Below are 1153433 nucleotides of genomic sequence, written 5' to 3' on the forward strand. Positions count from 1 at the left end.
ACGGATGACTTCACCTTGCTAACGTGCGTTAACAGGGGTCAGATATTGTCTCATCATCACATTTGGATATGATTCGAAGCGCCATTGAGGAAACCCGTTATTTCACAGACTGACAGAACTTAAAGCAGAAGAAACGGGCGTACAACATTGTGAATGTGTGCTCGACCGAGAGCGTTTGCAAACGCGGCGGGTCATTTACCTCCATCAATGCTGGGACTCGAGGCACAACACCATAACAAAATGCGCTCGCCAAGCACACTACGAGCATAGTTTGCGCGCCCATGCCAAATACCAGTCCCAACCCAACAGTCGAGTGTGAACACATGCTGCAGGCGCTTTCAGTTCAACAACATGCCAGAGGGCGGATTAATCTACCTTTTGCGGATCTAAAGCAGATGTTCGGCGGAAAGTTTCTTATGCTCCTGATAACATAAGGGTCCCCGATTTCCTTTCACCCGAAGTACAATCGAACTAGGCGTCACAACGCGCGGGCCCGAGTGGCCTCGTGAGCGCACAGGCCGAGAGCCCGCGCACGTGGAGGGTACCGTCGACGAGTCTGGCCCTGGCCGGGACCAGCCTCGTCGCGGCGGAGAAAAGGCTGACCTGGGGGCACGGGTTTATTGCGACTGTACAAGGTGGGACGGGGCGGCGCTACGACGGGAAGAAAGGCGGCTGCGGGAAGACGGAGTAGGGCGCCAGGTAGGGCCCGTACAGGGATCCCGCCGAGAAGGGCGACGGCGGCGATGCCGGCAGCGCGGGGCTGTTGGCGTCCAGGCCCGGGTTCTGCTTCTTCCACTTGGTGCGTCGATTCTGGAACCAGATCTTGACCTGCGTCTCGGTGAGCCGCAGCGACAGCGCCAGGTTGAGCCGCTCGCAGACGCTCAGGTAGCGGGTCGTCTTGAACTTGTTCTCGAGAGCCACGAGCTGTTCGTACGTGAAGGCGGTGCGCGCACGCCGCGGCTTGCCCGCCTTGGGCTCGGGCTTCTTCTTGGAGCACGACGAGGACGAGGACGACGACGAGGACTTGCCACCCTTGGCCGGCGACGCGCCGCGCTCGTCGGGTGGCCACTCGGTGGAGGAATCGAGCAGCGGCCGCCACCGGAACCGCGTGCCGGTGAACTTGGCTGGGTCCAGGATGTCGTCGACCGAGAAGGCGGTCGGCTGCTTGGGCGACGAGCCAGGCTCGGCCGGCGACGCCTGCGGCTGCTGCATGGGCTCGCGTTGCTCTGGACGCCCCGCGGCATCGGACGACGCCGCACGTGACGCCGCCCCTCCGCCAGGGACCGCCTCGCTGGGGGAGGTGGGGGGCGCGCGGGGAGCGAGCGCAGCGCCGCCGCCACCGCGCGCGGGCCTCCCGCGAGGAGAAGCCAATTTTCCGCTCCTTTCACCCGGGCAGAAAATTAAGGCCGGGGCGCTGCGCTCGCTCGCGTCGCTCTCGCATTCTCATGCAAATGGCAGTCGCTCAATGGGGCGCTGTCAGTGGCGGCGGCGGGGAGGGGGTGAGGTCTTGTTTGCGCGGGGCTGCTTCAATTTGTTCGGTCAACAGTGTTCTCATCGAGATTGGCCCCCGGCCGCCGCCGGTAATTGCGCCCATTAGAGCGGCCGCGGCCAGGGCACGGGCCGCGACAGCGCGCTGCGGCCGCCGGCCAGGCTGAAGGCGCCGACCCGCACGAAGCCCGCGCCCCGGCACGCGGCCGCCGCCGGAGTCAGCTCGCAGTCGACCAGCTGCAAAGGAAGGAGCGGCCGCCGCTCGGTCAGGGGCACGTACGGACCCGCGGTCTGGGCCGAGAAGAGCAGCCGGTAGCCGCTCGTGCATCCGTCCCGCGGCTGGCGCCAGTACAGCAGCGTCCGGTTGCGCGACACACGGTGCACACGCACGTTCCGCGGTGTCGCCGGCCGCGGTCCGTGCGCGCTGCACGCCAGCACCAGGGCCGCGGAGGGCAGCGGCAGCGAGAGCTCCACCGAGAGCTCAGCGCCGGCGCCGCTGGTGCCGAACGCCACGAGCCGGGGCTCCTAAGGCGAAGGAGGGCGACAGAGCAACATTGCATCGCGCAGACGTATTGCTGCGCTGGCTGAATGTTTAAAAGCGAGCTGGACGGCACTAAGAAAAATATAAAGTACCCAGGCGCTGGCAACAGGCCGTTGGCTTTGCGCATTACGGCACGATCGTACAGTGAACCTACTACACTCGAAATTAAACCAAAGGCAAACAAATTAATGTAAACAATTGCGTTAAAATGCGTTGAAGCGTTTTCTGAGGTCAAGATCAACCCCATTTGAATGCGTAGCATCAGGAATTCATCAGTGTTTCGGGCATCGTTTCATAGAAGTGTAAAACATATTTCTTCAGGGGGGGGGGGGGGGGACCTTTCGTGCCTGTGGTCCACGGAGTGAATTAGCATAAGGCGTCTCTTTTTGAAGTTTTCCTGTGCTACGAAACAATTAGTGCTGGTGCTGTTTTACTTTCATATTATCGCTCCACAAGATGTTTTATCGAGCACTGTGTCTCCAGAGAAAAAAAAATCACGCAGAAACTTCACTGAACTTGTCAAAGTATGCGTAAGCACTGTTCCACTCGTTCATCTCCACGCAGCCCGGAGTCAATATCAAATTTATCAATCTTTATTCGACCAGTGTAAACACTTATCAACCCTTACCGGTCGTTATCAGACTTAATGGACTACATCCGACCCTTAGCAACCCTTATCGGTTGTTATAAACCTTAACGAAATTGATCCGATATTGATCAAGTCTGATTCGTCCCTATCAACCTTATCGGACATGATCGCCTCTTATCAACCCTTATCACTCCTTATCAATCTTATCGGACTTTACCCGACCCTTATCGGTTCTTATCAACCTTATCAGAATTGCTCCGACCATTATAAGCCCTTATCGCTCTTTCGCGCCTTATCAATCCGCGTCGAACCATTATCAACCGTGATCATACCCATATAATACCTCATCATTCCTTATCATCCTTATCAACTCATTGACTGCTTATCTGTCTGCGAAGCGCATGAGCCCTAAGAGAACGGTTGCATTTCGGTCGGGGAAGGAACACCCCAACGTAAGACGCGTCACGCGACTACCGAAACGCATCGAGGATGTGGCTTGTATGGCATTAAATTTCCGCAAAATTTGAATTTTCCTAATGTCTACAATGCTCCAAGTCAGGTGTACATGTGGTCCTAGAGGTGGCTTTTATTCCACCATCACCAAATCTTTCAAAAAAAGCCTTCATGGAAACTATTCTCCTTTGACGTTTGTTTTGTACCGCCGGTACAACACATTCATATGGTTCAGATATTAACCTTCTGCAAACAAGGGTGTTTAGTCCAGTGCAAGCTTCCAATAAAGGCATTCTTCTTTGTGTGTTTTCAGTCACCTTAATTTTCTGTAGCGCTTTGTTTTACTTGTCTTGCTGAAAATTCTGCTCCCATGTAATAAAGAAAAAAAAAGTAGGTGTTTAGTCTAATGGGTAAGACCTGTTCTCGCAGACTGGGGTCGTAGGGTATAAACTCACCACCAGCAACGTCTTTCCTTTCAAATTTATTCTCTTACTTTTTTATACATTAGTTTTTTATTAAATGTATTTAAGGAGAGGTTGGTGCCTATGGGTGGCGCCGGCTAATTCTCTTCTCTTACGTGATAGTTACCGTCGAAAAGTTGTCAACAATCACAAAACTGGACAAATAAACACATGAACAAACATTTACGAGCCAAGTCTCAGTACTGCAACATAAATAAATGTTCGTGCAACAGAAGAGTTCACATCGCATAAATACTAATAAATACCCAAGTGTTCACACGCAACACATGAGTTCACTCAGCATAAATGTTCACAAAACCAAGCTGTTCACACAGAAGATGTTGGGCGTTTGAATGCCGCACTCTAAATGCAACAAATACAAATGCTACATGAACACGATGACACAATGAACATGTAATCAAGGGTGCCTGTTAATAATAACAATGCTAGCAATAACTATTGCTTGACTTAGTATCTTTGTGATATTTTTTATTCCTCCAAAAATTGTACTAAGGAGAGCGCAGTGACGATTTGAAGTTTTTCTGTTGACCACGGACCTAAAATTTTTCCTAAGGATAGCGCCCGTCGATACGAGCCATGTAGTTTTTTCGAGAGCTTTTTGCGGGCAGCATCATGCTTTTTACACTGTAGAAGAAGGGCTTGCATGTCTTCTTCAGCCTCTTCGCATGAGCATGTAGCACTGCTAATTTTCTTATCCTATACAGGAAGTTTTTAGTACAGGCAGTGCCTAGCCCAAGCCTATGAAGTGTTGTTTCAATAGATCGACTAATTTTAAACGGAATATTGAATTCCATTGTCAACACTATCACCGCACGCACAGTAAAAATAAATCATCCATAGCAGTGCCATCGTTGGGTTTACTAGCACGTGCTCTTTAACCACGGATGCATTAGGAGTACAAATGAGGAAAGAGTCAAATGAATTCTCGCCAGAGTAATTCGTAAGAGTGAAGGTGTACATTCAACTCGCGTCGTTCGAACTTCTCCAGTAACCCCAGATTTCTGTTTGTAATGAATTATCCAATGGCGAGAAATTATGCATATCCCGCGCACATGTTGGAATCCAACTGAAATGAAGTTTTCGCTTAATGAAATGCTATAAATTTGCCCATTTGGCTCCTGCCTCTTCGGCGCAAAGAAAACTCTCGCACTAATCATGCACTCGCGCACCCGTGCTACGCAGTGAGACATATTTTATATTGACTTGTATTTCTTAATTTCTTCTGATTAATTTTTAATGTACCGGAAGAATTTTGGGCCGATCGCCCGTTGTGAGTAGGTGCCGTAGTATGGAAATTATTATCATCATCAACACGCAGCGATCATCTCAGAGAGAGAGAGAGAGAGAGAGAGAGAGAGAGAGAAACGTTTATTGATGCAGGGGTCGGAGCCGCTTTAATCCAAGGCCCCGCTGGCCTCGGCCGCCCGCTTGACCTGTCGTATGCAGGACTGTTGTCCCGCCAGGTCTGAGCTGGTTAGCTGTGCCTCCCATTGCTCAATTGTGTGGTGTGTTTTATCAAACGGGTGTGTTTCTTAATTTCTTCTGATTTATTTTTAATGTACCGGAAGGCTTTTGGGTCGATCGGCCGTTGTGGGTAGTGTGCCATAGCGTGGGCATCATAAGCATCAACACGCGGCGACCATCGCAATGAGCCAGTTGGTGTTGGCACGAGAGAAGTGTGCGTGCGGTGGTGGCCTATAGTATGTTTTCCATACGACTGCATAGTCTATGGAAAACTTGTGGGCAAGACGGGAATGCCGAAATAATGTCCTCAAAAGTACATTTATCTCAGATGATTCGGCACTTAAAGGACATTTACGATCAAAATGAATGTCATCAGGTTTGATTAGCTGTACGACTTCGCCTTTCTATAGTTTTTATTGCGGTGAAAGGTGTTGCTTTGTATGATGTTTTTTTGTATGTACTGCTCGTTGATCTGTCATTAGTTATGATCATCTGTTGCCCATAACACTGTAAATAGTTCCTGTATATACATCATTCATTGTAATAAACACCGTGTAAAAATGTGGCTTTGTCCTAATGGTTAGAGCGTCGCGTTGCCGCGGGGGGGGGGGGGGGGACTCAGGCTCGGATCCCGCCACCGGACGCACTAATTTCTTTTTTAAGTGAATACGAATCTACTCGGTGATAACTCGACCACAGACAGACAGACAGACGGACGGATGGATGGACGGACGGACGGACGGACGGACGGACAGACAGACAGACAGACAGACAGACAGACAGACAGACAGACAGACAGACAGACAGACAGACGGACGGACGAACGGACTGACTGACTGACTGACTGACTGACTGACTGACTGACTGACTGACTGACTGACTGACTGACGGACGGACGGACGGATAGGCGGACGGACAGACGGACGGACCCTGACGAAACCATGGGATGGTATACGCAAAGAAAGCTTCGCTTTAAAAAGTATCCGACGGTAGATGGCGCTCTCTTTCTAAGATTGCGGTGCCCTCGCCAAAACGCTCGCGCTTACATGCTGCAGAAATGCTGCTCTTAAACGCGGTGCGAACACTTTAATTATACCAACGTGGAGGGCGTTTTCCATCATAAACATGAAGTGTTGCCTTTCTTCGAGGTTGGCTACTGCAATCATGCTAATGTTTGAGTTGGCCTCGCGCGGCAAATCGACCGCGTGCGCTACTGTTAATGTGCATGGCATTCCTCGCATTGCCAGACCAGTTTTTTTCCCCGGCTATCTAGCAGTCTAGTTATCCCACCAAAAATGTTGGCCGATCCCGAAGTTTTTGCAGTTTCAAAGTTTGGGCCGTTCGCGTTGGTATGTGCCACTGGGTATGTGCTGCTATTTAATGGCCCTCTTTGACGTCAACTTGGGTCACTGTGTATGTGCCAGTGGGTACGCGCGGACTTTCCGGCGGCGCCGAGAGGAGGCGTAGCTTGTGGAGGGACAAGCTCTAGAGAGCAGCCTGGCTGCAGTACACACCTCACATTACGCGTTTTGCCTAATCGCATTAGCTAGTCATCGTAGATTAGTTCTGGTCGATGTCTTTTGTGTAGAACTTATTTTTGGAACCTTTCTTACCGTGGCTGCTAACTGTCGTGTGCTGGACGAGTATCTCGCCGCTCGCATGAATTTCGCTGTGATACATGAACGCCCTGTCAAAGCTATGCAACCGCCAGGCTAGGTATGGAACATGTTTAGTTCCTTTACTACGTGTTTCAGAGCACCATTGATGCCGCGCGCAAGCGGGAAGCCAGGTCTGCTTTTAAATATAAGCTCTTCTAGCGGAGTTCACACGGGTTGCAGTGTCTGGAATCTCGGTATCTTGTAACAACTGCTAGAAAAAATAAACGGCTCTTCCAGGAAAAAAAGAACGGACCTCCTAAGCGTCGTAGCGAGTCGAAAGAGGTATCACTATGTAGGCCTCAATAATTCAAGAAGCGAGAATTAGTCGCAGAGTAGGTAAAATTAACGGTCGGGTTGTAATTAGCGTCAGTATACTTGGAAATCAAACACGGTGCAGTATACCCCTGTAAAGGGTGCACCGTTGTAGAGGAAGGCATGTTGGGGCAAAGCCGCCTGACGGCATCCTTTTGGGCAATGGAGCGAGTTCGCTCGCACCAAGCATGGCTTACGCGAGACGATGGTGTCTGGAAGACGGCTTCCGTGGTGCACACAAGAAGCGAAAATTAGTCGCAGAGTATGTGAAATGAACGGTACGAGCGTCATTAGCGTCAATAAAGAAAGGGTCAACCAAGTGTGGACACTAAAGAAGACAAGGTCGATGTAATCGCGCGTGAAATACGGTGCGAATAAGATACGAAATGAGTGAATAATAAAGACGAGAGTCGGCTAACTATGCGCGAGAGTCACCTGAGCAAGCAGAAAGTCACGGTGGGTAGCAGTACTACCAGCTTTACAATGGCGGGCAAGAATCCCGACCAACTTTAGCCTAACGATTGCACGCCTGGCATCACAAAATTGTATATAAAGAGGCGGATATCCCTAGTGATTGAAACGTTGATACGCTGTTGTTTTTCCCTTCAGAATGTGGCATACAGTCGAGAGCAAAAGGTTACGAACGACGCGAGCCTGCACCAAAGCCCATGGACCTGATAAAAGTATATATATCTATAGCGACAACTGTAGGCAGCTCGTGGTTTGTACCATGGCCAACAGACTTAAATTGCATGTGCCTAATGCGTCGAGTTACATTAAGCAGCCATGTGACATTAGGTGGAAAATCCGCTGGTTCGGTGTCTCTTACAAAGCCGTTCGCTAATAGTTTTCCCTTTCTCTTCGCATGAACTAGCAGAGGCGGGTCACCACCTGCTGATGTGTGTGTCTTTACGATTGTGGAAGCTATGTATGGATGTTTACTGATTGGTTGCGAACAGAGAACAATTATTGTTTGGGCGGAGTGCGTGACCTGCTCACGAGCCATATCAGGGGGCGCGCTGAGGTCATCGTCCAATAGCGTAACTCGGCGGCCATATCAAACCTTGTCGCTGCTTGTCGAAGATCCACCGGTTTTAGTGCTGAACTGCATCTCAGCGCCACCAATCGGTGCGACGCCTGTCATCGAGAGCGGCGCTAACGTATCTCTTCTTTTCGCCAGCGTGTCAATTTTCACGTACCATGCGAGACTCTTCTACTTCCTTGTTCTCCTCCAAAGCGCCTCGCCCAGTGGCATGCACTCATAGCCCAACGGCACGCGTCTGATATGAGTTAGCTTACATTATGAAGTTTTACGCGCCAAAACCACGAAATGACTATGAAGCACGCCGTAGTGAGGGACTTCGGAATAATTTTGACCACCTGGAGTTCTTAAACGTGCACCCGATGCACGAAACACTGGCGTAATTACATTTCGCCCCCGTCGGAATGCGGCCGCCGCGGCCGGGATCTGATCCCGTGAACTTGTGAATAGCAACGCAGCGCTATAGCCGCTATAAGCTGAGGGCGCTTTAAAATTGTTGAGGATCCCGTCAGCGAAAAACTTTTATAGGGCCCACGGGAAGTACGGGGTCCGGACCTCCAGCCCCCTTCGCCTATAATTTAATCTGGCCCTCGTGACGCAATATGTGGGACCAGACTAGTTGGTAATCCATTATAAGAACAGCGCAACAGCGGACGAAGGACGGAAAGAACAAATGACCGAACACAAGCGTCGCTGGCGCACCGGAACTGTCGCGGAGAGGCCTTGTGGCCCGCGATAACGTGGTTCGTAAATTTTTTGCTCTGGACTGTACACCGAACATTGCGCCGCACAGGCAACCACCCTTTGCACGGAGCGCGCAGCGTCGACTACCCTCGTGCGAGAACGCCGTGCGCCATACGGACGAGAGTTGACAGCGCCATATCCGTTCGCTGAGCGGAGGCACCGGCATCCATGGCATAGCTGTTATCCTGAGGTCTGGCGCTGTCGATGTAGATGGCTTTGTTAGTGTGTAGCCGTTCGCAGTACGTACCTCGTTAGCCCTGATGTGGTCCAACTGGAGCGCGCTGGGGAACGGCGGGCAGCCCTGGCGCACCCAGGATGCGTACGGATTGGTCAGCTGGTTGTCTACCTGGTACACAGCCCACGATGAACCTGCGCACAAGAGCCGCTGTCTCGTTGCGGAGTGGGTCTTTGCGAGTGTGACTACATGAGAATATGCGGCAAAGCCTAAGCGAAAACAGAAATTTGAGCTATTTTCAGGCCTTTTCTGCAATGTCTCTATTGGATTTCTCTAATGTCCGTATCGTCTCCCTTCGGGTGTTGTGATGAGAGCTTCTTTGAAGGTAGCAGTTACGTAAGGGCTGATTTGGTGCGAATAAAAGACAAAGCCACTTCCAGACAGAGGTGATCGCTTTACACGCAATAATTTAAGAAAAAAGATGCAGATCCAACGTACAGTTTGAAATCTATGTGACACGAAGCTTTATCGAAGCTGTTAAATACATGCTTTACAACTAACGGCGAGTTCTATGTAATTATTTAATGGAATTAAGAAGCTAATAATAAATAAAATAAAACAGTCAATTAATAAATAGAACAGAAAGAAAAGGCTATGATATTGTCGTTTCCCTACCGACGCGCATGGTCTACAGGTACACAGTCCAGAAATCTCTAGTGCTTGCTGCCAGCTTCGACCGGTTGACCATATGCTAATATGGTTGCTAATCCAGCAGTCTGGTTGACCATACGACTGATTTTTGTACTTTGCCATTACAGATGTCTTAAAAGTTATGTGTGTTATTACCAGAAAAGAAAATGGTGGTGTTATCGGCATGTGCGAGTATATAAAGTTTTCATTGCAATTCATAGGTATACGACATCATCATTATATAAAATAAACAATAAATGAGCCAATATACTCTCGTGCAACTACCTTCATAACTTGTGACCTTTAATTATTTATTTCGACGATTTCTTGCCATACACATGGGCAAGATTTTATTAGCTCCAGTGTGCAAACCCTTATCCCATAATAGCTTATTTATTAGAAGTTTGTGCTTAACTAAATCAAGTACCTTTGTATAATCAACATACAGTCCAACCGTTATAGATTTCAAACTATGTAATAGTGTACTCTTCTTGCTGATGTAATGCCATTTCAGAGCATTTATTTTTGTAAAAACACCACCACCAACAACAACAACAACAAGTAGCTGCTCCAAGAGTCAAGGCGACTCCCAAACTCTGCCTATAGTATTATGCCTGGGGCTGTTGGAATCGCACCGCTGGCACGAGTTGTTGGGAACTCGGCGCTGACGCCCGTTGTTGCACCTGGGTCGCAAGCCCCAAGGGTAGCGTTGGCCTGGCGGCCTGGGGCACAACTGGAAGCATCCGAAGGTCCCGGCAAAGCATGAGTCGACTGGTAACAACAAAACAACTTGTTTATTCTAACATCGCAAAGAGTTGGCGGTCAGGTCGACCGAAGTAGAGAGACGGGAGTGCACGTTACCCAACAGGAGAAATCGGAGCCTCCCTTGGCGTCCGGGGGCAGCTGCTTTTATACTCTCGCAGTTGAGGGCAAGAAGGAACCCCTCTATAGACGAGCACGTGACTGTGCCGCTCGGGCACAATGGGATGAGAAGGTGGCGCAGCCGTCATGCCGGCGCCGTTCGGGCACAATGGGAAGAGAAGGTGGCGCATACGTCGTGTCGGCGCCGGTCAGACCCCCTGGCTTCACAGTTGGGGGAGCTCCTCTCCCCGGCTGCCGCGCTTCGACAAGCGTGGGCACCAACATGCACATACACACACACACATGAAGACACGTGGCATTGGAACATGCCTGGACGCGCTTGGCGGGGAGGCGTAGCGGCGGCGCCGAACGGGCCAAAATGTCTGCCGCTTTGAACGAAGCCCCAGCGTCCGTTGCATCCGCGCCGGCTATACCGCGCGTCGTAGGCGAAACGTAACAGACCGCCCCGCCGGGGGAAGGAGATCCCGATGGTCAGGGGACTGCATCCGCTGTCCGGAGGGATGTCGCTCGATGATGCTCATAACCGAAGTCGGGCGTCCCTCGACGTTTCTTGAGCGCAGCGCACAGAGAAGGCCTCGTTCCCTCGTTCAGGTTCGCACAGGACACTGCAAAGTGACTTCGGGAGAGTTCACATTTTTGTTCTCGTTCCCGGCAAGCGTTAGAACTACGCTGAAACTCAACCGCTCAGTCAGCAAGCACGGCACAACCCTCACTAAGCCCTGCCAGGCTCTTTCCCCTTCTATACCACTGCCTAGTTCCTTACAGTAGTCTAGCAGCACTCAGAACGCGTCCACAAATTGGAAAATTGCACTAGAAAGCATGTCATCACTTTGAAACACTAAACAAAAGCAATATGTTAAAAATCCTGCCTCAGGAAGAAAAACATCAGTAACAAACAATTTTGAGGCTGATTCCTACGTTAGGGGCTTCGACTTAAGCCATCGGCGTTACCGTTGAGACTCCCCTTTTTGTAACGCACCTCAAAGGAATATTGTTGCAAAGCGAGGCTCCAGCGCAGGAGGCGGCCATTTTTGGGAGAGATGGTCTGCAGCCATTGGAGAGGGCAGTGATCCGTCTCAATGATAAACCTCGAGCCGGCTAGATAGCATGACAATTTCTGAACGGCCCACACGAGACACGCACACTCTTTCTCGGTGGCGCTGTACGCCTGCTCACGACTGGTCAGCTTACGACTAGCATACAGGACGGGGTGTTCTACTTCTCCATTTTCCCGTTGGCACAGTACAACGCCCATGCCTCGCTCACTAGCATCGCACTGAACTACGAACCCTTTTGTGTAGTCTGGCGATCGTAGCACAGGCTGGCTTGTTAGGGCGCTCTTTAGGGCGCTAAAAGCTCTTTCCTTTGTCTCGTCCCATACGACTGTTTGGGGCTCTGTTTTTCTAAGAGCATCCGTCAGGGGAGCCGCGATATCAGAGTACCTGGGGATGTACCTCTGATAGTAGCCGGCGACACCTAAGAACGACCGAATATCGGTCTTCGTGCGCGGTTGCGGGAAGTCTCGCACAACGGCCACCTTTATTTCAGAGGGGCGGCGACGACCCTGACCAATCACGTGACCGAGGTAGACAACCTCGGCCTGTGCTAACCGGCACTTGGGAGCCTTGACTGTCAAGCCCGCTTCGCGCAGGCGGGTTAATACTGCCCGCAAGTGTGCCATATGCTCAGACCAGGATGCGGAGAATATCGCTACGTCGTCTAAATACGGTAAAGCGAATTCTTGCTGTCCCCGCAACACTTTATCCATGAGACTTGAAAAACAGTATGGCGCGTTCTTCAAACCAAAACTCAACACTTTAGGACGGAATGTTCCCATTGGTGAAATGAACGCCGCATACCTACTAGCCTCTTCTGTAAGTGGAACCTGCCAATAACCCCTGACAAGATCTAGGGTGGAAATAAACTGAGCGCTACTAACTTTCTCAAGGCGCTCCTCGATGTTAGGGATCGGATAAATTTGATCCTTAGTGATGGAATTAAGCCTGCGGTAGTCGACGCAAGGACGAGGTTCCTTGCCCGGTACCTCAACTAAAATCAAAGGGGAGGTATAATCACTCTCACCTGCCTCAATAACACCGAGCTGTAGCATTTTCTTTAACTCAGCCTCCATAATATCGCTCTGGCGGGGTGACACCCTGTACGCCTCGGATCGTACTGGCTCTGGGGAGGTAAGTTCTATATCATGAGTAAGTACAGAAGTCCTACCAGGCCTCTCAGAGAACAGACCTTGAAACTCTTGTAAGAGCTGGTGTAGTTCGGTTTTCTGCTCAGGCGACAGCGGTGCTTTACTGATTAAGTCACTAATGACTTGACCGGTGTCTTCCCTGTTCGTCACTGAGCCTAGTCCCGGAAGCTCGACCGGAAGCTCTTCAGGAACGTTTACCATCATGCACACTACTGCTTCCCTTTGTCTATAAGGTTTGAGCAGATTACAGTGGTAAACTTGCTGAGCTTTCCGCTTTCCTGGCAGACTCACCACGTAGTTAACGTCCGACAGTTTCTGAACAATTCGTGCTGGGCCCTCCCACTGCACGTCTAGTTTGTTGTTTAGCGATGTGCGCAATATCATGACCTCATAGCCCACCTCAAAACGACGGGCCCTGGCTCTCCGATCATAATAAACCTTGGCCCTCTGCTGGGCCTTTGCCATTGCTTCACCTGACAACTCCTGTGCCCTTCTTAAGCGTTCGAGGAGCTTAAGCACGTACTCCACCACGACTGGGTCGTCGCCCCTGCCTTCCCACGATTCTCGAAGCATGCGAAGCGGAGATCGCAGCGAGCGACCGTACACCAGCTCAGCTGGCGAAAACCCCGTAGCCGCATGCGGCGCGGTCCTTAATGCAAACATCACCCCAGGCAGACACAGCTCCCAGTCAGTTTGATGTTCAAAACATAATGCTCTCAACACGCGCTTCATGACGGAGTGGAGCTTCTCAACGGAATTCGACTGTGGGTGGTACCCTGAGCTGTGTAACAGCTTTACCCCACACCTTTCGAGAAAAGTTGTCGTCAAAGCGCTAGTAAACACTGTGCCCTGATCTGATTGGATTTCCGCAGGAAAACCAACTCGCGCAAATATGGACAGTAGTGCATTGACTATCTCAACTGAGCTGAGTTCTTTAAGCGGCACTGCTTCAGGGAACTTTGTCGCTGGGCAGATCACAGTCAAAATGTGTCTGTACCCCGTGGCTGTTACCGGCAGAGGTCCCACTGTATCAATAACGAGCCGTCTAAAAGGCTCCGTAATGATAGGTACGAATCTCAACGGCGCCCTCGATTTGTCCCCTGGTTTGCCCACCCGCTGACAGGTGTCACATGTCCTCTCGAAATGGTCTGCGTCCCGAAAACACCCTGGCCAATAGTACTCTTGCAATAGACGATCCTTAGTTTTCTTAACTCCTAGGTGTCCGGACCACGAACCCCCGTGCGACAAGCGCAACAGATCCTGACGATAGCATTGAGGCACGATCAGCTGATCGAACTCCACTCCTCTGCGATCTAGATACTTCCGGTACAGGGCTCCACCTCTTTCCACAAAACGCGCATTTTTCTTGGCGATACCTTCCTTGACAATGCAGCGTATGTTTTCTAGGCTGCCATCCTTCTTTTGCTCGGCTATCAAAGCCGACCGGCTGACTTTTAGCAACCTATCAAGTCCGTCTGACGTAGGCGCGATGAGCAAATCTGCAGATAGCTCTTCTAACTTTCCCTTATCGGGCATTTCCTAGTATCTGGCGCCTTCAACGCTACAGGCTCAATTTTACTCAGTTCGGGCGTGCTCTGAATATCGGCTTGCTGCGCCTCTGACCCTTTTTCATTGTTTGATAACGTCGGCCCCGCAACTACCGCCTTTGCAGCGAGCTCCCGAACCTTCGATCTGGTTAAGGCCTGAACGCTAGCCTCACCAAACAAAAGCCCCTTCTCGCGCAGGAGGTGATCGGACCTGTTCGAAAATAGGTACGGGTACTGGGGGGGCAGCATAGATGACACTGCGGCCTCCGTCTCAAGCGCTCCGAATGGTCCTTCAATAAGCACTTTTGCTACGGGCAGACACACGCTATGAGCTTCCACGGCTTGCTTGATCCATGCGCACTCGCCTGTGAACATATCGGGTTCTACGTAGGAGGGGTGAACTACATCCATCGTAGCTGCGGAATCGCGAAGCACTCGGCACTCTTTCCCGTTCACGAGGAGGTCTCGCATGTAAGGCTCGAGAAGCTTCATGTTCTCGTCAGTGCTGCATATTGACAAAAACACAACTTTTGGTTTTGTTTCCGGACACTGCGCCGAAAAGTGACCCGGCTTCTGGCACGTATAACAAACGCGCGCTTGCCTCGTCTCGAACCGCTTTCTGCGTTCGGCTTCGGCTGCCGCCGTCTCCTTAGGTTCGGTCGCACTGCTTTCACTCGCATCCGCACTACGTGTGTTCCCCTTCGCTCTCATGGGTGTGAACTTTGGCCTCTCAAACTTGGAGCCAAATTCACCCTTTTGACCGTCCTTAGCTCCGCGAGCCCGACGCGTCACAAACTCCTCGGCTAGCTCGGCGGCTTTAGCCACTGTACTAACGTCTGGCCTATCCAAGACCCAGTACCGCACGTTCTCCGGTAACCGACTATAAAACTGTTCTAGCCCGAAACACTGCAGAACTTTCTCGTGGTCACCAAACGCTTTCTTTTCTTTGAGCCACTCCTGCATGTTTGACATAAGCCTGTACGCAAACTCTGTATATAACTCACTTTTGCCTTTCTCATTTTCCCGAAACTTCCGACGGAACGCCTCCGCTGACAGCCTGTACTTCTTTAGCAGACTCGATTTCACTTTGTCGAAATCCTCTGCCTCCTCTCTATTCAAGCGAGCGACTACGTCGGCCGCCTCGCCGGGTAACAAAGTGAGCAAGCGCTGTGGCCACGTTTCCCGAGAGAACCCCTGCTTCTCGCACGTTCGCTCAAAGTTAACCAGGAACAAACCAATGTCCTCTCCAAGCTTAAACGGCCGCATCAGGTCAGTCATTTTGAGCAATACTCGTTCTCCTGCACCGTGTGCCTGACTTCCATTACGAGCGCGTTCCATCTCTATCTCGAGACGCTTCATTTCCAAAGCGTGTTGACGCTCTTCTTTTTCTTTCTCTTCTTTACGTTCACGCTCTTCTTTCTCTTTCTGTTCTTTAAGTTCGCGCTACTGTCTTTTTGCAGTCTCCCTCTCCTCAATGGTCTCAAGGCATTCCGACAGCTCGTCATCCTCAGCTTCTAAGTCAAGAATAGCCCTTAGCAGTTCTGTTTTTCTGAGTTTGTCCGAGACATCCAGACCCAACTTTCTTGCAAGCTCCAACAATTTCGGTTTGCGCAACGACTTCAAATCCATGGCTGCTCGGAATGCTGCTTTCTCTACTGCCTATTATTGTCTTGCCGCAAACTAACCCGGCAGCAACGACAACCACAATTACCAGCTCTGTTTCTGACACTAACAAAAGCCTGGCAAAGCTCAGAAGAAGAAAGTCCCGCACTCACCAAACCTCGCAGCCAAGAATTCAGCGCAGTCGTTCCGCTGCAGGCAACCAGTCATCACACAGGGCTCGTTGCACTGCTCCCGGATCGTTGTTGAACTGCTCAGCATACAGTCAACTGCATATCTTCGCTGCTGGCCTCCGTTGTCGCGATCTCACCGCTGGCAGACAGTTGTTGGAATCGCACCGCTGGCACGAGTTGTTGGGAACTCGGCTTGACGCCCGTTGTTGCACCTGGGTCGCAAGCCCCAAGGGTAGCGTTGGCCTGGCGGCCTGGGGCACAACTGGAAGCATCCGAAGGTCCCGGCAAAGCATGAGTCGACTGGTAACAACAAAACAACTTGTTTATTCTAACATCGCAAAGAGTTGGCGGTCAGGTCGACCGAAGTAGAGAGACGGGAGTGCACGTTACTCAACAGGAGAAATCGGAGCCTCCCTTGGCGTCCGGGGGCAGCTGCTTTTATACTCTCGCAGTTGAGGGCAAGAAGGAACCCCTCTATAGACGAGCACGTGACTGTGCCGCTCCGGCACAATGGGATGAGAAGGTGGCGCAGCCGTCGTGCCGGCGCCGTTCGGGCACAATGGGAAGAGAAGGTGGCGCATACGTCGTGTCGGCGCCGGTCAGACCCCCTTGCTTCACAGTTGGGGGAGCTCCTCTCCCCGGCTGCCGCGCTTCGACAAGCGTGGGCACCAACATGCACATACACACACACACACACATGAAGACACGTGGCATTGGAACATGCCTGGACGCGCTTGGCGGGGAGGCGTAGCGGCGGCGCCGAACGGGCCAAAATGTCTGCCGCTTTGAACGAAGCCCCAGCGTCCGTTGCATCCGCGCCGGCTATACCGCGCGTCGTAGGCGAAACGTAAGAGGGCACACTGCCTACTTCTGGGTTAGTTCGGCGTCATATATTAACACCGAGTGATTTGTTTCTTGTTCCGTGCCTACATTTTGAAACCTGAAGAGATGACCAAATAAAATTAAGTTTTGGAGGAATGTTCGTATCTACGATACTGGGTATGCGTTGACCCACAATGGTAACAAATGTTGTCGTTCCCTCAAACTCCGGACAGCGTGGTCCAACGCATGACGCACGTAGTTTTCAAAACTCGCGCATTTAGCAGCGTCCGTGGACGGGGAAATGCGTACTTTTAGTGACCATGGGTACGCATTGCTTGCCATTGCCATTTTATGCACTGCGGTCACATGAAGCTGTGTGTGAAAACTGTGGTGGGAGCATTCAGCTGTTAGAAAACACTACAATGCACTCAGGTGTCGCCTGCACTTGAAACATTGAAAACAGCTTTGATGGTTGTCGCTCTCACATTTTATGATGACAGCATTGTCGGATGCAATGATGAATCATGAAAATAAAAATAAAAATGTACTGGAGTCATTCAGAAGTTCGCCACAACGGTAGTCAGAGCAGGAGTTGCATAGAGTTAACGAGCATTGACTTTACCCCGTTGGTAGGGCTACACAGCAGGACGAAAAATAGGCCTCGAAGGCAAGGCACCAAACCAAAAAAAAAGTGATTGTGCTGACGACTACTCAGCTGGTGCTTCTTGAATAAGCTCATAAATTCGTATTTCTTGCATTTTACTTGTGTAATGAAGCTGTTCATCCGCTTTAAACTCAATTGTCTTCGAACATCAATTCTTTCAACGTTTGTCCTATCATCTAAGCAACCGAAAATGCAAAGAATTTTTGTTTCAGTATTGAGTGCACAAACTAGAGTATCTACTGTGGTATAATTGTTGTGGTTGAGTGAAGTGTTATTTTTCCACAAATCATTTCTTTCCTAATAACCTTAATAGAGAGAGTGTAAGAGTGGGGTTGAAGATTAATATGCAGAAGACAAAGATAATGATCAATGGCCGGGCAAGGGAACAAGAGTTCAGAATCGCCTGTCAGCCTCTAGAGTCTGTGAAGGAGTACGTTCACCTAGGTCAATTACTCATAGGGGATCCTGATCATGGGAATGAAACTTACAGAAGAATAAAAATGGGTTGGAATGCGTATGGAAGACATTGACAGCTCCTGACTGAAAGCTTACCATTATGATTGAAAAGAAAAGTGTACAATTAGTGCATTTCACTGGTGCTAACATATGGGGCAGAAACTTGGAGACTGACAAAGAAACTTGAGAACGAGTTAAGGACCATGCAACGAGCGATGGAACGAATAATGTTAGGCGTAATGTTTGGAGACAGGAAGAGAACTGTGTGGATCAGAGAGCAAACCGGGATAGCCGATATTCTAATTGACATTAATAGGAAAAAATGGAGCTAGGCAGGTCATGTAATGCGTACGTTAGATAACCGGTGGACCATTAGGGTTACAGAATGGGTGCTAAAAGAGGCGAAGCGCAGTCGAGGACGGCAAAAGATTAGGTGGGGCGATGAAAGTAGGAACTTCGCCGGCGCTAGTTGGAATCGGTTGGCGCAGGACAGGGGTAATTGAAGGCCTTCGTACTGAAGTGGACATGAAATAGGATGATGATGATTATGATCATGATGATGATGATGATATCATCTACATCTACTGAGCGATATCTCTGCCTTTCAGCAACTAAATTTATTTCTTTCTGTCTACATCTATTGAGAAAAATGGTCAACGATGGGGTTAAAATACATGCTAGGTGTAGTGCCTAACCTCTAAAGTTATATTATATAGCATTCTTCTAACCGCTTCAAGAATACTTCGCCTTGCTAAAATTCCAATTTATGCGTCGGAACACGCATTTCGAATGGGGCGAAATACAAGAACGCCCGCGCACTTAAATGTAGGTGCACGTTAAAGATACCCAGGTGGTCAAAATGAATCCGGAGTCCCCCACTATGGCGTGCCTCATGATCAGATCCTGGTTTTGGTACGCGAAACCTCATAATTTGTTTTTTTACATCCGTTGGAACTGCATAATAATTTAGTTCTAGTTGGTATGAAAATATTGTTAAACGGGATGAAAACAGGTTCCTCAGTGCGCGCAAATGATATACAGAGCAGTTGTGGATCCTATGCCGGACGACGATGATAGAGAGTTTTAGTTTAAGGAAAGCAAGGCGTTGGGGCCTTTAGCTTTTAGGTGCGTTTGCGTTTGTGTACGCAAGCAGAAAAACGTTATATGTTAGCGGCCCCAAACGGAAGCCGCAGTGAGGTCGCATGCGCTCGCAGCGCCATCGACGTCTGATCGTTGCTGCTTTATCATTTTCTAAAATAAGAAATCAAGCATATGAACTAAAGCACATTAAACTATTTTTATTAGAAGTGGTTAATATATATAAAAACGATGTCCTGTCGACACTAGGCTAAATATTTATAACATCATCTACGCGCCTACGTCACGACTGAGGCCGAGCCGAATCAATCCAAACATACGTTTGGTAAACTGTAGTTAGGCGTCTCGTGCAGCATAATCCGTTGTGGTCTGTGTTTTTTTTTATTTAGAGCCTCCCGCAAATTTTTACTTGCCATCGCTCCGGCGACAGCGTGCCGGTGTGCTCTGCGACCACGTCTTTACCACGTCGGCCGTGAAATGCACACGTGCACACGTCCTCGGCGACGCAGCCGTGTTCTCCGTCTGTGTGGCGGGATGTGCGGCTTGTCTCGGCTGGTCTCGCTTCTCGTAAGTTCTCGAACACCGCGAGGGTCACGTGGGTAACGTGAACGCTCAGGGAAAGCGATGTGTTCGGCCGCCCCAACAACCCAAGGACGCAAGTAGACGTAGCGGTCTGCGCATGCGCAGTACCGTCGCCCCTAGTTCTTGCGTATGCAAGCCGCTTGCGTCCCCTAAACTACAACTGTCTGATATCAACAAGAGGTTAACGCGTCGGGCTTTCTGCGAGTTGCGCATCAGCTTGAAAATGTATCCCCGAGACTTGCGCGTCGAATCAAATTTGTTTTATTCCGTCGAATAAGGGCAATAAAAAAAACAAAAGCGATTATTGAATGCAGCGAGTTCACAAATGTTTCAATAGTCCCTGTGTGTAATACTTTTAAATCGATAAAATGTTTACGATCAATCCGACTGCTCCCACATCTCACGGCGTCATCAAGGCAGGCGCATTGTTCCAAGCTCATTTTGCCTCGTGTCGTCCATCAATTGGCCGTCTCGGTAGCCCCATGATCCAGCGCAGCAGTAATTAATGTGCCATATAAAAATTCAGTGGCTGCCCGTTGCACTTCCAACCCCGCCGGCTTGAGAAGCAGGGTCCACACGTCGCTGTTGGATGGAGAATATCCAGTTCCTGTTAGTATGCCTAGTGCGCAAATCACGATGGCAGGACCGACTATGATGTCAACGAAGTACGGAATATAAACGTGCAGAGCGCGTGCAAAGATCATCAGCCACGTTTGTCCCTACTACATTCGGCAACACGATAGGATGCCTGCCGGCCCGCATTTTTCAAGAGTGTCTTCGTCGCGGCTGCAAGCTTGCTTACAAGCTATTCCAGAGCCACAGGACATACCACTGTCTGCCGGCATTTCATTGCTTTTGCAGGCTTCAGAAGCCTCTTTTCCCTCTTTGACAGCAGAATGTTGAGCTGTGCTATCTTCCTTGTCAGTGGCAGTTGTGTCAAGGTCTGCCATATCGCTTGTATGAAGTAGGCGCCCGTCACGGTCTTCAGCAGTCACTCCTGTTTTATTAATATTCATGCTTCCTTGCGACTCCACAGGTACTTTTGGTGGGCTGCAAGTGGTTACGATGCTTGAGTGCTGGTTGGCTTGTTTAGCCTCACTCACCATGGGCTGAACTAGAGCAGTATCGGGAGAACTAGAGCCCAAACCTTTGTCATCGTCGGCTTTCTCGATATAAGTTAGTTTTTTGGATGCCTTTGACTGCGAGCAGGCTTCCAGCTGCTGCCGCTGCGTCCATTCTGCTCCTACAGCGCTCTCCTGACTGGGAAGCTCTGGGACCATGTAGTAAGAGGGTTTCTTGATACTCCGCCTCCTCCTCAGTGACTGGCTCGACGTATTTACGACGCTTCCAATTACGAGCGAGCCAATGGAACCGTTAGGTTTCATACAGTCTTCGTACACAGTCGCATCGGTCATACCGAGAAGGGATGGCGAGGGCTGGGCTATGACCACATTCGCGTCGCTGTCATCGTCATCAGGATCGCTCTCCGGAACAAAGCCGGGTGAAGGTGGTAGAGTCTCGTCTATTGTAGTTTTTGATGACTCTGGCGGTGTCTTGTGGTTGTTGTTCTCTTCCACCAACGATCCCCGCTCTGTCCTATACTTTAGCAAGGCATGAACTTCCTGGGGTAAGAAATCCCTCTTGGTCGGCGCGCAGAAGTCGTCGTCATCATCGTGGCCACTATCGTTGTCGTAACACGGCTGGGATGCTTCCCATAAGATGAAGCTGAGCTCTGACACACGCGACAGGAGGCACCGGTGTCTTTGCTCCGATCGCGTGCGAGCATATACGCAGTTTTCTTCTGCGTATTCCTCCGCTTCGTCGTTGAATGGCTCTGTGACTGCATTGAGGCTGTCGTGTTCATCCTGGTTGACGCCAGCTGCATATAGCTGTATTAATGCATTCAAGCTTTCATCCTGCTCTCTGCATCCTGCCATTCTGCCAAGAAAAAGCTCGAGGCTTTGCAGAATGAGCTTTGGCGCAACTTCGAGTGAGGCCAGTGCCTTCTTGCACAAGCCTCTGCAGCTGGTTGCTTGGAGGTGGTGATGGCAGAGGTGGCTGAGTTGGAGCCGCTGTTTGAGGAGTCTGAGATCAAGGCCAAGCAGCAGATGTTCGACCAGCTTGCGATTCTCCTGGGCCAGAAGTGCAACCATTCGGAGGGCCGCAACAGCACCGCCATTGCTCACTTGTCCAGCCTCCAAGGCACGAATCCTGTGGCGTTCGCGGCCAGCAAAAGGCGACTGTGTGTTAAGGGAAGGGAATGACAACCAGTGATGTCCTTTCCGTATGCGGGCGCAGAGAAGCTCATCACAAGCTGCTGGCTGGTGGACGCCCCTGTGTGCTAAGCCTCGCACATAGCCCGTTGTAAGGGCCGCAGCGGTAGGGCCCTGGGCTCGATGGCTCGATCGTCGTGCTTGTTGCTGAGAGAGTTGCCGCTCAGCCGACTTAAGACGCAGGGTCGACAGCTGTAGCTGTTGGTCACCGTCACTGGTAATGGCGGCGACCAACGCGGCGAATTGGATTACTGTAGCTAGTTGCACTTTCTCAGCTCGTTGGGGATGCGCTGACGGGGAGCGCCGTCGCTGCCAGCAACACCGAGGTCTTCCGCGGTCCCTCTGCAAAGGTAGTCGTGCAGTAGAACCTTGCACAGACGAACCAGCTTCTCCGGGATTGTCTCGAAGACGCGTCAAATGTTCTCGTTCCTCGTGCATCTGTGCAGTGGCTTCACCAACAGCCATCTTGCCAGTCATCGATGTTCAGATTCTGTGCATCATGTGGCCGTTGCGATGTTGGTTTCTACTTGTATTGACCACGAGCGATCCAAGTCAGTCAGAACGACTTTCTTGTCGGACTGGAATGGTTGCTGCTGCTTGAAAATGGCGATTCAATGAACGTGCATCACCTGCACGAGGACACGCAGGAGCACTTCTTTGTTATCGTGGAACACGGCGTGATTAGTTCTGAACAAGTAAAGACAATGATTAATTTTCGTAAAATGCTTTGTCTGTTCTTTGTATGGCGCGCATCTAGCGCGCACTACGTGACTTTGTGTATGTATATAACCTCGTCAGTGTAATAAAACATTCAGTGGTGAGTCAGCGCTTGAGTTGAGTGAATTATTTCCGTCGTCCGTTTCGCGCTGTTCGTTTACGAAGTTTTATGACGTACTGTATAACTATGGGAATTTCACAACGGTGCACCTGTTGCTTCTTGACTAAAAGAATGTCTTTTGATCTCGGCACGATAAAATATTTTGGCAGAACCCAACTCACGGTGGCGGTGGATGTTAATGCGATTTGTTTTAGAAAAAGAAAAGGATAAAAATAGGCATAGAGTTGTCCGTGTCTATGTTTACTCCATGTCTTATTTTGCCCCTAAAGCTACTTCTGGTCATGTACCAACTAACCCGACAGCAGACGTCACTAAGCTTTGGAGCAATGTAGGTACACACGGTACTGCTGAAGACATCTTCATTAATGAGATTAGGATTCTTTGCCGACTTTAGGCACTTTGAGCCTATCTATCTTGCTATATAGCCTTTTTACGCTGACCGAATAGCCCAAGTTGTCTACTAGTTTGGACAACTAGACCTGTGCTCGTGGTCGTGATGCCATTGGGATCGTTGCATCGCTGTCATTGCAGCATTGTCATGCGATTGGGATTATGCCGTTGTCCTCACACCATCACCATGACAAAGCTGTCATGCCTTCATTGTCATACCATAGTTGGGATGCTGTAGTGTTCATTCCATCTCGTCCTCTTTACTGCTTCGTCATCCAGTTGTCATCATGCCGTCGTCGTCACTGCGCCGTCGTCAAACAGTCATCGTCATGCCATCTACTCATGGCCGGCATTGAGAAGCCAGTGTCATAGCAAATTGGCCGATACCGGCGAGAGTATCGCCGGTATCGGCTAATGGAAGTCTCAGAATGACCAAACAGTACAGATTATAAGTAAATTTGTTTTCAGCAATACGGTGGTTAGCTACATTGTCTGAATGTTCATCGAATTAACGTCGACAGGCACCGTGAGATGGGGTCGGCCGGAATCTTCTTAGAATCTGCAGTGGTTGGTCATTCTGGCATTTCCATTCCTTCCGCTGTATGCAACAATTGCTCAAAGTCGGCCATGACAAAGGGTCGGTCAGGACAATGACGACATTATGAGCACTTTATGACGACTAATGCGTGACGACGATGGAATGACGAAGAAGGACTGGCGTCGATGGCATGACGAAGACAGTACGACAACGACGGGATGACGATTATGAAATTAATACGATTGTATCATGCCGGCAGGGTGACGACCACGACGAGGGGCCAATAGTATCACGACGATGGCGTGAGGACTATGATATGAAGAGAACAGGACGGCGAAGCTCCAATTAAAAATTAAATTATGGGGCTTTTACGTGCCGAAACCATTTTCTGATTACGAGGCACGCCGTAGGGGGGGGGGGTGGTGGTGGTGACAACTTTATTAACAATCCGGCAAATTCGTGGCCTGGGCCTAGGCCGCCCCCGAGGAGGTCCGGAGATCCTGTCTCCTCGCCGCCTCACGGGCTTGCTGGATGGCCCATAGTTGATTTTCGAGGTTTGAGCTGCGCAACGCGGCCGTCCATCACGCCGCAGCTTCATCTAGGGAAACTGCATTTTCTTCGCATATAACGTCACATTCCCAGAGAATGTGTTTAAGAGTTGCGTGAGCCCTGCTGCATAGCTTGCAGTTATCATCTGAGTAGATGTCCGGATATATCCTCCTGAGATGGACGGGGTTGGGGAAGGTCTTTGTTTGTAGCTGCCGCCAGTCTACCGCTTGGGCCCTGTCGAGTTTGGGGTTAGGGGGCGGATAAACCCGCCTTGAGTTTTGATAAAATTTTGTAACATCACAGTATCTGGTCATTCTGTCCCTCTATGTCCATGCCTCCGATGGATTTCCAACCCCAAGAGAGGATCCTTCTTCGCGGGCGCGGAACGTGAGGCCTCGCGCTACGCGGTGGACCTCTTCGTTGAGGTTGAGGACTCCGCAAATTTGGACCACCTGGGGTTCCTTAACGTGCACCTAAATCTCAGTACCACGGGTGCTTGCGCATTTCTCCCCCATCGAAATGCGGCCGCCGCGGCCGGGATTCAATCCCGCGACCTCGTGCTTAGCAGCCCAACACCATAACCACTGAGCAGCCACGGCGGGTGAAGCTCTAATTAAGACGATGTAACGACCACCACAGAATCACGGCGACAGTATGACAACGAATGTATGATGACGATGCACTAATGATGATGACATGACAAAGGTGGCATAATGGCGACTGAATACGGCAACATCACACAGATGTAATCACGAAAAAGGAAACACGTCGAAGGGATGACGAAGGCGGTATGACGCCCACGGCACGACGAAAATTGGAGGAGGTTTCTGAAATTATGACGATGGCAAGACTACAGCTTGATGACGACGGTATGACGACAATGGGATGACGTCAATTGTAAGTAACCAACGCTAGTAGACAACTTGGGTCACTGGGTGGGAAAACGGTTAGATACATCTGCGGACGTAGATAGATAGATAGATAGATAGATAGATAGATAGATAGATAGATAGATAGATAGATAGATAGATAGATAGATAGATAGATAGATAGATAGATAGATAGATAGATAGATAGATAGATAGATGTCTCGACGTGAATAAGGGTACTGGCGAGTCGCTGTGCTCATGCGAGGGACTTTGTACACATTAGTGGTTGAGGAACCAAGATGTTGCGGTGTGCGTTGTGCGCGAGATAGTCACGAACAAGCGCGGTATTAGAACAGGCTAATTGCGGCCTATACGGCACAAGAACAGTATGAAAAAAAAAGCCGCAAGGAAAAGCGGCGGCTTTCTTTTTATAAAATTCAGTTTGCGGGTCACGGAAAAGGCCCCCAGGAACACATGTTGCGTTGTTCGTGAATAAATTGCGCGTAATAAAGCACGCAATATTCAGATATTAGTCGCTGTTACTGCCTCGCCCTTCCCCTGATTCTCCATTATATCATGATCGTTTGAGCCGTTAACTGCAGTAGGGATATATCGTACACATCACGTAGATTGAACTCTTGTTCTATGGCGAAAGCAATGATTCGGACATTTCAGCCGAATTTTCACCATCGCCGTGAAAGCAATGTTCCGTATAAAGTCCACGTGCGATAAGATCCTATATCGTGCGCCACACGCACCATATGCTGTGGGTGCGAGAGAAAGCATTCGAGGATCTGCTGTGGTTGCTTAGTGGCTATGGTGTTGGGCTGCTAAGCACGAGGTCGCGGACTCGAATACCGTTCACGGCGGCCACATTTCGATGGGGGCGAAAACACCCGTGTACTTGGATTTAAGTGCATGTTAAAGAACCCCAGGTGGTCCAAATTTCCGGAGTCCCCCACTACGGCGTGCCTCAAGATCAGATCCTAGTTTTGGCACATAAAGCCCCATATATGTACATATATATTTAATGTAAGTATGGGCGCTATAACGTAAAACTATTCCAAACTTTTCTATTCCAATTCTGCTATCAGCCCTCCGCGATTGGTCAAAAACTTTTTTCGACCACCCCCCACTTCACCTGTCTGTCACGCGACGTCGCGAAAACCGCAGTGCCTCCCCATCTGATATGATGTGTACACACTGATTATGCATGATTTGACAGAAAAAATAAGAACAGTTATTTCTGATTCGACCCCTTTTCGCCATTAGCCCTCGGCTATTGGTAAAAAGTTTTCGGGTTGCACCCACTTCACCTGCCTGTCACACGACGTCACAAAACCACACAAACTCACCGCGTCAAAGTTACGTGTACGCGATAAAGATGCATTAATATGCCGAAGAAAACTAGCCGCAGGCTGCCCCGTTCCAAAAGGAATAAAAGATGGCTGCCGCCGATCGCTGAGACGCTGGCTACTCGCACCTGCCGGAGAGCATGGGTGTATTTGCGTATGATAAAACATCTTGCTTGACCGTGTAACGTTTTCAAGCACTTTCGGCACGTTTACTACCTCATTCTGCCAACTCTTCTTTGCTGAGGGTCAGTTTTAGCGTCATTCTTAAGCTTCCGTTGCATGCCACCGCGATTTTCGACCAGCCACCACAAGCTAAGTAAGGGAAAGCCGACCAATCGCAGACGTCGGCACCACCCTCTTCAAGACGTTCCCGGACACTCGAAGCGAGCGGTCGCATCGCCCCTCGCTCCGAAGACTACGGCTCGCCCGCCACTACTCGCGCGCGCACGTCTCCGCCTTCGACCGCGCTCATGAGCGCAGCCCTTTTCAGAGCTCGCACGGCAGCTGGCACGACCTACTGAGCCACGCTTCCGCACGGAGGCCCCATCTCTTATGGGTGACCCTCCGAAGAAGCAGCAGAGGAAGAGGCCGAAGAAGCCATCTCCTGGCTTCGACGACTCGGAGTCCCGACGAGCCCTGCAGCACCACCCGCGTGGCAGCCGCGCACCGGCAGATCGCCTCCTGCCTTGCGATGGAAGCGCGGGCTGAACGCACGTACGCTGCGTGCACTGTCGGCCGACTCGGCGAGCTCCACGCTGTCATGTCCACCTACGCAGGGGAGTGCGACGCCATCCGCGCGCGTTCCAACACCCCTGGATACTTCCTTCCGCGCGTTTCCTTTTGATGCGCCGAAGACTGCTCCCAGCGGCCACCACGCCGCACAGTCCGCCTCAACGGACACCACCTCAGAGACCCCCACTTCGGCTGCCTCCACCGACGACGATGCCAGCTGCCCGTCGACCGGCGACACCGACGAGAGTGCCGGCACCTTCTTCTTGCCAACCGCAAGCATGTTTGGTGCCGACACTACGTCCTCCCGCACGGGTGCGAACACCTCGCCCGAGGCAAGGCCTGTCCGGCCGGATTTTCCATCACTGTCGTCGCCGACGGCCGGCTCGTCGCCCCCGCTCACCAACACCGAGCCCACCGCACCTGCGGCGGACGAGGGATCGCTCCCGGCGGCGGTGGCCGCTCCCGTCGATGACGACCCAGCTGACGGCCCCTCGTCCAACAAGAGCCGGCCGAGAGCGCCTACCCCTGCCCCAGTACCTGAGGGAACAGGGGAGCTCAACCCGCGGAACTCCCCGCAGCTGCTCGAGGCAGCCAAAAACGCCCAACCCTGCCAGCCCGCAGCGTTACAGCCGGAGAAGCCCGCAAGAAGGAGACGCCGTTTTCGACGGTTCGTCGACTTCGAGCCGCATTCCCCACCCGCTAGACGGCGGTGTCGCTCACGATACCTAAGTCACGGTTCTATACCGTCCCACCGGGAGCAAAGCAACCTTCCTGACACTCTCGCGGGATAGTATCGCGGCCCAACTCTCCTGTGTTCCAGGTGTGAGATGCGTTCGCGTGAACTTTCGTCGCAATGTGGTGGCTGCGGATGTGACGCGCGGTGCCGACTTGGCGCCCCTCCTCGCAGTGTGCGACATCAGTGACGTGGCGGTGCGCTCGAAGGCACTGCACAGCAACTCCTGTGTGGGTGTCATTTATGGGGTCGACCCATCCTTCGACGGCCGCACTGTGAAAGAAAACATCGAAGCCCCCGTCGCGGTGCTGTCATGTTCCCGAAGTGGCGCTAGCGTCACTGTTACCTTCGCCGGGAGCGTCGTACCCACAAACGTGCGACTCTTCAAGCAGCTCCGCGCCGTTCGTGCCCGTCTGCCTCGACCACTACAATGTGACCGCTGCGGCGTTTTCGGCCACGCCGGCGCCACCTGCTTCCGCGACTTCCGCTGCCTTCGCTGCGGTGAGTCGCACGCCACAGGAGGCTGCCCCGCCGAAAAGCCGCGCTGCGTAAATTGCGGTGGCCGTCACCCCTCAACCGAACCGAGCTGTCCTGAGTGGCAGCGCGAGAGAAGGGCGGCCGTGTTGCTGTCTTCGTCTCAGTGGCCCTTATCGCGCAAAAAAGCGCTTGAACTAGCCGGCGCCGCACCGACCGAGCCGCGTACGGCCGCTCCGTCTACGTCTGCTAGCTCCACGCAGGGCCGATCGTACAGTGACGCCCTGCGCGGCCGCAACAACCAGACAGCCGCAGCTGAGCCGTCATGCGGCCCTCCAACCGCTGCGAACAGCGACCCCAGAGACGCGCTAATAGCCGCTCTCGCTGCTGCACTCCGGGCCCTGCTCGTCCAGTGCCCAGCCATCGACGGCAACGTTCGTCAAATGTGTGACGCGGCTCTCGCCGCGCAGGAAGCACTGCTCCGTCACGACTAGGCGCGTCACCGCGCCTCATAGGCGAAGGCTACCGACTTGCCCGCGCACGGCGTTCTAGCCGCCGCCGCCGCCCCTCTTTCACCCCTCTATCTATTCCCCTTCCCCCTGTGCAGCGCGGTTAAGGTGCCCTCAACAGAGAGGCAGTTACTGCGCTGCACTTTACCCCAATTTTCTCCTTCCATAAACAAGAATCTCTATCTCTCTCTCTTCATCCGGTTATCGATTTTCAGTGCACTGGCTCTGCCCCAGTGAATCCGTCTCCACTTGAGCGTTCTCCTCGCCTCTTGTCAGCCAACTAGATACGACAAGCCGCTCAGTGTAGGCAATGTTATTCGTTTTTCAAGCAAACAAAAGTGACCTCCTATGAACGAGGAGAGCGTTTGATTGGTCTGTTCAGACAACCCTGCGGGTGACCGCCCGCTGCTTGCGTTGGTGGTTACGCAAATTTGACGTCAGGAAATTGGAATAGAAACATATTGGAATAGTTTTACGTTATAGGGCCCCATTCGAGGATTCGCCGATAAGGATCGTGGCTTCATATACTCAGTCTTTGCGCGCGCCCAATGTTGGAGGTGAAGTGCTCAAGCGCGCGCTAGGCAAGGAGCACAAGTGTTCTTCTCTAGTCGGCCCATTGCTGCCATATCTTGGAGGTAATCTGGGGCTGGTGCAAAGAAAAAAGGCGAGTCTAGATGGTTCGTGGATTCGTGCTTGGTTGGAGTTCGTGTAGTGCCAATTTTTCTAGACGCGGTAAAGTGGGAGGACGCACGACGTATTAGCTTCCTGCGGCCGACGCTCCTCATAACCCCTGCGTTGTGACAGCGAGAGTTCATCTCATTCTCATTGAGTGGGACCTTTACATGGTTACCTGTGCGCGCGTGACGTCATGCTTTTTGATTAAATTAATATCTAATATTTACTGCAATATCTACGACCGATAAAACTATGAGCTTTATTTCGTGTAGTTGTCGAATACTTTCTTATTACCATCAATGCATCGCTCTCAGGCAAAACTGCGAATTCTGGAAGCATCCTGATCACGAGTCACTTATTGTCGCGCGTCCTTGCTCTTTTCTCTATGCTTTCTTTTTCACTGACTGTTTTGTTATTGTAAAAATGAAAGTCATATTTTCAAGTTCAGGTCACAAGGCGAGCGCGCCGCGCAGGCTTTTGTGTTAAAATAAGAAAAAAAAAGAAAAAAAAAAGAAAGAAGGGATGACGAGGAAAACTTCAACGACGAATATCGTCGGCGACGATGAAGGGACGTCACCCACCGCGGTGGCTTAGTGGCTCTGATCTTGCCCTAGTAAGCATAAAGTCGCGGGAGAAAATCCCGGACGGGGCAGCCGCATTGCGATGGGGGCCAAATGAAATAACACCCGTCTCTTACGCATTGGCGGTACGTTAAAGGTCCCCTGGTCTTTCAAATGCACGCGGAGTCGCTTATCACCGTGTGCTTCATAATAAAATCGTGGCTTTGGCACGTAAAACCCCAGAAATCAATTCAATTCATGAAATGATGCCAATGACTCCAGTACAACGGCGACGCCATCACAGTGACATAGCCACGTCATCAACAAGGACGACGATGAAGGCGCGACAATGATAACACCGACAACAGCTTGACTTATTACACGTCACCGAAACGAGATCCGATCCACGCTGGGGACAAGTACAGAGTTTTGTGAATAATTATAACTTTTTTTAGAAGGATTCATTATGGTTTAGAAAAAATGGTGACTCCAGCAACAAATGACGCAAACATTGCATAATAGCAGTCGCTTAGAGAAAGCTGCAGGTATACTTTTGACGGCAGCCACTGCACAATAGGAAGTGAAATTAGCGCCCAAGTCATTGATGCCCATGCTCTAATGACGTTTCTTCGTACTGTGCAAAGTTCCGGACGTTTTCTTTACGTCAAAGTAGAATGCACTTAGGCCCCAACATGCATGTCCTTTGCTGCTTTCGGTTACAATACGCAATTTATTTCCGTCTTTACTTGCACGGGGTATACGACTTACTGCGTCATCTAAAAAAATGTGGAACAGCTAAATAGCGCATATGATCATATCCAATGAAGGTCACATCACTTTTCTTCAGGTGTATACGTATACTTCGTAAAAGTATTGCTTCATCTCAAGAAAAAAAAAGAAAGAAAAAGCTGCAGCACGATTGTGTGAGTTTAACGAAGCACAGCCCAAATGCCAGTGAAGCTGTTTTTTTCGAGCGGTTGCATTACGTATGCGTGTAGCTCGTAATTAAACCACACACTTTAAAACGTTGCTTACACCTGGTTCACCTGTACGAAACGTTTCCCGCTTACAATGCATTTGAAGACTTAATCAACAATTTTTTATGAATGGCCCTAGATCACCAACATCCTTAACTTCTCACAAACATGAGCCGTACTGTTCCCCCCTTCTTTACACAAGACCTTATCTGGGTAGTTGTCCTATTTCTTCCAATAGAGTATAAACAAATTATACGCCGTCCTTTAAACACCCTTACAAAGTCCAGGAACGCTTCATAAGTAATTTACTGAAAATTCCGTAATTAACCCACACACATTGAACCATATTTATTCATCACCCATCAAACCTGGTCTCTATTTCTACGAAATCTAAACAAGGTGACTAGTCCGACAAAGGGAAACTTACTACGAACCTCTTATAATCCGTGAAAATAGGGAGATAAGAAAGGTTCAGTTATTACTTGCAAAACTCATAACAAAACGGGTAAGCTTTCACCCAGCATTAAATTTAAAATGCAACTATTATCACCAAATGTTAACCTAATGGACGTAGGGTTCTTTACGGACGCTGTGAAGCATAGCCGATAACGACCGTAAGACGCTTTCAATTAGTTCGCGAAGGAATATTGTTAACAAAGGCTGCATTTTTACACAGAAAACTGAAAACACACGCACTTTAGTCATGGCGTTCTCTCAATTTCTTTCTTGTTAAATTTCGTGTTGGTGGCAGCTATATACGGTTCTTCTAGGAAACTGGGGGAAATTCTGCGCCACTAATAACACACTGATAACGCTCCGGAGCGTTTCATTACATAAATTTCATTACAAAGACCGTATTTATTCCACAGATTTCATCTTCGCCTACACATCGCCCACTGCCTGCCTGCCTCGTATCTCTAGAAAATATATACCACGTGCCTTGTTAGTTCACCGAACACTCCGTGTAAAAATGCAGTAAACCTCCTACAATGCATGAAATTTAGCAGAAAACGGTATTCTGTCAATATTTGCTACAATCTTGTGATACCGATAACGTTCAAGTTTAATCCACAAAAAGCACTGGCGTCACCCCCGTTTCCAAAGAATATGAACACGGTGTCACGTACAGTCCCCCTAGCACTAAAACCTACTGCACATAACGGCCGTAAAACAGTTCCGAACACTTGATTTGAGAATTTTTGGAATAAACCATATTTAACGTATTTTCCTCAGATTTCGCCCACACATCCTTCATAAGAGTTCCTCCTTACCTTAAAATGCAACTTTGAAGCGCGTTATGTTCTTCCACGAGGTTAGGCAAAGCTATAAGGAATTTCACATAATAAGCCTGCAGAGCTTTGCAAAGCTCGAGTAAGTAATTTATCGCAAAGGCTGTTTATAGACTACGCAGTTAAAGTTTTCCCTCCAGCTTACGCATAGCATGGCGTCGGTTTTCTCGAAGCATAACCCTACATCCGTCTTAGTTTCGTGCAGGGCACTCGGAAAAATTTGTGAGCATATCTTATAACGCCTCTCAACATGTGGAAAACGAGGGCTTAGCAATTTTCACTTTGCATTTAACTAATCAACACACCTGAAAATGCGACTGCAGGGCACCCCTAATATGTGCCCGTTTCCCTTACATATAAACTGGCTGAATGATCTATATATTTTTTTTCATGACAAGGTGAGAACACCCATACAGTGCTTTCGAGCTCTTTGAGTCCCACTAACAGCGTTATAGGCGAATTTTTTCTTAGTGTCGCCGATAATCATTGTCCGCATATTTATATAAACATACAACAATTTTAGATATATTGTTATTATGGCGATTTGCTATTGCTACCGTACACGTTATGAAGGCGTGTTCGTGAAACATCCACCTATTCATCGCGTTTATGATAATGCTGATTATATTGTGAGGATGACGAGCCTTCAAAATATGGCACATACCCACTTATGAGGGATGCGCCAGGAATGGGGTGATTGTACGCACATATAATTGCAGGAAAGAACGAATGAGTGGTGAAGGTAAAATTTGAAGCAATCGAGTTTTTTATTTAATATTTGTACGGAAATTTTGCTCTACGGCTTGAAATCGTGCCCTTCAGTGCGCGCCAGTGACCGAGCGGCCGTGGTGCTCTTGGCAGACAAAGACGATGGTTTCATCCATAGGTTAGCGTGTCCAGCTTACTGCGAACTACGCTTGAAGCAGAGACAGACATGACCGAGACCGGCGCGTCAGATTCAATTGTTATTTTATTGCGTCGAATAGGTCCAGTTAAGCATTTTATGGAAGATTCTACGGGGCGAGTACGCTAATATACCAATGGACCTCGTGAGCTCTTCCTGATAAACAAAGCCTTTACGACGAAGGCTACTTCACACGTTCGAACGTCGTCAATTTAAGTGGAACTTACGGTCGCCTCGTCCAACCACAGCTTGTGGTAGCCGTACCAGCCTCCACAGAAGGAAAACCAACCGTCGTTGCTACCACGCAATCAAAGACGGTACGACGAAGTCCTTGACGTAATTCAGGCCAGGCAAGAGGCTGGTATATTATTATTAAGTTACTGTTATTTAATTACAAAGTAAAGGCTGCAAATAACATACGCATTCTTATGTCCTCAGTTCCAGGATCATAACGGCAGTTGCAAACTTTCAAGATCGAGAACAGTGTTGTACTGAGAATCTGAAGTATCGTCTTGACATACGTCTTGTACTGCTTTTAAGAATTCCAGTGCCTTGCAGGTCTCTGTGGTCTCCTTCTTCAATGATGAAATCCTGGACAGCTCCTGTTCACCGACCCTTTAGCAAATTTCATGCGTGCCTCTGACGCATAAGCAAGAGCCAGGCGCTTTAACACTCCACCCTTCGCAGCCATCGCCGACAGACCCAGGTTCTCTCTGTTGGTAGGCTTGGCTTCTCTGATGAACACGACACCAGAATCCAGGTGCTGCTTGCTCTGTTCATCCCTCAGATCGCCAATGTCACCGTGTGTATTCAGTGTCACCAGGTTGTCTTTGTTTGTCGCAACTGCCTTGGAGTAGGCGATTTGAGCTTTCAGGCGCGTCGCCTCCCTCGAAGCCTCGGCTATTTCGCAGATGTACTTGCGCCTAAGAGCCCGTTGGCGTAATTCATTTTCCAAGGCAGCAGGGCCCTCGACTGTAGCACGGCCGCACGGGAGAACGTGAACCACGGCGGCACCTCGATTTTCATATGCCCTCATCGTGACAGAGAAAACACGTGACAGAGAAACACGAGAACAACATGCCTGTCTTAAGGGTGGCGGCAAATCTTCGGCCGGCTCGGCGCGTTCGAAAAGCTGCATTGTGTCCTGGATGCTGTTCGGTGCTTCAGTGCTTTGGTGATAAAGAGAGCGCTTTGGCTGTCGAGGAAGCCGCCGCTCATTCGGCTTCAGAAGCAGAATCCACAGCTGCAGTAGCTGGTCGCCCTCACGTGCAGAGGCCTCGATGAAGGCGGTGAACTGGATTCCCGTTGCTAGTTGGTCTGCGTCACGCCGTTGTTTCTGCGCCAACGGGGATGTCTTCCGTTGTCCGGATCGCCGAGGCAGCCTTCGGTGGTTCTGCACAGGTAGCGGCGGGATAGGACCCAGCGTAGGAGCTCCAGGTTCTCCCGGCTTGACACGAATGCGCGTTGGACGTTTTCGTTGCTCGTGCATCTGGTCGGCGGCTTCGGCAACGCCGGTGCGTCTTGCCATTCGGCGGTGTTCCGGCGTTGAGGATCCTCTGGCCATGGCCATGTTGGTTTCCGTCGGTAGTGTTGCCGTGCGACACCAGACAAACAGGGAGAACTTCTTGTCCGTCTCGAACGATTGCCGCCGCTGGAAAAGGGCGTTCGATGAACGAGCATCAGCTGCACGAGGACACGCGGAAGCGCTTCTTTCTCATCGTGTGACGCCGCGTGTTCGGCTGTGAAGAAGTAAGGAAAAAGAAGAGGCTTCGCAAACTGCTGATTCGGTGTTTTGTATGATGTCCTTGTAGAATTTGTCATTTGTGTGCTTGTTGCTTGAAGACTAATAATATTTTTGCATTAGCGCATGATAAAAAAAACGGAAAGAAACACACACGTAAAGAATTAAGCTAACGAGCAAGAAATGACCGCGTTCAACGTCTGACGAGATCTTGGGCGCACGCGCAGCGTCGCAATCGACTGTGCTGGTCAGATGCCGTGTTGTCAGACGTTTTGTTTGCGTGAAAGAGACATAAGCCTTAAGCCAAGACAGACATCAGAAACATTAAAGAAAGAAAGCGCACTGTTGTGGGTTTTTTACCAGATTGGCGCCTTACTTCGAATGCTTTTAGCAATTCCTAGCGTGCGACCAAATTGCGCGTAATAAAGCGCGTGGTGATAATCTAGCTGTCGCTGTTACTGCTGCGCTCTTCGCGAGAATGTGCAAGTTTTTTACTGTCGCGTGAACAGTTTAGTTTGGTAACAATGTATGGGTTATGCGCTGCGTAGATTGAATTTTTGTTTTAGTGTGGTCTCTTCACTTGTCACTTAGGTTACGAATGAGATCCACATCGCTAAATGATGGTTTAAAAGAGATAATCTGGGACTATATTGGTAGTTTCATCGTACCTCTTAATTTATGTATATCTCCCCTTTCGTGAATTTTCCGCAGTGGTGTGGAATGGCGCAAGAAATTCGAATAGCCTTTTAATGTAGCGCGTTCGGGAATAGCTCCTGAGTTCATATAGAAACATCGTTTCTTGACTTCATGCACTTACAACTTTTCAAGTACGAGTAATCATCGTATTCACCTGCGTCACTTTGCGGCAGACGTAATCGAACGGACGTCCTATTTTTGTGCAAAATCATTCATGGAATTATTTTATGTTCGGTTCTACTAGCTTCTGTTTCATTGTGGCTTTTGCAGATGAGTATATCAGGTTCAGTATCAGCTTCCGCATTGCCGTCTATTTCAGCAGACACCCAGCTCTCCACGGAATGCACTGTCACTTGCTCCATCCTTATATCTTTCAAAATGTGTTATCTTCCCTCTGTTTAGAGCTTCCCACTTTTTCTGCAGTCGTCTTTCCATAGCTGCATTCCTCTCCTGTCTTCTCATAATTTGGTCCTGCTTCCGTATATGTGCTCTGTCTGTCATTGTCGTGCTATTGCAGTACCTTTGCTAAATATGTGCCTGCCTATTCGGCGTTTTATTTGTTTCTCCTTATGTTTTTCCGCACCCCGTAACTTTCAATTGCAGTTGTGGTGCGGTGCTTTTTGAACGCATCTGACGTTTAGTGAAGTTTCCCCTGTTCATATATGCACATCATCGTACAGCCACTTGACGGGTCCTATCGTAATGACGAGTTAAGAAATTTATTTTTCATACAACATATTTATTGCAATCTATTTAATTTCATAATTACTAAAGATTAATTTTTTTATTTGAGCAATTTATAAAGAGAAGCACATCGAGTGTCGAACTACCATTTATTGAAGATCTATCTGTAAATACAAAAATAGAGGCCTCTTTTAAGTTGCTCATACGCTGAAGATTACTCGACCAAGCAACTTGCTCATAGTAACCGCCCCTTCTGCTAATCAACATAAAAGGCACACTTGCGCTACATGCTACCTGCGATTTGCAATACGTCTGTTTGAATTGAAGAAAAGAAAATATACATAGCATACCAACGTCTCAGATTACTGTTACGGCTATTTTTGCTAGAAGAGAGTTAAAACTGAGAGCTTCATTTCGCTCTGCGGTGTACTGCATATCGGCGTGGAGGACGAGAGACGGACTCTTGCAGCAGACGAAGAAGAGACGAAAAGCTTTATAGAATATGTACAGATATAGCAGAAAATAGCATAGAGTTTGCATTTCTGGAGAGCGCCCCAGACCGACGGGGTGGCTGGTGGCGACTCTCTCTTCTAACAATGGGCTCTTTTTGCCTTAAATCACTTGTGCAAGCCATCGTCGGCAGGAAGGAGGCAGGCGGATGCTGATGCCTTCCTCTTCCGTCGCGGGGGAAGTCCAAGCTGCATACCACCAAGGCTGTCAGTAGAGTCGTTGTGGTGCTCTGTGCCCCCGGACTTCGCAGTTCGACCCACGTAAAGGGATTGGCATTTTCGTGGAATTTTTCAGGTTGTCACAAGGGCAGCACGTCAGAAGAACGCGGGGAGAGGGGGGAGCGCGACTTGCCTCGATGATAGGCACGCAATGTGTCACAACATGTGGCAATTAGTTCAAAGGACCATATCAAACGATGTATACAGAATCATTTGCATGCAATGTCTGGTTTCCATCATGGTTGGTAGCGTACTAGATGCGACAAATGAGCAAGGCTAATGGTTCGTAACCTCTGACAGTCGTTCACTCTGAATAGGCGCCATGGGACACGACAAAGCTGCGTGCGCAATACTACTTTACATCAGCATCACTGGTAAACCATGGCCATTCCCTAATGACATGGCCACAGCGCCTAACTTTCTTTTCGCAGTTCGTTGCAAACTGCAGAAAAACGATGGGCTGTTTCACAGATGTTGCGTGAAGCCGGTGTGATACAGCCTTTGCGAATGATAAGATGAAATCGATAGACAAGAGTGGAGCAATGCAAGTAAAGTTTATGAAAAGGCAGATACCTCGACACAAGATTGCTAACCTTGTTCTCTCTGCTGGGGAAGGATAAAAAGTGGACAAAAGAGCTATGTAGACGATAAGAATATTGCTTTGATGATGCTGGTCGTCAAAACAGCAGCGGAATATATTTAGTCCAAAGTTTGGTTCCGTTTTTGCATCAGACAATGAAGATTACGAAAAAGAAGAGAAAGCAAAAAGAAAACGTAGAAGAAAATTATTTTTCATGAATTCAAACGTAAAGCTATAAATTAGCCTTAATTCATCTATAAGCTTCATGCTATCAGTAAAAACACGGGGAAGGCGGGAGGTCGAAATTCAGGGCGATGAGCAAAAGGAGAACAAGGTGAAAGCAGGAGCCGACGTTTCGATAAGAGGAAACGTTAGCTTGTCGAAACTTGTCGAAACGTTGGCTCCGGCTTTCACCTTGTTCTCGTTTTGCTCATCTTCATGCTATCAGGAAAGGCTATGAAAAATGAAAGTGGCAGAAAAGCCAGCCTACTGCCAATATTAGCCAAACCGACACCCTGTTGTTTGTCTTCTTTTGTTTTTATTGAAATAAATGTAATATAAGAACACTTAGTAACCATGAATGGGAGACAGCTAAAGCTTCTTAAGAAAATAATTATGAAACAGAACAAGAAACCTCTTTACGTTCTCAAAATATACACCGCAGTTACCCAAACAGAAAAAAATGAATGTAGAGCTAAGGCGAGCACAAGTTGCCCACCGCTCAATTTACAGAGTACAGAAATGTACGCCTACTACCTCAGTTCCGAATAGGCGTACAGGAAACTGAGATGCAGTCGGGAGATTGGCAGGCGCGTACAGATGAAGAATGTACAAAGATGAAACAATACACGCATAGGCACACAACAGTCAAATTCCGGCTTCGTGACATAAGACCCAATGAGATGAGTAAGAAACACACATTAGCCAAATGCGCCTAAATGGTGGAAGGAACTTGCACTGATATAACTCTATCAAGCGGTGCCCATAAGACATGCCCATTATGCCTGCGTCTTCAAAAAAGCTTTCAGGTGATGCGTGATATGTTCTAGCAACAGAGGCATACAGCAGCGGCTATAGCCAATTTGCTGTTTGCGTCAACATTGCTATAAGCTATTTGTGGACATGTACCAAAGGAAGCCATCAAAGTGTTAGCCGGAGCAATTGATGAGCCTGGCAGCTAATATGGGAGATAATAGAAAACGCAAGCGTCATTTCACGTAATGTCGGTCCAGCGTTCCCATTGGAGTGGTTGAGTTTTTGGAAGTGCTTCTCATCTTGTGAGCGACGCACTAGATAGGCCGAGGCGTAGACGCTCACGCGAAGACCTAAGCCTCAACACTTGCGCCTTTGTTCTGATGCAGCTTTCTCATCAATTATGAAATAAAGTCCAGTCGCTTTCAAAGCCAATGGCTCGCTAAGTCATGTATTTTCATAGAAAGAGGTGTAAATTTGCATATGCATCTTTGAGTAGTTTCTCCAGCTAGGTGTAGTGCGGCGTGAACGACGCACAGCAGAGGGCAGCGGATTCCTGGACTCAGGGCAGCCCACAATTGGGATAGAGGGCGGACGAAGCAGCGGGTGAAGACCTCCGGGGAAGACACAAGGAGGAAGACTCCCCTGAAGAATCCGCCCCAGCCGCAGAAAAACTCAATTACTGGAACTCACTCACTCACTCACTCACTCACTCACTCACTCACTCACTCACTCACTCACTCACTCACTCACTCACTCACTCACTCACTCACTCACTCACTCACTCACTCACTCACTCACTCACTCACTCACTCACTCACTCACTCACTCACTCACTCACTCACTCAGCGAATTTAATGTAGGGGAACTCACATAGTAATCTGAATGTGTGCACGTCGAATATATTGTCGTGTTGTAGCGATGCCAGAACTAAACACTGCTAGATTAGCGAGCTCGCAGATTTAGGCTTACTTCAGCTTTTCCAAATCAGTTAGGCTACAGGAGTCTTAAAAACTATACACAGTGTCCTCGAATGTTCCTCGCTATTTTGAGCAAGAAACTATAGCACAAGGTGCGCATTTGTTCTGCGTTTTCTAAAAATAAATTGCGGGAGAACTCATTTCACGACAACTGTCCGCAGTGACGATGTAATGATGAAGAAGCAGTGTATTAGATGGAGCGACAATGGAGTGTAACAACGAGAGGATGACGACGATAAGATGTCAACTCTTAAAATTTGACGATTACATAACGACGACAACGCGACAACGAGATCAGGACCATGAGATTACGAGGACTGTATGACGACGATGGCGTGGCGACGATGGTAAGACGATTACCGGATGAAGAAGCGAGAATGACTACGATGCCACGACCAAGATGGCGTGATGACAATGACATTACGAGAGACAGATGACGAATCTGCCATTGTACTAACAAGACACCATCACTACGGCAGTGTGAGATCGAAGGCATGGCGACTGTATTGCGACGATGGCGGGACGACGACGGCATGACGAGTGGGGATCACAAAGCTGGAATGATGACTACGACTGAATCACGACTACAAACCCATACCTAGTGGCCCAAGCTACTGGAAAAGTTGGGTCACTGGGTCCGGGTAGGTGGCGTGACGACCGCGGCATGATGAGAGTAAAACGATGAAGCTGCAATGGCGAAGGTCTAAAGAAAATGACGGCGTCACAGTCAAGAGGTCATACCGAGTGGCCCAAGCAGGTAGACAACTTGGGCATCCGGGTTGGCATATTTTAACCATAACTATCAAACATTACGGAGTGAATACATCAGCCGTACAATTACACAACTACAAGAACTATGACTGATTACAAGTGATTAATTACATATCCTTCGTCAGCTTTTAACTTAAGGAAGCTGTGATGTCCATATATAGAATCACTTCTTGAAACTACACGTTGCACTGAATTAACATAAATACAATTATAGTCGTAAAATTAAGCAGTAAGCCATTCATTAAACCCCGTCAAGGATGCTTCACTTGACCGAGATTCCAACCCTACGAGGAAGTCACCCCATCTCATTAGAAATAAATGTTTTCTCTCTCTCACCCCCCTCTCTCTCCAGCATATGCGCTGATTATCCACATTTTTGTTTTATAGCACTTGGTATGGAAATATTGCTGAATGACATAAGAACGTGTTCTTCAGTTTGCGCAAGTCATTTAGCGGGAGTGCATTGTACGGCGTACAACGATTATGCCAACGATACGCTAAAGTGTCGTGCTTTCGGCGGCTTACGCCTAGGTCCAAAAAATCTCCGAAACCTGCGCGCCAAATGAAGTCGCTTTCTTGAATTGAACCCGGCGAGTTCACTAATGTATTACAGGTCCTTGTGAACTTATTTGAATGGACAAACTGTTTGCGATCGAAACAACTGCGCCCACAGCTCACGGTGTCATCAAGGCTTCCTCAACGTTCCAGGTCCATTTTCTGTCGCCTCATCCAACAGTCGATGTATCATGGAAAATATACAGTAGTTCTACGAAGTTCATGATGCCGTTGAGACAGAACCAGATGGTCGCGTCCGCACCACCTGCGACAATTACGCCTGTCGCGTTAGGCGTTATCTCCGGCTGTATTACCGCCACGCTAATAATATGCTTTTGCCGAATGGGATGCCACGTTTGCTTGTCCGTGTTTTTCAAGACGGTTCCCCTCACGGCTGCAACCTTGTTCAAAGGGTGTCCCAGCGTAAGACGACTTGCCTGCGTCTGGCGGCATTTCGCTGCTTGTGCAGGATTCAGCAGCCTCTTTTCCTTATTTGACAGTAGAATTTTCAGCAGTACTATCTTCGTTCTCAGTAGCAGTTGTGTTAACGTCCGTAACCTCGCTCACTTGCATTAGGGGAGCCTCGCCGTCTTTAGCAGTCACGCTTCTTTCATTTGCGCTAGTGCTTTCTGGTGGCTCCACAGGTACATTTGGTTGGCCGCAGTGGTTACGATGAATGCGTGGTCGTTGGTCGTTTCAGCGTCCCTCACCACGTCCTCAGCAAGAAAAGGTTCCGAAGAACTTGAGCCCACATATTTGTCGTCGTCGGTTTGTTAGATGTAAGTCAGTTTCTTGGATACCTTTGGCTGCGAGGAGGTTTCCCAGTGTAGCTGCTGCATCCATTCGGGCTCAGCACCCCTCTCCTCACTGCGAAGTTCTAGGAACGTGTCGCAAGTGGGTTCCTTGAGGCTCATTTTCCACCTCTGTTCGACATTTTTCTGCCGGTTTTGACGACTGGCGAGCCGATCAAGCTGGCCCTATCGAGAAGGGACGGGGAGTGTTGGGCTGGGAACATGCTCGCGTCGTCATTGTCTTCCGGATCGCTCTCTGTAACAATGCCAGCTGACAGTCTGACGTAGTCTCGTTGGTTATAGCTTTAGGCGATAGCAGCGGTGTCTTGTCAATTTTGCTGTCTTCCGCCATTTTCTTATTGTTCGTCTCTTTCCTGTAATTCAGCAAGGCATGCACTTTCAGGGGAGGAGAATCATCCTTCTGGGTCGGCGCGCAGTACTCCTCGTCGTAGTCGTCGCCACCATCGTTGCCGCTGCACGGCTTGGACGCTCTCCATAGGAGGAATTTGACCTCGGACGGACCCCACAGGAATGACAGGTCTCTTTCCTGCGATCGCTGGGGAGCACACAAGCTCTTTCTCTTGGCGTCTTCATCCGCTTCATCGGTGAATGGCTGCGTGACTGGATTCAGCCTGTCGTGTTTATCCTGGTTGACGTCTGCTGCATACGGCTGTGCAACTGCATTCAAATTTTTATCGCCCACCCGCTCCGTGTGCTCAGACATTTTGCCAGTGAAAAGCTCTAGGATCTGCATAATGAGCGGTGGCGCAGGTTCGACTGCGGCCACGACATTATTGCAGAGGCCTAGGTAGCTGGTTACTGGGAGGTGGGGGATGTGGAGTGAGTTCCGTTGAAGGCGCTGATTGAGCAGGTATAGATCCAGGCTCAGCAGCAGATGTTTGCCCAGCTAGCATATCTCCTGAGCCATAAAAGCAATCACTGGGAGGGTGTCAAAAGTGTCGCCATTCTGCACTTTTGCAGCCCCTGCGTGATCCTCGAGGCGCGCAACTGCTGCAGCACGGTCCTGCGCGATGCCCAACCAGATGTTGTGGAAAAGGCTAGAAGACCTGATGTCAGCAGCAGGAAAGACAGGGGATTCAGGTGCGCAACAGGAAGCCAGCGGTGCTGGAAGCTTGAGGTGCCGTGACCGTCAGGCTGGTCTCGCCTTGTGCGCATGTGAGCTGCTCAGCAGCGCCACAAGTCCATGCGCATTCGCTTTGCGTGAAAAGCGAACATGCATATGGGCCAGCCTGAGGCAACCGGTTAGGTTATTTCAGCATCTGGGCGCGGTCAAGCTCACAACCGACTGAGGCTCCAAGGAAATCGGCGCGGACAAGGGCGTGCACACGACTCGCAGTTTCCGTAGCGCTTCGCCCGATGGCTCGGTGCATTCCAAAAGCTGCAGTGTGTCCACCACGCTGTTCGCTCCTGCAGTACAATGGTGATGCGATGTGCGTTCTCGCTCTCGAGGAAGTCGCCGTTAATTCTGCTTGGGAAGCAGGATCCGCAGCTGCAGCACTTGGTCGCCCCCACATACAGCTGCCTCGACGAACGCGGCCAGCTGGATTCCTGTAGTTAGTTGCGCTGCCCCGGCTCGTTGGCGATGAGCTGGCGGGGAGTGTCTTCGCGGCCAAGAACGCCGATGTAGCTCTCGGCGACTCCGCAAGGGTAGTTGCATAATAGGAGCCAGCCTACAAGCTGCAGGTTCTCTTCGCTCGTCTCGAAGGTGCGTCAGACGTTCTCGTTTCTCGTGCTTCTGTGCAGTGGCTTCGTCAACGCCAAGGTCTTCATAGTTTCTGCCAGGAACGTTTCCGCATCAGAACGAGACGTAATTGGTCTGATCTACACGCTGACCATCACAAGACCTGATGACATCTCAACCAAGGTCGATCCCAATAGGTCGCGAAGCTTCGGGCGAAAAGCGCGTCAGAACAAATTGTCCCTGACATCAGCAAGGATGGTTATGGGAGCAGCGATAGAAGCGCGACTATGTTTGGAGGGAACAAACATCGGGACAGAAAAGAGCGTTTTCTTTCATTGAAACGAGACACAGTTAGATTCACTCAACGAAAATAAGATTCCTTATCAATTTTATATATGCGTGACGAGTAAAGAAAAGACAAATCTATTTTATTTTGTCATTATCTATAAATACCAGTTTTTCAGCGTCCATTGTAAGAGTTGACGCAGCTATCGTTTGCAAAGCAATGTAGCTCTTGAAGTGTTCAGAAAGGCGCTCTCGCAAAGTTCACCTGTTACAATACGCGCCTCTAACAAGTTCTGCTCTTTTCCTTTGGACGTTTGTCTGAATTTGGTGACACGGATAGCTTCATGCTGCCTCAACCTGTTCAGTCAAAAATAGTGAGTGACGACCGCCAGATAATTGCTTACTTCAGTTTCTTTCGTGCGACTGCTCAGGCCAACGGGCTTGGCGTCCGACGATAGAACCAGCACTTTGCACCTAAAGTTTTCGTCGACCTCCAAAGAAAGTATGTTGTGTTCAGGTGTGCGATTTCGACACCCACACGGCTGAGCTTTTCGTGCATCGCTTTCCCCGCCGAAAGCTCGAAACGCCCATCAAGTCGAATGGCGGTGCCTTCGATTTATACAGCTCTAATGGCAGACCACGAAAACAAATTTTGTGCCTTTGAGAACCAAATGACGTCACTTCTGTTTTTACCGGATATGGCGTCACATTGTTTTTTTTTTCTTCCACCGGAAGTGTTTCCTTCTCCTAAAGATGGCGCTAAGCCCCATGAACCGCTGATGAACCGCCATGTTTTGAACGTATGCGTTTCTATGGAAGCTTCGCTACCAGGTATATTTGCCTTGTCTCGACTGCAGAAGCGTCTCCCACATGCCTTCTGCATGCAGTTGCCGATACACGGGATCGGCCTTACGGGTACGATCGCGTTCGCGCTTACGTTCGCGTCCGGCAGCCTCTTCTTTTGCCGTGGCTGCACCCATGGCCTACCCATGGTTACGGCCGGGAATGCATTGCGTGACGCGCGTAATGCAATGCAGATGTACACAGTTTGTCTGCACGGCGGCCATATAGCGATGGGGGCGAAATGCGAAAACACCCGTGTATTTATATTTAGGTGCACGTTAAAGAACACCAGATGGTCGAAATTTCCGGAGTGCTCCTCTACGGCGTGCCTCATATTCAGAATGCGGTTTTGGCACCTAAAACCCATATAAAGAAAAACAGTTTGTCTGAGTAGTGCGATGTTCAACCATGTTTCTTTAAGGAAGCGGCTTTGATTTTTTTTCCAGATCATAAGACCAGCCCGTGTTCCTGCGCACTTGCTGTCTCCGACAAGGAGGGCAGCTCAGGTAATCGCGACAGAGGTGGTGTCATGCCTAGCAGACGTAGCTTGCGGTTCCAGTGAACTTTGTGCGCATGCGCTACTCGTGCTCAGCTCGTCGTTTCGGGCCGTTATCAGGCACTGACCGGCCTGCGAGTGGACGCTGGTGCGGTACTGCAAATGTAAACTGTGGTGTTCCACACAGGTGTGTAAAGGCACGTTTATAGACCGACGTTATCAGCGCGCGGGCGAGCGTCGTTCGCGGTCAGTCACGCTGCGCCAGCCGAGATGCCATTGCTTACAACGCGCGCGCCGTCGGCTGCTATCTTCGGAGCATGCGCAGAACGTTCGCCAAGTCGCGCGACGTCCGCAAAAGCCGTCTGCGGAGTTGTGTTGGCGCTTTTTTCTTCGCGCGCAATGCACTGTGGTGCGAGAGTTCCGCCGACTCCGACGAGCGAATGGCTCAGGAGCCATATCGGCGCCGGGCCCGTCGGGTTGCGTCGGAAGCCGCCGGTTACGTTGGCTGCGCCGGTGCGCCCGACTATAGAGGGGTCGTTTCCGGCGACGTGACGTAGCGTGCGCGCGCTGGGCGTTACGTCGGACAATAAACGGCCCTTAATTTGGCTTTCCTGCAGCTGGTTTTCGGCGCTCACGGACGAATCAGTGAGACATAGAAAGCTTCGCCTTAAAAATGCAGTGCCTGCCCTTTTCTCTCCAAATTCGCCAAGTTGAGAAGCAGGATCCACACGTCACTGTTGGAGGGAGGGTATTCAGTTCCATTTCATTCGCCTAGTGCGCAGATCAGCGTAAACAGCGACGATGGCAGGATCGACGACGACGTCGAAGCAGCACTGGATATATATCAGTGAACCAATAACAACATGGACAGAATATCAGCACCTCAAATTTCCGTGGAAAATCCAGTGGTGTCCATCAAGAAAATCAGAAGTAGCAATCACGAGATTACGCTGCCGTGTCCCTCCATTAAACCTATATTTACACAGGACTGGTCTGACGCTGTCACCTCCGTGTCCATACTGCCAAGAAACAGAATCACTAGATCATTATTTTTTGGTATGTCGGACGATACAAATTGTTAAGAAAAAGACCTCTAGAACTTCCGTTCGCAAAATTAGGGTTAATGTTATTACCAGACATTATACTATCTTTCGGTGCGTCAGTTATAGGGGGCAGCCACAGGGACGTTTTTGATGCCGTTTGCAGTTACATCCAGTCAACAAAACGAATAACTTTTTAACTTTCTCTTGCATTTTGTTTGTTTTTGTATGTTTTCTTATCTCTCTTTCGTTAAATTTTTTTTTCTCATCGAATAAGTGGCACTTCAAAAGAATAGGTGAACGTTTCAGCACCCAATTCTTGGCCAATCCCCCAGTGTGGGTATGAGCCATAACATGAGGCCATCATCATCATCATCATCATTATATGCGTGCAGAGTGCGCGCAAAAAATCATCAAACATATTTGGCACTACTGCATTTGGCCACGACGATGGGATGCTGGCCGGTCCGTATTTTCCAAGAGTGTCTTCCTCTCAGCAGCAAGCTTGTTTACAAGCTATTCCAGCGCCAGATGAGATGCAAGCGTCTGCCAACATTTCGCTGCTTCGGCAGGTTTCAGCGGCCTCATTTCCATCTTTCACAGCAGAATCTTGAGAAGCACTATCTTCGTTATCAGTAGCAGTTGTGTCAAGGTCTGCAATATCGCCCATATGAAGTAAGTGCCTCTCGCCGTCTTCAGCAGTCACGCCTTTTTCATTAGCATTCATGCTTTCTTTCTGCTCCACAGGTACGATGCATGAATGCTGGCTGGCTTGTTTAGCCTGACTCACAAAGGGCTCAACTAGAGAACTATCCGGAGGAACTGGAACCCATATCTTTCTAGTCGTCGGCTTTTTGATCTAAAATAGCGTTTTTGTTGCGTGTGCCTGCGAGGAGGCTTCCAGCTGCCGCCGCTGCATCCATTCTGCCCCTGCAGCACTCTCCTGACCGGGAAGTTGTGGGACAGTTTTGGAAGTGGGTTTCTTGAGTCTCCTCCTCCTACTGAGTGGCTTGCTCGACAACATGTTTGCCTGTGCATGCGTGACTTCATGCTTGGTTATCTAATCTTAAAAAATCCAACATTTAATGAAAGATGTACGGCCTATAAAACTACGAACCTTATTTTGTGTAAATGTCTAATATTTTTTATTGCTACAGTGCTCGGCCTTTCGCGCGATGCTAGGAATTTTGGTAGCAACCTAATCACGCGTCGCTTCTAGCGACGTGTCCTTTCTCGTTTTTGTAATTTTTGTTTATGTCTTCGTTTGCTTTTTAGTTTTTGCAAAAAGAGGAACGTCATCTATCCCTTTTGACTCGCGGTGCTACCAATCTGGGCTGTACCTCTCCCCCGAGAGATCACCAGGCGTGCGTGCAGTGCGGGTCTACCAGTGTCATAAAGTGCGGTGTTGTTCACATACGCAAAAACAAAAGGAAACGAAGAAAGAATGAAAGAAAGAAAGTATGACAAGGGAAGCTGCAACTACGAATATCGACGGCGACGATGAAGAGTCGTCAGCTGCCGCTGTGGCTTAGCAGCTGGGGTGTTGTGCTGCTAAGCAGGAGCTACCGTGCTGAAATCCCGTCAGTGGTGGCCGCATTGCGATAGGGGCGAAAGGCAAAAACGCCCGCGGGCCCGTGCATTGCGGGCACCTTAAAGATCCCCTGGTGGTCAAAATCAACGCGGAGTCGTCCATTACCGCGTGCGCCGTAATCGTGGTTTTGGCGGGAAAAACCCCAGAATTCAATTCAGTTCATGAAGGGACGGCAACTACACCAGTGCAACGGCGACGGCACCACAGCGCCACAGCCACTTCATCAACAAGGCCGACGATGAAGGCACGACAGTGACAACAACGGCAGCTTGACGGATTACACGTCACCGACACGAGAGCCGATCCACGCTGGGGACAAGTACAGCTTTCTGGATAATTCTTACTTTTTTAGAAATATTAATGATGGTTATAGACAATATGGTGACGCCTGCAACAGATGACGCAAGCATCGCATCAGGTATTGGTAGAAGCAGTCACTTGGAGAAAGCTCCAGGTGTTCTTGCGACGCCAACCATTACACAATGTAGAGTACAGTTAGGACTTAAAACATTGACACCGTTGTTCTGATGATGTTTATTCCTACTTTGCAAATATCCGGACGTCTTCTTTACGTGCCAGTGGAATGGACTTCGTCCCCAACATGCATGTCCTTTGCTGCTTTCTGCTAAAATACACGATTTATTTACGGCTTTACTCACACTAATACTACTTAGTGTGTCATGTAAAAAAAGAAAGAAAAGTGTTCAAGAAGAGCTCATTAAGGTATTGGGAAGCTCGTTGGGAAGGGCGAATGACGCCACGGGGCAGCATGTCGTCGACCTGCTCGTTAATGAACTGTCGCTCGGCTGCCGACACGCGGTATGGTCGCTGGCGTAAAGGAGGATGGGAACTAGTGTGTACGCTGTGAGTGACGGTTGCCGTACGCCCCAGAGATAGTTGGTCACAGTCAAACGACGAGCGAAAATTCTGAAGAAGCGCGAGGACTTGCTGGCGTTATGGAGGCGGCAGATCGGCGTCTAGACAGATTCGAGAACGTCTGACGACGACGACGACGACAATGATGATGATGGTGTGCACGGCACGGGAGAAGTGAGGGCGTCGAGTTCATAACAGGCCGTGTCGTCGGAAACATCGAGAATGTGAAGAAGGTCAAGGGGCTGAACACGACCGAGTGACTCGCCGCGCAGTAAGGTCACATGGTAGTGAGACGGGTTACACACGAGCAGTGAGGATAATCCAGACACAGTGGTGAGGACGGCAAATGGGAGAGGGAGGGCCTGGCCACGTAGAAAAATCGGCGACGGTGTAAAAAGTACTGTAGCGTCTGGCGCGGTAGAGTAAGAGACGGGCACAAGCACACACATGTCGGGTGGTATGTCCGTATCGGACACAATAGTGAGCTTGGAGGCTGTCATGTCATGTGGCTTGACAGAGTGGTTCACCGCTCTGTCAAGCCACGGCCACACAAGCTACCACTGGCTTTTCGCCCTTTTTTCTGCTTTATGGACGAGAGCTCTCGTGTCCTATGGACACAATGCTCCCATACCGACCCGACGCTTCCGAATGCACGCCTGTGTCTGAAGCCGCCAAATCCGCCGAGGACTGTAGGCAGCTCGCGCGAACCCTTACGACCGCTGCTCAAGGTCGTCAAAAGCTGCGGCGTGACAGTGGCGCGCTTGCACCAGTTTTCCCGACTGGTTCCCTTGTTTTGTTGTGGGTGCCGCCTCACAGCCCTGGCCTTTCGACCAAACTCCTTGCACGCTATGATGGCCCCTACCGCGTCATAGGCCGTATTTCCACTGTCACCTATGTTGTAGAACCCGTGACACCTTCACCCGACCATAGGCATCGCGGGCGTGACACGGTTCATGTCAGCCGACTTAAGCCGTACTATGACCCCCTCATCCTCCCTACGCCGTAAGTCGCCAGGATGGCTCCTCTTCTCTCCCGGGGGCCATTGTGGTGAAGAGTAAGACGAAGAAGGCGCTCTTGTGTCGGCTGTGCGCGCGATCAGCGTTCGCCTACTGCCAGTGCGACTAGACTGTGCCTAGTGCCTTATAATAAATAATCTTATTACACTTGCAAAGTTCATATTTAAACGATAAACGTTTCGCCCAGCATTAAATTTAACATGCAACCATTATCATCAAATATAAACTTTATGTGACGTAGTGTTCTTTAGGGACGCTGTGAAGCAGAGCGGATAACGGCCGTATAACGCTTTCAAACAGTTCGCGAAGGAAAATTGTGGCAACAGGCTGTATTTTATACGCAGAAAACTAAAAGCACATGCACTCTACTGGTGGCGTTCTCTCATTTTTTTTATTATTATTATCGCCTTGGTAGCAGATATATAGGGTTCTTCTACAGGAAAGTCGGCCAAATTCTGCGCCATTGATAACACACTGTTAATGTTAGGGAGCAATTGAGTGCATAAGTTTACTACGAAGACCTCATTTATTCCACAGATCTTATCCTCTCCTACACATCAGCCATTGCCTGCCTCTTATCTCCGGAAAACTTATATAACTTGCCTCGGTACTTCACCGAACACTCCGGGTAAACATGCAGTAGACCTCCTAACACGCATGAAATTTGGTAGAAAACGCGTATTCCGTAAATATTTGCTACAATATTGTGATACCGATAACGTTCAAATTTATCCACACATCACCACCAGCATCACCCGCAATTCTATCGAATATGAACGCAGTGTCAGGTACAGTTCCCCTACGACTAAAACTTATTGCGGATAACGGCCGTAAAAGAGTTCCGAAGATATGATTTGAGAACTTTTGGCAAAACCCATCTTTAACGTATTTTCTTCATATTTCGCCCACACATCCTTCATAAGAATTCCTCCTTACCTTAAAATGCAACTTGGAGGTGCGTTACGTTCTTCCAGGAGATTAGGTAAAGCTATAAGGAATTTCGTATAATAGGCTTGTAGAGCTTTGCAAATCTCGAGTAAGTAAATTGTCGCAAAGGCTGTTTATAGACTACGCAGTTGAAATTTTCCCTCCAGATTACGCATTGCAAGACGTCGGTTTTGTGGAAGTATAACCCTAGAAGCGTCTTAGGTTCGTGCAGGCCACTCGGCAAAATTTCTGAGCATTTTCTTATAACGCCTCTCAACATGTGGAAAACGAGGGCTTAGCAAGTTTCACTTCGCATTTAACTAATCAACACACCTGAAAATGCGACTGCAATGCACCTGCAATATTTGCCTGTTTCCCTTACATATAAGCTGGCTGAATGATCTATATTTTTTTTCATGACAAGGTGAGAACACCCATATAGTGTTTCAGAGCTCTTTGAGTCCCATTAACAGCGTTGCTGCGATATTGGCGAATTTGTTCTTAGTGTCGCCGATAATCATTGACCGCATATTTATATAAACATACAACAATATTAGATATATTGTTATTATGGCGGTTTGCTATTGGTACCGTACCCGTTATTAAAGCCTGTTCGTGAAACATCCATCTATTCATCATGTGGATGATAATGCTGATTATATTATGAGGATGACGAGCCTTCAAAATATGGCACATACCCACTTATAAGGGATGCGCCAGGAATTTCGTGATTGCACGCTGAGATAATTGCAGGAAAGAACGAATAAGTGGTGAAGGTAAAATTTGGAGCAATCGAGCTTTTTATTTAATATTTGTACGGATATTTTGCTCTACGGCTTGAAATTGTGCTTTTCAGTGCGCGCCACTGAATGAGCGGCCCTGGTGCTGGTTGCTATGGATGAAACGATGGTTTCATCCATAGCTTAGTGTGTCAAACTTACTGCGAACTACGCTTTAAGCAGAAAAAGACATGAGCGAGACCGGCGAGTCACATTCTATTGTTATTTTATTGCATCGTATAGGTTCAGTTAAGTATTCTATGGAAGATTCTACGGGCGAGTACGCTAATATACCAATGGACCGTCGTGAGCTCTTCCTGATAAACAAAGCCTCTACGACGAAGGCTACTTCCCACGTTCGAACGGCCCAGCTTCTCTCTATTGGCAGGCTTGGCTTCTCTGATGACCACGACACCAGTATCCGGGTGCTGCTTGCTGTGTTCATCCCTCAGATCGCCAATGTCACCGTGTGTATTCAGTGTCACCAGGTTGTCTTTGTTTGTCGCAACTGCCTTGGAGTAGGCGATGTGAGCTTTCAGGCGCGTCTCCTCCCTCGAAGCCTCGGCTATTTCGCAGATGTACTTGCGCCTAAGAGCCCGTTGGCGTAACTCATTTTCCAAGGCAGCAGGGCGCTCGACTGTAGCACGGCCGCCCGGGAGAACGTGAACCACGGCGGCACCTCGATTTTCATATGCCCTCATCGTGACAGAGAAAGCACGTGACTGAGAAACACGAAAACAACATGCCTGTCTTAAGGGTGGCGGTAAATCTTCGGCCGGCTCGGCGCGTTCGAAAAGCTGCATTGTGTCCAGGATGCTGTTCGGTGCTTCAGTGCTTTGGTGATAAAGAGAGCGCTTTCGCTGTCGAGGAAGCTGCCGCTCATTCGGCTTCAGAAGCAGAATCCACAGCTGCAGTAGCTGGTCGTCCTCACGTGCAGAGGCCTCGATGAAGGCGGTGAACTGGATTCCCGTTGCTAGTTGGTCTGCGCCACGTCGATGTTTCTGCGCCAACGGGGATGTCTTCCGTTGTCTGGAGTTCCGAGGCAGCCTTCGGTGGTTCTGCACAGGTAGCGGCGGGACAGGACCCAGCGTAGGAGCTCCAGGTTCTCCCGGCTTGACACGAATGCGCGTTGGACGTTTCCGTTGCTCGTGCATCTGGTCGGCGGCTTCGGCAACGCCGGTGCGTCTTGCCATTCGGCGGTGTTCCGGCGTTGAGGATCCTCTGGCCATGGCCATGTTGGTTTCCGTCGGTAGTGTTGCCGTGCGACACCAGACAAATAGGGAGAACTTCTTGTCCGTCTCGAACGATTTCTGCCGCTGGAAAATGGCGATTCGATGAACGAGCATCAGCTGCACGAGGACACGCGGAAGCGCTTCTTTCTCATCGTGTAACGCCGCGTGTTTGGCTGTGAAGAAGTAAGGAAAAAGAAGATGCTTCGCAAACTGCTGATTCGGTATTTTGTGTGATGTCGTTGTAGAATTTGTCATTTGTGTGCTTGTTGCTTGAGGACTAATAATATTTTTGCATTAGCGCATGATAAAAAAACAGAAAGAAACATACACGCAAAGAATTAAGCTAACGAGCAAGAAAGACCGCGTTGAATGTCTGACGAGATCTTGGGCGCACGTGCAGCGTCACAATCGACTGTGCTGGTCAGATGCCGTGTTGTCAGACGTTTTGTTTGCGTGAAAGAGGCATAAGCCTTAAGGCAAGACAGACATAGGAACATTAAAGAAAGAAAGCGCACTGTCATGGGTTTTTTACCAGATTGGCGCCTTACTTGGAATACTTTTAGCAATTACTAGCGTGCGACCAAATCGCGCGTAATAAAGCGCGTAGTAAAGACCTACCTGTCGCTGTTACTGCTGCGCTCTTCGCGAGAATGTGCAAGTTTTGTTACTGTCGCGTGAGCAGTTTAGTTGGGTAGCAATGTATGGGTTATGCGCTGCGTAGATTGAATTTTTGTTTTAGTGTGGTCTCTTCACTTGTCACTTACGTTACCAATGAGATCCACATCGCTAAATGATGGTTTAAAACAGATAATCTGGGACTATTTTGGTAGTTTCATCGTACCTCTTAATATATATATCCCCTTTCTTGAATTTTTCGCAGTGGTGTGGAATGGCGCAAGAAATTCGAATAGCCTTTTAATGTAGCGTGTTCGGGAAAAGTTCCTGAGTTCATATATAAACATCGTTTCTTGACTTCATGCACTTACAACTTTTCATGTATGAGTAATCATCGTATACACCTGCGTCACTTTGCGGCAGAAGTAATCGAACGGACGTCCTATGTTTGTGCAAAATCATTCATGGAATTATTTTATGTTCGGTTCTACTAGCTTCTGTCTCATTGTGGCTTTTGCAGATGAGTATATCAGGTTCAGTATCAGCTTCCGCCTTGCCGCCTATTTCAGCAGACACCCACCTCTCCACGGAATGCACTGTCACTTGCTCCATCCTTATATCTTTCAAAATGTGTTATCTTCCTTCTGTTCAGAGCTTCCCACTTTTTTCTCAGTAGTCTTTCCATAGCTGCACTCCTCTCCTGTCTTCTCATAATTTGTTCCTGCTTCCGTATATGTGCTTTGCCTCTCATTGTTGTGCTATTGCAGTACCTTTGCTAAATATGTGCCTGCCTATTCGGCGTTTTATTTGTTTCTCCTTATGTTTTTCCGCACCCCGTAACTTTCAATTGCAGTTGTGGTGCGGTGATTTTTGAACCCAAGGACAATCTAAGGCACCCAAAGAAACATGCAGGAGTGCTCTAGGATCTGACGTTTAGTGAAGCTTCCCCTGTTCATATATGCACATCATCGTACAGCCACTTGACGGGTCCTATCGTACTGACGAGTTAAGAAAGAAATTTATTTTTCATGCAACATAATTGATTAAAATCTATTTAATTTCATAATTACTAAAGATTGATTTTTTATTGGAGCAATTTATAAAGAGAAGCACATCGAGTGTCGAACTACCATTTATTGAAGATCTATCTGTAAGTACAAAAATAGAGGCCCCTTTTAGGTTGCTCATACGCTGAAGATTACTCGACCAAGCAACTTGCTCATAATAACCGCCCCTTCTGCTAATCAACATAAAAGGCACACTGGCGCTACATGCTACCTGCGATTTGCAAAACGTCTGTTCGAATTGAAGAAAAGAAAATATACATAGCATACCAACGTCTCAGATTAGTGTTACGGCTATTTTTGCTAGAAGAGAGTTAAAACTGAGAGCTTCATTTCGCTCTGCGGTGTACTGCATATCGGCGTGGAGGACGAGAGACGGACTCTTGCAGCAGACGAAGAAGAGACGAAAAGCTTCATAGATTATGTACAGATATAGCAGAAAATAGCATAGAGTTTGCATTTCTGGAGAGCACCCCAGACCGACGGGGTGGCCGGTGGCGACTCTCTCTTCTAACAATGGGCTCGTTTTGTCTTAAATCACTTGTGCAAGCCATCGTCGGCAGGAACGAGACAGGCGGATGCTGATGCCTTCCTCTTCCGTCGGGGGGGAAGTCCAAGCTGCATACCACCCAGGCTGTCAGTAGAGTCGTCGTGGTGCTCTGTGCCCCCGGACTTCGCAGTTCGACCCACGTAAAGGGATTGGCATTTTCGTGGAATTTTTCAGGTTGTCACAAGGGCAAACACGTCAGAAGAACGAGGGGAGAGGGGGGAGCACGACTTGCCTCGATGATAGGCACGCAGTGTGTCACAATAGGTGGCAATTACTTCAAAGGACCATATCAGACGATGTATACAGAATCATTTGCATGCAATGTCTGGTTTCCATCGTCGTTGGTAGCGTACTAGATGTGACAAATGAGGAAGGCTAATGGTTCGTAACCTCTGACAGTCGTTCACTCTGAATAGGCGCCATGGGACACGACAAACCTGCGTGCGCAATACTACTTTACATCAGCATCACTTGTAATCCATGGCCATTCCCTGATGACATGGCCACAGCGCCTAACTTTCTTTTCGCAGTTCGTTGCAAACTGCAGAAAAACGATGGGCGGTTTCACAGATGTTGCGTGAAGCCGGTGTGATACAGCCTTTACGAATGATAAGTTGAAATCGATAGACAAGAGTGGAGCAATGCAAGTAAAGTTTATGAAAAGGCAGATACCTCGACACAAGATTCCTAACCTTGTTCTCTCTGCTGGGGAAAGATAAAAAGTGGACATAAGAGCTATGTAGACGATAAGAATATTGCTTTGCTGATGCTGGTCGTCAAAACAGCAGCGGAATATATTTAGTCCAAAGTTTAGTTCCCTTTTTGCATCAGACAATGAAGATCACGAAAAAGAAGAGAAAGCAAAAAGAAAACGTAGAAGAAAATTATTTTTCATGAATTCAAACGCAAAGCTATAAATGAGCCTTAATTTACCTATAAGCTTCATGCTATCTGCAAAAACACGGGGAAGGCGGGAGGTCGAAATTCAGGACGATGAGCAAAAGGAGAACAAGGTGAAAGCAGGAGCCGACGTTTCGACAAGAGGAAACGTTGGCTCCGGCTTTCACCTTGTTCTCGTTTTGCTCATCTTCATGCTATCAGGAAAGGCTATGAAAAATACACGCATACGCGTACACGAAACTGAGATGCAGTCGGAGATAGGCAGGCGCGTACAGATGAAGAATGTACAAATATGAAATAATACACGCATAGGCACACAACAGTCAAATTCCGGCTTCGTCACATAAGACCCAATGAGATGAGTAAGAAACACACATGAGCCAAATGCGCCTAAATGGTGGAAGGGACTTGCATTGATATAACTATATCAAGCGGTGCCCATAAGACATGCCCATTATGCCTGCGTCTTCAAAAAAGCTTTCAGGTGATGCGTGATATGTTCTAGCAAAAGAGGCATACAGCAGCGGTTATAGCCAATTTGCTGTTTGCGTCAATTGCTATAAGCTATTTGTGGACATGTACCAAACGTAGCCATCAAAGTGTTAGCCAGAGCAATTGATGAGCCTGGCAGCTAATATGGGAGATAATAGAAAACGCAAGCGTCATTTCACGTAATGTCGGTCCAGCGTTCCCATTAGAGTGGATGAGTTTTTGGAAGTGCTTCTCATCCTGTGAGCGACGCCCTAGATAGGCGGAGTCGTAGACGCTGACGCGTGTACCTAAGCCTGAACACTTGTGCTTTTGTTCTGGCGCAGCATTTTTCATCTAGTGTGAAATAAAGTCCAACCGCTTCCAAGAACGATAGCTTGCAAAGTAGTGTATTCTGTTAGTAAAAGGTGTAAATTTCCACATTGCATCTTTGAGTAGTTGCTCCAGCTAGGTCTAATGCGGCTTGAACGACGGACAGCAGAGGGCAGCGGATTCCTGGACTGTGGGCAGCCGACAATTGTCATAGAGGACGGACGAAGCAGTGGGTGAAGACCTCCGGGGAAGACACACAGTGGAAGACTCCCCTGAAGAATCCGCCCCAGCCGAAGAAAAACACAATTACTAGAACTCAGTGAAGTTCTCACTCACTCACTCACTCACTCACTCACTCACTCACTCACTCACTCACTCACTCACTCACTCACTCACTCACTCACTCACTCACTCACTCACTCACTCACTCACTCACTCACTCACTCACTCACTCACTCACTCACTCACTCACTCACTCACTCACTCACTCACTCTTCCACGTCAGCCAATCTAATGTAGGGGAACTGGCGTAGTAATCTGAATGTGTGCACGTCGAATATATTCGTGTTGTAGCGATGCCAGAACTAAACACTGCCACATTCGCGAGTTCGCAGATTTAGGCTTATTTCAGCTTTTCCAAATCATTTAGGCTACAGGAGTCTTAAAAACTATACACAGTGTTCTCGAATGTTGACGCTATTTTGAGCAAGAAAGTATAGCACAGGGTGCGCATTTGTTCTGCGTTTTCTAAAAATAAATTGCGGGAGAAGTCATTTCGCCACGACTGTGCGCAGTGAGGACGTAATGATGAAGAAGGAGTGAATTAAATGGAGCGACAATGGAGTGTAACAACGACAGCATGACGACAATAAGATGTCGACTCTTAAAATTTGGCGATTACATAACTAGGACAACGCGACAACGACAAAATCAGGACCATGAGATTACGTGGTCTGTATGGCGACGATGGCTTGGCGACGATGGTATGACGATTACCGGATGAAGAAGCGAGAATTACGACGATGCCACGACCAAGATGGCGTGATGAAAATGGCGTTACGAGAGACAGATGACGAAACTGGCATTGTACTAACAAGACACCATCACTACGGCAGTGTGAGATCGAAGGCATGGTGACTGGATTGCGACGATGGCGGGACGACGACGGCATGACGAGTGGGGATCACAAAGCTGGCATGACGGCCACGACGGCATCATGACTACAAGCCCATACCTAGTGGCCCAAGCTACTGGACAAGTTGGGTCACTGGGTCGGGGTAGATGGCGTGACGACCGCGGCATGATGAGAGTAAAACGATGAAGCTGCAATGGCGAAGGTCTAAAGAAAATGACGGCGTCACAGCCAAGAGGTCATACCGAGTGGCCCAAGCAGGTAAACAACTTGGGCATCTGGGTCGGCATATTTCAACCATAACTATTAAACATTACGGAGTAAGAACATCAGCCGTACAATTACACAACTACAAGAACTATGACTGATTACAAGTGATTAATTACATATCCTTCGTCAGCTTTTAACTTAAGGAAGCTGTGATGTTCATATATAGAATCACTTCTTGAAACTACACGTTGCACTGGATTAACATAAATACATTTATAGTCGTAAAATTAAGCAGTAAGGCATTCATTAAACCCTTTCAAGAATGCTTCACTTGACCGAGATTCCAACCCTACGAGGAAGTCACCCCATCTCATTAGAAATAAATGTTTTTTTCTCTCTCACCCCTCTCTCTCTTCAGCATATGCGCTGAATATCCACATTTTTGCTTTATGGCACTTGGTGCGGAAATATTGCTGAACGACATAAGAACATGTTCTTCAGTGATTTAGCGGGAGTGCCTTGTACGGCGTACAACGATGATGCCAACGATACGCTAACGTGTCGTGCTTTCGGCGGGCTACGCGTAGGGCAAAAAAGAAATCTCCGATACCTGCGCGCCAAATGTAGTCGCTTTACTGAATTGAACCCGGTGAGTTCACTAACGTATTACAGGTTCTTGTGAACTTATTATCATCATCATCATCATCATCATCATCATCAGACTGGTTACGCCCACTGCAGGGCAAAGGCCTCTCCCATACTTCTCCAACAACCCCGGTGGTGTACAAATTGTGGCCATGCCGTGCCTGCAAACTTCTTAATCTCATCCGCCCACCTAAGTTTCTGCCGCCCCCTGCTACGCTTCCCTTCCCTTAGGATCCAGTCCGTAACCCTTAGTGACCATCGGTTATCTTCCCTGCTCATTACATGTCCTGTGCATGCCCATTTCTTTTTCTTGATTTCAACTAAGATGTCATTAACTCGCGTTTGTTCCCTCACTCAATCTGCTGTTTTCTTATCCATTAACGTTACACCTATCATTCTTCTTTCCGTAGCTCGTTGCGTTGTAGAACCCTTTTCGTAAACCTCCAGGTTTCTGCCCCGTAGGTGAGTACTGGTAAGACACAGCTGTTATATACTTTTCTCTTCAGGGATAATGGCAACCTGCTGTTCATGATCTGAGAATGCCTGCCAAACGCACCCCAGCCCATTCTTATTCTTCTGATTATTTCCGTCTCATGATCCGGATCCGCCGTCACTACCTGCCCTATGTAGATGTATTCCCTTACGACTTACAGTGCCTCGCTTCCTATTGTGAATTGCTGTTCTCTTCCGAGACTGTTAAGCATTACTTTAGTTTTCTGCTGATTAATTTTTAGACCCACTCTTCTGCTTTGCCTCTCCAGGTCAGTGAGCATGCATTGCAATTGGTCCCCTGAGTTACTAAGCAAGGCAATATCATCAGCGAATCGCAAGTTACTAACGTATTCTCCATTAACTTTTATCCCCAAGTCTTCCCAATCCAGGTCTCTGAATACCTCCTGTAAACACGCTGTGAATAGCATCGGAGATATTGTATCTCCCTGCCTGACGGCTTTCTTTATTGGGATTTTCTTGCTTGCTTTATGGAGGACTACGGTGGCTGTGGAGCCGCTATAGATATCTTTCATGTGCGTTAGTTCTGCACATATTTCACTAAACTATTGTGGGCAAATAGATCGCCTGTACGTGGCAAGTGGCTTTGCCTTTTATTCGTAGATGAGGACTAAATGCGAAGACACCCGTGTACTTAGAGTTAGATGCATATAAAGGTTTTATGGAGGACTACGGTGGCTGTGGAGCCGTTATATATATCTTTCATGAATGGACAAACTGTTTGCGATCGAAACGATTGCGCCCACAGCCCACGGTGTCATCAAGGCTTCCTCAACGTTCCACGTCCATTTTCTGTCACCTCATCCAACACTCCATGTATCAGGGAAAATATACAGTATTTCTACGAAGTTCATGATGCAGAAGAGACAGAACCAGATGGTCGCATCCGCACCACCTGCGATAGTTGCGCCTGTCGCGTTAGGCGTTATCTCCGGCCATATTACCGCCACGCTACTAATATGCATTTGCCGAATGGGATGCGATGTTTGCTTGTCCGTCTTTTTCAAGGCGGTTCCCCTCATGGCTGCAACCTTGTTCAAAGGGTGTCCGAGCGCGAGACGACTTGCCTGCGTCTGCCGGCGTTTCGCTGCTTGTACAGGCTTCAGCAGCCTCTTTTCCTTCTTTGAAAGTAGAACTTTCAGCAGTACTATCTTCGTTCCCAGTAGCAGTTGTGTCAACGTCCGTAACCTCGCTCACATGCATTAGAGGAGCGTCGCCGTCTTTAGCAGTCACGCTTCTTTCACTTGCGCCAGTGCTTTCTTGTGGCTCCAGAGGTACCTTTGGTTGGCCGTAAATGGTGACCATGAATGTGTGGTCGTTGGTCGTTTCAGCGTCCCTCACCTCGGCCTCAGCAAGAAAGGATTCCGAAGAACTTGAGCCCATATGTTTGTCGTCGTCGGTTTGTTAGATGTAAGTTAGTTCCTTGGATACCATTGGCTACAGGCCGGTTTCCCGGTGCAGCTGCTGCATCCATTCAGCCTCAGCACCCCTCTCCTCACTGGGAAATTCTAGGAACGTCTCGCATGTGGGTTCCTTGAGGCTCATTCTCCTCCTCTGTGGCTTGTTCGACATTTTTCTGCCGCTTTTGACGACTGGCGAGCCGATCAATCTGGCCATATCGAGAAGGGACGGCAAGTGTTGGGCTGGGAACATGCTCGCGTCGTCACTGTCTTCCGGATTGCTCTGTGTAACAATGCCAGCTGACAGTCTGACGTAGTCTCGTTGGTTATAGCTTTAGGCGATAGCGGCGGTGTCTTGTCAATTTTGCTCTCTTTCGCCATTTTCTGATTGTTCGACTCTTTCCTGTAATTCAACAAGGCCTGCACTTTCAGAGGAGGAGAATCATCCTTCTGGGTCGGCGCGCAGTACTCCTCGTCGTACTCGTCGCCACCATCGTTGTCGCTGCACGGCTTGGACGCTCTCCATAGGACGAATTTGACCTCGGACGGACCCCACAGGAATGACAGGTGTCTTTCCTGCGATCGCGGGGGAGCACACACGCTCTTTCTCTTGGCGTCTTCATCCACTTCGTCGGAGAATGGCTGCGTGACTGGATTCAGCCTGTCGTGTTCATACTGGTTCACGTCTGCTGCATACAGCTGTGCAACTGCATTCAAATTTTTATCGCCCACCTGCTCCGCGTGCTCACACATTTTGCCAGTGAAAAGCTCTAGGATCTGCATAATGAGCGGTGGCGCAGGTTCGACTGCGGCCACGACATTGTTGCAGAGGCCTCGGTAGCTGGCTGCTGGGAGGCGGGGGATGTGGAGAGAGTTCCGTTGAAGGCGCTGATTGAGCAGGTATAGATTCAGGGTCAGCAGCAGATGTTTGCCCAGCTCGCATATCTCCTGAGCCATAAAAGCATTCACTGGGAGGGTGTCAAAAGTGTCGGCACTCTGCACTTTTGCAGCCCCTGCGTGATCCTCGAGGCGCGCAACTGCTGCAGCACGGTCCTGCGCGACGCCCAACCAGATGTTGTGGAAAAGGCTAGAAGACCTCGTGTCAGCTGCAGGAAAGACAGGGGATTCAGGTGCGCAACAGGAAGCCAGTGGTGCTGGCAGCTTGAGGTGCAGTGACCGTCAGGCTGGTCTCGCTTTGTGCGTATGTGAGCTGCTCAGCAGCGCCACGAGTCCATGCGCATTCGCTTTGCGTGAAAAGCGAACTTGCATATGGGCCAGCCTGCGCCAACCGGTTAGGTTATTTCGCCATCTGGGCGCGGACAAGCTCACAACCGACTGAGGCTCCAAGGAAATCGGCGCGGACAAGGGCGTGCACACGACCCGCAGTTTCCGTAGCGCTTCGCCCGAAGGCTCGGTGCATTCCAAAAGCTGCAGTGTGTCCACCACGCTGTTCGCTGCTGCAGTACATTGGTGATGCGGTGAGCGTTCTCTCTCTTGAGGAAGTCGGCGCTAGTTCTGCTTGGGAAGCAGGATCCGCAGCTGCAGCACTTGGTCGCCCCCACATGCAGCTGCCTCGACGAACGCGGCGAGCTGGATTCCTGTATTTAGTTCGCTGCCCCGGCTCGTTGGCGATGAGCTTGTGGGGACTGTCTTCGCGGCCAAGAACGCCGATGTATCTCTCGGCGACTCCGCAAGGGTAATTGCATAATAGGGGCCAGACTAGAAGCTGCAGCTTCTCTTCGCTCGTCTCGAAGGGGCGTCAGACGTTCTCGTTTCTCGTGCTTCTGTGCAGTGGCTTCGTCAACGCCAAGGTCTTCATGGTTTCTGCCTGGAACGTTTCCGCATCAGAACGAGATGTAATCGGTCTGATCTACACGCTGACAATCACAAGACCTGAAGACATCTCCACCAAGGTCGATCACAATAGGTCGCGAAGCTTCGGGCGAAACGCGCGTCAGAACAAATTGTCCCTGACATCAGCAAGGGTGGTTATGGGAGCAGCGATAGAAGTGCGACTATTTTTAGAGGGAACAAACATCGGGACAGAAAAGAGCGTTTTCTTTCACTGAAGCGAGACACAGTTATATTCACTCAACGAATATAAAATTCCTTATCAATTTTCTATATGCGTGACGAGTAAAGAAAAGACAAATCTATTTTATTTTATCATTATCAATAAATACCATTTTTTTCAGCGCCCATTGTAAGAGCGTCGTTGATGCAGCTATCGTTTGCAAAGCAATGTAGCTCTTGAAGTGTTCAGAAAGGCGCTCTCGCAAAGTTCACCCCTTACAATACGCCCCTCTGGCAAGTGGTGCTCTTTTCCTTGTCGACGTTTGTCTGAATTTGGTGACACGGATAGCTTCATGCTTTCTCAACCTGTTCAGTCAAAAGTAGTGAGTGACGACCGCCAGATAATTGCTTACTTCAGTTTCTTTCGTGCGACTGCTCTGGCCAACGGGCTTGGCGTCCGACGATAGAACCAGCACTTTCCACCTAAAGTTTTTGTCGGCCTCCAAAGAAAGTATGTTCTGTTCAGGTGTGCCATTTCGACACCCGCGCGGCTGAGCTTTTCGTGCATTGCTTTCCCCGCTGAAAGCCGGAAACGCCCATCAAGTCGAATGGCGGTGCCTTCGATTTATACAGCTTTAATGGCAGACCACCAAAACAAATTTAGTGCCTTTGAGAACGAAATGACGTCACTTCTGTTTTTAACGGATATGGCGTCACATTGTTTTTTTTTTCTTCAACCGGAAGTGTTCCCTCCTCGTAAAGATCGCGGTAAGCCATATGAACCGCTGATGAACCGCCATGTTTTGAACGTATGGGTTTCTATGGAAGCTTCGCTACGAGGTATCTTTGCCTTGTCTCGACTGCACAAGCGTCTCCCACATGGCTTCTGCATGCAGTTGCCGATACACGGGATCGGCCTTACGGGTACGATCGCGTTCGCGCTTACGTTCGCGTGCGGCAGCCTCTTCTTTTGCCGTGGCTGCACCCGCGGCCTACCCATGGTGACGGCCGTGAATGCATTGCGTGACGCACGTAATGCGATGCAGATATATACAGTTTGTCGAGGTAGTGAGACGTTAAACCGTCCTTCTTTAAGAAAGCGGCTTTGATTTTTTTTTCCAGATCATAAGACCAGCCCGCGTTCATGCGCACTTGCTGTCTCCAACAAGGAGGGAAGCTCAGGTAATCGCGACAGAGGTGTTGTCATGCGCTCACGGACGAATGAGTGAGAAAGCTTCGCCTTAAAAATGCAATGCCTGCCCTTTGCATTCCAAACTCATCGACTTGAGAAGCAGGATCCACAGGTCACTGTTGGATGGAGAGTATTCAGTTCCATTTCATTCGCCGAGTGCGCATATCAGCGGAAAAAGCCACGATGGCTGGACCGCCGACGACGTCAAAGCAGCACGGGATATATAGGTGCAGAGTGCGCGCAAAGGATCATCAAACAAATTTGGCACAACTGCATTTGGCCGCGATGATGGGATGCTTGCGGGTCCGTATTTTGCAAGACTGTCTTCCTCGCGGCTGCAAGCTTCTTTACAAGCTGTTCCAGCGCGATATGAGATGCAAGCGTCTGCCAAGATTTCGCTGCTTCGGCAGGTTTCAGCGGCCTCATTTCTATCTTTCACAGCAGAATCTTGAGCAGCACTATCTTCCTCATCAGCAGCAGTTGTGTCAAGGTCTCCAATATCGCCCATATGAAGTAAGTGCCTCTCGCCGTCTTCAGCATTCACGCCTCTTTCATTAGCATTCATGCTTGCTTTCTGCTCCACAGGTACGATGCATGAATGCTGGCTGGCTTGTTCAGCCGCACTCACAATGGGATCAACTAGAGAATTATCCGGAGGAACTGGAACCCATATCTTTCTAGTCGTCGGCTTTTTGATCTAAATTAGCGTCTTTGTTGCCTGTGTCTGCGAGGAGGCTTCCAGCCGCCGCCGCTCCATCCATTCTGCCCCTGCAGCACTCTCCTGACCGTGAAGTTCTGGGACAGTTTTGGAAGTGGGTTGCCTTAGACTCCTACTGAGTGGCTTGCTCGACAACATGTTTGCCTGTGCGTGCGTGACTCCATGCTTGGTTATTTAATCTTAAAAAATCCTATATGTAATGAAATATCTACGGCCTAAACACTACGCACGTTATTTTGTGTAATTGTCTAATATTTTTTATTGCTATAGTGCTCCGCCTTTCGCACGATGCTAGGAACTTTGGTAGCAACCTGATCACGCGTCACTTATTGCGAAGAGTCGTTGCTCGTTTTTGTATTTTTTGTTTGTGTCTTCGTTTGCTTTTTGTTTTTGCAAAAAGAGGAACGTCATCTTTCCCATTTGACTTGCGGTGCCACCAATCTGGGCTGTACCTCTCCCCCGAGAAATCGCCAGGCGTGAGTGCAGTGCGGGTCGATCAGTGTCACAAAGTGCGGTGTTTTTCACATACACACAAAAAAAAAACGAAGAAAGAAAGAAAAGAAGGCAGAAAGAAAGAAAGAAGGAAAGAATGAAAGAAAGAAAGAAAGAAAGAAAGAAAGAAAGAAAGAAAGAAAGAAAGAAAGAAAGAAAGAAAGAAAGAAAGAAAGAAAGTACAACAAGAAAAACTGCAACGACGAATATCGACGGCGACGATGAAGGGTCGTCAACTACCGCTGTGGCTTAGCGGCTGGGGTATTGTGCTGCTAAGCAGGAGCTACCGTGCTGAAATCCCGTCAGCGGTGGCCGCATTGCGATAGGGGCGAAAAGCAAAAACGCCCGCGGTCCCGTGCATTGCAGGACCTTAAAGATCCCCTGGTGGTCAAAATCAACGCGGAGTCGCCCATTACCGCGTGCCTCGTAATCGTGGTTTTGGCGGGAAAAACCCCAGAATTCAATTCAGTTCATGAAGGGACGGCAACTACACCAGTGCAACGGCGACGGCACCACAGCGACACAGCCACTTCATCAACAAGGCCGACGATGAAGGCACGACAGTGATAACAACAACGGCAGCTTGACGGATTACACGTCACCGACACGAGATCCGATCCACGCTGGGGACAAGTACAAAGCTTTCTGGATGATTCTTACTTTTTAGAAAGATTCATGATGGTTGTAGACAAGATGGTGACGCCTCCAACAGATGATGCAAACATCGCATGAGGTATTGGTAGAAGCAGTCACTTGGAGAAAGCTCCAGGTATTCTTGCGACGCCAACCACTACACAATGTAGAGTACAGGTAGGACTTAAAACATTGACGCAGTTGTTCTGATGATGTTTATTCCTACTTTGCAAATATCCGGACGTCTTCCTTACGTGCCAGTAGAATGGACTTAGTCCCCAACATGCATGTGCTTTGCTGCTTTCTGCTAAAATACACGATTTATTTACGGCTTTACTCACACTAATACGACTTAGTGTGTCATGTAAAAAAAGAAAGAAAAGTGTGCATGAACAGCTCATTAAGGTATGTCAGCATATCCGCAGAAGGTCACATCAGCTTTCTTCAGGTGTTTACGTATACCTCGTAAAATTATCACTCTGTTTCTAGAACAATAGGCAAGAGGAAGAAACGGCAGCAGAGTTGCCAGCGAAGCTGTTTCTGTCGAGCGGTTGCATTACGAATGCCAGTAGCCTGTAATTTAAGCACAGGCTTTAAAACGCTACTCACATCTGAAACACGCGCGTAGAAACGCTACCCGAGTACAACGAATTCTAAAACTTAGTTATCGTATAACTTCTCATAAACATGAGCCGAAACCTTCTTTACACGAAACCTTATCTCGGCGACTGTCGCATATTTCTTCCAATACTGTATAAGCAAATTAGGCGCCCTTCTTTAAAAACCCTTGAAAAGTGCAGGAACGCTGCATAAGTAATTTCCTTAAATGGCCTCATTACCCACGCACCATGAACAGTGTTTACCTATGGTCCTTTAAACCTGATCCGTATTTCCACGAAATCTAAACAAGCTGACTTGTCCGACAAAGGGAAACCTACTATGAACCTCTTCTAATGCGTGAAAATAAGCAGATCAGCAGAGTTCCTTTATTACTTGCAAAGTTCATATTTAAACGATAAACGTTTCGCCCAGCATTAAATTTAACATGCAAACATTATCATCAAATATATACTTTATGTGACCTAGTGTTCTCTAGGGACGCTGTGAAGCAGAGCGGATAACGGCCGTACAACGCTTTCAAACAGTTCGCGAAGCAATATTGTGGCAACAGGCTGTATTTTATACGCAGAAAACTAAAAGCACATGCACTCTAGTGATGGCGTTCTCTCATTTTTTTTATTATAGTTATCGCCTTGGTGGCAGATATATAGGGCTCTTCTACAGGAAAGTCGGGCAAATTCTGCGCCATTGATAACACACTGATAATGATCCGGAACAATTGAGTGCATAAATTTACTACGAAGACCTCATTTATTCCACAGATCTTACCCTCTCCTACACATCAGCCATTGCCTGCCTCTTATCTCCGGAAAACTTATATAACTTGCCTCGGTACTTCCCCGAACACTCCGGGTAAACATGCAGTGGACCTCCTAAAACGCATTAAATTTGGCAGAAAACGCGTATTCCGTAAATATTTGCTACAATATTGTGATACCGATAACGTTCAAATTTATCCACACATCACCACCAGCATCACCTGCCATTCTATCGAATATGAACGCAGTGTCAGGTACAGTTCCCCTACGACTAAAACTTATTGCGGATAACGGCCGTAAAAGAGTTCCGAAGATATGATTTGAGAACTTTTGGCAAAACCCATCTTTAACGCATGTTCTTCATATTTCGCCCACACATCCTTCATAAGAATTCCTGCTTACCTTAAAATGCAACTTGGAGGTGCGTTACGTTCTTCCAGGAGATTAGGTAAAGCTATAAGGAATTTCGTATAATAGGCTTGTAGAGCTTTGCAAATCTCGAGTAAGTAATTTGTCGCAAAGGCTGTTTATAGACTACGCAGTTGAAATTTTCTCTCCAGATTACGCATTGCATGGCGTCGGTTTTGTCGAAGTATAACACTAGATCCGACTTAGGTTCATGCAGGGCACTCGGAAAAATTTGTGAGCATTTCTTATAACGCCTCTCAACTTGTGGAAAACGAGGGCTTAGCAAGTTTCACTTTGCATTTAACTAATCAACACACCTGAAAATGCGACTGCAATGCACCTATAATATGTGCCTGTTTCCCTTACATATAAGCTGGCTGAATGATCTATATTTTTTTTCATGACAAGGTGAGAACACCCATATAGTGTTTCAGAGCTCTTTGAGTCCCATTAACAGCGTTGCTGCGATATAGGCGAAATTTTTCGTAGTGTCGTCGATAATCATTGACCGCATATTTATATAAACATACAACAATATTAGATATATCTTTATTATGGCGGTTTGCTATTGGTACCGTACACGTTATTAAGGCGTGTTCGTGAAAAATCCACCTTCGCGTTTATGATAATCCTGATTATATTATGAGGATGACGAGCCTTCAAAATATGGCACATACCCACTTATGAGGGATGCGCCAGGAATGGGGTGATTATACGCACATATAATTGCAGGAAAGAACGAATGAGCGGTGAAGGTAAAATTTGGAGCAATCGAGCTTTTTATTTAATATTTGTACGGATATTTTGCTCTGCGGCTTGAAATTGTGCCCTTCAGTGCGCGCCAGTGACCGAGCGGCCGTGGTGCTCTTGGCAGACAAAGACGACGGTTTCATCCATAGGTTAGCGTGTCCAGCTTACTGCGAACTACGCTTTATGCAGAAAAAGACATGAGCGAGACCGGCGCGTCACATTCTATTGTTATTTTATTGCGTCGAATAGGTCCTGTTAAGTATTCTATGGAAGATTTTACGGGGCAAGTACGCTAATATACCAATGGACCTCGTGAGCTCTTCCTGATAAACAAAGCCTTTACGACGAAGGCTACTTCACACGTTCGAACGTCGTCAATTTAAGTGGAATTTAATGTCCCCTCGTCCAACCACATCGTGTGGTAGCCGTACCAGCCTCCACAGAAGGAAACCCAACCGTCGTGGGTACCACGCAATGAAATACAGTACGACGAAGTCCTTGACGTACTTCAGACCAGGCAGGAGGCTGTTATATTATTATTAATTTACTGTTATTTAATTACAAAGTAAACGCTGCAAATAACATACGCATTCTTATGTCCTCAGTTGCAGGATCATGAGGCTGGCTCAAACTTTCAAGATCCAGAACAGTGTTGTACTGAGAATCTAAAGTCTCCTCTTGACATACGTCTTGTACTGCTTTTAAGAATTCCAGTGCCTTGCAGGCCTCTGTGATCTCCTTCTTCAATGATGAAATCCTGGACAGCTCCTGTTCACCGACCCTTTAGCGAATTTCATGCGTGCCTCTGACGCATCAGCAAGAACCAGACGCTTGAACGCTCCACCCTTCGCAGCCATCGCCGACAGACCCAGCTTCTCTCTATATGTAGGCTTCGCTTCTCTGATGACCACGACACCAGAATCGAGGTGCTGCTTGCTCTGCTCATCCCTCAGATCGCCTATGTCACCGTGTGTATTCAGTGTCACCAGGTTGTCTTTGTTTGTCGTAACTACCTTGGAGTAGGCGATTTGAGCTTTCAGGCGCGTCTCCTCCTTCGAAGCCTCGGCTATTTCGCAGATGTACTTGCGTCTAAGAGCCCGTTGGCGTAACTCATTTTCCAAGGCAGCAGGGCGCTCGACTGTAGCACGGCCGCCCGGGAGAACGTGAACCACGGCGGCACCTCGATTTTCATATGCCCTCATCGTGACAGAGAAAGCACGTGACTGAGAAACACGAAAACAACATGCCTGTCTTAAGGGTGGCGGTAAATCTTCGGCCGGCTCGGCGCGTTCGAAAAGCTGCATTGTGTCCAGGATGCTGTTCGGTGCTTCAGTGCTTTGGTGATAAAGAGAGCGCTTTGGCTGTCGAGGAAGCCGCCGCTGATTCGGCTTCAGAAGCAGAATCCACAGCTGCAGTGGCTGGTCGCCCTCACGTGCAGAGGCCTCGATGAAGGCGGTGAACTGGATTCCCGTTGCTAGTTGGTCTGCGTCACGTCGTTTTTTCGGCGCCAGCGGGGATGTCTTCCGTTGTCCGGAGCGCCGAGGCAGCCTTCGGTGGTTCTGCACAGGTAGCTGCGGGATTGGACCCAGCGTAGGAGCTCCAGGTTCTCCCGGCTTGACACGAATGCGCGTTGGACGTTTCCGTTGCTCGTGCTTCTGGTCGGCGGCTTCGGCAACGCCGGTACGTCTTGGCATTCGGCGGTGTTCCGGCATTGAGGATCCTCTGGCCATGGCCGTGTTGGTTTCCGTCGGTAGTGCGGCCGTGCGACGCCAGACAAACAGGGAGAACTTCTTGTCCGTCTCGAACGATATCTGCCGCTGGAAAATGGCGATTCGATGAACGAGCATCAGCTGCACGAGGACACGCGGAAGCGCTTCTTTCTCATCGTGTAACACCGCGTGTTCGGTTGTGAAGAAGCAAAGAAAAAGAAGAGGCTTCGCAAACTGCTGATTCGGTGTTTCGTATGATGTCCTTGTAGAATTTGTCATTTGTATGCTTGTTTCTTGAAGACTAATAATATATTTGCTTTAGCGCATGATAAATAATCAGAAAGAAACATACACGCAAACAATTAAGCTAAGGAACAAAAAAGACCATGTTGCATGTCTGGCGAGACCTTGGGCGCACGTGCAGCGTCACAATCGACTGTGCTGGTCAGATGCCGTCCTGTCAGACGTTTTGTTTGCGTGAAAGAGACATAAGCTTTAAGCCAAGACAGACATAACAAGCATTAAAGAAAGAAAGCGCACTGTCGAAGGTTTTTTGCCAGATTGGCGCCTTACTTCGAATGGTTTTAGCAATTCCAAGTGTGCGAACAAATTACGCGTAATAAAGCGCGTAGTAAGAATCTAGCTGTCGCTGTTACTGCTGCGCTCTTCGCGAGAATCTGCAAGTTTTGTTAGTGTCCCGTGAGCAGTTTAGTTTGGTAGCAACGTATTGGTTATGCACTGCTTAGATTGAATTTTTGTTTTAATGCGGTCTCTTCACTTGTCACTTACGTTAGGAATGAGATCCACATCGCTAAAGGATGGTTTAAAACAGATAATCTTGGACAATTTTTTGGTAGTTTCGTCGTACCTCTTAGCATATATCTCCGCTTTCTTGAATATTCCGCAGTGCTGTGGAATGGCGCAAGGAATTCGAATAGCCTTTTAATGCAGCGTGTTCGGAAAAAGTATAAACATCGTTTCCCAACTTCATGCACCTACAACTTTTCAAGTCTGAGTAATCATCGTGTACACTTGGGTCACTTTGCGGCAGACGTAATGAAACGGACGTCCTCTTTTTATGCAAAAACATTCATGGAATTATTTTATGTTCAGTTCTACTAGCTTCTGTTTCACTGTGGGTTTTGCGGAAGAGTATAACAGGTACTAGCCTTGCTGCCTATTTCAGCAGACACCCACCTCTCCACGGAATGCACTATCACTTGCTCCATCTTTATATCTTTCAAAACCTGTTATCTTCCTTCTCTTCAGAGCTTCCCACTTTTGCTTCAGTCGTCTTTCTATAGCTGCACTCCTCTCCTGTCTTCTCATAATTCGGTCCTGCTTCCGTATATGTGCTCTACCTCTCATTGTTGTACTATTGCAGTATCTTTGCTAAATATGTGCCTGCTTATTCGGCGTTTTATTTGTCTCTCATTATGTTTATCTGCATCCCGTAACTTTGGATTGCAGTTATGATGCAGTGCTTTATGAAGACAAGGACAATGTAAGGCACTTAAATAAACGCAGGAGTGCTCTAGCATCTGACGTTTAGTGAAGCTTCCCCTGATCATATGTGCACATCGTCGTGCAGCCACTTGACGGGTGCTACCGTACTGACGAGTTAAGAAAGAAATTCCTTTTTTCATACAACAAAATTGATTGCAATCTATTTAATTTCATAATTACTAAATATTCTTTATTTATGGCGCAAAATATAAAGGCAAGTACATCGAATGTCGAACTACTATTTATTGAAGATCTATCTGTAAATACAAAAGTAGAGGCCTCTTGTAAGTTGCTCATATGCTGAAAATTACTGCACCAAGCAACTTACTCATATTAACCTCCCCTTCTGCTAATCAGCATAAGAGGCACACTTGCGTTACACGCTTCCTGCGATTTCAAAAACGTCTGCTCGAATTAAAGTAAAGAAAATATACATAGAATACCGACGTCTCAGATATTTTTGCTAGAAGAGAGTCAAACCTGAGAGCTTAATTTTGTCTTGCGGTTTACTGCATATCGGAGTGTAGGACGAGAGACGGGCTCTTGCAGCAGACGAAGAAGAGACGAAAAGCTTTGTAGATTATGTACAGATATAGCAGAAATCAGCATGCAGTTTCCGGTGCCGGAGAGCGCACCAGACCGACGGGGTGGCTGGTGGCGACTCTCTCTTCTAACAATGGGCTCGTTTTGCCTTAAGTCACTTGGGCAAGCCATCGTCGGTAGGAACGAGGCAGGCGGATGCTGATGCCGTCCTCTTCCGTCGCGGCAGAAGTCCAAGCTGCATACCACCAAGGCTGTCAGTAGAGTCGTCGTGGTGCTCTGTGCCCCCTGACTTCGCTGTTCGACCCACGTAAAGGGATTGGCATTTTCGTGGAATTTTTCAGGTTGTCACAAGGGCAAACACGTCAGAAGAACGAGGGGAGAGGGGGGAGCACGACTTGCCTCGATGATAGGCACGCAGTGTGTCACAACAGGTGGCAATTATTTCAAAGGACCATATCAGACGATGTATACAGAATAATTTGCATGCAATGTCTGGTTTCCATCGTGGTTGGTAGCGTGCTAGATGCGACAAATGAGCAAGCCAAATGGTGCGTAAGCTCAGACAGTCGTTCACTCTGAATAGGCGCCATGGGACACGAAACAGCTGCGCGTGCAATACTACTTTACATCAGCTCTCTGGTATACCATGGCCATTTCATGCTGACATGGCCACAGCGTCTAACTTACTTTGCGCAGTTCGATGAAAACTCCAGAACACGATGAGTGGTTTCATAGATGTTGCGTGAAGCCGCTGTGATACATAAATTGCGAATGATAATATGAAACCGATTGAAAAGAGTGGAGCAATGAAAGTAAAATTTATGAAAAGGCAGAGACCTCGACACAAGATTCCTAACCTTGTTCGCTCGGATGGAGAAGGTCAATAAGTGGGCAAAAGAGCTATGTAGACGCTAAGAATACTGCTATGATGATGCTGGTCATCAATACAGCCGCGGAATATATTTTGTCCAAAGTTTAGTGCCGTTTTTGTATCAGACAATGAAGATTACAAAAAAGAAGAGAAACCAAAAAGAAAACGTAGAAGAAAATTATTTTTCAAGAATTCAAACGTAAACTTATAAATGAGCATTAAATTACCTGTAAGCTTCATGCTATCGGCAAAAACACGGAGACTGTGGGAGATGGAAATTCGGGACGATGAGCAAAACGAGAACTAGGTGAAAGCAGGAGCCAACGTTTCGACAAGAGGACACGTTAGCTTGTCGAAACTTGTCGAAAAGTTGGCTCCTGATTTCACCTTGTTCCCGTTTTGCTCATCGTCATGCTATCAGCAAAGGCTATGAAAAATGAAATTGGCAGAAAAGCCAGCTTACTGCGGGTATTAGCCGAACCGACAACCTGTTGTTTGTCTTCTTTTGTTTTTATTGAAATAAATGTGAAATACAAACACTTAGTCGCCATGATTGGGAGACAGCTAATGCTTCTCAAGGAAATATTTATGAAATAGAAGAACAAACCTCCTACGTTCTGAAAATATACACCGCAGTTACCTAAATTTACACTCACATTACAGAGTACACTAATGTACGCCTACTCGCTCAGTTCCTAAGAAGCTTGCACGAAACCAAGATGCAGTCGGAGATTGGCAGGCGCGTACAGATGAAGAATGTACAAAGATGAAATAATACACGCATAGGAACACAACAGTCAAATTCCGGCTTCGTCACATAAGACCCAATGAGATGAGTAAGAAACAGATATTCGCCAAATGCGCCTAAATGGTCGAAGGGGGTTGCATTGATATAACTCTATCAAGCGGTGCCCATAAGACATGTCCAGTATGTCTGCGTCTTCTAAAAAAGTTGTATTCAGATGATGCGTGATATGTTCTAGCAACAGAGGCATACAGCAGCGGCTATAGCCAATTTGCTGTTTGCATCAACATTGCTATAAGCTATTTGTGGACATGTACCAAAGGTAGCCATCAAAGTGTTAGCCAGAGCAGTTGATGAGCCTGGCAGCTAATATGGAAGATGATTGAAAACGCAAGCGTCTTTTCACGTAATGTCGGTCAAGCGTTCCCATGGCAGTGGTTGAGCTTTTGGAAGTGCTTCTCATCCTGTGAGCGACGCACTAGATAGGCGGAGTCGTAGACGCTGACGGGTGGACCTAAGCCTGAACACTTGTGCTTTTGTTCTGGCGCAGCATTTTTCATCATGTATCAAATAAAGTCCAGTCGCTTCCAAAGACGATAGCTTGCAAAGTCGTGTATTCTGTTAGTAAAAGGTGTAAATTTCCATATGCATCTTTGAGTAGTTTCTCCAGCTAGGTCTAATGCGGCTTGAACGACGGACAGCAGAGGGCAACGGATTCCTGGACTGTGGGCAGCCGACAATTGGGATAGAGGACGGACGAAGCAGTGGGTGAAGACCTCCGGGGAAGACACAAGGAGGAAGACTCCCCTGAAGAATGCGTCCCAGCCGCAGAAAAACACAATTACTAGAGCTCAGTAAAGTTCTCACTCACTCACTCACTCACTCACTCACTCACTCACTCACTCACTCACTCACTCACTCACTCACTCACTCACTCACTCACTCACTCACTCACTCACTCACTCACTCACTCACTCACTCACTCACTCACTCACTCACTCACTCACTCACTCACTCACTCACTCACTCACTCACTCACTCACTCTTAAACGTCAGCGAATCTAATGTAGGGGAACTGGCATAGTAATCTGAATGTGTGCACGTCGAATATATTGTCGTGTTGTAGCGATGCCAGAACTAAACACTGCCAGATTCGCGAGTTCACAGATGAAAGCTTATTTCAGCTTTTCCAAACCAGTTAGGATACACAAGTCTTAAAAACTATACACAGTGTCTTCGAGTGTTCCTCGCTATTTTGTGCAAGAAAATATAGCCCAAGGTGCACATTTGTTCTGCGTTTTTTCTAAACATAAATGGCGGCTGAACTCATTTCGCGACGACTCGCCGCAGTGAGGACGTAATGATGAAGAAGGAGTGACTTCGATGGAGCGACAATGGCGTGTAACAACGAGAGCATGATGAGAATAAGACGTCGACTCTTAAAATTTGACGATTACAGAACGATCGAAACGTGACAACGGCGACATCAGGACCATGATATTAAGAAGACTGTATGACGACGATGGCGTGACGACAACGGTATGGCAACTACCCGATGAAGACGCGAGAATGACGAAGATGGTACGACCAAAAGGGCGTGATGACAATGGCGTTACTAGAGGCAGATGACGAAACTGGCATTGTCCTAACAAGACACCATCACTACGACGGTTTGAGATCGAAGGCATGGAGACTGTATAGCTACGATGGCGGGACGACGACTGCATGACGAGTGTCGGATGACAAAGCTGGCATGACCGCCACAACAGCATCATGACTGCAAGCCCATACCTAGTGGCCCAAGCTACTGGACAAGTTTGGTCACTGGGTCCGGGTAGCTGGCGTGATGACCGCGGCATGACGACAGTAAAACGATGAAGCTGGATTGACGAAGGCGTAATGAAAATGACGGCGTCACAGCCAAGAGGGCATACCGAGTGGCCCAAGCAGGTAGACAGCTTGGGCATCTGGGTCGGTCGGCATATTTTAACCGTAACTATTCAACATTGCGGAGTGAGAGCAGCAGCCGTACAATTTCACAACTACGAAAAATCCAAATTGTTACAAGTAATCAAGTACATGTGATTCGTCTGCATTTAAAGGGAAGCTGAAAGCTTTTCCAGAAGAAATGAGTGAAGAGCAGTACGTCGTGGTTTTCAACTCTATTAATTCGAGTATCGCATCGAAATTTAGCGAAAGAAAGCGCAAACATATTCTATTTCGACGAAAAGTGCAGCAGCAGACACGCCCAGCTCGCGCGCTTCGTTTTCGCCTGTGATTGGTCGGGCGCCTCGTGACGTCAACAATGGTGTTCGTCCGGACCGACTGCTGCCGCTACACACGAAGCACGGTTCAAGGTAGTTTGGTGGTGTTTTGCTGAGACGGTCATGGAAAATTTCGAGAGCTTGCGTTTCTCTGAGGAGTTCGGCGTTAAGTCCAAACTCCACGAGAGCGATTTTGCGCGCGACGGTGATGGGCGACGGCTTCGAGCGACAAGACGGGCCATCGCTTGAACAAATCGCTCGGTGTTGTCACTCGATCGCTCGTTTCTATAAATCTAGAACTCGTCGCTCGTCACCCGGAAATGCTATGAGCGACTAGCCAATAGTGCGAAGCCGAAACTGGATGTACATAACTCAGATACTACTGTTTGTCGCACGGAACGACAAACTATTGAATTTTACACGTGCAAGAATAAGAACCTAGTGCAAGACCTTCAGAAATATTTTATGCTCCTTCTTCAGTAAAACACATCAACTTAAATTGATAAAGCATGCGTCACGCTAGTTTCGGCGCGTATATTGCTGCCCTCATACCGGGAAGTCGTCGCTCAAAGCCGTTGCTCGCTTGGAGTTCGGCTTGCCGGCGACGAGTGAACGCGACAGACATCGCTTCGCTTGTCGCGCTGTCGCTGTCGCGTGCAAGATCACTTGTAAGGGGTTTATACTTTACTCCCTACATGTAAGAGCCGACTGCGAAGAGCCGGCCTCTCCAAGAAGCAAAAAATGCTGGTGCAAGCACTGCTTTCCACGCGGACGAAGGCGAAGTGTTAGCGTCTCCTTGTGTTGGAAATGTTCTTTGGCGAGTATGTTTTTCGCTAAGCTGCATTCAGCGTTCCAGTGACTACGTTTCCGGGCAAACAACTGTAGTGTTATGTTCCTGCATGCCTCCTCGTAGAACGTAAGCGGTGATGCGATCTTCGACATTTGTGCGCTGCCCCAAAGCTGTCGGCAATCTACACAGACGGTTTAAACGCGGGAAAAGTTTACCGGCTGTTGTAGCACGTGTAGTATATAGAACCTTCATCAGCGCGCCATGCGCACGCTACTCGTAACCGGCGAATTCCGTCGGCTACGTGAGATGGTCGGTTTCTTATGTGTGCGATAGAAGGGGGGGCGCAGCGTCCTGGCGTGAGCAGGCTTTCCAACACATGCAAACTTTACGCTTGCACTGCGTTGTGGTAACTGCATGCAGGCTGTTTCACAACACACGTGCGAATAGAAAATTCGCGGCCGATGAAACCTACGTCAAGAGTGGGAGATAAACATGCACCTTCCGTTCAGCGTGCTATATATTTCTTTAGGAGAACCCAAAGCACACATTATTGATAAACTCCGGTAGTAATCGTCACGGAAATGGTTAGAGCACACCCCTGTTGTTCTTGAGCGCTTGAAGTTGTTTCGCTTCACAGCAGCCTCCAACTTAGCTGAAAGCTTCTTGTCTTGCAGGAATTAATGGAACATCGAAACATCGTCGCGGCCGCTGGTGTTCGTGCAAGCGTAGGCTCCACAGAACGCCGGCATGATCGGCCTACAAGTTGAATTGATGCTGCGCACGTCAACTACCACTCCTACATACACACAAACAAAGGAATGTAGGGTCGAGCGAAGCAGATTAGGACGGCACACACGCAGAAATAAGCCCGGTCAGGCACGGTCGCGGACACTGCGAAGGAGCGGAACACCAGTGTTGACGTCACTACGCCGCGGTTTCCGGTCTCCGCTCGCATCGTCAGCGTCAGCAGCAGCACGCGGCGCTCGACGGGGGGCGAAGCTACAGCGCAATTTTAACCGACGATTGCAAAGTGAAAATCCCTAAGTGAAAAATCTCCCCCCACCCCAAAATTTTACCTTCATGGTTTATAAGGTTCCCGCATCCGTATATGAGCGTCTTATTCAATTAGACAGACTCTTCAGCTTCCCTTTAAGGTAACAAACCTGCGCGGCACATATATAAAACGTTGCATGAAGCTACACGTTGCCCTGGATTAAGATATGGACAACTGTAGGTATAAAATTAGGCAATGATGCATTCATTAAACCACTTCATGAATGCCTCGCTTGACCAAGCTCCTAACATATACGCTGGATATTTACATTTTTGTTTTATAGCAGTTGGTATGGAAATATTGCTGAACGAGATAGAAGCGGTGCTCTTCAGTGCGCGCAAGTGATATTGCGAGAGTGCCTCGTACGGCGTACAACGATGATGCCAACGATACGCTAAGGTATCGTGCTTTCGGCGGGTTACGCGTAGGGCCAAAAAGAAATGTCCGATACCTGCGCGTCAAGTCTCTTTATTGTGTCAAATAAGCTCAATAAAATAATATAGTGAAAATTGAACCCGGCTAGTTCACTAACGTATTACAGGTTCTTGTGAACTTATTATATGAATAGACAAACTGTTTGCAATCGAAACGACGCCGCCCACAGCTCACGGTGTCATCAAGGCTTCCTCAACTTTCCAGGTCTATTTTCTATCCCCTCATCCAACAGACGATGTATCATGGAAAATATGCAGTATTTCTACGAAGTTCATGAGGCAGATGAGGCACAACCAGACGGTCGCGTCCGCACCACCTGCGACACTTGCGCCTGTCGCGTTAGGTGTTATCTCCGGCCGTATTACCGCCACACTACTAATAAACATTTGCCGAATAGGATGCGATGTTTGCTTGTCCGTCTTTTTCAAGACGGTCCCCCTCACAGCTGCAACCTTGTTTAAAGGGTGTCCCAGCGTGAGACGACTTGCCTGCGTCTGCCGGTATTTCGCTGCTTGTGCAGGCCAGCCTCTTTTCCTTCTTTGACAGTAGAATTTTCAACATTACTATTTTCGTTCCCAGTAGCAGTTGTGTCAACGTCCGTAACCTCGCTCACATGCATTAGGGAAGCGTCGCCATCTTTAGCAGTCACGCTTCTTTCATTTGCGCTAGTGCTTTCTTGTGGCTCCACAGGTACCTTTGGTCGGACGCGAGTGGTTACGATGAATGAGTGGTCGTTGGTCGTTTCAACCTCCCTCACCATGAGCTCAGCAAGGAAGGATTCCGGAGAACTTGAGCCCATATATTTCTCGTCGTCGGTTTGTTAGATGTAAGTTAGTCTCTTTGATACCTTTGGGTGCGAGCAGGTTTCCCGGTGCAGCTGTTGCGTCCATTCAGCCTCAGCGCCCCTCTCCTCACTGGGAATTCCCAGGAAAGTGTGGCATGTGGGTTTCTTGAGATTCATTACTGTTTCTCGGTGGCTTGTTCGACATCTTTCTCCAGCTTTTGACGACTGGCGAGCCGATCAATCTGGCCATATCGAGAAGGGACGGCGAGTGTTGGGCTGGCAACATGCTCGCGTCGTCATTGTCTTCCGGATCGCTCTCTGTAACAATGCCAGTTGACAGTCTGACGTAGTCTCGTTGTTTATAGGTTTTGGCGATAGCGGCGGTGTCAAGGGGAAACCTACTATGAACCTCTTCTAATGCGTGAAAATAAGGAGCTAAGCAGAGTTCCTTTATTACTTGCAAAGTGCATATTGAAAAGATTAACGGTTCGCCCAGCATTAAATTTAACATGCAAGCATTAGCGCCAAATATAAACTTAATGTGACGTAGTGTTCTTTAGGGACGCTTTGAAGCAGAGCGGATAACGGCCGTATAACGCTTTCAAACCGTTCGCGAAGGAATACTGTGGCCACAGGCTGTATAATATAAGCAGAAAACTAAAAGCACATGCACTTTAGTCAGGGGGTTCTCTGATTTTTTTTTTATTATTATCGCCTTGGTGGCAGATATATAAGGTAATTCTATACGAAAGTTGGGAAAATTCTGTGCCATTGATAACACACTGATAATGATCCGGAGCGATTGAGTGCATAAATTTACTGCGAAGACCTCATTTATTCCACAGATCTTATCCTCTCCTACACATCAGTCATTGCCTGCCTCTTACCTACAGAAAACTTATATAACTTGCCTCGACACTTCACCGAACACTCCAGGTAAACATGTAGTAGACCTCCTACACGCATCAAATTTGGCAGGAAACGGGAATTCTGTAATTATTTGCTACAATATTGTGATACCGATAACGTTCAAATTTATCCACATATCACCACCAGCATCACCCGCAATTCCAACGAATATGAACGCAGTGTCACGTACAGTTCACCTAAGACTAAAACTTATTGCGGATAACGGCCGTAAAAGAGTTCCGAAGACTTGATTTGAGAACTTTTGACAAAAGCCATCTTTAACGTATTTTCTTCATATTTCGCCCACACATACTTCATAAGAGTTCCTCCTTACCTTAAGATGCAACATTGAGGCGCATTAAGTTCTTCCAGGAAATTAGGTAAAGCTATAAGGAATTTCGTATAATAGGCTTGTAGAGCTTTGCAAATCTCGAGTAAGTAATTTGTCGCAAAGGCTGTTTATAGACTACGCAGTTCAAATTTTCCCTCCAGATTACGCATTGCATGGCGTCGGTTTTCTCCAAGCATAACCCTACATCCGCCTTAGGTTCGTCCAGGGCAATAGAAAAAACAATGTAAGCATTTCATATAACGCCTCTCAACATGTGGAAAACGAGGGCTTAGCAATTTTCACTTTGCATTTAACTACTCAACACATTTGAATATGTGACTGCAATGCGCCCATAATATGTTCCTGTTTCCCTTACATATAAGTTGGCTGAATGATCTAGATTTTTTTTCATGACAAGGTGAGAACACCCATATAGTGCTTCAGAGCTCTTTGAGTGCCATGAACAGCGCTGCTGCGATATTGGCGAATTTTTTTTTAGTGTCGCCTTTAATCCATTGTCCGCATCTATATATATATATATATATATATATATATATATAAACATACAACAATTTTAGATATATTGTTATTATGGTGGTTTGCTATTGGTAGCGTACACATTATTAAGGCGTGTTCGTGAAACATCCGCCTATTCATCGTGTGGATGATAATGCTGATTATATTATGAGGATGACCAGCCTTCAAAGTATGGCACATACCCACTTGGGGGGGGGGAGGTGAGGGATGCGCCAGGAATGGGGTGATTGTACGCTGAGATAATTGCAGGAAAGAACGAATAAGTGGTGAAGGTAAAATTTGCAGGAATCGAGTTTTTTATTTAATATTTGTACTGAGATTTTGCTCAACGGCTTGAAATTGTGCTCTTCAGTGCGCGCAAGTGATCGAGCGGCCGTGGTGCTCTTGGCAGAAAAAGACGATGGTTTCATCCATAGGTTAGCGTGTCCAGCTTACGGCGGACTACGCTTTAGTCAGAAAGAGACATGACCGAGACCGGCGCGTCGCATTCTATTGTTATTTTATTGCGTCGAATAGGCCCAGTTAGGCATTTTATGGAAGATTCTACGGGGCGAGTACACTAATATACCAATGGACCTCGTGGGCTCTTCCTAATAAAGAAAGCCTTTACGACGAAGACTACTTCAAACGTTCGAACGTCGTCAATTTAAGTGGAATTTAAAGTCGCCTCGTCCAACCACAGCGTGTGGTAGCCGTACCAGCCTCCACAGAAGGAAACCCAACCGTTGTGGGTACAACGCAAAGAAACACGGTATGACGAAGTCCTAGACATAATTCAGATCAGACAGAAGGCTGGTATATTATTATTATTTACTGTTATTTAATTACAAAGTAAAGGCTGCAAATAACATACGCATTCTTATTTCCTCAGTTGCAGGATCATGACGGCCGGCTCAAACTTTCAAGATCCAGAACAGTGTTGTACTGAGAATCTGAAGTCTCGTCTTGAAATACGTCTTGTACTGCTTTTAAGAATTCCAGTGCCTTGCAAGCCTCTGTGATCTCCTTCTTCAATGATGAAATCCTGGACAGGTCCTGTTCACCGAGCCTTTAGCAAATTTCCTGCTTGCCTCTGACGCATCAGCAAGAGCCAGGCGCTTTAGCGCTCCACCCTTCGCAGCCATCGCCGACAGAATCAGCTTCTCTCTATTGGTAGGCTTGGCTTCTCTGATGACCACGACACCAGAATCCTGGTGCTGTTTGCTGTGTTCTTCAAAATCATCCCTCAGATCGCCAATGTCACCGTGTGTATTCAGTGTCACCAGGTTGTCTTTGTTTGTCGTAACTACCTTAGAGTAGGCGATTTGAGCTTTCAGGCGCGTCTCCTCCTTCGAAGCCTCGGCTATTTCGCAGATGTTCTTGCGCCTAAGAGCCCGTTGGCGTAATTCATTTTCCAAGGCAGCAGGGCCCTCGCCTGTAGCACGGCCGCCCGGGACAACATGAACCACGGCTGCACCTCGACTTTCATATGCCCTCATTGTGACAGAGAAAGCACGTGACAGAGAAACACGAAAACAACATGCCTGTTGTATGGGTGGCGGTAAATCTCCGGCCGGCTCGGCGCGTTCGAAAAGCTGCATTGTGTCCTGGATGCTGTTCGGTGCTTCAGTGCTTTGGTGATAAAGAGAGCGCTTTGGCTGTCGAGGAAGCCGCCGCTCATTCTGCTTCAGAAGCAGAATCCACAGCTGCGGTAGCTGGTCGCCCTGACGTGCAGAGGCGTCGATGAAGGCGGTGAACTGGATTCCCGTTGCTAGTTGGTCTGCTCCACGTCGTTGTTTCTGCGCCAACGGGGATGTCTTCCGTTGTCCGGAGCGCCGAGGCAGCCTTCGGTGGTTCTGCACAGGTAGCGGCGGGACAGGACCCAGCGTAGGAGCTCCAGGTTCTCCCGGCTTGACATGAATGCGCGTTGGACGTTTCCGTTGCTCGTGCATCTGGTCGGCGGCTTCGGCAACGCCGGTACGTCTTGCCATTCGGCGGTGTTGCGGCGTTGAGGATCCTCTGGCCATGGCCGTGTTGGTTTCCGTCGGTAGTGCGGCCGTGCGACGCCAGACAAACAGGGAGAACTTCTTGTCCGTCTCGAACGATATCTGCCGCTGGAAAATGGCGATTCGATGAACGAGCATCAGCTGCACGAGGACACGCGGAAGCGCTTCTTTCTCATCGTGTAACACCGCGTGTTCGGTTGTGAAGAAGCAAAGAAAAAGAAGAGGCTTCGCAAACTGCTGATTCGGTGTTTCGTATGATGTCCTTGTAGAATTTGTCATTTGTATGCTTGTTTCTTGAAGACTAATAATATATTTGCATTAGCGCATGATAAATAATCAGAAAGAAACATACACGCAAACAATTAAGCTAAGGAACAAAAAAGACCATGTTGCATGTCTGGCGAGACCTTGGGCGCACGTGCAGCGTCACAATCGACTGTGCTGGTCAGATGCCGTCCTGTCAGACGTTTTGTTTGCGTGAAAGAGACATAAGCTTTAAGCCAAGACAGACATAAGAAGCATTAAAGAAAGAAAGCGCACTGTCGAAGGTTTTTTGCCAAATTGGCGCCTTACTTCGAATGGTTTTAGCAATTCCAAGTGTGCGACCAAATTACGCGTAATAAAGCGCGTAGTAAGAATCTAGCTGTCGCTGTTACTGCTGCGCTCTTCGCGAGAATCTGCAAGTTTTGTTAGTGTCCCGTGAGCAGTTTAGTTTGGTAGCAACGTATGGGTTATGCACTGCTTAGGTTGAATTTTTGTTTTAATGCGGTCTCTTCACTTGTCACTTACGTTAGGAATGAGATCCACATCGCTAAAGGATGGTTTAAAACAGATAATCTTGGACAATTTTTTGGTAGTTTCGTTGCACCTCTTAGCATATATCTCCGCTTTCTTGAATATTCCGCAGTGCTGTGGAATGGCGCAAGGAATTCGAATAGCCTTTTAATGCAGCGTGTTCGGAAAAAGTATAACCATCGTTTCCCAACTTCATGCACCTACAACTTTTCAAGCCTGAGTAATCATCCTGTACACTTGGGTCACTTTGCGGCAGAGGTAATGAAACGGACGTCCTCTTTTTATGCAAAATCATTCATGGAATTATTTTATGTTCAGTTCTACTAGCTTCTGTTTCACTGTGGGTTTTGCAGAAGAGTATAACAGGTACTAGCCTTGCTGCCTATTTCAGCAGACACCCACCTCTCCACGGAATGCACTGTCACTTGCTCCATCTTTATATCTTTCAAAACCTGGTTTCTTCCTTCTCTTCAGAGCTTCCCACTTTTGCTTCAGTCGTCTTTCTGTAGCTGCACTCCTCTCCTGTATTCTCATAATTCGGTCCTGCTTCCGTATATGTGCTCTATCTCTCATTGCTGTACTATTGCAGTATCTTTGCTAAATATGTGCCTGCTTATTCGGCGTTTTATTTGTCTCTCATTATGTTTATCTGCATCCCGTAACTTTGGATTGCAGTTATGATTCAGTGCTTTATGAAGACAAGGACGATGTAAGGCACTTAAATAAACGCAGGAGTGCTCTAGCATCTGACATTTAGTGAAGCTTCCCCTGTTCATATATGCACATCATCGTACAGCCACTTGACGGGTCCTATCGTACTGACGACTTAAGAAAGAAATTCCTTTTTTCATACAACAAAATTGATTGCAATCTATTTAATTTCATAATTACTAAATATTCTTTATTTATGGCGCAAAATATAAAGGCAAGTACATCGAGTGTCGAACTACTACTTATTGAAGATCTATCTGTAAATACAAAAGTAGAGGCCTCTTGTAAGTTGCTCATATGCTGAAAATTACTGCACCAAGCAACTTACTCATAGTAACCGCCCCTTCTGCTAATCAACATAAGAGGCACACTTGCCTTACACGCTTCCTGCGATTTCAAAAACGTTTGCTCGAATTAAAGTAAAGAAAATATACATAGAATACCCACGTCTCAGATATTTTTGCTAGAAGAGAGTCAAACCTGAGAGCTTAATTTTGTCTTGCGGTTTACTGCATATCGGAGTGGAGGACGAGAGACGGGCTCTTGCAGCAGACGAAGAAGAGACGAAAAGCTTTATAGATTATGTACAGATATAGCAGAAATCAGCATGCAGTTTCCGGTGCCGGAGAGCGCACCAGACCGACGGGGTGGCTGGTGGCGACTCTCTCTTCTAACAATGGGCTCGTTTTGCCTTAAATCACTTGGGCAAGCCATCGTCGGCAGGAACGAGGCAGGCGGATGCTGATGCCTTCCTCTTCCGTCGCGACAGGAGTCCAAGCTGCATACCACCAAGGCTGTCAGTAGAGTCGTCGTGGTGCTCTGTGCCCCCGGACTTCGCAGTTCGACCCACGGAAAGGGATTGGCATTTTCGTGGAATTTTGCAGGTTGTCCCAAGGGCAACCACGTCAGAAGAACGAGGGCAGAGAGGAGAGCACCACTTGCCTCGATGATAGGCGCGCAGTGTGTCACAACAGGTGGCAATTAGTTCAAAGGGCCATATCAGACTATGTATACAGAAACTTTTGCATGCAATGTCTGGTTTCCATCGTGGTTGGTAGCGTGCTAGATGCGACAAATGAGCAAGCCAAATGGTGCGTAACTTCTGACAGTCGTTCACTCTGAATAGGCGCCGTGGGACACGACACAGCTTCGCGCGCAATACTACTTTACATCAGCTCTCTGGTATACCATGGCCATTTCATGCTGACATGGCAACAGCGTCTAACTTACTTTGCGCAGTTCGATGAAAACTCCAGAACACGATGAGTGGTTTCATAGATGTTGCGTGAAGCCGGTGTGATACAGAAATTGCGAATGATAATATGAAACCGATTGACAAGAGTGGAGCAATGCAAGTAAAATTTATGAAAAGGCAGAGACCTCGACACAAGATTCCTAACCTTGTTCGCTCGGATGGAGAAGGTCAATAAGTGGGCAAAAGAGCTATGTAGACGCTAAGAATACTGCTATGATGATGCTGGTCATCAATACAGCCGCGGAATATATTTTGTCCAAAGTTTAGTGCCGTTTTTGTATCAGACAATGAAGATTACAAAAAAGAAGAGAAACCAAAAAGGAAACGTAGAAGAAAATTATTTTTCAAGAATTCAAACGTAAACTTATAAATGAGCATTAAATTACCTGTAAGCTTCATGCTATCGGCAAAAACACGGAGAGTGTGGGAGATGGAAATTCGGGACGATGAGCAAAACGAGAACTAGGTGAAAGCCGGAGCCAACGTTTCGACAAGAGGACACGTTAGCTTGTCGAAACTTGTCGAAAAGTTGGCTCCTGATTGCACCTTGTTCCCGTTTTGCTCATCGTCATGCTATCAGCAAAGGCTATGAAAAATGAAATTGGCAGAAAAGCCAGCTTACTGCGGGTATTAGCCGAACCGACAACCTGTTGTTTGTCTTCTTTTGTTTTTATTGAAACAAATGTGAAATACAAACACTTAGTAGCCATGAATGGGAGACAGCTAATGCTTCTCAAGGAAATATTTATGAAATAATAGAACAAGCCTCCTACGTTCTGAAAATATAAACCGCAGTTACCTAAATTTACACTCACTTTACAGAGTACACAAATGTACGCCTACTCGCTCAGTTCCTAAGAAGCTTGCACGAAACCGAGATGCAGTCGGAGATTTGCGGGCGCGTACAGATGAAGAATGTACAAATATGAAATAATACACGTATAGGCACACAACAGTCAAATGCCGGGTTCGCCACATAAGACCCAATAAGATGAGTAAGAAACACATGTTAGCCAAATGCGCCTAAATGGTGGATGGGGGTTTCACTTCTATAACTCTATCAAGCGGTGCCCATAAGACATGTCCAGTATGTCTGCGTCTTCTAAAAAAGTTGTATTCAGATGATGCGTGATATGTTCTAGCAACAGAGGCATACAGCAGCGGCTATAGCCAATTTGCTGTTTGCGTCAACATTGCTATAAGCTATTTGTGGACATGTACCAAAGGTAGCCATCAAAGTGTTAGCCAGAGCAATTGATGAGCCTGGCAGCTAATATGGAAGATTATTGAAAACGCAAGCGTCATTTCACGTAATGTCGGTCAAGCGTTCCCATGGCAGTGGTTGAGCTTTTGGAAGTGCTTCTCATCCTGTGAGCGACGCACTAGATAGGCGGAGTCGTAGACGCTGACGGGTGGACCTAAGCCTGAACACTTGTGCTTTTGTTCTGGCGCAGCATTTTTCATCATGTATGAAATAAAGTCCAGTCGCTTCCAAAGACGATAGCTTGCAAAGTCGTGTATTCTGTTAGTAAAAGGTGTAAATTTCCATATGCATCTTTGAGTAGTTTCTCCAGCTAGGTCTAATGCGGCAGCCGACAATTGTCATAGAGGACGGACGAAGCAGTCGGTGAAGACCTCCGGGGAAGACACAAGGAGAAAGACTCCCCTGAAGAATGCGTCCCAGCCGCAGAAAAACACAATTACCAGAGCTCAGTAAAGTTCTCACTCACTCACTCACTCACTCACTCACTCACTCACTCACTCACTCACTCACTCACTCACTCACTCACTCACTCACTCACTCACTCACTCACTCACTCACTCACTCACTCACTCACTCACTCACTCACTCACTCACTCACTCACTCACTCACTCACTCACTCACTCACTCACTCACTCACTCACTCACTCACTCACTCACTCTTAAACGTCAGCGAATCTAATGTAGGGGAACTGGCATAGTAATCTGAATGTGTGCACGTCGAATATATTGTCGTGTTGTAGCGATGCCAGAACTAAACACTGCCAGATTCGCGAGTTCACAGATGAAAGCTTATTTCAGCTTTTCCAAATCAGTTAGGATACACAAGTCTTAAAAACTATACACAGTGTCTTCGAATGTTCCTCGCTATTTTGTGCAAGAAAATATAGCCCAAGGTGCACATTTGTTCTGCGTTTTTTCTAAAAATAAATGGCGGCTGAACTCATTTCGCGACGACTCGCCGCAGTGAGGACGTAATGATGAAGAAGGAGTGACTTCGATGGAGCGACAATGGCGTGTAACAACGAGAGCATGATGAGAATAAGACGTCGACTCTTAAAATTTGACGATTACAGAACGATCGAAACGTGACAACGGCGACATCAGGACCATGATATTAAGAAGACTGTATGAAGACGATGGCGTGACGACAACGGTATGGCAACTACCCCATGAAGACGCGAGAATGACGAAGATGGTACGACCAAAAGGGCGTGATGACAATGGCGTTACTAGAGGCAGATGACGAAACTGGCATTGTCCTAACAAGACACCATCACTACGACGGTTTGAGATCGAAGGCATGGAGACTGTATAGCTACGATGGCGGGACGACGACTGCATGACGAGTGTCGGATGACAAAGCTGGCATGACCGCCACAACAGCATCATGACTACAAGCCCATACCTAGTGGCCCAAGCTACTGGACAAGTTGGGTCACTGGGTCCGGGTAGCTGGCGTGATGACCGCGGCATGACGAGAGTAAAACGATGAAGCTGGATTGACGAAGGCGTAATGAAAATGACGGCGTCACAGCCAAGAGGGCATACCGAGTGGCCCAAGCAGGTAGACAGCTTGGGCATCTGGGTCGGTCGGCATATTTTAACCGTAACTATTCAACATTGCGGAGTGAGAGCAGCAGCCGTACAATTTCACAACTACGAAAAATCCAAATTGTTACAAGTAATCAAGTACATGTGATTCGTCTGCATTTAAAGGGAAGCTGAAAGCTTTTCCAGAAGAAATGAGTGAAGAGCAGTACGTCGTGGTTTTCAACTCTATTAATTCGAGTATCGCATCGAAATTTAGCGAAAGAAAGCGCAAACATATTCTATTTCGACGAAAAGTGCAGCAGCAGACACGCCCAGCTCGCGCGCTTCGTTTTCGCCTGTGATTGGTCGGGCGCCTCGTGACGTCAACAATGGTGTTCGTCCGGACCGACTGCTGCCGCTACACACGAAGCACGGTTCAAGGTAGTTTGGTGGTGTTTTGCTGAGACGGTCATGGAAAATTTCGAGAGCTTGCGTTTCTCTGAGGAGTTCGGCGTTAAGTCCAAACTCCACGAGAGCGATTTTGCGCGCGACGGTGATGGGCGACGGCTTCGAGCGACAAGACGGGCCATCGCTTGAACAAATCGCTCGGTGTTGTCACTCGATCGCTCGTTTCTAGAAATCTAGAACTCGTCGCTCGTCGCCCGGAAATGCTATGAGCGACTAGCCAATAGTGCGAAGCCGAAACTGGATGTACATAACTCAGATACTACTGTTTGTCGCACGGAACGACAAACTATTGAATTTTACACGTGCAAGAATAAGAACCTAGTGCAAGACCTTCAGAAATATTTTATGCTCCTTCTTCAGTAAAATACATCAACTTAAATTGATAAAGCATGCGTCACGCTAGTTTCGGCGCGTATATTGCTGCCCTCATACCGGGAAGTCGTCGCTCAAAGCCGTTGCGCGCGTGGAGTTCGGCTTGCCGGCGACGAGTGAACGCGACAGACATCGCTTCACTTGTCGCGCTGTCGCTGTCGCGTGCAAGATCACTTGTAAGGGGTTTATACTTTACTCCCTACATGTAAGAGCCGACTGCGAAGAGCCGGCCTCTCCAAGAAGCAAAAAATGCTGGTGCAAGCACTGCTTTCCACGCGGACGAAGGCGAAGTGTTAGCGTCTCCTTGTGTTGGAAATGTTCTTTGGCGAGTATGTTTTTCGCTAAGCTGCATTCAGCGTTCCAGTGACTACGTTTCCGGGCAAACAACTGTAGTGTTATGTTCCTGCATGCCTCCTCGTAGAACGTAAGCGGTGATGCGATCTTCGACATTTGTGCGCTGCCCCAAAGCTGTCGGCAATCTACACAGACGGTTTAAACGCGGGAAAAGTTTACCGGCTGTTGTAGCACGTGTAGTATATAGAACCTTCATCAGCGCGCCATGCGCACGCTACTCGTAACCGGCGAATTCCGTCGGCTACGTGAGATGGTCGGTTTCTTATGTGTGCGATAGAAGGGGGGGGGGGGCGCAGCGTCCTGGCGTGAGCAGGCTTTCCAACACATGCAAACTTTACGCTTGCACTGCGTTGTGGTAACTGCATGCAGGCTGTTTCACCACACACGTGCGAATAGAAAATTCGCGGCCGATGAAACCTACGTCAAGAGTGGGAGATAAACATGCACCTTCCGTTCAGCGTGCTATATATTTCTTTAGGAGAACCCAAAGCACGCATTATTGATAAACTCCGGTAGTAATCGTCACGGAAATGGTTAGAGCACACCCCTGTTGTTCTTGAGCGCTTGAAGTTGTTTCGCTTCACAGCAGCCTCCAACTTAGCTGAAAGCTTCTTGTCTTGCAGGAATTAATGGAACATCGAAACATCGTCGCGGCCGCTGGTGTTCGTGCAAGCGTAGGCTGCACAGAACGCCGGCATGATCGGCCTACAAGTTGAATTGATGCTGCGCACGTCAACTACCACTCCTAGATACACACAAACAAAGGAATTTAGGGTCGAGCGAAGTAGATTAGGACGGCACACACGCAGAAATAAGCCCGGTCAGGCACGGTCGCGGACACTGCGAAGGAGCGGAACACCAGTGTTGACGTCACTACGCCGCGGTTTCCGGTCTCCGCTCGCATCGTCAGCGTCAGCAGCAGCACGCGGCGCTCGACGGGGGGCGAAGCTACAGCGCAATTTTAACCGACGATTGCAAAGTGAAAATCCCTAAGTGAAAAATCCGCCCCCCCCCAAAAAATTTTACCTTCATGGTTTATAAGGTTCCCGCATCCGTATATGAGCGTCTTATTCAATTCGACAGACTCTTCAGCTTCCCTTTAAGGTAACAAACCTGCGCGGCACATATATAAAACGTTGCATGAAGCTACACGTTGCCCTGGATTAAGATATGGACAACTGTAGGTATAAAATTAGGCAATGATGCATTCATTAAACCACTTCATGAATGCCTCGCTTGACCAAGCTCCTAACATATACGCTGGATATTTACATTTTTGTTTTATAGCTGTTGGTATGGAAATATTGCTGAACGAGATAGAAGCGGTGCTCTTCAGTGCGCGCAAGTGATATTGCGAGAGTGCCTCGTACGGCGTACAACGATGATGCCAACGATACGCTAAGGTATCGTGCTTTCGGCGGGTTACGCGTAGGGCCAAAAAGAAATGTCCGATACCTGCGCGTCAAGTCTCTTTATTGTGTCAAATAAGCGCAATAAAATAATATAGTGAAAATTGAACCCGGCTAGTTCATTAACGTATTACAGGTTCTTGTGAACTTATTATATGAATAGACAAACTGTTTGCAATCGAAACGACGCCGCCCACAGCTCACGGTGTCATCAAGGCTTCCTCAACTTTCCAGGTCTATTTTCTATCCCCTCATCCAACAGACGATGTATCATGGAAAATATGCAGTATTTCTACGAAGTTCATGAGGCAGATGAGGCACAACCAGACGGTCGCGTCCGCACCACCTGCGACACTTGCGCCTATCGCGTTAGGTGTTATCTCCAGCCGTATTACCGCCACACTACTAATAAACATTTGCCGATTAGGATGCGATGTTTGCTTGTCCGTCTTTTTCAAGACGGTCCCCCTCACAGCTGCAACCTTGTTTAAAGGGTGTCCCAGCGTGAGACGACTTGCCTGCGTCTGCCGGCATTTCGCTGCTTGTGCAGGCCAGCCTCTTTTCCTTCTTTGACAGTAGAATTTTCAACAGTACTATTTTCGTTCCCAGTAGCAGTTGTGTCAACGTCCGTAACCTCGCTCACATGCATTAGGGGAGCGTCGCCATCTTTAGCAGTCACGCTTCTTTCATTTGCGCTAGTGCTTTCTTGTGGCTCCACAGGTACCTTTGGTCGGACGCGAGTGGTTACGATGAATGAGTGGTCGTTGGTCGTTTCAGCCTCCCTCACCATGAGCTCAGCAAGGAAGGATTCCGGAGAACTTGAGCCCATATATTTGTCGTCGTCGGTTTGTTAGATGTAAGTTAGTCTCTTTGATACCTTTGGGTGAGAGCAGGTTTCCCGGTGCAGCTGTTGCGTCCATTCAGCCTCAGCACCCCTCTCCTCACTGGGAATTCCCAGGAAAGTGTGGCATGTGAGTTTCTTGAGATTCATTACTGTTTCTCGGTGGCTTGTTCGACATCTTTCTCCAGCTTTTGACGACTGGCGAGCCGATCAATCTGGCCATATCGAGAAGGGACGGCGAGTGTTGGGCTGGCAACATGCTCGCGTCGTCATTGTCTTCCGGATCGCTCTCTGTAACAATGCCAGTTGACAGTCTGACGTAGTCTCGTTGTTTATAGGTTTTGGCGATAGCGGCGGTGTCAAGGGGAAACCTACTATGAACCTCTTCTAATGCGTGAAAATAAGGAGCTAAGCAGAGTTCCTTTATTACTTGCAAAGTGCATATTGAAAAGATTAACGGTTCGCCCAGCATTAAATTTAACATGCAAGCATTAGCGCCAAATATAAACTTAATGTGACGTAGTGTTCTTTAGGGACGCTTTGAAGCAGAGCGGATAACGGCCGTATAACGCTTTCAAACCGTTCGCGAAGGAATACTGTGGCCACAGGCTGTATAATATACGCAGAAAACTAAAAGCACATGCACTTTAGTCAGGGGGTTCTCTGATTTTTTTTATTATTATCGCCTTGGTGGCAGATATATAGAGTAATTCTATACGAAAGTTGGGAAAATTCTGTGCCATTGATAACACACTGATAATGATCCGGAGCGATTGAGTGCATAAATTTACTGCGATGACTTCATTTATTCCACAGATCTTATCCTCTCCTACACATCAGTCATTGCCTGCCTCTTACCTACAGAAAACTTATATAACTTGCCTCGACACTTCACCGAACACTCCAGGTAAACATGTAGTAGACCTCTGTTGCGTTTCGCCTGCGACACGTGGTTTTGCCGGCGCGACGGCGGCGGGGCGGCGGACATTTTGGCCCGATCGTCGTCACCGCAACACTCATCGCCAGGTGTTTCCAGGCGCGTCTGCGGCGATGCGACCGCCTAGGGATTTCGTTCCAGTCATTGTGCCCGAAACAGGCGAGGCCAAAGCAGGGATCTCCTTCCAGTTATTGGGCCCGAAACAGGCGATGCCAAAGCAGGGATCTCGTTCCAGTCATTGTGCCCGAAACAGGCGATGCCAAAGCAGGGACCATCTTCTCGTTACAGTCATTGTGTCCGACCGGCAGCGCCACGACAGTGTGCTGCGCAGCGCCACGACAGTATGCTGCGCAGCGCCACGACAGTGTGCTGCGCAGCGCCACGACCAGGTGCTACGAGATCGTGCGCAGCGCCACGACATGGTGCTACGGCATCGCTACGACAGTGTGCGTCACCATTAGCCCATTGTACATTCACGTGCTCGTCTTTTGAGGGGTTCCTTCTTGCCCTCAACTGCGAGAGTATAAAAACAGCTGCCCCCGGACGCCAGAGGAGGGCTCCGATTTCTTCTGCTGAGTGAAGTGCTCTCCCGTCTCTCTACTTCGGTCAAACCTGACCGCCAACTCTTTGCGATGTTAAAATAAACAAGTTGTTTCGTTGTTACCAGTCGACTCATGCTTTGCCGGGACCTTCGGATGCTTCGAGTTGTACCCCAGGCCGCCAGGCCAACGCTACCCTTGGGGCTTGCGACCCAGGTACAACCACGGGCGTCAGCGCCGAGTTCCCAACAGATCGTACCAGCAGTCGGATCCAAATATCTGGTTGCCAGCGGTGAGATCGCCTACGACTTCAAACAACTGTCTGCCAGCGGCGAGATCACGACAACGGAGGCCAGCAGCAAAAAGATGCAGTTGACAGTATGCTGAGCAGCTCAACGACGATCCGGGAGCAGTGCAACGAGCCCTGTGTGACGACTGGTTGCCTGCAGCGGAACGACTGCGCGGAATTCCTGCCTGCGAGGTTTGGTGAGTGCGGGACTTTCTTCTTCTGAGCTTTGCCAGGCTTTTTGTTAGTGTCAGAAACAGAGCTGGTAATTGTGGTTGTCGTTGCTGCCGGGTTAGTTTGCGGCAAGACAATAGTAAGCAGTAGAGAAAGCAGCATTCAGAGCAGCCATGGATTTGAAGTCGTTGCGCAAACCGAAATTGTTGGAGCTTGCAAGAGAGTTGGGTCTGGATGTCTCAGACAAACTAAGAAAACCGGAACTGATAACGGCTATTCTTGAGTTAGAGGCTGAGGATGACGAGCTGTCGGAATGCCTTGAGACTATTGAGGAGAGGTCAAAAAGACAGGAGCGCGAACTTAAAGAGCAGAAAGAAAAAGAAGAGCGCGAACACGCTTTGGAAATGAAGCGTCTCGAGGTAGAGATGGAACGCGCTCGTAATGGAAGTCAGGCACACGGTGCAGGAGAACGCGTATTGTTCAAAATGACTGACCTGATGCGGCCGTTTAAGCTTGGAGAGGACATTGGTTTGTTCCTGGTTAACTTTGAGCGAACGTGCGAGAAGCAGGGGTTCTCTCGGGAAACGTGGCCACAGCGCTTGCTCACTTTGTTACCCGGCGAGGCGGCCGACGTAGTCGCTCGCTTGGATAGAGAGGAAGCAGAGGATTTCGACAAAGTAAAATCGAGTCTGCTAAAAAAGTACCGGCTGTCTGCGGAAGCGTTCCGTCGGAAGTTTCGGGAAAATGAGAAAGGCAAAAGTGAGTCATATACAGAGTTTGCGTATAGGCTTATGTCGAACATGCAGGAGTGGCTCAAAGAAGAGAAAGCGTTTGGTGACCACGATAAAGTTCTGCAGTGTTTCGGGCTAGAACAGTTTTATAGTCGGTTACCGGAGAACGTGCGATACTGGGTCTTGGATAGGCCAGACGTGAGTACGGTGGCTAGAGCCGCTGAGCTAGCCGAGGAGTTTGTGACGCGTCGAGCTCGCGGAGCTAAGGACGGTCAAAAGGGTGAATTTGGCTCCAAGTCTGAGAGGCCAAGGTTCACGCCCATGAGATTTAAGGGGGACACGCGTAGTGAGGATGCGAGTGAAAGCAATCCGACCAAACGTAAAGAGACGGCAGCCGAAGCCGAACGCAGAAAGCGGTTCGAGATGAGGCGAGCGGGCGTTTGTTATACGTGCCAGAAGCCGGGTCACTTTTCGGCGCAGTGTCCGGAAACAACACCAAAAGTTGTGTTTTTTTCATTAGGCAGCACTGACGAGAACATGAAGCTTCTCGAGCCTTACATGCGAGACCTCCTCGTGAACGGGAAAGAGTGCCGAGTGCTTCGCGATTCCGCAGCTACGATGGATGTAGTTCACCCGTCTTACGTAGAACCCCATATGTTCACGGGCGAGTGCGCATGGATCAAGCAAGCCGTGGAAGCTCATAGCGTGTGTCTGCCGGTAGCAAAAGTGCTTATTGAAGGACCTTTCGGAGCGCTTGAGACGGAGGCGGCAGTGTCATCTATGCTGCCACCCCAGTACCCGTACCTATTTTCAAACAGGTCCGATCACCTCCTGCGCGAGAAGGGGCTTTTGTTTGGTGAAGCTAGTGTTCAGGCCTTAACCAGATCGAAGGTTCGGGAGCTCGCTGCAAAGGCGGTAGTTGCGGGGCCGACGTTATCAAACAACGAAAAAGGGTCAGAGGCGCAGCAAGCTGATATTCAGAGCACGCCCGAACAGAATAGAATTGAGTCTGTAGCGTTGAAGGCGCCAGATACTGGGGAGGAAAATCCCGACGCGGGAAAGTTAGAAGAGCTATCTACTGATTTGCTCATCGCGCCTACGTCAGACGGACTTGATAGGTTGCTAAAAGTCAGCCGGACGGCTTTGATAGCCGAGCAAAAAAAGGATGGCAGCCTGGAAAACGTGCGCTGCAATGTCAAAGAAGGTATCGCCAGGAAAACTGCGCGTTTTGTGGAAAGAGGTGGAGTCCTGTACCGGAAGTATCTAGACCGCCGAGGAGTGGAGTTCGATCAGCTGGTCGTGCCTCAATGCTATCGTCAGGATCTGTTGCGCTTGTCACATGGGGGTTCGTGGTCCGGACACCTAGGAGTTAAGAAAACTAAGGACCGTCTCTTGCAAGAGTACTATTGGCCAGGGTGTTTTCGGGACGCAGACCATTTCGTGAGGACATGTGACACTTGTCAGCGGGTGGGCAAACCAGGGGACAAATCGAGGGCGCCGTTGAAATTGGTACCTATCATTACGGAGCCTTTTAGACGGCTCGTTATTGCTACAGTGGGACCTCTGCCGGTAACAGCCACGGGGTACAGACACATTTTGACTGTGATCTGCCCAGCGACAAAGTTCCCTGAAGCAGTGCCGCTTAAAGAACTCAGCTCAGTTGAGATAGTTAATGCACTACTGTCCATATTTGCGCGAGTTGGTTTTCCTGCAGAAATTCAATCAGATCAGGGCACAGTGTTTACTAGCGCTTTGACGACAACTTTTCTCGAAAGGTGTGGGGTAAAGCTGCTACACAGCTCAGTGTACCACCCACAGTCGAATTCCGTTGAGAAGCTCCACTCCGTCATGAAGCGCGTGTTGAGAGCCTTGTGTTTTGAACATCAAACTGACTGGGAGCTGTGTCTGCCTGGGGTGATGTTTGCTTTAAGGACCGCGCCGCATGCGGCTACAGGGTTTTCGCCAGCTGAACTGGTGTACGGTCGCTCGCTTCGATCTCCGCTTCGCATGCTTCGAGAATCATGGGAAGGTAGGGGCGACGACCCAGTCGTGGTGGAGTACGTGCTTAAGCTCCTCGAACGCTTAAGAAGGGCACAGGAGTTGTCAGGTGAAGCAATGACAAAGGCCCAGCAGAGGGCCAAGGTTTATTATGATCGGACAGCCAGGGCCCGTCGTTTTGAGGTTGGCGATGAGGTCATGATATTGCGCACATCGCTAAACAACAAACTAGACGTGCAGTGGGAGGGCCCAGCGCGAATTGTTCAGAAACTGTCGGACGTTAACTACGTGGTAAGTCTGCCAGGAAAGCGGAAAGCACAGCAAGTTTACCACTGTAATCTGCTCAAACCTTATAGACAAAGGGAAGCAGTGGTGTGCATGATGGTAAACGTTCCTGAAGAGCTTCCGGTCGAGCTTCCGGGACTAGGCTCAGTGACGAACAGGGAAGACACCGGTCAAGTCATTAGTGACCTTATCAGTAAAGCACCGCTGTCGCCTGAGCAGAAAACCGAACTACACCAGCTATTACAAGAGTTTCAAGGTCTGTTCTCTGAGAGGCCTGGTAGGACTTCTGTACTTACTCATGATATAGAACTTACCTCCACAGAGCCAGTACGATCCAAGGCGTATCGGGTGTCACCCCGCCAGAGCGATATTATGGAGGCTGAGGTAAAGAAAATGCTACAGCTCGGTGTTATTGAGGCAGGTGAGAGTGATTATACCTCCCCTTTGATTTTAGTTGAGGTACCGGGCAAGGAACCTCGTCCTTGCGTCGACTACCGCAGGCTTAATTCCATCACTAAGGATCAAATTTATCCGATCCCTAACATCGAGGAGCGCCTTGAGAAAGTTAGTAGCGCTCAGTTTATTTCCACCCTAGATCTTGTCAGGGGTTATTGGCAGGTTCCACTTACAGAAGAGGCTAGTAGGTATGCGGCGTTCATTTCACCAATGGGAACATTCCGTCCTAAAGTGTTGAGTTTTGGTTTGAAGAACGCGCCATACTGTTTTTCAAGTCTCATGGATAAAGTGTTGCGGGGACAGCAAGAATTCGCTTTACCGTATCTAGACGACGTAGCGATATTCTCCGCATCCTGGTCTGAGCATATGACACACTTGCGGGCAGTGCTAACCCGCCTGCGCGAAGCAGGCTTGACAGTAAAGGCTCCTAAGTGCCAGTTAGCACAGGCCGAGGTTGTCTACCTCGGTCACGTGATTGGTCAGGGTCGTCGCCGCCCCTCTGAAATAAAAGTGGCCGCTGTGCGAGACTTTCCGCAACCGCGCACAAAGACCGATATTCGGTCGTTCTTAGGTGTCGCCGGCTACTATCAGAGGTACATCCCTAGGTACTCTGATATCGCGGCTCCCCTGACGGATGCTCTAAGAAAGACAGAGCCTCAAACAGTCGTCTGGGACGAGACAAAGGAAAGAGCTTTTAGCGCCCTAAAGAGTGCCCTAACAAGCCAGCCTGTGCTACGATCGCCAGACTATACAAAAGGGTTCATTGTTCAGTGCGATGCTAGTGAGCGAGGCATGGGCGTTGTACTGTGCCAACGGGAAAATGGAGAAGTAGAACACCCCGTCCTGTATGCTAGTCGTAAGCTGACCAGTCGTGAGCAGGCGTATAGCGCCACCGAGAAAGAGTGTGCATGTCTCGTGTGGGCCGTTCAGAAATTGTCATGCTATCTAGCCGGCTCGAGGTTTATCATTGAGACAGATCACTGCCCTCTCCAATGGCTGCAGACCATCTCTCCCAAAAATGGCCGCCTCCTGCGCTGGAGCCTCGCTTTACAACAATATTCCTTTGAGGTGCGTTACAAAAAGGGGAGTCTCAACGGTAACGCCGATGGCTTAAGTCGAAGCCCCTAACGTAGGAATCAGCCTCAAAATTGTTTGTTACTGATGTTTTTCTTCCTGAGGCAGGATTTTTTTTAACATATTGCTTTTGTTTAGTGTTTCAAAGTGATGATATGCTTTCTAGTGCAATTTTTCAATTTGTGGACGCGTTCTGAGTGATGCTAGACTACTGTAAGGAACTAGGCAGTGGTATAAAAAGGGGAAAGAGCCTGGCAGGGCTTAGTGAGGGTTGTGCCGTGCTTGCTGACTGAGCGGTTGAGTTTTCAGCGTAGTTCTAACGCTTGCCGGGAACGAGAACAAAAATGTGAACTCTCCCGAAGTCACTTTGCAGTGTCCCGTGCGAACCTGAACGAGAGAACGAGGCCTTCTCTGTGCGCTGCGCTCAAGAAACGTCAAGGGACGCCCGACTTCGGTTATGAGCATCATCGAGCGACATCCCTCCGGACAGCGGATGCAGTCCCCTGTCCATCGGGATCTCCTTTCCCCGGCGGGGCGGTCTGTTGCGTTTCGCCTGCGACACGTGGTTTTGCCGGCGCGACGGCGGCGGGGCGGCGGACATTTTGGCCCGATCGTCGTCACCGCAACACTCATCGCCAGGTGTTTCCAGGCGCGTCTGCGGCGATGCGACCGCCTAGGGATTTCGTTCCAGTCATTGTGCCCGAAACAGGCGAGGCCAAAGCAGGGATCTCCTTCCAGTTATTGGGCCCGAAACAGGCGATGCCAAAGCAGGGATCTCGTTCCAGTCATTGTGCCCGAAACAGGCGATGCCAAAGCAGGGACCATCTTCTCGTTACAGTCATTGTGTCCGACCGGCAGCGCCACGACAGTGTGCTGCGCAGCGCCACGACCAGGTGCTACGAGATCGTGCGCAGCGCCACGACATGGTGCTACGGCATCGCTACGACAGTGTGCGTCACCATTAGCCCATTGTACATTCACGTGCTCGTCTTTTGAGGGGTTCCTTCTTGCCCTCAACTGCGAGAGTATAAAAACAGCTGCCCCCGGACGCCAGAGGAGGGCTCCGATTTCTTCTGCTGAGTGAAGTGCTCTCCCGTCTCTCTACTTCGGTCAAACCTGACCGCCAACTCTTTGCGATGTTAAAATAAACAAGTTGTTTCGTTGTTACCAGTCGACTCATGCTTTGCCGGGACCTTCGGATGCTTCGAGTTGTACCCCAGGCCGCCAGGCCAACGCTACCCTTGGGGCTTGCGACCCAGGTACAACCACGGGCGTCAGCGCCGAGTTCCCAACAGATCGTACCAGCGGTCAGATCCAAACACCTCCTACACGCATCAAATTTGGCAGGAAACGGGTATTCTGTAATTATTTGCTACAATATTGTGATACCGATAACGTTCAAATTTATCCACACATCACCACCAGCATCACCCGCAATTCCAACGAATATGAACGCAGTGTCACGTACAGTTCACCTAAGACTAAAACTTATTGCGGATAACGGCCGTAAAAGAGTTCCGAAGACTTGATTTGAGAACTTTTGACAAAAGCCATCTTTAACGTATTTTCTTCATATTTCGCCCACACATACTTCATAAGAGTTCCTCCTTACCTTAAAATGCAACATTGAGGCGCATTAAGTTCTTCCAGGAAATTAGGTAAAGCTATAAGGAATTTCGTATAATAGGCTTGTAGAGCTTTGCAAATCTCGAGTAAGTAATTTGTCGCAAAGGCTGTTTATAGACTACGCAGTTCAAGTTTTCCCTCCAGATTACGCATTGCATGGCGTCGGTTTTCTCCAAGCATAACCCTACATCCGCCTTAGGTTATAGAAAAACAATGTAAGCATTTCATATAACGCCTCTCAACATGTGGAAAACGAGGGCTTAGCAATTTTCACTTTACATTTAACTACTCAACACATTTGAAAATGTGACTGCAATGCGCCCATAATATGTTCCTGTTTCCCTTACATATAAATTGGCTGAATGATCTAGATTTTTTTTCATGACAAGGTGAGAACACCCATATAGTGCTTCAGAGCTCTTTGAGTGCCATGAACAGCGCTGCTGCGATATTGGCGAATTTTTTCTTAGTGTCGCCTTTAATCCATTGTCCGCATATAGATATATATATATATATATATATATATATATATATATATATATATATATATATATATATATATATAAACATACAACAATTTTAGATATATTGTTATTACGGTGGTTTGCTATTGGTAGCGTACACGTTATTAAGGCGTGTTCGTGAAACATCCGCCTATTCATCATGTGGATGATAATGCTGATTATATTATGAGGATGACGAGCCTTCAAAGTATGGCACATACCCACTTGGGGGGGGGGAGGTGAGGGATGCGCCAGGAATGGGGTGATTGTACGCTGAGATAATTGCAGGAAAGAACGAATAAGTGGTGAAGGTAAAATTTGCAGGAATCGAGTTTTTTATTTAATATTTGTACTGAGATTTTCCTCAACGGCTTGAAATTGTGCTCTTCAGTGCGCGCAAGTGATCGAGCGGCCGTGGTGCTCTTGGCAGAAAAAGACGATGGTTTCATCCATAGGTTAGCGTGTCCAGCTTACGGCGGACTACGCTTTAGTCAGAAAGAGACATGACCGAGACCGGCGCGTCGCATTCTATTGTTATTTTATTGCGTCGAATAGGCCCAGTTAGGCATTTTATGGAAGATTCTACGGGGCGAGTACACTAATATACCAATGGACCTCGTGGGCTCTTCCTAATAAAGAAAGACTTTACGACGAAAACTACTTCAAACGTTCGAACGTCGTCAATTTAAGTGGAATTTAAAGTCGCCTCGTCCAACCACAGCGTGTGGTAGCCGTACCAGCCTCCACAGAAGGAAACCCAACCGTTGTGGGTACAACGCAATGAAAGACGGTATGACGAAGTCCTAGACATAATTCAGATCAGACAGAAGGCTGGTATATTATTATTAATTTACTGTTATTTAATTACAAAGTAAAGGCTGCAAATAACATACGCATTCTTATTTCCTCAGTTGCAGGATCATGACGGCCGGCTCAAACTTTCAAGATCCAGAACAGTGTTGTACTGAGAATGTAAAGTCTCGTCTTGAAATACGTCTTGTACTGCTTTTAAGAATTCCAGTGCCTTGCAAGCCTCTGTGATCTCCTTCTTCAATGATGAAATCCTGGACAGGTCCTGTTCACCGAGCCTTTAGCAAATTTCCTGCTTGCCTCTGACGCATCAGCAAGAGCCAGGCGCTTTAGCGCTCCACCCTTCGCAGCCATCGCCGACAGAATCAGCTTCTCTCTATTGGTAGGCTTGGCTTCTCTGATGACCACGACACCAGAATCCTGGTGCTGTTTGCTGTGTTCTTCAAAATCATCCCTCAGATCGCCAATGTCACCGTGTGTATTCAGTGTCACCAGGTTGTCTTTGTTTGTTGTAACTACCTTAGAGTAGGCGATTTGAGCTTTCAGGCGCGTCTCCTCCTTCGAAGCCTCGGCTATTTCGCAGATGTTCTTGCGCCTAAGAGCCCGTTGGCGTAATTCATTTTCCAAGGCAGCAGGGCCCTCGCCTGTAGCACGGCCGCCCGGGACAACATGAACCACGGCTGCACCTCGATTTTCATATGCCCTCATTGTGACAGAGAAAACACGTGACAGAGAAACACGAAAACTATATGCCTGTTGTAAGGGTGGCGGTAAATCTCCGGCCGGCTCGGCGCGTTCGAAAAGCTGCATTGTGTCCAAGATGCTGTTCGGTGCTTCAGTGCTTTGGTGATAAACTGAGCGTTTCGGATGTCGAGGAAGCCGCCGCTGATTCGGCTTCAGAAGCAGAATCCACAGCTGCAGTAGCTGGTCGCCGTCTCGTGTAGAGGCCTCGATGAAGGCGGTGAAATGGATTCCCGTTGCTAGTTGGTCTGCGTCGCGTCGTTGTTTCTGCGCCAACGGGGATGTCTTCCGTTGTCTGGAGTTCCGAGGCAGCCTTCGGTGGTTCTGCACAGGTAGCTGCGGGATAGGACCCAGCGTAGGAGCTCCAGGTTCTCCCGGCTTGACACGAATGCGCGTTGGACGTTTTCGTTGCTCCTGCATCTGGTCGGCGGCTTCGGCAACGCCGGTACGTCTTGCCATTCGACGGTGTTCCGGCGTTGAGGATCCTCTGGCCATGGCCATGTTGCTTTCCGTCGGTAGTGTTGCCGTTCGACACCAGACAAACAGGGAGAACTTCTTGTCCGTCTCGAACGATTGCTGCCGCTGGAAAATGGCGGTTCGATGAACGACCATGAGCTGCACGAGGACACGCGGAAGCGCTTCTTTCTCATCGTGTGATACCGCGTGTTCGGTTGTGATGAAGTAAAGAAAAAGAAGAGGCTTCGCAAACTGCTGATTCGGTATTTCGTATGATGTCCTTGTAGAATTTGTCATTTGTATGCTTGTTTCTTGAAGACTAATAATATTTTTGTATTACCGCATGATAAAAAAACAGAAAGAAATATACACGCAAACAATTAAGCTAAGGAACAAAAAAGACCATTTTGCATGTTTGGCGAGACCTTGGGCGCACGCGCAGCGTCACAATCGACTGTGCTGGTCAGATGCCGTCCTGTCAGACGTTTTGTTTGCGTGAAAGAGACATAAGCCTCAAGCAAAGACAGACATAAGAAACATTAAAGAAAGAAAGCGCACTGTCGAGGGTTTTTTACCAGATTGGCGCCTTACTTCGAATGCGTTTAGCAATTCCTAGTGTGCGACCAAATTACGCTTAATAAAGCGCGCAGTAAGGATCTAGCTGTCGCTGTTACTGCTGCACTCTTCGCGAGAATCTGCAAGTTTTGTTATTGTCGAGTGAGCAGTTTAGTTTGCTAGCAACGTATGGGTTATGCGCTGTGTAGATTGAATTTATTTTTAGTGTGGTCTCTTCACTTGTCACTTACGTTACGAATGAGATCCACATCGCTAAATGATGGTTTAAAACAGATAATCTTGGACAATTGTGGTAGTTTCGGCGTACCTCTTAGCATATATCTGCGCTTTCTTGAATATTCCGCAGTGCTGTGGAATGGCGCAAGGAATTCGAATAGCCTTTTAATGCAGCGTGTTCGGAAAAAGTATAAACATCGTTTCCCAACTTCATGCACCTACAACTTTTCAAGTCTGAGTAATCATCGTGTACACTTGGGTCACTTTGCGGCAGACGTAATGAAACGGACGTCCTCTTTTTATGCAAAATCATTCATGGAATTATTTTATGTTCAGTCCTACTAGCTTCTGTTTCACTGTGGGTTTTGCAGAAGAGTATAACAGGTACTAGCCTTGCTGCCTATTTCAGCAGACACCCACCTCTCCACGGAATGCACTGACACTTGCTCCATCTTTATATCTTTCAAAACATGTTATCTTTCTTCTGTTCAGAGCTACCCACTTTTCCTTCAGTCGTCTTTCTATAGCTACACTCCTCTCCTGTCCTGTCATAATTCGGTCCTGCTTCCGTATATGTGCTCTATCTCTCATTGTTGTGCTATTGCAGTATCTTTGCTAAATATGTGCCTGCTTATTCGGCGTTTTATTTGTCTCTCATTATGTTTATCTGCATCCCGTAACTTTGAATTGCAGTTATGATGCAGGGCTTTATGAAGACAAGGACAATGTAAGGCACTTAAATAAACGCAGGAGTGCTCTAGCATCTGACGTTTAGTGAAGCTTCCCCTGATCATATGTGCACATCGTCGTGCAGCCACTTGACGGGTGCTACCGTACTGACGAGTTAAGAAAGAAATTTGTTTTTTCATACAACATAATTGATTGCAATCTATTGAATTTCATAATTACTAAATATGCTTTATTTATGGCGGAAAATATAAAGGCAAGTACATCGAGTGTCGAACTACTATTTATTTAGGATCTATCTGCAAATACAAAAGTAGAGGCCTCTTGTAAGTCGCTCATATGCTGAAGATTACTCCACCAAGCAACTTACTCATAGTAACCGCCCCTTCTGCTTATCAACATAAGAGGCACACTTGCGTTGCACGCTTCCTGCAATTTCAAAAACTTCTGCTCGAATTAAAGAAAAGAAAATATGCATTGCATACCCACGTCTCAGATTAGTGTTACGGCTATTTTTGCTAGAAGAGGGCTAAAACTGAGAGCTTCATTTCGCTCTGCGGTGTACTGCATATCGGCGTGGAGGACGAGAGACGGGCTCTTGCAGCAGACGAAGAAGAGACGAAAAGCTTTATAGATTATGTACAGATATAGCAGAAATCAGCATACAGTTTCAGGTGCCGGAGAGCGCACCAGACCGACGGCGTGGCTGGTGGCGACTCTCTCTTCTAACAATGGGCTTTGTTCTGCCTTAAATCACTTCGGCAAGCCATCGTCGGCAGGAACGAGGCAGGCGGATGCTGATGCCTTCCTCTTCCGTCGCGGCAGAAGTCCAAGCTGCATACCACCAAGGCTGTCAGTAGTGTCGTCGTGGTGCTTTGTGCCCCCGGACTTCGCAGTTCGACTCACGTAAAGGGATTGGCATTTTCGTGGAATTTTTCAGGTTGTCACAAGGGCAAACACGGCAGAAGAACGAGGGGAGAGGGGGGAGCACGACTTGCCTCGATGATAGGCACGCAGTGTGTCACAACAGGTGGCAATTAGTTCAAAGGGCCATATCAGACGATGTATACAGAATAATTTGCATGCAATGTCTGGTTTCCATCGTGGTTGGTAGCGTGCTAGATGCGATAAATGAGCAAGGCTAACGGTGCGTAACTTCTGACAGTCGTTCACTCTGAATAGGCGCCGTGGGACACGACACAGCTTCGCGCGCAATACTACTTTACATCAGCTCTCTGGTATACAGCGGCCATTTTCTGTTGACATGGCCACAGAGCCTAACTTTCTTTCCTCAGTTCGATGCAAACTGCAGAAAACGATGGGCGCTTCCATAGATGTTTCGCGAAGCCGGTGTGATACAGCCTTTGTGATTTATAATATGAAATCGATAGACAAAAGTGGAGCAATGCAAGTAAAATTTATGAAAAGGCAGAGACCTCGACACAACATTCCTAACCTTGTTCTCTCTGCTGGGGAAGGTCCAAAAGTGGACAAAAGAGCTATGTAGACGATAAGAATATTGCTTTGATGATGCTGGTCGTCAAAACAGCAGCGGAATATATTTAGTCCAAAGTTTACTTCCGTTTTTGCATGAGACAATGAAGATCACATAAAATAAGAGAAACCAAAAGGAAACGTAGAAAAGAACTATTTTCCAATAATTCAAACGTAACGTTATAATTGAGCATTAAATTAGCTATAAGCTTCATGCTATGCGCATGAAGCTTATAGCTAATTTAGATCAACAGCGGTGGCGTAGAGGTAGAGCATCCGCCTCGCGTGCAAGAGGACTGTGGTTCGAATTGCGGTGCCACGGAATTTCCACCGGATTAAAAAAAAATCCGCGTGTTGATAAAATTGCGCAAACAGGCCTGGAGTGTGGCCTGATCCCGTTGACCAGAACCGGTAACGCACTCCCTCACCAGAGCAGGATTGGCCACCCTGGTGCAGTACTTGGCCACAACCTCCTATATGAACACAACAATCAAACCCCGGCCCCTCAGTACCCAGCCGCTGCGAAGCAACTGACCACGGCGGCGGTCAGATCTGTGACGCAGCAGAGGGTGCTAAGAATCCCTGGATCAGGACAGGCCGCTATTGGAATCTGAACCGGGGAACGTCTAACCTTAGAACATTATCTAGCGAGGCGAGTCTAGCAGTCAGCGGAGGAATTAGAGGGCAGTAAATGGGATATAATAGGGCTCACTGAAGTTAGGAGGACAAATGAAGCATATGCAGTGCTAAAAAAAAAGCGGGCACGTCCAGTGCTACCGGGGCTTAGCGGAAAGGCGAGAACTAGGAGTCGGATTCCTGATTAATAAGGATATAGCTGGTAACATACAGGAATTGTATAGCATTAACGAGAGGGTGGCAGGTCTTGTTGTGAACCTTAATAACAAGTACAAATTGAAGGTTGTACAGGTGTACGCTCCTACATCCAGTCATGACGACGAGGAAGTCGAAAGCTTCTATGAAGATGTGGAATCGGCGATGGGTAAGGTCAAAACAAAATACACTGTACTTATGGGCGACTTCAATGCCAAGGTAGGCAAGAAGCAGGCTGGAGACAAGGCAGTGGGGGAATATGGCATAGGCACTAGGAATAGCAGGGGAGAGTTATTAGTAGACTTTGCAGAACAGAATAACATGCGGATAATGAATACCTTATTCCGCAAGCGGCATAGCCGAAAGTGGACGTGGAGGAGCCCGAATGACGAGACTAGAAATGAATTAGACCTTATACTCTGCGCTAACCCTGGCATCATGCAAGATGTGGACGTGCTTGGCAAGGTGCGTTGCAGTGACCATAGGATGGTAAGAACTAGAATTAGCCTAGACTTGAGGAGGGAGCGAAAGAAACTGGTAGATAAGGAGCCGATCAATGAGTTAGCGGTAAGAGGGAAAATAGACGAATTCCGGATCAAGCTAGATAACAGATATTCGGCTTTAACACCGGAAGAAAACCTTAGTGTTGAAGCAATGAACGACAATTTTATGGGCATCATTAAGGAGTCTGCAATACAAGTCGGTGGCAACTCCGTTAGACAGGATATCAGTAAGCTATCGCAGGAGACGAAAGATTTGATCAAGAAACGCCAATGTATGAAAGCCTCTAACCCTACAGCTAGAATAGAACTGGCAGAACTTTCCAAGTTAATAAACAAGCGTAAGACAGCTGACAAAAGGAAGTACAACATCGATAGAATTGAACATGCTCTCAGGAACGGAGGAAGCCTAAAAGCCGTGAAGAAGAAACTAGGAATAGGCAAGAATCAGATGTATGCGTTAAGAGACAAAGCCGCTAATGTCATTACTAATATGGATGACGTCGTTCAAGTGGCTGAGGAGTTCTATAGAGATTTATACAGTACCAGTGGCACCCACGATGATAATGGAAGAGAGAACAGTCTAGAGGAATTTGACATCCCACAATTAACGCTGGCAGAAGTAAAGAAAGCCTTGGGAGCTATGCAAAGGGGGGAAGGCAGCTGGGGAGGATCAGGTCACAGCAGATTTGTTGAAGGATGGTGGGCAGATTGTCCTAGAAAAACTGCCCACCCTATATACGCAATGCCTCATGCCTTCGAGCGTACCGGAATTTTGGAAAAACGCTAACATAATCCTAATCCATAAGAAAGGGGACGCCAAAGACTTGAAAAATTATAGACCGATCAGCTTACTGTCCATTGCCTACAATGTAGTTACTAAGGTAATTGCAGATAGAATCAGGAGCACCTTAGACTTCCGTCAACCAAAGGACCATGGCAGGATTCCGTAAAGGCTACTTAACAATAGACCATATTCACACTATCAATCAGGTGATAGAGAAATGTGCGGAATATAAACAACCCTTATATATAGCTTTCATTTATTACGAGAAAGCGTTTGATTGAGTCGAAACCTCAGCAGTCATGGAGGCATTGCGGAATCAGGGTGTAGACGAGCCGTATGTAAAAATACTGAGATAGCTATAGCGGCTCCACAGCCACCATAGTCCTCCATAAAAAAGCAACAAAATCCCAATAAAGAACGGCGTCAGACAGGGAGATACGATCTCTCCAATGCTATTCACAGCGTGTTTACAGGAGGTATTCAGAGGCCTGGATTGGGGAGAATTGGGGATAAGAGGTAATGGGGAATACCTTAGTAACTTGGGATTCGCTGAGGATATTGCCCTGCTTAGTAACTCAGGAGACCAACTGCAATGCATACTCACTGACCGGGACAGGCAAAGCTGAAGGGTGGGTCTAAAAATCAATCTGCAGAAAACTAAAGTAATGTTTAACAGTCTTGGAAGAGAACAGCAGTATACGATAGGCAGCGAGCCACTGGAAGTGGTAAGGGAATACATCTACTTAGGACAGGTAAGGACTGCGGATCCAGATCATGAGACGGAAATAATCAGAAGAATAAGAATGGGCTGGGGTGCATTTCGCAGGCATTCTCAGATCATGAACAGCAGGTTCCCATTATCCCTCGAGAGGAAAGTATATAACAGCTGTGTCTTACTAGTACTCACGTACGGGGCAGAAACCTGGAGGCTTACGAAAAGGGTTCTACTTAAATTGAGGACGACGCAACGAGCTATGGAAAGAAGAATGATAGGTGTAACGTTAAGGGATAATAAAAGAGCAGATTGGGTGAGGGAACAAACGCGAGTTAATGATATCTTAGTTTAAATCAAGAAAACGAAATGGGCATGGGCAGGACATGTAATAAGGAGGGAAGATAACCGACGGTCATTAAGTGTTACGGAGTGGATCCCAAGGGAAGGGAAGCGTAGCAGGGGGCGGCAGAAAGTTAGGTGGGCGGATGAGATTAAGAAGTTTACAGGGACAACATGGCCACAATTATTACATGACCGGGGTAGTTGGAGAAGTATGGGAGAGGCCTTTGCCCTGCAGTGGGCGTAACTAGGATGATGATGATGATTCATGCTATCAGCAAAAACACGGGGAAGACGGGAGGTCGAAATTCAGGACGATGAGCAATACGAGAACAAGGTGAAAGCAGGAGCCAACGTTTCGAGAAGAGGAAACGTTAGCTTGTCGAAACTTGTTGAAACGTTGGCTCCGGCTTTCACCCTGTTCTCCTTTTGCTCATCGTCATGCTATCAGCAAAGGCTATGAAAAATGAAAGTGGCAGAAAAGCCAGATTACTGCCAATATTAGCCAAACCGACACCCTGTTGTTTGTCTTCTTTTGTTTTTATTGAAATAAATGTAAAATAAGAACACTTAGTAGCCACGAATGGGAGACAGCTAATGCTTCTCAAGAAAATAATTATGTAAGAGAAGAAGAAACGTGCTACGTTCTCAAAATATACACCGCAGTTACCTAAATTGAAAAAAAAATGAATATAGAGCTAAGGCGAGCACAACTTGCCCACCGCTCAATTTACAGAGTACAGAAATGTACGCCTACTACCTCAGTTCCGAATAGGCGTACACGAAACCGAGATGCAGTCGGAGATTGACAGGCGCGTACAGATGAAGAATGTACAAATATGAAATAATACACGCATAGGCACACAACAGTCAAATTCCGGCTTCGTCACATAAGACCCAATGAGATGAGTAAGAAACACACATGAGCCAAATGCGCCTAAATGTTGGAAGGGACTTGCACTGATATAAGTCTATCAAGCGGTGCCCATAAGACATGCCCATTATGCCTGCGTCTTCGAAAAAGTTGAATTCAGATGATGCGTGATATGTTCTAGCAACAGAGGCTTACAGCAGCGGCTATAGCCAATTTGCTATTTGCGTCAACATTGCTATAAGCTATTTGTGGACATGTACCAAAGGTAGCCATCAAAGTGTTAGCCGGAGCAATTGATGAGCCTGGCAGCTAATATGGAAGATAATTGAAAACGCAAGCGTCATTTCACGTAATGTTGGTCAAGCGTTCCCATGGCAGTGGTCGAGTTTTTGTAAGTGCTTCTCATCCTGTGAGCGACGCACTAGATAGGCGGAGTCGTAGACGCTGACGCGTGTACCTAAGCCTCAACACTTGTGCTTTTGTACTGGCGCAGCATTTTTCATCAAGTGTGAAATAAAGTCTAGTCGCTTCCAAAGACGATGGCTTGCGAAGTCGTGTATTCTGATAGTAAGAGGTGCAAATTTCCATATGCATCTTTGAGTAGTTGCTCCAGCTAGGTCTAATGCGGCTTGAACGACGGACAGCAGAGGGCAGCGGATTCCTGGACTGTGGGCAGCCGACAATTGTCATAGAGGACGGACGAAGCAGTCGGTGAAGACCTCCGGGGAAGACACACGGAGGAAGACTCCCCTGAAGAATCCGTCCCAGCCGCAGAAAAACACAATTCCTAGAACTCACTCACTCACTCACTCACTCACTCACTCACTCACTCACTCACTCACTCACTCACTCACTCACTCACTCACTCACTCACTCACTCACTCACTCACTCACTCACTCACTCACTCACTCACTCACTCACTCACTCACTCACTCACTCACTCTTCCATGTCAGCGAATCTAATGTAGGGGAACTGGCATAGTAATCTGAATGTGTGCACGTCGAATATATTGTCCTGTTGTAGCGATGCCAGAACTAAACACTGCTAGATTCGCGAGTTCACAGTTGAAAGCTTATTTCAGCTTTTCCAAATCAGTTAGGCTACAGGAGTCTCAAATTAAAACTATACACAGTGTCCTCGAATGTTCCTCGCTATATTGAGCAAGAAAGTATAGCACAAGGTGCACATTTGTTCGGCATTTCTAAAAATAAAATGCGGCAGAACTCATTTCGCGACGACTGCCCGCAGTGATGATGTAATGATGAAGAAGGAGTGATTTAGATGGAGCGACAATGGAGCGTCGCAACGAGAGCATGACGACGTTCAGATGTCGACTCTTAAAATTTCACGATTACATAACGACGGAAACGTGACAACGGGGGCGACATCAGGACCATGAGATTACGAGAACTGTATGGCGACGATGGCGTGGCGACGATGGTATGAAGATTACCGGATGAAGAGGCGAGTATGACGACGATGCCACGACCAAGATGGCGTGATGACGGTAGCATTCCGATAGACAGATGAAGAAGCTGGCGCTACGACGATTGGACTAAACAGACTAATATATATATATATATATATATATATATATATATATATATATATATATATATATATATATATATATATATATATATATATATATATATATATATATATATATATATATATATATATATATATACATACGGCGGAAGGACGATGGCATGACTAGTGTGGGTTGACAAAGCTGGTATGATGACTACGACTGAATCACGACTACAAACCCATACCTAGTGGCCCAAGCTACTGGACAAGTTGGGTCACTAGGTCCGGGTAGATGGCAGGACGACCGCGGCATGACGTGAGCAAAACGATGAAGCTGGAAGGAATCGCGAAGGTGTAAAGAAAATGACGGCGTCACAGCCAAGAGGTCATACCGAGTGGCCCAAGCAGGTAGACAACTTGGGCATCTGGGTCGGCATATTTTAACCATAACTATTAAACATTACGGAGTAAAAACAGCAGTCGTACAATTGCACAACTACAAGAACTATGAATGAATACAAGCGATCAATTACATATCCTTCGTCGGCTTTTAACTTAAGGAAGCTGTGATGTTGATATATATAACCATCACTTCTGGTAACTACACATTGCACTGGGTTAACATAAAGACAATTATTGTCCTAAAATTAAGCAGTAAGCCATTCATTAAACACCTTAAAGAATGCTTCACTTGACCGAGATTCTAACCCTCCGAGGGAGTCACCCCATCTCATTAGAAATAAATGTTCTTTTTCTCCTAACTTCTCTCTCTCGCTCCAGCATATGCGCTGGATATCCACATTTTTGTTTTATTGCACTAGGTATGGAAATATTGCTGAACGATATAAAAACATGCTCTTGAGTTTGCGCAAGTGAGTTAGGGGGAGTTTCTCGTATGGCGTACAAGGATGATGCCAAGAATACGCTAAGATGTCGTGCTTTCTGCGAGTTACGCGTAGGGCCAAAAAGAAATCTCCGAAATCTGTGCGTCAAATGAAGTCGATTTTGTGTCAAATCAGCGCAATAGAACAATATAGTGAAAATTTAACCTGGCGAGTTCACTAACGTGATAAAGTATCTTGTGAAGTAATTATATGAGTAGAGAAACTGTTTACGATCGAAACGACAACGCGCACAACACACGGTGTCGTCAAGGCTTCGTCAACGTTCAAGATCCATTTTCCGTCACCTCAACCAACAGTCGACGTATCACGAAAAATAGGTAGTATTTCCCCGAAGTTTATGAGGCAGATGGTGTCACAACCAGGCGGTTGCGTCCGCACCACCTGCGACAGTTGTGCCTGTCAGGCTAGGCGTTATCTCTGGCCGTGTTAGCGCGACTCTACTATTTGCCAAATGGGATGCGATGTTTGCTTGCCCGTCTTTTTCAAGAGCGTCCCCCTCGCGGCTGCAACCTTCTTCGAAGGGTGTCCCAGCGCCAGTTGACTTGCCTGTGTCTTCCGGCATTCCACTCCTTTTCCAGGCTTCAGCAGCCTCTTTTCCTTCTTGCACATTAACATTTTGAGTAATACTATCTGCGTTTTCAGTACCGGTTGGGTCAAGGTCCGTAACCTCGCTCATATGCATTAGGGGAGCATCGCCGTCTTTAGCAGTCACGCTTCTTTCATTTGCGGCAGTGTTTTCTCGTGGCTCCACAGGTGCATTTTGTTGGCCGCAGTGGTTACGACGAATGAGTGGTCCTTGGTCGTTTCAGCCTCCCTCACCATGGGCTCAGCAAGAGGAGATTCTGCAGAACTTGAGCCCGTATATTTGACGTCGTCGGTTAGTTACATGTATGTTAGTTTCTTGGATGCTTTTGACTGCGAACAGGTTTCCCAGTGCTGCTGCTGCATTCATTCTGCCTCTGCATCCCTCTCCTCACTGGGAAGTTCTAGGAAAGTGTGGCATGTGATTTTTTTGAGATTCATTACTGTTCTCGGTGGCTTGCTCGACGTCCTTCCGCCAGTTCCGGTGACTGGTGAGCCGACGAATCCAGCCATATCGAGAAGGGACGGCGAGTGTTGGGCTGGGAACATGCTCGCGTCGTCATTGTCTTCCGGATCGCTCTCCGTAACAAAAGCACGGAAAGTTTGCGGAGTCTCGCCGGTTGTAGTTTGTGGAGTCTTGTCGATTTTGCCTTCTTCCGCCATTTTGCGCTTGTCCGACTCTCCCGTGTAATCCTACAAGGTATGCACTTTCAGGGGCGGAGAATCATCCTTCTGGGTCGGCGTGCAGTACTCTGCATCGTACTGGTTGCCACCGTCGTTGTTGCGGCAAGGCGTGGGGCCTTCGATGGGAAGAAGCCGTTATCGGACGGACCGGACAGTATATACTAGTATCTTTCATCAGGTCGCGTGGGAGCACACAAGCACATTTTTCCCGCATCTTCCTCAATTTCATCGTTGAATGACTGCGTGACTGTATTCGGCCTGTCGTGTTCTTCCTGGTTGACGTCTGCTGCATACGGCTTCGTTACCGCTTTCAACCTTTTATCGTCATCCTGCTCCGTGTATTCTGAAATTTCGCCAAGGAAAAGCTCGAGGCTCTGCATAATCAGCGGTGGCGCAAGTTCAAGTGCGGCCACAACGTTCTTGCAGACTCCTCGGTGGCTGGCTCCTTGGACGCGGTGGATGCGGATATAATTCCGTTGAAGCCGCTGGTTCAACAGGTTGAGATCCAGGGTCAGCAGCAGATGTTTGCCCAGCTCACCTATCTCCTGCTCCATACGAGCAACCACTGGGAGAGTGTCAGCAGTGTCGCCGTTCTGCACTTTCGCAGCCCCGGCGTGATCGTTGAGGCGCGCAACTGCTGCAGCACGGCAAGGTTTATAGACGCCAGGAAGGTAGGTGTGTTACTAAGCGGCTGCAAGAACATAACACATCCTTAAGCGCGGACCAGGAAAGCAATTTCTATGTTCATTGCCGCGGCTGCAAGAAGTGCAGAAAAAGCATGGTACTGTTTGGTCGCGTGACCATTTAAGGTAGGGGTAAGACGATACGAGCGGGAAATCTTAGAAGCCTTTCACATTGGAAATGAGAAAGAAAATTCTGTCAGTTGTACGTCTTTGTGTTTAACCTACAAGGAACGGGCTTACCTATCGGGTAGGTAAAAGGTGATTCAAAACTGACATTGACGCAAGAGTCTTGGGAGGAGCAGAAGTTGCGGATGCGTCGGCTGTTTAAGCGCGGCAATGTACTTTTCGAGGTGTTATCAATGCACATGTCTTGGGATGAGTTGAAGATGTGGATGCGTCGGAGGTTATATACGGCAATGTGAATTGCAATAATGTACAGTTGAAAGTCCAGCGTCCGTCCGTGTCTAACGCCTTTTCTTTGTGTGCGCATCCTTTGTGTTTCTCCGGTACCCCCCTTTTCAAGAGGAAAGGCAGTGCCGAGAAGCCCAGTTAGTGCAAAAGAAAGCGAGTAAAGAAAGCCTGAAGGTAGCTTCGGGGCTGCCTTACGGTGAGGGAGCACCGAGGAAGCCTCTACAAAGGAGGCATCAAAAAGAAAGCTGCAAGAATTCGCGTAAGGCGGCCTAACCGTAATGAACGTTTCCTTACTAAGGAAAGGAGGGTTTCAGAATTTGTGCCGTATGTAAGCGCAACCCATTTTCACCATTTAGGTGCACTTGTTTAATATGTGTTTTTTACTCACATTAGTGCGGCTTATGTGACGAGGCCGGCATTTTTCTGTTGTGTGCCTATGCCTGTGTTATTTCATATGTGTATATTCTTCATCTGTGCGCGCATGACCATCTTGGACTGCATCTTGGGGCGCTATAACGTAAAACTGTTGATAACTTTTCTATTCCAATTCTGCAATCAGCCCTCCGCGATTGATCACAAACTTTTTCGGACCACCAACACTTCACCTGTCTGTCACGTGACGTCACGAAAACCGCAATAGGGGAATCTGATATGACGTCTACACACTGATTATGCATGATTTGGCGGAGCAAAAGAAAAATAGTTATTTCTGATTCGACGCCCTTTCGCCACTAGTCCACGGCTATTGGTCCAAAGTTTTCGGGCTGCAGCTACTTCACCTGCCTGTCACGCGACGGCACAAAACCAGGAAAACTCACCACGTCAAAGTGACGTGTACGCGTTAAAGATGCATTAATATGCCGAACAAAACTGAATTTTTCTCTGAATAGTTGCAGGCTGCCCTGTTCCGAAAGGAATAAAACATGGCTGCCGCCGATGGCTCAGGCACTGGCTACTCGCACCTGCCGGAGAGCATGAGTTTATTTACGCATAATAAAACTTTTTGCGTGGCCGTGTAACGTTTTTGAGAACTTTGTTTACAACCTCGTTCTGCCAACTCTTCTTTGCTGAGAATCCGTTTTAGCGTCATTCTTAAGCTTCCGTTGAATGCAGCCGTGATTTTCGACCAGCCACCGCAAGCTAAGTAAAGGAAAGTGGACCAATCGCAGACACCGGCACCACCCTCTTCATACGGTCATCGATTTTCAGTGCAGTTGCTCAGTCCCAGCGAATCCCTCTCCACTTGAGCGTGCTCCTGGCTTTTTGTCAGCCAATTAGATAAGACAATGCGCTCAGCGTAGGCAATGTTATTCGTTTTTCAAGCAAACAAAAGTGACCTCCTATGAACGAGGAGAGCGTTTGGTCTCTTCAGACAGCCCTACGGGTGACCGCCCGACGCTTGCGTCGGCGGTTACGCGAATTTGACGCCAGGAGATTGGAATAAAAACTTAATGGAATACCTTTACTTTATAGGGTCCTTGGTCTCATGTACACGTGTTCGAAACTGCGCGAATAGGCGCAGGCTTCGGGACTCATTAAATTGCGCGATGGGCAACTTCACGCCTTAGCTCTATCTCCATTTTCTCTATTTAGCTAACTCCGCCCTGTATTTTCCCAACCTGGCAGGTTCTCTTCTAATGTTGCCTTAATTTTGTCTTGAAAAGCAGTAACCATCACATTTACAGTGTTAGTAAGTATTGTTCATTTACTTTCATTTCAATAATAATAAAGAAAAACATGGGTTGTCAGTTCGGTTGAAACAGGTAGTAAGCTGGCACTTCTGCCAATCTCACTTTTCTTATTCTTTGTCAAGAACATAAAGCTTATCATGAATTTATTCCTCATTGATAACGTTAAATTTGAATGTAAAAGAAATCATATATTTCTAAGTTTTCATGTCGTCGTTTGTGATCTTCGTCATCTGCTATTAGACAGGGCCAAATTCGTGACTGAATATATTACGCTGCTCTTCTCGCGACCAGCATCACAATATCGATAGTTTTATCAACTTGCATACCGCTTTCATTCACCTTCCGGCCTTCAGTACGACACAGCAACAGGTTAGTAAGCTTGTGTCGAGCCCTTTGCCTTTCTAAAAATTGTACTAATACCACTCCGTTCTTGCCTAATGGCTTCATATTATCCTTCGTACAAGCTGTAACATACCGGCTTCATGTAGCACCTGTGGAACCGCCCAAGGTCTTCAGTAGTCTGCATCAAACTGCGGTAAAAAGAAGCTAGGCATTATGGAAATCTGAACAGGGAATGGCATACCAGAGATGATTACGCAAAACAGTGTTGCGCGCGCAGCTGTCTCGTGTCACACGGCGCCCATTCCGAGTGCACAACTGTCAGAAGCGACGCATCAACAGTCGTACTCATTTGTCGCATCTGGCGCACCACCAAACGCGATGGAAACTCACAGACTGCATGCAAATGATTCCGACACATCGTCCGATATGCTAGGTGCCACCGCAGAAAAATGTGACCGTAACGCTAATGTGAAACGCGCATATACCGTATGTATTCACTTCTTTAGTTCTAAGAGGTTTATTAGAAGTTCCAGGGACAGTGCAGCTCTACTGAGCTTCTTGAAGTAGATTAGCAGAAGGGGTGGATACTATAAGCAAGTTACTTGCTGAAGTCATTTTGAGCCTATGAGCAACATACAGCAGGGCTCCACTTTTTTTTTTTTTTACATATGGATGTTCCATAAATTTTAGTTCGACATTCAATCTGCTTGCCTCTAAATTTAGCTCTATTAAATAAACAAACTTTAGTAATCTTGCATTAAATATTTGGCACCAGTATTGCAACACGAATGATAAATTTGCTTCTTGACTCGTAAGTGAGATGATAGAACGCCTCAAGGGGCTGTACGATTATCGGTATATATGAACACGGGAAGCTTTAGTAAACGTCAAATCCTAGAGCGCTCCCGCATGTTTATCTGTGGGCCTTCCATTGTTGTTCACCCTAAAGGGCACCGTAGCACAACTATATTCCAAAAGTTTTGCGATAAGAAAATTTAATAAAAAAGCGAAAAAAACCCAAAAAAGCAGACACAAACTTTGCAACAATCCAGGAATAAAACAATATTGAGAGACAGAGCACATATGCGTAAGAAAAAAACAAACTATGAGAAGACATTAGATGAGTGCGGTTAGAAATAACATTGAAGAAAGAGTGGGTCACTCGGAACAGAAGGAGGATAACACGTTTTGAAAGATATCAAGATGGAGGAAGTGACGGCGCATTGCGGGGAGAGGTGAGTGTCTGCTGAAATAGGCAAGAACGCGGAAGGTAATCCTTGGTGCTCTCCTGCTGAACTCTAAGTGAAACAGAATCTAGTAGAACCGAACACGTAATAATCCCATAAATGATTTTGCATAAAAGGATGACGTTGGTACGACTACGTCGGTAGCAAGGTGATGCAAATGTATACGATGATTACTCAGACTACAAAAGTTGTAGATGCATAAGCTGAGGAAACGATGTTTATATATAGAGTCATTAACTTTATCCGAACACGCTCAATTATTATGCTATTTGAATTACTTGTACCATTCCACACCGCTGAGGCATATTCAAGATAGTGGAAACACAACTATATCAACAATAGGCGCAAAACAATTTGTGTGCGGGAACACTTGCAAGTCTGCAAACAGAACCGAGCGGGCTTAGACCTCGCGATTCTACGAGCTTAACTTGGAGTGGGTGGAGAAGCTTAACGTGCTGTAAGAGAGCACACCCAGGTCACTTCTTGGAACAATCCTGCTCAACACCGCATGATCAACAGAATACAGGAAGACGATACTAAGGGTTTTACGCCAACATGATAAAATTATCGCTTGCGTATAATTAAGAGTGCGCCAATTTAATAATCCCCTTACAGTGACGTAAAGGTCTGACAGCTGACCGCTGCGGTTCTGAATACTGTGTATCTCCTTAAATAGTTTGAAAAAGAAATGAAGACTTCTGGATTGCTGAGGAAACGGCGTTGACGAAAAGTAAGAGTATATGTGAGCTCACACGGAAGCTAGGGGCACACCATTAAAGACTGCACAGTCAAAAAGAAATAGTTCAGATTCGCTCACGAACCAGGACCTATCGAGGAAACAGCAGCGTAGTAGTGCTACAAGAGCAGCCAATAATAATAATAATAATAATAATAATAATAATAATAATAATAATAATAATAATAATAATAATAATAATAATAATAATAATAATAATAATAATAATAATAATAATAATAATAATAATAATAATAATAATAATAATACGTCATTTGAAAAGACGGCATCACCTTCAATTCGCCTGCCTTATCAGCACACCATATTCCCGCGAAGAGCGCAGCAGTAACTAGCTAGCTCATTACCACGTGTTTTAATACCCGCAATTTGGTCGCACAATATGAATTTCCAAAAGCATTCGAAGTGACGCCCCAATGTAACAAAAGAAGCCACAATTTAGTCCTTTTTTTACTGTTTCTTGTGTCCCTCCTGGCTCATGGTTATGTCAAACGAACCTCTGATTGCCGACCGTCTAACCAGCACCGTCGATGTTCACGCTTCACACGTGCATGGCGCCCCGTCGAAGATGGCGCATGGACTTTTTGTTCGTTGGCTTGTGTGCGTATTTGTTTGTTTCTTTCTATTTTCTTTATCATGTGGTAAAACAAAAATTTCATTATTCATCAAGAAACAAGTACGCACTTAAAAAATTTTTGAAGGAAATAATACAAAATACGGAGTGGGCAGTTTGCGAAGCCTCTTCTTTTTCTTTACTTCTTGACAGCAGAAGACGCGGCATTGCACGATGAGAAAGAAGCGCTCTCGCGTGTCCTCGTGCAGCTGATGCGCGTTCATCGAATCGCCATTTTCCAGTGGCAGCATTCGTTCGAGACGACAAGAGGCTCTCCCTGCTTGTCTGCGGTCGCACGCCAACGCATCGACGGAAACCGAGATTGCCATGGCCACAGGATCCCCAACGCCTGAACATCGCCGAATGGCAAGACGTGCTGGCTTTGCCGAAGCCGCTGCGGTGATGCACGAGGAACAAGGACGTCCGACGCGCCTTCGTGTCAAGCTGGGGGAACCTGGAGCTTTTACGTTGGACCCTATCCGGCAATTACGGCTGCAGAAGCACCGAAAGCTACCTCGGCATTCACTTCAACGAAACATGTCCCCGTTAGCGCATAAACTTCGAGATGACGCTGAGCAAATAGATGCAGGAATCCAGTTCACCACCTTCATCGAGGCCGCTGCACGTGAGGGCGACCAGCTACTGCAGCTGTGGATGCCGCTTCTCAAGCCGAATGTGCGGCGGCTTCCTCAACGGCCAGAGCACTCACCGCATCACCAAAGAACTGACACGCACAGCAACATCCTGGACACACTGCAGCTTTTGGAACGCGCTGAGCGGTCGGGCGAAATACAGCGGCCCTTACAAGAGGCTGTGTGCTCGGCTTGGTTCGCAGCGACTTGCATCCACCCGCAGCTTGTTGTAAGCTTCTCCGCTCCCGGATGCCACAATCACGTGACTGGTTGCCGGTCGCTGTCCCCGATGCACGGTCGCCTTTCATGCAACCCGAAAGCGCATGGATTCGTGACGCTGCTGAGCTGTTCCCCTCCGTTTAAGCCAAGACCACCTGGGAGGTCAATGCCCACCAAGCCACCAGCGCGACTGCTTTCCTGCCGCACACCTGCACCTCCTGCCTTTCCTGCTGCCGACACCAGGTCCTGTACCCATTCCGACAACATCTGCGTGGGCGTCGCGCTGGTCCGTGCTGCAGCAGTTGCGCGCCTCCAGGATGACGTAGAGGCTGCGCAGGCGAGGATCGGCGACGCTGTTGAGGCTCTCCCAGTGATTGCACCTCTGGCCCAGGAGATCGGCGAGCGTTGTGAACATCTGCTGCTGGCCCTGGGTCTAGATTTGCTCGACCATTGCTTTCAGCTGGGATATCTTTCCGTCTACCGCCTCGGGGCAACCAACTAGCCATAGAGGCCTCCGCAAGAACGTCCTCGCCGCACGCGAACTTGCGCCGCCGCTCATTATGCACAGCTTCGAGCTTTTATATGGCAAGATCGCAAAATGCAGGGAGCAGGATGACGGCAGGAAGTCGAATGCAGTAACGCAGCCGTATGCAGCAGACGTCAACCGGCATGAACAAGACAGCCTGAATGTAGTCGCGCAGTCGTTCAACGGAGAAGTGCAGGAAACGGCGCGGGGGGAGACTCCGTGTGAGCTTCCACGCAACCAGAGGAGAGACACCGGCGCTCTCTGCGGGGTCCGAACTAGTTGCCGCGCGGTTCACTCGATGGCTCCGTCGTGTCTTTCGTTGCGTGGACGCCAGGACGCTTGTGTTCCTTTCTGTGAAGGCGGGTGGTACGGCTGCCACTGCCTATGATAGGACGAGGCGACATTAACAGGACCTGAAGAGTTCGCAAGAACTGACTATGTCCGAAGGTGTGGAATAGCCTTCTTGATAAACATTTTGTCTGATTATTAGAAAGAGCCCAGGAGGCCCACGGGCGTTAGTGTTCTGGCCCCAGATAACTTATAGTTATTTATTAGACCTATTCGACGCAATAAAGAACAAGAGAATTTGAAGCGCTGGTCTCTGCGATGTCTTTTTATGCTGAACGCATGACTTCCAGTAACCATGACAGTCTAACCCGCTGCGGTGGCTTATATGTGGTGTTGCGCTGCTAAGCAAGTGGTCGCGAGATCAAATTCCGACCGCGGCGGCCGCATGTCGATGGAAGCAAAATGCAAAAACGTCCCATGCCTTAGCGCTACGCTATAGATGCCCTGGTGGTCAAAATTATTCCGGAGTCCCCCCATTACGGCGTGCTTCATAATCAAATCGTCGTTTTTCGCTCGTACAACCCCCAGAAATCAATCCAGTACCCTAACTCATAGATGAAACCATCATAGTTGTCAGCCATGAGCACCACCTCTACTCGATCACTTGAAGCCGTTGATTAATATTTCAAAACAAACAATCAATGATAAACTCGATTGCTCCAAGTTTTACTTTCACCACTTCTTCATTCTTTCCTGCAGTTATCTGTGCGTACAATCAACCGATTTTTGGCGCATCATTCATAGTGGGTATGTGCCATATTTTGAAGGCTCATCGTCATCATAACATAATCACCATCATAATGAACGGGATGAATACGTGTATGTTTAACGAACACGCTTTAATAATGTGTATGGTACCAATAGCAAACCTCCATAATAACTATATATCTAAAATTGTCTGTCAATATAATGATGCGCACAATGCTTATCGGCGACACTAAGAAGAAATGCGCCAATTTCGCAGCAAACCTCTTAGTGGTACTAAATGCGCTCGAAAGCATTATATGGGTATTTTCACCTTGTAATAAAAAACTCTAGATCATTGAGCCAGTTTATATGTAAGGGAAACGGGGACATATTAGGTGTGCATTGCAGTCACATATTGAAGTGCGTTGGTTAGTTAATGGCAAAGTGAAAATTGCTAAGCCCTCGTTTTCCACATGCTGAGAGGCATTATATGAAACGCTTACAGAGAGAGAGAGAGAGAGAGAGAGAGAGAGAGAGAGCTTTTATTCTCAAGGTTGATAAAGATTTTTCTTTCCCAACGGTGTGGGCTAGCGTGGCGTCGTCTTCGCCGCGAGGCTATCAGCCCATTCCGCCAACCGTATCTGGTCTTGCGGGTTGGAAGTTTTCGTCTTCGTCTCCCACTCTTCGTGTGAAGGAGCGCGCCTAAAGAGTTGTCTCGGGGGAGGGTTCTTTTGGCATACCCACAAGATGTGATCTTGGTCCGCCAGGGGGCAGTTACAATGTTTGCAGTTTGGTGGATATTCACCACCGGTCATTGCAGCTAGCCTTTTTGGACTAAGTACAGATCTAGTCTGTACTCTCCTGAGGTTAGTGGCCTGTATTATTGTCAGTGTCTCGCGCTGGGATGGATATATTCCCCTGGATTCGTGGTAATAAACGGTCATTTCGTTAAAGGCGTGCATACCTTCATGTCGGTCAACCCCGTCGGGCAAGCCCACCTCCCGGTTACTAGCTGCTCGGGCGGCTAGGTGGGCGGCGTCGTTGCCAGGGTTGCCCACATGAGCAGGTACCCATACCAACTTCAATTGATTGATGTTTTTGTTGATGATTCTGAATGCTCGAGGGGTAATGACACCTGAGGTGTAGTTACGAATTGCTGTTTTCGAGTCGGATATGATAATCTTGGTGCCCATGGCGATGGTGGCCTCATTGTGGAGGCGGAAATCCTTACAAATTTTTCCCAGTGCCCTGCACGAGCCAAAGGGGGATGTAGTGTTATACCTGGACAAAATCGACGCCATGCTGTGGGTAATACGGAGGGAAAGCTTGAACTGCGTAGCTTACAAACAGCCTTTGCGACAAATTACTTGCTAGAGCTTTGCAAAGCTGTACAAGCTTATTATACGAAATTCCTTATAGGTTTCCCTAGTCTCTTGAAATAACTTAAGGTGCCTCAAAGTTGACATCTTAAGGTAAGGGGGAATTCTTATGAAGCATGAGTGGGCGGAATTGCAAGGAAATCAGTTAAAGGTGGATTTTGCGAAGATCTCCTAAATCTAGACGCTGGAAGGGATTTACGGCCGTTATACGTAATATGTTTGAGTCCTAGGCGAACAGTATGTGACACTGTGTTTGTATGTCTTGCAAATGAGGGTGATGTTGGTGGTGATGAATGGATAAAGTTGAACGTTTTGGTATCACTAGAGTGTTGCAAATATTTACAGAATACTCAGTTTCTCCCCATTTTCATGCGTTATACAACGTTCACAGCAGGTTTCCCCAGAGTCTTCGGTGAACCAAGAAGGCACGTTGTATATGTTTTCTAAAGATAGGGAGGAGGTAATGCACGTTGTGTAGGCGCAGATCAACTCTGTGGAATAAATGCGGTCTGTGAAGTAAATTTATCTAATCAAATGCTCCGGAGCGTTGTCAGTGTGTTATCATTGTCGTGAAACAGGTAGGAAGGGGCAAGGTAGCCTTGGTATACTCTGCTACAGAACCGGAAGTGAAAGAGAGGCAAGTAGAACCGAACACGTAATAATTCTAGGGAACTTTTGCATGGAGATCGGACACCGGTTCAAGGACGTCTGCAGCTAAGTGGCAGAAGTGTATACGATGGTTACAGAGACTTGAAAAGTTGTTGGTGCATGAGGTCAGGAAACGATGCTTCTACGCACACTCATGAATTCCTTCCGATCACGCTAAATAAACATACTATTCAATCCCATGTGTCATTCTACACTATTGAGGCATACTAATGTAAATGATAAATTCATGTAATTGACAACGTATCCCTTTACAATTCCAATAACACCAGGTTTGCTTTGAACTACAACTATTTGCTACCAAAAGTGTGCAGTCACTACGTATATACACACAGCCCAATTTGCAATTGTAGCATTTTGGAATAACCTGCTTAACAACGTGCATCCTTTTTTACATAAAAGAAAGAAACTAACCCCGTTTGTAATAGAACGTTGAGTAGATGGTCCTTAAACTACCATCTTATTTTTCTTTGAATAATGTTTAATAGTTGTAATTATGTGTCGTTGCTAATGTATTATCACTGTTGCTTACTCACTTCTCTTCATGCATATCAAAACAGGAGTTTCTTTGCGGCCTTATGGGACCGCTTTGTGTATATTCTGCCCAATATGTACTACCTCTGTAAACAATAAACGTTATTCGATTGACTGATTAAAATACCGCCCGGTCAACAAAATAAAGGTAGACGATTTTATAGGTTTTACGCGATCGAATAACCAAATTCTCGTTTCAGATGAATATAGAGTTTAATATAGAGATGAATATAGTCCGTTTAACTGACACACTTAGAGAAAGATAGGTCGGACTGCAGAGTGCGGCAGTTCTCAGTAGTATGAATGTCCTTAACTAGTTTGATGTCGCCACCGCTAAGAAGAAATAAAGGATTGCTGGATTGCTCAGGAAACGTCATTGATGAAAAATAACAAGAGAAGTGGACCTGACGCGGAACCTTGGGGCACACCAGTGGATACTCTACAGATAAAGGCAGATAGTTCATTGACCATCACGCACAGCTGCGCAGTCGAGTTAAAATAGCAGATAATAATAATAATAATAATAATAATAATAATAATAATAATAATAATAATAATAATAATAATAATAATAATAATAATAATAATAATAATAATTTCTCAAAAATGCATTAGCTTCACTTCCCCTGCCATATCAGCGCGCCATATAAGATTTGTTCCTTCAGAGAAAAACACTAAAGCGGAACGGGCCCGAAAGAACTATGGAAATTCCCTAAACTTGTCTACTTCAAACCATCGTTTACTCATGGAAATCTCATTGACAAAGTAAGTGATAAATGAAGAGAGATTAATAAAACAAACATTCAATCGACGCCGCGCATATACCATAGATTCTTACCACACTAAACTGCAGACGCGACAATAAAAGAACTTGCCGACTCTTAAGAAGAGCGCAGCAGTAGCAGTGCCAGCTACCTCATTACTGCGCGCTTTATTACACCCCAATTAGTCGCACACTACGAGTTGCTAAAGGCGATCCAAGTGACGCGCCAATATAATAAAAGAAGCCACAATTTTGCGTGCTTTTTCTGTGTTTCTGATGTCAGCCTTGGCTTATGGCTTACGCCTGTCTCACGCAAAGGTCTGACTGCACGGCGTCTAACCAGCGCCGTCGATGTTGATGCTGCACGTACGCATAGGGTCACGTCAGAGATTGCATACGCTCTTTTTTGTTCGTTAGGTTGTATGCGTTCTTGTTCCCTGCTTTTTCTTTATCACGTGGTACTCTTCAAGAAACAAGTGCACACTTAACAAATTTTGCAATGAAATAATGCAAAATACACAGTAAGGCGTTTGCGACGCCTCTTCTTTTTCTTTATTCTTCACAACCGAACACGCGGATTCGCAAAGTGAGAATGAAGCCCTTGCGCGTGTCCTCGTGCAGCTCATGCTCGATCATCGAATCGCCATTTTCCAGCGACAGCAATCGTTCCAGACGGACAAGAAGTGTTCCCTGTTTGTTCGTGGTCGCACGCCAGCACGTCGACGGAAACCGAGATTACCATCGCCATAGGATCCCCAACGCCTGAACATCGCCGAATGGCAAGACACGCCGACATTGGCGGAGCCTCTGCACAGATGCACCAGGAACGAGAACGCCAGACGCGCCTTCATGTGAAGGTGGGAGAACCTGGAGCTTCCACCATTGGTCCTATCCCGCATTTACCTGCGCAGAGCCACCGAACGCCACCTCGAAATTCACGCCAACGAAAAACGTCCTCGTTAGCGCATCATCATCGCGCTGACGCAGTGCAGTTAGCTACGGGAATCCAGTTCACCGCCTTCATCGAGGCCGCTGCAAGTGAGGGCGAACAGCTACTGCAGCTGCGGATCCCGCTTCTCAAGCCGAATGAGCGGCGGCTTCCTCGACGGCCAGAACGCTCACCGCATCACCAAAGCACTGAAGCACCGAATATGATCCTGGACACGCTGCAGCTTTTGGAACGTGCCGAGCCATCCAGCGAATTACCGCCCCACTTACAACAGGCTGTGTGCTCGGCTTGGTTCAAGACGACTTGCATCAACCCGCCGCTTGTTGTAAGCTTCCCTTCGCCCAGACGCCGAAATCTCGTGACTAGTTGCTGTTCGCTGTCCCCGATGCACGGTCGCATTTCAAGCAGCGTGAACGCACATGGGTTCGTGGCGCTGCTGAGCTGCTCACCTCCGTTTAAGCCAAGCCCGCCTGGGAGGTCAATGCCCACCAAGCCGCCAGCGCGACTGCTTTCCTGCCGCACACCTGCACCTGCTGCCTTTCCTGCTGCCGACACCAGGTCCTCTGTCCATTCCTACAACATCTGCGTGGGCGTCGCGCTGGTCCGTGCTGCAGCAGTTGCGCGCCTCCAGGATGACGTAGAGGCTGCGCAGGCGAGGAATGGCGACGCTGTTGAGGTTCTCCCAGTGATTGCACTTGTGGCCCAGGAGATCGGCGAGCGTTGCGAACATCTGCTGCTGGCCCTGGGTCTAGATTTGCTCGACCATTGCTTTCAACTGGGACATCTTTCCGTCTACCGCCTCGTGGCAACCAACTAGCCATAGAGGCCTCCGCAAGAGCGTCCTGGCCGCCCACGAACCTGCGCCGCCGCTCATTATGCTCAGCCTCGAGCTTTTCTTTACAGTATCGCACAATACAGGGAGCAGCATGAAGGTAAAAGGCTGAATGCATTAACCCAGCCGTACGGCGCAGACCTCAAGCAGGAGAAATAGGACAGCCTGAATGTAGTCACGCAGTCATTCAACGGCTAAGTTGAGGAAGATTGCATGGCGGTGTGGGCTCCCACGCAACCGGAAGAGAGACACCGTCGCCCTCTGCGTGGTCCGAAGTTGTTGCCTCGCTGGTCACTTGAGGACTCATGACAGTGCACAGTGCGGAAAGTGCGTGGACTCCACGACAGTTGTATTTTTCTCCGGAGGCTGGTGCAGCTGCTGACATCGCCTGTGATTAGACGAGCTGACGCTAAGGGGACCTGAACATTCCCCATGAATAGACGATGTCCGAACGCGTAACATAGTCTTCGTGATAAAAATTTCGTCTGATTATGAGCAAGAGCGCGTGAGGGCCACTGGTGTATTAGTGTACCGACCCCATATAATATACAGTATATTATTGGACCTGTTCGACGCAATAAAAAACTATTGAATTGGGCGCGCCGGTCTCTGGGATGTCTCTTTATGCCGAACGCGTAACTCCCTGTAACCATGACGCGCTAACCCGATGCGGTGGTTTGCATATGGTGTTGCGCTGCTAAGCAAGAGTTAGCGAGATCAAATTCCGACAGCGGCGGCCGCATTACGATGGGGGCAGAATGCAAAAACGCCGGTGTCCCGTGCATGGGGGGCATGTGATATATCCCTTTGTGATCAAAATAATATGGAATACCCCACTACCGCGTGCCTCATAATCAGATCGTCGTTTTCGTACGTTGAGCCCCAGAATTCAATTCAACACCCCAACGTATGGCTGAAACCACCATCGTTGTCAGCCATGAGCACCACCACCTCTCGATTACTCGTGCGCACTGAAGAGCACATTTTCAAGCCATTGAGCAATATCTGAAAACAAATAATAAATGAAAAACTCGATTGCACTAAGTTTTACTTTCACCATTTCATTCTTTCCTGCAATTATCTGCGCGTACTATACCCCGATTCTTGGCACATCCCTCATATAGTGCGTACCTGCCATATTTTGAAGGTTCACCTTTATGATAATATAATCACCGTCATCATCAACAGGATGAATAGATGTACGTTTAATGAACACGCCTTAGTTGTGCACGATACCAATAGCAAACCGCCATAATAACATTATATCTAAGATTGTTGTCTGCTCATATAGTTATGCGGTCAATGATTATCGGTGACACTAAGAAGAAATGCGCCAATTTCACAGCAAAGCTCTTGCTGGGACTAAAAGTGCTCGAAAGCATTCTATGGGTGTTCTCACCTTGTCATGAAAAAGAAAAACTAGATCAGTCAGGCAGTCTATATTTAATGACAACGGAGACATATTAGGGGTACATTGCAGTCACATTTTGAATTGTGTTGGTTCATCATCATCAGCCTAGTTACGCCCACTGCAGGGCAAAGGCCTCTCCCATACTTCTCCAACTACACCGGTCACGTACTAATTGTGGCCATGTTGTCCCTGCAAACTTCTTAATCTCATCCGCCCACCTAACTTTCTGCCGCCCCCTGCTACGCTTCCCTTCCCTTGGAATCCAGTCCGAACCCCTTAATGACCATCGGTTATCTTCCCTCCTCATTACATGTCCGGCCCATGCCCATTTCTTTTTCTTGATTTCAACTAAGATATCATTTACCCGCGTTTGTTGCCTCACCCAAGCTGCTCTTTTCTTATCCCTTAACGTTACACCCATCATTCTTCTTTCCATAACTTTGTGCGTCGTCCTCAATTTCAGCAGAACCCTTTTCGTAAGCCTCCAGGTTTCTGCCCCATATGTGAGTACTGGTAACACACAGCTGTTACACTTTCCTTTTGAGGGATAAGGGCAACCTGCTGTTCATGATTTGAGAATGCCTGCCAAACGCACCCCAGCCCATTCTTATTCTTTTGGTTATTTCAGTCTCATGATCCGGATCCGTGGTGACTACCTGCCCTAAGTAGATGTATTCCCTTACCACTTCCAGTGCCTCGCTACCTATCGTAAACTGCGGTTCTCTTCCGAGACTGTTAAACATTACTTTAGTTTCCTGCAGATTAATTTTCAGACCCACCCTTCTGCTTTGCCTCTCCAGGTCAGTGAGCATGCATTGCAATTGGTCCCCTGAGTTACTAAGCAAGGCAATATCATCAGCGAATCGCAAGTTGCTAAGGTATTCTCCATCAACTTTTATCCCCAATTCTTCCAATTCCAGGTCTCTGAACACCTCCTGTAAACATGCTGTGAATAGCATTGGAGAGATCGGATCTCCCTGTCCGACACCTTTCTTTATTGGGATTTTGTTGCTTTCTTTGTGGAGGACTACGGTGGCTGTGGAGCCCCTATATATATCTTCCAGTATTTTTACATATGGCTCATCTACACCCTGATTCCGTAATGCCTCCATGACTGCTGAGGTTTCGACTAAATCAAACGCTTTCTCGTAATCAATGAAAGCTATATACAAGGGTTGGTTATATTCTGCACATTTCTCTATCACTTGATTGATAGTGTGAATATGGTCTATTGTTGAGTAGCCTTTACAGAATCCTGCCTGGTCCTTTGGTTGACAGAAGTCTAAGGTGTTCCAGATTGTATTTGCGATTGCCTTAGTAAATACTTTGTAGGCAACGGAGAGTAAGCTGATCGGTCTATAATTTTTCAAGTCTTTGGCGTCCCCTTTCTTATGGATTAGGATTATGTTAGCGTTCTTCCAAGATTCCCGTACGCTCGAGGTTATGAGGCATTACACAGGGTGGCCAGTTTCTCTAGAACAATCTGACCACCATCCTTCAACAAATCTGCTGTTACCTCATCCTCCCCAGCTGCCTTCCCCCTTTGCATAGCTCATAAGGCTTTCTTTACTTCTTCTGGCGTTACCTGTGGGATTTCGAATTCCTCTAGGCTATTCTCTCTTCCACTATCGTCGTGGGGGCCACTGGTACTGTATAAATCTCTATAGAACTCCTCAGCCACTTGAACTATCTCATCCATATTAGTAACGATATTGCCGGCTTTGTCTCTTAACGCGCACATCTGGTTCTTGCCTATTCTTAGTTTCTTCTTCACTGTTTTTAGGCTTCCTCCGTTCCTGAGAGCCTGTTCAATTCTTTCCATATTATAGTTCCTGATGTCCGCTGTCTTACGCTTGTTGATTAACTTAGAAAGTTCTGCCAGTTCTATTCTAGCTGTAGGGTTAGAGGCTTTCATACATTGACGTTTCTTGATCAGATCTTTCGTCTCCTGCGATTGCTTACTGGTTTCCTGTCTAACGGCGTTACCACCGACTTCTATTGCGCACTCCTTAATGATGCCCATGAGATTGTCGTTCATTGCCTCAACACTAAGGTCCTCTTCCTGAGTTACAGCCGAATACCTGTTCTGCAGCTTGATCCGGAATTCCTCTAGTTTCCCTCTTACCGCTAACTCATTGATTGGCTTCTTGTGTACCAGTTTCTTCCGCTCCCTCCTCAAGTCTAGGCTAATTCGAGTTCTTACCATCCTATGGTGACTGCAGCGTACCTTGCCGAGCACGTCTACATCTTGTATGATGCCAGGGTTCGCGTAGAGTATGAAGTCGATTTCATTTCTAGTCTCACCATTCGGGCTCCTCCACGTCCACTTTCGGCTAACCCGCTTGCGGAAAAAGGTATTCATTATCCGCATATTATTCTGTTCTGCAAACTCTACTAATAACTCTCCTCATCTATTCCTAGAGCCTATGCCATATTCCCCCACTGACTTGTCTCCAGCCTGCTTCTTGCCTGCCCTGGCATTGAAGTCGCCCATCAGTATAGTGTATTTTGTTTTGACTTTATCCATCGCCGATTCCACGTCTTCATAAAAGCTTTCGACTTCCTGGTCATCATGACTGCATGTAGGGGCATAGACTTGTACCACCTTCAATTTGTACCTCTTATTAAGTTTCACAAGAAGACCTGCCACCCTCTCGTTAATGCTATAGAATTCCTGTATGTTACCAACTATTTCCTTATTAATCAGGAATCCGACTCCTATTTCTCGTCTCTCCGCTAAGCCCCGGTAACACAGTACGTGCCCGCTTTTTAGCATTGTATATGCTTCTTTTGCCCTCCTAACCTCACTGAGCCCTATTATATGCCATTTACTACCCTCTAATTCCTCCAATAACACTGCCAGACTCGCCTCACTAGATAACATTCTAACGTTAAACGTTGCCAGGTTCAGATTCCAATGGTGGCCTGTCCGGAGCCAGGTATTCTTAGAACCCTCTGCTGCGTCACAGATCTGACCGCCGCCGTGGTCAGTTGCTTCGCAGCTACAGGGACTGAGGGCCGGGGTTTGATTGTTGTATTCATATAGGAGGTTGTGGCCAAGTACTGCACCAGGGTGGCCAATCCTGCTTTGGTGAGAGAGTGCGTTACCGGTTCTGGTCACCGGGATCTGGCCGCACCCCAGGCCTGTTTGTGCAATTTTCTCGACACACGGTTTTTTTTTGTATTTTCCAGTGGATAATTGCGCGGCACCGGGATTTGAACCACGGTCCTCTTGCACGGGAGGCGGATACTCTACCGTCCCCGCAGGAGTTAAATTAAAAAATTAAATTCTGGGGTTTTACGTGACAAAACCACTTTCTGATTATGAGGCACGCCGTAGTGGAGGACTCCGGAAATTTCGACCACCTGGGGTTCTTTAACGTCCACCTAATTCTAAGTACACGGGTGTTTTCGCATTTCGCCCCCATCGAAATGCGGGCGCCGTGGCCGGGATGCGATCCCGCGACGTCGTGCTCAGCAGTCTCAACACCATAGCCACTGAGCAACCGCGGCGGGTCCCGCAGGTTAGTTAAAGGCAAAGTGAAAATTGCTAAGCCCTCGTTTTCCGCATACTGAGAGGTGTTACATGAAATGCTTACAAATTGCTGCCCTCATACCGGGAAGTCGTCGCTCAAAGCCGTCGCCCGCGCGGAGATCGGCATGCAAGCGACGAGTGAACGCGACAGCCATCGCCTCGCTTGTCGAGCTGTCGCTGTCGCGTGCAAGATCACTTGTAAGGGGTTTATACTTTACTCCCTATATGTACGCGCCGATTCCGAAGAGCCGGCCTCTCCAAGAAGCAAAAAATGCTGGTGCAAGCACTGCTTTCCACGCGAACGAAGGCGAAGTGTTAGCATCTCCTTGTGTTGGAAAGGTTCTTTGGCGAGTATGTTTTTTGCTAAGCTGCATTCAGCGTTCCAGTGACTACGTTTCCGGGCAAACAACTGTAGTGCTATGTTCCTGCATGCCTCCTCGTAGAACGTAAGCGGTGATGCGATCTTCGACATGTGTGCGCTGCCCCAAAGCTGTCGGCAATCTACACAGACGGTTTAAACGCGGGAAATGTTTACCGGCTGTTGTAGCACGTGTAGTATATAGAACCTTCATCAGCGCGCCATCCGCACGCTACTCGTAACCGGCGAATTCCGTCGGCTACGTGAGATGGTCGGTTTCTTATGTGTGCGATAGAAGGGGGAGCGCAGCGTCCTGGCGTGAGCAGGCTTTCCAACACATGCAAACTTTACGCTTGCACTGCGTTATAGTAACTGCATGCAGGCTGTTTCACAACACACGCGCGAATAGAAAATTCGCGGCGCTTGGCGATGAAACCTCCGTCAAGGGTGGGAGATAAATATGCACCTTCCGTTCAGCGTGCTAACACGAAGGAGAACCCCAAAGCACGCATTATTGATAAACTCCGGTAGTAATCGTCACGGAAGTGGTTAGAGCACAACACTGTTGTTCTTGAGCGCTTGAAGTTGCTTCGCTTCACAGCAGCCTCCCACTTAGCTGAAAGCTTCTTGTCTTGCAAGAACTAATGGAACATCGTCGCGGCCGCTGGTGTTCGTGGAAACGTAGGCTGCACAGAACGCCGGCATTATCGGCCTACAAGTTCTATTGATGCTACGAACATCAACTGCCACTCTATATACACACAAACAAAGAAATGTAGGGTCCAGCGAAGCAGATTAGGACGGCACGCACGCAGAAATAAGCCCAGTCAGGCACGGTCGCGGAAACTGCGAAGGAACGGAACACCAGTGCTGACGTCACTACGCCGCGGTTTCCGGTCTGCGCTGGCATCGTCAGCGTCAGCAGCAGCGCGCGGCGCTCGACGGGGGGCGGAGCTACAGCGCAATTTTAACCGATGATTGCGTCGCTCGTAAGAGAAAACTCCCCCCCCCCCCCAAATTTTACCTGCATGGTTTATCAGGTTCCCGCATCCGTATATGAGCGTCTTATTGAATTCTACAGACTTCACCTTCCCTTTAATGGGTGATTAGTGAACACTGTTCATGGTGTGCGGGTTAACTATGGTGTTTTCATTAAATTACTTATGTACCAGCCCTGGTAGTTAAAGGTGCGTTTAATGAGCACCGAATAGTTTGCCTTAAGTGTACTGAAAGAACAAGGACAGCCACCGATATAGGGTTTGGTTCAAAGGTGGGTAGGGGGCAATACGGCTCATTTTTATGAGAAGTTCGAGATGTGTTGGCGATGGAGGGCCGTTGCTAATTATTTCTTTATTAAGTGTTCAAATGCGTTGTGATCGATAAACGTTTCATACGGGGGAATCAGATGCGAGGAACGTGTGAAAGTGTGTGATTTAATTCCAGGCAACTGATATTCGTAATCCAACCGCTGAAGGGAAACAGCTTCGCTGAAAATATCGCTGTGCTTCTACAAACTCACAGAAGTGTGCTGTGTTTTTTTTTCTTTTTTTCTAGAGAAAGGGCGATAATTCTACGAAGTGTCCATATACGTCCAAAAAAAGCTGACGTGACCGTCAGCTGTTATGCTCATGTATACATCATTTAACTTTTTCTTGCGCAGTTTTTTTTCTTCAGATGACACAACAAGTGGTATACATGCGAGTAAACCCATAAATAAATCATGTCCTCTAACCGAAAGCGAGTAAAAGACATACATGTGAGGGACTAACTAATTACATTCTACTGTGACGTAAAGAATTCCGGAAGTTGGCACAGTACGAAGAAACATCATTAGAACATGTACATCAAAGAATTAGGTGCTAATTTCACTTAACATTGTTCCCTAAGCGTTCCCCAAGCTACTGCTGCTAAAATGCTTAATGCAAGCTTTGTATCGTCTGTTGCAGGCGTCATCATCTTGCCTATAACCATCACGAATACTTGTAAAATAGTAAGAAGTAGCCAGAAAACTCGGCACAGGACCCCAGCGTGGATCCCATCTCAGGTCGGTTAAGTGTAATCCCTGAAGCTGCCGTCGGTGTTATCATTGCCGTGTCTTCATCGTGCCTTGGTTTTGACGTCATGCTTATCGTTGTAGAAGTGGCTGTGTCGTTGCGATGCCGCCACTGTCGTACTGACGTCATTGGCCTCCCTTCATAAAATGAATTCTGTTTCAGGGGCCAAATCCAGAACTTCACTGTAAGGCACGCCTTAGTGTGCGATTCCCATTTGATTTTGACCACCAAGCGAATCTTTAACGTGCCCCAATGCACAGCACGCGGGCGTTTTTGCATTTCGCCTCCACAGAAATGCGGCCGCGGCGGCAGGTATACGATCCTGCGACCTCGTGCTTCGTAGTTCAACACCATAGCCGCTTAGCCACGGCGGCGACTGGCCTCCCTCCATCGTCGCCGTCGGTATTCGCAGTTGCAGTTTTCCTTGTCCTCTCTTTTCTTCCTTCTTTTTCTTTCCGTTTTTTAACACCATAACTAATTTTTTAACACCATAAGCCACCAATCTGGGCTGTACGTCTCCCCCGAGAGATCACCAGGCGTGCGTGCAATGCGGGTCGATCAGTGTCACAAAGTGCGGTGTTGTTCACATACACAAAAACAAAAACAAACGAAGAAAGAAAGAAAAAAGAAAGAAAGAAAGAAAGAAAGAAAGGAAAAAGAAACGAAGAAAGAAAGAACATCAAGGAAAACTGCAACGACGAATATCGACGGCGACGGTGAAGGGTCGTCAACTACCGCTGTGGCTTAGCGGCTGGGGTATTGTGCCGCTAAGCAGGAGCTACCGTGCTGAAATCCCGTCAGCGGTGGCCGCATTGCGATAGGGGCGAAACGCAAAAACGCCCACGGTCCCGTGCATTGCAGGCACCTTAAAGATTCCCTGGTGGTCAAAATCAACGCGGAGTCGCTCATTACCGCGTGCCTCGTAATCGTGGTTTTGGCGGGAAAAACCCCAGAATTCAATTCAGTTCATGAAGTGACGGCAATGACACCAGTGCAACGGCGACGGCACCACAGCGACACAGCCAGTGACAACACCAACGGCAGCTTGACGGATTACACGTCACCGACACGAGATCCGATCCACGCTGGGGACAAGTACAGAGTTTTCTTGATAATTCTTACTTTTTTAGAAAGATTCATGATGGTATAGACAAGATGGTGACCCCTGCAACAGATGACGCAAACATCGCGTGAGGTATTGGTAGAAGCAGTCACTTGGAGAAAGCTCCAGGTATTCTTGCGACGCCAACCACTTCACAATGTAGAGTACAGTTAGGACTTAAAACATTGACGCAGTTGTTTATTCCTACTTTGCAAATATCCGGACGTCTTCTTTACGTGCCAGTAGAATGGACTTAGTCCCCAACATGCATGTCCTTTGCTGCTTTCTGCTGAAATACACGATTTATTTACGACTTTACTCACACTAATACGACTTAGTGTGTCATGTAAAAAAAGAAAGAAAAATGTGCAAGAACAGCTCATTAAGGTATGTCAGCATATCCGCAGAAGGTCACATCAGCTTTCTTCAGGTGTTTACGTCAAGAGGAGGAAACGGCAGCAGAGTTGCCAGCGAAGCTGTTTCTTTCGAGCGGTTGCATTACGAATGCCAGTAGCCTGTAATTAAAGCACGTGCTTTAAAACGCTACTCACATCTGAAACACGCGCGTAGAAACGCTACCCGCGTACAACGAATTCTCAAACTTAGTTATCGTATAACTTCTCATAAACATGAGCCGTACTGTTCACTCCTTCTTTACACGAAACCTTATCTCGGCGACTGTCACATATTTCTTCCAATACAGTATAAGCAAATTAGGCGCCCTTCTTTAAAAACCCTTGAAAAGTGCAGGAACGCTGCATAAGTAATTTCCTTAAATGGCCTCAATACCCACGCACCATGAACAGTGTTTACCCATGGTCCTTTAAACCTGATCCGTATTTCCACGAAATCTAAACAAGCTGGCTTGTCCGACAAGGGGAAACCTACTATGAACCTCTTCTAATGCGTGAAAATAAGCAGATCAGCAGAGTTCCTTTATTACTTGCAAAGTTCATATTTAAACGATGAACGTTTCGCCCAACATTAAATTTAACATGAAAATTATCACCAAATATAAACTTTAAAAATTAAATTACAGGGTTTTACGTGCCAAAACCACTTTCTCATTATGAGGCACGCCGTAGTGGAGGACTCCGGAAATTTCGACCACCAGGGGTTCTTTAACGTGCACCTATATCTAAGTACACGAGTGTTTTCGCATTGCTCCCCCATCGAAATGCGGCCGCCGTGGCCGGGATTCGATCCCGCGACCTTAAATATAAACTTTATGTGACGTAGTGTTCTTTAGGGACACTGTGAAGCAGGGCGGATAACGGCCGTATAACGCTTTCAAACAGTTCGCGAAGGAATATAGTGGCAACAGGCTGTATTTTATACGCAGAAAACTAGAAGCACATGCACTCTAGTGATGGCGTTCTCTCATTGTTTTTATTATTATTATCGCCTTGGTGCCAGATATATAGGCTTCTTCTACACGAAAGTCGGGCAAATTCTGCGCCATTGATAACACACTGATAATGATCCGGAGCAATTGAGTGCATAAGTTTACTACGAAGACCTCATTTATTCCACAGATCTTATCCTCTCCTACACATCAGCCATTGCCTGCCTCTTATCTCCGGAAAACTTATATAACTTGCCTCGGTACTTCACCGAACACTCCGGGTAAACATGCAGTAGACCTCCTAACACGCATGAAATTTGGCAGAAAACGGGTATTCTGTAAATATTTGCTACAATATTGTGACACCGGTAACGTTCAAATTTATCCACACATCACCACCAGCATCACCCGCAATTCTATCGAATGTGAACGCAGTGTCAGGTACAGTTCGCCTGCGACTAAAACTTATTGCGGATAACGGCCGTAAAAGAGTTCCGAAGATATGATTTGAGAACTTTTGGCAAAACCCATCTTTAACGTATTTTCTTCATATTTCGCCCACACATCCTTCATAAGAATTCCTCTTTACCTTAAAATGCAACTTGGAAGCGCGTTACGTTCTTCCAGGAGATTAATAAAGCTATAAGGAATTTCGTATAATAGGCTTGTAGCGCTTTGCAAATCTCGAGTAACTAATTTGTCGCAAAGGCTGTTTATAGACTACGCAGTTGAAATTTTCCCTCCAGATTACGCATTGCATGGCGTCGGTTTTGTCGAAGTATAACCCCAGAAGCGTCTATGTTCGTGCAGGGCACTCGGAAAAATTTGTGAGCATTTCTTATAACGCCTCTCCTTATGTGGAAAACGAGGGCTTAGCAATTTTCACTTTGCATTTAAGTAATGAACACACCTGAAAATACGACTGCAATGCAGCTCTAATATGTAATATGTAATATGTAATAAACTGGCTTAATGATCTATATTTTTTTCATGACAAGGGGAGAACACCCATATAGTGTTTCAGAGCTCTTTGAGTCCCATTAACAGCGTCGCTGCGATATTGGCGAATTTTTTTTAGTGTCGCCGATAATCATTGACCGCATATTTATATAAATATACAACAATATTAGATATATGGTTATTATGGTGGTTTGCTATTGGTACCGTACACATTATTAAGGCCTGTTCGTGAAACATCCACCTATTCATCGCGTTTATGATAATGCTGATTATATTATGAGGATGACGAGCCTTCAATATATGGCACATACCCACTTATGAGGGATGCGCCAGGAATGGGGTGATTGTACGCACATATAATTGCAGGAAAGAACGAATGAGTGGTGAAGATAAAAATTTGGAGCAATCGAGTTTTTTATTTAATATTTGTATGGAAATTTTGCTCTACGGCTTGAAATTGTGCTCTTCAGTGAGCGCCAGTGACCGAGCGGCCGTGGTGCTCTTTGCAGACTAAGACGACAGTTTCATCCATAGGTTAGCGTGTCCAGCTTACTGCGAACTACGCTTTATGCAGAAAAAGACATGAGCGAGACCGGCGCGTCACATTCTATTGTTATTTTATTGCGTCGAATAGGTTCAGTTAAGTATTCTATGGAAGATTGTACGGGCGAGTACGCTAATATACCGATGGACCGTCTTGAGCTCTTCCTGATAAACAAAGCCTCTACGACGAAGGCTACTTCACACGTTCGAACGGCCCAGCTTCTCTCTATTGGCAGGCTTGGCTTCTCTGATGACCACGACACCAGAATCCAGGTGCTGCTTGCTGTGTTCATCCCTCAGATCGCCAATGTCACCGTGTGTATTCAGTGTCACCAGGTTGTCTTTGTTTGTCGCAACTGCCTTGGAGTAGGCGATTTGAGCTTTCAGGCACGTCTCCTCCTTCGAAGCCTCGGCTATTTCGCAATGTACTTGCGCCTAAGAGCCCGTTGGCGTAATTCATTTTCCAAGGCAGCAGGGCCCTCGACTGTAGCACGGCCGCCCGGGACAACATGAACCACGGCGGCACCTCGACTTTCATACACCCTCATCGTGACAGAGAAAGCACGTGACAGAGAAACACGGAAACAACATGCCTGTTGTAAGGGTGGCGGTAAATCTCCGGCCGGCTCGGCGCGTTCGAAAAGCTGCATTGTGTCCAGGATGCTGTTCGGTGCTTCAGTGCTTTGGTGATAAAGAGAGCGCTTTGGCTGTCGAGGAAGCCGCCGCTCATTCGGCTTCAGAAGCAGAATCCACAGCTGCGGTAGCTGGTCGTCCTCACGTGCAGAGGCCTCGATGAAGGCGGTGAACTGGATTCCCGTTGCTAGTTGGTCTGCGCCACGCCGTTGTTTCGGCGCCAACGGGGATGTCTTCCGTTGTCCGGAGCGCCGAGGCAGCCTTCGGTGGTTCTCCACAGGTAGCGGCGGGACAGGACCCAGCGTAGGAGCTCCAGGTTCTCCCGGCTTGACACGAATGCGCGTTGGACGTTTCCGTTGCTCGTGCTTCTGGTCGGCGGCTTCGGCAACGCCGGTACGTCTTGCCATTCGGCGGTGTTCCGGCGTTGAGGATCCTCTGGCCATGGCCATGTTGGTTTCCGTCGGTAGTGTTGCCGTGCGACACCAGACAAATAGGGAGAACTTCTTGTCCGTCTCGAACGATTGCTGCCGCTGGAAAATGGCGGTTCGATGAACGAGCATCAGCTGCACGAGGACACGCGGAAGCGCTTCTTTCTCATCGTGTGACGCCGCGTGTTCGGCAGTGAAGAAGTAAAGAAAAAGAAGAGGCTTCGCAAACTGCTGATTCGGTGTTTTGTATGATGTCCTTGTAGAATTTGTCATTTGTGTGCTTGTTGCTTGAAGACTAATAATATTTTTGCATTAGCGCATGATAAAAAAAACGGAAAGAAACATACACGCAAAGAATTAAGCTAACGAGCAAAAAAGACCGCGTTCAATGTCTGGCGAGATCTTGGGCGCTCGCGCAGCGTCGCAATCGACTGTGCTGGTCAGATGCCGTGTTGTCAGACGTTTTGTTTGCGTGAAAGACACATAAGCCTTAAGCCAAGACAGACATAAGAAACATTAAAGAAAGAAAGCGCACTGTTGCGGGTTTTTTACCAGATTGCTGCCTTACTTCGAATGCTTTTAGCAATTCCTAGCGTGCGACCAAATCGCGCGTAATAAAGCGCGTAGTAATGATCTAGCTGTCGCTGTTACTGCTGCGCTCTTCGCGAGAATGTGCAAGTTTTTTACTGTCGCGTGAACAGTTTAGTTTGGTGGCAATGTATGGGTTATGCGCTGCGTAGATTGAATTTTTGTTTTAGTGTGGTCTCTTCACTTGTCACTTAGGTTACGAATGAGATCCACATCGCTAAATGATGGTTTAAAAGAGATAATCTGGGACTATTTTGGTAGTTTCATCGTACCTCTCAATATATATATCCCCTTTCGTGAATTTTCCGCAGTGCTGTGGAATGGCTTAAGGAATTCGAATAGCCTTTTAATGTAGCGCGATCGGGAATAGCTCCTGAGTTCATATAGAAACATCGTATCTTGACTTCGTGCACTTACAACTTTTCAAGTATGAGTAATCATCGTATACACCTGCGTCACTTTGCGGCAGACGAAAACGAACGGACGTCCTATTTTTGTGCAAAATCATCATGGAATTATTTTATGTTCGGTTCTACTAGCTTCTGTCTCATTGTGGCTTTTGCAGAAGAGTATATCAGGTTCAGTATCAGCTTCCGCCTTGCCGCCTATTTCAGCGGACACCCAGCTCTCCACGGAATGCACTGTCACTTGCTCCTTCCTTATATCTTTCAAAATGTGTTATCTTCCCTCTGTTTAGAGCTTCCCACTTTTTCTGCAGTCGTCTTTCCATAGGTGCACTCCTCTCCTGTCTTCTTATAATTTGGTCGTGCTTCCGTATATGTGCTCTGTCTGTCATTGTTGTGCTATTGCAGTACCTTTGCTAAATATGTGCCTGCCTATTCGGCGTTTTATTTGTTTCTCCTTATGTTTTTCCGCACCCCGTAACTTTCAATTGCAGTTGTAGTGCGGTGCTTTTTGAACGCATCTGACGTTTAGTGAAGTTTCCCCTGTTCATATATGCACATCATCGTACAGCCACTTGACGGGTCCTATCGTACTGACGAGTTAAGAAATTTATTTTTCATACAACATAATTGATTGCAATCTATTTAATTTCATAATTACTAAAGATTGATTTTTTTATTGGAGCAATTTATAAAGAGAAGCACATCGAGTGTCGAACTACCATTTATTGAAGATCTATCTGTAAATACAAAAATAGAGGCCTCTTTTAAGTTGCTCATACGCTGAAGATTACTCGACCAAGCAACTTGCTCATAGTAACCGCCCCTTCTGCTAATCAACATAAAAGGCAGACTTGCGCTACATGCTACCTGCGATTTGCAATACGTCTGTTTGAATTGGAGAAAAGAAAATATACATAGCATACCAACGTCTCAGATTACTGTTACGGCTATTTTTGCTAGAAGAGAGTTAAAACTGAGAGCTTCATTTCGCTCTGCGGTGTACTTCATATCGGCGTGCAGGACGAGAGACGGACTCTTGCAGCAGACGAAGAAGAGACGAAAAGCTTTATAGATTATGTACAGATATAGCAGAAAATAGCATAGAGTTTTCATTTCTGGAGAGCGCCCCAGACCGACGGGGTGGCTGGTGGCGACTCTCTCTTCTAACAATGGGCTCGTTTTGCCTTAAATCACTCGTGCAAGCCATCGTCGGCAGGAACGAGGCAGGCGGATGCTGATGCCTTCCTCTTCCGTCGGGAGGAAGTCCAAGCTGCATACCACCCAGGCTGTCAGTAGAGTCGTCGTGGTGCTCTGTGCCCCCGGACTTCGCAGTTCGACCCACGTAAAGGGATTGGCATTTTCGTGGAATTTTTCAGGTTGTCACAAGGGCAAACACGTCAGAAGAACGAGGGGAGAGGGGGAGCACGACTTGCCTCGGTGATAGGCACGCAATGGGTCACAATAGGTGGCAATTAGTTCAAAGGACCATATCAGACGATGTATACAGAATCATTTGCATGCAATGTCTGGTTTCCATCATGGTTGGTAGCGTACTAGATGCGACAAATGAGCAAGGCTAATGGTTCGTAACCTCGGACAGTCGTTCCCTTTGAATAGGCGCCATGGGACACGACAAAGCTGCGTGCGCAATACTACTTTACATCAGCATCACTGGTAAACCATGGCCATTCCCTGATGACATGGCCACAGCGCCTAACTTTCTTTTCGCAGTTCGTTGCAAACTGCAGAAAAACGATGGGCGGTTTCACAGATGTTGCGTGAAGCCGGTGTGATACAGCCTTTGCGAATGATAAGATGAAATCGATAGACAAGAGTGGAGCAATGCAAGTAAAGTTTATGAAAAGGCAGACACCTCGACACAAGATTGCTAACCTTGTTCTCTCTGCTGGGGAAGGATAAAAAGTGGACAAAAGAGCTATGTAGACGATAAGAATATTGCTTTGATAATGCTGGTCGTCAAAACAGCAGCGGAATATATTTAGTCCAAAGTTTGGTTCCGTTTTCGCATCAGACAATGAAGATTACGAAAAAGAAGAGAAAGCAAAAAGAAAACGTAGAAGAAAATTATTTTTCATGAATTCAAACGTAAAGCTATAAATGAGCCTTAATTTATCTATAAGCTTCATGCTATCAGCAAAAACACGGGGAAGGCGGGAGGTCGAAATTCAGGACGATGAGCAAAAGGAGAACAAGGTGAAAGCAGGAGCCGACGTTTCGACAAGAGGAAACGTCACCTTGTCGAAACGTGTCGAAACGTTGGCTCCGGCTTTCACCTTGTTCTCGTTTTGCTCATCTTCATGCTATCAGGAAAGGCTATGAAAAATGAAAGTGGCAGAAAAGCCAGCTTACTGCCAATATTAGCCAAACCGACACACTGTTGTTTGTCTTCTTTTGTTTTTACTGAAATAAATGTAAAATATGAACACTTAGTAACCACGAATGGGAGACAGCTAATGCTTCCCATAAAAATAATTATGAAACAGAATAAGAAACCTCTTTACGTTCTCAAAATATCCACCGCAGTTACCCAAACAGAAAAAAAATGAATGTAGAGGTAAGGCGAGCACAAGTTGCCCACCGCTCAATTTACAGAGTACAGAAATGTACGCCTACTACCTCAGTTCCGAATAGGCGTACACGAAACTGAGATGCAGTCGGAGATTGACAGGCGCGTACAGATGAAGAATGTGCAAATTTGAAATAATACACGCATAGGCACACAACAGTCAAATTCCGGCTTCGTCACATAAGACCCAATGAGATGAGTAAGAAACACACATGAGCCAAATGCGCCTAAATGTTGGAAGGGACTTGCACTGATGTAATTCTATCAAGCGGTGCCCATAAGACGTGCCCATTATGCCTGCGTCTTCAAAAAAGCTGTCAGGTGATGCGTGATATGTTCTAGCAACAGAGGTATACAGCAGCGGCTATAGCCGATTTGCTGTTTGCGTCAACATTGCTATAAGCTATTTCTGAACGTGTACCAAATGTAGTCATCCAAGTTTTAGCCGGAGCAATTGATGAGCCTGGCAGCTAATATGGGAGATAATAGAAAACGCAAGCGTCATTTCACGTAATGTCGGTCCAGCGTTCCCATTGGAATGGTTGAGTGTTTGGAAGTGGTTCTCATCTTGTGAGCGATGCACTAGATAGGCCGAGTCGTAGACGCTGACGCGTGGAGCTAAGCCTCAACACTTGCGCCTTTGTTCTGACGCAGCTTTCCCATCAATTATGAAATAAAGTCCAGTCGCTTCCAAAGCCAATGGCTCGCTAAGTCATGTATTTTGATAGTAAGAGGTGTGAATTTGCATATGCATCTTTGAGTAGTTTCTCCAGCTAGGTCTAGTGCGGCGTGAACGACGCACAGCAGAGGCCAGCGGAGCCCTGGACTCAGGGCAGCCCACAATTGGGATAGAGGACGGACGAAGCAGCGGGTGAAGACCTCCGGGGAAGACACAAGGAGGAAGACTCCCCTGAAGAATCCGCCCCAGCCGCAGAAAAACACAATTACTAGAACTCAGTAAAGTTCTCACTCACTCACTCACTCACTCACTCACTCACTCACTCACTCACTCACTCACTCACTCACTCACTCACTCACTCACTCACTCACTCACTCACTCACTCACTCACTCACTCACTCACTCACTCACTCACTCACTCACTCACTCACTCACTCACTCACTCACTCACTCACTCACTCACTCTTCCATGTCAGCGAATCTATTGTAGGGGAACTGGCATAGTAATCTGAATGTGTGCACGTCGAATATATTTTCGTGTTGTAGCGATGCCAGAACTAAACACTGCTAGATTCGCGAGTTCGCAGATTTAGGCTTACTTCAGCTTTTCCAAATCAGTTAGGCTACAGGAGTCTTAAAAACGATACACAGTGTCCTCGAATGTTCCTCGCTATTTTGAGCAAGAAAGTATAGCACAAGGTGCGCATTTGTTCTGCGTTTTCCAAGAATAAATTGCTGGAGAACTCATTTCACGACAACTGTCCGCAGTGACGATGTAATGATGAAGGAGCAGTGAATTAGATGGAGCGACAATGGAGTGTAACAAGGAGAGCATGACGACGATAAGATGTCAACTGTTAAAATTTGACGATTACGTAACGACGAAAAGCGACAACGAGATCAGGACCATGAGATTACGAGGACTGTATGACTACGATGGCGTGGCGACGATGGTAAGACGATTACCGGATGAAGAAGCGAGAATGACGACGATGCCACGACCAAGATGGCGTGATGACAATGGCGTTACGAGAGACAGATGACGAAGCTGCCATTGTACTAAGAAGACACCATCACTACGGCAGTGTGAGATCGAAGGCATGGTGACTGTATTGCGACGATGGCGGGACGACGACGGCATGACGAGTGGGGATCACAAAGCTGGCATGACGGCCACGACAGCATCATGACTACAAGCCCATACCTAGTGGCCCAAGCTACTGGACAAGTTGGGTCACTGGGTCCGGGTAGGTGGCGTGACGACCGCGGCACGACGAGAGTAAAACGATGAAGCTGGAATGGCGAAGGTCTAAAGAAAATGACGGCGTCACAGCCAAGAGGTCATACCGAGTGGCCCAAGCAGGGAGAAAACTTGGGCACCTGGGTCGGCATATTTTAACCATAACTATTAAACATTACGGAGTAAGAACAGCAACCGTACAATTACACAACTAGAACTATGAATGATTATGAGTGATCAATTACATATCCTTCGTCATCTTTTAACTTAAGGAAGCTGTGATGTTCATATATAGAACCACTTCTTGAAACTACACGTTGCACTGAATTAACATCAATACAATTATAGTCGTAAAATTAAGCAGTAAGCCATTCAATAAACTCCTTCAAGGATGCTTCACTTGACCGAGATTCCAACCCTACGAGGAAGTCATCCCCTTTCTCATTAGAAATAAATGTTTTCTCTCTCTCACCCCCCTCTCTCTCCAGCATATGCGCTGAATATCCACATTTTTGTTTTATAGCACTTGGTACGGAAATATTCCTGAATGACATAAGAACATGTTCTTCAGTGATATAGCGAGAGTGCCTTGTACGGCGTACAACGATGATACCAACGATACGCTAACGTGTCGTGCTTTCGGCGGGTTACGCGTAGGGCCAAAAAGAAATCTCCGATACCTGCGCGCCAAATGAAGTCGCTTTACTGAATTGAACCCGGCGAGTTCCCTAACGTATTACAGGTTCTTGTGAACTTATATGAATGGACAAACTGTTTGCGATCGAAACGACTGCGCCCACAGCTCACGGTGTCATCAAGGCTTCCTCAACGTTCCAGGTCCATTTTCTGTCGCCTCATCCAACAGTCGATGTATCATGGAAAATATACAGTATTTCTACGAAGTTCATGATGCAGATGAGACAGAACCAGATGGTCGCGTCCGCACCACCTGCGACAGTTGCGCCTGTCGCGTTAGGTGTTATCTCCGGCTGTATTACCGCCACGCTAATAATATGCCTTTGCCGAATGGGATGCGATGTTTGCTTGTCCGTCTTTTTCAAGACGGTTCCCCTCACGGCTGCAACCTTGTTCAAAGGGTGTCCCAGCGTAAGACAACTTGCCTGCGTCTGCCGGCATTTCGCTGCTTGTGCAGGCTTCAGCAGCGTCTTTTTCTTATTTAACAGTAGAATTTTCAGCAGTACTATCTTCGTTCCCAGTAGCAGTTGTGTCAACGTCCGTAACCTCGCTCACATGCATTAGGGGAGCGTCGCCGTCTTTAGCAGTGACGCTTCTTTCATTTGCGCTAGTGCTTCCTTGTGGCTCCACAGGTACCTTTGGTCGGACGCAAGTGGTTAGATGAATGTGTGGTCGTTGGTCGTTTCAGCCTCCCTCACCACGGGCTCAGCAAGAAAGGATTCCGGATAACTTGAGCCCATATATTTGTCGTCGTCGGTTTGTTAGATGTAAATTAGTTTCTTGGATACCTTTGGCTGCGAGGAGGTTTCCCAGTGTAGCTGCTGCATCCATTCAGCCTCAGCACCCCTCTCCTCACTGGGAAGTTCTAGGAACGTGTCGCAGTGGGTTCCTTGAGGCTCATTCTCCTCCTCTGTGGCTTGTTCGACATTTTTCTGCTGCTTTTGTCGACTGGCGAGCCGATCAACCTGGCCCTATCGAGAAGGGACGGCGAGTGTTGGGCTGGGAACATGCTCGCGTCGTCATTGTCTTCCGGATCGCTCTCTGCAACAATGCCAGCTGACAGTCTGACGTAGTCTCTTTGATATAGCTTTAGGCGATAGCAGCGGTGTCTTGTCAATTTTGCTGTCTTCCGCCATTTTCTGATTGTTCGACTCTTTCCTGTAATTCAGCAAGGCATGCACTTTCAGGGGAGGAGAATCATCCTTCTGGGTCGGCGCGCAGTACTCCTCGTCGTACTCGTCGCCACCATCGTTGCCGCTGCACGGCTTGGACGCTCTCCATAGGACGAATTTGACCTCGGACGGACCCCACAGGAATGACAGCTGTCTTTCCTGCGATCGCGGGGGAGCACACACGCTCTTTCTCTTGGCGTCTTCATCCGCTTCGTCGGAGAATGGCTCGTGACTGGATTCAGCCTGTCGTGTTTATCCTGGTTGACGTCTGCTGCATACGGCTGTGCAAATGTATTCAAATTTTTAGCGCCCACCTGCTCCATGTGCTCAGACATTTTACCAGTGAAAAGGTCTAGGATCTGCATAATGAGCGGTGGCGCAGGTTCGACGGCGGCCACGACATTGTTGCAGAGGCCTAGGTAGCTGGCTGCTGGGAGGTGGGGGATGTGAAGAGAGGTCCGTTGAAGCCGCTGATTGAGCAGGTATAGATTCAGGGTCAGCAGCAGATGTTTGCCCAGCTCGCATATCTCCTGAGCCATAAAAGCAATCACTGGGACGGTGTCAATAGTGTCGCCATTCTGCACTTTTGCAGCCCCTGCGTGATACTCGAGGCGCGCAACAGCTGCAGCACGGTCCTGTGCGATGCCCAACCAGATGTTGCGGAAAAGGCTAGAAGACCTGGTGTCAGCAGCAGGAAAGACAGGGGATTCAGGTGCGCAACAGGAAGCCAGTGGTGCTGGCCGCTTCAGGTGCAGTGACCGTCAGGCTGGTCTCGCCTTGTGCGCATGTGAGCTGCTCACCAGCGCCACGAGTCCATGCGCATTCGCTTTGCGTGAAAAGCGAACATGCATATGGGCCAGCCAGAGTCAACCGGTTAGGTTATTTCGGCATCTGGGCGCGGACAAGCTCACAACCGACTGAGTCTCCAAGGAAATCGGCGCGGGTAAGGGTGTGCACACGACCCGCAGTTTCCGTAGCGCTTCGCCCGATGGCTCGGTGCATTCCAAAAGCTGCAGTGTGTCCACCACGCTGTTCGCTGCTGCAGTACATTGGTGATGCGATGAGCGTTCTCGCTCTCGAGGAAGTCGCCGTTAATTCTGCTTGGGAAGTAGGATCCGCAGCTGCAGCACTTGGTCGCCCCGACATGCACCTGCCTCGACGAACGCGACGAGCTGGATTCCTGTAGTTTGTTGCGCTGCCCCGGCTCGTTGGCGATGAGCTGGCGGGGAGTGTCTTCGCGGCCAAGAACGCCGATGTATCTCTCGGTGACTCCGCAAGGGTAATTGCATAATAGGGGCCAGCCTACGAGCTGCAGGTTCTCTTTGCTCGTCTCGAAGGTGCGTCAGACGTTCTCGTTTCTCGTGCTTCTGTGCAGTGGCTTCGTCAACGCCAAGGTCTTCATAGTTTCTGCCAGGAACGTTTCCGCATCAGAACGAGACGTAATCGGTCTGAGCTACACGCTGACCATCACGAGACCTGAAGACATCTCCTCCAAGGTCGATCCCAATAGGTCGCGAAGCTTCGGGCGAAAAGCACTTCAGAACAAATTGTCCCTGACATCAGCAAGGCTGGTTATGGGAGCAGCGATAGAAGCGCGATTATGTTTACAGGGAACAAACATTGGGAAAGAAAAAAGCGCTTTCTTTAATTGAAGCGAGACACACTTAGATTCACTCAACGAAAATAAAATTCCTTATCAATTTTATATATGCGTGGCGAGTAAAGAAAAGGCAAATCTATTTTATTTTATCAGTACCAATAAATGCAATTTTTTCAGCGCCCATTGTAACAGCGTCGTTGACGCCGCTATCGTTTGCAAAGCAATGTAGCTCTTGAAGTGTTCAGAAAGGCACTCTCGCAAAGTTCACCTGTTACAATACGCCCCTCTGACAAGTTGTGCTCTTTTCCTTGTCGACGCTTGTCTGAATTTGGTGACACGGATAGCTTCATCCTTTCTCAACCTGTTCAGTCAAAAGTAGTGAGTGACGACAGCCAGAAAATTGCTTACTTCAGTTTCTTTCGTGCGACTGCTCGGGCCAACGGGCTTGGCGTCCGACGATAGAACCAGCACTTTGCACCTAAAGTTTTCGTCGGCCTCCAAAGAAAGTATGTTCTGTTCAGGTGTGCGATTTCGACAAACACGGCTGAGCTTTTCGTGCATTGCTTTCCCCGCTGAAAGCTCAAAACGCCCATCAAGTCGAATGGCGGTGCCTCCGATTTATACAGCTCTAATGGCAGACCACCAAAACAAATTTTGTGCTTTGAGAACCAAATTACGTCACTTCTGTTTGTAACGGATATGGCGTCACATTGTTTTTTTTTTCTTCCACCGGAAGTGTTCCCTCCTCGTAAAGATCGCGGTAAGCCACATGAACCGCTGATGAACCGCCATGTTTTGAACGTATGCGTTTCTATGGAAGCTTCGCTACCAGGTATATTTGCCTTGCCTCGACTGCACAAGCGTCTCCCACATGGCTTCTGCATGCAGTTGCCGCTACACGGGATCGGCCTTACGGGTACGATCGCGTTCGCGCTTACGTTCGCGTGCGGCAGCCTCTTCTTTTGCCGTGGCTGCACCCATGGCCTACCCATGGTGACGGCCGGGAATGCATTGCGTGACGCACGTAATGCGATGCAGATATATACAGTTTGTCGAGGTAGTGAGACTTTAAACCGTCCTTCTTTAAGAAAGCGGCTTTGATTTTTTTTTCCAGATTATTAGACCAGCCCGTGTTCATGCGCACTTGCTGTCTCCAACAAGCAGGGAAGCTCAGGTAATCGCGACAGAGGTGTTGTCATGCGCTCACGGACGAATGAGTGAGAAAGCTTCGCCTCAAAAATGCAATGCCAGCCCTTTGCATTCCAAACTCATCGACTTGAGAAGCAGGATCCACACGTCACTGTTGGATGGAGAGTATTCAGTTCCATTTCATTCGCCGAGTGCGCATATCAGCGGAAAAAGCCACGATGGCTGGACCGCCGACGACGTCAAAGCAGCACGGGATATATAGGTGCAGAGTGCGCGCAAAAGATCATCAAACAGATTTGGCACTACTGCATTTGGCCGCGACGATGGGATGCTTGCGGGTCCGTATTTTGCAAGGCTGTCTTCCTCGCGGCTGCAAGCTTGTTTACAAGCTATTCCAGCGCGAGATGAGATGCAAGCGTCTGCCAACATTTCGCTGCTTCGGCAGGTTTCAGCGGCCTCATTTCTATTTTTGAAAGCAGAATCTTGAGAAGCACTATCTTCCTTATCAGTAGCAGTTGTGTCAAGGTCTGCAATATCGCTCATATGAAGTAAGTGCCTCTCGCCGTCTTCAGCAGTCACGCCTCTTTCATTAGCATTCATGCTTTCTTTCTGCTCCACAGGTACGATGCATGAATGCTGGCTGGCTTGTTTAGCCTGACTCACAATGGGCTCAACTAGATAACTATCCGGAGGAACTGGAACCCATATCTTTCTAGTCGTCGGCTTTTTGATCTAAAATAGCGTTTTTGTTGCGTGTGCCTGCCAGGAGGCTTCCAGCTGCCGCCGCTGCATCCATTCTGCCCCTGCAGCACTCTCCTGACCGGGAAGTTCTGGGACAGTTTTGGAAGTGGGTTTCTTGAGTCTCCTCCTCCCACTGAGTGGCTTGCTCGACAACATGTTTGCCTGTGCATGCGTGACTCCATGCTTGGTTATTTAATCTTTAAAAATTCAACATTTAATGAAAGATGTACGGCCTATAAAACTACGAACCTTATTTTGTGTAAATGTCTAATATTTATTATTGCTATAGTGATCCGCCTTTCGGGCGATGCTAGGAATTTTGGTAGCAACCTGATCACGCGTCGCTTCTCGCTTCTTCAGTGCGGGTCTGTCTACCAGTGTCATACAGTGCGGTGTTGTTCACATACGCAAAAACAAAAGGAAACGAAGAAAGAAAGAAAGAAAGAAAGAAAGAAAGAAAGAAAGAAAGAAAGAAAGAAAGAAAGAAAGAAAGAAGGTACGACAAGGGAAACTGCAACGACGAATATCGACGGCGACGATGAAGGTTTGTCAGCTGCCGCTGTGGCTTAGCAGCTGGGGTGTTGTGCTGCTGAGCAGGAGCTACCGTGCTGAAATCCCGTCACCGGTGGCCGCATTGCGATAGGGGCGAAAGGCAAAAACGCCCGCGGTCCCGTGCATTGCGGGCACCTTAAAGATCCCATGGTGGTCAAAATCAACGCGGAGTCGTCCATTACCGTGTGCCTCGTTGTCGTGGTTTTGGCGGGAAGAACCCCAGAATTCAATTCAGTTCATGAAGGGACGGCAACTACACCAGTGCAACGGCGACGGCACCACAGCGCCACAGCCACTTCATCAACAAGGCCGACGATGAAGGCACGACAGTGACAACAACGGCAGCTTTACGGATTACACGTCACCGACACGAGATCCAATCCACGCTGATGTCAAGTACAGCTTTCTTGATAATTCTTACTTTTTTAGAAAGATTCATGATGGTTATAGACAAGATGGTGACGCCTGCAACAGATGTCGCAAACATCGCATGAGGTATTGGTAGAAGCAGTCACTTGGAGAAAGCTCCAGGTATTCTTGCGACGCCAACCACTTCACAATGTAGAGTACAGTTAGGACTTAAAACATTGACGCAGTTGTTCTGATGATGTTTATTCCTACTTTGCAAATATCCGGACGTCTTCTTTACGTGCCAGTAGAATGGACTTAGTCCCTAACATGCATGTCCTTTGCTGCTTTCTGCTAAAATACACGATTTATTTACGGCTTTACTCACACTAATACGACCTAGTGTGTCATGTAAAAAAAGAAAGAAAAGTGTGCAAGAGCAGCTCATTAAGGTATGTCAGCATATCCGCAGAAGGTCACATCAGCTTTCTTCAGGTGTTTACGTATAACTCGTAAAATTATCACTCTGTTTCTAGAAAAATAGGCAAGAGGAAGAAACGGCAGCAAAGTTGCCAGCGAAGCTGTTTCTGTCGAGCGGTTGCATTACGAATGCCAGTAGCCTGTAATTAAAGCACAGGCTTTAAAACGCTACTCACATCTGAAACACGCGCGTAGAAAGGCTACCCGCGTACAACGAAATATAAAACTTGGTTATCGTATAACTTCTCATAAACATGAGCCGTACTGTTCACTCCTTCTTTACACGAAACCTTATCTCGGCGACTGTCGCATATTTCTTCCAATACAGTATAAGCAAATTAGGCACCCTTCTTTAAAACCCTTGAAAAGTGCAGGAACGCTGCATAAGTAATTTCCTTAAATGGCCTCATTACCCACGCACCATGAACAGTGTTTAACCATGGTCCTTTAAACTTGATCCGTATTTCCACGAAATCTAAACAAGCTGACTTGTCCGACAAGGGGAAACCTACTATGAACCTCTTCTAATGCGTGAAAATAAGCTGATCAGCAGAGTTCCTTTATTACTTGCAAAGTTCATATTTAAACCATAAACGTTTCGCCCAGCATTAAATTTAACATGGAACCATTATCACCAAATATATACTTTATGTGACGTAGTGTCCTTTAGGGACGCTGTGAAGAAGAGCGGATAACGGCCGTATAACGCTTTCAAACAGTTCGCGAAGGAATATTGTGGCAACAGGCTGTATTTTATACGCAGAAAACTAAAAGCACATGCACTCTAGTGATGGCGTTCTCTCATTTTTTTTTATTATTATTATCGCCTTGGTGGCAGATATATAGGGTTTTTCTACAGGAAAGTCGGGCAAATTCTGCGCCATTGATAACACACTGATAATGATCCGGAGCAATTGAGTGCATAAATTTACTACGAAGATATCATTAATTCCACAGATCTTATCCTCTCCTACACATCAGCCATTGCCTGCCTCTTATCTCCGGAAAACTCATATAACTTGCCTCGGTACTTCACCGAGCACTCCGGGTAAACATGCAGTAGACCTCCTAACACGCATGAAAGTTGGCAGAAACGGGTATTCTGTAAACATTTGCTACGATATTGTGATACCGATAACGTTCAAATTTATGCACACATCGCCACCAGCATCACCCGCAATTCTATCGAATATGAACGCAGTGTCAGGTACAGTTCCCCTACGACTAAAGCTTATTGCGGATAACGGCCGTAAAAGTGTTCCGAAGATATGATTTGAGAACTTTTGGCAAAACCCATCTTTAATGTATTCTTTTTTCATATTTCGCCCACACATCCTTTATAAGAATTCCTCCTTACCTTAAAATGCAACTTGGAGGTGCGTTGCGTTCTTCCAGGAGATTAGGTAAAGCTATAAGGAATTTCGTATAATAGGCTTGTAGAGCTTTGCAAATCTCGAGTAAGTAATTTGTCGCAAAGGCTGTTTATAGACTACGCAGTTGAAATTTTCCCTCCAGATTACGCATTGCATGGCGTCGGTTTTGTCGAAGTATAACACTAGATCCGTCTTAGGTTCGTGCAGGGCACTCGGAAAAATTTCTGAGCATTTTCTTATAACGCCTCTCAACATGTGGAAAACGAGGGCTTAGCAAGTTTCACTTTGCATTTAACTAATCAACACACCTGAAAATGCGACTGCAATGCACCTCTAATATGTGCCAGTTACCCTTACATAGAAAGTGGCTGAATGATCTATATATTTTTTTTCATGACAAGGTGAGAACACCCATATAGTGCTTCGGAGCTCTTTGAGTCCCATTAACAGCGTTGCTGCGAAAGAGGCGAATTTTTAACGCGATAGCGTTAAGGAGCTCGTGTGGCAGAAAAGCCGGTGTCGTCGGCGTCGCTGTCGGCGTCGGCGTCCGCGGCGTTGGCCGTGAGCGATAAATCACGGCAGGCACTTCATAAATAGAAAGCAACTTCCAAGATGGGCTGGGTGGGAATCGAACCAAGGTCTCCGGAGTGTGAGACGGAGACGTTACCACTGAGCCACGAGTTCGATGCTTCAAAGCAGTACAAAAGCGCCTCTAGTGAACGCGGTGTTGCCTTAGAAACGAGCTGTTTCTAAGACTCAGGCGTGCGTCGCTTGCTCAGGCGCACATTTCGTTGTCGCGCCGAACGCTGCGTTGCTCGACGCTCACCGCGTCCGACGCGGGGCGCGTAGTCGCTGCGCCGTAGCCCATTGTCTTACACCCCTTGGCGGGTCGACGGGAACGCTGTCGCGTTCCACTCTTGAAGGCGAAGCTTAAGCGTCCTCCAATTTTTTTCTTAGTGTCGTCGATAATCATTGACCGCATATTTATATAAGCATACAACAATATTAGATATATTGTTATTATGGCGGTTTCCTATTGGTACCGTACACGTTATTAAGGCGTGTTCGTGAAAATTCCACCTATTCATCGCGTTTATGATAATGCTGATTATATTATGAGGATGACGAGCCTTCGAAATATGGCACATACCCACTTATGAGGGATGAGCCAGGAATGGGGTGATTGTACGCACATATAATTGCAGGAAAGAACGAATGAGCGGTGAAGGTAAAATTTGGAGCAATCGAGCTTTTTATTTAATATTTGTATGGATATTTTGCTCTACGGCTTGAAATTGTGCTCATCAGTGCGCCCCAGTGATCGAGCGGCCGTGGTGCTCTTAGCAGACAAAGACGGTGGTTTCATCCATAGGTTAGCCTGTCCAGCTTACTGCGAACTACGCTTGAAGCAGAGAGACACATGACCGAGACCGGCGCGTCACGTTCCATTGTTATTTTATTGCGTCGAATAGGTCCAGTTAAGTATTCTATGGAAAATTCTACGGGGCGAGTACGCTTATATACCAATGGACCTTGTGAGCTCTTCCTAATAAACAAAGCCTTTACGACGAAGGCTACTTCACACGTTCGAACTTCATCAATTTAAGTGGAATTTAATGTCGCCTCGTCCAACCACAGCGTGTGGTAGCCGTACCAGCCTCCACAGAAGGAAACCCAACCGTCGTGGGTACCACGCAATGAAAGACAGTACGACGAAGTTATTGACGTACTTCAGACCAGGCAGGAGGCTGTTATATTATTATGAAGTTACTGTTATTTATTTACAAAGTAAACGCTGCAAATAACATACGCATTCTTATGTCCTCAGTTCCAGGATCATGACGGCAGTTTCAAACTTTCAAGATCCAGAACAGTGTTGTACTTAGAATCTGAAGTGTCGTCTTGAAATAAAGAAGTCGTCTTGAAGTGTCGTCTTGTACTGCTTTTCGAAGAATTCCAGTGCCTTGCAGGCCTCTGTGGTCTCCTTCTTCACTGATGAAATCCTAGACAGCTCCTGTTCACCGACCCTTTAGCAAATTTCATGCGTGCCTCTGACGCATCAGCAAGAGCCAGGCGCTTTAACGCTCCACCCTTCGCAGCCATCGCCGACAGACCCAGCTTCTCTCTATTGGTAGGCTTGGCTTCTCTGATGACCACGACACCAGAATCCAGGTGCTGCTTGCTGTGTTCATCCCTCAGATCGCCAATGTCACCGTGTGTATTCAGTGTCACCAGGTTGTCTTTGTTTGTCGTAACTACCTTAGAGTAGGCGACTTGAGCTTTCAGGCGCGTCTCCTCCTTCGAAGCATCGGCTATTTCGCAGATGTACTTGCGCCTAAGAGCCCGTTGGCGTAACTCATTTTCCAAGGCAGCAGGGCCCTCGACTGTAGCACGGCCGCCCGGGAGAGCGTGAACCACGGCGGCACCTCGATTTTCATATGCCCTCATCGTGACAGAGAAAGCACGTGACAGAGAAACACGGAAACAACATGCCTGTCTTAAGGGTGGCGGTAAATCTCCGGCCGGCTCGGCGCGTTCGAAAAGCTGCATTGTGTCCAGGATGCTGTTCGGTGCTTCAGTGCTTTGGTGATAAAGAGAGCGCTTTCGCTGTCGAGGAAGCCGCCGCTCATTCGGCTTCAGAAGCAGAATCCACAGCTGCAGTAGCTGGTCGCCCGCACGTGCAGAGGCCTCGATGAAGGCGGTGAAATGGATTCCCGTTGCTAGTTTGTCTGCGCCACGTCGTTGTTTCTGCGCCAACGGGGATGTCTTCCGTTGTCCGGAGCGCCGAGGCAGCCTTCGGTGGTTCTGCACAGGTAGCGGCGGGACAGGACCCAGCGTAGGAGCTCCAGGTTCTCCCGGCTTGACACGAATGCGCGTTGGACGTTTCCGTTGCTCGTGCATCCGGTCGGCGGCTTCGGCAACGCCGGTACGTCTTGCCATTCGGCGGTGTTCCGGCGTTGAGGATCCTCTGGCCACGGCCATGTTGGTTTCCGTCAGTAGTGTTGCCGTGCGACACCAGACAAACAGGGAGAACTTCTTGTCCGTCTCGAACGATTGCTGCCGCTGGAAAATGGCGGTTCGATGAACGACCATGAGCTGCACGAGGACACGCGGAAGCGCTTCTTTCTCATCGTGTGATGCCGCGTGTTCGGTTGTGATGAAGTAAAGAAAAAGAAGAGGCTTCGCAAACTGCTGATTCGGTATTTCGTATGATGTCCTTGTAGAATTTGTCATTTGTATGCTTGTTTCTTGAAGACTAATAATATTTTTGTATTACCGCATGATAAAAAAACAGAAAGAAATATACACGCAAACAATTAAGCTAAGGAACAAAAAAGACCATGTTGCATGTTTGGCGAGACCTCGGGCGCACGCGCAGCGTCACAATCGACTGTGCTGGTCAGATGCCGTCCTGTCAGACGTTTTGTTTGCGTGAAAGAGACATAAGCCTCAAGCAAAGACAGACATAAGAAACATTAAAGAAAGAAAGCGCACTGTCGAGGGTTTTTTACCAGATTGGCGCCTTACTTCGAATGCGTTTAGCAATTCCTAGTTTTCGACCAAATTACGCTTAATAAAGCGCGTAGTAAGGATCTAGCTGTCGCTGTTACTGCTGCACTCTTCGCGAGAATCTGCAAGTTTTGTTATTGTCGAGTGAGCAGTTTAGTTTGCTAGCAACGTATGGGTTATGCGCTGCGTAGATTGAATTTATTTTTAGTGTGGTCTCTTCACTTGTCACTTACGTTACGAATGAGATCCACATCGCTAAATGATGGTTTAAAACAGATAATCTTGGACAATTGTGGTAGTTTCGGCGTACCTCTTAGCATATATCTGCGCTTTCTTGAATATTCCGCAGTGCTGTGGAATGGCGCAAGGAATTCGAATAGCCTTTTAAGGCAGCGTGTTCGGAAAAAGTATAAACATCGTTTCCCAACTTCATGCACCTACAACTTTTCAAGTCTGAGTAATCATCGTGTACACTTGGGTCACTTTGCGGCAGACGTAATGAAACGGACGTCCTCTTTTTATGCAAAATCATTCATGGAATTATTTTATGTTCAGTCCTACTAGCTTCTGTTTCACTGTGGGTTTTGCAGAAGAGTATAACAGGTACTAGCCTTGCTGCCTATTTCAGCAGACACCCACCTCTCCACGGAATGCACTGACACTTGCTCCATCTTTATATCTTTCAAAACATGTTATCTTTCTTCTTTTCAGAGCTACCCACTTTTTCTTCAGTCGTCTTTCTATAGCTACACTCCTCTCCTGTCTTCTCATAATTCGGTCCTGCTTCCGTATATGTGCTCTATCTCTCATTGTTGTGCTATTGCAGTATCTTTGCTAAATATGTGCCTGCTTATTCGGCGTTTTATTTGTCTCTCATTATGTTTATCTGCATCCCGTAACTTTGAATTAACAGTTATCTGCATCCCGTAACAGTTATGATGCAGTGCTTTATGAAGACAAGGACAATGTAAGGCACTTAAATAAACGCAGGAGTGCTCTAGCATCTGAAGTTTAGTGAAGCTTCCCCTGGTCATATGTGCACATCGTCGTGCAGCCACTTGACGGGTGCTACCGTACCGACGAGTTAAGAAAGAAATTTGTTTTTTCATACAACATAATTGATTGCAATCTATTTAATTTCATAATTACTAAATATGCTTTATTTATGGCGGAAAATATAAAGGCAAGTACATCGAGTGTCGAACTACTATTTATTTAGGATCTATCTGTAAATACAAAAGTAGAGGCCTGTTGTAAGTCGCTCATATGCTGACGATTACTCCACCAAGCAACTTACTCATAGTAACCGCCCCTTCTGCTTATCAACATAAGAGGCACACTTGCGTTGCACGCTTCCTGCGATATCAAAAACGTCTGTTCGAATTGAAGAAAAGAAAATATGCATTGCATACCCACGTCTCAGATTAGTGTTACGGCTATTTTTGCTAGAAGAGAGCTAAAACTGAGATCTTTATTTCGCTCTGCGGTGTACTGCATATCGGCGTGGAGGACGAGAGACGGGCTCTTGCAGCAGACGAAGAAGAGACGAAAAGCTTTATAGATGATGTACAGATATAGCAGAAATCAGCATACAGTTTCAGGTTCCGGAGAGCGCACCAGACCGACGGCGTGGCTGGTGGCGACTCTCTCTTCTAACAATGGGCTTTGTTCTGCCTTAAATCACTTGGACAAGCCATCGTCGGCAGGAACGAGACAGGCGGATGCTGATGCCTTCCTCTTCCGTCGGGGGGGAAGTCCAAGCTGCATACCACCAAGGCTGTCAGTAGAATCGTCGTGGTGCTCTGTGCTTCCGGACTTCGCAGTTCGACTCACGTAAAGGGATTGGCATTTTCGTGGAATTTTTCAGGTTTTCACAAGGGCAAACACGTCAGAAGAACGAGGGGAGAGGGGGGAGCACGACTTGCCTCGATGATAGGCACGCAGTGTGTCACAACAGGTGGCAATTAGTTCAAAGGACCATATCAGACGATGTATACAGAATAATTTGCATGCAATGTCTGGTTTCCATCGTGGTTGGTAGCGTGCTAGATGCGATAAATGAGCAAGGCTAACGGTGCGTAACTTCTGACAGTCGTTCACTCTGAATAGGCGCCGTGGGACACGACACAGCTTCGCGCGCAATACTACTTTACATCAGCTCTCTGGTATACCGCGGCCATTTCCTGTTGACATGGCCACAGAGCCTAACTTTCTTTCCTCAGTTCGATGCAAACTGCAGAAAACGATGGGCGCTTCCATAGATGTTTCGCGAAGCCGGTGTGATACAGCCTTTGTGATTGATAATATGAAATCGATAGACAAAAGTGGAGCAATGCAAGTAAAATTTATGAAAAGGCAGAGACCTCGACACAACATTTCTAACCTTGTTCTCTCTGCTGGGGAAGGTCCAAAAGTGGACAAAAGAGCTATGTAGACGATAAGAATATTGCTTTGATGATGCTGGTCGTCAAAACAGCAGCGGAATATATTTAGTCCAAAGTTTACTTCCGTTTTTGCATGAGACAATGAAGATTACATAAAATAAGAGAAACCAAAAGGAAACGTAGAAAAGAACTATTTTCCAATAATTCAAACGTAACGTTATAATTGAGCATTAAATTAGCTATAAGCTTCATGCTATGCGCATGAAGCTTATAGCTAATTTAGATCTAAAGCGGTGGCGTAGAGGTAGAGCATCCGCCTCGCGTGCAAGAGGACTGTGGTTCGAATTGCGGTGCCACGGAATTTCCACCGGATTAAAAAAAAATCCGCGTGTTGATAAAATTGCACAAACAGGCCTGGAGTGTGGCCTGATCCCGTTGACCAGAACCGGTAACGCACTCCCTCACCAGAGCAGGATTGGCCACCCTGGTGCAGTACTTGGCCACAACCTCCTATATGAACACAACAATCAAACCCCGGCCCCTCAGTACCCAGCCGCTGCGAAGCAACTGACCACGGCGGCGGTCAGACCTGCAACGCAGCAGAGGGTGCTAAGAATCCCTGGATCCGGACAGGCCGCTATTGGAATCTGAACCTGGGAACGTCTAACCTTAGAACATTATCTAGCGAGGCGAGTCTAGCAGTCAGCGGAGGAATTAGAGGGCAGTAAATGGGATATAATAGGGCTCAGTGAGGTTTGGAGAACAAAAGAAGCATATGCAGTGCTAAAAAAAAAAGCGGGCACGTCCTGTGCTACCGGGGCTTAGCGGAAAGGTGAGAACTAGGAGTCGGATTCCTGATTACTAAGGATATAGCTGGTAACATACAGGAATTGTATAGCATTAACGAGAGGGTGGCAGGTCTTGTTGTGAACCTTAATAAGAGGTACAAATTGAAGGTTGTACAGGTGTACGCTCCTACATCCAGTCATGACGACGAGGAAGTCGAAAGCTTCTATGAAGATGTGGAATCGGCGATGGGTAAGGTCAAAACAAAATACACTGTACTTATGGGCGACTTCAATGCCAAGGTAGGCAAGAAGCAGGCTGGAGACAAGGCAGTGGGGGAATATGGCATAGGCACAAGGAATAGCAGGGGAGAGTTATTAGTAGACTTTGCAGAACAGAATAACATGCGGATAATGAATACCTTATTCCGCAAGCGGCATAGCCGAAAGTGGACGTAGAGGAGCCCGAATGACGAGACTAGAAATGAATTAGACCTTATACTCTGCGCTAACCCTGGCATCATGCAAGATGTGGACGTGCTTGGCAAGGTGCGTTGCAGTGACCATAGGATGGTAAGAACTAGAATTAGCCTAGACTTGAGGAAGGAGCGAAAGAAACTGGTAGATAAGGAGCCGATCAATGAGTTAGCGGTAAGAGGGAAAATAGACGAATTCCGGACCAAGCTAGATAACAGATATTCGGCTTTAACACCGGAAGAAAACCTTAGTGTTGAAGCAATGAACGACAATTTTATGGGCATCATTAAGGAGTCTGCAATACAAGTCGGTGGCAACTCCGTTAGACAGGATATCAGTAAGCTATCGCAGGAGACGAAAGATTTGATCAAGAAACGCCAATGTATGAAAGCCTCTAACCCTACAGCTAGAATAGAACTGGCAGAACTTTCCAAGTTAATAAACAAGCGTAAGACAGCTGACAAAAGGAAGTACAACATCGATAGAATTGAACATGCTCTCAGGAAAGGACGAAGCCTAAAAGCCGTGAAGAAGAAACTAGGAATAGGCAAGAATCAGATGTATGCGTTAAGAGACAAAGCCGCTAATGTCATTACTAATATGGATGACGTCGTTCAAGTGGCTGAGGAGTTCTATAGAGGTTTATACAGTACCAGTGGCACCCACGATGATAATGGAAGAGAGAACAGTCTAGAGGGATTTGACATCCCACAATTAACGCTGGCAGAAGTAAAGAAAGCCTTCGGAGCTATGCAAAGGGGGGAAGGCAGCTGGGGAGGATCAGGTCACAGCAGATTTGTTGAAGGATGGTGGGCAGATTGTCCTAGAAAAACTGCCCACCCTATATACGCAATGCCTCATGCCTTCGAGCGTACCGGAATCTTGGAAAAACGCTAACATAATCCTAATCCATAAGAAAGGGGACGCCAAAGACTTGAAAAATTATAGACCGATCAGCTTACTGTCCATTGCCTACAATGTAGTTACTAAGGTAATTGCAGATAGAATCAGGATCGAGCACCTTAGACTTCCGTCAACCAAAGGACCATGGCAGGATTCCGTAAAGGCTACTTAACAATAGACCATATTCACACTATCAATCAGGTGATAGAGAAATGTGCGGAATATAAACAACCCTTATATATAGCTTTCATTTATTACGAGAAAGCGTTTGATTGAGTCGAAACCTCAGCAGTCATGGAGGCATTGCGGAATCAGGGTGTAGACGAGCCGTATGTAAAAATACTGAGATAGCTATAGCGGCTCCACAGCCACCATAGTCCTCCATAAAAAAGCAACAAAATCCCAATAAAGAACGGCGTCAGACAGGGAGATACGATCTCTCCAATGCTATTCACAGCGTGTTTACAGGAGGTATTCAGAGGCCTGGATTGGGGAGAATTGGGGATAAGAGGTAATGGGGAATACCTTAGTAACTTGGGATTCGCTGAGGATTTTGCCCTGCTTAGTAACTCAGGAGACCAACTGCAATGCATACTCGCTGACCGGGACAGGCAAAGCTGAAGGGTGGGTCTAAAAATCAATCTGCAGAAAACTAAAGTAATGTTTAACAGTCTTGGAAGAGAACAGCAGTATACGATAGGCAGCGAGGCACTGGAAGTGGTAAGGGAATACATCTACTTAGGACAGGTAAGGACTGCGGATCCAGATCATGAGACGGAAATAATCAGAAGAATAAGAATGGGCTGGGGTGCATTTGGCAGGCATTCTCAGATCATGAACAGCAGGTTCCCATTATCCCTCGAGAGGAAAGTATATAACAGCTGTGTCTTACTAGTACTCACGTACGGGGCAGAAACCTGGAGGCTTACGAAAAGGGTTCTACTTAAATTGAGGACGACGCAACGAGCTATGGAAAGAAGAATGATAGGTGTAACGTTAAGGGATAAGAAAAGAGCAGATTGGGTGAGGGAACAAACGCGAGTTAATGATATCTTAGTTTAAATCAAGAAAACGAAATGGGCATGGGCAGGACATGTAATAAGGAGGGAAGATAACCGACGGTCATTAAGTGTTACGGAGTGGATCCCAAGGGAAGGGAAGCGTAGCAGGGGGCGGCAGAAAGTGAGGTGGGCGGATGAGATTAAGAAGTTTACAGGGACAACATGGCCACAATTAGTACATGACCGGGGTAGTTGGAGAAGTATGGGAGAGGCCTTTGCCCTGCAGTGGGCGTAACTAGGATGATGATGATGATTCATGCTTTCAGCAAAAACACGGGGAAGACGGGAGGTCGAAATTCAGGACGATGAGCAATACGAGAACAAGGTGAAAGCAGGAGCCAACGTTTCGACAAGAGGAAACGTTAGCTTGTCGAAACTTGTTGAAACGTTGGCTCCGGCTTTCACCCTGTTCTCCTTTTGCTCATCGTCATGCTATCAGCAAAGGCTATGAAAAATGAAAGTGGCAGAAAAGCCAGATTACTGCCAATATTAGCCAAACCGACACCCTGTTGTTTGTCTTCTTTTGTTTTTATTGAAATAAATGTAAAATAAGAACACTTAGTAGCCACGAATGGGAGACAGCTAATGCTTCTCAAGAAAATAATTATGAAACAGAAGAAGAAACCTGCTACGTTCTCAAAATATACGCCGCAGTTACCTAAATTGAAAAAAAGGAATATATAGCTAAGGCGAGCACAAGTTGCCCACCGATCGCTTTACAGAGTACAGAAATGTACGCCTACTCCCTCCGTTCCGAACAGGCGTACACGAAACCAAGATGGAGTCGGAGATTGGCAGGCGCGTACAGATGAAGAATGTGCAAATATGAAATAATACACGCATAGGCACACAACAGTGAAATTCCGGCTTCGTCACATAAGACCCAATGAGATGAGTAAGAAACACACATTAGCCAAATGCGCCTAAATGGTGGAAAGGACTTGCACTGATATAACTCTATCAAGCGGTGCCCATAAGACATGCCCATTATGCCTGCGTCTTCAAAAAAGCTTTCAGGTGATGCGTGATATGTTCTAGCAACAGAGGCATACAGCAGCGGCTATAGCCAATTTGCTGTTTGCTTCAACATTGCTATAAGCTGTTTGTGGGCATGTACCAAAGGTAGCCATCAAAGCGTTAGCCGGAGCAATTGATGAGCCTGGCAGCTAATATGGAAGATAATTGAAAACGCAAGCGTCATTTCACGTAATGTTGGTCAAGCGTTCCCATGGCAGTGGTCGAGTTTTTGTAAGTGCTTCTCATCCTGTGAGCGACGCACTAGATAGGCGGAGTCGTAGACGCTGACGCGTGTACCTAAGCCTCAACACTTGTGCTTTTGTACTGGCGCAGCATTTTTCATCAAGTGTGAAATAAAGTCCAGTCGCTTCCAAAGACGATGGCTTGCGAAGTCGTGTATTCTGTTAGTAAAAGGTGTAAATTTCCATATGCATCTTTGAGTAGTTTCTCCAGCTAGGTCTAATGCGGCTTGAACGACGGACAGCAGAGGGCAGCGGATTGCTGGACTGTGGGCAGCCGACAATTGTCATAGAGGACGGACGAAGCAGTGGGTGAAGACCTCCGGGGAAGACACAAGGAGGAAGACTCCCCTGAAGAATGCGTCCCAGCCGCAGAAAAACACAATTACTAGAACTCACTCACTCACTCACTCACTCACTCACTCACTCACTCACTCACTCACTCACTCACTCACTCACTCACTCACTCACTCACTCACTCACTCACTCACTCACTCACTCACTCACTCACTCACTCACTCACTCACTCACTCACTGACTCACTCACTCACTCACTCTTCCACTTCAGCGAATCTAATGTAGGGGAACTGGCATAGTACTCTGCATATGTGCACATCGAATATATTGTCGTGTTGTAGCGATGCCACAACTAAACACTGCCAGATTCGCGAGTTCACAGTTGAAAGCTTATTTCAGCTTTTCCAAATCAGTTAGGCTACAGGAGTCTCAAATTAAAACTATACACAGTGTCCTCGAATGTTCCTCGCTATATTGAGCAAGAAAGTATAGCACAAGGTGCACATTTGTTCGGCATTTCTAAAAATAAAATGCGGCAGAACTCATTTCGCCACGACTGCCCGCAGTGATGATGTAATGATGAAGAAGGAGTGATTTAGATGGAGCGACAATGGAGCGTAGCAACGAGAGCATGACGACGTTCAGATGTCGACTCTTAAAATTTCACGATTACATAACGACGGAAACGTGACAACGGGGGCGACATCATGACCATGAGTTTACGAGGACTGTATGGCGACGATGGCGTGGCGACGATGGTATGACGATTACCGGATGAAGAAGCGAGAATGACGACGATGCCACGACCAAGATGGCGTGATGACGATAGCATTCCGATAGACAGATGAAGAAGCTGGCGTTACGACGATTGGACTAAACAGACTAATAAATATATATATACATATATTTATAAATATATATATATATATATATATATATATATATATATATATATATATATACGGCGGAAGGACGATGGCATGACTAGTGTGGGTTGACAAAGCTGGAATGATGACTACGACTGAATCACGACTACAAACCCACACGTAGTGGCCCAAGCTACTGGACAAGTTCGGTCACTGGGTCCGGGTAGATTTCAGGACGACCGCGGCATGACGTGAGCAAAACGATGAAGCTGCAAAGGCGAAGGTCTAAAGAAAATGACAGCGTCACAGCCTAGAGGTCATACCGAGCGGCCCAAGCAGGTAGACAACTTGGGCATCTGGGTCGGCATATTTTAACCAGAACTATTAAACATTACGGAGTAAAAACAGCAGCCGTACAATTGCACAACTACAAGAACTATGAATGATTACAAGTGATCAATTACATATCCTTCGTCGGCTTTTAAATTAAGGAAGCTGTGATGTTGATATACAGAATCACTTCTGGTAACTACACATTGCACTGGGTTAACATAAAGGCAAATATAGTCCTAAAATTAAGCAGTAAGCCATTCATTAAACCCCTTCAAGAATGCTTCACTTGACCGAGATTCCAACCCTCCGAGGGAGTCACCCCATCTCATTAGAAATAAATGTTCTTTCTATCCTACCCTCTCTCTCTCGCTCCAGCATATGCGCTGGATATCCACATTTTTGTTTTATTGCACTAGGTATGGAAATATTGCTGAACGATATAAAACATGCTCTTGAGTTTGCGCAAGTGATTTAGGGGGAGTTCCTCGTATGGCGTACAAGGATGATGCCAAGAATACGCTAAGATGTCGTGCTTTCTGCGAGTTACGCGTAGGGCCAAAAAGAAATCTTCGAAATCTGTGCGTCAGATGAAGTCGATTTTGTGTCAAATCAGCGCAATAGAACAATATAGTGAAAATTTAACCTGGCGAGTTCACTAACGTGATAAAGTATCTTGTGAAGTAATTATATGAGTAGACAAACTGTTTACGATCGAAACGACAACGCGCACAACACACGGTGTCGTCAAGGCTTCGTCAACGTTCAAGATCCATTTTCCGTCACCTCAACCAACAGTCGACGTATCACGAAAAATAGGTAGTGTTTCCACGAAGTTTATGAGGCAGATGGTGTCACAACCAGGCGGTTGCGTCCGCACCACCTGCGACAGTTGCGCCTGTCAGGCTAGGCGTTATCTCTGGCCGTGTTAGCGCGACTCTACTATTTGCCGAATGGGATGCGATGTTTGCTTGCCCGTCTTTTTCAAGAGCGTCCCCCTCGCGGCTGCAACCTTCTTCGAAGGGTGTCCCAGCGCCAGTTGACTTGCCTGTGTCTTCCGGCATTCCGCTCGTTGTGCAGGCTTCAGCAGCCTCTTTTCCTTCTTGCACAGTAAAATTTTGAGTAATACTATCTGCGTTTTCAGTACCGGTTGGGTCAAGGTCCGTAACCTCGCTCATATGCATTAGGGGCGCATCGCCGTCTTTAGCAGTCACGCTTCTTTCATTTGCGGCAGTATTTTCTCGTGGCTCCACAGGTACATTTTGTTGGCCGCTAGTGGTTACGACGAATGAGTGGTCCTTGGTCGTTTCAGCCTGCCTCACCATGGGCTCAGCAAGAGGAGATTCTGCAGAACTTGAGCCCGTATATTTGTCGTCGTCGGTTAGTTACATGTATGTTAGTTTCTTGGATGCCTTTGACAGCGAACAGGTTTCCCAATGCTGCTGCTGCATCCATTCTGCTTCTGCATCCATCTCCACACTGGGAAGTTCTAGGAAAGTGTGGCATGTGAGTTTCTTGAGATTCATTACTGTTCTCGGTGGCTTGCTCGACGTCCTTCCGCCGGTTCCGGTGACTGGTGAGCCGACGAATCCAGCCATATCGAGAAGGGACGGCGAGTGTTGGGCTGGGAACATGCTCGCGTCGTCATTGTCTTCCGGATCGCTCTCCGTAACAAAAGCACGGAAAGATTGCGGAGTCTCGCCGGTTGTAGTTTGTGGAGTCTTGTCGATTTTGCCTTCTTCCGCCATTTTGCACTTGTCCGACTCTCCCGTGTAATCCTACGAGGTATGCACTTTCAGGGAAGGAGAATCATCCTTCTGGGTCGGCGTGCAGTACTCTGCATCGTACTCGTTGCCACCGTCGTTGTTGCGGCAAGGCGTGGGGCCTTCGATGGGAAGAAGCCGTTATCGGACGGACCGAACAGTATATATTAGTATCTTTCATCAGGTCGCGTGGGAGCACACAAGCAATTTTTCCCGCATCTTCCTCAATTTCATCGTTGAATGACTGCGTGACTGTATTCGGCCTGTCGTGTTCTTCCTGGTTGACGTCTGCTGCATACGGCTTCGTTACCGCTTTCAACCTTTTATCGTCATCCTGCTCCGTGTATTCTGAAATTTCGCCAAGGAAAAGCTCGAGGCTCTGCATAATCAGCGGTGGCGCAAGTTCAAGTGCGGCCACAACGTTCTTGCAGACTCCTCGGTGGCTGGCTCCTTGGACGCAGTGGATGCGGATATAATTCCGTTGAAGCCGCTGGTTCAACAGGTTGAGATCCAGGGTCAGCAGCAGATGTTTGCCCAGCTCACCTATCTCCTGCTCCATACGAGCAACCACTGGGAGAGTGTCAGCAGTGTCGCCGTTCTGCACTTTCGCAGCCCCGGCGTGATCGTTGAGGCGCGCAACTGCTGCAGCACGGCAAGGTTTAAAGACGCCAGGAAGGTAGGTGTGTTAATAAGCGGCTGCAAGAACATAACACATCCTTAAGCGCGGACCAGGAAAGCAATTTCTATGTTCATTGCCGCGGCTGCAAGAAGTGCAGAAAAAGCATGGTACTGTTTGGTCGCGTGACCATTTAAGGTAGGGGTAAGACGATACGAGCGGGAAATTTTAGAAGCCTTTCACATTGGAAATGAGAAAGAAAATTGTGTCAGTTGTACGTCTTTGTGTTTAACCAACAAGGAACGGGCTTACCTATCGGGTAGGTAAAAGGTTATTCAAAATTGACATTGACGCAAGAGTCTTGGGAGGAGCAGAAGTTGCGGATGCGTCGGCTGTTTGAGCGCGGCAATGTACTTTTCGAGGTGTTATCAATGCACATGTCTTGGGATGAGTTGAAGATGTGGATCCTTTGTGGATCCTTTGTGTTGAAGATGTGGATCCTTTGTGTTTCGCCGGTACCCCCCTTTTCAAGAGGAAAGGCAGTGCCGAGAAGCCCAGTTAGTGCAAAAGAAAGCGAGTAAAGAAAGCCTGAAGGTAGCTTCGGGGCTGCCTTACGGTGAGGGAGCAACGAGGAAGCCTCTACAAAGGAGGCATCAAAAAGAAAGCTGCAAGAATTCGCGTAAGGCGGCCTAACCGTAATGAACGTTTCCTTACTAAGGAAAGGAGGGTTTCAGAATTTGTGCCGTATGTAAGCGCAACCCATTTTCACCATTTAGGTGCACTTGTTTAATATGTGTTTTTTACTCACATTAGTGCGGCTTATGTGACGAGGCCGGCATTTTTCTGTTGTGTGCCTATGCCTGTGTTATTTCATATGTGTATATTCTTCATCTGTGCGCGCATGACCATCTTGGACTGCATCTTGGGGCGCTATAACGTAAAACTGTTGATAACTTTTCTATTCCAATTCTGCAATCAGCCCTCCGCGATTGATCATAAACTTTTTTGGACCACCAACACTTCACCTGTCTGTCACGTGACGTCACGAAAACCGCAATAGGGGAATCTGATATGACGTCTACACACTGATTATGCATGATTTGGCGGAGCAAAAGAAAAATAGTTATTTCTGATTCGACGCCTTTTCGCCACTAGTCCACGGCTATTGGTCCAAAGTTTTCGGGCTGCAGCTACTTCACCTGCCTGTCACGCGACGGCACAAAACCAGGAAAACTCACCACGTCAAAGTGACGTGTACGCGTTAAAGATGCATTAATATGCCGAACAAAACTGAATTTTTCTCTGAATAGTTGCAGGCTGCCCTGTTCCGAAAGGAATAAAACATGGCTGCCGCCGATGGCTCAGGCACTGGCTACTCGCACCTGCCGGAAAGCATGAGTTTATTTACGCATAATAAAACTTTTTGCGTGGCCGTGTAACGTTTTTGAGCACTTTCGGCACGTTTACAACCTCGTTCTGCCAACTCTTCTTTGCTGAGGATCCGTTTTAGCGTCATTCTTAAGCTTCCGTTGAATGCCGCCGTGATTTTCGACCAGCCACCGCAAGCTAAGTAAAGGAAAGTGGACCAATCGCAGACACCGGCACCACCCTCTTCATACGGTCATCGATTTTCAGTGCAGTTGCTCAGTCCCAACGAATCCCTCTCCACTTGAGCGTGCTCCTGGCTTTTTGTCAGCCAATTAGATAAGACAATGCGCTCAGCGTAGGCAATGTTATTCGTTTTTCAAGCAAACAAAAGTGACCTCCTATGAACGAGGAGAGCGTTTGGTCTCTTCAGACAGCCCTGCGGGTGACCGCCCGACGCTTGCGTCGGCGGTTACGCGAATTTGACGCCAGGAGATTGGAATAAAAACTTAATGGAATACTTTTACTTTATAGGGCCCTTCGTCTCATGTACACGTGTTCGAAACTGCGTGAATAGGCGCAGGCTTCGGGACTCATTAAATTGCGCGATGGGCAACTTCACGCCTTAGCTCTATCTCCATTTTCTCTATTTAGCTAACTCCGCCCTGTATTTTCCCAACCTGGCAGGTTCTCTTCTAATGTTGCCTTAATTTTTTCTTGAAAAGCAGTAACCATCACATTCACAGTGTTAGTAAGTATTGTTCATTTACTTTCATTTCAATAATAATAAAGAAAAACATGGGTTGTCAGTTCGGTTGAAACAGGTAGTAAGCTGGCACTTCTGCCAATCTCACTTTTCTTTTCTTTGTCAAGAACATAAAGCTTATCATGAATTTATTCCTCATTGATAACGTTAAATTTGAATGTAAAAGAAATCATATATTTCTAAGTTTTCATGTCGTCGTTTGTGATCTTCGTCATCTGCTATTAGACAGGGCCAAATTCGTGACTGAATATATTACGCTGCTCTTCTCGCGACCAGCATCACAATATCGATAGTTTTATCAACTTGCATACCGCTTTCATTCACCTTCCGGCCTTCAGTACGACACAGCAACAGGTTAGTAAGCTTGTGTCGAGCCCTTTGCCTTTCTAAAAATTGTACTAATACCACTCCGTTCTTGCCTAATGGCTTCATATTATCCTTCGTACAAGCTGTAACATACCGGCTTCATGTAGCACCTGTGGAACCGCCCCTAGTCTTCAGTAGTCTGCATCAAACTGCGGTAAAAAGAAGCTAGGCATTATGGAAATCTGAACAGGGAATGGCATACCAGAGATGATTACGCAAAACAGTGTTGCGCGCGCAGCTGTCTCGTGTCACACGGCGCCCATTCCGAGTGCACAACTGTCAGAAGCGACGCATCAACAGTCGTACTCATTTGTCGCATCTGGCGCACCACCAAACGCGATAGAAACTCACAGACTGCATGCAAATGATTCCGACACATCGTCCGATATGCTAGGTGCCGCCGCAGAAAAATATGACCGTAACGCTAATGTGAAACGCGCATATACCGTATGTATTCACTTCTTTAGTTCTAAGAGGTTTATTAGAAGTTGCAGGGACAGTGCAGCTCTACTGAGCTTCTTCAAGTAGATTAGCAGAAGGGGTGGATACTATAAGCAAGTTACTTGCTGAAGTCATTTTGAGCCTATGAGCAACATACAGAAGGACTCCACTTTTTTTTTTTTTACATATGGATGTTCCATAAATTTTAGTTCGACATTCAATCTGCTTGCCTCTAAATTTAGCTCTATTAGTAATCGTGCATTAAATATTTGGCACCAGTATTGCAACACGAATGATAAATTTGCTTCTTGACTCGTAAGTGAGATGATAGAACGCCTCAAGGGGCAGTACGATTATCGGTATATATGAACACGGGAAGCTTTAGTAAACGTCAAATGCTAGAGCGCTCCCGCATGTTTATCTGTGGGCCTTGCATTGTTGTTCACCCTAAAGGGCACCGTAGCACAACTATATTCCAAAAGTTTTGCGATAAGAAAATTTAATAAAAAAGCGAAAAAAACCCAGAAAAGCAGACACAAACTTTGCAACAATCCAGGAATAAAACAATATTGAGAGACAGAGCACATATGCGTAAGAAAAAACAAACTATGAGAAGACATTATATGAGTGCGGTTAGAAATAACATTGAAGAAAGAGTGGGTCACTCGGAACAGAAGGAGGATAACACGTTTTGAAAGATATCAAGATGGAGGAAGTGACGGCGCATTGCGGGGAGAGGTGAGTGTCTGCTGAAATAGGCAAGAACGCGGAAGGTAATCCTTGGTGCTCTCCTGCTGAACTCTAAGTGAAACAGAATCTAGTAGAACCGAACACGTCATAATCCCATAAATGATTTTGCATAGAAAGAGGACGTTGGTACGACTACGTCGGTAGCAAGGTGACGGAAATGGATACAATGATTACTCAGACTTCAAAAGTTGTAGGTGCATAAGCTGAGGAAACGATGTTTATATATAGAGTCATTAACTTTATCCGAACACGCTCAATTATTATGCTATTTGAATTACTTGTACCATTCCACACCGCTGAGGCATATTCAAAATAGCGGAAACACAACTATATCAACAATAGGCGCAAAACAATTTGTGTGCGGGAACACTTGCAAGTCTGCAAACAGAACCGAGCGCGCTTAGACCTCGCGATTCTACGAGCTTAACTTGGAGTGGGTGGAGAAGCTTAACGTGCTGTAAGAGAGCACACCCAGGTCACTTCTTGGAACAATCCTGCTCAACACCGCGTGATCAACAGATACAGGAAGACGATACTAAGGGTTTTACGCCAATATGATAAAATTATCGCTTGCGTATAATTAAGAGTGCGCCAATTTAATAATCCCCTTGCAGTGACGGAAAGGTCTGACAGCTGACCGCGGCGGTTCTGAATACTGTGTATCTCCTTAAATAGTTTGAAAAAGAAATGAAGACTTCTGGATTGCTGAGGAAACGGCATTGATGAAAAGTAAGAAGAGTATGTGAGCTCACACGGAAGCTAGGGGCACACCATTAAAGACTGCATAGTCAAAAAGAAATAGTTCAGATTCGCGCACGAACCAGGGCCTATCGAGGAGACAGCAGCGTAGTAGTGCTACAATAGCAGCCAATAATAATAATAATAATATTAATAATAATAATAATAATAATAATAATAATAATAATAATAATAATAATAATAATAATAATAATAATAATAATAATACGTCATTTTAAAAGACGGATAATGCGGATAATGAATACCTTCTTACGCAAGCGGGATAGCCGAAAGTGGACGTGGAGGAGCCCGAACGGCGAGACTAGAAATGAAATAGACTTCATACTCTGCGCTAACCCTGGCATCATACAAGATGTGGACGTGCTCGGCAAGGTGCGCTGCAGTGACCACAGGATGGTAAGAACTCGAATTAGCCTAGACCTGAGGAGGGAACGAAAGAAACTGGTACATAAGAAGCCGATCAATGAGTTAGCGGTAAGAGGGAAAATAGAGGAATTCCAGATCAAGCTACAGAACAGGTATTCAGCTTTAACTCAGGAAGAGGACCTTAGTGTTGAAGCAATGAACGACAATCTTGTGGGCATCATTAAGGAGTGTGCAATGGAAGTCGGTGGTAACTGCGTTAGACAGGATACCAGCAAACTATCGCAGGAGACGAAAGATCTGATCAAGAAACGCCAATGTATGAAAGCATCTAACCCTACAGCTAGAATAGAACTGGCAGAACTTTCGAAGTTAATCAACAAGCGTAAGACAGCTGACATAAGGAAGTATAATATGGATAGAATTGAACATGCTCTCAGGAGCGGAGGAAGCCTAAAAACAGTGAAGAAGAAACTAGGAATTGGCAAGAATCAGATGTATGCGTTAAGAGACAAAGCCGGCAATATCATTACTAATATGGATGAGATAGTTCAAGTGGCTGAGGAGTTCTATAGAGATTTATACAGTACCAGTGGCACCCACGACGATAATGGAAGAGAAAATAGTCTAGAGGATCTCGAAATCCCGAAGGTGACGCCGGAAGAAGTAAAGAAAGCCTTAGGAGATATGCAAAGGGGGAAGGCAGCTGGGGAGGATCAGGTAACAGCAGATTTGTTGAAGGATGGTGGACAGATTGTTCTAGAGAAACTGGCCACCCTGTATACGCAATGCCTCATGACCTCGAGCGTACCGGAATCTTGGAAGAACGCTAACATAATCCTAATCCATAAGAAAGGGGACGCCAAAGACTTAAAAAATTATAGACCAATCAGCTTACTGTCCGTTGCCTACAAAGTATTTACTAAGGTAATTGCAAATAGAATCAGGAACACCTTAGACTTCTGTCAACCAAAGGACCAGGCAGGATTCCGTAAAGGCTACTCAACAATAGACCATATTCACACTATCAATCAAGTGATAGAGAAATGTGCAGAATATAACCAACCCTTATATATAGCTTTCATTGATTACGAGAAAGCGTTTGATTCAGTCGAAACCTCAGCAGTCATGGAGGCATTACGGAATCAGGGTGTAGATGAGCCATATGTAAAAATACTGGAAGATATCTATAGCGGCTCCACAGCCACCGTAGTCCTCCATAAAGCAAGCAACAAAATCCCAATAAAGAAAGGCGTCAGGCAGGGAGATACTATATCTCCAATGCTATTCACAGCGTGTTTACAGGAGGTATTCAGAGACCTGGATTGGGAAGAATTGGGGATAAAAGTTAATGGAGAATACCTTAGTAACTTGCGATTCGCTGATGATATTGCCTTGCTTAGTAACTCAGGGGACCAATTGCAATGCATGCTCACTGACCTGGAGAGGCAAAGCAGAAGAGTGGGTCTAAAAATTAATATGCAGAAAACTAAAGTAATGCTTAACAGTCTCGGGAGAGAAGAGCAATTTACAATAGGCAGCGAGGCACTGGAAGTCGTAAGGGAATACATCTACTTAGGGCAGGTAGTGACGGCGGATCCGGATCATGAGACGGAAATAATCAGAAGAATACGAATGGGCTGGAGTGCGTTTGGCAGGCATTCCCAAATCATGAACAGCAGGTTGCCGTTATCCCTCAAGAGAAAAGTATATAATAGCTGTGTCTTACCAGTACTCACCTACGGGGCAGAAACTTGGAGGCTTACGAAAAGGGTTCTACTCAAATTGAGGACGACACAACGAGCTATGGAAAGAAGAATGATAGGTGTAACGTTAAGGGATAAGAAAAGAGCAGAATGGGTGAGGGAACAAACGCGAGTTAATGACATCTTAGTTGAAATCAAGAAAAAGAAATGGCCATGGGCAGGACATGTAATGAGGAGGGAAGATAACCGATGGTCATTAAGGGTTACGGACTGGATCCCAAGGGAAGGGAAGCGTAGCAGGGGGCGGCAGAAAGTTAGGTGGGCGGATGAGATTAAGAAGTTTGCAGGGACGGCATGGCCACAATTAGTACATGACCGGGGTTGTTGGAGAAGTATGGGAGAGGCCTTTGCCCTGCAGTGGGCGTAACCAGGCTGATGATGATGATGATGATGATGATGATTTTAAAAGACGGCATCGACTTCAATTCGCCTGCCTTATCAGCACACCATATTCCCGCGAAGAGCGCAGCAGTAACAGTGACAGCTAGCTCATTACTACGTGTTTTAATACGCGCAATTTGGTCGCACAATATGAATTTCCAAAAGCATCCGAAGTGACGCGCAAATGTAACAAAAGAAGCCACAATTTAGTGCTTTTTCTACTGTTTCTTTTGTCCCTCCTGGCTCATGGGTCAGCACCGTCGATGTTCACGCTTCACACGTGCATGGCGCCCCGTCAAAGATGGCGCATGGACTTTTTGTTCGTTCGCGTGTTTGCGTATTTGTTTGTTTCTTTCTACTTTCTTTATCATGTGGTAAAACAAAAATTTCATTATTCATCAAGAAACAAGTACGTACTTAAAAAATTTTAAAAGTAAATAATACAAAATACGGAGTGAGCAGTTTGCGAAGCCTCTTCTTTTTCTTTACTTCTTGACAGACGAACACGCGGCATTGCACGATGAGAAAGAAGCGCTCTCGCGTGTCCTCGTGCAGCTGATGCGCGTTCATCGAATCGCCATTTTCCAGTGGCAGCATTCGTTCGAGACGACAAGAAGTTCTCCCTGCTTGTCTGCGGTCGCACGCCAACGCATCGACGGAAACCGAGGTTGCCATGGCCACAGGATCCCCAACGCCTGAACATCGCCGAATGGCAAGACGTGCTGGCTTTGCCGAAGCCGTTGCGGAGATGCACGAGGAACAAGGACGTCCGACGCGCCTTCGTGTCAAGCTGGGGGAACCTGGAGCTTTTACGTTGGACCCTATCCGGCAATTACGGCTGCAGAAGCACCGAAAGCTACCTCTGCATTCACTTCAACGAAAAATGTCCCCGTTAGCGCATAAACTTCGAGATGACGCCGAGCAAATAGATGCAGGAATCCAGTTCACCACCTTCACCGAAGCCGCTGCACGTGAGGGCGACCAGCTACTGCAGCTGTGGATGCCGCTTCTCAAGCCGAATGTGCGGCGGCTTCCTCGACGGCCAGAGCACTCACCGCATCACGAAAGAACTGACACGCAGAGCAACATCCTGGACACACTGCAGCTTTTGGAACGCGCTGAGCTGTCGGGCGAAATACAGCGGCCCTTACAAGAGGCTGTGTGCTCGGCTTGGTTCGCAGCGACTTGCATCCACCCGCAGCTTGTTGTAAGCTTCTCCGCTCCCGGATGCCAAAATCACGTGACTGGTTGCCGGTCGCTGTCCCCGATGCACGGTCGCCTTTCATGCAACCAGAAGGCGCATGGATTCGTGACGCTGCTGAGCTGTTCCCCTCCGTTTAGGCCAAGCCCGCCTGGGAGGTCAATGTCCACCAAGCCACCAGCGCGACTGCTTTCCTGCCGCACACCTGCACCTCCTGCCTTTCCTGCTGCCGACACCAGGTCCTCTACCCATTCCGACAACATCTGCGTGGGCGTCGCGCTGGTCCGTGCTGCAGCAGTTGCGCGCCTCCAGGATGACGTAGAGGCTGCGCAGGCGAGGACTGGCGACGCTGTTGAGGCTCTCCCAGTGATTGCACTTGTGGCCCAGAAGATCGGCGAGTGTGGTGAACATCTGCTGCTGCCTCTGGGTCTGGACTTGCTCGACCATTGCCTTCGACAGGACTACCGTTGCAGCTACCTCCTCGGCACAACCAACTAGCCATATAGGCCTCCGCAAGAGCTTCCTGGCCACAATCGATCTTGCGCCGCCGCTCACTATGCACATCCTCGAGATTTTATATGGCAAGGTCGCAAAATACAAGGAGCAGGATGAAGCCTAAAGGTTGAGTGCAGTGACGCAGCCGTATGCAGCAGACGTCAAACGGCATGAACAAGACAGCCTGAATGTAGTCACGCACTCGTTCAACGGAGAAGTGCAGGAAGCGGCGCTGGGGGAGACTCCGTGTGAGCTTCCACGCAACCAGAGGAGAGACACCGGCGCTCTCTGCGGGGTCCGAACTAGTTGCCGCGCGGTTCACTCGATGGCTCCGTCGTGTCTTTCATTGCGTGGACGCCAGGACGCTTGTGTTCCTTTCTGTGAAGGCGGGTGGTACGGCTGCCACTGCCTATGATTGGACGAGGCGACATTAACAGGACCTGAAGAGTTCGCAAGAATTGACTATGTCCGAAGGTGTGGAATAGTCTTCGTGATAAACATTTTGTCTGATTATTAGAAAGAGCCCAGGAGGCCCACGGGCGTTAGTGTTCTGGCCCCAGATAATTTATAGTTATTTATTAGACCTATTCGACGCAATAAAAAACAAGAGAATTTGAAGCGCTGGTCTCTGGGATGTCTTTTTATGCTGAACGCATGACTTCCAGTAACCATGACAGTCTAACCCGCTGCGGTGGCTTATATGTGGTGTTGCGCTGCTAAGCAAGTGGTCGCGAGATCAAATTCCGACCGCGGCGGCCGCATGTCGATGGAAGCAAAATGCAAAAACGTCCCATGCCTTAGCGCTACGCTATAGATGCCTTGGTGGTCAAAATTATTCCGGAGTCCCCCCATTACGGCGTGCTTTATAATCAAATCGTCGTTTTTCGCTCGTACAACCCCCAGAAATCAATCCAGTACCCTAACTCATGGATGAAACCATCATAGTTGTCAGCCATGAGCACCACCTCTACTCGATCACTTGAAGCCGTTGATGAATATTTCAAAACAAACAATCAATGATAAACTCGATTGCTCCAAGTTTTACTTTCACCACTTCTTCATTCTTTCCTGCAGTTATCTGTGCGTACAATCAACCGATTTTTGGCGCATCATTCATAGTGGGTATGTGCCATATTTTGAAGGCTCATCGTCATCATAACATAATCACCATCATAATGAACGGGATGAATACGTGTATGTTTAACGAACACGCTTTAATAATGTGTAGGGTACCAATAGCAAACCTCCATAATAACAATATATCTAAAATTGTCTGTCAATATAATGATGCGCACAATGCTTATCGGCGACACTAAGAAGAAATGCGCCAATTTCGCAGCAAACCTCTTAGTGGTACTAAATGCGCTCGAAAGCATTATATGGGTATTTTCACCTTGTAATAAAAAACTCTAGATCATTGAGCCAGTTTATATGTAAGGGAAACGGGGACATATTAGGTGTGCATTGCAGTCACATATTGAAGTGCGTTGGTTAGTTAATGGCAAAGTGAAAATTGCTAAGCCCTCGTTTTCCACATGCTGAGAGGCTTTATATGAAACGCTTACAGAGAGAGAGAGAGAGAGAGAGAGAGAGCTTTTATTGTCAAGGTTGATAAAGACGATGGGGGCGAAATGCGAAAACACCCGTGTGCTTAGATTTAGGTGCACGTTAAAGAACCCCAGGTGGTCAAAATTTCCGGAGTCCTCCACTACGGCGTGCCTCATAATCAGAAAGTGGTTTTGGCACGTAAAACCCCAAATATTATTATTAAGGTTGATAAAGATTTTTCTTTCCCAACGGTGTGGGCTAGCGTGGCGTCTGCTTCGCCGCGAGGCTATCAGCCCATTCCGCCAACCGTATCTGGTCTTGCGGGTAGGAAGTTTTCGTCTTCGTCTCCCACTCTTCGTGTGAAGGAGCGCGCCTAAAGAGTTCTCTCGGGGGAGGGTTGTTTTGGCATACCCACAAGATGTGATCTTGGTCCGCCAGGGGGCAGTTACAATGTTTGCAGTTTGGTGGATATTCACCACCGGTCATTGCAGCTAGCCTTTTTGGACTAAGTACAGATCTAGTCTGTACTCTCCTGAGGTTAGTGGCCTGTATTCTTGTCAGTGTCTCGTGCTGGGATGGATATATTCCCCTGGATTCGTGGTAATAAACGGTCATTTCGTTAAAGGCGTGCATACCTTCATGTCGGTCAACCCCGTCGGGCAAGCCCACCTCCCGGTTACTAGCTGCTCGGGCGGCTAGGTGGGCGGCGTCGTTGCCAGTGTTGCCCACATGAGCAGGTACCCATACCAACTTCAATTGATTGATGTTTTTGTTGATGATTCTGAATGCTCGAGGGGTAATGACACCTGAGGTGTAGTTACGAATTGCTGTTTACGAGTCGGATATGATAATCTTGGTGCCCATGGCGATGGCGGCCTCATTGTGGAGGCGGAAATGCTTACAAATTTTTCCCAGTGCCCTGCACGAGCCAAAGGGGGATGTAGTGTTATACCTGGACAAAATCGACGCCATGCTGTGGGTAATACGGAGGGAAAGCTTGAACTGCGTAGCTTACAAAGAGCCTTTGCGACAAATTACTTACTAGAGCTTTGCAAAGCTGTACAAGCTTATTATACGAAATTCCTTATAGGTTTCCCTAGTCTCTTCAAATAACTTAAGGTGCCTCAAAGTTGACATCTTAAGGTAAGGGGGAATTCTTATGAAGGATGAGTGGGCGGAATTGCAAGGAAATCAGTTAAAGGTGGATTTTGCGAAGATCTCCTAAATCTAGACGCTGGAAGGGATTTACGGCCGTTATACGTAATATGTTTGAGTCCTAGGGGAACTGTATGTGACACTGTGTTTGTATGTCTTGCAAATGAGGGTGATGTTGGTGGTGATGAATGGATAAAGTTGAACGTTTTGGTATCACTAGAGTGTTGCAAATATTTACAGAATACTCAGTTTCTCCCCATTTTCATGCGTTATACAACGTTCACAGCAGGTTTCCCCAGAGTCTTCGGTGAAACAAGAAGGCACGTTGTATATGTTTTCTAAATATAGGGAGGAGGTAATGCACGTTGTGTAGGCGCAGATCAACTCTGTGGAATAAATGCGGTCTGTGAAGTAAATTTATCTAATCAAATGCTCCGAAGCGTTGTCAGTGTGTTATCATTGTCGTGAAACAGGTAGGAAGGGGCAAGGTAGCCCTGGTATACTCTGCTACAGAACCGGAAGTGAAAGAGAGGCAAGTAGAACCGAACACGTAATAATTCTAGGGAACTTTTGCATGGAGATCGGACACCGGTTCAAGTACGTCTGCAGCTAAGTGGCAGAAGTGTATACGATGGTTACAGAGACTTGAAAAGTTGTTGGTGCATGAGGTCAGGAAACGATGCTTCTACGCACACTCATGAATTCCTTCCGATCACGCTAAATAAACATACTATTCAATCCCATGTGTCATTCTACACTATTGAGGCATACTAATGTAAATGATGAATTAATGTAATTGACAACGTATCCCTTTACAATTCCAATAACACCAGGTTTGCTTTGAACTACAACTATTTGCTACCAAAAGTGTGCAGTCACTACGTATATACACACAGCCCAATTTGCAATTGTAGCCTTTTGGAATAACCTGCTTAACAACGTGCATCCTTTTCTACATAAAAGAAAGAAACTAACCCCGTTTCTAATAGAACGTTGAGTAGATGGTCCTTAAACTACCATCTTATTTTTCTTTGAATAATGTTTAATAGTTGTAATTATGTGTCGTTGCTAATGTATTATCACTGTTGCTTACTCACTTCTCTTCATGCATATCAAAACAGGAGTTTCGTTGCGGCCTTATGGGACCGCTTTGTGTATATTCTGCCCAATATGTACTACCTCTGTAAACAATAAACGTTATTCGATTGACTGATTAAAATACCGCCCGGTCAACAAAATAAAGGTAGACGATTTTATAGGTTTTACGCGATCGAATAACCAAATTCTCGTTTCAGATGAATATAGAGTTTAATATAGAGATGAATATAGTCCGTTTAACTGACACACTTAGAGAAAGATAGGTCGGACTGCAGAGTGCGGCAGTTCTCAGTAGTATGAATGTCCTTAACTAGTTTGATGTCGCCACCGCTAAGAAGAAATAAAGGATTGCTGGATTGCTCAGGAAACGTCATTGATGAAAAATAACAAGAGAAGTGGACCTGACGCGGAACCTTGGGGCACACCAGTGGATACTCTACAGATAAAGGCAGATAGTTCATTGACCATCACGCACAGCTGCACAGTCGAGCTAAAATAGCAGATAATAATAATAATAATAATAATAATAATAATAATAATAATAATAATAATAATAATAATAATAATAATATTAATAATAATAATAATTTCTCAAAAATGCATTAGCTTCACTTCCCCTGCCATATCAGCGCGCCATATAAGATTTGTTCCTTCAGAGAAAAACACTAAAGCGGAACGGGCACGAAAGAACTATGGAAATTCCCTAAACTTGTCTACTTCAAACCATCGTTTACTCATGGAAATCTCATTGACAAAGTAAGTGATAAATGAAGAGAGATTAATAAAACAAACATTCAATCGACGCCGCGCATATACCATAGATTCTTACCACACTAAACTGCAGACGCGACAATAAAAGAACTTGCCGACTCTTAAGAAGAGCGCAGCAGTAACAGTGCCAGCTACCTCATTACTGCGCGCTTTATTACACCCCAATTAGTCGCACACTACGAGTTGCTAAAGGCGATCCAAGTGACGCGCCAATATAATAAAAGAAGCCACAATTTTGCGTGCTTTTTCTGTGTTTCTGATGTCAGCCTTGGCTTATGGCTTACGCCTGTCTCACGCAAAGGTCTGACTGCACGGCGTCTCACCAGCGCCGTCGATGTTGATGCTGCACGTACGCATAGGGTCACGTCAGAGATTGCATACGCTCTTTTTTGTTCGTTAGGTTGTATGCGTGCTTGTTCCCTGCTTTTTCTTTATCAAGTGGTACTCTTCAAGAAACAAGTGCACACTTAACAAATTTTGCAATGAAATAATGCAAAATACACAGTAAGGCGTTTGCGACGCCTCTTCTTTTTCTTTATTCTTCACAACCGAACACGCGGATTCGCAAAGTGAGAATGAAGCCCTTGCGCGTGTCCTCGTGCAGCTCATGCTCGTTCATCGAATCGCCATTTTCCAGCGACAGCAATCGTTCCAGACGGACAAGAAGTGTTCCCTGTTTGTTCGTGGTCGCACGCCAGCACGTCGACGGAAACCGAGATTACCATCGCCATAGGATCCCCAACGCCTGAACATCGCCGAATGGCAAAACGCGCCGACATTGGCGGAGCCTCTGCACAGATGCACCAGGAACGAGAACGCCAGACGCGCCTTCATGTGAAGGTGGGAGAAGCTGGAGCTTCCACTATTGGTCCTATCCCGCATTTACCTGTGCAGAGCCACCGAACGCCACCTCGAAATTCACGCCAACGAAAAACGTCCTCGTTAGCGCATCATCATCGCGCTGACGCAGTGCAGTTAGCTACGGGAATCCAGTTCACCGCCTTCATCGAGGCCGCTGCAAGTGAGGGCGAACAGCTACTGCAGCTGCGGATCCCGCTTCTCAAGCCGAATGAGCGGCGGCTTCCTCGACGGCCAGAACGCTCACCGCATCACCAAAGCACTGAAGCACCGAATATCATCCTGGACACGCTGCAGCTTTTGGAACGTGCCGAGCCATCCAGCGAATTACCGCCCCACTTACAACAGGCTGTGTGCTCGGCTTGGTTCAAGACGACTTGCATCAACCCGCCGCTTGTTGTAAGCTTCCCTTCGCCCAGACGCCGAAATCTCGTGACTAGTTGCTGTTCGCTGTCCCCGATGCACGGTCGCATTTCAAGCAGCGTGAACGCACATGGGTTCGTGGCGCTGCTGAGCTGCTCACCTCCGTTTAAGCCAAGCCCGCCTGGGAGGTCAATGCCCACCAAGCCGCCAGCGCGACTGCTTTCCTGCCGCAAACCTGCACCTGCTGCCTTTCCTGCTGCCGACACCAGGTCCTCTGTCCATTCCTACAACATCTGCGTGGGCGTCGCGCTGGTCCGTGCTGCAGCAGTTGCGCGCCTCCAGGATGACGTAGAGGCTGCGCAGGCGAGGAATCGCGACGCTGTTGAGGCTCTCCCAGTGATTGCACTTGTGGCCCAGGAGATCGGCGAGCGTTGTGAACATCCGCTGCTGGCCCTGGGTCTAGATTTGCTCGACCATTGCTTTCAACTGGGACATCTTTCCGTCTACCGCCTCGTGGCAACCAACTAGCCATAGAGGCCTCCGCAAGAGCGTCCTGGCCGCCCACGAACCTGCGCCGCCGCTCATTATGCTCAGCCTCGAGCTTTTATTTACAGTATCGCACAATACAGGGAGCAGCATGAAGGCAAAAGGCTGAATGCAATAACGCAGACGTACGGCGCAGACCTCAACCAGCAGAAATAGGACAGCCTGAATGTAGTCCCGCAGTCATTCAACGGCAAAGTTGAGGAAGATGACATGGCGGTGTGGGCTCCCACGCAACCGGAAGAGGGACACCGTCGCCCTCTGCGTGGTCCGAAGTTGTTGCCTCGCTGTTCACTTGAGGACTCATGACAGTGCACAGTGCGGACAGTGCGTGGACTCCACGACAGTTGTATTTTTCTCCGGAGGCTGGTGCAGCTGTTGACAGCGCCTGTGATTAGACGAGCTGACGCTAAGGGCACCTGAACATTCCCCATGAATAGACGATGTCCGAACGCGTAACATAGTCTTCGTGATAAAAATTTCGTCTGATTATGAGCAAGAGCGCGCGAGGGCCACTGGTGTATTAGTGTACCGACCCCATATAATATACAGTATATTATTGGACCTGTTCGACGCAATAAAAAACTATTGAATTGGGCGCGCCGGTCTCTGGGATGTCTCTTTATGCCGAACGCGTAACTCCCTGTAACCATGACGCGCTAACCCGATGCTGTGGCTTGCATATGGTGTTGCGCTGCTAAGCAAGAGTTAGCGAGATCAAATTCCGACAGCGGCGGCCGCATTACGATGGGGGCAGAATGCAAAAACGCCGGTGTCCCGTGCATGGGGGGCATGTGATATATCCCTTTGTGATCAAAATAATATGGAATACCCCACTACCGCGTGCCTCATAATCAGATCGTCGTTTTCGTACGTTGAGCCCCAGAATTCAATTCAACACCCAAACGTATGGCTGAAACCACCATCGTTGTCAGCCATGAGCACCACCACCTCTCGATTACTCGTGCGCACTGAAGAGCACATTTTCAAGCCATTGAGCAATATCTGAAAACAAATAATAAATGAAAAACTCGATTGCACTAAGTTTTACTTTCACCATTTCATTCTTTCCTGCAATTATCTGCGCGTACTATACCCCGATTCTTGGCACATCCCTCATATAGTGCGTACCTGCCATATTTTGAAGGTTCACCTTTATGATAATATAATCACCGTCATCATCAACAGGATGAATAGATGTACGTTTAATGAACACGCCTTAGTTGTGCACGATACCAATAGCAAACCGCCATAATAACATTATATCTAAGATTGTTGTCTGCTCATATAGTTATGCGGTCAATGATTATCGGTGACACTAAGAAGAAATGCGCCAATTTCACAGCAAAGCTCTTGCTGGGACTAAAAGCGCTCGAAAGCATTCTATGGGTGTTCTCACCTTGTCATGAAAAAGAAAAACTAGATCAGTCAGGCAGTCTATATTTAATGACAACGGAGACATATTAGGGGTACATTGCAGTCACATTTTGAATTGTGTTGGTTCATCATCATCAGCCTAGTTACGCCCACTGCAGGGCAAAGGCCTCTCCCATACTTCTCCAACTACCCCGATCACGTACTAATTGTGGCCATGTTGTCCCTGCAAACTTCTTAATCTCATCCGCCCACCTAACTTTCTGCCGCCCCCTGCTTCGCTTCCCTTCGTCCGTACCCCTTAATGACCATCGGTTATCTTCTCTCCTCATTACATGTCCGGCCCATGCCCATTTCTTTTTCTTGATTTCAACTAAGATGTCATTTACCCGCGTTTGTTGCCTCACCCAATCTGCTCTTTTCTTATCCCTTAACGTTACACCCATCATTCTTCTTTCCATAGCTCGTTGCGTCGTCCTCAATTTCAGCAGAACCCTTTTCGTAAGCCTCCAGGTTTCTGCCCCATATGTGAGTACTGGTAACACACAGCTGTTATACACTTTCCTTTTGAGGGATAAGGGCAAGCTGCTGTTCATGATTTGAGAATGCCTGCCAAACGCACCCCAGCCCATTCTTATTCTTTTGGTTATTTCAGTCTCATGATCTGGATCCGTGGTGACTACCTGCCCTAAGTAGATGTATTCCCTTACCACTTCCAGTGCCTCGCTACCTATCGTAAACTGCGGTTCTCTTCCGAGACTGTTAAACATTACTTTAGTTTTCTGCAGATTAATTTTCAGACCCACCCTTCTGCTTTGCCTCTCCAGGTCAGTGAGCATGCATTGCAATTGGTCCCCTGAGTTACTAAGCAAGGCAATATCATCAGCGAATCGCAAGTTGCTAAGGTATTCTCCATCAACTTTTATCCCCAATTCTTCCAATTCCAGGTCTCTGAACACCTCCTGTAAACATGCTGTGAATAGCATTGGAGAGATCGTATCTCCCTGCCTGACGCCTTTCTTTATTGAGATTTTGTTGCTTTCTTTGTGGAGGACTACGGTGGCTGTGGAGCCCCTATATATATCTTCCAGTATTTTTACATATGGCTCATCTACACCCTGATTCCGTAATGCCTCCATGACTGCTGAGGTTTCGACTAAATCAAACGCTTTCTCGTAATCAATGAAAGCTATATACAAGGGTTGGTTATATTCTGCACATTTCTCTATCACTTGATTGATAGTGTGAATATGGTGTATTGTTGAGTAGCCTTTACGGAATCCTGCCTGGTCCTTTGGTTGACAGAAGTCTAAGGTGTTCCAGATTCTATTTGCGATTACCTAAGTAAATACTTTGTAGGCAACGGACAGTAAGCTGATCGGTCTATAATTTTTCAAGTCTTTGGCGTCCCCTTTCTTATGGATGAGGATTATGTTAGCGTTCTTCCAAGATTCCGGTACGCTCGAGGTTATGAGGCGTTGCGTATACAGGGTGGCCAGTTTCTCTAGAACAATCTGACCACCATCCTTCAACAAATCTGCTGTTACCTGATCCTCCCCAGCTGCCTTCCCCCTTTGCATAGCTCATAAGGCTTTCTTTACTTCTTCTGGCGTTACCTGTGGGATTTCGAATTCCTCTAGGCTATTCTCTCTTCCACTATCGTCGTGGGGGCCACTGGTACTGTATAAATCTCTATAGAACTCCTCAGCCACTTGAACTATCTCATCCATATTAGTAACGATATTGCCGGCTTTGTCTCTTAACGCGCACATCTGATTCTTGCCTATTCTTAGTTTCTTCTTCACTGTTTTTAGGCTTCCTCCATTCCTGAGAGCCTGTTCAATTCTTTCCATATTATAGTTCCTGATGTCCGCTGTCTTACGCTTGTTGATTAACTTAGAAAGTTCTGCCAGTTCTATTCTAGCTGTAGGGTTAGAGGCTTTCATACATTGGCGTTTCTTGATCAGATCTTTCATCTCCTGCGATTGCTTACTGGTCTCCTGTCTAACGGCGTTACCACCGACTTCTATTGCGCACTCCTTAATGATGCCCATGAGATTGTCGTTCATTGCCTCAACACTAAGGTCCTCTTCCCGAGTTACAGCCGAATACCTGTTCTGCAGCTTGATCCGGAATTCCTCTAGTTTCCCTCTTACCGCTAACTCATTGATTGGCTTCTTGTGTACCAGTTTCTTCCGCTCCCTCCTCAAGTCTAGGCTAATTCGAGTTCTTACCATCCTATGGTGACTGCAGCGTACCTTGCCGAGCACGTCTACATCTTGTATGATGCCAGGGTTTGCGTAGAGTATGAAGTCGATTTCATTTCTAGTCTCACCATTCGGGCTCCTCCACGTCCACTTTCGGCTAACCCGCTTGCGGAAAAAGGTATTCATTATCCGCATATTATTCTGTTCTGCAAACTCTACTAATAACTCTCCTCATCTATTCCTAGAGCCTATGCCATATTCCCCCACTGACTTGTCTCCAGCCTGCTTCTTGCCTACCCTGGCATTGAAGTCGCCCATCAGTACAGTGTATTTTGTTTTGACTTTATCCATCGCCGATTCCACGTCTTCATAAAAGCTTTCGACTTCCTGGTCATCATGACTGCATGTAGGGGCATAGACTTGTACCACCTTCAATTTGTACCTCTTATTAAGTTTCACAAGAAGACCTGCCACCCTCTCGTTAATGCTATAGAATTCCTGTATGTTACCAACTATTTCCTTATTAATCAGGAATCCGACTCCTATTTCTCGTCTCTCCGCTAAGCCCCGGTAACACAGTACGTGCCCGCTTTTTAGCATTGTATATGCTTCTTTTGCCCTCCTAACCTCACTGAGCCCTATTATATGCCATTTACTACCCTCTAATTCCTCCAATAACACTGCCAGACTCGCCTCACTAGATAACGTTCTAACGTTAAACGTTGCCAGGTTCAGATTCCAATGGTGGCCTGTCCGGAGCCAGGTATTCTTAGAACCCTCTGCTGCGTCACAGATCTGACCGCCGCCGTGGTCAGTTGCTTCGCAGCTACAGGGACTGAGGGCCGGGGTTTGATTGTTGTATTCATATAGGAGGCTGTGGCCAAGTACTGCACCAGGGTGGCCAATCCTGCTTTGGTGAGAGAGTGCGTTACCGGTTCTGGTCACCGGGATCTGGCCGCACCCCAGGCCTGTTTGTGCAATTTTCTCAACACACGGTTTTCTTTTTTGTATTTTCCAGTGGATAATTGCGCGGCACCGGGATTTGAACCACGGTCCTCTTGCACGGGAGGCGGATACTCTACCGTCCCCGCAGGAGTTAAATTAAAAAATTAAATTCTGGGGTTTTACGTGACAAAACCACTTTCTGATTATGAGGCACGCCGTAGTGGAGGACTCCGGAAATTTCGACCACCTGGGGTTCTTTAACGTCCACCTAATTCTAAGTACACGGGTGTTTTCGCATTTCGCCCCCATCGAAATGCGGGCGCCGTGGCCGGGATGCGATCCCGCGACGTCGTGCTCATCAGTCTAACACCATAGCCACTGAGCAACCGCGGCGGGTCCCGCAGGTTAGTTAAAGGCAAAGTGAAAATTGCTAAGCCCTCGTTTTCCGCATACTGAGAGGTGTTGCATGAAATGCTTACAAATTGCTGCCCTCATACCGGGAAGTCGTCGCTCAAAGCCGTCGCTCGCGCGGAGATCGGCATGCAAGCGACGAGTGAACGCGACAGCTATCGCCTCGCTTGTCGAGCTGTCGCTGTCGCGTGCAAGATCACTTGTAAGGGGTTTATACTTTACTCCCTATATGTACGAGCCGATTGCGAAGAGCCGGCCTCTCCAAGAAGCAAAAAATGCTGGTGCAAGCACTGCTTTCCACGCGAACGAAGCAGAAGTGTTAGCATCTCCTTGTGTTGGAAAGGTTCTTTGGCGAGTATGTTTTTTGCTAAGCTGCATTCAGCGTTCCAGTGTCTACGTTTCCGGGCAAACAACTGTAGTGCTATGTTCCTGCATGCCTCCTTGTAGAACGTAAGCGGTGATGCGATCTTCGACATTTGTGCGCTGCCCCAAAGCTGTCGGCAATCTACACAGACGGTTTAAACGCGGGAAATGTTTACCGGCTGTTGTAGCACGTGTAGTATATAGAACCTTCATCAGCGCGCCATCCGCACGCTACTCGTAACCGGCGAATTCCGTCGGCTACGTGAGATGGTCGGTTTGTTATGTGTGCGTTAGAAGGGGGAGCGCAGCGTCCTTGCGTGAGCAGGCTTTCCAACACATGCAAGCTTTACGCTTGCACTGCGTTATGGTAACTGCATGCAGGCTGTTTCACAACACACGCGCGAATAGAAAATTCGCGGCGCTTGGAACCTGCATCAAGGGTGGGAGATAAATATGCACCTTCCGTTCAGCGTGCTAACACGAAGGAGAACCCCAAAGCACGCATTATTGATAAACTCCGGTAGTAATCGTCACGGAAGTGGTTAGAGCACAACACTGTTGTTCTTGAGCGCTTGAAGTTGCTTCGCTTCACAGCAGCCTCCCACTTAGCTGAAAGCTTCTTGTCTTGCAAGAACTAATGGAACATCGTCGCGGCCGCTGGTGTTTGTGGAAACGTAGGCTGCACAGAACGCCGGCATTATCGGCCTACAAGTTCAATTGATGCTACGAACATCAACTGCCACTCTATATACACACAAACAAAGAAATGTAGGGTCCAGCGAAGCAGATTAGGACGGCACGCACGCAGAAATAAGCCCGGTCAGGCACGGTCGCGGAAACTGCGAAGGAACGGAACACCAGTGCTGACGTCACTACGCCGCGGTTTCCGGTCTGCGCTGGCATCGTCAGCGTCAGCAGCAGCGCGCGGCGCTCGACGGGGGGCGGAGCTACAGCGCAATTTTAACCGATGATTGCGTCGCTCCTAAGAGAAAACTCCCCCCCCCCCAAAGTTTACTGGCATGGTTTATCAGGTTCCCGCATCCGCATATGAGCGTCTTATTGAATTCTACAGACTTCACCTTCCCTTTAATGGGTGATTAGTGAACACTGTTCATGGTGTGCGGGTTAACTATGGTGTTTTCATTAAATTACTTATGTACCAGCCCTGGTAGTTAAAGGTGCGTTTAATGAGCACCGAATAGTTTGCCTTAAGTATACTGAAAGAGCAAGGACAGCCACCGATATAGGGTTTGGTTCAAAGGTGGGTAGGGGGCAATACGGCTCATTTTTATGAGAAGTTCGAGATGTGTTGGCGATGGAGGGCTGTTGCTAATTATTTCTTTATTAAGTGTTCAAATGCGTTGTGATCGATAAACGTTTCATACGGGGGAATCAGATGCGAGGAACGTGTGAAAGTGTGTGATTTAATTCCAGGCAACTGCTATTCGTAATCCAACCGCTGAAGGGAAACAGCTTCACTGAAAATATCGCTGTGCTTCTACAAACTCACAGAAGTGTGCTGTGTTTTTTTTCTTTTTTTCTAGAGAAAGGGCGATAATTCTACGAAGTGTCCATATACGTCCAAAAAAAGCTGACGTGACCGTCAGCTGTTATGCTCATGTATACATCATTTAACTTTTTCTTGCGCAGTTTTTTTTTCTTCAGATGACACAACAAGTGGTATACATGCGAGTAAACCCATAAATAAATCATGTCCTCTAACCGAAAGCGAGTAAAAGACATACATGTGAGGGACTAACTAAGTACATTCTACTGTGACGTAAAGAATTCCGGAAGTTGGCACAGTACGAAGAAACATCATTAGAACATGTACATCAAAGAATTAGGTGCTAATTTCACTTAACATTGTTCCCTAAGCGTTCCCCAAGCTACTGCTGCTAAAATGCTTAATGCAAGCTTTGTATCGTCTGTTGCAGGCGTCATCATCTTGCCTATAACCATCACGAATACTTGTAAAATAGTAAGAAGTAGCCAGAAAACTCGGCACAGGACCCCAGCGTGGATCGCATCTCAGGTCGGTTAAGTGTAATCCCTGAAGCTGCCGTCGGTGTTATCATTGTCGTGTCTTCATCGTGCCTTGGTTTTGACGTCATGCTTATCGTTGTAAAAGTGGCTATGTCGTTGCGATGCCGCCACTGTCGTACTGACGTCATTGGCCTCCCTTCATAAAATGAATTCTGTTTCAGGTGCCAAATCCAGAACTTCACAGTAAGGTACGCCTTAGTGTGCGATTCCCCATTGATTTTGACCACCAAGCGAATCTTTAACGTGCCCCAATGCGCAGCACGCGGGCGTTTTTGCATTTCGCCTCCACAGAAATGCGGCCGCGGCGGCAGGTATACGATCCTGCGACCTCGTGCTTCGTAGTTCAACACCATAGCCGCTTAGTCACGGCGGCGACTGGCCTCCCTCCATCGTCGCCGTCGGTATTCGCAGTTGCAGTTTTCCTTGTCCTCTCTTTTCTTCCTTCTTTTTCTTTCCGTTTTTTAACACCCTAACTAATTTGTTAACACCATAAGCCACCAATCTGGGCTGTACGTCTCCCCCGAGAGATCACCAGGCGTGCGTGCAATGCGGGTCGATCAGTGTCACAAAGTGCGGTGTTGTTCACATACACAAAAACAAATACAAACGAAGAAAGAAAGAAAAAAGAAAGAAAGAAAGAAAGAACATCAAGGAAAACTGCAACGACGAATATCGACGGCGACGATGAAGGGTCGTCAGCTGCCGCTGTGGCTTAGCGGCTGGGGTATTGTGCTGTTAAGCAGGAGCTACCGTGCTGAAATCCCGTCAGCGGTGGCCGCATTGCGATAGGGGCGAAAAGCAAAAACGGCCGCGGTCCCGTGCATTGCAGGCACCTTAAAGATCCCCTGGTGGTCAAAATCAACGCGGAGTCGCTCATTACCGCGTGCCTCGTAATCGTGGTTTTGGAGGGAAAAACCCCAGAATTCAATTCAGTTCATGAAGGGACGGCAATGACACCAGTGCAACGGCGACGGCACCACAGCGACACAGCCAGTGACAACACCAACGGCAGCTTGACGGATAACACGTCACCGACACGAGATCCGATCCACGCTGGGGACAAGTACAGAGTTTTCTTGATAATTCTTACTTTTTTAGAAAGATTCATGATGGTATAGACAAGATGGTGACCCCTGCAACAGATGACGCAAACATCGCGTGAGGTATTGGTAGAAGCAGTCACTTGGAGAAAGCTCCAGGTATTCTTGCGACGCCAACCACTTCACAATGTAGAGTACAGTTAGGACTTAAAACATCGACGCAGTTGTTTATTCCTACTTTGCAAATATCCGGACGTCTTCTTTACATGCCAGTAGAATGGACTTAGTCCCCAACATGCATGTCCTTTGCTGCTTTCTGCTAAAATACGCGATTTATTTACGACTTTACTCACACTAATACGACTTAGTGTGTCATGTAAAAAAAGAAAGAAAAATGTGCAAGAACAGCTCATTAAGGTATGTCAGCATATCCGCAGAAGGTCACATCAGCTTTGTTCAGGTGTTTACGTATACCTCGTAAAATTGTCACTCTGTTTCTAGAAAAATACGCAAGAGGAAGAAACGGCAGCAGAGTTGCCAGCGAAGCTGTTTCTTTCGAGCGGTTGCATTACGAATGCCAGTAGCCTGTAATTAAAGCACGGGCTTTAAAACGCTACTCACATCTGAAACACGCGCGCAGAAACGCTACCCGCGTACAACGAATTCTCAAACTTAGTTATCGTATAACTTCTCATAAACATGAGCCGTACTGTTCACTCCTTCTTTACACGAAACCTTATCTCGGCGACTGTCGCATATTTCTTCCAATACAGTATAAGCAAATTAGGCGCCCTTCTTTAAAAACCCTTGAAAAGTGCAGGAACGCTGCATAAGTAATTTCCTGAAATGGCCTCAATACCCACGCACCATGAACAGTGTTTACCCATGGTCCTTTAAGCCTGATCCGTATTTCCACGAAATCTAAACAAGCTGACTTGTCCGACAAGGGGAAACCTACTATGAACCTCTTCTAATGCGTGAAAATAAGCAGATCAGCAGAGTTCCTTTATTACTTCCAAAATTCATATTTAAACGATAAACGTTTCGCCCAGCATTAAATTTAACATGCAAATTATCACCAAATATAAACTTTAAAAATTAAATTACAGGGTTTTACGTGCCAAAACCACTATCTGATTATGAGGCACGCCGTAGTGGAGGACTCCGGAAGTTTCGACCACCTGGGGTTCTTTAACGTGCACCTATATCTAAGTACACGAGTGTTTTCGCATTGCTCCCCCATCGAAATGCGGCCGCCGTGGCCGGGATTCGATCCCGCGACCTTAAATATAAACTTTATGTGACCTAGTGTTCTTTAGGGACACTGTGAAGAAGAGCGGATAACGGCCGTATAACGCTTTCAAACAGATCGCGAAGAAATATTGTGGCCACAGGCTGTATTTTATACGCAGAAAACTAGAAGCACATGCACTCTAGTGATGGCGTTCTCTCATTGTTTTTATTATTATTATCGCCTTGGTGCCAGATATATAGGCTTCTTCTACACGAAAGTCGGGCAAATTCTGCGCCATTGATAACACACTGATAATGATCCGGAGCAATTGAATGCATAAATTTACTACGAAGACCTCATTTATTCCACAGATCTTATCCTCTCCTACACATCAGCCATTGCCTGCCTCTTATCTCCGGAAAACTTATATAACTTGCCTCGGTACTTCACCGAACACTCCGGGTAAACATGCAGTAGACCTCCTAACACGCATGAAATTTGGCAGAAAACGGGTATTCTGTAAATATTTGCTACAATATTGTGACACCGATAACGTTCAAATTTATCCACACATCACCACCAGCATCACCCGCAATTCTATCGAATGTGAACGCAGTGTCAGGTATAGTTCGCCTACGACTAAAACTTATTGCGGATAACAGCCGTAAAAGAGTTCCGAAGATATGATTTGAGAACTTTTGGCAAAACCCATCTTTAACGTATTTTCTTCATATTTCGCCCACACATCCTTCATAAGAATTCCTCTTTACCTTAAAATGCAACTTGGAAGCGCGTTACGTTCTTCCAGGAGATTAATAAAGCTATAAGGAATTTCGTATAATAGGCTTGTAGCGCTTTGAAAATCTCGAGTAACTAATTTGTCGCAAAGGCTGTTTATAGACTACGCAGTTGAAATTTTCCCTCCAGATTACGCATTGCATGGCGTCGGTTTTCTCGAAGTATAACACTAGATCCGTCTTAGGTTCGTGCAGGGCACTCGGAAAAATATCTGAGCATTTCTTATAACGCCTCTCAACATGTGGAAAATGAGGGCTTAGCAATTTTCACTTTGCATTTAACTAATCAACACACCTGAAAATGCGACTGCAATGCACCTCTAATATGTGCCCGTTTCCCTTACATATAAACTGGCTGAATGATCTATATTTTTTTCATGACAAGGGGAGAACATCCATATAGTGTTTCAGAGCTCTTTGAGTCCCATTAACAGCGTTGCTGCGATATTGGCGAATTTTTTCTTAGTGTCGCCGATAATCATTGACCGCATATTTATATAAATATACAACAATATTAGATATATTGTTATTATGGCGGTTTGCTATTGGTACCGTACACATTATTAAGGCCTGTTCGTGAAACATCCACTTATTCATCGTGTGGATGATAATGCTGATTATATTATGAGGATGACGAGCGTTCAAAATATGGCACATACCCACTTATAAGGGATGCGCCAGCAATGGGGTGATTGTACGCTGAGATAATTGCAGGAAAGAACGAATGAGTGGAGAAGGTAAAATTTGGAGCAATCGAGCTTTTTATTTAATATTTGTACGGATATTTTGCTCTACGGCTTGAAATTGTGCTCTTCAGTGCGCGCCAGTGACCGAGCGGCCGTGGTGCTCTTGGCAGACGCAGACGATGGTTTCATCCATAGCTTAGTGTGTCAAACTTACTGCGAACTACGCTTTATGCAGAAAAAGACATGAGCGAGACCGGCGCGTCACATTCTATTGTTATTTTATTGCGTCGAATAGGTTCAGTTAAGTATTCTATGGAAGATTGTACGGGCGAGTACGCTAATATACCAACGGACCGTCGTGAGCGCTTCCTGATAAACAAAGCCTCTACGACGAAGGCTACTTCACACGTTCGAACGACCCAGCTTCTCTCTATTGGTAGGCTTGGCTTCTCTGATGACCACGACACCAGAATCCAGGTGCTGCTTGCTGTGTTCATCCCTCAGATCGCCAATGTCACCGTGTGTATTCAGTGTCACCAGGTTGTCTTTGTTTGTCGCAACTGCCTTGGAGTAGGCGATTTGAGCTTTCAGGCGCGTCTCCTCCCTCGAAGCCTCGGCTATTTCGCAGATGTACTTGCGCCTAAGAGCCCGTTGGCGTAATTCATTTTCCAAGGCTGCAGGGCCCTCGACTGTAGCACGGCCGCCCGGGAGAGCGTGAACCACGGCGGCACCTCGATTTTCATATGCCCTCATTGTGACAGAGAAAACACATGACAGAGAAACACGAAAACAACATGCCTGTCTTAAGGGTGGCGGTAAATCTTCGGCCGGCTCGGCGCGTTCGAAAAGCTGCATTGTGTCCAGGATGCTGTTCGGTGCTTCAGTGCTTTGGTGATAAAGAGAGCGCTTTGGCTGTCGAGGAAGCCGCCGCTCATTCGGCTTCAGAAGCAGAATCCACAGCTGCAGTAGCTGGTCGCCCTCACGTGCAGAGGCCTCGATGAAGGCGGTGAAATGGATTCCCGTTGCTAGTTGGTCTGCGTCGCGTCGTTGTTTCTGCGCCAACGGGGATGTCTTCCGTTGTCTGGAGCGCCGAGGCAGCCTTCGGTGGTTCTGCACAGGTAGCGGCGGGACAGGACCCAGCGTAGGAGCTCCAGGTTCTCCCGGCTTGACACGAATGCGCGTTGGACGTCTTCGTTGCTCGTGCATCCGGTCGGCGGCTTCGGCAACGCCGGTACGTCTTGCCATTCGGCGGTGTTCCGGCGTTGAGGATCCTCTGGCCGTGGCCATGTTGGTTTCCGTCGGTAGTGTTGCCGTGCGACACCAGACAAACAGGGAGAACTTCTTGTCCGTCTCGAACGATTGCCGCCGCTGGAAAAGGGCGTTCGATGAACGAGCATCAGCTGCACGAGGACACGCGGAAGCGCTTCTTTCTCATCGTGTGACGCCGCGTGTTCGGTTGTGAAGAAGTAAAGAAAAAGAAGAGGCTTCGCAAACTGCTGATTCGGTGTTTCGTATGATGTCCTTGTTGAATTTGTCATTTGTATGCTTGTTTCTTGAAGACTAATAATATTTTTGCATTAGCGCATGATAAAAAATCAGAAAGAAACATACACGCAAACAATTAAGCTAAGGAACAAAAAAGACCATGTTGCATGTTTGGCGAGACCTTAGGCGCACGCGCAGCGTCACAATCGACTGTGCTGGTCAGATGCCGTCCTGTCAGACGTTTTGTTTGCGTGAGAGAGACATAAGCCTTAAGCCAAGACAGACATAAGAAACATTAAAGAAAGAAAGCGCACTGTCGTGGGTTTTTTTACCATATTGGCGCCTTACTTCGAATGCGTTTAGCAATTCCTAGCGTGCGACCAAATCGCGCGTAATAAAGCGCGTAGTAAGAATCTAGCTGTCGCTGTTACTGCTGCGCTCTTCGCGAGAATCTGCAAGTTTTGTTAGTGCCCCGTGAGCAGTTTAGTTTGGTAGCAACGTATGGGTTATGCACTGCTTAGATTGAATTTTTGTTTTAATGCGGTCTCTTCACTTGTCACTTACGTTAGGAATGAGATCCACATCGCTAAAGGATGGTTTAAAACAGATAATCTTGGACAATTTTTTGGTAGTTTCGTCGTACCTCTTAGCATATATCTCCGCTTTCTTGAATATTCCGTAGTGCTGTGGAATGGCGCAAGGAATTCGAATAGCCTTTTAATGCAGCGTGTTCGGAAAAAGTATAAACATCGTTTCCCAACTTCATGCACCTACAACTTTACAAGTCTGAGTAATCATCGTGTACACTTGGGTCACTTTGCTGCAGACGTAATGAAACGGACGTCCTCTTTTTATGCAAAATCATTCATGGAATTATTTTATGTTCAGTCCTACTAGCTTCTGTTTCACTGTGGGTTTTGCAGAAGAGTATAACAGGTACTAGCCTTGCTGCCCATTTCAGCAGACACCCACCTCTCCACGGAATGCACTGTCACTTGCTCCATCTTTATATCTTTCAAAACCTGTTATCTTCCTTCTCTTCAGAGCTTCCCGCTTTTTCTTCAGTCGTCTTTCTATAGCTGCACTCCTCGGCTGTCTTCTCATAATTCGGTCCTGCTTCCGTATATGTGCTCTATCTCTCATTGTTGTACTATTGCAGTATCTTTGCTAAATATGTGCCTGCTTATTCGGCGTTTTATTTGTCTCTCATTATGTTTATCTGCATCCCGTAACTTTGGATTGCAGTTATGATGCAGTGCTTTATGAAGACAAGGACAATGTAAGGCACTTAAATAAACGCAGGAGTGCTCTAGCATCTGACGTTTAGTGAAGCTTCCCCTGATCATATGTGCACATCGTCGTGCAGCCACTTGACGGGTGCTACCGTACTGACGAGTTAAGAAAAAAATTCCTTTTTTCATACAACAAAATTGATTGCAATCTATTTAATTTCATAATTACTTAATATTCTTTATTTATGGCGCAAAATATAAAGGCAAGTACATCGAGTGTCGAACTACTATTTATTGAAGATCTATCTGTAAATACAAAAGTAGAGGCCTCTTGTAAGTTGCTCATATGCTGAAAATTACTGCACCAAGCAACTTACTCATAGTAACCGCCCCTTCTGCTAATCAACATAAGAGGCACACTTGCGTTACACGCTTCCTGCGATTTCAAAAACGTCTGCTCGAATTAAAGTAAAGAAAATATACATAGAAAACCCACGTCTCAGATATTTTTGCTAGAAGAGAGTCAAACCTGAGAGCTTAATTTTGTCTTGCGGTTTACTGCATATCGGAGTGGAGGACGAGAGACGGGCTCTTGCGGCAGACGAAGAAGAGACGAAAAGCTTTATAGATTATGTACAGATATAGCAGAAATCAGCATACAGTTTCCGGTGCCGGAGAGCGCACCAGACCGACGGGGTGGCTGGTGGCGACTCTCTCTTCTAACAATGGGCTCGTTTTGCCTTAAATCACTTGTGCAAGCCATCGTCGGTAGGAACGAGGCAGGCGGATGCTGATGCCGTCCTCTTCCGTCGCGGCAGAAGTCCAAGCTGCATACCACCAAGGTTATCAGTAGAGTCGTCGTGGTGCTCTGTGCCCCCGGACTTCGCAGTTCGACCCACGGAAAGGGATTGGCATTTTCGTGGAATTTTGCAGGTTGTCACAAGGGCAAGCACGTCAGAAGAACGAGGGCAGAGTGGAGAGCACCACTTGCCTCGATGATAGGCGCGCAGTGTGTCACAACAGGTGGCAATTAGTTCAAAGGGCCATATCAGACTATGTATACAGAAACATTTGCATGCAATGTCTGGTTTCCATCGTGGTTGGTAGCGTGCTAGATGCGACAAATGAGCAAGCCAAATGGTGCGTAAGCTCAGACAGTCGTTCACTCTGAATAGGCGCCATGGGACACGAAACAGCTGCGCGCGCAATACTACTTTACATCAGCTCTCTGGTATACCATGGCCATTTCATGCTGACATGGCCACAGCGTCTAACTTACTTTGCGCAGTTCGATGAAAACTGCAGAACACGATGAGCGGTTTCATAGATGTTGCGTGAAGTCGGTGTGATACAGAAATTCCGAATGATAATATGAAACCGATTGACAAGAGTGGAGCAATGCAAGTAGAATTTATGAAAAGGCAGAGACCTCGACACAAGATTGCTAACCTTGTTCGCTCGGATGGAGAAGGTCAATAAGTGGGCAAAAGAGCTATGTAGACGCTAAGAATACTGCTATGATGATGCTGGTCATCAATACAGCCGCGGAATATATTTTGTCCAAAGTTTAGTGCCGTTTTTGTATCAGACAATGAAGATTACAAAAAAGAAGAGAAACCAAAAAGAAAACGTAGAAGAAAATTATTTTTCAAGAATTCAAACGTAAACTTATATATGAGCATTAAATTACCTGTAAGCTTCATGCTATCGGCAAAAACACGGGGAGTGTGGGAGATGGAAATTCGGGACGATGAGCAAAACGAGAACTAGGTGAAAGCAGGAGCCAACGTTTCGACAAGAGGACACGTTAGCTTGTCGAAACTTGTCGAAAAGTTGGCTCCTGATTTCACCTTGTTCCCGTTTTGCTCATCGTCATGCTATCAGCAAAGGCTATGGAAAATGAAAGTGGCAGAAAAGCCAGCTTACTGCGGGTATTAGCCGAACCGACAACCTGTTGTTTGTCTTCTTTTGTTTTTATTGAAATAAATGTGAAATACAAACACTTAGTAGCCATGAATGGGAGACAGCTAATGCTTCTCAAGGAAATATTTATGAAATAGAAGAACAAACCTCCTACGTTCTGAAAATATACACCGCAGTTACCTAAATTTACACTCAATTTACAGAGTACAGAAATGTACGCCTACTACCTCAGTTCCGAATAGGCGTACACGAAACTGAGATGCAGTCGGAGATTGACAGGCGCGTACAGATGAAGAATGTACAAAGATGAAATAATACACGCATAGGCACACAACAGTCAAATGCCGGGTTCGCCACATAAGACCCAATAAGATGAGTAAGAAACACATATTCGCCAAATGCGCCTAAATGGTCGAAGGGTGTTGCATTGATATAACTCTATCAAGCGGTGCCCATAAGACATGTCCAGTATGCCTGCGTCTTCAAAAAAGTTTTCAGGTGATGCGTGATATGTTCTAGCAACAGAGGCATACAGCAGCGGCTATAGCCAATTTGCTGTTTGCGTCCACAATTGCTATGAGCTATTTGTGGACATGTACCAAAGGTAGCCATCAAAGTGTTAGCCAGAGCAATTGATGAGCCTGGCAGCTAATATGGAAGATAATTGAAAACGCAAGCGTCATTTCACGTAATGTCGGTCCAGCGTTCCCATGGCAGTGGTTGAGCTTTTAGAAGTGCTTCTCATCCTGTGAGCGACGCACTAGATAGGCGGAGTCGTAGACGCTGACGGGTGGACCTAAGCCTGAACACTTGTGCTTTTGTTCTGGCGCAGCATTTTTCATCATGTATGAAATAAAGTCCAGTCGCTTCCAAAGACGATAGCTTGCAAAGTCGTGTATTCTGTTAGTAAAAGGTGTAAATTTCCATATGCATCTTTGAGTAGTTGCTCCAGCTAGGTCTAATGCGGCTTGAACGACGGACAGCAGAGGGCAGCGGATTGCTGGACTGTGGGCAGCCGACAATTGTCATAGAGGACGGACGAAGCACTGGGTGAAGACCTCCCGGGAAGACACAAGGAGGAAGACTCCCCTGAAGAATGCGTCCCAGCCGCAGAAAAACACAATTACTAGAGCTCAGTAAAGTTCTCACTCACTCACTCACTCACTCACTCACTCACTCACTCACTCACTCACTCACTCACTCACTCACTCACTCACTCACTCACTCTTAAACGTCAGCAAATCTAATGTAGGGGAACTGGCATAGTAATCTGAATGTGTGCACGTCGAATATATTGTCGTGTTGTAGCGATGCCAGAACTAAACACTGCCAGATTCGCGAGTTCACAGATGAAAGCTTATTTCAGCTTTGCCAAATCTGTTAGGAAACACAAGTCTTAAAAACTATACACAGTGTCTTCGAATGTTCCTCGCTATTTTGTGCAAGAAAATATAGCCCAAGGTGCACATTTGTTCTGCGTTTTTTCTAAAAATAAATGGCGGCTGAACTCATTTCGCGACGACTCGCCGCAGTGAGGACGTAATGATGAAGAAGGAGTGACTTCGATGGAGCGACAATGGCGTGTAACAACGAGAGCATGATGAGAATAAGACGTCGACTCTTAAAATTTGACGATTACAGAACGATCGAAACGTGACAACGGCGACATCAGGACCATGATATTAAGAAGACTGTATGAAGACGATGGCGTGACGACAACGGTATGGCAACTACCCCATGAAGACGCGAGAATGACGAAGATGGTACGACCAAAAGGGCGTGATGACAATGGCGTTACTAGAGGCAGATGACGAAACTGGCATTGTCCTAACAAGACACCATCACTACGACGGTTTGAGATCGAAGGCATGGAGACTGTATAGCTACGATGGCGGGACGACGACTGCATGACGAGTGTCGGATGACAAAGCTGGCATGACCGCCACAACAGCATCATGTCTACCAGCCCATACATAGTGGCCCAAGCTACTGGACAAGTTGGGTCACTGGGTCCGGGTAGCCGGCGTGATGACCGCGGCATGACGCGAGTAAAACGATGAAGCTGGATTGACGAAGGCGTAATGAAAATGACGGCGTCACAGCCAAGAGGGCATACCGAGTGGCCCAAGCAGGTAGACAGCTTGGGCATCTGGGTCGGTCGGCATATTTTAACCGTAACTATTCAACATTGCGGAGTGAGAGCAGCAGCCGTACAATTTCACAACTACGAAAAATCCAAATTGTTACAAGTAATCAAGTACATGTGATTCGTCTGCATTTAAAGGGAAGCTGAAAGCTTTTCCAGAAGAAATGAGTGAAGAGCAGTACGTCGTGGTTTTCAACTCTATTAATTCGAGTATCGCATCGAAATTTAGCGAAAGAAAGCGCAAACATATTCTATTTCGACGAAAAGTGCAGCAGCAGACACGCCCAGCTCGCGCGCTTCGTTTTCGCCTGTGATTGGTCGGGCGCCTCGTGACGTCAACAATGGTGTTCGTCCGGACCGACTGCTGCCGCTACACACGAAGCACGGTTCAAGGTAGTTTGGTGGTGTTTTGCTGAGACGGTCATGGAAAATTTCGAGAGCTTGCGTTTCTCTGAGGAGTTCGGCGTTAAGTCCAAACTCCACGAGAGCGATTTTGCGCGCGACGGTGATGGGCGACGGCTTCGAGCGACAAGACGGGCCATCGCTTGAACAAATCGCTCGGTGTTGTCACTCGATCGCTCGTTTCTAGAAATCTAGAACTCGTCGCTCGTCGCCCGGAAATGCTATGAGCGACTAGCCAATAGTGCGAAGCCGAAACTGGATGTACATAACTCAGATACTACTGTTTGTCGCACGGAACGACAAACTATTGAATTTTACACGTGCAAGAATAAGAACCTAGTGCAAGACCTTCAGAAATATTTTATGCTCCTTCTTCAGTAAAATACATCAACTTAAATTGATAAAGCATGCGTCACGCTAGTTTCGGCGCGTATATTGCTGCCCTCATACCGGGAAGTCGTCGCTCAAAGCCGTTGCTCGCGTGGAGTTCGGCTTGCCGGCGACGAGTGAACGCGACAGACATCGCTTCGCTTGTCGCGCTGTCGCTGTCGCGTGCAAGATCACTTGTAAGGGGTTTATACTTTACTCCCTACATGTAAGAGCCGACTGCGAAGAGCCGGCCTCTCCAAGAAGCAAAAAATGCTGGTGCAAGCACTGCTTTCCACGCGGACGAAGGCGAAGTGTTAGCGTCTCCTTGTGTTGGAAATGTTCTTTGGCGAGTATGTTTTTCGCTAAGCTGCATTCAGCGTTCCAGTGACTACGTTTCCGGGCAAACAACTGTAGTGTTATGTTCCTGCATGCCTCCTCGTAGAACGTAAGCGGTGATGCGATCTTCGACATTTGTGCGCTGCCCCAAAGCTGTCGGCAATCTACACAGACGATTTAAACGCGGGAAAAGTTTACCGGCTGTTGTAGCACGTGTAGTATATAGAACCTTCATCAGCGCGCCATGCGCACGCTACTCGTAACCGGCGAATTCCGTCGGCTACGTGAGATGGTCGGTTTCTTATGTGTGCGATAGAAGGGGGGGCGCAGCGTCCTGGCGTGAGCAGGCTTTCCAACACATGCAAACTTTACGCTTGCACTGCGTTATGGTAACTGCATGCAGGCTGTTTCACAACACACGTGCGAATAGAAAATTCGCGGCGCTTGGCGATGAAACCTACGTCAAGAGTGGGAGATAAACATGCACCTTCCGTTCAGCGTGCAATATATTTCTTTAGGAGAACCCAAAGCACGCATTATTGATAAACTCCGGTAGTAATCGTCACGGAAATGGTTAGAGCACACCACTGTTGTTCTTGAGCGCTTGAAGTTGTTTCACTTCAGAGCAGCCTCCAACTTAGCTGAAAGCTTCTTGTCTTGCAGGAATTAATGGAACATCGGAACATCGTCGCGGCCGCTGGTGTTCGTGCAAGCGTAGGCTGCACAGAACGCCGGCATGATCGGCCTACAAGTTGAATTGATGCTGCGCACGTCAACTACCACTCCTACATACACACAAACAAAGGAATGTAGGGTCGAGCGAAGCAGATTAGGACGGCACACACGCAGAAATAAGCCCGGTCAGGCACGGTCGCGGACACTGCGAAGGAGCGGAACACCAGTGTTGACGTCACTACGCCGCGGTTTCCGGTCTCCGCTCGCATCGTCAGCGTCAGCAGCAGCACGCGGCGCTCGACGGGGGGCGAAGCTACAGCGCAATTTTAACCGACGATTGCAAAGTGAAAATCCCTAAGTGAAACATCCCCCCCCCCCCAAAATTTTACCTTCATGGTTTATAAGGTTCCCGCATCCGTATATGAGCGTCTTATTCAATTCGACAGACTCTTCAGCTTCCCTTTAAGGTAACAAACCTGCGCGGCACATATATAAAACGTTGCATGAAGCTACACGTTGCCCTGGATTAAGATATGGACAACTGTAGGTATAAAATTAGGCAATGATGCATTCATTAAACCACTTCATGAATGCGTCGCTTGACCAAGCTCCTAACATATACACTGGATATTTACATTTTTGTTTTATAGCAGTTGGTATGGAAATATTGCTGAACGAGATAGAAGCGGTGCTCTTCAGTGCGCGCAAGTGATATTGCGAGAGTGCCTCGTACGGCGTACAACGATGATGCCAACGATACGCTAAGGTATCGTGCTTTCGGCGGGTTACGCGTAGGGCCAAAAAGAAATGTCCGATACCTGCGCGTCAAGTCTCTTTATTGTGTCAAATAAGCGCAATAAAATAATATAGTGAAAATTGAACCCGGCGAGTTCACTAACGTATTACAGGTTCTTGTGAACTTATTATATGAATAGACAAACTGTTTGCGATCGAAACGACGCCGCCCACAGCTCACGGTGTCATCAAGGCTTCCTCAACTTTCCAGGTCCATTTTCTATCCCCTCATCCAACAGACGATGTATCATGGAAAATATGCAGTATTTCTACGAAGTTCATGAGGCAGATCACGCACAACCAGACGGTCGCGTCCGCACCACCTGCGACACTTGCGCCTGTCGCGTTAGGTGTTATCTCCGGCCGTATTACCGCCACACTACTAATAAACATTTGCCGAATAGGATGCGATGTTTGCTTGTCCGTCTTTTTCAAGACGGTCCCCCTCACAGCTGCAACCTTGTTTAAAGGGTGTCCCAGCGTGAGACGACTTGCCTGCGTCTGCCGGCATTTCGCTGCTTGTGCAGGCTTCAGCAGCCTCTTTTCCTTCTTTGACAGTAGAATTTTCAACAGTACTATTTTCGTTCCCAGTAGCAGTTGTGTCAACGTCCGTAACCTCGCTCACATGCATTAGGGGAGCGTCGCCATCTTTAGCAGTCACGCTTCTTTCATTTGCGCTAGTGCTTTCTTGTGGCTCCACAGGTACCTTTGGTCGGACGCGAGTGGTTACGATGAATGAGTGGTCGTTGGTCGTTTCAGCCTCCCTCACCATGAGCTCAGCAAGGAAGGATTCCGGAGAACTTGAGCCCATATATTTGTCGTCGTCGGTTTGTTAGATGTAAGTTAGTCTCTTTGATACCTTTGGGTGCGAGCAGGTTTCCCGGTGCAGCTGTTGCGTCCATTCAGCCTCAGCACCCCTCTCCTCACTGGGAATTCCCAGGAAAGTGTGGCATGTGGGTTTCTTGAGATTCATTACTGTTTCTCGGTGGCTTGTTCGACATCTTTCTCCAGCTTTTGACGACTGGCGAGCCGATCAATCTGGCCATATCGAGAAGGGACGGCGAGTGTTGGGCTGGCAACATGCTCGCGTCGTCATTGTCTTCCGGATCGCTCTCTGTAACAATGCCAGTTGACAGTCTGACGTAGTCTCGTTGTTTATAGGTTTTGGCGATAGCGGCGGTGTCAAGGGGAAACCTACTATGAACCTCTTCTAATGCGTGAAAATAAGGAGATAAGCAGAGTTCCTTTATTACTTGCAAAGTGCATATTGAAACGATTAACGGTTCGCCCAGCATTAAATTTAACATGCAAGCATTAGCGCCAAATATAAACTTAATGTGACGTAGTGTTCTTTAGGGACGCTTTGAAGCAGAGCGGATAACGGCCGTATAACGCTTTCAAACCGTTCGCGAAGGAATACTGTGGCCACAGGCTGTATAATATACGCAGAAAACTAAAAGCACATGCACTTTAGTCAGGGGGTTCTCTGATTTTTTTTTTATTATTATCGCCTTGGTGGCAGATATATAGGGTAATTCTATACGAAAGTTGGGAAAATTCTGTGCCATTGATAACACACTGATAATGATCCGGAGCGATTGAGTGCATAAATTTACTGCGAAGACCTCATTTATTCCACAGATCTTATCCTCTCCTACACATCAGTCATTGCCTGCCTCTTACCTACAGAAAACTTATATAACTTGCCTCGACACTTCACCGAACACTCCGGGTAAACATGTAGTAGACCTCCTACACGCATCAAATTTGGCAGGAAACGGGTATTCCGTAATTATTTGCTACAATATTGTGATACCGATAACGTTCAAATTTATCCACACATCACCACCAGCATCACCCGCAATTCCAACGAATATGAACGCAGTGTCACGTACAGTTCACCTAAGACTAAAACTTATTGCGGATAACGGCCGTAAAAGAGTTCCGAAGACTTGATTTGAGAACTTTTGACAAAAGCCATCTTTAACGTATTTTCTTCATATTTCGCCCACACATACTTCATAAGAGTTCCTCCTTACCTTAAAATGCAACATTGAGGCGCATTAAGTTCTTCCAGGAAATTAGGTAAAGCTATAAGGAATTTCGTATAATAGGCTTGTAGAGCTTTGCAAATCTCGAGGAAGTAATTTGTCGCAAAGGCTGTTTATAGACTACGCAGTTCAAGTTTTCCCTCCAGATTACGCATTGCATGGCGTCGGTTTTCTCCAAGCATAACCCTACATCCGCCTTAGGTTCGTCCAGGGCAATAGAAAAAACAATGTAAGCATTTCATATAACGCCTCTCAACATGTGGAAAACGAGGGCTTAGCAATTTTCACTTTGCATTTAACTACTCAACACATTTGAAAATGTGACTGCAATGCGCCCATAATATGTTCCTGTTTCCCTTACATATAAATTGGCTGAATGATCTAGATTTTTTTTCATGACAAGGTGAGAACACCCATATAGTGCTTCAGAGCTCTTTGAGTGCCATGAACAGCGCTGCTGCGATATTGGCGAATTTTTTCTTAGTGTCGCCTTTAATCCATTGTCCGCATATATATATATATATATATATATATATATATATATATATATATATATATATATATATATATATATATATATATATAAGCATACAACAATTTTAGATATATTGTTATTATGGTGGTTTGCTATTGGTAGCGTACACATTATTAAGGCGTGTTCGTGAAACATCCGCCTATTCATCGTGTGGATGATAATGCTGATTATATTATGAGGATGACGAGCCTTCAAAGTATGGCACATACCCACTTGGGGGGGGGGGAGGTGAGGGATGCGCCAGGAATGGGGTGATTGTACGCTGAGATAATTGCAGGAAAGAACGAATAAGTGGTGAAGGTAAAATTTGAAGGAATCGAGTTTTTTATTTAATATTTGTACTGAGATTTTGCTCAACGGCTTGAAATTGTGCTCTTCAGTGCGCGCAAGTGATCGAGCGGCCGTGGTGCTCTTGGCAGAAAAAGACGATGGTTTCATCCATAGGTTAGCGTGTCCAGCTTACGGCGGACTACGCTTTAGGCAGAAAGAGACATGACCGAGACCGGCGCGTCGCATTCTATTGTTATTTTATTGCGTCGAATAGGCCCAGTTAGGCATTTTATGGAAGATTCTACGGGGCGAGTACACTAATATACCAATGGACCTCGTGGGCTCTTCCTAATAAAAAAAGCCTTTACGACGAAGACTACTTCAAACGTTCGAACGTCGTCAATTTAAGTGGAACTTAAGGTCGCCTCGTCCAACCACAGCTTGTGGTAGCCGTACCAGCCTCCATAGAAGGAAACCCAACCGTTGTGGGTACAACGCAATGAAAGACGGTATGACGAAGTCCTAGACATAATTCAGATCAGACAGAAGGCTGGCATATTATTATTAATTTACTGTTATTTAATTACAAAGTAAAGGCTGCAAATAACATACGCATTCTTATTTCCTCAGTTGCAGGATCATGACGGCCGGCTCAAACTTTCAAGATCCAGAACAGTGTTGTACTGAGAATCAAAAGTCTCGTCTTGAAATAACGAAGTCGTCTTGACGTGTCGTCTTGTACTGCTTTTCGAAGAATTCCAGTGCCTTGCAAGCCTCTGTGATCTCCTTCTTCAATGATGAAATCCTGGACAGGTCCTGTTCACAGAGCCTTTAGCAAATTTTCTGCTTGCCTCTGACGCATCAGCAAGAGCCAGGCGCTTTAGCGCTCCACCCTTCGCAGCCATCGCCGACAGAATAAGCTTCTCTCTATTGGTAGGCTTGGCTTCTCTGATGACCACGACACCAGAATCCTGGTGCTGTTTGCTGTGTTCATCAAAATCATCCCTCAGATCGCCAATGTCACCGTGTGTATTCAGTGTCACCAGGTTGTCTTTGTTTGTCGCAACTACCTTAGAGTAGGCGACTTGAGCTTTCAGGCGCGTCTCCTCCCTCGAAGCCTCGGCTATTTCGCAGATGTACTTGCGCCTAAGAGCCCGTTGGCGTAATTCATTTTCCAAGGCAGCAGGGCCCTCGCCTGTAGCACGGCCGCCCGGGACAACATGAACCACGGCTGCACCTCGATTTTCATATGCCCTCATTGTGACAGAGAAAACACGTGACAGAGAAACACGAAAACAATATGCCTGTTGTAAGGGTGGCGGTAAATCTCCGGCCGGCTCGGCGCGTTCGAAAAGCTGCATTGTGTCCAAGATGCTGTTCGGTGCTTCAGTGCTTTGGTGATAAACTGAGCGTTTCGGATGTCGAGGAAGCCGCCGCTGATTCGGCTTCAGAAGCAGAATCCACAGCTGCAGTAGCTGGTCGCCGTCACGTGCAGAGGCCTCGATGAAGGCGGTGAAATGGATTCCCGTTGCTAGTTGGTCTGCGTCGCGTCGTTGTTTCTGCGCCAACGGGGATGTCTTCCGTTGTCTGGAGTTCCGAGGCAGCCTTCGGTGGTTCTGCACAGGTAGCGGCGGGACAGGACCCAGCGTAGGAGCTCCAGGTTCTCCCGGCTTGACACGAATGCGCGTTGGACGTTTTCGTTGCTCCTGCATCTGGTCGGCGGCTTCGGCAACGCCGGTACGTCTTGCCATTCGGCGGTGTTCCGGCGTTGAGGATCCTCTGGCCATGGCCATGTTGGTTTCCGTCGGTAGTGTTGCCGTGCGACACCAGACAAACAGGGAGAACTTGTTGTCAGTCTCGAACGATTGCCGCCGCTGGAAAATGGCGGTTCGATGAACGAGCATCAGCTGCACGAGGACACGCGGAAGCGCTTCTTTCTCATCGTGTGACGCCGCGTGTTCGGTTGTGAAGAAGTAAAGAAAAAGAAGAGGCTTCGCAAACTGCTGATTCGGTATTTCGTATGATGTCCTTGTAGAATTTGTCATTTGTGTGCTTGTTTCTTGAAGACTAATAATATTTTTGTATTACCGCATGATAAAAAAACAGAAAGAAATATACACGCAAACAATTAAGCTAAGGAACAAAAAAGACCATGTTGCATGTTTGGCGAGACCTTAGGCGCACGCGCAGCGTCACAATCGACTGTGCTGGTCAGATGCCGTCCTGTCAGACGTTTTGTTTGCGTGAAAGAGACATAAGCCTTAAGCAAAGACAGACATAAGAAACATTAAAGAAAGAAAGCGCACTGTCGAGGGTTTTTTACCAGATTGGCGCCTTACTTCGAATGCGTTTAGCAATTCCTAGTGTGCGACCAAATTACGCGTAATAAAGCGCGTAGTAAGGATCTAGCTGTCGCTGTTACTGCTGCACTCTTCGCGAGAATCTGCAAGTTTTGTTATTGTCGAGTGAGCAGTTTAGTTTGGTAGCAACGTATGGGTTATGCGCTGCGTAGATTGAATTTATTTTTAGTGTGGTCTCTTCACTTGTCACTTACGTTACGAATGAGATCCACATCGCTAAATGATGGTTTAAAACAGATAATCTTGGACAATTGTGGTAGTTTCGTCGTACCTCTTAGCATATATCTGCGCTTTCTTGAATATTCCGCAGTGCTGTGGAATGGCGCAAGGAATTCGAATAGCCTTTTAATGCAGCGTGTTCGGAAAAAGTATAAACATCATTTCCCAACTTCATGCACCTACAACTTTTCAAGTCTGAGTAATCATCGTGTACACTTGGGTCACTTTGCGGCAGACGTAATGAAACGGACGTCCTCTTTTTATGCAAAATCATTCATGGAATTATTTTATGTTCAGTCCTACTAGCTTCTGTTTCACTGTGGGTTTTGCAGAAGAGTATAACAGGTACTAGCCTTGCTGCCGGTTTCAGCAGACACCCACCTCTCCACGGAATGCACTGACACTTGCTCCATCTTTATATCTTTCAAAACATGTTATCTTTCTTCTGTTCAGAGCTACCCACTTTTTCTTCAGTCGTCTTTCTATAGCTACACTCCTCTCCTGTCTTCTCATAATTCGGTCCTGCTTCCGTATATGTGCTCTATCTCTCATTGTTGTGCTATTGCAGTATCTTTGCTAAATATGTGCCTGCTTATTCGGCGTTTTATTTGTCTCTCATTATGTTTATCTGCATCCCGTAACTTTGAATTGCAGTTATGATGCAGTGCTTTATGAAGACAAGGACAATGTAAGGCACTTAAATAAACGCAGGAGTGCTCTAGCATCTGACGTTTAGTGAAGCTTCCCCTGATCATATGTGCACATCGTCGTGCAGCCACTTGACGGGTGCAACCGTACTGACGAGTTAAGAAAGAAATTTGTTTTTTCATACAACATAATTGATTGCAATCTATTGAATTTCATAATTACTAAATATGCTTTATTTATGGCGGAAAATATAAAGGCAAGTACATCGAGTGTCGAACTACTATTTATTTAGGATCTATCTGTAAATACAAAAGTAGAGGCCTCTTGTAAGTCGCTCATATGCTGAAGATTACTCCACCAAGCAACTTACTCATAGTAACCGCCCCTTCTGCTTATCAACATAAGAGGCACACTTGCGTTGCACGCTTCCTGCGATTTCAAAAACGTCTGCTCGAATTAAAGAAAAGAAAATATGCATTGCATACCCACGTCTCAGATTAGTGTTACGGCTATTTTTGCTACAAGAGAGCTAAACCTGAGAGCTTCATTTCGCTCTGCGGTGTACTGCATATCGGCGTGGAGGACGAGAGACGGGCTCTTGCAGCAGACGAAGAAAAGACGAAAAGCTTTATAGATTATGTACAGATATAGCAGAAATCAGCATACAGTTTCAGGTGCCGGAGAGCGCACCAGACCGACGGCGTGGCTGGTGGCGACTCTCTCTTCTAACAATGGGCTTTGTTCTGCCTTAAATCACTTGGGCAAGCCATCGTCGGCAGGAACGTGGCAGGCGGATGCTGATGCCTTCCTCTTCCGTCGCGGCAGAAGTCCAAGCTGCATACCACCAAGGCTGTCAGTAGAGTCGTCGTGGTGCTCTGTGCCCCCGGAATTCGCAGTTCGACCCACGTAAAGGGATTGGCATTTTCGTGGAATTTTTCAGGTTGTCACAAGGGCAAACACGTCAGAAGAACGAGGGGAGAGGGGGGAGCACGACTTGCCTCGATGATAGGCACCCATTGTGTCACAACAGGTGGCAATTAGTTCAAAGGACCTTATCAGACGATGTATACAGAATAATTTGCATGCAATGTCTGGTTTCCATCGTGGTTGGTAGCGTGCTAGATGCGATAAATGAGCAAGGCTAACGGTGCGTAACTTCTGACAGTCGTTCACTCTGAATAGGCGCCGTGGGACACGACACAGCTTCGCGCGCAATACTACTTTACATCAGCTCTCTGGTATACCGCGGCCATTTCCTGTTGACATGGCCACAGAGCCTAACTTTCTTTCCTCAGTTCGATGCAAACTGCAGAAAACGATGGGCGCTTCCATAGATGTTTCGCGAAGCCGGTGTGATACAGCCTTTGTGATTGATAATATGAAATCGATAGACAAAAGTGGAGCACTGCAAGTAAAATTTATGAAAAGGCAGAGACCTCGACACAACATTCCTAACCTTGTTCTCTCTGCTGGGGAAGGTCCAAAAGTGGACAAAAGAGCTATGTAGACGATAAGAATATTGCTTTGATGATGCTGGTCGTCAAAACAGCAGCGGAATATATTTAGTCCAAAGTTTACTTCCGTTTTTGCATGAGACAATGAAGATTACATAAAATAAGAGAAACCAAAAGGAAACGTAGAAAAGAACTATTTTCCAATAATTCAAACGTAACGTTATAATTGAGCATTAAATTAGCTATAAGCTTCATGCTATGCGCATGAAGCTTATAGCTAATTTAGATCTACAGCGGTGGCGTAGAGGTAGAGCATCCGCCTCGCGTGCAAGAGGACTGCGGTTCGAATTGCGGTGCCACGCAATTTCCACCGGATTAAAAAAAAAAATCCGCGTGTGGATAAAATTGCACAAACAGGCCTGGAGTGTGGCCTGATCCCGTTGACCAGAACCGGTAACGCACTCCCTCACCAGAGCAGGATTGGCCACCCTGGTGCAGTACTTGGCCACAACCTCCTATATGAACACAACAATCAAACCCCGGCCCTCAGTCCCCAGCAGCTGCGAAGCAACTGACCACGGCGGCGGTCAGACCTGCAACGCAGCAGAGGGTGCTAAGAATCCCTGGATCCGGACAGGCCGCTATTGGAATCTGAACCTGGGAACGTCTAACCTTAGAACATTATCCAGCGAGGCGAGTCTAGCAGTCAGCGGAGGAATTAGAGGGCAGTAAATGGGATATAATAGGGCTCACTGAAGTTAGGAGGACAAATGAAGCATATGCAGTGCTAAAAAAAAAAAGCGGGCACGTCCTGTGCTACCGGGGCTTAGCGGAAAGGCGAGAACTAGGAGTCGGATTCCTGATTAATAAGGATATAGCTGGTAACATACAGGAATTGTATAGCATTAACGAGAGGGTGGCAGGTCTTGTTGTGAACCTTAATAAGAGGTACAAATTGAAGGTTGTACAGGTGTACGCTCCTACATCCAGTCATGACGACGAGGAAGTCGAAAGCTTCTATGAAGATGTGGAATCGGCGATGGGTAAGGTCAAAACAAAATACACTGTACTTATGGGCGACTTCAATGCCAAGGTAGGCAAGAAGCAGGCTGGAGACAAGGCAGTGGGGGAATATGGCATAGGCACTAGGAATAGCAGGGGAGAGTTAATAGTAGACTTTGCAGAACAGAATAACATGCGGATAATGAATACCTTATTCCGCAAGCGGCATACCCGAAAGTGGACGAGGAGGAGCCCGAATGACGAGACTAGAAATGAATTAGACCTTATACTCTGCGCTAACCCTGGCATCATGCAAGATGTGGACGTGCTTGGCAAGGTGCGTTGCAGTGACCATAGGATGGTAAGAACTAGAATTAGCCTAGACTTGAGGAGGGAGCGAAAGAAACTGGTAGATAAGGAGCCGATCAATGAGTTAGCGGTAAGAGGGAAAATAGACGAATTCCGGATCAAGCTAGATAACAGATATTCGGCTTTAACACCGGAAGAAAACCTTAGTGTTGAAGCAATGAACGACAATTTTATGGGCATCATTAAGGAGTCTGCAATAGAAGTCGGTGGCAACTCCGTTAGACAGGATATCAGTAAGCTATCGCAGGAGACGAAAGATTTGATCAAGAAACGCCAATGTATGAAAGCCTCTAACCCTACAGCTAGAATAGAACTGGCAGAACTTTCCAAGTTAATAAACAAGCGTAAGACAGCTGACAAAAGGAAGTACAACATCGATAGAATTGAACATGCTCTCAGGAACGGAGGAAGCCTAAAAGCCGTGAAGAAGAAACTGGGAATAGGCAAGAATCAGATGTATGCGTTAAGAGACAAAGCCGCTAATGTCATTACTAATATGGATGACGTCGTTCAAGTGGCTGAGGAGTTCTATAGAGATTTATACAGTACCAGTGGCACCCACGATGATAATGGAAGAGAGAACAGTCTAGAGGAATTTGACATCCCACAATTAACGCTGGCAGAAGTAAAGAAAGCCTTGGGAGCTATGCAAAGGGGGAAGGCAGCTGGGAAGGATCAGGTCACAGCAGATTTGTTGAAGGATGGTGGGCAGATTGTCCTAGAAAAACTGCCCACCCTATATACGCAATGCCTCATGCCTTCGAGCGTACCGGAATCTTGGAAAAACGCTAACATAATCCTAATCCATAAGAAAGGGGACGCCAAAGACTTGAAAAATTATAGACCGATGAGCTTACTGTCCATTGCCTACAATGTAGTTACTAAGGTAATTGCAGATAGAATCAGGAGCACCTTAGACTTCCGTCAACCAAAGGACCATGGCAGGATTCCGTAAAGGCTACTTAACAATAGACCATATTCACACTATCAATCAGGTGATAGAGAAATGTGCGGAATATAACCAACCCTTATATATAGCTTTCATTTATTACGAGAAAGCGTTTGATTGAGTCGAAACCTCAGCAGTCATGGAGGCATTGCGGAATCAGGATGTAGACGAGCCGTATGTAAAAATACTGAGATAGCTATAGCGGCTCCACAGCCACCATAGTCCTCCATAAAAAAGCAACAAAATCCCAATAAAGAACGGCGTCGGACAGGGAGATACGATCTCTCCAATGCTATTCACAGCGCGTTTACAGGAGGTATTCAGAGGCCTGGATTGGGGAGAATTGGGGATAAGAGGTAATGGGGAATACCTTAGTAACTTGGGATTCGCTGAGGATATTGCCCTGCTTAGTAACTCAGGAGACCAACTGCAATGCATACTCGCTGACCGGGACAGGCAAAGCTGAAGGGTGGGTCTAAAAATCAATCTGCAGAAAACTAAAGTAATGTTTAACAGTCTTGGAAGAGAACTGCAGTATACGATAGGCAGCGAGGCACTGGAAGTGGTAAGGTAATACATCTACTTAGGACAGGTAAGGACTGCGGATCCAGATCATGAGACGGAAATAATCAGAAGAATAAGAATGGGCTGGGGTGCATTTGGCAGGCATTCTCAGATCATGAACAGCAGGTTCCCATTATCCCTCGAGAGGAAAGTATATAACAGCTGTGTCTTACTAGTACTCACGTACGGGGCAGAAACCTGGAGGCTTACGAAAAGGGTCCTCCTTAAATTGAGGACGACGCAACGAGCTATGGAAAGAAGAATGATAGGTGTAACGTTAAGGGATAAGAAAAGAGCAGATTGGGTGAGGGAACAAACGCGAGTTAATGATATCTTAGTTTAAATCAAGAAAACGAAATGGGCATGGGCAGGACATGTAATAAGGAGGGAAGATAACCGATGGTCATTAAGTGTTACGGAGTGGATCCCAAGGGAAGGGAAGCGTAGCAGGGGGCGGCAGAAAGTTAGGTGGGCGGATGAGATTAAGAAGTTTACAGGGACAACATGGCCACAATTAGTACATGACCGGGGTAGTTGGAGAAGTATGGGAGAGGCCTTTGCCCTGCAGTGGGCGTAACTAGGATGATGATAATGATTCATGCTATCACCAAAAACACGTGGAAGACGGGAGGTCGAAATTCAGGACGATGAGCAATACGAGAACAAGGTGAAAGCAGGAGCCAACGTTTCGACAAGAGGAAACGTTAGCTTGTCGAAACTTGTTGAAACGTTGGCTCCGGCTTTCACCCTGTTCTCCTTTTGCTCATCGTCATGCTATCAGCAAAGGCTATGAAAAATGAAAGTGGCAGAAATGCCAGATTACTGCCAATATTAGCCAAACCGACACCCTGTTGTTTGTCTTCTTTTGTTTTTATTGAAATAAATGTAAAATATGAACACTTAGTAACCACGAATGGGAGACAGCTAATGCTTCCCATAAAAATAATTATGAAACAGAATAAGAAACCTCTTTACGTTCTCAAAATATACACCGCAGTTACCTAAATTGAAAAAAAAATGAATATAGAGCTAAGGCGAGCACAAGTTGCCCACCGATCGCTTTACAGAGTACAGAAATGTACGCCTACTACCTCAGTTCCGAATAGGCGTACACGAAACCGAGATGCAGTCGGAGATTTGCAGGCGCGTACAGATGAAGAATGTACAAAGATGAAATAATACACGCATAGGCACACAACAGTGAAATTCCGGCTTCGTCACATAAGACCCAATGAGATGAGTAAGAAACACACATGAGCCAAATGCGCCTAAATGGTGGAAGGGACATGCACTGATATAACTCTATCAAGCGGTGCCCATAAGACATGCCCATTATGCCTGCGTCTTCAAAAAAGGTTTCAGGTGATGCGTGATATGTTCTAGCAACAGAGGCATACAGCAGCGGCTATAGCCAATTTGCTATTTGCGTCAACATTGCTATAAGCTATTTGTGGACATGTACCAAAGGTAGCCATCAAAGTGTTAGCCGGAGCAATTGATGAGCCTGGCAGCTAATATGGAAGATAATTGAAAACGCAAGCGTCATTTCACGTAATGTTGGTCAAGCGTTCCCATGGCAGTGGTCGAGTTTTTGTAAGTGCTTCTCATCCTGTGAGCGACGCACTAGATAGGCGGAGTCGTAGACGCTGACGCGTGTACCTAAGCCTCAACACTTGTGCTTTTGTACTGGCGCAGCATTTTTCATCAAGTGTGAAATAAAGTCCAGTCGCTTCCAAAGACGATGGCTTGCAAAGTCATGTATTCTGTTAGTAAAAGGTGTAAATTTCTATATGCATCTTTGAGTAGTTGCTCCAGCTAGGTCTAATGCGGCTTGAACGACGGACAGCAGAGGGCAGCGGATTGCTGGACTGTGGGCAGCCGACAATTGTCATAGAGGACGGACGAAGCAGCGGGTGAAGACCTCCGGGGAAGACACAAGGAGGAAGACTCCCCTGAAGAATCCGTCCCAGCCGCAGAAAAACACAATTACTAGAACTCACTCACTCACTCACTCACTCACTCACTCACTCACTCACTCACTCACTCACTCACTCACTCACTCACTCACTCACTCCCTCACTCACTCACTCACTCACTCACTCACTCACTCACTCACTCACTCACTCACTCACTCACTCACTCACTCACTCACTCACTCACTCACTCACTCACTCACTCTTCCATGTCAGCGAATCTAATGTAGGGGAACTGGCATAGTAATCTGAATGTGTGCACGTCGAATATATTGTCCTGTTGTAGCGATGCCAGAACTAAACACTGCTAGATTCGCGAGTTCACAGTTGAAAGCTTATTTCAGCTTTTCCAAATCAGTTAGGCTACAGGAGTCTCAAATTAAAACTATACACAGTGTCCTCGAATGTTCCTCGCTATATTGAGCAAGAAAGTATAGCACAAGGTGCACATTTGTTCGGCATTTCTAAAAATAAAATGCGGCAGAACTCATTTCGCGACGACTGCCCGCAGTGATGATGTAATGATGAAGAAGGAGTGATTTAGATGGAGCGACAATGGAGCGTCGCAACGAGAGCATGACGACGTTCAGATGTCGACTCTTAAAATTTCACGATTACATAACGACGGAAACGTGACAACGGGGGCGACATCAGGACCATGAGATTACGAGAACTGTATGGCGACGATGGCGTGGCGACGATGGTATGACGATTACCGGATGAAGAAGCGAGTATGACGACGATGCCACGACCAAGATGGCGTGATGACGGTAGCATTCCGATAGACAGATGAAGAAGCTGGCGCTACGACGATTGGACTAAACAGACTAATATATATATATATATATATATATATATATATATATATATATATATATATATACATACGGCGGAAGGACGATGGCATGACTAGTGTGGGTTGACAAAGCTGGTATGATGACTACGACTGAATCACGACTACAAACCCATACCTAGTGGCCCAAGCTACTGGACAAGTTGGGTCACTGGGTCCGGGTAGATGGCAGGACGACCGCGGCATGACGTGAGCAAAACGATGAAGCTGGAAGGAATCGCGAAGGTGTAAAGAAAATGACGGCGTCACAGCCAAGAGGTCATACCGAGTGGCCCAAGCAGGTAGACAACTTGGGCATCTGGGTCGGCATATTTCAACCATAACTATTAAACATTACGGAGTAAAAACAGCAGCCGTACAATTGCACAACTACAAGAACTATGAATGAATACAAGCGATCAATTACATATCCTTCGTCGGCTTTTAACTTAAGGAAGCTGTGATGTTGATATATAGAATCACTTCTGGTAACTACACATTGCAGTGGGTTAACATAAAGACAATTATAGTCCTAAAATTAAGCAGTAAGCCATTCATTAAACCCCTTAAAGAATGCTTCACTTGACCGAGATTCTAACCCTCCGAGGGAGTCACCCCATCTCATTAGAAATAAATGTTCTTTTTCTCCTACCTTCTCTCTCTCGCTCCAGCATATGCGCTGGATATCCACATCTTTGTTTTATTGCACTAGGTATGGAAATATTGCTGAACGATATAAAAACACGCTCTTGAGTTTGCGCAAGTGATTTAGGGGGAGTTCCTCGTATGGCGTACAAGGATGATGCCAAAAATACGTTAAGATGTCGTGCTTTCTGCGAGTTACGCGTAGGGCCAAAAAGAAATCTCCGAAATCTGTGCGTCAAATGAAGTCGATTTTGTGTCAAATCAGCGCAATAGAACAATATAGTGAAAATTTAACCTGGCGAGTTCACTAACGTGATAAAGTATCTTGTGAAGTAATTATATGAGTAGACAAACTGTTTACGATCGAAACGACAACGCGCACAACACACGGTGTCGTCAAGGCTTCGTCAACGTTCAAGATCCATTTTCCGTCACCTCAACCAAAATTCGACGTATCACGAAAAATAGGTAGTGTTTCCACGAAGTTTATGAGGCAGATGGTGTCACAACCAGGCGGTTGCGTCCGCACCACCTGCGACAGTTGCGCCTGTCAGGCTAGGCGTTATCTCTGGCCGTGTTAGCGCGACTCTACTATTTGCCCAATGGGATGCGATGTTTGCTTGCCCGTCTTTTTCAAGAGCGTCCCCCTCGCGGCTGCAACCTTCTTCGAAGGGTGTCCCAGCGCCAGTTGACTTGCCTGTGTCTTCCGGCATTCCGCTCCTTGTGCAGGCTTCAGCAGCCTTTTTTCCTTCTTGCACAGTAAAATTTTGAGTAATACTATCTGCGTTTTCAGTACCGGTTGGGTCAAGGTCCGTAACCTCGCTCATATGCATTAGGGGAGCATCGCCGTCTTTAGCAGTCACGCTTATTTCATTTGCAGCAGTGTTTTCTCGTGGCTCCACAGGTACATTTTGTTGGCCGCAAGTGGTTACGACGAATGAGTGGTCCTTGATCGTTTCAGCCTCCCTCACCATGGGCTCAGCAAGAGGAGATTCTGCAGAACTTCAGCCCGTATGTTTGTCGTCGTCGGTTAGTTACATGTATGTTAGTTTCTTGGATGCCTTTGACTGCGAACAGGTTTCCCAGTGCTGCTGCTGCATTCATTCTGCCTCTGCATCCCTCTCCTCACTGGGAAGTTCTAGGAAAGTGTGGCATGTGAGTTTCTTGAGATTCATTACTGTTCTCGGTGGCTTGCTCGACGTCCTTCCGCCGGCTCCGGTGACTGGTGAGCCGACGAATCCAGCCATATCGAGAAGGGACGGCGAGTGTTGGGCTGGGAACATGCTCGCGTCGTCATTGTCTTCCGGATCGCTCTCCGTAACAAAAGCACGGAAAGATTGCGGAGTCTCGCCGGTTGTAGTTTGTGGAGACTTGTCGATTTTGCCTTCTTCCGCCATTTTGCGCTTGTCCGACTCTCCCGTGTAATCCTACAAGGTATGAACTTTCAGGGGCGGAGAATCATCCTTCTGGGTCGGCGTGCAGTACTCTGCATCGTAATCGTTGCCACCGTCATTGTTGCGGCAAGGCGTGGGGCCTTCGATGGGAAGAAGCCGTTATCGGACGTACCGGACAGTATATACTAGTATCTTTCATCAGGTCGCGTGGGAGCACACAAGCACATTTTTCCCGCATCTTCCTCAATTTCATCGTTGAATGACTGCGTGACTGTATTCGGCCTGTCGTGTTCTTCCGGGTTGACGTCTGCTGCATACGGCTTCGTTACCGCTTTCAACCTTTTATCGTCATCCTGCTCCGTGTATTCTGAAATTTCGCCAAGGAAGAGCTCGAGGCTCTGCATAATCAGCGGTGGCGCAAATTCAAATGCGGCCACAACGTTCTTGCAGACTCCTCGGTGGCTGGCTCCTTGGACGCGGTGGATGCGGATATAATTCCGTTGAAGCCGCTGGTTGAACAGGTTGAGATCCAGGGTCAGCAGCAGATGTTTGCCCCGCTCACCTATCTCCTGCTCCATACGAGCAACCACTGGGAGAGTGTCAGCAGTGTCGCCGTTCTGCACTTTCGCAGCCCCGGCGTGATCGTTGAGGCGCGCAACTGCTGCAGCACGGCAAAGTTTATAGACGCCAGGAAGGTAGGTGTGTTAATAAGCGGCTGCAAGAACATAACACATCCTTAAGCGCGGACCAGGAAAGCAATTTGTATGTTCATTGCCGCGGCTGCAAGAAGTGCAGAAAAAGCATGGTACTGTTTGGTCGCGTGACCATTTAAGGTAGGGGTAAGACGATACGAGCGGGAAATCTTAGAAGCCTTTCACATTGGAAATGAGAAAGAAAATTGTGTCAGTTGTACGTCTTTGTGTTTAACCAACAAGGAACGGGCTTACCTATCGGGTAGGTAAAAGGTGATTCAAAACTGACATTGACGCAAGAGTCTTGGGAGGAGCAGAAGTTGCGGATGCGTCGGCTGTTTAAGCGCGGCAATGTACTTTTCGAGGTGTTATCAATGCACATGTCTTGGGATGAGTTGAAGATGTGGATGCGTCGGAGGTTATATACGGCAATGTGAATTGCAATAATGTACAGTTGAAAGTCCAGCGTCCGTCCGTGTGTAACGCCTTTTCTTTGTGTGCGCATCCTTTGTGTTTCGCCGGTACCCCCCTTTTCAAGAGGAAAGGCAGGGCCGAGAAGCCCAGTTAGTGCAAAAGAAAGCGAGTAAAGAAAGCCTGAAGGTAGCTTCGGGGCTGCCTTACGGTGAGGGAGCACCGAGGAAGCCTCTACAAAGGAGGCATCAAAAAGAAAGCTGCAAGAATTCGCGTAAGGCGGCCTAACCGTAATGAACGTTTCCTTACTAAGGAAAGGAGGGTTTCAGAATTTGTGCCGTATGTAAGCGCAACCCATTTTCACCAGTTAGGTGCACTTGTTTAATATGTGCTTTTTACTCACATTAGTGCGGCTTATGTGACGAAGCCGGCATATTTCTGTTGTGTGCCTATGCCTGTGTTATTTCATATGTGTATATTCTTCATCTGTGCGCGCTTGACCATCTTGGACTGACTCGTGGGGCGCAATAACGTGAAACTATTGATAACTTTTCTATTCCAATTCTGCAATCAGCCCTCCGCGATTGATCACAAACTTTTTTGGACCAGCACCACTTCACCTGTCTGTCACGTGACGTCACGAAAACCGCAATAGGGGAATCTGATATGACGTCAACACACTGATTATGCATGATTTGGCGGAGCAAAAGAAAAATAGTTATTTCTGATTCGACGCCTTTTCGCCACTAGTCCACGGCTATTGGTCCAAAGTTTTCGGGCTGCAGCCACTTCACCTGCCTGTCACGCGACGTCACAAAACCAGGAAAACTCACCACGTCAAAGTGACGTGTACGCGTTAAAGATGCATTAGTATGCCGAACAAAACTGAATTTTTCTCTGAATAGCTACAGGCTGCCCTGTTCCGAAATGAATAAAACATGGCTGCCGCCGATGGCTCAGGCACTGGCTACTCGAACCTGCCGGAGAGCATGAGTTTATTTGCGCATAATAAAACTTTTTGCGTGGCCCTGTAACGTTTTTAGCACTTTCGGCACGTTTACAACCTCGTTCTGCCAACTCTTCTTTGCTGAGGATCCGTTTTAGCGTCATTCTTAAGCTTCCGTTGAATGCCGCCGTGATTTTCGACCAGCCACCGCAAGCTAAGTAATGGAAAGTGGACCAATCGCAGACACCGGCACCACCCTCTTCATACGGTCATCGATTTTCAGTGCAGTTGCTCAGTCCCAACGAATCCCTCTCCACTTGAGCGTGCTCCTGGCTTTTTGTCAGCCAATTAGATAAGACAATGCGCTCAGCGTAGGCAATGTTATTCGTTTTTCAAGCAAACAAAAGTGACCTCCTATGAACGAGGAGAGCGTTTGGTCTCTTCAGACAGCCCTGCGGGTGACCGCCCGACGCTTGCGTCGGTGGTTACGCGAATTTGACGTCAGGAGATTGGAATAAAAACTTATTGGAATACTTTTACTTTATAGGGCCCTTGGTCTCATGTACACGTGTTCGAAACTGCGCGAATAGGCGCAGGCTTCGGGACTCATTAAATTGCGCGATGGGCAACTTCACGCCTTAGCTCTATCTCCATTTTCTCTATTTAGCTAACTCCGCCCTGTATTTTCCCAACCTGGCAGGTTCTCTTCTAATGTTTCCTTAATTTTTTCTTGAAAAGCAGTAACCATCCCATTTACAGTGTTAGTAAGTATTGTGCATTTACTTTCATTTCAATAATAATAAAGAAAAAACATGCGTTGTCGGTTCGGTTGAAACAGGTAGTAAGCTGGCATTTCTGCCACTCTCACTTTTCTTATTCTTTGTCAAGAACATAAAGCTTATCGTGAATTTATTCTTCATTGATAACATCAAATTTGAATGTAAAAAAAATCATATATATCTAAGTTCTCATGTCGTTGTTTGTGATCTTCGTCATCTGCTATTAGGCAGGACCAAATTCGTGACTTAATATATTACGCTGCTCTTCTGGCGACCAGCATCACAGTATCGATAGTCTTATCAACTTTCATACCGCTTTCATTCACCTTCCGGCCTTCAGTACGACACAGCAACAGGTTAGTAAGCTTGTGTCGAGCCCTTTGTCTTTCCAAAAATTGTACTAATACCACTCCGTTCTTGCCTAATGGCTTCAGATTATCCTTCGTACAAGCTGTAACATACCGGCTTCATGTAGCATCTATGGAATCGCCCATAGTCTTCAGTAGTCTGCATCAAACTGCGGTAAAAAGAAGCTAGGAATTATGTAAATCTGAACAGGGAATGGCATACCGGAGATGATGACGCAAAACAGTGTTGCGCGCGCAGCTGTCTCGTGTCACACGGCGCCCATTCCGAGTGGACAACTGTCAGAAGCGACGCATCAACAGTCATGCTCATTTGCCGCATCTGGCACGCCACCAACCGCGATCGAAAAATCACAGATTGCATGCAAATGATTCCGACACATCGTCCGATATGCTAGTTGCCACCGCAGAAAAATATGACCATAACGCTAATGTGAAACGCGCATATACCGTATGTATTCATTTCTTTAGTTCTAAGAGGTTGATTAGAAGTTGCAGGGACAGTGCAGCTCTACTGAGCTTCTTCAAGTAGTTTAGCAGAAGGGGTGGATACCATAAGCAAGTTACTTGCTGAAGTCATTTTGAGCCTATGAGCAACATACAGAAGGACTCCACTTTCTTTTTTACAGATGAATGTTCCATAAATTTTAGTTCGACATTCAATCTGCTTGCCTCTAAATTTAGCTCTATTAAATAAACAAACTTTAGTAATCTTACATTAAATATTTGGCACCAGTATTGCAACACGAATGATAAATTTGCTTCTTGACTCGTAAGTGAGATGATAGAACGCCTCAAGGGGCTGTACGATTATCGGTATATATGAACACGGGAAGTTTTAGTAAACGTCAAATGCTAGAGCGCTCCCACATGTTTATCGGTGGGCCTCGCATTGTTGTTCACTCTAAAGGGCACCGTAGCACAACTATATTCCAAAAGTTTTGCGATAAGAAAATTTAATAAAAAAGCAAAACAAAACCAAAAAAGCAGGCACAAACTTTGCAACAATCCAGCAATAAAACAATATTGAGAGACAGAGCACATATGCGTAAGAAGAAACAAACTATGAGAAGACATTAGATGAGTGCGGTTAGAAATAACATTGAAGAAAGAGTGGGTCACTCGGAACAGAAGGAAGATAACACGTTTTGAAAGATATCAAGAAGGAGGAAGTGACAGCGCATTGCGGGGAGAGGTGAGTGTCTGCTGAAATAGGCAAGAACGCGGAAGGTAATCCTTGGTGCTCTCCTGCTGAACTCTAAGTGAAACAGAATCTAGTAGAACCGAACACGTAATAATCCCATAAATGATTTTGCATAAAAAGAGGACGTTGGTACGACTACGTCGGTAGCAAGGTGACGGAAATGGATACAATGATTACTCAGACTCCAAAATTTGTGGGTGCATAAGCTGAGGAAACGATGTTTATATATAGAGTCATTAACTTTATCCGAACACGCTCAATTAATATGCTATTTGAATTGCTTGTACCATTCCACACCGCTGAGGCATATTCAAGATAGTGGAAACACATATATATGAACAATAGGCGCAAAACAATTTGTGTGCGGGAACACTTGCAAGTCTGCAAACAGAACCAAGCGCGCTTAGACCTCGTGATTCTACGAGCTTAACTTGGAGTGGGTGGAGAAGCTTAACGTGCTGTAAGAGAGCACACCCAGGTCACTTCTTGGAACAATCCTGCTCAACACCGCATGATCAACAGAATACAGGAAGACGATACTAAGGGTTTTACGCCAATATGATAAAATTATCGCTTGCGTATAATTAAGAGTGCGCCAATTTAATAATCCCCTTGCAGTGAGAAAGGTCTGACAGCTGACCGCGGCGGTTCTGAATACTGTGTATCTCCTTAAATAGTTTGAAAAAGAAATGAAGACTTCTGGATTGCTGAGGAAACGGTGTTGATGAAAAGTAAGAAGAGTATGTGAGCTCACACGGAAGCTAGGGGCACACCATTAAAGGCTGCACACTCAAAAAGAAATAGTTCAGATTCGCTCACGAACCAGGACCTATCGAAGAGACAGCAGCGTAGTAGTGCTACAAGAGCAGCCAATAATAATAATAATAATAATAATAATAATAATAATAATAATAATAATAATAATAATAATAATAATAATAATAATAATAATAGTAATAATAATAATAATAATAATAATAATAATAATAATACGTCATTTTAAAAGACGGCATCACCTTCAATTCGCCTGCCTTATCAGCACACCATATTCCCGCGAAGAGCGCAGCAGTAACTAGCGAGCTCATTACTACGTGTTTTAATACCCGCAATTTGGTCGCACAATATGAATTTCCAAAAGCATCCGAAGTGACGCGCAAATGTAACAAAGAAGCCACAATTTAGCGCTTTTTCTACTGTTTCTTTTGTCCCTCCTGGCTCATGGTTATGTCAAACGAACCTCTGACTGCCGACCGTCTAACCAGCACCATCGATGTTCAAGCTGTACATGTGCATGGGGTCGCGTCGAAGATGGCGCATGGACTTTTTGTTCGTTCGCTTGTTTGCGTATTTGTTTGTTTCTTTCTATTTTCTTTATCATGTGGTAAAACAAAAATTTCGTTATTCATCAAGAAACAAGTACGCACTTAAAAAATTTTTGAAGGAAATAATACAAAATACGGAGTGGGCAGTTTGCGAAGCCTCTTCTTTTTCTTTACTTCTTGACAGACGAACACGCGGCATTGCACGATGAGAAAGAAGCGCTCTCGCGTGTCCTCGTGCAGCTGATGCGCGTTCATCGAATCGCCATTTTCCAGTGGCAGCATTCGTTCGAGACGACAAGAAGTTCTCCCTGCTTGTCTGCGGTCGCACGCCAACGCATCGACGGAAACCGAGATTGCCATGGCCACAGGATCCCCAACGCCTGAACATCGCCGAATGGCAAGACGTGCTGGCTTTGCCGAAGCCGTTGCGGAGAAGCACGAGGAACAAGGACGTCCGACGCGCCTTCGTGTCAAGCTGGGGGAACCTGGAGCTTTTACGTTGGACCCAATCCGGCAATTACGGCTGCAGAAGAACCGAAAGCTACCTCGGCATTCACTTCAACGAAAAATGTCCCCGTTAGCGCATAAACTTCGAGATGACGCCGAGCAAATAGATGCAGGAATCCAGTTGACCACCTTCACCGAAGCCGCTGCACGTGAGGGCGACCAGCTACTGCAGCTGTGGATGCCGCTTCTCAAGCAGAATGTGCGGCGGCTTCCTCAACGGCCAGAGCACTCACCGCATCACCAAAGAACTGACACGCAGAGCAACATCCAGGACACACTGCAGCTTTTGGAACGCGCTGAGCCGTCGGGCGAAATACAGCGGCCCTTACAACAGGCTATGTGCTCGGCTTGGTTCGCAGCGACTTGCATCCACCCGCAGCTTGTTGTAAGCTTCTCCGCTCCCGGATGCCAAAATCACGTGACTGGTTGCCGGTCGCTGTCCCCGATGCACGGTCGCCTTTCATGCAACCCGAAAGCGCATGGATTCGTGGCGCTGCTGAGCTGTTCCCCTCCGTTTAGGCCAAGCCCGCCTGGGAGGTCAATGCCCACCAAGCCGCCAGCGCGACTGCTTTCCTGCCGCACACCTGCACCTCCTGCCTTTCCTGCTGCCGACACCAGGTCCTCTACCCATTCCGACAACATCTGCGTGGGCGTCGCGCTGGTCCGTGCTGCAGCAGTTGCGCGCCTCCAGGATGACGTAGAGGCTGCGCAGGCGAGGATTGGCGACGCTGTTGAGGCTCTTCCAGTGATTGCACCTCTGGCCCAGGAGATCGGCGAGCGTTGTGAACATCTGCTGCTGGCCCTGGGTCTAGATTTGCTCGACCATTGCTTTCCACTGGGATATCTTTCCGTCTACCGCCTCGGGGCAACCAACTAGCCATAGAGGCCTCTGTTAGAACGTCCTCGCCGCACGCGAACTTGCGCCGCCGCTCATTATGCACAGCTTCGAGCTTTTATATGGCAAGATCGCAAAATGCAGGGAGCAGGATGACGGCAGGAAGTCGAATGCAGTAACGCAGCCGTATGCAGCAGACGTCAACCGGCATGAACAAGACAGCCTGAATGTAGTCGCGGAGTCGTTCAACGGAGAAGTGCAGGAAACGGCGCGGGGGGAGACTCCGTGTGAGCTTCCACGCAACCAGAGGAGAGACACCGGCGCTCTCTGCGGGGTCCGAACTAGTTGCCGCGCGGTTCACTCGATGGCTCCGTCGTGTCTTTCGTTGCGTGAACGCCAGGACGCTTGTGTTCCTTTCTGTGAAGGCGGGTGGTATGGCTGCCACTGCCTATGATTGGACGAGGCGACATTAAGAGGACCTGAAGAGTTCGCAAGAATTGTCTATGTCCGAAGGTGTGGAATAGTCTTCGTGATAAACATTTTGTCTGATTATTAGAAAGAGCCCAGGAGGCCCACGGGCGTTAGTGTTCTGGCCCCAGATAATTTATAGTTATTTATTAGACCTATTCGACGCAATAAAAAACAAGAGAATTTGAAGCGCCGGTCTCTGGGATGTCTTTTTATGCTGAACGCATGACTTCCAGTAACCATGACAGTCTAACCCGCTGCGGTGGCTTATATGTGGTGTTGCGCTGCTAAGCAAGTGGTCGCGAGATCAAATTCCGACCGCGGCGGCCGCATGTCGATGGAAGCAAAATGCAAAAACGTCCCATGCCTTAGCGCTACGCTATAGATGCCCTGGTGGTCAAAATTATTCCGGAGTCCCCCCATTACGGCGTGCTTCATAATCAAATCGTCGTTTCTCGCTCGTACAACCCCCAGAAATCAATCCAGTACCCAACTCATGGATGAAACCATCATAGTTGTCAGCCATGAGCAGCACCTCTACTCGATCACTTGAAGCCGTTGATGAATATTTCAAAACAAACAATCAATGATAAACTCGATCGCTCCAAGTTTCACTTTCACCACTTCTTCATTCTTTCCTGCAGTTATCTGTGCGTACAATCAACCGATTTTTGGCACATCATTCATAGTGGGTATGTGCCATATTTTGAAGGCTCATCGTCATCATAACCTAATCACCATCATAATGAACGGGATGAATGCGTGTATGTTTAACGAACACGCTTTAATAATGTGTAGGGTACCAATAGCAAACCTCCATAATAACAATATATCTAAAATTGTCTGTCAATATAATTATGCGCACAATGCTTATCGGCGACACTAAGAAGAAATGCGCCAATTTCGCAGCAAACCTCTTAGTGGTACTAAATGCGCTCGAAAGCATTATATGGGTATTTTCACCTTGTAATAAAAAACTCTAGATCTTTGAGCCAGTTTATATGTAAGGGAAACGGGGACATATTAGGTGTGCGTTGCAGTCACATATTGAAGTGCGTTGGTTAGTTAATGGCAAAGTGAAAATTGCTAAGCCCTCGTTTTCCACATGCTGAGAGGCTTACAGAGAGAGAGAGCTTTTGTTGTCAAGGTTGATAAAGAGTTTTCTTTCCCAACGGTGTGGGCTAGCGTGGCGGCTGCTTCGCCGCGAGGCTATCAGCCCATTCCGCCAACCGTATCTGGTCTTGCGGGTTGAACGTTTTCGTCTTCGTCTCCCACTCTTCGTGTGAAGGAGCTCGCCTAAAGAGTTCTCTCGGGGGAGGGTTCTTTTGGCATCCCCACAAGATGTGATCTTGGTCCGGCAGGGGGCAGTTACAATGTTTGCAGTTTGGTGGATATTCACCACCGGTCATTGCAGCTAGCCTTTTCGGACTAAGTACAGATCTAGTCTGTACTCTCCTGAGGTTAGTGGCCTGTATTCTTGTCAGTGTCTCGTGCTGGGATGGATATATTCGCCTGGATTCGCGGTAATAAACGGTCATTTCGTTAAAGGCGTGCATACCTTCATGTCGGTCAACCCCGTCGGGCAAGCCCACCTCCCGGTTACTAGCTGCTCGGGCGGCTAGGTGGGCGGCCTCGTTTCCAGGGTTGCCCACATGAGCAGGTACCCACACCAACTTCAATTGATTGAGGTTTTTGTTGATGATTCTGAATGCTCGAGGGGAAATGAAACCTGAGGTGTAGTTACGAACTGCTGTTTTCGAGTCGGATATGATAATCTTGGTGCCGGGGATGGAGGTGCCCATGGCGATGGCGGCCTCATTGTGGAGGCGGAAATGCTTACAAATTTTTCCCAGTTTTCTGCACGAGCGAAAGGGGGATGTAGTGTTATACCTGGACAAAATCGACGCCATGCTGTGGGTAATACGGAGGGAAAGCTTGAACTGCGTAGCTTACAAACAGCCTTTGCGACAAATTACTTACGAGAGCTTTGCAAAGCTGTACAAGCTTATTATACGAAATTCCTTATAGGTTTCCCTAGTCTCTTCAAATAACGTAAGGTGCCTCAAAGTTGACATCTTAAGGTAAGGGGGAATTCTTATGAAGGAGGTGTGGGCGGAATTGCAAGGAAATCAGCTAAAGATGGATTTTGCGAAGATCTCCTAAATCTAGACTCTGGAAGGGATTTACGGCCGTTATACGTAATATGTTTGAGTCCTAGGCGAACTGTATGTGACACTCTGTTTGTATGTCTTGCAAATGAGGGTGATGTTGGTGGTGATGAATGGATAAAGTTGAACGTTTTTGGTATCACCAGAGTGTTGCAAATATTTACAGAATACTCAGTTTCTGCCCATTTTCATGCGTTATACAACGTTCACAGCAGGTTTCCCCAGAGTCTTCGGTGAACCAAGAAGGCATGTTCTATATGTTTTCTAAAGATAGGAAGGAGGTAATGCACGTTGTGTAGGCGCAGATCAACTCTGTGGAATAAATGCGGTCTGTGAAGTAAATTTATCTAATCAAATGCTCCCGAGCGTTGTCAGTGTGTTATCATTGTCGTGAAACAGGTAGGAAGGGGCAAGGTAGCCCTGGTATACTCTGCTACAGAACCGGAAGTGAAAGAGAGGCAAGTAGAACCGAACACGTAATAATTCTAGGGAACTTTTGCATGGAGATCGGACACCGGTTCAAGTACGTCTGCAGCTAAGTGGCAGAAGTGTATACGATGGTTACAGAGACTTGAAAAGTTGTTGGTGCATGAGGTCAGGAAACGATGCTTCTACGCACACTCATGAACTCCTTCCGAACACGCTAAAGAAACATACTATTCAATCCCATGTGTCATTCTACACTATTGAGGCATACTAATGCAAATGATAAATTAATGTCATTGACAACGTATCCCTTTACAATTCCAATAACACCAGGTTTGCTTTGAACTACAACTATTTGCTACCAAAAGTGTGCAGTCACTACGTATATACACACAGCCCAATTTGCAATTGTAGCATTTTGGAATAACCTGCTTAACAACGTGCATCCTTTTTTACATAAAAGAAAGAAACTAACCCCGTTTCTAATAGAACGTTGAGTAGATGGTCCTTAAACTACCATCTTATTTTTCTTTGAATAATGTTTAATAGTTGTAATTATGTGTCGTTGCTAATGTATTATCACTGTTGCTTACTCACTTCTCTTCATGCATATCAAAACAGGAGTTTCTTTGCGGCCTTATGGGACCGCTTTGTGTATATTCTGCCCAATATGTACTACCTCTGTAAACAATAAACGTTATTCGATTGACTGATTAAAATACCGCCCGGTCAACAAAATAAAGGTAGACGATTTTATAGGTTTTACGCGATCGAATAACCAAATTCTCGTTTCAGATGAATATAGAGTTTAATATAGCGATGAATATAGTCCGTTTAACTGACACACTTAAAGAAAGATAGGTCGGACTGCAGAGTGCGGCAGTTCTCAGTAGTATGAATGTCCTTAACTAGTTTGATGTCGTCACCGCTATGAAGAAATAAAGGATTGCTGGATTGCTCAGGAAACGTCATTGATGAAAAATAACAAGACAAGTGGACCTGACGCGGAACCTTGGGGCACACCAGTGGATACTCTACAGATAAAGGCAGATGAGATAGTTCATTGACCATCACGCACAGTTGCGCAGTCGAGCTAAAATAGCAGATAATAATAATAATAATAATAATAATAATAATAATAATAATAATAATAATAATAATAATAATAATAATAATAATAATAATAATAATAATAATAATAATAATAATAATAATAATGATAATAATAATAATAATAATAATAATAATAATGATTTCTCAAAAATGCATTAGCTTCACTTCCCCTGCCATATCAGCGCACCATATAAGATTTGTTCCTTCAGAGAAAAACACTAAAGCGGAACGGGCACGAAAGAACTATGGAAATTCCCTAAACTTGTCTACTTCAAACCATCGTTTACTCATGGAAATCTCATTGACAAAGTAAGTGATAAATGAAGAGAGATTAATAAAACAAACATTCAATCGACGGCGCGCATATACCATAGATTCTTACCACACTAAACTGCAGACGCGACAATAAAAGAACTTGCCGACTCTTAAGAAGAGCGCAGCAGTAACAGTGCCAGCTACCTCATTACTGCGCGCTTTATTACACCTCAATTAGTCGCACACTACGAGTTGCTAAAGGCATTCCAAGTGACGCGCCAATATAATAAAAGAAGCCACAATTTTGCGTGCTTTTTCTCTGTTTCTGATGTCAGTCTTGGCTTATGGCTTACGCCTGTCTCACGCAAAGGTCTGACAGCACGGCGTCTCACCAGCGCCGTCGGTGTTGATGCTGGACGTACGCATAGGGTCACGTCAGAGATTGCATACGCTCTTTTTTGTTCGTTAGGTTGTATGCGTGCTTGTTCCCTGCTTTTTCTTTATCACGTGGTACTCTTCAAGAAACAAGTGCACACTTAACAAATTTTGCAATGAAATAATGCAAAATACACAGTAAGGCGTTTGCGACGCCTCTTCTTTTTCTTTATTCTTCACAACCGAACACGCGGATTCGCAAAGTGAGAATGAAGCCCTTGCGCGTGTCCTCGTGCAGCTCATGCTCGTTCATCGAATCGCCATTTTCCAGCGACAGCAATCGTTCCAGACGGACAAGAAGTGTTCCCTCTTTGTTCGTGGTCGCACGCCAGCACGTCGACAGAAACCGAGATTACCATCGCCATAGGATCCCCAACGCCTGAACATCGCCGAATGGCAAGACGCGCCGACATTGGCGGAGCCTCTGCACAGATGCACCAGGAACGAGAACGCCAGACGCGCCTTCATGTGAAGGTGGGAGAACCTGGAGCTTCCACCATTGGTCCTATCCCGCATTTACCTGCGCAGAGCCACCGAACGCCACCTCGAAATTCACGCCAACGAAAAACGTCCTCGTTAGCGCATCATCATCGCGCTGACGCAGTGCAGTTAGCTACGGGAATCCAGTTCACCGCCTTTATCGAGGCCGCTGCTAGTGAGGGCGAACAGCTACTGCAGCTGCGGATCCCGCTTCTCAAGCCGAATGAGCGACGGCTTCCTCGACAGTCAGAACGCTCACCGCATCACCAAAGCACTGAAGCACCCAAGATCATCCTGGACAGACTGCAGCTTTGGGAACGTGCCGAGCGATCCGGCGACTTACCACCGCCCTTCGAGCAGGCTGTGTGCTCGCCTTGGTTCAATACGACTTGCATCAACCCGCCGCTTGTTGGAAGCTTCTCCACTCCCGGATGCCGAAATGACGTCACTAGTTGCCATTCGCTGTCCCCGATGCACGGTTGCCTTTCATGCGACCCGAAAGCGCATGGATTCGTTGCGCTGCTGAGCTGTTCCCCTCCGTTTAAACCAAGCCGGCCTGGGAGGTCAATGCCCACCAAGCCGCCAGCGCGACTGCTTTCCTGCCGCACACCTGCACCTGCTGCATTTCCTGCTGCTAACACCAGATCCTCTGTCCATTCCGACAACATCTGCGTGGGCGTCGCGCTGGTCCGTGCTGCAGCAGTTGCGCGCCTCCAGGATGACGTAGAGGCTGCGCAGGCGAGGATTGGCGACGCTGTTGAGGCTCTCCCAGTGATTGCACTTCTGGCCCAGGATATCGGCGAGCATTGTGAACATCTGCTGCTGGCCCTGGGTCTAGATTTTCTCCACCATTGCTTTCAACTGGGATATCTTTCCGTCTACCGCCTCGGGGCAACCAACTAGCTATAGAGGCTTCCGCAAGAGCGTCCTGGCCGCCCACGAACCTGCGCCGCCGCTCATTATGCTCAGCCTCGAGCTTTTCATTACAGTATCGCACAATACAGGGAGCAGCATGAAGGTAAAAGGCTCAATGCATTAACCCAGCCGTACGGCGCAGTCCTCAAGCAGGAGAAATAGGACAGCCTGAATGTAGTCACGCTGTCATTCAACGGCTAAGTTGAGGAAGATGACATGGCGGTGTGGGCTCCCACGCAACCGGAAGAGAGACACCGGCGCCCTCTGCGTGGTCCGAAGTTGTTGCCTCGCTGTTCACTTGAGGACTCATGACAGTGGACAGTGCGGACAGTGCGTGGGCCCCACGACTGTTGTATTTTTCTCCGGAGGCTGGTGCAGCTGTTGACATCGCCTGTGATTAGACGAGCTGACGCTAAGGGGACCTGAACATCTCCCATGAATAGACGATGTCCGAACGCGTAACATAGTCTTCGTGATAAAAATTTCTTCTGATTATGAGCAAGAGCGCGCGAGGGCCACTGGTGTATTAGTGTACTGACCCCATATAATATATAGCATATTATTGGACCTGTTCGACGCAATAAAAAACTATTGAATTGGACGCGCCGGTCTCTGGGGTGTCTCTTTATGCCGAACGCCTAACTCCCAGTAACCATGACGCGCTAACCCGATGCGGTGGCTTGCATATGGTGTTGCGCTGCTAAGCAAGAGTTAGCGAGATCAAATTCCGACCGCGGCGGCCGCGTTTCGATGGGGGCGAAATGCAAAAACGCCCCTGTCCCGTGCATTGGGGGCAAGTGATATATCCCCTTGTGATCAAAATTAATATGGAATACCCCACTACCGCGTGCCTCATCATCAAATCGTTGTTTTCGTACGTTGAACCCCAGAATTCAATTCAACACCCAAACGTATGGCTGAAAGCATCATCGTTGTCAGCCATGAGCACCACCACCGCTCGATCACTCGTGCGCACTGAATAGCACATTTTCAAGCCATTGAGCAATATCTGAAAACAAATAATAAATGAAAAACTCGATTGCTCTAAGTTTTACTTTCACCACTTCATTCTTTCCTACAATTATGTGCGTACTATACCCCGATTCTTGGCACATCCCTCATATAGTGCGTACCTGCCATATTTTGAAGGTTCACCTTTATGATAATATAATCACCGTCATCATCAACAGGATGAATAGATGTACGCTTAATGAAAGCGCCTTAATTGTGCACGGTACCAATAGCAAACCGCCATAATAACATTAAGATTGTTGTCTGCTCATATAGTTATGCGGTCAATGATTATCGGTGACACTAAGAAGAAATGCGCCAATTTCACAGCAAAGCTCTTGCTGGGACTAAAAGCGCTCGAAAGCATTCTATGGGTGTTCTCACCTTGTCATGAAAAAGAAAAACTAGATCAGTCAGGCAGTCTATATTTAATGACAACGGAGACATATTAGGGGTACATTGCAGTCAAATATTGAATTGTGTTGGTTAGTTACAGGCAAAGTGAAAATTGCTAAGCCCTCGTTTTCCGCATATTGTGAAGTGTTATATGAAATGCTTACAAAATTTTCCCAGTGCCCTGCGCGAAACAAAGGCGGATGTATGTTATACTTGGACAAAATCGGCGCCATGCTATGAGTAATCTTGAGGGAAAACTTTAAGTGCGTTGTTTATAATCACCATTGCGACAAATTACTCCCTCGAGCTTGGCAAAGCTCTACGAGCTTATTATACGAAATTCCTTATGTGTTTTCCTAATCTCCTTAAAAACTTAAGGTGCCCCAAAATTGACATCTTAATGTCAGGGGGAATTCTTATGTAGGATGTGTAGGCTGAATTGCAAGAAAAACAGCTAAAGAAGGGTTTGGCAAAAAGTTCCTAAATCAAGTCCTCGGAAGTGCCTTGCAGCTGATACCTGCAATATTTTTTTTAGTCCTGGGAGACTGCTACGTGAAACTGTGCTTATATTTGTTGGAATTGGAGGTGATGCTGGTGCCTGTGTATGGATAAAGTTTAACGTTTTCGGCATCACAAAATTGCAGCAAATATTTGCAGAATACCCGTTTCCTGCCGAATTTCATCCGTTGTACAAGGTTAACAGTAGGTTTACCTGGAGTCTTCGGTGAACTAACAAAGCACGTGGTATATATATTTTCTGCAGATATGAGGCAGGCGTTCGGTGACTTGTAGGCGAAGACAAAATCTGTGGAATAAATGCGCTCTTCGCAGTATATGTATGTAATTAATCGTTCCGGGTTGTTATCAGTGTATTATCAATGGCGCTGAATTTCCCCCCGCTTTCCTAGAAGAACCGTATAGTGCTGCCACCAACACGAAATTAAAAAAAAAGCAAATTTGAGAGAACGCAATGACGGAAATGCATGTGCAGTTAGTTTTCTGTGTATAAAACAGAACCGTTGTCCACAATATTCCTTCGCGAACTGTTTGAGAGAGTCATACGGCCGTGATACGCTATGCTTGACAGCATCACTAAAGAACACTACGTCACATTAAATTTACATTTGGGGAAAATGTGTTCCATGTAAAGTTTAATGCTGGGCAAAACATTTCTCGTTTGATGGTGAGCTTTGCAAGTAATGAAGAAACTCTTATCTCCCTTGTTTAACGCATTATAAGAGGTTCGTAGTAGGTTTCCCCTTGTCAAACAAGTCACCTTGTTTACATTGCTTGGAAATATGGAGCCGGTTTAAAGGGAAGCTGAAAGCTTTTCCAGAAAAAAATGACTGAAGAGCAGTACCTCGTGGTTTTCAACCCTCTGAATTCGAATATCGCATCGAAATTGAGCGAAAGAAAGCGCAAACATATTTTATTTCGACGAAAAGTGCAGCAGCAGACACGCCCAGCCCGCGCGCCTCGTTTCCGCCTGTGATTAGTCGGGGGCTTCGTGACGTCAACAATGGTGTTCGTCCGGACCGACTGCTGCCGCTACACACGAAGCATGGTGCAAGGTTGTTTGGTGCTGTTTTGCTGAGACGGTCATGGAAAATTTCGACAGCTTGCGTTTCTCTGAGGAGATCCGCGTTAAGTCCAAACTCCACGAGAGCGATTTTGCGCGCGACGGCTTCGAGCGACAAAACGGGCCGTCGCTTGAACAGATCGCTCGGTGTTGTCGCTCGATCGCTCGTTTCTAGAAATCTAGAACTCGTCGCCCGGAAGTGCTATGAGCGACTAGCCAATATTGCGAAGCCGGAACTGGATGTACATAACTCAAATACTACTGTTTGTCACACGGAACGAGCAAACTACTGAATTTTAGACGTGCAAGAATAAGAACCTAGTGCAAGACCTTCAGAAATATTTTATGCTCCTTTTTCAGTAAAATACATCAACTTAAATTTATAAAGCATGCGTCACGCTAGTTCTGGCGTGTATATTGCTGCCCTCATACCGGGAAATCGTCGCTCAAAGCCGTCGCTCGCGTAGAGTTCGGCTTCCAAGCGACGAGTGAACGCGACAGCCATCGCCTCGCTTGTCGCGCTGTCGCTGTCGCGTGCAAGATCACTTGTAAGGGGTTTATACTTTACTCCCGATATGTACGAGCCGATTGCGAAGAGCCGGCCTCTCCAAGAAGCAAAAAATGCTGGTGCAAGCACTGCTTTCCACACGAAGGAAGGCGAAGTGTTAGCATCTCCTTGTGTTAGAAATGTTCTTTGGCGAGTATGTTTTTTGCTAAGCTGCATTCAGCGTTCCAGTGAGTACGTTTCCGAGCAAACAACTGTAGTGTTATGTTCCTGCGTGCCTCCTCGCAAAACGTAAGCGGTGATGCGCGATCTTTGACATTTGTGCGCTGCCCCAAAGCTGTCGGCAATCTACACAGACGGTTTAAACGCGGGAAAAGTTCACCGACTGTTGTAGCACGTGTAGTTTAGAACCTTCATCAGCGCGCCATCCACACGCTACTCGTAACCGGCGAATTCCGTCGGCTACGTGAGATGGTCGGTTTCTCTATGTGTGCGAGAGAAGGGGAAGCGCAGCGTCCTGGCGTGAGCAGGCTTTCCAACACATGCAAACTTTACGCTTGCACTGCGTTATGGTAGCTGCATGCAGGCTGTTTCACAACACACGTGCGAATAGAAAATTTGCGGTGCTTAGCGATGAAACCTGCGTCAAGGGTGGGAGATAAACATGCGCCTTCCGTTCAGCGTGCTAACACGAAGGAGAACCCAAAGCACGTATTATTGATAAACTCTGGTAGTAATCGTCACGGATGTGGTTAGAGCGCAACACTGTTGTTCTTGAGCGCTTGAAGTTGTTTCGCTTCTCAGCAGCCTCCCACTTAGCTGAAAGCTTCTTGTCTTGCAGGAACTAATGGAACATCGTCGCGGCCGCTGGTGTTCGTGGGAACGTAGGCTGCACAGAACGCCGTATCGGCCTACAAGTTCAATTGATGCTACGCACGTCAACTGCCGCTCTATATACACACAAATGAAGGAATGTAGGGTCGAGCGAAGCAGATTAGGACGGAACGCACGCAGAAATAAGACCGGTCAGGCACGGTCGCGGAGACTGCGAAGGAACGGAACACCAGTGCTGACGTCACTACGCCGCGGTTTCCGGTCTCCGCTCGCATCGTCAGCGTCAGCAGCAGCGCGCGGCGCTCGACTGGGGGCGGAGCTACAGCGCAATTTTAACCGATGATTGCGTCGCTCCTAAGTGAAAACTCTCCCCTCAAATTTTACCTGCATGGTTTATAAGCTTCCCGCATCCGTATATGAGCGTCTTATTGAATTCGTCAGAATCTTCAGCTTCCCTGTAATGGGTGATTAGTGAACACTGTTCATGGTGTACGGGTTAACTATGGTGTTTTCAGTAAACTACTTATGTACCGGCCCTGGTCGTTAGAGGTGAGTTTAATGACCACCGAATAATTTGCCTTAATTATACTGGAAGAACAAGGACAGCCACCGATATAAGGTTTGGTTCAAAGGTGGGCAGGGGGCAATACGGCTCATTTTGATGAGAAGTTCGAGATGTATTGGCGATGGAGGGCTGTTGCTAATTATTTCTTCATTAAGTGTTCAAATGCGTTGTGATTGAGAAACGTTACATATGGGGTAATCAGATGCGAGGAACGTTTGAAATTGCGTGATTTAATTCCAGGCAACTGATATTCGTAATCCAACCGCTGAAGGGAAACAGCTTCGCCGAAAATATCGCTGTGCTTCTACAAACTCACAGAAGCGTGCTGTGTTTTTTTTTTCTTTTTTTCTAGAGAAAGGGCGATAATTCTACGAAGTATCCATATACGTCCGAAAAAAGCTGACGTGACCGTCAGCTGATATGCTCATGTACACATCATTTAGCTTTTTCTTGCGCAGTTTTTTTTTCTTCAGATGACACAATAAGTGGTATGCATGCGAGTAAACCCATAAATAAATCATGTCCTCTAACCGAAAGCGAGTAAAAGACATACATGTTAGGGACTAAGTACATTCTACTGTGACGTAAAGAAGAAGTCCGGAGGTTGGCACAGTACGAAGAAACATCATTAGAACATGTACATCAAAGAATTAGGTCCTAATTTCACTTAACAATGTTCCCTAAGCGTTCCCTAAGCTACTGCTGCTAGAATACTTCATGCAAGCTTTGTGTCGTCTGTTGCAGGTGTCATCGTCTTGCCTATAACCATCACGAACACTTGTAAAATAGTAAGAAGTAGCCAGAAAACTCGGTACTGGACCCCAGCGTGGATCGTATCTCAGGTCGGTTAAGTGTAATCCCTGAAGCTGCTGTCGGTGTTATCATTGTTGTGCCTTCATCGACTTCCTTGGTTTTGACGTCATGCTTATCGTTGTAGAAGTGGCTATGTCGTTGCGATGCCGCCACTGTCGTACTGACGTCATTGGCCTCCCTTCATAAAATGAATTCTGTTTCAGGTTCAAAATGCAGAACTTCACTGTAAGGCACGCCTTAGCGTGCGATTCCGCATTGATTTTGACCACCAAGCGAATCTTTAACGTGCCACAATGCACAGGACACGGGCGCTTTTGCATTTCGCCTCCACAGAAATGCGGCCGCGGCGGTAGGTATTCGATCCTGCGACCTCGTGCTTAGTAGTTCAACACCATAGCCGCTTAGCCACGGCGGCGACTGGCCTCCCTCCATCGTCGCCGTCGGTATTCGCAGTTGCAGTTTTCCTTGTCCTCTCTTTTCTTTCTTCTTTTTCGTTCTGTTTTTTAACACCATAACTAAATTTTTTTTAGTTTTGTAATTGTTCGATCATTTCTTTTTTTTAACTCGGCACCGCTCGCTGTAGACATCACACTTACATATTTTCGATAGTAACTTGTCGTTCGAAAACGCAGAACGTAATTGCGCCACCGGCTCCACATTCTTGCTCAATGTTACGTGTTGTATAAGCCGGAGCATTCGATGGCATATGTTTTTAAGAATGGTACGTGTAGCCAAACTAATCTAGGGTAGCTGACATTAACCCATATCCGATAACTCACGTATTTGGCAGTGTTTGACTCTGCATCATCGCTACGAAGTGACAATACCTTCGACGCGAAACAGAAGTCATGGTTATTTATATAGTACTATTTCAGATGGCTAAATTCGCACTTTCTACTATCAGACTACCTGGATTTACACAACAATGTCTTTTAAAAGCGACATAACTTTGCCTTCTAAAAGAGCTACTGGGCAAGTTGACTTCAATGTTGAGGCTTGGTTTGGTTTCTTCAAATGTGGGCCCGACCTTCTGCGGCCTTCAACACAATATATCCTACTACTCTTAAAAGAAAAAGTGCGAACGGACATCTCAAAGGGAAGAGTTGATCATGGCCGTTGACATAAAAGGAGCCTTAGATAACAGCAATCAGAAAGGAATACTTGAAGGGCTGGAGGAAACAAACTCTGGACAGAGAATATTTAAATACGTCCAGAGTTTCCCTAGTAAGAGAATTGCAGTAATGAACGAGGGGGATTGCGAATCAGACACCATTCGACCACCAAAGAAAGGAAAACCACAAGGGGCGGTAATTTCACCTGCTGCACCTTTCAACGTTGCCATGATAGGCCTTGAAAGATCGAAACGCCAAGAAATCGCCGGTCTACAGCGTACAGTATATGCAGATGATATAAACGTATGGACAACTACAGGTAGCCTAGCAGAGAAAGAAGATGGACAAGCAGCTAGTGCCATAGAAGAGTACACGAGACTACGGGGACTCTAATGCTAAGCAGAAAAGTCGGAACTTATCCGCTTTACAAAGAGAAAAGCGCAAAGGACGGACCCAAGTCTAAAGCTGGAAGTCAAGCTAGACGGAAAAATCATTCCAGAGAAAGATACCATAAGAATACTGGGTATGTGGCTGCAAGCTATTCAGAGATGCCTACACGCTCTAAATACATTCAAAACAGCGGTATAACGGAATTCACGCATGATCATCCGTATAACAAACAACCGTATACGGGGATACCCTCCTACAGGTAAAAAGCCTCGTCATGAGTCGCATCACATACTCGCTTCCCTATCATATTATGAACAAGGACTCCAACAGGCAGAGAAGTCTTAAGAAAAATAAGGCGGGACGCACTAATGCAAAAACATCAAGAAACTATAAAGAAGTACCCAATGCACTTAGAGAAAGGTACACAGTGTTGCGGCTGCCGCCAATTGTTACGAGCTGGTACCTCTAGTTGTTACGACGACGGAGTTTCGGGACGTTCAACAGCGTCTGTTTGGAGCTCGAACCAGCCTGACTATCGGAGGGGGTTCGGCAGGGAAGACGAGGTGATGTAAAAAAAAAATAACAGAAGTTTAATACATTTTCACGGGTGAGCGGTGCTCTCAAGGAAAAAAATACAGAAACCTTCGGCGTGCGTGCTCCTGGACGCAAGGGCAGGGATCTGTGCGCGGTGTTTCACTGGCCTTCTTATGCCCCACACCATCCAGGAACCCGCATTCGTTCTTGCTTCCTGGTGGAGGGCTTTGCCAGCACACTGGTCAACCCACACAAAGGTATTCCGAGAGAAACCGCTCCGTGGCGCAGAGGGGGTGTACGTAGGACAAACGAAAGTAGGATCTGCACTGGTGCATAACCCCGTCGCAGACACCCGACAGACAAGTCTTTTCATGTTGATGGGCGGGATGATCAGGCACGCTGAGTCTCAGGCGCTTGCAATTCGTTTCCTTTATCGCCGCACACAGTGAACCCTAACAAGGGTATCTCCAATGCCAAAGAATATGGACAAAAAGACAAAATATATGAATACGGCGAGATCCACTGACGCTGTGCCTTATAAGACAGGTGCAAGGAGTGAGGTGGCAGTGGTCACGGACCATGGAGTGAAAATTGCAGCCTGCGCTTCAATGCATCGCGCCTATATAACAGGAGCGGAAGACGTTGCAATTTCCCTCGCAATAAAAGAGGGCTGGACGCGAAAAGCTCCATTAACAATAATCACAGACTAACAGAAAGCTAGCACAAACTACCAAAGGGGCAAAATTAGAACATAGGCGCTCTGAATACTTGTCGGGATTGGATGGAACCTCCCGGTTGGATACATTCAAACTGTGACCTGGGCACCGAGTCACGAGGGCGTCACCGGGAACCTGCATGCGGACGAGGAGGCTCGAGGCTGTACGTATCACCGAGCCACTCCGAACTCTGCCATAGAGGACCCTACACATCTAGACCCTTCCTACACGCAACAATGCTAAAATACTATATATGTATATAAATATATATATATAAATATATATATATATATATATATATATATATATATATATATATATATATATATATATATATATATATACTTACAGTTAGACTGGAATAGAAGGAAGGCAGGTTCCTTAACCAGTCAAGAGTCTCGTTGTCTACCCTACGCTGTGGTAAGGAAGAAGAGGAAAAGAGGGACAGAGCGCGTATAGAGTCGTTCGCGGACAGCACTAGAGTCAAAGCCGCTCGTACAAACCAGACGTTCTCAGAAAGCACAAAAGTGCGTTCACTCTGCCTTCTGAGCCGATGATCGTTGGGGACGGGGTTCTAGTAATGTCTGTTCACTCGGAAAACTATCATCTGATTTCCTGAATGCGATGGACGCAGACTGTATTTGTGCTTCAAATTAAAGACAGTGGCACAATAAGTGGTCTACTTGCATCCACAAACATCACATGCAGAACTGTTAGCCACTCAAATTATTGCTCAATACGCTTCATAACTCCCAGCCACAACCAACACAGAAGAGGCGCTTCGCGTCAGTGCAGTCCGGCCGGAGTTCTGAGTTACAGCGAAGGGTTTATTCTGTGCAGTCTGGTGGGCCTAGTATGTGCAGTAAACCACTATGATAAGGAGAGCGTGCTGGAAAAAAATACTATAGAGAAAATAGAAGACTCTATATCCACCTCCGCGCGGCAAACTCAACCCAGCGCAGGCAACTGTGTCGCGAACATTACAGACGAAAACCTGCGTAAATTTGCGCACTCTCCGCCTGATCTAGCGCACAGCATATAGTGTTGCGTTTCGCCTGCGACACGTGGTTTTGCCGGCGCGACTGCGGCGGGGCGGCAGACATTTTGGCCCGATCGTCGTCGCCGCAACGCTCATCGGCAGGTGTTTCCAGGCGCGACTGCGGCGATGCGACCGCAAAGGATCACCCTCGCATTCCAGTCATTGTGCCAGAACCAGGCGCTGCGAAAGCAGGGATCATCCTCTCATTACAGTCATTGTGCCTGACCGGCAGCGCTACAACAGGGTGCTACGAGATCGTGCTCGACATGGTGCTACGGCATCGCTACAACAGGGTGCTACGAGATCGTGCTCGACATGGTGCTACGGCATCGCTACAACAGGGTGCTACGAGATCGTGCTCGACATGGTGCTACGGCAGCGCTACGACAGTGTGCGTCACCATTAGCCCATTGTACATTCACGTGCTCGTCTTTTGAGGGGTTCCTTCTTGCCCTCAACTGCGAGAGTATAAAAACAGCTGCCCCGGACGCCAAAAGGAGGGCTCCGATTTCTTCTGTTGAGTGAAGTGCTCTCCCGTCTCTCTACTTCGGTCAAACCTGACCGCCAACTCTTTGCGATGTTAAAATAAACAAGTTGTTTCGTTGTTACCAGTCGACTCATGCTTTGCCGGGACCTTCGGATGCTTCCAGTTGTACCCCAGGCCGCCAGGCCAACGCTACCCTTGGGGCTTGCGACCCAGGTACAACCACGGGCGTCAGCGCCGAGTTCCCAACAGATCGTACCAGCGGTGAGATCCAAACATCTGGTTGGCAGCGGTGAGATCGCCTCCGACTTCAAACATCTGTCTGCCAGCGGTGAGATCGCGACAACGGAGGCCAGCAGCGAAGAGATGCAGTTGACTGTATGCTGAGCAGCTCATCGACGATCCGGGAGCAGTGCAACGAGCCCTGTGTGATGACTGGTTGCCTGCAGCGGAACGACTGCGCTGGACTCTTGGCTGCGAGGTTTGGTGAGTGCGGGACTTTCTTCTTCTGAGCGTTGCCAGGCTTTTGTTAGTGTCAGAAACAGAGCTGGTAATTGTGGTTGTCGTTGCTGCCGGGTTAGTTTGCGGCAAGACAATAGTAAGCAGTAGAGAAAGCAGCATTCAGAGCAGCCATGGATTTGAAGTCGTTGCGCAAACCGAAATTGTTGGAGCTTGCAAGAGAGTTGGGTCTGGATGTCTCAGACAAACTAAGAAAACCTGAACTGCTAAAGGCTATTCTTGAGTTAGAGGCTGAGGATGACGAGCTGTCGGAATGCCTTGAGACCATTGAAGAGAGGGAGACTGCAAAAAGACAGGAGCGCGAATTTAAAGAGCAAAAAGAAAAAGAAGAGCGCGAACTTAAAGAACAAAAAGAAAAACAAGAGCGTGACCGTCAACACGCTTTGGAAATGAAGCGTCTTGAGGTAGAGATGGAACGCGCTCGTAATGGAAGTCAGGCACACGGTGCAGGAGAACGCGTATTGTTCAAAATGACTGACCTGATGCGGCCGTTTAAGCTTGGAGAGGACATTGGTTTGTTCCTGGTTAACTTTGAGCGAACGTGCGAGAAGCAGGGGTTCTCTCGGGAAACGTGGCCACAGCGCTTGCTCACTTTGTTACCCGGCGAGGCGGCCGACGTAGTCGCTCGCTTGGATAGAGAGGAGGCAGAGGATTTCGACAAAGTAAAATCGAGTCTGCTAAAAAAGTACCGGCTGTCTGCGGAGGCGTTCCGTCGGAAGTTTCGGGAAAATGAGAAAGGCAGAAGTGAGTCATATACAGAGTTTGCGTATAGGCTTATGTCGAACATGCAGGAGTGGCTCAAAGAAGAGAAAGCGTTTGGTGACCACGATAAAGTTCTGCAGTGTTTCGGGCTAGAACAGTTTTATAGTCGGTTACCGGAGAACGTGCGATACTGGGTCTTGGATAGGCCAGACGTTTGTACGGTGGCTAAAGCCGCTGAGCTAGCCGAGGAGTTTGTGACGCGTCGAGCTCGCGGAGCTAAGGACGGTCAAAAGGGTGAATTTGGCTCGAAGTTTGAGAGGCCGAAGTTCACACCCATGAGAGCAAAGGGGAACACGCGTAGTGCGGATGCGAGTGGAAGCAGTGCGACCGAACCTAAGGAGACGGCGGCAGCCGAAGCCGAACGCAGAAAGCGGTTCGAGATGAGGCAAGCGCGCGTTTGTTATACGTGCCAGAAGCCGGGTCACTTTTCGGCGCAGTGTCCGGAAACAACACCAAAAGTTGTGTTTTTTTCAATAGGCAGCACTGACGAGAACATGAAGCTTCTCGAGCCTTACATGCGAGACCTCCTCGTGAACGGGAAAGAGTGCCGAGTGCTTCGCGATTCCGCAGCTACGATGGATGTAGTTCACCCGTCTTACGTAGAACCCCATATGTTCACGGGCGAGTGCGCATGGATCAAGCAAGCCGTGGAAGCTCATAGCGTGTGTCTGCCGGTAGCAAAAGTGCTTATTGAAGGACCTTTCGGAGCGCTTGAGACGGAGGCGGCAGTGTCATCTATGCTGCCCCCCCAGTACCCGTACCTATTTTCAAACAGGTCCGATCACCTCCTACGCGAGAAGGGGCTTTTGTTTGGTGAAGCTAGTGTTCTGGCCTTAACCAGATCGAAGGTTCGGGAGCTCGCTGCAAAGGCGGTAGTTGCGGGGCCGACGTTATCGAACAATGAAAAAGGGTCAGAGGTGCAGCAAGCTGACGAACTGAATAAACTTGAGTCTGTAACGTTAAAGGCGCCAGATACTGGAGAGGAAAATCCCGATTCGGGAAAGTTAGAAGAGCTATCTACTGATTTGCTCATCGCGCCTACGTCAGACGGACTTGATAGGTTGCTAAAAGTCAGCCGGTCGGCTTTGATAGCCGAGCAAAAAAAGGATGGCAGCCTGGAAAACGTGCGCTGCAATGTCAAAGAAGGTATCGCCAGGAAAACTGCGCGTTTTGTGGAAAGAGGTGGAGTCCTGTACCGGAAGTATCTAGACCGCAGAGGAGTGGAGTTCGATCAGCTGATCGTTCCTCAATGCTATCGTCAGGATCTGTTGCGCTTGTCGCATGGGGGTTCGTGGTCCGGACACCTAGGAGTTAAGAAAACTAAGGACCGTCTCTTGCAAGAGTACTATTGGCCAGGGTGTTTTCGGGACGCAGACCATTTCGTGAGGACATGTGACACTTGTCAGCGGGTGGGCAAACCAGGGGACAAATCGAGGGCGCCGTTGAAATTGGTACCTATCATTACGGAGCCTTTTAGACGGCTCGTTATTGATACTGTGGGACCTCTGCCGGTAACAGCCACGGGGTACAGACACATTTTGACTGTGATCTGCCCAGCGACAAAGTTCCCTGAAGCAGTGCCGCTTAAAGAACTCAGCTCAGTTGAGATAGTTAATGCACTACTGTCCATATTTGCGCGAGTTGGTTTTCCTGCAGAAATTCAATCAGATCAGGGCACAGTGTTTACTAGCGCTTTGACGACAACTTTTCTCGAAAGGTGTGGGGTAAAGCTGCTACACAGCTCAGTGTACCACCCACAGTCGAATTCCGTTGAGAAGCTCCACTCCGTCATGAAGCGCGTGTTGAGAGCGTTGTGTTTTGAACATCGAACTGACTGGGAGCTGTGTCTGCCTGGGGTGATGTTTGCTTTAAGGACCGCGCCGCATGCGGCTACGGGGTTTTCGCCAGCTGAACTGGTGTACGGTCGCTCGCTTCGATCTCCGCTTCGCATGCTTCGAGAATCATGGGAAGATAGGGGCGACGACCCAGTCGTGGTGGAGTACGTGCTTAAGCTCCTCGAACGCTTAAGAAGGGCACAGGAGTTGTCAGGTGAAGCAATGACAAAGGCCCAGCAGAGGGCCAAGGTTTATTATGATCGGACAGCCAGGGCCCGTCGTTTTGAGGTTGGCGATGAGGTCATGATATTGCGCACATCGCTAAACAACAAACTAGACGTGCAGTGGGAGGGCCCAGCACGAATTGTTCAGAAACTGTCGGACGTTAACTACGTGGTAAGTCTGCCAGGAAAGCGGAAAGCACAGCAAGTTTACCACTGTAATCTGCTCAAACCTTATAGACAAAGGGAAGCAGTGGTGTGCATGATGGTAAACGTTCCTGAAGAGCTTCCGGTCGAGCTTCCGGGACTAGGCTCAGTGACGAACAGGGATGACACCGGTCAAGTCATTAGTGACCTTATCAGTAAAGCACCGCTGTCGCCTGAGCAGAAAACCGAACTACACCAGCTATTACAAGAGTTTCAAGGTCTGTTCTCTGAGAGGCCTGGTAGGACTTCGGTACTTACTCATGATATAGAACTTACCTCCCCAGAGCCAGTACGATCCAAGGCGTATCGGGTGTCACCCCGCCAGAGCGATATTATGGAGGCTGAGGTAAAGAAAATGCTACAGCTCGGTGTTATTGAGGCAGGTGAGAGTGATTATACCTCCCCTTTGATTTTAGTTGAGGTACCGGGCAAGGAACCTCGTCCTTGCGTCGACTACCGCAGGCTTAATTCCATCACTAAGGATCAAATTTATCCGATCCCTAACATCGAGGAGCGCCTTGAGAAAGTTAGTAGCGCTCAGTTTATTTCCACCCTAGATCTTGTCAGGGGTTATTGGCAGGTTCCACTTACAGAAGAGGCTAGTAGGTATGCGGCGTTCATTTCACCAATGGGAACATTCCGTCCTAAAGTGTTGAGTTTTGGTTTGAAGAACGCGCCATACTGTTTTTCAAGTCTCATGGATAAAGTGTTGCGGGGACAGCAAGAATTCGCTTTACCGTATCTAGACGACGTAGCGATATTCTCCGCATCCTGGTCTGAGCATATGGCACACTTGCGGGCAGTGCTAACCCGCCTGCGCGAAGCAGGCTTGACAGTAAAGGCTCCTAAGTGCCAGTTAGCACAGGCCGAGGTTGTCTACCTCGGTCACGTGATTGGTCAGGGTCATCGCCGCCCCTCTGAAATAAAAGTGGCCGCTGTGCGAGACTTTCCGCAACCGCGCACCAAGACCGATATTCGGTCGTTCTTGGGTGTCGCCGGCTACTATCAGAGGTACATCCCTAGGTACTCTGATATCGCGGCTCCCCTGACGGATGCTCTAAGAAAGACAGAGCCTCAAACAGTCGTCTGGGACGAGACAAAGGAAAGAGCTTTTAGCGCCCTAAAGAGTGCCCTAACAAGCCAGCCTGTGCTACGATCGCCAGACTATACAAAAGGGTTCATTGTTCAGTGCGATGCTAGTGAGCGAGGCATGGGCGTTGTACTGTGCCAACGGGAAAATGGAGAAGTAGAACACCCCGTCCTGTATGCTAGTCGTAAGCTGACCAGTCGTGAGCAGGCGTATAGCGCCACCGAGAAAGAGTGTGCGTGTCTCGTGTGGGCCGTTCAGAAATTGTCATGCTATCTAGCCGGCTCGAGGTTTATCATTGAGACGGATCACTGCCCTCTCCAATGGCTGCAGACCATCTCTCCCAAAAATGGCCGCCTCCTGCGCTGGAGCCTCGCTTTACAACAATATTCCTTTGAGGTGCGTTACAAAAAGGGGAGTCTCAACGGTAACGCAGATGGCTTAAGTCGAAGCCCCTAACGTAGGAATCAGCCTCAAAATTGTTTGTTACTGATGTTTTTCTTCCTGAGGCAGGATTTTTTTTAACATATTGCTTTTGTTTAGTGTTTCAAAGTGATGATATGCTTTCTAGTGCAATTTTCCAATTTGTGGACGCGTTCTGAGTGATGCTAGACTACTGTAAGGAACTAGGCAGTGGTATAAAAAGGGGAAAGAGCCTGGCAGGGCTTAGTGAGGGTTGTGCCGTGCTTGCTGACTGAGCGGTTGAGTTTCAGCGTAGTTCTAACGCTTGCCGGGAACGAGAACAAAAATGTGAACTCTCCCAAAGTCACTTTGCAGTGTCCCGTGCGAACCTGAACGAGAGAACGAGGCCTTCTCTGTGCGCTGCGCTCAAGAAACGTCGAGGGACGCCCGACTTCGGTTATGAGCATCATCGAGCGACATCCCTCCGGACAGCGGATGCAGTCCCCTGTCCATCGGGATCTCCTTCCCCCGGCGGGGCGGTCTGTTGCGTTTCGCCTGCGACACGTGGTTTTGCCGGCGCGACTGCGGCGGGGCGGCAGACATTTTGGCCCGATCGTCGTCGCCGCAACGCTCATCGGCAGGTGTTTCCAGGCGCGACTGCGGCGATGCGACCGCAAAGGATCACCCTCGCATTCCAGTCATTGTGCCAGAACCAGGCGCTGCGAAAGCAGGGATCATCCTCTCATTACAGTCATTGTGCCTGACCGGCAGCGCTACAACAGGGTGCTACGAGATCGTGCTCGACATGGTGCTACGGCATCGCTACAACAGGGTGCTACGAGATCGTGCTCGACATGGTGCTACGGCATCGCTACAACAGGGTGCTACGAGATCGTGCTCGACATGGTGCTACGGCAGCGCTACGACAGTGTGCGTCACCATTAGCCCATTGTACATTCACGTGCTCGTCTTTTGAGGGGTTCCTTCTTGCCCTCAACTGCGAGAGTATAAAAACAGCTGCCCCGGACGCCAAAAGGAGGGCTCCGATTTCTTCTGTTGAGTGAAGTGCTCTCCCGTCTCTCTACTTCGGTCAAACCTGACCGCCAACTCTTTGCGATGTTAAAATAAACAAGTTGTTTCGTTGTTACCAGTCGACTCATGCTTTGCCGGGACCTTCGGATGCTTCCAGTTGTACCCCAGGCCGCCAGGCCAACGCTACCCTTGGGGCTTGCGACCCAGGTACAACCACGGGCGTCAGCGCCGAGTTCCCAACAGATCGTACCAGCGGTGCGATCCAAACAATAGAGACATTTGCTCATGGTGTGGAGCAGCAACAACACCCTTTCGCATCACATGGGTCTGCACAGAACACGGAGAAGAACACGAAACAATCGGCACATAGGACGCATGGAAGGCGCTGCTGTCTAACCCGGCACTGGAAGATTAGCTACGGCTGATCCAACGAGCTGAGCGGATTTCCCGTGCCAGTGGGGCCTTGGAATAGGGGCATCGCCCTGTCGGACAAACTCCGTTTTTCACCCCCCTTCCTCTTCTGGGTGACTGGGGCAGGGACCCTTCCGGTTTCTGTCTATAATAGAGTTTTTGTACTACTACTACTACTACTACTACTACTACTACTACTACTACTACTACTACTACTACTTCTTAAAGTTGAAAATTGAACGAAGTAGCCAAGCTACACGTATTAATCAGTTCTGTTTATTCTGTAGCGGGCCCTTTCGTATTCAGTGCCCAGAGACTAGCACCTGTCATATGGTTCACCCCCCCCCCCCCCTCGCCCCGCCGTCCATGTCTTACTTCCACTATTTTTGAAGCCAGAATCATCTACAAACGATCCCAGCAGCAAAAACAGTGTATTGCTAGTAAAGGCACAAAGATAATCGGGTATTTTAATACAAATTGAGCAAAAGCCGCACTTATCCGATACAATGTGCAGTCAACTGTTCAGTAAACAAGCACTGCAATGGTTCTCGAATTACGAATTGACGTCATTAGAAAATCGACATCAAAGTTTTAGGTACTAGAACGGGCAGGTTTCTTTATTGCATAAAAAATGTAAGTACCATAAAACTCTCTACTTGTCCACAGCGTGGATCCGTTCTCTGGTCGGTGACGTGTAGTAGATCAAGTTGCCTTCGCTGTTATCGCTGTCGTGCCATCATGGTCGTCCGTGTCGTTGATGACGTGGTGTTGTAGTGGCGTTGCCGCCGTCGGTGTGCTGGCGTCATTGGCGTCCCTTCGTTGTTGCAGTGTTGTTCATCCTTCTTTTTTTCTTTTTTTTATGAAAAACGCCTACAACTTTCATTTCATTGGCCCTACAAAATTACTTTGTGACACTGGTCGACCGCCACTGCGCGCATGCCTGGAGGCCTCGAAGAGGAGGGGAGGGACCAAGTTGGCGGCACAGAGAGACAAAGCGTAACAGTGACTTTGCTTTTACAAGATTGCCTGATACCCAAACTCAAGAAGTGTAAAAAAATATAACAAGAGCGCGACGATTAAGTGACAGGTCAACAGTACACTATAAAACGAGAGTTTATCGTGCGCAGTGCCATAAGAAATGTCCCTACCGCACTAAACTGTTCGGTTATCAGACCTCTGTTAAGCCAACACATCAGATCTCACAGTTGTGTCCTGGACCATGCTACCACAGCGAAGCTGTATATATATGGCAAGCCTATTCGTCCGCCCGTACGTCTGTCGGTCGCCTGTACGCCGAAAATTCCTCTGGCATAACTCTACGCGCATGCGCGAAAGAAAGAAGAAAGTGAGGCGCGCGATTAGCCAGCACCACAGATAGCACAATGCCTGTTTACTGCGATCCATGACGTCACGCTACTTTGCCCGAAATTTCCATTGACAGGGCTGGCGTGATCAAAGCGGTGAAGTTAGAATCACTGCTGCCTCCTCGGGAGTATCCCCTTTAGAATCTATGGAAGTCGGGCCAGGTAACATGACATCATGAATCGGAGTAAAATGGCCTTTTGCTCTCTAGGTGGTGTGGCATTAGCTGTGCCAGTAGTGACGTCATTGCTCTCCGTCGCATGAGAGCGCGCGCAGCAGTTTCTCTCCGGCTCCTAAATGGCTAGGCCACGCGGCATACGTACTCCTTAGGAGAGGGTATACCTTTCCATTAGCGACGCCGAGAGCAGAACCGGGAACACGCTCGCACTCTACGTCGTGCGGATGCTGACGCCCGGGCAGTAGAACAGACTCGTGAAGCCGAGCACAAGCAGCAACTGCGTACCGAGGATCCAGCAACTTATCAAGCAGTCGTTTAATGAACCGTCAGGATTAGCCCAGTGATAGACAGCACGGCCGCACATTTTAGCTTCGCTCGTTAACCTTTGTGGGGTCTTAGATCTCACAGGAGTACCGACCACCGCGGGTTCGAGCTTAGCGAGCCACAGGGCCGCCGCAGCCATCAGCGCCGCTGCACGCGAGCTCAGGCCACAAGGGGCTACCGAGCGATGCACGCAAGAACACAGTATTGGCCTAAGTTAACTGATACCCTTCATTGTATCCGGTGGCACCCGACACTGCACAAACGCCCGGTCCCGGGGGGGGGGGGGGAAACAAAGGTGTACCGCACCAAGGGCGGAAAATACAGTCAGGAGCGCCTGTAGCACGTCGCTGCGAGAGCACAGGCTCAATCTGGGACACGCCGCTAGGAAAAGTCCCGGCGGCTATGCTATTTGCTCTCGCAATAATCAATGGGCCAACTCGCGAGAGCTCAGGCAATCTCCTTCGGCTTGGACCTCCGACGAGCGCGGCTCGGCGTGGTAAGATCTCGCGTGAGCATTCGGCACCCGTTCTTCGGCTTAGCGTGGGGACAGGATCAACACGAGGTACGCGCTCTCCGCACGGGCAAAGGCACCGTTCGGGAGCCTAGTCCTAGTCACAAAGGTGTCGGCGGACGAGAGGAAGCATGTACGTACCCGGCGCAGTCCCAAGGAGAACCAGACACGCTACCGTCACGACAGTAGCCACCAGGGGCCGCTTCGTGACGTCATAGCTCCACCCTCACAGCGAAACATCGCGAGTGGAACGCCACCGCTGACAACTGGTTCGGAGCGAGGAGGCAGTGTGGCTTAAGGATTGCAGAAACAGGTCAAATGCACCCGCGCAATTGCGTGTCGAATTTCCCAAATCCCCACACATTCTGTACGGAGGGCTTGGGAGGTGATTTTTCAAATATTTTTTCCCGTTGCACAGCTCGGCTGACGTTACTTGGCACGCACAGTTTACACGTAGGAGCTTAAAGAATATTTTACAGTATCTGTTGTGTACTTGGCAATCATAGCTAGACTGCACCAAAGGACAGCTTGCAGAAGGACACGCGAGCGCTCCCGTTGTTAGGCCGGACAAATCCATATTAAATTGTGGGCGCTACTTCCGTCACTGGTGAGGACATGTTGAACTCGATACTCTGTGATACTGTGCAGAGTGAATCCGACGTGCTAACCACTAAGCTACAATACATCATTCCCGATTGGTAATTTGTATTATTTGTAATCTAACTTGGGGCAGCATGCGTCCCTGCCCAAGTCCATGGATATGGTGATAACTGACGCGTACTGGAAGGCCTAAGAGAAAACAGAAATTTGAGGCATCTTCAGGCCTTTGTTCTAATGTCTCAATTGCCCTTTGGATTTTTTGGTGACAGGTTCTTTGAAGATAGCAGGTACGCGAGACCGATTCGGTACGAATAAAAAATTATGGGGTTTTACTTGCCAAAACCGCGATTTGATTAGGACGCACGACGTTGTGCGAAACTCCGGGAATTTGGACCACCTGGGGAGCCTTTATGTGCATCTAACTCTAATTACGCGAGTGTTTTCGCATTTAGCCCCCATCTACGAATAAAAGGCAAAGCCACTTGCCACGTAGAGGCGATCTATTTACACACAATAGTTTAGCGAAATATGTGCAGAACCAACGCACATGTTCCAATCTATGTTAAATGAGGCTTTAGTGAAGCGGTTAAATACATGCTTGACAACTAACTGCGAATTATTCAATTAATTTTTTAATTTATCGGTGTCACGAAATTCATAATTAATCAATAAAAATAAAAGAAGAAATAAATAACACACAAGAAAGCAGGTTAGGATCTTGTCTACATAATCCGGAAAACCCCTTGCGCTTGCTGCCAGTTGGAACCGGTTGACTATTGTCCTCTGATCCTCCGCGCTACCGCCAGTGACCAGCTCCTCCAGCTTTGCAGCTAGGTCGTCTCCGGTTCTTGTTCCTGGTCCTCTTGGTTCTTCGCTTGCTTGGGCCCTGTCCAGTTCTTGAGCTTCCGGCCAGGGATATTCTGCTGAGCCTCTTCCTTTGTCTCGTTTGAATCGTGCTGCCAGTCTTGCACACACATTCGATAATGAGGTGCGTGAGAGTGTCGGGCATGTTGAAGTGAGGGCAGAGGCAGTCAAATCGCGTCGGTTAGATGCGATGCATGAGGATTTCATGTGCATAGGTGTTGCTTTGTAGTCGGCGAAGCATGACGCTTTCTTCTTTGCAGAACTGTGGGGGTGGTGGGGCATAGAATCGGTCGCTTCTGCTTGCAGTGCAGAAATATGGTCGCGTAGTTGCTAGGTATATGTTCTGTACTCAGTTGCGCGTCCGGTATGTTGGGAGGCACGAAGACGCAGCTGGTATACGTTCGCAGGTCGCTGTGATATGTACAATTTTGTTTACTTTAAATGTGTACAACGTGTAATCTTATGAAAATTTTATGCTTTTCCACCACGAAGGTAAAAAAAATTATTGTCAATAATTTTTTTATATTTATGCATTACCTGGCTCAGAAGCTAAGCCGCAATCTAACCACGAAATCGGGCGGATGTAAAGTTTGAAATGCATAGGCAGCAATGTCACAAGGACGAAGGCGATAAAGCAAATAGGCGTGCGTACAAGTGAATGCTTTTTTTTTACGCTTCGAAGGACGCTAACTCTGATGATTTACCAACTAGCCCAAGTTCTTCTAGCGAACAAACACCACACCAGACAAAAACATATCGCTCAGGACGAGGTGGCATTCATTCCTTTGGTCCCCCGTGGCCAGCATTGACGGCGTACTTGGGCTGTTCGTTTGTGTACTCGATGAAAGCGCTGTTCCGTCATGCTTGGCAAGATAGGGAGCGCTGCGATCATGGTGCGCAAACGCGTAGTCAAGAGGTGTTTTTTTTTTCGTTCTGTGCAGGCTTCATTATATCTTGTTTCTCACGGCAAAAAACTGTTTGATCATTAGATAGGATGGTAAATACTATCTAGTCGGGCGTCTCCTTGAACGTTGATACACCTAATTGGATGAATCTGGCTTTAAACTTTGCGATATCGATTAAAACATTTTGAGTAAATATGCGACCAGCTGCTGCAGCTGTGGATCCTGCTTCTCAATAAAAATGAGAGGCGGCTTCTTCGGCTTCCCGAACGCTCACCGCAACCCCAAATGACTGACGCACCGAACAATATTCTGGACACAGGCACTGCAGCTTTAGGAACGCACCGAGCGATCGGGCGAAGCGCTGCGGAAACTGCGGGTCGTGTGCACGGCTGTGTCCGCGCCCATTTACATCGACCCGCAGCTAGCATTCAGCTTGTCGGCGCCCAGATGCCAAAATGACGTGACTGGTTGCCGTTCGCGGTCCCCAATGCGCGGTCGCCTTTTACGCAACGCGAATGCGCATGGACTCGAGCCGCTGCGGAGCAGCTCACATCCGCGCAAGCCGAGTCAACCACGAAGGTCGCTGCCCCTCAAGCCGCCAGCAGGACTGGTTTTCTGCTACGCACCTCAACTCACTGTCTTTTCTGCTGCTGACACCATCTCACGTAGTCTTTTCCACAATATCTGCGTGGGCGTCGCGCTGGTCCGTGCTGCAGTAGTTGCGCGCCTCCAAGATGACGAAGCAGGGGAGGAATGGCGACGCTGTTGAGGCTCTCCCAGTGATTGCGATTGTGGCCCAGGAGATCGGCGAACCGGGCGAACAACTGCTGCTGACCCAGGGTCTCGACCTACTTAACCATTGGTTTCCACTACGCTATCTATGCATCCACCAAATCCAATCAAATAGCCACAGAGGCCTCCTCAAATTTGTCCTGGCCGCACTCGAACATTCTCCGCCGCTAATTACGCACAGCGTCGAGCTTTATTATGGTAGGATCGCAGAATACACGGAACAGGATGACGGTAAAAGGTTGAATGCAGTAACACAGCCCTATACAGAAGACGTCAACCAGGATGAACACGACAGGCTGAATCCAGTCACGCAGCCATTCAACGACGAAGCGGAGGAAGAGGGGGGAAAAATTGCGTATGTGCTGCCACGTGTACTGACGGGTCCATCGGGTCTTTTCGACGGACCCGTGAATCTCCTGTCTGCTTCAGCTTCGTCCTATCGAAAGCCTCCGCGCCATGCCGCCCCAACGATGGTGGTGACGAGTACGAGGAAGAGCACTGCTCGCAGACCCAGAAGGACCGTTCTCCACCCCTGAAAGTGCATGCCTTGCTCAATTACAGGAGAAAGTCGGACAAGAGCAAAATGGCGGAAGAAGGCAAAATCGACGACAAGACACCGCCGCTGTCGCCAAAAACTGAAACCGACAAGCCTCCGCCATCATCCCACGGCTTTGTTCCGAAGAGCGACGGGAAGACATTGACGACGACGCGAGCATGGTCACAACCACACACTCGCCGTCTCTTCTCGATATGGCTGGTATGATCGGCTCATCCGTCATCGCAAACGTCGGAATGACGTCGAACAAGCTACCGAGAAGAGTAATGAGTCTCAAGAAACCCACTTGCGAAGTATCTGGCTCAAGTTCTCTAGATACTTTGCTTGCAGAGCCCGTGGTGAGTGAGGCTCAACAGACCAACGCCCACTCAAACATCGTAAGCACTTGCGGCCCACCAAAGGTACCTGTGGAGCCACAAGAAAGCATTCGCGCAAATAAAAGAAGCGTGACTGCTCGAGACGGCAACGCCCCCTACTTGACCTTGACATAACTGCTACATAACATCCCTACGGACCTTGACATAACTGCTACAGATATGGAAAATAGTACTGCTCATAATTCTACTGGCAAAAAAAAGTAAAAGAGGCTAGTGAAGCTTGCACAAACAGCAAAATGCTAACAGACACTGGCAAGTCATCTGATGCCGAGACATCCATCTAATAAGCTCACAGCCGTTCATTACAGCTTACAGATGAACCACCCAGTCCCATTGAACACACTGCTAGCCGTGAGGAGGAGACTCTAGAAAAAGGCGGACTCACAAATATTCTATCCACTTCTACAAATGCGTATTAGTAGTGTCGAGGTGACACGTAACTCCCGTAGGCTGGTGCGGGCGAGACCCTCTAGTTGTGCATCTATCTGCCTCATGAGCTTCGCGGAAATTATGCACACAATCATGCACGTAGTAGCGACCACGAGCTGTAAAAATGGATCCTGCTTCTCAACACAACGGTGTTAGTGCGCAACAGACACTAGCAATATTATGTGTCGCGTGGATTCTCGATGAGAATGGTCGTGGGGCGACCCAAATGACCAACTGTGAGATGACGTGACGGTAAATGGACCTGGAACGTTGACCATGCCTTGATGGCGCTGTGAGATGTGCGCGCTATCGTTTCGATCGTAAACATTTTGCTTATTTATTATAATTAGTTCACACGAACTATTAATACGTTAGTGAAGTCGCCGCATTCAGTTCTCGCGATGTATGTATGTATGTATGTATGTATGTATGTATGTATGTATGTATGTATATATATATATATATATATATATATATATATATATATATATATATATATATATATATATATATATATATATATATATATATATATATATATATATATATATATAATTTCTTGCGCATATTTGACACAGTAAAACAGCTTCATTTCACGAACCGTTTTAGGGAATATCTATTTAGGCCTATACACGTAACTCGCATAAAGCACGACACTGCCACTCGATTGCTTGCGCACTCTGAAGATCATGTTTTTTATGTCTTTGAGCAATATTTCCATCCGAACTGCCGCAAAACAAATATCTGCAGATACGGCGCACAGGTTGGAATCGTTGTCAAGCGAAGAATTCTTCAAGTGGTTAAATGACTGCTTCATTACCTGATTTTATCCCTACAATTGTCTTTAGGTTAATCGCGTGCAACGTGCAGTTTCATGCAATGTTTGTATATGTGACCGCACATGTTTCGTAACTTGAATGCAGACAAATTATATCTAATTGATTCCTCGTGATCACTACCATTTTTTGTGGTTGTGTAATTAATCGATTGCCTTTTTACTCCGTAACGTTTAATGCGGACATTACACTTTCACATTTTAATAGTAATTGTTTGTTCGAAAATACTGAACATAAATGCTCCGGCAGCTGTGGTTTCTCAATCTTCCGGGCTATATAAGGCGGAGCATTCGGTCGCACATGCGATATTATTATAATCAATGCGATATTAGTATATTTACCCTACTTCCGCAACACTGTATCCATCCATCCATCCATCCATCCATCCATCCATCCATCCATCCATCCATCCATACCATCCTCTTACGCCGACCAAGAGGCCAAAGTTGTCTACGTGCTCGTGCCACTAGGTATGCGCTCTTGGTTGTGACACCGTCGTGTTCATTCCATTGTCGTCATACCAGATTAATAACCTTACTCCCGTCATGCCGTGGTCGGTGCAATGCCTTCTACCTCGACCGAGTGTGCCGAGTTGTCCAACAGCTTGGGCCACTACGTGTGTGCTCGTACTTGTGGTGCCGTCGGGGGCGTTGCGTTGCCGTCATTCCGGCTTTGTCTTCCGACACTCGTTATGCCGTCGTCGTCATATAGTCGTCATGCATTCGTTGTCACGCCGCCGCAGTGATGCTGTCTTGTTAGTCCAGTCGTCGTCATGCCAGCTTCGTCATATCGTCATGCTGTCGTCATCACGCCACCCTAGTCGTGCCATCATCGTCATTAACGCTTCTTCATCCGGTAGTCGTCGTACCACCGTCGCTACATCATCGTGGTCACACAGTCGTCGTCACCTCATTCTCCCGTTGACGTCGTCGTCACGTTGTCCTCGTTAAATCGTAATCAAATTTTAAGAAGCCATATCTCATTGTCGTCACGCTGTTCTCGTTATACGACATTGCCGCTCCATCGATATCATTCCTTCTCCATCATTCCATCGTCAATGCGGCGGGTTTGCTGATGCCATTCGCATTAACGTCGAGAGTCATCGTGAAATGAGTTCCGCCGCAAGTTACTGTTGGAAAACAAACAACCTAAGTACGCCTCGGGCTCTACTCTCTTGCTCAAAACAGGCAGGCTCATCCGATTAGTCCACGTATAGTTTTTATTACTTGGCTAGGCTAACTGATTGGGAAAGCTAAAATTAGCTTAAATTGGGTATTTCGTGAATGTGCCACAGTTTGGTTCTATCATCGCTGCAACACGACAATATCTTCGACGCGCAACCGAGGCCATGGCTTCCCTCGAAGTACTGTGCCAATTTCCCTATATTAGACTCGCTCACGTGCAAGAAAAACTACTCGAAGATGCACAAGGAAATGTATACCTCTTACTATCAGAATGCACAGATTTGCGCACCATCGTTTCTGATAGGGACCAAACTTTATTTCACACTTGGTCAAAAAGCTGCCATGACAAAAGCACAAGAATTCAGGCTTAAGTCCACGTGTCAGCGTCTGCAACTTATCTAGTGCGTCGCTCAGAGGTTGAAATGCACTTCCAAAAACTCAACCACTCCCATGTAAAGGCTCGGTCAATATTACGTGACATGAAGCCTGTGTTTTCAATACTCTTCCATATAAGCCGCCATGTTAGCCAGTTGCGCTGGCTAATACTTTGATGGCTACATTTGGTGCATGTCCACAAACACTCTATAGCAATGTTGACGTAGGTACAGCTGCTGTCATATACTTCCCTTTCTAGAACATACAACTTTCCTTGAGGATGCAGGTGTACTTAACATGTCGTGTGGGTCGCGCTTTGTAGCGATGTAAGCCATTTAAGTGCACTTGGCTAATATGTGTCTTTTACTCGTCTTAGTGCGCCTTCTGTGACGAAACCGGCATTTGACTGTTGTGTGCCTATGCGTGTGTTATTTCACGGGTGTACGTTCTTCATCTGTGCGCGATTGCTTATCGCGGACTGCATCTCGGTCTCGTGTACGCCTGTTCAGAACTCCGCGTCCACGTCTGCACTCAGTAAAGTGCGCAGTGGGCAACTCGTGCTCCCCTTAGCTCTGTCTTCATTTTCTCTATTTAGGTAGCTACGCTGTGTATTTCCAGAAGCAAGGAGGTTTCTTATTATGTTTCATAATTATTTTCTTGAAAAGCAGTAGCCGTCGCCCATACAGGGTTACGAAGTATCTTTACTTTATAGTTATTTAAATAAAAACAAAAGAAAACAAAGAGCAGGTTTTCGGTTTGGTTAACACCGACATCAACCTGGATTTGCTGTCACTTTCATTTTTCTTAGTATTTGCTGAGAGCATGAAGCTTATCGCTAATTTCATCTTCAATAATAAGATTACATATTATTTTTAAAATGATATCCTACCATGTTTCCTTTTTTTTCGTTATTTTATTATATTCATTGTCTGTTGAGAAAACAGGAACAATCATTGCAATAAAACATTACGCGGCTGTTATGACGAGCAGCCACGTCATATCAATAATCTCAACGCCTGCATAGCCCTTTCTTTTCTCTTTTGACCTTCCCCAACACAGAGCAGCAGGTTAGGAAGTTTGTGTCGAGCTCTCTGCCTTTATATAAATTTTACATACATTGCTCCGATGTTGTCTATTGGCTTTATGTTATCCTTCCCACAGGCTGTATCATACCGGCTTTACGCAGCATCTATGAAACCACCCATCGTCTTCAGTAGTCTGCATCTAGCTGCGAAAAAAAAAGAAGTTACACATTGTGGCCATCTGAAGAGAGCATGGTATACAAGAGACCATGATGTAGAAAAGTGTTGCGCGCGAACCTGTATCCTGTCACATGGCGCCCATTCCGAGTGAACGACTGTCAGAAGCGACGCATTAACAGTCGTGCTCATTCACCACATCTAACACGCGGCCAAGTACGATCGAAATTATGCATTGCATGCACATGATTCGAAATGCATCGTCTTATATGGCCCTTTGATATAAGTGCTACCGCAGAAAAAAAATTAAGCTCTCTGGTTTATCTCTCTGCCAGCGGAAATTGCTGTAACACCTACATGAAACGCGGATAGGCCATGTGAATTTTTTTTGTTTAGTTCGAAGAGAGGTATTGGAAATCGTGGGGAGCATGTAGAGCAACTGGGCTTGTTCGAGTGTATTAGCAGAGGGGGCGGATACTACGAGCACGTTGCTTGGTGGGCCACGGTGCCTGGCTAGTCCGTTTAGATTCACGACAGACGCGGAGCAGCGCAAATGGGACCAAGAATAAGAAAGACACGTACACAGCCCGAACACATACACCCACTTGCAAGTTAGCGCTGTGTGTGGGTCTTTCTTATTCTTGGTCGTATTGTCGTATTGCGCTGCTCCGGGTCTGTCATGCTTCGTGGAGTTATTTTGACCACCTGAGCGACTTGCAGAAGGGCTCCACTTTTTTATTTACAGCTTGACCTTCCATAAAAATAGTTCGATGTTCCATGTGCTTTTCTTTAAATCTGCGCTATGAAATAAACAATTTTAGTACTAAAGGTATCAAATAGATTGCTATCAGTATTGTCGTCAGAAAGAGATATTTGCTTCTTGACTCGTAAGTAATATAGATAGGACGCACCAAGTGGCTGTGCAGTGATGTGTATATATGAACACGGGGAGTTTCCGTAAACGTCAGTTGCTAGAGCGCTCCCGCATATTTATCACTGTGCCATGCTGTGTTGTTCTGTTCACAGCGCACCCCAGCACAACTAAAATCATAAAGTTATAAGATAAAAAGGAAAATGAGAAACCAGGAATAGCCGGATAAAGGGCCACATAATTAGCAACAATCCTGTAATACCACATTACCAGACTCGTCCTTATCAAAATATAATCACCATCATCATCAACGGGATGAACAGGTGAGCGCTAAACGAACACACCTGAAGATTGTCTACGGTACCGATAGAAAACCGCCGTAATAACAATATATCTAGAATAGTTGTCTGCTTCTATAATTAGGTAAAGCATTATTAGTGGTGACACTACGAAGAAATGCGACGGAAGTGTTCATATAATTTCTATAACAATAAAATGAATTCTTTTAGGTCTCGCTTGTAAAAAGATTTTTCTTGTTGGTTTGTCGCTTTCAAGCCTCTTCTATCTTCACGCCTACGGCGTCCAGAGCGCGCAACCCAACGCTGTTCTTGTCCCAATTCTAAAACTTTGTTTCTCCTCCGAAGCCAAGAGCAACCGACGCCACGCGGCTTAGGGTCCTGAAATTTTAAAATCTCTAGTAAAATTGCGTAAAATAAATCGAACAATTCGTAAGCCATGGCCAAAACCTGAGCTAAGCAACGGCAATAAAAGAAAATACCAGTTACATCGAAGTTTTATCGCTTCTTGTATTCCCGGAGACCTGTCTTCAAACACAACAGAAAATAATGAACTAAAAAGTTCAGGTTAGCAAGGAAAGAATACCATTAATTTCTGTTGGAAAGAATACTACAGATTGAATACTTTATTGAATCCCGATCACGCAAAGAGTGACATTTTAAGTCCGAATGATGATGGTAAGCAGATTTCTGATGCTGAGTTTGCCGACGCTTTCAACAATCTTCACACAAATCTGGGTATTGACTGTATCCGTTGACTGAGGACAAAAAAATGAGAAGCCCCTGTTCTTTCGCCCTGTGGCCGTAACTGAGATTTTGACGATAATTAGGAGTTTGAGTAACTTCAGTAGTACCGAGATTGATTGTATCCCGACACGGCCGGTGAAATTTGTTGCCGATATTTGAGAACCAATTATTGTGCACATATACAATATTCCTGTTTAGCTACGTCTCTATAACCGTTCATGTCCTACTCTTACTATTTTTAACCTTGAATCATCAACAAAATAGCCCCGCAACGTGTATTTCAACCGAAATCCAGTAAAATACGTACTCATCGGAGACAAAGTGTATTTATTCCATGTGAGGTGAAGAAGACATCCGACAGTCTCCACAGTACGAAGCCTTCATCATTAGAACATGGGCATCAAAGTTATAAGGGCTAATTTCACTTCACATAGCGTAGGGCTTGGCATCATAACTATACCTGCAGCTTTTTCTAAGCGACTGCTGCCAAGAACACTTCATGCAATCTTTTGCGTCGTCTGTTCCAGCCGTCATCATCTCGTCTATAAGCATCATGAATCCTTGCAAAAAAAGTAAGAAGTAGCCAGAAAACACTGTATTTGTCGCCAGCGTCAATCGGATCTCAGGACGGTGACTTGTAATCCGTCAAGCTCCCGTCGGTGTTAGCACTGTCGTGCCGTCATTGTCGTCCGTGTCGTTGTTGACGTGACGTTGCGGTGGTGCTGCTGCCATCGTTGTACTGGCGTCAGTGGCGTCCCTTCGTCGCTGCAGTGCTGCTCGTGTTTATTTTTTTCGTTTTATGAGCCGCACCTGCGACTTTCGTAGGTGCGGCTACTTTTGTGACCCTGGTCGACCCACACTACGTGCAAGCCTGGGGGCCTCAAGGAGGAGAGGTGGGGACAAAGTTACGGGCCCACAGAGACAATGCGTAACAATGACTTGGACTTTATTTCCACGCGGAAACTCGCTGTCAAAACGATGCAGGGAGGAAACGCGGCAGCAACAGGGAGCGAATTGACCTTCGTGCAGCCGCTCCCATCAGCGCAAACTGCGCCTTCAAAACACAGCCCAGCGCGGAATCTCCACCAGTCCCAGATGGCTTTCAATATAACAGCAGCCCGGCCGGGCGCACGCGGCCGCCCGGGCCGTCCGGACTAGAGCCCACCCCGCTTCCCTCCCCTCCCCCCGAAGCCTTGTGCGTGACGGAACTCGGCGCGCTTCTTCCCCGCTTTCCGCCGTTGTGTGCGCGACATTGAACCACGATCGCCCCACTCACCCTCGCAGGCTTTCACTCGCACATACAGCATCGGCGCGCGGCGACGATTTTATCGCGCGTGGAATTTATACGCAACCTCACGGCGACGGCAAAAATGAGCCTGGAGTGTACTAATTATTGATATTGGAATAAAAAGTGACACGTGAACAAGACCACACAAAACAAGAGTTCAACCTATGCTGTGCCATAAGAAATATCCATCATCATCATCATCAGCCTGGTTACGCCCACTGCAGGGCAAAGGCCTCTCCCATGCTTCTCCAACAACCCCGGTCATGTACTAATTGTGGCCATGCCATGCCTGCAAACTTCTTAATCTCATCCGCCCACCTAACTTTCTGCCGCCCCCCTGCTACGCTTCCCTTCCCTTGGGATCCACTCCGTAACCCTTAATGACCGTCGGTTATCGTCCCTCCTCATTACATGTCCTGCCCATGCCCATTTCTTTTTCTTGATTTCAACTATGATGTCATTAACTCGCGTTTGTTCCCTCAGCCAATCTGCTCTTTTCTTATCCCTTAACGTTACACCTATCATTCTTCTTTCCATAGCTCGTTGCGCCGTCCTCAATTTGAGTAGAACCCTTTTCGTAAGCCTCCAGGTTTCTGCCCCGTAGGTGAGTACTGGTAAGACACAGCTATTATATACTTTTCTCTTGAGGAATAATGGCAACCTGCTGTTCATGATCTGAGAATGCCTGCGAAACGCACCCCAGCCCATTCTTATTCTTCTGATTATTTCCGTCTCATGATCCGGATCCGCCGTCACTACCTGCCCTAAGTAGATGTATTCCCTTACGACTTCCAGTGCCTCGCTGCCTATTGTAAATTGCTGTTCTCTTCCGAGACTGTTAATCATTACTTTAGTTTTCTGCAGATTAATTTTTAGACCCACTCTTCTGCTTTGCCTCTCCAGGTCAGTGAGCATGCATTGCAATTGGTCCGCTGAGTTACTAAGCAAGGCAATATCATCAGCGAATCGCAAGTTACTAAGGTATTCTCCATTAACTTTTATCCCCAATTCTTCCCAATCCAGGTCTCTGAATACCTCCTGTAAACACGCTGTGAATAGCATTGGATATATCGTATCTCCCTGCCTGACGCCTTTCTTTATTGGGATTTTGTTGCTTGCTTTATGGAGGACTGCGGTGGGTGTGGAGCCGCTATAGATATCTTTCAGTATTTTTACATACGGCTCGTCTACACCCTGATTCCGTAATGCCTCTATGACTGCTCAGGTTTCGACAGAATCAAACGCTTTCTCGTAATCAATGAAAGCTATATATAAGGGTTGGTTATATTTCTCTATCACCTGATTGATAGTGTGAATATGGTCTATTGTTGAGTAGCCTTTACGGAATCCTGCCTGGTCCTTTGGTTGACAGAAGTGTAAGGTGTTCCTGATTCTATTTGCGGTTACCTTAGTAAATAGTATGTAGGCAACTGACTGTAAGCTGATCGGTCTATAATTTTTCAAGTCTTTGGCGTCCCCTTTCTAATGGATTACGATTATGTTAGCGTTCTTCCAAGATACCCGTACGCTCGAGGTCATGAGGCATTGCGTATACAGGGTAGCCAGTTTCTCTAGAACAATCTATCTACCATCCTTCAACAAATCTGTTGTTACCTGATCCTCCCCAGCTGCCTTCCCCCTTTGCATATCTCCCAAGGCTTTCTTTACTTCTTCCGGCGTTACCTTTGGGATTTCGAATTCCGTTTTCAAATTTTTTTCGAATTCCTCCAAGCTGCACTAAATTATTCACGCAACAATGAGAGCAGTTACACATTCGCGAAAAGGACAGCGCCGATAACAACCAATTTTATCCGAATATTAAACGTTTATACCCGCAATTGGTTCACGCATTATGAGTTGCTCAAACCAATCGCCACAGTCGGGAATCTCGTGAAAAAAGCCGCGGCTTGACCTTGCAACTTTTACCTCTACTTCTGTGGTAGACTGGGGAAACAGACTATGCCATAGGCTTTAATTAACTTGTTTTCGCTACTTTATGACTATATCGCGCACACTAACACAAACCACAACATCGAGGTTCAACAACGATTCATGTGTAGAGCGTTTCACCAATACCTGTTGGTATTAGCACAAGTGCGGATAAGTTCACATGTGAGATGCCATATAATCCTTTTGTTTATTATATTGTTTGCGTGTTTAGTCATTCATTTCTTTGTAATGAAATAAAGGAACAATAAACTTTGCTAGTGTTAAAACAAACTAACACCACCAAGAAATTCAAAATCTTCCGCAGGGCAGCATACTTTGGAAGCCTGTTCTTGTTTCCTTCTTGACAGCCAAGTACGAGAAGTTGCACGATGAGAAAGAAGTGTTCCTGTGTGTTCTCGTGTAGTTGATGCTTGTTCATTGCATCGCCATTTTCCAACAGCAGCAACAGTTCTATTCGGAGAAGAAGGTCACCCTGATTCATTAGGATCGAACGCAATCAAGAACGACAGAAGTGAACATCGCGATGGCCAGAGGATCCTCACCGCCTAATCATCGCCGAATGGCAAGATGTGTCGGCCTGTACAAAGCCACGACAACAGCCGAACGAGAACGTTCAACGTCTCTTCGTGACAAGCCAGGAGAACCTGGAGCGCAGGTTCTTGCAAGGCATTCGCCCGTCCTGAGCCACCGAGGAATATTGCAGGGATCTCGGCAGCGAAGACAATCTCCGTCAGCGCATCACCACCGTGTTGACGCAGTGCAACTAGCTACGGGAAAATGTGTACAGGGCTTGATCTGCAGCGACTTCCAGCAATCCGCAACTCGCTGTGAGCTTCTCTGCGCCCGTATGGTAATAGAAGGTCACTGGTTGCCGTTCGCTGCCGCAGAAGCTCGGTCCCCCTTCGATGGGCGTGAACGTACCAGGATTCGTGGCGTAGATGCTCGGCAGGTGTGCAAAGGCATCGCTGTTGAGGCTCTCCCAGTGGTTTCACTTGTGACCCAGAAGCCTGGCCAGCTAGGCAAACATCTGCTGCTGGCCCTGGGTGTCGGCCTGAATGGAACTGTCTCTGCAGCCACTGCCTCCAAGGCGCCTGGATGCTTGTAACGGTCCAGTTGCTCGGTCTCCTTTGAGGTGTCCTCGCTGCAGCCCTGCAGCACCTCTAAAGTGTTGGCAACTTGCTGCCTTGAGTTCTTGTTGACCAGGTTGGAGCGGACGACGGTCTCCCTTTCCCAAATCTGGCTGATGGTCTTCGCGTGCATTGTGTATTTCTTCTGCGCTGCTTCGACGTAGTGCTCCCCACTGCCGTCGTTCTTGGGTGCGCCCATCTCTGCACAAGGCGACAGACCGGGAGCTGAATACGCTGCATCCAACAGCGACCAGCATCTTGGAAGTGTGGATTCTGCTTCTCAAGACAACAGTGTTGGAGGGCAACGCGTAGCCACGCTATTTTTTGTGTGCCGCATGATGTTCTGCTGCGAAGGCTCGTGGAGCGCGCTCGACAGCCGGCGGTTAGACCAGTTGAAGCAGTAGTGGCCTGAGACGTTGCGTGTTCGTTTATGACGCTGTGCTATGGGCAAGTAGTCATGTTGATTTTTTAATAGGACTGGCCCACACCTTCCATTTTTACGCAAGCGCAGTTGTCTTATAGGATATTTAAAAAATTCTTCGCAGCGCTTATTTGACAAAATTAAAAAAATCGGATTGGACGCGCAAGTGTCGGAGATATCTTTTTTCGCGGACCGCGTAACACTCAGTAACCACGACACCTTATGGTCGACGTCATCATTTAGGTCCGCCATGAGAGCCACCACCACTCGATTACTTGCCCACGATAATGTATAGGAATTAAGAAAATCATTATAGAAGAAAGTGACGTACACGGAGAGGTTGTGCGGTAAAACACGCGAGGAGCATTCTATGGTACGAAGAAAAAATCCCGTATAGTAGCAAAGTATCTAGAAGAGTCGTTTGATTAGGCGACGAGAAAAAATTTTTGAGGTAACTTCTGTGGTCTTATGCGCCAAAACTACAGTCTGTTTATAAGGCACGCCGTAGTTGGAGATTCCGGATTAATTTAGCCAGCTGTGGTTCCTCACCGCGCACCTAAATCTAAGCAAACCAGCGTTTTTGTACTTCCCCGCTACCGAACTATGACTGCCGTGGCCGGGAACGAACCCACGACCTAGAGTTTACCAGCGCAGTGCCATTAAGCTAACGTGACGGTGGCGAAACAAAACAGAAATGCGCAATTATCTCTTTTCTAATCACAAACCATGGATATGATAAGAATTCTAAAGCGCCCTAACGAGGCTGATGTTATCTTGTGCGGATGTTCTCGTGCACCGAGTGGACATTAGAATGGGCTCGAAGCGGAAGAATCAATGTATAGCCATTTTTACTGACCCTACAAACAGTAGCGATGTGCCGGTGACCGGCTTTGTTCTTTACGGAATTAGGCAGAGAAATGAATATCAGTATTCCAACAGATATCCCTCTTCACGAGTACAATGATTTTAAATCGAAGCTTTATTTTTTTTACCTCCTCGCGATTAGGCGTGTCGACGTCGTCTGTCTCTCCGAGTAGAAGCTGCTCGTTTGCAACCAGTTCCCCCAGCGCTGCAGCCCGAGTGGCATCGAACGCTTGCCTGTGATTGCCTAACAGCACTTTTACCCGCTTCCCTCGAGCAAGCAAGGGCTTCGAGGCGCTTGGCGCGTGAATCGTTTCCTGCAGCAACAATTTACGCCTGAAATTAATTGTGTGGTTTAACGTCCCAAAATTCCACAGTGATTTATACAGGAACCCGCAGTGGAGAGAGGTGCACTCTTTTACAGCGTAAGATGTTGTCGGCTCTATCCAGTAGCTGTTCGAACCACAGGACGAAATGGCAAAGACATGGGTGGATTGTCTTGAGCAAGAAAAAGAATATTAAGGAGGTCTATCGAAAAATTTGAGTAGGCAAAGCATATGTAGGATACTTGAATAGGTAAAGCAGGTTGGGCGACTGTTTGTGACCGTCCCACTTCAAAGCGTATGCAACTACATCATCATCATCATCATCATCATCAACAACAACAACAACAACAACAACAACAACAGCAGCAACAGCAGCAGCATCGTATCGTGCCACGGGCCGAGGGATGCGACATGTGTGGATGTGACTCGTGAAAACGACGCAAGAGACTTCGCCGCGGAGACCCTCCAGTGCCTGATGCCAAAAATGGAGTTCCTACGGAGCCGCTCCTCCAGCTTACGTGTGACTGTGCTGGGTGTGTCACGCACAAATGTGACTTTTTTTTCATCTATGTTCGGAATTCCATTAATAGGCGTACATGTGTGCACTCATTAAAGTGCGAGGTGGGCAACTTGTACTCGCGTTACCTCTACCTTCATTTTCTCTATTATTTCCTAACCTATAAGGTTTCTTTCTTATGTTTCATAATTATTTTATTGAATATGAGTAGCCGTGACCAATGCAGGGTGATGGTATTTTCCTTTTCCTTTCATTGAAATAAAAGCCAAAGAAAACAAACACATGTCGCTTCGGCTAATACCAGCAGCAAGCTCGCTTTGATGCCACTTTCATATTTCTTAGCATTTGGAGAGAACGTGAAGCTTATCGCTCATTCAATCATCTTCCATAACTTTATATTTGAATAAAAAGCCATTTCCTCCTTTGTTTTCCTTCTCTTTTATTTAATTTCCGTATTTTATAATCATTGTCTGCTGTACGAAACGTGAATAAATTCGAGCGTAAATGTATTCCGCTGCAGTTTTGACGACCAACATCCTCACATGAATGTTCTCATCACCTGCGTGCCTCTTTCATTGGCCTTTTGACCTATCCCAGCACAGAGCACCAGGTTAGGGAGTTTTCATCGAGCTCTAGTCCATTGGCTTCATATCATCCCACCTATATGCAATATCAAGCTCGCTTCCCCAACACAGAGCAGCAGGTTCGGAAGTTTGTGTCGAGCTGTCTGACTTTCTATATATTTTACATACATTGTTCCGCTGTTGTCTATTGGCTTCGTGTTATCCCTACCGCGGGCTGTACAATACCAGCTTCACGCAGTATCTATAAAACCGCCCATCGTCTTCAGTAGTCTGCATCTAACTGAGAAAAAAAAGAAGCTAGCCATTGTGGCCATCTGAACAGCGAATGGCATACCAGAGACGATGATGCAAAACAGTGTTGCGCGCGCAGCTGTCTCGTGTCACACGGCGCCAATTCCGAGTGGACAACTGTCAGAAGCGACGCATCAACAGTCGTGCTCATTTGTCGCATCTGGCACGCCACCAACCGCGATCGAAATCACACATATTGCATGCCCATATTTCCGAATACATCGTTTGATACGGCCCTTTGAACTAAGTGCCACCGATGAATAAAGTGCCCGTAACAACGTGAAATGCGCATATACCGTGAGTATTTATTTCTTTGGTTCTGACAGATAATTTAGAAATTGCAGGGAGCGTGTAGCTCAACTGAGCTTGTTAGAATAGCATAACCAAAGCAGCAGAAGGGGTGGGCACTACGAGCAAGTTACTTGGTCAAGTCATTTTGAGCCTATGAGCTACTTACAGAAGGGCTCCACTTTTTTTTTACACATGGATGTTCTATAAATTTAAGTTCGACATTCAATCTGTTTGCCTCTAAACTTAGCTCTATAACATAAACAAACTTTAGTAATTTTACATTAAATATTTGGCATCGGTATTGCAACACGAATGATAAATTTGCTTCTTGACTCGTAAGTGAGATGATAGAACGCCTCAAGGGGCTGTACGATTATTGGTATATATGAGCACGGGAAGTTTTAGTAAACGTCAAATGCTATAGCGCTCCAGCATGTTTATCTGTGTGCCTTACTTTGTTGTTGACTTCAAAGGGCACCGTCGCACAACTATAATCCAAAAATTTTGCGATAAGAAAATTTAATAAGAAAGCAAAAAAAAACCCGTAAAAGCAGACACAAAATTTACAACAATCCAGCAATAAAAATATTGAGAGACAGAACACATATGCGGAAGAAGGAACAAACTATGTGAAGACTTTAGATGAGTGCGGTTAGGAATAACATTGAAGAAAGAGTGGGTAACTCGGAACAGAAGGAAGATAACACGTTTTGAAAGATATCAAGATGGAGGAAGTGACAGCGCATTGCGTGGTGAGGTGAGTGTCTGCTGAAATAGGCAAGAACGCGGAAGGTAATCCTTGGTGCTCTCATGCTGAACTCTAAGTGAAACAGAATCTAGTAGAACCGAACACGTCATAATTGCGTAAATGATTTTGCATAAAAAGAGGACGTTGGTACAACTACGTCGGTAGCAAGGTGATGGAAATGTCTACGATGATTACTCAGACTTCAAAAGTTGTAGGTGCGTAAGCTGAGGAAACGATGTTTATACATTGACTCATTAACTTTTTCCGAACACGCTCAATTAATATGCTATTCCAATTGCATTTACCATTCCACACCGCTGAGGCATATTCAAGATAGTGGAAACACATATATGCGAACAATATGCGCAAAACAATTTGTGTGCGGGAACACTTGCAAGTCTGCAAACAGAACCAAGCGCGCTTAGACCTCGCGATTGTACGAGCTTAACTTGGAGTGGGTGGAGAAGCTTAACGTCTTGTGAGAGAGCACACCCAGGTCACATCTTGAAATAATCCTGCTCAACACCGCACGATCAACAGAATACGGGAAGACGACATTAAAGGTTTTACGCGAATATGACAAAATTCTAGCTTGCGATTAATTAAGAGTGCGCCCTTTTAATAATCACCTTGCAGTGCAGGATAGGTCTGACAGCTGACCGCGGCGGTTCTGAATACTGTGCATTTGTTTAAATAGTTTGAAAAAGAAACGAAGACTTCTGGGTTGCTGAGGAAACGGTATTGATGAAAACTAAGAGTATGTGAGCTCACACGGAAGCTAGGGGCACACCATTAAAAACTGCATAGTCAAAAAGAAATAGTTCAGATTCGCGCACGAACCAGGACCTATCGAGGAGACAGCAGCGTAGTAGTGCTACAATAGCAGCCAATAATAATAATAATAATAATAATAATAATAATAATAATAATAATAATAATAATAATAATAATAATAATAATAATAATAATAATAATAATAATAATAATAGGTCCTCTTAATAGACGGTACCACCTTCATTTCGCCTGCCTTATCAGCACACCATATTCCCGCGAAGAGCGCACCAGTAACAGTGACAGCTAGCTCATTACCACGCGTTTTAATACCTGCAATTTGGTCGCACAATATCAATTGCCAAAAGCATTCGAAGTGACGCCCCAATGTAACAAAAGAAGCCACAATTTAGTCCATTTTTTACTGTTTCTTATGTCCCTCCTGGCTCATGGTTATGTCAAACGAACCTCTGACTGCCGACCGTCTAACCAGCACCATCGATGTTCAAGCTGTACATGTGCATGGGGTCCCGTCAAGGAAGGCACACGGACTTTTTTGTTCGTTAGCGTGTTTGCTTATTTGTTTGTTTCTTTCTATTTTCTTTATCATGTGGTAAAACAAAAATATTATTAGTCGTCAAGAAACAAGTACGCACTTAAAAAATTTTAAAAGGAAATAATACAAAATACGGAGTGGGCAGTTTGCGAAGCCTCTTCTTTTTCTTTACTTCTTGACAGCAGAACACGCGGCATTGCACGATGAGAAAGAAGCGCTCTCGCGTGTCCTCGTGCAGCTGATGCACGTTCATCGAATCGCCATTTTCCAGTGGCAGCATTCGTTCGAGACGACAAGAAGTTCTCCCTGCTTGTCTGCGGTCGCACGCCAACGCATCGACGGAAACCGAGATTGCCATGGCCACAGGATCCCCAACGCCTGAACATCGCCGAATGGCAACACGTGCCGGCTTTGCCGAAGCCGCTGCGGAGATGCACGAGGAACAAGGACGTCCGACGCGCCTTCGTGTCAAGCTGGGGGAACCTGGAGCTTTTACGTTGGACCCTATCCGGCAATTACGGCTGCAGAAGCACCGAAAGCTACCTCGGCATTCACTTCAACGAAAACTGTACCCGTTAGCGCATCATCACGCTCAGGCAGCGCATTTAGCTACGGGAATGCAGTTCACTGCCTTCATCGATGCCGCTGCACGTGAGGGCGACCAACTACTGCAGCTGTGGAACCCGCTTCTCAAGCCGAATGTGCGGCGGCTTCCTCGACGGCCACAGCACTCACCGCATCTCCAAAGCACTGACGCACAGAGACACATCCTGGACACACCGCAGCTTTGGGAACACGCCGAGCCGTCCGGAGAATGGCTGCGGCCCTTGCAACAGGCTGTGTGCTCGGCTTGGTTCGCAGCGACTTGCATCCACCCGCAGCTTGTTGTAAGCTTCTCCGCTCCCGGATGCCAAAATCACGTGACTAGTTGCCGTTCGCTGTCCCCGATGCACGGTCGCCTTTCATGCAACCCGAAAGCGCATGGATTCGTGGCGCTGCTGAGCTGTTCCCCTCCGTTTAAGCCAAGACCACCTGGGAGGTCAATGCCCACCAAGCCTCCAGCGCGACTGCTTTCCTGCCGCACACCTGCACCTCCTGCCTTTCCTGCTCCTGACACCAGGTCCTCTGTCCACTGCGACAACATCTGCGTGGGCGTCCCGCTGGTCCGTGCTGCAGCAGTTGCGCGCCTCCAGGATGACGTAGAGGCTGCGCAGGCGAGGACTGGCGACGCTGTTGAGGCTCTCCCAGTGATTGCACATGTGGCCCAGGAGATCGGCGAGTGTGGTGAACATCTGCTGCTGCCTCTGGGTCTGGACTTGCTCGACCATTGCCTTCGACAGGACTACTGTTGCAGCTACCTCCTCGGCACAACCAACTAGCCATATAGGCCTCCGCAAGAGCTTCCTGGCCGCAATCGATCTTGCGCCGCCGCTCACTATGCACATCCTCGAGATTTTATATGGCAAGGTCGCAAAATACAAGGAGCAGGATGAAGCCTAAAGGTTGAGTGCAGTGACGCAGCCGTATGCAGCAGACGTCAAACGGCATGAACAAGACAGCCTGAATGTAGTCACGCAGTCGTTCAACGACGAAGTGCAGGAAGGCGACACGAGGGGCACTTCGTGTGAGCTTCCACGCAACCAGAGGAGAGACACCGGCGCCCTCTGCGGGGTCCGAACTACATGCCGCGCTGTTCACTCGAGGGCTCCATCATGTCTTTCGTTGTGGGGACTCCAGGACGCTTGCGTTTCTTTCTGTAACGGCTGCCACCGCCTGCGATTGGACGATGCGACTTTAAGAGGACCTGAAGATTTCGCATCAATTGACGATGTTCGAACGTGTGGAATATTCTTCGTGATAAACATTTCGTCTGATTATTAGAAAGAGCCCAGAAGGGCCACTGGTGTTAGTGTACTGGCCCCATATAATTTATTGTATTTTTGAACCTATTCGATGCAATAAAAAACAAGAGAATTTGAAGCGCCGGTCTCTGGGATGTCTTTTTATGCGGAACGCATGTCTTCCAGTAACCATGACACCCTAGCCCGTGGCGGTAGCTTATATATGGTGTTGCGCTACTAAGCAACTTGTCGCGAGATCAAATTCCGAACGCAGCGGCCGCATGTCGATGGAAGCAAAATGCAAAAACGTCCCATGCGTTAGGGGCAGGTTATAGATGCATTGGTGGTCAAAATTAACCCGGAGGGTCTACTACGGCGTGCTTCATAATCAAATCGTGGTTTTCGCACAACCCCAGAAATCAATCCTGTACCCTAACTCATGGATGAAACCATCATCGTTGTCAGCCCTGAGCACCACCACCGCTCTATCATTTGCGCGCACTGAAGAGCACATTTTTAAACCCCTGAGCAATACTCAAAACAAATAATAAATGAAAAACTCGATTGCTCCAAGTTTTACTTTCACCACTTCTTCATTCTTTCCTGCAGTTATCTGTGCGTACAATCACCCGATTTTTGGCACATCATTCATAGTGGGTATGCGCTATATTTTGAAGGCTCATCGTTCTCGTAACATAATCAGCATTATCATCAACGCGATGAATAAGTGGATGTTTATCGAACACGCCCTAATAATGTGCACGGTACCAATAACAAACCACCATAATAACAATATATCTAAACTTGTCTGCTTATATAATTATGCGTGCAATAAATATCGGTCACACTAAGAAGAAATGCGCCAATTTCGCAGCAGACCTCTTAGTGGTACTGCAAGCGCTCGAATGCATGGGTATTCTCACCTTGTCATAAAAAAAAAAAATCTAGATCATTCAGCCAGTTTATATATCAGTGAAACGGGGACATATTAGCGGAACATTGCAGTCACATGTTGAAGTGTGTTGGTTAGTTAAGTGCAAAGTGAAAATTGCTAAGCCCTTGTTTTCCACATGCTGAGAGGCGTTATATGAAATGCTTACAAACTTGTCCCAGTGCCCTGCATGAGCCAAAGGGGGATGTAGTGTTATACCTGGACAAAATTGACGCCGTGTGGAGGGAAAACTTGAACTGCGTTGTTTACAAACAGAATTTGCGACAAATTACTTACTCGAGCTTTGCAAAGCTGTACAAGCTTAGTATACAAAATTCCTTATAGGTTTCCCTAGTCTATTGAAATAAATAACTTAAGGTGCCTCAAAGTTGACATATTGAGGTAAGTGGGAATTCTTATGAACGATCTGTGGGCGGAATTGCAAGAAAATCAATTAAAGATGGATTTTGCAAAGAACTCCCAAGTCTAGACTTCGGAACAGTTTTACGAGTGTTATCCGCAATATATTTTAGTCCTAGTGGAACTGTATGTGAAACTGTTTGTATGTCTTGCAAATGAGGGTTGGTGGTGATGAATGGATAAAGTTGCACGTTTTTGATGTCACTATAGTGTTGCAAATATTTACAGAATGCTCAGTTTCTGCCCATTTTCATGCGTTATGCAACGTTCACAGCAGGCTTAAACGCATTCTTCGGTGAACTAACAAGGCACGTTGTATATGTTGTCGAAAGATAGGAGGGAAGTAATGCATGCTGTGTAGGCGCAGGTGAACACTGGAATAAATGCGGTCTTTCAAGTAAATTTATCTAATCAAGCGTTCCGGAGCGTTGTCAATGTGTTATCAATGTCGCAGAATTTGGCCCCGCTTTCTTTGAGGAACCGTGTATAGCTGCCACCAACACGAAGTAAAAAAAAAAAGAAAAATCGGGAGAGCGCAATAGCTAAATTGCACGTGCAGTTAGCTTTCTCTGCATAAAATACAGCCTTGGTCAATTACCTTCGCCAACTGTTTTAAAGGGTTATACGGTCGTTATCCGCTATACTTCACAGCGTCCCTAAAGAACTCTACATCACATTAAGTTTAGATTTGGTCAAAAATAAGTTGCATGTTAAGTGTAATGCTGGGCGAAAGGTTTCCCGTTTAGTTATGAGTTTTCCAAGTATTAACGGAAGAATCTTACCTCCCTATTTTAACGCATGAAAAGAGGTCCGTGGCAGGTTTCCGCTTTGCAATATTGAAACTTTGCATGAAAGGCGACCGTGCATGAAAGGTTGTAGCAGCATAAGCCTCCTCGCAGTCAAAGCCATCCATGAAACTAACTAACATCAAACAAATCCGAAGACGACAAATACTTGGGCTCAAGTTCTCTAGATACTTCGCTTGATGAGTCTATGGTGAGTGAGGCTCAACAGACCAACGCCAACTCAAGCACCGTAAGCACTTGCGGCCCACCAAAGGCACCTGTGGAGCCGCAAGAAGCATTCGCGCAAATAAGAGAAAGCGTGACTGCTGGAGACAGCAACGCCCCCCTACTTCATATCAGCGATGTTACGGATCTTGACACAACTGATACAGATATGGAAGATAGCACTGCTCATAATTCTACTGGCAAAGAAAGGGAAAGAGGCTGCTGAAGACTGCACAAACAGAAAAATGCTGACAGACAGTAGCAGGACATCTGATGCCGAGACACCGATCGAATAAGCTCACAGCCGTTCATTACAGCTTACAGATGAACCACCCAGCCCCATTGGACACACTGCTAGCCGTGAGGAGGAGACTCTAGAAAAAGGCGGGCCGCAAATATTCTATCCACTTCCACAAATGTGTATTAGCAGCGTCGCGGTGACACGTAACTCCCGTGGGCTGGGGCAGACGAGACAGTCTAGTTGTGCCTAATCTGCCTTGTGAGCTACGCGGAAATTATGCATATTCTCAATGATGTATCTACGTAGGATCAACCATGAGCTATAAGCGTGGATCTTGCTTCTCAAGACGGCGGTGTTGGTGCGCAACAGAAAATAGTAATATTATGTGTCGCGATGATGCTCGCTGAGAATGGACCTGGAACGTTGATTCTCCATGATGTCCATCTCGGACTGTATCTCTATCTCGTGTACGCCTGTTTGGAACTCCGCGACTAGGCGTACCTGTCTGCCCTCAGTAAAGTGTTCGGTGGACAACTCGTGCTCACCTTAGCGCTATCTTCATTTTCCCTGTTTAGATAACTGCGCTGCATATCTTCAGAACCTAGGAGGTTTCTTATTATGTTTCATAATTATTTTCTAGAAAAGCAGTAGCCGTCACCCATACAGGGTTACAAAGTATCTTTATTTTATATTTATTTCGATGAAGAGAAAAGAAAACAAAGAACACGTTGTTGGTCGGGTCAATACAGGCAGCACGCTGGATTTGCTGCCACTTTCATTTTTCTTAGTATTTGCTGAGAGCATGAAGCTTATCGCTAATTTAATCTTCAATAATAAGATTACATTTGATTTTTTAAAATGATATCCTTCCACGTTTCCTTTTTTTCGTTCTTTTATTATATTCATTGCCTGTTGACAAAACAGGAACAATCATGGCAATAAATACATTACGCGGCTGTTATGACGAGCAGCCACATCATATAAATAATTTCATCGCCTGCATAGCCCTTTCGTTTGCCTTTTGACCTTCCCCAACACCCAGCAGAAGGTTAAGAAGTTTGTGTCGAGCTCTCTGCCTTTATATAAATTTTACATACATTGCTCCGATGTTGTCTATTGGCTTCATATTCATCTAACACGAACAAGGAGCAAATCGTGGAATAACAACAACAACAATAATAATAATAATAATAATAATAATAAAAAATTTTCAAAATTAGCATTAGCTTCACTTCCCCTACCATATCAGCGCACCATATAAGATTTGCTCCTTCAGAGAAAAACGCTAAAGCGTAAGAGGCACGAAATCACTGTAAAATTGTCCAAAATTGTCTACTTCAAACAATCGTTTATTCATCTGAATCTCATTGACCAAGTCAGTGACAAGTGAAGAAAGAATAATAAAATAAACATTCAATCTACGCTGTGCATATACCATAGATTCCTAACACATTAAACTGCTGACGCGACAATAAAAGAACTTGCAGACCCACAAGAAGAGCGCAGCAGTAAGAGTGGCATCTATCTCATAACTACGCGCTTTATTACCCCCAAATTGGTCGCACACTAAGAGTTGCTAAAGGCATTAAGTGACGCGCCAATCTAATAAAAGAAGCCGATATTTTGTGTATGTCATTTTTTTTCTGTTTCTGATTTCTGTCTTGGCTTATGGCTTACGTCTGTCTCACGCAACAGTCTGAGCGCACGGCGTCTCATCAGCACCGTCGATGTTGACGCTGAACGGACGCATAGGGTCACGTCAGAGATTGCATATGCTCTTTTTTGTTCGTTAGCTTGTGCGCGTGTTTATTTTCTTTCTTCTATCACGCGGTAAAACAAAAATTTTATTACTCTTCAATAAACAAGTACGCACTTAACAAATTTTACACGAGAACCATGCAAAATACACAGTAAGTAGTTTGCGACGCCTCTTCTTCTTCTTTACTTCTTCACTGCCGAACACGCGGCGTTGCGCGATGAGAAAGAAGTGCGTCCGCGTGTCGTCGTGACGCTCGTGCTCGTTCATCGAATCGCCATTTTCGAGCGGCAGCAATCGTCCGGGACGGACAAGAAGTGCTCCCTGTCTGTCTGCGCTCGCACAGCAACCCATCGATGGAAACCAAGATTGCCGTGCCCAGAGGATCGCCAACGCATGAACATCGTGGAATGGCAAGCCGCGCCCACGTTGCCGGAACCTCTGCACAGATGCACCAGGAACGAGGACGTCCGACGTGCCTTCATGTCAAGCTGGGACAACCCGGAGCTTCTACGCTGGGTCCTATCCCGCAACTACCTGCGCACAACCACCGAACGCGACCTAGGCGTTCACGGCAACGAATAACCTCCGCGTTAGCGCATCAACATTGCACTGACGAAGCACAGTTAGCTACTGGAATCCAGTTCACCGCCTTCATCGAGGCCGCTGCACGTGAGGGTGACCGGCTGCTTCAGCTGCGGATCCCGCTTCTCAAGATGACGGAGCGGCGGCTTCCTCGACAGCCAGAACGCTCACCGCATCACCAAAGCACTGAAGCACCGAACATCATCCTGGACACGCTGCAGCTTTTGGAACGTGCCGAGCCATCCGGCGAATTACCGCCGCCCTTGCAACAGGCTGTGTGCTCGGCTTGGTTCAACACGACTTGCATCAGCGCGCCGCTTGTCTTAAGCTTTTCCGCTCCCGGATGCCGAAATCACGTGACTAGTTGCCGTTCGCTGTCCCCGATGCACGGTCGCATTTCAAGCAGCGCGAACGCTCATGGGTTCGTGGCGCTGCTGAGCTGCTCACCTCCGTTTAAGACAAGACCGCCTGGGAGGTCAATGCCCACCAAGCCGCCAACGCGACTGCTTTCCTGCCGCACACCTGCACCTCCTGCCTTTCGTGCTGCTAACACCAGGTCCTCTGTCCATTCCGACAACATCTGCGTGGGCGTCGCGCTGGTCCGTGCTGCAGCAGTTGCGCGCCTCCAGGATGACATAGAGGCTGCGCAGGCGAGGATTGGCGACGCTGTTGAGGCTCTCCCAGTGGTTGCACTTTTGGTCCAGGAGATCAGCGAGCTGGGAAAACATCTGCTGCTGGCCCTTGGTCTGGACTTGCTCGACCATCGCCTTCGACTGGACTATCTTTGCAGCTACCACGTCGGCACAACCAACTAACCATGGAGGCCTCCGCAAGAGCGTCCTGGCCGCGTATGAACCTGCGCCGCCGCTAATTATGCACAGCCCCCAGCTTTTCCTCTACAGGATAGCACAACACAGGGAGCAGCATGAAGGCAAAAGGCTGAATGCAATAACGCAGCCGTACGGCTCAGACCTCAACCAGCAGAAATAGGACAGCCTGAATGTAGTCCCGCAGTCATTCAACGGCAAAGTTGAGGAAGATGACACGGCGGTGTGGGCTCCCACGCTACCGGAAGAGAGACACCGGCGCCCTCTGCGGGGTCCGAAGTAGTCGCCCCGCTGTTCACTCGAGGACTCATGACAGTGGACAGTGCGGACAGTGCGTGGACCCCACGACTGTTGTGTTTTTCTCCGGAGGCTGGTGCAGCTCCTGACATCGCCTGTTATTAGACGAGCTGACGCTAAGGCGACCTGAACATTTCCCATGAATAGACAATGTCCGAACGTGTAACAGTCTTCGTGATAATAATTTCGTCTAATTATAAGCAAGAGCGCGCGAGGGCCACTGCTGTATTACTGCACTGGCCTTATATAATATATACTATACTATTGGACCTATTCCACGCAATAAAAAAACTATTCAGTTGGACGCGCCGGTCTCTGGGATGTCTCTTTATGCCGAACGCCTAACTCCCAGTAACCATGACGCGCTAACCCGATGCGGTGGCTTGCATATGGTGTTGCGCTGCTAAGCAAGAGTTAGCGAGATCAAATTCCGACCGCGGCGGCCGTATTGCACATAGCAGATAGCATAACTGCACATAGCAGCCATCAACACAAAAGTTAAGAAAAAGAAAAAAAAATTGAGAGAAGGCAATGATTGAAGTGCATGTGCAGTTAGTTTTCTGTGTATAAAACACAGCCTTTGTCCAGAATATTCCTCCGCGAACTTTTCGAAAGCGTTATACAACCGTTATCAGCTATGCTTCACAGCATCGCTAAAGAACACTACGTCACATTAAAGTTATATTAGGGAAAAAGTGTTCTATGTTAGGTTTAATGCTGGGCGAGGCGTTTCTCGTCTAATTGTGAGCTTTGCAAGTAATAAAGTAACTCAGCTTATCTACCTATTTTCGCGCATCATATGAGGTTCGTAGCAGGTTTCCGCTTTTCGGACGAGGCACCTTGTTTAGATATTGTGGAAATATGGAAGAGGTTCAATGGGTGATTAGTGAACACTGTTCATGGTGTGTGGGTTAATTATGGCGTTTTAAGTAAATTACGTATGCACTGTTCTTGGTCGTTAAAGTGTGTTTAATGAACAGCATATAATTTACCTTAAGTCTACTATAAATACAAAGACAGCCATCGATATAAGGCTTGGTTTAAAGGAAGGTAGGAGGGCAATACGGGCTCATATTTTATGAGAAGTTAAAGGTGTGTTGGTGAGGTAGGGCCGTTGCTAAACATTTCTTTATTAAGTATTCAAATGCCTTGTAAGCGAGAAACGTTTCATATTGGGGAGTCAGATGCGAGGAACGTTCGAAAGTTCGCGATTTATTTGCAGGCTACTGATATTAGAGATGCAACCACTCGAGACAAACAACTTCGCTGGAAAATTGGGTTGTGCTTCTACAAACTCACACAAGTGTGATGTGACCCGCCGTGCTTGCTCAGTGGCTATGGTGTTGAGCTGCTGAGCACGAGGTCTCGGGATCGAATCCCGGCTGCGATGGCCGCATTTCGATGGAGGCGAAATGCGAAAACACCCGTGTACTTAGATTTAGATGCGCGTTAAAGAACCCCAGGTGGTCAAAATTTCCGCAGTCCTCCACTACGGCGTGCCTCATAATCAGAAATTGGTTTTGGCACGTCATTTCGGTGAAGTCTAAACCGTGAAGCTGCCGTCGGTGTTATCATTGTTGTGCCTTCATCGACTTCCTTGGTTTTGACGTCGTGCTTATCGTTGTAGAAGTGGCTATGTCGTTGCGATTCCGCCGCTGTTGTACTGACGTCATTGGCCTCCCTTCATAAAACGAATTCTGTTTCAGGTGCCAAATCCACAATTTTACTATAAGCCACGCCCTAGTGTCGGATTCCGCATTGATTTTGACCACCACGGGAATCTTTAACGTGCCCCAATGCACAGAACACCGGCCTTTTTGCATTTCGCCTCCATCGAAATGCGGCCGCGGCGGCGGGTATTTGATCCCGCGGCCTCGTGCTTAGTAGCTCAACACCGTAGCCGCTTAGCCACATGTGGCGGGTGGCCTCCCTCCATCATCGCCGTCGGAATTCGTCGTTGTAGCTTTTCTTGTCCTCTCCTTCATTTTTCTCTTTTGCTTTCATTTTTTGAAAACTATGACAATTTCTTTTTAAATTCTGTAATTGTTCGATCAGTTTTTTTTATTTTTTACTCGGCAACGCTCGCTGTAGTCATCACAGTTACGTATTTTCGGTAGTACGTTACCGTTCGAAAACGCACAGCATAGCTGCGCCACCTTTCTTGCTCAAGATTACGTGTTGTATAAGCCGGAGCATTCGATGGCATGTGTTTTTAAGAATGGTACGAGTAGCCAAGCTAATCCACGGTAGCTGAAATTAACCCAAGCCCGATAACACGCGTGTTTGGGAGTGTTTGGTTCTGCATAATCGCCACGAAGTGACAATATCTTCGACGCGTAACAGAAGTCGTGGTTATTTACATAGTGCTATTGCAGAGTGCTAAATTTACACTTTTTACTATCGGAGTACCTGGATTTACACAACATTGTATTTTGCAAGCGGCCTAACTTTGCCTCATAAAAGAGCTTCTGGGCAAGTTGGCTTCGATGTTGAGGCTTGGTTCGGTTTCTTCAAATGTAAGCACGACCTTCTGTTGTCTTGAACGCAAGATATCCTACTACTCTTAAAGGAAGAAGTACTAACGGACATCTCAAATGTAGGGGAAGATTTCATCATGGCCGTTGAGTTGACATAAATGGAGCCTTAGATACCAAGAGTCAGAAAGGAATACTTGAAGGGCTGGAGGAAACAAACTGTGGACAGAAAATATTTCAATACGTCCAGAGTTTCCCTAATCTGAGAACTGCAATAATTAAGGAGGGGGATTACGAATCCGAGACCGTTCGAGCACCAAAGAAAGGAAAACCACAAGGGGCGGTAATTTCACCTGCACCTTTCAACGTTGCCATGATAGGCCTTGAAAGATCCAAACGCAAAGAAATCGGCGGTCTACAATATATGATATATGCAGACGAAATAACCGTATGGACAACTAAAGGCAGCCTAGCGGAGAAAGAAGATAGGATGCAACAGGCAGCTAGTACCATAGAAGAATACACGAGACTACGGGGACTCTAATGCTCAGCAGAAAAGACGGAACTTATCCGCTTTACAAAGAGAAAAGAACAAAGGATGGACCCAAGTCTAAAGCTGGAAGTCAAGCTAGACGCAAAAATCATTCCAGAGAAAGATACCATAAGAATATTGGGTATGTGGCTGCAAGCTAATCAGAGGTGCCTACGTACTAAATGCACTCAATTGACGCATGATCGTCCGTATAACAAACAACCGCATACGGGACTGGGAGAAAAAAATACCCTCCTACAGGTGAAAAATCTCGTCACCAGTAGCATCACATACTCACTCCCCTATCATACTGTGAACAAGGAAGAGAAAGAAAAAGCAAACCAAATAAGAAGAACGACCTCTCAAACGACCATAAGATTACCTCGGAATACTTCAAACAACAAGCTATTGGCGCTTGGTTTGCACAATAGGATTGAAGAAGTAACCGAAGCACAGCTGCGTACACAAAAAAATCGCTTGCTCCAGACTCCAACAGGCAAAGAAGTCTTAAGCAAGTTAGGGCGCGATGCACTAATACAAAAACATCAAGAAACGATAAAGAGGTGCCCAAGGCACTTAGAGAATGGTACACAGTGTGACGGCTGCCGCCAACTGTTACGAGCTGATACCTCTTGTTTTTACGGGGACGGAGTTTCGGTCACTTCCAAAAGCGTCTGTTTGGAGCTTGAATCAGACTGACCATTCGAGAGGATTTGGCAGGGAAGACGACGTGATGTAAAAACAATAACAGAAGTTTAATACATCGTTACGGGTGAGCGGTGCGCTCCAGGAGAAAAAGTACAGAAACGTTCGGCGTGCGTACTCCTAGACGCAAGGGCAGAGATCTGTGCGCGGAGTCTCGCTGGCCCTCTTATGCCCTACGCCATCCAGGCAACCGCATTCTCTCTTGCTTCCTGGTGGAGGGCGTTGCCAGCACACTGGTCAAAACACACGCAGGAATTCCGAGATAAACCACTCCCTGGCGTAGAAGGGATGAACATAGGACAAACGAGAGTAGGATTTGCGCTGGTGCATGCTCCCGTCGCATACACCCGAAGGACAAGTCTTTTCATGTTGATGGGCATGACGATTAGGCACGTCGAGTCTCAGGCGCTTGGCCTTCGATTCCTTTACCGCCGCACACATTGAACCGTAACAACGGTATCTCCAATACCAAAGAACGTGGATCCTACCCTGAATGCTGGGAGAAGAAAAGCTACAACATAATACACGCACAAAAAGACAAAATATATGAATGCTGCGAGATTCACTGGCTCTGTGCCTTATAAGACTGGTGCAAGGAGTGCGGTGGCAGTGGTCACGGAGTGTGGAGTGAAAATTACAGCCTGCGCTTCAATAGATTGCGCCTGTATAACAAGCGGAAGAGGTTGCAATTCCCCTCGCAATAAAAGAGGGCTAGACGCGGAAAGCTCCACTAACAATAATCACACACTCACAGAAAGCTTGCACAAACTACCTAAGGGACAAAATTAGAGCATAAGTGCTCTGAATACTTGTCAGTACTGGAGGGAACGCCCGGATGAACGTAGCCAAACTGTGACCTGGGCACCGAGTCACGAGGGCGTCACCTGCATGCGGACAAGGCGGCTCGAGGCTTTACATATCGCCGAACCACCCCAAACTCTGTAATAGAGGACCCTACACCTCTAGACCCTTCCTACACGCAACAACAACAACAATCCTATAATACTGTGTATATATATATATATATATATATATATATATATATATATATATATATATATATATATATATATATATATATATATATATATATATATATATATATATATATATATATATATATATATACAGAGAGAGAGAGAGAGAGAGAGGGATTTAAGGAAGGCAGGGATCTTAACCATTCAAAAGTCCGGTTGCCTACCCCACACTGGGGTAAGGGAGAAGAGGAATAGGGAGAAAGAGGGCGTATAGAGTTGTTCGCGGACTGTACTAGAGTCAAAGCCGCTCGTACAAACCAGACGTTCTCAGAAAGCACAAAAATACGCTCACTGCCTTCTGAGCCGGTGATCGGTGGGGACGGGGTTCTAGTAGTGTCTGTTCACTCGGAGAACGATCATCTAATTTCCTCAATCTGTTGGACACAGATTATCTTTGTGCGTCAAATTGAGGACAGTAGCATAATAAGTGCTCAATGTTCTACTCACATCCGCAAACATCGCATGCAGGACTGTCAGCTATTCCAATTATTGCTGAATGCAACTCCCAGCAGCAACCAACACAGAAGAGACGCTTTGCGTCGGTGCGGTCCAGCCGAAGGTCTGAGTTACAGCGAAGGGTTTAGTCTGTGTGGTCTGGTGCGCCTTGCATGTGCGGTATTCCACTGTGATAAGGGAAGCGTCCGTGATGGAAAAATACTATAGAGAAAATAGAAAAATCTATTCACCCCCGCACGCCATACTCAACACGGCGCAGGCAACGGTGTTGCGAAGAGAACAGATGAAAACCTGCATAAATCCGCGCACTCTCCGCCTGATCTAGCCCACGGCATATAGAGACATGTTCCCGTGGTGTGGAGCAACACTAACACCCTTTCACATCACGTGGAACTGCGCAGAACACTGAGAAGAACGTGAAACAAACGGCACATAGGGCGAATGGGAGGCGCTGCTGTCTAACCCGGCACTGGAACATCAGCTACGACTGATCCAACGAGCTGAGCAGATTGCCCGTGCCAGTGGGGCCTTGGAATGGGGGCATCGCCCTGCCGGACAAACTCCGTTTTTCACCCCCCCTACCGCCCCTACCCTCCCTACCCCCTCTTGGGACTGGGGTATGGGCCCTTCTGGTTTCTGTCTATAATAATGCTAATGTACTACAACTACTACTACTACTACTACTACTACTACTACTACTACTACTACTACTACTAGTAGTAGTATAGTACTAGTACTACTACTACGTAAACTTGAATATTGAACCAAATAGCCAAGCTACACGTACTAATGAGTCCTATTTATTCAGTAGTAAGCCCTTTTATGTGTTCAGTGTCAAGATACTAGAGCCTGTCATGTAATTCACCCCCCCCCCCTTCGTCCATGCTTTACATCCCCTATTTTTTAAGCTAAAGTCATCTACAAGCTATCCCAGCAGCGAAAATAGTATTGTCACTAAAGGTACAAAAAATCGGATATTCTAATAAAGATTCGGTAAAAGCCGCATTTATCGGATACAAGGTGCATTCCGCTGTGAGATAAACAAGACGTCCGAAGGTTTCCGCAGTACGAAGCGACATCAATAGAACATCGAGATCAAAGTTTCAGGTACTAATTTCACTTCACGTTGTATAGGGGGACTCGTAACAAGTATATGGGCAGCTTTCTTTATTGTAAAAAAAAAAGTAAGTAGGCATCCGCACACGCCGAGCCCACCCGGAAGGTCGCTGCACCTGAAACCGCCAGCACGACTGGTTTCCTGCTGCGCACCTGAACTTTCCTGTTGCTGACACCAGGTTCTCTATCCATTCCGACGACATTTGCGTAGGCGTCGCGCTGGTCCGTGCTGCAGCAGTTGCGCGCCTCCAGGATGACGTAGCAGGTGAGGAGTGGCGACGCTGTTGAGGCTCTCCCAGTGATTGCGCTTCTGGCCCAGGAGATGCGGCGTGTATTCTCGCTGAGGATGATCGTGGGGCGACCCAGATGGCCAACTGTGAGATGACGGGACGGAAAATGGACCTGGAACGTTGACCATGCCTTGATGACGGCGTGTCATGTGCGCGCTATCGTTTCGATCGTAAACAGGTTTATTTAATATTAGTTCACACTAACCTATAACACGCCAGTGCACTAGCGGCACTCAGTTTTCGCTACACACACACACACACACACATATATATATATATATATATATATATATATATATATATATATATATATATATATATATATATATATATATATATATATATATATAGTTGTGGCTGATATATAGTCGTGATATATATAGTTGTGATTGATATTGACACGTGTACTTCTTTATCTTTATCCGGAGACCACTTCTCACCGCCTAACAAATGTTATCGCAAAGCGCAGCACGCGCCTGCATGTAAAAGAATTAAGTTTCTGGAATGTTATCGATGGTTCCGTTCACTGTCTTTCACCGCAACTTGTGTAATCTGATTACATGTACGCGCGACGCGAATAGTGTAGAACTTTGTGGAAGACACGCGGGTCCCAGCGGTTACTCTGGGACATTCGACGACTGATCAATAAAAGCCGACGCGCTTGACCCGCTGATCATAATTTCGACGATCGCCGACTGTGTTCGCCGCTATCGTTGTGCTACAAGTGTAGCCTCTTTTTGTGGGCACAGGTTCACCCAATAAAAGTTAGTTTTGTCTTTCACAGTATTGCTACTGTGTTCTTTAACGTCACTACCACGTGACAATATATAGATGTGACCGCACAAGTTTCATAACTTAAATGCAGACGAATTGTATCTAATTGATTCCTCGTGATCACTACCATTTTTTGTTGTTGTGTAATTATTCGATTGCCTTTTCACACCGTAACCTTTAATGCAGACATTACACTTTCACGTTTTAATAGTAAGTGTTTCTTCGAAAATCGTGAACATAAATGCTCCGCCGGCTGTGGTTTTTCAAACTTCCGGGCAATATAATCCGGAGCATTCCGTCGCACATAAACTTTCCCCCTCCCTCATAGAGCACCCCTTTTCTGCCGCAAGGCTTCGCCTATTGAATGCAGAAACAAAGACGTTTAAGAAAACTTTAAATGCGATATTAGTATATTTAGCCAACTTCCGCAACACTATCCATCCATCCATTCATCCTCTTACGCAGACCAAGAGGCCTAAGTTGTCTGCGTGCTCGTGCCACTAGGTATGCGCTCTTGGTTGTGACACCGTCGTGTACACTCCATTGTCGTCGTACCAGATTCATAACCTTACTTTCGTCATGCTGTGGTCGGCGCAAAGCCTTCTAACCCGGCCGAGTATCCCGAGTTGTCCGATAGCTCGGGCCGCTACGTGTGGGCTCGTACTTGTGGTGCCGTCGGGGTCGTTGCACTGCCGTCGTTCCGGCTTTGTCATCCGACGCTCATTATGCCATCGTCGTCACGCCGTCGTCGTCATATAGTCGTCATGCATTCGTTGTCACGCCGCCGAAGTGATGCTGTCTTGTTAGTCCAGTCGTCGTCATGCCAGCTTCGTCATCTCGTCATGCTGTCATGATCACGCCATCTTGGTAATGCCATGATCGTCATTAATGCTTCTTCATCCGGTAATCGTCGTGCCATCGTCGCCACATCATCATGGTCACACAGTCGTCCTCACCTCATTCTCCCGATGACGTCGTCGTCACTTTGGCGTCGATATATCGTAATCAAATTTTAAGAAGCCGTATCTCACTGCAGTCATGCTGTTCTCGTTATACGACATTGCCGCTTCATCGATATCATTCCTTCTGCATCATTGCATCGTCACTGCGGCGGGTTTGCTGATGCCATTCGCATTACCGTCGAGAGTCATCGTGAAACGAGTTCCGCCGCCAATTGCTGTTTAACAATGCAGAACATGAGTACGCCTCGGGCCCTATCTCTTGCTCAAAATTGGCAGGTGCATTCGATAACACCATGTATAGATTTTAAGACTTGGGTAGGCCAACTGACTTGAGAGAGCTGAAAGTAGCTTAAATCAGTCATTTCGCGAATTTGACACTGTTTTAACATCGCTACAACACGACAATATTTTCGAGGCGCAACCGAGGCCACGGCTTCCCTCGGAGTATATATATGTACTCACATGGACATAGTACTTTATACTATGTCGATTCCCCTATATTAGAGTCGCTCTTCTGCAAGAAAAACTACTCGAAGATGCACAGGGAAGTTTATACCTCTTACCAGCAGCATGCACAGCTTTGCACACAATCTCTTCTGATAGTGACCAGATTTTATTTCACACTTGATCGAAAAGCTCCCACGACAAAAGCACAAGAATTCAGGCTTTGGTCCACGCGTGAGCGTCTACGACTCCGTCTCTCTAGTGCGTCGCTCAGAGGTTGAAATCCACTTCCAAAACTCAACCACTCCAATGTAAAGGCTCGGTCAATATTACGTGACATGACGCCTGCGTTTTCAATTATCTTCCATATAAGCCGCCATGTTAGTCAGTTGCGATGGCTAACACTTTGATGGCTACATTTAGTGCATCTCCACAAACAGCCTGTGGCAATGTTGACGTAGGTACAGCTGCTGTCATATACCTATATTGCTAGAACATACAACTTTCTTTGAAGACGCAGGCCTACTGAACATGTCTTGTGGGTTACGTTTGGTAACGATGCAAGCACACCCCGTTACCATCATCTCAGTGCACTTGGTTAATATGTGTCTTTTACTCGTCTTAGTGCGCCTTCTGTGACGAAACCAGCGTTTGACTGTTGTGTGCCTATGCGTGTGTTATTTCACGTGTGTGCGTTCTTCATCTGTGCGCGATTGCTCATCTCGGACTGCATGTCCATCTCGTGTACGCCTGTTGCGAACTCGGCGAGTAGGCGTCCACGTCTGCACTCAGTAAAGTGCGCAGTGGGCAACTCGTGCTCGCCTTAGCTCTATCTTCATTTCCCCTATTTAGGTGACTGCGCTGTATACTTTCACAAGCTAGGAGGTTTCTTATTATGTTTCATAATTATTCTCTTGAAAAGCAGTAGTAGTCGCCCATACAGGGCTACGAAGTATCTTTACTTTATATTTATTTCCATAAAAACAAAAGAAAACAAAGAACACGTTGTTGGTTGGGTCAATACCGGCAGCAAGCTGGCTTTTCTGCCACGTTCATTTTTCTTAGTATTCGTTCAGAGCATGAAGCTTATCGCTAATTTAATCCTCATTGATAAGTTTACATTTGATTTCTTTTTTAAATAATATCCTTCCATGTTTCTGTTTTCTTGCTTATTTTATTATATTCATTGTCTGCTGACGAAACAGGAACAAACATGGCATTTAATACATTACGCGGCTGTTCGGAAAGGCAGCCACATCATATCAATAATCTCATCGCCTGCATAGCCCTTTCGTTTGCCTTTTGACCTTCCCCAACACAGAGCAGCAGGTTAGGAAGTTTGTGTCGAGCTGTCTGACTTTCTATATATTTTACATACATTGTTCCGCTGTTGTCTATTGGCTTCGTGTTATCCCTACCGCAGGCTGTACAATACCAGCTTCACGCAGTATCTATAAAACCACCCATCGTCTTCAGTAGTCTGCATCTAACTGCGAAAAAAAGAAGTTAGACATTGTGGCCATCCGAACAGGGCATGGTATACCAGAGACCATGATGTAGAAAAGTGTTGCACGCGCAGCTGTATCCTGTCACACGGCGCCCATTCCGAGTGAACGACTGTCAGAAGCGACGCATTAACAGTCGTGCTCATTCACCACATCTAACACGCGGCCAACTACGATCCAAATTATACATTGCATGCACATGATTCGAAATACACCGTCTTATATGGCCCTTTGATATAAGTGATACCGCAGAAAAAAAATTAAGCTCTCAGGTTTATCTCTCTGCCAGCGGAAATTGCTGTAACACCTATATGAAAAGCGGATATGCCGTGTGCATTTTTTTCTTTAGTTCGAAGAGACGTATTGGAAATGGTGGGGAGCATGTAGAGCAACTGGGCTTGTTCGAGTGTATTAGCAGAGGGGGCGGATACTACGAGCACGTTGCTTGGTGGGGCACGGTGCCTGGCTAGACCGTTTAGATTCACGAGAGACGCGGAGCAGCGCAATGCGACAGGGACCAAGAATAAGAAAGACACGTACACAGCCCGCACACATATACCCACTTGCAAGTTAGCACTGTGTGTGGGTCTTTCTTATTCTTGGTCGTATTGTCGTATTGCGCTGCTCCGGGTCTGTCATGCTTTGTGGAGCTATTTTGACCACCTGAACGACTCACAGAAGGGTAGAACGACAGAAAGCTGAGCTAGTTGGCAAGCTCAGTTCCTCAGCACCGCGTAATTCAGTTTCTAGACAATTTCTTGTTCTTCGAACAAAATCACGTTTGTTGGCAGTACTCCCCAAGATCTTCGAAGCCGTTGTTATATTTTCAATCCAAGCATTCCAAAGTAGTAAAAAACGGAATTGCCATGTCGTGCCTTAAGTCTTCTTTCACCAGATTCCGCGTGCACAAAATGAGCGCCACTTTTAATGCACAGGTCCGGCGCCTATTAGAAGCAAGTTATCTTAGCATAGCAGTGGCCACTGTGAATGAACGCCTAAAGAAGTCGGTTTCGAGGGGGATGGAGGTGACTACAGAAAGCAGTAATAGAAAAAAAGATTAGTGGCTATTCCGTACATTCATTCAGTATTGCACAGGCTTAAAACAGTTGCAAGTAGATATAATGTTAATGTTGCTTTCACTGCTCCCAATAAGCTAGGTAAGATATGCGCTGCCATGCAGAGGAAAAAGGAGCGGGTAAAAGGCAAAGAAAGAGCAGATATTTGTCCTGTGAAGCACAATAAGAACAATAGTTTTACTGTCTGTCGTATGGGTGTGGTTTATAAAATTCCCTTTAGCTGTGGCCAGTTCTACGTAGGGCAAACGGGGCGGTGTATCAATCAGAGGCTAATGGAACATAAAAGGTCATTAACCGGTGGATCGCCCTCTAATCTTTCCCTGCATTGCCAAGATTGTAACTGCACGCCAGAGTTAGATGAATGCGCGATATTGTACAGGCACAAGAATGAAGATACGCGTCTTATGGTAGAGGCATGGCATATCTATAATGGTGTAGGTGCGTGCGTGAGTCAGACTTCGATTACTTTACATGAGGAAGAGATTAAGTGCCTTAACAGCTATCTCTCACGTACACCGGCACATGTACCCTACTGGCACGTGGTCATACCATTCCAGAGCTTGCGCAGATGAGTTTTGTGTCATCTTTCTTCTTTTCGCCTCAGTGCTCCCTTCAGTTGATTATCGGCGTTCGTGTTGTACACTTCTCTTCTCTTGTGTCCTGTCTGCACGCCTCACCTTTTTGCATAATCACAGAAGGGCTCCACTTTTGTACATACAGGTGTATCTTCCATAAATTATAGTTCAACGTTCCATGTGCTTTTCTTTCAATTTGCAGTATTAAATGAAAATTTTTTTGTACTTATGCGATTGCACAGATGGCTATCAGTATTGTCGTCAGAAAGAAATTTGCTTCTTGACTCGTAAGTAATAAATGTACGACGCGTCACGAGGCTGTATGGTGATGTTTATATATGAACACTCGAAGTATATCCTTAAATGTCAGTTGCTTGAGTGCTCCCGTATGTTTATTTCTGTGCCATACTGTGTTGTTCTGTTCATAGCGCGCCCCAGCACAACTAAAATGGTAATGTTATAAGATAAAAAGAAAAATGAAAAACCAGAAAATAGCCGGATAAAGGGCTGCATATTTAGCAACAATCCTGTAATACCACATTACTGAGAGACAGAGCGCATCTGCGGACGAAGGCAGAAACTATGAGAAGACAGGAGAGGAGTGCAGCTAGAAAGAAGACTGAAGAAAAAGTGGGAAGCTCGGAAATAAAGGAAGACAACACGTTTTGAGGAATATGAAGATGGAGAAAAATGACAGTGCGTTCTGTGGAGAAGTGAGTGCCTGCTGAAAATAGGCAGGAATGCGGAAGGTAGTCGCTGCTATACTCCAAATTAGTCGCACACTATGAATTGCTAAAGGCATCCGAAGTGACGCGCCAATCTAATAAAAGAAGCCAATATTTTCTGTATGTGTCTTTTTTTCCTGTTTCTGATGTCCGTCTTGGCTTATGGCCTACGTCGATCTCACCAGCACCGTCGATGTTGACGTTGCACGGACGCATTGGGTCACATCAGAGATTGCATATGCTCGTCTTTGTTCGTTAGTTTGTATGCGTGTTTGTTTTCTTCTTTTTTATCACGTGGTAATACAAACCATATTTTACTCTTCAATAAACAAGTACACACTTAGCAAATTTTACAAAGAAACAATGCAAAATACACAGTAGGCAGTTTGCGACGCCTCTTCTTTTTCCTTACTTCTTCAGAACCGAACACGCGGCGTTCCACGATGAGAAAGAAGCGCTTGCTCGTGTCGAATGCTGATGCTCGTTCATCGAATCGCCATTTTCCAGCGGCAGCAATCATTCGAGACGGACAAGAAGTGCTCCCTGTCTGTCTGGTTTCGCACGCCAACACTACTGACTGAAGCCAAGATTGCCATCGCCAGAGGATCCCCAACGCCTGAGCATCGCCGAATGGCAAGACGTGCCGACATTGACGGAGCCTCTGCACAGATGCACCAGCATCAAGAACGCCAGACACGCCTTCATGTGAAGGTGGAAGAACCTGGAGCTTCTACGATTGGTCCTATCCCGCATTTACCTGTGCAGAGCCACCGAAGGCCTCCTCGTCGTTCACTTCAACGAAAAACGTCCCCGTTAGCGCATCATTATCGCGCTGACGCAGCGCAAATAGCTACGGGAATCCAGTTCACCGCCTTCATCGAGGCCGCTGCACGTGAGGGCGAACAGCTACTGCAGCTGCGGATCCCGCTTCTCAAGCTGAAGGAGCGGCGGCTTCCTCGACGGCCAGAACGCTCACCGCATCACCAAAGCACTGAAGCACCGAACATCATCCTAGACACGCTGACGCTTTGGGAACGTGCTGAGCCATCCGGTGAATTACCGCGGCCCTTGCAAATGGCTGTGTGCTCGCCTTGGTTCAATACGACTTGCATCAACCCGCCGCTTGTTGTAAGCTTCCCTTCGCCCAGACGCCGAAATCACGTGACTAGTTGCTGTTCGCTGTCCCCGATGCACGGTCGCATTTCAAGCAGCGTGAACGCACATGGGTTCGTGGCACTGCTGAGCTGCTCACCTCCGTTTAAGCCAAGACCACCTGGGAGGTCAATGCCCACCAAGCCGCCAGCGCGACTGCTTTCCTGCCGCACACCTGCACCTCCTGCCTTTCCTGCTGCTAACACCACGTCCTCTGTCCATTCCGACAACATCTGCGTGGGCGTCGCGCTGGTCCTTGCTGCAGCAGTTGCGCGCCTCCAGGATGACGTAGAGGCTGCGCAGGCGAGGATTGGGGACGCTGTTGAGGCTTACCCAGTGGTTGCACTTCTGGCCCAGGATATCGGCGAGCCGGGCGAGCACCTGCAGCTGGCCTTGGCTCTGGATTTGCTCAACCATTGCCTTGAACTGGACTACCTTTGCAACTACCGCCTCGGGACAACCAGCTAGCCGTAGAGGCCTCCGCAAGAGCTTCCTGGCAGCACACGAACTTGCGCCGCCGAGCATTATACACAGCCTCGAGCTTTTCCTTTTCAGGATCGCACAACACATGGAGCAGCATGAAAGTAAAAGGCAGAATGCAGTAACCCAGCCGTACGCCGCAGACCTCAACCAGGATAAATAGGACAGCCTGAATGTAGTCACGCAGTCATTCAACGGCAAAGCTGAGGAAGATGACACGGCGGAACACTCCATGTGGGCTCCCATGCAACCAGAGGAAAGACACCGGCGTCCCGTGCCGGATCCGAAGTAGTCGCCCCGCCACTCAACGTGCAGTGCCTCAAGACTCCGTGGTGCCATCTTTCGTTTTGTGGGCACTACGTCGGTTGGGTTTCCTTCTGTGTAGGCTGGTGCAGTGGCTGCCACTCCATGTGGATGGACGAGGCGACTTTTAAAGGACCTAAAGATTACGCTTAAATTCACGACGTCGGAAAGTGTGAAGTAGTCTTCACAGTTAACATTTCGACTGTTTGTTAGCAAGAGCCCGCTAAAATCATTGGTGTATCAGTGTACTGACGGCGTATATTATTCCATAACGTACTTTACTGGATCTTTTCGACGGAATAAAAAAAAACAATAAAACTTGAACCGCCGATCTCGGGGATGTCGTTCTCTGCTTAAAGGGCAGTTCAGCGAAACCAGGACAGCCTAACGATGAAACCACCATCGTTGTCAGCCATGAGCATCTCTGCCGCTCGATCACCTACGCGTACTGAAGAGCACATATTCAAGCCGTTGTGCAATATCGCCGAACAAATGAATCGATTGTTCCAAATTTTTATTTCCTGCAATTATGTGTGCGTACAATCACCGGATTTTGGGCACGTCCCTCATAGTGGGTACATGCCATATTTCGAAGGCTCGTGCTTATCAAAATATAATCACCATCATCATCAACAGGATGAATAGGTGCGCGCTTAACTAACACACCTGAAGTTTGTCTACGGTACCGATCGAAAAGCGCCGTAAGAACAATATTTATAAAATAGTTGTCTGCTTCTATAAATATGCAAAGCATGATTAGTGGTGAGACTACGAAGAAACGCAGGATTTTCCCTGAACGCTCTTAATGTGACTAGAAGCGCTCGAATAAGTTATATGCGTGTTCTCAAACGGGGAGATATTGGGCGTGCATTGCAGTCACACATTGAAATGTGTTGGTTAGATAAGGGCTAAGCTAAAATTCCTTAACCCTCGTTTTCCCCATGTTGAGAGGCGTTATATGAAATGATTACAAATTTTCCACTGCCCTGACAGAACCAAGAGCGGAGGTTGTGCTATATTTGGAGAACATCGACGCCATGTTATGGGCGATGTGTGAGGAAAATATGAACTGCGTTGTTTATAAACAGCCTTTGCGGCGAATTACTTGCTCGAGCTTTGCAAAAGTCCACAAGCTTATTTTCCGAAATTCCTTCTAGGCTTCCCTAATCTCCTGAAAGAACTTAACACGCCTTAAAGTTGACATTTTAAAGTAAGGAGGAATTGTTATGAAGAATGCCTGGGTGGAATTGCAAAAAAAAATCAGTGAAAGATGTGTTTTCCCAAAAGTTCTTAAATAATGTTTCCGAAAGTGTTTCTGGACCGTTATCCACAATATTTTTTAGTCCTAAGAGAACTGTACGTGACAGTGTGTTCATCTTTGTTGGAAATAGGGGCGATCCTGGTTCTCATGTGTGGATAAAGCTCGATCTTTTGTCATGACAAAATTGCTGGAAATATTTACATAATACCCGTTTTCTGCCAACTTTCATGCGTTTCATGCGCAGCAGGTTTCCGCGCTGTCCTTCAGTGAACTAACAAGACACGTTATATATGTTTTCTGGAGATAAGAGGCGGCTTTGGGTGATGTGTAGGCGATCGAAGATCAAATGTGCAGCATAAATGCGGTCTTTGCATTAAACTTATGTAATCAAGCGCTCCCGAGCTTTATCAGTGTGTTATCAATAGCGCAGGATTTCCCCTACTTTCCTAGAAGAATTGCATATAGCAGCCGCCAACAGGAAATTAAAGAAAAGAAAAAATGGGGAGAACGCAATAGCTAAATTCCATGTGCTTTTAGTTATATCCCTGCCCAAAACACAGACTTTGTCCACAATATTCCTTCGCGAACTGTTTGAAAGCGTTACACCGCCCTTTTCCGTTGTGCCTCACAGCATCCCTAAAGAACACTAAGTCACATTAAATTTACATTTGGTGAATTTGAGTTTCATGTTAAGTTTAATGCTGGGCGAAATGTTCCTCGTTTAATTCTGAATTTTGCAAGTAATAACGGAACAATTTCATTTCCCTATTTTAACGCTTCATAAGAGGTTCGCAGCAGATTGCCGCTTGTTGGACGCGTCACCTTGTTTAAATTTCGTGGCAATAGGGAGCAGGTTTAATGGTTGATGAGTAAACACTGTTCATGGTGGGTGGGTTAATTTAGTTACGGCGTTTTCGGTAAATTGCATATGCAGCGTTCCTGGGCGTTGCAAGAGTGTTTAAAGAACGTCGTATATTTACACCAAACGGAGATAAGGTTTGATGTAAAAGGGTGGAGGGGGGGGGGGGGGCAGTACGACTCACTTTTTTTGAGATGTTAAAGGCGTGTTGGTGATGTAAGGCCGTTGATATTCAATTGTTAATTCAGTGTTCGAATGCGTTGTTAGCCCGAAACGTTTCATACGGCTGAACCAGGTGTGAGTAACGTTTCAAAATGTGTTCTTTAATTACATGCTGCTAGCATTCGTAATGTAAACGCTAGAAAGAAACAGCTTCGCTGGTAGTTGGTCTGCGCTTCTACAAAGTCATACAAGTGTGCTGTCGATTTGCTTTTTTTCTAGAGACACAGTGATTTTTTTTTACCAAGTATCCATATAAGCCTGAACAAAGCTGATGTGACCTTCGGTGGACAGGCTCATGTACCTCATTCAGCTTTTCTAGCGCACTCTTTTTTTTCAGATGAGACATTAAATCGTACAACTGTGAGTAAAGCCGTAAATAAATCGTGTATCGTCACGGAAATCGAGTAAGAGACATACATATTGGGGACTAAGTACAATCTACTGGTACGTAAAGGAGACATCCGGAGGTGTGCACAGTACGAAGCAACATCATGGTAACATTGGCATCAAAGTTTTAAGTGCCTATTTGACGTCAGATTGTATAAGTGTATGCATCACAAGGATACCTACAGCTTTCTCCAAACGACATCTGTTAAGAACACTTCATGCAAAATTTGCGTCGTCTGTTGCTGGCGTCATCATCTTGTCTACAAACATCACCAATTTTTGTAAAAAGTAAGAAGTAGTCAGAAACCTCTGTACTTGTCGTCAGCGTGGATCGGATCTCAGTCGGTGACGTATAATCCGTCAAGCTGCCGTCGTGTTATCCTTGTCGTGCCTTAGAATACTTTATTCGCTTCCTATATCTATCTATCTATCTATCTATCTATCTATCTATCTATCTATCTATCTATCTATCTATCTATCTATCTATCTATCTATCTATCTATCTATCTATCTATCTACGTCCGTGCTTGTATCTAACCGTTTTTCGTCTTCTCGATGTCGTAACATCGTCATCAGGTCAGAAACGTCATCCCATTTTCGTGGAGCCGTGGCCAAGATACCGCCTTCGTCGTTCCCTCGACGTCTTTCCTGCTTCGTCATTACGTCTTCTTCATATTTTGCTATTCAAACGTGATTATGCGCCTTTGTCATGTCATCGTCGTGATTGCATCGTCATCTACAATCGTCATCACGCATTCGTTGTCACACTGCCGCCGTGATACCATCGTAATTTGAGCTTAGCCATCCGATTCTCTTCATATCATCGTCGTGACGTCTTCGTCGTCATGCATTGGTCATACAGTCGTCGACATGCCATTGTCCCCATGCCATGCTCGTCCCGCTGTCGTCATTATAACCATAGTCATAATTTCAGAATCGTCATCCCATTGTCTTCATACCGTCATCGTCTACTGTCTTCGTATCCATACACGTCATTGCATCATCGTCATGGCGTCGTCGTCATACAGTCGTGGTAATGTCGTCGTGGTCATGGCTGACCCTTTGTCATGGCCAACTTTGAGCGAGTGTTATTGCAAGGTGGGCCGACAGCTGATATAGTGTATGTCCCATACAGCGGAAAGAATGCTACCGTCAGAATGACAAACCACTACAGATTCTGACAAGATTCCAGCAGATCCCATCTCTCGGTGCCTGTCGACGATTCTTTTTATTAACTTTCAAGCAATGTAGCTAACCACCGCATTGCTGAAGACACCTTTACTTATGATCTGTACTCGTTGCTCATTCAGAGACTTCCGTTCGTTAGGCTATATGCAGCATACACCCTCCACAGTATCGGCCAATTTGCTATGACGCTTCTCAACGTCTAGCATTGACATGATGCCATGACGATGACTGTATGGCGACGACGCAATGATGACGATTGACTACCGACGATGCTATGAAGATAACCGGACGACGAAGCTGTAATGGGGACGATATGAACTGAATGAACTGAACATACGAGCTGAAAGAGGAAGATGTGGAACGACAACGGCGGCATCCAGACCATGGTATAACAATGAATGCATGAGGACAGTGTGACGTTGACGGCGTAAGGTCTGCGACACGATCAGAGTCGGATGGCGAATCTAAAATGACGGCCATGCAACGATCACGATGGCATCACGACCACGAGGCAATACCAAGTTGTCTAAGCTAGCAGACAACTTGGGTCACGGGGTCGGCATAAAAGGCTAGGCAGCTAGATAGATAAGCTGAACGTGCCTAAAGTAGGCGTCTGTAGCTACATAGCTACAAAGCTTAGTAATATCTGTTGTCCTTTTGGTTTGTACATGACCAGAAGCAGTTTAAGGCGCAAAATAGCAATTACAAAGAAAGTAGCTATGGATATGTCTGTGTTAATCCTTATCCGTTTCTAGATCAAAATCCAATGGCTTTGACACCCACAGCCATCGTGAGTTGGATTCTACCAAAATATTTTATCGTGCGGAGAACAAAAGAAATACTTTATTAGTCATGAAGAAACAGGTGCACCCTTGTGAAATTCCCATAGTTATCAGTACACTATACAACTTCGTAAACGAACAGCACGAAACGGACGACGGAAAGACAATTTACTCAACTCAACCGCTGAGTCACCACTGAATCTCTTATTGCACTGACCAGGTTATATACATATGCAAAGTCACGTAGTATGTGCTAGATGCACCGCATACAAGCAACAGACAAAGCATTTTACGAAAATTTGTCGTTGTCTTTAATTCTTTAGAGCTGATCACGCTGTGTTCCTGGATGAGAAAGAAGTGCTCCTGCGTGTCCTCGTGCAGGTGATGCACGTTCATTGAATCGCCATTTTCAAACAGCAGCAACCATTCCAGTCCGACATGAAAGTCTTTCTGATTGCCTTGAATCGCACGGTCAAGTAGAAACCAACACCGCGACGGTCAGAGGATCCACAACGCCTGAACATCGACTACGGGAAAGACGGATGGGTGTGGGTGAAACAATTGCACAGATGCACGAGGAACGAGAACATTCGACGCGTCTTCGAGACAATCCCAAAGAAGCTGGAACTTCTGCGCAAGGATCTACAGTGCAACTACCTTTGCAGAGCGACTGTGGTCGACCTCGGCGTTGTTGGCAGCGTAGGCACTCCCCGCCAGCGTATCGCCGACGAGCCGAGCCAGTGCAACAAGCTACACTAATACAATTGGTCGCATTCGTAAATTCCATTGCCAGTGACGGCGAGCAGCAGCTCCAGCTGTGGACGCTTCTTCTCAAGTCGGCTCAGCGGCACCTCCCGCAGCAACAAGCACGGCAATCTGCGTCAGCGTATAGCCCGCGTACTCAAGCACGCACTATCATGCTTCAGACTACGGAGTTTTCGACCCATCGAGTCCAGGGCCCAAGCGCTGGGGCGCTTACAAAACACTGTCTGCAAGGCTTCGCCCGCAGTGACTTCCACCAACCAGCAGCTTGTGGTGAGCTCCACTGCGCCCGCATGCGGAAAAGGCATCACTTGTTGTCGTTCGCTTCCCTTCACGCACGGTCGCATTTCGATGGGCGCGAACTCCACAGGATCCGTGGCTTAGAGGCTGGACAAGTGAGCAATGGCGGCGTTGTTGCAGCCCTTTCAACGGTTGCAGTTCTGGATCAGGAGATTCGCGATCTGGGTGCACATATGCTGCAGAGTCTAGACCTCATGCTCCTTTACCAGCGGCTCCAACGAAGTTACCTTTGCCTTCACAGCTTTCACTCAACCAGCCACGGAAGCTCGTGCAATTTCCTGGCCGCACTCGTAGTTGTGCTGCCGCCCATTCTACAAAGCATCGAACTTTTTCTTGGCAGGATGGCAGGATACGCGGTGCAGGATGAAAGCTCGAATGTAGTAACACATCCGTATGCAGCAGACGTCAATCTGGATCAAAAAGAAATATTTAACGCAGCAATACAGCCATATGAAGCAGACGTCAGCCAGGATGAACACGACAGGTTCAATGCAGTGACGCAACCCTTCAACGACGAAGCGGTGGAGTACGCGGAAGAAAACTGCGTGTATGCTCCCACGCGACCGCAGCAAAAACAGCGGTACCTCCTGTCGGGTGCGTCCGAGCTCAGCTTCGTCCTATGGGAGGAGTCCCAGCAGTGTTACGACAACGATAGCGGCGACGGTGACGACGGCGACTTCTGCGTGCTGACAAAGAGGAATTTCCCTCCCAAGAAAGTTCACGCCTTGCTGAAGTACTGGAGAGAGAAGCGATCAGTGGCGGAAGAGAACAACAAAAGCCACAAGACACCGGCACTATCGCCAAAAAATTCTATAGACGAGACTCCACCACCACCTTCACCAGGCTTTGTTCCGGAAACCGACGCTGAAGACTATGCTTGCAACGCGAACACTGTCACAGCCCGGCACTCACCATCCTTTTTCGATATGACCTTTGCGAATGTCGACGAAGACTGCATGAAACATGGCGGTGGCATTGGCACTCCCGTCGTCAGAAATGTCGGAAATACGTCCAGCAAGCTGCTTAGGAGGAGGATGAGACTCAAGAAGCCAACTTGCGACAGGGGCCCGGAACTGAGTGCTCCAGGGGCAGAATGGATGCAGCGGCAGCAGCTGGAGGCCTCCTCGCAGTCGAAGGCATCCAAGAAACTAACTTACATAGAAAAAGCCGACGACGTCACAGCTTCGAGCTCGAGTTCTACAGATACCTCCCTCATTGAGCGCATGGTGAGTGAGGCTAAACAAGCCAAACAGCACTCAAGCATCGTAACAATTTGCAGCCCTCCAAAAGTACCTGCGGAGCAGCAAGAAAGTGTGGATGGTAATAAAAGAAGAGTGACTGCTGAAGACCGTGATGGACGCCTAATTCAAGCAAGCGATATTGCAGACCTTGATACAACTGCTACTGATAAGGAAGATAATAGTGTTCAAGATTGAAAGGAGGCCACTGAATCGTGCACAACCAGAGCAGTAAAATGCCGTCAGACACTGGCATGTCATCGGGCGCGAGAAAATCTTGGAAACAAGTTTGGAGCCGCAAGGAAGACAATCGAAAAACACGGGCCTCAGGCATCCTATCGTCGTCTCCAAATGTAGTAGGGCCAAATCTGGCTGATGATCTTTGCACGCACTCTGCACGTATATATTCCGTGCTTCGTTGACATCATAGTCGGTCCTGCCATCGTGATCTGCAAACTAGGCATACGAACAGGAACTGAATACTCTCCACCCAACAGCAGCGTGTGGATCCTGCTTCTCAAGCCGGCGGTGTTGGAGCACAACTGGCAGCCACTGAATTTTTGCATGGCACATGGATTACTGCTGCGGAGGATTGTGGGGCTACCACGACGACCAGCTGATGGACCAGACGACGCAAAATGAGCTTGGAACGCTGCGCGTGCCTTGATGACACCGTGAGATGTGCTAGCGGTCGGATAGATCCTAAACACTTTATCGATTTAATAGTATTAGCCCACAGGGACTATTGATACGTTTGTGAACTCGCCGCATTCAATAATCGCTCTTGTTTTGTATTGCCCTTATTCGATGCTATAAAACAACTTTGAATTGACGCGCAGGTCTCGGGGATATCTTTTTACGCTGCCTGCGCAAATCGCAGAAAGCATGACACGGTAACCTGTCGTAGATATTATCGTCGTCCGCCATACAATCCACTGCAGCTATATCACTGCCGCGCACTGAGTAACATGTTTTCATCCCGTCTAAGAACATCTTCATGCCAACTATACTACCAACTATTATGCAGTGCAGACCGATTTTTAAAAATATGTCGTGGGGTTTTACTTTTCAAAACTGCGATCTCATTATAAGGCACGCCGTAGCGGGGAACTCCGGATTAATTTTGCCCTCCTGGCAATCTTTAATGTGCGACTAAATCTAAGTACACGGGCGTTTTTGCATATCTCCCCCATAGAAACGCGTGTTCTCAGCGATAAGTGGAATTTTAGCTAGGCGAAGGGTTCTTGTAGCGGTTAGATGAATGCTGTATATTATTATTTTAGAGAAGAGGTTAGGCCCTATACGGTACCATGTACTTTAAGTCACATTGCTGACCCTTTTTCTCAATAGATGTGGACAGAAAAATTAGAAAGAAATTTAATTACAGAAAGGCAGAGAGGTCGCTCAGTAGACGCAGCTATTAAAATCAATATTTTCAGCATTTGTTCTTCTTTTTGTTGAAGTATATAGCTAACCTTATATCAATATGCTCTCTTTTTTCAATTTTTTACTGTTTCTTTGCTAAGTTTTATGCATTGTTAAATAGTAAATGTTTTTGAAAGAATAATGCTTCAATAAACTACAATAATTATACTGCAGTAGATTTCCCAGTTTGCGCACTAAATACTGAAAAAATATTGTTTGCATTTTCGCTTGCTTAGATGATGGGAAAATGTTGCACAAATTTTATGTTCCGAGACAATTGTTTTTTTTTAAATTAAAAACATTTCTGTTGCACCACTAATATGCAAGAAATACAAATTTATGGACTAAATAATCATCAGGAGGGCACTCGTCGAGATAAACACTTTTTCTTTTTCTTGTTTGTTTCCTTGCCTTTGGGGCCTCCTTTGTGTACTGCTGTGTAGCCATTTCGATGGGATCAAGTCAATGCTGGTCAATGCTATGTAACCCATCCACTGACTAGCGTCCTGGTGCAATTCCGAACGACTTCAGGACATTGCATCGGACAATGCTGTCATTATTAAATGTTACAGCGACAACCAGTGCAGCTGCATTCAATATCTCAAGTGCAGGCGACACCTGAGCGCATTCTGATGTTTTCTAACAGCTGAACGTTCCCACCGCAGATTTCGCACATAGTGAATAAAAGTTCGATGTCAAGCAATGCGTACCCATGGTCACTAATAGTCAGCTTTCTCTCCTCCATTCACGCTGCTAAATGCGCGAGTTTTGAAAACGACGTGCGCCTCGCGTCGGGCCCCGCTGCCCGGCGTTTTGAGGCAAGAACAACATTTCTTACCATGACGGGCCAACGCATACCGATTTCCGTAGAGGTGGATGCTCCTACAAAACTCGCTTTTGTTTGGTCATCTCTTCAGGTTTCAAAATGTAGGTGCCGAAGAAGAAACAAATCACTGTGTGCAAAGACATGCCGCCGAACTAACCCACAAGTAAGCAATGTGCTCCAGACATAATATTATAGCCAAAGTTTGGGACTCGACTTGGCTCTTGGAAAAGCTACTTGTTGCTGTTGTTGTTGTTGTAGATTTTGCAAAACTGAATCAACAAAAACAGCATTATTTCAGTAAAAAGAATACATTATAACACAGTTTGAAAAGAAACCTATAACGGTTCGAGTGTTTGTTGTTTATACAAATGTATCTGTCTTAGTTAACCAAAAGCTTCGAACAAAAAAGCTTAATTATTATGGCACAAGGGGTCTCAAACAGGAAATAACAAAATCTTGCCTATGCCATCGGCCTATGCCACGGGAGTATATTAGGTCATGCATTGTTCGTTTTACATATATATCATTTGGTATACATAATAATTGCAGTGCAAGCCTTATTATACATGCCCATAACACCAGCATTTTTATTACTGGTAATAACCTACATAACTTTTAATACACATATAATGGCAATTGTAAAGTACAAAAATTAGGAGTACGATCGTTACTTAATGTCATAAAAGTTAATTACACCAAAACAAATGCAATTATTTTGAGACCAAAGAACAAAGAAATCCTTTCACATGTAGATATTGTTTTAAACGGTCGTAGCATTTAAGCTGTTTATCATTTTAAGTACCTAGGAGCGGCCTTTTCTGCAAATGTGTCCTAGGATAGTGATATAAATCTGATCCAAAACATTGTTCGCAAAACATGAATAGTTGGTCGCATCAAATACCTTCCCTCGGCGCCGGTGAAACTACTTATTCACAATTCCTTATGTTAGTCTCACTTGCTATGTACTGACCTGGAGTATCACGACGTTTTCTAAGCTGAAAAAAATACGTGCAATGTCAGAACAGTTCATTCTGTATGCTTATAATACCCCTTTTAGCACACCAATTCCTGATCTATTTATCAGTGCTTCGTGTCATTAGGATTCACCAGTGATAGCATTATATGCTAAGTATGCGACGGTCCAGTTTCACGGTGTTCCTTGCGGTGTCCTCGCTGCAACCCTGCAGCACCTTAGTAGTGTTGGCAACCTGCTGCCTTGAGTTCTTCTTGACCAGGTTTGAGCGGACGACGGTCTCTCCGTCCCAAATCTGGTTGTATTTGGTTGTATTTTGTTGTAAACTCTGTATCTCTTCTGTGCTCCTTCGACGTAATGCTCCCTCCTACCGTCGTCGTTGGGTGTGACCATCTCTGCACAAGGCGCCAGACCGGAAGCTGAATACTCTACATCCAACAGCGACCAGCAGCTAGGAAGTGTGTATCCTGCTTCTCAAGACAGCGGGGTCGGAGTGCAAGGCGTAGTCACGGTATTTTTTTGTCTGTCGCGTGATGTTCTGCTGCGAAGACTCGTGGAGCGTCCGAGACAGCCTGCGGTTAGACCAGTCGACGCCAGTGGTGACCTCACACGTTGCGCATTCCTTCATCGCGCCGTCTTATGCGCAAGGAGTCATGTTGATCGTAAAGTTTTTGTCTGTTTAATAGAACTGGCCCACACCTTACATTCATATCTAAGTGCAGTCGTCGCATAGTATCTTCACAATAGTCATTCATAGCGCTTATTTGACGCACTAAAAGAAACCGGATTGGACGCGCGAATCTCCGAGATGACTTTTTAGGCTTTCCGCGTAACTCTCAGAAACCACGATGACATTAGCTTATCGCTGACGTCATCATTGTTGTCAGCTATGATAGCCACCGCCACTCGATCACTTGCGTGCCATAATGTATAGATAATAACAAAATCTCAATAAAAAAAGTGACGCACGTGGAATAGGTGTACGGTTAGGAAACATTGGAGGAGCGCCTATAGTAGCAATAGAAAATCGCCGTCGTTAATAATAATGTGTATTGGCCATCATACATGTTAGATGGGAGGGCGGAAAGAAGAAAGCTATTCAAAGGCAGCTTGACGAGCCCACAACTCCTGGTCTGTTTATTTTGGCAAGCACACCAACACATCAAAAGTACGCAAACGAAACAAAGCAGCAGCCACTGCTGCTGCTGCTACTGAGTTGAATATAAATAAAGGGTAATGATAGAACAGAAAAAGATTCTAATGACAATACAAACAACGAAATAACATGAATTCACTGCGAAAGGAAGTATCCAGAATCAAGCATTACACGTAAGGTGAAGATTCTGGTAAGAACAAGAAATTAATCAAAACCATCTAATTTGTAGGCTTTCAAAAGAAAGGGTAACGTGTAGGATAAGCGCTGTTGTCCGGTAGTAATACGAGGAGTATTTACTAACCAACTTTCTGCCTATCTAGTTGTGCAGCATGGTAATTTGTTTTGCAAGTTTGCAAGAAGTTGTAAACTATTGAGGTTAGGTCTTATTTCTGCTTTGAACTTTACGCTTAGTCGTATATAAGTTGTGTATACTAATTCTTCTGGAATTGTGAGAAAGTTGAGCTGTAGGGGATGGGTACGCGGCATTATAAACATGACGAATGTATTTCTTCTGCAAAAGATGAATGCGTTGCAGGCTAGAGGGCGCTGAGGTTCCGCATACGAGTTGACAGTAGTTGAGGTGAGAAAGTGGCACTTTATCTGGAAAAGTCGTCTGATTAAGTGACGAGAAAAAAATTCAGTTAAATTCTGTGGTCTTATGCGCCAAAACTAAGATATGTTTATGAGACAAGCCGTAGTTGGAGGTTCCGGATTCATTTGACCAGCTGGGCTTTTTCACCGTACGCCTGAATCTAAGTACACGAGTGTCTTCTTTTCTTTTGTTTTTTTCTTGCACTTCGCCCCCTCAGATCGAACTACGGCCGCCGCGGCCGGGAACGAACCCACGGCCTAAAGCTTACCTGTGCAACACCATTAAACTAACGCAGTGGGTGGCAAAACAAAACAGAAATACGGCAATTGTTACAGCGAAGCGCTACATGGCTAGGTTCAGGAAAAATTGAGTGCGTCTATCGAGCCGTGCAGATCGAGAATTTCTCTCCCTACGTCGACCGATCGCGAAGATAGTGTATAACCGGGCCGACCCTCGGCGGAGGTGAATCGGGCTTTAAGCACTCCGTCAACTTGCAAACATAACTATGATATCTTACGTCCCAATACAACCTGTATCAGATATTAAGCTGATAGGAACAGATACTACACTTTGACGCCCGTCGGCCATGTCTACGTTGCCTTTCGAGTGACCTCACAACCGCTACTTGCCTGCGGGACGTCGACCAACGCATGATCGCCTGGACTACGGATGAGAAGTGTGTGCCCTCGGCGAGCGGTGAGGTGCGTGTGTGTCCTATAGGTTAGCGAAAGTCGTCGTGCCGCGTTTTGCAAGAATACATGGGTATGTATACCACCCGGTGCACCATCGTCTTCCGAGGCTCAACACCATGGAGGAGCGACTAGCCGCACCTCGCCTTCCATTTGTGTGCATACCGTGTTTGAAGCCCGGCAGTGGACAGTTCGCCATTAAAGAGCCCACATACACAGCTTCGCTGGTCATCAACCTTCACACAGCAGAATGTTCAGCGGTGTATTATCAGTGTATTATACACAGTATAATACCTCAAAGGCTGAGGTATTTCCGGCTGATGTTCTCACGCACCGTCTAAACAATAGAATGGCCGCGAAGCGGAAGAATCACTGTAGAGCCATTTTCACTGATCCAACAAACACTACAAGTGTGCCGGTGACCGGCTTTGTTCTATGCGAAATTGCGCAGAGAAATATATATCCATATTCCAACAAATATCCCTCTTCAAGAGAATAATGATTTCGAATTGACGCTTTCTTTTTCTACCTCCTCGCGATTAGGCGTGTCGACACCGTCTGCCTTCCCGAGTAAGCGCTGCTCGTTTCGAACCAGTTCCCCCCCCCCCATATGCAGCTCAATTGGCATCGAATTCTTGCCTCTAATTGCATAATATCACTTATTTCCGCTTCCCTCGAGCAATGAAGAGCTTACAGACGCTTGACGTGTGACTAGTTTCCTACAGCAGCAAAGGTACCGGCTTGGACTGCGGTATTGAACTCTATCTCAAACCTGTGTTATCATGTTCGCTATGGAAAATGATAAGCAAACGATCGATGAGGGTTGATAAGGGGTTATACTGGTCGGATCAAGTTCTATAACATGGCTAATGCACCGGGCTCTGCGGAAATGCACAAGTGGTACAACGTTTACGTATACTTAGACCCCAACAAAAGAAAACTTAAATTATGACTAAATTTCAGTTTCACGTGCCAAAACCACGATATGATTATGAGCCACGTCGTAGTGGGGGACTTCGGAATTTTCCACCACCTGGGTTTCTTTAACGCGCACCTAAATCTAAGTACACGGGTGCTCTCGTATTTAGCCCCCTCGAAATATGGCCGCCGTGGCCTGGATTCCATCCCGCGACCACGTGCTTAGCAGCACGATATCATAGCCACTAACCAACCACGGCGGGTCTAACACAGAAATTCCTGCGTGAATTTTCGTTTACATCTTCACAGCCGAGCACGAGACGTGGAACGATGAGAAAGAAGTGGACCCGCGCGTCCGCGTGTAGTTGATGCTCGTTTATCGAATCGCCGTTTTGAAGCAGTAGCTTAAGCTCCTTTCCAACAAGAAGGTCATCCTGATTCACTGGAGTCGCACGCGATCAATAGCGACAGAAGCCAGCATCGCGACGAACAGAGGATCTGCAGCGCCTGAACATCGCCGAATGTCAAGACGCATCTGCGTTGCCGGAGCCGCTGCGCAAATACAGGAGAAACGGAACGTTCAACGCCTCTTCGTGACAAGCCGCGAGACACCGGAGCTTTGGCGCTTGGTCCTGCTATGCATCTACCGATCCCGAGCCACCGAGCCCTACTTCGGCGTTCTCGGAAGCGAAAACGATCTCCGTCAGCGCATTGTTATCGTGCTTGCGCAGCGCAACTTCCAAATAGAATGCTGTTTACTCCTTTCATCGAAGTCGTTGCCATTGACGCCGACGAGCAGCTGCATCGATCAATTCTGTTCCCGAAGACGCCTGAGTTGCACATTCCTCGGCAACAAAAGCAACGTCCGTCAGCGCATCACCTACGCTCTGACACAGGTCATCTAGCTACAGGAATGCCGTACGCTGCTATCTTCGCGGCCGCTTCTAGTGACGGCAACCACCAGCAGCAGCGGTGGATTCTGCTTCTCACGACGTCTCAGCGGCACCTTCCTTGGCAGCAACGATCTGCGTCTGCGCATCACCAACTTGCTGCCATACGGACAAGCATGCTTGACACTCCGAAGCTATTGAAACGCACCAAGCCATGGGGCCAAGCGCTGCTGCGGCCCATACAACGGGCCGTGTGCACGGCGTGGGCCGCAGCTAGTTACATCCACCCGCAGCTTGTTGTGAGCTTCTCGGCGCCCAGATGCCAAAATGACGTGACTGGTTGCCGTTGGCCACCCCCGACGCACGTTCGCCTCTCTTGGAGCACGAATACTCCAGCATTCACAGAACTGCTTGATAGCTCACCTTCGCCTACGTCAAGACCACCTGTAAGCTCATTCCACAGCAAGCCGCCGGACTGGTATCTATCCTGCGGCGCGCCTCAACATTTTGCCTTTCCTGCTGCTGCCACCGACGCCTCTCGCCTTTTTGACAACACTTGCGTGGATGTCACGCAAGTCCACGCCGCTGCACTTGCGCGTCTCCAGGATGACGTCGTAGAGACTGCGAAAATGCAGAATGGCGACACTGCTCCGGCCCTCGCAGCGGTTGCACTTCTGTCTCACGAGAAAGGCGAGTTGAACGAACATCTGCTGATGGCCCTGGGTCTCGACCTGCTACACCATCGGCGTCGTCGGAACTATCTCTGCATTCCTCGCCTCCACAAAGCCAGCCACAGAAGCCTCTGCAAGAACTTCCTGGCCGCAATCAAGCTTTCGCCGCAGCTCATTAGGCAGAGCCTCGAGCTTTTCCTTGGCAAAATGCCAGAATACACGGAGCAAGAATACAATGAGAGGTTGAATGCAGCAACACAGCTGTATTCAGCAGACGTCATCCAGGATGAGCACGACAGGCTGAACGCCGTCACGCAGTCATTCAACGAAGAAGCTGACGAAGACAACGTGGCGGAAGACTTCGTGTGTGCTCCCACGCAACCAGAGGAAAGACACAGGCACCTTACGTCGGGTCCGTCAGAGCTCAGCTTCGTCCTCTGTAAAGCGTTCCAGCCGTGTTACAACAATGATGCCGGTGAGCGGTACAGCGAGGAGTTGTGCGCGCCGACCCAGATGGACAATTCTCCACCCCCGACAGCGCAATACTTGCTGAAGTACAGTGGACAGAGAGGGTTTCAATGGCGGAATAGGGCAAGATCGACGAGGAGACACCGCCACTATCGCCAAAAACTACAACCGAGGAGACTCCGCCACGTTCCCCTGGCTTTGTTTCAGAGAGCGATCCTGAAGATGGATGATGGCGACACAATCACAGTCACAGCCCGGCACTACCTTCACGTCTCGGTACGACCGGTGTGAGAGTCTACGAAGACGGTATAACACCTGGCGAGGCTATTCGTTCGCTCACCTTCGGAAGTGTCGGAAAGAGGTCGGAACCCAAATGAAATAGATAAGCTAACACACTGCTATATAACATGTGCTCACGCAGCGCAACTAGTTATGGAATCCCTGTTCGCGGTGTTCGTCGAGGCCCCTGCCAGTAGCGCCAATCAGCAGGGGAGATGTGGATTCTGCTTCTCAAGACGACAGGCTTGGACTGGGACGTGCACCTATTGGATTCTTGTGCGCGACACGGGTTCCTGCTGCGGAGGCAAGTGGAGCGATCTCGACAACTGTGGTTGGATGAGTCGACGCAATGTGCGCTAGGACGTTGCACATGCCTCCATGGCGGTGTGAAGTGTGCGAGCAGTCTGGTTGATGATAACGATTTTGTCTCTTTAAAAGCATTATTGCATACGCACCATTATAACTATTAATGTACAATTGGCACGCAGCATCATTTATATAATCTTCATATGCTCTAACAGGCACAATAAAAGAAATTGAATTCGAAGTGAAGCCTTCCGAGACATTTATTTTCTTAGCTGTAGCCGTAAGTCGCAGTAAACACTACATACTAGCTTATCGTGGATAGGATTGCTGCTGTCCGTCATGCACACCATCGCAGATCCATCACTTGCGTGCACAGAAGAGTATATTTTCGAGCCATTTATCAATATGTCTATACCAATTTAAATCAACAAATGTTCAGAAGAAAGTGAAGCACAGGAAGAACAGTCGTGCAGTTAGGAAACCCGCGTGAGCAGCGTCCACGGCTGCAAAAGAGAAGCGCCGTAATGGCAAAGTATCTAAAAGGCGCTCCTTTATAGCCGCAGTCTATCTTTAATGGCAGAGACATAATTTTGTAAAGTATGCGAAAACGTCTGATCGAGACAGGGTTAATCTGTTTCGGATGTGCTCTTGTAGGGCATGGTATATCAGAGACGATGGTGTCAAATAGCGTTGCGCCCGCAGCTTTATCATGCCACACGGAGCCCATTCGGAGTGAATGACTGTCAGAAGCGACGCACCGACAGTCCTGCTCATTTATCGCATCTGGCACGCCACCAACTACGATAGGAATTATACATTGCATGCACATGATTCGAAATACAGTGTCTTACATGGCCCTTTCAACCAAGTGCCACCGCTATAAAAAAGTAAGCTCTGAGGTTTATCTCTCTGCCAGCGGAAATGGCCGTACCACCAATATGAAACGCGGATATGGCGTGTGTATTTTTCTTTCTTTTAGTTCGAACAGACGTTTCGGAAATCGCGGGTAGCGTGTAGAGCAACTGAGCTTGTTCAAGTCTATTAGCAGATGGGGCGGATGCTATGAGCACGTTGCTTTGTGGGGCACGTTGCCTGGATAGTTGGTTTAGATTCACGACAGACACGGAGCAGCGCAATACGACAGGGACCTTGAATAAGACACGAACACAGCGCGTACACATACACCGAATTACAAGTTAACGCTGTGTGTCGGTCTCTTATTCTTGGTCGTATTGTCGTATTGCGCTGCTCCGCGTCTATCAGGCTTCGTGGAGTTATTTTGAGCACCTGAAGAACTCAGAGAAGCGCTGCACTTTTGTATTTACAGATCGATCTTCCGTAAAATATCGTGGGATGTTCCTTGTGCATTTCTTTAAATTGGCGCTATTAACTAAATATATTATGGTACTAGTACAATTACACAGATTGCTATCAGTATTGTCGTCAGAAATAGAAATTTGCTTCTTGACTCGTAAGTAATATGGACAGGACGCGTCAAGTTGCTGTGCAGTGATGTGTATATATGAACACGGGGAGTTTCCGTAAACGTCAGTGGCTAGAGCGCTCCCGCATATTTATAACTGTGCCATGCTGTGTTGTTCTGTTCACAGCGCACCCCGGCACAACTAAAATCATAAAGTTATAAGATAAAAAGAAAAATTAAAAACCAGGAATAGCCGGATAAAGGGCCACATAATTAGCAACAATCATGTAATAACACATTACTGAGAGACAGAGCGCATCTACGGACGAAGACAGAAACTAGGAGAAGGCAGGACAGGAACACAGCTAGAAAGAACACTGAAGAAAAAGTAGGAAGCTCGGAAGTAAAGGAATACAACACGTTTTGAAAGATATCAATATGAAGAAAACGACAGTGCATTCTGTGGAGAGGTGAGTGCCTGCTGAAATAGGCAGGAACGCGGATGGTAGTCCCTGGTGTCCTGTTTTTGCAATACCCGCAGAGAAACAGAGGCTAGCAGAACAGAACACGTAATAATTGTAGGAATTATTTCGCATGGAGATCGCACGTCGGTTCGACTACGTCTGCAGCTTAGTGGCGGAAGTGTATACGATGTTTACTAAGACTTGAAAAGTTGTTGGTGCATGAGGTCAGGAAACGATCTGTATACATAGATGCATTAACTTTTTCCTAACACGCCCAAATAAAATGCTATTCGAATTCCTTGCGCCATACCACACTATTCAGGCATAATAATGTAAATGACAAATAAATGTAACTGACAACGCATCCCATTACAATTCCAATAACACCAGGTTTGCTTTGAATAACAACAGTATGCTGCCATAAGTGTGCAGTAGCTATCAATGACACAAAGCCTAATTTGCAACTGTAACATTGTAGAATAACATGCTTAACGATATAAAATAAAGTGTATCTTCTGTTACATTAAAGAAAAAAAACTAATCCCGTTTCTAATAGATGGTCCTTACACTACCGTTTTCTGTTTCTTTGAATTATATTTGATAGTTGTTATAAAGTATAACCACTGTTGGTTACTCACTGCTCTTCATGCATCTCAAAACAGGAGGTTCCCTTGCAGGCTTGCGCTATCGGATCACCTTCTATATATTCTGTCCAATACGTACCACCTTTGTAAGCAATAGATGTTCCTTGATTAACTGATTAAAACACCACTCGGTCGACAGAATAAAGGTAGACGATTTTATAGGTTTCACGCGATCGAATACGAGTAAATTGTGGTTTCAGATCAATTTAGAGTCAGTCCGTTTAACTGGCACCATTCAGAGAAGGATAGGTAGGACTGCAGAGCGAGGCAGCCCTCAGTAGTGCGAATGTCTTTAACTAGCTTGATGTCGTCAGCGTAAAAAAGAAATAAAGGCTGCTCTGTTGTAGCGAAAACACCATTGATGATGTTCTTTACACCATCAATGGTGTAAACCATTAAACCGAGAACCCATTGCACCATTAAACAAGAGAAGTGGACCTAACGCGGAACCTTGGGACAAACCAGTGGATACTGTACAGACAAAGGCAGGTAGTTCATTGACCATCACGCACAGCTGGGTAGTAGAGCTACAATAGCAGCTTCTAATAATAATAATAATAAAATTAATAATAATAATAATAATAATAATAATAATAATAATAATTGACACACATCTAAAAGGAAAACAAAGAATCGGGCCTGTCTAAGTCCACGAGGACTTGTGCGACTAGGCTCGGCAGAATCGGTACAACGATGTGGCTACATATTTACATAAAATGTGAAAAGGTAGACGTTTACATAATAACACGTTTTTTTGTAGACTTTCAGAAGAATGGTTGGTAGTATTACCCTTTAACAGACAATGACATAGTAAATCAAGAGAAACAGGTAAACAACTTAAGTAAAGATCAGGACTAAATTACAACATTTCATCATTAATTTCTTCAACTGTTTTTTCGAAGTTGCCAAAAAGAATTCATCGGCCAACTCGTTAAATATTTTTGGGATGTATACACCTCTTCTCGCTTCACCATACTTTGTAGTGGAATAGGGCACCTTAAAACGTTTTTTATTTCTTAACAATCGAGGTGCATCGTATGCCTTTTTGAATTCATCGCTCCAATTATGCCGCATATTAACAGTTCTGGTAAGTGAATCCTCCAATGTGCAAAATCCTAATTCCTGAAAAATATCATTGTCGTTCAGTGTGGTACCATAAGCCACATTTTCGAATATATTTTTAGTAGTTTATCGATCCGATTTTTCCAGCGCTCTGTACAAAAGGCGAAGATCGTTATACCATACCTCAGCACACTGTAGGGTAGCGCATGCACTATCATTTTCTTGACTGGTAGAGGCACCAAACCCTTTATGTTGAAAAGTAAATATGCAACACTGCGTAGTTTGCCACATAAAAACGCCATGTGATGCTGCCAAGACATGCCGCTGTCGAATGTTATACCCAGGTATTTGAATGTCTCCACATATTCTATAGCAGTACATTTACATAAAATACAATGTTCATTATGTAGAAATATTGGCAAGTGTATTTTTTGAGTTTTTAATGAACCACGAAAGCACATGATTTTGCTTTTCTTCGCATTGATATATGCCCAGTTTTCTTCAAAGCATTGCATAGCCTTATGAACTGCATTTTGTAGGACGCTAATAGCTTCCTCATAATGCATACGACGAGTGAGTAGAACTGTATCATCTGCATATACACAGTGGCTTTTGTAATTATCATGGGAAAGTCGTTCATAAATAAATTGAATAAGAGAGGGGACAACACGAATCCCTGTGGAACCCCAGCTGTAATATATTTTCTAGCGCTAACAATTTCTTTACTGCCCATGACCACCTGTGGTCTATCATGTAAATAATTGCAAATAAGAACAAAAAAGGATCCCCTGAAACCCAAAGGAAACAACTTTTCCAATAAAATATTGTAATTTACAGTTTCGAAAGTTCTTGCTAAATTCAAAAACAAAGCGCAACTATACAGGTTCTTATCTAGAGCAGAATATAATTCATCGGTGAAATCTTCTAACAGTGTAATAGTACCTCGCTCAGGAACAAATCCAAATTGTGTTGGTGTTAGGATTAAAAATTTCTTTAAGAAGGAAGTCATGCAATCAAATAGAAACATTTCGAGTATTTGAGAAAGTATAGGCAAAACAGAGATAGGTCGGCATCTGTTTTTCCTGCTTTATACAGTGGCTTAACAATCGCCGTTTTTAATGTATCCGGAATTGATGCGGTGCTTATAAAACCATAAATCATAAAAAGCAGTATGTCTGCTAATGTATCAAAATTTCTTCTTACTGTGGCCACAGTCAACCCATCTATACGAGGTTGTTCTGATCTGCTGCTTTCCGGCCTTCTAAAATTTATTCAAGTTCACGCAAGAACCGTGTGGCACTGTTATTAGGCGGACGATAAATACTTATCAACAATAATTCTGGGTTAGTAAGCGTAATTTTTACTGCCAAACTTTCGGCGTGGTTTAAAGAAAGGTCCGTAACTACAGTGTCATATCTTATCTTAACAAACAACGCTAAACCCCCTCCTCATCGTTCTGTCGTGACATAAAATGGGCTTTGTAACCCTTTAATTTGTAAAAGTTGGTGCAGTGCTCTGGTACATTTGTTTCCACTATTATAAATGCATCGACTACATCTACGACTGAATCCGCTACCTCTCTAAATTCCTCCCAACATTTTCGTAGACTTCTGATATTAATAATAATTACTGTGAAACCGTGTTCACGGCTGGTAGAAAATATATCTTTGAACTCATTGAAATTTGGACAGAGGAAAAATTCGTTGCCATGTTGCTTATGAAATTTTAAGAATATCGGCTAGATTCATAATTCGGATCAGGGGTGCGTCTTCATTCTTCTTCATGAAAATATTTCCGTCCTTGACCCATGCAAATTTGTAGTTCTTTTCTTTTGCTTTAATTCTAGCTCGCGAGAACAGATTTCGGTTCATTCTTGTCAGATTATCATTGATGAAAAGCCTCGGCAGCTGTCCAATTTGATGCAAGCGCCTTAGCTTCCCCCGCGCATCAAACCACACATCCCTTGCGGTCACGGAAGAAAAACGTACAAGTACTATTCGGTTTGTCTTATGTTTGTTTGGTAAGTTTGATAAATGCAATAATAATAATAATAATAATAATAATAATAATAATAATAATAATAATAATAATAATAATAATAATAATAATTGCACAAAGGAACACGAAGTACAATAAACGGGCCTGTCAAAGCCACCAGTGGCTTGACGGGCTTGGCCTGGTAAAATCACCGATTCAGCGTTCAGTTTTTACCTTAGCATCGACATATAACAAGATAATGCAGGAGGACTAACACTTAGGAAGCTTAAAACGAACAAGGAGCAAATCGCGAAATAATAATAATAATAATAATAATAATAGCATGAGCTTCACTTCCCCTACCATATCAGCGCACCATATAAGATTTGCTCCGTCCGAGAAAAACGCTAAAGCGGAAGAGTTACGAAAGCACTATAAAATTGTCCAAAATTGTATAATTGTATACTTCAAACCATCGTTTACTCATCTGAATCTCATTGACAAAGTCAGTGACAAGTCAAGGGAGAATAATCAAATAAACATTCAACTCTACGCTGCGCATATACCTTACTGCACTAAACTGCTGACGCGACAATAAAAGAACTTGCAGATTCCTGCCAAGAGCGCCGCAGTAAAATCGACAGCGATCTCATTACTACGCGCTTTATTACCCCCAAACAGGTCGCACACTATGAGTTGCTAAATGCATCCGAAGTGACGCGCCAATCTATAAAAGAACCCAATATTTTGTGTGTGTGTCTTTTTCTTTTCAGTTTCTGATGTCCGTCTTGGTCTGACCGCACCGCGTCTTACCAGCACCGTCGATGTTGACGTTGCACGAACGCATATAGGGTCACGTCAGAGATTGCATATGCTCTTTTTTGTTCGTTATTTTGTGTGCGTGTTCATTTTCTTTTTTTATCACTTGGTAAACAAAAATTGTATTACTCTTCAACAAACAAGCACACACTTAACAAATTTTACACGGAAACCATGCACAACACACAGTAAGCAGTTTGCGAAGCCACTTCTTTTTCTTTATTTCACAGCCGAACACGCGCCATTCCACGATGAGAAAGAAGCGCTCTCGGGTGTCCTCGTGAATCTGATGCTCGTTCGTCGAATCGCCATTTTCCAGCGTCAGCAATCGTTCGAGACGGACAAGAAGTGCTTCCTGTTCCTCTGTGCTCACACACCAACACATCGAGGGAAACCAAGATTGCCATGGCCAGAGGATCGCCAGCGCCTGAACATCACCGAATGGCAAGACGTTCCGACGTTGCCGGATCTTCTGCACAGATGCACCAGGAACGAGAACATCAGACGCGCCTTCATGAGAAGCTGGGAGAACCTGGAGCTTCTACTATTGGCCCTATCCCGCATTTACCTGTGCAGAGCCACCGAAGGCTACCTAGGCGTTCACGGCTGCCAATAACATCCGCGTTAGCGCACCAACATCGCGCTGACGCAGACCAACTAGCAACCGGAATCCAGTTCGCCACCTTCATCGAGGCCACTGCACGGGAGGGCGACCAGCTGCTTCAGCCGCGGATCCCGCTTCTCAAACCGAAGGAGCGGCGGCTTCCTCGACGGCCAAAACGCTCACCGCATCACCACAGCACTGAAGCACCGAACAGCATCCTGGACACGCGGCAGCTTTGGGAACGTGCCGGGCCATCCGGTGAATTACCGCGGCCCTTGCAAATGGCTGTGTGCTCGGCTTGGTTCAACACGACTTGCACCGACCAGCCGCTTGTTGTAAGCTTCTCCGCTCCCGCATTCCGAAATCACGTGACTAGTTGCTGTTCGCTGTCCCCGATGCACGGTCGCCTTTCAAGCAGCGTGAATGCACATGGGTTCGTGGCGCTGCTGAGCTGCTCACCTCCGTTTAAGCCAAGCCCGCCTGGGAGGTCAATGCCCATCAAGCCGCCAGCGCGACTGCTTTCCTGCCGCACACCTGCACCTCCTGCCTTTCCTGCTGCTAACACCAGGTCCTCTGTCCACTGCGGCAACATCTGCGTGGGCGTCGCGGTGGTCCGTGCTGCAGCAGTTGCGTGCCTCCAGGATGACGTAGAGGCTGCGCAGGCGAGGAATGGCGACGCTGTTGAGGCTTCACCAGTGATTGCACTTCTGGCCCAGGAGATCGGCGACCGTCGTGAACATCTGCTGCTGCCTCTGGGTCTGGACTTGCTCGACCATTCCTTTCAAATGAACTATCTGTGCATCTACCACCTCGGGAGAACCAACTAGCCCTCGAGGCATCCGCAAGAACGTCTTGGCCGCACACGAACTTGCGGCGCCGTTCACTATGGACAGCCTCGAGCTTGTCCATTGCAGGATCGCACAACATAAAGAGCACGACGAAGGCAAAAGGCTGAATGGAGTGACGCAGCTGTACGCCTCAGACCTGCATCAGGATAAATAGGACAGCCTGAATGTAGTCCCGCAGTCATTCAACGGCGAAGTCGTGGAAGATGACACGGCGGTGTGGGCTCCCACGCAACCAGAGGAGAGACACCGGCGCGCTCTGCGGGGTCCGAAGTAGCTGCCCCGCTGTTCACTCGATGACTAACGACAGTGGACAGCGTGGATAGTGCGTGGACGCCACGGCAGTTGTGTTTTTCTCCGGAGGCTAGTGCCGCTGCTGGCATCGCCTGTGATTGGATGAGGCGAGGTTAAGAGGACCTGAACATTTCCAATTAGCTGACGATGTCCGAACGTGTAGCATAGTCTTCGTGATAAGCAGTTCGTCTGATTATAAGGAAGAGCGCGCGAAGGCCACTGGTGTATTAGTGTACTGGCCCCATATAATATATAGCATATTATTGGACCTATTCGACGCAATAAAAAAACTATTGAATTGGACGCACCGGTCTCTGGGATGTCTCTTTATGCCGAACGCTTTACTCCCAGTAGCCCCGACGCACTGACCCGATGATGCGGTGATGCTAGCATATGATGTTCAGCTGCTAAGCAAGAGGTTGCGAGATCAAATTTCGACCGCGGCAGCCGCATTTTGATGGTGGCAAAATGCAAAAACGCCGGTGTCCCGTGCATGGGGGGCACGTTATAGATTACCTGGTGATCAAAATACGAAATCGCCCACTACCGCGCGCCTCATAACGAAATCGTGTTTTTCGTATGTACAACCGCAGAATTCAATTCAACACGCAAACGTATAAATCAAACCATCATCGTTGTCAGCCTTCAGCACCACCCCCGCTCGATCACTTGCGCGCATTGGAGAGCACATTTTCAAGCCATTGAGCAATATGTCAAAACACATAATAAATAAGAAACTGCATGCGATGTTTCCATCCGCAAACATCGCATGCAGGACTGTCAGCTATTCCATTTACTGCTGAATAAGCTTTCGTGAATGCAATTCCCAGCAGCAACCATCACAAAAGAGACGCTTCGCGTCGGTGCGGTCCAGCCGAAAGTCTGAGTTACAGCGAAGGGTTTAGTTTGTGCGGTCTGGTGCGCCTTGTATGTGCGGTATTCCACTCTGATAAGGAGAGCGTCCGTACGGGAAAAAAATACTGTAGAGAAAATAGAAAAATCTATCCACCCCCGCACGCCAAACTCAACGCGGTGCTGGCAACCGTGTTGCGAAGATTACAGACGAAAACCTGCAGAAATCCGCGCTCTCTACGCCTGATCTAGCCAACGGCTAGATCCGGTAGTGTTCCCGTAGTCTGAAACAACACTAACGCCCTTGCACATCACGTGGAACTGCGCAGAACACGGAGAAGAACGTGAAACAAACGGCACATAGGGCGAATGGGAGGCTCTGCTGTCTAACCCGGCACTGGAACATCAGCTACTGCTGATCCAACGAGCTGCGCGGATTTCCCGTGCCATTGCGGCCTTGGAATCGCCCTGCCGGACAAACTACGTTTTTTCACCCATCCCCCTACCCCTTCTGGGGGACTGGGGCAGGGGCCCTTCCGGTTTCTGTCTATAATAATGTTTTTGTACTACTACTACTGCTACTACTACTACTACTACGACTACTACTACTATTACTACTACTATTACTAGTGCGTAAACTTGAATATTCAACCAAGTAGCCAAGCTCCGCGTACTAATGAGTTCTATTTATTCAGTAGTAGGCCCTTTTATGTGTTCATTGTCCCGAGACTAGTGCCTGTCGTGTCGTTGACCTCCCCCCCCCCCTTCATGCGTGTTTTACTTGCACTATTTTTTAAGCCAGAATCATATACAAACTATCACAGCAGCAAAAACAGTATATTGCCAGTAAATGTACAAAGAAAATCGGGTACTCTAATAAAGATTCAGTAAAAGACGCACTTATCGGATACAAAATGCATTCCACTGTGAGGTAAACAAGACGTACGAGTTTCCGCAGTACGAAGCGACATCAATAGAACATCGACATCAAGGTTTCAGGTACAAATTTCATTTCACATTGTATAGTGGTTGGCGTAACAAGTATACGGACAGTCTTCTTTACTGTAAAAAAAAAGTAAGTATAAGCCATAAAACACTGTATTTTTCCGCAGCGTGGATCGGATCTTGGGACGGTGACGTGTAGTCAGTCAAGCTGCCTTCGCTGTTATCGCTGTTGTGCCGTCGTGGTCGTCCGTGTCGCTGTTGACGTGGCATTGAAGTGGTGCTGCCGCCGTCGTTGTGCTGGCGTCATTGGCGTCCCTTCACCGTTGCAGTTTTGTTCGTCCTTATTTCTCTTTTCTTTTTTTTATGAGGAGCACCTAGGACTTTCGTTTGATTGGCCCTACAAATTTACTTTGTGACACGGGTCGACCCACATTGCGTGCACGCCTGGAGGCCTCGAGGAGGAGGGGAAGGAACCAAGTTGGAGACAGAGAGAGGCAAGGCGTAACAATGACTTTGCGTTTACAAGATTGCCTCAAACCCAAACTCAGGAACTGTAAAAAAACTATAACAAGAGCGTGAACAATAGGGACAATAATAAATGTCCCTACTACACTAAACTGTTCAGTCGTCAGACCCCTGATGACCGAACACATCAGGTTTTACGATTGTGTCTCAGCGAAGCTGTATACGGTAAGCTAATTCGTCCGCCCGTCCGTCTATTCGTCTGTCGGTCACCTGTACACCGAAAACTGCTCTGGTATAACTTCATGCGCATGCACAAAAAAAGAGAGAAAGAGAGGCGTATGATTACCAACACCTCCTGGATAGCACAAAGCCTTTTACTGCGATCCATGACGTCACGCTACCTGGCCCGAAATGTCCATTGACAAGACTGGCATGATGAAAGCGGTGACGTCAGAATCATTGTTGCCTCCTCGGGAGCATCCCCATTAGAATCTATGAAAGTCGGGCCAGGTAACATGACCTCATGAATCGGAGTAAAATGGGCTTTTGCTCTCTAGGTGGTGTGGCATTAGCTGCGGCAGTAGTTACGTCATTGCTCTCCGTCGCAGGCGAGCGCGTGCAGCAGTTTCTCTCCGGCTCTGAAATGGGCAGGCCACCTGCCATACGTACTCCTTCGGAGAAGGCAGCTTTCGATTAGCAACGCCGAGAGCAGAACCGGCAACGAGCTTGTCTACGCCGTGTCGATCCTGCAGCCCAGGCAGAACGGTTTCGTGAAGCCCAGCACAAGCAGCAAGTGCGTACTGAGGATCCGGCAACCTACCGAATCCTCGTTCAATGAACCGTCTGGATAACCCAATGATAAACACCGGGGTCGCACGTTTCAGCTTCGCTGGTTAACCTTCAGTACGTTGTGCTTGGGCGGTTATTTTTCAAATATTTTTCCCCATTGAACAGCTTCGCTACCGTTACCTGGCACGGACGGTTTAAACATAGGAGCTTAAAGAATATTTTGCGGTATCTGTTGTGTACTTGGTGATCATAGCTAAACTGCACCGAAGGACGGCTTCCAGAAGGAGACGGGAGCGCTCCCGTTGTAAGGCTGGACAAATCCATATTAAATGGTGGGTGCCTGCTTCCGTCACTGGAGAGGACATGTTGAACTTATTACTCTGCGGTAATGTGCAGGATGAATTGGACGTGCTAACCAATAAGCTACCATAAATCACTCCCGATTGGTAATTTGTATCATTTGTAACCCAACTTAGAGCAGCATGCGTCCCTGCCAAAGTCCATGGACATGGTGATAACTGACGTGTACTGGAACCCTAAGCATAAGAGCAAACAGAAATTTGAGGCATCTTCAGGCCTTTGTTCTAATGTCTCCATTGCCCTTTGGATTTTGTCGTGACAGGTTCTTTGAAGATAGCAGGTACGCAAGACTTATCGGTACGACTAAAAAAAATTATGGGGTGTTACTTGCCGAAACCGCGATCTGTACCTGAAGCAGGACGTTGTGCGAGACTGGAAATTTGGACCACCTGGGTGATTTTACGTGCATCTAAATCTAAGTCAACAGATGTTTTCGCATTTAGCCCCCATCTACGAATAAAAGGCAAAACAACTTGCACGCAGAGGCTATCTATTTACACACAATAATTTAGTAAAATATATGCAGGACCCGCGCACATATTCAAATCTATGTGAAACGAGGCTTTAGTGAAGCGGCTAAATAGATTCTTTACAACCAACAGCGAATAATTCAATTAATTATTAATTTCTTAATGTCAAGAAATTCATAAATAAACAATAAAAATAAAAGATTCAATGAATAAATAAATAAAACACAAGAAAGCAGGTTATGATCTTGACTTTTCGCTCCCGATGTGGTTGGTCTACTCATTCCAGAAGACTTCTCGATTAAATAGCTGATTAAGTAGGATTAGTAAGCTGATAGTTTCCACCGTTTGACCATTGTCCTCTGATCGCCCGGGATCCCATCAGTGATCAGCTCCTCCCGCTTCTCAGCGAGATCGTCTTCGGTTCTTGTTGCTGGTCCTCCTGGTTCTTCGCTTGCTTGGGTCCCGTCTAATTCTTGATCATCAGGCGAGGGCTCTTCTTCTGAGTCTCCTCCTTTGTCCCGTTTGACTCGTTGTGCGAGTCTTGCACGTACATTCGATGATGAGGTGCGTGAGAGTGTCGGGCATGTTGCAGTAAGAGCAGAGGCAGTCAAATGGCGTCGGTTAGATGCGATGCATGAGGATTAGATGCGCATAGGTGTTGCTTTGTAGTCGGCGGAGCATGGCGTTGTCTTCATTGCAGAACTGTGGGTGTGGTGGGGGATAGAATCGTCGCTTCTGCGTGCAGTGCTGAAATATGGTCGAGTAGGTGGTAGGTATATGTTCTGTACTTGTCGCGGCCCGTATGTTGGGACGCATGCAGGCGAGCAGGTATACTTTCGCAGGTCGCGGCAATGTGTACAATTTTATTTGCTATAAGGTTATGCAACGTGTAATCTCGTGAAATTTTTATGATATTCCTCCACCAAGGTGGAAACATTGTTGTGATTTATGTTTTTATGTTTATACGCTACATCACTCAGAAGCTAAGCCGAAATGCAGGCACGAAATCGGGTAGATGTAAAGTGTGAAATGCATAGGCAGTGATGTCACAAGGACGAAGAGGATAAAGTAAATAGTGCGTGCGTACAAGTGAATGTGTTGTTTTTACGCTTGGAAGGAACTTACTTTGATGACTTACCTACCAGCACAAGTCAACTTCTTCTAGCGAAGGAACACCACACCAGACAAAAATATATCGCTCAGGACGAGGTGGCATTAATTCCACTGGTCCCCCGGGGCGAGCATTGGGTGCTGTTGCGTTTCGCCTGCGACACGCGGTTTTGCCGGCGCGACTGCGGCGGGGCGGCAGACATTTTGGCCCGTTCGGCGTCGCCGCAACGCTCCCCGCCAGGCGTTTCCAGGCGTTTCCAGGCATGTTCCGATGCCACGTGTCTTCATGTGCGTGTGTGAGTGTATGTGCCATTGCGCCCGAACCAGGCGATGCGACAGCAGGGGTCACCCTCTCCTTCCAGTCATTGTGCCCGAACCAGGCGGTGCGACAGCAGGGGTCAACCTCTCCTTCCAGTCATTGTGCCCGAACCAGGCGATGCGACAGCAGGGGTCACCCTCTCCTCCCAGTCTTTGTGCCCGACCGGCGGCGCTACGACAGTGTGCGTCACCATTAGCCCATTGTACAATCACGTGCTCGTCTATTGAGGGGTTCCTTCTTGCCCTCAACTGCGAGAGTATAAAAACAGCTGCCCCCGGACGCCAAAAGGAGGGCTCCGATTTCTTCTGTTGAGTAAAGTGCTCTCCCGTCTCTCTTCTTCGGTCAACCCGACCGCCAACTCTTTGCGATGTTAAAGTAAACAAGTTGTTTTCTTGTTACCAGTCGACTCATGCTTTGCCGGGACCTTCGGATGCTTCCAGTTGTACCCCAGGCCGCCAGGCCAACGCTACCCTTGGGGCTTGCGACCCAGGTAAAACCACGGGCGTCAGCGCCGAGTTCCCAACCAATCGCACCAGCGGTGCGATCCAAACATCTGGTTGGCAGCGGTGAGATCGCCTCCGACTTCAAACAACTGTCTGCCAGCGGTGAGATCGCGACAACGGAGGCCAGCAGCAAAGAGATGCAGTTGACGGTATGCTGAGCAGCTCAACAACGATCCGGGAGCAGTGCAACGAGCCCTGTGTGATGACTGGTTGCCTGCAGCGGAACGACTGCGCTGGACTCTTGGCTGCGAGGTTTGGTGAGTGCGGGACTTTCTTCTTCTGAGCTTTGCCAGGCTTTGTTAGTGTCAGAAACAGAGCTGGTAATTGTGGTTGTCGTTGCTGCCGGGTTAGTTTGCGGCAAGACAATAGTAAGCAGTAGAGAAAGCAGCATTCAGAGCAGCCATGGATTTGAAGTCGTTGCGCAAACCGAAATTGTTGGAGCTTGCAAGAGAGTTGGGTCTGGATGTCTCGGACAAACTCAGAAAACCAGAACTGCTAAAGGCTATTCTTGAGTTGGAGGCCGAGGATGACGAGCTGTCGGAATGCCTTGAGACTATTGAGGAGAGGTCAAAAAGACAGGAGCGCGAACTTAAAGAGTAAAAAGAGAAACAGGAGCGCGAACTTAAAGAGCAGAAAGAAAAAGAAGAGCGCGAACACGCTTTGGAAATGAAGCGTCTCGAGATAGAGATGGAACGCACTCGTAATGGAAGTCAGGCACACGGTGCAGGAGAACGCGTATTGTTCAAAATGACTGACCTGATGCGGCCGTTTAAGCTTGGAGAGGACATTGGTTTGTTTCTGGTTAACTTTGAGCGAACGTGCGAGAAGCAGGGGTTCTCTCGGGAAACGTGGCCACAGCGCTTGCTCACTTTGTTACCCGGCGAGGCGGCCGACGTAGTCGCTCGCTTGGATAGAGAGGAGGCAGAGGATTTCGACAAAGTGAAATCGAGTCTGCTAAAAAAGTACAGGCTGACAGCGGAGGCTTTCCGTCGGAAGTTTCGGGAAAATGAGAAAGGCAAAAGTGAGTCATATACAGAGTTTGCGTACAGGCTTATGTCAAACATGCAGGAGTGGCTCAAAGAAGAGAAAGCGTTCGGTGACCACGATAAAGTTCTGCAGTGTTTCGGGCTAGAACAGTTTTATAGTCGGTTACCTGAGAACGTGAGGTACTGGGTCTTGGATAGGCCAGACGTTTGTACGGTGGCTAAAGCCGCTGAGCTAGCCGAGGAGTTTGTGACGCGTCGGGCTCGCGGAGCTAAGGACGGTCAAAAGGGTGAATTTGGCTCGAAGTTTGAGAGGCCGAAGTTCACACCCATGAGAGCAAAGGGGAACACGCGTAGTGCGGATGCGAGTGGAAGCAGTGCGACCGAACCTAAGGAGACGGCGGCAGCCGAAGCCGAACGCAGAAAGCGGTTCGAGATGAGGCAAGCGCGCGTTTGTTATACGTGCCAGAAGCCGGGTCACTTTTCGGCGCAGTGTCCGGAAACAACACCAAAAGTTGTGTTTTTTTCAATAGGCAGCACTGACGACAACATGAAGCTTCTCGAGCCTTACATGCGAGACCTCCTCGTGAACGGGAAAGAGTGCCGAGTGCTTCGCGATTCCGCAGCTACGATGGATGTAGTTCACCCGTCTTACGTAGAACCCCATATGTTCACGGGCGAGTGCGCGTGGATCAAGTAAGCCGTGGAAGCTCATAGCGTGTGTCTGCCGGTAGCAAAAGGGCTTATTGAAGGACCTTTCGGAGCGCTTGAGACGGAGGCGGCAGTGTCATCTATGCTGCCCCCCCAGTACCCGTACCTATTTTCAAACAGGTCCGATCACCTCCTGCGCGAGAAGGGGCTTTTGTTTGGTGAAGCTAGTGTTCAGGCCTTAACCAGATCGAAGGTTCGGGAGCTCGCTGCAAAGGCGGTAGTTGCGGGGCCGACGTTATCAAACAACGAAAAAGGGTCAGAGGCGCAGCAAACTGATATTCAGAGCACGCCCGAACTGAATAAAATTGAGTCTGTAGCGTTGAAGGCGCCAGATACTGGAGAGGAAATGCCCGATAAGGGAAAGTTAGAAGAGCTATCTACAGATTTGCTCATCGCGCCTACGTCAGACGGACTTGATAGGTTGCTAAAAGTCAGCCGGTCGGCTTTGATAGCCGAGCAAAAGAAGGATGGCAGCCTAGAAAACATTCGCTGCAATGTCAAGGAAGGTATCGCCAGGAAAAATGCGCGTTTTGTGGAAAGAGGTGGAGTCCTGTACCGGAAGTATCTAGACCGCAGAGGAGTGGAGTTCGATCAGCTGATCGTGCCTCAATGCTATCGTCAGGATCTGTTGCGCTTGTCACACGGGGGTTCGTGATCCGGACACCTAGGAGTTAAGAAAACTAAGGACCGTCTCTTGCAAGAGTACTATTGGCCAGGGTGTTTTCGGGACGCAGACCATTTCGTGAGGACATGTGACACTTGTCAGCGGGTGGGCAAACCAGGGGACAAATCAAGGGCGCCGTTGAAATTGGTACCTATCATAACGGAGCCTTTTAGACGGCTCGTTATTGATACAGTGGGACCTCTGCCGGTAACAGCCACGGGGTACAGACACATTTTGACTGTGATCTGCCCAGCGACAAAGTTCCCTGAAGCAGTGCCGCTTAAAGAACTCAGCTCAGTTGAGATAGTTAATGCACTACTGTCCATATTTGCGCGAGTTGGTTTCCCTGCGGAAATCCAATCAGATCAGGGCACAGTGTTTACTAGCGCTTTGACGACAACTTTTCTCGAAAGGTGTGGGGTAAAGCTGTTACACAGCTCAGTGTACCACCCACAGTCGAATTCCGTTGAGAAGCTCCACTCCGTCATGAAGCGCGTGTTGAGAGCGTTGTGTTTTGAACATCGAACTGACTGGGAGCTGTGTCTGCCTGGGGTGATGTTTGCTTTAAGGACCGCGCCGCATGCGGCTACGGGGTTTTCGCCAGCTGAACTGGTGTACGGTCGCTCGCTACGATCTCCGCTTCGCATGCTTCGAGAATCGTGGGAAGGCAGGGGCGACGACCCAGTCGTGGTGGAGTACGTGCTTAAGCTCCTCGAACGCTTAAGAAGGGCACAGGAGTTGTCAGGTGAAGCAATGACAAAGGCCCAGCAGAGGGCCAAGGTTTATTATGATCGGACAGCCAGGGCCCGTCGTTTTGAGGTGGGCGATGAGGTCATGATATTGCGCACATCGCTAAACAACAAACTAGACGTGCAGTGGGAGGGCCCAGCACAAATTGTTCAGAAACTGTCGGACGTTAACTACGTGGTAAGTCTGCCAGGAAAGCGGAAAGCACAGCAAGTTTACCACTGTAATCTGCTCAAACCTTATAGACAAAGGGAAGCAGTGGTGTGCATGATGGTAAACGTTCCTGAAGAGCTTCCGGTCGAGCTTCCGGGACTAGGCTCAGTGACGAACAGGGAAGACACCGGTCAAGTCATTAGTGACCTTATCAGTAAAGCACCGCTGTCGCCCGAGCAGAAAACCGAACTACACCAGCTATTACAGGAGTTTCAAGGTCTGTTCTCTGAGAGGCCTGGTAGGACTTCTGTACTTACTCATGATATAGAACTTACCTCCCCAGAGCCAGTACGATCCAAGGCGTATCGGGTGTCACCCCGCCAGAGCGATATTATGGAGGCTGAGGTAAAGAAAATGCTACAGCTCGGTGTTATTGAGGCAGGTGAGAGTGATTATACCTCCCCTTTGATTTTAGTTGAGGTACCGGGCAAGGAACCTCGTCCTTGCGTCGACTACCGCAGGCTTAATTCCATCACTAAGGATCAAATTTATCCGATCCCTAACATCGAGGAGCGCCTTGAGAAAGTTAGTAGCGCTCAGTTTATTTCCACCCTAGATCTTGTCAGGGGTTATTGGCAGGTTCCACTTACAGAAGAGGCTAGTAGGTATGCGGCGTTCATTTCACCAATGGGAACATTCCGTCCTAAAGTGTTGAGTTTTGGTTTGAAGAACGCGCCATACTGTTTTTCAAGCCTCATGGATAAAGTGTTGCGGGGACAGAAAGAATTCGCTTTACCGTATCTAGACGACGTAGCGATATTCTCCGCATCCTGGTCTGAGCATATGGCACACTTGCGGGCAGTGCTAACCCGCCTGCGCGAAGCGGGCTTGACAGTAAAGGCTCCTAAGTGCCAGTTAGCACAGGCCGAGGTTGTCTACCTCGGTCACGTGATTGGTCAGGGTCGTCGCCGCCCCTCTGAAATAAAAGTGGCCGCTGTGCGAGACTTCCCGCAACCGCGCACAAAGACCGATATTCGGTCGTTCTTAGGTGTCGCCGGCTACTATCAGAGGTACATCCCTAGGTACTCTGATATCGCGGCTCCCCTGACGGATGCTCTAAGAAAGACAGAGCCTCAAACAGTCGTCTGGGACGAGACAAAGGAAAGAGCTTTTAGCGCCCTAAAGAGTGCCCTAACAAACCAGCCTGTGCTACGATCGCCAGACTATACAAAAGGGTTCATTGTTCAGTGCGATGCTAGTGAGCGAGGCATGGGCGTTGTACTGTGCCAACGGGAAAAGGGAGAAGTAGAACACCCCGTCCTGTATGCTAGTCGTAAGCTGACCAGTCGTGAGCAGGCGTATAGCGCCACCGAGAAAGAGTGTGCATGTCTCGTGTGGGCCGTTCAGAAATTGTCATGCTATCTAGCCGGCTCGAGGTTTATCATTGAGACGGATCACTGCCCTCTCCAATGGCTGCAGACCATCTCTCCCAAAAATGGCCGCCTCCTGCGCTGGAGCCTCGCTTTACAACAATATTCCTTTGAGGTGCGTTACAAAAAGGGGAGTCTCAACGGTAACGCCGATGGCTTAAGTCGAAGCCCCTAACGTAGGAATCAGCCTCAAAATTGTTGGTTACTGATGTTTTTCTTCCTGAGGCAGGATTTTTTTTTACATATTGCTTTTGTTTAGTGTTTCAAAGTGATGATATGCTTTCTAGTGCAATTTTCCAATTTGTGGACGCGTTCTGAGTGATGCTAGACTACTGTAAGGAACTAGGCAGTGGTATAAAAAGGGGAAAGAGCCTGGCAGGGCTTAGTGAGGGTTGTGCCGTGCTTGCTGACTGAGCGGTTGAGTTTCAGCGTAGTTCTAACGCTTACCGGGAACGAGAACAAAAATGTGAACTCTCCCGAAGTCACTTTGCAGTGTCCCGTGCGAACCTGAACAAGAGAACGAGGCCTTCTCTGTGCGCTGCGCTCAAGAAACGTCGAGGGACGCCCGACTTCGGTTATGAGCATCATCGAGCGACATCCCTCCGGACAGCGGATGCAGTCCCCTGTCCATCGGGATCTCCTTCCCCCGGCGGGGCGGTCTGTTGCGTTTCGCCTGCGACACGTGGTTTTGCCGGCGCGACTGCGGCGGGGCGGCAGACATTTTGGCCCGATCGTCGTCGCCGCAACACTCATCGGCAGGTGTTTCCAGGCGCGACTGCGGCGATGCGACCGCAAAAGATCACCCTCTCATTCCAGTCATTGTGCCCGAAACAGGCGATGCCAAAGCAGGGACCATCCTCTCATTCCAGTCATTGTGCCCGAAACAGGCGATGCCAAAGCAGGGACCATCCTCTCATTCCAGTCATTGTGCCCGAAACAGGCGATGCCAAAGCAGGGACCATCCTCTCATTACAGTCATTGTGCCCGACCGGCAGCGCTACAACAGGGTGCTACGAGATCGTGCTCGACAGGGTGCTACGAGATCGTGCTCGTCATGGTGCTACGGCATCGCTACGACAGTGTGCGTCACCATTAGCCCATTGTACATTCACGTGCTCGTCTTTTGAGGGGTTCCTTCTTGCCCTCAACTGCGAGAGTATAAAAACAGCTGCCCCCGGACGCAAAAAAAAAAAGGAGGGCTCCGATTTCTTCTGTTGAGTGAAGTGCTCTCCCGTCTCTCTACTTCGGTCAAACCTGACCGCCAACTCTTTGCGATGTTAAAATAAACAAGTTGTTTCATTGTTACCAGTCGACTCATGCTTTGCCGGGACCTTCGGATGCTTCCAGTTGTACCCCAGGCCGCCAGGCCAACGCTACCCTTGGGGCTTGCGACCCAGGTACAACCACGGGCGTCAGCGCCGAGTTCCCAACAGATCGTACCAGCAGTCCGATCCAAACAACGGTTAGAAAACATTGGAGGAGCGCCTATGGTAGCAATAAAAAATCGCCGTCGTTAATAATAATGTGTATTGGCCATCATACATGTTAGATGGGAGGGTGGAAAGATGAAAGCTATTCACAGGCAGCTTGACGAGCCCACAACTCCTGGTCTGTTTATTTTGGCAAGCACACCAACACATCAAAAGTACGCAAACGAAACAAAGCAGCAGCCACTGCTGCTGCTGCTACTGAGTTGAATAAAAATACAGGGTAATGATAGAACAGAAAAAGATTCTAATGACAATACAAACAACGGAATAACATGAATTCGCTGCGAAAGGAAGTATCCAGAATCAAGCATTATACGTAAGGTGAAGATTCTGGTAAGAACAAGAAATTAATCAAAGCCATCTAATTTGTAGGTGTTCAAAAGACAGGGTAACGTGTACGATAAACGCTGTTGTCCGGTAGTAAGACGAGGAGTATTTACTAACCAACGTTCTTCCTATCTAGTTGTGCACCATGGTAATTTGTTTTTCAAGTTTGCAAGAAGTTGTAAACTATTGAGGTTAGGTCTTATTTCTGTTTTGAACTTTACGCTTAGTCGTATATAAGTTGTGTATACTAATTCTTCTGGAATTGTGAGAAAGTTGAGCTGTAGGGAATGGGTACGCTGCATTATAAACATGACGAATGTATTCCTTCTGCAAAAGATGAATGCGTTGCAGGCTAGAGGGCGCTGAGGTTCCGCATACGAGTTGACAGTAGTTGAGGTGAGAAAGTGGCACTTTATCTGGAAAAGTCGTCTGATTAAGTGACGAGAAAAAAATTCAGTTAAATTCTGTGGTCTTATGCGCCAAAACTAAGATCTGTTTATGAGACAGGCCGTAGTTGGAGGTTCCGGATTCATTTGACCAGCTGGGCTTTTTCACCGCACGCCTGAATATAAGTACACGGGTGTCTTCTTTTCTTTTCTTTTTTTCTTGCACTTCGCCCCCTCAGATGGAACTACGGCCGCCGCGGCCGGGAACGAACCCACGGCCTAAAGCTTACCTGTGCAACACCATTAAACTAACGCAGTGGGTGGCAAAACAAAACAGAAATAGGGCAATTGTTACAGCGAAGCGCTACATGGCTAGGTTCAGGAAAAATTGAGTGCGCCTATCGAGCCGTGCAGATCGAGAATTTCTCTCCATACGTCGACCGATCGCGAAGATCGTGCAATACCGGGCCGACCCTCGGCGGAGGTGAAGAAGCAGGCTTTAAGCACTCCGTCAACTTGCAAACATAAGTATAATATCTTAGGTCCCAATGCAACCTGTATCAGATATTAAGCTGATAGGAACAGATACTACACTTTGACGCGCGTCGGCCATGTCTACGTTGCCTTTCGAGTGAGCTCACAACCACTACTGCACTGCGGGATGTCGACCAACGCACGATCGCCTTGGCTACGGATGAGAAGTGTGTGCCCTCGGCGAGGGCGAGCGGTGAGGTGCGTGTGTGTCCTATAGGTGCCGGGATTCGTTAGCGAAAGTCGTCGTGCCGCGTTTTGCAAGAATACATGAGTATGTATACCCCCCGGTGCCTCATCGTCTTCCGAGGCTCAACACCGTGGAGGAGCGACTAGCCGCACCTCGCCTTCCATTTGTGTGCATACCGCGTTTGAAGCCCGGCAGTGGACAGTTCGCCATTAAAGAGCCCACATACGCAGCTTCGCTGGTCATACACCATCACACAGCAGAATGTTCAGCGGTGTATAATACCTCAGTATAATACCTCAAAGGCTGAGGTATTTCCGGCTGATGTTCTCACGCACCGTCTAAACAATAGAATGGCCGCGAAGCGGAAGAATCACTGTAGAGCCATTTTCACTGATCCAACAAACACTACAAGTGTGCCGGTGACCGGCTTTGTTCTATGCGAAATTGCGCAGAGAAATACATATCCATATTCCAACAAATATCCCTCTTCAAGAGAATAATGATTTCGAAATGACGCTTTCTTTTTCTACCTCCTCGCGATTAGGCGTGTCGACGCCGTCTGCTTTCCCGAGTATAGGGCTGCTCGTTTCGAACCATTCCCCCCCCCCACCCCAGCTGCAGCCAGATTGTCATCAAATTCTTGCCTCTAATTGCCTAATATCACTTATTTCCGCTTCCCTCGAGCAATGAAGAGCTTACAGACGCTTGACGTGTGACTAGTTTCCTACAGCACCAAAGATACCGGCTTCGACTGCGGTATTGAACTCTATCTTAAACCTGTGTTATCATGTTCGCTATGGAAAATGATAAGCAAACGATCCATGAGGGTTGATAAGGGGTTATACTGGTCGGATCAAGTTCTATAACATAGCTAATGCACCGGGCTCTGCGGAAATGCACAAGTGGTACAACGTTTACGTATACTTAGACCCCAACAAAAGAAAACTTAAATTATGACTAAATTTCAGTTTCACGTGCCAAAACCACGATATGATTATGAGGCACGTCGTAGTGGCGGACTTCGGAATTTTCCACCACCTGGGTTTCTTTAACGTGCACCTAAATCTAAGTACACGGGTGCTCTCGTATTTAGCCCCCTCGAAATATGGCCGCCGTGGCCTGGATTCCATCCCGCGACCACGTGCTTAGCAGCACGATATCATAGCCACTAACCAACCACGGCGGGTTTAACACAGAAATTCCTGCGTGAATTTTCGTTTACTTCTTCACAGCCGAGCACGAGACGTGGAACGATGAGAAAGAAGTGGACCCGCGCGTCCGCGTGTAGTTGATGCTCGTTCATCGAATCGCCGTTTTGAAGCAGTAGCTTAAGCTCCTTTCCAACAAGAAGGTCATCCTGATTCACTGGAGTCGCACGCGATCAATAGCGACAGAAGCCAGCATCGCGACGAACAGAGGATCCGCAGCGCCTGAACATCGCCGAATGTCAAGACGCATCTGCGTTGCCGCAGCCGCTGCACAAATACAGGAGAAACGGAACGTTCAACGCCTCTTCGTGACAAGCCGCGAGACACCGGAGCTTTGGCGCTTGGTCCTGCTATGCATCTACCGATCCCGAGCCACCGAGCACTACTTCGGCGTTCTCGGAAGCGAAAACGATCTCCGTCAGCGCATTGTTATCGTGCTTGCGCAGCGCAACTTCCGAATAGAAAGCTGTTTACTCCTTTCATCGAAGTCGTTGCCATTGACGCCGACGAGCAGCTGCATCGATCAATTCTGTTCGCAAAGACGCCTGAGTTGCACATTCCTCGCGAACAAAAGCAACGTCCGTCAGCGCATCACCAACGCTCTGACACAGGTCATCTAGCTACAGGAATCCTGTACGCTTCTATCTTCGAGGCCGCTTCTAGTGACGGCAACCACCAGCAGCAGCGGTGGATTCTGCTTCTCACGACGTCTCAGCGGCACCTTCCTTGGCAGCAACGATCTGCGTCTGCGCATCACCAACTTGCTGCCATACGGACAAGCATGCTTGACACTCCGAAGCTATTGAAACGCACCAAGCCATGGGGCCAAGCGCTGCTGCGGCCCATACAACGGGCCGTGTGCACGGCGTGGGCCGCAGCTAGTTACATCCACCCGCAGCTTGTGAGCTTCTCGGCGCCCAGATGCCAAAATGAGGTGGCTGGTTGCCGTTGGCCACCCCCGACGCACGGTCGCCTCTCGCTGAGCGCGAAGACTCCAGCATTCACAGAACTGCTTGATAGCTCACCTTCGCCTACGTCAAGACCACCTGTAAGCTCATTCCACAGCAAGCCGCCGGACTGGTATCTATCCTGCGGCGCGCCTCAACATTTTGCCTTTCCTGCTGCTGCCACCGACGCCTCTCGCCTTTTTGACAACACTTGCGTGGATGTCACGCAAGTCCACGCCGCTGCACTTGCGCGTCTCCAGGATGACGTCGTAGAGACTGCGAAAATGCAGAATGGCGACACTGCTCCGGCCCTCGCAGCGGTTGCACTTCTGGCGCTCGAGACAGGCGAGCTGAGCGAACATCTGCTGCTGTCACTGGGTCTCGACCTGTCCCACCATCGGTTTCAACGGAACTATCTCTGTATCCCCCGCCTACACGAAGCCAGCCACAGATGCCTCTGCAAGAACGTCATGTCCGCAATGGAGCTTTCGCCGCCGCTCATTAGGCGGAGCCTCGAGCTTTTCCTTCGCAAAATGGCAGAATACACGGAGCAAGAATGCGATCAGAGGTTGAATGCAGTAACACATCCGTATGTAGCAGAGGTCAACCAGGAGGAGCACGACAGGCTGAACGGCGTCACACAGTCATTCAAGGACGAAGCTGGCGAAGACAACGTGGCGGAAGACTTAGTGTGCGCTCCCACGCAACCAGAGGAAAGACACCGGCACCTCACGTCGGGTCCGTCAGAGGTGAGCTTCGTCCTGTGTAAAGCGTTCCAGCGGTGTTTCAACAACGATGCCTGTGACGGGTACAGCCAGGAGTTGTGCACGCCGACCAAGATGGACGATTCTCCAGCCTCGAAAGCGCGACACTTGCTGAAGTACAGTGGACAGAGAGGGGTTCTATGGCGGAAGAGGGCAAGATCGACAAGGAGACACCGCCGCTATCGCCAAAAATTACAACCGAGGAGACTCCGCCGCCTTCCGCTGGCTTTGTTTCAGTGAGCGATCCCGAAGACGATGACGGCGACACGATCACGGCCATCGCCCGGCACTCGCCATCAGGTCTCGGTATGACAGGTGTGAATGTCTACGAAGACTGTGTGACACCTGGAGGGGCTATTCGCTCGCTCATCTTCAGAAGTGTCGCGAAGAGGTCGGAACACTACAGGAACAGACCAGCTAACACGCTGTTATATACCATGTGCTGACGCAGAGCAAATAGTTATGGAAACCCTTTCCGCGGTGGTCGTCGAGGCTACTGCGATTAGCGGCAACCAGCAGATGGAGGCGTGGATTCTGCTTCTCAAGACGGCAGGCTTGGAGTGGGACGTGCACCGATTGGATTCTTGTGCGCGACACGGGTTCCTGCTGCGGAGGCAAGTGGAGCGATCTCGACAACTGTGGTTGGATGAGTCGACGCAATGTGCGCTAGGACGTTGCACATGCCTCCATGGCGGTGTGAAGTGTGCGAGCAGTCTGGTTGATGATAACGATTTTGTCTCTTTAAAAGCATTATTGCACACGCACCATTATAACTATTAATGTACAATTGGCACGTAGCATCTTTTATATAATCTTCATATGCTCTAACAGGCACAATAAAAGAAATTGAATTCGAAGTGAAGCCTTCCGAGACATTTATTTTCTTAGCTGTAGCCGTAAGTCGCAGTAAACACTACATACTAGCTTATCGTGGATAGGATTACTGCTGTCCGTCATGCGCACCATCACAGACCCATAGCTTGCTTGCACTAAAGAGCATATTTTCGAGCCATTTATCAATATGTCTATACCAATTTAAATAAACAAATGTTCAGAAGAAAGTGAAGCACAGGAAGAACAGTCGTGCAGTTAGGAAACAAGCGTGAGCAGCGTCCACGGCTTCAAAAGAGAAGCGCCGTAATGGCAAAGTATCTAAAAGGCGTTCCTTTATAGCCGCAGTCTATCTTTAATGGCAGAGACATAATTTTGTAAACTATGCGAAAACGTCTGATCGAGACAGGGTTAATCTGTTTCGGATGTGCTCTTGTAGGGCATGGTATATCAGAGACGATGGTGTCAAATAGCGTTGCGACCGCAGCTTTATCGTGCCACACGGAGTCCATTCGGAGTGAATGACTGTCAGAAGCGACGCACCGACAGTCCTGCTCATTTATCGCATCTGGCACGCCACCAACTACGATAGGAATTATACATTGCATGCACATGATTCGAAATACAGTGTCTTACATGGCCCATACAACCAAGTGCCACCGCTATAAAAAAGTAAGCTCTGAGGTTTATCTCTCTGCCAGCGGAAATGGCCGTACCACCAATATGAAACGCGGAAATGCCATGTGTATCTTTTTTTTTCTTTAGTTCGAACAGACGTTTTAGAAATCGCGAGGAACGTGTAGAGCAACTGGGCTCGTTCGAGTCTATTAGCAGATGGGGCGGATGCTATGAGCACGTTGCTTTGTGGGGCACGTTGCCTGGATAGTTGGTTTAGATTCACGACAGACGCGGAGCAGCGCAATGCGACAGGGACCATGAATAAGACACGAACATAGCGCGTACGCATACACCGAATTACAAGTTAACGCTGTGTGTCGGTCTCTTATTCTTGGTCGTATTGTCGTATTGCGCTGCTCCGCGTCTATCAGGCTTCGTGGAGTTATTTTGAGCACCTGAACAACTCAGAGAAGCGCTGCACTTTTGTATTTACAGATCGATCTTCCGTAAAATATCGTGCGATGTTCCATGTGCATTTCTTTAAATTGGCGCTATTAAATAAATATTTTATAGTACTAGTACAATTACACAGATTGCTATCAGTATTGTCGTCAGAAAGAGAAATTTGCTTCTTGACTCGTAAGTAATATAGACAGGACGCGTCAAGTGGCTGTGCAGTGATGTGTATATATGAACACGGGGAGTTTCCGTAAACGTCAGTTGCTAGAGCGCTCCCGCATATTTATCACTGTGCCATGCTGTGTTGTTCTGTTCACAGCGCACCCCGGCACAGCTAAAATCATAAAGTTATAAGATAAAAAGGAAAATGAAAAACCAGGAATAGCCGGATAAAGGGCCACATAATTAGCAACAATACTGTAATAACACATTACTGAGAGACAGGGCGCATCTACGGACGAAGACAGAAACTAGGAGAAGGCTGGACAGGAACACAGCTAGAAAGAACACTGAAGAAAAAGTAGGAAGCTCGGAAGTAAAGGAAGACAACGCGTTTTGAAAGATATCAATATGAAGAAAACGATAGTGCATTCTGTGGAGAGGTGAGTGCCTGCTGAAATAGGCAGCAACGCGGATGGTAGTCCCTGGTGTCCTGTTTTTGCAAAACCCGCAGAGAAACAGAGGCTAGCAGAACAGAACACGTAATAATTGTAGGAATTATTTCGCATGGAGATCGCACGTCGGTTCGACTACGTCTGCAGCTTAGTGGCGGAAGTGTATACGATGTTTACTAAGACTTGAAAAGATGTTGGTGCATGAGGTCAGGAAACGATCTGTATACATAGACGCATTAACTTTTTCCTAACACGCCCAAATAAAATGCTATTCGAATTCCTTGCGCCATACCACACTATTCAGGCATAATAATGTAAATGACAAATAAATGTAACTGACAACGCATCCCATTACAATTCCAATAACACCAGGTTTGCTTTGAATAACAACAGTATGCTGCCATAAGTGTGCAGTAGCTATCAATGACACAAAGCCTAATTTGCAACTGTAACATTGTAGAATAACATGCTTAACGATATAAAATAAAGTGTATCTTCTGTTACATTAAAGAAAAAAAACTAATCCCGTTTCTAATAGATGGTCCTTACACTACCGTTTTCTGTTTCTTTGAATTATATTTAATAGTTGTTATAAAGTATAACCACTGCTGGTTACTCACTTCTCTTCATGCGTCTCAAAACAGGAGGTTCCCTTGCAGGCTTGCGCTATCGGACCACCTTCTATATATTCTGTCCAATACGTACCACCTTTGTAAGCAATAAATGTTCCTTGATTCACTGATTAAAACACCGCTCGGTCGACAGAATAAAGGTAGACGATTTTATAGGTTTCACGCGATCGAATACGAGTAAATTCTGGTTTCAGATCAATTTAGAGTCAGTCCGTTTAACTGGCACCATTCAGAGAAGGATAGGTAGGACTGCAGAGCGAGGCAGCCCTCAGTAGTGTGAATGTCCTTAACTAGCTTGATGTCGTCAGCGTAAAAAAGAAATAAAGGCTGCTGTGTTGTAGCAAAAACACCATTGATGATGTTCTTTACACCATCAATGGTGTAAACCATTAAACCGAGAACTCATTGCACCATTAAACAAGAGAAGTGGACCTAACGCGGAACCTTGGGGCAAACCAGTGGATACTGTACAGACAAAGGCATGTAGTTCGTTGACCATCACGCACAGCTGGGTAGTAGAGCTACAATAGCAGCTTCTAATAATAATAATAATAATAATAATAATAATAATAATAATAATAATAATAATAATAATAATAATAATAATAATAATAATAATAATAATTGACACACATCTAAAAGGAAAACAAAGAATCGGGCCTGTCTAATTCCACGAGGACTCGTGCGACTAGGCTCGGCAGAATCGGTACAGCGATGTGGCTACATATTAACATAAAAGGTGAAAATGTAGACGTTTACATAGTAACACGTTTTTTTTTTTTGTCAACTTTCAGAAGAATGGTTGGTCGTCTTACCCTTTAACAGACAATGACATAGTAAATAAAGAGAAACAGGTAAACAACTTAAGTAAAAATCAGGACTAAATTTCAACATTTCATCAATAATTTCTTCAACTGTTTCTTCGAAGTTGCCAAAAAAAATTCATCGGCCAAATCGTTAAATATTTTTGGGATGTATATACTTCTTCTCCCTTAACCATACTTAGTAGTGGAATAGGGTACCTTAAAACGTTTCTTTTTCTTTATTAACAATCGAGATGCATCGTATGCCTCTTTGAATTCATCGCTCCAATTATGCCGCATATTAACAGTTCTGGTAAATAAATCCTCCAATGTGCAAAATCCTAATTCCTGAAAAATATTATTGTCGTTCAGTGTAGTACCATAAGCCACATTTTAAATATATTTTTAGTAGTTTATCAATCCGATTTTTCCAGCGCTCGGTACAAAAGGCGAAGATCGTTATACCATACCTCAGCACACTGTACGCTAGTGCATGCACTATCATTTTCTTGACTAGTAGAGGTACTAAACCCTTTATGTTGAAAAGTAAATATGCAACACTGCGTAGTTTGCCACATAAAAACGCCATGTGATGCTGCCAAGACATGCCGCTGTTGAATGTTATACCCAGGTATTTGAATGTCTCCACATATTCTATAGCAGTACATTTACATAAAATACAATGTTCATTACGTAGAAATATTGGAAAGTGTATTTTTTGAGTTTTTAATTGACCACGAAAGCACATGATTTTGCTTTTCTTCGCATTGATATATGCACAGTTTTCTTCAAAGCATTGCATAGCCTTATGAACTGCATTTTTGTGGGACGCCTATAGCTTCCTCATAATGCATACGACGAGTGAGTAGAACTGTATCATCTGCATATACACAGTGGCTTTTGTAATTATCATGGGAAAGTCGTTCATAAGTAAATTGAATAAGAGAGGGGACAACACGAATCCCTGTGGAACCCCAGCTGTAATATATTTTCTAGCGCTAACAATTTCTTTACTGCCCATGACCACCTGTGGTCTATCATGTAAATAATTGCAGATAAGAACAAAAAATGGTCCCCTGAAACCCAAACGAAACAACTTTTCCAATAAAATATCGTAATTTACAGTTTCGAATGCTTTTGCTAAATCCAATAACAAAGCGCAACTATACAGGTTCTTATCTAGAGCAGAATATAATTCATCGGTGAACTCTTCTAACAGTGTAATAGTACCTCGCTCAACAACAAATCCAAACTGTCTTGGTGTTAGGATTAAAATTTTCTTTAAGAAGGAAGTCATACAATCAAATAGAGACTTTTCGAGTATTTGAAAGAGTATAGGCAAAACAGAGATAGGTCTGCATCTTTTTTTCCTGCTTTATACAGTGGCTTAACAATCGCCTTTTTTAATGTATCCGGAATTGAGGCGGTGCTTATAAAACCATACATCATAAAAAGCAGTATGTCTGCTAATGTATCAGAATTTCTTCTTAGTGTGGCCACAGCCAACCCATCTATACCAGGTTGTTTATTAGGTCGGAAACTGAAAATTATTCTCCTCAGATCTTCCCTCGACAACGTGGGCAAAAAAGCAGATGCTTGAACCGTTTGTTTGAGTGAGCAAGTGTGTCTCTGCGACTGCGCACTGGTAAAAAAACGCGTGAAAAAATTATTGAAATTATCTACCACTATATCTGGCTTCTATGAAAAAGATTCTAAGAAATTCGCAGCTGCCGCAGTACTGCCTCGGAGCGTATGTATTGAAGCCCAAGTTTTTGTAGAATTTTTCTGTGCTTGATTAAATCTGTCTAAGAAATACCGCCGTTTTGTTCATCTCAAGAGGGCAACGACCCTATTCCTCGCAATCTTATATTCCGTTTTCAAGTCTTGATTTTTCGGCGCACGCCTGCTCCTTTTCCACAACCAGTCTCTGCAGGAAATAGCTCTCATTATGTCGGCTGTGAACCAGAGATAACTTTTCCTTTGTTTTTTAATTATTGTGTGCATACTAGAAAGCTCAAACTTTTTCAGCTGCTCACAAAGTTTTTCATAAACATTACAATAATTAGAATCCTTAATCATTTACGCCCATTCAAACTGTGCAATCAAATGATCAAATGTTTTCCTATTGAAAATCTGCACTTCTAATTGATTATTATCATGTTTTTTCTTCTTATTTGTCCTTTTCGGGCAGGGGTAAAAGTGCCTTAAGGCGACATGCGACAAAATAGTGATCCGCTATCTTTTGCCTTATGATACATGCCATTAAGGAATAATTCGGCGCTCTTATTGCTATGTGGTCTAGACAGGAGGATACTAGTCTATTTTGTAAGAGTTCTTCTCTTGTAGGTTGAGTTATAGTCACTTGTGAGCCATAGGTTGATAAGATGGAGAGGTAATCCGACACAGTAGTCAAACTGATGTTCAATATAATAATGTTTAGGTCACCCGCCAAACAAATCTCATCTGCTGCTTTGTGGCCTTCTAAAATTTATTCAAGTTCACGCAAGAACCGTGTGACAGTGTCATTAGGCGGACGATAATTAGTTATCAACAATAATTCTGGGTTAGTAAGTGTAATTTTTACTGTCAAACTTTCGGCGTGGTTTAGAGAAATGCCCGTAACTACAGTGTCATATCTTATCTTAACAAACAACGCTAAACCCCCTCCTCGTCGTTCTGTCATGACATAAAATGGGCTTTGTAACCCTTTAATTTGTAAAAGTTGGTCCAGTCCTCTGGTACATTTGTTTCCACTATTATAAATGCATCTACTACATCTGCGACTGAATCCGCTACCTCTCTAAATTCCTCCCAACATTTTCGTAGACTTCTGATATTAATAATAATTACTGTGAAACCGTGTTCACGGCTGGTAGAAAATATATCTTTGAACTCATTGAAATTTGGACAGAGGAATAATTCGTTGCCATGTTGCTTACGAAATTTTAAGAATATCGGCTAGATTCATAATTCGGATCAGGGGTGCGTCTTCATTCTTCTTCACGAAAATATTTCCGTCCTTGACCCATGCAAATTTGTAGTTCTTTTCTTTTGCTGTAGTTCCAGCTCGGGAGAACAGATTTCGGTTCATTCTTGTCAGATTATCGTTGATGAAAAGCCTCGGCAGCGGTCCAATTTGATGCAAGCGTCTTAGCTTCCCCCGCGCATCAAACCACACATCCATTGCGGTCACGGAAGAAAAACGTACAAGTACTATTCGGTTTGTCTTATGTTTGTTTGGTAAGTTTGATAAATGCAATAATAATAATAATAATAATAATAATAATAATAATAATAATAATAATAATAATAATAATAATAATAATAATTGCACAAAGGAACACGGAGTACAATAAACGGGCCTGTCAAAGCCACCAGTGGCTTGACGGGCTTGACCCGGTAAAAACACCGATTCAGCGTTCAGTATTTACCTTAGCATCGACATATAACAAGATAATGCAGGAGGACTAACACTTAGTAAGCTTAAAACGAACAAGGAGCAAATCGCGAAATAATAATAATAATAATAATAATAATAATAATAATAATAATAATAATAATAATAATAATAGCATGAGCTTCACTTCCCCTACCATATCAGCGCACCATATAAGATTTGGTCCTTCCGAGAAAAACGCTAAAGCGGAAGAGGTACGAAAGCACTATAATATTGTCCAAAATTGTATACTTCAAACCATCGTTTATTCATCTGAATATCATTGACAAAGTCAGTGACAAGTCAAGGGAGAATAATCAAATAAACATTCAATTCTACGCTGCGCATATACCTTACTGCACTAAACTGCTGACGCGACAATAAAAGAACTTGCAGATTCCTGCCAAGAGCGCCGCAGTAACATCGACCGCGATCTCATTACTACGCGCTTTATTACCCCCAAATAGGTCGCACACTATGAGTTGCTAAATGCATCTGAAGTGACGCGTCAATCTAATAAAAGAACCCAATATTTTGTGTGTGTGTCTCTTTCTTTTCAGTTTCTGGTGTCCGTCTTGGTCTGACCGCACCGCGTCTTAGCAGCACCGTCGATGTTGACGTTGCACGGACGCATATAGGGTCACGTCAGAGATTGTATATGCTCTTTTTTGTTCGTTATTTTGTGTGCGTGTTCATTTTCTTTTTTTATCACTTGGTAAACAAAAATTGTATTACTCTTCAATAAACAAGTACACACTTAACAATGAATGAATAGAATTTATTGATAGGAAAGACAGAGAGGTCGACCACACTTAACAAATTTTACACGGAAACCATGCACAACACACAGTAAGCAGTTTGCGAAGCCACTTCTTTTTCTTTATTTCACAGCCGAACACGCGCCATTCCACGATGAGAAAGAAGCGCTCTCGCGCGTCCTCGTGAATCTGATGCTCGTTCGTCGAATCGCCATTTTCCAGCGTCAGCAATCGTTCGAGACGGACAAGAAGTGCTTCCTGTTCCTCTGTGCTCACACACCAACACATCGAGGGAAACCAAGATTGCCATGGCCAGAGGATCGCCAACGCCTGAACATCACCGAAAGGCAAGACGTGCCGACGCTGCCGGATCTTCTGCACAGATGCACCAGGAACGACAACATCAGACGCGCCTTCATGTGAAGCTGGGAGAACCTGGAGCTTCTACTATTGGTCCTATCCCGCATTTACCTGTGCAGAGCCACCGAAGGCTACCTAGGCGTTCACGGCTGCCAATAACATCCGCGTTAGCGCACCAACATCGCGCTGATGCAGACCAACTAGCAACCGGAATCCAGTTCACCGCCGTCATCGAGGCCACTGCACGTGAGGGCGACCAGCTCCTTCAGCCGCGGATCCCGCTTCTCAAACCGAAGGAGCGGCGGCTTCCTCGGCGGCCAAAACGCTCACCGCATCACCAAAGCACTGAAGCACCGAACAGCATCCTGGACACGCGGCAGCGTTGGGAACGTGCCGGGCCATCCGGTGAATTACCGCGGCCCTTGCAAATTGCTGTGCGCTCGGCTTGGTTCAACACGACTTGCACCGACCAGCCGCTTGTTGTAAGCTTCTCCGCTCCCGCATTCCGAAATCACGTGACTAGTTGCTGTTCGCTGTCCCCGATGCACGGTCGCCTTTCAAGCAGCGTGAACGCACGTGGGTTCGTGGCGCTGCTGAGCTGCTCACCTCCGTTTAAGCCAAGTCCGCCTGGGAGGTCAATGCCCACCAAGCCGCCAGCGCGACTGCTTTCCTGCCGCACACCTGCACCTCCTGCCTTTCCTGCTGCTAACACCAGGTCCTCTGTCCACTGCGACAACATCTGCGTGGTCGTCGCGGTGGTCCGTGCTGCAGCAGTTGCGCGCCTCCAGGATGACGTAGAGGCTGCGCAGGCGAGGAATGGCGACGCTGTTGAGGCTTTCCCAGTGATTGCACTTCTGGCCCAGGAGATCGGCGAGCGTCGTGAACATCTGCTGCTGCCTCTAGGTCTGGACTTGCTCGACTATTCCTTTCAAATGAACTATCTGTGCATCTACCACCTCGGGAGAACCAACTAGCCCTCGAGGCATCCGCAAGAACGTCTTGGCCGCACACGAACTTGCGGCGCCGTTCACTATGGACAGCCTCGAGCTTGTCCTTTACAGGATCGCACAACATAAAGAGCACGATGAAGGTAAAAGGCTGAATGGAGTAACGCAGCTGTACGCCTCAGACCTCCACCAGGATAAATAGGACAGCCTGAATGTAGTCCCGCAGTCATTCAACGGCAAAGTTGTGGAAGATGACACGGAGGTGTGGGCTCCCACGCAACCAGAGGAGAGACACCGGTGCCCTCTGCGGGGTCCGAAGTAGTTACCCCGCTATTCACTCGATGACTCACGACAGTGGACAGCGTGGATAGTGCGTGGACCCTACGACAGTTGTGTTTTTCTCCGGAGGCTAGTGCAGCTGCTGGCATCGCCTGTGATTTGATGAGGCGAGGTTAAGAGGACCTGAACATTTCCCATTAGCTGACGATGTCCGAACGTGTAGAATAGTCTTCGTGATAAGCAGTTCGTCTGATTATAGGGAAGAGCGCGCGAGGGCCACTGGTGTATTAGTGTACTGGCCCCATATAATATATAGCATATTATTGGACCTATTCGACGCAATAAATAAACTATTGAATTGGACGCACCGGTCTCTAAGATGTCTCTTTATGACGAACGCTTTACTCCCAGTAACCATGACGCGCTAACCCAATGATGCGGTGATGCTTGCATATGATGTTCAGCTGCTAAGCAAGAGGTCCCGAGATCAAATTCCGACCGCGGCGGCCGCATTTTGATGGTGGCAAAATGCAAAAACGCCGGTGTCCCGTGCATGGGGGGCACGTTATAGATCACCTGGTGATGAAAATTAATACGAAATCGCCCACTACCGCGCGCCTCATAACGAAATCGTGCTTTTCGTATGCACAACCGCAGAATTCAATTCAACACGCAAACGTATAAATCAAACCATCATCGTTGTCAGCCTTCAGCACCACCCCCGCTCGATCACTTGCGCGCATTGGAGAGCACATTTTCAAGCCATTGGGCAATATGTCAAAACACATAATAAATAAAAAACTCCATGCGATGTTTCCATCCGCAAACATCGCATGTAGGACTGTAAGCTATTCCATTTACTGCTGAATAAGCTTTCGTGAATGCAATTCCCAGCAGCAACCAACAGAGAAGAGACGTGGAAGGCGTGGATCGGATCTTGGGACGGTGACGTGTAGTCAGTCAAGCTGCCTTCGCTGTTATCGCTGTTGTGCCGTCGTGGTCGTCCGTGTCGTTTTTGACGTGGCATTGTAGTGGTGCTGCCGCCGTCGTTGTGCTGCCGTCATTGGCGTCCCTTCACCGTTGCAGTTTTGTTCGTCCTTATTTCTCTTTCCTTTTTTTTATGAGGAGCACCTAGGACTTTCGTTTGATTGGCCCTACAAATTTACTTTGTGACACGGGTCGACCCACATTGTGTGCACGCCTGGAGGCCTCGAGGAGGAGGGGAAGGAACCAAGTTGGAGACAGAGAGAGGCAAAGCGTAACAATGACTTTGCGTTTACAAGATTGCCTCAAACCCAAACTCAGGAACTGTAAGAAAACTATAACAAGAGCGTGAACAATAGGGACAATAATAAATGTCCCTACTACACTAAACTGTTCAGTCGTCAGACCCCTGATGACCGAACAAATCAGGTCTTACAATTGTGTCTCAGCGAAGCTGTATACGGTAAGCTAATTCGTCCGCCCGTCCGTCTATTCGTCTGTCGGTCACCTGTACACCGAAAACTGCTCTGGTATAACTCCATGCGCATGCACAAAAAAAGAGAGAAAGAGAGGCGTACGATTACCAACAGCACCTGGATAGCACAAAGTCTTTTAGTGCGATCCATGACGTCACGCTACCTGGCCCGAAATTTCCATTGACAAGACTGACATGATGAATGCGGTGACGTCAGAATCATTGTTGCCTCCTCGGGAGCATCTCCATTAGAATCTATGGAAGTCGGGCCAGGTAACATGACGTCATGAATCGGAGTAAAATGGCCTTTTGCTCTCTAGCTGGTGTGGCATTAGCTGCGGCAGTAGTGACGTCATTGCTCTCCGTCGCAGGCGAGCGCAATCAGCAGTTTCTCTCCGGCTCTGAAATGGGCAGACCACCCGCCATACGTACTCCTTAGGAGAAGGCAGCTTTCGATTAGCAACGCCCAGAGCAGAACCGGGAACGAGCTCGTCTACGCCATGCGGATGCTGCAGCCCAGGCAGAACGGTTTCGTGAAGCCGAGCACAAGCAGCAACTGCGTACTGAGGATCCGGCTACCTACCAAGCCGTCGTTTAATGAACCGTCTGGATAACCCAATGATAAACACCGGGGTCGCACGTTTCAGCTTCGCTGGTTAACCTTATGTACAGGCGCCCAAATCTTTAACTGGTGTGCGCGAGCGGCGACTTTTCCTTGCGTCAGCGCCGTATGACGGGGCGCGGCAGGAAAGAGTCTGAGGCTAAGCGCATGCGGACAAAGCGCGCTCAGCTGGGCCCATCGTCTGTTAAGCTGTTTCCAGCCTCGCCCCGTCATACGGCGCCGACGCACGGAAAAGTCGCCGCTCGCGCACACCAGTTAAAGATTTGGGCGCCTGTACGTTGTGCTTGGGCTGTTATTTTTCAAATATTTTTCCCCATTGAACAGCTTCGCTACCGTTACCTGGCATGCACGGTTTAAACATAGGAGCTTAAAGAATATTTTGCGGTATCTGTTGTGTACTTGGTGATCATAGCTAGACTGCACCGAAGGACGGCTTTCAGTAGGAGACGGGAGCGCTCCCGTTGTAAGGCTGGACAAACGCATATTAAATGGTGGGTGCCTGCTTCCGTCACTGAAGAGGACATGTTGAACTTATTACTCTGCGGTACTGTGCAGGATTAATTGGACGTGCTAACCAATAAGCTACCATAAATCATTCCCGATTGGTAATTTGTATCATTTGTAACCCAACTTGGAGCAGCATGCGTCCCTGTCAAAGTCCATGGATATGGTGATAACTGACGTGTACTGGAACCCTAAGCCTAAGAGCAAACAGAAATTTGTGGCATCTTCAGACCTTTGTTCTAATGTCTCCATTGCCCTTTGGATTTTGTCGTGACAGGTTCTTTGAAGATAGCAGGTACGCAAGACTTATCGGTACGACTAAAAAAAAATTATGGGGTGTTACTTGCCGAAACCGCGATCTGTACATGAAGCAGGACGTTGTGCGAGACTGGAAATTTGGACCACCTGGGTGATTTTACGTGCATCTAAATCTAAGTCCACAGATGTTTTCGCATTTAGCCCCCATCTACGAATAAAAGGCAAAACAACTTGCACGCATAGGCTATCTATTTACACACAATAATTTAGTAAAATATATGCAGGACCCGCGAACCTATTCAAATCTATGTGAAACGAGGCTTTAGTGAAGCGGATAAATAGATGCTTTACAACCAACAGGGAATAATTCAATTAATTATTAATTTCTCAATGTCAAGAAATTCATAAATAATCAATAAAAATAAAAGATTAAATGAATAAATAAATAAAACACAAGAAAACAGGTTATGATCTTGACTTTTCGCTCCCGATGTGGTTGGTCTACTCATTCCAGAAGGCTTCTGGATTAAGTAGCTGATTAAGTAGGATTAGTAAGCTGATAGTTTCCACCGTTTGACCATTGTCCTCTGATCGCCCGGGATCCCATCAGTGAACAGCTCCTCCCGCTTCTCAGCGAGATCGTCTCCGGTTCTTGTTGCTGGTCCTCCTGGTTCTTCGCTTGCTTGTGTCCCGTCTAATTCTTGATTTTCTGGCGAGGGCTCTTCTTCTGAGTCTCCTCCTTTATCCCGTTTGACTCGTTGTGCGAGTCTTGCACGTACATTCGATGATGAGGTGCGTGAGATTGTCGGCCATGTTGCAGTAAGAGCAGAGGCAGTCAAATGGCGGGAGTTAGATGCGATGCATGAGGATTAGATGTGCATAGGTGTTGCTTTGTAGTCGGCGGAGCATGGCGTTGTCTTCATTGCAGAACTGTGGGTGTGGTGGGGGATAGAATCGTCGCTTCTGCGTGCAGTGCTGAAATATGGTCGAGTAGGTGGTAGGTATATGTTCTGTACTTGTCGCGGCCCGTATGTTGGGACGCATGCAGGCGAGCAGGTATACTTTCGCAGGTCGCGGCAATGTGTACAATTTTATTTGCTATAAAGTTATGCAACGTGTAATCTGGTGAAATTTTATGATATTCCTCCACCAAGGTGGAAACATTGTTGTGACTTATTTTTTTTATGTTTATACGCTACATCACTCAGAAGCTAAGCCGAAATGCAGGCACAAAATCGGGTGGATGTAAAGTGTGAAATGCATAGGCAGTGATGTCACAAGGACGAAGAGGATAAAGTAAATAGTGCGTGCGTACAAGTGAATGTGTTGTTTTTACGCTTGGAAGGAACTTACTTTGATGACTTAGCTACCAGCACAAGTCAAGTTCTTCTAGCGAAGGAACACCACACCAGACAAAAACATATCGCTCAGGACGAGGTGGCATTAATTCCACTGGTCCCCCGGGGCGAGCATTGGGTGCGTGCTTGGGGTGTTCATTTGTGTGCCCGATGAAAGCGCTGTTCCGTCATGCTTGGCAAGATAGGGAGCGCTGCGATCATGGTGCGCAAACGCGTAGTGATTTTATATCGCGTAGGCATTTTTATACCATCTTTCTCGCAAAAAAAAAAAACTGTTTGGTAGTTAGATAGGATGGTAAATGCCACCTAGTCGGACGTCTCCTTGAACGTTCATCCTCCTCATTGGACAAACCTGGCTGTAAACTTTGTAAACATTAATTAAACCATGTTGGGAGTAAATATGCGACTAAAGAGAATGCGAAAATTCCCATGATTAGGGCCATTTATATCTCAAACGACAAGCTTTTATGCAGGTCTTTCTATAGCATAACCGAAGATATGATATAACGCTGTACTGTGGCCGAAAAAGGAAACGAGGCTTTTGCTATTTGCCTGTTTTTTTTTCAATACTGTTTCTATACCGTCGGCTTCAATTACCTTGATAAGTAGGCGCTCGCTTAGGTTTGCCTGGCGCTAAATAACCCACACAGCAATAACCCACACAGCAATATCACAAGAAGTTGACAGTCACTTTAGCTTAATCCACGCAGGGTGAAGGTAAAACTTGCGCTTTCAAGAGATGTTCATTAAATTACTTGACCTTCCCTTTCGAATGGGTTCTTACTTCTTCTACTTGCGTTCTCCCGCCAAAGAATGTACGCTCGAGTGCCTCAATTGACGCTGCATTAGTTAACTGTGCCTTAATTAACTTCGCCTTCTCACCAAAGGTCGTGGGTTCGAGTGCCTGAATTAACTCTACGTTAATTAACATTGCCTTTTTTTGGCATGATGAGCGGCATCGAAGCCAGCGGTGGAAGAAGACGACGACGAACGCGCGAGCTGTGGCCCGAGCGCATGTCTGCGCGAGGCGAGCTCACAAGACTTTCGGCACTAAACGCCGCGTTTTCAACACCATCGGGCGTATGAACCACGTAAGGCTTTTAGAGCTAATGACACAACGATTTCCGTTTACAAAGTACCTCGAATCGGCACAGCGCCAGACAAGCACATATTGACGCTCCACTATAGGCACTATTGGGTGACGCCAGGGATGGCACGTGGTCTTTTTCTTTGAAAGCTTGTTTGCACGTTGATTTGCTCGTTTGTTTCTTTTCTTATCACGTGGTCGCATAAAAACATGATATGTCTTCAAGAAACTAGTACAACATTAACAAATTCCAATAGTTATGCAGGACTTCATACAAATAACAAACTAACCAATTTGCGAAGCCCTTTCGTTGTCATTACATCCACCTCCGAATACCCTTTAGAAATCAGCAGATCGCCAGTGAACGGGTCGAATGTCTCTCGAAGAAGTGAGTGAGTGAGTGAGTGAGTGAGTGAGTGAGTGAGTGAGTGAGTGAGTGAGTGAGTGAGTGAGTGAGTTGAGTGAGTGAGTGAGTGAGTGAGTGAGTGAGTGAGTGAGTGAGTGAGTGAGTGACGAGTGAGTGAGTGAGTGAGTGAGTGAGTGAGTGAGTGAGTGAGTGAGTGAGTGAGTGAGTGAGTGAGTGAGTGAGTGAGTGAGTGAGTGAGTGAGTGAGTAAACTTTTATTGGGTCCAGCGAAACGCGATAAAACGCGCACCAGGCTAATCCCACGATGGGGCTGCCAGGTCTAGCCTGCCGGACCTATCGCCGGCGCGTTGGTGTTCAAAGACGGGACTTCGCCGCAGCGCGTCCCACTCTTCCTTGATGAACTTGATGAACCAAAAGTGCGAAAGAAAATACTTGTAGACTAGTTCGCCAATCAACAAAATACCAATCCGCAACCTGTACTCCCCATCATTCCCAGGATGGTTGAACGATCGCAGCGCCAGAGTTTCCTCTAGTTACAATAATATGAAACTCTATGGATGGTACCATTTGGGCACTGTCGACTGACCGCGGTCTACGGCTCCGACGAGGCGATAAATTCAACGCGCGCGTGGGTACTACGAAGGTGGCTGTGCCACCACTGCTCCTTCGAGTGGAGCATAAGCTAGTAGAACCGAGCACATAATAATTCCAGGAATTATTCTCCATGGAAATCGGACGAACGGTTCGACTACGTCTGCAGCCAAGTCGGGAAAGTGTATACGATGATCAATCAGACTTTAAAAGTTGGTGCAGGAGGTCAGGAAGCGATGTCTATATGTACAATCATGAACTGCTTCCGGGCAGGCTAAATAAAAATGCTATTCGAATTTCTTGTGCCATTCCACACTATTGAGGCATACTAATGTATATGACAAATAAATGTAACTCACAACGTATCCCTTTACAATTCCAATAACACCAGGTTTGCCTTCAATAACAACTGTTTGCTCCAAAAGTATGCAGTAACTATGAACACACAGCCCACTTTGCAACTGTAGCATTTTGGAATAACCTGCTTAACGATAATAATAAACGTGTATCCTTTGTTACATTAAAGAAAAATATACTAATCCCGTTTCTAATAGAGGGTTTAGTAGATGGTCCTTACACTACCATTTTCGTTTTTTAAAAATTATGTTGAATAATTGTGCTCATTAGTCGTTGATGATGTATAATCACTGTTGGTTACTCACTTCTCTTCATGCACCTCAAAACAAGAGGTTCCCTTGCAGCCTTGAGCTATGGGACCTCTTTCTGTATATTCTCCTCAATATGTACCACCTTTGTAATTAATAAACGTTCTTTAGTTGACTGATTGAAACACCACCCGGTGTACAGAATAAAGGGAGACGATTTTATAGGTTTCACGTGATCGAATACATGTGAGAAATTCTCGTTCTAGATGAACTTAAAGTCAATCCGTTTAATTGGCAACTTTCAGAGAAAAATAGGTCGGACTGCAGAGCGAGGCAGCCCTCAGTAGTGTGAATGTCCTTAATTAGTTTGATGTCGATAGCGTAAAGAAGAAATAAAGGCTGCTGGGTTGCTAAGGAAACGTCATTGATGAAAAATAACAAGAGAAATGCATCTAACGCGGAACCTTGGGGCACACCAGTGGATACTGTGTAGAGAAAGGCAGGTAGTTCACTGATCATCACGCACAGCTGGGTTGTAGAGCTACAATAGCAGGTTCTAATAATAATAATAATAATAATAATAATAATAATAATAATAATAATAATAATAATAATAATAATAATAATAATAATAATAATTCGAGAACAGCATCAGCTTCACTTCTTATGCCATATCAGCGCACCATACAAGATTTGCTCCTTCAAAGAAAAACGCTAAAGCGGAAGAGGTACGAAACCACTATAAAATTGTCCAGAATTGTCTACTTCAAACCATCGTTTATTCATCTGAATCTCATTGAGCAAGTCAGTGACAAGTGAAGAGAGAATAACAAAATAAACATTAAATCTACGCTGCGCATGTACTACAGATTCCTACCACACTAAACTGCTCACCCGACAATAACAGAACATGCAAATTCCTGCGAACAGCGCCGCAGTAACAACGCAGCTACTTCGTTACTATGCGCTTTATTGCCCCCAAATTGGTCGCACACTATGAGTTGCTAAAGGAATTCCAAGTGACGCGGCAATCTAATAAAGGAAACCGATATTTTGTGTATGTGTCTTTTTTTTTCTGTTTCTGGTGTCTGTCTTGGCTAATGGCTAACGTCTGTCTCACGCAAAGGTCTGACCGCACGGCGTCACACCAGCACCGTCGATGTTGACGCTACACGGATGCACAGGGTCACGTAAGAGATTGCATAGGCTCTTTTTTGTTCGCTAGTTTGTATGCGCGTTTCTTTTCTTCTTTTTTATCACGTGGTAATACAAACCTTATTTTACTCATCAATAAACAAGTACACACTTAACAAATTTTACCAGGAAACCATGCAAAATACACAGTAGGCAGTGTACGACGTCTCTTCTTTTTCTTTCCTTCTTCAGAACCGGACACGAGGCGTTCCACGCTGAGAAAGAAGCGCTCTCGCGTGTCCTCGTGAAGCCGATGCTCGTTCATCGAATCGCCATTTTCCAGCGGCAGCAATCGTTCGAGACGGACAAGAAGTTATCCCTGTTTCTCTGTGGTCGCACGCCAACGCATCGACGGAAACCAAGATTGCCATCGCCAGAGGATTCCCAACGCCTGAGCATCGCCGACTGGCAAGACTCGCCGACGTTGGCGGAGCCTCTGCACAGATGCACCAGGAACGAGAACGCCAGACGCGCCTTCATGTGAAGGTGGGAGAACCTGGAGCTTCTACGATTGGTCCTATCCCGCATTTAGCTGTGCAGAGCCACCGAAGGCCTCCTCGTCGTTCACGTCAACGAAAAACGTCCCCGTTAGCGCATCATTATCGCGCTGACGCAGCGCAATTAGCTACGGGAATACAGTCCACCGCGTTCATCGAGGCCGCTGCACGTGAGGGCGAACAGCTACTGCAGCTGCGGATCCCGCTTCTCAAGCTGAAGGAGCAGCGGCTTCCTCGACAGCCAGAACGCTCACCGCATCACCAAAGCACTGAAGCACCGAACATCATCCTGGACACGCTGCAGCTTTGGGAACGTGCCGAGCCATCCAGCGAATTACAGCCGCCCTTGCAACAGGCTGTGTGCTCGGCTTGGTTCACTACGACTTGCATCAACCCGCCGCTTGTTGTAAGCTTCCCTTCGCCCAGTCGCCGAAATCTCGTGACTAGTTGCTGTTCGCCGTCCCCGATGCACGGTCGCATTTCAAGCAGCGTGAACGCACATGGGTTCGTGGCACTGCTGAGCTGCTCATCTCCGTTTAAGCCAAGACCGCCTGGGAGGTCAATGCCCACCAAGCCGTCAGCGCGACTTGTTTCCTGCCGGACACCTCCACCTCCTGCCTTTCGTGCTGCTAACACCAGGTCCTCTGTCCATTCCGACAACATTTGCATGGGCGTCGCGCTGGTCCGTGCTGCAGCAGCTGCGCGCCTCCAGGATGACGTAGAGGCTGCGCAGGCGAGGATTGGCGACGCTCTTAAGGCTTCCCCAGTGGTTGCACTTCTGGCCCAGAATATAGGCGAGCCTGGCAAACATCTGCTGCTGGCCCTGGGTCTGGATTTGTGCGACCATTGCCTTCGACAGGACTATCCTTGCAGCTACCTCCTCCGCGCAACCAACTAGTCGTATAGGCCTCCGCAAGAGCGTCCTGGCCGCACACGAACTTGCGCCACCGCTCATTATGCACAGCCTCGAGCTTTTGCTTTACGGGATCGCACAATATACAGGGAGCAGGAAGAAGGTAAAAGGCTGAATGCAGTAACACAGCCGTACGCCGCAGACCTCAACCGTGATAAATAGGACAGCCTGAATGTAGTCACGCCGTCATTCAACGGCAAAGTTGACGAAGATGACGCGGCGGACCCCTCCGTGTGTCCTCCCTCGCAACCGCAGGAAAGACACCGGCGTCCCGTGCCGGGTCCGAAGCAGCTGCCCCGCCACTCAATGTGGAGGACCTCAGGACTCTGTGCTGCCATCTGTCGTCTTGTGGGCACTACGACGCTTGGGTTTCCTTCTCTGCAGGCTGGTGCAGTGGCGGCCACACAATATTTATGGACGGGGCGACATTAAAGGACCTGGACATTACGCTTAAATTGACCACGTCGGAAAGTGTGAAGTAGTCTTCACAGTTAACATTTCGACTGTTTGTTAGCAGGAGCCCACTAAGATCATTTGTGTATCAGTGTATATGACCGCGTATATCTTCATATCGTACTTTACTGGACCTATTCGACGGAATAAAAAAATAATAAAACTTGACGCGCCGGTTTCGGGAATGTCATTTTCTGCCTAAAGGGCAGCTCGCCGTAACCAGGACTCCCTAACTTCTGGATGAGACCATCGTCGTTGTCAGCCATGAGTAACACCGCCGCTCGATCACTTACGCGTACTGAAGAGCACATATTCAACCGGTTGTGTAATATCGCCGAACAAATAATACCTCGATTGTTCGAAATTTTAGCTTTACCACGTCTTCATTATTTCCTGCAATTATCTGTGAGTACATTCACCGGGTTTCTTGCACGTCTCTTATAGTGGGTGCATGCCATATTTCGAAGGATCATCCTTATCATAATATAATCACCATCATCGTCAACGGAGTGAATAGGTGTGTGCTTAACGAACACGCCTGAAGACTGTCTACGCTACCGATAGAAAATCGCCGTGATAACAATATCTCTAAAATAGTTTTCTGCTTATATAATTATGCAATCCATACTTAGTGGTGACACTACGAAGAAACGCGCCAGTTTCCCTGAAAGCTCCTATTGGGACCAGGAGAGCTCGAGTACGTTATCTGCGTGCTCTCACGTCGTCATGAAGAAATCTAGATCGTTCAGCTAGATCTTAGGGAAACAGGGACATATTAGGCGTGCATTGCAGTCACATATCGAAACGTGTTGGTGAGTTAAGGGCTAAGTGAAAATTACTTAACGCTCGTTTTCCCCATGTTGTGAGGCGTTATATGAAATGCTTGCAAATTTTCCACTCACCTGACATAACCAAGAGCGGAAGCTGTGTTATATTTGGAGAACATCGACGCCATGTTATGGGTGATGTGTACGAAAAATTTTAACTGCGTAGTTTATAAACAGCCTTTGCGGTAAATTACTTGCTCGAGCTTTGCAAAGTTTAACAAGCTTACTTTACGAAATTCCTTCTAGGTTTCCCTAATCTCCTGAACGAACTTATCATACCTTAAAGTTGACATTTTAAAGTAAGGAGGAATTCTTATGAAGGATGCGTGGGCGGAATTGCAAAAACAAAATGAGTCAAAGATGGGTTTTGCAAAAAGTTCTTAAATAATGTTTCTCAATGTGTTTTTTTTACGACCATTAGCCTCAATATTATTTAGTCCTAGGAGAACTGTACGTGACAGTGTGTTCATGTTCGTTGCAAATAGGGGTGACGCTGGTACTGATATGAGGATAAAGTTCGATGTTTTGTCAAAATTGTTGGAAATATTTACATAATACCCGTTTTCTGCCAACTTTCATGCGTTTCTTGCTCAGCAGGTTTCCGCGTTGTCATCACTGAAGTAACAAGACACGCTATACACGTTTTCTGCAGATAAGAGGCCGGCTTTGAATTGACGGGCAGGTCTCGGGGATATCTTTTTACGCTGCCTACGTAAATCGCAGAAAGCATGACACGGTTACCTGCCGTTGATATCATCGTCGTCCGCCATACAATCCACTGCAGCTATATCACTTCCGCGCACTGAGGAACATGTTTTCATCCCGTCTAAGAACATCTCCATGCCAACAACTAGCAAACTATTGTGCAGTGCAGACCGATTTTTAAAAAATATATCGTGGTGTTTTACTTTTCAAAACCGCGATCTCATAATGAGGCACGCCGTAGCGTGGAACTCCGGATTAATTTTGCCCTCCTGGCAATCCTTAATGTCCGCCTAAATCCAAGTACACGGGTGTTTTTGCATTTCGTCCCTATCGAAATACGTATTCCGACGGATAAGTTGAAATTTTAGCGAGGCGAATTGTTCTTACAGCGGTTAGCTGAATGCTATATAATATTATTTTAGAGAAGAGGTAAGGCCCTATACGTACCATGTACTTTAGGTCACATTGCAGACCCTTTTTGTCTATAGATGTAGACAGAAAAATGAGAAAGGAATTTAGTTACAGAAAGGCAGAGAGGTCGCTCAGCATATGTATATATTCTATCATTGTTTTCAGCATTTCTTCTTCTTTTTGTTGAAGTATACTGCTCGCCCAGTATCATTATGCTCGCTTTTTTCAAATTTTTACTGTTTCTTTGCTCAGTTTTAGGCATCGTTAGATAGTAAATGTTTTGTGGAACAATAATGCTTCAATCAACCGCAATAATTGTACTGCAGTAGATTTCCTGGTTTGCGCACTAAATACTGAAAAAAAATTCTTAGCATTTGCGCTTGCTTAGATGATGAGAAAAATGTTGAAAAAATTGAAGTTCCGAGACAATTGTTTTTCAAGTTAAAAAGACGTCTATTACACAACTAATGTGGATGAAATATGAATTTATGGACTCATTCAATAATCACCAGCAGGGCACTCGTCAAGATAAACACTTTTCTTTCTTTTTCTGGTTTGTTTCCTTGCCTTTGGGGATTCTTTTGTGTGCTGCTGTGTAGCCATTTCGATGGGATCAAGTCAATGCTGGCCAATGCTATGTCACCAATCCACTGACTAGCGTCCTGGTGCAATTCTGAACGACTTCAGGACATTGCATCGGACGATGCTGTCACCACTAAATGTTACGGCGACAACCAGTGTAGCTGCATCCAATATCTCAAGTGCAGGCGACACCTGAGCGCATTCTGATGTTTTCTAACAGCTGAACGTTCCCACCGCAGATTTCGGACATAGTGCATAAAAGTTCGATGTCAAGCAGTGCGTAGCCATGGTCACTAATAGTCAGCATTCTCCCCTCCATTCACGCTGCTGAATGCGCGAGTTTTGAAAACGACTTGCGCCTTGCGTTGTGTCCCGCTGCCCGGCATTTTGAGGCAAGAACAACATTTCTTACCATGACGGGCCAACGTAAACCGATTTCCGTAGAGGTGGATGCTCCTACAAAACTCGCTTTTGTTTGGTCCTCTCTTCTGGATTCAAAATGTAGGCGCCGAAGAAGAAACAAATCACTGTGTGCAAAGATATGACACCGAACTAACCCCCAAGTAAACAATGTGCTCCAGACATAATACTATAGCCAAAGTTTGGGACTCGACTTGGCTCTTGGAAAAGCTACTTGTTGTTGTTGTTGTAGATTTTGCAAAACTGAATCTACAAATACAACATTATTTCAGTCAAAAGAATACATTATAACACAGGTTGAAAAGAAACCTATAACGGTTCGACTGTTTGTTGTTTGTACAAATGTATCTGTTTTAGTTAAACAAAAGCTTCGAACAAAAAAGCTTAATTATTATGGCACACGGGATCTCAAACAGGAGCTAACAAAATCTTGCCTATGCCATCGGCAACAAATCGTCGAAATAAATAAACCAAGGTGTCAAGTTATGAAGGCAGTTTCCGGAGTTCGGCACGGGACTATATTAGGTCATGTATTGTTTATTTTACATATATATGATTTGGTACACATAATAATTGCAGTGCAAGCCTTATTATACATGCCCATAACAGCAGCATCTTTATTACTGGTAATAACCTGCATAACTTTTAATACATATATAATGGCAATTGTAAAGTACAAAAACTAGGAGTACGATCGTTACTTAATGTCATAAAAATTAATTAAATCAAAACAAATGCAATTATTTTGAGACCAAAGAACAAAGAAATCCTTTCACATGTAGATATTGCTTTAACGGTCGTAGCATTTAACTTGTTTATCATTTTAAGCACCTACGAGCGGCCTTTTCTGCAAATATGTCCTAGCATAGTCATATAAGTCTTATCCAAAAGATTGTTCGGAAAACAGGAATAGTTGGTCGCATCAAATACCTTCTCTCGGCGCCGGTGAAACTACTTATTCACAATTCCTTTTGTTAGTCTCGCTTGCTATGTACAGACCTGGAGTATCACGACGTTTTCTAAGCTGAAAAAAATACGTGCAATGTCAGAACAGTTCATTCTGTATGCTTATAATACCCCTTTTAGCACACCAACTGCTGATCTATTTATCAGTGCTTCGTGTCATTAGGATTCACCAGTGATAGCATTATATGCTAAGTATGCGACGGTCCAGTTTCTCGGTGTTCCTTGGGGTGTCCTCGCTGCAACCCTGCAGCACCTTAGTAGTGTTGGCAACCTGCTGCCTTGAGTTCTTCTTGACCAGGTTTCAGCGGACGACGGTCTCTCCGTACCAAATCTGGTTGTATTTGGTTGTATTTGGTTGTAAACTCTGTATCTCTTCAGTGCTGCTTCGACGTAGTGCTCCCTCCTACCGTCGTTGTTGGGTGTGACCATCTCTGCACAAGGCGCAAGACCGGGAGCTGAGTACTCTGCAGCCAACAGCGACCAGCAGCTAGGAAGTGTGGATCCTGCTTCTCAAGAGAGCGGGGTCGGAGTGCAAGGCGTAGTCACGGTATTTTTTTTGTCTTTCGCGCGATGTTCTGCTGCGAAGACTCGTGGAGCGTCCGAGACAGCCGGCGGTTAGAGCAGTCGACGCCAGTGGTGGCCTCACGCGTTGCTCATTCCTTCATCGCGCCGTCTAATGCGCAAGGAGTCATGTTGATCTTAAAGTTTTTGTCTGTTTAATAGAACTGGCCCACACCTTACATTCATATGTAAGTTCAGTCGTCGCATAGTATCTTCTCAATAGTCATTCATAGCGCTTAATTGACGCACTAAAAGAAACCAGATTGGACGCGTGAATCTCCGAGATGCCTTTTTAGGCTTTCCGCGTAACTCTCAGAAACCACGATAACATTAGCTTATCGCTGTCGTCATCATTGTTGTCAGCTATGATAGCCACCGCCACTCGATCACTTGCGTGCCATAATGCATAGAGAATATTAAAATTTCAATAAAAAGTGACGCACGTGGAATAGATGTACGGTTAGAAAACATTGGAGGAGCGCCTATGGTAGCAATAGAAAATCGCCGTCGTTAATAATAATGTGTATTAGCCATCAGACATGTTAGATGGGATGGTGGAAAGTTGAAAGCTATTCACAAGCTGCTTGACGAGCCCACAACTCCTGGTCTGTTTATTTTGGGAAGCACACCAACACATCAAAAGTACGCAAACGAAACAAAGCAGCAGCCACTGCTGCTGCTGCTACTGAGTTGAATATATATACAGGGTAATGATCGAACAGAAAAAGATTCTAATGACAATACAAACAATGGAATAACATGAATTCACTGCGAAAGGAAGTATCCAGAATCAAGCATTATACGTAAGGTGAAGATTCTGGTAAGAACAAGAAATTAATCAAAGCCATCTAATTTGTAGGCGTTCAAAAGACAGGGTAACGTGTAGGATAAACGCTGTTGTCCGGTAGTAAGACGAGGAGTATTTACTAACCAACTTTCTGGATATCTACTTGTGTAGCATGGTAATTTGCTTTGCAAGTTTGCAAGAAGTTGTAAACTATTGAGGTTATGTCTTATTTCTGTTTTGAACTTCACGCTCAGTCGGTACTTATATAAGTTGTGTATAGTAATTCTTCTGGAATTGTGAGAAAGTTGAGCTGTGGGGTATGGGTACGGTGCATTATAAACATGACGAATGTATTTCTTCTGCAAAAGATGAATGCGTTGCAAGCTAGAGGGCGCTGAGGTTCCCCATACGAGTTGACAGTAGTTGAGGTGAGAAAGTGGCACTTTATCTGGAAAAGTCATCTGATTAAGTGACGAGAAAAAAAATTCAGTTAAATTCTGTGGTCTCATGCGCCAAATCTAAGATATGTTTATGAGACACGCCGTAGTTGGAGGTTCCGGATTCATTTAGCCAGCAGGGTTTTTTCACCGCACGCCTGAATCTAAGTACACGAGTGTCTTCTTTTTTTCTTTTTTTCTTTTGTTCTTGCGCTTCGCCCCCTCAGATTGAACTACGGCGGCCGCGGCCGGGAACGAACCCACGACCTAGAGCTTACCGGTGCAACACCATTAAACTAAAGCGGCGGGCGGCGAAACAAAGCAGAAATACGGCAATTGTTACAGCGAAGCGCTACATGGCTAGGTTCAAGAAAAATTGAGTGCGTCTATCGAGCCGTGCAGATCGAGAATTTCTGTCCATACGTCGACCGATCGCGAAGATAGTGCAAACCCATCTAGTGCAAAGTGGGCTTTAAGCACTCCGCCATCTTGCAAACATAAGTACGATATGTTATGTCCGAATACAACCTGTATCAGATTTTAAGCTGATAGGAGCAGATGCTACACTTTGACGCCCGTCGGCCATGTCTACGTTGGTTTTCGAGTGACCTCACAACCACTACTGCACTGCGGGATGTCGACCAACGCATGACCGCCTTGGCTACGGATGAGAAGTGTGTGCGCTCGGAGAGCGGTGAGGTGCGTGTCTGTCCTAGGTGCCGGGATTGGTTAGCGAAAATCGTCGTGCCGCGTTTTTTCCAAGAATACATGGGTGTGTATACCCCCCGGTGCCTCATCGTCTTCCGAGGCTCAACATCGTGGAGGAGCGACTAGTCACACCTCGCCTTCCATTTGTGTGCATACCGCGTTTGAAGGCCGGCAATGGACAGTTCGCCATTAAAGAGCCCACATACACAGCTTCGCTGGTCATCCACCATCACACAGCAGAATGGCACTGAATTGTTTTTTTTTTCTAATTACAAACCATACGGTAAGTATTCTAAAGCATTCCAACCAGGCTGGGGTATTTTCTGCTGATGTTCTCATGCACCGTGTGGACAACAGAATGGCCGCGAAGCAGAAGAATCAAGGTATAGAGCCATTTTCACTGATCCTACAAACACTACAATTGTGCGGGTGAGCGGCTTTGTTCTATGCGAAATTGCTCAGGGAAATAAATATTCATATTCCAACAAATATCCCTCTTCAAGAGAATAATGATTTGAGATCGACGCTTTATTTTTCTACCTCCTCGAGATTAGGCGTGCCGACGCCGTCTGCCTTCCCGAGTATAGGGCTGCTCGTTTCGAACCAGTTCCATCCGCGCTGCAGCCCGATTGGCATCGAACTCTTGCCTCTCCTTGCCTAATATCATATATTTCCGCTTCCCTCGAGCAATGAAGAGCTTACAGACGCTTGGCGCGTGAATAGTTTCCTACAGCAGCAACGGGGTCTAACGCCCCAAAACTCCACAATGAGTTACGAGGGAAACCGTAGTGGTGAGGGCCGTAGGCTTTTAAATGCGTAAGCATTTCTATACATACCCAGCGAGAAATTTGTCCGTCACGTAAGAAAATGAAAGGCTCATACCCCCGTAATAAAGCAAAATATACAGTCGCTCTACCCCCTTAAGGCAGTGGCTACAAGTGCTCAGCAAACTGAAGCGAACCGTCCATACATTCACTGATATCCCGCATAAAACACACAGAACACCGTACGTTTCAACAAAGAACAAGTTTAAAGCAAGCATCCGAACCATCTATAAATTATTACATACCTCCCTCAGAAAATGTACTGCTGGTTTCGCAATAGCTTCGATAAATTAGCCCTAGTTCACCTTCATTAACACCAAAGGTCATGGCTTAGACTCCCACCAAAGGTACCGGCTTGCACTGCGGTATTGAACTCTATCTTAAACCTGTGTTTTCATGTTCGCTATGAAAAATGGTATGCGAACGATCGATGAGGGTTGATAAGGGGTTATACTGGTCGGATCAAGTTCTATAACATGGCTAATGCACCGGGCTCTGCGGAAATGCACAAGTGGTACAACGTTTACGTATACTTAGACCCCAACAAAGGAAACTTAAATTATGACTAAATTTCAGTTTCACGTGCCAAAACCACGATCTGATTATGACGCACGTCGTAGTGGGGGACTTCGGAACTTTCCATCATCTGGGTTTCTTTAACGCGCACCTAAATCTAAGTACACGGGTACTTTCGTATTTAGCCCCTCGAAATGTGGCCGCCGTGGCCTGTATTCCATACCGCGACCTCGTGCTTAGCAGCACAACATCATAGCCAGTAACCAACCACGGCGGGTTTAACACAGAAATTCCTATGTGAATGTTCGTTTACTTCTTCACAGCCGAGCACGATATGTGGCACCATGACAAAGAAGTGTACCCGCGCGTTCTCGTGCAGTTGATGCTTTGGCCAATCCCCCATCGTGGGTAGGAGCCACACGTGCCACAGGCTACAACAACAGCAACAACAACAGTTGATGCTCGATCATCGAATCGCCGTTTTCCAGAAGGAACTTAAGCTCTTGTCCAACAAGAAGGTCATCCTGATTCACTGGAGTCGCACTCGATCAATAGCGACAGAAGGCAGCATCGCGACGAACAGAGGATCCACAGTGCCTGAACATCGCCGACTGTCAAGACGTATCTGCGTTGCCGGAGCCGCTGAAAAGTACAGGAGAAACGGAACGTTCAACGCCTCTTCGTGACAAGTAGCGAGACACCGGAGCTTTGGCGCTTGGTCCTGCTATGCATCTACCGATCCCGAGCCACCGAGCACTACTTCGGCGTTCTCAGAAGCGAAAACGATCTCCGTCAGCGCATTGTTATCGTGCTTGTGCAGCGCAACTTCCAATGGGAATCCTGTTTACGACTTTCGTCGAAGTCATTGCCATTGACGGCGACGAGCAGCTGCATCGGCCAATTCTGCTCCCGAAGTCGCCTGGGTTGCACATTCCTCGGCAACAAAAGCAACGTCCGTCAGCGCATCACCAACGCTCTGACACAGGTCATCTAGCTACAGGAATCCTGAACGCTTCTATCTTCGAGGCCGCTTCTAGTGACGGCAACCACCAGGAGCATCGGTGGATTCTGCTTCTCGCGACGTCTCAGTGGCACCTTCCTTGGCAGCAAGGATCTGCGTCTGCGCATCACCAACGTGCTGCCATACGGACAAGCATGCTTGACACACCGACGCTGTCGGAACGCTCCAAGCCATGGGGCAAAGCGCTGCTGGGGCCCATACAACGGGCCGTGTGCACGGCGTGGGCCGCAGCTAGTTACATCCAGCCGCAGCTTGTTGTGAGCTTCTCGGCGCCCAAATGCCAAAATGAGGTGACTGGTTGCCGTTGGCCACCCCCGACACATGGTCGCCTCTCGCTGAGCGCGAAGACTCCAGGATTCGCAGAACTGCTGTACAGCTCACTTCTGCCTACGTCAAGACCACCTGTAAGCTCATTCCACAGCAAGCCGCCCGACCAGAATCTATCCCGCGGCGCGCCTCAACATTTTGCCTTTCCTGCTGGTGCCACCGGCGCCTCTCGCCTTTTTGACAACTGTTGCTGCGTGGGTGTCGCGCAAGTCCATGCCGCAGCAGTTGCACACCTCCAGGATGACGTCGTAGAGGCTGCGAAAATGCAGAATGGCGACACTTCTCAGGCCCTCGCAGCGGTTGCACTTCTGTCTCACGAGAAAGGCGAGTTGAACGAACATCTGCTGCTGGCCCTGGGTCTCGACCTGCTACACCATCGGCGACATCGGAACTATCTCTGCATTCCTCGCCTCCACAAAGCCAGCCACAGAAGCCTCTGCAAGAACTTCCTGGCCGCAATCAAGATTTCGCTGCAGCTGATTAGGCAGAGCCTCGAGCTTTTCCTTAGCAAAATGGCAGAATACACGGAGCAAGAATACAATGAGAGGTTGAATGCAGCAACACAGCTGTATTCAGCAGACGTCATCCAGGATGAGCACGACAGGCTGAACGCCGTCACGCAGTCATTCAACGACGAAGCTGACGAAGACAACGTGGTGGAAGACTTCGTGTGTGCTCCCACGCAACCACAGGAAAGACACAGGCACCTTACGTCGGGTCCGTCAGAGCTCAGCTTCGTCCTGTGTAAAGCGTTCCAGCCGTGTTACAACAATGATGCCGGTGAGGGGTACAGCGAGGAGTTGTGCGCGCCGACCCAGATGGACAATTCTCCACCCCCGAAAGCGCAATACTTGCTGAAGTACAGTGGACAGAGAGGGGTTCTATGGCGGAATAGGGCAAGATCGACGAGGAGACACCGCCACTATCGCCAAAAACTACAACCGAGGAGACTCCGCCACGTTCCCCTGGCTCTGTTTCAGAGAGCGATCCTGAAGACGGATGATGGCGACACAGTCACAGTCACAGCCCGGCACTAGCTTCACGTCTCGGTACGACCGGTGTGAGAGTCTACGAAGACGGTATAACACCTGGCGAGGCTATTCGTTCGCTCACCTTCGGAAGTGTCGGAAAGAGGTCGGAACCCAAATGAAATAGATTAGCTAACACACTGCTATATAACATGTGCTCACGCAGCGCAACTAGTTATGGAATCCCTGTTCGCGGTGTTCGTCGAGGCCCCTGCCAGTAGCGCCAATCAGCAGGGGAGATGTGGATTCTGCTTCTCAAGACGGCAGGCTTGGAGTGGGACGTGCACGTATCGGATTCTTGTGCGCGACGCGGGTTCCAGGTGCGGAGGAAAGTGGAGCGATCTGGACAACTGTGGTTGGATGAGTCGACGCAATGTGCGCTAGGACGTTGCACATGCCTTCATGGCGGTGTGAAGTGTGCGAACAGTCTGGTTGATCATAACGATTTTGTCTCTTTAAAAGCATTATTGCACACGAACCATTGTAACTATTAATGTACAATTGGCACGTAGCATCTTTTATATAATCTTCATATGCTCTAACAGGCACAATAAAAGAAATTGAATTCGAAGTGAAGCCTTCCGAGACATTTATTTTCTTAGCTGTAGCCGTAAGTCGCAGTAAACACTACATACTAGCTTATCGTGGATAGGATTGCTGCTGTCCGTCATGCACACCATCGCAGATCCATCACTTGCGTGCACTAAAGAGCATATTTTCGAGCCATTTATCAATATGTCTATACCAATTTAAATCAACAAATGTTCAGAAGAAAGTGAAGCACAGGAAGAACAGTCGTGCAGTTAGGAAACACGCGTGAGCAGCGTCCACGGCTGCAAAAGAGAAGCGCCGTAATGGCAAAGTATCTAAAAGGCGTTCCTTTATAGCCGCAGTCTATCTTTAATGGCAGAGACATAATTTTGTAAAGTATGCGAAAACGTCTGATCGAGACAGGGTTAATCTGTTTTGGATGTGCTCTTGTAGGGCATGGTATATCAGAGACGATGGTGTCAAATAGCGTTGCGCCCGCAGCTTTATCGTGCCACACGGAGCCCATTCGGAGTGAATCACTGTCAAAAGCGACGCACCCACAGTCCTGCTCATTTATCGCATCTGGCACGCCACCAACTACGATAAGAATTATACATTGCATGCACATGATTCGAAATACAGTGTCTTACATGGCCCTTTCAACCAAGTGCCACAGCTATAAAAAAGTAAGCTCTGAGGTTTATCTCTCTGCCAGCGGAAATAGTCGTACCACCAATATGAAACGCGGAAATTCCATGTGTATCTTTTTTTTTCTTTAGTTCGAACAGACGTTTTAGAAATCGCGAGGAGCGTGTAGAGCAACTGGGCTCGTTCAAGTCTATTAGCAGAAGGGGCGGATGCTATGAGCACGTTGCTTTGTGGGGCACGTTGCCTGGATAGTTTGGTTTAGATTCACGACAGACACGGAGCAGCGCAATGCGACAGGGACCATGAATAAGACACAAACACAGCGCGTACACATACACCGAATTACAAGTTAACGCTGTGTGTCGGTCTCTTATTCTTGGTCGTATTGTCGTATTGCGCTGCTCCGCGTCTATCAGGCTTCGTGGAGTTATTTCGAGCACCTGAACAACTCAGAGAAGCGCTGCACTTTTCTATTTACAGATCGATCTTCCGTAGAATATCGTGCGATGTTCCATGTGCATTTCTTTAAGTTGGCGCTATTAAATAAATATATTATAGTACTAGTACAATTACACAGATTGCTATCAGTATTGTCGTCAGAAAGAGAAATTTGCTTCTTGACTCGTAAGTAATATAGACAGGACGCGTCAAGTGGCTGTGCAGTGATGTGTATATATGAACACGGGGAGTTTCCGTAAACGTCAGTTGCTAGAGCGCTCCCGCATATTTCTCACTGTGCCACGCTGTGTTGTTCTGTTCACAGCGCACCCCGGCACAACTAAAATCATAAAGTTATAAAATAAAAAGGAAAATGAAAAACCAGGAATAGCCGGATAAAGGGCCACATAATTAGCAACAATGCCGTAATAACACATTACTGAGAGCCCAAGCGCATCTACGGACGAAGACAGAAACTAGGAGAAGGCAGGGCAGGAACACAGCTAGAAAGAACACTGAAGAAAAAGTAGGAAGCTCGGAAGTAAAGGAAGACAACACGTTTTGAAAGATATCAATATGAAGAAAACGACAGTGCATTCTGTGGAGAGGTGAGTGCCTGCTGAAATAGGCAGGAACGCGGATGGTAGTCCCTGGTGTCCTGTTTTTGCAAAACCCGCAGAGAAACAGAGGCTAGCAGAACAGAACACGTAATAATTGTAGGAATCATTTCGCATGGAGATCGCACGTCGGTTCGACTACGTCTGCAGCTTAGTGGCGGAAGTGTATACGATGATTACTAAGACTTGAAAAGTTGTTGGTGCATGAGGTCAGGAAACGATCTGTATACATAGACGCATTAACTTTTTCCTAGCACGCCCAAATAAAATGCTATTCGAATTCCTTGCGCCATACCACACTATTCAGGCATAATAATGTAAATGACAAATAAATGTAACTGACAACGCATCCCTTTACAATTCTAATAACACCAGGTTTGCTATGAATAACAACAGTATGCTGCCATAAGTGTGCAGTAACTATCAATGACACAAAGCCTAATTTGCAACTGTAACATTGTAGAATAACATGCTTAACGATATAAAATAAAGTGTATCCTCTGTTACATTAAAGAAAAAAAACTAATCCCGTTTCTAATAGATGGTCCTTACACTACCGTTTTCTGTTTCTTTGAATTATATTTAATAGCTGTTATAAAGTATAACCACTGTTGGTTACTCACTTCTCTTCATGCATCTCAAAGCAGGAGATTCCCTTGCAGGCTTGCGCTATCGGACCACCTTCTATATATTCTGTCCAATACGTACCACCTTTGTAAGCAATAGATGTTCCTTGATTCACTGATTAAAACACCGCTCGGTCGACAGAATAAAGGTAGACGATTTTATAGGTTTCACGCGATCGAATACGAGTAAATTCTGGTTTCAGATCAATTTAGAGTCAGTCCGTTTAACTGGCACCATTCAGAGAAGGATAGGTAGGACTGCAGAGCGAGGCAGCCCTCAGTAGCGTGAATGTCCTTAACTAGCTTGATGTCGTCAGCGTAAAAAAGAAATAAAGGCTGCTGTGTTGTAGCGAAAACACCATTGATGATGTTCTTTAAACCATCAATGGTGTAAACCATTAAACCGAGAACTCATTGCACCATTAAACAAGAGAAGTGGACCTAACGCGGAACCTTGGGGCGAACCAGTGGATACTGTACAGGCAAAGGCAGGTAGTTCATTGACCATCACGCACAGCTGGGTAGTAGAGCTACAATAGCAGCTTCTAATAATAATAATAATAATAATAATAATAATAATAATAATAATAATAATAATAATAATAATAATAATAATAATAATAATAATAATAATAATAATAATAATAATAATAATAATAATAATAATAATAATTGACACACATCTGAAAGGAAAACAAAGAATCGGGCCTGTCTAAGTCCACGAGCACTTGTGCGACTAGGCTCGGCAGAATCGGTACAGCGATGTGGCTACATATTTACATAAAAGGTGAAAAGGTAGACGTTTACATAATAACACGTTTTTTTTTGTCAACTTTCAGAAGAATGGTTGGTAGTATTACCCTTTAACAGACAATGACATAGTAAATCAAAAGAAACAGGTAAACAACGTAAGTAAAGATCAGGACTAAATTTCAACATTTCATCAATAATTTCTTCAACTGTTTTTTTCGAAGTTACCAAAAAGAATTCATCGGCCAAATCGTCAAATATTTTTGGGATGTATACACTTCTTCTCGCTTCACCATACTTAGTAGTGGAATAGGGTACCTTAAAACGTTTTTTTTTTTATTTCTTAACAATCGAGGCGCATCGTATGCCTCTTTGAATTCATCGCTCCAATTATGCCGCATATTAACAGTTCTGGTAAGTGAATCCTCCAATGTGCAAAATCCTAATTCCTGAAAAATATTATTGTCGTTCAGTTTGGTACCATAAGCCACATTTTTAAATATATTTTTAGTAGTTTATCGATCCGATTTTTCCAGCGCTCTGTACAAAAGGCGAAGATCGTTATACCATACCTCAGCACACTGTACGCTAGCGCATGTACTATCATTTTCTTGACCGGTAGAGGCACTAAACCCTCTATGTTGAAAAGTAAATATGCAACACTGCGTAGTTTGAGACATAAAAACGCCATGTGATGCTGCCAAGACATGCCGCTGTCGAATGTTATACCCAGGTATTTGAATGTCTCCACATATTCTATAGCAGTACATTTACATAAAATACAATGTTCATTATGTAGAAATATTGGCAAGTGTATTTTTTGAGTTTTTAATGGACCACGAAAGCACATGATTTTGCTTTTCTTCGCATTGATATATGCCCAGTTTTCTTCAAAACATTGCATAACCATATGAACTGCATTTTGTAGGACGCTTATAGCTTCCTCGTAATGCATACGACGAGTGACTAGAACTGTATCATCTGCATATACACCGTGGCTTTTGTAATTATCGTGGGAAAGTCATTCATAAATAAATTGAATAAGAGAGGGGACAACACGAATCCCTGTGGAACCCCAGCTGTAATATATTTTCTAGCGCTAACAATTTCTTTACTGCCCATGACCACCTGTGATCTCTCATCTACATAATTGCAAACAAGAACAAAAAAGGGTCCCCTGAAACCCAAACGAAACAACTTTTCCAATAAAATATTGTAATTTACAGTTTCGAATACTTTTGCTAAATTCAAAAACAAAGCGCAACTATACAGTTTCTTATCTAGAGCAGAATATAATTCATCGGTGAAATCTTCTAACAGTGTAATAGTACCTCGCTCAGCAACAAATCTAAACTGTCTTGGTGTTAGCATTAAAAATTTCTTTAAGAAGGAAGTCATGCAATCAAATAGAAACTTTTCGAGTATTTGAGAGAGTATAGGCAAAACAGAGACAGGTCTGCATCTTTTTTTCCTGCTTTATACAGTGGCTTAACAATCACCGTTTTTAATGTATCCGGAATTGATGCGGTGCTTATAAAACCATAAATCATAAAAAGCAGTATGTCTGCTAATGTATCAAAATTTCTTCTTACTGTGGCCACAGCCAACCCATCTATACCAGGTTGTTCATTAGGTCGGAGACAAACTGAAAATTATTCTCTCAGATCTTCCTTCGACAATGTGGGCAAAAAAGCAGATGCTTGAACTGTTTGTTTGAGTGAGCAAGTGTGTCTCCGCGACTGCGCAGTGGTAAAAAAACGCGTGAAAAAATTATTGATATTATCTACCACTATATCTGGCTTCTCTGAAAAAGATTCTAAGAAATTCGCAGGTGCCGCAGTACTGCCTCGGAGCGTATGTATTAAAGCCCAAGTTTTTGTAGAATTTCTCTGTGCTTGATTAAATCTGTCTAAGAAATACCGCCGTTTTGTTGATCTCAAGAGGGCAACGACCCTATTCCTCGCAATCTCATATTCCGTTTTCAAGTCTTGATTTTTCGGCGCACGCCTGCTCCTTTTCCACAACCAGTCTCTGTAGGAAATTGCTCTCATTATGACGGCTGTGAACCAGGGGTAACTTTTCCATTGTTTTTTAGTTATTGTATGCATACTAGAAAGCTCAAACTTTTTCAGCTGCTCACAAAATTTTTCACAAACTTTAGCATAATTAGAATCCTTAATCATTTACGCCCATTCAAACTGTGCAATCAAATGATCAAATGTTTTCCTATTGAAAATCTGCCCTTCTAGTTGATTACTATCATGTTTTTCTTCTGATTTGCCCTTTTCGGGCAGGGGCAAAAGTGCCTTAAGGCGACATGCGACAAAATAGTGATCCGCATTCTTTTGCCTTATGATACATGCCACTAAAGAATAATTCGATGCTCTTATTGCTATGTGGTCTAGACAGTAGGATAGTAGTCTATTTTGTAAGAGTTCTTCTCTTGTAGGTTGAGTTATAGTCACTTGTAAGCCATAGGTTGATAAGATGGAGAGGTAATCCGACACAGTAGTCAAACTGATGTTCAATATATTAATGTTTAGGTCACCCGCCAAACAAATATGATCTGCTGCTTTGCGGCCTTCTAAAATTTATTCAAGTTCACGCAAGAACCGTGTGGCACTGTTATTAGGCGGACGATAAATACTTATCAACAATAATTCTGGGTTAGTAAGCGTAATTTTTACTGCCAAACTTTCGGCGTGGTTTAAAGAAAGGTCCGTAACTACAGTGTCATATCTTATCTTAACAAACAACGCTAAACCCCCTCCTCATCGTTCTGTCGTGACATAAAATGGGCTTTGTAACCCTTTAATTTGTAAAAGTTGGTGCAGTGCTCTGGTACATTTGTTTCCACTATTATAAATGCATCGACTACATCTACGACTGAATCCGCTACCTCTCTAAATTACTCCCAACATTTTCGTAGACTTCTCATATTAATAATAATTACTGTGAAACCGTGTTCACGGCTGGTAGAAAATATATCTTTGAACTCATTGAAATTTGGACAAAGGAAAAATTCGTTGCCATGTTGCTTATGAAATTTTAAGAATATCGGCTAGATTCATAATTCGGATCAGGGGTGCGTCTTCATTCTTCTTCATGAAAATATTTCCGTCCTTGACCCATGCAAATTTGTAGTTCTTTTCTTTTGCTTTAGTTCTAGCTCGCGAGAACAGATTTCGGTTCATTCTTGTCAGATTATCATTGATGAAAAGCCTCGGCAGCTGTCCAATTTGATGCAAGCGTCTTAGCTTCCCCCGCGCATCAAACCACACATCCCTTGCGGTCACGGAAGAAAAACATACAAGTACTATTCGGTTTGTCTTATGTTTGTTTGGTAAGTTTGATAAATGCAATAATAATAATAATAATAATAATAATAATAATAATAATAATAATAATAATAATAATAATAATAATAATAATTGTACAAAGGAACACGAAGTACAATAAACGGCCCTGTCAAAGCCACCAGTGGCTTGACGGGCTTGGCCTGGTAAAATCACCGATTCAGCGTTCAGTTTTTACCTTAGCATCGACACATAACAAGATAATGCAGGAGGACTAACACTTAGGAAGCTTAAAACGAACAAGGAGCAAATCGCGAAATAATAATAATAATAATAATAATAATAGCATGAGCTTCACTTCCCCTACCATATCAGCGCACCATATAAGATTTGCTCCTTCCGAGAAAAACGCTAAAGCGGAAGAGATAGGAAAGCACTATAAAATTGTCCAAAATTGTATAATTGTATACTTCAAACCATCGTTTATTCATCTGAATCTCATTGACAAAGTCAGTGACAAGTCAAGGGAGAATAATCAAATAAACATTCAATTCTACGCTGCGCATATACCTTACTGCACTAAACTGCTGACGCGCCAATAAAAGAACTTGCAGATTCCTGCCAAGAGCGCCGCAGTAACATCGACAGCGATCTCATTACTACGCGCTTTATTACTCCCAAATAAGTCGCACACTATGAGTTGCTAAATGCATCCGAAGTGACGCGCCAATCTAATAAAAGAACCCAATATTTTGTCTGTGTGTCTTTTTCTTTTCAGTTTCTGATGTCCGTCTTGGTCTGACCGCACCGCGTCTCAGCAGCACCGTCGATGTTGACGTTGCACGGACGCATATAGGGTCACGTCAGAGACTGCATATGCTCTTTTTTGTTCGTTATTTTGTGTGCGTGTTCATTTTCTTTTTTTTTTATCCCTTGGTAAACAAAAATTGTATTACTCTTCAATAAACAAGTACACACTTAAAAATTTTACACGGAAACCATGCACAACACACAGTAAGCAGTTTGCGAAGCCACTTCTTTTTCTTTATTTCACAGCCGAACACGCGCCATTCCACGATGAGAAAGAAGCGCTCTCGCGCGTCCTCGTGAATCTGATGCTCGTTCGTCGAATCGCCATTTTCCAGCGTCAGCAATCGTTCGAGACGGACAAGAAGTGCTTCCTGTTCCTCTGTGCTCACACACCAACACATCGAGGGAAACCAAGATTGCCATGGCCAGAGGATCGCCAACGCCTGAACATCACCGAAAGGCAAGACGTGCCAACGTTGCCGGATCTTCTGCACAGATGCACCAGGAACGAGAACATCAGACGCGCCTTCATGTGAAGCTGGGAGAAGCTGGCGCTTCTACTATTGGTCCTTTCTCGCATTTACCTGTGCAGAGCCACCGAAGGCTACCTAGGCGTTCACGGCTGCGAATAACATCCGCGTTAGCGCACCAACATCGCGCTGATGCAGAGCAACTAGCAACCGGAATCCAGTTCACCGTCTTCATCGAGGCCACTGCACGTGAGGGCGACCAGCTGCTTAAGCCGCGGATCCCGCTTCTCAAACCGAAGGAGCGGCGGCTTCCTCGACGGCCAAAACGCTCACCGCATCACCACAGCACTGAAGCATCGAACAGCATCCTGGACACGCGGCAGCTTTGGGAACGTGCCGGGCCATCCGGTGAATTACCGCGGCCCTTGCAAATGGCTGTGTGCTCGGCTTGGTTCAACACGACTTGCACCGACCAGCCGCTTGTTGTAAGCTTCTCCGCTCCCGCATTCCGAAATCACGTGACTAGTTGCTGTTCGCTGTCCCCGATGCACGGTCGCCTTTCAAGCAGCGTGAATGCACATGGGTTCGTGGCGCTGCTGAGCTGCTCACCTCCGTTTAAGCCAAGCCCGCCTGGGAGGTCAATGCCCATCAAGCCGCCAGCGCGACTGCTTTCCTGCCGCACACCTGCACCTCCTGCCTTTCCTGCTGCTAACACCAGGTCCTCTGTCCACTGCGACAACATCTGCGTGGGCGTCGCGGTGGTCCGTGCTGCAGCAGTTGCCTGCCTCCAGGATGACGTAGAGGCTGCGCAGGCGAGGAATGGCGACGCTGTTGAGGCTTCACCAGTGATTGCACTTCTGGCCCAGGAGATCGGCGACCGTCGTGAACATCTGCTGCTGCCTCTGGGTCTGGACTTGCTCGACCATTCCTTTCAAATGAACTATCTATGCATCTACCACCTCGGGTGAACCAACTAGCACTCGAGGCATCCGCAAGAACGTCTTGGCCGCACACGAACTTGCGGCGCCGTTCACTATGGACAGCCTCGAGCTTGTCCATTGCAGGATCGCACAACATAAAGAGCACGACGAAGGCAAAAGGCTGAATGGAGTGACGCAGCTGTACGCCTCAGACCTGCATCAGGATAAATAGGACAGCCTGAATGTAGTCCCGCAGTCATTCAACGGCGAAGTCGTGGAAGATGACACGGCGGTGTGGGCTCCCACGCAACCAGAGGAGAGACACCGGTGCGCTCTGCGGGGTCCGAAGAAGTTGCCCCGCTGTTCACTCGATGACTCACGACAGTGGACAGCGTGGATAGTGCGTGGACCCCACGACAGTTGTGTTTTTCTCCGGAGGCTAGTGCAGCTGCTGGCATCGCCTGTGATTGGATTAGGCGAGGTTAAGAGGACCTGAACATTTCCAATTAGCTGACGATGTCCGAACGTGTAGCATAGTCTTCGTGATAAGCAGTTCGTCTGATTATAAGGAAGAGCGCGCGAAGGCCACTGGTGTATTAGTGTACTGGCCCCATTTAATATATAGCATATTATTGGACCTATTCGACGCAATAAAAAAACTATTGAATTGGACGCACCTGTCTCTGGGATGTCTCTTTATGCCGAACGCTTTACTCCAAGTAGCCCCGACGCACTGACCCGATGATGCGGTGATGCTAGCATATGATGTTCAGCTGCTAAGCAAGAGGTGGCGAGATCAAATTTCGACCGCGGAGGCTGCATTTTGATGGTGGCAAAATGCAAAAACGACGGTGTCCCGTGCATGGGGGGCACGTTATAGATTACCTGGTGATCAAAATTAATACGAAATCGCCCACTACCGCGCGCCTCATAACGAAATCGTGTTTTTCGTTATGAATTCAATTCAACACGCAAACGTATAAATCAAACCATCATCGTTGTCAGCCTTCAGCACCACCCCCGCTCGATCACTTGCGCGCATTGGAGAGCACATTTTCAAGCCATTGAGCAATATGTCAAAACACATAATAAATAAGAAACTGCATGCGATGTTTCCATCCGCAAACATCGCATGCAGGACTGTCAGCTATTCCATTTACTGCTGAATAAGCTTTCGTGAATGCAATTCCCAGCAGCAACCATCACAAAAGAGACGCTTCGCGTCGGTGCGGTCCAGCCGAAAGTCTGAGTTACAGCGAAGGGTTTAGTTTGTGCGGTCTGGTGCGCCTTGTATGTGCGGTATTCCACTCTGATAAGGAGAGCGTCCGTACGGGAAAAAAATACTGTAGAGAAAATAGAAAAATCTATCCACCCCCGCACGCCAAACTCAACGCGGTGCTGGCAACCGTGTTGCGAAGATTACAGACGAAAACCTGCATAAATCCGCGCTCTCTACGCCTGATCTAGCCAACGGCTAGATCCCGTAGTGTTCCCGTAGTCTGAAGCAACACTAACGCCCTTGCACATCACGTGGAACTGCGCAGAACACGGAGAAGAACGTGAAACAAACGGCACATAGGGCGAATGGGAGGCTCTGCTGTCTAACCCGGCACTGTAACATCAGCTACTGCTGATCCAACGAGCTGCGCGGATTGCCCGTGCCATTGCGGCCTTGGAATCGCCCTGCCGGACAAACTACGTTTTTTCACCCATTACCCTACCCCTTCTGGGGGACTGGGTCAGGGGCCCTTCCTGTTTCTGTCTATAATAATGTTTTTGTACTACTACTACTACTGCTACTACTACTACTACTACGACTACTACTACTATTACTACTACTATTACTAGTGCGTAAACTTGAATATTCAACCAAGTAGCCAAGCTCCGCGTACTAATGAGTTCTATTTATTCAGTAGTAGGCCCTTTTATGTGTTCATTGTCCCGAGACTAGTGCCTGTCGTGTCGTTGACCTCCCCCCCCCCCTTCATGCGTGTTTTACTTGCACTATTTTTTAAGCCAGAATCATATACAAACTATCCCAGCAGCATAAACAGTATATTGCCAGTAAATGTACAAAGAAAATCGGGTACTCTAATAAAGATTCTGTAAAAGACGCACTTATCGGATAGAAAGTGCATTCCACTGTGAGGTAAACAAGACGTACGAGTTTCCGCAGTACGAAGCGACATCAATAGAACATCGACATCAAGGTTTCAGGTACAAATTTCACTTCACATTGTATAGTGGTTGGCGTAACAAGTATACGGGCAGTCTTCTTTACTGTAAAAAAAAAGTAAGTATAAGCCATAAAACGCCATAAGCCATAAAACACTGTATTTGTCCGCAGCGTGGATCGGATCTTGGGACGGTGACGTGTAGTCAGTCAAGCTGCCTTCGCTGTTATCGCTGTTGTGCCGTCGTGGTCGTCCGTGTCGCTGTTGACGTGGCATTGTAGTGGTGCTGCCGCCGTCGTTGTGCTGGCGTCATTGGCGTCCCTTCACCGTTGCAGTTTTGTTCGTCCTTATTTCTCTTTTCTTTTTTTTTTACGAGGAGCACGTAGGACTTTCGTTTGATTGGCCCTACAAATTTACTTTGCGACACGGGTCGACCCACATTGCGTGCACGCCTGGAGGCCTCGAGGAGGAGCGGAAGGAACCAAGTTAGAGACAGAGAGAGGCAAGGCGTAACAATGACTTTGCGTTTACAAGATTGCCTCAAACCCAAACTCAGGAACTGTAAAAAAACTATAACAAGAGCGTGAACAATAGGGACAATAATAAATGTCCCTACTACACTAAACTGTTCAGTCGTCAGACCCCTGATGACCGAACACATCAGGTATTACGATTGTGTCTCAGCGAAGCTGTATACGGTAAGCTAATTCGTCCGCCCGTCCGTCTATTCGTCTGTCGGTCACCTGTACACCGAAAACTGCTCTGGTATAACTCCATGCGCATGCACAAAAAAAGAGAGAAAGAGAGGCGTACGATTACCAACACCACCTGGATAGCACAAAGCCTTTTACTGCGATCCATGACGTCACGCTACCTGGCCCGAAATTTCCATTGACAAGACTGGCATGATGAAAGCGGTCACGTCGGAATCATTGTTGCCTCCTCGGGAGCATCCCCATTAGAATCTGTGGAAGTCGGGCCAGGTAACATGACGTCATGAATCGGAGTAAGATGGCCTTTTGCTCTCTAGGTGGTGTGGCATTTGCTGCGGCAGTAGTGACGTCATTGTTCTATGTCGCAGGCGAGCGCGCGCAGCAGTTTCTCTCCGGCTCTAAAATGGGCAGGCCACCCGCCATACGTACTCCTTAGGAGAAGGCAGCTTTCGATTAGCAACGCCGAGAGCAGAACCGGCAACGAGCTCGTCTACGCCGTGCGGATGCTGCTTGTCTACGCCGTCCGGTTTCGTGAAGCCGAGCACACGCAGCAACTGCGTACTGAGGATCCGGCAACCTACCAAGCCGTCGTTTAATGAACCGTCTGGATAACCCAATGATAAACACCGGGGTCGCACGTTTCAGCTTCGCTGGTTAACCTTCTGTACGTTGTGCTTGGGCGGTTATTTTTCAAATATTTTTCCCCATTGAACAGCTTCGCTACCGTTACCTGGCACGCACGGTTTAAACATAGGAGCTGAAAGAATATTTTGCGGTATCTGTTGTGTACTTGGTGATCATAGCTAGACTGCACCGAAGGACCGCTTCCAGAAGGAGACGGGAGCGCTCCCGTTGTAAGGCAGGACAAATCCATATTAAATGGTGGGTGCCTGCTTCCGTCACTGGAGAGGACATGTTGAACTTATTACTCTGCGGTAATGTGCAGGATGAATTGGACGTGCTAACCAATAAGCTACCATACATCATTCCCGATTGGTAATTTGTATCATTTGGAACCCAACTTAGAGCAACATGCGTCCCTGTCAAAGTCCATGGACATGGTGATAACTGACGTGTACTGGAACCCTAAGCCTAAGAGCAAACAGAAATTTGAGGCATCTTCAGGCCTTTGTTCTAATGTCTCCATTGCCCTTTGGATTTTGTCGGGACAGGTTCTTTGAAGATAGCAGGTACGCAAGACTTATCGGTACGACTAAAAAAAATTATGGGGTGTTACTTGCCGAAACCGCAATCTGTACATGAAGCAGGACGTTGTCCGAGACTGGAAATTTGGACCACCTGGGTGATTTTACGTGCTTCTAAATCTAAGTCCACAGATGTTCTCGTATTTATCCCCCATCTACGAATAAAAGGCAAAGCAACTTGCACGCAGAGGCTATCTATTTACACACAATTATTTAGTAAAATATATGCAGGACCCGCGCACATATTCAAATCTATGTGAAACGAGGCTTTAGTGAAGCGGATAAATAGATGCTTTACAACCAACAGCGAATAATTCAATTATTTATTAATTTCTTAATGTCAACAAATGCACAAATAATCAATAAAAATATAAGATTAAATGAATAAATAAATAAAACACAAGAAAGCAGGTTATGATCTTGACTTCTCCCTCCCGATGTGGTTGGTCTACTCACTCCAGAAGACTTCTGGATTAAGTCGCTGATTAAGTAGGATTAGTAAGCTGATAGTTTCCAAAGTTTGACCATTGTCCTCTGATCCCCCGGGATCCCATCAGCGAACAGCTCCTCCCGCTTCTCAGCGAGATCGTCTTCGGTTCTTGTTGCTGGTCCTCCTGGTTCTTCGCTTGCTTGGGTCCCGTCTAGTTCTTGAGCTTCCGACAAGGGCTCTTCTTCTGAGTCTCCTCCTTTATCCAGTTTGACTCGTTGTGCTAGTCTTGCACGTACATTCGATGATGAGGTGCGTGAGAGTGTCGGGCATGTTGCAGTAAGAGCAGAGGCAGTCAAATGGCGGTGGTTAGGTGCGATGCATGAGGATTAGATGCGCTTAGGTGTTGCTTTGTACTCGGCGGAGCATGGCGTTGTCTTCATTGCAGAACTGTGGGTGTGGTGGGGGATAGAATCGTCGCTTCTGCGTGCAGTGCTGAAATATGGTCGAGTAGGTGGTAGGTATATGTTGTGTACTTGTCGCGGCCCGTATGTTGGCACGCACGCAGGCCCAGCAGGTATATTTTCGCAGGTAGCGGCAATGTGTGCAATTTTATTTGCTATAAACTTATGCAAAGTGTAATCTTGTGAAATTTTTATGATATTCCTCCACCAAGGTGGAAACATTGTTGTGATTTATTTTTTTTTATGTTTATACGCTACTAAGCCGAAATGCAGGCACGAAATCGGGTGGATGTAAAGTGTGAAATGCATAGGCAGTGATGTCACAGGGACGAAGAGGATAAAGTAAATAGTGCGTGCGTACAAGTGAATGTGTTGTTTTTACGCTTGGAAGGAACTTACTTTGATGACTTACCTACCAGCACAAGTCAAGTTCTTCTAGCGAAGAAACACCACACCAGACAAAAACATATCGCTCAGGACGAGGTGGCACTAATTCCACTGGTCCCCCGGGGCGAGCATTGGGTGCGTGCTTGGGGTGTTCATTTGTGTGCCCGATGAAAGCGCTGTTCCGTCATGCTTGGCAAGATAGGGAGCGCTGCGATCATGGTGCCCAAACGCGTAGTGATTTTATATCGCGTAGGCATTTTTATACCTTCTTTCTCGCGAAAAAAAAAACTGTTTGCTCGTTAGATAGGATGGTAAATGCCACCTAGTCGGACGTCTCCTTGAACGTTCGTCCTCCTCATTGGACAAACCTGGCTGTAAACTTTGTAAATATTAATTAAACCATGTTGGGAGTAAGTATGCGACTAAACAGAATGCCAAAATTCCCATGATTGGGGCCATTTAATATCTCAAATGAGAAGCTTTTATGCAGGTCTTTCTATAGCATAACCGAAGATATGATGTAACGCTGTACTATGGCCGAAAAAGGAAACGAGGCTTTTGCTATTTGCCTGTTTTTTTTTTTCAATACTGTTTCTATACCGTCGGCTTCAATTACCTTGATAAGTAGGCGCTCGCTTAGGTTTGTCTGGCGCTAAATAACGCACACAGCAATATCACAAGAAGTTGACAGTCACTTTAGCTCAATCCACGCAGGGTGAAGGTCAAACTTGCGCTTTCAAGAGATGTTCATTAAATTACTTGACATTCCGTTTCGAATGGGTTCTTACTTCTTTTACTTGCGTTCTTCCACCAAAGAACGTACGCTCGATTGCCTCAATTGACGCTGCATAAATTGACTGTGCCTTAATTAACTTCGCCTTCTCACCAAAGGTCGTGGGTTCGAGTGCCTGAATTAACTCTACATTAATTAACATTGCCTTTTTTTTTTGGCATGATGGGCGGCATCGAAGCCAGCGGTGGAAGAAGACGACGACGAACGCGCGAGCTGTGGCATGAGCGCATGTCTGCGCGAGGCGAGCTCACAAGACTTTCGGTACTAAACGCCGCGTTTTCAACACCATCGGGCGTATGAACCACGTAAGGCTTTTAGAGGTAATGACACAACGATTTCCGTTTACAAAGTACCTCGCATCGGCACAGCGCCAGACAAGCACATAGTTGACGCTCCACTATAGGCACTATTGGGTGACGTCAGGGATGGCACGTGGCCTTTTTCTTTGAAAGCTCGTTTGCACGTTGATTTGCTCGTTTGTTTCTTTTCTAATCACGTCGTCGCATAAAAACATGATATGTCTTCAAGAGACTAGTACAACATTAACAAATTCCAATAGTTATGCAGGACTTCACACAAATAACAAACTAACCAATTTGCGAAGCCCTTTCGTTGTCATTACATCCACCTCCGAATACCCTTTAGAAATCAGCAGATCGCCAGTCAACGTGTCGAATGTCTCTCGAAGAAGTGAGTGAGTGAGTGAGTGAGTGAGTGAGTGAGTGAGTGAGTGAGTGAGTGAGTGAGTGAGTGAGTGAGTGAGTGAGTGAGTGAGTGAGTGAGTGAGTGAGTGAGTGAGTGAGTGAGTGAGTGAGTGAGTGAGTGAGTGAGTGAGTGAGTGAGTGAGTGAGTGAGTGAGTGAGTGAGTGAGTGAGTGAGTGAGTGAGTAAACTTTTATTCGGTCCAGCGAAACGCGATAAAACGCGCACCAGGCTAATCCCACGATGGGGCTGCCAGGTCTAGCCTGCCGGACCTATCACCGGCGCGTTGGTGTTCAAAGACGGGACTTCGCCGCAGCGCGTCCCACTCTTCCTTGGTGAACTTGATGAACCAAAAGTGCGAAAGAAAATACTTGTAGACTAGTTCGCCAATCAACAAAATACCAATCCGCAACCTGTACTCCCCATCATTCCCAGCATGGTTGAACGATCGCAGCGCCAGAGTTTCCTCTAGTTACAATAATATGAAACTCTATGGAGGGTACCATTTGTGCACTGTCGACTGACCGCGGTCTACGGCTCCGATGAGGCGATAAATTCAACGCGCGCGTGGGTACTACGAAGGTGGCTGTGCGACCACTGCTCCTTCGAGTGGAGCATAAGCTAGTACAACCGAGCACATAATAATTCCAGGAATTATTCTCCATGGAAATCGGACGAACGGTTCGACTACGTCTGCAGCCAAGTCGGGAAAGTGTATACGATGATCAATCAGACTTTAAAAGTTGGTGCAGGAGGTCAGGAAGCGATGTCTATATGTACAATCAAGAACTACTTCCGGACAGGCTAAATAAAAATGCTATTCGAATTTCTTGTGCCATTCCACACTATTGAGGCATACTAATGTATATGACAAATAAATGTAACTCACAACGTATCCCTTTACAATTCCAATAACACCAGGTTTGCCTTCAATAACAACTGTTTGCTCCAAAAGTATGCAGTAACTGTGAACACACCGCCCACTTTGCAACTGTAGCATTTTGGAATAACCTGCTTAACGATAATAATAAACGTGTATCCTTTGTTACATTAAAGAAAAAGATACTAATCCCGTTTCTAATGGAGGGTTTAGTAGATGGTCCTTACACTACCATTTTCTTTTTTTTTAATTATGTTGAATAATTGTGCTCATTAGTCGTTGATGATGTATAATCCCTGTTGGTTACTCACTTCTCTTCATGCACCTCAAAACAAGAGGTTCCCTTGCAGCCTTGAGCTATGGGACCTCTTTCTGTACATTCTCCTCAATATGTACCACCTTTGTAAGTAATAAACGTTCTTAGGTTGACTGATTGAAACACCACCCGGTGAACAGAATAAAGGCAGACGATTTTATAGGTTTCACGTGATCAAATACGTGTGAGAAATTCTCGTTCCAGATGAACTTAAAGTCAATCCGTTTAATTGGCACCTTTCAGAGAAAAATAGGTCGGACTGCAGAGCGAGGCAGCCTTCAGTAGTGTGAATATCCTGAATTAGTTTGATGTCGATAGCGTAAAGAAGAAATAAAGGCTGCTGGGTTGCTAAGGAAACGTCATTGATGAAAAATAACAAGAGAAATGCATCTAACGCGGAACCTTGGGGCACACCAGTGGATACTCTGTAGAGAAAGGCAGGTAGTTCACTGATCATCACGCACAGCTGGGTTGTAGAGCTACAATAGCAGGTTCTAATAATAATAATAATAATAATAATAATAATAATAATAATAATAATAATAATAATAATAATAATAATAATAATAATTCGAGAACAGCATCAGCTTCACTTCTTATGCCATGTCAGCGCACCATACAAGATTTGCTCCTTCAAAGAAAAACGCTAAAGCGGAAGAGGTACGAAACCACTATAAAATTGTCCGTAATTGTCGACTTCAAACCATCGTTTATTCATCTGAATCTCATTGAGCAAGTCAGTGACAAGTGAAGAGAGAATAACAAAATAAACATTAAATCTACGCTGCGCATGTGCTACAGATTCCTACCACACTAAATTGCTCACCCGACAATAACAGAGCATACAAATTCCTGCGAACAGCGCCGCAGTAACAACGCAGCTACTTCGTTACTATGCGCTTTATTGCCCCCAAATTGCTCGCACACTATGAGTTGCTAAAGGAATTCCAAGTGACGCGCCAATCTAATAAAAGAAGCCGATATTTTGTGTATGTGTCTTTTTTTTCTGTTTCTGGTGTCTGTCTTGGCTTATGGCTAACGTCTGTCTAATCAAAGGTCTGACCGCACGGCGTCTCACCAGCACCGTCGATGTTGACGCTACACGGACGCACAGGGTCACGTAAGAGATTACATAGGCTCTTTTTTGTTCGCTAGTTTGTATGCGCGTTTCTTTTCTTCTTTTTTATCACGTGGTAATACAAACCTTATTTTACTCATCAATAAACAAGTACACACTTAACAAATTTTACCAGGAAACCATGCAAAATACACAGTAGGCAGTGTACGACGTCTCTTCTTTTTCTTTCCTTCTGCAGAACCGGACACGAGGCGTTCCACGCTGAGAAAGAAGCGCTCTCGCGTTTCCTCGTGAAGCCGATGCTCGTTCATCGAATCGCCATTTTCCAGCGGCAGCAATCGTTCGAGACGGACAAGAAGTTATCCCTGTTTCTCTGTGGTCGCACGCCAACGCATCGACGGAAACCAAGATTGCCATCGCCAGAGGATTCCCAACGCCTGAGCATCGCCGACTGGCAAGACTCGCCGACGTTGGCGGAGCCTCTGCACAGATGCACCAGGAACGAGAACGCCAGACGCGACTTCATATGAAGGTGGGAGAACCTGGAGCTTCTACTATTGGTCCTATCCCACATTTACCCTTGCAGAGCCACCGAACGCCACCTCGCAGTTCACGTCAACGAAAAACGTCCTCGTTAGCGCATCATCGTCGCGCTGACGCAGCGCAGTTAGCTACGGGAATCCAGTTCACCGCGTTCATCGAGGCCGCTGCACGTGAGGGCGAACAGCTACTGCAGCTGCGGATCCCGCTTCTCAAGCTGAAGGAGCGGCGGCTTCCTCGACGGCCAGAACGCTCACCGCATCACCAAAGCACTGAAGCACCGAACACCATCTTGGACACGCTGCAGCTTTGGGAACGTGACGAGCCATCCGGCGAATTTCCGCCGCCCTTCCAACAGGCTGTGTGCTCGGCTTGGTTCGAAGCGACTTGCATCGATCGGCAGCTTGTTGTAACCTTCCCTTCGCCCAGACGCTGAAATCTCGTGACTAGTTGCTGTTCGCCGTCCCCGATGCACGGTCGCATTTCAAGCAGCGTGAATGCACATGGGTTCGTGGCACTGCTGAGCTGCTCATCTCCGTTTAAGCCAAGACCGCCTGGGAGGTCAATGCCCACGAAGTCGCCAGCGCGGCTGCTTTCCTGCCGGACACCTCCACCTCCTGCCTTTCGTGCTGCTAACACCAGGTCCTCTGTCCATTCCGACAACATCTGCATGGGCGTCGCGCTGGTCCGTGCTGCAGCAGCTGCGCGCCTCCAGGATGACGTAGAGGCTGCGCAGGCGAGGATTGGCGACGCTCTTAAGGCTTCCCCAGTGGTTGCACTTCTGGCCCAGGATATAGGCGAGCCTGGCAAACATCTGCTGCTGGCCCTGGGTCTGGGTTTCTGCGACCATTGCCTTCGACAGGACTATCCTTGCAGCTACCTCCTCGGCGCAACCAACTAGTCGTATAGGCCTCCGCAAGAGCGTCCTGGCCACACACGAACTTGCGCCACCGCTCATTATGCACAGCCTCGAGCTTTTGTTTTACGGGATCGCACAATATACAGGGAGCAGGAAGAAGGTAAAATGCTGAATGCAGTAACACAGCCGTACGCCGCAGACCTCAACCGTGATAAATAGGACAGCCTGAATGTAGTCACGCCGTCATTCAACGGCAAAGTTGACGAAGATGACGCGGCGGACCCCTCCGTGTGTCCTCCCTCGCAACCGCAGGAAAGACACCGGCGTCCCGTGCCGGGTCCGAAGTACACTGTAAGCAAAAATTAGCCGAGATGGGAGTTTTATCGGCTTATCAGCCCCAATACCTCCCATGCCCCAAGCATTTACTCCGTCATAGCGGAGTGAAGATGGCACATGTCTTCATTATACTCCGATAGGTTAGGAACGGAGTATAAAAACGACATGACACGATTATACTCCGCACGGAGTTTCAGGTCACGTGGTTGGAAACTCCCCACGGAGTTAATAGCGACGTGCGTGCGTGTGTCAGCGCGCGTCCGTGTGAACCTTGTGAAGCTCCAGTGCCTTCGTTGGTTATTTCATGTGATCATTTGCCGAGAGAACGTATCATCAGTGCACCGACTAGCTGCAACGACCGTTTAGTGTTTTGTGTGAACGTGTCAAGGTTATTTGCACTCGCTGCTCAAACGCGCTGGTCGTCTTCCCTGGGTTGTACGCTTGAAAATCCGCGATAATATTTTCGGTGTCCGAGAAAACGCCAATGCGACAAGATGTCGTACGCCTGTGCAAGGCATGTTTAGGCTGTGTACAGCCGCTCAGTCTACGAGATCGCGCTGTTTGTACATTGAACGCAAAACAAGTCGTGGTATACAACTGTCGGTAGCAGTTCACAAACTTGAGCAAATTGCAGCAGAAAGTGCGACTTCTTCGTCACAGCGACGTTTACTAATCGAAACAGACGACGAAATGTATCACGCTGCCTCCTCGTTGCGTCGTCTGCAGCTGTCGCTGCCGCTTCCCTGGCAATCCTATTGCAAAACCCAGTACCCAGTGTCCAATACAACGCCGGATTATGGGCCCGTGTCGCGCGGTGCATGCTGGGGCGCTAGTCAGGCACGGCGTACTGCTGGTGCGAAAAAGAGCTCTAGCGCGTTAAATACGCGGTGCCCGGAAACGTATATATATTTTTATATTATAGAAAGCAATAAAGAACGCACTAGTGAAAAAAAAAAAAAAAGAGATCGGATTAGGAATCGATCGATCGACCTTCAGATCTGAAGCGCGGTGCTTTACCACTAAGCCATGACAGCAGGTGTTACTTGATGGATAATTTACAATATTTTAATTTGGCAGAGAAAGGTCTCGTACAGATAGTAAATGTGTTTTTGCCCAGCAACTAAAACTCACGCCTGTACCAGAGAACTAAAGTTGCTGTTCTTATTGAGTAGTATGCTTGCAAGTGTCACGACATCGATTTGCACTTGCGATAGGTACTTTAACTACGAAAAAAGTCCTAAATTAACCGCCGACCCGTGAAGCTGTATGGGCTGTTACTACTGATTTCGATAGCCGTTTCTTGTTCTTCAGGCATGGGATATGCAACGTTTTCTAAGTTCAGTGATGCGATTCAATTGACACGTCCGTTTAGTCATATATCTTCGTCAGAGAAGCGCAGGCTAGTGCTGGCAGCCTTCGGCGACAGCACGTATACTTAATTGTGTTTATGACGCGTCACATCGGCGCGCATCGCTTCTTGTACTGGCACCGTAGACACGAAAGAAGAAAAAAACAGTTTATTTAAGAACATCAATGCGAAAGTTGAAATATGGAGTGATTTATCTTTGTTTAGACTTGTTGATTCCTGAGCCCAGACGCGCCGATAGCGTGCAGACGGACTCGGCGGATACGCCTGAGCTTCCGTGGGGACCACTCCGTGGTGGGGAGCAATCTCGGCGCGGGTAGCTGGCGAAAGCTAAAATGTGTGTATTTGAGCCCCAGAACCTTCTTTTAGTACGATAGGGAAAGTGGAAGCGCGCGAATCGCCTCAACTTCGTTGTCGGTGCGATAATATCAATCAGCGGTAGGCTTCGAACTCGGGGTCCGTTCGAGTGCGTCTGAACAACTGGATTTCATGTCCACTCCACAACACTGCTACAAATCCCAGTCATATGTTACGCGCAAACTACTAAAAAACGCGGCGTCCTCTGCGTCTGCGTGATTTCGTTCAAGAATTTAGCTATCCGCCCAGTCAAAAGGGAAAATGCAAGAAAAACGAGTGATCTTCAGTGTCAAATGTGCATGTATAAACAGGGCAACTTACGAACCTTTGCACCAAGCTGCGACACGAAATAGAGTGTTATGACCCCAAGATATAACGTTATTTAGGACAAGAGACTAGTATCAAGCGATGAAATTGTATAAAGCATTTAATATTCAGCAGCAATCGTCCTCGCGCACTGGAACCAGCGCGGCACAAACACACCCAGCGCAGTTTCCAGTGCGAACCAGCGAACTGCAGCGAGAACCAGCGCCTGTACAGCACAAACCAGTGCGCCCGAGAGTCATGGCAGTGAAACCAGCGTCTCGTCCAGTGGGACCCAGCGTTCTCACGCGTCCCAGTCAGTCCCAGCGAGCGCCAGCGTTCCCATGTGCGATCCAGTGTCAAAAAACGTGCTGGTTTCACACTGGAAGGCACTGGAAGCAACAGACTTGAGCGGCGGCGCTCTCCGTCGCGTTCGGGAAACACCTGCTTTGCGCGCGATCCACCGTGCAACGCGTCGGAGTGGTTTCCGCGGCGATTCGTGTGGTATACGAACAAGCTCCTGCAAACACGACCAGAATACTTCGCAGCCAAGAAGCTGCAAACAAACGTCTATGCTCAGCACTCCTTCGTTTTACACAAAACGATCTTACTAAACGCGAGTGTCGATGTTATGTCGACGCGATGTTATCAACGCGAGTGTCGCCGCAGCGGAGTGCCGTCTATTTAGGCTCCCCTTGCAGCCGCTGATATCGCTGGGAGCCACTAGGCTTAGAACCTATATTCGTCAGGACAATAAACGTCTCTACAATTTTGTCGTGTCTGATGAAAATGCCGCTGGCTGTCCTGACATGGTTGGCAGCGATGAGCAAACACATGCGCAAGCCACGCAAACCACCGCGACTCACGATCGCTGTGCTGCCCGCCTATATACGAGTCAACTTGTATCGCGGATCTCGAGTTGTGACTAAATTAACGTCGTGCCTCAGGGACGGGAGGGCCACATTTAAAACGCCAGGCCCTTTGGAGCTGGCTACTTATATAGGTCGAGGTGGTCTTCAAGCACAGTTGCCGAACCAAAGAACCAAGAAAAATTGCCGTCAGCAGACATTGTCTGGCCATGACATAAATAAACTGCCAACATATTTAAGCAGAACACGCATAATCACGTAACTGTAACCAGAGATGAGGAATAGTGTAACCTAGTGTCTCATGTTACCAAAGTTATATGTGCTATGCTGAATGAAATCTCTATAAGCTTATGCCAAGACAAACTGCCCCAATCTAACTAAACATAGAAAATTAAGGCTAAGCTTTAATAACATCAGCTTTACACGTGTGACAGGTGGGCCAGTACGTATTGATTCACCCTAGCTTATGGAACATGCTAACCTACCGAAACTCCTTCAAAGTGTAAGCTGCTATACCATATCTAATACCTGTCACACTGGACATTTTAATGTCATTAGATGCAAATTACATTCAGTGCAATAAATGCCATTCGACCTGTGGTGGTGGTACACAACAAAAATTGATGTCATTCGGTCATGATATCAATGGCAATCATTGCAAAAAAAATTGGTGAGAGAACAAGAGCAAGGTATATGTAGAATGTCTATGTAGAAAGTCAACTTATTTTAACATAAATATGGCGTGTCACTTCACCAGAATAACACGCATATAAAACTTCCAATTCCAGAATTTCTAGCCACTACAAGCAAAAACAAGGCTTGACCAGCTTAGTAGCCATAGCCAATAAATTGAAGATAAACAATACGGCTGACATGGCAGTGCTGGACGACGCTCGGTTGCAGTAGCCGAAGCAGTTAGTTGTTGTGTGCTTTGCATTGTGAACAAAGCAATCGGAGGAAGAGGCGAGACTGTCAAATAGATGCATACAGGCGCTCAACTGCTTGCAGTATGACTGACCAGTAAAAGGACTGCCGCCAGACGCCACTGAGGTGGAGAGTAAAATACATTTTGTGAAAGCCTGCCGTACAGCTTTCCTCTAGTCAAAATAGCAGATGCCTTAAATAACACAAAATTAATTACCTCTTTACATCACTGCTTCTGAAATTATAAATGCTCAATGTCATTTTAGTCATTCGCCACGAGTGCAAAGCCGACTGATTTTTTTCAGATTCATTTGATTGCAGAAGTAATTCGATTCTAATGGCATTAAATATTGCTGCGTAACAACCGAATAATTTCATTCAATGCTAATGCCATTCGATTCGAATGACATTAAAATGTCCAGTGTGACAGGAGTATAACACAACCACTTGTGAGCCACTGGCGATGTTACCACTATCCATTCATCTTTAGAATGCTGATTAATTATGTTTCAGAATGATTGCATTAAATATGCTAGTGCTATTCCCAAGCCTGTGTGAATCAGTCACTTGTGAAGAAACTTTCCATTTTTCTGTGAAGTATGGGTTAGGTTGCTGCATCAGCTCAGATAGGGTACCAGAAATTGTTTCTACCCGTCAAATGACGAAACACAAGTCTACAGTTACCTTCATTGCCTTTACATTGCACTTATTGCGCAAAGTATAAACGGTATTGCAGCTTTCGAAAAACTGATTCAAAATCAGCTATTTATTTTGCATCCGTATTTTGCTCATGGTGCACATCTTTCTACAGAAATTGCTATATCAATGTCAGCAGTAGAAGCAAAACTAAGGTAGATCATTCTTGTCGCAGATTTTTAGAAAACATTTGAATGTGAAGTGTATTGCAAGCAATCAGTGCAGGCTGAAATTATTTATTTGCTTCATGACTTACAAACAACAGCCGATGGAGGAATCAGATTTTGTGTATTCATATAAATACTTTGTACGTACAAAGTAACTATGCACGGCACAACATATAATACTCCTGAATTCATGTCGAAAGATTGTAACGCATACTGTTGAGTAATATCTCGTGTGTCTTTTTAACTCTAGAAGTCAACAATGCACCTATGAATTTTTTGTAGTTGGAACAAATGATATGAAGAAATCATATATACTAATTCAGATGAGTAGACAATTACATTTGCCTTTAACATAGTGCACAGCCCTCAGCACTGAGAACATGCTAGAGATATTGACACATCATAGCAAGATTCACATACTGTAACAAGTTTAGATATTTTGCTTTACAGCTCGATGTCCAGAGCTGGATTGCTATCATCTTGTAAAATTACCACTCACGCCAATTTTCAAGGAATAAAAAGCCGGGTTATTTCAGCCCCATTACAGATATTTATTTTTTTTTGTTATCAAGCAAGAACGTCTATAAAAGGCCACTCATTTAAGAAGGCAAACAAAACACAAAATTCCACAATCACAATGCAAGGTCATGCAAACGCCTCGTGGGTTCTATCGCAGATGCAGGTAAATCACAAAGATAACCAGGAAACACTACGTAATCGCGTTTATTCGCTGGAACGCACTGCAGCCACTTGGCTGCAAAAACATCGTACACCACCGCACATTTCTAGTACACACCACGTAGGACACATGTACGCTGCAGAGATATGTGTTTTTTTCTGAGGAATGTTCGTGAGTCGCAGGATAAACACAGAAGGCACGAGCGACAAGCGCGCAACCCGCGCACATTGAACACACCGGCACGAAAGCAAATGCGGACGACACCGGTGTAACCTGCGCTACACGAGTGATGAACCCTGGTAGATTTGATGCTTTCCGACTGAAACAGCTACAACACGCACGGAAACATCGCACGCTGCACAAGCGTACACCTGATACCGTGTCAACAATTCCTGAGGCTACAGTTGATGTTGACGACAGCAGAAAGTTATTTAAAACGAAGTGACAACGCACGTAGCACGGGCAGGAGCTCATAACGTCATGAAAAAACTTCAATACAGCCGACTTGAAGTGCTGATCTCGGAGGCCATACTTTTGCTGGCTGCATACGGCAGATGTTGTTCAAAATCGAAAATACGCCCTAAAATTTTTTTCTACAGTAAAGTATAGCGTGCAATATAGACGCTTCAATGTTCGTTTTTTTGTCTCGCAACTATACGTAGTTGGGCGCAATACGGCACAAAATGAGTGGGTACTGGTTAATATTAAGGCATCACGGGGGCCACACAACCGCAAAGGTCTACAGATGACGCTCGCCCCATGCGATCGGTTGGTGGCGCAGCCCACCACCCTGTTTCAAAGAAGACGCTCATAGCATTCATTCGTCTAGTCTGCTCTCTATTTTGCAACTGCCGGTCGCCGGGCGGTTGCGCGAGCTGTTGTGGCGTGTTTGTCTAATCGTGTGGTTTTGTGTTTGGTGTAACGAAATGTGACTTAGTTCGCGAACACAGAAGTGCCAGAAGATAGCTTGTGTCTCTCTGAAACTCACTATATGCGTGGCGTGCCAGGCAAATGGGGACCAACGATTTTCATGCCCTGGAGTGCGTTCTCTTTTGTGTCTGGTTGTGGGAAGTTCGCTGGACGTCGCAAAGAAATAATGTGTATTATTAGCGTGCCTCAGCTCGTCCACTACGTAACGGCGTGTAGGCTGGGAGTCGACGCAGCATCAGCAACTTGGAGAGCGCTTTTCGACCGCGTCGTACCATTCAAAAGGTAAGTAATCGTGCTTGCTAACTACACGTGTATTGTGCGTGCTTCTCGTGTGTGCACAGAGTGCACGAGCGTAGAATAGAACCAGTAGAACTGCCACGGCAACAGTGGAACCTGTGCTGATGCTTGCTGAGCGCTGGTTGTCAGAATTTAGCTAGGCAAGTTTATTGTCTTAATGCGAAATTGAAAATCATTATAAGCGTTTTCTTCCGTTGAGAAATATTACGTTCGGAAATAATCGTGTTCATCATGTGCGCCTGTGCGTGAGCTCCCGCTTTTCTGCTTAAGTTGCATAACAACGCTCATCTGCATTTTAACAGATTCTTACTGCAATGACGTTTCCTCGCGTATAAATGCTTCTACGTTGTAAATAATCTGTGCTTACGCGGTTCTGAATTTACGAGCAGTTTTAGAAAAAAAAAACGTAAGCAGTCAAAGCTTGCAACAGGTACAGATTACTAAATTTTTAAGACAAGATGTGTTGACATAACTTATGCATAACTAAACATGACACGAGACAGTTGCTTAAACTAAGTCATGAAAAAATTGAATTGGTATGTAAACAAATATTTTTTGTAATGTGTTGCTGCTGTGTGTGTGTTAAAAATTTTACGGTGATGAAGGGGTCCCTCTGTGGCCACCCTTCATTAATGCAAACATTATTTTCGTGACTATTTTTAAATGCTCCTTGCATGTGTTCACACTGTGACACCGTTAATGTGCCACTGCTATAAATTAACTGCGAACTTTCGGAACTTATTTTGCAGTGGCGAGGCCGTAACCCACACCAGTGTCCACATAATGGAGGAGCCAGCAGAAATGCAGGGAAACCTTGAATGACTGCCATAGCGCAGTGTGTAATCTGATTGCTTGGTTCAGGTATGTATGATGTGTACGTGTTCCAAAGAGTAGGACCTCAGTATCATTCGTGAATAAGTTTTTTAACATATTACTCAACACAGCTTACTAAGTAGGCTAAGTATTTTTGCAACTTGCTGCTTATTTGTGTTCATAGCTGTTATTGTTTTCTATATAAAACTAGATCTAACATGTCCTGATGTTAAGTCTTTTTTCTTGCATCAATTGCTTGGCTGCAATTTAAATTTCATTTTTGTTTGACAGAATAGTTCTTGCGGAAACCCGCAAGGTGGAGAGAAGTAATTAATAAAGGGAAAATCAGACATCCACCCATTCATTGCAATTGCTACAAAAGAAACCCGTACAGGTTCCTCGCAAGAAAAGCCTCGAAGTTCAAGAAAAATTCGTCATGGTCCGGGACTCGAACCCGGGACCACTGCCTTTCCAGGGCAGCCACTCTACCATCTGAGCTAACCAGGCGGCTAGCAAATGGTAGGGTGAAGTCAAATTTGTCAACAGCTGACAAATTCTGTAAGATTTTCCCTTTATTATTTTTGAAAGAGCGTAGGTTTGGGCATGTTCGCATTCCATAACTTTTAGGTTTTTGGCGCACAGAAAGGGGTGAGAGACAAAGGTACAATGCGGACACAGCGCTAACTTCCAGCAATTGTTTTATGCTACGAAGCGGTACACATATATATAGGTAACAGACAACAGCGTACGCATGCGCATATGTACTGGTTTCTAATCAAATGAGACAGCAACGAGACATGTGTAATGGAAAGTTAAGATATCGAAGATGAAAAAGCGACCATGCATAGCCAAAAAATTTTGTGTAATTACAAGATTAAAATGCCATCTCCGTCAAGCCACCCTCTGTGAAGTTTAAAAAATCGAATTCTTTTTTTGAAAGATTGATTGAAGGCATGCTAACACAGATTATTGAAGCGGCGAAGATCGCTAGTTTGGGGAACGCTCGTGTTAGCGCACCTTCAATCGATCTTTCAAAAAAATAATTTGATTTTTTGAACGTGTCACAGAGGGTGGCTTGATGGAGATGGCATTTTAATCTTGCAATTACAAAAATTTTTTGGCTATGCATGGTCGCTTTTTCATCTTCGATATCATCTTAACTTTCCATTACACGTCTCGTTGCTGTCTCATTTGATTAGAAACCAGTGCATATGTGCATGCTTATGCTGTTGTCTGTTACCCATAAATATGTGTACCGCTTTGTAGAATAAAACAATTGCTGGAAGTTAGCGCTGTGTCCGTGTCGTACCTCTGTCTCTCGTCCCTTTTTGTGCGCTAAAAGCGTAAAGGTTATTATTTTTGCTTAGTACACGGTGTATTTCTCACTTTTTTATTTTGGCTTTATTGTTTTGAAACTGTTTCCTATGCTGCAGCTTTTATTTCTATCTTCTTTTCTGTTTATTCTACACGCTTGTGCAGTTTCCGTGCACATAAGAATTCAAAGTGTAGTGGGACAACTGTGTTGCATGTCTAAGCACATGGTGTGCTTACCATTGTTTAACATTCATATTTGCAATTATTTATCTCTTGTTCCCAGAATAACTGCCACTGGCAAATACACATTTGATGAGCCTGAACTTTCTGAAATGATACATGAAGGTCATTATTCACTGTGCTGCAGTTACTGCTGTAACATATGGGTAACAGCACAAACATGATCAGAAGAAGAGGGACACATACACACAGTGCTGGCTAACAACTGGTTTTATTGACAAGGATAGCACACCTTATATATGCCAGTGAAGCAAAGGAAATGAAGGGGAAAACACGTCAAGGGTGATAGCGTGCTAACCACGCAAGCACAATACAGCCAACCAAGCGCAACAATATGCAAACAATTATTTTTCTTTGCCGTCTGAAGCCCCGGTAGCCACATGCAGAAGATCAAATTCAGCATCACAGAGAGCAAGGGAAGGGGTGCTAAAGCACCTGCTACCAAATTTTCTAATGTAGTAGGCTTCTAAACTGATGCGTGCGGTCGTGTCACTGCCCTTCCCTAGAATCGTCTCTTTCAACCAGGCCACCCAATCAGTATACTTGCTAACGTGCGCAACTAAATGTGCATATTTCTCATCTAGTTTCTTTTTTTTTTTCACTTTTTGAGCGTGTTCCCCTAAACGGTCATTGACACAGCGACCAGTTTCGCCGACGTAAACCATCCCACATGACATGGGGATGCAATACACCACTCCAGTGGAACATTTTACTAACAGCGGTTGGTGGTCCTTCTGGCATCCACGTTTTCTGGCGTTAAAGATATGTGGACACAACTTTCCCAGCTTAATTGGGGCAGAGCAACAAATTGACACGCCGTGCCTACTTGCCACCTTCTTAAGATTGTGGGAAAATTTATGGATGTAAGGGACCACCTCTGTCTTACGTGCCTTCCATTGATCCTCAGCCATTGTACTTCCTGATCCTCACTTGAATTTTGGAAGTAGGATTTCAGAAACGGCAGTCAAGAGCAAGATGGGGAACCTGCAGCCAAAGGCGGCTTGCCTGATTATTAAACGTGGGCTTAATTAGATGTGGGCACGATTTTTGGAGAGCTGATGCCATACACAACACCGCTATACCTCTCTTAATTGTCTTGGAGTGTGCCGAGTCAAAGGGCAGCAACTTCTTAGCTCGTCGGTAGTAGCCCCAGCAAACATGTCCATCACAGAACATGATTTCTAGGTCTAAAAACTGTAAACTTGAAAGGTCCGGGAGTTCATGGGTGAAACGCAACCCATGTATATGTTTGCTAAAAATGGAAAATATTTTGCCTAATGTAGAGGGGTAGGGGAAGGTAGCCTGCTTTTTTAAAAGCACTAAAACATTCTCAACATACCTCAAAAATTTTAAAACCGGGATCCATTAAACATCTGTTCCAGTGCATTTTCCACCTTGGCCAGAAAAATGTCAGAAAGAATAGGGGCTACGCAAGAGCCTATGCAGATGCCATCGCGCTACAGAAATGACTACTCGTCAAATACAATAAATGTAATTTATTTAGGGAAAATGAGGTATCCACCAAATCATAGCAATTGCTACAAAGGAAATCCATGCGGGTTCCTTAAAGTAAAGCCTCGCAGTTGAAGAAAAATTCGTCCTAGTCCGGGACTAGAACCCAGGACCACTGCCTTTCCAGGGCAGCCACTCTACCAGCTGAGCTAACCCGGTGGCTAGCAGGTAGTAGGGTAGCAGATGTCAATCGTAGCAATTAATTGCTACGATTGAGTGGATGTCTCATTTTCCCATAATTAATTACTTATCTCCACCTTGCGGGTTTCCGCAGAACTATTACCACAATAGAAGTAGAGTTCAAATGAAACTGCAATAATGATAGAAAGTTATGAACGGACAAACCGACAGTGTTCTGGAAGGATACGTCGCCATTATTTTCAACGCAGTCTTTGATACACGCTAGCAGTTGATTCTGCGGAACAGAATGAAACAAGTCCTGCACATCTGCTGAAAAACCGAAACCAACATGATCATTTCCCTCTAAAATCTACTACTGCGACTGATTGCTTTAGAAGAAATGGGTCGTTCAAAGCTAGCGTCTTCAGCTTCTTAGCAAAAACTGGCTAACACACTTCTGCCACGATCCCTCTTCACTAACAATAGTGCTAAACGGAACTTCGGGCTTATGTGTCTTGGCTGTGAAAAACCCCCTCAAACTGTTCCCTCTGCTGTTAGATATGTCCCTGGCAAACTTTTCGAGGTCTAATTGCTTGCAAAACTCAACGAACTTGGTTTTTACTTGCACTTCACTTTTCTCTCCAGGGTCAAAGTTCTTATTAGCCGCTACCAAACCTTTTTCATTGTAAGTTCCCTTGGGTAAAATAATGAACCCACCCTGTTTGTCAGCTTGCATAAGCATCAGGTTGTTACTCTTAAAGAAAGAGATGTCATTCAACAATCTAGTACAGTACCAGTCCGGGGTTTTCGGAGCAAACTTTCGCAGCCAGTCAATACCTTCAAGAAGGCAGCTGTCCCGATTATCATCTTTTCCTGAGTGGCCACTTTTCAATTCATTGCAGTGATATCATGCACAGGAACATCAGCTTGGACCCCAAATTTGGATCCTTTCTGCAGATGTTGCATAATCTTCTCTGGTATATGGATGTCCCCCATGACGCTGACATTGCTTCCATCTTGCATCATTTTCTTGTCTCCTGTACAACAGAGCAACATATTCAAGATGCACCTCCACCTGCACTCCATGAGCTGTGCCACTAGGCGCTTCAAAGATGCGAGCTTCTTAATCACAAGCCGGTCAGGATGGTCCTTAAATCACAGAAGGTGCAACCTGTCCTGAGCGACTTATTCTGCTAAGTCTTTTCACGTGCCCCCACGCTGGTTTCACAGGGCCGAAGAGGGCACTTACTTCGTTATGGACGAGTCATTTCCGGATAGAAAAGGTGAACTGTCTTGACTAGCATGTTGCATGGGCGATGTGACTGAGTAGAAGGTTGATGGTGGAAAAGGAAGGTGCCTTACTACCTTACAAGAGGAAGGAAAGACACTTCACCTTTTGCATCCGGAAAGGACTAGTCCCTAATGAAGTAAGTACCCTCTTCAGCCTTGTGAAACCAGTGTGGGAGCATGTGAAAAGATTTTGCAGAATAAGTCACTCAGAACTGTGACAACAAGTCCAACTTTTACAGGACTGGTTCCATCTTCTGTGTTTTAAGGACCATCCTGATTGGCTTGCGATTAAGATGCTTGCATCTTGAATGAGTTGCTCCGGTGTTCAGGAGGAAAATGACGCAAGATGGAAGCAATGTCGTCATGGGGGACGTCCACATACCAGGGAAGATTATGCATCATCTGCACAAAGGATCCAAATTTGGGGTCCAAGCTGATGTTCCTGCACATGATCTCACTGCATTAAATTGGAAAGTGGCCACTCAGGAAAAGATGATAATCGGGACCACCGCCTTCTCAAAGGTGTTGACTGCCTGCTAAAGCTTGCTCCAAAAACCCCGGACTCGCTCCATAGGAGATTGTTGAATGACATATCTTTTTTTAAGAGCAACAACCTGATGCTTACGCAAGCTGACAAAGAGAGTGGGCTCGTCGTATTACCCAAGTTAGAGAGAGAAATTTATTTACAGAAAGGCAGAGAGGTCGGCCTGAGCTATAACTTGCTCTGGCCTGCTACTCTACACTGGGGAAGAGGGACGGGGAGGGAAAGGGCCGATGAATGATGATGGTATATGGAAGAGATGCGTATATACAAATTCAGAGTTGTGGCCTCTCTAAAGCCGTGCGTCCAGCCCAGTGGCTTGGAGAAAAGCTACAGCGGCTCTTGTTACCAGGGCTGCGCTGTTTGCATTAGGCCAAGGACCTAAAAGAAACTCGTCCGATAGCGGTCTCTCATGGATCTTTGCAATGGAAGAGGCAAGTTGCTGTCGTTCTTGCGCGTAGGTGGGACACACAAAATATATGTTCAAGCGTTTCTGGCACCTCACAGCATTCACAGTTTGGGCTAGTATCACTGGCACCTATCATATGTCTATAACGGTTGGTGAATGCGACACCAAGGCGAATCCGGTGCACCGTGCTCGTGTGGCTTCTTTTGAGCTTGTGAGGCATACGAAATTTCATTTCTTGGTCTCATTTGTGTAACCGCTTGTGTCGCCGATCTGGTTAGGTCCAGTGTTCTAACGTAGAGTTGCGGTTTACGCGACGAAGTAGGACGTTTGTGTCTGTACGTGAGAACGGAATGCGTACTTCACAAGCATTATCTAAAGCAGTTTTCGCTTCAGCTTCTGCCTGTTCGTTCCTGATCAGGCCACAGTGTGTGGGTATCCAGTGAAAGGTGACATTGTGGCCATATCTAGTTGCGTGGTCGAGCCGTTCTGTAATTTCTATAGCCATGGAATAATACGGGCCCCGTCTGAGGACACAGTCAATCGTTTGAAGAGCTGGCTTGCAATCGCAGAATATTGTCCATGCGTGAGGAGGCTCCTCAGAGAGAAATCTAAGTGCCTCCCGGATAGAAACAAGTTCTGCGGCAGTTGATGTTGAGCTATGGCCTAGTTTAAACCGCCGAGCAATGATCATATGTGGAATGACGAAGGCTGCAGTGGAGGCATATGGTGTGACAGAGTCATCGGTATACACGTGTGCAGTATCTCCGTACTTTCTAGAAATGTGCCACAGGGTGAGTTGCCTGAGGCCAATAGATGCAACGGATATGACTTTTTAGTAATTCCCGGTATCTGCACTGTAACGACAGGTTTAGGCAGAACCCACGGGGGTATTCTTGGAATACAGGCGGGAGAAAATCTCGATTGCAAAACTCGTTGATGGCACGATATAGTCCTTGAAAAGCTGGAACCTGGGTGGGTGGCTGGGAGCGATGACAGAGGATGGTGCCTGTGTCGGGTCAACACGCGAAGGTACATTCGAAGAGGCTCGCAGAGCAAGTATACCCCAATATGACAACTAAGAGCTTCCACCATTGTTCCATTGGTTGACGTGCATCGTGGGAGGCCTAAACATGTGTGCAATGCTTGAGCTTGAATGCTCTCCAGCGCATGCACACAGCTAAGTCTCATGCCTGAGAGCGCCGGAATGCTGTACCGTATATACCCTACGAATAGTGCTTGGTACAATTGGAGTAATGACGACTCCGAGGGGCCCCATCTTGTTCCTGCAATGATGCGAAGGACGTGAACAAAACTCTTCAGCTTTGACTTCAGTGCGGCGACGTGTCTTGACCAAGATAATCCCCGGTCTATGACTACACCAAGGAATCTGTGGTGTGTAAACGTAGGTATCGCTATTCCGTTAATGATTATCGGATACCTGTTCATTTGTTTTCGCGTGAATGTAATCACGGAACATTTTTCTGTTGAAAGTTGGAGGCCTTGACGCCGCAGATACTTAGCTGTGATTGTCACTGCACGTTGAAGCCTAGCATGCATTTGGGGACAGGTGGCTCCAGATGTCCATGTGCATATGTCGTCCGCATATGCGCTAATCTTCACCGTGCTAGGAAGTTCGGATGCAAGGCCAATCAATGCAACATTGAAAAGAGTTGGACTGAGAACTCCTCCTTGTGGAACACCTCTATGTATATGGTACTGTCCGGTGTCGCCATCACTTGTCGACATATACACCGTGCGGCCACTGAGGTAGCTAACAATCCATGCATATAGCCGGCCACCGACGTCTAAATCTTCCAGTGCATCAAGGATTGCATAATGGTGTACATTGTCGTATGCACCCTTAATATCCAGAAAAACAGCTCCAACTAACCGATGGCGACTTCTTTCTTGTTCAACAGTGGATACCAAGTCAATAACACCGTCAATGGAAGAACGGCCTCTTCTAAATCCATGCATAAAATCAGGAAAGCAATTATTTTTCTCTAGAAACCATTCCAGCCTTGACAAGACCATTCTTTCCATTACTTTGTCGACGCAACTGGCTAAGGTGATCGGTCTGCAGGAGGAGAGCTCGTTAGGGTATTTCCCCGGCTTAAGCAGGCCTACAACGCAACTGCATTTCCAAGAATCTGGAACATTTCCTGTCTCCCACGTCATATTATAATAAGATAGAAGAAGACGTCATGATTCGATGCCAAGATGGGTCACATCGGCACCAGGACCAGACGGAATCGCATACGTTACCCAAGGGAATTTACAATTAAAAATGTTTGGTAGCGGCTAATAAGAACTGTGTCCCTGGAGAGAAAAGTGAAGTGCGAGGAAAAATTAAGTTCGTTGAGTTTTGTAAGCAATTATACCTTGGAAAGTTTGCCAGGGACATATCTAACAGCAGAGGGAACAGTTTGAGGGGGGTTTTCACAGCCAAGACACATAAGCCCAAAGTTCCGTTAAGCACTATTGTTAGTGAACAGGGATTGTGGCAGAAGTGTTAGCCAGTTTTTGCTAAAGAAGCTCAAGGCGCTAGCTTTAAACGACCCATTACTTTTAAAGAAATCAGTCGCAGTAGTACAGCTTTTAGAGCGAAATGATCATGTTGGTTTCGGTTTTTCGGAAGACGTGCAGGAGTTGTTTAATTCTGTTCCACAGAATCAACTGCTAGCATGTGTCAAAGAGTGCATAGAAGATAACGGCGATGTATCCTTCCAGAACACTGTTGGTTTGGCCGTTCATAATTTTCTATCTTTATTGCAGTTTTATTTGAACTCGACTTTTATTGTATTTGACAAGCAGCTGTTTTTGCAGTGCGATGGCATCTGCATAGGGTCTTGCGTAGCCCCTAATCTTTGTGACATTTTTCAGGTAAAGGTGGACAACACACTGGAACAAGTGTTTAATGGGGGGCCAGTTTTAAAAATTTTTGGGCATGTTGACACTTATTTGGTGCTTTTATAAAAAGCAGCCCACCTTCACCTACCCTCTACAGTAGGCAAAGTTTTATCTATATTTAGCAAACATAGACGTGAGTTGCCTTTCACCCTTGAACTTCCGAACCTTTCAATTTTAGTTTTTATACGTAAAGATTACGTTCAGTGATGGACATGTTGGCTGGGCCTCCAACCCACGGGCTAAGGAATTGCTGCCCTTTCACTCGGCACACTCCAAGACAATTAAGAGAAGTATACAGGTGTTGCGTGTGGAATAGGCTCTCCAAAAATCGTGCCCACATCAGATTAAGCTCAGTTTTCCTAATCAGGTAAGCCGTCTTTTAGCTGCAGGGTTCCCCATCTCGGTCTTGACTGCCATTTCAGAAGTCCTCCTTGAAAAGTTCAAGTGTGGATGTGGAAGTGCAATGGTTGAGGATCAACTGAAGGCACCTAAGACAGAGGTGGTCCCTTACATCCACAAACTTTCCCACAATCTTAAGGTGGCAAGTAGGCACGGTGTGCCAATTTGTTTCTATGCCCGAAAGGAGCTGGGAAAGTTGTGTCAACGTATATGTAATGCCAGAAAACGTGGATGCCAGAAGAAGCACCAACCGCCGTTAGTAAAATGTTCCACTGGAGTGGTGTATTGCATCCCCATGTCATGTGGGATGTTTTCTGTCCGTGAAATTGCTCGCTGTATCAATGACCGTTCAGGGGAACACCCTCAAAAACTGAAAAAAAAAACACTAGATGAGAAATATGCACATTTAGTTGCGCACGTTAGCAAGTATACGGATCGTGGGGCCCAGATGAAAGTCACGACGATTCTAGGAAAGAGCAGTGACAAGACTGCGCACATCAGTTTAAAAACCTTCCACATTAGAAAATTCGGTAGCCACTGTTTTAGCACCCCTCACTTTGCTCTCTTTGATGCTGAATCTGATCTTCTGGGTGCGGCTATCGGGGCTTCAGATTGCAAAGGAAAAGAAAAATAATTGTTTGCGCTTTGTTGTGTTTGGTTGGCTTCATTGCGCTTGTGAACTTGGCACGCTGTCACCCTTGACATGATTTTCCCTTTCATTTCCCTTGCTTCACTCTGGCATATACAGGGTGTCCCACATAACGTGAGCCAAGAATTTAAATATGAAAGGCACATGTGAAGGGAATTGAACGAAACCCATACTATTCGCAATAGCCTATAGTAACTCAGACAATTTTTTGTTTTCCCCATAACTTACAAATTAAATAAGTTTAATTACAGAACTTTTAGTTATTGGCTGAGGACCCCAAGTGTGATACGCAGATTTGTAGAGCAACTTCAGAAACCACCGATCGAGTTCTTTCCTTTACTAAATGTCTCATGTAGTCCTTTTTTCCTGGTTGCAAAGAAAGCCCATGAAATATGAAGAAGGCCACGTGATGGAGCATAGTGGTATTGTGCTGCTCTGAAGCGTGCGTTTGGTGAACAAGGTTGGCTGCATCGTGACTGGTGACGAGAAAGTGGCAGGGCATTCTTTATCTCATTAGCACCGCATCCGCCTGCAGCATGCATTTTCGCCATCATCCGACGGGAGCAGACCTTGTTCACCGAAGGCACGCTTGAGAGGAGCACAATACCACTGCGCAAGCACTCTGTCACGTGCCTTGTTTCATATTTCGCGGACTTTCTTTGCAACTCAGAAGAAATGACTATGTGAGACGTATCGTAAAGCAAACAACTCGATCGGTGGTTTCTGAACGGGCTCTACAAATCTGTGTGCCATACTTGGGGTCCTCAGCCGATAATTAGAGTTGGGTAATTAAATTTAATTAATTGGCGAGTTATGGGGAAAACAAAGGATTGTAGGAGTTACTATAGGCTATTGCGAATAGTATGCATTCAGTTCAGTTCGCTTCCAACGTGCCTTTCATTTTTTAAAAAAATTCTTGGCTCAAGTTATGTGAGACACCCTACAAGGTGTGCTATCCTTGCCAATAAAATCAGTTGTTAGTCAGCACTGTGTGTACGCGTCTGCCTTCTTGTGGTCTGTTTGTGCTGTTACCCATATGTTTCGAGATGAACCAACTCTCCCAAAAGGAAGTATCGATGACGTTACTGCTGTACTGAGGTGTTTTCTAGTAAGCTTGATTTTTTTCTCTCCCATAAAAAAAAATTTTGGCAAGCTATGCCCATTCATGCAAATAGGCATTGTAGCAGCTAAGAGTCTATGTCCAGTTACATTATTTTTCACTTTAAGTAAACACAGTATAGATCACATAGTTAGCTGATAGATCCGTGTATTGATGCTCAATCATTAAAGAACACTATTTCATACATAGTGCTAAATTGTCTGGTTGCTTTTGCTGTAGCATTTGCTCGTTGTTGCTCATCAAATGAATTTAATTTCAACTGCACCACATAGAACATTCCGATTGGAACTTCTGTAATTTTAATAGTGATAATCAACCAACAAGCCCTAATTCAACAGCTGTCATGAATAATTTCTAATACTTTGGGTCCCTTTTCGTGTTGTTCTGTTTCACACTATGTATTTGGTCAGCGCAGTGGGCATTCTTATATTCAATCTGCTTGGTGCTGTTAAGGTCAGAATATCTTCAACCAGCAAGTCTAAATTATAATGCTATCAATAAAACTTCGATTACTGGGCAGATGAAAGCATTTTATCTCATTCTAAAAGTATCTTTGTTGTAACCACCAGTGTCTAGAGCAAGCATCATATGCACAGCAACTCATAATAAGTTTTTAAGTTGGATGGGCGAGTATCTATAGCTAAGTATACCTGTGCATATACTTTCTACATATTAGCTAGTGTTTTAGCCACACGAAACAGCCTGTGTTTGCTGAAGTCAAATTTATGGTTGATGCACCTGCTTTTTTTGTTGTGCACTTACACTTCTGTGGTCTCTTAAGCACTGTAGTCGTGTGACAGCTGAAGTATTGCAGTAGTGTCGAAGTTAGCGTGCTACACTATGCCGACACATACCTATCACCATATTCGTGCATTTTCCGAGAACCAGCTGTGTTCACTAGGTGAAATTTGTAGTGTCCTTATGAGTTTGCCATTCAGTTCATGTAACTTTTCAGGACAGAATTTGCACAGGGAGGGAAGGGAGACCATACAACATGACTGCTGCTAACAACTGTCTCTCTGTTTCATGGAAGGATTAAAAATAACAATGTCACTGGATATTTGCTTATATTGTGCACAAGTTCTTTCAGAGGGAAGATGTAAGTTGTGATATAAAGGCATTAAACCACGATAAACAGTATTTGCATAAAAAGAAAAGTAAATATGTGCAGAATAATTTCTATCCCTTGTCATCTCGAAAGGACGCTTTTCTTGCATAGACAATGAGGGCTGGCTAACACGTCTCATTTATGTGGTACGCCTCACTGATTTCTCTCGTCAATTCTTCACCGTGGGTGAGAACAGATGAACGATCTTAATTTAGCCTGAGGCCCTATCGCAGCAATGCACGGTCAAGTTGGACGAGCATACTAGTGATTTCTTTGGCACACATTTGGCGCATTTAGCTATGGCCAGTCTGCCCTGTGTACATTTGACCACATGTGAAAGGAATACAGTACACTGCCTCTCACACACACTAGACAAACTTGCTTTAACCAAGCAAACCTTGTTTGCCTGCTCGCCTTTCTCAATTCACTTCGTGACTGTTGTGCATGTGTATACATATGTATGTGTGTACAAATGTGTATCCCTAGCAAGCAGTCTACAAGCGAATTGAGAAAGGCACCCAGGCTAGGGAGGCTTGCTTAGTTAAAGATACCACCAAATTTGTCTTGTGTACGTTAGCAGTAGTGTAGTCTATTCCTTTGATCATCTGTATATTTGGTCAAATGTACATTGGGCAGACTGGCTGGTGCCTCACATGCACCCAGGAGAGCACCATATGTGCCACATGACAATGCATTGACATGACTGGTGCTATGCATCAGATTTAGATTGTTCATCTGTTTTTTTCACCTCTGGTAACTGAATGGCCAACAATAATAGTAAGGAATATCAATTAAATACTGGGACGTGTCAGTCCGCTCTCATTATGATTGTGTGAAAAAGAGGAACACTCTCTAAATGACACAGAATAGCAATCACTCTGTGCTTTCTCATTCTATTTGTTATGCAACATTTGCCCTCATTCTAAAAGAACGTTTGTGCAGTACAAGTGCACATGCAGTGTAAATATTTTCTGTATTCCTTCCCATAAAATAAACATTTAAACATTGAATTGGTAGCTTTTGTGCGCTGTGGTCTCTCTTCTGTCCCTTATGTTGTACGCAAAAGTTAACCATGAACATGCACCAACTTTCTCAGTTACTCGTCAGTCAGTGTTGATAAACTCACAATGTTTCCAGCCAGAACATTCTTACCATTTATGTCACATCCAGTCAGTATAGTACTACTCTGGCTTTTCATAAAGCATGCTAATATGTACTTCTGCATTTATAGTTTATGTAATGATAGCCTAACAGCGCAAGCCAAAAGTTGTAGAGATACAAGCCGTCTAATTGCTCAGAGGGTGATCAGAGGCGGATACTAAGAGAGCTCTTCTGATTGGCTGGTACAACCTGTACCACACAGTAACTTTCTCTTGAGCGATTTGGTCTTTGCTAAATGCCGTGCTGTTGTAGTGCAACAAACTGCAAAAAGAAAGATACAAATGGACAGAAAGAAGGGAAAGAAAGATGGCACTACACTCACAACTGTTTATTAGGCACAAAACTTGCTACATATATATTGCGCACACTCTTGACATCAGGGGCAGCAAAAAGAGCAAGTGACAGGTCATGTTGTTTGTGTGATACCCAACAATTTCATTTCCACATCATATAAAAAACATGTTTGACTAACACATGCTTGACCACTGATCTGAATGTAATATGCCTCTAGTAGTTCCCGCGCGGTTTTATCTCTACTCTTACCTGGGATTCTCACCTCAGAAAAACGTGGCTTACAGGAGCACGATTTGCAATGTGCAGAGAGATGGGTGTTCATATCCTTTTTTAAATTCTTTTTGTTCCCTCATTCGGTCATTCACACAATGGCCAATCTGCCCGACATAGGTTTTCCCATAACTTAACGGTGTCTGGTAAACCACGTGGACCGCTTTTCCACATAGCTTTTCTGTCTAGTTTCAAGCATCATGTCCAGCAGCTTTTAAATGCCAGATTTCCTCATTCGGTCATCACCTAGTGGCAGAAACCTCGCTGCAGCAACTCAAATGTAAAATAATCCGAAGGGGAGTGAGGGAAGTAAGCACGATTCCCAAAGAAAGGCTCAAGTGGCACCTTATTACCACAGGGTGAGCCACAGCCTCAAGGCGGCAAACAGGTATGAGGTACCTGTTGTTTTCTTCCTCGAACACGCTGTCTTGCCTATGTCCCCGAATCATAGAATGTGCAGTGCAAATGTACAAAGTCAAACATGCAAAGTGCTACGTGGAAAAGTGTTCCACTGCTGTGGTTTACCAGATACATGTACCGCTAAGTTACAGGAAAACCTACATCGGGCAGACTGGCCGTTGTGTGAAAGACTGAATGAGGGAACATGCAAACAATTTAAAAGCGCATATGAATGCCCATTTTTCTGCGTATTGTATACCGTGCTGCTGTACTGTAAGCCAAGTTTTTCTGTGGTGAGAATCCTAGGTAAGAGTAGCGATAAAACTGCGCAGGAACTGCTAGAGGCATGTCACATTCGTATAACTGGTCAAGCGTGTGTTAGTCAAACATCTGTTTTGTTATATGATGCAAAAAGAAATTGTTCGGTTTGACGCAAACAAGATGACCTGACACTTGCTCTTTTTTTCCCCTGATGTCGAGAGTGTGCGCGGTATATATGTAGCAAGTTTTGTGTCTAATAAACAGTTGAGTGTGGCGCCGTCTTTCCCTTTTTTCTGTCCTTTAGAACCTTTCTTTTTCCAGTTTTTCGTGCTACACCATGCCGTACAACCTGTACCACTTTCTACGCTTCACAAAGCTGAAAGTCAACTTGGGCTCACTGAAAGTGGTTGTGTATTGCTTGTGTAGTCTCTTTAAAGATTACTTTCAAACAGAGGTAAGCCATATAATTTTGTGTGGAGCCCCTACACTAATGCCACTGGACATACTTCTTTTTGCTGCCAGCAGTTAGTGACATAAAACCAATGGCTGATTGCACAAACCATAAAGATGCATAAAAAAGGCTTGATGTCAGATTTCTCAGGTTCCTGTAAACAAAGCAAATTAGCTGCTTTAATGAGAAAGTTTGGCAGACTGGGTGGGAATAGAACCTGGGGTGTGAAACAAGGACACTTCTGTGATGCCACAATATCCATGTGCTTTTGGAAGTAACCGTTGCAGATGTAAACGCTACTGAGGGTGAGCTTTGTGTTGTGCCAAGAACTAGGTCCTTAAAAATCTGTTGTCAGTCCCTTTAAGGTGTGCCTACTGTGTGTGTCATATTGTGTGTGTCATATTGTGCACGTCACATTGCAGCCATCTGGTTCACTAAAGATGCTTTCACGTTCCCACACCTAGCAGTCTTAACGTGTCTCTGCCCTTTTATTGCAGGTACACCTAGCAAATGTATACATTGACGAGGAGTGGCACCTGCTCTAGTGCCATGGCTAGGACTCCCTGTTCTGCAAAGAACTGGTGAAACTGGTGTGGGGAGTTCTGGCACTCAGGATAGGAGCATCACAGGGGCTCTTTGGTGGTGCTTCCTGAACGACCGCAATTTCATTGAGAAGCCGGCATTGAGCCTCCATAAATTGGAAGCTGTGGACAGTATCATCGACATTGTTTCAAATTTGTTTGTGTAATGTTTGTAACAGTCATGTATTACAGTGAAATGATTAATTTTCCAGAGGCACTTGATGCATATCTTTCGAGATGTGGTGCCCCTGAGGAGGAGAAATCGCGGTGCTCAAAATGAACCGTAGCCTAGCAGACATGCTGAGAGAAATTAAGTAAGCGTGTAATTGCAAACATGTGTACATGCAGTAAACCTCATTAATTTGAAGTCGTGGGGGCCATGCGAAATGTCAGGACTAAGCAAACGCAACCAAAATGGTTTAAAATATATTTGTTTCGGCTTCCCACGGGAGCCTTGTTCACAATGAAACCAGCAGCAGAGTAGGTAGCGTTCTTATCTGCAGCTCAAAACATGATTAAGGTACTTGGCATACATGGACATGGATGATTAGAGATTCAAGATAAAGACACGTAAAATGATTTCATTCCTTAACAATCAAGCGATATTTTTCCTAGCTAATTGTGACGTAGTTGCGCAGTGCTCGGCCAGGGCATTCGATGCAAAGTATCGTTTCTGGACATCATTCCTGTGCTGTTTTAAGTCTTTTTTTAGAGTTGCCGGTTTCTCCGATGTAGTCATACCGACAGTTCGCACACCGAAGGACCTACACTACGCCTGGGAACTTGCCCTTTTTCGAACGGTCTTTCACATGCATGAGCTCGTGTTTACGTTTTGGAACGTGCACAGCCTGCACATCATATGACCACAACGCATGCAAGGGTCTCGCTTATGCAGGGGACATATGGTATTAAAGCCCATTTTTCGGGGGGTCCAGGGTGGGTGGGTACTGCGCAAGCCAGCTGGCACCCTACTGTGTCAATGGAGTACTCAGGGTATCCACAAGCCATCAATTCCCACTGCACAAGTGAATTGTCTGCCATGTGGTCTTCTACTGTTGTGCACACATTTTTCACCCAACGAAGGAGAGAGCAGACAACAGACCTCTTTTGCGAAGCAGGGTGCACCAATGTGTAGTTGAGGTAGCGCCCCGTGTGAGTTAGCTTCCTAAACACCTCGAATAACAGGTTTGGCCCTTTATGTTGCACGAGGCTGTCCAAGAATGACAGTTGGCCTTCAGATTCCACTTCTATGGTGAACTTAATTGCTGCTTGCATTACTGTTTAGGTGAGCCGTGAAGAGGTGAATATTCTGTTGTTGCAAAACTCTGAAACAGTCGACATATCTGAAGAAGACCTTAGGTGTCGATGTAAACGAGCTAACCTTGACTTAAACCTCGACCTCTTCACGGCTCACTTAAACAATTGCAAGCAAAATTAGGTTCACCATAGAAGTGGAATGTGAAGGTCAACTGCCATTCTTGGACACCCTTGTGCCAACGCAAAGGGCTAAACCTGTTATTCGAGGTGCTTAGGAAGCTAACTCACACGGGGCGCTACCTCAACTACACATTGGTGCACCCTGCTTCGCAGAAGAGGTCTGTTGTCTGCTCTCTCCTTCGTTGGGTGAAAAATGTGTGCACAACAGCAGAAGACCACATGGCAGACAATTCACTTGTGCGGTGGGAATTGATGGCTTGGGGATACCCTGAGTACTTCATTCACTCAGTAGGGTGCCAGCTGGCTCACGCAGTACCCACCCACCCTGGACCCCCCAAAAAATGGGCTTCAATACCTTACATCCGTGGCATAAGCGAGACCCTTGCTCATGTGGCAGAGCACAACAGGAAGAACAAATCCTGACAGGCTTGCCAACTGTCACGAATTTCACCGCTCCAGGAATGGACAGATGCAATGCAAATATCTTAAATATTTTTCTCAAGACACAATATAACCCAAAACAAATGACCAGCAAAGTAAGTGCGCACAAAATATACCCTGTACACAAAAGAGATTAACAAAACTAGGTATATACATAATCAAAACAAATGAGAAATTAGCTGTATAATGTTTATAGTCTGACTGGCCAAGTGACAGTCCCCAAGAATTGAATGTTCTGACTGTCAGAGTAGCAGTGAACGTCGGCAAGGTGTGGTGCAAGATGTCAGCCTGCGTAGTTGCAACACGACGTAGACATAGACCTTCGTTGTGAGTGACGAGGTTGTAGCCCCCTTATGAGACTTGCATTACACAGGACGCAGTCTGGACTAGTCGGGCATTGTGTGGCCGACGTGGTCAGGTGATTGTGGCACTGGACAAGGCCGGTTATGGCAGTGTGGCGTTGGGTTGGGGTTGCAGAGCATAGTCATGCCGATGTAGTCAGGTCTTGGAAGCTGTTGTTGGCCAACTCTTGGATGTCCTCTCGTCTGTCCGTGGTCCCAAGCTACTAGTTCCCATCTCCAAAGCACAGCTAGAGATGTGACTGCCTTGCTTCTCATCCATGTCAGCAATGCGCGCTCCTTGTTTTTCCTCCCCTTTTCCTTCAATTTTTCTCTGACACTTCACATGCTTCCTCACCTCATGTATCCATTCTCCATTTCACTGACCAATGTCGTCTGCTCCACATTATCGCACATGCTTTGCCGGTGACTCGTGACAGTGTGAAAAGGGAAAGCATGGCAGCAAACGTATCCACTTGTCAGTCAGCACTGTGTTTGTCTTTTGTTTTATCTCATCTGTTGGTACTGTTCCTTGCCAAGGTGGCCAAGGTTTGTATTCAACATATGAAAAGAGTGCAGTGCAAACCGGAAAAGAGATGGTACCCTGGCTTGAATGGAAGCATACTTCGTTGACTTCAGTTGCACAAATGGCCAGGAGTGTACACCTTGAGACACTAGTTTATGGCATTGTAGGTCTTGAAGGCCGTGGAATTGGCTAACATGGCTAACACTTTTCTGCATGCTTCACTTGATGATTATCGTAAACCACAAGTGTTCTCAGCATTATGTTCAAATGCCTTATGCCATTTTAATGTGATGTTTAACATGCCTCCCTTGTCTGCTACTAGTGCACTTTCTATTTCGTTGCTTATATGTACCTTTTATTTACTTATTAGTTATGTGTAATATCTGCAGTGTCATTGTCTTACAGCGACACTGTTACGAGATGTTTCACAATGGTTACAGTCTATATTCTTTTTTTAATTATGTGCAATATATGCAGTGTATTGAGGCTTCCAACATCTTAAGCGATGCTGTTAAGAAAAGTTACAATGTGGATGCAGCTACATTAAATGTAAATGCAATGCTGGTTCGGAGCCTTGAACTTGTTTTGAGACATAATTATCAACAATTATGAAATAAAAGTTACCTGCATATACCTTGTTTGAATACATAGCTTATTTGCACGGTTTCTGAAAAAGTAATTCATAATTTTTGTTTCTCGCATTTTATTATACTGGCTTTGTGTTAAAAGTCAGCAAGGTCCTTGTATGGCTGCTGCCGTAAAAGCAGATGCCAAGCTGCTGCTAGCCTGCATGCAGGCTATCACTAATACAACCAGCCTTGACCATGCTCGAGCGCAGCAGCACTTGCTGTGTGCAAGCAAGGCTGTGAGCCAGCAATCAGATTTCTTATTCCTCTGAAGGGTGTGAGAAATCTCTTATAACAGTGTTGTCAGATTGGCACAGTAAAACTTCATTTGGGCCTAGTTGGTACATAATTCTGAACTTAACATTACAGCGCAAACACCTGAGACGAACCACAAAAAGCGCCAGTGTGTGTTGTGTCTTTTTGTGGTTCGTCTTAGGTGTTTGTGCTGTAATGTTAAGTTCAGATTGGCACACTTCACTGAAAGATTTTTTTTTACTTTTTATCCTTCCCAACATGTTACGGAATGAAGCTTCCAAAAGTTGTCATCTCAACTAGGCCACATGTTCTTTTATGATGCGGTCTTCAGCACTGCCTGTTTTTTTGCCTTTAATCGTCAGAAGTGAGCCCACGGTGGTTCTAACGCTCTGTAAGCCTTCTTGCACCAGCAGCATTGTCCAGGTGGAATATCAGTAAGGAAGTTTGGATGATGGCCATCAGAAGCCCACTTGTCATTATTCTGCCACTTTTGTTGCTTTTCTTGAGACTGCTTTTTCTTTTAATGTTATTGTGTTAAGAAATTTAAGCATGACGTATGTTCGGAGCTAAGGGCATGATCCACCGGCTTCAAAGTTCCTAGAGTCTGTCTGTGCAAGGAATTGTGAGGCGGTGCTGCTATTAAGGGCATGCACTTTCACCCGCTCTTAAAATCGGGGTACAATACAATGAACATTTTACCATCCCTTACGACTCTCTCTTAGCCACTATGTTTGCCTTTCGGTAATATGGGGGAAAAAAGCAAAGCTGAACTCTGCTTTATTTAGTCCACACGGCCAGCTTGTCAGTAAAAATGGCTCAGTTAGTGCCTACCAGAACTTTCATTTTCCTAATCATTTAATTTTGAAGTGCAATAAGTGTTTTGGCGTCTTCTCAACTTTTTGCTGCTTTAACTCTTGCACATGTCAATATTACCACAGTACCAAGTACCACAGTCTAGATTTGTCAGAGAATGCACTGTTATAGCTATGTTATTTCTACAATAACTGTATTGCACCTTGTTTAGGCACTTGTGGCTGATTTCCATGTATTTTTTATGTACTTCATAAGGTCTTGGCTTAAACCTGCAGCTGGATGAGTTGCTTTCTATTCTTACTGTTTGGTTTGGGCAGATAACACATGGGCAAGAAAGAATCAAAAACCAGTTGAGAGATTGTGCTTGCGTCGTCCATTTCTTCCTTGCCTCTGCTTATGCAATAAATTTATTTTCTACAAAGCACTACTTTGCTTACTTTTGTTTGCATCTTCTAGCTTGCAAACCAATATATTGTGTATTTCTCAGTGTGGAAAATCAATATTGAAAATTCTTAAATTGGCATACTAGCCGAGTCATGTGAACAGATACTCCCATATGTTCCTGTAAAACCTCCATGATCATTGTAAAGAAATACTATGGTACTTTGAAAAGCCTCCCTCGAATGTAAAAAAGTATTCCCATAGCTTCCTGCAAAAGCTCCGTGATGGATGTAAACACATGCTCCCATAATTCCCTGCATAAGCTCCTTGATGGAGGTAAACATATACTCCCATAGTTCCCTACAAAAGCTCCGCGATGGAGGTAAACACGTGCTCCCATAGTTCCCTGCGAAAGCTCTTTGATGGAGGTAAACATATACTCCCATAGTTCCCTGCAAAAGCGCTTTGATGGAGGTAAACATATACTCCCATAGTTGCCCGCAGAAGCTCCGCGATGGAAGTAAACATATACTCCCATAAGTACCTCCACAACCTCCGCGATGGAGGTAAACATATACTCCCATAGTTGCCCGCAGAAGCTCCGCGATGGAAGTAAACATATACTCCCATAAGTACCTCCACAACCTCCGCGATGGAAGTAAACATATACTCCCATAAGTACCTCCACAACCTCCGCGATGGAGGTAAACATATACTCCCATAAGTGCCTCCACAACCTCCGTTCAGCAGCGGAGTAAATCTTTTACTCCGCCTACCCGGAGTATATTTACCTCCCATCAGGGAATGCGCTAGAGGACAAGCCATTTACTCCCATCTCGGATCATTTTTGCTAACAGTGTAGCTGCGCCGCCACTCAATGTGGAGTACCTCAGGACTCTGTGCTGCCATCTGTCCTCTTGTGCGCACTACGATGGTTGCGTTTCCTTCTGTGTAGGCTGGCGCATTGGCTGGCACACCATATGGGTGCACGAGTCAACTTTTAAAGGACACAAAGATTACGCTTAAATTGACGACGTCGGAAAGTGTGAAGTAGTCTTCACAGTTAACATTTCGACTGTTTGTTAGCAGGAGCCCACTAAGATCATTTGTGTATCAGTGTATATGACCGCGTATATCTTCATATCGTACTTTACTGGACCTATTCGACGGAATAAAAAAATAATAAAACTTGACGCGCCGGTTTCGGGGATGTCATTTTCTGCCTAAAGGGCAGCTCGGCGTAACCAGGACTCCCTAACTTCTGGATGAGACCAACGTCGTCGTCAGCCATGAGCGCCACCGCCGCTCGATGACTTTCGCGTACTCAAGAGCACATATTGAACCGGTTGTGTAATATCGCCGAAAAAATAACACTTCGATTGTTCGAAATTTTAGCTTTACCACGTCTTCATTATTTCCTGCAATTATCTGTAAGAACATTCACCGGGTTTCTTGCACGTCTCTTATAGTGGGTGCATGCCATATTTCTAAGGATCATCCTTATCATAATATAATCACCATCATCGTCAACGGAATGAATAGGTGTGTGCTTAACGAACACGCCTGAAGATTGTCTACGCTACCGATAGAAAGTCGTCGTGATAACAATATCTCTAAAATAGTTGTCTGCTTATATAATTATGCAATCCTTACTTAGTGGTGACTCTACGAAGAAACGCGCCAGTTTCCCTGAAAGCTGGTATTGGGACCAGGAGCGCTCGAATACGTTATCTGCGTGCTCTCACGTTGTCATGAAGAAATCTAGATCGTTCAGCCAGCATATATCTTAGGGAAACGGGGACATATTAGGCGTGCATTGCAGTCACATATCGAAACGTGTTGGTGAGTTGGGGGCTAAGTGAAAATTACTTAACGCTCGTTTTCCCCATGTTGTGAGGCGTTATATGAAATCTTTGCAAATTTTCCACTCACCTGACATAACCAAGAGCGGAAGCTGTGTTATATTTGGAGAACATCGACGCCATGTTATGGGTGATGTGTACGAAACATTTTAACTGCGAAGTTTATAAACAGCCTTTGCGGTAAATTACTTGCTCGAGCTTTGCAAAGTTTAACAAGTTTATTTTACAAAATTCCTTCTAGGTTTCCCTAATCTCCTGAAAGAACTTATCATACCTTAAAGTTGACATGTTAAAGTAAGGAGGAATTCTTATGAAGGATGCATGGGCGGAATTGCGAAAAAAATGAGTCAAAGATGGGTTTTGCACAAAGTTCTTAAATAAAGTTTCTCAATGTGTTTTACGACCATTAGCCTCAATATTTTTAGTCCTAGGAGAACTGTACGTGACAGTGTGTTCATGTTTGTTGGAAATAGGGGTGATGCTGGTACTGATGTGTGGATAAAGTTCGATGTTTTGTCAAAATTGCTGGAAATATTTACATAATACCCGTTTTCTGCCAACTTTCCTGCGTTTCTTGCGCAGCAGGTTTCCGCGCTGTCCTTCAGTGAACTAACAAGACACGTTAATCATGTTTTCTGGAGATAAGAGGCCGGCTTTGAATTGACGGGCAGGTCTGGGGGATATCTTCTTACGCTGCCTGCGTAAATCGCAGAAAGCATGACACGGTTACCTGTCGTTGATATCATCATCGTCCGCCATTGGATCCACTGGCACTCAATCACTTCCGCGCACTGAGGAACATGTTTTCATCCCGTCTAAGAACATCTTCATGCCAACTACTACCAAACTATTGTGCAGTGCAGACCGATTGTTAAAAAATATATCGTGGGGTTTTACTTTTCAAAACCGCGATCTCATTATGAGGCACGCCGAAGCGGGGAACTCCGGATTAATTTTGCCCTGCTGGCAATCCTTAATGTCCGCCTAAATCTAAGTACACGGGTGTTTTTGCATTTCGTCCCAATCGAAATACGTATTCCGACGGATAAGTTGAAATTTTAGCGAGGCGAATTGTTCTTACAGCGGTTAGCTGAATGCTATATAATATTACTTTAGAGAAGAGGTAAGGGCCTATACGTACCATGTACTTTATGTCACATTGCAGAGCCTTTTCGTCTGTAGATGTAGACAGAAAAATGAGAAAGGAATTTAATTACAGAAAGGCAGAGAGGTCGCTCAGCATATCTAGGTATTAGAAAAAATATATTCCATCGTTGTTTTTAGCATTTCTTCTTCTTTTTGTTGAAGTATACTGCTCGCCCAATATCATAATGCTCGCTTTTTTTTATTTTTACTGTTTCTTTGCTCAGTTTTAGGCATTGTTAGATAGTAAATGTTTTGTGGAAGAATAATACTTCAATCAACCACAATAATTGTACTGCAGTAGATTTCCTAGTTTGCGCACTAAATACTGAAAAAGAATTCTTAGCATTTGCGCTTGCTTAGATGGCGAGAAAAATGTTGAAAAAATTGAAGTTCCGAGACAATTGTTTTTAAAGTGAAAAAGACGTCTATTACACAACTAAAATGGATGAAATATGAATTTATGGACTCATTCAGTATTCATCAGCCGGATACTCGTCGCGATAAACACTTTTTCTTTCTTTTTCTGGTTTGTTTCAATGCCTTTGGGGCCTCTTTTGTGTACTGCTGTGTAGCCCTTTCGATGGGATAAAGTCAATGCTGGTCAATGCTATGTCACCAATCCACTGACTAGCGTCCTGATGCAATTCTCAACGACTTCAGGACATTGCATCGGACAATGCTGTCACCATTAAATGTGACAGCGAGAACCTGATGATATGACGCCGAATAACCCACAAGTAAACAATGTGCTCCAGACATAATACTATAGGCACAGTTTGGGACTCGACTTGGCTCTTGGAAAAGCTGCTTGTTGTTGTTGTTGATTTTGCAACAATAAGTCAACAGAAACGGCATTACTTCAGCAAAAGCATACATTATAACACAGTTTAAAAAGAAATCTATAAAAGTTCGAACGGTTGTTGATAATACAAATGTATGGGATTTAGTTAACCACCAAATTTCGAATATTAAGGCTAATTATTATGGGAAACGTGGTCGCACACAGGAACTAACAAAATCTTGCCTATGTCATCGGCAACAAATCGTCGAAGTAAATAAACCAACGTGACAAGATATGAAGGCAGTTTGCGAAGTGCCGCACACGAGTATATTAGTTCATGTATTGTTTACTTTATATGTTGATGATGTGGTATACGTAATAATTGCAGTGCAAAATTTATTATACACGCCGATAACAGCAGCATTTTCTTTCAGGTAATAACCTACATGATTTTTAATACATTTATAATGGCAATTGTAAAGCACAAAAATTAGCAGTATGGTCGTTACCGAATGGCATAAAAACTAATTACACTAAAATAAAGACAATAATTTTGTGACCAATTATCAAAGAAATTCTTTCACATGTAGATATTGTTTTAAATGGTCGTAGCATTTAACTTGTTTATCATTTTAAGCACCTACGAGCGGCCTTTTCTGCACATATGTACTATGATAGTCATATAAATGTGATCCAAAACATTGTTCGCAAAACAGGAATAGTTGGCGCATCAAATACCTTCTCTCGGGGCAGGTGAAATTACTTAATTACAATTCCTTATGTTACTCTCACTTGCTGTGTACTAGCCTGGGGCATCAGGACGTTTTCTAAGCTACAAAAAATAAGTGCAGTGTAAGAACAGTTCATTCTGTATACGCTTATAATACCTCTTTTAATTAGCACACCAACTGCTGATCTATTTATCAGTGCTTCCTGTCATTAGAATTCACCAGTGATAGCATTATATGCTAAGTATGCGACGGCCCAATTTCTCGGTATTCTTTGCGGTCTTCTTCGCATCTTAGCCCTGCAGCACCTCAGCAGTGTTGACAACCTGCTCCCTTGAGTTGTTCTTGACCAGGTTGGAGCGGACGACGGTCTCTCCGTCACAAATCTGGTTGTATTTGGTTGTATTTGGTTGCAAACTCTGTATCTCTTCTGTGCTGCTTCGGACGTAGTGGTCCCACAAACCGTCGTCGTTGGGTGTGACCACCTCTGCACAAGGCGCCAGACCGGGAGCTGAGTACTCTGCAGCCAACAGCGGCCAGCAGCTAGGAAGTGTGTATCCTGATTCTCAAGACAGCGGGGTCGGATTGCAAGGCGTAGTCACGGTATTTTTTTGTCTGTCGCGTGATGTTCTGCTGCGAGGACTCGTGCAGCGTCCGAGACAGCCGGCGGTTAGACCAGTCGACGCCAGTGGTGGCCTCACACGTTGCGCATTCCTTCATCGCGCCGTCTTATGCGCAAGGAGTGATGTTGATCGTAAAGTTTTTGTCTGTTTAATAGAACTGGCCCACACCTTCTATTCATACGCAAGCGCAGTCGTCGCATAGTTACTTCAGAATAGTCATTCATTGCGCTTATTTGAGACAATAAAAGTAACGGGATTGGACGCGCGAATCTCGGAGATACCTTTCTTAGGCTTTCTGCGTAAGTCTCGGTAACCGCGATGACATGAACTTATCTCTGACGTCATCACTGTTGTCAGCCATGATAGCCACCGCCACTTGATCCCTTGCGTGCCGTAATGTATAAATAATAAAAAAATCTCAAAACAAAGTGACACACAGGGAGCACGTGTACGATTAGAAAACATGCGAGGAGCGCCTATAGTAGCAATAGAAAATCGCCGTAGTGGCAAAGTATCTAGAAAAGTCGTCTGATTGAGTGACGAGAACAAAATTTTCAGTTAACGTCTGTGGTCTTACGCGCCAAAACTAAGATCTGTTTATGAGACACCCCATAGTTGGAGGTTCAGGATTAATTTGGCCAGCTGGGCTTCCTAATTCACAGCCCACTTTAATCTAAGTATACGAGCGTCTTCTTTTTGTTTTGTTTTTCGCGCTTCGCCCTTTTCTAACTACGGCCGCCGCGGCCGGTAACGAACCCACGACCTAGAGCTTACCGGCGCAACACCATTAAACTAGCGCGGCTGGCGGCGAAACAAAACAGAAATACGGCAATTATTACAGCGAAGGTCTACATGGCTAGGTTCTGGAAAAAATTGAGTTCGTCTATCGAGCCGTACAGCTTGAGAATTTCTCCCCACGCGTTGACCGATCGCGAAGATAGTGCAATTAGCGGCGAGAATTTGGAGTGGCGCCCTCTCGCGAGTGACGTCACGGCCAGGACGCCGCTCGCTCCGGCTCCAGTAAACCTTTTGCTTGGGCTAGTTGGCTCATGCTTGAAGTGGTAAAGGCAAGGCGCAGAAGACCAGCACTCAGGAAGAAGAACACAAACGACAGGACCGGCGCCGCGCGCACTCGTTGCCTTCCTGTATGCTTGGGGTGTGGGTGGCTCGAGCCATAGTTATTGAAGGGTGTGTGGGCTTCCCTCTGCTGCCATGCCTGAACGACTGTTCCTTCTTCAAAAGCGTGTGAGTCGAGAAAGTTTGCGGCTTGGATATCGCAAGCTATGTAGCGTCGAATGGCTCTACTAGTTTTGCAATGCACATATGCGCCGTGTCTGTCCTAAATACGTAACATTCCCTTAGTACTTAGCTATGAGAGACATTCTACATGGAAGAAAAATCTTGGTATTTGGTGTCAACGTGTTGTGCGTGTTAGACACTGCCCTGCGAAGCTCTCATCGTGATTCTTATTACTCTGGTGAGTTGTTCTACTCAAATACGGGCACTTTATTAATGCGCAAAAGAAAGAGTTAGGCGCGCATTTCGTATGAAAAAGTATGCTACTACTTTCAGCGCTCCCTGAAACAAGCCCCCATGAAACGAATTGCTCATGGCTGCTAACCCGACGGCGTGTTATGTAGATTATTTAAATAGTTAATTCAAAAATACCATAGTAGCAATCACCTGAAAGACAAGTTTCGTGGTGAAGGTCGAGAGCCAAAAAATAGCAAGCGATGAAATGTTTCATGGTGGCCCTCAGTAGCCTTTATCGACAATATGGCGCAGACTTCGAACAACGTTAGCAACCGACTGTACTTATGGCAAGGCACGCATTGTTCGCGAAACCCATCAGTGCCGTACAAGCTCGAATTGAAAACATAAAGCAGTTTTTTACAGCGCCAGTTGCAATGCCTAAACTATAGTCTAGTACTGCCGCACAGCTGAGGCTGCCTAGAAAAGGAAAATTCAAGCACCTTCTGCTTCACCATGTCTCGATCCAGCGTTGTTTAACTCTACAACCGGAACACTATTCGCTTCGTCAGTACATAAAAGAGAACCTCGCAAACCTTCGTAAGGAAGGCACAACAAGCCTTACGTATTTCACATTATTTTTGACCCTCCACCGGGGAATTATATCTTCCCCCCTCCCCGATGTGTCCCATACTAATAATAAATGGCGGTTCGGCTTCTTTTTGGCTACAGCCATGCAGTCCAAAATTAATATCTCACTAAAAAATGTGGGCCGAGTGGCCTGTGTGAGATCGCCGAGCAGATTCATCATGTATATTCCTCAAGCAACAAACACCAGTAAATTGCTCAAATAAGTTGAACGTGTAGCACAGTAAAAGGAGTATATATTGGTACATTCCTTTTCGTATTCTGCAAACAACTGTAAGCCTCAACTAGCTTTACTTCAAATTACCGCCATTAGACACATGAAGAACTGCCTAATTTTGAGAAATAGTTGCACAAGGCAAGTGGGTCTGGTATAATGTAAACTGCAGTGTTAGTTAAGTCCCAGTGTTACTGCCGAGCGTTTCTGTGAAGAAATGCAAATATTCGATATTATACCATGAACTACTCGTCTTGAGCAAACCTGTTGTAGCAGGTTAAAATCAAGGTAAACGTTCTAGAAGTCAAATATAGCCAGCGTTTGTGATATATTTGTTGCACCGCTGCTGGTATGGTATCATAAATGCATTCTTATATGCTATGTTTTTGCGGTTGTCAATCTGCGCCTGAAAAAGCCGCACTGGGCTGGTCCGCGCTCCTTCGGCTGGCACTGTAGCGTTGCCTTTGAGAACTCAATTGTCGTCTAAGAAATAAGCTCTTGAATAAATTTTCCCGTACGAAGACGTCGTAAAGATATATTTGAGACGACCGCCATTAGTATACAAGCAGAGGCAACGAGAGCGAACAAACGAAAATACTGCAGAAGGCGCCCGGACAATACCCGAACTGCAGCAGACGACAAGCGTGAGTACTTGCCCTGACGTCACACGAGCGGCGCTCGCAGCGACCCTGTAGTTCGTACTCGGGGCTAATACCGGGCCGACCCGCGGCGTAGGTGAAGGAGGCGTTAAGCACTCCGCCAACTTTCAAACATAAGTATACTATCTTAGGTCCCAATACAACCTGTATCAGATATTAAGCTGATAGGAACAGACACTACACTTTGACGCGCGTCGGCCATGTCTACGTTGCTTTTCGAGTGAGCTCACATCCACTACTGCACTGCGGGACGTCGACCAACGCATGATCGCCTGGACAACGGATGAGAAGTCTGTGCCCTCGGAGAGCGGTGAGGTGCGCGTCTGTCCTAGGTGCCGGGATTCGTTAGCGAAAGACGTCGTGCCGCGTTTTGCAAGAATACATGGGTGTGTTTACCCCCCGGTGCCTCATCGTCTTCAGAGGCTCAACATCGTGGAGGAGCTACTAGTCGCACCTCGCCTTCCATTTGTGTGCATACCGCGTTTGAAGCCCGGCAGTGGAGAGTTCGCCATTAAAGAGCCCACATACACAGCTTCGCTGGTCATCGACCTTCACACAGCAGAAGGGCACTGAACTGTTTTTATTTTTTTCTAATTACAAGCCATACAGTAAGTATTCTAAAGCGTCCCAACGAGGCTGAGGTATTTTCTGCTGATGTTCTCATGCACCGTGTGGACAACAGAATAGCCGCGAAGCGGAAGAATCAAGGTAGAGCCATTTTCGCTGATCCTACAAGCACTACAATTGTGCGGGTGACCGGCTTTGTTCTCTGCGAAATTACGCAGAGAGATAAATATCCATAGTCCATCAAATATTCCTCGTCATGAGAGTAATGATTTGAAATCGACGCTTTATTTTTCTACCTCCTCGAGTTTAGGCGTGTCGACGTCGTCTGCTTTACCGAGTAGGGGCTGCCCGTTTGCAACCAGTTCCCCCCGCACTGCAGCCCGATTGGCATCGAACACTTGGCTGTAATTGCCTAAGAGCACTTTTTCCCGCTTCCCTTGAGCAATGAAGAGCTTCGAGATGCTTGGCGCATGAATATTTTCCTACAGCAGCAACTGGGTCTAACGTCACAAAACTCCACAATGAGTTGCGAGGGAAACGGTAGTCGTGAGAGCCGTAGCCTTATAAATGAGTAAGTATTTCTATACCTACCCAACGAGAAATTGGTCCGTCACATAAGACAATGAATGGATCATACCCCCGGAAGCAAGCAAAAAATGAAATGGCTCATACCACCTTAAGGCAGAGGCTACAAGTGCTTAGCAAAGTGAAACGAACAGTGCATACATTCAGTGCAGTCGCGCATAAAACACACAGAATACCGTACGTTTCAACAAAGAACGAGCTCAAAGCAAGCATCTGAACCATCAATAAATCATTACATACCTCCCTCAGAAAATGTACTGGTGGTTTCGCAATAGCTTCGATAAATTAACGTTAGTTCACCTTAATTAACAACAAAGGTCATGGCTTCGACTCCCACCAAAGGTACAGGCTTGGATTGCGGCATGGAACTCTATCTTAATCCTGCCTTATCATGTTCGCTATGGAAAATGGTATGCGAACGATCGATGACGGTTGATAAGGGGTTATACTGATCGGATCAAGTTTCATAACATGGCTAGTGCACCGCGCTCTGTGGAAATGCACAAGTGGCACAACGCATATGTATAATTACACAACAAAACAAAATTTAAATTATGACTAAATTTTAGTCTCACGTGCCAAAACCAGCATCTGATTATGAGGCACGTCGTAGTGGGGCACTACGGCTATTTGGACCATCTGGGGTTCTTTAACGTGCACCTAAATCTAAGTACACGGGTGTTTTCGTATTTAACCCCCTCGATATGCAGCCGCCGTGGCCTGGATTCCATCTCGCGACCTCGTGCTTAGCAGCACAACATCATAGCCACTAACCAACCACGACAGGTCTAACACAGAAATTTCTGCGTGAATGTTTGTTTACTTATTCACAGCCGAGCAAGAGACGTGGAACGATGAGAAAGAAGTGGACCCGCGCGTCCTCGTGCAGTTGACGCTCGTTCATCGAATCGCCGTTTTCAAGCAGTAGCTTAAGCTCGAGTCCAACCAGAAGGTCATCCTGATTCACTGGGGTCGCGCGCGATCAATAGCGACATAAGCCAGCATCGCCACGGCCAGAGGATCCACAACGCCTGAACGTCACCCAATGTCAGGACGTGTCTGCGTTGCCGGAGCCGCTGCTCAATACAGGAGAAACGACAACGTTTGACGCCTCTTCGTGGCCAGCCGGGAGACGCCAGAGCTTTGCCGCTTGGTCCTACTAGGCATCTACCCATTCCGAGCCACTGAGCACTACTTTGGCGTTCTCGGCAGCGAAAACGAATCGTGCTTGCTCAGCGCCACTTCCAATGGGAATCCTGTTTGCGACGTTCGTCGAAGTCATTGCCATTGACGGCGATGAGCAGCTGCATCCGTCGATTCTGCTCCCGAAGACGTCTGAGTTGCACGTTCCTCGGCAACAAAAGCAACATCCGTCAACGCAATACCAATGCTCTGATGTAGGCCATCTAGCTACAGGAATCCTGTTCGCTTCGTTCTCCGAGGCCGCCTCTAGCGACGGCAACCACCGCCAGCAGCTGTGGAATCTGCTTCTCACGACGCATGAGCTTCGGCTTCCTCGGCAGCAACAACGATCTGCGTCTGCGCATCACCAACGTACTACCACACATACAAGCATGCTTGACACTCCGACGCTATCGGAACGCACCAAGCCATGGGACCAAGCGCTGCTGCGGCCCATACAACGGGCCGTGTACACGGCGTGGGCCGCAGCTAGTTACATCCACCCGCAGCTTGTTGTGAGCTTCTCGGCGCCCAGATGCCAAAATGACGTGACTGGTTGCCGTTGGCCGCCCCCGACGCACGTTCGCCTCTCGTTGAGCACGAATACTCCAGCATTCACAGAACTGCTTTATAGCTCACCTCCGCCTACGTCAAGACCACCTGTAAGCTCATTCCACAGCAAGCCGCCGGACAGGAAACTATCCTGCGGCGCGCCTCAACATTTTGCCTTTCCTGCTGCTGCCACCGACGCCTCTCGCCTTCTTGAGAACTGTTGCTGCGTGGGTGTCGCGCAAGTACATGCCGCAGCAGTTGCTCGCCTCCAGGATGACGTCGTAGAGTCTGCGAAAATGCAGAATGGCGACACTGCTCCGGCCCTCGCAGCGGTTGCACTTCTGGCGCTCGAGACAGGCGAGCTGAGCGAACATCTGCTGCTGTCACTGGGTCTCGACCTGTCCCACCATCGGTTTCAACGGAACTATCTCTGCATCCCCCGCCTACACGAAGCCAGCCAGAAATGCCTCTGCAAGAATGCCGTGGCCGCAATGGAGCTTTCGCCGCCGCTCATTAGGCGGATCCTCGAGCTTTTCCTTCGCAAAATGGCAGAATACACGGAGCAAGAATGCGATCAGAGGTTGAATGCAGTAACACAGCCGTATGCAGCAGACGTCGACCAGGATGAGCACGACAGGCTGAAGGGCGTCACACAGTCATTCGATGACGAAGCTGGCGAAGACAACGTGGTGGAAGACATAGCGTGCGCTCCCACGAAGCCAGACGTAAGACACCGGCACCTCGCGTCGGGTCCATCAGAGCTCAACTTCCACCTGTGTAAAGGGTTCCAGCCGTGTTACGACCACGATGCCGGCGACGGGTACAGCGAGGAGTTGAGCACGCCGACCCAGATGGACGATTCTCCACCCTCGAAAGCGCGACACTTGCTGAAGTACAATAGACAGAGAGGGGTTCTATGGCGGAAGAGGGCAAGATCGACGAGGAGACACCGCCACTATCGCCAAAACCTACAACCGAGGAGACTCCGCCACCTTCCCCTGGCTTTGTTTCAGTGAGCGATCCTGAAGACGATGATGGCGACACGATCACGGCCATCGCGCGGCATTCGCGATCAGGTCCCGGTGTGCTATTCGCTCGCTCATCATCGGAAGTGTCGGAAAGAGGTCGGAACCCAACAGGAACAGATGAGCTAACACACTGCTTTATGCATGTGCTGACGCAGCGCAACTAGTTATGGAAACCCTTTTCGCGGTCGTCGTCGAGGCTACTGCCATTAGCGGCAACCAGCAGATGGAGGCGTGGATTCTGCTTCTCAAGACGGCAGGCTTGGAGTGGGACGAGCACCTATTGGATTCTTGTGTGCGACGTGGGTTCCTGCTGCGGAGGCTCGTGGAGCGATCTCGTCTACTGTGGTTGGATGAGTCGACGCAATGCGCGCCTCGCACTTTGCGCATGCCTTCATGGCGATGTGAAGTGTGCGAGCAGTCTGGTTGATCAGAACGATTTTGTCTCTTTAAAAGCATTATTGCACACGAACCATTGTAATTATTATTGTACAACTGTCACGTAGCATCTTTTATATGATATTCATATGTTCTATCAGGCACAATAAAGGAAATTGAATTCGACGTGAAGCCTTCCGAGACATGTTTTTTAGCTGTAGCCGTAAGTCGCAGTAAGCACTTATCATTAGCTTATCGTAGATAGGATCACTGCTATCCGTCATGCGCACCGTCGCAGGTCCATCACTTCCCTTGTGTGCACTAAAGAGCATATTTTCGAGCCATTTAGCAATATCTCTATATCAATTTGAATCAATGAATGTTCAGAAGAAAGTGACGCACAGGAACAATAGTTGTACAGTTAGGAAACGCGTGAGCAGTGTCCACGGCTGCAACGGAGAAGCGCCGTAATGGCAAAGTATCTGAAAGGCAAGAATAACGTACAGCGCGAAGGACAAGGACAGCGATAGACGACATACCTGTGTAAAACCTGTGTGTGTGTCCTGTGTAAAACGCGGATATGCCGTGTGTATTTTTTTTTTAGTTCGAACAGATGTTTTGGAAATCGCGGGTAGCGTGTAGAGCAACTGGGCTTGTTCAAGTCTATTAGCAGAAGGGGCGGATGCTATGAGCACGTTGCTTTGTGGGGCACGTTGCCTGGCTAGTTGATTTAGATTCACGATAGACGCGGAGCAGCGCAATGCGACAGGGACCATGAATAAGACACGAACACAGCGCGTACGCATATACCGAGATACAAGTTAGCGCTGTGTGTCGGTCTCTTATTCTTGGTCGTATTGTCGTATTGCGCTGCTCCGCGTCTATCAGGCTTCGTGGAGTTATTTTGAGCAGCTGAAAAACTCAGAGAACGCTGCACTTTTGTATTTACAGATCGATCTTCCATAAATTATCGTGCGATGTTCTATGTGCTTTTCTTTAAACTGGCGCAATTAAATAAACATTTTTAGTACTAGTACAATTACGCAGATGGCTATCAGTATTGCTTGCTTCTTGACTCGAAAGTAATATAGATAGGACGCGTCAAGTGGCTGTGCAGTGATGTGTATATATGAATACGGGGAGTTCCCGTAAACGTCAGTTGCTAGAGCGCTCCCACATTTTTATCTCTGTGCCATACTGTGTTCTTTTGTTCATAGCGCACTCCAGAACAACTAATATCATAAAGTTATAAGATAAAAAGGAAAATGAAAAACCAGGAATAGCCGGATAAATGGCATCATATTTAGTTACAATCCTGTAATACCACATTACTGAGAGAGGCAGCGCATCTACGGACGAAGGCAGAAAGTATGAGAAGACAGGAGAGGAGTGCAGCTAGAAAGATGACTGAAGAAAAAGTAGGAAGCTCGGAAATAAAGGAAGACAACACGTTTTGAAAGATATCAATATGGAGAAAGTGACAGTGCATTCCTCTGAGAGGTGAGTGTGCCGAAATTTGCAGGAATGCGGAAGGTAGTCCCAAGTATACTCATCCGCAGAACCCTCAGTGAAAGAGGAGCTATAGTAAAACGGAACACGTAATAATTCTAGAAATTATTTTGCATAACAAGAGGGCGTCGGTCCACTACGTCTGCAGCTAAGTGGCGGAAGTGTATACGATGATTACTCAGACTTGAAAAGTTGGTACATGAGGTCAGGAAACGATGTTTAAACATGGACTCATTACCTTTTTCTGAACACGCTGAATAAAAATGCTATTCGAATTCGTTGTGCCATTCCACACTATTGAGTTGTATTAATGTATATGACAAATAAATGTAACGGACAACGTATCCCTTTACAATTCCAATGACACCAGGTTTGCTTTGAATAACAACAGTATGCTACCAAAAGTATACAGTAACTATGAATAACACAAAGCCCAAGTTGCAACAGTAGCATTATTGAATAACGGGCTAAACGATATAAAATAACGTGCATACTTTGATACAATAAAAAAAGAAAACTAACCCCGTTTCTAATAGATGGTCCTTACACTACCGTTTTCTGTTTCTTTGAATTATGTTTAATAGTTGTGCTTATTAGTCGTTGATAAGGTATAATCATTGTTGGTAACTCACTTCTCTTCATGCATCTCAAAACAGGAGGTTCCCTTGCAGGCTTGAGCTATCGGACCTCCTTTTGCATATTCTGCCCAATATGTACTACCTTTGTAAGCAATAGACTTTCTTTGACTGACTGATTAAAACACCGCCCGGTCAACAGAATAAAAGTAGACTGTTTGACAGGTTTCACGCGATCGAATACGACGAAATTCTCGTTTCAGATGAATTTAAGTTTAGTCCGTTTAACTGGCACCTTTCAGAGAAAAATAGGTCGGACTACAGCGCGGGGCAGCCCTCAGTAGTGTGAATCTCCTTTAAAAGTGTGATGTCGTGAGCGTAAAGAAGAAATAAAGCTACTGGATTGCTGAGGAAACGTCATTGATGAAAAATCACTAGCGAAGTGGACTTCACGCGGAACCTTGGGGCACACCAGTGGATACTCTATAGACAAAGGCAGATAGTTCATTGACAATCACGCACAGCTGCGCACTGGAGCTACAATAGCAGCTAATAATAATAATAATAATAATAATAATAATAATAATAATAATAATAATAATAATAATAATAATAATAATAATAATAATAATAATAATAATAATTCAAGAACAGCACTAGCTTCACTTCTTGTGCCATGTCAGCGCACCATACAAGATTTGCTCCTTCAAAGAAAAACGCTAAATCGGAAGAGGTACGAAACCACTATAAAATTGTCCAAAATTGTCTACTTCAAACCATCGTTTATTCATCTGAATCTCAGTGAGCAAGTCAGTGACAAGTGAAGAGAGAATAACAAAATATACATTAAATCTACGCTGCGCATGTACCATAGATTCCTACCACACTAAACTGCTGACGCGACCATAAAAAAACTTGGATTCCTGCGAAGAGCGCAGCAGTAACAACGTCAGCTGTCTCATTACTACGCGCTTTATTGCCCCCAAATTGGTTGCACACTATGAGTTGCTAAAGGCATTCCAAGTGACGCGCCAATCTAATAAAAGAAGCCAATATTTTGTGTCTGTGTCTTTTTTTCTGTTTCTGGTGTCTGTCTTGGCTTATGGCTAACATCTGTCTCACGCAAAGGTCTGACCACACGGCGTCTCACCAGCACCGTCGATGTTGACGCAGCACGGACACATAGGGTAACGTAAGAGATTGCATAGGCTCTTTTTTGCTCGTTAGTTTGTATGCGCGTTTGCTTTCTTCTTTTTTATCACGTGGTAATACAAATCTTATTTTACTCTTCAATAAACAAGTACACACTTAACAAATTTTACCAGGAAACCATGCAAAATACACAGTAGGCAGTGTACGACGTCTCTTCTTCTTCTTTCCTTCCTCAGAACCGGACACGAGGCGTACCACGCTGAGAAAGAAGCGCTCTCGCGCCTCATGAAGCCGATGCTCGTTCATCGAATCCCCATTTTCCAGCGGCAGCAATCGTTCGAGACGGAAAAGAAGTTCTCCCTGTTTGTCTGGTGTCGCACGCCAACACTACTGACTGAAACCAAGATTGCCATCGCCAGAGGATTCGCAACGCCTGAGCATCGCCGACTGGCAAGACGCGCCCACGTTGACGGAGCCTCTGCACAGATGCACCAGGAACGAGAACGCCAGACGCGCCTTCATGTGAAGGTGGGAGAACCTGGAGCTTCCACGATTGGTCCTATCCCGTATTTAGCTGTGCAGAGCCACCGAAGGCCTCCTCGTCGTTCACGTCAACGAAAAACGTCCCCGTTAGCGCATCATTATCGCGCTGACGCAGCGCAATTAGCTACGGGAATCCAGTTCACCGCCTTCATCGAAGCCGCTGCATATGACGGCGAACAGCTACTGCAGCTGTGGATCCCGCTTCTCAAGCTGAAGGAGCGGCGGCTTCCTCGACGGCCAGAACGCTCGCCGCATCACCAAAGCACTGAAGCACCGAACATCATCCTGGACACGCTGCAGCTTTGGGAACGTGCCGAGCCATCCAGCGAATTACAGCCGCCCTTGCAACAGGCTGTGTGCTCGGCTTGGTTCGAAGCGACTTGCATCGATCGGCAGCTTGTTGTAAGCTTCTCCACTCCCGGATGCCGAAATGACGTGACTAGTTGCCATTCGCTGTCCCCGAGGCACGGTCGCATTTCAAGCAGCGTGAACGCACATGGGTTCGTGGCACTGCTGAGCTGCTCATCTCCGTTTAAGCCAAGACCGCCGGGGAGGTCAATGCCCACCAAACCGCCAGCGCGACTGCTTTCCTGCCGCACACCTCCACCTCCTGCCTTTCGTGCTGCTAACACCAGGTCCTCTGTCCACTGCGACAACATCTGCATGGGCGTCGCGCTGGTCCGTCCTGCAGCAGTTGCGCGCCTCCAGCATGACGTAGAGGCTGCCCAGGCGAGGATTGGCGACGCTCTTGAGGCTTACCCAGTGGTTGCAATTCTGGCCCAGGATATCGGCGAGCCTGGCAAACATCTGCTGCTGGCCCTGGGTCTGGATTTGCGCGACCATTGCCTTCGACAGGACTATCCTTGCAGCTACCTCCTCGGCGCAACCAACTAGTCGTATAGGCCTCCACAAGAGCGTCCTGGCCACACACGAACTTGCGCCACCGCTCATTATGCACAGCCTCGAGCTTTTGCATTTCGGGATCGCACAATATACAGGGAGCAGGAAGAAGGTAAAATGCTGAATGCAGTAACACAGCCGTACGCCGCAGACCTCAACCGTGATAAATAGGACAGCCTGAATGTAGTCACGCCGTCATTCAACGGCAAAGTTGACGAAGATGACGCGGCGGAACACTCCGAGTGCCCTCACCTACAACCAGAGCAAAGACACCGGCGTCCCGTGCCCGATCCGACGTATAGTTCCCCGCCACTCAATCTGCCGGACCTCAACACTCCGTGGTGCCATTTTTCGTTTTGCGGGCAATACGACGGTTGGGTTTCCTTCTCTGCAGGCTGGTGCAGTGGCGGCCACACAATATTTATGGACGGGGCGACATTAAAGGACCTGGACATTACGCTTAAATTGACGACGTCGGAAAGTGTGAAGTAGTCTTCACAGTTAACATTTCGACTGTTTGTTAGCAGGAGCCCACTAAGATCATTTGTGTATCAGTGTATATGACCGCGTATATCTTCATATCGTACTTTACTGGACCTATTCGACGGAATAAAAAAATAATAAAACTTGACGCGCCGGTTTCGGGGATGTCATTTTCTGCCTAAAGGGCAGCTCGGCGTAACCAGGACTCCCTAACTTCTGGATGAGACCAACGTCGTCGTCAGCCATGAGCGCCACCGCCGCTCGATGACTTTCGCGTACTCAAGAGCACATATTGAACCGGTTGTGTAATATCGCCGAACAAATAACACTTCGATTGTTCGAAATTTTAGCTTTACCACGTCTTCATTATTTCCTGCAATTATCTGTAAGAACATTCACCGGGTTTCTTGCACGTCTCTTATAGTGGGTGCATGCCATATTTCTAAGGATCATCCTTATCATAATATAATCACCATCATCGTCAACGGAATGAATAGGTGTGTGCTTAACGAACACGCCTGAAGATTGTCTACGCTACCGATAGAAAATCGTCGTGATAACAATATCTCTAAAATAGTTGTCTGCTTATATAATTATGCAATCCTTACTTAGTGGTGACTCTACGAAGAAACGCGCCAGTTTCTCTGAAAGCTGGTATTGGGACCAGGAGCGCTCGAATACGTTATCTGCGTGCTCTCACGTTGTCATGAAGAAATCTAGATCGTTCAGCCAGTATATATCTTAGGGAAACGGGGACATATTTGGCGTGCATTGCAGTCACATATCGAAACCTGTTGGTGAGTTGGGGGCTAAGTGAAAATTACTTAACGCTCGTTTTCCCCATGTTGTGAGGCGTTATATGAAATGCTTGCAAATTTTCCACTCACCTGACATAACCAAGAGCGGAAGCTGTGTTATATTTGGAGAACATCGACGCCATGTTATGGGTGATGTGTACGAAAAATTTTAACTGCGTAGTTTATAAACAGCCTTTGCGGTAAATTACTTGCTCGAGCTTTGCAAAGTTTAACAAGCTTATTTTACGAAATTCCTTCTAGGTTTCCCTAATCTCCTGAAAGAACTTATCATACCTTAAAGTTGACATGTTAAAGCAAGGAGGAATTCTTATGAAGGATGCATGGGCGGAATTGCAAAAAAAATGAGTCAAAGATGGGTTTTGCACAAAGATCTTAAATAAAGTTTCTCAATGTGTTTTACGACCATTAGCCTCAATATTTTTAGTCCTAGGAAAACTGTACGTGACAGTGTGTTCATGTTTGTTGGAAATAGGGGTGATGCTGGTACTGATGTGTGGATAAAGTTCGATGTTTTGTCAAAATTGCTGGAAATATTTACATAATACCCGTTTTCTGCCAACTTTCATGCGTTTCTTGCGCAGCAGGTTTCCGCGCTGTCCTTCAGTGAACTAACAAGACACGTTAATCATGTTTTCTGGAGATAAGAGGCCGGCTTTGAATTGACGGGCAGGTCTGGGGGATATCTTTTTACGCTGCCTGCGTAAATCGCAGAAAGCATGACACGGTTACCTGTCGTTGATATCATCATCGTCCGCCATTGGATCCACTGGCACTCAATCACTTCCGCGCACTGAGGAACATGTTTTCATCCCGTCTAAGAACATCTTCATGCCAACTACTACCAAACTATTGTGCAGTGCAGACCGATTTTTAAAAAATATATCGTGGGGTTTTACTTTTCAAAACCGCGATCTCATTATGAGGCACGCCGTAGCGGGGAACTCCGGATTAATTTTGCCCTCCTGGCAATCCTTAATGTCCGCCTAAATCTAAGTACACGGGTGTTCTTGCATTTCGTCCCAATCGAAATACGTATTCCCACGGATAAGTTGAAATTTTAGCGAGGCGAATTGTTCTTACAGCGGTTAGCTGAATGCTATATAATATTACTTTAGAGAAGAGGTAAGGCCCTATACGTACCATGTACTTTATGTCACATTGCAGAGCCTTTTCGTGTGTAGATGTAGACAGAAAAATGAGAAAGGAATTTAATTACAGAAAGGCAGAGAGGTCGCTCAGCATATCTAGGTATTAGAAAAAATATATTCGATCGTTGTTTTTAGCATTTCTTCTTCTTTTTGTTGAAGTATACTGCTCGCCCAATATCATAATGCTCGCTTTCTTTTATTTTTACTGTTTCTTTGCTCAGTTTTAGGCATTGTTAGATAGTAAATGTTTTGTGGAAGAATAATACTTCAATCAACCACAATAATTGTACTGCAGTAGATTTCCTAGTTTGCGCACTAAATACTGAAAAAATATTCTTAGCATTTGCGCTTCCTTAGATGACGAGACAAATGTTGAAAAAATTAAAGTTCCGAGACAATTGTTTTTAAAGTGAAAAAGACGTCTATTACACAACTAAAATGGATGAAATATGAATTTATGGACTCATTCAGTAATCATCAGCCGGATACTCGTCGCGATAAACACTTTTTCTTTCTTTTTCTGGTTTGTTTCCTTGCCTTTGGGGCCTCTTTTGTGTGCTGCTGTGTAGCCATTTCGATGGGATCAAGTCAATGCTGGTCAATGCTATGTCACCAATCCACTGACTAGCATCCTGATGCAATTCTCAACGACTTCAGGACATTGCATCGGACAATGCTGTCACCATTAAATATGACAGCGAGAACCTGATGATATGACGCCGAATAACCCACAAGTAAACAATGTGCTCCAGACATAATACTATAGGCACAGTTTGGGACTCGACTTGGCTCTTGGAAAAGCTGCTTGTTGTTGTTGTTGATTTTTCAACAATAAGTCTACAGAAACAGCATTACTTCAACAAAAGCATACATTATAACACAGTTTAAAAAGAAATCTATAACAGTTTGAACGGTTGTTGATAATACAAATGTATGGGATTGAGTTAACCACCAAATTTCGAATAATAAAGCCTAATTATTATGGGAAACGTGGTCGCACACAGGAACTAACAAAATCTTGCCTATGTCATCGGCAACAAATCGTCGAAGTAAATAAGCCAACGTGACAAGATATGAAGGCAGTTTGCGAAGTGCCGCACAGGAGTATATTAGTTCATGTATTGTTTACTTTATATGTTGATGATGTGGTATACGTAATAATTGCAGTGCAAAATTTATTATACACGCCGATAAGAGCAGCATTTTCTTTTCAGGTAATAACCTACATGATTTTTAATACATTTACAATGGCAATTGTAAAGCACAAAAATTAGCAGTATGGTCGTTACCGAATGGCATAAAAACTAATTACACTAAAATAAAGACAATTATTTTGTGACCAATTAACAAAGAAATTCTTTCACATGTAGATATTGTTTTAAATGGTCGTAGCATTTAACTTGTTTATCATTTTAAGCACCTACGAGCGGCCTTTTCTGCACATATGTACTATGATAGTCATATAAATGTGATCCAAAACATTGTTCGCAAAACAGGAATAGTTGGCGCATCAAATTCCTTCTCTCGGGGCAGGTGAAATTACTTAATTACAATTCCTTATGTTACTCTCACTTGCTGTGTACTGGCCTGGGGCATCAGGACGTTTTCTAAGCTACAAAAAATAAGTGCAGTGTCAGAACAGTTCATTCTGTATACGCTTATAATACCTCTTTTAATTAGCACACCAACTGCTGATCCATTTATCAGTGCTTCCTGTCATTAGAATTCACCAGTGATAGCATTAGATGCTAAGTATGCGACGGTCCAATTTCTCGGTATTCTTTGCGGTGTTCTTCGCATCTTAGCCCTGCAGCACCTCAGCAGTGTTGACAACCTGCTCCCTTGAGTTGTTCTTGACCAGGTTGGAGCGGACGGCGGTCTCGACGGTTGATGGTATGTGCACGCCCTCTGTATCTCTTCTGTGCTGCTTCGACGTAGTGCTCCCTCCTACCGTCGTTGTTGGGTGTGACCATCTCTGCACAAGGTGCCAGACCGGGAGCTGAATACTCTACATCCAACAGCGACCAGCAGCTAGGAAGTGTGGATTCTGCTCCTCAAGACAGCGGGGTCGGATTGAAAGGCGTAGTCACGGTATTTTTTTGTCTGTCGCGTGATGTTCTGCTGCGAAGACTCGTGCAGCGTCCGAGACAGCCGGCGGTTAGACCAGTCGACGCCAGTGGTGGCCTCACACGTTGCGCATTCCTTCATCGCGCCGTCTTATGCGCAAGGAGTCATGTTGATCGTAAAGTTTTTGTCTGTTTAATAGAACTGGCCCACACCTTCTATTCATACGTAAGCGCAGTCGTCGCATAGTTTCTTCACAATAGTCATTCATTGCGCTTATTTGAGACAATAAAAGTAACGGGATTGGACGCGCGAATCTCGGAGATACCTTTCTTAGGCTTTCTGCGTAAGTCTCGGTAACCGCGATGACATGAACTTATCTCTGACGTCATCACTGTTGTCAGCTATGATAGCCACCGCCACTTGATCCCTTGCGTGCCGTAATGTATAAATAATAACAAAATCTCAAAACAAAGTGACACACAGGCAGCACGTGTACGATTAGAAAACATGCGAAGAGCGCCTATAGTAGCAATAGAAAATCGCCGTAGTGGCAAAGTATCTAGAAAAGTCGTCTGATTGAGTGACGAGAACAAAATTTTCAGTTAACGTCTGTGGTCTTACGCGCCAAAACTAAGATCTGTTTATGAGACACCCCATAGTTGGAGGTTCAGGATTAATTTGGCCAGCTGGGCTTCCTAATTCACAGCCCGCTTTAATCTAAGTATACGAGCGTCTTCTTTTTGTTTTGTTTTTCGCGCTTCGCCCTTTTCTACCTACGGCCGCCGCGGCCGGTAACGAACCCACGACCTAGAGCTTACCGGCGTAACATCAATAAACTAACGCGGCTGGCGGCGAAACAAAACAGAAATACGGCAATTATTACAGCGAAGGTCTACATGGCTAGGTTCTGGAAAAAATTGAGTTCGTCTATCGAGCCGTACAGCTTGAGAATTTCCCCCCACGCGTTGACCGATCACGAAGATAGTGCAATTAGCGGCGAGAATTTGGAGTGGCGCCCTCTCGCGAGTGACGTCACCGCCAGGACACCGCTCGCTCCGGCTCAAGTAAAACTTTTGCTTGGGATAGTTGGCTCATGCTTGAAGTGGTAAAGGCAAGGCGCAGAAGACCAGCACTCAGGAAGAAGAACACAAACGACCGGACCGGCGCCGCGCGCGGTCGTTGCCTCCCTGTATGCTTGGGGTATGGGTGGCTCGAGCCATAGTTATTGAAGGGTGTGTGGGCTTCTTTCTGCTGCCATGCCTGAACCACTGTTCCTTCTTCAAAAGCGCGTGAGTCGAGAAAGTGTGCGGCTTGGATATCGCAAGCCATGTAGCGTCGAATGGCTCTACTAGTTTTGCAATGCATATATGCGCCGTGTCTGTCCTGAATACGTAACATTCCCTGAGTACTTAGCTATGAGAGACGTTCTACGTGGAAGAAAAATCTTGCTATTTGGTGTCAACGTGTTGTGCGTGTTAGACACTGCCCTGCGAAGCTCTCATCATCATTCTTATTACTCTGGTGAGTTGTTCTAGTCAAATACGGGCACTTTATTAATGCGCAAAAGAAAGAGTTAGGCGCGCATTTCGTATGAAAAAGTTTGCTACTACTTTCAGCGCTCCCTGAAACAAGCCCCCATGAAACGAATTGCTCATGGCTGCTAACCCGACGGCGTGTTATGTAGATTATTTACATAGTTAATTCAAAAATACCATAGTAGCAATCACCTGAAAGACAAGTTTCGTGGTGAAGGTCGAGAGCCAAAAAATAGCAAGCGATGAAATGTTTCCTGGTGGCCCTCAGTAGCCTTTATCGACAATATGGCGCAGACTTCGAACAACGTTAGCAACCGACTGTACTTATGGCAAGGCACGCATTGTTCGCGAAACCCATCAGTGCCGTACAAGCTCGAATTGAAAACATAAAGCAGTTTTTTACAGCGCCAGTTGCAATGCCTAAACTATAGTCTAGTACTGCCGCACAGCTGAGGCTGCCTAGAAAAGGAAAATTCAAGCACCTTCTGCTTCACCATGTCTCGATCCAGTGTTGTTTAACTCTACAACCGGAACACTATTCGCTTCGTCAGTACATAAAAGAGAACCTCGCAAACCTTCGTAAGGAAGGCACAACAAGCCTTACGTATTGCACTTTATTTTTGACCCTTCACCGGGCAATTATATCTTCCCCCAATGTGTCCCATACTAATAATAAATGGCGGTTCGGCTTCTTTTTGGCTGCAGCCATGCAGTCCAAAATTCATATCTCACTAAAAAATGTGGGCCGAGTGGCCTGTGTGAGATCGCCAAGCCGATTCATCATGTATATTCCTCAAGCAACAAACACCAGTAAATTGCTCAAATAAGTTGAACGTGTAGCACAGTAAAAGGAGTATAAATTGGTACATTCCTTTTCGTATTCTGCAAACAACTGTAAGCCTCAACTAGCTTTACTTCAAATTACTGCCATTAAACACATGAAGAACTGCCTAATTTTGAGAAGTAGTTGCACAAGGCAAGTGGGGCTGGTATAATGTAAACTGCAGTGTTAGTTAAGTCCCAGTGTTACTGCCGAGCGTTTCTGTGAAGAAATGCAAAAATTCGATATTATACCATGAACTACTCGTCTTGAGCAAACCTGTTGTAGCAGGTTAAAATCAAGGTAAACGTTCTAGAAGTCAAATATAGCCAGCGTTTGTGATATATTTGTTGCACCGCTGCTGGTATGGTATCATAACTGGATTCTTATATGCTATGTTTTTGCGGTTCTCAATCTGCGCCTGAAAAAGCCGCACTGGGCTGGTCCGCGCTCCTTCGGCTGGCACTGTAGCGTTGCCTTTGAGAACTCAATTGTCGTCTAAGAAATAAGCTCTTGAATCAATTTTCCCGAACGAAGACGTCGTAAAGATATATTTGAGACGACCGCCATAAGTATACAAGCAGAGGCAACGAGAGCGAACAAACGAAAATACTGCAGAAGGCGCCCGGACAACCCCCGAACTGCAGCAGACGTCAAGCGCGAGTACTTGCCCTGACGTCACACGAGCGGCGTTCGCAGCGCCCCTGTAGTTCGTACTCGGGGCTAATACCGGGCCGACCCGCGGCGGAGGTGAAGGAGGCGTTAAGCACTCTGCCAACTTTCAAACATAAGTATACTATCTTAGGTCCCAATACAACCTGTATCAGATATTAAGCTGATAGGAACAGATACTACACTTTGACGCGCGTCGGCCATGTCTACGTTGCTTTTCGAGTGAGCTCACAACCACTACTGCACTGCGGGACGTCGACCAACGCATGATCGCCTTGGCTACGGATGAGAAGTCTGTGCCCTCGGAGAGCGGTGAGGTGCGCGTCTGTCCTAGGTGCCGGGATTCGTTAGCGAAAGGCGTCGTGCCGCGTTTTCCAAGAATACATGGGTGTGTATACCCCCCGATGCCTCATCGTCTTCCGAGGCTCAACATCGTAGAGGAGCGACTAGTCGCACCTCGCCTTCCATTTGTGTGCATACCGCGTTTGAAGCCCGGCAGTGGACAGTTCGCCATTAAAGAGCCCACATACACAGCTTCGCTGGTCATCGACCTTCACAGAGCAGAAGGGCACTGAACTGTTTTTTTTTTTTTCCGCGAAGCGGAAGAATCAAGGTAGAGCCATTTTCACTGATCCTACAAGCACTACAATTGTGCGGGTGACCGGCTTTGTTCTCTGCGAAATTACGCAGAGAGAGAAATATCCATATTTCATCAAATATTCCTCGTCGTGAGAATAATGATTTGAAATCGGCGCTTTATTTTTCTACCTCCTCGAGTTTAGGCGTGTCGACGTCGTCTGCTTTCCCGAGAAGGAGCTGCCCGTTTGCAACCAGTTCACCCGCGCTGCAGCCCGATTGACATCGAACGCTTGGCTGTAATTGCCTAAGAGCACTTTTTCCCGCTTCCCTCGAGCAATGAAGAGCTTCGAGACGCTTGGCGCGTGAATATTTTCCTACAGCAGCAACTGGGTCTAACATCACAAAACTCCACAATGAGTTACGAGGGAAACCGTAGTCGTGAGAGCCGTAGCCTTTTAAATGAGTAAGTATTTCTATACCTACCTAACGAGAAATTGGTCCGTCACGTAAAGCAATGAATGGATCATACCCCCGGAAGCAAGCAAAAAATGAAATGGCTCATACCCCCTTAAGGCAGAGGCTACAAGTGCTTAGCAAAGTGAAACGAACAGTGCAGACATTCAGTGCAGTCGCGCATAAAACACACAGAACACCGTACGTTTCAACAAAGAACGAGCTCAAAACAAGCATCCGAACCATCAATAAATCATTACATACCTCCCTCAGAAAATGCACCGGTGGTTTCGCAATAGCTTCGATAAATTAACCTTAGTTCACCTTAATTAACAACAAAGGTCATGGCTTCGACTCCCACCAAAGGTACAGGCTTGGATTGCGGCATGGAGATCTATCTTAATCCTCCCTTATCATGTTCGCTATGAAAAATGCTATGCGAACGATCGATGAGGGTTGATAAGGGGTTATACTGATCGGATCAAGTTTCATAACATGGCTAATGCACCGGGCTCTGTGGAAATGCACAAATCGCACAACGCTTACGTATACTTAGGCAACAAAAGAAAATTTAAATAATGACTAAATTTTAGTTTCACGTGCCAAAACCACGATCTGATTGATTATGAGGCACGTCGTAGTGGGACACTACGGAAATTTGGACCACCTGCGGTTCTTTAACGTGCACCTAAATCTAAGTACACTGGTGTTTTCGTATTTAGCCCCCTCGAAATGCAGCCGCCGTGGCCTGGATTCCATCTCGCGACCTCGTGCTTAGCAGCACAACATCATAGCCAATAACCAACCACGACAGGTCTAACACAGAAATTTCTGCGTGAATGTTTGTTTACTTATTCACAGCCGAGCACGAGACGTGGAACGATGAGAAAGAAGTGGACCCGCGCGTCCTCGTGCAGTTGACGCTCGTTCATCGAATCGCCGTTTTCAAGCAGTAGCTTAAGCTCGAGTCCAACCAGAAGGTCATCCTGATTCACTGGGGTCGCGCGCGATCAATAGCGACAGAAGGCAGCATCGCCACGGCCAGAGGATCCACAACGCCTGAACGTCACCGAATGTCAGGACGTGTCTGCGTTGCCGGAGCCGCTGCTCAATACAGGAGAAACGACAACGTTCGACGCCTCTTCGTGGCCAGCCGGGAGACGCCGGAGCTTTGCCGCTTGGTCCTACTAGGCATCTACCCATTCCGAGCCACTGAGCACTACTTTGGCGTTCTCGGCACCGAAAACGAATCGTGCTTGCTCAGCGCCACTTCCAATGGGAATCCTGTTTGCGACGTTCGTCGAAGTCATTGCCATTGACGGCGATGAGCAGCTGCATCCGTCGATTCTGCTCCCGAAGACGTCTGAGTTGCACGTTCCTCGGCAACAAAAGCAACATCCGTCAACGCATTACCAATGCTCTGATGTAGGCCATCTAGCTACAGGAATCCTGATCGCTTCGTTCTCCGAGGCCGCCTCTAGCGACGGCAACCACCGCCAGCAGCTGTGGATTCTGCTTCTCACGACGCATGAGCTTCGGCTTCCTCGGCAGCAACAACGATCTGCGTCTGAGCATCACCAACGTTCTGCCATACGGACAAGCATGCTGGACACTATGAAGCTATCGGAACGCACCAAGCCATGGGGCCAAGCGCTGCTGCGACCCATACAACGGGCCGTGTACACGGCGTGGGCCGCAGCTAGTTACATCCACCCGCAGCTTGTTGTGAGCTTCTCGGCTCCCAGATGCCAAAATGACGTGACTCGTTGCCGTTGGCCACCCCCAACGAACGTTCGCCTCTCGTTGAGCACGAATACGCCAGTGTTCACAGAACTGCTTGATAGCTCACCTCCGCCTACGTCAAGACCACCTGTAAGCTCATTCCACAGCAAGCCGCCGGACCGGAATCTATGCTGCGGCGCGCCTAAACATTTTGCCTTTCCTGCTGCTGCCACCGACGCCTCTCGCCTTTTTAACAACAGTTGCGTGGATGTCGCGCAAGTCCACGCCGCTGCACTTGCGCGTCTCCAGGATGACGTCGTAGAGACTACGAAAATGCAGAATGGCGACACTGCTCAGGCCCTCGCAGCGGTTGCACTTCTGGCGCTCGTGACAGGCGAGCTGAGCGAACATCTGCTGCAGTCACTGGGTCTCTACCTGTCCCACCATCGGCTTCAACGGAACTATCTCTGCATCCCCCGCCTCCACGAAGCCAGCCACAAATGCCTCTGCAAGAATGTCGTGGCCGCAATGGAGCTTTCGCCGCTCATTAGGCGGATCCTCGAGCTTTTCCTTCGCAAAATGGCAGAATACACGCAGCAAGAATGCGATCAGAGGTTGAATGCAGTAACACAGCCGTATGCAGCAGACGTCGACCAGGATGAGCACGACAGGCTGAAGGGCGTCACACAGTCATTCGATGACAAAGCTGGCGAAGACAACGTGGTGGAAGACTCAGTGTGCGCTCCCACGAAGCCAGACGAAAGACACCGGCACCTCGCGTCGGGTCCGTCAGAGCTCAACTTCCTCCTCTATAAAGGCTTCCAGCCGTGTTACGACCACGATGCCGGCGACGGGTACAGCGAGGAGTTGTGCACGCCGACCCAGATGGACGATTCTCCACCCTCGAACGCGCGACACTTGCTGAAGTACAGTAGACAGAGAAGGGTTCTATGGCGGAAGAGGGCAACATCGACGAAGAGACACCGCCACTGTCGCCAAAAACTACAACCGAGGAGACTCCGCCACCTTCCCCTGGCTTTGTTTCAGTGAGCGATCCTGAAGACGATGATGGCGACACGATCACGGCCATCGCGCGGCATTCGCGATCAGGTCCCGGTGTGCTATTCGCTCTCTCATCATCGGAAGTGTAAGAAAGAGGTCGGAACCCAACAGGAACAGAAGAGCTAACACACTGCTTTATTCATGTGCTGACGCAGCGCAACTAGTTATGGAAACCCTTTTCGCGGTCGTCGTCGAGGCTACTGCCATTAGCGGCAACCAGCAGATGGAGGCGTGGATTCTGCTTCTCAAGACGGCAGGCTTGGAGTGGAACGTACATCTATTGCATTCTGGTGCGTGACGTGGGTTCCTGCAGCGAAGGCTCGTGGAGCGATCTCGACTACTGTGGTTGGATGAGCCGACGCAATGCGCGCCTCGGACTTTGCACATGCCTTCATGGCGGTGTGAAGTGTGCGAGCAGTCTGGTTGATCATAACAATTTTGTCTCTTTAAAAGCATTATTGCACACGAACCATTGTAACTATTAGTGTACAACTGTCACGTAGCATCTTTTATATGATCTTCATATGTCCTATCAGGCACAATAAAGGAAATTGAATTCGACGTGATGCCTTCCGAGACATGTTCTTTAGCTGTAGCCGTAAGTCGCAGTAAACACTACATACTAGCGTTTCGTAGATAGGATCACTGCTATCCGTCATGCGCACCGTCGCAGGTCCATCACTTCACTTGTGTGCACTAAAGAGCATATTTTCGAGCCATTTAGCAATATCTCTATATCAATTTAAATCAATGAATGTTCAGAAGAAAGTGACGCACAGGAACAATAGTTGTACAGTTAGGAAACGCGTGAGCAGTGTCCACGGCTGCAACGGAGAAGCGTCGTAATGGCAAAGTATCTGAAAGGCGTTCCTAATTACGCTAACAAACTTTATAGCCGCAGCAAAAAGGACACGCACCGATCTTTAATGGCAGAGACATATTTTGTGAAGTATGCGGAAAGCTCTTAACGAGACTGGGGTAATCTTTGGATGTGCTAGTGTAAGTTATTGCTCCGTTGTTGTCTGTAGGTTTCATGTTATCCTTCCCACAGGCTGTATCATACTGGCTTCGCGCAGCATCTATGAAACCACCCATCGTCTTCAGCAGTCTGCATCTAACTGAGAAAGAAGTTACACATTGTGGCCATCTGAACAGGGCATGGTATACCAGAGACGATGATGTAAAAAAGTGTTGCGCGCGCAGCTGTATCGTGGCACACGGCGCCCATTCCAAGTGAATCACTGTCATAAGCGACGCATCAACAGTCGCGCTGATTTATCGCATGTAACATGCCACCAACTGTGATCAAAATTATAAATTGCATGCACATGATTCGAAATACAGTGTCTTACATGACCCTTTGAACTAAGTGCCACCGCAGAGAAAAATTGAGCTCTCAGGTTTATCTCTCTGCCAGCGGAAATGGCCGTACCACCAATATGAAACGCGGAAATGCCATGTGTATTTTTTTTTCTTTAGTTCGAACAAACGTTTTGGAAATCGCGGGTAGCGTGTAGAGCAACTGGGCTTGTTCGAGTCTATTAGCAGAAGGGGCGGATGCTATGAGCACGTTGCTTTGTGGGGCACCTTGCCTGGCTAGTTGATTTAGATTCAGGACAGACGCGGAACAGCGCAATGCGACAGGGACCATGAATAAGACACGCACACAGCGCGCACGCATACACCGAGATACAAGTTAGCGCTGTGTGTGGGTCTTTCTTATTCTTGGTCGTATTCTCGTATTGCGCTGCTCCGCGTCTATCAGGCTTCGTGGAGTTATTTTGAGCACCTGAACAACTCACAGAAACGCTGCACTTCTGTATTTACAGATCGATCTTCCATAAATTATAGTGCGATGTTCCTTGTGCTTTTCTTTAAATTGGCCCAATTAAATAATCATTTTTAGTACTAGTACAACTACGCAGATGGCTATCAGTATTGTTTGCTTCTTGAATCGAAAGTAATATAGATAGGACGCGTCAAGTGGCTGTGCAGTGATGTGTATATATGAACACGGGGAGTTGCCGTAAACGTCAGTTTCTAGAGCGCTCCCGCATCTTTATCACTGTGCCATATTGTGTTGTTCTGTTCATAGCGCACCCCAGCACAACTAAAATCACAAAGTGTTAAGATAAAAAGAAAAATGAAAAAAAAAACAGAAATAGCGGGATAAATGGCATCATATTTAGTAACAATCCTCTAATACCACATTACTGAGAGAAACAGCGCATCTACGGACGAAGGCAGAAACTATGAGAAGACAGGAGAGGAGTGCAGCAAGAAAGATGACTGAAGAAAAAGTAGGAAGCTCGGAAATAAAGGAAGACAACACGTTTTGAAAGATATCAATATGGAGAAAGTGACAGCGCATTCCTCTGAGAGGTGAGTGTGCCGAAATTTGCAGGAACGCGGAAGGTAGTCCCAAGTATACTCATCCGCAGAACCCTCAGTGAAAGAGAAGCTATTGTAGAACGGAACACGTAATAATTCTGGAAATTATTTTGCATAAGAAGAGGACGTCGGTCCACTACGTCTACAGCTAAGTGGCGGAAGTGTATATATATATACGATGATTACTGAGACTTGAGAAGTTGTTGGTGCATGAGGTCGGGAAACGATGTTTAAACATAGACTCATTACCTTTTTCCGAACACGCTGAATAAAAATGCTATTCGAATTCCTTGTGCGATTCCACACTATTGAGTTGTATTAATGTATATGACAAATAAATGTAACGGACAACGTATCCCTTTACAATTCCAATAACACCAGGTTTGCTTTGAATAACAACAGTATGCTACCAAAAGTATACAGTATAACTATGAATGACACAAAGCCCAAGTTGCAACAGTAGCATTATTGAATAACGGGCTAAACGATATAAAATAACGTGCATCCTTTGATGCAATAAAAAAAGAAAGCTAACCCCGTTTCTAATAGATGGTCCTTACACTACCGTTTTCTGTTTCTTTGAATTATGTTTAATAGTTGTTATAAAGTATAATCACTGTTGGTTACTCACTTCTCTTCATGCATCTCAAAACAGGAGGTTCCCTTGCAGGCTTGAGCTATCGGACCTCCTTTCGCATATTCCGCCCAATATGTACTACCTTTGTAAGTAATAGACGTTCTTTGATTGACTGGTTAAAACACCGCCCGGTCAACAGAATAAAAGTAGACTGTTTTACAGGTTTCACGCGATCGAATACGACAAAATTCTCGTTTCAGATGAATTTAAAGTCAGTCCGTTTAACTGGCACCTTTCAGAGAAAAATAGGTCGGACTGCAGAGAACGGCAGCCCTCAGTAGTGTGAATCTCCTTAAAAAGTGTGATGTCGTGAGCGTAAAGAAGAAATAAAGGCTACTGGATTGCTGAGGAAACGCCATTGATGAAAAAAAGCTAGCGAAGTGGACTTAACGCGGAACCTTGGGGCACACCAGCGGATACTCTATAGACAAAGGCAGATAGTTCATTGACAATCACGCACAGCTGCGCACTAGAGCTACAATAGCAGCTTCTAATAATAATAATAATAATAATAATAATAATAATAATAATAATAATAATAATAATAATAATAATAATAATAATAATAATCTTTATTACAAATAATCAAATTGTACATATAATTTTGCTCGGTCTGCCGAAGCCTTCTGTGGGCTTGTATGGCAGAAACCTGGCAATCAGGGAAATGCACTATGTACCTTATTACAGACAAACTAAATGTCAAGCTAAAAAACATAAGAAAGAACGTATCACAGGTTTTTCAGGTAAACATGCCCAGTAAACAACACTTAATGTTCAAATGAAAACACGTAGCGCTCAATAACCATTAAAATTGAGTAAACAAGGCACAATATGTAAACAAAGTTACAACCTATCGAGAACGAAGAAAGAAAAAAAAATCGTGAAAACAGCGGAAACAGTCTGACATTCATTTTGGTAAAGATCACACTACAACAAAAGAGACCTTATACATGTGAAAACTATTCTATCATTGCCTTGAGGGCCTTTTTTAATCCCGACAAAGTTGTCTGATCCAGTACAGCACTGGGAAGGTTATTAAACAGGTGGGGGATGTAGTACCTTCTTTGTCCTTTTCCATAACGAGTTCATGTCAGAGGAACTACATATCTGGCATGACTACGCAAAGCAACACTTTTATGGACAGGTTCTCGGAAAGCATTGCTCCAGAAATAACGCATCACAATTGTTGAACGAAACAGAGACTCGAAATCGCGCATTTCTAAATCTCGAAATAAGTTATCTGTGGTTTGGTTGTACGCAACACTTTTTAGTATGCTTTTTAATGGGTTATCAATTTTATGTTTCCAAAATCCGCTGTAATTAAAAAAAACAGGGAATGCCGTACCTCATATGTGAGTAGCCTAAAGCATGCACTATCACCTTTTTAATCTTGGTAGGTGCATAACTCCTTATACGGTAAAGGACACATGCAACATTACATAATCGCGCACAAATTCGAGCCATTTGAATATTCCATGATAGGTCAGTCTATTATTATTATTATTATTATTATTATTATTATTATTATTATTATTATTATTATTATTATTATTATTATTATTATTATTATTATTATTATTATTATTGCACAAAGGAACACGAAGTACAATAAACGGGCCTGTCAAAGCCACCAGTCGCTTGAGGGACTTGGCCCGGAAAAATCACCGATTCAGCATTCAGTATTCACCTTAGCAACGACATATAACAAGATAATGCAGGAGGACTAACAGCTAGGAAGCTTAACACGAACAAGGGGCAAATCGAGGAATAATAATAATAATAAGAAGAAGAAGAAGAAGAAGAAGCAGAAGAAGAAGAAGAAGAAGAAGAAGAAGAGGAAGAAGAAGAGGAGGAAGAAATTTTCAAATACAGCATTAGCTTCACTTCCCCTACCATATCAGGGCACCATATAAGATTTGCTCCTTCAGAGAAAAACGCTAAAGCGGAAGAGGTACGAAAGCGCTATAAAATTGTCCAAAATTGTCTACTTCAAACTATCGTTTATTCATCTGAATCTCAGTGAGCAGGTCAATGACAAGTGAAGAGAGAATAACAAAATAAACATTAAATCTACGCTGCACATGTGCCATAGATTCCCACCACACTGCTGACGCGACCATAAAAGACCTTAGATTCCTGCGAAGAGCGCCGGAGTGACAGCAACAGCTACCTCATTACTACGCGCTCTATTGCCCCCAAATTGGTCGCACACTATGAGTTGCTAAAGGCATTCCAAGAGACGCGCCAATCTAATAAAAGAAGCCAATATTTAGTGTGTGGGTGTCTTTTTTTCTGTTTCTGGTGTCCGTCTTGGCTTATGGCTTACGTCGATCTCACCAGCACCGTCGATGTTGACGTTGTACGGACGCATAGGGTCACGTCAGAGATTGCAGAGGCTCTTTCTTGTTCGTTAGTTTGTATGCGCGTTTGTTTTCTTCTTTTTTATCACGTGGTGATACAAATCTTATTTTACTGTTCAATAAACAAGTACACACTTAATAAATTTTACCAGGAAACCATGCAAAATACACAGTAGGCAGTGTACGACGTCTCTTCTTCTTCTTTCCTTCTTCAGAACCGGACACGAGGCGCTGCACGCTGAGAAAGAAGCGCTCTCGCGTGTCCTCGTGAAGCCGATGCTCGTTCATCGAATCGCCATTTTCCAGCGGCATCAATCGTTCGAGACGGACAAGAAGTTCTCCCTGTTTGTCTGGTGTCGCACGCCACCACTACTGACTGAAGCCAAGATTGCCGTCGCCAGAGGATTCCCAACGCCTGAGCATCGCCGAATGGCAAGACGCGCCGAAGTTGGTGGAGCCTCTGCACAGACGTACCAGGAACGAGGATGCACGACGCACCTTCGTTTCAAGCTGGGACAACACGGAGCTTCTACGCTGGGTCCTATCCCGCAACTACCTGTGCAGAAACACCAAAGGCTACCTCGGCGTTCACAGCTAGGAATAACGTCCGCGTTAGCGCATCAACATCGCGCTGACGCCCGGCAATTAGCTACCGGAATCCAGTTCACTGCCTTCATCGAGGCCGCTGCACATGAGGGTGACCGGGTACTGCAGCTGCGAACCCCGCTTCTCAAGCCGAAGGAGCGGCGGCTTCCTCGGCAGCCAGAACGCTCACCGCATCACCAAAGCACTGAAGCACCGAACACCATCCTGGACACGCTGCAGCTTTGGGAACGTGCCGAGCCATCCGGCGAATTACCGCCGCCCTTGCAACAGGCTGTGTGCTCGGCTTGGTTCGAAGCGACTTGCATCGATCGGCAGCTTGTTGTAAGCTTCTCCACTCCCGGATGCCGAAATGACGTCACTAGTTGCCATTCGCTGTCCCCGAGGCACGGTCGCTTTTCATGCAGCCCGAACGCACATGGATTCGTGGCGATGCTGAGCTGCTCACCTCCGTTTAAGCCAAGACCGCCTGGGAGGTCAATGCCCACCAAGCCACCAGCGCGAATGCTTTCCTGCCGCACGCCTGCACCTCCTGCCTTCCCTGCTGCTGACACCAGGTCCCCTGTCCACTGCGACAACATCTGCGTGGGCGGCGTGCTGGTCCGTTCTGCAGCAGTTGCGAGCCTCCAGGATGACGTAGAGGCTGCGCAGGCGAGGAATGGCGACGCTGTTGGGGCTTTCCCAGTGGTTGCACTTGTGGCCCAGGAGATCGGCGAGCGTGCTGAACATCTGCTGCTGGCCCTGGGTCTGGATTTGCTCGAGCATTGCCTTCGGCTGGACTATCTTTGCAGCTACCGCCTCGTGAAAACAAACTAGCCATAGAGCCCTCTGCAAGAGCGTCCTGGCCGCACACGAACTTGCGCCGCCGCTCATTAGACACAGCCTCGAGCTTTTCCTTTACAGGATCTCACAACACAGGGAGCAGAATGAAGGTAAAAGGCTGAATACAGTAACGCAGCCGTACGCCGTAGACCTCAACCAGGACAAATAGGACAGCCTGAATGTAGTCACGCCGTAATTCAATGGCTAAGCTGAGCAAGATAACACGGCGGAACACTCCGAGTGCCCTCCCATACAGCCAGAGCAAAGACACCGGCGTCCCGTGCCCGATCCGACGTATAGTTCCCCGCCACTCAATCTGCCGGACCTCAGGACCCCGTGGTGCCATCTTTCGTTTTGTGGGCACTACGACGGTTGGGTTTCCTTCTCTGCAGGCTGGTGTAGTGGCGGCCACAGCATCTCTATGGACGGGGCGACTTTAAAGGACCTGGAGATTACGCTTAAATTGATGACGTCGAAACGTGTGAGGTATTCTTCGTAGTAAGCATTTCGACTGTTTGTTAGCAGGAGCCCACTAAGGTCATTTGTGTATCAGTGTACTGACAGCGTATATTCTTCCATATCGTACTTTACTGGACCTATTCGACGGAATAAAAGAAATAAAAATTGACGCGCCGGTCTCGGGAATGTCGTTCGCTGCTTAAAGGGCAGCTCGCCGTAACCAGGACACCCTAACTTATGGATGAGACCATCGTCGTTGTCAGCCATGAGCACCACCGCCGCTCGATCACTTACGCGTACTGAAGAGCACATATTCAACCGGTTGTGTAATATAGCCGAACAAATATTACCTCGATTGTTCCGAATTTTAGCTTTGCCACGTCTTCATTATTTCCTGCAATTATCTGCAAGTACATTCACCGGGTTTCTTGCACGTCTCTCATAGTGGGTACGTGCCATATTTCGAAGGATTATCCTTATCATAATATAATCACCATCATCATCAACGGAATGAATAGGTGTGTGCTTAACGAACACGCCTGAAGATTGTCTACGCTACCGATAGAAAATCGCCGTGATAACAATATATCTTAAATAGTTACCTGCTTATATAATTATGCAATCCATGATTAGTGGTGACACTCCGAAGAAACGCGCCAGTTTCTCTGAAAGCTCGTATTGTGACCAGAATCGCTCGAATACGTTATATGCGTGTTCTCACGTTGTCATGAAAAAATCAAGATCATTCAGCCATACTGTAAACTAATTTGCATCCTTAAAAGTGAAAAATGGTGTAAACGTGTCTATAACTCACACGCTTAGGGTGTCGCCTATATAAATCACACCCGAAGGGTGTGAGTTATATACAATTTACACCATTTTCTCCCCCGCCGTGGTTGCTCAATGGCTATGGTGTTAGGCGGCTGAGCACGAGGTCCTGGGATCGAATCCTGGCCACGGCGGCCGCATTACGATGGGGGCGAAATGCGAAAACACCCGTGTACTTAGATTTAGGTGCACGTTAAAGAACCCCAGGGGGTCAAAATTTCCGGAGTCCTCCACTACGGCGTGCCTCGTAATCAAAAAGTGGTTTTGGCACGGAAAACCCCATAATTTAATTTTAACACCTTTTTTTCACTTTTAATGGTCTAAATTATTTTACAGTGCAGCTTATATCTTAGAGAAACGGGACATATTAGGCGTGCATTGCAGTCACATATTGAAATGTGTTGGTTAGTTAAGGGCGAAGTGAAAATGGCTTAACGCTCGTTCTCCCCATGTTGAGAGGCGTTATATGAAATGCTTGCCAATTTTCCACTCACCTGACAGAACCAAGAGCGGAAGCTGTCTTATATTTGGAGAAGATCGGCGCCATGTTATGGTTGATGTGTACGGAAAATTTGAACTGCAGAGTTCATCAACAGCCTTTGTGGCAAAATACTTGCTCGAGCTTTGCAAAGTTCCACAAGCTTATTTTAAGAAATTCCTCCTAGGTTTCCCTAATCTCCTGAAAGAACTCAACACGCCTTAAAGTTTACATTTTAAAGTAAGGAGGAATTCTTATGAAGGGGATGCGTGAGCATAATTGCAAGAAAAATGAGTCAAAGACGGGTTTTGCAAAAAGTAAATAAAGTTTCCGAAAGTGTTTCTCGACCATTAGCCACAATATTTTTTAGTCACCACACATTAGCCCACACACCACACACAGGGGCGATCCTGGTGCTCATGTGTGGATCAAGCTGGAGGTTTTTGGCATGACAAAATTGTTGTAAATATTTACATAATACCCGTTTTCTGCTAACTTTCATGCGTTTCATGCGGAGCAGGTTTCCGCGCTGTCCTTCAGTGAACTAAAAAGACACGTTATACATGTTTTCTGGAGATAAGAGGCCGGCTTTTGATGATGTGTTAGCGAAGATCAAATCTGTTGCATAAATGTGGTCTTTGCATTAAACTTATGTAATCAAGCGCTCCGGAGCTTTATCAGTGTGTTATCAATAGCACAGGATTTCCCCTACTTTCCTAGAAGAATTGCATATAGCAGCCGCCAACAGGAAATTAAAGAAAAGCAAAAATGGGGAGAACGCGATAGCTAAATTCCATGTGCTTTTAGTTATCTCTGCACAAAACACAGACTTTGTCCACAATATTCCTTCGCGAACTGTCTGAAAGCGTTACACCGCCCTTTTCCGTTGTGCCTCACAGCATCCCTAAAGAACACTAAGTCACATTAAATTTACATTTGGTGAATTTGAGTTTCATGTTAACTTTAATGCTGGGCGAAACGTTTCTCGTTTAATTCTGAATTTTGCAAGTAATAACTGAACAATTTCATTTCCCTATTTTAACGCATCATAAGAGGTTCGCAGCAGATTTCCGCTTGTCGGACGCGTCACCTTGTTTAAATTTCATGGCAATAGGGAGCAGGTTTAATGGTTGATGAGTAAACACTGTTCATGGTGGGTGGGTTGATAATTATGGCGTTTTCGGTAAATTTCATATACAGCGTTCCTGGGCGTTGCAAGGGTGTTTAAAGAATGTCGTATATTTACACCAAACGGAGATAAGGTTTGATGTAAAAGGGTGGAGGCGGGGGTGGGGGGGGGGGGACAGTGCGGCCCACTTTTTTGCGATATTTAAGGTGTGTTGGGGATGTAGGGCCGTTGATCATCATTTGTTATTTCAGTGCTAGAATGTGTTGTTAGCGCGAAACGTTTCATTCGGGTGAACCAGATGTGAGTAACGTTTCAAAATGTGTTGTTTAATTACATGCCGATAGCGTTCGTAATGTAAACGCTCGAAAGAAACAGCTTCGCTGGTAGTTGGTCTATGCTTCTACAAGGGCAAGTGTGCTGTCGATTTTCTTTTTTCTAGAGACACAGCGATTTTTTATGAAGTATCCGTATAAGCCTGAACAAATTTGTTGTGACCTTCTCTGGATAGGCTGATGTACCTAGTTCAGCTTTTCTAGCGCACTATTTTTTTCAGATGAGACATTAAGTCGCACACCTGTGAGTAAAGCCGTAAATAAATCCTCTGTTGTGACGGAAACCGAGTAAAAGAGATACATATTGGAGACTAAGTACATACTACAGTTACGTAAACGAGACGTCCGGAGGTTTTCACAGTACGAAGCAACATCATTATATCATGGGCGTCAAAGTTATAAGTGTCTATTTCACGTCTAATTGTATAAGTGTATGCGTCACAAGAATACCTGCAGCGGCAGCTCCATGCGGTATCTGCTAAGAACACTTCTTGCAACCTTTGCGTCGTCTGTTGCTAGCGTCATCATCTTGTCCACAAACATCACGATCTTTTGTAAAAAAAAAAAGTAAGAAGTAGCCAGAAAACTCTATACATGTCCCCAGCGTGGATAGGATCTCGGTCGGTGACCCGGAATCCATAAAGCTGCCGTCCGTGCTATGATTGTCGTGCCTTAGAATACCTTATTCAATTCTATCTATCTATCTATCTATCTATCTATCTATCTATCTATCTATCTATCTATCTATCTATCTATCTATCTATCTATCTATCTATCTATCTATCTATCTATCTATCTATCTATGTCCGTGCCTGTATCTAACCTTTGCCCGCCGAGTGACCCAAGTTGACTATTTGTGTGGACCACATACAATTGTCGTCATGCCGTCGTCTTCACGCTGTCCTCGTAACATCGTCATCAGTTCAGAAACGTCATCTCATTTTCGTGGAGCCATGGTCAAGACACCGCCTTCATCGTTCCTTCGACGTTTTCCCTACTTCGTCACTACGTCTTCATCATATTCTCGCTATTCAAACGTGATTATGCGCCTTTGTCATGTCATCGTCGTCATTTCATCGTCATCTACAGTCGTCATCACGCATTCGTTGTCATACTGTCGCCGTCATACCGTAGTATTTAGAGCTTAGCCATCCAATTTTCTGCATATCATCGTCGTCACGCCATCGTCGTCATGCAGTCGTCATACAGTCGTCGACATGCAATTGTCCCCATGCCATGCTCGCCCCGCTGTCGTCATTAGACCGTAGTCATCATTTCAAAATCGTCATCCCATTGTCTTCGTACCGCTGTCGTCATACTGCCTTCGTAATTCCATCGAGTTCATTCCATCATCGTCATGGGGCCGTCATCATAGAGTCGTCGTAATGCCGTCGTGGTCATGGCCGACCCTTTGGCATGGCGAACTTTCAGCGAGTGTTATTGCAAAGTGGGCCGACAGCTGACACAGTGTATGTCCCATACAGCGGAAAGAATGGAAATGAGACTATGACCAACCACTTCAGATTCTAGCAAGATTTCACCATTTCACGTTGGCTGTCGACGTTTTTTCTTTTATAACATTCAGGCAATGTAGCTATTCACCGTAATGCTAAAGACACCTTTATTCAGAATCTGTACTGGTTGGTCATTCTGAGACTTCCATTGCTTCGGCTATATGCGACATACACTATCGCCAGTATCGGCCATTTTGCTATGACAGTCGCTTCTCAAAGTCGGTCATGAGCACGATGCCATCACGATGACTGTATGACGACGAAGCAGTGACGGCGATGGCGTACCGACGATGCTATGAAGATAACCGAATGACGAAGCTGTAATGATGACCATATGAACTTAATCACCTGGCGATATCAGCTGATAGAGGACGATGTGAAACGACTGCTTCGGCACGCAGACGAGGGTATGACAATGAATGCATGAGGACAGTGTGACGTTGACGGCGTGAGGACTACGGCACGATCACACGGCCATGCAATACAATGCATATACAATGACGGCCATGCAACGATTACGGTGGCATCACGACCACGAGGCAATACCAAGTTGTCCAAGATAGCAGACAACCTGGGTCATGGGGTCGGCATAAAAGGCTAGGTAGCCAGATAGATACGCTGAAATTGCCTAACGCAGGCGTGTGTAGCTACATTGCTACAAAGCCTAGTAATATCTGTTGTCGTGTTAGCTGATACATGGCAAGGAACAGTTTAAGGCGAAAAATAGGAATTACAAAAAAGTACACATGGCTCTTGGAAAAGCTGCTTGTTGTTGTTGTTGATTTCGCAACAATAAGTCTACAGAAACAGCATTACTTCAGCAAAAGAATGCATTATAACACAGTTTAAAAAGAAATCTATAACAGTTCGAACGTTTGTTGATAATACAAATGTATGTGATTTAGTTAACCACAAATTTCGAATAATAAAGCCTAATTATTATGGGAAACGTGGTCGCACACAGGAACTAGCAAAATCTTGCCTATGTCATCGGCAACAAATCGTCGAAGTCAATAAACCAACTTGACGAGATATGAAGGCAGTTTGCGAAGTGCCGCACAGGAGTATATTAGTTCATGTATTGTTTACTTTATATATTGATGATGTGGTATACGTAATAATTGCAGTGCAAAACTTATTATAAATGCCGATAAAAGCAGCATTTTCTTTTCAGGTAATAACCTACATGATTTTTAATACATTTATAATCTCAATTGTAAAGCACAAAAATTAGCAGTATGGTCGTTACCGAAAGGCATAAAAATTAATTACACTAAAATAAAGGCAATTATTTTGTGACCAATTAATAAAGAAATCCTTTCACATGTAGATATTGTTTTAAACGGTCGTAGCATTTAACTTGTTTATCATTTTAAGCACCTACGAGCGACCTTTTCTGCAAATATGTACTATGATAGTCATATAAATCTGATCCAAAACATTGTCCGCAAAACAGGAATAGTTTGTCGCATCAAATACCGTCTCTCGGGGCAGGTGAAATTACTTAATTACAATTCCTTATGTTACTCTCACTTGCTGTGTACCGGTCTGGGCCATCAGGACGTCTTCTAAGCTAAAGAAATAAGTGCAGTGTAAGAACAGTTCATTCTGTATGCTTATAATACCTCTTTTAGCACACCAACTGTTTATCTGTTTATCAGTGCTTCCTGTCATTAGAATTAACCAGTGATAGCATTATATGCTAAGTATGCGACGGTCCAATTTCTCGGTATTCTTTGCGGTGTTCTTTGCATCTTAGCCCTGCAGCACCTCAGCAGTGCTAGCACCTTCCATTCATACGTAAGTGTAGTCGTCGCATAGTATCTTCACAATAGTCATTCATAGCGCTTATCTGAGACAATAAAAGAAACTGATTGGACGCACGAGTCTCGAAGATACTTTTTCAGGCTTTCCGCGTAACTCTCAGAAACCACGATGATATCAACTTATCGCAGACGTCATCGTTGTTGTCAGCTATGATAGCCACCACCATCCGATCACTTGCGTACCATAATGTATAAGGCTTAACAAAATCTCAATAAAAGAAAGTGACGCACGTGGAATAGGTGTATGGTAAGAAAACATTGGAGGAGCGCCTATGGTAGCAGTAGAAAATCGCCGTAGTGGCAAAGTATCCAGAAGAGTCGTCTGATTGAGTGACGAGGACAAAATTTTCAGTTAACTTCTGTGGTCTCACGCGCTGTTTATAAGACACCCCATATCCGTTAAGGTCTGCTTATAAGACGCCCCATAGTTGGAGGTTCCGGATTAATTCCTGAATTTAAGTACACGAGCATCTTCTTTCTTCTTTTTTTTTTCTTTTTGCGCTTCCCCCATTTCGAAATACGGCCGCCGCGGCCGGGAACGAACCCCCGACCTAGAGCTTACCGGTGCAACACCATTAAACTAAAGCGGCGGGCGGCGAAACAAAACAGAAATACGGCAATTAACACAGCGAAGCTCTACATGGCTAGCTTCTGGAAAAACGGAGTTCGTCTATCGAGCCGTGCAGATCGAGAATTTCCCCCCATACGTCGACCGATCGCGAAGATCGTGAAATACCGGGCCGACCCGCGGCGTAGGTGAAGGAGGCGTTAAGCACTCCGCCAACTTGCAAACATAAGTACAATATCTTAGGTCCCAATACAACCTGTATCAGATATTAAGCTGATAGGAACAGACACTGCACTTTGACGCCCGTCGGCCATGTCTACGTTGGTTTTCGAGTGACCTCACAACCACTACTGCACTGCGGGACGTCGACCAACGCATGATCGCCTTGGCTACGGATGAGAAGTCTGTGCCCTCGGACAGCGGTGAGGTGCGTGTGTGTCCTAGGTGCCGGGATTCGTTAGGGAAAGACGTCGTGCCGCGTTTTGCAAGAATACATGGGTATGTATACCCCAGGTGCCTGATCGTCTTCCGAGGCTCAACATCGTGGAGGAGCGACTAGTCGCACCTCGCCTTCCATTTGCGTGCGTACCGTGTTTGAAGCCCGGCAGTGGACAGTTCACATACACAGCTTCGCTGGTCATCGACCTTCACAGAGCAGAAGGGCACTGAACTGTTTTTATTTTTTTCTAATTACAAACCATACGGTAAGTATCCTAAAGCGTCCCAACGAAGCTGAGGTATTTTCTGCTGATGTTCTCATTCACCGTGTGGACAACAGAATGGCCGCGAAGCAGAAGAATCAAGTTATAGAGCCATTTTCACTGATCCTACAAGCACTACAATTGTGCGGGTGACCGACTTTGTTCTCTGCGAAATTACGGAGAGAGATAAATATCCATAGTCCATCAAATATTCCTCGTCATGAGAATAATGATTTTAAATCGACGCTTTATTTTTCTACCTCCTCGAGTTTAGGCGTGTGGACGTCGTCTGCTTTCCCGAGTAGGAGCTGCTCGTTTGGAACCAGTTCCCCCCGCGCTGCAGCCCGATTGGCATCGAACTCTTGCCTGTAATTGCCTAACAGCACTTTTTCCCGCTTCCTTCGAGCTATGCAGAGCGTTGAGACGCTTGGCGTATGAATGGTTTCCTACAGCAGCTACGGGGTCTAATGTCCCAAAACTCCACAATGAGTTACAAGGGAAACCGTAGTCGTGAGAGCCGTAGCCTTTTAAATGAGTAAGCATTTCTGTACCTACCCAACGAGAAATTGGTCCGTCACGTAAGACAATGAATGGCTGATACCCCCGTAAGCAAGCAAAAAATGAAATGGCTCATACCCCCTTAAGGCAGAGGCTACAAGTGCTTAGCAAAGTGAAACGAACAGTGCATACATTAATTGAAATCGCGCATAAAACACACAGAACACCGTTCGTTTCAACAAAGAACGAGCTCAAAACAAGCATCCGAACCATCAATAAATCATTACATACCTCCCTCAGAAAATGTACTGGTGGTTTTGCAATAGCTTCGATAAATTAACCTTAGTTCACCTTAATTAACAACAAAGGTCATGGCTTCGACTCCCACCAAAGGTACAGGCTTGGATTGCGGCATGTAACTCTATCTTAAACCTACCTTATCATGTTCGCTATGAAAAATGGTATGCGAACGATCGATGAGGGTTGATAAGGGGTTATACTGATCGGATCAAGTTCCATAACAAGGGTAATGCACCGGGCTCTGTGGAAATGCACAAATCGCACAACGCTTACGTATACTTAGACAACAAAAGAAAATTTAAATTATGACTAAATTTTAGTGTCACGTGCCAAAACCACGATCTGATTATGAGGCACGTGGTAGTGGGGCACTACGGATATTTGGACCACCTGGGGTTCTTTAACGTGCACCTAAATCTAAGTACACTGGTGTTTTCGTATTTAGCCCCCTCGAAATGCGGCCGCCGTGGCCTGGATTCCATCCCGCGACCTCGTGCTTAGCAGCACAACATCATAGCCACTAACCAACTGCGACGGGTCTAACACAGAAATTTTTGCGTGAATTTTTGTTTACTTCTTCACAGCCGAGCAGGAGACGTGGAACGATGAGAAAGAAGTGAACCCGCGCGTCCTCGTGCAGTTGACGCTCGTTCATCGAATCGCCGTTTTCAAGCAGTAGCTTAAGCTCTTGTCCAACAAGAAGGTCATCCTGATTCACTGAGGTCGCGCGCGATCAATAGCGACAAAAGGCAGCATCGCCACGGCCAGAGGATCCACAACGCCTGAACATCGCCGAATGTCAGGACGTGTCTGCGTTGCCGGAGCCGCTGCTCAATACAGGAGAAACGACAACGTTCGACGCCTCTTCGTGGCAAGCCGCGAGACGCCGAAGCTTTGCCGCTTGGTCCTACTAGGCATCTACTCTCCTCGAGCCACTGAGCACTACTTTGGCGTTCTCGGCAGCGAAAACGATCTCCGTCAGCGCATTGTCATCGTGCTTGCGCAGCGCAACTTCCAATGGGAGTCCTGTTTGCGACGTTCGCCGAAGTCATTGCCATTGACGGCGACGAGCAGCTGCATCCGCCGATGCTGCTGCCGAAGGCGTCTGAGTTACACTTTCCTCGGCAACAAAAGCAACGTCCATCAGCGCATCACCAACGCTCTGACGCAGCTCATCTAGCTACAGGAATCCTGTTCGCTTCGTTCTCCGAGGCCGCCTCTAGCGACGGCAACCACCGCGAGCAGCTGTGGATTCTGCTTCTCACGACGCATGAGCTTCGCCTTCCTCGGCAGCAACAACGATCTGCGTCTGCGCATCACCAACGTACTACCACACATACAAGCATGCTTGACACTCCGACGCTATCGGAACGCACCAAGCCATGGGACCAAGCGCTGCTGCGGCCCATACAACGGGCCGTGTACACGGCGTGGGCCGCAGCTAGTTACATCCACCCGCAGCTTGTTGTGAGCTTCTCGGCTCCCAGATGCCAAAATGACGTGACTGGTTGCCCTTGGCCACCCCCGACGCACGTTCGCCTCTCGTTGAGCACAAATACTCCAGCATTCACAGAACTGCTTTATAGCTCACCTCCGCCTACGTCAAGACCACCTGTAAGCTCATTCCACGGCAAGCCGCCAGACCGAAATCTATCCTGCGGCGCGCCTCAACATTTTGCCTTTCCTGCTGCTGCCACCGACGCCTCTCGCCTTCTTGAGAACTGTTGCTGCGTGGGTGTCGCGCAAGTACATGCCGCAGCAGTTGCTCGCCTCCAGGATGACGTCGTAGAGGCTGCGAAAATGCAGAATGGCGACACTGCTCCGGCCCTCGCAGCGTTTGCACTTCTGGCGCTCGAGACAGGTGAGCTGAGCGAACATCTGATGCTGTCACTGGGTCTTGACCGTTCCCACCATCGGTTTCAACGGAACTATCTCTGCATCCCCCGCCTCCACGAAGCCAGCCACAGATGCCTCTGCAAGAACGTCGTAGCCGCAATGGAGATTTCGCCGCCGCTCATTAGGCAGAGCCTCGAGCTTTTCCTTGGTAAAATGGTAGAATACACGGAGCGAGAATACAATGAGAGGTTGAATGCAGTAACACAGCCGTATGCAGCAGAGGTCAACCAGGATGAGCACGACAGACTGAACGGCGTCACACAGTCATTCAAGGACGAAGCTGACGAAGACGACGTGGTGGAAGACTTAGTGTGCGCTCCCACGCAACCAGAGGAAAGACACCGGCACCTCACGTCGGGTCCGTCAGAGCTCAGCTTCGTCCTGTGTAAAGCGTTCCAGCCGTGTTTCAACAACGATGCCTGTGACGGGTACAGCGAGGAGTTGTGCACGCCGACCAAGATGCACGATTCTCCACCCTCGAAAGCGCGACACTTGCTGAAGTACAGTGGACAGAGAAGGGTTCTATGGCGGAAGAGGGCAAGATCGACGAGGAGACACCGCCGCTATCGCCAAAAACTACAACCGAGGAGACTCCGCCGCCTTCCCCTGGCTTTGTTTCAGTGAGCGATCCTGTAGACGATGATGGCGACACGATCACGGCCATCGCCTGGCACTCGCCATCAGGTCTCGGTATGACAGGTGTGAATGTCTACGAAGACTGTGTGACACCTGGAGGGGCTATTCGCTCGCTCATCTTCAGAAGTGTCGGAAAGAGGTCGGAACCCTACAGGAACCGACCAGCTAACACGCTGTTATATACCATGTGCTGACGCAGCGCAAATAGTCATGGAAACCCTTTCCGCGGTGGTCGTCGAGGCTACTGCCATTAGCGGCACCCAGCAGATGGAGGCGTGGATTCTGCTTCTCAAGACGGCAGGCTTGGAGTGGAACGTACATCTATTGCATTCTTGTGCGTGACGTGGGTTCCTGCTGCGGAGGCTCGTGGAGTGATCTCGACTACTGTGGTTGGATGAGTCAACGCAATGTGCGCCTCGGACTTTGCACATGCCTTCATGGCGGTGTGAAGTGTGCGAGCAGTCTGGTTCATCGTAACGACTTTGTCTCTTTAAAAGCATTATTCCACACGAACCATTGTAATTATTAGTGTACAATTGCCACATAGCATCTTTCACATAATCTTCCTATGTCCTATCAGGCACAATAAAAGAAATTGAATTCGACGTGAAGGCGTCCGAGACGTTTTCTTTTTATTTTTATTTTTTAATAGTAGGCGTAAGTAGCAGTAAGCACTACACATTATCTTATCGTGGACAGGATCACTGCTGTCCGTCCGCAATGCGCACTATCTATATGGCAATATCTCTATATCAATTTAAATCTATAAATGTTTGGAAGAAAGCGACGCACTGGAAGAATATTTGTATAGTTAGAAAACGCGGGTGAAGAGCGTCCACGGCTGCAACAGAGAACCACCGTAATGGCAAAGTATCTAAAAGGCGTTCCTAATTACGCGAACGACCTTCATCGCCGAAGCAAAAATGAAACGAAGCGATCTTTAATGGCAGAGACAATTTTGTGAAGTATCTGAAAACGTCTGAACAAGACTGGGGTAATCTTCTTCGGATGTGCTAATGTAGCTCATTGAGCTTTTTTGCATTGTTTTGCAGGAAATGACACAATAAATAATGAAAAGGAAAACGTCATAAGGAAAACTCGGGTATTGCAATCGAAAGTGTGTAAGGTACGCTCACGTACATTGCAAAGCAGTCTCAATTGTGTCGTAGCAGACGTCAAAAGCACAATCAATAAAATGTCGCCATAATTTTTAAATGCTAATTTCACTTAATGTTGTACTGAGACTGACGTCACAGGGATATCTGCAGCTTTTTGTTGGCGACAGCTGCTCAGGGTATATTACGCAAACTTCGTAGTGTCTATTGCAGGCTTTACGATCCCGTCGATGATCATCAGTAGTTCTCGGCAAAATTAGTCAGAAAACTCCAATTTTCTGCAATGAAGATCTGATGCCGGATTTAGGAATATGTGAATATGAACTATTAGCCCTGTGAAGGTGGTTAAGCTAAGGTGAGGAAGTGGCCTGACAACAACTTGATAACGTACGCCGTCGAAGTAAAGGAAAAGATGGACACGGCAAAACCAATTCCAAGCATTTAACTGCTGTCGCAATAAAAACGAACTTCTAGCGGCTCTTAGGAGCACGTGTCTACGTGATAGCATTTAACGTACGGGTCAAAACTAGGATAGGATAGGAATAAACTTTATTTGTCCAACGGTTATTGATGGTGCCCGGGTCTAGGCTGCCAGGGGTCCATCGCCCGAGGAAAATCTTTCGAGATCCTCGACAACGGCCCTGGCCCGCTGGACGGCCCACTCCTGGAAAAAACAACTGCGAAGGTTGTGGGTTCGGTTCCCACCTGCGGCTAGTTGTTTTTTTATCCACTTTAATTTCCATTAATTTATCGTTTCTTTGTTTCACTTATTAAGCACAATTTCCCCTATGTTGTCCTTGGTGTCAGTGTTTGTTGGCTTCTTATGATATAACTATATATATATATATATATATATATATATATATATATGCCATTAGTTCCAACGCCCTCGGTAATGAAAAGGGTTCTCGTACTTGCCGCCCAGATGTCTGCATTGCCAGGACCGCTACAGGAACCGCACCACAAAACTGTAAACTGAACAACATACTATATGGTGACGACGCGAAGTGGGTCATATTACTATAGCTGGCATCTGGAACACCAGCGGCGGCGGGATGGAGGGATCGCAGATAAATGCCAACGCTGCCCCAACACTCACCGGTGCTCCAGTCCAGCTCTGCGCGCACAGACACCTTGGCTTCGACACCTGGCTCCCACGTGGACTCGTTGCTGTAGTACAGCAGCGCTGACAGCGAGTAAGACCTGCACGAGTCGCAGGGGTCGCATTAGGCGGGAATCGCTACAGTGGGACTGGGTTGGTAACCAGTACTGGGTGTTTTTGAGCGAATGCTTTAATTATTCCTTAAGCACAGCGTATATGGTAGGGAAGACAGTTATACTATACAGCTGCTGGAGAATGGGGGGGGGAGGAGGAAACTCGTCTTCGTTCTCCGGATTGATATCGAGCAAGTGCGGTCCTTTAACAAACAGCAGCATTCTGCCCTCATCGCAATACCACCGCCGTGGCCGGGGGTCGTACCGGCGACCTCGTGCTTAGCAGCAGAGTGTCATAGCCACTAAGCCACCACGCTGGGTATACGAAGCGCGTAGTCACTAGATATTAGAGAGCTTTAGTTTAGGGGACGCAAGCGGCTTGCGCACGCAAGAACTAGGGGCGACGGTACTGCGCATGCGCAGACCCTGACGTAGAAGTCTGCGCATGCGCAGTACCGTGGCCCCTGGTTCTTGCGTACGCAAGCCGCTTGCGTCCCCTAACCTAAGAGTCTCTATTGTGTTTACGGGTTGTGCGTTACGCATTCACCAGCGTGGTATTCTGAATATTTTTCAGGCGCAAAATGAAACCAATTTAAAGGGAAAATTAGCAATGGCGGCGCTCAGGAGTTTCGGATGCTATCGTTGTCGCGGCTTAGCTATCGAACGAAACCGCAAATTTCTTTCACGCGAATTCATTCTCGCCGATGACCATAAAGATTGCGCGACACTCACTTGGTTCTCTTTAATTGACCTGCATTCCCTAAGCTTAATTATTCTTGATAAAGCACGTTGCCATTGTGGAACTGAATCGAGACTGTTTCCTAGAGCTGCGTTCATCAAGATACCGCATTTATGTTTAAGAGGCGGCTTAGGATACCCACTCAACTACCGTCACTGATTTTACGGTCCTCGTCACCGATCCCCGATGAAGTGCGTTGACCAATACCAGCTCCAACTGGCCTCAAAAGTTTCCTGCTAGTAACAGCGCAAAATGTAGACAAGAGACGAGACAAGTCTTCTTGTCTCGTCTCTTGTCTACATTTTGCGCTGTTACGAGCAGGATGGAAAACCAACAAGCCCAAGCTGCTATTCTACTTCAAAAGTTTGCCGTGCAGGGGTTCCATAAATGTTATGAGCATGCCGGTTCCAATTGAATCAAACATGATGTGCATCACACAAGCTGTTGAATACTTCAACATTTAATTCGATGCTATGTCCCTCGGTTTTCGGGGACTTCAGTTTTTTTCGCAAGTGCTGTGTCCCGCAACCTCTAACGCCGAATGTATATAAATATATATATATATATATATATATATATATATATATATATATATATATATATATATATATATATATTGTGTGTGTGTGTGTGTGTGTGTGTGTGTGTGTGTGTGTGTGTGTGTGTGTGTGTGTGTGTGTGTGTGTGTGTGTGTGTGTGTGTGTGTGTGTGTGTGTGTGTGTGTGTGTGTGTGTGTGTGTGTGTGTGTGTGTGTGTGTGTGTGTGTGTGTGTGTGTGTGTGTGTGTGTGTGTGTGCGGATTGCAATACCCAGTTTATTGTGTGGGGGAAAATTATCGAAGCAAAGTAAAATAACACTAACTTTCTATTTCTCTCTATCTCTCTTGAGGTCCCATAAACTTTCCTTTTATTTCACTTCTGCTCTTCAAAACTGTCATTACATGACGTGCATATGTGTGTTTGGTGAGACGCACAGTGCGCTTACTTAAACTTGTTGGGATTACTTGCTATGCTGTGTGTTTGTTCCGACATACAATGGCGTACAATGCGCCACCTTGAACTTTCTCTGAATAGTGTGACAACGCGATCCGACTTTTATATACATTTTCTCTTATAATTTTTGTTTGTTTGTTTGTTTGTTTGTTTGTTTGGTTGTTTGTTCGTTTGTTTGTTTGAGCCAGTTTCGGTTTGATATATACCGTCCGATCAAGCAAGATGGTGTAACCATCATAACACATAATGCCGCACTCTCCTACACAGACATACTTTTAAAAAAAAACGAAATCAAAGAGTGCTCAAAATATACTGCGTAACCCTAACTAATGCGCACCAGCTTTTGTCTTTTTTTTCAAAGCGATGACTCATATATAGGAATGAAGGTAACTGTGTGTTGTTAGCATTCATTCGGAAATGTCGATAGCATTTTATTTTGTATGGCCTAATTGGATGGCTTGTAATCATTAGTAGCTTATTTTAGTTGTAATTGCGCTACTCGTTTGCGGATACAAAACCTTCGGAGCATCATTGTAAATGAGAAGATCGAGTTGTTTGCAACACGCTACCTTCTGCGTCGTTCCTGTTTCCCGCGCTTTGAAAAGAGCCGACGGAACAAGCAATAAACAAGAAATGACCTCGTAGCGACGCGCCTCAGCAAGCGGGCCGAAAAGCATTATACAAAAATACAGCGTGCGACAGACAATTGGATCTTAGGTTTCCAATGGTGCTCTAAAGCTTCCGCCTGACAAGTAAGCCATAATGTCGGTAATGAAATTAATGACGGGATCTAACGTCCCAAGGCGGCACGGGGGAAAGGAGTTAACATTTGATTTTAACTACTTGCGTGTACGCGCCGTTCCGCGGTTACCATAAATTGGGGGTCCTGCGTTTTTGCTGGCGAGCTGCTTCGGCGGCACAGATGTGCAAGTCGGCGCTGGCGCGGTGTAGCGCGACGCCGTACGGCAACCGTACACCGCCGAAACAGCAAGGCGCGCGCCTTGGCGGTGCAGCGGTAGCGGTGCTAGAAGCGCGAGCGTGCTGCGCCTTGAGCGGCCGTCACGCTTCTGCTGGCGACGCGTGCAAGCACCGTCGCCTGCCGGAGACACGCGACTCCTTTGGCGCCCCCCGCTTTGCCGCGTGATCGATCCGCGCCTGCACGGGCTTCCGCGGGCAACGCTCGTTGCTGCATGGCCGCACCGCGCGTTGCGCGAGACCCTTTCTCCCTAAAAAAAAAGGCGGGAGCCTTGGCACCCGTTCGCGTGGGGAAGAAAGGGCGCCTAGGGAGAAGCGCTGCCTGGATGCGTGAGAGCACGGGGGTCTGGTGAGGTAAAGGACCACGGGTTGCCCGCCTCTTTCTCCTCGGTTGGGAGTGCGCGGGGAGTCGGGAAGCGGGCATGCATACCAAATTTAAGCGTACCAGAATATAAACATCCGCAAGCGAGTCGGTGCCCCCCCCCCTCCACCTCCACTTCTCTGTGAAATATGAAGAAAATAATTGACGAGAACGGGGGGTTGACCCCGCGGAAATCGGCACCGCTTGTGGATCACTACCGTCCCGGCCCGCGGCCGGCGTTCATCTATCGCTCCCCCTCACCGCTTCACATCCCCTTCGCTCCTCTAACCAATCTGCCTCTTCTCGTAAACACAAGAAGGAAAAAAAAATAACAAGTAAGAAAGAAAAAGCAAGTCAGGTAAACACTGAGTAAAAAGCGTGGGCAAAGCGCTTGTCGACTGACGAGAATAAAAGGGAGCTGCTAAGAGCAGACCTGTCTACCACCAAATGAATTCGCCATCAATTACACGCTTCGCACGCACCGGCGGTATCCCGGGAGGAGAGAACGTTTAGGTAGTTCCGTCTCCGGTTTGTTATCCTTCACCAGAACAAAAGAATCATAAGAAGAGGAGAAAAAAACAGCTTCTCGGGCCAGTAATGGACCATGCAATACCACGGAAAACAAAAATAGATCCAAACATAACATCTGCGGAAATTTGCATGCTGTGAGTCATTTCATTCACGGGAAATAAGTAATCGCGCGACTTGAGTGCAGGTTCGTTCCTTACTTGGGATTTCAATGCTGTCAGCCATGCACACCGACGCCAAAGGCATTTAGCTCTGACGCCCGGCGAGGGTTTGAATGCGCAGCATAAGATGTCCGCTTCCGAGTGTTCCGACCTCCGTAAAATCATATATGACCACTGTACGGTTCCCGCACATTAGTCAAATCATTCATGTAACTCGTTAGCGCAATTTGCGTTTCTAGAAGGGGAAGTAAACATTAATTTTTTTTTACTTTGCTTTTGTTCACATCGCCGAATTTTTAGGATCAAGTGACATTCAATCGTGCTGTATTTGTTAAATGCTCCGGAGCCACTGCGCACGCGATTCGGAAAGAGAAGGGCGGGGCATTGGTCCGGCAGTGTATTGGGGCACATTTAAATGTTTCGTTTCTCCAAAGCCCGAGAGGTTAGGGGTGACTATGCCCCTCGTTCTCCCGAGCTTCGCAAACGCCCGGCGTGCTACAGGATTCGTGCTGGAAGCGTGCGAGAACGCATCTCGTGGGGTGGCTTCGCAACTTTTGACAAGGACCGCGCATGGCACTAGAAACCGTGCTCAGTGAACGCAGTGTGCAAAGCAATTTAAAAAAAAAAGATAAATTCTAGGGTTTTCCGTGCCAAAACCACGATTTGCACGGGGTATACTGGGGGTTCTTAAACGTGCGCCCAATGCACGGCTCAAGAGCGGTTTTTTTCTTTTTTTTTCTTTTTTTGCACTCCGGCCACATCGGGACGCGGCCGCCGCGACCTCGATCGAACCCGCGACATCATGATCAGCAGCGCAACGACATAGCCACGGTGCTGCCGCGGCGAGTCGTGCAAAGCCACTGTAACACGAAAACAAGCGTCATTTCATACCCGAATTGCCGGTGGCGCGCGCGGTCCCTTGTGCAAACCACCAGTACGCTAGCGAGACGGACAGAGTGAAATGACAACTTAGCGCCGCATTTGAAAGGGCACAGAGCGGAAACTGACATCACGATCGTCGTTGTAATCTTAAATTTTGCTTTTTTAATAGAATATTGGCGCCTACATATGCAAGTGGGTGCATCGTTATTCGAGGTGTTTCACAAATTGAGCGGCAACTTCTGAAGGCTCAAATAGCAGCGCACCGGCCTTTCTCTCTCCTCCGACTACTTCCGACCAATGCTCAAGCCCCTTGGTCTAAACAGTTAGGATGCCGACAGCAGTCTTCCCTCCTTTCATCCGACCGTATCCTGATATCTATTATCTTGATACGCAAGCAGTCGTTATGATTAGTGGAATGTCGATACAGGTAAACAGAGAGTTTTAGAATAGGGGCCCCAATAGTTTGGGGCCTCAAAGAGCTTTGCGGGTGTTAGCGTTGGGGCACGCAGGAGGGAAGAGCTTTAGTTTGCGGATAGCGTCTTGCGCTGACAGCGCCACTACGGCGTCAAAGAAAAGCTATTAGGAATAGTTAAATAAAATATACCATTTTATGATAGGAATAGTAATTTTGACTTGCGTGCATTCGCGTTTAATTACAACTTAGAGGTTATTCTGTAAGCAGCAAACAATTAGTTGCGCTTAGTTTTGAGCAAACCAACTTTACGTACCTTCACCAGCCAAGCTTAGCCGTGTTAAGCCTACGAGTCATAAAATCCACAATCTAATTCGGAAGCAGCGGCGTATAATAAATCAATCTTCATAACACACGCTAGTTGAGATAAAGCGATAACCGCAGTCACTTCTCCTAGCTTGCGAACTTCACGCGTTACCACGAATCGAACGCAGTTTGGTGCTAGGTTAGAGCCGTCGCTTCGATGGGTGCCGCCATATTTGCTGACGCAAAGCTTTTGTGGCCGCTATTTGGGCTCCCGCTAAATCGGTGAAATAGCGTTCCCAACGCAAAACCCAAACACAGTTTGCGTCTCGCGCATGCGCAGTGGCTTCGACGCTATTTCTTTGGGGCCTCAAAACGTTTGGGGCCCCTATCCTAAAGCTCTCTAATGTCACTGGGGACGCTGCCATGCTGGCCCACGCAGCTTCCGTTGGGAGATTTATGATGAACTTCATCTACGACCCAGACGATCCAGGACAGCAGGCCAGGAAAGCCGCCGTGAATACTGTAAACATTCCCGATGTTTACCCTGCTCGTCGGATACTGACCCAGGCTGAAAGTTTTCCTTCCTTCTATGTTTTCTAATCCACCGAGTGAATAGCATTAGGCAAAAACCAAAGAAGCAAAAATAAAGCTTAAGAGGCACTCCACGCTGAGAGGCGGCAAGGCAGTCGCCGCAGGAGCTGTTCAGCATGCGCAGAGATAGCAACGAATGAATATTTAAGCTTGACTTGGTGACGGAAGGACCACCTAAACCAAGCGCCGTGCATTGAACTTGTGGAATGGAGGCTAGCAACCTCTTATTCTGTTCAAGGACTGTGCTATTATTTGTCTTTTTCTTCTTTTTTTAAGTGAGACGTCTTCAAAACCGGTGAGGTGATCGCTCGCTAAAACCGCATGTAACGAAAACATGTGACGTCAGGGCCATGGAACTCATGCATTTGTCGTCTGCTAAAGACCGGGCGGCGTACGCGTGCGTCTCATAGTGTTTCAGTTTCTTCGCTCGAGTTTTGTATGCTAGTACACTTCTGACGATACTTTCAAATAAGTTTTTTGCTTGTTTCCGTACATGAAATTTATAAAAAGCGGCTAAACAATCTATTACTTTAAGGCAGCGTTTAGATTGCCGACTGACGGAGCTCGTCTAGCGGGTTGCAACTTTTCATGCACGCTTTTAAAACCTGAAGTCACAGTTCAGGTGGACAGCCAAAGCATAAACGTGAATAGGGTGGAATATCTGACTAAGAAACCAGAACAATATTTGCTGCGGTGCAAGAACCACTTAAGAAATGCTTCCTACATATAAATTCTACGACATTTACTTTGATTTTAACCCATTTTAACTTGCTTCGTCACGAAAAATGTACATCCATGGAAACGTCCGGCAGTAGGATGAGGACTGAACTATACCACTGATATCGAGGTTAGACCGGTGTTATTTGCGCTGCGAACTGCATACCAAAAGTAAGTTGTTTGACGCCGGCTCTTAGAAGCAGTAAGTAAGCGAAACGAGTTGAGACTGTCAGCTGCTGTCAGTATACGGAAAGGCAGTGTCCAGAACGTAATCCATTTTAATGCCTCACGTTCAACTCTGCTCAGTGATATACAGATTTTTTATTATTCAGAAACGGTTACGACAGGTTCCTTTTGCAAATCTGACATTGCCCAAACCCAAACCCAAACCCAAACTTTTAGGCTAAACATCGCGCCACCGCGCAACAAGAAATTGAAGCCTATACTTCTGCGGGACGCACTGAAATTATAGCAATTCACTGAGCTGTTCAAAATCAAGCACGTTCATAGGAGGCTTGTGGTGTCTTCTTTACGCACAGGTGTTTTCGTGGATTGACAGAGGGGAGAGTTTTGATTGCACTTAAAGAAGGTGGTTCGAAGCATCGCACCGCACAATGTACTTTGATTTTCCTCTTTAAGGCAGCACAAGCTCGGCTCTACTCCCAAGAGTATAAGCTAGCCACTCCAACTGGGGCTGTAAAAACTGCTTCGTCATTTTAATACGAAGTTGTGATGAACGGATGGGCTTCCCGAGAAGCACGCACCTCGACAGTAAGGCCGATCGGTACCGTTGCGAAAGGGGTGAGCCGTACCGTCGATTGAATGCTGCTGCATTACATGGACCATCCCCACCTTAAATGGAAAATTTAGCTCCGGAGCTCCTATTTATATGTATGGGAACGAAGAAATTGCATTTTTCGTCAACCCACGATGTCGATAAGGTTCGTTGCCTTTGCAGGAAAACGTTAAAAGTCCATAAATAGGGAGTGAATTTCCAATTGATTTATGCCGCCAATCTTTCTTATCAAGATACCCTAAAAGTGCAAAATTACAAGAAAATTAAGTACCCAGTTTACAGCACTCTAACTCGGCAATAAGAAAACGATATCAGAATTCTGTAAACTGCACTTAATAATAGATCTATAATATACAAAGGTAGCGTACGTATTACACGCCGCTCTGTAACATGCCGTTAATTTGTGGACTTTTGCTACACCCTCGGAAACAGTGTAAAAATTCCCCGTAAGCTGTAAACTCACCTATAAATCTTGTCCACTTTTGTTTCTTTCACATATGCGGTTTACAAAACCGCAATATATATATATATATATGTATGTATGTGTGTGTGTGTGTGTGTGTGTGTGTGTGTGTGTGTGTGTGTGTGTGTGTACGGCAAGTTGTTTAGTCATCCACTTTCAATTCCCATTAATGTATACTTTCTTTATTTCAATTAGTAAGTACAAGTGGTACTCTCTGTGTCGTAATACCCCCGCTCCGTAAGAATCCATCGGAGTGAAATGAAAGACACAAAACTGCATAGAAACCTCAAGTTATCGAACCATGGTATTTCAGCTCAAGTTTAACCGTGCGCAACTTCTGCGCTTTGTCATAGCACTTAGAGCTGACGCACGCCTCGTTTTTTGAAACGATAATAATAATAATAATAATAATAATAATAATAATAATAATAATAATAATAATAATAATAGCACGACAGATGGCTACAAATTATACATGCAGCTCTCGTATACAGTCTCTGGACGCAGGCGTCTTGCGAACAGAGGCGCGGTACGCAGCACAGCCGGCCGGAGAAATACTTTTGCGCGTTACCACAGTGGCGCCATCCTTGGGAAGCCAGCGGTATCACCAATTGACTGAACTTCGGACGGCGAGGATTCAAACCCGATAGCGGGTAATCCACCATAGTCCGCTGTTACTTCGTCTTACTGGAATGATTTTACAAATTCCTCAACGCGTGATTATCTTTTCGGTATTTCGTCGAGAAGGTGCGACTGCTGCGGTATTCATGAAAGCTTGTTTTTGATCTATTTACTATGTAAGCCTGCTAGCGCAAGCGAAACGCATCTCTGGCGTGTAGCACAGAACTGCGGCACTAAGGCCCCCCGTGGTACACATGGTGGGCAATGGTCACTGCACCCACCCCTCTTTTTAGTTATTTTTTCTTCTTTTTTCAACTTACTAAATCACAGGGCTTCTTGAATTTATCGCTGACTACGAGCGTCAATATTCGGAATCTTTGCTGCTAGGCTCCCTACTAGCAATGAACAGCGAAGCTGTGTCGGCCGCGCACGCGTTTTCACAAGAATTCGGCCGACGCAGCCTGACGGCGAAAGTTCGCTCCCGAGTGTCCACCTCACCCCGACGCCGTTGCGATGACGTCCAGCTGGGGCCCCGGTTCGCCCTGGTCGTCCTGGCGTTCAGCCCTGGCGGACGCGTAGACAGCGCGGCTGGCCAGTTTTCCCAGCAGCGCCTGCACGGCGTGCACGGGCTTGCGCACGAACAGCACGTGCGGCTCGGTCAGGTTCATGCGGAAGCGTGCCAGCTGCGTGCGCTGGCTGAAGGGCTGCGGCGGGTAGCTGAGGAAGCCGTTGTCGCTGCTCAGCGACTCGCACGAGCCAGTCTCTGCCAGGTGGGATTTCACCAGCTTCACCACCCCAGAAAGAAAAGGGGCGAGCAGGTTTTCATTCATTCATTCATTCATTCGTTCATTTTGAGTGAGTGAGTGAGTGAGTAAGTGAGTGAGTGAGTGAGTGAGTGAGTGAGTGAGTGAGTGAGTGAGTGAGTGAGTGAGTGAGTGAGTGAGTGAGTGAGTGAGTGAGTGAGTGAGTGAGTGAGTGAGTGAGTGAGTGAGTGAGTGAGTGAGTGAGTTGTCAGTGAAAATACAGTTGGATTTAGAAGAGGAGTGTATGGTTTGCTACCTAGCACTGGCTAAAGGCTGGCCTAGCACTGGCTAAAGGGTAAGGGCTAAAGACAGGGTGAAAGAGCAGCGGATAAAGAAAGCAAATGCGCGAGAGAAAAGAAAAGGAGGTAGTGGAGTAACTATCCACAGGCTCCTTCCGTCCGTACCTGCTCACTCCAGCTGGCGGAAATTCGTCGCCGCCAAAGACCACGAGAAATTTCTTGGTTTAACAATGCATTTACAGGAATATCTACAACCAGCCAGACATGACGGATGCACTCAATAGGAAGCGGTTACGCAGAGGCCAGCTTGCTTCCGGGTCACAACACCTACTGCGACCCGTCCTGCACTGCTCTTAGCTAAACACTATTCGCGCGACATCAGTTGCTCCGCGTCCCCTCTCTCCCTCGATCAAAACTCGACAAACAAGTTTGGCGGCGGCTCCCATTTTCACCCATCCGCCAACCGCTCGAGCCGGGCACCTGGCTTACAGGTGGGGAAACCTTACAGTTGGCCAGAGCCCGGGAGTATTAAAGTCTCCCTAATAAGCCGCTCGAACTTCGAAAGTTTAGAAACGCCTTGACCGACTTCTGGCGTGACCGGCCGTACAGGCCCGCACCCCAAGATTGTCTGCTCCGAAAGCGGCCGCCCATCGAGACGGGCCAACGCGATCGCGAGTGACCGCCTGTGTGCGTTGTAGCGCGGACAGTGGCAAAGAACCTATTCGATTGTTTTCTCGCTCCCACACTCGTCACAAGCGGCACTGTCGTCTCTTCCGATGCGGGAAGTGGATTGAGCTTTGTGCGATGTGCGATTGTCCTGCCTTGGCAACCGAATGGGGCTTGGATATCTTGGTGGGCGAACAAAGCAGCGGTGATTCTGGACGGAGCTTTCTCTTTCCTCGCCCTGTGGCGAGGGCGTATAGCTGATGGTGAGAAGGTGGCCTCATGACGACAACTGCGGCCGCCGTCGTCGTCGGAGTAACGGAAAGGACGGACGGTGGGACGTAGCTAAGCTACTTTCGAGCTTTTAACTGCTCTTGCATTAAAATTCAAGTCTTACTGATCTTCGATATTGTGCGCACGAATATAGCACCTTCTTGAAGGGGAAAGGAACGTGGTGTTTAACCGCGCAAAGCCCAACGTTATCCTTTTTTGCAACGCCAAGTTTGATACCTCAAGATTGTGATTTAGGGGCGGGAAACTTAAGTGCGTTTTCGATCCACTGGAGCGAGTTTTCAATTGTCGGTAGTTGAGCAAACCAATAGTAAATAAATAACTGCTATAATTATTTTTGCTTAAAAACACTTTTTTTTGTGCGTGTGCGAATGCGCAGTCGCCGTCTTTGGGAAAGAGAACGCACGAGCTCGTGGCAGGCAGCCTCGTGGGCCACACGTTGAGCGGCGCCCCGCCGAGATGCGAAAACAAAAGGAGAGCATCAGGACACCATTTCGTATTGCGCATGCACCCTCGTGCCAAACGCTTATTTTATCTTAATCCTCATTGTGGCACGCCCACGAACAAGAACTATTGCGTGCGAATTCGATGTGGACGCACTCCATTTGTCGCAGCTTCGGAAACCGTGAGCATGACAGCTAACATGATCGCCCTATCAGATTCTTTCCTTCTTCTCCACTCGCGTGCATTACCAACAGAGAAAGAAGAAAAAAAACACACACACGCAATAAGGAGTGCAGGCAGCAAAAAGCGCGGTAACGCTCTCTCCTTATTTCTTTTCATATTTCGCCGTTACGCCGAACTACATGTTTGCCACGCGCTCGCCTGTTCCCCTTTCATAAAGATGACGATTGCACTCTCCATGGCCAGAAATAAAGGTGAACGAGTTGTTCGAATTTTTCTCGACGTGGAATGGTGTTTGCGCTTTGTAGGATTAAATGCCGGGACGCTTAGACTTAGTCCGATAGGCTTACGTTTTATGGTTCTGAAATACCAGTGCTAATGTTTCGATCATCGTTTTCCTTTTAACGTGTACGCCGGAGAGAGAGAGAGTCGGTGCCTGTAAGCGAACGTCCGGGCTTGCGTGCAACTAAAAACGACTTACAAGACGAATGACTTGTTCGGAAGGCAGTCAAGCGTTTTTACGACGCTATCTAGATTTCGTTCTACTCGCGCTGCGCTAGTTTTCGGGTGTCTTATACAAAACCCAATATTAACCGCGTCGACTGAACGCTTGCGTGGAACCGCTAGCTTACTGTATTACACCTCCCTCCACTTTTCCGTCCACTTCTCTGCCTTGTTGATATGGGCTTCGATAACAACGAGTCTCAGTTTACAATTGGTAATAACTACCATCCACTTTCCCGTCAAAGAAAGAAAGAAAGAAAGAAAGAAAGAAAGAAAGAAAGAAAGAAAGAAAGAAAGAAAGAAAGAAAGACTGCAAGGCTTCTTTTCTGTAAGGTGTCAGTGTACTGCAAAAAAGCTGCTTGTACGAAAATGCAAAGTTTCGTGCTTTCATATTCCAGTACCAAGGAGTAAATGACAAAGGTTCGAAAAGTAAAGATACAAGCGAAAAAGACAACGTAGTGATGGAAGGAGATGTAAAAAATTGCACGGGCCAAGCCCTACGCATCTCTTACGGCCTCCATTGTAAATGTGTTACATACAAGGAGCGCACAACTCACGTGATCTAAGAACTAGCACTTCCAAAATTGAAACGTGTGTTCACGGTACCATTAGGTATCTGCTTCAGGCGATGGCGCTAATTATGGCCCGAACCGTGCTAATAATAACGGTCGATAGCACTCACTCGAGCCAGCATTGCCGCATATGTGGCGTCGGCGCGCCACGGGTAAGACTCGGCCCAATTCTTGATGGGATCCGCTTCGCTGGAAATAGAGAAGCGGTGGAAATCAGAAATCGGTGGAGTGCGTTTAAAAGGCAGCTTTGTCTGTTCCCATATATTCCTGTTTTTGTTGCTCTTTAGTAAGAGCAGAATGTGGTAGTATGAAGATTTTTTTTATGTGTGTGTGGCGAGTTTCCTCCTCATTCGACACAGTAACAGCGATAACTAGCGTACCTCTCAAGTTTCTTAGTTGGTTTTAAGCGAAATGGCGCGGCCCACTACGGCCGGCAGGCCGTAAATTGTGCTACCTTTATAGGCCATAGCATAGTACAGCAAGCGCTTGTGTCTTGATAGACTGTACCCACAAAAAAAAGAAAAAAAATCGTTTAATTAAGAGAGTTCTAGTTTCTTTGGTCAATTATTTCACGTCATATACATTTTAACCTTGAAGCACGTAATCACATGTAAAACGTTATAGGAAATCTTCCATGGCGTGTAGAGGACATTTTTTTCGTGGATTCTCAAAGCAATAACAACTTAGCTACTGCGTGATTAGCATAAAAACGGCTCGACGGTCCCTGTGGCCGAGTATTCATTTTCGATGCACAACCGGTGGCTTTGGCAGCAATCCAAATTTATGCATTTGCATTGCCTTGCACTCTCGCGTACCACGTTCCGTCGGCAGCCATTTTGCCCAAAGTTCAAACTATCGTGGCTTCATATGGCCCTCTAAAACTGCAAGACATACTCAACGCTGCGACCCTCACTTGTTGATGCAGGGTCTCGTGCTCAGGCTGGGGCAGCGCTCACGGATCCTGGACAGGGCTTCCATCTCCGCTTCCACGATGTCCCCCGTGGAGGCATTGCCCTGGAACAGTTATCGCTCAGTTCCTTCATCATTTGCGCAACTTCGTAATTGTTATCCCGATATTTTCTCTCTCTCTCTATCTCTATCTCTCTCTCTTCTTCTTTTTCTGCGACAATCCTGTGTTTTTTGGTTTTGTCAATGCAATAATCTTTACTCTGGCTCAAGCCATGCTTCATGTTCAAATGTTTGGGACGAATTGGCTAAGGAAGTGTCACAATCAAAGCACTTCACTGCAGAAGCTTGATGTGGGCGAGTTGGTTTAACATACATGAAGAAAAGATAGCGCTACAAGGACATACATGTTCTCCTTCTTTTTGTCCGCATCTCTATAGGGCTGTTTTTTCTTCACTTCACTGTGTTTTTTACGGTTAGTCACACTTAGTAGATAAATAATTCAGTGCTAAAATCACACCGGGGATGTTTACAGATTTAGACGAAGATAACAAAGATTAGTTGCGATATTTAAATATGGCGTGCACTTAGAAAGGCAGTAACGAAGCTTAATGTTAAGCAGAACCTCCTCTCTGTGTTCCGCGCGTTTGCAATCATGAAAACGAAATTAGTTGCGCGGAAGCCTGCGAGTTGCAGGATGTTTCACGAAAATTAACCATGCCATTCACTTGAAGACGGCGTTAGGCTGCTACGGAAACTCGTTCCTCGAAAAGAAAGAAGGTTTTTCGCAAAGCAAGGAATCATAGTTCAACATTATTTTTCAAGGTGATCCTGCAAGCTTCTAGAAAATGCCCCTGAACATAAATATATATTTTTTTAGCCAGAAAAAGAAACTTCGTTCCTGCCAGAGAACCAAGCGCGGGACAGTTGCCGTAATTATGATCCTGGATTCGACTGCCGGAGCGCGAAGAATTGCAGCTTTCAGAAAGGTGGGAAATTTTGGAATACCTCTTTCACTCCTACAGCGTGTGGATGTGCGCACGACACACTTCACTAAATGTTGTTCCAGTTTGATCCTGTGTTTCGAGTTGACAGTTGATTTGCCTTCGCACTGCCCTCTGTTAGTTTCTCATTAAACTCAGTGAGCTGAATTACTTCCTCGGGCAGGCAATTCGAGGTTCGGGGCTCGAATCCCATAGACGAGAATGACTTTAACTACAAGTCTCGCTTTGTGAGAAATATGATTTTAGCATATATATATATATATATATATATATATATATATATATATATATATATATATATATATTGTTTATCATGTGTACTCGAGCACACTGTAGAAAGTGTCGAGGTTTTCATGTGGTGCCGGCCGTTGCTTGTCCCACATGACTAGTTTAACACGTGCGTACACGCAGAGTAAAGTAGTACGTTATTACTATACACTTAAACGATGGTCCGCGTAATAAGGCAGTACGCATAATCCCAGTAACACACTTCTTCACTTGCTTCACTTTTTTCTCAGTGGCTGCAGACGCCTAACGCGTTCGTGAAACCCGAAAGGCATTTCAGGCGCGTGCCTCCCTGCAAATGGTGCTCCGTCGCACCTTCTGATGGATGGAGATGAAGTCCAGCCGGGCGCCCCTCTCGCAGTGGTCGAGCAACGCCCAGGCCAGCGGCGAGCGGTGACGGGGCGCCAGGTTCTCGGCGGGACCGCCCAGCCTCAGTAGCGGACTGGCTTCGTTCAGCCCTTCTGAGCAGGCGTCGTAGTAGTTGCGCAGTCCTGAAAGGCGTGCACGAGCGCAGTCACTTGCGTAAACAAAACACTCCGCGTCGTATTCTATGCAAGACCGCCGCCAACACGACCATATTTAAAGGGACGCTAAAGAGAGAACGAAAAAACCGTGTCGAGCTGTATTTTCTTTTTATTCCTAAATCCTAGCCGTAGCCCTTTTTTCGGCCATGTAAGCCACAGGGCACAGTTTGTTCCTTGCACGTGCGGTGTTGTTTATGAATTGCCTTTCTCATGCGGCTGTGTTTATGTCGGTCAGACCAGACGCTGTATTAATATTCGTCTGAAATACCATTTTAAGAATAAGTCATCTGCGCGAGCATTCCCACGTAATAAAACATTGCAGGGATGGTAAAAAACAGACAAAGAAGGCGCGCCTTCCGCTTCTAGAAAAAACAAAAATTTTATTGCGTCATAGAGATCGTCGTACACGGGAGCTGTTCGAGGCATATGTTACAAAGAAGAAAGCTTGTGTACGCGTTAGCGACCCCTCCATTGTGCTTGCTGATTGTGAAGTGCAATTTCTGGACGCAAGATTGTGACGGCAGCAATTTTGGATGGCCTATCAGCATGACGACGTCATTTTGATCATTGTAGGTATATGTCATCTTCCACCTAATAAAATTCAGTTGTGAGTCCGCGCGCGTACTGTCCTTTTTCGTCTTCTGTTCTCCGTGTGTCTTAGCGCAGTAACCCCAGTATTACAAGATGAACTTCCACCAACTAGCCACACTTGCCGCTCTACAGCTATCATTAACTCGACTTACGCGCATCTTCAAGCGCTAAGATATTCATCGTTTATTGTTTGTTATTGGGCCGGTCAATTTCAAAGAAATCGATGCTCAGGCTTACGCGCGACAACTGAGAAGAACCATCGCGTGACACCGTTTGTCATGCGGACACTTTCGAGCATGCTTGAGTCAACGCAGGTCAAACTCGGGGTAGACCGAATACTACTACATTTAATTTCCGAGAACGCTGGGTTTTAATTCAGCTATACTCACTAACGTTCGTTCCTTGATCGCGCTCGCAATGTTCAGTGCAAGCTGGCTCTGACTCTAACGAAAATAGTGCACGTGTGATTGTAGCATTATTGAGGATATTTCCTTCTACCTAGGGCAGACGCCCTGTACACGGGCATCTGTGTTTGTTCAATTTACGCATTATGGAATGCCGCGCTCTCCGAGCTTTTAGGACATCCAACATGACCTCCAGCGGCTGTCACAAATTTACCTTGTTCCGTGAAGTTGCTTCCGTAGCCCTTGTGATCCGGCTCGTTCCAAGACTCGAAATTCCACTGCGTCACGTAATCCTCGTCGTACCTATCTACAGTCGTCAATATAATGAAGAAAAGGAAATACAGGGCAGTGACCTTTTGATGGCGTTCTGGCAATTCTGCTCAGTCACCACACAAACTAGCTCGGAGAAGCGTCTGGTGGAAAGCGCCGTCCAAGCGCAAACAACGGCATAAGAAACATCTTTACTCCCAAGGTAAACCCACCTTTCCCCGCAGGTGTAATCAGTGGTGGTTATTTTGTGCTAACAGAGTGTTTTAGACGTTGCGAACTCAAGCAGATACATAAGGAATCGACGTTGGGCTACATAGTGTTGCATTTGAACGGGGAAACATCGCCTAAGACGAGCAAAATGAAAGATCAACCACACATGCGCTGATTATTATCGTCAGTGCATGTGCTGCTGATCTTTCATTGTTCTCGTCTTCGGCGCTGTTTACCCGTTCAAGCAGGTAAGCGAATTCGAAAATAAACAGCGGCAAGGTGCAGATGTGAGCTAGTTAGTTATTTGTGACGGCGAAGAAACGGCGCGAGATCGGGTCGCAGTTTAAGGACACAGGACACATTTGTGATCTGTGCCCTTAAACGCCGTTCCCTGCGAGGTTAAGCTGTGTCCGGACTCCACTGTTTCTTCGCCATGGTACTCAAACATGGCTTTGGTGTAACAGCACATGCACATACGCTTGGGCTCTCTTGCACGCAGGGTCCATATCATCTGCTATCTATGGGTTCACTGAAATTCCAGAATGTTTGCCATAATGTGCCTACTACGGTAGTTCGCGTGCTTCTCTTATTACAGTCGATGGAGATTTAAGTCCTGTAACTGGCAGCAAGCAATAAAGGACACGGGAGTGGAGGATTGGGCTTGTTGGTTGCGCATCAAACACGTAACTAAAGCGTACGCACACAACAATAGAACGCTGTTCCGTTCTGTCACCTTGTCATTGTGCGTTTTCGCTTGAGTTATAATCACGAAGGACGTCGTAATGGAGGACTTCGGATTAATTTTAACCAGCTGGTTTTCTTTAGGGCCCGCCTAAATATAAGTACACGACTGGGTTGAACACTCCGTCGCCATTGCAATGCGGCCGCCGCCACAGGTGACCAAATTCTCGACCTCTGTTCTGCTCTGTTATACAGAGAATGCTGTGGAGAGATCGAGGTAAAGAGTATCTCGGGCTACCCCATTTATTTATTTTTACGTTGCGAAGAAAGTAAAGGAATAAATGGCAATTCTAAAGAACAAACGAATGAACAAATGAAATGACACTAATAAAGATAACAACATCACAGCAGAGAGTTCACTGACGTCTGTCCGTGCCGCTACCCGAATAATAAACACACTTTGCAGTCCTTATACATTGGTGTAAGAGTCCTCCAGGTACACTAATTGGATGATAGGTCCAAACACACGACTCCTTTACAGTTTCTTGACTTCTATACACCATAGTTTTTTTTTTTTTGTCTCTTCGAGATCCAACTGTACCAGCCTAATTGGAGCTTAAACCTACACTTTAGTAAGAACAAACAGAGCGCCTTCTTACCTATCCGTCAGCGCTACGTCGGCCCAGTATTTTCCGAGCTTCTTTAACCTTTCCTGCTGTGGTGCCCACCGATTCGCCGAAAGCGGTCGACGCAGCCAGTTGGCGAGAATGATGTTGCCATATAGGTCTCCTCTTTCAGTTCAGGAAGGGTAATACACCTAGCTAGGCCTTTCATAGTCTTTTTTTTTTTCCTCGACTGGGCGCTACGAGTGTGTACGCACCGAGGTAGTGGCGAGCCATCGCAGCCACGAGCTCCTTCCATAGGTCGAGGTCAGCGCGCTCCTCGAAGTCCAGCGGCCGCGGGAAGGGGTTTCCCATGAGCTCCAGGCCAGGTTTGAGGCCCAGCGCTCGCAGCCGGTCGAGCAGCGTGTCCAGCAAACTGAAGTCGAACGTTGTACTGCCGCCAGTCTCCGACGAGGTGCTGTCAGCGAGAGAGATCTGGTTCATCCATTGTATAGACTCGGCCACACCTCCGTAGTGTCACGTTGTAGCGACGGCGAAGAGGCAGGACAGTAGGGAAAAGTGTGAGCAACGAAGACTAACGTTTTATTGGGCGAATCTGCGCCCAGAAAAACAAGTGATCGACACTCAATGTGCAACGATAGCGGCGAACACAGTCAGCGATCGTCGGAAACTGATCTGCTGGTCAAGCGTGTCGGCTATTTATACATGACTCTTAGAATATTCTAGTGTACTCGCTGGCGCTCCTGTGCCCTGTAGAAAGTACACCACTATTCGAGTCGCGCATACAATCTGATTATACAAGGTTTGCTGACAGCACAGGCAACGCATAGAATCAACGATAACATTCGAGGGAGTTCCGATGCATGTAGGCGCGCCTTGCGTTGTGCAATATCTTTGAGTTGTCAGCGCGTGAAATGCGGTCCGCCGAAAAAGTAGTAACAAATAATAAGCAATGTATGCGTGTCGAGAACACGTACCATAGCGAACCGGAGGTGAGGGCATAAGCGTCTTAACGCCACTTCGAATTCACCCTGCACCAGTGGATAGGAAAAGGTGATTACTGAGCACTATCAGCGGCCGTATTCTCGGTCTCCCCCGATCACCTTTCTAATTACTCACGTTGTGGCGCATGTTGAAACAGCGACATAGAAGTCGAGCAGTCGTGAAGTTGTATCTACGTTGCAGAAATCCTTAGATAAGTTTCCGCATATGCGCCTACAAAACGTGACCTCGTTTTACCAGCAAAATGCTTATTCTCGTGCAGGTTCGGAAGATATTAACTGCAGCGCCAATGCACTTTTTTTAGCAAATTCTGGGGAAGGACTGTTTGAAACTGGCGTTGAGAGAATTGCGGCTCAATTGGTATGACTTCAATATTCAATATGTTTCTCCACTTGCAGCGCCCTAGCGCAAATAATGAGAAGTTATTTAATGGAGCGCTTTAAATACTTGCCTGGGCATTCTGACTTATCAGTTAGATAATAAATACAAGGTATAAGACTTTCGTTTTCGTGCACCAACTCCCTTAGTTTATCCTTTCTGTATGTGGCCATGATGTAATGGAACGACTTGCCTAAACACTTTGATGAAACAACTTGCCACAATGCACTTCACAGCATAGTTGTCTTAATTCCTGCTGCACTTCCAAATCTTCTTTATCGTTTTTTTTTTACTTATTGCGGTGATCACATACATTCGTGATCTGTATTACTGTCATTTATTTGTTTTAAGCAGGCATTATCCTGTGCGCAGTGCATATTTCTGCTGGAATTGTGTGTGATAATTTTACCCGCCATGCTTGCTTAGTGGCTATGGTGTGGGCTGCTAAGCACGAGGTCGTGGGATCAATTCCAGGCCACGGCGGCTGCATTTCGATGTGGGCGAAAACACCCATGTACTTAGATTTAGGTACACGTTAAATAACCCCAGGTGGTCAAAATTATTCTGGATTCTCTCACTACGGCGTGCCTCATAATTAGAAAATGGTTTTGGCACGTAAAACCCCATAATTTTTTTGTGTGATAATTTTCTTTCTCTATCTTCTCATCCGTGCCTTGATTTTGTTCCTGCTTACAAAATTATCTTTTTTCCCATTTGTTCTACCCCCCTTACCGTAATGTGCTAACAGGCCGGTAATTAAAAATTTTAAAAAGTACTGCAGATCCAACGCCCTTGTTGGAATCAAAGTTAATTGAAGCTGTCTTGAAACATTCTTAATTAAAATGTATGCGAAGAGAGACAAACGCATGTAAATTATGCAAATCTAACGTACATTTTGCAATCCATATGTGAAGCGGTTAATTAAATGCTTTATAGCTTAATTAAGGTGTACAATTGTCTCTATATTATTCTGGCGCACAGTGTAACCTCATGCAATATTTATATTGTTTTTATGTTTGTTGAAATTTCATAAAAATTAAATATGATCACCCTTTATATACAAGGGGACCGTTTCAAAGTTTTATGGAAATTTAAATATAGGCTGCTGCGGATAACGTAATTCTAGTCCTTGAGGTGCATTATTCTGAGAGGCAGACATTACTTACACAAAAATCGAAACACATATTCAAATAATTAACAAAAATCCACTAAGTTTTGTTTGAATTAATTACATATTTAAATGTACGAATTATAGCCGGTGAGTTTGCAAGGCCTATCCACTTGAAATTAATTGCCAGAATGACACCAGTTTTCAGATATGCGCCATCAAACTTGCGCTAAATATACATTATTGTTCCACTTGCTTTTTTTAACAAAGTGCTCTTTTATGCATTGAAGCACGAAAGTAACTGGAACGGCCATGTATTTCATTCCACCACTTTTGGAAATAACATCTAGAAACTGGTGTTATCCTGGAAATTAATTTCAAGTGAATACGTAATTCGTAAATACGTGAATTCGTAAATTGCAATATGTGCCGTAAGGTAATTAATCGAGAGGTTAATTATTTTAATATGTGTTTCGATTTCTCGTACTTGTAACGTCCGCTTCTTCGAATAATCAAGCTCAAGGTCAAGAATTATACTATCTGCCATAGGCGATTTTTAAGTATTCCGTAAAACTTAAATATGATCACCCTGTATAGTTAGTTCTAGTAGATAGACATAAATACCCAAGAAAGGTTATGGGAAAACGGCGCCGCGGTAGCACAATTGGTAAGAGCATCGCATGCGTAATGCGAAGACGTGAGTTCATATCCCACTTTTCATTTCCATTTATTTTATCAGTTCTCCATTTCATTTAAGAACTACAAATAATTTCCCCTATCCTTTGTGTCCTTGTTTGTTGCCTTCTTATGATTTGACACACGAAAATTTCCTGCGAGATACGGACCGATGGACACGAAGCCGTAGTGGAATAGACTAAGAAAGTTCGCTTTAAAAAAGTTATTGCAACATGCTACTATTGTTAAAAATCTATTCGATGAGAAAAGTCGATAAAAATAAATGGTATACTCTGGCCACAAGCTTCCGAGTCGAACAGGGATGCATTTCATGACGACCATATCAAGTTCAACTATTTAAGGTTGCACAGCTGTCACTAACGCCTCAGCCAAGAAGCGCGGAAAACCGCATGATCGGCCCAATTCAACGTGCCTCCTGTAATACATGGTCAGTTGCCTGGGCAGCCCAGTTCTGAAGTCGCGTCAGAGACAGAGGGACAAAAAATGAGAGAGATTTCCAGATGGACGTCTGGTTTGCTACCCTGCACTGAGAAAAGGGAACGTAACGACTAAAAGAAAGAAAGAGCACCATATGGCACACACGCAAAGATACGCAGTAAACCTGTAAACAATCGCACAGACCTGGCGACTCTTTACTTTCTGCGCCCGCGACGCGAACGGCCGTGATCCAAGAATCTTCGTCTACATAAACGGTCTTCGATTCCAGCCGGTTTAATGCTGTGGACAGGTTCACGTTCGACGTCGTATTGGGGACAAATATACAAAAAGTATTCATTGGTTTTCTTGCTTCCACAAGAGTCGCACATAAGGGTGCCACACATTCGCACGCGGAAAGAGTAAGCCTTTGTAAGTGCCACCCCGAGCCAGAAGCAACTGAAAAACGTCGCATCAGAGCGGGAAACTTCCGGTGTCACTTGCAGCTTGGAGGTTAGGAGAACACCAATAAGTGTGTGCAATAGTTCTAGCCAGGAAAGAAATTTTTCTTGTAGCGTCGGTTCCGGAAATGCGCTTCGGAAATATTCGGGCTTTTTCACGTGCGGACCGGCCAGCCTCGTCAGAATGCCTTGTCGCGTCAGAGGATACGCAACAGCAATTACTGCACGGAAACATAGGGCTATTCAATAAAGTTAAAACGAAAAGAGAACGCAGCCCAAGTTGCCATCGATCTGTTATCATGACGTGTCCGAGTCACGTGCAAGACACGAAACGCTTCGAAACGGCCGTTTCGATTATTGCGTAATTCGCGAAGATTGCTGTGTTTTCAAGTTTCAAAAGCGCGTTTAAGGTTTTCCCTAAAAAAAAAATCCGCCTCTTCTCCCGCTGATTTATTACCCTCTGCCCTGTTCTCAAAAGTCCCGACGACGCACTCTAGCTGCGCGGCGGCAAAACGATCCGCTAATTCTGGAAACTGCGGCGCTTCACGCCATTATCCTTTTAGCGTGCGAGGTTCGAGAACCTGTCATTTGCAACGCGACGGTAGGATATCTCCCGGAAGCCCGAGGAAGAGAACGTCAATTACGGGCGTGGGGATTAGTAAACCGGGCCGTATAATCTTTCACTCAAAGGACGGATTAAAAACGGAGAACTGGGCGTTCGCGCTACGACAGCCGAGGTGGTTCGAGCGCGCGGTATCCCTCAGCCCGGCTCGCGGGGATAAACTCGCGCGCAAGGCTATCGAGGAGAACGGGCGCCCACCATGTAAATTACCGGTTTCGGGGCGTTCATTCTTCTCGCGATTCCGTGCATGCTCCCGCGCGGGGCCCTCCGCTATCGCCTCCGTCGACGCGCCCGAAGGAAAGGGCTGGGCATATGGCGTCCCCTCTCTGCCCTGCGCGACGTTTCGGCGAGGCGTTCGCTCTCCGCGCCCGCCGGGCGTCTGCGGCGAATCGCAAGCGAAAGCCTGCAAGCGCCCAAACGACGATGCCGCCGCGCCAGCGGCCGGGATGCGGGCGGCTAGGGAAGAGCGCCGCCGCCAGTGACGGTTGCGCGACCGGCCATTACCGATATTGTTTATTCCGCCAGAGCGCGTTCCAAACAAATAACGAAATTAAACGTCAATATTATTTCTTTGAAACTAGGGAGAGCATATTACGCTGTTTACACAGTCGAGGCGAGCGACACGGGATCTTCCTCCCCTCCGCGCCGCAGTGCTGCCGGCGCGGATCGATGAAGAGACTCCCGACCCCAGTGTGGCTGCCCCCCGACGCACACCGCCGCGGTGCAGCCTGTCGCTCGTGAAATTGAAACGTCATCTGCTGATTCAGAGCAGCCGCGGGGACGCGCTATCGAGAATTGGGGAGTCGCTTAGTTTGCCGAGCGAAAGCGCGTCGCGAGAGACGAACGCAGTGGCGGCCGTCTTCGCGGGGGCCAGGCCAATTAGGGCAGGACGGCGTGCCGCTCTTCGACGGCGTCCGAGGGCCGCCTGAAAGCGAAAAAGGAGACGCGCAACGGGCGCTTGACGGCTGCGACACTGGATGCGTGCTCCCGCGTGTGTGTGCGCTGCAGCGCACGCCCCGACATAAAGGGGGCCGCTTTCTCTCTCGCTCTCTTTCTCGGGACCTGATGGGCGACAGCCACTTGTGCCTGGAATAGCCCCGTTCTTGTTCTGTTTTTTCCTTTTTCAACGTTGCGCCAAATGCGGGTGTCAAGAGCGCGGTTCTCTCTCTCCTCGGTGAGCACGATCGTATACATCGCGCTGCTGCTTCCGGTTCTCGGGAGCCCTGTGCCCCCCCCCTCCCCCCTCCCACCCAGGCCTTGTGCAAGGCGGGAACCCCGATTTTCAGCGCGATTTCTCGTCACTCTAGAGTGGCCAAAAGCGCACCATCGCTGGCTGGAAATGAAAAAGAAGAAAATACAAGAACACGATCGGCCTTTGATCCTCCCACCCAACCCCGAACATTTTGACCCTTAAAGCTATACACTACACCAAATTGCCCTTTCAACAGTAATGATAGAGCACATCCGTGTCAAATGTGCGCTTATTCCTGGCTGCAGCTTCGCTTTGCGCATGTCTGTATCGGTTATTAGCAAAGACAAGCTGACTCCTTAGAGAAGCGTTAAGGTGGCTCTGAAGATGATCAAGTGGCATCGAAGGCAGTGCTTCAAAGAATTGTTCCAGTCGCACTGAAATGACTGACATCTGGAATCAACGGTCAAGCAGCTTCAGCGTCTATCACATGAGCTAAGCTGATCACGTTCAAGTAAAAAATTTGCTGGCCGTCACAGTCGCTGTGTTACAGAGCTATAAGACCAGTGCTACTGGGCAATCGAAGCAGTTGTATTTTGATATTCCAGCGCTAATGCTTGAAAAGCTTGCGATGTAGGTCATTCTTAATATTCTCTTTTCGAACTGCAAAGCTTTTGGTTTGCGTGAGCTTTGCCTATAGCATCTCGTAAGCTTTCACTATATTGAACAGTGCCTGTTGTTACAAGGTAGTCTGACGTACGAGCGTATTAAATTGTTAAATCATGACGTATTGTCCTGCCTATGTTTTTTTTTTTTTTTTTTTTTTGCCTAGCGACATCGGCTAGGAGTAGGTTAGCTAACTTAAGGCAGGTCAGCGCTAAGGAAGAGCACCCAGAAGAGACACATGTAAACACGCCGCGTCTCGTCTTTTCTGCTTGCCATTTCTACGTGAGCTTCCTTAACTCTGTGCCGATATATTTGTTGTTCGTTTTTGTCGAAATGTCGCAGCCCCAGCAGTTTAAATTTTTTAACTCTCAGAATAAGTGGGTGGGTTATTTTTACGTACAAAGTTTATACATCTTACCAAATTCCCGATACATGCGTTGCCGTGTGTCGGTTATTTTTCCAGCGACACAAATTACGCCATGCGTGCAATGTTTTACTTTTTGCATGTGACCGCTTTGACGGAATTGTTACTGTCATCGTGTTATCGCTTGCGCGCCAGACGCGCTTGCTGCATCGGAAATTTCCCGGGCGTTGTCGTCAATTCGACAGCGAGACAGCCGTGTCTAACCCGACTGCACGGAATACCTGAATAGTATTGTGCGATGCAGAATATACGCTGGCACCATCCACTGCTACATTGTATGAGTACACGATGACGCATGTATACATAGCAGGCGGACTTGAGCAGTGAGATTCGATTCGATCACTTCCGACCGTGCTCACCGCAATCGTTGTCACTGAATGGTTACTTTGCTTTATCGACACAAGTTCATCCCCAATAAACATTTCGATTCTCTCTTCATTTGTTTCTGCCTCTTAACCGTCACTATAACGTGACCATTTACGCACATTACGAAAAATTGACTTTTTCCTCTACTTATGAAGCCTTGAAGCCAAGGGCGTTCTTCAACAGACCACTTTTTTTTTTCTAACCGTCGGCGTCGCCGCCGCTGGGGGGCGGCTCTCAAAAGTTCAGAGCTGGCAGACCAGCACTGGGCCATCCGGCAAGCCGAAGATGCCGCCCGAGTCCAAGGACTTCGAGCCGCCACCTGAGGCCACCAGAACAAAAAACTGCCGGACCATTCATTAATAAAGTTTCTTCTTGTTCTACTTCTTCTAACGCGAAGCATATTTTCCTCTGACCATGCGCTTGGTAGGTAAGTAAGCACCTGTCTCGCCTCGTTTGGGGCCTCTTCAATAAATAAAAAAAAATGCATTTCCCATTGTGGGATTCCAAGGACACCCAGCGCAGCGGCCCGATGCGCGATACCCATTTGTCCACAGATGCATGCGTGACATGGGAGAACAATAACTTGACAGCTACTCCATCCCACGTGCTGTCCTGCTCTAGATCTGCCCTCGTCCGGAACCCACCGCTATGACGCCAGAGCCACACCAGTGGAAACTTCTCGCACGGCGCGGCGCCGGCAGCAAAGCGCACGTTGCAGACTGCCTCGCGGCAGCTCTTTCGTGCCGCGGAAGGGATCTCATCCTGGAGCGATTTCTCGCGCCTCGCCGCGGCGGCAAGTGAGCCGCGATCGGAGGAAACCAGTGAAAGCGGCGCCTTCAGTGAGGTGCGCGCGAGAAACTGGTGTCATGCGGACCCGCCCGACCGCTGTATGAGCTCGTTTTGCTCTATCGTCTGCTCGCGTCAACTCTCGCTCGCGCTTGTTTTGGTTGGCTCGAGTTTGTTCTCGTTCGCACTTGTTGTGATTGTCATGGTTTGAGATTTTTCCTTTTGTTTGCGATGATGAATCTAAACCGAGACGTCCCGATAGAAAGGTTTTTTTGGAGACAGTGCGCCATATCCGATCCTGCACGAAAAGACGGATCCTGAATACAAGGGCGCGGAGGCGACACCTCAGTAGCTCATTCTCCTTTTCTTTTGAACGCGGCGCCGCCGCAATAGTAGGGAGCACACCCATATGATTATGGTCAATGGCAACGACGTCGTGATTTTCAGGAGACATGACTCGCGTTAAGAATGAAGGACGAAGAACGTAAGCGCAGCGCCAATCTGTCAGCAGACGAAGGAAAAAGCAAGCGATAGCTCACACCTAAGCGGAGATTAAAAAAGAGGAGGCGAGATTTTCATGCTGTCACACGACTGCCGTAGCGGCTCGCCGCCAGTTGGTGTGGCCGCACTGCCGGAGCTGCGTGTTAACGCCGCGCCCGTTTTTCCGCTAGTGCGTATAGGGCTTAAGGTGTCACGTGTAGCCGTGGGACGCTAGACCTCATCGCTAAACCATACAGTCCATCTAATTTCGCGCGTTCTGCCACATTGTCAGCTTGAAATCCAATGATGTTTTGAAGACAACAAAAACGAAGGTAAAGCGGTATAAGACTACCTGTTTATGCCTCTTGCTTGCCTCCAAGTGCATTGGCGGTAACTTCGTATTGCTATACATTGATCGTAAGCTGAGAATGTGGCATATTTCGTGTGATACAGGAGGTATTTCAGGGCCAATATTCCGCCCACAAAGTTATAGAATATTTTGTAAACCGAACGTGGCACCCCTAATCAGGGGAGGTATAATCCAAACGATTGTTTACGCTCGAATTTCACGCAAAAATACTCTAGGAATTATAGTTTCGTGCAACCTTCAGATTGATGACCGTGTTTGTTCTGGCCGAAGTAAAGCCGAAAACGCCGCTGTCTGCGGGTCGGTATAGAACTATACTAGTATAGCAACCAGCGGCGATGGCGGGGCTATACTAAAGAAAGCCCTGATAGAAATGGGCAAGGCAGCATGCCTATCTTCCATACTAGCAAACGATAACTAACCACTCAGCGTGCAAAGGCATCTTTGGTTAGGAATTATCGCGCGTGACTACGTATTTCAGTTGGTTCTGGACGGAGCAGAAGGCCACGATACTTGGCGCTTTACAAATTCCAGTAAAAAATCATCTCATAGTAACTTTAAAGCGAACGAGCGAATGGTTAACGCAGGATGACTACTATACGTACTACCTTTCCTCGTTAGTGATAAGACCACCGCACGACATACTCGCGCTATAAATTTCATACATCATCAGACGACATGCATACGCCGTTCCACACGTTTCAGATTCCTCTGAAACATTATCGATCTCGCAAGAATAAGGGGAACGGTGGGGTTCAACATTTTAGTAAGAACCACATGAAGGCAAGGTACAATGCGTATAAGGAAAGCATATGAGCTAATAGCTGTCTTATAGTTAAATATGTAATAGCCTATATATGAGGGCTAAATTTGTGATAAACTTCATACTCTGTATAATTATTATTATTATTTGTTTTGAAAACATATATACGCTTGACAGGAAAGGGAAAGCGAGGAGCGGGCTGGCAACTGCCACCGGAAAGGGTACAACGCCTGCCTACTTTTGAGAAAGGAGGCGACAGAAACCTAGAAATGGAAACAAGGAAGTCAGCGAGGGAAGAGGAAAGAAAGAGCAAGGTGACAAATCTCAAAAAATAAAGTAAAACACACAGTACAGGTCGCACACAGTAGGGCAGGTCACTGGAGGTCACGCTACTAAAGAATGTTAAATAGAATAAATAGTGAGTGTCTGAGTTACAAACGTGAATCTAAAATAGTTAATTCTAGAAAAGTAAGGAGAGCGCGATGAGCTTGATCGCGTCGAGACGCACAACCACTAGGGTACAAACAATCTTCGAGTGTCGCACTCTGAATAAATTAAAGCAGAAATAACCTCCGCGCGCGTCATGCACAGGTTGTAGGTTCGGCTCCCAAAGGCGGCAAAGTTGTCTGTTCCTCCACTTTCATTTTCCTTTTCAATTATTAACAACATTAAATTTATCGCAAATTTATCCGTCCTCTATAATCAATTATACATTTCAATTTAAAAAAAAACTGGTAATTTCCTTAGCCTCCTTAGCTTGGTTTCATATTGTCGATCTTGGTGGTACGTAATGGTCAGCCAAAAGCTCAGTAGCTTTTTCACTTGATAAACCTACATTCTTTTTGACATATTGCATGCTCGTTGTTCCTTGTTCCTCCGCCGCCGCCCTCTTTTCCAACCTAGTATTGTATTTTGATATTTCAGCTCTAATGCTTGTAAAGCTTGCGATGTAGGTCATTCTTAATATTGTCTTTTCGAACTACAAAGCTTTTGCTTTGCATGAGCTATTTTTCGTTCAGGTCAGGACGTCGCGCCGCATCCGACAGCATTGTCACTCCGTCCCGCACAGCCACGGCTTGAATTCATGACGTCAACACGCCTAACTAAATATCGAAACAGTTATATTAAAGCTTCATTACTCTTTGTAGAGTGCCCAGTATTCCGATATTACGCATCTTAGAGGATGGCTGAGATATTCTTCAGCTGAATAGAGCAGTTGAGACGGTAGCGTCATTTTCTGACGATCTAAATAAATGGGGCACAGGTTTATCGCTGTCGAATACTCGTATGAGTCCATAGACAATTCTACGCCTTCATAGAACGTCCACTGCCAATGTGCTCAACAATACTTTTGTTCCAATGCCAACGCTGAGACTGACCAAACCTTCTATTCTATTTCTTCTTCAAGGTTGCCATTCTATTCTTGTTAAACGACACCAATGTTCACACTATATTATACGACGCGGTAAAAGTAAAGGTTTCGACTACAAACTTGCCTATAATATTTCTATTGAAACGTTACAATGATTAAAGGGCAGTGTCGTCCCTTAACAAAGATTAGTTTTATTAAAGTCAGGCAAATGTGGGTGACTATAATATCCACGCATGCAGTTGCCTCGCAGAACTAATTTTTTTTCAGGCCGCATTATTAATGGAGGAGGGCTCCCACGTGCCAGCACTCACTCGTACTTGACCACGTCCGTTCGAAACTTTCGTGATGTCGTCACAGATAAGCGGATTAGGCAAGAAGGCAGATCTTCAATGTTCTGTCACTGCTCCAACCATCGGAGTCTCGATTACGTAAGGCTATTGTGTTGCGCTGCTAAGCACGATGTCACGGCATCAAATACTGACCGCGACGGCCGCATTCCGATGGGTGCGAAATGCGAAAACACCCATGTGCTTAGATGTAGGTGCACGTTAAAGAACCCCAGGTGGTCAAAATTAAACCGGAGTCCCCCACTACGGCTTGCCTTATAATCAACTCGTGGTTTCGGCAAGCAAAACCCCAGAATTCAATTCGATTCGATTCGATTACGTAAGCGCAAACCAACAACGTGGGAATCACTGCCACGTGAAGCGTTTTGCACCTAGCTCAGCTATATTCAGCATTGTTTAGGTTTCTGCAAAGCGTTACCCGGTGGACCAACTTGTTTGTCTATAAGGCGAGCAATCACGTGTGTGACGACAGCTGCAAGACGATGACGACGGTGAAGACGATGGCACGGCGATTGATTCCTCGTGCGGCGAGAATGAGACGTTACAACCTCTTTCGTTGTGACCAGGGCCGATACTGAAGTGGATACAATGACACACAGCGCCTGCTTAGCGTTAGCTGCGACAAGAAAAGGGCTGGGAAATGTGAGCCGATCCAGCAGGCGGTGCAGTATGACACAGCGTTTCAAAGCGCTAGCTTTCACAAGGGAATGATGATAGAAACTGGAACGATCTCATTTTTAATAAGCAGCTTGTTGTTTTGCGACGTGAAGCACGCGAAAGGCAGTGATAACTCTGTTCTCTGCTGGAGACTGGCATTCGCGTACGTTCTCTAGCTCGTGCTATGCGACTTGACGCGCGCGCCAGTCGTCTCAGGGAGTCGCCGTTGGCACCAGAGAAGTGCGAGTGCCGCTTGACTGGGTCACTATCCTTGGTGTGCTGAAAGAACTGAACGATTTGTAAACGTGTTTGCGCCAGAGTGCGACGGGAGCCGCATGCCTATATATTGTGAAATTTTCGTGCAACGGTAAATAAGGTAACACAGAACAAAAACGCGATCGTTTCCTAATGGTTATAGCATTTACCTATTGTGCCAGGGGGCCGAGGTTCAATCCCGCCAACGGACTTTCTTTGTTGTTGTTGTTGTTGTTGTTGTTGTTGTTGTTGTTGTTGTTGTTGTTGTTGTTGTTGTTGTTGTTGTTGTTGTTGTTGTTGTTGTTGTTGTTGTTGTTGTTGTTGTTGTTGTTGTTGTTGTTGTTTAAGAGGCCCGGAACGATGCGACACGAGAACCTACCGCAATGTGTCTGAAGTGAGCTAAGTGGCATCTCTGGTGGTCATTTTGGAATGATCCAGAGACAGTCATTTTTCCGGTAGTCTTTTTAAAAAAGAAGGGGGGGGTTGCAACTGCATTCGCTTTGTTCTTTAAGATTACTGGAATTTGACTGGGAGTGCCTCAAAATGCTTCCACCGACGACATGGGAGTAAATGCAGTATGCGGCCGGTTTCTGTTCGTGTGAGCGCTATGCAGCTTCCGACAGCGCGCTTTTCATGGTGCGAGCTGCGAAGGCTCGGTCGTCTACGCGGTTTCGTGACTTTGCTTCAACTTCGTCTTGTCGTACTTTGTGCGCCTCACGTCGATAATGGCGAAGTAGCGATGTTTGCATTTGTTAGAGGCACCTTAAGCTCTTCTTTTGAGCCAAAAGATAAGCAATGACAGGAGCAACATCATAGTGCTAGCAACTTGCTGTGCTGGCATAGGACTGTCCTGAAAGCAGCGGCATTTAGTCGGGTATCACAAGAAGTTCCGCGCTGCCTTCACTTAATCCTTCCCTCTCACCTCTCCGGAAAGTGACCCGGCGTTTGGGTTGCCCATGCTTTCTGTGGCTTGGATCTGCAGCGTCTGGTAGTCCGACTCGGAGGACCAGATCGATCACCTGAATGGAATCTTTTTTTAATTATTCGCAATACAATGCGAAGCCACGAAAACCTTAATTCACAACTGCCCGGAAGCGTGCTTCACCTAACTTTTGCGCGCATGTGGTGAAGATTAACTCCCAACCGTGGTGGCCACTTTTGTCTTGACACGTATAGGTCAGGCCAGGCCTCCTGGGTGTCGTAATTTGACGATATATTTTCGCCTGCACACACTAATCACCCCTAGTGCCACGTAGCTCGCAAACGCCACGCAAGTGATTTCGAGCGGTGCCTGAATACGAAGGTACCCTAAGCAAAATTATATATAGTGATTCTAAGCAGAAGTACAGTTTACTGCATAAGCTCCCTTTACATTGTAACTCAAAGTAGAAGCGTCGATAATCGCCCCCTCGCGGCCGCGGGTCCCTGCGCTCATGCTTTTGAGTGATCTCAGCCAGTAATCGCGAGCGATCACTTTTGTGACTCGAGCGATTCCATGGGACTCGGCACGGACGTGCCGGCGTATATGGCCCACAGCGTTCCCGGCACTGTGCCAAGCTCACTATCTACTCGCAGTGTCAGGAACGCTATCGGATATATACTTCAATTCACCCAGTGCCCATTCACGCAAAATCTCGGCAAAATGATTGTATCCCCGAATGCGATCGTTTTCCTAGCAGTGGCACACGGACTGGTGTGTTGTTTCACGGTAATGTGGGACTGGAGTGAAGGCTACGTGACTTGTGTGAGGAAATCAGGACCATGTGCACGCGAAAGCGCACTTTCAAGCGCCTCGTTAATCGTCCAAGTCAGACCAGAGCGTCATCTGCAGTCTGGAGCGCAATCTCAAGCGCCAGAACGCGGGTTGTTGCTTATGCTCCAGTGTATCAGTTTACTGTGAAATAGAGTGTTCGTTTCAAGGCAGGGCAGGTGGACTGCAACGCATCGCATGCTCGTTAATCGAGCACCAGCTTTCGCTGCTCCAAATTTTTGCTGCAAGCAGGGACAGCGCTCCTCCTTCATGATGAGCTTGCCTTCTATGGTACTGGACACTGCTTGTCTTGTCAGATATCGTACTGATTCGAAGGGTATGTGCCAAAAACATACGATGAAAATTGCTCTCGCTTGATCACTTATGCCAGTCGCGACCAAATCAGTGTCGCCATCACCGCACCTCAAATAGGCTAGGTATTTTAAAGCGAAACAACAAAAGACCCGGAGCCAAATTCCTCACAAGACGTTTCGCACGGAAGTGCTCCTTACCCTATTTACTGGCTACCTTTGCTAGTAATACCTCCAGAACCAAGGTTGGCTTTAATATTCTCTTACGAACAATTCTATCGTAAGAAGTTTTTGTGAATATGAGCCCCGGGCTGTAGTGTGATTATCTTAATAGAATTTACATTCTTTCCATCTGCCTACCGCAACCTCTGGCCTAGGCGCTGTTTCGTAACACTTCCATTCATTCATTCATTCATTCATTCATTCATTCATTCATGCATGCATGCATGCATTTACTTATTTATACTGCAATTCCCTCTTGGGAATTTTAGCAGGGTGGGAAATACATACGTAGGTTACGATAGGTTACGTATAGCACATTACAAGGCAAGTACAGATTACAGCAAGTTAAAAAAAAGTAAATAGCACAAACAAAACATACTCAGTGTCACGTGCAAAAATAAAAAGAGCCTTAATTCATTTCGGCGAATGCGACAAAAATAATGTTATTGCAGGTTGTAGGACTTGAATGTTTGTTAAACCATTACAATCATTGACAGTTCGCGGGAAGAAATATTTGAAACAGTTGCTTTTGGTTTGAAAAGGGGTTATGGTCAGCTCGTGTATTTTTCTTGTGGCGTATCCGTAAGAAAGGGAGATCATTTCTGTGACGTCAGTTTTACGATGTCTTTTAATTATTTATAGAGAAATTTTAGTCAGGGCTTGAGATTTCCCTTCACTGAGAGTTGAAGTTTAGATCTTTCTAATACGTGTATTATTGAGGTACGTCCGAAATTCTGATAAATAAAGCGAACAGCCTACTTTTGCACACGTTCAGGTTTATCTGTGGTGGTTTCAGAGTGCGGGTCCCGGATCACACAGGCGTAGTCTAACGTAGGAAGAATTACAGATTTACAGGCAAGAAGTCTAGCCGGATTTCGTGCCTGGAATGCTACACGACCAGCAAACTGGCAGCCTTTAATCGCTCGCCCACCGCATACATCCTGCTTGGTTCGGTCAAGGCATATCATGACCGCCTCCGTGAACGAAAGAAAGCACCGCCCGGTGATTGCGCAAGCGACGAGGAACTTTCGTCGCTCGCCCGACCGCATGCAGCAATCACTCAGTCTCGCGGGAGGGGGGGGGGGCGAATAGGGGGCGGAGGTGCGGGGGAAGCCCAATGTTTTCGTAGTAGACTGCGCCTGCAGGCAGTGGTTTTAGAATTTAGACGATCACTGCGGCGCTCGTCGCGAAGGCTGTACGGCAGTTCCCATTTGACGCGCCGTGCCCCCAAGCGAAACACGAAGCGCCCCCCTCTGCTCGTCGCCCCGCTCCTCATCCCCCGGTTACGGGGCTCCTTTGAACTTTGCCCAGGCGCTTGTCTCACTGTTTGGCCAAGGGCTTAAGCGGCGCTCAAAGCGTTTCCGTTGGGGATGCGACTGTGCGCTAGCTTGGCTATAAGGGGAATCGTGGGCGGGGAACGCGAGATTAAATGTGCAGGCAGCCATGTGGGTCCGTTTCACCGATCGCCGATTTGAACATTTACATACATACCTAATGTAGCGTTAAGCTCAAGGTTGGTTCCCAGAACAATCAGATGTCTGCGGTGGGGCAGAGAGCCCGTCGCGTTTGTCGGGAACACCGTGTGTACCTGGAACACTTTAGGAAGTGCGGTTCTCGGCGCGCGCGTGCGTGCGTGCGTGCGTGCGTGCGTGGCTGAGCACGCGCGTTCACGTTTTTTGAGCAGATGGGATCGTTTCAGTAGGCTTGTCCCTGAGCAGACGATAGCAATCGATATAGATGGTTTCCACAGAAATAAATTACGACAGACGGTAACTACAAACAATTGTACGAAGGTATTGCGGCACAAAGCCAAGGTGGCATTGCGTTCAGGGCACTGTAAGCCAGTTGTCAGGCCTCAAATTTGTCAACTACTGGGGCACCGGTTGAGAATGAACTTGATTGTCGTCGATATATCTGCTAATTGCAACAACGCCTTTTTTCCTTACCATACTTCCCGCACTTTACGGGGGCTGGCTGTCTGTCTGTATTTCTACCTATCTGCCTATCTGCGTCTCTAGCCGTTTTCCCGCCAACTTGGTCTCTGAGTAGTCCATGGCCGAATGCGTTGCGCATCGGGCTGCTGTGCTGAGGGTACGGGGTTCGAAACCAACCGTCGGGCACACTCTAAGCCACCGAGTATGCGCCGCTCTTCAACGAACCTCTCTGACACAGGCGTGAACCGCTGGTTAAGCGCCACTGGGCACGTGGTGCTGGGTATGCACCGCTCTTCGATGAACCTGTTTGACTCCGACATCGAACACTCAGTATGTGCCGCTATGTATGTGCTGCTGTTAATTGAGCCTCTTTGATACCAACTTGGGTCACTGGGTTTGTCCCCAGTAGGTGTGCGGCGCTCTTCAATTAACCTCTTCGAGTTGAACTGCGGTAGCTATAGGTACGTGCCGCTGTCCTTGTGCCGCTCTACAATGACAAAAAAAATCATCCTGTAAATTTTACCGATGCTCAGCGGAATCGACGCCGCGACACGCGCGTACTTTCTGGCGGTGACGCCAGATGCCGCAGCGCGTGCAGTAAGAAGCGCGAGAGTAAATCCCGGCTGCATGCATGTCTCGGCGGTGGCAGTACGGTGTGTCGCCGCATTGCTTCAATGTTGATCGCATTAACGTCGACATTCGTCGCGAGATGGGTTCTACCGGATTTTTTTTTGTTTTATTAGTTAGCCAAGCTCATGTACAGCCCACACATCCGCGTGTAAAGCAGTCTCCGTTTCAATAAAACCACACGGCTTTCCACAATGTCGAAAACGCCCCAGAAAGTTTTGATTATCTCGTTGCATATGGGGTGATTCCGAAGAGTCAATAAACACGGAGCTGATGATCTGTGCAGAATGCTACAAAAGGCAATGAAAAAGGAATAAGAAGTTTTCTATGGTGAAGGTGTGTAGTGCTCGTTGCGCATGCGATCTACGTCCCCGTGAGCAATCGCCGTTTAAACAAAATACTCACTCGTCCCATTGTGGGCAAGTTCTGATGAAATCCAATAGTTTCAATTTATTTATTTCCAGAATTACAAGTGTTCTGGTGGATACCAAAGGCTAAAAGCTGTTGGAAACACCGCTTGACTACAGCTTGAATAAACGCCTTTATACTACTACTCGTTCGGGCGAGCGGGGAACTTTACATCGAGAATCAGGCCCCCATGTTGTTGTTGTTCGTTATTATTATTATTATTATTATTATTATTATTATTATTATTATTATTATTATTATTATTATTATTATTATTATTATTATTATTATTATTATTATTATTATTATTATTATTATTATTATTATAAGAGTTTTGTGTTCGTACGACACTACCGGTCGGACGCGATGATTGTGGCACTGGGCCCTACAAATGAAAGCGAATCTTGATCATGATACCCTCGGATGCAGGAACGTGGCATTTGATATGATTTCTTCAATGGCAGTTCACGCCGTGCTGCCGTGCAACTTACTTGGCATTCACAATGTCAAGGAGCCAGTGCATCCTAACCTGGGTTGTCCCGTACCCAGGAACGGAAGCGATGTATATCAAGTTCTGTTGCATGTCGTCTCCCAAGAAGAATTCCGGGTCATTGTGCGGCTCAGGCGGGCTGCAATAAGCGCAGAGTGAGAAGAGCTTGCGTCACTTTTATTGCGCTTCTGAAGGACAATTTGAACAGCGGTAACGTTTCGTCGTTCGGTCACACGTCAGTCAGAAAGAAGAAAAGTCCACGAAGTCTACGAACACTACAGAGCTAATTATTTCGGTAAAGTAGGAATCTCCTTAAGGGAACACAACTAAATTCACTGAACATCTCCATAACGCTCGCATCAGGGCTGCCGCGACGCGATCTACTTGTTGATGTGCGGGCAAAAGCGCACAGAAAGCTCGCGGAGAAGTGCGCGGGCGTTCTGCTTTTCATTCACCCATGAAGGCATATTTCAGTAATGCGGCACAAAACTATGTGACAGTTTGTCGCTGACTTTAAGGACGAATGATCTTGAAACTGATGATGTTGCCAGGATTTTCTTACGAAGTGGAAGGGCCTTGAGTACTGACGAGTTATGTGATTACGCAAAATGAATATGAGCGTTTGTTTTACAAATAAGTGTTAATTTGTGAAATTTTGTTCATTAAGAAACGTATCAGCGATTATACCGCACAAGTCCTTGCGTACGCCGCGAGCTCTGAATTCAAACCACAAAAATAACTTTTTTTTTCTCAAATCCCCCGTTTTAAATAATCGAACATAGCCGTCGCCAAAACACCCAGTACATTTAAATTTAAAGGGACACTATAAAATACGAATAAAATCAAATTAGACTGATGAAGTATTCTCCAAACACTATAATCTCGTTTATTTCGTTGACGAACTGGTTCCGAAAGAACGGTCGGAAGTTTCTTTTCTCAAGTTTCACTCCAAAACCACGGCGCTGGTACGTCACTATCACTTGACGGATCTCCATGCGTTTCCAGGTGTTGGGGCCAGTTTTGCGCTGACAGCACTCTCAAAATTTACTAGGTCGAGTCCTCTGCTCCTTTAGTAATGCAATGTATATAATCCCTACCTAACTATAACACTCAATAAACTAGTTCGTAGCAGATGACATTAGAATCCATGATGTCATGGCGACCCCGTGTGGAAGCTTCCCAAGTCGTCACTTGTCTTTCATTCTTGTGCCTTTCCTGGATTAGCAAACCAAAGCTACCGGCAGGTAGACGTACTGGATTCATGTGCGAGCGTGCCAGTCTCGCATACATTACTACGCCGTCAAAGTGAGACGTGACAGCGCGTGAACATGGCGTTTGCTGGCACTTCGTTGCTGGCTGCGACGGGCCGACCCGGCAACACCCACTTTTCCTGCACTCTACCAAGCGGGTCGGTCTTGGTCAGCCCACCCGTGTGCAGGCAGGTTGACCGCAGCCCGACCCAGTTTACAAGACCCAGTAAGCTTATGCATTTACGCGTCGCAAAGCAGTAATCACGACAAACACTCTACTGGATTCTTATCGGACTTCCTTATAGCGAGACTTAAGACAGCCGCAATAGCCACTGAACAGGAAGGCCAAGTTATGTAGGCAAATCAGACTTCTGGAATAGCATAATGGTCATTCTTACTGTGAGAGGAGGATCGGCAAGTCAGGAAAGACGCCAAAACGAAAAACAGGTGAACCCACACATCAACTTGCTGTGACGTCAGTTATTCTGACATCGTCCACACGGGTGTAGTATTTAATAGATTGATCGGCAAAGAAGGACAACCTTGTATCTTGGATGAACGAAAGAGTTCATCTTCAATGTTTCGACAATTTTTGCCGCGCCAAAAAAACATGTATTCCACACACGGGAAAATACGTTGAAAACCCTGACGTCATACTGACATATACTGGGGCTGGGGTTTAAGCGCGAAATTCAAAATTGAGAAGCTTGGGCTCCATTTTCTCCTGTAATGTAATCGAACTTTTTCTAGCGAAATGAATGAAATTGGGTTTTGAAGGGATACTTTATCAGTCTAAATTGATCTATTCTTGCTCTTTAGTGTAGTTCATAACGCAAACAGTTACTGAGCCCAATATACCGCAAAAGAGTATTAACTTTGGCTGGTTGGTACATATTGTAGCTAAATAGAGCAGCGCATGAGACAAATGGAAAGAAAAGGAAGAGGCGCTGAATTCAGAGCTTCATCTGTTTCCTTTTGTTTGCCCTGTCCCATGCGATGTTACTCCATTTAAATACAACCCAGTAAATTGTTGTAACATATTACTACGCGCGTGTTTTATTTTTTGTTGTTATCTCTAGTGAGCAAGACGCGCTTCTTCTATCGGAAACTTCGTAAACGTAGTCGCGAATTCAGTATCGAGACGAAGTCTACCGTATCGGATTGTAGGCACTGGACGAACGTTGTAGAGCATTTTCGAATCTATATGCCCGAGCACCACTGATTGATTTGGGATTGTACGATCGAACGATCTTGAGCAGTGTGGTTCGGTTCGACGACCACCGACCGTCTCCGCGCTACATACAATGGTCACTTAAGTGTTGCTTTCTTTTTTGGGGGCACAAGTTCCCCCATAAAGATTTTGGTTATTTCATTCATTTTTTTTTGTGAAGCCCGTTTAACTAACCTCAAAGGCACATTTATACCATACTTGTTCAAAACTGAATTCAGATTATGTGCTCACAATGTCCCACAACAACAAATATGGGTTTTGAGGGATGCCGTATGTGGGGGGCTCGCGATTAATTCCGATACCTGCATGAGCTCCTTTAACCTCCACAAAAAATCTCAGTATAGAAGTGTTTTGGCAATCTGCACCCATCGGAATGCGGCGCCGCGGTAAAGTGCTTGTTCGAAGCGCTTCCAACTCATGCCATGTGAACATGCACAGCCCGTATCAAAATTTTGGTGCTTTTTCTCACTTACATTTCCTCTCTCTCAGAGCCTGGATGATATCTCACGTTGCGCTTATCGAAAGAAATAGGCGCCGCCTCAGACAGCTCGAGCCCATTCGCCTAGAACAGAGCATCGTAGATTGCACTGCATGCTGTTTGTTATCACCAAATTAACAGAGAAGCTTCGAGGGTCGCTGCTCGCGGCGCACGGAATTAAAATTATGGGACTTTACATGCCAAAACCACGATCTCATTGTGAGTCACGCCGTAGTGGAAGACTCCGGATTAATTTGGACCACCTGGGGTTCTTTAACGTGCACCTAAATCTAAGTACACGGGTGTTTTCGCATTTCGCCCCCATCGAAATGTGGCCACCGGGGCCACGATTCGATCCCGCGACCTCGTCCTTAGCAGCCCAATACCATAGCCACTAAGCAACCACGACGCGTGGCGCACGAAAGGTCAGTGAATCTGCATCGCTGTTCAACTCAGATGCGAACAAGTCGCGCAAATGCATACATACCAGAAGCCGGTGCTTTTCCAAAAGGGCTTCACTATACCAACAACATCAGAAGCGTTAATGAAAACTTCGAAGTTCTTTGAAGTTGTCTGTTTCAGGCCGTCTAGCCTTCTCACGTACAGTATGTCGGAGTCCAGGCAGGTCGACTCGGTTACGATCGCTTTGCAAAGGAGCAACACAAACACCGCGAGCATCTCGACACCCTCTCTGCACATGACTGCGCGGACACTGGGCCGGAAACGCCAGACCCACAACACACGCGGGCGGTTATCAGCGCCGATAAACTGGTCCAGTGCACGCTATCTCAGTCGACAGCAAAAGTGGCAACACTCCCATTATATTGTGTGCTGCTCTATCTAGGAGTGAATACGGAGCCGTCAATATCTGGAGCAGCTCTTGTTGCTCAAGTGCCTGAGCATTTCCACAAGTGATATCACGAAACCCGCTTTTTTTTTTTTTTTTTGTAAATGTGCGAGTTTTTCGAAGCGAGCGCTCTTCGGTTGTAAACAGTGCGGTTTGTCTGAACGCGATGCACCACCCACGTCACATAATTTGATTCTGCTCGCTACCGATCCCAACAAAGTACACGTTACGCGCGTTCTCCACCCCACAACGCCATAGAAAGGCCAGCACGCCAGTAGTGTCATCTTATGAGAGCTGAATTGGTGCTACAATAGCCGCTGTGCAACCCCCTCCCCCCCCCCTACTCACGCACGCACGCCAGAAATGAGCGCTTAAATGTTCCTACGGGCCGTTGTTGCATTTTACAGCGAAATGTCTCATTGCTACGGTCTTCCATGTGCCCTTTCGACGCCATGTGACAACTAAACGATTGACGTTTGGCTGCTACATGTCAATTCACGCTTGAAGCCTAGACTCGGAAGAATCTCTACCTTGAGGCATCAGGCCCACTCTGGTGTGCTCAGCTTGTGGTCGCTATCACAAGTGGAACAAGAGTCGGGCCAGGATAGAAGGACAAGCGCTCTGGGCACCCGCTGGAAGGTGCCCCGTTATACTACTATACTCTAAGCTCGATACGCGCGGATGAGGACCAAAAGAAAACACGCAATAAGTTACGTACGATAAGGGCACCCGCAACAATTGAAGGAAATGCGTTGCTCGACGCCATCGAGCCTCTATACTATCAGCCATATCTTGGCTTCTCGATCCGTCGGACGTAAACGTCGTTCAGGCGCACTCCTGCTTCTGCCGTATTCTGCCACAACAGACTTTTGAAGAAATATAGGATCAGGGCTCGGATAACCTTGCCCATTTTGCACGCCTTAAGCATATCATTTTATCAAGCATATCAAAGCTTAAATACGCTACAAAACTGTGATTACATACCGGGTGTTTAAGCGAACACTTACAACTTTTTTTAAAAACTTCCCTGTAGTAGATAGCACAAGACTAGTCCGTGAGCTGGCCTACTCGATCACTTGCGCAAAAGACAGAAATGCATAATCAACTAATCAACAAAGTTTCACTAATTCTAGCTGCAACCTGCCTGTTCTTGTGCAAGTACAAAGCGCTTCAGTGAAAGAGAAATGGTTTCGCGCTCGGAAAGGTGTCCCGGATCTTGCTCAGCCTGAGACTCGTCTGTTAATCTGGCCACGTATGGGGTGTCCATAACACCTGCTTCACCTGCCTGCTTCACCTCCGCCGCGGGTCGGGCCGGTATCGCACAACTTCAGGATCGACCCACGATGGGGAGTGCTTAACGCCTGCTTCACCTCCACCGCGGGTGGAGCCGGTATTGCACCATCTTCGGGATCGGCCCACGTATGGGGAGTGCTTAACGCGTGCTTCACCTCCCCCGCGGGTCGGCTGTTATCGCACTATCTTCGGGATCGGCCCACGTATGGGGAGTGCTTAACGCCTGCTTCACCTCCCCCGCGGGTCGGCCGTTATCGCACTATCTTCGGGATCGGCCCACGTATGGGGAGTGCTTAACGCCTGCTTCACCTCCCCCGCGGGTTAGCCCAGAATTGCACTATCTTCGGGATTGGCCCACGTATGGGGAGTGCATAACACCTGCTTCACCTCCGCCTCTGGTCGGGCCGGTATAGCACTATCTTCGAGATCGGCCCACGTATGGGGAGTGCATAACACCTGCTTCACCTCCGCCTCGGGTCAGGCCGCTATTGCACTATCTTCGGGATCGGCCCACGTATGGGGAGTGCTTAACGCCTGCTTCACCTCCCCCGCGGGTTAGCCCAGAATTACACTATCTTCGGGATTGGCCCACGTATGGGGAGTGCATAACACCTGCTTCACCTCCGCCTCTGGTCGGGCCGGTATAGCACTATCTTCGAGATCGGCCCACGTATGGGGAGTGCATAACACCTGCTTCACCTCCGCCTCGGGTCAGGCCGGTATTGCACTAGCTTCGGGATCGGCCCACGTATGGGGAGTGCTTAACGCCTGCTTCACCTCCCCCGCGGGTCAGCCCAGAATTGCACTATCTTCGGAATTGGCCCACGTATGGGGAGTGCATAACACCTGCTTCACCTCCGCCTCTGGTCGGGCCGGTATAGCACTATCTTCGAGATCGGCCCACGTATGGGGAGTGCATAACACCTGCTTCACCTCCGCCTCGGGTCGGGCCGGTATCGCACAACTTCGGGATCGGCCCACATATGGGGAGTGCTTAACGCCTGCTTCACCTCCGCCGCGGGACGGCCCGGCATTGCACTATGTTCGGAATCGGCCCACGTATGTGGTGTTTTTTGCTTACGACACGAAAATTTCCTTGGACGGTAAAAGTATACACCTTCGCTGTAAAAAAATACTCGAGGATTCGAACTTCTGACTACGGCAACCGAGCATCCAAGCTAGCTCAGTCAGATAATACTGCAGGATGTAAAGCCAGCTTATGGCGGAGAATTTCAGCCCAGAGGAAATAACGTGCACGATGCGCTCGCTTCGATTACGAAAGGAATCTAAGCAAGCACGTTACGACATCGCTCTTCAGAAGCTGCTGCAGCCCCTTTCGTAAATCTTACGTACATAAAAACTCCATTTATCCACGATAGACGGGTTTTGCTGATCGTTATATGTAGCACGATTTAGAATTATTTCTAAATGCCCCGCAGGGGCGTCTGCGTCAGTAGGCGTTCGATGTGTTGCGACACCACGTACCCGAGCACACAAGGGTTGAACCCTCCCGCGCGTAGCTGCGCGCGGCTTAGCCGTGTCTGGGGAAAGGGGGATCCTGGGGGTTGAGACGATGCCGGGTGTTGGGACTTTTAAGGCCCCCCCGGCGGAGGCAACGCACCTCTTTGGCCACTGTTTCACATAGGAGGCACCTCCAGACTGATCCACCTGGAGGAAATCGGCAGTCGCCCTGTCCTGACCCCAACCCCTGTCTTAGTCTTTTTCTCCTGCTTTCGATTTTTACTTTCCTCTTCTCTTCTTTTTCCCACTTTCTTGGTGGCAAGGGTTAACCCTGTGGGAATGACCTCTCTTGGTCAGGACTATTAGGTTATACCGGTCATCTATGGCTAACCTCTGTAATACGTTCCCTTGTTGGGCTCCGAGGTGGGTGGCCAGCATAGCTGCCGAATATACCTTTGCTTTCATGGACTCAAAATCCCCCCTCACAGAAACGATCGACCCTGAAAAAGGGTCCGCACCGATGCAAGGAAAGAGCTTCCTACCAAACAGAATGACTTCACAAAGTTTTTTGTCGTGACATCCATGACACCTACGAAGATCCAAGACTTCTCCCCTTTCCCAATAGGCAGAGCAATCCAAAACTGCATTGGAAGCAACTACAAAGCAAAAAAGATGAATTCAGAATAACTATTAATTGAAGTAGAGAACAAAGAACAAAGCAACAAAATCAGAAAACTAGAAATGATCACAGAACGCCAAGTTACAGTAACTACACATCGTTCACTGAGTAACTCAAGAGGAGTCATATGGTATTCGGAACTGATAAAGAGCACCGACGCTGAGATAGAGGAGGCGTCAGCTGATAAAGGGGCGCTGGGTGCACGCACAATAATTATCCGAAGAGACAACAAGGCAGTCGGTACAAAGAATGTGGTGCTGACTTTTGCGAGCACAGCACTTCCAACGGCAGTCCAAGCTGCTTACCTATACCTTCGTGTCAGGCCCTGCATACCCAATCCTCGCAGGAGCTTCCGGTGCCAAGGGTACGGATACGGGTCTCAGTCATGCCGTGGGAAACCGACTTGCGTAAAGTGCGGCCCCAGTATATCACGGTGTTGAAGAATGCACGAATCACTTGCAATGTGTCAACTGCAAAGGCACCCACGCAGCGTACTCCAGAACTTTTCCTGAGTGGAAGAAGGAGAAAGACATCATTGCATTGAAAACAGAAGAAAACATTTCCTATCATGAAGCAAGAAAACGCATGGACTTTGCCCAGAATAGCGCTTGCGTTCAAGCGGTGAAGAGGGGGCAGGCACTGCCAATGGTCTCTATGGGCACACAGGTCCTGCTCCAGGACCTAGTAGTCGGAGCCCGCCCTCCAAAGGTAAGCACAGGAGAGCCACAGAGTGCATCTTCGCAGGTAGGCTCGCAAGCCTCGACCAGCTCTGGTAGCAGCCAGCGCGTTACAGAGGCAAAGCAGGTCTCAATATTGACGGTGCCGAGGAGCCAGCCTCTGTCTAAGAGGCCAGCAGCCTCATGGAGCATCGACGGCAAACAGCACCCTGCTGGTGCTGAATGTATGGAAGTCTGTCCATTGGACACTGAAGCCGTGGGAGAGCCTGCTACAGTGAGCAGGCCACACAGACCAGTTGCTCATCCATGTAGAGGAGGAAAAGAGGGTCAAAATCCTGTTTTGGCCCCAAGAAGGATACCTGAAACACACAGCAGTCGTAGCCTTTCAGCCAATGAACTAGTCATTTAAAGATATCGTTTACTTTTTCTACATATTGACATCATGGTGTATATCATGCACTGGAACTTCAGAGGCATGATACGCAACCTAGGCGACATGAAGTATCTCTTAACTACCTTTACCCATGTGGCTCGGTGCCTGCAGGAGACTAATCTAGGTCCGTAAAACATAAGATTCCTAAAAGGCTATACATTTATACGTCGCGACCGTGTCCAGGCTACCGGCTATCGGGCGGTGTTGCCATCGTAGTTCAAAGCAGCATCGCCGCCAGAGAAGTCCCCGTAAATATCTTTTTTTTTTTAGAAGTCGCTGCTGTCACTATTTTACCATACAAAACTATTACCATCTACTCGATCTACATCCCTCCATACACACAGTTCACAATAAAAGATCTGTAACTAATTGTAGAACAGCTATCTGAACCCTTTTTAATAGCTGGTGATTTTAACGACCACAACACACTGTGGGAGAGTAAGAAAACATACCGCAGAGGACGAGTACTAGAAGGCTTGATTTTAAGGAACGACATATGTCTTTTAAATACCGCGACTCCCACATATTACTTTCCAGGTACAGGAACTATGAGCTGTCTAGATCTGTCACTGTGTTCCAGCTGTTTGTTTATAGATATGAAATGGGAAGTGATAGACAACCCCTATGGTCGTGACCATCTGCCTGCTGTTGTGAAACTCACATCCCCACTTCCAATAATATCCTCTAGGCCTGCGCGGTGGAAACTGCACCTGGCAAACTGGTCTCTATTCACAGAACAAGCTGACGAGCTAAGCAATGACGAGATGGATGACAGGTTTGCTTCTTGCATTCTTGCAGCGGCAGAACCGGCCATTCCCCAGTCTACGGGACTGGGGAATGGCCGGTAGCATTTTACCTGCCAGTCTACGGGACTGGTAGGTAAAATACTAAAACCCTGGTGAAGCAGTGAGTGCACAGCAGCTAAGAGACAGCAAAACATAGCGTGGTGTATCTTCCGAAGATACGCGACACAGGACAAACTTCTCCACTTCAAACAAGCGAAAGCCAAGGCAAGCTACGTTCGCAGAGAAGCAAAAAGATTATCATGGCGCAAATATATATCGTCTATCAATAGTTTAACCACATCGAAGAAAATGTGGGATAAGGTCAGAAAGTTCAGTGGTGATTATTCCCCTCACACAATTCCCGTACTCTCAAGTCCAGGGACCCAAAACACCCTGCAAGAACAAGCTGACATATTGGTATAGCCTTCTTACACCGTATCCTGCTCAGCCAATTATACAAAATCCATCTTAAAACACAAATAACAGAAAAACAGAAACTACCGATAACGGGAAGTACAGATAAACCATACAATGCACTGTTAACACATCACGAAATAAACAGTGTGCTCTCTGCGGGGAAAGAAAACCACAGTTAGACCTGACCGAATTCACTACGCAATGCTCGCCCACCTGTCTCAGACTGCTGTGCAGGCTCTGCAGCACTTCTTTAACATGATTTGTGAAACATGAAGAATGCCTGCCGAGTGGAAAAAGATCTATCATAGTTCCTTTCCTGAAAATGAGGCAATCACCAACCTCCCCAAGTAGCTACATGGCTATAGCGCTCACAAGTTGCCTGGCAAAATCATACGCCAGCGTAATACACATTGGACTAACATATGTGACCGAAACAGATAACTTACTAGATTTCCATCCGTGTGGTTACAAGAAAGGCTACTCAACAACCTCTCATCTTGTCCGTCAAGGACAAACCGTATGCGAGGCATTTTTATACAGGCAACATTGTCTAGTAGTCTTCTTTGACCTAGAGAAGGCATACGATACCACATGGAGATATCGTGTCTTGCGAGACCTAGCAAATCTAGGGATCCGCGGCAGGATGCTGAACTGCTTTTCCGACTTTCTGTCTAATCGACCATTCCAGGTACGCTTAGGCTCAACGCTTACACGGATTTTGTTCAAGAAAATGGCGTCCCACAGGGTTGCGTGTTGAGTACTACTCTGTTCGCTGTGAAGGTGAACTCTATAAACGCAGTAATACCGTCTTGCATCATGTATTCATTATATGTCGACGACCTTCAGATTTCATACCATGCCTCTAGCCTGTCTACATGCAAAAGGTTTCCTCTTTCCAACCCAACACTTTTTTTTGCCATGTCTGCCTTATCTCCTGCTGCAGAATGTCTACCAGTTCTTTATATTCCCACGCTGCCGCACGAAACGCCTCCATTTCCATCTCTGCTGTTTCATTTCATTCATTTTTATACATTCTGATGCTGCTCATGTTTTGCGTTGGTATCTCTCCCAGATTTGAAGGTTAGGCGTTTATGATCACTAGTCAGGCTATTTTTTTCGATGTTCGTCTATCACCCTTTGGTCTAGTCGCTCGTAGACTGTATCTGAGACTAAGGCGTAGTCGATACACGGCTGCTTGTTTTCGCATTGCAACGTTACCTGTCCATGACACTTATTCTCCCTGTTAACATATATACTCGTGCAAGGGCCGCACCTTTTTCTAGAATCATGGCTGGGTGCGGCCCTTACACAAATCAGGCCGATGACGGCCCGCTAAAGGTTCGTGCTGTTTCCGCAACTGTAGCCGAGGGCAAGAGACGCGCAAATGACATAACGCTGCAGTAAACGACCTCAGATGCCGGCCCATCGTCACTGACCAGCGCTGACCCAAACAGCCCTCTGTAGAGGCGAAATGCCACCGATATTACTGGAAACAGCGATAATAGCCGCCGCGCCACAAAAATAAACAAATGGCCAAATAAATAAGGGCGCAGCGGCGCCGGCCTGAGCGACGCCGGCGGAAAAGCAGCTAGCGTCATCTAGTGGCAACGAAACTAACTTCGCTTTCCGGCGAGATGCTTTGTTTTTTTTTTTTTTCCAAAATTTTGTTTTTGAATGTAGGGGTGCGGCCGTTCACGAATATATACAGGGTGTCCCAACTAATTTGGACCAAGATTTTAAAGATACCCAAGAGCTCTAGAGAAATCGTATCGACTGCATAGTAGCCGTAGTCATATGTACTTACGGCCAGTATTTTTTTCATCACGAAGTATTACTTGATTAATTACTTTTAATTATTGAACTTCTTAATTATTGCTTGAATCGAAAACATATCAATTACAAAGTTGTAGGGCACCTCAAATAACCTTCGAATCAAGCATTTGTTTAGCTCTCAGCTTTGTCTCGTTGGCTTTTTCCAAGAAAAAACAAAAGCGCGCGAAACATCCGAAATACGAAATAGATACGCGCTCGCGCGCCGCTACTCAAGCGCTCCCAAGCGAATAGCCCTAAATACACAGCTTTACTAGCGGCGGCAGCTCGATATAGGGCTTCACGCTATGTGATGGCCGCGGCATCAAGAGAAAACGCCGCTGACGCATTGATTGATAAGCGTACCGGAGCCTTGTACGATGCGGCGATAAGAGAATGCAGCCGTATGTCTTTCAATGGTTGCTTGTAGGCGCTTGAGTAGTGGCGTGCGAGTGCGCATCTATTTCGTATATCGCGGGCTTTTCTTTCTTCTTGGAAAAAAACAACCAGGACCACTTCAGCACGAAATAATTAAATGCTTGATTCGGAGGTTACTTAAGGTGCCCTACAACATTGTAATTAATATGTTTGCAATTCAAGCAATAATTATAAAGTTCACTAATTAAAATGAATTAAGTAGTACTTTGTGATGAAAGAAATACTGGCCGTAAGTACATACGACTACGGCTACTATGCAATCGGTACTATTTCTCTAGAGCTCTTGGGTATTTTTAATATCTTGGTCCATGTTAGCTGGGACACCCTGCATATGGTAACTACTATAATTAAGGTTCTGTTCACCGCACAGATCCCACTACAGAACCGTTATAGTCAGTATATTTGTCTAAATCCTCCATGTACGCATTCATATCTCTTACTAATACCACCAGACCCGATTTCTCTTATTTATATAGCTTCTAATGCAATCAATCAATTATTTATTTTCATCTCTGTTATCACTACCTGTCGACAGGCAAGCTACTCTAAGCCACGTCCTTTTTGCCTTCCCATATGCCGCTAATTTATAAGTACTCCTTACATGGCTCTTTTACCGTTGGCCACTTCATAGCTCGTCTAATTAGCATGGTACGCCTCCGCAACAGACTCATTACATACCACGACACCTGCCAACACTACAAGTCATCACGACGCACTCTACCCTCTCTCACACGTCCCCACTCAAGGGAAATGGAAATCCTATGGAGACAACTGCAGACACACGCAGTCACTACTCCGTTACTTATGAATAAGCCATACCCCGATCAATTTCTAGATCCCAAGTGTTATCGTTGCGCAGCCCCTCATGGTAACTATAACCACATATTTTTAGGATGCCACGACCCCTCCGCCCCACCCCCCCCCCCCCTCTGCGCCTTAGGAATGTGGAGCTGTCGGGGGCAGAGCTCCGAACCTAGTCTGCAGGGCGACATAGTGCGCTGGGCCGTGGAAGTGATGGAGCTCTACCTCGAGTAGACGTCTCTGTCGCCTCCCAGCCCCGTATGTCCTGCAGGGTTTTAATACTGACAAATAAAGTTGTTCGTTCATTCATTTGAGGGAAATTACTTGGCAATGCGACAGAACGTACGTGAGAAAATAACGCTGCGGTATCACTACAGCGATATGTGTGTGTGTGTGTGTGTGTGTGTGTGTGTGTGTGTGTGTGTGTGTGTGTGTGTGTGTGTGTGTGTGTGTGTGTGTGTGTGTGTGTGTGTGTGTGTGTGTGTGTGTGTGTGTGTGCGTGTGCGTGTGCGTGTGCGAGTGCGAGTGTGTGTGTGTGTGTGTGTGTGCGTGTGCGAGTGTGTGTGTGTGTGTGTGTGTGTGTGTGTGTGTGTGTGTGTGTGTGTGTGTGTGTGTGTGTGTGTGTGTGTGTGTGTGTGTGTGTGTGTGTGTGTGTGTGTGTGTGTGTGTGTGTGTGTGCCGTAGAACCGTGCGGAAGCGTTATCTATTAAATCTTGAAGAATGCACAACCTGTAACGCTTATGTAAGGAATACATGTGGGCCACGGCAGGTCCGTTGTGGAGCCAGATCTACTACGGAGGTTGGTGCATTGTGCCGCCCCACCGTGGCTACTGACGCTCAGGTGATCGCCTGATCTCGCAAGACGTTCAGACAAAGCAAGCGCCAGCCAAGTTCGTGTGATCCCGCTCGTGTGACACGTTCGTTCGTCGCCAGGATGCTCTGCGCCAGGTGTGAACAAATAAGGTCCCTTGATTATACTAAAAATTGTTTTATCTAGGGACCTTTACGAGGGGAAACCACGCAGCGCCTCTTATCGTTTCGCGCTCTCTCTTCTTGTCCGCTCAGGACGTGCGCGTTCTTTTTACAGACGCTTCAACAAAACATGTGTGGGAAAACGTTCAGTAGAATGCACCCACAGACTCGTTTTCACGCGAGAGAGATGTAATGCGATAGCATTTATGGGGGTACTATCCCATCAAGTGATGACCAGTCGGTGACCAGACATTCGCATTAAATGAACTTGAAATTTTCCAAAAGCACAGCGTGAGACATCTTATGCGAGAACTCCACGAAGATTTCACTCAGATTGTTTTCTTGCAAGTTATAGTACTGCGTTATAATATGGAAAACTTTTGCGGGCACCAACCTAGCTTTTCCGATGTATCCGCGCCTCGTTAATATGGACACTCGCTGACCGGGCAATGGACGGGGAGGAAAGGCACAAAGCCTGTGCAAGCCCATGTATTTTGTCTCACTGATACGAACAGCGACGGTATTGTTGCGTTTCGCCTGCGACACGTGGTTTTGCCGGCGCGACTGCGGCAGGGCGGCAGACATTTTGGCCCGATCGTCGTCGCCGCAACACTCATCGCCAGGTGTTTCCAGGCGCGACTGCGGCGATGCGACCGCAAAGGATCACCCTCGCATTCCAGTCATTGTGCCCGAAACAGGCGATGCCAAAGCAGGGATCGTCCCCTCATTACAGCCATTGTGCCCGAAACAGGCGATGCCAAAGCAGGGACCATCCTCTCATTACAGTCATTGTGCCCGACCGGCAGCGCTACAACAGGGTGCTACGAGATCGTGCTCGACAGGGTGCTACGAGATCGTGCTCGACATGGTGCTACGGCATCGCTACGACAGTGTGCGTCACCATTAGCCCATTGTACATTCACGTGCTCGTCTTTTGAGGGGTTCCTTCTTGCCCTCAACTGCGAGAGTATAAAAACAGCTGCCCCCGGACGCCAAAAGGAGGGCTCCGATTTCTTCTGTTGAGTGAAGTGCTCTCCCGTCTCTCTACTTCGGTCAAACCTGACCGCCAACTCTTTGCGATGTTAAAATAAACAAGTTGTTTCGTTGTTACCAGTCGACTCATGCTTTGCCGGGACCTTCGGATGCTTCCAGTTGTACCCCAGGCCGCCAGGCCAACGCTACCCTTGGGGCTTGCGACCCAGGTACAACCACGGGCGTCAGCGCCGAGTTCCCAACAGATCGTACCAGCAGTACGATCCCAAACATCTGGTTGCCAGCGGTGAGATCGCCTCCGACTTCAAACAACTGTCTGCCAGCGGTGAGATCGCGACAACGGAGGCCAGCAGCGAAGAGATGCAGTTGACTGTATGCTGAGCAGCTCAACGACGATCCGGGAGCAGTGCAACGAGCCCTGTGTGATGACTGGTTGCCTGCAGCGGAACGACTGCGCTGGACTCTTGGCTGCGAGGTTTGGTGAGTGCGGGACTTTCTTCTTCTGAGCTTTGCCAGGCTTTTGTTAGTGTCAGAAACAGAGCTGGTAATTGTGGTTGTCGTTGCTGCCGGGTTAGTTGCGGCAAGACAATAGTAAGCAATAGAGAAAGCAGCATTCAGAGCAGCCATGGATTTGAAGTCGTTGCGCAAACCGAAATTGTTGGAGCTTGCAAGAGAGTTGGGTCTGGATGTCTCAGACAAACTCAGAAAACCAGAACTGCTAAAGGCTATTCTTGAGTTAGAGGCTGAGGATGACGAGCTGTCGGAATGCCTTGAGACTATTGAGGAGAGGTCAAAAAGACAGGAGCGCGAACTTAAAGAGCAAAAAGAGAAACAGGAGCGCGAACTTAAAGAACAGAAAGAGCGAGAGCAACAAGAGCGTGACCGTCAACACGCTTTGGAAATGAAGCGTCTTGAGGTAGAGATGGAACGCGCTCGTAATGGAAGTCAGGCACACGGTGCAGGAGAACGCGTATTGTTCAAAATGACTGACCTGATGCGGCCGTTTAAGCTTGGAGAGGACATTGGTTTGTTCCTGGTTAACTTTGAGCGAACGTGCGAGAAGCAGGGGTTCTCTCGGGAAACGTGGCCACAGCGCTTGCTCACTTTGTTACCCGGCGAGGCGGCCGACGTAGTCGCTCGCTTGGATAGAGAGGAGGCAGAGGATTTCGACACAGTGAAATCGAGTCTTCTAAAAAAGTACCGGCTGTCTGCGGAGGCGTTCCGTCGGAAGTTTCGGGAAAATGAGAAAGGCAAAAGTGAGTCTTATACAGAGTTTGCGTATAGGCTTATGTCGAACATGCAGGAGTGGCTCAAAGAAGAGAAAGCGTTTGGTGACCACGATAAAGTTATGCAGTGTTTCGGGCTAGAACAGTTTTATAGTCGGTTACCGGAGAACGTGCGATACTGGGTCTTGGATAGGCCAGACGTTTGTACGGTGGCTAAAGCCGCTGAGCTAGCCGAGGAGTTTGTGACGCGTCGGGCTCGCGGAGCTAAGGACGGTCAAAAGGGTGAATTTGGCTCGAAGTTTGAGAGGCCGAAGTTCACACCCATGAGAGCAAAGGGGAACACGCGTAGTGAGGATGCAAGTGAAAGCAGTCCGACCAAACGTAAAGAGACGGCGGCAGCCGAAGCCGAACGCAGAAAGCGGTTCGAGATGAGGCGAGCGGGCGTTTGTTATACGTGCCAGAAGCCGGGTCACTTTTCGGCGCAGTGTCCGGAAACAACACCAAAAGTTGTGTTTTTTTCATTAGGCAGCACTGACGAGAACATGAAGCTTCTCGAGCCTTACATGCGAGACCTCCTCGTGAACGGGAAAGAGTGCCGAGTGCTTCGCGATTCCGCAGCTACGATGGATGTAGTTCACCCATCTTACGTAGAACCCCATATGTTCACGGGCGAGTGCGCGTGGATCAAGCAAGCCGTGGAAGCTCATAGCGTGTGTCTGCCAGTAGCAAAGGTGCTTATTGAAGGACCTTTCGGAGCGCTTGAGACAGAGGCGGCAGTGTCATCTATGCTGCCACCCCAGTACCCGTACCTATTTTCAAACAGGTCCGATCACCTCCTGCGCGAGAAGGGGCTTTTGTTTGGTGAAGCTAGTGTTCAGGCCTTAACCAGATCGAAGGTTCGGGAGCTCGCTGCAAAGGCGGTAGTTGCGGGGCCGACGTTATCAAACAACGAAAAAGGGTCAGAGGCGCAGCAAGCTGATATGCCGAGCACGCCCGAACTGAATAAACTAGAGTCTGTAACGTTAAAGGCGCCAGATACTGGAGAGGAAACGCCCGACGCGGGAAAGTTAGAAGAGCTATCTACTGATTTGCTCATCGCGCCTACGTCAGACGGACTTGATAGGTTGCTAAAAGTCAGCCGGACGGCTTTGATAGCCGAGCAAAAAAAGGATGGCAGCCTGGAAAACGTGCGCTGCAATGTCAAAGAAGGTATCGCCAGGAAAACTGCGCGTTTTGTGGAAAGGGGTGGAGTCCTGTACCGGAAGTATCTAGACCGCCGAGGAGTGGAGTTCGATCAGCTGGTCGTGCCTCAATGCTATCGTCAGGATCTGTTGCGCTTGTCACACGGGGGTTCGTGGTCCGGACACCTAGGAGTTAAGAAAACTAAGGACCGTCTCTTGCAAGAGTACTATTGGCCAGGGTGTTTTCGGGACGCAGACCATTTCGTGAGGACATGTGACACTTGTCAGCGGGTGGGCAAGCCAGGGGACAAATCGAGGGTGCCGTTGAAATTGGTACCTATCATTACGGAGCCTTTTAGACGGCTCGTTATTGATACTGTGGGACCTCTGCCGGTAACAGCCACGGGGTGCAGACACATTTTGACTGTGATCTGCCCAGCGACAAAGTTCCCTGAAGCAGTGCCGCTTAAAGAACTCAGCTCAGTTGAGATAGTTAATGCACTACTGTCCATATTTGCATGAGTTGGTTTTCCTGCAGAAATTCAATCAGATCAGGGCACAGTGTTTACTAGCGCTTTGACGACAACTTTTCTCGAAAGGTGTGGGGTAAAGCTGCTACACAGCTCAGTGTACCACCCACAGTCGAATTCCGTTGAGAAGCTCCACTCCGTCATGAAGCGCGTGTTGAGAGCGTTGTGTTTTGAACATCGAACTGACTGGGAGCTGTGTTTGCCTGGGGTGATGTTTGCGTTAAGAACCGCGCCGCATGCGGCTACGGGGTTTTCGCCAGCTGAACTGGTGTACGGTCGCTCGCTTCGATCTCCGCTTCGCATGCTTCGAGAATCGTGGGAAGGTAGGGGCGACGACCCAGTCGTGGTGGAGTACGTGCTTAAGCTCCTCGAACGCTTAAGAAGGGCACAGGAGTTGTCAGGTGAAGCAATGACAAAGGCCCAGCAGAGGGCCAAGGTTTATTATGATCGGACAGCCAGGGCCCGTCGTTTTGAGGTGGGCGATGAGGTCATGATATTGCGCACATCGCTAAACAACAAACTATAGACGTGCAGTGGGAGGGCCCAGCACGAATTGTTCAGAAACTGTCGGACGTTAACTACGTGGTAAGTCTGCCAGGAAAGCGGAAAGCACAGCAAGTTTACCACTGTAATCTGCTCAAACCTTATAGACAAAGGGAAGCAGTGGTGTGCATGATGATAAACGTTCCTGAAGAGCTTCCGGTCGAGCTTCCAGGACTAGGCTCAGTGACGAACAGGGAAGACACCGGTCAAGTCATTAGTGACCTTATCAGTAAAGCACCGCTGTCGCCTGAGCAGAAAACCGAACTACACCAGCTATTACAAGAGTTTCAAGGTCTGTTCTCTGAGAGGCCTGGTAGGACTTCTGTACTTACTCATGATATAGAACTTACCTCCCCAGAGCCAGTACGATCCAAGGCGTATCGGGTGTCACCCCGCCAGAGCGATATTATGGAGGCGGAGGTAAAGAAAATGCTACGGCTCGGTGTTATTGAGGCAGGTGAGAGTGATTATACCTCCCCTTTGATTTTAGTTGAGGTACCGGGCAAGGAACCTCGTCCTTGCGTCGACTACCGCAGGCTTAATTCCATCACTAAGGATCAAATTTATCCGATCCCTAACATCGAGGAGCGCCTTGAGAAAGTTAGTAGCGCTCAGTTTATTTCCACCCTAGATCTTGTCAGGGGTTATTGGCAGGTTCCACTTACAGAAGAGGCTAGTAGGTATGCGGCGTTCATTTCACCAATGGGAACATTCCGTCCTAAAGTGTTGAGTTTTGGTTTGAAGAACGCGCCATACTGTTTTTCAAGTCTCATGGATAAAGTGTTGCGGGGACAGCAAGAATTCGCTTTACCGTATCTAGACGACGTAGCGATATTCTCCGCATCCTGGTCTGAGCATATGACACACTTGCGGGCAGTGCTAACCCGCCTGCGCGAAGCAGGCTTGACAGTAAAGGCTCCTAAGTGCCAGTTAGCACAGGCCGAGGTTGTCTACCTCGGTCACGTGATTGGTCAGGGTCGTCGCCGCCCCTCTGAAATAAAAGTGGCCGCTGTGCGAGACTTTCCGCAACCGCGCACAAAGACCGATATTCGGTCGTTCTTAGGTGTCGCCGGCTACTATCAGAGGTACATCCCTAGGTACTCTGATATCGCGGCTCCCCTGACGGATGCTCTAAGAAAGACAGAGCCTCAAACAGTCGTCTGGGACGAGACAAAGGAAAGAGCTTTTAGCGCCCTAAAGAGTGCCCTAACAAGCCAGCCTGTGCTACGATCGCCAGACTATACAAAAGGGTTCATTGTTCAGTGCGATGCTAGTGAGCGAGGCATGGGCGTTGTACTGTGCCAACAGGAAAATGGAGAAGTAGAACACCCCGTCCTGTATGCTAGTCGTAAGCTGTCCAGTCGTGAGCAGGCGTATAGCGTCACCGAGAAAGAGTGTGCGTGTCTCGTGTGGGCCGTTCAGAAATTGTCATGCTATCTAGCCGGCTCGAGGTTTATCATTGAGACGGATCACTGCCCTCTCCAATGGCTGCAGACCATCTCTCCCAAAAATGGCCGCCTCCTGCGCTGGAGCCTCGCTTTACAACAATATTCCTTTGAGGTGCGTTACAAAAAGGGGAGTCTCAACGGTAACGCCGATGGCTTAAGTCGAAGCCCCTAACGTAGGAATCAGCCTCAAAATTGTTGGTTACTGATGTTTTTCTTCCTGAGGCAGGATTTTTTTTTAACATATTGCTTTTGTTTAGTGTTTCAAAGTGATGATATGCTTTCTAGTGCAATTTTTCAATTTGTGGACGCGTTCTGAGTGATGCTAGACTACTGTAAGGAACTAGGCAGTGGTATAAAAAGGGGAAAGAGCCTGGCAGGGCTTAGTGAGGGTTGTGCCGTGCTTGCGGACTGAGCGGTTGAGTTTCAGCGTAGTTCTAACGCTTGCCGGGAACGAGAACAAAAATGTGAACTCTCCCGAAGTCACTTTGCAGTGTCCCGTGCGAACCTGAACGAGAGAACGAGGCCTTCTCTGTGCGCTGCGCTCAAGAAACGTCGAGGGACGCCCGACTTCGGTTATGAGCATCATCGAGCGACATCCCTCCGGCCAGCGGATGCAGTCCCCTGTCCATCGGGATCTCCTTCCCCCGGCGGGGCGGTCTGTTGCGTTTCGCCTGCGACACGTGGTTTTGCCGGCGCGACTGCGGCAGGGCGGCAGACATTTTGGCCCGATCGTCGTCGCCGCAACACTCATCGCCAGGTGTTTCCAGGCGCGACTGCGGCGATGCGACCGCAAAGGATCACCCTCGCATTCCAGTCATTGTGCCCGAAACAGGCGATGCCAAAGCAGGGATCGTCCCCTCATTACAGCCATTGTGCCCGAAACAGGCGATGCCAAAGCAGGGACCATCCTCTCATTACAGTCATTGTGCCCGACCGGCAGCGCTACAACAGGGTGCTACGAGATCGTGCTCGACAGGGTGCTACGAGATCGTGCTCGACATGGTGCTACGGCATCGCTACGACAGTGTGCGTCACCATTAGCCCATTGTACATTCACGTGCTCGTCTTTTGAGGGGTTCCTTCTTGCCCTCAACTGCGAGAGTATAAAAACAGCTGCCCCCGGACGCCAAAAGGAGGGCTCCGATTTCTTCTGTTGAGTGAAGTGCTCTCCCGTCTCTCTACTTCGGTCAAACCTGACCGCCAACTCTTTGCGATGTTAAAATAAACAAGTTGTTTCGTTGTTACCAGTCGACTCATGCTTTGCCGGGACCTTCGGATGCTTCCAGTTGTACCCCAGGCCGCCAGGCCAACGCTACCCTTGGGGCTTGCGACCCAGGTACAACCACGGGCGTCAGCGCCGAGTTCCCAACAGATCGTACCAGCAGTACGATCCCAAACAGTATGGACCTCCTCGAATTAAATGCGATCTGACGATGGCGGCTAAACGCTCGCACCGTGCCTGCGGCGCTTGAGCGCGTGTGCGTATTTGAAGGCTTCCTAGCCCGGGTACGGCGGCAAGACGCACCGCTGTCGGCACAACCGCACTGGCCTGCGTCCCTTCCGCCGCAGCATTCACGTGACAGCTTCAGTACTCACGTGCTTTTTTTTTTTTTTTTTTTGAGCGCACGCGCTTTCTGGGCCAAAGACTGGGACTTCTACGACTTCCAGTTGTTCTACTGGCACCCTGCACACACAAGTCCGTGCAGACAGACCGTGCTGTCGAGCCCTCGCGACGCATTGGGTGATTCAAGCTGCACATCCATTAATTTGCACACAGCGGCGACCAGAATAATGCACTTCCACAAGTCAGATGTTTTTCAAATTTCAATTTCGATTTCCATCAAGGTTCGCTAATGTGGACGACCTACGGTCGCGAGCAGAAAACACAATATATGACCTACGGTCAATGGTCAGGAGACAAAGTGTCCATATTAACTAGGCACGGCTGTAGTTTCGAGTAAATATGTACTGTCAAATTTTGTTAATTCGATCTTGACGAGACAGGCGAACTTGGTCGAATTATCCGGTAGGTGGAATTAAACAAGACAGAAAAAAAAAAAACACGCCGAAACACGCTGTTGAGTCAATTGGCAATATTTGCCTTTAAAGTTAGCTTCGCCACGATACATCGTCATGCGGTGAAACGTACCAAGCGGGAAAATGTGTCACTGTTACGGGTCAAAGCACGTGTTCCTTAATTACACACCCACATGTGCCCTCTCCGACTACAGTGCGAGCACCGAGACGCCTAATAAGTTCACTGGTAGGCCTTCAGTTTTAGAGATACTCCAGTTTTTTTTTTTTTGGCTTTAAACGTTCCCTGGACTTTTGGCGCGCGTATAACCCCTGGCGAGCGTATAATTAAGAACGGTCTCGAATACGAGACATGCATGGTAGGCGAAACGAGAGCTCAAATCGTCAAAGCAACGTCAGAAACACCTTTGAATAGATGCGAGTATGCTCATTAGGCGTCTATGTGCCCGTACTGTGACCGAAGACGGCGCATGCAAGGTCCGCGCATGCGCGCCTTTATAGTTAAGAAGCGCGTACCATGTTCCGTGACTGTGGCACCTTCTCATTCCTGGTATGCTTCACTGCAATAAATTTCCTATGCTTCACCGCATAACATTACTGCATTACCAGTAAAGTTTGATTTATTCGGCGAAGGCCAATTTTGAGATCGAAATTAAGGCAGATTTGGGCCCATCAAAATGCATGGACGCCGGCCACTAATTTCAGCCTGGTTCGAATTAACCAAAAGATCGAATTAATCGGAGTCTAATTAAAACTATACTGTACTGTACTAAACTATACTGTATATGAATATGTAGACTGTCACACATGGGAGGCGACCTTCTCAGCATGTACCACATGGGCCTGCTCTGCGCATGCTCCGTGCAGCCATGAACATGAACTTCAGTATAACGTCCAAAGGGATATTATACAATACAACAAGCAGTAACAACGTGTCATTATTCATCGGTCTGCTGCCACTAAAGCAGCATCTAGCATCCTTGAGTGATACACATTATGCTATCACATTAAAAATGTCTCAGCACTCGTAAATATCCAATCTAAGCCACCCCTGTGCAAGAAATGTGCAACAGCCTTCAACATCCAGCAAGCACATCATACAGGGTGTTTCAATTGAGCCAAACTTTGAAAACCAAGGTAATGTTGTTTGCCATCACTTGGAGATACTCAGATTATTTTTGTGTTCCACCTAACTATATAATTACTATTAATTAATTAATCAACCCTTAAATTCAATTATTATATTTAAAGTACCAATGAGAAAATTGTAGAGCAACATGAGATACTCCCGATAAGTTTTCTATTGGTCAATACGTGCTACATAAAAGCGATTTTCCGAGCATGAAAGAAGCCTGCGAATACACGTAAAGTGCCTCGAGTAGCCTTTTTGAAGCAGCAACCCAAGGAATTTTATGAGACGGGAATCACGCGACTTGTTAGTCAGAGCGACAAATGTCTAAATGCTCATGGAGACTACTTTTAAATAAAGTACCTCGTTTGTCATATATTCGCATTAGCTCACTTTCATTTGACTCGCCCTTGTATATATTGCAGAACTCTTGTTTTTTATATGTGCTCTCTGTTGCAACTATAATTTCAGTGCAATTACAATACACGACCACTGGCAGCTGATCCTGTGCAATGCATCAGAACAAAGGACAGCATCATTGAGATTTTTCCCTGGCCATTGCATATGTACAAAAATTTAAACAAGGTTCTTGAATGACAAAGTTTCATTTAAATATTCGTCCTCAACTTGTTAATTTCATGGCCTTTACATTTTTCATATCAGCGGCATGCATTGCTTTGCTGCTTTCGAACTGATATAGTTCTAAAGTTCATGTGATATTTTCTTTACTTACCAAAGACAAAAACATGGAAGCATTGATATCAGTTATTTCGGGCACAATTTTTGGGACATATAAGTACATTCTTTCATGAAAAAATACATTTTACTTGTCTTGACAGTGTGCAGCGTTCAAGAATTCATTTGCAGCATCTTTGGCAATGATAATGCAGTCATTATTCATTTCATGTATTTGATACCCCAACAAATTCTATAAGGAGGAGGCCAAGCTGCAACGCAAGCACCCCTCGGACGAAATTCCTGGCTATGCCACTGAGACAGAGTGATATGATGTATTGCAAAACAAACTTCAAACTTCAATGGGAATTCTAAAGCGAGGTTTTCTTTGAAGCATCCAAAAGATTTAGGTGCTATGGTCGGTAGTGATGGCAGTTGGAGTGTGAAGAGGAGAGTGCAGGTGATAAGGAGCGGTGGCACTGAAAGGAGGAAGAGGAGAATACAGGTAGTAATGCGCACCGAGTGGTAGGCAAAAGTGATGAGTCACCAGGCCATCATGGCAGAATGGAAACAGCATGTGTACACTTACACTAATTCCCACAGCATGTGGGACCAGCATGTCTTCTCTTTCTTCTTTTTTTTTTTCAGGAGCTCAAAATACAAGTTTGCTATTTCAAAAACTAAATCTGAACCAGAAAAAGTCAAGCATCGTCATGTGCTCTGACTAAAATAGTTCATAGTCAATGACCCTCCTAATGAACTAATTTGTTGCATATGATATAACCTTGCCAAGAAAAGTTATATGGCAACATCCATCAATGATAAAAGGGTACCAGGTTGTTGCTTCACACGTAGTTTCACTGTACTTAAAAGTCTCCACTTGCACATCATTGAAGTGAAAATACTTCAGTATGCGCAAAGCAGCACATTACAGTCTCACATTAAATTGCGATGGCTATTATGTCCCTCTGGGAGCCCAATGCAGAAGTCAGAGGCATGCAGGCTAGTCATCTAGTCCTCACAATACCTAGCAGTTCATCAAGAACTCTGGTTATGATGACAGTGACGAACATAGGGCTGCAAGCACAATTCCAGGAGGAACATTATAGTCAACCTAGTGTTGAGTTGTTCCATCATCCATCATTCTCATACAAATAGCATGGCCAGTGAGGTAGCTCGCAAGTCATTGTTGGAACCACCTACTAAAGCTCTACTCCTCCGGGCCCATTGAGGACATTGTGCATAAAGTTGTAAATGTCCGTAATGTCAGAGATTGCCCAGGCAAGACACGCCTCATCTCTTTATCTTGAATGATGGAAGTCAATCACGTCAAGGATACTTTATTTAAACCACACTAGGATTTTGGGAAAGGCTACGGTTCTTCAAAATCCATCGAAGACTTGTCAGCACCGTTTGTTTCACAGCCTTAGCGGCACGGCCGGCCTTAGCATCCAGCTGCCAAAAGGAAAACTCTAATTTTGCGTGGTTTTTAGTGAGAGCCATGATGCAGCTGCACCTCCAAGTACCAAGCAGAGTGCCAGCTTTCAACACAGTGCCACACACAGGAAAAATACAACTTTGCACACTACTTAAAGCTACAATGTTGCAAAGTATGGAACGCTGTCTGCATGTAATGGTCATGAGTGCATGGAGGCTTAAATTGTAGCTAAAGTTATTTCAAGGCACAGATATACTCCGGCGTAACACGCGGCACAGTTATGCTACACCAGCGCAAAGTGGACGCTCTAGAGTCTAACATCACCATTCAGCTGCCTGGCAGTGTTCAGCGTGCTTTGACGTGACCAGTGCGGAAATAGAACAGAACACTGGACACACTAGACCAGACCAGAGTGCATTGCGCGCTATCTTGGCTGGCCGGCAGCATGCTGGCCTATAGCTCAGGTGCAATGAAGATATTGTGTTGAATCTGTGCCTCCGCCCAATGCAAAAGCGCTTGCTCACCGTGCACTTCTGCGCATATGCTGCGGCAGCAGCTGATTGCCGTGCTGTTGCGGGCCACGTTTAACATGCCAAACTATACAAGGTTCAAATTTTTGGCAATGCTCGCAATGCCAGTGTAATGTAGCTGCCTTCGCCAGCCACTGCCTGGCACGCTGGAAACTCCGGACTATATCCAAGCCTTTAATGTGAATGGAGCATTAGCAAACACTGAAAATTGCATATAGCCAGCAGGGAAGGCTTCACTGGAAAATACGGTGTCTGAGATTCTTTTAAATAAAACTTTATTGTTTTTCATAGCAAGACGACACTTTTTCTCTGAAAAGTACACTCACCGTCTTTACACGCGTTTGCCACATGGACATCAGTCCCAAGAGTAATGGTAGCAAAGTTGCAATTACCTTTATTAAATTACCTATTTATTGAAACATTAAACCATACATTGAACAGCAGAAGGCAATCCATGACTGGCCCATTAATTTAATTAAAGTTGCCGAACGTGAGCATTTGTTTAAAATATACAGAGCAGATGCTGGCATCAAAGTGGCTTAACTTGAGAATTTCAATGAACAAATGTCAGCTGAGCTCAACAAAAAGTAAGTGAATTTCACACAGCTCAGTAGCTATATAACTAGGAGTATAAAGGTGGATAGCCAACCCAGTTGGTATTATTGCATAATGTAAACTGTGTTAAACCCTTAAACAGACAGAGATTGCACAAGCCATGTTGTGTTTGTCTCTTTTGTGCTCAACTTCTGTCCTTTGACTAGAAGGTCACACTAATGACTTATTTTAAATGTAACCCACTATTGGAAAATGACTGTGTTTACCTTTTCAGTATTAACATGTCTGAAAAAGACTAACAAAAGATTTGCCTAATGGTTAGTTAGTATGTAAATGACAACTACTGTGCTCTCTTGCTTCGAAGACCAAGTAGCCTATCTTAAAACAAACTTTTTTCAATGCCATAACTTCCCCTATTTTATAAAAGAATGCCCTGCTTTCTCATGCAAAGTTTTTCTGTGCAAGTCCTTTGCACAATTTTTTTTTCCACTACACAAGAATGCATGTGTTCTTGAACTGAGGCTTCATCAAAGTGTAGCTGCAACACTGTGTGTAGTTTAGGTCTTCCCATGTAAGTGCACTCTCCTGCATCTTAAAATGCTAATTTTTAAAGTGTATTATTTTGATAACCTGCAGACAGTATTATATGGCCAGACATTGGTGCCTGTGTATTTCTACTGATAATGACAAGAGACATCACAGACATGAAAGCCCACATGTGAGAAAAATATACAAACTTGACTGCTCTATTCTCCGGTTGTAACATGCAAATTGGACCAGGTGTGTTTGAAAGCACACCAAGTTGAGACGTGACAGCACTTTCTTAAAACCCAAACACAGACAATGACAGATAAATGATAGATCAACAAGCCTCAGAGCAATAAGAAAAACCTCCAACACTGAAAGAGAGACGGTAGACACTGGTGTCACAGATACACCTGAAAGGAGTTACCTAAAATAAACACCTCAGCTGACTTAGAGCCACACTATGGACATAGGTAGACATTATCACAGTCAAAGTTGCCACCACAATCTCACGGCCAAGAGGACAGGTCACAATTCATCTTTCTGCTTCCGCTGTAAGGTGTCCAGGAGTTGTCTCACAGAATGAAGCAGTCCCTCATAGTAGTCAGCTGCGTGATCTGCATCTTCTGACAAGTGCTCATGATGTGCTTGCCTCTGGTAGTTATTGAGTAGAGTTCGCAGTTCTGTCACATGCCTCTGGAACTCTTCTAGGCACATATCGGCAAGGGCAGTCATGGCTTGCACCACCTTCTCCTGAACATCTACGTCTGAGCTGTGCAGAAGCCGTGGCACCAAGCTACAGAATCCATGCAGCTGGATGCTCTGTATCAGCCTGCAAGTAAATATAGACAGGCTCAGCAGAAAAACACCACTGCTGCAGGTTCCTCATAGCCTGCACAAACAAACTTGATGCAGTCTTTCACAAGGTGTCGTTACAATTATTCACAGCTATAAGAAAGGCTGTTTAACTATGGAATTACCTTTCCAAACATTTACCAACTCTAACAAAGTATGGTGAAATATCCCTTATTATTAGTCAATAAAGCTGAAGGAAGGAAATTCTATGTCACAGATATGCTCAAAAATGAACCTCTTGATTCTGGGATGCTCTAACAAATAAGGTGCAAGCTAGAAAGTGCAAACATACACTCGAAGAGTGGTTGTTGTTTACAAAGCATACGGTAAGTGTTAGAAGACAAATAAGTGTCCTGACAATAAAGAGAAGGTTAGTGAAAGCGGAGCAGACAATCAATTTCTAACTCTATAGTCATTAGTGGTGACAGAGACAATGAAAGTGATCAGCAGAGTGGAAATACATCGATCTCAGATAGCCGTGATCAATATTTTTCGAAGCATGGTTCTGAGCATAATGCGATGCGCTGTATGGTAATTCTGGAAAAAAGAAAGACCTGCTTTACACTCGTGCAAATATAGCAAGTAGTGCATTTTACTGTAACGTTGACACCAGATATCTTAGAACTGGTGTTAGCCTCAGGATTCATACTAAATGAACATGCCTCAAGCATTAACTAGTTCCCATTCTGTATTTGCAACTAGTGCCACAAAGTAATTAACTTGGAAGTCATAAGCACAAAGTTATTAATTAGCTAACCGCACATTATTTGCCCTGCAACCAATGCCAAAAGAAACTGTATGGGTTTCCCAGCAAGAACGTTGAAGAAAAATTCATCTTGCAATTGCAACTTGTGTAGATTTCTACAAAATTGATTTGCTTATTTAGTGTTCCTGCACTTTGAATTGTCAGTTAATTTAGCCTTACCCTGCCACCTGCCAGCCTTCTGATTAGCTCAGATTCACCATGAAAGAAGGTAAGAAAACTTACTCTGTGTCAGTTGGCTGGCCAGATTCATGCCTTAAGCGCTGCAAAACATCAAAAGAACAGTAAAAAAGCATGTCAACTAAAATCGATACAGCCACTCGGCCTTTATTTTGTCTGCTAGTAACAAACTTTTTTCTGCCAAATAAACAAAACCAGTCATAAAGGATATTTCACTCACCTGAAGTGATCTCGCATTGCTCTTTAAAAGAGGCATCTGCGAGTCAAGGATCAGCCTTGTGCTGTTTATAACAGCAGCTCTGTACATTACAAGCATGAAAGGTATGCACTGCATCTCAAAAGCTTAACAGTCCACGTGCATATGCTTTCTCCATGGAGCTATTTTATGAATCCTGGGACTGATGAGCAAACAATGCATCATCACCATGTCATTAATATTATGGGGAAGTTCATGAGGCATGGAATATTGTGCCAATCACCTGTACTCCTCCTAACTCCTTACACCAACAGAGCAGTGACCTTTGTAAAACCTGTTTCACTCTCCACCAGGCCTCCATATACACTCCAAGAGTGTGCACAATACATGCCTAAAACCTGGCATTTGCAGTTTGTGGCATGATGCAAACAATGGCAAACTAAACATATACAGCAGGTACTGCATGTTACATACAGTGGTAACTTCATCATGGTGAAGTTGTGGGAACCGGGAAAAATCTTCACTAGTATATCAGTATCTTCACTATAGCCGTAGTTCATGATTCTGCCTTCCCCCCCAATCCCCTCCTGTTACAATAAAAAACTTTCAATAACAGAAGGTTGATTCTCGTTCAATAGAGTTCAAATGTTATCTTTATTGAAATGCAGATTCACAGGCTGCTATCATTACGCGTATGGATGCTGCCACCGTTACTCTTATAGAAAAGCATAATGACCAGCCTGATCAGAATTCAAGGCAACCAGTGCTCATTTAAATCATCATAGTTGCTAAAACCATGGTAAGTGAGATTGATGTTTACTCTGTCATCGTTAGGGTAATAAATTTACGTGCCTTTTAATTTTTTTTATTATTTTCGATGGTAAAACTATACACGTTCCAGATATAGTAAAGAAAAGTATTTTTTTGTTTTATATATTGTTCCCCCCCCCCCCCCCTCAATAGCCATCTTCACCATATCAGGGAAAAATTGCACGGATGCCTATAAGAGCGTAACGGGGACTGGCGGTTCTGTTCACTAGAACAATGTTTTGCTATATTTAATTTTTTGTGCAGATATTGCCCACCACAGGCACAAATGTTACTGGCATTGTACGGAACTAAGCTGCATCACAAACTGCCAGTGCTACTGATGTAGTGCCACCATCGCTGACCATGAGGTGCATTCTGTGCTGTTGTAAATGCGGTTCCAGATAACCATGATATCTTTGTTCGCACATACGAAGACATGGTTGTCCACGAGGAAAGGACTAACGAGGCCACCACGAGCAACATGTGTGAAACAAATGACACTGAGGACCAAGGGGCAGGAAATGAGAAGACAATGCCGCTGGATGTGCTAGACACCTTTTACGCAATTTCTCATTCTTAGGCACACATGATGACGATGCTGCAATAGACTACTTGCTGTGTTTTGAGGGTAAAACCACAGAGTTAGTGCACAGCAAGGCTCACCAAAGTTGGGTAATGGAATTTTGGCAGTACGGTTTTGTTTTGCAGCCCACTCCCTGTTTGTGCTGTCTCATTTAGTAACAAAATTCTTGAGAAAGCCCCATCGATTTCGTTGTTACGGTGTTCAACTATACCCTCATCAGAACAAAAGCATTCAATGTAGTGTAACCAGCAAATAGACATGGAAGACCAAGACTGTTCCTCTCAGTTCCAAATGCTAGTTGCACTACACTAAATGCTTTTGTGACCACATACCAACAAGCTTAGTATATCACAACCTCACTTACTGATTAGAAGCTCAGGTATTCAGATGTTAACACATGCTAAGAGTCCCCCCAGCCACTCACTCATATGGACTGGCATGCAATGGGTGCTTCATCTGAGTGCATGTAATGTGATGGCGGGAAGAAAAAGGTTATGCCAACGTTCCCACCTGCTCGATGACCAGGTCATGCAAGAGTGTAACTGCCTTCAGCTGTAACTTGGGTGAACTGTCCGGTGCAGTGAAGAGACCTGCAAGCACGGTCAGCCCACCATGGTGGAGCAGGGATTCTTGAGCCTCTGGGAGTTGGCGCACCAGGCATGACAGTGCAAAAAGGCAGCGCAGTCGTACTCGTACTGATGAATCCAGCACAATGAGGCGCAGTAGCTGTGGCAAAAGCCCTTGGCCCAGCACAGACCTTTGCACGTTTGGGTTCCTGCATGACAATAAACGATGTGAACACAATTTAGGAAAATACACGGCAGCTAATTTTCTATATTCAACAGCAAGGTATATTCAGATAAGGACAGGCAGATGGGGGTCCTGACAATTTCGTTGTTTCAACAAAATTTCTGTATGACAACGAAATTCCTCCACACATCGAAACCAAGCTTATTTATTCAGTACACACCTTTGTATCAGCACAAAAAAAAAAAATCTTATCTGAGGCAAGACAGAAAATGCAGCCTATGCAGTTGCACAATGTTCTAACTTTGAGAAGGTCTAAAAAAATTATTGTAATTATATATTCATTTCATATGTTTTATACCTACTTTGCAGAATTTCCTTAATGAAAATAAAATGCACTCAACTGTCTGCACAAGCCTACAATACAAACAAGAAAATTACATGCTTGGCTTTTTTTTTTAGTAAGAAGCAGAAAATTGGGTCCTTATTTGTAAGTTTCTTTCAGTTTTCCTACCATGGAGTTCCTTTCAAGATGTTTTCAAAAATGCATACTTTGTTACATGTTAAACCCACAGCAAAGTGTTATTTAGTATCTCTTATCGGCATTTTTAATTTTGGCACCAAATTTTGTAAAATTGCAAAGCGTACAAACATTTACAGTTTTCACACACAAATTAAAGAAGACCATCATCTCCAATTCCGACCAAACTTTCCCAGGATTATCTACTGTCATCGGTTATTTGCTATATGTAAAAAAATTTTCATCATTTTGTTAGTACAAAAGAAAGCAATGATTAGTGATGTATAGGCTGCGACGTTCGGCACCCCATGGCCTGTTTTTTATGATGTTGCACTGTGCAAACATCAAGTTTAATTATGGCTCCCGTTTATACAACAAATTAATAAGCAACCCAAAGTGCTAAAGAGTGAAAACACATGCTTTTTATAAGATATACAAAGGCCATCACTAGCTCTAATTGAAGTAGCTCTTGGATATGCTGTTCTCCTGCTAAACATGATGCCACAGGTTCCACTCCCTGACCCAGTGGTATTATTCAAATGAAAAGCAGACACCCCAGTACTTATATTTGGGTAAACGTAAGGACAGGTGATACGATGTAATCCATAAGCATTCCACTGCAGCATTGAGTTCCCCAGGAGAACACCATGTCCAATGAGTCATCGACTGTAATTAGAGCTAGTCACATCTTTCTATTTCTTATAGAAAGCACCTGTGTTCACTCTGTAGCACTTGAGGTTGCTTATTAATTTGCAGCACAAACACAAGCTATAATTTAAATTTGACACATCTCTGGTGCAACATTATAAAACAAAAAAGGCTGTGGTGCGCCGAACACTGCAGCCTATACATCACTATTTATTGCTTTCTTTTGTACTCGGGACAAAATGATGCAACTTAAAAACAAAATGATGCAATTTAAAAAGTGCAGCGTATCTAATGTGCTTGACGGTACCGAAGATAGTGCACTGTTTGAAGGTGACAGCGACAAGGAACACAGCAACGAGTCTAGCAGCGACGACGACGTTGAATGAGCTCTGCACGTTCAGATTCAATAAATGCTGTTTGCATTTTGTGAACGCTGTCCTCGTTTTTTTTCTTCGGCCTACATTCGAGGTAATAGATTTTTTTTTTTTTTTTGGCTTTGGACTTTAGGGGGTCGGCTTAGAATCGGGGTCGGCCTAGATTCGAGTAAATACGGTACATAGTTTGTAGTTGCGTTACAGCTACGCGCTGCTCCAGCATTACTTTTCTGTTGCGGCAAAAAAACAAGAACATGCAGTGCATCTAATATGACACACACTGATGATGAGAGAGACAACCTGGTGCTCTAAGACACTGTAAAAGGGAACCAAGAGAGTCAGAGGGGCTGATTGGTTATGTGCCATTGTAAAGGAGGACAGAAAAGCTAAGAAACTACAAGGTCAAGTGCCACCTTCATTATTTCTTAGCTTGTCCTGTGTCCTCTGTTTGCATAGTTATGTACTCCAGTACAACGGACAAGAAAGACTAAGGAATATACCGTATTTACTCGCATAATGATCATACTTTTTTGTCAAAAACATTGACGCAAATTCAGGGGTGCGATCATTATGCGGGTTAAATTTTCCGCGAAAAGAAGCATTTTCTTTTTTCATCCCGCGTTTGCTGCGGGATGACAACGGATCAACAAGCAGGTGGCTGCCGCTGTCAGTGCCTGACACCAAAACAAAAATGGCGGCCAGCGGAGCAAGCGGAACGCGATTATTTTTCTTCTCGCGAGTACATTACGCGCATTGAAACAGTTTCTTCCATATCAGTAATGAACAATATCGTTAATATCGGCAAGTTTGCGACAATAATGTAGCCATGTCCACTTTGACGGGACAGAAACGGAGATGAACACGCTTAACTGCCAGTGACAGAAACACATGGCGGGCATGCTGCTGAAACTGCGAAATTTGTCTTCACTGCTATCCTAATACGGCTCGTTTCCACTAAGGGTGGGCAAATATCTTCGCTGCATTACATGCGTCGGCGTATGAATAGGGTACACTTCTAACGTATCAGTGTAAACGTGGCCACTATCGTTGCCGCTCGCGATCCTAATGCTGGACATATCATTAGTGAAGGCGGCTGGCCAATGACAAAGAGCACTTACGAAAAAAAAAAAAAGCTTTGAATTCAACTCCTTGTCTTTTTATTGTTGTGCATAGCATTTGTTCCATCCTTTTCAACTGCAGGTGAAGCATTGTATGTGATGCCGTCAGATGACTCCCGAGGCTAGATCTGTTACACATGCACAAATAACCAAGAAAGCAGGCAGAAAGATGGCTGCTGCAATAGCTCAATGGTACAACTCTGCAGGTGCACTAAGTTCCCACCTGTGGCAAATTGTGTTATCATGCACTTCCATTTCTCTCTTCTTAATTATTTCTACATCAAAAAAACTTAATTTCTGCTATGCTTTCTTTAGCTTCATTCACTGTCTGCTGCCTTCATGTGGTTGTAACTAATACATATTGACCACTCGATTGTTCTTATTCTTCTTGCTTATTAGTGGTACCATCGGACTGGTTCCTACCATGCTCCAACTCGGTTTGCAGCGATATGGAGCCCTCTCGAGACTGGAGCCAGAGAAAGCCTGCCCCAGCCAAACGTGCTAGGTGCTTGCAATTGGAGTAGCCACGTGATAGAATTACTGTTGTATCTCGCTTGCGCTCCCAGTTTGTAGGTGGGAGCACCTCCGAGTGCACCTCCGAGCACTCGGAGCTGAAGCGCCAGCACTCTCAATGAACCAGGCGAATGTGTTCTTTGCGCTCGATTTCAAGCCGAATTTAAGCTGCAGCACGAGAGCACTCGAAATTTAAGTCGAATGAACCATAAAACTGCAATGCATGAGCATACACAAGCAGTAAATATACCAGAATACACCAGAATACACCCGAGTCTCAAAACTTAGAAGTATTTGTGAATGAATCATACCAGTGACAGACACGATGGCTGAATGTGGAATGGGAACATACCTTCCAGTTTGTTTATCGTGTTTTATCATTTTATCAGTTTAATTGTGGTGTGATGGTACACGAGGTTACCAAGAAGAAAACTTACCCCTGCAATGCCGAGCCAAGGGTGTACGCCACCAGTTCACGGACAGTGTCAGATGTGGAGTTTAGATCAGGTACAATGGCAAGAAGGCCACCCATCCTCACAAAGTCCACAGCTCTGTCATACTAAATACAGGAAACAAAAGTCCCACATGTCATATATATTAGAAGTACACATTCCTGATTTTGTAGCGAAAGAGAAGAAAGGGAGTTTACCGAAGGGCCCGATTTTTAATCATGTCATGAGAAGCCAAAAACAAAGACGCCAAGGACAACATAGGGGAAAATTACTTCCTACTAACTGAATTAAAGAAATGATAAATTAATGGAAATGAAAGTGCATGAAAAAATAACTTGCCGCAGGTGGGGAACGATCCCATGTCTTCGCATATGCGTGCGATGCTCTAACCAATTGAGCTAGCGCAGCACCGTTTCCCCATCCACTTGGGTATTTATGTTTTAATACTACAACTAACCTTGGGAGTGTTAGCCAGCACCACCACTCATAAACCTTGGCAGCTGATGTGGAACATCCTTTCTGCAGCAGGTGTCACGAGTACGTCATCTTTTTGGGTGAAGGAAACTGGTCAATAAACCCACACATTGCTACCTGAGGCATCAATGTTGCCGGATTTGAGACCCTCATTATGTAATGAGCGAGGAGAAAGGGGGTTAACTGAGGAGCCCGATTTTTATTAATCATATCATGAGAAGCCAACAAACAAAGACATCAAGGACAACATAGGGGAAATTACTTGTAATTACTAATTGAATTAAAGAAATAGTAAATTAATGGAAATTAAAGTGGATGAAAAAACAACTTGCCGCAGGTGAGAAACGATCCCACGTCTTCGCATTACGCATGCGATGCTCTAACCAAATGCGATGCTTGAACCACTTCTTTAGTTCAATTAGTACAAGTAATTTCCCCTATGTTGTCCTTGATGTCTTTGTTTGTTGGCTTCTCATGATATGATTAATAAAAATCTGGCCCCTCAGTTAACCCCCTTTCTCCTCGCTCATTACATAACGAGGGTCTCAAATCTGGCAACATTGATGCCTCAGGTAGCATGTGTAGGTTTATTGACCCGTTGCCTTCACCCAAAAAGATCACGTACTCGTGACACCTGCTGCAGAAAGGATGTTCCACATCTGCCACCAAGGTTTGTGAGTGGTGGCGCTGGCTAACACTGCCAAGATTAGCCATGATTTTGTTTGATATGATATGATATGATTTTGTAGTGTCTATTTTAATCTTTTCAGGCAGTATATACACAATTGTGTACGGCAAGATAATGCACCAACAGCGAGAGCATTGATGAAAGTAATTATATTTAAAATGTGCCGCATACAGGGTTTGTCCATAAGGTAATGAGACTGGGTCTGGTAAAAATAATTTAACGATCCAATCAGTACATATTAAAATACTTCGAAATAGTCTCCTTGGGCATCGATACACTTGCTGCAAATGTGATTTTCATGCTGCAAAGGATGTCAGCTGCCATAACCTCTTTCAGAGACTCAGTGACAGGCCACTAGATGGTGGGAACATCGTCAAAACGGTGACCTCTCAGGCTTCTCTTGAGCTTTGGGAACAGGAAGAAGTCTGCTGGGCTCACATTGGGGCTGTACTGTGGCTGCGGCAAGGTTGCAACCCCTATCCAGACCAGGTAGGCGATCACAACGAAGGCGGTGTGGGCTGGAGAATTGTTGTGGTGGAGCTTCCAGCAATCGGCAATCCCTGGTCATTTCTGTTTGACGGCTCTGTGAAGGCACTCGAAGACTTCTTTGTAGAACAGCATTGACGGTTCATCCTGGAGGTACAAATTCTTTATGGACCACCCCACGCTTGTCAAAAAAGATAACGAAGATTGTCTTTATCTTGGACTTCAACATTTTTGCTTTCTTGTGGTGCGGAGAGATCGCGGTATGCCACTCCCAACTTTGGCGCTTGGTTTCGGGGTCGTACTGGAACATCCATGATTCGTCTAGTGTCATTACACTATATAGAGTCCTGTTCACTTTGTACCTGCACCAACGTCTCATGGGAAACATTAACTCGTCACTGTATTTGTTCATCACTCAACACTTTTTGCGCCAATTTCAAACAAACCTTCCGCATGTTAAAATTTTTAGAAATAATCCTGTCAACCTTTGTTTTGCACATCTTGAGGTCTTCGGCGATTACTCTGATACTCAAACGGCGGTCGGAGTCCAGGAGATTTTTTATTATCAATGTTATTTGCGCACCACTTGGAATGAGAACTGGGGGATGACAGACACAAGCGCAGTCCTCGTTATAAGTGGTGTACAAATAACATTGATCGTGAATTGTAACCAACTAACCCAAAACCAGTACCCTTCTGAGATTTTTTACATTGGGCACATTTTCGATCAAATCCCTCGTTGAAGGGCGTCCAGATCGCTCTATGTCTTCAACCGTTTTCCGTCCATTCTTGAACTCAATGACCCAACAGAAAATTCTAGACCCTTGACGGGGTGTCGTTTTTGCAAGCCTCATTAACCAAGGCAAGCATCCCAGAAGCGGTTTTTCCTAGGTGAAAGCAAAATTTAATCGTTTACTGCTGCTCCAGCAAACGCTCTATTTTTGACATTTTCTACTGTGACAAAAACTTGAAAGCAGCTTTTGCACCACTTTAGATCCTCACTGCATCAGAGCTCGGATGCCACTAACACCTGGTGCATTACTTAGCTTAGAACCCCCACCACAAATCCCGCCTTTGGGAAGCGCACTACTGGTGACTGCAGCGCCGCATGGCAGGCAGTCTCATTACTTTACGGACAAACCCTGTATGTCTTGGCACACTTCTAATTGGAATTGTGCTGCAAGTTAGAATGACCTGTGCAAGATGTTTAAGTACAAGTGGGAAGGTAGACTGTTGTTTTTTTGCTCGCTGTGAGTATGTCATATATAGCGGGTTCCCTTCTTTCATTGTTTTTCATAATGTGTTGCAACAGTCATAATTTTCAAGTGGCTGGATAGGTGCTTTATACACCTGCTAGACATGAAATAGTTGATGTTCTCATATCTGATGATCCTGTAGTGAGTTTTTGCATGGATTCCACATTCTGTAAACATGACAAAACTCACTAAGGAATTGAAAATGCTTAAGCTATTCTGCAGCTGTACACTTTTTATGGTTCTGAAGATGTAAGAAATGCAATGGAAGTAAGTTTTCAATCCACAGAAATAATTGGCACCTGAAAGAGTTAATAAACATTCCACAGATGGTTCTTTTAAGCCGATACATTTTGCCGTATTGGCTTCACTTTAAAAGAGATCCTGAAACACTTTTTAAATATTGTAAGAAAACATTGCTGATCAGTAAACAAGGCTCCAGTGAACATGTAAGCCAAATATTACTCCACTGCATATATCAGAGAATTCACAATCTCGTGTCAAAAGCAGTTAAACATTGCTTGCTCTTTCCTTCGCAATGTTGTCAGCAGCTATGTTGCAAGCAGCCAACCAACTGGTATTGGTGGATTTCGTGATTGCGAGAGCATTCTCTATTGCTAATTTTGAGTTAAATAAATGAAAAATATATATCTGCGATCTCAAAAAGACCAAGAATGTATTTCATCTTTCCGCCTCGAACCACAACAACTTAAAGGGTCCCTGGAACGGCTCGGACAAATATTGTAGATGCGTAGGGTACAGCTAAAGTTAATCATTCGCACCACAATTTGTGTAAAGCATCTCATATTAAGAGAGCTACAGACAATTAAGAGTTACCCTCCTCCATAGTCATGCATTTCCTCCTCAACTCGTTCATCGAGTGAACGGGGCTAAGCTCCGCCTTCACTGGCTCTGCGTCACGATGGCATGTCATGTCGTCGGCTTCCGGTTCTCTAGGAGCGAGCGGGCGAAGCCTCTCCAAACTCTCCACCAGCTGCTAGGCAGTCGACCCCAAGCAAGAACTATCGAAGCAGCGCGAGTTGCAAGCATTCAGTCGCAGCGCCGAACGTGTCTGGTATTCCGGTAAGCACAGGCGAGCTGGGCATTTCGATTGATGGCTGGAGGTATAAACTCAAGCTGATGAAGGAACTTTAGCGTAGACGTATGTGAGCGGCCTGATCGGTCTGCATGGTCCAGCCACCTGTTGGCGCAGTACTTAACCAGCCAAACTAAGTGATAATATTGCTATAACCAAGTGTAAAACACTTTATACCTTTACAAAAATAACATGTTGATGAATACACACCTGCGAAAAATTTACACCAGTAGCAAAGAAGAATACTTTTCGTTACTGCTACTGTGTGTGGTTGAGCTCTGTGCCACCAGGTGACTGCACCGTGCAGACCATTCATATTTGCGCTTCTGCGCATCCCGTGAAATGGCACGGTCAAATGGCCAGGCCCTGTCCCTTTGCGCGTGAGTTTACTCGAATACCGGACACTCGAAATGCTATTGTGTTAGTAATCTTCCGGTGTAAAGTGAAGGCCGCAAACGTGCAAATCCTGGCGCCGATCGGATAGCGGCAGTCCGATGCCCTGCAGCCAGTCCGCTCATCTGCTGCCTTGCAGAGGGACACGATGTCGCAGCTTGACATATTGCCAGTCACTACCGTTTGCAGCCCACAATGCAACGAAGTCGAATCATGGTGCTCGCAAAATGACTGAGAACGACTCTGACTGTGGAGCTCTCATCAAAATGGAGCACGTTGTAACACAAGCAGACGTTTCCTGTGTGCCGGAAGTGCTTAAGTTTGGCAAGAAATTGTTGGTGTGCATTCTCTTTCTGTTACTTTCTTTTTATAGAAGCAAATTAACTAACATTGCAACTATTACGAACATTTGTTCACCATAAAGTTGGAAAAATTATTGACACACCCTGGGCAGCCAATAGGATAGCTCGGCCTACTAACGTCATTGGGGTAAATGACGTCAAATGGATAGGGGCGGCTTAAAATTCAGCCGAGCTATGTGCTGCGATCGGCAGTGATGTACATTTTTAGAACCTTATAATAAATTACACGCTTTACGCGGAGCACTTAGATGCGTCAATTAATGATCAGAAGGACCTGCTCTAACAACTCGGTACGTTTGAACAAAATCATCAAAATCGTGTCAGGGTCCCTTTAAGGGCAGACCACATGCATGCATGCCAATGCCTGCTCACTCCCGGCTGCTCCCGGTTAGACGTCCTGGAAGACTTATTGATAGCACTTCAAAATGCACAAGTTGGATGTGGCTACTATCCATCGGTCAAGCTGGTGAGGGACAAAGTTGGTCCACACCACGTAGCATAGCCAGACAGGAGCATACAAGAGTGAGCATGCATTGAAGCGCTGTTGTGCACAAAGCAAACGCTGGGCATACGCACTACAGTTGCATGTAGCTACAGTTTGCTACGTAGTATAAATACAGCCGCCTCCGCAGGGTGCCGCAACAAGTCCGCAGGCTGAGCGCACTGCAGCTCCCTGAGGATAACCACGTTTGGCTACGTTTGGCGCGTCATAGGCACCAAAATCAGAAATAGTGGCGTCTGCGCGAACATCCAAAATCAAATTTGATTTGACTGTGCGCCACAGTGAAATTCAGTAGGCAGAGCACAGTGGGCACACCCCGCCTTAGGCTTTGCAGTGCAGTCATTGATGAAGGACTGGAAGCACCGCACAGGGGACATTAGATTGCCATTAGCTCTACTTCTGCTGAACTACTTTTTGCGGCAAAGTATTTCTGAAATAGTCTATTTTAACTTCAAATGCATTTCTCGACTTGTGTGTTTCCTCAAGAACACCACTCATTTTCCCAGAAACCACTGGCATGCATGTTTTCTTTTTCTTCTGCAAACTCATCTAAACCCGGATGAACAAGTTCAGAAAGTTCCAAACCATTATAATTTTTAACCATTATAATTTTAACCATTATAATTTTATAACCCTTATAATTTTTATTCTAGAGCTGAACTTGAGCCCCCAAAAATAATGGAATGGTGCCATGCACAAGATCTCCACCTAAGCTGTCTTTACTTTTTTTCTTATTTGCACCCACCCTGCCTCCGCTGCAATGGTAACAAGAAGTGGAGAGGGGGGAGCCCTGTTAGTTTCCATGCTGCAGCCACCGTGGCAGATGAAACGGGAGAGTTCACTGATTCTAACATGGAAAAGTATGAGCCTTGTCATTTATTTTTCTGTGTTATTCATCAGAGCTATGCAGCTGCATAACATTAAGAATAAACTCTCAATCTATTCCGGTTAAAATATCAAATGCACTCATGGTTAATTTCTCCACGGTAATATTGCCATATGGTGGTGAGCCCTTGCTAGATTGCGTCTCTAGAATTTTGTTATTCTGTGCACTGAATGCAACAATAGTGCAGGGAGAACAGGATCTAGTTATAAAGTATCAACAAAACTAGTAAACAAGATGGTCACTGCAATAAAAAAAAAAACAGAGAAAGAAAGGGCTAAGCTTGACACAAAAAATTTCGCGACAAAAATATCAGGGGTAATAAAAAATGAAAAAAGAATGTCAAATTTTGGAAAAATAAAAATTGTAAGTGCTGAACTGTAATCACTTTAACATAACTGTGCACAATGTTCAAGCCTGGAAGGTGCATGCTGTCTAAATCAGAGGCTATATTGTCAATCGATCACCTCGGGTATACGATTACTTTGGCGAAATTTTTCATAACTCAGCAGCTGACGCTTCCGAATCTGTGGGTGACAAATGATCCTCACACAATGTCAGGAACACTGTTGCTCGTAAACACCAACGCATCATGTGCAGAGTCATGCACAAACTCACTAAATTGACCATATCCCCAAATGTAATCGATGAAGAATACCACTCCAGATGTCTCAAACACATGCATGTAAAGCCCTTGAGTGTGACCCACGTCTCTTTAAGGTTTCACCTCATCACCTTTTATAGCTTGTGTAGACAATGCTTTATACTCCCTCTTCTTTGTGACATACCAGTGTGGCCTGCAGGAAGGTATATGCCAGGCACTGTAAACAACTTAACTTTCATGAAGATGTAACTTTCACGAGTGGCTTAATATTCACAAGAAAGCTTATCCTGCGAACAATGACTGTTGTCACATGCATGCATATTCACTGAGAACAGACGATGGGTATTAAAGTGTGTACTTAGTCATACTGTAAGACATATAATGCCATTCTTGTAGGCCATCACACACACAAGCCCTGTTTGGAATACAAAGAACTCTACCCACCTGGTGTACAAGGAACTCCATATCTCTCAACAGAGCTTCCTTCCCTGCTTCAGTGGCGTTGTGGTAGTTCTCAAGCAGGTTATAAAGAATTTCTGACTCAGACTTAGCCTCCAGCTTTAAGCTTGACATCTTCTTCTTCAGGTCATCCATGTTCCATGGTAGGTCCTTCTTTTCCTTCAAAAAGATAACATGTTAAGTTACCTTGTGTATGTTATGCCCACTTTCTTCCGTAAAAGGGTGACATAAGACCAGCAGCTTTCTGATTTGTGAGTAATTTCCTTTTTCAGAAAGAAACATTGCAAAGAATAACAAGCTTTTCCTCAAGGAACTAGTCAAACAGATCACACTATTGACGAAATACTGTATATACTTGTACAAGGGCTTTGTTTTTCCATGATTTTGGCATGATGCGGCCCCCATACACAAGTAGGCCATTTGCAATTCAATTTCCAGTCCGCATATGGAAAAATAAAACACTTTATTTCTGCAATTATAAGTGCATGCTATCTGGCGTCTGTCCATGGAGCAGTCAAGTTACAGCAATTCGAAGCTTGAATGCAGCATTTTGTGTGGTTATGCATTTTCTGTCTATCGTAGGCAGTTGCGCTATTTCACAGATAAGGCACAACACTATGTCGCATGCTAAAAACTGCAGGGCAGCTATCATCATCTGGTAGCTGTGCTGAACGCAAATATCACAGCACCATACATGAAACACAACTGCTTTTCTGCCACTTTTTTTAGAGCAAAGCTTCCTTTGCCTCTTCCTTCGACTTTCCCACTGCTGCTGCTGCTGCTGCTGTATGGCACACCATGTCGGGCTATGGTTCAGAGCGTGTGTATACATGACAGGAATGTCGCAGAGGAAAGGCAATGCGAGAAATATATTTGGACCGTTGCGTGTGCACAATGCCCTCAGGGGCTCCCTGGGCAACACCACAATATCCTCTTGATGGCTGTAATTATCTGTGACACCCACAAATGCATTGCAAAAACTGCAGCCCTTACCTTTCCACAACATGCAACCCCCCAGTGGGGAAGTGAATAGAATAAGAGAGAGGAGGTAAGGGAGAGCATGCAGAGAATGGGTAGAACTGACAGAGCCACGAAACGAGTCAATAACAGCCTTGGCTCGCAACTCGCATTCATGGGAGGAGGGCAGGAGAGGGAAAAGGTGGCGTGCGAAGGCGAGGAAACGCTACTATACTAAACATGAAAGCGGTTGCAGACAAACTGGATAAATTTAAGCTCAAGGTACGGTACGGTACGTTTCTGCTATTTCTGAAAAATAAACACCATGAAAATTTGTCAGGCGGACAATTGACGCGCGACGTCCAGACTCAAAGCCACATAAATGCACCATAGTATCTAGGCGTCGCACTTCAATTCAACACTTCTGTGCCCACCGTAGTAGCTTTGCAGTTATGGCATTGCTTGAGGTAGCAGGTTCGATCCCAACCACAGCAGCCACATTTCGACGGGGGCGAAATACAAAAATGCTCGTGTACTTAAATTTAGGTGCACGCTAAAGAACCCCAGGGGGCAAAAATTAATCTGTAGTCTGCCACTGTGGCATGCGTTTTAATCCGATTGTGGTTTTGGCCTGTACAGTCCCATAATTCAATTAAAGCTTAACACTTCTACCATGATGCAATGTGCCATGAGGGAATGACAATACTAAGCTTCTTAGAGGTTATGAATAATGGTGCATAACAACGCCTCAGGCAAACACGTCTCACTGTGTGTTCTGTATACTACACAGACAAACAGCAGTGGTGCACGTAAGGCAACATTTACCATCAACCCACCTCTCTCGTATTGCACTAGATGCTGAAGAAATTAAACATTCGCTGCCACCATCACTGCTAATTATTGTCAATCAAAGCAAACAGCACAGAAAGCTTCGCTTATGTCGATTCCCACAGTACGTGGGATCCACTTTTTTTTTTTTTTTGTCAAGTTTTCAGTTGCCAAATTAGGGCGTGCGGCATTATTCTGGTATATACGGTAACCGGGAAAACTGGAGTGTCTCAAAGAGACTGGCAGGTTAACTTTTTTGTTACGACAGGAAAATAATCATTTTTCAGAGGTTTAAAAAAATATTTTTTGGCGCCATAAAACAAATTGCACAAAACTAATTGGTGTTTCCAGATACAGTCAAACTCTTTTACAATTAAGTTCTTGGGGCCTCCGAAATCATTTGTTATACAAGTCACATCCTTGTAAAGGCCGCGCACCGCACAGCTCACCTGGACAGACTTTCGTTATACACCACATTTTGTTGTAGAGGCACTCGACTGTACATAAGTTGCAAGAAGGCATTCTTTAAAGTTTGTAAAGTCAACATTTTCGTGGCCTGCTTGAGAACTCTATAATCTACAAAAACAAATTTCATAAGAAATTCAGAATGTATGTTTGATAATTCAATTTTCTAAAAACATGTAACTAAAAATATGCTTGGCCATAGATGTTCTTTAGGTATGAAAAACAAAAAGGTTAGTTTTTCCAGTGCCTGTGCTATACAGTGAAGCAGTCCCTTGACATTGTGAGGCAAAGGTAGACTGTGTATTTCCAACTGCAAATGTTCGCTTTCAGTTCAACTTTGCGTTCCAGATAGTACAGGTTCCGATTTTGACTCATCTGCATCTCCCTGATTTGGAGCTAAAGTTCTGGTGCTGGTTCTTGAGTAGGAAGGTCATTGTTATGTTCACTGTCAAGTCCCAGCAGCTGCTGGACAAGCTTAAATATAATCAACTGGGTGAAGTTGGCTTGTCTCTGAAATTGCAACTGTTCTAAGCATGGTGAAAATGCACAGTTCTGAGTTTTTAACATATAACAGACCTTTTGAAGTGTGCTTAACAGGAACACAGCCACTCAATAAAAACCTACACTGAATGTGGACAGCTGCCAGTTTTTTTGTTCAATTATCACCCTTCAAATGTGACGATGTAATGTTCTCTAAATTACTGCTGGTATCAAAAAAAGCCATTGTTTGTGCACCATAATCACAAGTTACAAACTTTTTTTTGGAAATGGTGAAGGGCAAGGGCCACAAAAATTTTCTCCACAATGTGCCTCTGTTTGTCAAAAGTTGCATCAAAAATCAGTTTTGCCACGAAACAATGTCAAAAGATTCTGAAGGCCCTTGTCCTGGACTACCTACTGGATAGTGTTGTGTATTCGAAAAATGTTTTCAATGTGCTAAAATTGGCTATCAAAATTGGCAATCACTAGTGATCGTTTTTTAAGGCGTAAAAATAAAGCATTAAAGCAGAGGCCCAGCCTACACAAACAGATAGTGCGGCTTAGCCAGAAGTGACCATAAATGTTATCAAAAACATGCCTTCCTCTCTCGCTTTCTCATGCAGCTTGATGATGGTAGCGATGATGTAGCTTGTTAATAAGCCTGACAAAGCAAGACTAGAATCTACTACAGGGGCTCTGCAACATCCCTTAAGGAAGCTGTGGAATATTTCTGGTAATAAAGGGCACTTTGAATAAACACCTTGCATGAGCAGAGTTATTGGCGATCGGCTGTTTTTCCTGCCATGACTTTACGGCCTTGCCCTCCCTTTAGTCATCATTCTTACTGCACTGGAAGTAAGAGGCAGCACAGAGCAATGCTAGCAATATGCCACCCGAATATGTCATCATGTCTAGCTTTGGTACTGGCTCAGTTGCAATTCCTCATCAACAGATGGAACCACCACCATTACATGAGACATTTCTCCTTTGTGTTTTCGTTGCCTTGCTACAGCTCTCAGTTCACTTTGAATAAAGCACATGATTACTGTGGCTAAATTTGATAGTCAGAACCACATTCTGAACTGTTCCCTGCGTTGTACTTCAAGAATAAAAACACAGCAAATAAGTACACTTTACAAGTAAAGAGTTGCATCACCTCAGCCCATCCATGGTGCTTTCGCAGAGTTCAAGGCACAAAGGATATGAAAGAATGCAAACACACACAATATACAGAAAGTAAAACTATAGTAATGACAGCCTGCTATGGATACAGTTGCCACCTTTTCCTGTAAGAAAAACTAGCAGCAAGAAAAGGTGCTGGTGGAGGTTTTCTTTTCCTTTTTTCTTACATATATATATTTTTTTCAGAGCGCACTATGTGTACAACAATACAAAATGAAAACACATTAAAGTGGCAATATGCCAAGTGAGAACTTTGCATGACTTGAAATATACTTCTAGGCTTCATTTAAACTTTGGTACACATTTAAAGTAAAATAAAAAAAAATAGTGGGCAAAGGCAACCACCAGATGAGGATTGTTTCCATAGCCCAGGGTAATGCAAGCACAGGACAACAAACAATGTGTGTTAATTTCACTCATATGGTCCAAATTGGTCGTGCCATCTGGTGCGATAAGCTCGAACGGTGGGTAGCCCCTGATAAAATGTATCATAGAGAAGCACACGTGTTTCTTGGACTCAAGGGAGAAACCTTCAGAAGAAATAATAAAAGTAAAAGTATGGGCCACTGTGTTTGCAAAATATAGATAACATGCACTCACTTCCGAGAGTTCAGTTGTTTGCAATGTATGAATGCCCTGTATGAGTGCTATGTATGAATTTTTTCAATGCACAGCCAGTTTATGAAGAACTAGAAAACCGGCAAACGGTGTGCCGGTGTGGGTGTCAAACCAGCAGCCTGCACCATAACGAAAAAACTGGCTGTGCTGGTGAAAAACCAGCCAAGTGGCAAATCTAGCTATGGACAAATATTAATACTAGTACAATACTAGAACATTAAATTATAATAGCACCAAGGAGCACATTTTTGATAGTGTCACGGGCATTGAATATTAGTAACGTCTAAAGATATCTGGCCACCGCTCAGAGAAATTTATTGGGCCGTTATAAAACACAGAAGATGGCAAAGGTTACAGAAATGTTGGAGGGAAGGACAAGCTGTATTTTAAGGCTGATAACAATATTTATCTCAGGAGCTGATGACAGCACTGTCTAAAGACTAGGCAGGTTTTAGTACCATTTTTCACATTCAAAATGCTTTGCAATGCCCCCTTGAAAAGCAGCACAGTTAGAGATTTAGTCCTCCATTTCTGTTTCTAAATTTTCTCCCGGCTACTGAATGACCTGCCAAAGTTGAGTTCAGTAAAGGTTCACCAATGTGATAAGACTTCTCCGGTACTTGAGACTGCTCCCCCTTGAGGCCCTACATACACACAACAGCTGACCCACAGAGAGGACAGGTTGCCTTTGTGATCACAACAGATCTTAAAATTAAAGTCACAGGCAGTCACATGCTAGAATCACTTGACGTTTTACTTGTGAAATAGGGATAATGTCCCTTGAACTCTAGTGACAGTCAGAAGACATGACGCCCGTCAACCTTCATTACAGCACAAAGGGGAGCACAGCCATTTTTGTTGACTGACAAACATGGCACAGAGATCAGATAAGACTCTGGAGTAAGAGGTCAGCCGGGCTAATTCACGTTCACCCGCACACACACAAATGCCCCCCATGCACATACCCACAAAGAAAACCACCACAGCACACAAGTCATGACAGTTCATGAACCGACGGTGTTACAAAGTTTTCATAAACAGTACACAACCTTTGAGAGGGGCTTGCTGAGAGCACTTGCATGAGCACAAATAGCTGTGGGAGCAAAGTTAAGCAAATAAATTCCATGGATTTCCTTTACAGCTTCACACCACAGTCTGGTGGATGACAACTGTTACTGATGCGGAATCTCCTTTACCTCATGGGTTTTCACAATATTTATTCTGACGGGGCATTTTGAAGACAGTATCCATTGTTGCAATATGGTAGTGTACAGATGATAATAATACTTACAGAAAGCATTATGGAAGGCCCATCTTTAGCTTGCTCCAGGAGTAAACGGTTATCCTGGCTGCCAGAGCTGTGGGATTGTTGTGCATCCTTCGATTCATCTCCATCCATTAATTTTGCTTCAGCATGGCCTGTTGCTAAATTCATTCGTACATGCAGACCAGCCGGTACGGCCTCGCCTGAAGAGCCAGACAGACGGCTGTTCACTCAGGGGGAACAAGATGGTTGTAAACAATTGCATGTCTTGCCACTTTTGTCTATTGTGCACTACAGACAAACAAACAAACAGTTAGGACAGTGGTACACTTGTCTTTTTTGCATTTTTTGAAACAAACCTATGTATGGCTAGGGCTCCACACGTCTTATTTTTCCATGACTCACAAGCAGGAGGTGTTGCCATATATGCAAAGGACAAAATGTATATGCAAGCATACACCCCTGACTCACAAAGGTCAATGCCACCGACTGTGGGGATGTCCGTACTGCCGTACAAATGAAAGACGGAATTGTGGTATCCACTGTGTATACATCTTCAGGCACACCCAAGTGCGATATCGAGAAATTCATGACTACGAACTTTGCATGGGTTAGCCATGATGACATTGCCCCTGTGATCATCGTTGGAGACTTCAATGTGGCCATTTAAAAACCAGACAAGAAATGGTTCACTCAGTTTACACCAGGAGAGTTTGCTTCGAAGTGCCACACCAATCGAAGTCACTCAACTACTCAACAATGGTCGTGTATAGATTTTTAACTTTGGCCAAGAATCTGTCTTAAGGTTGTAACCGAACCAATCAGTGTATATGACAGTAATCACAACACTATCATCACTACCATGACCAAATGATGAAAATTACTAATGTACCCTTGTCTAACCATATCATGAGAAGCCAACAAACAGAGGTCAAGGACAACATAGGGGAACTTGTACTAATTGAATTAAATTAATGGCAATGAGAATGGATTAAAAAACAACTTTGCCGCAGGTGAGGAACGACCCCACGTCTTCGCATGCACAATGCGAAGATGTGGGATCATTCCTCACCTGCGGCAAAGTTTTTTCATCCACTTTCATTGCCATTATTTTTCATTTAATTCAATTAGTAAGTACAAGTAATTTCCCCTATATTGACCTTGGTGTCTTTGTTTGTTGGCTTCTCACGATATGATTAATAAAGATTGGGCCCCTCGGTTAACCGCCTTTCTTCTTGTTCTTGTCTAACCATGTGTGATATGCTACAGCTTTGCTGGTCATCCACCATCATAGAGTGGAATGGCTCCTCAACTTTTTCGTTATTAGAAACTTCAAAGCACGAGATGGTGTCAGCAGATAATAGCGGCCAAGGCCCATGATGTCTGACATTCTATTTCTGTAATCAAGCAAGACACTTTGATGGGAACAGCTATTGTATAGTCGATTGATGGTGCTCAACATAGCAAAGCAATACGAAGGCTGTGAAAGATTCCATAATGACGGGCTACATATTAGTTCTGACAACTTTGGGTTTTTTAATGAACACTTAAGTGTTTGGCATTTTGTCCCCATGAGGATGTGGCCATAATGGCCAGGAATCAAACCCATGACCTTGTGCTCAGCAGTGAAACACCACAGCCACTGAGCAACACTACGGCAGGTAACTGCTGTATTGTCACAACTCGAGTTTGAGATCCCTGTTCTAGAAGGATAGAGGCAAAAAAACAAGAAACAGAGTAATGCAACATTACAAGCCCAATTTACATGGAAAAAGCCGTCTCAGCTGCTGCATATATTCACCTGGCTTAACTTCTTTCCATTCATTTGTGGCTTGAAATTGTTTTGTTGGGTTCTCTTCAGGTTTGCTGCTTTCTTTTTCATTCTTATTTTGAGATACTTCCTCGTCAGCAACTACAATGACAGCCTGTTGCTGGCAATGTGCACTCACTGCAAAAACAACTAGAGCTGCAGCAATACACAGTGGTCCTCCTTTGAGCATAGTGGTTCTCTGTTGGTGCCCCCTTTGTAGTAATGCTGTCCCTGAGGAAAAATTCATATGAGAGGCAGTGAGCACAACGTTCCTTTTAGACCGCATATTTTAAGGCTAAGAGTTGGTCACATATAATGGTTTGTCACATAAAACAGTAGAGAGTACCAAGATTATGTGCTAGCAGTAGCATTCAGGTTCAAGGAACTCTAACAACATTGTATCTGAATTAGATTATTGTTATGCAGAAACATGCAATAAAAAATCCTACATACCGAAAATAATTTGAAATTAAACATCAACATAAGGTGTAGAGTAGATTATTATGTGACATCATGAGATGTCTATTATGTCATTTCATCAGCAGTGAAACAGTATTCATACACTCCGGAGGACAATAAAATGGAATGCCTGACAATGTAAAACATACTAAATATACTATTACATTCATTTAACACAGAATTCGGGCTCGAAGTTTAATAGGACTCAAAGTTGCCATGTTCTACTCCACACTTGTTAATTTTTGCGGGAGATCTCCACTCTCCTTAAGTGCTGACAACAAATGCACAAATCATAAACAGGAAAGCGCCGAGAGCTACAGATGCGCGCAACCAAGGAGCTGAAGACGTGTGTGGATAGTGTTACACTTGCAGTTTTCGGGCATTATGTGGCTAAGTACGAAACATCCCCCAACCCTGCCTTTTCATTTTGGAGAACTTGCATTGCATGAAGCTCTGCATAAAGTAAGCTGCTACAGCACTGAAACATACCCTGCTCAGCCTATTTCTTCGCTTCTTTGTTCACGTGTACGCTATAGAGAGCGTTTATGATCACTGATCAAGCTGGTTCTATGCAACTTCGCCTTGAATAGCGAGTGTCATCACCACATAAATGTAGCCGGTATAGAACCCACTACCTCGTGCTCAGCAGCACGATGCCACTGCCATTCAGCCACCACGGCAGTTTAAGATCAAAATTAGAAGCAGCACAATCCTGTCAGCACATTAGTTTGTTTAAACTGTAACAGCCTAAACACTTTTTTTTAAACATTATAATGTCAAGACAGCTTGAGGTGGAGCAAGTAGCGAGTTCTCCACATAACTTTGTACTTCCAGTTTCTGAAACGTTTCTTTAACACCTGCTGCAGTGCTTGTTAAAGAGTTGCACAAAACGGACGATGTACAACCGCTACTTTACGCGCAGACGCGAAGCCGGTGAAACTCGGTTACTACACGTGCACGCCATGTGATGTCAAGACGGTTCAACGCGTTCAGCTTCTTTCTACTACTGGCTTTAGCAGTCCCAATGGGTCCCAATGGTGTGAGGACTTTAGTGCAAAACTCACACGGCAGGCAAGGCACAGCCATATCAAACTGACCTTCTTGAATTAACGAGAAACCATCACAACACAGCACCGAAGCTATGACTGACGCGTCGCACAACAATAGACACACGCACTTTAGAACATACACGACAGCAGCGCTCCCAAGAGAACATGTGGGTAATGTGGCCTAGGCGGATGTGGCGAAGCAGAGGGAAAACGCGCAAACGCAAACCCTACGGCGAAGAGGGCAAGGGCGGTGAGTGAGCTGAGTGAGTGCAAAATACCAGAAAAAACGCGGGCGCGTGACGCGTGCGGGAGACACGGTGGCGAGAGCGGGCTGGCCGCGTTGGCTATCGTTGGACCGGTCGACGCACTGCGCCGCCACCTCTTGGAGTGCGTCAGAAGCGCAGTGCACGGCTAGCACTGGGCGTCGAGTTCTGTCTTCCCGTCAAAGGCGAAAGCACGTGCTTCTACATCCCCAAATTTCCTAATGCCAAAATCGCTTAGCTGACACCGACTTTGCCGAATTGTGAGTACCACACTTCCACATGCTTTTACTACTGGCGGATTTGATTTCTGTGAACTACTTCGCAGTGTAGTGGCCCATTCCGTTTTACTACTGCCGGAACACGTGTAATGCTTTAGGCTTATTCGGCGCTTTCCAACTCTTGAAATACGAGTCAATCGTTAATCTTTACTCCGTTGTCGAACGCAGTAACGATACTTAAATCCAGTGCCAAAGCTAGATATGTGTATCCCTTAAAGGCGCGTGCGAAACGCGACGTGTTCACACGTGGAGCCGGTCCGCCTGATGCCATATTGTTGACTCCGAAGGACAAGTTTAACAGCCCCAAAAGCTGTATAATTGATAGGCATCTCAGTGTTACGCTGCCTGATGATTCAGGGCGAATAATTTGATTGTTTTAAGGTAGCTGATGATGCTGTTAACACCATATTTACTTGTGTCATCGCAGCGCGCGGAGTGCGCTACCTGCGCATGGCGTTCTCGGAAATGCCGCGTGCGCAGCAGTCATGCCGGCATACTGGTATACACGTGGATGCCCTCAATTACAGGAATCGCTCTCCTCTGTCAGTGGTTGTCTCCCACGCATGCCGACTGTTCGCGAACGCAGTGACGAATGTCTTTTAAAATGATTCGCCTGATCTCTTGTCCGATCTACGCTTGCGCTCGGTATCGCCTCCCCCCTTGTTTGGCGTCGTCGCAATATCAGGCTGTGGTGCTGACAACGGCTTGTGAAGTCGGCATATTCGTTATCACAACCGGGGAAAGTCAGTTCGCGTGTTAATCTTTGAATGATTTGCTTTATTTTTGTGCTGTTCAGTACTTAGCGCCTCGCTGATATAGCTGACCGTGCGCGATTTTTTTTCTTTTCAGAAGCCGGCCACAAATGTATTCAATGGAGATGAACAACTTGATCAACTGTAGGAATATGGAGCAAGTATATTTTGACCTCCTCTCCGGACCCCTTCTAGAAGATGATGATAAGGATTTGCTTGACCCGGACTTGCCATTTGAACTCCCCGACCCATCTGTTGTTTTCGAATCAGAAGTGGCGTGCTGGGTGCAGCAGAGTCCCATTTGGGGCAAAAATGTCCCTGATATAAAAAATTCAGTAGAAGAGGAGGTTGAAGGGGACATAAACTGGGTGAGTGAAATACCTGGCTGGATCAAAGAGGTGCCAAAGATAGAGTCTTCAGAGGAAGATGAGGTGGATGTTGTTTCTGTTGACGACGACACGAAGTCTTTTCAAAGCACAGAGCCTAGCACACCTACCAAGACAGACACTCAGCCTCTGCCAGACAAGAGCCCAAAGAATGCAGCTGAAGGAGCACCTGTTGGTATGTGTATTACAATCCATCTCATGTTAGAGAATTTTTAATGCCAGAAAGGTGGGGAGGTTGGCCTGAGTGAAGTGTCTCTAGCCTGCTACTCCATGCTGGGGAACAGGTTCAGGGGAACGACAGGGATAGAAGGCGAAGAGTAAGGAGTGTGGGGATGTGGTGAATATGATGATGATGAGGGCTCCACAGCATACTCTTTCTGTGAAATGCGTACATGTACCCTTCACAGCAGTCATCTTTGAGTCTCATGTTAGTGTCATGTTACTATCATATACTGTGTACCATATGCAGTCAACAAGTTTGAGCTGCTTTACATTACCTGCACAGAAAACACTTGATTGAACATGACGAACTGACAGTAATTTAAGTACTGATACAGTGTTATGTACCAACTGTGTGTGCGGGGTTCATTCAGGTAAAATTTTCTTAGTTGCATCTATGTTGCAATGTTTTTCGGCAGCCGTTATGCTTTCTTTGGCCCAGCTGTTTTGGCAAGTCATTCGGGATTTCGGAATACCCTGCTATCATTTTGGCAAGGATGTTGACCATACTTCATACATTGAATTAGTAATTTTAAGGTAATAATTCTGTGGAAGCCTGCAAGGTGGAGGGCAATAATTAATAAACGGGAATGGAAAATAAATGGAAACCTGGGATCACCACCTTTCCAGGGCAGCTGCTCTACCATCTGGGCTAACCATGTGGCTAGCAGATGCCAGGGCGAAGTTGAATTTGTCACCAACTCGAAGCAAAGGCAAGAGTTTGACGTAATAATTCTGCAGAAACCCGCAAGGTGGAGGGAAGCAATTAATAAGCGGAAAATGAGACATCCACCCGATCGTAGCAGTTGTCACAAAGGAAACCCATACGAGTTCCTCGAAAGAAAAGCCTCGCAATTGAAGAAAAATTCATTCTGGTGCCAGAAGGCGTTAGTCCTGCGTTCGAGTCCTGGACCAGGAAGAATTTTTCTTCAACTGCGAGGCTTTTCTTTCGAGGAAACCGTATGGGTTTCCTTTGTAGTAACTGCTACGATTGGGTGGATGTCTTATTTTCCATTTATTAAGTAATTTTAAGGGGTTATCATTGTCTTTATGCGTTTTACAATGTTGCTTTAAGATAGCTCTGCAGTTGTTTACTCTGTGTGTAGGCTTCATTAAGCAAGATTGGGATCTCTTGGCTCTTGAAACCAACTTGTCATCAACAATGCTAAACGTCACTGTGTCATAGCATACCTGACCCCTCCCACCCCACATTCTTTTTTTTACCTTTACTGCTAAGGTATTGAAAGGTGAAATGAAATCGTGATCTGAAATAGTAATCGTACATTTCTCTTTCTCTCCTCAGTTTCCAGTTCTCTGCTAGACCGTATGAAAGCAGCCTCTGCAAAAAAGCGCAGTCCAATCTTGATTCAGCCTCCTGAACGAAGTCGTCCATCAAAGAATGACGCAGCTACCAACACAGCTCCATGTCCTGCTGCCACCCCTGACCATGACTACTGCACAGCAGCCAAGGGTGGTTCCAGGGCTGAAAACCACTCAGGGAAACGTGATCATGCTGTGGTGAGACCTGTGTCCAGATCGCCATCTGTAACCAGGAGCTACCGCCCACAAAAGCGCAGCGTGGCAAGACGGCCTTCACGATCACCTAGGCGGCGGCGGCGGTCTCGCTCCAGCTCTCCGTCTTCTGGAAGTTCTTCATATGGATCCTCTGATGACTCAGTGCGACGGCGGTCTAGGTCATCTCGGCGTTCTCGTGACTGCCATAGTTCATGGCGGCCACAGCACTGCCAAAAGGAGCCACGAAGGTTTATGCCTTCCCCACCACGTCGACGAATTCCAGATCAGAAGGTGCAGTTTTATTTACAAAGCATATCACCTCTACAAAGTAGAATAAGTTTCTTCAGCAAATACATCGCTTCTGGCACTCTTGAATTGTACTATAGCAACATAATACATTTGAACTACTATGTAGTTAACATGGATATAACAAATTGCCAGATATAACAAATCAGGTCTAAAATGTTTATTGCTGATATCGGCATGCAATGACTAAATGCTTATAACGAATATCACCAGTGAAGAAGGTATTTTCATGTTAGATGAGACTTCATTGCAACCAGATTCGACTGTACTGCAAATGTGATGTTCAATTTCTTAGCATGTACCCCCCCCCCCCCCTTCCCCAGTTATCCTGAAGTGGAACAAATGCTCTTCAGCAATGTGAGGCCGCACAGCAGCAGCAGCACTGAGCCATTCTGACCTATCACAGAGGGCTAATGTTAAATTTGGGAAAAAAAAAAACTGCAATAGCTCTCCGTTATCCTGGCCCAGCTCCACCTAAGCAATTTTCTGGTTTTCTCAAATTGGTGCATGCCAAAGGACAACCATGTAGCAGATCGAGTAAACATGCAGAAGATGCACACAGAGATTAAGTAGAAGCTATAATGACAACTTCTGAGAGGGAATATTGGAAGTGCCAAACATTTTTTGTTGCTTAAAGGGGCTCTGAACCGCTGAAGTGGAGAAAGGCATTTGAACTGAAAATAGGTCATTTCAGAAATACTTCGCCGTGAAAAGTATTTCAGTGCGTTCAGCAGAAGCGGAGTTATTGGCAATCAAACACAGCCTCCGCTGTGCTCCCATTCCTTTTCAGTGCCTTGCACTATGATGGCTACGGCGCAGTGGAGCATGTCCACAACGCTTTGACTTCTAAATGTCACCATGGTGCACAGTTCAAATTTCACTTTGGATGTTAAAGTAGACACCACAATGCCAATGCCTTTGGTGCCTACGTCACGCTACACATAAGCCGAACACAGTTGTCCTGAGCAAGCTGCAGTGCGCTTAATCAGTGGACTCGTGGCGGCACGCTGCGGCGGCTGCGGTATCTACACTGTGTAGCCGACCACAGCTTGATGTCGGCTATCAACCAATAGTAGCCGTCTAAGAGAATGACGAAATAAATCTTCCAGACGTGAGTGAGGACAGGGCCTTCTGTTGCAAACAGACCGCGGTCACCTTTCTCTCAAATGCTCTTTTCAAGCTCCACACACCGCGTACGACAGCAAAACTTGGCCGAGATGTTCACAGCAGCATATGCTACCCGCGGACTGTGTTATTTCACCAAGCCCAAGGGGTGGTTCAGGGCCCCTTTAAAGGAGCTCTGCAGCATTGTTTAGACCATAGATTCTTTTCTTTGAAAGGACTGTTGTAAAGCCAGACTTCATGCAAAAGTAATTGTGAAATTTGTCACCTGTGACTGAAAACTCAACTTAAAGTATGGAATAGAATGAAGCAGAAAGAAAGGTGTCCTCTCTTTCATTACGCTTGCCCAGCAACTCCACAAGCTGCTACTAATGAAAGCAGCACTTCTGTGAACGTGGGTTGGAAGCTTACATTTCAAGGTGGCCCTGTTGATGCGGCAGGTTAGGTTAGAGCTGAACTGGACTTCGTGGTCTCTACTTACTACTTTGCGAGGAAAAAAGGTGAGCAGCAGAAGTAGCAAGAAAAAAAGAACATGTATACTTGCTTCCTAGAGGGAGAAAAAAGCTAAAACTTGATACATTGCTTCCATCTCCTTTCCACCCATCTCTCTTTTCTCTTCTTTAGTGCGAACAAGATTTGCTCAAACTGCTCGCAACCAAGCACAGTAAGAAGCATATTGCTTCCGTGAGCTGGTGCTGTTGAGGAATATGCATTCCTAAATCAGGTTAAAAATATCAAATACATAGATATAACTGTTGTGGAAATAGAGGCATCACCATAGCCCAAACCAGGTTAGCAAAGAGAAAGAAAATTGCACACTTGCTCTGCATTATGGTATTTCTTTAATACATGTGCTGAAATATTGTTTGTACCATTTTTGTTGTGAGGTGAGCTTACTGATTGCACTCGATTTTGTAGTGTCAGTGCACTTATTTGCTCATTTGTCTGTACTTCATGGCAGTGACATTGTAATGTGACTGAGGTTTCAAAATACCGTACGAAGTCGACAGGCTTGTGCAATATTTTGCAGTGCTTGAAAGTCAGCAGCCCCTTTTTGCCATTTCTTCCATCCTTGGTGCTCCTTTTATCCTGTGGAGAGTGCCAAGTAGTGCTGAGCTAGGCAAACAAGGAACAAAAATTCAGAGGTACCAAAGGTAGTTTGGACCATATAGGCTTGAGTAGTGCAATGTGGTATGACACTGCACCCATTTGTTTATGGGGGGACTAGTTCAACTCTTACAGTATTGTGGTTTGTGAGCAGCATGACCACTTCAGTGTTTTGGTGCTTCTGAGAGTTCCAAGCTGGAACTATTCACAATAAACAAGAAAAACTACTAATTGCACACTAGTTGAGGTCTTTTTTAACGACTATGTCCTCATACAAATAAGAATATATGGATGAAATTTTGTCAGTACACCCTTCGTGCAATTTACAGGTGTGAATATGACCTCCATATGGTAGTTCTGAGCAGGCGCTTCAAATTGTGAAAATACTCCGTCTTTATTCCTGTTTGGTTGCTGTAAATTGCCATTACTGTAAAACCTAGTTCGTTTGGATTTCACGGGACCGAAAAAAACGTCGGAGTTAACCGAATGTTGAATTATCGAGGGCATCAATAAAACAATAAACAAATGCTTACTACATGACCAATTTTTATTTACTGAATGAATGAGCCAATCCTGTTTCTATTTTGCACAAAAGCAGTGCGGAAGCTGCAGTTATCGTCGTCTCGTGGCTGATTAGCACTCACAGCGGCGAAGCCCTGGCAATAAACAAATGCTTACTACATGACCAATTTTTATTTACTGAATGAATGAGCTAATCCTGTTTCTATTTTGCACAAAAGCAGTGCAGAAGCTGCAGTTATCGTCGTCTCGTGGCTGATTAGCGCTCACAGCGGCGAAGCCCTGGCAACTTCCTTCACAGTGAGGCCGCAGCCCGTGTCTCCATCTGAGACATGCTTTTCACTACCGTGCACACATCCCAATGATTTTTTCGCCAGCGAGCTGGTTGCCGTCCATCGCGATGTAGCCAGTGCTCTTCATCCTTGAAGGCTTGTCAAAACGAAAGTACTGTTTGCAACAATCGCTGCGGACGAAACCACAGCCACTGTCAATGCGATCATGGATGGCAACCTTGCTGTTCTGAAGGCGCTGACGCATGCAGCGAGTCAAAACGAAACTACTGTTTGCCACAATCACCGCGGACAAAACTGCAGCCGCTATCAACGTAACCATGTATGGCAACTATGCAGTCATGGAGGCACGTAGTGAATGCGACCTTCGAGAGATGTCCGAATTAACTGATATGCAGCCAAATACATCCGAATTTCCCGTGTAATGGTCACACCCCGAACTTGCCGCAGCAATATGTCGTGTGCCAAGTCTAGCTAATAATGATCGCGCTTACCATCTGTCGAATGCTATGCGAACAACTCTTCAAGACAAACCAAGCAGTCTGCACGCACCAAACATTCTTAAGCAGATGCCCCATTTCATTCCTTTCATCACTTTTCCGCACTTCATTGACAAAAAAAAAAAAAGCTACAACCAAACTTGCGTTTATTATGCATAGGCTTTATAATGGTTGTGGTCAACAACAACAAAGGCGCCTTTCGATTCTTCTCGTCTGCACTCGTGGGCACGCAACAAATCGCTACCAGCAACGATAGTGGCCACGTTTACACTGATATGTTAGAAGTGTACCCTATTCATACACAGACGCTTGTAACACAGCTAAGATGTTCGCCCACCCTTAGCGGAAACGTGCCGTATTAGGATAGTAGTGAAGACAAATGCCGCAGTTTCCGCAGCTAAGCGCGCCCATCTGTTTCTGTCCCCTCAAAGTGGACATGGCTAGTTATTGCCGCAAAGTTGCGGATATGAACGATATTATTCATTACTGATACGGAAGAGACTGTTTCAATGCACGTAATGTGCTCACGAGAAGAAGAAAAAATCATGTTCAGCTTGTTCCGCCTGCCGCCATTTTTGTTTTGGTGTCCCGCACTACATACAGCGGCAGCCGGCTATTTGTTGACCTGTTGTCATCCCGCAGCAAACACGGAATGGAAAAAAAAATTGTTTTCTTTTCGTGGAAAATTTAACCCGCGTTATGATCGCACCCCTGAATTTGCATCAACTTTTTTTTACGAAAAGGTGCGATCGTTATGCGAGTAAATACGGTAAGAAGTTTCATTGCATTAAATAATGCATACGTCTGCCGGGACCGAAGTACGAGTCCGAATTAATTAGGTTTTACTGTAGTAACTTCCTCCACATTGCATTCCAAGTTCTGCCCATGCAGCTACAAAGAGGTTTGGATGTGCAGCATGGCTCAGCACATGTAAACAGCACATACCTTTGCTAGGACAGGCTGAGCTCGTAAGGGCGCCGAGTTACTACAGTGTTTTGCAACTTGCAACTGCATATGGGCACATTGAACCAGGAGACTGCAACAGCCGTTAGCGTGGACATATTCAAATTGTGACAGTATTGTAGAGGCAGGTGGTGAGCTTTACTTGTAGCAGTCAGATGCACCAGTCATGGTGATAACCCTCACCACCTAATCCAAGCACTACTGCCCAGTGTATTGTAGGGAACTTGCAAAAAAATCCCACATTTGTTTCACTGCCAATGACATCATGCTACAGTGCCTCAACATTGGCTGGGGAGATGGTTCATCATTGCTGCAAGGAACTTTGTGGAACCTGGCAAATATGCAGCAGACCCCATTAGCTAAGGCAGATTTTTTTTTTTTCCATAGCATAGGCCATGGTGGAAGGACACATTTCATTTAGCTGAGACTTGTTGAGAGCCTGCAGAGTGGGACAAGAGTAAAAATTTCGTAATATTTCGTTAACTTGTTGCAGTTTGTTACAGTGCTGCTAGAGTTGCTGTATGTATTCCTATAACGGGAGCAGGTTTGCATGGAGGTGTACGATCTTGTGTGCTAAATGAACTATGGTTGTGAGGGAAAGGCATACCGAGTGCTTGTAGAAGCCGTGCTGAACACAACGCAAGTGATAAGTGTGCATTCGAATGGCTTTGTCTTGAATTCTCAAGCACACTTGGTTGCAAATCAACCCTTTAAAGGTGTCCTGATCCACCCCTCAGGCTTGGTGAAAAAACAGTCCGCGGATAGAATACTCTGCTGTGAACAGCCAAGTTTTGCAGTCGTGTGGGGCACATGGCGCTTGCAGGCGCAGCATGAAGTTGCCTTTCTCTAAAACTCTTTCTTTTCGACAAAAGCATGCCCCTCACTCTTTTCTGGACACTTATTTTGTAATATAGCAGATTCCCATATGCAGCTACTATTGGATAATAGCTGACATCATTCAAGAATGGTGTTTGGATCAGTGTGCTTCTTCCTACTGTTACTGTGTATATTTATTGAGGCAGATTATTAAACAGGCTGAAGTAAGGGAAAATCTGCTTTACTATTTTTATAATAATTGCGTAGTTCCGGAAGGAGCTGAGTATCGTCTGCTCATGCGCAACCATCCATGTAGGAACTAAACTTTGGCCACCCTGCTTATCGGTGTCGTAGCTGTCTGTCTAATTTGAACTAGTTTTGAACACCCAACTAGCCTCATACCACGTGAAACTTAAGGTCAGACCGCACACATTCCTGGCCGCTGCTGGTTAGACACCTTGGTAGACTTCGCTTCATATTGTACTATTGATAGTGCTTCAGAATGCGCAAGTTGGATGTGGCTACTATCTGTCACTCAAGCTGGTGCAGGACAAAGCCAGTCTGCACCATTTAGCATGGCCAGACTGGAGCATATGAGTGCGAGTGGGCACTCGAGCTCTGTCATGCACAGAGCAAATGCTCTGCATACAAGTTGCAATTGCATGTAGCTGCAGTCTGCTACGTAGTGTAGATACCGCGGCTGCCACGGGGTGCCGCCACGAGTCCGCTGGCTTAGTGCACTGAGGCCCGCTGAGGACAACCGTGTTTGGCACGTCGTCGGCACCAAAATCAGAAATAGTGACATCTAGGTGAACATCCAAAATAAAATTTGAACTGCATGCCACAGTTACGTTCAGTAAGTGGAGCATTGTGGGCACACCCTGCAAGTGCAAGTCATTCAAGAAGGAGTGAAAGCACCGTGAATGAGCTGTTTGATATCCAGTAACTTCTGCTTAATGCATTGAAATACGGCGTAAAGTATTTATGAAATAGTCTACTTTAACTTCAAATGCATTTCTCAGCTTCAATAAAAACTCATTCAGGGCCCCTTTAAGGACAAGACGTAGAAATATAAAAAATTCCCATCAAAATAAGGGGGAAAAAAACAGAATCAATAAAAAGAAAGATGTTCGGGGAAATTTTGGCGCTATAGGATGGAAGTGCCAGACATAAAACTGGAAGTGTGCTTCACCCCAAGGCACCCATTGCTTCATTTGAAATCTGTACAGACAGCCCTCATCATAAGCAAACCATGGGGCAGTGTACATTTCATTTGCTTTGCATCCCGTGTGTGATACCACTGCAGCCAAAGATCTTGTATCAGTTTGTCTCCTCTGACCATTGTTGGGACTCAGGGTAGCGTATCTCACCGTGGTCAACCAGTCGTTGCGACTTGATGTCCGAGTGGCTATTACAGTTCCGTGACTGATGATGTGCAAGGTGCCGAGCGATCGAGGTCCGTGGCGACCTGTGACTAGAGGTCCGTGACGTTAATGTTGTTCGCAAAGTAGTGACCAACATGTTGCCACCACAGAGATGTCATGCATGAGGTGTGTACGCAGTTGGGCTCCTATCTCATGCTTCCCTCTGGAGCGGCAGAGCCACAAAGTCCACGCATGGCGCTTTTGTGAGTTTCCATTCAGAAAAGTTCGCCTGAATATATGTATCTGGCGTGGGTACGATCGCACCCAAGTGCCGGATAAATCTTGATCGTTTTACAGCAAAAGCTGTACATGACTAACCTTCCATACTTTTTTCGGTGTCCAGCAACAGAAACGGACTAAGCGATTTCTAACCCGTACAGGTGCAGTGTGGTGGCACAGATGTCAAAATGCGGAACCGATTGGAACGCCCACCGTGAACAATAGCATGAAGTAAAGGTTATCGCAGTATATAAGCAGTAGAAGTATCGGCGCATTATTGATGGGGCAGACACGTATAGTTCGTACACCCGAAGAACATGTGTACGAGAAGTGCTGGAGGGAACATAGAATGTAAACAGCGGCGGCATGAAAAGACCACCGACAAAGAACGTTCCCGCAATGCTGAATGAGCAATGACACCAGACTCGCAACGCAAAAAATGACAACCATTCCACTCTGTGAAGATGGAATGGCAGTTAAAATACTTCGCTTTTCGTTTGAGAGCTTTGACTGTCGTCAGCTTTCTGTGCCATTCCATCTTCACAGAGTGGAATAGTTGTCATTTTCCATTGATGAGCGGCACATGCCCAGTGACCCAGGATGTTCTGGTGATTGATTTTGAACCCAGTTCCCGCAGCACAGCAGCCTGATGCTATAACCATTCGAACATGGATAGCATATTGACCCAGGTTGGCAGGAAACTGGTTAGAGACATCTGCAGGTAGCTAGGTAGGTAGCCCCCAGAAAGTCCATGAAGTGCCATAAGGGTGCTAATTGCATTAAAACATAAGAGGGGAAAGTGATGTGCACAAGATTGGGACAGGGTTACCTGTACATAAAACAGGTATTGTGGTACCCTTGACAGCTTTAGTATGGGACAACCCGTCTAAATATCTCATGTTGGCTGCCATCTGTTCTTTTGCAGGAAGAAAGACGTGTGATTTATGTTGGAAACATCCCCGAAGGGACAACTCGACTTGCTCTGCGTGAAAGATTTGCTCGTTTTGGTCACATAGAGGAAGTCAGCGTGCACTTCCGGGATCACGGGTTGGTTTCAGCTGCTTGATTGCTTGCTATCTGGTGCCTTCTTTTGTGTCGGGCAGCTTCCAAGTACAAGTTTTCTCTTTTTAATGCAGGGATAACTACGGGTTTGTAACATTTCTGCGGGGCTCTGATGCGTATGAGGCTGTCGAACGTAAGTCTTTTGAGTGGGCCTTCTGTGTCTGTACAGTTAACTGAGTGCCCATGTCATCATTCCAGATGGCAACGATGATCCCAAGCTTCCGCGCTTCGACCTTTGCTTTGGTGGACGCCGACAGTTCTGTCGAACCAACTGGGCTGATCTAGGTCAGTAATGAGCATTCTTTATGTGTGCACGTATGTGTAGCAGGATGTCCTTGCTCAGACTTTGTTCAGCCTTTGGCAGTTGTGTTTTATTGAGACAGTCTGCAGATTCAAATAGAAAATGCTGGCTGGGAAAGATTGGTGGTCAGGTGAGACAGTAGCTATGTGCCTCATCTATAGTAACACATCAAGAGCTTTCTCTACTTCTGTTCCACACATGGATACATTGCCAAAACTAAAGTTCTGCAAGCGTACGGGCACTGTGTCAGCCTCTTCATATGACAATGTTATGGTGCTGCAAGTTGCCAAGAATTACTGAGCAAATGAAAAAGTTGAGACAGTTATACAATATCAACACCTTGCTGTGATCTATGTATAGATGTAGGATGGATCCTTCTGTGCAGTTTTTCTTTCATTATGCTATTTTTTGTATATTCTAATGTGTACCTGACAACTTTAATGAATTTGTCGTAAATTGCCCAATTTCTAGTGCTTGTTTACAATTGTTGTATTGACGCCAATAATTTTACGACTTTTCATTTGAGGTTGAGCTTGTGGTTTTTCATCTGTGGGAATAGGTGGTAGTCTGAGGGAGCCAAATCGGGAATAGAGCGTGTGTTGAAGCAGTTGCAAACGACAGGAGTGAATTGCAGCCATCACAACAGCTGATGTGTGAACTGATGCATTGTCCTGTTGAAAGAGCACCCCTTTCCGGAGCATCCCTCGCTGTTTTTCCTTAATTGCCAACCTCGGGCATCTGAGCTGCATAGTATTTCCCATTGATAGTTTGACCTTTCTGGAGGAATTCCAGGAGAATGATGCCCTTGCACACCCAGAACACCGATGCCATTAACTTGCCAGCAGATAGAACCACCTTTGCCTTTTTGGGGCGCAGAGAGGTGGGATGTTTCCACTGTTTCAAGGCTTCTTTTGACTCAGCACGAAAGTGATGCACTCAAGTTTCATCCATTGTAACAAATCTCTGCATAAAAAATTAATATCAGCTTCAAACAGTTGTAGATTTTCTGCAGAGTGATGTTCTCTCAGACGTTTGCTTTCTAATGTCAAAAGTCTGGGCACCTATCAGACCGAAACATTATGCATGTTCAGGAGTAATGTTGGGATATGGCCAACCTCTCCACTGATATGCCCACACATTCTGCAATGTGCCGCTGTGTGACACGGCGCTCAGCCACGACAATGTCTTGCTCTTTTTGGACATTTCCATCTGTGCATAGTGTTGAGTGTTATGATCGACCTCTCGAGTATGGGAAAGATCCAAGCAGACATTCCCACGTAGAGATGATTTGCCTTGTCCCAGCGACTTGTAGAAATCATTATTTGAGGAAAAATGAAAGATTATACAGTAAAAGCTTGTTAATTCGAACCGCAAGGGGAAGCCGCTTCAGTTCAAATTAACGAAAGTGAAGGAGAAGAACAGTACACTGCGATCTGGAAGCAGTAGGGCATGTCAGAAATTTAATGCTTTAAAAAGTCCGTGATCGTAGCCTGCCTTTTTTCCTTGAAGGCGATAGCTAGCACTTTTTGCTCTAACGAGCGAATGTGACGGAAGGCCTCCTCTTCGCATTCTTCAAAACTGAAGAAGAGACGGACAGCATTCAATCCAGCCATGACCTCCGCAGTGGAGGGCTTCACTGGCGCGTCTTCTCCCTCTGCCTCCTCCTCGTCACTGGCAGCGACAGGTTCAGCACTTCTGACCTGAGAAATTATATCCTCATCTGTCAGCGCACCACACACCACTGCACTCTCGTCCAAAACGGCCGCCATGGGAGCGGTGACGCCATCTTCGGGCGCAAGTGGCTGGTTTCCTCCTTGTAGAGTTTGCGCACCGAAGCCGCAGTAGCGATAGCAATTTGCTATCGTAACTGCGGTTACTTGCTCCCGAGCACGTACAAGCATGTGTAGTGTACTTAGGAGCGTCACCTGATAATTGTTACACAAAATAATTTGCTCCAACAGATGGCGCCGGTAAAATGATTAAAAATTTTTAATGGTCCCTTGGTCTATGTGCTGCAGCGCCGCTATAGTGTTAGGTGGAAGGAAGGCTAGCTCAATGGCCTTCGTCTCAACATCGACCTTATGAGCCCAATAGTTGTCAATGGGCCGGAGGACTTTCCGTCCACACCGCTCAAACTTTTTGTCCATCTTCGCTAGCCACTGTCCGAACAGTTCCCCCGTTATCCATGCCTTTCTGTTGGCCGCGTAGTCCACTGGGAGGGACCGGATTTGGGAGGTCAACATAGAATGGAGAGGAGGCAGCCGCTGCTGCCTTCTGGCCGACCCCGCGCTGGTTAGATTTTTCCTGATTTTGCTTTCTCTCGCCGTTCTTTCCGTTCCGGAGGCGTCACAGACTTGTGTGTAGGCAGTAGGTGCGCTTCTGTGGCCGTGTGCCAGGCGCCAAGCGGCCGGCGCGGTGGCGCGTAGTTCGAATTATCCGTGGCGGAACCTTCTTGCGTTCGAAATAACTGGCTTTTTTACACACAGACTTCTGTGGAGCTTAGCCGGACCAAATCGTAGTTTGAATTAACGAGCTTTCACTGTAGTGCAAAAATATTCATTTCACACTACAAGATCATATCACCTTCTTCCAAAGCAGCATTGAAGGCTTTATTTTATTTATTTATTTATTTATTATTTTTTTGCAGGAAAGCGAGCCATAATTTTACTTCTTCAAATGAGGCCAAAATTAACTGGCTGTCTGATAAGCAGCTTTAGAATGGCGAATGGCACAAAATGGGTCATTTTCAGCACTGTTTTGGAAGAAACTGACCATTTCTTAAGCTTCTTTTTTTATTCCTCTCGATGCAGTCGTTCTGAGCTAGTTTCTTGCCAGCAGGTCCACCATAATGTGTAGATTAGAAATATAACAAATGAAAAATATATATTTTTATGTGTGTGTGTGTGTGTGTGTGTGTGTGTGTGTGTGTGATGATATTGAGATTTTTTATCTCCCAAGATCTTCAACATTATGTAAGCGAGTAGAAAAAAAAAACTACCTATTGCAAACAAGACATAATGGCCTGAACTGTGCTTTTTTGTTCTGCAGACTCTCAGTACGAGAGGTATTACTACATCCAGCGAGACCCACATGTTAACAACCTTGACTTCGACAGCCTGCTGAAAGCAGCGAAGTCGAAAATCCAAGGCTCCCAACAATACTGACATCTGTGGACCTTATGGTGTTTTCCTTTTAATGGCGCCACACCCGTAGAGGGTTGGCTTGTGCCTGGACTGCTATTAACTTATTCTTCTGATGATGTGAGGTGCTATATAGGAATCATATTTAATGTGTACAGAATCCTAAGTGGGCTAGGAGAGTGTAAATACATGCGGGGTACCTTTTTAATCATTTATGACCTTAATGGATTGAATCGTCCTGAAGACGAGCGTCAGGCGTGGAAGTGTTTTTATGGCTTGGCAACTTGTTACCATTACTCTTTGTTATTTCATGCAGCACATTTTTTTTTTGCTGAGTGTTGCAGTACTTTTGTGGCCATCGTTAAAGAGATTGGAGCATTATATTTTATCATGTGTGCCAAGCGCAATATTGTTGCTTACTCTTGTTTTATTGTTTTGCCATGCAAACATGGAACATTTTGCCTTTACAACGTGGGGCAGGGATCAGGGAGCAGTTTTTCTTGTAAATATCCATGTATTATAGTGCAAATGGCTGATTTATGTTCAAATGTCTTAGTGCAGCATGTCATTGTAATTTACCTAGTAACTAATAGTTTTTATTGAACATTTGTGTAGTCCACCGCATGTTCCTTCATGTTCAACATGAGCTGTTTTGATGGGACTTAGTAACCAACCATTCAGCATGTGCTGTTAAGGGGAAGCTCTGGTAATTTTTTTCGGTATACACATCGCATCACAAAAGTATTTATTGTATGCAGTGCACAAACAATTTATTCATTGTGGTTGAACCTGTCTCAAGATGTCGTTGCTACCCCTCTTATTCCATCGACTACCTGTTCTAGCATCAGCACTGATGATGCATGCGGCAGTTCTCTGGGCTGCCCAGTCTGGTTTTCGTTTTGTTTTCTGCTTATTTAAAATTATTTCTGCATTCTTATATAAATTGAGCTGTCTCACATGTGAAACATAACCAACCTGGGAACCCGTTGGTCTCAGATTTGATACCCTGGACAAGGACAAACTTCAACTGTGAAGCATCATGAGAAATATGAGTTTCCTTTGTAGCTTCGTGCTACTGTCGGGTTGAAGACAATTTTGTCTTCATAAAGAGCCCCTCACTGGCCATGCAGCAAATTTTGGTTATACGCTGGAAGTTGTTACATGCCTTCTAGAGTGTGCTTCATCACGAGAATTTTAAATGCATATGCATTTCTATGCCTACAAAACGAGGAAACTCGTCCGCCACGTAAGGTGACCGCTTTTTTGCCCACAGCAGCAAGCGAATTTACCTTCGCGCTGCCTCTCACTTCAACACAAACTAAGCGGCAAGAACACCGTGCACATGAAGCTATCGGCGCACTGTGTCCCCATCGGAGATCACCTTCAACATGAGACCTACACATCTCTCTTCAACGCGAGCTAAGCGGTGAAAACACAGCACACATGAAGCTATCAGCACTCGGCGCACTCTGTCCCCATTGCCGATCGCTTTCAAGGTAAAACCGTGCCATGCCATATACAACCGCTGCCGGAATATGGTTCATCACGGTTTATAGTAATTCGACACAGGTGGTGCTAAAGAGCAATAATGGCTTGTAACGATCAGAACTTCATCAGCGCACCTGGTGCTGCCACCTGTGGTTTCTTTCTTTTTTTTTTTTTCTGTATCATCAATTCACCTTGCACTACCATCTGCAGCAGTTCGTGTTGACGCAGCACTGTCATTTATACTGGTCGGATCAAGTTTCATAACATTAATAATGACACTTGGCTGCATGGAGATCGGCAAGTGGCAAATTCTTACACACACTTAGACAACTCCCAGAGGAGTTTCTGCGTAAAACTGTTATCAAGTTGGTTCATTAATAGCCAAGATGAAAATATTTCAGTGCCGCAAACGCACAGTTTCAAGAGGAGAGTGTCACTGTCAAAAAAAAAAAATAATCTATGGGGTTGGGCTGCTGAGCACGAGGTCGCGGGATCGAATCCCGGCCACGGCGGCCGCATTTCGATGGGGGCGAAATGCGAAAACACCCGTGTGCTTAGATTTAGGTGCACGTTAAAGAACCCCAGGTGGTCAAAATTTCCGGAGTCCTCCACTACGGCGTGCCTCATAATCAGAAAGTGGTTTTGGCACGTAAAACCCCAAGTATTATTATTGTTATTATCACTGTCAAAATACTGTGTCCATTTGCCCCCGTCTAGTCTCTGCAAGCGAAATTCCTTCCCTGCATTCTCCCATACCATAGCTGGAGGATCACACAAAGCATATGGCACGGGCCCCACCTCTCTTTCTTTTTTTTCTCTCTTTTTTTAATGTGAAAGCATTATGTGGCTTGTGAGGCAGAAAATCGAACGTAGTTGCAGGCGTTTGCATCACCAAAGTCATCGTACCCTCAACTTTTGGTGGGAGTCGAACCCACAACCTTGCGTGGTGCCTTGTGATGACCAACATTGCTCACATGACATCACGGCACTTAAGCTGACGTGGTCGCTGTAGTCGCATGGTTGCAATGATTGCTTTCACATTCATCCATGTAGGGAGTGCTAAATGTCCCTTGATTTTTTTTTTTTTTGGCGGGCTCCCACACTAGCTGTTGCATTTGTCGCGTTTCACGCTATGCACGAGAACATCCGACTAGCGATATAAGACAGTGCTACAAGAACACTAAGACAGACACAAGCAGATCGCAGCATGATTGCGCACTAGAACACGGTAGGAAATTAGTTTCACTCTCTGTGGAAAGAGAGAGTTTCACTCTCTCGAAACGGAAGTACATCGCTCTTGTAAGAAGTAAAACAAAGACATGCAGACACTCACTTTGTAAGTTTTATTATTTATCTAAACTTTAATTGGTCTATTAAAGCAACAGATTAAAAAAAATGCTGGCTCTCCTTTAAGAGCAAATGTAAGCATGAAAGAGCTACCAGCAAAGCGGATTAGTTGGAGTAATTACGGTTACAACCATCTGTGGCACACCAAACACTGCCGGCCTGATCACACAGCATGGAACTCGTGTGCAACTCTCATTGAAAGGAGCACAGGCAACCCTGTCTCAGCACCAAAAGACAATCAAGCATATGGTGCACTGTATCTGCCTTTTGAATGTCGCTATTGGAAATTACAAAACTTCAGCGTACTAGAAGTTACGGCTTGAGTGATATTGTGAAGAAACATTAGGAAGAACTTGGAAGCATTATTTTTTGTAACTTCTTTGGGCAGTAACTAGCATATGGAATGCGGTCCTGTACAAAGGGTTGGGAAATAAAGACAACGCATAGTGGTGTAATACATTGCAGGCTTGATCATTCGCACATTGTTTGCACAGCGCTTGTCAATTTGAAATGGCCAGATCAGGTGAGGGGCCCTTTAACTCTCGCGTGTGACAAAAGGTCTTTCCTTGCACAGTTAAAAAGAATAACCAGAGTTGCCCTTTAATACTTGCAAGTTTCACTTTAGCGTTAGCTTCAACCAATGTGTTGGAGATATGAAAGGTACACCTGGCTGTATTTGCTATGAAACACCTTGCTAGTTGGGCTGCTGTGTGTGCTGTTAGCACTTTGTGCCATTCTTGTCTGGTTTGCTTTGGCGACTGCTTATGCTGTCTAGGTTTGTTAAAGTTGATTTGCAACATGTTATAGTCAGTGTTTAAGCAATAAAATACTTTATATACCTCACTACCTTGTGCTTATGCATGTGATATAATGCAAAGTGTGGTATTTGCGATGCTAATTGCAACATATTCATGCTGAATAAGTCTTTGCCAGCCAAATTTGTTTGGTACAGTATAGTGAGCAGATACTGAGGAAGTGTTTAGCATTTCAGAGATGCAGAGTGCCGTATCCTTGTCGTGAATTCTCTGCTTGTCTTCGTCCCCTTTGTGCATTAGTCACTGCGAATTCATTATGACGTGTCCAACTTGCAGTAATTTCAGTGGTGGTTTTGTCAGGGGATTTGAAATTTTGAAACCTTTGCCTGATCAACCTTGTTCTGTTAAGGCTACTGTTGCCAAAGATGAGCACTTTGTTCCTCAGGCTAAACCTGATTCTTGGGACCATCTATTTCATATGTACAGTACTATAGTTCACTGTTTAGGAACACCTTCTTTATATTCTGCTGTCAATTTTTGCTGAGAAATTGCATGATGTGTGCACTTTCGACCACTTTTTCCCCCACGAAGTTGAATTGTTCCATTATGTTAACTTTATTGCTGGCTAGGTGTTTCTTTTAAGAATGCACTATAATCTGCAAAATGAAAGGAGTTTACTATTACTACTCCTGGCAACGTACACTAAGCACTTTCGTCTGAAAGGTGAAGCATTGATTGCAATAGCAACGTACGAGACAACTACATGAAGTAAGGTTAGTAGTTTCATTGGCCGTATAAATTGCAGTTCGCATTAGCTAATTTCACGTCCGTGCAGGCAAACATGACCAGATCTCACTCGAACACGCTGTCACAACGCTGACGTGATGAACTCGCCTTCAGGAGTGATCGCTTGACTCCCTTCAGTGGAGGGGGGGGGCGGATGGGGGGAGTTCATAGGGTGGCGACCAGTGTAGTGCTCGCATGTCCACACGCTCGTATATATGAGGACATTACAGAAGACAATGACGCTCGCTGATGTTGCATAGATTGGCCTCCATCTTGTATGCCTGCAGACATGTTCTAAGTACGCTGTAAGTATATTTTAAACCTCTCTTCCCATAACATTTTCGTGGAGGTTGCAGGCTCTCCCAGACGCTAGACAGATTTACGTAGTGGGAACTCCTTGGCTGCATCAACAATGCCAGCTCAAGGCGAGAAGTCTTTGGGCCCACAGTCATCCTGGCACAACTGCGCGACCCTGGAGCCTTTTCCTGAATGGATAACACTGATGTTGAAGAGTGGCTTCAACTTTATGAACGGGTCAGTGTGAGCAATCGCTGGAACCAGACCGTCATATTCGATAGCCTTATCTTTTACCTCGCGGGAACAGCACGCATCTGATTTGAGACCCATGAAGAGGAACTCACCAGGTGGGACTTGTGCAAACAAAAGCTCACTGATTTGTTTGGCAAGCCTCTTGGCCATCGGCGTGCCGTGCAGAAAGATCTTGCGTGCAGAGTTCACACTTACACCGAGTCCTATGTGACATCTATTCAGGACATGCTTGCACTTTGTCGGAAGATTGATGGGAAGATGCTGGAAGTGGAAAGGGTCGTAAATACCCTCTGGAATCGTGGACGATGCCTTGACACTCCTAGTCTTCAAAAACTCTGACAGTGCAAGACATCACTGCTGAATGCTGCCGCTTCAAAGAAGCCAAAAGCTGTCGCCTTGCCCATCGCTTTTCTTGCCTTCCTAACATGACTGCCTCATCTACTGCGAGGACCTCCGTCTCCTACCTGTGCTGGCTCCATCCAACAGCATTGTACACATCGTCCGCCGGGAAATTAAAGCTCCCTCTCCAGTTTCTCCCCAGGTTCACGCCTCTGATGATTCCCAAACAATATCCTTATCCAGACCATTGTACGGCAAGAATTGGCCAACATCAGACTCCAGTCGCTTTGCCCAGTCAAGAGACCAGACTACCGCTCACTTGGCGTACTTGATCCTACCACGAAGTTCGCACGCTCATTATCTAAACCCGGAGGAATAGCGCACTTCTGATGAAAGGCTTATCTGCTTCTGCTGTGGAAGTGTTCAGCTATCGAAATACCCGGCGCCCGCCTGGTACTCCTGGCCCGCCGACACATATAGAAGAAGACGCTGCTTGAACATCTCTGCCCGCACGACCAAACCGTTACCCTTCTCCACGCCCACGTCATTCCCGCTCGCCTCTCGCTTTCAATTTTCTTACTCCTGCCACTCCTCTGGAAACTAACGGGCGCAGCTCCGAGAGGTGAGCCTGCCCGACCCGAAATTCCTCTGCTTACACTGCCAGGCCATCACAACCTCGTCAGTGTAGACGGTATACCTGTAACTGCACTGATAGACACAGGAGCACACATATTGGTTATGAACTTGAACCTCCGTAAGCGCCTAAAGAAAGTCTTCACTACTGCCCCACTCGCTGTCATTCGAGTTGCCAGCGGTGGAACTCCAGCTGTCACTGAGATGTGTGCCGCCCATGTCACTGTAGCCGAACATCATACTTCTGTTTTGTTTTATGCGTTGGAGCCGTGCCCACACAAAATGATCTTAGGCCTTGCTTTTCTGTCGGCGCATTCGGCCGTTATTGACTGGTCTGCGGGTGTTGTCCAACTCACCCTGCCGTATGCCGTTGACCCTCCTGCTCCTACCGCCTAGTAGGCTATGTTCCACCGATTTCATTTGCCTCTCTCACCGAGCCGTGACCTATATTGTCGTTTCACCTGTCGCCGACGGCGATTATGTCGTGTCACCCAAAGCCACCGTCCTGTCGCAGAACATCGAATTTCCTGACCTGATCGTCCGCGTGAAAGACAATGCCACCTGCCTTTCTGTGGTGAATTTCGGCCTCTGCCTTCAAGTGTTGCCTCAGGGCATATCTCCTGCAGCCATGGCCGTGGCTTTCCACTACCATATTTCTACCTTAACTGGTGATGCTGCATCGCCCACCTCTTCTGGTTCGGGCCCTACAACCCGAATATTGCAACTTTGCGGACGCACTTCATTGCCTTCTCTTCTCGTACTGGGACATTTTCGATCTCTATGACCAGCCCTACGGCGTCTCCCCTACTGAGCGCAGTCACAGAAGGAAGTCAAGATGCCCGAGATGTCATTGAGACTTCTTGTAGCCCTTGGGCTTCTCCAGTCGTGCCCGTGAGAAAGAAGGATGACAGCTGGCACTTCTTTGTGGACTATCGCTTCTCATCAAAGTAACAAAAAAAGACTTATCAGTCACCGCTGGCTGGTAGATGATGCCCTCAATTGTTTACATGGTGCAAAATGTTTCTTCGATAGACCTTTGCTCCGGGTACTGGCAGGTTGCAGTTGACATGGACCATAAGGAGAATGCCTTTATTACAGCTGATAGCCTCTATCAGTTTAAAGTGATGCCGTTCGGGTTATGTAATGCCCCGGGCACGTTTGAACATGTGATAGACGCTCTCCTTCAAGACTTTGAGTAGTTAGTCTGCCTGGGCTTATCTCGATGTTATTTTCACCTTTTGCCACGCACCTCGAGCGTCTTTCAACAAGTTGTTGTTTTCCGCAAGGCTGGGCTTCAGCTCAATTCGCCAAAATGTCACTTCGGCCGCCGGCAACTTACTGTGCTCGGACACTTCGATTCTTGCGGCGTCCGCCCCGATTCCGAGAAAGCTCGCGCCATCAAGAATTTTCCCATGTCGATTTGTACCAACGATGTTGGAAGCTTTGTGGGCCTCTGCTCATACTTCTGCCAGTTCGTACGCAATTTCGCCAACATTGCATGGCCTCTCACAGAACTTCTCAAAAAGGGCACGGTTTTTGTCTGGGGTTCAGAACAAGCTACTACATTCGCTGAGCTTACCTCGCAGCTTACTTTGCCACCAGTTCTCGCCCTTTTTGACGTGACTGCCCCAGGGAAATTTCCAATAGATGACAGCGGTCTTCCATGGAATCAGCACTGTTTTGGCTTGGCACCAGCAAGGTTGTGACCGTGTTATTGAGTACACTAGCAGTCTTACGTCCCAATCGGAGCGCAATTACCCCATTACTGAACGCAAGTGCCTTGCCTTCGTTTGGGCAGTGTGTAAATTTCGGCCTACTTGTACGGCCAGCATTCCAGTTAACACCGACCTTTCATCCCTAAAGGATCCTACTGCACGTCTCGGTCAGTGGGCTTTACCGACTCCAAGGGTATTCATACACAGTTGTGCATGAGAGCGGCCGATTGCTTGAAAATGCTGATTGCTGTCGCTCACTGCGTTTGAGAACATTGGAGATGAGCAACGCCATGACCCCTACTTGCGAGGCCCCATTCTCCGGCTCGCTTCTGAGACGCCCTCCCCTTCCCTGCATGTTCATGCTGCAGGATCGCGTCTTGTACCGCTACAATGTGTACCCTGACGGTCCTGAACTGCCCTTGGTTATTCCCACACATATGCGTCAAACTGTTCTCGCACAACTACACAATGTTCCTACCGCAGGTCACCTCGGAGTCTAGGACATATGACCGTGTTCAGTATTGCTTCTTTTGGCCCCATATTTACCGTTCCGTCTGCCGTTACGTCACTTCCTGTGAGCAATGCCAGCACCACAAGAAAGCTTTAGTACTCCCAGCTGGCCGGCTTCAACCCCTCGACGTACCATCGGAGCCATTCTCTAGGGTTGGTCGTCTTGACCTTCTTGGCCCTTCCCCGCTATCTGCCTACGGAAATAAGTGGATAGGAGTCTCTGCCGACTACACGACCCGGCACGCGATCACTTGCGCTCTTCCAACCAGCTACGCCTGTTCCTGTATCAAGGGGGAGTGAAGTGTCCAATGGCAATACAGGGTCACAACTGAAGAGTAAGTAAAAGGGGGAATACCCAGCAGTATCGTGGTGTGATGAATTATTGGCGAACGTGACATAAGGGAAAGCCACATCTCCGTCCTTGTGGTCGGGTGAAACGTATTTCGATAGCATGTCAGTAATGGTCTGATTAAGTCTCAGTAAGGCCGTTGGTCTGGGGATGATAGGAGGTAGCCAGTTTGCTTGGTAGAACATGAGCGTAGGATATCGGCCATGACCTGGGAGACGAAAGTGCTGACACGGTCAGTAAGGAGCTGTCGTGGGGCGCCATGTACTAAAATGATATCCCAGAGTAGGAAATCTGTGACGTCGGTTGCGCAGCTCGTGGGAAGTGCCCGAGTGATAGCAGAGCGCGTCACATAATCAGTAGTGACAGCAATCCCGCTGTTGCCGGAGCTTGACTCAAGGAAAGGGCCAAGGAGATCCAAACCCACGCGAAAGAATGGTTCAGGTGGAATGTCGGATTGGCTGTAAGTACCCGGCAGGAAGCGTTGCTGACTTTTTGCGATGTTGACAGGGCTTGCAAGCAGCTACATAGCGCCGTACGAAGCGTGCGAGGCCGGGCCAGTAGAAGCGGCGACGCACGCGGTCGTAAGTGCGAGCAAACCCAAGGTGTCCGGCAGTTGGGGCGTAGTGAAGCTCCTGAAGCAGAGTTGAGCGGAGGTGTTGAATGACAAGGAGACGGGGAGGACCGTCGGGATGAAAACTGCATCGGTACAATATCCTGTCGTTGAGGACGAACTACTGTAACGGGGGAGCAGATTCCATTTGGTCGATGAGGGTCCTCAAAGTAGCGTCATGGTGTTGCTCGTTGGCCATGTCCAAAAGCTTAGAAACGGAAAAAACACTTGCAGAAGCATCCATGTTGGCGTTGGTGGGCTTGTGCACAGGGTAACGGGACAAGCAGTCGGCATCCTTGTGTAGGCGACTAGACCTATACACCACCGAATAGGAATACTCTTGCAGTCGGAAAGCCCATCGTCCAAGGCTCTCTCTGGGATCCTTTAAGGACGAAAGCCAACAGAGGGCGTGGTGGTTCGTTACAATAGAAAAGGGCCTACCGTATAAATAGAGGTGGAATTTCGCCACTGCCCACACAACGGCCAAACGTTCACGCTCGGTAGTAGAGTTGTTCCGCTTCGCAGGTGACAAAAGACTGCTAGCATATATGATAACACGTTCATGGCCGTGTTGAACTTGTGCCAGGACGGCACAAATTCTGTGGCCACTGGCATAGGTGCGCACCTCTGTAGGGGCTGAAGCAGCGAAGTGTCCTAAAATTGGAGTGGTGAGAATGGTGGTAAGGTGAGAAAAGGCGGTGGCCTGAGAGGATCCCCATGAAAATGGCACACTTTTCTTCAGGAGATCTGTGAGAGGTTGTGCTATGGTGGCAAGATCTTTAGCAGAGCAGCGGAAGTAAGAGAAAAGGCCCACGAAACTTGGGACATCTTTTGTAGACCGTGGAACAGGGCCATTTCGTTCGTCTACGTTTGCACTTATTCGCTCTTGCGTATTTCCGTTTGTGTTCCCGTGAATAGCGAGCGCGGCAGAAACAGGATCATCAATTGTTTCCACGCGCGAAGTGTACAAACCATGTCTGAGTGATCGCAGACGACATTTCTTAAATGAGGCGTAGCATTACTGACTTCCTAGCATATGGGTTTGAAGTGCTCCCGGTAAGCTAAGGGGCCCGTTCCCCTATTCCTTCTCATTAGCTCTGGTATAAGCGCTGTCCAAACATGTTGAAAGATTGAAGACACCTAGGCGCTGTCAAGGTCGTCTGCTTTACGCGCGGCTCAGAACCATATTGTTCTGGCGGCCCGTCTAGCTTGGCACTCTTAGCATTTACTCGGGAGGGAAAGTTTTGGTATATATGCAAACGACGGCCAGCGGCAGGCAGATACGACAGTGGACGGGTGCATCTCCGCGCGGCTCGAGGCTTCTCGGTGAGCATTGAAATCGTTCTCCTTTTTCTTACTTTTTTTTCACACACGTTTTAAGTGCTATTCAAGTTCGCTGCAAATATATTGTGTACCTTGGCGCGTTCATGACCGCATACGTGCGTGAGATTCCGGAACCACAATGTTAGGACCACTGAGAATTGACCCTATATTGTCCAACCTATGGCGATCAGCAAAACCCACCGATGGCGGATAAACCAAGGCATGCATCTCGTAGGCATGTAGGGCCTTCTGGTCTGGACTTCTCTGCGATAAGGTAGCCTCGCCGCCTACAGGATTATCAGACTGAGCTATGTCGGATGCTCATTTGCCATAGTCGGAAGTTCGAATCCTCACTTTTTTTTTTTTCCTGGATGGTGAGCTCGACTTTCATTTCCTCCAGTGCACTACATCTCCAGGCTTGGAGTGGCACCTGACACCGGCAAAAGATGTCGAGAGCGAGTGGGGCTATACTAATCCAGGTACAACCAAATTAGGAAGGCCCACTAAGCTTCAACCTCACCAGAACGGGAATTGGCCTCCGTGGGGCAGTATTCGGCCACTACCTCCCTCATGATTCCTACAGTTAACCCATGTCCCTCAGTCCCCAGCAGCTGCAGAGCACCTACCAAGGCGGCGGTCAGACCTGTAACACAGCAGAGGGTGCTAAGAATCTCTGGGTCCGAACAAGCCGCCAAACTAACCCTGCCAACCTTTAACCCCCGAACTCTGTCGAGTGAGGCTAGCTTCTTGTAGTTGAGCCTTCGTTATGCAGGTGGAAATTAGATACACGCTTTCTTCTGCCTGTTCCTGAGGCCCTATAACGTAAAAATATTCCAATCTGTTCTTATCCTAATCTCCTGACGTCAAATTTACGTAACCACCGACGCAAGCATTGGGCGCACTCCGTGATCGGGCGGTAACCCGCAGTGTTGTTTGAAAAGCCCAATGAAACGCGCTCCTCATTTCTGGGCGGTCGCCTTTTCTTTTTTTTTTTTTTTTTTTTTGTCAAAGCGAATAGCATTGCCTACATGGAGCAGAATTCCTTATCGAATTGGCTGGCAAGAGGCGAGGAGGACGCTGAAGTGGAGAGGGGTTTGATGAGGCCGATCCATAACAGTGAAAGTAGATAACCGGCTGAAGAGGGTGGTGCCGGCGTCTGATTGATCCGGTTCCCCAGGTGTTCTGTGGTTCCCCTTAGATTGCGGGGGATGGTCGAAAATCGCAGCGGCATGCAACGGAACGTTAAAAATGCCGCAAATAGCGGATTCTTAGCAAAGAATAGTAGGCATAGCGATGTGGAATACGTGCCGAAATGGCTCGATAACATTATAGTGACGCGGAAAAATTAAAATCTATGCTCCGCGGCCGCTCCCAGTATATATATATATATATATATATATATATATATATATATATTGCCAGAGCAATGAGTAATGCAGGCGTCGGCGATTGGTCCGCTTTCCCTTTTCTTAATTATTAGCTTGTGGTAGCTGGTCGAAAATTTCGGCGGCGTGCAACGGAAATTTATAATGGCGCGAAAACGGATTCTCGGCGAAGAAGAATTGGCACAGCGAGGTCGTAAACATGCCGAAATTGCTCGAAAACATTACACGACCACGCAAAAGGTTTTATTATACGCAAATAAACCTATGCTCTCCGGCAGGTGCGAGTAGCCAGTGCCTGCCTGTAAGCAACCACCTTTTATTCCTTTCGGAACGGGGCAGCCTGTTGCTATTCAGGAAAAAAAATCGATTTCGTTCGGTATATCTTTAACGCCTACACGTGATTTTGACGCCGTGAGTTTTCGCGGTTTTGTGACGACGCGTGACCGGCAGGCATGAGGCAGGTGAAGTGGTTGCAGCCTGAAAACTTTTGACCAATAGCAGAGGGCTAACGGCGAAAAGGCGTCGAATCAGAAATAACTATTTTTCTTTTGTTCACTCCAATCATGCATTATCTGTGTGTACACGTCATGCCAGATGAGGAGCTACCGCGGTTTTCCTGGCGTGACGTGTCATACAGGCGAAGTGGGAGTGGTCCACAAAAGTTTTTGACCAATCGCGCAGGGTTAATTGCAGAATTGGAATGGAAAAGTTTGGAAAAGCTTTACGTTATAGGCACCCCTGCACTCCATACAGAGATAGTTGCGACAGCGCATCTGCTATACTTTAATTCTAGTCACTTCCTCGGTGGCCCAGTATGTCGAAATTATAACACAGCGAACGTGCCGAACATGTTGCAATTCGTGTGGACCAACGACCATGGAGTACCTCGGGATGAAAGTAACGTAATTATAGCGCTTGATGATTGGTCCTCAGCTCGAACTTCCTTCCCCCAAAGAAAAACATGCCAGTGTTTGCACACCCGTACACATACGCGAGGGCCTCTTTCTCCCCGACGGAGTATTTACGCTCAGCCTGCTACAGTGTTCAGGCCGCGAAAGCAACAGTGCGAAGATTGTCCACGTACCTTTGCTGAAGCACTGCTCCAAACCCGTACTTAGAAGCATCTGTTGTCACTATACCACAGGTAGTGAGGAGTCAAACATCTGTATGGTCTTGCAAGTCGACAGTATAGTTGGTTCAGCTCACAGAAGCTTTGAGCGGTCTTGTCGTCCCAGGAGGAAGAAGGTCCTTGTCGAAGCAGTTCTTGAAGGGACTCCACGACGTCAGCATAATGGGGCATGAACATAATAGCGTAGTAACCCACGAGTCCCAGGAATGAGCGTAGCTCAATGACGTTATATATAGTGAGCTCGAGAGCATGGACGATGGCATTCATCTTCGACTTCAAGGGTGCCAGTCCTCTGTGGCGCGCTGACATGTCCGCGGAATACTCAGCTTCTTTACATTAAACACGCACTTCTTGTTGAGGCGTAGACCAGCAGCTGAAATGCGATGCAAGACACTTTGAAGGTTCGCAGTGAGCTCCGCCGGAGACTTTTTGCTATATAGACGATGTCGTCATGTACGGCAAAGTACGCATTTGCATCCCTTCAGAACGGAAGTCATCATCTTCTGAAACGCGGCTGGTGCAGAGGCAAGGTCAAAGCACGCACGGTGAAATCGAAAAAGTCCACCGTGTGTAACGAAGGTCGCTTTTGCGAGCTTCAATTCAAGTTGATGGTAGGCCGACGTCGAATCAATTTTTGAAAAATGTGTCGACCCTGCTAGTTGGTGCAGAAGGTCGTCCGCGTGTGGAAGAAGAAAGCCGTAAACGATGATAGCCTTATTAGCCTCCCGCAAGACCACGTACTGCCGAATGCTGCCGTCTTTTATACGAACGACAACTACTGGGAATATCCACTCGCATGTGTCAACCTTGTCGATTATCCCTGCTTGCTCAAGACGCTGTAATTCTGCAGACACCTGCTTCCGAAGAGCCAAAGGAAGTCGCGACGCAACTTGCGGTTGACATAGTGTGCGAAGCCTTTTAAAAGTCCTGTTTCTTCTGAAAATAAGTGACCAAATTTCTCGCGGAATTTAACCGACAGAAGTTCAGGAGCAGTGACTTTTGCTTGCAGGCATTGTAACATTGATCCTTGAATGTGCAAATCCAAGTTTCTGATGACATCCAGTCCAAGCACTGCGGTTCCGTGTTGCGCGACGTAGAAAAGAATGGATGTAGAACGCTGCTTATAAACCACGTTTGCGATGAAGCAAGCTTTCACCACTATCTGGCTGTTATAGAGTACAGTCGCGCAAGGCAACGGATGGTATATAGATATTGCCGTTGAAGCCTTGAAATGCTTCATGCAGGTGTCTTCAGTAATGATAGATACCGATGATCCCGTATCCACTAAAAACTGCATGTGAACACGTACCCTCAAGTTTCAGTTCGATGTAGAAAGCATGTCATACAATGTCCACCATTGTCTGCAGGAATGTCACGCGCTGCTCCGCCTATTCCCGCACTTCGTTCACCCTATATACCTTCATGTCGTCTAGCTACACTAAGCAAGTCTTCCACTTGAGACTGGAGCAAACATTATCCGTCAGCCTTTGAACCGTGGTTGGGGCTGAACACAAACCGAATGGGAGAACCTTGAATTCGCAAAGCCCATCAGGCGTCACGAAAGCATGTTCTCTCGATCCCGCTCATCGACATCTATTTGCCGGGATCCTTCTTTACGAGCACCGTGCACATGCGATGCCCAAAGGTTTTTAACTGCTGGATTATATCATCCTCTATTTAAAGCATTTTCTTGCCTCGCGTTCTTTCTGAGCACGGGACGGGTTCTGTCGGACGGTATTGACGTTTTCCTCTGTGATGATGCAGTGCTTATCGTCAGCAGCGTTTGAGCCTCCAGAGATCGAAGTCGACAAGCAAACCTTGAGCGGGTTAAGCAGTTCTAGAAGATTTTGTTGCCCTTTCAGAGTTAAACCAGGGCCAACGTTCTTGACGACGGGTGATTGTGATGCCGTATCAGCCGTTGCTTCCCCTCCTGAGCACAGTCAATTTCGTGAAGGCATATGGTACAGCGGTGCTTTTATGCATATGTGCCAGCGTTCGTTGGTGCAAATTTGTCAGCGGCACCTCTGTACGTGCATCAATGAAGCTACCGATGCACCGAGCGATGGCAACGCCCTCATGGAGCCGAAGTGCACTAATTCGTTCGGCTGCTTGTCTAGCTCCTACTGTACGGAAACGAGGCTGCATAATATGTTGGTATGCTGACGTCCTCATCGGCGACATGTAAAGACCTGCGTTGTCGTTCTGCGCCGTGGGTCATGTCGTGTCTTACTATAGTGGACAAAGTTATTACTACGCCTTCACGCATGTGTTAAACAGCGCGCGCCGTATTCCCACAAGAAGTCCATGCCTATAACGTATATGAGTGGTTTGCCGCACTGAGCGATTTCCGCTATTTCGGGAACTTCATGCAGGGCGGTATCGTCACTTGTATTTCATTTGACAGAAGTATAATTAAATAATATAGCCAGCTGACACAACATTCCTATATGTTACCTTTTTAATAAGGCAAAATTCCCGCTCGAGCGGTAATTTTCCGAAGCGCAAAGATATATCTCGGACTGTACAAGAATTAAAGGACTAGCTAACTTGGATCAATTTCTGAGTTCAAGACGTATGACCACAGGCGATCACGTTACACTCGCGCCAACTTGCACACATCGCGCTCATCGGCACGCGCAATGAAACTTGTGTTCATGCTCACAGGCACTCGATCGCGTTCACATTCCGCTCAGATTCATACCCGCGTCAACTTGCACCGGTGCTCACGTTCCTATTAACGCCTACTCTGAGTGGCTGTGTACTAACACACGTTCATACTCACGTCCACCCCTACTCACCCACAGTGGTGTAGCCAGTGGGTGGCACATCGGGCACGTAGAGTTACAATACGGGCACGTGGTCCCAACCCCCTGAAATTTCAGTGTTAGTACGCTGTCTGCACGCCCAGCCCTGCCCAACCCCCTGTCCGGAGTTTCTGTATACAGAAGCTGTGATTGGGCCACAATCGCTGCCTTTCTGGCCAATCACAGATCGTCAGTACGTCACATGACAGAAAAAAGGACACATTTGAAAAGAGTAAAAACGCCAAAGGAATTCTTGCACTAGGTACATGCGTGTACAACCACGTACAACCTCTCCGTGCGCGTTGCTGTCTGGCCCGATGACCTGGAGTAGGGTTTCCTTTCCCGTGGTGTTGAGGGACGAGGGCCCTGTGATGTAGCTCGGCGGAGGTGAAGTAGCAGACAGGAAACTTTGAACAAGTATGGAGTAAATAAGTTTCGTTCGTTCTCTTGTCCTCGCTTCTCAGTTGGAATGTGAAGCTTCTCGGACGATGATCGGCAGTTGTTGATCAAATGCCGATACGAAGCGATGGAGATCAGATGTACAAGAAATATTTATAGGTAAACTTTTCTATATACATGGCAGGTAAAACAAATACGTTACAAACTTGAACGATTGAGAAACAGTCTCACTCTTCGACTGTCTCAATGACTGTTAGAGCCCAGACTCGTTTTAACGTACTACATAGTACGGAAGCTCACTGATCTATCAGCAATACTGATTTCAGCGAAGTCTAACGTACAAGGTACGGAGCCTCACTGATCTCTCAGCAATCCTGATTTCAGCCAAGTCTGAGGGACAGCATGTCGTCCCGATTTTTATAACCCAAATATACAAAGAAAAAAGGGCGGTAGGGCCGTTGGCCCGTCCCACAGGTTCTGTTGCCAGTGAGAGTCAACCGTTTGTTAAGCCACAATCCAAAGGGATGGGCTTACTCTTAAAAGTAAACATATTGGAAAACAAAGCTCTTTTCCTTCTTCCCTAAAACTCTGTTGCCCTCTCATTTCTACGTAATCAGTGACGGCCTCAGCAAAACACGCCAGGCCCGTACAATTGCTAGGCCGCCTCAAACTCCGATGGCGCGTCTAGGCCGCAAACGTCTCGGAAGCCGGTACATCGACACCGCGTACTGCAGCTGCACTCAAGGTTTGTCCGCATGGGAGACTGATGACCGTCCTTGTCCTTCAAACTTATTGTCTACAAGACAAAGTTCTCCGAGTGCGTGTTTACAAGACGCCGCCGTCCGAATGTGCTCCTCACATGCGCACCGCATCTCTACAGCGCACACTGTAAGCCGTTCTTCGGCACCACACAGGCTTTTCTCCGCACCCAGCTTCCAAGGCCGCCGATTGCCTTCCGGACGCGTAGAAGAATAGATCCCCGCGCCGTACATGCAGCACGTGGTCAATGTTGCTAAGCCCTTCTTAACCTTGGTGGCGCCTCCAATTAGCCAGGTACTCGGGAGCCAGAACCACAATACCGCGTACAGCAGTTCCTTTCAAGGCTGGTCTGTGTGGACCCATGTGACCGTCGGCGGACTGCCAACTCCGTGCGCATAATACCGACTTCCCTGAATCCGCACCTCGCCCCCTGGCGCCTGCCGCGACGCGTCACCCGACACCGCGCGGTCCTTCTGACCGCTCCTAACACAGAAACGGTTGCTCCCGCTGACCTGGGGGGAAGTGAACCAAGCACGTGGGCGACTCGCGACACTTCAGAACACGAACAATCAGAGCGGCCTTACATATGGCGAATTACTGTTGCGGCTCGAGGTGGCGTTAGGGCAAGGAATCCACCAAGCCCATCGACGAATACGTCGGGTAGTAGGAACGAAGGAAAAAGGGTTTATTTGTCATTAGTTACACCGGATCCATTTATGGAAGCCCACTCCATGCAGGAGCATGTTAAACGTCCGAGTTCACACGTCGCCCAGACTGCACGAAAGGTCTCCGCTTTTACTACCGTCTTCCCTACGCGACTCGACTAGGAAATCTTATTGACTGTATATCGCGGCCAAAAGCAATCGTCGAATCGGTTACAATACCCCGCCCATGATATCGCATCGTTCCACTGCACTCCTACCTCCGATTGTATGGAATATGTTACAGGATAGCAACATGGGGGATCCAAGGTCGGCGCCGTTCTTCGGTAGCATCTGACATTGGCCCTTTTCATCATTAGTTCAAGCTGTCCGGTAGTTGTAGGGGGCTTTCTGTGGGCGCGTCAGCGGTTGGCGTCAAAACTGCGTTGACGGCTGGGTAGGCGCTGATGGATGGGTGGAGTTGCATCGTGGCAAACGTCTAATTACTGCCCGTGGCCGTGCTGAGACGTTACAGACACCTCCACCGCCAAGAGATTTCAACTGAGGGTGACCAGCTGTCAGGTTGCCCGAAGCGTCGATGTTCGGTCGCGACCTCGAGGATTGCTTTAGAAGTGACGCCTGACGTCATACTGTAGCTCGAAGGGTCAGCTCTCGCTTCATGGTGTCCTTCTCCCTGGGAATACACAGGCACACACACACTGGTCGGCGTGCCCTAGCGACACGCCTACCGGACGCTATGATCCCCGCAATGCTTTTCAAAGGTGTACCCCTCTCTATGTCGCTCTCTTTTTTTTTTTTCTGTCGAGGTCCAATCTCAACAAGACAAAAATAAGTTGCTGAGTTACTGTTACTGAGCTTCCTGCGCTATTTAGTAATTTTTTACAATACCTAAGTTAATTATTTGTATGGACAGAACGGAATTAACTACTGTTTCTATTATATGGAGTGAGCGGGGTGAGGGGGGCAGGGCATGTGACAATCGATTAGAACAGGATGATGATGAAGCAACGTTTACAGGGCCCGAAATAAATCGGTGGTGCACGCAGGCACCAGAAGGGGTGATTCCCTAGTTACGGGACCCATATGTTCCCAGCAGCTCCTGGCCCCTTTCCGTCAGTGCGAGCTGAATCGGTAGGGCGGGGCTGGATAACAAGGTCTCCCATCGCTCAAGGGGTTGGAGATCGGGGGTGTTGGTGGGAAGGGGAGGAGGGAGGGTCTTGAGTTCTGTGCACTCTGCTAAGACGTGCGGTAGGGTGCCCTTTTCTCTTCTGCAAAAAGGACAGAGCATATCGTATTCCGCAGGGTACATGCGGTTCATCAGTACGGGATGCGCAAGCGATCCCACCTGCGCTCGACGCAGGATCGTCTGTTGTTGCCTGGTGAGTTTGGGGTGCGGTTCTGGCAGTCTGCACCTTTCCTCTCGGTACATCTGGTGTTGCACTTCAGGGGCGATCCCACCGTTAGCAACCAGTTTGTTGCGTTTGGAGGCGATCCCACCGCTCGCAACCAGTTTGTTGCGTACTCCAGGGTAGCGTACCGTACTGCTGCCGAGAAGTAGCGACGCCTGCCTATCGAAGCTCGACCGACATTACTTATTGGGTAGCGTGGCTTTGTCGGCGGGCTGCAGGCAGTGGCGTAGCTAGGTCGTCTGGCACCCGGGGCCCATAGGTCTTGTCACGCCGCCCTCGGGTGTAGCCGGCGGAAACAGGGGTGTCTTCAGACGTATATGACACCCCCCCCCCCACTGGCCCCTGCACCCGGGGCCCACGGCCCCCCGGCCCCCCCTGTTGCTACGCCACTGGCTGCAGGCATCCGGTAGACCATGGCGACCAAGCAAGGGCGAGACGATTTGCTAGTGCGAAACTTGCACTGTTTATTCAAAGGTAGTTGAAATAAAATAAGAAAAGCATGAAGTATGAAGTATATCACAAGTACATTTCGGAGCCCCTTAAATAGGCTCTCTACAAGTGTGGGCGGGATCTTGCTTCCGTCGATGACACGTGACAGGCACAGAGAGAAAGCCCCTCCTCCTGCATTACCGAGCACGGGCAGGAGAAGTCGATCCTCTTTTCGACGAATCCGGGGAGAAGGTCGGGTGAATGACCTCTTCGGCGCCGTGGGGTCCGGCCAGATAGAAGGTAGGGGGATGACGTATCGCCCGTGGTGTCCGACCAAGTAGAGGGTAGGGGGATGACGTATCGCCCTTGGCGTCCGACCAAGTAGAGGGTAGGGGGATGACGTATCGCCCTTGGCGTCCGACCATACCTAACAGCATCTCCGGCGGGGGAGGAAGATCCCGATCGACGTGTAGGGGCCAGCAGCCGCTGTACGAGGGATCGGCGTTTCGGTATCAGGATTCCCCGTAGAGGTTACGAACCCTTCATTCGTAGCAGGTAGATTCCGGGGAGTGGTCATCCGTCCTCGTGGCGCTCTTGTGACTTTTCTCCTTGGTCCGGTCCGGTGAAATTGGTCTTTGCAAGCCGGTCTCGCAACTTTTCGTCTCCTGCGTGGGCAAGCAATCACCTCAGAACAGTGCCGGACCTACAACCACAAAGTAGCGAGCACAAGGCCACTCTCCCCCAAGACACACCCGGCTTTTAACAAAAAAGAAAACCCGCTACACCTTTCCCATTTCCTACGCGCGTCCTCCCCCCCCTCAACACTAAAAACAGCCCTTTCTTGAAAGCGTTAGGACGTGGTTATTAAAATCAGCTAACAATCGGCTTCACTTCGGAAAAACATATGAATGAACGAAAAAAAATGCCATGGAAACCCGGATGAGCATGGGGCTTTCGATACTCTAGGGGCAACGACTTAAACCGTCGGCATTGCCGTTAAGCTTACCCTTCTTGTAGCGAATATCGAAGGTGTACTGTTGAAGAGCCAAGCTCCAGCGCAAAAGACGACCGTTTTTCGCAGACATGGACTGCAGCCATGTGAGGGGACAGTGGTCAGTCTCTATGGTGAATCTTGAGCCAGCGATATAGCAAGCTAGCATCTGTACCGCCCAAATTACGCAGGCGCATTCCTTTTCTGATGCACTGTATGCTTCCTCACGAACTGAAAGCTTTCTACTGGCGTACAGTACAGGATGTTCGTTCTCGTCATCTTTCTTTTGACAGAGCACCACCCCCATACCCCTGTCACTGGCATCACACTGAAGAATGAATGGCTTAGAGTAGTCGGGCGCGTTCAACACTGGCTGACTCGTTAGTGCGTTCTTTAGCATACTAAAAGCATTTTCTTTTGCGTCATCCCACTTTACCGTTTGTGGTTCTGTTTTTCTGAGAGCATCCGTTAAAGGACTTGCAATCTCGGAATACCGCGGAATATATCTTTGGTAATAACCCGCCAAGCCAAGGAATGATCTGATGTCCCGCTTGGTGCGTGGTTGCGGGAAGTTGTCTATCGCGATCAGTTTAACCTCGGAAGGCCGACGATGGCCTTGCCCTATTACATGACCTAGATAAGCTACCTACGCGCGCCCTAATTGGCATTTGGGAGCCTTAACAGTTAAGTTGACCTCTCGTAGACGACGCAACACGGTTCGCAGGTGTTGCATATGGTCCGCCCATGATGAAGAAAAGATAGCTATGTCATCGAGATAGGGAAGTGCAAAGTCCTCCATTCCTCGTAGCACCTGGTCCATAAGGCTAGAGAAGCAATATGGCGCATTCTTCAATCCATAACTCAGGACTTTCGGACGAAAGGTTCCCATCGGGGAAATAAACGCTGCAAGCCTGCTTGCCCTCTCGGTCAATGGAACCTGCCAATACCCTCTGACTAAATCGAGCGTAGAGATGAAATTAGCACTGCTCACCTTTTCAAGCCTTTCCTCGATATGCGGTATTGGATAAGTCTGGTCCTTCGTGATTAAATTGAGCCTGCGGTAGTCGATACATGGCCGCGGCTCTTTTCCTGGGACCTCAACCAAGATAAGAGGCGAGGTATAATCACTCTCTCCTGGCTCGATTACACCTAGCTCTAACATCTTGTTTATCTCAGCGGTCATGACTTCACGTTGACGAGGCGAAACGCGATAAGCTTTCGAACGAACTGGGTCCGACGAGGTTAACTCGATATCGTGAACGATCGCAGTTGTCCAGCCCGGTGTATATGAAAATACGTCTTTAAATTCAAACACGAGTTCCCTCAGTTCGGCCCTTTGATTGGGATTCAACTCCGCCTGTTCTACTAGCTTATCAATGGTCTCGTCAATGTCTTTTGTCTCCGTCACTGCTGTTAACTCTGGAAAGTCGACAGGCATTTCCTCAGGTTGGTTAAGGGACATGTTCACAATGGCTTCCCTCTGCCTGTAGGGTTTGAGTAGATTGCTATGGTACACTTGTGGTGTCTTTCTTTTTCCCGGTACCGTGATTACGTAGTTTGTTTCAGATAATTTGTGAATTATGTCAACCGGTCCTTCCCATTGAACCTCTAGTTTGTTTTTCAACGAGGGTTTCAGGATCATTCGCTTTTCCCCAACTTCAAAGCGTCTCGTGCGAGCCGTCCTGTCATAGTAATGCTCAGCATTGTTTTGTGCTTTACGCATTTCATGCTCGGCAATCATTGTGGCAGGCTTACGTTTAACAACTTTCTCCTACATTCTGCCTCTCGCGACATTTCAGGCTCCGTTGCTTTCCTGGTTTTTTCATTAGCTGGCGTACTTTCCGCCTCATCCCCTATAGGGCTATCCTGTTCAGTACTAGTTGACCAATCAGCTGTCAAACCGGTTTCTTTCACCACTGGACTTTCATCCACTGCTTTAGCCGCGAGCTCCTTTGCCTTGGAACGAGTTAGGGCTTGCACTGTTCCCTCACTAAACCCGATTCCCTTGCGTCGTAGCAAATCCTCTGATTTGTTAGAAAACAAATACGGATACTGCGGCGGAAGATGTGCCGAGACGGCGGCTTCAGTGTCCAGTACTCCGAAAGGGCCTTCAATACGAATTTTGGCCACCGGGAGACAAACACTGGAGGCCTCTGCGGCTTGCCTTATCGAAGCACATTCCCCCGTGAAGTGGCATGCATCTACGTACGACGGATGCACTACGTCCATTGTGGCTGTCGAGTCGCGAAGCACTCTACACGGTTTGCCGTTTACCACGAGGTCTCGAATGTACGGTTCTAGCAATTTCAGGTTTTCCTTGTTACTGGTTAGTGACATCAACACTAGTTTGGGATTTCTGCATCCCACGGAGATATGCTCCGTTTGCCAGCAGTTGCAGCAAACTACCGGTTTCTTGGCCTCGAAAGCCTTTTTCTTTTGCTTTTCTGCCCTCTGTTCGGGTGACTCCTCCCTTCCCTTGCTGTTCTCGTCACTACTTTTTACTGAATCTGACCTTTCCTTTGCTTTATACCGACTCGACTTTGACCATCGTTTTGGCTTGTCGGGTCTGCATTTATTCATCTCCTCCTTAGGAGCTTCGCTGCCTTCGTCCGCACGGCGAGTTACGTACTCCTCAGCGAGATCGGCCGCTCTCGAAACAGTGTGTACGCCTGGCCTATCCTGAACCCAATACTTGATGTTTACTGGCAGCCGGCGGTAGAACTGTTCTAAGGCAATGCACTGCATTGTCTTTTCGGCGTCGCCGAGTGCCCCCTCTTCTCTGAGCCACTCCTTCAGGTTTACCTCTAAGGTGTATGCAAAATCTGAGTATGACTCACTTTTGGTCTTCTCGACTTCCCTGAACTTCCGCCTGAATGCTTCTGCTGATAATCTACACCTTTTAAGCAGCTCCGCTTTGACTTCATCGAAGTCCTCTGCTTCTTTCCCCATGCGGGCGATGATATCAGCTACTTCACGTGGCAGTAACATAAGCAAGCGTTGTGGCCACGTGTTTCTCGCGAATTTTGCCTTCTCACACGTGCGCTCAAACTGTACCAGAAAAAGACCTATGTCCCCTCCTACTGCGTAGGGTGCCATCAAGTCTGTCATTCTGCGCTCGCTTTCACATGCCTCTGTACTAGGTCTTTCAGAATTTTGAGCTTTCAAGAGCTCAATCTCTAGGCGCTTCATTTCGAGTGCGTGGCGTGCAACACGGTCGTGCTCTTCTTTAGCCTCACGTGCGGCGCGCTCGCGCTCTTCTTTTTCCTCTAGGCGCTTACGCTCTTCCTCTCTCTCTTTAATGCTTTCTAGGCATTCCGTCAGTTCCTCGTCGTCTGCCCAGGTTGCTTCGATCGCCTCAATGATCTCCGGCTTTGTCTTTGATTCGGCAATTTGGAGGCCCAACTCTTTGGCCAAGCTCAACAATTCCGGCTTCTTTAGTGCCTTCAAGTTCATGGCTGCCCTTAGTGCTGCTAAACCTTCACTCTATATAACCTTGACGTACTCAAACTTCCGTCAACGGTTTAAAGAAAAATCACTACTATGTACTTTCCAAAAAATACGTAAAAGCCAAGTGATATCTCAGTGAAGAAAAGCCGTGCACTCACCATATGCAGTCATGATCCAGACACCTTCCTTCCGAACGTTGTTGCCAGGACGAAGAGGCTACGATGTTGTAGTTGTCGTCCAAGTTGGGGTCTCCAGGATTACGTATCCCAATCGCTGCCAGCCAGTTTGTTGCACTTCAGGGGCGATCCCACCGTTAGCAACCAGTATGTTGCGTTTGGAGGCGATCCCACCGCTCGCAACCAGTTTGTTGCGTTCTCCAGGGTAGCGTACCGTACTGCTGCCGACAAGTAGCGACGCCTGCCTATCGAACCTCGACCGACATTACTTATTGGGTAGCGTGGCGTTGTCGGCGGGCTGCAGGCATCCGGTAGACCATGGCGACCGAGCAAGGGCGAGGCGATTTGCTAGTGCGAAACTTGCACTGTTTATTCAAAGGTAGTTGAAATAAAATAAGAAAAGCATGAAGTATGAAGTATATCACAATTACATTTCGGAGCCCCTTAAATAGGCTCTCTACAAGTGTGGGCGGGATCTTGCTTCCGTCGATGACACGTGACAGGCACAGAGAGAGGGCCCCTCCTCCTGCATTACCGAGCACGGGCAGGAGAAGTCGATCCTCTTTTCGACGAATCCGGGGAGAAGGTCGGGTGAATGACCTCTTCGGCGCCGTGGGGTCCGGCCAGATAGAAGGTAGGGGGATGACGTATCGCCCGTGGTGTCCGACCATGTAGAGGGTAGGGGAATGACGTATCGCCCTTGGCGTCCTACCAAGTAGAGGGTAGGGGATGACGTATCGCCCTTGGCGTCCGACCATACCTAACACTGGGCAATGTCCCGAAAGCTGGTAACCGGGTGCGGTAGCTCTTCCGGCTCGTGCTCGGCCCGGATTGATATTTCTTGGGCATGGTAGTCGGCGATGGTGTTGCCTAGTGCTACCTGCGAGTGAGCCGGGTCCCACACGGGGGGAGCTCTATGGCTCTTCCCGGAGGCTTAATTGCGCTTGGATAGAATGGCTAGGGCCGCGGAGGAGATTAACCCCCTGCGGAAGCTTCTGTAGGCTGTCTTTGAGTCGAGGACTACGGTGTCCACGCTCGGCTGTGCGAGTGCGAGGGCCACGGCCGCTTCTTCGGCAACTGCGGGGCCTGTTGTCTTCAGGGACGCGCTGACGATCAGCCTGTCTTTTGACGTAACCACCACCGCCGCACGGTCACTGTGTTTTCGGAGCGAGCTCGTCCGCGTAGAGGACCCTGGGGTTCTCTTCCAGCTTCCGGGCTATGGCTATGGCTCGCGCGGTACGCCTCTCGTCGTCCTTGCCCGGCGTCATGTTCCGGGAAAGGGGGTCTCAGTGGTCGTCTTCCAGTCTTCCGCAAGGGCCGTCTTGATGTGTACTGGCTCGATCTGTCATCCTATCTTGCGTGGGACGGCACGTCCGTGTTCCGTGTGACTGAGCCGGATTCTCTGATTAGAGAGGTGGGTTTCGATGAGCTCCTCCACCGTGTTGTGGGCGCCCATGTCTAGCTGTCTTTGCGTGGACGAGTATATGGGCATACTCAGTGCTTGCTTCGTTGCCTTACGAAGCAACATGTTTAGGGTGTCCCGATTCGCCTTCGTCAGCTGGAGACACGGGGCGGTGTAGGTAACGGAGTAGATAAGGGCGGAGTAGATTAGAGCAGGAAGCGCGATGATCGACAGAGGTGCACCTATCGCCCACCACAGAAATTCGAGCCCTTCTGCCGGGCGCGAAATTTCGTAATTCTGTGCCTTCTGTGTACATGCTTATAGATATACTGCTTTTTAGGCTGCCGGCTGCTAATTTTGTTTTATCAGAGCTTTGCTCGACGAATATATATGTCGTCCTCTCTGACGTGGGTTGCACTGACGAGCGTAGTAATAGTGCGCGTCGTCTGCTACGCGTGTTGCACACGTGACATTCCACTTCAGCCCCCTGGCGGGATTTCAGCCCACTGCTTCATCACGCAGCATCATGGTAGCACAAGTTTGTATAGGTGTTCTGTGGTAGCACCGTGTGTTCTTCAGCTACTTCAGCGCGCACCACCTGTAAAAAGCTAAATAAGAACACTTAAACTGTGCATAAATAACTCTCTGGCTCTAGGTTACCCTGTACACCGCTGTACACTTTCAGCGTCCTGCGAATATGTTCGTTCGAAACTGATGTTTATTTTGTGGGCTTGTAAGCCATAGAGTTAATATAAAGCCTTCTACTTGCGTCCTATGTACCTAGAATTCTCCTACAATATATGTAATAAATAAAGGTGTTATAATTTGAGCAATAAAAATGCTTTTCGAAACTGCGGCTGGTAACTCTTGTTTTCTTTTTTTCAAATTTTTTTAACGGTTTTTTCTTTTTTTGCGCGCGAGTTCGTCAGTTCAATGCCATTGGCGAGTCCTACGACTCACGTGACTGCTGTTCGGGTAGCGGCATGGGTAGCGGGCCATGAGCTTTTGTAATCGGCGCGTTCGGCTTTAGTTAGGTGCCAACTGCCACGCTTTTTTAGGTGGTACGACTGAAAGGAAAAATTGTGGCGTTCTCCACGCGTTTGGCTTGCGATTTTGTTTGCTTCCCATCGCCGATTGCCATTCTGTGAAGTTTTGCCTCTGTTATTTGTGTGTTACCGTTGTGTGCAATGATGTTTGCTTCAGTAGCCGTTCTAAATGATTAATGAATCGATTCCTGATGTTTTTGTGTAGGGGCAACTTAGTGTGGCGGACACTATAATTGTTTGAAAGTGTGGCCTTCCTTTCTCCAACAATGTCGAAAGTGACAGTGACAAAGGAAGAAGCCTTACATCTCTTGGAACTTGATGGCACAAGTGAGTACCAACCATATTATTACTGCGTTCGAGGCGCTTTATTTGCAAGTGTACAGGCCTTTCTTTTTTTGTGTGCTCGGAACGTATGGTGACAATGTGACATGTATACTTTAATCTTGCATTCATAAGCGTCGTAAACATGATTATTAGGCTGGAGCCCTGCCTGTGTTGGAACTGTCGGGTTGTGGCCAAGTTGTGGTGTGCTTCCGTGCGCATTTGGCGGGTCGCTGTGTGGAATGTTAGCGCGTGCAGTGTGCTGCGACCTGCAAATGTGTTCTGACACGTTGAATAAAACAGAATGTACATATGAATGTAAATGAAGATCTTGTGGTCATCTACGACCCCGGACGAGAACCGGTGCATTCGACATGATATAACTGACGTCTTGAACATTGGTAACTCGGGGAAGCAGATGCAGCATGCTGTAACTTGCATTGTCACCCGTGTGTGAGCGCCCTGCTACTGGTCTTGCGTTTACTTTTTCTATACAACGAACGAGTAAGACAAATGTCAACCTCCGTAGGGGCTAGGCAGACAAGTACGGAGTCAAGCTCGTTCGGCTGGCAGAGGACTCGCTTACGTAATGCTGAGGCCGTAGATGAAAGTTGCTTTTCATTCCTGCAGATACCGCGAGACGCGACCTTCTTGCTAGGTTTGAGCGCTTGCGAGTTGGTGGTTAATTAAATTTGGTTTTTTAAGTTGTCTGGATAAGTATTCCAGTCACCACCGCGTGTCAAATATCTCTACTGACGCAGCCTTTCAAACATTATTGCACTTCAGCTTATCATGCTCGGGGGCTCCTATCTAAATACATGGGAACGGAGAAATCGTTTTTGTAAACAACTGCTACATCAAATTTGATGAGGTTTGTTGCCTTTGAAAGAATAAACTATTGTCTAGAGACTAGAAAACGGGTATTTTTATTTAGGCCGTCAATTTCTCCGTAATTTTTTTTGAAAGTGCGAAATTGCAAGAAATTAACTATAAGTAAAAAACTCTAACTCAGCAATAAAAAACGGCATCACAATTCTGTAAACTGCACGTAAAAATACATCGAACAGCGGACGAAATTGACATACTACACACTGCTCTCAAATATACCACTAATTTGCGAGTCGGACTTTTGCAAAACCTTCGTAAACATTGTAAAACATTTTACATAAGCAGTAAATTAATACGCTAAATTGGACCGCTTGAGATGCCCTAATCGATGTAGTTTACAGAACTGCGATATCTGTTTTTGTGAGGTACGGTTGTGAAAACTTCGGGTTCAAGTATTTTTGAAACATCAGTCTTTGGTAATTTCTGTAAAGAAAAATTACAGGCCCGCAATAAAGAATCTGCTACCTACAGTCACTAGAATTTAACTGTATCTCTCAAATGCAACACATTCCATTAAAATCAGTCGAGCAGTTGTCTCGTGAAACCATTTCTGCTTTATTCATGTATTTGAATAGGCAACATCAGAGTTGTCCCCGAGCTAAAGCTTCCTCTTGACTTGCTGGTATTACAAGAAAAGCCTGAACTGATATTTTCATATTTGGGGACAGTGGCCTGTAGATGCAGAAAATATTGTAACAAGGCTCTCGTTTGTTAGTCCTCGAACCATTTTGTTTCGTATGCCCAACACTGCCCTAGTTTGCACACTTTCACATTCCACCTACCGTCTAGCACACTGGTGGTTTTCTGGGCAGTCTGTTTAAATAATGTGTTCTTTTTGAACCAGTTTTTAAGCATTGCCTCTGAAATGTGTTGCCTATATTTGAACCATGCATTTGCGATCTATTGTGTAGTTCGCACAGAGCTATCCATTGCAAGTTCTTGTGCAATTGAGTGTACTGCGCACGTGAAGAATTGGCTAAACAGTGCAAAATGAATGTTGAAAAAGGAGACAAACATTACAATTTACTGCAGTGCTGATGGGCGACATTTATTTTAAAGGAAGCAAACCAGCTGCTTTTCATTTTACATTCAGTGTGCAAACAAGTCAGTGCGTACAAGTCAGTGCATTCAAGTTGGCGCAGTATGTACCAACACATCTCTAAATACAGTAAAGAAACAAAAGATTTGATGAAAGCACTTTTCATTTCATGAACGCCAGATTTTCATTTAATCCTCCTAGTTTTCATCACTCTTGAGCTGCAATCAGAAAAATGCCACGAGGTAGATAATTAATCACAAGAACTATGTTGCAAGCAATGGTTGAAGGTAGCAGAAGGTGAGGTACTTCTGCTGAATCATTATTTGAATACATTATAAGTGTTCCTTTACATATTGGGCCATGATGTTGATGTTTATGTGGCTTCACCCTTTAAAATGGGCAGGTGCTAGTACTGTGTCCTAGCCGTGACAACACTAATTAAAGCAACAAAATAACAGTGTGACTAAATAAAAGACTCAAACAGTAAAAAAAAAAAAAAAATAGCGAGTTTAAAATGTGGGATGTTCGAAATTATAACGTGAGAAAGACTGAAGAAGCCGTAAAAAATGGAAGCAGCCTGAAATCAGTGAGAAGGAAACTTGGCATAGGACAGACCAAGATGATGCACTGAAAGATAAGCACTGTAATATCATCAGCAATCTCGAAGGTATAGTAACAGCAGCGGAAGAATTCTGTAGTGACTTGTACAGTATCCAGAGGAGTAAGGATACCTCCATTCGAAGCAGTAATGAACAGGATACAGAAACTCCTACTATAACTAGCGATGAGGTCAGAAGGGCCTTGCAAGACATGAAACGAGGAAGGGCGGCAGGAGAAGATGGAATAACAGTCGATTTAATCAAATATGGAGGAGACATAATGCTTGACAGCTGGCAGCCCTCTATATGAAGTGTCTATTAACAGCAAAGGTCCCAGAAAAGAAGACCAGCCAATGTCGCTCTAAATCGCCTTGATAGCGACGCGTCCATGGCAACTCATAGCTGTCTTTCCAACTTTGTGCTGACTGCGTTCCATTCATCCTCGCATCTTGGACGACAGGCATACAGCAGCATTGGCAAAGGTGAAACCAAGCGCGTGTACCACTTTCCAGAGTTTTGCACCATCACGGGCCGGCTGCAACCCCAGATACATCGTCTGCGCAGCAAATTGCATGCTCTCTGAGCAGCCCATTTCACGTGGTCCTCGTGTACCTCCACAACATTTTCTGCAGTTCTAAGCATTACACCAAGGTAATGGTATTCCGTTAACCATTATAGGGTTGCACCGTTGAGAAGAACCATGGGTATTTCACCTTGAGAGTCAGAGAACTGTAGCACCGCAGATTTCCTGGCATTGAACTCCAGGCTCAACCGAGAGATGTGGACGGCAGCCAAAGTGACCAACCGCTGTACATGCTTTACACTCTCTACAAGCAGCATGATGTCGTTCACAAACAGCAGGCCTGGCAAAGTCCCGGAGTTTGGTTGACTGTACACCATGTACTGGAACTCGAAGCCAAGGCGACTTTGGAGCAGCGTGCCCTCCATCCTCAACGCATATACCATGTAAAGTAAGAGAGGGCACCTTTGATTCAGACCTCTGCATGCAGCCACCGGTCTCGTGATGACACCGTTAAAGCAGGAAACAACGGTATTTGCTGCATACATGCGACGAAGAAGGTTGGTCTATGTATTCGGCAGGCCCAATTCGACCATGCGGTGCAGTATCTGGTTGTGCGGGATGCTGTTGTATGCTTTCGAAACATCCAGGAAGTGTCCCACTAAGTTCCACGACTTTTCCTGCACCACATTCACTGTCTGGCTAAGCATGAACACATTGTCCTCCAGTCGGCGATTGTGCCGGAACCTCTTCTGCATTTCTGTTAGAATACCATTATTTTTGGCCCATGCGCACATCCAACTTTTAACTACCTGCGGGAAGAGGCAGTGTAACACGCTGGTGACCATGAGCGGCCTGTAGTCCTTTAGGAATCCCGCGTTTCCACCCCTCTTGCACAGGAAACTAATGCGTCTGCATTGACTGTCTGGCGGAATGGGTTCACCACGCAGGATGCCGGTAAATATGACGGCGAGGCATTGTCAGGCTATATTGGGCAGACATTTCACAAGTCCTGCCGAGATAGTGTCCAATCCCTGGGCTTTATAGGCCCCAAAGCGAACAAGGGCTCAGTCAAGCGTGAACGGCGTTATCTCTTACTCGCACTGCTCTACACTATCTTCGGTGCCCGTGCATAGGTAGGCAGGAGGAGCTTCTCTGGTGAAGGTGCAGGCGGGGAAGCTAACAGTTGCTCCACATGGTTTGCAAGGTGTCCCTTGAGTTCCGAGATGGGTGGCCAGTGTCCTCATCCCCAAGTTCTTGGTGAGCATCTTTCCAATCGAGGATTCACATAGAGGAGGCTAGTACCACCTAGGGGCATATCCTGAAGTGTATTTCTAGCTGTGTGGAATTTTTCTCGGGCAAAGGGAGGGCAGCTGGCGAGGAGACTTTCTGCAGTGTATGGTCAGCACAATGGACAGGGTTCAATTCAATTCAATTCAGTCTTTATTTTTCTCTTGGACAGAGAAGGAGACAGGACTAAAAGCTCGTAAGCTTGACAGAGGTCCTGCCCCCTTTATCAACCTGGCAGTACAGTACACAGGCAGAGATTTTCAATTTTCCGAATAAACACTGAAACAAAATAACAAAACACTTGTAAAAAGCAGCGCTATGCATTGCAGCACAAACATAGGTATTAAAAAAACAAATAACTGGTCATGGGGAAACGAAAAAAAAAAATAACAGGTATAGGTTTAAACTGAGTGCAACATTACGTAATCTTGCGAAGAAAAAATCGCTTAATAACATCACTTGAATGCTGAAAGGGGTCAAACAATTCTCTGTTTAATTTATTTAATAATACTGGAACAGTATAAGAAAGAGACTGCTCGGTATAATATGCCCTAGGCGTCGGCACTAACCAAATTTCTTTATGTCTAGTCTGCAGGATATGCGTGTTTTTCTCAAGTTTTGCCAGATAACTAATATAATGTTCATGACTGTGTGAAGACCGTTTATAGATCATTAAAAGTCTATAATTATATAAACTATAGATTGGCAGGATTTCATATTTTAAAAACAAGTCATGTGTGGGGGAACAATAAGGAACACCAGCAATGCATCTTACAGCTCTTTTTTGAAGAAGGTGAAGCTTGGATAAATTTGTGACACCCGTAGTGCCCCAAACGGTACAACAATATTGCAAAAGAGAAAGAACTAATGAGTTGTATAGCAATAGCCTAACTTTCACAGGAAGAATACCGCGCAGCCGCAACATGACACCGACAGCTGAAGACACTTTTGATCTGATATAATCAACATGATCATTCCAAGTCAAATGCTTTGAAAATATGACGCCAAGGATTTTAACAGAATCTACAATTTCAACAGTATCAGAGCTTAAGAACACGTTCAACGGATGAGAAATTACCTTTCCTTTTGGAAAGTACAATATTATTTTTGTCTTTTTAGAATTAATCTTCAAACAATTTGATTTTGCCCACGTATTTAATGCACTCAGTGTTTCGATTGCTTTCTCTTCAATGTCATTTTCTGATCTCCCGGTTATGAACACCGAAGTGTCATCAGCGTAGGATACAATCTGTCCATCAGTTACACATTGCACAACATCATTTATATAGATTAAAAATAAGAGCGGTCCCAATATGCTTCCTTGGGGGACTCCTGCATAAATATTTTGTATTGAAGACAACGAATTTTTAAAGTCAACATATTGTGTTCTGTTCGACAAATACGATTTCATAAGATCGTGAGCTTTTCCTCGGACACCATAGCTTGCCAGTTTATGTAGTAAAATTCTGTGGTTTATCAAGTCAAAAGCCTTAGTAAAATCTATATATATGCCTGCACCTATTTCCTTATTTTGAAACATATCTATAATGATTTCTTTTTGAGTCAGTAATGCTGTTTCAGTGGATCGATTCTTTCGAAACCCGTGCTGAAAGTCAAGGAGCAGGTTATGTTTTTCAAAGAAAGACAGTACCCTACCATGCATTAATTTTTCTATACCCTTCGAGAACACTGGCAGTATAGAAATTGGACGATAGTTACGAATCAAATTGTTGTCACCGCTTTTAAAAACCGGTATTACTCGAGCCATTTGCAGTGCCTTTGGAAATATAGCGGTAGATAATATGAGATTGTAAATGTGAGTAACAGCGGGGCATATTAAGTGAAGAACATGTTTAATGGGCGCTATTTGGAGACCAGTTGCATCTACTGACTTGCTATTTTTAATATTACTTATGCACGAGAAAACTTCTGTGCAGTTCGTGGGCGCAACGAAGAGGGATGATGGACAGCTGCTTCCCTTCATGAATTCAATGTAATTTTGGCTGCACTCTACCTGACTCTGAGATGCCTGTAAAATAAAGAAATTGTTGAAAGCGTCAGCTAAACAGGTCCCATAAATTCGTTTTCCTTCATGCTGAAAGTTTTCGGAAGTATCACGGGTATTTTGTTGCAATAAACAATTCAGTTTTCGCCAGATTACATCCGATCGCTGTTCTTCAGGGCTCCAAAATACATTTGTGAAATAGGCGTCTCGAGCCATTCTTAGTTTTGATGTTAGATTATTTCTGTACTTTTTGAATTGCCGAAGCAACTCTTCATTTTTTGATTGTACAAACTGTGCGTACAATCGGTTCTTATGCTTGATCATTTGGAGCAAGTCGGACGTCATCCAGGGTTTCCGTGCTTTTGGTGGCGTGGTTATCTTTCTTAGTGGAAAATGTGCATCATATATAGCCTTGAATGTAGTGATGAAGTTAAGGTAAGCGGTATCACTACTATCTTCCTCGAAAACGTCGTTCCAGGTCTGTTGGCTAATCGCAGCAAGAAAAGATTCAAGGGTTGGTGGCATAAGCTACATAACTGCTGCTTCCTATAAGGCATTTTGTCAAGAATTGGCAAAAAATATTTCCCCAACCTTGGGAAGCAACTGCTTCTATAAGTGGCAAAAAGGTTGCATCATCTTATGGAACTTCAAACCATGGGGACTACCACATAGTTCTATACACATCATACCTTGCTGGTGAAGCAGCGCACTGACATGCACACAGTGATGACACACAAAAAAAGACTACACTCGCTGCACTCGCAACTATTTTATTTCAGAACACATACTTCATATTTATATACCTGCGCACCCTCAGGCGTCAAAGAAAATCAAGGCAAGATTAAAGGCATTTTTTAAAAATCATTTTCCCGCGCCTACTCGGGCGTCAAAGATATGACACCTACCTATCATGGTGTGCAATCCTATCGTATTTGTTGCACCCCTAACAACCATTTTTATTACACAATTTTTAAATTTTTTTCCTTTAGTGTGCTTCCAAAAAGGCAACCTCACCATGGCTTAGATGTACAGATGGCTGACTGATACAACTCTCTCCCCTCTTGCGAATATGAAATGCTTAGATTATTTCCCTGGTTAGCTGATCCTTATGCTGCGATAAAACTGTGGTATCATTGTAAAGCGGCCAGCACCCATGTTGGGAGCAGTGCCCCTTAATGTGGGAATGAATGTTTCCCCCCAGTGACCTTTTGTGCTCCAAAAGTCTTGTGTTTACACACCGACCTGTTTGGCCGGTGTATACTTTTCCACACGATATGGGCAAACAGTAGACAACGGATGACCTGCACTCGACAAGTTTTTCTTTATGCTTGACCGTGCACTTACGACCATTTAATTTTATTTTTGTTGAAACTCTATGATCCAGTCTGGCACATATTTTTCCAAGTTTCAATGAGTGCAAAAAAGAGTGCAACAGAAAAGAGATTGACAGCAAAAAAAAATGTGTCAATACCATATGCACACAAAACTGCGCATAACTTAAGAAACGTAGGTGGCAGATATGGTCTACGAGTAGTTTTTTCAGCACCGAACAAACTTGGAAAAATATGTGCCAGACTGGATCATAGAGTTTCAACAAAAATAAAATTAAATGGTCGTAAGTGCACGGTCAAGCATAAAGAAAAACTTGTCGAGTGCAGGTCATCCGTTGTCTACTGTTTGCCCATATCGTGTGGAAAAGTATACACCGGCCAAACAGGTCGGTGTGTAAACACAAGACTTTTGGAGCACAAAAGGTCACTGGGGGGAAACATTCATTCCCACATTAAGGGGCACTGCTCCCAACATGAGTGCTGGCCGCTTTACAATGATACCACAGTTTTATCGCAGCATAAGGATCAGCTAACCAGGGAAATAATCTAAGCATTTCATATTCGCAAGAGGGGAGAGAGTTGTATCAGTCAGCCATCTGTACATCTAAGCCATGGTGAGGTTGCCTTTTTGGAAGCACACTAAAGGAAAAAAATTTAAAAATTGTGTAATAAAAATGGTTGTTAGGGGTGCAACAAATACGATAGGATTGCACACCATGATAGATAGGTGTCATATCTTTGACGCCCGAGTAGGCGCGGGAAATTTTTTTTAAAAGATGCCTTTAATCTTGCCTTGATTTTCTTTGACGCCTGAGGGTGCGCAGGTATATAAATATGAGGTATGTGTTCTGAAATAAAATAGTTGCGAGTGCAGCGAGTGTCGTCTTCTGTGTCTTAACTGTGTCCGTGTCAGTGTGTTGCTTCACCAGTAAGGTATGATAACTCGCCAACTAGCCCATCTTTCCACTTTACTGAAGTTCTATACACGTCAGACTTCTGTTAATCATGGTATGTCTCAATGAACTTATGGAGAATTTGTCTACATATTCTTCTACTTGTTCACATTACAAGTAGTTCCATATTTTTTGACTGATTACTTTTGTTTTATTAAGAAAAACAAGCTATAGGCAATATATTGTTGAACTAGCATTTCTTGAAATTTAATATCATGAGCATCGGGGTTATAAGGCCTCCTCGTGTGAGTGCGTGCCCTTGTGTGTGGGGAGATCCAGCGCATCCATTATTTGTTTCGGTGTAGCTGTGCTGCTTGCCACCTGGAGATCATCCAAGTCGTCATCCTCCATGTCTGTGATGCTCTGGATTATTGTGTCATCGTCCAGCCCTTCAGTTGTCACAGCACAAGCATTGCTGAAGATACAGTCCTCCAGCGTCGCGTTGCTGGGAGCACTTCCCAGATCGTAGAGCAGCTACCAAGAGTCAACAATATCTGTAGTTTAACTATTTATCTGCCTGTCAAGGAGGCTCCTGGTACATGCATGCAATGCACGAGGTCTTTGCTAAATCGGGGTTGTGTTAAATCGCGAAAAAAAAGTAGATGGTTTTCAATGGGACAGAGATTGGGACATTTTAAAGATGCGTTACTTCAAGGATTTTGTTAAATTGAGGTTCATTATTTAGAGGCTTGACTGAAGTGCTGTCTGAAGTTTGCGTATAGTACTAAGTGCAGCTGTGTTGTCATTGCCCAAAGCAGTTCAAGCAGATAACACCTTTGGTGCAGTACAGGGAGCAGTCACATGGCCAACCTCTGCTATCTCATTGGCTTTCATGACCTGCAATTTCTGCATTGCAGTTTGGCAAGCTACAGTGAGATTGGGCATGGTCGAGGTGTGGTCAAAAGGGAGGAGAAAATGTGCCCAAACTCATAAAGGTGAAGGAGGCTGGCTGACCATTGGGGTAACCAATGAAAGGGTCAGAAGGACTGGTGGGTGCACTAGACACACATATCAGCACAGGGATGAACAGGGCTGTGTAGCAATGCGAGTGCTTGGGGTGATGGTAAAGATGAAAACTGCCAGTTTACTACAAATGACAAAGTAACAAGAAGGACACTGTAAATATGAGTGCAGGTGAGCTGTGTTGTGTTTGGGTAGGCACAGTGCATTGGTATTCCAGTATTATCGATGTCCCTGTAATGATAAAGGCACGCCTGTTAGGTAGAGATGGGCTGGTATAATGTAAGGATTCCTTTCGCTCAATTGTGTTTCTTCCTTATCATCCACTGTTCACCGTCAGCCAGCCCTGGTGATAATGTGTGGGCGGAGTACTGCTCTGACCATTGAAAAAAGATGAAAAGGAATAGCATTGTAATAGAATTGTTACATTATCCTGGCTATGGTTGCTTTTAGTAAGTTCTATGAAATGTTAGAGCAATCATGCCTGCAAATCTGTCTGGTTCAGACAGCACAACTCTTCATGTACCTGACCTCAGCCAATAATGCATCAGTTCAGCAATAACAGCATAAAAACATTTTGTTGTTTTACTTAATCATTGCTATTATGCAGGCCGTCCTTGGTTATTTTGGTCTTTTATCCAGGCTGTCCCTGTAATCTTTTTCTTATTGCAGGTCCATCAGCGACAGACATACAGATGCAGTACCAGAAGCTGGCACTAAAGTGGCACCCAACCAGGCATCGAGCTAATTTGCGATCTATAGAGGTGTGCATGTTTTTTCATTCACATTCTCTCGACCGCATTAATCCTTGTTCATAGTGACTTTGTGTCTCCTAGACAGCTTGTTACTGGGCTGCTGTAATTCTACTCTAGTGCTTTCCTTCTTTCCTTTCTTTCTTCCTTTTATCCACGCCGTTGTGACATATAGTAAGGGTCTCATACATTTTGACGCTGAAGTCTCTGGGGGATTCAGTAGTTTTTGGTGTTATATGACCAAAAGAACCTTCCTATAATTTTCTTTCCATCTTTTTCTTGACCCCAAAAATTACATTTGGCCTTTCTTTACATGTGGGCCATAGTGTGGTGCTCCATGGGGTGCAATTTTTGCTGCATAATAAATAACACTATTGTTTAGTAATTGTCCTTTTCTTTATTGCTGTTCTGTCACATTGTATCATACCATCATATTGGATGTAGTTTGCAGTATTGGATTGTAGCACAAGCTGCATTTTCTTTCTCTGTGTGTATGCTCGGGGAAATTGTTTGCAATTATGTATTCATTTAACTGTGTTTCCCAGCGTTGATTAATTATTTATATTGATGTCAAAATAAAGGTTCATGGTTTTTGCTCAGTGTAATACAGGTAATAACTAGACAGGAAGAATACAGGCCGCAGCGACATCTGTTTAGGGGGGATGCTAGGCTGAAATTTAACTTTTGAACTGTTGCACAAGTATTTATAAAGGTTTATGTTTATGTATCTTGTTTTAGGGACGTGTCCTAAATTTCTTTATTACAGATCAGTTAGAAAAGAAGTTATGACTGTCATATGGACCAATTAGGCATGTCACATTAGGAAAACCATCATTTCAAAAATAATGAAGTCACACTGTTTTTGTTAGATACCGTCTAGGGGGCTTATAGTGCAGGATAAGGCCAGTTGCATGTTTTTCATCACATTTTTGTAACAGTGTCGTCACTTTGAAGCTAAGTTCAATTTTTTTTTCGTTGTCATATGTCAGATCTGTTATCACTTTTTTTGTTAATAAAGATTTACAAATATACAAAGAACCTCATCCTTTTTATGACAAAATTTCAGCCCAGAAACTACTTTGAAAGCAGGTTTTGGCAAAGCACTTTGGGAATAATAGTTTTCTTATTAAGGGTTTTGTTTGGCCAAAGAAGTGCAAACTGAGAAAAATGAATTCAGATTTAAGAGCTTGCTATTTTATTTTAAGACGAAAAATAGTTAACCAAACTGCCCTGCTCCATAGGTTGGACCCTCGTCTTCAATTTGAACCTTCATTGCGGCAATTGCTTCAAGTCAGGTTCACATGTTTTTTTCAGCTTTAGAGCAGTCCAGTGCCCTTGTGGCTTATGGCTTCTTTTTTTAGCTTTTACTTTGTGGTTGGCTTTACTCGCGGTGGAAGGTCCCCCGTGATTAAAACACAGGAAAAACAAACTTTATAAAGTGGGCATTCACTCAGTGTTTGGTTTGTTGCCTGCTCTATGGTGATGTCTTAAATACATTGTTCATGCGCGCTCTCGATGGCGAGATAATTAATTTTCTTTTCTATGGCACAGATTGCCACTAAACTTGGTGATGAGCTTCTTTATACATCTAGGAATCCAAAATAAAAATTAGAAAATGCACTGTTCTGGCAAAAATTGTGATTTTAGCCCTGTGTCCCCCCTTAAAGGGACCCTGAAACTATTTTGACAATTTTTTGCTAACAGGCTGAGTTATTAGGGTGGGTCCTTCTGATCAATAAGTGACACATTAAACCATTGCGCATAAAGCATGTAATTTATTGTAAGGCTTTAAATACGGGCATCGCTACTGGTTGCAGCGGCACCGCTATCCTGAGTTTTCAGACAGGGCCCCATTACAATCTATGTAGCTGGCGTGCATAACATCAGTTAGGTGAGCTATCTGACTGGCTACCTAGGTTGCATCATCTATAATTTTTCCAACTTTATGGCGAACAAATGTTCGGAATACTTGTAATGTTGATTAATTTGTTCCTATAAGAAGAGTCAGTTTCGCCCGAAAGGTGAAGCATCGATTGCGATAGCAAATTAGTAGACAGCTATATGAAGTACGGATGGTAGTTTCATTGGCCGTATAAACTTGTAAACATTCGTATACTAATTAAATTAACGAGCATAGTGTCATGCGTTCATGGGCAATCATAAACACATCTAGCTTGATGAGCGTGGATGCTCGCTGTCAAAGCAATGGCGCGAGAAAGAGCGGCGGCAGTGGCAAAAAAATTGACCTTCGTGCTGCCTCGCGCTTTAGCACGAACTAAATGACTAGAACACAGTGCATACAAAGCTATGAGCCCTCGGCGCACCTAGACTCTGTACTTGTCACAGATTGCTTTCAAGTTAGGGTGCATGCGGCCGACTCTGTACTCGTAGCAGACCGCTTTCAAGATAGGGCCTGCGCTCAGCCGCTTGTTTAGACTCCCCTCCTCCCGGTGGAAGACGGCGTGCTTCCTCCCTTGTTTGTGCGAGACCAAGCCACCATCCTGGGCTCACCCTCACAAGCTTTCACTTGCACCTACAGCATACATTGTGCGGCCATGGTGCTATCGCAATTGGACATTATACGGAACATCACAGCGACAGCGGAAATGCGCCTGGGGTGTCCATATAATTGCCGTTGCAATAAAATAACAAAGAGAATAAACAATGACAATTTTTATCACTACACTCAAGCACTTCCAGCAAACAGCAAATGTTGTCTGCTTGTGTTAAAACATGCTTTGTGTTGGTCTGTGCTAGTCTCGAGGTTTCTTTTCGCGAGGACCATGAATCGTGCTTATTTTGTTGTGGGCTGTAAACCTAGTGATTGGCGAAATGTCAAGCTGCGACATCGTGTCCCTCTGCAAGGCAGCAGGCGAGCGGAGCGGCTGCAGTGCATCGGGCTGTGTGTATCCGATTGGCGCCAGGATCGATGCGTTTGCGGTCGTCACTTCATGCCGGAGGATCGCTACCACAATATAGAGTTGTAAAGTGTCCGGTATTCCGGTAAGTACAGACGGACTGGGTGTTTTGCCAGATGGGCATAGGCACAAATGTGAGTGGCAACCACCTGGTGGCATAGAGCTCAACCAGACAAGCACAGAGCTAATATAGCTGTAACCAAGTGTATTCTGCTGCAGGCGTAAATTTTCGCCAGCAGCGTAATCGTGAACACATTGTATTTTTAAATGTTTAAAACCTTTTACACTTGGTTACAGCAAAATTAGCTCTGTGTTTGGCATGAATAAACTCTGCGCCACCAGGTTGCTGCACCTTGCAGGTCAATCAGGCTGCTCACTTTTACGCTGAAGCCTCTTCATCACAGTGGTAGTAGTGTGCAGGGACTTTAGTTTATGCCTCCACCCATCCGTCCAAACACCCAGCTTGCCTGCGTTTACCGGAATAGTGGACACGCTCGCTGCTGCAGCAGAACGCTCGCAACGCACACTACTTGGATTGCTCTCGCTGGGGATCAACAGCCAGGCAATTAGCAGAGAGGTTGGAGAGGCTTTGCACGCTGGCTCCAAATCACCGGTAGTAGACGACACGAGGTCTCATCATGACACAGAGCCAATGGAGGTGGTGCTCAGCCCCGAACACTTGGCAAACGAGTTGAGGACGAAAAGCACGGCCAGGGAGGAGAGTAACTTGTAATTGACCGTAGCTCTCTTAATATAAGATTCTTTGCCGAAATTGTGGTGTGAATGTTTTACTATAGCTGTACCCAACGCGTCAACAAAATTTTAATCATTTGTCCGAACAGTTTAAGGAACCCTATAATGAAAGTTGAATGTAGGGTTGCCACCTAGCCAGTTTTTCTGTTACTGGCTGCAGGTTCAACGACCACACTGGCATGCCATTTGCAAGTATATAGTTCTCCCTAAATTGGCACATAACTTGCATCGCAAGTGCACTGTTGTCCACAGCTGAATTGTCATAAAGGGATTCATTCCTAATTCCTTAAACTGTTGACTGTTATGAAATTTTAGCCTTAGCTGAAGTTATGAGACTATCCGTGCCCCGTCCCCCCTTCTCTCTCTTTGCTGAGATTTCTCCTACGAGTCCAAGTGCAACTTTAGTTTCTCTTTAATACATCTGCTTGGTGGCCACCCTCTGTTAGTGCTTATTGCGTCAGCTTTCACAACCAGTTTGGGCAACGGGAGCGAAACAGATGCATATTGTTCGCTCTTCTGCCCCTGCACAGTCCTTGGTATGGAAATGACACTGAGAACGGCTATTGGTTTTCCCTGTAGGTGCTAACTTTTTAAACATTTTCAAAATTTCATGTAAAGCCTATCAATAAATTTCAGTCGTGTGATAGGTAGCGAGGCACTGGAAGTGTTAAGGGAATACTTCTACGTAGGGCAGGTAGTGACCGCAGATCCGGATCATGAGACGAATAATCAGAATAAGAATGGGCTGGGGTGCGTTTGGCAGGCATTCGCAGATGATGAACAGCAGGTTGTCATTATCCTTCGAGAGAAAAGTGTATAACCAGCTGTGTCTTACCAGTACTCACTCATGGGGCAGAAACCTGGAGGCTTACGAAAAGGGTTCTACTTAAATTGAGGACGACGCAACGAGCTATGGAAAGAATGATGGGTGAAACGTTAAGGGGATAAGAGAGCAGATTGGGTGAGGGAACAAACGCGAGTTAATGACATCTTAGTTAAAATCAAGAAAAAAAATGGGCATGGGCAAGGCATGTAATGAGTAGGGAAGATAACCGATGGTCATTAAGTGTTACGGACTGGATTCCAAGAGAAGGGAAGCGTAGCAGGAGGCGGCAGAAAGTTAGGTGCGCGGATGAGATTAATAAGTTTGCAGGGACAACATGGCCACACTTAGCACATGACCATGGTAGTTGGAGAAGTATGGGAGAGGCCTTTGCCCTGCAGTAGGCGTAGCCAGGCTGCTGCTGATGATGATGTCTAGGCTAGTGCCCACCTCTTGCTGCACTTTTTCAGTGACACAACAGCAGGCTGTATAAATTGAATTTTGAAAACATAGCAGTTTCCTTAGGGAAACTGATTTTTAGATAATGAGTGAGTGTCCTATAGGGACGTATTACTTTGTTGCAACTTGCAATAATAAGTTACTTTTTCTAGTAATTACTATTCAAAGTACTTCTTTAAGCATTAATTAGTACTCTACTCAGTTAATATTTAGTCTAGTACTCAGAAATGTAACTTAATTACTCTTCCTGAGTGGCTTGTGCATGTCTGGACAGAACTACTCTCTCTGGTGTTTTGCTATACATCTTTTTTCTTTATATAGGTGAGAGGGATACTTGTCTGTGCATTCTGTGCATTTTTGCATTCTATATTTCATGTTCAACATGCTCTGTTATTACGTTTTGCTTACTTTGTTGCAGAGATTTGACAGGTTGTGCCGGTCATATATAGTACTCACTGAAGGACGAGAATCAATGAGCACCTTACTGTCACAAGTGAGCATTTCCACTTTTCTTTTGTACCAAATTGCCATTATCAGTCATTTTGTTAACTTGGGACAAACCCGAATTGTATTGCAGCTACTGTTATAGTACTGGCCCTTTTTCTAAATGTCTTGTCTAGTAGCCACAACTTTCTGTTGAAGCTTGACCATCTTTCACAATTTTGCCTAAGTATTTTTATCCAGGGAACTGTCCCAGAGAACAGCATAAAAATACTCTCCATTGATTTTCGTTCTTTTTTTTTCTTTGTCATGCAGACTGAAATGTTGAATGTGTTTATCAAGGCCTTTGAGCTGGAAGGTGGGTCTCACTCAGTTGGAGGTGTGGAACTGGGCCAAGGGTGTTGGTCACAGCATGTTACTTTGAAATTGTATTTCAGGTATGCACTTTGACAAAGAAGCTGTAGCTCAAGATGCAGCTACGCAGTGCGAGTCAAGGCCTAGTACAAGCACACAGACGTCTTGGATGAGGCACTCTGCGTCCAAAAGCACTGCTACTGCTTCAGGTGATGCTGGTGCTTCGGGTGGTGCTAGTGCTTGTGCTGGTGCTACTGCTTCAGGTGATGCTAGTGCTTGTGCTGGTGCTAGTGCTTCTGCTGGTGCTACTGCTTCTGGTGGTGCTACTGCTGCCACCTTGACCTCTTTAACCGGAAAGAAACCAGCAGCTTCAGAAAAAGCAAAGCAGAATTTACAAGAAGTTGCAGCTGCTTCTGTTGAAGAAAAGTCACAAGAGAAGAAGAAGAAAAAGAAGTCCTCTAAAAAGAGTAAAAAGGTAAGGGAGTTCTGTTGCAACCTTGTGCAGGTCATGTTGTTGTGCACACAGGAAACACGAACAGGATAATTCAGAGTGCAACAGTGTAAACGTGAGGCTGTGGTGGCATAGGTGACAGTGTTGTGGTTGACTTGAAGTTGATTGTGTGAGGCACCGCTTCCTCTAACAGCAGCACCTTTAGTTGACCTTCATCGGATTCTTCCAGCTTCTGTGTTCACATTTGGATTGCGTCTTTTTAGTTTCACTTGATGATACTAAACCATCCACGGGAGTTCCGGGAATTCAGTGACTTTGGCAAAATGGCTGCCTTGTGGGGATTTTTTATTCTTGTGATAAATGAAGAGGCAGATATTTGGGCTGTGTTGGTAGTTTTCTTTTTCCTTAGTTTCTTTCTTTTTTTTGCATTTTCTGGTATTCTGTTTAGGTAGTGATAGCATATGAAATCACTCCTTTTGTGAGAATTTTCTTTCCAATAGTACTAGCACTTAAAAACTTTTTTATTGGGAACATAACTGTTAGTGGGGGTGCTACTACAGTGGAATCTCCTTGAGTTAGGCAATATGAAATGACACAGATGGAGGGGAAGAAAACATAGGCACAGTGCAGACTATCGACTGAGCATTTAGTGAAAAAGAGAGACAGATATATAGAGGTGCTAGAAGTCAAAACTTTGCTTTTGGTGGAATCTTGATAAACAGAAATTGCTTAAACGGACCTGCCACTTAAAAAGAACATCATCCTCATGGTTGGTTGTTTTTGTATTCATGCAATGCTCTCTTCGATGTCTCTCAGTAAATGGAACTCCTGATTAACTGAACCAATTTCCCTGGTCCCTTGACATTCCATTTAAGGGGACACTAAATGCAAATATTAAGTCAAGCTAAAGTGATAGATTAGTGCTCGAGAACCTCTAAGGCGTCAATACTATCGCGAGCAGAGCCTTAGTAATAGAGAAATTGAGGTAAATGCAGGACATGATTAGAGACTCCCCCAGGACATCAAGTACTTACCCGATGACAAAGGCACTCCTCATTTAAATTCTGTCACTACACTCAACCACTCTTTATAAAAACATTATTGTATTGCATTATAGCACGAAAGAAAATGCTAGTTGTCCAGTTCATTTTTAGAAAAAAAGGACTCATTGACATTACCCTTCACAACAATGTGGGTGCTCGACAGGTTTCATTTTCACTTGACTTTGTGCAGCCGCCGCTTTCGCGTTTTAGTAGTTTCGTTATTGCATACTGCTACGCTGGTGTTGCTGGCTCGCGAAAATCTCGCAAACTGCTAATAGCAGAGAATTACACTTGCATAAGATGTCGCGGGATGCCCAACCGATTCACGCCACTTGAGCAAAAGCAGCTGCAGCAGCGAATGCACTGCTCTGTCATGGCTTGGTTTCTCCATGGCTGGGTGTTGACGTTTTGCGCAAAATACAGTACCGCCGTCTGTCAGGTGCCATTTTACTCACCGACAGCCTCACTCAAAGGGTGGTGATGGCGTACACGGCACCACTCCCCTGGTTGGGTGGCGCGAGATTTGAAGTGCGATAAAGGTATTAGGACCTTTGAGGTGCAATTTTCTCATAAACTAAGTCTTTTCTTGGCATGAAACAAGCATTGAAAGGTTTCTGGAATCGTATTTAAACAGTCCACATTGAGTTAGTATTTGCCTTTAGTGTCCCTTTAAAGAGAGTCTACTGTATTTTGAACTTTGGTGAATGAAAACTCTGGTTAGTTCATTCATAGTATTTAATAGTTGCTGCATGCTTAAATAATGCTTCAAAATGATATACTGTGATCAGGGTTTGACATTTTTCTTGTCCCAAATTGGAAAACGTGGTTCATTCTTGGTTCAATTCTAGGCTAAGTAACAATGGTTGAAAGCTGTTTATGTTCATGTACATACCTGAGTGCTAATGAATGGGAAATAAAGAAATATGTTCTATGCAGAAATGATGAAACTTGAATCGGCACCATAAATAAACTGGAAGTGAGAGTCCCCACACTGACCTGACATTTGTGCACAGAAAAACAAGTACTCAATGGCTCAGAACTGGCAAGCACTGTCGAAAAGCCTCGTAAGACACACTGGATGATGCTGAAACTTTACCTTCTGCCTCTTGCACTTTTTATTTGTAGTTATTCTGTATTTTTACCAACATTATAGGTGGTATATTAGTAAAACAGTGCAACATTGTCTGAACCACAAGCCACATGAAAGCTTCCAGAAACTGCAATTTTTTGTTACAATATAGCAGCTTAGGTTTGTATTTTAGCTTTAGCTCCTCGTGGAAATATTTTGTCCTACTCAATGACTACTCTTGCCCCAGCGCTACGCGTACATCAGAGTGGTCCACGCAGACTTCTCGGTAGTCGACAGTGTAGCAGATATGTGCGAGATGAAAGTTTGCAGTCTGTTGCTGGAGCACCTCTCCTGATAGCACTGTCAGCAATGTCACCTTTTACTCTGCTGTGCCATTCATGAGACTGTTTGGTTGTGGAGACACCTCAGCTTCCACATGGTAAGCCACCAAAACAGAGAAGTAGCTAGCTGAAAGCACTGGTGCTTGTAGGTGGGTTTGCCCCCCTGAAGTGAAATAAAGCTGAAGGTGATGGGTGGGCTAGGCTGGTAATGCAATGCAGTTCTACTACTCAAGGCAGTAATGTCCTGGGGAACCATGTATAATGTTACTGTATAACACTCGAAATGGATGGCTGTCGCAGTACCTTACTTGGTTAAGCACCGCATGCGAAATTTGGAAAAGGTGGCTTTGGCTCCTACAGGTGGCAAGTTCTTTTTTCATCCTCTTTCATTTTTCTTTACTTTATTATTTCTACATTTCAGTTACACTTGCCAGTGAAAATGACGATCTGAAACGAAAACCTTGTCATTCGCAGCGTGTTCAAAGGGGCTGGTTGGTTCATCTTTAGAATAAAAGCAGGAACAGCGCAACACAGGACGAGCGAGTAAAGAGCACAGGACAGAGCGCTTTGTTGTCCTGTGCTCTTTACTCGCTCGTCCTGTGTTGCGCTATTCCTGTTTTTATTCTAAGCCTTGTCATTTAGTGTGCTGTGCACACTAAATGCTGAACCGGAGATGTGAGCCAAAAGGTGCTCATGTGTCAGTGAATGAGCATGGCAGCTTATTCGCAGTGTAAATAGCTGGGCTCGTACTCGTCTAGGTTTACGTTTAAAAGTTCCGTGATTCTTGGTGTGTTGTCATGTGGTAATTTATAAAATTTCGCAGGTTTTCTTTTTTTTTTTCTGTCATTTTAAAGGACCACACGACCTAGATTGCTTAAAGGGACCCTCGAACACATTTCAAGCCACCGCCTTTCTATTACAGGTAGCATAGACTCGATTGGAGATGCTTTTAGCGTAGGTCAAAGCACCAATATCAAACTATTTAATATGTTAATCGCGCAAACAAATCGCCACAAAACTGTCGACCGCATCATTGCCCAGTGGTGCTCACCAGAAGCAGCATCAACATCACCACTCACTCCTTTGGGATTGGTTAAAAAACTAAGTTGCAGATAAGCAGTGCATTGCAGCAAAAACATGATCAATTAAGATTTCATTTTATTTTTGTTTGCTGTAGTTTTTATATGAACGCAAACAGACACAGTAGTAAAAAAGGGGGGGAATAACACTACAACTACAAGACACGGTAGGGGTGCTGGCTGCTTTTTTGCCTCTGGCCTCTGAGCAATGCTCTATACTATAGAGAAGTGCGCACACAAGTATTATATCTGTTAACAAGCTTCTCGCTTCTGTATGCTTGCAAGCTGCTTCGTTGCCTCATTTTGCACAAGCATGTGCAGTATACTCACGAGCGTTGTCTAGGCAGGGCTATTTTCTCACTGCTGTGCATTGTTGTTTCTTTTACTGCACTGAGCTGCCTGCACAGGATATGAACGAAAGAGACGTTGTGCAGTCCTAGGTTGCTCGATTGGGAGTGTAAACTGTGCCGAGGGAGCCTACATGGACCTCTTTGTAACCGGTCCATGTACAGGGTGCCTACCATCCGGGAAAACCGGGAATTCTCAGGGATTTTGAGTAGTCTAGAGAAACTCTGGGAAGATTCAGGGAATTTGTGCTTCTATCAGGATAAATTAGCTGTAATTTTATTGAAAGGGAACCCAAAGTCACGGTAATGCTGTGCCGAGTAACAGAGAGGAATCGTAACAAATAGTCTTTGACGCCGCGTCCTCGGCTAGAGGAGTTGCCAGAGTACAGTCAACGAGCGACTTTCCAGACGCCAGATAATTCGGATGGCTTCGCGGCACCACTACGTACCCCATAGGGTCACTGTATAAGAACGTTTGAACTTTTGGACGCAAGAACCCTTTGCTGTCCAATTTTCCGGACTTTTTGCCGTGATGGCAGGTCTGAAATGGCATTAATAAAAGCCACAACCGCCGCCATGTTGATAACCTCGCCGCCTCGAACTGGCACACTCGCACGCTGATCCGCTGGCAGCCGTAGCCACCACCGCGGCAATGCTAGGCCTAGCTGCTTCAAGGTTCGGTATTAAGCTTGTTGCCGTTTTGTACCGTGTTTTAGAGTGCAGCTCTTTGGCGTCCGTTCCTGGGTTTCGCGTCGTCGTCGGCGTTGTCGTCGGCCTCGTAACCAGCTCCGCCCCCCTTTCATCCCCCCAGCGCTAGTAGCGACCGACTGATACCGCTGGATGCCGCTGACGCCGCTAGAGAGTCAAGATAACGTGACTGCATAGAACACCGTCGCCGCCATGCAGAAAGAGGAGGAAAGGGTCCCCCCCCCCCCCCCTGTTCTTGTGTGGCGGATAGGGTGCTCTTCAGTTGCCGACGCGCCGGTTATTTCACGTAGGCCCCGGCACGTCGACGAATACGTGACCACCTTCCCACGGCTAGACCTGGTTCTTAGCGCTGCGGAAGCGAGGGTATCATATTGTTTGTGTCGGCATCGGCGGCGTTGTCCCTGAAACCAACTCCGCAGCTGGGGTTGACTCACTATCGGCGTCAGCGGCATCAGTCAGTCGCTGCTATCTCTTCCCTCCTCCCTTTATCGTGTTGTCCGCTTGCTGCGCGCGCTTCTGCCCTTATCGTTTGCCGCTGGGTGTACACGCCGCCCCCCTCCCCCCTCTTCCTGCGAGTCTCCGGTTGTCAAAGCGCCGGCTCGAACTTAATTCCTTTCTTCGCTCCTCCTCCAATGCAACCCCTGTGCGGTGGCAATCAGAGAGCCAGATCGGTGGCGGCGGATCTGTATATGTGCACCGCCCGAGCCGAAATTGCCGCTGCCGTTCGCCCTGTGCGGTGGCAATCAGAGAGCCAGGTCGGTGGCGGCTTGACATAAAGACAAACAGCAATTTCCTAACACTTATGCGGGAGAACATCCCGTTCCTCTCGCTCGTAACGCGTCCCACGGCTGTGACAACCTCGCGAGGCACTTGTATAGATCTCGTCTTTGAGAATCAAGCATTGGTGTACCAAGTCGAACATATATCAGTCTATTTCTCCGACCACAAAGCTTCCTTCATGACTTTCAAGAACTGTTAGTGGAGTCTTTGTTAAAGGAATACGTGTGAAAAATAAAAAAAAAAAATTCTGTGATAGCGCATACATGTGTTGCTCGATTTCTTTGCCTCAATCTATCGAAAAGGTGAAATAGCTTATTTGCTGCGCTCAAATTTCGCATTAGGAAGTAACGTAATCGTCGGTAATTTTTTTTCATTGAAAGAATTCGCTGCTGTCAGCAACGGCACCGACACACCGCCTTTATGGTCATCGCGATTGGCTTCGAAGTTCGGAAAGCACGGCGCGTTGCATAATGCCGGTTCCCGAAAGTCAGCTTCACCTCATTACAGTAATGTTACGCTGTGAAGCATAAGTGTGGGAAAGGGCAACTGTCACGGGACAGAGTATGTATTCCTTAATTATACACGCGTCACCCGCCATCTTCTGTCACAGTACGAGCCTGTCACAGTACGAGCACCGATATGCCTAATAAGTGCACTGGCAGCCCTTCAGAGCTTTTTCGGGCGTGCCTGTGGTGATTTGAGCCCTTAAGGGCTGTAAAAGACATGCATTGATTTTTTCGGACGTTTTCGCGGCCCCTAAGGAGTCCGAAAAATCGGACGCTGACTGCACAACTGTCCAAGAGGATGCTTCAAGTAGTCCGTGTGGCGAACGTGCAGCCGAAGGAGAACGAGACAACAAGGGACCTATGCATTGAGAAATGAACGGGAAAGGAAGCATGCCGCCGCTTTTTTTGAAGGAGCTTGCACTCTAAAAGCAAAGTGTTGGCTGACACAGAGATGCAGGTGTCTCTCATCCACGGAGTAAGACATATAGGAGGTGAAACTCCCGTCAGCGCGAGCGAGCGCGGGCGACCAGATAAAGTCACAATTGTTGCATGCGCCGATGCTACCGTATACAGTGGCGGCACCATGCGGCGCGTCGTAGAAGCCGCAGCGGGGGAAAAAAAAAAGCAGCGCCCGGCAGGCGGCTCGGCGGCTCCGGCAGCTCCGGCCACTCCGTGGTAGAAGTCAGGCGCGCGCGGCCGAACGGGATCAACACGCTCAACCGGTTGCCCTGGCAACCGAAACGGCGGTAATTTCTTCCCATGCCGCCAGGTGCCGCCAGCATGAAAACATATCCGCGGGCTTGTGACCTTTACTGGTCGCCGCAAACAGCGGAGTTTCCACTCCTAAATATTTCTTGTTCCGTGCCCTCATCCAAGCAAAAAAACTCTTTAAAATAGCGAAACGCAACACTGAGGCGTTGTGCGTGGGCTGAGAGTATGTCAAGGACAGTTGAGGTTGACTTACCAGCTGTTGCGAGAGAATCTCATTTGTGATAAAGTTCAGGCCTCATACCGATTAGCTTGCCATCAGTTGATAGAAATAGCTCGTATTTGAGAATGTTAACTGAATTTGCAATGGGTTTTACTTTTTCTTTCGAAGATATTTTATTCGCTGTGCATTTTACTAGCCACTCTCTTCTGTTTTCTTTTTGAATAAAATAAACACTACGTCTTGCTATTCAAATTGGATTAAGTTGTTTTTTTATTTTCTAACATGCTTACTTGAGAGTGACAACATAGGGCGACGTGGTGTCTGCCTGTCCTGACATAAAACTACGTTCTGTGTCACTCGGGGAAAACCTGGAAAACTCAGGGAATTTGGGAATGTCAACTTGGTAGACACCCTGCATGTAGGGCCTCTGAATGACATGGTGGTTTCGGCACGTAAAACCCCATAATTGTTTTTCTTATTTTTTTAATTTTCTATTTACACCAGAGCTTTGTGCACCAGAGTCTGGGAATACAGAGCAGGGGCAACCATGGTGTGCCAACTTCCTGTACATAGGTGCTTGAAGCACTTAATATTGGCAGCTAGGGGTTACGTCAGTGTGTTAGAAAAATGAGGATGGGAGACTGCACAAACGTCGAGTTGAGGGCACACATCTTTTTCTTGCATATATTTTGAAGTTTCTTGGCTAAATAACTTTGGACTGCGTGCCCCTATCACTGCTGTTCTTGTTGCATTTATCTCTCTGACCATCAATCTATGCACCAAGCAACTGAAACACGGTTGCTTGAAGTGTGTTCTAGGGCCCTTTTAAACATTCCTGTCGGTCATTTCACGGCATTCTCCACAATTATCACATTGATGCCTTATGAATTAGGCTAGGTAATAAAGTTATTTAAACTTAATGCTCATGACTAGCATGAGCGATGCTCATCTGCATAGTGATTCATAGTGATTGCCATTAGGGTAAAGCAATTCATTATTTTTTAATTCTTGGTGATATTTAGTTGGGACAGCTAGTATAAAGGCTGGGATGCAGAAATATATATGGTTGCAGCTACCGGCTACTTCTGAAGTGCCTACACTTCAGCTGGTCTTGTTTTGAATAGGTTTCTTTGGAAAAACACTTGTTTAGATGTAGTGACTGTTCAAAGGGAACTCTGTCTAAATGACTAATTTTAAAGGTTTTAGCTAATCTCATGTCTAGCTGACCTAAGCATTCTTAGTTTAGGACGAAGTATTGAACTGCACTTATTTAAATGTTAACCGCTATATGAGAATTTTAAAAATTACTTCGTAAATGTTTTAATGTTTATCTGTGTCTTTAGATACCCTCCCCTGCATCTTATGTAGTTTATTTTTTTCAGTCCATTTTTGTTAAGGGGTAGGTTTTAGTTTTCTTATCTAATTGTGCTAAGGTAAATGGAATTTGTTACTGGACTTTTGCTACAGTGCTCGGTAGTGATCGATTGATTGGCTTTAACATCCGAAAGCCACACATTGGCTATGAGAGATATGCCGTAGTAGGAGTTTCTCCGGATTAAGCTTGACCATGTTTAATTTGGCTGCCACTGCCTGGACCAGATTTAACTTATATTAGTTGCATACTGACCTGAAAAGCATGAATGGGAAACTTGAGCACACATCTCGTACCTTTGCTGTTTTGATGTGGCCAGATCTTAATATGGGGTGAGAGCAGTGGCATTCTCTTGGTTGCTATAGCTCCATAACACAGGCTTTCCTTAGAGGCTGGTAATTGCAAAGGAAATCAGTTTCTCATTTTGATGAGCATTTTGATATTGAAATACAGTGCAGTGTTGTGTTTACAGTAAACACTTTGACTAGTCGGGTGATGACAGACGTGCTTATTTTCATGCACCATGCATTCAAAGGAAGGTCTGTGTGAAGGGAGTGTGTGCTTTCTTCAACATCAGGCCCCTCTTCTAGACTTTCCAAAATGCTTGCTGAGAGGACAAGCATGGAAGTGGGTCAGGTATTGTACCATGCTACATTTGAGGTTTGTGTGTAGAGCATGTGAAAAGCTGGCAAAGAAGTATGGCTGTATCCCCTTTTCTGAACTGGCTACGCATTGATGACTCGTGTGTTGGATTAGTGTCTGCCATGTGTTTAAATTCTCCCTTTCATGGTGCTTATGACTGTATAATTAATGTGCACAAACTGCACTTGTGTCATGTTTTCTTTCCCCTTTCTTTTAATGCGCTTAGTTTGTCTTTCAGCGTCGCCAGCAGCGAGAGAAGCAGCAGTCAAGCAAGTCGTCGTCCAAAAAAGACAGGCAAGTCCTTTGGCCACAGTCAAGCTTGAGCTTTCATCATCATCAGCCTATTTTATGTCCACTGTGGGACGAAGGCCTCTCCCTGTGAACTCCAATTACCTCTGTCCTGCGCCAACCGATTCCAACTTGCACCTGCGAATTTCCTAATTTCGTCACCCCCACCTAGTCTTCTGTCATTCTCGACTGCGCTTCCCTTCTCTTATGCTTAAGCTTTATTGGCATTCAACTATGTTAAAATTGATATTATTGTATTCAGTGCTCATTAACGTTTTATGTACATTTACTGATGTCCCTGTGACAGTGTGATGTTACCCGCCGTGTTTGCTTAGTGGCTATGGTGTTGAGCTGCTAAGCATGAGGTCGCAGGGTCAAATCCCGGCCACGGCGGCCGCATTTCGATGGGCGTGAAATGCGAAAACACCCGTGTACTTAAATTTAGCTGCAAATTAAAGGACCCCATGGGGTCCAAATGATTCTGGAGTCCGTCACTACGGCGTGCCTCATAATCAGATCATGGTTTTGGCATGTAAAACCCCATAATTTTGCAGTGGGATGTTGTATTCAATGCGCATTACCGTTTCATCTATATTCACTGATGTCCCTGTGACAGTGCCTTACCTCACTTGCCTAATGCGCATGGGATTGTGGACAAGGGGAAGGCTTGCCTTAATGGGGCGCAATATTCGTACTGTTTGCCTGATGGTGAAGGAGAAAAATGGCATGCTCATGACAAATTCGTGCTGCTTCATTCCGTAAAAAAAATAAACCTTGTGCAAGCCTGTGCCTGCCACCTAATTCTTCTCAATGTCTGTCATGTACAGGTCCAGCAGCTCCAGCAGCTCTGAAGATGAAAAGAGGGAGACAGATGAGGATGAGGACGTGAGTTTCATTTAATTTCAGAAATGATTAGAGGAAGATAACTACAGATTCTTTTCTGTTATGTGGGTAGTTATGCATGGGCATGTTGCTGTGTGCACAAGTTGTTCATCTTGATAAATTGCTGCCATTGTTGTGTGCATTAACTCCAACATTGTTTAGGTCCATGCAAAAAACACTTGTTTTCCCAAATCAAAAGATCCCCCTTGTAATCTAAGCACTCCCCCTCTCCGTATAAAGGGAGTTTAAGAGAGAATATGCAAACTCAGTCTTGTTTATGAATGTTGGCTGTTGATGGTCAGGATAACGTTGTGGCACTACCTTTTAAAGAAGTACTGACTACACACATGAAATTTTTTACTTTTAATTTTCTGATGTTAAGGGAAGGTCCTGGTCCTTAAAACCCCAGAAAACATACTGGCAAGCCTCTTAGCACCCTAAATAACTTGCTATAGCAGCTTTTCTATGAACCAGTTTCATTTCCCTTGAGGTGTATGTGTTAACAGGTGTGCATTAAATGACAATATGTGAAGCCACATCAATAAATACCTATACTATAAGTAACAGTCACAACAATAAATACATACACCTTACTATATGTGCTACGTAATATATATATTATGCATATGAAGATATGCAAATACATGCACTACATACAAGACGCACTAATAACCAATGTGAGCAATATGTCAGACAAGATAAGTACAATAGATCAATCGTATTTACTCGCGTAATGAATGAACCCCAAGTTAGTCGTGAAAAATCTAAATATTTTTTTCCTCGTGTAATGAACGCACGCTGAACTTTGGTACTGTGCAGTCCCATGATGGAACGGCGGTGCTGTAGTTTTTCGGAGAGACTACAACCTTTGACTGTCGCTCGTGTTTAAAGCTAGCTCACTTAATGCTTGACACATCCTTTCCGCCAGTGCTGGCACAAAGGCACCTCTCGGATTCGAAAGAGATAAAAAAAGAATGTAACTGGCCCTCTGCAACATACACAGTTTATATACTTTACGCTGACATAAAAGAGAGCACTCGAGGGATCACAGGAGAGTAAGTGAGGAAGGGGCTGCCAGCATTTGATCAGCATAGTGGGCATAGTCGGGCATAGTGTCGAATTCTCGTGTGTGTGGTTTCGCTTTTCTGCCTGCCTTGGGTTTCGATGTGTGTGATGAGCCTTGAGTCGAGTTATGCGCCTGCTGCAGGACATGGAGTTTATCTGCTCACTAAACGGGAACGCTGATCAGACATCAATAAACTTTGACATGCCAGTGACGGTTGAGGAAAGAGACGCACACAGTGTGCTTGTCAAAACAGGTGTGCACTTCGTGATGCTTGCGATAACGGCAGACAGCCGGAAGCGGCTGCGAAGACGAGCAGAGATCATGCACCAGCTCCTCCAAATCATTACTTTTCAATTTTTGTTGTTTCGAAAATATCTCCATGAAATTTACCCCGCGTAATGAATGCACCCCCCAACTTTGCTTCGGTCTATTAGGAAAAAAAGTGCGTTCATTACGCTAGTATATGGGGTACATGCACTACATACTAGACACACTAATAACACATGCGAGTAATATACGAGACGAGTTCAGTACAATGGATCAATAAAAGTAATTAAATACGAACATTCCACAATCACCCGCATGAAAACCCAATATCTTTATTTAAACATTTTTCAAGTTAATCCAGTAGCACTGGTACATTGCGAGTAACAGATTGCAAAAGATAATTGTTTCCAGGGCACGGTACTAACCACCTTTCGAATTCCCTTGTCATATGACTACATTAACGTTCTACAGGCTTAGATACGCCTTTTACAAATTCAAGAGTTTTTGTTTCTGTTCTGCAAAATGGAGCTGATGCAAAAGACAGTAGTTGTATGAGTGCTCGATATTAACCATCCTGTTTCTCTGAAATAATTCTGTTGTTGGGTGAAAATAGTTGACAAGGCTTACACACTGAGTGGCCTTTTGTAACAGCAAGAGCCTACTAATTAACTTTTTGTTGTTGTTGTGCCCCATATTAATAAACGGTAGTTTAAATGTGATCGAAAGAGAATGATAAACTTGGATAAAGATGCACAATGTATTGGCAGTCGCACCTGTGTGAATGCTGGACTCTCATGCGTCCCCTGGTGTTGTTTTTCCTGCATGGCTCTTGCATCCCCTGTAATCCGGCTTGCCCGTGTAGCTGGGCACCGCCAGCGGTTGGTGTAGTTGCTGATTAGCATGAGAGATGCCATGAGTGTTTGCCCTGCTAGTGCCACCTAACGGCGGGGTTACTCGGGCAAAAGAGGGAGTAGCCTCTTTCGCCACAGGTACGTCCAAAATAGCTCTAAACGCCTACCAGTGCACTTATTAGGCGTATCGGTGCTTGTACTGTGATAGGAGACGCTGGGTGCACGCGTGTATAATAAAAGGAAATGTACCATCTCCCGTGACAATTGCCTCTTCCAACTCTTGGTATGCTTCGCCACGTAACACTACTGTGTTGGGGCGAAGCTGACTTTCGGGAATCTGCATTAGTGTGCAATGCACCATGTTTTCCTCGCTCCAAAGCCATTGGCGATGATAACAAAGGCGGAGTCGGCACCATTGCTAACAGCGTCGAATTGTACGGATAGAACACATGACACTGAACAGCAAGAAGCTTGGTTGCGAACTTCAAAGTAGCTAGGCCTAGCGTTGCTGCGGTGTGGCTATGGCTGCCAGCGGATCTGCGTGCGACAGCGCGGGCTTGAGGCGGCGAGGTAATCTAAGCGGCAGTGGTAGTAGCTTCGATTAATGCTGTTGCGGACCTGCGGTCATGACAAAAAGTCAGGAATATCGAATGGCAAAGGTTTTTTGCATCCGAAATTTTATACATTCTTATACATTGACTCTATGGGGTACATGGTGGTGCCGTGAAGGCGTCCAAATTATCGGGCATGTTGGAAAAATTGGGGGTCCGGAATATCGGTCATTGAATGTACAGGACACCCATCACTAGCGGAAGTAATAGGTGATGCGCGCCTGCACATGCCTGCGCACAAATTTCTGCCACATTTTTTTCCCCTTCTTCGTGCCAGGCATTGAGGGGTCACTCTTAAGCTCTTCCTCTATGGCGGGGTCAGAGGAATGCTGGTCGGAGGCGCCGCTGCGTCATTTGGCGCGCTGCTGAGAGCATTGTTGGAGCGTAGCATGCTAGATTTAACTGTCGCAAATGCTTGTGCATTCGAAAATTACTGGGCGTTTTGCCCATTGGGACACATAACTTCGACAGGACCACAGCGTCAGTTCGAATAAGCCAAAAGTTTGAATTAAGAGTGTTCGAATTAACAAGATTCGACTGTAATACAGGATAAAAAAAATTGTGGGGTTTTACATGCCAAAACCACTTTTTGATTATGAGTCATGTTGTAGTGGGGGACTCCGGAAATTTCGACCACCTGGGGTTCTTTAACGTGCATCTAAATCTAAGCACACGGGTGTTTTCGCATTTCGCCCCTATCGAAATGTGGACGCCGTGTCCGGGATTCGATCCTGCTACCTCGTGCTTAGCAGCCCAACACCATAGCCACTAAGCAACTAATACAGACTAGAGGGTTGCGACACTAAGAAAATTATCACTGTAGGATAAAAAAAAGCCTACTGTAAAGGGGCTGACTTTTGCTGTTTTCACGACTGTATAGATACACAGGCACAGTTGACCCACATTATATTTAACTCGCATCCAGTGTGAAAATACCTTTAATCTGAAATTCGTTATAAGCATAGATTCGTTACATGCTAAAATTGGCATGAAAGATTTGACTTTAGTAGTTCAGTCACAAGGAGTTTCACTATGCTATTTCTGCCACAAAATATGCCTATAATGATGTGCTTAATGAACTGAATGCAGTCGTGGCTGCAAGTGCGTGGTTTTATGTTTATCAAACATATTTATCATGGCAAAGCCACTTTTAACCCTTAAAGGGACACTAAAGTTAATTGCAAAGTCGATGTGTACTGTTTAAATACCATTCCTCACAATGCTTGTTTCGTGCCAAGAAAAGACTTAGTTTATGAGAAAATTCCATCTGAAGGGTCCGAATACCTTTATTGCAATTGAGATCTCCCATCTCCCAACCGGGGAGTGGTGATTTTGCCTATGCCATCACCACCCTTTGTTGCCGTCAGTGAGTAAAATGAAGCCTGACAGACTATGGTATGGTTTTATGCACAAAACGCAAATGCGCGGCCGTGGAGAAACCGAGCCAGGACGAAGCGGTGGATTTGCCGCTGCAGCTGCTTTATTGTATGTGTAGCTACTCCGCCTTTATGTGTAGCTTTATTGTTTGGCCCCATGGATAACTTATGAAAACATGAAATATATTAACTGCCTTCCTTCTGATTGTTGCCAGCCAGGCACATAAGCCCAAGTGTGTAGTTCAGTCAGTTATTGACCAAATGTGATCTTATTTCTAAGTCATGTGCTACGTGGCACGAGAATCGTGTGCTTTGAGGTGTCCATTGTCGAGCTCGTATTTGGTTTGTCTAGTTACGCTTTCTATGTTCTAAGCTCCTTATGCACATTAAAGTTCCAGGCTCCTTTCTAATCTGATGGATGTGGGGATATGTGGTTGCTTCCAATTTGTTTAACTGGCCATCTGATAATCCATTGTTAGTGCCGGCATGTCTTGGTACCAGGGTGGAGACCATATTAGGTTAGGGGACCAATTAGGTGTATCAAACTTGGAGTGTGTGTGAGCAGCAGGAATTTGGATTTAAGTTGAACACATGTGGCACTGGAGCCTGCAGTACCATATGGCTGCAGGTGAAAATCTTGTGGGGAAAAAATACATCCACTGCTAAGTATCCACTACTTGCATTCACTTAGCATTGTGTTACCAGTAAGAGTAATATATAAGCAGCAGCTTATTACACACAACTGATTTTGTTCGGGTTTTGAGAAGTTTATCCATAATGCCTATAATTAATTTCCCCTTACCCTTCCCCCAGTGTAGGGTAGCAAACTTTAATCTCTTCCAGTTAACCTCCTTGGTTTACCTATCCCACGTTTCTCTCTTTTTCTCTTGTTCTGCTTTTTTCCCCCTGAGCCGAAAGGTCTGTATATTCAAGCAGCCTTGTTCTTTCATTTTTTCTCTTGTCTCCAATAAGTTTTCAAAGTTCAGCTTTGTTTGGCTCTGTTCTTAAAATTATATTGCAGTCATTAGTGTCCTTAGTTTTCAAACATTTTGGAATAGTTTTAAAAATGGCCATTTTGCTGCCTAGACTTCATTGTCAAGGCAGCGGAAGTTTTCTGCTATTTATTTGTGGCTTACGCTATATGCATAATGTGCGAAGCATGATTGATTCATGGTAAAGCCAAGTGCTCCTGTTTGAAGAGGTGCTGCCATGTTCCTTGATGATGGGCATCTTTTGGGTAACAGGCTACATGCTGAATTTCTGTTCAGGCACAAGCCCTTACATAAACTGTTAGTTCTCTGTACGGTGCTGCAGATGTGCATGTGCATGATGCTACAGCGGCACTAGGTTGGACGAAGTGTGTTGCATGTTCGTTGCAGAATTTTTTAATGTCCTTAGTCCTACACTGTGATTGCTGTCAGCTGTGCCATGTTGGCATTGGCATTAAAGTTGGTAATGAATGTGAATAGTAGATCGTGTGCCTTAGTTTAGTGGTTCTTATCTGCATTTCTTGTCTGCCTTTCTGGATAACATAATAGAGGAGCATTAAGACAGGCAGGCCTGGCATTGGCAAGCTTGATATTTAACTGTCCTGACTTCATGCATAGTTTGGTATTAAATTGTGGGCACCAAGTTTTGTACATTGGAAGGACATACAGTACTGTCAAATAATATTGGACATATGCTATGAGTTATTCTTTGTATGGCTTATTCAGTGACTGTAGGAAATCAATGAATATCCTGAATGTTCAGCCCTAGTGAAATTGAAGTCATTTACTGTATGGTCATTTACTCATTAATTGAAGTTTCTTGTGCTTTTGCATTCTCCAGCATGTGTTGTTTTTTCTTCAACATTCACATGTGTACATTAGTGTCTGCTGTGTAGAATAAATTACATGAATACATGCTGGATTTGCAAGACTGCGTGGGACATTTTTATGACATGTGGTGCAGAAGCTTGCTAATTGCGCTGTTGAAATTTATTCCAGGAACTGGACCCCAACAGTGCTTTTGTGGCCATGGCACTTAGCCGAAAGGCCAAAGGAGCAGTACCAAAGCCCACTGTAGCCTCAGGCGGCGTCATTCCCAAGACACCAAAAAAATCTGCACAAGATGTCGTCACTCGGAGCCGGAAGCTGGCCCGTATGTTTTTGCCTTATTTGAGGTTTAATGTGCACACCATTTCCTTAGTCAATCTGTGCTCTGCCAGCACCTTTTCCTTCAATACTGAGAACATATTGAAGCAAGTGCAATGCCTTTAGATGTATATAGGGTGTAGTAGTTTTTTTAGACCGTACATTTTTTAAAATTGCCTGTGGCAGATAGCATAATTGTAGTCCTAGATCTGGATTACTCACATGAGAAATTGAAAAAGGCATAATTTGCTCATTAACAAAAATCACTAATTATCATTTTAATTATTTACTTTATGACACATATTGTAATTTATGAATTGTAGCAGGTGTGTTGGCAACACATATCCATCTGTAATGACTTCTAAGAATCCCATGGGTTTCGAGACATGCGTCAAGAAATTTTCAGTAAAATTAGGGCTGTGCGAATATTCGGAAGGTTGACATGTTATCGAACATTATATTTTTATTATTCGTACTCGATTAGAAAATGTTCAAATATTCGGTTAGATACGAATATTGTAATCAAATCGAATATATCGCTGGCTATGCAGGAACAAACACGGTTCTTAGCATTTGTTTAGATATGCAGAGCGTAGATATAAAAAGCACTATGTTTACTTTTTCCATTACTCCTCAACACGTTTACTTTCAGTTCAGGCAGTGCCAATGCCTGTGCCTTGCCTTATTGCTTATTACTCTTTTTTATTTTTTATTTTTCGGTGCACTTACGATATCCCTTTAGTGTTGGCATCTGTCAAAGGTTTCCAAGAATGACAAAGAAGTGGTGACAAGATAAGATGGGCAGGGTGCGTAAACAATCATTGCTTCTAGTATTTGCTAGAAGATTGGATGGTTCATGTGTGCATGAGCTTTCACTCAGTTGTAACACACGATCATGAACAGTTCACCAATGGCTGGCGTCTGTGGGCTATCATGCTGGTCTGTGGAGCCAGTGACAGTGGCAAAATATAGGGGGCCTTGAGAGCCATAGGAGAGAGAGATCTTTCATCCAAGATTGTGAGCTCCCTGCGGCATGCAGCTGAAGAATATATGACCTGCATGTTAATGGCAGCGTTCTCTACAGATCGTGAATCTTTCTTTGTCGTGTTCAAAAAGTGTTGGAGTGCCCCTTTAACCCTCTAACCATTTCGGACGAGCCGAGCTAGTCTTTGCTGAACTTTCCCAAAATTGTTTTGGATGAGTGTAGCTCGTCCCTCGAGATAGTACAGTCGAACCTCAATAATTCGAACCCAAAGGGGCCCGAAAATTTGTTTGAATTAAAAGAAGTTCCAATTAAAAGGAGGACTTGTTCTTGGAGTACTTGGGCACCATAGCATGATGCATGAATGGTGCGAGTCATGAAATATCGCGGCGCGCAAGCACACACCGAGTGAGGACCACGAAACTTCCCATGCCGGCCAATGCTCGTTTCTCGATAACGGCAGAAAACGAAACTTCAGGGAGCGGGCTAAGCTGGCGCCGGCGCGGAGGCATGCGCGAGGAGACTATCAAAGGTAAGGGAGTTACGAGGGAGTTGAGAGGTAGGGCGAGGGGAACGTAGTTGTGAGGAAGGGCGTGAGGGAAAAGCGGATTTGCTTTCCTGCCAGCTTGATGGATGGTGCTAATTACCTCTGCCATCTAAGACTGGCATTGAAGCGGCGGAGTTGCTTCCCACTGCGTGTTCGCGTGCTTTTTCCTTTGTCTGCTGACAGATCGTTGCTGGATTTACGTTCTTCCTGCATTCTTAATGCGTCATGTCTTATGAAGATGACGAAATCGTTGCCACTGATCACAATCACGTTGGTGTGCTCCCTTCTGTTGTGGCGTCGCCGCGTGCAAAAGACGAGGAGAATGAGGTACTGGGTGTCGCCTTCGCGTCCTTGTATTCAGGGTCCGTCTTGTACAGAATCGGGTGTGGTGCGCTGTCTCTGTATCGGGATATCTCGGTTTAGACTTGTCATTGTAAAAAAAAGCCGGTTTCCCCCGAAAGGCGAAGCATCGATTGTGATAGCAAATTAGTGGACAGCTATACAAAGCAAGGCTAGTAGTTTTATTGGCTGTATAAGCTTGTAAACATAGTTGTACTAACTAAATTAACAAGCATGGTGTCATGCACGCGCAAGTAAACATGAACACATCTCACTCGATGATTGTGGAAACTCGCTATCAAAACACTGGCGTGAGGAAACGCGGCAGCATCAGTGAGCGAAGTGACATTTGGGCTCTTTATTGTTTCAACGCAAAGGGACCACCAAGAACACACAGCACGCAAAAAGCTACGGGCCACCGACGTACCTAGACTCTGCCCCCAACACAGATTGCTCTCAAGATACGGCCGTGCAGCCGCCACATGCACAGTTGCAGCCGGAGTAAAATGCTGCCCCCTTCTCTCCCCTCCCCCTGGTGCCTTGCAATGTTGGGTGCTTCGCGTGTGACGGTAGACGGCATGGTTCCTCCTGGCTTTGTCTCTTTCGCGCGGGCGAGATTGAGCCCCAATGTCGGCTCCTCTCACACGTTTTCACTCGCACATACGGCGTAGGTCGCGCAGCAGTGGTGTTATCCTTGCACATGCACAGCGTTGAGAGGCCTCTCCTAAGCTTTTTCTCTATGGCGGGGTCAGAGCAATGCTGGTCAGAGGCGCTGTTGTGTGACTGGCGCACTGCCGAGATCCTTGTCGGAGCATGGTATGTTTGAATTAACTGTTGCTACTGCTTGCCCGTTCGAATTACCGGGTGTTTCGCCCATTGGAATACACATAACTTTGACAGGACCGCGGCATAAGTTCGGATTAAGCGTGTTTGAATTAACAAGATTTGACTATCTCCTTTAGACTGTTTTGAACGAGACATTCTCGTTTGCGTGCTAGTTGGTGTGTTACATCGCAGATGGCAGCACTGGGCTGGTAATTTCTACCCCCCCCCCTCCCTCCCCTTTTTTTCCTTTTTTTTCCAACCACCGTTTCACATTTCCTTGGGGGCCAACTCGTGTTTCAAAAAATGGCATCTGGTGCAGGTGACTTGTGTGTTGCTGGTCCATCGTCGCGGAAGATAAGTTTTTTGCCATTCAGCTCTTCGGACAATGGTTCAGACACCAAAGTTTACTTTGCTTCTGAAAGCAAAAGCAATAGCGATGACGTGGAAATTAGCAGTTTATCAGATGAGGAAGACTGCTCAGAAAACACTATTATAGGATAGGAATAAACTTTATTTGTCCAACGGTTATTGATGTTGGTGCCCGGGTCTAGGCTGCCAGGGGTTCGTGTAATTTCAGCGCATTAAAATGAATGACATCCCCACAAAACCTCCTCTGTTTCCGTTTTTGGGCATCCTTGGTAAGGCATTCAATATAACATCGCCTAATGACTTGACTGTGTATATTCGCCAGTTTTATTGTTGGTTACCAGCAGGTAGCTGGCCTCCTTTATCATGAGCAAAATAGACTTTATTATGCTAATTTGACTTAGTATGTGCTTGAATTTTTTTTTCAACATCGAAAACTTCCTTTTTAGAAAGAAAATGTCCAATATCAAATGAAAAAAAAAAATAAGCAGTTTGGGCATAGAAATTTTCAAAATAATAAAATGGTTAAGGGGTTAACAAGAAATCTGCAAGTTTGTTTCCAAGCATGTTTTTATGTCAGAGGTGAAGCATGAAGAACAGGCTTACTATCTTTCATCATTAATAAGTTTTGCTTTCCTGTTTGTATTCCTGTGGGAATGTCACATGTAGTATTTAATGAACTTCATGAAATGTTGCACCACATAGTATTACTGTGCTCAGTAAACTCAGAAGATGTTTGCATTTCCTGCCTGAACTTGAAATCTAAACATGCAGTTTGCAGGTGTGAGATTCTTGCTTTAAGGCAGTTTAATAATTACTGTAAGACTCCATTCATTCAACCCTCGTCATTTTGGAAAAATTGAATAATTCAGACTCGTCCTCTGGTCCTGGCGGGCATATGCATTACTTAATTGCATCAAACTTATTAATTGAGATTTATTTGGCCACACACCTGTTAATTTGGACTGTTAGAATGTCATAGAAGTGCAAAAGTGACGCTAGCATCCAACCATAACAAAGTGGCGCACTCCTCATCGCCGTAGTCATCAGCAAAAAACCTTGTGGGATTGACAGGAACGCTGGGATGCTTCATGCCCATTTGTGCCTATTTAGCCCTTGCTTTTGTGTTTACCACCAGTATAACACCATGTTGGCCGTGTGCCTTGTGTGAGTACTGCATAGTCACCATTCATGATCATGTAAATAGCGACCACGGTTTCATTCGCAGTGGTTACAGCAAATACGTTTCATTCTGACTCAGTGTGCACATTGGTCGCATGCTTTCAGAACTACGTAGTCGCCATCTGTGAGTGCATCAATAGCAACCGATACGTTTTCGATAGGTTTTGTCCACTACATTTGTGGCAAACTTGCTTCGCTTTGAGTCTGTGCGCATGCCTTCAGAACTGCCTTATAGCCATCAATGAGTGCATCGATAGTGACTATGGTTTCATCTGCACCGGTTTTGGGGAGCAGTAGTTCCATTTTAACTGAGTGCAATGTGCATGCATGTTACAAACGGTGCAATCTGTTGAGCATGAAGAGTGATTCTACTGCAGCCCACCAGCTGGCATCAAACCCGTCAGCTAAATTGCGATGGACTGGCAATCTGTTGCCAACTAACTCACTGACGAAAAAACAGTCTGGATGTGCACTTGCTAGTGAAAAGCATGTCGACTCAAATGAAGACACGTGTCTCACGCCTAGCTGCACTGCAAAGGAAATAGCGAGAGATTGCAGCTTTTGCACTGATATTGTGTGAATAGAAGCAAGGGTTGCGGGCTTATTCAGTAAACAAAAGCTGAATTGGTCTAGTATGCATTTATTTATTGTTTTCTTGATGTTCTCGATAATTTGACAGTCGGCTAATTCCGGACCACAACAGTAATGATGACTTAGAGTGAGCTCGGCACGTTCATATTCAATAAACGTTTTAATTTTGTGAACTCTGTCCTCTATTTTTTTTGTTCAGCCTATATTCAAGCTATTTTTTTTCCCTGGCTTCCCACTTTCGCGGGTCGGCTTAGAATCGGGGCCGGCCTAGATTCGAGTATGCAGTCGCCGACCGTTTATTCGGACCTCACGGGGACTGCGGAAATGTCCGAATAAGCAGGTGTTGAAAAAACAGATTAAAGAAAGATCCTTTATTTCCACGCACTTATTCGCGTTTGGCAGTAGGCTTGAAGAAATCGTGAATGCGCTGTTGCACGCTGTTCCGTTTACGTGCAATCAGATAAGCCTGAATCTCAGAGAGGGTCGTACGGTCACTATAGGCAGCTGAAAGCACAGTAACTGCTTGTGCACGCTCCGCATGCGACGGCAGCGTAGCACATGGTGTGTCATCTTCCGACTCGGAGTCATCGTCCGGCGGTGCAGCAGAAACCTGACGAATGATCTCGCCGTCATCGAGTTCTGCGCATGTCAGTACAGCAGTGTGAGCACCTGTAAAACTTTCAAGTGAGATGGTGTCCAGAACCACTGCACAGGTCTTGGCAGAACATTTTTCGCGTCAGTAGGGAGCACATCGGAAGGCGACAAATTCTAGGCCTTCCGGCACCCGCTTGCCGGCATTCCCCAGCGCAGTCTGCGTGGGGCACTGTCGGTGCCATTAGACACTTGACGCGATGTTTCCGTATGCCGTGTTGCATCACTGCAACCTCGACACAGCACACAAAGCAAAGGTCATCACGCCGTCACGCTGATACCAGTAGCACAAACAAAAAACGTGGCCTACTTGCAGGGTCGTGCATGAATAAACAAACAAATCAGCTGCTGGATTATCTTGACATGGCTTACTGAGCTGAGACCGGAACTGCTGTAGCCACGAACCAGGCAGAAACGATGATGATGAGCGGGGATTTGCAGTAGCACCACTTCGTGGGGCAGCAAGGAGGCTCCGTCCAAAACAAAAATGGCGTTCAGCAAGTCGAACCACGCACCGATCAGAGTTGGTGCATGGTGCTCTCGATCAAGTTGGCTCAAGGAGTGTCCGAAAAATCAGACGAGAGGTTGCAAGGTGTCCGAACTTTCGGCAGTTGTTATACATTATGGTCTATGGGGAGAATGGTGGTGCCGCAAAGCAGAGCGAGTAATCGAGCATTTCGGAATTTTTGGAGCCCAAAAAATCAGTCTGCAAATGTATACGGTGCTTTTTGTGCACATTGCACTCAAGATACCTTTTCCCCTACTTTCCTCAGCATGTGCACTGTAGATAGCACATGTGCTATTTTGTCACGATTTGCTGTCACAATTAAAATAAGAAAGTCTTCATTGCTTGCAGCAGGAATTTCAAATTTTGCACATTGTTGTGATGTTAGAATGACCCAGAACATCTACAACTCTGCACAGAAATATTCAGGGAAGCTAGAAATTTAATGGCACACCCTGCACTTGTATGTGCAACTTATGTTGTACACTTTAAGGCTGCCGCCAGTTGTTACAAAGATGGGGTTTCGGCGACCTTCAACAGCACCTGCTTGAAGCTCGAACCAGGTTGACCGTCGGAAAGGGTCTGGCAGGGAAGATGAGGTGATGTAAAAACAATAACAGAAGTTTAATACATTGTTATAGGTGAGCGGTGTGCTCTACAAAGAGTACAGAAACGTTCTGCATGCGTGCGCCTGCACTCGGGCAGAGAAGGTGTGTCTCCACGTGGCAGCTCGCTAGTTTTCTCATACCCGCCACCATCTAGGCAACCTCATTCTCTCTTGCTCCCTGGTAGAGAGCCCTGTCAACACACGTTGGGTCAACCCACATAGAGGAATACAGAGAGAAACCACTCCCTGGCATAGAGGGGGGGAACGTCAAAGGAGAGTAGGAGAGCAGGAAGTTTTGCATTTTTAGATACAGTACCCTCAATCATAGGCTTGTGCTTTCTTTCTCTCTCTCTCTCTTTTTTCTGTGCTTCGGCCTGCCGAGCCTGACATTGGGATTGCCTTTTCGACCGTCGCTGACTTGTGAGCCCGACACCTCACAAATTCATCAGCTAGCTCAGCTAACTTCTGGCCTATCTTGAACCCAGTACCGAACATTCTCATTTAACCGGTTATAATATTGTTCAAGTTCAAAGCACTGAACAACCTTTGCGTGATTGTCATAGGCTTTTTGTTTCTTGAGCCATTCCTCCACGTTTGACATAAGCTTATGTGCAAATTCTGTATAGGACTCATTCCTAGCCTTTTCCATTTCGCGTAACTTTCGCAGACAGCGTATACTTCTTCAGCAAACTTGACTTTACCTTATCATAATCCTCAGCGTACTTACTGTATGGTTAAATGAGCGATTACGTCCGTTGCCTCGCCCAGTAACAGTGTGAGTAGACGCTGTGGCCACGATTCGCGGGACGCTTGCTTCTCGCATGTCCGCTCAAAGGTTACCAAGAACAAACCAATGTCCTCTCCGAGCTTAAAGGGCCGCATTAGCTCTTTCATAACGATACACAGGCTCCTGCACTGTTTCTTTCGCTCCTCTGCCCTGCTGCTCGAGCGCGTTTCATTTCAAGCTCGAGTCGCTTCAAGTGTGTGTTCCCTTTCCTCACGTTCCTGCTCTTCCTGTTATTCATGTTCCCACTCTTCTGCCTGACTTTTTGCATTCTCCCTTTCTCTAATGATCTCCAGGCATTCCGTAAACTCATCATCCTCAGCCTCTAGAGCAAGAATAGGAAGAATAGACTCAATCAAATGTGGTTTTCGGAGTGCGTCAGTGACATCCAGGTACAACTCCTTCGCCAGCGCCAACAACTCCGGTTTACGCAATAACTTCAAATTCATGGCCGTTTTCAGTGCTGCTCTCTCTACTGTACATGACTTATCTTGCTGCTGCCTAACTAGGTGACAACAATAGCTCAAATTTCCTGTTCTGTTCTAACCCTTCAACAAAACCTGGCAAAACTCGGCAGAGAAAGTCCCACACTCATCACCTTGCAGCCAGGAATCCGGCGCAGACCATCACAATCGCTGTATTCAGTTGCGACTTGGTAGATGAGGCTCGTAGATCCATATCCCACCGCTGCTTACCATTTGTTACGGCTGCTACCAGTTTTTACGGCTGCTACCAGTTTTTACGGCTGCCACCAGTTGTTACAGTTGTACGGGGGTGCCTCGTAATCAGAAAGTGGTTTTGGCACGTAAAACCCCATAATTTATTTTTTTAAATTTTTTTAGTTGTTACGGGGATAAGGTTTTGGCAACCTTTAACAGCATCTGCTTAGAGCTCAAACCATGTTGACCATCAGAGAGGGTTGGCAGGGAAGATGAGGTGACGTAAAAACAATAACAGAAGTTTAATACATCGTTATGGGTGAGCGGTGCGCTCAGACAAAAAGTACAGAAACGTTCTGCGTACGTGCTCCTGCACTCAAGAGCAGAGAAGATGTGTCTCCATGTGGTGGCCTGCTGGTTTTCTTATACCCACCATCTGGGCAACCTCATTCTCTCATGCTCCCTGGTAGAGAGCCTTGTCAGCACATGTTGGGTCAACCCATACAGAGGAATACGGAGAGAAACCACTCCCTGGCGTAGAGGGAGTGAATGTAGGTCATGTCGGGTCAACCCACACAGAGTAATACAGAGAGAAACCACTCCGTGGGGTAGAGGGGGTGAACGTAGGACAAAGGAGAGCAGGATTTTCACTGGTGCATAATCCTGTCGCACACACTCGATGAACAAGCATTTTCATGTTGACGAGCACGACGATTAGGCAGGTCGTGTCTCAGGCATTTGGCATCCGTTCCATTCATTGCTGCCCAAAGTGAACCATAACAACATCTACCAGTTTCAGGCTGCATGCCTTGGTCCATAAAAGTTCGCATATTCTAAAAGTGATTCTCTGCCTAATGAAAGCTATTCATGGACAAGGATTTAAATTGTTTTTAGACTTAGATTTAAGCTGTTAGTCTCTAGTTGGCCGGGATTTATCACAGCGGTGTCCTCACGGGGAAAAAAAGCTTCGGCAATTAAAGCAAAAAGTGTGTATATTTTGTTGTATCACGCATACTGTAGCACAGCATTCGTTTCAATAAAGAACAAGCATGAAACAGGCATCCAAACCACATAATTTATGATTAGGCGCTCCTGCTAACAATGCAAACACATAGCGCTCCCCAGATACGTTTTCTAGTAAAGGTTGCTGTTGTGCAAGCTGCTGCGGCAACGGTAGCTTGGGATATGGCGAATGACGTTGCTAGCCTTTCATATATTGAATAACCAGCCTAGCATACGATTTCATTGTTGTTGCAGCACCACTATGCGTAGGCAACGCGTAGTTGGGACTCCCTCGGAGCTCCATGAATACGAGCAGAAAAGGGAAAAGGAATGGCAATAGGACCAGTGGTAGTGGGCTGCCACTGGTCACATTGCTGTGGAATTCCAGCACTGGGGAAGTCCGCACGTCCACATTATCCTCTGGCTGAACAATGCGTCAGAGTAGGAATTGAGCAGTAAAATATTGCACACACCCCTCAGCAGTTATAGTGGCAGTTTTTAACAACTTCGCCAGACATCCACTTTACAGGGCTCTCTCTCTCTCTCTCTCTCTCTCTCTCTCTCTCTCTCTCTTGCAGTGACGTTTATTTAACTTTGTTCAATGCTGTGGTCTTCTTAAAGTTTTTAGGATAAATAAGTTCTGTTTGCAAAAATGCTTTAAAGGTGTTGAAAGATGGGGTGGTGCAAGATTACAAAGAATGCAGCAAAAAGGGAATTGTGACTGTGCTTGCACCGTTGTCGTATACCAGTGACGTACTTGCTTTAAGTAAGTTTATTCAGTATAGTACCTGAAGCAGCTAAATTCAAGTTGCTTAAAAAGTCACTTCGGTCTAAAGATGCGTTACATGTCATTCTCTGCTCACCCGCCGTGGTTGCTCAGTGGCTTGGTGTTGGGCTGCTAAGCACGAGGTCGCGGGATCGAATCCCGGCCACGGCGGCGGCATTTCGACGGGGGCGAAATGCGAAAACACCCGTGTACTTAGATTTAGGTGCACGTTAAAGAAACCCAGGTGGTCGAAATTTCTGGAGTCCTCCACTATGGTGTGCCTCATAATCAGAAAGTGGTTTTGGCACGTAAAACCCCATAATTTAATTTTTAATTCTCTGCTGTTCCAAGTTTGGGGTTGCTTGTGTGATGTGTCTAAAGTTAAACCATCGTTATGGGTGTGTGGATATTCTTGAATATTATATTTTTAGTATTCATATTCGATTTGAAAAATAGATATTCAAAAATGTTCGAATATTTGGCTGGATACGAATATTAGAGGCAAATCGAATATTGCTGCTGTGCGGGAGCAATATTGCTGGCTGTGCGGGAGCAAACACAGTTCTTAGCATTTGTTTCCATCTAATATAACAATAGTGGGTTGATTTCATGCTGCCAGTGAAATTTTGACAGCCACCAAACATCTAGTCTATGCGAGAAAGCCAGCTTCTCAGTAGCAAGGGGTATGGGTAGCTCGGAATTGGGGATACACCACTCCCAATTCTGAACCTATCGCTTGACAGCAAGATGAGTGACAACTGGTACAAGGTGAAATGCCTCCGAGTTTACGAGCATTTGATGCGGTATAAATAACGCACAGGCTGGTGTGGACGGTTATTGGGAATTACTAAATTTTCCAATATAAGACAAATATACGATCTTTTCGTATAATGGCTCACTAGTCTAGTAGGTTTCTTTAACATTGCCAATGTAATAGCAATGTTCCAACATAAATTAACCCAACATGCTAATACATGCATGTGCATGTCATTATTCGACTTGATGATCGAAGCTGTCATTATCATCATCATCAGCCTATTTTATGTCCACTGCAGGACGAAGGCCTTTCCCTGTGATCTCCAATTACCCCTGTCCTGCGCCAACCGATTCCAACTAGTGCCTACGAATTTCCTAATTTCGTCGCCCCACCTAGTCTTCTGCCGTCCTCGACTGCGCTTCCCTTCTCTTGGCACCCATTCATTAACCCTAATTGTCCACCGCTTATCTAACCTGCACATTACATGACCTGCCCAGCTCCACTTTTTTCTCTTAATGTCAATTAGAATATTGGCTATACCCGTTTGCATTCTGATCCAAACCGCTCTCTTTTTGTCTCTTAATGTTATGCCTAGCATTCCTTGTTCCATTGCTCTTTGTGCGGTCCTTGTTCTCAAGCTTCTTTGTCAGTCTCCAAGTTTCTGCCCCATATGTCACAGCTTCCACTCAGGAGCTGACAATGTCTGCCGTATGCATTCCAATCCATTTTTATTCTTCTGTGAATTTCCTTCTCATGGTCAGGGCACTGTTTATAGATCTTTTCAGTTCCGTATCTCCTCGCCGCCACCGCAGCGAGTATGCGGCCCGCCTCTGCACCCGCCACCGCGGCGCTGATGTCGAAGTTTGCGCCAAGGAAGCGCGTCGTCTGCTGCAGGCGCCTGGCGTTCCGTTGTGTTTTCGCACGGCGCTTAACGGAAGGCATTGCTAACGCTTCACGGCGTCATTATCTGCGCTTTACAAGTTTTATGAGTTAGCCCACGTATGTGTACAAATGATCGGCGATTTAGAAAACAGTGGGCTTTGGCGATTACATTTTGTTTTCGGCAGAATAGTCGCTTTCGTGCACGTGCATTTCGCGCTTTTGGTTTTTAATGCGTTTAAACTCTCTAAACCTGCTGTAGAAAACTACGCTGTCGCATATATGGCGTATGAATCAACGTTTATTGATCAAAACATCTATAAGCAATGGTATAAATCGTGTGAATCTCACGGATCGTCTGTGCATTACGGCGCTGGCGTTTCGTACCCTCCGCATCTGTATGGCTAAATGAAAAGTTTACTTCGCACTTGCGCTTGAAAGGTGACGCTATGTCTCCTTATCAATCACACTGATCGCGAGTAATTTTTATTCGTTTTCCTAACGCGAAATCGCGCAACTCAGGATTTACAGAAATTGAAACAGCAAAGCTTGAACATTTCCCCCGATTTTATTAAGGACGCGATACACCCTCCAGGGTCGTCTAAAGAGGTTCCATAAAGAGACTCCTTAGTTTTCAAGGAACACGTGGAGGGCTACTTGATAAATGGATATCATGCTGCCATTGCTCTGCTACCTCTGGTAAATAGTTATAAAATAAATACATTACAGAGACGTTTTTAGTGGACTTGTATTGGTTTATTAAAATTCTTCACACACTTTCAGCTACCTCCTTTTTCGCTTCATTCACCATTCACACGAGCTTTGCTTTTTTACGCTCCCTCCGAGCTCTATTGGCGCTGTCGTTCTCCTGGCTCTTCTTTCGGGAAAAAAAGTGCATACGTGTCACCAAATAAAAGTGTACAATCTGTGCTGTAAAATCACAGCTATGATCTGGGCAACCAATACAGTTTGTCCCTGTATTGGCAAGGGCATCTAAAACCCTCCAGAAAAGGTCTCCAAAGGATTCTTTTTTTGATGCTTGCACAACAGTTTCTTCCATGTCTGTCACACAGCTAAACAGTTTCCTTGAAGGACAAACAAGGCTACCAGTCACAAACTCGCGTTCAATCACAAGCATTGCTTCAGGAGGCAGAGTGTCTTGTGATGCCATTGTGTCCCTTTTACACTCCATGCAGGAGGTCACTTTCATCATTTTATGTGCCACATATCCAGCTAAATAGTACAATGCCGCCTTTTCTGGACTAGAAACACTATACACATGATCGTCAAATGGGGCTGACAGTACCCTCGAAGGCAGTGATGTAAGCCGCCGGAAGACTTAATCTTTAACCTTTCTTTTTTGTACAAGTGCTTCACGGCGCTTCTCTCCAAGGCTCTGAAATGTGCTGAGCAGAACCCGTTCATCCCCGGCTTCACAGTTCCCTTTCGTGGCAAGCTTAACAGGTGTGTAAAGGGACAGAAGTCTGAAGAGCTGGCTGAATTTGGTCACAGTTGGATGGTCCTCATCTCCTCCGAAGGACCTGACAAGTCCGAAGAATCGCTACAAGGCAAGAAATTGTAGCTTAACAACTGTAATTATGAGGAGTTGAAATGGAAACAGGATGGAAGGGGTACGGTTACCTCCAGTGGATCCTGGTTCAGGCTTGCTGTCAGAATGTAGCCAACACCTTGGTTGAAGAGAAACTCAACAAGTGACTGCACAGACATCAGCGTTACACGCAGGGACTCTATAGTCTGCCTAGATGCAAACAGCTTGACATAAGGAATACACTCTATCTCATTCATCATTGTCAAGAAGTCCTCCAAAAACTGAAAACGAATAGAAACAGCAAACAGTTTATGAGAAAACGGGTGAATCGATTGAGTTTCATATTAATTAGTGCAAAGCTTTTGAATAATAAAGTCTCCATTCATTCACCAAAATAAAAAGGCAACATATAACAATTTTTGTACCTTAATTTTTGGAGATCCCTTTCGTATCCCAGCTGCAGGAACCTTGGAGTTCAGAATGTCGAAGAGATCATTTAGGAGCATCGTGAACTGTTCCGTTCCAGAACTGTCGGCGAAGCCAGGTACTTTCATTTGTCTGTAGACCTTCAGGCCAATCGACACACTTCGGCTGAAGAGCGGCAATAAAAAAAACGAGTGAAAGAAATTTCTCAAGTTGCAAGAAACATAGCGGCAAATAAGTTTTGAGAAGGCCTGGATGCAGACAAGCCCAGTTGCCATGTAATGTATAAGCGTGCAGTTTAATGGTATCAGCCGCTTACAGCGTTTATAATCATAATGACTAAATGGCCAGGACACACTACCTGAGTTGCTAGACGAACGTTCATGGTCTGCAGCTTCTGTGGCTTGACGTGATGCTCAGTCAACTTAGGTACCACTTTTACAGCGACTTTCTTTTTAGCCTCAAAAAGACGTTCATAGTGCTGGAAATTTGCTTGGTATTCACCTATCTGCAATAAATTATTGTACATTGTTCCGTTATACACAGTAATTAAAAACAGGTCAAACGAGCGTCATCAAAGACACCAATCAAGAGGCAGGCATATCCGAGGAATAATTGAACTTGCCTGGCCATACTTGTGCTTCATCATATGATTCCGGATACATTTCACAATATGTGGCATGTCACATATGAAGTGGAGGAATGTGCCATCTGGAAGGCAGGGATGTTCAATCTTGCACTGTGGGTGCTCCACCTTACCGCTGATTCCAAGATGCGTCCACATCGATTTGTTATTGCCGGCACCATTGCTGATCACTGCCAGCACGCGAGCACCGTGTTCATGCAATTGCAGCACTGAGCTGATCACTATTTTTGCCAAGACCCATCCTGGTGCTGCACCCTTAGCTGCAAAAGTTGCTATTGGCTGTACCCATGAAGCAAACATTGGGTTGAACATTACAACCAGTGCATGGTCTGCAAGTTGGTCCGTGCCAACTTGAGTAACATCCCCGTAGTCTACAAAGCCGTCAAATTTGTAGGATGACCTGTTAAACTCGGTTCCTTCCCTGAGTTTCACTTCATCAATGATTAGACACCCGTATGTGTAATGTTCTGGCTTGCCTGCCATATGCAGTTTAATGCTACCAAGGGCAAATTTGTTTAGGCCATAGCCACACGGAAGACCCTTCAATAGCTGCACAAGACGGCTGGCACTTGGCAGGGGCAAAATCTTCAAGTCAGATAGAGTTCTGTAACACTTTGGGCTTGTCAGCCTCAGGAGCAGACAGATCATAAGCCAATCTGTAGTGTATCGGTGCCCACGTGGCGACTTGGCCGCTTGTTGCATGACGGCCGCCTGTATGGCCATCTTTTGTGCATCTGGCAGGTCTTGCGTCACTTCACTGAGAGTTGTTGAAACCGCTTTCTTCAGCTTTTCACTGAGTTGGCTAATTTCTTTCTTCTTTCGCTCCCGAGCTGCAGCGGCACGAATGAGCCTCTTCCTCAAAACACTGGCTGCAAGGCACACATTTTTCTTGGGTTTCAGTCCACTTTTTCTTTTGACGTCCTTCATCATCTTCACACACTTTACACAGACCCCTTTTTCTGCCTCAGTCAGAACTTTGCACAGCTTGTGGTACACAGTCCCCCCACCGCTAGACGTGCAACCATGGCAGGCTTGCATAGTTTGTACAACCTGCACAATTGCCTCTACGTCTCCTAGCGAAGTGATTGTCATATCCATGGGCAACGTTGGCACCAGTTTTCCGCCGGCAGATACTACGTAGTTCATGTTTTTGCGGACTACGACACTCTTCAATATTTTGTACACCTCTCCCTCCATTCCTGCCTCGTAAAAAACAATCTGTGATCGGTGTCCATTTTCGTCGTCAAGAGCTGCCAATCTCCACTGTTGAGGCAACCGCAAAGACGCGCTCTTCTCCATCAACTCATTAACAGTCAAACAGCTGATTTGCACGGGCTCCGGTTGCTCTTGTACGGTGTCCTCTGCAGCTTCCCTCTGAGTTGCCCCTGCGTTTCTTGCAACACTTGCTCTCTTTTTCGGAGATTTTCTTCGTTTACGATTTGAGGATAAGTATTGCGGGAGATTGGGAAATATGGTAGGAACAGCATCACTCCTGAGGGACCATACTCCGCGCTCGATTTCAATCACTTTTCCGTTGATTATATGTTTATAGGACTTCACAATGTCCCCTTCTTGGAAGTGGGCGTCGCACACTTTGCATGTTTTCCCCAACACTTTGTCTGCGCGGGGAATCGCTCTCTGCCACTTTGCAAGGAGAAGCGGATCGGTCGGCGGAGAGAAGAAGTGCCTCTTCTCTGTGTTGCGCCGGTACCCGCTGGTGCATCCCGGCACGAAACACGTTGGCATTTGGTTGCCGAGTCCTAATAAATTGCAACGAAGATAAATCACACGTACCACCAACCTTTTGACAGCGAAAATTTTTTAAAAATCCGGCGTTCAAGAGTGGCAGCCCACACTGCTTGCAAACTTGCAGGTCCAAAGGGCGACGTGAGCGCACACACCAACCACAATACGCCGAAAGCTTCTGAAGTGCAAATTGCGCACTACTCACGATAATGCATACCCACTTGCAGGGAAAAAATCAGGACCACTCGACAAGAAAACGCGACGCAAATGTTCTCGGCTACTACAACGTCGGCAGCATGGTCGGCAGGGTTGCTGCACGGCAGCGTGGCTAGCGTAGCGCAAACTTAGACTGCAGCGCCATCTCAGTGCCTAGGCGCAAAACGCACCCGCTTTGGGAGGAGCAGTTTCGAAACTAAAAAAGCTTTATAAACGGTGGGTCAGGGTTCCCTGTGATTAATTGACCTAGGTAAACGTAGTCCTTCACAGACTCTAGAGGCTGACTGGCAATCCTGAACTCTTGTTTCCTTACCCAGCTATTCATGATTATCTTTGTCTTCTGCATATTAATCTTCAACCTCACTCTTACCCTCTCTCTGTTAAGGTTCTCAATCATTTGTTGTAACTCGTCTCCAGTGTTGCTGAACAAAACAATGTCATTTGCAAACCGGAGATTGCTGAGATATTCGCCGTCGATCCTTACACCTAAACCTTCCTAGTTTAATAGCTTGAATACTTCTTCCAAGCATGCATTGAATAGCATCGGAGAGATAGTGTCTCCTTGTCTGACCCCTTTCTTTATAGGTATCTTCCTATTTGTGTAGAGTTAAGGTAGCTGTGGAATCTCTGTAGATATTTTCCAATATATTTACGTAAGCGGCCTGTACTCCTTGCAGGCATGCCCCCCCTCCCTGCCCATGCCACCACCCCTCACACACATTTCTAAAGCGTCGCCAGATCAATCTTGAGACTTGACAGTTGTTATACGGCAGTCAACATTTTCTTGCCTTTTTCACTCCTTTTGGATGGCGGTAGTTATCGGCGTCTCCTGGGGTGTGAAGGCCAGTTTCCGCATCGATTCGGTGCCCGAGTGATTAACTCGAGATGCGTTCAGTTGTCACCATCTATTCAACGGTTACACGCATCACTGTTGCTTATTTAGTTCAACCTTGTTTGTTTAGACTGATCCAGGAACCAGGAAAGGGATTTGGTTCGTAGTCAGCTAGTCTGTATGCTCGTGGAACGAGCTGCGGCCGGAGAAAACTCCAGTTGCATTTAACTTTTTCTTTTGCTTCATTGTTTCCTCGAGTGACGGCTCGCCACAATGTGGGCAGATCCTCATAACCACATACCTGTGATATGGGTTAGATAAGGTGGAAAATAAAAGAATACGAGACAGCGTGCATCATCAAACCCTCAATAACCGTTAAACCCATAAGCAATATGTCTGTCACCCATTACCTCGTCTGGTTTTTCTCTTAATTGTGCAGCACTTTTCGTGCAAAATCGGCAATGAAAACAAGAGTCCAAGGAGTTGAGAAATTAAGCGATCTACTAAGGGAGAGAGCAGAGGCAACAGCCAGACAGGAATGAAAAGCGAAAACTAACAAATTTTACCGTGTTTGTAAAAATGTTTATAGATTAGCATCTTTTGATTTGAAAAGGAACCAGAGAAAACACCGCTGGAAGTGGCCACCTCTCTGCTGTGCTTGTGTGGGCGTTTTGCTAACTTTCACCGGTGGGCGCAGTACGTCTAGAACTGCGGCGTCCTCTGCTCTACGCTGTTCTGTGGGACTGGCGGCCATGCATCATTATGCAATTTCCCAAATAACACTACGAGTCGGTTTTGGCACTTGGTAGAGCAGTAAACGAAGGGATCCAAAAGAACTGTGATTTTTCCGTAAATATATATTTCTCTATAATTCTTTCAGAGCTAATTCAAAAAACGCTACTCGAAATCTTTATTTTACACTTTTGCTTGTTTACTTGTTCTTGGCAGTGTTCATCCTGTGCTTCTTTCCTGCGCAAGTCCAATTGATGTGGTTCCTTGTTTTCCAAGTGAATGAGAGGTGTATCTCACAGGTGTACTTATGAGATACACCTTATTTCAGTTCCCTTTTACGGGTTTACACGTGTTTATGATGAACGGTGGGCATTAGTCACATTTGTACTCCCCCCCTCATTTTCATAGAAAAGCTACTTTGGGTAGGCCCCCTCCGAAAAAAAATTCTGGTTGCGTACCTGACTTCTTCATTACTTAATGCCTCTATGACTGCTTGTATCTCTACTGAATCAAATGCCTTTTCGTATCTATGAAAGCTCTATAGAGAGGCTGATTGTACTCTACGGATTTCTCGATTACCTGATTGATGACATGGATGTGATCCATTGTAGAGTATCCCTCCCTGAAACCTGCCTGTTTTCTTGGTTGACTAAAGTCCAGTGTTGCCCTTATTCTATTGCAGATTATCTTGGTGAATATATTATATAATACTGGAAGTAAGCTAATGGGCCTATAACTTTTCAATTCAACGTCTGCCTTTTTGTGGATTAGTATAATGTTTGCATTCTTCCAGTTTTGTGGGACCCTTGAAGTCGATAGACACTTCGTATACAGAGCCGCCAGTTTTTCAGTCATTATGTCTCCTCCATCTTTGATTAAATCGACTGTTATTCCATTTTCTCCAGCCACTTTTCCCTGTTTCATGTCTTGCAAAGCCCTTCTGACCTCATCACTAGCTATAGGAGAGTCTCTGTAACCAGTTCATTACTGCTTCGAATGGAGGTATCGTGGCTCCTCTGGGTACTGTACTGGTCAGTATAGAATTCTTCTGCTGCTTTTATTATACCTTTGAGATTGTTGATGATATTACCCTGCTTATCTTTCAGTGCATACATCTTGGTTTGTCCTATGCAAAGTTTCCTTCTCGCTGATTTCAGGCTGCATCCATTTTTTACGGCTTCCTCAGTCTTTCTCATGTTCTAATTTCGAATATCTCTTATTTTCGCCTTGTTGATCAGCTTTGACGGTTCCGCAAATTGTATTTTATCTCTTGAGTTGGACACTTTCGTCCTTTGTTGCTTCTTTATTAGGTCAATTGTTACTTCGGAGAGCTTGCCTACTGGTTGCCTTCGTGCTTTGCCTCCCACTTCAATTGCTGCCTCAGGCTAGCCTAGTTACGGTTTCAATCATTACCTGTGTGCCATCTTCATCTCTCTGTTCTAAGGCTGAGTATTTGTTTACAAGTGTCAACCTGAATAGGTCTGCTTTTACCCTTACTGCGTCTAGGTTGGCCTGTTTCTTCTTGACCAATTTCACTCTTTCTCTCTTTAAATTGAGGTGAATCTGAGGCCTCACTAACCTATGATCACTGCACTTTACCCTACCTAACACTTCCACATCCTGCACGATGCTGGGATCGGCAGAAATATTGAAATCAATTTCATTTCTTGTTTCATCATTTGGGCTTTTCCAGGTCCACTTTTTGTTGCTATGCTTCCTGAAGAAGGTGTTCATTATTCGCAGCTTATTCCTTTCTGCGAATTCTGCCAGCATCTCTCTAGCGTTCCTAGAATCCACACCGTAGTCGCCAATTGCTTGTTCACCAGTCTGCATTTTCCCCCACTTTTGCATTGAAGTCACCCATTACTACAGTATACTGAGTTTGCACTTTTCTCATCGCTAATTCAACATCTTCATAAAACTTGGAAAGCATATTTAGCGCCTGCAAACAAGGACAGAAGGGAGACGACACCACAATGCGCTAACTTCAACAACTTGAGTTTCAGGAAACACACCTATTTAACCCATGCACAGTGGCGCCACCTCATCCAAACCTTAACCATCCAAAAAGCCTGTCTCCTTATCTAACAAGTCGACCGAAGCGGCACTAACACATGTATCACTATTCCGACAGATAGCCTGAGCCTCAATAATCTCTCGCACATCTTTATATTTGTGCTTCGCAAGAGTCCGGCAGAATCCATACACCGGCGCACAGCCGCATTCCAGACAATGAGTTGACAGAGGACCGTATTGCTTATTTTTCACGTTTGGGCTATGTTCCCGTAATCGGTCATTAAGACATCTTCCTGTCTGTCCAATGTATTTTTTCCCACAGGACAGCGGGAGCTCATAAACAACAGCTTCTACGCATCCCACTGGTGCTGTACGATGATTCGTAGAGCATCCGACAGCTGGCTTACGGTACGGGTCCATTAATCGACATATTTTTGCCAGCTTTTCTGGTTCTGAAAAGACCACTTTTGTGTCCACCTGGATAGCCATTTTCTTAAGACTATAGTCTTAAGAAAATGAAGAATTTTAGAGAATTTTAGTCCATATTAAAGCTTGGGTGCTGATATTGGTTGACAAAGTCTTGTTCTCGGGCAGAAACTAGTGGAAAATAATGTATTTCCTGCATTTTTTTCAAAATACCGTGTCTAGCGGCCGTGCCGTGAACTAGAGGAAGTGATGTTTCTGTGACGGTGCCAGCCATCGCTCACGTGTCTCCAACCGCATGGACTGCGCTAGACGGTAGCCAACCATGTCTCAATGGTGCAGTTTCTCTCAGCCGCATACTTGTTTTTGCAAGTGGAGCTTGTGCCCAAGTCTTCAAAATCGCTGTTTTGTGTTGTGTGCTGCTTTGTAATGTGAACAGTGAAGCACCTGGCAAAATGCAGGAAATGTCTCTACGCTGCTTCGTGCAAGGGTGTGGGAGAGGTATCATTGGGCGAGACAAGCCGTTTTATACCTTGCCGGCAGAGTCGAAGCTTTAGAGGATATGGATTCGTGCTGCATGCTCATCTCATCCATCATGGGTACCATCAAAACATGACTTTCGGTGCCCTGAACACTTCGAGGACAGTGACTATCAGACAAACCCTGCTTTTCTGCAGAGCTGCGGGCATGTCAGTGAAATTGCAGCACCTAAAGCCTGGTGCTGTCCCTTCCATTTTCTCCAGAAAGCAGAAAGAAGAAAGGAACGAAGCAAGCGCAGGGGCATTCGAGAAGAGAAGATGTAAAGAGTTATGCTGTTTAGTTCTTTATTGCACAGTGGAAGAATGAAGACAAGATTGGCGGGCAATGAGCAAAGGCATCGTGCGATCTTCGTAGTGCTGCTCTCTCGAGCGGCGTTTGGTGTGGCATTGTAGTACCAGGGTCCTTCAATACTTTTCATCTGGTCGCGAAACTTCCGCGCAGTGCTATGGGAGAGCTTCATATAACGCCCACAGTGAATGCACCACAGCGCAGGCACAAATAGGCGGACTGGAGCAGATGCTGAACGGACGCCACAGGCATTCTATGTGTACACTCGTTATTGTGCAACGGTTGACTGCCTGTATCGGCATGTGAATATTGTTGACACAACATGCAAATCACCGCCCTGTTTGTGTATAGTGTTCAGAAACTTCAGTGCGAACATTTTCAAAACAACTACAATGCCTTGTTTCATTTCCAGTTTCAACTGCGTTCGAAACTGCGGCTTAATTCATTATTGAAATTGTACGCTTTGACTACTCCATCGTTAGAAACAGACTACATAGAAAGCTCATGTGGCATTTTGATGTAATTGCGCCACTCGTGCAGTTGCATTCGCTCTCGCCTTGCATGGCTCCGCGCTCATGAAACACTGTGAGGCGGACGTCGGACAAGTGCCGGCTACCTACCCCTGTTGCTGCTGCTGCAAGCCGGCACACATGACATCATAATCGTCGGTGCGCAGCCCTGCGCTTACCGCCGTGCAGCCGCCGTGCACTCATAATCGTCCAAAAATACAGCCATCCGTTACAAAATATGGGAAATAAACACTGCATATCAGAACAGTAATGTCTTCCCAGTCGGAATTTTGATGCTTCCCTCATTTTTTCATATTTTTGTTCAGTATCCCTTTAACCCTTACTGTTTGTTATCTGTAAGCCATCTCAAATGTTGAAAGCTGTCTCTAATGCTGGAAAGGAAACTGAAGTTGCACACATGCTTCCTTTTTCTTTGCCAGGCGAAGGATACGAAATGTGCAATCTGGGGCGCCACAAGGAAGCCATTGAGCTATTCACTCAGGCCATAAAGTTGTATGCACAAGAGCACAGGTTGGTGATTTGACTTGAAGAATTTTGTGACTGTGGGAATTTCATGAAGAAAATAAGCCAGTCTTATGCGCAATTTTTCTAAATGAAAGTTCTGTAATGCTGTAGATGTTTTTGATGCATGTTTCACTAATTTAATAGTTTTTAACATTTCCAATATTTTAGTTTGCATTGAACCATTCCACATTTGGACACTTCAGACAGCTCCAATACTCTGAAATACATTATGTATGAAGCTACCAATGTGGCGCCATATACATGGTGTTACCTGATAAGCTATTGAACACTTTTTTTTTTTTTCTTTCTTTGATTAAGACAGAAGTGGGATTTACTGCGTATTCATTGCATGAAGTATTTACTCTTTATTTTTTCAAATTTTATTTCAGTTATTTTGGGAACCGGTCATACTGCTACAGCATTTTAGGAAAGTATGACAAGTAAGTACTCTGATTTACCTATGTGGCAGTGCTAAGGTGACTAGATTTATAAAGCTAGAAGTAAAATCAGACACCATTGTAATTTAGCATTAAGGGACTAAGCTTAGCTTAATCCTGTAATTTTTATTTGATCAGTTGTATTTACTTTGCTTATAAATGTATTGCGAAGCTTTCTTACAATTCAAAACCAGAATAGGGTGGTCTGAGGTTATGTTCAAGTTTTTCAGAAATCCTGTATATTTGTCTAAATAACTTAATGGTTCTCCGGTACCTTTTTCTGGTCATGAAACTTTCTCATTGCACTGTGAGTGTGCGCTTCGTATACTGCTTGAGGTGACCGTACTGTAATGCTGGTGTCAGCAGAATGGTTGTAGTAAGGTTAGTTGGTTTTCTATGACAGCATTACATTGCTCTAAAATAAGTACCAGGAACAGACACAAGAGTTGTATACTGAATGCAAAGTATGCAAACTTCCAACTGAGCTTTTCTGATGTATGTGCAAAAATATGTGTACTATTCTGTTCAGAGGACTTGGGTCCTGCTTGCATCAGGTAAGGAGTAATGACCCCAGATAGTCAATATTAATCTGGAACCTCCCTCCATTACGGTGTCTTGCAGACCCTGTGTTGCTTTGGCATGTTAAACTGGCTTAGATGTTTATGACTGCTTGTTGAAATGATTGGTCAGATCTTATTTGCTAACACAAAATATGTTTCTAGCCCTTTTAAGAGAATGGAGCAATAGTAAGTATTTTGTTCCACTTGGTGGATGTCAAACTCGGCTTTTTGTGTTTGAGGCACGCACACAATTGAGTGAGCAGAATATGAAACAATGTTTTGATGGGTGGGTGGTAGAGACAGATATGCAAAAAGGCATAGACATATGCTCACTTGTAGCTAATTCAGACTCTGTTTCTCAAGTCATTTTGACAGGCTTCTAGACGAAGGGAGAGGAATAAGTTATGTTGACTCGCATTTGGGATGCGATCATGTATGCTTTCCAAAATAGAACGGAGGCGGTCCGTTCCACCGAGCCGCACACGATTGGTCAATTTGAACTGTGACGAACGCCATGGCATCAATTGTGACGTGATATCTGCTGTGAATCATTCCATATCGTCTGCTATCGGACGAATGCAATGGAACAGACCGCCTATTTCGTGACGTAAAGAACGGACCACCTCCCTTCGATTTTGGAACGCGTACAAGATCGCACCCTTGGTCTCAATTTGGTGGCCAAGCATTCTTTTATTTTTTTTTTCCAATTGTCCGAACAGTTCAGGAGATTATAATTAGTATGGGTGCGTGAATACACAATACTAGATTTAGAATCTAATATCGAATTGAATCAAGAAAAAGCCAAGTATTGAACCAAACAAATATTAAAAGAAAAATTGAATGCTTACAAATTTTGGGCAAGAAAACATGGTGCTACACATGCACGGGGGCCACTCTCCTTGGTGATGTAGTGGTTTTGGTGTTGCATTTCTAAGCCCGAGGTCGTGGCATCAAATCTCGGCCATGGTGGCTGCATTTCAATGGGGGTGAAATGCAAAAACACCTGTGGTATCCATGCATTAGGTGCATAATAAAGAGCTCCAAGTCATCAGAATTAATCAGTCCCCCACTACGGTGTGCCTCATAATCATATTGTGGTTTTGGAACATGAAACCCCTCAATTTAATTTAACATGCTTGGGAGCCTCCTAGCATTGCACAAGAAGAGAGCAAGTTAACGGTAACTTGGGTACATAGAAATCAAAATATACAGTATGGTCTACTCTTATTAAAGGTAACTCCAAATTAGTATGCCAGCACTGATTAAAGCTCAGTTCTAGTATATGAATGCCTGGAAAATAATTTATCAATAATATACCTGTTGAATAGAATGAAGGGCTTTTTCCCTGTGAAGCTGACGTAAGTAGTGAAGTTATGTTGTACTGAATGCCAATGAGATTCTCAGTTTTATTTGATTTGATTTGATGTGATTTGAACCTCAAGGGTAAAAAAAACACTCTAACACTTGCCCTCAAATCAGTCCAAAACCGTGCAACTAGATTCATTTTATCAAATTACTCGCGTCATTCCAGCGTTACAGCAATGAAAAATACCCTAAACTTACCCAATCTTTCATCCCGTAGAAAATGCCCTCGCCTTTCGCTATTTCATAAAATTTTCCACTTTAGCCCTGTATTAAAAGAGCAGCTTCTCACACAGCTGTTTTATGTTTCATGTCGATCAGACCGTTGCTTTAAAGTAGGTGTGCTGTCATGTAAGACTAATCTTTACAGTGATTCTTTCATTCCTCGAACAAGCACGGAATAGAACCATCTTCCCACTGCCATCGCCACCATCACAGACACTACTAACTTCAAGAACACCATTCAACATGCCTTTGCTTAAATCCAATGTTCTTTGCACAAATTGTTTGTCATGTTTACCCCACTCCTTTCTGTAGTGCCTCCGGGCCCTGAAAGTAAATAAATAAATAAATAAATAAAAGGGTCCCCAGGTGGGACTTTACATGAGGGGTGCGCACTTGAATGGCTGTTTTTTATGGCAACCTGTTTTTTATGGCAATCTTTTATTGTGTAGAAAGTTTTGCTTTCCAGTTTTCTTCTGTAATACAGAAGGGCTTCCCCATATTTACTGCAGACAGGTTATCGTAAGGCCAATCTGCGTGACAGACGAAAGTGCCAACCATGCATCATGTGGCTTGACTACCACTCTGCGCGTAGCCATCGTTGGCACTGTGCAGGTCGACTGTGGTTGGCACCCACAGTAAAGAGCAGGCACTGTTTCATTGCTACGCCTCACCCTCTTTCCCGTTTATCCGCCGTTCATGCAAATGTATGCAGTTGGGCGGTCAATGCACTATAATCACTTAACACTTTCGCACCCACTGTGTAAATCCAAAGCTAGTCTTGTGAGGGATTGCCCAAAACTAGAAAAAGAGATCAATTTGTGTCTATGAATGGCATCAGGAACTAGAGGCCGCCGTACAGTGTGTTGCAAAGGTGGCGGCCGTGAGCAACTTTGTTGCAATCCTGTACACCTTCCAGAGTATCATGCGACTGCTGAGAATAGATATACATTGATTCTGTGCCAAACCGTAATTTTAGTCACTGATGCCTGACAAAGCAGCACTAATTAAGCTTGATAGCCTTGGCAGTATGGCTGTGATGAAAATTCGCTGCTGGATAATGTGGTAATTGGCTGCAAGCCATCGCAGAATGCTTGCCACAAATATGCGAACTCACGCGTATGCTGTAGATTGCCGGTTGTTGAAGTTTTGAAGTGCCAGTGTTGAAGCCCCATATCCAACACAATCTGTGTGCCTTATGGCGGCTCATCGGCCCAATCTTCACGCTTTCCAAAATACACGCTGCTTTTGTTGCCATTCCCTCTGTGCGCATTGCATTATCATTTCAGTCAGTCTTGTCGCCCTAGGGGAACATTGTACCAACCAATGATGCCCCGGCTGATGTGACGTCGTCCCGCGAATTATGGCGTTTGGTTACTATGGGGGGGGGGGTGTTCCCTACATCGGGTCAACGTTGGGGAGCATGTGCAGTAGGGCAGAAACGCTCACAAAGACAAAGTCCGTGACTGCGTCGGCAGCGCGATTGTACGGCATCAAGCATGAGGGGTTTTGCAGCACACGCAAGATGTGGCACTAGGCCGAGTCTCTACATTGAATATGTCATATTTGGGTAATCGAATAGTGGATATTTTCAATTCGTGAATCGAAGTATTTGAATGTTCAATATTTGATTAGACTTGGTAATATTTGAGTATTCGCACACCCCTACTATTAGGGATACCCTTATTCTTTGTGAAGACAGGAAACTGTTTCACTTGCAAGATTGTTCACCGAACTGCAGTCTTGAAATAATGAAACGCTATTGAAAATGCATTTCTTTTTGTAACGGAATTATTCATGATGTTGTTGCTGCAGTGATATTATCGTGCTGTGTTTTATCCCTTGGGAAAGAGCACTGTTTTTGTCAAAATTGCTATTTGTGAACTCTGATGCAGACAAATTTCTTGGGTTCTTTGTCGTAACCTTCTGCTGGAGTATTTACAGGTGGTAGACAAGGGAATTTTTGGGCATGCTCTTTCACCAATGAGCTGTGTCTAATTTTTCCCGTTCAAAATTGTGTCTGGGGCATGCAGGGCCCTGAAGGATGCTGAGAAGGCGATCAGCCTGCAGCCCCAGCTAGCTAAGGGCTACTTCCGTCGTGCCAAGGCACAGCTTGGCCTGCAGAAGTACAGCGAAGCTGCAGAATCATTCAAGAGGGTGCTTGAAATTGACCCATCCTGCCATGAGGCCCATATTGAGTTGCGCAGTGTGCACGTCTTTGAGATCATGGTAAGGCACGCCTTCATATCTGCATCTACAGTTTACTTCTTTTAATTCGACCTTTACATGACCAAAGGAATTGATCCAGAAGGTCAAAGTAAGAGGAGAGTAAACATCCAAACACTGCTGCTTCATTTGGTGGTATAGTATTTACTAGGGGTGTGTGAATACTGAATAGTAGATTTCAAATCAAATATCAGATTGAATTGAGAAAAAAAAAGAAAGCCATATATTGAATTTAATATAGAATATCAGAAAATTCAATGCAAACATTTGTGCTTTCAAATTTCATGCAAGAACACAGTGCTACACATGCTCAGGAGGCTAATCACATTGCTTTACCAGGTCTGGCCATTTTGAGCTGACAAGCGCAGTACATCCAGTACAGTCTGCCAAGTATTGCATCCCTACGTGTCACGGAAATGGCTTAAATTTCAAGCCAAATGCTGTTTGCCTTTCTTCTCGTGGGTGCTGTGCTCCCAACCAGAGAGTCAACGTCAATCACACGTGTGCACCTGCTGTGGTTGCTTAGTGGTTATGGGGTTGGGCTGCTGAGCATGAGGTTGCGGGATTGAATTGCGGCCATGACAGCCGCATTTCGATGAAGGTGAAATGCGAAAACACCTGTGTACTTAGATTTAGATGCACATTAAAGAACCCAAGGTGGTCCACATTTCCAGAGTCCCCCACTATGGCGTGCCTCATAATCAAATTATTGTTTTGGCTCGTAAAACTCTGTAATTAAATTTTTAATTTAATTGCACAAGTGCGCCTACGTAGGTGGCAGTGCTGTGACGTCACTCACAGTGACATGTGAATTTGAGAATTATTCAAGGCAACATCAGTTATTTGTTTATAACTGCGCTCCCATTCCCTCGGACATGCTGCCTTCCCACTTTGCATCCTTGTGCACGATTCAGCTCACCGTCGCACACATTCACCCGCACATGCAGCATATACGGCGCGTGGGGATGATGTTATCACCCTTGGACTTTATATGGCACATAGCTGCAACCACGATGGCGGAAATGTGCCTGTAGTGTCCATATCATTGTTTGCGCGTAACCCGCGTTCCTGAAGTGAAACGTCACTGTAATTTTTTAATCGCCTACCGAATGAGCAGGTGCGTCTTATACACGTGTGCGACTTAATATGCTCTTTTTTTTTTTTTGTAAACTGCTGTTTTGAGGGAGGAGCGACTTCTACATCGGAAAATACGGTACTTAGATGTTAATGCACAAGTGCAAGACATTCAGGTGTGCTGGCCCATTTTTTCTAATAAAAATGGGATGCTACTCTGTGCGTTCCATTTTCTGTGTGCATGTATAGCAAAAGAATCCTGTGATCTTTTTTTTCCAGAGCATGGGTTTCACAGAGGAGCAGGCTGAGTGGTCCTTGACTCATGGAAACGAAGATGTCCAAACAGCCATCAATATACTTTGTGGGCCAGATGCAGTTGTGCCTGATGTTAAGATGAACCCTTGTAACATGGATGGCTTTCGCTCTCTCTGGGTTGGCAACATCAAACCTGAAGTCACTGAGAAGATGCTTATTGACCTGTTCCGGCGGTACAGTCTTCCTTTTCTGGTTCCCTTTCCCTACGTCCTGACCTTCATAAAGGCACCTCAGATTTCACTTTATTCTATACCTTGCTATCTAGCTTTTGTCTGGGGCAGAGCGTGCAAAAAAATTATGCTGCTAACGTATCGGGTAAAGCTATTCACTTGCACTAGCCCAGCAGTGAACTCTACTGCGAGCGTGACGTTTTGGGTGAGCCATGTGTTCTGCAACAGTGTCTTCAAAGTAAACACAGTTGTGCTATAAAGAATGGCTCTGGATGCAGGAAACAAAAATTTGTTTGCAATATTCTGTAAAGACTGTTTGAAATGTTAAAAAGACCAGGAAGCACTGATGTCTCAGTGCATTGTCATTCATAAAACTTACTTAAGAGTACTTTCTCATTGGTGAGTGCTTGAGCACCTGCCACTAATCAGAGGTATAATAAGACAACTGCCATGGCAATAGGAAATCATGTACAGTAAAACCTCGTTAAACCGTACCCGCTTAAACAGTAGTTTCGTTTTAAAAGTAGTAAAGTCAAATCCCCGACTCAGCGGCCATTGAACATAATGTGTTTTGTATCCGCATAAACCGTACCAGCTTATTGTGTACGTATCGGTTAACACGTAGTGTTTCCACTTTTCATCGCGCAAACACAGTAGTAGTGTGTTGTCTCCATCGGGCGGCCCGGCAGACCAACAAGCCTCAGAGATCGGAACAGGGGCCTCCAAGCGCTCTGTGCGTTCGCATGTGAAGCCACATCAACATCATTTCGGCGGCGTGACAGAGAGCGTTGTGGTGTCGCGCTAGTGAGGACTCGTGTCGTCCCGAAGCTGGGATAAAAAAGATGCCGGATGCTCAGCATAGAAGAAAAATTAGACATCGTTCGTGCTATCCAACGTCACATGAAGAAGTCGGCGCTGGCACGCGACAGGGATCTGCTGTTGACTACGGTGTGTGGCATTTGGAAGGCGAAGAAGTTGCTCGGCAGCGCTGCTGCGACCACGAAGAGATGTCGGCTACGAGGTTCGACTTTTCGCCATCGTTGCCTGTGTTGTTGCCAAAGTGTCGGAAAGCGACAGCACGAGCGATCCAGGACTGACAGTGGCAGAAGCTGCGCGTTACGTCAACCTCATGAATGCAATCATTGCAACGAAAATAACACTTGTGTCGCGCGAAGTGAATAAATACTGCATGTTTTTTTTCCCCTTTCATCGCACTCTCTTTCAGTTCCATTTTTGACAGATAAGTGGTCGATCTCATGCTATTTCGGGCAAACAGTACCACCGTTTAGTACGTACCTTTTCCAAGCTCTGGCCAACTGCGGTTTAACGAGGTTTCACTGTATAGAAATTGCTTATTTGGTGAAAGCTGGCTCAGAATTTTATAAAGGAGATTCCTTTCTCTGCCACCAAGCTATCCTACTTTCTCATGTACACGAAGTTTCAGATGGTCCATAAAAGCAAGAGGTGTTGGAATGATCTTGCCAAGACTAGAAACCATACATGAGGTTCATAATGCAAATAAGGGGTAAGGCATGCAGACGGACACAAGAGAAGTGGACAATACGAATGCTGACTATCAACTGAAGGAAGCACTGAGGCAAAAAAAGAAAAAAGAAACAAAACTCATCTCCGCAGGCTCTGGAATGGTAGCACCATGTGTAAATCGGGCACATGTGCCGGTCTACGTGAGAGGTACCTGTTTGGAATTTGATCTCTTCCTTATGTAAGGTAATTAAAGGCTGACTCACGCACGCACTTCCACCATTATTAATATGCCATGCCTCGACCATAAGACACATATCTTCGTTCCTGTGCCTGTACAGTATTGCGCATTCATCTAACTCAGGCGTGCAGTTACAATCTTGGCAGTCTTGGCAATGTAAGGAAAGATTAGAAGGCGATCCACCGGTTAACGACCTTTCATGTTCCATTAGCCTCTGATTGATACACCACCCCGTTTGCCCTGCGTAGAAATGACCACAGCTAAAGTATATCCCATGCCCAAACAACAGTCAGTAAAATTGTGTTCTTGATGTGCTTCACTGGACAAATATCTGTTCTTTTGTTTTTTTCCTTTCGCTTGCTCCTTTTTTCTCCGCATGGCAGTGCATATCTTACCCAGCCTATTGGGAGCAGTAAAAACAACATTAACACCATATCTATTTGAAACTTTTTTAAGCCTGTGCGATACTGAATGAATGTAAGGAATAGCCACTACTCTTTTCTTGCTATCACTGCTTTCTGTAATCGCGTCCGTCTCCCTCGAAATCAACTTTTCTAGGTGTTCAGCCACAGTGGCCACTGCTATGCTAGGATAACCTGTTTCTAATAGGCGCCGGACCTGTGCATTAAAACTGGTGCTCATATTGTGCATGCACGATCTGGTGAGAGAAGACTTAAGGCACGACATGGCAATTCCGTTTTTTACTACTTTTGAATGCTTAAATTGAAAGCTTGACAATGGCTTCGAAGATCTAGGGGAGTACTGCCAACACACATGATTTTGTTCAAAGACCAAGAAAATGTCTAGAAACTGTATTACGCGTCTCTGAGGAAATTCCTTGGGAAACTTTAATCCTCGTCCATTAAGTTTAAATTGTTCACTTACTGAGGTAGCAGCGGAATCAAAATTCGTCCCTATTGCAGAAAATCGGGTAATCATCAACGTAACGAAATATCTTGATAACACATTCGCCCAAGGCCTTCTCTAAGCAGCTGGCAATCTTGCTCAGGTAAATATCACTAAGAATAGGGGCAACCTTTGAACCAATACAAATTCCTGATTTCTGCAGAAACACGCCATCTCTCAACCAAACCTGCGTCAACCTTAAATACATTGAAAGAATTTCTAGAAAAGCACCCTGGAAACACTGCATCTGTCTATAAAAGCCGACTCTTGCTCTTGTTCTTTAATGCACTAATTTACGAAGTTTTAACAACCCATCATGCGGCAAGGAGTAATACAAGTCTTCAATATCCATACTAAAAGCGGTGCAATCACCAGGATTTTTCTCTTGTCAAAAACTGAACTAATGCCCGAGAATTATGTAAGCAAAAGGGGTCTGAAAAAAACTAGTGAAGCTAAGCAATTCTGTAGGTAACTAGCCACACAAACCTACCACGTCTCTTTGACACTATAGCATGAAAAGGAATCTCTTGCTTATGAGTCTTCGCTGAGAAAAACAGTTCTAAGGTGAGCGATTTTGCTTTCTTGACATTAGAGACAATCCTATCTAGATTATGTCTTGACAGGAGGTCAACCGCACATTGTTTAACTGCCGAAGGCTTGAGTTTTACTGGCTGAAAATTCTTTTCTGTAGCTGACCTTGTCTGATATTACTGGTCTAAGTTTATGCTTGTCTAAATTTATGAAGAATTGTTGCGTTTCGCCTGCGACACGTGGTTTTGCCGGCGCGACTGCGGCGGGGCGGCAGACATTTTGGCCCGATCGTCGTCGCCGCAACACTCATCGCCAGGTGTTTCCAGGCGCGACTGCGGCGATGCGACCGCCTAGGGATCATCCTCGCATTCCAGTCATTGTGCCCGAAACAGGCGATGCCAAAGCAGGGATCTCATTCCAGTCATTGTGCCCGAAACAGGCGATGCCAAAGCAGGGATCTCGTTCCAGTCATTGTGCCCGAAACAGGCGATGCCAAAGCAGGGACCATCCTCTCATTACAGTCATTGTGTCCGACCGGCAGCGCCACGACAGGGTGCTACGAGATCGTGCTCGACATGGTGCTACGGCATCGCTACGACAGTGTGCGTCACCATTAGCCCATTGTACATTCACGTGCTCGTCTTTTGAGGGGTTCCTTCTTGCCCTCAACTGCGAGAGTATAAAAACAGCTGCCCCCGGACGCCGAAAGGAGGGCTCCGATTTCTTCTGTTGAGTGAAGTGCTCTCCCGTCTCTCTACTTCGGTCAAACCTGACCGCCTACTCTTTGCGATGTTAAAATAAACAAGTTGTTTCGTTGTTACCAGTCGACTCATGCTTTGCCGGGACCTTCGGATGCTTCCAGTTGTACCCCAGGCCGCCAGGCCAACGCTACCCTTGGGGCTTGCGACCCAGGTACAACCACGGGCGTCAGCGCCGAGTTCCCAACAGATCGTACCAGCAGTCCGATCCCAAACAACTGTCTGCCAGCGGTGAGATCGCGACAACGGAGGCCAGCAGCGAAGAGATGCAGTTGACGGTATGCTGAGCAGCTCAACGACGATCCGGGAGCAGTGCAACGAGCCCTGTGTGACGACTGGTTGCCTGCAGCGGAACGACTGCGCGGAATTCCTGCCTGCGAGGTTTGGTGAGTACGGGACTTTCTTCTTCTGAGCTTTGCCAGGCTTTTGTTAGTGTCAGAAACAGAGCTGGTAATTGTGGTTGTCGTTGCTGCCGGGTTAGTTTGCGGCAAGACAATAGTAAGCAGTAGAGAAAGCAGCATTCAGAGCAGCCATGGATTTGAAGTCGTTGCGCAAACCGAAATTGTTGGAGCTTGCAAGAGAGTTGGGTCTGGATGTCTCGGACAAACTCAGAAAACCAGAACTGCTAAAGGCTATTCTTGAGTTAGAGGCTGAGGATGACGAGCTGTCGGAATGCCTTGAGACTATTGAAGAGAGGGAGACTGCAAAAGAAAAAGAAGAGTGTGAACGTAAAGAACAGAAAGAGCGAGAGCAACAAGAGCGTGACCGTCAACACGCTTTGGAAATGAAGCGTCTTGAGGTAGAGATGGAACGCGCTCGTAATGGAAGTCAGGCACACGGTGCAGGAGAACGAGTATTGTTCAAAATGACTGACCTGATGCGGCCGTTTAAGCTTGGAGAGGACATTGGTTTGTTCCTGGTTAACTTTGAGCGAACGTGCGAGAAGCAGGGGTTCTCTCGGGAAACGTGGCCACAGCGCTTGCTCACTTTGTTACCCGGCGAGGCGGCCGACGTAGTCGCTCGCTTGGATAGAGAGGAAGCAGAGGATTTCGACAAAATAAAATCGAGTCTTCTAAAAAAGTACCGGCTGTCTGCGGAGGCGTTCCGTCGGAAGTTTCGGGAAAATGAGAAAGGCAGAAGTGAGTCATATACAGAGTTTGCGTATAGGCTTATGTCGAACATGCAGGAGTGGCTCAAAGAAGAGAAAGCGTTTGGTGACCACGATAAAGTTCTGCAGTGTTTCGGGCTAGAACAGTTTTATAGTCGGTTACCGGAGAACGTGCGATACTGGGTCTTGGATAGGCCAGACGTTTGTACGGTGGCTAGAGCCGCTGAGCTAGCCGAGGAGTTTGTGACGCGTCGAGCTCGCGGAGCTAAGGACGGTCAAAAGGGTGAATTTGGCTCGAAGTTCGAAAGGCCGAAGTTCACACCCATGAGAGAAAAGGGGGACACGCGTAGTGCGGATGCGAGCGAAAGCAGTCCGACCAAACGTAAAGAGACGGCGGCAGCCAAACGCAGAAAGCGGTTCGAGATGAGGCGAGCGCGCTTGTGTTATACGTGCCAGAAGCCGGGTCACTTTTCGGCGCAGTGTCCGGAAACAACACCAAAAGTTGTGTTTTTTTCAATAGGCAGCACTGACGAGAACATGAAGCTTCTCGAGCCTTACATGCGAGACCTCCTCGTGAACGGGAAAGAGTGCCGAGTGCTTCGCGATTCCGCAGCTACGATGGATGTAGTTCACCCATCTTACGTAGAACCCCATATGTTCACGGGCGAGCGCGCGTGGATCAAGCAAGCCGTGGAAGCTCATAGCGTGTGTCTGCCGGTAGCAAAAGTGCTTATTGAAGGACCTTTCGGAGCGCTTGAGACGGAGGCGGCAGTGTCATCTATGCTGCCACCCCAGTACCCGTACCTATTTTCAAACAGGTCCGATCACCTCCTGCGCGAGAAGGGGCTTTTGTTTGGTGAAGCTAGTGTTCAGGCCTTAACCAGATCGAAGGTTCGGGAGCTCGCTGCAAAGGCGGTAGTTGCGGGGCCGACGTTATCAAACAACGAAAAAGGGTCAGAGGCGCAGCAAGCTGATATTCCGAGCACGCCCGAACTGAATAAACTTGAGTCTGTAACGTTAAAGGCGCCAGATACTGGAGAGGAAATGCCCGACACGGGAAAGTTAGAAGAGCTATCTACTGATTTGCTCATCGCGCCTACGTCAGACGGACTTGATAGGTTGCTAAAAGTCAGCCGGTCGGCTTTGATAGCCGAGCAAAAAAAGGATGGCAGCCTGGAAAACGTGCGCTGCAATGTCAAAGAAGGTATCGCCAGGAAAACTGCGCGTTTTGTGGAAAGAGGTGGAGTCCTGTACCGGAAGTATCTAGACCAAAGAGGAGTGGAGTTCGATCAGCTGGTCGTGCCTCAATGCTATCGTCAGGATCTGTTGCGCTTGTCACACGGGGGTTCGTGGTCCGGACACCTAGGAGTTAAGAAAACTAAGGACCGTCTCTTGCAAGAGTACTATTGGCCAGGGTGTTTTCGGGACGCAGACCATTTCGTGAGGACATGTGACACTTGTCAGCGGGTGGGCAAACCAGGGGACAAATCAAGGGCGCCGTTGAAATTGGTACCTATCATAACGGAGCCTTTTAGACGGCTCGTTATTGATACAGTGGGACCTCTGCCGGTAACAGCCACGGGGTACAGACACATTTTGACTGTGATCTGCCCAGCGACAAAGTTCCCTGAAGCAGTGCCGCTTAAAGAACTCAGCTCAGTTGAGATAGTCAATGCACTACTGTCCATATTTGCGCGAGTTGGTTTTCCTGCAGAAATTCAATCAGATCAGGGCACAGTGTTTACTAGCGCTTTGACGACAACTTTTCTCGAAAGGTGTGGGGTAAAGCTGTTACACAGCTCAGTGTACCACCCACAGTCGAATTCCGTTGAGAAGCTCCACTCCGTCATGAAGCGCGTGTTGAGAGCGTTGTGTTTTGAACATCGAACTGACTGGGAGCTGTGTCTGCCTGGGGTGATGTTTGCTTTAAGGACCGCGCCGCATGCGGCTACGGGGTTTTCGCCAGCTGAACTGGTGTACGGTCGCTCGCTTCGATCTCCGCTTCGCATGCTTCGAGAATCATGGGAAGGTAGGGGCGACGACCCAGTCGTGGTGGAGTACGTGCTTAAGCTCCTCGAACGCTTAAGAAGGGCACAGGAGTTGTCAGGTGAAGCAATGACAAAGGCCCAGCAGAGGGCCAAGGTTTATTATGATCGGACAGCCAGGGCCCGTCGTTTTGAGGTTGGCGATGAGGTCATGATATTGCGCACATCGCTAAACAACAAACTAGACGTGCAGTGGGAGGGCCCAGCACGAATTGTTCAGAAACTGTCGGACGTTAACTACGTGGTAAGTCTGCCAGGAAAGCGGAAAGCACAGCAAGTTTACCACTGTAATCTGCTCAAACCTTATAGACAAAGGGAAGCAGTGGTGTGCATGATGATAAACGTTCCTGAAGAGCTTCCGGTCGAGCTTCCAGGACTAGGCTCAGTGACGAACAGGGAAGACACCGGTCAAGTCATTAGTGACCTTATCAGTAAAGCACCGCTGTCGCCCGAGCAGAAAACCGAACTACACCAGCTATTACAAGAGTTTCAAGGTCTGTTCTCTGAGAGGCCTGGTAGGACTTCTGTACTTACTCATGATATAGAACTTACCTCCCCAGAGCCAGTACGATCCAAGGCGTATCGGGTGTCACCCCGCCAGAGCGATATTATGGAGGCGGAGGTAAAGAAAATGCTACGGCTCGGTGTTATTGAGGCAGGTGAGAGTGATTATACCTCCCCTTTGATTTTAGTTGAGGTACCGGGCAAGGAACCTCGTCCTTGCGTCGACTACCGCAGGCTTAATTCCATCACTAAGGATCAAATTTATCCGATCCCTAACATCGAGGAGCGCCTTGAGAAAGTTAGTAGCGCTCAGTTTATTTCCACCCTAGATCTTGTCAGGGGTTATTGGCAGGTTCCACTTACAGAAGAGGCTAGTAGGTATGCGGCGTTCATTTCACCAATGGGAACATTCCGTCCTAAAGTGTTGAGTTTTGGTTTGAAGAACGCGCCATACTGTTTTTCAAGTCTCATGGATAAAGTGTTGCGGGGACAGCAAGAATTCGCTTTACCGTATCTAGACGACGTAGCGATATTCTCCGCATCCTGGTCTGAGCATATGACACACTTGCGGGCAGTGCTAACCCGCCTGCGCGAAGCGGGCTTGACAGTCAAGGCTCCTAAGTGCCAGATAGCACAGGCCGAGGTTGTCTACCTCGGTCACGTGATTGGTCAGGGTCGTCGCCGCCCCTCTGAAATAAAAGTGGCCGCTGTGCGAGACTTTCCGCAACCGCGCACAAAGACCGATATTCGGTCGTTCTTAGGTGTCGCCGGCTACTATCAGAGGTACATCCCTAGGTACTCTGATATCGCGGCTCCCCTGACGGATGCTCTAAGAAAGACAGAGCCTCAAACAGTCGTCTGGGACGAGACAAAGGAAAGAGCTTTTAGCGCCCTAAAGAGTGCCCTAACAAGCCAGCCTGTGCTACGATCGCCAGACTATACAAAAGGGTTCATTGTTCAGTGCGATGCTAGTGAGCGAGGCATGGGCGTTGTACTGTGCCAACGGGAAAATGGAGAAGTAGAACACCCCGTCCTGTATGCTAGTCGTAAGCTGACCAGTCGTGAGCAGGCGTATAGCGCCACCGAGAAAGAGTGTGCATGTCTCGTGTGGGCCGTTCAGAAATTGTCATGCTATCTAGCCGGCTCGAGGTTTATCATTGAGACGGATCACTGCCCTCTCCAATGGCTGCAGACCATCTCTCCCAAAAATGGCCGCCTCCTGCGCTGGAGCCTCGCTTTACAACAATATTCCTTTGAGGTGCGTTACAAAAAGGGGAGTCTCAACGGTAACGCCGATGGCTTAAGTCGAAGCCCCTAACGTAGGAATCAGCCTCAAAATTGTTTGTTACTGATGTTTTCTTCCTGAGGCAGGATTTTTTTTTTTTAACATATTGCTTTTGTTTAGTGTTTCAAAGTGATGATATGCTTTCTAGTGCAATTTTTCAATTTGTGGACGCGTTCTGAGTGATGCTAGACTACTGTAAGGAACTAGGCAGTGGTATAAAAAGGGGAAAGAGCCTGGCAGGGCTTAGTGAGGGTTGTGCCGTGCTTGCTGACTGAGCGGTTGAGTTTCAGCGTAGTTCTAACGCTTGCCGGGAACGAGAACAAAAATGTGAACTCTCCCGAAGTCACTTTGCAGTGTCCCGTGCGAACCTGAACAAGAGAACGAGGCCTTCTCTGTGCGCTGCGCTCAAGAAACGTCGAGGGACGCCCGACTTCGGTTATGAGCATCATCGAGCGACATCCCTCCGGACAGCGGATGCAGTCCCCTGTCCATCGGGATCTCCTTCCCCCGGCGGGGCGGTCTGTTGCGTTTCGCCTGCGACACGTGGTTTTGCCGGCGCGACTGCGGCGGGGCGGCAGACATTTTGGCCCGATCGTCGTCGCCGCAACACTCATCGCCAGGTGTTTCCAGGCGCGACTGCGGCGATGCGACCGCCTAGGGATCATCCTCGCATTCCAGTCATTGTGCCCGAAACAGGCGATGCCAAAGCAGGGATCTCATTCCAGTCATTGTGCCCGAAACAGGCGATGCCAAAGCAGGGATCTCGTTCCAGTCATTGTGCCCGAAACAGGCGATGCCAAAGCAGGGACCATCCTCTCATTACAGTCATTGTGTCCGACCGGCAGCGCCACGACAGGGTGCTACGAGATCGTGCTCGACATGGTGCTACGGCATCGCTACGACAGTGTGCGTCACCATTAGCCCATTGTACATTCACGTGCTCGTCTTTTGAGGGGTTCCTTCTTGCCCTCAACTGCGAGAGTATAAAAACAGCTGCCCCCGGACGCCGAAAGGAGGGCTCCGATTTCTTCTGTTGAGTGAAGTGCTCTCCCGTCTCTCTACTTCGGTCAAACCTGACCGCCTACTCTTTGCGATGTTAAAATAAACAAGTTGTTTCGTTGTTACCAGTCGACTCATGCTTTGCCGGGACCTTCGGATGCTTCCAGTTGTACCCCAGGCCGCCAGGCCAACGCTACCCTTGGGGCTTGCGACCCAGGTACAACCACGGGCGTCAGCGCCGAGTTCCCAACAGATCGTACCAGCAGTCCGGATCCAAACAGAATGTAATGCTACTAGTATTTTTTAAATGTGGTCAATGTAAGTGTCATTCTAATAAATTGTACTTGACATTTTGTAATGTGGGAAGAAAGTGGCTAGAAATAGAGTAAAATAGGATTTTAGAAAGGCGAGCTAGTTGGCATTTTATTACTGTAAGAAACTTGTATTGCAGGCAAGACAAGAGACTAAGAAAGTGACACAACAAAGAGTGCTTGTGTTGTGTGTCACTTTCTTCATTTCTCATCTAGCCTGCACTCTAACTTAAAGTAAAATAATTAAAATTTGAAGCCAGCATTTAAAAATCTGCTTGCCTCATGCCACTTGTCAAGCATGTATCTTTCTACTGAAAAAAAAAAAAACATATACACACTCTACTTGCTCCGGGTGCCGCGATATCTAAGCAGGCAGATTGCAAGAGAGTAAAAAAAAATTTATTACGAGAAAATCGCAAAAGCAACTCGAGAAGGACATGGGTTATGGAGATAATTTAATTTCTTGACCAAATTTGGTGAAACTGCACAGGCCTGTTCAGTTTCTTAGGCTGATTTTAAATATATAATCAGATTTTAAGTTTGTCACATAGTACCCGAGAACCCAATGTCCAGGGAATGGCCATGGAACGATGCTGATCCTTATCGGCCGTGCGCCTCAAGTAGTGATGGGTCTTCACATACGCCTGTGACGTTTTCGCATGAAAGCTGCAATGTGTGATGTTCTTTACCCAAAACACGTTTAGCTGCGTTTGCCAGTCATTTGTACAGTGCATTCACAGTAAACGGGTTGATCTGATCTTCACAGATGCACTATGAACTCACATGCTGACGTCTCGTCACATTTCACATGCACAACAGCAGCCTAATGTAAAGGCCATACTCCCACTCACCTTTGTTCGTTCTTACTTGGCCATCATATAGCTTGCACTTTGCACGTGCTAGCAAGGCCTTTGCCGCCTTCAAACTTTCAATGCTGCAAGATCCACGGCGTCGGTGCATTTGGCGAAGAATTTTCATTTTCGTTCCATTGCTGGAATGGGCATCTGCTATAGTCTTGCTTCTGCTTTTTTCTGGTTGTGTTCTAGCTGGTGTGGTTGCAAGATTTGTGTGTCGTGGCATACACGGCTGCTGACCACAATGCTCTCTTCTGCACATGACGGGTTCGCTGGTCTGGTGTTAAGCTTATCACGGCAGGCTCGGCAACCGCACTACCGAGGGCAGTGAGCCCGGCGTCTTGAATGTCCCAAGTTGTTGCCAGGTGCTCCTTGAAGTTCTTGGCCAGTGACTACCTCACCCATTTCCCAAATTTATGCTTAGTGCTGAACTTGTTCACTGGTGAGGCCACAGCTGCACCCTCCAGCAATTAGAGCAAAATAAAATTGCACTCGCATGTGTGCACTCTAACACTGGGAAGCAGACGACAGGATGCTGCGTGGCCACTCGAATGTCACTGTCACGTGTACCGAGCAGCCAATACGATCGTGCGTTGTTATGCCTCGATGACGCATTTTTCTAGAAAGCCATTGAGCGAGGACAGCCAGTGGTGGTGGATAATTGACGATGAGGGACCACTCTTTTCAAAGGAAACCAGGTTGAACATAATAACCTGTGTGCAACTGCATTTGCAGGTCATAGCAAAGCTAGAAAATTTACACATTAGCCAAAAAAATAGTTACAGGTTTTGAAAATGTCAGTTTTAAAAATTCAATTTTCTTTATTTTTTGCCTTCTGTGATCTGTCTACCCCGTTAATGTTCGTAATTGTAACTCTCAGACAACTCTGTATCAATATAGGCCACAACGTGCTGTCGTCCATACAGTCCACTGCATTTGAAATTTTGCATTTCTTGAACTTTTCTGCAACCATTGTTGAAGGGATGATGGCCCAAGCGCCGACTAACTTTGCATTAGCATGAGGCATGAGCAAAACAAGAACAAGGTAAAAGCGAGAGCCAACGTTTCGACAAGTGGTCTTGTCTTTTTCAAAGCGACATATGCTTTCCTTGGCACAGTATATATAGGTAGGGTTCTTCTAAAGGAGAGAGAAGGGTGTAAGGCAAGTGGGCGAAGCAATGACCAAGGGTGTGTTAGCGGCGAGGGTGTAAAATTGAAAATTTCAATTCATTTGAAGTCTACACCCTTGCACTAACAGTCTTTTCAATTCTACATCCTCGCTGCTAACACACCCTCCGTCATCGCTTCACCCACCTGCCTTACCCCCTCTCCCCTTTAGAAGAACCCTACCTATATATACTGTGCAGAGTTTTTGCTCATCATCTTCAATTTCCGCCTTCCCGGTGTTTTCCCTCCAGTTCAACATGTGACACAAAACTCGCATGCTGGAAACCTGTGACGCTGCTCTGTTGGCACTAGCTTAGCACATAACTCCTCTTTTGATTGAGCTTTTGTAATGAGCATGAGCAAGGTGCGTCATTGTCACCAACTTTGTCAATCTATGTGAATGCTTGTTCTGTTGCCATCATTTGGTGACAATGGCTCTGGCAGTAGGCGATTGCCAAATCTGAGAAAACATAGTTTTGGTTTCGTATCTCATTGTAATGCATGGGGATTCAAACTTATTTTCTTGGGGAAAAAGTTAATTGGGTGAATGTAAAAAAAGGAAAATTGTGTAAACATGATAATCATTCGGGGTTGTGAGCAGCTGTTTTCACTTGAAACTTTGCTGTGGGCATGAAGCTGCACTGGCCTTGTGCAAGCGTTCATCTTCACCAGGACCCGACAGTATAACCTACCGTGCCCTAATCTTGGCGAAGAGGCTCGGAAAGTGCTCCTGCTCTTGTTCAACAGCTCCTGGCAGACAGGTACGGTTCCCCAGGAATGGAAGACCAGTCGCCTAATTCCACTGCTCAAGCCTGGCAAGTCACCTGTAGACATTGCGTCATACCGACCAATTGCGCTTGCCAGCTGCAGCGGAAAACTAGTGGAGAGGATGGTTTTAGCACGGCTAAAATGGTACCTCAAACATTACCACGTATATCCAGATGCGGTGGCCGGTTTCAGGCGTGGTCGTTCTTCCATAGACAACGTCATCGACTTGGTGACTTACGTCGAGCACCAGAAGTCCTGCGAAAGATTATCTGCTGCCCTGTTTCTGTATGTTAAAGGAGCGTATGACAACGTAATGCACGAAGCGATTTTCAATGCCTTAGAGGCAGTAGGACTTGGCGGCAAAGTCGTATCTTTGGATAAGTAGCTATCTACATAAGAGATCCTTTTTCATACTTACCGAGGATGGCCCGACCTCCCCGCATTACAGCAACCGTGGGGTGCCTCAGGACGGATTACTGAGCCCAACGCTCTTCAGTCTAACACTCATTGGCCTTGCCAACATCCTGCCATGCACTGTTAGGCTCTCCATCTATGCCGACGACATTTGCATTTGGATGTCGGGTGTGATGCGACTGCAACTTCGCGCGCGGCTTCAGAAGGCAGCCACTTTAACATCATCCTACCTTTGAGAACAAGGACTTCATATATCATACGAAAAGTGTGCAGTGGTGGCGTTTACCAGGAAATTAATGTCTCCATACGTGATATCTGTCGACAGACAACTGATCTCGTACAGCACGAGTCACAGATTTTTGGGGGTAGTCATTGACAAAAATCTCTCCTGGACCCTCATGTGAATTATGTGAGAAAACGCCTGACAGGAATTTGCCATATGTTCAAGTTCCTTGCAGGGAAGACCTGGGGAGTGCCAATACAATCCATGCTGCAACTGTACAGGGTCCTCTTTATTGGATTCCTGCGGTACAGCCTACCGGTCATGTCCAACACCTGCAGAACTAACCTGAATATAATCCAAAGCATCCAAGCCCAAGCCCTCAAGATATGCCTTGGTCTACCGCGGAGTGCGTCAACGACTGAAGTTATTGCAGTCGCTCAAGATTCCACTATTAGAACACACATTAGCATTAAAACAATGCGTGGGCACATAAGACACTTCGCCCGGACCCCTACCCACCACCTCGCAAGTCTCCCTGTATATAGGCCCCACACGACATTTAGTGCGACTATCTTCGCGCACCGTGCCTCTCTCAGGTCAGGTTACACACCTGCGGCAAGGCCTTCCATTCCTCCATGGTGTACGCGCCGTACTCAAGTAAACCTTACACTCCCAGAACTTCAGAAAAAGTCGGACTTGCCATCATCAGCGCTCAAGCAGCTAACTTTACTTCTCTTGTACGAGAAATACAGCGACTACACACACGTCTACACTGATAGATCAACTACATCAACAAGTTCCGGTGGCGCTGTAGTTATACCAACAATGAGAATAACCCAGCGGTTCAAGATTTCCCATGTCACTACGTCTACAGCTGCAGAGCTCGCGGCTCTCCATGATGTGCTTCATGTGATAAAGGCTGAAAGTCCTAGAAAATGGGCAGTCTTCTGCGATTCAAGGCCGGCCTTGCAATGTATGCAGTCATTTCTCCGACATGCAGCTCACGATCGGCTCACGTGCGAAATCGTTGAACTTGTCCATCACTTGAGAGAAAAAGGCTATGATATCTCTTTCCAGTGGATACCAGGTCATTGCGGTATCGTAGGAAATGATGACGCCGATAAGGCAGCTCGGACATCAAACCAAGAAGACTGCTGCGTCCCCATTCCTCTCTCAGGGATCGACACCGCGAGACAACTTGGCATTTTAGCACGCACGATCTCCTTAGCAGAGTGGAACACCGCACATACAAGGCTCACAAGACTGCACAGACTAAACCTGTCACTTCAACTCGGACCTCCAGCCGGTCTACACCGACGTGAAGCGTCTCTTCTGTGTCGGTTATGGCTTGGAGTTGCCTTCACGAATGCCTACTCAGCTCTAATTGGAATGGCTGATAGTCCTGCATGTGATGTTTGCGGATGCAAGGAGAACATTGAACACTTATTGTGCCATTGTCCTCAATTTCAAGCACAAAGACCATCTTTGTCCAACACATTAAGGAAATTAGATGATCGTCCTCTGAGTGAACAGACGTTACTAGAGCACCGTCCCGACCGATCATCGGCTCAGAAGGCAGTGAAGGCACTTTTATGCTTTCTCAAAACTTCTGGTTTGCGCGAGCGTTTTTAACTCAAGTGCTGTCCGTACACGTATGTACACCTTCTCTCTCCCTTCTCTCACTTCCCCTTCTCCCTTCCCCCAGCGTAGGGTAGCCAACCAGACTATTGACTGGTTAACATCCCTGCCTTCCTATATTACTGTCTCTCTCTCTCACTTGCTGTGGGCAGGACAAAAATTGTTGTTTTTGACGGAAGATAGTCTTCGATGCATTCATTGTTGCCTAGTTCCACCAAGACTGACATCTTGGGGTCGGACGTGTGTGTGCTGACCAGTCAGGTTCAAATTATCCCGCAAGGGTCGCTTTCAGAATTGAAATAATGAGTCTTTGTCCATAGAAATATACCATCAGCACATCGGAGAAAGTCAATCAGCAGCTGTGTAACGGCCGTGAACTACACACCAGAACAAGCGGGTGCTGTGTGACCTTAAAGGGCCCCTCACCAGGTCTGGCCATTTTGAGCTAAATAGGCATTGTCAGAAAATAAGCATTGCCAGAAAAATTTGCAGTAGACTCCCATTAAGACGAACTCAAGGCACCATGAAAATTAGTTTGTCTTATCAGAAGAGTAGCTGGCAACATGATCATGTGCATCCAAATATCTTACTTCAGAACGGTAAGGGAAGTATACTTAAACCGGGGGGAAATTACATAAAAAGCATTTATTTAACTGAACTTAATCGGAAAGTGTTTTGAAGTGGTACTGTTGCTTGGTCATCCAGTCCGTGATGGATGTTTGTTGCTTCTGTGCAAATCGGCGAGCAGCCCCAAACAATGTCATCTTGCCTAATGACCTTAAAAATCCTTCTGTGCCTTCGTGCTGCTGGAAAAATTTCACTGTGGAGTTAAAGCAGGCATCTGCCACCTCACAGGTCATTGGTGCAGGCTCCGAGCTAGTGAAAGTACGAAGGTGCGCCCTGAGCTAGTATATGCTAGTTTCGGCGCGTATATTGCTGCCCTCGTACCGGCAGCACCAGGGAGACATAGCTCAAAATCATCGCTCGCATGACGTGCGACTTGTAGGTGACAAGCAAACTCGACAGCCATCTCCATCACATCGCTTGTCGCTGTTGCGTGCAAGATTGCTTGCATGGGGTTTATACTTTAGGTTTCAACCATCAGTTCCTTAAAGGAACACTGACTCAGAAATGTTCTAACTTGTATTTTCTGTTGTAATAAGTAGCTAGTGACCCAGTTATCACAGCACAAAACTTCGTTTGGTTTAGATTGCGGGGGTTAATTATTTAGAGCCTTGTTTATAGCGGCCAGTCCAAGTTTCGATTTCAGAAACCGAGAAGAGACAATAAATTTTTAAACACAGCTGGTCACGTAATCGTACAAAGCTGTGATGCAAACACCAGTGTGTGAGATTCGTTGTTGCTAGTGGTTTTGTTCATCTACGCACACAAGTGCCACGTGATATCTGCTGTCCTCATCGTCTTCCTTATTTCGTTGTCCACTGGCGACAATTTTCTGCATACTAGACATGACCGATCACTTTTAGGCGTAGGCGTCTTCAAAACCAACTGCCTTTCCCACGAGACAATCCTCCTGGAACAACTGCTTTGCTTTCAACAGCTGCCAATAGGCAGCAACGCATATCCATCATCTTGGCAACAATTGGCTTCCCTGTAGGTGAAGGCAAATTTGCTATTTTTCTGTAAAGACCAGGCAAGCAAGAGTGCCATGTGTTTATTAACCACCCGGACAATAAAATACAATCTTTCTGCAAATTTTCAGTAAGGCAAATCAGTTTTTTTTTTTTTTCTACGATTGAAATGGAGGTGGGCAAATGCAGCAATTCTTTAGTAGGGTCCACTCCTTGCATCCAGTGATGCACACAAACTCTGTCCACTTCTGCTGCTGAGGGCCGTCACAGGAAACCTATGCATGGCTATTCCCAGCACTGAAAGTGTCTGGCAGAAGTCAACAAGGCACATTGTGCTGTACTCTCCTCGTATTGGAAATCTCAACTGGCATGACAAAGATTGTTGCAGCGACACAGAGCACCCCACTACGACTAACAGCCAAGGAAAACTTTGATCAATGCAATGACGGGATTGGTTGTGGGACGAGCAAGAGCACATACAAGGAGCGTGGTAGCGAACACAAATTCGTGACATAGCGCTTTTGTGCTCTTGGGATGTTTACAAACTGACCTTAATGCTGTAAATGTCATAAGGTGCTGCGCTTTGCGGTTTTCTGTGTGCAGATACTTTAAAACTGGTTTTAAATAAGTTTTAAGCTACATTTGGCTGTTAATATTTTGTATATACTGTGTGTCCACATAAATTGATCTCAAGTTTCCTCAACTTCAAAATTTTGGGTCACTACTTCTTTAGTGTTATGTTGGTTTTGTTACATTTAACACATTTGTGGATGTATGTGTATGTGTAGCCTTCTTTTGTTTGATTTTCTTCTCTCTGCTCATGCAAGTGTTGCAGTAAGTCATTGTTGTACATGCAGTTACGGGGATGTGCACAGCATTCGAATCCTGCATGACCGGCACTGTGCCTTCATCAACTACGGCAACAAGCTTTCGCCTGGAAAAGCCATGGAGGCTTTGCAAGGCCATATACTGTGCGGATCAGCAATTCTCATCCGGTTTCCAGATAACAACTACCTAGAGAATGGATCTAAGAAAGAGCCAGTGACAGTGCTGCGAAAGTCCAGTCTGAAGTGAGAAGCCTTGCATGTTGCTTGTTCTGATTGATTGATTGATAACCATTGATAGCAATCTTGCGATGGTGATTGCTGTGCATTCGTGTCCATAAAGGTTCAGTTATGAGTGCTGCACAGGTGTAAAATTGTGTTTAAAAAACTCGGGTGTGGTGTTTTCAGGATGTCAGCAGAGGAGCAGAAGCCAGCCACTACATTGAGTGAACCGAAGGTCAAGGTATCTGGGCCTGTGAATGGCAATGAATGTTACTTCTGGAGAACTACTGGCTGTACCTATGGTGATAACTGCTACTATGACCACATTCCTAGTCACAAGGGTATCGACTGGAAAGCACCGCGTAGCACTGGAAAGTTCAAAGTGAGTTTTGCCACTTTGTTCTGCATGCACACTTTTACAGAATAGGAGCCGGATGGGAAAAGCAAGAAGTGATCTTTAGCAACTTGTTAAGATCGGTTTGTTTGACAGTATTCACATATAGTTCTGAGTGGGGTGTTCGTTCATCTTTAGTTGAAGAATGGTACAAAGGAACAGTCCCGCCATTTCGAAGTTGAAGCAGTTGCTGTAAGTTACGCATAATTGATTGGAATGGCAATATATATTTTCTCATGTTCTATAATAGTGCAATAGCATAACTACAATGCTTTTATGAGTGATAGTATGCATACTTGTTTTGAAAATTGGTGCATGGCATATACATTCTTGAACCTTTGTTCAGAGACTTCATTAAACCTTGGATTTCCTTAGGATGATGCTTACACGCCATGGTGGGGCTAGGTCACTGCTACTTAAGCCTGTTTCACATGCAAGCGATTGAGTGAACGGAGCGAACAGCGGCACGGCGATGCGAAGCTTTTCGCGAGGTTCCGTTTCACATGCATTGCCGCCGCGCGTTTTCCGCCGAAGCGAATAGCAATGTTGCTGGCAAAAAACACGGGACTTTCAGCCAGTTTCAGTAGTTTGCGACTACCAACATAGGCATTGCTTTGTCCCTGCCTCTCAAATTTTTATTTTATGAATACATATCCTGCGCTTAGCAATTAACAATTCGTTGAAAAGCTCTCGGGGTATTGTGTTCGTACCCCGTGTAGCAAGTAAATAAACATCGTCCTATGCACAGGCTTTCCCGCACTAGTCCTCCACTGGTCACGTGTCGAGGCGGGCCGTTCGGAAGTGGTGCTGCCACTCTGCCGCTGCGACGAAATTCCAACTTGCCCGAACCTCGCCGCTAGTGCCGCCGCCGCCGCTCGAAACAGATTTCTGCGGCGCGGCGGCAGGATTCGCGAGCATTTTCGCTTGCATGTGAAACAGGCTTTACACTGCTAAGCTCGAGAACGTGGGATCAGATCCCGAATTTCGGTGGGGGCCATTTTAGTAAGTCACTTTTTAAATGAGTATTTATATAATTGTCCCCTATGATGACAGTTACCGTTGACTGCTTTAAGTGAAGCAATAGATCCAGTGTCGCATTGGTGACGGCCTAAGGCTGTTTTTTCTCTCTTTTTTTTTTTTTTTTTTTTTTTTGCCTGGCAGTGGGCACAATAAGATGAACAAATAAAATCAAATTCACCTCATAAACGGAGCCCAACGCTGACAATGTTGCGGACTGGGTGTTGCTGCTAGCACCGTAACAGTCTATAATTTCTCATTCCCTCATGTCCTTAATGCGATAGCAACATTACTTGCAACCTAACTTGCACAGTTTCAGTTTTCACACTAGAAGCGAGAGTCCAACGCGAACAGAGTAACCACAGTTTTCATTAGCTGCATACGTGGAGCTTTATCATCAGCTTCAACAAACAGCACTATTACGTAATCTTCTGTTTTTCACATACAATGTATTTTTTTGCCGATGGAACGAATCTGGGGCATTGTATGGCAAAGAAAGGTTGTTTTAGAGGTTTGGCATGAAAATTTTAGAGCAAATGATTCATTTTTCTAGGCACTTAGCTGAGGTTTGAAGCATTTGTCATTGCAGAAAGATGTTCGGCGTAGGTTTCGGTTTAAAAGCAATACACTTCTTGCGAGTCCCATCGGATAGATATCCAAGGGTACAAAAATTTGCTGGCATGGCATCGTTGATTCATAGCAGCACACTAAATTTTGCTGTTTATTAATCACTAGATGACGAAAGAAGATAGTTGTATTTTAGAGTCCTGAATAACCACACGATGACGATTGTTGAGCCTTGCAACATACAACTGCCTTGCAGCTATACCATCAGTAAAGTGGCGGATGCAGCCAGTGTTTCCAGATGACTATTCATCTTGAATATCCTCTATTGTGCACAGTTCTCTTGATAGAGTATTTTTCATAGTCATAGTCACAGAAAATGTGGTGTCCCCTAACCTGTACCCAGCCAAGCATAGTAGAGGTTGATTCACTTAGCTGGGCTTTTCGATCCCATCCTACTTCATTTCCCTTTATAGAAAAGGTGCCATATTTGGTATTTCGTTCAATATATATAAAGTATTTTTCTAATAGTCCAACTAGTTGGAACTTCGTAATATTCAGATGTTGCTGTTTTGGCGGCACAATTTGAGCAACATAGAGCACGCTGTTGTTAAGTTCACCTCTTTTGGTTTCTTTACAGCAGGTTAACCACCCCACAGAAGGGATCCTCATTGTATCTAGCCATATATGCCATTATCATGTAGCTCTGCTGATAGTGCATTTGCTTTTGTTGTTACCTTTCAGTGATGCACAGCTGCTGTTTCTGTGGCTGCGGAATGTAAAGGTTCACCATGAAACTGCCTTGCACCGAAGATGGCTTTGCGACAACAGAAAATGGCTCCTCCGATTTTGGGACCAAGTCATTGGAATGGCCAATCATCCATCATGTTTGCTCATTGTTTGCTTTGTGTGACTGCAACTTCTTTATTGTTTGTGCATGTGTGTATTCTTTTTCCTTCTTCTTTGTGAAGCCAAAGGTTTGGCAGTTGCCTTGGGCTGTAACAAGTCTCCTTTGACTGCTGTGCCCCGACTCGCACACCCTGGCTGTGATAATGTAACTATGTGTAATTGTGTGTTTTGTTTTAGATTCTAGATTCATGTTTGTTGTGGCTCCTAGTCCCTCTTCAATTCTTTTTAATATTGTGCTACTTTAATTGCTTTTGTTTCCTGCTCAACTTCACTGTGTAAGTTTGGATGGTGTGTTACCCTAAAAAAATTCTTGCACTTCACAGGGAGTGCTCTGGTTAAGACAATCAAATACTCGTGGCCTTTGATAGTCGATGCCAATTTCAGAGCTAAAATGTGGCGCTGTATTTATACAGTTTTCATCAGCAGTTGGCTTTAATCTTAAACTTGTGCACCTTGTTTATACCAAGAGCTGTTAAGAGACACAGCTGTCCGTTGTGCTTTTGTGTACTGGACCCTGCAAAAGTTGTTTTCTCTGCAAATGTTCATTAGGAGCGACCCTGTGTTTGTGCCTTGTTGAGATGGCATTTAAGTAACTTCGAAAAGTCTTATTTTTGTTACAAAATAAATGAAACAATGAATTTTATGTCATCTGTTGGATTGCCCTTTACTGGTTGTCAAGCTTGTTTCAAAATCCAGAGTGACAGTACAAAAGTTTACAAGAGTAATTTATTAGCAGTGTCAACACCAGTTGCACTGTTCTTTTGCCCACCACCACATGCACACACACTTACACACACAGACCCATCCATGAAAGCATTCATTCTTGGCAGTTTTCAACTGTGCTGCACTTCTGATATGGCAGTATGTTTTGAGTAAGTAGGGTTCCACAACCTGTCCCAAGAGGCACACTGGAATGATAACATTAATTCAGAACTCTCTGCGAGTTCAGTAATGTTGAATGTCTATTTACAACAAAGTGGTATTAAAGTATGTCCACCGTCAGCTGCAACAAGGGAGTAAACAGCAGAGCAACAATTCAACATGTCTGGACTAAGATGTCAGTGGATCCTTTGCACGAAGGCAAATTTCCTCAACAAAGAGCGTACTTCCGATGTTGGCAGGGATGTGCATGAGAAGCTGGCAGCCTGAATTTGCACCATGAACTTGTGTATGGCATTTCTGTCTCATTTTTGTATTCTTTCACTGGGGACTTTGAGACACTTGTGGTGCAGTGTTCAGTAGTAGTTCTTGTACTCGTTAACTGCTCTGGCGACTGAGCCCAGCACTGTGTGCCAGTGGCTTGCTTCTCCATCACCCACCAACATCGACACTAGTCATGCGTTCAAACCAGTAGCTGATACTTCCTCGGGGCTGGATGGATCAGCGATCAGAGGCAGGTCCCTGTCAACCTTGCTTGGCTTTGCACTGCTCTCTGGCTTCTTCATGGTGACTTCATTATGTTCATCAGATTCCACTGGTGTGGTCTGTGCAGCGCTTGGTGTAGTGCTTACAACTTCTGCACTGTTTTCCTCTACTGTAGTCGTCTCTGCCTTATTGCCATGGTCCCTTCGATATGCTCTCTCGTCATCAATTGTGTGAAACCTGGGATCCCTTGGTTTGTCCTGACCATTTTTGTTCTCGGGGATGGGATCACTTGGTTTGTCCTGACTATTCTTGTTTTCAGGGTAGTCCTCATTGCTTGCTTCTGTTGTTGTAGATGGATCTCGTGACCTTTTTTCTGGAAGGATTTCTGGCGTCGCACCATCACGTTCTTCGTAAGGTTCCGTGTAAGAAGTGCTCATTGCAGTTGTCTCTGCTGTTGTTATCGCTGTGGTTGTTTCGTCTGTACGATACGTTGAGGGGTTCATGGTAGTCTCGTCAGGACTCAAAGTGGTCTGTTCTGCAGGTGACCCTGATGTGGGTGCTTCTCTTTCGAGGCCACCAGGGGTGGTGATGTCCACTGCAGGGTCCACACTGTAGAAAGTGGTTGTTGGTGGTGTTGGAGGCACTGTTTTTTCACTGTAGGTTGTTGGTTGAACAGTTGTGGTGGTTGTGGTTGGCTCTGTTGTAGTTGTGGTGAACTCTGTTGTGGTGGTGGGCTCTGTGGTAGTTGTGGTTGGCTCTGTCGTGGTCAACTCTGTCGTGGTTGACTCTGTTGTTGCAGCTGTGGTAGACTCTGTTGTTGTCGTGGTAATAGCAGTTGTCGTATCCACTCTATCTGCACGCTCCTCGGGCTTGGGGGGTTCATTGCGTAGGCTAGAGGATGTTGGAGCTTCTGTAGTGGTAGTCGTCGTTGAAGGGGGAGGGTCGGTTACAATATGTGGGTGAACCTTGATGCGGAACTTGGGGTCGTAGCGAGGGTAGTCAGGTGGGTAGTGCCTATGATGGGGCTTGAAATGTTTGTGGTGCGAGTCTTCCCAGCCTGTGGCATACTTGTCCCAACCACTTGTGTCAGGTTTCCAGCCGCCTGGTGGTGATTGCCAGCTGCCACTAGAGCTGTAGTGTTCCCAGCCACTAGCCGCTGGCTTCTCCCAGCCCCCCGACGACGATGATCGTTCCCAGCCTCCTGATGGTGGGTGCTCCCAGCCCCGTGTAGGCTTCTCCCAGCCGCTGGACGAATGTCGGTCCCAACCGCTGGAGGAATGCTTGTCCCAACCGCTAGAAGGATGCTTGTCCCAACCGCTGGAAGGGTGCTTGTCCCAGCCACTGGAGTGTTGCTTATCCCAGCCGCCACTCGAATGGGGCCTGTCCCAACCTCCCGAGTGGGGCTTTTCCCATCCGCTGCTTGCATACTTCTCCCATCCAGAAGGTGGCTTCCATGTTGGCTTCTCCCAACCAGTGCTAGGCTTCTCCCACGGGAAGTGCTCCTCAGGTTCAGGTGGTGGTGGCCTTTCCAGCGGGTCCTTGGTGCCGCTCACGATACGGATCTTGGGGCTCACGTGCAGGCGAAACTTGACGGGCGGGATGCGTATCTTAGCGTCGACAGTCTTGTAGTGCGGTTTCTTTTTGATGTGCCAGCCATGGCCGTGGTCGTGGCCGTGGTCGTGGCCGTGGCTGTGGTCCTCCCACGAGTGGTGGTGATGGTGGTGGTCTTCCTCGGGTGCGGCGGGACGGATCTTGATGGTGACCGCGCCATGCTTGGGCTTTGGTGGGTTCCACGGCTGTGGCTCCCAGTGGCTGGGCGGAGGCACCCAGTGCTCTTCGGGCGGTGAGATCCAGGGCCCCGAGCGTGACTTACTTCGCGGATAGCTGCTGGCTGGAGCCCGGTAAGGTGACTCTGGCCTCCTGTACGCACGCGGCGGTGTCAGGCTGTAGGTTGGCTTGGAGTACTCGGGCTCGTCGTGGTAAGTTGAACTCCTTAGTGGTCGTGAGGCGGCCTCGTATAGTGGCGCTGATGCCGCAGCGGTGGCGCTCGGCTTGGAGCCGAATGGCGCGAACAGCATGCCCAGGAACTGCTTAGTTGCCTGGTCCGAGAAGTCCGACTGGCCCCGCGCGGTGGCAGCCGCTAGGGCCACCAGCACGAGGACCTTCATCTGCACAAGAAAAATATACGGCACCTGTCACACACTGTACCAGCCGACATTAGTAGAAATAACGTTCAGTCTTTGCACGTACAGACTGAGCTCTCTACGTAGACGTTTTTTTTTTTGTTGTTGTTGTTTTGCTCCTTTTGCGAAAGCCGTGTCAAATTGGCTTTATGGTATAACGCTTCAGCGGGCTGTTTGCTCAGGCTTCTCAGGCCTAAATTCATGCCAACGATACCGCCTAGTCGGCGATATGGATTTTTGCGCATTGTGGATTAATTTTCTTACATTAAACAGGCAAAGTGGGAAGCTTAGTGGCATATACCGTGCCGCTGCAGGACAAGGTGCAACCATTTCCCTAACCTTAGAGGCGCTGTTAAATGTATTGCCGGTGTTTTGGTTTGTGTGTCACAATTTTTGAATTTCACTTGCAGCGCACATTTTTCAAGTACTAATATTTGAGGCGTGAACCGAAAGTGTCTCAAATCATTAATTGTAGTCATGGAATCGTGTAGCGCGTTTCGAGGTTGCAATGCGACGAGAGTTTGAAGTAAACGAAGGTTGAACCGTGATAGAACTCCCTGGACGAACAGCTGATGCGAGAAGCGGAGCTCTTTTTGCTTTCTTCACATTGCGAACTGCGCACTTTTGTGTTGAGGTCTCCCACCTGACTATATTTTGATGCTAAGTAGGCTGTGCGAGAATAATCTGCATTGTGTCAGCAGTGGAGATGTGTAGCATGACATATTTTTCGCGACTCTTAGCAGTTCCCGTGCGATGTGGGCATTGTCTTGTGGGCAATCAAGGTGGTCTGCGACTCGACTCGCGTGGGAGTACTTATTGCTGGGCGTATCTTCGCATCGTGGTAATGTAATCGCTGGCCTTCGTGAAAGCGCCGCGGTGGCGCCACGCTCCAATCGAGGCGAAATACGAGAGGAGCGTATAGGTCAGTATCATGCAATCTCGGCGATATCAGGCCGCAATCTGGGGCTAATCTATGTAAACGGAGTGCACGGAGAAGGTCGCACGATGAGGAATACGCTTGTCCTCGGCGTGTGCGTTCTCTTGCCGCGTTCCGTGCTTTTCGTCTGGGTTGAGAACTAGCTCGTGACGAGGTTTATCGGGGGGAGCGTGCTGTTCGCTTTCCGTGCAATAAGCTTACTTCGTGTGCTAGTCTCAAAGACGAAAAAAGCAGTCGAGAAGAAAAAGGAACCGCGGAGAGGCCGCTGTCCTCTTCGCGGCACTGCACGCCTTCTCGGCGCACAGGTCAGAAGGCCACTCTGTCTGATCTAGGATTTGCGCGCGACAGAAAAAGCGTGTCGCGCCAGCGCCGCGCGACTTTTCGTGGTGTGCTGGCTCGGCTGTGTGCGTTTGCTCCGGCTGTCACGCGTTAGGCCAACGCTGACAGCGGCTCGTTTGCAGTGGTACATGGTGGGTTGCGCTGTCGCTTGCGCGCTTTTTAGTACGGAAGGTTGTATAGACGGAACGACCCTGACCGTGGAAGGTGTCGCGCAGAGAAGGCGAGCGGGAATGCGCTTTTAGTTTCACCGTCGTGGCGTGTAGCGCTCTCGGTGTTGACTCCACACGTTCCCTTGGGAGACGCGTATACCAGCGCCGAAAGAAGCCACACACATTCGTTTCCCATTAGTAATCACATTTAAGCACGCGGCTGACGGCTAAAGACCTGCTGAGGGCCGTTCATAGGAAGCAGGATACCTGAATACGCGTTCGCCGTTTATTGTATCTCGTTTGGATAAGAACATACCCCGCGATGTTGCAGCTGAGCGGCGAACGCGCGCGTTCTCCACAATTTTATCTTTTGGCCCAGCTTCGGTACACGGCAGAAGGCCTCATTTCGACTATGCTGACAGGCGAGGAGAAAGCAGAACAACTCCAATGAGAGATTTTCTACCAACGTAATGTGTACGACGCGACAGTCCGCGTCCCCCAAGGGTGCAGGTTAACGTACAGCGCACATTTATTGAAGCTCTCATCGCTGTGAAGCTCCACAGAGAGGTAGGAGGGGGCAGTCATCTGGTCGTTTATTGGACGGGGACCTATTTGGTATTTTCCCCGTGCTTTCTTTTTGCGGCGCGCTCTCCTTGCCCCGTCACCTCACACTTTTCAGAGATTCGATTCCCCGATTTCGGAAGGCGAGAGTGTGCTTTTCCTCGGTCCGCGGAGCAAATCCCCACGTCGGACGTGCCATTGTTCTTATCAAACCAAGGAGACTTCGACGTACAGCGTAAGTTGGCCGCCGCGCCACACCCCCGCGTCTCGAAAAGACTAGTGAAGCCCTCGCGACGGAGGGGACTCGATAATCATCTTCAGTTACCTAAGGGCGCAGCTCGACCTGTTTCGCGTCGGTCACCAGCCTGGACCGCGTGCGTGCAGACCGTATAACATACTGCGCCTTCAAGCGACGCGTCTAAGGCGACGTGCGGCGCACCCAATGCGGCTCGGGTTCTTTCCGCCGTCCCCTGCAGCGACGCGGACGCGTGCGTACGGGCGATCATCCGGATTAGCTTGGATCCCTGCGTATCCTTCGCGGGCCGGCCACGCGCCGCTCGTGCTTGTAGGACAGCGGTGGCGAACCGGTCCACATCGCGGCAACGTAAGCGCGTTTTAGACGTGGGAGTTCGTGCACCACGGGGTGTCCCGCGTTATTTGCCTCGGAACGGCCAAGGCATGCGTGCTGTTGCGACTGCGCTGTGAAGTAAACCCTCATCGCATGCAGGGGCAGCGGGAGCCGTGTGGTTGCACCGGGCGAGTTAATTACGCGCTCGCAGTAATTGCGTGCAGGCGACGTGCGCGGCATGACAAATGTCTGGCAGCTGCGCCCCTAAAAGTGTGCATGGCGCTCGCCTCGTTTCTACCTCTCTGCTGGAACATTTAATCACGTCCAAAGCGGTGTATGACCCTAGTCCTCGCGCGTTTATGATCCAAGCCGTTGAGTTGCTTTCCGCCGGGGATCTCGTGGCTAACCCAGTCAAAAAACTAACCATTAAGCCCAGGTGGAATTTTCAATGGGACCCAACTGGTTCCAATTGGGCTTCGTGGGAAGTCCAGTTGGACATCACTGCTGGGTGGTATCCCAATTGGTCCCAACGGGACCCAATTGGAAGTTACTGAATGAGTAATCTGGTAAAACGGCAAAATAGTTTATAATAATAGCACGATTATAATGTTAGTTTTCAAGTAAAAGATTTTTATATTTTGGTGGCGATGGAGAGAAGCATTTAGCTTTCTGTCAAGTTCAAGATCTCTCTTGAAATTTCGACAATTTCTCATGAACCATTGGCGCCACTTGTTCCTTTGTTTTTCATGTTGCTCCCAACGAGTCTGATTCAAAGACCAATTGGGTCCAATTGTGTTTAAAAAAAAAACAATTGGTCTAATTGGACCTGCTGGATTTTTCCAAGGGGTGTCCTAAAATACAATTGGAAATTTCCAACTGGCTTGAGGTTTCTTTGACTGGAAAGCTTCTGACGTTTTACAAAGGCCACGACGTTATCGCCTACGTGGCGGTTGTGCGTGCGCGCACAACCGCCGTCACTATAGCGAACAGGCTGCATGTTTGTCGTAGGAGCTGCACTCGTTGCCTTGTTGCATTGCTACAAGAAGACTAACGAGGCGGACTCGCAGATTACCGTAGTCTGGCCAGGGTAGCAACACAAATGCCGCGTTCTTGCTTTTTCTAGATTTCAACCAAAGGCTCAGGAGCAAACTGATGTCACATTAGACGCGATATGTGCGTGTTGACGACGTTTATTTTTTCTGACAATGAAGGTTATCGCGGTACGGAAGGCTGCAGCATGTAAGCTAACGATAAAACGACTTGTTTTATACAGGGCTACCATAAATGATTCGGTCGTTTTGAAAAGGCTATGTTTTCAAAAGTATTACACTTACACACATGAAAGATATATGGAAAGAGCCACGAACTCGCCGAGTTTATATACACCCTCTACAAGTGTTCAATATGTGCCCCTTTGGTGACACGACACACGTCCAGGCGATAATCGAGCTCATTCCATACACTTTGTAGCATAGTCTTGTCAGTTGTCTGTTCTGCAGCACTGATGCGTTCTTTGAGCTCGACTAAGGATTGCGGTAGTGGGGGTACATTAAGGACCTTGTTTACGTGCGCCCATTACCGCAATCCTTAGTCGAGCTCAAAGAACGCATCAGTGCTGCAGAACAGACAACTGACAAGACTATGCTACAAAGTGTATGGAATGAGCTCGATTATCGCCTGGACGTGTCGTGTCACCAAAGAGGCACATATTGAACATTTGTAGAGGGTGTATATAAACTCGGCGAGTTCGTGGCTCTTTTCATATATCTTTCATGTGTGTAAGTGTAATACTTTTGAAAACATAGCCTTTTCAAAACGACTGAATCATTTATGCCAGCCCTGTATATATCGCGATTTTGAATGCTGGCGACCTGCGGTCCTTTGAAACCTGTTTAGTTTCCGCTTTACGATTTGGAGATCCGCGGCGTTCTTTGTACCTTTCGTTGATAAAGTGGCCTAATAGAGCTGTCGTACGTGTCGCTTCGTAATGAACGATCTTGAGAACACCACCATCGCACGAGGCAGATCACTGCAACACCCCATCGGCTAACTGTCAAGAAGCCATAAAGCGCGAAAGCTGCGCTCGCATCCTCGTAATACGAGCCGTTCTATTTTTAAGCCTGGTGTCCGCGTTACGCGGGTCGTCCTGTGTGCGAAAATTCCAATTCTTCCGCTTCCGTCTCGCTTTTAGCCTCAGACGCCGGCGTGCTATACGGTGCGTGTGGTGGTACTACATACCGCGCCATGCGCATCACCCCCCCACTCTCCCCACTTCTGCCGTTGCAAACCTGTGCGCGACGGGGCACGCGCGGCCTGAACACCCTCCTCCCCCAGAGAAATACGTGCGTAAATTGCGCCCAGAAATCGAGAAAAACTCCTCTTCCTGGCTCCCGCGGGTGTCACGACATTTGCATGCGTATACGCGTTGAGACCACCTCGGTGGTCTTATTTCTTCTACTTTCCTTTACGCCCGCTTTGGCAGCGCGCAGCTGTGCTTCTTGTGGCCGGCGATTTCCATCGATCTTTTGGCTCGTAGGCGGAAGCCTGTGCGCTGGTCGGCCACAGGACGCGCCTCTTTCCGGCGGAGAACCAGTGCACGCGGTCAGCGCGCCGCAGTGTTATGCATATGCGTCGCGTGCGTGGCAAAAACGCGACCGGTCCGACATAACGTGTATACGGTGGAAGGGAGCGGGGAGAAAGGGGGGGGGGGGGTTTGCGCGCGAACGCGTTTGGCGTGATGCAGTGGCCGCGATCCGAACGATTGCGAATCGCCGGTCGTCGCAGCAGGGCTGAGCGTCGCAGATTGTGTCAGGATGAAAGGTTATGAACCTCTTCGGGGTGACTCCAGTTGTTTATTAAATGACGAAATGATAGGAAAATAGGAGTCAGCCGTCCTTACGATAAGCCGTGTCAGCTTTGATTAACACACGCCGCGGAGGATCGAAACAAAAATAGAGAAAAGGCAAACGGAATTAAACTTTGCGCGGTAACGTAGACGCAGCTGTCATATTACGATGATTAGTTCATGCGGATAAGACGGCATAGTGAGTAGCCCGCCATAGATTCGGGATTAAAATCGGGCAGCACTACGTAGAAATAGTGGGACACCAAGCCCTCGCGCAACCTGTACGTATGGGACGATCGCGACACATGAACGGCTGAACTCTGTACAAACAGCCCGCATTAACAGATCGATCCATTATCAGGCGGGAGCGCAGGAAAAAGAGAGAATTAAAAAAAAAAAGCTCTCTAGGACAAATTCGTGTATTTCCGTCAGAGGGGGATATGCGAGGCGCCGTATAGTGCCACAAAAGAGTCACAAAGACGCCGTCGTGAGAAGGAGCGACACCTGCGTAGACATCGTCTGCCCCTTGTCCGAGCAGGTGCGGTGGTGCGACCAGGCGTAGCGTTTGAAATTCAGAGCAGAGCGTGCCGGGCTGTCATTCTTGAGTGGGTCGCCGAGTCAACGTGTGTGCACTCATCTCGGCCTTACATCCTTCCTTATCCGGGGTTCCCTCACTCTCATTTCTTCCCTCCGCAGAGCTGCCGAAAACATTGCCGCCCGCTGACGCGAGCGCGTCTGCATTTTTGACTATCGCGTTGCTTCCCTTCGCAGTCGCTTCCATCCTTCTGGCCTGTGTTGACCCGGCAGGTAGCTGTCGTAGCTGTAGGTAACCGAGCGAACGAACACAGCGAAGGATGAAAGCGAACGCGGAGCGCAGCGGAAGATGGAAGACTGCAATAGCGAAGAGAACGTGAGCAGGAAAGCGGAGGAGGAGGGTATGGCGAAAGTGTGAGAAAAAAAAAGCGTAGTGCCGTGCAAGACGAGCTTTGCGGCCCCGATGGCTACGAGATGGTGCCGGAGTAGCGCGCGTCGTCTGTGCGGAAACAAAGCTCTGCATGAGCGGATCTGTCTGCGGCGGTGGCTGTGAGTCGCACCCACGCGTCACCTACGCGCCGCCTCTCGCGGTCTCCCGATTAGCGAGGCAGTCGCGCCACATTTCGCTCCGTTTGCAACGTGCCGCGCGAGACAGATTGTCCGCGCCCGTCAATATATCGCGAAATGAAAAGACGTATACAGATTTGCTCAAATTTCGCATTAGGTAGTATCATACGCGTCGATGAATTTTTTTTTTTCGTAGAGGTGTCGTTTATATGTACTGTTCAGTGTATTCCTCAACAGCACTCCTTCAGTGGTGCGAGCGCAGATGCGCTGTCGTCGTTGCAGATTGCTTGTTTAACGAGTCAGTGCTCCTGTTGTATTAAACTACTGTATTATATATACGTAACTGAGCCGGGTGAGGGCGAGCGCAATGTAATGGTGCCGAAAACCACTCAATTAGCAGATTATAACTGAGTGGCCAAAGTGAAGTAAAATTGTGCGACTTGGTGGAAAATTAGTGCCGCAGAGGAAAGTCGTGTGCGGTGCCCCGGTACCTGCCGGCTTTAAAAGCTGTGGTAATTACGTCATGTCAGGTGGTGTAGTAAACATGCGTTGACAAAAAAAGACTCCGTGCACGCGAACATCCCTCGCCTTCTATCGATCCGCGGTCAGACGACATTTTTGTGGCGTGCACTGTCGGGCGTACACGTGAGCAGCCGCCGGCACTTCGGAACGCGCGTGAGCAGCCTCGTTTTTTCGGGCGTCCGTGCCGCGATTTCCCGAACCGTCGGTGCGACAGAGAGGCGAACTCGGTTTGTCGCGCCGTGTGTGTGTACGTAATACATATATGCGGGTCACCCGCGCGGCGTTCGGGTTCGTCGACAGAGCAGGCAGATGTTGCGTGCACGGCTCTCAACCACGACGAGAAGGGAGGCGGGAATGGGGGGGGGGCGAAGTGAGGGAAAGTAGCGAAATTTCTCCCATTGGTTACCCCCCCCCCCCCACTTGCAGCCAAATAGAGGTGCACGACTAGAAACTGGTTTCCCGCGTGACCTAGCTGCACCTGGAGGGCAAAGCGTTTCGGGTGCGACGCGTCTCGTAGCCTGGTGCCGCTTTGTTTCTTGGCTCACATCCTTCTCGTTGGTTTCCTCCGTTTCTTGTACGGCTGCTTTCGATGCCGGTGATGTAGGCACAGTCTTCCTTTCGTGCGGTGCACCACGGCGACGCTGCCGGCTAGAGTCAAATCGCTTTGTGCGGGCCCTCGTTCATCAGAGGTGCTAGAGTAACTCAAGAGGGCAAATTGCACGTGCGCTTGCCGGCTCGCAAAACCGCGCCGCGCGAGTATTGCGGTTTGAGCCTACAAAACGCGCGCCCACTTGGCTCACAATATTCGTCTTGGTAGACATCGTTTCGAATTATTTGTGAGGCAGCCAGAGCACCGATATTTGTCTGGCGAAATCTGTGCTCGCGCCGCGTTCGTACTGCACCATCTGCGCACGCGGGAGGCGCGTTGGCGCGAGCTTCGCCGGCAGACGTATACGTGTAGTTCAGCCTTAAGAGGCGCTGGCGACCCAGCCGCAGTGCTCCGGACATGAATGCTGCCGAGTGTCGCACGTAATTAGGACCCGCGCGCTACCAGTCCTGCGTGCCATCATAGTCGCGTGCGCCGTCCTCGATGCGGTCCCCGTCGTTCCGGACGGCGCGACTGGAGGGAGTAGCGCTTCTGAGCAGCGAGGCGCGCGCCCGAGCGTCCGAAAATTGTCATGCTCCAGAAAGCGTTGACGCCTTTTCCCCTCGCGTCGCTGATCGCCAGAAGCCCCCTCTTCTTTGATCACTTCCGCGATGCTATCGCTGCCGCGCGCTCTGCGGCCCGTGTATCTGTTTCAATCACTTTGCTTCTGTGGGCGCCTCTGGCAAAGCCACAACGAGGCCGGCAAGCCGGAAGCGTCGCCAGAGACGAGCGCTGGAGGAAGTGCCGGGGTCGCGCACGCACACGGGGGCCGGCGTTCTGACCGCGGCGCCTCGCGCGCGCGACCTCCGCGAGACCCTTACCACGACCCCCACGAAGGCGCCGACTGCATGCGGCCTGCTCGGCGAGGCCGATTAGTGGCGGCGATTTCCTGGCGCTTAAATGCCTCGCGTTAGGGGCACGGACATCGCCGCCGCATTGTTCCACGCGCCGGCGGAGCCTCTTTTTCTGTCAACGCTGTAAAGCCGCTCGACCGAGCGTGGCTGCGCGCAAGACCCGCGCGCATGTCCTCCGGGGCGGTCCCGATATATATATCGCCGGGAGGGGATTTCCTCCTGAGAGCAAGCCCCCACCCGGAAACCGTATAACCGCGCGTATATGTTGCGTTTAAGGATAAATGCTCGTCAGAGGCGACGGCGCGAGTTCCTCTTGAGACTGGTCCGCTTCTTCCTCGGTTGCCCACTTTGTACCGTGTTCGCCGCCGCGCACAGGGCCGTGTGCAGTAATACAGTATGCACCTTCGCTCGCCGTTACGATTCGCGACCGTGTGTCTCCCATCCGTGAAACACTGTCTGTACGCTGCGCTAATTCGCGCCTTGATCAGCGTCTTCTGGGCGAGGCTCGCTGGCCCTCCGTTCGGCAGTAGTTGGCGTGCGTTACCGCGGTGTTCAGAGCGGATCGGTTTCGCATGGCTGCGGCTCTCCCGGCTTGAAAACGGCATTTTCAAGCCGGGGCCCAGATTCTCGAGGGCGCGGCGAGCAATCAGTGTCGCACCATTTCGGCGTGCCTCGGTCCAGAGGCAGCAAATTACGGCTGTTGTTAGACTTCCGAAATTTCGAGAGCTTAATTCAAAAGATCGTGCACCGCAACGCATTCCAGGCGAGTGAATTAAGTAAAATGAGACTGAGAGGTGTGGGCAATAATGGAACAGCAATGCCCGTAAGGAGTGCAGTGATGTATCGTCTCATCTGAGGATCATTGCTCCGCGGGAACTCTACGTGCAGGGTCACGACGACTACAGCGTGGGTGGGCAACAGTGGCATAGATATCACGAATTCCTTTGCCCACGACTTCCGGAGAGCGTTGTGTAGTCGTAAAAGTTGCGGAAGTCCTGTTCCGGCTCGATTCGGGAGCTGTTAGCAGGGTTTTAAATGCGCAGACTAAAGGACGATCCAAGCTGCGCTGGCTGACCTTAATTTAAACGTCCGCGTATTCGGTCGCTTTCAGTGGTTGCTATTCTGGAACTTTATTGAGAGCGCTCCCGCACGAGTTCATAAAGGCGTATGAGAAAAAGCTGCTGTTCCATTGACACTATATAGAGACCACTCGTGGTATAGGCAAATAGGTGCAGTGTATACAATCACCTTTCTTCGCATCATTTTTCCGTGCAGATATAATAAACGAGAACTCCGTTTATTTCTCTCATGTATGTGTGTAAGGGCCGGGCATTCGCGTACGCCCAGCGTCGTGCGTGAGGTTGCCAATTTAAGGACTCGTGCGGTACCTTCGTTCCACAGAGTCTATTTGCAGTCATAGCGGACTGCTGCTTATACTCTCGTGAATACTTTGCTTAGTCGTTCGGTTAACATCGCGGTAACGCAATTATTCACCCTGTAAGTCCCACTTCATTGACTAACGGTTCAGAGAAGCGTGTGACGTGTATGTTCGCCCTCCACTTCCGTCAGCAGCGTCCAATTACGCTAGCATATTATTGCAAAAGATTTTTGCTCCCACGTGTTTTGTTTCAATTATGTGTACAGGGTGGTGCAGGGTAACGTGTACGTGCACAGTCTAAGCCTCTGCGCGCGTGACTGGGCCTTTTGTGAGACCTCGTACTTGGACTTGGCATCCTTGTCGCGGGCGCTGTGGCTTCGAAACTTTCAACAGACACTGTAAGGAATTGGGCCTGTGCAGTCCTCGACGCACAGATTACGTCAAGAGCAGGCGCGCATATCTAACTGTACGCGGCATGGTCTGCTCTGTTCACGGGGTTGTCGCGTCTACTCATTTTTGGTCGGCAGTGCTGCGAGAGAGTGGGAGCGGTGCCGCCCCAACGGAGCACCGTCTACAAGGATAAACAGAAGCCGGCAGCAACCACTGCGGCGCGGTCCCAACAATGGTTGCGCTTGTCGGCTGCTGTCCATTAGGAAGTTATCTCCCATTGTCGGCGCGACTCCTGCCGCCAGACGAGCCGTCGTCAGTGTTGTTGTGAGGAGGAGGAAACACTGGCCATTGGCGATAGGCGCGCACGCACACACACACACACACACACACGCTTTCGAAAAACGCGAACGCACAACTGACCGCTGTCGCGGGCACGCTGGCCTCCACCGCGTATGCATATGCATGGATCCGCGCGGCGCGGGCGGCCGGTCAACGGCTTTGGCCGAAAGCGGCAGAGGTCATGCTCGGCTGGTCAGGATCAGATGAGGAGGCGGGTGTTGTCTCGGAGTGAGAGGGTGTGGGGTGGTGAGGGGGTCCTCTTCCGTTGATGGCCGCGTCGGCTTTCTGTCGCGACTCCCACTGCGCGTGTGTACACGAAGCCCTTTCGCTGACGGCGGTCCATTGTCCGAGGGGCTGCGACGCGCGGACACATGCTCGCGCTTGTCGCTCGACCAAGTGCAACGGCGCCTGACGGGCGCGGGCACAGCGGGGGCGAGCTACGGTCAGTTCACGTGGAAGACGTGCCTAGCGGCCCTTGAGGATTAATCGCTCCTTGTAGCTCGCTTTGTCCTTACTTGGCTGCGCAGAAAAAGATAACTTTACCAGTGCCGTTGGCGAGTCTGCGTTAGCGAGGAACACCGAGCCGACCTTTGAGTGCCTCAGCTCATTCCTTCCCTGCGTCAGCAGTGTCCTAAGCCGCCGAAGAGTGGAGCAGCGATGCTTTTTCTCGAGCGTGGTCTGTGCTCCGCATTCCTAAATGTTGTCCGTGCAGCTCAATAACAAATGCAGGGCATAGCAAACCGGATGTTTCTTTCCCGCGGTTAACCTGCCAGTCCTTTCAAATCTAATTTATATTCCTCTCTCTCAATACTGGACGAATAATGAGCCCATTGTAGGCTTTACCGTGATCATGAGAGCGGACATTTGGGCCAGTTTCTACAGCTTGCAAAGCGGAACGCAGCGCAACTTCACACGCACGCAAAAAAAAGAAAAGCGTCAGTTTTGCTCTCTTCTTTATGCGTCCGTGTGAAGTTGCGCTGCCTTATTCCGCCATGTTACCGTGATCGTTAAGCTGTCGACGTCCATTACATTTGCGGGCATGATAAGAAACGAGAAAAATCGTAAACTTAGACGCTCACTTCAGACCTTGTGTAATGGATCGCAGAGCAATTTGAACAAATCTGTTGACTGCTACATGACCGGACGCTGGCTTCGCTGTAAAGGCTACGAAGACTTGTCACGGAATGGGGACGCGCACTGCGGCGTTCGTAAGTTGAAGCGACCAGTCAGGCGGAAAGACGAGCCGGGTGGTTATCCCGGCACGAGCGTGACCGATTGTGTCGGGGCTCAGGGAGAGTGAACTCGTGTGTGTACGTGCGCGCCCGATAGAGACGCGTGCTTGGTATGTGAGTGCATGCGGGGGAACGTGCTACAGCCGGTCGGTTTCGAGTGCTGTGTAACACGCTCGCTTGTCTTCATTTGCTTCGGCTCGCGGTTGTAGGCTTCACTGAGTGCCAGATCACCGTGTCCATCTCCCGTGTCAAGGTGCCGTATGTTGCGTAGACAAAAGAAACTCGTCCCCCGGCGGGCGCACGAAAGAATACCTCGAACAGTGTAGACACAATTCTCTGCCAATTATCTCGGTGTAGTTATTGCAACGCTACGCTATGCGCCAGCGGTACTGTTTTGTGTCCGGCACGCGGTCTCTTGCGTTGCATACACTTACGACTTGCTGTTTTGTGTGCTTGTGTGCCTTTTGTGTGTGTGTGTCTTTTGTGTGCAAATGCGGTAGTTACCTCGATCAAACGCCGTTGGCGTCTTATCATTGTTACTCGGTGAAAGTGGACGAGCCCGTGTCGACATGGACGACACAGATAACAGCTTGACTCCACCGCACGGCTTCTATCGCGCTCGAAGTGACTTGGCCAAGGCGTGCGTCACACGCGCCGGACATGCCTCGTGCGCCGCGTGTGACGGCGAGATTCGCAGCTCAGCGGGTCTCTCGTGGTGTGTCGCCTTTCGGCTATCACGGCCTAAAGCACGCTTCCGACATCGCACACCACATTTTGGAAGCGTGCTGCGCAATGAACCCAGCGACACCTTCGTGGACAATATAGCGCGGTACGAAATGCTCCGCTGCTCATGGCATTAGCCCTGTAGGTATCTGTGCTTGAGGTGCCAATCTAGGTGAGTTGTGTCGTTTATCTGGGTCAACGGCGTTTCTAGTCGAAGGGGAGGAAGTCTTCAGCCCATTAGCCTTCTGCTACAGTCATGGGCGCCGTGCACCGCTCTGGACTCGTGATTCATTGAAATGACATAGATGCCTTTGACGCGCACCTGTACTCCGGTGTGCTAGCGTTTCTAAATTTCGCTTGCCATCGAAGCGAAATCACCGCGAGCGAAGATTGAACCGCCGACCTTGTGACGAGCAGTTCAGCGAGAGAACCGACGATAATAACGAAAAAAAAAAGACGTGTGTGTCCGCGAGCCTTTTCCGCAACGGTTGGCGCGCGTTCCCTTTTGCAAGTCGCAGGAACGGAAAGCCGGCGCGGCGGGTCTCTCTCTCTCTCCTCTGAATAAACCATCGTTGGCGAGAGAGCTGCGCGGATGCGGCCAGCGCCGGCCGCTCGGCGCGCCGTCGGGCTTTTCCACGCGCTCGGCTGCCCCGAACGCGGAACTGCAGCGATCGCCGACGGGTGGGGGAGGGGAGCGCGCGGCCAGCGAAAGTGGCTGCATGCAGAAATAAACGCGCGCCGCTGTCAGATGCACGGCCCGGCGTCGCACTTCCTCCTGTTATTCCAACCAGTTTTTCTTCTTTAATCTTTGGTATTTCTTTTTTGTACTTACGCTGGCTGCCGTTCGCGCCCCAGTGATGACGGTCCGACGTTCCGGAATGCGGGTTCCTCCCGCGCAGCGAAAGCAGGAAAGCGGATGCCCCCCCCCCCCCCCCCCACCCCCTACCCAAAACCTCTCTTGTCGCCAGGAGCGCGTGCGGCGGCTGCCCTGGCTGCGTCAGGGAGGAGCCGACCCGGCCTAATGAAGATTGCCGCCTGACACGACCTTCGCCTTCGACGCTCTCTGTTCGTGCCCGTCAAATATTCCAAGGCTCTCCTCCTCTCCCGATGCCCGTAACGAGCATGGATGAGCGCGGACGTTGGAGCGCGCGTTTCCTATACCCGGTGGTTCTTCCGTGGTCCGCCAGGTAGCTTTCGGCCACGGCTCGGGGGCGAATTTAAAAGGGAGTGAGAATGAGATACGTTCAGGAGGGGCTCACATAACGGATCGCACATATCAACAGCGGTCCAATCGCAGCTCGCGGCCGGCTACCTGCTGAGACGGCGGTATTTTAGTTTGATTTCATACGCGCAATAATTGCATTCATTTCTACCGAGCTGATGTCTTTTTATGTCCTTCGGATAAAGCCAGTGCGCGGGCTGACGGAGCAAAATACAGGTCTGATATATCTAGTACAGTGCGTTACGACAAGACAAAACTGGCGTAGAATAGCACGTATACAATTAAGCTATGCGTCATGGGTCTTGAAGTAGTCAACACTGCACGTGGATATAGTCACATTTGCGTATTTTTAAGTACATCTACTCCGATTACATCATCGGGTGAGATGTATCGCAAGTAGCCTATAACACATACACACACGGTGTTGTGGTGCGACTTGTGATACTTTTTTAGAAGAGCGCACAGCCGAAGTTCGCCTTGTGCAATTTAACCGGTTCTTTGAATACCGTACGCTATATGTTTTCTTGTGCAACGTCTAGTCCTGTCATCTGAAAGCACTTCCGAGCGCATATAAAAAAATAAGAAAAGAAATGATGTATATAGATGCTAACGGTATCATTGCGAATGCAAGTACGTATAGGCTGGCATGCCCAAACGACGTCACTTGTATTGACGCCGTTTAGGAATCGGCAGCAACTTCATTTGTCTTGCCGTTGGCACTGCCAAACCGCGAATCGCATGACGTCGACCGCTCACACTTGGTTCTCTTGGGACACCTTGCGGCCATGTCAAAGTTGTCGTTTTTCTCCTCGTTAACGTAGCATGTGGCGGCTCTTGTACCCCGCCTTCTTCGTCGTCGCCTGTTTAAGCATGTACCGAGGGCGTGGTCACCGGAAGGCAACAGGTTTGTGAGCGGCGTGTGTGAAAGTCTTCGTATGAAGGTATACCTCCGGAATGAGCTCGGCTTGTGCTCCTGCGGCTGCATTTCGAGTGGTCCCGGTTCAAGTGCAACAACGCCCGGGTGTATTCTATAGAGCGCACGTTAACACTTGTCCCGGCTTTCCTTGCATATTCCAGATGCGGCTTTGGAACGCAAAACTGAATCAATCGATTATCGTTCGTATGACGGTTCCTTATAGGCAAATGGAGGTTCGCATAAAAGGGGAGGAGAATTGCGCCACCAGTGCACCCGCGCCACTGCCCTTCTCAACCGGCATGGTATCAGCGAGGCGACCGGGGGTGTCACGCGATCCCAGGTGGTGTCAACAAACCGTGAACGGTTGCGCGTCCCGTCGACCTTGAGAGATGCGGCGCGGTCTTGCGGTGAGGTGCGAAGCTCGTGTACAGACGCCCGGAAGCGTGTCGCAACTCCTGCTCTTGCGGCACTGCCTAGAGAGTAAGAGGCACATCAGTCCTATGCAGCTATCCTCAACGAACGTGCGGGATGTGACGACTACCGTACGTGTTAGCAACGCCAAGCCCTCTTTCCCTATAGCCCCCTATATACGCTCTTTCGGTGCCACAAGTAGCCTGTGGTAGTGACCACTGCCCGTTGCGAGTTTACACGTGCGGACCTCCTTGCTTGGCGGTTCGCTCCACGTCCGTCGTAAGTAAGTAGATCGCGTGCATCGAGCGGGGGAGGCGTGCAGCAAGCGATCGTTGTATGCGTACTGTGTACCATAACGAATCTGGTGTGATTCATTGTTAGTGACCGTAATGTGTAATGTGCACGGTGAGGTTCTCAGGGGCGGTATTCTCGGGCGATCACTTTCGGAGAGAATTTCACTTTTGCGAGATTTCGCGATACTATAGCGCCGGACGTCTGCGAGTGACGTATGCAGCGTTCGTGGCACGCTGCCTTGCACATTTGGCACAGTGTCAAAACGCTGTGGCCCGTAGACGCCGAACGCGACCGGGCCACAGCGAAATCTCGCGATATCGCGCTAAAAATAACTATAGTCTCGCGAAATCTAGCTCAAGTGGAAGTATCTCCGAAAGTGATCGCCCGAGAATACCACCCCTGAGAACAATAAAGACTCTTAAGTAGGCATATAGGTATAGCACCTGACCTTTTTTTTTTCCTTTTCTTAATTTTGGACATACTTAAACAAGAAAACAAAAAAGAAAACTGACAGGTAGCTGAGTTTTCCTTAATGTGGATTAATGGAAGAAACGGATATAGTTTTCGTGAAAATTGTCTAATTATTCACTGTAGGGAACACTTTGCATTATTGCAGCAATGAAGCCGGGCAATAAGGCATATATGCACTTAGGAGCAGAAATTCAATAGTAAGGGCCAGTTTCGACAGAAGCATCCGAAAAGCACGCTATAAATACGCCATTGCCGCTCTGGTTAATTATGAATTCACCCTGCCACGTGTTCGAGAGGGGGGGGGGGGGTTATAGGACAAATAACTGGAATGCCCATGAATGTCGTAGCAAACTATGGGGACAGATAACGCGACATAAGCGCTAAGCTAAAGGTTTTTGTTTGGCCAGATATGACATTACTTCAAAGCTGCCCGGCTTAAGAGTGCAACTGCAACTTGTGCACTAAGGCGAATAAATAGAGATTATCAGTGAAAGTTTGTTAATTATGTATCTGAACATTGCGACGTGTCGTGCGAATAACGTCTGTTTTTTTTTTTTCAAGTAAGCAACCAATTTCACTAATACCACTGACGACGTTGAATAAATCCATCCGAATATATTATTGCTGAGTTACAAAGTTGCAAACTTCATACTTGAGATTTTTCTTAATTCTCTCTACAATATATTCTCTGAAAAAAAGATATATATATATATATATATATATATATATATATATATATATATATATATATATATATATATATATATATATATATATGTGTGTGTGTGTGTGTGTGTGTGTGTGTGTGTGTGTGTGTGTGTGTGTGTGACGAACTGAAAATACACTTCCAAGAACTACCAGATTTTATCTTTTTCCCTTTAAGAGCATCAAAGACAAGAATCAATTCTCCGTTTCCGTGTATTGAGATAGGAGCTCTCGCGCTAAAGCTTCCTCTAAGAATTAAGCTTTAGCTCTGGGGCTCTTATCTAAATGCACGGGAAGCGATCACTCGTATATTTTTTTTTCTCTTTTCCGGCATCCACTGCACCGAATTAGATTTGCTGAAATTAAAAGAAGCTACAATCTAGTGACTGTAGGAAGTAGAATATTTTATTTAAGCCAACAATTCTTTTTACGAAACCTGTTAAAGGTTGCCACATCGAATATATGTCGAATATGAAGTTTCTAACTCTGCAACTCAGTGAGTCAATTTACGCTCTGCGAACTTAAATAATGATGTCACAGTTCTGTAAACTGCACCTATACAAAGACATATATAGCGGACTAAATCCATGTAATATACACTGCTCTGAATTTTACGACTAATTTGTGAGTGAGACTTTTGCAAGAGCCTCCTAAGCGTTGCAACCTTTCCACGCAAGCTGCAAACTCGTATATGAAATTTGTCCGCTTTAGATATTCTGAAGCATGCAGTTTGCAGAACTGCCATATTTTTTTCATTTTTTTTTTGTGCAGAGTTACCGGTTTGTAAACTTTGCACTTCAATACATATTTTTTAACTTCGCGATTTGCAGCAATATTTGTAAAAAGTACTAGGCCCTGACTCAAAATTCTGCCAGAATTTAACTTTCGCAAATGCAACAAATTTCAATCAAATCGGTCCAGCGATTGTCTCAGAAACCAATTTCTGAATTTTACATGAATTTTAATAGGGAAAGTTGAGTTGGCCCCGAACTCAAGCATCCTCGTAAAATATCCTCGTAAAAGGGTCGGACCGGCTGTTTATAGAAATAACAAACATCACTGTAAAAAAAAAGAACACCAACATAAGCGCACAAAACACCCATACATAACTGGGATGGCCAAGCAGTTACCACAAAGGTGCCTGCTCCACGCCATTTTGTAGCAAGCAAGCGTCTACATACGTACACGAGAACGTCATGGAAACATGATAAATCTAAGAGGAAACACCGGCACGCACGGACTAGCAATAAGTTTGCAGCGCGTAGGTTTAACTTACTAAACAAATAAGGTCTATACGTGGAATTATGTATAAAGCAAATGTGACCGCGGAATATGTAACACATGCACGATTCTATCGCGCGTGCTGCCATACCGGCCAGCAATCCGTTAACCACTCCCTCTGTCAGAGTTTGTACCTCTTGGCCAAGTACTCCGAGCAACATTGTTCTGAGCCCTGTGTTACGGTGGCTAGATATAGCTGTGAATTGCCGAGCCACCTACGGTGTCAGCTTTCTTGTGTGTGTCTCGGCTTGTTGGTACATCCTTTATCAGGCGCACAGCGGCATTTAGTTTTGGTAGGTATACAATAAACCTGCTACTCTTACCGTATGTCTAGAAGATGCATAATGTCAAATTAATATCACACAATTACGTGCAGGGCTAAAGCTTGTTATATATATATATATATATATATATATATATATATATATATATATATATATATATATATATATATATATGAGGCAGTGCAGGGTGAAATGGGTTGGACCTCTTTTGAAATCCGAGCGCAGAGCAAGCATAGTTTTGAAGAAAGAGTCGGTAGCACGGATGAAAAGAAATAGCCGGCTAAAGTGCACAGATATATTAAGCTCAAAAGCGTGGTCACGGAATCGAGGAAGAAGTCAAGAAAGTTGGCCCCCAGGTAGAGAGTAATTTAAACTGTAAATAGACAACCAGCAGTCATCAGAAAGAAAGTTAGAGATACAGACATGGTAAATTAGATGCAAAGGCTGGAAACAAAACAGTCCATCGAGATTTATAAATACGACAGCAAATCAGGAGAGAAAGCGACAACACAAAGGGCAGTGCCTTACTATTGGGTGCATGCTATATAGCTACTTTTCCTACTCAGGAGTAAAAACTATTTTTTTCGGTGGTCGTACGCATACGTTACAGCACCTCAATTTAATGGCGGCGTGTTCACGCTATCTGCCTGCGCACTCTTTGTTCTAAAATGGCGATGTAAAAATGATTTCCAATCATATTCAGTGCATGGTGCCAGTGCCTTCCCCCCAGCACGGGCTATTCTAACATACTTGAGCGTGACCCTAGAGCAAATCTCTGAGCAGAGGCATATAGTGCAAACCGGCTGAACGATGTGAAAATTATGTTTGCCTGTTGGAATTATGTACGCGTTTATTTTAGTGTGCGCAGGCTACAAGTCCAGTCTCATATGTGGAACGTTCGCATGGTATGCGTCTGTCATTGCAGGCTTTCGAATAGTGCGGCAAGGGAAACAAATATTTATTCTGGAGACAGCGTTATTTTTTTTTATGTTATCCTACTTCATTGATAACTCTTTGTTTTACAATATGTAACGTTAATCGAATACTATCGCGATAGCGGGAGCGTCGATCGTTGAAATAAATTACAGGAATAAAACAGTATTACTTTAAATCTGTTTCACAATTGTTCGATGAAAAAAGTTTTTTGCACATATGTGTATTCATGCGGCTTAGAAGAGGCAGTACAGTTGTCCTGTAATGTAGTGGGCTGCACGATTATTCTAATTTGTATTGAATGCCCTCCAATTTCAATTTCCTTCTTTTCTTTTTTTTTTCTTTAACTGTTGTGCCTATATCTTCTTTAACCATGTTTTATACTTAAGTCCTGCGTACTGGCATATATGAATGTATATCCAACTGCTGCGCTCTCGAATGAGAGTAGCAATATTGTTAATAACAAAATGAAGGAGCAAAATAAATATGAAAGTTAATAAAAATAACACGAAAAAACAATATACACGCTTCTGTTTGTACGCAACCAAAAGACAAAAAAAATTCGCCCCATATTCGCGTGCCGACTCGCGAGAGCAGTCATGAATTAAGAATACTCTTGCAGAAGGCAAGCAGTCGAAAAGGAAAGCGGTACAATAGTAAACAGAAATTTCGACCGATGTGGACACAAGCCGCGAGATCCTTGCGAAAAAACCCGCCACAATGGCTCAGTGGATGCATGGCGTTCTGCAGCTGAGCGCGATGTCGCGGTTTCCATTCCCGGCCACGGCAGCCTCACTAAAAAAATTGAAATGGTTGATCGCTGTTACGTACTTCAGGGTAGCGTACCGTACTGCTGCCGAGAAGTAGCGACTCCTGCCTATCGAAGCTCGACCGACATTACTTATTGGGTAGCGTGGCGTTGTCGGCGGGCTGCAGGCATCCGGTAGACCATGGCGACCGAGCAAGGGCGAGACGATTTGCTAGTGCGAAACTTGCACTGTTTATTCAACGGTAGTTGAAAGAAAATAAGAAGAGCATGAAGTATGAAGTATATCACAAGTACATTTCGGAGCCCCTTAAATAGGCTCTCTACAAGTGTGGGCGGGATCTTGCTTCCGTCGATGACACGTGACAGGCACAGAGAGAGGGCCCCTCCTCCTGCATTACCGAGCACGGGAAGGAGAAGTCGATCCTCTTTTCGACGAATCCGGGGAGAAGGTCGGGTGAATGACCTCTTAGGCGCCGAGGGGTACGGCCAAGTAGAAGGTAGGGGGATGACGTATCGCCCGTGGTGCACGACCAAGTAGAGGGTTGGGGGATGACGTATCGCTCTTGGCGTCCGACCAAGTAGAAGGTAGGGGGATGACGTATCGCCCTTGGCGTCCGGCCATACCTAACATCACCCCAAAGCTACACAGTGAGCCAATGAGGGACGCCGTAGTTCAAGGAGAGCTCCGGATTGACTGCATCCCGATGAGGCCGGAATGTGAATACGCTCGTGTATACAGTATATATATACATTTCGGTTAAATAACCCCAGGCGGCGAAAGTTAATCCGGCGCCTCTCATGACCCGCTCTACTGCTTCGTGGCGTATTATACGCCCCACAATTTGATTTGGTCTGCCGAGATAAGGCTCGTGAGAGCGAAGCAGACGCCAATAAAAAGCGGCGACGTCTCCCTTTCCCGCATCAACAAATCTGTTGCGAAGACAACGCTCGTGACTTTATCCCGTTACTTTGGTCATGGCGAGAATGCCTACCCACTAACGAAGAGATAAATCGGTGCTGGTGGGACGCTAACGCCGGATGCGTGGAAGGTATACCTGTTGACTTAGCCGCCGTTTTATTTATGATCGCCATCTGCTTTCGCATTTTTAAAAACGAACAAAACCGCTATTACCTGAATCTGGCTACTTGGCTTAGTTACACAAAGCTTCTGCCCTAGTATGCTTGGTTGCTGTCGAAGAAAAAAAAAACGCAATCGCACGCACGGGATATTATTAAATTATGCTGTGTTTTACGTACGCGCCAACATCAATATCTGGTTATGAGGCACGCCGTATAGTGGGGGACTACGGATTAATTTAGATCACCTGGGGTTCTCGAACGTGCACATATATCTGTAAGTACACGAGCGTTTTTGCATTTCGCCCCCATCGAAATGCGACCCTCGCCGTCAGGATCGAACCCGCGACCTCAGCAGCGCAACGCTCTATAGCCACTGGGCTACCGTGGCTGGTGTGCACATAGCATTTTTTTTAAAAATGCGGCCACTTTATTTTGCTTCTTCTTCTTCCACGTAGCTTCTATGGAATCAAGTCAAGATATATATGCATATATAGTATCATCTGTCCGCGCCGATCATTATTTTTCGTTTAAGTTTGCCGTATCTGAGGGCAAAGTATTTGTGATACTTGTGCACCTGCTTTATAGAACGGCCTAGTGCAGCGAGATAGTAATATAATCAAACAGATAAAGAACCAGTGGAAGCACACGAGAAACCAGATGAAGAAGACGACGCGACTATAGCTGGAACATGAGTATGTCACAGTGATCTGCTTTTACATTTACAACTGAAAAATAATGGCACCCTGCATGGTGAAATGTACCTCTGATACCATCTGATAACATAATTTCCTTCGTGCCAGTGTTGATCATAAATAGATAAAGAACTTGGCCTCTTGCGATGGCAGTTTGCGCATGCGACACGTGGTGTTGCCGGCAGGTAATGTTTTGTCGCACAGGTGTCATTCTTTCAGTTGTAAGTTCCGGCTAGTCCCGTCGTCTCCTTCATCTGGTCTCTCGTGTGTTTTTGGGCTGGTTATTTTATCCGTTTTACAATGTATACCGACTAGCCCAGTTGACCGTTTTGCTACTTCAAATAATATAATGTGTCGAAATGTGAAATCATTGGTATCCCGGAGTGCAGTGAAAAAATTAAATGCTGCGTAAGTGCCGCAATTGAAACAGCGTGGTATGCAAATACCTCGACGCCCACACAAACTCCAATTTATCCTGGCAGACTCACGTCAGTTGCATGGCTGATAGCAGCAGTCGCATGCGTAGATGACGGGGAAGAAATTTTTATCAGAAGCTTTCTTCAGTAAAAAGCTGTTTGCACTCTGAAAAAAAAAAAAAAGAAATCTTCACACCGTCAGGAACGCCAGGCGCGCTGAATACACGCATGCATGCCGTTTGTATGCTGTGTGCGCACGCAAGCTAGATGACGAAAGTTGTTGGGGAGGACAAGAAAAGTCCCAGAGGGGTGCAGATTTTTCTTGGAGTGTGGTAAGTAAATGTAAACGGCGGCACTTAGCTGTGAGCGATTTAGGTCCAACTTTCTCGTAATGTAACGTTCTGCTTGCAGTGACCTTTCTACTCCTGCGTGAGCGAAGCGTGAAATGTCCACTCAATCGCACAGTGCCTGTTTTGAACTTTCTGCGCGTATTCGGCTCGCTTCAGGCCCAACAATTTTGCGTTGCTGTTGCGTCACTTACCTGATGCCACATTTTCTGCTGACCTTGCGCTGGTGTATACGAAATCCAGAATTACTCAACAACGAAAGTAGAGAATTCGTGCGCGCTCTGGTTTGGTTGTTTTCCCTCCGTTTATGGCTAACCAACCATCCAACCGAGCGTCTTATGCACATCTGCTTTTTTTTTTCTATTTTAGAGCGCAGCTCTTTGGCGTCCGTTCCTGGGTTTCGCGTCGTCGTCGGCGTTGTCGGCCTCGTAACCAGCTCCGCCCCCCTTTCATCCCCCCAGCGCTAGCAGCGACCGACTGATACCGCTGGATGCCGCTGACGCCGCTAGAGAGTCAAGATAACGTGACTGCATAGAACACCGTCGCCGCCATGCAGAAAGAGGAGGAAAGGGTCCCCCCCCCCCCCCTGTTCTTGTGTGGCGGATAGGGTGCTCTTCAGTTGCCGACGCGCCGGTTATTTCACGTAGGCCCCGGCACGTCGACGAATACGTGACCACCTTCCCACGGCTAGACCTGGTTCTTAGCGCTGCGGAAGCGAGGGTATCATATTGTTTGTGTCGGCATCGGCGGCGTTGTCCCTGAAACCAACTCCGCAGCTGGGGTTGACTCACTATCGGCGTCAGCGGCATCAGTCAGTCGCTGCTATCTCTTCCCTCCTCCCTTTATCGTGTTGTCCGCTTGCTGCGCGCGCTTCTGCCCCCATCGTTTGCCGCTGGGTGTACACGCCGCCCCCCTCCCCCCTCTTCCTGCGAGTCTCCGGTTGTCAAAGCGCCGGCTCGAACTTAATTCCTTTCTTCGCTCCTCCTCCAATGCAACCCCTGTGCGGTGGCAATCAGAGAGCCAGATCGGTGGCGGCGGATCTGTATATGTGCACCGCCCGAGCCGAAATTGCCGCTGCCGTTCGCCCTGTGCGGTGGCAATCAGAGAGCCAGATCGGTGGCGGCGGATCTGTATATGTGCACCGCCCGAGCCGAAATTGCCGCTGCCGTTCGCCACTGCGAAATTATCTGCCAGTTCTTTCTGAGCCATGAGCGAGACGACCGATGGAAGTCCTCCGTCTGCTGCTGCTGCTGCTGCTGCTAAACGAGCTGCCAGAGCAGAGGCCCAGCGCCGTCGCCGTCAGAATCCAGAGGTGCGTGCCGCCGAAGCAGAAGCTTACCTAGTGGAGTCTTTGTTAAAGGAATACGTGTGAAAAATAAAAAAAAAATTCTGTGATAGCGCATACATGTGTTGCTCGATTTCTTTGCCTCAATCTATCAAAAAGGTGAAACAGCTTATTTGCTGCGCTCAAATTTCGCATTAGGAAGTAACGTAATCGTCGGTAATTTTTTTGATCTACGAAATGCTGCAAAACAATATTGTTGAGTTCATTTAAATAAACTGTGTTACTCTAATTGGCAGTGCGGTTAGCAAGTTCGCCAGGTTGTCACACCCACGTGTCTTTTTTTTCCTTTTTGTTTAGAGGGAAGCGAACAAATATTTATCGCGGTAATAGTATAGGGAACGTAACTTTCTAACATAGACTTCACTTTGCACGGTTATACGCACGAAAGTCAAGCGAAAGCTCTATTTTAAAGGCCATATCAGTAGAGTAAGTTATATTTTCAATTTCTGAAGCTAGTAATGGCCAGAAACTTCCGTAACGCCGCACCCATAACAGTGAGAAGAAATTAATTACCGCGGGCAACTCAGTGGTATGATGTGCTGCGGTCACACAGTGCCCATGTCGTGCTCGTAATTCCTACTGCTTCAAAGCAACGGACACTGTATGGGATGAAGACAGCGTTGCGTCACTGATGACGTCACCCATGCAGCTTTGCTCTCCAATTTACGTAGGAAGAAACGCCTGCAGCTAAGGCTGCACGATCGCGTAACCACAAGATGGGCCAAGGTCACGTGCACAGTACCACAGAATATCTCTACTAAGTGGTACGCATTTGTACGCCCAACGTGCTCTCATATCGCGCTTTGATCGCGTTACACAGGGGTTTTTCATACTGTGTTTATCGAGTTCAATGTGATTACTGATTGACAAATTCATCGGGGTAAATGCTTTAACCGGGAATCGCATGGGATAAATTTCATCCAGGCTTTTGCCTATCTTTACACCCAGGTCATTGCGCATCGTCAAATAGGAGTCGCGACATCACGCCGAAATTACGCGGGGAAGGCGTTCCATGTGGTTGCCGCTTGATGAAAAACTTTAGGAGGTTGCACTTGACCGAACAACGCTGTTGGAAAACGTCGTTAATTGCTACAATAATTTATTCGTTGAGTCTGCGTCGTCATTCATGGCTGGGCGATTTCACGCACTCTGATGTGTGCACTGCCATAAAGACCCCTTGCACTCCTACATGCATGGCGCTATAACAGTTCCATTTGTCAGCTCGGGGTAGCGGACGTCACCTGGCTAGGTTCTACAAAGGCAATGAGGCAACATTGCGAAGGACAAGAGATACGCCCATGCTGGCGCTTGTCCCAGTGTTAAGCGCCCAGTTGTGCCCCAGCCAAAACTGGGACTGATAAGGCTTCCCAAGCTTCTAATCGTGCTTCTATCTAGCCTGTCCCCCTCCCCCTCCCAGGAAAAAAAAAAAGTCTATTGCAAGAGTAGACATTTGTAGTTCAGCGCTTGTGTTTATCAATTTGTGATCATGCATGTTTTAGTGTGCTGCACAACTACAGTGGTCAACTAACTAGACCACCAACATCTCGTTATCGTGCTTCCGCGTTTGAGCGCTACCGTAGTCACCCAGATCATTTGCAATCGGACATTTTCGGATATCGGGCACGCTTCTCTCGCGATAAGCGATCGGAGGTGTCATCGCGAATTGCATCCCACCCATTTCGCTGCCACCGCTCGCTAGGCTATGCGTTTCGACTTAGCTGTCATTGTGGGACGCTTCCCCGGCGAGACGTCCTGTATAGCCTGTGCCGGTCGAGTGCGCGAACGGCGAAGCCTGTCTGCCGTTAGCGCGGCTTCGCGATGGGAGAAAGAGAACGCAAAAGGAGGCAAGCGGCCACTTTCAGTGCATGCCGACACGCCCTGCGCCGGCGTATGCAAAGCGCCGTCCGTTAACCTCAAATTAGGCGACTGCAACCGGAACGCCCGGCCGGACGGGGCTCCCGCCGTCTCCCTCTCGCCACGGCATCGCGCGCGTGTTTGCTCGCGGCGCGCGCTTTCACTCGACGGCTCCTCTCGGCGGGCCTGTTTGGCACTGCGCACCTAGGTCTCGCCGTTGTTCCTCCGGTTCGCGTTTCGGTGTCGGCACAAGGGGACGGCCTCTTCCACTCCGTGCCGGCCGGCTCGGCTGCGGTAAAGCAGCCGGGCTTGTCGGGAGGCCCTCGCTGTCACGCCGAGAAGAAAGCGCGCGCTTTCTCTTTGTTGGGGATAGGGGGGGGGGGGGGCGCTATCGCGAACGGTGAGCACTGCGCTCGGCGCTATCGCTAGATCGAGGTAGACGCGGACCGTTAAAGGCCGGATGGCTGAGCGGCAGTGTAGTGCCGTTGTATGTGGCACGCTCGCTGGCTGCCGCGGAGCTATCAACTGGACGCATCGACGTGCACGAGCGACGAAGGCGGCTCCAGGTAGAGTGTTGTGATGTAAAGCAGGGTTCCAGGGAGCTTCTGTGCCTCGAGGAGGCTTTCCGAGGGTCGACGTTCCTTCCTTTTGCAACAGCGCTCACGCGATAGTTGAAGACGCGAAACAACTCACTATGGTGAGCAAACGATCTGTACAGGGGTCATACAATACACTTTCACGAACCTACAAAGTTACCTGGCATCAGATAAAGAAAATCCTCTCACAAGTTTTATGCGAAGCATATTACTAGAGCTCAACCCAGCTCCTCAGGCGCGGCGGTGTCGCCTTCAATACCACGTGACACCGTGACGTCACGACAGAGGAGAAACGGGGCTCCAACTCGCGCCGTCGCTCGCGGCGTTGCGGCGGTATATAAGCAGCTGCGCTTGCCTCTGCTTGACACTCACGAGGTGAGATGCCTCCTGGAGACAGAGCTGCTCGTTGGAATGAGAAGCGAAGGCTGCGGCCTGCTACAGAGACTGTTTCTAGGTGGCTTTGCTACGGCGCAGCGACTACGCGCCCCGCATCGGACGCGGTGAGCGTCGAGCAACGCAGCGTTCGGCGCGACAGCGAAATGTGCGCCTGAGCAAGCGCCGCACGCCTGAGCCGACGCCGACGACACCGGCTTTTCTGCGACACGAGCTCCTTAACGCTGTCGCGTTAAAATAAAGGCTAGTATGCTTCGCATCCTGGGCTTAACCTTAGCTAAGCCACAGCCATTTTTTTTTCTTTCTTTTTCGAAGCTTTTTGTAGCAACGAAGACAAAGGTTGCTGTTGGAGTTCCGCTTCTCTCTTAGCTTTTTCTACAGCGCCTTCGAAGTCGCGAGCTTCCGTTGCGCAGGGTGACATTCCACTGGACTGCATTTTCTTTGTTTTCTTTTTTCTCACCTTGCCATTGTTTGCTCCGCATTCGACACATCGAAACGCCGGATTCCCTTGTTACTGGAACTGTACAACCCACACATGACGCCATCAAGTGTGTCAGCATGTTGCCAAACGTTACGGAACTTGATATCTACACTGACTCAATCGGTGCGTTGCAGGCACAAAAGATAGTTACAAAGACATGCCAAATCTGCCAACAAGTACGTAGGCTAAGCAAGTCGTCCCGCTTGACCGTTCCAGTGCACTGCATTCAGGGACACGGTGAGAGTATACGTTCAACAACCTGGCCGACCGAATTGCTCACTCACCATCTTTACCTGCACAACCCGCCAGCCGCGTTTTCTTCTAACCCTCGAGCTCTCCTGCACGGCCAGAAGTGCGTTCTCCGAAGTGGCGTGCGTGCACTTATACCCCCGTGTGTCTGCTCCCTTCCCCGCTTCGGAGTTTGTCTTCGGAGGCTTTCTGACAAGCTAGTCCTAAGTCCTTGTTTACGACATCTCTCATGGCTTTGACGTCGCCTTGCGACGTAATAATATCGGTTATAAGTTAGAGAATACTGCTAACGGAACGAAAATTCAAACGTTCAGCTGGCATCGCAACGACGCATCTTTTTTTCCTCCCCCATTGGCGTCTGTATTCATTCCTCCACAGGCCGAGAGCTTTCGTTTAATAAATTCTCGCGTAACTTAGCTGAGCGCGCGCTGTGCAAAAAAATTTGCGCAGGACACGTGTTTGGAACAGGCTGCGGCAATGCGGCGGCACGACAATGGCGGCACATATTTGAACGGACACACACATGGAAGGCGTGTCATGCATGCGCTACTCGCACCCTTTCTCCGAAATCGGCTACAGGAGGAACACCGCGCGAGGGACCCCGTTTCCGACTCGAAACACTCGGGACTTCCGGCCCTATATAATCCACCGCCGCCGGTCACGATCAGCTCATTCCGACGCCGATCTAATGGCATTCGGACCAGGCTTGGTCGCCTATCTGGCAGAGACAGAGGAACGCGCCTCGGCCCTTTGTTCTCAAGCGGACCCGCCCAGACGGTATACAAGTGCTAGTCCAGCAGCTGCTTCCCTGTGTCTCACGTCGTGTGTGACTGGATTACATGGAAGTATTGCTTGTGCGCAGCAATAATAATCTACTCACGCAGCAGCTTCGTGAGCAAATCATCTGAGATATATCCTGTCGGTAAAAGTTTACTTTCGTTTTTCCGTCTTGTGGAAAAGGTTAAGGCTGAAAACTTCGCCAATAAAAATATCCTGGCGCCATTAAGAGCCAATTATGTGTGCTTGCACGAGCTCGATGATTAAGAAAAAAAAAAAAAGGAAACACGTCATAGCTTTTACCAACACGCCTGGGAAGCGCTGTCGGTTTGCATCGTTCATGACAGCTGTGTGTAATGTCGAAAGCAACGTTTTAATTCGCTCATCTCTCTTCGCTTATGCACAACAATGCACGAACCTTGCGTTACACGTTTTCAACTAAGCCGAACTGCACGTGTCTCCTGGTAGTCATCACATCAGAGTCACAAATGCGAGGCCATCTCGTGACGAAGACGCTTGTTCATTTTTTTTTTCCCTGAAATACCGCGTACAGTTGATGGACCAGCGGTTCCGTAAGCCACCGAAGGCGGAAATGCTCGAGAAGCCGCTTGCTTCCCTAGAAGATTCGCTTGAACTCTTCATTCGGGTTTAGTTTCTCAAATCTATCGGCCGCAGTTTCCTTGGACTTACGATATAAGCGTCCCTGGAGCCGGACCGCGTCTTGGTAGCCTGCACCTCGAATCGGCAAGAGGTGAAGGTTCAACGTGGTAAGCCTCTACGGAGTGTCGCTCACAGGTGAGTCGCCCCGTATGCGTACACACTAGTACCGACATTGCATATCCTTTCGTGTTAGCGTCCAAAGGGAGCTCTTGCGAGACTTCCATAGCGTGCATGCAGTGACAAAGGCCGAGACGCGCTCGCCTCGGTTGCAGTTGAAAAGAACCAGGAACGGAACGTAGGTCGAGTCGCACTTCCGTGGCGATTTTCGCCCGCCGGATCAGCCGCGCGGAACGTTCGACAACATGCGCCTGCGCATGTGTGGAAGTACTTGCGTGTGTGTGCGCGCGGGAGGGGGGCTTTAGCTGCGGACGCCGTCGGCGATATTCAGCGCGGTCGCTGCCTTTCGGAGGGCGCGCGAAGGTAAAAAGAAAAAAAAGAAGGGGGGGGGGGATGATCCCTTCTCTCGAAACGCGGTCGTCGCGGCGACGCGAAGCGCACGCGGTCTCGTCGACGCACGCTCGGCCGCTGTCGCCCGCTCCAGATGTCGCCGAGAGGAGGGTGCCCGACCCGGCGCTAAAGGCAGGCGACCGCGACGCCGCCATCTCGTCGGGTTTCAGGGCCCTCAGTGGGCTGGCCGAGTGCGACGTTACAGAACGAAGTAAAAAAAAAAAAAAAAATTGAAAGGAATGTGGCAACTTTCACGAAGGTGCCATACACGATTCAGTTTCCGGAGGCGCTCCAGCAGTCGCTTGGCTTCACAGAGAACGACTCCGCAGACGAAGGCCGCACGCAGACGCGACGCCTTTGAGGAGGAACGACGTGAGAGTCGTGTTTCGCTAATAAGCAAGAAGGAAGGGGGTCGGCGTGAACTGTCCCGAGTTGAGAGGTCTCTTAATTCATCCCGAGCTTGTATACGGCGCGAAATTCGACCAACGCGCACCTCGTCGTGTCTCTTCATATTGTGGGTTCAGCAGTTTGGCCCGTACGTCTCGTATGTTGTCCAATTTGTCCAACATGCAAAAAAAAAAAAAAAATGTCTCAGCCGTGCTGAAACGTTTTGCATGTTTGCCCTTTGCCCATACCTTTCTGATATCGCCTTTGGCGTTACGTTCCGGTTGCATATTCTGCATGCGCTTTCTAATCCTGGAAACATTACTGGCCAATCTTGATTATCCAGGCGGCACCGATCTTTATCTCGTAGTGCCTGAGAGATACAACGTAGCTAGAATGCTTGATCTGCTAGTCGATAACTTTCTCATTTCCCTTTGAGAAACATCATGTAAGCTCAATTAGGCGGCCCGGAATACAATAGTTAAATACATCACCGCTGTTGAACGCATTATGAGTGATCGAGCGCTTTCTTGAATATGCGGGTAGATCAAGGGAATCGGGAAGGAAATGGCTGATGGAACCTTGATAATCGGCTACAATCGCAAACAGAAGAGTGAACTACGACGATTCCACTCAATCAACACCTTCCAAGCGGTAATCTTCGCCTAATCAACCGTAAAGCGTAATCGTAATCAACTGAGAGCAATTAAAATCTTCAAACGGCCACGTAAATGATTCGCTCAAAGACCAATTGAAAAACGTCTAGTTTGTGTAACCATATATACCCGAACCAAGTAGCTCTGTTTCGCGAAAACACGGCACACACAAAGGATACATATACGGGGTGATCAATAATAAATTTTACAAGAAATAAGAATCACCTGTGGCAGATGGCATAATTCTTGTCCTTGAGCTGAATTATTCGAACAGGCGGACAGTACTAGCACGAGAAATCTAAACATACATGCAACTAATGTAAAGAAAAGTTACTGACTTCCTAAATACTTTAGGGCACATATTGAAACTTCACGAATTGCAGCCGGTGAGCTTGCAAGACATACCCACTTGAAATGAATTTCCAGGACGAGACCAGTTTCGATATATATATTTCCCAAAGTGTTATACGCAATACATGGGCGTTCCAGTTACTTTCGTTCTTCATTGCATAAAAGAGCGTTTTCTTTTAAAAGAGTAAGTGAAACAGCAGGGGCATTTTTTACGGCAAGCTTGATGGCGCATATCTCCAAAATGGCGTCATTCTGGAAAATCATTTGAAGTGGATACTCCTTGCAAACTCCGAGGCTATACAATTCGTCATTTCCAATATGAGCCATAAAGTTGTTAAATGAGAAGTTAATTAGTGAATTCGTGTTAGTTAATCGAAAATGTGTTTCCATTTCTCGAGCAAGTAATGGCTGCCTCTCTGAATAATCGAGCTTAACGACTAGAATTATGTTACACGCAACAGGCGATTTTTTAGAAATTCCGTAAAACTTGAAAATGATCAGCCCGTGTAATATTTACGACGTCACTCGATTGTTTCAAAAGACTGACGTACGGACAGGATGGAGCGTCGACTCGCCTGATGAGGGGTCAGTCCAACTTTTGCTATGCCGATTCAAGCCTCCTAGAGCGACACCTTGGTGGCTGGCGTTAGAATCTTTCTACACTAATCCCGGCGACTCTCGGAATTTGCAACGCTGGCAATACTGCAAGCTACATTATACCCGCCACGGTGGCACTTGTTGTGCTGCTGAGCCATAGGTCGCGGGTTCGAACTCTGCCGCGGCGGCCACATTTCGACGAGGGCGGAATGCAAAAGCACGAGTTTTAAAGAACCGGCCAGATGGTTAAAATCAGTGCACCGTTCGTTCTCGCGCACCAGTTGGTGGTTTCTCACTGCGCTGTTCTTACAGGGTGCCCCAGCTATACTTTAGCCAGAGTTTAAAAATATGCGAATGCCACGTAACTGGACAGCACCAAGGTGATGCTGTTTGCCGCAGCTTGGAGATACTCAAATTATTATTTTTTCATTCCGCCTAATTAGATAATTAGTCGTGATAATTAATTAATCAACTCAAATGTTATAATCAGATGAAAAGTGTCAGTGATAAAGTTGTTGAGCGACATGAAAAACTCCCGATGCAGCTTTCTGTTGCTCAATCGTCTATTCGCGGGCTTCTTTCACGCTCGGAAAAGTATTTTTATGCAACCCGTATTGAGCAACAAAAAGCTGCATCTGGAGTTTTTCATGTCGCTCAACAATTTTCTCACTGACACTTTTTAATCTAATTATAACATTTGAGTTGATTAATTAATTACTACGCCTAATTATCTAATTAGGTGGATTGAAAAAATAATTTGAGTATCTCCAAGCTGCGACAAACATCATCACCTTGGTACTGTCCAGCTACGTGGCATTCGCATATTTTTAAACTCTGGCTAAAGTATAGCTGGGGCGCCGGGACATAGTCTGGCCGTCGCCAAAGGCATGGGCGCTCCTGTCTATCTTCCTCCGTGACCCGAAGTGTACGCGCGATTCACAAATGCAGACGTTCCGATGACGACAGCTCAAAGAAGCTGTTGGCGAAGAGCCGTGCTCAACCTTTCGCGCTCGCGACGATATACATGCCACTCAGTGCTCAGGTGGGAAGCATGCGGACGGGTCCATAGAGTTCGAGGGGGGGCGCCTCTTCTTTATCGAGCCAAATCAGCGAAACTGATCTACACGCCTCGAGATGGGCGGCTTCGGGCCCGCCAGTTTGTGTGTATTTCTCTATGCTTCAGCCACCAGTCGAAATTCTCGAAACCTCTACAGCAACGGCAGCTATAGCATCCGCGAGAGAGAGGGCAGCATTTCGCCATCGGCGTACCGAAATGCGGCCGCCGCGCTTTATCCAGGAATAGCAGCGGCCACAGACTAGCGATCAGTTTTGTGGCGCAACGGCCGACGGCGCGCTCTTTGGGACCACTGTTGCGCATCAGACGTCAAATTGGCCCTGCAGAGTCCGGAGCATGATCGCATATTGTGTGTGGGCGGCGCAAAACTCGCTTCCTATAGGGAGCAATCTGGCATGGACCTGTCACTCACAAGCTTGCGCTTCCGCGCCACTAAACTGCATAGACTTACTTTCTTGCGTTCAACCGCGCAAACACATGCACGCTTCGACGGGTTCACTTCCATCTTTATACTGTCAATCGCAGCGCAACAGCGTTTCCCCTACGCGGATGAGAAGCGATCGGCATTGAGGATGCAATCTCTTCTATCACTCCGCGCTAATTGTGTATACTATGGTATATTGGTGTATCCTGGATATTCGACGTTTCGATTTGCGCCCAACGCTGTGTTGCACAGGTTATACTTGAGTGGCGCCGCCGACGTACTGGCGGAGCGGCGATGTCTTTAGAGATCTGGGACAACGAGGAAGGCCTGTTGCGGAGTATGTGCTGAAGAATGCGCGCCCGCCCCAGGTGGTGAGAGTATTCGCCAATGCCGTGGCGACACCCTCGACTAAGGGTTCTTCCACACAGCGAACTCCACCAGACGCTCGTTGCTCTCGACTCCTTTTATTCGACACCATCGGGTAATATGTTCGGTTACCTTGAGGATGCAATTAATACGCGAAAAGAAGGAGAAGTGAAGAGGCCGTCCATATCACCATAGAGAAATCCAGAAATATAGCGGTCGGCTGTTGGCAAAGTTTTTTGCCTAGAAATATTATATTCTTTTCTTGGTCGTCTAAATAATTAACGTTTGTCGTTCCTGCAATATCTCTCGCTGATTGTCCGAGAGGTACTAACCGTACGTAAGACTACTATAGTTGAAAACTTTTCAACGTCTATATATGCTCGATGTGCAGGGTTGCCTAGAATCGTATAGCTGCTGTCTGTGATGCCACTATTGTAGATGAGCACACCCGGCTGTCGTTTCTCCCTGACACACAGGTGTTCCTTCCGGTGGCAAGCAATATATGCGACGAAGAGCACAAAAGACCTTCCGTTAATTACCAAGGAGTACATAGGTACAAGGGCAGCTGATTCGGTCTGTAGTTGGCCGTGCATTGTCTGCCTAGGCGCAGACGCTTCCACCTTTCCGTCCCACTCGAGCCGTGCCCATAGGGGACAGTCGGCCGACTACGACTATCGCCACGTGGCGGCCTTCTCTCATGTAGTACATTGCTGCAATCGACGCGAGCCATTCGGCTTAATTCGGGGTGAGCTTGCAGGCTTCGATCTCGCCAAATGCCTGGTAGGTCCGTTCAAGCAATTGGGCAGGCTGAATTTCGCTCCCGTTCGCCGTAGCACAAGGTAGCATAGAGCTGTATACTTGGTCATCTTAGTTTGGAACTTTGTGCATGGGAACACAACCCGCGCGCTGGCACAGAAATGGCATCCCCCCCCCCCCCCCCCCCAGTGTGCTGGCTGCGTCCAGTTCTGCCGCAGTGACATCAATGGAAGCTGCTGTTCGGGTGTTGTCACATCTCAAATACCAACCAGCGCGTGCATCTTCTCGCTCGTTCGTATATCTTGTGCGCTGTTCTCAGTAAGAAAGAGAACCGCGTGTCACTTGTGCTATCGCTAGGGCAGCGCGTTCTTATTTCTTCAAGCGGCCAGCTGCTCCAGAAGCTCTCTTGCTGACAGATTTGACAGCCGGGGATTACCACACCCCGCTCGGCCCCACGGCGTACACATGTACACAATCATCAGGCTGGTAAACGGCGTGCGAGGCGCGGCAACGGTCTGCTAGTCCCGCTATGCTGACGACCGCTGTGCGGCACGCTCGCCGCTCCACGGGGCGCCGGGAATAACGCCGAGAAACAATTTCGCGGGCGCCAGACGAGAAGCGAGGAGGCGTGCGCACCTCGTAATGACGCGCGGAGACCGACACATCCTGCCGCGTGCAATATAGGCGCGCGGCGGGCCGCTATTTGCTGCCGATCGCGGCCCGCCCGGCGCGAATAGCGCCAATACAGGTTCTCTCGGACGCGATGCTTCGGCGTCACAGTCTGTACACCTCGGTCGTCAAGCTCAGCCGTCCTGTAATCGTTCTTATAGTTCGAGGTGCCAGCCCGCTCATTGCAGGCGCGCGGCTGTATTATTTGAACTTGCCTTCCGAATGCGTTCACGCCGCGCGCACGTACAATTGCGAAACGTGGTCTGGAACGCACGATAAATTTGCTGTGACGGATGAGACTGACTCTTTCTTCCTTTCTTTTTCTCTTTGCCTGTGGTCTCAGACGTACACCTCTACGATATCCCATGCTTGCAGACTCAGTTAAGGGGTGACCTCCAAACGCTTTCTTATGGGCAACACTTTTGAAAGCTATACATATATTCATAGACTGCCCATAGAAGAAACCACCGCAGGGTCTCTTTTTTATGGAAGCAAGATTGGAATTCTATATCGTATTATCTGTGCCCACACTTAAAAGGGCACTCTTACGTTATTTCGTCTTTTTTTTTTGTCTTCGCAAGACTGCTTACCTCTGGTATATATGTATATATATATCCCAACACTGTCCACATTACTATACTATACACCAATAGACTGCAGCATTCAAAATACTCATTTACACGGAAATATTTCAGCGTATATCAGTGCAAGTGCGCGTTCATTGCCGCAGTACGTAATTTCCTGATGTCCGCAACCTGCCACATACGCTGCCGTGTTGCCACAGGTGAGAACAGACACGCGCTTCCTTTATCACATCATAGGATAGCTAGTTAATGATATACGGCGTCCTTTTCACATATGCACTCGAAAGGAGTCGCGAGGCATTTTGCAAGTAAATAAGTCTGATAACAAAGGAAGCGCTTGAGCTCATTTGCAGGGGTAATACTTTGTCCCATATTTAACACCAGTTGCAAGCATCTTCGTACTCTCTTTCTGTAGACGGGGATAGAGTCTGTTTGTGCGGCCCAGCTATCATTGTTCAATGGAAGATACTGGGAGCTCGCCGCCAACCACTTCCGGCCCAGTGCACGGAGAAATCTTGCACCCCTGACGTCAGGGGTGGTCAAGCGCTTCGTCTATTTCTATCCCAAACTGCTTATGTTCACTTTGCTTGTGTTCAAGCGGAGGGAACGCATTCCATAAGGGCAGGGGCGGATCCAGAGCAGCCGCAAGAAGGTGAGGGAGGGCTCATCAAAACATGCAGTGAACCTTGGGGTGGGAGGTAAAGCGAGAACGCCCCCCCCCCCCCCCCCATCGTTGCACAAACTTGCTTCAAGCTCCACAGGTGCTGATAATTGTCGCGATCACACTCCGGACTGTACTACTCGAACACTCAAGACGACTTTAAATTGGAACTGGGCGGCGCGATGCACATGATTGGCGAGATCACGGTATTTCACGCATCGGCATTGCATAAGAGGCGGTGTACGGACGTCATCACCGACTGATGGTCACCGCACATATGTAGAACGGACAGCAGAGCACCGGTGCCAGCGGGTATCCAGTGGCAAGCACTTCGCTGCGACAGCACGAAAGCACAACACAAGGCACGGCTTCACCGAAGAATTCCATGTTGCCGCTGCGTGCTCTTCTTGGCTGTTGACACATGGCCAGAATCAGGTCGTCAAAGAGAGGTGCACCATAGGTGTCGTTCGGAGCTGAGAGAGCGCGGTCATCACTTTGGCAAGTCACGACGGTTTGTTCATATTCAGCGAAAAACAATAAAGCAAAGCACTACCCACGTTGCGCGCCCAATGTCCCAGTAATCACAGATGCCACTGACGACCGCTGTATGACAAATTCGAGGACGATTTATCAGCCGTAATGCCAAGCATCGTTTTTACAAGTGCATTACGATATAGCGTACGTGTAACTCGTGCTGTAGTCTCGTACGAGTCGGTTGTTTCGGTTAATAGTGGAAGTCTATGTATATTTTTCAAGGAAATTGAGGTTGAATTGAAAAAGTGCGCGCAAACAGCCAGTCAGCCGCGAACGCTGAGAAAATGCATTGAGTATGACCCTGGTTAAGAACACGTCATCTGGTCAGCGCTAAACACCGAGCTGGCCTATCTCTCAACAGCAATGTACACCACACAATAAATAAGTATACTGGTTTTAAATAGTCTATTTGAGAAGTTTCCGTAACCGTGCACGTTCCACCCACCCATGCGCACGATTGACTATAGTGCAGTTAAAACGCAAAGCAACATATATGAAGATGCAGACAACTTGTGATTCATGGAGACGATTGCCACTGATCCCTGCGACACTTAGCGCAATTAATCATGAGGCTGCTACAAGGATTTCACAGTGTACTCCTGCCCTGTAAGACTAATTTAACCACGGCGCTTACGAAATTCGGAGATGAGCTGGGGACCTATCACTTTCGCTGATACTATCACTTTAGCGTGACGTATACTACAAGGCGCGTTGTACGATTCGAGCGGATTTGCTCAGCCAGCCAATCACCGTGTACTGAAAGTGTATCTCCGAAAGTGACCGTCGCCGAGAATACGTCCCCAAGTCTCTTTTCTTTTTCTGAGGCTGCATTGTTACGGGGAGATCGTGAAGGACAATAGACTTTGCTGACAAGTACGGCCTGCGTCACAGGACCGTTGAAGCTGTTTCGAAGCGCATCTGAGCACGCCCAGCGAGCTGTCTCCGGCCTGCGTTACCTTCCGGCGGGCCTCGTATGCGCGGGTTCCGACGCGCATGCCACGCCGGAACGGCCTTGGCCATGGCCGGCCAAGGTAGTTCGCTGGCCCGCCTCCTCCCTCGCATTCTGCCCCACCACTCTCCCTATCGCTGCACCTGCGCCGGTGCTGGCCATTGAAAAAGCAGAGATGGCGAGCCTTTTTGCGCCTGCGATACATCCGGCGGTAGAGCAAGAGTGGAGGTTTAACCATCGAGATCCAAGGAATGACTCACATGGAACCTAGGTTCCTGCTCGACCACTGGAAGCCAATGCTATTGCTTCGCTGCTGGGTCACCGAACGACAGAATGCCAGGAGGAACTAGCGTCGGGACAGGTAAAAAGGGGCGCGCTCCAAGATGCGATTCTGCGCGGATGCCTGCGGCGGCCACTCCCAACGTCTTGGGCAAATAAATAGTCGGCAGAGCCGCCCCAAGGCTGGTGGCGGCGGCCGCAGAATGCAGCCGAGCAGCACGGCTTCACGAACGCAGAACACGGAGCACCGTTGCTCCGCCAGCATGCCGTTGCACTCGGCAGTCGACGACTCGCATCGTCCCGACATCGGCGCGCCAGGAAGCGCGCACACCCGACGTGCAGTGCACGGCATCGGCGCAGTGAGCGCGCCCTGGGCTAAAAATACGGCACCCGGATGTTTCGCTTTGAGCGCACCGGCGGGCCCGATTCCGGGAGTCTTTTTTCAGAATTCGGCACTGTCGGAGGTGAGCGCTTCCTGCAGCAGAGCGCGAACCGCGGTTCCCGAGAGCGAGTCCGTGACACCGGATCGGGCCGGCCAGCGGGCCTCGGTCGGGGTCACGGAGCCGCGCGGGCAGGGGGCACACTCACCGAGAGCGCAGCCATGGGGCGTCCGTCAGCACGCCAGCATCGCGGGCCAAAGACACGCTCGACTGGTGGCGCGCTTTCTTTTTCAGTGGGCTTCCCGAAACGTCACCGCGAAACGAGGCCAGCCAGGGGGCGCTCGGCGGGGTTCACCCCCTCGCGGCCCCCCTTCCCCGGCGCGCGCGTTCAGAGAGGCGACACTGGAAGCCGGCGATCTTTAATTAGCGGTGCTCCAACCCGCGCCTCTTGCGCTGGTGGCCGTTGTAGCTCTTGATGACGTCATGCCACCAGGACGAAAGCTTGACAAAGTTTGCCGTGTCGCGCCCTGGTGGCTGAGACACTTCTCTGCCGTCCGGCGGCCAGCTGCTGAACCAATAGACCTGGTAGGGCGCTGCGCTAGTCGTCGGTTGTTCCTTTCGCTTGGCGAGCTGCGCCTTGGCCGGTGGCACCACGAATGTGAGCCCCGGGCGCTGCGGCTGCTTCTGCTCGCGCTTGGCCAGACGGCGGGCCAGTGGCTGCGCTGGCGGCGCCACGAACGCCAGTCCCGGGTGCGCCGACTGCCGCAGCCACGGCGGCAGGATCACCACCACGCCGTGCCTCTTGGCCACGTCCCGCCGCCGCTGCGCGCGTGGGCCGTTGACGGTGTGGAATTCGCGCCAGTGGCTGGAATTACGCGGGTCCAGCGAATTGTGGTGCTTGAAGAAGCCCCACGCCGCCAAGAACTGGTCCACGGGCGGCCGGGTCCTGGGGGTTGGCGAAGTTGCAGCAGTGCGACGCTTTGCGGTCGGCGCTGGTAGTGGTTCCGCCGCGCACGCTTCGGGTCCAGACGGCGGGCTTATCTTGCGCACATGCAGGGGCGTGGTTACACGGGCCGTCGTGAGCTTACGCGTGTAGACAGTCTTGCGTGTTTTATGCGCCGTCACAACCTTATGTACAGTCAGATGCTTATGCGTTGTCACATGCTTGTGCTTTGTAGGGACCGTTTTCGGGCTCGTTTTCCGTGACGTCGACGATGCGATGGTTCGTAACAGAATATCACCGCACTCGTTGACGACGGGGGTGGTTTCAGTGCTGGCACTTGTGGTGGAAAAACGCGTGGTTGCTCGAGTTGTCGTCCTGGTGGTGGTCTTCTGGGTGGACGGCTTCGTTGTCTTGGCGCTACTGGGGCGCGTCTTCGCTGTGGTCCGGGTGCTGCTGGGCGAGCGTGTCATCTCGGGCTCTCCAGTGATGCACTCCCCTTCGGGATGACCCTGGTGGTGGCGCTCAGTCGTGGAGCTGGAGCGCCCGTAGTGAATGTGTGGCGCCTCTGTCGTGGTGGTGGTCATCGGGCTCACCACGGGCGGCTGCGGTTGGTCATTGTCGCAGTACCCGACTGGCGCAGCCGTGGTGGTAGTCCTGGTGGTGGTCCTAGTTTTCGGCCTGCGCGACGGCGGGAAGCAGATTACCTGAGGCGTGGTTGACTGCGTGGTGTAGGGCTTGGGCGTTACTGTGATGCAGTAAAGCGTGGTGGGCCCGTCATCGTAGTACTCGAGGTCTTCGCTCTGGAACATGCGGCCCAGCAGGCTGCTCGCCGGGGCGTGCGCGTAGTCGGCGCCGCCGTAGTCGTACGCTGCAGCCTGGCTGCCTCCATAGTCGTCTGCGATCTTGGCCTGCAGCAGGCGTACGTCCTTCTTCTGCAGCCGGCGGCGGCCATAGAGCGCTTGAAGCAACGGGTTCAGCGCCGGCTCTTCCGCAGCCAGCGCCACGGCCCACGCCGCCAGGAACAGCGCGCAGCGCATCGGGCCACCAGCGCAGCCGGCGTTCCAGGGCCGGGCAGCCGCGCTCGTGCTCTCGACTTTCTTTTCTTCGCTCTTCAAGTGTGCCGTGGAAACCACAAACCTGCATGCTCGGCTGTGCGGCACTGACACATGCATGCTGGGGGCAGTTGCATCAGCGATTTGGAAAAGGCTGCCTGTCATTCAGACCCCTGAAAACATGTTTTGTGTGGTTTCTTAGGAATGTCGATGCTTCCGACCATGGGGGGCATGTGCTGAAGGAATGACGCTCTTGGCAGGGAAGACGCTGCCGTCTTAAATTTTCGCAACGTTTGAAAGTGCAAATTACTGTAATGTAGTTTTATTGTCATCCTTGGCGTGCGGTGTCCGTACGTTTTGGGCGTACATATGAATGACTTCAGGCGCAATGCTGGCTTGCAGAACATTTGCACGAATGACACTCAGTGTCCAAGAACGAAGGAAATCAGTGTCTTCTTTTTCTCTTTTCCTTTTTTTTCATTCGCAAATAGAAAATAATACAATATGCAGTGTAGAAGAGATTACATATTCCGCATTTTGTCTTTCACATCTTCTACAACGCTGCTTTATTTTAGTGGTCCTTAGAGACCTTCAATGCGGTGCTGAAGGCAATGCACTGTGAACATGTATATATGTTTTTTTTTTTAGGCGCAGGGATTTGAAATATAGTAGGAGTGCCCTACCAAGTAAATTAAAAGCAGGCTTGTACCCGTCACCAAGATTTAAAAAGAAAGGTAACTGATTACACTTACGATTACTTCAGTAAAGCAATGAACGGGGCTAGTTGGTGAACGTTACGTACGCGTTACGTACGTTGCGTGCGTTACTTGCGCTACGTACGTCTGCGTCTTGTCCCTTATGCTCGTCAGTGTAACACTACGCGCAATATAATCATGAACGGTTACTTCATTCAAAAGTAAAAATGTCATGAATTGCAGTTACCACTTACTGCCCCACGAAAGTAATTGAGCAAATAACAAACAGTAATCGATTACTCTTGCTTTACTTTCCACCCAACCTTTTTTTTTAACATTGCACAAATGCAGTAAGTAGAACGCTTCGGCCTGCCTCTTTCAGTGCATCCTCTGCAACCCTTCACACGTTCAAACTTAACCTTCACTAACAATTGCTTTAAATTTTTTTTTTGTCGGTCATCTTCCCTCGTTTTTCAGTGAGCACATCGGGAGCTACAGTGAAAAACTCGCTCAAAGTGCTCGCTGGAGGGAAGGGCGCTGTTCTATAGGAACGCCTTACGCACAAGGCCGCAGCGGTTACTCATTGCCGGAATGTTCGCGTCTGAGTCCTCTTATCAATTGCAGCACGTCATTATTGCTGGGACTCGGAGAAGAAGCTCTCGGTAGCGCAAATGTTTCCACGGTATCAGCGTCTGAAGTGGCCATCGCTGTCGAGCGATAGCAGCGCCGGTTCAAGTCGTCGTGCTGGAGTGCAGCAACCGCCGTAAGATGAACAGACTGAGCGCCCGGGTTTGCCTGCCCGAAGGTGTGCGTCAGCGAGACTGCTGCGTGGGCACGACCGCGGGCGTTCGACTGTATTTCTACTGCAACTCATTATGCCCTGCGGATTTCCGCAGAAGTTATTTGAGTGATTAATTCATTCCGAAGAATTCTAGTGTCAGCATATTTATTGTAACGTATACAATATCAACACCTTTAGAGTAACAGTGATTCCAAAGGCCGGGACATGCCACCAGTTCGTACACACTTGTAACCAAACAACAATGCTTCGCATAACGTCACACACACACACACACACACACACACACACACACACACACACACACACACACACACACACACACACACACACACACACACACACACACACACACACACACACACACACATATATATATATATATATATATATATATATATATATATATATATACGCAGGAAAGAGACGACGAACTTTTTGGAAGACTTCTTTTACTTAACGTTTTCGGATGGTGGACCAGCCGTCGTCAGAGTACAGTGACTGTACAGTGATTGTACATTGATTGTGACTGTACAGTGACTGTACAGTGACTGTACTCTGACGAAGGCTGGTCCACCAGCCGAAAACGTTAAGTAAAAGAAGTCTTCCAAAAAGTTCGTCGTCTCTTTCCTGCGTATGTTACGTCGGGTCCTGCGTGCTGAACTTTGAAGAAAACCCATGTATATATATATATATATATATATATATATATATAGAGAGAGAGAGAGAGAGAGAGAGAGAGTATGAGAAATTAGTTGGAGTCTCAAATACTTAAGGAAATTAACGGACCAAAAAGACGCGGATAAATAGCAAATGCAATAGAGCACGGGCGCTAACCTCCAACTGGGTTTATTTGGAGCAAGAATTCGATTTTGTGCACGGCCAGCACTCGTGTGATCACGTGTACACACTCGCTACAATAACAATAAGAAAGAGCGAATGCGAAATGATGAACAGCTCATGTCAGGCAAAATACATGCGCGGGGAGCTGTCCAGCAAAAGCAGTTCCTTATTAAGGCATACGGTGGCAGCATATTCAAGGTGACTAACCACTAAATGGGATGAGACACACTATACCGTGACAGTACCCCTGTTTTGTACCGCATGCCTGCTTTTTCTTGTGGCTCTTCATGGCACAAGTATTTGACACTTTGCAATGTGACGACTTGAAAATGACATCATTTGACATCATGACGAGAGACACGTTTCTTAACGTCATGAGACAATGCATAAATGTAGGAGACAACCTGCCCGGGTCTGAGTTTCTTTCTTGCTGCGTCACTAGGCAAAGTTGATGCACGTTCGCTTTTTTCTTTCTTCAAGGTGCCGTCACAAATGCTAGAAATCAATGATGATAGTTATCCAGCTTTCCCATTACAGGTAGACATCAACTACCTACTCTACAGCTTCAGAGCACAGCTTATCCGTATCGGCAAAGCTGGACACCCGTCATCATCATCATTCTTTTTTCTGCTCTTTTAATCTTGGCGCACTACAGGAAGCAGAGGCGTCGCTACCCGCCCGCGCATAAGACGATGAGTAGGGACCAAGCGGTAACCTGGAGAAGACTACAGGCTGGAACCTACCCACATGGAACACTGCTGCACGCCATGTACCCGGGCATCTACGGGCGAGACTGCAAGTTCTGCCCGCCGGACACGCCCAACACCTTGCGCCTATGGTGCTTGGATGCAGGAATAATCGAGAAGCACCACCATTATCATCACCACCAGGCAATATCATGCAGAAAGAGGCGGATTCAGAAGAAGAACTGGAAGACCAGTGGGAGGCTCTGCTGGTGACGCAAGACCCTGACAGCCAGCTGCGGTTGGTAAACAGGGCTCGGGCGGCGGCAGCGAGCCATGGCTACCTGGACTGAGGAGGCCACCCACCTTTGGGCTCAATAAGCCTGGTCTCACAATAAAGTTTATTTCTCTCTCTCTCTCTCTTCTAAGCCTGACTATTTTCCGTTACACATTGCTTAGAATTTGGAGTTATCTGTGCTCTTTCCTATACTGTACCACTCTCCCGAGTCTTGGCCTGTGTCCCATAGTCGATTTGAGACATTATCTGTTCCTGGAGCAACTGCGATGACAACAACAACGAAGAGCCGATGTGTGCAAAGCCGGATGGTCATTGTATACAATACGGGCGATTAGTCCCGCCTTAGCCGATTCGAGTTATGCCCTTTCGCCGAGACGGTTCTCAAGAATGCTTCAGTAACTTTTCGTTCTTTTTTTCTTCTTTTCGTGTTTGTTCTCTTTCGAGATTTTGTAAAAATAAAAGTTAACGTATATTCTCGCGCTCACAGTACCGTCGTCATGGTGAAATTTCAAGCTTGAACTTCAATAGCTGTCCACTTGCGTGCTCGAATTGATCTTGTTAAACCGTCGTGCATCTTTGAAGACGACGACGATGTGGTTGAACTGTAAGCTAAAGTGAGTGGAACTCCTGAGGACTGCGCTATAATGACGACAACTGCCAATTGAGTCAAGTCGCCAATCTGTATTAAGAGGAAACTTTAGCTCGGGTCCAACTCCGACGCGGCTTATTCAAATACATGTAAAACGCAAAAACGCTTTCCTGGGATAACCCCTGGACCGATTTAATGAAATTTGTTGCATTTGAGAGAGAAAGTTAAATTCTGGTGACTGTTGGAAGCGGAATTTCGATTTAGCGGCTTAATTTCGTTAAAAGGATTTTCAAAACTTCGGAAGTTCGAAAAAAATAGACGCACGAAGTTTATATATCAAGAACAGATATCGCGGTTCTGTAAGCGGCACCCATTTGATCACTGAAAGCAGACAAATTCGATGAGTCATTTTATATCTTACGTAAATTTCTTACGTTGTGTACAAGGGTTCAGCAAAAGCTGTGTTTTCATATTACTTAATTTTTTGAGATTCATGTGTAACAAATCACTTTAGTCCGCTTAAGATGCACTAGTAAATGCAATTCACAGAATTGTGATATCATTTTTCATTTCTGAGTTACAGAGTTGTAAACGTGACAGTTTCGTTTCTTGAAAATTTTCTATATTCGGCACTTTATAATAAAAAAATGACGACCTAAATAAAAAATTCGAGACCAACAGTCACTAGATTTTAAGTTCGTCTTTTAATGCAACAAACCTCGCCAAATTTGGTGCAGTGGTTATCGAGAAAAGCGAATTCTCCTTACATATATATATATATATATATATATATATATATATATATATATATATATATATATAGGAGCACCCGAGCTATAGAGCTTCCTCTTAACTGTCGCCGTTGTGGCAAAGCGTTATGTTATGCTTAGCGTTATGCTGAGTGAAGCCGGCGACACAATATAGTTGCCGACATCTCCAATTTCATCCAAATAAGTTACTCGCTCACTAAATCGATATACACTTAAAATTTAATTTTACATCCACGAGGGTGCAGTTTTGTCTCCCAGCAACAGCAGTATATGGTCGTGCATAGATCTTGTGAGTATCGTCTTAAATTTAACGCTTATGAAGTTTCTAACAGTTGATTACCGTATGCGCGGCAGCAAACAACAACAATAAGGTACGGCTTACAAATATCTGGTGCACAGTTTTGTCCCACGATGTCACTACTGTACATAATTATGCTCTAAAGGATGTGTACGGTCGGCGTCACCCTTGTGTAGAGCGCGGGAACGGCTGCCTCTGGGGCGTACAGGAGCCAGCCGGCGACGTCTAACGCTAGTTGCTGGGCCCAAACGTGCCCAGAAGCTACCGTTAGAGGTCAGCCCCAACAGCTAGCGTTAGATGTCGCTGGCTGTCCCAGGGGCGCCCCGCGGAGGCCGCGGGGATGACGGAAGCCGCGTGGACACAAGGATGACGCCAACTGTACCGTCTTTAGAGTGTGCAGGTGATTTTTGTTTTTCTTGTATTATGCGGCTGGACATTTCACACTTTGCCGTACATCGCCGGCGACGGCTTTATTTTCCGCGTGGAGTATCTATCTAATTTTGCACTGATAATCTGTACGCGCTGAGCAAACGAGTTGCGCAGAACATCCTTGCGGTAGAATGACTCTCACCAAACGAAAATTTGCCGTCCATCGGCCGCGTGTCGTTGAACAGGTTTCCCTCCGTTGTATGTAGCTATTTAGGCAGGTAGATGGTAAAACTCCCTCGGGGCATTCTCTTTCTCCCGCTTTTGAGCATTAATTAAATTCGTGAAGTCTGCCAAAATAAGAAGAAGATACACTAAATGAGGAAGTTATAAGCATACGGCCGCAGCAGAATTCCGGAGGTTGCGAAAACCGATTCTATCATTCTGGCTGTTTTTTTCCCGACGTCTAAAGAAAGTTCGCGGAAAGCCCGAGCACACGATGCTGCGGGCGTTCGCGTTTGCTGATAAGAGCAGCGGCTGTACCTACTGAGCGCACCATATATCCGCACTCGCGATCCAGCCTGCTGGATTGTTTAATGCGCTATAGTGGCGCTCACTGCAGAGTTTGTTCCTGCGCTGAACAGGGTGGAAGAAATTACGTCGAGGTAAGAAGACATGCGCGTTCACTTTCATAAAATTACGACACTTGTTTACTTTGCATAAATTTTGCTTGTTTTAGGTTTCCATTTTCCCCTCTGGAGTCCATTTACCAATTAAAGAAAAATAAATAATCTCGCGTTTACACGAACATGCCATTCAACATTTAGCCCTGTCTGTGCTACCCAAATCTAACCGGCTCTGCCGATCGGAATTGTACCGTAGACAATCGTATGAGCTGATGAAAAGGAAAGTTAATGTCACTATGAATTTGAGTAGGCAGTTAGTAAAGCTTCAACGGAACTAGTTTGGGTTTCGTTCATAGTCACATAAAGCCTCCTCGCTGTTCTTGCACCCGCCACTGTGGCTCAGTGGGTATGCGGCGTTCTGCTGCTAAACACGAGGTCGCCAGTACGATTCCCGGCCGGGCGCGCGGCTCTCGTCTGGAAGTGCCGTCGTCTCGAAGGACGGAACCCTTGTAGTCGTCCTCTGCTGGTGCGAAGATGCAGGAAGTAACACGTGCCACGCGGTTCGGGTTATGCATACACGACTATACGCCTACCAGTAACTCCAAACGCCCAGCTGCGTGACGCTGCATGACGGCTACATAAGCGACGTAAGATACGATATAGCACAGGCACGTGTCTTCAGCACCGCAGTCTTTGCTGAAAGAGAGAGCCTAAGCTGAGCGCTAAGCGCTCGTGTAGTGCGAGATATCGCGTCTTCAGGCTCAGTGACATTCCGCTTGGCTCGAAGAGCACTCCCAGTACGCGGCCGGCCTCCATCGAATTGTATACTGCACCCGGCAACGGCTCCTATAGCAAGAGCCACGACGAGAGCCACCACAACGAAGTTCTCGACTCTTGGTTGCTTTAGGGTGGCCACGTGAAACCGAGTCGTTCTTTTGGCTGGACTCGCGGGATGCCCGCAAGAAATTCGTGAATGTGAGCGGCCATGAACGCTAGTTGCCAGTGAGCAGCGCGTCACTACACATCATGACGCGCTCGCCATACGGGAACCGCGCTCGCACTGCCTGAGGCTTTAGGCATACAATTCTACCATTTCTTCACTACACAAAGGCAAGGTTCATTCCAAACATACGTACACTCTTATAGCGCGATGTATTTGATAAGAAATCTAAATCAAGTGGTTCCGTTTAACCTCCGCAAACTGCGCAGTGGGTTATGAGAGACAACAAAGTTGGGGTTTGTTTAACATGCACCAAGATCTAAGTGCATGAGTATTCTTGCATCTCGCTCCCATCCTAATGCGGCCGACGCGCCCAGGAATCGAACCCGCTGCCTCGCGCATATATCAGTGCAATGCACCTTATTACAATGCATTTTTATTTACCATCGCATTCAGGCTTGTGTTTTGAAGAAACTTTATTTCAACAAGTGACGATATGAATTCTGTGAAGGAGGACGACGGCACTATGCCGCCAGGACGATACGATCAAATCGACTGATCACTACGTGTACATGGTTGGCATTAGTACACAGAAATGTTCTAGTCCATAATTAGGCAATTATGGACTATGGAATTAGGCACTATGGAAATATGGAATTAAGCAATTAGGCCTAATTGTCATAGGCAGAAGACAGAGAACACAAACACAGTGACACAAAAAGGAATAGTCACACATATATATGTATGTACGATGCTGACTGCACGACTGCACGTGAAAGTTATGTAAAGTTCAAAAAGAAAGGTCGTAGTAATTGTTACCTATAGTGTCACACCATTTGCTACCTTAGTATATAGTTATAACCTAGCAGTAGTAGTTGTACTAGTTGTAACTACTGCATTTTGCGCTCACATTTTGTTTTCTTTTCTTCTCCCCCATAACTTTTATTTGTGATTAGGTTCAAAACCTTACGCTTCAGAAGTACTGCAATATTTCTTGTTCAAGACTACCACCCACCACGTCAACAGAAAAACTGCTGAAACTGGCAGTCCATAATACCTTGGAAGAATTGGCGGAGGCTCACAAGACGAACCAAATCGAAAGACTAAAGCTTACCAGCGCCGGTAGAACTCTCCTCAGAGGACTTGTATATCCTCTCGAAGAAGAACACAACAGTACACATCGTGTACCCCCGACACTGAGAGCAAGGATACACGTAGCACCCGTACCAAGAAGCATGCACCCGGAATACAAGAGAGAAAAGCGAGAGCCACCGCGATACAAAAAAGGCTAAACAAAGAAAGCAACAAGGCAGAAATAAGGTACACGGACTCCGCAAGATACAAGGCAGGCAGATACGTTACCTGCGTAACCAACAAGCAGAGCGAAGTGATAGCAACTGCATCAGCAGTTGCTATGGCCATTGAAGTAGCCCAACAGGTCGCCATAGCAATGGCCATACAGATCTGCCGATGGGACGTGCGGGACATCGTCGTCACAGACTCACAGGCAGCCTGTCGCCATTTTCGGGTAGGAAGAATCGGCAAGACCGCACTCAACATCATCAAGAACCAAGAACTCCCTGAAGCGCGTACGTTGTCTGGACCCCAGGACAGGAATCCTTGGTGGGAAACCAAGCGGCTCACGCCGCCGCCCGAGGGCATGTACGCCGGCCAACCCGACCAGGGCATCGTCTACCGCCAGTCCAAGACGAAATGTTACAAAGCAAATACTGCAACATCCACGGACGGCAATGACGTCCACGGTGTTCTACTACACGTGATGTACCCTTCAACATACACAAGAGACTGCCAATTCTGCAATACGCCAAACGCCCTTTACCACATGGTCTGAGAATGTAAAAAGAACCAGTGGACAATGCCTATCCAAGCACCAACAGAAGACCAGTGGGAGGCACAGCTCGCTAGCCTAAGACCCGAGGACCAGCTACGGCTGGTGAGCAGGCCTAGTCTATAGGCACAGCGCCAAGCTTGGCTACCTGGAACAGGGTAGCCGGCCACCTTCGGGCTTTAACAGCTCCGTAATAAAGTTTATTCACTGACGTGCCTGCTTTACTGATTTCTCTTAGCATTTATGATACGTCTACTTAACTTTTTTTTTTTCGATATCCCTGTGCGCCTACACAAAATTCATAGGATGGCGTGAGTCAGGTGCTTCACGTGCACTGATTTGAACTAAAGTTTGATTCATTTGCGTTCGGCGACATAGGAATGTCCTTTCTCTCCATATTTATCAGTATTGTCAAGATTCTCCTGCGTGTGGGCGTGTGGTTGCTACATGGAAGAGCTGTTAGAGACGCTACCAGCATTTATTTCTATGCAAACACCAGAGCAGATGTCCCTGTTCATGACAGAGTGAAAGTGGTTCGTTTTTGAACTAGTGGGCGGATAGCTGGGCTAGTTTGGTTCCGGTAATTAGCGTCGCCATGGCTCTGGTGATCAATTAAATATTAAATACTTTTTGCATATTTCTCTATATCTTTGGGACCTCATAGTAAAATCATAGTAAATCAATCATAGTAAAAGGGCGGAATTATGTGTGGAAATAAACTTTGTGTCTTCCTATTGTCTCTTTTTGGCGTGCTTTTTTTTGTATTTGGTCCTCGTTTCATTTGCTGCGCCAACGGGCGACGCCTTCGCTGTTACCGCTTCGGCTGCCATTCGGTTCGTCTGCTCCTGGCGCTCTCTCTGCACACGTGCACGCCTGTGCCGTCTGCTGTGCGCTGCAAGCTTTTGTTTCTGTATGGCCAGGAAAACAGTAGAAAGGCTACAAGGCGTTCTGCGCGGCTCTACGGTATGCCAACATGGGGAAAGACAGCAGGGCCACTTTATACTGCTTCCAAGAAAGGGAAATGTAAGAACACTTTTTATGCAGTAGTGATGTATCGAATAGCAGCTAACCTCATGGAAACGGCTGTAAGACGAAAGAAATGGTCTTGTGTACGCGGTACGTTTGTCTGGGGTGTGTAAAGACGTCGGAACCTACCGACAGCAGTTCCCGAGTCCCCCGAGTGAGTGCTATACTCGCGGACAACTTTCTGTGGCTATGAAGGGAAAGCTATACATAGTATGTACGTGACGTCACATCCGCTGCTGTCGTCTACTTCCGCTACCTTCCGTCATCTTGGGGAACCTTATCAACAGGCGCGCGCATAGGCCTATAGGTTCCCGAACATGGCGCCGCGTAAACCGGAAGTCGCGGAGTATCCTTGAATGACGTACGTGCATACTATGTATACGGAGGCAAAGCTCGCACAAGTGAGAGCGCTTCTGAAAAGAGTTCCGCGCTTTATTCCACGTTCGTTTAGGCTGGGGAAGGGAAAACATAAACACCCTATTATCAATAGTTCAATAAGACAGAACACACCACTGAGTGTAAAGGTTTACTTATTTTGCGGGTTTTCCCCTCCATGTCTGGGGAAACGCGAAACCGTCGCACGTGGAAGCCGCGTCGTTTCAGCGTCTGTTCCGAGCAGTATCGCGAAGACTATCGCCAACACTGAACACTGAAGTATTGCCAGGAATAAGTGACCATGACTTCGCACGCTATGCGAGATAAATATCAAACATGTAAGCATTTGCAATGAGAAGTCGGTGCATGTAAATGTCGCCAAGGCTGGTATACAAGCAATTAATACTTCACTGGAAGCGTATTTCGTTGTGTTCGAAACACTTGCGAATGAGTATTCAGTGGAAAACCTATGGGGTTCTATTGAAAGACAAAATTTTTGAACGGCGCAACCGATTTGTTCCGTCATGGGCATTGACTAGAATGCGTAATAGAAATAAGCCATGGTGCACTAAAGAACTGGATGTTTTAGTGAAACGTAAACTAAGAATTTACCGTTCATTCAAACGAAACCCTTCGAAAGAGAACTTATGTAAACTAAAACTGACAACGCGCGAAGTGAACAATGCTACAGTCCAAATAAAATCGGCCTACTTTAAAACATTAGAAAGTAAAATAAAGCAAAACCCGAAGGAACTTTGGAAGCATATAAAACGAAATAAAAAAAAGACATTTCTATCCCCGCTTTGACCAGTGGCGATGTTATAATTTGCGACGCCACAGAAAAGGCTAAGTTGTTGAATCTTTATTTTACACCAGTGTTCTCTGCCCCAACAGATCCTCGAAAAGATCTGAAATTGTTGAAACACGAATCCATACCAATGCTTGAAACAGTAATCGAAGTTGGGGGCGTTGAATTACTACTTCGGGATTTAGATTGTGCAGAAGCTGTGGGCCCTCATTGTTTACCCAATTTTATATTGAAGTCTTGCTCTCATACAGTGTCTCTGTACTAGAAAATTATTTTTGAGAAGTCCTTGGAATACAGTTTGCTTCCGGCTGATTGGAAAATGACTCCGGTTCCCATTATACATAAAACTGGCCCGCGTAACGTTATTACCGTGTCATTTCACTCACTTCTGTGTGCACTAAAGTTCTAGAGCACGTTTTATATACCGCAATAAGTCAAACATATAGATAGTAATTGTTAATTTAACTCAAAGTAGCATGGATTTAGACAAGGATTATCATGTGTCACATAACTAGTACAGTTCACACATGACTTAGCGGCAGCACTAGACGACAAATCATCGGTTGACTGTATTTTCGTGACTTTCAAAAATCGTTCGACACCGTTGCAAATGACTTGTTACTACAAAAACTAACCAGTTTTAGTATTAATCCCCAAGTTATTGCGTGGATCGTTGAATATTTACGCGAAAGGCGACAGTATGTAGTCGTAAACGGCGAACAATAGCATTTACTAATGTTACGTCGGGGGTACTTCATGGATCAGTTCTGGGGCCCCTTGTTTTTCTACTTTATATCAGTGACATTAATGAAAACGTACAGGGCGATATTAGGTTATTTGCAGATGACTGTATATTATACCGTAAAATGTCATCTGAAAGCGACTGCTTCGTAATACACGAGTGGTGTGAGCGATGGAAAATGAAACTGAATCTCAAGCAAACGGTGTGCACGAGGTTCTCCAGAAGAAAAAAAAATCATGGAAAATTTGAATACACTATAAACTGCAATCCGGTAAAAATGGTATGTGAATATAAATAGCTAGGCGTTTATTCTTGCCCCTCTTTATCACGGAATCGGCATGTGGATTATACCGTAGGCAAAGCTTGTCGGAGCTTGGGGTTTTTACAGGTGCAATACAGGTGCGTTTCCACAACAAAGCCGGGAGTTACTATATAAATCATATGTAAGATCTGCGCTCGAATACGCATGCTCTGCGTGGGACCTTTCATCACTAACTAACAAAGAAAGACTAGAAAAAGTTCAATCCATGGCGGCAAGAGATGTACAATCAACAGCAAAAGTTTACGGGATTCGGTTTCCCCTTCAAATGTAAATTCCTGCACTGTTAAGGCATGGCACTTCGTATTTAATGAATCTCTGTGTAGGTGGCGAAGGCTACTACATGCTGGAACATTTAATTCGAGGCTGTGTGACCGTGCTTCGCGAGAATTCAGCTTCTTGGCAGATCCTGCGTCCCGTAAACTTTTGCGGTTGACTGTACTTGATATACCATTGTGTGACAGGCAGCTTAGTGCAACGAAATCTAAGGCAACGCTAAAATGGCAATCTCTCAGGTACCGAACGGCGTCGTTTCGACTGAAGCTTTTATACAGCATATACTCATTCCATTGCTGGAATTGCCCGTGACGTGTACATAAACCAGCCTCACCACGCATCAGCACGCAAAGATCATGAACGCAAGATAAAATAATACAAATGTAATACATCGGCCTTTAGCAGCTATTTTTTCCCAAGAACCATTAGTCAGTGGAACCAACTTCCTTCCTCAGTTGTAGGAATTTCTTGTCCTAGCAAGTTCTTTTCTGCACTAAAAACGATAGAATCTCTTGATCACTAAGGCTTGATAAATATCGCGTGTATGTCTAGCAATTACCATGACCTACAAAGAATCCCAGTTGCAAATGGCATTCTTTACTTTTAGTGCCTCTTTTTTCACCTTGGTACTGTATCTTGACCACCGCGTTTTTTTTTCTTAAATTTATTATTCGCTTTGTTCTTTGCCTTTTCATTATGAATCTTTGTAATCATTGTGCTTTATGTACTTTTTTTTTCACATGTGACATCTGCAACTTGCCTGTGTCCGACGTGGCTGCGTGCAACGTGGCTGTGTGCTTTTGTGTCGGCGTATAATAATCTAAGTTTTTCCATTTACACGCATTTGTGCAAACCTGCAATTTCTATGCTTGTTTTTCTTCGATACCACCCCACTAATGCTTGAATGGGCGCTGTGGGTACTAAATAAATAAATAAATAAATAAATAAATAAATAAATAAAATATAAACTTAGAGATGCTTTTGAGTATCTGTAATTCTGTATCAAGGTACATTTAAAAAAATGTATCTATATCTCAGTAGTGAAACACTTTTACGATGTATCGACTATATCGCGATACTGTGTAAAACACGGGTATCTGTACACCGTTTCATGCATAGCAGTCAACGCTGTGGGAGCGTGCAAGAAGTTCGGTCAAGAAAAGTTATCACTCCGCGCGTTCCGTCCATGCTTCGCTGAGCGCTAACAGCGACGGGTTGCAAATAAAAAAACCAGAAAAGAACAACAAAAGTAAATATTATCTAAAACAACGCATTAGCAGCTGTATACCACAGTGTGTTTGTTTCTAAGGGTAAAACTTGTTTCATTCAATACTGAGCCTATATAAACAACAGTTGCGCTCAATAGCGGTCAAAAAACATCGAACTATATTGTCACGTATGGAGAAGTATGGGAGAGGCCTTTGCCCTGCAGTGGGCGCAGCCAGGCTGCTGCTGATGATGATATTGTCACGTAGTAGTGACGGTGACGAAGGCAGCAAAACCATGATTGACGAAACTAGCGTTTTATTGGGCGAACTTGTGCCCTCAAAAACAGGCTGCACTCAAAGAACAACGATAGCGACGGACACAGTCGGCGATCGTCGAAAATCTGATCTGCGGGTCAAGCGCGTCGGCTTTCATACACAAGCTGCCGAACGTTCCAGAGTAATCGCTGGTGCCCGCGTGTCCTCCAGAAAGTTCCAACCATTCGTGTCGCGCATACATGCCATCAGATTACGCAAGGTCCGGCGATAACAGACAGCGGATAGAATCATCGATAATATTCCAGAAACTTCCGATACGTGCAGGCGCTTCCTGCGCTGAGCGATAACATTTGTTAGGCGGTGAAAAGAGCTTAACCGAAAAAGATAAACAAGTCCCCGTGTCGATATCCAAGTGCGAACGAAGCCATTGCAACAAGTCTCCCTAGCCTCCACAGCGTTGACTGCTACGCATGGAATGGAGCATAATTACTTTTTTGTGTGTGTGTGTCGGAAATGGGCTAACGTGTTCGCAGCGCGCCTCATCGCCTTTTCCCTTGACTGTCACGGTTACAACAGCCAAACGCACAGGGACGCGGCATAGAGAGACCACGAGCGAGACGCAGATTGGCGCTTCGCGTGCCCGTGGCGAGCGCAGAGGAACTTTCAACATGCCGCCGATAGGCGAGAAGCCAAAGGACAAAGAAAGCGCGTGCTATCACCGCACAGCAATCGCTCAATCTCGCAGCAAATCGCGAAAGCGCCTACGTCGGCGGCGCTTAGCGAGACACGCTCTGTGATGGACGCGAAAATGTACCCCCCCCCCCCCCCCCCTGTGCACCACAAGTCCTTCTAGAAGTGCACGGAAATTCCTCTAGAGTAGAGAGCTTCCTGCAATAGGCATTCTATACAGAATGAGGAAGACAGGTAGTAAAGAAAAGGTTTAACAAATTATTCCTTCAGTGCCTCGTTTACTAGCGAATGAAAAATTCATGCATCAAGATAATTTATCTGTAAGAAACTCATAACAAATTTTTTTTCAGACAGCTGTTGAGAAAGCAGCATTACCAAACCTGTTACTTCTATGCAGTAGCAGTTAAAGTTACAACATCATATGATAATTTTTTCGTGCCATATCTTTAGCATAAATCCCAAAACAAAATATAATGAGAGTTGACCTGCATGAATTGGAAGCACTGTTTTGCGGAAACAGTCGTGAAATGTGTTCCAGCAGATGTGTTGTGTATAAGCATATAACTTATTACCTCATTTTTTTCCAGCCTAGATATTCCTAGCGCGGACAACTTTAGCAGTTCCTTTATAAAACAAAAAGAAAAGAAAAAGAAAATGTTCGCTCCCAGACTAGGTAAACCAAACGAGCGCGCGGAGTGAGACATCGTCTTGAAAAAATCTGACAATAATACAAAAGTTTATTAGTTTTAAGGAAAAGAGCACAACCCTAAAAATGTGCTTATGCTAAAACTGTTCGTAAGTACAGATGCCGGCCGATCATGATGTTGGACATGTCATTAAGGAAGGCGGTCGGCCTTAATGGCGAAGAACTTTGCCAGTGGTCGAGTTCACAAAGAGATTTCTGAACTCCAGTTTATCAAGAATGAAACAAGACCTTGACCTATAATAGAACTAACTTCTTGCCGCCAACTACTGCGACTGTTTTTTCCACAAGGTATATTACATTTATCCCATTCTTAAAGACCACCCGCTCCATCGTCAATCCTACGTGTCATCCCGCCCTGATCATCGATACAAAGTTGCTCTCCCATCGAGCCGCACCAATGTTTACTTTAACTTTTGTATATCGAGAACTGCGAACGACTGGGGCCAGCTTCCCGCCACCATCGTTGCCATCTCTGACGTCACCAAATTCAAAGAAGCTGTCACCAATTACCTCCCCTTCTCTCTGTAATGCCTCCGGGCCCTTAGAGTATGAAAAAATACATAAACAAAAAGTGAAACCACCAGGAAGACAAAGTAACCATGGTAAAATATTCACATCACTAGCAGTTGCGTAGCCAGAAATTTCGTTCGAGGGGGGCTCACGTTGCAGCTCAGCCTCCTCCTTATAGAAATTGTCGAGGGCTCAAATATATGAACAATAACTGCATTGCCATTGCGAAAGATTCTGCAAACGAATTCTTGAACGCTACGCACTGTCAAGACAAGTAAAATATGTATTTTTTCACAATACAATATTTACAATACAATACAATATTTCGAACATACACTTGTATGTTCGAAATATTGTGTCCGAAATAACTGATACCAATGCTTCCATGTATTTTGTCAATTTGATGAGATAAAGAAAATACCACACGAACTTTAGAAGTATATCAGTTCGAAACCAGCAAAGCAGTGCATCCCGATGATATGAAAAATGTAAAGGCCATGAAATGAACAAGTTGAGGACAAATGTTTTAATGAAGCTTTGTCAGTCAAGAGCTTTGTTTATAATTTTATACATATGCTACAGCCAGGGAAAAATCTCAATGACGCTGTCATTTGTTCCAATGCATTGCTCAGGAGCAGCTGCCACTGGTCGTGTATTGCGAGCAGTTGCACCGAAATTATAGTCGCAGCAGAGAGCACATATAGAAAGCAGGAGTTTATACGAGGGCGAGTCAAATGAAAGTGAGTCAATGCGAATATATGACAAACGGGGTACTTTATTTAAAAGTAGTCTCCATGAGCATATAGACATTTGTCCCACTGACTACCGAGTCGCGTGATTCCCGTCTCATAAAGCTCCTTGGGTTTTCCGCTTCAAAAAGTCTGTAACTGATTCTTTCACGTCATCGTCCGACACAAATCTGGTTCCCTTGAGCTGATTTTTTTTTTCAATTGCCCCGAAATTAGGAAGCTGCAAAGCGACAGGTCTAGCTGGGCTGTATGGCGGATGTTGCACCCACTTGAGCTTTGCCAGTTTTGTATTAACTACATCAGCGACGTGGGCACGGGCATTGTGGTGAAGCAAGATGACCCCATTCGTTAATTTTCCACGTCGTTTGTTCTTGATTGCGCCACGCAGCCGATCACAATATCGGAAATGATTGATAGTCTCTCCAGGTTTAGCAAATTCTATGAGTAATGGCCCCTGATGATCGAAAAAAAAAAGTCAACAACACCTTTCAGACGGAAATGACGGCCTTTGCTTTGTTTGTGGGTGTGAATTCGACTGTTTACACTGTATGCTTTGTCGTCGTGTTTCAAGCTCGTAGTAGTGACACCATGATTCGTATCCGGTCACAATTGAAGACAAGAAGTCGTCACCCTCATTGTGATACCGGATCAGATGATTCAAGACAGCTCCGAACTTCTCCGTCTTCTGGCGGTGGTTCAAAATCTTGGGCATCCATTGCGCACACAAGAGCCTGTTACCGAGATGTTAATGAAGTATGGTGTGAACCGAACCATGACTGATGTTCGCACGCTCTGCCAGTTCATCGATGCTTATACTCCGTTATTGTCTAATCAGCTCATCAAACTTTGCAATTTTCAACTTTCACGTCCTTTCAACTTTCACGTCTTTCTTTGAACCGCTTGCTCCAACGCTTCACAGTGGCCAATGAAATGCAATGTTCAACGTACACGGGAGCCATACGACGACTAATTTAATTAAAGGAAACACTTTCAGCTGTCAAAACCTCACGACACCACGCTGTTTAACTTTTGGAGTGTCCATTATGTCACGCAACCATGTTCAACCCAGTGTATGAGAGCATAAAGAACCTTTATCCTCACACCTGCGTGTCACTTTTGTAAATGAGACATGCCTGTGTGCTACTCGCATGCTTCGCAGATAATGAACAGAACCATTATTGCGCGGGGTTGCTTGGCTCACTTTCATTTGACTCGCCCTCGTACATTAGAAATGCGAAGATACAATCGAATATACAAATGCGAAGCTGCAGCTTGATAACGGGTAAAAAATTGTCACTGGAAACAAAGTTCGCTGCACATATACACAAAACCTCGCAATAAGATAGTTAAATATATGTATGTCTCCAATAAATCTACGTATCTAAGAAAAAGTCATGGTATATAATGCGTAATACAAGGCAAATAAACATGTTGCGCAATCAGAGATTCATAGAATCCTAGATCCTGCCCCCATTCCATCCACTCCATCCGATGTATCGCGCGCGACGGAAGGCGGCGCGCTTGCTCCCCGCTTTTCTCCTTTGCGCACGCAAGACTGAGCCACCATCGTCGGCTCACCAATTCCACTCCCTACCCTTTCACTCGCACATACAGCATGCGGCGCGCGGTCACGACGTTATTGCCCTGAGACTTCATACGAAACATGAGGGCGACGGTGACAGTAGGAATGCCCCTAGCTGGAGTCTTCATATAATTGCTATCACAATAATATAATAATAGTATCCGGCAACCGAAGCGTGGCGTGGCCGATTACTTTCTGCAAAAGAAGTAACGAACTGTCACCATGCGACAATTCGCTGTGCCGCAACAATGTATATTTTTTTTTCCTTTTGTGGGGCGGGGGCACAGAAATGAAAAAAAAAAACGCGAATGAGAGTATGTTGGCCACAATCCAATGCCTACTTCAGGCATCTAATGTGGCTACCGAATGAATATCGAAGAAAACATGAGACGCTTGACCCACAGAGAACCATGCGCATACTGCTCGGTATCCTACATCGACGAGACAAGACTTTCCGGAGAGGTTGCGCTCAAGCGAACGCGTTGCAATACGTCGAGTCGCTACAGTGATGGCGGCGAGTGACCGTTGTTTCTTTTTCTCGTCTGCTAGCCAGAAGGCGTCCAAACCTCTTCCAGGCTAAAATCCACTCGCCCAGAGAAAAACTAACGTGCACCGAAGTGCGCCGCGCGTGTGGTCGGGGCAACACGAGCAAAACGCATGCGCTCTGGCTGGCTCTGGCAGCCCGCGGGTAGCGAGAACAAGAAAATTGAAGGAGGCTCAATGTGTCCTCGCGAATAAAAGTCAAAATATAAAGATAAATAAGAACGTAGTTACCTTTGCTGGCTTTAATATCTTGACATGGTTGCTTTGGCGCAGGTGAAAAAAATGTCAATATTTTTTTTCTGTGACATGATGGCACAAATGGATCACCACAACGCTTAGTCTCATCGGACCTCACTGCGTGCTTTGTCATCTTGTCTGATAGTGCGTTGAATTGGCTTGCCTCGTTGTATGGTCCGATGTACGACTTTAGAAAAGTCAATGCACCTTTGGCGTCAAATGTTTATAACACCATTAAACCCACAAACTTCCTAAATTGAAAATCTAAAGCACGACTTTAGAAATATCAATGCACCTTTCGCATCAAAAGTTTATGAGAACTTTATACCCATAAAGTTTCGGAATTGAAATCCATGCGCTCCGTAGATTCCGCGGCCTCCGCGCGATGTCGCGAAGAGCCCTCTCGCCATCAAAACGCCCTCGAAACTCTGTACTCGGTGGGGCTCCGTTGCGTTATGTGACTCCAGGTGCATAGGCGTTGCCACGAAATTCAGCCCGAGTTCACAATATCCGCGCCGAAATGTCTTTTCGAGCGTGAAAAAGAGATTCTTGACAAAATCGAGAATGATTTCCGGCGCCAGGGGTTGTTTTGGTCGGCGTTGCATATACAGCACGAAAAAAATTCGGGGGGGGGGCGCTAAAGCCCCATAAGCCACCCCTCCCCCCTAGCTACGCCCCTGATCACTTGGTTTTATCAAACCCCACTTATGAGGTACAAACTCGGAGTCAAAACTCTTTGCTCGCACTTCCCTGATTAGCTCCAAACTAGAACAGGCTTTCATCTCGTCATAACCATGACGCTTCTTTCTCCCGGCCAAACCACTTTCTAAGCTCCTTTGTTTTTTAGTGACTCCTAAGAAATGTACATCTGCAAGTACCAGGGGCAAAACTGGCGCTCGGGACGCAATTCCCGTTTGCTCGGAGGCTATACCGACTGACATAGCCGTGTTTGAACCCACTGGCCTATCTCGGGCTTGGCATGAGGCCTTTTCCTTCCTTTCTTTCTTTTTTACTCGCTCGCTCGTTGCTGCCATGCCTTGAAAACTTGCTTTGAAGTTGGCCTCTCAGAAATTGAAGTTTTTAGGGGTTGGGAGGCCAGTCCTCGTTTCTAGACCTGTGCACTGCTTAGCTTATGACATTGGTCGTGGCAGGTGTGTGCTCATTCCTTTCCGCTAAAGTTGTTGTTTTTCTGATGTTCTCTTATGTTGTTTGTCGATCATGCGTACCGCGAGAGATCTGTATTGGTGTATTGGCTTAGTTCTCTTTTTCTATCGCGTAGTAATATAGGCCTGCTTGTGGAGCCTCCATCAGCGTGAGACGTTACGCGGTTTTTGACGACACAGCAGTTCCCACACTTGGACACCCATCTCAATAACACCGATTGCTCCCATTAATGAATATATTTATTTGATGATGTATTTGTATTGTGGCGCAAGGGCCAATGATGGCCCAAGAGCACCAGCTTATTTATTTAATTGTGCTGAAAAATACGCAACTTCTTCAGTGTCAATCAGGAAAGTGGAAAAGCCTAATGAAAGGTCGTTTACCGTGCGACCCAACCGGTATTGATTGGCGACACAGGTGGAACGCGCTACCAACTAAAGGGAGATTAGCAAGATTGAGTGTTGTGTCGTCGTCACGATGCCGTAATTTCCGGTCGCGAGAAACACAATGGCACACTCTGCGTGACTGTGCAGTTAGAACGCGTATGTGTTGCGCGTTCAGTGTGCGCACAGACGCGTGTACCGATGGCAGCGCTCGTCGTCAGAAAAGTTGCATGGTGCTCGTGCAGCCGCAACGTTTGCTTTGCGGCGGCATTCCTTCCCTGCGTCCAGCGCTAAGCCAAAGCGAGCAATGTATCCGATCGTTTAACTCATTCCAAATCTGATAACCGATCCTTTTGAGTTTTTTGGTATTTTGCTTGTGTTGGAGGTTCTTGCACGGCAAGCATAGCAATCTGTATACGAACCTCTCCCAAGCAACGAATCCCCCGGAAAGTCGGACGCCTGGTCGGACGGTTGCTTGTACCCGTCTTATAAGCTAATGGATGTCCGGCGGTCGGGATCGCACCATGCACCTCCCTTTCATGCGAGCGGGGCGCCCTGCCCACTGGGCCACGGCTGCAGAGTCTGGAGGAATGTTGGTCTCAAGTTACATACACTGCAGGATCAATTGGCTGTTGACGGTTAATAACGTTCCCAACAACTCTGGTCAATTAAATTATTATTTCGCGCGGAAAGATGCACTTTACAACCTCTTTCATACTACTCGAACGGTTGATCACTCATTTCTCATACGTACAGTAATAATGACTGTGAACCAATAAGTTTCTTCAGTGGGTTGAAATAACTATATATGTTTCTCTACTTCAGTTGTATCCTTGTGCTTTAGTGCGAAGTCGTGACTCTGCTCAGGCGTTCGCACCACCTGCAGCTCTTGCTCCTGATTGGTCCAGTGCGGAGAGCATATATGTGCTTTGCTGAATACTATTACCTCGAGGTCAGCTGTTTCCTTGCTTGCTTGCGTGTTTGCGTGCGTGCGTGGGTGTTTCTGTGCGACAAGTGTTATATTATTGCATAGACACTCAAAGAGCATTTATGCCGTGGGCGTCGTCGTGATGTTCCGCGTAAAGTCCAAGGGCGATAAAATGTCACAGCGCGCCGTATGTTGTACGTGCGAGTGAAAGCGTACCAGGGTGAGCCGCGATCGCGCCTCAATCTGGCGCATGCAAGGGAGGAAAGCGGGAGGAATCGCGCTGTCTTCCGTCGCGCGCAAGGCTACGGGGGCAGGGTAGCTAGGAAGGGGGGGGGGGGGGGGGCTCTACTCCGGGCGGCCCGGGCGGCCGCGCGTTCCCGCTCGCCCGGGCCGCTGTATCTTGAAAGCCATCTGCGACGGGGACACAGCCTGCCGTGCGCTGTTTTCGCGACTTAGTTCGCGCTGATGCGAGAGGCTGCACGAAAGTCAATTCGCTCGCTTCTGCTGCCGCGCTTCGTCACTCCTGCATTTTGATAGCGAGTTTCCGCGGTCATCGAGTGAGATGTGTTCAAGTTTGCTTGTGCGCGCGTGACACCATACTTGTTAATTTATTTAGTATGTCTATGTGTACAAGTTTATACGGCCGATAAAACCACTCTTAAAAATAAAGTCGTCATGTTCACTGACTAGATACTAACACCTTGTCACAAAAAGCACTACCTTCTTAGTAAGTTCAGGTAGTAAAATGATGGTTAGTACTTTTTACTGCCTGCTGAAGCTAGAAAAAGACACTAACTCAGTACTAAACACTATCTTGGTTGCGCGGTTACCGAACGCTACTGAAATATAATTACCAGTAATACAATGGGGCATATTCGATTTAAAAGTCGCGCTTACATTGTCATATGAAGTCGATGGTATTGTAAAAGCATAAGAAAGTAGAATAACAAATATATTAAAAAGAAAGAACTAATAATAATATTTGGGGTTTTACGTGCCAAAACCACTTTCTGATTATGAGGCACGCCGTAGTGGAGGACTCCGGAAATTTTGACCACCTGTTCTTTAAAGTGCACCTAAATCTAAGCACACGGGTGTTTTCGCATTTTGCCCCCATCGAAATGCGGCCGCCGTGGCCGGGATTCGATCCCGCGACCTCGTGCTCAGCAGCCCAACACCATAGCCACTGAGCAACCACGGCGGGTAAAGAAAGAACTGCATCGTTTCTCTATATATTAAGGCATCAATTAATGGTATATATACACAATGTTTAATAAAAGGAAAATGAGACATCCACCCAAGCGTAGCTAAGTGCTACAAAGGAAACCCATACGGGTTCCTTTGTAGCACTTTTACGTCAAACTCTTGCCTTTGCTTCTGAGTTGTTGACAAATTCGACTTCGCCTGCCGTCTGCTAGCCGCCTGGTTGGCTCTGATGGTAGAGCGGCTGCCTCGGAAAGACGGTGGTCCCGGGTTCGATTCTCGGACCAGGACGAATTTTTTTTCAGCTGCGGAGCTTTTCTTTCGAGCAACCCGTGTGTGTGTGTGTGTGTGTGTGTGTGTGTGTGTGTGTGTGTGTGCGTGTGTGTGTATGTGTGTGTGTTTTCTTCCGTGTTTTCCTTGCACGTGTACAGTTCATGGAATGGAATGCCGAGACTGCCACACTGCAGTATAAGGTGACGCCCTGCAGCTATAGTGCCCAGCGCTCTGCAGCCTCGGCAGCCACCCATACAACGCAAACGGCCCGGTCTAAAGTCCCTCAATGGACGTGCGTCTTTCGGCTGCGCTTGTTGCGCGAAACGAGCGAACCACTAATCAGGAGCATCGGCGAAACTGGTTGTCGCGGCCAGAACGAGTCCCGGTTGTGCTTCTCTCAGCGCCACCGAAAGCGGCGTTGTTTCCATGTGTGTCGGAACCACTGCTGCGAGAGAGGCCGTCTGGCAGGGAGCCTAACGACTCTCTCCGATGTAAAAGCGGCACGCTGCACCAAGAGCCATTGTGGTCCGTGCGGATCCTCGAAAGCGCGCACTCGGGGCCCCCAGCGTGGTGCCCCCGGAAACGGGTCGACCCCCGCAAGGATACAGGCGGTGTGTCGTCGTAGCCGAAATGACCCCGAGGCGATCGTGACCCGCGGCGGAGGCGTCCGCTTTCGGTCGCAACCGCTTCCTGGTCTCCCTCATGCCCGATATCAACTGCACTCGACCATGGATGGCCATCGGTTCTCTTGTGCGCGGCGGCCTGTCGTGCCTTTCGTGTCTTTCTTTTTCCACTTGACCGCAGTTTCCCCTCTGCACTTCGACACGAATACATAAGGGATAGCTACTAACGCAAGGATGCAAATCTAAGTGTACTATAATCTCTTTATGCATAGAAAACCGCGTGGCCAGTGGTCGTGTAAGACTCAATGTTGTTTCGTGCACGGAGATTCATTTAAGACGGGACGAAGTAGGTGCAAACGAGGAAACAAAGCTCTAAAGTGGAAACATTCAAATTTTGTTTAGAGAGAGGAATATACCTGGGGTTGGGCAAATGTAATGTCTACACTTACGACAGTGATTCAAAGATGAGCAGTACTATGAATGAATTCATGATATGGCGGTATCCTGCCAGATATATCACTTTCCTGAGACGCACGCACACGCGCGTACGCAGAGCACTGCTTCCGGAAGAAGTGTTGCCAGCACCACTTACCCGTCTCTTTGCGATTCGGGCCTGTGGCGCAACGGATAACGCGTCTGACTACGGATCAGAAGATTCCAGGTTCGAATCCTGGCAGGCTCGGCGAAAACTTTTGCTGTAAAGTAGGCTTGATCGAAACGCCAGCAACGCGAATCTTTTTTTTTTCTCATTAAGCGAAAACATACTTTGGCATAATGCCGTAAACAAAATGGGGTGCATTTGTACTTTCACTGCGTGGTGTTCATACCGCATGTCACTCTAGCCAAATACTATAGCTCTGCGGCAGGTCAGACCGGAAGCTACGCGTACTGGATCAAAAGTGTTACGGCGGCCCATGTTTTCCCCTTATACCACATATTGGTATGAGGCTCGTCTTTGCCCATAAGCGCCTCGCCACGCTGTCGATCGCTTGTCTGCGTCGTCAATCGACGGAAGCGATAACTATATACAAACTCGTTTTGCACAGCTTTCACAACGATGAACATGGCAACGATGAACTTGAAGTGGTTGCTTTTCTGTGCGCGCCTACTGCTCATTTCGGTTAACATTCAGATTTTACAGAAGCTCATATATGAGCATCTATGACGTGGCCTGACCAATTCATGCAAAAAACTGGAACTGGTTTTGGGCGGCGTAGGGGAACCTGTGTGATATTTTTGGTACAACCGCGTCCTTCAAAGTGGGGGTATATTCTTGGCCCGCAAAGACTTGAAAGATGCAGACAATGGTTTCAACCAGGACTCCGCAGCATCGGGAATGTTGTACGCGCTTCACTTCTTCAGCTGCAGTCAGTGACGTAACAATGAGCTGCGGACAGCCAAGGGACTCGCCCTGGGTGTACTATGAGAGGGGGTGCAGCTCTTCCGAGTGCTTATTTCGGGAGCTCGGCGGGAGCTGCACATATGTACAGTCAACCATAAAAGCATTACGGGCCACGGGATATCGGGAAACGTTCAATTTCCGAGCAGCCCGTAACAGTGGTCGGTAAAACCGAACATAACAATGTTGTTCACATGTACTGGTATATAGCCTCTAAATGCGAACACTAGGCTGCGTTGTGAGGCTGCGCAGATGTTCAGCTTTTTCTCAGATCTCGCGTTTCGTAAAACTTTGCGGTTGACTGTACATATACATGCGCACATGTGTACGCATAGCTCAAAAACGAGGCGCGTCTTCGTATCAGCATCGCATGAACTTCAGTCACGTTTTAAGTGTGAGGCGATTATCTACATCTCTATGAAGCTCATCATGAGATGCTTTCAAAGATACTGACAAGCATACGACTGTGGTGCATCACTGTACAACGAGATGATAATTAAATTTGGTAAACATTTGATCTTGGGATATAGACATTTTTACGGCGCCATATGACGCCTTCTAGTGTAGCCAAGTACCTGAATCACAGCAAAAGTGGAATGGGCATGTGCTAAATCTATTGACTGAATATGATGACATATGGCACATGAGAAGAGACGTGTGGCTGGGTACAAATGAAAAATTATTGCTCCGACACGATATTCGATATCAGCGTTTACCTTGCAGTACCAGTAAGGGGAAGGAGCGCGTTCGCGTTTGGCACGGACAGTGCTTCTTAGCAAATAAATGATTCATAGATGAATGAATATTTTTACTCATTGAGCTACTGAGCCTTCGAAAAGAAAAAAGATGTGTTTAGCTCCGATGGGAATGCGATAAGCCGAGAACATTCCCCGTGCAAACACATGTTCCCATGCTGTGGAGAGCACAGAGATTAAAAAAAAAGTATTGTTTCAGTGGAAATTTTGTTCTGAGCACGTGAAGCATAATGAAATGTACCTAACCGACTGCTGCTTTGTTGAAGCACGAGGTACTTTGGGTGCAAGATATTGATTACAATTATCCATATTTACCCTTATGAATAACACGTTGACTGATTAGCTCATATAGCAATAGCGTATAGCTTAGTGGGAAGACCTTCATGTACACGTAGCTTTGTCGTCGCCGCTTATGCATCTCATGAGACTATCACTCCTTTGCATTTTCAGAAGAACCGATGGTGGCGAGAGGCGATAAAACAATGGATAGATTAAAAAAAAAACAGTGTTCTCTGCACATTGCTGGCGCACTTTTTTATTTTGCCTAATTACATAATTAGTTATTAGTAACTTGTCAAATATTGCAATCAGAGCAAAATTGTCAATCAGAAAGTTATAGGCCATCATGAAAAATTCCGGATTCAACTTTCTGTTGCTCAATACGCGCTACATAAAAGCTTTTTCCAAGCGTCAAAGAAAGCCCGAATAACACAAAAAAAGTGCAGCGCGACTAGTCGCGGGGCACATTCCGCGTGCTTTTGCGGTCTTGCAGCCTTACACAAATTCATGTAATTCATGTAATTAAAGGGACACTAAAGCGAAACAATAAATCAGTTTAGACTGATGAAGCATTGTTTGAGAACCCCGCAGGCAGTCATTTCAAAAAAAAAATATTTTGATTATTAGATGAGATAATGAATCTTCAAGTATCAGTATTTGAATTTCGCGCCGAAACCCCAGCGCCGGTACGTCAGCGTGACGTCAGGGATTCCAAAGTATGTTTTCGCATTTGGGCCGCGTTGGCTGAATAAAGGCTCCCGAAACTTGCCATGTTTAATATTTGGTTCCTTTAGAACATAATGCATTCAATTTGTACCGCTATATATAATTAGCAGGCCCTAGAAGATGCCATCCAAATTCAAGACGTCACAGCCCCCAGGCGCGGGAACTTAAGTAGGCGTCGCCACCCGTATTTCGTTCTTGCTCTTTTTCTGGCTTACCAAACATCTTTTCGTTGTAAGAGTGGTGCTTTTGGTGTTGTAGAACGGTAATTTATTGATGCAGAAGAAATCATTCTTCACTTTAGTGTCCCTTTAATGTAAATTCATGTAATTCACGGCACGCAGGGCATGCCGTGAACCTCGGTGCAGTATGGTTTACTGCAGTCGCACATATGACATGTAAAGTGTTCACAAAAATATTAGCGACTGTTTTCACAGTCTCTCTCGAATTCATGTTAAATAAAGGTTTTCTATTGTTGAACGTGCTTAACCTGCTCTATTGTGAGCGGTACGGTGTACCACCTTTATAACAAAGAGACTTGTATAACAAACGATTTTGAAGGTCTCGAGAACTTTGTCATAAAGATGTCTGTCTGTAATATACGGGGTGATAATCTTTAGGTTTCCCGCTATTTAAAAAAAATCGCCTGTTGCAGATAGCAGAAATCTGGTCCTTGAGCTGGTTTATTCAGAGAGGCGGACAATACTAGCACGATAAATCAGAACACATATTCAACGAACTAACAAAATTAACTAATGATCTTCTTAATTAATTACTTTACGGCGCATATTACAATTTGCGAAATGTAGCCGGTGAGTTTTCAAGGCATGTGCACTTGGAAGGAATTTCCAGAATGACACCAGTTTGACGATAAGCGCCATCAAACTTGCCGTAAAAATGCACGCTTGTTCGGCTTACCTTTTAAATAAAACGCTCTTTCATGCATTGATGCACAAAAGTAAGTGGAACGCCCCTGTATTTCGTCCCATACTTTGGAAAATAATCTCTTGAAACTGCTGCCGAATTAGTTAATTATTGTTTATTAGTTGAGCACGTGTTTCGATTTCTCATGCTGGTAATGTCATCCTTTTCGAATAATCCAGGTGAAGGGCAAGAATCACGCTACCTGCCAAGGCCATTTCTAAATATTCCGGAAAAACTTCAAAACGATCGCCTCGTAGAAGCACACCGCGAGAAAGCGTGCACGCACAGAGCCCTTGGAGAAGCACCCTAACAAGAGCGCGTCATCTAAAAACTGACGGAGACCAAGCACGCTGGACCAAGTCTGCGCTGTGCAGGGTCACGTGCTGGGCCGAACTTTCTTAAGCGAGAAAAGGTACGGAGAGTTGCCTTGCGAAGGCTGCGCAGCTCGACGTGCTCTCTCCTAGTTTCCTTCCTTCCTTCATGAGGCCGCATCGATAGGTATGAGGATTACGGCTGCGATAATGATCGTGAGAGAGCATAGGAATCTGACGTTCTTTGTTCGAGCAGTCCTCTGAAAAAACTCCGTGTCCTTCCACTGCGAGAAGAAGGATGACCAGCGAAGCTGCGTATGTGGGCCCCTTAATGGCGAACTGCACCTCCGCCGGCCCGGTATTGCACAATCTTCGGGATCGGCCCACGTATGGGGAGTGCCTAACGCCTACTTCACCTCCGCAGCGGGTCGGCCCGGTATTGCACTATCTTCGGCATCGGCCCACGTATGGGGAGTGCTTAACGCCTACTTCACCTCCGCAGTGGGTCGGCCCGGTATTGCACAATCTTCAGGATCGGCCCACGTATAGGGAGTTTTTGGTCTACACACTGACACTATCCTGAAGGAACTAGCCCTTAAAGGAGTACTGACACAAAAAAAATCCACGTGGTTTTTTCTGCTTTAATAAGTAGTTAATGACCCAGTAATCACGGCACGAAACCTCATTTACTTCAGAGCGCGACAGGTAATTATTTGCAGTCTTTTTTGTAGCGACCAGTCGAAGTTTCGGTTCCAGAGAGCAACGAGACGGGACAAACGGGAGTGTAAACAACGTGGTCACGTGCTCGCAAAAAGCCATGACGTATACTCTGACGCGCAGCCAGCGTGCGCGACCTGCGACTGCCGCATCGGTCGGACGACCGCAGCCAATGACAGCGCCGGTAGCGTGAACGTCATGGCCACGTGGTAGACCCGGCGGGGCGGGGCCGGCGAGCGGACGCCTCGCCGCTCCGATCATGTCTGTTTTTTTTTCTCTCCCTGGTCGAAACGCGGGCCTCTTTCGCCGCTGACGGCGGCACATAAATGGGCTACAATTTGTTTCTGACACGAAATAACTTCTAGAATAAAGTGACCTCGAAAGAGTGCGAGTTATAAAACGTTGTGCGAAATAGTAAATCGTTGGCGTGGTTTCTACTCGGACGCGGTAAGGGCAGACGCGCCAGCAATCGTCTGTATACGAAGGGGCTCGCCTTATTTGGCCTGTTTACTCATCGCTACTAACGGCACCGGGAAAACTAACCGTATTTTCACTTAAGAGAAACATAAATGTTCAGGCATTGATTGTGCTGACGAATTTAGGCGCTTTATTACGAGCTGCGGACGCATCGCAAGGACCCTGGGCCCCGGGTAGACGGCCTGCGAGCTATAGGTCTACGTCGTCTCCCAGCGATCGCGAGCTCGCTTGGCATGCTCGTTCACTTCTGTCGGCGCCAATGAAATCAAATGTGCTGCAATTTAAGCGTGACATAACTGTGTACACGTTGTGCCGACTAACATAGGCGCTTCGTTATACGAGCTGCAAGCGATCGTGTCACAAGCGCAGCCGGTGTCGGATTCGATGGCCCAGCGAGCTACGCCTGCCGGCTCTTGGCCATCGGCGGCTGTCAACGGATCCGATACTGCTAACGCGGCCTTGCGAAAACACGTCTACAGTGCTCGCATAGACGTGTTTATATTGTCATCGTTTGTTTCAAACAAGATAGCTGGGCAAATACGGTTGCTTTCACTTTCTGTTCGAAGTTACGCTGCTGTGCTTCAACACAGCACGCTAATCCGCTGATGCTCTACATGCAGGTGTCACTTCCCACGATGATCTACATTCTGTTCCCTGCCCTGGCTATGGCTTTTCTAGACGCACCCCAACCGCATCCTGCCTGGCATGTCGACTACGACGCAACTGCTTTCTACCACCCAATGAATGCCAGCATCACTTCCAGACCGTTGACACCGTCCGTGTGTCCGGCAGCGCCACTGTTCCCGGCAGCGTCACTCGACTTGCGGCCGGAATACCTATCGCCACCAACATCAATTCGCCCATCAGATATAAAAGAGCAGGCGCGCACGGAGGCGTTTTGTGGGCCCGGCTGCTGTGCTTTGTTGCGTTTCGCCTGCGACACGTGGTTTTGCCGGCGCGACTGCGGCGGGGCGGCAGACATTTTGGCCCGATCGTCGTCGCCGCAACACTCATCGGCAGGTGTTTCCAGGCGCGACTGCGGCGATGCGACCGCAAAAGATCATCCTCTCATTCCAGTCATTGTGCCCGAAACAGGCGATGCCAAAGCAGGGACCATCCTCTCATTCCAGTCATTGTGCCCGAAACAGGCGATGCCAAAGCAGGGACCATCCTCTCATTCCAGTCATTGTGCCCGAAACAGGCGATGCCAAAGCAGGGACCATCCTCTCATTCCAGTCATTGTGCCCGAAACAGGCGATGCCAAAGCAGGGACCATCCTCTCATTACAGTCATTGTGCCCGACCGGCAGCGCTACAACAGGGTGCTACGAGATCGTGCTCGACAGGGTGCTACGAGATCGTGCTCGTCATGGTGCTACGGCATCGCTACGACAGTGTGCGTCACCATTAGCCCATTGTACATTCACGTGCTCGTCTTTTGAGGGGTTCCTTCTTGCCCTCAACTGCGAGAGTATAAAAACAGCTGCCCCGGACGCAAAAAAGGAGGGCTCCGATTTCTTCTGTTGAGTGAAGTGCTCTCCCGTCTCTCTACTTCGGTCAAACCTGACCGCCAACTCTTTGCGATGTTAAAATAAACAAGTTGTTTCGTTGTTACCAGTCGACTCATGCTTTGCCGGGACCTTCGGATGCTTCCAGTTGTACCCCAGGCCGCCAGGCCAACGCTACCCTTGGGGCTTGCGACCCAGGTACAACCACGGGCGTCAGCGCCGAGTTCCCAACAGATCGTACCAGCAGTCCGATCCAAACAACTGGTGGCAGCGGTGGGATCGCCTCCGACTTCAAACAACTGTCTTGTCGCGGTGAGATCGCGACAACGGAGGCCAGCAGCGAAGAGATGCAGTTGACTGTATGCTGAGCAGCTCAACGACGATCCGGGAGCAGTGCAACGAGCCCTGTGTGATGACTGGTTGCCTGCAGCGGAACGACTGCGCTGGACTCTTGGCTGCGAGGTTTGGTGAGTGCGGGACTTTCTTCTTCTGAGCTTTGCCAGGCTTTTGTTAGTGTCAGAAACAGAGCTGGTAATTGTGGTTGTCGTTGCTGCCGGGTTAGTTTGCGGCAAGACAATAGTAAGCAGTAGAGAAAGCAGCATTCAGAGCAGCCATGGATTTGAAGTCGTTGCGCAAACCGAAATTGTTGGAGCTTGCAAGAGAGTTGGGTCTGGATGTCTCAGACAAACTAAGAAAACCAGAACTGATAAAGGCTATTCTTGAGTTAGAGGCTGAGGATGACGAGCTGTCGGAATGCCTTGAGACCATTGAAGAGAGAGAGACTGCAAAAAGACAGGAGCGCGAACTTAAAGAGCAAAAAGAAAAAGAAGAGCGCGAACGTAAAGAACAGAAAGAGCGAGAGCAACAAGAGAAAAAAGAAGAGCGTGACCGTCAACACGCTTTGGAAATGAAGCGTCTCGAGATAGAGATGGAACGCGCTCGTAATGGAAGTCAGGCACACGGTGCAGGAGAACGAGTATTGTTCAAAATGACTGACCTGATGCGGCCGTTTAAGCTTGGAGAGGACATTGGTTTGTTCCTGGTTAACTTTGAGCGAACGTGCGAGAAGCAGGGGTTCTCTCGGGAAACGTGGCCACAGCGCTTGCTCACTTTGTTACCCGGCGAGGCGGCCGACGTAGTCGCTCGCTTGGATAGAGAGGAAGCAGAGGATTTCGACAAAGTAAAATCGAGTCTGCTAAAAAAGTACCGGCTGTCTGCGGAGGCGTTCCGTCGGAAGTTTCGGGAAAATGAGAAAGGCAAAAGTGAGTCATATACAGAGTTTGCGTATAGGCTTATGTCGAACATGCAGGAGTGGCTCAAAGAAGAGAAAGCGTTTGGTGACCACGATAAAGTTCTGCAGTGTTTCGGGCTAGAACAGTTTTATAGTCGGTTACCGGAGAACGTGCGATACTGGGTCTTGGATAGGCCAGACGTTTGTACGGTGGCTAGAGCCGCTGAGCTAGCCGAGGAGTTTGTGACGCGTCGAGCTCGCGGAGCTAAGGACGGTCAAAAGGGTGAATTTGGCTCGAAGTTTGAGAGGCCGAAGTTCACACCCATGAGATTAAAGGGGGACACGCGTAGTGCGGATGCGAGCGAAAGCAGTCCGACCAAACGTAAAGAGACGGCGGCAGCCAAACGCAGAAAGCGGTTCGAGATGAGGCGAGCGCGCTTGTGTTATACGTGCCAGAAGCCGGGTCACTTTTCGGCGCAGTGTCCGGAAACAACACCAAAAGTTGTGTTTTTTTCAATAGGCAGCACTGACGAGAACATGAAGCTTCTCGAGCCTTACATGCGAGACCTCCTCGTGAACGGGAAAGAGTGCCGAGTGCTTCGCGATTCCGCAGCTACGATGGATGTAGTTCACCCGTCTTACGTAGAACCCCATATGTTCACGGGCGAGTGCGCGTGGATCAAGCAAGCCGTGGAAGCTCATAGCGTGTGTCTGCCGGTAGCAAAGGTGCTTATTGAAGGACCTTTCGGAACGCTTGAGACAGAGGCGGCAGTGTCATCTATGCTGCCACCCCAGTACCCGTACCTATTTTCAAACAGGTCCGATCACCTCCTGCGCGAGAAGGGGCTTTTGTTTGGTGAAGCTAGTGTTCAGGCCTTAACCAGATCGAAGGTTCGGGAGCTCGCTGCAAAGGCGGTAGTTGCGGGGCCGACGTTATCAAACAACGAAAAAGGGTCAGAGGCGCAGCAAGCTGATATTCAGAGCACGCCCGAACTGAATAAAATTGAGTCTGTAGCGTTGAAGGCGCCAGATACTGGAGAGGAAAATCCCGATTCGGGAAAGTTAGAAGAGCTATCTACTGATTTGCTCATCGCGCCTACGTCAGACGGACTTGATAGGTTGCTAAAAGTCAGCCGGTCGGCTTTGATAGCCGAGCAAAAAAAGGATGGCAGCCTGGAAAACGTGCGCTGCAATGTCAAAGAAGGTATCGCCAGGAAAACTGCGCGTTTTGTGGAAAGAGGTGGAGTCCTGTACCGGAAGTATCTAGACCGAAGAGGAGTGGAGTTCGATCAGCTGATCGTGCCTCAATGCTATCGTCAGGATCTGTTGCGCTTGTCGCATGGGGGTTCGTGGTCCGGACACCTAGGAGTTAAGAAAACTAAGGACCGTCTCTTGCAAGAGTACTATTGGCCAGGGTGTTTTCGGGACGCAGACCATTTCGTGAGGACATGTGACACTTGTCAGCGGGTGGGCAAACCAGGGGACAAATCGAGGGCGCCGTTGAAATTGGTACCTATCATTACGGAGCCTTTTAGACGGCTCGTTATTGATACTGTGGGACCTCTGCCGGTAACAGCCACGGGGTACAGACACATTTTGACTGTGATCTGCCCAGCGACAAAGTTCCCTGAAGCAGTGCCGCTTAAAGAACTCAGCTCAGTTGAGATAGTTAATGCACTACTGTCCATATTTGCGCGAGTTGGTTTTCCTGCGGAAATCCAATCAGATCAGGGCACAGTGTTTACTAGCGCTTTGACGACAACTTTTCTCGAAAGGTGTGGGGTAAAGCTGCTACACAGCTCAGTGTACCACCCACAGTCGAATTCCGTTGAGAAGCTCCACTCCGTCATGAAGCGCGTGTTGAGAGCGTTGTGTTTTGAACATCGAACTGACTGGGAGCTGTGTCTGCCTGGGGTGATGTTTGCTTTAAGGACCGCGCCGCATGCGGCTACGGGGTTTTCGCCAGCTGAACTGGTGTACGGTCGCTCGCTTCGATCTCCGCTTCGCATGCTTCGAGAATCGTGGGAAGGTAGGGGCGACGACCCAGTCGTGGTGGAGTACGTGCTTAAGCTCCTCGAACGCTTAAGAAGGGCACAGGAGTTGTCAGGTGAAGCAATGACAAAGGCCCAGCAGAGGGCCAAGGTTTATTATGATCGGACAGCCAGGGCCCGTCGTTTTGAGGTTGGCGATGAGGTCATGATATTGCGCACATCGCTAAACAACAAACTAGACGTGCAGTGGGAGGGCCCAGCGCGAATTGTTCAGAAACTGTCGGACGTTAACTACGTGGTAAGTCTGCCAGGAAAGCGGAAAGCACAGCAAGTTTACCACTGTAATCTGCTCAAACCTTATAGACAAAGGGAAGCAGTGGTGTGCATGATGGTAAACGTTCCTGAAGAGCTTCCGGTCGAGCTTCCGGGACTAGGCTCAGTGACGAACAGGGAAGACACCGGTCAAGTCATTAGTGACCTTATCAGTAAAGCACCGCTGTCGCCTGAGCAGAAAACCGAACTACACCAGCTATTACAAGAGTTTCAAGGTCTGTTCTCTGAGAGGCCTGGTAGGACTTCTGTACTTACTCATGATATAGAACTTACCTCCCCAGAGCCAGTACGATCCAAGGCGTATCGGGTGTCACCCCGCCAGAGCGATATTATGGAGGCTGAGGTAAAGAAAATGCTACAGCTCGGTGTTATTGAGGCAGGTGAGAGTGATTATACCTCCCCTTTGATTTTAGTTGAGGTACCGGGCAAGGAACCTCGTCCTTGCGTCGACTACCGCAGGCTTAATTCCATCACTAAGGATCAAATTTATCCGATCCCTAACATCGAGGAGCGCCTTGAGAAAGTTAGTAGCGCTCAGTTTATTTCCACCCTAGATCTTGTCAGGGGTTATTGGCAGGTTCCACTTACAGAAGAGGCTAGTAGGTATGCGGCGTTCATTTCACCAATGGGAACATTCCGTCCTAAAGTGTTGAGTTTTGGTTTGAAGAACGCGCCATACTGTTTTTCAAGTCTCATGGATAAAGTGTTGCGGGGACAGCAAGAATTCGCTTTACCGTATCTAGACGACGTAGCGATATTCTCCGCATCCTGGTCTGAGCATATGACACACTTGCGGGCAGTGCTAACCCGCCTGCGCGAAGCAGGCTTGACAGTAAAGGCTCCTAAGTGCCAGTTAGCACAGGCCGAGGTTGTCTACCTCGGTCACGTGATTGGTCAGGGTCGTCGCCGCCCCTCTGAAATAAAAGTGGCCGCGGTGCGAGACTTTCCGCAACCGCGCTACAAGACCGATATTCGGTCGTTCTTGGGTGTCGCCGGCTACTATCAGAAGTACATCCCTAGGTACTCTGATATCGCGGCTCCCCTGACGGATGCTCTAAGAAAAACAGAGCCTCAAACAGTCGTCTGGGACGAGACAAAGGAAAGAGCTTTTAGCGCCCTAAAGAGTGCCCTAACAAGCCAGCCTGTGCTACGATCGCCAGACTATACAAAAGGGTTCATTGTTCAGTGCGATGCTAGTGAGCGAGGCATGGGCGTTGTACTGTGCCAACGGGAAAATGGAGAAGTAGAACACCCCGTCCTGTATGCTAGTCGTAAGCTGACCAGTCGTGAGCAGGCGTATAGCGCCACCGAGAAAGAGTGTGCGTGTCTCGTGTGGGCCGTTCAGAAATTGTCATGCTATCTAGCCGGCTCGAGGTTTATCATTAAGACGGATCACTGCCCTCTCCAATGGCTGCAGACCATCTCTCCCAAAAATGGCCGCCTCCTGCGCTGGAGCCTCGCTTTACAACAATATTCCTTTGAGGTGCGTTACAAAAAGGGGAGTCTCAACGGTAACGCCGATGGCTTAAGTCGAAGCCCCTAACGTAGGAATCAGCCTCAAAATTGTTTGTTACTGATGTTTTTTTTCCTGAGGCAGGATTTTTTTAACATATTGCTTTTGTTTAGTGTTTCAAAGTGATGATATGCTTTCTAGTGCAAGTTTTCAATTTGTGGACACGTTCTGAGTGATGCTAGACTACTGTAAGGAACTAGGCAGTGGTATAAAAAGGGGAAAGAGCCTGGCAGGGCTTAGTGAGGGTTGTGCCGTGCTTGCTGACTGAGCGGTTGAGTTTCAGCGTAGTTCTAACGCTTACCGGGAACGAGAACAAAAATGTGAACTCTCCCGAAGTCACTTTGCAGTGTCCCGTGCGAACCTGAACAAGAGAACGAGGCCTTCTCTGTGCGCTGCGCTCAAGAAACGTCGAGGGACGCCCGACTTCGGTTATGAGCATCATCGAGCGACATCCCTCCGGACAGCGGATGCAGTCCCCTGTCCATCGGGATCTCCTTCCCCCGGCGGGGCGGTCTGTTGCGTTTCGCCTGCGACACGTGGTTTTGCCGGCGCGACTGCGGCGGGGCGGCAGACATTTTGGCCCGATCGTCGTCGCCGCAACACTCATCGGCAGGTGTTTCCAGGCGCGACTGCGGCGATGCGACCGCAAAAGATCATCCTCTCATTCCAGTCATTGTGCCCGAAACAGGCGATGCCAAAGCAGGGACCATCCTCTCATTCCAGTCATTGTGCCCGAAACAGGCGATGCCAAAGCAGGGACCATCCTCTCATTCCAGTCATTGTGCCCGAAACAGGCGATGCCAAAGCAGGGACCATCCTCTCATTCCAGTCATTGTGCCCGAAACAGGCGATGCCAAAGCAGGGACCATCCTCTCATTACAGTCATTGTGCCCGACCGGCAGCGCTACAACAGGGTGCTACGAGATCGTGCTCGACAGGGTGCTACGAGATCGTGCTCGTCATGGTGCTACGGCATCGCTACGACAGTGTGCGTCACCATTAGCCCATTGTACATTCACGTGCTCGTCTTTTGAGGGGTTCCTTCTTGCCCTCAACTGCGAGAGTATAAAAACAGCTGCCCCGGACGCAAAAAAGGAGGGCTCCGATTTCTTCTGTTGAGTGAAGTGCTCTCCCGTCTCTCTACTTCGGTCAAACCTGACCGCCAACTCTTTGCGATGTTAAAATAAACAAGTTGTTTCGTTGTTACCAGTCGACTCATGCTTTGCCGGGACCTTCGGATGCTTCCAGTTGTACCCCAGGCCGCCAGGCCAACGCTACCCTTGGGGCTTGCGACCCAGGTACAACCACGGGCGTCAGCGCCGAGTTCCCAACAGATCGTACCAGCAGTCCGATCCAAACAGCTTCAACACAGCACGCTAATCCGCTGATGCTCTACATGCAGGTCAGTAAATCATAGTCTTTTCACGAAGCGTTCAAGTAATTACTTTCTACTGCAGCTGCCGGGCCCACATTGCTGCCTTTCCATTGTTGTTCAGTGTTGTGATGTTATTCGCTCTTTATTGTTGCTGGCGGGTGACATCGAAACTAACCCTGGACCTGATAGTCAAGCCATACTAAAGGAACTTAAGAGCCTATCCGCAGGTCAATCGCAACTGATCACCGACATTCAAGGCCTCAAGTCTCAGTTACTAACAGCTGACAAAGCAATATCCGATCTGAGCGTGCGCATGACGAACCTGGAGACCCACTACCAAAACCTAATCCCCTTGCGTTCTGATATAGAAAGCGTGAAGAGTGATGCTGCCCGTGCAGCACACACAATTCAGAGGCTGGAAGCGCGTCTTGATGATGCCGAGAATCATTCTCGGCGCAACAATCTCATTTTCTATGGTATTGATGAATCTTCAGGGTCAGAGTCGTTCGCGCAATCGGAGCACATAATCATTGACCACTGTCGCAAACATATGAGCATCACTCTTGACCCAAAAGAAATCGAGCGCGCGCACCGCTTGGGCAATCGTGCAGCTAATCGTAACCGCCCCATAATAGTGAAGTTCACCTTTCATAAAACAAAAGATCTTGTTCTCTCTAACGGCCCTAAATTTAAAGGAACAAACTTCAGCGTTGGCGAGGATTTTACGCGTCCTGTTCAATTGGCCCGCAGACACCTTCTATCATTCGCAAAAAGCAAATCAGCACCTTACTCCCTGCGCTTTAAAACTCTGTTTATGGGTAATAAGCGCTATGTTTTCGATGAACGCACACAGAGTGTGAAAGAATTACAATAGCAGCCAACTCGACGCGGGAAACGCCCTACGGTATCGACACGAGCTAACCTCTACCTTTCCGTAATCTTCGCCAACGCACGCAGCTTCCTTCCTAAACGCGATATTCTGTCTAACCTCGTGTTGTCGTCTAACAGTAATTTGCTGATAATAACTGAAACCTGGCTCACTGACGATATTACTGATACTGAGGTTCTTGCTGACTTGCCGAATTTCTGCCTTTTCCGGAAAGACCGCGAAATCTCACGAGGTGGTGGTGTGCTAATCGCCGCGCATCACCATTTATCGTGCACGCTTGCAACCATTGAGACTGACTTGGAAATAATATGGCTAATCTGCCGCGCTTCACCACAGACTGTTCTCTTGGACGTTTGTTACAGACCACCACATAACACTCCTGATTTTTCGCATAAACTTAATAACATCCTGAGCAAACTTAGGGAAAAACACCCTAACGCAGAAATCCTGCTTTTCGGTGACTTTAATTTTCCGCAAATCAACTGGACTAACAATAGTGCTTTAATCATAGGCAATGAAGCTGCTAAAGAATTTGTTAATGTGTGTCTTAATTTCAGTCTAACTCAACTTGTGCTAGAGCCTACGCGGGTTACAAAAGACACATCTAATGTACTCGACCTTATACTAAGCAGCCATCCTGACAGCCTATCGTCCATAACTTACCTCCGTGAGGTAAGTGATCATAAAGTAATCCATACCACCTTCAACTTTCAACCCATGCGACATCCAAAATCTAACAAAACTATATGCCTGTATGATAAAGGGAACTACGAAGCTATTAATTACGAGTTACGTGACTTCCTTTCTACTTTTGAGGCATTATTCCATATGCGCTCGCCTCAAGAAAACTGGACACTATTTAAAAATAAAATTAATGAACTCGTAAACAAACATATACCAAGAATAACTATGCACACTAATCAAAATAAGCCATGGTTCACCAGAGATTTAAAGAAGCTTGAAAACCAAAAGAAACGTCGCTTCCGGCTAGCCACGCGTCTTGGAAGCACCGAGGCTTGGTCAAGATACTACACGGCAGAGAACGCCTACCTGAGTGCCCTTCGCACTGCTAAAAAATCTTTTTATAACGTCGACCTGCCCAAGCTAATTACTCAAAATCCTCGGCAGTTCTGGCGAATTTTAAATCCCAAAGAAGCTCGTACCATCAGCGTGACGAATGCAGCAGGCGACACCGCCACGGACGCCGAGTGCGCCGATATATTCAACACAGCATTTTTTTCCGTGTTTACAAAAGAAACTACCACTCCGGACTCTCCACTACCTACTAACATAACATCACATATGCCACCCATTGTATTTTCGGTAGATGGTATACTATCAATCATTGAAAAAAACAAATTATGTACTTCTTCTGGTGTAGACGAAATTAACTCAAAGATCCTAATGAATACTAAGCATATATCCGCGGCATGTTTCACTCTGTTGTTCACGCAATCATTGTCTACAGGTACTTTACCGGATGATTGGAAAGTGGGAAAGGTCGTTCCAGTATTCAAAGCAGGTAACAAAGACTCCCCCTTAAACTACCGCCCCATTTCATTAACTAGTGTACCTTGCAAAATCATGGAACATGTCATATACTCGCATATCATGAACTTTTTAGACTCGGAAAACTTCTTTCATCCTTCACAACATGGTTTTCGTAAAGGGCTTTCATGTGAAACACAACTAGCTATCTTCCTTAATGATCTCCACGTTATTCTTGACAACAACGTTCAAACCGATGCAATCTTTCTAGACTACTCTAAAGCTTTTGACACAGTGCCTCATAACCGCTTGCTAATAAAATTATCTAGATTGAACTTGGATCCTCTTGTAGTACAATGGATAAAAGAATTCCTTACTAATCGTTCCCAGTTCGTCTTTGTCAATAACGTCTCCTCCGAACCCCTCCCTGTCACTTCAGGTGTCCCTCAAGGCTCAGTCTTAGGACCGCTTCTTTTCCTAATATACATTAACGATCTTCCGCTGCATGTATCTTGTCCTATTCGTATCTTCGCTGACGACTGTGTGATTTATCGTACTGTGACTAACATCTCTGACCAAGCATCTCTCCAGAATGACCTTAATAACGTGCAGGAATGGTGCAACCGTTGGCAAATGGCCTTGAACCCTAACAAGTGCAAATTTATTTCAATTTCCCGCCGTCGTAATCCTTATCTGTCTACTTACACAATTGCAAACGTCCCACTAGAATCAGTTCTAACATATAAGTACTTAGGCGTAACCCTGTCCCACGACCTTTCCTGGAATGCGCATGCTACTAACGTAATCTCGTCAGCAAACAAGTCCCTTGGGTTCATGAGGCGTCATCTTCGTCATGCTCCACAGCACGTCAAACTACTCGCATACAAATCATTTGTCAGGCCACAACTGGAATATGCCGCCGCCATCTGGAACCCTCATCAAACATATATCATCAATGCACTCGAGTCGGTTCAGAATCGTGCGACTAGATTCATCCATTCTTCATATTCATATAACATCAGCGTTTCACACTTAAAAGCACAATCTAGCTTGGCATCTCTTGCTTTTCGTCGTCGCATCGCCACGCTCTCTCTTTATCACAAATTTTTTTACAGCTCACTAAGCCGCCCGCCTTACGTCACGCCATCATCTTCACGCATGTCACAGCGCACCAGCCATCAACTCCAAGTTTCTCGCCCTCGAACACGAACTGTCACTTTTCAATCATCATTTTTTCCTCGAGCTGCCAAGGACTGGAACGACCTACCCATTAATGTCGCTGCCATCACATGTCATTCACAATTTCTAGAAACTGTTGAAACTTGTATTTCAATGTAACACCTGCCTTTTCCTATGTTCACATGTTAACCACCCCTTATGTAATACCCCGAACGGGGTCTTTAAGGTAATAAAATGAAATGAAATGAAATTCCGAACTTCCACGCAGGGGCGCCGGTTCTGGGCCGCCGCTCGCTCATTCGTACCATGTGTCCCGAGTCGCCGCATGCGGCAAGTCGCACACGACGCGCCGTACTTCAGATCGCACGGAAAATCGCGCCATGTGTCTCGCGCTTTAGACGTGGCCAATCACTTAGCGACTCAGATATTGCGGCCGGCGATGGCATCGGCCACAATCAATAGTAAGACACAACAAATCGGCGTTGAACGTTGTGGCAGCGCAGTCAAGCTGATAGTGTGGGAAATATCCCGATGGACACGACAAAAACTGCAGTTGCAGCGACACGGAGAGCGTCCCACTCACGACCTTGCAGTAGGTCGTGGTCCCACTACAAGTACAAACAGCTAGAACAAGCAACAGCAGAGGAGAAAGGCACATGTAAGCCGCATGGCAGCCAACGAAAATTCGTGACGTGGCCACATGACGTAGCGTTTTCTTGGCTATTTACAATCCCGGTTGATGTCAATGTCGCGAGGTGCTCTGTTTTGCGGTTGGCTGCGCGCACGTACTTTAAAATTGATTTTAAATATGTTCTAAGCGATATTCGCCGCTGATATTTTGTAGACGATGTGTGTGTGACCAACTAAATCGATCTCACAAGTTATCTCGACTTCAAATTTTTGTGTCAGTGCTCCTTTAACAGTTTCGCTGCCTTAACAGCTTCGCTGTAAAATTGGTCACGTGTTTGTGTGTCCTAATTAATTAATTAATTAATAACGACGAGCGCGGGAGCAGTGGCACGAGCGCGTTCGCGCGGTAGCGCCGAGGGGCGCCAACGAGCCAGCTGTGGAAGAACACGACGACGCTCGAGCCAATCCTGATGATGATAGTTGTACGTTAACAGATGTACACGATCCCGGATGGAGTAGCCCTTAACAGCTTCGCTGTAAAAAAGACAGAGAAAGCATGACCGCCAGCAAGCAAGCAAGCAAGCCAGCAAGGCGATTCCCTTCGAAGTTGCTTAGTGTGGATTATGAGTGCAATTAGGGTTCGAGTAGTAGTTTCCTTTTTTTTTTTGCACCCCCACTGGGGGGCTTGCGCATTCGGATCAAACCTAACGTTTTCATTCTAGGCAGTTTTAAGACTCAATTTCAATCTTGGCAACACCGCTTAGGAGGCTAACGCCGTCCTGGGCCTGTGGCGCAACGGATAACGCGTCTGACTACGGATCAGAAGATTCCAGGTTCGAATCCTGGCAGGCTCGTTAAATTTTTTCGTGTCCTTTTTTTCCTATTTTTTTAAACATTGCAATTTAGGGTAACGCCGTCCTGGGCCTGTGGCGCAACGGATAACGCGTCTGACTACGGATCAGAAGATTCCAGGTTCGAATCCTGGCAGGCTCGTTAAATTTTTTCGTGTCCTTTTTTTCCTGTTTTTTTAAACATTGCAATTTAGGCTAACGCCGTCCTGGGCCTGTGGCGCAACGCCATTGCAATTAAGCGTGAGGCACTCTTATCCCTTAGTGGGGCGTTTTTCACTCGATCAGCTACTAAGCAAACACAATTAAAATCTCCAAGCATAATTATTTGTCTTTCACAATTCAGGTACTGCTCGAGCCGTTCAAAAAACACGTCTCGTTCATTTTCGGCGTTCGGCGCATATAGGCAGATGATTCGCCAGCAAGACTCGGACATAAGAAAATCTACTAAAACAAATCTACCACTTTGGCACACAAGCACGGTCTCAACAACTATTCCTAAACTGTTTCTAAGGAAAATGGCACATCCGCCTGACGTGCCGAAAGCATGAGAAACACAAACATCGTACCTTGCTCGGAAAGGCAGCACCATGCGGTCAGTTTGTTCCTCGCTATCTATTTTCGTCTCTTGTACAGCTACTACATCCAAGTCGTTCTCCAAGAAAAGGCGACTTAGCTGATACTGTTTCTTTCTAGCGTTTAAGCCTCGAACATTGATAGTCGCAATTTTTAGTGCTGTACCGAGATTTCTCGCCATTTAATAAAATTACATATACGCCATGGTGCATACCTCGTGAGCGCAGGCACACCAGAAAACCCGCCGCTTATTTCCAAGAAGCAACCCTATTTCCGATGCCTGCAATCCTCGAGCTTCGGCTTGGGTTGCTTGGCAGAAGGCTCCAATCATTGTCCTTATTGAATAGTTGATGTGCGTCGACGTAGTCCCTAGGAACCGCAGAGCGTCAAAGCTCGCGGCTACGTTGACGGTTTCAACACCGCTTTTCTGTCTGGTGGAACGTTGGGCTTGGGCTTCAATGACGCGCGTCGAGTCGCCACCGTTTTCGTTGGTGGTTCCACAGACCCAACGACGTCTTGTCTGTCCTCGTCGTCCGTTGTAGCTTCGCGTCCTCGTTTGCCGACTGCGCCTCCGGTGGATTGCACCGTGACGTCCATGCTTTCCGTGTGTTGGCTCGCTGGATCCTTTGAAGGTTCACCGTATTCAGCGCTCCCACTTGTCTTTTCAGGCACTTCCCTGACGTCGGGCTTTTCTACAAGGCTATGGTCTCCTTGCTGTTCATTTTGTTGCGGATACGAAGGCATGTCTGCTGGTCGCATCTCCTTTTGAGTCACTTGACTCGATGTTCCTGCAGCTTCTTCCGCGTCAGCTTCGTCCATGACGAGCTCTGCTGCGTCAGTTTTTCCAACTGGTCCTGTTACACTTGCGTACGTCTTTACACACGAACTCTCGTCATGCCCAAAACGACGGCACCGAGCACATCGAGGGACACGGCAGTCGCGTCGTATATGTCCCGTGGTGTGACAGCGCAAACACACTGGTGCTCTTCCTGGCGCAATTAGCAGCGCCAGTTCCCCACCAACACGAAGCTGATGTGGGAGGTCGTCAACCTTGACGCCTGGATGGAGCTGAATGCTCACCGTCCGCGTCGTCGTACTTTTCTCGTGGATGCCATTCACACGCCACTTTTCTTTCACGACATCTGTTACCTTCCCGAACATGGCTAGTGCAGCACGTACATCTTCATCGGGAACATTGAAAAGCAGCCAGTGCAACTTCAAGCGCAGGGCTTGGTTCGCAGGGTCAACTACAACACAGCGGCGACCCTTCACCTTCATTTCACCGATGGTCAGAGCCTTCTTCACGCCTTCCGCATTCTTGAAGGTGACGGCCCATACGTGACTCATCTGGTACGCCCCCAAGGCTAGTACCTCAGGGAGCAATGCCAGACGGTCCAACGTATCCTTGAAGTCTTCAACTCGATAAGGCCTGGCCCGAATATCGGCATGTAAAAATATGGTATTCAAAACTGTACGACCTGTAGGCAATGTAGGCAAGATGACTTCGTAATCTTCACGTTCAGCAGGCGCCGCATTCCTGTTACCGCGGCTATTCATTGCCGCAAACACCGCCCCATCGGAGCACATGATATATCGGAGCACATAGGAAATATATTAACTAATGGGACGCAGCCAGTCTTTACACACTACCAGCGTGCGAGCCACGCGAGACTGGATAGGGTATACGTTTCATTGCATTTAGTAGCGGCGTGCCATAGTTATGACGTTAAACATGTGTCATTCAGCGACCATTGTTTGGTGTCAGTCACAATTGGGACGCATAAAGAGGCCTCGCGCTTTAATTGGAAAATGTGGCTATTTAATGACAAGCTGCTGCATAATGAATCATTTGTAGAGTGCGTAAAGGAAAAGTTCGAACAGCTATTGGCGAGACATGATGACGTGATAGAACGGTGGGAGCTTTTTAAAGAAGAAATAAAGATTTGTGCAATAGAAAAAGCTAGTGTAATTAAATACGAAGAAAGGAAAAAGCGGAAAGAAATACAACGAGAATTGGATTTTATGTACAGAATAGAAGCCGATAGGCCTGGTACATTCACAAAGCAGATCAATGAACTTAAAAGCCAACTGGAGCTTATCGACGAAGATAAGTACAGAGGAGCGGTTATCCGAGCAAGAGCCGAAAAGCTATGGCTCGGCGAAACGCCCACAAAGCGAGCCTTTGCAGATGAAAAGGCTTACGCTAGGCAAAACCTAATACGGAAAATAAGTTATAAGAATGAAGTCACTGACGAACAAGCAAAAATAGAGAGAGCGTTCTTAGAGCACTATAGCGAATTATTTCGAAGAAGTTGCGATGTCCCGGAAGAGTTCGAACGAGAGTTCCTTGCCAGCATGACAAAACTAGATGATGTTGACCGCGAATGTCTGGAAGAACCGATCAGCCAGAAAGAAGTTGAAGAGGCCATTGACGATTTAGGTCGAGGGAAGTCTCCTGGACCTGACGGGTTGGGAGCGGCCTTCTATAAGGCCTTCAAAAAAGATGTGAGCGTAATCTTGCATCAGGTAATTGCTGAAGCATATAAACGAAGATATGCACCCCCGTCCTTTGGCCGGTCGCATATAGTGCTCATTCCCAAAACGGAAGACCCAGGGAAACTGCTGTCAGTAGGGTCTTATCGCCCAATAGCATTGACTAACGTCGATTATAAAATATTTACTAAAATCTTGGCAAAGAGGTTGCAGCGAGTTATAACACGAATTGTAGGACCACATCAGACATGCGGAATCAAAGGTAGATCAATCTACACAAATATTCATGTTGCACGAACCATTCTAGAATGTTGCGATGCGTGGGGCGAGCATGTAGCAATGCTGCAGCTTGACCTACAAAAAGCGTTTGATCGTGTATCCCACAATATCCTTTTCGCTGTTCTTGATTATGTAAATGTTGGTTTGGTGCTTTTAGATGGAGTTAGGATGTGTTATGCTAACTGTACCGCTAATCTTATAATAAATAAGGATGTAAGTGAGAGCTTTCACGTACGCTCAAGTGTGCGCCAGGGGTGCCCTTTAAGTCCTTTATTATTTGCGTTATACCTTGAGCCATTCTGCAGAAAAATTATTTATAACAACAGTATTACAGGTTTTCGTTTGCAGTCAGCGGAAGTAAAACTGCTAACATATGCGGATGATATTGCTTTGTTTTGTAGCGATAAGGAAAGTGTCGCGACTGCGGTAGCGGACGTTTTATCGTTTTGTAAAATGACGGGTAGCGTCATAAACTTTGATAAGTGCCTAGGAATATGGCATGGAACATGGGAAAACACCCCACCTATTTTTGTGAATGTGAAGTGGACCGTTGCGCCGACAAAGTATCTTGGGGTGCCGCTTGAGCACTACAAGGAGACTGCGGGATTCTGGGAAGACGAAACAAAGAAAGTGCAAGAAAAAACAGTTAAATGGGGTGGCCGTAGTCTTTCAATGTTTGCCCGCGCGACGGTCTGTAATTTATTCGCCGTTGCAAAAGTGTGCTATGTATTGCAAGCATTGTCTATGACTAGATTGCACGTGCAGCGTTTGCATAGGGTACTGGCAGTGTATGTATGGGGGTCAAAGTGGGAGCGAACCAGTCGAACAAATTTATTTCGATCCGTCAAAACAGGAGGGCTTGGACTGGCACATCTGTTCTTGAAACAGATTGTGTTTCGTTTTGCGTTTCTTAGAGACCAAAAAGACCCATTCCTCATTAATGTGATGCAACTGAGACTAGGTACGGCTCTTCCTGAATTCATTATATCTAGTTGTGTAGTCAACAGTGGCCCTATGAGCGGATTTCTGAAAGAAGTGATATGGGCATTTCGGTTTCTGAAGGTACGCTTTTCAATGGAATACCTCAGTCACGTTCCTAAAAAACGTCTGTATAAAGATTTAATTGATATAGTACTGCCAGTACCGCTGTACAGATCTATGTTCAGTTTAGGTACTGAAAGAAATGTGCTGAAAAGGGTAAAACGTATGCCTGTCAGGCCATCGGTAAAGTCTTTCTTTTTTCAACTACATTCCAATACACTACCAGTAAAACCGTGGCCTCAGGAAAGAGGTATTTTTATTCCCTGGTCTCTAGACTGTTTACTATGCCATCAGCAAGAAACAATTGAACACATATTCATAGACTGCTGGGACCCGCCGTGGTTGCTCAGTGGCTATGGTGTTGGGCTGCTGAGCACGAGGTCGCGGGATCGAATCCCGGCCACGGCGGCCGCATTTCGATGGGGGCGAAATGCGAAAACACCCGTGTGCTTAGATTTAGGTGCACGTTAAAGAACCCCAGGTGGTCAAAATTTCCGGAGTCCTCCACTACGGCGTGCCTCATAATCAGAAAGTGGTTTTGGCACGTAAAACCCCAAATATTATTATTATTAGACTGCTGGGACGCCTTGTTTCACTGGGATGTCCTCCAGCGAACTATAGAGAAAGAGTTGCCGATAACACCCTATGGCATCCGTTTTCTCCCAACGGAAAACGAAGGAGGAGTGCCTTACGACATGTTTATGTTATTAGGGTTGCACAGTCTGTGGCGAACGCGCATGGCCGTTAGACATGCGGATGTACATGCTCGAAGTACTCGTGAATATCTTATTGAAAGTGTCTGTTACTTAAAAGAAGTCTACGATGCTCAAAATGAAAAACCAGAATGGATTAGATTATTGAACGAGCTTGCTAAACTTGGACGGTTTTAAAACCACGTGCACACCAAAGACTGGTGGCATTTTTACCATTAGTAAAGTGTGTATATTTTGTATGTACCATGAAAACGGTAACAAAGAAAAAAAAAAAGCCTGTGGCGCAACGGATAACGCGTCTGACTACGGATCAGAAGATTCCAGGTTCGAATCCTGGCAGGCTCGTTAAATTTTTTCGTGTCCTTTTTTTTCTATTTTTTTAAACATTGCAATTTAGGCTAACGCCGTCCTGGGCCTGTGGCGCAACGGATAACGCGTCTGACTACGGATCAGAAGATTCCAGGTTCGAATCCTGGCAGGCTCGTTAAATTTTTTCGTGTCCTTCTTTTTCCCGTTTCTTTAAACATTGCAATTTAGGCTAACGCCGTCCTGGGCCTGTGGCGCAACGGATAACGCGTCTGACTACGGATCAGAAGATTCCAGGTTCGAATCCTGGCAGGCTCGTTAAATTTTTTCGTGTCCTTTTTTTCCTGTTTTTTTAAACATTGCAATTTAGGCTAACGCCGTCCTGGGCCTGTGGCGCAACGGATAACGCGTCTGACTACGGATCAGAAGATTCCAGGTTCGAATCCTGGCAGGCTCGTTAAATTTTTTCGTGTCCTTTTTTTCTTGTTTTTTTAAACATTGCAATTTAGGCTAACCCCGTCGTGGGCCTGTGGCGCAACGGATAACGCGTCTGACTACGGATCAGAAGATTCCAGGTTCGAATCCTGGCAGGCTCGTTAAATTTTTTCGTGTCCTTTTTTTTCCTATTTTTTTAAACATTGCAATTTAGGCTAACGCCGTCCTGGGCCTGTGGCGCAACGGATAACGCGTCTGACTACGGATCAGAAGATTCCAGGTTCGAATCCTGGCAGGCTCGTTAAATTTTTTCGTGTCCTTTTTTTCCTGTTTTTTTAAACATTGCAATTTAGGCTAACGCCGTCCTGGGCCTGTGGCGCAACGGATAACGCGTCTGACTACGGATCAGAAGATTCCAGGTTCGAATCCTGGCAGGCTCGTTAAATTTTTTCGTGTCCTTTTTTTTCTATTTTTTTAAACATTGCAATTTAGGCTAACGCCGTCCTGGGCCTGCGGCGCAACGGGTAACGCGTCTGACTACGGATCAGAAGATTCCAGGTTCGAATCCTGGCAGGCTCGTTAAATTTTTTCGTGTCCTCTTTTTTTCCTGTTTTTTTAAACATTGCAATTTAGGGTAAACGCGTCCTGGGCCTGTGGCGCAACGGATAACGCGTCTGACTACGGATCAGAAGATTCCAGGTTCGAATCCTGGCAGGCTCGTTAAATTTTTTCGTGTCCTTTTTTTCATATTTTTTTAAACATTGCAATTTGGGGTAACGCCGTCCAGGGCCTGTGGCGCAACATTCTGCTTCCGGCAGCCGAGCTGAGCGGTCAGCAGGATCATGGGCTCCAGTGGAGCAGCGACAGCGGCCACTTTTGGCCGCGGAAATAGGCTCAACGATGATAAGGATTATGCTTTTATTTTGCCGCAGCTGCCTAAAGGACAACTGGTGATTAACACCGTCTTTTTGCACGGTGATGTACGTGCGAGGCCGTACAAGGTGGAGGATTTCAGGGATGCCCTTCTGCCGACGGGCCTGCTGCCGGATGTGGTATGCATAGGGGCGTACCAAATCAACCACGTCTGGGCAGTGACCCTCTGCGATGCAACTGCAACGAAAAGGCTGCTTGCCCTGAAGGAACTTCAAGTGAAGGGACGACGGTGCCTCATCATTGACCCGCAGGACCAACAGGTGAAGCTTAGGCTTCACTGGCTGCTCTACGGCGTTGCCGACGAGGACGTCCGGACGGCTTTCGCGGCTTTCGGCAAGGTGGAGGAGGTGAGCCGGGAACGGTGGCGCGTTGAAGGCATGGGAACCAAGACCTCAACCACCAGGACCGTCCTTCTCAAGCTGAAGGCCAGCATGAAGGTGGAAGACCTCCCCCATCAGATCCGCGTCGGTGGAGAGTTAGCCTTGGTCGTCGTTCCCGGTCGACCGATGCAGTGCCTGCGCTGCCACGGCACGGGACACGTCCGCCGCGAGTGCAGAGTACCGCGTTGTACCCGGTGCAGACGTTTCGGCCACGTCGACGCTGAATGCGTGAAGTCGTATGCCGCTGTGACAGGCCCACCAGTGAATGATGTTGCGGCAGAGCACCTCATGGATGTGGCCGAGGCGGAGGACGCGGCTAAAGGAACCGGTGACATGGTGTCGACAGAGACAAGTAGTGGGACGACGATTCTGGAGGTAGACGGCAACGCGGCTGAGGCTACTCAGAAGCCGAGTAGGACGGAACGGGATGCTACGACCCAGGGGCAGGCGACGGGAAACGTCAGTGAAGACGCAACTGACGACGCGACCGCAATGCAGCAGGACGAGGGCGTCACCGACGACGACCGTACTGGGGCTCTTGCTGCCTCCGTCAAGCGCACCCACGACCAGACGAAGGACCGCGAGGATCGGGCACCCAGCACCAGTGAGGGACCACCGACGAAGACGCCTCATGGGAGGCGGATGGGCTACAAGCCAAAGCCCAATGTACCGCCTGAAAGGAAGCCTGCCGACAAAGCGGCCACGTCTAAGGACACCAACAAACCGGGAGGTCCCGGAGGCGGCTAGCCGAGGGCTAGTCGTGAGCGGTAAGCACCATGCTCCGGGCCTACTTTACTTTTCTTTTAGATCAAGATGGCTCAAATACCGTCCCTGAGGATTGCCACATTAAACGTGAGAGGGCTGGCGGCTAGTCGTAGGCAAAGTCAGGTCCTACGTTTGGTCACTGATCACGACATAGACGTACTAGCCGTCCAGGAAACTAAGGTTGAAGGAGAGGAGGAGACCGGGAGCATGGTGCGACGTTTCACGACTAGGTATTTTGCGGTGGTTAGCCATGCTGTAGGCACGGCTGGAGGGTGCGTTCTTCTTGTGAAGAAGCTGCCTGGACTGCAGATTCAGAGCATTTTTTCGTGTCAGTCAGGAAGGATTGTTCTTTGTGATATTGTTATGGGTGATTCAGAGTTCCGCATCATATGCGTATATGCGCCGAATTCAGTAGATGACCGCGCCCGTTTTTTTTCGAACCTTTCACGATATGTTTGTTGTAATATGCGCGTGATGATGTTAGGGGACTTTAATTGTGTGTTGAGTGCTGGAGACAGAGTCAATAATGCAGGTGTGCGTGACCGAAGCAGTGAAGTGTTATCAAATTTAATTAATGAAAATGAACTCGATGATGTTTATGAATGTCTGGAAGGGGGGCGTCAAGTGACTTTTACACGTTTTCAGGGCAGCAGCCATGCGCGTTTGGACCGAATGTACATTTCATTGGATATGATTCCAAGATGCCACGGTTACTGTGTAGTACCAGTGTCGTTTTCAGATCACTGCCTTGTGAAATGTAACGTAGGTATAATGAAAAAGCGACATGTATTTAAGTGGGATATGTGGAAACTGAATGCCTTGTTACTAAATGACCAGCCCTTTTTACAGGTAGTACGGGATGCGATTAATGAAGTTCAATGTGATACTGCGGGAACAATCGTCGAGAAGTGGGAATGTTTTAAAGAAAAGATTAAAATGAAAGCAATAGAAAGATCCAGTTGTAAAAAATTCGAGAAGGAAATGAAAGAAAAGGGTTTCAGAACACTGCTTGGGCAGCTGTTAACGCTTGAGTGCAAAGAGCCTGGTGCGTACAAAGACGATGTGCGAAACTTCAAAGAAAAACTTGAACTGTTTGACAAGGAACGCTATCAAGGAGCCATCGTGCGAGCACGAGCGGATGCACTAGCGGCAGGGGAGACGCCCACTAAAAGGGCGCTGGGTCTTGAGAAGGCGTATGGACGAAGAAACCATGTCGAGCAGATTTTAGTGAATGGGAATGTCGTTGAAGACAGTGATAGCATTCAGCGCGCCTTCTTTGAGTACTATCACTCGCTCTTCGCATTTCAGGAAGCGAATGTTGAGGGTTTTAAAGCAGGTTTTCTGCATCGCATGCCACGTTTGAGCGATGACGTAAAAAAGCGATTAGAGGAAAAAATAAGGGGGAGAGAAGTCGAAAAGGCAATCGACGATTTGAACTTGGGTAAATCACCGGGACCTGATGGACTCAGCGCGGGTCTATATAAAGCTTTTAAAAGAGAGCTGGCGCCTTTGCTTGCGCATGTATTTAATGACGCATACGAAAAGAAATCATTACCACCTTCCTTTGGAAAAACGCACACCATTCTAATACCGAAGAGCGATCAAATAGACAAACTCAGATTTGTGTCATCCTACAGACCGATTTCACTAACAAACGTCGATTATAAAATATTTATGAAGGTTTTAGCTAGCAGGCTTCAAGGCGTCATCAAGGAAATAGTCGCAGACCATCAAACTTGTGGCATCAAAGGGCGATCTATTTTTTCAAACATCCATAAGATGCGATGTGTGCTCGAGTGCTGTGACGTCATCGGTGGCCGTGTTGCAGTACTTCAGCTCGACCTAGAGAAAGCGTTCGATTGTGTCGCTCACGTTATTTTGTTTGCCATCTTAGATCATGTTAATGTCGGTTCCATCATCACTGAGGGCGTGGCCTTGGCGTACCAGAACTGCACAACAAGATTAATTGTTAACAAGTGTCTGGGGGCCCCCATTAACATCAGGCGTTCAGTGCGCCAAGGCTGCCCCCTCAGTCCGCTATTATTTGCTATCTACGTAGAAGCAATGTGTGTAGCAATTAATGAAAATGACGGAATACGTGGTTTCAGATTGGCAGCGACCGAAGTGAAGTTGCTCGCATATGCAGATGACATTGCAGTGTGTCGCACTGACAAACCAAGTGTAACGGAAACCATATCTGTAGTACAACATTTCTGCGCCGTAACGGGTAGCAGAGTAAACTGGGGCAAATCGCTAGGCCTGTGGCACGGGGACTGGTTTTCTGCACCCGACTATTTCGCGAACGTGAACTGGGTGAAAACTCCGACCAGGTATCTGGGTGTTCCCCTCGACAGGTATAATAGCAGCGACGAATACTGGAGGAACCAAACCAAGCAACTGAAAGAAAAAGTAGACAAATGGAAAAGTACTAACCTGTCCATTTTTGCAAGAGCGACAATTTGTAACGTGTTTTTTATTACTAAGTTATATTACGTCTTGCAAACGCTATATTGTTCTAGAGTAAATGTGCAAAGGCTGCACAGAGTGTTCGCAGTTTTCATCTGGGGATCAACATGGGAAAGGTGCAGCCGAACAAATTTGTTCAGAAGAGTGAAGGATGGGGGTGTGGGCCTGGCGCATCTTTTTGTTCGTCAAGTTGTAAACCGATTTTTGTTTTTTCGCGATGTTCGCGATCCTTTTCTGCGCGCCGTATGTCAGCTAAGGTTGAGTAACGCTTTGCCGGCACATGTTGTTAGCACGGCAAATTTGACTGGAACTCTGCGTGGTTATTTCAAGGAAGTTGTTGACAGTGTACGCTTCCTTTCTGTTCGTTTTACAAATGATTACCTTTGTGATGTGAAAAGGAAAACATTGTATAGAGATGTATGCGACATTGTTTTCCCAGTGCCCTTATACAGAGCCATATACAGTGGAGGGCCAGGACAGGATGTACTTAAAAAGAGTAAAACAGATGCAGGTGCCACCAGGGGTAAAGACCTTCTTCTTTAAGCTACACACAGGAACGCTCTCCGTGAAGACGTTTCTGGAAACGGGGTTGTCTCGTACCTTGGGGGTCGCACTGCTTGATATGCAAGAAGCCCGAAAATATAGATCACGTTTTCCTACATTGCTGGGCGGCAGTTTTCTTCTGGGACGTCTTAAAGCGAACCCTGAAGAAAGAGCTGCCGGTGGACCCCCAAGGTATCAGGTATCTGGCCATTAAAGATGACGACGGGGTTCCCTATGACTTTGTTATGTTAAATGCTCTACACTGTATATGGCGGGCTCGTATGGCAGGGTACCATTGCGATGCTGATGCTAGGCCAGCTCGTGCTTACTTCAAGGAATGTATGTCGCGATTTATTGAAATCCATAAAATACAAGAATGTGTACCGGATTGGCTGTCGAGGCTAGAACCCCTGACAGCCATGAAGGAATTTTAGTATGACAAAGCCAGTCCAATATGGACAGACGGCTTTATTGTGCGGTTTCTTTCCTTACGCACCTTCCGTTTTTTTTTCCTCCTCCAACGGTTGGAATTTGTGATACACAAGTGTGTGCTAACTGTACCGTCTGAGTAATGTCGAAGACCGGCAATAAATAAAAAAAAAAAGGGCCTGTGGCGCAACGGATAACGCGTCTGACTACGGATCAGAAGATTCCAGGTTCGAATCCTGGCAGGCTCGTTAAATTTTTTCGTGTCCTTTTTTTTCCTATTTTTTTAAACATTGCAATTTAGGGTAACGCCGTCCTGGGCCTGTGGCGCAACGGATAACGCGTCTGACTACGGATCAGAAGATTCCAGGTTCGAATCCTGGCAGGCTCGTTAAATTTTTTCGTGTCCTTTTTTCCCTATTTTTTAAACATTGCAATTTAGGGTAACGCCGTCCTGAGCCTGTGGCGCAACGGATAACGCGTCTGACTACGGATCAGAAGATTCCAGGTTCGAATCCTGGCAGGCTCGTTGAATTTTTCCGTGTCCTTTTTTTCCCTATTTTTTTAAACATTGCAATTTAGGTTAACGTCGTCCTGGGCGTGTGGCTTTTCACTAGAGTATTTGTCCTCTGTAAAACGGAAAACACTTTACAAAGACCTTGTCGACTGTTTGTTGCCAACACCGCGGTACAGAACCTTATTCAATGTCGGACCCGGAAAGGACGTGCTAAGAAGGGTTAAAAAGATCAACGTAAAACCGGGAACAAAAACTTTCTTCTTTAAACTTCATTCTGGGACGCTCCCAGTAAAGCAATGGTTAGCTGATAAGGGACTCTACGTTCCATGGACTACAAACTGTCTACTTTGTAAGACGCCCGAAACGGTAGAACACGTATTTCTTTACTGCTGGGACGCCGTATTCCATTGGAACATTCTGCAGCGCACATTGAAAAAGGACCTACCCATCACGAGTTATGGCATTCGTTTTCTGAGTGTGGACAATGAAGACGGCGTCCCGTACGACATGTTCATGCTGAAAGCACTTCACAGCATCTGGCAGACTAGAATGTCGGTTCGCAATGCCGACCTTCACGCACGTCCTGTCAAGGAAAATTTCATTGTAAACGTGGATTATATACGCGCACTGTATAAAGCACAACCAGAGCCTCCTGACTGGCTACCTCTCTTGGACGAATTGTGTAATTTGAAGAAATTTTAATGTGAGCACACCGGATCAAGACTTGATCCAAGTGTTTCCTTTTATCATTCATGTTTCTCTCTTTCCACCACCTGTAAAAGAAAACAGGCAATAAAGAAAAAAAAGGGCGTGTGGCGCAACGATTCTATTTCTGCTTCCGGCAGCCGAGCTGAGCGGTCAGCAGAATCATGGGCTCCAGTGGAGCAGCGACAGCGGCTACTTTTGGTCGCGGAAACAGGATCACCGACGACGATAATGATTATCCGTTTATTCTGCCTCAGCTGCCGAAAGGACGAGTGGCATTTAACACCGTGTTTTTACACGGTGACGTACGTGCCAGACCATACAAGGTCGAAGATTTTAGAGACGCCCTACTGCCGACGGGACTGATGCCGGACGTGGTATGCATAGGGGCGTACCAGATCAACCACGTCTGGGCGGTGACCCTGACTGATGCCACTGCGACGAAACGCCTTATGGCCCTCAAAGAACTGCAAGTGAAGGGACGACGGTGCGTCATCGTGGACCCACAGGACCAGCAGGTGAAGCTTCGGCTTCACTGGTTGCTGTACGGCGTTGCCGAAGAGGACGTCCGGACTGCTTTCGCGGCTTTCGGCAAGGTGGTGGAGGTGAGCCGGGAACGTTGGCGCGTCCATGGCATGGGCGACAAGACTTCGACCACCAGGACTGTGATCCTCAAGCTGAAAAGCGGCGTCAAGGTGGAGGACCTTCCTCATCAGGTTCGCGTCGGTGGAGAGTTGGCCTTGGTGGTCGTGCCCGGTCGACCCATGCAGTGTCTGCGCTGCCAAGGCACGGGGCACGTCCGCCGAGAGTGCAAAGTCCCGCGCTGTTCCAGGTGCAGACGTTTCGGCCACGTTGACGCTGACTGCGTCAAATCCTACGCCGCCGTGACAGGACCAGCAGCGAGTGACGTTGCGGCTGAGCACGTCATGGACGTGGTCGAAACGGAGGACGCCGCCAAGGGAACGGGAGACGTGGTTTCGACAGGGACACTCAGCGGGTCATCGAATGCCGGCGCAGAGGGCTCAGTAGCTGAGACTGCCGATAAGGTGGGCAAGCCGGTACAAGACCTCCCTGCAGTGAGCCGTCCTACGGGGGGCGTTAACGAAGAGGCGCCCGACAACGACACGACGGCATTGCTGCAGCACAAGGATGTCAACGACGGTGAGCGGACTGGGACTCTCGGTGCCCCAGTCAAGCGCCCCCACGACGAGACCAAAGAAAGGGACGGCAGTGCGACGACCACAAGCGAGGGGCCGCCGCCCAAGGCGCCTCAAGGAAGGCGGACGGGCTACAAGCCAAAGCCGAATCTACCACCTGAAAGGAAACCTGCGGGCAAAATGCCATCGCCTCACGACACCAACAAGCCGGGAGGTCCCGGAGGCGGCTAGCCGAGGGCTAGTCGTGAACGGTAAGCACCATGCTCCGGGCCTGCTTTTCCCGCTAGTTGAAAATGGCTGAAATACCGTCCCTTATTATTGCCACATTGAACGTACGAGCGTTGGCGGCTAGTCGTAGGCAAAGCCAGGTCCTACGGTTGGCCACTGACCACAGCATAGACGTACTAGCCATCCAAGAGACTAAGATTGACGGAGAGGAGCAGACCGGGAGCATGGTGCGACGATTCACGCACAGATATTTTGCGGTGGTTAGCCATGCGGTAGGCACGTCCGGGGGGTGCATTCTGTTCATCAAGAAGCTGCCTGGACTGCAGATTCAAAGTGTATTTTCCTGCGAATCTGGAAGGATTGTTTTTTGCGATGTTTTGATATGTAATGTTGAATTCCGCTTCATATGCATCGACGCTCCGAATTCAGTGGAGGAGCGTGTCTTGTTTTTTTTCTAACCTTTCTAATCACGTCCGTTGTGATAAGCGCGTTATTCTGTTAAGGGACTTTAACTGTGTGTTGAATGCCAGAGACCGAGTGAATAATGCCGGTGTGCGGGACAAAAGTTGCAGCGTTTTATCAAAACTAATAGGTGAAAATGAACTTGACGATGTATTCGAGTGTCTGGAAGGGGGGCGTGAAGTGACTTTTACTCGTTTTCAAGACAGTAGTCATGCAAGACTGGATCGAATGTACATATCGTTGGACACGATTCCAATATGCCACAGCTATAGTGTAGTGCCTGTGTCGTTTTCGGACCACTGCCTCGTAAAATGTCACATAGGTATAGGGAAAACTAAACATGCTTTTAATTGGGATCTGTGGAAAATGAACGACTTGTTACTAAGTGATCAGTGTTGTAAAAGCAGTAAGGGATGCGGTCAACGAAGTATTCGATGATGCAACGGAAACAATAACGGAGAAGTGGGAATGTTTTAAACAGAAGGTTAAAATTAAAGCCATAGAAAGGTCGTGTTGCATAAAATTCGAGAGGCAAATGAAAGAAAAGGGCTTAAGAAGACTGCTTGAGCAGCTGATAACGCTTGAGTGTAGAGAGCCTGGTACGTACAAAGACGACGTGCGAAACATCAAGGAAAAACTTGAACAGTTCGACAAAGAGCGTTATCAAGGCGCCATCGTGCGTGCGCGAGCAAATGCACTAGCGGCAGGGGAGACGCCCACTAAAAGGGCGCTGGGTCTTGAGAAGGCGCACGGACGGCGAAACCACATCGATAAAATTATAATGAACGGGACTGTCGTTGAAGACAGTGAGGGCATTGGGAGCGCCTTCTTCGAGTATTACCAGTCGCTCTTTGCATATCAGGAAGCGAATGTAGATGGTTTTAAAGCGCATTTTCTTAATCGCATGCCGCGAATAAGTGATGATTTCAAAGAAGGATTGGAAGCCAAAATAACTGAGGGGGAAGTCGAAAAGGCAATCGACGATTTGAACCCGGGAAAGTCGCCTGCACCTGATGGTATCGGCGCTCGTTGGTATAAGGCATTTAAGAGAGAATTGGCTCCATTGTTGGCAGAGATATTAAATGACGCGTGTCAGCAGAAATGTTTGCCCCCTTCCTTTGGAAAAGCGCACACTATACTAATACCTAAGAGCGATCAAACAGATAAACTAAAATTAGTGTCGTGCTATAGGCCAATATCACTAACAAATGTTGATTACAAGATATTTTTGAAGATTTTAGCTACCAGACTCCAAGGCGTCATCAAAGAAATCGTCGGAGACCATCAAACTTGTGGCATCAGAGGGCGAACTATTTTTTCTAACATTCATAAGATGCGATGTGTTCTCGAGTGCTGTGACGTCACCGGAGGTGGCGTTGCAGTTCTTCAGCTCGATCTCGAGAAAGCTTTCGATTGTGTCGCGCATGTTATTTTGTTTGCCATCTTGGATCACGTTAATGTCGGTTCCATCATCACTGAGGGCGTGGCCTTGGCGTACAAGAATTGCACAACCAGATTAATTGTTAAGTCACTGGGGGCCCCCATTAACATTATGCGTTCAGTGCGCCAGGGCTGTCCCCTCAGTCCACTTCTGTTTGCTATTTATATAGAGGCCATGTGTGTGGCAATAAATGAAAATGACAAAATACGTGGTTTTAGATTGGCAGCGACAGAAGTGAAGCTACTGGCGTATGCAGACGACATTGCAGTGTGTTGTATAGATAAACCAAGTGTAACCGAAGCAATATCTGTAGTAAATAATTTCTGTGAAGTCACGGGTAGCAGAGTAAATTGGGGCTAATCCCTCGGGCTGTGGCATGGGGATTGGCTGTCTGCACCGGACTATTTCGCGAGGGTGAGCTGGGTGAAAACTCCGATGAAGTATCTCGGAGTTCCCCTAGACAGTTACAATAGCAGTGATGAATATTGGAGGAACCAAACAAGTGACATGAAAGAAAAAGCAGACAAATGGAAAGGTACTAACCTGTCTGTTTTTGCAAGAGCGACAGTTTGTAACATCTTTTTAATTGCAAAGTTATACTATGTTATGCAAGCGTTATATTGTTCTAGACTAAACGTACAAAGGCTGCACAGAGTGTTTGCGGTTTTCATATGGGTTTCAACATGGGAAAGGTGCAGCCGAACAAATTTGTTCAGAAGAGTGAAAGACGGGGGTGTGGGATTAGCCCATCTTTTTGTTCGACAACTGGTCAACAGATTTTTCTTTTTCCGTGATGTGCGCGATCCTTTTCTTCGCACCGTATGTCAGTTCAGATTAAGCAACACATTGCCGGCAGATGTTGTCACAACGGCAAGCATGAATGGAACACTTCGTGGCTATCTTAAGGAAGTGGCCGACAGTGTCCGTTTCCTTACTGTTCGGTTTTCAAATGATTACCTATGTCAAGTGAAAAGGAAAACGCTGTATAAAGATGTTTGTGATATTGTATTCCCAGTGCCGCTATACAGAGCCATATACAATGGAGGGCAAGGACAGGACGTTCTTAAACGGGTGAAACGCATGCACGTGCCACCAGGGGTAAAATCCTTCTTTTTTAAGCTCCACACTGGAACCCTGTCCGTTAAGACGTTTATGGAAGAACGAGGCTGTCTCGTACCGTGGGGTTCTCACTGCTTGATCTGCAAGAAGCCCGAAACCATAGATCACGTGTTCTTGCACTGCTGGGCTGCTGTGTTCTTCTGGGACGTCTTGAAGCGAACCCTGAAGAAAGAATTACCTGTAAACCCCCAAGGGATCAGGTATCTGCCTATTAAGGATGAAGACGGCGTCCCATATGACTTCATTATGTTGAAGCTCTCCACTGTATATGGCGGTCTCGAATGGCTGGGTACCACTGCGATCCCGACGCACGGCCGGTTCATATATATTTCAGAGAATGTATGTCGCGGTTTGTTGTACAGAAAATGCAAGAATGTGCACCGGATTGGCTGTCGAGGCTGGAAGCTCTCACAGCCATGAAGGAATTTTAATTTGACGACGCCGGTCCTATACGGACGGATGGCATTATTGTAATTTTTTTTTCTCTTTTTCTCGCTGTTGTGCATTTCTGAGATGTGCGTAATATTTGTATTTTCTGTGTTCTGTCAAAGACCGGCTTTTTAAAAAAAAAAAAAGCGTGTGGCGCTACGGATAACGCGTCTGACTACGGATCAGGAGATTCCAGGTTCGAATCCTGGCAGGCTCGTGAAATTTTTTTCGTGTCCTTTTTTTCCCTGTTTTTTTAAACATTGCAATTTAGAGTAACGCCGTCCTGGGCCTGTGGCGCAACGGATAACGCGTCTGACTACGGATCAGAAGATTCCAGGTTCGAATCCTGGCAGGCTCGTGAAATTTTTTCGTGTCCTTTTTTTCTTGTTTTTTTAAACATTGCAATTTAGGCTAACCCCGTCGTCGGCCTGTGGCGCAACGGATAACGCGTCTGACTACGGATCAGAAGATTCCAGGTTCGAATCCTGGCAGGCTCGTTAAATTTTTCCGTGTCCTTTTTTTTTCTATTTTTTTAAACATAGCAATTTAGGCTAACGCCGTCCTGGGCCTGTGGTGCAACATTCTGCTTCCGGCTCCCGAACTGAACGGATCGTAGGATCATGGGCTCCAATGGAGAGGCATATGCGGCTGTTAGCCGCGGCAACAGGCTTTCGACGGAGGAAGATAAGGATTACCAGATTATTTTGCCTCGGCTACCTACAGGACGCATTGTTTTCAACACAGTTTCTTTTGCACAGCGACCCTCGTGTTCGCCCGTTCTGTGTAGAAGTTTTCCGGGACGCGCTTCAAGCTGTTGGTATGCTTTCTGGCGTCGTCGCCCTTGGAGCGTACCAGATCAACCATGTATGGGCGGTAACGATGAAGACAGCCGAGGCTGCTCAAAAGCTGGCGGCACTAAAGGAACTGCAGGTGAAGGGACGTCGCTGCCTGGTCATCGATCCCAAGGAACAACAGGTGAAGCTTCGTATCCACTGGCTTCTGCATGAGGTGGATGACGAATACATAAAGACTGCGCTGGCCTCCTTTGGCAGAGTGATGGAAGTGACCCGCGAGCGCTGGCGAGTGGATGGCGTTTCCGACAAGGGCTCGACAACCCGAGCAGTGCTGCTGCAGCTGAAGGCTGGAATGAAAGTTGACGACCTGCCCCACCAGATCCGCGTCGCCGGTGAGCTTGCGCTGGTCGTAGCCCCAGGACGCCCCATGCAGTACCGGGGCTCTGGACACGTTCGACGAGAATGTGAGGTTTCTCGTTGCTCTCAGTGCAGGCGCTTCGGACACAACGACATGGACTGTGTACGCTCTTACACAGTAGCCACGGGTTCGGCGGAGAGCGAGCCGTCGACATTAGACCACATGATGGACGTGACCGAGGCGGAGGAAGCGGTCAAGGGAGCTGGAAACGGCAACATGGAGGCAGAAACTAGCGGGACGACCACGCCGACCGAAGGAGAACGGAATAATGTTCCTGCCCCCAAGGAGTCAGCAGCTACACTCGAGAGCGTGAGGATGGCCCCGCAAGAAAAGGAGAGCCGCCAGCTGGCTACGGATACTACGCAGGCAGACGGAGACGACAACGCGACCCCTGCTAGCGCCCGCGTCGAAGGCGTCTCGGCACCGGTCAAGAGGTCCCTGCAGCAGGAGGAGAAAGTCGATGGAAAGGCCGGTGGTGACTCCGAGCCACCGCCCGCTAAGGCGCTTTCCGGAAGGCGCTCCACCCTCAAGCTTAAACCGAACCTGAAGGATGAACGTAGGCCCACCACGAAGCCGACCAAAGACGAACTCGTGCGACGGCCACCGGATGGCCACGGAGGCGTCTAGCGGTCAGCTAGACGTTAAGGGGAGCACCATGCTCCGGGCCTTTTCCCCTCTGGTTTACATCAGTAATTGCTACCAACCCATCGCTTAGCCTCGGCACGCTAAACGTTCGAGGTCTGGCCGCCAAAAGGAAACGGTCAGCTGGTTTGCAGACTTCTAGTGGACCACGACCTCGACGTTTTAGCCGTGCAAGAAACCAAAGTGGACGGCGAGGAGGAGACCGGGAGCATGGTGCAAAGGTTCGCGTATAACTATTATACGGTAGTGAGCCACGCCTTAGGGACTTCGGCAGGGTGTGTGCTGTTCGTGAGGAAGCTCTCTGGACTTGCCATAGATGGTTACTTCTCGTGCACTTCTGGTCGACTTGTCTTTTGTGACTTCAGCTATTGCAATGTCCTATGGCGCGTGTTTTGCATTTATGCGCCTAATACTGTGCAAGAGAGGGCAAATTTCTTTTCGAGTTTAAAGCACAATTTCCATGTGCACAAAATGATGGCCTGTGTAGGGGATTTCAACTGCGTATTGAACGCTGAAGACAGGTCTACGCGACGCGTAGTTTATGACAAAAGCAGTGATATCCTGGCACAGATTATACATGAATTCGAATTAGAAAATGTCGCTGAGTGTTTTAGGGCTGACCGAGACGTGATGTACACTCATTTTCAGGGCACAAGTCACGCACGATTAGACCGTATCTATCTTTCATACGATTTAGGAGAAAAATGCCAGTGCTATGCAGTTACTGCCATATCCTTTTCTGACCACAGCCTGGTAAAATGCAGGGTGGGCAGCAAGAAAGAACGAAACAAATTCGTCTGGGAATTGTGGAAAATGAATAATGAGCTGCTACGGGATGAAACTTTTAATGAAAATGTAGTGGCTGCTCTGAATTCTTTTGCAACAGACAGTTCTATAAAGTTTGGAGAGAAATGGGAGTTGTTGAAGCAAACCATTAAAATGAAGGCAATTGAAAGAAGTAGCGTACTGCGTTATGAAGAAAAGACCAGAGAAAAGGATTTAAAAACATTGCTGGAAAAATTTGCGAAGCTCGAATGCATTCAACCGGGCGCTTATCAAGTAGATATGCGCGTTGTTAAGAAGCTCGAGGTGTTGACGAAGAGCGCTATCGAGGCGCGCTCTTGCGCGCGAGAGCAGAAAGACTAACATGCGGGGAAACGCCAACGAAAAGAGCACTCCAGACGTAAGCAGATTGAGGCCATCGAATATGAAGGCGTGGTAATAACCGATAACAATAATATAGGGAGTGCTTTCTTTGAGCATTACAAAAAGCTTTTTGCATTAAGGCCTGTCAATTAACATGCACGATTTCAAGGATCTATTTTTGCAGCGAATGCCACAGCTGTCCAGCGAAGTTAAAGAAACGTTAGAACGACCAATAGCGGAACATGAAGTGATGAAAGCCATCGAAGACCTGAACCCTGGCAAGTCACCAGGTCCAGACGGTCTTTGTGGCGCTTGGTACAAATCGTTTAAAGGCCACTTAGCTCCTATCTCAACCGCAGTTTTCAATGAGGCATACGAACTGAAAATATTTCCACCATCCTTCGGCCAGTCCCATACAGCACTAATACCTAAAACAGAAGAGACCGAGAAGCTCAAGCAACTTTCCTCCTATAGACCCATAGCGCTTACTAACTGCGACTACAAAATGCTGATGAAGGTGCTGGCACGGCGTATGCAGTCAGTCATTAAGGAAGTAGTCGGCCCACACCAGACGTGTGGCATTCGCGGAAGAACCATCTTCACTAACATTCATAAGTTGAAGTGTGTGCTGGAGTGTTGTGATGCCATGTGTGATGCAGTTGCGATCCTCCAGCTTGACTTGGAGAAAGCGTTTGATTGCGTTTCTCACGAGATATTGCTCACCATCCTTGAACATGTTAATTTTGGCCACATAATCACTGAGGGGGTTACCATGGCGTACCAGAGTTGCTATACGAGACTTATAATTAATCAAATGCTGGGGCCCCCCATTAACGTGAAGCGCTCCGTTCGCCAGGGTTGTCCACTCAGCCCACTCCTGTTTTGTGTTTACATAGAAACGCTATGTCACGCCATCATTGAAAATGAATACATTAAGGGATTTTGCCTCCAAGCAGCAGAGGTGAAGTTATTGGCATATGCTGACGATGTGGCTTTATGTTGTAAAGATACGCAAAGTGTATTGAACGCTGTGAGTATCGTCAGACAGTTTGGTAATGCCACTAATAGCTTCGTGAACTGGCAGAAATGTTTGGGGTTTTGGCACGGGGGATGGGCGTCCACACCAGACCACTTTTCGAACGTCACCTGGGTCACGACGCCAGTTAAGTACCTTGGCGCACCCCTTGATGCCTACAAGGACAGTAGCGAGTACTGGAAGGAGCGGACAAAAGAAATAAAAGAAAAAGCCGACCGATGGAACGCCGGCCACATGTCAATGTTCGTGAAAGCAACAGCGTGCAACATGTTTCTCGTAACAAAGATCTGGTACGTAATGCAGGTCCTACAGTGCTCTCGGGTTAATGTGCAGAAACTGCACCGCGTGTTCACTGTTTTCGTGTGGGCATCGAGCTGGGAGCGATGTAGCCGAGATAATCTCTTCCGGCGCGTGAAGGATGGTGGTCTGGGGTTGGCGCACCTCTTCTTGCGTCAACTAGTAAACAGGTTCTTCTTTTTTCGAGACACAAATGACCCATTTCTACGCACCGTTATCCAAATGAGGTTGTCAAGATCACTTCCCCAATTCGTTGTAGGCACCGAAACAATGCCAGGACCAGTTCGTGGTTTCTTTAGGGAAATAATTGAGAGTGTTTCCTTTTTGCGTGTTCGTTTTTCTAGTGCATATTTGTGGAGTGTAAAACGGAAACAGTTATATCGTGATTTATGTGACAGTGTTTTGCTGGTACCCATGTACAGAGCCCCATACAGTGGAGGCCCAGGCCTAGATGTATTGAAAAGGGTGAAGATGATGCCAGTTCAACCAGCCACTAAATCGTTCTTCTTTAAATTACACACCGGTACTCTACCTGTTAAAATCTTTCTTGAACAACGTGGGTTCTACATGCCATGGGGAACCCACTGCCTTATATGTAAAAAAACAGAAAGCATAGATCATGTCTTCATCCACTGTTGGGAAGGGGTCTTTTTCTGGGACGTGTTACAAAGGACTCTAAAAAAGGAGCTACCTATAGATCCCCACGGAATCAGGTTTCTGCCAGTATATGACGACGAAGGTTTCCCGTACGACCTGATCATGCTTACGGGCCTCCACTGTTTATGGCGCGCAAGAATGTCGGGTTACCATTGTGACCCGGATGCCCGACCGGCGCGTCTATACTTTTGTGAATGCATGCAACGGTATGTAGAAGTGCAGAAGTTGCAACAGCCTGTTCCTGAGTGGCTTTACAGGGTTGAACGCCTGACAGTACTGAAGGAATTTTAATGAGACAACGTCATGCTACAGTAGCGGACGGCAACGCATGTGATAAAAAGTTAAACTTCCTGGCACACATAAATAGCCTTAAAATTAAAGCGAACAATGCTCTTAACATCCTAAAAGTCCTGTCCCGGAAGCTCTGGGGCTCTGACCGTGAATGCCTGCTACGCATCTACCGTACTTTAGTGCGCAGCATATTAGATTATGGTAGCATCATATACGGTTCAGCCAGACAGTCTTACATCCGACGACTTGATCCAGTTCACAACCTTGGACTACGACTGTCAAGTGGTGCTTACAGAACATCGCCTGTCCAGAGTTTGTATGTTGACTGTAATGAACCTCCTTTACAGCAGCGCAGAGTGCTACTTTCTCTTACGTACTCAGAATTCAATCCTCACCACAACACGTATGCTTCAACATTGTCACACAGTGTAACTCACGCTTACACTATACAAACAAACCAAACATGATTAGCCGCTTGTCCTACGATATCAGGAATATATTCGGGATTATGACATTGCTCGCGAAGTCCTTCAGGTTGCGAGAAAGCCACAACGTTTGCCCCCATGGCACGATTTCGCAGCGTTATGTGATTGTACATTGACACATTTAAAGAAGAAAGACACCCCACACGAACACATTATACAAGAATTCCGCTTTCTAAAGGACAAATATCAAAATTACACGGAATTTTACACTGATGGCTCTAAAACAAAAGAACACGTGGGTGTAGGGGCCATAACAGAACATTGGCAAATAAGTATTCGCTTGTCACAGCATGCCTCTGACTACATAGCTGAAGTCTATGCAATATGGACTGTGGTTAAAAAGATAATAGCTGAAAAACAAGAAAACCCAATCATATACACTGATTCATTAAGCACGCTGAAGGCTCTTCACATAAAATCCGAATGTGAACCCCTGACAGGGGATATCTTAAACATGATAACAATAAACAAATACGGCAGGTCAATTAGGTTCTGCTGGGTACCAAGCCATGTTGGTATACCGGGTAACGAAGCAGCGGATATATGCGCATCAATGGCAGCGTACAAAGACATAGTAAACACAACACTTCCATATAAAGATAGTATCTGTGCCATTAGGAAGGCCTTAACGTCAAACTGGCCACACGAATGGGACCATTGTACAGAAAACAAGCTACATCTTATTAAACCTGTAATTGGCGAGTAGAAATCATGCAATTACCAGCAACGGTTCTACGAGGTGATCTTGTGTCGACTTCGAATTGGACACACACATCTGACGCACAATTTCCTCCTCCGAAAAGAAAACCCGCCAACCTGCGAAAAATGCCTTGAACCTCTTACACTGATACACATCCTAATAACATGTCCACACATCGACACACTGAGACGGAGGTTTTTACACAGGCTGTATAATTTGCCCACTCCATTACACCCTGCTTTATTACCAGCAGATGACCCCCTAGTGCCATTTCCTAACCTGTTCGACTTTTTTAAAGAAAAAAACTGGTGATTTACACCAACTATAATGTAATACAGGTTTACCTACTCTAACGATGCGTTTAATTTTGTCTTGTGTCTGGCGCAGCGTGGCCTTAGTTGCCTTTGCGCCATTAAACTCAAACTAACCAACCAACTAACCAACTATTCACCATGGGGTGCTAACTGTTTGATTTGCAAGAAACCAGAAACTAAAGAACACGTTTTCGTAGACGGTTTGGAGTGCGGTATTCTTTGGGATATTATGCAAAGAACTATTAAAAAAGAATTGCCGTTAACACCACATGGTATTCGTCATCTAGCCACAGTGCAAGACAAGGTCAGCGGCCATGAAATTTTATTTGACGTCAGAGTGCATAGCACCGTAGCGCATTTAGCTCCATATATAGTGTGACCATAATGCATGGTCATTCACAGCGTGTCAGCATTTTAGCACTTTTATTTTCCAACTGCTCAAGATTTCAGCGAACAAGGGTACACAACTTTCGTAATGCGACTAAATGGTGCGCAACCCTAGTGAGTGCACATGCATTCCATGAAATAAATTAGGCATTGTTTGGGATATCATTGGCCTTAGTGAGGGTAGAAGAACTGCTGAGGCTTATACAGTGCTGACAAATGGCCACATCCTCTGCTATAGAGGACTACCAAATAAGAAGCAATATGGAGTAGGATTCCTAATCCATAAGGATTAGGAATAAGGACATAGCGGGCAACATTGACGAATTCTTCAGCATTAATGAGAGGGTAGCAGTAGTCGTAATCAAACTTAATAAGAGGTATAAATTAAAGCTAGTGCAAGCCTACGCTTCAACGTCCAGTCACGACGATGATGAAGTAGATCAGTTTTATTAAGATGCTGAATTAGGGATGAGAAAAGTGCAAACTCAGTATACTGTAGTAATGGGTTACTTCAATCCAAAAGTGAGGGAAAAACAGGCTGTTGAACAAGCAATTGGCCACTACGGCGTCGATTGCAGGGACGCTAGAGGAGATATGCTGGTAGAATTCGCAGAAAGGAATAAGTTGTGAATAGTGAACACCTTTTTCAGGAAGCGTAGCAACAGAAAGTAGGCCTGGAAAAGCCCTAATCGTGAAACAAAGAAATGAAATTGATTTCATACATGCTGCCGATCCCAGCATAGTGCAGGATGTTGATTAAGTGTTAAGCAGGGTAAAGTGCAGTGATCATATGTTAGTGAGGTATGCATTCACTTCAATTTGAAGAGAGAAAAAGTAAAATTGGTCAAGAAGAAACAAGCCAACCTAGACGCAGTAAGGGTAATGGCAGACCGATTCAGGTTGGCACTTGCAAACAAATATGCAGCCTTAGAACAGAGAGTTGAAGATGGCATAGAGGCAATGAATGAAACCGTAACTAGGCTGGCTTCAGAGGCAGCAATTAAAGTGGGAGGTAAGGCACCAAGGCAACCAGTTCTCCTAAGTAACGAAAGACCCAATAAAGAAACGACAAAGAATGAAAGGGTCCAACTCGAGAGATCAGATAGAATTCGCGGAACTGTCAAAACTAATCAACAAGGAGAAAATAAGGGATATCCGAAATTATAACGCGTGAAGCAGTGAAAAATGGACGCTGCCTGAAATCAGTGAGGAGGAAACTAGGCATCGGACAAACCAAGATATATGCACTGAAAGATAAGCAGGGTAATATCATCACCAATCTCGAAGATATAGTAAAAGCAGCGGAAGAATTTTATACTGACCAGTACAGTACCCAGAGGAGGCACGATACCTCCATTCGAAGCAGTAATGAACAGGACACAGAAACTCCTCCTATAACAAGCGATGAGGTCAGAAGGGCCTTGCAAGACATGAAACGAGGAAGAGCGGTAGGAGAAGCTGGAATAACAGTCGATTTAATAAAATATGGAGGAGACATAATCCCTGAAAAACTAGCGGCCCTTTATAGGAACTGTCTATCGACTTCGAGGGTCCCAGAGAACTGGAAGAATGCCAACGTAATACTAATCCAAAAAAAAAAAGGGGGGGGGGAGATACGTTAAAGAATGGAAAATTTAGAGGCCCATTAGCTTACTTCCAGTATTATATAAATATTCACAAATATAATCTCCAATAGAATAAGGGCAACACCGGACTTTAGTCAACCAAGGGAACAGGCTGGCTTCATGCAAGGGATACTCTACAATGGATCACATCCATGTCATCAATCAGGTAACCGAGAAATCCGCAGAGTACAATCAGCCTTTCTATATGCCTTTCATAGATTACGAAAAGGCATTTGATTCACTAGAGATACCACCTGTCATGGAGGTATTATGTAATCAAAAAGTACAGGACACTTACGTAAATATCTTGGAAAGTATCTACAGAGATCCCACAGCTACTTTAGTTCTCCACAAGAAAAGTAGGAAGATACCTATAAAGAAAGCGGTCAGACAAGGCGACCCAATCTCTCCAATGCTATTCACTGCGTGCTTGGAAGAAAAATTCAAGCTGTTAAACTGGGATGGCTTACACTCTAAAAAAAGTTTACACCCTTTGGGTTGTATTTTGTCCCCAAACAATAATCGCCATCTGTGTTGCCCGCATTTCCTTTCTTTAACGCTGTGAACCCGGTACTTCCTAGTCACGAACGCCTTGCGCGTTATCAGCTTGACACAATATTCTCGACAGGAAAGTAGCGAGCGCCGAGTTTTCAAGAGAGGAAACGCATGTAAGGGAGATAACGATTATTGTTTGGGAACAAAATAAGCCCCAAAAGGTGTAAACTTTTTTAGAGTGTAGGATTAAGGGTCAACGGCGAATAGCTCAGCAACTTTCGATTTGCAGATGACATTGTCCTGTTCAGCAACACTGGGGACGAGGTACAACAAATGATTGATGACTTTACCAGAGAGAGTATAAAAGTGGGGTTCAAGATTAATACGCAGAAGACAAAGATAATGATGAGTAGCCGGGCAAGGGAACAAGAGTTCAGGATCACCACTCAGCCTCTAGAGTCTGTGCAGAAGTACGTTTACCTGGGTCAATTACTCACAGGGGACCTTGATCATGAGAAGGAAATTTACAGAATAATAAAATTGGATTGGAGCACATTCGGCAGACATTGTCAGATCTTGACTGGAAGCTTAGCATTATCATTGAAAAGAAAGGTGTACAATCAATGCATTCTACCGGTTCTAACATATGGGGCAGAAACTTGGATACTGACGAGGAACTTCTCGAGAACTAGTTAAGGACCACACAAAGAGCGATGGAACGAATAATGTTAGGCGTAACGTTAAGAGACAGGAAGAGAGCGGAGTGGATCTGAGAGCAAACAGGGATAGCCGATATTCGAATTGACATTAAGAGAAAGAAATGGAGCTGGGCAGGTCATGTAATGCGTAGGCCAGATAACCGGTGGACCATTACGGTTACAGAATGGGTGCCAAGAGAAGGGAAGAGCAGTCGAGGACGGCAGAAGACTAGGTGGGGTGATGAAATCAAGAAATTCACTGGCGCAGGACAGGGGTAATGGGAGATCGCAGGGGAGAGGCCTTCGTCCTGCAGTGGACATAAAATAGGCTGATGATATATATATATATATATATATATATATATATATATATATATATGTGTGTGTATGTATGTATGTATGCGAAGGTTGTGGGTTCGGTTCCCACCTGCGGCAAGTTGTTTTTTCATCCACTTTAATTTCCATTAATTTACCGTTTCTTCATTCCACTTATTAAGCACAAGTAATTTACCCTATGTTGTCCTTGGTGTCAGTGTTTGTTGGCTTCTCATGATATGGCTAATAAAAAAATCGGGCCCCTGGGTTAACCCCCTTTCTTCTCGTTTACATATATATATATATATATATATATATATATATATATATATATATATATATATATATATATATATATAAAGCCAACAGGCAATGAAGCCAAAGAAAGTGTAGGGGTAATCAGCTGCGATTGATATTGAAATGTAGGTAATAATTATCAAAATTGAGAATGAAAGTGGACGAAAGGATAACTTGTCGCCGGTGGGAGTCGAACCCACAAGCTCCTTAGCTCTCAACTTCAGGTGCAACGTGATGCCGTCGGGCCGAAAAGGATGTTTCACGTCCACCCGCCATGGCCATGTGGGGAGCGTCACAGGAAGGGTCGTTTCGTAAACGTCAATTTGACGTTGGGTGACGTTGCGGTGGGCCGCCATTGTAGAGATATTGCGCCATAATTTGTGGTGCGACGATGCGCGCGAATTATGCTGATGAGCAGCCATATGCAATGGCGGCCGAAAGGAATGCGCATCACCACATTTTCGCCGTCGTTTGGCGCCGTGAAAATCTTTTCTTCATAACGCGTGCTCATAGTATTTGTATCGCTCTCGGGTGATGTTGGCACTTGTGTTTTGGGCCATCATTTTTTTAAAAGAACGCGTTTATACGAAATAACCTTGGTTGAACATAGCAAAATTTCTCCAACGTTGGCCACTTTTCGCGGCTGCGTTTGTTTGTAATCAAGATTAATGCCTTTTCGCGCAATCAGAAGTTATGACAACGGCGTCTTTCTAACTTATAAAAGGAAATGTACGCAAGGCGGCGCCTTGAAGTTTCCTCCCGCGGTGCGAGTAACCAGCGAAGTGAACAAGAGATGGCATCGCCGGCGCTTGCGTCGCGCACGCGGATATCTCTGGCGCGCGCAACGCTATCGGTGATATTGGGCCTTTCTCAGTCAGCGAGTCGGGCTATATCACTTACTTTTCAAGAGATAGCGATAACGTGGCCTAGAACATGCGCTCATCTCCACTGGTAGATCGCGTATGTGGTCTCAAGGTAGAAAACAAGCGCGTTGGCGCCAACGTGCGATGACTCATTCCATTTCCCGGGGACACGCATCCTAGCTAATGAAGTGGACGACGGCTTGTACGCAATAGACGACGGAATAATCATGCGCTTTGAGCTAGCTGCTTTATTTTTACTGCGGAGGAAAACTGTTTTGCTTTACCGAGAACCTCACGTTCAGTGCCTTCATTTCAGTTTCTTAGGCAAAACGTCAAGTTGGCGTCATGTTACGAAAGCAAAATGGGGCCATCAGCGCCATTTTTATTCGCGTCGCGTCTACGTCACGCATCGAAGAAAATGGCGGGATGTCAAGAATAGCGCCCGGTGTAGCGCACCGTACGCCTAATGCAGAGGTTGGGGGCTCGGTTACCACCTGCGGCAAGTTATCTTTTCGTCATTTTCCCTTTTCCTCATTATTTCCTACACTTCTATTTCAACCACCGCTGGTTACCTACTACGCTGTCTTCGCATGTGGTCGGGCGTCGCATTTACCAATGCCGTTTCGTTCCTAATACGGATGGCCAACAATGCGGCGTGCAATTTGTGCGGGCGATGAGACTCTAGAGCAACGTTTGTGTCACTGCCCATCCTTTGAGACTCAATGACGAACTATACAAGCTTAACTCAACCTCTTAGGTAATAGAGCGCTCTCTGGAGAAAAGATCCTGCATCCTATGCATTGTTACATGCAAAAGGCTACAAAAAGTCCTTCTGCACTTCGTGAAGGACACTGGATTGTACGAACGCTTGCGACAGCAGAGAGAGAGAGAGAGAGAGAGAGAGAGAGGGAGAGGCAAACAAGCTTTAATGATATGCTGGCTATTCGCCTGACATGCTACTCAAGTTGCTAGGTGATAATTTGCGACAGCGGAGATTCATCTTCGACTGAGTGTGAATGACTGAGCTTTATTAGTTTTCTTTCCTCTCCTTATCTCCTCTTCCAACAGGGCACCACCTTTGCTAACATCCCTACCTTTCTCTCTCTCTTCGACTTCATTGACTGTGTGATTAGAAAAAATCGAGCACCTCGGTTTCCCTTCTTGCACGCAAACGCACGCGCGCGCGCGCGCGCGCACGCACACACACACACACACACACACACACACTGTTGCGTTTCGCCTGCGACGCGCGGTTTTGCCGGCGCGACTGCGGCGGGGCGGCAGACATTTTGGCCCGTTCGGCGTCGCCGCAACGCTCCCCGCCAGGCGTTTCCAGGCGTTTCCAGGCATGTTCCGATGCCACGTGTCTTCATGTGCGTGTGTGAGTGTATGTGCCATTGTGCCCGAACGGCGGCGATGCGACAGCAGGGGGTCACCCTCTCCTTCCAGTCATTGTGCCCGACCAGAGGCGCTACGAGAGCCGAAGTTACCTTCTCCTCCCAGTCTTTGTGCCCGACCGGCGGCGCTACGACAGTGTGCGTCACCAGTAGCCCATTGTACAATCACGTGCTCGTCTATTGAGGGGTTCCTTCTTGCCCTCAACTGCGAGAGTATAAAGCTGCCCCCGGACGCCAAAAGGAGGGCTCCGATTTCTTCTGTTGAGTAAAGTGCTCTCCCGTCTCTCTACTTCGGTCAACCTGACCGCCAACTCTTTGCGATGTTAAAATAAACAAGTTGTTTTGTTGTTACCAGTCGACTCATGCTTTGCCGGGACCTTCGGATGCTTCCAGTTGTACCCCAGGCCGCCAGGCCAACGCTACCCTTGGGGCTTGCGACCCAGGTACAACCACGGGCGTCAGCGCCGAGTTCCCAACAACCGATGCCATCGGTGGGATCCAAACAACTGTCTGCCAGCGGTGAGATCGCGACAACGGAGGCCAGCAGCGAAGATATGCAGTTGACTGTATGCTGAGCAGCTCAACGACGATCCGGGAGCAGTGCAACGAGCCCTGTGTGATGACTGGTTGCCTGCAGCGGAACGACTGCGCTGGACTCTTGGCTGCGAGGTTTGGTGAGTGCGGGACTTTCTTCTTCTGAGCTTTGCCAGGCTTTTGTTAGTGTCAGAAACAGAGCTGGTAATTGTGGTTGTCGTTGCTGCCGGGTTAGTTTGCGGCAAGACAATAGTAAGCAGTAGAGAAAGCAGCATTCAGAGCAGCCATGGATTTGAAGTCGTTGCGCAAACCGAAATTGTTGGAGCTTGCAAGAGAGTTGGGTCTGGATGTCTCAGACAAACTAAGAAAACCTGAACTGCTAAAGGCTATTCTTGAGTTAGAGGCTGAGGATGACGAGCTGTCGGAATGCCTTGAGACCATTGAGGAGAGGGAGACTGCAAAAAGACAGGAGCGCGAACTTAAAGAGCAAAAAGAAAAAGAAGAGCGTGAACGTAAAGAACAGAAAGAAAAAGAAGAGCGTGAACGTAAAGAACAGAAAGAGCGAGAGCAACAAGAGAAAAAAGAAGAGCGCGACCGTCAACACGCGTTGGAAATGAAGCGTCTCGAGATAGAGATGGAACGCGCTCGTAATGGAAGTCAGGCACACGGTGCAGGAGAACGCGTATTGTTCAAAATGACTGACCTGATGCGGCCGTTTAAGCTTGGAGAGGACATTGGTTTGTTCCTGGTTAACTTTGAGCGAACGTGCGAGAAGCAGGGGTTCTCTCGGGAAACGTGGCCACAGCGCTTGCTCACTTTGTTACCCGGCGAGGCGGCCGACGTACTCGCTCGCTTGGATAGAGAGGAGGCAGAGGATTTCGACAAAGTAAAATCGAGTCTGCTAAAAAAGTACCGGCTGTCTGCGGAGGCGTTCCGTCGGAAGTTTCGGGAAAATGAGAAAGGCAGAAGTGAGTCATATACAGAGTTTGCGTATAGGCTTATGTCAAACATGCAGGAGTGGCTCAAAGAAGAGAAAGCGTTTGGTGACCACGATAAAGTTCTGCAGTGCTTCGGGCTAGAACAGTTTTATAGTCGGTTACCGGAGAACGTGCGATACTGGGTCTTGGATAGGCCAGACGTTTGTACGGTGGCTAAAGCCGCTGAGCTAGCCGAGGAGTTTGTGACGCGTCGGGCTCGCGGAGCTAAGGACGGTCAAAAGGGTGAATTTGGCTCGAAGTTTGAGAGGCCGAAGTTCACACCCATGAGAGCAAAGGGGAACACGCGTAGTGCGGATGCGAGTGGAAGCAGTGCGACCGAACCTAAGGAGACGGCGGCAGCCGAAGCCGAACGCAGAAAGCGGTTCGAGATGAGGCAAGCGCGCGTTTGTTATACGTGCCAGAAGCCGGGTCACTTTTCGGCGCAGTGTCCGGAAACAACACCAAAAGTTGTGTTTTTTTCAATAGGCAGCACTGACGAGAACATGAAGCTTCTCGAGCCTTACATGCGAGACCTCCTCGTGAACGGGAAAGAGTGCCGAGTGCTTCGCGATTCCGCAGCTACGATGGATGTAGTTCACCCGTCTTACGTAGAACCCCATATGTTCACGGGCGAGTGCGCGTGGATCAAGCAAGCCGTGGAAGCTCATAGCGTGTGTCTGCCGGTAGCAAAAGTGCTTATTGAAGGACCTTTCGGAGCGCTTGAGACGGAGGCGGCAGTGTTATCTATGCTGCCCCCCCAGTACCCGTACCTATTTTCAAACAGGTCCGATCACCTCCTGCGCGAGAAGGGGCTTTTGTTTGGTGAAGCTAGTGTTCAGGCCTTAACCAGATCGAAGGTTCGGGAGCTCGCTGCAAAGGCGGTAGTTGCGGGGCCGACGTTATCAAACAACGAAAAAGGGTCAGAGGCGCAGCAAGCTGATATTCAGAGCACGCCCGAACTGAATAAACTTGAGTCTGTAACGTTAAAGGCACCAGATACCGGAGAGGAAAATCCCGATGCGGGAAAGTTAGAAGAGCTATCTACTGATTTGCTCATCGCGCCTACGTCAGACGGACTTAATAGGTTGCTAAAAGTCAGCCGGTCGGCTTTGATAGCCGAGCAAAAAAAGGATGGCAGCCTGGAAAACGTGCGCTGCAATGTCAAAGAAGGTATCGCCAGGAAAACTGCGCGTTTTGTGGAAAGAGGTGGAGTCCTGTACCGGAAGTATCTAGACCGCCGAGGAGTGGAGTTCGATCAGCTGATCGTGCCTCAATGCTATCGTCAGGATCAGTTGCGCTTGTCACACGGGGGTTCGTGGTCCGGACACCTAGGAGTTAAGAAAACTAAGGACCGTCTCTTGCAAGAGTACTATTGGCCAGGGTGTTTTCGGGACGCAGACCACTTCGTGAGGTCATGTGACACCTGTCAGCGGGTGGGCAAACCAGGGGACAAATCGAGGGCGCCGTTGAAATTGGTACCTATCATTACGGAGCCTTTTAGACGGCTCGTTATTGATACAGTGGGACCTCTGCCGGTAACAGCCACGGGGTACAGACACATTTTGACTGTGATCTGCCCAGCGACAAAGTTCCCTGAAGCAGTGCCGCTTAAAGAACTCAGCTCAGTTGAGATAGTCAATGCACTACTGTCCATATTTGCGCGAGTTGGTTTTCCTGCGGAAATCCAATCAGATCAGGGCACAGTGTTTACTAGCGCTTTGACGACAACTTTTCTCGAAAGGTGTGGGGTAAAGCTGCTACACAGCTCAGTGTACCACCCACAGTCGAATTCCGTTGAGAAGCTCCACTCCGTCATGAAGCGCGTGTTGAGAGCGTTGTGTTTTGAACATCGAACTGACTGGGAGCTGTGTCTGCCTGGGGTGATGTTTGCTTTAAGGACCGCGCCGCATGCGGCTACGGGGTTTTCGCCAGCTGAACTGGTGTACGGTCGCTCGCTTCGAGAATCGTGGGAAGGTAGGGGCGACGACCCAGTCGTGGTGGAGTACGTACTTAAGCTCCTCGAACGCTTAAGAAGGGCACAGGAGTTGTCAGGTGAAGCAATGACAAAGGCCCAGCAGAGGGCCAAGGTTTATTATGATCGGACAGCCAGGGCCCGTCGTTTTGAGGTGGGCGATGAGGTCATGATATTGCGCACATCGCTAAACAACAAACTAGACGTGCAGTGGGAGGGCCCAGCACGAATTGTTCAGAAACTGTCGGACGTTAACTACGTGGTAAGTCTGCCAGGAAAGCGGAAAGCACAGCAAGTTTACCACTGTAATCTGCTCAAACCTTATAGACAAAGGGAAGCAGTGGTGTGCATGATGGTAAACGTTCCTGAAGAGCTTCCGGTCGAGCTTCCGGGACTAGGCTCAGTGACGAACAGGGAAGACACCGGTCAAGTCATTAGTGACCTTATCAGTAAAGCACCGCTGTCGCCCGAGCAGAAAACCGAACTACACCAGCTATTACAAGAGTTTCAAGGTCTGTTCTCTGAGAGGCCTGGTAGGACTTCTGTATTTACTCATGATATAGAACTTACCTCCCCAGAGCCAGTACGATCCAAGGCGTATCGGGTGTCACCCCGCCAGAGCGATATTATGGAGGCTGAGGTAAAGAAAATGCTACAGCTCGGTGTTATTGAGGCAGGTGAGAGTGATTATACCTCCCCTTTGATTTTAGTTGAGGTACCGGGCAAGGAACCTCGTCCTTGCGTCGACTACCGCAGGCTTAATTCCATCACTAAGGATCAAATTTATCCGATCCCTAACATCGAGGAGCGCCTTGAGAAAGTTAGTAGCGCTCAGTTTATTTCCACCCTAGATCTTGTCAGGGGTTATTGGCAGGTTCCACTTACAGAAGAGGCTAGTAGGTATGCGGCGTTCATTTCACCAATGGGAACATTCCGTCCTAAAGTGTTGAGTTTTGGTTTGAAGAACGCGCCATACTGTTTTTCAAGCCTCATGGATAAAGTGTTGCGGGGACAGCAAGAATTCGCTTTACCGTATCTAGACGACGTAGCGATATTCTCCGCATCCTGGTCTAAGCATATGGCACACTTGCGGGCAGTGCTAACCCGCCTGCGCGAAGCGGGCTTGACAGTAAAGGCTCCTAAGTGCCAGTTAGCACAGGCCGAGGTTGTCTACCTCGGTCACGTGATTGGTCAGGGTCGTCGCCGCCCCTCTGAAATAAAAGTGGCCGCTGTGCGAGACTTTCCGCAACCGCGCACAAAGACCGATATTCGGTCGTTCTTAGGTGTCGCCGGCTACTATCAGAGGTACATCCCCAGGTACTCTGATATCGCGGCTCCCCTGACGGATGCTCTAAGAAAGTCAGAGCCTCAAACAGTCGTCTGGGACGAGACAAAGGAAAGAGCTTTTAGCGCCCTAAAGAGTGCCCTAACAAACCAGCCTGTGCTACGATCGCCAGACTATACAAAAGGGTTCATTGTTCAGTGCGATGCTAGTGAGCGAGGCATGGGCGTTGTACTGTGCCAACGGGAAAAGGGAGAAGTAGAACACCCCGTCCTGTATGCTAGTCGTAAGCTGACCAGTCGTGAGCAGGCGTATAGCGCCACCGAGAAAGAGTGTGCATGTCTCGTGTGGGCCGTTCAGAAATTGTCATGCTATCTAGCCGGCTCGAGGTTTATCATTAAGACGGATCACTGCCCTCTCCAATGGCTGCAGACCATCTCTCCCAAAAATGGCCGCCTCCTGCGCTGGAGCCTCGCTTTACAACAATATTCCTTTGAGGTGCGTTACAAAAAGGGGAGTCTCAACGGTAACGCCGATGGCTTAAGTCGAAGCCCCTAACGTAGGAATCAGCCTCAAAATTGTTTGTTACTGATGTTTTTCTTCCTGAGGCAGGATTTTTTTTAACATATTGCTTTTGTTTAGTGTTTCAAAGTGATGATATGCTTTCTAGTGCAATTTTCCAATTTGTGGACGCGTTCTGAGTGATGCTAGACTACTGTAAGGAACTAGGCAGTGGTATAAAAAGGGGAAAGAGCCTGGCAGGGCTTAGTGAGGGTTGTGCCGTGCTTGCTGACTGAGCGGTTGAGTTTCAGCGTAGTTCTAACGCTTGCCGGGAACGAGAACAAAAATGTGAACTCTCCCGAAGTCACTTTGCAGTGTCCCGTGCGAACCTGAACGAGAGAACGAGGCCTTCTCTGTGCGCTGCGCTCAAGAAACGTCGAGGGACGCCCGACTTCGGTTATGAGCATCATCAAGCGACATCCCTCCGGACAGCGGATGCAGTCCCCTGTCCATCGGGATCTCCTTCCCCCGGCGGGGCGGTCTGTTGCGTTTCGCCTGCGACGCGCGGTTTTGCCGGCGCGACTGCGGCGGGGCGGCAGACATTTTGGCCCGTTCGGCGTCGCCGCAACGCTCCCCGCCAGGCGTTTCCAGGCGTTTCCAGGCATGTTCCGATGCCACGTGTCTTCATGTGCGTGTGTGAGTGTATGTGCCATTGTGCCCGAACGGCGGCGATGCGACAGCAGGGGGTCACCCTCTCCTTCCAGTCATTGTGCCCGACCAGAGGCGCTACGAGAGCCGAAGTTACCTTCTCCTCCCAGTCTTTGTGCCCGACCGGCGGCGCTACGACAGTGTGCGTCACCAGTAGCCCATTGTACAATCACGTGCTCGTCTATTGAGGGGTTCCTTCTTGCCCTCAACTGCGAGAGTATAAAAACAGCTGCCCCCGGACGCCAAAAGGAGGGCTCCGATTTCTTCTGTTGAGTAAAGTGCTCTCCCGTCTCTCTACTTCGGTCAACCTGACCGCCAACTCTTTGCGATGTTAAAATAAACAAGTTGTTTTGTTGTTATCAGTCGACTCATGCTTTGCCGGGACCTTCGGATGCTTCCAGTTGTACCCCAGGCCGCCAGGCCAACGCTACCCTTGGGGCTTGCGACCCAGGTACAACCACGGGCGTCAGCGCCGAGTTCCCAACAACCGATGCCATCGGTGGGATCCAAACAACACACACACACACGCACGCACGCACGCACGCACGCACGCACGCACGCACGCACGCACGCACACACACACACACACACACACACACACGCACACACACACGCACGCACGCACGCACGCACGCACGCACGCGCACACACGCGCACACGCACACACGCACACGCGCGCGCGCGCATATGTGTATATATATGTGCTCGACCGTCCCTATAATCACTAAGCCACGGCGCCGTTTCTATAAGCGTAATTTTGACATTGCAACGGACGAATGAAAGCGGACGAATGAAAGCGGACGAAAGAAACAACCTGCTGCCGGTGGGAGGCGAACCCTGCTCGCACTGAGTGGGTTCGCCTTCCGATGGTGGCAAGTTGTTTTTGCGTCCCCTTTCATTTGCCTTTAGCTTATCATTCATACACTTCAATTAAAACTACAAATATTTTCCCTATGCCTTCCTTGCGGTCATTATCTGTTGGCTTCATATGATATAAACAAGAAGTTGACATGTGTAGGCCCACAACAGCGAAGCCACTGGCAAAGGTTCCATAAACGCGACGTTTCGTGAAATTGTGGTATTTCTTTTGCTTTTGTCCTTATATATACTTTAGATTTATAGTGGATATTTACTCTACCTTTTGGCACGTGCATATTGAAACAGTCGCCTAGCTGTCACGATGCTTTTGATGGCGAAGATATATATGTGTATATATATATATATATATATATATATATATATATATATATATATATATATATATATATATATATATAGAGAGAGAGAGAGAGAGAGAGAGAAGGGGGGCAAGTAAATGCCGGGAGGAGGATGACTTTGTCCACTTTACTACCTAGCAGGTGGGAAGGAGGAGTTAAATAGTGAGAAAGAAAGAAGACAAGAATCTAGATCAATCACAAGCGACCGTATTGAGTACCCGACTGTAGCCACGCTGCACATTGTGTAGTGGTGAGTACGTTTGACGTTATGTAAGTGCCCGTCTTGTAGCACCGACTGTGCAAGTTTTAACGGGTGTCTGTACGTCAGAATTTCACATGATCTCACCTGCTTAACTCTGCGTGCGCATATGAAAACGATACGTTCTCTCGTGCCGTTGCCGTATTCTGGGTCGTTCACTTTCGGGAATACCTTCACTTATATGTGGCGTAACGTCCAGCTTGGTCCGACTCACTCGATCTACAAGCATTCTGCCTGCTGGTTAGCCAATCAACGAGCATTGAAGATGACGCGCACGAAAGTGTCCGGGCGAGAATGCCGCCCCCACTTGTCGCTTTCGCCAAGCGCTCCGCAACGACATAACCCTTTTGTGCTGGCGTACCTTCGGCTATGCGCGAATCAACCTCTGCAGACGCATATCGCCGCTCAGTGGTTGCGCGGTAGAGACCACCTTCGCCCACAACGGGTCGCACGCTGGCACTGCCGCCGTGCCCGCGACCCTTCCGCCGGTGAGAACGGCCGCAACCTGCTCCGGCCACTGCCCCCCCCCCCCCCCCCCTCTGTTTCTCTGACTCACAGACTGTGCGTAGACGCGAGGCTGTACAGCAGAGCCCGTCGTGTCCGCCGATCGCGCCCGCTTCCCTCGTTTGTTTTCGATCCGACGCGGTTGGCCAGCCTCCGGACAACGAGCGCTGTTCTCCCCCGCACGCTCCGCTGCTGCTGCTGCTGCTGCCCGGCTAACAACCCTCGCGTGTAGAAACGTCGAACTCGGCTTGATGGCCCGCGCGGCGCTCTACCGGAAAAACGGCTGCGTTTCGGCGGCCGCTCGCCCGGCGCCGTAACTGTTTGCTCTCCTTTTGTTGTCTCTCCCCCCCCCCCCCCCACCCTTCTCGTTGTGTTACACTTTCCTCCTTTTGTCTTGTTGCTGCTCTTTCGTGCTCCGTTTTTCGGAGGAGAAAGAACGAAGAAGAAAAGGCCTGGGGTTGGAAGGCAGGAGAAGGGTGCAGTGGGTGGTGGTGGGGAAGGTCCTCTCTTTGGCATTGCTGCTCATCGCTTCCGGGACGCAGCGCCTCATTCTTCTGGCTTCGCGAAGTGCGACGGAACGCGCTCCTGATCGGCCCCTTCGGCGACGGACGTCCAGACGACACCATTACGCGCGTGCCCCGGAGCGAACGGCTTAATCGGGAGCAGATAAGCATGACAATAAAGAAAACCGGATCAAACTAACATGCGCGCTCTGCAATTATATCGAGGCACAGAGGCAGCCAGGTTGCAGCGAACACTTACCTCCCCCCACCCACCCTTTTGTTACAACGAAACAAAATACCCGTCTCGAAGCGTCGCGTCGTCGCCTACGTTAATTCGTTGTTCTTAAATTGCTTTGGTTGCTGAGTGGCTGGCTATCGTCAGTTATTTTCCTCGAAGCACGTCTTTCGCATTTGACATGTCCTGTTCGCATAACATATTTATCCTGTAATTTTCCTTTCCTGCAGAAGCATCTGTGATGACCTGGGGAAAATTTAAATGAGGGTAGTCGCTGGTGTGGCCAGCTCATTCTGCTGAGTTCCCATTATTACCTCTTTCACTATAATTTTTAAACAGATTCATGAGTGCAGCTCGAATCGCCGCGCGACTGGCCGCTCGAAGCATTTTGCGTGCATTTCCGGGCTTCTTTCACGCTCAGAAAAAACACTTTTATGTAGCACGTATTGAGCAACAGAAAGCTGTACCGGGAGTTTTTCATGTTGCTCTACAATTTTCTGATATTTTAAATCTAATTATAATATTTAAGCAGTTGATTAATTAATAAAGAATAATTATCTAATTAGGCGGAACGAAAAAAAACTAATTTGAGTATCTCCAAGTGACGGCAAACAAGATTACCTTGGTTCTGTCTAGCTACATGGCATTTGCATGTTTTTAAACTCTGACTAAAATTAGCTGGGACACCCTGTATACATGTAATATATTGCGTTAGCTATTGTACTCTGTTATGTATCATGTCTATTTCATTTTGTATTATCAACTATCTGCATTTGTGTATTGGGTGTTTTAGGTAAAAGAATAAATAAATAAATAAATAATAAAAATGGTCACTTAGTATTACCTGCAATTTCAGTATTGCTGTGTGTGACGTCAAGTTTTCTACTTCAAGTGAGAATGCACTTGATTTCAGATTTCCTACAAAATAACTGACAAGTAGTGTGATTGAACTGTGTTTTCAGATCACGGAATTGTAAAAAAAAAAAAAAGAGGACTATGTTTATTCACTTTTTTTCCTGCAAAGGTGCTTTCAATGTGAATTTTGCACGTTCTGCGGGAGACAACAATAACTGCGGATAACTAACTAGTCGGGATAAAATATTATGCGGCTTCATGACTGAGAAGAGTCGCTATTTAGAGCCGTCTCACACCGTAAATTGCGGAAGCGCATCACGCTCCTTATACTTTCCACAGGCGACAGTAAGTGGGTCCATTTCACTTATTCGTCAATTATTTCATCTTTAATTTGTTCGCGGCTCTTTTAACGCTGCTGACGAAACCGTTAAGTAGGCGGGTCACCTCGACCTGCAAGTACTCATTCACTTGCGTCTTCGACCCCATGAGCATCAAAAATGCACCACTATTCCCGGCGGGTATACATCAGTGCACCGGAATGGCTGCTATGAAGTTTCCCATTTCACTCTCGGTGGCGCGGGAAATAGCTACGCATACTTTCCCGCTGAAAACGGGTGTCTTTGATTGAAACTGAATAAACGATCGGAGGACAGGCAGCCGCGCGCACGCTCTAAATGAGACATTTACAGTATTCCGTATCGGTTTCGGGAATTCTCATTATGTCCAGCGCAAAAGATCGCGTTTCCGGGACTGAAAAACAGCTCTATTACAAAGCTTCCAATCTGGTTTATGACGTGGAACGCACGAGTAATTGGTGTCCGAAATAAGAGAGGCGTTTCGTCATATTCTGGATAAATGGCCCAATATCATCTTTTAGTGGCTTCCGGTTTACGGTGACATCGCACGTGACGACTTTGCTAACAAGGTTGCCAGGCCATCCCCATGTCACTGAGACTTTTCAAATTACTTTGGCGGGACGGGCGCTGGATCAGAAGTTTGGCACAAAAACACAAGCTTTCTGGAGTTCTCCGAGCGTCTCTAATTGCCGGCAGCGCATCCTGGAGCCTTTGTTACGGTTGGAAGTGACAGCTACCCCCTTCCTGCTGCATTAAAACGGCAGAGGAACGCGCAAGTGTCGTGGGTGCCAAAATATTATTCAGCGTCTTTTGCGTACTTGTTCTCGATATGACGTCCTGCGCCTCTCGCTCTGTATAGGCTGCGTTAAGTCGGCAGGACTTCTGGACGTTTTCAAAGGTGAAGATTCTTGAACCACGGCTACAAACGTCGCTGCCCCCCCCCCCTCCCCAAAAAAGAAAATATTGAGCGCTACTAGTTTTTTTACAGAAAAACAGCGCCAGAAAAAAGAAGGAACGAGACAAGAAAGAAAGGAGGACAGGCGCTGTCCTGTCCTGTCTGTCTTTCTTTCTTGTCTCGATTTTTTTTTTTGCGTCGTTTTTCCGTAATGAAGTCATACCAACAAGCTCAAGTGCGGACCCTTCTAATGCAGTTTTTTAAGTGCGTCAGCCTGAGCGACCACTTGTAGCCCACATGTATATGCTCTTGAATGTTCGCAGTGTTCGCTTCCCCATTTCCCTCTCTTTCTCTTCTCCTTTTCCCTGTGCTTCCCCGTTTCCGGGTCCCTGTTATTTTATCGTCAATTTACGAAGGACTGAGGGTTATTGCACTGCATCAATGCATGCTCGATCGTTTTCATGACTTGCACGCAACAGCAGCAAACATCGTCTATATTGTCAAACTTCTGCCTGTATCATTTAGTCTTCAGGCATCTGGCCGGTTATATCACTTTCACCCGAGTTGTCGAGAGCAACAGTTTTTCTTGATGTCTCCTTTGGCTGGCCCTGTGAAGGATCTAGTGGCCGTGCTTCGCTGCAGGTGTCGACGCCTCCCATAAGGCATACCGACGCAAGGCACTTTGTACTTGTCCGCGAATTCCGGCGCGGAGGAAAATAGCGCGCGGGGGCTTTGAACATTGTTCGAATCGGTCGCTGGCGGCGTTGAAAGCAGGAAACTTGCGCTGTCGTCCCCGCGAGCAAGATTAGGGTCGGCTAGATGTGGGCGTACCCGTGGGCGGATTAAAATCAACTGGGCCACTTGCAGGAAAGTCTTCGCGAGCTCTTTCGTAGAGTCTGATCAATCGACAGGCGTCCTGCGCAGGACGGCGCGTTGGAAAGTGATCGCGTGGCGTAAGCTGCAAGGATAACGTACAGACCGACGGAAATGCATAAGCGTATTTTGCGCTCTGTCATTGCAATGCAAACGCGATTATTCTGCACGTGCAAGCGCGTCATTCTCGTTTCGCGCGTGCGTCATCGTACAAGAGAGTTGCCACAACGAAGAACTGTGCCTATCTGCTCCAATGCTACAACACGTTAAGTTTGATGTGAAAAAAAAAAATGTCCGCTCTAGGTTTTGTGAATACTGATGATAGAACTGCATTCTGTTCTACGTCTGCATCGCAGGCAGCTAGTCGTTTCAGGTGAAACATTGCTCAGCTTCAAGGCTTCAAGCTAAGCGATCGCGATCACCCGAGAGAACACGGAGCTAAACATGCCGATAGAATTACATTTCTCATTGGGCGAATTGCGAAGTGAACAATATCTACAGTTATAAAAAAAATATTTATTACACCCTCTCCGCCCTTATAGGAGGCATTAATCAACACCCAACCCTTTTCACTGAAGAACCGCACTGCCATCCACGGTGATATATACTCGTAATATCATACACTGACCAAAAGCAACGCGGCATAAAAGCATTACTTCAAGTACAATTATGAGGAAAGCGTTCATCATTTCTGCTATTTCTGCGCCGGGAGCAAGTGCCACGTCAGGTTATCCAAGTCTCGTAATAGCTCAACGTTCGACTCCTTTTTGAGTTTACCTCATATTTTCGCACCCTTAGAGGACATGAAGCCGATTAGCGTCGCTTTGTAGCAATTGTCGTTTGTCTGCAACCGTATGCAAGCGCACACGACGAAATGAGTCACCATGTTCGGTCAGCTAGGCTCCGTGCATGGTGCCAAATTTTTTTATGTATGGAAAAAAAAAATATTGATGAAAATTCATAATATACCAATCGGTTGCTTCACACGTAGGAGGACGCTGTACGCTTTAAAGGGCCCCTGAAACGGTTCGGACAAATTTTGTAGACGCGTAGGGTACAGCTTAAGTAGAACATTCGCACCACAATTTAAGTGAAGCGTTACGTATTAATGGAGCTACAAGCGATTAGAAGTTACCCTCCTCCCCATCCACGCTTTTCCTCCTCAACTCGTTCGCCGAGCGAGCGGAGCTACGCTCCGCCTTCACTGGTCCTGCGTCACGATGCGACGTCACATCGTCCACTTCCGGTTGTTTTGGAGCACGCCCCCGCCCGCGCGAGACCTCTCCGCTAGCCGCTTGGCTGTCGACCCCAAGCGAGAGCTATCGAAGCAGCGTGCGTTGCGAGCATTCTGTCGTAGCGCCGAACGTGTCTGGTATTCCGTTAACCACAGGCAAGCTGGTCATTTCGGCAAATCACTGGAGGCATAAACTCAAGCTGATGAAGGAACTTTGGCGTAGACGTACGTGAGCGGCCTGATCGGTCTACACGGTCCAGACACTTGTTGGCGCAGCGCTTAATCAGCCAAACAAAGCGCTAATATTGCTCTAACCAAGTGTAAAACATTTTAAACATTTATGAAAACAACGTGTCGATGATTACACTCCTGCGAAAAATACGCACTAGCAGCAAAGAAGAATACGCTTCGTTGCTGCTACTGTGTATGGTTGCGCTCTATGCCACCAGGTGGCTGCACCGTGCAGACCATTCACATTTGCCCTTCTGCTCATCTCGGCTCATCCCGTTACGGCACAGTCAAGCGGCCAGACCCTGTCCCCTTGCGCTTACGTTTGCCCTAATACGGGACTCGCGAAACGCTGTTGCGTTAGTAATCTTCCGGTGTAAAGTGACGGCCAGAAACGCGCAAATCCTGGCGCCGATCGGATAGCGGTAGTCCGATGCGCAGCAGCCAATTCGCTCGTACGCTGCCTTGCAGAGGGACACGATTTCGCAGCTTGACATATTGCCAGTCGCTACGTTTGCAGTCCACAAGGCAACAAAGTCGAATCATAGTGCTCGCGAAAAGACTGAGACCAACTGTGACCGCGGAGCTCTCGTCAAAATGGAGTACGTTGTAACACAAGCAGACGACACTTGCTGTGTGCGGAAGTGCTTAAGTGTACTGAAAAATTGTTCTTGTGCATTCTCTTTATGCTACTTTCTTTTCATAAAAACAAATTAACTAACATTCCAACTGTTACGAAGATCATTTGTTTACCATAAAGTTGGAAAAATTATCGATCACGCGCCCTGGTCAGCCAATCGGATAGCTCACCCCACTGACGTCATATGGGTGATTTTGGTCATATGGGTAGGGGCGGCTTAAAATTCCGCCGAGCAGTGCGCTGCGATCGGCAGCGATGTGCATTTTTAAAACCTTATAATAAATTACACCATTTACGCAGATCACTTAGATGTGTCAATTAATGATCAGAAGGACCTACTCTAACGACTCAGTACGTTTGTAGAAAATCGTGAAAAGCGTTTCAGGGTCCCTTTAATACTACGTGCTATCGTCGGATAAAACGCCCGTAAAGTGTTGTTGTAACCAGGGGCGCTATAACGTAAAACTATTCCAAACTTTTCTATTCCAATTCTGCAATCAGTCCACCGCGATTGGTCAAAAACTTTTTTGGACCACCCCGGGTCCCTTCACCTGTCTGTCATGCGGCGTCACGAAAACCGCGATAGCTCCCCATCTGATATGACGTGCACACACTGATTATGTATAGTTTGACCGAACAAAACAAAAATAGTTATTTCTGATTCGACTCCTTTTTGCCGTTAGCACTCGGCTATTGGTCAGAAGTTTCCGGGCTGCACCCACTTGCCTCTCACTCACCTGCCACTCACCTGCCTCTCACGCGACGTCACAAAACCGCAAGAACCTACCGCGTCAAAGTGACGCGTACGCTTTAAAGATGCATTAATATGCCGACCAAACTGAATTTTCTTCTGAATAGCCGCAGGCTGCCCCTTTCTGAAAGGAATAAAATATGGCTGCCGCCGATCGCTCCGGCACTGGCTACTCGCCCTTGCCGGAGAGCATGGGTTTATTTGAGCGTAACAAAACTTTTTGCGTGGCCCTGTAACGTTTTCGATAACTTTGGGCACGTTTACGACCTCGTTCTGCCAACTCTTCTTTGCTGAGGATCAGTTTTAGCGTCATTCTTAAGCCTCCATTGCATGCCGCCGCGATTGTCGACGAGCCCCTGCAAGCTAAGTAAGAGAAAGCGGATCAGTCGCAGACGCCGGCACCACCCTCTTTATCCGGTTATCGATATTCAGTGCAGTGGCTCGGCCCCATCGAATCCCTCTCCACTTGAGCCTGCTCCTCGCCTCTTGTGAGCCAATTAGATAAGACAAGCCGCTCAGTGCAGGCAATGTTATTCGTTTTTCAAGCAAACAAAAGTGACCCCCTATGAACGAGAGGAGCATTTGATTTGTTTGTTCAGACAACCCTGCGGGTGACCGCCCGATGCTTGCGTCGGCGGTTACGCAAATTTGACGTCAGGAGATTGGAATAGTTTTACGTTATACGGCCCCAGTGCTAAGCAGCGTCACCGCTTTTTACACACTTTTGCCTGGAACCTGGTTGGCTAAACGTGTTGTGAGTAGATGTACTGATGTTGCGTGGCTACTTGCCTCTGCTTACTTCAACAGCGAGAAAGATAGAGATGGTGCCTTTTTTCTTTGTCACTTGGTAACTAGGGGCCCTATAACGTAAAACTATTCCAAAATGTTTCTATTCCAATCTCCGACGTCAAATTTGCGTAACCACCAACGCAAGCAGCGGGCGGTCACCCACAGGGTTGTTTGAACAGACCAATCAAACGCTCTCCTCGTTCATAGGAGGTCACTTTTGTTTGCTTGAAAAACAAATGACATTGCCTACACTGAGCGGCTTGTCGCATCTAATTGGCTGACAAGAAGCGAGAAGAACACTCAAGTGGCGAGGGATTCGATGGGGCCGAGCCACTGCACTGAAAGTCGATAACCGGATGAAGAGGGTGGTGCCGGCATCTACGATTGGTCGGCTTTCCCTTACTTAGCTTGCGGTGGCTGGTCGAAAATCGCGGCGGCATACAAGGGAAGCTCAATAATGACGCTAAAGCTGACCCTCAGCAACGAAGAGTTGGCAGAATGAGGTGGTAAACGTGCCGAAAGTGCTCGAAAACGTTACACGGCCACGCAAGAAGTTTTATTATACGCAAATACACCCATGCTCTCCGGCAGGTGCGAGTAGCCAGCGTCTGAGCGATGGGCGGCATCCATCTTTTATTCTTTTCGGAACAGGGCAGCCTGTGGCTATTCCGAAGGAAATTCAGTTTTGTTCGGCATATTAATGCATCTTTATCGCGTACACGTCACTTTGACGCGGTGAGTTCTTGCGGTTTTGTGACGTCGCGTGACAGACAGGTCAAGTGGGTGCAGCCCGAAAACTTTTTACCAATAGCCGAGGGCTAATGGCGAAAAGGGGTCGAATCAGAAATAACTGTTTTTCTTTTTTCTGTCAAATCATGCATAATCAGTGTGTACACATCATATCAGATGTGGAGGTATCGTGGTTTTCGGGACGTCGCGTGACAGACAGGTGAAGTGGGGGTGGTCGAAAGAAGTTTTTGACCAATCGTGGAGGGCTGATAGCAGAATTAGAATAAAAAAGTTTAGAATACTTTTACGTTATATTGCGAAGCGGTATCGGGGTCATTACGCTATTGATCTGTTGTACCTTTCTTCATTTCGTCTGTTAGAATGGCCTTGTTGGATCCAGACTTAAAATTCTGATAACTAAGCACTCATGTTATGACATTTTGTTTCGTAGTATATTGATTCGTATATGGTTGCTCTGAAGTTGAGGCCCTTACACTAACTGGCGTAATCAGAAAGGTGTTTCCGTGCTATAGAACGCCCTTAATATGCTCCGCCGCCCCCTCTTCCTTACCCTCGCCTTCAATTTATTATTTTTTCAGCCCATGTGAAAACACCGAGAAACCTCGTACGAGCAGGAAAGACTTCCCGTAATGAACAGAATGCAAGCTTAAAAAAACGCGAGGAAATTAAGCCTTGACTACGCACAATATATTTAGGCTCAAATATACCTATGTGGTGTCCTTTTTATCTTTCTTTCACACTATTTATCTTCTATTAGACCATGTGATTACAAATCTCCTCTGCAAAGACCTTTGGACCATTATGAAACCTAAAATTGACGTTTTTATAGTTATACACCTGTACACACTGCAATCCATGTAAGAAGCCGACCGTGGCCGAGCTCGGAAACGAACACCCTATTTTTACCCACTACATGGAAGCCGCCAAGTGTACAACTCCGGCCAGCGCAAACGTTTCCGCGCGATATAGGAACAAACCCATCCGCCTACTTTTTTGTGCCGCCGGCGCAAGATGAAGCCACCCGCGTGTGCCAGCATCGGCCGTCTATCCTGCTTCCGTGTGCATCTTCTTCCCTCCCAACGTGTAAACCACGGCGAGAAGAGGCGCGAGGCGTGCGTGGCTCGTAAGGCGCTGCAACGAGATGCGAACGGTGGCGGCAAGGGAGCCGGCGTCTAGCCGCGGTGCTTCCGTTTCGACGGACGCACTCGCGTTCGTCACGGCTCTTGCAAAGAGTGGCGAAAACGTGGGCGTGAGCCTTGAAGTGAAGCCTCCGTGTAGCGCAGAGGGTGATACTTCCTCGCGCAGGATCTGAGTGCAGGCTCTGGCCCGGGACTCTGCCTCCGTCCTCTGCCTGTGCGCCCTTTGCATCGGCACCTGCGTCATATAGCAGTACCGAATTAGGGGCTTTCTCCACGGGTGCGCCAAGGGCGTCCGTGAGACGCAGCAGGAACTCGCCGCTAGGAGAGAGGTGGGGGTGGGGGGGGGGATAGTGCATGGATAGGGGCAGCTGGCGTGACGTGTGGCTGGTTCCTCGAGCGGTCCTGCCTTTTTGGAGTCGTCGTGCGTGTCGCGTTTTGTCTCATTCCACGTTAAACAGCGGCGGCCGCTTTTGCGAGCTTTCTCTTCGCGTACCAGAAAACGCGAGGAATGCGGTGGAGAATAAAGAAGGCGTGCGCAAGAGGAAGAACAATGGGCGCTGTGTAATGAGCAAGTTCAGAGTGCGCTGCAGCAGCTCGGCGTGGATTCAGGCTGTAAGGCGTATGCGCGCGCTCACGGGTGTCTGTTTTAGCGTGGTCTGACAGGAAAAACTAGACAAACAAAAACAAGTAAGGCCGAAACGGCAGCTGTTACTGCATTTGCAGCGGAGGGAGCGAGATATAAACTAGGGCGAGTAACGTGTGTGGGGGTGCCGTATAGCTAGCCGGACGGGCTTTCGCGTCTGGTTAAGAGTCACGTATGACTTTATTTTTCTTATCAAAAACAAACAAAAGGAAGAGAGAGAACAGAAGGCAGCTACAATAAACTGGGCGGCCGTGGCGTTGCTCACAGCACAACACCGGAATGCCTTCCCGAAATGGGGTTGAGTCTCCGGTCTCCTTCGACATCGCCAGCGCTAAAGTGATTGCACGAAGTCTGCAGCTGACAATCTTTCTGTAACAATTCAGCGATGAATAACTGACACGAGAACGAGGCTTCGACAGTTGCAGCGACCGCATAAATTATAGCTGCCTATTAATTGTCTTGGAAGAAGCTTTGGGCACGGTAATCTCCTATATACGTATATCTATACATTATAAACGAGAAGAAAAGAAACCGAGGGTCCCGATTTTTATTAGTCATATCATAAGAAGCCAACAAACAATGACACCAAGGACAGCATACGGGAAATTATTCGTAGTTCTTAATTGAATTAAAGAAATGATAAATAAATGGAAATGAAAAGTGCATGAAAAACAACTGGCCGCAGATGGGATACGAACCCACGTCTTCGCATTACGCGTGTGATGCTCTTACCAATTGAGTTACTGCGGCGCCGTTTTCCCTTCAACTTTCTGGTGTATTTATGTGTTATCTACTAGAACCAACCTCGGGAGTGTTATTCAGCACTACCACTCCTGACCTTGGCAGCGGATGTGGAACATCCATTCTGCCGCAGGCGTCACGTCTACGTGAACTTTTTCGCTAAAGGCAACTCGTCAATCACCCTGGCAACGTATAACACCCGAACTCTCTCGAGTTAAGCTAGCTTAGCACGACTCTTTGAGGAACTAGCAGGCATTTTTGGGATATCATTGGCCTTGGTGAGGTTGGAAGAACTGGTGAGGCTTATACAGTGCTGACTAATGGCCACGTCCTCTGCTATAGAGGAACGGAAGGTAAGAATTAAGCAATACGAGGTATATTTCCTAATTCATAAGGACATATCGGGCAACATTGGCGAATTCCACAGCATTAATGAGGGGGCAGCAGTAGTCGTAATAAAGCTTAATAAGAGGTATAGAATAAAGGTAATGCAAGCCTACGCTCCAACCTCCAGTCACGACAATGATGAAATGGATCACTTTTATGAAGATGTTGAATTAGCAATGATAAACGTGCAAACTCAGTATACTGTATTGATGGGCGACTTCAATGCTAAAGTGGCGGAAAAGCAGGCTGGTGAACAAGCAATTGGCAACTACGGCGTCGATTCTAGGAACGCTAGAGGAGAGATGCTGGTAGAATTCGCGGAAAGGAATAAGCTACGAATAATGAATACCTTTTTCAGGAAGCGTAGCTACAGAAAGTGGACCTGGAAAGGCCCTAATGGTGAAAAAGGAAATGAAATTGATTTCATACTTTCTGCCGATGAAAGAACGAGGTTTTATTATTAATAGACAAGATATAGTACAAGGCAGTATTATACAGGAGGAGGTCCCGAGGTCAAAGACTATAATGGGACCTCCTGTACAGCGTATAAGTAAAAATATAAATAACAACAGTTGCAACAAATAGCGTAAATTATTCAAGATAACAAACTTAGTATTGTTTTAGGTTTGGCAGTACTAAACAAATCAGCAGCAGACATGCTAGTAAAAAAGTATAATAATTATTATTACATTCGACTAATTACAGAACTATAACACATCTTAGAACCACAGAACTATAACATCTCATCTTAGTACAGGATGTGGAAGTGTTAGGCAGGGTAAAGTGCAGTGATCGCAGGTTAGTGAGGCCTAGGATTCACCTCAATTTGAAGAGAGAAAGAGTAAAATTGGTTAGGAAGAAACAGGACAACCTAGACGCAGTAAGGGTAAAAGCAGACCAATTCAGGTTGGTACTTGCAAACAAATATGCAGCCTTAGAACAGAGAGATGAAGATTATATAGAGGTAATGAATGAAGCCTAAGTATACTGGCTTCAGAAGCAGCACTTGAAGTGGGAGGTAGGGCACCAAGGCAACCATAAGTTAAGCTCTCCCAAGTAACAAAGGACCTAGTAAAGAAACGGAATAGAATGAAAGCGTTCAACTCGAGATCAGATACAATTTGCGGAACTATCAAAACCGATCAACAAGGAGAAAATAAGCGATAATCGAAATTATAACGTGAGAAAGACTGAGGAAGCAGTAAAAAATGGACGCAGCCTAAAATCGGTGAGAAGGAAACTTGGCATAGGACAAACCAAGATGTATACACTGAAGGATAAGCAGGGTAATATCACCAGCAATCTCGAAGGTATAATAATGTAGTGGAATAATTCCATACTGACCAGTACAGTACCCAGAGGAGCCACGATACCTCCATTCGAAGCAGTAATGAACAGGTTACAGAGGCTTGTTCTATAGCTAGCGATGGAGTTAGAAGGGCCTTGCAAGACATGAAATGGGGAAAAGTGGCAGGAGAAGATAGAATAACAGTCGATTTAATCAAAGAGGGAGGAGACATAATGCTTGAAAAACTGGCTGCCTTTTCTACGAATTGTCTATCGACTTCAAGGGTCCCAGAAAACTGGAAGAATGCCAACATTATACTAATCCACAAGAACGGAGACGTTAAAGAATCGAAAAATTATAGGCCCATTACCTTATTTGCAGTATTATATAAAAGCATCGAAGACGGTAACGGCGTCTACTGATAGTTCAAGGTCCACGAGAGCACGCGGCAAACATTCACCTCCGCCGGCTGATACAGACACGGAATGGCCTTTGCTGCCCTCTAGGCCCACGGCCATGCCACCGCGCACTAGCGGTCCTCTGCGCCATCAAGCCAAGAATTATAGGGAAAATGAAACCGGTGACACTACGGGCAAGCAAGGAGATGAACACAATGAGAAGGAGAGTGTACAAAAAATGCTGACGCACCTAGTAGAGTCAATGAGCGTGATTATCGGGGGCCTCGAGACTACGGCCGCTAAAAGTGCCCTACAAGTGCTCGCCGTACTAGAGCCGCTTATCGCAGGTCTTTATATGCTACAAAGATTTTGTTTGGCGCTTGCGCTGTTTACGCAGGGGAGGCCCACACACCAGCTTCGTCCTAGCGCCTCTATGTTTAAGTTCACTCGAATGGGTGACTACAGACTTGATGCAAAACCTGATTGTGGCTTCATGGAGGACATTTGTGAATGTTTATCATCAGAGTGCTGAACTTGCTTTCACCTTTGCGCATCCTTCTTGCTATGTCATCATCATCCCTCATCACATCTTTATGTCCCCGTTCCCCCTCCCCCTGTGCAGAGTAGCAGGCTAGAGTACCTTAGTTCAGGCCGACCTCTTTGCCTTCTTTCAATTAAATTATCTCTCTCTTGAAATAATATATATATATATATATATATATATATATATATATAAGATTCACCAAGATAATTTCCAATAGAATAAGGGCAACACTGGACTTCAGTCAACCAAGGGAACAGGCCGGCTTCAGGAAGGGATACTGTACGATGGATCACATTCATGTCATCAATCACGTAATCGAGTGAGTGAGTGAACTTTATTGAGCTCTTGTAATTGTGTTTTTCTGCCTCTTTGGCGGATTCTTCAGGGGAGTCTTCCTCCTCGTGTTTTCCCCGCTGCTTCTTCCGTCCTCTATCGCAATGATCGGGTGCTCTCAGTCCATGGCTCCGGCGGCCTCTGCAGGCTGTCCGTCGTACACGCCGCACTAGACCTAGCTGGTCTTCGCAGCGGTCGCTGGACAGCAGTTCCTCCCATTGCTCCGCACTTGGGTGTGATATGATTGGGACTACGCCAGTTTGTTGACATGCCCATGTTATGTGGTATAATGTGGGTTTCTCATTGCACCATGGACATTGGTCCCTATATAGTGCGGCGTGGATCTTACTTAGGCTGTTAAGGTTAGGATACGACCTTGTTTGTAGTTGTCTCCACGCGACAGATTCTTCCTTGCTAAGGGACTTGTGCGGCGCGGGGTATATATATATCTTCCTGCTGCCTCTGTAATTGTATGTAATTGTCTCTGTAATTGTACTCTCTTGGTACAGGCGTGGGTTCCTCAAGGCTGTCGACGTTGGACGCTTGGTAATTAGCGTACTCTCGAGCTGCCCGGTCCGCCTCTTGGTTCCCTGCCACCCCCGTGTGTCCCGATACCCATACGATCTTGTGTGTGATCGCTTCATGTGGTTCTATGCCACACGAAGCACATGAAGTCATGCAGCGCTTCGCTACAAGACTGCACGGTAGTCGAGGCTGGAGAAGTGGTCGTTTCTCTAGTGGCAGTAGAAGGCTCTCGGATTGGACAGTCGCTAACAATACTCTCGGACTCGTAAACAGCCTGCCGCAACTGGTGGTGGCATGGTAGAATCAGTCACCGAGCACTCCGCATACTCTGCTTTTTTGTCAGTCTCCAAGTCTCTGCCCCATATGTCAGCACCGGTAAAATGCACTCATTATACACCTTCTTTTTCAATGATAGTGGTAAGGCTTCCAGTCAGGAGCTGACAATGTCTGTCGTATTTGACCCAACGCAATTTTATTCTTCTATGAATTTCCATGTCATGATCAGCGTTCCCTCTGATTAACTGACCTAGGTAAATGTACTCCTTCGCATACTCTAGAGGCTGACTGGCAATTCTGAACTCTTGTTGCCTTGCCCGGCTATTCGTGATCATCTTTGTCTTCTGCACATTAATCTTCAACCCCACTCTTACACTCTCTCTGTTAAGGTACTCAATCATTTGTTGTAACTCATCTGCAGCGTTGCTGAATAGAACAATGTCATCGGCAAACCGAAGGTTGCTGAGATATTCGCCGTCGAACCTTACTTCTAAGCCTTCCCAGTTTAATAGCTTGAATACTTCTTCCAAGTACGCAGTGAATAGCATTGGAGAGATTGTGTCTCCTTGTCTGACCCCTTTCTTTATAGTTATCTTCCTACTTTTCTTGTGGAGAATTAAGGTAGCTGTGGAATCTCTCTAGATATTTTCCAAGATACTTACGTAAATGGTCTGTACTCCTTGATTACGTAATGCCTATGTACTGCTGATATCTCTACTGAATCAAATGCCTTTTCGTAATCTGTGAAAGCCGTATAGAGAGTCTGATTGTAATCTGTGTATTTCTCGAATATCTGACTAATGACATGGATGTGATCCATTGCAGAGTATCCCTTGCATGAAGCCAGCCTGCTCCCTTGCTTGGCTAAAGTCCATTGGGGCCTTTATTCTATTGGAAATTATCTTGATGAATATTTTATATAATGCTAAGAGTAAGCTAATGGGCCAATAATTCTTTAACGTCTGCCTTTTTGTGGACTAGTATAATGTTTGCATTCTTCCAGTTTTCTGGGACCCTTGCAGTCGGTAGACACTTCTTATTGAGAGCCACCAGTTTTGCAAGCATTATGTCTCCTCAACATTTGATTAAATGGACTGTTATTCTAGCTCCTCCTACCGCTGTTCCTCGTTTCATGTCTTGCAAAGCCCTTCTGACCTCATCGCTAGTTATAGGAGGAGTTTCTGTATCCTGTTCATTACTGCTTCGATTGGAGGTGTAGTGGCTCCCCTGGGTACTGCACAAGTCAGTATAAAATTATTCCGCTGCTTTTACTATGTCTTCGAGACTGCTGATGATATTACCCTGCCTATATCTTTCAGTGCGTACATATTGGTTTGTACTATGCCAAGTTTCCTTCTCACTGATTTCAGGCTGTGTCCATTTTTTACGGCTTCCTCAGCCTTTCTCACATTATAATTTCGAATATCCATTATTTTCGCTTATGATACTCACGAATATCACTTATATCACTTTGCGCGTGCGATGCATCGCACGCGTAATGTGAAGACGTAAGATTGTCCCCCACCTGCGGCAAGTTGTTTTTTCATCCACTTTCATTGCCATTAATTTATCATTTCTTTAATTCAATCAGTAAGTACAAGTATAATTTCCCCTATGTTGTCCTTGGCGTCTTTGTTTGTTGGCTTCTCATTTTCGCCTTGTTGATCAGTTTTGACAGTTCCGCGAATTCTATATTATATCTTGAGTTGGACACTTTCATTCTTTGTCGTTTCTTTATTAGGTCCTTTGTTGCTTGGCAGAGCTTGCCTACTGGTTACCTTGGTGTCTTGCCTACCGCTTCAATTGCTGCCTCTGAAGTCAGCCTAGTTACGCTTTCATTCATTGCCTCTGTGTCATTGATCTTCTCTCGGTTCTAAGGCTGCATATTTTTTGCAAGTACCACCCTGAATTTGTCAGTGCCTTACTGCCTCTGGGCTGATCTGTTTCTTCTTGACCAATTTTACTTTTTCTCTTTTCAAATTGAGGTGAATCTTATCCCTCACTAACCTATGATCACTGCACTTTACCCTCCCTATGACTGCTACATCCTGTGCTATGCTGCGATCGGCAGACAGTATGAAATCTATTTCATTTCTTGTTTCACCATTAGGGCTTTTCCAGGTCAACTTTGTGTTGCTACGCTTCCTGAAAAAGGTGTTCATTATTCGTAGCTTATTCCTTTCCGCAAATTCTACCAGCATCTCTCCTCTAGCCTTCCTAGAATCGACGCCGTAGTTGCTAATTTCTTATTCACCAGCCTGCTTTTTCTCCACGTTTGCATTGATCTTGGGTACTAGGCGCGAACACACACAAAACACAAGGAAGGAGACGGGACAGAGCACCACTTACAGCTGCTTTATTCGGAGGCACACCACACACTTCTATACCCGTCTTAGACGCAAGGAACACGATCACATCAAGATTGATATAAACGCGAAATATTTCTTTTCAGCCATATATAAAGCTATTGATCGATCGCTGACGCACATGCTTCCTTTCTTTCCGATAAAGAAAGCTTCAATTACTTCCCGAGCTTTTTTATCTTTAATCTTTGCTAGAATCCGCGCCCCTGCAAAACTGAAGTCGCCCATTACTACAGTCTACTGAGTTTGTACTTTTCTCATGGCTAATTCAACATCTTCATAAAACTGAACTACTTCATCGTCATCGTGACTGAATGTTGGAGTGCAGGCTTGCACTACCTTTAATATTTACCTCTTGTTAAAGGGACACTAAAGCGGAAGAATAAACCAGTTTATAGTAATAAAGCATTGTTTGAGAACCCTGCAGGCAGTCATTAAAAAAAAATAGTTTGATTATTAGATTAGAAAATGAAGGTCCAAGTACCAGTACTTGAATTTCGCGCCGAAACTCCAGCGCCGGTACGTCACTGTGACGTCAGGGATTCCAAAGTATGTTTTCGCATTTGGGCCGCGTTGGCTTAATAAAGGTTCCCGAAACTCGCCATGTTTAATATTTGGTTCCTTTAGAACACAATGTAGCCAATCTGTACCGCTATATATAATAAGTAGGCCCTAGAAGATGCCATCAAGATCCAAGACGTCCCAGCCCCCAGGTGCGTAAACTTGAGTAGGCGTCGCCACCCGTATTTCGTTCTTGCGCTTTTTCTGGCTTACCAAACGTCTTATCGTTGTAAGAGTGGTGTTTTTGGTATTGTAGAACGGTAACTTACTGATGCAGAAGAAAGTATTTTTCACTTTAGTGTCCCTTTAAGTTTCATTACGACTACTGCTACTCCCTCATCAATGCTGTCGAATTCGTCAATGTTGCCAGCTATGTCCTTATGGATTTGGAATCCTACTCCGTATTGCTTCATATCTGGGAGTCTTCTATAGCAGAGGACATGGCCGTTATTCAGCAATGCCTCACCGGTTCTTCTAATCTCGCTAAGGTCAATGATATCCCAAACAATGTCTGATAGTCCCTCAAAGAGTCCTGCTAAGCTAGCCTCACTCGACAGAGTTTGGCTGTTAAAGGTTCCCTGGGCTAGTTTCCATTGCCGCCCTGTCCGGGTCCAGAGATTCTTAGCACCGTCTGCTGCGTTACAGGTCTGAACGCCGCCTTGGTGTGGTGCTCCGCAGCTGCTGGGAACTGAGGGCCATGGGTTAATTGTAGGAATCATGAGGGAGGTAGTGGCCGAATACTGCACCACGGAGGCCAATTCCTGTTCTGGTGAGGGAGTGTCTTTGTTGAAGCGTATTAGTGGGCCTATATATATATATATATATATATATATATATATATATATATATATATATATATATATATATATATATGTGTGTGTGTGTGTGTGTGTGTGTGTGTGTGTGTGAAGAAAATCAACAAAGACATCAAGAACAATACAGGGGAAATTACTTGTACTTTCTAATTGAAATAAAGACATTATAAATTAATAGAACTGAAAGCGGACGAAAAAACAAGTTGCCGCAAGTGGGAAACGATCCCACGTCTTCGCATTGCGCGTGCGATGCTCTACCAATTAAGCTACGACGCGCGCCGTCCTCCCATCCACTTTCTGCGGTATTTATGCGTCATTACTAGAACTAACCCTGGGAGTGTTACCCAGCGCCACCACTCACAATAATAATAAACGCCTCACTACTCAAAAATTATAAAAATCGGGCCCCTCGGTTAACTCCCTTTCCTTTCGTTCATCTGTCACACACACACACACACACACACACACACACACACACACACACACACACACACACACACACACACACACACACACACACACACACACACATATATATATATATATATATATATATATATATATATATATATATATATATATATATATATATATATATATATATATATTATGTCAGTTTGCCGCGTGTTCTACTATGGAATAGTGATTAAACCTCGTGAATTCGTTTTCTTGCCTATGCCCCATTTTTTTTTTACAATTTTATTTCGGCCTTCGTCTCGCGGCTGAACTGTTGGCGTGTGAACACGAAGGAAAATTGTACCCGTCTTTGAATATTTTCTTTGCTGCATGCGAGCGTAGTAATTGCGTAAAATCACGAGCTGAAATTGCAGCAATCCGCTTCATACGAACCGTGCACCGTTGAGAGGCATGTGTATGTACAGGTAATTGACCTGGATATTACGCAAAGCTTGCGACTATCTCGTAGGATTACTGAGACGGGATCGCAACTGCGGCGTGGTATGTAGGCGTGACATGTGTGATAGTGGAAAGTTCGTGATTAAATGGAGAGGAGAAAGGGTGAACTTGTTTGCGATGGTTTGTTACCTGCGTAATATATTCTGAGACTTGTGATATTTCATGCGGTTTCGCAATAGTATATAAGTGCTTCAGGTTTTCCCTGTGAAGTACTTCGAAAGTACGCAGAATCACGTTGCGCCTGCGCATCTCCTATACGCATATTCTTTGCGTACTGTAGAGGTTGGGGACCATGGTTTGGATTCTGGCGCCCCACAGAGAGTAGCCATAGAGTTTATGCGCCGTCGGTGTATTTTCAAAAGAGGGAGCTGGCACCACACGATGGGTAAGCGGGTCGACGCCGTCGTGCATTACTTCACGCTGAGAGTGGTTTGTATAGGAGGAAACGAGGTTAGGAGGTTGAAGGAACATTAAAGGGTTTAGTTACATCTTTACATGAACTTAAGGAGCGCACATACAGCTTACAGGAATATGGGACTTTCATTATTATGCGTTATATCGGAGCACTCCAGTAACATACCAGATGTCTTTCCGAATAAAGATTGTCGGTGTTCCTCACTTCCCTACACCAGGTGAACCGACGATATCAAGTTATTGATATCAGTTATTGATTAGATGAATCAGGTTATCGAGAGCCACCAACTGCCTACACCTTCATGGCGAAAGAGCGAAACCCCACGCGCGCTTTCGTTCTTGAGCACAAAGCGGAAATGGACACAATGCGGGAATGACGCTGCTCATTGCCTCAGGGGTACGTGAGATGAGATCAAGGTCCCAGCACGATCGCTGGAAATAGTTGCACCTCTCGCTGTCGTTGCACCTCGATTCGTTGAATGGGTCGGCATGAAGCACCAATCAGTGCGAAAATTAGCTGGCTCTCTGGGGCACTCGTCTTGGGATGCTTTTAGATATTTAAGATCTCCTTTTAACTCGATTTTCGTCGGAGACCTGGGAACAACCTCGTCGTCACCGTCTCAGGATGAACCCCGACCAATTAACCAACGCCCTATAAACACGGTCTTTTGCAGCGGGCCTCGGAGGAAGAATAGCTACAATGCTGGCGCTGGCCAGTTGCTTGAGAAGATCTTGATCGCTTCGCATTGTGGATGCGCCCTCCTGCTGCAATGCCGTTCTTGCCAGCATTGCAATGACACAATTACAATTACAATGCTCCAGCGAGGTAAAGGCCTTAGTCAGGAGGATTACGCCCTCCTTTTGCCTTATCTTGCGGGCAAACCTTCTATTTGTTTTGCCCAAATAAATAAATAAATAAATCGATTAATAAATAAATAAATACACCAAAACATCCGCGCTCCGGCTAATCTTTAAGGCACTCAGCGTTGTGCAAACGGGACACGGACACAGGAGGATCGAAGTCACACATTCCCACAGCGTCCTTGTTCTTTATTTCTTCCTTTTTTTGTGCCCGTTTACCGTTTTCGATGCTTTCGAAATGATATATCCATCATGCCCGAATTGCAACTTCGTTGTGCTGTTTTCGAAACGACACTGATTATCATTTTTTTTTCAGTTAACGCTCGTCCTGCTCCATTTTTCTTGTGGACGTATGATGTCGCTTCATCTTAACACTGTATCAATTCACTAACTAGACTAACTGCGAGCCCTTCTCAAGATCTGGGTGACTCGGTTTTATTGAACCAGCTGGTGAACGAAAAACAAACTACCAGACCCGTGCCAAGCGAGCTTACGTTCTTTTGTAACGTGCGCGCCGCGATGATATCAGTGCATAGCCTGTGGTTAAGAGTTTGCAGGCGGAACCACCCAGAGAAAGCGATTTGTATCGCTACGGCACTCCTCTGCCATGAATGTAATGAGGCATTACGATATTACAGCGCTGTCATTTGTCTGAACCACGGAAACATAAACAGAATGCAGTCGCGTAAGTACCGAAGAAAATAAACAAGGCGGCATGAAGTGTGAATAGCGCCACTGTTGGGTGTCTCCTGGCCCATCATTGTCGTGTGTGCATTGTCAAGCTGGTTATGACATTGAACATTATACTATACCAAGGGGCCCTAAATTTGAAGCAGAACGGTGTTGCAGCGGTGGCGTAGAGGTAAAACACCCGCCTCGCGTGCAAGAGGTCCGTGGTTCGAATCCCGGTGCCGGCAATTTTCCACCGGATTAAAAAAAAATCCGCGTATTGATAAAATTGCACAAACAGGCCTGGAGTGTGGCCTGATCCCGGTGACCAGAACCGGTAACGCACTCCCTCACCAGATCAGGATTGGCCACCCTGGTGCAGTACTTGGCCACAACCTCCTATGAACACAACAATCAAACCCCGGCCCTCAGTCCCCAGCAGCTGCGAAGCAACTGACCACGGCGGCGGTCAGACCTGCGACGCAGCAGAGGGTGCTAAGAATCACTGGCTCCGGACAGGCCGCCATTGGAATATGAACCTGGCAACGTTTAACGCTAGAACGTTATCTAGTCAGGCGAGTCTAGCAGTGCTATTGGAGGAATTAGAGGGCAGTAAATGGGATATAATAGGGCTCAGTGAAGTTAGGAGGCCGAAAGAAGCATATACAGTGCTAAATAGCGGGCACGTCCTGTGCTACCGGGGCTTAGCGGATAGAAGAGAACTAGGAGTCGGATTCCTGATTAATAAGAATATAGCTGGTAACATACAGGAATTCTGTAGCATTAACGAGAGGGTGGCAGGTCTTGTTGTGAAACTTAATAAGAGGTACAAAATGAAGATTGTACAGGTCTACGCCCCTACATCCAGTCATGATGACCAGGAAGTCGAAAGCTTCTATGAAGATGTGGAATCGGCGGTGGGGAGAGTGAAAACTAAATACACTATACTAATGGGCGACTTTAATGCCAAGGTAGGCAAGAAGCAGGCTGGAGACAAGGCAGTGGGGGAATAAGCCATAGGCACTAGGAATAGCAGGGGAGAGTTATTAGTAGAGTTTGCGGAACGGAATAGTATGAGGATAATGAATACCTTCTTCCGCAAGCGGGATAGCCGAAAGTGGATGTGGAGGAGCCCGAACGGCGAGACTAGAAATGAAATAGACCTCATACTCTGCGCTAACCCTGGCATCATACAAGATGTGGACGTGCTCGGCAAGGTGCGCTGCAGTGACCACAGGATGGTAAGAACTCGAATTAGCCTAGACCTGAGGAGGGAACGGAAGAAACTAGTACATAAGAAGCCGATCAATGAGTTAGCGGTAAGAGGGAAAATAGAGGAATTCCAGATCAAGCTACAGAACAGGTATTCAGCTTTAACTCAAGAAGAGGACCTTAGTGTTGAAGCAATGAACGACAATCTTGTGGGCATCATTAAGGAGTGTGCAATGGAAGTCGGTGGTAACTCCGTTAGGCAGGATACCAGCAAACTATCGCAGGAGACGAAAGATCTGATCAAGAAACGCCAATGTATGAAAGCATCTAACCCTACAGCTAGAATAGAACTTGCAGAACTTTCGAAGTTAATGAAGAAGCGCAAGACAGCTGACATAAGGAAGTATAATATGGATAGAATTGAACATGCTCTCAGGAGCGGAGGAAGCTGTTGTAATCGCACCGCTGGCGCGAGTTGTTGGGAACTCGGCGCTGACGCCCGTTGTTGCACCTGGGTCGCAAGCCCCAAGGGTAGCGTTGGCCTGGCGGCCTGGGGTACAACTGGAAGCATCCGAAGGTCCCGGCAAAGCATGAGTCGACTGGTAACAACAAAACAACTTGTTTATTCTAACATCGCAAAGAGTTGGCGGTCAGGTTGACCGAAGTAGAGAGACGGGAGTGCACTTTACTCAACAGAAGAAATCGGAGCCCTCCTCTTGGCGTCCGGGGGCAGCTGCTTTTATACTCTCGCAGTTGAGGGCAAGAAGGAACCCCTCTATAGACGAGCACGTGACGGTGCCGCTCGGGCACAATGGGATAAGGTGGCGCAGCGTCGTGTCGGCGCCACTCGGACCCCCCTTGCTTCACAGTTGTTGGGAGCTCCTCTCCCCGGCTGCCGCGCTTCTACAAGCGTGGGCACAATGGGAAGAGAAGGAGGAGCAGCCGTCGTGTCGGCGCCGCTCGGACCCCCTTGCTTCACAGTTGTTGGGAGCTCCTCTCCCCGGCTGCCGCGCTTCGACAAGCGTGGGCACCAATATGCACATACACTCACACACGCACATGAAGACACGTGGCATCGGAACATGCCTGGACGCGCTTGGCAGGGAGGCGTAGCGGCGGCGCCGAACGGGCCAAAATGTCTGCCGCTTTGAACGAAGCCCTGGCGTCTGTTGTATCCTCGCCGGCTTTACCGCGCGTCGTAGGCGAAACGTAACAGACCGCCCCGCCGGGGGAAGGAGATCCCGATGGACAGGGGACTGCATCCGCTGTCCGGAGGGATGTCGCTCGATGATGCTCATAACCGAAGTCGGGGGTCCCTCGACGTTTCTTGAGCGCAGCGCACAGAGAAGGCCTCGTTCTCTCGTTCAGGTTCGCACAGGACACTGCAAAGTGACTTCGGGAGAGTTCACATTTTTGTTCTCGTTCCCGGCAAGCGTTAGAACTACGCTGAAACTCAACCGCTCAGTCAGCAAGCACGGCACAACCCTCACTAAGCCCTGCCAGGCTCTTTCCCCTTTTATACCACTGCCTAGTTCCTTACAGTAGTCTAGCAGCACTCAGAACGCGTCCACAAATTGGAAAATTGCACTAGAAAGCATATCATCACTTTGAAACACTACACAAAAGCAATATGTTAAAAATCCTGCCTCAGGAAGAAAAACATCAGTAACAAACAATTTTGAGGCTGATTCCTACGTTAGGGGCTTCGACTTAAGCCATCGGCGTTACCGTTGAGACTCCCCTTTTTGTAACGCACCTCAAAGGAATATTGTTGCAAAGCGAGGCTCCAGCGCAGGAGGCGGCCATTTTTGGGAGAGATGGTCTGCAGCCATTGGAGAGGGCAGTGATCCGTCTCAATGATAAACCTCGAGCCGGCTAGATAGCATGACAATTTCTGAACGGCCCACACGAGACATGCACACTCTTTCTCGGTGGCGCTATACGCCTGCTCACGACTGGTCAGCTTACGACTAGCATACAGGACGGGGTGTTCTACTTCTCCATTTTCCCGTTGGCACAGTACAACGCCCATGCCTCGCTCACTAGCATCGCACTGAACTACGAACCCTTTTGTGTAGTCTGGCGATCGTAGCACAGGCTGGCTTGTTAGGGCGCTAAAAGCTCTTTCCTTTGTCTCGTCCCAGACGACTGTTTGGGGCTCTGTTTTTCTTAGAGCATCCGTCAGGGGAGCCGCGATATCAGAGTACCTGGGGATGTACCTCTGATAGTAGCCGGCGACACCTAAGAACGACCGAATATCGGTCTTCGTGCGCGGTTGCGGGAAGTCTCGCACAGCGGCCACCTTTATTTCAGAGGGGCGGCGACGACCCTGACCAATCACGTGACCGAGGTAGACAACCTCGGCCTGTGCTAACTGGCACTTGGGAGCCTTGACTGTCAAGCCCGCTTCGCGCAGGCGGGTTAGCACTGCCCGCAAGTGTGCCATATGCTCAGACAAGGATGCGGAGAATATCGCTACGTCGTCTAGATACGGTAAAGCGAATTCTTGCTGTCCCCGCAACACTTTATCCATGAGGCTTGAAAAACAGTATGGCGCTTTCTTCAAACCAAAACTCAACACTTTAGGACGGAATGTTCCCATTGGTGAAATGAACGCCGCATACCTACTAGCCTCTTCTGTAAGTGGAACCTGCCAATAACCCCTGACAAGATCTAGGGTGGAAATAAACTGAGCGCTACTAACTTTCTCAAGGCGCTCCTCGATGTTAGGGATCGGATAAATTTGATCCTTAGTGATGGAATTAAGCCTGCGGTAGTCGACGCAAGGACGAGGTTCCTTGCCCGGTACCTCAACTAAAATCAAAGGGGAGGTATAATCACTCTCATCTGCCTCAATAACACCGAGCTGTAGCATTTTCTTTACCTCAGCCTCCATAATATCGTTCTGGCGGGGTGACACCCGATACGCCTTGGATCGTACTGGCTCTGGGGAGGTAAGTTCTATGTCATGAGTAAGGACAGAAGTCCTACCAGGCCTCTCAGAGAACAGACCTTGAAACTCTTGTAAGAGCTGGTGTAGTTCGGTTTTCTGCTCAGGCGACAGCGATGCTTTACGGATTAAGTCACTAATGACTTGATCGGTGTCTTCCCTGTTCGTCACTGAGCCTAGTCCCGGAAGCTCGACCGGAAGCTCTTCAGGAACGTTTACCATCATGCACACCACCGCTTCCCTTTGTCTATAAGGTTTGAGCAGATTACAGTGGTAAACTTGCTGTGCTTTCCGCTTTCCTGGCAGACTCACCACGTAGTTAACGTCCGACAGTTTCTGAACAATTCGTGCTGGGCCCTCCCACTGCACGTCTAGTTTGTTGTTTAGCGATGTGCGCAATATCATGACCTCATCGCCCACCTCAAAACGACGGGCCCTGGCTGTCCGATCATAATAAACCTTGGCCCTCTGCTGGGCCTTTGCCATTGCTTCACCTGACAACTCTTGTGCCCTTCTTAAGCGTTCGAGGAGCTTAAGCACGTACTCCACCACGACTGGGTCGTCGCCCCTGCCTTCCCACGATTCTCGAAGCATGCGAAGCGGAGATCGCAGCGAGCGACCGTACACCAGCTCAGCTGGCGAAAACCCCGTAGCCGCCTGCGGCGCGGTCCTTAATGCAAACATCACCCCAGGCAGACACAGCTCCCGGTCAGTTTGATGTTCAAAACACAATGCTCTCAACACGCGCTTCATGACGGAGTGGAGCTTCTCAACGGAATTCGACTGTGGGTGGCACACTGAGCTGTGTAACAGCTTTACCCCACACCTTTCGAGAAAAGTTGTCGTCAAAGCGCTAGTAAACACTGTGCCCTGATCTGATTGGATTTCCGCAGGAAAACCAACTCGCGCAAATATGGACAGTAGTGCATTGACTATCTCAACTGAGCTGAGTTCTTTAAGCGGCACTGCTTCAGGGAACTTTGTCGCTGGGCAGATCACAGTCAAAATGTGTCTGTACCCCGTGGCTGTTACCGGCAGAGGTCCCACTGTATCAATAACGAGCCGTCTAAAAGGCTCCGTAATGATAGGTACCAACTTCAACGGCGCCCTCGATTTGTCCCCTGGTTTGCCCACCCGCTGACAGGTGTCACATGTCCTCACGAAATGGTCTACGTCCCGAAAACACCCTGGCCAATAGTACTCTTGCAAGAGACGGTCCTTAGTTTTCTTAACTCCTAGGTGTCCGGACCACGAACCCCCGTGCGACAAGCGCAACAGATCCTGTCGATAGCATTGAGGAACGATCAGCTGATCGAACTCCACTCCTCTGCGGTCTAGATACTTCCGGTACAGGACTCCACCTCTTTCCACAAAGCGAGCATTTTTCTTAGCGATACCTTCCTTGACATTGCAGCGCACGTTTTCTAGGCTGCCATCCTTTTTTTGCTCGGCTATCAAAGCCGACCGGCTGACCTTTAGCAACCTATTAAGTCCGTCTGACGTAGGCGCGATGAGCAAATCTGAAGATAGCTCTTCTAACTTTCCCGCATCGGGATTTTCCTCTCCAGTATCTGGTGCCTTTAGCGTTACAGACTCAATTTTATTCAGTTCGGGCGTGCTCTGAATATCGGCTTGCTGCGCCTCTGACCCTTTTTCATTGTTTGATAACGTCGGCCCCGCAACTACCGCCTTTGCAGCGAGCTCCCGAACCTTCGATCTGGTTAAGGCCTGAACGCTAGCCTCACCAAACAAAAGCCCCTTCTCGCGCAGGAGGTGATCGGACCTGTTCGAAAATAGGTACGGGTACTGGGGGGACAGCATAGATGACACTGCCGCCTCCGTCTCAAGCGCTCCGAAAGGTCCTTCAATAAGCACTTTTGCTACCGGCAGACACACGCTATGAGCTTCCACGGCTTACTTGATCCATGCGCACTCGCCCGTGAACATATCGGGTTCTACGTAGGACGCGTGAACTACATCCATCGTAGCTGCGGAATCGCGAAGCACTCGGCACTCTTTCCCGTTCACGAGGAGGTCTCGCATGTAAGGATCGAGAAGCTTCATGTTCTCGTCAGTGCTGCATAATGACAAAAACACGACTTTTGTTTTTGTTTCCGGACACTGCGCCGAAAAGTGACCCGGCTTCTGGCACGTATAACACACGCGCGCTTGCCTCATCTCGAACCGCTTTCTGCGTTCGGCTTCGGCTGCCGCCGTCTCTTTACGTTTGGTCGGACTGCTTTCACTCGCATCCTCACTACGCGTGTCCCCCTTTAATCTCATGGGCTTGAACTTCGGCCTCTCAAACTTCGAGCCAAATTCACCCTTTTGACCGTCCTTAGCTCCGCGAGCCCGACGCGTCACAAACTCCTCGGCTAGCTCAGCGGCTTTAGCCACCGTACAAACGTCTGGCCTATCCAAGACCCAGTACCGCACGTCCTCAGGTAACCGACTATAAAACTGTTCCAGCCCGAAGCACTGCAGAACTTTCTCGTGGTCACCAAACGCTTTCTCTTCTTTGAGCCACTCCTGCATGTTGGACATAAGCCTGTACGCAAACTCTGTGTATGACTCACTTCTGCCTTTCTCATTTTCCCGAAACTTCCGACGGAAAGCCTCCGCTGACAGCCTGTACTTTTTTAGCAGACTCGATTTCACTTTGTCGAAATCCTCTGCCTCCTCTCTATCCAAGCGAGCGACTACGTCGGCCGCCTCGCCGGGTAACAAAGTGAGCAAGCGCTGTGGCCACGTTTCCCGAGAGAACCCCTGCTTCTCGCACGTTCGCTCAAAGTTAACCAGGAACAAACCAATGTCCTCTCCAAGCTTAAACGGCCGCATCAGGTCAGTCATTTTGAACAATACGCGTTCTCCTGCACCGTGTGCCTGACTTCCATTACGAGCGCGTTCCATGTCTATCTCGAGACGCTTCATTTCCAAAGCGTGTTGACGCTCTTCTTTTTCTTTCTCTTCTTTACGTTCACGCTCTTCTTTCTCTTTCTGTTCTTTAAGTTCGCGCTCCTGTCTCTCTTTTTGCTCTTTAAGTTCGCGCTCATGTCTTTTTGACCTCTCCTCAATAGTCTCAAGGCATTCCGATAGCTCGTCATCCTCAGCCTCTAACTCAAGAATAGCCTTTAGCAGTTCTGGTTTTCTGAGTTTGTCCGAGACATCCAGACCCAACTCTCTTGCAAGCTCCATCAATTTCGGTTTGCGCAACGACTTCAAATCCATGGCTGCTCTGAATGCTGCTTTCTCTACTGCCTAATATTGTCTTGCCGCAAACTAACCCGGCAGCAACGACAACCACAATTACCAGCTCTGTTTCTGACACTAACAAAAGCCTGGCAAAGCTCAGAAGAAGAAAGTCCCGCACTCACCAAACCTCGCAGCCAAGAATTCAGCGCAGTCGTTCCGCTGCAGGCAACCAGTCATCACACAGGGCTCGTTGCACTGCTCCCGGATGGTCGTTGAGCTGCTCAGCATACAGTCAACTGCATCTCTTCGCTGCTGGCCTCCGTTGTCGCGATCTCACCGCTGGCAGACAGTTGTTGTGGTCGCACCGCTGGCGCGAGTTGTTGGGAACTCGGCACTGACGCCCGTTGTTGCACCTGGGTCGCAAGCCCCAAGGGTAGCGTTGGCCTGGCGGCCTGGGGTACAACTGGAAGCATCCGAAGGTCCCGGCAAAGCATGAGTCGACTGGTAACAACAAAACAACTTGTTTATTCTAACATCGCAAAGAGTTGGCGGTCAGGTTGACCGAAGTAGAGAGACGGGAGTGCACTTTACTCAACAGAAGAAATCGGAGCCCTCCTCTTGGCGTCCGGGGGCAGCTGCTTTTATACTCTCGCAGTTGAGGGCAAGAAGGAACCCCTCTATAGACGAGCACGTGACGGTGCCGCTCGGGCACAATGGGATAAGGTGGCGCAGCGTCGTGTCGGCGCCACTCGGACCCCCCTTGCTTCACAGTTGTTGGGAGCTCCTCTCCCCGGCTGCCGCGCTTCGACAAGCGTGGGCACAATGGGAAGAGAAGGAGGAGCAGCCGTCGTGTCGGCGCCGCTCGGACCCCCTTGCTTCACAGTTGTTGGGAGCTCCTCTCCCCGGCTGCCGCGCTTCGACAAGCGTGGGCACCAATATGCACATACACTCACACACGCACATGAAGACACGTGGCATCGGAACATGCCTGGACGCGCTTGGCAGGGAGGCGTAGCGGCGGCGCCGAACGGGCCAAAATGTCTGCCGCTTTGAACGAAGCCCTGGCGTCTGTTGTATCCTCGCCGGCTTTACCGCGCGTCGTAGGCGAAACGTAACAAAGCCTAAAAACAGTGAAGAAGAAACTAGGAATTGGCAAGAATCAGATGTATGCGTTAAGAGACAAAGCCGGCAATATCATTACTAATATGGATGAGATAGTTCAAGTGGCTGAGGAGTTCTATAGAGATTTATACAGTACCAGTGGCACCCACGACGATAATGGAAGAGAAAATAGTCTAGAGGAATTCGAAATCCCGAAGGTAACGCCGGAAGAAGTAAAGAAAGCCTTAGGAGATATGCAAAGGGGGAAGGCAGCTGGGGAGGATCAGGTAACAGCAGATTTGTTGAAGGATGGTGGACAGATTGTTCTAGAAAAACTGGCCACCCTGTATACGCAATGCCTCATGACCTCAAGCGTACCGGAATCTTGGAAGAACGCTAACATAATCCTAATCCATAAGAAAGGGGACGCCAAAGACTTGAAAAATTATAGACCGATCAGCTTACTGTCCGTTGCCTACAAAGTATTTACTAAGGTAATTGCAAATAGAATCAGGAACACCTTAGACTTCTGTCAACCAAAGGACCAGGCAGGATTCCGTAAAGGCTACTCAACAATAGACCATATTCACACTATCAATCAAGTGATAGAGAAATGTGCAGAATATAACCAACCCTTATATATAGCTTTCATTGATTACGAGAAAGCGTTTGATTCAGTCGAAGCCTCAGCAGTCATGGAGGCATGACGGAATCAGGGTGTAGATGAGCCATATGTAAAAATACTGGAAGGTATCTATAGCGGCTCCACAGCCACCGTAGTCCTCCATAAAGCAAGCAACAAAATCTCAATAAAGAAAGGCGTCAGGCAGGGAGATACGATATCTCCAATGCTATTCACAGCGTGTTTACAAGAGGTATTCAGAGACCTGGACTGGGAAGAATTGGGGATAAAAGTTAATGGAGAATACCTTAGTAACTTGCGATTCGCTGATGATATTGCCTTGCTTAGTAACTCAGGGGACCAATTGCAATGCATGCTCACTGACCTGGAGAGGCAAAGCAGAAGAGTGGGTCTAAAAATTAATCTGCAGAAAATTAAAGTAATGCTTAACAGTCTCGGGAGAGAACAGCAATTTACAATAGGCAGCGAGGCACTGGAAGTCGTAAGGGAATACATCTACTTAGGGCAGGTAGTGACGGCGGATCCGGATCATGAGACGGAAATAATCAGAAGAATAAGAATGGGCTGGAGTGCGTTTGGCAGGCATTCCCAAATCATGAACAGCAGGTTGCCGTTATCCCTCAAGGGAAAAGTATATAATAGCTGTGTCTTACCAGTACTCACCTACGGGGCAGAAACCTGGAGGCTTACGAAAAGGGTTCTACTCAAATTGAGGACGACACAACGAGCTATGGAAAGAAGAATGATAGGTGTAACGTTAAGGGATAAGAAAAGAGCAGATTGGGTGAGGGAACAAACGCGAGTTAATGACATCTTAGTTGAAATCAAGAAAAAGAAATGGGCATGGGCAGGACATGTAATGAGGAGGGAAGATAACCGATGGTCATTAAGGGTTACGGACTGGATCCCAAGGGAAGGGAAGCGTAGCAGGGGGCGGCAGAAAGTTAGGTGGGCGGATGTGATTAAGAAGTTTGCAGGGACGGCATGGCCACAATTAGTACATGACCGGGGTTGTTGGAGAAGTATGGGAGAGGCCTTTGCCCTGCAGTGGGCGTAACCAGGCTGATGATGATGATGATGATGATGATGATGATGTAAGGAAATTATAGGTGGACTCAAGAGCAAGAAGGCACCACACTCAAATGCAAGTGCCGTTTTGTTTCCGCGAGGACGTTGGATAATTAGGAAGAAGGTGCTTCTGCTCCTCCTAAAGTTGCTCCCTGATACGGGGTTGAGAAGGGAATAGTGAGCCGTATGGGTCGTCGTGGTTCGGAAAACGTGCAGCGTGTTGGATCCGTGTAAACGTGTTTTTGATACCTTGTGCTGTTAGCCGTAGTGCGATGTGTTTGAGGCCGTATCGCGCTTCATACGTGGCGTTGAGGCGGAGTAATTGCCGGCAATTTTTGCAAGAATAGATCGGCCTGCAGAAGGCAACACCCTCCTCCTCCACCTCCTCCTGAGCGTATGACCAGGACACAATTTCTACAACCATGTCTCCGCCACACTAGGGGACGTGGCATATAATCACATCATCATAGAGGGGGAGAGGGGAATGAGCTATGGAAACAGAGGATCCGTCTTAGCGGCATTTTTAATCTTCCGTTGCACGTCACCACGATTTTCGACCAGTCATCGTAAGCTAAGCAAGAAAAAGCGAACCAATCGCAGATGTCGGCATCGCCTTCCGCCTCCGGTAATCCACTTTCACTGCGCTAGCTCGGATGCACCGAAATCCTCTCCCCTTCTGCGCGCTTCTCGCCTCTTGCCAGCCAATTGTATAAGAAAAGCCCTCTAAGGTACGCAATGCTGTTTGATTTCAGAGGAACCAAAAATGACCTTCTATAAACGAGAAGAGCATTTGATCGGGCTATTCAGCAACGCTTCGAGTCACCGCCCGATGCTTGCGTCGGCGGTTACGTAAATTTGACGTCTGGAGATCGGAATCAAACCAGAATGGAATAGTTTTCCTTTTACGACCCATGGTTTAGGAAGGTTATACCAGGGTCCTTCAATGATTTTACAGAGTTGCCAGCAGGTCTGAGAACTGGCTAACCTCCCTGTCTTTCCGTCTATTCCTGCTTTACTCCTCCTTTTTTCAATAGTTTTTATGAAAAGTATTGAACACTGGTTATATCATTTAAGAGCTCCGGTTATGCTATTATAGCCGTACGCGTCGCAGGCGGGGCTGCCGGTCATCCCAATTAGAAACGAACGAACGAACGAGCGAGCGAACGAACGAACGAACGAACGAACGAACGAACGAGCGAGCGAGCGAGCGAGCGAGCGAACGAACGAACGAACGAACGAGCGAGCGAGCGAACGAACGAACGAACGAACGAACGAGCGAACGAACGAGCGAGCGAGCGAGCGAGCGAGCGAGCGAACGAACGAACGAACGAACGAGCGAATGAACGAACGAACGAACGAACGAACGAACGAACGAACGAACGAACGAACGAACGAGCGAGCGAGCGAGCGAACGAACGAACGAACGAACGAGCGAACGAACGAGCGAGCGAACGAACAAACGAACGAACGAGCGAATGAACGAACGAACGAGCGAGCGAACGAACGAACGAGCGAGCGAACGAACGAACGAGCGAGCGAGCGAACGAACGAACGAACGAACGAACTAGCGAACGAACGAACGAGCGAGCGAACGAACGAACGAACGAACGAACGAACGAGCGAACGAACGAACGAACGAACGAACAAACGAACGAACAAACGAACGAACGAACGAACGAACGAGCGAGCGAGCGAACGAACGAACGAACGAACGAACGAGCGAACGAACGAACGAGCGAGCGAGCGAGCGAACGAACGAACGAACGAACGAACGAGCGAACGAACGAGCGAGCGAGCGAGCGAGCGAGCGAGCGAACGAACGAACGAACGAGCGAATGAACGAACGAACGAACGAACGAACGAGCGAGCGAGCGAGCGAGCGAACGAACGAACGAACGAACTAGCGAACGAACGAACGAGCGAGCGAACGAACGAACGAACGAACGAACGAACGAACGAGCGAACGAGCGAACGAGCGAACGAACGAACGAACGAACGAACGAACGAACGAGCGAGCGAGCGAGCGAGCGAACGAACGAACGAGCGAACGAACGAATGAACGAACGAACGAACGAACGAACGAACGAACGAACGAACGAGCGAACGAACGAACGAACGAACGAACGAACGAACGAACGAACGAGCGAGCGAGCGAACGAACGAACGAACGAACGTTTACAGAGCTGCCTCTATAACCGAAGTCGGAAATAATTGCATGTTCATAAATGCGACGTCGAGCTGCACTATGGCCTAATCATGTCATGGCAACCCAGGCGGAAAGCACACCTGAAAGGCACGGGATTGCTTGGATATAGTCAGCCAAAATTAATTGGCTGATTATATTTGTTCGTGAAAATTGTGTCCGCTAATGCGCATAAACCACCTGTGCAAGCAGCATTTGCTTAATTAGTGTAGCCTTTATATATATATATAAACAGATAGCGTAGCTTGGAAGGTCCTGTATATGCAACGGCTTGCTTCGTCTACTCTTCAAAACTTTTCTCCAGTAGGTGCATTACAAATGATACCGGCACATTGCTTACTTAGGCATTTTGTCCTACACAATGCGGGACTAAAGTTCAGGATCGCGATTGCCAGGGTAACGAGGAACTTAACGATTCAGTGCATGAACTATCGTCATCTGACAGGTCGCAGTGAAGAGCTCGTGATTCAGATAGACTACACGAGTCACGCGGCTTATTTAATGCAATTCAAAATCTCATTACCGTTCTGTATTGCAGTCGCGAGCGCTTCGAAGAAACAAACTTAAGACGACCGTCCACGAAACGCTGTGAACTTCATCGCACCGCGGCTGGTCGGATAATTAGTCTCGAAAAAGGGGGACATACGTCCCGCATCGTAAGACAACAAGTGGGTTCGGGTTACAGTTATGTCGTCTGACGATTCGGTGTTCCGCTGAAGAACCAGCACACTACGAGGCTTTAGTTCGTCACTGCTGACTGCGGGCGGAGCAACGATCGAAGGGGAACACGTTCTAAAGAAAGACAACATTGCTGTCCTCTTTCGTGTCGTTGTCTTGTACTTTTAGTAATAAGACTCACGTGGTATCGACGCAGGGGGCGATATTTTCGTTAAACGTTAAACAGAGATGCACTTCTCGCTTTCTATGGTCACTCATTTGTGCCTTCAGGTGGCCACAGGGCCATGCATGTGCGTGACCAGTGACTATTCAGAAGAAAAAGAAGAAGAAGAAGGAGAAGAAGAAGGAGAAGAAGCAACCATGCATACAAAACGGCGCTGTTATCGTTTCCGCAATTCTGTCCACGAATCTCTGGTCTCTGCGAAGACTGAACAGGCTCTTGCGCATTTCGTAACAGGCTGCGCGCATGCATCGTTTTCATCGCAGACATAAATGTGCGCAGGCCTGGGCGCCACGAAAGCAACGAACCGACGTTTGGTGCGCGCCGAAGGGGTCTATTAGAGTGCCACTACCAGGAGGAAGCGCTCACTGGCCGTGGTATTAGCCGAAGCGTGACGAAATTGTTATTCGACGGCGCCGCCGTGCGCTCAACGATGGCGACGTGACGCTGGAGAAAGCCCTTCGCCGGATGGCACGCTCCCATTGTTGTGTGTGCCTCGCGACGGCACGCGAGCTGCCGTACACGAAAGCGCTGCTAGGGAACTAGGGAATTGTACCAGATTTGAGCATAAGGTTGATTAAACCGCTGAGAACATCTGAAATAGTCGGCGCAGCAAGCGTTAAATGAAATGCAGAAATTCCATCTAGACCAGGACTTGTGTCCTTTAAAATTGAAATCTCGGCTAAAACCTCTTCAGTGGTCACAGGAAGGAGAAAGAAATCTTGGTCGCACCGGCTCCCTTGAAGATCAGTAATCGCGTGGTTAGTGTTATATATTTCGTAATTGTAATTACTGAATGCACTAGCTATCCAAGACGGGTCAGTGGAAGTTACGTTATTGTAGATTACTTTGTCAATGGAATGGCCAAATTGCGTTGCGTTCAAAGACTCGTTGATAGGCTGTCATTTCTTTCGTGGGTTAGACGTAGTTTTCGATAACTCATTTACGTAATAATGCCTTTCTTGCCCTTTTCAGTACTTCACTGAAGATTTAATAATATTGCTTATAGCGTAACGCTAAGTTAATATTGAAAGGCTGTTTTTCAGTTTTCCTATCAACGTTTTCTGTTTTTTCTCATGCTCACAAGTAGCCAATTAGTGATCAAAGGATTGTGGGGAAATTTAAATTATTTTGTTTGCAATTTATGGTGACAGTGTTAGCATGAACAGCTTTAAAATATAATGAGAAAAATAACTGAAGCGCTTCTTCCGGATCCGGAGGCTATTGCTGACCAGTCAATGTTGCTGTCAACTGCACCAACAAAGTTATTCTCATCAAAACGAGATGAAAAATAACAGGAATCTGACTTAGGAATGTCGGCTTTCAAAGTGACGAAATCCAAAATTTAAATTGACGAAATTGCTCACACTGCTCGTGCTTTCCACCCTCTGCTTTCTTTCGTTTCACTCTCCACCCCCTCTTATCATGCGTATGCCCAGACGCGCACCCGTTTAATAGCATTACCTTTCCTCTCTCTCGCTATCTCTTTCATACCCATCATCATCCTCTTCATCATGCTTTGTACATGTGGTGGCGCCTTGATGCGCGTTCTCCAGGGCAACACCACCGTAGCTCAGCGTGAGCATCTGGCCGAAGGTAAGAAGGGAACTTCGCGACGATGTCATATCAGCTCTTCTCCTTTAACCAGGCTGGCCTGAATACTGAATTCGCTAGACTTTTTTTTTGTCAGATTCAAGCCAGCGAGCACTGTGAGGTCTAAATGGATTCAAATTACCGACCTGAATGCGATTAAGTTTAGGAAGAACTACCCAACGTGCACGCGCTTCGCGTATCTTACGACTCGGCAGTATACCAGACTGGGGTCAACCAGAGTGAAAACCGCATTTCTCCGTCTCCATGTATATGCTTGCGCTGGGCATTCAGAACAAAAAAAACTGGCATCGCCCAGAGAGTTATGTCTCCACCACTGGCGCCCTGCATGCAGCTGCGTAATATCAGGCACCATCCGCCAAAGTGCTGCGGTTTCTGGGCCAGCTTCGTACGTCCGAGCCGAAGGAATTCCGGCGCGTATAGTTCGCAACAGTGAAAGAAGACGGGTGAACCACCGAGGCGCGTGTGTATATATATATATATATATATATATATATGTGTGTGTGTGTGTGTTGTGTGTGTGTGTGTGTGTGTGTGTGTGGATAGAGAGCGTGCGGCATAAGCTCCAGTCCCGCTAGAATCAAGCGTTTGAGAGCGTGACGACGCATTTAAAATTCGAATTGGACTCTCGCGCCTCCTGAGTGCACCTCGGGAGGGAGGAGGACGAGCATAACCGTTCACGGGACCGGAACTATTTAAAATCCTTCTAGTATACCATGGCAGCGTCGTTCATGCGCTGCGTATAATTTTTGTGAACAAAACACACACACACACACACCTTTGACTCGGGCTGTTTTATCTATGCCACGCGGAAGTCCAATGACGAGGAAGTGCAAATCACGTCGATACATATATTTTCTGTTTCGTTTACGGACCTGCCAGAGCTCCATCCTTTTATCGTCGACGACCCCTTCATCTGCGTCTCACACCGCCGTCAGTGTCCATTCCCACGACCACTGCCTTCCGTGACGGCACACATTTCCCCACCAGCAGGAAACGGTTCTGCGTCCTTTGTGTATGTAGCGCAGGCGTAGGCTCTGACGGCAAATCTTTGCGATGCTGAGCAAACGGGCTGAGCTTTGCTACCACGTTTTGCTATCGAGAGGCGGTTGGAAATGGTTTACGGCACTGATGCTATAGCTGGAGTTTTCCAGCCACGCCGTATATATAACGACGCTTCCAGTTTCCGGACGATGCTATTACGTGTGTGTCGTTGAGCCTTCCTTTCTTGGAACGTACGGATAACAAAGAACATCGCGTTCAAACTGCAAAAAGTCACTCGCCCTCCTCATGTATACTGCCCTGCTCGACACGCAGCGCCCCGTACCACCCATAGCGCCAGCTGAGCTGTCTTTGTTGCTGTGGGCGTGTATAAGTGGTAGTGGCTCAGCGATTTTGTCGTTGTTGCCTTGACGAGGGGTCCAACCTGCTGAATAGTTTTACCTCGCCAGAGGCAGTGTAAGATTAGTATGATGCTGACCTATGCTTCGAGCACGCATGCTTCTTTGCTCGCGAGCGAAAACGCGGTTCCGCAGATGCCGACGCGAGCGAAAAAAAAATAATAAAAGAGAATTTGGTGCAGCGATGTTTCCGAGAATTGACGTAGCCCATCAAACGACAAATTGCAGGCTTCTCAAATATATGTTTTTCTATTTTTCTATTAGCAACTTTCTGAAGTATTTATTCGCCCCATTGCAAGCAGCTTAGAAGCCGGAATCTAGCGAACGCCATCTAATAATGAAGAAATGTTATTGAATATGGAGCGAAAGTTGTTGGTAACAGCGTGGATCACGACTTTCTAACTTGCATGTAGCATAACACATTCATGTCTGACAGACTAAGTTCTTTTCATTATCACTGTTATCTGTGTCCAAAGCGATGTTGGAGCCTGTAGGCCGTGATCGGCTACTACTCTTCTCATAATAACTCTCTTTCTCACGCGTACGCACACACAGACAGTATGTACCTCGGGAACATGAATACTATGAGCCACAAAAACATGGTAGCAGCACGGAATCGAGCATATGTTTTAATACACAAAAAAAGGAAGTATTACATCCACAAGTATAACGTTTTACTGAGATGAACGCTACAATTAATAATCATGCAGATTTAATAACTTTTAGATATCAGTGGTTGTTAAACAAACCGTACGAATGGGCGAGCAGCACTGTTTTGCGATTGTTCCGATTACCACGCACTATACGCAATATGATATTTTACCCAATGACACTGTCCTGTATCTTAGCATGTATGTATGTATGTATGTATGTATGTATGTATGTATGTATGTATGTATGTATGTATGTATGTATGTATGTATGTATGTATGTATGTATGTATGTATGTATGTATGTATGTATGTATGTATGTATGTATGTATGTAATGACACAGCATGTATCTTAGCGAAAAGCATCTTGCGCGAGTAAGCATAACTTTTGCAGCGTAATCGAAGATGATCTGTGTCTTCATCAGCCTCTTCACATGAAACCAGAAACGCTGCCAGTTTTTCATATTTATTTTACAACATCAATTCAGTAGTGCCAATCCGAAGTCTACATATTCTTTCAATAAAACAGTTGGTTTTCATCGGTGTAATGAATTTCATGTTGGGAGTCTATCTTTCATAATCTGGAACTGTCCGAACCATTTGTGAGCCGACGTCTCTTTAAAATTCCTCCACACAGTTTGCTCAAAAAATACCGCCCATCAGTCGTCGCTAGCGCTGTAGCGACAATTTTTTTCCTTAGCCGCGAGTGCAATGGCATCAACGGTGACGTCCCCGGTGATGTCGCAATGACTTCGAGTACGCTCTAACATGATGTCACGAAGACCCCTTGCCGTAGCGAAAGCCTTCTGCGTTCCATATATTAATGTGCACTGGGGACCCATAACGTAAAACTATTCCGATCTGTTTTTATTCCAATTTCTTGACGTCAAATTTACGTAACCACCGATGCAAGCATGGGGCGGTAACCCGCAGCGTTGTTTGAGAAGCCCCATGAAGCGCGCTTCTCGTCTGTAGGATGTCACTTTCTTTTGCTTTCAAAGCGAAGAGCATTGCCTACATTGAGCAGTTTTCCTTATCTGACTGGCTGAGAAGAGGCAAGGAGCACGCTCAAGTTGAGAGCGTTTCGATGGGGCCACAGTGATAGTAGATAACCGGATGAGGAGGGTGGTGCCGGCGTCTGCCATTGGTCCGCTCTCCCTTACTTAGCTTGCGGTGGCTGGTCGAACATCGCGGCGGCGTGCAACGGAAGTTCAAAAATGCCGCTAAAATGGACCCTCAGCATACAAGAGTTGGCAGAGTGATGTCGTATACGTGCCGAAAGGTCTCGATAACGTCAGACTGTCACGCTTTTCTTCTTTCTTATACGCAAATAAATCCGTGAACCCCGGCAGCTCCAAGTAATTAGTGCCACAGTGATCGGCGCACAGCTAGCTTCTATTCCTTTCGGAACGGGGAAGTCTCCGGCTATTCAAAAAATATTTCAGTTTTGTTCGGCTTATTAGTGCACCTTTAACGCGTACGTGTCACTTTGACGCGGTGGGTTTTCGCGGTTTTGTGACGTCGCGTGACAGACAGGCGAGGTGGGCGCAGACCGAAAACGTTTTAGCAATAGCAATTGGTCAAAGGACGCCTTTATCGCTAATGGCGAAAAAGGCGTCGAATCAGGAATTATTATTTTTCTTTCGTTTTCTATCATATAAGATGGGACGTTTACGCGGTTTTCGTGACGTCGCGTGACAGACAGGCGCGGGGGAGATGTATCGAAAATTTTTTGATCAATCGTGGAGGGCTGATTGCAGAATTGGAATAGAAAAATTTGGAATAGCCTTTACGTTTTAGAGCCCCTGTTTACTCTCCCCAAGCTGACTTCTTTTATGCCCAGCTATGAAGCTTTCGAGTCGCTCAGTATCAGCCTTACAGTTTACGACTGGGAACATGGGAAGCGTAAAGCAGTGTTTGGATCTGACTGCTGGTACGATCTGTTGGGAACTCGGCGCTGACGCCCGTGGTTGTACCTGGGTCGCAAGCCCCAAGGGTAGCGTTGGCCTGGCGGCCTGGGGTACAACTGCAAGCATCCGAAGGTCCCGGCAAAGCATGAGTCGACTGGTAACAACGAAACAACTTGTTTATTTTAACATCGCAAAGAGTTGGTGGTCAGGTTTGACCGAAGTAGAGAGACGGGAGAGCACTTCACTCAACAGAAGAAATCGGAGCCCTCTTTTTGGCGTCCGGGGGCAGCTGTTTTTATACTCTCACAGTTGAGGGCAAGAAGGAACCCCTCAAAAGACGAGCACGTGAATGTACAATGGGCTAATGGTGACGCACACTGTCGTGGCGCTGCGCACGATCTCGTAGCACCCTGTCGTGGCGCTGCGCACGATCTCGTAGCACCCTGTCGTGGCGCTGCGCACGATCTCGTAGCACCCTGTCGTGGCGCTGCGCACGATCTCGTAGCATCCTGTCGTGGCGCTGCGCACGATCTCGTAGCACCCTGTCGTGGCGCTGCCGGTCGGACACAATGACTGAAACGAGAGGATGGTCCCTGCTTTGGCATCGCCTGTTTCGGGCATAATGACTGGAACGAGATCCCTGCTTTGGCATCGCCTGTTTCGGGCCCAATAACTGGAATGCGAGGAGGATCCCTAGGCGGTCGCATCGCCGCAGACGCGCCTGGAAACACCTGGCGATGAGTGTTGCGGCGACGACGATCGGGCCAAAATGTCTGCCGCCCCGCCGCAGTCGCGCCGGCAAAACCACGTGTCGCAGGCGAAACGCAACAGCAGAAAGTATTGCATAGCGCTCTGTCGTTGTAGATGTTACTCTTGGAGAGACAGGCGGCGTTCGTATATAGCATATTGTACGCTGTAAAACACAAGTCACAAGCGCGAACGAAGCAGCAGAATAAATAAATAATTAAATAAATAAATAAATTCGAAGAAGAACCTGCCGCCCATGGTCGCCGCTACATTTACGAATACGACGATGCTGTCGTGAAAAGAGAGAGATAGATAGATAATTTAATTGAAAGAAGGCAGAGAGGTCAGCCTGAGCTAAGGCGCTCTAGCCTGCTACTCTGCACAGGGGGAGGGGGAACGGGGACATAAAGGTGCGATGACGGATGACGATGACATAGCAAGAGGGATGCGCAAAGGTGAAAGCAAGTTCAACACTCTGATGATAAATATTCACAAATGTCATCCATGAAGCCACTATCATGTTTCATATCAAGTCTGTAGTCACCAATTCAATTGAACTTAAAAATAAAGGCGCTAGGACGAAGGTGGTGTGTGGGCCTCCCCTGCGTGAACAGCACAAGCGCCGAACAAAAGCTTTATAGCATACAAAGAGCTGCGATAAGCGGCTCCAGCACGGCGAGCACTTGTAGGGCACTTTTAGCGGCCGGATTCTCGAAACCACTGAGAATCACGCTCATTGACTCTACCAGCTGCTTCAGCATTTTTTGTACACTCTCCTTCTCGTTGTGCTCATCTCCTTGCATGTCCGTAGTGTCACCGGTTTCATTGGCCCTATAATTCTTGGCTTGATGGCGCAGAGGACCACTAGTGCGCGCTGGCATGGCCGTGGGCCTAGAGGGCAGCAAAGGCCATTCCGTGTCTGTATCAGCCGGTGGAGGTGAATGTTTGCTGCGTGCTCTCGTCGACCTTGATTTATCAGTAGACGCCGTTACCGTCCTCGATGCACGCACAGGCAGAGGTGGTCGTGGCACCTGTGCCACGTTAGGTAGTTCTGAAATGGTTTTATGATGCTTCTGTCTCGAGCGTTGGTCACTTTGGCAAACAGATTGAGCAGCCTCTTCACGTGAAGATTGGTCTCTTGCCATTTTTCGAAGAATACGAACCTCTTGTTTCATTTGCGGGCATTCCTTCGAAGTCGCTTCGTGAGAGCCAGTACAGTTGGGCCATTTAAATGAGGACGCCTCACAGTCGGTGGTATCATGCTCTCCGCCGCAACGCGAGCAGCTGGCTTTGCTTCTACAAACAGCGCTTACGTGTCCTATCTTGTGACATTTCCGGCACTGAATAGGCCTCGGAACGAATGGTCGCACTCGGTGTATCACGTAGCCCACTTTGACTGACGCTGGTAATGTCGAAGAAGCAAATATTAACTTGATACATCGGGAGTGCCCAAGCGGTGAATCTCAAGAATGCGCACCGATGACCTCAAAAGACTCTTGAGGTCCACATGCTTGATTTCAAGCTCCACGTCGGAAATCACTCCAATTGTTGTCTCCTTCCCGTAAGTAATAAAGGAGCGGACGCGGATTGCGCTTAACTGTGGAATGGTCTTTAACTTCTCAAGTATTGCGGAATTTTTCACATCTATTGTCAGGATGTTCTTGCGAGCGTTGATCCTGATCTCGTTGATTTGCCCAGGGGCCACACTTTCAAAATATTCGGTTAGAAACTGCCTGCTGAGAGAGTTCATGCTGTGTGACGTTGAGAGCGGCACGTAAGAAACCATGAAGGATTCCTGCTCACTCTGAGTCGATGAAGTCGCCTCAGTCGAAATACGGCGCATCTTCTTCATACGGCGCCCCATGACTGGTGTATTCGCTGTTAGAGTCCATGGCTTCTGGCGTTGAGCTCTCCCAGGAATCGAGCTGGTCCGAGCTTCCAAAGGCACGTCACCCAAAAATGAGCGATGAAGTAGACGACTGACCTTGTTCAGGTGGTCGTGGGAACATCTTCTTGCTCATCCTTGATGAAATAGCTCTTACGAAAATGGCAAGAACGTAAAAAAATGCATAACAGCGAGAGGCCTAGAGCACCAGTGAGCTCTGGGCACTCCTTTCTCTTCCTGCTGTCGTGAAAGTTGATCAACAACGAATAGGATAAGGTTGCATCCAACAAGGCACTCACTCCAGGCGCCTGCAAGGTCAACTACCTGAGGCCGTGTTCAGTAGCTGAACAATTCCAGCCTGTGGCGACCGCAGTCCGACAAAGGCAAAATGCAAAAGAACCTACGCAACGAGACTGAAGTGCCTGAACCCCAAGTGGTCATAATTTTATAAATAACCTGAATTCAGTCCGACCTCTCACCTTTTATCTCATAATAAATACCTCTCTTTCATAAATAATCTGAAGCATAGCTTAGGGCCCATGTCATATCCTATGCCGTTGCTCATTTGGCTCGCTGTCCTATAGATTCGAGATTGTGGTGACTCATGAGGCTGGGTAAATGTTGCATAATTCTGGAGGCGAGTACATGAAAGGAACGAATCGGCAATAGGACTCCGGGAGTGTCTTCAAGCGTTTCTAGTGCACCATTAAGGTGCTTACATATAAAAGCTGAAGTCAATTTCACTTTGTTCACGCTCCGCCGCCATGCTCGAACTACAACGCGATGCGGCGTTCGGGAACGTATACAGGTGCCTCAAAAAGCATGCAAGTACTCGTGCACATCATTTTATGCCTTTAGTCTAGTCTGTAACCCATCGATTGCATACGTTCTCACTTGGGCGTTTCGGTCGAAATTCGCGCGTGCGGCGTAATCGCTCGGCAGCCAGGAAAATAGCCTGCGAGGAAGGTTGCGCGCGCTCATTCACACGCATTATGAAACGTGGAAATTTCGCCCCGCATGCTCCCCATACTGATTCTACCACTGCACATATCAGTGGCCTAGCTCTGCAGGTCGCTTCGGTTTGCCAGTAACGAGGTACGAACTCGACGTGACAGGCATACACTCTCCCGCGGCGCGAGCAGAGAAATAAAGAATAAAGAGCTCGCCGTCGCGCCAACGGGGCATGCACTCATGGTAACGAAACTGGGTTTGAACAACGCTAAGAGATTGCGCTCGCTCTTAACGCCGAACGTTCTATTGCGCGATCACCATTCTATCGTCCTCCGCTACAGCTTTCCAGACGTATACCCTAACACTGTTCGTTGCACGCAACGTGCCACGGTAGCCCGGCGTGCGCCAGCCATGCAGGCAATCACCCGGAGGAGAGCAATTTCCACGACTGTATCTCCAGATCACCGGCGTGCCACTAGATTGCAGCAAGCGCGACGACGATCGCAGGTGTGCGCTGCTCAGCCCAACGTCTCGACGCTCGGTTAATGACATCCTTGACCAGGACTTACGGCGTTGCCTGAGCACAGAGCGCGTTCAACCGAGCTGGCCGTTTCGCGCATGCACGCACATGCTTAACATAGTTTCGCACGTGTTTAGACGGCGTTCCTTTTTTGTCACTATCGTTGTGGCAGTGCAGCTGCATAGCGGACTCGAGAATCGACATCTCATCCAGTCTGCTGTCGAGTTTCAGTCGACGCACTCTCTATATACAGGGTGCTTCAGCGCACACTCTCAAAAAATTTTAAAGGTTACCTGTGGCAGGTATAGCTCAATTCTCGTTTATGAGCCGGTCTACTTGAAGCGGCGGACACTACTAGCGCGGAAAAAAAATGAACTGCCAAATCGACTAATTAACAAGAATTCACTAATTAACTTTTAGCTAATTATCTTATGACCCATATTGCATATTAACAAATTCTAGCAGTAGACTTCCCAAGGCGGATCCACTTGGAACGAATTCTCAGGACGACACCAGTTACGAGATATAAATTCCCGAACTTTGCGGAGAATTGCATTGGCGTTCCAGTTACTTGTGTGCTTCATTGCATGAAACCATGCTTTGTTAACAAATTAACTGGAACGCCAATGCATTTCTTCGCAAAGTTCGGGAATTTATATCTCGAAACTGCAATGTCGTCCTGAGAATTCGTTCCAAGTGGATCTGCCTTGCGAACTCCACGGCTAGAATTTGTAAATTGCAATATGGACCATAATGTAATTAGTTCAAAACTCAATTAGTGAATTATTATTAATTAGTCGATTTCGCATCTCAATTTTTTGTGCAAATATTGTCCGCCTGTTCGAGTAGACCAGCTCACGGACTAGAATCATGATATCTGCCACAGGCAACCTTTAAAGATTTTTTAAAGTGTTCGTTGAAACACCCTGTATAAGCTCAGAACTTGAGCGATTGCCTAGACGATTTATTAACGAAAGTTTACTACTTACCTTTTATTATTGCCTTTGGGGGGCATATTGCAATTGTAGAAACGAAGTCAGCCACTACATATACTCGTAAACTCTTGCTTTTCTTCTCTCATTCTTACCTTTTAGTCTGCCTCAGCCTTGTTCAACCTCACGGCCTTTCTACTTGTCACTCTCTCTCTCTCTCTCTCTCTTGCTAGAGCTCTGCACCTTGCACCAATTTCGAGAGGTAAGTACTCTGAGTCTACAGCGATATGTGCTTTTGTTCCAGTTAAGATGTTTCTGCACGGTGAAAAAAATTCAGTGCGTGGACCTGTTAACTAGAACAGCAATGCATTTCCTGGCACATTTCAGTTGCGTATTTTACGAAACTGGTGCTATAGACACAAAGCTTTTATAGCGAAAAGTGCTTCAGATACTGGCTGACTTTCATCCTGCGTTTATACAGCATGCCCCATAAAGCACATAGTTACAAAGTTAATTTTTAAGTTATTGTTGTTCATTAATAGTTTTAATGGTGATCATTGCGCAAATTCCGATGTCAACCACTGCTACGCAACTTGTTAAGTAAAAATTATCAATTTATTTCAAATTCCATATTTTTATTGATCAATGACATTGACTGCTGTACATTATGCTGTATACTGTATGCTGGTTCACACGATTGAAAGTGCGCACAATTTAAAAAATAGCAGAAGATTATCTGTGCAAATAGAAAGAACTACTCATTGTTTTCTATTCAATATTCGTTAGTATTACCTAATTGCTACTGATTAACTAAGCTACATTAACCTTCTGAAAATAACTTTAGTGAAGTGGCAATTATAGTCGTAGGACGTGTTCGGATATACGCCCAGACAAATGTTTTAGACAAGTATACAGGCACATGACAGAACGTACGCTTCGAAATTGTGATACCTTGTCTTCTCCAGCCTTTATCTTTATAATGTCTCGGGAACTCGTAAGACCATTTTTACGGCGCGTTACAGTGGCGATGGCTCCAAAATCCCATTTCACAAGCTTCGTCGAAGACAGTCCTAAAGGCGCGTCCTCTACTGGCAAGCCATCCGCAAAGAAAGCGCCCGTATAGGATACGTGGTGGCATGTGTGTCATCGCAAAAGGGGGTACACATCAAACACGGCCCCAATTACGCCGGCGCGATGCAGAGATAACGCGAGAGAAACACGCAGGAGGCATAGCGCGGTCGAGAAAGCAGAAATGAGGCGCTTCGTGCCCAGTTTGTTCGCCGATTTCCCGTTGCTGGACTTCTATGTGGGGTTCCCGCGCAGGCGATGTCCGGCGCAACTGAACATCGAAATTTTTCTTCGCGCCACGTGACGGGCGCGTCTTGCGCGTGCGCTGCTCGAGCTGTCATCGCGGCGGAAAGATAAGCTGCGGGCTGCAGGCTCGCTTCACGCGTGCCTCGGCCCGTTCTGGGAGGTCGAACAGCCCCGTTTTCCACCAGCTTTCCCTGCTCACAACCCAATTACTGCGCTTAGAGACGCGATCATCTGCCGCTCTGATCAGCCCTCGCGCGCTGGCCGCTCCTTCGTCCATCGCACGCCCCGCCCGAATCACGGTCAACGATTTTCACTGCTTCATCGCGGCCGCAGCTCGGATCTCTTTCGGCGTGCTCGGCGCTGTCGAAACTCTGGCCGTCTCGCTCGTCGTGTGTGCTTTCCGCTTACACCCCTCCGTCTGCGTAATGGAAACATGTATCAACGAGGCGTCTGGCTACTGCAAGGCAAGCGCCCCAGAGCAGGGCGGCCAAGGACGCACACGAGTAGCCGCGCCCGGCTATTGCTTCCTCTCTAAATGCTCCCCGCGACAGACGCCCGTGAGGCTTCCGCTCCGAAGCAAAGAGACGTGTATATCGACAGCACGAACATCTGGGAATCTTTGCGGTTCAATTAGCGCAAGACTTAAATCCTATGGACACGGTTTGGCACACATAAGGATAGTCTCGACTCACTCGTCCCCTTTACTAAAGGCCTTTCAAGGAACTCGTCGGTGTCATTTCCTTCTTTCCAGTAAGAGCATGACGTTTTCGAGTGAATTTGGCATTACAATCTGATATCCTCTATACTAAATGTTAAATGATCTTGCTCTCAAAAATGGAAGCGCACATGAGCGCCCTGTGTCCCCCTTCGCAGGTGCTTATGTACTCATGTAGACATACATGGGGGCGGGCAGCCGGCAGTGGGCTGTACTTCCTTATACCGCCATGGCTGTATTCGTGGAACGTTCAAAAAGCTTATTATAAAAGCACACACATACACGCACGCACACGCACGCACACACACGCACACGCACGCACGCACGCACGCAAACGCACGGACGCGACGCACACACGCGCGCGCAGAGAGAGAGATATATATAGAGAGAGAGAGGGAGAAAGAGCGAGAGTGAGAGACTTTAATGAAACCTGTATACATGGGAAGATAAAGAAACAAACTTTTAATTTCTGAAACGGTAATCTGAGTCAGGACCCTGTTCTCGTGGGAACCCTCTGAAGCCTCTGGCTTGGGTTCCAGGAGCCCTCTGGCTTGGCTGCCTCCTTGGCCCGGATGACGAGGCTGCGTTTATCGTCCAGGTCGTCAGAGTAAAGCTTGGCCTCCCACGTTTCAGCATTGATATAGATGTGCGTTGAGTTCGGGTGCTCTTGTGCTTCTGTAGGGCGTCCTTGTTTGGAGTCGTCTTGTGGATCTGTCAGCCAGTGGGCAATCCTGGACCATGTGTTTCAGGGTGACTGGGAGGTGGCAAAGGGTGCATGTGTACGAGTACTCTTTAAAACTGATGGTAGCGCTAAAAAGGACGGACACACGATGAAAAGACGACACGACGACGAGGAAACGCTACTGACATCTGGTTTATTTTTCGAAAAAGTTCTATATTTAAAAGAGTCACAACACATGCGCACAACCGAACTGCACCAGCCTTCTTTATCGCAATATCGAAAACATGCACGCGAAGTGAAATGATAAAACACCCGAGCAGTAAGAGGTGAACACATGACCAATTGAAGAAAAGCCATACCGCTACGGTTTTTCAAATTTCCCCAGAAGTGTGCGCTCAGCCGAGTACAAATTTATTGAAGCATCGCTGATGCACAGACCCGCCTTTTTTTGTATGTGGAAAGCTCCCAGCAAAACTCTAGCTTTAGCGCTAGAGTTAACAAAACTTACCAAAACAAGACAAACTTGCGAATTTAGTTTCGCATGTGATGGTTTGCGAGTGCGTGCCACGGTTTAAAGAAGCAAAGGTTCTGGGCAGAAGTGCAAGCGCTAAAGCTAGAGTTTTGCTGGAAGCTTTCCACATGCAAAGAAAGGCGGGTCTGTGCATCAGCGATGCTTCAATAAATTTGTACTCGGCTGAGCGCACACTTCTGGGGAAATTTGAAAAACCGTAACGGTATGGCTTTTCTTCAATTGGTCATGTGTTCACTTCTTGCTGCTCGGGTGTTTTATCATTTCACTTCGCGTGCATGTTTTCGATATTGCGATAAAGAAGGCTGGTGCAGTTCGGTTGTGCGCATGTGTTGTGACTCTTTTAAATATAGAACTTTTTCGAAAAATAAACCAGTTGTCAGTAGCATTTCCTCGTCGTCGTGTCGTCTTTTCATCGTGTGTCCGTCCTTTTTAGCACTACCATCAGTTTTAAAGAATGCATCACCAACTAGCCCAGCACCAAGTTTTACTGATGTACGAGTACTGCGTAAGATAAAGTCTGCGCAGGATTTTTCCGTGTACATAGGTATTTGTAGGCGCCGCAGGATGACTCGTTCCTCTTTGCTCAGGTTCTTGTGTGGTGATGGGTACGTTCTTCTGCTGAGTCGGTGGTTTTGCATACGCTCCGAGTAGTTCAGGGCAATGTCCTCAACATGGTGGCCGGCCTGGTGTGGGATGGCAGGAAAGCCCAGCTGGTATGCTTGCGGGCAGCGGCGTATGCCGCCTCATTTCCGCGTGCGATGGGATTTCGAAGAATCTTGGGTGCGGTTTCTGATATGTGTCCTTTTGGATAGTTGCGAGCTGCTGCTTGGGAGTCAGTGAGGATTACTGCTACTGCAGGGCAACTTATCGCCAGAGCGATTGCCGCTTCCTCTGTGATCTCGGCGGCCCTTGCGCGGATGGTGACAGCTGCGGGTTCTTTGCCTTGGTGATCCATGACGCTTATGGCAAAGGCGTTTAGTTTAGCGTACCGGGCAGCATGGTGTATCTCCTATCAGGGTCTCTCGCGTATTTTTTGCTTAGTGCGCGGATTCTGCTTTGCCGACGTTCCTTATGGTAAGTCGGATGCATGTTGCGCGGGATACGTGCAACGCTGATACACAACCGGAGTGCGGATAGAATTGTTGCTTTCTGGTCTGCTTCGGCAATGTATCTTTCAGTAGTGCTGAGGCCGCGAAAAAACTGCATGTCCGATGGGTGTTAGTTTGAGCCGCGCTAGTTGAGTGATTTTGTGAGCCTAGGCGAGCTCTCCCCACTTATTATGGACGCCGAGCTTGGGGAGTTTCTCCGCTGATGCCATGGGTGGGAGGGTCATGGCTATTTTGATTGCCTTTCAAATGACAATATTGAGTTTTTCGATCTCAGCCGGCTTGAGTGTCAGGTAGCTAGTTCTGTAGGTGGATACGGCTAGTTAGGAGCGCTTGGATTATCCTTTGTGTGTCTTGCTCCTTGAGTCCGCTTCTTTCGTTTGTGATCCTCTTGACGAGGTGCGTAACTTAATTGTGACTGTGTGCACTGGAGACGCGGGAGAGTGGCCGCCCCCGATCCGTCCTTGTGGATGTGAAGTTCGAGTACGCGAAGGGAGTCGAGTGTAGGGATCCTTGTTCTGTTGAGGGAGACGCTAGGATCGGGTTCGATAGCGTTGGGTGGTCTTCCTCTTGTCCGTGCTCTGACGACGGGAAGCTCCGACTTTTCGGGTGCGCATTGGAGACCGCAGTCTCGGAGGTATCTTTCGATGGTATCGACGGCTTCTTGTACATTGCGCTCTTGTGGTCTAGTCGTAGGTGCTTTGGTCCAAAGCGCGATATTGTCCGCGTAAAGGGCGTGGCATAGGTTTGGGATGGCGTTAGTTTTGGTAGCTTGATCATTGCGACGTTGAAAAGGAGGGTCAAATTACTGATCCTTGTGGGGTTCCTTTGTTGGGTAGACGAAATTTATCGCTGCGGAGGTTGCAGACGACTACTGTTGCTGTTCGGTGCGTGAAAAAGCTGCTGATGTATTTATAAAGATTCGGGTTCCGCAGCCTGTATGTTCGAGGTTGCCGAGGATAGCTTCGTGACCCCCGTTGTCGAATGTGCCCTTTACGTCTCTTGCTAGGATTGATCATTTGCGTGTATTATCAAGGTAGTCGGGTAGGTCTTCCTTAAAAGGCCCCTTACCAGGTCTGTCCACTTTGAGCTGACAAGCGCAGAGCGTACAATGCGCGCCAAGGATCGTGTTTGCAAAAGAATTACATCGCCTCGCGCCGCGGAAAGGTCCGACATTTCCATCCGAACGCCGTTTTCCTTTCTCCTCGTGGCCGCGGCGCTCCAAGCCGGACGGTGACCTACCCCCGTCCCTGCGTCTACGTACTCGGGTCCGTAGTGTGACGTCGCTCGTGGTGACACGTGACTTAGAGAATGATTCAAGGTACCATCTGTTATATGTGTGATCTGTTGCTTGAATTGACGAATTTAAGTTTAGAGATAAAATAATACACACAAACGAAATATCTGTGTGTTTTTTGTTTTACTTCGCATCGAAGCAAAAGAGATGTACTTCCGCTTCGTCTGCTTGTTCGTATGATCGTGCAGTCACGGCGCAGGTACTGAAGCTATGCCATTTTCTACCGTGTTCCAGCGCGTGATCATGCTCTGCGATCCTCTTGTTCTGCCTCAGTATTCGTGTAGTACTGAATTATACCGCTAGTCATGTTTCCTTGTGCACAGCGCGCAAAATCGTACACTGCGCGAACGAGAAGCTCGCGCGCGACGCCGTCAGCGGAAGTGCGTAGCGCCGAAAACAAAAAGCGAGGAGAAAAAAAATGAAGGCGGGGCCTGTGACGTATGCGTCACGCGATCCTCGAGGTCCGGTATAGGAGAACGCAGGGAAGGAATTTCGCTTGCGTAGGCTAGATGGGGCGAGTGGAGGGAGCGTCTTAGTTGGCAGTGGAGCCCGCCTGCTAAAGTCATGGGTACGCGGCAGTGAAATATTTTTAATGAGCCGTTTTGATTTTTTTTTTTGCGGCAGAACGCTCCCTAGATGACATGTAACAACTTCCAGCGTATAACCAAAATTTGCTATGGGGCCTGGTGAGGGGCCCTTTAAGGAGCAGGAGGACAACCTGCGTGGACAGATGCTGTCGGAATCCGAGCATGGTGTGCGGCAGGTATATCCGTTGTCCTCGAGCACATGGTCGTGCACTATGGGATCGAGGAGTTTGCCCTCGCAGGACGCGCGGGAGATGGAACGGAGGTTTTAGATGCTAAGAAATGTGTTGGATTTGGGGCTCATGGTGACCTCCATTTAGGTTATGAGCATGTGTTTTTTTTCTTTCTTTTGTTTTTCTTTTGCCATTTGTATTTGTTTGTTTTATGGTCCCCACCATTGACCCGCACCGGTGTTTAGGCCACTGAGCCATCCTTTTCATTAAAGTTCATTCTCTCCCTCCCCAGCAGTCGTAGTACTTGAGCAGTGCTGTGGTGGCCAATTGCAGGAGGTTGCGTAGGAGCTTATTAGTGATTTTGTCCTTGCCGGGACTCTTATTTCTAGTGAGTTTTGATAATGCTACGCTGTTTCTAACACTCATGGCCTGTAGTGGGTCTTTCCAGAGAGTGAGCCTGTGTTGACTGGCAGTGTCGTGTACTTGGGCTCCCTTCTTGGTGGCGTTTGGATAAGCCCATGCTGCATGTGGGGCGCTGAAATCCCCCATGACGACAACTTGATGGCGTTTCGTGCATTTCCTGTGTTCACGAATAAGGTGGTCGAATACCGAGTTGGTCACGAGGAGGGCTGTATATGCTGTCGATAAATAGGCTTTGGTGCACTTTTCTCTCCGTATGGTCTCCGATTCTACACCCTAGTGTAGGATCTACATTAGGGTGTGCTCGATGGGGATGTCTTTTATTTCGTGTTCTTGTGTTGTGAGAATTTTCTTGGTTAGGATTGCTGTACGTTGGATTTGTGTATGAGCGGTTTATCTTCGGAGTTGAATCTTTTGGGTGTTGGTTTTCTCTAGCAATGAGATCGGGGTGGTCCTGTTTGACGACTTCTTGTAGGCTTGCGTAGCGAGGGTGGACGGACTAAGAGAGATAACACTTTATTGTGTCCTTAGTGGGGTCCGGGGGTGGCGGGGATAGGGCGACTAACCCCCAGTCCCCCCCCCCCCCCCACCCTTCCTCAGACGGCGGCAAGTCCTTGCTTTTTGGCGGCGTCTTCGGTCATCCGGACGGCCAGAGCTGCTCTTCTGGGTCCAAGCTGAGAATCAGTCTCCTACTTCTCGGCCGTAGTTATGATCGATGCGTGTAGTGCTTGTGCGGTGGGTGTTGGTGGGTGAGGCTTTGGTACATGTCCAGGTAATGTGATCGAGCTCAGCGATCACCGAGAGTTCCATTGCCAGTTGCTCAGGGCCTATTTCCGGGCTATTTGTTGTGGTTTTAGGTGTCGCCATCGTTAGTCTCTTCAGTTTCACAGGCAGATTCATGGTTGGGTGAGATCGAGCGGGAAGAATTGTGACTGTTCGTGCGAGCCTTTTTTTACGCTGGATAGATGGATACATGGAGAAAGAAAATAAATAATTAGGATGGAGCATTGAGCAACACAATGGAGGCCGAGAGAGTCTACCCAGCACGTGATCATGTCGTGGAAAATTTAGTGTCTTCGATCGCCGCGTTAGCCGCTCTCAGCGCACGCTCATTTGAAAAGACAAACGGGTGTGACAGCTACGTGCAGCATCCGCCACTCAGGCTTTGAAACTGAGACGATAAATGCATACGTTGCAATAAATGCCACAAGTTACACAAGCATATCGGGAGAAAACGTGTACATAGTGGTTGGAAAATGATCCTAAGAGTGCGCGTCAAGCAGGGTCACGTGTTGGGCCGACGTTTTGAGAGAGAAAAGGCGAAGGGAGTCGACTTGGAGTTGGCTTGCGGAAGCTGGCTTCGTGATGTAATGCTCCCTCCTAGTTTGTTTCCTTCGTCCATGACTGGATAGGTTTGCCTGACGGCACAATTAGCGTGCTACTCCAGATGAATGTGATGATAAATGACACGTAAAATACATACGACAGACACATAACATACACGAAACACACAACCCATAACATACAGAATTAAGCTCTCTTTTAGACTAGTATGTAGTGGAGAAGTTAAAAGCGTCTTTGTAGCACAGGTGGCACTGACCATGGTTCGAAAACATAGCTCGAGACGTGATCCGCGAAGTGCATTTAGCGCGGACATTATAGGACGCTTGTTTGAGTGTGAGAAGGCTGCAGTAGAAGATTAAGTGAGCTGTGTCCTCTTGTACGTTGCCTATAGGGCACAGCGGTGATCCTATCCACTGATTTTGCACAGGAATCCATTTGTATTGACAACGAATGGATGAATGAAACCACGTTTATTCCACATTAAAATGCGCCGAAGACGCTGCGTTGGAAGAGGAGGGGTGTTATTGCAAAAGGGGAAGGGTAAGGCTGCCTCCGTTTTATTATTGAACGTCCTGGAGGCAGCTAAGTGGTGGCCGCATGACGCTTGTGGCTGTCGCGGAGCCGATCGTCGACTGGTGGTGCTGCAGGGTCCTGAAGGAACAGCAGCAGTGCTCGCCAGAGCTCGATGGCATGGTCCGGAGACGTGGTATCCGGGCAAGCCCAAGTCCAGAGAGAAGAAGGCCAGTGTCCCCACTGTATGGTGGCCAGGGCACGAAGCCTTGGTGGGATGTAGAGGGGGCACTCCCAACAAAGGTGGTTTAGATCAGCACGACATGTGCACATGGAACAGAACCCACTTACGGGTGGTGGTGTGCCACCCTTGTGGAAACGGTTCAACAAGTGAGGAGTAAGGAGGGTGCTTGGCTGGATTCTCCGAAGCAAGACTGACTCTCGCCCTGTGAATACCTTCGGTGGAAGTGACGGTATAGAGAGTGGATTGCCCACTGCTGCGAGGTAGGCGGCACGTCGTTGTTTGGTCGCATGCTTGTCTGCCATTGGGTCTGCTACCTCAGGTGTGGTATCTAGGAGAGGATAAGGATTATCGGAGGTTCTGGCTAGCGCGGTAGAGAGATGAGCGCGCGCCAGTCTATGAGCCTTCTCGTTTCCGGGGATACCGCAGTGCGCAGGGACCCAGTGAATTGCAACATCGTGACCGCATTCGCGGAGCAGGCGTGCCTGGTGCCGGATCTTCTGCAGTACGCGATCTGTGTAAATAACATTAGCACATGCCCGATGGGCAGCCTGGGAATCTGTGTACACATGATGGTGAACAGGGTCAGTTTGAGACGAAGTTGCGAGGGCCCACTCCAAATAATCTAGGATGGCCATTAGCTCAGCGCGGGTGCTGGACATTGCTTCTGCTGATATATGATGGCGGCGGTTCTGATTTTCATTTGTCTGCTCGTACCACGCAGTCGCATAACAGGTGTTACTAGCGTCGTCTGCAGGCAGTGCAGCGTCCGTGTATACGATGCGTTCAGTCAAGGAGAGTGAACTTGTAGCCTTGGCATGCCTCTAGGCATATGCAAGGCGCCGCATTCGCTGAGTAGGGTCCATATTGAGAGGATGTGGTCTGCCATCGATGAGAGCCGTGATTTCCCACGGCGGCGTGTTGTTGGGCAAAATGGGCCTATTGTGGACGTCATAACCGAGGAGCATGAGTGTGTGTCGCCCGGATTTTGTGGCGCGAAGTCTCGTCTCTTGTGTATAGATGTGCATGTCTACGAGCTCGGACAGGTTGTTGAGTTTGCTACAACTTCTAAGCGCTTCGAGGCTTGTGTACCTTGGGAGTCTGGTTAAAATGCGTTTGGCTTCGTTAAGTAACCGGTCGAGCGCGTGCATCTGTGTGCGGTTGACTGGATGATACGGCAGCCCGTACATGATACGGGAGACAAGAAAAGCTTGAGCGAAGTGCCGCATTTCACGCTCGTTTACTCCACGGGTGCGGGTAGAGATTCTGCGTAAAGCGTGCAGGATTTGTTTGCTGGTCTTCGTAACGCATTGGAACCAAGTGTTCGCTGTGCAGTTCTCGTCTAGGTGCATACCGAGTATTCGGATAGCAGATTTCCGTGTGATGGGTTGGTCACCGATGTACAGTTTAAAAGACTGCTTTTCTTCCTGCTTTCCAAAGGTAGACCTGCCACCATGAATGACGACAATCTCTGTTTTGCCTGGGGCAGAGTGTAAACCCGTTTCCGTGGCATAGGCGTGAATAATGTCGAGAGCTCGTTGTAAGACGTCCTCCTGCTCCCCGATGCACCCTTGATGCGTCCACACGGTGACGTCATCGGCGTACACCGCGTGTTTCAGGCCCGATACGTCGGTAAGGCGCTTAGGTAGCTGGTGCATAGCTATATTAAACAGCGTCGGTTAAATAACCGAGCCCTGGGGGACGCCTACGTGGTTGGTTCGTATGGCACTGGCGTCGTGACCAACTTCGACTTGGTAGCTTCGCTCTTCAAGGAAACCCGCTATGAAATTGTACATCTTCCCTCTGATGCCAAGGGCACGTGCTTTGATCGTGATAGTGTTATGTGGGACGGAACCAAATGCCTTGCGTATAGCCACTGCGACAACGGCTCGTGGGTGCACCGAATTAGAGTCGAGGACGTCCTGTTTTAGGCGGGCTAGCACATCCTGTGTTGATAGCCCATGGCGAAATCCATACAGTGTAGGAGCCAGAAGGTCGCGATCTTCAAGGTACCACATCAAGCGTGTGTTGACCATGCTCTCCAACAGACACTCGAGGTCAAAGAGATCGGACGGAGGTTGGATAAGGTATGTGGTGGTTTACCAGGCTTCGGAATGGGCTTGACCACCGAAAACTGGAGGGCAGTATCCCGGTATCCCAGACTCGATTAAATTCTTCGAGAAGAGCATGCTTGTGCTCAAGGGGCAGATTGCGTAGATGAGCCACGCCCACCTCATCAACCCCTAGAGCACTCCGTACGTTAGCACGCTGCAAGGCGTGCTCCAGCTCGATCATGGTGAAGGGGCTGTTAAGTGGTTCATTATCTTCAGAATGTACATCCTTCTGGTATGTGGTGTCTGTGGGGCTTATCGCTGGGAGGTGTAAGCACCGTTAACTGAGCTGGGTTCCTGCGAGTATGCTGCGCCACTCCATGTGAGGGTGGTTGCAGCGCAGAGGACGAGAGTGTTGAGGTTGAGGGAAGCGCTGTACTATTGCTGGAACTGATTGTTAGGTGCGCGTTCGCTTGTCTAACTACGTTCACACGAATACGGTGCAGACATGCACGATCACTTCTGTCAGGGCCACACGGCACGTGGAAATCGCACATAGCGCACTAAGTGAGTAAATGCGTGTACTGCATGCTGCCCCTGGTGGGATCCACACAGCCCTCTGTGAGCGCCACGCAACTGAACACGCTGTAACTGAACGTCACTCCTAGAAAAGGGTATCGGCATTTGCTCTTAGGAGTTGCTGAGCAGTGCAGTCAGCTTTTTGCTCACTATGCCGCAGTGAGAGGTCAGCCACTGGAGAACAACGCTGTGTAGTAACCCACAGGCAAACGGTGCGCAAACAGCTTCTTTTGTTGACAAGTTGGTCATTAGCACGTGGTGACTTCAAGGAAACCAGGCGCGCTGCTTTAAGATATAGGTGAAAGCTGCACGCGGTGCGGCTCTCCGTGGCAGTGCTAGAAGTCCCGGTATAACTTAGTTTCATGGATGTGGTATAGTCGAGCGCCTCTACAACTAAATGACCTGTATAAAGAAGGATTCATTATGTCCCGACCGAATTCCTATATTTCATATGTATTGTGAACGCCTCTAATCATGACGACTACAATGAACTTATATGTACTACGGAGGAACGTAGGTGTCCCCGAAGGCTTATTTGTTGGTTTACAACGAATCTGACGTGGAGGAGCCCGCATGCACCACCGTCCGCAGACTGCACTCAGCTGCGCTCTGCGCTAGCGCTAAAGGCAGCGCTAGCGACGAGCGTGCCAACGCCAGCGAGTGTCACAGTCGGGCTGCACTGGTCCACGAATCACTCAACTCTACGCTTCTCGTTGTAACACACCAGCAGGTGCGATGGCTGACGAATACGTTGCAGTTGTTGAAGACGTCATGATAGCAATCGTAATTGACGACCGACGGCGTCTTCAAAGCCATCTAGGGCGAAAAGGATGCGAGTGTCATTGAAGGTAACAGTGATAAAGAGCTTGTAAAAAAACCCAAAATTTTGACGGCAAGGGAGGCGATGTGGCGGCATTTAACGATTTCCAGCTATACCTTGCATCACTCCCGAGTTTCGCGTGGAGCGTGCCGTGAACCTCGGTGCATGTAAGGTTGGTTTCAGTCACACATTCCATCAGGCGAAGTGTGCTAAAAAGAATTAGCCACTTATTTCACTAAGTCTTTCTTGAATTCATGCTGCATAAAGGTGCTCTCTTGTTCAACGCGCTTAGCCTACTTTGTTATGAATGGAATACGGTGCGCGATATTTACAACAAAGTGACCTGTATAACGAAGGATTTTGAAGGTCCCGATATCTTCGTTATGAAAGCGTTTGACTGTAGTACTCGTTGATAGAACCCATGCAGACACACCAGATGAAGTAGGTGTTACATAGCCTACAGTGTATATATCACGTCGTTCGTAAGAACACGAGAGATGTTGAAGCGCAAAACACTTCAATGCTGGCCCGGGAATTCTTGATTTGCTCTTTACCCCTGGAACAGTCGTAGTCCGGACTGAGAACTTCCAGAGAGGAAGTGAAAGCGCAGAAAGAGTCTGTCAGTGCGGCAAGAGCAGGTTGCGAACTTCTGAAAGATATGTGCCAGCAATAGGATCTTTTGAGACTCTTTCGGCATATCCCACAATTGGTAGAAAGAGGCGCGTGCATTCTAGGAGCGTGCACATAGTTGACCTGCTCTTCAGGATGTCAAGACATGCCTTTAGTGTTTTCGCTTCCTAATGTTTGTTGGGTAGAGGCCATGCAGGGCAGGTAGGCTGTATCGAAGAAGGCATTCGCAGAGGATTGTGTGTAGTGCAAGAAATCAACGGAGCATCTACGGACATTGCTTCAAAGCACGAAGACGATGTGGGCAAAAGAGGCTAGCTTTTGCTTCAGATTGCATATATCTGGTGACCATGCCTGCTGTCTATCAAAAGAAACGCGCAGGATTTTGTGAATGCCGAAATATTTTTTAGTTCGAGCATATGAAAACATTTTGGAACATTTTCTGTTAGTTCGAATAGATGAAAAAAAAAGTGCGAGATAGCTCTGTTTCACTTCTTGAAGTGGATGTAAGGAAGAAACGAAAATTACCTGCATGAAAAATCCCGATGACGAGGTTTTAATTTTTTGGCACATATCCGCTGCAACGTCTCAGTGACTATGGCGTTCTGCTTCTGAGCACAAGGTCATGGGTTCGATTCCTTGCCGCGGAGATGCAAAAACACTCATGTACCGTGCTCGCACTATGGCGTGTATCACAACGCGTGCATTGTTTTAATTGGAGCATTCAAATCAAAGGATCAATGAATCAATCAAGTAACATTAGGACAGATGTTGAAACAGCTATAATCAAGCTGAGCAGTAAAGTCATGTCTGCTTAGCAGGAATTCTACTACCTCACTATTCTGCTCATCTACAAACTGTCTATACTCGCTGACAACTTTCTGTGGCTATGAAGGGAAAGCTGCGGGTGCATGGCTGCCGCACATGTTACCGCGCAGTAGTCCGGCAGCGTTTGAAAGTGCTTTTGGTTGCTCGGAACAGGCGCTGAATCGACGCAGCTTCCGCGTGCGATAGTTTCGCGTTTCCCCAGACGCGGAAGGGAAAAGCCGCAAAATAAGTGAGCCTTTACACTCACTGGTGTGTTCTGTCTTGAATGAGGTTTTATTATTAATAGACAAGATATAGTACAAGGCAGTATTATACAGGAGGAGGTCCCGAGGTCAAAGACTGTAATGGGACCTCCTGTACAGTGTATAAGTAAAAATATAAATAACAACAGTTGCAACAAATAGAGTAAAATATTCAAGATAACAAACTTAGTATTGTTTTAGGTTTGTCAGTACTAAACAAATCAGCAGCAGACATGCTAGTAAAAAAGTATAATAATTATTATTACATTCGACTAATTACAGAACTATAACACCATTTTGAAAGTAAATGGATAATGAGACCTAAGCAAATGAACTTTAATTTGTGTTGCTCAGCCAAATGTACATTTGGAGGGGAAAATATACTTATCTAAGTGGTTGCAGATGATAAAATGTGGTCTTTTAGTTGTCGTTTAAATTGAAATGATTTGCATGACTTGATAGTAGGAGGTAGTGTGTTCCACAAGGAAACGGACGAAAAATGGACACTCTGCTTACGATAATTTGTGCGAACCATGGGAAGAATAAAGTTATTGCTTAGTGCAAATCGCGTAAGATTAGTATTTATTAAACAAGACTGAGGTATCAGACTGTTGCGGTAAGCGTTATTTAGTTGTCGATATAAAAACGTACCAAGACTAAAGTTAATAATCTCGTCCACAGTAAGAATATTATAGTTATGTAATAAGTATTTGGAATTGAAATGGTTAGGACTAAATGTAATTATTCTAACTGCCTGGTTTTGTAGTACTTGTAATGATTGTAAGTGGGTACGATACGTATTGCCCCAGCATGCAATGCAATATTTTATATGTGAATGGATAAATGAGTAGTATAAAGAGAGTAGTGTTTCCTGGTTAAACACATACCGAGCTTTTAAAAGTGTCCTTATTCCATATGTTGCCCTCCGCCTAACGTTGGCTATGTGTTGATGAAATTTAAGGTTAGAATCAAGTTCTACACCCAAGTAGTTACAGGAAGTACTACGCGGGATAAGATTATTACCAAGGTAGAGCGAAGGAATGAATGCGGATGAGCGTTGGTGGGACGTGAATAAAACAAATTTAGTTTTAGACGAGTTTATATTGAGCTGGTCAATATTGCACCAATTTAACACGTTGTTTAAGTCGGTATTAAGTTTAGAAACTAGGTTCCGTACACAAATGTCAGAGTTAATGATAGTTGTGTCGTCTGCATAAAGAATGCAGTTAGAAGAAAGCAGGCAAGTAGGCAGGTCGTTAACATTGAACTAGTGCTAATAAGGTGTTTATGTGTTCGCTTCCCCAGCCTAACCTAACGTGGACTAAAACGCGGAACTCTTTTCAGAAGCGCTCTCACTTGTGCGAGCTTTGCCTCCGTAGCTTTCCCTTCACAGCCACAGAAAGTTGTCCGCGAGTATAGTTAATTGCGCATTTGATAAAACATGACCGTAGTACATGACCGAGGTTATTGGAGAAGTATGGGAGAGGCCTTTGCCCTGCAGTGGGCGTAACAACGATGATGATGATGATGATGATGATGATGATGATGATGATAAAACATCCTTTATAATGCTTAGTGTAATGACGGAAGTTTTCTAATGTTGTGAGTGCCACGATGTGAAAATTCTTTCTTCGCAATTTGGACATGTGTAATAATGTGAGTAATGCAGAAAGTTAATTAGTGAATATTTCTAATTAGCTTCGTGGACCCTGCGACTTGTCCTGAGTAATATCCGCCTGCTATGCTAATCCACCTGAATAAGCTACATGTCCCATCAGGCACGTACCCAAGGGGGGCCCGGCGGGGCCCGCCCCCCCCTCCCGAAATTAAGCGGCATTCCCCCCCCCCCCGTCCACCCACGCCACCACTCCTCACGTACATTCCTAAAGCGCCGACAAATCAATCTACTTGGCGGTCAACATTTTGCTGCCTTTTACAGCAAAAACAGTGTATGGCTAACTTCTGTAGTTTTCTTCGACTTCCGTTAACAGAACAAATCATCATGTGGGCCGATCCTGGTGATAGTGAAAGAAGGCTCCGAGATCAATGGCACATACCCCTATGGACTCGGGAACCTACAACGCGCCCTTCGGTGTCTTCGGCACGGGCCCACGTATGGGGAGTGCTTAAGGCCTGCTTCACCTCCACCGCGGGTCGGCCTACATTGCACTACTTTCGGGATAAACGTATGGGGAGCGCTTAACGCCTGCTTCGCCTCCGCCACAGGTGGGCCCGGTATTGCAATATCTTCGGGATCGACCTACATATGGGGAGTTCCTAATGCCTGCTTCACCTTCACCGTAGGTCGGTCCGGCATTGCACTACCTTCGGGATGAAGTACATTCGGGATGGACCCACGTTTGGGAAGGGCTTAACGCCTGCTTCACCTCCGCCGAGGGTGGGCCCGGCATTGCACTGCCTTCGGGATCGACCCACGTATGGCGAGCGCTTAACGCCTGCTTCACCTTCGCCGCGGGTGGGCCTGGCATTGCAATATCTTAGAAATTGGCCTACGTATGGAGAGATTCTTAATGCTTGCTTCACCTCCGCCAAGGGTGGGCCCGGCATCGCACTACCTTCGGGATCGACCCACGTATGGCGAGCGCTTAACGCCTGCTTCACCTCCGCCGGGGGTGGGCCTGGTATTGCAATATCTTTGAAATTGGCCTACGTATGGGGAGTTCTTAATGCCTGCTTCACCTCCACCGCGGGTCGGCCCAGCATTGCACTACCTTCGGTATCGACCCACATATGGCGAGCGCTTAACGCCTGCTTCACTTCCGCCGTGGGTGGGCCCGATGTTGCAACATCTTTGGAATCGGCCTACGTATGGGAAGTTCTTAACGCCTGCTTCACCTCCGCTGGGGATCGGCCCGGTGTTGCACTATCTTCGGGATCGGCCACGTATAGGGAGTGCTTAACGCCTGCTTCACCTTTGCCGCGGGTTGGCCCGGCGTTGCACTACTTTCGGGATTGACCCGCGTATGTGGAGTGCTTAACGCCTGCTTGACTTCCGCCGCGGGTCGGCCCGATATTGCACTATTTTCAGGCCGACCCGCAGCGGAGGTAAAACACTTTGCTTTTCGTTTTAGAGCTTTGACTGTCGTAAGCTTTCGCTGCCATTCCATCTTCACAGAGTGGAATGGTTGTCAATTTTTTCACTCCCTTTGGATGGCGGTAGCTATCGGCATCTCCTGGGGTGTCGAGACGTGTTTTCTCATCCATTCGGTGCCCGCGTGATTAAGTCAAAATGAATTCAGTTGTCACCATATGCTGCAGCAGGCAGACTGTAATTTATTGTTTTAATTTTATTATATTATTTTATTTATAATGCCCAACACAATTTTTATCTGACCATCTATTCAACGATCAGGCGCATCTCTGTTGCTTCGTTAATTCAACCTTCCTTATTTGGACTGATCCAGGGGCCAGGAAAGGGATTCGATTCATAGTCATCTGGTCTGTATGCTCGTGGAACGAGTGGCGGCTGGAGAAACCGTCAGTTGCGTTTAACTTTTCCTTTTGTTTCATTATTTCCTCAAGGGACGGCTAGCCGAGACGCTGCCAGATCCTCGGAACCATATATCTCCGGTTAGATAAGGTGGAAAATAAAATATTGCGAAACAGCGCCCATCATCAGACCCTCCAATGCTCGTTAAACCCATAAACAATATGACTGTCACCCGTTACCTCGTCTGGTTCTTCCCTAATTGTACAGCACTTTTCGTGCAAAATTGGCAACTGGAAACAAGAGTCGCAAGGGGCTGAGGAATTAAGCGATAAACTAAGGGAGAAAACCACGGCAACAGCCAAACAGGGAGGAAAAGCGAAAATTGTTTGTGAAAATATTTTTGGATCAATATCTTTTTATTTAGAATGGAAGTAGAGAAAACGGCACCGGAAGTGGATAATAATTCCGTGTGTTTTGAATGACGCTTCTACAGTTATCAATCAAGCCGCTTGACGTAGCCACTTCCCTGCTGTGCTAATGGGGGTGTTTTTCTAACCTTCCGCGGTGGGCGCAGTACGTCTAGAACTGCAGCGTCCGGCGCTCTACGCGGTTGTGCGGGACTGGGGACCACGCATCTTTACGCAACTTCCCAAATAACAACACGTGTCGGTTTTGGCACTTCGTAGAGCAGTAAACGAGGGATCCAAAAGAACTGTGATTGTTCCGCAAATATGCATTTCTCTACAATTCTTCCAAAGCTAATTCAAAAAACGCTACTATAAATCCTTATTTTGCGTTTTCGCTTGTTAACTTGTTGTTGGTAGGTTTCTCCTGCGCATCTTTCATGCGCGAGTCCATTTGATGTGGTTCTTTGTTTGCCAAGTAGAAAAGAGGTGTATCTCAAAGGCGTACCTGTGAGATACACGTTAGTTCAATTCTCTTTTGCAGGTTTACGCGTCTTTATGGCGAATGGTGGGCATTATTCACATTTGTACTGGTAAATGTACCCTCCCCCTCATTTGCATAAGGCTTTTACCTTGGGTTGCCCCCCGCCCCGAAAAAATATCCTGCGTACGTGCCTGTGTCCCATGCGAATTTTAAAAACTCTGTTCGCACGAAACAAATATACACAGAGTATTTTAATAAGAAAATATTTGCGAATATTCTCAAGTATCTATAGAAAAGGTGCGTGAGTGGTTCAAAGTACACAACTTTCGATTTTGGAGAAGAGAAAGCACGGCGTGCCACTTGTCGCGGAGAGAGAAAGAAAAAAAAAATCTACAATGACGCCTTGAGTTTTGACCAATTTCAAACAAAATATGTAATGAACATTGTAAGCAACACGAAGTATTCCTAGCAAACCCCGTACATTGCATTAACATCCATGAGATCTTCTTGGTTGAAACTAAGAAACATCCATAAGGAGGCTCTCTTTATCCATTTTATTAGGAATCAACGTTCCCACAACCGACAAACGGCGGTTGAAGTGTTGAAAGAATGTTGACTAGATGTTACACCTGAATATTTGAAACGTACTACAGACATCCCACATTGCGCAGCGATGCCAGATTTACATTTCGTAGATGGTGTGCTGCGAATGTCAGAGACGTGCTTGACTGCCCGGCATATCATGGGCTCTTGCAGAGTGTTCGCTATAATGAATATTACTTTCTCAGAAGACGCTGTGTGCCAGATTCAATGGGCAAACGCCATACAGCAAGAAGAGATGCATCGCGGGCACACGTATATGCGCATGCGCGCGCACGCGAGTGCCGTGTAATCATTCTCCTAGGCTTTCTGCCAGGCACAAGTGGCACATTGAATAACGGTAGATTTAAAAGCAAATTGCTTCAGAAAATATGCAACGTAGCTGTACACGTATGAGCGGTATAGACATGTTAGTTTCAAATTATAATTTGAACAAATGAGAAAACAATTCTCTCACAGAGAAACGGGAAAATAAAGCCTCTCGAAGGACAACTATTCATGTGTGGACTGAAAAAGCTGTATATATATATATATATACAGTCGTCACAACATAGATTGGAATCTATATTATAAAATCTATAGGCCGTCTCTTTCTTAATTAAGTCAAAGCAACATACTCATGGCATCATGCACTTCTTGCACAAAATCGTACGTCTCCTGCGACGTCTCGCAGGTGTCGATAAGTTAGGACCAGATTCGTACATCGCAAATACATTTGTGGTTTACTGGGTTGCAGGCACTTAGAAAGTGTGTTAATAAAAGCAGGAGACGCAGTTTACAATTACGCAGACAACTGAAAAATAAACTTCAGTTGGTTGGTTGAACTCGCGACGAAAACCTAAATAGATACGACGTGTGTTCTGCTAAGTACGTCTGTTCTATATTCTGTTACTGTGCTGCTGGTTTTGGAACGGGAAAAAGATTGGCCGTTGTTCTCAATAACTTTATTGTTATAAAATTAGGGAAAGGTACTACCTCAAACGTAATATTATAGAGCACTTTCTTACGTAGATACAGACTCTCTTGCAGGAAGTTCTGATGATAAATCTTTGCTCTGATACGTGTAAATAAGTTTAGTGGCCTTAATTTGGATTCGAAATAATTTATCAGTATAGCTTTCTGTAGTATGTTGGGTAACCAACATAAAATGCCATATTCAATAACTGAATAGATTATCCAACGAGGTTTTGAATAGGGTGTTTTATATGTGGTCCGAATTGAGCATTTCCGTGAAAAAGAGATGAAAAGGCCTTAAGTGCAATGCACCTACCATTTCTCAATTTATATGCACAAGTATAATTACACTAAGGCGCGTATAGTTATTACGATTTCAAAAGCGCATAACTGATCTAATTCAACGTAGCTAGAGTTCCTGCTTACCTCCATGCCACGGTTAATATTCACCCCCTAGGTACCAATGACCAACACATGCAAGGTGATTGTTCAGTGCAATCCGATCTGCACTACTACCGACTTTTATATATTATTACAGTAATAAGCGAACATGCGAACTGCGGCATCTATGCCATCAGCTAGATCAATTACTTTTGCGCTTAGCCACTGTCACAATGTTGAGCGAACCGTTATCCTTCATCATCATCACAATCAGCCTATTATTATGTCCACTAAGAGAAGAAGGCTCCTCCCTGCGATCTCCAATTACCCGTGTCCTGCGCTGGCTGATTCCGCTGTCACTGAATGCCATGCACTTATGCAGCTTCCTACACCTGCGAATGGACATACATGATAAATGGATAAGACGATAATGCGTCTTTTATTTAATTATGCTGCTAAATTGTCGTTTTTAACCTTTAAGACTGTTCAATTTCGACGTAGTGCTAAATTATACCGAGTTAAATATTTTTCACGAAATTAGGAAATAATCCTCAACAACGTACTTCTGCAACTCGTGCCGGCTCCAGTAACAAAGATATACTTGCTTCCTGCAGTGTGACACCAGCTGGCAGTTATTATTAGAGCCATTGCACTTGCGACTTGATGACTGAAACGTGCCCGCCTATGAATGAGGGTTGTCTTGTTTATTGCTGTAACATAAAGAAGCAGCTCAAACAGCGCGCTTCTAAGCATGTGCCTGTTATCTCCAAAGGGCTGTCATAAACACGTGTGACTTGATCAGCTGTTTATTGCTAGCGTTGTTTTCGAAACGACGAGGTCGCCATCTCGTGGCAGTTTTGTGACTCACTAGCGCTTTTTTTCCTTTCACTGCTGCTGTGTGCTGCTGCGGATCACTTCCGCAAATTCTCGAGAGATGGCGTGCCCGCGTTTGCCAACGGTTCTTTTCTTGGGAACCGCCGTTTTCGAATAACCGTGTAAACGTGTTTCAAACGTTACTGGGTAGGGGTATAGTGAACTAGAATACTATTCTAGTACACTGTAGTAGGGGCGTGCGACTATTCGAAACTTTCGAATAACGAATACAATAGTCAGTATTCGTAACTGCGAATATTTTTTTCGAATATTTCAAGACGTCTACTAAACGTCCACTAAATAAACATAAAATTTGAGAAACGTAAATTTTCACCCACGTGGGCATAGTACGGACATAAAACATGAGAACTTGTGTACCGGAGCAGGCAACGTCACTTAGGTGGCCGTAATTTCCAGATTGTACAGTGATCATTAGCACTCTCTGAAGTGCCCTGTGCATGCGAAAAAGCTACTTGTTGGTTCCAAATGTTTCATTTCTGCTTTTAATAAACAATGCTTGTTAACGTACTTTGTAATGACTGAAACTTGCTAACCTTATCAATACTAGGATGTGAACATCAGTTGTTGTCATAATGTGATAAATGTGATAATTGTGATAATGGCTATTTATTATTCGAAAAATATTCGCACAGTATTCGATGTTCTGTTCGATTCAATTCGTTTCTGTCAGTATACGATTATTTGGTCTCAAAAATCAGTATTCGCACACCCCTGCTGCTTCGGCAACAATGCGTTCTTCTATTTTTTTTTCGAACAGGAATTTCAATAAACTAGTGTATCGTCATAATGACCACGCATTCGGAGGCGTCGTGCGTCAGTTGTTTGCTACATGTATGACATTTGAAAGTATTTCATGTCATCATCAGCCTATTTATGTCCACCGCAGTAAAAGCGCTCCTCCCAGCATTCACTATTACTACTCTTGTCTTGCACCAGCCGACCCCATCGATGCTATCCGTGCATATGTATGCTATACAGGGATGTATTAAACAGTGCTTAAAGCCAGGGGAAGCCTGGCGGGGAGCGGCCTCCCTCGGCGCGTCAACTGTAGCACTGCAGCACCCATTTGAGCAGCGCTGGAGGTGATTTTATTACCAGTAGTGCCTTGGTGCGGGGCAATTCTAACTCTCGAATTTTTCAATAAATGATATATTCTCGATTAACTGCTTGATGTGACATGAGCAGAAACAGGAAAACAGGTATTTTTGTACTGCTGCATGTATTTCCCAGAGGCATTGCACATGACGGCCATCACTCGATCTTGTTCGACTAAGAGAGAGAGAGAGAGAATGAAGAGGAAAGGCAGGGAGGTTAAACAGATATGAGTCTCCGGATTGCTACCCTACTTGTTCGACTAAGATTCTTGGCACAGCTAACGTGCTGTTTCATGAGCCACTTGAGCGTGAAGCTACCTGCTTGTGAATTAGTGAAAGTTCACCTTGCTTTTTTTTAGGTTACTAGTTAATTTTCATTCGTTTAGTTGTGCATTATGAGTGCTGTGTTACACAAAAGATGCACGAATTTAGTCTACTTTTGGAGATAAGTAGGTGTGAACTCATAAAATATATTGTTATTATGCCCTGAGGTTGTTCTAGATACTTTCTAGATTTCAATTTAAACCATAACAGCTGATTTCACCTATGTTTCACTTGGCTTCAATGACTGTTGGCTTTTATTTCGATAGAAAACATATGGATACTCCAGGCGCCTTTTTTCCCATCGCCGTCGCCGTGATGTTCCGTATGAAGTCCAAGGGTGATAACACCGTCGCCGGGCGCCGTATGTTGTATGTGCGAGTGAAAGCGTGTGAGGGGAGCCGACGATCGGCGGCTCCATCTGGCGCGCGCAAGGGCGGAAAGCTGAGAGGAAACGCGCATTCTTCCGTCGCGCGAAAGGCCGTGGGGGGATTGGAGGGAAGGGGGGGGGGCGTTGTTCTCCGGCAGCAACTGCGTATTTCGCGACCGCGTGCAAGGGGAACCAACGATCGCTGCTCGACGTGCACGAGGGAGGAAAACGGGCAGGCAGCGTGGTAGGGGGGGCGGTGTTCTACTCCGACAGCAACTTCGTACTTTGCACAGCCGTGCGCGGTTGCGCGCGGCCTATCGTGGAAGCGATCTGCAGACGGCTCGTACCTTCGTGCGTGCTGTGTTCTCGGTCAGTTTGCGCTGAAGCGATATACAGCACGAAAGACACTAAGTTCGCTGCTGCTGCGCTTCCTCAAGCTAGCGTTTTGACAGCGAGTGTCCGTGGTCATCGAGTGTGATGTGTTCGTTTCCCTGAGCGCGCTGACACCATGCTTGTTAATATAGTTTGTAAGCGAATGTTTACAAATAGATATGGCCGATAAAAGTACTATCTTTATTTCGGATGGCTGTCTGCTCATTTGGAATCGCAATCGATGCTTCGCCTTTCGGAGGAAACAGACTTGTTTATCGGCGTGATTAACAAGATTCTAGCCCATCGGTTTCTTGTTTTCCCATGCATATATATATATATATATATATATATATATATATATATATATATATATATATATATATATATATATATATATATATATATATATATATATACATAGTGTAACGGTAACGAAGAACGCCGCAAATGATAGATGAGGAAGAGAAGGGCGAGCAGAAGGATAGAGAAGCAGAGGCAACAACAAACACAACAATAGCAGTGAGTCAGGGTAACAGTTGACTTTTGGAATGGCTTGAAATTTCGGTGTGCCGTGCAGTGCTTGGAACCCGTTCAAGGCGCCGGACGCCCGTTACATTTTGGTGACAGCAGTCATGTTTACCGGCAGCCAGACGTCCCTCACCACGATGCCTTTGCTCGCATCGGTGCCGCAATTTACACAATGTGTCTACTAATTCAAGACTGGCGACACTGTAAGATGGTGAAAGATCGGTGGGGTCACCAAGTGGCGATTATGTGTAGCTTTTAGTGCCGAGTGCATTGTGTCAAGAATTCACAAATTTATGTTCAAAACTTTATGAGTTACAGTGATTTACAGTACATGGCGTAGGGGGCCCCGACGCCCTCTATGCCATGTACGTATTTAAGTACAACGCCTTACCGTTTCATGTATTCCCTGACGAAGACCGGACCCCAGCCGATACGTAGGAAATAAAGCATCGTTTTTTTCGTACGTGCGTCCTCAATCTACAAGTGCCTGTTCAATTGGCAGATTCTCACTTTACACACGCACACGCACGCACGCACGCACGCACACACACACACACACACACACACACACACACACACACACACACACACACACACACACACACACACACACACACACACATATATATATATATATATATATATATATATATATATATATATATATATATATATATATATATATATATATATATATATATGATGTTACGGTGAAGAGATGGAAGAAGTTGAATTAGACTAGAGGAAGACGAAGTCTGGCAGTTGCCTGACCGCCATATACCTCAGTTGCAAATATACATTATTTTACACTCGTGGGCCTGCTTTCTTCCTGCAACATTTTGGTGGAGGTGCGGGGTACAATCCCGGAACTTCGCCGCGGACGTCATCTACCTGCCTCCACAATGGCAAATCAACCGACACAAGCGACAACACCTCAGCAGCCCGTGCCGACGGTCATCCTCACTCATCCGCGGGACCCAGGGACATTTTGTGGCACGGACAACGCCGACGTCGAGGACTGGCTTACGATGTACGAGCGAGTGTGCGACAACAACAGGTGGGATCTAACAATGATGCTAGCAAACGTGATATTTTATCTAAGAGGAACTGCGAAGCAATGGCACGACACACACGAAGCTGACCTAACGAGCTGGGATGTCTGCAAAGAAAAAATGCGAGACCTGTTTGGCAGACCTGTCGGTCGTTAGCTGGCAGCAAAAAAAGAACTTGCGTGCCGCGCTCAGACGTCCACAGAATCCTATGTCATTTACATACAGGATGTGCTGGCCCTCTGTCGCAAGGCTGATAACAACATGACCGAGGCAGACAAGATTGGTCACATACTGAAAGGTATTGCAGACGATACCTTCAATATACTGATGTGTAAGGATTGTGACACTGTGGATGCAATTATAAAGGAGTGCCGGCGCTTCGAACAAGCGAAGGGCCGCCGCGTCACTCAAACTTTCGACCGATTGCCCAATACCGCCGCGACATCACCTTGCGAAGACCCGCCGCGGTTCGTTCAGCCCACAGGCACGGAAGATATCACGCGCATCGTTCGCCATGAGCTTGAGGCCATGGCTCCGGCTCCAGTTCGTTCCGACTGTCGGGAAAGCGTGCCCGCTATCTCCCTTATACAAGCGGTCGTTCGGGAGGAAATAGCAAGTTTGGGCATTCCGTCTCTCTGCTCGGTCCGCCATACAAACACCTAGCAGATTTCTCCTGCCGCTCGCTCCCAGACGCAAAGCTTTCCGCCACTCCGTCGCAACCCAGCTGACTGGCGCACAGCGGATGATAAAGCCATCTGTTTTAATTGCTCCGGTATTGGACACATCGCCCGTCATCGCCGCAACCACTGGTCGTCGCCTCCTCGGTGGTGGTCTCCGAGTCACTACCGCCAAGTACCAGACAATCGTACTTTCTTGCCCTATACGCCGACATCAACGCCGACAGTGCTCCACCAAGATCCAGTCGCTCCCCGTCTCCGCAATGTCGTAGGTCCCGTTCGCCTCTCTTTCACCACTCTTCGTCCCCTTCTGCAACCGGTCGCTTCGCTTCGGGAAACTAGGATGTGCAGCTCCCGAAGGTGAAGCTGCAACTCCGACCCGGCCCACAGATCCTCTGTTGACCCCGCCTACATGTGGAAACCTACTGCACATCGAAGTTGATGGCGTTCCTGTTAGATCTCTCGTTGATACAGGAGCGCAGCTTTCAGTTATGAGCGCTGCTCTCCGCCGAAGGCTCAAACAGGTTCTGACACCCGCCGTACCGGGCACTGTGCGAGTCGCCGATGAGAGTACTTCACCTGTCCTTGGAATGTGCGCAGCACGTGTGACCATTGGTGGCCATTATACCGTTGTTCTGTTTATCGTCCTTCAACACTGTCCGCACGACCTAATTCTCGACCTCGACTAATTCCTTTCGAAACACTCTGCCCAAATTTACTGTTCCGCAGGTGTTGTACGGTTGGATCTGCCACTTCTTGCCGACGCGACAACTTGTACTTCACACCGCTTATGTTCTGCTGAGTTTGCAAGGCTCTCTCCACAGGCGGCTACAAATGTCCTCCTGACGCCCTGTCCTCCCGTACCTGATGGCGAGTACGTCGTGTCGCCGCTTACTGACGTGGTTTTGTCGCGCAATATTGCCCTGCCGAGCACCTTAATCCGGATCCGCGAGAACTGCATTCGCGTGCCCATCCTTAATTTTGGATTTTCATCGCATGTGCTGCCACACGGTATCGCCATAGCGCATATCACTCCTTTGGAAGAATTTGAGGTTTCTTCTTTGACCTCTGAATCCTTCCTCAGTACAAACGGAACTTTGTCACCCACTCCTCCGTACTCGACGCCTGCGGACGATGTTTCTAAGATGATCGCCCCTGACCTTCCTTCCGAGCAAACAGCAGCTCTTCGTCACCTCCTGTCATCTTATTGGGACATCTTCGATTTGGACCACCGTTCACTTGGCCAGACATCTGTTGTCACGCATCGCATCAACATCGGTGACGCCAGCCCCATTCATAGGCGGCCATATCGTGTCTCCGCAACAGAAAGGGCCATCATACAGAAAGAGGTAGACAGGATGATGGACAAGGACATCATTGAACCTTCCAGTAGCCCGTGGGCATTACCGGTTGTCTTAGTAAAGAAAAAAGACAACTCGTGGCGCTTCTGCGTTGACTACCGTCACCTCAACAGGATAACAAAGAAGGATGTTTATCCCCTGCCTCGCATTGACGACGCTCTTGACTGCCTTCACGGATACCAATACTTTTCATCAATTGACCTCCGCTCCGGCTATTGGCAGATTAGTGTCGATGAGATGGACCGCGAGAAAAGCGCCTTCGTCACACAGGACGGTCTCTACCAATTTAAAGTCATGCCCTTTGGATTATGCAATGCGCCAGCTACATTCGAGCGCATGATGGACTCTCTCTTGCGCGGCTTGAAGTGGTCTACATGCCTCTGTTACCTTGATGATGTGATTGTGCTTTCGCCGAACTTTGAGAGCCACCTGCAGCGCCTCACAATCATACTCTCCGTGTTTCGCAGGGCTGGCCTTCAGCTAAACTCCTCCAAGTGCCATTTCGGTCGCCGAGAAATTAACATGCTCGGCCATCTCGTAAACGCCGCCGCAATCCAACCTGATCCACAGAAAGTTCACCCCGTGCGAAATTTTCCTGTACCTTATTCAACAAACGATGTCCGTAGTTTTCTGGGCTTATGCTCTTATTTTCGGCGATTTGTGAACAAATTTGCCGACATCGCTCACCCTCTCACTGACATTCTTAAGAAAGACGTCTCTTTGTCTTGGGGACTACTGCAGGAGAAAGCCTTCTCTACCCTGATTGAGCGGCTTACAACTTCCCCAATTCTGTCACACTTTGACCATTCTGCGCCCACTGGAGTACGAACTGACGCGAGTGGTCATGGCATCGGTGCTGTCCTCGCTCAGCGTCAACAGGGCCAAGACCGTGTCATCGATTACGCTAGCCACTTTCTCTCCACGCCCGAGCGAAATTACTCCATTACTGAGAATGTATATAAAGAGAATATATATGGACAGATTGTTCTAGATAAACTGCCCACCCTATATACGCAATGCCTCATGCCTTCGAGCGTACCGGAATCTTGGAAAAACGCTAACATAATCCGAATTCATAAGAAAGGGGACGCCAAAGACTTGAAAAATTATAGACCGATCAGCTTACTGTCCATTGCCTACAATGTAGTTACTAAGGTAATTGCAGATAGAATCAGGAGCACCTTAGACTTCCGTCAACCAACGGACCATGGCAGGATTCCGTAAAGGCTACTTAACAATAGACCATATTCACACTATCAATCAGGTGATAGAGAAATGTGCGGAATATAACCAACCCTTATATATAGCTTTCATTTATTACGAGAAAGCGTTTGATTGAGTCGAAACCTCAGCAGTCATGGAGGCATTGCGGAATCAGGGTGTAGACGAGCCGTATGTAAAAATACTGAAAGATATCTATAGTGGCTTCACAGCCACCGTAGTCCTCCATAAAGAAAGCAACAAAATCCCAACAAAGAAAGGCGTCAGGCAGGGAGATACGATCTCTACAATGCTATTCACAGCGTGTTTACAGGAGGTATTCAGAGACCTGGATTGGGAAGAATGGGAGATAAAAGTTAATGGAGAATACCTTAGTAACTTGCGATTCGCTGATGATATTGCCTTGCTTAGTAACTCAGGGGACCAATTGCAATGCGTGCTCACTGACCTGGAGAGGAAAAGCAGAAGAGTGGGTCTAAAGATTAATCTGCAGAAAACTAAAGTAATGTTTAACAGTCTCGGAAGAGAACAGCAATTTACAATAGGCAGCGAGGCACTGGAAGTGGTAAGGGAATACATCTACTTAGGGAAGGTAGTGACGGCGGATCCGGATCATGAGACGGAAATAATCAGAAGAATAAGAATGGGCTGGGGTGCGTTTGGCAGGCATTCTCAGATCATGAACAGCAGGTTGCCATTATCCCTCAAGAGAAAAGTGTATAATAGCTGTGTCTTACCAGTACTCACCTACGGGGCAGCAACCTGGAGGTTTACGAAAAGGGTTCTACTCAAATTGAGGACGACGCAACGAGCTATGGAAAGAAGAATGATAGGTGTAACGTTAAGGGAGAAGAAAAGAGCAGATTGGGTGAGGGAACAAACGCGAGTTAATAACATCTTAGTTGAAATCAAGAAAAAGAAATGGAGGGGGGGGGGCATGGGCAGGACATGTAATGAGGAGGGAAGATAATCGATGGTCATTAAGGGTTACGGACTGGATTCCAAGGGAAGGGAAGCGTAGCAGGGGGCGGCAGAAAGTTAAGTGGGCGGATGAGATTCAGAAGATTAAGGGACGACATGGCCACAATTAGTACATGACCGGGGTTGTTGGAGAAGTATGGGAGAGGCCTTTGTCCTGCAGTGGGCGTAACCAGGCTGATGATATATATATATATATATATATATATACGATGTGTGTGTTTGTGTGTGTGTGCGAACGATAAGAAAATGAGGAAACAGAGGTGACTGAACTTTATTATTAGTCATCCCATACTATGCCAACAAATAATGGCACCAAGAAAAGCATAGGTGGAATTATCCGTCATTCTTAATTGAATCAAAGAAATGATACATTAATTGAAATGAAATTAGTGGATGGAAAAACAACTCTTTAATTTAATTAATAGGTACAAGTAATTTCCCCTATGTTGTCCTTGATGTCTTTGTTTGTTGGCTTCTTATGATATGATTAATAAAAATCAGGTCCCACGGTTCCCTTCCTTCTCGTTCGTTACATTACGAGGGTCTCGAACCCGGCAACATTGATGCTTTCAGGTAGCTTATGTGGGCTTATTGACCAGTCGCCTTCACCCAAAAAATATTACATACACGTGACGCCTGCGGCAGAAAGGACGTTCCACATCCGACGCCAAAGTTTGTGAGTGGTGGCGCTGGCTAACACTCCTAGCATAAGTTCTAATAGTAAAACATAAATGGGAAAACGGCACCGCGTTAGCTCACTTGGTAAGAGCATCGCACGCGTAATGGAAAGACATAGGATCGTTCCCCCTGCGGAAAGTAGTTTCTTCATCCACTTTCAGTTCCATTATTCTTCATTTCTTTAATTCAATTATAAGTACAAGTACAATTATAAGTACACGCACGCACGCACGCACGCACGCGCACGCACACGCACACACACACACACACACACACACACACACACACACACACACACACACACACACACACACACACACACACACACACACACACACACACACACACACACACACACACACACACACACAGTGTTTTTTCGACCATCACCGATTCTGCTGAAAAAAAACACAGACTGCTTTACCTCAATGGGGGAAGTAATTATTCAAGCGATCTTGAAAAAAATTTTCTAATGCCGTGAGGACACTTCGAAGCTTGCGCACACAAGTCAAAGTATGCCCAGCAGAAAAAATTCTACAAGGTTATTACTTTCACCTGTTACTGCGAATATTTTTTTATCTAGTCGCCAGACGGTACTCATTCATGACTATTGCCGTTTATCACTTTTTGCTTTAATTTACATAATTTTTAGCCGTAAGGAAAAGCCGACAATTGCCCCTTGTTTAATATTCTTTATTAAAAAGCTAACGTTTCCATTAGGAATATATTCATAATATGGGCTAGGTATCTCTGCATACTAGATGATAAAAATACTCTGCTAAGAAATAAAACCTAAACTTTTGCTTAATGTCATGGGAAAAATGAAAAAAAAAATTACGTTCTGACTCAATCTGTGGCTTCATTTCCACAATTTCCAAGTAAAAATATGGCTTAGTCAGCATTGCATAGTATGCTTTGCTGCCTATATACGTAGAAAGACTTAAAGGATTAAATTGTTTTAAGCGAGAAAAAAAAATTTGAACTATACAATCACAAGGTTGCGAGGAGCATCTCTTTGTTTCGCCTTCACTGCACAGCACGTCGGTCGATGTTCGAGCCTGGCTCATTTTACGTGCTTCTTCTTTTTCTTTTGAAGGTCTTCTTTGGCGACTTCAGGTTGATTTGGGGTTTCTGGTCATTGTCATCTTGTAAAAGTAGATGATTTCAGGCCTTCTAGTGCACGTAGGACAAGAAAATAGGCGTCTGAGTTAAGCTTGGAACGAAAAAGACACACAAAGTTGAAGTACTCTAAAATTGAGATGCTGGCCACTGCTTGCTCTTCCCTCCGCATGCGCCTCAAGGGGGCGAGCGGAAAACCAATAAATCCAGTTTCCTCCACCCTGCCACTCAAGTGGTCCTATTGCCCCTTCTGGGAATCCGCACGAGCTGACGTGATGCCAGCTGTCGGTTAAACGTTCAAAAACTGGACCACAAGGAGGCTCTTTAACTCGGCTCCCTAAACCTAAGCCCAGAGGCGCACTTGCTTTGCGAATCCCACGCATATATTCTTTTTGGAACTATATATTTTTTCGCACCGTAGCTGTACCACAGAGTTGCCGGAACGGGCCGTGCTTTGTAGATATGTACTGCGACACTGTGTTGCTTTCTACAAGTTGCCGCTCTTCTGTCTTCCTTCTGGGCCCCTTCTCTGTTGTGCCACCCGCCGCCTGATTCAACTTGGCCCCTCTCCCGCTACAACGGCAGCACGCGCACTGGTGCTGCGCAGCGACCGTTTTCTCTCTTCTTGCCTCGTGTCAACGGGAACCTAGCTGCCGCTACTCCCCTCCCCCTTCAATTCTGCGACTTATGTCTCCCTCCTCCTGTGTGCTTCTCTTTTTCTTTTCTTTCTCTTTTTTCACTCACCTCCTTGCCCTACATACATGGGACTCCGCCTTCCTCTTGTCCTGCATATTTGCCAATAAGGCAGCTGTAAGTCTGCCAAAGCGCCGAGAGAAAGTCAATCACTGTCACAGCTGTCCCGCTCGGTTTGATGTATCTGAGAACGACCGGGCACCCTGTCTGGTGTCTTCACTATCAGCGCCCAACAGCCATTTTTTTTTGTAAACCCTGAAGAAGATCGGTCCACCGGACGAAACTATTAAAATTAAATACTTGTTCTGTTGAGTTTGTAGCACCGCTCAAGTGTGTGTGTATATATATATATAAGATCACTCCTGGACTGCTTTTTCTTTCCCTTGGCACCCATTATTTTACTACATTAGACCACTGGTTATCTGCCACGCCCCGCGTGGCAGATATCCAGTGGTCTAATGTAGTAATTACATTAATTAATTAATTAATTAATAATTAGCGAGCGCTGCCACGCCCCGCGCTCGCTAACAATGGTTCTGAAAGGAATATCGGGCTTGTGCGTCTTCGCTATGAAGGAAACCGTCAAACAGCTTTCTTTGCTATTCTTGATTCCTTTAGCAAGGGTGGTCAAGTGCAAACTTTTGCATAACTCGATGAATTGTGTCTTGACTCTAGGGCACTCTTACCAATAGGAACGAAATTCCTATTCCTGCGCTTTTTCCTTAAACCGGCCATTCGGCAACAGAAAACCACATTCCTCATCTGACTCTTTATGTTTGAAAAACATAATAAGCTCTTTATGTTTGAAAAACTTCACTTTTAGCGTGAACGTCAGCAGCCCTGCTTGAACACTTTGGGATGCAGAACATCCCATTCTTTAGGCACTAGTCATGGTCCTCTTGGCTACACTTTTGAGAAACATCTCGGTTGAGCCGTATACCGTCGTGGGGCCAGACGGAGGGTAGAACGGCATACTTATCCAACCTTTTTCCAGTAGCCTTGAAAGGTCCTCGGGAAGCGACACTTGGTCTAAAACGACCACCGGCTTACCCGCTGCACGATTGGTGGTTGAAGACCTCAGAAGGAAGTTGAGCATGGTCCTCTACCTTGTCTCCGTGATCTGAGCGGCAAGCTGTCTGAACTCACGCCCCTCAGAAATCACGCGATCGTCGTTACCGTCGTCGTCTTGCTCGTCGTACTCGCGTCAGACGCACAAAGACTGTATTTACACAAATACATTGGTCAACCTGGTAACGCTTTGCGGAACTCCAAACAATGCTGCATAGCCAGCTGCCTGCAAAAGACTTCGTATGACGTCGATTTCCACAGCACGTGGCATCTGTACAATTTCTTCTTCTTCTTTTCTTTTCTTTTCTTTAGTGCTTATTCCCACAAGTGAAATAGATTAGCTGGAAGCGCGTTCCTTCCCTTGAACGCGTTCATTTGGAGCCCAGTAAAACCAGCTTACCTAGATACATAAAAACGATAAGAATTACCTCGTTTGGTTAAAAAAATACTTGTGCACGAAAGAAAGAACTTACCTTGTTCGCGTGCGAACCTGATGCTAAACGGAGGGCGCTTTGTCGGGCATCTCTATAGTACTCACGTGAAAAGTAAAACAGCTGCTAGCCACATTTACAGAAATGTTGACCAGTTAGCCATGCCTTCTTTGTCTGTCTTCTTGTAACCGCCGACAATGTGTAGGGTGCCGCGTCGGCCACTTCATTACAGTCTGTGCGGAGGCTAGAATCAGCGCTCGGTCTTGAAAGCGCGCAATGAGGCAAATGCTCATCTTGTCTGGTTTACAGCGTGCGATTTTTTTAGAATACTCAGAATATTTAAATATAACGTGATCGCAGATAAGAAAATTATGGTCCTCGAGCTGGACATACCCAGAAACTTAGGACATTGCCCCTTCGGCCATCTGTCAAACTTCACCGCAACGCCCTGATATAGTTCACTGGGCATCATTTTTAAGAAGATGTATTTAAAAAGAAACTGAATAATTTCAACAACTTTCAGTTCGCAACGTATAGAGGGTACCGCCTTCTAATAAAATACGCATTTGCGGCACTCCGTCGTGACTTCCCTGCTGCGTTATAGCAGTGTTTTGGTCCGGACCAGAACATTGCAATAACGGGGCAGGAAAGTCCCGAACTAATCTTATGACGACTGCCGAGATAACGTGCGAACTTTGTTTCTGAGGTGAAATGAAGCCTAGGGAAAGTCTACAATGTCAATTCCCGTGAAAGGGGCAAACGGGTTAGAAACGTCTACCCGTTCGGCCAGAAGCGGGCAGGCGGCAGGTCAGGTGTTGCCACGTAAGGCAATGACGCAATTTCTGTTGCGAAACCGACAAAAAAAGTGTGGGAAAATAAGTGGACAAGGCGAGCTAATTGGTGAATATTGATAAGATTGTTGAACTGCGTATCCAGAATTACAAAAAAAGAAAAGAAAACTGAGCGCGAGAATTTGCAAACTTTTTTTTATTGCGAAAAGAAAAGCAAGAGAAAGACCTATATGGCCGCAAAAGTGACGTCACCAGCGACGTCATCGTTGCCAGGGTTTGGGTACGACGGTAATGGACAATCAGGAGCTTGGTGCGTACATACGTGCGGCTTTTCAACGAACATCTTTCAGGCTGACATGTGTCAATGTAGATGCCGGACTGTGTAGGCACCGCTGTTCGAAAAGATTCTTTTACGCCGACAGATTCTTTTACGCCGACTTGGAGGACTGGGTAGAGAGAGAGACAGCAGAAATAGGAAATGCAGGGAGGTTGACCAGAGGGGAAGATCCGATTTGCTACCCTATGCTGGGGAGAGAGGTGAGGAGGATTTAAAGTGACAGTAAAGAGTGAAAAAGAAATGGAGCACAAATACAACAATCACACTCAGTCACTGTCACCGCATACTATCACCGGCACAGCACAGTGGCACTTGTAGCACTACAAACATCAGTTCAGGCTACATGCACTTGTCAAAGTCTGCTGTCCTTAAAAACTGCTAGAGTGCCCTCGTCACCCTCTGCTGCGATGGCTTGTGATGTCGGCGTTCTAAAATTATTTCCTCAGTTAAAGATCTTTGGTCAAAGCGCGATATCGCGATTGCGCGCGATCGTCTCTGTAAATTCTGGCGAGGAAAGTCACAGAGAAGGTGTTGAAGAGTCTCCTTGCTACCACAATCATCACACGAGGCGTGTTAGGCCCATTCTATTCGGAATGCAAAAGACTTCGTAAAGGCCACTCTTAACCATATTAGGCAAAGCAGGGTATACCTTCGCGTCGGCAGAGTCCAGCTGGGATGCGAAGGCAGAGAGAAGAGTCTATGTGGTGAAGCCGGTTGCCTTGAAAACTTCGTGTGTTCCACATGGAGAACGTGATATCCAGGGTGAGCATTCGAAGTTTTCTAGCTATATCTGTTCTTGATAACTGGGTATGTGCTACTCGGTCCGTGCTGGTCTTCAACGCACCTCTTTGATGCAAACTTGGGTCATTAAGTATGTGCCAGGAGTTTTGCGCCGCTCTTCAATGAGCGTTTTTGACGCCAACTTGGGTAGTTCGGCATGTGTCACTGGGAATGTGCCGCTCTAGAGTGACGAAAAATATCTCTTAGATTTCTCCGAGGCTGAGTGGAATCAAACCCACGTCACAAGGTTTCCTCAGGGACTGCAACCCGACGCATTAGCAGGCTGCAGCGCCACGAATGCACTCGGCTTGTGCCGCTTTTCAAAGAACGCCTTTCACGCCGGCGCTTTAGGGAGCTGCACCACGAATGCGCTGGATATGTGCCGATTTCAATTAACCTCTCGCCAGCTTGAGTCGTTCAGTATGTGCAGCAAGCGAGGGAACAATTCTCAGCCTTCACAGGCGCCAGAGGGCCGCGCTTATCATCTCGGATGCAACGTGAGAAATTCTCGCCAGTGCCGTTAGAAAGCATATTTAGCGCCAGCAAACAAGGACGGAAGGGAGACGACAACACAATGCGCTAACTTCAACAACGTGATTTTCAGGAAATACACCTATATAACCCATGCACAGTGGCGCCCCCTTATCCAAATCTTACCCATCCAAAAAAGCCGTTTCCTTATCTAACGGGTCGATTGAAGGGGCACTGACACACGTGTCTCTTAGACACGTGTGTTAGTGCCATTAGATGGCGTAAGTGTCCAGAAAGAAGCGTGAGAGAGGAGCCCGTTTGCCGCATGACGCAGCGCGCCATGCAATTCGGAGGTCACGCGCAGGCTTCGTGGCGCCGGCGTTAGATGGCGCGGAGTTTTCTTAGGGAAGCGCGAAAGAGGAGTACCGCTGTAGAACACGCCTCATACATAACTCGTTTCGACGGTGGCTGTACGTTGTGTCGCTGCACTGATTCAATGCTATCGCATTACCGTCGACAGTTGTCTTGAGACGGATTCTGCTGCAATTGTTTCCCCTTTCAGACTTATTTAAATGCAGAACAGATAGCGCAGATAGCGGGAAGGTTCAAAAGAGTAATCCAATCAGCCTAGCACCGATAGTGAAAACCGCCGCACGGGACAAAATGAGCAGAAACGAAACAAGTTCTGCACGCTTGGAGCTGCTGGGCCACGGAGGTGGAACGATGTTTCCAGTTCCAAGCATGGCGTGACCAAGTGTATCAAAGCGATAAGCACCGCTGCTCGCTTGTCTTCCTCTTCATTACGTTGTTGCTCCGCTTGTGTGACGTCACGGATAACAGCACAAAGACCATATATAAACTATCTGGTGTTGGATATAAAGTATAACAATTTCATTCCAATTTCTTATTGATCCATCGTGCCATTTGTTAGCACGCTGCTCTTATTGTCGTGGTCTATCCCTCGGAGCTCAGTTCATATGAAAGATCGTCAGATGGAAATATTCGTTGTGTTATTCGGTTTCATGGTTGTTACCATAATACAGTTTTTTTCCGACGATGTCGAGGCATCCTTGTATTCCGCTATGTCTGATACCGAATAGCAAGGATAACGGTGTGCGATTACCAAAGGTAAAATGAATCACTGGCGGCCAAAGCGAGAAAAGAATCGTATTGGAGTAGAAATGAAATATAATTGGTAGGTACATTGACAGATGACAATTTCGTAGGCTCAGCGAGGTTCTCTGAAGACGAGAAATTCTTCTAGAAGGCTCAATGGGTTTAACAGAAATATTAAATCTAGGATGGAGAATTCAAACTATAACTAAAAAGAAGCAAATGTGTTTTTATGGGTAATTCGCGTAAAAACTGCGGTAATAAAACCGGTGATCACCTGTCATTTCTTCCGCCAAGATGCCACTTCTTTAAAGTTCTCTTTAAACTGATTTATTATTCATATTGTCTCGTAATGCATTCAATCATCTGCATATTATGTTATAATAACAGTGATATCACAATGTCATTAATAAAAATCAGCATTAGGAACGGCGAGGAACTGATGACTAGGATTAATTGCAGAATCGACAGTATACCACGACTTTAACAAGCATTAAATAAACGAACTGATAACGGTCCAAAAGACAGGCTCTAGTGCATACTTCTGATTTCTAACTATGTGCTGTAATATGCGAAGCAGATTGTTATGAAAGGCCTCGTCGAATACGTTAGAAAAATCTATAAACCTTGCGTCTTTCTGCTTTCTCTTATTATTTTCACTTGCGAAATACTGTGTAACAGCCACTAATCGCATGTATGATGGCTGAATAACCATGCTTAAGCCCGTGTTGCACTTTGCACAATACGTTGTGTTCTTCAAGAAAGTGAGCTGTGTCTTATACACCATGTGTACCACGTAACTTGTGCCGAAATTTTAAAAAAATTATGCGAGTGCCACGTACCTGAGCAGAACCAAGGTAATGTTGTTTGCCGTCACTTGAAGTAAGTCAGACTTTATTTTTTGTATTTTGCGTAAGTAGATAATTAGTGATTTATAATTAATCACTTAATTAATAATGAATTTACTGAGAAGCCCGAAAAAGTGTTTATCGTGTCTCGCGGGCATTTTTTTTTACAGGTTTGGAAAAAAATCTTTTATGTTGCACGTACTGAGGAGCAGAAAGCTGGATCGGGAATTTTTCAGGATGGTCTACGATTTTATTCATTGAAACTTCTGCGCTGAATATAATATTTGAGAAGTTGATTGCGTAATATTACCTAATTTTGTGATTAGGCAAAATGCAAAAAAATATGTCAAATGTCTTGCTCCAAGCGACGGCAAACATTACCTTGGTTCTGTCCAGCTAGGCGGCATTTGCATATCTTTAAAGTTTGGCACAAGTTACGTGGGGCACATGGTGTAACGTGGACGGAGATTTTGAACGAAGTCAACGTTAGTGAAATATAACGGTAGTTCTTTGCATTTGTCTCCTTATTCTTTGAGTGATATGATATTGACAGTCCTCGATCCAGTCATCTATTCATACGGTAAGGCATCTTTCTTCAACGAGTTGTTGAATATGATGCATGAATATTTTACATACCCTAAATATGCGTTAGGAATATCACCGGATGCTGGGGACATTTTTAACATAAACTTTTATAAAAGTTTGGGAATTACATGTTCAGAAACTGTGGGCTAAAGTGGGCTAGGACCACTGAAGCGACCGTACGTGTAGGCCGCGCAATCTGTGTCTGCCATTATTTTTCTTACGCTGGTGTAATATTGGAAACATGGAGTGCAGGGCTGGTTGAGTTGGAGCATGATCACATGAATGAAGGAATCGTGGCCTGCTCGCCATTGATGTTTTGGAAATTAAATTAATTGGATTAAATTCGCCCCTCTGACGTAAAACCAGAGATTAGTCAGGTTTTCCTAGACGGGACTTTATACGGCCATGAACACAGTGTAAAATGATGTCCCTTGTATCTGTCTTTGACTGAGTTAAGGCCGGTGCAAAACCAGAAAGGTGGTTCAGGTCCTGTGTGTTACTATTGCATTCATAGAGTTTCTCACTATAACACCTAGAGGGTAATCTGGCGCCACCGTCTATGGGAGTTTCTTAAGGGGGCACCGTGCCCACATGGGAATGACGGTATATATGTCTGCGAGGCTCGTGTTGGCTGATGTTGTAAGAGGCTTCGTCTAAAACGTGGATTTGGCTACACAAATAACGCGTTCTCAAAGTAAAATCTTCATAAAATGTTTCCATTCACGCATATTACATCTTTACTCACCTACAATGCACGACCAAGCGAAGAAAAGCAAGAACAGACGACAAACTGTTTCAAAGCGAGCGCGAACCTTGTCGTCTATCCTCCAACTTTAGCGGCTCGCTGATACTTTTTACATATTATATAATCATACACGTAATAACAAGTTCTCATAGTTAAACAAAACATGTTTTTGTGTAATAATAAAGCTAAAACAGCTTTTTGCGTGCTGTTTTAGTAGAAAATGAATCATTGTGACAGACGGAACGGTACTTGCCAAGCGCGTCCTCAAGGTGTCGTGTGTCTCCGAGAACGATGCCAATCCGAAGTCGCAATATACCGGCATTCCCATGCATACCACAGCGCAGCAGCGCCAGATTTTCCTCTAGGTAATGTAGTGAGAAACTCTATGGTTGCATTTGAAGCAGGTTACTGTGGTTGCTGTTGCGCCGTCATTGAGCTGTCGCTGTGGTTTCCTTCATGCGCCCACCCATTTCATTTAGCTGTATACCGTTTTCTGTAGAGGCTGCTACTGTTAATGGCGTATAAGGACCTTATTTCTGCTGCTGAGCCCTTTGGGCAGGGGGTGTTCATACGCAGAGTTACTTTCGTGCAGGTTTTTCCGTGTTAATTGGCTTTGGTGGCTTTTAGTGATAATTTGGGGTCACTTGGTTCCCACATGGTGGGGATGTGCTCCGAAAGCAGCGGGCCACAAATGGCAGGGAACGCTGTTGCTGTTACGTGGCCTGTTTCGTAGCCCAAGCATCCCGCATGTCCCAGGAACCACTGTCTATTCGAGGGATGATGCTATACTTGGTCAGCCATTTCTTACAGTTCTCTTTGATTTGCGGGGAAATTGTATCGCTGAGTGAACGTTCCGACAAAATGATGACCGCACTGTTGGAGGCTGTGTAAATTTGAATGCACAAGGGGTTTTCATTACACAAATAAAACCGGTGAGAGGCATGAACACACAAAGGTGGCAAAGAAAACAGAGGGGAAGAATGCTTGGTCCATATTCTGAGGCGTAGAAGAAGCACCTTTTTGCCCTTTGTCATTTTCGTTGGCTATATATATATATATATATATACATATTGGAGTGGAAGAAACACATATACAGCAATATCAGGGGAAGTCTTCGAATGTGACGCTGGGTTCATTCTGCTGCAATTTTGTATGTTCTGCTGTTATTCTTCAAGCTGGAGAAATATTTAAACTAATGACCGAAAAATGGCATGGCCTATTTGCTGGCTTTGTGGCACGTGCCCTATCGGTTACGAGTGGACGGAGAGACAGACCCCTGTGCTGGGGACTGAAAAAGAAGTTTCACGTACACGTCATCGCTGTTAGAACAAAGGCAAGTGATATTTCAACGTATAATTTATTTGTACCTGTTGCCTGTATGTCCTTTTACATGATCCGTGTATACTCACTGTGCCAATCTGCACGAATGTTTAAAAATTTCGTTTACGTTCGTCCACACTGTGCCACACAAACAGAAGAGAGAGAGAGAGAGAGAGTATTCTCCCCGTACCCTTCTCACTTGATCGCTTCATCGTAGCCTGCAAAGGGTACAAGCAGCGCTGAAAAAAAAAAGTGCCATTTGGCCGCCTGTTCCTCGTTTATGTCTGGCCGCGTCTACACTCGTTTTGTTTTGAATGGCAGCTCGTGATATGTCGCTTGGCCTTCAAAGTTCTTCCAGGACAGACGGCGATATACGGCACTACGAGGACGTGTCGTGGTTTGCTCTGTGCGCGCTCGTATTGAGGCTGCACCGTGCATGCAAGCAGGTAAGGGCACGATTGCAGTTCGACAGCTGTTTGAGGAAGGATTCGCTATGCTGGAAGGGCGCGGAGCCAGCACGAATCCAGTGAGGTGTCCTTTGGCGAGACAAGTGGACATCGACCATGCTCTACTCGACGCAGCGGTGGCCGAGCAGCGTAGCTGCAGTTATTCTGAATTTAGCGCTTCGTGCAACAGAGATCGGTCTCGCAAAGTTGAGCGGGGATCGCGTGAGTCAAGAACCGAAACCTTCGTCCGAACTGAAGGGCTCCGACGGCCCTGATTCGAAATGGTTTTCTTGCGAGTCGCAGAACAAACAAACCACCCAGTCACCTAACCGATCGTAAGAATAACAGACAGACAGACAGACAGACAGACAGACAGACAGACAGACAGACAGACAGACAGACAGACAGACAGACAGACGGAAGGACGGAAGGACGGAGGGACAAAAACGGTAATTGTGAGCCTCTTATTTATATTGATTTTGTTAAAATAAAAAGTTATTTAAGTTTTTGATAACGAGAAGTAAGGGGGTTAACCGAGGGGCCCAATTTTTGTTAATCATATCATAAGAAGCCAACAAAGACACCAAGGACAACATAAGGGAAATTACTTGTACTTACTAATTTAATTAAAGAAATAATAAATTATTGGCAACGAAATTGGATGAAAAAACAACTTGCCGCAGGTGGGGAACGATCCCATCTGCATCGCACGCCTAATGCGAAGACGTGGGATCGTTCCCTACCTGAGGCAAGTTGTTTTTTCATCCACTTTCATTGCCATTAATTTATCATTTCTTTAATTGAATTAGTAAGTACAAGTAATTTCCCTTATGTTGTCCTTGGTCTCTTTGTTTGTTGGCTTCTTATGATATGATTCAGTTTTTGCTAGTATTTTAGACAACCACTATCGCCATGTTTTGACAGCGTTTCCAAGTTCCAAAGCCACCTCTCTAAACCCGCTATACTACATCCGGAAAAACTGTATGAGGCGTTCCTCTCTCTTAGTTTCTTTCTTTCTTCTGTTTGGCGCAGGCAGCTCTCCCTTGCAATCAGAACAGATATATTTTGTTGTTGCGATTTCAATTATATGGACACTCCAAGCGCATTTCCGCCGTCGGCGTCCGCGTGGGCGTCGGCGTCGCCGTCACTATGACGTTCCGTATAAAGTCCAAGGGCGATAACACCGTCGCTGCACGCGATATATGTATGAAGTGCGCCGTCTTCCGTCGTACGTGAGGCGCCCAACGTTGCGAGGCGCAGGGGGGAGGGGAGAAAGGGTGCGGTGGCGTTCTACTCCGGCTGCAACCGCGCATGTGGCGGCTGCGCGTGGTCGCGCGGCCGCATCTTGAGAGCGATCTGCGTCGGGGGCAGAGTCCGTCGGCAGCTTGTAGCTTTGTGTGCGCGCTGTGGGTTCTCAGCGCTCACTTTGCGTTGAAGAGATAGACAGGACGAATGGTAACTTCGCTCGCTGCTGCTGTCTCGTTTCATCACACCAGCGATTTGACAGCGAGTTTCCGAAGACATCGAGTCAGATGTGTTCATGTCTGCTTGTGCGTGCGTGACACAATGCTTGTTAATTTAGTCAGTGGGCCTGTATTTACGAGTTTATACGGCCGATAAAACTAATATCCTTACTTCGTATAGCTGTCAACTATTTTGCAATCGCAATCGATGCTTGGCCTTTCGGGCGAAACTGCGACTTTTTATCTTAAGATTTGTTTCATTGGTAATGTAATTCACAATCTTTCTTTTATTGTTTTATTATTATATTCTATGTTGTATTAATAGTGGTTATATTATTCATTATGTCCATAATGTCCCCATATTTCACAAGAAAGGTCGCCTTTCTGGTACCTTATTACTGAATACTCGTTTACCTTGGAGAGGAAATACTGCTTTTTCCAAAGCAGGGGGCTTTCTGCTGCCTAGCTGTTCGGACCGCAGAAAGAAGTAAAGGAAAACTGTTGTTGTAAAGAATCACTTCAGTACAAAATAACGAATGTTCAGTGGTGTTGCACATTGGGACTTCACATTGTGCTCACTTTTCTTTCTTTTTTCTTCATTTTTTACCAAACCGATTTCGCCGAGTCTAAACGCCGAGGTTTCTGCAGTTTTACTAAATGCATTTGATTGGGGGCGTTCACAAATGTAGCAAAAAAAAACGATTTAATAAAACCTAGTTTTATGGGCAAATATACAACACAGCACGTGAATAAGACAGATCGACTGTAGATATCGAAGCGGCTGGGCGAAACTAAACGCACCGCTTCAGTTTCTCACGGCTTTCGGAGTACTTTAGGGAGATTTGAGGCAGATCAAGGGACGGAAGCGTAGTATCTGACCTGTATAAAGGTCACGTAACTGTCATCGGCGTGTTGACAACAAGCTGTCAAGCGCGTGCCGCGAAATTGAATTATTCTTTCACGAGCTTAGAGAACTATAATCTTGCAGGGATAATGTACCAAGTGCCTTTTCGTGTTAGGAAAATCAGGTGACTCGTGTGCTTCTGAACCAACGGCGTGGTCGCTTACTGGCCTTGCGTTGCGCTGCTCAGAAGGAGGTCGCGGGATGAAATTCTGGCTGCGGCGGCCGCATTTTGATGAGGGCGAAATGCAGTAATGCCCGTGTACCGTGCATTGGGTGCGCGTTAAAGAACCCCTGCTCGTGAAAATTATTCCGGCGTCCCCCACTACGCCGTGCCTCGTAATCAGAACCTTTTTTCCGGCGCATAATACCCCAGAATTAATTAATCATTCTTTTTAATCATGCGGTATTTGTGTCCTTACAAGCTGAAGGTAAACGCAGTACTTAAGTTGTCATTATCTGTTGTTATGTAAATGTATTAGTAATGTAAAAGCCCTCTACACCCTGCTGGCAAATCACTGTTTATTATTGCGATAGCAATTATACGGACACTCCAAGCCTATCTTTACCGTTGGCGTAGACGTCGCCGTCGTCGTGAGGTTCCGTATAAAGCCCAAGGGCGATGACACCGTCGCCGTGCGCCCTACGCTGCATGTTGCAGTAAAAGTGTGCGAGAGGAAACGATCGAGTCTCAGTCTGCCCGCACGAAAGAGACGAAAGCGGGGAGGAATCGCGCCGTCTACCGTCGTGCGCGAGGCACCCAACGTTGAGAGGCACGGTGAGAGGGGAGGGAGAGGGCGGTCTTCTACTCCGGCTGCAATTGCGCATGTGGCGGCTGCGCGCGGCCCTATCTTGAGGGCGATCTGCACTGGGGGCTGAGTCTAGGTGCGTCGGCGGCTCGTGACTTTGTGCGCGCTGTGTGTTCTCAGCTGTCACTTTGCGTTGAAGTGATAGACAGCACGAAGATCACCTCGCTCGCTGCTGCTTCCTCGTTTCCTCACGCCAGCGTTTTGACAGCGAGTGTCCGCGGTCATCGAGTGTGATGCGTTCATGCTTGGTGTGGGCGTTGACACTATGCTTGTTAATTTAGTTAGCAAGCGAATGTTTGCCAGTTGATACGGCCGATCAAAGTAGTAGTCCCAGTTCGTATGGCTGTCTGCTAATTTGCTATCGCACTCGATGCTTCGCTTTCGGGCGAAACTGACTTTCTATTCGTCACCTGCACGGACACTAGACAAACTTGAAAGATGATTTACGTCATGTTGTCTTATATTACAGTTCCGAAACGCCTACATTATTCAAATTGATTCGACAGTCTTAGCGACAAACTTAGCGCCTTTGTAGCAGAATATAGAGGAAATTTAATGACTTTTCTTGTCTCACTTATGCGACACGCTTAAAAACATTGGGCAACACTGCGTATAATTCATTCATTCGCTCATTAATTTGGATTTGAACTCTGTGCGCACTGTACTAGACTTGTAATTGCTTACATTGCTAAAAGACAAAATAAAAATATTTGAGTTGAATTTTCAGTTGAGATATTTGAGCACTGCATGAAAAAGGGAAAAAAAGAAAGAAAAGAAACAGCGCGTGGAACAGGACTTGAAAGAAGGCATGGACGCAACGTTCACTGTGAACTCAGCCCTGACGCAGCAAGATTTGCCATCGAGTGTTGCTTAAACCGTCAAATAGAATGTTTCTTTTTTTGCCAGAACAGCAATGGGATTGATATAAGTGCGTAACCGTGTGCGTCTTCCCAATTTTCGCCTCGAAGGTTTCCTTTACAAATTCAAAAGTAATAATAATATTTGGGGTTTTACGTGCCAAAACCACTTTCTGATTATGAGGCACGCCGTAGTGGAGGACTCCGGAAATTTTGACCACCTGGGGTTTTTTAACGTGCACCTAAATCTAAGCACACGGGTGTTTTCGCATTTCGCCCCCATCGAAATGCGGCCGCCGTGGCCGGGATTCGATCCCGCGACCTCGTGCTCAGCAGCCCAACATCATAGCCACTGAGCAAACACGGCGGTTAAATTCAAAAGTCAACGGGCACAATTGACAGTCTACTCTGGATGAAATGCACGTAAGGGCCTACTTCGTATTATCTGCTCTTTCAGCCTCTTCGCATCCGCCGAAAGTACTGCGTTGGAATCATGACGCTTTTCTCGGTGCCTCGAACGGCAGCGCATGCTCGGACCTTGGAGGCAGAGCAGCCTGTGCACAAACGAAGGCGCCCTTAGTTTTGGTTGGGGGGTATTAGGCTCAACCAGGCTCTGAAATTAGCTTAGAGGGCGCGTTGCTCACCTAAGTTGTGCTAGTGCGCGAGTTTGTTTGTGCATGTGTCACGACACATGGCATTTCGTTTCTCTAGTGTCGCAACCTGGGCGTGTCGCCACCACGCAGTCTTCTAGAGCATTGAATAAGGAGTGTCCAAACACGATAACATCGTCGCCGCGCGCCGTACGCTGTATGCGCGAGTGGAAGATCGCGAGGATCAGCCGAAGACCGCGGCTCAATGTCGCGCGCGAGGGAGGAAGGCGGAACGGAAGCGCGCCATAGAATAAAGAACCAGCTTCAGATAAGGGAAACCGTACCTTCCACAGTAGTACGAAAATAAGCAGCGGAAGCGCATGGAACTTACGTAGGTGGACGACAGATGGCGCTGCTCAAACAGAAAGCGGAAATGAAGTTTTTTTTTTTTTTAGTGCAAACTCCAATCTGGGGGCCGCTTTTCCCCTGTGGCGTACGCTGGTACGCGCCGTGCTCGCCCTGCCGACTATGCGGCATGCCGCAATGCCTTGGCTGCCGCGTACTAATTCTAATTGCCAGGGGGGCCAAAGAGCCTCTACAGACGCCCACACAAACAAGCCACAAGTGAGTAGACAGAACGTGCAACTTTACTGGCAGAAGAGAAGCTGCACGCGGGGGGGCGGGGGAGGTGATGTGAAGAGGAGGCGTTCTACTCCGGCGGCTGCTCGCGCGGGCGCCGTATCTTATTAGCGGTCTGCGCTGTGGACGAAGTGCGCGCCCGCGCGCGCCCCATCTTCAAAGCGATCTGTGATGTGGACAAAGTGCATGCGCCGAGCTCAGGAACCTTCGTCTGCGCTGTGGTTTCGACGTTTAGTTCGCGTTGAAGCGAGAGAAAACACGAAGGTCAATTCGTTTGCTGCTGCTGCTGCTGCTGCTGCCGTGTTTCCTCACTGCAGCGTTTTGACAGCGAGTTTCTGCGGTCATCGAGCGCGATGTGTTGAGGTCTATCGGTGCGCGCGTGACACCGCGCTTCTTAATTTAGTTAATAGGCGAATGTTCACAACTTTATACGGCCGATAAAACTACTATCCTTTCTTCGTATAGCTTTCTGCTAATTTGCTATCGCAATCGATGCTTCGGTTTTCGGGTGAAGCTGCGCGTTTTTTGGAACAGGGCACCTTATAGACCCAGAAAGTTAATTTCACTATCAGCTGTTTCCTTGTTCGTAATAAAGCGAACCCTCCCGGAATTTCCTCATCATGGCTGCTCCTACTGTCTTGCCGAATAAAGCGCCTACATAAAGAAAGAAAGAATACGTGCCCGATGGGGACATCAATGTTCAGTCCCCCAGGACAGCAGCCTGATGCTCGAATCGTTAGGCCGTAATTTCTTCCTTCGTATTATGAAACATATGAAACTTTTCTGTTGTATTATAATTCAATGAAGTTTATGCTTTCTCCCTTTTCCGCTTAGGCCTCTGAGAGCTAGTGCTAGATAATTTTAGTTCATTCTAGTGCAACTTGGTTCACTGCATTTTATTTTTTAGTTGCCTTTCTTGCATCGACTCACGCAAGATGGCGAATGATTTTTATTGCCTTCCACATCAGGGCTCGCAGCCAACCAGGGCTGCCAGCCGAGAGCGGTGGACGCAGGCAGCTACGTCCAACTATATGCACGCGATACATTTCTTAGGGATGCTATTAGTTCGCTGCCTTAGCACATCGCGTAGCGTGCTTTTTAAATGTCCACCACTGCGGCTGTTGGACTTCCATAAAAGTGTATCTCACATATATTTTATAGTATGGCCACTTTTCAGACACCTGGACTGAAACTGCCTGCTTCTGCATCATGTTCAGCGGAACACGCGACTCGTCTCCGCATGTGACTAGGCCCTTTAGATCGATGGCTTGGCATCCGCCAACGTTTGGTATGCCGATGCGTTCTTTTCTTTTGTCTTCTTCTTTTTTCGATCGTCGCCTGCGCACCATGCTTCTGACTACCCCATTTTCCGTAGATGAATTGGCGATGCCAGCACGTAACTCACTCTGGACACCAGGAATTCGGACAAAGCGCGGCGAGTCGTTGATTAGGCGCGCGCGGCGCTATGTAACGTCCCCACTTCTCGCGTCTATTTCGTCCTTCGCGCGGGAAGACGGAGCAGTGTTTGTGGGTCCTTGTGGGCTCTTTGCTTATCGGGCTCGCCTTAATTGGCTTGACCCAGATACGTACGGAATGGCTCGTTCGCCTTCCTATAAGCGCTCGCGGCCACCTGTGTGGCTTGGCACGGCGGATGCACGAATTCGCCGGCACAAGCAGGAGCTGCTACGCGATTGTTGCTGGCCCGAATGCATTCGACTCTGGCTGTTGCCGATCATTTGCCAGTGGGCGTATGTGTATTTACTAAGGAGTCGTGACTTTCTTTGCCTTTGTTCTTCCGGAGGGCCTGTGCATCTTGTGAGCATTCAATTAGCGCATGGCGATCCCAATCCACAGTCAGGCTTACCAATGCACGTCAAATAGTGAGTGCCTGGTGGTTTCTGCTTGCATTTGTTTGCATCCGCGCTGTTCATAAGCAAGGTATAAGATGTGTTGCGAAATGTATAGTTACTTATTTTCGCAGTATATGCAGAGCCCCTTTCCAATCAGAAGCCCACTCGATAGCGTCATCTGTACACTCAGCCATTTTACAGTGTCCAAATCACATTATTGTCCCAAACATGATTAAGTCTACAAAGCTCTTGCTTTCACGCTTGTTAATTTTCTGGCGTCGTTGCATCTAGTAACACTATATGGGCTCCATGGTTACATTTGCTACACCAGGTGGTATGCAGTGTACAAGCGGGGACCGCGTCTATAAAAGCGGCATTGAAACGTGTCATTATAAGCACAGCCTGTTCCGCACGGGGCGTTGCGCAGATAATTTTTACGGGCAGTAATCCTGCAATGCAGTAGGACAGCTTTCTTGCCGACATTCATATTGTTTTTCGGGGGAAGGCCTGCTCTCTAAGGCCTTTATGTTCAAATGCCGACGGATACCATAAATGCTGGAATTAACCGAAACGAGGCAGCTGCTGTCACCTGTACCCTGACGTATTTTCATATCCTTCATCGATTATGTGCCTCACGATGTCAGTTACGCAAAAGTAGTACGGTAAGTCCAGTTTTTGAATACCCGCCGTGGTTGCTTAGTGGCTTTGGTGTTGCGCTGCTAAGCACAGGTTCGCGGGATCAAATCTCAGCCACAGCGGTCGCATTTCGATCGGGCGAAATGCAAAAACACCCATGTACTTAGATTTAGGTGCACCTCAAGGAACCCCAGGCGGTCAAAGTTAAACTGGAGTCCCCACTACGTCGCGACTCATAATCATTTCACTAGAATAGCAGCTTGGGCTAGTTGGTTTTTCATACTGGCGTTAACAGCGCAAAACGTAGGGATACGAGACGAGAAGACGACACCACAGCTCGTGTCCCTTCTACGTTTTTAGCACCAGGACTCATAATCATATCGTGGTTTTAGCACGTAAAACCACATAATTTAACTTTAAATTTTCCGTTTCTCAGATATTCAGGCCCCCGTGCTTCAACCGCGTCGAGACTGCTCTCCTTCACTGTCTGCGCAGTGGACTGCATGCACTATTTTCCAGCGTATGACCTCTCGGTGGCTTCTTAAATTGCAGGTTGTGCTCCTTAGCTCTTCAGTGCGCACTGCAATACGTGAGATGATAGTGCCCGTTTCCCTATGCAGCTACTGCACAGCCTGTCGGAATGAATGACGCCTGTTGAAGTGAAGGGGAGCTACCGCTACCAGAACGTATTGGTACCGATCTTCCCCCGCACCATAAAGGTGGAAGGACCATCAGTAACGAGTCTCCTGCTATGCTGTTTCGACAGCACTGGTTTCAAAAGTCATGCAGTGGATCGCGCGGCTGTGCCAATCGCTACAGTGACGCTTCCGACAAACACCAGGCTATATAGCCTGGATCCGCCAGCAAGTCTAACATTACTACTACCACCTAGACATGCCCACATGCGTTAAACTTGTCTCCACAACGACGTTGCCTCTTCAGGATGAAGGCGTATACTCCTGAACTCCCTTAGTGACACCGAGTTTCTCAGTGGATAACGACGCTTAGCGTCACTCCGAAGTGCCAAGAGGTGCGTTTGGGCTGCTGGCTGGACTTATCCAGGTGTTGACTTTCATGGTCTGCTTTCCCCACACGATTAACTCCTGCTGGTCCGGATCACCTTCACCTCGTGGGATACGTTAGCGGCGTGAACGAACCTGAGGCCGAATTCACGAAGCTTTCCGTTCGTAAGTGATCTTTGCAACTGGCCAGTGTCCTTCGCTAATATGTCCATCATCGCGATTGGCTTGCATTTTCATCTACGGACAATTCTAACATAAGAGTATTTTTGCCACTACAGGCCCGGAAACGAAAAGCCATGTAAGTATCAGCTCAACACACCGTGGATACTCTGTTCGCGGTTTTCTATGTGTGCATGCCCCAAAAAGTAAGGGTTGTTACGCGCTCAGTTTCCCAAGTGCATTGGCAACAAGGAACAACGTGATTGTTGTTCTTGTTGAGCCATTAAGAAAACAATCCCGCTTTTTGAATAGTGACTAGGTTCTAAGGAGATAGTCTCTAACGGTATAGCACCTAGCCTTTTGTCAGCATGCGTGCACGGCAAAATTAATGGGATGCAGCGAGGGTTTCTCAATAGGCGTGAACATCCAAATGTAAGTTTTCCTTTGCGAATTTGTACTATGGGAGAAAACGCATCCTAACGCATTATTCAGTACTCTGTTGTGGGCGTATGTAGCATTGGTAAACAGTAGAAAAGCAGGCTCCTCGGTTGTCTAATATTTGAAGCTGCGTGAACCTTGTTCTCGCCTTCGGCGTACCCTTCGCGTAGATTCCGGCTGCGCACCCAGGGCTGCACCTTGCAATAAGGAGCCGGTGCGCGATTCCGTTTAGAGCGCGGCGAGGTGGAGGGGCCGGGGGGGGGGTAGGGGGGGTGCTCATCTACCAGCGATGTAGAAGCGGCCGCCGGGGCAGCTCCGGCTTTCCCTTTGGCGATCAGGCATAAAAGCTGGGAAGCAAAGGGGGGTCCCCATTGTCTGCGCGTAATTGAGTTTGGGAACGGGGTCAACGGAATCGGCTAGCTTCTGGCGCTGGTGTCCGGCTGAGTGACGACAGCGGCTGTAAGAGCGCAGCCACAATTATCGGGCCTTCCGTGCTCGAATCAATCGCTCGGTCGACGACGACGGCACAGCAGACCGCCGCACTCGCCGAGTATTTTCGGTAGCCGGCGCGGTCTGGAGGCGGAGGTATGCTAGCCGCTGAGAGCTCGGCGCCGGGCTCGTTGGCGGTGCAGCGCTGGGAAGCGGCGACGGCGCACCTACAGGCCACTTCTCGCGCCGCGGTGTTCGCCATCTTTCAACGAGAGGAGGGGCCGGGAACCACCGTCGTCGTCGCTGCCGCCGTCGTTGTACAGAGACGTCCGGCCCAGAGGCGGCAGCGGCCGTATTTAGAAGCCCGTTAACCCGGATTTCTGTAGATATGACACTCCGGTCGCGGGGTGGCGGGACCAGCCTCGTGCGAATAACCTTGCCGCTCGTCGATAGGCGGTGGTGCTTCCGGGATGGGCGCGCGTTTTTGGCGGGGTCGTGATGTGGACGCGCTCGTCGTCTATGCGTGTGCCCGTTGTCCACGACGCTGCGCGACAGTCCGGTTAGCGCCGCCCACGCTGGGCCAGCTGAACCGGCACCGCTGGCCCCGTCAAGGACCGGGAGCGAACGCATAAAAAGTGCACAGCACGCGCGTGCTACGCCCGTTTGCATTTCATTGCGTGCCAGTGTGCGGTTCTTGGGCGATGCACATTGCTTGTTGATTTGTCTGTCCTCGTCTCACCTGAGGGCCGACCGAAGACTTGCTCCGTTTACTCCCTGCCGGACAGACGCACACGTACTGCGACCATCGCTGTGTCTTTGACCCAGCTTCGTGCGTGAAAGTTTGTGCTATTGTTGCGCCGGTTGTAATCGTTACCTTGTTAAACATTATAGCGCAAAATAGAGAGAGGTAAAGCTCTTTAATTACTCTTTAATAATTGAAAATCAGAGGCGTTACCCGGCGCATGATCGCCTACATTCTACTCTGTAGGGAATAGGACGGAGGGGAAGAAAGGTCTTAGAAGACAGTGGACAGAAAAATCGAAAAAAATATATAATAAAAATAAGGATAAAAAAAAGTGCAGATCTAGTACGCTCATCAGCAGCTGAGTAAGTGTCCTGGGTGATGAAGGCAACTCCTCTTCACATTCGGAACTACACCCCAGGAATAGACTTCAAGCAAAACATGCCACAAGCAGCTAAAGTACAGACAGCACTGGCTTACATGAGCGTAAAGCACTCTCCTACAAGGCGCATATTTACTGACTGCTCCTCTTCACAGCATAGCTCTTCCTGTGGTCGTTTCGTTCCTTCCACAGGTCAGACATTATCATGGAGTATGGAGAGAGTAACGCCATCAATATCGGCCGAGCTGTACGCGATGAAAAAGGCAATGAAAAACATACTACAGCAACTACGCCGACAATGGACAACTTTCACAGATTGAAAAGAAGCATTGCAAAGCCTTTGCACGAAAAACCTCAGTGTCAAGAAATTACATTTTGGTGCATGAAATTGAATACCTAGACCCCTTGGCATCTAACGCTGGACATGTGATAGCATTCCAGTGGCTTCCAGGACTTTGCAGAACAACTTGCAATGAAAAGGTAGATGAGACAGCCTGTAAGGGCACGATAACATAGGATTTATAAAAACGTATTTCACTTATATTGAGGCTTCAGCTTTGGAAAACGTTATGTGCTCACGGAACGGTACAGAAGCTCGTCTTAACTTCAGGCAACTACAGTTTTATTGCGATAGCACTTATGTGTACACTCCAGATGCATTTCCGTCATCACCGTCGGCGCGCCAGTATGTTCCGTATAAGGCCCAAGTCCGATAACAGCCCGGCCGCGAGCAGTATATATGCTGTCAGTGCGAGTGCATGAAAGCGTGCGAGTGTGAGTCGGGAAGGATGGCGGCTGATTTCGTGCGCGCAAGTGATGAAGGCGGGGAGGTAGCGCGTAGTATTCCATCGCGCACAAGGTAGCAGGGGGGGGGGGGGGAGGCGGGAGAGGGTTCTACTACGGCGGTGGCTGCATATGGCGTGGCTGAGAGCGGCCGCGCGAGCCCTATCTTAAAAGCCATTTGCGATGGGCAGGGTTGCCAAGTCTTCGGAAAACAGAAGTAGCTGAAAAATTCCGTAAAGAAGCTTAGAGAGTCGCCAACTGAGGCAAAAACTTTGTTAACGCGAAAGCAATTATACGGACACTCCAGGCGCATTTCTGGCGTCGGCGTCGCCATTGTGTTCCGTATAAAGTCCAAGGGCGATAACATCGTCTCCGTGCTCCGTATGCTGTGTGCGAGTGAAAGCATGCGAGGGTGAGCGCGCAAATGAGGAAAACAGGTAGGAAGCGCGCCGTCTACCGTCGCGCGCGAGGCACCGGGGGGAGGGGATGGAGGGGGCGTTTTACTGCGGCTGCTGCTGCGTATGGCGCTGCCGCGTGTGGTTGCGTGGGTCGTATTTTGAAAGCGATCTGCGTGCCGACAGAGTCTAGGTGAGCCGCAGGCTCATATCTTAGTGGGCGCTATGTTCTGGCCGCTTAGTTGACGTTGAAGCGAGAGGCAACACGTAGGCCCGTTTGCTCGCTGCTGCTGTCGCACTTCCTGTCTGCAGCGTTCTGACAGCGCGTTTCCGCGGTTATCGAGTGAGACGTGTTCATGTTTGCTTGTGGGCGCAGGTATGCTTCTTAATTTAGTTAGTAAGCGAATGTTTACAAGTTTATACGCCGATAAATCTATTATCCTTACTTCGCATAACTGTCTGCTAATTTGCTTTCGCAATCGATGCTTGGTCTCCAGGGCGAGACAGCGTCTTTTTTAAAGGTGAAAGCCTTCAGTGGCTCGTTGCGCGATTGTCTTGAAAAAAAAAAAACGTTGCGTCTAGTATAGTCGCAAGAAAAAGAAAACACGTGACTTTTTCTCCGAGCGAGCAGCGGGTGGAGAAGGGAACGAGCAGCGCGCGCAGACAGAAAGACAGGTGTTGCGTCGCTGACGTCACGCTGCGGCGGTTGTGGTGACAGTCGACTGCCAAGCGAGAGAGACTGCGATGGAGGACGCTTGCCCGGGGCCCAGCGGTTTGCGAGGCAGGCCTCTGAAGTACGCTACGGCCGAGGATGCTCGCCAAGAGAGAAACGAGGTGCGACCTCCGAGGAGACAGGAGCAAGGCGCTCGACCGCGAGTACTGCTTTTCCCTGCTGAGAGGATACAACGTAACTCTATTCAGCTTATGTTACACATTTGTAACACTTACGTTGGCGAGAAGCATGCTGCACCTTTAAGTAGTGCATTAGCTGCTCGCACGTGCCGTTGATGGATGGATGGATGTTATGAGCGTCCCCTTTAGAACGGGGCGGTGGGTTGCGCAACCAAGCTCTTGCTATTGTACTGCTTAATGTCCTACCTAGCTTAAAAAAAAAAAAAAGACACTTTGAACTCCGACAACCAAATTTTCTGATCCCCTATTGTGAACTTTGCTTTTGTACGTCTCCGTTTTTTTTTTTTTTCGTTTCCCTACTCTTCTTCCACCAATCCTCCAATCGCCTCTTAGTAATGCCTATTGCGGACATGTTTACTTTTCCACTGCTCTCGGTGAACCCAAGGACTAAGGAGGCCAGTGGTGCCTAAATCGACCGCTGGTCAGATATTTTCACATTCTAATAAAACATGCTCCATCGTTTCCTTAGCTTTACCGCAGCCAAGCATGCTTCTTCTTCATTCTTATATCTCGCTGTATAGGTGCGTAGTGTTCTAAAGCAGCCTGGTCTCGCTTCGAAAAGTAATGAGCTTCCCGTTGAGTTATCAAAAATTGTTTCTTTCCTGATTTCGTTTTTCCCTCTTAAGTAGTTACTCATGGCAGGTTTTGTTTTCCATTGCCGCCACCCACGAGATTATTTCAGCCTGTCTGAATTTCCACTTGACCTTCTTTGTTGCTGTGTTGCCCACCCTACAGGCCGCATACTTGCTGGTAAGCTTCCTAGTTCTTTTCCTCCACTGTGAATCAATGTTTTTTTCTGTACAAATACTTCAACGCTCTACCAGCCCATTTACTTTCTTCCATATTCCTCAATCGTTCTTCATAATCAATTTCACTGTGAGCTTCCCTCACTTCAAAACTAGTCCAGCCCATATGAATGAATGAATGAATGAATGAATGAATGAATGAATGAATGCTTTATTTAGACAACACATTGTTTGGGATGTAGGGGCTAAAGGCAGATGCAGTTGCCTGACAAAGGCCCCCCTACCCGTATATTGCTCAGAGAGTGGAACATCATGAAAATACAGTTCACCCTGCACAGCTTCATTTGTAGTCTTCCCGTGAGCACCCAATGCGAGGCGTCCCACTGACCTTTGGTTGCCGTCGAGTCCTGATTGTACCCCTGATTTCAAGCAAACAACCGCATTTCCAAAAGTAAGTCCTTGAACCATTACACCTTTCCACATACCCCGGAGCACCTCGTAATTATTGTGTCCCCATAGCGCTCTGTGCTTCATTATGATTCCATTTCTCTTCCCCTTTACTGTTATTGTTTTTTCCTGTGTTTCCATATATCTATTGCCTTCGTTTCTCCATATACCAAGATATTTATATTCTTTTACCCGAGGTATTTCCTGGCCTTGTATTGCCACTGTCTGTTCACTGTTTTCATTGAATATCATAACAACTGATTTTCGAACGCTAAATTTCAGACCTAAATTTTCGCCTTCCTATCCACAGATATTAGCCAGACGTTGCAAATCACTTAGCTTGTTAGCTAGCAAGGCAATGTCGTCCGCATAAGATAAACCTGAAAGCTGGAGCTCTACTACTGTACCCTCCTGTTTGTATGAGAGATTAAACCCGGTATTACTTCCTTCTGGTGCCCTCTCAATCTTCACCATGTACGTCATAAACAGTAGTGGTGATAAAGGGCACCCCTGTCTTAGTCCCTTGTTGATATCAACTTTCTCGTCGCTCTTCACCACTTCCCATTCAACGCAAACGGTATTTTCTAGGTAAATCTCCCTCAAAAGCTGTAGACAATCGTTGCCTAAGCCTTCCCCTTCCGGATAGCCCACAAAATGTTGCGGTCCACGTTGTCATGTACTCCTGTAATGTCTAAAAAGGCCACATATAACAGTCTGCTTTCTACTCATGATATTTCAATACACTGAGTAAGAAGAAATAAGGTATCATCCAAACGCCTACCTATTCTGAAGCCATTCTGAAGTTCACTCAAAATGCCATTATTCTCTGCCCATGCTTGCAGATTCAATTTGATTACCTGCATTGTTAACCTTTATATTACCGATGTAATGGTCAATGGTCTATACGAGTGAATTCTATCTTTCTCCCCCTTAGCTTTATAAATTAAATTAATTTTAGTTTGTCGCCAAGTGTCTGGTATTCTTCTATCCTTTAAAATTTTTCCACAGCATCCTTACTTTTTGCTCCTAGTTCATTAATCAGCCTAACGGGAACCTCGTCTAGCCCTGTGGGTGTGCGCTTGGGAATTTTCTCTTCGGCTTTGTTCAAGTTGAAATTTGTTAGCACCAGCTCCTTTTCCATCTGGTTCTCTTTCATGCGTCATTCTTTCACTTCACACAGCGGCTCGTTATGTCTTGCAAGAAGTCTGGCCCCTCCGATCGTATAACTTAATGCATTACCAAGTGTGCTGCAGGCTTTCGCCTTCTCCTGTTACAGGAGTGTAATATGCTGCCGAACTATTATTTGAGCGGAGACAACATTCACATCGTGTGATATACGTACATGAATGTTCTACTTCCGCTGCTTCTTAAATAAATCTAAGGGAAAGGTATACGTGATATCTACTGCTTCTGTTTTTGCATTTCAGAACGGGGTTGGGGAGTCGAGGAAGGGGAGGTGTAAGGGGAAGGAGGGCAAGGATGAAGGATGGTGACAGGAGGTCAATGGTCTTATGTGGGAGGAGGAAGCGGGGAGGGCGGGCCTACGGCAGAGACGACGAAAGAAGCTTCAAGCACTCCGCCGCACGCCACAAAGGGCGAGGAAGAACCCGATTCCGTAACAGCCAGAGGCTGCGCGGAGGGCCGCTTGATCCTCGATCGCTCCATAGTGAGCTCGGCGAGCAACCCCATAGAACGCACAGAGACGCTTGCAAGTCCTCATTTATGCAAATGCACAGGCATGTCATCTGATGGTGTTTCTTCTGCAAGACAACGAAGAAGTTACGACCAAGGTAAATTCTCTCCTGAGGCACGTGAGGAACGTCTGCATGTTGTCCAGCGAGGCACGTGGTTGCCACACGCGCTTAGGGCTGTAAAGTGCTTGCCCTCGAAAGAAACAACGCGTTTTTGTGACTGCGCGTGGGAAATACATCCACAGTGATAAGTGATGAAAACATCGGCGAAGCGACAAAGCAGCGCTGAACTATTCGCCTTTTTTGAAGTTGTGTGGTTCGCTTATGTAGGCACCGGCAGTATCGCAGCCATTTTGCTCACTGGTATGAATTTCGGAGAATTTCATGAGCTATAATAAACTTCGAGAAATCTAGCTAGGTAGTTGGCAGAATTTTAAAGCGAAAGCTCGCTACACTCCCGGATTTGACGTGGCTGACAGCAGCCGGCTCTTGGTCGCTCGATATCTCACCGGATATATATATATATATATATATATATATATATATATATATATATATATATATATATATATATATATATATATATATGTCGTTGTGACTCGGGATCGAGGACGTGAGACGAACTCTTGGAGCAGACGAAGAGGAGATGAAAAGCTCTAAACAGTATGCACATATATGACTGGATGAATTTATTTCCACAAATATATACAAGTTTATGGAGGATATAAGGAAAGAAGTTGCAAAAGGGCGACTTGGCAAGTCCTTAAACCTTCTCGTGACAGCAGCAGCAGAAACCAATTCATGGTTTCTGCTGCTTCACCGTTCTCATACAAGTGTTCATACAGCAAATGGCAATAGAAAAGATACATAACTCAATAAAAAGAAAGCCTACTTCTACAGAGATTAAAGGCTAATAGGCACCAAAGTGATTTATTAACTTGTTTTTACTGCAAGAAAAAACATCAATACCATCGTTCTTATTTAATAATTGCGGTAAGGTGTATGAAAGCTTTTGTTTCGCATAATTGGTACGTGGGTATGGCACAAACCAATATTCCGGAAATGTTGTAGCATAATAGCCTCTATTTTGTGTCAAGTTGGCTATAGACCTGGCCTGGTTAACGTTTTTCTGGCACTCCTTACCGTATGTTAATGCTAAGCGAAAACTGAAGAGATCAGGACCTTTAAGCATCTTTGGGCCTTTAAATAATGAATTGGTTGGAAAGTCAAATGGTACTTTGCACACAACACGAATCGCTCTCTTTTGCAGACGAAAAATACGATCAATATTAGTGGCAGATGTTGTGCCCCAAAGTAGGCAGCCGTAGTTTAGGTGGTAACAAAACAAAGAGTTATAGAGCAGAAGTTTTACCTTCTGTGGAATCTGTTTAATAGTGAAAAGAAGACCTGAAACTTGAGAAAGCTTGTTTGTAAAAAAATGAGTATGACAGTTCCAAGACGTCATGATCAAAGGAAACACCTAAGGTTTTAATGGAATTCATGAGCATGATTTTTGAAGAGCCAAGTTTAATGCGATCCTTCAACAGAGCGTTCTTATTCTTGGCATGAAACAAAATTGCTTTAGTTTTTCCTGTGCAGGTAATAGCAGGTAATAGCAGGTAATAACACACGGGCAGCGGTGCCGAAGAACGCACCAGACCGACGGGGTGTCTGGCGGCGACTCTCTCTCTCTCTCTCTCTCTCTCCAACAATGGGCTGGTTCTGCCTTAAATCCCTTTGGCATGTACGAGGCAAGGTGGGTGTTGACATTAACCACGTCGCCTTCCTCTTTCGTCGCGGGAAAACTTTAAGCTGCATACCACCGGACTCCACGGCAAGGGGTCAGCAGTTCTGTGTGGCTTCGTCGTGGTGCTCTGTGCGCCTAGACTCCTCAGTTCGACACGCGGAAAGGGTTCGGCGGTTTCCTGGAACTTTGCAGGTTCTCACAAGCGCAACCACTTCAGAAGAACGAGGTGGGAAAGGTCGAGCGCCCGCTTGATTATAGTGTGTGCTCAACCTACAAGTGGACACACACACACACACACACACACACACACACACACACACACACACACACACACACACACACACACACACACACACACACACACACACACACACATATATATATATATATATATATATATATATATATATATATGAAGAAACAGAGTACGACGTACGTTGAATAAGCACAGTATATTTGACTGACGTTTCGACTGGTGGACCAGCCTTTGTCAAAGTAACATGTAAATGCCTTTGGGCCAAAGCCCAAAGGCATGTACATATTACTTTGGGTGGGCCTGCCTATATATTATCGGTGGGCCTGCCTGACTCACCGTTACCCGGCACATTCGAAACGAGTTTCCTGATCTCTGCCATTTCCTTAACTAGCCTCTTGATTGTGTTATTGAGGTCGTCGTGACAGAAGCAACAAGTGCGTGGGAGTCTTTTCTGAGCACTGTAGTCCTCGCACCTTTCGCTTTAAATTTGTTCGTTTTTTGATGCTTGCTTCCTATTTTTATGTAATAACCCTTTGTTGAATATATTGTTACGGGGATGTTGGGAGTATAGAAAGACTGTATTTACAATATATATACAAGATGAATCACAGTAGTTAAGATGGCTGACCACCAACAACACGCAGCAGCCAGCTTCTCGCGATCTTTTTCTTCCTCTCCCTTCTTTCATCTTTCCGTAACAGGACCCCCGGGGTGGTGAAGCGCCGTCTCGGCGCATGGTAGGCGAAGAATTTCGAGCGAAGTATGGATTCAGCCGCGAAACGTGCACGACGTCAACATGCGTCGGACTTGAGGATGCATCAAACTGTAGCGGTGAAATCTCGTAATTTACTTCGTTAACTTGACGTAGGACTTCATAAGGCCCTGTGTAGCGAGAGAGAAGCTTCTGGGAGAGGCCAACCCGACGACATGGTGACCAAAGGAGCACCCAAGCACCTGGCGCGAACTTAACATCGTGATGGCACAGGTCATAACTATCTTTTTGTATATGCTGCGAAGCTAATAAACGACATCGGGCGACTTGACGTGCTATGTGAGCGTGATCGATGACTTCACGAGCGTACTCAGTTGCAACAAGTGGCACAGAAGGGAGGATTGTGTCAAACTGGAATGTGGGGTCGCGACCATACAAAAGATAAAAGGGTGAATATCCTGCCGTGTCATGTTTGGACGAGTTATACGCGAACGTCACGTAGGCCAGCGTGGCGTCCCAGTCGCGGTGATCGTTGGAGACGTACATCGACAGCATCTCTGTGATTGTTCGGTTGAGACGTTCCGTAAGACCGTTCGTTTGTGGTAGGCAAAACTCCAAGGTGTCCCGCCGTCGGTGCATCGTGAAGTTGTTCGAGAGCGACAGATCACAGATGACGAGGAAGGACAAGGAGCAATTCAGGGCCGTCAGGGTTGATATTGCGGTGGTAGAGGATGCCGTCGTGCAGCACGAACATGCGGCACGTGCTGTCACTGCTGCCAGATTGCACTCCGGCGATAACGGACTGTAAGAATTCGTCGCGTTGTTGCTCAGCGCGCATGTCGGTCACGTCAGTAGAAGCCATCACGCAGGCCACCGGATCATGCGTAGCAGGATCATGGGGATCCGTGGGGTGACGAGAGCGGCAGTCAGCGTCCTTGTGGAGGCGTCCAGTCTTGTAATTGACAACAAATGAAAATTCCTGGAGCCGCAAAGCCCAGCGACCAGGCCGTCCTGTCGGATCCCGGAGGGAAGACAGCCAGCAGAGTGCGTGGTGGTCTGTAACGACCGAAAACGTGCGGCAATAAAAATATGGCCGGAACTTGGCGACAGCCCAAACTAAAGCCAAGCACTCCCGCTCGGTGATGGAGTAATTTCTCTCGGCAGGTGACAGCAGGCGGCTGGCGTAAGCTATCACGCACTCGGTACCATTGTGTTGTTGGGCGAGAACAGCGCCGATGCCATGGCCGCTTGCGTCATTGTGGACTTCGGCCGGTGCAGATAGATCAAAGTGGGCAAGTATGGGAGGGGTGGTCAGAAACCCGATGAGAGCTGCGAACACGTAAGCCTGCTCCGGGCCTTATGAGAATGGCGTGTTCTTCTTTAGAAGATCTGTCGAAGGCCGAGCAACGTCGGCGAAAGTAGGAACACAGGCCCACGAAGCAGTGCACGTTAGAAGCAGAACGTGACACAGGGAAACTGCGTATGGCGCGAACTTTTTCCGGATCTGGTTGGACACCGGATGTGTCAACGAGGGGTCCCAACACGGTAATCTGACGGCGCCCGAATTGACACTTCGTGGAGTTCAGTTGAAGCCCGGCTTTTCGGAAGACCACAACAATGGCAGCGAGTCGGGTAAGGTGGCTGTCGAACGTGGGAGAAAATACAATAACGTCGTCAAGGTAACAGAGACAGCTGGTCCATTTGTGGCCTCGCAGAAGAGAGTCCATCATACGTTCAAATGTCGCAGGAGAATTGCACAGGCCAAAGGGCATGACTTTGAACTGATATAAGCCATCCGGTGCGATGAAGGGCGTCTTCTCACGGTCCATTTCATAAACTGAAATCTGCCAGTAGCCGGATTGAAGATAGATGGATGAGAAGTATTTAGCTCCATGCAAGCAGTCCAATGCGTCATCGATGCGTGGTAGTGGGTAGACGTCTTTTCGCGTAATCTTGTTTAAGGGGTGATAATCGACGCAAAAACGCAAGGTACCATCTTTCTTTTTCACAAGGACGACAGGCGAAGCCCAAGGGCTGGCTGACGGCTCGATGAACCCTTTGCGGAGCATTTTATCCACTTCTCATTGGATGACTTCTGATTGGTGGTGAACAACAGATGTTTGGCCCAAAAGGCCTGTCGCCGAAATCAAAGATGTCACTGTATGATTCAAGTAGCAGACGTATGTCCGAGGCCTGTGCAGAGGTGACGTCAGGTGTAATCATTCTCGCAAAGTCATCCGCTAAGGAACCAGAGCTGTGAGCTGCAATTGGCGCTAATAAACCACTCTCGGCATTCAGACTCTTAATGTTGAATTCGGAACCACAAGAAACGCTGGCCAAGGACATGCCGGCCGGAATCAATTGAGGGTACAGGCTGAAATTCAGAAGCGTTAGAACGACGTCGTTATTAGTAACCATCACCAGCGTTTGCGGAACTGCAACGTTCCGGTGAAAAAGCACGTCGATGATGGGGCGAAGCATACATTCACCGTCAGGAACCTGTGGCGCTGGACGGTCAAAGTGACGTAAGTAACTGCCTCGGAGCATCGGCGAGTTTAGGCAGTTCTAACTGAAGAACGCCGGTCGCGCTGTCGATGAGAGCCAAATGAGTGGATAAAAAATCAAATCCAAGGCTAATGTCATGAGGCCAGTTGCCGATCACAGCAAAAAGAACAGAAGTAGGGCGGCCGGCTATACTTATACGCGCAGTACACATTCCAAGAACAACCAGCACGCCGCCGTCGGCCACACGAAGCACTCGGGCAGCAGCTGGGGCGAGGACCTTCTTCAAACGTCTACGTAGGCTAGCACTCATCACAGATACGTGGGCTCCAGTGTCGACGAGTGCTTGGACAGGTACGCCGTCTATTTTAACGTCAATTACACTTCTCCTTGTGTACACAGACGGAGGATTTGCTGCAGTAGTAGGCAATGCAGTACGACCTCCGAGGGCTGCATTTCTTAGTTTTCCGAAAGGGTGCCGCCAAAAGCCACCGGGGACAAGAGGCTACGTGGCTGCGGCGAAAGGGAAGATGGGCTACGTGTTTGCGGTGAACGAGACTTGTGTCCGCGAGGCGATGATGAGCGATTGTACCACGTGTTCCTAGCAGAGTTTTCGGCACTGTTAGACTCGGCGGTGGGCGAAAACGGCTCAGGTTGGTCGGCGTGCGAGGTGTTGAGGGCCACGAGTTGCGACAGTATCGGGCGACATGACCAATGTGGCGACAGGTGTAACAGAACGGCTGGTCGTCCGCAGTTCTCCATTCAGTCGGGTTGCGATAAAGCGGAGAGAAGCGCCGGGGTGGAGTGAAAATAATAGAAGGGCGTTCGTAGCTCTGGGATTGGCGACAGCGCAGACAGAATGTAAATCAGTGTTTTCAAGTTCCTGGCGAACGATGGCTTGTACAAGTGGGACTGAAAAAGTGGTAGCATCAGGGCTACGCTAACAGAAAGCTGCGGTTGCCATCGCATCCAGTTCACGTCGAACAATTCGCACCGCGTCCTCTGATGGCGACGCATGCTGCTGTGTGGGTTGATCTTCACAAGTCGACCTTGCGGCGGCATTGGGAAGTCTGGCGAATGATTGAAAGACGCATCGGCTTTTGGCGTGCTCGAATTTCCGGCACTCTTAATTTAATGATAGCATCAACTGTAGAGCAGCTTTTGCACATGAGCAGATTAAAGGCGTCGTCAGCAATGCCCTTAAGCACGTGTCCGACCTTCTCAGCTGCCGTCATGTCGTGATCGGCTTTACGACAAAGTGCCAGCACGTCTTGGATGTACGAGACATAGGACTCCGTGGGGGATTGGGCACGGGAGGCCAGTTCCTGCTTTGCGAGAATTCTACGGCCTGCAGGTTTGCCAAACAACTCTGTCAACTTCTCTTTGCATTGGTCCGAGCTGGTTAGCTCCTCTTCGTGATTTTCCTACAACACAATTGCCATGCCTCTTAGGTAGAACAACAGGTTAGCTAACATAAACATAGGGTCCCATCTGTTGATTCCACTCACGCGTTCGCACATAGCCACCCACTCTTCAAAGTCGGCGCCATCGGTCGCGCAGAAAGTTCCAGGAACCTTGGGTTGCACAACCACAACTGAAGGTGACGGGGACGTAGCTGGCGACGGTGACCTAGGAGGCGGCAACAATGTTGATCCCGCGTGCTCACCGTCATTCATGGTGGACGGTGATGCGACGTCCACTGCGGAGCTCCGTTTCCAGCCGTGGTACACCGCACCTCCACCAATATGTTACGGGCATGTTGGGAGTACAGAAAGACTGTATTTACAATATATATACAGGATGAGTCAGAGTATTTAAGATGGCTGAGCACCGACAACACGCAGCAGCCAGCGTTTCGCGATCTTCTTCTTCCTCTCTCTTCTTTCATCCTTCCGTAACAATATTATTCAGCGAGCCGAACGAAAGAAACAATCGAATGAGTTAGACGCCAGCCACACTATCGGAAAAACGCGCGGGGTGGGCCGGCGGCGGCCAAACGCGTGCTTTCGTGCCGCGGGACGGATTGGTCTTGGAAGTGATCTTTCGCGGCTTATGTCGCGATCGGAGGGCACTAATGAGAGCGACCTCTTTAGTGACGTGGGCCCGGGAAACTTGTCATGCGGACTCGCCCGACCACTCGAATCGAGCTCGCGTCTGTTAGCAGCCCAACGACTCGTTTCGCACTATCATCGGCTCGCGCCAGCTCTCACTCGCGCTTGTTTTGGTTAATAATAATAATAATAATAATAATAATAATAATAATAATAATAATAATAATAATAATAATAATAATAATAATAATAATAATATGTACTTTATTTCTCGTCCGAGCGAGGGGAGACTGGGACTAAAGGCACGAAGGCCTGACAGAGGTCCCATACCCTACAGTTACAACAGCCGTTATAATTAGTACAAATGAATACATGTAAAACGTACATGCATTTCGCACAAAAGAGCAGAATTTCTGTAATAAAAATTATTACAATATTTGTTCATTGGAATGAGGAAGTCGAATAAACATTAGCACAAATGCTATCTATATGCACTCTTTGCTAGGTCATACAAGCATAGATACAGATGCAATATAATGAAAATATCAATAATTAGTGAAAGCAAATGTCACCGGCGAGTAATAACGTATTAAGCTCTTTTTTGTAGGAACTTTCTGAAGCGCTAAAAGTTAACAGTTCTCCTACCTTGTTTAATATTTCTATCGACTGAAATATGAATGTTTGTTTACCATAATTTGTTCTTGTTTTCGGTAAGTGTCTGTTATCCCGGCGTAGTGAAAATGAAGTAATTCATTGTTCTCTATTTCGATGAACAATTTTCGTTTACGTATGGTGATCAGAAGTTTCTTATAATATATTCTGTCTGCTCGAAGAAGGGAGTAGTGTTGAAATAATGGAGCTGTTTCAAAGTCTACAAAACGGACATGGTAATTGCAGTATATACGAAGGATTCTTTTCTGTAAAAGAATTAACTTGTAGTTTGTTTTTGAAGTTGTTCCCCAAACCAGGACCCCGTAGCAGAGTTTAGAGTAAAGGAGAGCATTGTATAACTGTTGTTTTAGCCAAAGTGGAATCAGCTGCGTTATCCCATTAATGATACCGACAGATTTAGAAAGGTCATTGCATAGCATCCTTATATGCGAACTGCGAGATAAATGTTCATCAAACCATACGCCTAAGAATTTTGCTTCTTCGACATGGTTAATTGCCGTAGCATTGTCACTAATGTTAATGTCATTCTTGTTACAAGCCCTGAATAAAATGTATGTTGTTTTTGCAGTATTTATTACAAGACTATTTTCACTCAACCAAACTGATAAGCGATTTAGATACGCATTAGCGCTGACAGAAAGTTCAGAAGTGTCATTGGATGTAAAAAACAAGTTGCTATCATCGGAATACATTGCCAAGTCAGGTGAGTCGGGTATTCGTACAATATAAGTTACATAAATTCAGAACAATAGTGGGCCCAGTTTTGAGCCCTGAGGTACACCCTGTTTTATAGGCAAAATGTCAGAGGTAATAGAATTTATCTGAACAAATTGGTTTAGATTCGTTAAATAACTTCTTACTAAATCATTAGCGACGCCGCGTATTCCGTAGATTTCTAGTTTATGTAATAATATTTTATGATCGATCGAGTCGAAAGCCTTCCGCAAATATAAAAAAAGGCCAAGTGTAACCTTCTGTTTTTCGATGTTCTCAATTATTTTCTTTGATGTCTAGAAGGGCTTGCTCTGCTGACTTATTCTTTTGGAAACGATATTGGTGTTTTGAGATTACATTGTGTTTAGTCAAGAAAGACCACAGCCTGTCAAACGCGACGCTTTCGAAAAGCTTCGAAAATATATTTAAGACCGATATTGGTCTTTAATTTGAGACTCGATGTTTCGCACCACCTTTATGAATTGGTGTTATGCGAGCGGTTTTTAGCGCATCTAGAAAAATTCCTGAAGATATTGACAACTTAACAATGTAAGCTAGAACGACACTTATTTCGCTTGAGACATATTTGATCGGCTGCGGTTGAATTCCGTCAGGTCCTGCCGAGGCTGTGCTCTTCATTTTGTGTATCAGATTTTGCATCTCAAAGCTATCTCGAACGGTCTCGTTTGCGCTTGTCTTGGTTTTCATGGTTTGCGATTGTTTTTACTACGGTGAGTCTAAACCGATACGTCAAGATGGAAAGGTTTCTGTAGACAGTGCGCCATATCCGATTGAAGTGGAGGCGACACCCAGTACCTCATTCTGCTTGTCTTTTGAATGTGGCGATGACGAAAGAGAAAGGAGCGCGCCAACATAATTGTGATCAGTGGAAAAGAAGTTGTCATCTATACATAAGACATGACTCGTGTAAGTACGAAGGCTGAAGAACGTAAACACAGCCCCGATCTGCCATGAGATGAAGGAAAAGCGGGGGACATGTTGCGCATACATGCGGAGTAAGAGAGAGGAGGCGAGATTTTCATGCTTTCACGTGACTGCAGCAGCTGCGTTTCAACGGCGGTGACGCACCACGCGCGTTTTTCCGCTAGTGTGACTAATTATTATTGCGATAGCAATTATGTGGACACTCTAAGTGCATTTCCGCCATTGCCGTCCCCGCGCCAGCATGTTCCGCATAAAGTCCAAGTCCGATAACACCCCGGCCGCGAGTAGTATTCTGCGAGTGTGAGTCGAGACGGATGGCGGCTGGATCTCGTGCGCGCAAGTGATGAAGGCGGGGAGGTAGCGCGCCGTATTCCATCGAGCGCAAAGAAGCCGGGCGGGGGGTCGGAGGAGAGGGTTCTACTACACCGGCGGCTGCGTATGGCGCGGCTGAGAGTGGCGGAGGGCGGCCGCGCGAGCCCTATCTTGAAGGCCATTTGCGATAGGCACGGTTGCCAGGTCTTCGGTAAAAAATGTAGCCGAAAAATTTCGAGAAGAAGCTAAAAGAGTCACCAACTGAAGCAAAAAGCTTTATTAACGCGAAGGAAATTATATGGGCAATCCAGGCGCATTGCTGGCGTCGGCGTCGCCGTGGTGTTCCGTATAAAGTCCAAGGGCGATAACATCGTCTCCGTGCTCAATGTGCTGTGTGCAAGTCAAAACGTGCTAGGGTAAGCGCGCACAGGAGGAAATCGGGGAGTAAGCGCGCCGTCTACCGTCGCGCGCGAGGCATCGGGGGAGAGGAGGGGGCGTTTTACTCTGGCGGCTGCTGCGTATGGCGCTGCCCGGCGCGGTCGCGCGAGTCCTATTTTGAAAACGATCTGCCATGCCTACAGAGTCTATGTTAGGTGCTGTCTCATATTTTCGTGGGCGCTAGGTTCTGGCCGCTTAGTTGGCATTGAAGCGAGAGGCAGCACGAAGGTGTTTGCTCGCTGCTGCTGTCGCGATTCCTTTCTGCAGCGCTTTGACAGCGAGTTTCCGCGGTTATCGAGTGAGACGTGTATGTTTGCTTGTGCGCGCAGGCATGCTTCTTAATTTAGTTAGTAAGCGAATGTTTAAATGTTTTATGCGGATAAATCTACTGTCCTTACTTCGTATGGTTGTCAACTGATTTGCTTTCGCAATCGATGCTCGGTCTATAGGGCAAGACTGCGACGTTTTTAAATGTATACGTTAAGGGGCTCGTTGCGCGATTGCCTTGAAGAAAAGAAACGTGGCGTCTAGCCGGGTTGCAAAATAAAAAAAAGAACAAGAAAACACGTGACTTTAGCGCAACTCTGGGCCGTCCAGCGAGCCGAGGAAGCCTATACAAGGTCTCGGAACCGCGTCCACGGCGAGCGCCCAGACCCACTTAAATGACGCTGGAGTCAAATCTTATTGATTTGAAAATAAAGTTTACGCTCTTTCTCTCCATGCGAACGGCGGGTGGAGAAGGGAACGAGCGGTGTGCGCAGACAGAAAGACAGGTGTTGCGTCGCTGACGTCACGCGGTGGCGGTTGTGGTGACAACAGGGTTGCCAGATTGGGCTATTAATAGCCACATTGGGCTACTTTTTGTCCGAGTTGGCGTCCGAATTTTCCTTTTGGCTATGTGCTATTTTTGGGCTACATCTGTTTCCTATGTAAAAAAAAGTAAAAATAGTTAAGCAGAAATGAAAAGCACGTTGGAATCAAAAATGCAGACGACAGCAGGATATAGAAATTGAGCGCGTCCGCTACAAAATGAGAATTTGCAAGTTCTGTGTGAGAGAACACCTATGCATGTCAAAAGGTCAAGGATCGCGGCCTTTTGATAATTTTAATTAAGAAAGCTGGCCTCAGGAAACAAGTCTTCATCCACGAACTAACGCTACTCACGCGCGCGCGCGTGCCAGCGAACACAGAATGTTTCTGTCCCCACATGTGAGCTTTCGGCGTCCTACGTTTTCAGCATGAGATGATTTTAGCTCCCGTTGACGGTGCGCCGAGGGGTAACTCGGCACCAGAACGGAGGGGGAACACCGAGCTGAGCCTAACCGAAATTTGCCGAATTTTCTGCCTGCCGCATGGCGCCTACGTGGCAATTCGCTCGGACCCTTCCAGCACAAATTGCCCCTGCTCAAACGCCAACGTAGAACATATTCTCTTCCCTTGCCCCACAGCCATCCGTTCCCTACACGACTCCAAACCCTCTTCCTGTCTTTCCTATCACTACCCGTATCAAATGCCGCCGTCGAACGAGTGTTCAGCCAGGTCTCGCTAATTAAAACCGAATTTCGAAATAGAATGTCGAATAGAATGTCGTGAAGTTTGGCCTGGCGAGGAACGGAGGCTGCTGCAAGGATATTGAACCGGGCCAAGAATATTTGTTCCGTTTCAGCTCTGACATTTTGTATGGACCAAGCAGTTCCACTTCGCAGAAAGCTCGTGATGCTTAATCATAGCATACTATATTATGTCTATATGTCGCACTAGACTTTGCACCAACTGCCATCTATTCTATTAGACTTTGTCTTGCACTTTTTTGCAGTTTTTCGTTTAGTGCATTGTGTGGTGTTAAAGGAAATTATCATGAGCTGTAAGTAATGATACTGAAGGCCTGAATGCATGCCATTGCTTAGCGTGTTTAGTGCGCGGTGCTACTTGTGTGTTGTTCTTCTCGTGATTTTTTAGTGCTCGGGGAAAAATAAAACAGTGCATTTGCAATGAAGACCGCATTTGCTTTATCATGAATTTGCTTGCATGCCAGCGTTCCTGCACTTCTTGCGCTTGTGCAGCGTCTGCTTTCCGTGCAGCATGGCCTCCGTCACGATGCGCGCGGAGGTCGTGCGTGGTCAAGCGTGGACGAACTAATATGTAGGTAACCATGCCTACATATATTCTTGAGAAATAACTTCACAAAAAGACAAAGCTCTTTGGCTACTTTTGGGCTACCCAAAAGTTTCGCTTTTGGCTACATTTGGGCTAGTGCGGAGGCCAATTTGGCTACCTGTTGTTGGAGCGATCTGGCAACCCTGGGCGACAGTCGACTGCCAAGCGAGAGAGACGGCGATGGAGGACGCTTGCCCGGGGCCTAGCGGTTTCCGCGGCAGACCTCGGAAGTACGCTACGGCTGAGGATGCTCGCCAAGCGAGAAACGAGGTACGACCTGCGAAGCCGTGGGAGCAAGGCGCTCGACCGCGAGTATTGCTTTTCTCTGCTGAGAGGATAGAACGTGATTCTATTCAGCTTATGCTATACATTTGTAACATTTACGTAGGCAGCAAGTACGGTGCACCTTTAAGTGCATTAACTGCTCGCACGTGTCGTTCAGAGAGTACACGTAAAGCGCCATGCGTGTACTTCACACTGCGGCTCGTTATGTCTTGCAAGAAGTCTGACCCCTCCGATCGTATAACTTGATGCATTACCAAGTGTGCAGCAGGCTTTCGCCTTCTCGTGTTACAGGAGTGTAATATGCTGCCGCACTATCAGTCGAGCGGTGACATAACAGTCAGATCGTGTGATTTACGTACGTTAATTTTCTACTTCCGTTGCGTCTTAAATAAATCTAACGGAAAGGTATACGTGATATCGACAATCTTGATTGTAAACAGCGATACTAGGTGCACTGCTTCTGTTTTTGCATTTCAGAAAGGGGTTAGGGGAGGGGAGTCGAGAAAGCGGAGGTGTAAGGCGAAGGATGGCAAGGACGAAGGGTGGTGACAGGAGGTCAATGGTCTTATGTGGGTGGAGCAAGCGGGGAGGGCGGACCTACGGCAGAGGTGACGAAAGAAGTTTCAAGCACTCTGCCGCACGCCACAAAGGGCGAGGAAGAACCCGATTCCGTAACAGCCAGACGCTGCGCGGAGGGCCGCTTGATCCTCGATCGCTCCATAGTGAGCTCGGCGAGCAACCCCATAGAACGCACAGAGACGCTTGCAAGTCCTCATTTATGCAAATGCACAGGCATGTCATCTGATGGTGTTTCTTCTGCAAGACAACGAAGAAGTTGCGACGAAGTTAAATTCTCTCCTGAGGCACGTGAGGAACGTCTGCATTTTGTCCAGCGAGGCACGTGGTTGCCACACGCGCTTAGGGCTGTAAAGTGCTTGCCCTCGAAAGAAACAACGCGTTTTTGTGACTGCGCGTGGGAAATACATGCACAATGATAAGTGATGAAAACATCGGCAAAGCAACAAAGCAGCGCTGAACTATTCGCCTTTTTTGAAGTTGTGTGGTTCGCTTATGTAGGCACCGGCAGTATCGCAGCCATATTGCTCACTGGTATGAATTTCGGAGTATTTCATGAGCTATAATAAACTTCGAGAAATCTAGCTAGGTAGTTGGCAGAATTTTAAAGCGAAAGCTCGCTACCCTCCCGAATTTGACGTGGCTGACTGCAGCCGGCTGCTCTTTCGGTCGCTATCTCAGCAGATCCCCTCCGCCCCCCCCCCCCCCCAAAGAAAAAGATAAGGAGTCCGGGATTTTACGTGCCAAAACCGCGATCTGATTATGAGGCACGCCGTAGTGACGCACTCCGGAAATTTGAACGAGCTGGAGTTCTTTAACGTGCGCCTAAATCTAAGTACACGGGTATTTTCGTATTTTGCCCCCATCGAAATGCGGCCGCCATGGCCGGGATTCGATCCCGCGACCTCGTGCTTAGCAGCCCAACTCTATAACCACTAAGCAACTAATGCGGGTTATATTTAAATATATACACAGGAGGAAGCTTATTATATTTTTTAAAGAGCAAGTGCATGGTAGCCAACTAACAATTATTTCTGATGGTATGGATAGCATGTGTCGAGAGAATAGATATGTTGCTGTATGTTCACTTTTCTTGAAATTTCTTTGCATGCTTTTTTGATCCTAGAAAAAAACCTGCAGTCTTCAGTGACCCAGGCCTTCTGCAGAGCTTTTTATGAACAGCGTGTGAAATGCACGGGAATGATATGTGTCTCAGTATTAGTTCTCTGTTCAGTAGGCAGTGCTAACGACTCGTTCAAAAGAAATTCTTCTAATAATTTACAACATTTTTTACGGGTGGAAACATCACCACTTGCAGGCGGAGATGATAAATATGTAGATAATTCACTCAGTAACCGAGATGAGGGCACGCCAGATGCACTCGAGATCAAAAGCAATTGCAGTCATGCTCAGCAGCGTTTTACTCTGACTAACGGTAAAATAAAAAAAAAGAAATAAGAGAGAGAGAGAGAGAGAGAGAGAGAGAGAGAGAGAGACCGCAATTTCGCCAGAAAGGCGAAGCGGTATTAGTGATAGCGAAGTACAAGACGATTACACGATGGAAAATTCCTTACCGTATAAATCCGTGTAAGGGCCGCACCCCCAGTTTGACAGCCATCATTAAAAAGAAATCCAACCGAGAAGCAATCGCGTACGGAGCGCTAATTCCGATCACGCTCAACAGGAAATTGTCGCGCCAGCGAACTTTCGCTCGTCGCTACTAGATGGCCAGAGGAGGCGATCGCGGAGGTTTACAGCAGATTTCATACGCGTGGCTGAATAAATTAGGTGAAATGGCCCAGTCCCATGTAAGGCTCGTCAAAATCGTGACAAGTGCGGCCCTTACACGAGTTTAAACGTTAGTTATATCGGCCATATAAATTGCAAACATTCACTTACTACACTGAACTTTCACTTGAGTGAACTTCAAGTGACCCAAGGAAATAGTTCACGTAGCTGAAAGTTCACTGAGTTGAATATTCGCTAGAATATCGAACAGCATAGGCCACAGCAGACAACGAGTCAAAAGTGTGAAATGCAATTTATGGAGTTATGTACATCAATATACTGGGTGTCCCAGCTAACTTTAGCCAAAGTTTACCAATATGCCAATGCCACATAGCTGGACAGAAGTAAGGTAATGTTGTTTGCCGTCGCTTGGAGATACTCAAATGATTTCTTCCTCATTCCGCCTAATTAGATAATTACTGTTAATTAATTATTCAGGTTAGCAAATATTATATTTTGATTAAAATTGTCAGAGAGAAAATTGTAGAGCATCATGAAAAACTACCGATACAGCTTTCTGTTGCTCAATACGTGCTACACAAAAGTGTTTTTCCGAGCGTGAAAGAAGCCCGCAAATGCACGCAACATTGCCGCGCGACTGGCCAGTCGAGGCACTTTGCGTGTATTCCCGAGCTTCTTTCACGCTCGGAAAACACTTTTGTGTAGCACGTATTGAGCAACAGAAAGCTGTATCGGTAGTTTTTCATGATGCTCTACAATTTTTTCATTGACACTTTTCACCTAATTATAATACTTTAGGAACTTATAATTCGCTCCCGAATTTATGCGTTTGAGGATACCTGGCATAAAGCGACGTGCGACAACACTCGCCTGCACAGCCCCCCCCCCCCTGGTCAAGTGCGTGCTACCCTCCCCCTCTTCACGAAATAAATTTGTGGCTGCGCCATTGCAGGTGATGGTGACTGTTTTCTTTTTTTAGGTATTCCATAACGCAGAGTAACGTGCGCTGCATCCAGACTTGTGCATTCAAGATTACGTTTGTTAGTGTGGCGACAGGAACTTCGCTTGTTGGAGCGAAAGAAAACAGCCGCCACCACCTACACTCACATGAGCTGGTGCGACATTCTGCATCTTGTGAAGTAAACATTTGAAAGCACGAAAAAGAAATTTCTTGGCTTTTTTTCCTCTTATATAAGTGTATATTTCTAATAATACCAAATTACCGCTCGAACGGGAATTTTCCGAAGCGCAAACACATACAGGGTGTCCCAACTATCATGCACCAAGATTTAAATATATTCAGATGCCACGTAGCTGGACAGAACCAAGGTAATACTGTTTGCCGTCGCTAGGACATACTCAGATTATTTATTGCATTCCACCAAAATACATAATTAGTCATAAATAATTAATCAGCTTCTCAAATACTGTAATTATATGAAAGTTGTTAATGATTCGCTCATGATATTTCCTTGCTTAGTAACTCAGGGGACCAATTGCAATGCATGCTCACTCACCTTGAGAGGCAAAGCAGAAGGGTGGGTCTAAAAATTAATCTGCAGAAAACTAATGTTTAACAGCCTCGGAAGAGAACAGCAGTTTACGATAGGTAGCGAGGCACTGGAAGTGGTAAGGGAATACATCTGTTTAGGGCAGGTAGTGACCGCGGATTCGGATCATGAAACTGAAATAATCAGAAGAATAAGAATGGGCTGGGGTGAGTTTGGCAGGCATTCTCAGATCATGAACGGCAGGTTGCCATTATCCCTCAAGAGAAAAGTGTATAACAGCTGTGTCTTACCAGTACTCACGTCCGGGGCAGAAACCTGGAGGCTTACGAAAAGGGTTCTACTTTGAGGACGACGCAACGAGCTGTGGAAAGAAGAATGATGGGTGTAACGTTAAGGGATAAGAAAAGAGCAGATTGGGTGAGGGAACAAACGCGAGTTGATGACATCCTAGTTGAAATCGAGAAAAAGAAATGGGCATGGGCAGGACATGTAATGAGGAGGGAAGATAACCGATGGTCATTAAGGGTTACGGACTGGATTCCAAGGGAAGGCAAGCGTAGCAAGGGGGCGGCAGAAAGTTAAGTTGGCGGATGAGATTAAGAAGTTTGCAGGGACGACATGGCCACAATTAGTACATGACCGGGGTAGTTGGAGAAGTATGGGAGAGGCCTTTGCCCTGCAGTGGCGTAACCAGGCTGATTATTATTATTATTATTATTATTATTATTATTATTATTATTATTATTATTATTATTATTATTATTATTATTATTATTATTATTATTATTTCTGTTGCTCAATACGTGCTACATAGAGGTGTGTTTACGAGTGGGAAAGAAGCCCGTGAATACACGCGAAGTGCTTCGAGCGGCCAGTCGCGCGGCAGTTTTGCGAGTATTGTTCCTAGTGTTTTTGGTATTGCGCTCCTAAGCACGAGGTCGCGCGATAAGATCCCGGCCACGGCGGCCGCATTTAGATTGAGGCGAAATGCAAAAACACCCGTTAACTTAGATTTAGGTGCACGTTAAAGAACCCCAGATGGTCCAAATTGATCTGGAATCCCCACTACGGTGTGCCTCGTAATAAAATTGTGGTTCTTGCACGTAAGACACCATAATTTAAAGTTTTTTTTTTTCGTATATTCGCGGGTTGCTTTCACGTTCGGAAAAACACGTTTATGTATATAGCACGTATTGAGCAACAGAAAGCTGTATCGGGAGTTCTACAATGTTCTCATTCACACTTTTTAATCTAATTGTAATATTTAACAAGTTGGTAATTTAATTACGGCTGATTATGTAATAAGGCGGAATGGGGGAAATTAATGTGAGCATCTCCAAGCGACGGCAAACAACATTGCCTTGGTTCTATCCAGCTACGTGGCATTTGCATATTTTAAAATCTCGGTGCATGATAGTTGGGACACCCTTCATATAGATGATAAGCATAACTTCGCGGTTATCTTTGGTTTATTTACCCAACAGTTTTTCAGTTGGTGGACCTCCCTTGAAAAAGGTCGTTCGACTGACCGAAACTGTTGGGTAAGTAAACCAAAGAAAACCCTGAAGTTATGCTTCTCATCTTTCTAAGTACACCTGGCCCATTTAAAAACCCAGTCACTATAAGTAGACACGAAGGCGTTGTTTTGTGCAACTGGGCGGTAATGGACAGTGGAAATCGGTACCATATAAACTAAAGAATGAAAAAAAAAAAATAAACGCTACTTTCAGTGCGTGAGAATGGTCGTACAGAGAAGCTATGTTATTTACACCGACTGTTTCACCATGCAAGGGAAACTTCGCAAGCAGTCTATTTTGTCAGTCTTTTGTTTGTTTCACCATTCTTTCGCCTCATTTTAGCTTTTGTGTGCATCGCATGGCGAGCATGCTTTAGGAATTATTTTCTTTTTTTTTTTCGCTTCTCCTATAGTGATTTCTTTTCTTTCTTTTCTTTTTTTTGCGCGTGAGGTTTCTGTCTGTGTTTTGCCGTGCTCGGTGTGCCTCCTCCGCCCCTCGGGAGCGCACTTCGGGATCGGCTTCCCGACGCTGCCGTTTAATCTCGGCATCTCTGGCGCGCAGCTCGGGGTTGGCCCTACGACAACGAGCCCGTTCACGAGCGAACAGTCGCTGACGCTCGCAGTAGACAGCTTCTTCCTCAGGAGTACGCACTGCTCGGGGTCTTCCCACAGTTGCGGCGTGGTTAGCAGCATCCACCCGGCATTGCCGCTTGCGATTCTTCAAAATTAAATTGCTTCAAAATTAACTCTATCCGTCACGTAAGAGAATACCCCCGTAAACGCGGCCACCCCATTACGACGACAGAAGTGATATTCAAGGCTGGAATGAGAAGCCGCAACGGAGCCAGCTGTGGAAGAAGACGACGACGACGACGGACGACGAACGCGGGAGGAGCGGCACGAGTGCGGTAGCGCCGAGAGGCGCGAACGAGACAGCTGTGAAAGAAGACGACCACGCTCGAGCCTTTGCTGACGATGATAGTTGACGATGACGATGATGACAACGACTGCACAGGGTCCGCATAAACAGCTTCGCTGTAAAAGATGGTAAAAAAACGGGGGCGCCCTGGGGCTGCAGGTGATATGCGTGAGCGCAGACGCGAGCTGCAAAACTAACACGCCGTCGTCGTCAGTTCGTCGTCGTCATTTCATCGCTTGCGTTCTGTCGTGATTGTTCCTTCGATGTCATACCATCTCATCGTGGCGCCGTCTTCACAGATGTCATCACTGAATTGCCGTTTTGCCTTTGACATGCCGTCATCTTCATTCCGTCATCGTCATGTCGTCGTTATCATGTAACCGACGTCCTTCCATCATCGTGGTACCATTTTGCCTTACCACAGTGATTACGCCAGCGTAATCACGCCGAAGTCATACAGTCGTCCTCGTGCACTCGTTGTCATGCCGTTGTCATGCCGTCATGGTTGTTCCGTCGTCGTCATTCTGTCGTCTCGCACTGTGCGCCCGCTTGATTTGATGTTTGGATTTCGGCATAGCTTTCGAGCGGTGTAGTGCGTGAACTTAAAGATTGCATTACAACAAAGTTGTAACACTTTTCGTGGATACACATAAGCATTGCACGAGATTGCAATCTGCGCGAGACGAACTGTACGCATTTCCGTTAGTTGCGTAGCATTTACTTTAACGCTTCACTAAAGCTTCGCTTCACATGGATTCCCACATATGTGCATTGGATGTGTATAATTTTTATGGACACTCCAGGCGCATTTCTCCCGTCGTCGTCGCCATAGTGTTCCGTATGAAGTACACAGGCGATAACATAGTCGCCGTGCGCCGTATGCTGTATACGTGCGAATGAAAGTGTGCGAAGGCGGCTTAACCTCTAGCGTGCAAGGAAGGAAAGCGGGGAGGAGTGCAGTTCACTGGGGGGAGGGGAGGGAGGATGGTGTTCTACTCCGGCGCTGCTGCGTATGGCGCGGCCGCGCTAGCCCTATCTTGAAAGCGATCTACGATGAGTATCAGAGCGCTTCAGCACTCTGTACCTTCTTGGTGATGTCGGTGACATTTAACATTTCATTTGGCTACGATCGCAGTTCTACACGGAAAGAAAAGCGATGGCTGACAGCCTGCAAAAGAGTGGTCTTACGCACAGGACCTTTGAAAACATCGCTTTCCCCGTAGGGCCCGCGGCAATCACGAAGAGAGTGCGACTGCTGATTGCATTCCTTGGAGACACGGGGCTCATCGACACATGGTGACACACCCTTGATATCAACTGATAGGAGGCTCAGGCGGAACAATTGCCGGCTATGTATACCAGGCTAACCCCGCCTGCTGTAACATCACCACCACCACCTCCTACAGAGTCTAGGTATGCCGACGGCTCATATAGCTTCGTGGGCGTTGTGTTTTCGCCGCTTATTAGTTCGCGTTGAAGCGAGCGGCATCGCGAAGTTCAATTCGCTCGCTGCTGCTGCTGCTTCAGCGTTTTGAGAGCAAGTTTTCGCGGTCATCGAATGAGATGTGTTCATGTTTGCTTGAGCGTGCGTGACACCATGCTCGTTAATTTAGTTAGTAAGCGAATGTTTGCAAGTCTATACAGCCGATAAAACTACTATCCCTACTTCGTGTAGCTGTCTATTAATTTGCTATCGCAATCGATGCTTCGCCTTTCGGGCAAAACTGCGATTTTCTTCGTACCGAAGAAACGTAGCTGTGGTGTGAGAAACCATAAATGGTAACACGTATTTCGCTGCGTTAGTGACACTATACGTATAAGTCAGTTTCAAGAATGGTGGATGCAAAGCCGTAATTCCTGCACAGCGTGCATCAGTGACGAGGTAAGAAGAAGGATACGGAGGTGATGGGAGGCGGTGTACAGCTCGCAGAAAAAGAAAACAGAAAAGGAAGATACTGAAAAAGAAAAGGCGGTCGGGCTGGCGTTTCCTGTTTGTCGCAAAAAAAGCGTTAAGTCACAGCGTGATTCAGCGATTCAACGTGCCACCTCTCAGTCGCATGCAGGAACAGCTTTAGCAATGGCAGTTTCATAAGGGGAAATTGAATTCGCGAATAATCTAGGAAGAACAATTTGAAATTTAGTGGACTGACTTGTTCAAACTACTTGATTTCTTTCTCTCTAACCACTGAGCATGTGCTGGTGGGCTAGTTGGTTAAGCATGATTACGTGCATGGTTAAACGCCTACGTGCTTGTCTGGTGTCTCCCTTCTTCGTGTGTTGTTTTATTCGGCGCCGTCTTCGTAATCGCTCTCTAACCAAGTTATTTCACCTATATAGTGGCAGTGATCTAATACGACTGGTATATCTCGGTCCCGCTGAGTCGAACGCGTGGCCCCCGAAGAGGGAAAAAGAAAGGTATGCCTGATTCACGAATATTAACGTGTCCAGGCGTATGCAAAAAAAAAAAAAAAAGAAACAAAGCACTGGGATGTTCCAGATTAATTTTGATCTCCTGGGTTTCTTTAACGTGCGCCCATAGCTCCATAGCTCGGTACGCGTGCGTTTTTTGCATTCCACTCCCATAGGACTGCAACTGCTGGATCCAGGACTCGAACAAGCGAGCTCGTGCTCAACCGCACAACGCCATAGCCGTTAAACCACCGCGGTGGATTGCACAAGCGAATGCAGTACTTGACCCATAGGCGCTACGCAGTGCATTCAGCTGCATTCAGCCGCAGTGCATTCAGTGCAGACAGCTACGCAGTGCATTCCCGATCCACCGAACGCAAGCGCGCCATCCAGCTACGCTTGCACAGTTTATAACCTAAAACCACAGGCGCCCCACGCGCTCCACGGGCCCGCAAGCGCAGCTGGCCAATCGACGTATACTGCTGTTAAATTGCTATGTGCGCCTCAGTTACAGATGTCTGGGCACGCGTTTAAGCAAGCGCGCTCGCCCTCTGTGCATTGTGCGGGCACTGGATGTGGTCAATGCGCGGGATGCTGATGGCGAAGTCGTCTCTCGACGCACGGGGAAATCGCTGCCGGTCAGGGGCCATCGCACGTTGCACGGCGTCCGAAGCGTTTCGCGCGCGCTGAGTGTAGTTCTCGGCGCCGACGCCGCTTCCTCGACAGGACCGAATGCCTCGCTCGCCGCCGGCTCTCTTCGAGAAGTGTATCTGCGGAGGAAATGGATTACGGCCGGAATCGCCGGCACGGCTGCATGAAGCGCGGGCGAGGTCTCCGCCGTGTTCCGCGGGCTCCCGCAGTCTTTGCCGCCACGGTTTCTTGGCGCTTTCTCCTTCCCGCTCCGTGCTCTCTGAAGCGGATCTTCGCCGAGTGCCTTTCTCCTTTCGCTTCTCCCGCTTATTTTCCTCTTCGCCGGACGGGCAAGTGAGCGTGTCACGCATTTAAATGCGCTCGCTCGCGCGTGTTTTCCGAGACTATCGAGCTTTGTCATCGTAAGAGGGGGAAACCTGCACGTAAGCACTTCCGCACACTTTACACGATAGCAACAGACAGCAGTACTCATGACTGCTTTCCCATATAGGCGTCGCCCGGCATTGCTAAGTATAACAAACGTGTGCAAAACCGCATCGCGCTTCAAGTATACCCTGTCAGACACCACTCCAATATTTCGCAGCAGAATACGGAATACAATTGTAGAACATGGTTATCTGTAACAAAGAAACAGTCGACAGCATTAGGATGACACTTTTATACTGGTGGTAAACCAAGCGATCCATGAATATACCATATTCAGAAAGTCACACGTTGACTTTTTATGAAGTAAAAGAACAACGTAATCGACCGATGTGGGACGAGTCAGCGAAAATGATCAACCGATTAATTGACTCACTGATTTGTTCAGTATATTTCATCATTTGACTCATCATCTGCTTCTTGACACTAGCCATTGTTGCGTTTCGCCTGCGACACGTGGTTTTGCCGGCGCGACTGCGGCGGGGCGGCAGACATTTTGGCCCGATCGTCGTCGCCGCAACGCTCCCCGCCAGGTGTTTCCAGGCGCGACTGCGGCGATGCGACCGCAAAGGATTACCCTCTCCTTCCAGTCATTGTGCCTGAACCAGGCGATGCGACAGCAGGGGCACCCTCTCCTTCCAGTCATTGTGCCCGAACCAGGCGATGCGAAAGCAGGGATCACCCTCTCATTACAGTCATTGTGCCCGACCGGCAGCGCTACGACAGTGTGCGTCACCATTAGCCCATTGTACATTCACGTGCTCGTCTATTGAGGGGTTCCTTCTTGCCCTCAACTGCGAGAGTATAAAAACAGCTGCCCCCGGACGCCAAAAAGGAGGGCTCCGATTTCTTCTGTTGAGTAAAGTGCTCTCCCGTCTCTCTACTTCGGTCAACCTGACCGCCAACTCTTTGCGATGTTAAAATAAACAAGTTGTTTTGTTGTTACCAGTCGACTCATGCTTTGCCGGGACCTTCGGATGCTTCCAGTTGTACCCCAGGCCGTCAGGCCAACGCTACCCTTGGGGCTTGCGACCCAGGTACAACCACGGGCGTCAGCGCCGAGTTCCCAACAACCGATGCCATCGGTGGGATCCAAACATCTGGTTGGCAGCGGTGAGATCGCCTCCGACTTCAAACAACTGTCTGCCAGCGGTGAGATCGCGACAACGGAGGCCAGCAGCGAAGAGATGCAGTTGACTGTATGCTGAGCAGCTCAACGACGATCCGGGAGCAGTGCAACGAGCCCTGTGTGACGACTGGTTGCCTGCAGCGGAACGACTGCGCGGAATTCCTGCCTGCGAGGTTTGGTGAGTGCGGGACTTTCTTCTTCTGAGCTTTGCCAGGCTTTTGTTAGTGTCAGAAACAGAGCTGGTAATTGTGGTTGTCGTTGCTGCCGGGTTAGTTTGCGGCAAGACAATAGTAAGCAGTAGAGAAAGCAGCATTCAGAGCAGCCATGGATTTGAAGTCGTTGCGCAAACCGAAATTGTTGGAGCTTGCAAGAGAGTTGGGTCTGGATGTCTCAGACAAACTAAGAAAACCAGAACTGCTAAAGGCTATTCTTGAGTTAGAGGCTGAGGATGACGAGCTGTCGGAATGCCTTGAGACTATTGAGGAGAGGTCAAAAAGACAGGAGCGCGAACTTAAAGAGCAAAAAGAGAAACAGGAGCGCGAACTTAAAGAGCAAAAAGAGAAACAGGAGCGCGAACTTAAAGAGCAGAAAGAAAAAGAAGAGCGTGACCGTCAACACGCTTTGGAAATGAAGCGTCTTGAGGTAGAGATGGAACGCGCTCGTAATGGAAGTCAGGCACACGGTGCAGGAGAACGCGTATTGTTCAAAATGACTGACCTGATGCGGCCGTTTAAGCTTGGAGAGGACATTGGTTTGTTCCTGGTTAACTTTGAGCGAACGTGCGAGAAGCAGGGGTTCTCTCGGGAAACGTGGCCACAGCGCTTGCTCACTTTGTTACCCGGCGAGGCGGCCGACGTAGTCGCTCGCTTGGATAGAGAGGAGGCAGAGGATTTCGACAAAGTAAAATCGAGTCTGCTAAAAAAGTACCGGCTGTCTGCGGAGGCGTTCCGTCGGAAGTTTCGGGAAAATGAGAAAGGCAAAAGTGAGTCATATACAGAGTTTGCGTATAGGCTTATGTCGAACATGCAGGAGTGGCTCAAAGAAGAGAAAGCGTTCGGTGACCACGATAAAGTTCTGCAGTGTTTCGGGCTAGAACAGTTTTATAGTCGGTTACCGGAGAACGTGCGATACTGGGTCTTGGATAGGCCAGACGTTTGTACGGTGGCTAAAGCCGCTGAGCTAGCCGAGGAGTTTGTGACGCGTCGGGCTCGCGGAGCTAAGGACGGTCAAAAGGGTGAATTTGGCTCGAAGGTTGAGAGGCCGAGGTTCACGCCCATGAGATTAAAGGGGGACACGCGTAGGGAGGATGCGAGTGAAAGCAGTCCGACCAAACGTAAAGAGACGGCGGCAGCCAAACGCAGAAAGCGGTTCGAGATGAGGCGAGCGGGCGTTTGTTATACGTGCCAGAAGCCGGGTCACTTTTCGGCGCAGTGTCCGGAAACAACACCCAAAAGTTGTGTTTTTTTCAATAGGCAGCACTGACGAGAACATGAAGCTTCTCGAGCCTTACATGCGAGACCTCCTCGTGAACGGGAAAGAGTGCCGAGTGCTTCGCGATTCCGCAGCTACGATGGATGTAGTTCACCCGTCTTACGTAGAACCCCATATGTTCACGGGCGAGTGCGCGTGGATCAAGCAAGCCGTGGAAGCTCATAGCGTGTGTCTGCCGGTAGCAAAAGTGCTTATTGAAGGACCTTTCGGAGCGCTTGAGACGGAGGCGGCAGTGTCATCTATGCTGCCACCCCAGTACCCGTACCTATTTTCAAACAGGTCCGATCACCTCCTGCGCGAGAAGGGGCTTTTGTTTGGTGAAGCTAGTGTTCAGGCCTTAACCAGATCGAAGGTTCGGGAGCTCGCTGCAAAGGCGGTAGTTGCGGGGCCGACGTTATCAAACAACGAAAAAGGGTCAGAGGCGCAGCAAGCTGATATTCAGAGCACGCCCGAACTGAATAAACTTGAGTCTGTAACGTTAAAGGCGCCAGATACTGGTGAGGAAACGCCCGACACGGGAAAGTTAGAAGAGCTATCTACTGATTTGCTCATCGCGCCTACGTCAGACGGACTTGATAGGTTGCTAAAAGTCAGCCGGTCGGCTTTGATAGCCGAGCAAAAGAAGGATGGTAGCCTAGAAAACATACGCTGCAATGTCAAAGAAGGTATCGCCAGGAAAACTGCGCGTTTTGTGGAAAGAGGTGGAGTCCTGTACCGGAAGTATCTAGACCGCCGAGGAGTGGAGTTCGATCAGCTGATCGTGCCTCAATGCTATCGTCAGGATCTGTTGCGCTTGTCACACGGGGGTTCGTGGTCCGGACACCTAGGAGTTAAGAAAACTAAGGACCGTCTCTTGCAAGAGTACTATTGGCCAGGGTGTTTTCGGGACGCAGACCACTTCGTGAGGTCATGTGACACTTGTCAGCGGGTGGGCAAACCAGGGGACAAATCAAGGGCGCCGTTGAAATTGGTACCTATCATAACGGAGCCTTTTAGACGGCTCGTTATTGATACAGTGGGACCTCTGCCGGTAACAGCCACGGGGTACAGACACATTTTGACTGTGATCTGCCCAGCGACAAAGTTCCCTGAAGCAGTGCCGCTTAAAGAACTCAGCTCAGTTGAGATAGTTAATGCACTACTGTCCATATTTGCGCGAGTTGGTTTCCCTGCGGAAATCCAATCAGATCAGGGCACAGTGTTTACTAGCGCTTTGACGACAACTTTTCTCGAAAGGTGTGGGGTAAAGCTGTTACACAGCTCAGTGTACCACCCACAGTCGAATTCCGTTGAGAAGCTCCACTCCGTCATGAAGCGCGTGTTGAGAGCGTTGTGTTTTGAACATCGAACTGACTGGGAGCTGTGTCTGCCTGGGGTGATGTTTGCTTTAAGGACCGCGCCGCATGCGGCTACGGGGTTTTCGCCAGCTGAACTGGTGTACGGTCGCTCGCTTCGATCTCCGCTTCGCATGCTTCGAGAATCGTGGGAAGGTAGGGGCGACGACCCAGTCGTGGTGGAGTACGTGCTTAAGCTCCTCGAACGCTTAAGAAGGGCACAGGAGTTGTCCGGTGAAGCAATGGCAAAGGCCCAGCAGAGGGCCAAGGTTTATTGTGATCGGACCGCCAGGGCCCGTCGTTTTGAGGTGGGCGATGAGGTCATGATATTGCGCACATCGCTAAACAACAAACTAGACGTGCAGTGGGAGGGCCCAGCACGAATTGTTCAGGAACTGTCGGACGTTAACTACGTGGTAAGTCTGCCAGGAAAGCGGAAAGCACAGCAAGTTTACCACTGTAATCTGCTCAAACCTTATAGACAAAGGGAAGCAGTGGTGTGCATGATGGTAAACGTTCCTGAAGAGCTTCCGGTCGAGCTTCCGGGACTAGGCTCAGTGACGAACAGGGAAGACACCGGTCAAGTCATTAGTGACCTTATCAGTAAAGCACCGCTGTCGCCCGAGCAGAAAACCGAACTACACCGGCTATTACAAGAGTTTCAAGGTCTGTTCTCTGAGAGGCCTGGTAGGACTTCTGTACTTACTCATGATATAGAACTTACCTCCCCAGAGCCAGTACGATCCAAGGCGTATCGGGTGTCACCCCGCCAGAGCGATATTATGGAGGCTGAGGTAAAGAAAATGCTACAGCTCGGTGTTATTGAGGCAGGTGAGAGTGATTATACCTCCCCTTTGATTTTAGTTGAGGTACCGGGCAAGGAACCTCGTCCTTGCGTCGACTACCGCAGGCTTAATTCCATCACTAAGGATCAAATTTATCCGATCCCTAACATCGAGGAGCGCCTTGAGAAAGTTAGTAGCGCTCAGTTTATTTCCACCCTAGATCTTGTCAGGGGTTATTGGCAGGTTCCACTTACAGAAGAGGCTAGTAGGTATGCGGCGTTCATTTCACCAATGGGAACATTCCGTCCTAAAGTGTTGAGTTTTGGTTTGAAGAACGCGCCATACTGCTTTTCAAGCCTCATGGATAAAGTGTTGCGGGGACAGCAAGAATTCGCTTTACCGTATCTAGACGACGTAGCGATATTCTCCGTATCCTGGTCTGAGCATATGACACACTTGCGGGCAGTGCTAACCCGCCTGCGCGAAGCGGGCTTGACAGTAAAGGCTCCTAAGTGCCAGTTAGCACAGGCCGAGGTTGTCTACCTCGGTCACGTGATTGGTCAGGGTCGTCGCCGCCCCTCTGAAATAAAAGTGGCCGCTGTGCGAGACTTTCCGCAACCGCGCACAAAGACCGATATTCGGTCGTTCTTAGGTGTCGCCGGCTACTATCAGAGGTACATCCCTAGGTACTCTGATATCGCGGCTCCCCTGACGGATGCTCTAAGAAAGACAGAGCCTCAAACAGTCGTCTGGGACGAGACAAAGGAAAGAGCTTTTAGCGCCCTAAAGAGTGCCCTAACAAACCAGCCTGTGCTACGATCGCCAGACTATACAACAGGGTTCATTGTTCAGTGCGATGCTAGTGAGCGAGGCATGGGCGTTGTACTGTGCCAACGGGAAAATGGAGAAGTAGAACACCCCGTCCTGTATGCTAGTCGTAAGCTGACCAGTCGTGAGCAGGCGTATAGCGCCACCGAGAAAGAGTGTGCGTGTCTCGTGTGGGCCGTTCAGAAATTGTCATGCTATCTAGCCGGCTCGAGGTTTATCATTGAGACGGATCACTGCCCTCTCCAATGGCTGCAGACCATCTCTCCCAAAAATGGCCGCCTCCTGCGCTGGAGCCTCGCTTTACAACAATATTCCTTTGAGGTGCGTTACAAAAAGGGGAGTCTCAACGGTAACGCCGATGGCTTAAGTCGAAGCCCCTAACGTAGGAATCAGCCTCAAAATTGTTTGTTACTGATGTTTTCTTCCTGAGGCAGGATTTTTTTTTAACATATTGCTTTTGTTTAGTGTTTCAAAGTGATGATATTCTTTCTAGTGCAATTTTTCAATTTGTGGACGCGTTCTGAGTGATGCTAGACTACTGTAAGGAACTAGGCAGTGGTATAAAAAGGGGAAAGAGCCTGGCAGGGCTTAGTGAGGGTTGTGCCGTGCTTACTGACTGAGCGGTTGAGTTTCAGCGTAGTTCTAACGCTTGCCGGGAACGAGAACAAAAATGTGAACTCTCCCGAAGTCACTTTGCAGTGTCCCGTGCGAACCTGAACGAGAGAACGAGGCCTTCTCTGTGCGCTGCGCTCAAGAAACGTCGAGGGACGCCCGACTTCGGTTATGAGCATCATCGAGCGACATCCCTCCGGACAGCGGATGCAGTCCCCTGTCCATCGGGATCTCCTTTCCCCGGCGGGGCGGTCTGTTGCGTTTCGCCTGCGACACGTGGTTTTGCCGGCGCGACTGCGGCGGGGCGGCAGACATTTTGGCCCGATCGTCGTCGCCGCAACGCTCCCCGCCAGGTGTTTCCAGGCGCGACTGCGGCGATGCGACCGCAAAGGATCACCCTCTCCTTCCAGTCATTGTGCCTGAACCAGGCGATGCGACAGCAGGGGCACCCTCTCCTTCCAGTCATTGTGCCCGAACCAGGCGATGCGAAAGCAGGGATCACCCTCTCATTACAGTCATTGTGCCCGACCGGCAGCGCTACGACAGTGTGCGTCACCATTAGCCCATTGTACATTCACGTGCTCGTCTATTGAGGGGTTCCTTCTTGCCCTCAACTGCGAGAGTATAAAAACAGCTGCCCCCGGACGCCAAAAAGGAGGGCTCCGATTTCTTCTGTTGAGTAAAGTGCTCTCCCGTCTCTCTACTTCGGTCAACCTGACCGCCAACTCTTTGCGATGTTAAAATAAACAAGTTGTTTTGTTGTTACCAGTCGACTCATGCTTTGCCGGGACCTTCGGATGCTTCCAGTTGTACCCCAGGCCGCCAGGCCAACGCTACCCTTGGGGCTTGCGACCCAGGTACAACCACGGGCGTCAGCGCCGAGTTCCCAACCGATCGCACCAGCGGTGCGATCCAAACACCATCAAAAAGTAAGGGAGTTGTTGCGAGCAAGTGAGCCCATCGTGCGTCACTGCTCACCGTTCGTTTGTCCATGTTTTCCTGTCCCTGTCTTTTCGTACATAGCACAAGAAGAAAGTATAAACAGCTCTCAGCTAGCCTCCTTCATCGCTGTTTTGAACGTCAGTACAATGTTCCGAAGTATCGCCGTCAGCATGAAATCTACAGAAGTACACTAAGTTGCTGAGCTCAAGGGAGGAAAAGGTGGGACACCCTATAAGTTAGCACTAGTAGTTATAACCATATGAAGCCAACAGTTAGGAAGCGAAGGAAATCATAGAAAAAAGTTATTTTTTTATCTAATTGAGGCGAGGACAAAAAGATAAAAAGACGAGGATTAAGGGAAAAGAAAGTGGACGAAAAAAGAACTCGCCTGTATATGTACACTCAACTCACTCCTAATAGACAAATGGCATGAAGCCTCTGATCACTTACTGCGACGAAGTGAAAGGATATCACGGTCTCTACAGAGCTTTTGACCGAGACAGTAAACAAAAGACCGAATCCTCGCGGTGGACTTCTCCAATCTCAGTACCAAGGTTAAATGTGTTTACAGTGGGTCACCCCGCCGAGGTATCTTCCAGATGGGGCTCAATGACGCCTCAGTCGGATTAAGGGCAACGGAGCCGGATTACGGCCACGACGTAATCCGGATTTACGTCCTCTGGGGCGAAGCGCAACGGCATACAAAGAAAAATACGCTCTGCTGAGAGAGAGAGAGAGAGAGAGAGAGAGAGAGAGAGAGAGCTGCTGCCTACGTGCTAAATACAAGTGATAGTAGCTTGAAAAGTCGCGCTAAAAACGAGCCATACATGTTCGGGATGTTCCACATCTTCGCGGCTTTTCCTCGCACCGCCAATTTCTCTTCTTGTTGCGATTTGGTTCTCAGCGCATGCATCAAAGCCGTCCAGATAGGGTCACAATTTCCCACCTTACCACTTTATCAGCACGAGCTGCAGTATTTTTCGCATTAATTTCTTTCGCTTTTAACTTTACCGTGCGCTGGAAAGATGTGTATGTGCGCTCTTTCGCTCTCCCGCGCCACTGAACACCATATGTGGTCACCCCGCTCTCTGCAGTCGATCGGTGGTCGACAATTTTGTCATGAAGTGCCGTGAACTACATGGCTCTAATTTCGCTTTAGTTGCCGTTCCTACATGTATGCGGTTTAGTTCGCGACTTATATTGTTACTATTTCTTTTGTGTTGACAAACACGAGGAAGCCGTTTTTTTTTTAAATATTCACCGAATATGTCTACATATCTGCAAACTCCCGCGTGCTTCATATGCACCTATCACGGCCGTTCTTAGCTTTGTTCACATTGGTACTTGCGGCCGGCGAAATGAATCCAGTTGACTTCGGTTCAGGCAATTTCCCTACAAATACAGGGAAACAAAAAAATTTAATTCTGGGGTTTCATGCATAAAATCCCACAATTTAATGTTATAAGGCACGCCGTAGGGGGGAGGGGGCACTACGGAATCATTCTGATTACCTGGCGTTCTTTAACATGCACCTAAATATAACTACACGAGCCTTCTTGCCCCCATTGAATGCGGCCCCCGCGGTCAGGATCGTACCCGCGACCTCAAGCTGGGCTACCGCGGCTGGTCAGTAGAGAGAGAGAGAGAGAGAGAGAGAGAGAGAGAAATGCAGGAAAGTCAACAAGGGGCACATCTTGTCTGCTCGCTTAGCATGTCGAAAAGTGGATTAGTGAATAAAAGAAAAGAACCTCACGGCGACGGCGACGACAACGACGACGACAGCGGCAATGCGCCTGGAGTGTCCCTGTAATTGCTGTCGCAATAAAGAAAAGGAAACAATGAAAAGTGAGAGAGAGAGAGAGAGAAAAAAAAACATTGCACATATGCGCGAGGTCCCGCAGAAGTGCAACCACTGAGACCCTGTTTGCAGGATACGAACAGGTCCATGAGGTGATATGCAAAAGGAGGTATTTGCAAGTGTCACGACGAAACTTGTAGACCCGTGTCGCCAGAAATGTTTTCATCAGTGAGATAGGAGTCAGTGACCAGTCAGTCAGTCGGTTGGTCGGTCGGTCGGTCAACAAACTTTAGTGAGGTCCTAATTAATTACTAAGTCGTAGTTGCGGGTCGCTCCCACGTTGGGGCCGGAAGGCCATGCATGATGTCCTCCGCCCGTTCGCGGGACAGCCCTTAGTTGGTCCTGGGGATCGCCGCGTTTAAGAGCGTCTTCCCAGTCCTCTTGTTTATTAAAAGATTCTTTTTGTAATGCAGAACATTGCCAAAGATCGAGATCATTTTTAAAGATCGAGTCCGTAAAATAGTACTCTCACCTGCATTCTGTTGCTCTTCGAGGATATGCCCAGCACTTTCTTACAGCTCAGTGGTCTCTGAAAGCCTACTGCGAACTCACCGCCATAGTCCACGTGGCTCTTACAATGCACCAGGAGAGATAACGGACTGTAGTTAGAACCGCAGATATAAGTTCAGAGTCTATGGTTGTTTAAGATTCTGGACCGTATAAAGCGTTTCTTCTTTTTGTGTGTGTGTGTGAAATCTGCACAAGTTACGTCAGCACAGATTTATTATCAAGTATTTTTTAGAAAGAACGAAGTCGTGTTTATTCAATAAACTAAACGCACTAATTACCTTTCTAATTAAGGGAGAATGATACATCCACCCAATCGTAGCAATTGCTACAAAGGAAAACCGTACGGGTTTCTCGAAAGAAAAGCCTCGTAGTTGAAGAAGATTCGTCCTGGTCCGGGACTCGAACCCGGAACTGCCACCTTTCCGGGGCAGACGCTCAACCATCTGAGCTAACCAGGCGGCTAGCAGACGGCAGGGCGAATTCGTCAACAACTCTACGCAGAGGCAAGAGTTTGACGCAGTAGTTCTGCGGAAACTCGCAAGGTGGAGAGACAAATTCAACAAATTCAGTCAATCCAGAGACAAATTCTACTTGTAAGTTGACCTCATTACGCTCGCGGAGTAATCCCTCGGTGAATGGAGTTATTGGAATTGCGATTAACGCGCCACTAGGGGGCAAGGAGGGGACAAACAATTTCTTGAAATAGAACCGTGACAAGCTTTATGTCATTCAAACAAAATGTCATTCTTAATTAGTCTTAAATAAATGTGATGTACAAAAAAGAGGTAATTGGCCTTGATTTTAGTATTATAAAATGCACCTCTTTTATTAGCGCTCCTGGAAGAAAAAGGGGGCGTTGACGCCGCTGCGGAAAAAAGCGCTCCGTAAAGTTAGTCTGCTACGATACGCCCCACTCGCATGCGTTTATATGTTTTACTCCTCCGTGGGGGCGTAGACGTGTTCTGAATTACGGCGGCGCGAGTTTTACACTTGCTGAGCGGTGCTTCCGAGGCGTGTTACATCGTGACTCAACGTGTTCAGCGAAGAGTTTTCGCATGAAGTGAGCAAGGAACACCGGACAATTGGAGGCTTGAATGTTTTTCGTGCGACTGCTGGAATCGACGTGCTCGCACTGGAGGAGCAGCTGAGGTTACCGAGGGCATATGCAATGGCTACGTCCAGGCGGCGGCTTTCCCCACAAGCAAGACTTCAGCTCACTTGTAAAAAAGTTTGTTCTTTTCTCGGGCGCTCCTTGTTTTCTGTCCTTATCATGACTGGTTTCGTGTGATTGATTGATTGATTGATTGATTGATTGATTGATTGATTGATTGATTGATTGATTGATTGATTGATTGATTGATCGATCGATCGATCGATCGATCGATCGATTCTTCGCAGCCGCCTTGTCACTTTCCACACAATGTTTTCGAACGCAGAGTCGGTTGCGCGATATACACACCACCAGATAAATTACTAAATTATGTCTGCGCCAACGTTCGCGCCGCGCGTGCACCTTTTCTGCGAGCCGGAAAAAAGGGCGACTTATAAAGTGGATTGTTCGAAACGCATATGACATTAAAAAAAAGAAAAACGAATGCCAACTGTATCAACCGCGATGTACATCGACCCTAAACTTAAATCTAGATCGTTCTTACCTGCCTGCCGATGAAAAATAAAGGGTGTATATTTATGACAGATACGCAAGGCAAGAATCATCTTTTGAAGTTTGAGCAAAAGCAGTAGGTATATTGTGACTGCTACAGCAAGTTACGGTTTATGTTCGTATGTTCTCTAGTCCCTTTCTATTGAAGCAGTTGTGCATATATATGTTGATCGAACATTGTGATTGTTATGAACAAGGTGTTTTTTTTGGGGGGGGGGGTGAGGGGAGCGCACAGTCCTAACGCAGAAGTTTTTTCATTGCCGCAGTTGGTGCGCGGACAATATGCCACTCTGTTCAATTGTTGTTTTATAGTTCTCAGCCAACAGAGATCAATTATTGTAAGAAATCCGGGCCTAATTAGGAATTACTTTTGTTTCAACGCAAGCTCACTAGCAATGTGGAGCATCACTGCACTTTAGAGTCCCCTACACTCACCTGAAATGAAATAATGAAATAATGCAAAAAAACCTGGGTTATGTGGCCGGGTGTGCTTAGCCGGCTGTGACAGCAATGTTATTCGAAGTACACGGTAATGCCAGGTTCACGAACGTGCGAACTACTAATTCTCGCAGGGCAACCAAGGCAGAATGGCAGTATGCCTAAATTTCATTGACTTGTTACTAGACATGAGGCCACATCGGACTCATATCGAGCTGTAGGATGCTTAAGCATGCCGCCCTAGTTAAAAACGACGTCACTCTTGTTTTTTTATTTTACTAAGTATGGCGTCACTTCCGCTTTATTCTATTTTTTTTTCCCACAGGAAGTACCCATCCTTACATAGACGGTGCTAAGCCCCATAAACCGCAAACCACTGATAAACCACCATTTTCTTGACGCATGGGCTTCTATGAAAGCTTCGCTACCACGTATGTCGACACTTTTACGTCACAAAACGGTTCGACGCCGAGCCACTGTTCGCGGTGCCGCGCGCGTAATCAGCTAAATTTTTCGGACAATTTGACGGCAGTTATTTCGGTCTGCATGGTCATACGGACTGGAATGTGGAAACATGAAGCTTGACTTTTGTGGCGATTCCTTCAAATTTCCAATAAAAAAGCGTGTGCCGTAAAGCTCGTAACTAGGGGTGGGCGAATATTAATTTTTCTAAATACGAATCGAATGCTACGTTTGGAAGAGCGCCGAGTTGGGCAAGTTGGTTAAGGTTCATGATTAGCGGCAGCGCAAAGGACAAGGCCGAAGGCGAGGCGTTCGCTTCGTCTCGCTTCGTTTTTGTCCTTAGCGCTGCCGCTAACCACGAGTATTACGCGCCAACTATGCGTATTCGTATTCGAAAAGAAACTATTGGGCATATTCAAACACCAAAGTTGACGAAATATTTCGCAACAACCAACTGTTAAAATCGAGTCACTGTTCTCCGTCTGCGAAACAATGTGTAGCATAACATCTGGTGTGAAACAACAGGAAAACTTTTCAAGGTTACGAAGAAACAAAATGGGTTACGCAAGCTTTGTTTTGGACTTCGCCGTGGAATCCTACGCACAGCCTGTGATATCTGCTCGTAGTCTGAAATGAAATAGTTTTTGGCAGTCTAGTCACGTAACAATTTTGTCATTTACTCTGCAAGCAGTGATGTTTCCCTGGCAACAGGTCCTTCTACATGTGTCAACGGCTCCCAAGTGCTTCAGTATCTTTGTTTCGTTTTCCACCATTAGAATATTTCTTCAGCTACCATTTATTTAGCGTTTTAGGAAAGCTAGTCATACAGCATCCATTCATTCTAGGACAACTTGTTTGCAGCCACGTTCTAAGATGTTTAGAAGCTATTCGTGCTGTTTTTAATGACAATTAGTGATCTTGTGTTGAAAACTTTCCTTTGACTCCGATAGGAGCTTCTTTCGCTAGTCGGTATACAAGCGTGGTACTTAATGATGCCGCAGTAAACATTCCTGGTATAAGTATATGCGTCTGCGTTTGACTATTCGATACTTAATTACTCGTATTCGATTCGTATTCGTAAAAACGTTGATATTCGCCCACCTATACTTGTAACTAAAATGTTTACGAATGTAATTTGTTCACCGTATAGACTCGTGTAAGGGCCGCACTTTTCTTTTTTCACAATTTTGACGAGGTACGGCCCTTGCGCGGGACCGAAGCCTGTGGTCAAAACGGCGCCGGCGCAGCCGGCGACTTGCGCACACCCCGGATCTTGTGCACACCCTGGCTCTTGCCATCTAGTAGCGGCACGGAGAAGTATGCAGCGCGCAAAAACTAGCCGCTGCGTGCGCGCAGCATCGGAGCACTGAGCGCGATCGTTTCTACGTTGGAAATTTCTTCCCCGCATTTTGGACTGTCAAGTTGGAGGTGCGGCTCTTACACGGGTGCGGCCCTTACACGATTCTATACGGTAAATCACGAATAGATGTATTTGGTTATTCTTGAATATGATGCCCTTCTGCTAACTTGTAATTCACCTGTAGTGACGTAATGCGGATTCAGGTTGTAACATTTACTTTAAAAATAAGTTCGGATTAGAAAAAAATGCATATATGCTTAACATGACTGGTGAGAGTGGGCATCTCTGTTTGAGGTCAACGTTTAGCTGAATTTTTTGGGTCATGTGGCCATTCAGTTAATACGCGGCTGTGCAGTCAGAGTAGATGACCTTCAGCAGCCGTTATGAGGCATTATTCCAACTCTATTTCCCCCAGCTTCTACCATAGCTTTGTGTAAGGCACATTGTCGTAGGAGGCGGCGACGAAGTGTCCTGTGTGGAACGCTGCCTTTTTGTCTCTGAGATTTTGAAGCTACTTTGTGGGAGACGCCGCTCCCTTAACTACGGCGATGGACGTGGAATCGCCTGGAGGCGTTCCTGGTCCTTCTACGTCAACAGCGGCCGCACCGAGAAAGCGGTCTAGTCACCCGAGTGACACTGACAGCGAGGACACTGTGATCTACTCAGGTACCAGTGATGAAACCTCGGATGGACAGCGACTTCGTGCCCGTAGCGAAGCATAAAGTAAAGAGAAGACTCGTCAGGACATCTCCTTCCACAAGTAAGGCAACTGTGATCTTGACACGAAAGCCATCAGACCTCACAATTTTATTTGTGCCTGTGGCTGCTAGCGACAATCTAAACCGGATCAACCGCCAAGCCACATCTGTATCGCTCGAAGTACTTGTTCCGGGTCAGATCAAAGACGTAAGGATCAACGCCCGTAAGAACATCTTCGCTATAGATATCACAAACCGCAGCGCGCTAGACATTCTGAGCAACGTTAAGGTGCTGGATAGCATCAACGTACGCTGCTATAAACAAGACGATCATGACTCTACGGCCGGCGTTGTGTATGACGTAGATAATTCCATAAGCGATGCTGACCTGCATATACTCATCAAGCCGGCGACAGAGAAAATTGCCATATTGCAAGCCCATCGCCTGGGAAACTCGCAATGTGTCAAGTTAACTTTGAAAGGAGACAGCCTACCGTCACACGTCAAGGCCGGCAGGAAGTGTCAAAGGATAGGGCACGTTAGTGCGGTTTGCACAAATGCTGCTGTGTGCTCACGGTGCTCTGGGTCGCACAGCTCCGACGCCTGTCGTGCAGAAAACCAAAAGTGCGCCAATTGTCAGGGCTCTCACGATGCAACTTCAAAGAATTGCCCACATGTGAAAAATGAGGCGAAAGTCTTGAGGCAAATAGTCAGGGATGGTTCCTCGCACAGGGAGGCTGCCGCTAAGGTGCGACGTCGACGTTCACGTCGCCGGAGATCTAGGAAACCCACTGCTATTAGTAAGGATGCACCGCGTCCACTGACAGTCCACAAACTTCCGTATACAACTAGCAATAACAGCAACGAGGTTCCTCAGCAGAAAGTCTCCAATATCATTGCCTCATGCGAGGAGTGGCCGCCATTGCCACGGCTAGATCCACCAGCGGAGCGACAAGATGTGGCACGCTCGCCGAATCGTGCTTCACCTTCTGGCAGCAACCAAGACGACGACAAACAAGTTGTCACCATGACAAGGGCCCTTATGAACACGGTACGAGTACTACTGACCGCCATACACACTCCGGCGGCTCGAGGCGCACTTCAAATACTGGATGCCCTGAATCCGGTACTGTCCGGTCTTGAGAAACACCATGGTTGCTCCTCTACATTCTTTCCTTAAAGAAGTCAAGGGAGCATCTATCTTCCAATGGAATGCCAGAGGCATTAAATCCCACACTTCGGACTTTCGTCTGTTTTTAAGAACAAATTTCCAATAATCGTCATCTGTGAACCAAACGCTGAGAGCACCATCCGCCTATCAGGACATGAAGCTTTCATGACTGCCACCTGTAGCGACCACAGCAAAGTTATCGTTTATATCAGATGCGATTTCACGTATGTTTTACACCCAGTGGCACCTGATAACGACAATCAGTACGTATGTTTGACTATAAAATGCAAGAACGTCGCACTCACGCTCGTAGGTGCCTATATTTCACCTTCGAGTCGATTTGACACCGCAAGACTAGGTGCAATTTTAGCAGCAACACCTGGACCATGGGTTATTACCGGCGACTTCAATGCGCATCATCCGCTATGGGGAAGCTTAAAGATGGACTGTCGAGGAAGACGTGTACTATCCTTCGCGTCGGACCACGAGCTCTGCTGCCTAAATGATGGCAGTCCCACTTTTTTGCGGGTATTGACATACAGCAGCTGCCTGGACTTAACTTTTGTTTCAAGATGCCTCAGTGCCAGTGTGAAATGGTTCACGGACAACGAAACGCACGGTTGTGACCACGTTCCAACATATGTTAAAATCGATGGCATACGCAAGTCACCCTCTACTACAGTTCTTCATCACATCGACTAGCCTAAATACATGTTGCTCATGGAGAAGAATTGCCAAGAGATCCAGGACTGTCTACCTGGCAACATCCAGAAGCTAATTAACGCCGCTGCTCAAGAAGCCACGAGATCGTTTAGGCCTATTCCTAAATTTTCTGAATTCGAAGCAGAATTGGAGCGGCTTCCAGCAATCCGCCGTTGCGCGGAACGAAGGAACAGGCGCACCAAGTCCATCCACGACCTAAGGGTGGCGAGACGCATACAGAAGAAGATCCAGCGTCGGATCAACTCCGTGCAGTCTCTAAGATGGAAGACCTTCTGTGATTCCCTTGATCCGCATAAACCCCTGTCACATATATGGAGAACAGTGCGTGGAACATCACCGCAACAACGCCACCCTTCAAATGCCTGGTTCTCTACCAAGGTCGCAGAGAGATCGACGTAGCGGAGGACTTCTGTTTCAAGGTTGCCGGTCTACCGCCAGCGTTCGCTACACGTGGTCCCCGTGATGTTCCAATCTCGCGAGATTCTCGTATGGAAAATTGTTTTCCATCGAGGAGTTGCAGGCGGCGTTGGCAGCGTGCAGACGTTCCTCATCGCCTGGGCCTGACGGGGTGACATACGCAGCTCTTGTAAACCTCGGTCAAACAGCCCGGCATGCACTTCTATAGACGTGTACAATAATTCATGGCGTGAAGGCGTAGTTCCTGCTGCATGGAAGTCCAGCCACCTTGTGCCTCTGCTCAAACCAGGTAAATCACCCCTGGACGTGGCGTCTTATCGTCCCATTGCTCTGGCCAGTTGTCTAGGAAAGGTGATGGAGAGGATGGTGCTGACGTGTCTAGAGTGGTATCTAGAACACTATACAAGTTATACCCTGACGCTATGGCAGGCTTTCGACGCGGACGCTCTTCTGTAGACAACGTCATAGCTCTTGTCTCGTCTGTTCAGCACGAAAAAAGCCTCAGGAGACTGTCAGCGGCGATGTTCCTGGATGTTAAAGGCGCTTATGACAACGTAACTCATCAAGCCATCCTGGACGCCTTGGGTGAAGTCGGCCAAGGCGGCCTTGTTTTTCAGTGGATATCCGGCTTCTTGAAGGACAGGTCATTCTTTGTGCAAACAGAGGATGGTGCGTCATCACAACACCTACCGTGGCGTACCACAAGCCGGAGTCTTGAGCCCCACTCTATTTAACCTCGTGCTCATCGACCTGGTTCATACCCTTCCGCAATCCGTCCATGTGTAGATCTATGCAGACGATATATACATTTGGTCATCAGGAGCGACTCGTCGCCAGGTGCGCGCCAGACTTCAGAAAGCGGCCACACTAACATCAGGTTATCTTCGAGCACGAGGTCTGGAGCTGTCCTCCGAGAAGTGCTCTATAGTCGCTTTCACGCGCAAAGCAATGAAACCGTACGTTATCAGAATTAATAGACAGACAATTGCCTACGAGAAGACGCACCGCTTTCTAGGAGTGATAATAGATCGAGACCGTTCCTGGAGTCCTCATATCTCCTATCTAAAAAGGAAATTAGTCGTGATAACCCACGTGCTCAGATTTCTCGCGGGAAAGTCACGGGGTGCGTCTGAGTGCGATGCTCCAACTCTATAACGCACTGTTCCTCGGTCTCCTGCGCTATAGCTTACCTGTACTGGGTGGGACCGGCAAGACCAACCTCCGTGCCCTCCAATCTGTACAAGCTCAAGCTCTGCGAATTTGCCTTGGTCTTTCCAGATGTGCGTCCACGGCAGCAACAATAGCCATCGCGCATGACCACCCCATCAACACGTATCTTCAAGTCGACACTTTAAGGATGCATATCAGGCACTTCGCCCGACTTCCATCGCATCATCTCGCCTCCCTTCCTGCCGCTCGACCTCGTTCAGCGTTTAGCAAAATTGTTGCCGCCAACCATGGAACTTTACCGTCAAACTTCACGCCTGCAGCTCGACCATCTCAACTGCTGTGGTGCCTCCATCCACTCCAGGCTCTTCTTGTTATTCCCGGTATCAAAAAGAAAACGGAGATGTCAACTTTCGCCCTCAAACGAACCGTGCTTTCAGTGCTACATGACAAGCACAGAGGTCGCATCCACGTTTACACGGACGGTTCTGTCTCCTCTCAAAGTTCAGCTGGAGCAGTGGTGATTCCCGCAGAGTGCGCCACCCTCAAGTTCAAGACATCTCACATTACATCATCGACGGCTGCAGAACTCGCAGCTATCCGTGCTGCTCTGGAGTTTATTGTTCACAAATCATCACATTCATGGTCCATCTTATGTGACTCAAAGGCAGCTCTTCAGTGTCTGATGTCCCCTTTCAACCACGGACCAAATGAGCAACTAGTCGCAGACATCCGACTACTCCACCATCACGCAATCAACAAAGGACACAACATCATCTACCAGTGGATATCGGGTCACTGCGGAATTTCGGAAAATGACAGCGCGGATGACGCTGCCCGGTCGGCCCATGATGGTGCCCAGATTATACCCATACCGCTGTCAAGAACAGTTGCAGCCACAAGACTTCGCTCCCTCGCCCGCGAGCTTACGCAGAATCTGTGGAACACCAGTGAATTCACGAACGCACGTCTCCACAGATTGGATCCACGTCTGCAACTCCGCCTACCACCAGGGTTACCACGAGCGGAAGCAACACTTCTGTGCCACCTGTGGCTCGGCGTGCCATTCACGAACTCCTATTCATTCCGCACTGGAATGGCCGACAGCCCTACTTGTGACAACTGCGGCTGCGAGGAGACGATTGAGCACCTTCTTTGTGACTGTCCCCGTTACAAAGTGCCAAGAAAAGTGCTGGTGACCGCGCTCGAAAAACTGGACAATCGCCCCTTTACAGAGGAAAAACCTCTAGGACATTGGTCCAGACGGGCTTCGGCACTCAAGGCCTTAAGGGCTTTGCTGAATTTTTTAAGGACATGCGAATTGTGCGACCGCCTTTGAATGTTGTAGCGCGTAGTTTCGCGTTACTGTGCGAATTTTCTGGTTTCCAGTTTTTTCCCTCTTCTTCTTCTTTCTCCTTTTATTCCCTTTGCCCCTTCCCCAGAGCAGGGTAGCCAGCCGGTACTAACACTGACTAATCTCCCTGTCTTTCCTCCCCTTTGTCTCCTCCTCCTCCTTGTCGTAGGCGCTTTTCGAGACTATAGAACGCCAAATATAGTTCCGACCGTTCCTTCAATTTCCTTTCACTTGAGTCATTGTGAAGATATAGTTCTTTGTTCGATGGTTTGGGCAGGAATCACTTTGTCATTCTGTGCACATGTTATTTCTTTCGTAATAGTTTTGTAAGCGGTGGTTGAATGTCATGCTGAAGAGCTTTAAGACGTTGCTGGGGAGAGCTATCGGTCGGTATACGCTGTCAGGTCTTCAAGTCCTTTTTTTTTGTAGATTTATTTTTGCTTCTTTGCAGCTTGGCGGAATTTGGTGGCTCTTAATGATTATGTAGGAGCAATACCACAGGGTTTCCATGGTAGTCTTTTTTTTTCGTTGCTTTTAGAAATTTATTGGAAATTTCGCTCACGCTTGGTGGTTCCGAAGGCTGCTGATGCTTCGTTTTAATTTCATTTCTGTGATTGGAGTCAGAAAACGAATTGACTCTGATTGACTCTGATTGTTATACTTGGATTTTTACAGGCGCGGACCTCTTTGTCTTGGAGTCACAGGGCTGTCGCGGCTCGAGATCACGAAGGCTCCCCAAAGAAGGTTTCCTAGTCACGGTTAAATCGAGGCTTTCAATGTCTTACGGCGTGGTGCGCGAGCCACTTGTTCGCATTCCTCTGGGGACGATTAGCACCGACGATAACGAACATTTTGTCCAGGCAGCGAACGATGGCCCGTAACGCGAGTGCACGCTCATTTCGGCAAACGAGAAGCGCGGGCAACATCGTTTCACAGCGATGAGACAGCAGTGGAACACCGGACCGCATCGTTTACAGGTTGAAATAAGTACTTTGAGAAACATTTTATGCAGGACGCGTTCGGTTCGGCGCGTGTATAGTGTGTGCGATAGACTCTGCTTTCGGTCGGCTGTGTCCGCAGTGTTGAGCGTCGCACGTTTGCGTAGAGTGAGGCATTCCACGGTGAAAACTCGTCCCACATGCTCTACTTCCAAATTGTATTTGAACATGAACAGCGCTCCTCACAGACACCAACGACCGCCTCGCGTGATTCCCACAGTGCGCGGAAACCGCGCGATTTTTTTTTTTCACGCTGCCATCCCTGTTCCGCGTGCTGCCCAAAGTTTACGGCGGCTTCTCTTCCAGCTGCGTGCGAAATCGTGTGATTAGTCACTGCTCCGTTGAACAGGAGCGCCGACACATGGATACTTAGCGTCACAAGAGGTGCTGTATTTACATACACTGCTACGCCGACGGGAGGTGTGACCATAGTAACAACCTTCAGTCTTCTCGCCAATACACAAGCATCAGAGGAGTGGTTCCTCGGCTCATGACGGAGGTAAAAATAAATGCGGCAACTAGCGCTGAAATCGCTCGCGCATGGTCTTATAAGCATCGTTCCAGGGAGAGTGTTCCATCGCTGATCACTTTATTAGTTGGCTGCATAACGAAGTGCATATGTTGGAATGTGAATTTGACACGTGTACTTGTTTATCGAGTGACCGTGTTTCATCGTCTAACAAATGTTATCGCTCAGCGCAGGACGCGCCTGCATGTATCGGAAGATTCTGGAATGTTGTCGATGGTTCTATCCGCTGTCGGTTGTCACCGGACCTTGTGTAATCTGATTGCATGTATGCGCGATGCGAATGGTGTGGAACTTTCTGGAAGACACGCGGGCGCCAGCGATTACTCTGGAACGTTCGATGGCTCTTGTATATAAGCCGACGCGCTTGATCCTTGACCCGCTGGTCGCTGACTGTGCTCGCCGCTGTCGTTGTTCTTTGAGTGTAGCCTTTTTTGGGGGCACAGGTTTGCCCAATAAAACGCTTGTTTCGTCACTCACGGTTTTTGCTGCTTTATTCACCGTCACTACAAGGTAACATTAACAAGAATAAACGTAGCTGGAAGTTACGTATACGCTCTGCAAGCGACATCGTACGATGAATAACATGAACATGTGTGATGCACCCTTGCAGTGCTTGCGGCACCCTTGGCATGTAACGGTAAATGCGCGGTTGCTCTGTATCAATAATTTCTGAAACTATCGCCACACACACAAAAAAAAAAATTAGAACGGAGCTCTTTTTTTAATTCCTTGTTTCTTCCTTCCAGTAATGGACACATAAACCCTAGTTTGTAACGACTGTTCTCATTTTCTATTCTTTTTGCCCTTCGTCATGGGTGAGTCGAAGCCGAGCTCCTGCTATCGCCGGCGGGACTGGCGGTTCGCGAGGCGGTTGATGAGAAATGAGTAGAATAGAAGAAAGACAATTCTTACAAAATTCGGCCTCGGGAAACAAGTGTGCCTTGTTATAATCCTTTTCCTGCTTGCAAAATTTTATTTGAATCATTCGGGTGGAGCAGTGTGCTCAGCAATAAATGTTTATTGTGAGCGTGATCCATTCCCCAGGTCATGACGCCGTACTAGAATCGCGCGGCGCAGTTAGGTACCGGCAGTGCACCACCCTTTGGCGCCACCCTGTTTCCGCAAATACGTCAAGGTGCTGTGAGGCACACATAATCTTACACGCCCTACTTTCTCGTAACCGCAGCTTGAGAACTTTCCTGTGCTGTTGGTGGTGACCCAGACAAAACCGGCTTTGAGTGCTTCTTTATTTCTATTTTCTCCGCAGCAGGGCCGAAACAAAAAAGCCCTTTGTCTAAACTAAATCTGTTCCCAATAATTTCGGCGGTCCTGGGAACCACTCGCTCGGTTCCCAGCTGTTACCCTTCAAACGAAGAAGCGTTCTCCTCCGAACAGCTTTTGTTTCCGCGTGACTTCATTTCCCTAGCGATAGTGGTGCCTGTCCGAGCGAGTTATATGAAGGAAGTTTTTGCTGTTGTTACCAAACTTTCAATGAAGTGTCCGTTGTGAACGGACGAGGCCAACGTAGTGTTCCCGGCAGCGTTCCTAAGCGATCGAAATTATTTCTTGCAGACTTTAGTACTCGTTTAAGGCTAACAGGTTAATTTGAGGACACCTAGAATACGCTTCAGGAACACATGATGTAGTAGTTTATTGCCGAAAATGACCTCTTCCGTAGTCTTTTTTCTCCGGCTCTTAATTAAACAACTTGAAATATAACGTGTGCAACTGTGGCTGAAGAAATTCGATCTTCTATTGGTATATAGCTGTTCGCATTGAGTGCTCAAGTGTGTCTGTGAAGTCGTACGTGACTGCGTCTAGCATCCCACCTCGAATAAGTAACAATTTGCGATCGTGGCAAGTATAGCCTATTGCCGCAAGACAAAGCTGTCATCGCTTCTGACATGTTAGACGCTGACATGTCGCCGCATCCCGATGCGTACTGAATACTAAAACACGCGTATATTGAGAGTTCGCTTCCCGTTAATGGAACCGAGATATTCGAAATTAATTTGGAATCCTCCGCTAAGCCGTTATTCTTCGGCCAGAAGCAGCCTTCTAATGTATGATAAAATCAATCAATCAATCAATCTCGGCTCAGCCCTGCAGTGGCAGCAGATAAAGAGAAAATCGTTACGTGTTGCGCTAAATAAAATATTAAGAGGAAGCTCTCAAAAGCGTAATTAAAACTATTCAACGACATTTCGTCACTCCCCGCACAAGCATCATTGTGGGGTCAAGAAAACCGACAAGCCATCACCAGCTCTTGAACAAACCGGGCTTCATAGCGGTCGTCCATGTGTCTACATACATGATCAGGGAAAAGCGGAAGATGGAAATTAAAAACGAGTAGTAGTAGTAGTAGTATTTGGGGTTTTACGTGCCAAAACCACTTTCTGATTATGAGGCACGCCGTAGTGGAGGACTCCGGAAATTTTGACCACCTGGGGTTCTTTAACGTGCACCTAAATCTAAGCACACGGGTGTTTTCGCATTTCGCCCCCATCGAAATGCGGCCGCCGTGGCCGGGATTCGATCCCGCGACCTCGTGCTCAGCAGCCCAACACCATAGCCACTGAGCAACCACGGCGGGTATTTTTAAAAACGATGAACAAAACGAGAACAAGGTAAAAGCGGAAGCCCGCTCTCCCGCTTTAACCTTGTCCTCCTTTTTTCATACATGATCAGTTACCTTCAGCAGCTGCACACCTGGGGGCTATTCTGTAAGTGTCCACCTAGTGGACATGTCCCTTTCGTCTGCTGCTGAAGTACTGATTGGCTGGGGGTGCCTGTCTCCTTCTGACGCGTCCTCCAGCTCAACCAATCACAACTCCAGCAGCCGAAGAAATGGACATGCCCGCTAGGTGGACACTTGCAGAATACACCCCCCCCCCTCTCTGTACTGTTCATTCCGCGATATCTGCCACATTCACATTCAAACTATTTGATTTCACGTCATAGACAGCCGCAACATTCGCGGCCTGTGTGCTGCCTTTGAATTTATTTCTCAGAAGTCGCCGCGAGCATGGCACATGATACTTTGGCCGCCGTAGATTCCACGACAAACTTGAAGACAGGCATATACGCGAATCACGCAGTCTAAGAAAAGGTCATGACCTACTTCTGTGGCACCATGCCGTTTTATCACTTGAAATTACCCAGCGAAGGTTGCTCAGAATGGTTTTCGACTTATCTAACAAAAAAGAAAAGGAAATGCGGCGATCATACTCATCTGTACACTGTTGGTTCAATCACCGTGGACGGGTGCACGAAGTCGCAGGATCATATCCCGGCCCTGGCGGCCGCATTTAGATGGAGGCGAAATACAAAAAACACCCGTGTACTTAGTCTGTAAAAGTCACCACCGTGAATTTTAACACAGACATACCCGATACAGCGCTCACAAGCAATCACTCGCGACCGCGCTGGCCCGTCTTGACGACCGGCTGCTTTCGGAAAGGACAGTCCTGGAACGCCGGCTTTTGCAGTCGTCACACTACAAGTCGGTCAACGAGAAGAAAGGGGGTTAACCGAGGGGCACGATTTTTATTAGTCATATCATAAGAAGCCAACAAACACTGACGCCAAGGACTCCTTGGTGTCAGTGTGTTGTCAGTGTCACCAACTCCTTGGTGTCAGTGTTTGTTGGTTTCTTATGATATGACTAATAAAAATCGTGCCCCTCGGTTAACCCCCTTTCTTCTCGTTGATTACATAACGAGGGTCCCGAATCCGGCAATATTGATGCCTTTAGGTAGCATATGTGGGTTTATTGACCAGTTTCCTTCACCCAAAAAGATCATGTTCTCGTGACGCCGTCTGCGGCAAGAAGGACGTTCCACCTCCGCCGCCAAGGTCTGTGAGTGGCGGCGCTGGCTAACACTCCCAGGGTTCTACTAGGACACATAAATACCCAAGAAAGTGGATGGGAAAACAGCGCCGCGGTAGCTCAATTGGTAGAGCATCGCACGCGAAATGCGAAGGTTGTGAGTTCGGTTCCCACCTGCGGCAAGTTGCTTTTTCATCCACTTTAATTTCCATTAATTTATCGTTTCATTACTTAATTTGCTCAGCACAAGTAATTTCCCCTTGGTGTCAGTGTTTGTTGGCTTCTTATGATATCACTTACAAGTCGGTCAATGCAATCTGAAAGATTTTTTGCGTTCGAGCGGCCTATTAGGGAGACTATGTAGTTTTCGCGCACGTTCCCCACCTCCTCTATTTTTTGTGCCTTTGTTTTATCTCTTCGCTATTCTTTCTGCCTTTCAAATCCCCTTACCCTTCCCCCAGTGCAGGGTAGCAAACCAGAATCTCTTCCGATTAACATACCTGCCTTTCACACCACATTTCTATCATTCTCTCTATTTCCCTTTTTGGAGAACAAGATCCTGAAAATGAGCTGCGCACACTGGCTTATGAACCTACGTTCATCATTTGACAATCAAACAGTTTTACAAACTTCGCGAACGTCCTTTCAACCTGTGTATGTATAGCATCGCCTTCCTACAGGCCTTCTGCGGTGGGACTCAATGGTTCTGTGCAACGTGCTGCTCGCTGGGATATTCACCAAACGCCTATGCCTATACGTTCCGCACTCACTCAACGTTACTGCATATGTCGCAGTATTCTCGTTTTGCAGCAACTGCTTAATATTGAAAAGCGGCAAAAGCTATGAACATGTCGCACACGCGAAAAAGACTTGATTTCATTGAGCTTGTGGACACCAAGAATTATAGGGTTCTGAGTCAACCCTCCAGCAAACTCCTAAATAAGACAATGGTGCAATGAAATAGACATCCCAATCGTTCTTGTGTAGCTAAAAAGTCACTCCGTTTGTAATTCAAAACCTTTCGCGAAACTTTCTTTTTGGAGCCGGAAAAAAAGAAACGCGGTGCAAGGCTTCATTTCTGTGGCACAGCTTGCCCCATTAAAGAAATGATAACAGTTAAAGCAAGCGCACGTTCACGCATTGTCTCTACGTGAATGTCCGGCTGTTCTGTTGTCGCCATGGTCTCAAGGCACGTTATTTGAATGCTGTGACTAAACTCCGACCTTGCGAGCGGGTTTCGTTCGCACGTTTCCAGAAGCTACTGGCGTCCCTTATCTTGCCTTTTCCTCTTTTGTTTTCTTGCACTTCAAGTCACGTTAGTCTCCGAGCATGCAGGAAGAAATGCATGCCGTTGCTTGGGGGACGATGGAAGGCAGATAAATGGTTTTCCCCTACAGCCACTGGGCCTCCAAGTGCCGCGAAACGCTCGAACAAGGCCTGTGGTTATTTTGTCGAGCTCGTGAAAATGAGTCCACGTAGCAGGGGACGAATCTAAGCTGACAGACTAATTTGAACTCATTTCTTTTGTTGCTGTTGTATAAGTGCACTTGACGTTCGAGTCGCGTTAGGGACAAAGCTACTTTGCACCCTCCCCTGTGCATCTTTCTTTTTTACTTTTTTTAATGAGTATTTCTACGTGTTTCTGTGCACTGCGGTTGAGCAACTCCAGCCACGCACACAAGAAGCATCCGCAAAGCTTGCAGCGGCAACGAACAATGCATGAGCGAGTAGCGCTAGGTCACTCACTATTACTGTATACTGTTACAGCTGGTACCAGTTATTAAGGCTGCCACCAGTTGTTACGGGGACGGGGTTTCGGCCACTTTCAACGGCGTCTGCTTGGAGCTCGAACCAGACTGATCATTGGAGAGAGTCGGGCAGGGAAGACGAGATGATGCAAAAACAAATAACAGAAGTTTAATACCTCGTTACGGGCGAGAGGTGCGCTCCGTGACAAAAAGTACAGAAACGTCCGACGTGCATGCTCCTGCACGCAAAGGCAGAGAAGATGTTCACGTGGCGTCTCGCTGGCTTTCTTATGCCCTACACCATCCGGGCAACCGCATACTCTCTTGCTTTCTGGCAGAGGGCCTTGTCAGCACACTGATCATCCCACACAGAGGAATTCGGAGAGAAACCACTTCCTGGCTTAGAGGGGTTGAACGTAGGATAAACGAGAGTAGTAATCCCGTCGCGCACGCCCGATGGACAAGTCTTTTCATGTTGACGAGCGTGACGATTGGGCGCGTCGAGGCTCAGGCGCTTGGCATCCGTTCCATTCATCGCTGCACACAGTGAACCGTATAACAATACTCGTCCCCATCGCGCGCACTACTTTGCACCACCCTCGATGTAACGCGTGGAGGTTCAACCGGGACACCAGCACCATCAGTTTCTTAAATCTCCATTATCGTGGCACATATCTGTTGCATTACCAACTGCAGAGTGTCAGGGACGCTTCTTTATAGCCACTTGCTGCCTTTACTGCCTGCTCCCTCGAGGCATTCCGTGCAATTTAGGTGACTGGAAGAAAGTAATATAAATATAACGAACCATAATGATCTTTGTGGAATGAGTCGCCGGTAACCAGGGGAGGAATTCTCTCTCTCTCGCCAATCAAAAACGAAGGCCGAACAAGGCCAAGGTTAGGGCGTATTCAACGTCTTACGCGCGTTCTCGCTGCAGACGTCTGCAGACACCACCGTCATCTCCGTTTCTATGAGCGATATGCACCACCATGAGCCCAACGCCCGTCTATGAAGGTCGCGCGCGTACACAACGTTACACACTGCTATGCGATGTCGACAGCGTTTGCCTCCACAACCTATCTCGTCAATACTTCTTTATTGCTGTGGGCCGAGCGACTGGCTGCCTGACGCACGCACGCACTCACGGATGGGTGGACGGATAATCGGGACAGAGGGCGCAAAGTTACGCCGCATGGATATCCTACGTACGCTGAACGGAATATTTTTCTATCGTTCACGAGAGACGCTATAATGATGAAAAATATAATCATATAAGCAATAGTGAAGGAAATAAGTTTGTCTGATTGCGCATGGGTAGGATGGCTGGCATGTATTTGACGATCACCGAAATAATAATGGCTCGTCAAAAGCCATTGAAAATAGGCCGGTACCATGAATATATATGTCAGCCGCGGTAGTGAGTGAGGGAGTGAAAGGACATTATTGGAGGTCCGGCGAGGACGCGAACTCGTCGCGTACCCAGCTAGTCCAACGTCGGGATCGGCAAGTCTAGCCCACTGGCCTAGTCGCAGGCACGCTGGACAGCGAATATTTGCTTGTCTAGAGCAGGGCTACGCAGATGCAAGTCCCACTACTCCTTTCTGAACTTGAGGTATCTCGACCCGCACTCCCAGATCATCTATGCTAGAGTGGAGGTCTGCACGCAGGACAGGCACGCGTCGTCACGATATACGTCGGGGTAAACTTCGTGTAAAACGGCCCGACATGGATATGTGCAGGTCTGTAAGAGTCCAAGAGAAACGGCTTGCGCCCTATTCAACTTGGGGCGATGGGGTGGAAAGACCCTTCTAGACATCTAGAAGAATTTCATAATCTCTTTGTGAGTAGCGGGAGCGTCCCTGTGGCCGTTGGGGGGAGGTGAGTCGGCGCTCCTTACAGAGGGAGCGCTGTCGGTGAGGTCGCGCACAGCCTCGTGAGCAGACTCATTCAGGTTCAGGGGAGGACCCTTGTCCGACCCACCGTGAGTGGGAAACCAGTGAATCGAATGATGCGTGAGGGCATACGGACTCGATACGCTAAAAAGACGAGCAGCTTGCTCGGCGATGTAACCCTTCTGAAAAGCCCCAACTGCCGTTTTGGAATAGGTATATATAGATCTCGGACCCACGACCGTCAAGGATGGCGAGGGCGATGGCGGTTTGCTCGGCGACTTCGGGGTCTAATGTGCGAATCGAGGCGCTATTGGTAATCTTAGCTCTTGAGTCGACCATGACGACTGCAAAGGTCTTCCCATTGCTGTACTCCGCGGTGTCGACCAAGCTTGCTCTGATGTCTTGTTGCTTGATCTGTTTGAGGGTCGCTGCTGCTCTGGCCTTGCGTCCGCCGTCGTTGTGGATGGTATGGACGTTTCGGAGCACGGGAGTCACTTCGAACTTATCTTGAATGTGCCCAGGTATCAGGGTACTGATCATCGAGAATCCCGCAGGGTGGTAAGCCAGCTATCCGAGGGTGCGTTTACCTGCCGCTGTCGTGGTCAGGCGAGGGAGTTGCGCTCGTTCTTGGGCTTCGGCAATCTCCTCGGCGGTGTTATGTGCTCCCAGCTTGAGTAGATCCTTGTTATGGGTCCTGATGGGTAGCCCGAGAGCTCTTTTGACTACTTTGCGGATGAGAGCGTTGACCTTGTCTCGCTCCGCTCTGAGCCAGTTGCGCATAGAAATTGTGTACGTGAAGTGGCATTGTACGAAGGCGTTGATCAGCTCGAGGAGATTGTTTTCCTTCATGCCTCGGTGTCGTTTCGCGATTCTGCGGACGAGGAGGAAAGCGTTGTCCGTCTTTGCAATGATCTTGCGGAGAGCCGTTCCATTCCCGCCGTTGAATTATGCCCAGGACCCGAATGACGTCGACCCTGGGTATCCCCCCTCCCCCTTCACCAGTGCGAAGACTGTTGCTGCTTTCGGAGACTGGCTTCCATTCTTTGGGTCTGCCTCCCTTCTTTTTTCTGTGAAGCAGAAGCTCCGACTTGGTGGGGGAGCATCGAAGTTTGGTGGGGCGGAGATACTCCTCGATCACGTCGATCGCCTCCTGCATGGCTTCTTCGACTCTGTCCTCGCAGCCGCCGGAGCACCCGCCGTACTGAAGGAATACAGGTCAGCCGCGGTAGCTCAGTGGATATGCGGCGTTCTAGGACAGGATAATGGAGCCATTCATTTAACTCGATTTTATTCCTTTCTTATCATCTGGCCTTCATGACCGGCCGATCATGTTGGTGATAACGCAGGCGAAGTGCTGCTCGTACCGCTGACGAAGCGCAAAAGGAAAAGAATTGAAATAGCATTGTTATACATTATCCCGCCTCAGCTGCTCAGCATGAAGTTGGATTTCAGGCCGCGGTTACCAGATTCCGTAAGGAGAGAGGGGAATATTGGGTAAAAAAATAGGAAGAAAGTAATCGGCATAAATCACCGGGGTATGATTGTCCAAGTCCAACGACAGCTTCGCAGTGTAAAACTGCTGAGATATGCCATTATGTGTGACGAAAGCGTGTGTGTAACACTGTAACGACTAGACGACGGCAGCATGACGGCAACGTAAATACGACAGCGTGAGGATGACAAAGTTGAGAGGACAGCAGCTTAACTTCTCAGCTTCCTTGGGCAAGCATAATTCTAACGAAATCACGCAATAAGCCCTTTCTTCCTTTTTTTTTTTCGCTATCTGATTTATTGCACGCTGCAGATGAGCCACTTGCGCTGCTTCAGCAGCAGACAATAGTTACCTGACAAGTCGCTGTGTGCAATTAGTTTATTAAAAATGTCCGAAAATCACACCTAATTATTTAATGAATGACAAACGTTAGTATTGCAGAATTCAAGCTGGTCGACTGTAAGGGCATGTCTGTTTCGTAATGACCATGCGTTTTCATGACTAATAATAATAGCACCAGTTTGCAGACATTACGTGTCCTAATTATGCGCTCCAGTCAGGTTGACGCATCGCACGTTATCCCCCCTCCTCCTCCCCCCCCCCCCCAAAAGAAAAAGAAAGAAATATTTTCGTATGCTCCACCCGAGGTAACTATGCAATAGGCTGGTATATTCTGTGGCGAACTTCAGGGCCCGATATCTCGAAACTGTGTTCAGCATCTTGCTTCTAAATGAGCGTGTCTTCGTCTTCAATCGTCTTCACTTCCGCAGTTACAGTGTGCGCCTCAAAGTGTATATATAATTAAAAATTATTAAAGCATCTTAAATTGGTTAATTAAGAAAGGCAATTTGTTGCACGAATGATGTCTTTATTTTTTAATAATCTGGTCGAAGTGGCGTAATCGTCTTACCGTGGATGAAGCGTGGATAGCTTTGTTAGACCGCGTTCGCCTTGGCGTGGCCTACACTAAGCACTTCCTTTTTCAAAATCTGTCGTGCAAGCTCCGCATCGACTGCGTGTGGAGTGCGGACGAGGACATGGCCCCACGTCTTGCTCTGGACTAACCCCCATATTCCCGGCAAGGGCAATAGTTATGCCCTACAAACCTAGGGCTGTGGGCAATCAATCATCTATTGCCACTGGGGACTATACGTCGATCGTGACCGACCAATTAGTAGCCGTGAAAGAACAGCTTTCAATTAAGTGAAATACTTTTTTTTTTTTACAAGCACGGACATGTGGTCAAAATACTAGAGACGATTTTATGCAGTGACTCGTGCTAGTTGTTGATGTTTCGTCCCTCCCTCCGGCGATATTGTATGTGTTAATATTTGCGCGGGCTAAACCTTCCTTATTATTTCCTTTCCTTTTTTTTAATTCGCTAGTTATTCATTTTAAGGCAAAGTTATATTTTCCAGAGCAGCCGGAGGTGTACTGTTTCCGACCTGTCCAGTTAAACTCCATGTAGATGTGCCCACCCAACTCCCCCCATCCCCCTTTCCCTTCCCAAATATGCGGAGCGAAACTCTTGTGAAAGACTAATGAAAATTTGATTGTAGCTTTCGACAACTACTGTGCCTTCACAGTGACATTTCACCTGCACCGAAGCTCGCATAAGGGCCTTAAAGATTGTTTACCATCAGTCGACCGAATGCGTTTTCCTTATTCCGCTTCGTTGACTCACCAACCATTTCCCCAAAAGTAAGACAGGTTGCACAAACTTTGTCTCCTGTTTTATTTATATCGTGTAATGTTTTGCGCTCTTGTCACAAAATGACAGGGAATGCAAGGCGATCAAACGTAACTCAGAGGTGTGTTACTTGGTCGTCATGAACGAATTTGTTGTTATGCAAAGTGGTTTCATGTACCAAAAATGTGCATGCTTGTCCTATCACCATTCTAGGTTGTTTTGCATACGCGCCTGTAAGTCCGTCCTTTATGTAGGTCTCACCAGATATAGTCTTCCTGGCCGGGGGGGGGGGGGGGGGGGTCTTCTCCGGACGAACAGGAAAGCAAGAACCCCAGTAGCAGCTAATTCGAGAAAGTATTGTCATTACCACGTGGGTTCTGGAGCAATGCGCTAGATAGGCAATTCGAAATTCAGCTAATGAAGCTTGACAACATTCATGAAAGCGGCCGTGCATCAAAGTCCTGTACCTGACTCTGTCTCTGCGGTCGATGCATCGCGTCCACGATGTTTGATTGGCTGGGAGAGGTAGGACCTGATGTGACAAAATAAAGTTTGCTGTCGTTCTCTCCCGCGGCATGAAACAGGTTTGGCGGCTGTTCGTGTCGCACGCCGTGCTGCTTGTGGTTCGCCAGTGCTTATCCTCTTTCGGTGTCACGCGGCTGCGAAACTTCTGTCAGTTCCCGACAGCGATGGCTGTACGCGCGCATGCATAATGACCCCGATAAGTGCGTCTTGCTTCTCTTGTGCAACTGCACTCTCTTCACTGCTATGTTCATTCGTTCGGAGCATGGTAGTGGGTGCGCCTGAACAGGTATAGCAATAGTTGCGCTATATAGGCGACATTCGATCGACGCTCACTTGCGTGCGTGAGCGGGATTGAGGAATTTGCTGCGGAAATGTGGCAGTTCGTTCAGCTGCCGTGCCTAGGCGCGACTGTAGTAGTAGCGCTCACTTCCCCGTGCTGTCAGCGCTTCAGGTGGTTTGCGTCAGCCGCGAAGAGGCGTTTCCTGCCGCGCCAGCCACGCCGCCGCGGCCGATGCTCTGTCGGGAGGATGGCCCGTCCTTGGGGATGTGCCACCTTAGGCGCGGCGACAACCTCAAGGTCGCCAGCCACAAAGACACAATGGTCGCCGGAAGGGATAATTCTCACCTGCCGACTGGCCGCGAAACTGTTCGGCTGGCGGCAGAAAGTGAACCTTGAAATCCAGTTTGTGCGTCGCGAGGGGCAGCCTCCTTGCCCGCTGACCCAATTCAGGGAGCCGGGTCAGTACCGCGTTTATAAGAGCCCCGGCGACGGTCATTGCTCCAGAGGCTATGCTCCTCGACAGTCACGCTTGGGTCCTGTGGACGGTTATCGCGGCCGCGGCCGCGGAGCCGTACCTGGGCGCTCGAATCGGGAAGCTGAACACACATTTCCATGGCGTCTCCGGAGAGCTTTACGCCGTGGACGACACGACGCTGTACCTCAAGGACTTTCACTATGACGGAACAGGACCAGGTGGGCAAGGCGCAAGAGTGGTTGTGTTGTGATGTTCATGCTGGTGCGCGCGAGTCAAGCGTTCGTTTTGACTCATAAGCTGGTGCTGGTGAGATGCGTTGCCTTCAACTTCCTTCACGTTGCGTTCACCTTGCCTTCAACCTCACTCACGAATGAGGGTTCCGAGGGAGCCGTAGTAGCGCGGTCATGTTGTAGTAAGCACACATCAGCATATGTTCGATCTGACTGTCATGCATAGATCTGTACTCCGGTCATATTCATGGCGAACCTAATGAAGATTCGAGGGCACGAGCTCGCACCTGCTGACGCTATCACTGTGCGGAAACTCACGCAATGGAAGCGTCCGTTTGTGCCGGGCCTCTCGCTCGATAACAAGCTATTAAAATACGCAAATGTGTTGAAGTTACACACACAAAAGAACTTTGTCCTTTCATCCGTAAACATTTTCTGCATTTTCTGACTCTCCTGCGCGCAGATGCCTACTTTTGGGCAGGCTCTTCGACTCGGCCGGACCACACGGGCTTCATCATCCCGGATGAGAAGGGCAGGTAGGAGACGGCTAAAGCGTCGCGCGGGCGGCCTCGTTCCAAAGCGCTACATTTTTATTGCAGAACAACACCGCTCGGCGCCTATAATGGTCAAGACCTGGTGCTCAAACTGCCGGCCGGACAAACGATCAGCAAAATCCGATGGTTTTCTGTCTGGTGTCGAAAATTTAGGGTAAGTGTATGCACAGATCTGGACGGCCGAATTCATAAATTTGTTCCTTCGTAAATGCTCATCGGCCAGCCGCCATATCCGGCAGCACATTTGGTTAGCGTTAGGTCTTACGAACCATCCTAGTGTAAGAACTTTTATTTCCTGCCCTGATGTTTTTCGGTGGACTGTCCTAGAATTGTGTTCCTAAAGCTCCGGTTGGCGTCGCACAGGCAAACTTCGGCGACCTGATCATCCCGCGGAACCTGGAGGTGCCCAAGCCGGCCGTGCTCAAGGCTCTGCCTACCTGGGACCATGGCGTGTCTTCCGGCCGGGTCTCGCTGGTCGACGCGCAGACCTTTTTGGTGCCCGACTTCAAGTACGACGGCCTCGGGCCCGGTGAGCGGCGTCCCTGATCTGTACAAACGGGGAGAATAAAAGCGCTTGAACCATGTGAGTGTGTGTGCTTGTCTGCCCAGCCGCCTACTGGTGGGTGTCCAAGGGCCCCAAGCAGCACCGCGGCGGCACGCGGCTGCTCGACGAGAACGGCAGGTGAGTGGACACGTGGGAGACCTGCTCGCGTGACCCGCCCTGGCACACCTTCTCGCAGCGACGCACCTCTGGCACCCGCCACGGGCAAGACCGTCTTCATTTCGCTGCCGGACGGGCTGAGCGCCTACGACATTGATCGCTTTGGCGTATGGTGCGATGCGGCACAAGTGGATTTCGGCAGCATCTCCATTCCCCACAATGTTCGCGTCCCGCCATCACCGCGTCAGCTGGCCCTGGCGCAAGCCGAGGCACAGCAGCGGGCTGTCGTGCCGCCCGTTCAGCGGGTCCAGCCCGTTTCCACCGCGGCCCCAGTCAGGCCTACGAGCAGGACCGGAGCCAGAACCACCAGGGGCCTCAACTGCCAAGTCCTGCACGAACCCCTAGGCCTGGAACTGCGCTGGGTGTTGGAGCGCGACCAGGCAGTCATGCAGATGGTCGGTCGCGTGCGTCAGGGCGAGTACATGTCCTTCGGCCTAAGCAAGGATGACACCAAGTCGCGCATGCTGGACGCAGACGCCATTGTCGCCTGGATCGACAGGAATGGTAGAGGACACGCTGTAGACTACTATTTGTCTAGCAAGGAGCAGGTATGTGAGGAATTTGGTCTGGTTCGAGGCACGTAAGTTTCATACTCTCCTTTCACAGTGTGTGGGCAATCGCGGGAGCTGCCCAGACAACAAAATCAGCCGCGGGGCGGCTGACAGCGTGACAATGTTGGACGCGGCAGTGCTGAATGGCTATCACATGGTCACCTTCCGCAGACCTCAGGCAGCTCGTGAGTGCACTGCTAGCTATGTGTGCCTAGAGCGTCCCTAACTCGCGTTGTTTGTTTAGAGGATCCCAACTACGACCAGCACATCTACTCTGACGGTCCGCAAGCAGTCATGTGGGCCGTAGGACCTGTCAATGATCACTCTGACGCATCTTATCATTCTGTTCACAGTCAAGGTTGGTATGAAACCTAGGAAATAAAATGGTGAGTGAAGGTTCCTGAGGCTCCTATTCGCTACTTCCCAGGGGACATGTTTTTGGACTTTGCCCGCCAGCCTGCCTGGAACTGCCCGGCCCCGGATGATGACGCGACAGAAAGCAATTCGGCGGCCGAAGGGTCGGCAGACGACGCATGGCAGATCCCGCCGGTGTCGTGCCCGGCAGACGGCGTTTTCCAGATGCAGATCGGCCCTGCAGGAGGCCGCAAAGGTTACCAGGCAGTGACGGGCCAAGTGGGGTGGGGAATCGCTTGGTACGTCAACGGTGTCCTCATACCAGAACTCTGGGTGCAGCGTGGAAAGACGTACACGTTTGTGGTCGAAGGAGGCAACGACCAAGAGAACACAGCCAAGAACCATCCATTGTATATTACATCCGACCCTGGAGGTGGCTACGAGCACAAATCAGTCGCGGAACGCAAGGTCGAGCGCGTCTATGCTGGCGTCGCTCGACACAAAAACGGAAGACCTTATCCCACGGCTGGTGAGTTGACTCCGCTGCGCTGCTGTTTTGTGTTCCGGCGTTTAAGTATGGGGGTGTGACGGTTTCAGTGCATTTACTGGCTCGAGTTTTACAACTTGATGGCGGATGTTCTATCAGATTATCACAAGCTTGTCAAAGAGGCGTCATGGCTACTGCCAGACCTGAGCGTTATATGACGTTTTCAAGGTGCGATATATTGCCCGTAAATGCCATGAGAAGACAGTAAATAATCCCTCTATGTTACTCTGGTTCACTTTTTGGTGCGGGCATGAGAGCATCAACGATTATCGTGGCAGGTGCGACATGCTGGTGCGTACTGTTTCGAGCAATATCGGGCGCGCTGAAAGTGATGTGCACATTCGAGAAAGTTCAGTTGTCTTCAGTTATTCTGCGAGCCTCTTTTCAAAATACATGTTATCTTAAAATGTAATATTGCGCAAGCAATGTTGCCTCCCTTTCAAGTTTCGCTTAAACGTATTAAGCAAGAAATTGAAAGGGGGACAACATTTAAGATTATATGACAAAACAGGAACTGATAAAAAGCCTGTAAGTTGTGTGCCAAAGCATTAGGCTTAGCAGCGCCTTCGTCTTGGCATATATTTCTGTATAATGCTACCCATGTAGAGGACAAATGTACGGTAGCAACTCAATACACTATGTTCGCCACGTTTCTATACAACTTATAGCATTTAAAAAAAGAAGACAAAAGGAAAAGCTTTCTCCATCTGCTGCATTCAGCTCATCTTCTCTCGCCTGTGCCTACGCGCTACTCAAGAGTAACGATGATGCGCGTTTTTTTCATTACCGACGTCTCGTAAGCAATATTCTTATCACCTTTACATTTGCGGCAACTCACGGAGAAGTTGACATGACACGGCAGGCATGTGTACGGCGCTACTGTGTATCAATCTGTGAATGCCATTTTCTGATACACAGAAACGAATAAGCGGCTTCATTGATGTGCTTGGCACTCAGTATTTGTCTCGCATGACGTAGGCGCGACGTAGTGCTACCAGGGCCAAAAACGATGCTGTTACTGGGCAGTGACGCAACGGCTGTGCTAAACTGACTTCGTTCTGCCGCGCCGTGTCGGATGGGGAAATATTGGCGGTTGTTCGCCGGACGCTGCTTACGTCGTGTTTTGCCATTAGTACATGTAGCGCGATGGGCACCTAGAACTTTAAGAGGAAAAGAAAACTGTTTCACTGCTCGGGCGGGGAAAAAGAAAGTTCTGGCAAAAGAAATGTGTGTACTGAGACCGCGGATTTTTACACCTGGATGGCGAAAGAAAGTGCGCAGTCTGACCGAAAGGTATTGCTTGGCCCTTCTTTCTCCACCGCAGTGTGGCAGGTCGTCGCGCATATCTGACAAGCCCTTTTGGCTTGCGTACACAAACGTGGCTATTTGCCACGTTTCGCTGATCGATAAGAGCATTATACTGCTCACGCTAAGTAAAGTCTTTTGGGGTTGCACCTGCGGCAGTAGCGTAGACATGGGGGTTAGGTGAGGACCTATATACCACACTCCTTTCTCTTAGCAGCACGCAGCCTCATAACTGTACATGTACCAACAAGAAAATCAACGCGCGTGGGTGTTGATTTTCTTGCCACCGGACCAGACCAGACTTTCCTTGACGCCGGGATAGACTGATAACATCGGCAATTAAATCACGGCTAGGATACTGTACGTGTCGCCAGAAGCTATAGGGGAACAAGCCTGTTTAAGCCGGCCAAGTGCTTGCCTTTCCGCGCCATTCAGAACCGTAGTTTATTCTGGGCAACAAAGATGATGGGAGAAGTGGGGACTGTTCCTTCTTGACCTAGACAGGGTGACTGTTCGACGAGGTCTGACACTCGTGCCGTGAATGTAGTCCAGTCGCCGCTACCGTACGCGTTCGAAAAGCCGACGTTCAGTTTCGTTTCACGCGATCGTCCAGGCCGCGCCGATATCGCGGACTACGTCCAACTAGGCCAATCGCGTGAGGCGAAACTAAACGTCGGCTTTTCCAAAGAGTACAAGATAGCGGCCCAGGAGTGTCCAAAGAACGGCCTGTCGCCTGTCCCGCGGCCCTCCCGTGAAAATATTTACCTATAGTCGAGGGCAATTGGGAGGAGGACCAGGCGTATACAGCTCGAAGTGGCGCGGGTTTCGCCAACGATCAAGAGGGAGCATGCACACTGCGTTGCGCTCGTACACCTCTCCGAGTCACGTGCCTTGACTGCGGCACCTTTGGCACAAACCGCAGTGGGGCGCCTGTGCGAGTGGCAGCTCCCGCTGGGCGAGCAGCCCGACGAGTACAACAGCTTCGAGCAGTTCCGGCAGCGGCTGCAGCTCCAATGTCGAGACGGGTCGCCGGCCTACCTGCGCTGGACGCCGGACCGCAACACGCCCGACCTCGTCTACTATCAGGTGTGCTGTGCTACATCGCTGCTGTCGTTTAGACGGGCTCTCGGAGAGACCTGCGCGCACGTTTTCCTGTTCACACTGCGTGCAAATGTCGCGGCCATCTCGTGCGACAAATTTTTTTGAGCTGCGGGCAAATGCGATCCTTAAGCCGAATTCACACGGCAAGCCGGATCGCTCCTTCGGTTAGTTCGCAAACGAACGTTACGTGGCTATCGCTGCAACGAACCACGCCGCTAGCAGTTCGTCTGAGGAGTCCTTGTGTACGGCGTGATTCGGCGGCCCTGAGCTACCACATTTTTCTCCGGTGAAACGCGATCCTTCATGTGAATCCAGCTGTACGAGCAAGAAAAATGCTTTTTTTTTTACTTCTTTTATTTCCTTCTACACATAATCATTTGGCGGCACGTATCAGCTTATTTGTCAGTAGCAGCTAACGCAGCAACTTCTACGTCTCTAGAAATTCAACAAGCCAAGACGCCTGTTTGTTTGCTTTCTTGCTTTCTTTTCTATTGCTTTGTTTTATATATCTACGGGGGCACAATTAAAGGAACTAGCATTGTCAGAGGGTTCTGGCCTAAACCTTCTCTGACACACCGGTAAGTTGGACATGACGACTAATCGATGGCGCACTCATGCGGTTCTGCGGCAATCGATAATGTTGGAGCCCGCTTATACTTTGGCGGTTCTCGGAGCTCAGGAGAGATAGACGCGGTCGTTTCAACTTCCTTGGAGTCCCCCTTGTCGAACATTCGAGATTATTTGCGAGTCACCTTGCTGCTCGTAAAAGTGTTGTCTATACCACTGCCTGCACGGGCCCTCTTATACTCTGCATGTAATTTTAAATCGAATCACTGTGCTCCTTCGTTTCTTTTTTTTTCGAGGTATGTAACCCTTATATACGGCGACTTCAAATATTTAAATTAAAAACCATATCTGATGGCTTGTAGCCCACCCGCTTATGATAAAGCAAGCTTTACATGCTTGCCGCCACCTATCTGCGCTGATTCTTACTTAAAATTCAGTAATTCCTAAACTATATTTATTGAGCCAATATGCGCTTCGCGGAGAAAGGAGTCTGAACGACACCGGACTTTTAAATCTTCTTATCATGCAGCGCGAAGATATGCATAACGTATAGGCATAAGCATTACCCGCGTTTAGTGAAAGTGCTGTCAAAGCAAAAAAAAATAATAATAATAATAAGCGGCGAAAGCCTAAGCAGTATACGAGTACCAAACCAGAGAGAAATGCGCTCACGCGCATTTTAATTCCCAAGTTGGGAGAAGCTAATAATTTCAGCCTGTCCACAATACCGGGTGAGTGCTAACGCTGGCGCCGTGCCGCAGTGCTACACCCACCGCCACCTGGGCTGGAAGATCCATGTGGTGGACTCATGCGCAGCCAGCAACTCTACCGGCCGCCGCGCCACCGGCTGACGAGCTGCAATAAACCCGTCCATCCCACAACCTTCGGCTGCCTTATCTGGGTGCGTACGTGGCCTGCGACCCGGTCGGAGAAGGGCCGCCGAGCCATCCTGCCAGCTGTGCTCCCGTGCGCCGTGCAGAATACGCTCGGCGCCTGCGGGTTCGATTTACGAGGTCTCGCACTGGTCATGAAAGTGCCGAAGGAGCACACACGCGTTACCGAAATCCGCGGCCTGCATTCTGAAGGAAATGGCGTGCTGGAAAATACTTTATGCAGTATAGAGGCAAGAGCAACATCACGATACACGTTTTTACTCCATTGAAGGGCCCCTCACCAGGTCTGGCCACTTTGAGCTGACAATCACCGTGCATACAATGCGTGCTAACGATCGTGTCTGCTAAGTATTACTAGTTTTACATCGCTACGCGCCGCGGAAAAAGCTGGAATTTCAAATCGAACGCCTTCGGGCGCAAGCTCACGGTCGGAGAGTCGACGAATATCGCACAAGTGCGCCTACGTACATGGCAGTGCCTTGACGTCGTTCATAGTGGCACGTGTTTTCTATAATTATTCAAGGCAACATCTGTTATTTGTGTAATCTGGTTCTTCAAAAGACGAATTAAAGTTCAGAGAAATAATAAAGCACACAAATTGTATGTCTGCGTCTTTTGTTTTACTTCGCACCGCAGCAAGAGAGATGTATTTCAGTTTCGTCTGCTTGTTCCCACGTCGTGCAGTCGCGCGCGCAGACAACGAAACTATGCCATTTTCTACTCTGTTCTAGCGCGCGACGTTGCTCTGTCACCTGCTTATGTCTGCCTCAGTATTCGTGACGCACTGACTTATACCGCGAGTCAGGTGTCTTCTTGCACCGAGCGGTAAATCGTGCGCTGCGCGAAACGAGGGAAACCTAACAGCTCGCGCGTAACGCCGTCAGCGGAAGTGCGCCGCGCATAAAAATAAAGAAAAAAACAGAGAAAAAGAAATGAAGGCGGAGCCCGTGGTGTATCCGTCACGCGATCCTCGAGCTTCGGTATGTGAGAACGCTGGGAAGGAATTTCGCTTGCGGAGGCTAGGCGGGGCAAGTGTAGAGAGTGTCTCTCTTGGCAGTGGCGCTGGCCTCCTGAAATCATCACTCTTAAAAGAGTTTGCAGCCTTTGGGGCGTATCTTGTCCCACAACGATAATCGTCATCTGTCTTGCGCGCATTTCCTTTCTTTAACGCTGCGAGACCGCTACTTCCAAGTCACGAACGGCATGCGCGCTATAGGCGTGACATACAATTATCGGCAGGAAAGTAGCGATCGCAGCGCTTTCAAGAAAGGAAACGCAAGCAAGAGAGATGACGATTATTCTTGTGGGACAAATATACGCCTCAAAGGGTATAACTGTTTAAAGAGTGATCGGTTCGCTGCGCTAAAATAGTGCTATCTCGGCTATTAATGAACCAATTTGAAAAATTCTTGCTGCAGAACGCCCCCTCGAGGGCACGTAAAAAGCTTCCAACGTACAACCGAAATTTGCTATGTGGCCTGGTGAGGGGCTCTTTAAGATGGAGAGCTGTCATAGTTTCCCGAGGAATACGTCCGCACTGCTTGTGCCCAATAAGAGCGAACGTAACTACAGTGGGCGGGGGTTGTGGTAGAGTAACCTGAATAATGGAGCCAAATATGGGAGAACACTTACTCGGTATAAAGTAATCGTCAACACACCCCTTGTTCTTGGAGTGAGACAAACAGCTCAAGGAGCGCGCGATAAGCTTACGCGGCGAGCTCGTCCCTCACGGTCGCGTTTGGACTGGTCACCGCTGTGTGCAGCAGAAAGAAAGACTGCGCGTGCCACTTGAGCGAGTTGCGATTGCGAGGGGAAACGCGTACACGTATGCGGATGGGTGAAGGCGCCTTGCGGCGGAGTGGCCGCCTATCTTTCCATTTTTATCGACTCCCGGATGCTGGAAATCGCCACAACGTAAAGAGAGGTCCGTATGCGTTTGTAGCGATTTCCAGACACCGAGCGCTATCTTCATGAAGGACGCCAGTGGCAGGATTCGATCAGACTCGCGCTCGATGCTCGGGATCGTACAGGGCTTCGACGGCACGAAGTGGTTTCAGAAGGAGCTCCACTAGCTCGGGAAGCTGCACTCACCTGTCGATAGGAAGTCGTGGGCCCCGACTCTTCCGGCACTACGAACGACCATGCACTACATGCAGTATGTAAGACCATCGGGGGGAGGGGGGGGGATGAATTTAGAAATGCAGTGTGATTTTGGCAGGACAAATTCACACTGCAGCCGCATGCCTCAGTAGAACTTCATTATGATAGGCGCATCGGAGGAGCCTGGGCCAGGATCCAGAAGGCTGTTCGCGCGTTGCTACCATAGTAGAATCAGAGCGCGAGGTGGATTTTTCTCCAAGCAAGAGAGAGAGAGAGAGAGAAAATGTAAAAGTTACAGCAGGCCCCGTCTACTGAATTGGCGGGACTGCAGAATTAAAGCTCCATTTAACACAGCTAGCTCTAGTTTCGAAATATTCCGTCTCCACAATGTACTACGAAATGCATTGACGTTCGACTTAATTTCCCGAAAACGCCCCCGTAAAGTTTTACGGGACAAAACCCGTTTATATGTAGGACAGTTTTACATATCGTAGCACATTTCGAGGGAGGACATCTCAAAATGCATGCAAGTGTCAGGACCTTTGCTGCGCGGTTATATGACTTCATTACTGCCCCATTTCACTACCACATCTACAACATATGCGCGCTAAAATAATTATCTAAAAGTTGATGAGCGAAGCTTCTTAGATTAGGCAAGTGAAGATTGCGATTTGTCGTTCATGTGGTGTCAAGTAATCCATCTTAAGAGATGAAATTGGAACGACTTATCGCTTATATAGAATAACAAAAGTTTCCGAGGCCAGTTGAAAAGTTAAGACGAGTTAGCTCCTCTTGGCAGGTGCCCAGCAAACGCCCAAACGCGGTAACGTGTTTTGTCCAAATGGGTGTTGTTTTTTACGACAGTAGTAGACGTAAGGAGGCACAGTACACTGGCAGCCTTCGACTTGTTATCATCTTCCTGTAGATCAATCAATCAATCAATCAATCAATCAACTAAACACGGCGGTTAAGACTCCATTTGAAATAGAAAGTACTATACGGAACTTGTATTTCGTCAGATGGCAACACCTTTGTTGAACGATAATGGCGACGCATATATAGACTAAAGGTCTCCAGAAAAAAAGGAAGCATGCGGTAAAGAACGAATTGTAAAAAAAAGAAAAAAAAAAGTCTAGATATGTTAGACCGAAAGTTACACATGCCGTACACGATTTTCTTGCGATGACGGCATCATTGGCTTCTGATAAATGAAGCCACTTTGAAGTCTAAAGAAGAGAGAGAGAAAGGAAATTCGTTGACATTAGAGTAATTGTACGCGGCAATGCACGTTTCGTTATGAGTTTCTTTTTTTTACACAAGAATGTGATTCACAGTGGCTGAGGACCTTCCAACAAAGTATAAGCTTGAGGGCAACAATGACACACTCGGTTGTCTCTCCGTGCAGGATTTACCCAGCGCGTACGCGTATATACAGGGTGTTCAAAATTAAGTTTCATGGTTTCCTTAAAATCAGGCACTGGGATGCACGCGAAGGCCACCTGTGCAAATAATTTATGTGGCCAGGGGGACACAAAGTGGGATAATAATTATCGCTATCAGCAGCCCAAAGAACTAAAATTGAATAATTAACATTTTGTTGACTGCAGTGAGCGAGTATGTTTGTATTGAAAAGTTAGCGGCAGTCGTGTTTTTACACAGTATCAGCTGGAAGAATTGTTCAAGCGCACGCAAGAGATTGAGGATGGCCGCAAAGCTCCTCCCTGATGTGACACGGTTGTTGCGTGCGGCGTTTCGTCTGACAACGGAGAGGAGGTATTGACAAAGATGATAACTGTCCCCCTTACCCTCTCGGCTGGCGAAATATAAAATCGAAGAACGCGGAACCGCTGTCGTAACGCGCGACCGCGCAGCCTGTAATGATGGCGGCAGCTGCCATGCCGAGATAATGGCGCGAGCGGAGAAGCCGAAGGGCAGTGCGCCTGCGTAATGGTGACCGGACGAGCGGGCATGGTCCTTGCCTCGGCTACGCAAATAAAGTGACTGCTGATTTCCGAGTATTGTAAGATTTATAGAAATCAAGAGCAACAACTGCACGGCACACCGCGCTGTCATACCTTGATTTCGCCAGCCGCGAGGGGAAGGGGAACAGTTATCATCTTTGCCTCCGCCCCGTTGTCAGACTAAACGCCGCATGCAACAGCCGCGTCACATCAGGGAGGAGCTTTGCGCCGATGCTTACTCTCTTGCATGCGTAATCGTGCGAACGACAAATAAAATTCGGAGAGGGACATCTCGGAGCACAGGCACGCTAGAAGAACTCTTCCAACTGATACTGTGCAGAAACACGACTGCCTCTACCTTTTCTGTACAAATACATTCGCTCACTGCAGTCAACAAAAAGTTAATTGTTCAATTTTGGGTAATTGGGCTGCTGACAGCGATAATTATTATCTCTTTTTGTGTGTCCCCCCTCCCCCCGGCCACATAAATTATTTGCACAGGTGGTCTTCGCGTGCCTCCCAGTGCCTAATTTTAAGAAAACCATAACGTTTAATTTTGAACACCCGGTATATACATATGCGTACGTGCGCCTGCGTATACAAATGCCCGGTTTCTTCCAGTCGAGCTGGACGCGTGAGAGTCCTGGCTCACGCCTGCTTCTCTTATCGTAGCTTGTAATCACGCTTCGGATGTTTTCAACGGGCACGGACACAACCTGAGAGCGAAACACGAACCGAGGGGATATTAAGAGCCTAGTTCCGGAAGGACGCGTTTCAGTGGATGTAATGAACATGTGTATTTATGGCCCTACGTAAATAATTTCTGAGATTCGATTACCGAATGACATGCACGCGATACTAAGCTGCGTAACGATGGGTTCTATTTAGTTCAGCAAAGTGAGTTGAAGGCGTGGCTTGGATATACATTGAAATGGTCGCATAATCGATTATGGTGTCTGCGTACATTTCAAGCAGACGCCCTAATCGACAGTGCGACCAAAAGGGGATCAATTCTGTGTTCAGTATTCAGAATATAACGGTAAAATTACTTATTACAGGAGCTCTACATGTGGTGTAATGTAAAATATAATGTGCAAAATAAATACAAATACTACTTTTTACATCATAACGGGCAAAAAAGTAGTATTTGTGCGATAGCACGCGAGAGTTGCTCGACAGAATGGCGCTTTAAGCCTTCAAGTTGCTTGCAGAGTACAACGCACTGGCAACCTGACGCTTCACGTTGGCGCATGCCTTACGTGTTCGCTCGTTAGGCCGTTTGAGCCATGCTGTGCTAAGTGAGCATGCAGATCAAACAGCCGCATAAGACGGCTTCTTGACCGTGAACCACAACGAATGCGGCCGCGGTCGAACATCTTCAAAAATGCTGCTTCCGATAATATTAAGCATAGTGATTTCGTTGAAATTATGTCAGAGAAAATTAAGTCCGAAATATAGAACTTTCAAATTCTTTAATGCTGTGTGTTTCGATTGTCAGTGTTGTTATTCTTGTGTCTTTATTTATTCGCTCTGAATGCAGGGTTTAGATTGCAGCAGCGGTAACGATGATGATTAAGAAACTTTTGGGCATCCTCAGGGTGAAAAAAAAAAAGAACATTCGGCGCCACCAGTGTATACGCCATAGGCTCGACATTAGTTAGTTGGCTTTCAAATTATGGAAAAAAAAAACTATACACTTTCTCATTTGGCATCTTTTGGTGAAAATTGAATGCGGCTTGCAAGAGCAACTAAACAATGTTAGATACTTGGCAATTGCGCATGATGGCTACGTGCGAGGTTGTGGCTGTAGTGTGTGAGCAAAGAATGCCTGAATTCGACTTCGCCGCGTATATGCGCTTAGTCATGTGCAAACCCGCACGAGGCCTACGAACTACATGCGGCGCTCTAGCGGATTGTGCGCAGAGAACAGCTGCTCCAGTGCAATCAAGATGCCGCGTTATGTTCTATTAGAGCCGCTTGCTCGGCAAATGAAATAGAAAAATTTTCATCCACTTCGAGAGAAGTGCGAAGCTACAAAGAAAACCTATACGAGTTTTACTCTCAAATGGATGCCAGTTTTCTTTTTTTTTTTTTCCTGTCGTGAAATTTTCTCCACTTTGCTGGTTTCCACAGAACCGACTTGCTCGGCAGATCTGCCAAGTTTCCCCGCGCCCGCTTTCAGCTTGAGGTAGCGGAAGGCCTCGCTGTCGCGCGACCTTGCCATCCCGGTGTCGGTACGCCAGACGTCTCCGCAGCCGGAAATGTTGGGCCACCGCTCAGACTTCCGGATCGCCGCTCCTCTCTTGTTGCTCTTCGGCTGTTCCTGACCGAGCTGAGGACGTTGTCTTTGTGTACGCCAATTAAGAGGTGATTACTACAGTTGGACCCATTGTACGCGCGTTCCACTTCTCTTTAACCGAAACGCTTCCATAAAGAAACAAATTTAGATAAACAGACAAAGGGTGTAACAAAGCCTGCTCCAGTCAAACTATGACAGGCTAGGCCAATTCTGCTTCTGCCGTGTGTGTCGCGTGCTTTGTTGCTACCGCAGTGAAGGTGGAGGATGCGAGGTGCGCCTCCTCGAGGTTCTTTGTGCGCCGAGCCATTGTGCCGGCACGGCGGCCATCGCTGTGAACGCGAAGCAGGTTAGAGTCGCCGCGGCAGTGCAGTGAAAAGTGAGCAAGAACACAACTGACGCGTCCTGCAAAAGTCGCCCTCAAATATTAATAAATCTGGCGAGCAATGTCCCTTCAATGGTTAGGCGTTGCCTTTATTAGTGAAAGTCTATGCGCTGTAGGACCTAACCTTTTCTTCGAGGCTTTTCTTCTTGATTGCAACTTGGGCAACGTTTCAGAACCGTCCATGGGGTGGAAAACGCTTAGGAAGTTCTCCGAAAAGGGTTCAGCACCAATCTTGTAGGCATTTTCCGCTAAGCTCTATAGGCTGCTCTGTTCCGTACGGATTAGATGAGGCCCGAGTACGCAACGATAATTGAAGGAAGGAACGAGAAAAGACTGGCGTCAAACGCGCTAAATCAGCGCTCACAGGCGTTCCGCTCTGTGGCCACACAGGCGGGGCACCGTGCGGGCCGGTGGCGTTCATTGAATGAGGGAAACACGGTGCTGAGCGCCGAAGCGCCAAGTGGACGCCGAGAAGGAAGGGGCGCCCGCAAAATGAACAGGACAGCAGCAAACCCATATGTCGGCCCTCGGCCCAGCAGCGCTCGGCAGGCGTTCCATCTTGCACGATATATATACGCGGAATTGAGGCTCAGCGCGGCCAGCGCCGCCCCTGCAAATATATTGCACGGTGCATCGTCGACAGACCGAGCGGGGCCCCCGACTCGAAGGAACTCGACGAGCGCGCGTGTGCGTGTGTGCGGAAATGCACTTAGCGCACGCGTAAAGTTTATGGGCGAGACGTTTCTCCCTCCGACTCCAGGTCGGCTTTAGCCCCCCCCCGCACACACACACTCTTGTTGGGATAATGGCGTGCCCTTCGCCTGCTTCGCGGGGAACGATAAAGGGTCGGCGTTTTTATGGCATCCGCGAAGCCTCCGCGATGAATGGTGAACGCACGCGGACCTAGCGGCCCGCGCAGTAGCCTTCCACGCAGTCCGGCTCGTGTAATGACGGATGTTACGCACACAACGAGCGTCGATTCGGCCCTTTTAACCGGCGCCCTCTGCGTCGTTCATTTGTCCCCCCTGGCTTCGCGTGCGCTCGGCGGGGTTGGTTTCGAAACTTCGGCGGTGTGTCCAGAGGATAACGGTGGTGCTCGACCGTTTAGTAGAAACGGGAAGGGTACCGACCGACCAACAGCCCGAGCAATTCTGACGTGGCACACGGCCTGTGCGGTCGCGCGGGCACTTACTCGAGCTGCTGCGAGCGGTGGCGTGGTCGGTTTTTGTTCGAGGTGACTGGACTAAATCACGTACCATTTTTTTAAATTTATCCAGTGTCAAGTAGACCTCTGTAACAGCGGTTTAAGGTACATTTAAGGCATTAATTAAGAAGCTCAACTGTCAGCTTGCACCTGATTGCCATAGATTGGCATTACTCACCTTTCGCCGCACGGCCGCCACTACCGGTGAAGCAATCTGACATGTGCTTGCATGTGTCTGTGGTAGTTTCTCTATACAACAGGGACTACACAAACACCATAGACACCAACAGCGAGGCAGTTTCTATGGAGTCCATGCAGCTGAGAGTCGTGAAATGATACGACGTTTGACCCCTGACCGAATCAGCCAAACATATATCTGCCGGAGATGCTCTGGTTCGGCATCACGATCAATATTTCAGTTTTGCCTGTAAATATAGGTCAAAGAAATTAGTGGCGAGAGAGAGAGAGCAGAAGAAAACAAAAAAACTGCAACCAAGCTCTGCTTGCCTCAGAGGTGTCCGCGTCTCAGAGGTCGATCGCAGTTTCTTTCTAAGCGTACACTCCCAGTGGCGGTAATAATCGGTAGCCGTGTCCTTCAGCCAACGTTCAATGCACGCTGTCTCGGCCAGCAGTGTCGGCGGTGTTACACGTTAATGCGTCATATCTGCGCAACCTGCGCACGCAGTGGAAGAACTTTGATTGCGACGTCTTGTCTTGAGCGATGTTCGCTGCGGCACGCGTTGGCCAATTCCTCTCCGGTGGTCTCAAGGGGAACGCAGGAAGAAAAGCCAATCTGTATGCGTGTAAGCACCTGCTAATCGAATTCCAGTTCGTTGCGTAGGTAATTATGCCTCACCCACGAAGGGTCAATAGGCTTACGACTGACCAGTGGCTCTTTACCGGCTGCAATGGAATGTGTCGGACTGGCGCCGACGGTCGTGTCCTCAAATACAAGAAGTGTATGCAGCCAAGCGTGCGCTAATAATTGGAAACTTTCGAATAACAAATAGAATATTGTCCTCATCGATTAGATCTTCAAGTCAAGTAGTCACTATTCGATTAGGTCCTCGAATGGAATAGTCACTATATAAAAAAATTGAAGCAAAGTTTTCCGAATATTTTACGTCGCCGGCTGCGCACGATTTAACATGAAATTGAAGAAAAACGTGCGGTAGCTTATATCCCAATCACAGTGGACATAAGAGTAGACAGCACGCTGCGTTGCTCAGAAAGTCAGACTTTTCTCACTGTCTGAACACAATCGCTAGCAATGAAATTTATTTATTTATTTTCAGTACTGCCAGTCCCATCAGGGACCGTAGCAGGTGGACATACAAAAATGAAATACATGGTAATAAACGTGCACATACAAATTGCGTGTCGATAAGCCAAACAAGGAACGGTGTCTTTATGCACGAAATTCTGCCGTATTTATAGTAAGGTAGTATTTATAGATGTAGAGCCTGTGGCCTCTCGTCGGAATCAATATGAATTCTTTTCGATGCAACATACTTTTTTTTTTTTTTCATAATAGTGGCACCATCTGCCGTGACCGTTCGAAATAGAAAAAAAAAATGCGACTTTCTTTTTTGCTATGCCATCACCGCAGGCGGCACGCATTTTTGAAACGTTCGCGAAGGTATGCACAGATATTGATTGGCCCTCAAGGCTGCCTTTCTAAACTCTATGTGATAATTAATGCGTGACCGTGTATTAATTGCCTGAATTTGCGAATAAGTTAACTGTTCCAAATACTGCATATGCATATGTGCTTTTAATAAAGCTTGTTTTGTCATGTGCAGTACAATGACAGAAGTTTTCGAATGTTGTAAATACTAGAGTATGAAAATGACTCGATATTAACGGTGAGAAAGAGGTATATTATTCGCAAGCTATTCGAAAAATATTTGATGGGCGATTCGATTCGCTTCTGACACTATTAGATTCGTATTCGATTCGATTCGCTTCTGGCATCAGTCGGTTCGTTTTCCGGTTCGGCCTCAGAAACTGCTATTCGCAAACCCCTGTAGTATGCAGCATTAGTCGAAAGTGTGCAGAGCGCGACCGGGGTCGACACCACGCGTGTATGCGTCCCGTAGAGAGTGGGGTTCTATATACAGTGTCCTCAGCACGTCAAGTCCCTAGAAAGTTTGTTCCGGTGTTTGTACCGCGCACGAGACTCTACGAGCACATCCTCCTGCGGTGCCAGTTCTTGTTTGCCTTCAGCAGTCTGAGCTTTGCCGCCGACTCCGAGGCCGTCGCGCTACTCTTGGCTGAAAACACGGTACGGACTCGAGAAAAATCCCACGCTGCCCTGGCGACATTTCTAGAGACTGGGTGCAAAAATGGGCGCTGAACGCATGTTGTGCAGCCAGCGGCGCAACATGTGGTCTGCGCCAATTTTGTTCGTTTGTCTGCTTTTGTATGCGTGTATGTATGTATGTATGTATGTATGTATGTATGTATGTATGTATGTATGTATGTATGTATGTATGTATGTATGTATGTACGCATGCATGCATGCATGCATGATGTATGTATGCATGTATGCATGCATGTATGCATGCATGTATGCATGTATGTATGTATGTATGTATGTATGTATGTATGTATGTATGTATGTATGTATGTATGTATGTATGTATGTATGTACGCATGCATGCATGCATGCATGCATGTATGTATGTATGTATGTATGTATGTATGTATGTATGTATGTATGTATGTATGTATGTATGTATGTATGTATGTATGTATGTATGTATGTATGTATGTATGTACGCCTTATTAGTCTATTGTGTCTATCCGTTAGTGCCGCAGTCCTTCCTACAAACAACAACGTCAGGTGCTGTTTGCCCCTACGAAAGCGTAGGCCGACTTTAGCCCCTGTCTTTGGGTCAAAAGTGGTGTGCGTGAAGACGTGCGAAGCCGGAGCTGACGATAGCCTTCTTCGGTCTGCATAACCGGCGTGGCGGTAGACTTGGTGCTTTCAGTTCTGCTTATACATACGAGTATATAGATACGATTTTCCGCGCGTTCACTTAAAGCGCTTCGAAACAGTGAGATGAGATCAGCTCGGGGGCTCCAAGTACATGGGAGAGGAGAAATCTTTTTTTTTTTCGGCAACCACCGCACTAAATTTGATGAATAGGTTTGTTGCATTTAAAAGAAAAAGTTAAAAACTAGTGACTGTCGGTAGCGAATTTTTTATTTATGTCGTCAATCTTCTAGTAATAATTGTTGAAAATCGCAAATTTTCAGAAAACGAAACTATCCAGTTTACGACTCTGTAACTAAGCAATCAAAAAATTATATTCAAATTGTGTAAATTGCTTCTAATAGTACATGTAAAGCAGTCAAAATGGGTATATTATACACGGCTGTTAAGTACACACTATTATGTGAGTAGGACGTTTGCAAAACCCTTGTAATCATTGTAACATATTCCCGTAAGAGATAAGATATTCACGTAAGATTAAGATATCAAGTTTGTCTGCTTTGAATGTTCTAGCGGTTGCAGTTAACAAAACTTCGATGTCTGTTTTTGATGCAGAGAGACAAATTTGTAAACTTCAGGCTTCCATTCTTTTAACTTACATTTTTTTTAAATCCTTGCAAAGAAATGCATGCCTTAAATGAAAATTTCGCTTTCAACATTCACTAGAGTTTAGCTTTCTCTCTAAACTGCAACAAACTTCATTAAAATTGGCCCAGAGGTTATCTCAGCAAAGCATTTCTGCGTTTTAGATGTATTTGAAAACGCGGCATCGGAGGTGGGCCCGAACTAAAGCTTCCTCCTAATGTTCAAGTTGTCACGCTCATGAAAAACGGTCTGGGAATGTTATGAAGGCTTCGCCACCCGATCCAGCAGCGGCTTTGGTTATGTGCGCTGTAGCCTGTATAAACATACACAGATGCAACGCCCATGTTGTAATCTATATGAAGGGAAGCTTAAGTAAAGCGGTTAGGAAAATATTATACAGCTAACGGCAACGTGTACAATTTTGTTAAATGGCGCCGGACCCTACGAGCGTTCGTTGTAAAACAACAAGTCATCCGTCGGGAATGCCTAAATTCCTTCGTTGTACAGGAAAATTCGTTGGAGTTGCCTTCGCTGCACAGACCTTCACAATACACGTGAAAGATAGGAATTCGGGCGGGACAAACGAAATCATTCGTTATACAGGCAATCTCGGTGTAGTGACGTTCGGTGTAGAGGCTTTCGACTGTATGCACTCTAACGATGTGGGAATATTAACGCTTTCCGGCAATTTCACTTCTTCAGTACACGCTTTCAGTCATTACCAGCGCTAGTTCAGCTGCGTTTAGGAATTTTCGACCATCTGGCTCGAGCATAAGTGTCCTCGCGCGCAAAACGTGCTCCGAGGCGCCCCTGATGTCCGGCCTCTGTGCGCCGTGTCGAAAGTTTTCTATACATCACTTTTCCCGGCTGTCTGACTCGGCGCCCTCAGGTGCCGTCAACTCTGTCGGGCTCCGAGAGGGCCGGACCACTTCCGCATCGTTCGCCGGCCGGCGCGGCGACTTTCAGCCGAACGCGCTGAATGCGCTTCCGGGCCGATTCCGCCCACGCTCGAGCATTTTCTGAAAAGTCTGCCTACCCCCCCCCTTGCATGCGGCGCGCTCGAGAGGGCAAAGTGAAAAGCGCCGGCGCGCTGTTCGCGAGATGAGGAAAAACGGGACGTGACTGAAAGGAGACCGAGAGGAACGAAGAGCGGCGCCTATTAGGCCGCACACTTTTGTGTGTCGCGTTTTGTTTTCCCTCTTTCTGCTGGGCATAACGCGGTCGTCACGGTGTGGCGGCGGGACGCGCGACAAGAACCGCGGCCTTTCATCAGGCGCCTGTCAACTCCAAGTGCTCGGTGGGCCGGCCACCCCAGCGGCAGAGGCGCCGGATCGCGCGCGCGTTCAGAACTGGGGCGCCGTCGGAGGCCAAGTCGCTGTCGCGCACGCAATAAGCGCGCGCCGCGGGCTTCTCGCAAGACGCCTCCCTTCACCGGCGGGACGGGCCGTGTGGCAACGCGGGAGGTCGGCGCATTTGCATGCAGATCGAGCGAAATATATATGAATAGACACGTGTCCTCCAGCGTGGGAAGCCGCGGCTGTCTTGCGCACCGCCATCGGAGGTGCGTGCGGGTGAGGGAAGGCAGAGGAACCGGCGGGAGGCCGCGCAATTACTGCCGCGATGGTCGCGGGGCTCAAGTGCGGGGGTGGAGGCACGGTATGCAGCCCCCGGAGGGACGCCTGATCGATGGCGTCGGACAGGGGCGACGCGCGCGCGGGGTTGGGGCTGCGAGGGACCGCTTGACCCGCGGCCCCCTTCGCATCACCCTCGACCGCCTCCCTTTCCCCGTTGGCGCGATCAATCACGAAAAATTGCTTCTGGTAAGTGGAGAGCCCCAGTTTTTAATGTCAAGGTCTTATTTATTTGGTGCGCCAACTTGGTCCGCCGCTTTTTGACGGCAGCAGTGACACGTCGTAGCGCGCCACCAAAGCGGCGGCCGGGCTTCCCGTCTCGATGCGGGCGTCTGCGCCGCTGAGCGGAAGAAAACGAGGAGATGAAGAAAAAATGTAATGAGAATAATCAGCTCGGAAGGAGAAGGGGGGGGGGGGGGGGTTGACGAAAGGTCTGATGTGCTGCCGCTCACGGTGGGGCACACGGCGTCATCGCGCCGTCGCCTTGGCCTTTGTCGGCGGGCTCCTCTTCGCTCTAGCCTTTCATTAACGTTGGCCGACGCCTGTTCCGGCTGTCGATAGTGTGCAGCGATGATTTCATTAACATCTCCGCCCTGCAGGCCAGTGAAAATGGAAGGCTGCCGCGCGACCAATGTTCCCTTCCTTATTTTTTTTTTGTTATTCACGGACACCTGTGCGCATATTCGACGCTCGCAGAAATTCGCGTTTCGGGGTTAACCACGAGATCCCTCATTTTTGGCCAGAAAAATAGTATATATGCGTGATACCTGCAACTGTATCCTTGCACGCGTTCAGACAAACGGCAGAATTATAGTATGCTGCTACCTGTGGATTCGTATAAAGATGAGTGAAGAGCCTCTACCATTGAACCACGTACATGCGAGGGCCGGGTTCGTTTGTGCAGCAGTGATGCCCTACGGGAAGGAAAATTAAAATGAAATAAGTTTTGGAGTTTTACGTGCCGCTTCGTCTTGCCGCAGTCAAGCAGCCAGGAGCTGCTTTTATCCCTGTAGACCATCCAGATTTTCTTGGAGAAAATAAAAACTTGAATTTGAACTTGAAACTACGATCTGATTATGCGGAACGGCGCAGTAAGTGAAAGAGGGGGGGGGGGTAATTAGTACCTCCTGGTGTTCTTTAACGCGCACCTAAATATAAGTATACGAGCGTTTTTGCATTTTGCCCCCAGTGAAATGCGGCCGCTAACCTATAGGAATTGAGAAAATGGAGTTCGAGTCCGTAATGTAACGCGTATTTAGATCGTTCTCGCGAACAGGCTAAAATAGATACAGCGATAAGATTTGATATAAAGATATTATAATAACAGGAGATTAAATCTATAAAATCGCGAGGTCGTGAGTCAATGGACGTATTCCGAATTAATTGCTACAAATTGGAGCCCTGACTTGAGGCGTTCTTCTAACGCTCGGAGTGCAAAGTTTGATCGTTCTCGTGGACAGGCTGTGAAAAGGCACGGAGGGAAGATTTGGTGTGGAGAGAGTCACAGTGGTCACGACGAAATATATGCCCAATTTATCGTGCCATCTTCGTCGCCGACGTGTTGTCTTCATTGTACAGTGCGGTAACTGTTTAAGGGAACACTGTAATGTGTGGCTCTCGCTGTGTTTGTGCTGCAGCTGCATGTGCATGCTGAAGCTACGTCAATGCACTGCACCAATGTGTAGAAAGGTGTCACCGCCACCAAGCAGAAGTCATCTGCTGCAAAGCGGGGTGATTTTACACTCGCAAGAGGGGAAAAATTCGTACGTGATTGACTTTCATGTGTTCCCTTTAACAGTGGACCGCGCTGTACACAAATGGGGGAGCTTTTACACGCGGACTGCGGGAGTCATGGACATAGTTGTAGAGGCTGGGGGTGTGGAGTCGGGGGAGTAAATGCTGCCACAGCCAATACTTTCTGAGCCGGAGATATCGCTGGACTCTGCAGACTTTTATCCCTGAGAGAGAGAGAACAAAAGACAGAAATATCAGGGTTCTTTTTTTTTTTTTAGATTATCGGTCAATGATAAATGCGTCGAAACATTGCAACAACTGCGCCGGACTTCACAGAGGTCGCGCCTGTCCGGGAAAATTATACTTTATTGACACTGTACAAAGTAATGTGGGAGGGGAAAAAATAACGAATAGGTGAAAATGGGCTGTTAGAAAGCAGTGTTTAGAAGAACGGAACTATAGACACTTATGTCTGGTTGTTAATATCTTCTGGTCCCAATAAGAAAAGTAAGAGAACATTTTCATGATAAATAAAAGCCCTCGAGATAAGCATCATCTGTTAATGCTCGTAGGTCAGCCACACCAATAAATCATCATCATCATCAGCCTGGTTACGCCCACTGCAGTGCAAAGGCCTCTCCCATACTTCTCCAACTACGCCGGTCATGTACATGTGGCCATGTTGTCCCTGCAAACTTCTTAATCTCATCCGCCCACCTAACTTTCAGCCGCCCTCTCCTACGCTTCTCTTCCCTTGGAATCCAGTCCGTCACTCTTAATGACCATCGGTTATCTTCCCTCCTCATTACGTGTCCTGCCCATGCCCCCCCCCCATTTCTTTTTCTTGATTTTAACTAAGATATCATTAACTCGCGTTTGTTCCCTCACCCAATCTGCTTTTTTCTTATCCCTTAACGTTACACCTACCATTCTTCTTTCCATAGCTCGTTGCGTCGTCCTCAATTTAAGTAGAACACTTTTCGTAAGCCTCCAGGTTTCTGCCCTGTACGTGAGTACTGGTAAGACACAGCTGTTATAAACTTTTCTCTTGAGGGATAATGGCAACCTGCTGTTCATGATCTGAGAATGCCTGCCAAACACACCCCAGCCCATTCTTATTCATCTGATTATTTCAGTCTCATGATCCGGATCCGCAGTCACTACCTGTCCTAAGTAGATGTATTCCCTCCTATATGAATACAACATTCCCTTACCAATAAATGAAAGGCCCTAAAACAAAAATGCAGCATTCCGATAAAGGTTCCCTGATATACGTATTTGCAGTGATATAAAGCATGAAAATAACAGGAAACCACGGTGAAGTAAGCGTGAATTTAATAATTCGTCGGTATCTGCATGCCGTTTAGCCTGCTTTTAGCGTGTGCGTGCGTGTGCGTGCGTGCGTGCGTGCGTGTGTGTGTGTGTGTGTGTGTGTGTGTGTGTGTGCGCGCGTGCGTGCGTGCGTGCGTGAGTGCGTGCGTGTGCGCGTGCGTTTGTACATGTGTGTGTTTTTTTCTTTCATTTATTGGAATACAGCAAGGAGTAACAATAAGCTAGAAATGTAATAAAATTTTATCTTCCTGTTCTTACTCTTGCAGATTTCTGTAAACAAATCTAGAAAACTCGAAAGGTAGGTCACGTTAACGTCGGTATTTCCGAGTTTACCGTTAATATACAGCAACACTGCAGTAAAAAGAAAAAGAAAGGAAGGCCAAATGAAGTTAAGAGAGAGAGAAAAAAGATGAAAATAAGAAGGATAAGGGCGTTATACATTTAAATACGTGTAGGAAGCACGCAAAGGGAGTACGATCAGTCACCGCAGGCACTAACGTCGGAAGTATGAGGTCCAGTATTTGGAAAACCACCACTGCAAGAAAACACTCGGAGGACGCCGACCAAACATTTTCCTATTAAAGACCAAGCTTTTCACCACTTTCGCGTACAAATCGAACACTAAAAAAAAACACGCACAAAGATCTGTCACCGTTGTTAAATTAACCCTATAATCCTCACCTGAAAGAGGCACGCAAAGAGAAAAAAAGCTTGCTTTAGGGCCACTTGCAATTTCCGGCAATTATTAAAGGACGGCGATTTCGATAGACGCAACTAACTGAAAACAACCGCAACGCGTAGCTTGCACTCTCGCAGAAAAAAGAAGCGAAAAAGAAATGCTCGACCTTTGCGGTAAACACGCGAAAGGAAAACGCTTCGCCCTCGGCACCGTCGCATGCCGATGAGAGCGCTCCAAACGAGGGTCGCGCTGAGACGCAGCGCCGCGAACGACAGCGGCGGCGTCGGCGCAGGGCACGCGTGCGCCGACTAAACTGAGGATACGCTTCAGCGAGGCAGAGCAGAGCTCGTGTTTTTCCGTCGCCTTGACTCTTGTTTATAGCAACAAACGAGACTGACCAACGCCCACTCGCGCTTGTTTGCAACCCCATCGCAGCGGGGATTCGGGTGCGGCCGTCGCGCCACTGAGCGCAGCAGCCTTGGTTGAAAGTGCGAAGCGAGAGTACGTGTCTGTGTGTCCCCCCCGCCCCGCACGCGTGAGATCGCATCTGGGCCGGCCGCTGCGAAGAAAACGTTGCAACGTTCCTCGTCTTCGTTTCTGTTCACTTCGTTTCTTTGTTAGCGCAGGTAATGTTGCAGCGAAGCTGTTCGTGCGACCCTGTGCTGTCGTTGTCGGACTTCGCTAAAAAGGGGTCATGTGACCTGGGGGTGAATAGGGTTGGAGCGACCGCTTTCCCCCTGTGAGAATGATCTCTTATACGCAAATCTTATACGGTTGTCACACGGCGCATTTTCGGGGATCGAGTCAGATAGGCATCGAATTTATGGACGATTGGTTCCACCCTGCCGCGAAAGAAACAAATGCTATGTTGGCGGTTTGCGGCCAACGAACAGTGTCGAGCGATTGAAACACGATACTAGGAGCGCGTGGCTGCCGGCACTTCTTGCTGGCGCAAGAGGTGCCGGCAGCCACGTCAATCGTCAAACCAATCCAACCATTCGTCGGAACGACTGCTGTGCCTTCCGCCCAATATACGGAGCTTTGGATTAGTGGTTCCGCACATATCATGCCAGCTACAGCTATGGGAAGACCCCGAGTAGTGCGTACTCCTGAGGAAGAAGCTGCCTACCGCGAGCGTTAGCGGGAGTTGGCTCGTGAGCGGGCTCATTGTCGTAGGGCCGGCCCCGAGCTGCGCGCCAAAGATGCCGAGTTTAAACGGCAGAGGCCAATCCCGAAGTGCGCGCCCGAGGCGCAGAAACCGGCTTCGTCTCGGTTGTAACATTGTGTGTAACTAACACCTGCAGCTTCGCTGTTCGACCTTCTTCAAGGACTCGAAGGGGCGGTGATTTTTTTTTCAACGAGTATTTTTAACCAGAAAGCTGCCGCGGTGGAGCAGTGGCTATGACATTCTACTGCTCTGAAAGAGGTCACGGGTTCGATTTCCGGTCGCGACGGCTTCACTGTGAGGGGCGTATTGAATATATATAGACACAAAATATATGCGGTGTATGTGTTCGTGTATCGAGCTTATAGTGCACGTCAAAGAAGCCCATGTTATAATTATTCCTGAGCCACTGTGTTTCCCTAGGACGCTAAATTAATTAATTCGACCAATCCATCCATGAAAAAAAAAATTAAACTATTGAATTCGAAGTGCCAAAACCACGATCTGATCTTGTGGTGCGCCGTAGTGAGCGACTCCGGATTCATTTTTGACCACTTGGGGATCTTTAACATTCCCCCACTGTAACGGGACACAGGCGTTTTCGCATTTTAGCCCCCATGTCAGTCGATGAAAGAACAAGAAAAGCGGCCGCATTGCCCGCGCAGAAGATCATGTATTTAAGGACATTCTTGTATCGTTGTGACTGTGCGTGACGTCGACAGGGTCGAGGGAATTCACGGAGTTATCTCGAACACAAACGTACGTGCAATAGTTAATGCAACTATCTATCGAGCAATCATTATTCAACTCATTTCAGCTCACTCAATATAGGCTAAAAAATATTTAATGAAGAGAAGGTAAACCTGTACGTCTATATACGAATAGAAAAGTTATAACAATTTTTTCAAAACCTTAGTACGACAAGCGTTACAGTAAGCTGTGGAATAAACTAGAACTTAAGTGATGTTCGTTTGGCCGGAGCAACAGAAGGCGACAGGGAGCGATAATATCGGGAGATAGTATGGGACGAATGCAGCGATTACCGCCAAGTTTTCATGGTAGACCCGGATCATGAGAAAGAAGTCGGGGCTCTGGGGAATAAGAACCACTTTAAGTGCTTTTGTCAGAGGGAAATGATTAGCAGCTTTCCGATATCCCCCTGTAAGAAAGCACACATTATCGCTGTATTCTGTTCGTGTTCACCTATGGAGCCGAAGCTTGGAACCCGTCAAAAAGAAAATTCTGAAATGGAGCCAACGACTGTAAAAGCAGCGATGGAATAAAAATAACTACATAGCACGTTATTAAAGATGACATCTTTCAAAAGGATAGACCGAATGCGAGTTGGTAATATTATGTGTGGAATTGTTAGGAAGAAACGAATTTGTACAGGTTATGTTGCACAGGGCAGGCAAGGAGGTGGCCCATAACCGTTGCATAATGTCTATTCTGTAACGGTTACGGCATTTGAAGCTGACTACCCTTACGTGACAGCGGGACATTTGCTGTTACGTATCTTTCCAAATTGACCTGCTCGTTTTACAGACGGCTGTGGCTCGTGCTACACTAGACCTGATAGGGGAAGCTTATCATATTAATGCATGCTGCGATTGTAATACCGAAATTTAAAAAATAATAGGCCGTGCGAAGGCCACAACATACAACATATGAAGCTTGCCAAAGTTAAATTGTTTGCGCCGGTGCGGTGGCTGCAGCGTTGGACGTTGAGGTTGAGGTTGAGTTTGAGGTTTATTTTCCTTCAAAGATGAAAAAGGGAACTGGAACAAAAGGCGGTAAAGCCTGACGAGGTCACAGTTGCCCCCACTTCCCACCCGCTGAGAGCAGGGCGGTTAACGTTGCAGGCTTACGCGCTCAATGAGTCCGCGCTTTTCAGCGAAGTACTAAAGAGCAAACTTGCTACTGCAGAACACGGGAGTTGCACCAGACAGAACGCAAGAAAGTTACGACACGCTTCGGCCGAACAGCCACATTGAAAGTGTACCGGGAAACCAGTAATAACGTCGTTCGCCAGTCAAGGACGCATTCCGGGACAAAGTCTAACCTTGAGTTTCTTATTTCTCTCTTATTTTTTTTTCTTAGAAACCAGCTGGAACACGTCGTCGTGGCAGCTTTCAATTTCTTCGGTAACACGTACGTTACCTCGCTGTCGTATAGCGAAGCTTTTGAGCAAAGAGAACGGAGTGCTCGCAGCAGTGCATTTTTCTTTGGTAATGCAACCCGTTCGTTTATTTATTTTTTTCCCGAACACTACGCACTACCGAAGAACGGGGGTAGGCGGGTGGGGGGGGGGGGCGGCACCCTGTCACATTTATAAGACTTATCAGAGCGCACGTCCGATTTGTGAGGCAGAAATAAAACGAGGCTCAGCGATCGCGTTGTACAACTCGCACCTTACGCTCAGCGGAGCAGCAGTTCCACGGACTTATATATATATATACATATATTTAGACAAATCCCAATGGCCAGCGCTTTTCGGGTCACGCGCTGGCACCTGGAAAGAGTTGAGCCACGAGGCACCCGCATGTGCTGCCTCATGCGGAAACCGGCACTTCCACGCCTTTGGTTTTGTGCCGTGAAAATACCTGACGGCGAACTAAGCCTGACTAATTGAATTGCTTTTCTTAGTATGCAAGAATGCGTTGATACTGATGGCCTTTGTCACAGACATACGCTTGTCTATACGACGAACGTATGAACGGAAGCGCTGTGACGCAAATGGTATGCGCGTGCCGCTGCTGCATGCGTATACGTAGCAAGGGCCGCGCCTTCCGCTTGGAACTGTTTTTTGGGCTTGTTCCGCCGACTTTTTTATGAGCTTCTTGTTGAAGTAATATTTCCGGAAATTTTGTATAATAATAACATACGATAAGAACAATAAGAACATATAATAAGAACAATAAGAACGATAAGAACACCTATCACGCTCTGTTTCTCGCGCCTTTGATGCACAGTATGGTATTGCGGGGAAAGACCGCGGGAATAACCACGCGCCATTCAATAGCCATTCTCTCCATAATTTTGTCCCCTTTCTGTGGCCGCTTAGCAGTTCAATTGGGACAGTCCCGATACCCATGTTCTTTGCTCCTCTATTACCTTATTTATTTATTTTTAAGTAAGAGCTGGCCGGCTAGCCTAACGCTTGTGGCCTCCGCGTTTATCGCAGGGCCTATAACGTAGCTTACAGAAGGTGTCGGTGAGCGTTGTCAAAACCGTTAGCGCTTCTGCATTTTTGTGATGACATTCGGCGAAGAGGCCTCTATATAGCCCCAGAATACCCATCAGTGGGAACGAATTACTGTGGAGTAGAAAAAGAAGCGAAACCAATGAAAGAGTTGCGCTCATATTTGTTGAGAATGTTGCGCGAGCCAACATGAATCTAGCATGAAACGGTAAATTGGCTTAGCTGCTGCAAAAGCTCTGCTGCGAAGCTAGTTTATAGTGTTGAGTAGCGATCGAGCAAGCGGCATGGCTCGTCTGGCAGGCGTTAAATCTGCTTCCTAATCATGTTCCTAATCTCGTGCTCCATACGCTGTCTTACTGTAGCTGGCTCGTGGTTTCCCAGAGTAGGCGCATCCTTTAGTATTCTTTTTTGTTTTTTTATTCTGACGTGATCTTGAAGGAGGGATTGGCCCCTTTGGTTTGTGCATCGGCGACCCCTCACCGCATGGCAAACAAAACTAAATCACAAAATGCACCGAAAAACACTGAGTGCATTCAGAGAGCATGGGTACATGCGAAGATACAAAGTTCTGCACACGTATCTGGGAAGCCAGAAAATGTAACGCATGCATTCTCACAAGTACTTATAAACTCGTACAGAGAGAGAGAGAGAGAGAGAGAGAGAGAGAGAGAGAGAGAGAGAGAGAGAGAGAGAGAGGCGCTAGGAAAGGCAGGGAGGCTAACTTGACTGAGTCCAGTTTGCTACCCTACACATGGGGAGGGGAAAATCGTACAACTCCATAATTAGGTAAAATCACACTGAAATTCTCCGAGAACAGGCACAGAAGTTCAGATTTACAGACGTGAACGAACGTAAGTACACATAATTATGTTGTCACGCAGTAGTGACGGTGAAGAAAGCAGCAAAAGCTAGAATGACGAAACTAGCGTGTTATTGGGTAAACTTGTGCCCTCAAAAACAGGCTACACTCAAACAACGGCGACAGCGGCGAACACATGTCGGCGATCGTCGAAAAATCTGATCAGCCGGTCAAGCGCGTCAGCTTTTATACATGAGCCATCGAAGGTTCCATAGTAATCGCTGGTACCCGCGTGTCTTCTAGAAAGTTCTACACAATTCGCGTCGCACATGCAATTAGATTACATAACCTTGGGAGACAACAGACAGCAGAAAGAACAATGGATAACATTCGAGAAACTTCCGATACATGCGGGCGCGTCCCGCGCTGAGCGATAACATTTGTTGGACGGGGAAAAGCGGTCACCCGAGAAACATATACAAGTACACGTGTGAATATAACATGCCATGCAAGTACACAACAAAATAACTATAAGGTTCAGCATTTTAGGTTTTTTATTTTCCCAAATTTTGGCGTAGTTGTTGGTTTTTACTACCCAACATTTTTTTCAGTGAATATATTTTACGAACATTCACTTATCTTTATTCGGTTGATAATTTTACGGGTCGAGCTTACCATATTCTTTTTCCTTTCTATTTCTTTTTGTGAATATGAAGTTGATATGCTGAAGGAGGGGGGAGGGGAGGGGGATCTATGTCATTCTTGACAACTGTACGTTTTCTTTCATGTCGTCTAGAGAAAATTCTAATCCAACGTACTGTATGTTGACTTCAGATGCTGTTCTTCAACAAAGTGGATGCATGCAATACACGGAAAGACAAAGTTTCAGTGAAGCAGACCAGGAAAGGCACAACGTCATACGGCGATGAGACAGTACAGAAATTATAGTAAGGGCATTAGATATTGGGGGGCCCAAATAGAATGAGATTTGATTTCTAACAGTACGTAGGCACAGAGCTCCAATAACTAACACAGAACAAATGACTTCCTTGACGACTCCGCGAGAAATGACGAAAAAGTACGAGCCCGCCTTGGCTTTATGTGAACTTCCTCAGTTCAACAACCACGGCGACCGCAGGGCGAAGCCTGCAAGGGCGCGAGCTAGGGTTTTCTTGATCCCTTCTGCGTATACTACACTACGCCTCCCCCCTCCCTCTCCCCCAAGAGCTCCCCGCTTCTAGTTTTCGTCGCAGTGAAGATTGCTTCGGAGGTAGCATGACGCCTGACTTTGACGTAGCAAAGTTCCTTGCATCGGAACTGTGCCTATCGCCGTCTTAGCTCTCTGCTATAGCCTTGCTTTCACTGACCATTTTCGTTTAAATACGAACAGCGAAAAAAAAAAAATTCGTAGCACTTTTCTCAGTTCTGTCTAACGGGAAACGCTAAACCCTACATATAAGAATGTAGACTTACCTGAAACATCTATCATCAGTACCGTTATGACTTTTGTATTAGAGGTCATGAATATGCAATATAAACCGAGGATGTTAATATTTCATAGGGACATTTTTAAAGACAAGCACTTCTGTCTGCAACGCCGCTATCGAACCTGCATGTGCCAAGTATGTTTTTTCACGGTGGATGGTCGACGATTTAAAGGTATTAAATCTGCTCTCAGTGTTCGCCTTGTAGTTTCTTGCTTTGGGCGCTCGAGAAGAAAGTGGTGCGCATGTTCGTCTGTGTGGCGAAGGCATCGCGGACAAGCAACGAGTTTTATCCTACGCAAGAACGGCCGCTTGTACGTTGTGCCATGTGAGGTAGACGGTGAAATAAAGTGCTAAATTTTTTGTTATCGCAATGATTTGGTAGAATCGGCAACTTTAATACATGGGTAAATGAAAAATAATCCGGAGCGCCTAGACTGCTGATCAAATTAGGTGCTTTTGCTGAGACGACAGTATACATCTGTCTCAACAGCAGGTGGATTTCACTATGTAAAGGGGAAGTCATAAATACCACCGCGTATGAGCTCGTGCTGTTTAGTTTCACTTTTCTTTTTCATCGAAACCCGCCGTGGTTGCTCAGTGGCTATGGTGTTGGGCTGCTGAGCACGAGGTCGCGGGATCGAATCCCAGCCACGGCGGCCGCATTTCGATGGGGGCGAAATGCGAAAACACCCGTGTGCTTAGATTTAGGTGCACGTTAAAGAACCCCAGGTGGTCAAAATTTCCGGAGTCCTCCACTACGGCGTGCCTCATAATCAGAAAGTGGTTTTGGCACGTAAAACCCCAAATATTATTATTATTTTTCATCGAAGCGATTATATACTGCAGTCGAAGTTGCCATCCTTCCGATGGAAAATCACATATTTCATCACAGGTGGCTAGGTCGTCTTTCAGCATGACGCCCATTAAACAGTGACGCATAAGTTGATAGAGCAATGATTTATAATCCTTTCATCGTTTGTTAGGGCATTAAAGGACAAAAGAGCATTACAAATGGGGAGGGGGGCATGCGTTTCCAAAATCTAGTAAGACAAACTTCGACCAAGACGAAGGGGCGAAAATTGTACAGAAAAGGAAACTATTCACGTAACTCTTAGGGGCAAAACATTCATTGCGCAAGCATCTATTGTTCAACAGCACTACCAAAGCTAGCGTGATCAAAGGCAGCGACAACTCTGTCAGGCAGCTGGTTCTATAGCCGTATAAACGTCAAAAAGGGGCGACTTCGTATACAACACCGAGCACGCTGCGGGAAGAAAAAGTGTGCGGATTCCTCGAAGGTGCGGGAATCGACCTTATGCGAAGCATTTTGCAGGCAGCTGGCTATGCAGCATTGTTTGGGGTTCCACAAATCGTTACCAGATTCACTGGTGGTGTTTGTGTAAATATAGTATTTGTGTGTGTGTGACGCTAGTAGAATCAACTATATTTAACACGAGCGTGCGCGTGTGTGACGACAGCAGCGAGACGACGACAACAACGGTAACAACGATTGCATTGTTTCTACGAACGATCACATTCCTGCGAAAGAGCGCCATGGACGTGCGGAATGGGCAAGAAACGCAGAAAGTGAACGCTCGCTGACGGCAGCACGTGGTATCACTTGGAGGACACAAACGGATGACTTGACGGTGAAACTGCACCAAAACCTGAAGTCCGTGTCCTTTTATAGCCATTCGGACAAGTGGCGTAGTACATTGCTCGCCTTGGACCAGCCGTGATGACGCTGCCACAGTGGAATTCGGTGCGCCAGGAACCAGCAGGCCTCGATGTTTGTTTAAGCGGCCTGGTAACGACGAGTAGGGCCGCGAAAGTCAGGTACGAGGTTCAGGAGGAACGAGGAGGCGGCGCGTTGGGGCCCGGAAATCGGCGTGCGTGGGAAACTTGCTTCTCCATCGCTATTTGAACGGGTGCAACCAACACCCATTGCTGTGCTGCCGAAATGCCTGGATCTTCCTACGCGTGCCGCCTTGCTCGAGCGCCACTCGCACGTGAGAATCAGAGGCGAGAGTCGGCTTACGAAGCGGGAATGACGATGCAACGACCACCGCGGCATCACGAACACGAGCATGTAGGCATCGGGCCAAATTAGTGTACAACTTGGTTCACTAGGCCGGCATAAGTTCTTGTCATGGTAACAACGTCATGACATGCATGTCAAGAATTTATAATCTTTTGTCATGAATGTCATGGCATTCATGGGAATCATGTGATAGCATGACATACATACATGCATTCCTGACATTTATGCTAATCAGGTAATGTTATGTCATTCATGTCACACATGCATGTCGTGAGTCGCCTGCCCAGAATATATCCAGTTAAAGAAATGGATATCTTGTCATTAATTCCATTGTCACGTCATCTCATTTATGACATTTATGCCATGCACTTGATATATAGCCAGTTAAAGAAACGATCGCGAAGTCACCACCGCAAGTTACTTAGGTCATTCATGAAAATCACTACATGGCATGCATGTCATTCACGTGATCCTTCATGCCGTGTCAGATACGTACATTTTTAACAAGTTATGTATCAGGATATCCATGGCATGAATGAAATGACATGCATCGCATGAATGACATAAATGACATGCGGTGATGACGTCGTGGTCAGTGCTTTAACTGGATATATATCAGGATATGTGGGATGAGATGTGTGTCTGAGATGCTCATGCATGTTTTGACCTTATTCATGTCGGGACGTGCATGACATGTCATGCGATTCACGGCACTAATGGCATGTCAGTCATATCCATATATATGAATATGACAAAAGTGTCATCACATTAATGGCATGCGTGTCATGACATGAGTGCCATGACTTGCATGACATGTCATGTACGTCACGACATGACAATAACGAGAAAACATACATGAGCATGTCAAGCCATGTCATCTACTTGGAACGAATTCTAAGGACTGCACCAGTTTCGATATGTTAATTTGACTGAATGCATTGGCTTTCCAGTTACTTTTGGGCTTAAGTGCATAAGGCAGCCTTTTCATGAAAAGGTAAGTGGAACAACAGTGCATTTTTAAAGCAAGTTTGATGGCGCATATCTCGAAACCGGTGCCATCCTACGGTATTTAGTCAGACCAGGGACGACCAAGCATCGTAGGTTTTATAATTGTATCTTGCACCATGTTTTTTTTAACCTTCTTTACTCTCTCTCTCTTTTTTTTAGACAGCTTGGCTAAATTTAACTGGGACACCCTATATACCCAGTTGAAGAAATGACCACGATGCCATCACGACGTAGGAAGCGAGATAGATAAAGAGATAAACTTAAAGCACCTGAATTTCGCAACGAATGCTTCGCATTAAACATTTGGCTTCCAAACACCCAAACGTAAGCGTTCCGTTTCCAATAAGTGCAACAATACCTGCCCTTCGTTGCCATCACCAGTGTATAGAGATACGTGTGACTGGTCCCCTGTACAAATATTTATTTATTTATTTATTTATTTATTTATTTATTTATTTATTTATGTAATCATTTATTGACTTATTTATTTATTAGGTGATACGCCAAACGAGGAGAAATCGGAGATCACATGTAGCTTATACTTACCGCAAAATGCAAATGAATTGTAAATGTTGACAATCGCCAACGATGGGGCGATTGTCAGTGCGGCTTCAATCGCCCATTGAAACCCTATCTTTATGTCAGAGAGAGAGAGAGAGAAGGTGTGTTTATTGGGTGCTCGCTCCCTTTTGGGTTAGGAAAAAAGAAGGCCTTAGGAACGCTCCTGCACACGACGTCGAGAGTGGATCCTATGATTATTCCTTACTTCTCCCTTTACGTTTCATTCAATTTATCCCCACCTCCCACAACGGGGTAGCCAAGCGGAACGTCAATATTTTGGTTAAACTTCGCCTGTCTTTCCATTTGTTCCGTTTCTCTCCCACAAGAAGACTGAGCTAATGTAATGAGAATCGCTGAGAAGTCAACCGGATGAGCCCTGTTTAGGCAGAGTGATATTAAAAGTAGGCAAGACTAAACCCCGCAAAAGAAAAAAGAAATACCTGAAATCATAGCGCTTCGCTAGGCGCATTCATCAGGTTTCCTTGATTACTGCTGCTCATAAGGACGACGGAGAGGTTGAAAGACAGGCAAGAACAAACGCTCGCCGAAATTGCGATCGCCCTGGGGCGACTCTTTCTTTTTTCGAAACTTTACTCGCGCGACACCCATGATGTAGCAGACTGTGCTGCGAAAGCTCGCGTTTGTATGTTTTCTGTTTCTGAAAGGCCCCGCGTGGCGATGCTCTCTCACGGGCTTCTCAGTTGCCGCTCCCGAGCGTCCGCTTGTCGTTCGCTTCTTCGTTTTCTTCGCCTCAGCGGCCGAGGAAGCAGGTGGGTCTACCGAGCTGAAATGCGAGCCTCCTTATCGGAGCCCGGCTCTGGCGGCTACCGAGCTGGATGGGAAAAAAGCAAGCTCCGAGGTTGAGCGCGCGGGAGGACGCGTTTCAGCCCGTCGACGGCCGCGCGAAACGTGATCGATGGAGAAAGTCACACGCGCTCGGGCCAGCCACCGCTATACGCGGCAGCCACGTGGGAACCGGATCGGCATTGTTTCTCTGTGGTCGCTAGGTGAGAGTTGCGCAGCGCATTCCTCGCGTGTGTTGCAGCGCACCGTGATACGGGGGGGGGGCTCTCTGTCTTTTCTTTCTTTTCACTCTCGCATCTGCAATAGAATGGCCGTGCTGGAACGAGTCGGCGCGAAAGATGCGCAGTGTGGTATACTATAGCGGGGCTTCTGTGCAGCCTTGCTGGCCATTTGTTTTGATTATTTCGCAGGTAGATTCAGCGACTGTCGCCCTTCGGTATGCGCCACTGCTGTCCTTCAGTAGCGTTTTGCGAGGGCGTTTCTCAATGCGTTTTGAAATCGCGGCCAGCCCGCGATGTTATACCGCCGCAGGTCCCGGACGGCGCACCGGGTGTGGCAGTCGCATAGAGATTAGAAACCAGCTGGAGTAGGCAGGTCCTCTCTCTTTCGTTTGTGTCAGTTTCGCTTCGCGAGCCGGCTTGCTGCCGAAAAAAATAAAAACGATCTTCCAGTATTGCGTATTGGCGCCGTCTCGTCCGCATTTAATTAAGAAAGCAGTTGCTTTCGAGGACACGCGAGGCGTGGCGTTAGTTTGCGTCTTCGTATGCCAGATGACATGTTACGCGGTGTTGTTTTGTCGCACACGCCCGCGTCCAATGTGCGATTCCAGTTTTCACCACTGAGCTTGACTCGCGTTTACTTGTCCCCGCACGATGGCAGACTAGGCATACCGGAGACGCAACAAGCAGCCATCTCAATTTCGAGAGCTATAACTTTGCCTTTTCTTTTCCTTTGTTCTCTTGTACGCCAATTCCCAGCCGGCGGCGCCTCGCGGCCTTCCCAGCTGCAGGCGACACAATACCGCCCCGTCGACGCGCTATAGCAGCCGAACGCGCCAGGAATGAAGAGCGCGCGAGGGGTCGGAGCGGCGGGGGCTTCGAAGACAATCACGCGAGCGGCGGATCCAGAAATGGCTCTGCGATGAAATAAGCGCGAAGCGTAGAAAAAGAACAGAAAAAAATCGGGACTCGCTGGAACGAGACGAGTTGACAGCGGTGCGCCTGCGCCCCCTGCGCCGACAGAGTCAGCTAGCCCGCGCGCTTCAGGGGTTGCAGCAGCAGCAGCAGAAGCAGCAGCGGCCGGGGCGCCGCAGAACGGCCGCGCGCGCGCGCACCGACGATGGAAGCTGTCCTGATTAGTTCTTTAATATCCGCGTGGACAGAGCGTCGCTCTCTATACCTGGCATAAGCCTGTCCCGGGCGCCCCTTTGTCGCGCGTTTAGCAAGGCGGGAAGCGCGCGGCTCTCAAACGGGGAAATGGAAGGGGGAGGACGTTATCTGCGACGCGGCGCCGTGGCAAGTGGCCACGAAAACGGCCCTCACGGCGGGCTTGATGTGCACCACGCCTCGTTCCGTTGTTTACCGCCGGCACGGCCGCTTCGCGCCCAGACGAGACCGACGGCCAAAGGGGGCGGTGTCGAGCCTCCTGTCAGTGGAGACCGACCGCGCGCGACGTGGCATTCGCCCAACCGTCGGGAAGACGTCGCGGTTTTCCACTGCGAGGAAATAACAGCGCTAAGTGGCGCGACCTTTCGCTTTTTTTCTTCACGGTCGCCGCAGCCGTGCGCTGTTCCGAAGGTTAGCCTTGGACGCGCCGCTGTTGGGGTCGTCGGGCGGCGATAACGACTGCTGCTGATGCGTATTTGCCTGTGCACCCAGGCTGTAATGAACCCCTGCGCGTGCTACAACTCCACCACGGCGCCGAGGAAGAATAGAAACGTGACCGCGGCTGGACAGCGTTGCCTAGCGATTAACGGCACGCGCAAAACGCGTTTCTTGATTGGCCAACTGGGCGGCCCAGTGGGCCCATCAAGCAACGCGATACGCAGCTCAGTCCGCCGTCGCCCTTGAGGGGACGCCTTCCACCTACGCAGGTCCAGACTGCATGCGCGAAAATACAGACGCGTCGTTCTGCGCCGAGATCTTGACCATATTGTGCCGCTAGAAATGCTTCTGCTTTCGTGGAATCTATTCAGACGCCGCTGCTCGAACAAACGTATGTTCATCAAAGACGACAAACTTTGCAACGGCTGGCTCTCAGCAGAGCAGCACTGGACATTCTCCCAGTTCTCTCCCATAATGCATAAGCTTAGTTACTAAACTGTTCAGTCTGGTTGTGCCGACGAGGCGCGCGTTAGCCATGGCACCAAGCTCTACACACTCTTTTATCGATGATTTCCGACGCGTTTCTTTAGCAGAATGTATGACGCATGTATGCCGGGGCTCGGAAAAAGTTTGTTGCGTCGAAATATGGCTTAGAAAGGAAGGAGGCCCGGGTGGGTGTCTTTAGGTAAAACTGCTTCTTGTACTAAGCGGTACTACTTCGTGGTACTAAAGAAGATAACAGAAACGTGTCACCTATGCTGGGTTCTTTTCAACATTAGTTCAACGATAGTGATCGACGGGCAACGGAATAAAACGGCATTCTGGAGCTCGGTCCCAAAATTAAGCTTTTCTGAAAAAAGAATTCACATTTGCGTATCCAACTGATACAGCATTTTTATGTTATTTAATTGGTTGTTGTAATTGTCGTCGTCGTTGTTTTTCCATCGACATGGAAATTTCTTGACACTTATGCCACCCCATACGCGCGACCCGACTGGAGTATCCACAAACGCGCATCCCTCCATTCCGCCTTTCTGGAATGGTGTTGAAACTTTTTGAAAGTGGCACTAGGGGCTGCATTATGAAACGAGAAGAATAGCGGAAACCAAATCGCCCCATTTAAAAAAATATTACAATACCGCATGAAGCCAACAGACATTGTCTGCAGGAGTGCTAAAGTCTAAACTTGATTTTTGTGTCGCATCACGAGAATACGAGCTACTACTTTGCCGACTAACATCAGCGTTAGGTAGCAACACGAAAATTACCATCACTTCGTAGTACCACACAAGATAGCAGAAGCCTGTCACCTGTACTGGTTGGCTCTTCGTTTCTGCAGTGAGTTTCTGAAGTTAAAGCATATACCTACAGTGTGCTCTTAATAGTAACGCTTGCGTAACTCCGGCCATTCCATCTATCCTAAGCCCTGTAAGGGCCTCACAAAGGCGGAGGAGCGCATTCTCTTTCGCCTTTACACCAAAACTATATACTGTGCCCGGCAGTCTTAAAATATTTTGACCCCGCTTGCACGGGGAAGTGCCCGCACTGTGAAGAAAAGTCATCAGACACTTTCCACATGGTGTAGGCATTTCAAAAAACCCCAAATCTAACCCCCCTACCCAACCCTTTCCGGGAGGGAGGCAGCCTTGCTCGGATGCTCTGACCTGACGGCCCAGCGGGCCTTGGTCGAGCGGGCCCGGGCGGCGGCCGACGCAGATGGGCTCCCGTAAGGGGGAGCCCACCTAGTGTTTGTAAGGGGCAGCCCCGCACCCTTCCTGTACAAAACTTTTGTAAATAAATGTTTTTCAGACAGACAGAGAGCAACTTTATGATTAGGAGTAGCGTGATGTTCTTGAAGTTCGTGCAGGCCAATTTCATCGAAGCAGCTCTTCGACCATGGCCACGGGGCCATTGACTAAACGCGGCGTCCCTTGAATGTATTCTTCCCTCCAAAGAGAGATAACAGCAAACGCCTCAACGTACGGCTCTGAGCTCCACCGACATGTATCTTTTAGCGCACAAAAAATGATTGATTTGATCCCGTTATTGAAACAGGTGGCACTATGGCCTAAAATGTTTTTCGTGTGTTTAGCTTCTTTCTCCGCTATTTAATTCTCCTTTATTTTCCATCTTACCCTTCCCCCTGTGCAGGGTAGCAAACTAGAAATTTCTGTTCCGGTTAACCTCCCTGTCTTTCCCATTTGATTTCTTTCTTGCTCTGTTTCTCATGTAAACGTTTAATGTTTTGTGGTAGTTAACAATTAACACTGATTGATTGATTGATTGATTGATTGATTGATTGATTGATTGATTGATTGATTGATTGATTGATTGATTGATTGATTGATTGATTGATTGATTGATAAAGCTGAACGTCTGCACCATGCGACAAAGCACGGACATTTGCAGATGCTAACACTTTTCACGCACCCTCACCTCTTCACCCTCTACGACACCTCATCCCAGAGTGTCCGTCGCCCTGAATTCACTATGGCGGATGCCCCAATACTAAAATCTTCTATAGAAGTGCCCTCCTTCTCCGTGATCTTCTCCCCACCAACACCCGTCTCACATTTCCCTGCAATGCCGGGTGGCTGACCAGGTTTCATAACGTCAAGAACAGCAATAACGGAAGATTTCTATCGAAGCAGCTTTTCGAAATAGACCACGGGGCCATTGATTGAAGGCAGCGTCCTCCAGCATGTAGTCATCCCTCCAAAGACGAATAATTGCAAAGCTCTTCACGTATGGCCCTGAGCACAACCGACATGCGCCTTTTAGGTCACAAAAATAAAATGTTTTGCTCTCTGTTTACGTGTTTCTCACTTAAGTGTAATTACCATTGTGGTCAATAAACAATGATTGATTACATGATTATTTAATTGTTTAACTTTCATTCCTAGCACTCCAAGGAACCAGAAAAAAATTTGCCGTCACCTCGGTAAAAACAAAAACAGAACAGAAATATTCGACTAGTTTTGTTAAAGAACGCTGCAGAAGGCGTTTGAAAATTTGCCTCTGCATCCCTTGTACCCTGACGATCTAAATCAGGATAACCATCGGAACTATCGATTTTACAATCATGGGAGCTACTGCAGTGACGCCTCCGTTCGATCTGCCGCAGGGCAGCGTGCGTAGCAAAAACCAAAAGATAAGGCTACATCTATTTTTTTGTTTACCTGGATCATTGACCTTCTGCTTCGCCGCGAACTCGGGAGCGTTGGCTGTTACGGTGCGGTGGCGAGTCATCGGAAATCATGTGCGGCGAGCCTTGGAAGGTGAGTGGCTCGATGTCGCACCGCGAGCGCGCGATCGAGCAACTGGGCTGCGTTCTAACAACAACGTGTGTTTACGGCAAGTCATTTAGCACGTACGCATATAGTCCAATCATCGCGCTGATTGAAACGCATTTGAGTTGCCGACTCATACCGCTTGCGGCACCCGATTTACACGTAGAAAAATTAAACGATGCGAGGAAGTCCGGGGGCGTTTAACGGCGGAGTCCGTGCCATCGCCTTGCTTGACCATGCGTGGCGTATGCGGCGGACCCGCGCAGGACAACATGGAGGTACACGCTTTGAGGCAAGGAAGTTTTTTTCTTTTTTTTTTACCGGCCGACGGGGCGGGGACAGATACAACGCTATCGGCGTCGGGTCAAGTGCCGTTGTCGCGCCGTCATTTCCACTGGAGTCCCGCGCGGACAGATCTATTGTTTTTAATTGCACAGCGTCGTTTATCGGCGCGCCCGGGAACAGCCCGATAAGCGCCGGTCGGTCCGCGCCCCGTGTGCGAACCGGGCACAGGCATATCGGCTATAAAGAACGGGCGGCACACGCTCATGTTGCAGCACGAAAGGACTCGAGACTCAAGAGACAACCGCTCGTTCGGATATGGTAAGCGTGTTGTGTGATGCCGGTGACAAAGGCTGCGCGGTTTCGACCTCGGCTCCTCGCGTGGCTTCTCAGTGCAACCTGCAACGCGACGCCGACGACGAAGAAGACTCGCCGGCGGAGAGACCGCCGGCCGGTGCGGTCGTGAGTCGGCGTCCGCGCTTCAGCGCAAGGTACTGCAGGTAATACGACAATTCGTAACGATAATAATTCGTAATACGATGATACGGTAATAATTCGCAAGGCCTGCTGATTTACACTTTGCATGGCGCAAGCAACTCCGTGAATTCGCCGGCATTGGGCTTACGATGGCTCAATGCCGGCGAATTCACTTCGGCGAATACTTCGGATAGCTTGACACAGCATCATGGAAGGAAGCGAAGGTCGCGAAATAGCGGCACAAGAGTTGTTGCAAGGACTACGTTGTCGCGACTAGATAGAGCCGCAAGCATAGACCTAAATCGAGCACTTGCAGATGCTCGCGTACGAGGAAACCAATTGTGGCGCGAAATATTGTAGCCTTTGGAAACATTATATATCGAACGTGTAGCGAACATTTGATTTCGACATTTCGGCCTTCATCAATTACGACTGCGATTGGAAGCGCTCAGAGCTGTTGTTATTGGTATTCATGACCCGGTATTGTACGCGTGTTTGTATTATACTACACTTTATTTTCCCTTTCTCTTTTTTTCTTTACTTGAGTGAATGCGCGCGTGTTGCTTTTCATGACGCTATACGTTTTTTTTCGTTTTTTTTAATTTTCTTTCACTCTTGCAGAGATAATGCATAAGTTGAACTCTGGGTTCTTGCAATTGCCTACTCTTGATGAAGGCCGTACGCTGGCGGAAACGTCGAAATCAAAGTCTTGTTTTTGCTTTTCCACCTGCGCCTGCACTTTCAATTTATCAAACACCGAATCCGAGGAACTACTTCCTTGACATATATACCGGAAGATTTTTTTTAGGAGGTCCAAATTTTTTTTTTCAAAATTACCTGTGACAGATAGCGAAATTCGAATCCTTGATATAAATTACTCCATGAGGCGGCCACTACTTCAACGCGAATTCGAAATGCCTGATTAAATAATTAGCCTAATTACCCCAACTAACTTTTTATTTAATGATTTTAAGGCACGTATTTGAATCTACGAATTATAGCCGGTGATTTTGCAAGGCGTATCCACTTGGAACGCATTCTCTTTGGCTGCACCAGTTTCGAGATATTAATTTTCAATGTGTCCGACGAAACGCATTGGTGTTCCGGTTAGGCATGTGCTTCAATGCATAAAACAGCGTTTTCTTAAAAGAAACAAGCGGAACGCCAATACATTTCGTCGGTAACCTTGAAGATTAATGTCTTGAAACTGGTGCAGTCCAAGAGAATTCGTTCCAAGTGGATACGCCTTGCAACGTCACCGGCTATAATTCGTGGATTTAAACACGTGCCGTAATATAATTAAGTAAAAAGTTAGTTGGTTCGCGTACCGCGCATTGGGTGCACATTAAAGAACCCCTGGTGGTCAAAATTAATGCGAAGTCCTGCGCTACGGCGTGCCTCATTATCAAACCGTGGTTTTTTGGAACCTAAAACGCCAGAATTTAACTTCTTCTTAGGAAGCCTCGTGCTTGTACGCACATAAAACGTGCACCGCCTCGTGTCTACGTATGTGTCGCGTTGCAACAACTTTTTCCCGATTGTTCCACAATAAACGTTTCCCCGCTTTTCTGGCATATTCTGAGCAGAACACGTGTTGAATCTGTGCTTCATTGCTTGCGCTGATTGCTGCTGAGAACAAGCAGATTTAGTCACTGCTGCTGGGTCATCAGCTCTTGTCGATTTGATGGCAAAGCAAGTCGAATATTGCTGATGATTCTTCGGCCACCGGCCCTGTCACGCAGAATGCGCCGTTTGTCGCGAGGGTACTGAGAGTGCGAGCAGCATTGCGCGTGTTCAATACACAAAGGAACGCCACCCGAAAAACTCCGAGTGACCCTTAATTCCGCTGCAGAGCATTTCAGGCGCCCACCCTGAGCGATGCACGTGCACTATATAGTTGCTGTGTGCGCAAGCACGACATGTGCCCCTTTCACCAACACTGACCAGCATGTCTATTGGTCGCGTGCGAATCCCAATTTGGGATCAGATAAGTGCATATATATCTGGACACAGTCGTGGACGAGCCAGTTCAAATCCCTCCTCTGCTTAAACGACGCGGTAGTCCCGTGGCTATATATGGTGTTGCGCTGCTCAGGTCGCGGGTTCGATCCCGGCCGCAACGGTCGCACTTCGATTTGGGGGCGACGTGCAAAAAACGCGCTCGCGTACTGAAATTCAGGCGCACGTTAGAGAACCCCAGGTGATGGAAATAAAACCGGAGTGCACCACAACGCCGTGCCTCATAATCGTATCGTGGGTTCTGGCACGTAAAACCCCACAATTAATTTTTTCTTCGTCTCTGCGCACGCCTGCAAGGCTTAAAAGCAAGGGCGCATGGAATGAAAGCGCGGAGATAAAAGGATTTGCTGAAGTTGCGCGGAACGCACATGCACGGCCTACAGCTCCGAGCTCATCGTGCACTTGGCAGAGAATGATGGTTGGCCGACCTAGTCAGCAGTGAAGGGCAACACGCACACGAACCGCTATCGGTGCCCTATATTGTTTCCTTTCTTGCACACCGTAGCACTATGAACAAAGTGACGTGATGGGACCGCGGGGACGGCTCTCGCCGAGGGAACGGGCGCCTAAGAGCTGCGCTCCAAAATCGGACCGCGTCGGTTTCCCTACTCTCGCGTCTATGCATATGTTGACTATTCTTGATTTCCCGGTGGTGCTGTGGATATACAAAAACTTGAAGGCAAGCGTATTCGAAGTCTTCGCCGTTTTGTTTTATGATTCTGAACCGATTGGGTTTCGAGATATTCATAGTCAAATTTTGCGCTCATTACACTATTTTCGCATTCCGAGGCGGAAGTCTTGGCACAAGGGGCAAACTCTCATATATCGTATCTGAGTGCGAGGGGTGCACAGAGTATGCATGCCAGTCTCCTTTTTGTAAGGAGCGCAGCTGTTATCAGCTCCACCCGTCATATAGACTGGCGTGCTAAACGGAATCGGCTACCTCACACGGGAGGGGGGAGAATGTATATATATATATATATATATATATATATATATATATATATATAATTTGTCGATCTGTTCACTATGTCGCGAAAACGCCAAACCATACCGCATAAAACGCCTGTGTAAGCAGCATTTGGAGTGCTAGCTGGACATATTTATTAACATTCCTGAGAGGCATACTTTAACTTTGAAGGCCCAGTCTATACCTTGTTTTTTTCTACCGAAGAAACTGTCCCGCTTTGTGTGAAGTGACAGGCTCTGATTTGGAACAGTCTCTATAACATACTGCAGTGGCTACTTTTCAAGCTCAACTCGTGAAAGTTCTGGAGCATCAACTTCATGCTGTGAGAAAAATGCACTATTTTTCTGACAGTGCATCATCATAGCACAAAAACAATAAAAATTGCCAAATTTATGACACCATAAAAGTTTACTTGCCGAATGCAACTTTTTTGAAAGGTCTCATGGGAAGAGCGCTTGCACAATGCGCATTTTATTGCTGCATTGCCACTCGACGAAGACGCCGGGCATGAGAACAGTCGGGTTCATTCATTTACAGCGCATTTGTCATGGGGTACAAGACGTATGCGGCGGAGTTATATTTCACTTCCCCGCGAAGAATCACATTTATCGCTTAATGTACGACGTGTCTTGAATCAGTCGCTTTGGCTGCAGTTTTGCAGGATATTTTTCAAATACTAACGGGTTAAATTTTGGAGCAATGCAGCCACGCATTGAGAAGATGTAAAGCGAAATTGGTAATATATTATTTGACATTTTCATTTTAATCCAAACAGCTTCAATCATTCAATCTAGCTCGACAAAGCTGTTCTCACTGACTCTTGGCAAAAGGAGGTAATGCGGTCGGCATAGAATGTGTTGATTAGCAACATTTCGTCGCGAAGACGCTGGAAGTGTGTATAATTAACTAAAAAGGTTAGTTAAGTTCTAATTAATTATATTATGGCATGTATTGCAATTTGCCAATTGTAGGCGGTGAGTCGTAAGACGTATACACTTGGAACAAATTTTACGGATGATACCAGTTTCGCCATATTAATTCCCAATGTGTACGACGAAGGGCAACAATAAATAGAAATCAGATATCGAACAAACTAAGACACAAATTCAATTCAATGACCCCCCCCCCCTCCTTGCCCACTTGGCACCTACGTCATCATTGTCGGGCCAGTTAACTCAGTTCTCGGTACATCATGAGTGGTCCTGAAGAGTTTATGAACTGTCTGTTGTCTGAGAAGCTAACCCTAACAATAATTTGTAAAATATGCGGGTGGCTTGGCTACGCTATTCTGGGCTAATACTAAAGTACACAGATATACATTTCATTTAAAGATGCGCTCACAGAGCTTGGAACTTATTATTGCCCCCTTTTACATGTAAACATAAATTGAACAGCTATTAGCGTATTGTTGCGTACGCTATTGTGTGCATGAAAAAAACGAAGAAGAGAAAAAGATCAAGGCAGTTTTGCTCGAAGTGCGAAACAACGACATCAATAGCGATGTTTCGCGTTGCGCTTAAGCTCATCAGGCGGTGTTCTAAGAATTAGCACGCGGAGGCGACAGGTTGACGCTGCACAGCTCACAAGGCAGCTGCTGCAGCGGTGCGTAAACAGCGCCTCTATATTAGGCGTTTTACCATTATATAGGCGTCGTCGATAAAAGCGCCGCTACCGGCCTTACGGCCGTCGCACCTCGATTAAAGTACCTCGATGGTCGCCCGTGTACCGTGCAATGAGGGCACGTTAAGGATACCCTGGTGGTCAAAATTAACCAGGAGTCCCCCGCTACGGCGTGCCTCGTAATAAAATCGTGGTTTTGGCACCTAAAACCCCAGAATTCAGTGCCTCGGTGGTGCACGAGATCAGAGCAAGAGAAAACCGTCAGCGTTTGTATCTTACCCCCGTATTCAGAAATGCGCCTAAACTTGAAGCTTATGCTTGACTTGATCTAAATGACGCCTGTCGTGAACGCGCCGAAGCAAACGCAATGAGCGCCTCGGGCACGTTCACGCTTGGCGTCACTTAGATCACACCAAGCATGGCTTACACATTTGGTAAGCGCGCAGATTGTCAGCGAGAACGCTGCCCCGGGAGGGTGCGTCCACTTAGCTCCATCGTTTTTGCAGCCAAACGCACTGCGCATCTCTCGCACTAACCCTCCACGTGTGGGCCGCACATGCGCGGTCGATATTGTGACAGCACGGCGGCGTCGGCACGGATGCGCCTAGAATGTCTGTATAATTGCTATCGCTGTAGAAGAAGAAACGAAAACGATGCACAGTATCCGTACAGTTATTTTTAAAAACTTGCATACTGTGCGACACTTATTACTGTTTTATGCGCATTTTCTTCTGAGCACCGACGAAAGGTGCGTTATTATTATGCATATATGCATTTCGTAATTAAAGCTAGTGATAACCCTATGGGCTGGGAGAATGAACTGGGGTGCGTTTGGCAGACATTGTCTGATCATGAACAGCAGGTTGCCATTATCCCTCAAGAGAAAAGTGTATAACAGCTGTGTCTTACCAGTACTCACGTACGGGGCAGAAACCTGGAGGCTCACGAAAAGGGTTCTCCTTAAATTGAGGACGACGCAACGAGCTATGGAAAGAAGAATGATATGTGTAACGTTACGGGATAAGAAAAGAGCAGATTGGCTGAGGGAACAAACGCGAGTTAATGATATCTTAGTTGAAATCAAGAAAAATAAATGGACATGGGCGGGACACGTAATCAGGAGGGAAGATAACCGATGGTCATTAAGAGTTACGGAATGGATTCCAAGGGAAGGGAAGCGTAGCAGAGGGCGGCAGAAAGTTAGGTGGGTGGATGAGATTAAGAAGTTTGCAGGGACAACATGGCCACAATTAGTACATGACCGGGGTAGTTGAAGAAGTGTGGGAGAGGCCTTTGCCCTGCAGTGGGCATAACCAAGCTGATGATGATGATGATGATGATGATAACCTCATCACAAGAACACATTTCTTTAGAATTTTATCAAAAAAAGAGATCTAAATTTGAATAGCCTGTTAACGCACACCAATTATGGATATCATTAAACGTTGTGCTATATCGTTGCGGTCTCGCATTATTCGCCGTTGTTCCATTCCGTTCGAAAACAAATACTATATCTTAGCGGCGTTTCTAAACTGCAAGATTACGTGAGGTAATGTGCAATTCAGTGAATAACATTAGTTTGTCTAATCTTATGCTTTCAGTGGCGGCAAAGCGTAACGACACTATTGCGCTGTCGCAAATAACGCAGACTACTCTGTTCTTGCTTGGCCATAATGACATGGGCAGCGGTGTACTGCGTTGCAAATCAAGTAAAAAGTAATTTGCCAAAACAGCTACTATAAGGTCGGCATACAGCTCTAAAAACTGTGCGACTTCATAGTGCGCGAACTGCTTCCGTGAGCTGCTCTAGACGAGAGTCCGAAGCGACATCGCGGGTGGCGACGAAAGAAGATGAAGAACGCTCTCGTGGGGATCGGTCACGGGACCTCGTGGCATCCCCACGCTCGAGCCAGCCGTTCGAAATGGGGTGGCCGACGCTGAGCTCCAGGTTCCATTTCAGACACCGACCGCGACCCGGGGACGGTGCTGTGCCCACACAACCCAGCCGTTCGCGCCAAGTGTCACTCCGCCACTACCCCGGTGCCTGGATGAGGTACAGCGGACCACTCAAACGACGCCGGGTGATGGCCCCGGGGCGAATCCCGCCGCTGTGGGCCACGCGGCCCACCCGCAGGCGTACGCTGTGGCCTTCTCGGTACCGCCGTCTGGGTTCACTCTACTTCGTGCCATTCCTGGGAAGAGGATCGTTCGAGGCATCGGGAGTACGTGGTGGGCCCAACGCGCAGGCAAGAATGGACAAGGTATTGCAATGTGAGTGGAATGGAGGCACGTTCGACCGGTACATGCCTGCCGTGACCAAGGGAGCCGCCGCTGCTGCAGCTGCCAGCTGGCACATGGCTACTTCCGGCGAGCCACCCATTACACCGCTACCGTTTGGTCAGCCCAAACCATTCCAGGGGCATCAAAGGTCCTCGCGCTCCCACAGCCGTCGAGAAAATCATCAGCAAGCTTTCCCTCGGAGGGCTCCCGCACCACCATGGACGCCCGCCCCGCTACCGCAGGGCAGACCAGGATCCGGGCCCGGAAGCAGCAAGCAGGTCACTGTCGCCGCCGTGGGCGTCACCCGAGGTACCGGCCCAGGGATCAGAATCCGAGGATTCCGCGAAAGAACAAGACGCCTGCGAGCCACGTACACTTGCCACCTTTCCTGACAAGCGCAGCCGCCCACCCAGGGCCGCCGCGCTCAGAAAAAACAACTCCGCGTCTGCCCCACCCCCCCTTCCCGTTCCATCCTCGCTCAGGGCAGCCTTTGGAGATGACGAAGAGAAACGAGGTGCCTGCTATGATTTCGCCGATGAACCAGGCTTCCGACAGCGGCGGCAAGACCAGGGCCGCCGGAGGAGGAAAAATTACTTTGCGCTGGGCCACTGAACACAAGGCGACACTGTCGCAGACGTCTGGTAGCACCGGACATTAAATATATTTATATTTTCTATGAGATGCCTCTTTTATCTAATATGAGATGTGTAGGGAGTGATAAGTGCGCTGCGAGGAGCAGGTGTTGCTATTACAACCGGTGTAATAGCAACACCTCCGTCAAGCCATTTTTAGGCCTGCGCGTCACGTGACATGACGTCGGCCACGGCACGGCCGGCCAGCCGACCATTCCGCCTAACCTTCGCGCGCCCGAGATGCGATCGGCACATTGGCACTTTAGGGGAAATCATTGTAAATATAACGTGTGTTTTATGTTCTAGGTTCTGTGCTAAATTTGTCCCGGTAGTTCTCTGACACGAAAAGTCGCACTGCAACGTCAATACGAATTCGGTATTATTGGGAAGGAAAGCTGCCACTGAAATTTATTTTAACAAACCGAAGTTTTGGAGCCAGACCGGCGCCTCCTGCAGGGCTGAAATGACGTGACGCGTAGCATTTCTTGTATGCGTTTGCCGCTTTGACGGGCGAGGAGACACTTTCTGTAGTGCTTGAGATTAAACGGTGGCAAGTGTTGCTGACGAATGATTGATGTTACCCGGTGTCTTCTGGATGTGCCAGGATTCCAAAAGGAGCCGCCGCCGGTAGTTTTCTCTGTCCAAGAGGACAGCGCCGTCATGGCTAATCTGGCGATCAAAAAACTCTTAGTGTTCTGTCACAGTACTGCGTTCCCTGTTTAGGATAGCGAAGGTCATTCTTGTGTTGACGAATGCTTTCAGGGAAGTTTTTAATCTCGCCAATATACGACGCAGGGAATTCGGTGCAGGTAATCTTGTACACAATGCCTTGTGCCTTTTTGTCAGGAACGCGGGCTTTTGACTACCAGCTGGTTGTCACCAACCAGGCAGATATGTGCCGAATGTCCACCGTTGATTCTAGGCGTTCGGGCATTCTTCGTCTAGTACTGATTTTTCAGCCGGACGAGCCACTAGAAACTGCTCAACAGTTCTTGTTGTCTCCAAAATGGTTCACGCCCACTACGTGGGCGTATAAAGGTGTATAAAGGCGTTCGTGTAAAAATAAAATAATCATAAAGTGAAAGAAAATATTTATTTCAATCAACTATTAGAATATATGCGATGCGCACAGCATACACCATTCCGACTTATGTTAGAGAATACGTGACCTATACCCAGCAAGACTAACGCAATATAAAATGAACGCAGTGAAATGCAAGCATCGAACTTTCAAAACGGAAATGAGTGAAAGTTACGTTATTTTTGCTGTTGTGGCCACAAAAACATCAATTTTTATCTTTTCCGTTGAGAAGGTAATTTTTTTTTGTGCCAGTGCTGTCGTCTTCCTTTCTTTTAACTTCTACTTAACCATCCCTTCAGAAACGTCATGTCAGTAATTTTGTATAACTGATCAAAAACGCACATGACATCCAAGAGGGGGTAGGATCTTTGGTGTTGATGAGATAACACGCACATGTTTTAGAGCGCAGCTCTTTGGCGTCCGTTCCTGGGTTTCGCGTCGTCGTCGGCGTTGTCGTCGGCCTCGTAACCAGCTCCGCCCCCCTTTCATCCCCCCAGCGCTAGCAGCGACCGACTGATACCGCTGGATGCCGCTGACGCCGCTAGAGAGTCAAGATAACGTGACTGCATAGAACACCGTCGCCGCCATGCAGAAAGAGGAGGAAAGGGTCCCCCTCCCCTGTTCTTGTGTGGCGGATAGGGTGCTCTTCAGTTGCCGACGCGCCGGTTATTTCACGTAGGCCCCGGCACGTCGACGAATACGTGACCACCTTCCCACGGCTAGACCTGGTTCTTAGCGCTGCGGAAGCGAGGGTATCATATTGTTTGTGTCGGCATCGGCGGCGTTGTCCCTGAAACCAACTCCGCAGCTGGGGTTGACTCACTATCGGCGTCAGCGGCATCAGTCAGTCGCTGCTATCTCTTCCCTCCTCCCTTTATCGTGTTGTCCGCTTGCTGCGCGCGCTTCTGCCCCCATCGTTTGCCGCTGGGTGTACACGCCGCCCCCTCCCCCCTCTTCCTGCGAGTCTCCGGTTGTCAAAGCGCCGGCTCGAACTTAATTCCTTTCTTCGCTCCTCCTCCAATGCAACCCCTGTGCGGTGGCAATCAGAGAGCCAGATCGGTGGCGGCGGATCTGTATATGTGCACCGCCCGAGCCGAAATTGCCGCTGCCGTTCGCCCTGTGCGGTGGCAATCAGAGAGCCAGATCGGTGGCGGCGGATCTGTATATGTGCACCGCCCGAGCCGAAATTGCCGCTGCCGTTCGCCACTGCGAAATTATCTGCCAGTTCTTTCTGAGCCATGAGCGAGACGACCGATGGAAGTCCTCCGTCTGCTGCTGCTGCTGCTGCTGCTAAACGAGCTGCCAGAGCAGAGGCCCAGCGCCGTCGCCGTCAGAATCCAGAGGTGCGTGCCGCCGAAGCAGAAGCTTACCTAGTGGAGTCTTTGTTAAAGGAATACGTGTGAAAAATAAAAAAAAATTCTGTGATAGCGCATACATGTGTTGCTCGATTTCTTTGCCTCAATCTATCGAAAAGGTGAAACAGCTTATTTGCTGCGCTCAAATTTCGCATTAGGAAGTAACGTAATCGTCGGTAATTTTTTTTTTAATTCAGTAAGGAATTCATATCATAGATACCCATCTTTGGAAATAACTTTCGCCAACTTTGCTGACCTGTGCTTCGAAATAACAGGTACTGACTGTGAGGTGATCAACACTTGTGACAGAAGCTTTCAGCGAAGGTATACTGTGCAGGTCTGATCGTGTTTCCGGCTGCGAGGTTACTCGGAGGCGCACATTCAGTTCCCTATAGGAGTTAAGAAACATGGCTCTATCTGCGGAACTTCGTATGCTGCCACAAGATTTTGGGAGGCCCAAGAATGTCGTGAAGATTTTTGCAGGCTTCCCTGCATGGTTACGCGTCGCCTGTGTTCTGGCTTTGAAAGAAGAATGCGACAGCCAACACGTCCTCCTTGGCTCGAGAATAACGTAAGACGCGTCTGCTGCCAATACATCCGATGCATCGGACGGCCTGGGTGCGGGGTAGTTTAGGAGGCAGTGGGTTGCAGTTCGGAGGTACAACTACTCGTACGTACCTCTGTCATTGCTTCTTAAGGGTGCGCTGTACTTAACCAGGATCTTCAAAATCAGCTCGAGTTGGACGGCAGGGATGCAGAAGGTGCAGGCGACTGTAAGGCGAAGCGGTAGAAAAGTGGAGCACGCGTAGCCTCATGGGCCTTCTCGTTTGCGCGGATACCACCGTGACCCGGGACCTACCACCGTGAGCTGGACATATTTATTAACATTCCTGAGAGGCATACTTTAACTTTGAAGGCCCAGTCTATACCTTGTTTTTTTCTACCGAAGAAACTGTCCCGCTTTGTGTGAAGTGACAGGCTCTGATTTGGAACAGTCTCTATAACATACTGCAGTGGCTACTTTTCAAGCTCAACTCGTGAAAGTTCTGGAGCATCAACTTCATGCTGTGAGAAAAATGCACTATTTTTCTGACTGTGCATCATCATAGCACAAAAACAATAAAAATTGCCAAATTTATGACACCATAAAAGTTTACTTGCCGAATGCAACTTTTTTGAAAGGTCTCATGGGAAGAGCGCTTGCACCGTGACGTGGTCGGCAGCCAGGCCCTGTCTTCAAACACCTCATACCAAGGACATATATTTACACCCCCATCAGCTTTTTACGTGGGTGGAAAGGAAGAGCAAAGTTATATACGTGCTCCGAGAGCCCCCGTCCCTAGAAAGAAAGGCTGAAAAAGAAAAAGAACTATCAGCAAGGTTCGAGTCTGAAACGTACGCGCACCTTTGACCATTTCGTAACATCATCGCTGACGACCGACAATGCTGGGATCACCTTCTCCTGGGCCTCACGGACATTCCAAATGGCAAAGCCCGTACGTCGGCGCCGGCAGTGAAAACGGAAACCTCCTGAAAGCGACAAAACTGGACACACAACCTGTAAGCTCTGAAATCGCTGCTCCTAGTATCAATCGGCTGCCGATGATGCCCTTCCGAAATATGGTGCTAGCTAGCCACACTGTCTTAAAGATGCCAACAATGCAAGAGCACAAAGCAGCATGCGGTCTTGCCACCCTCGCGGCCGCCGCCTCTCTCTGTTGCACCGGCGAAGCGCCTTTTGCAGTGAAGCGGCCTTACGACCTGGCGCCTGAGGATGCGGCGGACTCTCAATATAAAGTTTCTTTTTTTCTCGCCTAAAACAAAAATTGCTTCGATTAAACTTTCAGAAATAAATTTCTGAAAATTTGATGAAAATTTAATCTTTACTTGGGCCTCATCAACAAGCTACATGTGCCTAAACAGGAGGCATTTCGCGCATTTTTCGATGTCAAGGCCTCTTCCGCTACGAAAATGCTCGCCTATCCACTTCAATACTTTTTTACTCAGTTATCGCTAGCTATACAACCAAATGACACAGTTGCATCGGTTTTATAAAGGGTGCAAGAATTTTTTTGAAAATTCAATATTGGCCCAGAATCGCCGTATTTCAGCACCACAACGCACATTGTGAGACAATGTATCGGTCTCAAATTGGCTGGAATAAGCAAGTGTGATTGCTTTTCTAGCAACTATATAGGAAATTTTCATGCGCTCCACTAGTATTTTAATTTTGCTTACATTTTCTTTCAACACAAGTTTTGGCCACTGTTGCAATATTCAAATCGCTGTAAGAGACAGAAAAATTATTTCTTGTATAAGTAACCTAGGAGGACAAATAGTGCAGTGAAGTAATTGACTAGGATGTTTTAGAACGCAATATAGAGGGTCGAGCGCAGTGTCTAGAACGTTTCGCGTAGAATGACCCCCCTGACGTGCCAGGAACAGAAAAGCGTTTCATGGTGAAGGTAAATTCAGGCGTCTAACTGAATATTTGCAACTTGACCACGAAACGCTTTTGTTTTTTCTTTAATAGCATTTATTGCGGATATAAAAACAAAACAAAAAAACATACGTGCATGAAGTGTATACGCACATAGCGGACAAAACACCGATGGACACGTCTGCAAGCGGAATACAAAACACTACACATCGCGAACAATTAATAACGCAAATAGCAGTTCTCTAAAACTGAGGCAACAAATACACTTCTTCAAAAGAGGATACCAGTCCGGTGGAAAGTCATTTTGATCACACCCACCGTGGTAGCTTAGTGGCTATGAGGTTGCGCTGCTGAGCTCGGAAGTCACCGGTTCGATACTGGTCGCGGCGGCCCTGTTTCGACAAAGAAGAAATGCAAAAACACACTCGTGCACTTAGATTGAGGTGCATGTTAAAGAACGCCATGTGTTCAAAATTAATCCTGAACCTCCCACTACGGCGTGCCTCATGAGATCATCGTCTTGGCTACATTAAACCCCAGAATTTAATTTTAACTTTGGCCATAAAGGTCTTTCAATTGCAATATTATCTGAATGAAATGGGCGAAGAAGCAATTCGTACATCAGACCCCAATGCGGGACCAATTGCTTGACCACGAAGCGCGCACATATTTCGATGACCAAACTTCTCACCTGTCTTCAACAGCGTTGCACGCTAAGTATGAAACGGAGTATACAGTTGGCACTGGCAAGTGAGAAGCAGGCATGCGCGCGATTCCTGGCCTTGTGGTTAGAGCGCCGATCGAGCTGTTGTGCCGGGAGACCGAGATTCGATCCCCTCCGTCGTATTCGTAATTATTTTAAAACGAAGCTTTCTTAGTCTTCTTCGCATCACTTTGCTGAGCGTGGTGGCCGCTGTCTTGCCGAGTAACACCGACACAGAAAAATTATGGCAGAACCCATCTCAAGATGACTGTCGACGGCAATGCGATTAGCATTCAAGGTAAGCAGCGACACACCCTGATGCTGAAGCAATGTTTGTTTAAAATGTGTACTGGTCCTTTTGAGACTTCCTTCACTCCGGCTACATGCGACATACACTGTCTCCGGTATCGGACCACTTCGCTGTGACATTCGCTTGCCAAGGCCGCCCATGAGCATGACGGAATCACGAGAATTGTATGACGATGTCGCAGTGACGACGATGGAATGTCAATAAAGAAATGACGTTGATGGAACGACAACGCCGGCACGACGACGATGGCACGTGGACAATGGGATGACGACGTATTTTTGACGGAGATGACGTGTCGGCGACGTTATGACTACAACGGGATGACGAAACTGGAATGACAACAACACGAAAATGACGATGACATCACAACGGCAGCATAATCACTATAGAGTGACGACAACGTGATTACGATAGAATGACGAAGAAGGATAGACGTCGATGCAAAGACAAAGCCGATATGGCTGGTATGACCACGACAAATAATGGGATGACGCTGCTGAAGTGATGACGATGTTAGAACGACAGCGTGATACGGGCGGCATGACAGCAATCGTATTACGACGACCGTGTGACAACGATGGCATGGTCAGAGCTGGATGACCAAGTGAGAATGACGAAGAGGGAGCGACTGCGGTGGCCTAAGGACGACAGTGTGACAACGAATGCCTGACGACGACATAATGACGACGATGACAGGAAAAAGACATGATGATGATTTATGGATTTTATTGGCGCAAGGGCCGGTTATGACTGAAGAGCGCCAACGGTATGATGTCAATGAGATGACGACGATGGCGTGATGACGGCGGGATGACGTAATCGGAATGACGACGCTGGAACGCCCACGACGGCGTAGCGACCACGAGCATATATATATATACCTACGTACTAGTCCAAGCTGGTAAAGAACTTAGCCCATTGGGTCGGGCGTAGAAGGCGTGAGGACGATGGCATTACGAGAGTCCGATGACGAAGCTGGAATGACTACAACAGAACACCCGCGACGGCAGTACGACCACAAGCACATACCTAGTGGCCCAAGCTGGTAGACAACTTGGGCCACTGGGTCGGCATAAGATAGATAGATAGATAGATAGATAGATAGATAGATAGATAGATAGATAGATAGATAGATAGATAGATAGATAGATAGATAGATAGATAGATAGATAGATAGATATGCTCAAAACGCCTGAAGAAAGCAAAGAATGCTAATTGCATGAAACAATTATGCAGATGCAAAGCGCACTTAAGAATCTATATAAAAGCTTTCGTAAATTGGCTTATTAAGTGCTGTAAAAATGCAGATTAACGAGCTATTAGAATAATTGTGAAGCAGTTAATTAAATGCTATGCAACTGATCATCTGCCCACGTTTCTCAACATAGCAATTATGTTTCTGCTTGGCAAGATGCAGAGAGCCACACCCAGCGACCCACGCCCCTTCGCGTACTGTCTCCAGGATCGGCCCCAGCTTTACTTGGCCAGAAACCTAGCGAACAGACACGTCACACGTACCATGGGAGAGGAGGCATAAGGCGTTGTCGGAAACTGCAGAGGTAGGACAGATGGTGCTTACGCATAGGCCTATGTGTTATATGAGTGCTGTTCTGCGTATGGGCGATTCAGAGGCACAAGCCATGCTCACCAAAGTCCGGGAAGGTTCACGAGGGAAGCTTCCCATTAAAACTGTTCATCTTCTGCACCGATGCATGGATCATAATCGAGCAAAGCTATTTCAAGCGAGTCCTGCTAACCAAGCTACGCGCACCAACATTAATTATTTTCATGCCCTTCTCATTAAGACCATCAGTTTTAATTCAAGGTAGAAAAATAGATTGCTCATAAAACAAAGGACTCGTCAATAAAGCAGAATTGCTCAATTTCCTTGCGTTTGGTTCCGCTCCTGCCTCTGCCTCCACGTAAAAGGTCGGCTTGGCTTTTTGTTGCCGTTTTTTCTAACAGGCATTTTATAATTTTTTCGTCAATTCCAAATGTAGGCGACTGTATTAATATACAACTTATCAAATACCAAAGAACCCCGTTCACGTCCGTCACGGTTCGCTTTCACGCTTCTTCCATAATCTTCCTTCTTACTTTGCGAACATTTCGTGAAAAATCCTCGCCAGAAGACACCATGTTTTTTTTTTAGCTTGTATCTTCTTTTCAAAACAACCATTTTGTTTCTTGCGTCCAAAAGCTTCAAAACCGCCGGTCAGGCAATATTACTTACCTGCCTGCCTAGCCTGTTAATGCGCTCAGCGGCGACGTGGTCAGGTTTTAAAATGCCTTGAAAAATATCCTTGTTTACGGTGTTTCCAGTGAATCACTGATTTACACTTCAACTTCCGGAAGCCCCGTAACTTATCAAATTCCACCGTGATATATGGTTTTCTAATTCATCGGCTCTTCTCTCAGGCGTTTGGAGCATATCAATCATCAGGATAATCTGTTCTTGACGCGGCGTTAGCCTGTTTTCTAGTTAGACAGTGTCCAATTTTTTCCTATGTGAGTTAACCGGGTTTCTTTAATATCTGTAACATCTGCTGCATTATCCTTGAGCTGCTTCAAAATTTGTGTCGTTTCGGGACACCGATTCAGTTCAATGTCCCCTGCCAGTAAGAACATTTTGAAGACTATATGGACCGCGGTGCCGAACGTAGTGCAGTCTAAATTTATTCCAGCAGAGCCCATCTAGCGATGATTTTCGATGTTAATTAGACTACATTCAAGCAATTTAGTGACGCACCGTATGGCTCAAGAAAACTTCATTTAGGCTGTGTAGCGGTCATTCTGGGAATGTTTCGGTTATATGCGACATACACAGCCTCCGGGATCGGACCACTTTGCTATAATACTCGCTCGCCAGGGTCGGCCATGACCATGACGGCATGGCGACAATTGTATGACAATGACAAGACGACACCATGAGTACAATGGGATGCAGACGGGTGTATGACGACGATGGTAATGGTGGTATAATCCCGATTGAATGACGACAGCTTTATGACGACGGATTGACGAAGAAGTAATGGCGCCGATGGAACAACGACGACGATATGACGACGACGACATGACGAGAGGCGGATGACGAAGCTGGAATGATAACGATGCAACGACCACGACGGAATCACGACGGCGGTATGACAGCGAATGCATGACGACGACTGTATGAGGACTACGCAGTGAAGACGATGGCATGACACCAGTGACAAAATCACGATTGTATGACATCATGATTACGATAAAATGACCAAGAAACAATGACGTCGATAGGATGACGAGTTCGTTATGATGACGATGGCGCGACGACCATTGAATGGCGCTTCTGAAATGATGACGATCGATGGTGGGCTGACAGCGTGACGACGATGTCGTGATGACACTGGTATGAAGACGAGTGTATGACCACGATGGCGTGACGACTACTGCATGACGAGAGTCGGATGAGGAAGCTAGAGTGACGACGATGGAACAACCACGACGTCACCACAACCCCAACTTCATACTTAATAGCCCAAGTTAGTGGAAAACTGGGGTCGCTGGGTCGGCACTGGAGTCAAAATAGATAGATATGCTCAAAGTACCTGAAGTAGGCATAGAACGCTAACCGCATTAATACCACCATTACGTGCACTCCACCACTTCAGATCAAACAGTTATGCAAGGCGGCAGCTGACAATGCAACTGCAGCCAAGAGAGGGGTCATTCACTTGGTCCCGGATCACGGTGGTATCCGCGCAAACGAGAAGGCCCGTGAGGCTACGCGTGCTCCACTTTTCTACCGCTTCGCCTTACAGTCGCCTGCACCTTCTGCATCCCTGCCGTCCAACTCGAACTGATTTTGAAGATCCTGGTTAAGTACAGCGCACCCTTAAGAAGCAATGACAGAGGTACGTACGAGTAGTTGTACCTCCGAACTGCAACCCATTGCCTCCTAAACTACCCCGCACCCAGACCGTCCGATGCATCGGATGTATTGGCGGCAGACGCGTCTTACGTTATTCTCGAGCCAAGGAGGACGTGTTGGCTGTCGCATTCTTCTTTCAAAGCCAGAACACAGACGACGCGTAACCGTGCACGGAAGCCTGCAAAAATCTTCACAACATTCTTGGGCCTCCCAAAATCTTGTGGCAGCATACGAAGTTCCGCAGATAGAGCCATGTTTCTTAACTCCTAGGGAACTGAATGTGCGCCTCTGAGTAACCTCGCTGCCGGAAACATGATCAGACCTGCACAGCATACCTTCGCTGAAAACTTCTGTCACAATTGTTGATCTCCTCACAGTCAGTACCTGTTATTTCGAAGCACAGGTCAGCAAAGTTGGCGAAAGTTATTTCCAAAGATGGGTATCTATGATATGAATTCCTTACTGAATTAAAAAAAAACATGTGCGTGTTACCTCATCAACACCAAAGATCCTACCCCCTCTTGGATGTCATGTGCGTTTTTGATCAGTTATACAAAATTACTGACATGACGTTTCTGAAGCGATGGTTAAGTAGAAGTTCAAAGAAAGGAAGACGACAGCACTGGCACAAAAAAAAATTACCTTCTCAACGGAAAAGATAAAAATTGATGTTTTTGTGGCCACAACAGCAAAAACAACGTAACTTTCACTCATTTCCGTTTTGAAAGTTCGATGCTTGCATTTCACTGCGTTCATTTTATATTGCGTTAGTCTTGCTGGGTATAGGTCACGTATTCTCTAACATAAGTCGGAATGGTGTATGCTGTGCGCATCGCATATATTCTAATAGTTGATTGAAATAAATATTTTCTTTCACTTTATAATTATTTTATTTTTACACGAACGCCTTTATACAGTCCAAATATAGGTAAGGCTGCCACATGTGCAATGAACCGTTCAAAAATTAAGCGAGATAAATGCCTCATTCTTGGCCGATCTCACGTAGTGGGCGTGAACCATTTTGGAGACAACAAGAACTGTGGAGCAGTTTCTAGTGGCTCGTCCGGCTGAAAAATCAGTACTAGACGAAGAATGCCCGAACGCCTAGAATCAACGGTGGACATTCGGCACATATCTGCCTGGTTGGTGACAACCAGCTGGTAGTCAAAAGCCCGCGTTCCTGACAAAAAGGCACAAGGCATTGTGTACAAGATTACCTGCACCGAATTCCCTGCGTCGTATATTGGCGAGATTAAAAACTTCCCTGAAAGAATTCGTCAACACAAGAATGACCTTCGCTATCCTAAACAGGGAACGCAGTACTGTGACAGAACACTACGAGTTTTTTGATCGCCAGATTAGCCATGACGGCGCTGTCCTCTTGGACAGAGAAAACTACCGGCGGCGGCTCCTTTTGGAATCCTGGCACATCCAGAAGACATCGGGTAACATCAATCATTCGTCAGCAACACTTGCCACCGTTTACTCTCAAGCACTACAGAAAGTGTCTCCTCGCCCGTCAAAGCGGCAAACGCATACAAGAAATGCTACGCTTCACGTCATTTCAGCCCTGCAGGAGGCGCCGGTCTGGCTCCAAAACTTCGGTTTTTTAAAATAAATTTCAGTGGCAGCTTTCCTTCCCAATAATACCGAATGCGTATTCACGTTGCAGTGCGACTTTTCGTCTCAGAGAACTACCGGAACAAATTTAGCACAGAACCTAGAACATAAAACACACGTTATATTTACAATGATTTCCCCTAAAGTGCCAATGTGCCGATCGCATCTCGGGCGCGCGAAGTTTAGGCGGAATGGTCGGCTGGCGGGCCGTGACGTGGCCGACGTCATGTCACGTGACGCGCAGGCCTAAAAATGGCTTGACGGAGGTGTTGCTATTACACGGGTTGTAATAGCAACACCTGCTCCTCGCAGCGCACTTATCACTCCCTACACATCTCATATTAGATAAAAGAGGCATCTCATAGAAAATATAAATATATTTAATGTCCGGTGCTACCAGACGTCTGCGACAGTGTCGCCTTGTGTTCAGTGGCCCAGCGCAAAGTAATTTTCCTCCTCCGGCGGCCCTGGTCTTGCCGCCGCTGTCGGAAGCCTGGTTCATCGGCGAAATCATAGCAGGCACCTCGTTTCTCTTCGTCATCTCCAAAGGCTGCCCTGAGCGAGGATGGAACGGGAAGGGGGGGAGGGGCAGCCGCGGAGTTGTTTTTTCTGAGCGCGGCGGCCCTGGGTGGGCGGCTGCGCTTGTCAGGAAAGGTGGCAAGTGTACGTGGCTCGCAGGCGTCTTGTTCTTTCGCGGAATCCTCGGATTCTGATCCCTGGGCCGGTACCTCGGGTGACGCCCACGGCGGCGACAGTGACCTGCTTGCTGCTTCCGGGCCCGGATCCGGGTCTGCCCTGCGGTAGTGGGGCCGGCGTCCATGGTGGTGCGGGAGCCCTCCGAGGGAAAGCTTGCTGATGATTTTCTCGACGGCTGTGGGAGCGCGAGGACCTTTGATGCCCCTGGAATGGTTTGGGCTGACCAAACGGTAGCGGTGTAATGGGTGGCTCGCCGGAAGTAGCCATGTGCCAGCTGGCAGCTGCAGCAGCGGCGGCTCCCTTGGTCACGGCAGGTATGTACCGGTCGAACGTGCCTCCATTCCACTCACATTGCAATACCTTGTCCATTCTTGCCTGCGCGTTGGGCCCACCTCGTGCTCCCGATGCCTCGAACGATCCTCTTCCCAGGAATGGCACGAAGTAGAGTGAACCCAGACGGCGGTACCGCGGAGGCCACAGCGTACGCCTGCGGGTGGGCCGCGTGGCCCAGAGCGGCGGGATTCGTCCCGGGGCCATCACCCGGCGTCGTTTGAGTGGTCCGCTGTACCTCATCCAGGCACCGGGGTAGTGGCGGAGTGACACTCGGCGTGAACGGCTGGGTTGTGTGGGCACAGCACCGTCCCCGGGTCGCGGTCGGTTTCTGAAATAGAACCTGGAGCTCAGCGTCGGCCACCCCGTTTCGAACGGCTGGCTCGAGCGTGGGGATGCCACGAGGTCCCGTGACCGATCCCCACGAGAGCGTTCTTCGTCTTCTTTCGTCGCCTCCCGCAATGTCGCTTCGGACTCTCGTCTAGTCTAGAGCAGCTCACGGAAGCAGTTCGCGCACTATGAAGTCGCACAGTTTTTAGAGCTGTATGCCGACCTTATAGTAGCTGTTTTGTCAAATTACTTTTTACTTGATTTGCAACGCTGTACACCGCTGCCCATATCATTATGGCCAAGCAAGAACCGAGTAGTCTGCGTCATTTGCGACAGCGCAATAGTGTCGTTACGCTTTGCCGCCACTGAAAGCATAAGATTAGACAAACTAATGTTATTCACTGAATTGCACATTACCTCACGTAATCTTGCAGTTTAGAAACGCCGCTAAGATGCAGTTTTTGTTTTCGAACGGAATGGAACAACGGCGAATAATGCGAGACCGCAACGATATAGCACGACGCTTAATGATATCCATAATCGGTGTGCGTTGACAGGCTATTCAAATTTAGATCACTTTTGTTGATAAAATTCTAAAGAAATGTGTTCTTGTGATAGGGTTATCATAATCATCATAATCATCATCATGATCATCATCATCAGCTTGGTTATGCCCACTGCAGGGCAAAGGCCTCTCCCATACTTCTTCAACTACCCCGGTCATGTACTAATTGTGGCCATGTTGTCCCTGCAAACTTCTTAATCTCATCCGCCCACCTAACTTTCTGCCGCCCTCTGCTACGCTTCCCTTCCCTTGGAATCCATTCCGGAACTCTTAATGACCATCGGTTATCTTCCCTCCTCATTACGTGTCCTGCCCATGTCCATTTATTTTTCTTGATTTCAACTAAGATATCATTAACTCGCGTTTGTTCCCTCAGCCAATCTGCTCTTTTCTTATCCCTTAACGTTACACATATCATTCTTCTTTCCATAGCTCGTTGCGTCGTCCTCAATTTAAGTAGAACCCTTTTCGTGAGCCTCCAGGTTTTTGCCCCGTACGTGAGTACTGGTAAGACACAGCTGTTATACACTTTTCTCTTGAGGGATAATGGCAACCTGCTGTTCATGATCAGACAATGCCTGCCAAACGCACCCCAGTTCATTCTCCCAGCCCATAGGGTTATCACTAGCTTTAATTACGAAATGCATATATGCATAATAATAACGCACCTTTCGTCGGTGCTCAGAAGAAAATGCGCATAAAACAGTAATAAGTGTCTCACAGTATGCAAGTTTTTAAAAATGACTGTACGGATACGGTGCATCGTTTTCGTTTCTTCTTCTACAGCGATAGCAATTATACAGACATTCTAGGCGCATCCGTGCCGACGCCGCCGTGCTGTCACAATATCGACCGCGAATGTGCGGCCCACACGTGGAGGGTTAGTGCGAGAGATGCGCAGTGCGTTTGGCTGCAAAAACGATGGGGCTAAGTGGACGCACCCTCCCGGGGCAGCGTTCTCGCTGACAATCTGCGCGCTTACCAAATGTGTAAGCCATGCTTGGTGTGATCTAAGTGACGCCAAGCGTGAACGTGCCCGAGGCGCTCATTGCGTTTGCTTCGGCGCGTTCACGACAGGCGTCATTTAGATCAAGTCAAGCATAAGCTTCAAGTTTAGGCGCATTTCTGAATACGGGGTTAAGATACAAACGCTGACGGTTTTCTCTTGCTCTGATCTCGTGCACCACCGAGGCACTGAATTATGGGGTTTTAGGTGCCAAAACCACGATGTTATTACGAGGCACGCCGTAGCGGCGGACTCCTGGTTAATTTTGACCACCAGGGTATCCTTAACGTGCCCTCATTGCACGGTACACGGGCGACCATCGAGGTACTTTAATCGAGGTGCGACGGCCGTAAGGCCGGTGGCGGCGCTTTTATCGACGACGCCTATATAGTGGTAAGACGCCTAATATAGAGGCGCTGTTTACGCACCGCTGCAACAGCTGCCTTGTGAGCTGTGCAGCGTCAACCTGTCGCCTCCGCGTGCTAATTCTTAGAACACCGCCTGATGAGCTTAAGCGCAACGCGAAACATCGCTATTGATGTCGTTGTTTCGCACTTCGAGCAAAACTGCCTTGATCTTTTTCTCTTCTTCTTTTTTTTCATGCACACAATAGCGTACGCAAAAATACGCTAATAGCTGTTCAATTTATGTTTACATGTAAAAGGGGGCAATAATAAGTTCCAAGCTCTGTGAGCGCATCTTTAAATGAAATGTATATCTGTGTACTTTAGTATTAGCCCAGAATAGCGTAGCCAAGCCACCCGCATATTTTACAAATTATTGCTAGGGTTAGCTTCTCAGACAACAGACAGTTCATAAACTCTTCAGGACCACTCATGATGTACCGAGAACTGAGTTAACTGGCCCGACAATGATGACGTAGGTGCCAAGTGGGCAAGGAGGGGGGGGGGTCATTGAATTGAATTTGTGTCTTAGTTTGTTCGATATCTGATTTCTATTTATTGTTGCCCTTCGTCGTACACATTGGGAATTAATATGGCGAAACTGGTATCATCCGTAAAATTTGTTCCAAGTGTATACGACTTACGAATCACCGCCTACAATTCGCAAATTGCAATACATGCCATAATATAATTAATTAGAACTTAACTAACCTTTTTAGTTAATTATACACACTTCCAGCGTCTTCGCGCCGAAATGTTGCTAATCAACACATTCTATGCCGACCGATTACCTCTTTTCGCCAAGAGTCAGTGAGAACAGCTTTGTCGAGGTAGATTGAATGATTGAAGCTGTTTGGATTAAAATGAAAATGTCAAATAATATATTACCAATTTCGCCTTACATCTTCTCAATGCGCGGCTGCATTGCTCCAAAATTTAACCCGTTAGTATTTGAAAAATATCCTGCAAAACTGCAGCCAAAGCGACTGATTCAAGACACGTCGTACATTAAGCGATAAATGTGATTCTTCACGGGGAAGTGAAATATAACTCCGCCGCATACGTCTTGTACCCCATGACAAACGCGCTGTAAATGAATGAACCCGACTGTTCTCATGCCCGGTGTCTTCGTCGAGTGGCAATGCAGCAATAAAAAAAAAAAGAAAGCTGATGTCAGGCGTCAATGCATAATAGCTGCTCTCGGATGGGTAGCTCGTCAGCGTCGCTGTTTCGACTTGCTATGAAAGGAAACTTGTAGCGCAAACAGACCGGGAGACAAAAATGACTCTGTTGGAAGTCGGCATGCGTCTTGCCGGTGTACGTACCTTCTACTTACGCTGCGCAATTTCTGTCGTGAACCTCCAATGAAAAAAAAAGGAAGCGTTGCTTTTCCTTTTCCCCGTCGTTAAAGTGTCCCTGTACCCGTTCATAACATAATAGTTACGGATGTTACCATCCTTACTTTGCGGTTAGCTGCAGCTTCCGATTCTAATAAAGGGGGGGAAAAAAAGCTACAGGTCCCCACCAGACTATGGAGGCAAATTTGCAGCGCTTTTGGAGGCAGCCATATTTTGCCGGGGACTGCAGTACAGTGTCCCTTATATTCTAGTACACTGTATAGCTGCGGGCACTGCCAGAAATAACGAAGGAACAAGAGCAATAGCGCCCAGCCTGTTCGCATCGCATACTTGCCACTTGCAGCGCTCGCTCTACACAGCTTTGTCGTCAGCTGCCACGTCGCCAAAGCTGCCCACGCGCGCGCCGCGCAGACAGCTGCTGACTGAGGTCGAGAACGAGTGCGCAGTTGCTCTAAACCGGTGTCTGAGAGCAGAATGGGAATGAAACGGCAGCAATATTAATTTTTTTTGGCGGCCACGGCGGTCGCCAAAAGTGGTCTCAAATTGGCTGGAATAAGCAAGTGTGATTGCTTTTCTAGCAACTATAGGAAATTTTCATGCGCTCCACTAGTATTTTAATTTTGCTGACATTTTCTTTCAACACAAGTTTTGGCCACTGTTGCAATATTCAAATCGCTGTAAGAGACAGAAAAATTATTTCTTGCCTAAGTAACCTAGGAGGACAAATAGTGCAGTGAAGTAATTGACTAGGATTTTTTAGAACGTAATATAGAGGGTCGAGTGCAGTGTCTAAGACGTTTCGCGTAGAATCACCCCCATGACGTGACATGAACAGAAAAGCGTTTCATGGTGAAGGTAAATTCAGGCGTCTAACTGAATATTTGCAACTTGACCACGAGACGCTTTTGTTTTTTCTTTAATAGCATGTATTACGGATATAAAAACAAAACAAAAAACATACGTGCATGAAGTGTATACGCACATAGCGGACAAAACAGAGATGGCCACGTCTGCAAGCGGAATACAAAACGCTAGACATCGCGAACAATTAATAACGCGAACAGCAGTTCTCTAAAACTGAGGCAACAAATACACTTCTTCAAAAGAGTATACCAGTCCGGTGGAAAGTCAGTTTGATCACACCCACCGTGGTTGCTTAGTGGCTATGAGGTTGCGCTGCTGAGCTCGGAAGTCACCGGTCCGATCCTGGTCGCGGCGACCCTGTTTCGACAAAGACGAAATGCAAAAACACACTCGTGCACTTATATTTAGGTGCATGTTACAGAACCCCATGTGTTCAAAAATAATCCTGAACCCCCCACTACGGCGTGCCTCATGAGATCATCGTCTTGGCTACGTTAAACGCCAGAATTTAATTTTAACTTTGGCGATAAAGGTCCTTCAATTGCAATATTATCTGAATGAAATGGGCGAAGAAGCAATTCGTACATCAGACCCGAATGCGGAACCAGTTGCTTGACCACGAAGCGCGCGCATATTTCGATGACCAAACTTCTCACCTGTCTTCAACAGCGTTGCACGCTAAGTATGAAACGGAGTATACAGTTGGCACTGGCACGTGAGAAGCAGGCATGCGCGCGATTCCGGCCTTGCGGTTAGAGCGCCGATCGAGCTGTTGTGCTGGGAGACCGAGGTTCGATCCCCACCGTCGTATTCGTAATTATTTTAAAGCGAAGCTTTCTTAGCCTTCTTCGCATCACTTTGCTGAGCGTGGTGGCCGCTGTCTTGCCGACTAACACCGACACAGAAAAATTATGGCAGAAGCCATCTCAAGATGACTGTCGACGGCAATGCGATTAGCATTCAAGGTAAGCAGCGACACACCCTGATGCTGAAGCAATGTTTCTTTAAAATGTGTACTGGTCCTTTTGAGACTTCCTTCACTCCGGCTACATGCGACATACACGGTCTCCGGTATCGGACCACTTCGCTGTGACATTCGCTTGCCAAGGCCGCCCATGAGCATGACGGAATCACGAGGATTGTATGACGATGTCGCGGTGACGACGATGGAATGTCAATAAAGAAATGACGTTGATGGAACGACAAAGCCGGCACGACGACGATGGCACGTGGGCAATGGGATGACGACGTATTTTTGACGGAGATGACGTATCGGTGACGTTATGACTACAACGGCATGACGAAACTGGAATGACAACAACACGAAAATGACGATGACATCACAACGGCAGCATAATCACTATAGAATGACGACAGCGTGATTACGATAGAATGACGAAGAAGGATAGACGTCGATGCAAAGACAAAGACGATATGACTGGTATGACCACGACAAATAATGATATGACGCTACTGAAGTGATGACGATGTTAGTGCGACAGCGTGATACGGGCGGCATGACAGCAATCGTATTACGACGACCGTGTGACAACGATGGCATGGTCAGAGCTGGATGACGAAGTGAGAATGACGACGAGGGAGCGACTGCGGTGGCCTAAGGACGACAGTGTGACAACGAATGTCTGACGACGACATAATGACGACGATGACATGAAAAATACATGATGATGATTTATGGATTTTATTGGCGCAAATGCCGGTTATGACTGAAGAGCGCCAACGGTATGATGTCAATGAGATAACGACGATGGCGTGATGACGGCGGGATGACGTAATCGGAATGACGACGCTGGAACGCCCATGACGGAGTAGCGACCACGAGCATATATACATACCTACGTACTAGTCCAAGCTGGTAAAGAACTTAGCCCATTGGGTCGGGCGTAGAAGGCGTGAGGACGATGGCATTACGAGAGTCCGATGACGAAGCTGGAATGACTACAACAGAACACCCGCGACGGCAGTACGACCACAAGCACATATCTAGTGGCCCAAGCTGGTAGACAACTTGGGCCACTGGGTCGGCATAAGATAGATAGATAGATAGATAGATAGATAGATAGATAGATAGATAGATAGATAGATAGATAGATAGATAGATAGATAGATAGATAGATAGATAGATAGATAGATAGATAGATAGATAGATAGATATGCTCAAAACGCCTAAAGAAAGCAAAGAATGCTAATTGCATGAAACAATTATGCAGATGCAAAGCGCACTTAAGAATCTATATAAGAGCTTTCGTAAAATGGCTTACTAAGTGCTGTAAAAATGCAGATTAACGAGCTATTAGAATAATTGTGAAGCTCTTAATTAAATGCTATGCAACTGATCATCTGCCCACGTTTCTCAACATAGGAATTATGTTTCTGCTTGGCAAGATGCAGAGAGCCACACCCAGCGACCCACGCCCCTTCGCGTACTGTCTCCAGGATCGGCCCCAGCTTTACTTGGCCAGAAACCTAGCGAACAGACACGTCACACGTACCATGGGAGAGGAGGCATAAGGCGTTGTCGGAAACTGCAGAGGTAGGACAGATGGTGCTTACGCATAGGCCTATGTGTTATATGAGTGCTGTTCTGCGTATGGGCGATTCAGCGGCACAAGCATCAGCCATGCTCACCAAAGTGCGGGAAGGTTCACGAGGGAAGCTTCCCATTAAAACTGTTCATCTTCTGCACCGATGCATGGATCATAATCGAGCAAAGCTATTTCAAGCGAGTCCTGCTAACCAAGCTACGCGCACCAGCATTAATTATTTTCGTGCCGTTCTCATTAAGACCATCAGTTTTAATTCAAGGTAGAAAAATAGATTGCTCATAAAACAAAGGACTCGTCAATAAAGCAGAATTGCTCAATTTCCTTGCGTTTGGATCCGTTCCTGCCTCTGCCTCCACGTAAAAGGTCGGCTTGGCTTTTTGTTGCCGTTTTTTCTAACAGGCATTTTATAATTTTTTCGTCAATTCCAAATGTAGGCGACTGTATTAATATACAACTTATCAAATACCAAAGAACCCCGTTCACGTCCATGACGGTTCGCTTTCGCGCTTCTTCCATAATCTTCCTTCTTACGTTGCGAACATTTCGTGAAAAATCCTCGCCAGATGACACCATGTTTTTTTTTTAGTTTGTATCTTCTTTTCAAAACAACCATTTTGTTTCTTGCGTCCAAAAGCTTCAAAATCACCGGTCAGGCTATATTACTTACCTGCCTGCCTAGCCTGTTAATGCGCTCAGCGGCGACGTGGTCAGGTTTTAAAATGCCTTGAAAAATATCCTTGTTTACGGTGTTTCCAGTGAATCACTGATTTACACTTCAGCTTCCGGAAGCCCCGTAACTTATCAAATTCCACCGTGATATATGGTTTTCTAATTCATCGGCTCTTCTCTCAGGCGTTTGGAGCATATCAATCATCAGGATAATCTGTTCTTGACGCGGCGTTAGCCTGTTTTCTAGTTAGACAGTGTCCAATTTTTTCCTATGTGAGTTAACCGGGTTTCTTTAATATCAGTAACATCTGCTGCATTATCCTTGAGCTGCTTCAAAATTTGTGTCGTTTCGGGACACCGATTCAGTTCAATGTCCCCTGCCAGTAAGAACATTTTGAAGACTATATGGACCGCGGTGCCGAACGTAGTGCAGTCTAAATTTATTCCAGCAGAGCCCATCTAGCGATGATTTTCGATGTTAATTAGACTACATTCAAGCAATTTAGTGACGCACCGTATGGCTCAAGAAAACTTCATTTAGGCTGTCTAGCGGTCATTCTGGGAATGTTTCGGTTATATGCGACATACACAGCCTCCGGGATCGGACCACTTTGCTAAAATAGTCGCTCGCCAGGGTCGGCCATGACCATGACGGCATGACGACAATTGTATGACAATGACAAGACGACACCATGAGTACAATGGGATGCAGATGGGTGTATGACGACGATGGTAATGGTGGTATAATCCCGATTGAATGACGACAGCTTTATGACGACGGATTGACGAAGAAGTAATGGCGCCGATGGAACAACGAAGACGGTATGACGACGACGATATGACGACGACGACATGACGAGAGGCGGATGACGAAGCTGGAATGATAACGATGCAACGACCACGACGGAATCACGACGGCGGTATGACAGCGAATGCATGACGACGACTGTATGAGGACTACGCAGTGAAGACGATGGCATGACACCAGTGACAAAATCACGATTGTATGACACCATGATTACGATAAAATGACCAAGAAACAATGACATCGATAGGATGACGAGTTCGTTATGATGACGACGGCGCGACGACCATTGGATGGCGCTTCTGAAATGATGACGATCGATGGTGGGCTGACAGCGTGACGACGATGTCGTGATGACACTGGTACGAAGACGAGTGTATGACCACGATGGCGTGACGACTACTGCATGACGAGAGTCGGATGAGGAAGCTAGAGTGAGGACGACGGAACAACCACGACGTCATCGCAACCCCAACTTCATACTTAATAGCCCAAGTTAGTGGAAAACTGGGGTCGCTGGGTCGGCACTGGAGTCAAAATAGATAGATAGGCTCAAAGTACCTGAAGTAGGCATAGAACGCTAACCGCATTAATACCACCATTACGTGCACTCCCCCACTTCAGATCAAACAGTTATGCAAGGCGGCAGCTGACAATGCAACTGCAGCCAAGAGAGGGATCATTCACTTGGACCCGGGTCACGGTGGTATCCGCGCAAACGAGAAGGCCCGTGAGGCTACGCGTGCTCTACTTTTCTATTGCTTCGCCTTACAGTCGCCTGCACCTTCTGCATCCCTGCCGTCCAACTCGAGCTGATTTTGAAGATCCTGGTTAAGTACAGCGCACCCTTAAGAAGCAATGACAGAGGTACGTACGAGTAGTTGTACCTCCGAACTGCAACCCACTGCCTCCTAAACTACCCCGCACCCAGACCGTCCGATGCATCGGATGTATTGGCGGCAGACGCGTCTGACGTTATTCTCGAGCCAAGGAGGACGTGTTGGCTGTCGCATTCTTCTTTCAAAGCCAGAACACAGACGACGCGTAACCGTGCACGGAAGCCTGCAAAAATCTTCACAACTTTCTTGGGCCTCCCAAAATCTTGTGGCAGCATACGAAGTTCCGCAGATAGAGCCATGTTTCTTAACTCCTATAGGGAACTGAATGTGCGCCTCCGAGCAACCTCGCTACCGGAAACATGATCAGACCGGCATAGTATACCTTCGCTGAAAGCTTCTGTCACAATTGTTGATCACCTCACAGTCAGTGCCTGTTATCTCGATGCACAGGTCAGCAAAGTAGGCGAAAGTTATTTCCAAAGATGGTATCTATGATATGAATTCCTTACTGCATTAAAAAAAAACATGCGCGTGTTATCTCATCAACACCAAAGATCCGACCTCCTCTTGGATGTCATGTGCGTTTTTGATCAGTTATACAAAATTACTGACATGACGTTTCTGAAGGGATGGTTAAGTAGAAGTTAAAAGAACGGAAGACGACAGCACTGGCACAAAAAAAAAAATTGCCTTCTCAACGGAAAAGACAAAAATTGATGTTTTTGTGGCCACAAAAGCAAAAACAACGTAACTTTCGCTCATTTCCGTTTTGAAAGTTCGATGCTTGCATTTCACTGCGTTCATTTTATATTGCGTTAGTCTTGCTGTGTATAGGTCACGTATTCTCTAACATAAGTCGGAATGGTATATGCTGTGCGCATCGAATATATTCTAATAGTTGATTGAAATAAATATTTTATTTCACTTTATAATTATTTTAATTTTACACGAACGCCTTTATACAGTCCAAATATAGGTAAGGCTGCCACATGTGCAATGAACCGTTCAAAAATTAAGCGAGATAAATGCCTCATTCTTGGCCGATCCCACGTAGTGGGCGTGAACCATTTTGGAGACAACAAGAACTGTGGAGCAGTTTCTAGTGGCTCGTCCGGCTGAAAAATCAGTACTAGACGAAGAATGCCCGAACGCCTAGAATCAACGGTGGACATTCGGCACATATCTGCCTGGTTGGTGACAACCAGCTGGTAGTCAAAAGCCCGCGTTCCTGACAAAAAGGCACAAGGCATTGTATACAAGATTACCTGCACCGAATTCCCTGCGTCGTATATTGGCGAGATTAAAAACTTCCCTTAAAGGATTCGTCAGCACAAGAATGACCTTCGCTATCCTAAACAGGGAACGCAGTACTGTGACAGAACACTACGAGTTTTTTGATCGCCAGATTAGCCATGACGGCGCTGTCCTCTTGGACAGAGAAAACTACCGGCGGCGGCTCCTTTTGGAATCCTGGCACATCCAGAAGACATCGGGTAACATCAATCATTCGTCAGCAACACTTGCCACCGTTAACTCTCAAGCACTACAGAAAGTGTCTCCTCGCCCGTCAAAGCGGCAAACGCATACAAGAACTGCTACGCCTCACGTCATTTCAGCCCTGCAGGAGGCGCCGGTCTGGCTCCAAAACTTCGGTTTCTTAAAAATAAATTTCAGTGGCAGCTTTCCTTCCCAATAATACCGAATGTGCATTGACGCTGCAGTCTGACTTTTCGTGTCAGAGAACTACCGGGACAAATTTAGCACGGGAACCTAGAACATAAAACACACGTTATATTTACAATGATTTCCCCTAAAGTGCCAATGTGCCGATCGCATCTCGGGCGCGCGAAGGTTAGGCGGAATCGGCTGGCGGGCCGTGACGTGGCCGACGTCATGTCACGTGACGCGCAGGCCTAAAAATGGCTTGACGGAGGTGTTGCTATTACACGGGTTGTAATAGCAACACCTGCTCCTCGCAGCGCACTTATCACTCCCTACACATCTCATATTAGATAAAAGAGGCATCTCATAGAAAATATAAATATATTTAATGTCCGGTGCTACCAGACGTCTGCGACAGTGTCGCCTTGTGTTCAGTGGCCCAGCGCAAAGTAATTTTTCCTCCTCCGGCGGCCCTGGTCTTGCCGGCGCTGTCGGAAGCCTGGTTCATCGGCGAAATCATAGCAGGCTCCAAAGGTTGCCCTGAGCGAGGATGGAATGGGAAGGGGGGGGGGGCAGCCGCGGAGTTGTTTTTTCTGAGCGCGGCGGCCCTGGGTGGGCGGCTGCGCACAAGATTAGACAAACTAATGTTATTCACTGAATTGCACATTACCTCACGTAATCTTGCAGTTTAGAAACGCCGCTAAGATGCAGTATTTGTTTTCGAACGGAATGGAACAACGGCGAATAATGCGAGACCGCAACGATATAGCACAACGTTTAATGATATCCATAATCGGTGTGCGTTAACAGGCTATTCAAATTTAGATCACTTTTGTTGATAAAATTCTAAAGAAATGTGTTCTTGTGATGAGGTTATCATCATCATCATCATCATCAGCTTGGTTATGCCCACTGCAGGGCAAAGGCCTCTCCCATACTTCTTCAACTACTCCGGTCATGTACTACTTGTGGCCATGTTGTCCCTGCAAACTTCTTAATCTCATCCACCCACCTAACTTTCTGCCGCCCTCTGCTACGCTTCCCTTCCCTTGGAATCCATTCCGTAACTCTTAATGACCATCGGTTATCTTCCCTCCTCATTACGTGTCCTGCCCATGTCCATTTATTTTTCTTGATTTCAACTAAGATATCATTAACTCGCGTTTGTTCCCTCAGCCAACCTGCTCTTTTCTTATCCCTTAACGTTACACATATCATTCTTCTTTCCATAGCTCGTTGCGTCGTCCTCAATTTAAGTAGAACCCTTTTCGTGAGCCTCCAGGTTTCTGCCCCGTACGTGAGTACTGGTAAGACACAGCTGTTATACACTTTTCTCTTGAGGGATAATGGCAACCTGCTGTTCATGATCAGACAATGCCTGCCAAACGCACTCCAGTTCATTCTCCCAGCCCATAGGGTTATCACTAGCTTTAATTACGAAATGCATATATGCATAATAATAACGCACCTTTCGTCGGTGTTCAGAAGAAAATGCGCATAAAACAGTAATAAGTGTCTCACAGTATGCAAGTTTTTTAAAAATGACTGTACGGATACGGTGCATCGTTTTCGTTTCTTCTTCTACAGCGATAGCAATTATACAGACATTCTAGGCGCATCCGTGCCGACGCCGCCGTGCTGTCACAATATCGACCGCGCATGTGCGGCCCACACGTGGAGGGTGTTTGGATCGCACCGCTGGTACGATCTGTTGGGAACTCGGCGCTGACGCCCGTGGTTGTACCTGGGTCGCAAGTCCCAAGGGTAGCGTTGGCCTGGCGGCCTGGGGTACAACTGGAAGCATCCGAAGGTCCCGGCAAAGCATGAGTCGACTGGTAACAACAAAACAACTTGTTTATTTTAACATCGCAAAGAGTTGGCGGTCAGGTTGACCGAAGTAGAGAGACGGGAGAGCACTTTACTCAACAGAAGAAATCGGAGCCCTCCTTTTGGCGTCCGGGGGCAGCTGTTTTTATACTCTCGCAGTTGAGGGCAAGAAGGAACCCCTCAATAGACGAGCACGTGAATGTACAATGGGCTAATGGTGACGCATACTGTCGTAGCGCTGCCGGTCGGGCACAATGACTGGAATGAGAGGGTGATCCCTGCTGTCGCACCGCCTGGTTCGGGCACAATGACTGGAATGAGAGGGTGATCCCTGCTTTCGCATCGCCCGGTTTGGGCACAGTGGCATATACACTCACACACGCACATGAAGACACGTGGCATCGGAACATGCCTGGAAACGCCTGGAAACACCTGGCGGGGAGCGTTGCGGCGACGACGAACGGGCCAAAATGTCTGCCGCCCCGCCGCAGTCGCGCCGGCAAAACCGCGTGTCGCAGGCGAAACGCAACAGACCGCCCCGCCGGGGGAAGGAGATCCCGATGGACAGGGGACTGCATCCGCTGTCCGGAGGGATGTCGCTCGATGATGCTCATAACCGAAGTCGGGCGTCCCTCGACGTTTCTTGAGCGCAGCGCACAGAGAAGGCCTTGTTCTCTCGTTCAGGTTCGCACGGGACACTGCAAAGTGACTTCGGGAGAGTTCACATTTTTGTTCTCGTTCCCGGCAAGCGTTAGAACTACGCTGAAAACTCAACCGCTCAGTCAGCAAGCACGGCACAACCCTCACTAAGCCCCGCCAGGCTCTTTCCCCTTTTTATACCACTGCCTAGTTCCTTACAGTAGTCTAGCATCACTCAGAACGCGTCCACAAATTGGAAAATTGCACTAGAAAGCATATCATCACTTTGAAACACTAAACAAAAGCAATATGTTAAAAAAAATCCTGCCTCAGGAAGAAAAACATCAGTAACCAACAATTTTGAGGCTGATTCCTACGTTAGGGGCTTCGACTTAAGCCATCGGCGTTACCGTTGAGACTCCCCTTTTTGTAACGCACCTCAAAGGAATATTGTTGTAAAGCGAGGCTCCAGCGCAGGAGGCGGCCATTTTTGGGAGAGATGGTCTGCAGCCATTGGAGAGGGCAGTGATCCGTCTCAATGATAAACCTCGAGCCGGCTAGATAGCATGACAATTTCTGAACGGCCCACACGAGACATGCACACTCTTTCTCGGTGGCGCTATACGCCTGCTCACGACTGGTCAGCTTACGACTAGCATACAGGACGGGGTGTTCTACTTCTCCATTTTCCCGTTGGCACAGTACAACGCCCATGCCTCGCTCACTAGCATCGCATTGAACAACGAACCCTTTTGTATAGTCTGGCGATCGTAGCACAGGCTGGTTTGTTAGGGCACTCTTTAGGGCGCTAAAAGCTCTTTCCTTTGTCTCGTCCCAGACGACTGTTTGAGGCTCTGTTTTTCTTAGAGCATCCGTCAGGGGAGCCGCGATATCAGAGTACCTAGGGATGTACCTCTGATAGTAGCCGGCGACACCCAAGAACGACCGAATATCGGTCTTTGTGCGCGGTTGCGGAAAGTCTCGCACAGCGGCCACTTTTATTTCAGAGGGGCGGCGACGACCCTGACCAATCACGTGACCGAGGTAGACAACCTCGGCCTGTGCTAACTGGCACTTAGGAGCCTTGACTGTCAAGCCCGCTTCGCGCAGGCGGGTTAGCACTGCCCGCAAGTGTGTCATATGCTCAGACCAGGATGCGGAGAATATCGCTACGTCGTCTAGATACGGTAAAGCGAATTCTTGCTGTCCCCGCAACACTTTATCCATGAGGCTTGAAAAACAGTATGGCGCGTTCTTCAAACCAAAACTCAACACTTTAGGACGGAATGTTCCCATTGGTGAAATGAACGCCGCATACCTACTAGCCTCTTCTGTAAGTGGAACCTGCCAATAACCCCTGACAAGATCTAGGGTGGAAATAAACTGAGCGCTACTAACTTTCTCAAGGCGCTCCTCGATGTTAGGGATCGGATAAATTTGATCCTTAGTGATGGAATTAAGCCTGCGGTAGTCGACGCAAGGACGAGGTTCCTTGCCCGGTACCTCAACTAAAATCAAAGGGGAGGTATAATCACTCTCACCTGCCTCAATAACACCGAGCTGTAGCATTTTCTTTACCTCAGCCTCCATAATATCGCTCTGGCGGGGTGACACCCGATACGCCTTGGATCGTACTGGCTCTGGGGAGGTAAGATCTATATCATGAGTAAGTACAGAAGTCCTACCAGGCCTCTCAGAGAACAGACCTTGAAACTCTTGTAATAGCTGGTGTAGTTCGGTTTTCTGCTCAGGCGACAGCGGTGCTTTACTGATAAGGTCACTAATGACTTGACCGGTGTCTTCCCTGTTCGTCACTGCGCCTAGTCCCGGAAGCTCGACCGGAAGCTCTTCAGGAACGTTTACCATCATGCACACCACTGCTTCCCTTTGTCTATAAGGTTTGAGCAGATTACAGTGGTAAACTTGCTGTGCTTTCCGCTTTCCTGGCAGACTTACCACGTAGTTAACGTCCGACAGTTTCTGAACAATTCGTGCTGGGCCCTCCCACTGCACGTCTAGTTTGTTGTTTAGCGATGTGCGCAATATCATGACCTCATCGCCCACCTCAAAACGACGGGCCCTGGCTGTCCGATCATAATAAACCTTGGCCCTCTGCTGGGCCTTTGTCATTGCTTCACCTGACAACTCCTGTGCCCTTCTTAAGCGTTCGAGGAGCTTAAGTACGTACTCCACCACGACTGGGTCGTCGCCTCTACCTTCCCACGATTCTCGAAGCATGCGAAGCGGAGATCGAAGCGAGCGACCGTACACCAGTTCAGCTGGCGAAAACCCCGTAGCTGCATGCGACGCGGTTCTTAACGCAAACATCACCCCAGGCAGACACAGCTCCCAGTCAGTTTGATGTTCAAAACACAAGGCTCTCAACACGCGCTTCATGACGGAGTGGAGCTTCTCAACGGAATTCGACTGTGGGTGGTACACGGAGCTGTGTAGCAGCTTTACCCCACACCTTTCGAGAAAAGTTGTCGTCAAAGCGCTAGTAAATACTGTGCCCTCATCTGATTGGATTTCCGCAGGGAAACCAACTCGCGCAAATATGGACAGTAGTGCATTAACTATCTCAACTGAGCTGAGTTCTTTAAGCGGCACTGCTTCAGGGAACTTTGTCGCTGGGCAGATCACAGTCAAAATGTGTCTGTACCCCGTGGCTGTTACCGGCAGAGGTCCCACTGTATCAATAACGAGCCGTCTAAAAGGCTCCGTTATGATAGGTACCAATTTCAACGGCGCCCTTGATTTGTCCCCTGGTTTGCCCACCCGCTGACAGGTGTCACATGACCTCACGAAGTGGTCTGCGTCCCGAAAACACCCTGGCCAATAGTACTCTTGCAAGAGACGGTCCTTAGTTTTCTTAACTCCTAGGTGTCCGGACCACGAACCCCCGTGTGACAAGCGCAACAGATCCTGACGATAGCATTGAGGCACGATCAGCTGATCGAACTCCACTCCTCGGCGGTCTAGATACTTCCGGTACAGGACTCCACCTCTTTCCACAAAACGCGCAGTTTTCCTGGCGATACCTTCTTTGACATTGCAGCGTATGTTTTCTAGGCTACCATCCTTCTTTTGCTCGGCTATCAAAGCCGACCGGCTGACTTTTAGCAACCTATCCAGTCCGTCTGACGTAGGCGCGATGAGCAAATCAGTAGATAGCTCTTCTAACTTTCCCGTGTCGGGCGTTTCCTCTCCAGTATCTGGCGCCTTTAACGTTACAGACTCAAGTTTATTCAGTTCGGGCGTGCTCTGAATATCAGCTTGCTGCGCCTCTGACCCTTTTTCGTTGTTTGATAACGTCGGCCCCGCAACTACCGCCTTTGCAGCGAGCTCCCGAACCTTCGATCTGGTTAAGGCCTGAACACTAGCTTCACCAAACAAAAGCCCCTTCTCGCGCAGGAGGTGATCGGACCTATTTGAAAATAGGTACGGGTACTGGGGTGGCAGCATAGATGACACTGCCGCCTCTGTCTCAAGCGCTCCGAAAGGTCCTTCAATAAGCACCTTTGCTACTGGCAGACACACGCTATGAGCTTCCACGGCTTGCTTGATCCACGCGCACTCGCCCGTGAACATATGGGGTTCTACATAAGACGGGTGAACTACATCCATCGTAGCTGCGGAATCGCGAAGCACTCGGCACTCTTTCCCGTTCACGAGGAGGTCTCGCATGTAAGGCTCGAGAAGCTTCATGTTCTCGTCAGTGCTGCCTATTGAAAAAAACACAACTTTTGGTGTTGTTTCCGGACACTGCGCCGAAAAGTGACCCGGCTTCTGGCACGTATAACAAACGCGCGCTTGCCTCATCTCGAACCGCTTTCTGCGTTCGGCTTCGGCTGCCGCCGTCTCCTTAGGTTCGGTCGCACTGCTTCCACTCGCATCCGCACTACGCGTGTTCCCCTTTTCTCTCATGGGTGTGAACTTCGGCCTCTCAAACTTCGAGCCAAATTCACCCTTTTGACCGTCCTTAGCTCCGCGAGCCCGACGCGTCACAAACTCCTCGGCTAGCTCAGCGGCTTTAGCCACCGTACAAACGTCTGGCCTATCCAAGACCCAGTATCGCACGTTCTCCGGTAACCGACTATAAAACTGTTCTAGCCCGAAGCACTGCAGAACTTTATCGTGGTCACCAAACGCTTTCTCTTCTTTGAGCCACTCCTGCATGTTTGACATAAGCCTATACGCAAACTCTGTATATGACTCACTTCTGCCTTTCTCATTTTCCCGAAACTTCCGACGGAACGCCTCCGCAGACAGCCGGTACTTTTTTAGCAGACTCGATTTTACTTTGTCGAAATCCTCTGCCTCCTCTCTATCCAAGCGAGCGACTACGTCGGCCGCCTCGCCGGGTAACAAAGTGAGCAAGCGCTGTGGCCACGTTTCCCGAGAGAACCCCTGCTTCTCGCACGTTCGCTCAAAGTTAACCAGGAACAAACCAATGTCCTCTCCAAGCTTAAACGGCCGCATCAGGTCAGTCATTTTGAACAATACGCGTTCTCCTGCACCGTGTGCCTGACTTCCATTACGAGCGCGTTCCATCTCTACCTCAAGACGCTTCATTTCCAAAGCGTGTTGACGGTCACGCTCTTGTTGCTCTCGCTCTTTCTGTTCTTTACGTTCACGCTCTTCTTTTTCTTTTGCAGTCTCCCTCTCTTCAATGGTCTCAAGGCATTCCGACAGCTCGTCATCCTCAGCCTCTAACTCAAGAATAGCCTTTAGCAGTTCAGGTTTTCTTAGTTTGTCTGAGACATCCAGACCCAACTCTCTTGCAAGCTCCAACAATTTCGGTTTGCGCAACGACTTCAAATCCATGGCTGCTCTGAATGCTGCTTTCTCTACTGCTTACTATTGTCTTGCCGCAAACTAGCCCGGCAGCAACGACAACCACAATTACCAGCTCTGTTTCTGACACTAACAAAAGCCTGGCAAAGCTCAGAAGAAGAAAGTCCCGCACTCACCAAACCTCGCAGGCAGGAATTCCGCGCAGTCGTTCCGCTGCAGGCAACCAGTCGTCACACAGGGCTCGTTGCACTGCTCCCGGATCGTCGTTGAGCTGCTCAGCATACAGTCAACTGCATCTCTTCGCTGCTGGCCTCCGTTGTCGCGATCTCACCGCTGGCAGACAGTTGTTTGAAGTCGGAGGCGATCTCACCGCTGCCAACCAGATGTTTGGATCGCACCGCTGGTACGATCTGTTGGGAACTCGGCGCTGACGCCCGTGGTTGTACCTGGGTCGCAAGTCCCAAGGGTAGCGTTGGCCTGGCGGCCTGGGGTACAACTGGAAGCATCCGAAGGTCCCGGCGAAGCATGAGTCGACTGGTAACAACAAAACAACTTGTTTATTTTAACATCGCAAAGAGTTGGCGGTCAGGTTGACCGAAGTAGAGAGACGGGAGAGCACTTTACTCAACAGAAGAAATCGGAGCCCTCCTTTTGGCGTCCGGGGGCAGCTGTTTTTATACTCTCGCAGTTGAGGGCAAGAAGGAACCCCTCAATAGACGAGCACGTGAATGTACAATGGGCTAATGGTGACGCATACTGTCGTAGCGCTGCCGGTCGGGCACAATGACTGGAATGAGAGGGTGATCCCTGCTGTCGCACCGCCTGGTTCGGGCACAATGACTGGAATGAGAGGGTGATCCCTGCTTTCGCATCGCCCGGTTTGGGCACAATGGCACATACACTCACACACGCACATGAAGACACGTGGCATCGGAACATGCCTGGAAACGCCTGGAAACACCTGGCGGGGAGCGTTGCGGCGACGACGAACGGGCCAAAATGTCTGCCGCCCCGCCGCAGTCGCGCCGGCAAAACCGCGTGTCGCAGGCGAAACGCAACAAGGGTTAGTGCGAGAGATGCGCAGTGCGTTTGGCTGCAAAAACGATGGAGCTAAGTGGACGCACCCTCCCGGGGCAGCGTTCTCGCTGACAATCTGCGCGCTTACCAAATGTGTAAGCCATGCTTGGTGTGATCTAAGTGACGCCAAGCGTGAACGTGCCCGAGGCGCTCATTGCATTTGCTTCGGCGCGTTCACGACAGGCGTCATTTAGATCAAGTCAAGCATAAGCTTCAAGTTTAGGCGCATTTCTGAATACGGGGGTAAGATACAAACGCTGACGGTTTTCTTTTGCTCTGATCTCGTGCACCACTGAGGCACTGGGGTTTTAAGTGCCAAAAGCACGATTTTATTACGAGGCACGCCGTAGCGGGGGACTCCTGGTCAATTTTGACCACCACGGTATCCTTAACGTGCCCTCATTGCACGGTACACGGGCGACCATCGAGGTACCTTAATCGAGGTGCGACGGCCGTAAGGCCGGTGGCGGCGCTTCTATCGACGACGCCTATATAATGGTAAGACGCCTAATATAGAGGCGCTATTTATGCGCCGCTGCAGCAGCTGCCTTGCGTGCTGTGCAGCGCCAACCTGTCGCTTCCGCGTGCTAATTCTTAGAACACCGCCTGATGAGCTTAAGCGCAACGCGAAACATCGCTATTGATGTCGTTGTTTCGCACTTCGAGCAAAACTGCCTTGATCTTTTTCTCTTCTTCTTTTTTTTCATGCCCACAATAGCGTACGCAACAATACGCTAATAGCTGTTCAATTTATGTTTACATGTAAAAGGGGGCAATAATAAGTTCCAAGCTCTGTGAGCGCATCTTTAAATGAAATGTATATCTGTGTACTTTAGTATTAGCCCAGAATAGCGTAGCCAAGCCACCCGCATATTTTACAAATTATTGTTAGGGTTAGCTTCTCAGACAACACACAGTTCAGAAACCCTTCAGGACCACTCATGATGTACCGAGAACTGAGTTAACTGGCCCGACAATGATGTCGCGAAAACGCCAAACCACAACCACATAAAACGCCTGTGTAAGCAGCATTTGGAGTGCTAGCTGGACATTTTTATTAACATTCCTGAGAGGCATACTCTAACTTTGAAGGCCCAGTCTATACCTTTTTTTGTTCTACCGAAGAAACTCTCCCCTTTTGTGTGAAGTGACAGGCTCTGATTTGGAACAGTCTCTATAACATACTGCAGTGGCTACTTTTCAAGCTCAACTCGTGAAAGTTCTGGAGCATCAACTTCATGCTGTGAGAAAAATGCACTATTTTTCTGACAGTGCGTCATCATAGCACAAAAACAATAAAAATTGCCAAATTGATGACACCATGAAAGTTTACTTGCCGATTGGAACTTATTTTGCAAGGTCTCATGGGAAGAGCGCTTGCACCGTGAGGGCATAAGTTAGATAGATAGATAGATAGATAGATAGATAGATAGATAGATAGATAGATAGATAGATAGATAGATAGATAGATAGATAGATAGATAGATAGATAGATAGATAGATAGATAGATAGATAGATAGATAGATAGATAGATAGATAGATAGATAGATAGATAGATAGATAGATAGATAGATAGATAGATAGATAGATAGATAGATAGATAGATAGATAGATAGATAGATAGATAGATAGATAGATAGATAGATGTGCTCAGAACGCCTGAAGAAAGCAAAGAATGCTAATTGCATGAAACAATTATGCAGATGCAAAGCACACTTAAGAATCTATATAGAAGCTTTCGTAAAGTGGCTTACTAAGTGCTGTAAAAATGCAGATTAACGAGCTATTAGAATAATTGTGAAGCTGTTAATTAAATGCTATGCAACTGATCATCTGCCCACGTTTCTCAACATAGCAATTATGTTTCTGCTTGGCAAGATGCAGAGAGCCACACCCAGCGACCCACGCCCCTTCGCGTACTGTCTCCAGGATCGGCCCCAGCTTTACTTGGCCAGAAACCTACCGAACAGACACGTCACACCTACCATGGGAGAGGAGGCATAAAGCGTTGTCGGAAACTGCAGGGGTAGGACAGGTGGTGCTTACGCATAGGCCTATGTGTTATATGAGTGCTGTTCTGCGTATGAGCGATTCAGCGGCACAAGCATCAGCCATGCTCACTAAAGTGCGGGAAGGTTCACGAGGGAAGCTTCCCATTAAAACTATTCATCTTCTGCACCGATGCATGGATCATAATCGAGCAAAGCTATTTCAAGCGAGTCCTGCTAACCAAGCTACGCGCACCAGCATTAATTATTTTCATGCCGTTCTCATTAAGACCATCAGTTTTAATTCAAGGTAGAAAAATAGATTGCTCATAAAACAAAGGACTCGTCAATAAAGCAGAATTGCTCAATTTCCTTGCGTTTGGATCCGCTCCTGCGTCTGCCTCCACGTAAAAGGTCGGCTTGGCTTTTTGTTGCCGTTTTTTCTAACAGGCATTTTATAATTTTTTCGTCAACCCAAATGTAGGCGACTGTATTAATATACAACTTATCAAATACCAAAGAACCCCGTTCACGTCCGTGACGGTTCGCTTTCGCGCTTCTTCCATAATCTTCCTTCTTACGTTGCGAACATTTCGTGAAAAATCCTCGCCAGATGACACCATGTTTTTTTTTAGTTTGTATCTTCTTTTCAAAACAACCATTTTGTTTCTTGCGTCCAAAAGCTTCAAAATCACCGGTCAGGCTATATTACTTACCTGCCTGCCTAGCCTGTGAATGCGCTCAGCGGCGACGTGGTTAGGTTTTAAAATGCCTTGAAAAATATCCTTGTTTACGGTGTTTCCAGTGAATCACTGATTTACACTTCAACTTCCGGAAGCCCCGCAACTTATCAAATTACACCGTGATATATGGTTTTCTAATTCATCGGCTCTTCTCTCAGGCGTTTGGAGCATATCAATCATCAGGATAATCTGTTCTTGACGCGGCGTTAGCCTGTTTTCTAGTTAGACAGTGTCCAATTTTTTCCTATGTGAGTTAACCGGGTTTCTTTACTATCTGTAACATCTGCTGCATTATCCTTGAGCTGCTTCAAAATTTGTGTCGTTTCGGGACACCGATTCAGTTCAATGTCCCCTGCCAGTAAGAACATTTTGAAGACAATATGGACCGCGGTGCCGAACGTAGTGCAGTCTAAATTTATTCCAGCAGAGCCCATCTAGCGATGATTGTCGATGTTAATTAGACTACATTCAAGCAATTTAGTGACGCACCGTATGGCTCAAGAAAACTTCATTTAGGCTGTCTAGCGGTCATTCTGGGAATGTTTCGGTTATATGCGACATACACAGCCTCCGGGATCGGATCACTTTGCTATAATACTCGCTCGCCAGGGTCGGCCATGACCATGACGGCATGACGACAATTGTATGACAATGACAAGACGACACCATGAGTACAATGGGATGCAGACGGGTGTATGACGACGATGGTAATGGTGGTATAATCCCGATTGAATGACGACAGCTTTATGACGACGGATTGACGAAGAAGTAATGGCGCCGATGGAACAACGAAGACGGTATGACGACGACGATATGACGACGACGACATGACGAGAGGCGGATGACGAAGCTGAAATGATAACGATGCAACGACCACGACGGAATCACGACGGCGGTATGACAGCGAATGCATGACGACGACTGTATGATGACTACGCAGTGAAGACGATGGCATGACACCGGTGACAAAATCACGATTGTATGACACCATGATTACGATAAAATGACCAAGAAACAATGACGTCGATAGGATGACGAGTTCGTTATGATGACGACGGCGCGACGACCATTGGATGGCGCTTCTGAAATGATGACGATCGATGGTGTGCTGACAGCGTGACGACGATGTCGTGATGACACTGGTATGAAGACGAGTGTATGACCACGATGGCGTGACGACTACTGCATGACGAGAGCCGGATGAGGAAGCTAGAGTGACGACGATGGAACAACCACGACGTCATCACAACCCCAACTTCATACTTAATAGCCCAAGTTAGTGGAAAACTGGGGTCGCTGGGTCGGCACTAGAGTCAAAATAGATAGATAGGCTCAAAGTACCTGAAGTAGGCATAGAACGCTAACCGCATTAATACCACCATTACGTGCACTCCACCACTTCAGATCAAATAGTTATGCAAGGCGGCAGCTGACAATGCAACTGCAGCCAAGAGAGGGTTCATTCACTTGGTCCCGGGTCATGGTGGTATCCGCGCAAACGAGAAGGCCCATGAGGCTACGCGTGCGCCACTTTTCTACCGCTTCGCCTTACAGTCGCCTGCACCTTCTGCATCCCTGCCGTCCAACTCGAACTGATTTTGAAGATCCTGGTTAAGTACAGCGCACCCTTAAGAAGCAATGACAAAGGTACGTACGAGTAGTTGTACCTCCGAACTGCAACCCCCTGGTAATGGTGGTAATGGTGGTATAATCCCGATTGAATGACGACAGCTTTATGACGACGGATTGACGAAGAAGTAATGGCGCCGATGGACCCAGACCGTCCGATGCATCGGATGTATTGGCAGCAGACGCGTCTTACGTTATTCTCGAGCCAAGGAGGACGTGTTGGCTGTCGCATTCTTCTTTCAAAGCCAGAACACAGGCGACGCATAACCATGCACGGAAGCCTGCAAAAATCTTCACAACTTTCTTGGGCCTCCCAAAAACTTGTGGCAGCATACGAAGTTCCGCAGATAGAGCCATGTTTCTTAACTCCTAGGGAACTGAATGTGCGCCTCCGAGTAACCTCCCTGCCGGAAACATGATCAGACCTGCACAGTATACCTTCGCTGAAAGCTTCTGTCACAATTGTTGATCGCCTCACAGTCAGTGCCTGTTATTTCGAAGCACAAGTCAGCAAAGTAGGCGAAAGTTATTTCCAAAGATGGGGGGGGTATCTATGATATGAATTCCTTACTGCACTTAAAAAAAACATGTGCGTGTTATCTCATCAACACCAAAGATCCTACCCCCTCTTGGATGTCATGTGCGTTTTTGATCAGTTATACAAAATTACTGACATGACGTTTCTGAAGGGATGGTTAAGTAGAAGTTAAAAGAAAAGAAGACGACAGCACTGGCACAAAAAAAAAATTACCTTCTCAACGGAAAAGATAAAAATTGATATTTTTGTGGCCACAACAGCAAAAAAAAAACACAACTTTGGCTCATTTCCGTTTTGAAAGTTCGATGCTTGCATTTCACTGCGTTCATTTTATATTGCGTTAGTCTTGCTGGGTATAGGTCACGTATTCTCTAACATAAGTCGGAATGGTGTATGCTGTGCGCATCGCATATATTCTAATAGTTGATTGAAATAAATATTTTCTTTCACTTTATAATTATTTTATTTTTACACGAACGCCTTTATACAGTCCAAATATAGGTAAGGCTGCCACAGCAAAGAACCGTTCAAAAATTAAGCGAGATAAATGCCTCATTCTTGGCCGATCCCACGTAGTGGGCTTGAACCATTTTGGAGACAACAAGAACTGTGGAGTAGAGTCACTAGAAAAACTTTCAGAGTACCGCAAAGGTCGGGATTTGACTGGCAACACTGAGCGGCCACTGCCATATACCTTCCAAGCCGACTGCGTCGCAGGAAGGCCGCCGTGTTGGAAGAGCTTGATATTCGGTGACACATCGGGTTGAGTGTTTACTGAAGTACAAATACTTTCTGCCCGGAGATAATGGTTGCTAAGAACGAAAATAAAATGTTATTTTGTGCGAAGTAATGCAGCCGGTGGTTGTTTTGTACGCCGATCGTGTTTACTGCTGGAACTGTGCTACGATTGTGGGCAGCAGCTTAGCGATGCTATCGGGAGCTTATGCACGCGTTTTTTTTTTCCCTTCCGCGGAGCGAGCTACGAAGGAAACATTTCGTCACTTCGAGCCGGAATGAGGCAAGCTTGTGGTTTTGGGCATGAACATCGTGGACCGCCGTCGGCTTCTATTGAATGTTTCCAAGCAGGACGAAACTAACACCTGACAGTGTCACAGGCACGTACGTTCATTGTATAATTTCACAAGCTAAATCGGATACATCTAATTTAGTTTGTAAACGAATACCGCGCGTTCTCGATTCTGCCGGGCGACTTCATCCGCCGTATACGCACGACACACTGCGACTGCCGTGTGCGCACCGTTGTTTAGCCGTGGTCGTAAGACGATCTATCTGTGCACAGCAGACGTAAAAACGAACTTCGATGACCATTTTGCGCACTAAATCTTGTGGAAGGCCAATACGAGACATTTGCGTGATTACAGCTACGTAAGTGTACTTCTGTACACTGATAATGAGCGAGAGTTTGCTACATTGCGATTTATGAACACGACTGTCTAGTGCGTTCATGAGCGGCTACGCTTCTCAAATTATTTATGACTGTTTTCTTAGACTGCGAAGATTTACTGCCTGTGTAAAAAAAAAAAAAGCAGGAACGCCCGCTGGTCACGCGGCACTTTTTTCTTCTAAGTTACATAGGCGATGTATAAAATTCTTGTGCTTTTAGAGCGGTTTATGTAACATGCCTAGTAACAGAGTGAAACTAAAGCTACTGGGTGTTCTGTTGTTTTGTATTTCTTGTTATGCATCAAGCACAACATTATTTGGGTATGCTCCGTAGCATTTCAACATAAAACATATGTATGCTGACTTCAGTTCAATTGGATGTGATCGGCTTACAAGCACAAAATTTGAAGCATGTGTTGTGAATATCACCTGGCCATTGGTTTCAAACTCGAAATGCGTATGTATAAATGAGCAAAGGATAAGTGGAAAAAAGGAAGTATCGTGGGCCTCGTATTGACCATGTTTTTATTGACTGCGATCGTCACGATCTGCGAAAAACAAGTGTCATATGGGTCGAGTGACTCGAGGCGAAAGCGCGCTCACGTGCGCGGAGAAATCATGCGAGTACCTGGGGCACGTGAGGACGCTGAATTCTCGCGCGACAAGTGTGCCTTTGCGTGCCACGAGCACGCAATAACCGCGTGTGATGAGCAACAAACGCGTACACGTGTACCCGCGTCAAGCGTGCAAGACGCGAACGATCCCCGCAATGAACTCTTATTTTCGTAGCATCGCTAACACCGCGTGCACTTCGCTTAAATATCTTCTAAAACACTGCCGAAAAGCACAAGCAAGGTGTACTTATACCTCGCACACGCGGGTGTTTTTGGTAGGCTTGAAGTTCTCCCGGCCGATTCTGTGTAACCACGCAGAACGATGCTCTCGGTCACTTTTCCCGGTCGGAATCTTGAAAAAAGTCTTTCCAGACTCAGTTCGGTTGCTGCATCCGAAGGCGCAGCAGCCAGGCATGATTTCCTTGCAGTCAAATGCGAGCGCGACAAGCGGAACACAAATAACGTAGGAAACCTGCGCTGCCTGCGCGCTAACTCAGCCGGCCCGCCCGGCGCGTGGAAGGTATATGGCACCCCAGAGGTCACGTGGTACGGTTGGGCCAATGAACGCGTCGGCAGCGCGGGGGAAACGAATGCGGTACTCTGAAATTTTTTCCAGTGACTCTACTGTCGAGCAGTTTCTAGCGGTTCGTCCGGCTGAAAAATCAGTACTTGACGAAGAATGCCCGAACGCCTAGAATCAACGGTGGACATTCGGCACATATCTGCCTGGTTGGTGACAACCAGCTGGTAGTCAAAAGCCCGCGTTCCTGACAAAAAGGCACAAGGCATTGTGTACAAGATTACCTGCACCGAATTCCCTGCGTCTTATATTGGCGAGGTTAAAAACTTCCCTGAAAGAATTCGTCAACACAAGAATGACCTTCGCTATCCTAAACAGGGAAGGCAGTACTGTGACAGAACACTACGGGTTTTTTGATCGCCAGATTAGCCATGACGGCGCTGTCCTCTCGGACAGAGAAAACTACCGGCGGCAGCTCCTTTTAGAATCCTGGCGCATCCAGAAGACACCGGGTAACATCAATCATTCATCAGCAACACTTGCCACCGTTTACTCTCAAGCACTACAAAAAGTGTCTCCTCGCCCGTCAAAGCGGCAAACGCATACAAGAAATGCTACGCGTCACGTCATTTCAGCCCTGCAGGAGGCGCCGGTCTGGCTCCAAAACTTCGGTTTTTTAAAATAAATTTCAGTGGCAGCTTTCCTTCCCAATAATACCGAATGCGTATTCACGTTGCAGTGCGACTTTTCGTCTCAGAGAACTACCGGAACAAATTTAGCACAGAACCTAGAACATAACACACACGTTATATTTACAATGATTTCCCCTAAAGTGCCAATGTGCCGATCGCATCTCGGGCGCGCGAAGGTTAGGCGGAATGGTCGGCTGGCCGGCCGTGCCGTGGCCGACGTCATGTCACGTGACGCGCAGGCCTAAAAATGGCTTGACGGAGGTGTTGCTATTACACCGGTTGTAATAGCAACACCTGCTCCTCGCAGCGCACTTATCACTCCCTACACATCTCATATTAGATAAAAGAGGCATCTCATAGAAAATATAAATATATTTAATGTCCGGTGCTACCAGGCGTCTGCGACAGTGTCGCCTTGTGTTCAGTGGCCCAGCGCAAAGTAATTTTTCCTCCTCCGGCGGCCCTGGTCTTGCCGCCGCTGTCGGAAGCCTGGTTCATCGGCGAAATCATAGCAGGCACCTCGTTTCTCTTCGTCATCTCCAAAGGCTGCCCTGAGCGAGGATGGAACGGGAAGGGGGGGTGGGGCAGACGCGGAGTTGTTTTTTCTGAGCGCGGCGGCCCTGGGTGGGCGGCTGCGCTTGTCAGGAAAGGTGGCAAGTGTACGTGGCTTGCAGGCGTCTTGTTCTTTCGCGGAATCCTCGCATTCTGATCCCTGGGCCGGTACCTCGGGTGACGCCCACGGCGGCGACAGTGACCTGCTTGCTGCTTCCGGGCCCGGATCCTGGTCTGCCCTGCGGTAGTGGGGCCGGCGTCCACGGTGGTGCGGGAGCCCTCCGAGGGAAAGCTTGCTGATGATTTTCTCGACGGCTGTGGGAGCGCGAGGACCTTTGATGCCCCTGGAATGGTTTGGGCTGACCAAACGGTAGCGGTGTAATGGGTGGCTCGCCTGAAGTAGCCATGTGCCAGCTGGCAGCTGCAGCAGCGGCGGCTCCCTTGGTCACGGCAGGTATGTACCGGTCGAACGTGCCTCCATTCCACTCACACTGCAATACCTTGTCCATTCTTGCCTGCGCGTTGGGCCCACCGCGTACTCCCGATGCCTCGAACGATCCTCTTCCCAGGAATGGCAGGAAGTAGAGTGGACCCGGACGGCGGTACCGCGGAGGCCGCAGCGTACGCCTGCGGGTGGGCCGCGTGGCCCAGAGCGGCGGGATTCGTCCCGGGGCCATCACCCGGCGTCGTTTGAGTGGTCCGCTGTACCTCATCCAGGCACCGGGGTAGTGGCGGAGTGACACTCGGCGCGAACGGCTGGGTTGTGTGGGCACAGCACCGTCTCCGGATCGCGGTCGGTGTCTGAAATGGAACCTGGAGCTCAGCGTCGGCCACACCATTTCGAACGGCTGGCTCGAGCGTGGGGATGCCACGAGGTCCCGTGACCGATCCCCACGAGAGCGTTCTTCGTCTTCTTTCGTCGCCACCCGCGATGTCGCTTCGGACTCTCGTCTAGAGCAGCTCACGGAAGCAGTTCGCGCACTATGAAGTCGCACAGTTTTTAGAGCTGTATGCCGACCTTATAGTAGCTGTTTTGGCAAATTACTTTTTACTTGATTTGCAACGCAGTACACCGCTGCCCATGTCATTATGGCCAAGCAAGAACCGAGTAGTCTGCGTCATTTGCGACAGCGCAATAGTGTCCTTACGCTTTGCCGCCACTGAAAGCACAAGATTAGACAAACTAATGTTATTCACTGAATTGCACATTACCTCACGTAATCTTGCAGTTTAGAAACGCCGCTAAGATGCAGTATTTGTTTTCGAACGGAATGGAACAACGGCGAATAATGCGAGACCGCAACGATATAGCACAACGTTTAATGATATCCGTAATCGGTGTGCGTTAACAGGCTATTCAAATTTAGATCACTTTTGTTGATAAAATTCTAAAGAAATGTGTTCTTGTGATGAGGTTATCATCATCATCATCATCATCAGCTTGGTTATGCCCACTGCAGGGCAAAGGCCTCTCCCATACTTCTTCAACTACTCCGGTCATGTACTAATTGTGGCCATGTTGTCCCTGCAAACTTCTTAATCTCATCCACCCACCTAACTTTCTGCCGCCCTCTGCTACGCTTCCCTTCCCTTGGAATCCATTCCGTAACTCTTAATGACCGTCGGTTATCTTCCCTCCTCATTACGTGTCCTGCCCATGTCCATTTATTTTTCTTGATTTCAACTAAGATATCATTAACTCGCGTTTGTTCCCTCAGCCAACCTGCTCTTTTCTTATCGCTTAACGTTACACATATCATTCTTCTTTCCATAGCTCGTTGCGTCGTCCTCAATTTAAGTAGAACCCTTTTCGTGAGCCTCCAGGTTTCTGCCCCGTACGTGAGTACTGGTAAGACACAGCTGTTATACACTTTTCTCTTGAGGGATAATGGCAACCTGCTGTTCATGATCAGACAATGCCTGCCAAACGCACCCCAGTTCATTCTCCCAGCCCATAGGGTTATCACTAGCTTTAATTACGAAATGCATATATGCATAATAATAACGCACCTTTCGTCGGTGCTCAGAAGAAAATGCGCATAAAACAGTAATAAGTGTCTCACAGTATGCAAGTTTTTTAAAAATGACTGTACGGATACGGTGCATCGTTTTCGTTTCTTCTTCTACAGCGATAGCAATTATACAGACATTCTAGGCGCATCCGTGCCGACGCCGCCGTGCTGTCACAATATCGACCGCGCATGTGCGGCCCACACGTGGAGGGTTAGTGCGAGAGATGCGCAGTGCGTTTGGCTGCAAAAACGATGGAGCTAAGTGGACGCACCCTCCCGGGGCAGCTTCTCGCTGACAATCTGCGCGCTTACCAAATGTGTAAGCCATGCTTGGTGTGATCTAAGTGACGCCAAGCGTGAACGTGCCCGAGGCGCTCATTGCATTTGCTTCGGCGCGTTCACGACAGGCGTCATTTAGATCAAGTCAAGCATAAGCTTCAAGTTTAGGCGCATTTCTGAATACGGGGGTAAGATACAAACGCTGACGGTTTTCTTTTGCTCTGATCTCGTGCACCACTGAGGCACTGGGGTTTTAAGTGCCAAAAGCACGATTTTATTACGAGGCACGCCGTAGCGGGGGACTCCTGGTCAATTTTGACCACCACGGTATCCTTAACGTGCCCTCATTGCACGGTACACGGGCGACCATCGAGGTACCTTAATCGAGGTGCGACGGCCGTAAGGCCGGTGGCGGCGCTTCTATCGACGACGCCTATATAATGGTAAGACGCCTAATATAGAGGCGCTATTTATGCGCCGCTGCAGCAGCTGCCTTGCGTGCTGTGCAGCGCCAACCTGTCGCTTCCGCGTGCTAATTCTTAGAACACCGCCTGATGAGCTTAAGCGCAACGCGAAACATCGCTATTGATGTCGTTGTTTCGCACTTCGAGCAAAACTGCCTTGATCTTTTTCTCTTCTTCTTTTTTTCATGCACACAATAGCTTACGCAACAATACGCTAATAGCTGTTCAATTTATGTTTACATGTAAAAGGGGGCAATAATAAGTTCCAAGCTCTGTGAGCGCATCTTTAAATGAAATGTATATCTGTGTACTTTAGTATTAGCCCAGAATAGCGTAGCCAAGCCACCCGCATATTTTACAAATTATTGTTAGGGTTAGCTTCTCAGACAACACACAGTTCAGAAACTCTTCAGGACCACTCATGATGTACCGAGAACTGAGTTAACTGGCCCGACAATGATGTCGCGAAAACGCCAAACCACAGCCACATAAAACGCCTGTGTAAGCAGCATTTGGAGTGCTAGCTGGACATTTTTATTAACATTCCTGAGAGGCATACTCTAACTTTGAAGGCCCAGTCTATACCTTTTTTTTTCTACCGAAGAAACTGTCCCGCTTTGTGTGAAGTGACAGGCTCTGATTTGGAACAGTCTCTATAACATACTGCAGTGGCTACTTTTCAAGCTCAACTCGTGAAAGTTCTGGAGCATCAACTTCATGCTGTGAGAAAAATGCACTATTTTTCTGACAGTGCGTCATCATAGCACAAAAACAATAAAAATTGCCAAATTGATGACACCATGAAAGTTTACTTGCCGATTGGAACTTATTTTGCAAGGTCTCATGGGAAGAGCGCTTGCACCGTGACGGCATAAGTTAGATAGATAGATAGATAGATAGATAGATAGATAGATAGATAGATAGATAGATAGATAGATAGATAGATAGATAGATAGATAGATAGATAGATAGATAGATAGATAGATAGATAGATAGATAGATAGATAGATAGATAGATAGATAGATAGATAGATAGATAGATAGATAGATAGATAGATAGATAGATATGCTCAAAACGCCTGAAGAAAGCAAAGAATGCTAATTGCATGAAACAATTATGCAGATGCAAAGCGCACTTAACAATCTATATAAAAGCTTTCGTAAAATGGCTTACTAAGTGCTGTAAAAATGCAGATTAACGAGCTATTAGAATAATTGTGAAGCCGTTAATTAAATGCTATGCAACTGATCATCTGCCCACGTTTCTCAACATAGCAATTATGTTTCTGCTTGGCAAGATGCAGCGAGCCACACCCAGCGACCCACGCCCCTTCGCGTACTGTCTCCAGGATCGGCCCCAGCTTTACTTGGCCAGAAACCTACCGAACAGACACGTCACACCTACCATGGGAGAGGAGGCATAAAGCGTTGTCGGAAACTGCAGGGGTAGGACAGATGGTGCTTACGCATAAGCCTATGTGTTATCTGAGTGCTGTTCTGTGTATGGGCGATTCAGCGGCACAAGCATCAGCCATGCTCACCAAAGTCCGGGAAGGTTCACGAGGGAAGCTTCCCATTAAAACTGTTCATCTTCTGCACCGATGCATGGATCATAATCGAGCAAAGCTATTTCAAGCGAGTCCTGCTAACCAAGCTACGCGCACCAGCATTAGTTATTTTCATGCCCTTCTCATTAAGACCATCAGTTTTACTTCAAGGTAGAAAAATAGATTGCTCATAAAACAAAAGGACTCGTCAATAAAGCAGAATTGCTCAATTTCCTTGCGTTTGGTTCCGCTCCTGCCTCTGCCTCCACGTAAAAGGTCGGCTTGGCTTTTTGTTGCCGTTTTTTTCTAACAGGCATTTTGTAATTTTTTCATCAACCCAAATGTAGGCGACTGTATTAATATACAACTTATCAAATACCAAAGAACCCCGTTCACGTCCGTCACGGTTCGTTTTCGCGCTTCTTCTATAATCTTCCTTGTTACGTTGCGAACATTTCGTGAAAAATCCTCGCCAGAAGACACCATGTTTTTTTAGTTTTTATCTTCTTTTCAAAATAACCATTTTGTTTCTTGCGTCCAAAAGCTTCAAAATCACCGGTCAGGCTATATTACTTACCTGCTATTTGAATCGCACCGCTGGTACGAGTTGTTGTGGTCGTACCCGCTGGTACGATTTGTTGGGAACTCGGCGCTGACGCCCGTGGTTGTACCTGGGTCGCAAGCCCCAAGGGTAGCGTTGGCCTGGCGGCCTGGGGTACAACTGGAAGCATCCGAAGGTCCCGGCAAAGCATGAGTCGACTGGTAACAACAAAACAACTTGTTTATTTTAACATCGCAAAGAGTTGGCGGTCAGGTTGACCGAAGTAGAGAGACGGGAGTGCACTTCACTCAACAGAAGAAATCGGAGCCCTCCTTTTGGCGTCCGGGGGCAGCTGTTTTTATACTCTCGCAGTTGAGGGCAAGAAGGAACCCCTCAATAGACGAGCACGTGATTGTACAATGGGCTAAGGTGACGCACACTGTCGTAGCGCCGCCGGTCGGGCACAAAGACTGGGAGGAGAAGGTAACTTCGGCTCTCGTAGCGCCTCTGGTCGGGCACAATGACTGGAAGGAGAAGGTGACCCCCTGCTGTCGCATCGCCGCCGGTCGGGCACAATGGCACATACACTCACACACGCACATGAAGACACGTGGCATCGGAACATGCCTGGAAACGCCTGGAAACGCCTGGCGGGGAACGTAGCGGCGACGCCGAACGGGCCAAAATGTCTGCCGCATTGTTGCAGTCGCGCCGGCTAAACCGCGCGTCGTAGGCGAAACGTAACACTGCCAACCTAGCATGTTAATGCGCTCAGCGGCGACGTGGTCAGGTTTTAAAATGCCTTGAAAAATATCCTTGTTTACAGTGTTTCCAGTGAATCACTGATTTACACTTCAACTTCCGGAAGCCCCGTAACTTATCAAATTCCACCGTGATATATGGTTTTCTAATTCATCGGCTCTTCTCTCAGGCGTTTGGAGCATATCAATCATCAGGATAATCTGTTCTTGACGCGGCGTTAGCCTGTTTTCTAGTTAGACAGTGTCCAATTTTTTCCTATGTGAGTTAACCGGGTTTCTTTAATATCTGTAACATCTGCTGCATTATCCTTGAGCTGCTTCAAAATTTGTGTCGTTTCGGGACACCGATTCAGTTCAATGTCCCCTGCCAGTAAGAACATTTTGAAGACTATATGGACCGCGGTGCCGAACGTAGTGCAGTCTAAATTTATTCCAGCAGAGCCCATCTAGCGATGATTTTTGATGTTAATTAGACTACATTCAAGCAATTTAGTGACGCACCGTATGGCTCAAGAAAACTTCATTTAGGCTGTCTAGCGGTCATTCTGGGAATGTTTCGGTTATATGCGACATACACAGCCTCCGGGATCGGACCACTTTGCTATAATACTCGCTCGCCAGGGTCGGCCATGACCATGACGGCATGACGACAGTTGTATGACAATGACAAGACGACACCATGAGTACAATGGGATGCAGACGGGTGTATGACGACGATGGTAATGGTGGTATAATCCCGATTGAATGACGACAGCTTTATGACGACGGATTGACGAAGAAGTAATGGCGCCGATGGAACAACGAAGACGGTATGACGACGACGATATGACGACGACGACATGACGAGAGGCGGATGACGAAGCTGGAATGATAACGATGCAACGACCACGACGGAATCACGACGGCGGTATGACAGCGAATGCATGACGACGACTGTATGATGACTACGCAGTGAAGACGATGGCATGACACCGGTGACAAACTCACGATTGTATGACACCATGATTACGATAAAATGGCCAAGAAACAATGACGTCGATAGGATGACGAGTTCGTTATGATGACGACGGCGCGACGACCATTGGATGGCGCTTCTGAAATGATGACGATCGATGGTGTGCTGACAGCGTGACGACGATGTCGTGATGACACTGGTATGAAGACGAGTGTATGACAACGATGGCGTGACGACTACTGCATGACGAGAGTCGGATGAGGAAGCTAGAGTCACGACGATGGAACAACCACGACGTCATCACAACCCCAACTTCATACTTAATAGCCCAAGTTAGTGGAAAACTGGGGTCGCTGGGTCGGCACTGGAGTCAAAATAGATAGATATGCTCAAAGTACCTGAAGTAGGCATAGAACGCTAACCGCATTAATACCACCATTACGTGCACTCCACCACTTCAGATCAAACAGTTATGCAATGCGGCAACTGACAATGCAACTGCAGACAAGAGAGGGATCATTCACTTGGTCCCGGGTCACGGTGGTATCCGCGCAAACGAGAAGGCCCGTGAGGCTACGCGTGCTCCACTTTTCTACCGCTTCGCCTTACAGTCGCCTGCACCTTCTGCATCCCTGCCGTCCAACTCGAACTGATTTTGAAGATCCTGGTTAAGTACAGCGCACCCTTAAGAAGCAATGACAGAGGTACGTACGAGTAGTTGTACCTCCGAACTGCAACCCATTGCCTCCTAAACTACCCCGCACCCAGACCGTCCGATGCATCGGATGTATTGGCGGCAGACGCGTCTTACGTTATTCTCGAGCCAAGGAGGACGTGTTGGCTGTCGCATTCTTCTTTCAAAGCCAGAACACAGACGACGCGTAACCGTGCACGGAAGCCTGCAAAAATCTTCACAACATTCTTGGGCCTCCCAAAATCTTGTGGCAGCATACGAAGTTCCGCAGATAGAGCCATGTTTCTTAACTCCTAGGGAACTGAATGTGCGCCTCTGAGTAACCTCGCTGCCGGAAACATGATCAGACCTGCACAGCATACCTTCGCTGAAAACTTCTGTCACAATTGTTCATCTCCTCACAGTCAGTACCTGTTATTTCGAAGCACAGGTCAGCAAAGTTGGCGAAAGTTATTTCCAAAGATGGGTATCTATGATATGAATTCCTTACTGAATTAAAAAAAAAACATTTCCGTGTTATCTCATCAACACCAAAGATCCTACCCCCTCTTGGATGTCATGTGCGTTTTTGATCAGTTATACAAAATTACTGACATGACGTTTCTGAAGGGATGGTTAAGTAGAAGTTAAAAGAAAAGAAGACGACAGCACTGGCACAAAAAAAAAAAAAATTACCTTCTCAACGGAAAAGATAAAAATTGATGTTTTTGTGGCCACAACAGCAAAAACAACGTAACTTTCACTCATTTCCGTTTTGAAAGTTCGATGCTTGCATTTCACTGCGTTCATTTTATATTGCGTTAGTCTTGCTGGGTATAGGTCACGTATTCTCTAAAATAAGTCGGAATGGTGTATGCTGTGCGCATCGCATATATTCTAATAGTTGATTGAAATAAATATTTTCTTTCACTTTATAATTATTTTATTTTTACACGAACGCCTTTATACAGTCCAAATATAGGTAAGGCTGCCACATGTGCAATGAACCGTTCAAAAATTAAGCGAGATAAATGCCTCATTCTTGGCCGATCTCACGTAGTGGGCGTGAACCATTTTGGAGACAACAAGAACTGTGGAGCAGTTTCTAGTGGCTCGTCCGGCTGAAAAATCAGTACTAGACGAAGAATGCCCGAACGCCTAGAATCAACGGTGGACATTCGGCACATATCTGCCTGGTTGGTGACAACCAGCTGGTAGTCAAAAGCCCGCGTTCCTGACAAAAAGGCACAAGGCATTGTGTACAAGATTACCTGCACCGAATTCCCTGCGTCTTATATTGGCGAGGTTAAAAACTTCCCTGAAAGAATTCGTCAACACAAGAATGACCTTCGCTATCCTAAACAGGGAAGGCAGTACTGTGACAGAACACTACGGGTTTTTTGATCGCCAGATTAGCCATGACGGCGCTGTCCTCTCGGACAGAGAAAACTACCGGCGGCAGCTCCTTTTAGAATCCTGGCACATCCAGAAGACACCGGGTAACATCAATCATTCGTCAGCAACACTTGCAACCGTTAACTCTCAAGCACTACAAAAAGTGTCTCCTCGCCCGTCAAAGCGGCAAACGCATACAAGAACTGCTACGCGTCACGTCATTTCAGCCCTGCAGGAGGCGCCGGTCTGGCTCCAAAACTTCGGTTTTTTAAAATAAATTTCAGTGGCAGCTTTCCTTCCCAATAATACCGAATGCGTATTGACGTTGCAGTGCGACTTTTCGTCTCAGAGAACTACCGGAACAAATTTAGCACAGAACCTAGAACATAAAACACACGTTATATTTACAATGATTTCCCCTAAAGTGCCAATGTGCCGATCGCATCTCGGGCGCGCGAAGGTTAGGCGGAATGGTCGGCTGGCCGGCCGTGCCGTGGCCGACGTCATGTCACGTGACGCGCAGGCCTAAAAATGGCTTGACGGAGGTGTTGCTATTACACCGGTTGTAATAGCAACACCTGCTCCTCGCAGCGCACTTATCACTCCCTACACATCTCATATTAGATAAAAGAGGCATCTCATAGAAAATATAAATATATTTAATGTCCGGTGCTACCAGACGTCTGCGACAGTGTCGCCTTGCGTTCAGTGGCCCAGCGCAAAGTAATTTTTCCGCCTCCGGCGGCCCTGGTCTTGCCGCCGCTGCCGAAAGCCTGGTTCATCGGCGAAATCATAGCAGGCACCTCGTTTCTCTTCGTCATCTCCAAAGGCTGCCCTGAGCGAGGATGGAACGGGAAGGGGGGGTGGGGCAGACGCGGAGTTGTTTTTTCTGAGCGCGGCGGCCCTGGGTGGGCGGCTGCGCTTGTCAGGAAAGGTGGCAAGTGTACGTGGCTCGCAGGCGTCTTGTTCTTTCGCGGAATCCTCGCATTCTGATCCCTGGGCCGGTACCTCGGGTGACGCCCACGACGGCGACAGTGACCTGCTTGCTGCTTCCGGGCCCGGATCCTGGTCTGCCCTGCGGTAGTGGGGCCGGCGTCCATGGTGGTGCGGGAGCCCTCCGAGGGAAAGCTTGCTGATGATTTTCTCGATGGCTGTGGGAGCGCGAGGACCTTTGATGCCCCTGGAATGGTTTGGGCTGACCAAACGGTAGCGGTGTAATGGGTGGCTCGCCGGAAGTAGCCATGTGCCAGCTGGCAGCTGCAGCAGTGGCGGCTCCCTTGGTCACGGCAGGTATGTACCGGTCGAACGTGCCTCCATTCCACTCACACTGCAATACCTTGTCCATTCTTGCCTGCGCGTTGGGCCCACCGCGTACTCCCGATGCCTCGAACGATCCTCTTCCCAGGAATGGCACGAAGTAGAGTGAACCCAGACGGCGGTACCGCGGAGGCCACAGCGTACGCCTGCGGGTGGGCCGCGTGGCCCAGAGCGGCGGGATTCGCCCCGGGGCCATCACCCGGCGTCGTTTGAGTGGTCCGCTGTACCTCATCCAGGCACCGGGGTAGTGGCGGAGTGACACTCGGCGCGAACGGCTGGGTTGTGTGGGCACAGCACCATCTCCGGGTCGCGGTCGGTGTCTGAAATGGAACCTGGAGCTCAGCGTCGGCCACCCCATTTCGAACGGCTGGCTCGAGCGTGGGGATGCCACGAGGTCCCGTGACCGATCCCCACGAGAGCGTTCTTCGTCTTCTTTCGTCGCCACCCGCGATGTCGCTTCGGACTCTCGTCTAGAGCAGCTCACGGAAGCAGTTCGCGCACTATGAAGTCGCACAGTTTTTAGAGCTGTATGCCGACCTTATAGTAGCTGTTTTGGCAAATTACTTTTTACTTGATTTGCAACGCAGTACACCGCTGCCCATATCATTATGGCCAAGCAAGAACCGAGTAGTCTGCGTCATTTGCGACAGCGCAATAGTGTCGTTACGCTTTGCCGCCACTGAAAGCATAAGATTAGACAAACTAATGTTATTCACTGAATTGCACATTACCTCACGTAATCTTGCAGTTTAGAAACGCCGCTAAGATGCAGTATTTGTTTTCGAACGGAATGGAACAACGGCGAATAATGCGAGACCGCAACGATATAGCACAACGTTTAATGATATCCATAATCGGTGTGCGTTGACAGGCTATTCAAATTTAGATCACTTTTGTTGATAAAATTCTAAAGAAATGTGTTCTTGTGATGAGGTTATCATCATCATCATCATCATCAGCTTGGTTATGCCCACTGCAGGGCAAAGGCCTCTCCCATACTTCTTCAACTACCCCAGTCATGTACTAATTGTGGCCATGTTGTCCCCGCAAACTTCTTAATCTCATCCGCCCACCTAACTTCCTGCCGCCCTCTGCTACGCTTCCCTTCCCTTGGAATCCATTCCGTAACTCTTAATGACCATCGGTTATCTTCCCTCCTCATTACGTGTCCTGCCCATGTCCATTTATTTTTCTTGATTTCAACTAAGATATCATTAACTCGCGTTTGTTCCCTCAGCCAATCTGCTCTTTTCTTATCCCTTAACGTTACACATATCATTCTTCTTTCCATAGCTCGTTGCGTCGTCCTCAATTTAAGTAGAACCCTTTTCGTGAGCCTCCAGGTTTCTGCCCCGTACGTGAGTACTGGTAAGACACAGCTGTTATACACTTTTCTCTTGAGGGATAATGGCAACCTGCTGTTCATGATCAGACAATGCCTGCCAAACGCACCCCAGTTCATTCTCCCAGCCCATAGGGTTATCACTAGCTTTAATTACGAAATGAATATATGCATAATAATAACGCACCTTTCGTCAGTGCTCAGAAGAAAATGCGCATAAAACAGTAATAAGTGTCTCACAGTATGCAAGTTTTTAAATATGACTGTACGGATACGGTGCATCGTTTTCGTTTCTTCTTCTACAGCGATAGCAATTATATAGACATTCTAGGCGCATCCGTGCCGACGCCGCCGTGCTGTCACAATATCGACCGCGCATGTGCGGCCCACACGTGGAGGGTTAGTGCGAGAGATGCGCAGTGCGTTTGGCTGCAAAAACGATGGAGCTAAGTGGACGCATCCTCCCGGGGCAGCGTTCTCGCTGACAATCTGCGCGCTTACCAAATGTGTAAGCCATGCTTGGTGTGATCTAAGTGACGCCAAGCGTGAACGTGCCCGAGGCGCTCATTGCATTTGCTTCGGCGCGTTCACGACAGGCGTCATTTAGATCAAGTCAAGCATAAGCTTCAAATTTAGGCGCATTTCTGAATACGGGGGTAAGATACAAACGCTGACGGTTTTCTTTTGCTCTGATCTCGTGCACCACCGAGGCACTGGGGTTTTAAGTGCCAAAAGCACGATTTTATTACGAGGCACGCCGTAGCGGGGGACTCCTGGTTAATTTTGACCACCAGGGTATCCTTAACGTGCCCTCATTGCACGGTACACGGGCGACCATCGAGGTACCTTAATCGAGGTGCGACGGCCGTAAGGCCGGTGGCGGCGCTTCTATCGACGACGCCTATATAATGGTAAGACGCCTAATATAGAGGCGCTATTAATGCGCCGCTGCAGCAGCTGCCTCGCGTGCTGTGCAGCGCCAACCTGTCGCCTCCGCGTGCTAATTCTTAGAACACCGCCTGATGAGCTTAAGCGCAACGCGAAACATCGCTATTGATGTCGTTATTTCGCACTTCGAGCAAAACTGCCTTGATCTTTTTCTCTTCTTCTTTTTTTTTCATGCACACAATAGCGTACGCAACAATACGCTAATAGCTGTTCAATTTATGTTTACATGTAAAAGGGGGCAATAATAAGTTCCAAGCTCTGTGAGCGCATCTTTAAATGAAATGTATATCTGTGTATGTATATATCTGTGTATCTGTGTATAAATGTATATCTGTGTATTAGCCCAGAATAGCGTATCCAAGCCACCCGCATATTTTACAAATTATTGTTAGGGTTAGCTTCTCAGACAACAGACAGTTCATAAACTCTTCAGGACCACTCATGATGTACCGAGAACTGAGTTAACTGGCCCGACAATGATGACGTAGGTGCCAAGTGGGCAAGGAGGGGGGGGTGGTCATTGAATTGAATTTGTGTCTTAGTTTGTTCGATATCTGATTTCTATTTATTGTTGCCCTTCGTCGTACACATTCGGAATTAATATGGCGAAACTGGTATCATCCGTAAAATTTGTTCCAAGTGTATACGTCTTACGACTCACCGCCTACAATTGGCAAATTGCAATACATGCCATAATATAATTAATTACAACTTAACTAACCTTTTTAGTTAATTATACACACTTCCAGCGTCTTCGCGCCGAAATGTTGCTAATCAACACATTCTATGCCGACCGCATTACCTCCTTTCGCCAAGAGTCAGTGAGAACAGCTTTGTCGAGGTAGATTGAATGATTGAAGCTGTTTGGATTAAAATGAAAATGTGAAATAATATATTACCAATTTCGCCTTGCATCTTCTCAATGCGCGGCTGCATTGCTCCAAAATTTAACCCGTTAGTATTTGAAAAATATCCTGCAAAACTGCAGCCAAAGCGACCGATTCAAGACACGTCGTACATTAAGCGATAAATGTGATTCTTCACGGGGAAGTGAAATATAACTCCGCCGCATACGTCTTGTACCCCATGACAAATGCGCTGTAAATCAATGAACCCGACTGTTCTCATGCCCGGCGTCTTCGTCGAGTGGCAATGCAGCAATAAAAAAAAAAAAGCTGATGTCAGGCGTCAATGCATAACAGCTGCTTTCGGATGGGTAGCCCATCGGTGTCGCTGTTTCGAATTGCTATGAAAGGAAACTTGTAGCGCAAACAGACCGGGAGACAAAAATGACTCTGTTGGAAGTCGGCATGCGTCTTGCCGGTGTGCGTACCTTCTACTTACGCTGCGCAATTTCTGTCGTGAACCTCCAATAAAAAAAAAAAAAGGAAGCGTTGCTTTTCCTTTTCCCCGTCGTTAAAGTGTCCCTGTACCCGTTCATAACATAGAAGTTACGAATGTTACCGTCCTTACTTTGCGGTTAGCTGCAGCTTCCGATTCTAATAAAGGGGGGGGAAAAAAGCTACAGGTCCCCACCAGACTATGGAGGCAAATTTGCAGCGCTTTTGGGGGCAGCCATCTTTTGCCGGGGACTGCAGTACAGTGTCCCTTATATTCTAGTACACTGTATAGCTGCGGGCACTGCCAGAAATAACGAAGGAACAAGAGCAATAGCGCCCAGCCTGTTCGCATCGCATACTTGCCACTTGCAGCGCTCGCTCTACACAGCTTTGTCGTCAGCTGCCACGTCGCCAAAGCTGCCCACGCGCGCACCGCGCAGACAGCTGCTGACTGAGGTCGAGAACGAGTGCGCAGTTGCTCTAAACCGGTGTCTGAGAGCAGAATGGGAATGAAACAGCAGCAATATTAATTTTTTTTGGTGGCCACGGCGGTCGCCAAAAGTGGTCTCAAATTGGCTGGAATAAGCAAGTGTGATTGCTTTTCTAGCAACTATAGGAAATTTTCATGCGCTCCACTAGTATTTTAATTTTGCTGACATTTTCTTTCAACACAAGTTTTGGCCACTGTTGCAATAATCAAATCGCTGTAAGAGACAGAAAAATTATTTCTTGCATAAGTAACCTAGGAGGACAAATAGTGCAGTGAAGTAATTGACTAGGATGTTTTAGAACGCAATATAGAGGGTCGAGTGCAGTGTCTAGGACGTTTCGCGTAGAATCACCCCCATGACGTGCCATGAACAGAAAAGCGTTTCATGGTGAAGGTAAATTCAGGCGTCTAACTGAATATTTGCAACTTGACCACGAGACGCTTTTGTTTTTTCTTTAATAGCATGTATTACGGATATAAAAACAAAAAAAAACATACGTGCATGAAGTGTATACGCACATAGCGGACAAAACACCGATGGACACGTCTGCAAGCGGAATACAAAACGCTACACATCGCGAACAATTAATAACGCGAACAGCAGTTCTCTAAAACTGAGGCAACAAATACACTTCTTCAAAAGAGGATATCAGTCCGGTGGAAAGTCAGTTTGATCACACCCACCGTGGTAGCTTAGTGGCTATAAGGTTGCGCTGCTGAGCTCGGAAGTCACCGGTCCGATCCTGGTCGCGGCGGCCCTGTTTCGACAAAGACGAAATGCAAAAAACACTCGTGCACTTAGATTGAGGTGCATGTTAAAGAACGCCATGTGTTCAAAATTAATCCTGAGCCCCCCCACTACGGCGTGCCTCATGAGATCATCGTCTTGGCTACGTTAAACCCCAGAATTTAATTTTAACTTTGGCCATAAAGGTCTTTCAATTGCAATATTATCTGAATGAAATGGGCGAAGAAGCAATTCGTACATCAGACCCCAATGCGGGACCAATTGCTTGACCACGAAGCGCGCACATATTTCGATGACCAAACTTCTCACCTGTCTTCAACAGCGTTGCACGCTAAGTATGAAACAGAGTATACAGTTGGCACTGGCACGGTGAGAAGCAGGCATGCGCGCGATTCCGGCCTTGTGGTTAGAGCGCCGATCGAGCTGTTGTGCCGGGAGACCGAGGTTCGATCCCCACCGTCGTATTCGTAATTATTTTAAAACGAAGCTTTCTTAGCCTTCTTCGCATCACTTTGCTGAGCGTGGTGGCCGCTGTCTTGCCGACTAACACCGACACAGAAAAATTATGGCAGAACCCATCTCAAGATGACTGTCGACGGCAATGCGATTAGCATTCAAGGTAAGCAGCGACACACCCTTATGCTGAAGCAATGTTTCTTTAAAATGTGTACTGGTCCTTTTGACACTTCCTTCACTCCGGCAACGTGCGACACACACTGTCTCCGGTATCGGACCACTTCGCTGTGACATTCGCTTGCCAAGGCCGCCCATGAGCATGACGGAATCACGAGGATTGTATGACGATGTCGCAGTGATGACAATGGAATGTCAATAAATAAATGACGTTGATGGAACGACAAAGCCGGCACGACGACGATGGCACGTGGACAATGGGATGACGACGTATTTTTGACGGAGATGACGTGTCAGCGACGTTATGACTACAACGGGATGACGAAACTGAAATGACAACAACACGAAAGTGACGATGACATCACAACGGCAGCATAATCACTATTGAATGACGACAGCGTGATTACGATAGAATGACGAAGAAGGATAGACGTCGATGCAACGACAAAGCCGATATGACTCGTATGACCACGGCAAATAATGGGATGACGCTGCTGAAGTGATGACGGTGTTAGAACGACAGCGTGATACGGGCGGCATGACAGCAATCGTATTACGACGACCGTGTGACAACGATGGCATGGTCAGAGCTGGATGACGAAGTGAGAATGACGACGAGGGAGCGGCTGCGGTGGCCTAATGACGACAGTGTGACAACGCCTGACGACGACGCAATGACGACGATGACATGAAAAAGTCATGATGATGATTTATGGATTTATGGGCCGGTTATGACTAAAGAGCGCCAACGGTATGATGTCAATGAGATGACGACGATGGCGTGATGACGGCGGGATGATGTAATCGGAATGACGACTCTGGAACGCCCACGACGGCGTAGCGACCACGAGCATATATATATACCTACGTACTAGACTAAGGTGGTAAAGAACTTAGCCCATTGGGTTGGACGTAGAAGGCGTGAGGACGATGGCATTACGGGAGTCCGATGACGAAGCTGGAATGACTACAATAGAACACCCACGACGGCAGTACGACCACAAACACATACCTAGTGGGCAGTGGCCCAAGCTGGTAGACAATTTGGGCCACTGGGTCGGCATAAGATAGATAGATAGATAGATAGATAGATAGATAGATAGATAGATAGATAGATAGATAGATAGATAGATAGATAGATAGATAGATAGATAGATAGATAGATAGATAGATAGATAGATAGATAGATAGATATGCTCAAAACGCCTGAAGAAAGCAAAGAATGCTAATTGCTTGAAACAATTATGCAGATGCAAAGCACACTTAAGAATCTATATAGTCCGGGAAGGTTCACGAGGGAAGCTTCCCATTAAAACTGTTCATCTCCTGCACCGATGCATGGATCATAATCGAGCAAAGCTATTTCAAGCGAGTCCTGCTAACCAAGCTACGCGCACCAACATTAATTATTTTCATGCCCTTCTCATTAAGACCATCAGTTTTAATTCAAGGTAGAAAAATAGATTGCTCATAAAACAAAGGACTCGTCAATACAGCAGAATTGCTCAATTTCCTTGGGTTTGGTTCCGCTCCGGCCTGTGCCTCCACGTAAAAGGTCGGCTTGGCTTTTTGTTGCCGTTTTTTCTAACAGGCATTTTATAATATTTTCGTCCATTCCAAATGTAAGCGACTGTATTAATATACAACTTATCAAATACCAAAGAACCCCGTTCACGTCCGTCACGGTTCGCTTTCGCGCTTCTTCCATAATCTTCCTTCTTACGTCACGAAAATTTCGTGAAAAATCCTCGCCAGAAGACACCATGTTTTTTTAGTTTGTATCTTCTTTTCAAAATAACCATTTTGTTTCTTGCGTCCAAAAGCTTCAAAATCACCGGTCAGGCTATATTACTTACCTGCCTGCCTAACCTGTGAATGCGCTCAGCCGCGACGTGGTCAGGTTTTAAAATGCCTTGAAAAATATCCTTGTTTACAGTGTTTCCAGTGAATCACTGATTTACACTTCAACTTCCGGAAGCCCCGTAACTTATCAAATTCCACCGTGATATACGATTTTCTAATTCATCGGCTCTCCTCTCAGGCATTTGGAGCATATCACTCATCAGGATAATCTGTTCTTGACGCTGCGTTAGCCTGTTTTCTAGTTAGACAGTGTCCAATTTTTTCCTATGTGAGTTAACCGGATTTCTTTAATATCTGTAACATCTGCTGCATCATCCTTGAGCTGCTTCACAATTTGTGTCGTTTCGGGACACGGATTCAGTTCAATGTCCTCTGCCAGTAGGAACATTTTGAAGACAATATGGACCGAGGTGCCGAACGTAGTGCAGTCTAAATTTATTCCGGCAGAGCCCATCTAGCGATGATTCTCGATGTTAATTAGACTGACATTCAAGCAATTTAGTGACGCACCGTATGGCTCAAGAAAAATTCATTTAGGCTGTGTAGCGGTCATTCTGGGAATGTTTCGGTTATATGCGACAAACACAGCCTCCGGGATCGGACCACTTTGCTATAATACTCGCTCGCCAGGGTCGGCCATGATCATGACGGCATGACGACAATTGTATGACAATGACGCAGTGATGACGATGGAATCATGGGCGTCGATGGAACGGCAAAGTTGGTGTGATGACGACGGCACAACGATAATAGGATAATGATTCTGAATTGATGACGGTGGTATAACGACGCCAGCGTGTAGACGACACCATGAGTACAATTGGATGCAGACGGGTGCATGATGACAATGGTAATGGTGGTATAATCCCCATTCAATGACGACAGCTTTATGACGACGGATTGACGAAGAAGTAATGGCGTCGATGGAACAACCAAGACGGTATGACGACGACGATATGACGACGCCAACATGATGAGAGGCGGATGACGAAGCTGGAATGATAACGATGCAACGACCACGACGGAATCACGACGGCGGTATGACAGCGAATGCATGACGACGACTGTATGATGACTACGCAGTGAAGACAATGGCATGACACCGGTGACATAATCACGATTGCATGACTCCATGATTACGATAAAATGACCAAGAAACAATGACGTCGATAGGATGACGAGTTCGTTATGATGACGACGGCGCGACGATCATAGGATGGCGCTTCTGAAATGATGACGATCGATGGTGTGCTGACAGCGTGACGACGATGTCGTGATGACACTGGTACGAAGACGAGTGTATGACAACGATGGCGTGACGACTACTGCATGACGAGAGTCGGATGAGGAAGCTAGAGTGACGACGATGGAACAACCACGACGTCATCACAACCCCAACTTCATACTTAATAGCCCAAGTTAGTGGAAAACTGGGGTCGCTGGGTCGTCACTAGAGTCAAAATAGATAGATAGGCTTAAAGTACCTTAAGTAGGCATAGACCGCATTATTACCACCATTACGTGCACTCCACCACTTCAGATCAAACAGTTATGCAAGGCGGCAGCCAAGAGAGGGGTCATTCACTTGGTCCCGGATCACGGTGGTATCCGCGCAAACGAGAAGGCCCGTGAGGCTACGCGTGCTCCACTTTTCTACCGCTTCGCCTTACAGTCGCCTGCACCTTCTGCATCCCTGCCGTCCAACTCGAGCTGATTTTGAAGATCCTGGTTAAGTACAGTGCACCCTTAAGAAGCAATGACAGAGGTACGTATGAGTAGTTGTAACTCCGAACTGCAACCCACTGCCTCCTAAACTACCCCGCACCCAGACCGTCCGATGCGTCGGATGTATTGGCGGCAGACGCGTCTTACGTTATTCTCGAGCCAAGGAGGTCGTGTTGGCTATCGCATTCTTCTTTCAAAGCCAGAACACAGGCGACGCGTAACCGTGCAGGGAAGCCTGCAAAAATCTTCACAACTTTCTTGGGCCTCCCAAAATCTTGTGGCAGCATACGAAGTTCCGCAGATAGAGCCATGTTTCTTAACTCCTATAGGGAACTGAATGTGCGCCTCCGAGTAACCTCGCTGCCAGAAACATGATAAGACCTGCACAGTATACCTTCGCTGAAAGCTTCTGTCACAAGTGTTGATCACCTCACAGTCAGTGCCTGTTATTTTGAAGCACAGGTCAGCAAAGTTGGCGAAAGTTATTTCCAAAGATGGGTATTTATGATATGAATTCCTTACGGCATTAAAAAAAAAAAAACATGTGCGTGTTATCTCATCAACACCAAAGATCCTACCCCCTCTTGGATGTCATGTGCGTTTTTGATCAGTTATACAAAATTACTGACATGACGTTTCTGAAGGGATGGTTAAGTAGAAGTTAAAAGAAAGGAAGACGACAGCACTGGCACAAAAAAAAATTACCTTTTCAACGGAAAAGATAAAAATTGATGTTTTTGTGGCCACAACAGCAAAAACAACGTAACTTTCACTCATTTCCGTTTTGAAAGTTCGATGCTTGCATTTCACTGCGTTCATTTTATATTGCGTTAGTCTTGCTGGGTATAGGTCACGTATTCTCTAACATAAGTCGGAATGGTGTATGCTGTGCGCATCGCATATATTCTAATAGTTGATTGAAATAAATATTTTCTTTCACATTATGATTATTTTATCTTTACACGAACGCCTTTATACACCTTTATACGCCCTCGTAGTGGGCGTGAACCATTTTGGAGACAACAAGAACTGTGGAGCAGTTTCTAGTGGCTCGTCCGGCTGAAAAATCAGTACTAGACGAAGAATGGCCGAACGCCTAGAATCAACGGTGGACATTCGGCACATATCTGCCTGGTTGGTGACAACCAGCTGGTAGTCAAAAGCCCGCGTTCCTGACAAAAAGGCACAAGGCATTGTGTACAAGATTACCTGCACCGAATTCCCTTCGTCGTATATTGGCGAGATTAAAAACTTCCCTGAAAGAATTCGTCAACACAAGAATGACCTTCGCTATCCTAAACAGGGAACGCAGTACTGTGACAGAACACTACGAGTTTTTTGATCGCCAGATTAGCCATGACGGCGCTGTCCTCTTGGACAGAGAAAACTACCGACGGCGGCTCCTTTTGGAATCCTGGCACATCCAGAAGACACCGGGTAACATCAATCATTCGTCAGCAACACTTGCCACCGTTTACTCTCAAGCACTACAAAAAGTGTCTCCTCGCCCGTCAAAGCGGCAAACGCATACAAGAAATGCTACGCTTCACGTCATTTCAGCCCTGCAGGAGGCGCCGGTCTGGCTCCCAAACTTCCGATTTTTAAAATAAATTTCAGTGGCAGCTTTCCTTCCCAATAATACCGAATGCGTATTCACGTTGCAGTGCGACTTTTCGTGTCAGAGAACTACCGGGACAAATTTAGCACAGAACCTAGAACATAAAACACACGTGATATTTACAATGATTTCCCCTAAAGTGCCAATGGTCAGATCGCATCTCTGGCGCGCGAAGTTTAGGCGGAATGGTCGGCTGGCGGGCCGTGACGTGGCCGACGTCATGTCACGTGACGCGCAGGCCTAAAAATGGCTTGACGGAGGTGTTGCTATTACACGGGTTGTAATAGCAACACCTGCTCCTCGCAGCGCTCTTATCACTCCCTACACATCTCATATTAGATAAAAGAGGCATCTCATAGAAAATATAAATATATTTAATGTCCGGTGCTACCAGACGTCTGCGACAGTGTCGCCTTGTGTTCAGTGGCCCAGCGCAAAGTAATTTTTCCTCCTCCGGCGGCCCTGGTCTTGCCGCCGCTGTCGGAAGCCTGGTTCATCGGCGAAATCATAGCAGGCACCTCGTTTCTCTTCGTCAGCTCCAAAGGTTGCCCTGAGCGAGGATGGAATGGGAAGGGGGGGGGGGGGGGCAGCCGCGGAGTTGTTTTTTCTGAGCGCGGCGGCCCTGGGTGGGCGGCTGCGCTTGTCAGGAAAGGTGGCAAGTGTACGTGGCTCGCAGGCGTCTTGTTCTTTCGCGGAATCCTCGCATTCTGATCCCTGGGCCGGTACCTCGGGTGACGCCCACGGCGGCGACAGTGACCTGCTTGCTGCTTCCGGGCCCGAATCCTGGTCTGCCCTGCGGTAGTGGGGCCGGCGTCCATGGTGGTGCGGGAGCCCTCCGAGGGAAAGCTTGCTGATGGTTTTCTCGACGGCTGTGGGAGCGCGAGGACCTTTGATGCCCCTGGAATGGTTTGGGCTGACCAAACGGTAGCGGTGTAATGGGTGGCTCGCCGGAAGTGGCCATGTGCCAGCTGGCAGCTGCAGCAGCGGCGGCTCCCTTGGTCACGGCAGGTATGTACCGGTCGAACGTGCCTCCATTCCACTCACATTGCAATACCTTGTCCATTCTTGCCTGCGCGTTGGGCCCACCGCGTACTCCCGATGCCTCGAACGATCCTCTCCCCAGGAATGGCACGAAGTAGAGTGAACCCAGACGGCGGTACCGCGGAGGCCACAGCGTACGCCTGCGGGTGGGCCGCGTGGCCCAGAGCGGCGGGATTCGTCCCGGGGCCATCACCCGGCGTCGTTTGAGTGGTCCGCTGTACCTCATCCAGGCACCGGGGTAGTGGCGGAGTGACACTCGGCGCGAACGGCTGGGTTGTGTGGGCACAGCACCGTCTCCGGGTCGCGGTCGGTCTCTGAAATGGAACCTGGAGCTCAGCGTCGGCCACCCCGTTTCGAACGGCTGGCTCGAGCGTGGGGATGCCACGAGGTCCCGTGACCGATCCCCACGAGAGCGTTCTTCGTCTTCTTTCGTCGCCACCCGCGATGTCGCTTCGGACTCTCGTCTAGAGCAGCTCACGGAAGCAGTTCGCGCACTATGAAGTCGCACAGTATTTAGAGCTGTATGCCGACCTTATAGTAGCTGTTTTGGCAAATTACTTTTTACTTGATTTGCAACGCTGTACACCGCTGCCCATATCATTATGGCCAAGCAAGAACCGAGTAGTCTGCGTCATTTGCTACAGCGCAATAGTGTCGTTACGCTTTGCCGCCACTGAAAGCATAAGATTAGACAAAATAATGTTATTCACTGAATTGCACATTACCTCACGTAATCTTGCAGTTTAGAAACGCCGCTAAGATGCAGTATTTGTTTTCGAACGGAATGGAACAACGGCGAATAATGCGAGACCGCAACGATATAGCACAACGTTTAATGATATCCATAATGGGTGTGCGTTAACAGGCTATTCAAATTTAGATCACTTTTGTTGATAAAATTCTAAAGAAATGTGTTCTTGTGATGAGGTTATCATCATCATCATCATCATCAGCTTGGTTATGCCCACTGCAGGGCAAAGGCCTCTCCCATACTTCTTCAACTACTCCGGTCATGTACTAATTGTGGCCATGTTGTCCCTGCAAACTTCTTAATCTCATCCACCCACCTAACTTTCTGCCGCCCTCTGCTACGCTTCCCTTCCCTTGGAATCCATTCCGTAACTCTTAATGACCATCGGTTATCTTCCCTCCTCATTACGTGTCCTGCCCATGTCCATTTATTTTTCTTGATTTCAACTAAGATATCATTAACTCGCGTTTGTTCCCTCAGCCAATCTGCTTTTTTCTTATCCCTTAACGTTACACATATCATTCTTCTTTCCATAGCTCGTTGCGTCGTCCTCAATTTAAGTAGAACCCTTTTCGTGAGCCTCCAGGTTTCTGCCCCGTACGTGAGTACTGGTAAGACACAGCTGTTATACACTTTTCTCTTGAGGGATAATGGCAACCTGCTGTTCATGATCAGACAATGCCTGCCAAACGCACCCCAGTTCATTCTCCCAGCCCATAGGGTTATCACTAGCTTTAATTACGAAATGCATATATGCATAATAATAACGCACCTTTCGTCGGTGCTCAGAAGAAAATGCGCATAAAACAGTAATAAGTGTCTCACAGTATGCAAGTTTTTAAATATGACTGTACGGATACGGTGCATCGTTTTCGTTTCTTCTTCTACAGCGATAGCAATTATATAGACATTCTAGGCGCATCCGTGCCGACGCCGCCGTGCTGTCACAATATCGACCGCGCATGTGTGGCCCACACGTGGAGGGTTAGTGCGAGAGATGCGCAGTGCGTTTGGCTGCAAAAACGATGGAGCTAAGTGGACGCACCCTCCCGGGGCAGCGTTCTCGCTGACAATCTGCGCGCTTACCAAATGTGTAAGCCATGCTTGGTGTGATCTAGGTGACGCCAAGCGTGAACGTGCCCGAGGCGCTCATTGCGTTTGCTTCGGCGCGTTCACGACAGGCGTCATTTAGATCAAGTCAAGCATAAGCTTCAAGTTTAGGCGCATTTCTGAATACGGGGGTAAGATACAAACGCTGACGGTTTTCTTTTGCTCTGATCTCGTGCACCACCGAGGCACTGGGGTTTTAAGTGCCAAAAGCACGATTTTATTACGAGGCACACCGTAGCGGGGGACTCCTGGTTAATTTTGACCACCAGGGTATCCTTAACGTGCCCTCATTGCACGGTACACGGGCGACCATCGAGGTACCTTAATCGAGGTGCGACGGCCGTAAGGCCGGTGGCGGCGCTTCTATCGACAACGCCTATATAATGGTAAGACGCCTAATATAGAGGCGCTATTTATGCGCCGCTGCAGCAGCTGCCTTGCGTGCTGTGCAGCGCCAACCTGTCGCTTCCGCGTGCTAATTCTTAGAACACCGCCTGATAAGCTTAAGCGCAACGCGAAACATCGCTATTGATGTCGTTGTTTCGCACTTCGAGCAAAACTGCCTTGATCTTTTTCTCTTCTTCTTTTTTTTTCATGCACACAATAGCTTACGCAACAATACGCTAATAGCTAAAATAGCTAATGTTTACACGTAAAAGGGGGCAATAATAAGTTCCAAGCTCTGTGAGCGCATCTTTAAATGAAATGTATATCTGTGTACTTTAGTATTAGCCCAGAATAGCGTAGCCAAGCCACCCGCATATTTTACATATTATTGTTAGGGTTAGCTTCTCAGACAACAGACAGTTCAGAAACTCTTCAGGACCACTCATGATGTACCGAGAACTGAGTTAACTGGCCCGACAATGATGACGTAGGTGCCAAGTGGGCAGGAGGGGGGGGGGGTCATTGAATTGAATTTGTGTCTTAGTTTGTTCGATATCTGATTTCTATTTATAGTTGCCCTTCGTCGTACACATTGGGAATTAATATGGCGAAACTGGTATCATTCGTAAAATTTGTTCCAAGTGTATACGTCTTACGACTCACCGCCTACAATTCGCAAATTGCAATACATGCCATAATGTAATTAATTAGACCTTAACTAACCTTTTTATTTAATTATACACACTTCCAGCGTCTTCGCGCCCAAATGTTGCTAATCAACACATTCCATGCCGACCGCATTACTTCCTTTCGCCAAGAGTCAGTGAGAACAGCTTTGTCGAGGTAGATTGAATGATTGAAGCTGTTTGGATTAAAATGAAAATGTCAAATATTATATTACCAATTTCGCCTTACATCTTCTCAATGCGCGGCTGCGTTGCTCCAAAATTTAACCCGTTAGTATTTGAAAAATATCCTGCAAAACTGCAGCCAAAGCGACTGATTCAAGACACGTCGTACATTAAGCGATAAATGTGTTTCTTCACGGGGAAGTGAAATATAACTCCGCCGCATACGTCTTGTACCCCATGACAAATGCGCTGTAATGGCGTCTTCGTCGAGTGGCAATGCAGCAATAATAATAATAATTAAAAAAAAGCTGATGTCAGGCGTCAATGCATAATGGCTGCTCTCGGATGGGTAGCTCGTCGGTGTCGCTGTTTCGAATTGCTATGAAAGGAAACTTGTAGCGCAAACAGACCGGGAGACAAAAATGACTCTGTTGGAAGTCGGCATGCGTCTTGCCGGTGTACGCACCTTCTACTTACGCTGCGCGATTTATGTCGTGAACCTCCAATGAAAAAAAAAAGGAAGCGTTGCTTTTCCTTTTCCCCGTCGTTAAAGTGTCCCTGTACCCGTTCATAACATAGTAGTTACGAATGTTACCATCCTTACTCTGCGGTTAGCTGCAGCTTCCGACTCAAATAAAGGGGGGAAAAAAGCTACAGGTCCCCACCAGACTATGGAGGCAAATTTGCAGCGCTTTTGGGGGCAGCCATATTTTGCCGGGGACTGCAGTACAGTGTCCCTTATATTCTAGTACACTGTATAGCTGCGGGCACTGCCAGAAATAACGAAGGAACAAGAGCAATAGCGCCCAGCCTGTTCGTATCGCATGCTTGCCATTTGCAGCGCTCGCTCTTCACAGCTTTGTCGTCAGCTGCCACGTCGCTAAAGTTGCCCATGCGCGCACCGCGCAGACAGCTGCAGACTGAGGTCGAGAATGAGTGCGCAGTTATTCTAAACCGGTGTCTGAGAGCAGAATGGGAATGAAACGGCAGCAATATATTTCTTTCTTTTTTTTTTTGGCGGCCACGGCGGTCACATTCCGATGGGAGCGAAAATGCAAGAACGCTCGTGCGCACGTTATGCTTAGGTGTGCGTTAAAGGAACACAGGTGGTTAAAGTTGATCAGGGGCCCCCCAGTACGGCGTTTCTAATAACTCACTGTGCAGTTTTTAATGCATTCAGTGCAACCTCGCAATTTATTTATTTTTTTATTATTGTCTATTTGTGAGTTTAGTGCAACGCAGTCACTCGGTGCAGTCTTTGGGTGGCTCACGTACCGTGCGCCAAGTACGGGAAGGCTGTTTGGCAGGCCGGACTGGCCGCGTTGCCACGCGTCGATGCCGGACAAAAAAAAAAGTTGGGGTGACGCTTTCGCGGGTAACCTTAGTTGAACGTTTATTGCCATGCTAAGGCAAAGCGAGAGCCAGACAAGGAATAACGAGAGACCCATCAAGCAAGCAGAATTCCAGTCTTATAAGGTGACACGAGCGATTTTCTCTCGCCGTGTCTTTTCCTTCTCCCCCGCGGCAACGTCGTCTCCTGAGCTGCATTCGCTTCTTTCCCGATGGAGTCGTCGTCACCTGACCTGTTCGGCGAATCGCGAGTTTGATGCAGGCGCCGCCCTCTCCCTGAGAGCGCCCTGGTGCAAAACGAGGCGGCACGCAAGCTTTCGCGCGGCGCGCTGTTCTTTGTTTGCCCGTCTGTCCTCCTGCGTCGACGGTTTCTTCCACGACGGTGACGGCTCCCAGCGTCACCGACGCAGCGTCGCCCTGGCCGTGGAATTTAGGAGAGTGTAAGATGTCGGCACCTCTTCCGACACACAATGGTCCTTGTCGTATGCGGCGACGACAGGATGACCTCCTTCCAATATAGACAAGCAAGGGGCCTCCTTCACGAGGTCCCCTGTTCCACACGCATCACACGGTCTGCGCACGCAACTTGAGCGTAGCGCGCACATCACTCCAGTGTCTGTCGCTTTCACCAGTGCTTTAATTGTGGACAAAACTTCCGAAGGATTATTACAAAACAAATAAGTAATATGTAGTCGGAATTAAGGCGCTCGGCAATCAAACATCAATCAATCAATCAAATTATTTATTTAGCATTCATTACAGCATCTGCACATAACGAACGTGAGCACAAGAATAAAAACCGGCTAAGTAACAGCTATCGGCTGCCGTTATTCCTTCAGGATGTCATTGAAATATGCTCGGAAATGTGAAGAAGAGTTTGGTGGACGAACCGATACACACACAACGGCGAACCTGCGGCGGTTCCTTAGGAGCTCAATCGCTCCCGCACGTTGCGATATTCTTAAACATGCGCATAGCGAGCCCGGGTTTTTCCCGTAGAAATTGTCCTACAGAGGTGGCTGGACATGACAGGCGCTCTATAGGTCTCGTTGACGCCGAATTAACGCGCCGAACGGAGGCCGCGTCATTCGGTGATTGCGCGCGTCTCCGGTGGCTGCCGTGATTGATGAAGCGGAGCAACCACCGGCTGCCGCGGTGGCAGCTGCGGCGCAGTTCAGTATCGGCGCCTATAATGAAACGCCCGGAATGGGACACCACAGCCCTGGTGAAAGAAGGGCACGACGCGACCGTGCGTTCCATTATCGGCTCGCACAGGCTTTGCGATGGCCGACGGGGAGAGAAAAAACGCGGGCCCCGGCGACAGCTATTTCGCAGCGCGACAATCCCGAACCTGCGCGCGGGCAGCGGTCCGAGACAGACCCACCACGACGCTCGCCGGCGGCGGAATCGTTAGCGAGCGCGCGAACGACAGAGGGATGAGGGGGGGACGACGGCACTGATTTGACAAATTTGAATGGCAAATTAGAGCGGTGTCGCCTGTGAGCTCTGCCGCCGTCGTCGTTAAGGTCTCCCTCACATGCACACACTCGACGTCTGCGGCCATGCGGTCGTATATGCACTCCTTGGTTCGCTCGGTTGGAGCCACATTTCATCGCGGCGCATGACTGCCGCAGCGATTATTGCTGCGTTTGGCGCTTCTCTATATACGTTCGTTTTGCGTGCTTGGGTTTGTTGAAGTGTGGGACTGCTGATGAGAACGTTAGCTTAAAGTGAATCTGGCTGTGATGAGACAGCGCCGGCGCTGCAAATTTGGGTGTACGCTCTCTTTCAAGAGTGTAGCCACGGAACAAGACAGGCACGAGACAGACACGCGATTTGTCCGCTTGCAGGGTGGCGTCGGCGCTATAACGCTGCGGCTAACTGACAACTGATGCTTCTTGGTGTGTGCAAGTTCGTCACCGCATGCAGTAGCGGCTGCGCAGCATGATGTGCAACGGTGGCAACGCCGAACTGTTTCAAAGGAATGAATTGGTCGATAGCGCTTTTCCTTACCTATGGGGCTGTCGTCGGCTTTTTACCGCGGAAGCGGTTTTTGGATAGGTCTCCCACAGTCTTCCGTTTCAATAAAATTATACTTCATCGCCCGGCATGACATCGCCGAGCCCACTCGATCACTTCAAGCCGTATACGCGTGACTCCGAAGGGGGGGGGGGGGGGGGGGGCTCAGCTGCGACGACTTATGATTAAAAAAGAAAAACAATTCTGGGGTCTTACGCACCAAAACAGCGATCTGACTATGACTTTAATTGATCTGATTGATTCAATGATCTAACTTTAATTTTGATTGCCTGCGGTTTTTTACCGTGCACCTAATGCACGGTACACGGGCGTTTTTGTAGTTCGCCCCGATCGAAATGCGGCCGCCGCGGACGTCATTCGATCCCGCGACCTCGTGCTCAGCAGCCCAACGCCATAGCCACTGAGCAACCACGGCGGGTCACTTTTCGTTTAATATAAATGCTAAGAAGATCAAATTATTACACCTAAACTTAAATATACTTCGTTTTCATGTTGTTTTCCTTAGGTTCGAGTTAAGGTTTCATTTTTTGTTGTTGTTGTTGTTGCTTTTGTTCAGTTCTCTAAATTCAGCTCCTCCTATTCTTTGAACTCTATAGCGCATACCTTGTATTGCAATATTCTGAGGGCCCAGTGGCCGGCAAAGACAGGTTGAGTATTTCGACATGCAGAATATATGATCGGATATGTAACAATAGCATTGTAACATTTAAATGCTGAACTAGGGCCGTCTTGAAAGATCATGGGTGTTGGGGGAGTTGGTAGCGCTTTGCGCTGGTTTTAGGCAAACAAGAATAGAACAAAAATGTCCCTGCAGCAGGCGGTATCGGAGTCTTCATGCGGGTTATCGAGACATTCTGGCTCGTGTAACGGCTTTGAAAGAGACCCAGATTATTGGAATCAAGATTTGATTACATAAACATAGAGGCTAGTTGCACAGGAACGGATGGTCCGATAATCAGCTTCAAATAGATTTGTGGGGCCGCTTCGTATGAGATGCCCAAGACGTCCTTTTCACGACGGAAATTCGGTATGAATAGTATTTTATCAGCGTAGTATTTTATAACCACTGCATCACAAATGAAGTGCGTTAGAAAGAAGTCGGCACGCTTTGACGCAGATGTCCTATTGCGAAGTTCGTAACACAAAACTATCGCGCATGCGCCAGTAAAAGTGATTCACCCGAATTGCGAAATTCTTACCCGGGGTCACGTGACAAAGCGAATTTCCGTTAATATTATACCCGAGACCTACGAATCGGTTATGCGTAAGAAATACTGTACTTGTATTCAGAACCACATCGTCGGTGAGTGCAAGAATCAACGTAAGCAAACTTCGCGCAGAAGTCTCGGCGTTCGCTCGTGAGGCTCCAACACAAGCCGCGGGTTTCGCAGCACTAGCCACGAGCTTCTTTCGCGAGCTATAGTGCAATGACCCCTCCTCGCAAACGCGCGCCCGCGGTCCGACTCGGCAGCGTGGCAGCCCGAGGCCAAACGCCAGCTGCTCGCGCACGTACTACGACGCCCCGCTGCCTTCTTGGAAGCGAGCGCGGTGAGTCGGCGGCCAAAGCTTTAGTTCCGACCCTCCCTATTGAATTCATGCGGAGCAGTTATTGAGCGCACTAAGCATTGCATTAGCCGACTAGCTTTGCATATTGCTGAATGTGGCAAACGTTTCCAGGTTTTATTAAAGAGAGCCTCTGTTTTTCTCTGTCCACTACAGGCAACCGCGTAAATGATTCGAATTATATTTGTTAAATTAAAAAAAATGTCAAGTTCAACTGACTATTTCAGGCAGGTTCGTGCTTCATAGAGCCTTTCATTTTCAAAACTAAGGTTGTTTAAAGCAAAGCGAATCGGCGTGATGATTTATAATCTATTAGAAAATGTTACTTCTGTTACATAAGCTATGCACAAATACCAGCGATTTTTGCATGTGCGTAGCAAAAAGGACAACAGACTTCAGCGATTCATATTGGTTTTGCACATTTTTACTGAGCAAGCAGCATTCACCCAGAACCACTATCTTATTTTCGCTTGCTTGTTTTCCCTCGAATAATTGCATTCGGCCACTACGTCTAACTGAGCGTGAGAACTGCATGGTCATGAACCCAGCGGTTATAGGGTGGTTTGTTAGGGGGCGACGGATGCAGTCATATAAGAATTTAGTAATTTAAGTAAAGATGTTGAAAAGAAATATACGTTTATTATGAAATTTAAAAGGTAATTACAATTTTGTGATACTACAGAAAGACTAGTGTGAACTTGACAGAAAGTTCAGATTTTTTCTTCTTTGTGACGTACGTAACTGCCTTAATGTACGACATAGTAATGCACGTTGTGGAATTCTAACTACACACATGAACATACTGTAGCGCTCTCAGATTCCCCCTGTTTAAGCGGGCTAGATTGATTTTGTTAAAATGCAGAACTTTATGAAACTCTTTATTCGCAGCTGTTTCGAAAAAGGCTTACACTAATCCTTTCTTTAGGCGTTTCAGCATTTTATTATTTGACTATATTTGATTCAAATAATCTTATTGCATCATGTTTATTTTCGTTTCTTTTGTGTGCTATCAAAGTCAGTTGAGTTAGCGTTGTCTCAGAGTGACAAGTTTGGAGAGCTCGTGTAAAAATTTTATTCATCCATCGTTCGGTAGGACAACGTCCAAGTGCCTACCTCCCCGACGTCACTGGAGCGTGGCACTTGAGATGACCTTCAGATTTTAAATTGTGTTGTACCATTTTTAAAATTTAATTGTTGCGTAAATCAATGTTTAGGCCGCAAATCAGGATCGGGGTAGTTGCTGTCATAAAGGCTTTTCAGGCTCGATGAGTGGTTGTGAAGGTTCCCCTCCCCCTCCTTGAGAATTAATTAACTCTGAGGCCAGAAACTTCTACTACAACTGATGTCACGAGCGGAATGCCGCAGCACCATGTCATTATACTTGTACATTTGCAGTGCCGCTGCGCAGGGTGTCCCACATAACTTGAGCCAAGAATTTAAAAATGGAAGGTGCGTCGGAAGCGAATTGAACCGAACACATACAATTCGCAGTAGCCTATAGTAACTGAGACAATTTTTCGTTTTCCCCGTAACTCACTAATTAATTAAGTTTAATTCATCATCATCATGAATTAAACTTAATTAATTAGTGAGTTACGGGGAAAACTTTTTAATTATTGGCTGAGGACCCCACGTATGATACGCAGATTTGTAGAGCACCTTCAGAAACCACCGATCGAGTTGTTCCCTATACGATACGTCTCACGTAGTCCTTTTTTTCCGGGTGGCAAAGATAGCCCGCGAAATATGAAAAAAAAAGCCACGTGACGGAGCGTTTGTGCAGTTGCATCGTGCTGCTCTCAAGCGTGCGTTCGGTGAACAAGGTCAGCTCCCGTCAGATGACGGCGAAAATGCATGCTGCTGGCTGAGCGCTGCCGATGAGATAAAGAACGCCCTGCCACTTCCTCGTCACCAGTCACGATGCTGCCGACCTTGTTCAGCGAACGCACGCTTGAGAGCAGCTTAATACCGCTGCGCAAATGCTCCGTCGCGTGGCTTTTTTCATATTTCGCGGTCTTTCTATGCAACCCGGAAAAAGGGGAAACAACTCGATCGAAGGTTTCTGAAGGTGCTCTACAAATTTGCGTATCATACTTGGGGTCCTCAGCCAATAATTAAAAAGTTGGGTAATTAAACTTAATCAATTCGTGAGTTATGGGGAAAACAAAAAAAAATGTCTGAGTTACTATAAGCTATTGCGAATAGCATGCGTTCGGTTCAATTCGCTTCCGACGTGCCTTTCATTTTTAAATTCTTGGCTCAAGTTATGTGGGACACCCTGTATATAGGGTACTTGGCGGCTGGGAATCCTGCGGGTGAGCTTGTGCGTCAGCTACGTCGCTTGTTGCCATTAACCGCGTGGATCTTATTTTCGACGCATCCTCTATTGTGGCTATGTGCCAAGTTCGAGGCTTATCACCATCATTGTCATGTAGCCTCCGTTGTGTCATCGACGATGTGTTCATGAGTATATGACAAGGAATTATTGCATGTACACACACCACCATCTTATCGAGAACGATTCGTATGCGATGTATACATGTTACCATCCTCTTCCACGACAGTTTGACTCGCCCTTGCCTCCGAAATACATGCGCAGACGCCACTACTCTCGGAGTCTGTGCATGTGGAGCACAAGGCCTTGCTTGCACTGAATTCCCCGCCCTGTTGTTGCGCTACAGATTAGTGGTTAGCGCGCTCGGTTCCCGAAAATGCGCAAAGTTGTCTTTTCTCTTCACGCTGCTGCGATGCCGAAGCTTGGGATGACGAGGTGGCCTAACGACGAGAAAAAATCGTCGTTGCGTCGTCGATGACGACGATGGTCATCGTCAGCGTAACGATATGGACGGACGGACGGACGGACGAGGAAGTCCCAATTTCGAGCGCTTAACTGCTGTCGCACGAAAATTGCTATGTCACGCGGCACGTCTGCCAATGTGGCAGTGGTTCACCTCGTGCTTGCGACAACATCGCTGCAGTGTTCCCGTATACGTACACGGTGATAATTTTTAAGTTTTATGAAATTTAAAAAGAAGATCGCCTGTGGCAAATAGCATAATCCTCGTCCTTGAGCTGGAGTGTTCGAAGAGGCCGACATTACTAGCACGAGAAAAAGAAACACTAAGTCAACTAATTAAAAATTACTAATTAACTCATAAATTAATTACCTTAAGGCGCATATTGCAATTTACAAATTGTAGCCGGTGAGCTTGCGAAACGTATCCACTTGAAGTGAATTTTCAGGATGACACCAGTTTTGAGATATTATTTCCCAAAGTGTGGAATGAAATATATGGGCGTTCCAGTTACCTTCGTGTTTCAGTGCACAAAAGTGCGTTTTGTTGAACAAGTGGAACTACACTGCATTCGTACGTCGAGTTTGATGGCGCACGTCTCCAAACTGGCGCCATTCTGGAAATTCATTGCATGTGGATACGCCTTGGAAACTAACTGGCTGCAATTAGTGGATTTTTTGTTAATTAGTTGAATATGTGTTTCGATTTCTCGTGCAAGTAACGTCCGCCTCCCCGAACAACCCAGCTCAAAAAGGACTGGAATTACGGTGTGTGCAACAGGCTTGTTTAACAAATTCCGTGAAAGTTTTAAAAAAAACGATCACCGCCCGTATATAGTATGTTCCTGCAACGAGGGCATTCTAGAATGCAGGAACGCTGTGGCCGGCCACCCTGTGTCGCGCTCCGTCTTCGGGGTAACGGAAACGCCCGTCGTCGCACCGCGCTGCTCGTCTTCGCTGCTGCTGCGCACCTTGTGACACGCGGATACTGCTCGTGCCCGAGCGCGTCTCCGCGCGGAGATACTTTCACACGTGGTCGAGTCGCGCTGCGTCTTTTGTTTTCCTATTCGCCATTCTAGAGTGGCTGGCATGTACACCCACGCGCTTCCGATGAGCGACAGCTGGCTACGTGACCGGAACCACGTCTGTCTCCTGAGAAAGTGCACGCGGTGCTGCGATTCGCAGCTCGCCGAGACGCTGGAAATTAGCAGAACCCGTGCCTGCTTAGAATAAAACCGGGAATAGGATCAGCAAGCATTTTCACTATAACGTTCTACGGGCGAGTAATTTTATTATTATCATCATCGTCATGGTCATTATTATTATTGTTGTTGTTGTTGTTGTTGTTGTTGTTGTTGTTGTTGTTGTTGGTAGTAGTAGCAGTAGTGGTGCGCCAGCACCAAGACTCTCGACGTTGTTCCTGGGCACCTTAATAAACACTCTTGATTGATTGATTGATTGATTGATTAGTTCCTCGTTCAGCCACAAGGTATGGTGCGGCCAGACGCTGTGCATATGCGCCGGACATCTTTACCAAGTTACGAGATAAAGTGTTTAACGCGACTTCGAAAAGCACCCTGAAAGAATTATTAAAGGAGCTATGGTGAAATTAACTTCCAGAACATTTTTGCATCGTAATATTTACTTCTTCAATTTCCTTTGTTTTAAGTATAATAACCAAATGTTAACTTGTTCTTTTCCATTTTTTGTCATTCATTTTTTTTCTTTGTTCTACATGTCTCCTCAATTTATGTATTTTTTTCGCCATGCGTATCATGCTAATAGGCTCGGTCCTACGAGCCAATTGAGGCTTATACCGGCCTGTTCGTGTTGTTTTGCACTTTTGGGGACAATAAACATTATTATTATTATTATTATTATTATTATTATTATTATTATTATTATTATTATTATTATTATTATTATTATTTGAAACGAAGGTTAGATTAAAGGGTCATGCCTTCATTCTTTATGTATAAGTCGATGCTCAATACGCCGACAAATTTTGTTTATTTGACAGACGCTCTAGTTGACAAGCGGGTGTGTCCCAGGAAACACTCGATGCGTTTCTGAAGCAGTACACTTCTGGGCTCGTATTCAGAAAAAGCTCTTGCGCTGATACCGTTCGCAAGATCAAGTTCCAGCCAACCATCAAGCTGGACATATCATTAGAGAACGCGACCGGTCAATAGTACTTGCGAACGTAGTACTTGCGAACGAAAACCTTTGTGAATGCGGCCTCTGAAGTTTAAACCTGAAAAATAAATTGACAATAAACGCTAATGTAGCGATTGAAGAAGAGCACAGCTAACTCTTAAACAATACCGACGCAGCAGTCGCGATGAATGCACTGAATTAAATAGCAGCCAACCATTATGACGTTCTTGCTCCGCACAAGGTCGTTCGTTCGAAACTTACTGCAGCGGCTTCGTTCGGCAGCACGACAGCGAAGCGCAAACAAATTATGCGAATCCCATGCACTGTGGAAGTTGGCGGACGCGAATCCGCTCCTTTAATGTAAGCCTAATGAATCGCTAAATATGCTGACGTATTGTGATGTTTCATTAGAGGAGAAGCGGTGACAAAAAAACTCACCGGCAGTTACGATACTCACTCACTAATGCGAATTTCGAGCGTAGCTGTTTAGGTGTTTTGAATTCGCGATATAAGGTATGGTATGGTAAAACTTTATTCTGGTCCTTCGGAACGCGCGTCAGCACGTAGCAGGCCGCTCCCACGCTGAACGACAAGGTGCTCTCGGCGGCGGCGCTGAGCCTCAGCTCGGGCAGCTAGTTTAGCAGCTGCGGCTGACGAAGCACTTCCACCGTTCGCGTCGCTCATTGTTCAGAAACAACTGGCTGACACTATTTTATATTGCTACGGCATGAGCCGGCCGAGCAGAAGAGGAAGAAGACGTTAGCTGGTGCAGCCTCGGGACGCCATCTTGACTTCCTCATCAATCTCGTCCCTTAAATAAAGCCGGTTCAACATTACTTGTAACAATATTATGATTGTATTGTCACGTGCTAGTGACAGGGGAAGAACGACACAGTGTCGAAACTGTGAGTTATAAATTTAACTCTTTAGTGGGCGAACTTGTGCCCAGAAAAACAAGTGACACTTAAGACTCTAGCACAACGATAGCGGCGAGCAGAGTTGGCGATCGTCGGAAGTCTGATCTGCGTGTCAAGCGCGTCGGCTTCTATACATGACTCGTCGAAGGTTCCAGTGTAATCACTGGTCCCCGCGTGGCTTGCAGAAAGTACTAAACAAGTCGCATCGCGCACTCAATCAGATGACAAAAATTGCGAACCGTGACAATCGAAACAAGCGCGAATGATACCAAACCTAACAAGCGCCAGCGAGAGCTGACGTGAGCAGACGATAGTACGAAACGAGCGGTCGGGCGGGTCCGCATGATGGCAATTTCCCGCGCGCACGTCGGTGAAGAGGCCGCTCTCATTGGTCTCCGCCGTTCGCGGCCCCCGTGTTCCATCTCCTGCTCCGCGTTCGCTCTTTCATTTTTCGCTGTGCTCGTTCGCTTGGTTACGCCGCCGAAGCGCGCCGCAGGAACGGGTGCCTAAAGAGCTGCGCTCTAAAAAAAAAATTTTGTCTCACTTTTTTAGATAGCCGCCGATTCCAGAATGATGGTAGGGCACCTCAATTTCTGGGACGTGCAACAAACTTTTCATTTTTTTATTTATTCAGTACCTGCATCACAAATAAGGCATTGCAGCAGGGCGGATTTCATTCGAAATATAATAGTTTGTAGAAGGGTATTTATACGTTTAAAGGGTGGCAAAAAGCATCAACAGACATAATTAGCACAACATCAGGCGGAAGATTTCAGGCGCGTGCTACCTGGACAAAAAAAAAAGAATACTGCAAAACGTCACCTTCAAAATCAAGTTCCTTGACTTTCAAAAGGTGATCCCTTCTTAGGGATACATACGAAGGTGGTGTCATGTATTTCTCTCGACTAATACCGGTATGGGAATGATATATGCTATAAAATAATTTCAAGCGCAGGTTTCTCCTGCCAGTCTTTAAGTTCGACCATTGAAAAGCATGCCTATAGCCTCTGTCATGCTGAATTTTCTGCCATAGTTCACAAGGAAAAGTCTGGCAGCCCTGTTTTGTATTTTTTTCAAGTTTTTTAATTCCGAGGTGTAAGGGTCCCAACATACACCTGCGTATTCGAGCGTTGATCGTACATGTGGGAAATACAATTGTTGTTTCAGATCTTTGGGTAGGGGACTGAAATTCCGCCTCAAAAAACCGAGCACCGACGTCGCTTTATTCATTAAATAATTTGTGTGCCTAGTCCATCGCAAGTCCGAGGTGAAAAAAAAAAACACCTAAGTAACTAAACTAGCCTCATGGATTCTATATGTGTGCTCTTGGTAGGAGCGCTTCCTTGTAAAGGTGTCGTGCATATATTTGCTCACATTTATCGACATTTTCCAACGTGCACAACATGTTGCCACAATGTCCAAATCATCCTGCAAAGCTACGTAGTCGCTATGATCGTAAATGACTCTGTATAAAATACAGTCATCAGCAAACGTTCGAAACGATGATGTGATGTTATCCGTAATGTCATTAATGTACAGTAGGAATAGGAGTGGCCCCAGTACTGAACCCTGGGGTATCCCGGAAGTGACTGGGGCGTTTACTGAAGAAAAACCGTTCAGAACAACAGACTGCTGCCGGAAAGAGAGGTATTCAGCGATGTGTTTGAGCACATTTTCATCCAGATTGTAAGCTCTAAGTTTTGATACAAGTAAGCCGTGCGCAACAACATCAAACGCCTTGAGAAAATCAAAGAAAACTCAGTCAACGACAAGCCGCCTGTGCCAGGGCCAAATCATGTGTGAATTCTACCAGCTGTGTAGCACATAAAAATCCGCGACGAAATCCGTGCTGTCTGTCATTTAGAAGATTATGCTTTTCAAGATGTGACATTATAGAAGAATAAATTACATGCTCCATTTTTTTTGCACGGGATACTTGTTAGTGGCACCGGTCTGTAGTTCTAAACGTTGTTGCGCGGCCCACACTTATGTACAGACACTACATGTGCCAACTTCCGGTCACGGGGTAAAGCAGCATGGTTTAAAGAATGTTGAAATAACTGCGAGAAAGCTACAAACTTTAATACCCCTGAACAGTGCTTGAGAATTGCAGCCGGAATATCATCAGAACCGCTGGGTTTGCTCTCTTCTATATCATTTAGCAATCGATGAACACCCGTTATCGAAAAGGGCACCGCCGGCATGCGATCTACTTGAATCGGATGCAAAACTTCAATATCTTGTGTATTTGTAGGGGCAAACACAGACGAAAAGTAATGAGCAAAACAATCTATACTTTGGATTCATCTTGGTCAATAATGCTTCTATTCTATAGTAAGGCAGGGATGGTGCTATCATCTCTGCCATTTCGGCGGACTAACTTCCAGCACTAACTATAACTAAATCCTTAACTATAACATAATTTAATGTGAAATAAAAAAGTGCGCCACATTGTTTTCTTGGGGGGGGGGGGGGTGGGCTAGATTACCAGTAATCTGTGTACGTCACATAAACTGGCAGGTTGGAGGCTTCACGTGCCACTGACGCGTAAGCCGCTGCAGTAGGTCGAAGATGCATTGCGTTCGCCTTGTCGAAAGGTTTAGACAAGGCGATATTAGGGGAGAGAAGGTGAGAAGGACGAAGGGCGCTGCGCGTTCTGATAGAAGCGACAACATGGACGCAAGCTCGTTATCCTTTTTTAGAGCGCAGCTCTTTGGCGTCCGTTCCTGGGTTTCGCGTCGTCGTCGGCGTTGTCGTCGGCGTCGGCCTCGTAACCAGCTCCGCCCCCCTTACATCCCCCCAGCGCTAGCAGCGACCGACTGATACCGCTGGATGCCGCTGACGCCGCTAGAGAGTCAAGATAACGTGACTGCATAGAACACCGTCGCCGCCATGCAGAAAGAGGAGGAAAGGGTCGCTGCTATCTCTTCCCTCCTCCCTTTATCGTGTTGTCCGCTTGCTGCGCGCGCTTCTGCCCCCATCGTTTGCCGCTGGGTGTACACGCCGCCCCCCTCCGCTTCCGCTTACTGCTGGTTGCTCTCGACGGCGGCGATGAGCCTCCGCTTCGGCGGCGCGAACTGCAGGGTCTTCTCGGCGGCGGCGATGAGCTTCTGCTTCAGCCTCGCTTACTGCTGGTTGCTCTGGACGGCGGCGGTGAGCCTCCGCTTCGGCGGCGCGAACGGCAGGGTCTTCTCGGCGGCGGCGCTTAACCTCTGCTTCCCCCACGGCTGTGACAACCTCGCGAGCCACTTGTATAGATCTCGTCTTTGAGAATCAAGCATTGGTGTACCAAGTCGAACATATATCAGTCTATTTCTCCGACCACAAAGCTTCCTTCATGACTGTCAAGAACTGTTAGTGGAGTCTTTGTTAAAGGAATACGTGTGAAAAAAAAAATTCTGTGATAGCGCATACATGTGTTGCTCGATTTCTTTGCCTCAATCTATCCAAAAGGTGAAACAGCTTATTTGCTGCGCTCAAATTTCGCATTAGGAAGTAACGTAATCGTCGGTAATTTTTTTTTAAGGGAAAAACCACAGAATGAAAGAAGGGCTTATGCAACGTGCGTCCAGCTTTCGGCGAGACACGGTCGTTGTGTGGCTCACGACCAATGAACCAGGTTGAACGGCGCCTGCGTCAGCGGTTTGCGACCACCACCTCCGCTTTTCGTGACGTGCTGATATTCCTTGTAAACAAAACTTGCACCAAGTAGCCGCGCTATATTTGGGGCGTATATCGAAATGGCCACCTTAAAAGAGGGTTTAGCTGGCGATTTCGTGCGTATTCAAGGATATCTGCCACAACACTCCTCTGTGTACTATGGACATCTGCCACAATACTATGTAAAGCTTTTCTGGTGTCATGCATATGACGACATTGCTTGTGTCGAAGCAATAGAGAATGAATTTAGTTGACTTATTGATTCCTGGAACGAAGTGAATGATCGTCACTTCCTCACATTCGACGATCGTTTGCACTTCCCAATCGAAACGCTGGTAAATGTGCTTTAATATTGCACTGAACTATTCGCACACCGTTTGTAACGTATAAACCAGCGCCGCTGCGCAAGTGCTTCCTCTACACGTTCCTCCGCACTAACGTGGCCACTGTTCTTCGTGCTTTCCCTGTCCGCCTCCTCAGCTGTATGAGAGATCGAGCCCCTATGACGTCTACTCGGCGAGACAACGACGCAAAACCCGGAGGAAGGGGCAAAGAGGCTCGTGTCGCATGTCTACACCTGAGCTGCACTAAAATCCATTAGCATTACCACGATCGGTCCGTCAACCCACGTATTTGATTGCACTGCCTATAGGATCGACCGGCGTTACAAACCGCAATTAAACCCTTACAGATCCCGCATGTCTTGCACTTGGTGCCAGGATCGACCCATCAAGTCAGCACCTTCGATAACGCAGCCTTCGTGATCTAACCAATTTTTATTGAACCCCAACCGGGATCGGGACCAATTTACTCGGCGAGAAACCAGGCAGCCAGTAAGGGCGTGCCTAATCCCGAAGAAATTTAGGGCTAAGATAATTTCGGTTGAAAAACGCCTGTGTGCTGAGGTCCCGGTGCACGTTATCGAAGAACCTCAGGGGATAAAGACTTTCGGAGCTAATTTTATGGAGTGGCTACAAAAGAACAGAAAGATTAAACACATTAGACCCGTTTGCAAGTAGAAGGTAAGGAAACGGAACGTCATCAATAACTTGCGCGCCCTTGCAGATACCGCTCTGGCCGAAGTCGACATATATGCAGCCGTCAGAGAGAAACAAAAAGTAGAACACATCGGTGTGGCTTGGCGCACACCATACGATAGAAGAAGAAAATTAATACCAAGAGGAAGTATTTGGCTATAGCGAAACGTGGGACGGAAAGGAGCGAAACGAGGCGAAGGGGAACGTGCGCCGTAAGCGGATTGGCTCATCCAACAGGAGCGACGGATGCTCAGGCAGCGTCCGGTCGTTGCCGGTTCGGCGTCGGTATGGGCTAGCGTTTCGCGTGGTACCAGCACAGGATGTCTGCTCTCGGACGCCTACGCCTTGAGAGAAATGCAGATGCTCATATGGGGGGCGACTGATGCATGCGTGTTGTCCACGTGATGATCGACATTCGTTGAACGTGCGGCAAAGAATGGTCCCGCGCGGTGCATCGATTACGTAGCGGAGAAAGGGCCGACTGTGTTGAGTAATCGTACAATATATTGTTTCAGAAGAAATTACCCAAATTACTAGACTACTGCTTCGTAATTAACTTGAAGACGATCATGAAGCCAAGCACTAGACGGCTGTTGTCCCAATACTCACGATATGAATCGCCGCCGCTCAAGTCTGAGACATCTTTTATGCTGCAGGCCGCGTGTTGTCCAAGCAGCTGGAGAAAAGCATCTGAAGGAAAGATGAAATACGTGCATGAAAAGTCCCCTATGCACTTTGTAATTGAAGTGAAGGGCGAGTATAGAAGTTCCTGCCAACGTTGTATTGTTTCGGTCGACCTTTCACGGAACCAATGTCGAAAATTAAATGTCATACTTTTTTTACTAGTGACAAAATTATCTTCAATAACGTTTGGCGCACAGAAACTGCACGGACACGTCAGGCAAGTAAGTTGCATGCGGCAGTAACTACGGCTTCTATGCCTGCGCATAAAGGAATATAGTGGATCTCGCTGGCAATTTATCAAAGTAAAATAAACAATCGCTTCGATATTTGTTTCTATTGATGTGCATGTCTACCTATATGTTGTAAAATGCCAAGTCTGATAGGAATACGCGGGCTAGTTTGGTTGCGATTTTTTCTATATTGGTCTTTACATGGCAGCGGCTAATTCGATGCTACACCCTTTGTATACACGTATCACATGATTTCGCCCCCCTCTGAGGAGGCGTCACCCCTGAGAACATCGCTAAAGCATGCCTCTTCGCTTAAACCTCGTTCGAGGTTAGTCGTGCGACGACGGGCCGTGCAGTCGCTACCGCTCTGATTCGAGCCGCGTTTACATGTGTCCTGTAAAGCCGCAAAAGCGCCTCGATCCGCCCGGCCTGGATGCCACACGGCGTCACACGGCGTCACACGGCGTCACACGGCGTCGAGGCCGGCAAAACCACGAAGCTTCGCTGTGCTTCGACAGTAACCATTTAAACACGGCTTATGGCTGGCTCATTTGGCGGGGTTTTCGCCAGCGACACTCAAGTGCAGAGGGCAGCTAGGGCAAACTATTTTTTTTTCTTTAATGCGTCAGCAATAGGAGTGTCAAAGTAGAAAACAGTATGCTCATATATTACGAGGCAGGACGTCTGTCGAGTGAGCGCCTGAACAACACTTCGCAATGTGGTTAACGCCTGTTAAATCATGGATCTGGAACCTCAATGACGTGTGACGTAATGCTATCGCATTTCTCTCTCATTTTCCGCTAGATGGCGGCTGTGGTTGCCTTTAAAAGTGGTTATCAAGACTTGAAGAACGGCTTTTAGCAGGTGTAGCTGTGTGTATGCCATGCGTTGTTGTAACGTCTCTCTGTTTGCTTCGCTATGCGATATAGCATAATGAAACATCGTTCCAGCGCACAATTGAACAAGGACGAGAAGAGAAAGACAACACGAACGCCGGACTTCAACTGAATTTTATTCATGGAAAACAGGGCTTTATGTACACAGGGGGAGGGAGTGGGGGGCTGCTAGTGCGCAGGACCACTCAAAAATATTTCCATTGTCTAGACAACACTCATCAGAGGTGTCAAACCAAAATAAGAAAAAAAAAACTTTTCCCTCTCTTTTTTACATCACTCAGTGCGATCTTGCTCATCTCCCGCCCTACCTAGCTGATTCGACACACGTGTGTTGCGCAAATATAGCAATCAGAAAAACCGGGAAATTTTTGAAGCGTTTTGTATCTCCAATAAAAACGATTACTGTGTCAGTGCTCCTTCTGTTGTACTGGGGAAAAAAGAACTTGATTATCTCAGGGCAAACGGGTGTGTCGAATCAGCTAGGTAGGGCGGGAGATGAGCAAGATTGCACTGAGTGATGTAAAAAAGAGAGGGAAAAGTTTTTTTCTTTTTTTCTTATTTTGGTTGGACATCTCTGATGACTGTTGCCTAGACCAAGGAAATATTTTTGAGTGGTCCTGCGCACTAGCAGCCCCCCACTCCCTCCCCCTGTGTGCATATAAGCCCTGTTTTCCATGAATAAAATTCAGTTGAAGTCCGGCGTTCGCGTTGTCTTTCTCTTCTCGTCCTTGTTCAATTGTGCGCTGGAACGATGTTTCATAATGCTAATCATAACCAACTAGCCCAGCTGTCCGTACTTAGCTATGCGATATACTCCGCTCCTGACAGCTTCTCTACCGTTTCCCGCTTCTGAGAATAAGTGTTCCCGGAGGCTGGGGCAATATTGTTCGACAGACGACCCTTGTATGGCAATGAACCCAAAGGGCAGCTTGAACACCACGCACAAACGTTGAGAAGCTGGATTCATGTATTTTACTTTAGGACCATGGTTAGAACGCGAAGCGCGCCCTTCATTCTTCCGAACAACAACACGTAGCGTGACTCACTCTGCGAACAATCGTGCAGCGCGAGACGCTGACAGAGCGCGTTGTGACAGCAGGGGCATCGTAGGACGCGTACGGCTGCAGTGCCAGTGAGCGGCGCCTCTTTTTGCTTTGTCTTTGTGTTTCCGCTAGAGAGCCGTACGCGTCGCGGAGTGGCCGCTCACATTATGCAGCGAGCGCACGAGAGTCGCTACGTGCGGAAGAGCGCGCACCTCGCGCTTGGTTTCAGTTTGCCGAAAGCTTCCGCCATTGCGCATGAGTGACAGAAGGCAAGCAAAGCGCAGAAAAGCGCGAAAAACGAAAGAAATGGAAAGTAAACAGACAGGCTGGGCGAACGGCGAAGCGGCGCGCGCAAGAGCCGAGAGCTTCCCTGTAAAATGATAGCGCTCACAGGACGCCTGCGCTTCTAAGCATTGGCAGCGCAGATATGCTAATCGACCGCTTTTGATGCACCTCTTTCTTTCTCTGTCTCACACTCCCCCCCCCCCTTTTTTTTTTTGAGCGGACGCTAAGTAGACGTTGACAAACAAAGGTTTGGCGGCGACACTGGTGCAACTAGGGGTCGAGGCGTCATCAGCAATAACAGTTCCGGATGAGCACTTTCCAGACCAGCGAACAGGCTTCTTTCAAAGCAGCTAAAGTATTATAAACTTGGCCAGGAGGACCAGCGGTTGCGGTAAACATGAGCCATGGTGACGTCATAGCAGCGATGGTGGGGAGCTTCTGCACGTATATCATTGATCAAAACAAAACCCTCTTATTTTGTCAGTTGCCCACCTCACAACCCGTTCTCCTTTTTCGATCTCCAAAAGCTGGAGCGAAGAGGAGGAGGCGGCGGAATGTCTTGCACCCGCCACTGCTATACAGTGTGCTCACGCGACAGTAGCGCCTTACTAGTGTGTCTGTGAAGCTCGCTGCTAAAGGCAAACACGAGACCGATTTCGGTCTGCCGACTTTCGTCGACAGCGTTTTTTTTTTGTGTGTGTGTGTGTGTGTGTGTGTGTGTGTGTCGGCGCCTCTGTCCCAATGCACCGACGCCGACAATCTGCCGATGGTCGGCGGACAGCTCGGCGTCAGTATAGTGTGACAGAGGCGCTGACACGAAGGAAAAAACGCTGTCGACGAATGTCGGCAGACGGAAAGCGGTCTCGTGTTGGCCTATAAATGAGGCTTTAGTGACCTCGCACATACTGGTGTCTCCCTTCGTAAGCGCTATATGTGATCGTCGTTAGAGGTCATGCTTTGTCATGGCCATGCATTGAGAATAGAATGTTTTATTAAAATTGTGTACCATTGCCAAGCAGTGAAACAGTGACTGTGCCCCCTGTATTTCAGAAGAAAGACACAGTGAAAAAGCAACCTCTCTAGGCTTCCTGCATCTATACTTAGATCTCACATATGACCGCTGTTAAGAACGGCCCAGCTGAGGTGCAAGTGTTGCCAGCCAGTTGCGACGACGGCGGTGTCAACTTTCAAGGAACGGCACCGTTACGCTCTAGCCTCGTCGCCGTTGTGACTGAATGAGTTCGACGAAGCAAGCTTTGTGCCGCAACACGACATCGCCAACCGGGTCGGCCGCGAGCGGGGGAGTTGCCGCGGGAACGTCGTCGGGGACCCCTTCCCACGCGCCGACCAAGACGCAGGACAATGGCTACCCGGGCGCGCCGCGAGGGTCAGCTCCGTATTCTACGAAATTCGTGTGATGTCGGTTTCAAGACCGTGAACCTGTGTGTGTGTGTGGGGGGGGGGGGGGGGGGTGTAAGCCGTCCCGGAGAGAGGCGGCGTGTTTACAATGACTGGACGAACGTTTCTGTCTCCTTGGAATCAAGGGGGGACCGAGTGTTTATAAACCGCTGTTGTGCGGATGCTCGAGACACTTTTTTAAGCAGTCATGCTGAACTGATGAACTGCATGTAAATACTGTAAATAAACCCATATTCCTCGTTCTCGATGAGAAGCAGTCCTTCCCTCCATTAACGTCCTCAGCGTGGATAAGTTGGACGACGGCATAGGCCAGCTACCTTCGAATTCATGCCGGACTCCAGTCTTGACAACGGGTTACGAGCGATGGGATTGAGCCCCCCAATCATAACACTGTGAAGAGGGTACATACTTCAAAAGGACAATATTTCCAATGTCTGCTCGTTAGTTTCTATTTCCTGTTATTTAGCTTTTAGTATCTGGAGAACGTACTATTTGCACGCTGTAACTTTGAGCTGAAATTCAGGAGTCGTATTTAAAAAGAAAAGTTCTGTTTGTAAGAGCTAATGTTAGCCAATCGTAATGTCTGACATATTATTAGCGAAGGCGACCGACTAATGGCTAACAGCCCGTACACGACCGAAGTATTGCGAATCCGGTGTCCTATCTTCCGTGGCTTGCCAAAAAGTGTGGAAACAGTTTGACCAATGCTATAGAGGGATGGCAATAAACACCCTCAAATGCTAAAGTTACTCGCGCAAGCTCTTGCACGTGCTTGCGATGTGGACCTGAAACTACTGGGCGCGTTGTCAGGTCGAGCACGTCGTCTCTAGAGCTCAAGCGCGCTTTCTGTTTTTTAATGCTGTATAGAAATTTCCTAATAAGAGCATTTCTGCGTTTCTGGCATAAGGTTTGAATAGAAAAATCGCAATTAGCCCCGAGATAACGCACTGAGGTGGAGTATGTAACTAAGAACATTATATTGTACTTAGGAAAGAAACTTGGTATAAGGGTAGCCGAGTAGGCGAGATCGCTTTGTTACCTATGTGAATCGTGGAATGGCATGTGAGTGGAATGAGAGACTAAAAAAAAAACAGCATTTATCGATTTCCATGCTTTGTTCGCATCGCCTTTTTATACACAATCGGATATTACGAAGATGAAGGGCGTGGCAATGAGTCGGTGCGGTGTATGCAAAGAGATGAAAACAAACGATACAAAAAGAAGAGCACAGTGGCGATAGGAGCGGATGGAATGTCATTTTAGCATCATATGAGGTGCTCTTGTAATTTGTTTTTCTTCTAGATCGCTCTTCTCCAGCACTGAATGAATGAATGAATGAATGAATGTTAAAATTGCGTATGAATAATGCAATTTGGTGTATTTCAGCAACAAGGCAAAATTTTTGCGGTAGATATTTGCAAGCGAAGAGTTAATTTTCTCTTCCGTCTTTGGATCAAATATTATTGCCCTTCTCGCTTGACAGCGAACAATACGCGCAAGTTGCGTATTGTTGTGTATACAAATTTCCTAATTAGAACATTTCTGCGTTTCTTGCATTTTATTTGAGTATATAATATAGTTTGCCTCTAGTAACGTGAGCTTAAGAAGACTAATCAAACAAAGAAACTGTTAAATCTTTTATTAGGGCCTCACGGGCAGTTGTTTAAATGTCCAACTTGATGGTAACCGCAATTTCATGCACACTCATGTTTTAAATATTTTGAAACTCGCACCTAATTCGAGATATTTACCATCGAATTTCAACAGTAAACCTAGGCAACATCGAAACCGAGCGCCGCGGAGCGCAGAAAAGGTCGCAGTTTCGCCCGAAAGGCGAAGCACCGATTGCGATAGCAAATTAGTGGACAGCTATACGAAGTAAGGATAGTAGTTTTATCGGTAGTATAAACTTGTAAACATAGGCGTACATACTAACTAAATTAACAAGCATGATGCCACGCGCGCACAAGCCAACATGAACATATCTCACTCGATGACCGCGCAAACTCGATGTCAAAGCGCTGTAGTGAGGAAACGCGACAGCAGCAGCAAGCGAATTGACCTTCGTGAGGCCGCTCGAATCAACCCGAAATACACTGCGAAAACACAACGCGGCGCGGACTCTGTACCCGTCGCAAATGGCTTTCAAAATACAGCAACCCGGCCGGGGCGCGCGCGGGCCGCCCGAGCCACCCACAGTGGAACGCGTACCCCCTTCCCTACGCTCGCGCACGCAACGGCTTTCTGCAGTTGCGTGCGTGAGATTGAGCCGTGATTGCCGGCTAGTCGTCGCAAGGTTTCACTCGCACATACACCGTACGCCACGCGGCGACGATTTTATTGCCCTTGGACTTTATACGGAACCTCACGGTGACGGCGACGCCGACGCCAACGGCATAAATGCGCCTGGAGTGTCCATATAATTGATATCGCTATAGAAGGTGGTCCCGCTATCATATCAGCCCGAAAGTCCTCGTGACGACAAACGCGAGGAAGTTTAAAACCGAAAGTCTAGGCCAGTCGCGGCAGCTACTGATACGGTGCGCTTATTCCCCGAACCAACTCCCGCACACTTAACACTACACACCACACAGCGTAGAACCCTATCGTCTCCTCAGGCGCGTCTTTCCCCCTCCCCGCTCGGTACTCCGCGGGCTCATGGCGTTCTACTGAGGCAGGCGCAGTCCAACTCTTTGCTCTCTCCAGCCTGCCCACCCCCCTTTCTCCGTGCTTCGCAGATGAACCTCCACCTGTTTGCCCTTCTTGTGGAGGTTACCCTAACTCCCAACAACACATTCTTTGGCACTGCCCCCCACCTGTTTCTCCCCCCTCTCCTTCCTCGTCCCTCACCCCACTACCGCATCGGCTACGTTGCTGACACAAGCCACCAGGTACAAGAGTAGTTGGTGAAATTCATCAACGCTGCGCGGAAAGATTGCACCAACGAAGCCATGAACTGAGGGCCTCCACCGGCTCCATTACTGATCTTAACTAAAGTATTCGTCTCTCTCTCTCTTTTCCTGGCAAGCATGTGCGGCTGAGTGTCCGGTCAGGATATGCCGTGGCATGCTATCATTCAAACTTCACCCCACACTTCTTTACGGGGCAGTGTCGTCTGAAGCGCAGCGGGACGCGCTCAGTCTCGATATTAGAGAGCTTTGGCAGAGCGCTGACGGTCCGCATCGCTCAGACCAGCGTATCATAACAATTTGCACACAGCCGCTCAGCAGAACGCTACCGGAAACACCGATGCGCGTGCGCAAAACGAACATAGCGGCAGCGGAACGCCAAACGCTGCCCACATTCCGCTAGGAACTCGATTTAGCGGAGCGTCAGGGTGCGTCTAGTTGCTTTCGTAATCGTTTTACATCCAAGGTGAGAACATGTCACTGGCGTCTGTGGGAAACGCGCATGTAAGATAAGCGAAATCAATACATTCTATGCAGCCACCGGTGCGTGCGAAATGTGTGCGGAGCGAAGCGTAAGCAAACGCTCTGCTAACGCTGTCTATTGCCTCGATTGAGCTTTGGAATTTGATTATGAAAATCTCGAATTTGGTGCGATATTCAAGATTTTTAAAACGTGGGTGTGCATGAAAATGTCACTGGCTCCAAATTTGTCATTTAGACCATGGCCCCCAAGGCACTAATACAAAAGTTAACAATTTAATTTGTGTTATTAGTCTTCTGAAGCTCATGCTATTACTGGCAAAGTATGTCCGCCTCACAGGAACTCGCCTGCAAAAACGGCACGTTCGTTGCGCTTATTGCCTTTTTTTAAAATAAAAACTCCTGTACGGTCTTTAAAAGATACACCCTGTATACTACAGCGTATTTTACGCTGCCAGCTGATTGCATGCTCATTCAGTGACCATGACAGCGTGCTTATCGGATGTAGACGGATAATAGGCAGAACAAGGGCTAAATGGGGACGTTCTCGAACGTTGAGCAATGCTATACGAGAGCTGCCGGAATCGGGAGAGATCGACCCCGTCGCCAGGAACGACTGCTGATCAGCAGTCGCGGGAGGCCATCTCTGGGATCCTTTTTGGGTTCTACGACGGTGAGTTTGGCGAGCGAGTACCACCGCGTGGGCAGCTCCGGTCGTTCGCCTGATTGAGTCGCCCTCTTTTGTTGACGTTAATTAAGGTACGAAACCAGCGGGATAAAAGCAAACACAAAGGCAGTCGTGAATAAGGTTACAGAACAAACGCTGTTTGTCCTGTCGCTTTCTTCCCCTTTGTCATTGTCATTTTTATACGCTGGTATCGTATCATTGTTAGCGTGGCTTACCAACAGGCCCAGGAACGCACTCTACTAAACTTTTACTGGTGCTTGGCCTCCACTTATAGGCGTCAGCGTTTACCCGTGTGTTGTCCGTGGGCCATAAGTCGGCTTGACCTGGAAGGATTACGTAGTGTAGTGGCATGTCTGTGCAACAAGCTCACTTTCGCGCACGCTTTTAATGCAGCGACAGCTTTGCAAAAACGTTAATCTATGTAGACATGATCGCGCAAGATTTAATTCGAGCTCGAGCCATACTTGCCAGACCGTTTCGTCTCTCTATTCAAAAGAGACATCCAGAGTGGTGAAAGCTATTTTCATCACTCTCCTGCATGGTCGCTCTTTGAAAAGCAACCGCCTACGTCTCTATTTCACCAAAAAAATTATGATAAATTTCTACTGTATATTTAGTACGTGCGAGGCACTTCTCCCTACTGCTCTCAAGTCTACAGACACACTTGAACGCCTAACTGACTTCTTTAAATGTAACCAGCAGCCTGATTCAGGGGCAACTAGTTCGAACATAGGTCATCTGCAGCGCCGCCTGTTTTGTGATGATGGTGAAGCTCGCTTTGCTACCGGGTACGTAATCAATGCTAACATGATTTCATTGGTCCTCTCGACCTCTCCCTTCTACTACCTCAGTTACGTATTATGGTACAGGAGAATATAGATACACAACAATAAGGGGCGGAGGAGGGGGGGGGGTTTGTCGTAAGGCCTGTTGTACCTAGCCGTATAGAGTCCTTGTCAAAAGTTTCTGGGTCACGACGCCCATAACTGTGCCTCTTTGTCAGGCCGAATACTGGAGACCTCTGCGGAAATTTGGCTCCACAAGATTTTCAGATATTAAGAGGGACAGCGCTCCTCACTCTCCTGTTCTTCGCAACCTCGCAGTTCTTTGGGTATACCGACGACAAACTTCGAAACTTTCAACGATGGATCTACATTATGTTATGCTATGTTATGACCTGACAGTTCATTATCTACCAAATGAAAAAGGAACATAATAACTGGGAAGCGTCTGACACTTGTAACGCAAGTTTCCTGCACTGGTACGACCGTAACCTTTTCGAAAGAGAGGTTAATGCTGTACCCTCTGTGGCGTATTGATCATCAAAGACTTACATGTTTGACTATATAAACAGCGACAGCCGAACTTTCAGCGGCCGTTAAATAAGGAACACGGAAAGGCAGCCCTTTGTTCAGAGATGCGCGATGTTGCATGCCCCAAGTCTGAGCCACGTACTGGAGCCGTTGTCAATCGTAGTGGAATGTATACATCCGCATTGCGATTAAGAAAATATGGTGACATGACACAAACTATAGCGTGCCTGAGCGCATCCCCATTCGAAGTCCTGCTGCCGTACGACTGGAGACAGCGCTGCCCTTTGGCCGCTCACGGCAGCCGTAAGGAGTGTGTCATGCGTTATTGTCTATATGGGCGCCAAAAAAATATTAATAAAGAAATAAAACGACGCGAGCGATAAATAAATGTCGCGAACTCCAACCTTCCGAGACAGCAACAAAGACAAAAAAAAAGTAAAAAGAGAATTGTAACCTTTTTTCGCCTAAAGTGTGAAGCATTGGCTGCGACGGCAAAGGGCAACGCAGGGTATCCGCGCCGCTTGTGGTTGTAGCTCTTTCTTTTCCAATCTTTTGTCTTCGTGCCTCGTGAAGCGCTGTTGAAACGGTGCGTGATACCAGCATTCGGTGGCCGTCTTCTTTAGATATTTCACCACTGCGGTCTGCGGTCTTCTTTTCCTTCCTCTTTCGTCCAGAGAAAAAATAAATTCTTTCCATTTCGCTCGATGAAAACGCCACCGGTAAGATTCCTTTTTTTTATAATTATTATTACTTTAGCAAAGGGGTGCTTAGCTTTAACGTCATCGCTTCACTTGACGAGGCACTGCTGGAACTTTCGTTACAGTACATACAAAGACTCTGTATTCCAAGCGCAAGCAACCCGGAAACGCAACGAACCGAGGAAGGAGCCAGACTGGGATTTCTTTCCTTCTTGGCGGCTGATATCGCTTCGCTCAACGCCGTACGTCAGTTTTGAGTTAGGGGCAGCTTATATCAGCTTTCGTTTTAAAATTAGCTAGCTCAGCGTCGATGGTTTCATACGTAAATCCAGCCGTATGTTAACCAAAAGCTGAGCGTCTAGAAAGCCACTGAAACGCACGAGGCATCGACGTCCTGTTTTAGCATTGAGGCTTACGACGCAATAATTTCGTGAGCGTGGATAGTGTGACAGCCAGACTTTTCAGAAATAATTTTTTTCTTTTTTCCCCTCTGACGAAACTACAGGCGAGTACTCGCCATGCCACCAGGACCATGCACGTCAGAAAATAGTTACTGTAACGATAATCAAGCAAAGCCTTGCGTAACGCGCGCTTTCACAGTTAACTTAGACACTGTAATTGGTGCCGCCTCGCGAATATACAGGCTGATGCAAATTCTACTGAAACCTTCTAAAATGATTTGTTAAATGGAGAGTTACATCGTGGTACACTGAATGACATTCCACGACACTGTTAGTATCATCTCTCTCTCCGGCCTACGGACGTCTCCGCGATGTTGCGTTTCGCCTGCGACACGTGGTTTTGCCGGCGCGACTGCGGCGGGGCGGCAGACATTTTGGCCCGATCGTCGTCGCCGCAACACTCATCGCCAGGTGTTTCCAGGCGCGACTGCGGCGATGCGACCGCCTAGGGATCATCCTCGCATTCCAGTCATTGTGCCCGAAACAGGCGATGCCAAAGCAGGGATCTCATTCCAGTCATTGTGCCCGAAACAGGCGATGCCAAAGCAGGGATCTCGTTCCAGTCATTGTGCCCGAAACAGGCGATGCCAAAGCAGGGACCATCCTCTCATTACAGTCATTGTGTCCGACCGGCAGCGCCACGACAGGGTGCTACGAGTTCGTGCTCGACATGGTGCTACGGCATCGCTACGACAGTGTGCGTCACCATTAGCCCATTGTACATTCACGTGCTCGTCTTTTGAGGGGTTCCTTCTTGCCCTCAACTGCGAGAGTATAAAAACAGCTGCCCCGGACGCCAAAAGGAGGGCTCCGATTTCTTCTGTTGAGTGAAGTGCTCTCCCGTCTCTCTACTTCGGTCAAAACTGACCGCCAACTCTTTGCGATGTTAAAATAAACAAGTTGTTTCGTTGTTACCAGTCGACTCATGCTTTGCCGGGACCTTCGGATGCTTCCAGTTGTACCCCAGGCCGCCAGGCCAACGCTACCCTTGGGGCTTGCGACCCAGGTACAACCACGGGCGTCAGCGCCGAGTTCCCAACAGATCGTACCAGCAGTCCGATCCAAACAGCGAACACTGCCGCGGGCTTTGAGAAGAGGCCACCTGGGCATCATCTAGGAACCTAGTTTAAAATTAACACACACGAAAGTGACTGTTATCACGACAAAAAGATGTCGAATCCCAGTCGAACGGCTCGCAGTGTCGAAGTTTTAACCACTAGAGCCCATTTTCTTTCTTTGTCGCACGGCGTCGGAATGCGAGCATTTCTAGGAAAAACAAAGTACTGATCTACTCAAGACTGGGCAAAGTGTGTACAGGCTTTCGATGACACTATCAAGTCACGCGGCCCCTCTTGAGCTGCATATGGTGGGGGTAGTGTGTTTTACTACAGGCAGGTTTAGCCTGGAGATCAAGGCCGGCTATTGCTCTGCCTGTGAGCGTCTCTTTCACTGTCACTGGGGCATTCACCATCTGTCGGACAGTTCAGTGTCTCTTCAAAAATGTGAGAAGAAGACGTGAAGCTTCCTTGTGGGCTATAGTAGATCCTTCTGAAAACACAACATGTTGAAGGCGCGTATGGGGGAGGCTACTTGAATAAGGAAGGAACAGCGCCAACCAAGACGACCACGAGAGCGAGAACGACACACGACAAGCGCCAGCATAAAAAAGTGGTCTGTGTTTTCGAAACATGGTTCAGAACAACATTCATTTGGGCTAGATGGTGCATACTTGAATTATGAAGGAACAGCGCCAACTAAGAAGACCACGAGAGGGAGAACGACACAGGACAAGCGCCAACATAAAAAAAGGGTCCTGTGTTTTCGAAGCATGGTTTCGAAACATGGTTTCGAAACATGGTTTCGAGTCTGCCTTCTGGCCACAAACTGTGCACTGCGCCGAAAAAGACTCGGGCTCAATGGCGATAAGCTTGGGTGAGTTATTAAACGACGTAGTTTGTAGCCGATGGAGGTGACGCTCTGCCGAATCATTAAGACCCTTGGGCCCTGGGGATATCTGCCTCTCAAGGCGCAAATTCTGTAATATCTCTGAGTATGTTGTCCAGTCAGCAAGGGAGGACGTTGAAGGATCCCAGGGCAGAAAGCCCGAGCCGAAGCGTGCGCACACTCGTTTAATCCCTCAATCCTCTGGTTACCTGCTACCCATATCAGCTGCTTCCACGCAGCTCGAACCTTAGATTGACTCAGAAGGTTTCGGGCCCGCGGGGTGATTCTAACACGCATACAATTTCTATAAGCCACCTGCGAATCTGTAACAACGTATTCCGATGCGGAGTGCGTCGTGGTTACGACTATCGCCACTTCCTCCATAGCCAAGGTTTATCCGTTACGAACTGAAAGCCCGTCTACAACCTGCATTTGGTTCACCACTGAAATTGACGATATCCCCTTTACAGGAGCCGCAGCGTACACGAAGAATGCTCCTGTTGCTCTTGAATAGAACTTGTTCATCATTTTGCTCCTCGCCACTCTTCTCGCTTGGTGATGCTCCGGCTGCATGTTTTTAGGAAGCGGAAGCCTGAGGAACTTTTCCTCCACTTCCGTGAAACATCTTGTCACCCGGCCACTTGTGGAAAGCAGATGTTCAAGTCCTCCAAGACCCTGCGGCCCACCTTGGTTATAGCCAATCGCATTTCCTGGCTTGTTAGATGGGCGCTCATCAATTCATCCGCCGTATTGTGTGCTTCCAGTTGCAGCAGGCGATCCGTACGTAAAGGTGCTTTCACGGGTAGACAGAGCGCCTTCTTATAAACCGTTCGAATGTAAACGTCCAGGTGATTTAGATCGATATTCCTTATCCGAAGGCACGGGGCCACATACACTATTTTACAGAAGATAAATGCCTGTATTAGCCTAAGGGTGTCTTTTTCCTGCATACCCCTCTTATTCGTTTTGATCCGAGATATCATACGAATGATTTGCTCGCGCACAATTCAGAGCTTAGTAATTGCGGCTGCGTTCACGCCGTTGTTGTTAATAAGCAGCCCCAAGACCCGTAGTGTCGCCACCTCGGCAATAAGTATGTCGTGGGCCGACATTTCCAACGGTGCAATATGCCCTTTCCGGCGCAAGTCGAGGAGCTCGGACTTGTTCGGGGAACAGCGCAGTCCTGATTCTGCTGCATACTTTTCAACTGTGGGGGCAGCCTCCCTCCATCTGTCCCAGGCTGCCCTCCGTTGCCCGTATAGTTAAACTGTCCGCGTAAAGGGCGTGACGAATGCCCGCCACGTCACTAAGTTGTTCCGGCAGGTGCACGAGGGAAACATTGAAGAGCAGTGGAGATAGAACCGCTCCCTGAGGCGCACCCCTGGAGCCCATGGATGTCGGCTCGGACCTCCTGTCCCCAATTTTGATGTGGGCTTGGCTATCTTGCAATAAGTCCGTGATGATGCGCTTTCCACTATGAGTACCTATAGATTTTCCGGAACCTTGGAGTGTTTCACGTTGTCGAAAGCCCCCTTAGGATCCAGCGCCAGTATGGATCTACTGTTGCACTCGCACGGGAGATCAGTCACCTCCATCTTCAACTGCATTAACACGTCCTCGTTTGACAAGTGTGCCCGAAACCCGAACATCGTGAAACCCGGGCAACATAGGCGCAGTTACGCCGGCTTCAGCTTCCCTGCGCGCGACGTAAGCGAGATTGGCCTCAGGCTATTGATGTTCACCTCCTTTCCAGGCTTGGGAATAAAGCTGACATCAGTCCTCTTCCACACCCTGGGTCAATTTCCACGTCTCCAGCACTCGTTGATGTATAGCGTGAGATTTGTGAGCGCCTGCCGATTAAGATTCGCAAGCAATCGCACCGTCACTTTGTCGTTCCCTGGCGCCGTGCCCCGCCTCATGTCCATAAGCGCTGCCTCTATTTACTCGACCACGAATTCTCGATCCCAGGTCCGTATTCTCCATACCTTCATACTCCCGTACTGGCTCGTTGTATTTCACTATACAGATATATTTGGTGGTGAGGACTGCAACCAGCTGCTCGTCCGGGCCCGCGAAGCCGTGCAAGGCTCTCTTGAAGTTACGTTGCTGCTCCCCGTTCCACTTCGTAAGCTCTATCAAACATCTAAGAAGAGACCATGCAGCCTTAGTGCCGAGGCTGCCTTTCATGGAGTCGCATTTGGCCGACCAATTGTACTTGTCCAAGGTCCATGCATACTCTTCCGCTTCCCACGTTACTTCCGTGATCTTGATCTTGAGCTTGCGGTTAAATTTTTGCCTCTTCCACCGTCGTGTGAGTCCTCTACTGGTCTCCCATAGGTGTAGCAGGTGGTTGTCGATAACTAGAACTTCTGAAGACTGTACGTGTAAAGCGATCCCTGACACCCAGCGATGACTCAGCCCACTCTTCGTACTTCGGGAGCATCCCCATTCTGCCCAAGAATAGGCACATGCCCATTAGCACGTACTTAGTGGCCCAAGTTGTCAATTGGGGCACATATTCAATGGCGCATAGCTAGTGCCACTGAATGCTGTTGTTCTGCTTGTCTATTCGGGTACATACCAATTCTGGCACATTGACCAAGGAGTAAAACATACCCAGTGGCCAAAGTTCTCATGTAATAGCACTTAGCAGCGCACCAAAATGGGGTTAATACCCTATGAATGTGAATTGCATTAAAGATAAATACGCCGTGTACTCTTCTTCAGCCTACAACACACGGAAACAAACTGATAACGGTACATCTACAAAGGACTCAAAGGACGCCATTACAGGCACAACAGATATATTTTGATTTATAAAGTAGACTTGTCATCGCTAAATGAGGTCATCTGGTTCCATTCCTTTGGCACTTGATCTATTGCTCCAATTCAAAGACCATCTGTTATCTCGTCTATGCATTAATTCATTAATGCATAGTTAATGTGTTCATCTTGTTGTCGTTATTGTTGTTGCCGCCTCAACATATGGCTCATACCCGCGATGGAGATCAGGCACCCTGGAGTGGTTAAAAAATACATCCGACAAAGAACAAAAAGCAATAAAAAGAGGAGACCCTGTCCAATTTAACAAGCATAACAACGTTTTTATAGAAAGATTAGGTGACAAAAAATTTAAAAGTGCACCATACTCGGCCACTGCTACCGATATAACCAACTTACCACACACATCAGTGCAGCTATAATATGCAGAACAACTAATACAACCTCAGTTCAGACATAATATACCTGTTATTGGTAACTAATAAACACGGACCAAATGACAATAAGTTTGATGTTCAAAACCCTGGAATAATAGTTATAAGTACGAGGAGCATCCTGCGGAGGGAGGAGAAGTGGTAGCAGGAAATAAAGAAATCATATATTGCTTCTGGTTCGTTACAAAAAGAATAGGGGTTAATTGTACAGAAACTAGATCCACGAAGGTAAATATTTAGACACGGAAACAGAAAGCGGTAGTTTGATAATGTCATCTCGCATTGTCATGAGAGACATTTTCTCGCGTTCCACTGGAATTGCAGGCGCTGGAGATCATCAGCAGGAAAATGAGATGCTGATTCCTCGCACTGTCAAATAAAATCCGTTTAAATCTAGCTCGTGCAGTAAAATAAAATTTTGTAAGAACATTTCAAACAGGACCACTGAGTAAAGACAATGCGAGAGAGTCTGCGGACTCCTTTAAGGAAGCTTCCAGTGTGCCCGGGAACCCACATAAAGCAAACTTCAGACAAACTGCACGATTGTAAAAAAAAAAAAAACACACACACACTCAGAAGAGGCGACCGCTTAGTAGTAGGCTATAGAGGTTAAATGTGCACAGACCAAAAGAACATCTATAATAACTATTACTTTAGATTTCTAAGCACACAGCTTTCTGATGGCCAACATAATTACCAGAAAGCTCTGTGAGAAAGATTGGGGTGTAATCAGGAAGACGGAGAGTGAAAGACCAGGTGAGTAGAAAAGATGCCAACCAGCTGCCATCTCTAAACTCTGAGCTGCATCCGTGACAATAAGCGGCAATAAAATCAAACAAAGTGATCTTCAAGAAGACTTTCAAAAACACGCACCGGTGGAAATATTGTGTGTTTTTGGACAAAAACATGATGAAATACCATTTCAACCTGTGCTGAAATTGAACATGAAAAAATTAATCACGGCTTCCTGACCTGCCCGACACTGCTTCTTCCTCTTTGTCTAGACTAGAATATTATAGCTCGCCGCGTTTGTTGCTGGTGCCGCCCATGCTTGCCGTCCTTCCATCTCTTAATAGTACAACTATTATTTCTAGTTTGTTCGCTAGCGTCTCGGTCTTTAGCTATATCAGAGGCACCGCAAAAAAAAGAGCACTAGATAACGCTGTCAGCGAAGACGACGACGACGGTGGAGTCATGGCGTCGGCGTCCACGATAGATCCTGAAGATCTTTAGGAACCCCTTCTCGAAAGGGCGCCGGGCTGAATGGCGGTGCGCTCAGCTGTGCACGTGTAGCGAGAACAGCGCTGAACTGTGCTTGGGTACGCAGGCGGTGCCACGGCAGCCGAGCCAGCCGGCGCGCCCGGAAGCCCAAGAGACGCGCCCGTGGGCGACAGCGCTGGGATGAGCAGGCTCCGATGGTGGCGGCCAGCGCTCTGCTGATGGTGCTATGCGCGGCGGTGGCGGCCGCGGTGGCCGCCACCGTGGACGGCGTGCTCGTGATGGGACGCGACGGTCGCTGGCACAGCGACGAGCCGGTGTCCGTGGGTCAGCAGACTTGGCTGCTCCTGCTTGGCTCGGATCTCGACAGCGAGCGCGTGAGTTTCACGCCTCGCGACGGCGAGCGCGGAAGCATCTGCGGCCATGCATCCGCGCTGCAGCCGTCCTCCACGGACAAGAACGGTTCCACCACGGTTGTGCTGCCGTGGCGGGGCCGCTGGTTCCTCTGCCTGCGAAATGGCGAGAACTGGGTGCACCAGGGACCTGCTGTCAGCTTGACTGCGTAAGTGGGCCGCAGGCGGGCTACTGACGCCGTTGATTCAAGCGCGGCTTCGCAGCACAGGTGACCCGGACGTGGCCGTGGTTTCGGGCGTGCGCGCTGGCGGCGAGACGGTGACCACCAGCAAGGACGGCTTCATGGTGCTACCCGTGGGCGAGGAGGTGCCGCTCCTGCTGCTGGGCTCCAACTTTTCCGAGCGCACGCGCGTCACGCTCACCACTGAGAAAGCGGCCCGCGGAGTGTTGTGCCGCGAGCAGGTGCTCATCGACACTTGGGAGCTGCGGCCGCTGCACGGCGGCCTGGCCGCGCGCGTCACCCTCAAGCTTCCCCATTCGGGCGAGTACCAACTGTGCGTGTCGCTTTCCGGCCGCTGGGTGCACCAAGGCAGCGACCCGCTCGTCACGCTCGAGGGCGAAACAGCGCTGGTGCCTGTCTGGGTCAACCTCTTGCTCATCGGCACGCTGCTTGTCTGGTCCGGCCTCTTCAGCGGGCTCACGCTGGGTCTCATGGCGCTCGACAAAACCGAACTCAAAGTCATCGAGTCATGCGGCACTCCCGAGGAACGAGACTACGCGCGCAAAATACTACCGCTACGGCGTCGCGGAAATTACCTGCTGTGCACCCTGGTGCTCGGCAACGTGTGCGTAAACAGCAGTTTCACCATCCTGCTGGACGAGATGCTGAGCTCCGGCCCCGTGGCAGTGCTACTGTCCACCTTAGGCATTGTTTTGCTGGGAGAAATCATCCCGCAGGCCATTTGCTCCAGATACGGACTTGCCATTGGTGCGCGCACAATAATAATAACCAAATTGTTTATGATAATCACGTTTCCTCTCTCGTGGCCAATCTCCAAGCTGCTGGACTGTGTGCTCGGAGAGGAGATCGGTAATGTATTCGACCGCGAGAAACTTACCGAATATCTTCGAATCACCAAGGACTACGCGCAACTCGAGAATGAAGAGCTTAACATCATCTTCGGTGCTCTGGAACTGACAAAGAAAACAGCAGCTGACATCATGACGCGCATCGAGGATGTGTACATGCTTCCGTATGATGCTGTGCTCGACTTCGAGACCATGAGCGAAATCGTCAAGCGCGGCTACACACGCATCCCCGTCTACGAAGGTACCAAGCAGAACATTGTGTCGCTCCTGAACACCAAGGACCTGACGTTCGTGGACCCCGACGACGCCATCCCGCTGGCTACTGTGTGCAGCTTCTACAAGCACCCACTCAGCTTCGTGTTCCAGGACGAGACACTCGACTCGCTTCTGCGCGAGTTCAAGAAGGGTCACTCGCACATGGCATTTGTGCGACAGGTGGTGCAGATTGAAAACCGCGACCCCTCTTACAACGTGACGGGCCTGGTGACACTCGAGGACGTCATCGAGGAGATCATCCAGTCAGAGATTATCGACGAGACCGACGTCCTCAGTGAGTTATACGTCATTCGTAGTTCTGGAGCGGTCAGAAGGAAAGCAAACGCAACTCAGAAAAACGGCCACATTGCAGCGACGCCGCCGAAATGAGTTCGTGCACAACAGCGTATATGAGGTGGCAGATGAGCAGCACCTCTCCCTAGTTTTGCAAGGCCACGTGTCAGTGAGTTTAGTTTATGGCACCGTGTTCCTTCACATGTGTTTCACGTATCCGTGTAGAAATCCATGACGAGTGGGTATTTTGAGGGCACTCTTCTGCAACTTGTTTCTCTCGTAGTCGGAAGTCATGGCTCAAGTTTAAGGAACTCAAGGTCACAAGTTTCCAGATTACGTCATATGACTACTTTGTACAGATGACTTTACCTAGAGCTTTATTTACGAATTATTCCAGATTACGTCATATGACTACTTTGTACAGAAGACTTTTCCTAGAGCTTCGTTCACGAATTATTGGTATGTCTTGTAGCCCCGTATAATATTGAGAGCCCGTATTCATTAAAAAAAAAACAACCTTACGCCGTTATATTGTTCGTTAGAGAAAACGCCAACCAATCCTAATGATGAACATAATAACGAAGGCGGCCAGCTATTAGAAAAGAGCACTTCAGAACGAAAAACTTTGCTAATTCGATCCCGCTTTTGTTCGCCTTAGTCATCATAAGGGCCTATTCGCACCGCGCTACGGGCTTCAAACAACAGGTCAACGCTTTCGCAACAGTTCGTCGTCTGCATATTGCTAAACATCCTGTCACACTGAACAGCAGTGTTGACAAAGATATTGCGAGTGACAACGAGCCGCAGTGTTGGGCAACCTGTGCGGCCGTGTTTTTCACTTACACAGATTCCATTGCACACCCTGTGATATATGATGCTTCAGCAGGATTTCTTCTTGTATGCTTTTTTTTTAAGGAGACGGGAAGATGACACTCTTGTGCCGCGTGCCATAGTGTCGATTTTTTTTTTCATCTATTCTGTTACTCACTGCTCATGCTGTGAAATTCCGAACGCCAATCGCTTCGCAATCGACGACAGCAAGCTGTCGTCGATTGCGAAGCGATTGCCTGTCGCCTGTCAAAGCATGAGCGTTTATCGGAATGATGTGAGCATTTGCGAGTGTCCTAAAAAATACCAACTTTTTGGTATCTTGCAGAATATCAATGACAGCCCTTTTAGTCACGGTGTACACATTTGTGTACTCGTTGCAGTTCTGTCCAGGGATGGCAAGTAAAAAAAAAAAGCCACGGACATTGAGCTTCGGTAAAACTGAAATGTGATAGGGCCACTGAGAGTATGTTACTTGTGTGTTTCCGGGTAATGTTGGCTAACTTCTTGCCGAATGGGTATACTTGAAGACCTGTTGAGAAAACATTTTCATTCAAATGCAACAACCTTCACTCAAACTGGTTCAGGGTTTACCTAATGAGATGATTTATTCTTTACACATATATCTCCAGTTGACGCGCCTCAGCTTTAGTGACTTAATGACGTCCGTATACGAAAATCACTAAAACAGCGTCATTCTTGCTCGTAATGAGGCTGCAAATATAGCATTAAATGCTACCTGGCAAATAAAGTCACATGGCCTCTTCCGTCCGTGTTTTGTTTTCTTTCTTGTTTTGCACATGTTTCTTGTTTTGTTTTGTGTATTTGAATTCCAATCAACTAGCCTGGGTATCTGCTTTACTTAATCATTAGTGATGGTATCGTGCAAAGTATGTAATTATGGGCGTTCGCGGTGACATGCAGCTAATTATCGTGACTTCCTTGCAGCCGACAACCGGCGCAAGCAACGGCGCAAGGACGCTCAGCTGCTGCAGGACTTCAGCGACTTCCTCAAGATTGGTAGTGGCCAGCAAGGCAAGAATGTGGTCTCGGCCCAGCTGGCCTTCGCCAGCTTCCAGTTCCTGAGCACGGCTGTGCGCGCCTTCACGGCCGAGTACGTGACGCCCGCCGTGCTGCGCCGACTCATGGCGCAGAACATCTTCTTCACGATCAAGCCTTCTTCCGGAAAGAACATATTCGATGCGGGCAAGCCGTGTGACTTCTTCACCGTCGTCCTCGAGGGACGCGTGCGTGTCACGGTTGGCAGGGAGAGCCTGGTGTTCGAGGCGGGGCCCTTCTCTTACTTTGGGCTGCCCGCGCTCACCGTCGAGAAGGGCGCTTTCGTGCCGGACTACACCGTCGCGCCACTTTCGTACGTGGTCTACATGAAGGTCAGCCACAGTGTGTACGTGGCCGCCGTGCGCGCGTCACGCCTGGGAAGGACGGACGACCCGAACGACGTGGCCATGCAAGAGTCCAACGTCCCAACCGAGGACCACAAGCAGACGACAGCCAACTCGACAGACGTCAAGCCAACGACGCCGGCGGTCGCGTGGTCCGGGCCGGCCAACGCATGAGCCGCGCCCCTTTATTAAATTTCTGCTTTCAGCGCTGCTCTTTGTGCTCCGGAGAGTCATCCTCGTTGGCGTAGCTCTTGTAGCGGACGTCCGAGGAGCCGCTTCGCAGCAGCAGCGACTGATTCTCCTGGCGGCCCGGGGGGTTCTTTAGCAGGAACATCACCGGCGAGTACGCGAAGCACACTGTGGCCGTGAGGTAGAGCAGCCTGCAAGGGAGAGGGTGGCAGGAATAAGGATCACCCTCGGCAAAATACGCGACGCAGCAGTGCTTAACTTACGCTTGAAATCCCAAGGTTTTGACGACGCTGCTGCTGATGATAGGCCCTGCAAAGCAAGAGGAGCAAGAACTGAGAGCCACGCCCGGGAGCCTCCACAATAATGCGCCGCTCTTCGTGTACGATACTATCGGCGATTGTCATGTTCATCGCCACAGAGCAGTCGAGTTCCTTTTGAGAAAACTTCAGAGCTTTCGCACACGTCAAAGGCAGAACCACTTGTGCTCTGTAAGCTACATTGTCCTGAGCACGGATCACATAAAGGGAAACCTACGTCGTTATAACCCAAGGATATCACGGATAATCATTTCGTTTCAAAGAAGCGTGTTCAGCAGAAAACTCCATTGCAGATAGCTATAGCTGTACAAAGCAGAGCTGCTAGGCGTTGTCATTTTTTAAAGTATTCGAGAGATAAGTTTGCGCTCAGTGAGCTCTAAAGTGCAGTAACAACTTGTATCGTTCAACAGCAAGGAACGTTTGTTTAGCGGTCACCATGGCACAGTTCTTGAAACGTCTAGTTGAGGCCGCGTAACGCGTTGGATTCCCCATGCCGCGGCTCCACAGACTGAATTAAAGAAACGTCATTGTTCCACCTATCACATCCGCTGTTATGCCATAACACAATCGATAAAAATATCCCAATATGAGCTCATGGGAATACTCTGATGCTTGCAAAAATATCTGCAAGAAGTTGGGCCGCGCTAACAGCGCCACCATGACTAAATATGCCCAGTAAGGGACGTCAACGTGCACTTGGGCTAACAAGAAAGCATGTGCGTGAAACATTTTCGTGCAATAGCTCCACTACACCATGCGTACAATGGCACTGCAAGGAACTTGCTCCTTATACCTTTGCGCCTCCGGGTTGCGCCTAATTGTTCCCACGTAGAGAAAAAAATGAAGCTGGAATGCAGGTTTATTTTCGCCTGGTGCGTCATATATAGATGTTTGGATCCCACAGTTTCTCCGTTCTGAATTTTCCTTTCCGACGTTCCATCCTTTGTTCGATTTCTATGTTGCCATTTATCTGGCAGCTTTATGGATGCGGATATCTTCCAATTTTGTATGATGCGCGATAACATTAAAGCGAAATTTTGTCACAGCACGTCCACTGTCGTGTTAAAGGCGACAGTAACATTCCCTGTTTCTTGCGAAAGAAATCGCTTGCAACTTCGACGGTGAGTAGCAAAAGAACCTTTATTGCATGTTCGCTCTACCATTTAGCGCCGGCAGCTTTTTGACTGCTCTGGCCATCTGTGGCTGGTTACGCACAACACACAAGGCAGACTTTTTCAGTAGGCGCTTTCCCGTCCAGGAGCCACCGCAGCGTACATACATGGTTAATGCACACAACGTTAAAGAAATGCAACGTATAATCTGTTTTTATAAAAAACTTCCCCGCAGACTTTTCTATGAAGTCGCAAAACACCAGCGACTATTTGGCTCTCTTAACTACTGCAAGCAGCAGCTATGAGGCCTCTATTCCTCAGTACGTTTAGAGACTTCCGTTTGAACTTGAAAAGATCACCCCGTCCGACCCGGTACTCCTGGAAAACGTTGAAACGCAGTGCGACCTCAAAAACTCCTGGAAACTCCAGAATTGCAACGCCAAGAGGCTGCGCGAAAACTGAATAATCGCGCTGTCTGATCTCAAGGCTGTCTACGCCTTTCATGTTCTAATTTTAGGTCGGTGGAATGAATTCGAGTTTTCCTGTTAATTACAGTGTTAGCGCAGTGTGTTTCGTTTGTCTGGTAGTACGTGGTGATATTGCCCTGCACCAGAAGCATGCCCTTCCAGGTTGTGAGACGCCGCGCTGTTGCAACAGCGGAATATCGCAATTTCGGAGACCATGCAAAAGCCGATGCGCACATTGTCACATTGATGTAAGTTGTGCAGCGCCTAAGGGTGATGACAGAGCTATATTAAAGTGTGGACGGCTCATCGGCTTACAAGTGGTAATGAGGCTTAGGAAACTGGAAATGTCGACAGGGCCAGCTGCAGAGGAATGTGCCTCCGCATGATTACACCCTGCAAAAGATGCCCGATTCTTGTTTATGCAGAAGATGGCCGATTCAGGTTCTTGTCCGAATCTGACAAGAAATGTGCAGTTCCTATAAGAGTGAAGAAGATAAGCAAGACGTTTTATGCCGTAGACGTGAACGTTATCGCGATCGTCAAGCAGTGATAAGTGAAGAAAACTGCGTTCTAGAAATCATCACATACACACTGTGCATGGTATCGTGCGCGAAATGAGCCTGTCAATTTGTCAACGTCGAATACGAGTGTCTGTTTTCTTGTGCTAAGGGGCCGTTCTGTGGTACTTAGAACGGTCTTCTTAAAAACGTATGATCGGCTATCTTAGATATCTTTATTCTACGTTACGTAGTGGCCTGGCGTGCCAGGCCTGAGTCAAAGCGAGTGCGATACACGAACGAACACGGCCGGCCCATTTCTCAGTTCGGCATTGATGTTAGCAACAAAGTTCAGCGATAAGCTTAGTGCGTATTCGCTCCACGCGCGCCGCACGTGACCGAAATGCTCTTATTTGGCTGGTGCCATAGTGACCCTTGCCAAGACACGAAACACTTAACACTCCTGCCAGGGGTACTATAACGTAAAACTATTCCAATAGGTTTTTGTACCACTCTCCTAACATCAAATTTACGTAACCACCGACGCAAACACCGGGCGGTTACCCGCAGTGTTGCCTGCACAGCCCAATCAAACGCTCCCCTCGTTTATAGGAGCCCTCTTTTGTTTGCTTCAAAACGATTAACATTGCCTATCTCGGGCGGTATTATCTAATTGGCTGGCAAGAGGCGAGGAGCCCGCTCAAGTGGAGAGGGTTTCGATGGGGCGGAGCCAGCGCACTGAAAAAAAATCGGATGAAAAGGGAGGTGCCAGCATCTGCTATTGGTCCGCTTTCCCTTACTTGGGTTAAGGTGGCTGGTCGAAAATCGCGGCAACGTGCAACGGACAGTTCATAAATGCCGCTAAAACGGATCCTCAGCAAAGAAGAGTTGGCGAAGCGATGTAGTATACGTGCAGAAAGGGTTCGATAACATTATACGGTCACGCAAAAAGTTTTGTTATACGCAAATAAACCCATGTTCTCCGGCATGTGCGAGTAGCCAGTGCCTGAGCGATCGGCGGCAGCCATCTTCAATTCCTTTCCCAGTGGGGCAGTCTCCGGCTATTAAAAAAAACATCCACTTTTCTTCGGCATATTAATGCATCTTTAACGCGTGCACGTCACTTTGACGCAGTGCACGCGTGAGTGACGTCGAGTGAAAGGCAGGTGAAGTGGGTGCAGCCTGAAACCTTTTGACCAATAGCAGAGGGTTAATGGCGAAAAGGCATCGAATCGTAAATAATTATTTTTCTTTTGTCCGGTCGAATCATGCATAATCAGCGCATTGACGTCATGTCAGATTCGGAGCTATCGCGCTTTTCGTGACGTCGCGTGACAGACAGGCGAAGTGAGGGTGGTCCAAAAAAGTTTTTATTTTATTTCCTATTTTCGAGTGAAATTTCGGTGAATTCTATTTCTCTAAGACGGCAGCGACATCCGTGATGCACCGCAAAGGCGCAAGACCCCTAGACGCTGATGTCATCATCCATACCTGAGGCCTTGTGGCATAACCCATTTAATTTATAAGCATTCCGAAAACACCATATAAGCAATACTTTTCGAATACGGCTACACTGAAATTAATTCTATAGTGATACAATAATAACTAAATTAATGGCCAAGCCTTCGCTTGGGACGATGAGAAAAATGACAAAGTGCTCCCCCCCCCAAAAAAAAAAATAAAGAAAGAAGGAAGACACGAGAAGCCGGCCTTTCGCTCGCTGAAACGCACAGCCAAAGAAATAACTGTATTAAATATAAATGCTAGGAGTATCTCAAACAAAATTGAAGCTCTCAAAAATATTTTGCTTGACTATGAACCTGATAGTGTGGCAATTACTGAAACATGACTCAAACCGGATGTCTACGATCACGAAATCGCGCCACCAAAGTACTCCGCTATCCGCAAGGATTTTCTGGCACGAGGGTGTGGTGTTGCTCTGCTGATATGAACTTGTGTTTCTTTCATCGTTTTGCCACATGATGTAGAAGCAGAGACTGTGCTTTGCAAACTTGCACGTGATTCAGGGACTGTGTTCATCGGGTGTGTTTATCGGAGCCCGTCAACGGGTCATGAAAGCATATCCGCCATTCAAGAGTTCATAATACAGCACGTGCGAAATTTGAGAATACCGCTAATGGGTGATTTCAACCTTGCTGACATAGAGTGGAATACTATGCATCACTCATCATCAGCTTAAGGTTCTCTATATCATGCTATAGCGTTTGACCTTCAACAAATCGTGACTGAACCTACACGTACACAGCAAAGAATATTATGGACCTTATTCTTCTCAGTCAACGCGTCCCGATAAGTGCTATCAAATCAGATATTATTCAAGACATCTCAGGCAACGGTATACCTATATTGAGGTCGCCAAGACTTGCGAGGCAGCTGTTAAACCTCGACGGTTTATTTAGCAGGTCGCGCGCTGAAGAAGAAGACGCTGGCCATGATGATGAATACATACAGATAAAGAAGATGAAGGAGTAATGTAATGCTCACGATATGTACTTTGCCATTTAGATGCACAATGACGAATCACAGCGAAGTGCCTGTAATAATCAACTTTTACAGGGCAGGTGACAGCAGTGTGCTAACGCCCTTAGGCCACGAGTTTCGTAGCTCTTCATAGCTAGCGTCCGACGCATCATAAGATATAAACACTCTTTGAATTAGGTTCAAATCTACTGTATTTTTTGTATTGATAACTATATTCTAAAAAAAAACAGCGAAGGTCAAACCCATGGCACACGCGAAAGGTTATTCACTCGAAGCGCCGAGTTAATCGGCTTCGTAAAACGGCAAAGAATAATCTAAGCCAGTTGAGAACTTAAAAGGTCCTATACGATACAGCAGACCTGAGAAATAAAACCAAGGCGGCAAAAGATTATTATTATTATTATAACGTAACTCTTTCCGAATTTCCTTACAAATAATCCCCATAGGTTTTGGAAGCACTTCAGTAGAAACGTAGTAGAGCCACAAGTATCTGCAGAAGAAAACCAAATGAAGGCTAATTCATTTAACGATTTTTTTTCAGTCAGTATTTACCGTAGAAAATGAGAGTATACCCTCGGTTGATTCACGCATTGCTGTTAGCATCGATGACTTAATGGAATGAAAAAACTTTATTGCTCTATATCTCAGAGAGATTGCCGGTGGGCCGGTGTCTTCATGTCTGGACTCTTGGCCGCTTCGCAAGGTCGGCGCCCCTATTCCAGGGCACCGCTGAGCCTTGCTGCCTCACCTAAACATTACAGACGCCGGTATCTTGAGCCTGCTGTCGAACATTGGTTCTAAAAAATACCTAATGGCCCGGATGGCATTCCAAACGACTTTCTTAAAAGGCACGCGGGATGGTGCAGCAGATATCTCGGCCTAGTTTTCAAAAAACCTTTCCAATTAGCTAAATTACCGTGAGACTGGACAATAGCCAAAATGTTACCAGTACATAAGTGCGGAGATAAAGGTATGGTGTCAAATTACAGGCCTATATCTCTGATATCGCGAAAACTCCTAGTACATGCTATTTTTCGACACATCACAGTTTTCATTGAACGCGTAAACTTTTTTCTCCTAACCAGGATGCCTTCCGAAATGTCTTATCAGCTATATTCCACAATTGACAAGTAGTACATGACCCTGCGCTCGGCCTGAATAACCGTAGCCAAACAGATGTGATTCTACGACATCTATCGAAAGCATTTGATCGGGTAACTCACAAAAAGTTAATTGCGAAAGTAGAAGACGTTTTCGGTAACGGGCCCATCACCTGTTGGAATAAATATTTTTTCTTAAAGCGGAAACAATTTACATTCTTCGAACATGATACATGAAAATCTGTTTTTGCATCATCAGTAATACCACAAGGATAAGTCCTTGGGCCGTTGTTATTCCTAATCTTTATTAATGACATTGTAGCGAACATCGATACTAAAATGACGCTTTTTGCCGATGATTGTGTTATTTACCGAGAAACTAACAATGATTCAGACCATCTTTTTTTGAGTGCATCCCTTAACACAATATTTTAATGGTGTGAGCAGCGGCAGATGTCACTTAACGTAAATAAATCCGCCGTAATCACCATTAACAGAAAAAAAGAGCCCTCATACTTTGATTACGCTTACGCAATCAATAGCACAGCCCTAGCTAAAGTAAATCAGCATAAATATCTAGCTGTCACGCTTTCTGCTGACCTTAAATGGAACTCGCACATTGAAAACATTACCGCAGCAGCAGTACGTCAATTATTTTTCCCTTAAAGCATGCCTAAAGCTAGCGCCTGCTCCCCTTAAGTTGCTCGCCTACAAGACATTCACAAGAACCATCCTGGAATATGCAAATGTGGTTTGGTTCCCACTCGTAGTGACTACCTTAGCAAAACTGGAAGGGGCGCAAAGAAAAGTCATAAGATTTTTTCATAATAAGTACAGGCGCGCTGACTCAACCACTCATTTTCCAGCTGCACCTAGTCTGAAAACGCAAGAAGATAGAGCGAAAGAAGCACGCCTTAGGTTTTGGTCCAGCTTCATAACAAATTTAAAATAGACGCGTCGAAATACATCTTGTTTTCTAAATCTCGAACTACACGTTAAAACCATCCAAATAAAGTAACTCGATAATCCTACAGCAATGAAACTTTAAACACCTTTCTTTTTTCCGCTAGCTATATGAGAACGGAATCAACTGCACCCATCTGTCACAAACACCAAATTATTTTCTAAATTCACTAGCACAATTGAAGGTACTAAAGAATTAGAGTTGTTCGAACCACATGCTGTCGCCCCCCCTCCCCCCTTCTCCCAGAATCTTTGTTGGTTGCCTCATCGGGGAAATGTTATTGTTTTTTTCGTGTGTGCTTTTTTAAATTGTTCTTTCCCCCATTTCTCCCGGTTTAGAATACCTTATGCAATGTGAAATCGCTGTGTTTACCATCTGAATGCACTTGAATCTCTGCCAAATACACTATAGTGTACTATACACAAATGTAGGAAAAATACATTGTCTATATTTATGTAACCACCCTTTATGTTTTTATTACTGCAATTCCTTCCTCTTTCTTCTACATTCATTATACTTGTATTAATTGCGTATTTGCCTATTTGTAGCCCTTTACTATTTTAGTACTATTGACTTTTTGTATTGCGCTCCTGTTATGCTCTCGGTTGAGAGCCAGCAGTATTCAAAATAAATAAACAAAATAAAAGCCTTATGACAGAACCGGTAAAGGCTTAAACCACACGAGAGCGATCTTGTGCGCGACGGTGACGAGCGACGGCTTCGAGCGACAAAACGGGCGTTTCTAGAACGGATCGCTCGCTCTTGTCGCTCGATTGCTCGGTTCTAGAAATCTATAACTCGTCGCTCGTCGCCCGGCAGTGCTATGAGCGACTAGCCAATAGCGCGAAGCCGGAACTGGATGCACATACATCACTCAAGTACTACCGGTTGTCGCACGGAAGGAGCAAACGATTGAATTTTTTATACGTGCAAGGATAAGAACCTACTGCAAGACCCTCAGAAATATTTTATGCTGCTTTTTAGAGAAAAGTACATCAACTTAAATCAATAAAGCACGCGTCACGCTAGTTTCGGCGCGTATACTGCTACCCTCATACCGGCAACACCGGGGAAACGTCGCTCAATATCGTCGCTCGCATGGCGTAGGTGACGATTAGGCGACGTGTAGGCGACGAGCGAACGCGACAGCCATCTCCATCGCATCACTTGTCGCTTTCGCGCGCAAGATCGCTTGCACGGGGTTCATACTTAAGCGCCTTCACCGCACCTGCGGCTCATGCGCCGCAGAGTGCCAGGTGGCGCTCAACGATGTTTCAGCATACATGAACACGTGCAAGCACATACGTAAACACACGCATGCATACGCACTAAGAGGGAGACATTCAAATATGCAGGTATACGTAGACGTAGATTACCGGCCGTCTCAGGCCCCATGTTCGTGCTACACTCTACATTTTCAGTGTGCAACGATTACCGTATTTATTTTTGTTTTACAGCGGAGCTACATATGTATCCCCTCCCATTGATTTTTCAGTGTCCGTGCCTCAGAACTCCCGAGCCTTCTATGAGGAGGCAAAGCGAACCAGTAAGGCATGTGCTAACACCTGGCGTATCAAGAGGAAAGCTAATAAGCCACACGATGCCATAGAATTTCATACAATAATTACTAAAGGGCGCTAATGTCTACGGGAGCTGCAATCGGGGCGGTTCAGCCAGTAAAGGAATTATTGGAAGGATATGGATTTCCCTGAACTTCGTCCTTCTGGCTTCAAACGGCTTCGCGACTTTGTAAGCTCGTCATTTTCAGCTAAGTACTGTGTAATAAATAAATGAATAAATAAATAAACAAACGTTATTAAAGCTGTCCGACGGCACGATTCGAGCACAGGACCTCCAGAAGAGAAGCCCGACGTTCAAACCATTACGCCACGGACGCGTGAATCGCCAAGCGGCATAGAACGCCCTTACGAATTTCACGCGGGAAAGTCGGCGCGTTGAGATGCTTCGCGCATTTCGATTCGGCCACCCCGACCGGCTGAACCACTCCAATTAGCAATCGTGTGTATTCGCTGAGAATGTGTCTGCGGTTACGAGTATGCCCATCAGTGTACATCATAGCGACCACAAAACCACCGTGACCGGCGTTCCTAAGTGACAACGAGAGATGCAGTTGAGTATTTACCACGCGTTTTCTTACCACGACATTTGCGATTCCACTGGTCAACCATCTGTGCAGGGCGGAATGGCTCTGAATTTTTTTTATGCCAGACGGGAAGTCTATACGTACCGAAAGGTTGCGCCTGCATGATTGAGTTACACCCTGTTACTAAGCGTGATGGTCTGCGCTTCGCTGTCACACTTTCTAAGCACAGTCAACGCTTTATTTCACGCTTGGAGCACGCGACAAGCCTTAGTTCTTACTGTTGCGTTTCGCCTGCGACACGTGGTTTTGCCGGCGCGACTGCGGCGGGGCGGCAGACATTTTGGCCCGATCGTCGTCGCCGCAACACTCATCGCCAGGTGTTTCCAGGCGCGACTGCGGCGATGCGACCGCCTAGGGATCATCCTCGCATTCCAGTCATTGTGCCCGAAACAGGCGATGCCAAAGCAGGGATCTCATTCCAGTTATTGGGCCCGAAACAGGCGATGCCAAAGCAGGGATCTCGTTCCAGTCATTGTGCCCGAAACAGGCGATGCCAAAGCAGGGATCTCATTCCAGTTATTGGGCCCGAAACAGGCGATGCCAAAGCAGGGATCTCGTTCCAGTCATTGTGCCCGAAACAGGCGATGCCAAAGCAGGGACCATCCTCTCATTACAGTCATTGTGTCCGACCGGCAGCGCCACGACAGGGTGCTACGAGATCGTGCTCGACATGGTGCTACGGCATCGCTACGACAGTGTGCGTCACCATTAGCCCATTGTACATTCACGTGCTCGTCTTTTGAGGGGTTCCTTCTTGCCCTCAACTGCGAGAGTATAAAAACAGCTGCCCCCGGACGCCAAAGGGAGGGCTCCGATTTCTTCTGTTGAGTGAAGTGCTCTCCCGTCTCTCTACTACGGTCAAACCTGACCGCCAACTCTTTGCGATGTTAAAATAAACAAGTTGTTTCGTTGTTACCAGTCGACTCATGCTTTGCCGGGACCTTCGGATGCTTCCAGTTGTACCCCAGGCCGCCAGGCCAACGCTACCCTTGGGGCTTGCGACCCAGGTACAACCACGGGCGTCAGCGCCGAGTTCCCAACAGATCGTACCAGCAGTCCGATCCAAACATCTGGTTGGCAGCGGTGAGATCGCCTACGACTTCAAACAACTGTCTGCCAGCGGCGAGATCGCGACAACGGAGGCCAGCAGCAAAGAGATGCAGTTGACAGTATGCTGAGCAGCTCAACGACGATCCGGGAGCAGTGCAACGAGCCCTGTGTGACGACTGGTTGCCTGCAGCGGAACGACTGCGCGGAATTCCTGCCTGCGAGGTTTGGTGAGTGCGGGACTTTCTTCTTCTGAGCTTTGCCAGGCTTTTGTTAGTGTTAGAAACAGAGCTGGTAATTGTGGTTGTCGTTGCTGCCGGGTTAGTTGCGGCAAGACAATAGTAAGCAGTAGAGAAAGCAGCATTCAGAGCAGCCATGGATTTGAAGTCGTTGCGCAAACCGAAATTGTTGGAGCTTGCAAGAGAGTTGGGTCTGGATGTCTCAGACAAACTAAGAAAACCTGAACTGCTAAAGGCTATTCTTGAGTTAGAGGCTGAGGATGACGAGCTGTCGGAATGCCTTGAGACTATTGAGGAGAGGTCAAAAAGACAGGAGCGCGAACTTAAAGAGCAAAAAGAAAAAGAAGAGCGTGAACGTAAAGAACAGAAAGAAAAAGAAGAGCGTGAACGTAAAGAACAGAAAGAAAAAGAAGAGCGTGAACGTAAAGAACAGAAAGAGCGAGAGCAACAAGAGAAAAAAGAAGAGCGCGAACACGCTTTGGAAATGAAGCGTCTCGAGGTAGAGATGGAACGCGCTCGTAATGGAAGTCAGGCACACGGTGCAGGAGAACGCGTATTGTTCAAAATGACGGACCTGATGCGGCCGTTTAAGCTTGGAGAGGACATTGGTTTGTTCCTGGTTAACTTTGAGCGAACGTGCGAGAAGCAGGGGTTCTCTCGGGAAACGTGGCCACAGCGCTTGCTCACTTTGTTACCCGGCGAGGCGGCCGACGTAGTCGCTCGCTTGGATAGAGAGGAAGCAGAGGATTTCGACACAGTGAAATCGAGTCTTCTAAAAAAGTACCGGCTGTCTGCGGAGGCGTTCCGTCGGAAGTTTCGGGAAAATGAGAAAGGCAGAAGTGAGTCATATACAGAGTTTGCGTATAGGCTTATGTCGAACATGCAGGAGTGGCTCAAAGAAGAGAAAGCGTTTGGTGACCACGATAAAGTTCTGCAGTGCTTCGGGCTAGAACAGTTTTATAGTCGGTTACCGGAGAACGTGCGATACTGGGTCTTGGATAGGCCAGACGTTTGCACGGTGGCTAAAGCCGCTGAGCTAGCCGAGGAGTTTGTGACGCGTCGGGCTCGCGGAGCTAAGGACGGTCAAAAGGGTGAATTTGGCTCGAAGTTTGAGAGGCCGAAGTTCACACCCATGAGAGCAAAGGGGAACACGCGTAGTGAGGATGCGAGTGAAAGCAGTCCGACCAAACGTAAAGAGACGGCGGCAGCCGAAGCCGAACGCAGAAAGCGGTTCGAGATGAGGCAAGCGCGCGTGTGTTATACGTGCCAGAAGCCGGGTCACTTTTCGGCGCAGTGTCCGGAAACAACACCAAAAGTTGTGTTTTTTTCAATAGGCAGCACTGACGAGAACATGAAGCTTCTCGAGCCTTACATGCGAGACCTCCTCGTGAACGGGAAAGAGTGCCGAGTGCTTCGCGATTCCGCAGCTACGATGGATGTAGTTCACCCGTCTTACGTAGAACCCCATATGTTCACGGGCGAGTGCGCATGGATCAAGCAAGCCGTGGAAGCTCATAGCGTGTGTCTGCCGGTAGCAAAAGTGCTTATTGAAGGACCTTTCGGAGCGCTTGAGACAGAGGCGGCAGTGTCATCTATGCTGCCACCCCAGTACCCGTACCTATTTTCAAACAGGTCCGATCACCTCCTGCGCGAGAAGGGGCTTTTGTTTGGTGAAGCTAGTGTTCAGGCCTTAACCAGATCGAAGGTTCGGGAGCTCGCTGCAAAGGCGGTAGTTGCGGGGCCGACGTTATCAAACAACGAAAAAGGGTCAGAGGCGCAGCAAGCTGATATTCCGAGCACGCCCGAACTGAATAAACTTGAGTCTGTAACGTTAAAGGCGCCAGATACTGGAGAGGAAATGCCCGACACGGGAAAGTTAGAAGAGCTATCTACTGATTTGCTCATCGCGCCTACGTCAGACGGACTTGATAGGTTGCTAAAAGTCAGCCGGTCGGCTTTGATAGCCGAGCAAAAAAAGGATGGCAGCCTGGAAAACGTGCGCTGCAATGTCAAAGAAGGTATCGCCAGGAAAACTGCGCGTTTTGTGGAAAGGGGTGGAGTCCTGTACCGGAAGTATCTAGACCGAAGAGGAGTGGAGTTCGATCAGCTGGTCGTGCCTCAATGCTATCGTCAGGATCTGTTGCGCTTGTCACATGGGGGTTCGTGGTCCGGACACCTAGGAGTTAAGAAAACTAAGGACCGTCTCTTGCAAGAGTACTATTGGCCAGGGTGTTTTCGGGACGCAGACCATTTCGTGAGGACATGTGACACTTGTCAGCGGGTGGGCAAACCAGGGGACAAATCAAGGGCGCCGTTGAAATTGGTACCTATCATTACGGAGCCTTTTAGACGGCTCGTTATTGATACTGTGGGACCTCTGCCGGTAACAGCCACGGGGTACAGACACATTTTGACTGTGATCTGCCCAGCGACAAAGTTCCCTGAAGCAGTGCCGCTTAAAGAACTCAGCTCAGTTGAGATAGTCAATGCACTACTGTCCATATTTGCGCGAGTTGGTTTTCCTGCGGAAATCCAATCAGATCAGGGCACAGTGTTTACTAGCGCTTTGACGACAACTTTTCTCGAAAGGTGTGGGGTAAAGCTGCTACACAGCTCAGTGTACCACCCACAGTCGAATTCCGTTGAGAAGCTCCACTCCGTCATGAAGCGCGTGTTGAGAGCGTTGTGTTTTGAACATCGAACTGACTGGGAGCTGTGTCTGCCTGGGGTGATGTTTGCTTTAAGGACCGCGCCGCATGCGGCTACGGGGTTTTCGCCAGCTGAACTGGTGTACGGTCGCTCGCTTCGATCTCCGCTTCGCATGCTTCGAGAATCATGGGAAGGTAGGGGCGACGACCCAGTCGTGGTGGAGTACGTACTTAAGCTCCTCGAACGCTTAAGAAGGGCACAGGAGTTGTCAGGTGAAGCAATGACAAAGGCCCAGCAGAGGGCCAAGGTTTATTATGATCGGACAGCCAGGGCCCGTCGTTTTGAGGTTGGCGATGAGGTCATGATATTGCGCACATCGCTAAACAACAAACTAGACGTGCAGTGGGAGGGCCCAGCACGAATTGTTCAGAAACTGTCGGACGTTAACTACGTGGTAAGTCTGCCAGGAAAGCGGAAAGCACAGCAAGTTTACCACTGTAATCTGCTCAAACCTTATAGACAACGGGAAGCAGTGGTGTGCATGATGATAAACGTTCCTGAAGAGCTTCCAGTCGAGCTTCCGGGACTAGGCTCAGTGACGAACAGGGAAGACACCGGTCAAGTCATTGGTGACCTTATCAGTAAAGCACCGCTGTCGCCCGAGCAGAAAACCGAACTACACCAGCTATTACAAGAGTTTCAAGGTCTGTTCTCTGAGAGGCCTGGTAGGACTTCTGTACTTACTCATGATATAGAACTTACCTCCACAGAGCCAGTACGATCCAAGGCGTATCGGGTGTCACCCCGCCAGAGCGATATTATGGAGGCTGAGGTAAAGAAAATGCTACAGCTCGGTGTTATTGAGGCAGGTGAGAGTGATTATACCTCCCCTTTGATTTTAGTTGAGGTACCGGGCAAGGAACCTCGTCCTTGCGTCGACTACCGCAGGCTTAATTCCATCACTAAGGATCAAATTTATCCGATCCCTAACATCGAGGAGCGCCTTGAGAAAGTTAGTAGCGCTCAGTTTATTTCCACCCTAGATCTTGTCAGGGGTTATTGGCAGGTTCCACTTACAGAAGAGGCTAGTAGGTATGCGGCGTTCATTTCACCAATGGGAACATTCCGTCCTAAAGTGTTGAGTTTTGGTTTGAAGAACGCGCCATACTGTTTTTCAAGCCTCATGGATAAAGTGTTGCGGGGACAGCAAGAATTCGCTTTACCGTATCTAGACGACGTAGCGATATTCTCCGCATCCTGGTCTGAGCATATGACACACTTGCGGGCAGTGCTAACCCGCCTGCGCGAAGCGGGCTTGACAGTAAAGGCTCCTAAGTGCCAGTTAGCACAGGCCGAGGTTGTCTACCTCGGTCACGTGATTGGTCAGGGTCGTCGCCGCCCCTCTGAAATAAAAGTGGCCGCTGTGCGAGACTTTCCGCAACCGCGCACCAAGACCGATATTCGGTCGTTCTTAAGTGTCGCCGGCTACTATCAGAGGTACATCCCTAGGTACTCTGATATCGCGGCTCCCCTGACGGATGCTCTAAGAAAGACAGAGCCTCAAACAGTCGTCTGGGACGAGACCAAGGAAAGAGCTTTTAGCGCCCTAAAGAGTGCCCTAACAAGCCAGCCTGTGCTACGATCGCCAGACTATACAAAAGGGTTCATTGTTCAGTGCGATGCTAGTGAGCGAGGCATGGGCGTTGTACTGTGCCAACGGGAAAATGGAGAAGTAGAACACCCCGTCCTGTATGCTAGTCGTAAGCTGACCAGTCGTGAGCAGGCGTATAGCGCCACCGAGAAAGAGTGTGCATGTCTCGTGTGGGCCGTTCAGAAATTGTCATGCTATCTAGCCGGCTCGAGGTTTATCATTGAGACGGATCACTGCCCTCTCCAATGGCTGCAGACCATCTCTCCCAAAAATGGCCGCCTCCTGCGCTGGAGCCTCGCTTTACAACAATATTCCTTTGAGGTGCGTTACAAAAAGGGGAGTCTCAACGGTAACGCCGATGGCTTAAGTCGAAGCCCCTAACGTAGGAATCAGCCTCAAAATTGTTTGTTACTGATGTTTTTCTTCCTGAGGCAGGATTTTTTTTTTAACATATTGCTTTTGTTTAGTGTTTCAAAGTGATGATATGCTTTCTAGTGCAATTTTTCAATTTGTGGACGCGTTCTGAGTGATGCTAGACTACTGTAAGGAACTAGGCAGTGGTATAAAAAGGGGAAAGAGCCTGGCAGGGCTTAGTGAGGGTTGTGCCGTGCTTGCTGACTGAGCGGTTGAGTTTCAGCGTAGTTCTAACGCTTGCCGGGAACGAGAACAAAAATGTGAACTCTCCCGAAGTCACTTTGCAGTGTCCCGTGCGAACCTGAACGAGAGAACGAGGCCTTCTCTGTGCGCTGCGCTCAAGAAACGTCGAGGGACGCCCGACTTCGGTTATGAGCATCATCGAGCGACATCCCTCCGGACAGCGGATGCAGTCCCCTGTCCATCGGGATCTCCTTCCCCCGGCGGGGCGGTCTGTTGCGTTTCGCCTGCGACACGTGGTTTTGCCGGCGCGACTGCGGCGGGGCGGCAGACATTTTGGCCCGATCGTCGTCGCCGCAACACTCATCGCCAGGTGTTTCCAGGCGCGACTGCGGCGATGCGACCGCCTAGGGATCATCCTCGCATTCCAGTCATTGTGCCCGAAATAGGCGATGCCAAAGCAGGGATCTCATTCCAGTTATTGGGCCCGAAACAGGCGATGCCAAAGCAGGGATCTCGTTCCAGTCATTGTGCCCGAAACAGGCGATGCCAAAGCAGGGATCTCATTCCAGTTATTGGGCCCGAAACAGGCGATGCCAAAGCAGGGATCTCGTTCCAGTCATTGTGCCCGAAACAGGCGATGCCAAAGCAGGGACCATCCTCTCATTACAGTCATTGTGTCCGACCGGCAGCGCCACGACAGGGTGCTACGAGATCGTGCTCGACATGGTGCTACGGCATCGCTACGACAGTGTGCGTCACCATTAGCCCATTGTACATTCACGTGCTCGTCTTTTGAGGGGTTCCTTCTTGCCCTCAACTGCGAGAGTATAAAAACAGCTGCCCCCGGACGCCAAAGGGAGGGCTCCGATTTCTTCTGTTGAGTGAAGTGCTCTCCCGTCTCTCTACTACGGTCAAACCTGACCGCCAACTCTTTGCGATGTTAAAATAAACAAGTTGTTTCGTTGTTACCAGTCGACTCATGCTTTGCCGGGACCTTCGGATGCTTCCAGTTGTACCCCAGGCCGCCAGGCCAACGCTACCCTTGGGGCTTGCGACCCAGGTACAACCACGGGCGTCAGCGCCGAGTTCCCAACAGATCGTACCAGCGGTCAGATCCAAACATTACGCGCACGTTTAATAAATTCTTCATAACAAAGTCTGGGCAATGCCAATATCCAGCGCTGTAAAGCAAGGAGTGATCTCAACGTGTTTGTGGTGCGCATACCGAGGTGCGAGAAACGCGGATGAAGCTTCCGTGCCTTGGCGTCGATAAAACTCGGCAGCAGCGTTAGTGCGGACATTGCGCGGTGTCGACGTTGAGTCCAGCGCGCCCGTCTCGTGCGCATGTTACCGGCAGCAAAATGAACCCGCACGATTGCAACACGCATCAACAAAAATAATCTAAATAATGAAAACTCCCTGCGGTTTCGGCACACAGCCTAAACGAGAGAAATTTCGTTCGATCCACTGTCAGAGAAAAACCTCTCCTTTTTTTTTCGAGCGCTCCAGCATTGTGGCGTGAGCGCTCGCGGAACAGCAAAGCTGATTCGAGGTCGCAGAGTGCGGTCGCACTTTAGTAGCAGCAAACGCATACTTCATTGTCGGCGACCCAAGAGAAACAAGAGCGTCAGGTCAAGTTATCAAAGTGCTCACCTCCACACGCGAGAGTATTAATTTTATCTCCCGTATGCAGGACCTGAGTGTCTAACAGACAATGCATGCTGCCAACCTAAAGAAACAACAGCCAGTAGCATGCACTGTCACGAAAAAATACGCCTCATGAAATGATGGCACGGAATAAGTTCCTGCCAAGCAGACGCGGTAATGTTGGTGGAGAAAAAAAAAGAATAGCAAAGCAACAGGCTACGATAACTTGCGTGTCCACAACTATCAGTGCGTGGAAGTTGTTGCGTTGAGGCCACGACAACAGCGATTCGCACGAGCTGACACTTGCGAGTTAGTTAACGTTTCGCGGCCGCGCGCGTATTTGTTTACGTTTTATTAATTTAATTTGTAATGCAGAAGACTAAGCCCAACTGAAACGTGGGCAAGCAGGTTTAACTGGCGAACCAGTTGTCATCGATAACCACTCGCGTACGGGCCTTCAGCCGTATTTGCTGTAGGCGCGAATATCGAACCTTTTCTGTCCTTCTGGCCTTCTTAATCCTGCAAATAAATAATCCGGTGTGAAATATTTAAATGCGCTGAAATCTCGGGGGACAAGAGCCCCCTATCGAATTAAGACCCGTGGCCTATTGGAGTAGTAGGACGGAGAGCGAAAGAAGGGAAGGGAAAGATGGAGGGGAGAGATTAACCGATTCGCGGGTGGGTGCCGCGGAACGTGGATAATTGGAGTTCTCTGGAAGAAAGTGTTTGTCCCGCAGTAGACTTGATTAGGTTAATGACGAAGGGGACGACGACAATTATGATCATTATGAAGACAGCGGTGACTTGAGAGTCATCGAAGTACACTCCCTTAAGTTTTTTTTTTTACTGAAATAAAAGCAAGACAAGGAGACTTGCAGTTGCTCAGCTATTTCTTTTCATTTAAATATGTAAGAAAAAGTCTTAGTAATAATAATAATAATAAAGTAACAACAACGCGAGAAGCGCTGACGGAACGGAACGACCCGAAGTGTTAATAAACGTTAAGTCCGCAGGACGATATGAGGACGCGTAATATATGATTATCAACATGAAATCAGTAGTATATGGTACACACAGAAAAAAAAAAACGCTACTGGAGAGGGCATCAAAGCGTTACACTCAGTGCTGACGTTTTCTTGAAAGCGCTCAGGCAACCAGAGTGGTAGCGAATGCCACAGCCATTGACACGTAGATTAGGGCGAAAGTCTCTCGCCGTTTTGTCTCCCGTTGTTTGTAACTATATTGACATATTATTTATTCACTAACAAGAGCAACCCCGTCGCAGTAGTTCCTTCTTACGCCGACAGTTGCGATCGCCGTCTATCGACTATCATTTCCCGTTTTTCAGGTGCAGTGCAGGAGGCGTGCATTAGGGCGAAAGTCTCTCGCCGTTTTGCAGCCAAAAGCGGCGGACGGAGGCAGAGCTGCAGATTCATGCATGGTCGTGCCTTCAGCTCCGCACGTACGTTGGCGACGTGACTATGTGTGACAGCAACAAGGCTCAATTATTTCACTGTTTTTTACCTCTCTACCTTCTCTTCCTCGTCCATGTTGCGCTTCATCTTTCCTCAAGTACAATGAACGAGCAAGACCAACAAGTATTATCGATTCCCCCAATATTACCGAGGAGTGTAGGGCAACCAAGATCGTCGCAGTTGACTTCCGACATGCTGCTCTCACACTACTGCAAACCTTCGATTTCGGGAAAACATTTATTGTGCCACTGCCATCGATTTCAGTCGGAAAGACAAACATTATCTACCGCATGGCGATGACTGGGCGATCGGCCATTGTCTGTGCAGGTGCTACATGAAGACCGTCCCCATCGCTCGTCGGCCGACAAAGCTGTGAAAGCACTGTTGTCTTTCTTGAGGGCGACTGGCCTATGTGAACGCTGTTGACTCGCTCAGGCCTTCCGCGTGCGTGCGCGAGCTCACCGCGGCTTTCCTCCCACCCCCATCTCTCTCTATGTCATCTTTCTATTCCCTCTTTCCCGTCCCCCAGAGTACGGTAGTCAACCAGACGCATTTCTGCTTAATATTCCTGCCTTCTTTCTTTCTTTTCTCCTCGGAGAAGGACTACATGCGCGAAATTCGAAGATTGCAGCGTTTCTGAGGCCAAAAGTAATAAGCACGTGAATGATACAGAAACTATACGAGGCAATTGTGGCGCGTTTGAAAGTCCTGCTAGTTTCCACGGCCATTGTTGTTGTTGTTGTTGTTGTATTCAGCTTTCGTTTACTTTTCCTATGCTGCGTTCTGAGTAGCTGAGGGCTTTCCAATCCAATGAAGTTGAATAAGCAACAGCCTTCATACCGTAACGGGAAGAAAATGCCGTGGCGTGAACCTACAACGTGTACAGATGATAGCCTGTGTCTGCGAACTCAGAAGCGGTTGCGAATATGTCTGCGCGTGCATAACAAACCCCTTCAAAGCTAGCTTCTCTACAGTAAGAGACCTTGTAGGGAGAAGCCCGCCTCTGTGATTATTTCTTGTATCAAAGGGAATTGTTAAAATTTGGAATTTCCGGCAGTATTTCGTAGTTCGTGTGGTCAATTACCACGATAATGGTAAGCGTCGTTATAGACAAATAAAGAAAGGCGTATTGACCAGCATTGAACTTGAACCCTTTCCATTCAAAGGCTAGAGCACAACCAACGTACTGCAGCGTCAGGACATCGGTAATGTATACATACCTACATGCGCTAAGAGTACTTAACGCCTCGCAACGCAGCATGTTATGTGTGCACTGCGAGCTGGACGCTGATGGCGACTACATTGTCCGGTATCTGGAGTAATGTTTTGTCAAATGGGACGTATGAAAAGATATCCCAGCCCGGATGGGGTGAAAGTAAGTGAGGTATCGTTGAGGCGAGTCTGAACGCTGTCGGTAGTAACTAATCTCAGGCGCATTGAAAGCAATCCAAGAGATTGTCAGAAGTGAGGCAACGACAGTCCGGCTGTTACGATTGGGTTTGGGGAGCAGGGGCGCTATAACGTAAAGCTATTCCAAACTTTTCTATTCCAATTCTGCAATCAGCCCTCCGCGATTGGCCAAAACTCTTTTGGACCACCCCCACTTCGCCTGTCTGTCACGCGACGTCACGAAAACCGCGACAGCTCCCCATCTGATATGAAGTCTACACACTGACTATGCATGACTGAACCGAACAAAAGAAAAATAGTTATTTCTGATTCAACGCCTTTTGCCCATTAGCCCTCGGCTATTGGTCAAGAGTTTTCGGGCTGCCTCCACTTCACCTGGCTGTCACGCGACGTTACAAAACCGCGAAAACTCACCGCGTCAATGTGACGTGTACGCATTAAAGATGCATTAATATGCCGAACAAAACTGAACTTTCTTCTGAATAGCCGCAGGCTGCCCCGTTCCGAAAGGAATAAAACATGGCTGCCGTCGATCACTCAGGCACTGGCTACTCGCACTTGCCGGAGAGCATGGGTTTATTTGCGTATAATAAAGCTTTCTGTGTGGCCGTGTAACATTTTCGAGCACTTTCGGCACGTTTACGACCTCGTTCTGGCAACGCTTCTTTGCTGAGGATCCGTTTTAGCTTCATTCTTAAGCTTCCGTTGCATGCCGCCGCGATTTTAGACCAGCCACCGCAAGCTAAGTAAGGGAAAGCGGACCAACCGCAGACGGCGGCACCACCCTCTTGATCCGGTTATCGATTTTCAGTGCAGTTGCTCGGCCCCATAGAATCCCTCTCCACTTGAGGGTGCTCATCGCCTCTTGTCAACCAATTAGATAAGACAAGCCGCTCAGTGTAGACAATGTGATTCGTTTTTCAAGCAAACAAAAGGGACCTCCTATTATTGCGGAGAGTGTTTGATTGGTCTGTTCAGACAACCCTGCTGGTCCCCGCCCGATGCTTGCGTCGGCGGTTACGCAAATTTGACGTCAGGAGAATGGCATAAAAACATATTGGGATAGTTCTACGTTATAAGGCCCCAGGCTTGAAGGCGAAAATCACAGACGTCTCCTAAGGGAGCAAGGAAAGATCGGAGACAGACACGGCACACAAACATATATTGAAATACCAAAAGGAGAAATTACAACAACATAAGGCATTGGGCTATAGGAAAAATATAGCGAAGCGTCCTTACGATGTGTTCTTAGTGGCACAGCGCGCTCCCGGTAGCACGTCGTCCCACGAAGCTGACGTGGCTGCGTCGCTCGAAGGATTGTTCGAGGAGAGAGGGCAGGCGAGCTCTCGCAAACTATTGTGCGTCCGCTGAGCGACGGGAGCGGAAGACGTGTCGCTTCCAAGTCTACCCTCGGGCTCGAACGAGTCCTTCCGGCGATTGTTCACCTCCCGAACGTTGAAGCAGGCCAACGCGTCTCCCCTGCTGCTCTTCTCAGCTCAGGCTGCCTTTGCCGACGTGGCTTCTAGTGCTCACTTTACCGCTGCACGTGCAACACTGGACACCTCGTGCTTCGACGGTAGAGTGCTTGCTCCTTGCCCACGCGTGATTTGCTCCCGCTAACTCGTTAATTGCAGTCTTGGCGTTGACGCAATGTGCGAAAGCCAATCGCATCGCACCGGTGATAGCCGGGCTACTTCGTTGTTTTTCGGGTGCACTGCAGTAGGTGCTCAGTTAAGGCGAAAGACCTGCCGCCTGTTGTTTGTAACTATATTGACATATTATTTATTCACCAGCAGGAGCAACCCTGTCGCAGAAATTACTTCTTACGTCGGCAGTTGCGATTGCCGTTTGTTGACTTCCTTTTGCGCAAGTACGGAAGTTCGCTTCTCTGGAATCCCATTACAAACATGTCTGTTGACGGCTAAAGCGCTCGATTTCGCAGCGGCGGGCACAGGTAGCTTTCTAATCCCACGCACACTTTTATTTTTGTGATTGCGCTTTTTTTACAGTAATGTTGTTAGCTTCTACTTGGTCGAGATTTTTCGTGGGCTCCTGCTGATCCAAAAACAGTACCGCCACTTAGCGGCCGCGGCCCTTCAGACAGACCTCGGACGGCAGCTGGAAAAGCGCTTTGTCTTTGAGTTTACGCGTAACAGAATTATGTTTTCTCGTATATTTTAATTACAATCCGAAGCTATCATATCTTCAGCTTGTGCGTAAGTCGCACTTTACAAATTTTCTGACGCAATTTACTTTGAAAATTCACTTAGTTCATTCAGGCGCTTGCGCTTGGCGGAAAACCTAGAAAAATGAGGATGTCTAACGTCGGTTGTGCGTGTCTAACGTCAGCAACATCTTCGCTGTACGCTTCACAGGATGGAATGGAGGCGGATTTTATTGTTTTACAAGATTTTTCTTGCGGCAAAATTTTTGTAAGTTGGGGCGCTATAACGTAAAGCTATTGTAAACTTTTCTATTCCGATTCTGCAATCAGCCCTCCACGATTGGTCACAATATTGTCGGGCCACCGCCCTCCCCTCTGCGCCTGTCTGTCGCGCGACGTCACGAAAACTACGTGTGATATGTGAACACTGACTATGCATGATTAGACCGAACGAAAGAAAAATTATTTCTGATTCGACGCCTTTTTCGCCATTTAGTGAAAAAGGCGTCGTTTGACCAATTGCTATTGGTCAAACGTTTTCTGGCTGCGCTCACTTCGCCTGTCTGTCACTCGACGTCACAAAACTGCGAAAACTCACCGCGTCAGAGTGACGTGTGCGCGTTGCAAAGGCGCATTAATAAGCCGAACAAAACTGAATTTTTTTTTCTCAATAGCCGGAGACTGCCCCGTTCCGAAAGGAATAGAAGATGGCTGCCCACTGATAGCTGTGGCACTGGCTACTTGGAGCTGCCGGAGAGCATGGATTTAATTGCGTTTAATGAAAAGTTTTGCGTGCCAGTATAACGTTGTGGAGACTGTTCGGCACGTATACGACATCACTATGCCAGCTCTTCCTTGCTGAGGATCCGTCTTAACAACATCTTTAAACTTCCGTTGCACACCGCCGCGATTTTCGACCAGCCACCGCAAGCTAAGTAAGGGCACGGAGCAAGAAATATTTAGGAGTGGAAACCTCCTATATGTCTTACTCCGTGAGTAAGGGGAAGCAGACGCAGGCACCACATTCCTCATCCGGTTACCTACTTTCACTGTGCTGGCTGGGCCCCATCTAAGCTTTCTCCATCAGTCAATCAGATAAGAAAAAACTGCTCAATGTAGGAAATGCTGTTCGCTTTGAAAGCAAAAGAAAGTGACATCCTAAAACCGAGAGGCGCGTTTGATTGTGTTTTTTTCTAACAGCGCTGCGGGTTACCGCCCGATGCTTGCGTCAGTGGTTAAGTAAATTTGACGTCAGGAGATTGGAATAAGAACAGATTAGAACAGTTTTACGTTATAGGGCCCTTGCTTTTGTGAATTCTGCTTCTGGTGGTCATGGAATTGCTCCCTTCGTTTTTTAAAAAAATATAGGAAGACAGGCTCTGTCGGCTTAAATGGCACTTTAACGTGCAACGATGCAGCTAAGAACGTAAAACTCAGAAGGCAATAAGGTAAAGTACATATTATTTCGATATAATCGTTCTTAATGCCATAAACCTGGAATTATACATGCGAACGGTCGTTAATGTCTGCCACTGTTACTACACGTCTTTTGGAAGAGTCTCAGCGTTAACATACAAGAGCACTAAACCGCAGACATGTGCTACTCTTGCGACTCCGAGCTGTAAGCTCGGAGTGACAAGAACACGCCCCTCCTCTTAATTAGTATAGACTGCCGGAAGATGAAGCGCTGCTGACACCTTTCTTGCGCGAGCCGACAACAGCTCCATTTTTGGTCAAGCTGCCGCTTCACAAGTGGCTTATTTTTTTGTGAGCATTGTTCCTCGTGTTCGGATCTGTGGCATATTTTTTTAGAGCGACCGCTTTGCAGCGACCAGTGGCTGTGGTGGGGTGAGGGGGGGGGTGGCTTGGAGTTATCCCCGGGGGATAATCCGGATAAGTCCGAGTGAAGCACTAAGCTCTTGCAGAAGGCGCAGTGGCGTCGTCATTTGGGTGCAAGTTACCTTTGAACCCGTTAAACAAAAAACTGCGGTGCTTGGCGGGTGAGAACAACGTATGGCGCTCACTCTTAAATAGATGGCGTTAAAACGTAGTGGATCATCCACGGCGTCGTCTGACACGAAAAAGAAATGCTGTCACAGCTGTTCTCGCTAACTCGCCGAAGGTGCGTCGTTGAGCAAGTGCGCTATGACACGCCATACATCTCAAAGCGCTCACAGCAGTTTATGACGCAACCTGAGTAGACCCATGTCACCGACGGCCTGTGGAAACGGCGTAATGCGAATGCTTATTTGTACAGTCTTGAACGCGTTTGATTTTTGTATACTGTGCGGAGAGCCCAAAATGGGAAGCGATTACTGTTGCTTAATTGAGGTAATATGCAAAGCATTGACCCTACCCATTACACATCGCCACATGAACAATTGATTAACGTACAATGGCCCATAGCCACTCATAACACAACACAAAACAAGTCAATCACATCACCGACGATATATGTAGAAATAGCGCAGGCAGTGCGATTGCTTGTCCGTTGTTAGTTTTGGTCATTCTTAACTTTTTGCCCACTTGCAGAGTAAATACAAATCGCGAAAGTGCCACGAGTTATAACGTTGTTGTATAGCTCTCTATGCAAATAACTTCCGTTTCTAAGCGTACAAAAATGGAAGCACACTTCAACTAAAAAGCATGACTTGGAAAATTGTCACTTGGAAACGTCTAAGCTTAGATTTCAACAAATGCAGCAAGTGGTATAAGTAGCACAAATATCTTTCGCAGACAACGCAACTCGCGTATAACCGGATGTCCCAGTTAACTTGGACCAAGATATTATTTTTTTTAAAACCCAAGAGCTCGAGAGAAATCGTGCCAAATGCATAATAGCCGTTGCCGTGTATACTTACAGCCAGTATCTTTTTCATCAAGAAGTATTAATTAAATAATTGCTTTGAATTATCCTACTGTTTAATTATTGGTTGAATCGCAAACATATGAATTACAAAGTGGTAGGGCACCTTGAATAATCTCCGAATCAAGCATTTATTTCGCGTCTGGTTGTTTTTTCCAATAAAAAACAAAAGCCCGCGAAATACGCGAAATATGAAATAGATGCACGCTTGCGCGCCATAACTCAAGCGCCTCCAAGCAACCTTTGAAAGATATACGGCTGCATTCGTTTATCGCCGCGCCGTATGCAAGGCTTATCAATGCGTCGGCGGCGTGCATGTTCTCATGATTCCGCGGCCATCACATAGCGTGAAGCCCTGAATCGAGCTGCCACCGCTAGTAAAGCCGTGTATCCGTGGCTATTCGCTTGGAAGCGCTTGAGTAGCGGCGCTCGAGCGCGTATCTATTTCGTATTTTGGATGTTTCGCGTACTTTTGTTTTTTCTCGGAAAAACCAACGAGGGAAAGCCGAGCACGAAACAAATGCTTGATTCGGAGGTGATTTGAGGTGCCCTACAACTTCGGAATGAATATGTTTGCGATTCAAGCAATAATTGAAAAGTTCTCTAATTAAAAGCAATTAATCAATTAATACTTCGTGATAAAAAAATGGCTGCAAGTGCGCATCACTACGGTTACTATGCAGGCTGTACGATTTCTCTAGAGCTCTTGGTTTTTTTTTTTTAATATTTGTCCAAGTTAACTGGGACACCCGGTATATACAGGAAAGCGCCACTCTCGCGGCATGTGACAAGATGCTTCAAGAGTGTATAATGCACAAGTCCACTCCTTACAGCACGTGTTAAAGAGAGGCATGCATGTACGCAAAACCTGGCTCCATTTCTTCGTTTTGCTAGACAGCAAAACAAAAAAATACTAGGCACCGAGTGGTTGAATTTTCGTAAAGCGACTAATGCTGCCAGGAAGCTTGAGAAGGCGCATGCTTGAGGATGCGTGAGTAGAAAGAGCTCATATCGAGAGCGACGTGATGCGCAGCCGAATCGCGCTGCTCGCGGAAAGACTCGTCAGCTGGTGAATAACATGACCTGGAACCCCTCTCATTTCTGCCGACATACGCGTCCCTGAAGACGTGAATAAGCGCCTTATCGCGCGAGAGCCTCTCCGCGCGCGTGTTAGAGCGTCCTGCTCTCGATGGAGTTTCCGGTGTTTTAGTTTATTTCGCCACTTTATGTTCCTATTTCGCTGTGATCACACGCATGCACAAAACATAAAAGCAAAACAAGAAAAGCGACGCACTTTGTCGCAAGGGTTTCGAAAGAAACAGACGCTGAAGGTGCTTAAAGTACTAACGCCTTTAAACACCCACTGGCCAGAAGAAGGTTATATATAACGTGGGTGCCTGGCAAGCTAATTCAACCTGCCATGCAGGCACGTGCGTGTTGTAGAACGCGTATACGAGGCGTAGAGCAGAAGCGCACGCAGCGCGTGATATATAACCAAATTCAGCGCGCGTACTGGACGCGACTGCGAGAAAGTTAGCTCGAAAGACAGGAAAATACACCAACACTCAAGGTCAGGAAATGTCAAGGTCAGGATTTGCAAGCACAGGCAACCTATACACTGAGCTCAGCATAGTTTAGTAACGTCTGCGGCCGGGCTAGTTGATTCATGGCTTTTGAAAACGGTTTTAGGCGTCTGTCTGTTGTATTTTATTCTGTTGTCCGCGTCCTATTTTTTGCGCCTAAAACCGTTTCTAATGAGCCCAGCATCTTCAGAGCAAACGCAGAGCTGCTCAATTTCCCTATCTGGTTGTCGCTTCAGGCTTTCAATGTTGTTCATTCAGTTGGCCTGAACTTGTTCTTTCAACTGTACTCTGAAAAAAAATAAACGCACCAGCAGTGAAAGTGGTAAGAGGTACAGGAGAAGCGTTCGTGCTGATCCTGCTCCGACAGTTTAATTTAACTGCAGAGCTTGCAGTGGAGATATACTATATGCCGAAGTTTGTCTAGCATTTTGAGCAACTTGCGTTTACAATTCCTCAGGAACAACAACAAAGAAACTTTCTTAGTCCGCAATAACCAATAGCTGATGCTCGACGAAAAAACGCGACACACCAGATAGGTTGTGTGACTTACATTGCTGAGGTACTGTCCTTGCAATCACATCAACGCACTCAATCGCACATCTTGGTCGAAAGTCTTCAGTGACCCAACGTGAAATGTATCTAGACAAGCTTACTTTTCCGGAGGTGACAAACCAGGTTCACATGCTAACTTTGGTCCCTTGCGCAGAGTGTTTTCGGTGTTTCCTGGGAGTTGTTCATTGCCGATTACCAACACTTTTCCTTGGTCCCGTGTAGTCTTATCCTTCTTCGGTAACGAGAGACGAGCATGGGCCCAAAGGAATTCCGTGGTTTGCTCTGCAATCCTAATCCATTGCCGAAAACGTATTCGTTGGCCTTCCACAGACGGGGCTCTCCCGCACAAAACTAGTAGCTTGTCCCTGAAGAAACGGACTTGTCGCCAGAATTCCGAGTTCAGTATAGGGGCCATCCTTCGAGAGTGTCCTGTTGAAGGCTTCATGCTTCCAAAAATTGCTTGAACATCCGGAGGGCATCTGCCTATTCTGCTGCGTCATGCCACTGTTCTGGCTTTGCAAACAGTTAGTGCAATCAAAGAAGTAACATTGGCTTCACGTTTCTTTTTTCCGTCGAGCATCAACTAAGGTTGGTTACTGCTGAAAAAGAAGGTTTCTTCGTTGTTGTGCCTGAGGAATTGTGCACCCAAAGAGCTCAAAGTGCTTTTGACAAAAATTTTGTTTAAAAAAGGACCAACATTATCTAGCAGCCCGAAAGCTACCTTCTCTGCCATACGTGCGCAAGCGAAGTCCAGAGCAATAATAATCAGCCCGCAGCTTCCTGAAATCCACCAAAAATGATAATAACTGAAACCATATTATCTAATCATTGTTCTCACTATGCTTCTTTTTTTTTCGGCTTCATTCTCCCAGAATCTCGGTAACGGACATAAAGCAGTAGAAGCATAATGCTTTGGAAATAAGCATACGGTACGGATGTGAGAAGTAATATCCGGCACAGACACATAGTTTAGCAAATGATCCCTTGCAGAGAATTTGATCTGTGGTCCTAATTCTTGTCACAGCATTATGACCCCTCGTTAATACAACCTTGCAACGCTCCTGGGCGGATTCATGGTAGCTTTCAGGGGTAAGCGGGGGGAGGTAGTTAGGGGTTCTCGCTGCACCCTCATTGGTACGGCCTTGCAATGCTCCTGGGCGGATTCATGGTAGTTTTTAGGGGTAAGCGGGGGGAGGGAGTTAGGGGTTCTCGCTGCACCCTCATTAATACGGCCTTTCAACACTCCTAGGCGGATTCATGGTAGCATTCAGGGGTAAGGGGGGAAAGGGGTTAGGGGTTCTTGCTGCACCCTCATTAATACGGCCTTGCAAAGCTCCTATGCGGATTCATAGTAGCCTTCAGAGGTGTTTGGGGGTTCCTACTGTCTGGTCCTGAGCCGTGCTCCCTCCAGGGCTGCAGAAGATAGCGCTAACCTTTCCTTTTTAACACGGAACCACTTCTCTCTCTCAGTACTGTCAACACTAATGCTGGCATGTCTCAAGAGTGGTGGGGAGGTGCCCCCCTCCCTGAATGCGCCAGTGATATCAAGGCATCATGTGCTCTTTTTAAACCTCCGTCGCCGATTCGGGTATGAACATGTAGTGCTCTCTCGCTCAAGAAAATCTGCCACTGGTGGTTGTCATCTCCAACAACGTAGCAGTCCTGACTATGGCGCAAAACGTGATGGTGAAACGTTAAGAGGTACTCAAGCAAAAAAAAACGCACAGAGATTCTGCAAGGCCCTTTTAATAAGGATGCGTTACCGTTGTCAAAAGCATGTCACCACTATAAGGAATATTTGTGTTGCGGAAACGAGACTCACAAGTGTAAATTACTATCGCCAAAGACCGGACTTGGGCAGTGTCGCTCGCGGCTTGGTCTGTTTGCAATCTACGGCGTGTACAACGATTGGACGCCATTCCTGGTAAATCAATTATTCACTTCCAGTTCATCAGGCGATGAATGGCGCACTAACGTCGCTGCTTTTTTAATCCACCTTCCCTGGTGATTGCCTTACTAGAAGGACAACGCCTCGATAGGCCACACTCAGTCGACTCTCTGTAATAATAAACGTGCCCCCACAGGGCCAGAGTTCTCGTCGCTTCGGCCCTCTAAATCCTGCCTCTTTACCGACGTAAGCCTTCTTCGATCGCTCAGTCGACACAAAGGTCTGGTCGACGCAGCGCACAAGACTTGTCATATTGACTTAAGAATTTGTGGCTCCGTGATCTGGCTGCCGACAAACATGTTTGTGCCGTGCAACCACCATCTGCCACAGGTTTCAGACTGGTTCCACTTTCAGACTGGCTCCACTTCATGCAGAAACGACCGCGCTGTGTAAATGATTCACTTTATGCTAGGTTACAGATAGTAAATCCACAATCCAGCGAAAGCGAAACGTAAAGCCATGCGCAGTAACTGACTATCATGCAGCAATGAGTGACAGCTCTTCCTGTTGTTTCTATCGTTTTTCTTTGATATTTAATGCGAATAATTGTTTGCATTTTTCAGCTAACTTTGCGGCTGTGGTTCGTGGTCTGCCTGGACTCATCTGGTGCCTCTTGAATGCAGAAGAAAGTGTTTCCGGTGGTTCAAATTTGAACCAGGCTCCCTCAGCACTACAACTTGGCGCCCTACCCCTGAACTATAGTCAAGTCCCAAATGCTGTCATTAGGACGCGAGGTTACCGCGGGCAGTTCAGTGTCTTGTGTTCGCAAAGATTACGGGCTGCCTTTCTCAAGTAGTATGTTGAAACGTTAAATAATGAGAAGACGGTTAGAGACGCACGAGTGTGCCGCGCTTTTATAAAAGCAAGCATCTTAAGAGAACCGATTTCCTTAAAAGTATATGAAGAAAATAATGCGATGGGTGATAGGACGATGTCTTATGCGAAAAGCAGAGGCTTTCTTACATCGTTGAATACCGTGAAATCAGCTGTGACCCTGTACTCTATAGCCTTCCGCAATTTCCCAAGACGCAATATTATGCTTAGAACAATCCGGTCCCACTCTTCGTAATATTGTAAACACGCGTTCTGTTGCTCTGCCCATGCGCCATAGTCGGATCGGGGTTTTGGCACGTAAAACCCGTAAAACACCTCAATCTAATGCTTTGAACATTTGCACTTCTGACGGTTACACACGAAGGTACTTGTCACTCTCGATTAGGTGGGAGTGTGGGAGGGGAGAACACTTTTTTTTTTTTTCGTTGAAGGAATCTGATACACGGAAATCCTCTGCATGCCTAAACACGAAATTGAGCCTTGTGTCCAGAAGCTGAATGTTCAGTTCAAAATAGCATTAGAAGCACCTCAGGGGAAAAGTCCAGGGGCCATATATTAACAAAGCTTTTCGTTCGCATAAGTGCTCTTTGCCATTGGCTGAGGGCCTTCGCTAATAATATGTCTGGCATCAGGATTGGCTGGAATTTGCCCTAACAAACAATTATACCTACAAAAAAAGCTTACTGTGAATACGAGCCCAGGAAACTTGTTTTGTTACCGCGCTTTAAAAGTGCACGGGAATGTGATAGCAGGTCGAGTCTCGTAGCGAACAAGGCCGGTACAAGGTAACGATTCCCTTCGTTCTGTTTTCTTCCTTACTTATACCATTCTAAACTCACGACCAGTCGATGCTGCTAATAGCGTAGGCGGAGCGCCGCCCAGACCACTGACGAAGCGCGAAAGGGAAAAAAATTGGAACGTAATAGTTATACTAGTCTGGTCCATTGTTCTCGTTTACGAGAGACGTGGACGAAATAGCGTCTTTTTGTAGATTCTGCTCTCAAAAATACTCGACGCAGGTACGTTCGTCTTTCTTTGTGCCTTTTCTGCTTGAGCGCACCGAGGCTTTTTGCTTCTGCACGTGAATGGGCAAAAAAAAAAAAAAGAGCGAAGTTCCACTGTCCAGGGAAATAGCCGAACTGTTTTTCAGGTTTGTACGACGCACATGCACGCACGCACAAAGAGAAACTGATCAAAGGAAATTCCAGCGAGCATATAGACTGCTAGTATAGCAACGTATATACGCGGGAAGCAAGGTTGAAGGTTTCTTTCTGCTCGTTTGCCTGGAGTCGGCCGTACGTGAGTAGAAAGGGACGAGCTCACTCCTTGTTAGAGTTTTCTCAAGACACAATTGAAGCTCCGCCGAGAACGAGGGACTACGCACGTGTGTTTCCACGGGCAATGTCACGTCCGTGCAATCGCTCTGGCGATCACTGCATGGCGCAAGTGCCGTACAGCTTTGTTTCCCTTCGCGGTTATCTATACAAGCACGTCACTTAATGCTCTCCTGTCGTTTTTTCGCTGCCTGCTACGTCAAATAGCTTCACTTCACTTCACTTTATTACCTTAAAAACCCCATTAGAGGGGTATTACATAAGGGGTGGTTAATAAAATAAACATTAGAAACAGGCGTTCATTGTGAGATATGGGTGACAACAGCTTCAGTAAAGGCAGATGGGCTTGTGATGGCTGCGATGGCGTGTGGAAGGCCGTTCCAGTCCCTTGATGCTCGAATAAAAAATGATGCTTGAAAAGTGGTGGTCCGGGCACGTGCGCGTGCAACTTGAAGCGGATGACCGGTGCGATGAGATATGTATGAAGGGGGCGTGATGTACGGTGGGTGATTTAGGGAGCTGAAAAAAAATGAGCGGAAGAGAGAGAGGGTGGCAACCTGTCGACGGAAAGAAAGCGTTTCCAAGCCAGATTGCGCTTTCATCGATGAAATGCTGATATCGTATGAATATGAAGATTGAATGAACCTAGTAGCACGATTTTGTACAGCCTCAAGTGCATTTATGATATAAATCTGATGCGGATTCCAGATGGGAGATGCATATTCAATTTTCGATCTTACAAATGATTTATAGGCCAACGCTTTTACTTGTTGTGGGGTATGACGCAGATGTCGCCGAAGAAATCTCAGTGATCCATTAGCAGCTGAGATGATGTTAGTAGCGTGCAAGCGCCAGGACAGATCACAAGATAGGATGACACCGAGGTATTTGAATGATTGGACTGATTCTATTGGAACATCAGCAATGGAATAGGTAAATGTGAGGGGGTTACGGCAGCGAGTGAAAGACACGAGTTTACATTTGTTAGGATTTAGGTTCATTAGCCAGCGATTACACTATTCTTGTACATTATTGAGATCGTTCTGGATGAGTGTGGGGTCAGATGTGTTAGTAACTTTGCGGTAGATTACACAATCATCTGCAAGCATGCGAATGTTACATAATACATGCGTTGGTAGATCGTTAATGTAAATTAAAAAAAGAAGTGGTCCTAAGACGGATCCCTGGGGGACGCCTGATGTTACGGGGAGTCTGCTAGAATAATGGTTATTAACACAAACAAACTGAGAGCGGTTAGTCAAGAATGCTTCTATCCATTTTAGTACGTCGGGGTGTAAATTTAACTGAGACAATTTTAGCAGCAAACGTTTATGAGGAACTGTGTCAAATGCTTTTGCAAAATCCAGGAATATGACGTCAGTCTGAAGGTTACTGTCAAGGTTAACATGCAGGTCGTGAAGGAAAATTGCCAGCTGTGTTTCGCAAGAGTAACCTTTTCGAAACTTTTTCACGGCGGCCGCATTTCGATGGGGGCGAAATGCGAAAACACCCGTGTGCTTAGATTTAGGTGCACGTTAAAGAACCCCAGGTGGTCAAAATTTCCGGAGTCCTCCACTACGGCGTGCCTCATAATCAGAAAGTGGTTTTGGCACGTAAAACCCCAAATATTATTATTGTTAACCTTTCCGAAATCCGTGCTGACAACGGTGAAAAAAACAGATTGAGTCTAAAAGGTTGAGTAAAAGGATGATATGCGAGTATATGACGTGTTCCATGATTTTGTAGGGGACACTAGTTCATGATATAGGACGATAATTTAATGGGGTGTCTCTGTTGCCTGATTTGAAGACTGGAACGACCTTGACCACTTTCCAGTCGGATGGTAAGATGCCTGTAGAGAGTGACTGCGAAAACAACAAAGTTAGGTACGCAGCAGATACATGGTTAATATTTTTTAAGAGTTTGGAATTAATATCATCTACACCTGCTAACGATGAAAGCTTGATGTTATCAATAATCGAAGTGATTCCGTCTGCCGAGAATATAATTGGCGACATACGCGCAGTTATGTTAGTAGATGTGGGAAGGTCTGGAGTTGAAGTCTCGTTAGTAAATACAGAGAAAAAGGCTGCATTAAAAATGTCAGAACACTCGCTGTCGCTGACCACTTCGCCATGTGCATTTAACACGCTGATCATGCGCGCCTCCTGAGGGTTTATTATTTGCCAAAATTGACGAGGGCTGTTCGTAAGCATTTTAGGCAGTTCACCGTGGAAAAAGGAGAATTTAGCTTTCTGTATAGCCCTCAGATAATCGTCCTCGGCCACAAAATATTTCTCCCAAGCAGAGGGGTGTCCGTTTAGTCTGGCTGAGCGGAAGAGACGTTTCTTTTTGAGCGTTTACATATGTAGAGGTTGTCCAGAATTGGCGCGTCTGTGTAGTGGAAAAGCATCCTATCCATTGGGTGAAACCGTCGAAAAGATAGCTGCTTAAACTGTTTGAACCTGTTGGATCGTGTTGTAAATCTGTTGTAAATTTGTTGGAAGCCTGTTGGGTGCGTTATCGGTATACGACGGGTCGTACGACGGATTTAGTTGTTCACACGCGCACACAGCGAGCTGCCTGGTGTGTGCGCTCTTCTTTTTTTCAACTTTCAAACAGGTTTCTCGCTTACCAATGCCTTTTCTTTTATTTTTGATCAAGACTGCTTCGTACGACGTAGCAACTGCTACAGCGAAGCGAATAAAATACTCGATAGCGGACCCTTCGAACGACCTGTTTTGTGTTGTAACTTCAAATCAGTACACTCCGCTCCATATTTTCGGATATAGCTGATGAAAGGGAATAAAATACGGGCATCAATATAACTGAGCTTGACGTTAGTGAGAGCTTACCTTTATATATGATCACTTGCAACGACTGATTGCAGCCACTCGCCTCGACTTTCTTCCCGCGAATTTGCACCTTCCTTTATGAGGCATTCGACACATAACTAAATGATGTCACATAAGCGCATATAGTTATACTGGTCGCTGGCGACAGCCAGCTTCGCCGTAAGTCATATAAGGACGGACACACACTTACACTAAATTATATAACAATATGGTGTTATATATTGCCAGCTGTCAGGAACGCTTTAGGACCCGTATTCACAAACTTAGGCTATAATCGTTTGTAAAATAAAATGCCGGCCAATCCTGATGCTGGTCATATTTGTAGCGAAGGAAATCGGCCAGTGGCAAAGAACACTTACGCACGAAAAGCTTTGTGAATTCCACCTCAGGTGCATCCGTTTGTCAGACAATTTTCACTACCTCAGAAAATGGTTGTCAAAACCCATGTGACATTGCAACTGAAGTACTCAAAGAAAAAGTGTCGCCGCAGGTGCGTATAAAGTGCCATGTCTATACAAACTGATCACAGATGGGACGCCCTTTGCACTGAACGTCTTTTCAATGTCTTTTCAAACAGGTAAATTATGTTTCATGGAGCGCTCGCGAAGATTATACATGTAAAACTTTGAATTAAAGGTCATTCGCATTGGGTTCTTCTAACCTAATTTCCTGCAGTCAGTCTTCATTATATGCTATAATCAGTTCACAGAGACCTCGATTCATCATCGGGCAGCCCAATATATCCATATTTCATATGCTCAATAAGTGTTTTTATGTAGCACGTGTAAAGCAACAAAAAATGGATCAGTAATTTTTCATGGTGGCCTACAATTTCCTGATCGACATTTCTGACCTGATTATAATATTTCAGAAGTTATTTGATTAATAAGAAATAATTATGGTAATTAGGCGAAATGCGAGAAATAATCCGCCTTGTTCCATGCGACGGCAAACAACATTACCTTGGTTCTGTACAGTTACGTGGCACCAGCATATTTTCTTTCTTTAATTTTGTCATAAGTTAGGCAAGACTGAATAATCAGTGCTTTGTCGGTTGCAAAGCTTGGACCATGCAACGCTCTCGCGGTAAGAAGGGCTTCCGATTAGTACTTCTACTGGCGTTAGGCTGATGCACAACAATGCCTGCTTGCTATAACGAAGACACCAAGCGAATGCCACACGCAGCAGGCACGCGCTGCAGTGATTACTAGACCAATCGGTGTGTCACGTTGATCCATTTTCACACCGTCCTTCACTGTGGCTCGAATATGCGACGACGAAACCGCTGAAGTCACAGTGTGAGGCCGCAAATGAAGGAAGCTTTGACCTTTTTCCTTCATCGACCTCAAATGGCTTCGGGCGAAGAGATCCGCCGACACTGGCGGTGAAGTCCCCAGCACGCATCATTGCATTTATGCCGGTATAGGAACTGTCCGCGGAAATTATGGGAATAAAAGCCAACTGCAACGCGCTAAACAACAAGGTATACAAACGAAGCGTCACTAATTATCTTTCATGGCAAAAGCGTGTTGACTATGTAGCTTTTTTTTTTATTCACATACCCTAAAGGCCCTTTACAGGCATTACATAGGGGGTTAAAAATACAATAAAGTGATCATATTGCATAACACAGTGAACAATTAGAAAAGCATAAATAAACATGCGCTCAGGAAAACAGGGAACATATCTGGATAAAACAAATGTTTGAGAACACGCACACATGTGGACCTCAATTCTCAAGACAATGTAAAAAACAATACACTTCTGATAATAATCTATTAAGGACCAGCATAGAGTAAGCACTTCAGTTTGTTCACAAATGTGTCGTAATTATTTTCGGAAATGATTTCTGCAGGTAGTTTATTCCAATGATAAATTGCAAGGAACAATGGTGAATGGCGCATAAGTTTGGTGTGAGCTATCTTGGGTCGCACTTTGAGGCAGTGGTCTAATCGGGGGAAAATGCGATGTGCTGGTTTGATATGAGATTCTGTGAACGTTGAAGGATTGTGATAGAGCTTTTGAAAGTGACATAGCAGGGTGACATGTCTTCGCTTTTCAAGTGAGCTTAAATTTAGAGATGATTTAATATCTGTGATGCTGGAGTAGCGAGCGCATTTCCTTGTGATAAACCTAGAAGCCTTATTTTGAAGTGATTCCAGTTTATCGGCACGATAAGCTTGATGCGGGCTCCAGATGAAACCGGCATATTCTAGTTGAGATCTGACTAAAGTTGTGTATGCTAAGAGTTTGGTTGCCTGATTTGCAAAGTACAAGTTACGCCTAATGAAAACGAGGGTTTTGGAGGCTTTGGTGGTTATATATTCAATGTGTTTGTGCCATGTCAAATCAGAAGAAATGTGGACACCTAGGTATTTGATTGCAGGAACTTTTTCAATGGCCACGTTACCGATAGAATAAAAGATGGGTTCCGTCACTCTAGCCGTCGTAAATGTTACAAGTTTCGTTTTTGAAAAGTTTATTTCCATATGCCATTGTTCGCACCACTTAGCGATTTTGTCAAGATCTGATTGCAAAGCATTAGTGTCATGAGGGTCAGTAATCTTTCTGTAAATAACACAGTCGTTCGCAAATGGTCTAATTGTAGAAGTGAGGTTGCTGCTTATGTCATTAATGTAAATAAGGAAGAGGATCGGCCAGAGTACCGAACCTTGAGGCGCACCAGACTTTACATGGGTTAGTGCGGAGTAAAATTCATTGGCAGACACGAACTGCTGTCTGTTAGCTAAAAAGTTAACTATCCAGTTCAAGACATTGTTGTTTGTGTTTAGATTTCCAAGTTTAAATATAAGACGATTGTGAGCAACTTTGTCGAACGCTTTGGCAAAGTCGACGAATACGGCATCAATTCTCATTAAATGGTGTATAGCGTCGTGCAGGTCGGCCACAAGTTCAAATAACTGTGACTCGCAGGAACGGCCACACAAGAATCCGTGCTGGTTTCCAAAAAAAAAAGTTCTGCTGACTGAGGTACTTCATTATTGCAGATGATATGATGTGTTCCAGAATTTTGCAAGGTATACTCGTTCATGAGATGGGCCTGTAATCTGAAAGGACAGAAGAATCTCCAGATTTAAATATAGGTATAATGCGTGCGATTTTCCAAGCGTCAGGCACAATTCCTGTATCAATGGATTGCTGGAAAATTGGGACGAGTATGCGAGCTATCACTGGTTTCATTAACTTGAGCAATTTTGGACATATGTCATCGGGTCAGGGGGCTGAATTACTCGGCAAACGATCAATAGCTTGCTCAATGCCTTCCTGCGTAATTAGGATGTCATGCATGTCCGCGTTTATACTAATAGCATTAAAACTTGTGGGAAGTGGCGTTTCGTTAGTAAACACGGAACTAAAAAATAGGTTCAATTCGGTGGCAACATCAGATGGCTGAATAAAATCACCGTCTTTCACTATTGTTATCAGACTAGATGAAGGAGGCTTAGGATTGATTACTTTCCAAAACTTTTGAGTATTGGTTTTAGGCAAAGTTGATATGTCATGATTAAAAAATTTATCTTTGGCTCTCTCAATTTCTGCTTGGCATATTCTCGACTGCGCACGGTAGTTATTCCAATTTCCCTCAGATTCCGAACGTTTTGCTCTAGTATAAAGGCGCTTTTTCTTCCCGATGCAACGTTTAACTTAGAACGACAGAAAGTTGAGCTAGTTGGTAAGGATTCATTATGCAAAATAGAAGTGAGGCGTGCAGACAGGACACAAGAGTAGAGAAGGCATAAGAATGAAGATACGCGTCTTATGGTAGAGGCATGGCATATCTATAATGGTGGAAGTGCGTGCGTGAGTCAGCCTTCGATTACTTTACATAAGGAAGAGATTAAGTACCTTAACAGTTATCTCTCACGTAGGCCGGCACGTTTACCCGATTGACACGTGGTGTTACCATTCCTGAGCATGCGCAGAGTTTTGTGCCTTCTTTCTTTTTTCGCCTCAGTGCCCCCTTCAGTTGATAGTCGGCGTTCGTGTTGTCCACTTCTCTACTCTTGTGTCCTGTCTGCACGCCTCACTTCTATTTTGCATAATACAACGTTTAACATTGGAAGTGAACCATACGCTCTGTGATGACGTTGTGAGCGTGATTTTTGAAATGTGTCTGTCTTTTAATTTTTTTCAGTTCAGCGCTCAGTAGATTCCAGTTGTCATTTGAACAACGGCTTGATACGGATTCCGGGAACTGCTCACTGAACAATGACGGTTCACTAGCCAATCCTTCAATATTCGCCCGTGCTTAATTGTAAGTAGTTTTCCTAGGAATTTCCGGCTTCTTTTTTTCTAAGGTGTATTCGCAGTGAAGAGCATTGTGGTCACTGACACATTCCAAAACATGCACTGTCATTTTTTCAGGTGTCAAGACAAGATCTAGGACCGACTCGCCACGTGTCGGAGCAGAAACAATCTGTGACCAAACTGAACAGAGATATCAAACAAAGGAATTCTTTGCATTCATTTTTCCTTGCAGTGCCTTCGGCTGTGTATGTGCGCCAATTTATACCTGGGTAGTTGAAGTCGCCGGCAAGAATTGTTTCTGAGGTCACCTATTTGTCACCTATAAAACTCAGTGATTCATTCAGGTCCCTAAGAAACTCAGCAGGTGAATCCGGCGGACGGTAGCAAACACCGATGATGCAGGTAATAAAATCACGCAGTCGCAATGCAAGCCACAAGATTTCAATACATGAAGGGCTGTCTAGCAAGGTGGCTTGGAAATTAGTTTTTACAGCAATTAAAATTTCACCACCACGTGAGGTGCACCTGTCTTTCCCAAACACAGAAAAGTTACGAAAAAAAACGAAGTTCGCTATTGTCGATATCAGGGTGCAACCATGTTTCAGTTCCCAGCACTATATCCGCTTCACAGCATTCAATGAGTGCGTTGAGGGTGTCTTGCTTGCCAAGCAAACTCCGAAAATTGCACACGATGAATGAAAGTTTTTTATCTGCACCATGTTTCTTGCGTCAAACTGAACTAGCATCCGCCTCGTGTCTTAGAAGAGGAATAACTTGCTGAGTTGCAGCATCGAAGGCATATATTTTTTATTGAAAACAAGTTTATCGAACAGCAATTTGTACTTTTCATCGACGGACTGCCGCTCACTGCGTGCAAAATCTCTGAGTTTTTTCCTAATTAGTTGAATTCGAGGTGAGAAGTTTTCCTCGATCCAGACATGAGGTGAATCCAAGTCCTTTAATTTAAAGGAATTTTTTTAAAACAGTGCTCTTATCCTTAAAGTTAAGAAACTTCACAACAATAGTGCGCACATATTCTGTTTTCTTTCGGCCCATTCGGTGAGCGCGTTCGATTTCACCTGTTTGGACACCAAGGTTTTTTGCCACAATTTCGCTTACCAATTTCTCTGTGTCTTTCCATTTCTCTGCTTCCTGTTCAGGGATGCCCTTAAAGATGAGATTGTTTCGCCGCATTCGGTTGTTCAAATCATCAACGACTACGCTTGCATGTTCAGCCTGTTTCTTTTCAATAGTTTTTAGCTGGGCATGCGATTCTTGAAGTTTGGCATTTACACTGGTGACGTCGTCGTGCAAGTTATTCACGACCTCAAATCTGTCTTCTATTTTGGAAAGCCGCCTTTTGAACTCCGTTACGTTCGTTTGAATATCCTTAATCTTACTAGACATGTCTTTGTGGAATTTTTCGTTCGACAGTGCTAGTTGTTTAACGAGAGTAATGATCTGGTCAGAGTTGTCCGGGCCTGGGTTCGTCTCGACATCACCAGCGCAAATAAGTAAGTGCGCGACACAGAAAAAGACCACAAGTATTCGCCCTCCCCGACGCCAGCATCCAGTAAATGCACTTGGTTGCATCCACAATGGTGAATGATTCTCGTTAGATTTAATATTAACGCTAATTACATGTTAGGATACTTGCATAAAGTTATTTTTCCCCGTTGCGTCTACCGCCTTTAAAGCTGGCCCTATATGAAGCAATTCTTTTCGCAAGGTCAAAATATGCCTCTGCTATTGGGCATCCCGTTCCAGCATCACTAATCCTTGCCTCAGGATATATTCTAAATCGCTCTTGCCACTTTATTACATCTAATTATTATTGTCACGCAAGCGTTACACTTACACCAGTATTCGAAAAAAAGCTCTTACGCTAGCATTGCTGGCAGGAGCAAATTATGTCCAATGATGATGCTGCATATATTATTAAAGTATTCTGGCGTATTACGTGCTAAAACCACCAGCTGACTATGAGGCGCACCGCACCCTGGAATAATTTGGACCCCCTGGGGTTCCTTGACCTGCACCTAAGCACACGGGTGTTTTCGCTCCCATTGAAATGCGGTCGCGTGGTCAGGATTCGATCCCGCGACCTTGTGCTTAGCAGCCCAACACCACAGCCTCTAAGCAACCACGGCGCGCGCTGGATATATTATTAGCGAAGGCGGCTGGCCAATGGCAAAGAACACTTACGAACGAAGCGCTTTGTCAATTTGTGCCCTAGGCTCGTATTCACAAAAATCTGTTATGCCAGGATTGTTCATAAGAGGAAAGACAAAGAACAGTTACGAACGAAAAGGTGGCTGAATTGGGTGTCTGATATTTCATCGTGTCGGAAGTGCAGAAACCTCTGACTTTTTCACAAGATTTACAATCCCAACCCGATACTAAAAGAAAAAATTATTTGCATATTCCACCTATAATTCATCCCGAACTTATCACATACACAAATTTGCTGTACCATTCTGTAATAGAAATATTTGCCGATATAACATGGCTGTTCCTTTCGCTCGATTCTATTCCTTTCATATCATCCACCGTTTCGAGGTGCCGTTTCCGGTGATAACGTGATTCGTCGGTCCCTTGACTAAGCGCGATAAGAAACGGCATTGGAATAGAATCGCTATACGTTATCCCGGTCGCAACCTTTTTTTTTTGCGTTTTGCTTTGCAAGTACATCGAATGGAACCACGTTCCTAGATCCACCGCTGTCATTAAGGATATATCAGACTTTAAGACCACCATTTCACTAGCCACCTGTTAACTCTATGTCCTATTTTACTACTATGCCAAATTTTTATTTGCATGTTACCACTCTTTCCTGTATAATATATACGTGCCTTGAAAACGTGCCAAAGAAATAGATAAATAAATTAATTAATAATTTAATTAATAAATAAAACTTGAAGTTATGCTCGAAAGGCAAAGAATTGCGATAGCAACTTATTGGACAGCAATACCAAGTAAGGTTAGTAGTTTTATCAGGTGCATAAACTGCTGTAAACATTCCCTTACTAAATAAATTAACAAGCACACTCTCACACGCGCACAGATAAACACGAACACATCTCAATCGATGACAGCTGACACTCGCTGTCAGAACGCTGGCGTGATGAAAAACGGCAGCAGCCGTGAGCGAATTCCCCTTCGGGCAGCCTCTCACTTCAATAGACAGTTTTAGAATAGCGTTTGTCGCCTTACGTACATTAAACGTAAACACCTTTGCGGGACATTACGGTGCGTGTCCTTTCAAGCCTTTTAGTTTACCTTACGGAAACACAAACGCAAAGAAAACGTAAACAGGGCGCCGTCTGGATCCCAGTGTCAAACGTATCCAAGCCAAGACGTTCCATTAGCAACGATCCTGCTGTTGCTATGTGGACTCGTCTCGTTAGGCGTACGGGCGCCAGAATCGCCGAACGATCTCAGAAAATGGACGCGCTATGCGCTCATACCTAACCTTTCAGGTGAGTTTAGAGAAAGCGAAAGCTCATTACAACACGAGGGAGAGCGTAGCCATGACGAGAATTCACGCTCAAGCGGGAGCCATGGGTGCCGCCATGTTCGACAACGCTATTTCTTAGCGTCCGTAAACATTATGGACGTTAAACTCGCCAAATAACGTACGTTATCATAGCGCACGTAAGCCGCAGAAACCCAATAGCGTTCAAAGCATGCGCAGTGAGGACGACGCTATTTCTTTACGTACGTAATGCTTTTACGTTCCGTTGCAAATGCTAAACTAAAACTTTCTAATGCGAACTAGGCGCTCGATCCAGAACACAGCGCACACGAAGCCACCAGATATCTCGGGTTGCCTAGGCTTTGAACCCGTCGCAGATTAACTCCAAGATACACTCTTAGGCAAAGTTACACCCTTTGGCTTGCCCCTTCTGCCACACAACAATAATCGTTATCTGCCTTGCTGCGTTTCCTTTCTTTAACGCTGCGAGCCCGGTACTTTCCAGTAACGAACGGCACGCGCGTTATCAGCATAGAACAGTTTACACCCTTTGGAGTGCCCCTTCTGATAACGCGCGTGCCGTTCGTTACTGAAAAGTTCCGGGCTCGCAGCGTTAAAGAAAGGAAACGCAGCAAGGCAGATAACGATTATTGTTGTGTGGCAGAAGGGGCAAGCCAAAGGGTGTACCTTTGCCTAAGAGTGTAGGGCGCGGGCGGCCGCGCTCAGCCTCCGCAGCAGGAATAGAAGAGGAAAAGCGGGCACTAACCTAGGATACTCAAGCGCGTGCACATCTACCTGCACCCCCCCCCCCCTTTGCGTGCGTGAGAAGCCCACGCACCCTCCCTGCCTTCTTTGCGTGCGCTAGAGGATGCCACCGCATCAAGCCACCGTCCTTCTCGGCTCATGAACCCTCGCAAGCTTTTCCTTGCACCCACAGCACATGCGCGCAGCCGCGATGTTATCGCACTTGGACTTTAAACAGAACGTCACGGCGATGCCGACGAAAATTGGCTTAGCGTGTCCATATAGTTGCTATGGCAATAATAAATATGATACATTCAACATGCATTCCCAGCCTCGTGTAACAAAAAGGTAAGTGCATGCAGAGCATCGACAGCTGATCGTTACTGACTGTCAGCTGTGCAGCTTGGCACAGAAACGTATTTTTTACTACCCCGGCGGGACCGTAGGGTGAGGAAAGGTATATTTGGTTAGCGGCGCTGAATAAGTATAGCGCATTGCGTTCGGGGTCAAAGCGGTCGAATAGTCTCAAAACAACATTGCGTGCGTCCAACCTTCCAGCATTTTCACGTGCCTCGTGGTGAAAAGTTTTCTGCTGACACCTATGCAGAAGACATTGGCTGCTTCGCGACTTTGCACCATGCACCACCTGGCATAGGCAGGCAAAGCTTTGAGGCGAAGCCTGCCTGAAGTGAGAGCAAAAGCATCAGCTCGGCAGAACCAAGAAACGCAAACTGACGATCTTCAAAATGACTTTTAATCCTTCTATTCTATTCGCATCAGCCTTAATTTAATAGCCATCGTTGAAGAATTTAACAGGAGGCCTTTCAGTCACCACACTATGTTCGGTTGAATGGTTGCGCGAAATCGACGAACATTTTTCAGTGTGTTGAGACATAATTCGGAATAGTACGACGTACTTCTGTTACGAAAGCGCGCAAATTAACTTGAAAGCATAATACTTTAAAATCTCTTACGTACATTGAAGACGTAAGAGCGAGCAGCGTCCATGACGCGTTCTGCATTGCGAACAGAAACCAGCACGTCGGAAAAGACCAATCAAAATGACCCGTATCCACAACTATGAAAACGTTTTCCCATTGTCCCTGCGTCCGGGTGCCAGCCACGCATGATAGCGATTGGTCTGATAGCGAGACGACCGGTCTTGCGATGGCCACTCGCGGACAGTGCTTACGTTAAAATAAAGTTGCGCATATCAGTCAATAAGGGAGGAAGAATGTGTTCAGTTGATCTTATGAAGCTAATCGAAATGAAGCAGGAAATCTGGCAGAAAATAGACGGCAAATTAATACGCTGCACAGTTCTAAAGAAATGCAAGGAAAAAATTGAAAACATTGTTTTTCACGTTATCTTGTCCGCAGAACTGCGGTCTCGTTGCCACATACCCCTGTGAACTTTAGGGTATTCCTATCACAGAGTTCTGTACAAAGTTAAATTTGCATATCAGAAAAAAAAAGTTGCAGTTTCCCCCGAAAGGCGAAGCATCGATTGCGATAGCAAATTAGTAGACAGCTATACGAAGTAAGCATAGTAGTTTTATATAGGCAGCATAAACTTGCAAATATTCGCTTACTAACTAAATTAACAAGCATGGTGTCACGCGAGCACAGGCAAACGTGAATACATATCACAATCGATGACCGCGGACACTCGCTTTCAAAAGAGTGGCGCGAGGAAGCGCGGAAGCAGCAGCAAGCGAAGTGACCTTCGTGCTGCCTATTGCTTCAACACAAACTGAGCGGCGTGAACAGAGCGCACACGAAGCTATTAGCCGTTGGCGCACCTATAGGTGCGCCGTCGGCTCATCACTTTTAAGATAGGGTCATACGCAGTTTCCGTCGGAGTAGTACCCCCTTTCTCCCCCCCCCCCACCCCATGCCTGGCGCGCGATCGAATACGGCGCGCTTCCTACCCGCTTTCCTCTCTTGCGCGCGCGAGACTGAGCCACCATCGTCGCCTCCCCTTCGCACGCTTTCACTCGCACATACAGCGTACGGCGCGCGGCGACGAATTTAACGCCCTCGGACGAAACATCACGGCGACGACGACAGCAAAAATGCGGCTGCAGAGTCCATATAACTGTTATCGCAATAAAGGGTCGACACATTTAGTACAGCAACAGCAGCAGAATCTCACAGCAGCCACGGCCATCTTCCTGAGAACGTCTTTGCGACACACACAATGTAGTCCGCGTCCGATACAATAGTGCATGTTGCGATCTCCGAAACGCAGAGATGCCACCACTCTCGGAGTCTGTGTGGAATGCGAAATCCCGCACAAGTAAATTGCCAAGCGCCAAGAATGCGCCACGGCGAAGCTCCTGCTTAATGCGTTACTGCGTTAGTGGGTTAGAATGCCAGCGGCGGCAGTGGCGGTAGGCCTTACTTAGTGTCCATATTCGTCCTACGGCGAGAATGAAGCTGTTGATAAGAGGCTGGCTTGACGACTACGACGGGAACGGTCGTCGGCGTAACGGAAATGACCGATGAACGGACGGGCACTGTTTCGCGCTTCCAACTGCTGTCGCAGCAACAACTTGATAGGAAATAACTTGTGACACGCACAGCACGTAAAATCAATAGCATGCCAGGGAAGAAATTCTCATGATGCTGGCGTGTAACATGCAGCTTACATTTGTAAAGCTTCCCAATGTGGCAGAAAGAATTTCAGCCCGAAATGGAGGATTTAGTCGAAGATAAGTAAGTACTCCATAGAAAGTCATGCAAGTAAGTCGCCACATACATGCTGCAAATATAGCTTGTGGTTTAGTGAACGAATAATCCTAAAGTTGCAAGGTCAGTAAAAAAAAAAAGAACGAAAAATGGGGGGGGAGAGCTTGAGATATACATATGCTCAGAAATATTCTCGATGACATGCGCTTTTTACGCTTGAAATGAAATCATCGTGATATACTATAGCTGCTTCTCGATGGCCTTCCAGAAGGAGCATCACAAGCGTCAGCTGATTGTATGCAGCCCATGATCTGCTTTTCAAGAGCGGATGCGGATTGCCTTCTTTCCATTTTTATACGAAAAGTGACAGAAAGATACTGGGACAACGGGGAAAATCGCCACAGACGACCACAAAAATTTGAACGTAAGCCCTTGTCATTTACACTACCACTCAGAATTCAGCGCAGCACTGTCAGTCTTCTGCACAGGTTTACGCTGGGAGTGGCGTTTACAATTTTACACATCGGAACATACGCTTTATGCGACTCACAGAGTTTCCAGTCTGTGAGCTACATGCCATGTGCCGTCTCGACAACCAATCATTATCTGATATTGAACGCTATTTTAAGCCCTTCGCGGGATTAAATCTATTTTTCAGGCTACTTGACTTCTTTCAGAGCACAGGCTTGGACTCGCTAGTCGTGTGCCTTCTCCTCTTCCCTCAGCTCCTCTGCGCCAGCGCAGAACAGCGGGCCAGGGCAATGCACCGCCCCCAGATTACCTTTAATCTCAATAAACTTCATCTCCCTCTCTGTTGTGCGCACTCAGTGCAAACAGAAGCTATTGGCACACGTTTGCCTATAAACGTTCTTTCTCTCCGGCAAGAGTTGCACCTACATGTGGCAGCTCAATATGACATTCTATATGCATTTCCGGAAGGTTAAGTTAAAGGGAGCTCTAATGGGATGAACGTAGTCATAATATGTCCGGAGAATGAATGATAAGGTATTCCTGTAACCCAACAGCAGCGATGCACTCAGTCGACTCGCGGTGCCGTCAAGAGCATCGCCGGAGTGTCGTGTCAGAACGAAAGCTCTGAGGGCGGCTCGTGTGCGCTCTGGTCTATTTTAAATGGTTTCCCACCGAGAAGTAAACATAGATGCGTCTGCTGCTTCGTTTCTTTTCTGTTTTGCAGCGACAGGAAGGAACGAAAAAGAAGAAAACAGGATGGGGCAGGCGGGGGGCAGGGAGGAGGTTTGGGGGCGCGCTCCACCCACTGAGTAGATGGAGCGCACCCGTACCGAATATAGGCAATAATTACGCCGACTGGTGCCACTCACCGAGAACGAATCCGATGCAGAATGCAGTGTCTCCAATGGCGTACACGCTGCCGTATACAGACGCATGCCGAATGTCCACGAGATACCCCAACATAGGCATCATTGAAGAGTCGACCATGCCGATGGCAAAACCGATTCCAGCATTCGGGACAATTAGGTGGTTCACGTTTTTCGCCATAGGTATCTGCAAGCAGCGGGGTGCATATGAGAAAATTGGGTCGCCATGCCGGCGTGCGCTCGTACTTACGCATACGAGACAGATGCCAATGATGAAGAGGCCCATCATGGAGGATAGCCATCGCCCCAACTTGTGGCCCATTGGGCCGAAGAGGTTTGTGCCGACCAGATAAGAGATGCTGGCCGGCAGGAAGACGGCGCCTTGCTGCCATCGGGGCGCCTGCATGGTGTCCATCAGCCAGAGCGGCAACGACGGCTCCAGCACTGCGATGCCTAGGTTCGCGAACGTGATGGCTCCCGCCGCAGCCAGGATGTACGGGTCCTGGGCGAGTGCCTTCAGGGAGGCACCCTGTTCGATGTCCCGCCGCACCCTTGGCTGCAACACCACCAGCTGCAATACTGAGAGAAGCGAGTGAGCAGAAGATCCGGCGCCGTATAGGAGAAACTGCTAGGCACAAGTTTTAGGGTCCAAGGGCGCTCCCTCTAGAACGGCTATAATCCCACGCCGCTCTTTGGTAACTCAACCATCAGGAGCGATACTAATTGAGCACAATTGTAAGCATCGTGATTACGTGTCATCGCAGCTGCCTGGGATTGTGGCAGTTCAAGGGACAGATATGAACGAAGCCCTCGGGCAACTCACGGCCGTCCAGTAGCGCTATGGCTGCGAGCACGAGGAAGGGGGCGCTCTTGCTGACGAACTCATACATGACGCCTCCGAAAGGCGGTCCAATCATGACACCAAGGGCGAGGCCGCCCATGGCTATGGCCATGGCGTTGCCCCGCTCCCTGTCGTCTGGATACTTCTCGGCCAGCATACCCATGCCGGCCACGCTGGTGCACGCTGAGCCCACGCCTTGCAGCGTACGCGCCAGGAACAGTGTGGCGTAATTTGTTCCAGCCGCGAACACTGCGCGAACAGGCACGCCGGGATTCAGGCAGAGGGGCGGCGCTTGTGCGCAGGCTACTCACCGAGTGTTGACACAAACATGATGAGAAATCCAGCGAACATGGGCAGTGAGTAGCCGACGCGATTAGTTAGCGGTCCGACGACCGGGTTGACGAGCGCCTGGACGACTGGCTTTGAGGCGAACATAATGCCCACCTCGACATTCTCGTTATTCAGCATGTCGTGGCGCGTCTTCATCGCCTGCGGGCTGAGCGTGCTGGACGTGGGTTGCGGCTCGGGTTCGGTGGGCGCTGGCGGCACCAGTGTGCGGCCGGGCACTTCCCAGTCGTTGCTGTCCGTGGTTGGTGGTGGGTGCAGCAGAAGCGCAGGTCCGCCATCGGCGCCGCTGTCGTTCTTGTTCGCAGGCAGGTTCAGTTCATACAGGAAGTTGGGGATGATGGGCACTGCGGGGAGTGAATCGATCGGTGGGGCTGAATCGATAGGGCGTGCCCCCCCCCCTCCCCACTCACCGACCGTGGTGAGCAGCATGTTGTCCAGCAGCAGGGCCACGGCCACGATGAGCAGCACCAGGCGCCTCGAGTCCCGCCAGCTGCGAACCACGTCCAGCAGGTGCATGGCCGATCGATCAGCTGCGGGCCCACCGAGCTCGCAACAGGTGCGCCGCAACAGGTGCCCGCGCTCACGCCGGCCTGCCCCACGGGACGCTGTCGCCGAGCTGACTGAGCCCCGCGGGGGCCCCACGGCCCCGGGCCCTCCGCCGCCGAGGGCGACATCTGCCGGCGGCGACCCCCCTCCAATCGAACGCCGCCGCTGCCGGCCCCCTCACCCCCGCACCGCGCCCTGGGCCCCGGCTGCACCCCCTCAAGAACGGGGCGCCCAACAAACTCATCATGCTCTGTACACGGCGTCAGACTTAGCATGCCCAGTCAGCCGACCCGCTACGTCATCCAGTCGCTTGCCTACGGAACCAGCTCATGCAATGACAGGCCGCGGCGGAGCCAGGCAGCAAGTCGCAGTCTCATTCGCTACTCGGGCCCAGAGGTTGGGCCAATCGATTAGAGGTTCTAGTCACGGAGAGCTTTCCCGCAACATGCAAAGCGGGGGGCCTTCGTTTGCAGGCGCGAATGACATCGCAAACTGCAACACGCGGCCTTTAGCTAGATACGAAACGCCCTTTCTCAAAAGAGCCTTTTTTTTTTTTGCGCCTAACGGCGAGCAGGCAATTTCACGATCGAGAAAAAACGGGCAACAGCGACTCCACATGACAACACACCGCTTTCTATTTCTCATCAGACAGAAAAGTGAACCGCGGCTTGAGTTCTCACAACTTTTAATCGCATGTTTGTTTCACATGACACATATTCTGTGCGCAAATCTGCGCATGCCCCTTTGTGCACAAACAACCAAGGTGCGTTTTTTTTCCTTCTTTTTTTTGCGTTATGTCATGTCTGTCTATGGGAGCTCGCGCACGCTACGACAAACCACTAGCACAACTCGTAATTCCCGCTGATTTCTTTTATCTTTTTACTTTGCTTTGTACATTACGCGCTGGTGTAAACAACCCGAAAGGAAAATAAAAATAAAACGCGTCAATGTGTTGCCCGCAATTAACCTTGAAAGTAAGAAGCTTGCAAGTGTACTGCTTAATTTGTATAAACATGCAAAATGTTAGGGAGATAAGGAAGGTGACATTTCCTTTTTTTTTGGGGGGGGGATATTATTTTGGATACTATTTTGGGATAGTAAATTCTGCAGTGGCCAAACTACTCATTCTTATCGCAGTTCATGAAAAACAACAACCGAGTTCAAGCTGAAGGCATGGACGTTGATTCCTATTATTCAAGAACAAAGCAATAAAGCAAACTCAAGACGCATTATAGCCACTCGCACTGTCGTTACTGCATCAAGTCTAAACTGCAGTCCGCGGTTCGACGTTGCCGCCACTCGACACAAATGTCTGCACCAGCGCGGTGCTCACGCTCTCGGCCGCCGGCCTCGTGGCCTGTGCTCAAACTACGGGCGCGAATCACCTGAATCGTTAGGAAAACCGGTCGACCCATCGCCAATAAGTGTAACATAGTTTGGGAGCAATGACGACGCCTTCGCTATGCTCACGAAAGTTGGTTTTTTCGTTATACAGTTTTTTAAGCAAGCGAAAACAACCGGAAATGCATGTTGGCGTCGGATGACCCGTTCCTTCTTTTTTTTTTTTTTTTTCGCGTATACAACTTGTTTCCACTAGCCAGAGACGTCTGCGAGGACAAGGAACGCGCGCTTTCGATCGCAAGCAGGTGGAATGGATGCCTTTTTTCTCGTGCCATGGCTGCTGCGGTGACTGCACCGAAAGAGAGAAATAAACAGGCGCACGCAGCAACTGTCCCTCGCAGCGGTCTCACGGGGTCGAGGTCGTCTGTCAGGCGCGCCTTCGCCACAAACGGCGGAGAAACAGGGAAGCGAATGGAGGCAATTCAGGAAGACAGGAAAGGCAGTTCGCATGCAGAGCAACAAGTTTCCCACCGTCCAGCGTTCTCACGTGGCAAAACGCCGCGCACTTAGTATCTCGTCGCGAAAATTAAACGAAAAAGACGGGAGTGCGCAAAAAAATATACGAAATTTGGCATAATGGTTTCCTACTCGTGTTCCGAATAAGAAATGTCGGACTCGAGAGTTCCATATTCGATTTCGTTTTTTCCAAGTATTCACTTATGACCCAGTAGAAAGGCTTACCGGTTATCGTAGCCTGCCCGCAAAAGATTCATGAATTACCCGTCCACCTGCAACTTGATATGCCCACTGCAAGCTAATCAAGCCAAACATGCTTCGCTGTTTCATCAATATCTTTTTCAAGTGGCATATTGCGCGCTGCAGGAGAGAATTTTCACATAATGTACATACATCTTTAAAGCCAGTTGTGGCATTCTCGTGTCTTGAAAGCGTTGTTCTCTTGAGAGCTCATTTTCCTGTGAGATACTGACTGTCACATTTTACTGCTTCCTTGGTTGAATGACTCGTTCAAACTGTGTGCATCTATGAAGAATCTCTCCCAAATATGGATATGTTTACTACCGCCAGCGATTTGCTGTTTTTTACTAGAGTCCACTTCGTAACATGTGCGCTTTTAACTGCTCATTGTGTGTCTGTGTGTGTCGCTGAATGAATGAATGAATGAATCAATCAATCAATCAATCAATCAATCAATCAATCAATCAATCAATCAATCAATGAACTTCACGCCCCAATTCAAAGCAGGGCACCCTTGATGGAAAAAGCTCACTTGGTTTATTCTTACCAGAAAACAGAACAAACTCCTGCATTCACGCCCGTTCGCGCCCGCGTCATAAGATAGCTGGTATCTTTCCGTGGCATTGCTCATAATTGCGAGAGTCATTAAAGGGCAGCACGCAGGACGGGGCGTAAATGCGTAGCGCAGGCCCCATCACTGCAGATAATTCATCGTGTGCGCCTGTATATGTACCGCAAATTTCGGCATACAGGAGGAACTTAGTTTCTGAACGAACAGGGGGTAGAGTTGACCCAGTGGTTTAAACGTTAGTGGGACGAAAGTTTTCTAAATCACCACAACATCAGAAGGGCACCTGTCATCCATGATCCGGGCGTACTGTTTTTTTTTTATTGTTAATATCAAGTGTATTTTCACTGCATGGCGCAGAGCAGGCAACGCATCCCGACTTTGAACGTTACATGCCCACTTTCACCCTCCCATCCTTCAGCATGTACAGGCGCCGACAAAAGGGATATACTCCACGCAGCGGGAGCCGGAGCAACGGCAAACTGCATCACAACGCCATCTACAGGCAGCATCTGGGATGAGACAGCCAATGTGTGCCCTTTATTATCTGCAAGTATGCCGCTTGACTCGTGTCAGTGTTTCGTGCTTCAGCTCGCCAAAATGCCGAGCGACGCCGCTGCAGTAGCAATCTGCGTGGAGTATACACCTTTTGCCGGCGCCTGTACGTACGAGTCCGTCTTCTGTAAAATAGTAACGCCTGCAGAGTGAACGCAGTAGTTATTATTATTATTATTATTATTATTATTATTATTATTATTATTATTATTATTATTATTATTATTATTATTATTATTATTATTATTATTATTATTATTATTATAACCAAGGCATCATTAGTCTCTTGGAGCACCGCACACTCCCCCTTCCGGTAGCCCGCATTTTCAATCAACTTTCGGTTAAGTAGTTCGCGCGAAGCCCGTGCACTTCGTATACTGCAAAGACCACCACCGGCGCGCGCCATCTGCCATCGCCATCGCGACTGGCTAGCATCTGCATTTACTAACAGTCCTAGCGTATGACGCCATATCTGTTAAAAGAAGGTGTCAGCCAATCATATAGTCGGACGCCTTATTTGCGAAGGCGCTTACCAATGGCAAATAGCTCTTACGAACAAAACAAAAGAAAAGGAAAGCTTTGCGAGCCTCTGGGCCGGTATCTGGGCTGGTTGCCACAAAAAGCTCTTACTCTAAAATTGCTCCGAAGAGAAAATTCGAACCAGTCGTGATGCTAGACATGTTATTTGCGGAGGCGACTGGCCAATGGCAAAGAAAACATAAGAAGGAAAAGCTTTGTCAACTCGGTCACTGTTTCTTAATGCTAAAAGAGAATTCGCGGGTAAGTTTATACCGATATAGTTTGTTTACTGGAATAGCAATGAACCTCGCGAACATTTAGCCGCTAGATGCTGACACTGGTAAATTACCGATAACTCGCGAAATATTTTTTGTAACCTCGATAGAGGTGTAAGAGAGTTGACAATCGAACACATAAATTTCAGTTATCCGAGGATAGTAAGCTTAGGTCTATAGAACGTAGTATGGCGAGAAGTGACGGTCATATCGGTGACATATAAAACGCTCAGCTGCTTTTTTTCTTGCGCAGATTTTGTTTTATAAACGTTACATTCATATACGTAATGCGTAATCGTAATCGTAAATGCGCAATCAAGCATAAGACGTACGGTATGAGAGATTTATATGTCAGTAGTTTTGTTTCCGAGGGCGCGGACCATAAATTACGTTTCATGTACAAAGTTTTTTTTTAAGGTTTCGTTACAAATCAAGTTAACGTGCACAGACTATGAGAGAGTTTGAGAGAGAACGATCTCTCAGGCATAACGGTAAGCATTCTTGTCTAGTGTAGCACGGTTTTTCTCGCCATCTGCCTAACCGTTTTCGTGGGTCGATCCCGAAGGTAGTTCAGTCTCGGCTCTCGGCTTCCTGGGAAAGCGCGCCGGGGTCTTTTTTTTTTTCCCCCACAAGCGGCGATTGCTCCTTCCAGCTGGCTGACCATTTTGGTCTAGGCTATTCCACGACGCTCTTCAATAAATAAAAAAGTCCTTTAAAATTTTTCTTTCTGCTTTCGGCGTGGGGCGGAACAGAGCCCGCGTCACACTATAGTTTCTCAAGTGCAGCAGCCCGACGCTCAGACCGCGCAGCGCCACCAATGCCTCGCCCCAAGAAGCTTCTAACCCCAGTCGAGTTCGAGGAACGCAAAGCGTAAGCGCGCCGAGGCTGCTCATCGTCATTATGCGACTCAGACGTCTCAGGCCCGCGCTGCTCTATACAGTAACGAAAATGGATCGCCGAACGTGAACGTTACGCTGCCCAAACGCAGCAAACGATGTTGCTTCGCTGTAATGCATCATTTCACCTTCGACAGCCATTGTCATTCCCGCGGCACATGTTCTGCACAATTTCATTGAAGCATCCGGAAGGTTACGCTGGTAGGGTACCGACTGTGGGACGTTTTATCTTATCATTATTATTTTCTTTAACTTTTCCGTTACATTTTATTTTTATTTATTTAGTTGATGTATAGGTTCTCTCAAAATCTGCGTTCTCAATTAATTGACAAATTATTGATTCTAAACGTTCGCCTTTAACCCTTTGGTATGTTGTTGGGTGTACGTTTCAACCTAACCGGTGTGGCCAATCCCCCTCGTAGGTGCGAGCCATGTTTTGAGGCAGCAACAGCAACATACCACCACTTCCCACACATTTTGCAACTGCGGCCTCCATTTCACTCAGGAAACTTCACACAATTCATGAGAGCCCTCTCCACCAAACATTAATGCTTCCCATCACGTCGCGCTCAGCTGGAGTTGTGTCTGCCGGAATTTTTTTTCTGTGCTGATTAAGGCTCTGTACAGAAATATATTTTAAAGAAAGTCGCAGTTTCGCCCGAAAGGCGAAGCATCGATTGCGATAGCAAATTAGCAGACAGCTATAGGAAGTAAGGATAGTAGTTTTATGGGCCGTATAATCTTGTAAACATTCGCTTACTAACTAAATTAACAAGCATGGTGTCAGGCGCGCTCAAGCAAACATGAACACATCTCGGTCAATGACCGCGGAAACTCGCTGTCAAAACGCTAGAGTGAGGTAGCGCGGTAGCAGCAGCGAGCGGAGTAACCTTCGCGCTGCCTCTCGCTTCAACGCTAAGCGGTGAAAACAGCGCACACGACGCTATCAGCACTCAGTTCCCATGGCAGATCGCTCTCAAGATAGGGTCCGCGCGGTCGCGCCTACGCAGCAGCCGCCGGTGCACAACACCATTCCCCCTCCCCCCTCTCTACCCTCGGTGCCTCGCGCGCGACGGAAGACGGCGCGCTTCTTCCACGCATTCCTCCCTTCCCTGCGCGAGATTGAACCGCCATCGTCGACTCACCCCCGCACACTTTCACTCGCACATACAGCATACGACGCGCGGGGACGATGCTAGCGTACTAGGCCTTCATTCGGAACAACACGGCGACGATAACGGCGATGGCAGAAATGCGCCTGGAGTGTCCATATAATTGTTATCGCAATAAAACTGCATGTGATCCGTACCATTATAACAGTGACGCTAGATTCACACGAAGGACCAAATTCCGCGGACGAGCATTACGTGGCTCAGTGGCACCCAGCCACGCCGCACGCAAGCACA

General features: G+C 47.2%; 9 protein-coding genes, 1 long non-coding RNA gene, 19 other non-coding genes and 5 pseudogenes across 35 annotated transcripts; 21 read left to right on the forward strand and 13 right to left on the reverse strand.

The window, feature by feature from the left end:
- Positions 1-604: 604 nt before the first annotated feature.
- Positions 605-1212, reverse strand: LOC142566291 (homeobox protein SAX-1-like). The gene has a single exon (XM_075677185.1). The coding sequence runs from the start codon at positions 1210-1212 to the stop codon at positions 652-654; it is 561 nt and encodes a 186-aa protein (XP_075533300.1). The 3' UTR covers positions 605-651.
- Positions 1213-1587: 375 nt separating this feature from the next.
- Positions 1588-497432, reverse strand: Idua (alpha-L-iduronidase). Its single transcript, XM_075677184.1, has 11 exons — positions 497208-497432; positions 493763-493900; positions 475924-476123; positions 474097-474189; positions 472679-472854; positions 471082-471182; positions 470279-470357; positions 466971-467257; positions 457814-457917; positions 9021-9142; positions 1588-2013 (listed from the first exon to the last, which is right to left on the reverse strand). Exons 1-11 carry the CDS (start codon positions 497417-497419, stop codon positions 1594-1596), a joined length of 1932 nt encoding a protein of 643 aa, XP_075533299.1. The 5' UTR covers positions 497420-497432; the 3' UTR covers positions 1588-1593.
- Positions 303885-304064, reverse strand: LOC142566437 (U2 spliceosomal RNA; annotated as a pseudogene).
- Positions 328964-329146, reverse strand: LOC142566427 (U2 spliceosomal RNA). The gene has a single exon (XR_012825062.1). It is a non-coding gene; the product is annotated as a U2 spliceosomal RNA (small nuclear RNA).
- Positions 388145-405254, forward strand: LOC142566374 (uncharacterized). Its single transcript, XR_012825046.1, has 3 exons — positions 388145-388489; positions 389254-389365; positions 404263-405254. It is a non-coding gene; the product is annotated as an uncharacterized LOC142566374 (long non-coding RNA).
- TRNAS-GGA (transfer RNA serine (anticodon GGA)) lies at positions 389750-389824 on the reverse strand. Its single transcript has one exon. It is a non-coding gene; the product is annotated as a tRNA-Ser (tRNA).
- Positions 417322-417496, reverse strand: LOC142566445 (U2 spliceosomal RNA; annotated as a pseudogene).
- LOC142566444 (U2 spliceosomal RNA) lies at positions 433835-434009 on the reverse strand (annotated as a pseudogene).
- Positions 451703-451882, reverse strand: LOC142566442 (U2 spliceosomal RNA; annotated as a pseudogene).
- Positions 497433-519312: 21880 nt separating the features above from the next.
- On the reverse strand, positions 519313-544425 carry Sil1 (Sil1 nucleotide exchange factor). Of its 3 annotated transcripts, none has more exons than XM_075676409.1 (8): positions 544339-544425; positions 542694-542933; positions 540920-541095; positions 535084-535257; positions 527884-528005; positions 524037-524301; positions 521983-522020; positions 519313-520971 (listed from the first exon to the last, which is right to left on the reverse strand). In XM_075676409.1, exons 2-8 carry the CDS (start codon positions 542890-542892, stop codon positions 520668-520670), a joined length of 1278 nt encoding a protein of 425 aa, XP_075532524.1. In that variant the 5' UTR covers positions 542893-542933; positions 544339-544425; the 3' UTR covers positions 519313-520667. The 3 variants fall into 3 exon arrangements, with proteins under 3 accessions (XP_075532524.1, XP_075532523.1, XP_075532521.1); XM_075676408.1 differs by having other exon boundaries at positions 544259-544411; XM_075676406.1 differs by having other exon boundaries at positions 544226-544396.
- A 104-nt stretch (positions 544426-544529) lies between these two features.
- Positions 544530-563070, forward strand: LOC142565859 (uncharacterized). The gene is made up of 7 exons (XM_075676410.1): positions 544530-544733; positions 545601-546064; positions 547412-547914; positions 555815-555936; positions 556026-556084; positions 556150-556236; positions 559301-563070. The coding sequence occupies exons 2-7, from the start codon at positions 545614-545616 to the stop codon at positions 559414-559416; spliced, it is 1338 nt and encodes a 445-aa protein (XP_075532525.1). The 5' UTR covers positions 544530-544733; positions 545601-545613; the 3' UTR covers positions 559417-563070.
- Positions 563071-585733: 22663 nt separating this feature from the next.
- Positions 585734-668637, forward strand: LOC142566008 (uncharacterized). Of its 2 annotated transcripts, XM_075676690.1 has the most exons (16): positions 585734-585932; positions 586040-586161; positions 596413-596504; positions 601864-601938; positions 602202-602244; positions 602324-602715; positions 611748-611803; positions 612625-612682; positions 618839-618992; positions 640788-640878; positions 641262-641312; positions 645487-645682; positions 647033-647241; positions 664922-665134; positions 665297-665492; positions 667830-668637. In XM_075676690.1, the coding sequence occupies exons 2-16, from the start codon at positions 586101-586103 to the stop codon at positions 667830-667832; spliced, it is 1890 nt and encodes a 629-aa protein (XP_075532805.1). In that variant the 5' UTR covers positions 585734-585932; positions 586040-586100; the 3' UTR covers positions 667833-668637. The 2 variants fall into 2 exon arrangements, with proteins under 2 accessions (XP_075532805.1, XP_075532804.1); XM_075676689.1 differs by having other exon boundaries at positions 585734-586161.
- Positions 668638-668742: 105 nt separating this feature from the next.
- On the reverse strand, positions 668743-709762 carry LOC142566007 (uncharacterized). The gene is made up of 2 exons (XM_075676687.1): positions 709683-709762; positions 668743-671527 (listed from the first exon to the last, which is right to left on the reverse strand). Exons 1-2 carry the CDS (start codon positions 709695-709697, stop codon positions 669329-669331), a joined length of 2214 nt encoding a protein of 737 aa, XP_075532802.1. The 5' UTR covers positions 709698-709762; the 3' UTR covers positions 668743-669328.
- A 25693-nt stretch (positions 709763-735455) lies between these two features.
- Positions 735456-735528, forward strand: TRNAR-ACG (transfer RNA arginine (anticodon ACG)). The gene has a single exon. It is a non-coding gene; the product is annotated as a tRNA-Arg (tRNA).
- Positions 735529-753348: 17820 nt separating this feature from the next.
- Positions 753349-753421, forward strand: TRNAR-ACG (transfer RNA arginine (anticodon ACG)). Its single transcript has one exon. It is a non-coding gene; the product is annotated as a tRNA-Arg (tRNA).
- A 66-nt stretch (positions 753422-753487) lies between these two features.
- TRNAR-ACG (transfer RNA arginine (anticodon ACG)) lies at positions 753488-753560 on the forward strand. The gene has a single exon. It is a non-coding gene; the product is annotated as a tRNA-Arg (tRNA).
- Positions 753561-754390: 830 nt separating this feature from the next.
- Positions 754391-755578, reverse strand: LOC142565827 (uncharacterized). The gene has a single exon (XM_075676373.1). It carries the CDS (start codon positions 755576-755578, stop codon positions 754391-754393), a length of 1188 nt encoding a protein of 395 aa, XP_075532488.1.
- Positions 755579-758789: 3211 nt separating this feature from the next.
- TRNAR-ACG (transfer RNA arginine (anticodon ACG)) lies at positions 758790-758862 on the forward strand. Its single transcript has one exon. It is a non-coding gene; the product is annotated as a tRNA-Arg (tRNA).
- Positions 758863-758928: 66 nt separating this feature from the next.
- TRNAR-ACG (transfer RNA arginine (anticodon ACG)) lies at positions 758929-759001 on the forward strand. Its single transcript has one exon. It is a non-coding gene; the product is annotated as a tRNA-Arg (tRNA).
- A 67-nt stretch (positions 759002-759068) lies between these two features.
- Positions 759069-759141, forward strand: TRNAR-ACG (transfer RNA arginine (anticodon ACG)). The gene has a single exon. It is a non-coding gene; the product is annotated as a tRNA-Arg (tRNA).
- Positions 759142-759207: 66 nt separating this feature from the next.
- Positions 759208-759280, forward strand: TRNAR-ACG (transfer RNA arginine (anticodon ACG)). The gene has a single exon. It is a non-coding gene; the product is annotated as a tRNA-Arg (tRNA).
- A 66-nt stretch (positions 759281-759346) lies between these two features.
- On the forward strand, positions 759347-759419 carry TRNAR-ACG (transfer RNA arginine (anticodon ACG)). The gene has a single exon. It is a non-coding gene; the product is annotated as a tRNA-Arg (tRNA).
- Positions 759420-759486: 67 nt separating this feature from the next.
- On the forward strand, positions 759487-759559 carry TRNAR-ACG (transfer RNA arginine (anticodon ACG)). The gene has a single exon. It is a non-coding gene; the product is annotated as a tRNA-Arg (tRNA).
- A 66-nt stretch (positions 759560-759625) lies between these two features.
- TRNAR-ACG (transfer RNA arginine (anticodon ACG)) lies at positions 759626-759698 on the forward strand. Its single transcript has one exon. It is a non-coding gene; the product is annotated as a tRNA-Arg (tRNA).
- Positions 759699-759764: 66 nt separating this feature from the next.
- TRNAR-ACG (transfer RNA arginine (anticodon ACG)) lies at positions 759765-759837 on the forward strand. The gene has a single exon. It is a non-coding gene; the product is annotated as a tRNA-Arg (tRNA).
- A 68-nt stretch (positions 759838-759905) lies between these two features.
- Positions 759906-759978, forward strand: TRNAR-ACG (transfer RNA arginine (anticodon ACG)). The gene has a single exon. It is a non-coding gene; the product is annotated as a tRNA-Arg (tRNA).
- Positions 759979-764949: 4971 nt separating this feature from the next.
- TRNAR-ACG (transfer RNA arginine (anticodon ACG)) lies at positions 764950-765022 on the forward strand. The gene has a single exon. It is a non-coding gene; the product is annotated as a tRNA-Arg (tRNA).
- A 67-nt stretch (positions 765023-765089) lies between these two features.
- Positions 765090-765162, forward strand: TRNAR-ACG (transfer RNA arginine (anticodon ACG)). The gene has a single exon. It is a non-coding gene; the product is annotated as a tRNA-Arg (tRNA).
- Positions 765163-765227: 65 nt separating this feature from the next.
- TRNAR-ACG (transfer RNA arginine (anticodon ACG)) lies at positions 765228-765300 on the forward strand. The gene has a single exon. It is a non-coding gene; the product is annotated as a tRNA-Arg (tRNA).
- Positions 765301-771114: 5814 nt separating this feature from the next.
- On the forward strand, positions 771115-771187 carry TRNAR-ACG (transfer RNA arginine (anticodon ACG)). The gene has a single exon. It is a non-coding gene; the product is annotated as a tRNA-Arg (tRNA).
- A 66-nt stretch (positions 771188-771253) lies between these two features.
- TRNAR-ACG (transfer RNA arginine (anticodon ACG)) lies at positions 771254-771326 on the forward strand. Its single transcript has one exon. It is a non-coding gene; the product is annotated as a tRNA-Arg (tRNA).
- Positions 771327-845244: 73918 nt separating this feature from the next.
- Positions 845245-847449, reverse strand: LOC142565828 (uncharacterized; annotated as a pseudogene).
- Positions 847450-947821: 100372 nt separating this feature from the next.
- Positions 947822-1098916, forward strand: LOC142566074 (unextended protein-like). 4 transcript variants are annotated; one of them, XM_075676814.1, is made up of 12 exons: positions 947822-948184; positions 948660-948732; positions 948796-948904; positions 949114-949279; positions 949360-949432; positions 949491-950019; positions 950078-950207; positions 950267-950380; positions 950450-950905; positions 953151-953314; positions 954658-954797; positions 1094591-1094727. In XM_075676814.1, exons 1-11 carry the CDS (start codon positions 948001-948003, stop codon positions 954745-954747), a joined length of 2088 nt encoding a protein of 695 aa, XP_075532929.1. In that variant the 5' UTR covers positions 947822-948000; the 3' UTR covers positions 954748-954797; positions 1094591-1094727. The 4 variants fall into 4 exon arrangements, with proteins under 4 accessions (XP_075532929.1, XP_075532927.1, XP_075532928.1 ...); XM_075676812.1 differs by lacking the exons at positions 947822-948184; positions 948660-948732; positions 948796-948904; ... (6 more) ...; positions 953151-953314; positions 954658-954797 and adding exons at positions 988338-988656; positions 1095099-1096474; positions 1098250-1098916 and having other exon boundaries at positions 1094591-1095043; XM_075676813.1 differs by lacking the exons at positions 947822-948184; positions 948660-948732; positions 948796-948904; ... (6 more) ...; positions 953151-953314; positions 954658-954797 and adding exons at positions 1066378-1066418; positions 1095099-1096474; positions 1098250-1098916 and having other exon boundaries at positions 1094591-1095043.
- On the reverse strand, positions 1098853-1147173 carry Vmat (Vesicular monoamine transporter). The gene is made up of 7 exons (XM_075676816.1): positions 1146982-1147173; positions 1146535-1146915; positions 1146206-1146472; positions 1145633-1145961; positions 1145386-1145569; positions 1099157-1099202; positions 1098853-1099084 (listed from the first exon to the last, which is right to left on the reverse strand). Exons 1-7 carry the CDS (start codon positions 1147085-1147087, stop codon positions 1098907-1098909), a joined length of 1491 nt encoding a protein of 496 aa, XP_075532931.1. The 5' UTR covers positions 1147088-1147173; the 3' UTR covers positions 1098853-1098906.
- Positions 1147174-1153433: the final 6260 nt, after the last annotated feature.

The sequence above is a fragment of the Dermacentor variabilis genome, unplaced genomic scaffold, assembly GCF_050947875.1.
Source record: "Dermacentor variabilis isolate Ectoservices unplaced genomic scaffold, ASM5094787v1 scaffold_12, whole genome shotgun sequence".
Taxonomy (NCBI): Eukaryota; Metazoa; Arthropoda; class Arachnida; order Ixodida; family Ixodidae; genus Dermacentor; species Dermacentor variabilis.

Bases quoted from the DNA above. Each gene is read 5' to 3' on its own strand.
- LOC142566291 (XM_075677185.1), bottom strand. From the start codon at position 1,212: ATGCAGCAGCCGCAGGCGTCGCCGGCCGAGCCTGGCTCGTCGCCCAAG.
- Idua (XM_075677184.1), bottom strand. From the start codon at position 497,419: ATGTGCAGAGAGGGTGTCGAGATGCTCGCGGTGTTTGTGTTGCTCCTT. The intron at 493,901-497,207 runs GTATGTATGCAT...CGCTTATTGCAG, and splicing joins TGGAAAAGCACCGGCTTCTG to CCCGCCTGAGCCGCACAATG. The intron at 476,124-493,762 runs GTAAGTTGCACG...TCTCGCTGACAG, and splicing joins CTTGACATTGTGAATGCCAA to CACCTCGTCGGAGACTGGCG.
- Sil1 (XM_075676406.1), bottom strand. From the start codon at position 544,247: ATGGCTGTGCCTTGCCTGCCGT. The intron at 524,302-527,883 runs GTAAGTTTTCTT...ATTGTCATGCAG, and splicing joins CTTGGCTCGGCATTGCAGGG to GAACCCAAACGTGCAAAGGT. The intron at 520,972-521,982 runs GTAAGTTTTCTT...ATTTACTTGCAG, and splicing joins GGCCAGCCAACTGACACAGA to GCTGATACAGAGCATCCAGC.
- LOC142565859 (XM_075676410.1), top strand. From the start codon at position 545,614: ATGTATTCAATGGAGATGAACAACTTGATCAACTGTAGGAATATGGAG. The intron at 547,915-555,814 runs GTGCAGTTTTAT...GTTCTTTTGCAG, and splicing joins GACGAATTCCAGATCAGAAG to GAAGAAAGACGTGTGATTTA. The intron at 555,937-556,025 runs GTTGGTTTCAGC...TTTTTAATGCAG, and splicing joins GTGCACTTCCGGGATCACGG to GGATAACTACGGGTTTGTAA.
- LOC142566008 (XM_075676689.1), top strand. From the start codon at position 586,101: ATGTCGAAAGTGACAGTGACAAAGGAAGAAGCCTTACATCTCTTGGAA. The intron at 602,716-611,747 runs GTAAGGGAGTTC...TTTGTCTTTCAG, and splicing joins CCTCTAAAAAGAGTAAAAAG to CGTCGCCAGCAGCGAGAGAA. The intron at 618,993-640,787 runs GTATGTTTTTGC...TTTCTTTGCCAG, and splicing joins TCGGAGCCGGAAGCTGGCCC to GCGAAGGATACGAAATGTGC.
- LOC142565827 (XM_075676373.1), bottom strand. From the start codon at position 755,578: ATGTGCTCCGATGGGGCGGTGTTTGCGGCAATGAATAGCCGCGGTAAC.
- LOC142566074 (XM_075676812.1), top strand. From the start codon at position 988,475: ATGGTAAGCGTGTTGTGTGATGCCGGTGACAAAGGCTGCGCGGTTTCG. The intron at 988,657-1,094,590 runs GTAATACGACAA...TTGGGTACGCAG, and splicing joins TTCAGCGCAAGGTACTGCAG to GCGGTGCCACGGCAGCCGAG. The intron at 1,095,044-1,095,098 runs GTAAGTGGGCCG...GCGGCTTCGCAG, and splicing joins CCTGCTGTCAGCTTGACTGC to CACAGGTGACCCGGACGTGG.
- Vmat (XM_075676816.1), bottom strand. From the start codon at position 1,147,087: ATGCACCTGCTGGACGTGGTTCGCAGCTGGCGGGACTCGAGGCGCCTG. The intron at 1,099,203-1,145,385 runs GTGAGTGGCACC...CTTGCTTTGCAG, and splicing joins CTGCATCGGATTCGTTCTCG to GGCCTATCATCAGCAGCAGC. The intron at 1,099,085-1,099,156 runs GTAAGTTAAGCA...TCTCCCTTGCAG, and splicing joins AAAACCTTGGGATTTCAAGC to GCTGCTCTACCTCACGGCCA.